At 51.1% G+C, this 1,020,964-nt stretch overlaps 41 protein-coding genes across 83 annotated transcripts; 24 read left to right on the forward strand and 17 right to left on the reverse strand.

Annotated features, from left to right (window-relative positions):
- Window positions 1-10,956: 10,956 nt before the first annotated feature.
- On the reverse strand, window positions 10,957-23,985 carry LOC308059557 (melanin-concentrating hormone receptor 1-like). Its single transcript, XM_080377086.1, has 2 exons — window positions 15,885-23,985; window positions 10,957-12,474 (listed from the first exon to the last, which is right to left on the reverse strand). Exons 1-2 carry the CDS (start codon window positions 15,940-15,942, stop codon window positions 11,426-11,428), a joined length of 1,107 nt encoding a protein of 368 aa, XP_080233212.1. The 5' UTR covers window positions 15,943-23,985; the 3' UTR covers window positions 10,957-11,425.
- Window positions 23,986-24,003: 18 nt separating this feature from the next.
- Window positions 24,004-65,352, forward strand: CASKIN2 (CASK interacting protein 2). 4 transcript variants are annotated; one of them, XM_080376389.1, is made up of 21 exons: window positions 24,004-30,342; window positions 32,599-33,324; window positions 52,251-52,302; window positions 54,206-54,303; window positions 54,411-54,556; window positions 54,700-54,795; window positions 55,668-55,798; window positions 56,019-56,127; window positions 56,270-56,378; window positions 56,692-56,786; window positions 56,867-56,984; window positions 57,220-57,402; window positions 57,826-57,947; window positions 58,430-58,511; window positions 58,628-58,722; window positions 58,937-59,047; window positions 59,162-59,263; window positions 59,495-59,633; window positions 59,983-62,154; window positions 62,278-62,599; window positions 62,835-65,352. In XM_080376389.1, the coding sequence occupies exons 2-21, from the start codon at window positions 33,219-33,221 to the stop codon at window positions 62,929-62,931; spliced, it is 4,485 nt and encodes a 1,494-aa protein (XP_080232515.1). In that variant the 5' UTR covers window positions 24,004-30,342; window positions 32,599-33,218; the 3' UTR covers window positions 62,932-65,352. The 4 variants fall into 4 exon arrangements, with proteins under 4 accessions (XP_080232515.1, XP_080232516.1, XP_080232517.1 ...); XM_080376390.1 differs by having other exon boundaries at window positions 32,599-33,312; XM_080376391.1 differs by lacking the exon at window positions 57,220-57,402.
- A 797-nt stretch (window positions 65,353-66,149) lies between these two features.
- On the reverse strand, window positions 66,150-118,446 carry TMEM94 (transmembrane protein 94). 5 transcript variants are annotated; one of them, XM_080376435.1, is made up of 33 exons: window positions 118,295-118,446; window positions 112,385-112,501; window positions 110,028-110,158; window positions 97,821-97,940; window positions 97,001-97,128; window positions 96,278-96,414; window positions 95,430-95,626; window positions 94,532-94,683; window positions 94,019-94,121; window positions 93,631-93,717; window positions 92,983-93,099; window positions 89,151-89,207; window positions 87,196-87,300; window positions 86,425-86,589; window positions 85,966-86,175; window positions 85,463-85,778; window positions 84,538-84,711; window positions 81,178-81,280; window positions 79,750-79,967; window positions 78,337-78,518; window positions 77,998-78,136; window positions 77,250-77,365; window positions 76,262-76,361; window positions 74,674-74,782; window positions 73,945-74,134; window positions 73,339-73,416; window positions 72,847-72,932; window positions 72,222-72,303; window positions 71,745-71,899; window positions 71,324-71,418; window positions 70,060-70,153; window positions 69,645-69,815; window positions 66,150-68,797 (listed from the first exon to the last, which is right to left on the reverse strand). In XM_080376435.1, exons 3-33 carry the CDS (start codon window positions 110,049-110,051, stop codon window positions 68,725-68,727), a joined length of 4,083 nt encoding a protein of 1,360 aa, XP_080232561.1. In that variant the 5' UTR covers window positions 110,052-110,158; window positions 112,385-112,501; window positions 118,295-118,446; the 3' UTR covers window positions 66,150-68,724. The 5 variants fall into 5 exon arrangements, with proteins under 5 accessions (XP_080232561.1, XP_080232560.1, XP_080232562.1 ...); XM_080376434.1 differs by lacking the exon at window positions 112,385-112,501; XM_080376436.1 differs by lacking the exons at window positions 89,151-89,207; window positions 112,385-112,501.
- A 223-nt stretch (window positions 118,447-118,669) lies between these two features.
- GRB2 (growth factor receptor bound protein 2) lies at window positions 118,670-180,532 on the forward strand. Of its 3 annotated transcripts, XM_080376969.1 has the most exons (7): window positions 118,670-118,810; window positions 118,911-119,037; window positions 132,865-133,103; window positions 168,416-168,513; window positions 174,004-174,126; window positions 176,650-176,818; window positions 178,176-180,532. In XM_080376969.1, the coding sequence occupies exons 3-7, from the start codon at window positions 133,026-133,028 to the stop codon at window positions 178,359-178,361; spliced, it is 654 nt and encodes a 217-aa protein (XP_080233095.1). In that variant the 5' UTR covers window positions 118,670-118,810; window positions 118,911-119,037; window positions 132,865-133,025; the 3' UTR covers window positions 178,362-180,532. The 3 variants fall into 3 exon arrangements, with proteins under 3 accessions (XP_080233095.1, XP_080233096.1, XP_080233094.1); XM_080376970.1 differs by lacking the exon at window positions 132,865-133,103; XM_080376968.1 differs by lacking the exons at window positions 118,670-118,810; window positions 118,911-119,037 and adding an exon at window positions 127,826-127,993.
- A 125-nt stretch (window positions 180,533-180,657) lies between these two features.
- Window positions 180,658-190,579, forward strand: SLC25A19 (solute carrier family 25 member 19). The gene is made up of 6 exons (XM_080376878.1): window positions 180,658-182,157; window positions 182,625-182,780; window positions 183,543-183,713; window positions 184,698-184,881; window positions 186,050-186,180; window positions 186,741-190,579. Exons 1-6 carry the CDS (start codon window positions 182,032-182,034, stop codon window positions 186,939-186,941), a joined length of 969 nt encoding a protein of 322 aa, XP_080233004.1. The 5' UTR covers window positions 180,658-182,031; the 3' UTR covers window positions 186,942-190,579.
- Window positions 190,580-191,535: 956 nt separating this feature from the next.
- On the forward strand, window positions 191,536-198,032 carry MIF4GD (MIF4G domain containing). The gene is made up of 6 exons (XM_080376952.1): window positions 191,536-191,659; window positions 193,639-193,775; window positions 194,527-194,636; window positions 194,934-195,089; window positions 195,832-195,924; window positions 197,068-198,032. Exons 2-6 carry the CDS (start codon window positions 193,694-193,696, stop codon window positions 197,293-197,295), a joined length of 669 nt encoding a protein of 222 aa, XP_080233078.1. The 5' UTR covers window positions 191,536-191,659; window positions 193,639-193,693; the 3' UTR covers window positions 197,296-198,032.
- Window positions 198,033-198,218: 186 nt separating this feature from the next.
- Window positions 198,219-202,263, reverse strand: MRPS7 (mitochondrial ribosomal protein S7). Its single transcript, XM_080376939.1, has 5 exons — window positions 202,168-202,263; window positions 201,185-201,376; window positions 200,794-200,857; window positions 199,763-199,930; window positions 198,219-198,964 (listed from the first exon to the last, which is right to left on the reverse strand). The coding sequence occupies exons 1-5, from the start codon at window positions 202,221-202,223 to the stop codon at window positions 198,743-198,745; spliced, it is 702 nt and encodes a 233-aa protein (XP_080233065.1). The 5' UTR covers window positions 202,224-202,263; the 3' UTR covers window positions 198,219-198,742.
- GGA3 (golgi associated, gamma adaptin ear containing, ARF binding protein 3) lies at window positions 202,248-223,301 on the forward strand. 6 transcript variants are annotated; one of them, XM_080376738.1, is made up of 19 exons: window positions 202,308-202,426; window positions 203,351-203,399; window positions 206,174-206,255; window positions 207,805-207,889; window positions 208,649-208,724; window positions 209,221-209,319; window positions 210,124-210,247; window positions 211,200-211,303; window positions 211,840-211,920; window positions 213,148-213,285; window positions 214,319-214,400; window positions 214,899-215,015; window positions 216,013-216,282; window positions 216,908-216,975; window positions 217,377-217,699; window positions 218,229-218,494; window positions 218,677-218,846; window positions 219,571-219,681; window positions 220,914-223,301. In XM_080376738.1, the coding sequence occupies exons 3-19, from the start codon at window positions 206,216-206,218 to the stop codon at window positions 221,022-221,024; spliced, it is 2,265 nt and encodes a 754-aa protein (XP_080232864.1). In that variant the 5' UTR covers window positions 202,308-202,426; window positions 203,351-203,399; window positions 206,174-206,215; the 3' UTR covers window positions 221,025-223,301. The 6 variants fall into 6 exon arrangements, with proteins under 6 accessions (XP_080232865.1, XP_080232861.1, XP_080232864.1 ...); XM_080376734.1 differs by lacking the exon at window positions 203,351-203,399 and having other exon boundaries at window positions 202,323-202,426; XM_080376739.1 differs by lacking the exons at window positions 203,351-203,399; window positions 206,174-206,255 and having other exon boundaries at window positions 202,248-202,426.
- A 371-nt stretch (window positions 223,302-223,672) lies between these two features.
- On the reverse strand, window positions 223,673-469,812 carry NUP85 (nucleoporin 85). Of its 3 annotated transcripts, XM_080376692.1 has the most exons (20): window positions 469,804-469,812; window positions 236,002-236,054; window positions 235,822-235,915; window positions 235,557-235,719; window positions 235,081-235,151; window positions 234,513-234,556; window positions 233,639-233,708; window positions 232,574-232,695; window positions 232,084-232,218; window positions 231,414-231,536; window positions 230,908-231,039; window positions 230,403-230,509; window positions 230,031-230,114; window positions 229,329-229,394; window positions 228,714-228,865; window positions 228,508-228,625; window positions 227,058-227,158; window positions 225,150-225,301; window positions 224,461-224,547; window positions 223,673-223,857 (listed from the first exon to the last, which is right to left on the reverse strand). In XM_080376692.1, the coding sequence occupies exons 2-20, from the start codon at window positions 236,032-236,034 to the stop codon at window positions 223,759-223,761; spliced, it is 1,953 nt and encodes a 650-aa protein (XP_080232818.1). In that variant the 5' UTR covers window positions 236,035-236,054; window positions 469,804-469,812; the 3' UTR covers window positions 223,673-223,758. The 3 variants fall into 3 exon arrangements, with proteins under 3 accessions (XP_080232818.1, XP_080232817.1, XP_080232816.1); XM_080376691.1 differs by having other exon boundaries at window positions 235,557-235,915; XM_080376690.1 differs by lacking the exons at window positions 236,002-236,054; window positions 469,804-469,812 and adding an exon at window positions 236,154-240,012.
- SUMO2 (small ubiquitin like modifier 2) lies at window positions 243,416-251,265 on the forward strand. Its single transcript, XM_080377021.1, has 4 exons — window positions 243,416-243,626; window positions 245,241-245,372; window positions 248,498-248,569; window positions 250,092-251,265. Exons 1-4 carry the CDS (start codon window positions 243,606-243,608, stop codon window positions 250,152-250,154), a joined length of 288 nt encoding a protein of 95 aa, XP_080233147.1. The 5' UTR covers window positions 243,416-243,605; the 3' UTR covers window positions 250,155-251,265.
- Window positions 257,911-268,932, forward strand: JPT1 (Jupiter microtubule associated homolog 1). Its single transcript, XM_080376993.1, has 5 exons — window positions 257,911-258,102; window positions 260,882-261,024; window positions 261,674-261,771; window positions 263,673-263,700; window positions 267,936-268,932. The coding sequence occupies exons 1-5, from the start codon at window positions 258,047-258,049 to the stop codon at window positions 268,082-268,084; spliced, it is 474 nt and encodes a 157-aa protein (XP_080233119.1). The 5' UTR covers window positions 257,911-258,046; the 3' UTR covers window positions 268,085-268,932.
- NT5C (5', 3'-nucleotidase, cytosolic) lies at window positions 270,081-276,961 on the forward strand. The gene is made up of 5 exons (XM_080407656.1): window positions 270,081-270,730; window positions 275,385-275,485; window positions 275,570-275,630; window positions 276,410-276,524; window positions 276,611-276,961. Exons 1-5 carry the CDS (start codon window positions 270,548-270,550, stop codon window positions 276,751-276,753), a joined length of 603 nt encoding a protein of 200 aa, XP_080263782.1. The 5' UTR covers window positions 270,081-270,547; the 3' UTR covers window positions 276,754-276,961.
- On the reverse strand, window positions 277,306-280,048 carry ARMC7 (armadillo repeat containing 7). Its single transcript, XM_080407671.1, has 3 exons — window positions 279,790-280,048; window positions 279,343-279,486; window positions 277,306-278,323 (listed from the first exon to the last, which is right to left on the reverse strand). The coding sequence occupies exons 1-3, from the start codon at window positions 279,854-279,856 to the stop codon at window positions 277,986-277,988; spliced, it is 549 nt and encodes a 182-aa protein (XP_080263797.1). The 5' UTR covers window positions 279,857-280,048; the 3' UTR covers window positions 277,306-277,985.
- Window positions 280,765-303,348, reverse strand: SLC16A5 (solute carrier family 16 member 5). Its single transcript, XM_080407626.1, has 5 exons — window positions 295,291-303,348; window positions 294,152-294,402; window positions 289,931-290,074; window positions 288,066-288,929; window positions 280,765-286,413 (listed from the first exon to the last, which is right to left on the reverse strand). The coding sequence occupies exons 2-5, from the start codon at window positions 294,369-294,371 to the stop codon at window positions 286,172-286,174; spliced, it is 1,470 nt and encodes a 489-aa protein (XP_080263752.1). The 5' UTR covers window positions 294,372-294,402; window positions 295,291-303,348; the 3' UTR covers window positions 280,765-286,171.
- On the reverse strand, window positions 303,474-313,792 carry KCTD2 (potassium channel tetramerization domain containing 2). The gene is made up of 6 exons (XM_080407644.1): window positions 313,413-313,792; window positions 311,933-312,041; window positions 311,180-311,271; window positions 310,388-310,483; window positions 307,495-307,620; window positions 303,474-306,907 (listed from the first exon to the last, which is right to left on the reverse strand). The coding sequence occupies exons 1-6, from the start codon at window positions 313,701-313,703 to the stop codon at window positions 306,878-306,880; spliced, it is 744 nt and encodes a 247-aa protein (XP_080263770.1). The 5' UTR covers window positions 313,704-313,792; the 3' UTR covers window positions 303,474-306,877.
- ATP5PD (ATP synthase peripheral stalk subunit d) lies at window positions 313,824-316,897 on the forward strand. Of its 2 annotated transcripts, none has more exons than XM_080407684.1 (6): window positions 313,824-313,919; window positions 314,310-314,447; window positions 315,141-315,237; window positions 316,099-316,170; window positions 316,495-316,557; window positions 316,694-316,897. In XM_080407684.1, exons 2-6 carry the CDS (start codon window positions 314,326-314,328, stop codon window positions 316,823-316,825), a joined length of 486 nt encoding a protein of 161 aa, XP_080263810.1. In that variant the 5' UTR covers window positions 313,824-313,919; window positions 314,310-314,325; the 3' UTR covers window positions 316,826-316,897. The 2 variants fall into 2 exon arrangements, with proteins under 2 accessions (XP_080263810.1, XP_080263809.1); XM_080407683.1 differs by having other exon boundaries at window positions 313,825-313,920; window positions 314,317-314,447.
- On the reverse strand, window positions 316,779-323,374 carry LOC308056170 (5-hydroxytryptamine receptor 3A-like). The gene is made up of 5 exons (XM_080371125.1): window positions 320,623-323,374; window positions 319,853-320,019; window positions 318,998-319,158; window positions 318,631-318,913; window positions 316,779-318,392 (listed from the first exon to the last, which is right to left on the reverse strand). The coding sequence occupies exons 1-5, from the start codon at window positions 320,961-320,963 to the stop codon at window positions 318,184-318,186; spliced, it is 1,161 nt and encodes a 386-aa protein (XP_080227251.1). The 5' UTR covers window positions 320,964-323,374; the 3' UTR covers window positions 316,779-318,183.
- On the reverse strand, window positions 330,159-332,727 carry MRPL58 (mitochondrial ribosomal protein L58). Its single transcript, XM_080401307.1, has 6 exons — window positions 332,536-332,727; window positions 332,059-332,092; window positions 331,567-331,626; window positions 330,833-330,915; window positions 330,556-330,725; window positions 330,159-330,370 (listed from the first exon to the last, which is right to left on the reverse strand). The coding sequence occupies exons 1-6, from the start codon at window positions 332,692-332,694 to the stop codon at window positions 330,286-330,288; spliced, it is 591 nt and encodes a 196-aa protein (XP_080257433.1). The 5' UTR covers window positions 332,695-332,727; the 3' UTR covers window positions 330,159-330,285.
- CDR2L (cerebellar degeneration related protein 2 like) lies at window positions 336,530-359,423 on the reverse strand. The gene is made up of 5 exons (XM_080389527.1): window positions 356,359-359,423; window positions 343,760-343,872; window positions 342,254-342,402; window positions 341,161-341,325; window positions 336,530-339,342 (listed from the first exon to the last, which is right to left on the reverse strand). The coding sequence occupies exons 1-5, from the start codon at window positions 356,435-356,437 to the stop codon at window positions 338,457-338,459; spliced, it is 1,392 nt and encodes a 463-aa protein (XP_080245653.1). The 5' UTR covers window positions 356,438-359,423; the 3' UTR covers window positions 336,530-338,456.
- On the forward strand, window positions 359,632-391,485 carry HID1 (HID1 domain containing). 3 transcript variants are annotated; one of them, XM_080389457.1, is made up of 20 exons: window positions 359,632-359,907; window positions 367,944-368,093; window positions 370,476-370,646; window positions 373,362-373,475; window positions 376,315-376,421; window positions 376,904-377,020; window positions 377,724-377,946; window positions 378,347-378,403; window positions 378,505-378,645; window positions 379,062-379,152; window positions 380,411-380,562; window positions 381,855-381,933; window positions 382,597-382,761; window positions 383,911-384,138; window positions 384,645-384,778; window positions 386,522-386,569; window positions 387,821-387,901; window positions 388,279-388,370; window positions 388,699-388,857; window positions 389,315-391,485. In XM_080389457.1, the coding sequence occupies exons 1-20, from the start codon at window positions 359,842-359,844 to the stop codon at window positions 389,376-389,378; spliced, it is 2,439 nt and encodes an 812-aa protein (XP_080245583.1). In that variant the 5' UTR covers window positions 359,632-359,841; the 3' UTR covers window positions 389,379-391,485. The 3 variants fall into 3 exon arrangements, with proteins under 3 accessions (XP_080245583.1, XP_080245584.1, XP_080245585.1); XM_080389459.1 differs by lacking the exon at window positions 359,632-359,907 and adding an exon at window positions 359,959-364,618; XM_080389458.1 differs by lacking the exon at window positions 386,522-386,569.
- On the reverse strand, window positions 391,618-399,637 carry OTOP3 (otopetrin 3). Its single transcript, XM_080389598.1, has 6 exons — window positions 399,231-399,637; window positions 398,018-398,154; window positions 397,233-397,291; window positions 396,501-396,643; window positions 395,219-396,150; window positions 391,618-394,496 (listed from the first exon to the last, which is right to left on the reverse strand). Exons 1-6 carry the CDS (start codon window positions 399,619-399,621, stop codon window positions 394,326-394,328), a joined length of 1,833 nt encoding a protein of 610 aa, XP_080245724.1. The 5' UTR covers window positions 399,622-399,637; the 3' UTR covers window positions 391,618-394,325.
- On the reverse strand, window positions 407,371-412,524 carry OTOP2 (otopetrin 2). The gene is made up of 6 exons (XM_080389588.1): window positions 412,108-412,524; window positions 411,490-411,626; window positions 410,738-410,796; window positions 409,970-410,103; window positions 408,648-409,537; window positions 407,371-407,542 (listed from the first exon to the last, which is right to left on the reverse strand). Exons 1-6 carry the CDS (start codon window positions 412,511-412,513, stop codon window positions 407,372-407,374), a joined length of 1,797 nt encoding a protein of 598 aa, XP_080245714.1. The 5' UTR covers window positions 412,514-412,524; the 3' UTR covers window position 407,371.
- On the forward strand, window positions 413,341-433,379 carry USH1G (USH1 protein network component sans). 2 transcript variants are annotated; one of them, XM_080389507.1, is made up of 3 exons: window positions 413,341-414,742; window positions 415,809-416,562; window positions 424,108-433,379. In XM_080389507.1, the coding sequence occupies exons 2-3, from the start codon at window positions 416,399-416,401 to the stop codon at window positions 425,351-425,353; spliced, it is 1,410 nt and encodes a 469-aa protein (XP_080245633.1). In that variant the 5' UTR covers window positions 413,341-414,742; window positions 415,809-416,398; the 3' UTR covers window positions 425,354-433,379. The 2 variants fall into 2 exon arrangements, with proteins under 2 accessions (XP_080245633.1, XP_080245634.1); XM_080389508.1 differs by lacking the exon at window positions 413,341-414,742 and having other exon boundaries at window positions 416,476-419,973.
- On the forward strand, window positions 443,989-449,650 carry FADS6 (fatty acid desaturase 6; the record flags this gene model as incomplete). 5 transcript variants are annotated; one of them, XM_080389543.1, is made up of 7 exons in its annotated part: window positions 443,989-444,016; window positions 444,767-445,035; window positions 445,803-445,969; window positions 446,450-446,630; window positions 447,514-447,701; window positions 448,231-448,410; window positions 449,398-449,650. In XM_080389543.1, the coding sequence occupies 6 exons, from the start codon at window positions 444,795-444,797 to the stop codon at window positions 449,545-449,547; spliced, it is 1,107 nt and encodes a 368-aa protein (XP_080245669.1). In that variant the 3' UTR covers window positions 449,548-449,650. The 5 variants fall into 5 exon arrangements, with proteins under 5 accessions (XP_080245669.1, XP_080245665.1, XP_080245666.1 ...); XM_080389539.1 differs by lacking the exon at window positions 443,989-444,016 and adding an exon at window positions 444,287-444,457 and having other exon boundaries at window positions 444,792-445,035; XM_080389540.1 differs by lacking the exon at window positions 443,989-444,016 and adding an exon at window positions 444,287-444,457 and having other exon boundaries at window positions 444,792-445,035; window positions 447,574-447,701.
- Window positions 451,100-462,170, forward strand: FDXR (ferredoxin reductase). Its single transcript, XM_080389489.1, has 11 exons — window positions 451,100-453,368; window positions 454,471-454,566; window positions 455,762-455,884; window positions 456,450-456,563; window positions 457,080-457,181; window positions 458,479-458,586; window positions 458,816-458,900; window positions 459,555-459,754; window positions 460,031-460,202; window positions 460,665-460,838; window positions 461,556-462,170. Exons 1-11 carry the CDS (start codon window positions 453,165-453,167, stop codon window positions 461,684-461,686), a joined length of 1,509 nt encoding a protein of 502 aa, XP_080245615.1. The 5' UTR covers window positions 451,100-453,164; the 3' UTR covers window positions 461,687-462,170.
- A 145-nt stretch (window positions 469,813-469,957) lies between the features above and the next one.
- Window positions 469,958-487,599, forward strand: GRIN2C (glutamate ionotropic receptor NMDA type subunit 2C). Of its 2 annotated transcripts, XM_080376481.1 has the most exons (13): window positions 469,958-470,061; window positions 474,217-474,640; window positions 476,331-476,926; window positions 477,416-477,530; window positions 478,117-478,328; window positions 478,456-478,624; window positions 478,961-479,114; window positions 480,450-480,575; window positions 480,659-480,888; window positions 481,125-481,285; window positions 481,854-482,041; window positions 482,627-482,859; window positions 483,244-487,599. In XM_080376481.1, the coding sequence occupies exons 2-13, from the start codon at window positions 474,233-474,235 to the stop codon at window positions 484,642-484,644; spliced, it is 3,993 nt and encodes a 1,330-aa protein (XP_080232607.1). In that variant the 5' UTR covers window positions 469,958-470,061; window positions 474,217-474,232; the 3' UTR covers window positions 484,645-487,599. The 2 variants fall into 2 exon arrangements, with proteins under 2 accessions (XP_080232607.1, XP_080232606.1); XM_080376480.1 differs by lacking the exon at window positions 469,958-470,061 and having other exon boundaries at window positions 470,901-474,640.
- An 891-nt stretch (window positions 487,600-488,490) lies between these two features.
- On the reverse strand, window positions 488,491-533,651 carry TMEM104 (transmembrane protein 104). Of its 5 annotated transcripts, none has more exons than XM_080387300.1 (11): window positions 533,633-533,651; window positions 532,791-532,868; window positions 532,186-532,296; window positions 530,077-530,198; window positions 528,089-528,170; window positions 527,041-527,143; window positions 526,549-526,629; window positions 522,049-522,148; window positions 521,140-521,248; window positions 504,777-504,870; window positions 488,491-492,220 (listed from the first exon to the last, which is right to left on the reverse strand). In XM_080387300.1, exons 3-11 carry the CDS (start codon window positions 532,228-532,230, stop codon window positions 491,460-491,462), a joined length of 1,497 nt encoding a protein of 498 aa, XP_080243426.1. In that variant the 5' UTR covers window positions 532,231-532,296; window positions 532,791-532,868; window positions 533,633-533,651; the 3' UTR covers window positions 488,491-491,459. The 5 variants fall into 5 exon arrangements, with proteins under 5 accessions (XP_080243426.1, XP_080243428.1, XP_080243424.1 ...); XM_080387302.1 differs by lacking the exon at window positions 533,633-533,651 and adding an exon at window positions 533,585-533,626 and having other exon boundaries at window positions 521,140-521,245; XM_080387298.1 differs by lacking the exon at window positions 533,633-533,651 and adding an exon at window positions 533,585-533,626.
- A 117-nt stretch (window positions 533,652-533,768) lies between these two features.
- NAT9 (N-acetyltransferase 9) lies at window positions 533,769-539,341 on the forward strand. 4 transcript variants are annotated; one of them, XM_080387441.1, is made up of 7 exons: window positions 533,769-533,843; window positions 534,350-534,475; window positions 535,956-536,065; window positions 536,977-537,117; window positions 537,341-537,400; window positions 537,575-537,669; window positions 537,761-539,341. In XM_080387441.1, the coding sequence occupies exons 1-7, from the start codon at window positions 533,779-533,781 to the stop codon at window positions 537,905-537,907; spliced, it is 744 nt and encodes a 247-aa protein (XP_080243567.1). In that variant the 5' UTR covers window positions 533,769-533,778; the 3' UTR covers window positions 537,908-539,341. The 4 variants fall into 4 exon arrangements, with proteins under 4 accessions (XP_080243567.1, XP_080243569.1, XP_080243568.1 ...); XM_080387442.1 differs by having other exon boundaries at window positions 533,783-533,843; window positions 534,292-534,475; XM_080387443.1 differs by lacking the exon at window positions 534,350-534,475 and having other exon boundaries at window positions 533,775-533,843.
- Window positions 539,342-541,146: 1,805 nt separating this feature from the next.
- On the reverse strand, window positions 541,147-551,065 carry NHERF1 (NHERF family PDZ scaffold protein 1). 2 transcript variants are annotated; one of them, XM_080387369.1, is made up of 6 exons: window positions 550,603-551,065; window positions 544,486-544,647; window positions 543,566-543,719; window positions 542,964-543,004; window positions 542,317-542,418; window positions 541,147-542,193 (listed from the first exon to the last, which is right to left on the reverse strand). In XM_080387369.1, the coding sequence occupies exons 1-6, from the start codon at window positions 550,993-550,995 to the stop codon at window positions 542,029-542,031; spliced, it is 1,017 nt and encodes a 338-aa protein (XP_080243495.1). In that variant the 5' UTR covers window positions 550,996-551,065; the 3' UTR covers window positions 541,147-542,028. The 2 variants fall into 2 exon arrangements, with proteins under 2 accessions (XP_080243495.1, XP_080243496.1); XM_080387370.1 differs by having other exon boundaries at window positions 542,317-542,415; window positions 550,603-551,064.
- A 2,073-nt stretch (window positions 551,066-553,138) lies between these two features.
- Window positions 553,139-569,499, reverse strand: RAB37 (RAB37, member RAS oncogene family). Of its 6 annotated transcripts, none has more exons than XM_080387485.1 (9): window positions 569,323-569,499; window positions 563,394-563,504; window positions 556,848-556,889; window positions 556,648-556,714; window positions 556,510-556,562; window positions 556,011-556,076; window positions 555,168-555,224; window positions 554,815-554,891; window positions 553,139-554,701 (listed from the first exon to the last, which is right to left on the reverse strand). In XM_080387485.1, the coding sequence occupies exons 1-9, from the start codon at window positions 569,380-569,382 to the stop codon at window positions 554,596-554,598; spliced, it is 639 nt and encodes a 212-aa protein (XP_080243611.1). In that variant the 5' UTR covers window positions 569,383-569,499; the 3' UTR covers window positions 553,139-554,595. The 6 variants fall into 6 exon arrangements, with proteins under 6 accessions (XP_080243611.1, XP_080243610.1, XP_080243608.1 ...); XM_080387484.1 differs by having other exon boundaries at window positions 556,648-556,717; XM_080387482.1 differs by lacking the exons at window positions 563,394-563,504; window positions 569,323-569,499 and adding exons at window positions 558,894-559,004; window positions 561,036-561,517 and having other exon boundaries at window positions 556,648-556,717.
- Window positions 569,500-569,950: 451 nt separating this feature from the next.
- Window positions 569,951-579,713, forward strand: LOC308063840 (CMRF35-like molecule 8; the record flags this gene model as incomplete). 3 transcript variants are annotated; one of them, XM_080387336.1, is made up of 6 exons in its annotated part: window positions 569,951-577,461; window positions 577,731-578,060; window positions 578,687-578,786; window positions 579,090-579,214; window positions 579,395-579,453; window positions 579,660-579,713. In XM_080387336.1, the coding sequence occupies exons 1-6, from the start codon at window positions 577,419-577,421 to the stop codon at window positions 579,711-579,713; spliced, it is 711 nt and encodes a 236-aa protein (XP_080243462.1). In that variant the 5' UTR covers window positions 569,951-577,418. The 3 variants fall into 3 exon arrangements, with proteins under 3 accessions (XP_080243462.1, XP_080243461.1, XP_080243460.1); XM_080387335.1 differs by having other exon boundaries at window positions 579,395-579,709; XM_080387334.1 differs by having other exon boundaries at window positions 579,090-579,709.
- Window positions 579,714-579,725: 12 nt separating this feature from the next.
- Window positions 579,726-585,001, forward strand: LOC308063870 (CMRF35-like molecule 7). The gene is made up of 4 exons (XM_080387428.1): window positions 579,726-581,215; window positions 581,614-581,949; window positions 582,402-582,489; window positions 582,681-585,001. The coding sequence occupies exons 1-4, from the start codon at window positions 581,182-581,184 to the stop codon at window positions 583,045-583,047; spliced, it is 825 nt and encodes a 274-aa protein (XP_080243554.1). The 5' UTR covers window positions 579,726-581,181; the 3' UTR covers window positions 583,048-585,001.
- A 1,355-nt stretch (window positions 585,002-586,356) lies between these two features.
- LOC308063857 (uncharacterized protein) lies at window positions 586,357-591,782 on the forward strand. Its single transcript, XM_080387389.1, has 7 exons — window positions 586,357-586,473; window positions 586,560-586,898; window positions 587,642-587,798; window positions 588,600-588,706; window positions 589,264-589,316; window positions 589,901-590,038; window positions 590,301-591,782. The coding sequence occupies exons 1-7, from the start codon at window positions 586,434-586,436 to the stop codon at window positions 590,433-590,435; spliced, it is 969 nt and encodes a 322-aa protein (XP_080243515.1). The 5' UTR covers window positions 586,357-586,433; the 3' UTR covers window positions 590,436-591,782.
- A 5,256-nt stretch (window positions 591,783-597,038) lies between these two features.
- Window positions 597,039-610,697, forward strand: XYLT2 (xylosyltransferase 2; the record flags this gene model as incomplete). Its single annotated transcript, XM_080387284.1, has 11 exons — window positions 597,039-597,173; window positions 602,873-603,344; window positions 603,820-603,995; window positions 604,306-604,508; window positions 604,926-605,006; window positions 605,166-605,382; window positions 605,794-605,970; window positions 606,835-607,097; window positions 607,209-607,404; window positions 607,916-608,249; window positions 608,605-610,697. 11 exons carry the CDS (start codon window positions 597,039-597,041, stop codon window positions 608,925-608,927), a joined length of 2,577 nt encoding a protein of 858 aa, XP_080243410.1. The 3' UTR covers window positions 608,928-610,697.
- Window positions 610,698-610,790: 93 nt separating this feature from the next.
- On the forward strand, window positions 610,791-617,289 carry LOC308063862 (uncharacterized protein). 2 transcript variants are annotated; one of them, XM_080387405.1, is made up of 5 exons: window positions 610,791-611,638; window positions 612,147-612,268; window positions 614,221-614,319; window positions 614,756-614,920; window positions 616,234-617,289. In XM_080387405.1, exons 1-5 carry the CDS (start codon window positions 611,557-611,559, stop codon window positions 616,378-616,380), a joined length of 615 nt encoding a protein of 204 aa, XP_080243531.1. In that variant the 5' UTR covers window positions 610,791-611,556; the 3' UTR covers window positions 616,381-617,289. The 2 variants fall into 2 exon arrangements, with proteins under 2 accessions (XP_080243531.1, XP_080243530.1); XM_080387404.1 differs by having other exon boundaries at window positions 610,791-612,268.
- A 518-nt stretch (window positions 617,290-617,807) lies between these two features.
- MRPL27 (mitochondrial ribosomal protein L27) lies at window positions 617,808-624,699 on the reverse strand. Of its 2 annotated transcripts, none has more exons than XM_080387540.1 (4): window positions 624,609-624,699; window positions 619,495-619,617; window positions 618,690-618,757; window positions 617,808-618,229 (listed from the first exon to the last, which is right to left on the reverse strand). In XM_080387540.1, exons 1-4 carry the CDS (start codon window positions 624,628-624,630, stop codon window positions 618,023-618,025), a joined length of 420 nt encoding a protein of 139 aa, XP_080243666.1. In that variant the 5' UTR covers window positions 624,631-624,699; the 3' UTR covers window positions 617,808-618,022. The 2 variants fall into 2 exon arrangements, with proteins under 2 accessions (XP_080243666.1, XP_080243665.1); XM_080387539.1 differs by having other exon boundaries at window positions 624,570-624,645.
- Window positions 624,700-627,726: 3,027 nt separating this feature from the next.
- LOC308056687 (crossover junction endonuclease EME1-like) lies at window positions 627,727-630,979 on the forward strand (the record flags this gene model as incomplete). Its single annotated transcript, XM_080372420.1, has 7 exons — window positions 627,727-627,777; window positions 628,642-628,734; window positions 628,949-629,026; window positions 629,465-629,578; window positions 630,241-630,350; window positions 630,720-630,809; window positions 630,925-630,979. The coding sequence occupies 7 exons, from the start codon at window positions 627,727-627,729 to the stop codon at window positions 630,977-630,979; spliced, it is 591 nt and encodes a 196-aa protein (XP_080228546.1).
- Window positions 630,980-663,502: 32,523 nt separating this feature from the next.
- On the forward strand, window positions 663,503-666,132 carry LOC308057344 (uncharacterized protein; the record flags this gene model as incomplete). The annotated part of the gene is made up of 3 exons (XM_080373413.1): window positions 663,503-663,553; window positions 665,245-665,358; window positions 666,019-666,132. 3 exons carry the CDS (start codon window positions 663,503-663,505, stop codon window positions 666,130-666,132), a joined length of 279 nt encoding a protein of 92 aa, XP_080229539.1.
- Window positions 666,133-667,973: 1,841 nt separating this feature from the next.
- On the forward strand, window positions 667,974-670,607 carry LOC308058171 (uncharacterized protein; the record flags this gene model as incomplete). Its single annotated transcript, XM_080373541.1, has 4 exons — window positions 667,974-668,043; window positions 668,602-668,987; window positions 669,781-669,831; window positions 670,539-670,607. The coding sequence occupies 4 exons, from the start codon at window positions 667,974-667,976 to the stop codon at window positions 670,605-670,607; spliced, it is 576 nt and encodes a 191-aa protein (XP_080229667.1).
- A 216,628-nt stretch (window positions 670,608-887,235) lies between these two features.
- LOC308058206 (uncharacterized protein) lies at window positions 887,236-889,869 on the forward strand (the record flags this gene model as incomplete). The annotated part of the gene is made up of 3 exons (XM_080373668.1): window positions 887,236-887,286; window positions 888,157-888,249; window positions 889,813-889,869. The coding sequence occupies 3 exons, from the start codon at window positions 887,236-887,238 to the stop codon at window positions 889,867-889,869; spliced, it is 201 nt and encodes a 66-aa protein (XP_080229794.1).
- Window positions 889,870-1,012,474: 122,605 nt separating this feature from the next.
- On the reverse strand, window positions 1,012,475-1,017,701 carry LRRC59 (leucine rich repeat containing 59). The gene is made up of 7 exons (XM_080378338.1): window positions 1,017,509-1,017,701; window positions 1,017,225-1,017,284; window positions 1,016,551-1,016,709; window positions 1,016,129-1,016,233; window positions 1,015,530-1,015,602; window positions 1,014,888-1,015,061; window positions 1,012,475-1,014,357 (listed from the first exon to the last, which is right to left on the reverse strand). The coding sequence occupies exons 1-7, from the start codon at window positions 1,017,611-1,017,613 to the stop codon at window positions 1,014,113-1,014,115; spliced, it is 921 nt and encodes a 306-aa protein (XP_080234464.1). The 5' UTR covers window positions 1,017,614-1,017,701; the 3' UTR covers window positions 1,012,475-1,014,112.
- Window positions 1,017,702-1,020,964: the final 3,263 nt, after the last annotated feature.

Here is a 1,020,964-nt window from a genome sequence, read left to right on the forward strand (position 1 = left end):
CTGCCAATTCCTTAGCCCTTCTTGCATCTCTGTTCCTTCCCAGTACCTGTATCATCACCCTTGGTCATGGATCTTTTTGATTGAAGATATCTGGCTTCTAGTTATTTGTCCAGTTGACACACTTGTCGTTGTGGTGTCCTGATGCTGGAGGCTGGTGAAAACCTTTCCTGGGAACCTAAAAGGAAACCTCTAAGTAGAAGCCCAGGGGGATAAAGTCAGGTCAGGAGTGAAAAGGAGGAAATAAATTTACAAACTACTGAGATGGTTTTATCTTTTGTTATCATCCAGGGCGAAGCCTCTGAAGCGCCATCAGATTAAAAAGCCAGAGTGTGTGTGTGCATCTGTAGTTTTCCTTTGTGGACAAACACTGCTAGACAGCCTGCTGGAGGGGTTGCTGCTTCATTTTGCAGTCTGTGGAGTAAATGTGTAAATACTCCAGGGTGAACAAATCACAGGGGAACAGTCAGGATCTGATGGGTCTTGCTGGAATATATCACCACCGTCATGAGCACCAGTTGCTTCAACTGTAGAAATGGGGATAAATTCATTTTTGTCCCCTCTGCAAGTTATGGGCACGGAGTTATTAATGTTCATAACATGGGCCAGTGTCGCAGAAGCATCACTGAAGACAATTTTGCAAGATTCAATATAGTATAGCATCTCCTAATCAATACTCATTCCCACTCCCTCTTCTCCCAGCCAGCTGCAACTCAAGTAAGGCTCATTTTTTTTTTTTTTTTCCCCTCGAGGTGTCTGCTGTTCACACTAACGCATCCTGAAATACAGCCATTAACACAAAGTCAAATGTGATGTGAAGCAGCAGGATGGGGTAACGTAAGCTACTTGCAGAGCCACCACTGCCAGCTGTGTCCTTGTTATGTGTGACACTGTCTGAGTGCACACAGATGTCTTGCAGGTCACTGAGTGACTCCCACTTTCAGACAGCAGTTTTTCTTTTGGGAGTTAATAAAAGCATCAAGTTATAAAAGTTCCTATATGGATTTTGTGAGGACCAGATCTGGTTTAGCCTTTCTTTTTTTCTGTTTCTTCATCCTTTCATTTGGCTAAAAGGAACATATATTTAAAAAATTTTTTTTTAGTCTTCCTATTGTCCTTTTTGCTCCATATTTCTCAAAGCTTCATTTACCCTGAGATGTATCGGCTTTGCCCTTTCAGGATTCAGGCTGGTTTGATTGAAAGGCTAACAGCAAGCTGAGTTTTATTTCCTGGTGCCCTGTTCTGCAGGAGCCAGCTCTTGGCCCCGCATCACCACCAGTGCCATCCCCAGATTCCTCCTCTGTGCAGTGCTTTCCAAGCCAAACCCGGTTTAGATAGTACTGCCCTTTTCCAGGTCATCATCAAGGTAAGGAAGAAGCAGAGTAAAGGAACTGCAGAATTTGCTTAAAACTTGGTTGATGTCCTCAGCAGTTATCCCATTCTTGTTGATGGGGGGTGTGTGTGTGTGTGAGATAGGGAGGTTTTCTCCAGCTGTGGTGTGTCTTTTCCAAAATGAGACACATCTTCGAAGCTTCCTTTGTAAATGAGTTGACAAGCACCACCCAAGAGCGTCTTGCAAGGGGAGAAATGGGATGTGGATTTTCTGTTTGTGACTCTGAACCCTGGTGGGGTATCCCAATACGATTGATCCCACTGCTCTTTCGAAGGGAGCTGCAAGAAGAGTGTCTATCGATAAATCCCATTTCTCCAGAGCCTGTAGTAGCTGGACTGTGCCCTGCTGCTTTCTGTCCTGAGACAGTTGTGTTCTGGGGAATGTGTGTGCAGATAAATTAGATTCTGTTGAGGTCTTTTTACAGAAAATATGTTCTAAACTGTGAACTGCTGCTTAAATAGGAACTTTGTGAACTGCCTGTGCTGTCTTTGAGGATTTCCACTGCACTTAGAATATTGTTGTGGTTTAACCCCAGCTGGCAACAAAGTACCACACAGCTGCTCCCTCCCTTGATGGGGTAGGGAGGAGAACTGGGGAAAAAGGTAAAACTTGTGGATTGAGATAAGAAACAATTTAATAATTGAAATAAAATGATGTATAATAATAATAACAATTACGATGAAAAGGAGAGAGAGAGAGAGAGAGGGAAAGAGAAATAAAATCCAAAAGAAAAAAGAAAAACAAGTGATGCACAAGTTGCTAACTGCATGCTGATGGATGCCCAGCCAGTCCCCAAACAGCAACTAGCAGGCCCTGGCCAACTACCTCCATTTATATATTCAGCATGACGTTCTGTGGTGTGGAATATCCCTTTGGTTGGTTCAGGTCAGCTGTCCTGGCTGTGTCCCCTCCCAATTCCTTGTGCCCCTCCAGCTTTCTTGTTGGCAGGGCCTAAGAAACTGAAGTCCTTTACTTCATACAAACACTACCTGGCAACAACTAAAACCATCTCTGTGTTATCAACATTATTCTCATACCAAATCCAAAGCACAGCATTGTACCAGCTAGTGAAAAGAAAACAACTCTATCTCAGCCAAACACCTAACGCAGCAGCAAAAGGGGTGAAGAATTCCTACAGGGACCTGGTACTCCTGCGGCATTTTTTGAGTCCCTTCACTGCACAAACAGTCAGATACAGAATTTAAAATTTGGGCTTCTACACTGAGCTGTCACAATCTCAGTTTGTTAGTGTTGATGGTTCCTCTTTTAAAGAAAAGATTAAACACTCCTGACAGATCTAATGTATTGCAGCTTGTTACTGGTTGCAGAAGTTTGTTTTCTGCTAGTAATTCTGTAAGTCGGCTGCATGTCACTTAGCCAGTCTCACACTTGCCTGAAGCAACAGTCTCACTGCTGGGCCATCTCTCCCAGCCCATGGGATGTATCTGGTATCTTTGCAGCTATTGGAATAAGCACATTTTAAAGAATTAGTACAATGAGGTGATTTGGGAAGATTAAAGAAATAGAGGTTATGTCCTGTCTCTCATACATCAAGGCTCAGCTGATCTGCCTGGTCCCTGATGCTGGCAGGCTCATCAGGGCTGCAGCTTTTATTTGTCACTTGTAATGCTGCAGACAAATGTTTCTGGTAACTTTGTCTTTCGTTGAATCGCCCACTCCTCTTTTCTGGTTCCCTTTCCTGTACTAAAGGACAGAGTCAAGATAAGCGGTTGCTTTTCCTAGCAGCCCTGTAGATCTTATCTGAGATGACAGCCAAAACTTTCCAAGAATAAAATGGTCATCATTATTCTCCTGTCTCTAGCCATCATCTGAGTTTTGGGTTGTTATACTTGTAAACCATTTGGAATTATTAGACTCAAGGAACTAGAGAACAGCAACATGTCAGCTTTCCTTCCTGGCAGCTCGTTTTGGTGGTGAAATCAGAGCCCTGACATGTCAAGCTCCACTCTGGGGCAGCCACAGAAGAAGCTTTTGGCATGACTCAGGCTTTGTTTTGCTTGGCTTTTCTCTAATCCCATGTTGCTAATTTCAGTGAGGCAGTGATGTAAGCGACAGCAGACTCTGGATTTCCTCCTGAGGCCAAGCAGTGAAGGGGGTCTGAGGCTGCCTCTGCAACTGGCCTACTTTCTTCTGTGATCATGGACTATTCAGCACCTGCAATTACCTGATGAGTATTAACCTCTTGGATGCATGTGTACAACATGTAGGGTGCTGTCCCATTTTCGAAGGGATTAAATACCTGTGTGAACGTGGCTGCTGCGGCTGGGTGGTACTCACATCCTTTGGAGGGCCAGTTTCATCCCAGAGCATGTTTAGCTGTTCGAGGCAGTTTCCTGGTTAACAGTTGTTCTAGGAGTGAGTTAGGCTATGGGTGTGCAGAGGGGAGAGATGACATGGACACACAGCAGAGCACTTAGTGTCTGGTCCACAGCTGCCCCATGTCTGCTCCACAGTGATGTACATCACAGCTTCTGCATCTAGATCCTACTTTATTCTTTCAAGTCTTTGCTCTCCAAGCACAGATGGTAACTCATAAAGTTTCATGATTGTCTAAGTTGGGAATTATTGCTGCTAAAGAAACTTCTAGAGGCTTAAGGAAACTAAAGCAGCCAGAAGGAAAAGGGCAGACAGCCACGGAACAAGGGACTGAGTCTACCTGCCAGGCCTGTCTGGAAATTGTTGTAAAGAAATAAACAGATGGTGACGTAAACTGGGCCAAGTCTCAATGCAGCCAGCTCAGTGCAGCCTTGATTTGAGACTACAGTGGTGTTCTCCCTCATCTTGCATCTGCATACCAGCACTTCTGCTATGTGCTTTAGCCAAACCTGGAGATGACAAAATAGCAGGGTATCAACAGGGGGGCTCTGATCCATTCCTAGCAAGCCTGACCTTGGACATGATGCCACATGGACAGGAAAGATGATAAATTAGGCCGCTGGTGTGGAGATATGGACTGTGAGTGGCTCACATGTTAGCTAGTGGCTGGGATATGGATGCTCCCAGAGCACTTTTTTGGGTGATGGAATCCCCACTGGAACTCTATAAACCTGACAGCAGAGGGGCTTGGTAGGGTCTGCTAGCCTGAATGTGAACGCACACCCTGAGGGAGTATGGCTGTACCCATGGGATCTAGTGTAGGAAGGCAAGGGAGGTGGAGAAATGCCCATCCAGCTTGCAGCAGCCTTGGGAAAGGCTCCCATTTGTGCTCCTCACCATGACAGCGTGTGATGCTTTCTGACCCCGAAGGACTGCCTGTTGTCCCTGCAAAGGGGGTCTTGGTTTTCTGTGTGCACATTTCTTTGCTTGAAATTTGGTTGGCACTGGGGTCACAGGGAAGAGGAGCTGCGCTTCGACTCCAAAGGAGTTTGAAGATAAATAAAGGTGTCTTCACAGGCACGTAGGTCCTTATGCTGCTTCTTCTAAGAACCAACTACCCAGGCCAGTCTCTTCTCCCATCCTATAGCCTTCAGCATACCAGGAGATCTAGTAGGACCAGAGGTAGAGCCAAAACCTGACTGTACTCAGCATAGCCCTTTTCCTAACTGCATACAAAAGCTGGTCTGCTCCCCTTCCCTTGAAAACCAGGAGTAATTAGCTATGCTGCCACAATGCGATGAACAGCAGGCTGGGTTTGCTGGGTAGAGCCTCCCTGAGCACACAGGAGACATCCTAATTACGCTGATTGGGCCATTATGATGCAGGGCTGGTGGGGAGATGCTGGAATGTCGTTTTGCTTTTTTTTTTTTACCCTGAGTCTGAGAGTGTCTGGAAAAGAGGGGGGAGATCTCATTAAAATCCCCCCAAGAAAGATGCATAATTTATTTCACACTGAACAATTGATGTTTCCCATGCTGCAGAAGGACTGAATATTAATTCCAGTAAATGGGTCTCTTCTCATTGAGCTGCCAGTGTTTGTGTTCTTAAACCTAGAGATTGTGTCAGTACTGGCTGGGGGCTGCAGTTTGGCACAAGGTGTCTCAGCCCAGTAGCAAATGTTTATGTGCTTTCTTCAGTGGCAGCAGTTGGCTGGGGAAAAGTATCTGGACTTGAATAAAAGCAAAAGACAGGCAACTTATTCTTACTCTGAGAGGTGACATTTTCCCCTCTCTTTTTTTTTTTTTTTTTTCTGAAGCAGTTTCCATGTTGATAACATGATGATTTTACATTGCCAGAGCACTTGGAGGACAAAGTTGGGGATTATGATCTAGAAGATTGCAATAGCTTGACTTTTAAAAAGAAAAAAGGAGGAGGGGGAATTAAATCCCCAAAATACTTTGGGCAAGTTGAAATCCAAAGTATTCATTTAGAAGCAGACAGGAAGGAGGACAGAGGGAACCCTGATATGAACAGTCTGCTCCCTTCAAAACCTGTTTCCATTTCTCAGTGGGGGCTGCTGGAGAAGGTGCACCTCCAAGAACCATCCTCCTCATGAAATAAGTCAATAAAACCTTTAATAAGTGATAAGTTCACCCACCATTTCCATCACCACGCTTGTCCCTATGGAGTGCTCTATGCCAAAATGTTAGTGTTTGGCTTGCTCTGGTCAAGCCCGTGGGAGAAAGAGGACCGTGTCCCCGAGCCTGCAGTGGGATGTGGGTGTGAGAAGCATTGCTCCTGGATGAGGCAGGAGTCGTCTCGCTGTGGCTGCCTAAGGAGAACTCTGTTTTCTCCTGTGAAGTGTCTGGTGGAGCAGGGCATGGCAGCCTGGTATTGCCAAGCTGTTGTGCTTCCAGGAACATGTGTAGGAAGATAATCATAACAGCTCCTTCAGACTTAGCAAAGGCTACTTAATAATAACCACACACCAGAATAATTAAAATCATGTCACTGACTTTCAACCTCCCTACCTTGCAAGTGGAAACCTGCAGGGGACAGAAGAGCATGGGTTGGAGGGAAGGGCTGACTCATCTGCTGACTTAATTTTAAGTGGAAGAAATAAGGTTTAAGGCCTAAACTAAAACCTGTGTGTGTCATTGTTTGACTGAAGCTCAGAAAAGTCACTGCCCCAGAGGTGTTTCTGTGGAGCCAGACCCTGCAGATCTCCTTTTCTCATGTGGTGCCGGACGATGATGCAGTCAGTACCTGGGGTAAAGCCTGCTCCCCGTTGTGCTAAAACCCCACTGACCGCTGTGGTAATAAACTCAAACTCACCCTGGTGTGATGGATGGAACTTGGCTCTCACTTGCAGGGGACTAACCCTGTGTGGACCTGCAGGATGGGGCCTTGAGCCTTCAGTGGTGCTTGAGCTGTTCAGCTGCTTGGGGAGGGCAATGCTGGCATAGTCTGACCTTGCTTTGGAGGAGGAATCCTTCATACAGAGGCTTGACCCTAGGGAGCGCGGAAATTACTCCAGCAGCATTTAGAGATGGTGAAAGGTACTGAGCTGACAACCCTGGAGGCTTTTCTAACATGCTTGCCCTCAGCACGCACAGAACTGCTTATGAAAGCACCGCTCTGTGCACCATCACGTCTCATACTGACATATGCCACTTCTCAAGTGTGACTTTGCAGTTGTTGAAGCGCAGCTCTAGCCTTCAGAAGCCAGTGCCGCGGCTCTCCCATGAGTTAGACTGGGAGATCAGGAGGGATGATTTCCATAGCAAACACAACTATACTGGTGGAAAGATGCTGTGAGGTGAACTACTGTTGGGTCCTGTGCAATCATAGCAGCTGTTTTCCAAATGGCATGTGGGTAGGGCTTGAAGGCTCTAAAAGCAGCTGTTCTCTCTCGTGCCCTCTCGCAATTGGGGTCTACATCTCTTAGCAAAGGTTTTCCCTCCAGTGGTGCAGTGAGTTCCCTGTTCGAATGCTGCTCTGTAAATACAGCTTCAAAACACATTTTCTGTTGCCTGGAGGCACTGAAGGGCCCTGGTCTGCCAGAGGAGCATTCCAGTGGGAGATGGGGCTGTAGATGAGGCATCCCTCCCCATTTACTTCTCTACTGTTGATGAGATTTTCCTGTGTGCTGCCCCCTCCCCAGCCTCACAGCAGGGATGGAGCAAGTGGAAAGGCTTCAGGGGAGTATAAGAGTTTGGTTATGTTGCTTCACTAATGGGAGGTGAGCAAGAAAGGGCATTGCTGTGTGGTCCCTGCATCTGGCAGGAGTAATGCAAAGCGAGTGCGCTGGGAACATATCTGTACCTGCCACATGGCTCCTCTCCCACCAGTGAGTCTGTTGAATGAAATGTGTCCAATTAGCAGCCCAGGAGGACTGATGAAACACTATTAGTCAGGTTCTGGCTGTGTCCCAGGGGCCAGTGAGTCTCCCTACTTCCCCCCACCCCACAGCCTGCTCTGCTCGCTCTCCATCACAGCTTCTGAGCAGGTTTACCTGTGCAGAGATTTCGGGTGGAGAAGGATGTCCCCAGCCCACTGCCTAGCAGGGCTTTGGGGACCTCAGCTCCAGCTTGTCATTAGGGCTGGCTTGGCAGGGCTGTGGCTGTGGGGAAGGCAGGGGTATATTTTACTGCCTAGTGTGGACACAGGGACGTGGATAGTGGAAAAGAGGTCACAGAGAAGGGTGAGCCCCAAGGACTGAATCCTGCAGCAACCAGTCAAGGAGGGCTCTCTCACTAGCTGGGAAAGTAGGAGTAAAAGTAACTGGACCATCTGCCCCTTGTGGGAGTTTATCAAGAGCAGAGCTGTGACATGTGGCTTCAGTCGCACCTCTAAGGACAAGAAGTGGAAGAGGAGGAGGGGGTGGAAAGTGAACCCATCTGTCTTCCTGCTGTCTGACAAGGCAGCTTGCGAATGCACAGAAAAAGTGTTGGCAAAAAGAGTCAAGGAAATTTGTCTCATCCAGGGTAGCAGGCTGTTGATCTGAACAACTAGATTTAATAATTTTTTTCTATCACCCTTTGGTTTTGAGAGCATTTTTTTCCCCTGGTTATTTAGCTGGATTTCCCTTAGTTCCTCTCAAGCAAGAGAGACAATGGGCTGCATATGGGGGGCAGGACTGCAGGGAAACACGCTGCATTATGTCCGTGCCCTTCTCACCACACCTTTCAGACAGACCTCACAGCACTTCAGGCTGCCTGTCTCTGTGCAAGTAGCTGTGTCCTTTTCTACTTAGCAATGCCTTTTATTCAGGCTCTGCCATTAGTAATGGAGGCACTGAGATGCGGGGATCACATAATAAATGCAAAGAGCAGAAGAAACAAAGAGGTAGAGCTGAACACAGACCAGAATGTTAACAGGCTCTCCAACTTAACAAAGCTGGCTCTGAAAAATAGGGAGAAGGGGTAGGGTGCTTGGAGTAGATCACATCAAGGTGCACAGAGACTGTTTAACTACTAGAAGGCCTTGCCTTACCCACTAGGTAAGGGGACACCTCTGAAGGCCTTTGAGCAAAAGGTTTGTCTTTAAAGGAGAGGCTTTTTTTCATCTTGCCTTGTGCTTTGGGGTGATTAGGAGAAGGTGGAAAAAAGCTATGTGCTGTCTGTGTTCTTTGCTAGTTTGCTTGCTGACTGTACCTCTCTTCTCAGCCTCCCAGCGTATCCACAAGTATCCACATCCTTGTCTTCCCAAGGTGTGTTTGCCACAGCTTTTACGGATGTACATGGGAAGGGAGGGACCCTACTGCTGGTATTTAGACATCTGGACTAGGAAATCCTTTGAGGACAGGCAGGAGGAACATGAGGGAACCATGAGCCTTTGCAGGGTGGTGGGAAAGGACAGATGCTGCTGGGATACTGACTAAATGGGAAGCCTTGTCTTACATGACTTTCCACCTTACATAGATGCCATTTAAAAGGACTTTGGCTTGGGAAGGTGCCCATGTAAATACATGTGACTTCAGTGTGATGAGAACTGGAAAGGGTCTACCCTGTAAAGACCCTTTTGAGTGTTGCCTCAGCTGGTGTTGGCCTCTCTTTTTGGTGAGACCATGGTTTTTAGCACATGGCTTGGCCACACTGGGTCAGACAAACTCACTTCAGGTAGGAAGAGGCTAGTTCAGCCATAAACACCTTTACTGTGTAAGTAAGATAATCTCTTCAATGTGCTGCTCTCTGAGAGCCCTGACAATGTAATCTGTTTTAATTTCGCTTATGCTTTCCTCCTTGCTGGCATTGAAGGAGGGGGAAAAACCCCACCCAACCATTCCCACCGCTTTTCACCAAGAAGCATGCCAGTCCTCTCCTTAACTTCCTTATGGGAGAAAGGTAACACAATAGCTTCCCTTGTCCTGAGAGCAAATCTGCCTTGGCACAGCACACATCTTCCTCAACCTTTGCTCCTGAGCCCTTTGGGGAGAGTACTGACCAAAGAGCAAAGCAGCTCCATGAATAACAGCAGGTGAAAATTCCTGGCAGTTAAAATGGGGCTAAGATTTTAAAGTCATAAAGCTTGAAAGCTGCGTATGTGTCTGGCTTTATTGACCAGGGAAACAGGGACAAAAAACTGACAAGATATCCTACAGTCCCAGTGTGGATGTGCTACTGTGGTGGGTGTCGGTTGACAGAGCCTGGGATGAAATACAGAGAAACCCTGTTATGAAGTTTGTTCAATGACACAAAAAGCAACGAATGGTGTCTGATGGTGTCAGGGCACCCGCCTGCTTTAGTTGCCAGAGGTGAGTGAACTGTGTGTTCTCTACAGGGTGTAGACTGAAGCATTGGTTGTACTTAAATACCTCTGAGTGTCGTGTTGTGTGCATTAGGTGTACCTGTAAGTGTGCATGTGGCTTAGAAAGTCCTGTGCAGGTGACACAGTTTTGCTGTGTAAGGGTGAATTTCTGTTCTGGGTATATTGTGGGTAGCTGGTGGCATGAAACCATAAGTACGGTAACAAATTCTTTTGTGCTGTTTGATGTTTTTAATTCTTTTTTATGTTAAATTCATCTACAGTAACCAGTTTCTCCATGTTTGACAAAGTGTTGAACAATGCCTGCGCGTTCCCCTGGGAGCCCTGCACAGGCTATCAGTATAATCCCCTGCGTTTAGCTGATCTGTGCTGTCTTTTCTCTAGTCTTTGTAATGAGCAAAGTTATTCCCTAGCCTCTGACTGTTAAAGCTGCATATACAAAACACAGACATTTAATTTTCCCTCTTTTAACTTTGAAAACATTTGTTATTTTGAGGGAGCTGCATGAGCAACTCTGCTTCCTCTGAGCTGCCTTTTCACAGCTGCTCACTCCACAGACCTCTGCACATTGTGGTTTTTAGTCATGTTTTAAACCCTCCACCTGGGATTCCCCAATAGCCGTGCAGACTGTGAGGCACAAGAACAGCGTGAGGAACCAGCAGCATGAAAATCTGCTCATTGGCATGAAAAGCCACAAACCTGGTGTTAGCACTGGCAGTTCTGAGAATTGTTTGCAGTCCCTTAAAGCAGTGCAATTGTTATCTGCCTGCTTTTGCTTGAAATATTTAGGATTAGCATCAAAATTAGCCAGTTCTTGAAAACTTCTTGGTTGCCAAACAATACAGCCCACTGAAGGAAGATGGGTCTGCACCAAAAGACCAAGCAACAGACCTAGGTGAGAATTCTGGCCCCAGGATCTCTGCTGTTTGCTTCTAGGATATGAGCCCAGCCATCAAAGTTTGCAGGTCAGTTTTTTAATCAAAACTAAATATATGACATCGTGTTTCAAAAGTTCGAGTTTTGAATGAAGAAGGTCAATATTGATATGCTGCTTAAGAGCCTTGGTCAGACCAAGATGCCAGAAATCATTGGGCAGCGTTGCTGATAAAGGTTTTACTCTTTCAGGGTGAACATTCCCCCATGAAATCCTCTTTCTGTCCTTTCTCTCTTTTTCATTCATCTTCTTTGGGGGCCCAGTGTCTTATATGATAGAGTCCTCCCATGCAGGAGTGGAAAGAAGCAGCAGCACGCAGCATGTCACAGGCCAAGGGTGGTGCAGGAGCAGAGCCCTACAATGAAAAAGGGAGGCACCTGGACTCTTGGAGGTGGAAACTTGTCGTTCATATGCTTCACCAAGAATTGCCTGAAGCTGCTGCTTTTCCATTGACTTACAGATCTGAAGGCTTTCTGCTATGGTCACTTCAGAGTGCCCTAGTGAACAGCCACAGTTATGGGCAGTGAACGTGGGGAGAAGTCCTCCAGAAACTGAGTCTGGTGGGTGGATTCTGGTGCCAGTTTCAGACACACGCTGGCTTCTGTCATGCTGTTGTTGTTGATGGAGCTGCTGTTGTGACATGGCTCTCTTGCAGGGCGGATGGCCACTAAGAACTGGCGCTTGAAGGTCTCGCTGAGGGCAATGTAGAGGAAGGGATTGAGGCAACTGTTGGCATAGCCCAAGCTAATGGCAAAATTGTAGGCATAAAAGAAGGCCATGGATGGTGTGTCGATGCCAAGGTGAACCAGCTGGAGGATGTAGAAGGGAGCCCAGCAAATAAAAAAGGCGGAGCAGATAGCAACGGCCATGCGGGTGACTTTCTTCGTACGTACCCGGAGGCTCCTTTGGGGCAACGGGACCACAGTGGTGGCCATGTGCTGGAGGATCTTAAAATAGACCACACAGATCACAATCAATGGCACAGCAAATGCCAGCATGAACTGATAGAGGGTGAACCAGTAGATATCAGTCTCTGGGTTGGGAAGCAAGAGAGCACAGCGGACAGTCCCATCCTCCAGAGGCATAAGACCTGCATACATCCACACAGGAATGATGGTCAGGAAGGAGAGGAGCCACACCAAGCAGATAACTAGAGCTGCAACACATGGGGTCCGGACATAGGTAGATTTTAGAGGGTAGACAGTCGCCAGGTAACGATCCAGTGTCATCACTGTAAGGATGTTGGTGCTGGTGATCTGGCTGTTTGTGTCCAGGGCGGTGATGATGGTGCATAGGGGAGCTCCAAAATACCACGAGCCATTTCCTAGGAGCTGGTGGATAAGGAAGGGCATGCCCAAGAGGAAAAGGAGGTCCACAATGGAGAGGTTGAAGATGAAAATGTCAGGCACAGTCTGTTTGCATCTCAGCTTCTTCTTCTTGATGATAGTGTAGATGACAATGAGGTTCCCGACAATGCCCAGGAAACAGATGATGCTGAAGAGACTTGGCATGATCACGTTGGTGTATGGTGCTGGCTTCTCTGCTACTGCCAAAACAAACCAAAACAGTGAGCGCAACCTGGAGGCAACCTCTTTACACCTCTGTGTGTTTGTCCTGCCATGCAGCTGGATCCCCCTCAAAGATGTAGCTTGGAAGGATGTTTAAGATCCTCTGCAATACTTGCAGAAGCTTAGCTGGGGATTGACACTTCCTTCTCTGCCACTCAGTACCTGCAGCACACCACCCAAATCTGGCTGTGTTTAGGCATCTTTCCTCAGCTCTCCTGGTATACTTCTGTCCTGCTTTTAAACTCCCCAGCTCTTTTTTGGGGGACTAAAATCAGGCTGGTGTGCCTCTGCACTCACCAGTGCCTGGCTGAGTTGATAGTAACTTTTCTTCCAGGGACTTCTGGGTGTCCAGCCATTTTTGAGGCAAGTCTGTGAGGTACCCAGTGCTTTGCACATCCGAGGTGTAAAGCCTCCACATGGGTGCCAAAATCTGGATGTAGTCAATGCCCAAGCTGTTGTCAAAAAGCTTCAGCCTGTCAGTTGGGTGGTTTATCTATTGTACCGTATGAGACATAGAGTTCATTGACCATGCAGGCAGATAACTAATGCTTATCTATATTGTGAGATCTGGGACTGTACCCTGGCTGGGCCCCAGCTCTCTTGTCAGGGTTAAGCCAGAGCACGCACTCCTTTCCATCTTCCTTCTCTGCCCCACTCCCTTTCTCTAGGGTTTTGGGGTTTTTTTTCCTAGAAAGAAATCCAGGTGTATGGCCAGACAGGGATTTGGGAGTATGTTTCAGAGTGGCCCTTCAACAAGGAATGCCGTAGTTCTACAAGGAGAAAAACATGACTTAAAGCTGCTGTGTCTGAGTTCTGGATGTAGGTGGATTTCCAAGGCAGAATTCTTGCCTGATAACGCTTAGTTTATCAGCACTGATGCTTGACTGCTGCTTTTAGGGGTGTGAGGCCCAAACATAACCAAATTTGTGTTTGCCTTGTCCCTAACATGGGTTTAAAATCACATTTTGAAGCCACAAGCCCTCAGCACCAACCAACAGGGATTTTCGCTCTTGAACACAGAAGGTGGTGTCTAAGGCACTGATCGCAGTGCTCTCTGTTCTGCAAGACTGACACGTGCAGTGTGTGATGGAGTTTGAAATAGCCCTTCTCAGCTGAGGCAAATCTCATTTCATCTCATTACTTCTCTCCTATGGGACCTGGTGGTTTTGTTGGTTTTTGTTGTTTTTTTTTTTTTCTAGGGGAAGGTTTTGTGCGAGTTATTTGTGTGGCTGTTACACATGAGCCAAGACTGCATGTGTCTTTCATTGAATTGCAGATGATTCAATGTGCTGTTAATTGGAAATGCTTTCAGTCACTGTACTGTTCTTTCTCCTTAGAAGCCTATACCTGTAGGAGAAGCCTCCTCCAACAGAACCTAGGGAAATCTTGAAAATGAAATTAAGTGAAATGACAGATACTTAAAGGTGTTGTTTCTGCCAAAGTGGTGCCTATATGCTGAGGTGGTATTTGCTGACTTTGACCCCTAAAATTCTTGAGTACAAACTTCTCCAGATTTACTCTGGTGTGAGAGAGAAGCTTGACTGAATTGGCAAGATAGCTGGGGCTACATTGCTGGCCTGGTCTGTGACTAGAAAAATGTGTGCCATATCAACTGTATGTAATATTTCAGTGCTCTTAGAAGTGGGACATGGTGAGCTGCCACTGCCTCAGTCCTTCTGGCACTAGGAAGCAGTCAGCTAGGGCATAAGCAAGGCCAAGGTCAGAATCTATGAAGTGGTTGCTGCGCCATTTTATTGGAAAGCCTCTGTGCAGATGACAGAAAGCAGCCCATGAGGCACAGGAGAACTGGCAGGAGCCTGAAGGCAAAAGCCAGGCTTGGCTGATAAGAAAAAAAAGCCTGATCCAGGCCACTCATGGGGGCTTAAATGGTCCCTATTCCTCCTGGCTGCTCATTAATCCAAGGAAATGCCCCATGTTACATAGCTTTGGTAAGATATTGTCATCAGCACCCTATTCTTCAGCATCCAACCTGTGCATCCTCTGAACATTGAAACAGATCTCACACCTCCTTAATGCTTGGAGATGGCAGACTTGAAATTGGAAGGGAATGACTGTGGTTCTGCTGTTCTGCATGTAGCTGTTATGAGTTCTGCTCTCCTCTCTTTTAGCCCCAAATTTTGTTACGAATGTAGCAGGAATTGATTGTACAAGTGAAATGTAAATGCCACTTGGTTAGCTGGAAATTGGGACAAAATGTCCTTTTCCTGTACTATAATCAATGCAGTGTTCATGGTGATCCTGTAACATTTGGAATGAGCTGAGCTGGCCTTAAAGCAGAATGTGTGCAAGCCCAAAGGCTTTGTGTGAAATGTAATCTGTGTAGTGTTGTAGCATCTTTCCTGCTGTTGGTATTTGTACAAGTGGGACTTTCAAGTGTTATTAGCTGGAAGCTAGTGTGATGCTATAGTTTTTGTGTGTATTATAGGCTGGAGTCAGAAGTGCATGAGTGTCAAAGTTATCCAAAGTTCTCTTATCTCAAGCTGAAAGAGGCTTTAGAAATCATTGAATCTGAATTTTCAGTGCTGATTCTGTGCACTTTCAAGTGGCTGTATTTTGTTTACTGAAACAGGTACTTCAGGCATTGATTTGTTCTTGCTTGTAGATCTGTGGCTGCCCTCTAACTCCTTTTGAAAGTCCCAAAGGGGACTGCACTATGTGAACTGAATGAGGTCTGGCCTAATTTATTCTTTTTTTTCCCCTCTAAGGTGAATGCTGTCCTCAGCCATGCCCAGATACAAAAGAAACTACGTCTTTACTGCATTTCAGGAGGAAGCAGAATTATAAAGGACATACTGGTGCAGAGGGGGACAAAGACCACATATAAAACACCTTCTGTTGAAGAGTTTCACCCACTTGTACCATGGAGAGTTAGCCTGCCTGACCCCAAACTATTGCTTTGGGAACAGCGGCAGCATGGAGAAAACAGGAGGGTGATGAGGGTCACCACTTCCCTCCCCAGCGATGCCTCCTGTTCTCTGCGCCTTGCTCCCCTCCCTGTCTAGCTGGGCTGGGTCATCTCTGCAGCTAAGACCAGCGGGCTGCTGGAGTTAGCGCTGTCTCACAGCCAGACGGCAGCGGGTCGCTCCGAGCTGCTGGTGGCGGCGGTGGCGGGCGGGGCGCGGGGCCCGTCCCGCCGCCCGGGGCGCGGAGCTGTCCGCCCTCGGGTGCTGAATGCGGCCCGGTGCGGGAGGGGGTGCCGGGGGGGCGGTGTCCCTGCGCTCAGCCTCCACGGGGTACTCGCAACCCTGCTGTCAGCAGGAGGGCACAAGGGGCTTGTGCCGTCGGATCCCCCCCCGCAAAGCTCTCCGCGCCCCCCGCCCAGCCCCGCGGCCCCGCCGGGGAGGTGCGCCCCCGCAGGCCCCCTCACCTGAGCCGTTCCGAGCCTCCGGCGCGGAGAAGTTGCGGGAGGAGTTGGCGACGGCCATGGCAGCGAGTCCCGGTGGCAGGGACGGAGAAAGTTGGGCAAGTTCCCTCGGTGGATCAGCGGCGGCGATCAAGCGGCCCCCCCTCTCCGCCTTTCCCCGGCGGGGCGGCCGGGCAGAGCGTGCGGGAGGCAGGAGCCCCTTTGCAGCGGCGAGCAGAGGCTGCGGCTAGGCTATGCTCCGCTCGCCCACCCCCGCCCCGCCGAGCCCCGAGCACCTGCTGACATCAAAGAGCAGCTGACTCCGCCAGCCTCGTCGGCTGAGAGCATCCCCCCACCGCCGTCGGGTGGGAGGGAATGCCGGTGCTGAGTGGGACCGGGGCGGCTGCCCTCCCTTAGCCGGGCAGGGAGGAGGGTGGGAGGGGGCCGGGGGGCTGGGTAGGGCTGCGGCGAGCGCCCCTTCACATCACTTCCCCGTGCCGCCCCCGAAGGGATGGCTAGGATCTGCGCCCTCCTAATCACAGCTAGCCTGCTCTCGCTATCGTCACTAGGAGAGGAGTATCAGTAGCTCTGATTTGCCTTCAGTTTGCCTTTCAAGTAGCTCTGCTCTCCTGCCTTTAGTGTGTGGTCTCCTCCCTTGCAGAGTCACATGCACTTTTCATCTCCAGTCCCCCACTAGTAAGGCTGGGGAATGTCAAGGCACCAAATTACTCACTGAAAACTGTTGCTTTGACTCTCTGATCCCTCTAATTCCAACCTGAGACAGTTAACTTGTAATTAATTCTCTGCTGTTTTCTGCTGCTTCACATCTTGCCACAGTTCATTTGCTTCCTAGCTCCAGAAATTAACTCTATTGCTAACTCGAATTTATTTGTGTTTTTCCCCCCCCGCCCTTAAAATACTAGGCAAGAACGAACCCACCTAGGTTTTGAGAAGCTGCTTTGCTTTTTGTCTTGCCAAAGCAGTAGCCTGTTCTTTTCTGTGGCTTTGAGCTGCTGATGTTGTTCTTCCTGCTTATTGTTTACATGAGTTGGGTCCCTCCATTATGATTTAATAAATCACATGTTACCAGGGCAAAAGGATCATTCTGTACCTCTGAGCATTTCCTGGGCTGAAAAAGCATGATATCATGTCAGAAGTCTGTAAGAAAACCAGCAGCAACAGGCATCTTTTTCTCTGTGGTACGGTGCAGCGTAGAGGATTGGGTTTGCTTTATAAAAATTACGTCTGGCTGTCTGCAAATCTCCCTTGCTTCTGTCTCTTTCTCTGTAGTAACAAAGGCTGGCATCAACTGTAGGTGCCATTTTTTGGAGCTTTATAGGTCTGTATCAATCAGGACTAGAAGTAATCTGTACCGTTAAAAATGAGGCTTAGCACATGTACCAGCAACAGTCCCAGCATGAGCTGTAAACCAGATTTGGCAGCGGCATTTTGGGTATGGGCCTTCTACTGTGTAAGCCAAAAGAGTTCATCATCATTAGGTTGTCCTCTAGTGGACCAGCAGCAGACAGAAATCTGGAGCGTGCTTTGCCCAGGTGTTGTAGCTCTTAGGAACAGGAGACAGGCTGGGACCAATTTGCCTGCTATACTATGAACTTTCCACTGAGTCTCTGGAGTTGCCTCAGTCAGTGATTTGCCCAAGAGGCTTTTCCCTGGCAGATACCCATGGTGTAAAGACAGTTTTGAACCTGAGCTGCTTGTGAAAAAGTGGTGTTTCTCAGCCACTTAATATTTTCTTAAAAGACCCTTTCCCCACCCACCCCCCTCACATCTTGGGCAAATACTAGTGTTCTTCTCAAGGGTTACTACTGCAAAGCAAGTGTGCTGTTTGGGCAGGGATAGAGTTAGTTTTCTTCAGGATAGCTGGTATGGGGCTATGTTTTGGATTTCTGCTGAAAAGTGTTGGTAATACAGGGATGGTTTTGTTATTGTTAAGCAGCACTTACACAGTCAAGGCCCTTTCTGCTTCTCACACCACCCTGCTAATGCATAGGCTGGAGGTGCACAAGAAGCTGGGAGGGGACACAGCCAGGACAGCTGACCCCCAACGGACCAAAGGGATACCCCATACCATATGATGTCATGCTCAGCATGTAAAGCTGGGGGAAGAAGGTGGTGGTGAAGTAGCTTTCAGACTGACGGCATTTGTCTTCCCAAGTAACTGCTACACATGAGGGAGCCCTGCTTTCCTGGAGATGGCTGAGCCCCTGCCTACCGATGGGAAGTGGTGAATGAATTCCTTGCTTTGCTTTGCTTGCCTGCACAGCTTTTGCTTTACCTATTAAACTGTCTTTACCTCAACCCACGAATTTTCCCACTTTTACTTTTCTGATTCTCTCCCCCATCCCACTGAGGGGAGAGTGAGTGACTGCGTGGGGCTGAGTTGCTGGCTGGGGTGAAACCATGACAACAACCTATGGTTTGTGTACTGGGATGGTGGAGCTAAGGCAGGAGAGCTATTGTGAACAGGGTGCTGTCCTCTGCAAAGAGTACCTTCAGGTAATTTTTTTTTTAATGCAGCCTTAAGTACAGAGTATGAGTGATTGCATGGGAAACTGGCGGGCAGTTGGTATTCCAAACATTTTCCCTGCATAGACAAGCTCCTAATCTCTTTCCCTGCAGAGGAACAAGCTATCTTACAGCTTTCAAAGAAAGAAACTGACATTTCAATTTAGCAGTTTCCAAAGCACAACATTATTTTTTTCATTTGCAATCTCAAATATTGCTCTTCACTGAAAAAAAGACCTAGTATTTGAGGAAGCCGTAATTCCTTCTTCTCAGCTGCAGGGGCATAATAAACCGCAGCCACTCTCTCGCTGCTGCACATGTGTCACAGCTGCGATACCAAAGCCGTGCTCAGTACTTGAGACTCTCTTCACCAGCATGGCTATGTGGCTGTTTTATTTTTGAACTTTTATATTCAGACTTTGACAAGGTCTGCTTCTCTCTTTATGCTACGTCAATAATCTGTGGAAGTTCTTGCCCCAAAGAGGGGCTGGTCTCTGCAAAACCAGCCCCGCCAGGCTGAAAGGATGGAGAAGAGGAGAGGAATATTAACTGCAGCAACTGGCGATGCACAGCCTGTCTGTGCATAGACCTTGCCATCGCCGGGAGGAGCAGGCACAGTACTCGGCTCATTATCTGGCTGAACACTTGAAGGCAGCAGCTCTCTGAAGGACTAGTTCTGTGAGTGCTCATCTACTGGAAGCTGCAGCAGGGATGAGCTCTCAACGAACCTTGGGATATAGCCAAGGAGTTGTACTAACCACTCCATTTAATTACAAGGAAGACTGAGGCACTAACCCCTTGAAAACACACCTTAAAAGAGATATATAGTAATTAACATTTAAGCAGGGAACTGCCATCTCAACAGCCTAATGATGTAGATAAAGGTGTGGAAATGGAATTCAGCCCTTGAACATAAAAGAAAAAAAATTACTTTTTCCTACAAACTTGGCATAGCTGCTACACTTAGACCATCCTGTCTGCAACACCACCATTGTGAAGAAAGATAGTAATCTTCTAAAGCTGCTGCTAGGCAAATTCTGTGACTAGGGAATGAATCTGGCTGGTCTAACAGTGGCTTAACCCTGAAAGTTCTTGCATTTCAGTAATTAGTTATATTCCCTGCATCTGTCCCAGCTGGAGATCCCGTCTTATACAACGCAAGTAGAACCACAGCATCCCATGAGGCAAAATGCAGCACTGGCTTCTGTTACCACACTACTGAAACCATTTCCCCAGCTCATTTCACCAAATATTTCCTCATTAAATGGGGACTTTCTCATTTGCTAATTAGCACCTAGCTACTACTCTGATTGGCACTCTGGAGAGAGGAACCTTCACTAAGAACCAAGCTGCAAATCCTCCCTTCTAACTCACTGGTCTCCTTATTTACAACTCCAGACTTAACAGAATGGGCTTCTGGATTTTTATTGTTTAGCTCTTTGTTCATCTTGATCAAATAGCCTAATGGGTGAAGTTTTGCCCTTGCAGTATCCTTCGTGGTAGGGATGATTTCATTCAGGATGTGTTAGACATGGTACAGCAACCCTTCATACTGTCTGAGTACTTGAATGTTGTTGCCTCTGTCTGATAGCTGCACATCAGTCTCACCCATTTTCAGACAAGATTGGTGAGGTAGTTTCCAACTACTGATATATTTTGCCTCCCTAGATTCTAGAAAGTGAGTCTTTGCTATCACTTCTCATCTACAGGGAAGGAAAATGTCATGTGGCAAAATGAAATAATTTTCCTAAAGCCACATACTGAGCTTGAGGTCAAAAACTGACAGTAATTCCCTTTACAACAGTGCTGGCTTAGGCAGCATCTTATCCGCCCTCCTGCAATGATTATCCCAGCACAACTGTCTGTATCCCCACAGAGGGATGCGTGCTGAATGTAATATTTTGTTTTAAAAAAACAGTAACCAAAAAACCACCACAGAGAACCCAAAGATTTGAAGGAGTAACTTCATCAAGGCAACTTGATGGTGACTCAGGCATTGCTGTCATCGATCCAGAGGTGCACTGCATATATGGTCTGGCTGATTGGAAAGTTGCTGTCACGTCTTGATGCCTGACTCAATTCAGATCAGTGCTACCGCGTGACCTGGGACTGCTCTGAGCTGGTGTTATCGAATATGGAGCTGTAGCCTGAGACTGAGCCATGAGCAAACCCCTGATCTCCCACTCCCAGACTCTGCTTTCTCTTATATGTGTGTGTCTAATGAATGCAGCAGGGTGAATTCCCTTTCTCAGCCACTTGATAGTTACACAGGGCTTTACAGGAATACTTAGCTAAACAATCATCTAAACCTTCCTGTTATCCACGCTGGATTTCTAATTCATTAGCACAAAGCAGGCACCTATCTGAAAGCAGATGACCACCTCTTCTCTCCCTGCAGGCTTCCTGCCCTTGAAATGATGGGTCTGAGCTGCCTGGTCAGCGCTGGCTCACTCCAGTCCCACGCTGCTAATTTGAGGTTTTAGCCTTCAGCCTCTGTCGGTCCCGGTTACTTGCTGCGAGCCAAAGGCCAGGGCAGCAGCCTTCTGTGGTTTTGTTTTCATTGCTAAATGTTAGAGGATCCCAGAGACAAAAGCACGGCCAAAAATAACAAGAAGGGGCCAAGCAGGGCTTGCCCTGTGACGGGAAAGCCGGGAGGCTGGCGGGCTCTGCGGCTGTCTGCAGCCGATGCGCTGAGGTCAGGGATGCGGATGCGTGCTTGGTGAAACGGGCAGATCCCGCAGTCAGAGATAAGAAGCTGCCGGCAGCTCTTGGTGTTGGCCAGAAACAGCCAGGAGCCCCCAGGGAGCAGATCCTGCTGCATGGTATACGTGTTAGTCACTGTGCTTCCCTTCCACAAGAACAAGCGTCAGCACAAGGAGGAGGCAGCTGCAACCTGAAGTCTGAACGGGGAAAAACTTTTGGCTTAGATCTGTAGCTTGCAGGTAACTGCGCACGGGGGGTCAAGAGGAGGCAGGGCAGGAGGATTGATACAGCAGGGGTTGATGACCAAGAACAGATATCTGCCCAACCCAAGCTGAGTGCTGTGCCACCCTTTTCAATAAGAGTGATGATTTTGAACCCAAATGGAAATTGCAGATCTGAGATGAAGCAAAACTAAAAAATCCGGAGAGGTTCAAGTCAGGGAGACAAGATAAACTCTAGTCGGTGCCTGGAAAGAGCTGTCACATGAAATTGCAAATCCAAGTGTGAGGATTTATGACAGAGCTAATAAAAAAAAAAAAAAAATAAAAATTGTGTTTTATAACCAGAGACTGCAATCCTGCTGTGCCTGATTTTGAGCAGGGGCAGGAGGGAGGAAAGCAGTAACAGCTAATTTTTGAGCTGCAGTGCACGGAGTCTACCTCAAGTCCAGTAAAGTATTTGACACAGTATTTCTCAGGAAATTCTTAGGTTGCAGAAGATGTGGAGAAGAACAAAAGCTGTAAAATGAATAAGGACTTAAATCACAAGGGAGACCAAAGTCTTGTATAGAGAAGGGGGGCTGTTAACAGTGGTAACATGGGATGGGGAACCCTCCTGACATGGACCTGCAGGCCCTAGGAAAAGCTCTGCTCACTTTGGCAGTCGGGTTGCTGGAGCAGCCAGATGTTTCTTTCCTTTCTGCTCCCCCCCTGGCAAATCAGCCATATGTGCCCTGTGCTGCCGCTGGGCACGGAGACATCTGCTGGGGTTGGAGGCAGTCACTGAGTGCACTGGAAGAGGTGGGAACCTGTTAAAATGGTAATGAAAAAGTAAAACGATGCTCACTTATGAAAACAATAATTGGTAAACGCTTAGCCCCTTGGGCTGTTAAATGCTAAGAGCAGGCACAGACGTTTCAGCAACAGCAATCAGCATTCGTTATCGGCTGGGTGTTCATTAGTTGGAAAGATGGGAAAACAGCAAGACGTGGGTTTGGTATGAGTTCCCTGTTTACCATGGCTCAAAAAAAGGCAAATGTGATTCTTGGAGGGACCAGGTGAGATTTTCCCTGGCAGGAGTTACTGTTGTTGTGTGAGGTGGGGGTGAGGCTTCCCCTGGAAATCTGCATGGATTTTTGGCCTTTCGTGTCCAGGTCTACATAGAAAGTTGAGCTGCAGAAAGATTAAGTGGGTCAGGGCAGAGTCGGGGTGCAGGGAGGTGACTGGGGTGGTGCTGCGGGCAGGCAGACCCAGTACCATGTCCAGTTTTGCAGGTCAGGCTCACAGAACAAGGTGTTTTCTGAGATGGTGCTTTCTTTCAGGCTTGATGCAGGTTTCAGGAGAAGGATTAAACAAACTAGAAGTTGGCCATTTTGCTTGTTGCCTTAAAATATTTGGAGAGAGTTCATCTGGGTGAAAATCGGCCCCAAATGTTATTTTTGATTGACTCAGTTCCTGAAGGGTTTTGTGGCAGTAGAGGATGCTGATACATTAGTGCGATGCTTTCTAAATTTTTGCCCAGTTTGCCACCAGGCCTTTTTCTTTCCTATCCCTCTGATTTTTTCCTGCTGTGTGAGAAGGGCTGTTGGTTTAGAAGACAATGGAGATATTTCTACTGCCTCCTGCCCTGGGTTATTCCTCTATGCAAAAGCTCCTTCCCACATCTTGAGCTACCGTAGCCCTGTGGTTCAGTGTGCTCAGATCCTCTTCCTGCTGGTGCCATCCACAGTAGCCTTGCTCGTGCCTGTTTTTTTAACTCTATGACTTATTTTCCAGGCTGGGGTCAGTCAGTGCCTTTGTAAAGCAAACTGAAATGTATTGTGGTAAGTTTTGTATAAAAGCATGTGCGTGTGTATGAATCTGAGTTGCTGAGGTTGCAGCCAGGGTTGTCAGTGGACCCAAGAAACCAGTCCTATCTCTAGGTCCAGGTTTCTTTCCTGTCAGAAAAACATAGTTAATTAAAGCCTTCTCCTGAAAGGCATTTCTTAGCCACACCAGAGGGATAACAAAGCAAAAGCCATGTCCTTAATCCTGCCCTTTCATCTCCTGGAAATTCCGTCTTCTCCTGTCTCTTTCTCTGTGTCCTGATTGTTAAAAGAAATGAGAAATAATTTCCACTTGGAAAAAACCCAAGACAACAAAACTCCAGCCCAGCTGATCGCAGCAGAAGCCAAGGCGATGGGAGCTGAAAGGAGGGAGCTGTTAATGAAGCATCAGCAGCAAGCCAGGGGCAGGAGCTGGAGCCCGTCCAGATGGCACCACTAATTCCCTGCATCCACTTTACACGCATGTCCTCTCGGGGAAGAGCCGAGCCGAGCAGCTGCCCTTTACAGTGTTGGTCAGCTGCAGCCACACTGGCAGCCCCGTGAGGGGATTTTCCCAGGTTACTCTAAATTGGCTCATCCAAATCCCCTCTGTGAATGGGGAGTGACATCTTCCCCACTGACCACTGAGGGGAAACGGAGCCCAGACTTTGGTTTCTGGCATTGCATTCCTGCAGGGATGTATTGCTGCTCTCCCCCTGGCGATCTCCGCAAGTTTGGCAGGGAATGGCTGGGAGGAAGGAGCGGAGGGTGCAGAGAGGCAGGGAGCAAGGGGAATGGAGGGAGCAATGGGAAGGGGGAGCAGAGCTGGCAGTGTGGCGAGCAGGGCTGTGTCGGCATGCCCCGATGGCAGCACATGCCCCGATGGCAGCACATGCCATGGCCAGCAAGCGCCCGCCTGCAGCCCAAGAACCCACAGGTCCCCTTCATCCCCAGTCAACCCGGATATTCGTGTTTCCTGGCCTGACAGATAAGGCGGCCTCACCATTAATCAGGAGGCCTGGAGAATGGGATCAACACAAGGCAGGCGTGCTGCGGAGTTAATCTCTTTTACTCCCTGATGATGGATGGAGCTCATGGCAGACATTAATCAAGTCTGTGTGCGTGTACCAGGCAAAATGGATTAGACACTGTGCTGTTGGCAGAGGCGCGTCCCGAGTCCCTGGGCAATCCTGGAGGATGCCTGACATGGTGGTGGTGCCTGTCGGGGCTGCGACACAGCGGTGTGCTGTGAGTGACAGAAGTATTATGGCTGCCAGATCCCAGGGAGAGCTTAGGTGTGTCCCCTCTTCTGCTCTGCAGGCACTGGCTGTGCCTTTCCCTAGGGACAGGTCCGGGAGGTGGGTCCTGGCCGTGGCTGGACTATTCTCATCCATGGAGCTGCTCTTCCAAATAACCCGCAGAATGTCCTGGGATGGCTCCAAGTGTATCTGAACTTCTCCAGTTCTGCAGCCCCCAGATCTGCCCGTTACCCAGAGTCTCAACTGCCTGTGCAGTGAAGCTCAGGTGGTAACAGAGCTGGAACAACAGACAGCAGAAAACACCAGGAACCACTCCAGGAAAGGGCTGTCCTGCATGAGCAGGAATAGGACCCACTGTCAGATCCCAGCCCTGGTCGTGGCTCTGAAGAACCCCTTAAAAGGCTCTTTTCTGGTGTGAGATCATGTCCCAGTTCCAAACCATGCTGCAGGCTGTTTTGGACATTGTCGACTCAAGGAGCAGTGTCTCTGAGGCAAAGCAAGACTTTTGCAGACAACATGAGAAAAATGCTTTTCGTCTGCTTTGGTCTGGGGTTGGAGGTACCAACCAGTGAAAACAACCCTGAGCCCTTGTTCTCCAAAGGGAGAAGCTGCGGCACAAGGAAGCAGAGGGAAATACCCGATTCATGGCCTGTGCTGTAGGACAAGCACCACACCGCAGAGGACAGGGTATGGATTTCCATTTTAGCCATCCTGCAGCACCTGCTTCTCCCTTAGAAATGAGCAGCTTGGGGTATTCCCGGGGGGGAGCCCTGAGCCCCAGTCTCTATTGAAGCGATGCTGGTGGCCTGCACGCTCCCTGCTGTGCAGCAGCTGGAGGTTGCAATATTCACTGACAGCCAACGAGTTGTGGTTTTCTGATGATTAATGATACCTTCCTCCTCATGGGAGCCATTCAGCCTCCACACTGCTGGACGATAATGGAGTCAGGGTTGAAAACTGGGCATTTCCAGAGAATAATGTCCAGCACAGGGACTGCAGTGCTGGGGTTGTGGGTCGGTCTATTCCCCCCAGGTTCATCCTGGAAAAGGACCCAGTTTCTGCCAGTAAATTGCCTGACCTTCATTTCCAGAATGGGTGCAAGTGGATGGGGCAGAACCCAGGAGGTTTGTTAACAGACATTTTCTTCCCCCTCCCCGCCTTAAGTGCAAAGCCCAACTGACATCAAAGCAACAGAAAGTCTAATCCCGTTTCGAATCAGTGCAAGCACACGCAGCGAATGTTAAACAGGGAATCCGGCAGCAAAAAAAGGGAGGATTATCTTTAATTTCCTGAGTGAGGAACTAAGCAAGGGAGACCGAGAGAAAAGAAAGGCACAGGACCAGAAAGAAGTGACTGTCAGCATGGGGAGGCTTGTGGAAGAGGAGGAAAGCGGGCGGACGGGAGGATAGCGTGAGCAGCGGCACACGAGTGCCTGGAGAGGTGAGTCCGGTGGGAGCTGAGTGCTGGCACGTGGGAAGGCTGCTCCTGCCGGGAGCCCCGTGCCAGCGGCTGCCCAAGTTCCCACATGGATGCAGGGGAAGGGATTGTGTGTAGGGTTTGCTGTGCCAGAGCAGAGGCTGGTGCAGGCTTTAATTCCCAGTTCGTACGTGTTTGACCTGAGGCTTTGGCATTGCTTTTCGAGGGAGCTTGAAGCTGGACTACAGTGGAATGATGGAACTGAAGGCTGGTTGCTTGAGGTCGCATGGGTGCAGGGGATTTATTTTTTGCTGTAAAAGGCTGTAGCTGAGAAGAGCTTCCTAAATCACCTCCAAAGACCTGTTACCTGCTGTGAAGTGCTGACTCTGGGTGCAGTTTACGTTGCTGTCTGCCACCAGCAGGTACCACCAGCTCTGCTAAGGGCAGTCACTGCTGCTTTTCATCCTACAGCTGATGTCCAGCTTTGCAGGCCACACGTGCACGGAGCTGTGTACAGGTTCTGGCCTGGGGCTGGGATGTGTCTTGGCACTGAAGCCCTCCTGGCAGCGATGGCCAGCCAGAGGCTGCAGTGGCTCTGCTGTATGTGGTGTGGGAGCAGGAGGTTTCTGAGGCCAAAGTGGCCCAAACCCTTCCCTGCCAGAGCCTGGTCCCAGGGAATACAACAGCATCCTCTTCCTTGTGGGCAGTGCATCTCCCTCTTGATCAAACCTGCCAGTTTTTCTCCTTGGACTTCTCCCAGTAGCAGTTATTACCAGGAGGATTTATAAAAGGTGATGGAGTAGAATACATACATAAGCACTTTGTGTGTCCAGATCTCCTGTCCATCCCTAGCTTTGCCCTTGACACTGTGGCCAGCAAGGTGGAGTGCTGAGCCAGGTGGGAAATGCCTGTCGGATGTAACATGGGAGAGAGCAGATGCCTGCACAGGAAAGGCTCCCTGGGGATGGGATGTGACTGCTGAGCACTGGGAATGACCGAGACTTGCCAGGCTGCTAACAGGCAGGACGGAAGCCCAGCAGTAGGACACCCATTGCAAGCCAGGTGCTGTGGGAATGAATGTCAGGAGCTGCAGGAAGGGTTCCTGGGGGTGGCTTTCAATCTGAGCAATAACCTGCTTTCTGCTGTGGCCTGATTCCGTGCAGGAGAGTCTCTTTCTTACCCTGCTTTGTCTTCACCCTGCACCTTCCTTCCTGCAGGACAGATAGCATGGTACCAATGTTGGGGACCACAGCCTCTGCTGTGGTGTTGCCCTTTGGGGGTGTGCAGGTACCAGTTCCAGCCCCGCTCTGGGCAGCAGTCCAGGGAAAGCAACGTTGTCTGCTATGGGGATCCCTCTCTGCCGGCATGGGTGCCTTCACTCCTATTTTAGTCTGAGCCTCCCCCCGCCTGGGTGCGAGAGGTGGCCCTGGGGTTGCAGCAGCAAGTCTTTGCATTGAGCTGGGCATGTTCCCTGTGGTTTTAAACAGCAGCAAAAGGAGGAGCCTGAGCCATAGCTAAGAGAGGAGACATATATCTCCACCCAGCTGATTCATAACATACTTAAAACGTTCTGGATGTCTGGTATGGGTCTTTGCAGAACTCCCACCCACTCGGTGGGGGTGAGATGGCCGTGACTTTCCAAGTTCAGCTTTCATGGGTGAGACCTGGGAGTGGGAGTCTTGCACGCTCAGCTGTGTCTGTTGGCCTCACCTGGAAGCGAGCTCTGGCAGCAGAGCTGCTGTGGATGCTGCTGTGTGCATTGCTCCTGCAGTGGGGCTGCTTCCCTCCCTGGCAGAAAATGCATCACTTTGCGTTTTTTACCCCACCCTCAGAATAATCTCAGAGTTTGCACAGCTGGGGCCGTGAGATGAGCCAGGGTGAGCTGGAGCTATCAATCAGCCATCCAAGACATGGGCTGGGGAGAGCTGGCAAAGCATTGCATAGTGACATTTTGTGTCAAAACCACATCACCTGCAGGAGCAACTACTCTTCTCCTCCCCCTCAGCCCCTAACCCAAACCAGCTGCTTTGAAATATTGCACTGAATTAAAAAACAAAACAAAACAAAACTCCTTCCCAACACTTTGCAAGGAGACGATCGTTGTAGCCGGGGCCTCTAGATGGCAACATCGACCTGAAGAGCTGGAAGCGGGAGCGAGGTGGGGGGCCGGACACGAGCAGACCGGCCGGGTGGGAGCCCCCAGGCACCCAAGGAGGGGAACAGGAATGGGTGCTGCCTCAGGCACCTTTCTGCAGGGGCTGAGGACAGGGCCGGCCACCCAAGGGTGCCTGTACCCTGAACCCCCCCTAGTCTGCAAACATCTCACCGCGGTGCAGAAAGGCAGCAAAATGTGGAAGGGTTTTCTCTACAGTGGAAACGCAATCGATGCTCTCGGCACCTGCTCTGCGGACACAGGGGAATAATTGTCACAGTGGATCTGTTTGCTCTGCGAGGTGGCCACGGCTGGCAGGTCTTTGTGCTGGGATCACCCAGCAGCCGTTCAACCCCTGAGAGCTGATGGAAAGCGGTGAGATAGGTGCTAGGAAATGGGGGCCGCTGCCTGCAAAGGCATCAGGCTTCAGTGTGGAGTCAGGGGCACCAATACATGGTTTAATGGTCAAAGGCTGTGCTAGAAATTGTGGATTTCTAGTAAATCAAGGTAAACTCCCCTTGGAGTCTGTGGCACCCTCTGTTCCGAAGGCTTGTAGGACACCAGCGATTAAAGCTTCAATTACTCAGCTTTAACCACACGAGTGTAACTGAAGCGGCGTCACCTTTGAGTGGGAATATTGGTGTGGCATGCCCTCTCTGTGGGGTACAGTGTGCTGCCAGAGGTCACTGGGGTGGAAAAGTCCTACCCCTGCCTGAAATAGGACGCATATTTTGTACAAAGCAGGGCCTGGACTCCTCTTTTGCAAAGGAGGTTTGGTCTGTGCTCAGGGAGCTGCAAAGCTTAATTAAGATCCTTAAAAGGACAAAAGGTGCTACATAAATTCAGGGGATTATTATAAATGTCACTGCGATTTACAGGCTCTGGCAAAACTCACAGGAGGAATAACAAGACCTTTCACTTCACAGTGCTTCCTAGCAGGGCTACTTACAGCTTCATGCTTCAACGTAGCAGCCACAAAATGTTGACATTTCTAATTAGATGTGCATAATAATCTCTTTATTCCAGAACTGAAAAGGCAGGGTGTGTCTTGAAACGTCAGTTCCTCCTCCCTGATGAGGATCCTTCTTATTGGGATTGCTCATGAAACCATCATTTGGCGAAATGTCTCGGGACCTGGTTCGAAGAGGTACCAGATCTTTGCAACTCCCCCAGGCAGCTGTGGGCCGGGCACTTAGTGAATAAAATCAAAGCCTCCGTGTGTTTTTAATCTGATTAGTTGATGATAATCCAGTGGTATCATGCAGCAAAAGCTGTCCAGCTTTATTAGGCAGTCTCTTGTTTTAAGGGAACTGTGCTTGGGGGAGGGCTCAGCTCCTGCGTTTCTGTTGAGGACTGGCAGAAATAGGTGATTTTTGGTGGTTTTAGTGCTTTGTGAGAGTAGGATTAATCGGGGGCTTGGCAGCTGGGGATCGGTGGGTTTTTGTCCTGTGGGTGCTATTAGCAACTCTGTGCAGCCCCTCTGCCAGGGGGGGTTGGTGGTGGCAAAGGGCTGACTGGGTCACCCAGGGCTTAGAGGTGGCAGATCGCTGCACGGGGCTGGTCCCAGAGCACCGGGTCGATCCCGGGCCAAGGCTGGGGGATCGCCCACCGGGGCCGGTCCTGAAGCACCGGGTTGGTCCCGGGCCGAGGCTCGGGGATCGCCCACCGGGGCTGGTCCTGAAGCGCTGGGTCGGTCCCAGGCCAAGGCTTCGGGGATCGTTCACCGGCTCGGTCCCGGGGAGAGGCTGGAGGACCTCCCACCAGGACCGGTCCTGGAGCGCTGGATCGGTTCCTGGGCCGAGGCCTGGGGGATCGCTCACCGGGTCGGTCCCGGAGCACCGGGGCCAGTGCCGGGCCGAGGCTTGGGGGACCTCCCACCGGTGCCGGTCCCGGGCCGAGGCTAGGGGGTCGCCCGTCGGGGCCGGTCCCGGAGCCCGTCGGTCCCGCCCCCTGGAGCCGGTACCGGACCGCGTTCCGAGCGAGCCGCTGGCCCGGGAGCCGCGGGGCACCCCCGGGGCGGGGCGGAGCGGTGCCGGTACGGCGGGCTGCCGCGGCCCTGCCCCTGCCCAAATCTGCCGGCGCATCACGGTGAGTGACAGCAGCCCCGGCCCTGCCCAGCCCGCACAACCCGCCGGGCTTTTCCAATCAGGCCGGGCCGGGGAGGGATTTCCTGCCGGGACGGGGCCAGCCCGAGCGGGACTTTGCCGAGCGCCGCGCCGCCCTGCGAGCCGGGCAGCCGGGACCGCGCCGCTCGCTCGGGCCGGCACCGGGACCGGCACCGGGACCGCTCCGCACGGCTCGGCGGGTTGCGGCTTGGCTCGGCGCGGTACTTCGCGGCGCGGCTGGGTCCGGCGCGGTGCGGCTGGGCTCGCCCCGGTGCGGTGCGGCTGGGAGCGCCGCCAGGTGAGTGGGGCCGCCGGCTGCGGAGCCCGCCTGCCCCGGCTGGAGCAGCCGAGCGAATCGTCTCGGTTGGGCTTCGCCCCCCTCCCGCGAACCCTCCCCGAAGGAGGGAACGGCCCAGCCCGGTGCCGGGGGTCGCAGGGCAGGGGGGGGATGGAGGTGCGACCGGTGCCCCCACCGCTGGCTGCCCGGGGGCTCCCGGGGGGGGCGAGCGTCCCCCACCCGCCCCTCAGGACCCAGCCGGGTGCCTGCTGCTCCCTCACATCTTTCCTTCTCAACTTACGTAATTGGTTTGTTTTTGTTTTTGTTTTGGTTTGGTTTGTTTTTTCCCTCCTCTCCCTCCTTCTTCCCGGCGCCGCTGTTGGCTGCGGGAATGTTTGGGATACTTTGGTTCTCCAGGTGGATTCCTGGGCTGGAGGCTCAGCTCTGCTCGGGTGGGAGGGATGTTTGCTGTTGCTTTTCCAGCTTTGTGCGTTTCTTGAATTTTACCTTCGCTGCTGCTCCTCTCTCGAGGGGTAGAAGAGGTGGAGATCGGTATTTGGAGCTCTCCCTACTCCTGAGTTACTCGCTGAGCCTGGCGTGCTCCGGGAGAGGCAGCAGCACGGGGCTGAGTGCTGAGCGAGGCCGCGCAGATTTTTTTTACTACACGAGTAAATAGGCTCCGTGCCCACGCACCCGCTTTTTGCCAGCGCTTTTGAAGAGCAGCGCAAAGTTGGATGCAGTGCGCAGGGTTGAACGAAATAGGTTGGAAGACGGTGCAACAGGAGGTTTCTGGAGGGGTTTTGTTTGTGGTGAGAGCTTAGGCTGAGTCAAGTGGCTGAAACTTGTTTGTAACGTAGATAAAGCTGGTGCAGGTGCCCCAGGAGCAGGGAGGTGACAGCTGAGTTCGGTGGGTGCTGGTCTCAGTGCCTGGTACTGAGCCCCCCCCCCCCCCCCCCCGCCCCATCCCCAGTGGTGAGGGGCTCGTCTGCTGCAGGAATTGTGGGCTCCGGAGCAGTGATGGGGGGAGGACTCCCCCGTCTGGGGTGGGAATCTCAGCATCCCCTTGTCCCAGAATCTGAGCCAGCGCTGCACCATTGCCTCTCCGGCTGCCCCGAATCCTGCAGTGCCCTGGCGAGGGCTGGAGCACAGGGAGCCCATGGGGGGTCCGTGCTGGTGGACAGCTGCAGTTTCCAGCTTTACTGTGGGTGGGCTGAGCGCTGCTGTGCCGTGGGATGCCCCTTCTGGGTTTGTGTGTGTGTTCCCCCCCCCGCCCCCAGCCGACAGGACCTCTTACTGCTGCTGCCTTCTCTCCCCTGTGGTTTTCATCCTCGAAACAGTGACCTCGATCACTCGGAGGAAGCGACACCCGCTATTATATAAACGGCTGAGGGAGAGCGCTCTGGCAAGGGAGACAGCGTGCGTGGCTGGGGGAGATTCTGGTCTGGCCTGGATTGGCACAGGGGGAGAATTGTGGGGTGATGTGGTGACGGCCTTGCAGCTGGTATGGCGCGTGCTCCCTACCCTCCTGCACACGCTCCTCCCCAGGCACTGGAGCAGCCTGCCAGATGCGTGGCCCTGAACCAGGAGGGATTTTCTCACCACCCAGTTTGGGCCGCCCGGGTGCAGCAGGAGACCACAGGCTGGGAGGTGTGAGCTGCTTGCCATGGGACCCTGTGCCCTCTCTGGGGTACCCTAGCTGGTCAGGTCATGGGCTTGATCCCGTTCTCCTGAGCATGGTTGTGCTGCTCAATTACACCCAGCTCCTCACTTAGGGCAGACAGAGCTCATGTACTGGTTAAGGAGTGTCTTGGGCCCCACGGCACTGAGTTTCAACGGGTAATTCAGAGGGCGAGGGTTTATCTCTGTGTGGGAGGGTGCTGGGCAGGCTGACCCACTCCCACCGGCTGCAGAGGACTTTGGCTAAACCTCCCCAGCTCCATCCCTTCGGTTCCACTGGGAAAGGAGAGGGGGAGATGCCCTGGTGCCCCAAGCCCCGTGTGCTGCCTATGCAAGGGGGTGGTGTGTGTATTAGCCCCAGGGGGATGGGAAAGGAGCTGTGCCCTCATTCCCCTCCTCGTCCCCCCCCTCCCCGACAGCACCCTCAGGAGGTCTCCTCAACAGGTTCTTCCCTCTCAGTTTAACACAAGGATGAGCCAAGTCCCACCAGGACTAAATATAGGCAAAGTATTCGTTCTTCGGCACAGATACAAAAGCTGTCACGATGGAGCTGGGAGGTAAATGGCCTTTGAGGGCTGACTCTGCTCTTCTCCTCTGCAGGTCCTGGGCTGCCGTGCTGGGGCTTGGCCGTGCGGAGGGCTCCCCAGCGTGGCTGCTGCGCTGTCGCCAAGAGGACTGCTGAAACGAAGGGGCTAATGAGCACCAGAGAGGGAGGATCTATAACTTCCAGATGGCAATGAGCCTGTAATCCCTTTGGGAAGAATTAGGGACTCATCGGCGCAGCAGAGCCTGGCGAGGGGAGCGAAGCATAACACCTCCAGCTCCAGGAGAGCTGCAAGAGGCTGAGGGCATCCTCATGTTGACTGCAAATGGCCACCCTGGCCTGAGCTGCCTGGATGTGTCTTGCGAAGCCCTGGGGCTACTGGGAGCCTGTCCCTGAGCACTGAACTATTTCTCATTTTAACTGATCGCATGTTCTCCAACCAAACCCCATCCGGGTCCTGCTTCTTCCAACACAGAAAAAGACTTTTGCCCTTAACAGAAAGGCTTCTTCCTTCTGGTTTTTATGTCCCTGGGATTCTAAAGCATCGTTCTTGCTGGATTTCATCTCCCATCAAAGTGTGTTTTGAGGAATTACAGGCTTATTCCCATGGCTTTATAAACCGCTGGGATCTGAGGGTCTCTGCCTTCCACACCACTGCTGCTCCTACCTGTCTACGATGGGGCGAGAGCAGGAGCTGATCCAGGCCGTGAAGAACGGGGACGTACCTGGTGTGCAGAAACTGGTGGCCAAGATCAAGGCATCCAAGAGCAGTGAGTACCCAGGTGCAGAGCTGTGGGCTCCCCCTCCCCAGCAGGGCACTACTGCTTGTCCCAGGGGGTGAGTCCTGGCAGCAGGCTCAGTGCTGTCCAAGCCGGGGTGCAAGTGCTGACTCTGAACCCTGGCGCGTGAGTTACACCAGGGCTGGAGGTGGGAGCACAAGCACAGCCCGTGCAGATGAATGACCGGGCTGTAAGTGATCCTCCTGGCAGGGCTGGGGTTCCCCTTGGGCTCTGGGCCAGAGGCCCTGAAGTGTGGGCTACTGAGCGGGGATCGGCAGAGGGAAGCAAAGCCACTTAGTGGGGGATGCTGCTACAAAAGGTCTTTAGCAATTGCCGCTTACTCCTGGCCGTATTTATCTTGTGAAAAATTATCATCCCAGCCAGTCGACTGGAACCAATCGTCAGACCCTGAATTTCAGTCTGGTAATGTTTAACCCTTCAGCAGGGCTGTTTTCTTGCGTGTGCTCTTGGAAGGGTCAGCAGCAAGCACAGCTTAGAGCGAATATCAGGCTTGTGGCAGTCCCCAAGGGCACCGGGGTCCCGCAGGTACTGCATGGCGTCTGGAGGAGACGGGGAGGGCATAAAGGTGGAGGAGAAGATCGTGACCAGTGCCACGTGCCCTTTTAGAGAGCTGAGCTCCTGGGTGCTTCTTGAGACCTGCGGAGGGAAGGAAACCGTGAAAAGTAAATAAAAGGGCTTTCAGTATGGTGCGTGACCAGGGGAAGGTGCACAGCACCTGCCCAGGCTACAGGAGCTGCTCTGGGCTGGGGGTGTGGGACCCCCTGCCAGGGTGGCTCATCATGGGGGGTCTCGTGGGTGTGTGCAGGAAAGCTGGAAGGGCAAAAAACTGTCCTGGAGAGAGAGAGAGGGGAAACTCGGGGAGGAGAAGAAGCTTTAAGGCTTCTTAGGAGTGGCTCAGGACAGAGGCTGGTGCTGAGAAACGTGAGTTAGGCTGAGGATTGCAAACGTGAGAAGGGGATCAGCTCCCCTGGGTCAGCTACTGGATGGCTTTGATTGGGACCAAGACTTCACAAATCCCAACTGCTGGGCCTGTAGGAGTGCTGCCTCCTCCCCAGAACAGGGGGTGCCTGGTGCCCCCTCCTTGGGCGAAGGGACTGAGTGTCACTGCTTCTGGTTGCAGTTCAGGGACGGCGCCTGTATGGGGTCCCTGAGCTGGAGCGAGGGAGGTTTGCCTGCGCAGGTGGGTTGAAGGACACCTCCAAGGCAATAAGTAATGTCAGGATGTGAGCATCCTGCATCTCGCTGGTGACGCAGCCCTGTTCCCCCAAGCTGGTGCCCCATGGCTGTGCGGTGTGGGCAGGCTGGGGTGCCTGTGGCTCTATTCCTCCTGTGTACCCGGAGGGGGGGAAGTTACACTTGTTTCCTCCAGTAACTCTCTCCCAGTTAAACCCTGTCTGTGTTTTCTCTCTGGCGTCTTCCCCTCCCTCCAGCTGTGGGGCACCCACGTGAACGTGTGTGTTTAACTCCCCTGCTGCAGCGGAGTCAGCAGCTCCCTCTGCTTATTTTAATTTTATTTTTTCATAAAGTCAGAGGGGAAAACGCCTGGACCCCTGCAAGCCACCACTGCAAGCCCTCGGTGGAGCTCCCGTGCTGGCCATGCTGTGGGGGCTTGCTTGGTCCCAGGGGCTCATTCCTGGCACGGAGGGCATGGCCGCTCCCTGTCCCTTATGATTCCCTCTCCCTCCTTTCACTGATGCCATATGAGCTAAGTATTTGCTGCATTTGCCGCTCATTAAAGCTCCTTTTCCATATGACAGGCTGAGATGCTGAATTTTTTCTTTTTTTTTTTAAATCCCTCTAAGAGTCCTTCTGCTGTCTCAGTGGATTGGGAGCTCGGTTGTTGTGATCAGCCCTCTGGGGCTTCCTGTGCCTAAAAAAGTCACCACACGTAAGCAAAAATCAAGCGCCAGTCCCAGCAGCAGGAACTTCAGGGACATGTTGTTTAATATTCACCATGTGCAGCCCTCCTCCCCGCGCGAGCGCTGCCTTACAAGTGGGTCACAGCACCTATTATTATAAGGCGATGGGACGGGCAGAGAGAAAGTTTTGGGGCAGGAGCAGGAGGGGAAGGGCAGGTGAGGGCGGGTGTCCTGCCTGCAGGAAGGGGACGTAGGGACAATGCTGTGGTCACTTCTGCAGCCAGGGAGGGGGTCTCCTCTGGGACAACCAGGCTGCTCCTGCCGAGGCGGCTGTGCTTTGCTGAGGTTCCCCGGCGCAGCAATAGAAATGTCCTGCTTTTTTAATTTCCTTCTCCCTCTCCCCTCCCCTCTGCGTCGGAGCGCTGCAGAGTTTAATTGAAATTGTTAAACGACCCGTCACGGCTTTGGCCTTTCTCCCTGGCGATCAATCACGTCTCCGGGCTGGCCGCGCTCACCAACAATGCGCCAGTTGGCCGGGCCAGGGCGGCTGCTGCAGCACCGAGGGGCTGGGGCTCCCAGGGGAGGTGAGAGGCAGAGCCCCCTCAGGGCTCTCTTCCCTGGGAAGTGGTGATGGCTCCTGGAACTGGACAGTGCCTGGCAAGGTTTGGGTGTCCCCATCCCTGGACGTGCAGCGCTAAGGGGATGGGGGGATGCTGGGGTGTTGCTGGGGGTGTGTGGTGCCCTCGCGATAGTCAGGACTGGAGGAGCAGCGGAAGGTGATGGGAGCTGGACTTACTGTTTGCCTTCCTCAAGGGAGTGGTGGAGGTTTTTGTTTAAACGTGCATGAAGTGCAAAGAAAGGGCAGCAGCTGAGCAAACTGGTGTTAAACTCTCAAGGACAGCAAGTAAAGCCCTACCAGGGTTCAACTGCTGCCTCAGGGAGGTTCGGCCAGCTTCAGCCAGCCACTTGCCCCATTTCACCAGCGACTTACCTCATTTCACCAGCTATGCTGGGGCTTTCCAGACCTTGGATACATCAAGGACAGGAGCAGGCGCCTGAGACACGGCTGTGTCTGGGCTGTGACCTAGCAAGTTGTTAAACGCTAGTGAAGCTTGCAGGGGGTCTTGGCTTTACCCCCATGCCTGGGTTGGTGCCCTTCGTTGCTGTGTCCCAGCAGCACAAAGCACAGCAAGGTTTTCCCAAAAGTAGTGCCGGCCCTCAGATGCTGCTGTCACCCGTCCAGCTGGGCAGGAGAGGGACGATGCTGTTCCACGTGCTGCGAGACTGCAGCAGGCAGATGTGGGATAATTCGCTCCCTCCCTCTTGCTTAAATTTCCGCCTAATCCCTAGTAGCTATATCAGCTTAAGCCCCGAAGCGTGAGGTTTAATATCTCTCCTGTGATTTGATAGCCTTTGCCACCAGTGCTCTGTGTTGCTGTCCTCTGCAGAAACATTTGCCCTCCCTTCATGTCCTGCCATGCTTTTTCTTTCTCTCAGCAGCAGTGGGTCTGTAGTCGTTTGAGGAAGAAGTTGCTCCTTTCTGCAGTTTGGTGGTTGTTTTGCAATGACGTTGGATGTGCCTTTGTGCCAGCTGGCAAGCTCAGAGTGCCGTCCCCTGTCACCGAGGAGGACCATCCTTCTCTTCACTGCTGCTCCTGAGGGAGATTTGTCCCAAGCCTTGTGTGCTCTGGCTGCTCTGTGTGGTCTGGCTGCAGGGAAAAGCAAGGACTACCCTCGAGCAGGTTCCTTATCATTTCAGGCTCTGTTACACCTGATGGCTTTCCCTGCTGGCAGTGGTGCAGAGATGTCTGGGCACCCTGCCCACTCCGGTCCTGCCCTGGGTGGTGCAGGCAGCTGGACCCGGCTCTGCCACCAAGCTCAAGTGTGGCCATGTCCCTTGAAGCCCAAGTTTCGAGGACAAGTTCCCAAGCATCCTCGGCCGTGTCCTTCCCTCCTCTCCCCGCATGCTGTAGGTCTGACGGGCTGGACCGGCTCCGCAGGCGCATGCTGGCTTGGAAATGCTGTGGGCACGCCTGCGGAGAGACGCTGAGAAACTCTGCCGAAACGGGCAAAACTCCCTCTTCCGCCGAGGCTGAGCCAGGAGCAGGGTGAGGCGCTGTGCCCAGGGGAGCCCGGCTGGCGGTGGCTCTGTGCCGGGGACCCCACCACCCTGCAGCCTGCCAAAACCTGCTTTTGAACCAGCCCACGGTGGGTGGGTGGGAGGGGGAGAAAAGAGGCTTCAAAGGCTCCAGCAAGTGTGGCGGCTGTGGGGATGGATGGTGGTGGGGCTGCAGCTGCACAGCATGAGTAGGGGGGTCTGTCCTTCCTTGCTTCCTTCCTTCTCCCGAGCCTCCCTAGGATGGGGGTCTCCTCCATTAGCCTTGTGTTTGCTTGGTGGGTTTTCCCAGCCGCTTCCTGATTGTCCCAGCTGATGGCGGGGTTTAGCCCCTCTTTTTCCACCTCTCTTCCTGGGAAGGAAAAGCCCCACGTGGGCAGTGGTGGCGAAAGGAGTGAGTGGGCCGTTGCTTTTCAAAGCTGGCCTTGAACGGGTGTTGTGTTTGGAAAGGGGCCCGGCTGCTGCTGGTGCGCCTGGAGCTGGAGAGAGTGTCACCGCGCTGAGCGCAGGAGATAAGGCACAAGCAAACAGCATCACGCAGGGGGACAGAGGAGGCTGTGCTGTGTATTGCCTGGCACAGCCTCCTTGGGGCACCCAGCCCTGCAGCCCTCTGCACCCCAGCTCCTGTCCCCATCTCCCTTTGTCCCAGGTCTGTATTTCTGTCCCCAGCCTTTGAAAACCCATTGGCAGGGCAGCCTGTGGCACCAGCAGCTGCCTTTTCCCTGCCTGGGTAAAAAAGAAGGGGGGAAAAAGGGCTAATTCTGGGAAAGGGGACAAGTGTGGGGTCTGTTGGGGTTTCTCTGGGCTGTGCTGACTTCCCCTGGGGACAGCCAGGCAGGGCTGGGGTCTCTCAGGGACTTTTTGCTCTCTCGGGGACGTACAGAAGTTCCTCATGGCTGGCAGCTGCCCCTGGTGTCGCAGGCGGGAGGCTGAGGTTTGGGGTAGGAGGGGGCTTTCCATCCTTCAGACACTTCCCAGGGACTCAGCTCCCCGTTCCCCAGAGCTGCAGAGGCCGTTTTGGATGTCTGACCCAGAAACACAGGATGATTTGGATGACGACAGCTCTAAGGCAGACAGGGAGGGCAGCCCCGAGCCGTGGGACAGCGTGTGCCCGGCTGCCAGTGGCACACAGGTGCTGTAAGGGGGACGGTGCTCCCCAGGGCTGTGCCCAGGCACGGGAGGAGGGGATGCGGCAAGGACACCACTGGCACAGGCGTCCTCTCCTCGGGCTGGGGATGTGCTAGGGGCACGGGGCTGGTTGCAGGAGGGAGCTGGTGGATACCAGTGATGCCACTTTCTGGGTGGCAGCGACCTGTTGCAAAAGGGCAGTCGGCCCTGCAGGTTTGGGGATGCAGTGTGAATGCTGCTGGCACTCCCTGGCTTTGTCACGTGGGAGAGGAGCCTCTTTTAAGTGAAAACATCATTGTGCTCTTCCTCCTCCTCCTCCTCGTTCCCCCACAGGGCTGCTGGGTCTGAAGGTCTTGGCTGCAACCTAGAAAGAAATTGTAGCATTGTCCCTGTTTAGGACAAGCAGGTCCCCATGGACCACAACAGTGTCAGCAGCATCACTCCTGCCACCTCTCCATCACTATCCCAGTGCTGCAAGAAGGTTTCCCTGGAAAGGGGGGAGTGAATTATTGGATCCCAGTGGTGATCGACAGCATCCCCTGCAGAAGATAGTTTCCAGCAGTTGGGAGCATGCAGTAGCGCGCTCCCAGCTGGCTGGAAACCATCTTCTCCACAGCATCACCCCAGCAAGAGTTAAAAGAGGGGCTGGATGCTGTGCGTGTGTGTGTGCATGCACGCGCCTTGCTTTGTTTTTAAAAGCGCCTCGGCTGGCCTGGCCCCCCGCCAGACCCGGGGCCGCCGCTGGCAAAAACTCCGGCAAAGGAGTATGAAAGGGGCAGAAACTAAATAACAATAAACCACCTTTTTCTGGCTGCTCTAGCGAGTGAGGCAGTGGGGAGGAGCTGCAAGCACTCCAGCTCCCCCAAATCCCCCAGAGCACTCCAGCTTCCCCCAGAATTGTGCCTGGGATGGAGAGGGAGGGACCTGCTTGAATCTTGGAGCTGCAACATCACCTGGGCCTTGCCAAGGTGTCCTGCTGAGTCACAGACCTGTCTGGAGATGCCCGATCTGCTTGGAAATGGCTCTGCTGGGGTGATCTTCACACTCCTGGGGAAGGGCTGGACACCCTCGCCCATCCCTTGCCTCCTGCGGGATGCCCAGGGCTGTGACATTCTGTGCCTGGGGTTAGGTGTGCAGGCACCTTGAGCCATTTGCAGCCCCAGGGAGAAAGGCCAGAGCTGCAACTGAGCAGTTTTGATGGCGAGATAAGGGAGTAGGGAAAACCTTCCTGCACGGCAGGTATGCGGCTCCCGCAGCATCCTAGACCTGGTGCAACATGTCCAGCTGCTCTTCCGCCAAGCCCTGCCAGCGCTGGTGCCGCTCCCCCACCGGGACCCAGCCAAGGCTGCGCAGAGAGCACGTGGCCCCAGCGCTGGTGCTATGCCTGACCCCCCACCCCCACCCTCCCCCAGGTGCCATCCTGGGAGCCAGCGCCCGTATCATCTGAGCCTGGTGGGTGACTGTGCTGTGAGGGGTGAAAACTCCCGAGGTTTCGTAACACCGCCCTTGGCCACGGGCACGGCCGGTTGTGTAAGGCACCCTGTCTGCCTGTGCAGGGAGTCGGTGAGCATGGCACAGGCGTTGGGTGCCCAGCACGGAGGGAGTCAACGAGCATGGCACAGGCGTTGGGTGCCCAGCACGGAGGTGCCCCCAGCAGCGGGGCTGGTTCAGATGCTCCCACTCGCTTTGCAGGTGCCACTTGCCCCCTTGGAGCATTGGTCCCCAGGGTCTGGCTGGCTCTCAGCCCTCACTACCCCCCCTCAAGCAGCCCATCTTGAGGCATCATCTTGTTTCTTTGCCAGGATGGGTGTGGGTAAGCCTGAAGGGGGGTTTCCAGCTGGAGCCGACTTGGGTGCAAACAGCAATAGGGAGACTGTGGATTGGGAACCCTATGGACCTTCTCCTGTGGGTCACCCCTCTCCCTGGGCGGGACACCCAGCTCACAACCTCTGTGGCCCCTCAGGGACCTCCTCGAATGCGTCCGTGGCAAGGCCACGTGAGCACCACTTGCCTCAGTGGCCTCCAAAAGGGGCCAGAGTCCTCGCCGGTGGCTAATTGCTGCTGGCACAGGGGATGCGGGTACATGGCGAGCCTAGCTGGCGGTGTGGGGCCAGCAGAGCCACGGCAGTGGGGATTGCTTTGGGCTGCAGCCTGGGTTGCTCTGGTTGGCCTGAAGCACTTCTGGTTAGGTTTTGCTGGGCTGACGCAGGTGGGAAGGGCTGCATGAGCCCTCCTGGCTTCCCTGAATAAGCACCCACTAATCCTGCTGGGTTAAAAAGAAGGGAGACACTCCTCCTTGCAGGGGAAGAGGCTGCTGCACAGGCGGAGGAGCTGGCTCTGACCCTGCTCTGTCTCCAAACCCCAAGGGCTGCTCGAGCCTTGGAGGAGTCCTCAGCTTCCTCAACAGTGCTGGGGCACCAGCAGCTCCCTGTCTCAGAGCATCTGTCCCACTGGTTATATTTAGCAGCACGTACTGGGCTGCACACGGATGTCCTGGAGCTTTTTCTCCATTCCCTCCACCCCAAAGCTGGTGAGGACATGGTGAGGGTCCTGCTCTGAGTCCCCAGACTCATGGTTCTGCTTTGCCCCACTGCAGCCTACTCTGAATGCCTGTGGCTCCACGGGGCTGAATTCACACCAGGTATTGGTGTTACCCATGAGTGTGGTCCTGGATAAAGATCTCCTCCCAGGAGCAGTGCAGGTGGGTTCCTCTGCTCAGCCCCAGCCGGGGACAACCGGGGCAGTAGGACAGGGATGTGGCCATCAGCTCCCTGAGCCCACACGTGTGGCTGGCCATGTGCTTGCAAAGCTGGTACCTCGTCGGCCAGGAAGGGACATGCAACTTCCAGGGCTGGGTCCCTTTCCCAGCAGGGTTGGCACAGCTTGGAGGACCATTTGCTGGCAGGGCCTGGGGATGAGGCAACCCGCCGTGATTCCCTGGTCAGGGTGGGGGGCACAAGGTGCCACAGGAGCAGTGGCACAGTGCAAGAAGGGATGTCTTTTCTTACGAAAAGGAGCTGAGGGAGGTGGGGAGACTCTTTTTGCCCCTGTATATCACATCTTTCTCCCCACCACCCCCCTGAGATGCTGCGAGGCAGCAAGCAGGGGTTTCTGCGCTCAGCTCCCACGTCCTGCCTCCGCCGCCAACTCGGGCTTGCCGGGGCCGTTCCCGACACGCACCGGCCGTGCTGGAAAGGCATAAACAGATCGGGTTGCCGGCAGGGGTCCAGGGAGCGGGCAGGCCTTGGCTTGTGTCCCACCACCGCTCGCTCGGGCTGGGGTGTGGGGGAGCAGCAAGGCAGGGGGATGAGATGGAGGGGCTGACCTGGTGGCAGGGTCCCTGTGGGGACCTGGGCACGGCCTTGGTTTAACAAGGGGCTGGGGTCTTTACCTCAGTTTACCTCTGGTGCTAAGGTGGGCCTGTTATTTCGGGGTTCAGAGGTGTTGACGTGCTGCCCCCCAACCTCTTTCCCCATCCCTGCGTGGGAAGTTGGTGGCTGGAGCTCAGCCTGTGGATCCTCAGATCGAGCCTCCCCTTATCCATCGCAGTTGTATTCTGATGCTTTTGACCTTGCTGTAAATCAGCCCTTGTCCCTCCGCAGTACGTGGGGGGACAGGGCTGTGCTGTGTCGCCCTTGTCCCCAGCTGGTCCCTGAGCAGCTGCTGGCTGGCTCTGGTGTCTGGGCTGGGTGCTGGGAGGAACCCACTGCCCTCCTTGCCGGCCCCAGAGCAGCTGGGACAAGGGCAGGGGGGCAGGAACACAGTGCCTGGAATAACTCAGCAGCCACCGAGGCCCCACAGGGATGGCAAGATGGGTGTGGTGTCCTGGTGTGGTTCCTGCTTCCACTACGGGGACAGGGAGATGCTTCTCCTGGGAGATACAGCGTCACTGGCTGCTAAGTGTATTTATTGGTGATCGCTGCTTCCACTTGGGGACGTGCAGGGTGATGCAGGGCATCGTGATGATAGAGCTGTTGCGTCCTTCTCCTGTCCCCTGCAGATGGGGTCCCACCACAGACCGGGGTCCTGGGGGAATTCTTTGCTACCGCAGCTGGGTGAAAACATCCCGCTCCAGCCAAGGCCTAAGAAAAGTGCTACTGGCCAGCTGCTCGGCAAGATTTTGGTGATGGCTTCTCCTGCTTTGCGGCATTGCCCAGCCAGGCGGAAACCTGGGCGAGCAGCTGGAGAGTCTGACCTGGCTGGCAAAGAGCCCTCGCACTGGGCACGGGCAAAGCCATGCTGCCCTCCCCAGCCTTGGCAGGGAAAGGAGAGATCAGCGGCGGGTTCATCTCTCTCAGCCTGCTTGTCCCAGGCTGGAGGGAGCTTGGCCTGTGCCCGCTGGGGACAGACTCGTCCCTCTCTGCTTCCAGCGCGGAGCAGCCGGGCAGTTCCCACTTGCTTTGGGAAGTGACCTTGCACAGGGGATGGGAGCAGCAAGGAGAGACGGGTGCCTTCTGTGTCCTTGGAGAGGGGATTTGGAGAGGGATTCCTCCCATCGCTCATGGCTTGGGAGTGCCGAGCAGCCGCTGCTGGGTGGGATCCTCTTGCTCTTTCCCGATGCAGATGCCACAAATGGCTGCAGTGCCATGGCATCTGTGGGAGCAGTTGCCCGTCCAGCAGCCCTTGGGACCAGCAGGTGCTGGAGGCCACGTTTTGGCTCTGTCCAGGAGGGAAGGAAACGATTTGCTCAAGTTGCTCGGATCTGGGCTGCAGTTCAGATGGAGCTGGATAGCCTGCGCATCGTTTGCTGGAAGGCAGCTGTAGGAAGCAGAGAGCCTCTCTTTTCAGTTTGGCAATAGGAGGTAAAGGCAGCAGGCCCCCAGGAGTGGAAATCTTTGATTCATAGTGAGAAAAATCCAGTCCCCAAGCAGCGTCTGCCCCATCCCTGCACAGGTTGGGCTGTGCATCCTGGGGGACCCCACCGGCACATCCCTGAGCAGGGCTGGCGGCAGCACCGGCTCGCAGGGTCAGAGTTGAGGAAAGGCATCCGCAAGGTATTTTTAACTGCATGTGACTCCAAACTCCGGCTGCACAGCCGCCAGCAGCGGTCTGAGGTTAGTCCTCGGCTGCTGACAGTTCATTGCCCATAGGCTGGGGGGGGGTGGTGCTTTGGGGAAAATTCAGTTCCCATCCACCAAGGCCTCGGGAAGGAGTGACGGCACTTGAACCATTGACCTTTTGGGTGACCTCGAGCAAACAGCTTCACCTCCCGGTGCCTCCCCTCCCATCCTGTGTGTGCCTTGCCTAAATTAGAGCAGCCAGGGTGGGGACAGCCACTCCGTCTGCCCCAGCAGCGCCTTCTCTAGGTGCATGGCAGCTTCCCCAGGGCCAAAAGGGGAGGATGTTGCAGGATTTCCAGCTGCCGCATCACTGTGTGCTTTGAGTACTGGCTCTACCGGCTGGAGCGCCTCTTGGGTGCCGGGCGCTAGGCTGGCACTGATGGGGACCGAGTGCCGTGGCAGCCTGGTCCTCAAACTTCAGCCTTGCCCCACTGCCCCAGGAGCTGCATGATTTGCTGCAACCATCCAAGCGACAGCGGAGGGCTGGATCCTTGTTGCACTCGCTTGAGCTCACAGAGTTTTGCTGGCTGCTCTTGACTGCTCTAATTTTTATCTGTGGCTCATTGTTAGAACCATAAAATAAATAGCTACGTGCTCCTCTTGAGCGTCAAAACCCTCCAGGTGTAGGAGGGTTGCTGCGTCCCTGCTCGCCCTCTGTAATTAACTGTTGCTCAGCAAATCCACACTTACTGACCTGCCCTAATCTTACCATGCAAGGCAAGCCCTTTGGCTGCTGGCTCCTGCCACTTGCCTCTCGTGCTCCCCATGAGCCCATATCATGTTCACAGCCCTGGGCATGCAATGGGAGATGGTACCCTGGGAAGCAGCATCCCCCCACAGAGCTGCCGAGGTTGTTTTCCTCGCTGGCAGCTTCCTCTGTGCCCACGTTTCATGCTGCTCTCACCGTCCCCCCTCATCCTGCTTCCCCTCTTTCTTCCTCCCATTGACTGTCTGCCGGTTGGATTATTTTTCCCCAGATGCTGCAGTCTGCAATTTTCCCAGGTTGAATCTGCCTGGGTTTGTTCTTCTAATCTCTCTTAAGTCCCTTTTGTGTTATTTCTGCCCTCGTGGATCTGTTGCGCATCCTCCACAGATTACATTAATGCACTGTTTGCTTGGTATTGCATTAGTGAGAACACTGAGCATGCCTGTAGGTGCAGCCCCTTTGCCTGGGTGCCTGGGGTCACCAGAGCCCTGCAGTCCCTTCCCCAGCTCCCAGGGGAACCAGTTGGAACCAGTATGGAACTGGTTGAACGGGAGCTAAGGTGCGTTGTTAATGCTGGGCCAGATGCTCTGCTGGTCCTTGTGTCCTGCAGCCTTTGGGTGGCTCTTGGCCCTGTGGCGTGCCCAGGGATGCACCGCGGGCACAGGCAGAGCTCGTGCTTGGCCGCCAGCCCCTGCTGCTATCGCCCCATCTCTTCCCGCTCGGGAGGCGTCCTGTCCTTTCGGAAGGATGGGGGAAATGGAAAAGGCTCCACCTCTTCCCTGGGCAAATACAGCTCCTCTGAGTTCATATCCTGGAGAATGGAATAGTCAGGTCCCAGCAGGGACGGTGACTTCACCTCCCGGTAACGCGTTTCCCTGGCCAGCTGGGAAAGGAGCCCTTGTATCTCTGAAGGAGCCGCCCGGCTTCCCCCACCCGAAGCCTTTCCCAGCTGTTTCCATCCTGGCTGGGGCTGGGGGATGCAATTTCAGCTCCATGAGGAAGGGTTGTTACTGCTCCCCCTTGCCAGGGGAGCCGGGCTGGGTCACGTCACTTTGGGGTAGGCAGCTGATGCGAACCCACAAATTATTGTGGGGAAGGGGAGCGAGTGCTGTTCATCCCCCCATACAGCTCAGATCTTTCTGGGGGCCTGAAACTCAAAGCAGGAGCATGTGTTTGGCTTTTGCAAGGGGTGAGTCCAGCCCCAAAGGACTCCTGTGATGCTGTTTCCCCGCCTTGGCATTTGCCCCTTCCATCCTTGCTGCAGCCATCAAACCTCAGGGGTGAGGGACAAGAGCAGCACCTTCTTCCCAGCTGCGTGGATGGGGATGGGATTTCCGACTCTGCTTTTCCTTTCATTGTTCTGGGAGCCTTCACTTTGAACAAGCTGCCTGTTTTTTCCTGCTTTGTTGCGGGGGGGAAGCAGCAGGGGGAAATTGGGGGTCTGGCCAGGGGTCCTGGGGCAGCTGGGCTGGGGCTGAGCGACTGATGTCTGTGCTGCGCAGGGATGCTGCCCCTGCACCCTCCCACTGCTAGCTTCTAAAAAACGTAATTGTTGGATTTCCCTGTGAAAAAGGTTCCCAGCCTTTCCAAAGAAGGAAAAAAGCTCCCAGTTGACTCCATGGTCCTGCTACCGTGTCCCCTAACCCTCCCCTTCACCTGTTGTGGGTCCCCAGCCCAGCCCAGGGAGGAATGCTGCTTCCTTGGATCTCTCAAAGTCCTCTGCCTTCGGCATCACCTGCCTTTGCCATCATCCACCATCATATCTAAGCACAGGACAGGACAGGAGAGCTTAGAGAAGGAGAAAGCAGAGATGAGGAGGGAGGCAGAACTGCCAGAGGACGCTCAAACATGCCGTCAGCAGAGACAGCTTGGTGGCAGGAACAACTTGGGCTCTGCGTGGCTGTAAGATTTGGGGCTCAAGCCAGGGGTAAATGGTGGAGGCTGTTGAGATTAGAGACAAGCAGCCAAGTTGGTGTGGAGATGCTCCAAGTGCGGGGATGCTCCCAGCAGGTTGTTGCATCTGCTGGGGTTATTCCAGCTGGACCCAAGCTGCCCAAACCAGGATCAGGGCTTGGGTGCGACAGCCATTGCGCAGCCTGAGCAGCATCGAAGCAGGCAGGGCCCTGGCCAGGTCCAATGTGTGTCACGCCTGGCTTTGGTAGGTTTCTCAAGGGATGAAGACACCAGTTATTCTCAAGGAGTTGCCAGATGCTGTTGTAGGGAAAGATACGGGGCTCCCTGCCGTGTCATGCTCTCCCATCGCTGCTGTTTGCCTTGTGTTGATGGGAATCTGCCTCCCTGATTGCAGCCTACCCATCCCTGCCAGTTAACCCAGTGGCTGTGCCCCAGTTGGACCCACCCCACAGCGCCTGGCTTGATGGAGGACCTGTTTGTCAGCCTTGGTGGGAAGCCCATTCACAGGGATGCTGCGAAGCCCCAAACCCTGGTGCGGGCCATTAGTGGGGAGGAAAGCACCCGTGGCGTTTGGGCCCCGGTGGCGTTTGGGCATAGGGACGAGTGCTCAGCCGGGTTTCCCAGATGGCAGCATCCTGGCAGCCAAATTCACCCGCCATCACAACAAGGGAAACAGGGAGGCCCTGCCTGCCCAGGGAGCTGGGCTCGGCGTCTGGGGGGCGAGCTGGTGGCTATGGCAGGCGGCTGGGGTCAGGAGACCTTGGCTCTCGCCCAGCCTCTGTCCCAAGCTTGCTGGGCAACTTTGGTTGAGTTTCTTAACGTCTCGGTGGCTGAGCTCCTTCCCTATCAAAGCGGGAGAATCTCTTCTGAACCTATTGAGAACCTGAAGCAGCCGGTTTGCCGGGAGGAGCCGGGTGTGGGTGGCCGCAGCGGACGTGCCTGTGGATGGAGGGATGACAGGGAAGGAAGATTCCTGCAGAAGGCGGATGGACGTCACCTCTCTTTGGGTCTTGAGTTTGGGCGAGACATCAAGTCTCTCCTGAGCTCTGGCATAACCCCACTGTGTGCCAAGGCAGGGCCATCCCAGGCCGTCGGTGTGGGTCGAGGCCGGGCAGGGCAGGTCGGGTGAAGCTGCCACCTCCACCTGCAGCCCCAGGAGGCTGCCACTACCATTGGAGATGGCTGGTGCTTTGGGAGATCACAGCTGATTAGCTCCTCCAGCTGGTTTATTGGCTTAGTGATGACATTCCCCAGGTGGATTTTATTTTCCCAGGTGCATATGTACATGTATTTGGTGTGTCCAGAGCACAAAGTCCTTCTCCCACCACCTGCAGCAGCAGGATGGTGTTCCTGCAGTGCCAGGCAGAGCATCCCTGCATGTGGGGTACTCGTGGCCGGCAGTGCAGGGACGCTTGTGGCTGGATGTTCAGGGATGTGTGTGGTGCAGGGATGCTCATGATAGAGCGATGCTGAGACATGCAGGCTCATGGCATGGGGATACTTGCAGCCAGCAGTGTGGGGATGTGATTTCCTAGGGCAAGGGGAAGGTATGAGGGTCTGTGACACCAGACCAGCAGAAAGATGTATTTTTTTAAGGTGTCTCTGGCAAGGATGTGGGTCTGCAGTTATAGATCTGTCTGTCCTGCACAGAGATGAAAGCTGGCGGTGGAGGAGCTTTAGTGTGGCTGTGCTGGGTGGACAAAACTGGGGGGTCACAGCAAAAGCACTGCTTTCTGGAGCCTGACTTCCCATGTGAGAGCCAGGGCAGGAGTCTCCAAGGGGCACTTTGGGGGGAACATGGGATATTTGGACATTTCCTTCCCCAGCAAACCCAGGCAAGCATGTGTCACTCCTTCCCAGCCAGCAGTGAGCGGTTCAGCACTTTGGAGGGATCGTGTCCATCTCCAAGACGTCAAGGCAAAGCCTCAGGGTGTCCCCTCAGGGACAAGGTCTCCGGTGAAGGGCACGCAGGGTGCCTGGGGTGCTGGCACAGGGGGTGCTGGCTGTGCCGGGCAAGGGCACGCCTGGCTCCACGTAGCCGGCACAGCCGGCGCCAGGCAAGCGCCCTGGGGGGGTAAATACAGATTTGTGCTGGGCTGGCTGCCAGTGGTGCGGGTGAGGCACCCGCCCTGGCCATCTGCTCCCCAGGTGCCCCCCACACCCCACGGGGAGCTCAGCCCAGCCTGGCATCCCTGCCATGGGGGTGCATCCCAGCCCTGCGGGGAAACTGAGGCACAGGGTGCAGCATGACAGAGGGGGCTGATGCATCGGGGGAGCTGGTTGGAAACACCACGCTGGGCTGTGCCATCCTGGCCCCCCGCCAGCAAGGATCCGAAAGGCTGAGGGCCCGTGCTTTCCCCTTGGCTGGGGCCGGAGCCAGAGCGTGCTGCGGACAGGGGTCTCAGCCCCATGTGACGAGCGAGCGGCCGAGCGAGCGGCCGTGCTGCCTTTGCCATGGCCGGTGTCTGGCGGAGCAAGCAGGCCCTACATTTGTAAGCAATTTGCCGGAGCGTTCCGGAGGTGCTTCCTGCCTGCCGCTTGGCAGCCAGGCGCTGCACAGAAGCTCTCTGGCTCCCTCGAGGCCTCGCTCAGCCCCAGCCCCGCTGCCGAGCCTCATCCTGCCCGGGCAGGCGCAGGCGAATGCGCTGGAGACGGGGAACGGGGCAAGGTTGGGTCCGGCTGGACCCCTTGGAGGTGTTGTGTTGGGGAGTGGGGCTGAGCAGGGGGAACCCGCAGCTGGAGTTAACCCTTGGAGTGCACCAAGCTGGGTTTTCCCCTGGAAATATCTCCTTCAGGGCTTATGTTTCGGTGCTGGGTCCATATTTTTCTGGGTTCATCTTCCCAGAATGTGAGTGTGCTCCTGGCAGGGAGCAGGGGGTGTGGATCAGGCCCACGGGTGATCCCATGCAAACCCAAAGGAGGTGATGATGTGGCTGAGAAGGGTCTGGCCACCCCAGCCCAGTGTTGCGGCTGGATTAGCCCTGATCCCACAGCCCTCTCCCAGGCCAGCTCTGCAGTCTCCTGACCAGAGCCACATCTCCAAACCAGCTGGTCTGGGAGAGCTGTGGGATTGGAAATGGCTTGGCCTGGCCCCTGCCAAGCCCCAAAACATCTGGTGGGAAAGACTGGGGAGCCTGAAGTTGCTAGGGCACTGACAGGGAGAGAAGGAGCTGAAGAAATGGGGAGGAAAGCAGGGGAATCAGTCAAAAGGAGCATATGGATGGAAGGAGGAAGAGGGATGCAGGGAAGCATCCCATCATCTGCCTTCCTGTCACTGCATCCTCAGGACCATGACAGGGGTTGGTGGCACCCCCTTGGCAGCCCTTGTGCTGCTCCACTGTTTCACCCCATCCCAGTGCTGGCTCCCCACTGAGGCAGGGCTGCCTTTGGCGTTGCTTTTCTGGCCTCGAGTGCTGTACGGTGCAGGTGTGCAGCAGGATGGTGCTGGCAAAGGGGTCCCGGCTGCCTGGCTGTGCTCTGTTTTCCACTCCTCTTGGCTCATGCCTTTGTGCTCGCCACGCCAGGATGCCTGGCCCCTTTTCTAGCCATGCTTCACCTTCCAGCCTGGCTGCAAACCCTCCAGCTCTCTCGGCAGTGATTTACCCGGCTACAGACCAGGGATGAACTCTTTCCCTTCCTGCCTAAGGTGGATACAAATGTTGCTGCATTCACTTTCGGGAAGATCCCCAAAGGGGATACTGCTCCTGGCTCCGCTTTTTGGGACCTGCTGTTTTCCCAGCCACCCACACCATGTCCGTGTGGTCCTGCCCCATCTCCTGACCTTGTTGGGCTGCCAGAGCAGGGAACTAATTTGAGGAATGTTGCTCAGGGAGAGGAGCAAAGGCATGGGCATTTTGCTGTGCAGATGCTGACAGCTGCCTCCTGGGGCCAGGGAGCGGGCAGGAACACCTGCTGTATCCCAGACCTGCTTACTGGATCCCACTGGCCAGCCCTGTCCCCTTGTAGGAGGGAATCAGGGGTGGGATTCTGGGGTGAGCTCTCCCTGTCCAAGCAGCGGGCATTGCTCAACTCCCAAGACCAGCCCCTGGGGACTGTGGGATGTATCTGCCTATTTTGGATGAGATGCTCAGTGGACATCTCCGTCCAGCCTGTCTCTTCCCAGCATCACCTTCCTGGCTGACACGGTTCAGGCTCTGGTCCTCCTACTGTGGTAAGGACCCTTCCTCCTCCTTCCTACCTTTTCTCAGCAGCAAACACCTGCGGCAATTTTCAGCTGCAGCCGATGGGAGCAAACCCACACTGGCCTTCGGTTCCCGCCACAAAGAGCATCCTTTAAAAATACCTATTTATAAACCGTAATTAAAAGGCAGGGGGCTGGGGGATCCGGGAGCAAGAGGTGATGGCTTCATGGGCATTGCCTATGACTTAGTGGAACCCTTTGTTTATTTTTAATTTTATCTTGATTGTGTCTTTTGGAAATCCCCCAGCAGTGAACGCTTCCCAGCCCTTCCTGCTCCCTGCTTGCAGGACCCATCCCAAGACTTTTCGGGGGGCAGGATGAGGCCTTTGCCCACCATAGCTGACCCTGTTCCTGGCTCTGCCATACGCCCAAGTGCGATCCTGAGAGTGGCACCGCAGGGCTCAGTGGTTATGGTCACTCTGTGACTCGGATCAGAAGCGGCCAGTTTACAAGTGAAATGTTTGGGGTTTTTTTTCTGGCTGCTGTGGCAGAGTGAAGTGTTTTGTCCTTGATGGAGACTCTGGATCCTGGGTTCTCAGGCAATATGGGGCTGGGGGGGGAAAGTGGGAGCTCTGAGGGATGGCTTTGGGAGCCAGTTCCTTCAGGAAGGGCTTTTGGGTTGGCAGAGCTGCTTGGTACTGCTCTGAGGCGGAGCAGCTCCTGGAAGAGGTAATTAGGGCGATCCCCTCAGCTGCAGCAAGGAGTCACGAGTCCTTCACCAGCAGCCACTCCAAGCCCATTTTGTGTTAATTAGGCTGTTTACAAAACACTGTAAATTGCAGTAGTGAACACACCATTCCTTGGTTTCCTTTAATTATCCATTTGCATGATGAATGAGCAACCCCTCTCTTCAGCTCTCGGGCAGAGGGACCATGCAGCAGAGCATGGCTTTGGGTGGGATCTGCCGTGTGAGGTGGGCAGGGACCCTGGGAGAGGAGGAAGAGAGGGATATGAAGGAGGAGAGGGAGCTGTGGCCCCAGAGATCTGCCTGGCTGTGAGGGTGGGGGCTTCTTCCCCAGGACCCCCCGCCATGTTTCAGTGGGGTTTGAGCAGCTCTTTCACCCTGGACTGGAAGCCTGGCTCTTGGACTTTGATTTTTCCATAGGAAACAGCACAGAAACCTTTCAAAGCATTTAATCCTCCCCGGCTCGATGATGGGACTGCCTGGAAAGGCAGAGGAGGAGTGGTGGCATTTCTTGCCCCCTACATACCTTCCCCTTTCTTTCTCTTTTGACTTGGCGGATGAATTCCAGAGATGTTAATCCGTTCTCAACCCCTCAGTGAAGAATAAAATGTCCTCTCTGTGTGGGAGGAAGGAATTCATTCGAATTAATTGCGGGAAGGAGTGGGGAGCTGGGGGCGTGCGTGAGGCTGTGCCGAGGGTGGGGTGAGCATCCTCCACTGCTCAGTGGTCCCCGAAGGGGAGGGAGGGAGGGATGGGGATGTCCGAGGTGGCACAATCCTTGCATTCACAGCTCATTCAGCCTCTGCTCCAGCCGTAAAAATGCCAACCATGTGGTCTGTGGGCCAGGCCTCAGCAGCAGCGATGGGCACAGGGAGCGAGTGGGGGGCAAAATGGCCCCACTCAGCAGTTTTGGGGTGTCACTGCCTATAAAGGGGAGGGAAGCACTGCCCCACCAAGCCAGGGTGACAGGAGCTGCAGGATCCGACCCATCCCAGGGGCATACAGAGATGGGGCAGGAGAGACAGAGGAAGGAAAGGGTCTGAGCTTGAGCTGGGTCAGCCTGTTGAGGGATTGTGGAGGTGAACGTGGAGTGAGGGAGAGGAGAGGACGCCGAGATGGGTCAGGCGCTGTTCTGTGCGCTGGGAGGTCTGTCTGGCTGCGGGACGGGGCTCCTGCAGGGTCCTGGGGGCCGTGCGGGGCTCTGCCTCCTGCTCTGACCTTCGCCTCTTCTGTCTGCAGAGCTCCTGGGATCTGCCAAGCGCCTGAATGTGAACTACCAAGATGCCGATGGGTGAGTGCTCCTCTGGCAGGGTGCTAGGTGCTGCTGCCGCCGGCATGGGTGGGCTTGCTCTCCCTGATACCCATTTGGTTCTGCAGTTTTGGGTATCGTAAAGCTTTTGAGGGTAGCTGCTGAGCCCCACAGAACACAACAGCATCCCGAAGCCAGGGCAAGCCCTGCAGAGGCAGACCCGGTGCCTGCCTGGGTCTGAGCTGAGGGCTGTGCTCAGTCCGTCCTGCAAAACCCTTCGTAAAGCTCTTCTGCGTCCCGCTCTTCAGGGCTGGGGGTGAAAAGGGATCACGGTGTGTCCAGCCAATGTCCCGTGCCCTGAGTGCTGGTTGAAGCACGGAGAAGCACCCAGCCAGCCCTGGCGCCTGCACGTGCTTGTGCCTGTGTTTAATATCCCAAGAGCAAAATCCCATTGTTTGGGGGGGTTAGAGAAAGAAAAGATGAGGTTGCCAAGTGACCACAGCATATTTGTGTAGCTCATCTCTTCCAAAATTCAAGCATTTAATAAGCTGGGTACTGAGAGTTAAAGAAACCACAAAAGCCCATAAAATAAATAAGCATGTTATTCTTATTGAATTAGCTCTGACCTGTGAGTTATTAGCGTTGTTTTATGTACTGTTGTTGTACCTAATTTCTACATGTTTTCTTTTCGAGGACTCTGTAGGAGGAGGTGTCCATGATGAGTCTTAACAGGCCAGCGGGGGGTTGAAAATGAGCAGAATGGCTCTGTCTTAAAATAATACTGTGCAGATGGAGCTTAATAGAAAAAAAATGTAATAATAGAAGCAATGATCTGATTCTGATAAGGCACAGGGCTTGTGCTGGGGCAGCTCCAGGAGGGCTGCTGATGGGAGCAAGGGTAAAGGGTCCGTTCCCCATCAGAGGGCTGCACACGGGGTATTGACAGCGCAGGCAGCGCGTTGGGTTTCACGGGGTGTGGGAAGGGGATGGCAGGAAGGTGAGACCCATGCATGGGGACGGCAGCTTGCGCCCTCCTGGGAGAGTGGTGCCGCTGGCAGTGACCTCGGCATCGCCTTGCTCGCAGCTTGGAGATGACAGGGTGGGTGTGGGTGGGTTTGTGCAGCTGCCTCCAGGCAGAGCCGGCCCTGCAGGAATCCCGGCAGAGTTGGCTTCGGGGGGGATTTTGTACCTTCTGCAACAGCCGGAGACTCTGCACAGGGATTTGGGGGTACTCTGGGACTGTGCATCGGGAGGAGAGCCGTGCTGGCTGAGCTGCGTCCCTGGCACAGAGCTGGGATGATGCCAAGCCCATTGGAGCCCCGGCCTGCGCTGTCTGGAGCCCCCCACGCCCCCTGGAGCAGCACACGGGCTAATCCCCAGTGGCATGGGGACCCCTCGCTCGGCCATGGCCCTTCACGTGACAGCACCGGGCAGACAGGCCCCTTTCACAGCCCCGAGACACAGAGCTCTTTCATTACCGGCAGCCTCCCACGCTGTGCCGTGGGCTCCCGGCATCCCTGCTGGCATAGGGAGGGGGCAGCTGGTGGAGAGGCCAGGAGTAGCCACTGGGCCAGTGTGTTTGCTGGATGCTCTGAGCAGCGCAGCTTTGGGCTGCCTGGCTGCACCACAGAGAGGGGAGATGCATCCCTCCAACCCGCCTGCTTGCCCCCTGCACAGGGCAGGGGGATGAGGGACCTCACCTGGGGAGGGGGGGCACAGGGTCCCTGCATCCCTCACTGAGCTGTGGGGCACAGACAGCGGGGAGGGATTTATTTGTGCTTTGCTACAGGGAAACTGAGGCACTGGGAGCAGGGTATCAGGAGGGATGTAGCCACAAACAGCGGGGGATGATCCCAGCCCTTGGCTCGTGTCGCTGTGCAGGCGGGGGCTGTAGGGACAGCGTGGCAGGGACTGGGACTGCGCTGAGCCCTGCCTTGTGTCACAGGTTCTCAGCACTGCACCACGCAGCCCTGGGCGGCAGCCTGGACCTCATCTCGCTGCTGCTGGAGGCACAGGCCACCGTTGACATCAAGGACAGCAACGGTAAGGGGTGATCCCCCGGCACAGCCCCGTGCCTTCGGCAGTCAGCTCAGCCCTCTGGGAGAGGCTGGGGGCCGCATCCAGACCTGCTGAGCCCTGTTCCCCTGCAGGGATGCGGCCCCTGCACTATGCAGCCTGGCAGGGGCGTGTGGAGCCGGTGCGGGTGCTGCTGCGTGCTGCCGCCTCCGTCAACATGGCCTCGCTGGACGGGCAGATCCCGCTGCACCTCTCGGCACAGTATGGCCACTATGAGGTGGTAAGTGACAGCCCAGCCACACACCCCCCCACCCTGGGTCTCTCTGGGGGTGCACAGAGCGGGGCAACCCCATCGTGCTGGGCAGGAGGGAGGCAGGAGTACGAAATGATGCTGAGCCCCTGCACCACATTGTTCCCCCGCAGTCAGAGATGCTGCTCCAGCACCAGTCCAACCCCTGCCTCATCAACAAGGCAAAGAAAACCCCCCTGGACCTGGCCTGCGAGTTCGGGCGGCTGAAGGTGAGTGCTGCGGGGCTCTCCCCGGCACCGGGCACTTTGCCGGGGGCGGCTCTGGAGCCAGCTGGCTCCTCCTGGAGCGAAGTGCTGGGTCTGGCCATGCCCAGTCTCCCTCTGCCATGAGCCTCGGAGCCCAGCAGACAGCATCTGCCTCCTTCTGTGGCCGGGCAAGGCCAAATCCTGAACCTGGGAGCTGCAAGTTTTGCTCCTGACCTTGCGGCAGGGCAGTGTCGGGCTGGGAGAGAAGACAGGAGCCCTCTCTCCCGGTTCCCTGCAGCCTCCCCCGGCCCACCCCAGCTTTGCTCCCGTTTAAGCACAGATAGGCTGAGCTGGCTAATCCCTGCAAGCCCTGAGCACCCAGCCCGCTCAGCTGCTCGAGTCCCCGGCACGGCTTATGGGGACAGGGCTGCTCCACGCTCTGGGAGACCCCAGCCCAGCCAGCACCACGCCACCGAGCTGGGCTGGAGTGTGGCCAGCCAGACTGTCCCATGCCCCGCCGGGGAGGGGACCAGGGGGCTACTTCCATTTTTGGAGTATCTATAATGTCTGCAGCTATAAACAGGGCAGTAAAAATAACTCCTCTGTGCCTCTGGGCTGCCCTGAGATGCTGAGAGTCGCTTTGGGCTTGGAGAGACTGCAGCTTTTTAGGGCTTGGTCTGAAAAGCCTGATTATGGGAAGACTATTTCTGGCTGTTGTGACCTTTTATGGCCCCTTGTGACAGTGTGGCCCTGCCAAGCACCAGCCAGCTCCAGCTGAGCCCTGGGGCTGTGGATGGATGGGAGCAGCAGGATGGGGAGCAGAGGGCCAGCCCTATGCTGGGAGGGTGCAGGCGAGGGTACCTGCACCCTGCTGCCCACCCCTGTGCCCCATGCAGGTGGCCCAGCTGCTGCTGAACAGCCATCTGTGCGTTGCCCTCCTGGAGGGACAGTCCAAGGATGCCACCGACCCCAATTACACCACCCCGCTGCACCTGGCAGCCAAGAACGGGCACAAGGAGATCATCAGGTAACCCCTGCCGGCCTGTGGCACTGCCCTATCCCAGAAAAACCCATCATGGCTTCAGTCCCCCTTCCCCCCAGACCCATCTCCCTGCTGCAGGCTTCAGTCCCTCATCCCCAAAGCCTCAGCGGTGCAAGGGGTTGTCCCCTTCCCATTGCAGAGCAGCCGATCGCCCGGCCCGGACATCTGTGTCCTGCCATTCATGCCTCTCCTTCCTTCCTACCAGGCAGCTGCTGAAGGCCGGGATCGAGATCAACAAGCAGACAAAGACGGGCACAGCCCTGCACGAGGCTGCGCTCTATGGCAAAACGGAGGTGGTGCGGTTGCTGCTGGAGGTGGGTGCAGTGGGGACAGGGCTGCATGGGGAGACAAGCCCCCGGGGGTCAGCCACCGCCCCCTTCCCCTCAGTCCCTCTGTCTCCCATGGGTCCAGTGGCAGGTGTGGGGTCTGGCCCTGACCACGTCCCCTCCTGCGCAGGGCGGTGTCGACGTGAACATCAGGAACACCTACAACCAGACGGCACTGGATATCGTGAACCAGTTCACCACCTCACACGCCAGCAAGGATATCAAGCAGCTGCTGAGAGGTGAGGTGGGGTCGGCACACGGCCGGGCACTGCGAGGGGCTTCTTCCCCCTGGGACCTGCCTGAGGCTCCCAATGCTCCTGCCGAGCAGCCTAAACCAGCCTGGCTGTGAGCATCAGCATCCCAGCCCTGTGTCATATGTGCCCCCATCCTCCATGTGGGCGATGCCCAGGGAGGGCATCCATCCTTCCTGCAGTATTAATGTCTTCTTTCCCCTCTCCTCACTCTTGTTTTCTCTCTCTACCTTCCCTGAACCACTCTTTTTCCTCCCTGCACTCTGGTACCTTCTTTCTTCCCTCTGTCCCTTGTCTTCAGAGGCATCAGGAATCCTGAAGGTCCGAGCTTTGAAGGATTTTTGGAACCTCCACGACCCGACTGCTCTCAATGTCCGGGCAGGAGACGTCATCACGGTGAGGCTGCTCCCTGCTCCCTGTCCCCCTGCCCTGCCATGGCCCCAGGTACCAACCCTGTCCCTCTCGCCCCACGGCAGGTCCTGGAGCAGCATCCGGACGGGCGGTGGAAGGGGCACATCCACGATGCTCAGAAAGGCACCGATCGCGTTGGGTACTTTCCCCCCTCCATCGCCGAAGTCATCAGCAAGCGAACAGGTCAGTGGCTGCCCTGGGCAAGCTGGGGACTGTCCCCTGTGTGAAACCACCCTGACCTTCCCAGCACCTCCCGTAGGACAGGTCCCCGGAGCCCGGCTAGCTAGGGGGGAGAAGGACTCGGGTGGGCACAGGGGTTGTGCCGTTGGTGGGGTGGTAACTTGGGGGTTTAGGCTCAGCTGTCCCCTCTGCCCTCCTACACAAGCTCTGACCACGCGTGTTTTGTCTTTGAATACAGGCACGGTTGTCCCCCGCCTGGCACCCACACACCAGCGCCAGGGTCCCCCCGGGGCCCTTCCGGCCCCCCCCGGCGGGCTGCAGCACCTCCCCGACGAGTGTCCTCACCAGGCAGCCCCAAGCGTCCCAGCGGCCTATGGCCACCTCACCCCAACCCGGACGGGCCCAGGCCCTGACAGCTCAGGTCAGGGGTGCAGCTGGGGAGGGAGAGGGGCTGGGGGCCTTCCCCTGTGCCCAGCCCTGCCCGCGCAGGGGGACGCAGGGGGAGACTCTCCCTCCACCTCCCACTGGGGAAACAGCCAGGCAAGAAGGAGCAGGCGCAGGAAAAGGGAGTTTAGGGGAGCCCGTAGAGCAGCCCCTTCCCTCCCTGTGTCCTCAGTCAGGCCGTGTCCCGTGTCCCCTTCGCGTGTCCCTTGCCAGCCCAGTGTGTGCGCCGGGAGGCGGGAGGGACCGGTGCGTCATCTGTGGCCAGAGGGATCTCGCGGGAGGCTGTTTGTCACTGGCATCACTGTGTTGGCACATGGGTCCCTGCCGGGGACCTTTGTGTCCTGTGTCAGCCCTGATCCTGGGGCGCTACTGACGGCCCTCCCCCACCTGCCCCAAGCAGCAGGAGACAGGAACAGCGTGGGCAGCGAGGGCAGCATCGGCAGCATCCGCAGTGCTGGCAGCGGCCAGAGCACCGAGGGCACCAACGGGCAGAGCACCAGCATCCTCATCGAGAATGCCAGGGTAGGCACCAGCCCCTGCTCCCCCCGGGATGCTCCCCCCGGGATGCTGCCCCAGGCTGGCTCAGGCTGCAGATGGAGCGCCAGCATCTTCCCTGTCCCCCCCTGCACCTCCCAGCAAAGGAGGGGCTGCAGGAGCTGAGCATCCTCCACCAGGCACCTATTTGCTGCCAGGACTCAGCAGGAAAATGTTCCTGGGGGGTCCCCAGCTGCCCTGCAGCACGACTGGCCTTTTTGGGTAGAGCTGGAGCGGTGGTGGAGTTTGTGTGGTTTGGTACCGCACCAGCATCTCCACCACACCCTGTGTCATCTGAGAGGAGAAAAAGGGCCAAATCCTGCCCAGGTCTCTTGCCAGGGGCCAGCCCTTCACTGGGTGAAGCTGTGCCTGGCAGCCCAATGTGGGACCCCCCTGCTCTGCTCCTGGGGTGCAACAGGGCATGTCTCTGGAGCGGGGTCCTTCCTCCACCCACTCCTCTTCTCCCCCAGCCGCTGGCCTCCACTGGTGACGACCTCCAGCAACACCTTCTGGGATCGGAGCCGCGCAATGGGCAGTTGACCTCCACAGCAGGTGAGGGATGTCCCACCTCCATGGGGCCCTGGGGACAGCTGTCCCCCCAGCCATGGGGGCTGCTCACTGCTCAGTGACACCACCCCGTGACGGCTGTCCTCTCTCCTCTCTGTCAGGGCCACAGAGCCAGCAGACCCCAGGCAGCTGCCCCCCTGGAGACAGGGTCTTCTCCCACCAGTTCCTGCGGCCTGAGCAGCTCCTTGAGGGGAAGGTAACTGGGCCAACTGGGAACCGGGTGTGCCAGGTGAGAGGGCCACATCTGGGGCTCTCGGCCCAGCTCTCACTGCACTGGGGATACAGGGGACTGGGTCTTGAGGACACCGGGGACAGAGGGTTCTTGCCTAAGAAGATCCCGTCGCTTGCCTGGAGCAGCCAGGTCCTGCGGCCATCGTCACAGGCTGCTCTTTGCCCCGTCCTCTCCCCAGGATGCAGAAGCCATTTACAACTGGCTCAGTGAGTTCCAGCTAGAGTCGTACACAGCCAATTTCCTCAACGCTGGCTACGACGTCCCCACCATCAGCCGCATGACCCCAGAGGTAAGGCAGGTCCTCCCCCACCTCGGCCAGCACCCCCTGAGCTGCTGGCAGCCGGTTCCCCCTGCCCCACGCTGCCCACCACTGCTGGCCACAGCCCCGCTCTGCTCACGTTAGGATCTGACAGCCATCGGTGTGACCAAGCCGGGCCACAGGAAGAAGATCTCCACCGAGATCGGGCAGCTCAGCATCGCTGAGTGGCTGCCCAACTACATCCCGGTGAGTCTGGCTCTTGCCCGGCGCCCTCTTTTCCTCAGGTCTTTTCTCAGAGCTGTCTTAGCCCAGGAGAGGGCAGGAGTGGGGTCTGTACATAAATACACACTGCAACAGCCCGCGTTGGTGCAGAGAGACCCTAAACATGGCAGTGTCCTGGCTGGGGGCAGGGAGGGGATGGATGGAGGTGCTGCCCGTGCCTCGATGCTCCTGACAGCATCTGCATGCTCTTTGCAGGCTGACCTGATGGACTGGCTCAGCGCCATCGGGTTGCCTCAGTACCACAAAAAACTGGTGAACAACGGCTATGACTCCATCACCATCGTGACAGACCTGACGTGGGAGGATCTGCAAGAGATCGGCATCAACAAGCTGGGTGAGTCCCTGCCGCCGTGCTGGGGTGGCCCAGGGCAGCCAAGTTTCCCACCCAGGTCCCCACGCTGGTTCTCCCTCGGGCGGGGAGGGGCAGGCATGTCCCGAGCACCTGGAAAGGGCAGTTCATGACTGTCCCTAAGGAATCCCCTTGGCAGGCTGGATCTAGGCCGAGCCAGGTGGACGCTGGCCGTAGTTTGTCTCCTCGCACAGGCAGGGTTTGGATAATCTGGAGGCCTTTGCCCCAGCGCCCCGGGTGGTGACGTAACTGTAACTCTTCTTGGCCAGGAAACAAAGGTCTTGGGGGATGGAGCTGACCTAATGCCCCTTTCCTGTTGCAACCTTCCCAACAGGCCACCAGAAGAAGATCATGTTGGCTGTCAAGAAGCTCAGAGACCTCCGCAAAAGCCTCAACCAAGCAGAAGCAACTCTGGCAAGACACAAAGTCCCAGGTGCCCTGGACGTCGTCACCATCGAGTCACTGGAGAACGGGGAGTGCCAGTCCCCACACACCCCCAAAATGACGACCTTCCAGGACAGTGAGCTCAGCTATGAGCTGCAGACAGCCATGTCCAACAGCTGCCACGAGACGCTCGGCATCAAGAGCAGCCAGGGGATGTCACGGAGCCAGGAGAGCATCGGGGTGCGATCCCGGGGCTCAGGGCACTCGCAGGATAACGTGCTGTCCCGGCACCTCTCCAGCCCCTCGCAGGAGAGCCTGGGCAGCGGGGAGAGCAGCAGCAGCAGCGGGCAGTCCTGCGCACCGCCCCGCAGCAAGGAGAGCACGGCCGGCCTGCCGGGACGGCCCAGTCCCGAGCCCTACGGGAAGCTCGTCTCCCCCGAGGGGCTGAATGGCTATGCCAACGGCAGCGGGGGCAGCCCTCTCAAGGAGAGGAACCTGCCTGAAGGCACGGATCAGTACACCCGGCCGGTGGCTCAGAAAGGTGCTGGGACACCAGCAGTCACCCCCTGTACCCCTCCCCAGACCCCCAGCAAGGCGACGGCCCCATACGTCTTTATGTACCCACACGTCTCCTTGAAATCCCCGACGGTCCCTTCCCTCCTGGGAGCGGAGCAGCCCAAGACCCTGGCACACGCGTACCCCCCTGTCTCCTCCGGACAGAAGAGCAGCCTGCAGACATTGGCTCAAAAAGCCTTCTCCTACCTGCACAGCCAGGTCGGCCCCGCAGAGCCGCCTGCTTTGCCACCCGCGGCTGGGGCAGCCCCGGGCACCTGGCAGCCCGGGGAGCAGCATGGTGGGGGCGAAGGCTTCAAGTACAAGAAGCGTTCGCACAGCCTGAACCGCTACGCGCTGTCAGATGGGGAGCACGAGGAGGAGGAGGGGGCACCCACCAGCACCCTGGGCTCCTACGCCACCCTGACGCGGCGGCCGGGCCGGAGCCAGATGCCGCGAGCCGCTCTGCAGACGGACGCCAAGGTGACCCGCAGCCAGTCCTTCGCCATCCGGGCCAAGCGCAAGGGGCCTCCGCCGCCACCTCCCAAGCGCCTCAGCTCTGTCTCCAGCACCCTGGCTGCCGAGGCAGACAACGAGCAGCCCCCTGACCCCGAGCGGCAGCCTGCAGCCCCCCAGGACGTGACTGACGCGGCTGCCAGCCCCGGTGACACCGGCCACAGCAGGACAGTGAAGGGCCTGGCAGCTGCGCTGGAGGGGACACCGGGGCCGAGTCCACCCAAGCCCCTTCTGGCCCCAAAACCGCTGCACGTGGCTCAGGACTGTCTCCCCAGGGCAGATGTGAACAATGAGTCCTACAATGGCAGTGACAGCAGCAGCGCCACACTTTCCGACACCGGCAGGGACCCCTTTGAGAGCAGCAAGCCACGGAGACGGACGTTCAGTGAGCCCAGCGCTCCCATGACAGAGGTGGCTGCGCAGGGCGGGCGGGAGGATGCCTGCTCGGACACAGAGGAGGAGGCTAAGCCAGGGGTCTCCTCCTCATCCTCCCAGAACAGCTCCAGCGAGTGCATCCCCTTTGCAGAAGAAGGCAACTTAACCATCAAACAGCGACCAAAGCCCACCGGGCACCCCAAGGCTGACGCGGCTGCGCCAGAAACAGAGCCCGGTTCCCAGGTGGTGGAATCCCCCTGTCCTGCTGGGAAGGAGCCGGTGCCGCCCGCTGCCGCCAAGGAGCCGCCTGTGCTGGAGTTCAACCTCACCGAGTCGGACACGGTGAAGCGCCGGCCCCGCTTCAGGGAGCGGGAGCCGCTGCAGGCGGTGCTGAAGGCGTTCAGCATGGCGGGGCAGGCGGAGGCGGGCGCCAGCCCTGCGCCCCAGTATGCCCAGGCCCAAGCAGTGAGCATCGCGGGCCCCGCTGTGCCGGCACCGGCATCACAGGCTGGGCTGGCCGGCGATGCCTTCGATGATGACAGCGTAGAGTTCAGGATTGCCGAGATAGAGAAAAGCATCTTATCACTGGAGAAGGGGATCAAGAAGGCACCGAGCCCCACCAAGGCCCCCAGCCCCGTGGAGCTGCTCGGCACTGCCATAGTGAGGACACCTGCTCCAGGTAAGTGAGCTCGTGGGGGTGTCCCTGAGGCGGTGGTGGGGCCTGAGGCTCCCTCCCGGGTTAGCGTGGGAGGTGTGAGGACGATGTGTGCCACCGTGTGCCACAAGTCCCCCTCCTTTGCAGACGTCCCCACCAAGCACACCTCCGTGGCATCCACCAAGCTAGTCTTCTCCGGGCCCAAGACCATCTACCAGCAGGTCCTGCAGCCCTCCCGCCACACTGTTGCTCCCTGGGCGGCCACCGAGGCAGTGCCAGATGTGGTGGGGTCCCTGGCCGCTCCTGGCTCGCTGGCGCTGGAGGCAGGCAGCAAGGTGTCCCCGAAGCCTTTGGCCGCTGCCCCGGGGGCCGCGCTGGCCCAGCAGCGGCTGGAGCAGACCAACTGCACCCTGGCTGCCGCGCTGCAGGCGGCCGAGAAGAAGATCATCACAGCGGAGGAGGCAGAGAGGTGAGGCAGCGCTGGGGGCGAGGGGAGCGCTGGGGCTGGGCCCCTCGGGTGGGATTGGGAAGCTCCCAGCGAGGGCGGGTGAAGGGCTGTGCACAGGCACACGCGGGTGCCGCAGCAGGGCACACGTGCTCCAGCTCAGCTGCGTGCTGAGCTCCGGGGTCCAGCCTGGCCAGCCCAACCCCCCCAGCGCCTGAAGCCCTCGGGTGGCGTTTTGACTCTTCCCTTTCCTCCCCAGCCACCCCGGGGCCGTGCACTCGGCCAAGAACATCCTGGAAGACATCAGCAACATGTTCGATGACCTGGCCGACCAGCTGGACGCGATGCTGGACTGAGGCTTGCTCCCTCCTTCCCCTCCCCGCCTCCGGCTGCTCCACCAGTGCCCCCCGTGACAGGGGGCAAGTGGGTCCAGCACCGCGCGGTGCCTCCAGGTCTCACCAGCCACCTCCCTCCCCACACTTTGCACTGCGGCTGGGAACGCAGCCGCCCCTCCTGGCTCGCCCCTGGCTCCAGATCACACGTGCCAGCACGGCCACGGGCTGGTTTCCGAGGGGGTCAGGCGTTTCCCACCAGACTGGCAGCAGGAGAGCCCAGAGGGGCTGCACGGGCGGTCCTGGAGGCCAGGGAGAAGCCCTCGCTCCCTTGCACAGAGCTGAGGAGCCTCCACAAGGGACCTTTCTCTTTCCCCGCTGCATTGCTGAGTCCTGCCTCTATTATTTATCCCCTGCCAACAATGTGTCAAAGGAGAGACCTCCCCGGGCAGCCGCCACCGAGCTGGCTATTTACTGAGCCCCAGCAAGGCCCGACAGCAGCTAAAAGAAGACAGGGCTTGTCGCAATTTGGCAGCTTGCAGAGCGAGAAGGAACCTTTCTGCTTTATTGGTTGCTTTTCCAACTGCATCAGTGTCAGGCAGCGTGTAATCCGAGTGGATTGAAATCCCTGCGGTGGGACCCCCCCGACCCCTCGAGATGGGGCTGGCAGGATGCGAAGCAGCGGATGCTCTGCCATGGCACTGCCGGCCGTGGAGCTCTACCTGCCCCTTCCAGAGCGAGGAGGAGGGTGATGGCAGCGCCAGGCTGGCTGCATCGTGCTGCTAAACACCGGCTGCCCTCTGCCGACACCGTGCCTCCGCAAACCGCCACCCTGGTGCCTCCAGGGTGAAGGAGCAGCGTGGTTAGTGCATATTTTTTCTTTGATTTTCCTCCTCTCTCCCTTTTTGGGGGAGATGAGAGTCCCTTTTCCCCCTCCTGCTCCCTGCGGGGAGCTGCTGGCACAAACCCCGCTGCGAGCGTTGGACAGTGGCAGCCTGCGGGACTCTGCGAGATGCTTCTTGCGGCGCTGGGAGGCAGCGGGAGAGGTGACCCCGCGTGCACTGGGTGAATTCTGCGCCGCAGCAGCTCCCGTGCGTTGGGGCTGGATGCGGTCACAGCCCCGTGGCTGCAGTAGGGGAACAGCAGCGACAGCTCATCACATCCAAGTGGTAGGAACGGCTGCATAGCTTGAAGACAGATTTCTCTAGCAGGATCTGTTTAGTAGTGCATGTCTAAATATGTCCAAGAGCCCCAAACTTGGCTTGCGCTCGGCATGCCAAGCAAATGAAAGCATCGGAGCACCAGAAGGGAACCGAAGATTGTACTAAAGTGCCATTTGCTACAAAAATTCCAGACAGAGGTAAAACAATCCACATATCTCCCCCCCTCCCTTTCAAAAAATTATCAATGCAAAACCAAACTGGCAAGGGAGAAGGTGGCTGAAGAGGCAGCTGCTTCCCAGTCCTGGGGGTTTGCGACTGACTGGGCCTGTTCGGAGCCCCTCGTCCCCTTGCACGCAGCGGGAGCAGCCCCTGTGAGCAGAGCCCGCCTGCGCGGTCCGGGGTCTCCGCTCACGAGCAGCAGTTGTGCCATGGGCCGGCCGGACGGGAGGTGCCAGCCTGGCTCCTAGGCTGAAAAGCAAAGATAAAAAAAGCCCTAAAAAAAAAAAATAATAAGTTGTATCGTTGGCTGGGACTTGAGGCTAGCGTGAGGTGGTTGACACCTCTCTCCTGGCTTGTTGGTTGCTCTGATTTATCTATCACATCGCGTGTATTTAAATGACCATGTCTGACAGGCAAGTGCTACGTCATGGACCCGATTGTTTTTAAATAGCTACAACCAGTGGCACTTTATCAAAAGGTTTGCAGAAACCTTTTAAAACCGATTTTTACTCTCACGAGTCAACCTGGGACGAGCCCAGTTGTGGGTTTTCTTCCCAATGTTGACAAACTGTAAATGTGTTGGTTTTGTTTTTGTTTTTTTTTTAAAGGCCAATGTATATATTTTAAATGTGATTTATTATATATATTTACTAACCAGAACTGCAAGTCTTGTACTCTAGGGTCAGGGATAAGAGGACACTGGGGTGGAGCTGTCGCTGTCTGAGCCACCTGAGGGCAGCACCATGCTGCTCTCGTTGTCAATAAGGGAATTAAACATTTGATTTTGCAGAAGAATGCCTATTTTTTAAGCTCTAGATCTCTATTTTGAAGCTACTGTATGGTGTGTAAGTTATGTACAATGCAACTGGGACTAACTGACCCCAGCTGCACCTGCTCCGTGCAGCAAGACAGTGAGGGGAAAAAATAGCCCATGTAATCACCAGACTGACAACAGATTTTAAACCATCTGCTCTGTTTGTGTTAATCATGTGTTTCGTTTTCCACTAACATCCATTAAGACTAAATTCTATTAAACAGTGGGGCATATTTTACCCTTTTGATAGTTTTGCCTAGTTGTGTCCTTCGTGTCAAACCGCACAAGCTTGTCTCCTACTCTGAAGTTCATCGAGGATCAGCTTTATCCTACCCCTCGAGTGCGTAACATCTGGGTTTCCTCAGATGATCTCCCCCGGTAAGAGTCCTGCTGCGGCCTCCAGCGAGGCTGCTGTTCAATATGAGTCTCACCACCGTGGCAGTGACGTGGGGAGAGCCTTCCAGTGCCTTCCAGTGCCCCACTGCCCAGCTTTGGGCATGTCCGAAGCCTCAGCTACCCCTGCCCGCCAGGCAAAGCACTCCGTGGCCTCCCCGGTGACAGGTGCGGCCGCAGTGACGCAGGGTCCTGCTTCGCTCACAAGAAGCCAGGCCTCCTCGTCTCGCCACGCTCCTTTTTCCAGCACTTGCGGCGCCTGCTCCAGCTCGCCCCTGACCTTCCATCCAGAGGGCTTCAAACCAGCCGCGGCCGCGGCGGCACCGGGAACACCCGTGCGTGCCGTGCCCGGCATCCGGGAGATTCCAAGGTAAGCGGACGGCTGCTCTGTGGGAAAAGGCGTTCAGAGCTGGGCAGGTCTGCCCAAAGCTGAGCACAAAGTGGGGGAAAAGTGCCAGGATCGGGTCCCAGGAGCAGCTGTGTCCCTACGAGAGGGGAGCCAGGGAGCTCTGACCCCGGGACCCGAGCAGCCACACACAGTTTTGCCTCCTTGCATTGCTGGGTGCAAACTCCCTCGCACTCTCACTGGGTGTGTCATCCAAGACAATCATTTATTGCCGTTCATACACTGGATGCATGTGGGTCTGGGTTGGTTTCTTTTTTTTTTAATACAATTTACAACTTTTAATACAAATCAAATATTTTTTACATACATCCCAAAAAATTTAATATAAAATATACACCATTTAAAAACATCTTGATGTAGGAAATTTCTTTGTGAAGCTGCGCACCCTGACCCTCGGATACCTCGGTGGCTGAGGGGAGGGTGGCATTGGCAAGACCCTCCAGAAGGCTCCATTCATATGCCTTGGCTCCCTCCAAGTCTAGCAGGTGAAGGAGGGTGCAGGAAAATAAACACGGATGATCACCCAGAGGAGAAACCTTGGGAGGTGCCTCCTCTAGGGGAAGGTGTGGCCAGCAGGAAGCCCTGGTTATCTGCTGCCTTTTGTCACCTGCAACAGTTAGTGGCACAGGGCAAGAGCTAAGGGCTGGGGGGGAAGGTTGCTCTGCAGGAACAGCAGTGAGCAGCACGTGCAGCCTCCGACTCCAGCTCCGCTGGGCCGCGGAGCAGACCCTATCCCACCGGCCTGCTGACCCTGGCACCAGGAAGAAAAGCCGATTCCTCAAGTGCCAGGGGTAAGAGAGCTGGAGCTGGCGTTTTGTGAATTCAGTGAGACTGGGAAGGACGCAGCTGGTTCCCGCTGAGCCAGGCAGCCCTGCAGGCCCGAGAGGCGCGACACAGAGGTCAGCCTGGCCGGCCAAGCGAGCGGACGCGCTCTGCCAGCCGGAGTGGCCGGGTCCTGCCGCACTGCAGGAGCAGCCCTGCGCTCCCCCAGTGAGCTGCTGGCTCCCCGATCCCATGCAACCCTACCAGCAGCCTGGAATCTAAACACCCGCTCTCCAGCTGTGGGAACGGGGTCCAGGCCTCTGAGCACCCCCAGCCGCCCCCTCCAGCAGCCTCCCTCTGTCCCCAGAGCTCGGACACCGGCCGTACCCCCGCTCTGCTCTCCTACCAGCCCCGCGGCAGGGAGAAGTGTATTGCTTAGAGACATGCAGCACTGCGTGCGCTCTCTGGTTATGCTGAAATGTAAGGAAGACACGGTGGAGCAGCAGGGCAGAGCCTGGAGGTTCCCAGCCAGCTCCCTGCCTGCCAGGGAAGGACTAGCAGCCGTTCGTTAGTCTCGGGTACCAAAGCGGTACAGCCGTGTACTGAATTAGCGTGAGTATTGGGAGCAAAAACAGTGCCAGAATTTACCAGCTTTAGCCAGTTTTCAGAACTAGGAAGGGAGTCAACATCTCTGTGAGCTGCAAATATTTCAGTAGCCAAGCTCTGTGCTCCTGTGTGGCCCCTGACTGCCAGCCCACAACAGCACCAGTGTTCCCAGTACAGCTGGGGTCTGTTCAGAGCCCAAAAGCATGTGTGCCACATTGCAGCAAACCGTGGTTTGCAGCAGCCCTCGGGGGAAGGTCTCCCCCAGTCAAATGAAGAAGAGAGCTCCAGAAAAAAAAAAAGGGAACAGACATGAGGGCAGCAGGACGGGGGAGAGACTTCCAAACACTGTCACAGAAAGACACGACGAAGGGAGATTTCCCTGTGCCTTGGAGAGAAGTGCTTGTTGCAACCCAGTCCTGGGACTGGGAAAGGAACCATCCACCAGCTCTCTGGCAGTCACAGCTGCAAGCGCAGATACCCTGCCTGGGACGACAGACAGGCTGGTCTCGGGTTTTATCGCTAGCTCTGGCCCTCTGAAGCAGGCATTCTACTGAAGCAGAACGGCAATTTTGAATCGCAACGAGGAGGACAGTTGCAAACCTCTCTGGGGGTTGTTAAGAGCAGGTAAGAGCTGGTTCAACAGAGCTGGAGGAAGCTGAGCCATGCTGGCTCCCTGCAGACAGGCAGAGCTGCCCTCCTGACAACTTCTGCACCACAGCACTAGGGTCAAGTGCAGACAGCTTTTCTTAAAGCCCCGTCTCACCCTTCTTCTCTTGAAGCACTCAACAGCCGCCACAGGGCCACAGCAACAACGCTAGAGGGCAGGCCGGGCCGGCGCCCTGCCAGCGCCCTCCCGGTGTCCCCTCGGAGGGGGAGCTCCGCTCCTCACCTGGCTCCCAGCGCTCCAGGAGCTGCACGAGAGATGGCTCCTTTGCCCCAGGACACGGGGACAGGGAGGGAGGCGGGGGCATGCACAGGCACGCACACACATCATCCAGGAGAGCAGGCAGAGATGGAAAAACAAAACGGATTTCAACAGAGATCTCTTGCTTCAGCAGCCCTGCGTCTCCCTTGCTGGCCCCGGATACTCCTGCCAGGTCCAGGAAACCCATCTGCTCACACAGAGGGAAGGAGTCACTTAATTTCAGCATCACTATGATAATAACAAAAACCTCTAGTAATAAATAAATAAAGAGCAGCCTGAACAGCCACGAGAGCTTGCAGGCCCCCTTGGGAGTACCCTGGCAGGCTGGGGAGGGGCTGCATACCTGCGGGGGCATCCTGCTAGCAGTGCCTTGCCTGGGGCCCCCTGGAAGGTGCTGATGTAGTTTTGCAAGGAGGCTGTTTGGTTTGCACGTGTGAGGGAAAACTGCCCGAGCCTTTGGTGCAGCCACTCTCCCAGTGCAGGATGTGACTGTGTGACCCTGGCTCCAGGGAACCTGAGCTGGGAGCGTTTAAAATGGCGAATTCATTCCCAGCTTTGTTTCAAACTGCAACTTCTGCCTCTTTTGGTAACGGACCCGGACCCTGCAGAAGGCAGAAGAAAGAAGAGAGTCAGCAGGGGGAGGGATGAAAGGCAAGCAAGGCTGCCCCGCTGCGATTCCTGAGCTGCACACAGCCCCAAGAAACAGGAAAGCCCCCGGCCTGGACCCTGTGGTACCCTGGGAGGGGAACTGAATCCAGAGAGCAGCCCACATCCCCAAGTCCTGCCCCATCCAGCCAACTCCCATCTCCAAGGCCACCAGACACAGCAGAGAAAGGTCCAGAAGTTCTTCCCAGGAACGGAGACAGCAGCTCTGTCCCCATCAGGGTTCCCTGTAATCCCTGCTGCTTTCCTCACCAACCCATTTCCTGAATCAATGCTCATTAGTGTTAACTCCCAGCTCCGGCTGCTCCCTGCGCTAGGAAGAACAGCCAGTCGCTTTGCGCTACTAATTCTTGGCTTCAGCCACTTCCCGTGAAAATGAGTCCCACAGTCCAGGCACTGTGCGAAGACGTATTTCCCCTGCTGTGACTCAATGCCTCTCTGTCCTCATGGGATGAGATGGAGAGACCAGCCCTCTCCAATTCCATACTGGTATTTCATAGACTTTGGCTGTCTCCCTCTCATTGGTTTGAGATAAAGAAATTTTGGTCTCCCTTCCTGCTCCCAGTCACTGCCACTGCCCTTCCCTGACCCTCTTCCCTCCCCTGCACTTCCTCCCTGAGAGGTGGAACACGAGCTTGCACACAATAGCCAGGTGATTTACACAATGCAATCATCTTTTCCTTTTTATTCCCCACCCTGTTCCCTGTGCATCATTTTTCTGCCGCTCAAGTCAGGCTGGAGTGAGGCTCCCGCCCTTTCTCCCCACCTTCCCTATCACCCCCATACCTGATTTCATGCAGCTTGACAATCTCATTGATGATAACCACAAGGACCAAGGAGAGAAAACCCAGGAGCCACGAGACCGGGGAGATGGAAACGTCACTAAAGGTCAATGCAGAATTGAGGTTTTCCCAGAGCTTCAGGTCCAGCACAGTCTGTGCCACTTGCCCCAGCAATCTAAGATCATAAACAGACACAGCAAATCTCAGCGGAGCCAACAAGCTTCCCAGGCTCTGCAGAGCAGGGTTCGGGCCCAGATGTAACACTCCTGTGTTCACAACAGAGACCCTTCACCGATTCAGCAGCAGAGAACTTTTGCCACCCCCTGTCATTTTCCTCAGCACCAGAAAACTGGTGCTGGAGCAGGTCTAGAGCCTCTCCTCCAGCCTGGAGGGCCTCCTCGCAGCTCGGGGATACTCACACAACAGCCACAGTGAGCGTCCACCACCGGTTGGAGAGGGGGCTCTTCTTCCACAAGGGCTTGGTGCGATGGACATGGGTGATGGATATGAACACTATGGGGACAGATGGCAGAGGGGGTTATTTAGCGTCACACACGTCCAGCACTTTACGATACACAACAACAGCTATCCGAAGGGATATGGGGTTTATGTCCCTGAAACCAACCTTTCATTCAGGGTCCTTTCAGACCAGACTCCCCACAGCAATTATTCCGAGTCCCCAGATATGCAGGGTGGGTGAGAGCAGCAGTAGTACTGCACACGATTACTCACTGTGGGGACGCCAAAGGTTGTTTCACAGCTAAAACAGATCAGGCATTAGGACCAGAATCAGGAAGCGGGGTGGAGGGTGCCCCTGTCTCTGGGTCACTGCAGGCCTGCGCCGGTGGAAAACTCCAGCCAGAGAAACATACGCAGCCAGAGACCCAGAGCTGCCTGCACAGGACAGAGCATTTGCCCGGCTTTTGCTTGGGCTCTTCAAAGCAGCGTTTCCCACCTGCCAGGCAAACAGCATCCCTGCCTAGCCTCAGTGGTCTGAAGGACGTAAAACAGTACGGCACACTGCCTCTCTCTGAAGTAGGGCTGCCTCTCAGACCAGGAAGCATTTCTGTCGGCCTGGACACCCTGCACGTCTCAAAACGCAATGCTCTGCCTGGCACCAGGAAATCAAACCAAAAAAGGCACAGCACCCCACGACACAGGGGAAAGGGAGCAGAGACCCTTTAAGGCTGTCAGAGAGCAGCTGGGCCTACTCTGCCAGGCAATCATGTGCAGGCGATGAAGGACAGCCAGGAGCGGGCTCCCCACCCCTCCAGAGGGTTTAAAATGACTTCCAGCTCCAGGGGAGTCACAGCTGCACCAGTGTTGTCTGGGGGAAGGAAATGGGGTGCTTTACAAAATGGTAGCAGGTATACAAGGACTTTGGAAGCAGGAAATATTTTTGGAGAGCTGCAAGATGCTGCTAGGTGATTTGCAAGAAGGCAAAGAGGGATGCTGCTCTTCAGGTAAGAATGGAAGGGAATCAGCCATTCACCAGGCTGGTAGGAAGCAGAATCAGCCCTGAAGGCAGCTGTCTGTAAGGTTTACCAAGACAAGGGGCTCTGTGCCTGTGCTGAGAGGCTACTGCAGCATCTGCTTCTACCAGGGGGTTTGTGCCCTGGAACAGGGAGCAAAGAAAGGCAAAGAACGCAAGTTTCCCCCCCTGAGTGGGGAACAGGGGCTTACCTGTGTGTAAAACAATCAGGCCAGCTGTAAGCTTCTGAGCTACAAGAAGAGCATTGGAAAATGTCCCAAACCAGTCAGGAGCACCATCAGCATTGCTAGTGAACAAGAGGACAGAGGAAAGAAGTCAGCAGTGGGGGCTGACTGCCTGACCTGTTCCCACCAGGGCCCTGCCCTCCCCTGATAGCTGACAGAGCTGAGTGTGAGCTTGGAGCTGGGCTGTCCTAGTGCCAGGAGGCAACAGTGAGCAAAGATGCAATTGCTGAGGCTATAGGGAGAGCATCCAGCCCTCTGTCCAGCTGTTACAGCTGGATCGTGGCCAGACTCCGAAGCTTGTTAGAGGGGAATCACTCCTACCTGGGAAGGGCAAGAGCAACAGGCCCTGCAGGGTGAGGGGGAGCGTGTGCCAGGTTCAGTTCCTCACCTGTGCAGCATGATGGAGGAGCAGGCTGTGAGATTGAGCCTGGTGGCATTCACCTCTTTGCAGGACTCGTGCAGTGTGAACCCGAAGCAGATGAGGCAGGAGCAGATGGTCAGGCTGAACTTCAGCAGGAAGCAGAACAGGAAGTAGTGCTGAGTCTGTGAGTAAGGGAGAGGCAGGAGGATGAAACGAGCATGTCACCGGCCCAACCTCCCCTGCATGAACCATCAGGGAACCAGTGGCTGCAAAAGACAAGCTTTTGTACAGACGAGATTCTGCACGGCAGATAAACCCTGTGGGCGTGCTGGCACTAAGGGATTCCCTTCCCGTCCGTGTCAGGATTTTGGATAGCATGGCTCATGCCATGGATCAGTTTACCCAGTGAGCTGGGAAGGCACAGGGCCTCAGCAATGCATCAATGCTGGGACAAAGTAGAAGAGAAAAATGTGTGAATCATTTTAATCTGATGGGGTCACCCACCTTCTTAGGAATGGAAGTCAAGTTTTTTCCTGTTGCCATGGTCATAATGGAGCTGTGGGGAGGCTTGCCCAGGAGTGAGATGCTGGAAAAGGTAAGTTTGTCTCTCAGTAACAAGTACAGGTACTGTAACTATTGCTTTGTCATCTGTTTCTAACATATAAACCCAAATAACCTCCTCAGACTGCCTGGAGCATTGGCACTTACGTGGCCACTGCCTTAAGCATATGCTGTAAAAGGTGCAGACTGGGAGAGAGATGACCCCAAATGTGTGATGGGGGAAAAACCCACCTGTGGTGCCCTGGCCTCTGCCTCACACCCTAGGCTCTCCATCACACTCCAGCCAGTGCAACAGTATCAGGATTAGAAGATGATTTTCAGCTGGAGGTTCAAGCCACAAGATAACAGCAGCTCTCAGACAGCAGGCAGGGCTACACAGCAGTACACAAATGCTCCTATCTGTGTTTCTAAGCACCTCATCCAAGCAGGTGCTTGGAATAACTCTTGCAGCCTTTTTAGCATGCTGTGGGTGGTCGGCTTTCTTTTAATGTGGACACAGTGAGGCTGGGGGACCGGTCTGTGGATCCTGTGGGTGGGAGGCAGGAGATGCACCCTGTCACAGACTCACCTGAGCAGTGGGTAGCAGAAACAGGAGAGCCACACGATGTCTGTAGTACTGAGGATGGGGGGCAGCTGCACCAGGCAGGAGAGGAACTGGACAGGAACAATGCAAAGTGAAGAGTGTGAGCAGTGCTAGGACAGTCTCATTGCCAGCTCATCCCAGTGTTTTGGGGGAGGACAGTGGCATTTTGGGTAACCAGGCTGCCACTGCAGAGCCCCTCCACATGTTCCAGGTTTCTGGGGCAGGTGCTGCAGGGGATGCTTTTCTCCAGGGGAGAAAACGGTTTGAAAAGAAACCTCTGTAGGAGGGTCTGGCTGAAGGGGCAATGCTGGCTGAGATCACGTAGTCTCTAGCTGTAACTTCCCCAAACATGCCGTGTAAACTTGGCTGAAGGTTCTTTTCCCCTCTCGTGTGGCTGTCCCACTGCAGCCACCCATATGCCCACTAGTACTCCTGTTATCTGAGCTAAATGCTGTCCCCAGCCAGGCCAGGACTCACCTGAATGACAACCAAGGTCAACTGGCACTGCAGCAGGAAGAGGAAACACTTGCGGATCCCATACGTTGCATGCCTGGCCTGGAAGGAAGCGCAAGCCGTCAGAGCCTTTGCTGTGATGGGAGCAGTTGTCAGCCAAGAGCAATTATTGGCAGGCAGGGGCAGAAAATGTGGGCTGCAGGGGAAGTGGGAGGGGAGAGGATCTGGACACACTGTCAAGCAAAAGGGGAAGGTCTCCTCTCTAGATGTAGAGGAAAGGCAGATTTTAGGCAAGGAGTAAGTTTGTTTAAAACTCCTAGCTTTTTTGGGGGGGGTAACACTGCATGGTTGTCTGGCTAGGGATCTCTGCAAGTTTATACTTTTAGTTGAACAATATTAATGTTCTGTTGCTGCAAGGCACAATTCCCAAACCGTACCCTACACCTTGGACCAGTAAGATCAGGCAGGAAGAGTATCTCTGTGCTTTGTGAATAAAGGACAGGAGACACAAGCAAAACTGACGCTGACATTTTACTGTGGGCAACTCAACAAAAATGCTTACATGAGCTTTGCTCTCTGTGAGCTGCAGGCAGAGGGGTGAGTACTACAGAGGGGATGTGCCTGGCTTACCTGCTCTATAAGCCTTATGATGCTGGTACTCTCTTCTTGGCGGAAGGACATGGAGCAAGGCAGGCTGTTGAGTTGCCCTGAGAGCTGCAGTGGTGTGAGCTCATCAGAGACATGAGTCATGGTGGTGCTGGTGGCATAGCCAAAAGTCTCCCAGGAGCAGCGAGATGGGTAGAGAGGGTCCAGTGCTATACTACAAGGACAACACAGGAGCGTTAGTGAAAGTTCTCATCCCAGAGGAGAAACTATGTTTCACTGCAGAGCAGCTTGTAAAATTGGGCTGTGCTGTGCCATGCAACCTCGGTCTACCTCACTGGCAGAGAAGTCCTGAGCTGTGACATGAATTTAGGATCAGCCTCCCTAGGCTTTCAGTTATTATCAGAGAAATAATGAGCGTATTTGGGTTTGTAGCTTAAGGTCAACAAATTGGCTGATGCAGAGGGGCATTTCCACTCTTTCACCCAATGAGAAGCATCTGTAACACCAGTTGGTGCACAACACCTCAGCATGCAAGAGTAACATCCTCCTTTCAAAGACAGAGCTATCTCTGTGTCAACAGATCTAGGTCATCATCCCATCCAATACCTCCCTTACGGAGACAAATGCCGCTAATAATGGACAGAGCAATTGTGAGCATCTCCCTGCACAAGCCACAGGTCTGGTCTGACTCATGGCTGGGCACTTGTTAAGCTCAAGGCAAAGGCAGCTGGAGGAGCCTGGATCCTGCCCCACCTGATGTCACTTTGCAGGAAGAGGCAGCTGTTCCGCAGGTTGGCAGAACTTCCCAGACAGCAAGTCACCTCCCCGTACTCCTGCATGATCTTGATCATCTCGCACATGGCTGCAAAGGGACAGAAGGAGAGACATAGTGCGGTGTCTAATTACACACACAACGATGCAGTGTTTCACACACCCTTTTCCAGTCTAGATAACAAGCAGCCAGATCTTTTAAAACTGCCCCAAATGATAGTCAGCAGTCATGTATAGTGAGATCCAAAGTCAGAGTACACAATTAGATAGCTAATTAATTGCGGTCCAAGTGCCCTGTATACCTGCCCTTGGCAGGAGCTCAGCTGTGATTCCCAGAACTGTGACCCAGAGATTTGCATCTCTAGCACATCTTTCAGACCAGAGCCGTAGGTACAGCCTGGGTATACAATATAGACTGCTTCAGCATCAAAACAGCAGAAGTTAAATAAACCTAAATAATTCAAACCTACGACAAGTACACAATTTTAAGTTCCATGCAGCAGCACATCACTACTGTTCCAAGTCTAAAGGAACGGAGCGAGTGTAACGAACCACTCCGAAAGCAGTGCCGCGTTTAGCCGTACTCCAAGCCAGCCCCTGCTCCTGTGCTCCCACCAACACCTCTGGCCTTCATCAATCTTTTTATCAACACCCTCCCAGGGCCTCTAAATCAAAGCTGCTGTTTGATCCAATTTTTCTTCTGTAGTTCTGTGCACAGTGCTCTGTGTAGATATGAATTTTCTAGAATGCTCCAGGCAAAAAAAAACCCAAAACCCAACACCCCCCCTGCAGATTTCTGTGTAAACAACTTAAGTCGCTAAATGACTGGTGCAGCCAGATCTGCAGCACAGGGGTTAGATGAAGTGGGGAACTGCCACTTTGTCAAAAAGAGAGAGGAAATCTATTGGACACTGACTGCTCAGGCAGACTGGGCTGCAACTGGTTCTCGCTGGCATTCTGTAAACTGTGCCCAGAGGTACATCAAATGTCAAATCGTAATGATGCCTAAATTGTAATGATGCCTAGCATTTTACTGTGGACTGGACAGGTATTAGTCAGCTAAGCACTCAGCCCCTTAGAAAAAACAGTATCTCTCAGAGAGATAAAAAAATGTTGTCCTTTCTGATCTCTGCAATCAAAAACTCTGCAAAGCCGCAGAAGGTGTTAACAGCAACTGCCAGAGGAAAATTCTTCTGGGAAGTGATTTCCAAGTTATATAAGGCAGTGAGGGTTGTGAGCAGAGATCAAAGTCTACTCGCACACTGATAATGCTTATTTAATAAAAGGCAGTAGCATTTTGGATGTTTGCTTTTGTGTCTCTTACGCATGCAAATTGGAAGGAGTGGTTCTTAGTCCCACTCTGTAGCTAGGGAACAGCCGCATTGAGATGAAGTTAACACCTGGCTTCCCACAGATAGTGACAGAGGGTCATTAACATCAAGATCTCCTAGATTTCTGGACCGTAACCCCTTCCCTTCACCCATGCCCACACTCAGACGAGCCAGAGCAGATGGATGGGGAAGGTACTCATGGGCAGCAGTAGGACAGGCCCAGGCCCTGTGCCACTTACTCTCCGGGGTGCAGTCTGTGAAGAGGGGCACCAGCAAAGGCACGTTGTCTATGTTCTGCAGGTGAGGTCTCACCTGGTGGATCCCCCTTGGGAGTTTGGCCTGAAAAAGAGAAAGAAGAGACTAAGCAGGGGAGTATGGGTGCGAGGGAGAGGCATTTCAGAGGGAACTGCTGAAGTGAGAATGATGATTCCCAGAGTTCTGCAACTTCAAAATCAGATACAAACTGATGTTCCTGCAGACAGAAGCTGGTTTTCCCAAGCCACTGTGAAAAGTTTTCTGCTAAAGTTCTACACTGACATACTAAGTTATCTGTGCTTGCCCTCAGGGTTTGTAAGATCAGCATGATAAACCTGTGCTCAAGGATTTCCAAGGACTTTTTTACCTGTGTGGAGAATGCAGTCAGAGACTATGTGCTGTCTCCCAGCAGCTAGATCCATTTCAATTGCAGCCATACCAACACACAGCAAGGCTGTCTGCTTTCTAAAACCAGGCCTAATGGATTTTATTTTTTAAAAAATCTGCATCCCTGATACTTCTGTAACTTCTGCTGAGCGTGTCTGAGTTCTTTATAAGGCAGGAGGAGCTTGTCCCACACTCTTGACTACTGGGCAGCACCAGACGCGGCTAACAGCTGGAGGACAGACAAAGTTTCTTCTGTCTGCACGGAATGTGGGGACGTTCCCACTCCCCGCCCAGCACATGGGAAGGGGACCCAGGCGGACTGAGATGCAGCTCTCAAGGCCACCCCATGTGTGGTCATCTCCGTTCCTAAATTCCAAAGAAAAGACCTGTTCAGCAGAAGTGATTGAGAGAATCCCAAACTTCCCGGGCTCTAGATACCAAGCTGGAAGAGGGCTGGGGAAATCAGGAGTACCAATGCAAACCAGTCAGTCAATCTGGTTTGAAGAGGCATTCCCTCTGGGAGTAATGAGGTGATGCTGCTAGCCATGACAACAGTACAAGATGTGTAGGGAAAGGGGCCCTCACCCTGTTACAGTCCTCCAGGAAGCTGGGGATATCGCTGTCTGTTGGCTGAAAGCTGATGAGATCCAAGTGCCCTTCCTCTTCCATCAGCAGAAGCCCCTCCACGTCATCTCGAGAAACTGGAGCAGAGAGAAGCAGCATAAACAATAAGCACAAATGTGCCTCTGCCACCCCTGTGCCACCCACATGGTATATTCACATGGTGCTGCAGAAGCCAGGAAACGTGAGGCCTGATTTTCTAGGTTAGCAACACTTAGATCCTACTCAGTCATCTAAAATGCAGTATTTTTAGATGACTAATCTGTTCAGAGGTAGATATGCGAGCCTAGACTCTCCTCTTTTGAGACAAGATAGTTTATTCTGCTTGCTTTATTCTTCTAGGGGAAGAAGAAAGCAAAACCTCACCTGAAGTAAGAAAAAAAAAGAGCAATGCACAGGCGAGAGACCCTCGGTGCCTTGACCAGGGCCCCAGCAGGAACCAAAACCAGTAATAAGCAGCTGTAAAATCACGGCAGCTGGTGCACAGAAGGATGTCTGTTTCCAACAACTGCGGTACTGACTGGGTAGAAAGGCTATAAATATAAGGCGCTCTTGCTCACACGCACACACACACCTCAGGCCCATCCAGTTTTGTGCTCAAAGCTCTGAAGGATCAGGTACCTGGTGAGGACACAGGAACCTATGAATGGGTTTAAAAGAACCATCCAGGAAACACGTGGCATTCAAAGTGGCTTAGGCGCGGTTCTCTCACCCTGATGTAGGTCATCATGCAGAGAGCCAGCGTGGCTGGGGCTAGAGGGAGGGATCTCTGAGCCAGGCACATCACCGTTAGGCGTTAAAGATATGTGGCAATTCCAGCCAGTTTCAAGACCCATCTTCTCAGCAAACACCTGTAGGTGAGCAGACAAAAGATTTGAGCGTTGCTATCCAGGCCAGAGTATTGCAGACCAATGCCATATTGGAGCGTAGGTACCTTCTGGACCTATGACCTAGCTGAACCAGATTAACCTTAGATTGCACTGGAGCTAAACTCTCCAGTCAGACATCCAGGGGACATGCAAGTTCAGGGGGTTCAGCAAAGACAGCTTACCTTGCTTTTGAGCTCATCTTCCAGGGAGAAGTAGACAAAACGAATGCAGGCATTGACCAATCCATCAATGAGGCGGACAATGTCAAGACGGGCCTGATACTGAGATGAGACCATTCCCATGAAGATCTGTCCGCTCAGAGCCTGGATACAGTCTTCCTTCTCCATCACTTCCCCAATCCCTTCTTCAGGCATGCAAACAACACGCAATCACATTGAGACACAAGGGCATCACACAAAATACACGTGGTGGGAGAGGCCACCAAGGTAACACCCAAGGGGACAGTACCCAGACACACAGCAACATGTAGATACACACATACACACGTACAGGAGGAAAGAGGAAGAGAGATCCATTTGTCCCAGCATACCCAATCACAGATGTGGTTTCAGGACATCCCCACATACACGACCGAGAATATACAAGCGTGAAACAGCAAGCATGGAAAGGAAAAAGACAAACAGAACACGGGGATCAGTCACAGTCTTTCTAACTGGGGCAGAAAGGTAAAGGATGTGTGCTGCATAACGTTCACATGTGCATTTTTAAACACATCATACTGTGTTTAAATAACACGGCAAGTCTAGCAGGGGCAGAGTGGCATCAGAGTACGAGGGGCTGATGCAAAGGAACTGGACCGTGGTCCTTCCAGTGACATTGCAGACACTCCCAAAGAGCCTGCAAAGTTTCTTTGACAGGATTCCTTCACCATCACCAGATCAGCCTGGGGTGAATGGGAGCTGGATGCAGAATAAGGAACAAAATAATAAAACACTTGACGCTGTTGGAAAGTGTGCCACAGGTGGGACTGAAAAGTGTTTTGAAAACACTGTCACAACTGCCTCCCGGCTGTTGGAAACCCCATTATTCACATTTTACAGAGTAGGAGACCAAGGCAGAAAGAAAATTAAGACTGGTTTGCTGGAAGAGCCTCCAGAACTTATGTAATGGTTGGTATATGCTTATTTCTCACTTTTCATTGCCGTTCTGGAGAAGTACAATTAATCTAGTGGGAATCAGTTCTTTCAGCACAGCAACAAACTCTATCAAGGGAGAACAGCCATATACCACCCTACATTTAATTCCTTTGAAAAACCTAGTATATGTGATAAAATTAGAAAAAAGCAAACCAAGTATCGAAATACCCAGAAGCCTTGACTTTCAGTTGTCTGCTTTAAGCAACAGACTTCCCACAAGTAGAATTTCTCTGCAAGCTTCAATAACTTAACTAGAAACATACCTACCAGCTGCTACATCGTTACTTCCTCTGGAAGCGCATCTATTTCAGAAACCCTTAGTTCTCAATTTCCATCTGCTACTCAGAATAACAATGTTCTTACAGCTCTAGAACGATCAGAAAGCAAGCACCTGGCCCAGCAGCAGACCTTCCCATAGACAGCACAGAAGACACGTACCATCTGAGCTCCAGCTATTCCTCCGACTGCTCTGTTTGATGGGTGTCGTCCCCGGGAGATCGCAGCATGTGAAGATAGCACTCTGCCCAGGGACCTGCACCAGTTCTACGCACTTGCCATTGAGCTGAGAGGACAAGGCACAATGCATTGGCTTGTATGCAAAGGCAGAACAGTATCCTGAGAGGCAGGCTCGCTGGTAGAAATCTAACACCTTCTTCCTACGTGGAAGAGAAAAAAAACAGACAAAGTTAGCAGAAATGTGCCACATTTCTGACAACGTACACTGTAGTTCAATGTAGAAATCACTAGCTGGGTATTTGGAAAAATGTGTTCCATAAGGAGTGGTCAGAGACTCTGAAAAAGACTTTCCTTACTGTTTCTGCATTCTCTGAGCTTCGGGCACTACAGGGCAACAAAAATACATATTCCAGCAGGGGCAGTGGTGAATGCTTCTGTTTGCTCGTCAGACAGACTGATAACCATGAACACAGCACTCTTTGAATACACTTATTAATATAATATGCTCTATATGGCTGCCAGATGACACCGAGCAAGTTCACTGCATGACATGAGAAGCTTAATTCATCAGAGATAATTTTTCTTTAGGGAGATAAACACCAAGGAAGGATCTGCGAACCCTGACAACAGTATCTATGGCAGAGATGGTTACAGTAACAGACTTTTTCTTCTATCCCCTTTCAGAGTGTGGGTCCCAGGAGCTGTATGTGAAGTCTCCATTTAGTTACTATTCGGTCACCGGAACGGTGTAAAGTTCCTTCTCTTATGTTGAACCCACAAAGGTAACAAATTAGACCATACATGGGATTTTTAGTTTTCTTACACCTGAGGATGGGCAGACTTAGAAGAACAATCTGCTGCTAGTCAATGAAACTAAACGTTACTGGTCTGCCCTGCTAGCAGAAGCAGAAATTTAGCCTATAGATGAAAACGCAACAGACACTGTCAGATACTGCAGCAGGACTAAAAGGGTGTGATGTATTGTGGCAGACTGGTTTGAAGCTGTCAGCAGCAGGTAGAATTGATCGCTTTGCATTTCGTGTTAAGACAAAGCATTTGTCTTGAACAACAAAAAAGATTCTCTGCCACCAGCATATGACCTGATTATAATTCATGGTCCTACTACATGGTACAGTCAGAGTTCTCTTAGAGGCTAATATGTTACCAGATACAGTAAGAAGTGGCTTAGTCTTACAGTCCAACAGAGTGCTTGTTGCTATCTAATCTCTTACACTGCTGTAATTATAACTATTAATTATAAGCAGAGACAGCTCATGTTCATAACCTACTTGAAGCTTCTATTAAATAGCTTAACAGGCATCAGTAAAGGGAATTTTAATAAAGGGTGAGCAGGTTCCCTCTGCAATTTATTTGCAGCTCCTGAATGCACCAAATGACAAAGCCACCCACCTGTCAGAGCCAGAGAGGGGGTAGATATCGGTACCGTCCCAAAAGTCTGTGCAGGCCTCAAGGATGATGTCAGCTGTCCCATGAGAAAACATCTGCTCAGTGCCTGCAGTGTAGGAGAACAATGAGTCAGCATCACACACACAGGCTCCCAGGAAAGGGATATCATACCGACTGCTCCCTTGTTTGTTAAAGGCCACTGTTCCCACAAACTATCTTGATGCACTCCAGATATCCCCTTTGTTGAAAGTTTTCAGTCTCCATTAAAAAATTATTCAAGACTGGATGATATGTATTCAGCTGCTATTTGTCTAACTGTGAGTTCAAACAAGGCTGTGATAAAACGTGAGCCACGTAGTCAGCTCCTATTCTCCCCTTACGCTGTGTAACAGTCCTGCTCCTACAAAAAGTGGGACAATATCTTGCTCCTGTATCCAACAGAGCAAAAGAAAAAAATACTCCTGTGTGCCTCTTGCGTGAGTACAAGCACCAGTGATGAGCCTATGGGGATCAAAGTCTCTACACTGGAAAGTACATTCAATTTTAGGCCAGGTGTGGATCTAAAGGGCAAGAGCTAATCTTGAATACCTTCCATTCAAGCAGCAGAAGATAACTTAACAGCATGACCCATTAGATAGCAGCCTGCTTCACAATGGGTCCTGAAAATGTGTTAAATCAGGATGGGTCAAAAGTTCAACATAACAGACTCTAGAAAAGTAATTCATGTTGTGATCAGGGAAGAACTGAAGATCGATGGACGTCACAGCTTGTCCTGTTTTTTTCTTCTACTACTTTACTCTTTAATAGAGACTTAAAATCTTTAGTTCCCTCTTGTAGACAGAGGTGTTAAAGTGTTTCTCAAAGGTGTGTGATACCACTTGTCTGAGGCAGGTCCCAGACACAGGACACAAGTTAAAGGATGCAGGGCTGCCTCCCCCTCCATGCTTCCTGCTCCCTTTCATTTGCACTGATACATTAACATTGCATGCACGTAGACTTCTCTGTCTAGGTTCCCTCCTCCAGCTGCTCTGTGACTTTGCCCCCAACAGCTTCAAAGCTGATCTAATGAAAAAAACATCACTGCCAAGAAAAATGAGCCCAAAGGCTTCTTGCAGGCATTAGTTGCTGACTGCAAATGCTCACACTAGCTGGTGAAATCAAGAGCCAAGAATATCCACTCGCACAAACCAGGCAGGGACCTTCAGGAACACTGGAGGATTTTCCAAAACATAGCAGCTCTCTGCTTTCTGCTATAAATAGTCATCACATGCCAAGTTTATCAGCATAACAAACCTCCAAGACGAATAGGAGCTGTGTGTGAAAGAAGGAGCCTGTCTCAGGGACATAAAGGAGTACTTGTGCAGAGCTCTGGTTAATTTTATTGTATAAACACCTAATCCTTCCCACCTTGCTCCTGCGGTCAGATAGTCCTTGCTTGGAAAGAGGGAACAAGAGATGTTTATTGATTCATGCAAAACCTATGCCCTGGACACAGAGCAAGGGCTTGCAGATGACCACACACACAGACATACCTACATTCGTGCCTGACAGCAACTGCAATCCATTTCCCATTGAGTACCACCAGCATCTCACACAACAATCCCTCTAACGGATAAATGACAGTGACAGTACGTGCTGTAAACTGGAAAGAGTTCATACAGCTGTCATTACCAGCAAAGTGAGCCCAGCCTCTTCCCTTCCTAAATCATGAACTTGAAGGCCGGTATTTCTCTGGCACAAGGGAGAAAACTAATGAATAGGACAGAGTATGACTAGCCATTCATGGCTGCTGGGACTCGTTAGGAAGCACCGAGCTGCTACAGTGAGCCAGTGAGACAGAGCAAAAGGAATCAAAGAGTGCAGCTATTGCAAAGAAGACAGAGATGGTATCAAGCCATTTTAGTCCACTGAAGATGCCGGTGAGCCCCTTATTTCCATGTGGTTACTATGGATTTGAGATGAACACTGCCAGATAGCGAGACACATATTTCAATGGAATAGCAAGAGAATACAGAGATAAGCTACCTCCTATTCCTGCTAAAACTGTAGAATTTATTATGTATCTCCCTTTGACTTCAGCACATCATGGGAGTGGGTGGATTCAAAGATTTATTCACAAATAGCGTATCAAGAGCGGTTAGTTACGATCACCTGGTCTGACTTTTCTGCATAAACAGAGCCATTTGATTTCATCCAGTATTATCTGCAAAATCCATTCTTTCCAGTTGTACACATTTTAGAAAGTTTCAAGGGACAAGACTATCACATGAGAGGTGTTCCAACGGTTAACTAACTCCCCTGGCAAAATTCCTCTTAGAATTTACTCTAGACAGCATAATCCAGGTCACACACGTATTCGTCTGAGCTCCAACTTCTAAACTAAACCGTTTAAAAATGAGGATAAGGAGTTGAAATGAGGCAACATTAAAGGTCTTTCCCTACAGTAAGAATCTCTGCATCAGAAAAAATCTTTCTCACAAAGGGAAGACAGCAGCAATCAGGACAAATGAAAAAGCTCCTCCCCAGATTAAGATACAAATTAGAGAAGAACTGCACAAGAGAAGACAGTTTACCTGGTAAATCCTGGCCAGCATAAATAATCATGTTTCAGATTCAATACTGAACATATGTCAACTCCAGAGAGCCAAGTCCAGGCAATTTAAGGTATTAAGAAGAGACTAAGAGCTCTGACAAGCAAGCTGTTAAATCTTGCTGAGGTGCTTTAAGACCTCACGGTGCCCAGCTGTACATCCTTTCCATCCCAGCCCATGCCTATTAGAATAGGAAGGAACAGAAGGAGTGGGGAATTCAGCATGAATTCAGCATGGCTCCAGGTGTTGTGTTCACAGTCACCATCAGTTTGCATGGGATTGCTGTGATTCCTTATTAGTATGTAATATAGAGTATGCAATATAACACACCACACAACTCACAAAGATAATGATTTATGATTTGGGTTATCAGAAGGATGAGCATCACTAGCCAAAACCCTGAGTAATATTCAGCCCTGTGCAGTAGCAGTTTCACTGCCATAATGAAGTCTATTCAAAACCCAATAAAACCCCCACCTTATACTGCAGTGCCATTTGGTCTTAGAAAATAGGTCTACTAGGTGCTATCTAAGATAATTTTTAAAAATTACCTATGATCCTGGAGTGAGCCAGAGCTGGGAAGAATTCCCCCCCTCTGTATGCCATAGCACTGATCACTAACGTTTGCTGAGTGTACCTATACTGGCCATGGGCAGAGCAAAGCTATCAACCCACAGGGATTCCAGACTATTCCAGTCTCACGTTTTGTAGGCTGCCTGCAGAAAAGATCCTCCCGTACCAAGTGGGTGCCCAAAGAAAGGGGTGGCCTTACTGGTAGTGGTGTCCTTCACAAAAAGGTTAATCATGTGGCTCAGGGGTGGTCTCCTCTTGGTGATCGATGAAAGCTTCCCCAGGATTGTTTCCTTAACCATCTCATCACTTGGCAAGCGGTACAAGGCCAAATAGTTCTCCTGCTTGAAAAGATCTTTAGCACCTGGTGTGAAACCTCAAATGTGAACACAAGGAAGAGAAAAATTAGGCTCTAACCAAAGCAAAAGACAGGTCCTCTCTCCTGCTTCTATGCCACCCACTTTGCCTGAGTTCATTCTGACATCTCGCCAGCAATAGGTAGGTCAGCTGGGCTACTCTGTGCATCTACACGAGGATGGCTCAAGGTCAGTGATGAATAACATTCAGAAGGACTAGATGTTATTAGTAATTACAGCTTTCATGCTCTGGTTCATTGAAGAGAGGAACTGTGACACTGAAGGACAGGCACAGAAGTGAGTTCAAGAGCTTCCAGATTTTAATCCTAGTGTTACCTCTAACCTCTTATTTCCCCTAGGCCTCGGTTTTCCCATCTATAAAACAAGCTGAAGTACCTCACATTGTTTATACCCAAACTCCTGGTAAAGCATTACTGTAAAGACAGGGCAGCTATCTGTCCATTAGCAGGTATTCTTTGTCTCCTGATGAGATTGGCAGACTCTAGCCAGAAGAATACCAAGCCTAGCCAGGGCTGGCTGGAAATATCCTTGATGACATTTGTTCCTTTGATAGTGTCTACAATGTCAGAACTTGCCAAAAGCAATCGCTTTAATAGACTCTTTTTGGCAACGGAACAATAAGAGTCAGCTCAGTAATTCCACCTTCTCAGCAGCAAGGGCCGGAGAAATATTTTTCTTGTGCTCTCTAAGGATTAAGTGTCTATTGACAGCTCTGATTTCTCTGTGTCTGCTCATCCAATTTCTCCTTACCTATTAGTCTGGCAAGCTCACAGAGGCCCCAGGGCACGTGGACAGGCAGCACGGCATTGTGTGTTTCCTGGAGGGCAATGTTGCAGAGGTGGTCAGAGAAGCGGCACAGACGCTCTGTCACACTGGCGTTGCAGAGATTGAGTAGCACATTCAGGCCCAGAGGCTTGAGGGAATTCAAGTGCATATGCCAGTTGGAGTCATCAAACTGGATGCAGGAGGGGTTCTGCTGGTCTTGGGACAGGCTAAGCATCTCAAGGTGGTAGTCACACACAAAGTCTTCAGCCTCACAAGCCACCACCTCACTGTCACCCACAACCTGGTCCAGCAGACAGGAAAATTCTAGTTGGTTACAAGGAATACAACTTCAGCCTCGAATCCCACAGGGAATTCCCAATTAAATTCCCCAGCAGGGAGACTCTATGGGTTTAATTCTGTCCACAAAGGACAGACAAAAAAAAAAGCTCCACAAAAGACTACTTGTGTGCCCCTTCAGTATGTCTTACCTGAGTATGTTCCTCCTCTCCACCCTCTGTGTCCTTGCTAAAACTCACGTTGGACCCAGAGGGATGCTTGCTTCTGCTGTTTGGCTTTCGGTGGGCATGGGCATCGGAAGCCTTCGGAGGGTCACTAGACCAGTTGTTCCTCTCTTGCTCACTGGTCATGTGGACTGTGTCTGCCAGGGGGCCAGAGAGCAAAGCATCTCTTTCATGGGGCTGCAAGATACCAACAAAATGAACAGTGGTGTTTCAGGGGCTGAACATAAGGCACTACTGATCCACCTGCTGCTTTAGGACTTCTGCAGAAGAGGTTCTCATCCTCGCTGCTTCTTTATCTTTTAAGCACAAAATTGTGGCACAGACTTCTCTATAAGCAAAGGGCCCCCTCTATAAGACCACATTGTGCATGTCAGTCAAACTATGATTATAGCCAACATACTACATTACGGAGTACATATCACTCACCTCATCTTCCATATCAGGATGGCAGAAAGACCGTGTAGAAAGCTCATCAGTCAGGTCTTCATGGCTATCATGAGGTGGTTCCACCCTTCCACTGAAGAACAGAACAGTCTCTGGGCTGGGGTTTGGCCAGGAAAGAATCCCCTGCTTGTCTACGCAGCAGAGCACCTAGAACATCCCACAACACCCCCAAGAAAGTAAAATCTCAGTGAAAACATGTCTCAGTGTTCATGTGTAATTGTAAATGTTGCAACTTTAATAAGCACATGGGAAGATAGACAAGTCTCTCCTTTGCCAACCTTCTGTCTTAAACTGCACTTAACTCTCCAAGAAATCCATGAATTCTTTGCTCTATCAGGATTGATGGGTTGTTTAACACAAATTTTACCTCAGGATACTGCAAAACTAGGCATGAAGACCAAGTGAAGGAAGCAACTACTCAACCTGTTTCAGCTAGTACCTTATCAGGACCCAAACCAGCTGGTTCTTGAATAGGAGTCAAGAGGGTTACAGGACCAGAACCAGGGCTGGAAAATACAGACATTCTGTTAGATGCCACAGGGTATCTCTAACCATTGTTTTAGCCGTAAATGTGCTACCTGGACAAGACAAGGCAGTTACAAACTCTTCTACAAAGACAGGTGCCTGAAGGGTTTCTAATTCCAGCCCAATGAACTGATGGCTAACAGTCTACGCTCAGGGAAGGTTGATGTGAACAGTGCAAATGAAGCATCCACATAGGGCTCTTCCTTCTGACAACCCGGCAATACTCACAGTGACAGATCCCAGACTATGGAGCAAGCTGGAAGTGAAGCTCAGAGTTGGGGATTTGCCTTTTAAAACACAGAGGAAATGGCTCCAGATACAGCGTATCATTTCCTGCCAAGGGAAGCAGAGGACATCAGCCAATTAAAGAGTCATTCAGTGAAAGATAAGGGGAGAGAAGGAAAAAAGGGATTATGACATTACCTGCTTTCAGGTTCAACAGTGATACACTGTAAAATAAACATCAGTCTCCGTGGGAACCTGTTAACTGATACAGTGCTGATGTTCTCAAGGGAAAGGCATTTCTCCCCCCTTCCAGAGGACGCTAACACAGTCTGATTGTTGAACTGAGAATTCACTGAAACTACCTCTGTCCATCCAAAAACACAGGAAAGAATTCTGAAGTGATTACATTTGGGGTGAATCAGTTGTTACCTCTCCATATTTTTTTCCTAAAATAACTCTCATCCCATCGGATTACAGAATTTGAGGCCTTAAGCTTACAATCACCATGCTGCAAATTGGGTAAATGGGAGTCACTGTGGTGAGGTGACTTACCCAAGGTTACTTACTGAAGCAGTGACAATGTTGGAAATAAAGCCAACGTGCCCTGACAACTCCATCATTAAAAATGAATTGTAATCAACATGGTAATAAACTGAAAGAAGGGGATATTTTGCAAAATTAAAATGTCAACTTGGCACCCTTCATCTTTCACACAGAAATGTTTCTGAGGGAGCCTGGATGACAGCAATCAATCCAAGCACCAGAGGGATATGTTTTTCTCTGTGCACTCCTAAAGCCAGCAAAACCAGGTTTGCATTACAGTATTACTTTACTGCTTTTTAACTATTGTTCTAGAATGCTGTCACTGCAGAGCACTTCCCCCAAAGCTCCTTGGATCAAGTTCCTTAGATCCTAAGGGTTAGTACAGGCATGAGCTCAAATGCAAAACAATTATGAGCTATCACCAGGAAGAAAAAAAGGCTCTTACTTAAACCAATTTCTCATAAGCAAAAATGTTACAGAGGTACAAATGGAAAGGAGCAGATCTTTTCAAGGAGGAAGGTCAGCTCAAATCATTCCCATTTAACACCTGAAAAACATCTCAGCTAAATGATGAACTGGCACAGAAGACAACAAAATATTCAGCAAAGGAAGCATGTGTGTGTGCATCCATGTGCATTCCTCTGTGTGGCTGGGAGCAAGGAGATATGAGTTGATTCTTATAATATCTAGGGATTTGTAATCAATCCTAGAGTCCATCTGCGTCCTGATGGAAAGGGGAATCTTAATGCCAGATTAGACGGAAAAGTGTCTTTGCTCTACCCACCTGTTTAATCTGGATGATGGAATTTATAGAGTGGCCAGATGCAGTTCCTCCCCCAGAAAACGGTCTTCTGAATGTTTATTTGCCCCAGCTTGGAAGCACTAGTAATGTGCTTAAGCTTATTAAGGAGCCTATGAAACAGGATCAGACTTTTAAAAAGTCTGAACACCCCATGATCCCCTCTTCACATTTGGTCTTGCTGCTGACCACCATCCCCTCTGTTCTTTAGTTTTGGCTTGAAGAAGGAGGTCTTTCTGGTACAAGCAAAGTATTTCCCTTCTTTCTGACACGCACCATTAAAAGTTTATTTTACTGCTGGAACAGGAGGACTTGAAAGAGGTACTTTCTCCAGGACAGAGAAAGTTGATTTCAAACCATATTCAGAAAAGCACAGCTGGACTCGGTATCGAAGTCATCTCAATCTCTGGTCAGCGGAGCAGCGTTTACATGGGGAGGTGCAGGGAAAAGACATGCAACCTGCATGCATAGCAAATTAAAGCAGCAAATGGGTGACAATGGACAACTGGCACAAGTAAAAAGGGTCTAGGAACAAGCAGGAGATCAGAGAGGGAGGAAAAGGATATAATGAAGTTCTGCAGTGCAGATGGAAGAAAACAATTCATAATAATAGTACCTGAGAAGATACCATCTCTGTGTAGCTGCTGAGAGTGTCCTCTGAAAACTTAGCAAGCTGCAGCAAGAGAAGAGACCAGTTACTATAATTGTGCTCAGAAATGTGTCATGAGGAACATCCTTCCCTAAATACTGTGCCTTCAGGGAAAAGAAAGCAGGAGTCCTGCTCTGTGGGAATCGCTATACCAAGGCAGACCAATAATTCATCAAAGCAATTAAGTCTTTAATGGACTGTCTCCAGCTACAGTGAAGCACAGTCAAGGTGCTTGGTGCTATACATCACAAAAGAACACACAGTCATTATGTAAAAATCTACAGAGAAAATAGCAGCAATTAGACCCAGAGAAGGCTCTTTCTGGATGGTTATTTTTAGACAGGAAGAGCCAGGGTTGACTGATCTGTTTTTAAGCTATACGGGTCAGTTCAAAGAAGGGAGCTAGAAGAGTGGTTGTAAAAGCAGGTGCCTGGAACACAATGGACACAAAGGAATGAGGTGATATGAAAGGGATGTTGACAGAAAATGAAAAGAAATTATACCAGGGCACCATCATGGGGCCCTTGGAATTACATCGAAAAATCTAACTCAAAATTTGTGCATCCAGCACAAAGGAATTCCACAGTAGATGTAATTTTGAAAAACAGTTTAAATTTAAGTATATTAATAAGCATAAGTGAATATGGCAATTACATTTGCAAGTAAATAAAATGACACCCCAAATAATAACACATATATCTGGCACTTCAAAAAGGATCAGTTTAACAAAGCTGAAAAAAGCCAAGACAAATTTGTCAGAAATAATTTAAACTGAGAACTATGAAGAATAATCAGGCAATGTTTAACGATATTTTATTAAGAATTTTAAAAACAACAATCCCATAGGAAGAATAAATAAGTCCAGTTTTGAGTGGAAGTGAAAATCAACGAAAAAATAAGAAGAAGCATACCAGTAAGTAATTAAAACCAGTCCACTGCTTGTTGAAGACAGGGAAATTGCAAATGATATTGCAGGCAAGGCAGATGTGTTAAATAAATATTGCTATTCCTTATTCAGTGATATAATCATGCCATATGATAACTATGAAATATTTTCCATTCTAACACTAGCTACTGAAAGTAAATATGATTAAATTAGCAGGTCTGGACAACTTTCTAACTTTACTGCTGATTTTGCACAAAGCTTGATGCATGGATTAAGTCCCAGTGCAACGGAAGAAAGCTTAATGTGGTGCCAGTGCCTAAAAAGGGTAAGGAGAACAAGCCAAGTTACCACAGGACCCCAGACAGTCTTTGATTTCAGACAAGAATAATAGAGCAGCTAATATGAGACTCAATTAAAAAAAGAGAAGTTGAATAATACAACCAGTGCCAAACACCACAAGTATATGAGTAATAAATCTCATCAAACTACTGTGATCTATTTTTTGACAAAATTACAAATTTGACTGATAAAAGTAATGCTTTTGACATAGACCACTTGGTACTTTGACTTGATGCAAAAAGCTTTACTGGTTTTCTAACAAAAACTAGAGTAATACCAAAGAAATAGGGTCCATATTAAATATATTAGAAATAGACTATCTCCAAAAGGAGCAGAAACTGAGGAATTCTTTGCAATAGGACGTGTCACTAGCTCAATCAGGGACAAATCTGTTTATTTTGTTAATACCCTGAAAGAAGCTTAAAAGACCATTACAGAGACTGTAAACTATATGAAGTTTGGGGCAGGGTCCAATAATAAAAAGAACAGACCACTGTTACAATATAGATTGCTTGGTAAATAAGCAAAAACATGCATAACAGAGCAATAATTTAAAAACAGGCACAAAAGTAAGGTGGCATACCTAGGAGCAAAAATGAAAGTTGGACTTAGAGGATGAGGACTCTGTCTTAGAAAGAAGTAACTGTAGATTATCAGCTGAACAAAACCCAGCCATTTAAAGCAGTGGCTAAAAGACCTAATACAATCCTTTGTTGCACTAATAAGGGAACATAAGAGTAGAAAGTCCAAATTATTCTGAAATTTAGCACAAGCACAACTGTTGCTGGAATATTTATCAGGCTTCGAAGATTCATAATTCTACAGTGATCCTGAAGCACTGGAGAAAACGAAGAGGAAAGCCAAGAGAAAGATTAGAGGGTTGGAAAATATTCTTATAGTCATTCAAGGTGCTTAAACTGTTTACTTAACCAGAGACACAAAAAGGGAATGTGAGTAGCTACAAGAGACCAGAAATTTGATTGATGTGCTCTTAAATCTAGGAGGCAAAAGTTGTAAATGTTCCAAGGACTGCAAATTGGATACTATAAAAATTACCACTAACATAGAATGCCCATTTTTAGCAGTGAAGGTAAATAATTACTGAAACAACCTATCAAAGGCAGAACAAATGTTTTCAAACCAACATCAAATTCCTTTCTAAGGTGATGCTGCTGTAGTTCAACTGTAGTAATGCAACTTGTGGCAGGGGCTTGTTTGTGTCCTGCAGGATGTCTAACCAGTCACATGGGTCACCTATGACCTTGAAAAACTGGGAATCAAACAGCTTGAACATGATGGGAGGGGGCAGAAGGTGGACAAGAGTGTCACACAGGCCAAGTGATTGGAGAGGAACAGGGTCTTACCTGCTACATTTTGAACAGAGTAGAGAGAAGGAAGGAGTGAAATAGAGAGGCCATGAGAAGACTGCCCTACTCAAGGGGGAGAATGACCAGGGCACATCACAGGAGTTGTTCTGCAGCAGCAAGGATGGAGGGTCATGTTTGAGATGTCACAGAAAGAGCAGGCTGGACAGAGTGAGTTGCCTGGACAAGGAAAAGGAAAAGACAGGAAAGAACACAAGGAAGGTGCACATATGAGTGACAGGGAAAATGGGTATGTTGAGAATGATGAAGCAGGGAAGCCAAGGGGCTCTGGCTTTTCACAACGGAACAACAAAGTGTGAAGGGAAAGAGGAAGTTCCAAAGACAGAAACCAAGTAATGCTGAGAATGGGCGGGAAAGGTAAAGTGGCGAAAACACTGAAAAGAGATGGTAAAGGTGCAAATGCCACTGAGGGAGGTAATCTGTCCTCCCTCCCAGAACACAGGCAGCTTTAGTCATGTACAACCTATAAGAAAAAGAATAGAAAATGCAGACCCAGGGACACAGAGGTTAAAGGGCAAAAAGGAGAGAGAGAAACTCTGTCCAAGCACAGGCACAACAGAAGTCAGCACAGAAGACAAACATAGCACAGCGCATCTCACCAACACTGCCACCAAGAGAGAACAAGAGACACCCATCAGCTCATCCACTTCAGGACCACACACCCGTCAGACTACCAAACTCCACTCCCCAAATCAGCACAACCACCAGCAGTTCCTCTTACCCCCTGACCTACTGCAAAGGCCATGCTGGCACACAAAGCCCCAGAGCCTCAGGAAAGGGCTGTTCAGCCCACACATTAAAACGGGATTGCAGAGGATCTCACATATCCCATTCCTTCTCAGTGGCTAAATGTTCCCTAGTTATAGCCACCACAGGGCATTTATCTCCATGTTGACCCCTCTGACATTGTATTTAGCTGACAGAAAGCACATGCCTGAAAGAGTTATGGAATCACTGGAGCTTCCTATCACCTTGAGATATCTGTAGACAGGTCCAAAAAACTGAAACATCTGTTCAAGAAGAAGTCACACTGTGTTCCAGGTAGAAGGCATAGCTGGGACAAGCAAAGATCCAGCAAACTTTTGCAATTATGTAGACACATCTGCTGTATTCACTGTGCTCACTTCACAGAGCCTTTCCCATCTCCTGCCCTTTTCTCTGCAATGGTTTGATGTGGAGAGATACCTACCAGTGAAGTGGATGAGGCCTTGCTCATCTGGGCCAAGACTCTGGCTTCTCCAAAGGCTGTAGCAAGAATCCACAGGACAGGAAAGAGCAATGGAAGGATGGGTAGGACACCATTCACCTGCAAAAAATTGTAATCATCAGCAAGCACAGAAACAAGAAGTCTGACCTCTCACATGACATCTTTTCACCACAGTGAGAGGATGGGTTAAAGGCAAGGCAGGCAGGGAGGAGACTGCTCCACTGGAAGCAGTGCAACATGGAGAGAAGCACAAGAGAGGAGACACACACCCCCTTAGGGGTTTGTAACAAAGGAGGCCATGAATAAATTACACCAACTTGTAGCTGGTTTTTCTGCTGAATTTGGCATAAACTCTTACAAGTTTAAAGGCAAAAGATACCATATATATATATATGTATACACACACACACATACATGGCAAGTAAGAGAGAGCAAACAACATAAAGGGCAGTCTAGGAGGAAAGGCCAGGGTAGAGCTGTTGTCCTGCTCCACTGAGAGCTCCCGGATCCAGCATGCACAAGGGCATGCATAGGATGCTGTCACAGGACGAAGCAAGCTGCTGAGGGAGAGAGTCAGTCTCAGTGGTGGTCTGGGGAGGAGGTGTAGTGGAGTTCAAAGCTCTCCGTTACCTGTAGCTGAAGAAGAGTGTACTGCCAAGAAGCAATTCCAGGAGCTTTGAAAATGAAGCGCACAGCATTGGTGATCAGGAACCCAGCCTGCAATTCAGAGATGACACTGTCAGCTAACTACTAGTACTTGCAGGGAAGGAGTTTTCACTGCCTGGTAACATTCTCAGTCCTGGGAAAGTCTGGAAGATATACTTGGTCTGGTGCTGCACTTCCTTCTTCCACTCTCATGGCTCAGCATCTTTGCTTCGCTGAACTACCCAAGGTACACACAGAGCCAGCTGCATGAGTTAGAGCATAGCCACAATTTCCTGTTGATGGCTGCAAATTCTCCACCTTTATTGACAAAACATGGCTATATTCAACAACAAAGCCTTGAAATGAGACCTACCAGTACTATAGGGACAGCGTATTTCAGCATCACAGACTGTACAGTGAATCTCTCATTATCCAGGGCTGTCACAGGACGTGACAAAGCCATTTCCAGACACCACCTAAAAAATGGAAAAGAGTTTGAGATTCAGCAACCAAGACCCAACCCTGCACTTTCCTCAGATATAAACCTCTCAGCAGACCTGACTGGAAACTCAGTATTGCTGGTTACATCAAATGCATGAAATCTGTGACCTCCCTGCATTGTTCAAATTTAATTGGATAGTAATGAGCTGAACAGTAACACTTAGCATGTATGTAGTTTTATCCATTAGCCTAATCTACCAGTTAAGGAGGACAACTGAAGACAGACACTAACAGACTTACAGCATTCCCAGGTAATAAAGAAAACACAGCACAGCATATTTGAAAACTCCTGTCCTGGACTGGTAGGTCTCATTCTTTGCCTATACAAGGCAGCAACAAGGACATAGACAAGTCGTGCAGACATCGTGCACTGTATTTAACCCACCTGACATTATCTATTGTTGGTGTCTTCAAGACACGGAAGAGACGATACAGCTGAGGGTTCTGAGGTCCCTTTTTCACTTCTCCCCTTGGGGAGGGTGGAGGTGAGAAAGGTGGAAACAGATCTCCTGGCTCCAGAACTATGTGCTCATCATCCTAGAAAAAAGGTCAGAAAGCTCAAAGGCTGCAGTCAGGGCCTCGGTGGAATCCTGCTGCAAGGGACTGGAGGTTTAGTCCAGCAGGATCCCTCCCTGTGACATATTTGTCACAGTTCCCTCTCTCAGCTTTCAAAGCAAAATGAAATATTTGTGTTCAAGCACATCAGGCTATTTCATGAAAATTGGCATTTGGAATGAAAGTTACGATAAAAACCAACAAAGGTAAACTTCAAGCTTTAAACTTCTTCCAATCTTCTTCAAGCAACAAATTGTTTGCATAAATCTTGTAATTGATTTGTTAATTTAATTCTAACCCAGGTATTTTATATTATCTTCTTTTATAATGAATCAGTAGTAAGGAGAAGATCAAAGCAGGCAAACTATTTATCCACATAAAAAAACAGGATGAAGTAGGGGGGTTGTATGTCATATCCTCCTACTGGATAGATTCATTCCATTTATATTTAGTAGCACATTACAATTTCTGCTCGACTTGGAAGAGATGGAAATATGGTGCTTTGGTATCACATTAGTGTCTCATGTCCATTGGGTCTGAGAGTTCATAGAGAAGATGCAGTCTGTCTAACAAAGCCCCGTCCTTGACTAAACTGGAATTTGAAGCTACTTTCAAGGTCAGAAGAAATCAAACACTCCAATACCCTCTACACTGGGAATTAGAGTATTAGCAAGAAAATCCTGGGAAATATATTGTTACAGGCCAGGGAAACAAGACAAACAAGTTACCTTAATCCCTCTCAGAGAAGCAAATGACTCCTGGCCTGGCCTCAAAGCAACGACATCTCCTTCTACTAACAGGCTCACAGGCAGGTTGACAAGATGACCATCCCTGTAGGCCCAATGAAGGGACCAGGATGGGGCGTAAGGCATGTGAAGGTCAGGGTACATGGAGTCTGGCCATTTCACCTCTTTGCCAAGTGTATCTGAAAGCACCAAGTGTGAAAAAATTAAATGATAACAAATCATACATCAATTTACATCCTGTAACGGCTATAGGTCCTCCAGTCCATTTCCATGCTCTTTTACCATGTCTCTCGTTCTCCTTGATGCTTTTCCCCTCTCTCTCCACCCAGTATTAACAATAAAACATAGCAATTTTGTAACCTTAGACAGACAGTTGTACAACGGAAAAGCTAAAGGCTGTCCTTAAAACTGCCACACTGAAATGAACTGCCTCCTCAGGTTCAAAAGCCCCCATTGAGACAATGTTCATGCACAGCATGATTTATTTCCTCCTGTTCCATGTTGTGGTACAACCCTATGTATTCCTCTCTCATCATCTGCTGCAAGGCAGATATTTTTGTAAGATACTGAGGATTCTAATTACTCCATAGCACAGACATAACAGACGCCTACCTGATAACACACAGCTTGGAAGCACATGGCCACAAGACAGCTCAAAATAACTGTTCTACAGGACAGGCATGAGGGGGACACAATTCTCACCACCTGTTTCTGTGCTACATAGGGGAAGGTAGCAAGCTCAATTAGTAGCATATGTGATCAGGTTTGGAGAAAAATCTAATGGGAGGAAAACACAAACGCAAGTGAGAGACAGATGAATGGGACCTCACCATTTATCTTATCAATGATTGTCTGAAGTCTCCTCTCCACCTCTCTGCACTTCAGCCTCTCCTGACGCCCAATCATGAAGAGATCCAAAAGGAGAAGGAGGAAGAGTGCCAGTGCATTAACTATCTCAGCACCTTGGCTTTGCATAGCAAAACAGAAGAAAAAGCAGATGAGGTTTGAGTAAATGAGTAGAATACACTGCCAGCCACCCACAGAGATAAATGCACACCTGCTCAGTTGTTTATTCCTACATCCCACAGACTTATGGCTAAAAAAGAAAAGCATGCTTTAGAATAATGCCACCAGAGAGGTCTGAAAGGACCCATCTCAACTGAAAAATACCCCTACAAACAGGGTCAAGACATGCTATGGCACATGTGACAGCACAGTAACTTCTCCTATGAGCCACTAACTTCTCCAGTTTCAACATCCTTCCTAATTATGATAATGCTTTAGTATTTTTCACGATCTAGGAATGCTGTAGGAAAAAAATAATCTCAATCTGTCCATAGGATTGTCTCTATGGGTCTATCAGAAGTAGAATTATGTTGGCTGAAGTTTTGTGAAACAGGCTGATAGGGACAGAATTACCAGTGTGAGTACACTAATGTCTAGATGTCTAGACAGAATGAGGGATAACACTGTTATGTCAGCCACTCACAGTGTCGCGATGATATAAAACTACCAACTCGCTTCAGTTAACCAGCATAGGATGTTTTGCTTACCTCCCCTGTGGCTGGCTCCCATAGCAGCACAGCAGCAACAGCACTGCCAGAAGCATCAGAGATGCACCAGGCCAGTGGAAACAGGAGCAACGGTTACCATGGTACAGAAAACTGCTCCTCCACGCCTCCTACAAAAGGAGAGCAGCTGACAGTCAGCATTCATGAAATACAGAGCCAGATATTTGAAAAAGCAGAGTGAGAAAGGGAAGGCAGCAGGTGACACCCCAGGGTGAACACAACTTTGTAAAACCCCTGAACATGACACAGAGCCCCACAGGTCAGTTATGCGAATGCTGCAGCACTAGCAGTTGCTCAGCTGGTGAGTTTGGGTGAACACTCTCTGCTTTACTCTTGCCTGGAAGAATGAAAAGGCTTCTGTGCCAGGCTGCCCCATTGTCACTAACCAAGCGAGGAGCACTTTTAACATTTCAGTACTGTGCACAAACACTAGCGCTTTGTATTCAACACACATGCCAGACAAACATGGTGGACAAGGGGAGACTGTTGAGCTTCAGAGCTTTTTCTCTCCACTTGATATGGACCCCCTAGGCACACTGCCATCAGTGACTCTTGACATCCTTAGATCCTTCCCAGGTGAAGCTAAGCTCCTGTAGGGCTACAGTACTCAGGAAAGAAGTGCTGAGAGAAACATACCCTTAAATAGATTTCTTGCTTTGTTCCCAAGGACTTTAGCAGTTCTACACCGAGACACTCCGCAGCAGCAGTCTGGGAGGGAATGCAGCCAACTTTTGTTTAATCTTCAGCTTTACTTTGAGAAGGAGAGACTGAGTGCCCAACTTTGCGCTGTTTGGTGACTCACCTTCCACGAAGTCACTTTTTTCCGTTCCTTCTGATGCCCCTCCAACAGTGTGGACAACTGGTCTCTCAGGATCGTGAGGGCTTTCTTCGTGGTAAGGCCCAAACTTGAAGTCATGTCATCCTGCGATGCCAGAGAAACAAACTGTTTAGGGCTTGCCTATTTTCTTTTTAGGCTTTTTCATGGTGGCTGACTGAGCACCCTACTGAGAACGCCCTGTACTCATCATCACCAGTCTGATCCTGCCGCACTCATCATCACCAGTCTGATTCTCCATTTTTCTGAAATCATCTTCCCTTCTGTGAACTTTAGACTGCTGGCTGGAATTAGAGCACTTAGATAATATCAGGTAAACAAACCGGTCCTGACTGTGCTGGATAAATACTTTATCAAAGCACAATACAAAGTCAGTTCTGCAAAACAAGATTCTAATCAGCAGAGACTGAGGACAATACAATGGAAGGCTGCTCAGCTCCAAGGTTATGGAGACTTGAACCGGTATCAGCTTGTAGAGACAAAACAACACAGCTGTTATGGTATATAGCAGAATTTTAATGATACAGGATAGATTTTGCTAACAGTAATAACATGTAAGTAGTAGAATATTTGCAATTCTAAATAAGAGTGGTTCAATTTCCACAACTACTGGTTACGAATGTTTGGTTAGGAATCCTGCCTCTGTGGCTACTTTGACGCAGAAGCCCCCAGATTTAAGTGCTAGGCCATGGATCAGTTCAGGAGGAGACACGACTCCAGCATCAACTCCTCCTTTTACAGGAGAAATCACTAGTTTTAAAGTGCTGAACTATACAAACATATGAGGGAGGCATTTAGACTTGAAGGAAGCCCACACTGTCCAGAGCACTGATCCCTCACTAGTCAGCAAAGAGGTGGCAGCCTGAAAGGATGCAATCCAAGAGCATACCATGCGGAAAACGCTGCTATAAGATGCTGATAACAAGGAAGGGGGGTAAGTGCTTGCATTTCTGGGGCAAGAACACAAGCACTTTCTTTCAAATCACAGAGACTGCTGCGAGGTACTGTGGGTACCAGATCACCAAAAGCAAATCAACAAGGAAGAGCTGGCATGTGTCCATGAGTGGGCTACTGCAGGTATCAGGGAGCTGGTCTATAAAAGTTCTCATTTGCACTTCATGTTTTAATACAAACACCTTGAGCGTGTACAGCATATAGGATATCCTGCACATCAGAAATGTTCAGGTGTATCATACTGTTTACAGAGTGCAGAACTACTGAACACAAAGCAGGCAGGAAGCTTCCCCCTCCCATCCCCACCAGCATGACACAGCCCAGCAAACACAGCTTAGGCAGGAGCTGCAGCTCTTCCTGCTATTGCGGTCACCAGCTCTTCCCAGCCTCGCCAAACCCACCATGCTCTCACACTGCAGCAGCTCTGCTCTTCAGGAGCTGCGTGCATGCACCCAGCTCTGCAAGTGCAGCTCAGCTGGGATCTGCACTTTTCTTGTTCCTTAACTGAGTGGTTTCGTGATGAACATTTACTGGAAACCAATCTCAGACTTTAGACTCATTTGCATTGATGGTCCAATCCAAAAGTGTAACGTAAGCATCAAGGAACAGCAGATAGATGGTCTTTAAACTACCATCTACCACACACACATGCTCCCCACCTATCAGTGACAACCTGAAACAGCAAATTCTGGCCAGGCAGAGTCTAGCAATACTGCTTTGGCTGTACTTTTACGGAACTAAAAATAATCCTGCTGTAGTTTTCATTCTCTGTGTCAGTTTTAGGAATAGAGGAAGCAGTTCTGTGTTGTTCTTGGAAGCAGCCCAGGTAACATCAGCACAGGACTAAACATAGGAGTCTCAAAGACTCCCAGAGGAGAAGATGGCAGGCAGCGTAGCTGGCAACAGACATGCTGCTGCACCACAGGAGTGCTGTAAACAGGAGTGCCTGAGAGCAGCACGGAACAAACGACAATAAGGTTCCTCTCCACTGACTACTGGCTGTTCGGGGCATAGCAAAGCACCCACAAAAACACTCATCCCTACCAACACAGGGAAAGCTGACAGATAAATAAAAGATGCAGAATGAAAGGCAGCAATAGTAATACTTTAACTGAAAATCAAAGTCTGCTTAGACACCAAGCTGGTTCCAGCAGATACATCAAGAGCTACAGAAGAAATGAGAGGGAATTTGCACTTAATGCAGATACATAATACAACATCTAGAACAGTCACGCACTGCCTGGAAAAAGAAAGCGCCACATCACAGCAGGCAGCAAGCAGAAAAAGGCAGCAAATCCAGAGGTTAATCAAAAAGGTTCCTGAAATACCTGTACACCTGCTCCACTCTTTACACAGGAGTTACTGGTTTGCTGTAGTACCAACCAAGGTAAGGGCAGCCACAAAGAAAGGTGGCTGTAGCAGGTGAGACAGGACAAGTGCAGAGTGCGGCAGGGTTGGGGAAGAACAGCAGGAAGGGCAGGGATTGTTAGACACCCATTCTGACACTTAAAACACGGAGTAATCGGCAAAGCAGGCAGAGCCAGCCTGGTAAACAAACACTGTAATAATGTGAGAGGCTGCCTGTGGTGACTCAGATAACCTACTGCTGGTGAGCATCAAGGGAAAGCACTTGGAACACAGGAATGAAAGGGACAGGCAAGAAGAGCCACTCTAAGCTCCTAGCAAGGGGCAGCTCTAGGTTTTCTCAACAAGAGCTGCCCTGCTAAGTCATCAACTGCTAATGAGGCATTTTTCAAATGCCTTAAAGTAAACCTTTGTATATGGCAAACCTAGGTGCTTTTAAGCTGTCCCAGAGGGATCTTTCCAGCCTTTCATCAGCTGCAAGTGCTCTTCCTGACAAAAGCAGGAGGTGAGCACCCCAGGGTGATGAAGCCATCCACAGGAGGTGTCAGTTCATTAATAAACCCCTCAACATTCACATCTTTGCTTCAAAAAGTTGCGTTCAAAGAGTAATATGCTAATTTTCAGGTCAAAACTAAACCAGCACGCTGCCTTAGCATAGGGTTTCCTCTGAAGAAAAAAAAATAAAAGAAAAAAGAAAAAACGGACAGCAAATTCCAGGTTACTGTGAAAGCAAACCCTCATGGTATCAGGAGGCATTTTAAAAGGTTATGTTTTCCTTTTGCCCATGCCTAAAGGGAAGAAGTCCTGAGGAGAAAATGAACAGTTGCTTCCTCCTTCGCCCCGAGAGGCTGCAGAGCATGCGAACCTCTAAGTGCACTTACGGCTCCTCTGGAGTTGACCCCTGCCCTGGCTATCAGAGCCTTAGTCCGAGAGGCATGACTGAAGCCAGGTAAACACGGGATGATTGCAACCCTCTGCCTTGGATGATACCGCGGCTCTCCAGAGTTGTTACCTGCAGGATGGCTGTTAAGGAAAATCACCCAGCAAGGGAGATGTTTTTTGTGAATGTCATTTTATTTTCTAGAGGGAATGAATGTGCTGAGGTGTGGACTTGATGGGAAGATGAAAAGATGTGTGAATTTCTCCACTTTCAATAAATATTCTACATGTTAAATCACTGCTTAGTTTGCCTGCAAACATTAGGGAAAAGGAACATGAGCTAGTAATGTTAGTTCTGAGACCTAGTAAATGCCCAGATTTAGGAGTTGGTTTGGCTCTTCAGGAAGAAGACAAGGAGTAGCTCAAAGCCAGGAGACAAGGAGCCACAGAATTTGTAGACTTTTCTTTGCATTATCCTCTCAGGTCACCTTCCATAATTTGGCAGGTGGAAATTAGTTTGCCAATACCCAATGATCCTGGAGTTTGTTTAAATCTGTAGCCTTGCCTAGCTCACAGCAAAAAGGTTTCCTTTGCCTTCCTCATGGGTTGCAAGAGCGTTTTCAGACTGAAAGGTAGGAAGAAGAGTGGTTATCGTCTGATTTTTCCTCTCACAATGTGGAGTTCTTCCCAAGCATCACCACGTATTCATGTTTGCTTCCTGCAGCCCACCTTCATCCTCACGCAAAATTACCACTTGCTCCTGATCCCTCCTCCTAAAATGCCCATCCTGTTATTTTACACATAGAATCGTTCAAAAATATCTTAAGCAGTTTATCAACTATTCTCATACTCTCTGCTATCCAATCAAAAACAGATGTCTTGCTCCTTCCTTCAAGATGAACAAACAAGCGGATGTCAGAATGTATACAGGTGAGAAATGGACACAAAATATTAGTATAATTAAGTCCTCTTATATTTTCATACAGCCATTACACACCCATAGTAGCATATTTATTTGTTGTACCAGTAAATGTTGATCTAATATGTGGTGTTGCATCACATGTGCCAAACAGTTTTTTAAATAATACTGAAGCACAAATACATTCTTTGCTTTACAGAGCAAAGTGAGTTGAATCATCCTCTGTCCTCTGTGGATTCATCCTCTTGCAGAATACGGGCTTCTCACCAAGACTGCCATACGCTTGAATGTAACTGCCTTTACAAAGATTGTTTAAACAAATAAGGAGATAGAAAACAGGAAATTTGCTAGAAGCTTCAGTTTTCATAGACTGCAGATCCACCCCTCAGATTCAGAGTGGTATGGAAAACCCCTACAAGGCAGCTGTCAGATTGTTTCCCTCTTTCCAAGCCGTACATACTAGGCCCCTTTTTTAACACTTCTGCTCAATTGCTTTTCAGATTTAAACAGTCGGAGGTGGGAAACCGGGCAGCAGAATGTTCTTCCTTTTTCTGAGAGCTATTTTGCATTCCTTAGCAGAAAAAGAAGGCAGTTTTTAATTTAACAATGACATTTTGCAGGCTATTAATCTACTTCAGGGATTACACCTCCTGAAACGTAAGCATTATTCACAGTTTCAAAAACACATGAGAAGGAGTAACTCCACGAGATATATTTGCATTTAGTACAGTAAGTCAGATTCTTGCTTAGGGTAAGGCATATGACACACAGTGAGGTTTTTTGAGTCGTATCAGAGAGGATGGCAGACATGCACACAACAGCATGCAGTTTCTTGGGGCAACATCTCCTACAGCAGGCTAGGGCTAGAGAGGGATTTATTCTTGTTCTAAAGCAAATCGTACATCAGTACGGTACAGCTCTGTCCAACTGCAGCTGCTGAGTGAGTGCCCAGACTGCCTGAAATGGCACATCCGTGCTACAGAATGATACAGGTGTAGCCAGCAAAGAAAATGCACAGGCCACTCTGGGCAAAAGCATCCCTTTACTACCTACATCCTTGGGTGCAATCATACTTTTTGTCTTTCTAAGTGCTCAAGTGGTTACTTTTCAAAAGAGGTCTGGTCCCTGACTCCTAGCAAGAGTGCTTTTCTAGTTATCCAGGCTACATGAAGCCTCCACCCTGACATTTCCGCTCCACAGGATGATCTTTTGATGAAGACTCTGGACTAACTGTCAGGACAGCTGGATTCTGCTCTTCCTTCTGCCACAGTTTTCTGCATGACAGTGTGAAAATTGGATGCTCCTCTGCACCTTAGTTTCTCATCTCTATAATGGGACCACCAACTGTAGTTATTGTGAAGATTATAATGTTCACCAACCCACCTGAACACTAGTGGAAAGCACAGAAAACAGAAATACACATTGATACCAACATGATTCAGGCCACCCCATCAAGCAGCTCATGGCTCTGTGGGGACCACTGCCTTTAAAACTGGACATGCTGGGAAAGGTACCAGAAGACACGACAAACACAGCTATTAAACTTGGTTTAAATGCCACCTGACATGAGCTTGGCAGTCACAGCTTAGCTGCTGGTGGTCTCAAATCAAATGAAACAAGCAAAGTCTTCAGCACAGCAGTGCCCAAATTAATGGACAGAGCAATAGTCAACAACTGCCTCCTTCCTCCACCTGCAGCAACAGTATGAAAGGCAGGCCAGAACTCTCTGTGTCCCCAGTTTGGTAACTGGTTGCCTGTGAGGGCTCCAGTGTGAACGCTGGCTTTGAGGCTCCTCACAGCCCATTGCTAACAGGGCCTGCAGACTTACACTGCAAAGAGACACAGCTGCAGGAACAGAGATCTCTGAGATATCTGCCCAATGCAATGCTAATCAGCCATCTGAATCACCACTGCATTTTGGTGTAAACAGAGTCCATTTTAATCCAGACAATGACATTTACATTTTATGCCCTCCATAAAGCACACATTAAGATGCCAACAGGCACGATCAACCTTTCTACATAGGTAATACAAAGCCCAGTGCTCTGCTTCTCCCTCAGCTAGTAGCAGCTCAACAGCAGAGAGGCAACCACTCCCCAGGTAACAGCCCAGTTTTGAATTGTACATTCCTCAGTCTGTCTCTTTGGTCCTGTTTAGAGCAGCAAATCCCCAACCATAGTTATCTGCCCCACTAGGCTGCTGGCAGGATGAGGTAGTGTTTATGCAGTGCTTTGAAGCTCACCTGCACTACGCAGTTATCAAGCTTTAATCAGTGTAATTTATTCGGTTACATTATTCCTCCAAGTTCACAGAGCAGTTAGGGGTCCGTATTTATTCTGGCTTCAACACACAGCATCCTGCTTTATGCCAATGCAGAGCTTACTCCAGGGGTTGCTAATCCCCTCCCAGAGGCCAGCAATGCTCAGAAATCCCCAGAACTTTACCACACCTTTCATCCCCCCATTAGCTTCCTTCCTATCGTCTGAGCTGAACACTTTAGGGACTAAAACTATGATACAACCTAGCAGGTGCACTGCGAGACATATTCCAAAGGGATAAGGAGGTTCAACAGCCACAGCTCAAAGCCCATAGAAGAAACAGACAAATTTAAGTCATGAGGCAGAGGGGCAGCAAAGCAGGAGTCATCAGCTAAAATCCCGTTTGGCCCCTCCTGTTGGTTCCAGGGTTAAACCTGCAGTTTAAAATAGAGCCTCTTTCCCCATCACCTCCAACATTAAGCCGTTCCCTAGTTAAAATCATCATTCACTGCTTCATGTCCTGCCATAACCTCTTTCCCCAAAACCTCAAAGCTCTTCACAAGCCACCACATCAGGCAGGATGCAGGCTGGGGACAGAGACAGGAAAGCCATTTTGAATTTAAATGTTAAGGGAGAGAAACTTACTTTGCGGCATTTGCCTTGGTGGGGGATCCAGAGATCAGACTGCTTGAAGAGCATCTGGGCTAAATTCCTGCACCACTTCCCCAGCAACTTGCACTGCTGCTGCCCTCCAAAAATGAGAGAGCAAAGAGGGAGAGAGAGCAAGACTGTGCAGAGCCCAGCGCTGCAGAGAATGAGACAGAAGCAGCAGAGTGAAGCACCAGTCTGCTGATTAATTCAGCCTGTTTCCAGTCACGCTGCAGATCCAGCAAGGAGGCGGTGGATGGGGGTGGGGGATGAGGTTGAGAAAGGGCGGAAAAAAGGCCGAGAGAGAAGAAAGTTTGCCCAGGATAGCACCAGATGTCTGTAAGAATGGTTCAATTCATCAGATGGAGCCGACACAGCCAGAATCCCTAGGTTCCCTGACTGTAGAGATGCATATGCATGCACAGTAAGGGTTTATGCTGACAGAGAGAGGTCTTTGGGAAAGCAGATGGCAAATCAGACAGGACAAAGTATTATAAAACATACTACAGGGGAAGGAACACCTGAGCAGGCAATGAAAAAGACTAGACTGAGACAGCGAGACCCAGGAATACTGACTCCCCTACATAAATCTAGGAGAGTCTTCCAGAGAACTCCACAGCTTTGGATTCAAGCTCAACTTAAAAATACAAGCATTTGCTATTTAAACAAGTTGAGATGGTTATAGGTCCAGTCTGAAGTGTTCCCTCCCTCTTCTCTTGTTGATAGAGAAAGCAGCAAAAGCCCCTCTCAGCTTCCAATATTCATACTTACTGAGCCACACAACCTAAACCAAATGGTGCACATAAATTCTTCATAGCTATGCACCATGCCTGGGGCTCCCCATTCACCGATGATGCCTAGGCAGTGGCACAGAGCAAGCAAAGGATTAGTGTAGACAGGGAAGGGCTGGGTAGAACAAGTAATGGGATAAAAAGGCCTTTGGAGGTGAAGAAGGAATGAGCCTTCTCTCTCATTCTCATCCTTTACAAGAACACTTCCTTCTCATTGTTGGAGGGAAGCACCTTCCTAAGTGTGTTTTTATATAGCTTCTACTTCAGTGCTGTCCTAATTCTATCTGAGGCTTCCCAATTCTGCAGAGCAATCACTAAACCAATTACTTCCATTCCATGTAGAAAGGGGTAAAGAACTGGCCCAGCCAAGAACCATGTCAAAAGCTTGCCAAGGATTACAGCTGCTGGTGCAGAATGGAACAGACAGGCACTGCAAAGGCTTCCAGTCTCAGCGTATTATGTAGCTTTGAAAACCATGTACAGGTGTGAGGACTTGCTTACCCTCCCTGCCCAAGCTTTTCACTTCTTCTCCTTGCCCGACATTCAAATGCCTGAATAGGCACAGCCCATATTCTGTGTTTAAAGCCAGAAGTGCAGAGATTAAGAGGTCTCGATATTTACAATAAACCCAACACAGGGTCTGGTTATTACCTCTGTGTTGGCGCTGAGTTATACATCGGTATGTAATCTCACTAAGTTCTCACAGCCAAAGCTGAATGGAAGCAGACATTGCATTTAATGTAACTTCAGGAAAAAGCAAGGGGAGAAAGAGGCAAGACATCCTTCATCCTTCTGTAGGGCATTTTGTTTCCTAGACAACAATTTTAAAGCACAGAGAGGAACAAAATGTCCTAACAGCACAATTTTTCCTTCCTTCCTCTTTTCCTGCTAAGAAACTACTCACCTACTCACTTCAACACAACGAAAAAAAGTAAGGAGAAAAAAAGAAAGGATCAACAACAATATGGGCTAAGAATGGACAAACCCTCATCACACAACATACATGTAACACCCACAACTTATCATAGTGCTTGCTGATCCGTTTCCCACGGCTCTGAACCTTCTGGAGACTCAAATGAATGTGAATAAAACAACTTGCTTGTGACAGTGCAATACCAGAAATAACCCTTGTGCTTCATGCAGTTAAGAGGTCCCAACACAACTTTCTTCCAGCTCAAAACCTCCAGCTTTAGTCGTGAACACAAACAGAAATGGATCAAATTGCCTCTTGTTTACCCCACTGTTGAGAGACCTTGCTCTGAAGTGTTTTGTGTAGGGCAGTGATTTGTACTATGTACCTTCCTTCTGATACGAGCTGGTATCATAAACTGCATCTGGACACGCATTTGTGCATTAAGTAACAGGATGAAAGAGCAGAAGCTGTAAATTTGAGATCTGAAGATAAAACTGTGGCTTGAAATAAAAGGCTGAGTATGAAGGCAGGGACTAAGACCCATACAAAAAATGCAGCATAGATGAGAGATGCCTGTGAAAAAAGGATCAGTTTGCAAAAGAGCCCTTGGAAGAAGAGTGAGGTTTTAGAAAACAGCAGGGAATAAAAACAGAGATACAGTTACTGGCAAGATGAGAAGAGGCAAAGGACTTGGGCTACTTTTCAGTCCAAAGGTAGGACTGTAGCTCTTGTCAGGCTTCCTGGAATAAAATAGCTCAGGATCAACAGTGCTATAGCTGGAGTACAAGCACAGGCTCCCTGGGCTCTGACCAGGAGGCATGGTGCTGTGTCCAGGCTGCAGCAATTACACTGGGATAATACAGCTCAGTTGTTATTGGTAACTGTGGAATGGATGATGTCAATAATTTTTAATAGTTGTGTTGCTGCAAATACAGCCTACATCTAAAGTAATTCCAACTCATGAGCCTCACTCACACTGTCCTGTGGCAATCAATGCTCCTGTCTTTCTTGGTATATGCTGAGTGGGTTTTGGAGTGGAGATTCTGGCACCTTTCACAAGTATTAAATTCACTTCAGAAATACACAGAAAATTAAAAAGTCAGGAGAACAGGGGAAAGAACAAGATACCAGCACATTTAATTTAAGAAGGTTTTGGCACTGCTCCTAAAATACTCTCTGCCTTTCTCTGCAATGTCTGGCTTCTGGCAAAAAATTGGAAGGTGGCCTACATTACACCTGACAAACTGTGATCCTCAGCCATCTCTGACAACGGAACTGTATTAGCTGACTGGAGCCAGAGGACAAGTCTCTCATCATCTGAGTGACAGATGTCTGTGCTGCAGCAGTTCTCTGAGCATGTCTTCTGTTCCAGGAGTGCTAACTCTTCATCACACATATATATTAGAGCAAAGAGATTGCTTTCAACTAGGTTTGGGACTGATGTATTCACTTGGGTTCATTTTATTTTTAGCATTTTAAAATAAACCTAGCACATCAAATTTAGTACTGAAGTTACATAGCAGGTTAATTTGTTCCCTTATCAGCATATATGTGTCCAAGGTCTTCACTTTGGAAAGGAAGGCGGATTCCACCTTAAAGGGGATGAAACAAGATTCTGAAGTATTAAAAAATAGGAGAAAACTCCTTAACACCAAATAATACACTGCTAACAAGAATAAAACCATGTTCTTTCCTCAGAATCCAGACAAGTTGTAAGTTGTAAAGTAAGTTGTAAAATGCAGCTGTATGTATCAATGTCTTTTTTTTAATTCCTATTGAAAAGTGTGATGAAATCTTGCTTTTACTTTTAATCCCCATTCAGAAAGGAGGGAGAAAAAACTTCAGTAAGCCAGGAGAGGAGACTAGGGCTTCAGAACATCATGATTCCCCACCATAATCTCCTTGTGCAGGACGCTTTACTAATATGCCTTTTAAAGGTCTATTACATTACTGTCCCTGCTGCTGCCTGTCCAGCAATTTGATACGCTGTTCCTGCATTGTACAATGAAGAATGTCATATGAGAAAGAAAGGGATGAACCAAAGATCATGACCACAGTGAAAGTGTCCCCACTGTGCTCTGCTGTGGCTGCAGCAATGCCAGTGTTGTCGCTTTCAGATCCTACACAGCACACACCCCTGTAAAGAATGGCAATTGCATTGTCTCCTAAAATGATCAATACCAGATTAGCCCATGATGTCATTAACAAGACAATAAATAGATAATTATCCTCATTGGAATGTTACCTGCATAGTAATAGCAACTCGATATAAAACAACATAGTTCAAACACATCCTCCAAGCATACCAGCACCAAAAGCTTCACTCAGCAAGATGAGTACCATCTAAGTCACTTACACTGTTGTGGTAATCTTTTAGAGCAGATCTGGGCCTAGCTGATTACCTAACAGGTACTTTTGCACTAATGAACAAAACCACTTCTTGATGCTGGAAGCACTGCAAACAAAACAGCAAGAAAGGGATGCACGCAGAAAAAAAGAGCCAGCAAACATGATCTGGCAGACAAAGCTTACAGTGTGGTGCAGAGAGGGACACCAAAAAGGAAGGCCAAGAATGTTCTCTTACCAGTGCCAGCTGAGAGCTTGATGTGTATAATGTTCTCCACCAGTCTCGAACTATCTGTCCCATTTCTGACTGGGATCCAAAATAAGGACCAGTTCACTTTTTTGAGTGAGAAATACATTTAATACTGAGGTGGCCGCTGAAACATGGCTAAAACATAAGTGACCAGCAGACTACTCACTCAAGTGATCAAAATAATTTTACTTTTGGGAAGTAGTAACATGTGCCAAGTTTACACTCTCCTGTCAGCCACAGCAGATACGTCTTTTTAGCTTCTATAGCAGCTGTTCGTAAAGATCTCTCTCTCTTTTTTCTCCTTTGAAGCTCATAAGTATGGCAAGATAGCAAGAGACAGATTGCCCCTCCATACAATATCTAGACACATCTGGCACTTTGTAAACCAGATACAGAAATACTATCTTGCAGCACTCCCTAGGAAGACATGCAATTGCCCAAGAAATACATACATTTATCATCAGAAAAACTGGACTCAGATGATTTCATTACCTTAGTTTATTAAAAAAATCTTCTCAGAGAATTCAGCTTCTCAAATAAAGCCAAGCTAAGTGTCCAGGGGACTGAAGCCGTACTTTAAACCTCAAGAAAGACACAGCACATGCAACAGCATATACTTCACCTATGCTGCTCCACCATGGTGCCTCAGTCCCAGCCTGCAAAGGACTTACCTACTGATACAAGCACACACATCCCTAGGAATGTGAAGGTGACAGAACTCTCAACTTTGATACTAACCATGGATTATACCATCACATAGTAACACCAAATGGTGAGTCTTGATGAAAAATAATGAAAGACAATTAAAAGAACTCAACATTTAAGTTGGGCATGACCCTTAGGGAACGTACCTGACACTTCTCCTTGAGGTCCATGGCTATGCAGTTCCATAAGCATGTCCAGCAAAAGGGGACCGATTGCTCCTCAGGGGAGAGTGTCTCCTAGGTAGAGATGAGCTTGGCTACACTTATCACATCACCATCTGTGGAAAGAGGAAGCAGTCAGTCTCCCCATATCTCTCCCTTTAGGGTAAGGAAGTGATGAAATTCACAAAATTCAAATTACAGGACCGGTCTTTAAAAGAAGAACTGGGGAGATTAAAGTTCTTCTAATAGTACATCAGTCCTCCCCTTACTCAGAACTGGTCCCATTATCTTAAGTCCCCCCCAAAACTGACAGCAGTATGTGAATTAAGTTCCCTGCAGCTCAAAGTAAGAGTATTAGTGCAGCCCTGACACACTTTTGGACAAGCCTCCAAAAACATCTGACAAAGTGCTGGATTCTACCAGGTGTCGGAGCATGCTGTCACTCACAGCTATTTGTCTTGCTATGCTTATCTACCAGGAGCTTTGTCCAGCTAATCTCTAATGGAGCCTGCAGTAATGATTCTTCCATTTGCTGAACAACACATCCAACCTCTGACAAGGCTATGCTACTGGGGGGTGCATGTATCTGACCATCATTAAGTAAGCCAGAAGTCATAAAAACAATTCCAGATTACTAGGGAACTAGGCCTTTTTTCTTTTCTTTTTTTTTTTTTCTTCTTTTTAGCAAAACTGAGACTCCAACATAACTGAGATACGAAGCAGCTCTGGAACTCACAACCTTCTTCTAGCCCATGTCCCCCTTGATCTTCCACGGCACAAATTTGTTCTCTTTCCATGTATGCAAAATGTCTTTTCTGGTCAAAACAAAGGATGTGTGTACTTTGCTCCAGAGGATTCTCTTATATATGAACACAATGAGATATTACAAGATTATGGTCAAGGGAAAGTCGTCTTGTTGGCTAGTAACTCTTGGTTCTACTTTTTAATATCACACACAAACTCAGGGCTTGGACACACATTTCTCATAAATCCAAACAAACAAAGCAGCAGCTCAATCTGCAAATCAATCCAAACCACCTATGTATTTCCTAGATACACTGGGATTTATTACCTTGGTCTGTACCATACTGCCTTCTTCAAAGGATTCTGGAGTTCCCATCCTTGTCGCAGTCACCTACAGCACTACGCTCCATGACACTACATCATTTCAGGGAAAACAAATGTCATCCAAAGCTTACTCAGAAAGCCACTGCTGCCCCACACTGAAGAGTTAGATGTCAGTGTTTCCTCTCATGCAGGCGAGTCCTGTACCTGCACTCCCGGAAGCAGCAAGCATTCAACATTCAGACTGCTGGTTTCCAAAGAACTGTTTGCAGTACAGCAACCAGCACCTGCAAGTGCGATTTTTTGGCTGCCGGCTGGCTGGCATGAGCAGCAAGTCTGGACTCTGCCCTACTTTTCTGTTCTGTGACCCTTGTCAATGTGCACACACCAAGGGAATGAAGCTATTTTCAGTCACTTTGTATCCCTGCCAGGCCAATTAGCAATTGCAAAGAGAGGATCAGACAAAGTTACTGGAGCGAAGCTGACAGAGGGCTGGGAGTGGGAAATAGGAAAACGTACTTTGTAGGCTTGCACACAGCAGCTTAGAGCCTCAGTATCTTGCCTTGAACTCCAGAGTGACTTCAATATAGACGAAGGCAAGAGATGATTTTAAGGAGAAAAATGCTCACTAACAATAAAAGGGCTAAGAAATAAATCCACGATTCTTCTTTTTACTCCCCTCTGACAGAAGATTTATTAGTAGATCTACTGAAGGATTTATGCACCATGCTCTCCCTCATTCAAACAAAGCTAAGCGCTTGAATTTCTCTCTGGATTTGGACTTCAAAAGCATAATTATCCATGACACAACTGGGTAACTGGGAAGCCAAAGTCACAAAAGCAGAACAAGAAAAAACATCCTGGGCTGTTTGTGCTAATCCCATGGAGCCCATATCATTAGCAGCGGTGGGTGGCTCTGGCTGGAGGGCAGGGGGCCATGCAGGGAGGCATGGTGACATTCTGTTTTAGTGACATTCTAGTTTAGGCAGCAAACTGAAATGTGATCCTGAACGCCAAACATGCCATCCCTTAAAGTTCAAGGCACATCATCTGCATGCTTAGGAATACCGCCCTGAAGTCCTTCAGTGGTAGGAAGCAGGATACACAGCAAAGGTGTTAAAGAGAAGGTTGGAAGTGAATATCCCCTACCCAGAGAAATTCAAAAGCTGTTATAATGATCAATATAACAAGAGCTTGCAAAAGTAATCAGTGGTGCATGCAGCACTGCTTCATCATCACACATGCTCACGGCTCCTCCAAAATTTGAACAAACTGACCTGAAACCCACAAGTAGTTCAGTTTCTCTCACATCTCCAATTTAAGGTGCCAAAAAAGGTTAGATTGTAGACATTTCACACAGAGAAAGCAAGAAGCCAAGTCTTCCCCGTGCCAATCTGGATACACAAAACAAGCAGAATGTTTCATTTTTCAAAGTTTAAAACAGGTTTTCATTTAGAACCAAGAATTCCAAACACAGCTAATCCTACATAGGTTGGGATATCTTAGCATTAGGGTAACTGAAGCCAAAAGCAAAGACAGGCTGCAATGATAAACAATCCTCCCTCGATTTCTGCACCAGGATTGGCACTGGAGCCATACAAAATGTGATTTGCATGCTTTCTTCCAAATGCATAATTTATCAAAATAAAGTCTACAAGAATATTGCAAGAATTGTGTTATACCAACCAAAAACCTCATATGCATTACAGAGGTCTTGCAAACACTCAGAAAACAGCTTCACACAATGAGGTGAAGCAGTTCATTAATTCTGTAGGCAAAGATCTGCAGATCTGTGCATCCTTCAGCTCCATCCCACACAAGGTCCTTGAGTGCTGTCCTCCCAGACTCTTCTGTTTCAGGGACCCTTAATTCTCACCACCAGATGCATCTCACCACCACCCTGACCCAACAGCAGGGACTCGCCACACTCTGGACCCAGGAGTTTTGTGCACTATTTCTTCCATACTAGGAGTATCTGCCCTCCTCTGTCCCCCCTGTTCTTCTCTCTTCTGTTTGCCCAGGCAATTAGTCACTCATGCCTTCATTTGACATGTTGAACTCTGCCAGACAGCAGGAGAGAATTGAAGCGGGACTGCTTTACTGGAACATGTTAGTGGGCGTCAAGTATTCAGCCGCAGACAATCAGAGATGCCTGAAGCTGTGGTTGCTCTAATCAGACACCACAGGCTTCAAGTGCAGCCAGTTGACCCCCTCCACTTTCCCAGCACACTCCATCCTCCTCAGGATTCGCCTGCCTAGAGCAGTCTGTGAAATGTGGAAATGGCTGGATGTGGTGTTCAAGTGTCATCATGCTGCATTCAGCCTGAGAAATACTTCCAAACCGTTAGGTAGAGTAAAACGCAACATAGCATCTACCAAATAACTTAACCCAATGCATGTATCACTAATAGCAAGCTAACTTTCTGGAAATCCTGTATGCTGAACTCGGCCAATAGTTAGCCCATAGCTATGTGGAGAGGCCTGCAATGCACCTTAGAATATCTTTACTTTATATTTACAAGAATGAGTTAGTTCAGTGCTTGTGTTGCCATGTGTATCTGATACCCAGATCTTTTCAAATCTGAAGAATAGATCCCCATCACCCCAAACTCATTTCAGTCTGGAAGCACCCTGAGCAAAGGTAAGTCTTGTAGCTTGATCCGAGTATCAGGAAGTGTTTGAAACACCCAGCTGAAGGGCAGAAGCAGAGCTTTACAAAGGTCCATTCAAACTTTTGTTTGCCCAATCATATTTTGAATAACACTATTTTATGCAGTTAGTGTATTTATATAGGTTATAAACCCTGGCTTTCAGATCCTCCTTTGAAATTCAAGGATTTCAAAGCACAACAACTTAACCAAACCTCACATCAATATGAGCTATCAGTGTTGAAATTTAATAAGAAACTATACGGCATGACACATTACATACAGAACTTATAAACCAACTAGCAAACAGAAAGATCAGATAACTCCACATACAACCTACAAACACTTGGAAAGAAAAATGTGTTTCAGAAGCTGCAAGTCTTTAGGCAGAAAAATAAATCAACCTAATGAAACTGGTTTTCCTAAAGTGCTCAGTCAGTGCTATTTTCATGTTATTTACTGAAAACTCCCAACATAGATTAGCCTATGAAAAACGATGGGGATCTGAACATTCCTTGCTGCCAAAAGTGAATTCCTCAAGAACAGAAGCCTTATCTGTCACCCAGAATAGAAACACGGGGGAATAGATAATAACCAAAAAAGCAGCTGCCTTGGAGAAAATGGCTTAGATTAGAGCTGATTGTTTTGATATCAGCAGAACCATACGGTCTTCCTACTCATGAGCAGTTGATGTCTGCCTGATAATTTGCAACATGGGTACATTTGCTGATATATGGGCTTCCAAAGGTGCATCAAGTGATACTGTCAATTGCTTGGAGACCCACCGAGGGCACGGAATAATTACAGCAACAGAGCTGGCTGCCACACTTCTTGGTTTCAGTATCTGCTTGTGAAAAAACTTGTAAAATTTTAGGCCAGGTAAACATTCCCTGCCTCAGTAACCCTTGATTATAGATAGAGATATGCATATCTGCTTCAGCAAGAGAGGCTGTGAAGTAAATTTAGTAGTATCTGTAAAGTAAGTGAGATCTTATGAATTAGTGTTGTATATGTGCTAAGTATTATCAACTCGGTAGTGGTCAAGTATCTCATCTGTGCATGGCTGTGCAGAATCAGGAGTTGATTTCACACAGGCTCTGCTTCCCTTCCTAAATGACAGGAATTAGAGAGAGATCTATTCTACCTTGAATCAGCAATAGGATAAACTTGAAATTAACTTCATTTCTCTTCCAACTGATAAGTGTGACTTTTGGAGGTGAAATTATTTTTGTTTCAACCTTACTCACAGAGAGTTTTCCAATAAAAAATACCTCTGACATCTTTCTTCAGCACAGGACTTGCACATTAGACTTGTTTGAAAGGACAGCAGTGGCTTAAAATGAAAGCTGAGCAACAAGGAGGGATAAAGGGAATAGGAAATAGCTTTGGCATACTTGTAAGAGTCAGACCATTGGTTTACTTGCAAGATTAAGACTGGTAAACCAAGATGCTACACAATTGAAAGAACATACTTATTTTTGTTTTAATTTTGTTCTGGTGAGTTGAGAAGCAATTGACCGATATGATCAAAAGAACAATCAAACTAATTTAGTCTACTTACTGTTCCACAGCGGCTGATACTGCTTCACATGTAAATCTGAAAGATCTTTGCCGTGTTCATTTTTCCTTACTTGGTTAAAAAAAAAAGTAGAATGTTTGGGAATTAAAGGATTGCTTTATCTTTTCTGCTTCAGGTACTCAAAGCCTACCTGCCGCAGAAAGACACAGCATGTATACAGTCCGGATCAAAGTGGAAAATGTAACAAAAGGCACAATTCTGAAAGTTGTAAGGGCTGCTGCAGCTTCTGCAGAGCGATGAGACATCACCTGCTTTGTGGCATGATGCCTTGAATGACAACTAAAACATTTTACAGCAAATGTATGGAAGAATTCACTGCAAAAGCAGCAACTGTCATTCATCATCATGATATTGGTTATTATGGTAACCAGGATCGTATAACTACCTCCATTTAAAAAAAAATAATAATCCTGAAATGTTAGAAAACCACAAAAAGGCAGCAGCCCAAAATAAAATAAAAAAGCTAGTGCTATATTTATAGGACCTTCTAGCAAATCAACTTTTGCTGACGTACGTTGTGACTCACAGCTAAAAGTGCAGCTTTTTCTCCTAAATCCAGTTTATAAATAAGGGTGTTATATGCACAGTTTATAGTAATTCTAGGCAAAAAACATTCTTACACCAATGTTTGCCATTTGGAGATACTTAACAAATATCATGCTGATGAGAAGGTGTTTTCTGGGGAGTTCCCCAAAGCAGGCCCAGCACCTGAAGGCCATTAACAAGATCAAGGTCATACATTTATTCAAAACAAAGCTGAACCCTTTATGTAGAAAAGACACTGCTCAGTTCAGTAGGCTGTGTATTTTGCTAGTCTCACAACAAGCTCCATGAAAGCTTTATGCTGAACATTCATATGATGAATTGTGTCTAGAAATAGGGCAGTGAGCTGACTCCACTGTAAAAGGAAAACAGAGGAGGTCTCTGCAGCTCAGTAAGAACTTCTCTCCACTATTCACTCAAGAGTATCCCAGACAGAGATCTAAAGTGCCCTATTTAGCGTACAAATGCTCCCGTACGTTATCACAGATGTTAATCCAACCAACCCAAAGCAAATCCTGCTCCCTGCAGGCCTGGGTACAGGGCAGTGCTGCCCAAGCCCTAGCAGGACTCTCTTCTTGGCCAGCCCTACAGAAGGACTTGTCTTCTGGCCAATTCCTTGCTCCTGGCCAGTCCCACACAGCCACAGGGGTATATAAGCCCTCACAACCCATCCCTTCTTCAGGGCTGTCTTTCTGCCTGGAGCAGCTCGGTCTCTGGAGTGCCTGCTGTGGCTTCTAGCACCTAGTTTAGGTAGGACTCCAACAGAAGCAAGGGTGGCCTTAAAGATACAAAGACTTAAACAGAGCTGTGATATGAAGATTAGAGGAAGGAGGTTTGTTTTCTTGGTTCCACTTGCAGTAGCAATATTGATTTGTTTTGTGACCTAGACTAAAAGCACTAATATCTTAATCCTCTCACCAGACAAAAAATGTTGGCAATGTTTTTATTTAAAAGCTCATGGTTAAGAAGAATATTATGTGAAGTGTTTTGATGTGCTTGAGTAAAAGACAACAAAGAAATATAAAGCACTACTCTAAATAACAAAAGACATTTTGTGTAAAACCAGCATATTGTAGCTATTTATATGCATGCCTGTATCAAGCTGGCTTCTTAGAAAGTAAGTCAAGTTTGCTTGGTATGTTATTCAAATGTTGCTATATTTGATCAAGCTCTGTAGTTTAACATAGTACAGCAGCTGTTTGTTTATATAGAAACTTGCATATCTAAGGAACCTACAGTGTCTCACAGAGATCATGCACTACTATACCATTGTATCTCACCACGTATGAGCTGCCTGTTCCACACGGAACTTTATAATTGCTGGGGGAAATAATAGGATTTTGGACAAGCATGCCATAGCAGCTTCCTTTCTCTCAGAAAATGTAAAAATATGTACTACTTGGTTAGCCGCCTTGGGAAGATGGATGGGTACTTATGTTCACCTGCTGCTATCTTGGTAACTTTTAAGACTGATCAGACTAACTTAAAGAAACTTCTGTGGCACAGGCCGTCCTGTGACAGCTCAGTGAATCTTAAATGCGTAACTAGAACACTATCTGCTCCTGCCTCTAGGTCTTCCCTTCCTCTCTAGCTATCTCTTGAGTAGATATCGTCTCAGACAAACTTCTTTGTGCTTTATGTAATGAGGTTTTTAACTGGGATTTTTAGGCCTCCTCTTATCACTAATGGCCTGTGTTATCCTGGTAGGAGAAAGCTCCTGGACAGCAGACAAGCAGCAGCAATGTAATCGAAGAACTATGTGGATCACAGCTTTTGGAAATAAAGCAGGCGGACGCCTGAGGTGAAGCGTGCCGTGCGCTCCTCCTGAGGAAAGGACGGCGGTGAAGCGCCATGAAGCACCTGGCCGAGCGGGGGCCGCTCTCCGAGCTCGTAAGGGGCCGAGGCAACCTCCTGCAGGCGTTTCAGTCAGAATTGGGACCCCCAGAAGCCCCTTGGCAGAGCAGAGCGGCCGCAGCGGGCCCGGGCCCCCGCCCCCCGGGGCTGAGGAGCCGCTGCCCGGCGGGGCGCGCTGCGGCGAGGCGGAGTCTGTCCCTCAGCCGCGGGAGAAGTCCCGCCGAGCCGCCAGCACGTGTGGCAGCGCCTTTTCTGGGTGCTTGTGGTTTAGTTTTTGGGGTTTGTTTGTGGGTTGTTGTTTTTTCTTTAATTTCCTCTCCCTCCTAAGCCGCTAGGTAACGCGCCGGCGAGATGCCAGGGCAGGCTGCGTAAGGGGAATGGCACTGCGCGGAAGAAGGCAGCTCGGCCGCCCCGCCGCCGGCTCTGCCGCGGGCCTCCCCGCCATGGCCGGCAGCCTCCAGCCGAGCGGGGACCCCCGCTGAGCGAACGGCGGGCCTTCTCGGTCCTGCTCCCCGACGGGATGGAGCCCGGCCGCGCCCCGCCTCCGCTCGGCCTATACTCACCAGCCGCACCGGGCAGTCTCGGCGGGGAAGCCGCTCGCCCGCCGGGCCTCCCCGCGCGCCGCCGGGGCCGCCATCAGGGTCACTGGCAAGCGGGACGCCACGGCGCTGGGGACCCGCGGTGGCGCTTCGGGGCGGCCTCAACAAGCCGGTGTCTGGTTGGTGAGATCCCGCGCGGCCACCCGTACGCCGCGCGTTGATTGGCTTGGCCAGGGTGGCGCGCGAAGCCGGGCATCCGCCCTGGCGGCAGGTCGGGGCTAGCCCTGAGGGGAGCCCGAGTGCCCTGAGGAGCGGCTGCTCGGCCCCGGCGGCGGCGCTGGGCGGCCGGGCAGCAGAGCGGCCAACCCCCTGGCCCCGCGGCTGCCGAGGTGCCGTCGGAGGGACGGTGCTGAGGGGCAGTGAAGTGACTCGGGGTGAAGGGAATGCCCGAGGGGACAGAGAGAGCCCGGGAGAGGCCCTGTGGCCTAAGGCTCCAGCCCTCTGGCAAAGGCTGGCCGCGGGGGGTGCCCCAGTCAAGGGGTGAGTGAGGGAGAAGGGTTGTCCCTCTGCCAGGGCTGTGCCTCTGCAAGGGGAGGGTGACACCTGCAGATCTCCCTCTGAAAAGCCGCTTTTGCCGTAGAGTAACCAACGGACTGGAAGTCTCGAAGGAGCCGTGAGGTGAACGCACGCGCTGGGTGCCAGATGCCCGGGAGGCCGTGGTGGGTACCAGAACACAAACATATCGAGCTGGTAATCTAATGAGAAATGTAAGCTGCTGCCGAGTCTGGAAGGGAAATCAGAGGTGTGAGGCAGAGATGGTCTGCTTCTGTGTACAGAGATTTGGGGTTTGTTTTCTGAATTCATAGTGGACTGGCTAAATCGAAAAGATGCATGTCCCTTAGTTTTAATCTCTTTCTTGTTCCTGTAGTTCAGTGTAGAGCTTGTATCATCCCAGGCTGTGATGCGACAGTTCCCCTGTGAGACTTTTTTTTACAAAACTGACGTTCATTAGTGTGCTGAACTACAGATGCTAAAGCCTGGCACAGTTGTTTGCAATTTTACGGCAATAAATTGTACAATGAAGTTGTGCTCTGCACTGTTTTCTCTGCAGATGCAGTTTTGGACAAGAACGTAATGTTTTGGGAGTATACTCAATACTCCTTTGAGACAGTCTACTTTCACAGTGTGTGGATCCATACAGAGTGCAGGAGTTCTCCAAGTGCGATTTCAGCTCTTTAAATGCTGTGTCAATTTTAGTGAGAATAATGAGGGCCACAGAACTCCTTGTTTTGCTGAGCTTCTTGTTACTCAGAACAATTCTTTGGAATCAGTTAACCAAAAAAAACCCCCACAACTCTAATACACTTGAGTGACACCGTAAGTGGTTTTGGTGTCTTAGAAGGAAATATTAAAATGGCAGGTGTGGGGGAATTTTACGGTGTAATTTAGAGACAGTATAAGGAAGGGGAAGAGGATAAATGTGTTACTGGAATTGTAATAACATAAGATCATGAATTGTGCTTAGTGCTGCACGAGCATCTTGTTAGCTCCTCTTTAGACTGTTCCACTCCCAATAAAATCTACTTAATTAGTCGAAGGTTTTAAGTAAAAGCTCAGAGTAAAGATACATCTTGAGCAGAGATCCGGAGTCTGGATTGTTTTGCCTCTGACACTGATTCCCTGTGGGTCTTGAACAAGCTACTAATAAAATCTGTTTTCACTCACAAGTATGCTGTGTATAGAATTTCTGGCAATGAGACGTGTGGTCATGGGGGCTGACAGACTGGACCTTTAATGTATTTGTACCTTTATTTCCTCCTTGGTAAATCTGATCTAACTGTTTACTTCAGAGTGATTTAGGGACCTAGCCCTTGTAGAGCATGTTGAGATTATGTGAAAAACATTATCAAAATGCATTATTACAAGGATGGTTGGAAGAGCAAAAATACCCTTGAATCGGACAATATTGCTATAGATTCAGAAATAGGGCAGGTATCCAGAGAGCACTTTCCTGTGTATTCTAGTAGTAGATGACAAAGGGAAACTCAAAAGGCAAATACTGTGAAGTACTCATGAGGCACTAAACTGGTATGATTTTTGGGTCTGAGAACTTTGGTGTAAAGATCTGTTCTACAATAAAGTGCTCTGTCTTATGTTAAGTCCTCATCCTCTCTATTTTTTTAGTATTACAGAATTGTGAACAAATTATGTAATGGCAAACAAGATAATATTACTTCTGAATCTTTATAGTAATGTAATATTATGGCATGGAAAGCTCAGATCAGTCAATTTTGGCTGCAAATTAGGATTACTTCCCATAGTTGCTTCAATATAGCTATAAAAAGCACCTTGGGTGCTTTTTCTTCACATCCTTCTACTTCTTGGAATTGTTTCACTGTCTAATGCCTCCTATATCATTTTGGTGGGAAGTGAGTTTACAGAAATGAAACAGCTACTGCAAACCTATGCATATAGTCTGAAAATGCTTAATTTCATGCTCACCATGTCTTCAGCGCAAGGATATACAGTCTCCTCTTGGGACCACAACATATGGGCAGAGACATGGCTCAGTCTGCAGTAAGCTTCCGCCTCTGAATGGCTTGCAGTGCCCGACAGATCCAAGGGAACTATTTGACCTCCCTGCATGTGCCTTTCAGTCAGTCCTCATCAGTGTGCTGCTGCGGGTAGAGCAGACATGAAAATTTGAGTAGGACTACTGTAAAGCAGGTATTGTATACAAAAAAAAAATTTATTTGGCTTTTTTGTGTGTGTGTATAGCTAAGCTCTCTGGTAAGATGTTGAAGTTGCATTTTAATCAATATTTGATGAGTAGCATTTTTGAACAATAGTGCAAAATCATTTAAAAAATTAAATTGGTGAGAAAATTCTGTATTGTTTAGAAAAAGCAATTGCTGCATGTCTGATTCCCCCATCCCTCTGCACATTTCATGACATGCTAGGAATCTACCATATTTCTAATGTGTGTAGTAGTAAGAGGAATTAAAAGGGGAAGATTGATACAAAAGCTGTTTGAGTCTTAAAAATTAAAAGCAGTAGTTGAGTTGACCAACACCTCTACCAAAGCTGAAGGGAAGATAGCATTTCATTTTAGCTGAATAGTAGTACTTCCCAGGTCCTGTGTATTGTTTAATAAATTAGATGCACCTAATTCAATGTTTAATTATAAAAAATGAGATGTTATATTCCTCAAAAGAGAGATTCTGCCTTTTAGTAATAAACAGCATCTGCTTTGTTTTTCTCCAGACGGAAAGGTAATTGAACTGACAATTCCAAGCTGTCCTGAAAATGACAGATGACTGTATTGGGAGTAGGAAGAAAGCTGAATCCCTTTTGTACTCAAGAAAGGGGAGATGGCACACTATAGTTGGATCAGATTCCCTTTTACAGATTTCTTTTGGAGCTTAAGCTGCTCTGGGTGACCCCAGCCAACTCATTTTATTGTTTCATTTCTTAATGTCAGGAATGGCTATTACAGTTCCCAGGTAGAGCAGCATTTCCTACATAGTAATTCTTATAACAATCTTGTCCTTTCTTCTCTTTGTGACCATGCAAACACAATGTGGCATGGAAGAGAATTTGCTTTTATTACATTCTTCCTAGCTCACTCAGTTTTATTGTAAGACTCATGGGTGGTTTTGTTTTGCACTTTTTTTTGCTAGTTTTGAGGCTAAGCTAACTTTTCTTGTCTCCCGGTCTATAAAAGTCAGAACAGTCCCCGTTTATCTCACATGGTGATTAAGCTGCCTCACAAGTGCTCTTGAGATCTTTAATGAGTAAAATTGTGAAGCTGTTTTGGCAGATCAGCTGTTCTGTCTGGGTCACAAGCACCAACACTTATTTACTGTGCTTGGACCGATTCTCAGAAACAGACAGTTGTGATAACATTTCAATATGTATGTGAGAAGGCCAGGGCAGAGCATTGGGAGGGTTTCTGAACAGGGAGAACTGGCTGATGGTTACAGCAAGGCTCAGAAGTCAACAACTATGAATTCTGTTCCCAATGCTGTTGGACATTGTGGCATTAGTTTATCGTATGACTTTGGACAAGTCCTCCATGCCTTTGTTTCCCCATTTGCAGAATATGGATATTTATATTGTGTATATGTGGATACATCTATTATATCCCTTTGATATTGTTGCCTTTATGTTGCGATGGAGGGAAGACACAGTCACTCAATATGAGTGATCAGCAGACTTCGTTTATTGTACCTTACAGTCACCTTTTATGCCTTGTTATAATTAGCTCATACATATTACAAAAGTTAAGCTCATTATTGGTTAGTTGCCTAAATACCGAGTCCGCCCCTAGTTTCTCTTCTGTAGTTATCTGTTCCCACCTGTAACATTCTCTTCCCACCGCGATCTTCCTGTGATTGTGTAACAAGAACAGCCAAGGATATAGTGTATTTTTGCTTTACTTCAGATAAGCTGAGAGCGATGTGCATTTTTGTCCAGCCAGCTGGACTATGTCTATGTGACCCTTTTCAGCTAGCCAGTTATCCACACCTTTATCACTAACACAAAGCTGCAAAATAAAATGGAACCAAGCAGTCAATATACAGCAAAGTAGTTGCCCAATCCATTCATTATCCCGTTCTATAAAGAATAGACACAGGGAACACATTTGGGCAGACACCTTGGCTTTGGTGTCTGATTCTCTAATTAGTACTGTCAGACAATGTTTCAGATACAGGAATGTGGGGAAATCCTATGTCTAGACCAGAAACCTAGATCTTGAATTAAGGTTTTAGAGAAACTCGAGTAAGACCAGTTAAGTCTTGTAGACTCCAATGGGCCAAGCTTGTTTGGTGACCATTTTAATACTTCATGATCAATGAAGGCAATTTGTTGCCTTTTCTATCTGTAAAGTAGTGTCTGTAGGTCTGTGGCCTGACTTTTAAGGTTAGCACCTAGATTCTAGGTTTTCTCAGGGTGTTTAGCATCTTCCTAGAGCAGGTCATGTTCATTGCTCTTTTGTTGCATCAGGCTTGTTTGGTGAAGCAACTTCTGCTCCAAGATAGGCTAAAATATTTAGCAAATGGAATAGTTTGGGATTTTATGGTTAATGTACGTGGCTTGATGATTACACTGAGGCCAGCGTGGGTTGATATGAGAAGAAAAAGGCAAGGGTGATGTTCATGCAACAAAAATCAACAGCCCCATTCCCAGCATTTGCTCCTTGCTGTGCCTACATTCCTGGCATTCCCCTATTTGCCGCACCCACTTTATTCCTGTGCATTTCAGACAGAGGTATATAGCAAGTCAGTTCCCCTACAGCTGTCAGAACAGTCTTATGGCGTTAAATTTTCAGCTTGCAAGAAAATTGATCAGGGCTATCTTGAGTTACCTTTGTCTATTCCACATTCCCCATAGCAGATTGTCTGAGTTGTTTTTTGTGGGAGGAAGCATTCTGTCTTGGTTCATACATCAGGCTGCTTAAATACAACTCAGATAACACACATAGTGTTATGCTGTGTGAACTGCAGCAATACATTGCAGAATCACAATATGAAATTTTGAGCATCTTCAGATGTGTTGAGCTAGTCAGGGTTTTGCTTTAAAAAAAAGAAAAATATTGCTACAATTCTTTGAAATCAGGAAACACGTCAGAGGAAGAAAGGTGCATATTAGCAGCATATTTTGTTACAATTATTGTGCCAGATGTCATTAAAAAAAAATAAAAATCATTGCAATGGACACAAAAGTTCCTTAAATTGGCAGTTATGTATTGTAGTTTATGATCACGGATTCTCATGTCTGAGGAGAATGGGCTTAGGAACAAATGTGAAGGCTACAGAAAAGATGAAGTAAGACATCTTGGAGAGCTCTAGCAGGAAAGCTTCCTCTGCCTGCGGTTCAGCAGACTCAGAAGCTGAAGTACATGGAATGTAGGGTTAAACCACATCTTTGTAAAGAAATGGCTTACATTTCAGGTCAAGAAGGTGATCTCCCTGTGAAAAACCAGTGCTGATGAAGCAAGGACTTACTCAAGGCCAGAGGTTTCTTCTGTTAGAGCTGGGATGTGATGTCAGATTCCAGCAACCACTAAGAATATTCCCACTTGTGCTCAAGGGAATTACACCCCACACCGCCCACCCCCCCGTTTTATCGTTGATACTGACAGTATGTAAAGTACTCAGATGTTAGATTTTTCCTCTTGATTGATTAGAAGCCTTAAGGATTTTGGCCTCATGCAACTTTGCATCAAGTTAACATCTACAAATTAAGGATCACATTTGTTCTCCACTTAACCTTGGGTTTTTCTTGTTGCAGCCTCTGTTCCACCTGAGAGAGATGATCGCTTTCTGGGCTCTTTCTCTGTCTTGCACTATCACCAGAAAGATTCTGCTATAGTTAAATTTGTTCACAACGCGTGCAGAACATAGAGACCACACTAGCTCATACTGTCATTACTGTGTCAGTTCATAAGCTTTTAACTTGTGTTTGCCGAGAGAGAACAGATATGAATCAAAGCTAGAGCAAATATTTTCTGATTATGAATCCTCTCTAAGTTCAATAGCTCTCCCAATAGTTCCTAGTTGCTCTTTTGTTTGAGGCAGAGGCCCCTGGGCTCCAATTTAAGCTCTGAGCCTGGTTTTCAAAGCCACCTTTGAAGCTGCCTGTGTTGATGCTCTCAGCAAGTGGGAGTGAGAGGTCACTTCTTTATTCCTTTGAATGAAAAGAAACAGTCTAGAATATCTTCCTGGTTAGTGTTTAGTTTCTTGCATCAGCCCTACAAGGAAGTACGTTTACTGCATACAGTAGCACTAAGATGGTGGCAAAAATTAGGAACATGTACATAGTATCGCTTAATACATGCCAGCTGCTCATCTGGAGAAGCAGTATGTTATGACAACACATGCTAAGGTCATGCATTTGCTGTGACAACACTAGAAAAAGTTCATCTTTAGATGACATACAGTGGGAGTTCTGAGTGCTAATAATGTAAAAGTTTCCACAATAATTAAATTCCATTGCAAGGAAACAGATATTAATGGATCATAGTTTAAAGACTGTGTCAAGATAAGGCACATACATTCACTAACTTCCATTATTAATGTTACACTTCATGTCAGTGACAGGGTATTAATACAAACATTCCAAGCAGCAATTTTTAAACTTGAGTGGCTGCTTACACAAAAATACAGTTCTTAACAAATATTTCTCTGATCTATTGATAGCAAACCCCATACATTTATTTCCCCAGACTGCTCTAAAAAGTTTAAAAAGACATCCAAAAGAAATGTCAGACACCAAGATTTTTCTTACCCTTAGTAGTACTTAAAATACTCAGAGCTAATCTTAGATTATATTTTATCACCCCAAACTGTCATAGAAAATTCAAGCTATTCCTAGACTACAAAAAACATTTGAAATTGATCCTCTAGCAAAACAATGTCTCTGTTGCCTTTTTGACCCTTGCTTACAGCTATGCCAGGATTTCAGCTTTTGCTGTAGTGAAGCTGCCCTGTATTTGCACATTTAGTTGTGTATTTTTCTAAAGCATTAACTTGTTTGCAAGCTGGAGGAACATGCTACATTAATTGGTTTGCAAGCAAGTATATGTCAGCAACTCCTTTATCAGGCATATCTTTCTATAAGGCTTTGATCTCTGCTATTTCTAAAATTTGATGCTTGTTTAATTTTCTAGGACTGCCCTTTTAAAGTCGGGCAGCTGCAGCCTCTTAAAGTAGCTATCATTCAACTGGCAGCTGTTATCCATATCTGGCTTTTCAAGTCCAGCTAAAAGTAGCTGCTATAACTTGTCTGAGATGATGTTATTTAACTTATAGGAGGCTTACAAAGAACTTCTAAATCCTCGTTTTGAGGTCGTACATGAAACCAGAGATTCTGTAAGCCTGTTCTAGGAACAGTACTTACTGGGGACTTGAGCCATCTTGGAATCTAGCTCAGATTTCATCAATCTTTGTGTCATCCTAGATGAATCACTTTTGCATCCTCAGAAAGAACATCTGAAACATTTGTAACATCCTCAAGTCCTATAGCTCCTTTCCTCCACCCTTTCCAATTTTTGAATTAAGTATTGGGAGAATTCACACCTTCCCCCAACACCCAGATCTGGGAAATAAGTTAAAACTCCTTAAATACAATGCTATTAGGATAAGAAAATGATCTTGCTAAGGCTTTAAACCACATATTTCATCCAAAAATAACCTCTCAGGAATCTTTATCAAGCTGCTTAAGCATTTAGAATGAGAATGTTAGTAGACAATGTTTGCAGAACATGGTTTGTAAGCCAAATTGTATGAGGTAGCAGTATTTATTCTGATGGTATTCTGATCTTGGTATGGGTGAAACCATGAGACCCGCCTGCAGAGTACAGCCAGGGACATCAACTGGTGTGGTGGTTCATTTAAAAAAGAAAGTGGGTTTAATTGGAGGCTGCAAATGTGCATCTTTGTCATAAAACAAAATATCCATTATCTTTGCCTAAATTAGATACAGTCTTGGTGCAGAATAATCCTGCATTTATGTGAGCCCAGATGGGAACTCTGCAGTTTATGTCTTGATACTGTGGCACATGCTGTGCTTAGATTCCCCCTTCACAGTCTCAGCATCTTTTTGTGCGTGGGGGAGTAGGGAGTAACCTGTCTGGGGGCAAAAACAAAGGAACCCTGTAGCTGGCTCATCCTTTCATGGGAACGGGAGTACAGCTGTAGAAAGCCTCTGATTCAGAAACTAGCTTTCCTCTATAGAGCTAGAAGCATTTTTTGTTCAGTGGCTTTGAGGAATTGAGGCCTGATGCTTACCTGAACAACTGTTTTACTGTATGTTGTAATTAAAGAGTATTTTCAGGCTAAAAGAATGCCAGAAGGGTCACACAGTTAAACACCTGTGCCATCTGAATGTGGTCCTCCATGCATATTTTAATTGCTATGTGTGGTCACACTGCTGGTTTGTTGTTTTTTTTTTCCTACAGCATGAGTGCCTTAAGCTCGGAAGGGACAATAGTTGCCAAGTAATGACTCTACCAGGTGTATTCTTTGCTCTCAAGAGTCTGGCGAGCAGTTCTGCACCCCTCGGTGCCTGCTCACATGCTGTGTGGGCAAGCCTGGTGTGACCTGGCGTGGAGTTTTCCATGCTAGCCACAGGTTGCTTCTGATCTGACCTGTCCCTGCCAGCTCCGTGGGGCTGCCCTGTCTTACCTCCGAGCAGAGCACGGATAAATGAGGCAAACGCTTTGCACGAACCCCGAGTGTGCTCATGGCAGCCTCCCCCGGGGGTTAGTAGTCTGAATGCGGCACAGCCCCTACGATGCTCGGGAGGGCTCGGTACCTCGGCCGCTGCCTCTCCCCGCTCGCCTCTGCACAAATCCCGCGGCGAGGCGGTGCCCGGTGTCAGCCCCGGGAAACCGGCAACCCGGCCAGTCCCGGCCCGGCCCCCGCCGCTCCCTGCCGTGCGCATGCGCGGGGCGGGCCCGCCCTCCGCCCGGGGAGGGGAGCGCGCAGGAGCTTCTCCCGAGTGGGCGGGGCGCGGCCGCGAAGGGCGGCTGACAGGGCGGCTCTCGCGAGAGTTGCTGCGGGAACGGCGGCGGCGGCGGAGCAGGCGGCGGGCGGGGGGGGGCCCGCGGGACGGGGCCGTAGCGGCAGCCGAGGCGGCGCTGGAGGGGCGGCCGGGCCGCGTGGGGCCGGGCAGGCGGCGAGGACCTTCGGGCGGGGCGGCGCCCCCCAGCGCTGCGCGGTGAGTCCGGGGGGTGTGTATGGAGGGCGGGCGGCGCGCCGCTGATTTCCCCCCCCCAGCCCCCGCCCCGGTGCGGCGCGGGGAAGGCCCTGCCCGCCGCGGGCCTTGCCGGGGTGGGGGGCGCACGCTGAGCTCCGGCGGCTGGCGTCCCCCGGCGGCGCGGCCTGGGCCCCTGGGGTGTTCCGCTTCTCCCCGCCGTGCTTCGCGGGGCTCGCCTCAGCGCGTCCGGGGCTACGGGCCTGGGCCCGGCCCCTTCTCGGGGGTGCGGGCGCGGCGGGGGTCGGAGCGCGGGCCCGGGCCGCACGGGCGTTATCGGCGAGGTGGGGCGGCCCAGCTCGCTGCACTCGAGTCCCCCAGGCGGGTGTTAGCTCGGGTGGCTTCCCTCTGCCCTGCGTCTGTGGTGTGGGCTGGCGCTGGTTCGCGGGGCTCGTTTTTGATATTCCCCGGAAGAGTTCCGTAACTCCAGGCCGCTTCCAGAGGTTAAAAGGTTGTGAATGCCCAGCAGGCAGGTTAACATCCATTTCTCCAGAGGCCTTTTGGGGTCCTGCTTCAAATGTGAGTTTCTCTGAGGGGGAAGGACCTCTTTCTCCTAGTGTCTTCTTTCTCCTCTGAACTTCCTCTTGAGAGATTCAGCGTTGGTTTTGTGGGTTAAGGTTTAGCTTGGCAATATAGTTTCAAATAATCTATAGGAGACGAGGGTGCAGTCTTGTTAACTCCCACAACATCTGACTGGTACATCTCTTTTATAACCTAAAGAGAAAAATACTCTGTAGCACAGTTAATAGCTGGGAGAGCAATTAATTGATAAATATAGTGTTTAGGGAAGGTAATTCCTTGTTTTAAATATTACTAAATGCCTGTTGTTAACAGCCGAAATTTGAAGGGTCACAGGTTGTTAATCTTCTTCAAACACAGTGTTGTTTGTAGTCCATTTCTGTGCAAACTTTGAATATTGAGAACTTGTGCCAAAAAAACCCTTTCAATTATCATCTCTTAGGACGATTAAGTCATGTAGTGTTTTAAGTATTTCATAATACCAGGCAAGCTTGTAACATTTAAAGATACTTTACACAGTTTAATAAGAAAAAAAAAGTGGCAATAATGACATTTTGGCAGAGGTGAAGTTTTCTGTTAACTGATAAAATCTGGTAAGTGTTATCTGTGCTTTGTGCTGTAGCTTAGTTTTGTAAGTGATATCTTGAGTTGTCCTTTGGCAAGACATGCTTAAGGAAGTTGAAATCTATTAAGCTAGTAGATCATGAATATTATTTATGATCCCGAATGTTCTGGTTTGTATATGTTGATGATTTAATTTATATATTACCCCATTTGTTTATTATGTTATACTTCCTTATTTGGCTAATTTGAATTAGTGCTCTGCCCTTACAATTTTTTTTTCTATTCTTTTGTCTAGAGCCCTGACACTTAACATTTCTGCATGTCTTCCAGATGATGTATCCACTCATTTTTCTTTCCACCACCCTCAGTAATGTTTTGTCCTGTAACAGCTGATGAAGCTTAGGATCCGATTTTTTGCAAAATCTTCCACTGAACATACCTTCTTTCTTCCCTTGCTTTGGCTTTTCTAAACTCTCTGTTCTTCTATTCCTGCCCATAACACTTTCCAGAAGAACAGTGAAACAGTGGAAAGAGAGCAATGAGGAAGGTCTCACTTGCTAGAAAAAGTGCTGTTTTTAAAAGCAGTATAAAAAGCCTACCTTTGCCTCTGTGTTTTTTGAAATATCTGTTGAAAAGAATATGAGGATTGTTTCCTGTTGGCTACAACAGGGAGGTTTGTATTTATAATTATTTATATTGCATTCTGAGCTGCAGCACTGTAGTGCTTAATAAGAATTTACTGTTATCTGCATCTGCTGCCTTTTCTTCCTCTTCCCCCACCCTGTTTTTTTTAAGAGCAAGAGAAGTATCTTGTCGCAGTAAGGCAAGAGGTGAAAAACATATATTTTGAGAAATCTTAGTCATTTCTCTAGTAAGATCCTGTGAAAATTCTTGTAATGTGTCTTCATTGTATTTGCATTTTGACTATTATTCATTTATACCTATCTTATTCCATTTGACATCTGTGGAGCTGGGGTATTTGTATTATTTCTTGTGTTATGGAGCTATAGTATTTGCAATGTCCTGTTTCACTGCCTGGCTAAAGCAAGATGCCTACAGCTGTGCTCTCAGTAGGCAGAGACCTAGCACAAGCTCCTTCCCCAGTAAGCCTTTTTTTCCCCCTTGTTCTGCAGTTGGTTTGTTTATATTTTAATAATTGTGTGACTGACTGTCCATGCGAACTTATTAAATAGATTAGTGAACAGCAAATGCTTTCTCAGTGATGGTAAGGGAATTGGTGTTCTAAGTTTACCTTTTCTGATATTTGCTGTGTAAGTATCTTGGTTTAATATTTTCAAAGCCTTTCCCTAAATTGCATGTAACTTCGGTGCCTGAACTTTAGCTACACTTTTGCCTAAAGTCATGGTGGTTCTATGCTGCAGTTGTTGTTAGTATTGTTACCTAGAAACATCACTCCTTTATATGCTGACAATATATACGATGGTGGTAGTAATATGAATGTATATTTAAAGAAAATTGTGATAAGTCTCTTTCATCTTGAATTGTGCTGGAAAATTTCGCAGTGTTGCACTTTTGCTAAGCTTGGGGAATGCCGGTATGGTTCTTGGAAATGCTGCATCAGTTTCTCAAAGAAAGTAGTGTATTAACTCCTTCAGGTAGGAAAAAATATATGATTCTCAGATACTAATGCAGTACTGGGTAGCAATACTTGTGTGCTGCAAAGACAGGAACATTTACCAATTGGCAGTAATTTCTTTCTTTAAATGTGTCTTAAGCCTATAACATATTAAGTTGTGCAACTTTTACATTCTTAGGTTTGGAACTTAGGGTTTTCAAGCAGTGTTCCCTTAGCTGATGGTGTTTACATGCCCATATAATTATATGCATTTTCTAATGTAGCATTGTGCTGTTTGAAACACCAAAATGTTACTGCCAGTAATATTTATTTTTAAGAAGGAATGGAAACAGGTGATGTTTACCATTAAAGGTATAGGACATGTAGACAGTATGCTTGAACAAATTTTCCATTGCTTCATATGGAATCATTCACGTGGCTCTTGAATATTGCTATAATAGCAGAAAAATTTATAAATACCATCAGTTAAAAAAAACAGAGGCCGGGTTAGAAAGATGAGGAGATGGTGAACTGAACACAATAGAGGCGGCACAGGGAAAACGTTCAACGTTCCTGGCAAAGGAAGGTTATTGTTGTTGTTTGCATGTGTGTGGAAGACTGACATCAGAAAGCCACATGCTTTTTCATCAGCATTGACACTAAAATTAAGTATTCTAAAATCACCAACGTGTAGCTAAGATGACATGCTTTTTGGTTTTAGTGGTATGTGTTGGTCAGAGCTTGTATCCAGTGTATTTATTGCCAGTGGTTGTGGTAGCACAGATTGTTCAGTTGTGATCTTCGTAGCTGTTGACAGCTTTGTCAGTCTTACTGACGTTTCAGTCAGTAATGCTGTGTAGGAGTACCAAAGAAAACCCCGAGCCCTGTCCACGTGGGGACTTCACTAAGCTGGTCTTCTTTTGATCAAGGTAAATCCTGTAAATAGCTCTTCTCATTCGGCCAGTTTCCTGTGATGGAATCTCCATTCTGGTGTTTGTCTCAAGCGAAAGGAGCTGAAGGTTGGGCAAACATGGAGCTCATGGAATATAAGCATGTTAATTGCTGAACTGCATTTATGTAAGGCAAGTTTTTCTCCAAAATGAGAAAATACTATTTGCCATCTGTTGCCTTTGCGTGTGGCAGGGCTCTTTCTGGGCCATAACCGCAGAGACTGAATTAGCAGGTGCGTGGGTTCGCTGCTGTGTGTCAGATCTCTTCTCTCTTGAATTGTTATTGACAAGTACCAGCTTTCCGCTGGTTCCGCAGGGGGGTGTTGGTTTTTAACTTATAGACTGTCTTGACTTTTTTCTGATCCCTTACCTTCTCTGCTATCAAGTTGGATTAAATCCTTCCTATTCTAACCCAAGATCAAGATTTAAGCCTTTTCAGCGGTTTCGGTGTGTCTATGTATGCCTTGCCAGGTCTGATGTCGTTTCTTCTCTGGGCCCATAAAGATACGCAAACTTGCTGATTTTCATGCTGTGCTTAGGAAGATGTATTTTTTGTGTGTTCTGCTGCTGGAGATGCTGGAATTTCAGGATGGTTGCTTTTATGTTAGCGTGAGCCCAAACTTTCGTCTCAGTGTAATGCTATTTTCGGACGCTTTGTGCTCAGCATTCCAAGAAAGTTCTGTTACAGAGGACCCGCAGAAGCGTCCTCTGCCTCGTCTGGCTTAACCGTGGATGGGAGCTGCGGGAGCGGAGAGCCCCGAGGCGGGCTGCGCCCCCTTCCCCGCGCCGCCTGTGGCCGGGAGGGCCGGTGCTGCCGGCGCTTCGCCCCGCGGCCCGGCCCCGCTGCCGTCCTCCCGTACCCGCCCGGTGCGGTGCCCGGGGTCCGCCCGGCTGGATCGGCTTCCCGCAGGGGCGGGAGCGGGAGGCCGTGCCCTCCCGGGCTGCGGCGCCGCGGGGCCTCCGCCCGGCTCCGCCGCGGGCAGCGGGGCGCGGGGCCGGCGGGCTGCGGCGGGGCGGGCGGCTCCTCCCGCCCCCGGGGCCGGCGGGGCGCCCATTGGCCGCGGGCCGTGTCACTCGGGCGAGACGGGCCTGGGCGAGCGGCGGCGGGAGGAAGCGGCGGCCGCGCCGCGCCGGGCGGAGGGAGCGGCCCTGGGCGCGGCCCCGGCCATCGATCCGTGCCACTTCCCCTAATGGCCCGTCTCTTCCTCCTCCTCCCCCTCCCCTAGGGCGGATCGTCCCCCGGCCTCCCTGTATGTGAGAGACGGGGCCGGCGCCTCGGACGGAGCCGGGCCGCGGCAGGGCTGAGCCGGGCCGCCGCGGGACGAGCCTCCGGAGGCTTCGGGAGCGCTTCCTTCCCAGCGCCCGACCGCCGAGCGGCAGCCCCAGCATGGAAGCCATCGCCAAGTACGACTTCAAAGCCACCGCGGATGACGAGCTGAGCTTCAAACGGGGGGATATCCTTAAGGTAAGTGGGCTCGGCAGTTCCCTCTCTCGCCCCGGGCTCTTCAGCTTCTCTCTGAGCCTCTTCCTGCCCATCGGACCCGACCCTCTTTGAGTCCCCAGAGAACGCCATCTCCTTTTAACAGGGTACCTCATGACCTCCTCGATTCCAGCCTGACCTTTTTAAGAGCAGGAGAGGCTGTTTTGCTTCTGTGTTAAACATGCGTCCCAAAGTCCATCATTCGTCTCTTGTGAGATTGGAATATTTGAAAACTTTGCTGTAAACATGCTAACAAATAAGCAGAAGTATAAGATAATCTCTACACTGAATTCCCTTCTATGAGAGGAAACCCCGAAAGTAATCAAGATCAATTTGGTATTCCTTTCCTTTGCCTCCTGCCAAGGATTCCAATATCAAAGAACAATGATTAGATTATTTCTCAGTAGATAATCTTTTAGCATCAGGCTGTCAAATATTGGTGCTGAGTTTTATCTTCAGTTGTGATGAACTCGAGTGATAAACTTGTGGCTGAATATTTAATGGATCTGTGCAGATCTAAGTGTATGTTGGAGTGCATTACAGGAATTTAGTTTGAGGGTTCTTTCAATATATCAAAGGCTTTTTAGGCTTCATCTTGGCTGTAGTAAAGGAATCTGAAAAATATTTGCATTTCTAAAACTTCACTTAAAAAAACTGGATGCACAGAACAAGCCAAAAATTTTATTTCAAGAGGGCAGTAAAATATAAAAATCCATAGTGATTTGGCCATAGTGAAGCTCTGAGCTTTGTTGTTTCCAAGTAATAAGAGCTGTATTGTAGAATGTCTTATTGGAGTTTCACTCAGTGTTTCTCCATAAACGTGTAAGATGTGCTTTACCTTCCTAGTGTGATGTATTTAATACTAAAGTATTTTAAGTTGCTGCTTTCTAAAATGCTTCGAGTAGACACTGTTTTGAGAGGTGCCTGTCCTGCAGATGTAAGGCTGTAACTTTGTGTATGCTGACAAATAAAATCCGGCAGACCTCAATGGGATTACTCATCTGCTCAAAATTTTTGCTAGGGAAGGGCTTGATTTTAACTACTATTTTAAGATAAGTTGGAAAAAACAACCTCTATGTGTAAACTTAGTATGTGGGTTTCTATAGCTGATACTTCAGTAACATAACTGTGACTTTGTTAAAAGTGCAGTAATGCTGTGTGGCCATCAACAGATAAAGGTTGCAACAATGTATCCTGCTCTGAGATTGTTAACTTTATAATCGCATCTGTATATACCCTACACATCCCTGGCCCGTAACTGGCCTAAAAATGCCTGTTAGACACGTACACCTCAATTCCAGTGTTTATGTAAATTACCAGAATATTTCCTTTTGCCGTCTTTAAACATTAGAGACTGTCAGAATTTTAGAAGTCTTCTGTGATAACCTGGCATTTATTTTTCTTGACCTGAGCTGTATTCTTCAATTTTGGGCTACCTGCTAGCCACCCTCAGCTTTTATAGTATATTTGAAGTAGAGCACAGCTGAAGTCAGCTTGTAGAAAATGCTGAACAGGAAGGAAAAATTAAGTATAATTAAATATAGTTTATTTTAAAGTGTATTCTTAATTATTTTCATCTAGTTTGGTATAGAAGTTTGCTGAAGTACATGAAAAAATGTCTTGTAAAATTTGCATTTGTTTAAAAGTATTTTCTTCTCTAAGAATTAAAGGAAAAATAACTGGGTTTAAACTCTTGAAAGTTTAGTCTGTGTTAAAACTCTTACAACTGCACACAGTGGCTGATAGTAAGATGTTCTTGAGTCCTAGCCACTTAATGTCATCCTATATATGCACATTTTGTCTCAAGAATAGAAACTTGGTGGTATGTATGCCATTACACTACATTAATAACTGTATTTTTCCGGGAATACAGGGAGGAATTTTCATACTGCACACAAAACCTAGGCTGACACTTCCTCAAAGCGTTGATTAACAGTTCTTCAAACCGTCTTTCATTTCAGCTCATATTCTGAAAATGCGTACAAATTTTACATACTTGCCTCATAGATGAGTAAACTGAGTCATGGAAATGGTAGATTGCTCAAGTTTATCTCTAAGGTTAGGGAAACTCCAAGAGTTTCAGGAATCCTTCTGCACGTAACTGAGATGAGTTCAGTGCAGCATAAGGTTCACTGTCTAAAAGCGGCAACTTTCAGACAAATAAGCCAAAACCAATTAGAATTGTTACAGTTCGCTTTACTCAAACTGACAAACTTCTGTGGTGCTTTGTCATTTTGAAAGCCTGGTTCGCTTCAAATGTGTTTCAGGTTGTGGAAATTAATTTCCATCAGAAGTGCCGGCTCTGTTTTGTTAGTACTTTGCTCATGACTGAGAAATCTCAGGGTATCCCATTCATGGGCCTCACGTGATCAGTCTTATTAATCAGGTCAATCCCACTGCCCTCGAATGAATCGGGAAGAAAAAATAAACTTGCAACATGTTGAATGCATCTGCATGCTTCACTCCTTCAGTATCCCACGCTGAGGTGTACATGTAATTTGACATGTAGTGAAGACTTTAAACAGAGCTACCAGACACCTGTCTTGATGGACCTCCAAGTTAAGTCAAGTTAGTTTGATGGCATGTATGATGCCAGTAAAGGATTGTTTTGTAGCAAAACGTTATGCCTTGGCCACACTAAGGAGAGAACAAAATCTCTAATGCTTTAATTCCCACTCCTTGGAAATTTGTGTTTCTCTTTGTGGTGAGAGAAGGCAAAGATGCACACTATCTGACTGCCTCTGATTTCAGCAGATAACTTGCCTATGATGTCATGGTGCCATTACTGCTGCATACCCACGTATTCGGGACTCAACTGAATAGGATTTGAACTGTAGCCATTAAGCTGGTTGTTAGTAATCTTATGGCTGGTTTCCAAAAATGAGTGAAGATAGCTGACCTTTGGCTTGCAATTGTAAAACAGCTGAGTGAAGAGGAAAAGTGCTTGGCCTTCTCTTTTTGTGGGCACTATATGGTAAAAGCTGCTTCTATGATTTTCATAATGCTGGCAGTACGCTGGATCCCCTTTCATGTAGTGATTCTATAGCAGTTTGTGGTATTGCCCATTCAGGAGCTGCAAAGTGACAACTTGCTTTAAACTTTTAAAATACACTAATACTACTTGCCAAGCCTTTTCCAGAGAAAGGAAAGGTTGCTGTGTCCTTCTGTGTCTTCTGGTTACAGTACAGTGCTGCAGCTCTCAACTGGTGGTTGCTTCACAAAAATTTGTTGTGACTGGGCATACCGTTAGGGGTATGAGGATAGCCTGTCCTGTTACTTGAAAAAGTAAAAAAAAAAAAAAAAAAAAAAAAAAAAGGAAAACACCAAAAAACCCAACAAAAAAACCAACCGATTCCTCCTTGAAATTTTGATTTACTGTTTTTCACTTTGGGTAGTTGATGGTTGCCATGATGATTTTTCAGTCTTTTTTTCCCCTTTCACTTGCTGTATTTATTGAAGTTGGGAGTAGTTGACTCTAGTCTCTGTATTTGTTAGTCAGGTTTTATGTCCCCAAAAACTATTGTATTGCTAGCAGCTTCTGGTTTTGTTGGCCTTTTGCTATCTGGCAAGTATCCAGACCTAAAGTGTGCTAATACTTGCTGGTGGTTTGGCAGGAGCTGGGGGAGAAGGAGAGACAAAAAAATCGTTCTTTCTCTCATCTCATCATTATTTCTTTTCTCTATTCCTCCTACACCTAATCTGAAGTGTACAGTTAATACTGTGGTGCTCTAATAACCCTTTCTGCATGGTTAATACAGAAGCACTAAACATATTCATGAATATCTTGAATGTTAGAATTGTGGGTTTTCTGAAAACTACAGACCACTGCTCCATTTCCTCTTTTTCCTTCTTCTGTTGCAGGGTTGGGGCATATCTTCAGAAGATCACTTTCCAGAACTGAATAAGTTCCTAATTCCAGTAGTTGACAGCATAATTAATTCAGGGGCACCTACAGATAGTTTTTGAGTAAAATTATTCAGATGGTGTTTTAAATAGAGGACTGTTGTCTTTAATTTGAAGGTTTTCGCTTTTGTGTTTCACAGAAACCAGCTTCCTTGTATGCTAGAAGAAGGATTTCCTTGATAGGATTTTGATCACCTGACAGTTTCGTTCAGCAAAATCAAGATTTTTCTTCCTACTATGATCGTACACTTGACAGTCACGGCAGGTTCTGTTCACGTGATTGTTTGCTACCAGACTTATTTTCTTTCTGTCAGCCTTTAAGAGGATTGAGTGTTTGCAAACAGTTGATGCTGAGATGGCATTTTCAGTTCCTGCATGAAAACCATTTTTCTGTGTCTGGATACAGCGAAACAGTTTTGCATAGAGGGAGGAGTATGATAAAAATTGGGAGCATGGTCTCCCTTCTCTTCTTCCTCCTCCCTTGTCTTTGAATTCATCTGCATTGGCTTCTGTGTCGTGGTGTCTGTACCAGAGAACAGAAATTCACAGCTCGCAAAGCCTTTTCCTCTGTGAAATCATCTTCACTCATCCTTTTTCTCCCTTCCTTACACACCACCTTCATCTTCCCTCATATTTTTTAAGGAGGTGGACTCAGTGAGGTCTTGATGATCTTAGTGTGTGAGAAACATTTTTCTGAATTAATGATTCGGACACATGGCAAGCGCTGAGTGCTTTATAGTGAAATAGGCCAAATATTAAAATGGGTTCCCCAGAGAAGCTGTGGAATCCCCAACCTTGGAGATACGCAGACAAGTCCCCAAGCATTCTGATCTAATTAGACTTGTTTGCAGCAGGAGGGTGGGTTGAGTGACTTCCAGAGGCCTTTTCAACCTGTGTTATTCCATGACTTAGCTGTGAGTGGCAACTCTGTTGTATGGGAGGGTTGATTTGTAAAGGTGCACTTACGTCATGTTCCGGCCTTGAATGAAGATATTTGCCATCAACATGTGATTGATATTGCAGTCTAAGAAAACTGTACTTGCCATAAGAGTTTATGAGTCTCTGTAATTTTCTGACAGTTTTGTTATTTTAAAGGTAGTTGATTTGGCATCCTGGCAGTGGAGATCGGTGTTAGAAGGAGTTGCTGCTGTAAGAGGTTGCATTCTTCTGATCTACCCAACTATTCAGTGCCTGTGTTTTTGGTATGAACTTCACAAATACTGTTCCTCTTAAGTATGATACTAATCTGAAGATGGGATGTGTTTTATTAGCTGACTTCTCTAGGCATGGCGGGGGGAAGTGTTGTGGGAAGGAACTACCTAACCTCTGCAAGGTGTGTGTGCCCAAAAAAGAGAACACTAGTGTTCTGTTTTTGTCAAAGAGCTTGGACCTCCTTGGAGCAAGATTGCGTTGCTGAAGGTGTCTCTGTGCAGAAGACCTAAATATGGAATATTCCAGACTGAAGGTGTAAAGTAGTCTTCACAAGCAAGAGTAAACACATTCCTCCTTGAAAATGCCGTCTTTGTTTTTATTTAGTAGCTGTTTGTGATGATTATTTAAACTTGTCACTGAGAGCAAAGAAAAATTAGCTCTTGTGAGCTGTGTGCTACCTGAAGCCTGCTGGAGTTATGAATATCAAACAAGACACTGATTAAAGCTAGTGGTGTGGTCAGCTCAGCTAATTTTATTATATTGACTTAACATGTGTTCCATTCTGTTATAACGAGGGGAGATTATGCTAATTTGAAGCTCCAGCTGCCTTTTGCCAATTTAGTGGAAATGCTATTGTTACAGCTTCTCTGCGAGGTCCAGCTTTTGATAGGACTGGTGTGACAGACTTGTGAAAAGCATTAGCAAAGACACATCAGCAAATCAAATTTTGGCTTGCTAAATTACTTATCTGCTTTGTTCAACATGCGTGTCAAACTGCAACCAATATGATGTGCTTTTGTTTTTATTTACTGCCAACACAAAAATTTCATGTTTCCTCTTTGGTTCAGTGACATTTCTGTCAAGATAACTACATGATGAGGGAATGTCTGAGAATTTCAGTTCAATAAAATCTGTTATTTTGAGGGACATCTCAGGTGTTAAACAGACTAACTTTGATTTTGTTGGGTTTTTTAAAGTGAAAATGGTAAAAGGTTGATCACGGTTGGGGGAAGAAAGAGATTATGATTTATAGTAGCATGTATGAAAGATTGAGTGTCATAAATATAGTATTCATAGTTTCCCAGTCTCTGTGCAGAGCCCTGCTAACTGGGGGAGGAGAAAGAATCCTGTTTGTAGTGAAATTCAGACTTTTCTGATTTCTCACTATAATCAATAAAGATCCAACTAAGCGAGGGGAGATAAGGAATCCAATTTGTCTGTGTACAGCTCAGCCTAACCTAAGCGGTGAACTGTATGACCCCTTGGTAAAATCCCTTGTGATTTAAAGTTGCCAGTGGCTATATACCAGAAATCAATAACTAAAGCCTAAACCTCAGGAAAAAATGCGCTGGGCAGAACTAATTCTATTTCTTTGAAAATGAAAGAAAATTAAACATCAGTCCCCTAACAACACTGGAACCAGAAATCTCATAAACTCACATTGAGCAAAAAGGAAATGTAATTTACAAAACCTGATGAATTTTACAATATTAGTCTAAACCGGAAGAACTACTAAAGATAACATTAGGACATGTTCACAATTGCTCTGAGACTCAACTGTTGTGTTAATTTAAGGCTCTTATACTGATGATGCCAGGTTTCTATACTTAACTTGCTTGGTTACCTCTAAATCAAAACTTTTGCTGAATTTTTAATAATGTTATTTATTTGTGTCTTGAAAGGTTTGAAAAATCAAAGCTAGTTCTAGAACCATAACAACGAACAACTTTAAAACATCCAAACACACACCCCTATCCACCCCCCCCTAAAAAGAAAAGAAAAAAAAAAAGCCACATTTAAAGCCAGTCATGTAATGGGCATCAGCAAAGGATATCTATAAAAAAACATACATGAACTAGTTGAGATTAGTTTTGTTTGTGTTTTTCCTGTGTGACTGTGTATGTAGTATCACATTTCTTCTGGGCTGTGGTGTTGAGTTGCAAAATGTCCTTTCCAGGTGTGACAGCAGAGTGTCGTTAAAGCAGTAAGCAGAACTGCTGCACCTCTCTGCGCAGAGGTTTATGGGTATGTCTGCACTATGTAGTCAAGAGATGGGACTGTATCTTCTGTAGCTATATGTAAGCTAACTTTCAGGTAGTTGAAGTAACGATAACCACATTATGGGATTCAACATGATTCACAAAACTTAGACAGGACTCTGAATGAATACTTACCCCGTGCTTAGTTCAGGGTGCCCGAGCTAGGTGCTCTGGAGGTCTTAATTAGCAAGATGCTGGCAACAGATAAGCCTATTTCCCTTCTTCCCTGCTGCCCTCACTCCCTTCTTTCAGTGCTGGTGGGATAGGTGCCAGCTGGAGAGATGAAGCTGTGACTTGTGAATGTAACGTTCAAGTAGAAAAATGATCAGGGAAATGCATTTACTCTTCCTCTGATTGACTTAGAAACAGAGCTTTTGTGTAGTAATCCATTTCACTGGGTCACTAGTGAAAAAGAGGTGGTAGGTCTCAATGTTTTGTTACTTTTTTACTTTATTTAGCATTTTGTTAGGAAAGCTGCCCTTTGATTTCTGTAATTTCCAGTTTTCTCTGAAAATTCTGTTACATTCAAAATGCAAATGAGTAGGTGACTTATATGCAGTCTGCATTTCTACGCTGATCGGCAAACTGATACTGCAGTAGTTTAATACGCGAGTTCTTATCTGCAGCTTGATCCCATTGCTGTTCTTGCTCCGTCATTTCCTTTGCTCGGCCCTGCAGTGGCAGTTCTTGTTATCTCCCAAGCTGGGCAAACATCAGTGACTAGAGTGTACACAAGGAAGTAAAAACGTGGGGTTTAGATGCTTTGGGTCTTGGGAGAGAAAACGGGGTAGGAGAATACTGTCTGTGATTTGGGGGGGTGAGGGAGGCGCTGCTTTAGCTGCAGCGTGGGGAAGGCTGTATTTCCTTCAAAGATCTGTATCTTTCTCAGATGGAACGGCAGCATTGTCCGTGTCAATCCGTCAAGCTTCAGGCTGCACTTTGTTTGTCACATTCTAGGCTCATGCCCTGTTGCAAAGTATTTAAAGCGCTGTTCATGAGTGGCACATGCCTTCAACTTTGAAGTCAATCTTGTAACACCTCATAAGAGTAGGTGTTCAAATGGAGTGGGAGAACGGTTGTGAAGCAGACTGTCTGCGGTGAACTGAACTTGTTCCCATGTCTGATATGCATGATTGGTGCCACCATCTGACAACTCAAGTGAGAATTGGTTTAACAAACTTAAGAGTGTGTTTTTTCATGGTGACATGTGCTGAACACATGGGGTTGTACAGCTGAGCTCTAATAGAGCAAAAAGTGAACTGGCAGTCTCCAAAACTGCTCATGATAATTATTTTTAGGCTATTTATTATATTCCTGAAACCCAGATGCTACTCTACAATACTTCCTGATTAGTTACTAGATGCATCTGAAATTTGCATTTTAAATGGTTGTGTTCATAATTTTCTTCAGCCTGTATTTCTCTCTTTAGTAAAAGAATAGCGTTTTTCTATGGATACTAAATAAAAGCCTGTGTAAAAAAAATGTATTAAATGTCTTGAAGAGCCTAAAAGGCTTTTTTCCCCCTTAAGGAATGTTTGCTCACTTGAGATCACAAGATCTGTACCTGATCTTGAATCCTATTGTCTCCAATTGTTTGAGGTTGTGAAAACAAGTAGACGGTCCTGTTATTTGATGAAGATTCAATCAGGGTTTTTTTGATCCCATGGGGACAGGTCAACATGGTGACTGGAATAAGGCAAAAGTTAGGACAGCTATTTTTGTCTAGGAAGTAGATTGTCAGCCTCTGTAGAGTAATAATTGTGATGTTCAAACATTACTGACCTTTATAAATAAAATATAGAAAGAGAAAACAGAGTAAATTTATTCTGTTTGTACCTGCTGAATTTAGCTTCTTTGCATGCATTCATGTCAGCATGCACGCTTTGTCGTGAGCTGTGTGTTGGCTCCACTGCAGCTGGACCTCATGCAGAGAGCAGAAAGCCTTTTTTTCAGTTCAGCTGAACTGTAATTATACTGTGTAGTCTCTAAAACCTCTTATTTAAATAATTTGTCTCTGGAATTCATGCTTTCTGCATTGAGCCACTGTACTTCTTGCTCTGACTTGTACTAAAACTCTACAGGTTTACATGTGGAGGAAAAAATAAAAGTGCTGCTGTTATGCAAAATTGTTTCCCTTGGGAGGAAGGGGGGGAATTCTTCATGAGTTATGTATGAGCCAGCAGGTTCCACTAATCATAGCAGCTCTGCTAGGGCAGAAGACTTGTGGTCTAAGCTAGTCAGCCTTCTGGTTTGTGAGAAATTGGCACAAAATTTTAAACTCTTGCAACTCTTGCTGAGCTTGAGTAAGTTTTTCCATTATAAATCCTTATGTGCAGTCAAATTTTGAGTATTCTTTTGTTACCTACACTTCTTTAGCATAAATATGAAAATGATATTTTAAACATTTGATCTGGCTTTTACTTTCTGCTGTTAACAGTAGGTTACGGTCTGCTTGGAAAGAGCTATGCTTAGATTCCCGTTTTAAGTATTTATTTCAGAATACTAGGAAGGATTTTAAGCTGCAGAAGTCTGCATCTTTGCTAGTTCCTCTAAAAAATCTAACACTTTTACTTAAGAGGTGATTTCCCTGAGCTACTGTGTAATTCGGGTCTTGTTCTCTAGTCTTTACTGCTACTGGGGACGTAACTCATTAGGGAAAACTCCCAAATTCTTTGTAGGGGTTGAGGGGAAGCAAACAAGTGCTCAAAGTGTGTCCTGCAGTTGCAGAGGAAGGAAAGAAACAAATACAAGAAGGAAAATGAGAAGGAAGTGGCAGCCATAATGAAGACAAGTGTAATGAAAACTTCTAAAGGTGAAATTGAGCATTTGAAATGTTTTTCCCAACCTTGCCTTCAAACAATGCTTTGAATTTTGGTGAAATAAACATCAGCTTGACAAATGTGCCTTGCTCAGGCAATATCAGGAAAACCTGTTGTGCATATATTCCACAGGTAAATTTTATGTTTCTGTAATGTTTGGAGTCTCCTTGAAGAATACTTTGTTAAGATGTATCCTTAGTGCTGGAAGTGATAAAGCATGGGCTGACAATTCAGGCTTTCTTCTGACCACTGGAAAGGAGGAAGCAAATTGCTTCTGCTTCCTCCTTGCCTTCGCTTCTGTCCTTATTTCTTAGAATATATTTTGCACCAACGCATCTGCCCTACCTCTAATGAAACTACAGTTTGTCAAAAATAGATGTGTGGATTTGTCTGACCATTTGTACCAGGGTGCTTAAACTTTCTTCCAGCATCAAGCTGTCTTGACATTTCCTTAGTCCTTAGCAGGAAGTGATACATTCCTCAGTTTTTTTCCTGAAAATTGCCTTTTGGGTTAAAAGTGTAACTTGCTCTCTGCCAGGATGGATAGGTGAAGACTGTTGTGACTCTACCCAGACCGAAGCTAACAACTCTCTCTTTACAGGGTCGCATAAAACAGAGATAACCAAAGTGATTACAAGTTGACCCAGCTTTCCTGGCTTCCACCCCTTCCTTTACAGCTTGTTATGTCTGGAAATCTTGCAAGCTGTTACCTTCACTAAGTTTATTTAGGTAGTGTAAAAAGGAAGAGCATAGGTAAAAAGAGGCTTCTGATGTTTCTATAAGCTATCTTGAGCTTTCTTTTCCTTGAAAAGCTTGTGTTTAATTCCACCTGTCTCTCAATTACAAACATGTGCATGGTGCTACAGTAAGATTAGAGACACTGTTGATGCTCTTTGCATTGTAAGTTTCCCATAAAGCTTTTTTGCCGAGAAGAAACATTATTTCTAACTTTCAAAAAAGCTGGTTATAAACATAAGGCAATGGGCTGACAAAAGAGCGACTCTACAGTCTGGTCAGCTACTGAAATCTACCCGTGGGTGACTTATGTGACTTCCAGATCAGCATCCTGTGGCAGTGTCTGAACTACCCCACGAGGGTGTAGTTGTAGAACTTCTCAGGGTCCCTCGTTTAAAGTCCTCACAAAGCAAGTAAGATTATACCATTTTCTTATTTTGCTTTGAGTCTAACAGGATTTAGCTGTGTTTGCTCAGAATTGCAGTCCAAAATGAGAAGTCTAGCAATACCTAATCAAACTCTTATAAAACCACCTGTTTTCCCTCAGTTGTGGTCCCCAAAACTGATTTGGGAGGGGGGCATCATCCAGATGAGTGGAGCTAGCTCTCATGTCCTAATGCAGGGAACAAGTAACGTCACTGGCATGTGCTTAAGGCTTTCCTAGCGCTATCACAGACAGATTGGAGCTGACCTTTTACGTGGCCCCTGTACAGTGTGGCCAACTCCCGGTATTAGTCAGCTTTCTCCTACTCACTGTTCATCACCACAGATAACGTTATTATACCTTTATAATGGATTATGCTTCAGGCTTTTTCCTACGGAAGGAACTTCTACCTTCCATAATGTTAAAATACTGTCCCGTATCATTCTGGGAGCAGTTCCCACCTGAAGTTAATTACATACAATTTTAATGATTAAAAGTAATAGAAAACTTTACACATATAATGTTCCTCTGTTCTTCTCTAAATATCTTTACTATTTCCTGTTAAAGATTGGGCTATAGTTGGACCTCTTGAGTGCTGGCTATATTGGGTGAGACATTTAGCACTGGCCATCACCTTCCTCCTTGCAGAAGGTCTTGGCTTCCTTTAGTCGCTTACGTTTTAGTGACTTTCTCAGCTGCAGGCTGTGCCTGGACTATTGTATTGGTGATGGCCACACCTATGCATCTTTCTAAACCCATTTTGAGTCAATCTGTACATTATAGCATTAAATTCTCATAATGTAAACATGCACTGTGTGGAAAAAAGTTACTCCTTTTATTGGTTTGAGATGTGCTCCCTGGGAACTTTACTGACCGACCTCCCCTCCCTGCTCCCCCCCCCCCCCCCCCCCCCCCCCCCAAGAATAATTTGCAAATGTCCTCTTGTCTTTGCCACCGTTTTACTCAGAAGGAAGGTGGAAGTCTGATCTATAGTGTAAAAACCATTCCATACTTTGATTTATCCTTGTTCCATTCTCAAATTTTAGTTCATTTTAACATTTCTTGAGATGGGTTGAATGTAGGTATTCAAAGTATTCAGGGGCTGACACAGAACAGATTTACAGGTCAAAATACTTGTTTTGGTTCTTTCTTAATAGATTATAGGTAATGTTTTTCTAATTTGTTTTCAGATTACCACCTCCATGATTCCAGAATGTTTGCTGAGGAGGAATAATATGTTGAGAACCTACAGCTTCATATGGTTACAGTTCTTTGGGGTTTTCAGTTGTGTTTTTCCTCATGCGTGTTATTTTGTGTGTTGTATTTAATCTGACATTTATCACTTGGTCTTTTAGTATTAAAAGTTACTTGTGCAACTCATGAATTTTAAAGTTTGAATACACTTAGTGTCTTGGGGGCTTCACCCCTCTGTCGCCTTCTCGGATCGGTCATAACGCTGCTGAACAGCGCAGCCCCTGCTGGGGTCCCGCAGCCTCCCTCTATGGACACTGACCCCTGGGTTTCTGTGTTAACCTTCTGTTAAGCCGCTGGGGAGGGGGGTGTCCTCTGTTGTTGAGTACGTTTGTGGAGATAAGTAGCCAAAAGCAGGAGTTGTTTTTTTTTAAATGAAGCAACCCACGTAAAACCTAGAAAAGCCTGAGTCTTGGCCTTGCAGATATTCTAGTTTATCTCAATTAGTGATTCATCTGTCTTCTATATGGAGTTACATTTTTTGTTCTCTCTTGCCACTGATTAAATGAAGGTCTGAGGTGAAGACTGCTTTTTGCTTTTATAGCTTTGCCAGAAGAGCCCAGCTTCCAAACAGCTGCTTGAAAGTCAACTTAATTGGATAGCTGTATTTCAAGGGAGGTTTTATGTCTGCATACTAGCAATATTGCTGCAAACCAGCTGGGACCAACTGGCATCTGTCATGGTACAAGATATGTATGTAATATCTTTAGATAAGGCCTGATCCTGGTTTGTGAGTACATTTGTGAGAAGGCTTCCACATACTGAGATCTTTCCAGAACTCCACTTTTGGGAAAGCTTTTGAATGCGTTCATGCTAACGCATGGTCTAAAAATCCTTTTTTTTTTTTTTTTTTTTTTTTTTTTTTTGTGTAGGAACGATTGACCCTTTGTCAGGGCCCTGGGGGGAGTTTTTTGTGGCCAAGGCATTGATCTCCTGATTGGAATCTCTGGGTAAGGGAGAGTTTTAGTGCCTTAGCTTTTACTGAGACTTACAATGGAGATATTGTGCTACTATAATGTACTTGGGAGCTTAAAATTAGTCTGTGGTCAAATAATATACCCTAGGGTGTCGGTGACCTGCATTATGATATCCCTTCCAGGTTATTACAATGGAGCCATAACGAGTTCTATTCTTGTTTTAATTTGTTCTTGACCTGGAACATTTCTTCTAATTTGAGACACTAATTAGGAGATGGTTTTAGTTATCTCTGATCTTTTCTGTAAAGAATTTGGTGCCTCAGCTGTCTTGACTTTAGGATTCTGGAGCAAGTTGCTGCTTTTGGCATTCACTATCTGCATTTCTGCATTATTCATGTAAGGAGATTCTTTGATTTTTTTCGGTTTTGCCTGTAAGCCAAGAAAGCAGCAATAGACTTTCTTGTAGAGGTTGCTGGTGTTTCTAATAATATGTTACATTGGGGAAAAAAAAAGGGGGAAAAAAAAGGAAAGGAAAAAAGCATGTATCAGTATTTATCAGTTTTATATTTCTCTGTTCCTCTGAGATATTGTAGGTAGCACATCTTTTTAAATTAAAAAAATTATTCCTGTATTAGTATACTGTTTTTCTTCCTAATCCTGAGTAACTTTGAACAGGTGTTTCTTTTCCCAATCCTTGTGATAGTGGGCTACAATGACTGTTGTAGGCTCAGTCTCTTGAATATGCAAAGTTCTCCCACTCGAACTTGGTGTGAGCAAGTTGTATTTAAATGTTTTCTTTTCCTTTTATGGAGGGAATTGACCATGAACTAATGCGATTGTATTAGCTCTGAAGTAAAAGAGGAACTTCATAACGTAAGGGGAATTTCTTTAAAGCATCACTTTGACATACAGACACTGCCTCCCCCCCCCCTTTTTTTTTTTTATATGCTACTCGCTTTCCCCTCTCCCCTCCCCTACAGTGTGTAATTCGGAAGTTTGCTTTCAGTAATCCCCCACAACAGTGGTTTTGGGCGTTTTCTGATGTAGAATGCAAATCAAACTTGCTTTGGAGTTCTCGGGCCTTGCACTTTTCCAGTTTGTCAGACTAGGAACATTGTTTTTACACTGGAATGAGTATATGTTAACAGACCATCAGGCAGCTCTGGCATGCGTGTAGTCCTTACTGTATGGTGGTCATCTTTCCTCCCTCTTTTTCAAAAGAGGAGGTTATTGTTATCTTTCTGCTTTTTGCCATTCATAATGGCATTCCCTATGGGGTTCTTTTTGGGGTTAATGTTGGCCATTTAGTTCTAATAGCTTTCCTTGTTTTTAAAGGAATGATCCTTATTCTTCAACATCTAATTCCTTGTTTATAGTTCAGACATCCTTCTCTCCAACTCTTCACTCTGTCATTAGTTATCAAAGCATGTTCTTTTTTCAGTCTACCTAGGAGTGCATATTTTTACAGGCTCTGGCAGGGTGTGTGTTTTTGTTTTCTTTTTGAAAGGCTAATCTTTCCTGTTTTGCCATAAATTGTTGGCTTGTTATGGTTAAATTGAGGCCATTGTAATTCTGAATTTTGTTGTTCCAACCTTGTGAGTACAGAATTCTGTGTGTTTCATTCTGGTTCTTCAGAAATTGAGCCATAATGTGATGATGAGTCTGCATGAAGAAAGAAAAAAGGATTAGTGTTGGAATGAATCAACACTTCTAACTAAGGCCTGTTGTGACCCAAAAATAGGCTAAACTTAAATGTCATTAAAAGATTTCTGGGATATAATAGTTCATTATTCCATAGTAGACTGAAAACAATTGTACATTTCTTCTTAAAATTATCATGAATTAAAGATCAACATGAAACATTAGTACACCAACCCTGCTTTCTGTTTTTATAGTTTGGTGCGTTTTCCCTATTGAGGTTTACATATGTTAAAGGCATGAGTCGCTGTGAAGGCACTGAAAAAGCTTTGTGCAGAAAAGGCTGGTGTATTTGGCAGTTGTGTAAGAGCTGGGATTGATTGTGGAGAAGTGTATTGCCCAAGTCTTCCTAATAAAATGACTGAGGATACACTGTTAAGAATATTGACATACAAGTTGTATCCCCTCATCATCAAAGAGCCAAGGAAACATGGAAAAGAAATGAAGGGTTTGTATCTGAAACAAGTTGTTTTGGGCACTTTGTGGATTTAGAAAGATAACTGAGCATAACCAGTTGGTGCAATTTGTTTTTACTGGCTTTTAAAATTGTTAGAAACATTTCTCAAAACAACCTGTGAAGCAGAGTTGTGATTGAATGTGTTTTCACAGAGGTTATTTAGCTGCAAAATCCACTGAAATCCATTTTTTTTTCTGGGTACTTTTTTAAAAGCTAACATCTTTGCCTTGTTGACTGTATTTTTTGGAACTTAACTTTGCTTCCTGCAAGCCCACAAGTTTGAATTTGGAGTGCACCTGATGTCTTTGGCTCACAAGGGGCTTTCAGTACATCTGTTACTTGAAATCTTTTTCTCTTTGCAGAATCTGACCAGGTGGAAATGACCAAAGTTGCTGGGTGAAAGCTCTGTTGTATCTCGTAACAACCTCCAGTGGTGGCTTGAACTGTCTGTAAGAAGGGACTGTTTGAACAGTCTTTGAACTTCAGGTTGTTAGTGCAACACCAGCATAATTCTGGTTACTTGGTGGTGGTGGTGTTATTTTGTCTTGTGTTGTTTTTTTTTTAAACCAACCAGGCTGGGTGTTTTTTGTTTGATGTTTTTTAAAGTGTGGCTGATGACCTGCTGGGAACTGTGCCTGTCTGTTGAAACATGGGTGCCAGAAAATGACAATGTGCCATCACATGCTTCTAAAAGCAAGTCCTCTAAAAATCTTTTTCCATTAAACGGCCTCTTTATTATCCTTTCTTTCTCCCTCATTCAGTCTTATGTGGGCAGGAAAATCACTGGTGCTAATTTAATGTTGTATAGTAAAGCTGCATCTCATTTCTTCTTGTTTGGTTCTGGTTCATGCAATTGGAGACATTCTGTGACATGTTTTTAAGCGGGTATAATGTTCTAGAGCTGATTGTGCAAACTGCCTTCAGTTTGCATAGTTTGATACACACATTTGTGCTCTCATAAAGGTTTGCAGGGTCTCTCAGTGTGCTTTGCATTATGCAAATGTGACAGGAATGAGTCAGACCATATTCAGCGTTCTGATCAGACACCATTTGCAAGTGTCTTCCTCTTGTGTGTGCACGTCCCGCTAGAGAGGAAGTCTGAGGAGCATTGCAGCTACTGGGAAACAAGAGTTCCTGTCTCTCTTAAATATTCTCACTCTCTGAAGATCAGCCAGACCAAGTACCTGTATGTTTCCTCTCCGGTTCAAGATGTTGCTAGACATAAGTCAGTAAACCAGATTAAATAAACTATATCAATCAAAACCATGCTACCAAAACCTGTCACTTCGCAGCTGACAGATCTCTGATGAAAATAGCTGTAGAACCTTAGTGGTAAATCAGTATTTTAGGTGCCTTAAATGGTGTTTTTTATAATGTGGAAAACTGAGCTCTTAGGTCATGTGAAGCCAAAATGTTAGTTGGTGTGCGCTGAAATTGCCTTGATTTGTACAGGGAAAGATAAGCTTCATTAATTTATCTTTATTTTAGTCAGTGCCGATGTACAACTGAATTTATGTTCATCTAGTTATGAAGGTGTCTTGTTTTAAGCAAGGGTTTGTTCACATGCAGTTGGATTAAGATTCTGATAACAAAAAATCATCCCTGCCAGGAGGCTAAAGTTATTCTAGCATTGGTTTTGCCGTTTCTTTCATGGGGACAAGATTGTCTGACCAGCCCTGCAGAACCGATGTGATCAGATCTCCTCTTCCAGTTTTCCTCAGGGAACCATCCCAAAATGAAATGGGTGGTAAGTAATTTTTGCAGATCTGTGTGTCTTCCCCACAAAGGAGAGTTAAACTTAATATTTTGAATGCACAGGTAAGAGGTGAGGCAGCAAGTTATGCATATGTACAAGCAGGGTTAAGGCAATAGAAAGAGCTTTGTCTGTATACCAACCAAATTCTTAATTGTGGCTATGTCTATATACTGTGTTACAAAATCGTTAGGGCTGTGAGAGTGTGAACAGGATTTTTGTGGGCTAAATTAAGACATGTTGTAAAATTATTGGCTAAGAGGAGATGCGTGCAAACTGCTAATGTGCTCTAGGAGTTACAAGAGTAATTAGTTGGAACTGACAGGTGAACCTCCTTGGTATAAGATTGGATCTTGTGGTGTGGGGGGTGTTTTTTGCTTGTTTGGTGTTGGTTTTGTTTTTTTTTTTTTTTTTTTGCCTCTTTCAGGTTTTTGCAGAGCTAGCTTACAATACTGCTAAATGTCACATCAAACCTCAAAGGTCTCATGTTGCAGACTTTGATTTAGAGAGCCTGAGGCTTTTGCTGACCTACAGGGTAGAGCTTTTTTCTTGAAAAAGTTAGGAGCTGTTAGTGGCTTGAAAAATAATTTTCCATTTATCTTGCAGTCTGCTTTTAATGCATTAGATGATTTCTTGTTTGCCTGTTCCCCTTAACAGTGTTATTTGATCTCAAGGAATCTTCCTGATCCCATTTAGTGCTAAATGACAGCACGCTTTTCTTTCTTTTCTTTAAGTTTCCCTATTGCTGTTTCTTGGCCAGGTTCCACTGAGGTAGGATAGTGGCCACCATAATCACTCTCAGCTATCTTATATATCTGAGGCTATTTCATGCTTCCCCTCTCCCCCTGCCAATATTCATATCCTGCAGAATAGAAGAGTTACCGGGTCGTTCCATGCTGCATCTCTTTTATATGCTGTTTTAAACCAAGATTAAAACTGTCCCTTCCTGCAGCTGCTTTGTGTCAAACTGGCTGCAGATGCAAATTGCTATCTTAACAGTGTTTATCCACCTTATAGTAAAAATCAATAAGCAGTCTCTAGTCATGAGCGGTTTTGAGATCTTTGTTTTTCACATAATTGGTTGTTACTCACTGTCTTTCCAGTTTAAAGCATCTGGGAATGGTATTGGCTCTGTAAATTAGTCTCTTAGCCTTTTAATATTCTGCAACATATTAAAATTACATTGATGTATTACTTTTTCTTACTGTTTATGGTATGGATTTGGAGATGCCTGGTTCTTCCTTCCCATCTGTTATGTTCAAATTGGTTAAATAGGTACAAAACTAGAAAAATATTGACTTACAGCTATGGTGAACCTTGAAAAACTGCCTATTCTAGGAAATTGGCCTCCTGTTATCTCTGATTTCATGCTTTTGCCATCTGTCTCAAAATGAAGAGATTAGGGCTGATCCTAGCTATGTGTGTGAGGCAGATTATGGTAATCTTATTATTCTGATCTCATTACACTTAGTGTCTAGATTTGAAAATGTCCTGGGTTTAACCCTTTCTTCAACAGCTACAAAAAATTTAGTGAAAAGGTAGTTGAGGCGTGTTCAGCAAACTTCAGATTAAATGTTTATATCATCCTGAAATAACCAAGCTCTTAAAGACTTTTCTACTTGAAGTAATACACTTTGTTGGGGTTTTTGAGTGGTGATTGGGTGGGGTCTTTTCATCTAAGCAGATTTTCTAAAATGATGAGTAAACAAACTCATTTGAGTTACAAAGCATGAAATTCCCCCTATATATATGACAGCAAATAAGTAATGGTTATTAAGAATTCCATTTTCAGTTTAATGCTTTGTGGTATCTAAAATAAGAGCCCCTTCTGGAGATCTTTAGTTCATGATAGGTCAGAATATTTTTTTTTTCTAGTTTTTCTGAAAAGAAATGGGATTTTCCAGAGTTTTGTCCCAATGTTTGACACACAAAAATATAAAAGTTAATGGAGTGTCTCCTGATCTCATTACAAGTACACAGCAGTGAATGCAAGACGCTGGAAAATACGTAGCTGTGTATTTTAAATGAAGAAGGGACGGCTGAATTGGAGCACAGAATTCCCTAGTATTTCAGTATCTACAGCACAACTTTCCTATTGTTACTGGGAGGTCAACTTTAATTGATTTAAGGGGTTACCTTTCTAGTCTGTGATGGAGAAAGGAACTCTTTTTCTGTACTGGGCTAATACATTTTACTAAGAACATTAACACAGACATTGTCTTGTGGACTTTGAGGATTACAAGAGGTCTTTGTCTTAAACTTGTGGAGGAAGCGTGATCCTTTCTGCAGTTTCAGGTACCAATTACGAAACAAGTGTTACTGCTTCTTCAGGCCTGTAAATGAAAAGAAAGCAAAATGACAGCTGCTGATTGTGGGAGTTAAAAAGCAACTACGATTCTCTCTTAAGAGATTTATATTATATTGTAATTCCTGTTCAAATGGATTCATAGGCTATTTGAGATTTTATTGCACTACACTGATGGATGGTCATCTTTGAACATCAAACATGTTTTCCAGTTTCTATCCTAAAGTTGAATTTGGAGGACAAGGAAGAAGATTGGAAAGGAAGGAGAAAAAATTCTTCGTACATCAGAGCTGGGATAGAAGGAAGCAAGTTCATTCTCCTTATGTATGTGTTCTGTTGTTTTTATAGGTCATCTAAATTGGACCTTTGTAGAATGGTGTATATTATTACACTTGGTTTTGTGTAGAGAGAACCATGTGATGCAGGAATGTCACTTAAGTTGCTGCCCCAACTGCAGCATTGTAGTACATTGAGCGTGTAACTCTTAATTAAGGCTTCATTGTCTTGTAGTACAGGGACCACTTGAGCTTTTCCTCTAGTTGCTAATTCCAGTGCTCTGTTGATATAAAAGTCACTTAAAATGGAGCCCCTGCAAATCATGGGGTTTTTTTCTTCAGCCTGTTCAGTCTTGACTAACTTCCCAAACACTTGGGCTGGGAATGGGGAGTGCAGAGGTGGGCATGAATGGCTGGAGGGGACAAGGTACTGCAAGAAGCTTACCTTAGATCTGTCACAAACTTCACTTGTGGAATCACTGCCTTGGGGACATGTCTTAGTTTTACAAACAGGATATGCTGTTTTGTGTGTCACTCTTACTTGTGGTAGTGCAGACATTAATAAGAGTTGCACTGTGAACTGGTCCTGGAGCGGAGAGGGGTTTGTTGTTGTTTTTTGGTTTTTGTTTGGGGTGGGTTTTTTTAGTTTGGTTTTGATTTGGTTTAAAGTAGTTGTGCTGGCTGCACTGGGGGGAGCCCAACTTTGGCCTGGGAGCTGGATCAGCATACCCTAAGGTGACTGGCATTACTGCTGAAAGCATTCACTGCAGTCAGACTGCAGTCTTCGTTCCTGCCCTCAGGCTATACATTTGGCTGAGTCTCATGATAGCAAAGCAGCATTCTCTTGGTGATTATAGAGCAGCCCTTTATTTTTGTAACTTGAATTATTTTTCTTACTGTTCTCAAGAACTCCTTAAAAATTTGCTGTACCAAAAATGCTGCTTCTATTGTGCATTCACGCTGGGTGGTGATGGTTGTTTTGCTTTGAGCACTGAGTTGCTGGCAAAGTTTTAATATATTTTTAGATAACAGTGATGTATTTGTTTTTCAAATGAGAGGTAGGAAATTGCAAAGAATAAAGAATTACATGAGCTGGCTTAGTGATAGCATGCCAGTTCCATTTGGGGTAGTGGAGGAGGAAGGGGGAATAGATGGTGATGTAAGGGCTGTTGCTGTGACACTCCCCCAGTAATAACTTCTGTGAGGAGCTGTAAAGGGTTGAAGGAAAAATAAAGATGTTGAGGGTTCATTGACTTTGACATTTGATATGAGTCATATCTCTTCTATTGTAAGAGGAGGATAATTCAAATGAGGACAAAGAACCCTTACTGTAGCAAATGCAAAACTTTTTCTTTTTCCTACCCTGAACTTCATTCCTGACAAAGCAGAGGATAGATTGCCGTCAGTCTGAGTAGAAGGTTGTCTCTTTTTGTCTCATGTCTTGTCATGACAAGAACATGAGTCTCCTGCATAAAATTCTAGCAGAGTTGTGGAAGCTTTGCATTGATGAGGCAAGCCTTTAATTTGTGGTATCTGTTGGTTTAAGGCAACGGCAGTAAGCCTTGCATCTGAAAGATTCACATAGCCTTGAGATTGGAGGCTGATTTTTCATAACATAGTAGAAAAGTGGAGGGGCTTTCTGCAGTGTTTTAAGTTCTGTTTTCTGGTCCAATTACCACTGGTTAGTCTTGTCCATTTTGCTAGTCTGTGAAGTCTGCTTAACCTATGTCTTCTGTCCCGCAAGCATTTATATCATTTTGTTCTCCATCAGTATGCCTGGTACTTTTTATGGGTAGAGCTAAATTATGCTTTCCTAAAAATGCAGATGCAATTGCTGTTGCCCATCCTAACAATGATAGGAAATACAGCTTCTTTGCGTGGACTGACAGTTGTTCATGGAGGGAATCTCAGATCCTGTCCACAGCACTGGTTGCTCATAAAATCCTATGTGGACCTTATAAAAGTAATTTTCATTTTTAATCTCAAAATGAGATTTCAACACAGTTTACTTCACTTTTTCAGTAGGATAGGGATTGAAATGCCTAGTTGGGAAGTTAATGATGCAGTTTGAAGTTGGGGAAAATGCAGTTCAAACAGATGGTGATAATACTATTCTTAGATCACTGAGGCTATGAAACCTTGCTGGTTGGTGCTGACGGGAAATGGCAGGCTGCAGCTTCATTAGCCAAAGTGATCAGCCTTTGCAGCTGGGGTCTGAACCGAACAGCGATGACATTTGGGGCAGCTGTCTCAAAGCAGTGGAACATGGGCTTTTCCTTCTTCTGTACTTTCAAATGCAAATTGCAGAGTATGCTCTAGGGACTGACAGAAAAGTACACGTTTGTCTTAGGTATGCAAGAAATGAGTAAATATTGATCATAATAAATACTGATTCTTTGGTTGCTGCAGAAAGGATATTGCAGTTAACACTTGCTTGACATCCTGTGTCTAAAAGGTTTTGAGTTTTGTGCCCTGGCATTAACACGTAATTTTTAAACATCTAGTCAAAAGCCTTGCTCTTTCTTGTGTGCAGTTTCACAAAGTGTAGTTGGATGGAAGGGATGACTTCTGCTCTGCATGTCACTGATGTAACCCGTAAAGAATTAAACTTGTCAGAAGGACCAACAGCTGTCATTGTTGAAAGTATGGAGCAGAATAAGAGTATTGATCAGCCCACCAGTATTTCTTGCAAGCATCCCTGAACTTGATAGCTGTTTCATGCATAAAGTCTGTGGGTTGTCTGCCTGTGCTGCAGAAATCTTTAGATGTCTCTTGCCAAGATCAGTATGAGGCTGAGCTTAATCAAGCTGGTTGAGCTGAAGTTAACTTTTCTTTCCATCTTGTCCATTAAAGCTCCCAGCTTCAGTTTGTCTACAGCTTGGGTTAAAAAAAAAAAAAAAAAAAAAAAAAGCTGTCTTAACACTTGCCCAAATAAGCCTGTCATCAGAAGACACAAATACCTCTGTAAGCCTCAGCGGAGTCCCTCGTTCCTGCTTCCCCATTTCCCTTCCTCCCCCTCACAGTCAAGTCTTGGTTTTTTGCTGCCCCATTGTGGGACTACTCACGTGCTCTTTCTTGAACCCTTGTCCCCCTCTTCCCATGGTCTGCTTTGTTTAACCCTGCCTAGATAAAAGTGTAAATAAGTGGAACTATTAATTCTTGCGTATGTAGGTTTTGGGCTTGGTTGTCTGCAAGAATTGTAGAGCAGGCATTTTTTGTGTCTTTTGAAACGGGAACGAAGGGTGTTTCCTTCATGGCAGTGCCTCTTGGAGCAGTCCTGCCCTGGTCCTTTCCTTCCTGGCTCCTCAGTCACTTGCTTCGGTTCAAGTTGTACCCTGCACTTGCTGGTATAATCTGTGTAAGCCAACCAGCGAACTGAGACAGGTGAAGAATACACCACCTCTCTAAACTGTTTTGCAGATTAGTTCCCCAATTTGTTGGGCCCCACAAGAGCTTGTTACCACTGCGGGGAGTGTGTGTGGGAGGGTGCAGCCACACAGCAGTGACTGCGTAAACCAACTCAAATGTACTGCTGGGCACTACAAACTGATAACAAACTGAGCTTGTACCTGGGTAGAAATTCATGCTCAGAAGTACGAATTAATGAGTAAGATTGTTAATTCTGAGGCCAAGGTGTGTACAATATCCGTATTAACAATTTCATTGATGGCTGTTTGGAGAGATACCTGCAGATATCCTTGTTCTGGGATGCAGGCTTAAGTCATCTGGATTTTGGCTTACAGCTCTGGGTTTAGTTGAGTAAATGTTCCACCTCTCAAGGTACAACTTAACAACTGTGTTTTTTGAGGACCATTGCTAAGAGACTTTAAAAGTACAAAAATTCAGTAATACCAGGATAACTAAAGTGTTGCGTAGCTTTTCAAATATATGCGGGTTTTTTTAATATGGCGTATCAGGTGTAATTAACGTAGGGAACTTAGTTCTATAGATACTTAGTTGCCAGTGTTATTCCTGATATTTTCTCTAAGAGCTGAGTAAGACTGTTTCACGTTCTGTAAAATTTACAATGATATTAAATATTAAGCAAATTATTTTAAATGCAAGAATCTATGCTAGCAGAATCCTGAAGTCTTTAAATTTTAAAACCATATTAAGCAAAGTTAAGGTTTTTTATTGCTTTATTAACTGGTCCGCACTGTAAAATGAATGCATACTAAGTACTGTAATATAACAGTTTAAACAAAGCCACATGTTTAAAGCAAAAAATAATTTTAAGATTATGTATTTTGTAAATAGATGCCAATTGTACTGAAAGCCTCTCCCCCCACCCCCCTCCATGTAATGTTGCTAATACTCAGCTGGAATCTGCCACTTGTCTTGATCTTTAGAAGCGTGTTGGACCTTTTGCTGGTGTAGTTGCAATAGCTTTTTCGCTGGAAAAATGAGATAGAGCAGCTGCAGACCAAGTTAATTTACTTCCTTTAAAAGCAAAAAATGAAAGTCTGTCTTTTGAACACTTTTGAAAGTTTTCTTTAAGGCCTTTACAGATTGTATCTTTTCCTAGTGTGCTTTAAATTGTAGCAGATAGTGTTTCTAATTGTACCTCCCACTGAAATGTAGTGGAGTTTTGGTAGTGGTTTTGAGCAACCTTCTTTTCCTTCTGGCTTGCTTTCTAACAGGCAGTTAACATTAGTATCTGTCTTGCTTCTCGCCAGGTAGTCTGGTTGTCAGTGCAAGGCATGTGCATTTTTTCTGTAAGCTTTTCCCAGGTTTTCAAAGTGCATAAAGACCGCAGTTTTCATAATGTCTTTAGACATGTTGTTAAGTCTCCTAAACTTGCCAGTGCATCCTGGGGTGTCAAGCCTAGTAGTCCACTAACATGGGCAGCCTGCTTTATAAGCAACCAGGAAGAACTCATCTAAGTGAAACCTACTGTAGGAGGGATTGTGAAGACAGTTGGAAAGCCATAATCGAAGCTTAGGTAGCAGTGGTTTGCTGTTGCATTTGAAGGCTCTTGGGTGTCTTCCACAATATAATCTCAGGTGTGATAATATTGTATTAATGAACTGAGTGATGAAACTGAGCATGCTTATAATATTTGTGGTGATTATTTGTTGAGTTTTGAATTGTGTCTTCAGCATATATAAACCAATCTTGATGGTTTGAAGAAACGTATTCTAGAACAAGGATTAATGTACTGTCATATGCTGAGGCAGAAATAATCAACTACAGCAAGCATGGGGAATAACTAGCTAGGTATCAGTTCCTCTGAAAAATACCCCAAAGGTTACAGTGGAAAACCAGCTGGTACCGATGTGGTGTCACAGTCTTGAAGGCAGGCAAAACTCGTAATGAGATGTATAGATAGGGCTGTAATACCTGTACAACATGCAAAGAAACTCTTCCACGCAGTGCACGCAGGGCCTTGGCTGTGGAGCTCTGTAGTTTGAAGTCTACAAGACTCTTATAAAGCTGCCCTTTGGTCACACACTCTAAATTTCTGATCAAAGTTTAAGTCCAGGATGTTCCACTAGTAATTGTGTTTCTTCCTGCCCAGCTTTTCTAGCACGGGGGTAGAGTTTACCTTATGTGGTGCAGTATTTTTGCAGAATGCCAAGTGAACTGAACAATGTTCAGCTTCAGTGGCTACAGTCACCTTCTTTGAAGGTTTGCATTGCACAGCTGTTCGTAAGCAGTTTGTCATCTTTAACACATTCTTTTAGACTTTAACCTGCTGTTACTTATGTACAACATAGCAATTCGGTTGTGTACAAGCATTAAAATGGCTGTAATAGCTCTTGCTCCATGTGATGGTTCTTATATGGAGCAGTTGCTCAATGTCACTCCACAAATAACTGTTCTTATCTGGTTAAAAGTGATAGGTAAATTACTCGAGTTTGTGTGCTAGGAAAACCAGTAATTAAGAATGAAAATACAGGAGTGGAGTGTTGGACATGGTGGTTTCTTGGGCAATGAAGTACAGCAGAGAGAATGGCACACATCCTCCATTTGGAATAGAAAGCACAACTGTCTTAAATTTGGAATTTCTTATATTTCATTCTTGATTGAGGAGTTCTGGAGATCTTATATGTGTAGAGGTTTGGGGTAGCAAGCATGAGATGGTTAGAGCTGGTTGTAACAGTTGTAATATCCTGTTCTTCAATGAAGTGCAAGCCTTTCTTTGTCCTCTAGTGAATGTTTTAGTGGTTGGCTGCTGTAGTGTGTTTAAAGGCAACGTGTGGGACGACTAGCAAAGGTCACGGTCTTCTGGAGCCAGTAGCTGTGTTGTATAGTCACAGAGGACTTGTCCCTGTCTCTGTGAGGCAGGTGTGTCTGCTTCCTCAGAGATGGTGAGAAATACAATCTCTGGCAGCACATTTTAGTAAGAGACATGAGGACAAAATAGGACATATGCAAATAGAAATAGGAACTATAGGGTATTCAAGTACAATGGTTCCACAAAGCAGATTAAGAATGGATTTCACAAGCTATCAATCTAGCCTGATTTATGGACTGTCATGCACGTGTATTTCCCCTGGGTATTTTTCACTTTCACTGTATGTGACCAGCTTCATTTGTATTATAAAGCTCTGAAAGGGCAACCACAGCTGGAATGACAAGCACATGTTATGATTGCTTGTTCTTCATTATCTTTTTCAGTTTTTCTGTTTGGTATGCACCATCAAGTCATGGTTTACACCAGAGGCAGCATGATGAGAGAAGTTGAGTGGGAAATGTGTGATTTTGATACGCTTGCAAACTGCCACAAGACCACTGCTGGTGTTTCTGCAGTGTTTCTCTGTTAAGCTTGAAAGCAACTCTGAAACACTCTCATTGGAATGCTTGATTTTTTTTTTATTATTATTTTTTATTTATTATTTTCTGGTGGAGTGACTTTCAACCTTCATCCCTCAGAGCTTGTGCCAGGAACTCTTACAGAAGCCTAACAATTTTATTAAGGGCCTGAAAAGCTGTAGTTGGTTGTACTTGGATAAACAGTCTAGAGCATATGATAACAGATGTGTTTTATGCTGGCTATCCATGTTGCTAATCCTGAAGGGGTAGCCACAAAGAGCCCCTCTTTTAAGATGGCCTGGAATATATAGCGTTTGTGTTAGCAGCAGATGCAGGAATAGAAACCAGGAGACCTTAATCTGACCACTAGGTAAAAGTAGTTCTTTCAAAATTTTTCTTCTCAAAATCGAGGGTTTATTTAGATGCTTAAGGCAATGTATACCTTGTTCTTTACGTACAGATGTGCATATATGCATTTGGGTTATTCTGGGGTGTGGTTTTGGATTGTGAACCTTTCCCAAATAGAGGAGGTTTATACTGTGAATTCAAGGCTGTTTTCTTTCCTCAATAAAAAAAAGAGTGGAGGATAGCATAGAGCTCTCTAGGCTTCAGAACTTCCTTGACCTGTTCTGTTTGTGTGTTTCACTTATGGTTCTTTTGGGACCCTGCTTAAACTTAAAAAAACCAGCGCTACTCTGTTTACTTTTAAAATAAAAACTCAGTGAGGAAAGACACTCATTTGCAAGCAGGTGACCGTCCCGCTAGTACCTGAGTAAACTAATCCACACTGCACAACAGAAAACTGACAAAATGCTGTGCTCTTCAGTGCTTCCAAATTCGATGTGGATTGGGTTTGAGATTAGGGAAGGATGTTTTGTCTTCTGTTTCCGTGATAACATCCTGAGCACTACAGCTAGTTACAAAACGCGGCTGGTCCTGGTCTTTAGTCACTGTAAACTAACCCTTGGCCTGTTAGGGAAAAACAACACTCCCCTTCCTCTTTTTAAGAAACACTTCTTGTGAATCCCATAGCATTCTCTCTCTACATGTGGAGCTTATGCTGTGATAACGATCTTTTTACTTTTTTTGCATTCCATTTTGATCAAGCCCTGAAATGAGGCAGTACATTCATTGCAGCATCCAAATGTTGAACAGTCATCCTTATGTTATGAAGTTCATCAGAATTAGCCTACAGTTAAGCACCATAGAAGTTGCTGAACATAAAATGAATCTCACTTCCGAGAGTCACTGCTGTTACTGAAACACTTGGGAGTCTCTTAGATGAGGGGAAGCCTAATTAGAACACTAGCTGTAGCTACTTCTAGCTCTGTAAAGCTATTTTTGTTTGGGTTGTAAAATCACCAATGCTGATTTTTACTGCAGGCTACTTTCTATAATGGAGATTTTGCAGCATTCTTCTTGAAAATACACTTTGTGGTCATCTATAGCTTAACCTTTCTACAAGTGGTAATAGTGGGAAGGCTGATTTCAAGAGAATTCTGTAGTCGCTGAGGCTGTCGTCTCGCTATCCTTCACAAGCAATGTAGGCAGAACTGGTGAATTTGTTATCATTTTACCTCTGTGGTTTGTGCTTGTGTAAACTTCCTACAGAGAAGGATGCTTCGTTGAAGACAAGACCTGTGGCAGAGTTCCTTGCACTTTATTGACTGCTTCCAGGGTCTCCATCAGACATTCTCGAGATTGTTGCAATATACTTTAGAATACTGGGTTTTTTTCCTCCCATCTCTTTGTGCCACATATAAACCAAAAAAGTTGAGGCATAGGGAAAGAGAATTCTTGTCTAGATTGTTCTGTCTTTACTTCTTTCTCTTTCTCCTATTATCTTAAATAAGTCTTCATAATTGAAGGCTTTTGCCAGAGGGGAAGTAGTAGTACAAAACTTGCAAGGCCTGAGAGGCAGGGTAAGTTAGTCTGTGCTGAGTTCTGGCCTTGTGGCTAGGCTTGACTGTACCTCAGCTAACTTCAAGTTGCCTCAAGTATCCTTGTGTTGCATACATTTAAAAAAAAAAAAGTGGTTTTGAAGTGAAAGCTTGAATGCTAATTCCTAGCTACGTTCCTTTCTTTGGACTTGAGTTTGTTATGTCATACTTTACTATACTTGCCAGCCAGTGCTACTGTGGATTTCTTGACCCACTGTATCCCTTTCTATCTGGAGTTTTGCATGGTGAAATATTGCATGGAATTGTAATAGCAATTTGCCTTTATCTCATGTAGTTAAAAGTAACATTGTTCCCTGTAATCTTACCCAACTAATTCTCCGCATCAACCCTTTCTGAAGGTTGGGGAATACTAAATTTACCTATAAACGTTTATATGGAATGAATCTCCAGTAATGAGTAGATTTGTGCAATAGATTTGGAGCACAATATTATTTACAGTTTGGAAGAGCTTAGATCCTAGAGCAGCTGTGGTCTGTGACTTTCATTGTCATTTTTGGTTTGTAGCCTCTCAGCTTTGTCTTATATTCGAACTAGTGTCCAAGTTCTGTCAAGATGAATGGAAATAACTTGGTTTCTTTAAGAGGAACATATGTCTAAAGACGGTACTATGTGATCCAGGTACTAGCTTTTTGATTTGGAAAGCTTCAAAATGTATTCTCCTCGATTCCTACTTTCAGCTGCTTGGCCTGGTGGGGTAAACACTGTCAATGTGAAAAGTCAGCGTGTGCACAGTGTTGAAGTAGCAGTCATCACTTCAGATAAGGCTTCTGACAAAAGCATCACTTGAGGAGTGGGGAAGAAGGGTCCTTGCACTTCATATTTGTGCTCTTTTTGTGCCTTTAAAAGGATAAGGGTGGAAGAAGTGTTTCTACAGTGATAATGAGGATTGGGGTGAGGGTGAGAATGAAAACCTGTATCCACAACACATTATTGCATTCTATTAAAATCTACATGCATTATTTAAATATTATATTGTAATACTAGGGAGTTGAGGGCAGTTTAAGAAATAATCTTTCTGTGGCTATTTCCACTAATGCTTGCTCAGTGGTTGTTAAGCCTTTTCACAGTTTTTGTATCCACCTAGAGAGCAAGTATTCACAATCTTAAAGCATGTCCAGACACAGTGCTTTAGGTTTTGATCTGAAAAATAAAGTATTTTAGCAGTTGTGTTCTTGACCTAGTAATCTTAATCATCTAATGTATCTTTTTGTATTGAATGTATAGTTAAAATGAACTGTACTGTGTGTCATGACAAGTAAACCACTAAAAGAAAAAGTCTCATTTGACTTGACCTGAATTACAGTGCCATTTGATGTGCAGATGACCCTAGGTTTCCACAAGATGCCATTTCCACTGCAGAGCCACCTTGTTGATGGTGTTAGGCAGCCAGCTGGAGGAAGATTCATTTGTTTAAGGGATTTTGTGCAACATGAGGATGAGGCAGGGAGCTGCAGGTTACCAGGCCATGTCTTGGATTGTCTTCTGCAAAACCCTGAAGAGGTGACTTTGAATAGCCTGTGGTGCCATTTGCAGCAAGTTTGTGGTGAAGAAAAATGCCATATAATGGACTGTGGTGAGCTTGCTTTGTTGAATCCAGGTGTAGCTTCCCTTGAAGCAGTGGATGCTTGCTGGTTTTGTAGCTAGTTTGTACCTCTCTTCTTGAAGCAGAAAAGGAGCCATTTTTCTCTGAAATAAAAAGCTGTGTTAAAGCACCTCTAGGGAAAGTGAGAATTGGCCTCCCAACCACCATTCCACCCTGGGACAAGTGATTTCCAGGCTTAAAAATCCAGTTGCGGAATTGCTGCTTTTCAGTCATTTGTTCACTTTTAAAAATTTTAAATCCTGCCCAAGTTGGAGTGTTGTGAGCACTTTCCTTGTATTCCTGAGACTTTGGGAATGTTTCCTTGTTTTCTTTGTGGCAGCGCTACTGCAACTTCGTCAAGGAGAAAAACTGTATCAGCAGCTAACAGGTTGTACTTGAGCAGCTGTGTTACCCAGCTCAGCAAAAATCCCGAAAACTTACAGTTCAGGGAAAGGAAGAGGTTCAGCCAAAACTCAGCCCTCCCTGAACAAGTTTTTTGGGTTTTGTCTTTCCAAAACTCAAGTGTTCTGATGAATTTGGCTAACTTTGCAAGCACGTAAGTATGTTCGAGGCCTTATGTTTAGTTCCATGTTTGCATAAGGGAGTCAGCTTGAGAGTTGAGATGCCAGTCCTGCTTGTTGTGTTCCAGTTTAATGCCTGCGTGTTCCTGAAAGTTGTTTTGAGAGGATCAAGACTGGTGCAGCAATTCACAGGGGTGGAAAAGCTGTGCTTAGAAATACTCATTAGGTATGGAATTGAAAATTGCTGGGGACGCCTGTGTGAACTGTTCTAGCTAAAACTTGGGAACTGCTTTGTGCAGCTCTTCAGCGGTGCCCCTTCTCCATTTCCATGGGAACAGATGGGCTTTTGTTGATAAGAGGTCTATTATCAAACTAAGAAACTGAGGGGCAGCAGTTGAGCCACTACTACTGTGAAACAGGGCTGACTGCAGACGGAGGACATCACATGGCAGTATGTGTTCAAATGTAGTGGCTAAAAATATCCTTCCTTCTTCCTCCTCTCAGGCACAGATGCCCCAGTGTGAAAGGAAGGGTCCCTCTGGCATAGACTTGATTAGATCTATAGCAGCCAAGGGGATTGGCTGCAGAGGAACGCTTTACGTTTTGACTTATACAAAAAGCAACGGGTTTTAACAGTTGTAGAGATAAAATAAGTGTGTGTTCCTTTTACGGTTTTTTTTTGCAGACTCCAAAGCTGTTTCGGTTTGGAGCAGTGAATCTTTAAGTTTTGTTTTGTTGCTGAATTTATCTGTATCTATTTCTACTTGGGGAAAATTTCAAAGTAAAATCCAGTGATACGTGCAGTACTTGGACTAAATTTTATAGTTTTGGTAAGTCTGGGAAAATATCACTGTAGTTCAGTCAAGAGTCTTTATTTTTCTCAGAGGCATAACACTTTTTTTAAAGTATCCAGATGATAAATTTTAATCTTAATTATTTTCTGGAAATCACTTGGAGGCCAGTTGGAGGTATGGGACAGATGGATCTACTGGATGCTTTTCTTAAAATATTTTGCAGAAAAATGGTTTAATTACTTGAAGTCAGTTCTTTCATTTCAGTGGCTTTACAATTTAAGAGAGAGCAGTGTCAGCTGTAAATGTCTAAGCTGGATACACCAGTGCAGAGTCCTTAGGTGTGCTCCCAACTTACTTTTTAGTTGTATTTCACTAATGGATGTTAGTGGCATAAGTTGTTTTGGAAAGCTGAAATTTTACATGACTCTTCCATAGTTGTCATAATAGCTACAGAACTTCATAGCAGCCACCAGAATTCCAGCCTTGTGCATGTGACTGCAAAGTTGTCCTGAATTTAAGGTACTTCAGTACAAGTCACTTTTGCTTGACTAAGCATTGGGAGCTGCTCCAGCAGTGTCTTGAAGAGGCTGTCAGAAAAAATGATTTTGCAGATAGCTGTGTTATGGAGGTGACTTCTCTTGAAATATGTGGTCGTGGAACTTTGTAAACAAAACAGTACATGCCATCGCCTCTGGACGAGTGCACACTGAAAGACCCAGAAAGGGGAAAACAAGGGTGTTTACAGGGTGACTGTGTGTGTATAAGCTCCCTGGTATATAATATAGGCCATGGATAGTTTGGCCGTTTGCCAGGGTGTGAATGGAGCTGTGACAGCTAGTTTGAACGGTCCTAGAAAGGACAACTGGCTATGGAGATATGTCAGTCAGTCGGGGTGTGAAGCAGGAAAAAGTCCTTGGAGCAAACAAAGCCACTGAAGGGGGGAGCTGTGGAGGATTCATTATTACAGCAGAAGTCCCCTGAACAGGTTGCACGTGCATATGTGTGGGCAGTTCACCTAACTCGGCCTTTTATCAAGCTGTTGTTTTTTTGGGTTTGTTTTTTTTTTTGGTTTGGTTTGGGTTTTTTTTCCCAGGCAGAAAGCTTAATGCATGCCTCAGCAATGCTCCCTCGATGGCATTTGGCTTCAGGCCAAGCATTAATGAGTACCCCAAGCCCTATGTGATTTGGCTCCTCCAAATCCATTAGCATATCTTCAGAGCAAGATAAAACTCATTAAAATAATTTACATTTGGGTATTAGAATTTCTGATAACTTTTAATACTTACTGCCAAAAGCACAAATATGTGGTAGTGTTCTTCATATGAAGCTACAGTTTACCAGGTGGGTTTTTTGATTGGAAAAAGAACAAACTGCTATATCCCTTAACTGCTACTGGTAATGAAATGAGTTTGTGGTACACAATCTTGTCAAAGGTTTGATCTGTGCTGTCTTTGATAAAGCAATGCATGTTATTACATAAGATTTGGCTTATTAGAAATCACATCAAAATGTCATATTTGTTTCTCTTGCATTGTAAACGAGTCTAGTGATGGTGGCCGAGGTATACAACAGCCAAACTTCCTGGTCATTGAAGCCAATGTGCCAAAATCTTTGTGTGACTGAGTTGCAGATCTGAGCTTCAACCTGTGCCCTCTGTCTCCCTAGTCTATGCAATTTGCTTTTTTACACACCTGTTTTTAATCTCCATATTCCTTGCTCAGTATCCCAGAGCTGCCTGCTGGTGTTACCTACCTGTATTTTGTATTCTGGAGTCGAATCAGTTTCTGCACAGAAGTCTGTCTCTCAGCACAGTGGTTGTGAAAGATGTGCACCATTTTCTTGCTTAAAGGCAGTTCAGCAGACGTCAGCTGATGTGCATCAACTCTCCATGTGCAAGCTTTTACCTCAGAGCCTGTAACAGAGCCACACTTGAACTGCTCATGACCTGTGGTCAAATCGTTCTTGCTAAATGGCTGAACTGTAATGCATGCTAAAACAATGCTTGTAAATAAATAAATTGGAGCCCAGAGTAGTAACTGCAGAAAAGATAGCTTCAATATTTTTATCCATATAAAAGTACTTAGGATCTTTTAAGTATATAAAGTCTCTTCCACTGAAAATATCCTGAATTGGGCCGTAAAGGTACATATCTTTGCTCACCCCAAGTTTTGTAGATGTGTCCCTGCTATTATGAGAGTTCCCCAGTGGAAGTGCTGCTGCCTGTGGGATGTCCATCCTACCATCAGCCTCTTCAGTTGGGAGTTAAGGAGCAGCCGGGTTACATTACGCACTGTAATTCACTGAGGAAATTCAGATTCTGTTCTCTTTTTAGCTTTACTGGATTTCATTTTGGTAGGTGTTGAGGTTCTTCTCTTTTAGACGTAGCGGGCAACAGTGGGGCAGATCAAAGTGTTGATATGTCATGTATTTTTCCATCAGCTGTAAGAATTTTAAGGCCTGCGCCTGTAAATTCTTGTCTGCTTTTCCTTTTGAGGTTTTTTGTTTGTTTGTTTCCTCTCATCACCTTTCCAAAAAAGAAACTTAGTGAGATTGGGGGGGAGGGGGAATCAGAAACTGCTGCAATTGCTTATGAAGATTTTGGGGTTTTGGTGGATACCTTCACCATAACTGTGTGTATGTAGTATGTGATCTCTGGATCTGCCTTCATGTTTTCTTTCTCTTTGCATTTCCTCATCTTCCCACATTCAGCCAATGCTAATCATGTGCTACTTTTGTGACTTGAGGCTTTAAGTATATATATATATTTTAAAAAAAAACAAAACCAGATTCAGCTTTTGTTGGCCATTGTCGCCAATTTGAAGAACCTCAGGAAGCTGAGAAGGAATGAAAATGTCCAGGGAAAAGCAGTGGTGTGGTGCTTAATTCTAAAGGGGAGGCAGGTTCTGTAGTATGTCTCCAAATAATATCTTTTTGAGGAGGTAGTTTCAAACTATAGCATGGCTTTATTTACAGAACATAATACCACTTTATTCGGGAGACTACTTTCAGTTAGCGGACCAGGCTTGCCTGTTGCACTGTACCAGTTGGCAGAATTTCAATGAAAAATAAAACAACAAAGTTTATAGAGCGAGTATGCTTTGAAATAGCAATTTGTGCTTTTAAAGCTACTTGTTCTTGTGGTTTCTCTGCTGTGACTGCTGATCTTTCATTCGTTTTAGAATAAAGTTATAGTAAGAAAAGTATCCCTTTAAAGGGAGGGGGACGGACATCTTTGTTCATCTACTTTTGTTGTTTGTATGTATTTAACTTTATTAACATAAAAAATGCTCAACAGGCAGGTCACTGTTTATGCTGTCTGATTTAACCTGGTTTTAACTTGTATCAGCAAAACCAGCTGAAGCTGTCAGTTGGATCTGCAGCTGAGCCTGTACTAACATCATGAGGGAGTTTTCTTGTAAAATGGTTTATAATGTAGATGTTGCCTAGAATCTTTAACATATTCAGTGTGCAACCAGTGCAAATGCAGAAAAGCTGGATAAAATCACATTTCTGCTGAGAGCATCAGGTTTGTCAGCTGAATTCAGGAAAAAGCGATTGTTAGAAGTGATAAAGATATGGAATTTCTTGGCTTGCAGATTTTGGGCAGAGTTTTTGGTGATGACAGACAACTTAATCTTTGGCACGGATCTCAGTCTAGTTATCCTGTTAAAAGTACCTGTGGACTTACAGTGACTTTCTCACTAAAGCATGGGGGTTTGGCACTAAAATCCTTTGGCTATTTTAAATTACTCATTCAGCTTTTTGTTCACAACAGTTCCAAACATTCATGAGATGCAGTGGAGTAGGATGACTAGCACAGGTTTTTTTTTTTTAATAGGCTCATCTTACAAGAGCAGTCTCTGAAACAAGAATGGGAAAAATAAGCTAGTAGCTTCATCGGTTTTTTGCTGTGTCTTGAAATGTGGTAAGCTTATTTTTTGTTTGCTTCCTTCAGGTTTTGAATGAAGAATGCGATCAGAATTGGTACAAGGCAGAACTCAATGGAAAAGACGGCTTCATTCCCAAGAACTACATAGAAATGAAACCACACCCGTAAGTAGAGCTTTGGTGATAGGCTCCCTTGATTTTACTTTTGCACATCCTCTCCACAGAAGGAAGGTTTTCTGCTGAATACTTTGCAAAGCATACCTTGCCAGATCTACCAAAATGTATGGCTATAGAGTGTTATCTCTGGTGGTATTGTTTACTGTAACTCATTTCACAGCTAGCTATACAGCAGGGTATTTTTGGAAACTTTTCTGGTGTTTTGCTGTAGGGTCAGATGGACTATCTTGGCAATGGCAGGCATAAACCAGCAGAACACTGGGGTAGAGATTTGTCACCACCACTGCCCCTGGAAAAAGAGCGACTGTGTTCTTGTGATGATTCTCTATTTTACTTAGCATAGCAGATAAGAGTAAAAATTGTGGATTCACAGCTCAACAGAAAAATGTTTAAGGATATTTGGACCTGAATTCTTAGTATGTCTGCATCAAATCCTGAGTATAGAATTTCAGAACTGTTTAGGTCAGACAGGACCTCAAACAGTCATCTGGTCCAAAACCTTCCTCACAAAACAGACTGACCTCAGAGAGTGTGTACTGTTACACAAGTACACTGGCATTGTTTTGCAACTCTAGAGAACTGTATTTGAGTAACTAATTTGAACATTTCCTCTTAGTGTAAAGAATCTAGCATATGAAAATAGTAGCACTTCATGAATGGTTATGTGCCTTTTGTTAGTACATATATTTCTGCTGTCTTCTATTAAATTCTGGTTCTGCCAAGCTTTGAGATCCTTGAACATCTGAACAAGAAAACAGCAAGCTCTGGGTAACAGATTCAAAAGTGAGAAAAGGTTTAGGAAGGAACAGCAAAACCTGTAATTACGGTTTTTACGAGAAGCTGTAGTGTTTGTTGCCTACAAAAACCTGATGATTGATTTGTTAATTGTTGACTGTGATTATATCATGAAGATACTGCAGTTAAATCCAAAAAAGAATTATTTTTCTAAGGGGTCTCTTGAAATGGGAGAAGGGAGCTTCTGTGGGACGGTGCCCCAAGAAGAGGACATATACTGCTTTAGTGCAGCCAAGTGGGAAGTGAAGCAAGAACACACAAAATTCTGAAATTGTTTAAAGCCTTGTCTGATGCAGTAATGTGTCTAGTTTACCCTGATCACGCTAGTCTGCTGGGGATCTCTCTCTCATTGCCATTTCTCCCTCTTTGGTTTGAATCATCATACGTCATCTTATAGCAGTTTTGCAGGTATTTTGTTTGAGAGAGATACAGCTGTTAGTTTTTTCGGTTTTGATATCAAAAGGGAATGAACAATATCTGAGCCTGCAAGTGGGTGAATTTGCTAGTGGTTTTTAAGCATAGTTAATTTGACCTTTTCTGAAGATGTTTAAACTGCTGACGGCAGCTGGATGAGTTAGCTCTGTGTGTCAGCAGTGCTGGGAGTCTTAACTAGTACATTAACAACCCTGGGAAATTATGCAAAAGTTTTTATAGTATAATGTTTGCTTAGCTGTAGTGCAGAGCTCTCCAGTCAGACAGGTCATACAAAAAGCAAATTGCAGGCAGCTGACTAGGAGTGAGAAAGAGAATGTTCCTTTTCTCAGTTGTGGGAAGGTGGCGTGAGGGCTTTTCAAGGAGGTTTGGAAAGAAAGCAACTGAAAATGGCTTTAAATCCTGTCCTAGGATATGAGACTAAATCCTCCAGCCCCACAGCTAGTCTTAAATGCAGTGTTTCTTGCTTCTATTTTGCAAATCTTAGCTTCCTTTGTAACTAATCGCAAATGAAGCTGAAAGGAACATGTGGCACGCCTTGGTCACCAGCTGAGTTACCTGGGTTCTGAAGCGTTAACCTGAATTGCCACGTCAGTTAACGAAGCCAAGATGTAAGTAGACAGAGGCATGACACTCAGAGAGGAGCTGCAGGAAACTCTGGGCAGGGAGGCTTCCTGTGAAGGCACAACGGGGCGGTTCGGTGGCAGGACTACTTTTCTCTCTTGGAGGGGGCAGGGGAGGAATTTGCCATTTAGGAAGCAGCCTGGATCAGACTGACGGTGTGAGTGCTCAGGGTGTTTGTAATCTGTTTTTCTTGAAGATAACTGCTGCAGTCTCACTTTGCAATATCGTAACTTAACGTGGAGGAAATCAGCCAAGCTACGTGATTGTGCTAAGGAAAGGCAGAAGAATTGCCAAACTGCCTATTGAAGCGAGTCTGAAAGCAATGTGAACTTTGTGTTGTACCAATCAATGCATCTCCCTCTAGCTGTGCAGCATCAGCAGTAATGCCTGGATTTGGTTTTGCGGTGCTGACTGGATGAGTTTCACTTACATTACAAAGCTAGCTGGAGAGAAGTGTTATCAAGCTCAGCCCTTCAGCAGGGAAGCTGTGGGAGTGTTGTGGACAGTTTCTTTGGCCTAATTCTCCATGTGTGATTTTTATTATTTTTTTCAGTCATTCTGCAGCAAAGATTCATATGTACACGATACTTGATGCTGTAGAAGTGCGTTCTTAAGTAGAGAGCACTCCTGCAAAATAACTTTCCTTTGTTTCTTTCATCTGTGGGGGTTTCATCTTTTTTATATTTAGAATTCAAGCTCCTTTTATTTTGGCTAAGTGGTAACAAAGTCATAAAACTGCAAGGGAGTTCAAGAATTGTGAATGATTTTTAGTCTTTCTGTTTACAGTGCCTTAGAAACAGCTGGCAGAATAAGAACTTGATATTGCTGCTTTGGAAATGTTACTTCCTTCAATCGAATTATACACTTCTAGTTTGTGGTGATTCAGTAAAATTTAGGGAGAAAATAGGGTATACTTCAGGAAGTATGATAGACATTCTGTTGAGCTCTTTCAGGCTTGCTTTCTATTTCACAGAAATGGGTGAGGTGTTTTGGGTTTTTTACAGTGAGGCTTTCATTTCCAAGTCATACGTAAATAATGGAGATTATTTGAGAACTAAACAGAATGGAAACACTTTGTAAACAAGGACTATGGCAAGATATCTAAAAACATAACACAAAGCTTGCTGCATGTAACATTTGGTAGAGGCAAAAATCAAGACTTCCTTATCTTTATGACAATTGTGCCCAAAGCCCAGGAAACAAAATACTACCTTGGAATTCTGAAGGTGTGTCACATAAACATTTCTCTTGGTTGAGTTTGAAGGCAGCAGAGTGCAGTGAGAGACAGGTAGGCACTCCCTCCCTGCCACCTTGGGTGCTGAGAAGTGGCGCAGATGCTAAACCACCAAGAAAGTACTGAATGCCCTGAAGTTCTTCACTGGAAATAGGATCGTTGTGAAAGAAAACTTTTCTTTTCCATTCCAGGGGATAAAAAGTACACAGCAAGCGTTGCAAGTAAAACACGTATAGGTGATCACGGAAACCAAGTTTGAACACAAGATGTATCATTTTCAGTGCCAAAATGCTTTTCATAATGGAGCTGCATAGCTAAATAGAGTGAATACCCCTTTTACAAGGGGGATGTTCTAGAGCTGTTTTATTGAGTATGTTGCATATAGTAGAAATACATCATCAACCTTGATATAATACAGGAATGTGCTTTTGTGTAGCCTCCTGTGGTGAGCAGATATTGAAGGCAGTTAGTGAGAGCTACCAGGAGCTGGCAAGTCTGGTAATCGAATAATTGGGCCTCCTTCATCTCTAGAGATAGCTTGCTCTTAGAGATGTGACTTTGTGACATCTTTTAAGAACAACTGTTTCAGGGAGGGTTCTGCAACTTCTGTCTTACTGCTGCACCAAAACCTTCGCTGTAGAAAGTAAACTTTGTGAGTGGAGCTTGTTAGTAAATGCTCTCCTCTAAGGTCAATCATCTGCATGCTTACAGGCTGTGGTAAGTGCTTCTATCCTGTGTGATCTGTTACTCAGAACTGAAAGCTGTACTTTTTGGTTGTGAAGATGGTTCTGCTTTTCCCATGCCATGTGACCTACCACTCACTCAGCCCTTGTTTGCCTTTAATCTTGGATTAGTTTGGAAATGCAGATGTAAATGTGGGTAAGAATCCCGTGACGGGGGGGCTGTTTGGTCAGTGCTGACTATCTGGTTGCCTGAAGTGTGTGTGGAGGTGGTCAGCCTGTGGCTTTGATTTCTGTGCTGCTCTCACGAACTTCAGATGTGGCTTCTATGGTGCAGCTATTTCATGTGACTGCTAGATGGTCCGAACTGTAGGAGAAAGCAAGAAAATAGGCTACTGAAAAAATATTACCAGCATCTTTCCTAGAACCAAATGGCATGCCCAGCTCTGCACTCCTCTGCAGTGAAGCAGAGAGAGACTTTGAGGGAACTTTGCTCACTTGGTCTGCGTGTAACTCCGCTCCTGCCTGCCTTAGCTTTCTGACACGATACCGTCTTTGACTGCAGTGCTGTGGTAGGGGTCAGGAGGATTGGACTCTGGGCTGCAGGAGCAGCCAGTTGCTGAATGAAGCTACTCCTTCTCTCTGCTGAAGCAGTCATGTTTTACCACCTGATCTAAAATAGACAAACAGTTGCTTTTGTTAAAATGCACTTTCCACTTGTGCGGGATGGGTCAATCTATAGACAGGATCTTCCTTCTGCGTTTCCTTTGCATTTTGCAAATACTACTGGTTTTTTAAAACATTTCTACCTGCTAAAATATTGATGGTTTTGTACTTAATATAGAAAATCTACATTATTAAGAATTTTCTGCTCTGTAAATCATGGCTTCGGCATGGGTGACTTATCCTTAGAAGGCCTAAGTAATAAAGGAGACTGTAATTACCCCTCACTGATTATCTTCGGGTACTAATAGTGAAATAAATGGTGCTTTTATCATAGGGAAGTTCAATAGTGACCAGCCAGTAGTGCAGGACTACTTCATTGTCTCAGAGTTGATGGCATCATACAGTTTGAACAATTAAAACTTCACATGTAGAGACGTGAGACTTCATTTCTTAGTGACAGAGGAAGGGACTCAAGTTTCTTGCTTGAGCTAGGCATTTAATCTTTAGGTTGAGGTTATGAGGTCTAATTACTAAGATAACAGTGCAGACCACAGTAGACCTTTTAATTTTGTCCAAGGTTGTAGCAAGTTCCCAGGGTAGTCATCTTAGTCTCACAAAGCAGGACTTTGCTGTGAAGCAATTGTGTACATTAGGTTCTCATTGTGTTGTTTTATATGCTAAACTGTAGATATACTGGAGTGCGAAACAATGTGAATAATGCATTAAATTCTGAGTGGGGTTTTTTTTTACACCTCTGAAAATAAATCCTGTAATTTGAGGATTTCACTCTTACCACATTGCAAAATTGGATGAAATAGGGCTATTGCAAGCACCTACTTAACGAGTCATGGTTGCTTCCTTGCTGGGACGAAACATTGTGAAAAGCTGCATGGGTTCAGTAGCCTGTGTTGCAGTGGCAGCAAGGTGCGGTGTAGTTATTTCTGTTAGCAGTCGTTTCATCTTTGTGTGAATATCTATGTCTGGTCCCTCCATGAAAGGATTGACATTCTTAACTTTCCCTATTGTTTTCTTTTCCTTGCTACGCAGGTGGTTTTTTGGAAAGATTCCCCGAGCAAAGGCTGAAGAGATGTTAGGCAAACAAAGACACGACGGTGCCTTCCTTATCAGGGAGAGTGAGAGCGCTCCTGGGGACTTCTCCCTCTCAGTCAAGTAAGTAATGCCCAGAAGCAATCATGTGGGGTAATCAGGCCATCTACTGCTCGTTTGGACTAGTCAGTAAAGGGCGGGTGATTGGCAATGCTGAAAAGCAGGAATAATCTTCCAGATGCTCTGTCATGTTTCTGTCCTTCCAGTGATACTCCTCCTCTAACAGAACAAATATATACGTTCTGGTTTGTGATGAGCCCACAGGGCTGACGTGGTGGCACGTTGCTTTCCGGTTCATGTAGTCCCAGGCACTCTCTCTTGGTTTATTTGTGCATCCTGTTTCTCCTCCTTACAGCTACAGGGTGCCCAGTGTGTATGTATTTTCTCCCATCCTCCTTCATTCCTCTTCTGCAGTACAAGTTATTACTCTTCTCTCTGTATAGTACACTTCCAAATATGTTTATCATGTCTGCTTGACATGTGCTTTGGGGATATTAATGTTGTCTAGCACTGGGACATGTAGCTGTGAAAATAGAGGCCTCTTCGATCTCTCACAAGTGGGGTCCACGTTGGTAGAGAAACTCAGTCTAATAACAGTGAAGTGAGAAGGAGCAGTTCTCATCCTTGAGTAACCATACTAGAAGTACTGGCTGTTAACCAGCAGGAGCCTGCTAGTTAGCCATGACCCACATAATACCCCTCTTGCCCGTCTGAAGTCACTGTAAGATAGAGGTATTAGAAACATGAAAGGGGATGTGATGTAATTTAATGTGGCTTGGGGGTAGGAGGGATTCTATCCTCAGCAGTTGATTTTGCTGGGCTTTTTTACTTTCTGTAATCTTCCTCTTTCCTATCAGAAATGAACAAGATTTTCTTTAGAACCTAACAATAATTTTTGATCATCCATGCACAATTCGTAGTTTGCTCTATTTTCTGTGGCTATCGGTGATCTGTCTCAACATGTTTAGGGTGTTAATTTTTTTTTTCTGGTCATCTTTGGTCTGTAACCAAATTTTTGCCGTCCTGTACAGTAGCATTGAGTCATACCAACAGACTGGATTAAAGCTGTTGATGTTAGAGATGTTTATATTTCTGGCTTGGATATAATCAGCTGAGCTGGAATACCAGATATGAATGGAAGCTTCATTCCAGAAAGTGCATTCCTTTAAGAAACATGAAGTTATGATAGCATAGCTCTGCTTGCCTGTCAGCTTAGTGTTGCCATCTGGTGGTAATTTCTCAGTTGATTTTTTTTTTCCCCCCTGTTTGTTTAATTTAGAAGTCTTTCCTAAACAGCGATCTGCAGGATTTGAAATGGTGCGAAGCTCTCAGGCTGAGGAAGGAAAAGCAGAGGGCAGTATTCATGAGTCCTTTAGTGTTAGCTTTGTAGCCAAGATAGTGCCTACTTTTTCAGCCAATGTATAGAAGCTATGCATGCCAAGTGGGGAACAGTTGTCTTCTGTTTTCAGTGTTTTAGACTGAAGTAAAAATACCGAAGTGCCATTCATCTGGAAAATCCCAATGGACCTCTTTGGATTTCCTCTTTATTCAGAATAAAGTTGTTGGAAAAGTAGCTTCAGGTGAATGCCATTATTTGTCAGAAAGAATTGTTAACACAGAGTTGAAGTTGCTGCATTACATGTGCAGCATAACCTTCTGAGCATTTGGGGGGGTTGGGGTTTTTTTGTTTTCTTTTTGTTTTTTAAAGAATAGAGAGAGCCTTTTGTTTTGCAAGACAGTCTTTTGCATAAGACCAGACTTCCTGCCAAAAGAGACAATCCTACCCCCTCCCTGTGGCAGTGTTTTTCCAGTAACTTACCTATGATGGGACTGGTGCTTACGTATTGAATTATCACTCACAGAGTGGTGCTGTGTGAGGCAGGGACTGAGACTGTGAGAAGTACAGGCCAAGAGCAGCACAAACCTAAACTGCTGTGAAATTGCTGTGGGTGAAGAGCTAAAGCAAAGTGCTTGTACTGTTTGACTTCAAAATTTTCTATTTGGGAGCGTGAAGCAGAAGGCACCATGGTGCAGCTACTGTAAATGTGACCTGGTATTTGTACTGCAAAGCCCACGGCATGTGTCCTTGGTGTTCTGTGTGCTGTCTTCAGCGACTCGGGTGACTGCATGCACACATGAAGTAGTACATGTACCGGATGCCAGCTATGTGGCAACGTAGTGTAAAATTGCTGAAATATTGCATGTCATCCAAGATAAAGTGTTGTGACACCAGAAATCCTTTACAAACAGACCTCAAACTTCTGCAGATTCGGAGTGGTTTGAAAAGCTGGTTTTAAACTGAAGTCCTATTGTAAGAAAAGTACGCGTGAATCTTGCGGGGGTTTTTTCAAAATAAATTCAGTATTTGGATTCCATTTTTCTCATCACTGATTTCTGTAAAATGCAATTGACAAGTGGACATCTTTTTTACAGCAGCCAATCGGTATCTATATTATCAGTGTCATTGACAGTTTGCACTGGTCCCTGAAGGACATTTTTGTTCCAAACTGTGCCAACAATCCCAAAAGAGGAGTACTCGGTGACTAATAATATGCTTTTTTTGCGTTCTTCATTCTTTCCGCACAGGTTTGGAAATGATGTGCAGCACTTCAAGGTGCTTAGAGATGGGGCTGGCAAATATTTCCTCTGGGTGGTGAAGTTCAATTCTTTGAACGAGCTGGTAGATTATCACAGATCCACATCTGTCTCCAGGAACCAGCAAATATTTCTCCGGGACATTGAACAGGTGCCACAGGTAAGAGAAGTGTCTTCATAGAATGCACTTCATGAACTATTGCAACCACAGTCTGAAGTGGGATTGCATCTTAAATAAATAGGGGTGGAAGGAAGCTGACTGACATTTTTCTTGTGTGTGAAAGTGTGTCTTTAGATCCTGCAGCCAGTATTATACTGGTGGATAAGCTGGATGTTTGTGCAGAGCCCACCTGCTAACTCCTCAGTCTCCCCCCCAGTCCTGGCAAAGTGTTACTGTTGTGTGAACTAGTGGCTTGTCTTAATGTTTATGGATACTGTTGCAGGAAGGTCATCTGATTCATGTGCATTAAAAAGAGGTTTACTCCTCGTTTAGGACATAGTAAGAAAGGATAGTTCTATTTATACTGGTTTATAGCCAGAACTGTACACCTCAGTAGCCGGTGAAGCTTTGGCACTGGTTTTTCCTGAAGAAGTGGTTGCAGGTAGTAACATATGGATCTGGTTTGGATCTAGCCAGTGTTGAGAGAAACCAAAATCTACTGCTACGTGCCAGTGGAGCAGCTTGTGTATGCATCTCTAGCTCTTTGTTTTGTTCCATTTCCCAGAGCAATCAGAATGTTACGTTGCATGTAACTGGATCTTTTGTCATTTTTGGATAAATCCTTTTGCTTCCTTGTGCAGCATTCTAGTTCTAGCTTGAAGACAGGGGGTGTGGAATTCGTACTGCTCTCCAGGTGCTGTGGGCACCGGTTTGTCCGAACTAACATCTGGCTCTGCACTGTTGGGTCAGTGAAACAGAGGGTGAGAGAAGAGCTGACTGAAAATGACAAGCATGAAGATACCTTCCTGATTTTAGGAATGCAAGTCTATTTTAAGTAGACTGTTAGCTTTTCCGTAAGGATGGAAGTATTTGCTGACCAGGCAAAATGCTCTGTGACAGAATTTCTCGATACTTGAGAGTTTTAAGGAAAATGTGTAAAATGCCAACATCCAGGTTTTGTGTATCAACAACTTTGTGTTAGGTAGATCAGTTATATTCATAATGTCTGTTGGTGAAAACACAATGAATTAGCAAAGAGACTACTGTATTGCAATAGCCTACAGATTTACAGTAGGTCATGAAGACTGGAAAATATTAGGAAAACATTTGAGTCGTGTGCTATCTTTATTTCGGCTCTTTCACAGAAAGCTGACTTTTCTGTAAGGTCTTCTCTAGACTGTACTTTCCTATTTTAACGTCTTGTTACAGATATTGGAAGCTGGCTTGTGGGGAAATGAAACAACCCAAATGTTTGTTGTTAAACTCCAGCGTAAGTTAAGGTCCTGCCTGAGGGAGCAGATGTCTAGAGCGCTGTGGATGATTCTCACTTCGTGTATCTTTTTCTTTCCCCTTTCAGCAACCAACATACGTTCAGGCCCTGTTTGACTTTGATCCCCAGGAGGAAGGAGAGCTGGGCTTCCGTCGCGGAGACTTTATCCAAGTCCTTGACAATTCTGACCCCAACTGGTGGAAGGGAGCCTGCCACGGACAGACGGGCATGTTTCCACGCAACTACGTAACCCCGGTGAACCGGAACATCTAGAGATAAATATTAGAGATTATTTAAAGAAACCAGAGAAACAGTAAATACACATACAGAGCCTAACTGCAGCCAGTGACCTAAAATCACACGGCGATAAAACCTGAGTCATCTTTCACCGTGAGGTGATCCTCCTTCACTCAGTACGGAACTTGGGGGGGGGGGGGGGGGGGGGGGGCGGGGGCAGGTGGCAGGGTTGGGGGGGGAGGCAGGGAAGAGTTCAACTTACACACCAAAACTTATCTTTAAAAAAAAAAAAAAAAAAAAAAAAGAAAAAGAGAAAGAGAAAAAAATGAAAATAACAAATTTCCTCAGCTGCTCCTGGGTTACCCCCTTTTGTTCACTCTTCTTGTTTCCCCTTCCTCCTCTGTCCATCAGTGCATGAAGTTTTAATGCCATATAAAGTCCTACCCATGCAGTTAAAGGAAAAGGGAGAAACTCTGCTGGTATTTTCTCTCTCTGCAAATGGTCTTCATTTGACATGAAGGGACATGAGAGAAGAACCAAATCCACAGTCCTGCCTTTAAAAAAAAACAAAAATCATCAGTCTCTGCTTTTGCCTTCAACATTCAGCTCTTCTTGCCTGGGAAAGATGAGGTATTAATCGAATTTTTATTGTCTCTTCTCCTCTGGCACTTTCTTCTCAAGCTCAGCAGCTTGCAAGCAGAGGAAGGGAGAAGAGTTCTGTGGCTTTTTGTTCTGTGTTGTTGTGTTTTTTTTTGAGTCACAGACCTGCTTTTGAGAAGCTCCAATGTACAACTGAAGTCTGTTAATGCTGCGCTGACAGCTTTTTTGTTTTTTCTTAAAGGTGTACGGTTGAGCACATTCTGTAATTTTTTCCATAGTGCCTTTCCCTTATTTTCTTTTTTATTATTTCTTACGTTAAAAGGACAGTCCAGAGCTTTTCAGAGGGTTTTTTTTTTCTGCCTATGTGTAAATAAATAAATTTGGGGGAAGGGTGTAAAAGAGGGTTGATTTTATCAATGGACATTTGAGAAAAATCTACAAACAGAGATGGAGCTTTAATCTTAAGATTTGTCTTACTGTTCAATTTCCCTTGATCCAAGGGAAATAAAATCACGGCATTCAAGTGGCAGCTTAGGCTGCTGTGAGAGGTGGGGAGCTGCAACCAGGAGCCTCAAAAGAAGTAAGAGAAAGGGGGAAGTTATGACCAGGGATAATGAGGAAGAATATTTTGGGGAGGGAGGGTTAAGGGGGAAATTTGAGAAATAATAGCCCTGAGATGTCCTATTAAATGTACATTCCTTTGATGGAAAACTTTATAATGCAGAGAAACCTCAAGAAAAATAGTGCTTGAAAAAACTTTATGCTATTAGTGAATGTTTCTACATGATGCATGTAATCAGCCTGTCTCTTTGGCCTGGATAAGGAGTATTTGCAGTCGTGTTGCTCTTGAAAAGTGGGGTTGCCATCACTGTTCTCCAGTTTCTCCTCCCTCCTCAGGTCAGTGTTACTGTTGAAGTAGATTCCCCCCACCCCGCTCCCCATTCACAGCAGGCTGTGTGATGACTGTAATCCCCACCCCGCACCATAATGGCATTTATTGTGGCCATTTGCTCCTCCACCAGAGCAGTGTGACATTAAATTGGACGGAAAGGAAAGCAATCAGCTCGCACCGCTCTCTGTGCCAATCTTCAGTTGCGTTATTTTTCCTTTCAATGGCCATTTGGCTGGATCACCCCACCAACGAATCCAAAAACTACAGCGGAGATCTCCTCCCGCCCTGGCTAAGCATGGGCAATCTTTTGTTGGAGGGTGCCTTTTTTTGTACTAAGTGTTACAAATGTTTTATTCCTGAGATGGACTCTGCCTTACACTTTAATTTTCCAGCAGATGAAAGAGAGAGCTATCCTGTAGAGTATTACTTTCTCCCCCTCTCCTTGCTAGCTGTTACTCACTTTCTTCCTTCTTTGTAAAGTGATTGGAAAAGGAATCTATGGCATTCTACACCTGGACCATTTGATTGTTTCCTTATTTTGGAATTGGTGTATATCATGCAGCCTTGCAGACATATGTCTTGTGTGTGTATATATATTAAAAAAAAAAATCAGTGTTTAAATAAAAAAGGCCTATGTACTTAATCCTTTAACTCTGCAGCAGCATTTGGTAGATAGTAATTAACTGTGAATAATAAATATACATTGAATTCTTCACTTGAGCATCTGTCTGTTATTTCAGTTAACTGACCAAAATACGACAGAGCGAGCTAATTTATAGGATATTAAATTGCTATGGGAGAGAAAAGCTGTAAAAAGCGCGCTTTGGTCCGAAGTGCTCAGGCTGGCATCATAGTTCAACCTCAGCATGCTTGGCAGAACTCATTCTTCTTCCAAGCCAACAGAGCGCCGTGTCACTTGGCACGTGTGCCATGGTGAACAGCAAGGAGGTGGAGAGGGCATGATGGTGGCGCCTCCAGGATTGAAGGGCGTGGATCTACCAGGTGAAGAGGAGGGTGGCACTTCACTATTTCTTCTCTTGCTTTTTTCTAAGCTTTTTATTGAACGGCCCAAGTGCCTCTGTGGTACAGACCATTAGGTTGTAAGGAGCCAGTGATGGAGAGCAATATATTTCTGGAGCATTGTGCTGAAGGAGAGAGGAGATGGGTGTGTGGGTGGTGCCAGCACAGCAGCCATGGCTCGGGTGGTCGCAGGATCTTGTGTTCTGCTTGGTCAGTGCCTCGCAGGTCGCTGTCACTTGTGTCACCTGAAGAAGGAGAGGTGCTGAGCCGTGCCAGGGAGGGGTGCGGGCACACCTGCAGGGTGCCTGGCTGGAGCCCTTGGCTCTGCAGCTCCCCAGCTCCGCTTCTGTCAGGGAAATGCCTGTGGATGTTGTCGCCTGGTTTAATACACGAGAGGCAAAGGCCCAGGGGAGGGTTTGGGTTGTTGATTAACAGTTGCTCTTAGTCATTATCCTCAAACACAGATGTAGGCAAGGGCTTTGTGGTTGCTCAGAAGCGCCTGGATATTCCTGTGGTTGGTGATTTTTCATTTGTGCCAGCGAGGGCGCTGGGCTTGTTTGTGAGGCGGTGAGGGAGCCGCTCGCCAGGGTGGCTGGGTGCCCGCGCAGGGCTGGGGGCTCCTCGCTGGCGCTCCGCAGAGGGATGGCAGCCGCTGGGTGCTGCGGCCAAGGCCCGGGGGCCGAGCAACCTGTGGCCTTACGGGCGCTGCCCGGCTCAGCACAGCCGCTGGCGGGCTGCAGGAAGAGCCGACCCCCGCCCCAAAGCCGAACCCCCGCCCGCGTTAGCGCCGCCCGGCCCGGCCCGGCCCAGCGGCGAGCCGTGCCCGTGCCCGCCATGCCGGAAGGCGCAGGGCGGGGCGGCGGGACTACAACTCCCGGCGTGCCCCGCGGCGCGCAGGCGCGGTGCGGGCCCGGCGGGAGGCTGAGGCGGCCCTGAGGCGGGGAGCTCCCCGCGCTGCTCCGCACCGCTCCGCTGCCCTGGGCCGCGGGCAGCCGGCCGCTCCGCCCGGCCTTGGGCTCCGTATTCTCCCTCGGTGCCCGCCGTGGGGCCCGCGGGGAGAGGGGAGGCTGCTGCGGGGGGCGGCGTGTGAGGGGGCTCGGGATGGCGGGGCGGGCTGTGAGGTGAGGGGGTGGGAAGGCGCCTCCTGGCCGAGCGGGCCTCGCTGTCCCCAGGCGGCGGGGACACCGGGCAGGCATGGTCGGCTATGACCCTGAGGCCAGGTGCGTCTCCACGGTGGAAGCAGCTGTGGCAGGATCAGCATCGGGCTTGGTCACTCGGGTCCTCATCAGTCCTTTGGATGTCATCAAGATCCGCTTCCAGGTATCGGCCTTCCTGATGGCGCGTTGGGGATGGGGTGATGGCGTGTTAGGGCTGAGCTTGCCCTGGGTGCATCGGTCACCTGTGCAGCCATAGCACTCAATCCGCTCTCACCTGCACCACACGCAGGGCAGCATGTGCCTGGTGCCTCGATTTGTGTAACCTCACACGTGCTAGAACGGCATCTGATGGTTTTCAGTTTGTTTTTCTGAACATTCTCCTCTCTCTGAGCGGAAATAACTGAATTTCACCATCATCCCTACTGACTTCCTTTGTGTTGCACGTCTGGTTTTATTTTAAAGCCCTGCATAAATAACATCCTAGTCAGTTCTATATACGATCCTATGGGAAGGCAGAACGTCCCATCTTAGCAGCGGTGGGCTGGCAGGGTTGTGAAGTCCTCAACTGGATACTTGAACCTTATTGAAATGTGATGTGGAATTGAAAATATTTTCTCTGTTTTCCTCCAGCTTCAGATCGAGCAGTTGTCCCCAAGAAACCCCCAGGCAAAGTATCATGGCATCTTGCAAGCTGTACAGCGCATCTTCCAGGAGGAGGGGTTGGTAGCCTTCTGGAAGGGCCATATTCCTGCTCAGCTCCTTTCAGTTGGCTACGGAGCTGTTCAGGTAAGGTGACCAGACACCATCTGGGCAAAGCGTACATATGTAGGACTCTGCTTTGTTCCTCTTCGACCTGGCTGCATGGGCAGGTGCGGGAAGGACCAGGTTTACGCTGTACTGATGCAAACTGGCTCCAGTTTCAAAGATGTGTAGTTGTATAATTCCTAAGTTGATATTCCTGAGCTTGCTGAACATCCTGCCTGGCCAGCCTGGAGCACAGCTAGAGTAAACTGAGTTGTGTCTGTATCTGGTGTTATAGACAGGCCCTGTTTGCTCCTGACACTTGGCTTAGCTGTTCATGTGCCAAGCCTGTGTAGTTTATTTGCTTTTGTTCATGCTGTCGCCCTGACAGTTTGTTAGGAAAAAAATCAATGAAGCCGATGATGGTGTTTTACACAGCATTGTTATGCTTAAATTGTAAACATTAACAGCGTATTTTGTGAGCACCAGGTTGACAGAGTAATGGACAGTATATCTGATATAGCAAATACTCTTCAGGGTACGTAGAGCATTAAAATGAGTTTTTCATTATTCTAAACACAAGATTTAGCAGAAGTGTCAGAGATCGGAATATCCCACACGTTCCTCAGGCAGCTTAGTGATTTTTACAGGGTATTTGAGCACATGTTCTAACAGGTTGCAAGTTGGGGAGGACTTTTGAAGGACAGAGGGAGGAGGGGGGTGATTACAAGCAGTGGGTGGAGCTCTTTTGGTGAAACGAGAGAGGAGCGGGAGATTCCTTGACTTGTGTATGTTTGTTTCTGCAAGTTCATGGCGTTTGAAAGCTTGACAAAACTGGTGCACAACGTCACCTCATACAACGCCCGCGATTCCTTTGTGCACTTCGTCTGCGGTGGACTGGCTGCTTGCACAGCCACTGTTGCAGTTCAGCCTGTTGACACATTACGCACTCGCTTTGCTGCTCAGGGTGAGCCGAAGGTATGGCTTAGAGGTCAATCTTTAGAATTATCATCCATAGCAGTAGTAATATTTCACGTGTATGAATACAGGGAGTTTGAAAAGTATGTAGCACTCTATGGGTTAGTGTAAAGGAGCGGGGGCTGTTACTGGGCACTGTTTGTACTATTGCCAAGTTACCCTCTATGCTGTTTACACAGCTTTCTTAATTATGTTTTGCTGCTCCTGATTGCTCCTGACTCCTGACAAGTGATCCAGAAAGCAGAAACTGCCCTTAACAGGATAACTCAATTTTTATTTTAGCTGTTGTGATGCCAAATATATTAGGATAATGTTGGTGTATAGAATACACTCCCCAGTCTGTTGAACATTGTCTTTTTGAAACTTTCCACTTGCACAGAGTTGTGTTTAGGTAATGATGGGGATATGCTTGAAACCAGTCACCTTTCACCCATGTTTCATGTTCTTATTTATGCAAGAATTGGTCTCCATACTAATTAGGTCTGTAATAACTGGACTTACATGGGTTTGTATCAGAGCTGTTTCTGGTTTTTGACTTAGCATGCAGTAGAATCCCTATATATTGTATGAATTCTGTTGCAAGAGCAAGCAGAGCTGCTAAAAGAAAAATAAATAATTGTGTCTGTGATGCAAGTGGTCTTGGCTCTGTGCCTCATTTCTTCCCCTCAGAAGCACAGCTTGGATGTGGGATACTATGGCAGCCCAGGCTTTTCAGTACAGAGTAAATGATCATTCTTCAATTAATCTCTTGTGGCTCAGAGGTAGGTTTACGTTGTCAGTGTACTTATAAGAGTCACAAGGGCTTAGCTGAGAATACTGTGTGAAGATGTGCAAAATCACATTGTTCATGGCTTTGTGCTGAAAATCAGTCGGTTGTATTTTGGGCAGCAGGAAATTCCTGTCCTCATTACTGGGAAATAACCTGACCTTTGGTTTGCTGTTTTTAAGCCTGTTTCACTACTCAGCCTCTTCTGTATTGTCTAGGTCTATCGCAACGTTCGCCATGCCGTGGTGACGATGTACCAGACAGAAGGGCCTCGGACTTTCTATAGAGGTTTGACCCCCACAATCATTGCCATCTTCCCATATGCCGGTCTCCAGTTCTCTTTCTACAACATCCTGCAACAGTTTTCTGAATGGGTGATTCCAGCTGAAGGAAAGAAAGGAGGTAAGCACATGACAGTGATATCTGTGATCTGGAGAGAAAGAGAGGATGAATGCTACTTTGGGAGATTGACCGAAGCTCGGTTTTCTGTCCTATCACCCTTTTTGATGCAACACCCGAAAAGTGTCTCGGTTTCCCATCTCTCATTCTTACCCCTGCACAGATGTTGCAAAAGTACAGTGAAGCTTGCAAACAACTCCTGTTATGGAATAACCATAATGGAACTGTGGATGGATGGGAAAGTGTCATAGGCCAGGGTGCTCTTTCTTGAGCTGTGTGACGTTACCGATACCATGGGAAGACAATGCTGGCATAGTCTGTTTCATTAGTGTTGTGGGGACAGGACTCTTGGATTTCCTCAGGAAATCTGCCTGCAGATTCCAGCACAGCTGTTACAGAAGAGGATTCATTTAGCCTAATTTAAAACTGCCAAGGTCTTGATTTGATATTTTTATGTTGATTTCTAGCTCCATTATAAGAGAACCTCATCCTGATGTGGCCTGTCACCTTGACAGTTCTAGATACTAGTGCCTCTCTGAGAGAGAGAGTGTGTGCAGCATCAGTGTGGTTTTGTTCCTCAATAGAATTTCTTCAGCAGAGGAACTAGAATTTTCAATATCATGTCTGCATATTTATTCTTAGATGTCAGGGACTGATGGTGGTTTTTTGCTGGGAACTCACATTTGTCAGGAGAAAGTCTAATATCACAAAGCTCATTTCCTATGAGCCTCTGAAATCATCAGGCAGCGTTAACTTGTGACTTAGTCCAATCCAGAATAAATCAGTTTGAGCAATCAGGAGCGCAAGATTTCCAGTGACTGAGCTTTTACTGAGGGGCATGAAAATTTTCCATCCACTAGCAGCAGGTTCTCTGGTGACTGGGGTTTTTTGTGCAATGCCACTTGGCAGAGCAAAAACATAAATCAGGGTAATGAACCAGATGAGCTGTTATGCTCTGGTGCCAACAGACACGGTAAGCCCGATGCAGAAAATACAGATTGAAGTTCTGTGGCCCAAACTATGCAGAAGAGGTGATGTAACTTTAAAGGACCTTTTCGGTTTCTTGTAAAAAGTAACTTTTAACTTACCTCTGATTGAGATCTTTAATCAGAACTCCTTGCTAATCCTCTTTTTACCCTCCCCGCTATCCTCTCCCCTTTCTGCTTCTCAGGCAACATTAAAAACCTTGTTTGTGGCAGCTGCGCTGGACTCATCAGCAAAACCCTCACTTACCCTTTTGACCTGTTCAAAAAGCGACTGCAAGTGGGTGGCTTTGAGCAGGCCCGGGCAGCCTTTGGGCAGGTGAGAGGTGTTGCAGTTGACTGATTTTCATGAGGATGAATTTTCATGGAGACAATCCAGAGCCAGTCCATTGCACCCGAATGCAGTGGTGATTCACTGGTGGTGCCTGTTCTGTTCGTATTTGGATTGGGAGCTCCCGGGGAACTTCTGGGAGCTGAGCATTGGTCTCGCTTAATAATGGGAATAGCTGCATGAATATACTGCGTTGATTTTATGGCCTTGTCCAACTTACCTGTGCTCTGCCTTCTCAGCTGTCTCCATCAGGTTGGCTGTCTTGGAGCAGGGGATGAGTTAGGCAGGCAAAGGGGTTTCAATTTACTTTACTTTTCTAGTTGCAGCTTGGTATTTCTGATTCAGGACCAAATGACTAGCAGAGGGTGACACTAGCTTTATGCTGAAATCACCTGGCTGTCAGGATCCTTTTCTGCAATTAATATTTTGACACGAGGAACGGGCACTAAGTGTTCAGCACATGTCTTACGTACCAGAACATCCTGTCTGGGGATCTCTGTGTTCTTTTCCAGTTTTCTTATTTAACCTTTTTTCCTTTTCTCCCCCAGGTGCGGATGTATAGGGGTCTCATGGACTGCATAAGGCAGATCATGCGAGAGGAGGGCCCAGGTGGATTCTTTAAGGGCCTTTCGCCCAGCTTGCTGAAGGCTGCTGTCTCTACTGGCCTTGTCTTCTTTTGGTATGAGCTGTTCTGCAGCCTCCTGTGTGCCCTGAAGAGCACTGATAGCGCTGTGAGGAAGGAAGGCTGAAAGGGGCCGGTGTGTGGCTACCTGGTGTTCTCCTGGAGGAGGGGGAACTGCCAGCTTTGCTTTGTCATGCTGGATATGTCAGAGCTCCGAGAGTCCACCAGCCTGTAGGAAATCACTTCCTGGGACCAAGCAGAAGGAGAAGGCGACTGCAGTTCTGCTGAAGACACTTGAACTGCTGTGCTGAAAGCTGTTCAGCTGAGCACTTTTTTCCTCTGTCTCCTCTTATATCAGCACATATTTGATGGGGAGAGGGGGGGAACCCAGCAGACCACTACCTAGCAGAGACTGTGCTGTGAAAAGGCACCCGATAAAGTTGATGAATTCCTGTGCTTGCCCTGGATCACAGAGCAGGATCCTGGCCTAGCTAGTGCTGCTTAACCAACGTACCACCTCCTACTGCTGCATCCACACGGCTTTATTTCCTTGCTTTATGGCCTGCTGTTTGCACGATATTCTTTTCTTGGTGTTGCACAGGTAGCTCTGTCCTGCTGTTGTGAAGTCAGTTCAAACGTCTTTAGCACGCACAGAACCTCAGTTTTCCTTTTCTTTGTTGCCAGCAGCTGCTTCACAATTACCACTTGCTGGCTGTGCATTCTCAGCCACCATAAACACAGAATCTTCTGATGGATCGTGCTGACCCAAACTCACTTTTCCTTTAACTCTGGTGAGCTTGATTGTATCCCAAGTGCCCATTTCTCTTCCTGCATGTCTTGCCATGCATCTCTTAGGGTTTTGCATTGCCTCAGCAGAGCTGCAGATTAAGAACCCCACTCTTAAGGGGTTTCAACGCACAAGCCCAGTTTTTACTTCACGTTCTTTGCTTCAATGCAGTGAGTAAAATACTGTACAGAGTTTTAGAAATATTTAATCTAAGTTGTAATAACGAAAGAAAAGTCCTGTGGAAACTAGTAAATGTTTTGTTTTGTTTTAATGCCACCTTTGAATGTTTCTAGCAAGTATTTATGTAGTGGCCTCAAAACATTTCTGAACCTCAGTCCTACAGTGGTGCTAACAGATGAAAATGTATTGACAAGATTAGCTTAAGTGAGAGGACTGAACATCACATCGGAATTGGTTGGTTTAGCATGGTGTTTGACAAGTAAAGGACGATTGCATTAGAGATGGAGAAGTGTTTTTCTCTGGTTTCAAAGGTTTTACGAAGGGTTAAAAGAAACCCAACCCAACCAACCAACAGCTCTGATTTATGTAACGGGGAAAAGAGGAAAATTACTTTCTTCCTCCTCTTTTATTCTGTTTTTTCAAGATGAGCAGGGTGTGGTTGGACCAGTGTGTGGAAGGCAGATTTCCGAGGAAGAGAGTGACTGTGATACAGAGGCACGTTAGTCATCTGGCGAGTGGTGGGTAGGGCAGAGCACTGCAACTGTTTAGAGGATGGTTTGATGATTCTTCTCTTAATGCAGAGCTTTTCATCACTTTCTTGGCAGTATTCAGGGTGTTAATCCCAATGGTCTGGCCAGATTCCAGCGTGACCAATTCCATTCTGTTGACGCAACTTTTCCTGGCGTTTTTGAGCGTATCAGCATTGCTTACTTATCCTGAACTATTGTGAGAGGCTGTTTTTTTAAAGAGCAGCTGTTTCACTGGTGGCTGAGCTATCCAGAGTGATTCCTTGCGAGCCCGGGCCAAATAACTTTGTGTCTGCTGTGGTTTGAGATCTTTGAGTGCAAGTGGCTGTTTCACTGCAGGTGACTTTGAGAGCTACGTAAAAATTAAATTCCCTGAGCAGCGTTCAGGCAGGAGGCTGATACATGAGCCTCGAAGAGGGAGTGTTAGCTGCGTGTACTCTCAACATGTGCAGTTTTGCTGAGAGGAGAAAATGCAAAAAAGTTTCTCAGAGTCCCTCAATCCTGTTGGCATTTTCCAGGCTCTTCTGAGATTCCCCCCCCAGATCTTCTTAACAATATTTTTGCCTTTGTTTGTTGTTCATCTATTGTTAATCGGAAAGACTTCATAACCAGTAATGAACTTAGCCTTGTGACATCCTCCTGAGGGAGAGAAATACCTCATTTTGAAACAGACACAAACAGGTCAGGATTGTTACTGTCTTTGTAGAGAGGAATGCTGCCCTGGTTAGCAGGGACAGGACTAGCCACAGCAGAAGATTTATTGTGCTGGCCTGGGCTTCCATAGGCAATCAGGACTCATCCATCCTGTGTAAACATCACAAGACTCTTATTCTCCACTGTATGTCAAAGCGCTGCCGTTAAATTGCACAAAATAGGGAGAAACTGGTGAGGAACTCAGCAGCGGGTACTGCTACCACTGGAAGAGAGGGTGTGTTGCCTTGGTTGTCACAGGGGTAAACAATAAAGAACAGAAAACACTGTGCTCTGCAAAGATGGTGTCCCTGGAGTGTGCTGTGGAGCTCGAGGTGACGCAGGCAGGCGGCTTGGCTGCTCTGCAGAGAGGGCAGCAATGGAGAGGATAGAGCAGCTTCTCTCTGGGATAGATTTTGCCTCCACTCTGCATTAAATAAGCTCGCCTCTACCCAATAGTGGCAAAGTCAGGGTTTAAGTTGTGCCAGTCTGGCCCAGGCTTTGGAAGAGAGACTGGCTGGAGGGCTTTGGCCCAGAGCCTGGTTGATTGTGCTGTCAGGTGGAAATGTTACAGGCCCGTAAAGGCATCTGGGCTTCTAGGGAGGGAAGGAGAAAGGAGTGACAAGCTCAGCTATACAGTACTAGGAGTTGCACCTAACGGGCACGTCATCATTCACCCCGGTCGGTGCCATCTGTCTCGTGGATTTCCCACGTGCACCTTGGGAACTGGGAGTTGCAGCTGGGAAAGGACTGTCACGGGAATATTGTTTTCTCTTTGGGAATGAGACTGGTTTAGTGCAAAGCACTGGGAGAACAGGTCTTATCTGTGATGCTGCTCTGGAAGAACGCACACCGTTTGAAGCTGATTTCCTAGAACTGAAGGAACGGGAGATGGGAGAGATCTGTAGGTGCCTTGTTCTCCCATATGTCGGGACAGATTTGCTCTCGGAAACCGTGCGTGTCACTTCAGTTTCAAGTGACTGAACATGGTGAGCAACTCACTGAGGCTGCACCGGATTTTGCCCGTTGGGATGGCTGAGATTTCACTCTGATGTAATCCTATCAGCGGGGATTTGTGTTGCTCAAAATTCACCTCACAAGCTGCTCAGCAACTGTGTTTTCTTCTAGTGCCTTTTAAAATCGGAAGGTCCAGAAGCACCGTAGCAGGCAAAGCGCTCGAGGCGAGGTGCGCCGGGGTTGTCAGGGGATCCACCATCGCTCGTAGCTGGCCTCGGACCAGAAAGCATTCACGCACGAGTCCTGCGGTGAGCACGCTGTTGCCTCCAGCGCCGGCTGGCTCCCCGGGTTCCCAGGACAATCCTGTTCTCAGGGTGCTCATCCAGAGCTGCGCAGCCGCCTTTTTGACAAGAAATGAATGTTTTACAGTCAGACTTGGAATGCATTGTATTGAATTTGGGTTTAAGTTTCTCCTGTGATGTAGAAATGTAATTCTCTGGGGCGTTTTGCTGTGCTGCCTGAGTGGATATTTGTGGCTGCTGTCGTCCGAAAGCATCTGAGCACAATGCGCACAACGCGGGCCTACTTTTGAGAAAAGGTACATTAAATATTTTATTATGTTCATGTCTCGCTGCAGGTTGTTTATTCCTTTCTTCCTGGTCCATACACTCCACGGGACCCCCCAGACTGCCATGTCCTTCCCCAGGGAGGGTGATCAGGGCCCAGAGTGTGGGGTGGCAGGAGCCAGTGGGTTTATCCCTTCTAGTCGCTGGCTTCTAGGTGCTCCTCGTGAATTTTACGCAGCTCTCAAAGTCACCTGCAGCGAAACAGCCACCTGCACTCCAAGATCTCAAACCGCAGCAGCAGGCAGAAGTGCCCCAGCCCTTCTGCCATGCAGAGCGATGCTCTGGGCATCGCTGCTGAGAACCGCACCGAGGGGGATCGGCCGGGGGGGTTGTGTCTGCTGCGTTTTGAGATCTTGGAGCTGAGATCTTCAGCTATTTCGCTGCAGGTGACCGGGCGGTCCCGGCGCTGTGCCCGGAGGGGCTGGTGGAGCCAGCTGGTGCTGAGCCACACAGCCGTGCTGGAGGCGTTCGGGCAAGTGTCTCTGCAGGCCACAGCGCTGCAGAAAATGTCCCCAACCTGCGCGTTCCACCTTCCTGCTGCTCTGCCCCGGCAGCCGGGCGGCCCTGTGCTGCGCAGGCTTCGCCCCCCGGGGGTCTTCCCTGTGGGATGGCCGCGAGCTTGGAGGGAGATCGGGAAGCGGCTGCGCCCCGCCGGGCCCCTGCTGCAGCGAGCTGTGCGCTGCGAGACCCCCTTCCTCACCCGCTTTTTCTCCTGCGTTTTGTGGTGCCTGCCCGGCCGGGCGGGGGGCGGCAGCGACCTGCATCGGGGGGAGCCCCGGGCGGGACCGGCCCCGAGGGGTCAGTGCTGGGGTCGGGGGGAGCCCCGGGCGGGGCCGGCCCCGAGGGGTCAGTGCTGGGGCCGGGGGCGCCGCCGTGGGCCGGCGCTCGCAGGCGGGGGCGCTGCCGCTGCTCGCCCGGCCCGGCCCGGCTCGGCTCGGCCCTCCCCCGGCCCGGCCCTCCCCTCCCCCGGCTCGGCCGAGGAAATGACCTAAGAGGAAACCGGGGCCGCGCCGGGAGCGAGCGGGGCCGGGGCGGCGATGTCCCGGCGGGTAGAGCAGCCAGCGGGGGCGGCCGGCAGGTCGGTGGGGCTGGCGGCGGCGCCCCCTGCCCGGCCCTGCCCGGCGGCGCTGGGGGGGGAGGGCGGGGGCGGGTTCCCCGGGATCCGCCGCTCCCTCCGTCCTGGGGGGCTCTTCGGCTTGTGCCGCCCGCGGGGCTGGGGCGGCGGGGGGGTCCCGGGGGGCTCGGAGCTAGGGGTGCCGGGCGGCCCGGAGTGCCCCTGGCCGGGGGGGGCAGAGGAGACCGGGCTGCTCCCGTCCCCCTCCCCGTGCTGGCCGGCCCGTCGCGCCCGGTGTGAGCCCCGCAGCGTGGCCCCGGCACACGGCCCCGGCCGGGCCCCGGCAGACCGGGGACATTCCAGCCACGCCGCACCAGTGCCCAGCACGGCTGGTCTGGTGGGGAGCGCTGGCAGAGGGGCAGCCAGTACCCATAGGCATTGCAGTGCCCAGTGACACCTATGGCCACCAGCCCTTCGGGCGAGGTGGCCCGGGCAGCGGCAGGATCCCTGGTGCAGATGAGGCTGGACTGGGCCCACACTGGCCCATCGTGGCTTGCTCTGGGCAGGGTGGCTTGCCACAGCAGTCCGAAGTGGGGGGAAGGATGCTGCGGCGAGGTGCTGGGCGGTGGCGGCAGGAACGCTGCCAGACGGGCTCGGGCACTTTCTGCCTCGCTGGGTGCGGTGCTGAGCTCCCACCTGGTTCCCTGGGCGCTGCAATGCTGCTGGCACAACGGGCTGCTCCGCCAGCAGCGCAGGATGGCGTGAGCGCGGATGCAGAGAGGCGATGCAGGAGGCGAGGTGGGGTAGGAATCGTTGGCCAACAGGCATGGCACGGAGGGCGCCTGCTGAACCCACCTGGGAAACCTCTGTGCGGGTCTGGGGCAGGTAACCCTGCGCGGGTGGGAGCTTCAGCTGCAAGGGCAGCGGGTTGTGCCCCCCGACAGAAGGGGGGCCCTGAGCCTAGCAGAGGTGGGCGAGGAGGCAGAACCTGGACCCACCAGTGAGATCCACACTCTGCTCTGGGCCACTACGTGGGCAAGTGGTGTGTCGGAGGGGTCGGGCCGCCTGTGGGACATGTCCTACTCTAAAGGGCCATGGGCTCTTCGGCTTTAATCTGGGCAGGGACCTCTTTGCAGAGAGGGTGAGTAATGGCCGAGGAATTTCGATGAGCTGGCAAAACTCATTTGGCCGGCTGCCTTCCCCTGTTGGTGCTGTGGGTCTGGCCAGCCCAGCATTTTGCATCCAGCAGATCATCTCGTGCGCGTGTCAAAAACCCTTCCTTCCTCTGTGCCGTGCGTGCGTACCCTCTTGCTGTCTTCACTGTATCACGAAGCAGAAGAAAACGAAACAAATCTAGAGATTATTTAGGAGCACCGTTGGTACTGCAGAGGGCTGTGCTTGGTTGCGGGGGGATGAGTTGGGAGCTGTCGGGGATTTGGCTGTAGAGCTCGCTGTGTCCCGCTGGGAGCGGAGGGAGCCTGGCTCCAGCGCAGGAGAGGTGCTCTGCTCACCCTGCCAAATGTGCATTGGATGCTTAGGTGCCGGCTTTGATTCTTCCCAGGTTTTTGGGTGAAGCCAGCTGAACTGGTGTTTCAAAGGCACAAGGGAGCAGCTGCATGGGGTGCTCCTGCATCTGCTTCCCTGTGATACAGCCACGGGGAAGCCTTCTGAGGCGAGACAGGTGTATTTTGGGGCTGCCTTGGTGAGCTGTCCACTTTGAACCTGCAGATCAATAGGCTGCAACGCATTTTTCATATCAGAAAAACCTCAAGGCTCTGAAGATGAAGTCCTGTCATAGCCTAGTAGGAACTTGAAAAAATGTGGGAGTGAGGCTTTGCTCAGATCTAGGGCCAGAGCTGGGTGCGGGGCTAACAGAGGCGTTTCCTTGGGGTGCGGGGCTGTCAGGATAACAGCCTGTGCTCCAGCACCAGGTGGGATTTGCCAGGCGGCTGGGTGAAGCTCTGCCTCTCTGTCCAACTAAGCTCTGTGTGCTCTTTCCCCAGGGACTGTCACTAGCCCATCCGTTGCCCAGATTCTTGCCCTTGGAGGAAGCCAGTCATGGGGGAAACAGGCAAAGAAGAGTATAAAATACAGTCATTCGACACAGAGACTCAGAAGCTGCTGAAAACAGCCCTCAAAGGTCAGCAGGCTTTTTCCTAGCTCCTCTGCCGTGCACAGCTGAGTGCCTGCACCGCTTTAAGGAACGCCAACTGCTAAGTGGAAAAAGCTCTTTCATAAACGCTGTTCATCTCTGACTGGGTCCTGCTGGTGAATCTTCTCTGGGAAGGTCTTCGCTCCCTGCGCCTTCTTGCCCCCTCTCACCTCCTCCCCAAAGTTTAATGGTGCAGCTGTTCAAACCTGGCTCCTGGTGCTCATCGTTGGGGTTTTCTCTGATTTTGGGGTACCCTCCTCTCCTGCTCTGACCCAGCATTTCTGCCCAGGCCTGGCCTCTCGCTGCTCCCCAGTGCCTGGCTCCTGTGCCCTGCCCCTTCCCACCGCCAGGTCCTCCCAGCCCCCAGCTCCTGCTCAGTCCCACTTCTATCCAAAGGCAGTTTGCACAGCTGGCTCCCACTAACCCAGCTTGGAAGCAGCGCTGAGATTTCAGATTCAGATCAGCTTCTTGCTTCCCATATCATCTGCTTTCCTCCATCAGTTTCCCATCATGGTGCCTGTCTCCAGCCTGGGAGGACCATGCACTGCTGGAGATGCTATCTCCAAAGCAGCCGGTGTGCAAGAGGGGCTGTGACTCGATGTGGGAGTGAGCATGAGGTTTTGCACCACATAACATGGTTGTACCAGGCCCCGCGCTGATCTTGGTTGCTTTCCAGGTACCCCAAAGCAAGCAGGGCACAAGGGGCGCTGGGTCCTGACAGCGTTTCTCCTCTCTGCAGACCCCAGCAACGTGGACCTGGAGAAAGTGGCCAATATTATAGTGGACCAGTCCCTGAAAGATTGTGTGTTCAGCAAGGAGGCAGGGCGCATCTGCTACACCATCATTCAGGTGAGAGCTCCTCGTGCCCAAACAGCGAAACACTTGAGCTGTGTGGGTTGTCCCGAGGCTGGGCCAGGAGGGGCTTCGCCCCCCCCCCCCCCCCTGACCCCTCAGCCAGCTGCCCTCTTCTGCGGTGGCAGCACCCAGGCACGCAGCCGGTGAGTGCAGGTGGTCACCTGCAGCTTTCCTGCCTCTCTGGGCAATCACAGGAGGGTATCTGCGTGGTCCTGCATCACGGAAGCAGCAGCATCCCCCTGCTCCTCTCACACCATCTCATCCTTCCATCCTGCTTTTGTGGGCTCGTAGGCAGAGAGCAAACAAGTCGGCCAGAGCATCTTCCGGAGGAGCCTGCTGAACCGGCTGCAGCAGGAGTTCAAGGACAGGGAGGAGCTGCGCACCCGCTCACTCCAGGCATGGATCTGCTACGTCACGTTCATCTGCAACATCTTCGACTACCTGAGGGTAAGGAGCTGGAGCAGGAGCACCTGGCTGCTGCTGCCTAGGGGTGCCAGCAGGGCCTGGGCACCCAAAGATGCCAGGGCAGGGGTGTTGGAGGGGTGTGGTGTGGAGCCCCGGGGCTGTGGCTTGGCAGTGGGGGCCAGAGCTGGTCCTCAGCCTGAGGATGCTGTGGGGCTGGTGCTACCTGAAGGCAAGCGAACCAGCTTGGAGAGGCAGAGCCGTCTCTGGGAACAATCACAAAGTCCGAGCTGCCTTATTTTGTACCTGGTGTTTGAAATCCCCTGATTTGCCTCCTCCCAGATGCCCCAGACTGAACCAGTTTAGTTGCTGTGAGGTCCTCAGGGGGCACCCGTGGGTGCTGACATCATTTCTAGCCCAGGTACTGACAGTTTTTCTGCAGGCCGTCACTACAGCGCGTATACTTGGGTGCCTGCTTCAAGTAGATGTAAAAGTGATGCAAGTAGAGCTGCAGGCAGGAGAAATGCTGTTGCAACAAGTGTATTTCCCATGACTACCTGCTTACATTTAAAAATAGATGGGTTTTAGATCATTTGTTCAGTTGCTCTGGCTCCTGGAGGCTTGAACGTCTGGTCTCCTATGTAAATCCCACCAATACGGCATTTGGCAGCACAGCTAATTTCTGCATCCTCGTCCTTTGAAAAGCAGCAAGGGAACAACTATTTAAAATAGCTGCAGGCTCCTCCCTCCCTGGCCCCAGGCTGCTGATGGCTCTGCCTCCTCGCAGGTGAACAACATGCCCATGATGGCTCTGGTGAACCCCGTCTACGACTGCCTGTTCCGGCTGGCACAGCCCGACAGCCTGCGGAAGGAGGAGGAGGTGAGTGCAGGGAAAAGGGCACGGCTGTGCCCGCTGTCCTGCCAAGGACTGGCCAAAAGGACAACCCGGGGAGGGTGCAGAGCAGGGACAGCTGCCTCCCCAGGACCCCCGGGCAGGAGGGTTTGCAGCCTCGAGGGAGGCAGGATGGAGGTGCTGGGGGTGACTCCCTGGGCCAGGCTGCACGTCCTCCCTCGGGGCAGCTTTTCTCCCAGTGATTGGGAGAATCAGCCCAGCTGTCCCTGGAAGCAGGGACCGTCTGGTAGATGACTGCTCTCCCCCCACCCAGCTGCTTTTCCAGCAGCCCTGGTTGCCAGACATCTGGAAAAGCAGCTGTCACACGGATCTGCCGAGCCACCGCAGCTGTGATGCAGTGACCATAGGTGTGCAGAGTGGCTCTGTGTCCCCGCGGTGGCTCCCGGGACCTGCTGTGCCATGCTTTGTGTAGCTGCTGCTCACCTGCCTGGGCCCGGGGCACTGGTGCTGTGCCAGATCCCAGGAGGCTGGAGAAGGCTCTGCTGGAGCCCAGGAGGCTGAAGGCGGCTCTGCTGGAGTTGGAGCTACACACGCCTGCATGGGCATGGCTGAGTAGCCCCTCGGGCAAGGGGGTCCTGTACCTGTAGGGGCCCTTGGATGGGTCCTTCAAGGATTTTTCCCATCTTAGCACAACCCTTCCACCCCTGCAGCCCATCAACTTTCCCCTCTTCTCCACAGACCTAGTTAGTGCCCGTTTCCTGCGAAGCCCCAGACTTCCTAAGAGCTTTAGTGCATGTTCCAACCACTTCCCTCTGTTCTCGGAGGCACCTCCTTGCTCTGGCCTCGGCTTCAGCCTTCCCGTCATCTCTTGGACATCTCGCAGGAAATTAACGTTGTTCTGCATGTTGTGGGTGAATTTTTCTGGCAATTTTATCTGAGAGACGGGGAGTTCTGGATGTGCTTTTCCAGTGGTTTTGGCAGACGAGACATTCAGCTTCTCCTGCCTCCTGGATCACAGCGACTTGGGCGAAGCAGGACTGTTGCCTTTTGGAACTCCAGAACAGAGGGAACTAGATGAGTTGGTCCATAAGTCACTGATGGGGACCTCCACAGAGATGTGCTGGAGCTCTCCGTTCCTTTATACTCAGCCATCTTCTCTTCCTTCTGAAGGTGGACTGCTTGGTCCTCCAGCTCCATCGCATCGGTGAGCAGCTGGAGAAGATGAACTCCCAGCGGATGGATGAGCTCTTCTCCCTCCTCCGAGACGGCTTCCTTCTGCAGGAGGGGCTCAGCTCCCTGTCCCAGCTCCTGCTGCTGGAGATCATCGAGTTTCGGGCCGCCGACTGGAAGATGACAGACGCTGCCCAGAAATACTATTACAGCGAAGTGACGGATTAACCTCTCTGCAGCAGAGGGGGAGAGACGGCCCCAGCACTTTCACCAGCAAGCTTCATACCAAGTTTGAATTTCTTTTCACGTTCATGTTTTTCTAGCACTTCCTGTAAATAGGATTTATATTGTCTAGAGCCTCTGGGCACTTAACAGTCAGGCTGCAGCCCTGCTAGCCTGACTTGGGAGGTTTGGAGAGGTGGGGAGGGCAGGTGCATTTAACCCACAAGTTCTCCCACTGATTTTGTCTAATATTGCGCTGCTGCCAGCAAAGGGCAAGGTATGCTTCTCACTCGAACCAGCATTTTTCATGTGTGTTAAAAAAAGCATAGTTTAGGCTGAGAACATTTTGGGTTGCCTGAGAGCCAGCAGGGGAATCTTTCACAGCTCAGGTGGTACCTGCTTCTCTGGGACAAGTCCCAGAAAACACGGTGGCCTCACAAACAGCTTGACCAAGGGCTGTTTTTCCCAGAGTCCTTCCAGCACACCGGCTGCACCTGCACACACACAGCCTCCCCCACGGGACACTAGCCACAGATACCTGTCACAGGGCAGCCTGCAGCAGGACAGTTCCCTGAGCAGATGTAGCTAGGAACAGCTTTTGTAAGTTTTATACAATAACTGTCATGTTTTTTCAGAATTTAGCAGGTTTCAACTACAGTATGTTTCTTATAAGAACGGGAGAGGAAGAAAGGAAACAAAATAGTCTATCGAAGAATTTTTTTCTAATAAAAGCTTTCCACGGACACATGCCCTGCTTTTTGTCTATGCAGCTGCTATGAACAATATTTAACAGGTCACTCCTGACTGAAACCTTAAGGCTGCAATAGTAATTTTCTCCTCTGGTGTAGGGTGTCAGCGTGGCTTTACACAAGCGGGGTAGCTGGAGAGAGCAGTGTGAGGCTCAAGCAATGACTTGGAATTGAGAAACCTTCCCCATAAAACTGGTTTTATTTTTTTCCGTTAACATTCCCATCAAATCTGTGCCGATAGTGTTGCCGATGACCAGAACCAAAAATCAAAAAGGGCCTTTTATTGCCTTTTGTACCAATACTGCTAAGGCAGGTTATGGTGTGAAAAAAATTCCATCTCTGCTCTTAGCTGTGCAGCCAAAATCATTGCTGATTACAGGAGCAGAGACTTGCAAGTCCCCAGGAAATAGGTAAGTGGAGGATTATTTTGTACAGTGTTGCTGTAAGAAAAACATCTAAGGCTTGTCTTCACAGGGAAATGGTTATGAAATAACTAGAGCATCTGTACAGGGGTTGGTAACTTTCATATCCTCCCCTTCCCCCATCCACACAAGCACAAAGGAAATGAACCCTGTGGGCATCGGATGAGCTTTCCCTGGCTTAGTCCAGAAGCTGTCCACCTTTCCCGCTTCTCCCAGGCAGGCAGCCCTGGGGCTCCGCTCTCCAGGCCGTGGGGCTGGTGGCACTGTGTCCCATGCCAGTCCCTACCACCAGCGGAAGTGGGCGTAAGCCCGGTTGGCCTCTGCCATCTTGTGCAGCACATGCTTCTTCTTGATGATGGGCCCTTCGTTGTTGAAGGCCTGGAGCAGTTCCTGGGAGAGCTTCTCAGGCATCAGCGTCCTCCGGTTCTTGTTCTCCCTGCACTCAGTGATTAACCACTTCATGGCCAGGAAGCGCTTCCGATTGTCCTTCAGAGGGACTGGGACCTGGGAAAGGTTTAAGCTGTAAGTTACCACACTGTGAGAGGGCAGCAACCTGCTCTTCTCCAGCAGTCACACAGGTCCAGCTGGACACGTACAGTTTTACATTGTGCTGCAACTCCAGTAAGACCAGCTCCTGACAGCTGTTTTGTGCCAATTCACCTCCTCTGTCCACAGAAACTGGCCATTGCTACCAAACAGAAATGCTCATCAGCCTTGGGTACTGCCAGCAGACACCGGCCTTTGTACCGACTTCTGGCCTGTTTGGGAACTGGATCCAGGTTGGTTTGTGCTAGCAGAGAAGGGAGATGCTCACCACTCCCTGCACCAAATGACAGAGAAATGCCGCCACATACCACTTCTCCATCAGGTCTCGAGTGTTGCAGAGCCCATACTTCAGAACAGGTTCTGCTCATGTTTTAAATATCACGCTGTGTCTAGTTGACCTTTCCTGCTACACTGAACTGCCCCGGGGCTTTGGGACCTCTACGCAAGTAACATGACACGGCAGAGAGCACAGGACTGGTAGTCCAAGGGAAGCAAATTCTTTTGCTGCCTGTCACTGATCTCTGTCTCCTTGGACAACATTTGCTGCGTACTCCTTACCTAATTAAAGAAGCAGAGACTTCTGCTGCTGGGGAATGCTCACAGGCTGGGGTCCTGATCTTGGAGTTCCTAGGTGATGTTTTCATGCAAAGTGGCTCACTTTCTTGAGCTGGAGGGGTGGAAACCAGTTCATCTGCTTCCCTAGCTAATTCTCTCCCGACCAGATATGCTCCCAGCACACCCACCCACCCCTTTCACCTGGTAGGTTTTGCCTCCTTTTGTGATGCTGCTGAGCCCAATGATGGGCTGGCAGTTTTTCAGAGCCTGGTGGAAGATGACATAAGGGTTGCATTCAATTGTTTCCTTCTCATCTTCTGGAGCTTTGTGGTACTTCTCCAGCTGCTTCCTCTTAATGGCCTCCAGGGTCTTGGGACAAAGACAAGGAGACACGTAGAGCAGATGGATTATCCCACTCCATGAAGTTACATCACTTTTACAAGCACCGCATTTTCACTTGAGCAGCTGGTTTTGTAGCCCTACAGGCCAGTTGGGAATTCTCTAAGTCAAGTTTTACTTCGCCTTCTTCCAGCACTTCAGTCTTTTTATCAGACATTGCATTTGGGGTGAGGAGGCAGAGTATAACAAACCTGGGCCAGAAGCCAGGGAAGGGCAGGGACAACGTGGAGACAGGAATACAGGTCTGTGTGCACTAAGCATCCTCCCCTGCAAAACCTGGACTGAAGAGCCCAGAGCCTGTGTGTTCTGTCACAAGGAATCGGCAGTTACTTGGGGAACATTCCGGCAACGTGTGTCCCCATTTCAAGGGTGGAACACACCAATGGGACCACCGGCTATTACCAGTTACTGTAGGTCAGAGCAGGGGTCAAAGCTGTGTCATGCAGGTGACACATCTGATAACATTGGCAAGTTATACAGAAGATAAGGCATGAAAGAGAGCTGGAAGAAAGATCTTTTGAGAAAATTATGCTTTTAAGGGTATTCTCTCAGTTTATGCAGTATATAAGGTCCAAGAAATACCAAAGAGCAGAAAGAGTTCCCCATTAAGCTACCACCCCCTGGTCTGTGAGCTGAATGAGCCTAGGGCTTGTACAAAACGTACATCTTATCAGATAAATAATGGTGAGAACAATACGTGTGCAGAGGGAAACACACTGGGACCACAGAGGCGACCGGAGTTCTGGTAATTCCTAATTCCAGTGGGCCTGACGTCCCAGCCTTCCATTTTGTATTGTTTTAACATAATAGTGAGAAGAAACATGAGTTCTCACCTGAGCCATGAGGCTTCTGGCCAGCACTTTATTTCCATCCTTCATCATCATATTGGTGAATTTACTGTAAACACAAAGCCAAATGTGATCTGATTTAAATTCTGATTTTATCATCCACTGAAATAAGTCCTCCCCCCCCCGCCCCCCGGCTTTGTATTGTTCCCATGGTTAACTCTGGGTGCTGCTAGATCTGCTGTAATTATCTCTAATCACTGTCAGTCAACGGACTGGCTTTGTGGGAAAAGATTAACTTGGCATAAAGGGATTGTGCTGTAACAGAAGGCAACGTGCAGCACAGCAAGCAAAGGCTGAGGAGGACAGTGTAGTTCCCAAGCATTTTGGCTCTATGGGACCGAGCTCTAACAGCAGAGGAGACGCTGCTTTCTCTGACCTGATCATCGGGTCACTGAACACAGAGCTGGAGACATTGGGAGGAGCAGCTTTTATGGGTTTAACAGCTTTCTCCTCCAGTTTTTCCTTTTCCTTTTCAGACAGCTCCTCCTGAGGTTTCCGATAAAACTCCTTGTTCACTTCTGGCTCTAAGTAACTGGGGTTGTAGCGACTCCATCTCACCTGTGTCAACCTGCAAAGAAGAAGAGAAGGGGGGCTGCACGCTGATGTATGTGGTACGTTGTAGAGGGGACGTGGACAGATGCAGACGCATCTCAGAAGGTCACATCAGACTTGAGAGGCATCTCCGCCTTCCTCTCCATCATTGCCTCTCCACTGCGGCAGAGCCAGGGGCACAAATTAACACCAAGGCCTGCAGTTTCGCCACAAAGCTCTCGTGCAGTCCCCAGGCCCACGAGTTGGATGGAATGGGAGTCGCAGCCCACAGCTCCAGGCCAGCAGTGCTGAGCGCACCATCCTGCCAGCCCCTGCCAGCACCCAGGGCCGCAGGGCTGTCACCCGCGGGTCCCGGCAGGGGGGTGGCTTGGACAAGCGCTGTTCTGTGTGGGGCCAGTACCTTCAACCAGAACGTTACTCATTTCTTTGCAGCAAAAGGTGGTGGTTTGAAGAGAAGCAAGGGGGTAGCGAGATCCCTGCGCCCCTCCGACGCGGCGGGTCAGCAGATACCCCCGTGAGGGGCACTACGGGCCGGGCCCCCCGAACCCGGCGGACGGGCCGGGCCCCGAAGGGCCCCCGGCCGCCCCAAGCCCCGAGGACGACCCCCTTGAGCGCCCCCCGAGCCTCGCGGACGGCCCCCGGCCCCGGCTACACAGACGCCCACGCGAGACCCCGGCAGTGTCACGCTCAGGCCTAGGAAGCACGTCAACCGCGTACGGCCCCGCCCGGCCCGGGGAGCGCCGCTTAGCTTGTCCGTGCGTCCGCGGGGGAAGCACACACCGCTCACGCCCCCCGCGGCCCGCTCACCGGGGCAGCCAGGCCCGCAACCGCCGGCCCAGCCCTGCCGCGCTGGGCGCCGCCATCTTCCCTCGGCGCGTGGGGTGGGCAGGGCCCGGAAGGGGCGGGGCCAATAGGGGCGGGAGCCATGGGGGCGGGGCGGCCTGGAGGGGGCGGTCCCTGCCCCGGCACCGCCCTCCCGCTGGGCGCTCGCGCCGCCTGGGCGGGGCCTCGGGCCGGGCCGGCAACATGGCGGAGGCGGAAGGGGAGAGCCTGGAGTCGTGGCTGAGTGAGTAGCCCCGCGGCCTGCCCCGGCCCTCGGCGCGCTCCCCCGGGCCCCGCGGCCCCACAGCCCCCGCGGCCGGGCTCCCTGGGCTGCCAGCGCCGCCCCCTTCGGCCCGCCCCCCCCCCCGGCCCCTCCAGCAGGGCGCTTCCCCGCCGCCCCCCTCAGGCGGGCGCGCCTGGGCCCTCAGGGGCGGGGCGGGGCAGCGCCCCAGGGCCGGGCCCCCGCAGCAGGGACCCCCACGGGGATGCGCCCCCGGGGGGAAGGGGCTGGGGCCTGGCCCTGCCCGGCGGCCCGGCCCCCCGGGCGGGGAGGCGCGGAGCGGCGGCGGCGGGGGGCTTAGCGGCAGGGCCCGTTGGTCGATGCGTTTGCGGGGGGGTGGGGAACGGGGGGGCTGTAGCCCGCCCTGCTGGGCCCCTGCGAGGCTCCTGGGGCTTCTGCCCTCACGGCGAGCGGCTGGCCCTGCTGGCTGCTCTCCCCTCGCTTGGGTTTTGTTAGCCGGCGTGCAGCCGTAGTGCTGTCGGTGAGGCTCAGAACTGTAGGGATTTCCCAAATAAATTGTATTAACGCGTTACACAACCGTGCTGGCCAAGCAGCCAGGTTCTGCATTGTGCCCAGCCGCAGCTTCAGCTGCAGGAGTTACGGGTGGCCATTCCCTACAGGCTGAAACGTCGAAAAATTCTTCATCGAGTTATTTTTTAGCACAGAATCTGAAATGTCGGAGATGGGGGCAACCCCATGTGGCTTGTTCATCCCCAACCCTTGCTGGGTGCCCCCTCGTTGGGTGTCTGTTCTGCCCCCAAGTCACCGGCGATGGGGCTGTGGGCTGTGCAGGCAGGGATCCCGACCTGCTGCTGGTGAGGATCAGGGGGGTGATTCTTGAATGAATCAGTCATAACAGTAATTGGTTTTCATATATTCCATGCACAGGAGCTGCTGCTGCTGTCCTTGGGAGGCTATCCTGCGCATCGCCAGCTTGGTGCCTAGATTTTCCTCTTTTTTTTAATAGTTAATTGATTACAGCAGGGAGCGAAGTTCCTAAGTAGTCAGGTGTTAGGCAAAGAGCAGGTGATGGTCATTACCCTAAATACCTCAGAGTATAAAACCTTTTACCCTTTTGGAGTTATCCTTCCATATCTTTCTTGGTATTTTTATATAAAATTCAGACACATACGTGGAACCATCATTTGTTATAGGAGTTACTTGGCTAAATGATGTTTTCAGCTTGCTCTTCTCATTTTAGATCAGTCCCTTCTGTTCCTTTTACCGTTCTTGCTCCTCCTCTGAACTCCCACAGTTTGTCAATATCTTTTATTGTAGCCAGTGAGACACATGAACAAACACCCACATCCCTTCCTTTTAATCTTTCTCTGAGGAGAACTGACTCACCAAGTTAGGTTTGTGTGTGAAAATATCTCTAGTAGGAAGGATATTTTAAGTTGTATAGCCTGGAAAGCTTCCTGACTTTGTTGGGGGGGGCTATTTTTCAATTGTGGAAGTTAAGAGAGAAGTTATGTCTCCTTGGCCAAGCAGTAGGATATTCTGCGCTGGAGAACGTACGCTAAAGGGTAGCGTTGCAGAGGCCTTACTCGCTGTAAGAAATATTGCAGTGAGCCTGATTGCAGTGGTGTACGCATTTTTCATGGCTTGAATGTTGCGCTCTCGTTTAAGAGGATGCATTTATGCCAGGTCACTGCTACAGTGATTTGTGCTGGTGTGATTATATCGCTCCTCCCATGGTAGGGGAGTGGGGAGCATTAAGTGTACGTAAATTACCGGAGGAGTCATGCAGACCAGGGCGGCAGGGTGCAAAGGCTGGTGCATCTGAGTGCTTTCACCAGGCCTCCCGAGTGGTTTTTTTTCTTGTAACCATCACAAAGCCGTGCTGTGTCTAATGCTAACCTTGAGGGTGTGCACCTGCTGTGCCCTTACTAAAAGGGAAGGGCCAGAACTGCTCAGCAGCACAGCCAACTTCCCAGTCACAGGAAGACGAAACATTCCTGATTGCCAATGATTCTTTTTCTGTACCAGTGGTACGCAGCCTTCCAGGCTGCCCTGGCTCTGTCATCAGGTGGAGTCATAGACCCATGAAGTAACATCATCCTCGTGTCCTAATACTGCAGCAAGGTCTGCACTTCAGCCAGTGATGATCTAGCATCTTCATGTCTTCTGCCTCGTTTCAGGCAGCTGGGGGGAGAGAAGGCGATCCTTTCTGTTCTCTCCTTGCCGGCAGGCTCTGCTGCACTTAGCTGAAACAGAAGAGGAGGTCAGAAAATAGTGTCAGTTGTACAAACACAGCTGGATCCTTTGACTTTAGCACTGCCTTTTCTACCGCATCCAAAAGGAAGCTTATTGTATCCCACTCGTGTCAGGCTTAGGCAATGTCCAGCTATGTAAGAGATGCAGACGGGTAAAAGATGATTGTCTTCATCTCTTTTCCCCTTGTATTGTCATGGGTCAGCATTCTCCTTTTCCTCCCGGGGATACAAACAGAATCTGACTGTTAGACTCATGCTTGGGCTGGGGATTCCCAATTCATATGCTAAGCCTGACGTAGTGAAACTCTTTGTTGGGATGGCTTTTGTCTCATTTCAGTAGAGAAAATATGAGCATTCATTACCAGTCAATTAATGCTCTGTGATTCTCTGCATTCCAGTGTCGTTTCTCTATAGAGAAAACCGGCACCTTTGTTTCATATCTAATGATGCATCTGAATGTTGGCTCATGAGCATGTCAGGTCTAGCAGCAACTGAGGGCTGAATGTCTCTGATGCTTAGGTCAGGTCTGAAGCAACTTTATACATCCTAAGCGTGGTGGTGTCCGAAAGCGAAGGCAGATGCGGTGGCGGAACTGGGGTAGTGCTGAGACTTCCCAGGTTGCTAATTCAGATTCACTTGGTTGCCAATGTGAAATGGGATTTTCAGGATGGGACCTGGTGTGGGAGGTGTCTCTGAAAGTAAACTTTACAACCGGTACCCAACGGGCCTTTGTTGGCAGTTTCAACAGAGAGACAAGGATTTGATATTCCAGAGCACCAACTCTCTATACGGAGGGAAACCTTTCATATAAAGGTTTAAATGTATTTAGAAGGCAGTGCAGAGGAGCCCCCTGCCCACATTTTACACATTCTACATAGAAACAGAGGATTTTGAGTTATGCCTTGTCAGATGTGAGGGATGTCCTGAAAAGGTTAAGCAAGGGAATGTAGCTCAGCTGGGATGCTGTGTTCATATGGCTGTACCGAGGCTGGCAGCAAGTATCCATATGCACCATTGCATTGTGTCATGCGAACACATCGATCTCCAGAGCCAGGGCAGGACTTCTGGTCAAGCTTATTAACTTTTGTGAACTCGGGTTTCACGTGGAGATTTTATGAATGTCAGAAATAGGGAGTTTCTTCATGTGGAACCTAACTTCCCTTCAGTAATCTCTCTCTCCTTCTAAGAATTTACGATCTTTATGCGAGAGCTTTTGGTGCAAAAACTTAGATGGGTCTGAACTCGACCTGAGAGTCTGAAATAATCCAATGTCATTCCAAGAAATCTGTGGAGGTGTTTGTAACAGCTTTAAAATTAACACTTGGAATATGGAAACAGTTAAATTTTCCTGTTTGTACCACATCTTTCTCCTAATTTCAGGATGTGCAACCAACAGAGTTCATTTGGTTGAGTATCCTTACTTGTTTGTACTCTTCCTGTACTTATTAAATAAATCTCATTTACTCCAGCCAAGAACTGTATTTTTTTCATCTAGGCCTGCAGAGCAGCAGAGGTGCTTTGGAGCACCGAACCACGCATGATGCCATTTGACTTGCATGAAAAGACTTTCAGTTGTTGTGAGTCCATGGTTTCACGGTGCTTCCAGGGTATTCAGCAGTTGTGAGTGTGGTAATAAGGTTTAAGTGCCACATATGTTTTGAACAGTTGCTTGGTTCTGCAGCAGCTGCGATTTAAACTAAGCCTCCCTTGAATCTCTGGAGTTCAAAAAATAGCTTGGTAGCTTAGCTAGTACAACAAGATGTGATCCTACAGTTAGTCCTCCCTGGCTGCTGCCTTTTGCTTATCTAGGCTCCCATGAAAGTCAGCAGCGGGCGCAGAGATCCGCCTCTGCGGAATATTTCACAGATGCAATCCATGGAACAATTTACAAAATTGCTTTACAACTACCCTTCCATGAGGAGGAAAATATGAGCAAACCTTGCAGGACTGCCACAGCAGGAGGACTAAGGTGCACTGTGAAAGCGAGGTTTCAGAGTAGATGTTTGACAGCTGTTTTTATCTGCCTGTGGAAAGTTAAGAGAGTATGTTTTAATGATGATAAAAAATGACGCTGTGTAATGTAGCATGTGTTGATTTCATTGTGCTTCCCTCTGTGATAAGAGTGCAGGGATGTGTGCTGGTTTTTTTCCTGTCCTTCATCCCCTGCTTTATACTGTCTGGCTAAGCAATATTTTCTTTTCTGTATCTCTTTCCATTGTATTAAAATTTTGAGGAAGGCTTCTTAAATGCCAGCCCTGAAATATATAGCTACAGTGCATTGTTTCTTCCCTTACAAGAAAGAAAAATCGTGATGTTTGTCATTTTGGCTGGAAAATTAGGTTAAAGCAGGAGTGTTGTCTACCGTAAATTCAGTGCTCCATCAGAGTTAAATAGAATACATGGAGAAGATGCATTCGTAATGAAAAAAGACGCTGATAGCCTCACTGTTCTGCAATCAGTACAATAAGCAAGGTCCTGGTACACAAGGGAAGATCCTTCAGGAGCCTGAAATAGCCCCGTCAGTAAAGCATTGATCTCTCGGTTTGAACGTACAGGATTTGAATGCCTGATCAGGTACAGGCTGTGGTGTTCGTTACTTGAAAGAGCAACTCAATGTATACTAATAAATTTCAGTTCATAATTCCTAGGAGAAATGCTAAGGCATCTAACAAATCACCTGGCGCTCTAAAAACAGGTGTTAATGCTAAGTGACTTGTATTAAATATCTGATGTTCCAGCTCTTCTACAAAACTTCCAGGGAATACAAAAATAAATTGCCTGTGTAGCAAGTGTGAGGGTTTAGCCTTTAAGGAGTTTAATGTTACAGCTAAATAGAAAGAGGGAGAGGGAAACTGTGAGCTCAAATGTTTTATCTTGTACTCTCATGTAGAGTATGGAAATAGCATGTTTCTAAGCACTTGAGATTTGGCGCCTGTTTCTTTGGAAAGCAGTGATTCTTGCTGGATATTTTGGATGTCTCGACTTGGACACACCCTTTCCCCGAACCAGACGTACCTTTTTTTATAGTTGGCAATGGATGTCAAATGCTTTTCTCTGAGAAATTCATGACCTTTTATATTGTCTCTTCTGCTTGATTGGTAATATGTTCTCTTTCCCTTGCCAAAGATAAAGCCACTAACCCATCTAACAGGCAAGAAGACTGGGAATACATCATTGGATTCTGTGACCAGATCAACAAAGAACTCGAAGGGTGGGTGTCCCAAACTGCTCTACACTTAATAAATTAACATTCACAGTTTAAAATATGTCATTTGATCATCAAACTTTCATGCTTTCTTTTATATGTATATACTGATATCGCAAGGAAGATCTGGCTACAAAAGAAGCAAAAAGCTGTGAAGTGTGGTTTCTCTTCTGCGAAAGGCAGCATGACTTATACGCAGGCTGAGCACTAGGAAAATGGGAATTCTGAGTCTGTCTCTAATGTGACCTTCTGCGGCTGCAGGGTTCTCGTCTAGCCAAAGTCATTCTGTTTGCCGCTCTGTAAAATGGGGTTATAACTCTTAGTGTCTAGATGTGGCTTCACATTTTTCAAATCTTTCCAAGGCCTAACTGAGGAAACCTCCTGGGTCACAGCATTCCTGTGAGCTAAGGAAGAAGTGTTTTCTTCTGGAAAAAGGAAACTAGTGCAAGAGAAATGAAGTGATTTCCTAGTCTGGGGACTGTACTGGGAGTTGTTCGGCTCCTCCTAAGGAGGAATCTGGAATTGCTGGCTCGGACTACCAGCCCTCGCTTTCTTTCATATGTGCAAACATCCAGGCTTACACAGATGGTCTGAACATTTCTTGTCAGCCTTTGCACACTGATGGAAAGCTAAAGAGTACTAAGTGGCATTTCCTTTTAATTATGCAAAAGGTATATCTCATTTAAACAGCAGAATGTGTGAAAGTCTGAAATCCTTCAGCGCATTCACCTGCTTTGTTTGTAATGGGGATCCGCTTTGTTTCAGGCCACAGATAGCTGTGAGACTCCTGGCTCATAAAATCCAGTCGCCACAGGAATGGGAAGCAGTCCAAGCCTTGACAGTAGGTAGTCCTTACCCCTCCTCTTAAATCCAGTTATCTGTCATTTTATGTCATCTGTGTGGAGTCTGAGGGGGGCACGGTGCATGTCAGTGGGGTTAGCTGGGGCTGGTTCTGGGCTGAATGCTTCAATTCCCCTGTGCTGGGAGGGAACACGGTTACCAAACCAAAGTGTCCAGGTTGCTCATTAGCCACGGGGCAGTCAGAAATAACTGGTTTAGTTTTAGCTGCTTTTGTTTCTGTTCAGGCAGGATTGGTGGTCATTGTTACGAGACCTGATGGGGAGATGACTTAAGAGCCATATAGACATGGCTGGGGGTGGGAGACCAGCCTGCCTTCATGTGTCACCCCTAAAGTTCAGAGATTCGTGCCTGATTTGCAGAGCACATCTCGCTGATGTGTGTCCGTCAGTTCCCCTATGAGCAGAACACAGTGATGCTGTTATTGTAGGGTTTTGGTGTTCATTTCAGCCTCCCCTGTTTTTGTTACTTGAATGCAGGTGCTAGAAGCTTGTATGAAGAATTGTGGGAGAAGATTTCATAATGAAGTAGGGAAGTTTCGCTTTTTAAACGAGTTAATAAAAGTTGTGTCTCCAAAGGTTAGTCCCTGAGCCTTATGGCTCTGTTTACTTTTTGTTTGGCCTCTGTAAGCTACAGGCAACATCCAAAATGTTTGCAGTGCTCTATCTGGCTCATTGCATTGATTGGTCTATATTGAAGAGCCTTTGTTAGCTAAGTTTTGGGCTTTTTTTTAGTGCTCTGCTTACTGTTTTTCTCAGTAAGTTGTGCTTATTTCCCATCAGTATATAGTCTGTACAGTTCTAATCCTTCCTGTAACTCAATGGCTTCTAAAACTTGGGCTGCGTTGTTTTTTTTTAAAAACAAAACTCCAGTGTCAGTGCAGCGAGGTGTGATGCAGAGGTTAAAACAAGAGACTTGGCAACATACCATAGAGTTCTAGTCCTCACTCTGCTGCCAGTTGCTGTGTGAAGAGTGCCTGGCGAAGTCCCTCAGCATTCATGATCAGTTTAATGTGGTGAAAAATAGACAGAGGCACCCCATGGCATGATCGATGCAGCAAAGTACTCCCAGGTTCTTTCCCATAAAACAGGGGAGGGTGTGGTTATCTGTATTGCTGTAATTTTTAAATAGCAAAATCCTGAAACCAACAGAGTAGCTGCTTTTTCTTTTGCTGAAGATGATCACAAAACTTCTCTTCACTGTTACTTCAAATATATTAGAGGAGCGTTTTTTCCTCTGTATAAGATGTATCGTAGATCATCATGGAGCTTGGATTATACACTTTTTGTATCACTAAACTTCCATTCTCTGGGTTAGGACATTATTTTTAAAAGGAAATGAAGAATTTGGAGAATTTACATCTTTTTTTTTTCTACTCTTAGTACCTGGGAGACAGAGTTTCAGAGAAGGTGAAGACCAAAGTCATTGAATTGCTGTATAGCTGGACGGTGGCATTGCCAGAGGAATCCAAAATCAAGGATGCCTATTACATGCTGAAGCGACAAGGTAGGAAGTCAGCTTCCCATTCATGCATTCTCTCCAGCCTGTGCTTTAAGCAGGAGTGTCATAAAATGTACAGCTTCTAATTGCATGGGGTCAAGGCAAGCTCTGAGGGGGGTAGAACAAGGGAGAAATTCCATGAAAAGCTTCTCATTATTTTTAAATGCCTTGGGCTGGGTTGTGTTGGCTTTTTTAACTAGATCAGTTAAACACCTTGCAAACTTTTGTTCTAGTTTGCAGGGCCTTTTTTGAGTTTTTCTGGAACTAGTTATTAAATTATTTGAACAGGTCTAATTTAAAGTGAAGTAAGAGCCTCTGTGTAGCCTTTTGTGTTCTTTTCACTAGAGCACTTTACAATTGTACCTTTAGTTCAACTGATACACATTTTTTTGTGTAGGCACAGTGAAAAAAGCTCAGCTGAGAAGCATGCGGCTTCAACATATGAAAAATTGGAAAGCTCTTGAGGTAGAGCACAGATCTAAGGATTTCACAAATGGAACAAGCAGGGAGCTTAGCTCTTCCCCCACTCATGGTTAGGAATCTGCTCATCACCATTTTGCATTGCTGTCTGCTTTCCTGCTCAGCTCGTTTACACAAACAGTCGTCGTGCCCTTGAGTTTGCACAAAGCTGGGTTATCTGGGACTTCACTTGGTGGTTCAACAGCTAAAGTGAAAGGGGGAAAGACAAATAGTGGAGAGCTATTGATTTTACCGAACAATTAGAGGAGCAATATGGACGTGGCAACACATTGCTGGTGTTTGGGCCTTTACCAAAGAAAACTTTCTTTGTTTTTGCAGCTAGCATGCCCAGTGGTTTTGCTCCTGTATTGTTCATGGGAACAGTGTCAATGGACAGGCTGACTGCGTGTTCGCTTTGATCGCAGCTTGTGAATAGTGGGGCGCACTGCTTGGTATGACTGCATGTGCGAGCCCACATGGGTTCCCTTTCTGCTTTCAGGAATCGTTATGTTTGATCCCGTGATACCTGCAGACAGAACCCTGATTCCTTCGCCACCGCCTCGTCCCAAAAACCCTGTGTTTGATGATGAGGAGAAATCCAAGGTACAGTGAAGACTCGTATCGTAATCATGAACGAAAAGTGATTATTCGATGCACATTTAGAATAAGGACGTAAAATGTACTCATTTGGCTTTTATTTTTGTGCTGGTGGTGTGTACTTCCACAGAACTCATTGCTTTGTCCACCTAACCTAACCTGAAGTTCCAGTTAAGGTCTTGTCTGTATTACCATTATGAGATTATTCCTGCTTAAAGTGCCATCCTGCTGCAGTAGGAGAAGGCACAGAACGTTTCACACACAGGACCAAAACCAATGTATAGGAGGAATAAATATCTAGTGTCAGAAGTCGCTGAGATTTCACAGTATATGTCCTGTGTGGAAGCAAGACTGTAGCAACTCACACAAAATAATAAACCATAAATGACTCCTGCTGAAATCCCTGTAACTATGCAAGCAGCGTCAGCTTTGTAATAGTGGGCTGTGTCTCTTTTCCCCTGGACTGTGCACTTAGATTCCTTTTGCTGCTTCCCTTTGCCAAAGGGTCTTTGTTTCCTGAATGTCCTCTTCTCGTCTTACAGCTTCTAGCCAAACTGCTGAAAAGCAAAAACCCAGATGATTTGCAAGAGGCCAACAAGCTTATAAAATCCATGGTAAAAGAGGTAAGAAATTGCTGTAGGATTGGTTCCAGTCAGCGGTTTGTTTTCCAGGTTTTAAGCAGTTTGACTTCAAAACAGGTGACGAGCTTTGGGATCGTGTGAATGTCAGAACCTGGGTTTTTCAGGCTCTGGGAGCATTGTGTTAGTACATTCCTTAGTTAAGTTGAGGGGACTGAATGAGGCTGACTGTCAGGGACATCCAGCTTCTTATTATTTTTAAAACCTCTAACAGTGCTAACTTGCAGCTAGTCCCCATGGTTACCAGCATCAAGGGGGCACTATCTGATGACTTAATAGGGCTCTGTGTGATGTGAATGTGTTGTGATTTTGACTCTGGCGCACAGCTGGGAGATGTTTGTATCGCAAAAACATCTGCAGTTGGTGTCTCTGGTGGAGGACAGGGCAAGAAAGGGCAAGGATTGAATGTCCCTTGTAATTAGATACATTCTCATCACTCAAGATGGTATTTCGTGTCAGGGTTTGGTGGAAGCATCACAGTACCACCCCTAGATACTGAAGACTGAGTCACTGGACTGGGCCTTCTCACAAGCATGCTTCATGGAAACACCTTCCTGTTTGTGGAGCGGTGGCGCATCCACCCATGGCAGTCATTAGAAATTCTGGAGTCCAGGAAATGACTCACTGTGATTCTGGCAAAATAAAGGATAGCTCTAGACTGAAGAGGATGTATAGGTTACTGAAATGTTTCCATCCAGGCTTCTCTTGCCCCCAGGGCAGGCTCTCCTACACCTTTAGTTGGAATCTCAAATCAGAGCTGGGTGGAGATTTTCTACCAGAGGGTGCTGCTTGTTCCTAGTAAATGGTTTGCTTCAAACACATCTTTTTCGTAAAATGGCATCAAATGACCAAACAAAACCACCACCACCCCCCGCAAAAACAACCCACCAAATATTCTGAAAAGATCAAAAAGGAACTTGTGGGAACTTTTCTAGTTTTAGTGGTATCATTATACATTGAAGTCTATTTAATGAGACTTTTTGGAAATACAGGGGGTTTGTCATTTCAGAGTGGTGGTGAAAAGATACTGAAATAAGCAAAGCTTCACATGAATGGAGAGGCTTTTTGTTATTGTGTTGGGGGTTTTTTTTCCTAGCTTAACCTTAAATAGATGATGCTTGACAAGATTTACAGATAGTACCTGCTGTTGTGGTACCCTGTGGACCTTTACAAGGAAACTCACTTTTTGTGTCTGTGTTTTACACCCTGAAGGATGAGGCTCGGATTCAAAAAGTGACAAAACGCATGCACACGCTGGAGGAAGTAAATAACAATGTGAAGCTGCTGAATGAGATGTTGGTTCATTACAGCAAAGAGGACTCATCAGAGGCCGATAGGGAGCTCATGAAGGTGGGTCTGAGCTGCTCCTTCCCAGAAATCCTGGAGTCAGTCCGTTCTTCTTACAGGTTTGAGTTTTGCAGAGAATTACGAACAGTGCAGTAAAAGGGAGAGCAATGGTGAGAAACAAGAGCAGTTGTTGGAAACAGCAGGAAAGAAAATAACCATGTTTTTAATGCCTTTCCCTAAAGGACTCAGTGGGTAATAGCTCAGTTTTGCATATGCTTGAAGTGAGGTCCAGCTGTTCTCCAAAGATGCAGTGTGGCAGAATCAAGAAGCTGAAGTTTGTTAGTTCTTGCTCCTATTAAGACATGCGGATTGCAGATCATAACTGTCCCTTACGGCGCTGTGGATGGATAAACTAAAGGCTGAGTGGGGCAGAAAATACGTTCTCCCCCTTCAAAGAAAGAGCTTTAGCTAGTGTTATAAGGTTGGGAGAACACCAAGAAGATAAAAATCAAAACAGCCAGCAGGGGTGGTTGGATGGGCCCAGGGCCTTGGAAGAGTTGCACCTTATTTAATTTTAAAAGATAAAATGACTCATTTTTATCACAGCAAGTGCCTGAAACAGTGGTAAGAAGCTTAAAAACTGGTTTGCTTCTATGAAACCTTTCCTTCTTGCCACCTTTTTTCTGGGTGGTTGCAGACTCTCCGAGCAGTAGTTACAGCACAATTGAAGTGTAATTGTTGGAGCGCAATTACACTCTTCCTCAGGCTTTTAGGGACTACTGCGACACACAGAACGAACATCTCTTGAACTCGAGCTGGCCCTAAGTGCTGATGCGAGGGAGGACTGAGAGAGGTGTGTTGAAAATGCAGGTTGTGTTTAGACCCCCAGGCTAATGTAATGCTTCACAGCTCTCTTGATGGAGCAGGGACAGGGGATTTTGGTTGTCCAGCCACGCTGGCACGTCCAGCACAGGGGGACTGGGTTCTCTGTTCTGGGCCTTCCAGCGCGTGCTTGGGGGAGTCATTCTGTGCTGACTGGTATCGCTAACAGTGGCGTCTGGCTGACGAAACCCTTCGTCTTAATCTGTCTTCCTAGGAGCTCTATGAAAGGTGTGAAACCAAAAGACGGACGTTATTCAAGCTGGCCAGTGAGACGGAGGATAATGACAGCAGTTTGGGTAAACTAAGCGACGCTTCTCCTTTTTTAATTTTAATTTTTTAATTGCTTTTGTGACCTGTGACTGTGCAAGGGTTCAGCAAGGGAACGGCTGCTGTAAAGACACCTCCTCACCGTGGATGCACTTTGCTTTGAGCAAGCAGATAAAAGAACATCCTTGCCTCTCCCCTATGCTTATCATTGAAATTCTTGGACTTGACAGTATAGTTGGTGGTTAGGGAGGCTGGGGGCAATAATGGGGGACAGCTGCTGCTTTGGAAAGGGAAGGGAGTTGCTGTGGGGAACAAAGCCTTGGACTTATTTTTTTCATTGTTACTGGAACACGCATGGACCTAGAAGGTCAGGGTATTGCTTAGGGAAGCACGACAGAGAGAGAGTAATGGAGCTCATAGGCAAATAATTATGTTTTTTCTTGCTGATTATTTAGTTGATAACTGAGTACTCTCAGCATTAGTGGGAACAAAGTGACTAAAGTCATTTTTGTCTCTCTTGCATGTAGGGGATATTCTGCAGGCCAGTGACAATTTATCCCGTGTGATAAATTCCTATAAAAAAATAATAGAGGGGCAAGTGATCAATGGTGAAGTGGATCTCCCTGTGATGTCTGTAGTGGAAGGTGAGTTCCTGGGAAGCCAACTGTTTAATTTTTGAATCCTGTAATTCCAAGTCTTTTGGATAGAGTTTCCTGTTAGTGGTGGTAAAGTGAGACTGTTGGTGGTGCTTGGGGCCAACAGTTTGTGAATCAGAGGGGCACAAGACAGCTCCTAAGCAGTGGATAAAGAATTCTGGAGATGTGCAACAGTGCTGCAGCTTTGCATTTTCCATAGCTTGTTGCATATTATTGAAACCTTTGATAACATCAGTAGCAAACCTGCATCTGAATGCTTGTATGGCTGGAAGTTCCCATACATTTTCCTCTCCACATTTGTCCTGTTCCTTAATGTGACATGTAAGAAGAATATGATTTTATCCAAAGGACAAGAGCAGGAGAGTGGGAGCCAGGCCCGGGGTCCTGTTGCTGACTGCCAGCAGTTCCATTTGTGAATTTAGGCCAGTTGCCCACTTCACACTTCAGCTTCACCACTGAAAACTCTGGACGTGTGTGTGGCAGAATTACCATTTGGGGGTCACTTAAACATTTCTATATGGAGAGCCGTAGAGGAATGCGTAATGCTGCCTGACAGCATCTTACTGGGGCAAGGCTGTCCTAAATGTGAAGATGGAGACACTATGAATTTTCCTCAGCTCTCTAACTCTCTGGTAGCCCATTTATTGTAATTCTGTAGGATCTCCCAAAGCCTCATCTGAGCTCAAAATATTTTGAAAATATTAAGAATTGTGCTATTTGAAGCACTGGAGAAGGAGCAGTGGTTGGAGCAGGCGTTGCTTTCCATATAGAAACGTCCCAATATCTGGGTTGATTTAAGTAGCTTGTGGACAGCAAATGGTTAGTTGGAGAGCGTGTGGGCTTCCTCTGTGCAGAGCGCCGTAGGCTGTGATTCAGTGAGGATCTGTGTTATCTGAACCATCTCTGATAATTTCTTTTGTACGCCAGGTTTGCCGTGAGCTTTTTGCCTTCTTTCCTAGTAGTGCTCTTATCCTGTCTGCTGCAGGGAGTAACTCCACAAGTAATCTCAACGCCCTCATTGACCTTGCTGGATTGGACGTCACCAGCACCCCGCCACCTCCAATGGCACCCACCACCCTGACGCCAGCCCCCCCAGCAGCCCCAGCCCCAGCAGAAATCCCCATCCTCCCGCCTCCTCCCCAGACACTGGCACAGTTGCGGAGCGGTTCCTCCAGCCAAGTGGAAGCCGCACCGGCTCAGCAGAGCAGCGCAGCCAACTCCCTCTCCTTGCTGGATGAGGAGCTTCTGTGCTTAGGTGAGACACTGAGGGGCCTGGAAAAGGGCTACTCAATCCACGCCTGACAAAGGCTGCTTTCTTCCTGCAGCATGGGTGTGAGGGCTGGCTGTGCGTGTGGCATGCCTGAAAGGAGCAGGAGATGCTTTTGGTTTCTAGAGAGGTTCAGGGCACACTCCTTTGCATCATCCTGGATGGATGACGGGTCAGTGAGTCAGTACTGGAAAAACTCTGATCTTCCCAGAGCGGGCTGCGAGGGAAATAGCTGTTGAGTGTAATTGCAGTCTGAGCTCTGCGGGTGCTCGGACGTGCAAGCTGCAGTTCGGTACAAATTTCACTCCTGACTTTGTGGCTGTGCTGAAGAACGAGGTGCCTTAGGGGGGTTGCGTACAGGAGCCTGCAGAATGCCTGCCTTTCAGAAGACACTGCAAATCAGGAAGGGCTGGAAGAGCTGTGTGCCGGGGATGACTGTCAGCTGCTGGTGCTGTCGCTTTTTTCGTCATCTCAGACTTGCAGCACATTTCATCAGGTTCTTGGGCTCTGGCAGAGCTGAATCGAGTAGTTTGATGACCGTGAAAATACTACCAAGGGATGACACCTAACTCATGTTCTCCTCCAGTCACTTACTTGCTGTTTTGCTTTTCAGGCCTGAATGACCCAGCACCTGCAGCGGTGAAGGAGACCTCAGAAAACAACCAGTGGAGCATGTTTGAGGTACAGAGGAGGGTCTCGGGGGAAGGGGAGGGAGGGGTTGTCACTGTGGGAGGTCTCCGGACACACTCTGTCACCTTGGAGAAACGTGATCGCACATACAGGCAGAGGGGCAGCTGTTCCTGAGGGAAGTCTGGCTTAGCCCTAAAACCTGGGATAGCTGTGTCTGAACAGAGTAGATATCCCTGAACCTGGCTTTCTCAGTTTCCCGTCTGTCCACCATGATGTTAGCACTTCCTTTGCTTAAATTACAGATCAGATGTAGTCCTGACATAGGCCACAGACTTTGCTGCTTGCCACCCAGCACCTGTTTTTGCGGTAAATCTATCTCCCTCTGTAACAGTGCCATCTCTACAACAGGGGGTAGCAGCTGAGGTAGAGCATCTACTTGTCCTGTCTTTCAGAATGACCAGCTGGACCTGGATTTCTTTAATCCGAAGATGGTGACTGTTGCTTGCAACTCTGCAGGGAACCCTCTTCTCCATCACACATCACAGACCACGTGTGGAACATCAGTGACGCTGCCCTCTGCTTTCACAGCCTCTCAAGCTGCTCCCAGCATCCCAGCACCAAACTCAGCACCATTTGTATTCTCTGCTGGACCAGCTGCCCCTGCGGGGCCTCCTAAGGCTATTCCAGCTGCTCCTGGGTACTTCGGCTCCTCTGTGGGGAGCAATATGTCACATAAGATGGACGCATTGGGACAACTCCTTGAAGAAGCCAAAGGGTAACCAAAAGTCATGGATTTTGCTTTGTCTCTGCAGTTAGGAAGCCAGGCTCGCTGCAGCGTCAGGTTCAGAGGCAGACTTCCCACTCTCTGGTTTGGTAGAAATGTGCGATTGAGATTTTTCCTTCTCGGAGGGTTTCAGTTTACAAACTAATGCAAGGGTCCCACCTCCGTGAGGGAAAGGCAGGCACCGCTAGGTAGAGCACAACAGCTGTGCTGTTGCCCGATACAAATGTGTGATGTAAATTTGAAGAGGCTGCTAAGGTACAGAGGCTGTTGCCCATCTTGGCCTTGCCCACCCTTGCCACGGTGGGACTCTGCTTTCTTCGTGACTTACCGAAGGGACGCCTAACCCCACCACCGCGTCCCTTGCAGCTCCCCTCCTACCCTGAGACTGGGCTGAGTCGCAGGCTCCAGCTGGCTCTGGGCCGCTGCTTTGTCCTGGCGATGTGCTGTTATCTCCAGGTTTGTGGTGGAATGCCTGCTTTGCTTCCAGCTCAGTTTCCCATGTTTTTTCTGTGTCTTGCAGGACTGCCACCCAAGGCACGGCAACACCTTCAGTGTTCCCTGGGGTTACTCTGCCAACCGCTGGCACCCCTGCCCCGTTAATAGCACCTGCAGGGCTGCCTGCCGCTGCCTCCGGAGCCCCTCCAGTCCCTTTCCCAAGCAGCTGCCCTGCTGGCTCAGGAAGTCCTCTCTTCCAGCCGACATCATTCCAGCAGCAAGGCAGTCCCCTGAAAGCACCTGAAATTTCTTTGGCCAATGTCCATGTTCCCTTGGAGTCCATTAAACCCAGTAAGTATCTCAGGTTGTTCACCTCTCCGAACATTTTTTAAAAGCAAAGCATCTTCACAAAGCTTATGAAGTAGAGAGAAAAGATGGGATGTCCCAGCCAAACAGTCCGATTGCCTAATGCTGCTACAGATTTGTCTTCTGCAGCATAAACCTGCAGTCCTCTTCCCTCCTCTCTGTGGCAGGCAGTGCCCTCCCGGTGACAGCCTATGACAAGAACGGCTTCCGGATCCTCTTGCACTTTGCCAGGGAGTGCCCGCCGGGAAGGTCGGATGTGCTGGTTGTGGTAGTCTCCATGCTGAACACAGCACCGCTCCCTGTGAAGAACATCGTGCTGCAGGCTGCTGTGCCGAAGGTAGGGATGCATGGCTCAGACCCATGGCGACACGGAACTGTGTGTGGGAGGGCCTGGGTGTGAGCTCAGGGGCTGGGGACAGCCTGGTTCCACCCTGCTATAGGCTGTGCTCTGCCTCTTTCCAAAACGTAAAGGTGGTTGCCAGAGGCAGAAAACACTGGATGGGTAAGTCAGGACCCGCAGGTAGTTAGTGTTCTGTTTTTCTTGCTATCTAAGATCAATCCCGCTGTCTCTTGTTCATGAAGGTGGCTCAGACAGCACGACGACAGGACTGTTACATGGGTAGAGCCACCCTCGAGGTCTTTAGAATCAGAATTTCTAACAGCTGTCCTAAATCTGACAATGCGTTCCATTCTAGCCTTCTACACTTGGGTAATTCTGGATGGCCAGCTCTGTGTTCTGAAAACTGGCCCAGGCTCAGCTCCGATCTGCCTACTGTCATGAAATGTGTTTGCATTAAAACCTCTGACACAAGAGTGCTCTGATAGAAGGTGCTGTTGGCGTGCACCCGACCAGTATTTTCTCTCTGAGCTGACTTGTCAGTCTGCCTGTTCCTATCGTGTTGCACAAGCTGGGCTGGCTCTTGTTTCCTCATCCTCTCATTGTGGATTGATTCTCTTCAGTTTCTGCGTGTGCTGTTATCTCCCCAGCCTGTGCATGCATCTGTCATTGTCCCCGAGGGAGGAGATAATCCCTGAGGTTCCACTTTCTTTTTCGTTTGCAGTCCATGAAAGTGAAGTTACAGCCACCCTCTGGCACAGAGCTGTCTCCATTCAATCCCATCCAGCCGCCTGCTGCCATCACCCAAGTCATGCTTCTGGCAAATCCTGCGAAGGTGAGGGGGGCAGCGGGATTTGTCCTGTCCTTGTCAGGAAAGTTTGATGTAAGATGAATTCTGCAGGGGGGGTTGGACCAAACACCAAACATCTGAGCAGGTATAGCTGTTTGTTCCTAACTTGCCCTCCAGAGGTGGTCACTGCCCGGTGTTTCAGTTCGGGGCTAGAGGGAGGCTTTTCCCAGACTGTCAGGGGAGGCTTTTCCCAAACTGTCAGGGGAGGCTTTTCCCAGACTGTCAGCAAGGAGAAAGGTCTGAGAAGGACCCGTACATTTCTCCCAGCAAAAGGATAAACGTCATATAAGGCTTAGCCTTAAAGGGCAGCAGTCAGAGCTGTAGCAGAAGTTTGACTCCCTTGTTGCGCTGGAAGTGGCTGGCTTTGGTGATAATTAGGTTGATCTCAAATTAGCTGGTGCTGTAGAAATATTTTTGCTGCGTTGAGGCTGGAGCCTGACAGGCCTGAACAAGCAGACAAGTTTCAGGCCATGCCTGTTCCATTATCCGTGGAGGATGTACTTGTGACCACTGAAACAACGTGGTTAACACTTTCATTTCTACTGATGCTGCTGGGAGCATCTGAGTAGATGTTTTCCCTTGCTGTAGTTATTTAAGTAGCCTGCTCCATAAAGCTGTGTGTTGAAGTAGTTTCTAATTATTTGACAAATCTAGATGTTAGTACTTAAGAATTAGAGCAAAAGGGTCCTTAAAGCATCAGTGGAAAGCTTTGAGGTCCAAAAGGAAAAACCTCCGAGGGGTTTGGTGGATTGTTGGAAAATGTGTGAGGTACGTGGAGATTCCCTTACAGAAGGACTGGTCCCATCTCCTGCTTTCTGTTTTACTAGGAATTTTGCTGAGCAGGAACTGTTTTATCTTCCTCTGAGTGATGAGGAAATTTAATTTTGAAAATGTTGAGCTATTCCAGCAGCATTCTTCAGGTTCACTGGAGAGCAGCTGAGCAGTGGGTGCTGCCCACTTAGGTGCAAACCGCTATTGCAGGTTATTCCTGCCTTTCTCCTGCTGTTCCGTGCTAAGCAGTAAAGCTTTGGTGGTGTAAAAACTGAGGTAAAGAACTCAGGTTTGCTAAATAGCTGAACGACTCCATGAAGTTCACCTTGGCCCTTTTCCCCCTCCTATGTGCAACAGAATCTTTTGGGGTTTTTTTTGTGAAACGTTTTGTTGGGGAGCAGCTGGGGCTGTTCTCATGTTGCTCTCGGGTTTTGTCTTTCCTGCAGGAGAAAGTGAGGCTGAGGTACCGACTGACCTTCACACTGGGAGACCAGCCCAGCACAGAGGTGGGCGAAGTGGATCAGTTTCCCCCGGTAGAGCAGTGGGGGAATCTATGACCTTAGGACACTGCCAGAGACTCTGTGACAGGACCAGGGAAGGATCCCGCAGGACTGGAATGGATGTGACGTGGGGAGGGACACACATGCTATCCACTGGTGATGTTCAGCTTTGTTTACATGTCCTGACCACTCTGCTTGTAGCTTTAGTCCAGAATGTTTTTGCCCCACGTTGAAGGGGTCCTGGAACATTGATGCCAAGCATGAACTGAACGGCAGCCAGTACCAGGCAGCGCTGGCTGCTTTTATCTCGACCTCTGGGTGAATCTGGTTCTATCTTCCACTCTATTAAACTTGAAGTTATTGTAATTTGAGGGGAGACCTGTCAGCAGAAGGGGATTTAGTTGGCTTGTTCCTGTACCTGCTGTCCAGAGATACCTAAAGGCTGGTGGGGTAATGATGCCACCGTGAGCTTCCTCAGTGCAGAGCCCTTACACATGCCCTCCCTCGGACTTGTACCTCCTCAGTGCCAGACTGGATCTGCTAAGCATGTTGAGCAATAACGCTGGCTCCGTGAGGGAATGCAGATTTTTTTTTTTTTTTACACTGAAATGGCACTTGGCTCCCTTCCTCCCCCTCCGCTGCTCCATTCCCAGCAGCCGATGTAAGCAGACCCTGTGTTGTGCGCCGCCGCTGTATCCTCAGTTGTTATATTTATTTTATACTGCGAGCTGCCTCCCTGTTGGATCCCTTTTGGGCAGCTGGGGCTGCGTTTTGTACACAGATGGTTGCACCGGTTATTTTTCTGTCGTCATGGCATTCCATAGTGTGGGGAAAAGAGGAGGTAAATGGGACTGGAAGGAGCGGTCAGTATTGGTGGAGGACAGCACTTGGAGTGCAGAAATGTCTTTACAATCACTAATCAGGTGCAGTGACTGAATCCAGGGACGAGAGATGCCTTTCGTGTCCCCTCATGCAGGCAGTATTATTATTGTAGTTGAATACTGTGTTTTATTGAGCTTAGTACAATGACATACAAGATGTAAATAATAGAGCTATAGGATATCTAAATAGAAACAGTGAAGGGAAGGAAGGCTCCACGGGGCTGTGACAATGCATGTGCTGGGTTTAATGCCCTGTTTCATTTGTTCCCTCTATTAAAGTGGCAAAGTGCAATTGTCCCCGCAAGGAGGAAGGCGGTTTTGCTGGACATCAGTGTTCTGCGCTAACGGCGGGCAGCAGACAGACCCCTCTAGCTACAGTCTCACAGCAACTAGGTGTAAATCACCAAAACTTGATTCCAGCAGTCCCTTCCACCTCCCTCTGGATTTCCAATCTCGAGCAGTGCCTCAGCTAGCTTTGAGACAGGCTGTTTTAAATGAATGGTTTTTCTAACACCCCTTGACAAAAGCACAGATCAGGCGGGTCCTTGGGCACTAAGCTCAGCGCCTCTCGCAGCGCTGCCGAGCAGCAGCTCTCACCTCGAACTCTGAGCGGGAGCAGTTGGCTAAAGCACTGGGAAAATCAGCACACAGGAGGAGATCCCTGCCTGTTGCGGGAAAACTCCCGAGCAGAATGTGCTGCTGGAATTAACGGCTGCTGTAAACCCCATTATTGCAAATGCAGCTTGGAGTTATTTGTAGTTGAATTTTCTTTATGTTGCAAAGTAAAAATCACTAGAGGTGGAAAACTCAGCAGATCCGAAGGCCTGAGGTCCTGATCAGAGGAGGCACCAGGCAGCTGTAGAAGCCCCTGAAGGTGGAATCAAAGCTCGGCCAAGGAACTTGCTGTAAATGCCTGGTCTGAAGCTCATGAAGACCCCAGCCGTGTCAGCTCCCTGATGCAGGAGGCAGGTGAGAGGGATGGGTGCGTTGTTCGGACCCTTACAGCAGTTTTAAATTGATGGACTAGGCTAGGGGACAAGGAGAGATTTCTTTCTGCCTCAGACATGTTCTTGCCAGCACTTTAGACACAGTAGGCATGGGGGTCGTGCCTAGGTCAGGGTCGTGTGTCCTGAGGAAGCAGGTTTCACTGCTTTAGATGCCTACGCGTGAATTTCACTGTGACTTTGAGGAAGTCAGAAGAGCACAAGTGCTTTCTGCGGAATGGCTTTGTTCTCAGCGTTAACGGCAGCGCGCTGCCCGCGCTGTACAGCCAAATGGAAAGATGCCGTAGTCTTGCTGCGTGGAAATGGCGTTGTTAAAAGCTTTGGAAATTAAACTATGAATGTTCCTTGTCTGTAGGGTGAGGTTCCTGCTTCATACCGAACAGCCGTAACTGTATATACATCTCCAATGCGTTTGTTCTGCTGCATGTTAAATAAATTGTTTTCCCTACTTTGCTCTGTGGATAGCTAATGACTACTGACTGCTTGTGGAGCACAGTGCTGCTTCTGGAAATCCTAAAACTTGCCCCGTCCTATCGAAGACCATCCAAACGAAGTGAAAATGGAGAAGCTGCTGTTTCTAAAACCGCAGTGGTTTAAAAGGTGGGCTTAATTTCAGTTCCAGGTATTGGCGGCAAAGCGACTGAGAAAGCCATCGCAGGCAGCATCGCCTGCCACTGGTCCTGAGGGCCACTTGGCCAGGGGAGGGCTGCCAGGCCAAGCTGGAGCCAGCAACGTTTTGTTGCCCCTCCTTCTTAAAAGTTACATTTACTTTTTTTAAAAGTTATGTTTATGGAAGACGAAAACAAATCACCACGCAATATGCAAAACAAGACATTTATTCTTAGAAAAGCAGTCAGGTTTATGTACAGTGAGCCACAGAAGAGTTAAAATCGTGTACTGCTGCCTTCAGGATCCTTCCAACGTGCCTTCTTTGACTATGACTCGTGCGAGATTTCGTGCAAGAGCAAGTCGCAGCATTTCCACTTTCATAGTCTCAACGTCATCCTAAAAGCGAGCAGAGTTTGGGTTAGACTGTTAGATGCAGTAACGAGCTGGGGACAGGTTCTCTTCCTGGGCTTTGGAAAGTAGGGATGGGTCGTTAAGAGGGAGAGCACATGTACATGTACCTGTTACAGGGACCTGAGAAGAGCAAAAAAACTACGTTTTGCACTTTTTAGATCAACACAGACAGCACTGCCAAGCCTTCTCTTTTTCTGGCAGCTGCAGGGGTTTGCATGTGTAGCAAACGGCTCCCTGTTCTGTGCCTGCACCCTTCAGAGCCCGAGCTGCGAGATGGCAGCATCTCAGCTCTTCATTGCCCGTGTAATTTGCAATTATTTGTCTTGGAAAAGCATCAGAGTCCCATCCAAATCAGCAGAACGGTGCGGAGCGGAAGTACTCCTGTAGTGGGTTTGCATATACCTAAATATCTCCTGATGATGCCTCGTTTGGTTGGCCTTTAAAAATAACGATGCGCACCAGCCTCGGTAACTCCGGCTCTCCCCCTTTTCCTGCCCCCACGCAGGAGTATCTGTAGAGTTTGCTTTCCCCAACCCTCCCCCCAGCCCCACCCCTGCGTTATCCTGTTGTCCTCAAAACAGGAGCTACCTGGAATTTCTGCTTATCCGACTTCCCAGCCGTCAGGTCTTCCAGGCATCGCATCAACTCGTAGGTCTGCTCTGCTGAAAATACCACCTGTGGAAATGAAAGTGCTTACTGAAAATGACGAAGTTTAAGGACATCGCGCAGCCTGAGATGGGAACTCAGCTGAGAGGAGAATGCTTTCACATCCCACAGATCCATTCTGACCCTTTAAACCACAGGATCAGAGGATAATTCAGGCTGGAAGCGACTTTGGGAGGTCCCTAGTGCCACCTCCTGCACACAGCAGGGTCAGCCACCAGCTTGGAGCGGGTGCCTCTGGGCTTTATCCAGCCATGGGTCTGTAATGGCTAAACTGTCACTTTTTGGATGGATCTTAAAGCAAAAAATGGGGTTAAAAGAAGGGAGCACACTAGAAAAATCTTCAAGCCAAGCACTAGAAGGAACTGGATGCAACATGTACTTGAATTATTAACGTATGTGTCTTCCACTGCTGTTTTCTAAATGCAGGGAACCAAGTTAGGAGCTGATTATCCCAAGCCAGCGTGCTCCCACCGATGGGACACTTGGATAGCTGTGCAATTCTGAACAGTTCTCGCACACTGGAAGTGTGCCGGGGGGCAGAAAGGGGGTCACCAACTTTGAGAAGAAAAGAAAGGACAGGGGCGGTTGTCAGCTGTGACCGGCGTGCTCACCTCTTTCTGCTCCAGCAGGGGAAGGGCGTCTGTCAGCAGGGTCATCCAGAAGGAGCAAGGAGCGATGTGAGCCGTCATCAACATCAAAAGCAACTTGGCAGCTTCAGAGAACCGCTTCTCCCCATACAGCCGGTGGAATTCTCGGTACTTGCCTGCACACGGGTGGTGGTGAAGGGTAAAAGGCATCAGTCAGGGCCGGGCTACGGGACGGCGGGAGGTCGTTTGCTCCCATGAAGCCTGCGGCAGAGCTACCCCCAACCCAAATGAGTCTCCAAAGCAGCTGAGAGTCTGGGGGAACGGGAATCTTGTGCATGAGGAAAGGTTAAAAGAGAGGCTGGCTGAAAAGGCAGCCAAAAATCCATTACTGTTCTTGGTAAGGTTTAGTGTTTGAACCAGCCTGTTCACTAACTAGTACTGTCTGGTGCCAAGTGTCTGCAGGGTGAGCACCAGCACCACTGGCTCGGAGAAGCTGGCGGTGTCTGCAGAAACCAGGAATGGGAGCAGAGGGGTGGGGGGTGAATGTTCTTTTTGATATCGCAGAGTATCAGGAGGTCTGAAAGGCTTCATTGTCTTCCTGATTGTTTAAAGGGAAACTGAGACCTTTGTTAATGTGGCAAGTTCTGCTTTTGCTAAGAATTAGTTACATCGATATCCAGCATGGGAGAACTGGCTGAGGATGAAAGCGAGCTTTATTCTGCAGCTTTGTTTGTATCCACTAAACTGTCAAAATACTGGAAGTAATGATTCCCATTCAGATTCACCTCTGACTGATGCCTGAGCTCAAGATAGAAACCTGTGAAAGTTGTCCAGCAAAAGTACACCTGATGTTTCTAAAAACTCCAAAGGAAAACCAAGCAGAAATATTTTCAGGCCTTTCAGAATTTCTTATAACGAGCAGAAAGGGAGGTAATTTCTCTACACACACAGTGACACAATTAAAAAACAAACCTTTGGGGGCTGATGTGAGGATCCCTGGGTGCCATTGGGACACAGAGATATGAGGGACCAACTTGGTAAATCACCGTTAGCTTCTAGGCTTCGTTTAGGATAAGGTTTAAACGGAGGGAATACAGTTCCCGTTTTGCAAGCTTGGACCAAACGGGAACAGATGAAAGGCAGGATCACCCTCACTGTAATGCTGGCGTCAGCCAGAAGGGAGTCAGTCCAATTGCCAACAGCTATTCCCAATTCCTGTTAGATTTGGCCCCAGTAACTGGGCTTGCTAACTGCCGCAGCTCCCCAGAAAGGTGCATTTTTGCTCTGTTTCCTGTCTTGCTCCATTAATCAAAGGCCACAGAGCAGCGGCAGCCAGATGGGCAGGTTATCACAGCCCACGCTTGTGCCAGCCAGGAGAAGGAAGCTGTGGTATGTAAAGGAAACTCTCTGGAGGCACTGCGCCGTTACTTGGCACGGCTGCGAAAGGGTAGGAGGGATCTTTTGTTTGAGTGAGCTTGAAATTGGCATATGGAGCCAACAAACGTATTTGAGATTCTGCAGAACTTTGTGAACTTAGTAGAACTATCACATTGTCAAAATAACTTAAACCACTGGTTTACTCTTCCAAGGAAGCACCCCAAAGTCTTCCAGATTGTGTTTGTTGGTATTTCCAAGTCTCTCTAGGTAGTGATACAGTCTGGAAAAAGACTAAGCAAGGGGAAGCCTACAAGTGTCAGAATTCCAGACTATCCCGCTCAAAGCGGCACAGAACAGATGCCTACTGCGAGTGCAGTTTAAACGCAGCCTCCTGGCAGCAAGCAGGCTGCATCCCAAATCACCTGCAGTCATTTGTTTTCCCCTCATCACTAAAACAGCGTGTAGCCAGGTGGAGGAAGACACAAATCCAAATAATTCGTGGAGTTAATTATGTTCTAAATTAACAGACCAGAATGAAAACTGTATACTTCTTACCAAGAAATGTTAGCCGGTCACTAAGCAGCATGGATGGTCCCAAATTATCAATGAGGTCTAAGTCAGAGAAGCACCCCCTTTCACAATAGTCCTTAAGGAACCTAGGGAGAAAGTAAAACACAATAAAAGCTTAGAGGAGAGAACATCATCCACATCCATTTTCTGTCTCCTAATCCCTTCCCAGAAAACTTCACTGGACAACCGAGTTTCATCTTAATCAACTTGCCTCGAGGGTTTCAGAAAACAACAAAACATTTCCTGGAAATGGCCAGTGCACGGGTGTAATGTGCATTTAACAGACATTCTATTTATTCTTCTAGATTTTGTGGTAGTTGAGATCTGTTCTTTAAAAGGAGTAAGTAAAGGAAGGAGCACAGGAAGCTGAAGCTGATGGATACATAAATAACACTCCCAGATCATAACAAAAGCTCTATTTTTCTGCTGTGTAAAAAAAGTTGTTAAGCAGCAGGAACAAAAACAATTCTGAAAGCTTTTCATCTGTTTTGTCATAGCCTTCATTATGCTGCTTTTTTCAGAGCTCCTTCCTGTGATGGTTTTCTTTCACCTTCTGTTGAAAGAAATACAATGATTCCCACTCCTGCAAAGAACAAATGAGAAAAAAAAAAGCCAAACCCAAACCAGCAATCTCTTACTACTCCCTTTTTTCACTGTCGAAGATAAAGAGTACTGCCTGGCTACCTAGCCAGAGTGCAATTTCAAATTATACTCTATGCAATGAGATTGGTACCTGCCTATTTCCAATTAGCAAAATAATACATGACATGGATAGCTAGAGATTAAAAGCAGCATAAAGAGAGCTGACACAGCTTTTTTTCTAGGCCTAAGCTAAGCGTTGGCATCCTCTTCAATTTTGTAACAACCTTCCCACCCCTGCAAGGTCAGACATCGTGACAAGCTTAGGCAAAACCAGGGACATGACAAAACCTGACTCTTTGTTATGCACGTTAGAATTGTGGGTTGAGATTTTCTGTAGAAATGGCTTAAGTGACTCCCAACGACTTGTTTGGAGATTGCATGGTAGACTGCTTAAAAATGGTCTGCTGAATAACGCACAGGCGGGGATTATCCTCCACCCAAATCAGTTCCCTGGTTCACCCTACAGGCCACCAACAGCCATATCGGAGCAAGTGACAGGGCAGTGCATGAGACAGAGAAATTGCCAATAGAAATGTTTATCAAAGCGAAGTCTAAGAGCTTTGGACTGTCAGATAAAGCCAATCTGTTTCATCTCTGCATTTCATGAAGTAAAACGGTAGAAAAGAAACAGCCAGAGCGTTGCAGATGAGAGTACCCAAGGATGTCGTTTTCTAGTCCAGAAGCAGGGACTTGGTCAGAGGGGAAGACAACCCCTACCTGCCTGCAGCAGACCCCTCTGGTCCCCTTCCTACCACCCCCTACAGCAGTAGCTGCCTGAGAGCTTCCGACTCACCGGTCTGATATCAATGTAGCAAAAGCTGCATCCTTAGCTCTGATGCTCCACGACAGCGCAGAGCCCAAGCGATTATTCCGCAGAGCTTTCATGGCCATGATTTTGCAGATGCTACGAACTTAGGAAAAAACAGAGAAGAGGGAAAGAATTACTTCCAGTAGTTTCTCTTGTATCACTACAAGCAATGAGATTTAAAAATCAATCACCTTGTTCGTGCATCTGTCTCTGCTCGCAGATCCTCAGCACTTTGAGGGCCTTCTGTTCCGTGTTAAGGGGTATCCGTTCAATATGAAGCTCCAAATATACCCTCCCGTATTCTGGGCAGTGGTCAAAGTAATCCACCCCCAGCTGCCAGAGGCTAAGAGAGGAAAAAAAAAAAAAAATCATCAAGCATGCCAATCATATAAATCTTAAGTAAGGCCAATGCTGGAGCCACAAGGAAAATCTGAGTCTGCGTTAATAACAGTTAGCTCTGATTAACTTAATACGCAGATCTAAAATAGTTTTCATTTTCTACCAAATACCAGCTGCCCCTTATACATCCCTGGAATATCTGCACCTCACAAGTGCTTTGGTGCAAACTGCTATATACCAAAAAAGCCAGGGGAGGCGGGAGCAATTCTACCCTGGTCAACGGGCCTGAGGGATTCTAACAGCTAGCTTTTGTCTTTCGTTCAGAAAGGAAAACACCTTTGCTGAAATTCTAACAGTAGCTGCCGTTACGTTTTGCCTTTTTACTTCATTAACATGTAGTTATTTGTTTGGGCTGCCTCGCTGTTAAGTCTATATCCTCCGAGTAAAAAAAACAAAACAGTTGCTACCTGTGATGGGAGAAGAGTCCTGAGGCATACTCTAGCAGGAGGAATTCACGCATGTTTGAACCGAAACTGGGGGGAAAGAGAGAAAATAAGCAGGCGTTATTATGTGCACCTCATTGGAAAAAACTGCTGACTTTATTTCACAAGTACGTTTCATTTGTGCAGCATGTTTTCTCATGGACTATCTTAATAAGCTTCATACCTCAGGCCTAAGCATGCAGGTCAGCTTTCTCCTTGGGAAGACCTGCCAAATATTTACAGCACTTAGCAGATATAACTGAGAGAAAGTGCTTTAAGAAACTGAAACTTCAAGGGAACTCGGATAGCAAAATTCAATTGCTCAAACTTATAAATGTATTCAGAATCTAAGTACAGAAACTCTTCTTAGATCAGTTTCTCACCATTCCCTAAAATCACAAACATTTGGGCCCTTGATTATATTTCAGATAAAATTATATTTAAAAAAATAAAATCCTAACACTGCACTGAGGCATTGCTGAACAGCATGTCAAATGCATCTGGTCAGCAACGGCTGTTGCTTCTCAGAGCATCTGGGCTGCCTGTAACTTCAGAGGCACATGCGGTACCTTCATTCTCCATCCTCTGTATATGCCCAAGACGCTCCCTTTCAACCAAAATCCACGTGCTGTTTCAGTCATCCTGGCTGCTGGGTTGTCAGAATAATCAATGCAAATAAATACTTACTAGAGATTGTGAGATTGCAGTAGTTTACAGTGATCCAGTAGGTCAGTCAGATGAGCCACAAACCACCAGTTGCTCAGGGCGATGCTGTATTTGAAGCAAGCGAAAGAAAGAAAAACCTAAGCCTACCACTGCCAAGGAATGCGTCAGGTTTTCCACAGGCGTGTCTTACCAGTACAGAAGCTCTGTTACAGTATAATGTCTGGTTGCGATGTCCCAGACCTTAATGGAATACTTTTAATTGCTGCCTGCTTCATGTATTTTTGCTAAATTCTTTGAAAGGATGATCAAGCAGGCTGTACCCATATCCTCTCCCCCAAATACTATTGGAAGCAATACCACAGAACTAGAGAATCAAAAACCTTAAAACTCAACCTGCATTCCTTGATCACTTGGTGCATCTCAAATTCAAAGGCTGCCATTAAAATCGTGTCTAGAGGCTCAGGGCTGCTTTCTCCACCCAGGAACAGGTCCATACTAGACTGTGGAATGAGATTACAAGAGATGATACATGCAGAAGTTGTGAGATGGTAAAAGACAGACGTTTGTTTGGATGTAGCAGCCTCGTTTAGGTTATTTTATGGGAAATAATAGCTCACAGAGACTGAACACATTAACAAAAAAGATTTTTCCTTATTTTAGCGTAGGAAAACAGTTTGCAGGAACAAGACTGGTAACATGAGACATGGAAGGGACTGGGTCTTCAGCAATTATCTGTCCGCTCTATCAGTCTGCCAGTCCACTTACAAATTCTAGGAAACATCTTACAGGTATATAGTTGCTGTAAGATGTCAAACCTCGCAAAGTTTTCCTTTAAGTAGAGTAACCACCCTTGTGTGCATAAAACGGTGGTGAATATAAAAATAATTCTATTTCATGCCTGTGCATAAAACCGCAGTTCCATTGGCTTCACAGTTGGATGGGAATACAGGAGTCGGGTGACCAGAAAGTGGTACCAAGTAGTCATCAGTTCCTTTTTCTCCAGTATGGCATCCTCGTCTCCCAGCAGGATCTAACAGGAGAAAAACATAGGAGTAATTCTGCAAATTCAGCAATGTACACAGCTGCATCGTAACTCTTCAGAGGCATTACTCCCATTTTGCAAAGCTGAGGATTTAATCAAAACTAAGTAACAAAGGACAAAGATCCTTCTCAGATAATTAGCCTTATGACCTTGGACACGAAGAGAAAATGATCTGCCCAGGCTTGCAAGGACTGTTGCAAAACAAAGAACACAATACAGAAGACTGGCCTGAAATGTCCTGATTTAATGAACAGATCATCCCAGCATATTAAAGTTACTTATGGCTGCAAAGGGCTCCTGAAATGCACAAGGATGGATCCAATACCTGTCCACAGTTCCCTCCCTTCTCAGCAAAAACATACCTTGCAGATGGATTCCATGTGGGAATTGGAAGCAAAAGTTCCATCTTGTAGATAACGCTGACATTCTTCATGCCAGTGCTGCCACTTCAGCTCCATCTCTGTCAGTGTCTGGGTGTTGCCAAGCTGAACAGAGGATAAAATATGTAAAATAAAGAAAACACCAAGTCAAATCACAGCAGGTTCTTGGGCTGAACTCACAGTCACTTATGATAAAAAGCTAAACACGGGGCTGCCATCAAATTTCTCCTTGTCCTACAGTTGCATTTGAAGTGTCTTCCTTTACCCACCTAAATAAGGCAAAGGAGAGCCTGTGAAAGGTAACTACGATGCAGCTGCTTTTTCCTTCACAAAGAAATCACTGCAACAGAGAGAAACTGCTGGTAAAGTCTTCAGAGAACATTCTGTACAAGAGAACAGTTCTCAACAGGAACTGTTTCAGACAACTGGATCATGTATCCTGCTAAAAAAAAAAAATTACTTTTCTAATTATGTTGGCTTGTCACCTAACAGTCTTCTATCTGAATGGTTGGTCCTTCTGGGCCAATATTATTACTGGATTCAGATTGAGACGTTTTAATAGTGAACAAATTGTGATGTTACAGGAGACACACCAGAGGTGGCTCTCTTTTCCCAATGGAACTGCATGAAAAAAAATCCACTTTGTACATACACTGGGCACAGGCATCTTCTTCATCAAGTCATCCAAGATTTTGTACATGTTCACTGACGTGGGATTGGCACTGGCTTCCTTGGAGAGCAAGTGCCGTGCTTCATCCATTCGGCCTTGCAGCACAAAGACATCCACCTGCAAAACCCACACATCTGTGAGCACCACACTGTGCAAGGCTACGAAATACCCAGGAAAAGTACCAGAGGGGAACTGTAACTTGTGATTTAGGCAAGTGGAGTTAAAATGGTTAAACTGTAGGCCCCGCTAATTCAAATACACGGTGTAAGTCTTATGGATTGTGAAAGGATCAGGGAACGAGGGGTAGGATGATCTTCAGAATGGCTTCATCTTAAAACCTATATAAGCATATAGCAGCAGTGCCCTAGGTATCAGTTTCTGAGAAGCAGTCTCTCACATCAAGTAGGGAAGAGGAAGGCAAAACACATAGGCACAAATTCTCTTTAAGATTCTTATAGGTTACTGTACTAACCACGTTCCAGAAGAGTTTGTGTTTCGATGGATTTTCACTGCTCAGAACTTCACGGACCATGTTGTCAACATCACAGACATGAAGTCGAACCCAGTCAAGGAGGCGAAGAAGAAGGGGGCCAGCTTTACGCAGAGAAGATTTAATTCTGTTAGTTCCCAAGTGTTTGTTCCGAGACTGCGATCTTACACACTTCTAACCTTTATGGTTTGACAATCGTGAGGTTTACTGATTGGATTTCTACCTGCCACACTTCAATTGCAAAGGAACAGAGTTCCTGAAGTAGCCAGGCTGTGGGAGCACCAGGCTGCTAACAGATTTCCACGTGGCAAATTTTAGACAGAAAGCAACACAGTCCAGCAGAAAACCCTTACCAGTTACTTGAAGAAATAAAAGGTGAGTCATTCAGATCATAAATCTTGCAATGCCAAGAGACACATAGAATGTTGTTGTTTAATTGAGCATCAATCCATTATTATCAACTGCATAGGAGGAAGAAATCTGGCACTAGGTAATGAACTTTTCTTCAGCTTAAGTAATCCACAATTTGGGAATCTCTCTTCTGAATTCTGGGACTGTGCAAGTAGCGTATTTGTATAATCCAATTTCCTTAAAAAAATGGTTTACTGCTTTAAAATGCTGGTGTAAATAAACTGACTTTAAAAATGGCACCCTAAAGTTAAAGGAGTTACATCAGAGAATGCATAAATGTTAGCTGGCATCAACGTATTTGACACTTAAAGATGTGTTTGTGCTTAGAAGTCAAATAAATTGGCAACAACTTTTGATATCCCTCTTCTTCACCACCTTTCTGTCAAAAAGACAATTTAAATCGTACTGTAGTATGCATGAGGGGAAAAAGTAGAAAGCAAATCTAATAGCTTGACATAATTCAATATGAAGGCAGCAATTTACTGAGGCAGAAGAGGTATTAAAAGGCTTATTGACACTTTTCATCTCTCTAAAACATAATAAAATATGACATAATGGATGCTATATAAATTTTAAACAAATAAATATAAAAAAAAGCGTCCTTCAGTCCTAACATCAAGGTATTTCACTGCTCACCTGCAGCTGCTTCAACAAAGAGAATCTCACAGAGGTTCCAGATCAGCTCCATTGCAGAGAGAATAGAAACCTGAAAAAAGCAGCAGGGCCACGTTTCAAACTTAATTATTCCAGTTGTTGGGGTTTTTTTAACCACACAAAGGCATGTGCTGTCCATAGCAATCAGTTAAGCTCAGTTCTTACAGACAAGAGAAACGTCACATTGCAGTTTCACAGATACAAATTAAGAGATGGAAAGAAGCCACAACTTCTCAACACACATCCAGCTTAGAAAATGTTGATGCTATTTGTGAACTGAAATGCAACGACAATCTGTCATCAGCGGGCAATACTGAAGAGGACAGAAAATTATTTTCAGCCTTTTTGCACTCCTGAAGATTTAACAATACAAACAGCAAAGGCAGAAAGAAAGGCCAGTGAAGCAACGTCCCTGCAGCTAACAGGACAGAACTCCTGTCAGCACGCTGCTCTCCCCGTAAAACTCTTCTGGTGTCTGACAGTTCACGGTGAACACCTACCGCCTGCTACGAGGCTCAGATGCAGCTGAGTGGAACCTGAGCATTTGAGAGGCAAAGGTTCAGATGGGCAAGTACCGGCCCGCAGCTGACTTTAGGGTAACAAGAAAACATCACACCTATAACACTGAATATATGTTTAAGCAATGGCAGTGAACTGAGACGCTGGGCATCTTCTTGTTGTTTTAGAAATACAGGAGCTAACTATTTCTTCCCGTTTACTCTTGGTCATGAACTGCATCCAATATACTAAGCCAGAGTTAAATCAAAAATGCCTTATTGCCACAGTGCTGGCCTTGATGAATTGACTAACTCGCGATTCACGACCAGTTGTGCCTAGTGACACGATTGCAGATTACCTGTGTGCTATACTGGCTCTGCAGGGCTGGGTCCCGGGCTGAAACTGAGGGAAGAATAAGAAAGGTCAAAGAGCAACGTATTTACCTTTCGCAGCCCTTTCTGGGCTCCTAAATAAAGACAATATGTGAGCACTCAGCAAGAACAGACCTAAATGAGTACACACAGGGCAAAGCTAACTTGTACGTAGAACTTTCTAACTTTTTTTTTTTATAAATCCTGTGCAAATCTGGGTATGGCTACAGGGCACGGATGGAAGAGTAAAATCTCCCACTTTCTGGGGGAAGCAAGCTGTTAGTTTGGCCTCATATTTCCCATAAAACTGCAACCAGAGATATGAAAAGACTGCAAGCCCCCAGAAAATCAAACACAGTGGAAAGAAATATCTCTGACCACACTGGATTTGCAAACCAACTTGGAACTGATGCAAACCAACGATGGAAATGGAGTCGATCATTCCTGAAATCTACGTGTGCTATTTTACAGTAGTTGCAATAACTTACAATTGAAACGCTACTTTTATAATTGCAAACAGCATTTCCTTTTATTGCAGGAAGAGAACAAACTTACAAGCTGCCTGGTGCATGTCCTCCATACAGGCTCTGATCACCGAGCGGTAGTTTTTACTCACTTGAACCAACCTGCCAAACACAAACAGGCTTTGGTTAGAGAGACCTGTTGGAGCTTTACTCTCGCGCCCGTCAGCCACTAAAGCCTCGCACGTTTCCCTGCAGCAGCAGCCGCTCCTGTGCTGGGGTGAATCCAGGGGGGATCAGCAAGGCTGCACACGCCGGCAATACACTGGCAGAGGGGTGGTCGGCATGGTTCCTGAAATGATCAGGGCCTGGGTTTGTAGAATTACCCCAGAATGAGCCCAGAACAGCCGGGTTTTCGGCACTGCTGCTGCTTACAGCAGCTCTGAGCAGCCTGGCCCACGGCATGTGCCCGGCTGGAGGCATCTATAAGCAAATAGCATCTGCCTGGCTGCAGCAGGAGCGGCGGCGGGGTCCCCACCGGGGGCTCGTCCCCCCCGCGCCCCCACTCACTGCGCTTTCCTCGACTTCCCCACCAGCTCCTCCTCGCTCCGCTGGAGCCCGATGAAGATCCCGTGCGACTCGTTGAAGAGTTTCCGCAGGGTCTGGATGTAGATGTCCTGATCCTTGCGGACCACGAAAACGCGGGAGGCGCTGGGCCCTCCCTCCCCGGTGCCTGCAACACAGCCCGTCAGCGCCCGGGGACGGGACGGGGACCGGGTGGGGGACGGGGATCGGGGACCGGGGATCGGACGGAGGACGGGGATCGGGGACCCACCTCTGCGGCCGAAGAGGGTCTCGCACACCAGCACCTCGGCGGGGCCCCAGGCGAAGCACAGCTGCCTGGCGGCGGGGTCCGCGCCCGGCACCACCTGTGAGGGGACAGCGGCGGGTCAGAGGCGCCCGCACCGCCCCGGCCCCCCCGGCCCGCCCCGCCCCGCCTCGCCTCGCACCGCACCATCAGCGGCGGCTCCGCATCCAGCTCCTCCATGGCGCCGGCCGCGCTCCGCTCCCGCCCACCGGCCCGGGGAGGCCCCGCCGCGGCTGCCCGTGCCGCTGCCTGCGCCGCCCGCGCCCCCGCCCGCCGCGGCCCCCGGCCCCGCCGCGCACCGGCGCTTCCCCGCGGCGCCGCCGGCCCAAGCGGGGGGCGCGGCCGGGGGAAGGGGCCCGCGGGGCCCCGCCGGTTCGGGGCAGGCGCGGCCGCTCGCCCCGGAAGCGTCGCCGCTGCCGAGGCCCCTCCGGGGCGGGAGCGGGGCTGGGGCTGGGGCTGCTCCGCTCCGGCTGGGGCTGTCTCGGGCGCTGCACACGGGCCGCCGACCGGCCACCCCCAGCCCCGCCAGGCGGCGGCTGCCGCGGCCCGGCCCCCCGGAGCCCGGTCAGGCGGCGGCGGCCCCGGCCGGGCCCCGAGCGCCGGCAGTGGGGCAGGGCCACCCCGACGCTGCCCCCCCGAGCCCCGTACGCGGACCGCGGGGAGCGGCAGGATGGGTCCCCCGCGCCTCCATCGTTCTGTTGCCCCGTGGCTGCGGTGCTGGCCGCAGGAGCGAGGCGAGCCGGTGGGTCGCTCAGCGCCGTGTCCGTGTTGGCTCTCCCGACCCGGCTGCCCGCTAATAACCAGGCTGTCATTAACTGGCGGGCGGCCCTGCAGGCGGCCGGAGGTGGCGTTCCCTGCAGCGGAGCTGCTGGAGCTCTGGGGCAAGCTCACTGATAAAGCTGAGCCATCAAATTATGTGCTTTATGACTTGAGCGAGTTGCCCGCAGGCTGGAGACAGCCAGGGTCCTAACGTAGGATCTAATGAAACATTAGATCGATCAGATCCGGTCGGGGAGATGTGCTGGCAGGTGTCAGCTCGACGGTGCCGCATTCGCTTGCTCCGGGCCGTGAGAGTTTTGTCCCTTCTCTTCCCAGTGGGGCTCAGCTTGGGGGTGAATACCCACTAGGGACTGGGCAGGGTTTGCCTGCTGGAACTGCCTCATCAACTGGGGACAGGCATTTTAGCTGGGCCCATAACGATAGGACAAGGGGGGATGGCTTTAAACTAAAAGAGAGTAGATTTGGATTAGATATTGGAAGAAATCCTTCCCTGTGAGGGTGCTGAGGCGCTGGCACGGGCAGCCCGGAGCAGCTGTGGATGCCCCATCCCTGGCAGGGCTCAAGGCCAGGCTGGACGGGGCTGGGGGCACCCTGGGCTGGTGGCAGAGATCCATGTCCATGACAAGGTGGTGAGAACTAGATGATCTTTAAGGTCCCTTCCAACCCAAACTATTCTCTGATAGGAACTTTCTAACTCGGAGCTCACGTACTGGTGGAATTGAACTTGAGTATCTGCTGATAACTTGGTGTGATAAAACAGTAACCACACACTGCTGCTTTCCTTCTATCTCTGCATACTCCTTGCTTTTTGCCTATTCTTCTCAAGAACAAACTTGTTCAGTGATATGCTTTTAAAGAAAAATACTAGCAATGCTATCTCACTGAACTTGCAGCTAGAAGAAGCCAGCCTCTCTCAGACTGGTGCTTTTCAAAGAAGCTCACGAAGAATTAATTTTTCAAGATAGCTTAAATCATTTGCTGTCCTCATATGACAAATGCTGCAACACTCCACTGCTAAATTGCCCTTTTTTACTTTATTGGCTACTGCATCCATCATTTCCAGTGAAAATAAAGCCAGCAGTTATCTTTGGTAAGAGCACACTGTGACACCAATTGTGCTGAGAAAAGGAAGCGGTGTCTATTCAGGTCAGTCAGGAGGAACAGCTTGTTGCAGTGTAGAAGAATTTTAAATAAATCTTCAGAAACCTGCTTGAGAAACTAAGACTCACCAGTTTTAAGAAAGCTTATCATTTATTGTGGGTAAGAGTCCTGTGTTTTGGGGGAATTTGGGGATGTGCACGTATTCAAATCTGTTGTATGAAGTCAAATTCATCTGTGGTCCTATAAAATGGTGCTGCTCTATGCTGCAGACGTCTGAGCACATTAGTGCTGATAGCTAGATCCCAAATATCCTTCCACATGTTACTAAAATGGCTCCAGATACAAATCAAAACTGGATGTCTGAAAACCCAGCGATAGATAAGAGGTCTTCTGCTACCATCCTTCAAGGGTAAGGTGCTGCTTCTATAACTGCATCAGTTTCTTGTGACTGGTAGAAGGAGACTTCTAATGGCTTATGCTGGAGAAAAATACAGAGCCCACTGCTTGTATGGGTGTCATAATTAAAAGCCACTAATGAACTAAACCAAATAATTAATATAGAGCTGGCTAATTCTCTTAATGGAAATCTGAGACTTGCCTACCAGGTGAGATCCTTGCTACAAGGATGGGAGTCACTTATTTGTTTTCCATGCAGTGATGCTAAGGAGTTCTTTCCATGGGAGCTCATTTGAGTATCAACTGTGATAGCAGAACTTGCCACCTGAGGCTTTCCTAGGGATGCTCAAGTGCCTGGAGTGCCCCTGTGTTCTTTTACTGTGCCACATGTGTTTCTCTTGCTTTCCTTTTATCCTTTTCCAAACATAACACTTGTCTCTGTGGGCCACTCTGTGGGGAGCCACAGCCCTACCCGCAGGGAGAGTCAGCCAAAAGGCAGGTGATCAGCCTTTACCAACGATATTGCAAGGCCTGACAACCCTGGAGAGTGCCCGTCGGTCTCACTGGGCTTATTTCTCTTCATCAGCATGGAGAGAGGAGTGTTGATTACTGAGGTGGTGAGTCTAGGAGTGGGACAGCATCTTCTTCTGCTCCAGGATCTATCCTGTGTAAAGAGACACTAAAATCTGGTCCAGGAACTCTGATCCTTTCCTGCCGGCTCTTGGCACGTGCAGTCTGCTTTGCTGACTCGCTAGAAGTGTAAGTGGCTTTTCATATTTGCAGTGTCTGATGCTCTTGAACAGATAAGGAAGGTGGCTGGTTCCTTGGAAAATCATCTTGGGAAAGGTGAGGTTTAGTATGAAATCTTGACATTTCTTTGTCCTCCTTTGAACATTAGCTGGAGGTCTGCACATATCTAAAAGGGAGACCTTCCTGCACACCTTGCAAAAGGGCTTCTGTGCCTGTCCCGTCCATGTAATTAAGCAGAATTGGGAACCGCTGCATCGGCATGGAGCTTCATGTGACTCAAAAAGGCTTTGGTGTACAGGCTCTGGGTCCAGCAAGGAAGGGGAAGGCAAAGACAAAGAGCAACTGTTACTGTTTTCCAGTCAGGAGAAAAAGAAAAAGAAAAAAAAGGCGAAAAAAACCCCAAAGCTTGATGAGGAGGGACGTTACTAAGTTGTGAAATAGGAGGTTTGAAAGCTATTTCATAACTTGGGGAACAGAGGGAATGATTGGCATCATGAACAGGGAAGGCACGGAACAGGCAGTGCCCCAGGCAAAAGGTATTTTCTATTCCCAGGGCTGAACTATTAATGAATAGCAAAGCCTGAATAAACCACTCAGACCTTCAGAGTCCAGGCTGAGAAGGCAGCTTTAGCCCTACTCGCTTGCTTACACCTTGAAATAACTGCTTTCTATTCTTGTACTGAACTAATTGCAAAGTAATACACAGTTTTGAAAGGGCTGGAGTTGCTTTTGTAGGCTTATGCTTGCTAATGTGCATAGCACACTCCTTCTGCTTGTAGCTGTCTTAATGTCTTAAAAATCCTAATATTTTAAAATCTCAGCGTGAAAGGGAACGTATATTGAACACCCATAGTCCCTACCCTCTTCAGATGAGCGTGGAGAAAAGCCAAAGGAGCTCTGCAAGATTGAGATGCATCATATTTCTTCCTTATAAAACTGCTGTATGACAATGAAACAAGGCATGGAAATATTTTAGGAAACAACACGTGGAATTTTTTTCCCCAGAGATGGAATTTCTCTGGAATTCTCACTGTGACGCTTCTCCATTCACTTCCCTTCAACTCTGTGCATTGAAGAGGAGGAGCTGAGAGAGACAAAAAGCTTTGCCTTTGCCCCCCTCTGCTGCAGCCTGGACCCTGCAGAACTGGGTCCTTTGTAGTTCCCAGTGTGGGTTCTTCCCTGCCGCTCGCTCCGAGTGCTGCTGTCTAGCCAGTTATCTTTGCAGGCACTCTGTTCATTATTAGCTCCACTAAATCTCCCGTATAACGCAAGCTTCCTCTGTTGCTATTTAAGAAGAAAAGCCAGACAAATACGAGGTTTGTAGAAACCTGCTCTGTGATTGGGGATCTGTGTAATTGGTGGCCACACCAATAGTGGTACAGATGAAACAGTCTTCAGGTTTTTTGAGTGCATCTTCTGCAGTGGCAGTGAAATCTTACATATTCTCATAAAATCTAGCATGGCCAGCAGGTCAAGGAAGGTGATCCTCCCCCTCTGCCCTGGTGAGGCCACATCTGGAGTGCTGTGTCCAGTTCTGGGCTCCCCAGTTCAAGAGAGACTGAGAAATACTGAAGAGGGTCCAGCAGACGCTACAAACATGATGGGGGGACTGGCACATCTCCCTGATGAGAAACGGCTGAGAGAGCTGGGCCTGTTTAGCCTGGAGAAGACTGAGAGGATCTTACCAATGCATACAAATATCTTAAGGGTGAGTGTCAAGAGGATGATGGGTCCAGGCTCTTTTTCAGCGGTGCCCGGTGACAGGACAAGGGGCAACGGGCACAAACTGCAACACAGGCAGTTCCATCTGAATCTGAGGAAAAACTTTACTTTGAGGGTGACAGAGCACTGGCACAGGCTGCCCAGAGAGGCTGTGGAATCTCCTTCTCTGGAGACACTCACAACCCATCTGGACACGATTCTGTGCAACCTGCTGTAGGAGAACCTGGTTTAGTAGGGGGTTGGACAGGTGACTTCCAGAGGTCTCTTCCAACCCTGATGATTCTGTGGTTTTCCTGTCTCCTTTTAAGCACATCTATGCTATTTGTGATGCTGGCCTTAATGTATGTCTCACTTGATGCCACTCCTGTGTTCACTTCTTTCACGCCACTCTCAGGCCTTGACCAGTTTCACCCCACCTCCCAAAGAAATCCTCCTCCTGGACCTGCAGCACAGAGTTCTTCAATGAGGGAGTGGGGGGAGAAGTGACGAGAGCAAAATAAAACGAGCAACATCAGTCTTGACGCCCTTCCTCACAGCGGTCGCTCCTCTATGATGTTGCATCATTTCTAAAAATAGAACTTACAGTCCTTTGGGAAATGGCACTCATCTTTTGTTCTGTAAAGTGGTTTCAGTCTCACTTAAAAAAGCCGTGTACGAGGTAGAATACAGGGCTTTAAGATGCTTTATTTCCTAGTTCTCACATATAATCCTGCTTCTTAATGGTGATAATGGACTTCAGAAGGTCCAACTGACATTGCTCATTGCTCTTCAGAGCTAAAATTAAAGGCGAGGGGAGATTGTAGGGGACTGATACACTGTCAGACTGTGTGAGGGGGATTTGTACAGAAGTGTGTTGTTTTCTCTAGCCACAGGTGCTTCTTGCCTCTCGGTACCTTAAATAGAAAAATAATAGCATGAGTAATTAAATGCAGGGAAAGCAGGCAGGATAGACTGAATGGAACAGCCTTTTGATGATAAATCAAGGAAAATGACACAGTTAGGAGTGGAAAGTACGGCTCAAAGGACTATCTGTTTGAGTCGCAGTCAAAATTTAAAACAGCATCTCAGTTGTCTTCCTGGGTCAGACTGAGCTCTTCTAGTGCCTGTGACTTTTCCAGAACTGACTCACAAAGACTCTTCAGAAGGAGTAAAATACTAAAACTAAAAGGTTCCATGAATTTTTTAACGAATTTTGATCTTTCAGAGCACTGAAGCAGAGGGTAAATGTTACAATATATGGGAGCCTAGTCTATGAGGACATGGTAAAAGACTTCACTGCGTGTGTTTAGCAGAAGCTCAGCAGGCTGTGTGGGCCACCTTCACAGCCTCAGGTAGGGTTGTGGCTGTGTTATTTTCTCAACTGTGGACTCGCTTGAAAGTTTGGCTTCAGCTTCCTGTCCTCAGTGGGTGTTAATCTTCTTCAGTTTCCAGACAATTGCAATATAACAAAAAGATCCCTGTGTGTCCGCACGCAGAAGGGAGGTACTGGAATGTGAAGTAACGTGACAAAAGGCAGAGGAGGGGGCTCAGATTCGAGAGTGAAAAGCGAGTCTGCAGTCTGTGCTTTGCTCAAGTTTCTCTTCAGTTGATGTTTCACTACTTGAGTAGTTTGTTCTGGACAAAACCCATTTCATAGTGTCTCTGGAACAGTGCAGGAGGTGCTTTATACACAGGCCCAGGTTTTGTCATGCCAGGAGCAGAAGGGTGGCATGACCATATGGCCACCTCTGTGCCGTGATCCAGAGCGTATTCACCACATGGAGCGGAGCTGGTGTGGACTAATGGCCACCTGGTAAATCCATCCCTGAAGCATCTACAAGGGTCATTTTTGTGGTGTTTCTTTTCCACCGATGTGCTGCAGAGAAACTGTTGACGAACGATGGTGGCGGGTCTAACACTGATGGGAAAAGGCCCAGAAACTTTTGTGGGAACCCTGGAGTTCCTGAGGATTTCCTCCTCCGCTCCATTGGGATGAGCTTGAAGAAATCACATCACTAGTAGTATGTCCTTTTATTTAGGGATTACAGTTTTTGAGGTGCTGCATCACGTGCCCTTAGCTCGTTGAAAAGCATGAGTAAACCTTGACTGCAATTGTTTTAATTGCATTCAAGATACGTTTTTCAGGCGCAGCAGAGGCAGGGCAGGCCCCAGATCCCTCTGCAGACACTACGTGTATTTCGGGGCAACCTCCCGCCTCACCTTCCTCAGGGGGAAGGTGGGGGGATTCGAAGTGCGGTGGATGGCTGTCAAACCTCGCCGACGTTATCAGCATCATCCGTAAAACAGCGAGGGCCGCGACCAAGGGGGGAAAAAACGTGTCAGGTCTGAGGAGGCCCAAGCAGTGGGCGAGGCAGAGGGGTCACCCACGGGGGAGCGCCAGGACAGGGCGGCGGCGGGGCGAGCGCAGCAGGCCCGAGAGCCAGGGCGGCCAGCAGGGCCCCTGGGTGAGAGGTGCCGAGGGGGCGGCGGCGCAGAGGCGGTCGGGCCGAGGCGGCGGAGGCCCCCTCCCGGGGCGGCGGGGAGGGGCGCTGCGGCCCGGCGGCCATTTTGAGGAGGACAATACCCGCCGCACGGCAGGGCCCGCTGCGCCCGGCGGGGCGGGGCGGGGCGCGCGCACGTAGCGCGGGCAGCGGCCGGGGCGCGCGCACGCTCCGCCTCCCGCCGCCGCGTTATGTAACGGCCGGGGCGCGCGCGCGCCCCCTTCCCCCCCCCCGCCCCCCCCTTGCCCCGCCGCCCCGCCCCGTCCCCGCCCCGTCCCCAGCCGGCGGGGCCCAATGGGCGGCGGGGCCGCGCCGCGGGGGGGGCGGGGGAGAGCCCGGCGGACGGGGCGGGCGCGCGCACGCACGGGGGCAAGGCGCGGCCCCGCGGCTGTGCGTGCGCGCTCCCTTCCCCCCCCCCCGCCTTCCCCTCTCTCTCTCTCTCCTCTCTCCGCCGCCGCGCTCGGTCGTTTCCTCCCCCCCTTTGTGAGGCGCTCGGAGTGGCCCGGACATCGCTGACTCGCCATGGCCGACGAGAAGCCCAAGGTGAGGCAGGCGCCCTCCCGCCCCCCCCCGCCTCCCTCCCTCGCCCTCCCCCCGCCTCGCTTCGCCCCGCAGTCGGCGGCGGCGGGCGGCGAGGCCCCGGTCGCGGGCTCGGCCACCCAACGGCCTCGGCTGGGCCGCGCCGGCTTTGCGCGCCATTTTCCTGCGCACCCAGGCCGCGGCCGCCTTCCCGCCCCGCCGGGGGAGGGGGGCCGGGGCCGCAGCCTCCCGGGGCGGGCGGAGGATCCCCGGGGAAGAGGGGGGGGGTGTGAGGGGGGCGAATCCGGGCTCCCTTCCCGCCCTCCTCAGGGAGAGAGGCAGGTCCGGAGGCGGTTGCTGCCGTTGCCTTCCTCCTCCCGCTCCTCCTCGAGGGCCGGATCCGGCCTGCCCTGCGCGGCCAGCGGGGGCTGGGGCGCAGCATCCCCGCTGGGGACGCGCTGGGGGCCGGGGCACCCGCCGGCCCCCTCCGTGCGGTGCTGGCAGCGCCGCGCTGGGCCCGGCCGCGGGCGGGGCGGGCATCGCTCCCTGCCCCTTTTGTGCTGCCCTGGCCGCGGGAGGGGCCGCCGGGGGGGGGCTCTGCGGGCGGGGGGGCTGCGCTCTCCAACAGCAGGAATTAAAAAAACAACCGCAGCGAAAAAAAAAAACAAAACACCACACAGCCAGCGAACGCCGCGCTGCTGCCGTGCCTTTCCCCCCGCTTCTTCTCGCTCCCCCCCCCCCGCCCTTTTTAAACTCTGAAGGCGCCAGAACGGGCGGGCCGGTGTGCTGGAGCGCGGCGTGCAGGGATCTGTCACATGGCGGGGACCCGCAGCCCGGCCCGGGCCGCCTCTGCTGAGGGACACAAAGCTGAAACCGCAGCTGAGCACCTCGGGGGCAGGCGCTGCCCAGGGGCTGGGTGGCGCTGGATCATCTCTGCCCCTGCCGTGACACTCTGGATCGGAACAGCTGTGCAGTTGAAACTTGGGTCTCTGCAATCGCTGCATGTGGCTCTTAATGGAAGAGAGAGGATTGGACTGCTTATTGAAGAGCGTTTTTTTCTTAAAACGTTTTCTGAAAGAGAAAGCTTGGTTCTTTTCAGGTTTCGTCACCTTTTCAAATGCAGTCCTTTAAAGTAGCTTGAAGTTTTCTTCATAAGTACCTCCACTAATATGAAAAAGTTTGAGGTACAGTAAGATAGAGACTTGCTAGTGGCAGAGGTTAGAGTTATAAAGTAAATAACTTCATTCCTTTGATTTGGAACGGTAGTGTTCATTATTATCCTGCCCTTGATAGAAATAACTTTTCTTTTTTTTTAAATTTATTGTAAAACAGTTGGCCTAGTAACTCTTTGTTGCTACTTCGCATGTTAACCAATCTCAGGATTGACAACTAATATTAGTAGGGTTTGGGTTGTATTGGTTGTGGTTTTTGGTTTGTTTTTTTTTTTAATGTGTGTGGAGTTTATTTTCAAATAAAAAGTACCGACCTCTGTTTCTTAATTCGAAGTTTCAAACTGGTAAACTGCTGTACTCCATCTCCTCCTTTTTGATGACCTGTTGCACTTCAGTAAAGTGTTAACTTACTGTTTCATACCTTTTTGAAAAGTGTTGCTTTTTTTTCTTTTTATTTCCTCAACAGGAAGGAGTGAAGACTGAAAACAATGATCACATTAATCTGAAGGTGGCAGGGCAAGATGGGTCTGTGGTGCAGTTTAAGATTAAGAGGCATACACCACTTAGTAAACTAATGAAAGCCTATTGTGAACGACAGGTATGGTTCTTGTATGATCATCAGGAGAACCGGTGTCTGGGGGAGAGGTGATCTCCACAGAGATAGATTAAGACAGTAAAGTTTTAAAACTATGTAAATATGCAAGATGATAAAGACTTAACAAAAACTGATTGTGTTGTGGAGAGTGCATTGTTCTGTTCCAGAGTGGACTGACAGGGTTGTGACAGGAAACGGGTAAAAAAAAAAAAAGATGTGTCGTTATCTTTGTGAAGTCTGTGTCATAGGTATAGGCTATTAACTCTACTGCTCGAAAATACCAGTATGGAAAGGGTGGGTTAGGAACCTACGGTATGAACTTAGGATAGAGAGCTGAGTGATAATCAGAGGTATTTTTATAACTCTTGAGTAACTTCTTGGTCTGGTCATACTTCTTATTTACTAGCTTAGTATTACTGCATTGAGGTGAGAGAATATCAGTGAGTATTTCAGGGTTTAAACATGTCTAATGTCTAGCTTGAGAAGGTGCTTGTTGTACTTTGAATGATGAGTCTTGTTTTTTCTCTTGGTGGCCTGGTTGTCAAATTAATCCTCTGAGGGACAAAAAAAAAAAATTAAATGTATTTTGCTGGTGTAGTGGCAACTGCAGCAAACCTACTATGTTGCAGGCAGCTATTGCAAGCTTTAAAAACACCTCTGTAAGTGTAGAGCTATCTTACACTTTCTTTTGAGGCTTTTGATCAGGAAAATGTTGTCTCTGCCATCTGTGATTGGTTTGTTGTTTTTTTTTTTTTCATAACTGTCTGCTTTTAAAAAGTTCCATCTCTACAAAAATGTTTGGTGAGGAAGATTGGTTTTATTTTTTCTTTAACACAAATATTCAGCGATACCATTGACTACAATAAATTAAGTATAAAATATTGAGGTAACTATTTTGGAACCAAGGAAAATTAACTCTAAATCACATATAGAGTGGTAAAACCTTTTTGGTTTACCCTTTGCCACAACAGGTAGTGATACGAATAAAGACAGGGAAAATAAGGTCTTAATGAATGTGTGAATACGTTCTTGCATGGGTGTTCTGGGGATAAATTAGGGAATGTTTCAAGCTGTGAGATCATTTTTCCTACAAACTCTTGTTACATTATACAAATCACTGTGTATTGCTTTTTCCAAACATAAAGTGAGTTACATCTTTTGGGGAGTTTGAAGGTTGCTTAATTATCTGTAAAGTCCTGGGAAAGATGATTTTAGAAGTACCATTTATAGTTCAGTTGCTTGGAAACAAAAGTATGATTCCAAAAATTTTCACCTAAATTTCTACTATTAAAAAAAAAAGCAACAAAAGCCAGCAAAAAGCCCAAGTGTTAATTGGAGGGAAAAGAAGAATAAATTTTTAGAATGGGAGGCATTTTTTCTGATCCTGGTTTTAAGCTACTATGTATCCAAAGGATATTTTTGTGGAGATGGACTCGTCTTTACATTTAATTTCTTAGGTGCTTACTTCTCCAACTTCGTTTAAAAGCATTTGTTCTGTGTGTCTCTAAAGTTAGATTTTGTTGGTGTTCCTAACTAGGCATACCCAATCTTAAGCTGTGGACCTCAGATTTAATTTTGGAGAGGTGGAAGCTGGGGTATAGTAGAGAGTCTAGCAGCTTTAAAGAATGAAAAATGATGTATTGCGTGTAGTGGACCTAAAATGAAAGTAACTAAACCTTGAATGATACATTTAGAAGATCAAGACTATTTGCAATTATTGAGGGGTGGGGGGGAATCATCCATGGAACATACTTGGTTTTTAGTGGATACTAATCTCACCAAGGTACAGTTCTTCACCATGTTTTCAGCAAGCATTTATTCAGCTCATAAAGTTGTCAGGAACCTGCAAAAAATGACCACTTTTGGAATAGGAAACAGATATTTTAAGAAACACAATGTCAAAGAAAACTGCTCAAACCAAATGTTGCTGTGCAAAAATGTGTTGCTGCCATGACACTTAGCCACGTGATTTTCTTAAACGAGATGTTCTGAGGGAACACTGCAGAATCTTCATAGTTCACAGCAAAATGTCTTCTCTAGCATGACTGAAGTCTTACCAAAAAAAGTTTACTCGTGGTCTTTATTAAGCATTTTTCCTGACAAATTAACCTCTTGATAATAATTGCTACATTATGTTTTCTTCTGTGTGTTACATCTGATCTTGCATGGCTAAATGGAGGCTGCTTTTCTAATTCAGAGGTGCCAAGGCAGCACCAAGCAATCCATTGGAAGTACTTCAAAATTAACTAGACTTGTATTTTTTTAGATACTCTGTAGAGAGAGTTGATGGAACTAGGAAAGAAGTAGATACCAGGGTTCTTGGTTCTGATGGTATCCTCAAACTTCATCTTCCTTTGCAGAATGTAGTGTACTGTAGAGTACCTTTTGAAAACTAACTTGTGAGTTTGAAGTTTATTAGTAGAAAGGATTGTTGCTCTTAAGTTTTTGAATCTGTTGGCTCAAGCAAGAATGAGTAGTCTTCTGAGGATGGAGGAGGTCAGCAGAATTACTATTCTGTGGTAGAAATGCTAGTTTGAAATACTATTCAGAAGTTTCTGGAAGTAAAAGATTTTTTTAAAGTTCTAGCTGTGCATGGAAAAACTTTGATGCGTTGGTTTCTTGTTAATGGGAATCGAAGCGCAAAAGTTACCGTTGCCTACGCTTTGCTGCTGCACTCTAATGGATGGTGGTTTAATCTCTGGAAAAAATGTTTTAGAATACCTTTGCTTTTTGGGAAGATCAAAAAGGAGTATTGAATATTACTGTTTGACATTTGTTACCCAAAGTGTTGCATCTGGTTTTTAAATTAATTATTAAGAAGCACGATAAAAGTCTTGGCCATTGGGGTGAGGCTTGTGTACTAGAAATTGCTTTATTTTAACTTACAGTCAGTGGGGGCACTGTTGCTTCTCTTAGTTATTGGACACAATGCAATTTTTAATATAAAACAGATTTGTAGTGAAATGCCTTAAAATGAGTGCATGAGGGGAGAATGAAAACTATATCTTGTATTATGAATGGTGGCTTTTAATGATCATGCTGCAATTCCAGTGACAAGTTTGAGAGAAAACTAGTGAGTACTTTTACACCAGACTTAACTGTCCGTTGTGTTACTTCTCTTTGTGCAGGGGTTGTCAATGAGGCAAATCAGATTCCGGTTCGATGGGCAACCAATTAATGAAACAGACACACCTGCACAGGTAAACAACAGAAGCAAGACTAAAGAACTGTATTTAAAATTTGCTGTGGGAGTTGGTGCTTCTGTTTCATATAAAATACTTGTGTAATTGTATATATTATTGATAGAACTTGATCTTTTTTTACCGTTAGTTTGGTATAACTAGTTTAGAATTATTAGAAATGGAATCTAAGACTTCTTGAGTGTTGTGAATAAGTCTGTATCACTGTAGTAATAAAAGAAGAAAATTAATTACAGTGTACAGAATGGTGTCCTATAAAGCTGTCAGTTCATTGAGTCAGAGTTCTGAGATAAGAATCTGTAAGTTATTATTTCAGGAAAAACTCAATTCTTAGCTTTTTTAGATATATATATAAAAGCTTGCAGGATTTTATCAGTGATCCTGTTTGCAAACTTGTATTTGTAATATGAAAGTTATTTTCTATCATTTGTAATTTGAAGCCCTGTTCAGCAACACAAAAATAAATAAATACTGTGAAGTTCAGGTTGACTAATTGGTTAAAACGAAGGTCATGCCAAGAACAGAATTGTTCACTGTGACTCTTGGAGTATTCTTCTGTACTGCTCCAAGTAGCTGCATGTAATCGTCCTTTCCAAGTGATACAGGTTTATATGTTTTTCGGAACCACTTGTTCTAGAGTAAGGGCCTCCTGTTTTCAGAAGGTTTATGGTAGATCTGTTTTCTAAGCAGTTGCTCCAAAGAACCTGCCTCTTAGGGCCACAATCTATGCAACTTTTTAACTTGAGTACTGATAATTGAGGCAACAGGGTGCTTTTCTCTCCATCCGTGTTATACTGTAGCTAAGGATCAGTCTATTTATAGCTGTGGTAAATGCCATAGACCAGTTTGATTTCCTGGAGCAGAAACTGAGACTGTTTAGAAATATATCTTATATTAGTTACATTTCAGGAATATCAACTGTAAAAATTATGCTGAAAAAAGAGAATTGTGTTAAGGAAGTATTGCTGTTTGTCAGTGGCGGTTTGTTACATAGTTGAACATGTAAAGTATTTTTAATGTTTTTGTGCTTGCTGATGCTTGGTTTTATTGCCTGGTTGGGCAAGGGGCCTTAATTACAGTCTGCTTTCTTTAGTGCTGTAGCTGAAGCCTTTTGCACGTTTGAACAACAGCAGCAAAGTGGAATTATGGCAGTATTCTAAAGTAAACTGAGGAAGTAAATAGGAGAAAGAAGATGCAGTTGCAAAGTAGGCAACAGAATAAAAATATTATGAATGCTGATGTTTTCCATAGGAGTCATACAATGCACCCTGAAGTTACACACTAGAATTCATTCTGGGACAACAGTTACCAACTGGCATTTGTTTTTCCATGCAATTTCTTTGCTTTTGAGTTACGGTGAAGTAGGTTAAATGTACAAAGTGATGATGATGATGATGGAGGGAGCAGGTCTGGTTAAGTTGCATAAAAAGTAAACATGAAGATAGGAAACTTAAGAACAACCCAGCCTGTAGTAGATACCTGAGAAGAGTTGAAAGCCTTTTTTCTTTCTTTTCTACTATAGTTGGAAATGGAGGATGAAGATACAATTGATGTGTTCCAGCAGCAAACAGGAGGAGTTTACTAAAAAAAAAAACACACACAAAAAAGAACCTGCTACTTTCCGCTCCAGAACTGTGCTCCCACAGGCGACACATTCACAATTAGAAAAATGAGACTTGGTTCAGCCACATCCTGACTACTGCAGTATAGTTTTCTCTCTCCTCTCTCTGATTTTTTTTTCCTATTCCTTCTATTGTACATAAAGTAACTGGTGTATGTGCACAGACATAATGCATATTTTTTTTAACTAAATGGCCAATGGTATGTTTTGATCAACATTTAATGGAGATGGGGTGGGAAAACAAACTGGTTCTGTGAAAATGCCCCTTTCTCCGTTAGTGGCATGCTCCTTCTACTTTTATCTTTATATTCCAGTAAGTTATTTTGCTCTCACTGTTTAAAAACAAAAACCTTGCATACCTTGTTTGATTGGATAATTTCAATGTTTTTTCTTTTATCATTGTAAAACCAAGGACAATTTTATAACTTTTTTGTACGTAGCTGTTACATGTAGAGCAATCTCTGTCTAAGTAGGGGTAAATTACTCTTAAAAAAAAAAAAAAAAGATCCTAGATAGTTTTCCCTTCAAGTAAAGCGTCTTGTTGTTTAAATAAACTTCTTGTTTAAAATAACCAGTTTTCTTTATTTTTCTGTGGAGTAATAGTACTCAGTACTTGTATTTCTTTCTCTGCAGCACTTTATGCTTCTCAGTTCTCAGCTTTCTCTGCGGTAAGTAAGCATAATCTCTCTTTTACAGTCAGAAGACTGTTGGAAAATGAAAGGCTTCCTTGAGACCTCTCAGTCAGTAGTTGAACTGGAAATAGGAGTCAGTATTCTCTTCTGATTTTTATTTTTTTTTTGGTGTGTGTATGTTCTTTTAAGCCAAAAATGTTTGATTAGGCAAACTGCAAAATACTGGACTAGTTACTAATGCCTTTGGGTTGAGCACTTTTTGTCAGTCTCCAATAGAAGCATCAGTATCGTTGTTACAGTAGCTTATTTAGAATTGTATTTGAATGCTTTTTGATGTAAACGCCATGTTAAGAAGAGCAAAGAATTTCATTAACCGTTCAGTTTACCATGGTATATGGGAGATGCTTGGAAATGTAAAGCAAAAATAAAAACTTGCGTCCTGGTTTTGGGTGTATTTAGCTATGGTGGTGTAATTCCAAGCTCTGCTTTACCTTTGTGTTCCTGCTTGAAAGGGGAAGAGGCTTGAAGTGCTGAAGGGAGCTAGTGACAATGATGTTTTTTTTTCCACAAGGCTGCTGTCACTCAGTTTTGTCATGGGGAAGTTCAGAGGTTGCGGTGACATTGGTGATTGACGTTCATGAAAAATTGTATACCTGTTTGCTCAACAGCCCCAAAGCATCCTCAGATGTCCTAGGAATGTTCTAATTAGTTCTGTGGTGTTTGCAGTAAGTTAATGGTCTTTTAGCAGAGCTCACTTTTTGGTGGTAGGTTTTGTAATAGTTAATTGAAGATGTGATTACTACATGCTAGGCCTGTGCCTCCTGGATCTGGAAATTCTTTAACTTTGGGGCAAAATGATGGGTCTGTGCATTTAGTTGATGGAAAATGATCTGTTTCGTTTCTGTCACGATTTTAACACATCTGGTTTTTCATTAATTACATCTAGCAGAGACAGAAGAAAAATAGCGTCTGTTTTTGCAGTTACTTTTGACTGTGTAGCTGAAGAATGTACCTCTACTGTATGTTACTGTTTTAATTCTAGGAAGTTCTACTGCTAAGAAGATTTATTTCTTATTCTGGTACGTATTTTGTAGACTTCTGTGGTATATTGCAAGGTTGGAATTCCCTCTTGTGAACAAATGGTTTCATATCCAAACTCTCAGAGGCCTGGAAAAAACTTTGGGGCCGGGGGGGTTATATTTCAACATTTCTCAAAAGTTAGACATGGAATACATTGCTCTGGCTGTAGATTATCTGGCTTTTAACCTGGCTAGACTTCCAATAACAGTGTATAAAATTCTTTCAGCTTGATGTCATGCCAAGACTTTTCCCAGGAGAAAGCTGTCTTTATCTTGTTAGGCCAAAAAAGATGTTTGGACCTGCTTTACTTTCTGAAGAAAATAGAAAGGGTTTTTTTTCAGCCCAGGTTAAGACTGTGGGGCTCAAAACTCCCTGTTGTATCTTGTCTACTTTTTTTTTTTTTTTTTCTTTCCTGAGGCCATGTAAGTCAAGTGACAGGTACTGAACAACATGCTTTCAAAAACAAGGTTTTAATTTCCTGAATTGGTAGAGTGGTACTTCATCTGTCATGAACTTATATGCAGAATTCCAAGTTTGGTCCTCATATTTCCAAAATAATTCCTCTAACAGTGCTGAATGGTGTTTATATAAGGTGGTGAGTGCAGTCAAAAACTGCTAAAATAGTCTTTTCTGAGAGGTGTTTTGTTGGTTAGATAAAAATCAAGAAACTGTCTCAAAGAACTTAAGTGACTTAGTTCCTCAAGAGCCTCAAAACGTTTAGTTTCCATTAGCCCAGCTAACTGAAGCGGGCTGGCACATTCTGATACATATTTGTGTACGCAGCAATGCAGAAATACTAACCTGTTTTTTAAAAACAATTGTTTTGGAACTCATCTTGCAAATTCTCCGTATGACAGAAGTGGTTGCTTGTCAGTCCTGCTCCTCTGTTGCTAAAGAATTTACGTGTTGATTCCTGTTTGCTGGGACCTGTGTGGTTTTACTGTGACTACCTCTGCACTAAGAAAGGTGCTGCTAGGGTTGATGGTTCGGAAGTGGTATGAAGTACAGGGATATAGACAATTTGGATCAAATTATTTGTAGTTTGCTCTAGCTGTTTGGCCTGGCTTGATAAGTAACAGTTCTCATGTTCAGGCTGCTGGCTTAATGGGCTACTAAATCTCCGTGTGTCAGAGAATACAGGAAAGCTGGGCAAAGAGGTCACGCTAGGCAGGAGGCGAGTTTTTTGTGTTTATTAAACAGCTGGGATCTTTCAAAAGCCTGGGCAAATTATATTATTATCCACAATTTTCAAATAATCTAAAGTGATATTAGCTAAATATACCTCTGATGTTTATTTAAATGAAAAAGGGGAGTAAGTAAGTCACAGATACGATACTCTGGCAAGTTCTTGTGGATGAGAAGACCTTGCCTTTCGCATATGCTGGGTCTTTAGTCCTTCAGAGAGGTTCAGTTCTGTTGTGAATTGGACACTACCAGTTATTTCAAAAGATGCAACCGAAATTAATTGTTTCAGGCACCTAAAGTAAGGCATTTTTACTGGGGGGCGGGGAGGGAGGGTGAGAATAATGACAGATTGAAAGCCCAGCTCATTGTGGTGGGACCCTTGGTTAACAGGTGGAAATAGGTGCCTTAGTTCAGCTGCGCGGAGGGGATAATGCCCGTTTAATAGGGCTCTGGTGAGGATCGATACTAAGTGGCCTGAGCTGCTGGTTCAAAAGGGGTGCTGGGAGTGCAAGGCTGCTCTGAAACAGAATATGCTATGCTGCCAGGAGTGTAAGGGAATACTCCCAGGTGGTAATACGAGATTCTTAACGCTGGCATATGGAGGTGTTCTTAACAAAAGAAAAATCCCTGAAGTAGCGCTAAGATAATTGCTGCTTCGAGATAACTGCAATATTAAAACGGATACAGCATCTCTGCAAAGGTTATGGTCAAAGCGTGATTATTTTTTCTTGCAAGAATATTCCTTTTTAGTACCTGCACTTCGTTACTTCCGAGTCAGTGTAATGCAAGTGCTGCTGTTTATCTGTTGGATGCTGGTTCTATTGTGACTGTTACTGCAACATTAATGAAAAGGCATAATGTGGCTGGCTCAAAGAATACTTTTTATGCTTCGGCAAGTTGGAAAGAACTGAATTTCTAAGGAATAGCAATTTGTTTTCAAAGCTAAAAATGAGGAAGTGGATGCTTCCTTAATCATCATCTATGAAATTGAAAGTGAACAATAAATGGAAGGATTTTTGTTAGGGTTTTAAGGTTGCGGCCTCTTCTCGGTACACTTGTATCAGCTGGGGTGACAGCCTGTTGTGGAATACTAAAAGACAACCTAAAAGCATTTAAATAACTTGAATTATTCTTAATTATGTTACCACTGTAACTAATACATTTCATTCTCTGGATTATTAAGGTTTGTTCGTTCTGGCTGTTAAGCAGTTGCTAAACTGAATGTGTTCTGATAGTAAATAATTTAATTCTTGAATTTAGGTTGCTTTTTTGTACTTAGTGTCAGAATGAACTGGTAGTACTGCACTTCTTCCTGGTGGTTAGGATGAGAATGAATAGGAGATGGAGGACTGGATTTTGGTCCCTGTTCTCAGTTTTTGGTTGGCCTTCGAGGTGCTTAATTACAGAGGTTTCCTGGTTTCTGCACTAGTAGCATGGGACTAATGGTCTTACTCTTGATGTGGAGATGCTGGGAGGCCCAGGTGGTGTTTATGAAGTGGTTTGGGTCTGTGACAGGAAGAGTTTTTTCCCTGTTGCTGAAGAATTTCAGGTTATGCAGCGGGGTTGAGACAGGGCTGGTGGCGCTCGGAAAGAAGCAGCTCGCTGTCAGCGGAGATCCTAGAGGTGATGAGGGTCAGTGGGGCACTGCGGAAAGCGCTGAAGTGTGTGAGTTTGAGGAGCAGCAGTGGGAATGGGGCCTATGGGAAGAGCTGTACAATTTAACAATTAATGCTGATATGAGGATGACACTGGAGTGCTGGGAAAAGACTAATGCTGCAGAAGCCCAAATAAACAGTAAAATAAGTTGTTGCCCCTTAGGAAAGGAATATTCTCCAGAGGGGGACCTGAACGCATTTATGATGAATTTTGTGCTGGTTTTGGTGGCTTAGATCCCCACCACCACCCCGCCACCTTTCAGCATCCAGTCCATAGATCTCATTAAAGCACATCTGATGCACTGCAAGGGGTCTTGAAGGATCACTTGACTAAGAAAACTTACAGTTTAAGCGAACTTGGATGAGACAAAAGCGGAATGAAAGGAGCTCTTTGAGGACTTGACTTCCCCTTCCAGTGATGTTTGTCTTTTTTTCCCGTTAAGGAACAATGCTTTGGAATAAACTGCCAGACTTTGTAATGCTGGATGTCCAGGCAAGAACAGCAGCACGAATTGGCTTTTTATGTTGTTCAGAACTACATCTCGGCAGCTTTGAGAGGAGTCTGGATGCTGTGATTCAAGCTTCTTTCCCAAACAGCAACTTACTGTTACGAACTTCACCTGAAGATACAGAGAGGTGCCAGAGCAACTTTCGCAACTCTTACTGACTACAGCATCTGCTCGGTAGGACAAACCATTGAACCTGTAGGACATCAGCCTTCCACTGAACTTCTGCCATGCAAGGTCTTTGACAGCTGCAGATCCAGCTGTAACAGGGATTATTTATTAGCTCATGCTTACTTTTTACCTTCAATTATTACGTGGTGCTTACTTTTTACCTTTAGCTGTCAAGAGTTGGGGGCAGAAGTCTGAGTCAAAACCTTTTTTTTTTTTTTTTTTTTTTTTTTTTATGATGTGCTTGCAATAAAGAATGCTTTTTGTAACACTGTAAGTAGCAGAGACTGGCATGCAGAAGAAACCCTTGGTCATGGGAGGATGACCAAGCTGAGGCTTTTCTCAAACCAATGGTATCTCCTCTTGCCTAAGCCTTGCATTTCCTGGAGTCTTGTTCAGACGTCCAGATGCTTTTTGCATTCATTGCCGGTTGAATTTCAACAACAGGTGGAATTGTTTGGTGTCTGAGTTTTTCAAACAGCTGCTGAGAATTGTTCTGGTCAGATGTCATTATCCAAGAAGGATCGTAAGCTCAGTTTCTGTAGCCATCTTCATAAATCCCTTCATCTTGTTATGGGTAAATAATTGGCAAAGCAGCTTTTATTTAAAGACTATCCTGCAGTCAGGACTGTCCAAGAGATCAGTGGAGTCCCTTGGAAATACTGGACGTTTAGAACTTTAAAGCTGCGTGTTAAAACTAGCTTTGTCAGAGGGAACAGGTTTTTCTTCATCCTGACTTTAAAAAATGGCTCCATATGTCTCCATTTGTCCAATGGGGTACAAATTTAAGAGTCAAATCCTGTGGGTTTGAATAAAAAGCATTCAGATGACAAAGTGCTTTGCAAGTTCCTGAGTGAGCAGATGCTTACCTGTATGCAAGTAGGTATCATTTGACTTCTTAATGCCCAAGCCTAAGGGATAATAGAATTAAAACAACTGTGTCGTGTTACTTAAAGGTTCCCTTTAATTTACCTCTAGAATGATGTGATGGCAACACAGTTCCCTGGGGACCTGAATAGTGGTTGGGGCTTTATTTTTTTTAAATAAGATTTTTTTTTTATAAAAGATCCTAGATCAGAAAAACTAAAATACTGTTGTCCTGTTTGTGTATTTTTAGCAGTTCACCTCTTTCCTGAGCTGTGTTGATACTGAGGCTGGTGCTAATTCGGACACTTGACACCTCATGTACACATGGAAGTAAAATAGCACAAACAAAGCTTGTATTTTCCAGACCAAAACCCTTTATTTTCTATGGAAAAGTGTTTTGGGGGTCCTAAGTGCTGTTATTAGTGCAGACTGGGAGGGATGGATAAAACAGACATGGGGTTTTCATTCCCCTTTCTACTTGTTTTATGCAAATACTAATTCAAATACCATTTGCAGTAGGAGGACCTGATATATTAATTTTGGAGTAAAAGTTGGCGGTGATCAGGGAGGCATCTGTGTGTCTGGAAGTTGCAGGGAGTTGACGGAGGTCCCAGTCACCACATCAAAGATGAATGTGACAGGTCAACAGCCAGCATCTGGTAATGTGAGTTTTGTGCTGGCGGTCGGCGGAAGATGAACGGCAGAAGCGTGCAGGCTTGTGCTTTGAAGCCAGGTGAGCAGTGTTGCTGGGCTTTGTACTCCACCTGCCATAGACGTTCTGGGACTCACACAGTTGTCATGGAAAAATCCACTGCTTCAACATCCTCTGATACTGTTAATTATGTTATTCTGCCATGTTTTTTGAGGTGACAGCACTTCACGCCAGCCCTGTGCATCTCTGCAGGCCGCTGGCTGTCTCTACCCTTGTTGGAGCCAACCTCTAACACCGCAGCAGCCTTGTGCGAACACCTTCAGCACCTGGACGGCCTCTGTGTTGTTCATCCACGTGTTTGGGAGTTGCACCACGATGGGGAGTTGCACCATGAGGTGCTTGCTCTGAGGCGGCCCCCAGGCTGGGCCAGGCCACACTACCCCCAGCATAGCCTGAGGGAGCAGAGCTCGGCTGAGCCGTGTGCCTGGGGTGGGCGTCGGTGGCCTGATGGTACTCGAGGTGATGTCCGTAGGGGTGGCTTTGGGGACAGGCAGGGCGGAAGGGGGGCGCAGGGGGAGGGGGCGGCGGGGCTCGGACCCCCGCCCGAGCTCCCCAGCAGCGCGGCCGCCCCTCCCGGGCGCCTCGGCCACAAGGGAGACGCCGGGGACTTTTGTCTCGCCTCATGTACGGCTGAGCCAATGGCAGCGCACCTGGTGTGAGCGACAGGCCGCCCGCTAATCAGCCACAAAGGGTGCCACCGCCCAGGCGCAGCCAATCGGCGTAGAGCAGACGTATTGCTTCGCCAATGAGCTTTTACGGATCGGGCCAGGCGCCTCAGAATAGACAATGAGGCGGGCCCAAATGTAGAGTGGCAGGGCGCCGTCGAATAGAAGCTCGGGATTGGTTTTGAACCGTCCTATGAGAAGGCCGCCGAGGGGCGGGCCTCGAAGTGGGTATAAAAGGCGCGGCCGGTGCGGGCGGTGGCTGCAGTTGTCACCGGCAGCAGCAGGGCTAGGCAGGGGGCGGGTGCTCCGTTCCCGGGACTGTCGCTCCCCGCTGGCCTCTCCACGGAGCCCTTTCCCCTGCGCCCATCTCCTCCATCCCTGCCGCCATGACCACCACGACCACCTTTTCGGGCATGGACCCCAGTGGCAGGAACAGCTCCAGGTCCGCCGGGGGGCCCTTGGGACCGTCAGGACGGTGGGGCTGAGGGTGTCCGCGGCGGGGCCGCCCCTTCTGCCTCCGCCTCGGGGCCTGGGGGCGCGGCCGGGGCTGCCCGCAGCGGCTCTGGGGGATGGCGGGCGCCGGCCGGGTCGGAGCTCGGTGGGTGCCGTTTGCCGGCGGGCGGCGGCCGCACCCACCCGGGGACAGCGGGGAGGCGAACCCGCCGCGCTGCCGGGGGTGGGGGGTGGCTGTGGCCGTGCCCTGCCGCAGCTGCCCGGGGGAAGGGGGGTGGGAGCTGGCGAGACCCCCCCGGGGTGCGCGTGTGCGTCCCTGCCTCGCTAACAAAGAGGGGAGGCGACTCCCCGCCTCGCTGCGCGACCGCGCAGCCACAATGCGGGGGCGGGGGGGCCCGCACCCCCCTCCCCCGGCCGCCCCCCCGCCCCGGCCCCGCGGCGGCGGAGCCGGCCTTGCCCCGCGGCCTGGCGGAGCGGCCCCGGGCTGCCGCCTTCTGGGTGGGGCCGGGCGGCTCCATTGTTTGCGCTCCGCGGCCGGGGTCGCGGCCCCCCGGCTCCCTCCCGTGCTGGCCCCGGCTCGGCCCGGGCCCTGCCCAGCGGCGGCCGCGGCGCGGAGCTGCTTCCCGGGGGCTGGGGGGGGCGGAGGGCGGGGGGAGCTGCCGCCGCCGCCGGTCTGGGAACAAAGAGAACTCCGGTTCGGCGGGGGCCATGCGGCGCTGGGGCACCCGCGGCTGTGCGGGAGCAGGGCTGGCTGCGGGGTCGGGGGTCTCTCTCGGGCAGACTGTGCCCTGGCGGAGCGGGGGCTCCCTGCCCGCACCCCGCCTTGTGGGGCGCGTTGGCAAAGCCAGGAAGAGCCCCCCCCCCCCCCCCCCCCCCATTCCCAGGGGCGCTGCCCGGCGGGGTGCGCTCACATCGCCGGGTGTCGAGCGAAGTTAAACGCCGTAACGTGCATCAGAGCCCATCGCCTGGCGGAGAGAGGCTTCACGAAAAACCTGTCAGCTTTTAACCCGGTCTGGCAAGTGGGATTATTCCTTTTAACAGTTCGGGTGACGGCTTGCCTGCCTTCCAGTTGTCTCTCCTGTTAATTTCCTTAAGACTGGCAGTGGAAACTGTTGTGCCGTCAGGAGAGCGCTGGTTTCACTGCTCTGCTAAAATAAAGGTGATGTGAGATGTGGGAACAAGCCCTCCTTCGGGCAGGGGGGTCTTCAAATTAATAACTGCAACAGATGTAACTAAGAAAATAAATCTTTTATACGGGGGCGTTTTCTCTGGAGAAAAAAGGATGGGGGAGTGATTCAATGGTATCTCTTAATTCAGAAAGGAGACAAAGCATGTCGGAAGTGTTCTTGGATTCTTAAAACATACTACACAATCTCCTGGGATCCTCCCATCAGCAGCTGAGCATTAGTGATTAGAACTTTGGAGAAGAATTTTGTAAGGAAAAGTAGTTTGCTGTTGAAGTAACACCAAATATCCATGCCGTGTCCCTTTGTGAGTTTTTCTTGCCGTTGCCGTGTTTGAGCTCGGTAGGCTGGAGAAGCATTTTTGTGTTGCGTCTGAAATGTCATAGGCACAAAATCTCAAAAGATCTTAATGCTCTTACCAATGGTGATGACATTGTAGAATCAGACGCGTTCTTTGTGTTGAATTCCTAGGCTTGGCGCATTAACAAGCTGCGTACTGTTTTCGGTTGCAAAGTTTGAAGTTGATTAGGTGATTTGTAAAGAAGAGGAAGCGTGCACCATCCCTGTCTTGTTCTGGTCTCCATTTCAGAGCCCTGGATATCTTAAAAGCCCAGTTCTGTTGGTGGACTTGCATCTCTCTGGGGGTTGTGACAGTTGTCATACGGCCTGACACATTTTTATTCTCCTGGCTTTTGTCTGGCTTCTCCAGCTAATACGCTGCCCTTGAAAAGATGTCATGCTTAAGAAAATAAGATGAAGGAATTTACATGTAAAGATTCGTTTTGCTGCTGCTGTTAATTCTGGTTGATTTCTGCAAGCTGGAAAGCAGACCACAATCTAGCTTGTGAAGTATTGACCAGGCTTCTTTTTGTGTCTGTCTAATGGAAGGTTGTTAGATTTAGGTTATAGATCTGGAGCTTTGTACACGTGTCTCTCCTAATAACAGCCTAACTTAAAACTGTTTAAATGCCCCTTTTAAGTCTAGTCCAGTAGCATGCTGCGGACTTGGGGGGGGGGGTTTAAAATGAAACAAATCTAGGTAAAGGCTGCAGCCCCCAGTCATCGGTGGTGCAACCAATACTTTGGCTCATATGCCAAACTTCAGTCTTTGCTGTGCTGACAGTTTGAAGGTTAATGTTAGCCTTCACGGGGTTCTCTTTTAAAAAGCTTGATTTTTGACATGCCGGCGGCATACTTTTTAATTTAATTGGCTCAGACCAAAGACTGGTAGCAGCAGGTCTTGACACCGAATGAATGAAGTAAGGGCGCAAGTAGAGTGCCGGAGTATTTTATTTTTGTAAGTGTCACTAAAGAGAAGAGTAGTGGAGATACAGCGCCTGGATTGAATGCTGGCAGCCAGCTTACCTTTACAGTTCAGCTTACGCACTGAAGACGTGATGGTCTGTGTCATTTGTTAAAAGCCAATGGATAATGGAGTCTGTTTGGGCGGAATTTAGCCTGTGTGACTGCCCATGACAAGAGCCAACGATGATCTCTTGGCTTATTAGTCTTATATAGTTTTATATATTGGAGTGCGGCATGGTAATGGTCCGTGCAAGGTTGTAAAGCTGACTTTCTCCGCAGAGTGCTGCGTCCTCCTGGCGGTGGGTCCAACTTTTCCTTGGGTTTTGATGAACCAAAAGAACAACCTGTGCGAAGGAACAAGATGGCATCCAGCATCTTTGGAACTCCTGAAGAAAACCCACCTTCCTGGGCTAAGTCATCGGGTAAGAACGGAGTGCTTTGTTTCCAGATCTGCTGACATGCATTAATTTTTTTATTTTTTTTTTTTATTTTTTTGCATCGGCTCAGTGTGCAAACCAGAGTTTCCCTCCTACTTGGTAGTTTAGGGCTGTACATGATGTGTGCTTGCATATGGGATTATTTTATTTCTCATTTTTAATTGCTTCCAGAGGGGTTTTTTTTAATGCGAGTCTTGGGCATAGATGTTGCAAGTAGAGAACTGTATTTTGGATGCTGTTTCTCAAAGTTAATCAAGTCACCGTAAGGTGCACTTGTGTCTCAGTATTTGGAGTAGCACTGATTGGTCTTGATTATTCAGAGGAAATTTAGATTTGTGTTGTACTTGCAGCTGGGATTAAGCTTCCATTTCTGCAGAGCACTGCCAGTATGGATGGCCTTAGGACCTTAGCTTCCATCTGTTTAAATGACACCCTCAACTGCATGAGATGCTGTTGAAAGACAGTAATTTGTGAGTTATTATCTAAAGGACTAGGACTTCTTAGAATAGTAAAGCTTTAATCTAAAAAAAACCCAAAAAACCCAACACCCAAATCACACACACAACCCCCTGACTGATCTGCTTTCCCAGTAAGTTTATCTTGCAACCTGATTACGATCAATCTCTGCTTGTAGGGACTAAGCCAGGTGACATCAGAGACGACTGTGAATCATCTGGACCACAAAGAAGAAACTCGACTGATGCAAACTGTGGAGACTTTGTAGATCCCAAGGTCAGTATGTTAACTACGAAGAGCCTGATAATGGGACAATTCACTCTGTGTTCACTGATGTTCACGCAGTTGGAAGCATTGCAGGATTTGAAGCCTTATTCTCAAATCTGTTCTTTTCTTGAAGGTTCTCTTTTTCCACACGATAGTCTTAGAGTATGTTGCTGAAGGGCTGGATTTTTCAGAAAGGACCACTTTCTAGAGCTCTTATCTCTTCTTACTGATACAGTAATGAAGTTGTATGAAATGTAGCTTCAGTCATGTCTGTAATTGTGTGTTTTAACAAATTTTACAAAGAATAGTTACCTACAGCAAACCGTGGATCTGGCAAAGGACGTGGTTTCACATCCCAACGAGCGCTTGCCTCAGTCGCATGAGCACTTGTTTTATTTCTGTTACTGTCTTCGGTAATACCATCACGTGTGTTATTTTCTATATAAACTTTCTACTTGGCAGCAACATGGAGCATGTCTGTAGTGTTAAGGTGGGATTTGCTAGATGTGCGATTACATTTCATGGCAAAAACCAGAATGAAGAGTAGTAATAGCTCTGAACTGAGAAAACCAGGAACCTAAGGTAGGCTGTGCTTGCAGAAGCAAGTTCCAGAGGGAAAATAAGAAACCTTGTTCCTGAAAGGTCTCCAGCTTTAGGTTTTCTGAAAAGAGCTGGGCAGGTAAATTGCTGATCACCAGTGTTGTGGCAGAGATACTTTTGCCTCATGGGTTACAGTGAGTTTTAATTTGATAATTGGCATCAATCATCGCAACCCATTTTTGTTATTAATAGGCACTTTGAGCCACAAAACTATTCTTTGTTGCAGAAAATGCCTTGTTCCAATTTAGCAAGTATAAGATTAAATTTATAGCTGCTGCCACAGAAAACAAAAATAAACTGTTTAGTCTAATTCTGTTTTCTACTTAATTGTATTAATTAACTGTGGTTCTCAGCTTTGCAAACAGATTCTTCCAATGTGGAATATTTTAATTTTATGCAGTAGTTACAGCTACAAACAGCAGAAGCTGGAGCTAGTGTACTGTAGCCCAGTCTGAGATTTAAGATGATATATGTGTGTGAGTTTCTGTGCATTTATATCCTGATGACTGTGGTTTCAGTATGTAATTAACAATGTTAAATCTGTGAAAGCTGATAAAACCTCATGCCATTGAGGAGCCTTGGCTGCTGCTGGAAGATTTTTCTGTATCTGTGTCAAGTTGCAGCCTGTGAACAGATTCAGTCTGAAAAGAATGTTTAGCTGTTCGTGTAGCGAAGGGAAGTTTTATCAGCAACATTGCAGAAAACTGGGTAGAACAAATGCTCTGGGCCTTGCTGACAGATAAATGTTTGGTGTTGGGAAAAGTTGCTTAGTGGAAAGGAGAGGACACTGAACTATTGCCAGTTGCTTTTTCAGCATAACTTTCTTGTCTCTACTGCTCAGCAGTTACAATGTTCTGGTTACTGTCAGTGCTGCCTCACGTAGGATGCCGTCTATGACAGAGCGCTCCTGCCCACCCACGTCCTTCACAGTGTGGGAATAACAAGTATGTCACACATTAGAGGTCATCAGGATTACTTCAGTGCTATCTGTCTCAACTTTTAGAAGTATGTTAGGTAAACAAACAGCTGATGAAATTATATTAGTCACTCTGTAAGGACTGGTGCTTACAAACCCACAACATTAATCTGCAGAAATATGCACGCAGAACCCGCCGTGCCGCTGATACCTGTCCCTAAGAGCCTGTTGCTGGTCTAAAAGTGCTTCGTTGGGTCTGTCACGTGGAAAGTGCTGCTGGATAGAGCAGTGTGCCCAGCACCCTGGTCATAAGACGGATTATTGAGTACCCTCTCGATGGAAGAAGAAAATACGTTGTGAAATGCGAGACATAACTTGTTTCTCTCTCTTCTAGGGAGGAGATGGTGGTGTTGAGACTTTTGGTGAGTAACTCCTTCGGACTCTTCTAGTGAAAACCTTTTGCAGTTAGGTGCTTTTGAAATGGAAGAGGAGAGAGAGACGGCTTGGGGGTTGTCCCTTGAACCCATCGAATCAATGGAGTGACCCGACTGCTTCAGTGGAAGTGTGGAAATGGAATGAGATGGTGGAGTGCCTGTTGGTCATCAGGTTAAAAATCAGAACAGGCCTGTTCGTTGATTTTGTCCACAGCAGTTGGTGTCAAGATTTGAGTACTAGAAGGCAAGGTGGATACCCTTTCACAGAGTTCAGTGATGGAGAGACTATCCTGCTGTTATAGTAGCTTGTATTTAAATAGTACGGCCAACTTCAATAGTTTTAGTTTAGCAATTTGCTTCTTTCCTATTGCCTTCTCATACAGCAAAAACTACATTCAGAGAAATAATGAAAACCAGCTACTGCATCTGCCAGTGTCTGCATTAACTAGCTTTTAAGTTTCTGTTGCCTTTTAAATGCTGATTATTGCCAAGGAAGTTCATATGCATACTGCAAATTTCACCTTAAACAGAGGCATTTCCTCTAGCAGCGTGCATGTTAACCTTGAAGCCTTTTTTCTAGCTCTGAGGCTGGAAATCTCTCCTTTGTAAGATTCACCTGAAGAATAGCTTACTTCCTGATGAGAGGAATGTGTTTTGTTGACTGGCTGCTTTCTAAGTGCTACTTTCAACACCCAAGAGTTGTGGGGGATCACTAAAGCCATTAGCAGTTCCATGGCTTGAAAAGACTTCTGCTGGGAGGGTGAGAGTTTTTTTTCCAGAATGTTTTAACTACCTTTTAAGTGGTATCTGTCCCCAAAGTAAATCTTGCTTCTTGAGCAGGCTGCTTCTAATCAAACTGGAGAGGCTTTTTTAGTGTTTCTTTCCCGTGTCTGTCTGATCTTCATTAGCACTGTAGGCATCTAGAGTTTGTCTCAAGTGGGAGGATGTGGTTTGGTAGTGGAAGCAAAACTGATCTAAGGGCTCTGCTGCTGCTTCTGGTGTTTAAGCCGGCTCACCAGGGGTTCGGATGAGAAGCCCGCAAGCAGCGGTGGGAGATGGGATGGGATGGGAGGAGGTTGAAATAGGGCTGCCTGGGCTAGCAACAGCTGGCTGAAATGAAACTGAGTACAAAGTGATACTCCTGACGCTTAGAAAAAGTTCACATTTCACAGCTGTCGTATTTGTTGACTTTTGGTTTGTTTCTGGTAGGTGGCAGCGAAGGAGGTTCTTACCAAATACCAAGTAAATGTATGCTGGGAAGTGTTTGGGTTTTTTTATAAAGTGTTACTGGAAAGAAACTGGCATTGTTTCCTGTTGTGGCCATGTCTAAAAATTAGATTTTTGAAGATGGTCAAGATGAAATAAAAATGACAGGCAATGGTTTGAATGTTAAACTTCTGCTGACGGTACTTGGGAAGGTTCGTGCTTCCTGGAAATGATGTCTGTGGCAGGTACCTGAGAATCTTGATGGACTGTTAAATTAATTTCTACCATTGATAGCTTTGGGTATCCTTGCTTAATGGAGCACAGAGTCTTGTTGAGCTAGCTGTGTCACTCCACCACTTGATGTTCCTGCTGTGTGAGCTGGCAGACGTGAGCTGGTGAACATCCCACTTGCCATACGTGTGATTTTGTACTCTTTATGTTGTAGAGCTGTCTCTGGGATTTGAAAGGGGCCAAATGAATATACCCCCAAGTAAAAACTGTTTACAAGTTCGTTCACAGCATAACTAGATTCTTCATGGGTTCCTATAATTAAATTATAGGAATTCTTCTGAATTTGGGAACTGTTTTCTGTATGTAACTGATTATAAAACTCCAGGTAGGTGTCAGATGGGGTGTGCATACTTACTAATCGTGCCTTTCTAGGGGAAGAAAATGTGTTCCTTTTGCAGCAGTGTTCCTGCTGCCTGTTCGGAAGCTGTAGTTCCCTTCTGTGCATCAATTTCTGATGGCTTGCAGTATACTCGGTAGGAGATTTTCAGATGATACACTTTAACATTTGATCTGGTCCTGTTGGATTTACCGCTTCAGTTACTAGGTTGGCAAACTGACCTATAGCTTGATGATGTGGGAAGTACTAATTGTGTGTTACCAGCTGGCTACATCAGCCTCTAAACGCTATAGAAACTTCCCCCAAAGTCTCCTGTGATAATAATTCTTGTTTCTTTTGTGATTCAGTGGGCACTGTGTGCTTCATGAACGTGGCTAGTTAAGGAGAACTAGACAGCACTCTTATTGACAGACTTTACATGGTACACAGGAAGGTGGAGCCTGGCATTTGGTGGACAGACCATCACTGTGAGCACTGCGCATGGTTGTTCTCGGCTTGCTGAGTAAGCAGGCAGCAGCACGCACGAGCTACAGAATCTTCAAGCTTGAAACTTCCTATTAACTGCTTGGTTCAGATGTGCCTGTGGGTTAATGAATACAGCGGGGAATCTATATGGTAGGTTATTTCTGGATGCATGGAGGCTATACTGAGCTGCTGGAGTTCTTTGAGCTTATTATAAGCGGGGATACAGGGAGTTCAGTGGACATGAGTGGGCTTTCAGCATTTTTCTGCTGATTATTAGCAGAAAATAGAAATTAGCAGAAATTATTAGAAAAAAATAGATTATTTTTTCAAAAAATTGAGTTGCCACAGGACCAGAGGAAAGCTCCTCCTGTGGTATATAAAGGGTAGGGCTTAGTGATTGCTTTCCAGGTTGGAAGAATGAGCCATGTGAAGTGATGCTGGGGCTAGTTTCATTCAGTGTCTTCATCAGTGACCTGGAAAAGGCAATGAACAGTGAAATCTCCAATTTTGTTGGCGATATTAACTCTTTCCAATAGTCAAATTGTGCTGACAGTGAGAAAAATCTCGGTCAGCAGGACTCAATAAGCTAGGCAGGTAAAAATGTGGCAGGATAATCTTTGTGTAAGTATGAAGTAATGCGTCTAGGGGAAGAAGAAACCCAACTGAACACCTAAACCATGCCAGCTGAGCTCTGTGCAGCAGTTCGCTCCCAGGATCTGCCTTGAGTCTCCCTACTGAAAGTTCTCTGAAATGTTTGGAGGCGCCAGCAAAATATTGAACGTAATCAGGGAGCGAGTGGGAAACAAGACGTGGTTTTGCCTCTGTAAACAATGATGTACCCACATCTTCAGTTGTGTATACAGTCCGTTAAATGTAAAGACCAGAAGGTTGTAGTGGAGGTGAGCAAGGGGCAGGGGAAGGTAGAGGGGTGCAGTAGCTGCCTTATGGGGAGAGGCTAAAATGAAGAGAAGGCTGGGGGAGAGGGAAATAGGATCAAGATTTACTAAATCGTGAAGGTAGATGTGCAGCTGTTCCCCGAGTCCTCCAAACCCAGAACTAGTGATCATTAGTGATACCAAGGGGGCTGTTAAACGTGTGAAGTACATCTTCACAGAGCTGGTGGGGTGAAGCTCTGCTTCCCTCGCGCCCCTGCCAGCTACCGGGGGGCTGCTTGGTGCTGCTTTGGGCCTTTGGCTCAGAACCGATTGCATTCATCTATAAAAATAGGAGATGCTAATGTACTTGCTGTGCTCATTAATTAATTGTCAGTAAAGCAGATACATTAGTTATTTGGGACAGTATCTAAAGTGCTTCCTGTGAAGAATTCCTTCTGTGTCCTGTCTTCGTTTGTGGTTGTTCAGAAGTATTTAAAGTAGATGAAACCTACCACGTGCTTTCCAAGGAGCGTGCGGCCGGAGCCTTCCCGTGCATGGATGTTCCCTCCTCTGTTCTGTGTGGAGCCTCCGAAGTGTGTGTCAGATGCTCTTCCCTCCAGTTACGAAATTGGGGATGTAGTTTGAGCTCTTAATTACAAGTACGGTGCTTCTGTGACTTGGTTTCCAGCACCTGCTCAGACTTGAGTTGCAATTGTCATAATCCTGTGCTGATTAATAATACGCACAAGGCTTAAGACTTAAGATGCTTGTCAATTGGAAAAAAAAAAAATTAGTACGTTGCTGGAGTCCCTGAATAGCAGCTGAGTGAATGTGGCTCTCGAATGCCTGGAACAGAACTGTTAAGGCATCGGAGTTCTGAAAAAACACTTCAGAGGGCTCAGGTCTGTCCTGCGAGCAGGTTACAGCAGCGCTGAGCGTGTCTGTAAGCCTGGGGAAAACATACAGGAGTTGATCTTCTGTCTAAGCCAGCGAAACATCTGGCTTTCATCATCCACATCAAACACTTTTAAAAGCTTCTTTTCTTCTAGAAAACACTGAGGCTGATGTAGAAGCTGCCCCAGGTCAGAATGAAGAAAAATCCCTGCCTGCTGCACCTGTTCCTAGCCCAGTAGCACCAGCACCTGCACCGTCCAGGAGAAATCCACCCGGTGGCAAGTCCAGCCTAGTCCTCGGTTAAACCTTTCCCTCCCCGACTGTTTTGAACTCGTGTCTGTTTCTTTCCCCCATGCTTGTGAACTGCACAACTTGAGCCTGACTGTACATCTCGAATTTCTTTCATTAAAAAAGAAGCACTTTATGTACTCCATCTTTTTTTGAGATCAAGGGTTTGTTTTTTTTTCCCCCCCCACTTCTGTCCTGTGTTTCCCCCAGATCTGCTGGAAGTGACATGAGTGTTTTCTAGTGATAGACTTGAGGGAAAGCTTTATGAAGTATTGTAATGTAATTCAAAGGAGCGTAGCTTGGTTCTAAGTGTGCTTAGAGGGTTTTTGTACTGAGATTTTTTTTAGAACCCCTTAGCTTTACAAGGATCTAGAATCCTGGTTAAACAGGCCAGCAAACAATCAGCAAGAGCAGCCCCTTACCTCACATGTGGGATTTGGGGATCTAAAAGGCTTCATTGACTGCATGTGGTAAATGCCTCGAGCCCTGCTGTGCCATATAAATCATGAAGTGGTTAGTGTACACCATGCTGCCTTGAAAAAAAAAAAAAATAATAATAAAAAATCTTGATACTGGACTACTATGAAGCAGGGTATGTGCCAAATAGAGGGCTGATGACCAGAGCTGCCTGGCCTGATGCTAGGAGGTGATTTATTCAGACTTTATTCAGTAAAGGTGGAGTGGATCATATAAATAAATAAAAATTACAGGGCATTTTTTTTACAACTGACTCAATGCTGTGCATGATCATGCTGGTGCTTGACCATGAGGTGAAAAAAATCTCATCCTTTAAAGTGTGTGTTGTAATTTCACAAAGCTGGACTGTTGCTTATAAGTAAATAATATAGAAATTTTGAAGCAGTGTTTCCTGTGTGGGTTTTATTTCGCGGGTTTGGTTTTGCTTTATTCTCGGTTGTCCTTGTCTCAGCCAACCTGTCCTACTCTTAGGAGAGGTGGAATGGAGCAGAGGAGAGTTTTTTTACACCAGGCTTGGGGTCACCGCCACGTGTCGTCTTCCCCTGAAGAAAGTGTCTGGCTTATATTTTCATTTTTATTTTCTAGATTAGGGAAGTGTGGAGATACATATATAATCTGTTTTATGCAAAATACTTGCCTCTTTTCTTGAGAGAAAAAAGGTTATTCTCCTGACCCCCCCCAAAAAAAGAAAAAGGGGGGGGGGGGGGAAAGGAAAAATATATTCTCCAGACCAAAAAAAAAAAAAGGGAGGGGGGGAAAAAAAAAGAAAATATATTCTGCAGACCAAAAAAAAAAAAAAGGGAGGGGAAAAAAAAAACCATATATATATATATTCTGCAGACCAAAAAAAAAAAAAGGGAGGGGAAAAAAAAAATATATTCTGCAGACCAAAAAAAAAAAAAGGGAGGGGGAAAAAAAAATATATATATATTCTGCAGACCAAAAAAAAAAAAAGGGAGGGGGGGGGAAAAAATATATTCTCCAGACCCAAAAAAAAAAAGGGAGGGAAAAAAAATATATTCTCCAGACCAAAAAAAAAAAAGGGAGGGGGAAAAAAAAATATATTCTCCAGACCAAAAAAAAAAAAGGGAGGGGGGGGGAAAAAAATATATTCTCCAGACCAAAAAAAAAAAAGGGAGGGGGGAAAAAAAAATATATTCTCCAGACCAAAAAAAAAAAAGGGAGGGGGGGAAAAAAAAATATATTCTCCAGACCAAAAAAAAAAAAAAGGGAGGGAAAAAAAAAAAGAAAATATATTCTGCAGACCAAAAAAAAAAAAAAAAGGAGGGGGGGGGAAAAAAGTAAATTAGATGCTAACAAGGGGTGGGAGGGGGTGGAAGGGAGACCAAACCATGAAGCTCTCTGCTCTCCCGGAGGGGATCCTGCTGCACGGTAAGCCAAAGCAGGGGATTAGTGCCGAGCTGCGCTGCCTGCCGCAGTGTGCCTCTTCTGCCTCCTGGAAGAACCAGTGCCCAAAATCACCCTGCGTTTCCAGATGGGGTTTGGAGAAGCCGTAGCCTTAGGTGCTTAACCTATAAAACTGGATTTGCTCTTACATGCCCCTCCTACCCTGCGCTGGGGGTGGTGTTCCTATAGCTGATAGGAAATGTGGCGCGGCTGCTGGCTGCACGTAAATCACGCCCATGTGTTGTGTAACGCAGGAGGAGGAAAATACTCAAATTTTATTTCCTTTGCAAGCCCCACGACCAGTGGAACTTGTTAACGCCGCTTTGTGGTGGCCAAGACTTGGGCCGAGCAAGGCTGCCCTGCCATCGCCCCTCTCCGTGGCAGCACCCTTGGCCACGAAGGTGCCGAGAAGCACGGAGAGGCTCTTGGAATCGCCCACCCTTCAGCCAGCAAGCCCGGCTGGAGCCCACCAGCGTTCCTGGGATGCCCAGCGCCATCCCCACCGCGCCGCCCACGCTCATGCATATGCATGCCGTGAAGGTCCTCACGCTGCTCCCAGCACTTCTGCCCTGTGTCCCCGGGCACGGCCGGTGGGATGGGGAGCGTGGCCGGCCCGCTGCGGCTGCTGGTGGACATGGACGGTGTCCTGGCCGACTTCGAGGGCGCCGTGCTGCGGGGCTTCTGCGCCCGCTTCCCCGGGGAGCCACGTGTAGAGCTGGCGGCGCGGAGGGGCTTCTCCGTGCGGGAGCAGTACCGCTGCCTGCGGGAGGACCTGGGGGTGAGTGTGGGCAGGGGCCGGTGGGTCGCAGCCAGGTGGAAAGCCCTGGAAAACACCTTGTTTAAAAAGCTCTTGGCTTGCACCCTGCTGTGAGCAAAGGAAATCTGCCCACCCTGGGTATGCAAAGCAGAGGGGGGGGCGGTGTTTAGTTTGGTGGTTTTTTGGTTGTTTTTTTTTTTTTAGAGGGGGCTACAAAGCGTTGTTCCACGCTAGCAGCCTTAATTTGTATAGTAATAATTAGTGACTTCCAGCAGGGCTGCCAGCCCCTTACAAAGAGGCGTGTGTGAGGGGATTGGCAAGGAGTGGTGCTGTCGTAAAAATAACTGGGGGAAATGATTTGCTGAACCATTTCGGCTGGTTCTTTACCTGCTCGTGAGCTGCTCTTGCCATGCTGCGTAGTAGTGACTTACCTAGAGCTCTCTGAGCACGCTGCAAGCAATAACGTAGCTCTGGAGCAGGTCAAGAAATATAAATATTATATACGGGTTTTGCATGGCTAATAAACCCCCTGTCTATACCCTTCCTTCTGCGTGCGCTGACAAGCAAAGCGCACAGTAGGTGAGCGGTGTGGAACCGCATGTGAAGAGCTGGTGGTACACCCTACGCCTGTGCAAATTGTTGCTATTTTTAATGTTTGCTAATGACTGCATGAATATCAGAGATTATTTGCAAGGCAAAATTGAAAATACTGCGAATCCAGGCTTCACGCTTCCTTCTGGTCACCACAGGACAGTCGGGGACTGTAAGAAAAACCGAATGGGTGCAGGTCCAGGCTGTGCCCGTACACTTTTCCCTGAGTTCATTGCTAATTTTAAGATCCTGAGCTGAGCCTGTAGAGCTTTCTTACTGGTAAGAACTGGTGGCTTACATGCATTTCCCTCCCACTCCGTAGCGAGATACAGGCTCCTGCATCCATGTGATGGGCAGGGGCACTGGGTCCAGGCAGCGCTTACGCAGGCTCTGAAACCACCAAGCTCCCATCGATGGCTATTAATGTTCAAATTATTAATTTAAATTATTAATTGAATTATTAATGTTCCAAACTGCCTGGAACCAGGAAATACAAGGAGCAGGCATGATTTGTTTATCATTTTATAGAAGCAGGCATGATTTGTTTATCATTTTATAGAAGCAAGCATGATTTGTTTATCATTTTATAGAAACAGACATGATTCATTGCTTAAGTGAGCATTCTTTAAGCGGATCCCATGGAGGTACACTGGGACAAAAATCCTGCAGGTAATTTAAGGGGCTGTGGCTTTTTATTTGTTCTTCTTTGGAAGGTCTGCAGTCGGATCTGTCCTGAAAATTGCGTTCTGTTCTATTTCTGGCATCCCCATTCCCTAATTTGTTTCATGCTCATCCTGTTCCTTCCCAGACCTTAGGCGTGTCCATGAAATAACCAGCTAACTGGTTTGAATCCCATGCAGATCAGCAGGGGCAGAGAGCTCTTATCTTAGTTATTAGCCTGGCTTCCTAAGGAAATGAGGTTTCGGTAGTTGTGCTGTTGTCCGTGTCCTTCAGTAACCCCTGGATCTCTGGGCTGGTTTAGGTGTGTTTAGCAAACCAGTAAAGTTTTAAAGTTATCAAGATTTGAAGCTCCTGCAGGTTTTATGTGAACGCTGTGGCTGTTGAAAAACGTGAGGCGGTTAGCTGTGCCAGCGTGGTACGGTGCCGCGGGGTGCAGGAGCATCCCTGCCGAAGGTCTCCCCTCGCCCCCAGCTGTGGGAATAGCTTGGCCAGGAGCCAGGAGTCCAGACCCCGAGTGGGGTTTGTCCGTCCCATGCCTGAGGGTCTGCAGAGCCCCTGTCCCTGCAGAGAAAGCGACCCTGCAGCTGCGGAGAGGAGGGGGAGCAGCCTGCCGGCTGGCGAGCTCCCTGGGGCAGGGGTCCCTCCAGCCACCAGCAGCCAGCGTGGTAAGGGGCTCTCACAACAGGGGTGGGGCTGGGAAGTACCGTGATAGTAATTTACGTGTTGCCCCCTTCCTAAGTGGTGTTTATGGTAGTGCTGAGCAGCTGCCTCTTGACACTTGAACCATGACTTTGGTTTTTCTTTCTTTTTCGGTTGTAAGTTGATCGTTAATTTCACATTGTAAATAATTTTATTTAGAAAGTATTTTGCTCAAGACTTAATTCTTGCCTCTCTGGCCTCCTGTGCGTGTAGCAGGGGTTTTGTTGATGGGGATTTCTTTATCATTTTATAGAAGCAGGCATGATTTATTTATCATTTTGTAGAAACAGACTCCTGAGCATTTAGGATGCATCACTTCGTCGCAGATAGTTTCAAAAAAGGTTTTGGCATCTCCAGCGGTGGCAGAAATTTTCTAGAGTTATTTTTAACTATTGCAAATGGGAAAGTTTAGGTAGAGATGTGATTCCTCCAGGTTTGTACCTGAGTTGTAATCTTGCTAATGGAAGTTAAAAGGAAATGTTCTGCCACAACGGCACGAGAATGAAGAAGAAAATTGGTTTACTTTCTGTTTCTAGTCACTTTTGGTGGGGGGGAGAAATGGCTTTTGGTTCTGAGAGTCATCAAATCAAATTTCTCTCTCCAGCAAAGCCAGACTTTTTGTGATGTGGTGGAAACTTGCCAGTTTCTGGTGTGTCTTGCCTTAGGATAAAAGAGCTTTCAGACGCGAGCCCTGACTGTAATTGAATCTCCTTGGGAAGAGCTCCAGGGAGTTGTTGCTGGGATCAGTGAGGCTTTGAGTGGAAACAGAGGTCTGGGCAGATCCGATTGCTACATCTTCACCTAGACTCCTTCACCTCTTCTGATTTGCATGTGAAATCGGCCAGGGCTTCCAAATTTCTGGCTGTTGATTCATGAGTATTTGTAAATTACGATAGCTGAGTGAGCATCGTATTCAGGGAGACTTGTTTAATGCTGACTCCTTCTCATTACTGCTTAATTAAAATGGTTTTTATGTTGATGTTCCACTGGTGATACGGAGCAAGGAGACCTCAGCTGGACTATAAAGCAATCTTGTACCATTTCTAAGCAAAGGCTGCCAGCCTGCCTTTGAAGAATACTTACTGAGAACTAAGTTTTCCAAATTGTTTGGTGGCATGGGAATGTATGACTTTAATGCTTGTGGAAAAACGCTGTCTTAACACCTCTGAAGTTCACTGTATGACCCTGGGGAAGGTAAGATCTATGTGTCTTAGAGCAGAAGACATACTGGAAGATGAACCTCTCTGAGAATGAAACTTGGTCCTGGAGGTGGGCTCAGCCCTGAATGCTGCTGTGGATGCTGTCGGGAGGGGCTGTGTGGCTGGGGGAGCTGGCTGGGGTCTGCACTGGGATGCTCTGGTTTAGCACCGGCCGCTGGGCAGGCACCAGGTAGCAATTTTTTAAAATTAACTCACCAGAGCTGGATTCAAACCAGTGAGCTTCCTAATAATAAAAGTGCAAGAATGACTGATCGATAAATTAAAATTGAAAAAAAAAATTGACTGGAAGGACAGTCCTACCTAGAGGTACAGGAGTTGCCCTGGAAATACTGCTTTTCCTTTGAGCGATTAAAGATGCTGCTGTACTGTGTCATATTAATTTCCTTTTACCTTTTTGCACCATGTTTGGCTACCTTAACCTGGGGAAACATTGCTCCTCCAGTAATCTTGTTTCTTTCCTACTTACACTCACTTAAAAATTATTCTAACTTTAGAGAGAACCTCCTTTCCCACTTGTCTGTCATTCATGACTTCTCTGATTCACATAGCGTCCCGCACACACGTGTAGAAGGTGGGTTTACCCGTGTCACCACCAATCCCAGCCCAGCCAGGGTGCGTAGGTCGGTTCATGAAGCCAAAGGTTCCTGGGACAGCCCAGGGATCCACCTCTGAACTTCCCGCTGCCATCTCACACGCTGTGAGTAGACTTTGCACCAACACGTTACCAAAGAGGAGCAGCTGTCCATGCTGGAGGCAAGATCTGCTCCTTTCACAGCTGTTATTTTAGTGTGTGATTGAAAATCATGGAAAGCAGCAAAGAAATGTAGCTGTGCTAGCTCTCCCATCCTCATCCTTCCCTCTTGCTGAGCTGTTCTGGTCTAAAGGACTAAACCAAACACGTGGGTGTGTGTGGACCTGGCCCCTCCAAGGAGGACGGTAATTAGCGTGGCCACCATATTGCCCTGTTTTACAGAGAAGAGGGCTGTTGGGTGGTACGGGGGTCTGCCCACGCACCCCCGCTGAATTCCTGAGCCGTAAGCAAATTTTAGTCAAACGTGTCGGAGGAGCAGAAGCCTTGAACTTGTTCCTTTGGTGTTCGTGAGAGTTAGTAGAGAGCGAGCTGCTGGGGGGGTGAGGTGTGAGCCCTCCCTCCGTCAGGCGCCCGCCGGCAGAGCTGTGGGTCAGTGCTGCAGCGCACGGAGTGGCTGGCAGACACCAAGCCAGCTCGGGATCGGCTCTGCCTCCTCGCTCCGAACGAGCCGCCGGAGTGTGGCTTCTTGGCTTCTTGTTCTTGTGTGCCTGAGCGGGACTTTTCCTGGAAGCCCAAAGGTAAATGTTCTAACCCACTCTGGGTGTGAAGCATCGCCTCACTCACTGCTGCGCTGGCCCTTGGGTGGCTGTCACGCACGGTGACGGGGCAGCTGCTGTGCACAGAGCTCGGATAAAAGTGCAGGCATTGCTGACTGTCCTCCTGTCTCTTGCAGGCAAAGGTAGCCAGTGTCTACGAATCCCCTGGCTTCTTTCTAGGGCTGGATCCGATTCCAGGAGCCCTTGAAGCTATGCAGGAGATGATCCACATGCAGGAGTAAGGACACTGCGCTCTGCAGCCCTTTTCCATCATCTTACACATTTTTTCCCCTGACCGCTAATGAAGGCTGTTTCTTTTCAGCACCGAAGTCTTTATTTGCACAAGTCCTCTCCGGAAATATGAGCACTGCATTGTGGAAAAGGTGGGAGAGAATTTATTTGACTGGGTTTGATGCTGCTTTTGGAAGGCCTTGCTATTTTATACCACCCGAGCTGGAATTATTCAGTTATAAAGACAGCAGCAGGCTCAGGCTGCCAGGCTTCCCTGCGATCCCTCTGTGTGAGGGGCAGCTGCCCAGACAGAGCAGCAGCGCAGGACGGGGAACCTCAGAGTGCTGTGTGATGCCAGCCTTGTTGCAGAGCCCTGTGCTCCTGGAGCTGGCATGCGACACCGCTGCTCCAGCTTTGTCAGCAGGTGATAGCAAAGAAACTGTTTTAGCATGGCCCACAGGGATGGGATATTCCCAGGGGATTCCACACTGGGGAATCCTCAACCAGCAAAACCTTATTCTGGCTAAATCCTGAGCCTGATATACCCAGTGATCCTGAGAGAGGCCAGTGCTGAGTTAAGAGGAGGCTATAGCGCTGGAGTTGTCCTGTTTGCCACTGGCACAAGAATGGAGCGGGGGAACCTTAAGCACTGGAATGACTTAGATGGGCACAAGCCCTGTGCTCTGGGCGAGCAGCCAGTGCCGCTCGCAAACTTGACAGCGATTAGGCAGAGCAAACGCAGCGCTGACTGAAGGCCATTACAAGTACAGGTTCAGTGTCCTGGGCCACAGCCAGGGTCTGTGCTGGGGATTTGTAGGCACAGATGTAGGTTTACAGGGGAAACAATTGCTGTGCTAGGGTTGATCTGGCTTGAGCAATGTGCAAACTGAAAGTACAGTAGAATTTTCTCTTTTATTTCTTGTCTCTGCAGTATAAGTGGGTGGAGAAACATTTGGGACCTGAATTTGTGGAGCGGATTATTCTAACCCGAGATAAGACCGTCGTATCTGCTGACTTGCTGTTTGATGACAAGGATACCATTACAGGTTTGAAAAGCGTTTGCTTTGTTTGCTGTTGGCTGGGGACAACCCCCCCCCAGCTGACTCCAGCTCTCCTCCCTTGCCCTCCCCAGGCGCAGAACTGAACCCGAGCTGGGAGCATGTCCTGTTCACCTGCTGCCACAACAGGCACCTCCAGCTGCAGGCGCCGCGCAGGCGGCTGCTGTCCTGGGCAGATGACTGGAAGGCCATCTTGGAAAGCAAGCGCCGGCAGTAGTGCAAAAAAAGGGGATGCTGCACTCTTCCCATTCCCAGTGAGCACTGTCACCTGGGCAGGGGCACTGGGGGGGTCAGCGAGCTGCCCTTGTGAGCTGACTCCTCTCCAGGTTCCTGGATGATTGCTCTGCGTTCAGCTAATCTCTGCAGAGCTTTGGATGTTTGCTGTTAGTGAAGAGAAACTATAAAATACAGGCAGTTGTGGGTTGTTTTTTTGTATTCGTGTGTGTGCTTTTAACCTCGCTCCTGTTTGTTTTGGGCTGACTGGGGGCAGAGGGGAGAAAAAAAAGAGGAAGTAAAGCTCTGAAACTTGAGCGCACACAGAGTGGGTGTCTGTCAGGGAGCACGGTGTTCAGCAGCTAAACCCTTTCAAATTTTATGTATTTAGCCAGTCTGGCTTTTGGGTTGCCTTTTGCTTCATTGGCTGATAATGAAAGGAGACCAAGCTGGCTTCCATTTCTGGCCCACGTGTGTGAGTAAGAGCGGGTGAAGGCTGGGCTACCAGTGCTGTTGTAAAATATTTATGAGTTTATACAAAACTGTTTACACAGCATTTAAGTTAATGTTTTATTAAGAGAAGGTTTTAAAAGAGAGCTGTTCTCATGAGCCAGACTGCCATTCTCACCAGTGGTAAGGACAGAAAACCAGCTTTCCACTTCCTGATTCATAGCATAGCTACAAGCTGCTCTGTGTAGCGACTTACTAGCCAGGTCCCTATGCCGTGATGATAGGATGGCATATTTAGTACCAAAGGGATAAGTAAGACTGCAAACTGCCAGGGCAGGGAAACGCCGCCTTTCTTCTGCAGGAGCAATAAAGTTTGTGACACTTCAAAGTCATTTGAGTTGATGCTGAAGAGTAGAGAGCTGCAGCAAAACCAGCCAGGAGCTGGAGGGGATATAAGCTGCCCAATACCCCAGGAAGAAAGCCCCCCTGATTGCTGGGAAGCGTTATTTGTGCAAGCTGGGTGCTGGGCTACACTTGGCAGCCTCCTCTCCAGCAGCCATGACCTGTTTTATTTTAAATATTTGCTTGCAGTTTTAGCTGCGTGCTTGGCCTGACTGACAGAGTAGTGCTATACCGTCCTCTTTATTAACTAAAAACCAGCAGCGGTATGACCAATTTCCCTCTCTAATGTTGTTCTTGACACACTCTTGACCTGCTGAGCAGAAAGCAGAGACCTGGGAAAAAAAGAGGGAGGTCTCCCTCTCAACCCGCGCTGTTCTGACAGCTTCAGTCCTTGGGGAGAGGAATCCCCACCGCTGTGTGTTTGCTTAGGTTCCTGGCCTCTTCCACTTGCAGAGGCGTGCAGTAATCCTCCAGGAAGACAGTTGCCAGATTGCTTAGTCTTCTGCTGGCTGAGAGGGAGAAGCGAAGCATGCACTCCACCACCGGGAGAGCTGTGGTCTGCTGGCGTGACTGCGGCGTTGTCAGGTACATCAGTGTTGTGACAGCTGACATGACTGTCTCCTCGTTGGGACTGGAGAGGCAGTTGATTATGGGCTCCACTCCGTTTGCCTCCAAGATGTAGTCTTTGTTAGTTTTATCGAGGCACAGGTTACAAAGACCGCCTGAAACAGCACAAGAAAATGTATGACACACAAGACAAACTCTTCTCTCCACACCCCCATTTTTTTCACACCAAGACTCAAATTCACTACTGATCCCTTTTTTTCTAATACAGAAATAAGCATGCAGATATTCTGTGAGATTGGGATGGAAAATTCTCAACGGCTTCTTGGGCAATGTCTTCTTGATTTTTTCCAGAGATTTTCCACCAGAACATTTCTCCTCCAGTATGTCATTAGAGGGCACCAGGGCACTGTTACTGCTGGACATAACCTCTTCCACAGAAGGAAGAATTCCAGCATCACTTAACCCTAACAGAGACTACAAACCAGCAGTTTATTGTAGGTGTTTTAGAAAAACAGAGAATGGAGCTAGCTAACAGTACTAGCCCAGAGGCGCAGAATGTTTGAACTTAAAAACTTTTATGATGCTGCCATATCCTGGCGTAGCTCAGCCACAAACTTTAGAAATCAAATATATTTATTATCGTGTCATGGAGTCACTCACAATTAGGATCTGGCCCCTTACCTTATATTCAGACATGACAAATCACCATAAGGCAGTTCCTCGGAGGACTTATTACACATTTTCAAGTATTCTAGAAGAGCGGTTGTCAACAGCAGAATGATAACATTGGGCCTGTATATTGTACATGGCAGAATTTTCATTCATTATATATTAATGAATGAAATATTATATAGGAATGAATGCTTCTCTATAGGACAGATGTCATTGAAAAGTCATTCAGCTAGTGTTTACTTACAGTCTGGGGTAAAAAAATAAAATAAAAAAAAAATAATTTCCTTTCCAAAAAGCATCTTCTTTAAGCACAACTGCTCTGTAAGGGTGAAAGGGAGATGCCTGCCTCCCACCTTTCTCCCTGTTCCGCTCATTCTCCACTAAAGGCTTTATCGGCACAGCGTGGTCTGTTCTTGCAGGGGGAGATTGTCCATGGATCTGTGTCGGGCTGGGGTCCCTGGGCTGTCAGCCCCTCCTGAGGGTGCTCGGGCGCAATCCTTACCGATGGCAAACTCCACCAGGCTCTCATTGTCCTCGGTGAGCATATCGAGGAACAGATCCAGGACCTGGAGCTGCCGGAGGTACTCATAGTTTTTGGGATCGTAGGCGAAGTTGGCCAGGTTTGCCAGTACCTGCTCCTTGGCCTCTGCAAGGGAGAAGCGGTGCGTGCGAGGGATCGCAGAACCATTGCGTGGTTTGGGGGGGGATGGGACCATAAAGGCCACCCAGTTCCCCCCCTGCCCTGGGCAGGGCCCCCTCCCACCAGCCCAGGGTGCCCCCAGCCCCGTCCAGCCTGGCCTTGAGCCCTGCCAGGGATGGGGCACCCACAGCTGCTCCGGGCAGCCCGTGCCAGCGCCTCAGCACCCTCACGGGGAAGGTTTTCTTCCAATATCTAATCTAAGCAGCTCGACGCGAAGCGAATCAGCAGGCGGCCGCGCCCCGGTGTTACCTGGGCTGTCAGTCACCTGGAACTCGGTGACGAGGGCCTGCAAGTACTCCAACCGACCCAGCTCCATCCGCCCTGCGGCGCCGCAAGCTCAGCGCCCGGTGCCAGGGAAGCTGCCCGAGGCCGCCCCCCCCGGCAGCCCCGGCGGTGGGTGCTCACGGCCCGGCTGCCTCACGGCCGCGGGGAGCCGGCGGACCCCGAGCGGCGGGAAGCGCAGGGCGCCGCCATCTTGTGGGCGTGGCGCGGCGGGACGCGGCTCTCCGGGGGCGGGGCGGTGGCTCCTCCTGCCCGGGTCTGGGCGGATGTTGGGTCCGGGCGGCTGTTGCGTCCCGGTGGCCGGGGGGCGCGGCGGCCGTGGGGTCCCGGCGGCCGTGGGGTCCCGGCGACCGTGGGGTCCCGGCGACCGTGGGGTGGGGGTTCCCGGGCGGCCCTGGGGTAGGGGGTCCCAGCGGCCCTGTAGGCCCGGCGGCCCTGAGGTGGGGGGGGGTCCCCAGGCGGCCGTGGTGCGGGGGTCCGGCGGCCGTGGGGTCCCGGCAGCCTTGAGGTGGGTGATGCTGGCGGCCGTGGGGTCCCGGTGGCCCTGAGGCGGGGGTCCCGAGGGCCCTGTAGGCCCGGCGGCTATGGGGCGGGAGGCCCGGGCAGCCCTGAGGCAGGGGTCCTGGCAGCCGTGGGGCTGGGGTCCCAGTGGGGCTGTTTCCTTCCCCGTGGACCGTGTAACCTGGTACCCACCGCCCCAAATAAACGTGCGTTGAGGTGTTCGAGTCTGCACCTGGGTGAACGGCCAAACTCTGATACTTCAGCACTTTGCTCCAGAAAAGTGTGAGCCTTTCCTCACTCGCTACTTACCCAAAACATTTTTGCGTGTGTATATTCTTTCCGGCTCAGTTCAAATCCCCAGGGCTGGCTGCAGCTGGGCTGCCCAGGCCAAGGCCGGGCCAAGGCCGGGCTGATGGAGGCCAGGTCCGGGCTGACGGAGGCCAAGGGCCTTGCCCCGCTGCTCACTACCCCTCAGCATCTCCCCAGGGAGTGGGTGCTCCCGGTCCATGTGCAGACGGGAGAGCGCAGGGGTGGCTCAGTTGGTAGGGAGAGACCTGGAGGGAATAAGGGTTTAGTTAATTTCAGTTTTAATACGGGGTTGCAACTCATGGGCTAAAGAAGGGCAATGGAATGAGATTTTTTTATGACTTTTGTAAAAAGGCAAAAGGATTTGAAGCTGAGGGAAAAGATAAAAAACCTGTGCACAATACATGCATGGTAAGATAAATCACCTGGGGGAAAAAAAAAACACCAAGATGAAGCCATGAAGGAGTGAATTGAAACAGCAGCAGGTTATTCCACCCTGGTTGTACAATGCCCTGGCCTAAGCACAAAGCAGAGCAATTACACAATTCTGAGCTAGCACAGTTCCAATGAAACCGCTGCGATCATCAGCACTGCAAGCGGATTCAGTTGTGGTTCATGTGTAAATACGTAAGGTAAAGGTACATAAACTGGGGGGTGGACTCTGCAGAAATTTGTGTTGCTTTTATTGAAGCAATTAAATGCGTGAAGGTGCTCCAGTAGATAGGTAGGAAACGGGCTGTGAGCAGATGTTGTCTTTTGTATTCTCTCAAGTGCAGCTGATTTTCATATAAAGCAAATTGAATGTGGACTGCTCTGCCAAATACGTGGCATCAGTGACGAGCGTGTTGGGCTGATAATCCCTCCTACCACACGGCAAGGTGTAGGAAAATGCCTGCCCATGACCACTTTAAATAGAAGGATGAGCAAAGAAGCTACACCGAATGCAGTAATGCTAAATCTTTTAATTACAGTGGTGTGGGAAGACAGAGGTATGTGAAAGTGAAGGTATTTATTTCTACATGGTATAATAAGACTTTAAGCCAGGCTTGTGCTAGCAGCTTCAACTCTTATCATAGGTATCAACTGAAGCTGGTGTATATGTATGTATATGTGTATATATATTAAAATGATCAGCAAAGATGCTACAGACAACATCTATATTGGAACATTTTGCTACTGTATTAACAAATCTCCTTTAATTATCCCTTTGTAAGTGGTAAGTGTTGACATACTTTAAAGCCACATCTGTCATTCCATACAAAGCAAATGACTAATGGAGAAAGCAGGAGAAGAGAAAGCAAACACAGAGGAGCTAGTCAATAAAAGAGAAGTGATTAAGGACACTGGGATTGACTACTAAGGGGTGAAAAAGAGTATCTGAAGAGGAGAAATGAAATTAGTGACTGTAAGTACTACATTTGGGGACAGTCAGTATAATGTTGCATGCACAGAAGCAGCAGGAACTTTGTCCCCTGGAGTGGTTTCACAGTGGTGTTCAGAAAGGGCTGGTGTCTGTGCTGGCTGAGCTTCGGGTGACGCGTCCCCAGGTCACACTATTCAGTGCATGGCAAGAAGTAACCAGGAGGAGAGGATAACCTGTACTTCTCTTCCTGGGAACTGCCTGCTGTGCTCCTGCTAGCCTTTGTCTTGCATTGAGTTTAATCGGAGCTGGTTAAGAGACGTGAGAAACATTTTAGATTTAATTTGCTGTGTTGGGGCTGTCCCCTGGAGTAGGGTTTGATAACATCCCCTGGGTTTTGTAGTCCTCAGAGATTCTCTGCAGGAGTTGCAGACAGCGCTAGTACTGATTGCACGACCTGCTTTGTTACCAGCTGTGAGCTTGTTGTCTTTACTGCGGGGAGTTTGTCCTGACCATCCGGTGAGATCAGTCGGCAGTAGGCACAGCTGGCTGTTTACTCACCCAATATTGGCTATATTGTTTAATTGAATGCTCCGAGCGCTTGCTGTTTGCCAGAAGAGTTAGCACAGAATGGGCTAGTGTAGCTGGGGTGCTCACAGCTCCAGGGGCTAGTCTAACGACACTGGTAGCGCACCAAAGTTAGAATTCAGTGACTTTTCATTTCTAGTAGTTACCTTTCTTTTCATGCAGTTACTACCCAGGTTTGCAAGCAGCGTGCCAAGCTCTTAATTTAAGTGATTTTGCATTTCTGAGATGCTTTAGAGTGTGTAAGTTTACTGTGACCTTTCTTTGGGTATTGATTAAACTTTTCCAAGAATTACATTGGCAGAGTATCTAAGGCTTTTAAGGATCACGATCTTGTAATATTTCAGCGTGAACTTCCTGGTGAATGTTTCATTGCAGGAAGGGAAGATGCCTGTTGCAAAAGTGCTTACCTTGGGAGGTTAATGATACTTTAAATGATAAAGGGAGCAGGAGGGGGTAAGAGGGGACTAGGGGAACAAGGGGTATACTTTTCTCATCAATTTTTGTTGCTCTGCTGGCTCTCAGAGGTTTATAACCTGGCTGAGGTATTGGTATTTGCCCATAATTAAAGCCGGGATTATTTCACTGTCTGTAGGTGTTAAAATAAACTGTTTTGGCAGGGCTGTGGTTGCCTTGCATAATGGGATGTACCTTTAATGAAAGGAACTTTTATTGCTTTATTATTCTTCTGGACCGCAAGGTTCTTAAGGACTGAGTATCACTGCTCCTGTACGATAGCTCTGAGGGGGAGTATTTATTATACTGCAGCATGCTCAGTATGCATGGTCCCTTCAGCACGCTTTACAAAGCTCCTGCTCGAGACAGCTTGGAGTTCAGGTTGAAAAGAGCGGTAGGAGGGGAAAGCTGTGGAACAGGAGAGGAGTGGGGTAGTTTTCCCTATTATGGGAGCTCAGATATCTTATTTACCCGTGGAAGCAGCCTAACATGTTACCTCTTCTCTCTCCAAGATTTGTTTCCAGCCTGTGGGTTACTTCTGAAGGGTCTGTGGAAAGTAACCAGGGGAGACAACCTTGTTTTCAGGCAGCTTAGGTTGTTAGAAAGTTTTTAGTCAACAAATTGAGAAACATTAAAATAATGGCTTTGTGAAATCATTGTTTTTCTTCCCAGAAACATCTCTCTGCCTCTGCAAATAACTCCCAGTGACCTGGCGCTGAGTCTGGATGTATCAAAAAGCAGTTGTATGAAGCACTCTCCTAACTTCTCGTCCTAAATTATCTTGCACTGTTGAGCACAGCTAAGAAATAGTCAAAACGTTTCTTTGCCATGGTGTAGCGGGAGCCCATCTATCTCTGTGCATCAGCTTCAGTCAGTAGGTACCTTTTTTTCCCCCTCCCACTCCCTTCTACCTTGCAAGCATGCATTAGCCCATACATTTCCCAGCTTGTGAGCCATCTAGGGCTAAACCATTGCAGACAGAGCAGTTGGCTCCACATAGGAGATGCATTCTATTGCTCACTCAACTAACCTTTGCATTCCTGTGATAAATTTTGATGGGTTGTAGCTTACACCATATCTTGCCTGTTTTGCCCAGGACATTTGTAGCAGTGGGAGGATTTGGGAGAATATGACCCCATATTTCTAGAAGAAAACAGAAAGGGAATGTAGAAAAGTGAACAGAATTTAAAATTTAAGAATTGCACACAGCAAAAATGGCAATCTGTTTAGCTGCTTAGCTGTTTTATTTGCAATAGCTAGAACAGCTTTGGCACTTGATCCCCTTTCATTGTTGGTTGTTTTGTTGGTTTTTCTTTAGAGAGGGAGAAAGCCCCATCTTTTTCCTGGGAACATACAAGTCATTGTTTTGGTAAGCTGAGAAGCACCAGTTCCTGTTCAGTTTGTAGTTATGGACCGTGTAATCATTACACAAGTTAATAAGCATGTGTGACAAGGCATTAGATATGTGTGTCTCTCACTAGTCATCTTAAGTATATGTTTGATCAGGAAATGCAAAGCCTGCTAGTTGAGTAATCCTAGAGCAGTACTGAAGCAGATACTGAGCTGTGGGAGCAGGAACCCTTCTGAAGGGCTGATACCTCTTCCACCGTAAAAGCCAGCTGTAAAGCCATTATAGTCTCTGAAGACCTTGGAGTCAGTTTTCCAGTGGTTTCATCCAGTGTGGGTTGTTTTGGTTGGTTTGTTTTGTTTGGGGATCCCACAGCTCTAATGAAAACTGCTTTTGTTGCTAGGAATTTGATATAAAAGTTCTCAAGATAAGCCCTGCAGTTGGGTTGAAAGCTGCTATTCCATTTTGCTCCCATTTTGTGCTTCTGTTTTTTTTTCTGTCAGATCAGGAACAATACGGAATATAAACACTTTGCAACTCGAGCTGATACTGAGGGAGGTCAGAGGCTGATGCAGCTATCGTCTTGGTAGTTACAAGTGTAACTGCCAGGAGTGGAGCAAGAAAAGCCACTTTACAGTCGAGGCTGTATGGATATGAAAGTCAGTAACGCTGACTTTTCTCAGTATACTTTTCCCCTTAGATTTCTTTGTAAGTTATACTTGTGCTCGTAAGAAATGTAAAATATGCTTGTGCAAACTTCTCTAATGAGAACGCTGGTGTAATTAAGTCTGGGAGTCTAAGACTAAAGAGCTAAATTCATTTACACGAGGGGGAACTACAGTGGCTTTGAATTTGGCCCTATATAAGGATGCATATACATATATATAAGGGTGCATATACACTTATTCTTAGGCTAGTAATACCTTCACTGCCCTTCCTCACACCCTGCCTGCAAAAATGGGTCCCTGTAAATACGTGTATTTACACAAGCCATGAATCGTTTTTCATGATATATCAAGAAGCACTTAAGATACCACTGGATACATAAAACGGGCACTCTAAGGTTTGAATTTTTTTCTTTTTTATGCTCTGAAGTTGAACCTTTGAAGCTCTGAAAATGTTCTTGGCATGAAGAACTCATGTATGTACCTCATAGGAGAAAATACTAGATCTTACTAGAAACTTGGCTGAGTTCTGCAACCCATGCAGCAGCTTCCATAGACTATTTAAAGATGTGGAAAATAATAACATGCTTCCTGTGGAAGGTGTTTGTCTTGCCACCCCCAGCATGGGAAGCAACTTCAAGGAAACTTCATATAAGTTCATATCAACCAAAATGGCATGTTCAGATGAGGAATAATACTTCTTTGTGAAAGAACCACCGTTGTGCATAGCCATTAATACGTATTGTGCCTCCAGCTGAAACGGCATGTGAAATTCCAGTGACTTCTTAAAGGCACTGACTTTAACCAATTGAACTGACACAGCTTTTGTCTCTCAGTGCTGGTTACCATGGCTGTTATCCTGTGGTTTGCTTTAGGAAAGCAAAGTTCTCTTTGTCCTTCAGCTCTTTGGCTGGCACTGGGTTCTGGGCTCAGCCCAGGTCTGGAGCGCTCGCTTGGAGTCTGACACAACCCCGCGGAGTGGCAGTGCAGGGCAGAAGGATGATGACGGTTGTGGAAAGCAGACGCTTGTTCTGATCTGCCACCAGTGCTGGGCCTTGTGTAGCTTTGTACAGGCCACATAATTGTTTGTGTTCCTCTTGGGTTTGGCTTTTTTTCTCTTCTTTCTTTTCATATGCTTGTGATGTACACAACTGCTGGAGGGGACTGACTTTCAGACTGTGGTTCAGTTGGGATTTCATTGTATTGATATCTGGAGGGATTGTCCAAACGTGCTTTTGAAGCCTCTTTCAATTTGGTTTTTTTCTCCAAAGCACAGAAGCTAAGCACCATGAATAATGCAGCTGATATCAGGAAGAAACTGGAGGTGTAGAAGACGTAGCGGAAATCACTAGTTATGTCTACCAGGAGACCTGAAATAGAAGCCATAGCTTAGTCAAAGAGAAGATGCCTACTAAAGGCAACTGGGTGACATTTATATAAATGTTAAACCTGAATCATTCAGCAAACTGCCATAGACGACAGATAAGTGTTCACAGGTAAGTTCTCTTCTTTTCTCTGGATTCTAGGAGTTGTTTGGGTATTTGCAGTCACCACTCTGGTGATGTTTCTGCTTCTCTATAAAGTATTTCAATACCCAGAGAAATCAGGAAAGAGAGGAACTTTTCTAACTTTTCCCCAACCTGCTGATTCATTTTGTTTACTCAGCAGAGGACCCCTGTGCCACTGCCGCTCACTGGATTTTGGAATGAGTGACCCTGTTATGTCCTGGGTCAGAAAACAGGACAAAGACGTAGAGAAATCTCTCACAAATTGACATGTTAGGGTCTCTGAACTGAAAGCTTGTCTTTAATAGTGTGCGATCAGGGAGAAGAAAATTCACAGCGCAGCAAGCATTATGACTAACATTAAGTGTCTCCAGTATAAAACATTTAGAAGTGTGATATATCAAATTATTAATTTAACAGTAATGTTTGACATGGAAAGGCAATACACAGGTCAAATTATATGATGCCTTCTATAGGCTGCTTATTTATATGGAAATACTGAAATAATGTTTGTTTGCTTGTATTCTTCAGTAAATATTGATGATGTTTCTTTTCATAGTGCAGATTTTAGAATATAGCTAGAAATGGCGCTGCTTTTACTGTACTTTGTTTTGCCCATTTGCCACTCCTGTCAGAGATGTCCAAGAAAAGACATTTTTTGCACTTTGAGAAAAGTGACTGGCACACTAGTGCTAGGGAATGCCATGAAATGTGGTGCATGTTACCATCCCATTCTTAGGGCAGACATTATTTTCCTGCTGAATAACACACAGTTCATTGTCTGGAGGAGAGAACTAAAGCCTGAATTGAGGATTCGTGCTCAGGTTCACATCTCTTCTTTGTTAGTTTTCAATTTGCTGCTGTAGTGCAGGAGCAGGTGCATCTTGGACAGGTCACTTAGTAGCATTTGGAGAAAACTGTGAACGTTGTGAATAATTTATTGGGTTGGGGGTCACAACTAGCTCCTTTCTTGTCTCCAGAGAAAAATTAATACACTCTAGAACTTGGAAGGAAGAGTGAACAGAAGATTTTACTATAAGGCTCTTGAATAATGTAGGGCTGGTAATAATTCTGATCACAGTTAATTTGTTTAATGGGTTGTTCACAATTCCTTGCGGCTTCGTAGATAAAACAGTATAAACTAGCAAAGCAGTGGAAGAGTTCATAGACCCCAAGATCCTGCCACAGTAGTTCCTCTCTGTGTCTTGCTTCTCACTGGAAAAAAGCTTTCATCACTCCCATACTTAGCAAAGCTGCTCACCAAGTGGGTAAAGCTTTCACTCTCTGCTGTTGCTGCAGTGACACTTGGGCAGTTGCAGAAATGACCCTCCCTCAGCTGTGAGAAGGGGCTGATCATTCATTTCCGACTCTCCCTTTTATACTGCTCCCTTCGCACAACTCACCTGCCTGCATGGGTTTGGAAACTCCCTTATTTCTCTTCTTTATGCTCCCAAACACTTGTCAATAGTGTCTGAGCAACCAGTTTTCCCCCAGCCTGCTTTAATAGCTTCTCTCACCTGTGAGAGGGGGTCCGATGAGGAGAGTGATACTCTCCAGGATGGTGAAGAGCCCTAGAGCGCTTGAGAACCTGTCCATCTCCACCACATCCATCAACACCTGGAAGATGAGTGCCCCGATGCCACTCATGGCTATACTGAGGATGATGCAGTAGATGATGAGCATGCTGAACTTGGCTGAAATGACACAAATGAAATTGCTGAGCCCGCAGAGGAGCACAGCCAGGCTGAACAGGTAGATGCGTTTCCCTGTGAAGACTCTGTGTCCTGAGAGCAGCCCTGTGAAAGGGCGTATGAAGATGTTGATGAACCCGATAATGGAGATGAGGAGGGCTGCCCTGCGTTCCTCCACTCCATTCTGGATGGCGTAAGGCACAAGGTAGATATGGGGTAACGCAAACCCCATCATCATCCAGGTCACTCCAATCGTGTAAATCTGGTAACCTTTGTTTTGACAAAAGATGTCGAAAGCCAGGTGCTTCTGCAGCATCTGGAAGCATGCAGTCCTGGTTTGCTGCTGGAGCTTCGGCTGGGGAGAAGATGCTCCATTGGATAGCTGTGCCTCTTCTGCTTTTCTCTCTGGCTCCTCTCCAGGCTTGGGTGACTGTAGTAGTGACCCTGATGCAAGCTGAACTGGTCTCATGATGGCTCCACAAACGCAACAGTTCAATAGTATTCCTCCAAAGATAAGAAAAGTATTTCTCCAGCCCATCTCATCCAGCAAGTGTTGAGAAAGCAGAGGCCACAGCGTGAAGCCAAGGGAGACACCGGTGGATGCAATGGCATTGGCCAGCGCTCGCCACCGGACAAAGTAGTAGCCCAGCACAGTCACTCCTGCCTGGAAGCTGAAACATGAGCCCAGACCTAAAGGGAAGAAGAAAAGAGAAAATGACAGCACGTGATCCCTCTGTGCTGTCTTAGAGAGCGAAAAGAGCCCAAATCCAGGGTGTACTACAGCCAAACGGCTTCATTTGCCATTGAAACATCTCCTCACCTGCCAGGCTGCACAACCTCCAGTCATTAATGCTCAGAAATCCCACACAAAGCATGAAGAAAGATGTTGTACATAAATCAAACTACTCATGTTCAGTAAATATACTGACCTAAGCTGACATTTGACTGGGGCATGCTGCCGTTCCTAAAATTGTTATGGAATTGTTCATTAAAAACTTTGGGTTTATACCACATGCAACAAGCAGTGCTGCTTTCCTGACACTTTTGTCAGGACTCGGGGAGTTACTTGTTTTTCTCTCTATGCAGTGGACACAGCTTAGCTTGCAAGATCCAACAGGGTTGGTGCCAAAGTAACCTGGGTGAAGAAATTATTTCTCTGTCTTAGAAAAAGCCAAGAGTTGAACATCAGTTACATAGGAGAAATATTTGGAAAGGAAAAGTTCCCATCTGTTACTTCTGTTCAAAACCAACATCTTCTTTTGTTAGAGAAAGGTATCTCCACATTTCCCCAGATTGGGAGTGGTGAAATAAAAGCCCAGGGAACTTGGGAAGGGTGTTGTCCCAACACATTATGTTCCAAGATTGAAAAAACCCTCCCTTCTTCAAAGACAGGAGCCTGAGTAACTACTAAAAAGATCAGACATCTTTGCTCTCCGTCTTGCCCTCTGGAGAGCCGCAGCTTTTTCCGGAGAAGCACTTTCCAGTGAGCTTGGCTGGATGAGGTGTGTGTTAAAGGGGTGTGAAGGGCAAGTCTAGCTGCTCTACGATTCCTGCTGTGCTGTGGGGCTTTTCATTTATCCTATTTCACAGCCGAATGGAAAAACGTGAGCCCTTAGTGAGGACTCTCACTGTTTCCCATCTCTCAAGTCAAACGCAGCAGCTGGGTTTTCCTGCTGTTCTTTGGTACTTACCCGTGATGAGGCCAGCTGTTAAGTAAAGCTGGCTGATGGACTTGCAGAAGGAGCTGGACACCATGCCCACGCCGCTGAGCAGCCCTCCCAGCATCACGACAAACCTGCAGCCAAACCGCTTCACCAAGATGCTGCAGAGGGGCCCTGGGAGCAACGGAGCAAAAGGGAAGCAGTTAAGCAGGAAGGAATTATTTTGTTCCTGCTGGACTGCTACAGTTCTCAAAGGATTTAGTCTAGAGACCCTGAGGATTGTCCCAGCAGCACGTAATGCAGTAGGGGAGCCAGGAAGAGAAACTAATATTCCTTGATTGTCCCAAGTGCATGGTCAGCTTGTTAGTGGAGGGGAAGGCTTCTGTGATCTGCTTGGATCTGGGCCGTCAAGTAGGATTTCTACGCTTCCCTGTGATGGATTTTAGTTAAAACTCTAGGAAATGGAATGAAAGAAGGACCTTCAACTGTAATTCTCTTCTCACATAAGATAAATTCTGGGAATGATTTGAAAAAGGAGAGGGCTTGGATTTCCGTGCCTCTGAGTAAGACATGCTAAGCAGGGAGATATTTCTGTTCGCATATTTCCACTCGCATTTAACTATGTTTTTCAAATACCCTGCCACAAAATCTCCTAAATTGCCCTTGATGTCCCGCTGCCTGGGTGAAACTCCTTGCAAGAGAGGGCAGACTGACTCTGAACTAGATCAAGAATGGGAGGAAAATAGGCATCGTTGGGGAGGATTATTTGAAAATGGCTGGAGAGGTATGTTCATGTCTGCATGGGATTCAATCTTAAGCTTCAGGCAGCAGCATCCAAGCTGCAGCTTGCGGAGTCTTGCAGCTGTCATGCAAGTCATCTTCCCCAGGAAAATAATGAGATGTTATTGTCAGCACATGCCTGTCCTGGCATACCTGGTAGGGGTGGGTAGATTTAACTGTGTCCACTTCCAAGAGGACACAAGCCTAGGAGCAGACGGTGCACATCCCAGTTCCCACTCCCGCCCCTCCAGCACAAGCACCGCAGAGGTGGGAGTGAGACCTGGATGGTTCTGATGGGCCAGAGCCCAGCTCTGCCCTTCTTGGGCAGAAACCTGTGTTTTATCATGCTCCTACATTGCTGGCAGGCTTTTCTAGGGAAGAGTTATGTTATTTCATCACCAAAAGCAATGAACAAATAGGCATGGAGGTGTATGTTTAAGATCAGCCAATTCTTTAATTTTCCTAGACTTTTGGTGAATTCTATTCTATTCAATTCTATTCTATTACGATATGAAATGATGGTAAATTATCAGTTTGTTAATGTCATTTACCATGCTTCACTTTGGGGTAGGAAAAGGTTAGTTCTGACCTGCAGACCACCAGTGGGAAACATGCTTCCCTCTGCATGCTCTGGCAGAAGAGGATCTGAAGGTAGAGTTTCTTTTCCTGTTCCTTTGAGGATCCTCCAGGTTTTATTCTTTTTTTCCCCCTCTTCTGAACTCTTAAGGTTATATAAATAAATGCAAAATGACCGTAAGCTTCAGAATTAGGAGTTAATCAGGGTAGGGAAAATAACCTGTGGCATATATGTGACCTAAATCAATGTCTGGTTTGAAATAAAATCCGCAGAGTCAAGTCAACAGTGGAATGTTATTAAAATTAGGAGTGCAGCTGTCTGTATTTTGATCTGCTTAGGAGATTTTCACCTCAGACTTCAACTGGCCTTTGAAAAAGTGTTGAGCAAACTGGTGACTGGATTGTTTTTCCTGCTGCTGAAGACGTTAAGGGTGGTACTGCTGCTTAACCAACTCGAGCAGCCAGAAGTCATAAACTGAATACTCAAAAATCATGAGATTGGCTCTAAAAATCCTAAGGGTTTTTCATTATTTCTTCCTGTTAACTTGCTTTCTAGGTTTCAGACATTATTTCTGACTTGCCTGAGGCTTTGGTGCTTTCCTTTGCAAAAATAAAATCAACACAAATGCTGCATTTGTATGAGTGTGAGTCAGGAGAGTTACGTGTGCATGAATATCTCGGAGCAAGAACCTGTAAGGTCCTGAACTGCCCTTTTGGAGATGGCCACAGGATCCTGAGGCCTCTCAAATTATTCGTATAACAAAATAATCATTAATCACTTTTACCTAGGAACATAGCATGGGTAATGAGATACGTTTGACTTACTAAGTTACGAGCTATTTTTTGCACTGCGCCCTTCCTCGTTTCCTTCTCTAGCTCTGCTGGGCTGAGGTTAGCTCTCCCGCATGGGACCTCCTCGCTGCCCCGGCCGCTCTGAGAACAGGCTGTTCTTTCCATTTCCCTCCCTGTTTACCAATTTTTGCAACAAATATTCTTGTTGCACTTCAGTTCCTCTGCATTAAAAAAGAATAAGAGAGGAGAAAAAAAGAGACAAGCACCTTCAAGAGCCACTGGTGACGTAGCAGATTGCAATTTTGAGAAAGGTTTCAGTGCCAAGACAATGGATGTAACCAGAGAATCGGAATCAAACAGAGCCTGGCCCACAGCAAAAGAGGTCAGAAGTTGCAGCAAAAGCCATACATGCTTGGATTGAGAGGGAATCTTTTCTCTCTGGGGTTTTTTTTGTTGTTTTTTCTTCCTCGCTTATGGTTGTGTTAGTCCTGCCTTGTGCAATCGGGGGACAAGAACAAGCACTGCTCTGCGGTAACAGACGGGACACATAACTGGCAAAGGAACAGCTCTCCTGTAATGCCCTGGCTATGCCCTGACAAATTCTGTTAGTGAATATAATTAACATGAGGCTGTTCTTTCCTTGACTAATTTATAACTATAGGATCTATTTATTGGCTGTCTTTATATTACCTTTTACTGTGGTTCCAGCCTCCTACAAAACAATTCCTTCATTAAAGAAGATAGGATAATTGATATTTGCTTGCGGATGCTGCCAGACTTGTCCTTCCTGGATGTGCTGGGACCAAACCGCTTCCGAGATCATTTCCCAGAGCCGGCAGATCCCCACTAACCACAGCAGGGCCACCGGTGATGGAAGGCAGCACAGGGAATGCCCAGCAGCTTCCAGATTCAAAGTCCCAGGGACACTGCTCTGTACCACCCTTCTGCTGACCTCCTGTGATAATTCCTCCCCTCATTGCTTCCCTGAGGTCTCTTTCCACCTGCACCTTGCAATTCTGGACCCAGCTGCTTCTGCTAAGGTGCAAACTCTCTCTCCCATGTCAGGTGGCTGCCAGCCGAGTCCTGCGCAGGAGGGACTGAGCCTGCCACAGCCTTCACATTCGCACGGCTCAGGACGCTGCTTTGGTTTTTCTCTCCATATTCTTGTGTCACCTTTCACCAGCGTCAGAAGAGGGCAGGTGCGAACTCGAGGAGCAGCTCAGGTACGTGGGTGTCGCTGGATACCTTGCTTCTTTTGCGTGGTGGGGTTTGGGCAGTCTGTTTATCAGATAATCGCAGGAATTGCATGTGGAGGGGTCAGCAGCAACACAGACCGCTGGCCAGGAAGTCCTTGAGCTGCTGGGGAATTGGTTTTCTCTTCTATGCAGCAATATCTGATGGGGGCGAGGGGGATCTGGGGACCCTGTCCTTTCAAGCTCCCACATTTGGGGGAAAACCAGTAAATCACTCCGCTAGCCACAAAGCACAACACTGCTTCCATCCCCCTTCCCCTGGAGGGTGCCGCCTGACCCACATTCTGCGTTCATGCAGCTTGGCTCACGGCGGCCCCGATGCCTGCTTGGGTGTGTGCTCTGCGCCACTGCCCAAGGAGCTGCTTTTAAGGCTCTGCCCCAGCGAGCAGCCTGGAGGAGCTTGGCTTTTGGCATCTTTTCAGCCATGAAGAACACAGTTGATGTGGCCCATGGAAGATGTGCTCTCATGGACAGAAGATGAATCATGGAAGCACCCAAGCTCCAGCGCTATCTGCCTGCTTATTCAAAGAGCTGCTATGGGAAATAATTAAGTTCTTGCTGGTCTGGAGAAGCTGGGCTGAGAAAGGGGTTCACCTTCTTTGACCAAGGGTCCTGGTTGTCTCTTAGAATGGCAAAAGGGAGACTGTTATCTGCAGACACTTAGCTTTGGACTGTGCGGTCAAAGTGGCTGGGAGATGCTGTGCACCACCAACCAACCAGCCTGCTCAGACCTCCCAGCCCCTTCCACCATCTGCCTTAATGAAATGCTAGCAGTGACCTCGTCACATCCACTCGTCAGCAGCACAGCAGTGGGAGGTGACGGAGGGCATTCCCTGCGGCTGTTACTTACCCCCTCCGTGCAGCACAGCCACCATGATGGATGGGAACCACGACGTCTTGCTGTTGGTGGCCTGGAACTCATGCTGGAGGTCCGTGAAGAAGACACCGATGCAGGAGGGGAAGCCCAGCGTCAGCCCCTGCAGCAGCACTGCAGCAAGAAGGACCATCCATGCCCATCCCCGGTCTTGGGGCTTGGCAGCTTCACGTTCTGCCGCTCCTCCTTGGGACATGGTAGCCTTCTTCTCCTCCTAAGCCAGCCTGCTGGGGAAGGGAGCGCAGCTACCAAGCAACCCTCAGCGCAGCCAACAGGCCTACAGAGAAGAGCTGATGGTATTCCCGAGGCTCAGCGGCACCTCTTGCAGCTGACACTCTAGACTTGCTCTGCATTTCTTCCAGCGCCTCCCTTCCTTCTCCCTACAGGATCTTGGCAACAGACCGCTTGAGAAACAACTGCCCTCCCCTTTTATATTTCACAAGGCTGTGACCACAGCCAGGTACGGAACAGGACCACACCTCCCCTGAGGTATGAATTGGCCTTACCTAGTTCCCGCCCTTATTTTCCCTTTCACCTGCTTTCATCATATGGAGTCCCCTTGCTGGCAATTGCTAAGGTCACTCAGACCTGCTGAGAAGGAAAAACTCTGCAAATGCCAAGAAAAATAGAAACATATAAAGCTCACATGTCGCAGCGGAGCTCAGCGCCAGCCTTTCAGGAAAACTGCACCTACACTACAGTGCTAGTGGCGAAAAAACATTTTTAAAGCCATTAATTAATTAGGATTCGGTGATCGCAGATAGGCTTTTGCTTTACCTCTGTTTAGATCTAGAACTTCTGAGAGATCCCCATTTTGATTTCTTTGAGAATGGCAGCACAAAATGTACAGCAATAGCATTCCCCAGCCTGTCCACATGAATAAACATGCATAAGAAAAAAAAAAAATAATCTTTGGCAGCTGGATGAACTCGAAAGAAGTGCCCGTAAGGTCACTGCGCAGTGCAGTATTTATTTAGTGCTCAGATAGTGGGTTTCCCCCTAAAATAATAGCTATAATAGCTACGTTTGAGTTTTGTGTGCAGCTTTAAAAAGGAACAATAGTTTGATTTTGCTCGTTATTTATCTAGCATGGTGGCAGAAAGTTAGTTTCATACCTCAGGCTGAGCCCAGACGTGGCCAAGCGGAGGGCAGCGAGCGCCTGGCTGTGTGCGTGGCTCGTCCCCGGTGCGTGCTGCCCGGGCAGCTCATGGCCCGCGGTTAGATACTGCTGCTTCAGTAGCCACTACAAGCTTTGAGGAAGCCTTTTGCAATATTAACCTAGGCATCACTTCTGTAAACAGGGCTCTTATGCTGGCTGGCTCAAGGCCAAAATTAAAAAAAAAAAAAAAAAGGCCAGGAGCAGAGGGGGCCCATGGGAAGGGGCTCTGAGATGCAAATCACGGTGGTGGTGCTCAGCACACTTTAATCCTTTGTCCACTTTAGCTGGGTGCAGATAATGCAACTAATTCAAGAGCTTGTCTCTCTGGTGTGAATTAGCTGGATGACAGCCTAAAAATTCTCCCTGGCAACAGCAAATGTGCAAAAAAAGGCAGAAGCACAGCTCCTCTCTGTTCCCAGCTGCCCTGTCCAACTCTTGAGCTTGTCCAGCAGATTTCTGGCTCCCCTCACATCTCCCTGTGCGCCTGCTCACCCGGGAGGACTCTCCAGAGGGGCTGCAGACCCCATGGCTTTCGTCCACCTTCTGCCCCCAGCCGCAGGACACATTTTCCCCGGGCAGCCCGACCTGCAGGGTGGCTGCCAGGACCCTGGCAATGTGATGCCGAGCACCACACGGCCACCTCGCAGCCTCCTGCCTTCGTAAAGGTAAAGGAATAAGTTTGTTCCCGTGCTGGCTGTGCCACACTGAGCAACAGCAGCACCGAAAAACCTTGGCTTAACCCTTCCCAGGGTAAGCCAGATAGAATGGACGGTGCAAATGTGGAGGGCAAGCGTGTGTTTTCGTGCTCCTACAGGCTTGATGTTCTTGGGCAACCTGCTCCTGGTGTTGAGCAGTGAGCACGAAAGGCGAGGGACACCTGTGAAACACAGGCAGATTTTCACACGTACATGATGATCTTGTGCTAATGTGTTGGGAGTAAGATTGAAGCTCACAGCAACAGCCACACCTGGGTGCCTACTGCAAACCGTGTGCTTTTGTTGGGAGCAGATGAACCAGTGAAAAGGTGCTTCCCTCCACCAGCCCGTGCAATGCCCAGGGACACGTGGGTGCCCTCGATGGGACACAGGGGAGCACACTGCCAGTTTCAGTCTTTCCTTCTGGCCACTCTCTGCCAGTCATGGTCTGCCCTGCTGAGCTAATTCTCCCTCATTCAGGTCTGAACGTTGTTTCTTCTTCCAGTGACCCCCAAGACACCAGCATCCAAGCTTTCTTGGATTTCCATAGCTGTGACGGAGCAGCCCTAGTAGTTGTCATTGATGGCAGCAGACCACTCACACAGTGATTCTCTCTGCTTCTTCTGTGCCTCAGTTTCCCTCAGCTGTGCTGGGACACCAGCAGCTGCTGGGGTGAGGGTTGCTGGCTGCTCCCTGCAAGGGCAGGCAGCCCCTGATGCTGAAAAAAAATGGGCCCAGGGCATTTATGTAGCTTACCTCCTAGGAAGAGGTTTATATTTAGCCTGCAAATGATGATGGTATCTGTAGATTGTCCTCAGTAAGAGCTTGTAGCTTGCGGGTAGCTCCGTGGGGAGAGGAGCAGCCCACGTCTCCCCTACAGCTGCTCAGGGGGGAGACCCCGCAGCAGCGTCCAACGGGGAAGTCGGGAGCGTGGCTGGGGGGTAAGCAGAGCCACTGCCCCCAGCGATGGGGCTCGAGGGGTGTTCAGAGACCGGGCGATGCCTGTGGCTTGGGAGCAGGGGTGGAAGTGGAGAAGAAAGGTTCTTCATGGTACGATAGGTCCTACACCCTGCTGCCGCCCCAGCTCAGCCCCGGTGTGGGCTGGATGTGTATTTTATGAATGTGTAAAATAAGCTGGATGCACAGAAGCGAGATGTTTACTGTAAACTGAGCGGCGTGGTAAAATGTTTTTTGGAGTCACTCGGTGTCTGTTGGGGGTAGGAAAGCTAAGCACTTCTCTTGGTAAATACCTTTATAAGTGACTTTTTAAGTGCCTTTTCATCCCGAGATCTCGGCTTGCTTTGCCATCCTCTCCCAGGTAGGCTGTATTATATCCCAGCTGACCTTTCCAAAGTCACCCCGTCAGCTGGGAGCAGAGAATCCAGATCTAGCGCTGATTAAAACATCAGCCCGATGCTGCAGCCTTGTGTCTGCAGCATGTCACTTGTCCTCGGTGGCTGGCAGTCCCTGAGGGACAGGCTGTGCCTGGGGCACAGTGGAGGTGGCTGCAAGTCCCCTGCTCTCTGCCTGTCCTTACCCACATATTACAGCTCTGTAAGCTGGTCCCCAGCTCAGGAGCCTCAACAGCTGTTTTGGGAGAGACGATGTGCCTGGCACCGCAGTGCAAATGCCTCAGAGCCTGCAAATCCCTTTTGAAAAAAGCCTAGTTGACTTTGTTCCAGAGATCCAGATTAGCAAATTGTCCGATGGATTGAATCTTGTAGAGGAAGTGCAGGGGTTTTGTTTGGTTTGGGGTTTTGTTTGGTTGTTTTTTTTCAAAAGCCAAGGAAACTAAGTGACGTTTCAGCTGAGGGATTGCAGAGCGGCTTGGGTCAGGGTGCTATCCCTGCTCTAGGTTTAGTCCCAAATTAAACTCCTGCTCTGATTCCTCCCTTGAACCCAGACAGACCCAGGAGAAACCATGCTCTCAGAGCACCTGAGAACAGATTCCTGGTGTGAAACTGAAGCTGAGGCAGGGACAGGATCTGAATAACCCTGGCAAAACCCCTATGGACCAGCTCTGCTGGTGCTGAGTAAATAGCACTGTGCTAAGGGTGGGGGAAGTGCTGGCTGATCCTAAGTTTCCAAGCAGCTCCCACAGCATCACTCCCACATCCTCCCCCTGCAAAGGGCATCAAGGTCCTGCCTGCACTAACAAGTCTTAATTAGCCTGACCAGCTTAATCTGGGGCCTCCTCCCACGTCCCCTCCACCCCGTTAGTTCTCCAGCTGGATTTAAGGCCGGCTCCTTGCCTAGATCAAGGCTTTGATCTGTCTCACCATTGTCTTCTGCTCTTCTGGGCAGACTTTGGATCTCCTGGTGGCTTTGTGCTTGTTACTTATCAATAATGCAGCTGTAACACCAGGTGAGAAGTCCTACTTTTGGGACCAGGTTAATGACTACAAGCTGGGGATAACGCCGCCTGGCACGGAGATGGAAAGGGGGGTTGAGGAGGCAGCTGGCACCGCAGCGTGCGCCGACAGCTCCTGCCAGCCTGCGGGAATCCGGCAAGATGTAGCTTGTCCCTGCTCTTTACCCCAGTGGCACATCTCCGGCTGGTGGGCGATTGCAGATGGTTTGCGCACAAGTTGGCCCTTGCCCTCCTGGCTGCTGCTGCCCCCAGCCCAGCCGCTGCCTGGGCTCTGTGCTGGGTGGGGGGCTGGTGCCTGGGGGGGGGGCACCTTTCCCTTGGGCAACAGGGATGGCTCTGGAGGCGAGTCTGGAAAGAGGTGTGCTCGAGGGAATTCACCCGGGGCGCCAGGTCTTTGCTAGGAACCTGGCTGGGGTTACTGAGGATATCTGGAAGCTGCTGGTGCTTTTCCTGCAGCGTTGTCCTGCCTTTGTGACGGTGAGGAGGGTGGCACGTGCCCTGAAGAGCGGGGCTTTGGAAGAAACGGCGTTACCTTATCGTTAGCTGTGTGAAAATCTAGCTGGTGGGTGAGGATGTGGTGCGGGGAGGGGGCAATGGGCTGTGGTGCAGCTGTGGGGGAGAGTCTAACCCTGCTGAGCCCACCCCCATGGATTGACATCTGGGGACCCTGAACAGGGGCGGGGGGGGTTCCCTCTAGCAGATCTTAATTGTCACTTACCTTGGCTTTTATTAATGAGGAATAAAGGGACTTGGTGGGGTAAGGGTCAAGAGAAGTGTGTCCCTGTGACTGGCTGGTGGATCCTTGGGGCAGGTGGAGGAGGCTGTGGGGCACTGGAGGTGTGTGGAGTGTGGGTTTGAGGAAGCCAGGAGGTTTTGGGACTCCACCTAGCCAAGAGAATTAGCTTTGGCTGCGCTGCTCCCAGCAGTTGCTCTTCTCTGGTCCTTTGTCGGAGGACAGTTGCTCCAAGGAAGGTGCAGGTGATGCCTAGAAGTCACGACGGGGCAGGAGATATGACAACTTAGGGCCCACACCTAGGCTCTTCCTGCCCATGCCCACAAGGTTCAGTGTTCAGCCTTGTGACTTCTGGAAAAGGGAAGACAGGAGCTCTTCATCCCGCTGGGAAGTGCAGGTCACCGTGTGCCTTGGGGTTGTGTTGTCAGGGTGGTGTGTGGAGACAACAAAACGTGGCCTTGAGCTTTTGCTTCATTGGGCAAAACCCCTTTGATCTGGCAAATATGACCATCCCCTTCTTACTTTTTTCACATGTTTCCCTGCTTTCAAATTTTAGATGAAAATGCACTGAAATATGAGGATGAGGGTGACCGTTAGGTATTTCCTAGCCCTTTAGTGACTAATCTGCCTGTTTTCTGAGGCATCTTGAACTCAGCGCCTGGGTGAAGGTCCTGACTCCGTGCTTGGTTGCCCAAATGGTTTTCCTCATTTTTAGCCACTGTCATTTGAATTCATCAGGATCGCTGGTGCGTGTTCTCCCCGCGTGACAGACCTGCTGCCCAGACTGCCCTGAGCTAAACCATGGGTGGAAGGTGCTCGCCTTTCCCAAGGGTTTTGGTGGTGACGCAGGGAGCAGCTGAGCCCTTGGCTCGCTGGGGATCTGTTTGGGACCCTTGAAGCATGAGAACTCCTTGTGCTTGATGGTGGACTTTTATCAGACCCCCCCATCTGCTGAAGCCTGAGGAACCCCTAGGAGGGATGGAGGCATCTAGTAGCGAATACTGCCAGAGGGTCAGATATTGATACCTTTGCTCATCCGTTACACCACAATCTGAAGACAATTGCTAAGGGGATTGCAGCTCCTTCTTTGCTATGGTTTGAAGAAACCAACGTGTTTCTCCAGCCCTGGAAGGGAGATGGTACATGGGGGTTATTTGCCCATATGGAAGTCGGGTTAAACCTTCAGTGACTGCCTCAAAACCAGATCTGGGTGGAAGGACGGTAGCTAAGGTCCTTGTTTCCCAAACAAGTTAGTAAACTGGCTTGAAAATACCCGCAGGCTTTCTGTCTGCAAATAGATCTGGCAAATAGATCACTTTGTTCCGGGTGAAGGTGGGTGGGTGAGTGACGAACTGACCTTCATCTTTACGTGAGAGCCTGGGGCAGAGCAGAAGAGCGTATGTGTGGGGCAAGATGCACCTACGGCCGCAGCCAGAGCATCGCGCCGGGTCTCACCCTCCCAGGCATGTGTGGAGAGGGGAAAGGCAGCAGCAGTTTCCACTGCTTTATGCTGGAGCCCCAGGCCAAGCAGTTGGATGCTGGCAGGTACCTGGACGCTGCTGAAACCCTTTCTGATCTCTAATGTCAGTTCAGGTTTCCTCTTGGTCTGCAGACAGGAGCTGGCAGGCCAGAAAAACAAATTAATTATGCCCCAGGCAAAACTGGCAGGGGCAAGCGGAGCTGCCGGATGGGATGACTAATGGGAGTTTTGCAGAGTTGCCATGAGGTGAGCTCCAGCCCCAGCGAGCCAGGTGGCCCCTGGGCACAGTGTGGTGGCCAGGGTGGGCTCAGCCCCGGCCGGAGCCTGAGCCTTTCCTTCCAGAGGAGAAATGCGGGGTTGCTCCTTCCACACCCTTTCCAGTGCAGCGAAGGCTGATAAAGGGAGTTTAAAGTCCTGCTGCAGCTCGGATGTCTGCGCTGCTTATTGACTTTATGCTGTGGCTATTGGAAAATCTCAGCGATGTTTTGTCACTCTCCTTCCTCCCCAGCACCTGGCAAAGACACCTGGGGAATTTCTCTCCCCAGGTTGCCCCTGGGGGAAGGAAGGACCAAATCCTGCTATAGACAGGTCCTAGGTTCCTTGGGTGTTTTTTGTGCTGCCTTAGTGGTGGCACAGCCCCAGGGATGGAGCTCCTCGCCCACAGATGCTGCTTGTCCCTGGGAAGGTGCCTCCGCTGGGTATCCCACAGCTTCCTGGGGCAGTGGGGTCTGGAGGCAGCCGGGGGTGCTCTGACAAACCCAGCCAAGACCAAGGGCCTTAACCCGCTGCTGAGGCCAGTTCTGCTGCAAACCGCCCCCCTCTCCCCCTTCTCCTGCTGCTGCAACAGGTCTAGAGCCGCCTGGGTTTTGGCAATGGGGAGAGCTGAGCTTTGGCCTGCCCCTGGCAACAGCAGGATCTGCTTAGTTAGAAGTGGTTTATAGGGTTCATTTTTGTTCTGGGTAAGTTAACACCCGCAGTGCTGCTGCCTATCCTGCACAGCCTCTTGCTGCTTGCTAATGCTGGGGCATCACTTGTGTTTCGTGCAGCGAGTAAAGCAATCCTTTTTAAAAGGTGTTAAGTGGGTTGTGTAGCCTGGAATGGGAAAGTGAGGGCTGGTGCAAAGGCTTGAAAGCTCCAGCTTGTGATTTCTGCAAACCACTGAATGACACTTGTGTCTTCTGCATGGTGATGTAGCGTTTTGTTAGAGGAACCTCCTGCCTGGCAGACCTGGAGCTGCTTAAAGGCTTTTCCAGCCTATGTGGCCTTATAGGACAGCCCCAAAATGGGAGAGCAGGGAGGTGATGGCTGCAGGCCTGAAATGCTGGCTGTAATTTGAATTTCTGCTGACAAGTCCTATCTTGTGAACGTGAACAAATACGCATGTGGCGTCAGCACCGCCAGCCCTGCAGTTTCCATCTCTGCCCAAGATGCTGCTGGCACTGGAGCATGGCTTGGCTTTGGGCAAGTTGACTGCAGGTCTGGACTGCCAGTGAGGTTTGGCATGGAAATATGGGGAGGGGTCAAGGAGGTTTGCAAAGTACCACCTTAAATCGACCTGTGGTACATGGTGACTTGGCTGAGCCGTGGTTTCTGCCCTCCATGCTGGTGAGCTGCCTCTAAGGGGACAGTCTCATCTCTTTCCACCATGTTGGCATCAAACCCTGGTCTGGGGATGCATCGACCCCCTCCCTGCTCCGTGGCTTGAGGCTGCTGTCGTGGGGGGATGGAGGCAGGTAACGTGCCTGCAGGGCAGCCTTCAGAGTAGCTACAGTGGGCAACAGCCACTTGTAGTCAAAAATAAGACTAAATTCAAGTTTTTCCATTCTTCACTTACGGCTTTGCTGCTCCTCCTTTTCCGTGTGTTGGCCTGAACTGTTGATGTTATCCCACTTCTGGCATCACCAAAGCTTGGCTGTCTGGTGTGCCTCTTCGCTGCTCCGCTGCTCATCCATCCGTCGGTACCTCTGTATTTCAAGCATTTCTGAGTTGCAATGCTTTGTAAACAGGAAAGAATCTAAATCTCGGCTAATCCACCCGTCTTGCTAAAGACGTGGAGGCAGGGAAGGCTGGCAGCCTTGGCGGGAGTAGCGCAACTATTTAAAACAGCCCGCGGGGTTTCTGGGCTGATGCCCGTGCCCAGGGCACTCCCACCCCACAGTCAGCTTCAGGCTCAGAACACCAGGGGAAGCCAGCTTTAAGAAACTGTAGTTACTTTTCCCATGTTCATTCCCTTTTGTCGTGGTTCTGGCAAGAACCTTGTGTCTCTATCTTGCAGGGGAGGTGAAGAGCTGTTTGCAAGCTCCTGCAGATGTTCAGCGTGGGTCTGTTGTGGCAGAGGAAGGGGCAAAGCTGTCTGAAACAGTCTGACCTTTCTGCCACAACGTGCTGTTCCACAGTCGAGCAGGGGTTTAGCAAAGGCAAGTTGACAAAAAAAAAATCCTCTTTCCTTCTTAGCTACTCACACTTAACGCTTGTATTGCTGTTCTGCTTGCTTGTGGTTGTCAGTGGAAATGGTAAAGATAAGCGTGGAAGTTTAAATTCTTTTTGTAGAACAGAAAATCAGAAGCAGGCTTCGGTTTGCCTCTTTCTCTGAAAGTAAAATTAGAAGGACTCCAAAATCTAATTAAGAGTCTCCTCTTGGCAAATCATTTCTCGAACTGAACTTCGGGCCCATTTCTCTAATGGGCCCGAAGCAGGTACCCATTTTGCAGGTTCCTTTCCCCACAGTGCAGTGTTTGCGTGGGAAGGTTGGACATGGATGCCGAGAAAGCAGCAGGCTGTAGACCGTTTGTTCAAACTTGTCAAACCCATTTCAGAATCTTTATTGAAAAAAAAAAATAATTAATCACAGAATCTCAACTGTTATTCAAACACATTTAATAAACAAAGAGAAACGGTAGCAAAGGGCACTGACATGTGACAAACTGTACAAAACCTCCAGGTCTGCAGGCAAACGCGAGGGGAGGAGCCCGCAGCCCAGCTGCAGGACTGGGGAGCTGCTCCGTCCCATTGCCCTGCAGCAAAACATGCCCCCTTTGCCTCAGCCCACTCAGTCACCCCTGAGAAAAATCGATTTTTTTAAAAAAATGTGCAGAAACAAAGACACTTTAAGAGGTTATTTCCAGTCATGCCACAATGGAACAATTTAGGCCACTGGGAAAGTTTTAAAAAAAAACCCAAAGTGTCATACTCTCCATTCCCAGGATTAATGCTTTAAAGTGAACCTTCCCAAGAGGCACAAACACTCTTGGATATTCCAGTAGTTCTACCCCTGCTCACCTACCCTACTCACCACACCATGCTACCTTTTTGAGAGTGAATGGGATAAATTTCATCTTAATTCAGCACTAGTTTTGATATAGTTGTGACTGAGTGAAAGGCAATGGAAGGACAAGCCCTGTCTTGAGCACTGAAAGGATGCAACTGGTGCATGATGCCAAGACCTGCCTTGGTCTCAGGGTAAAGGTGACCTAGCAGTCAGGAAAGGAGAAATCCTCCACTGGGAATGTACCTGCTCGGGATGGACTTCATGCCTGGTCCTAAATATCACCCAAGAACTTGAGTGTCCGGTACCAGTGATGGGTTTTCTACCATAAACTTGTTCTGTTGAACTTAAAAGACCCTGCAATTGAACCCAAAGAGTCTTCGATCCCTTGGCACGTCCTCGCTGCAGAAAGCAGCATGGAGGGGAAAACCAAGATGCAACTTTGATAGCCTTTTTAATGCATTTGAGTTAAACGGCTGTTCCGTTCAAACGGTAATTTCTAGGCTCTCTGTGGCTCAGAGGGGAAAGTGATAGCATCACTCTCGCACCTGGCAGTCCTCCGGTGGGCTTCACCACGTATGGCATTTGTGGTGACACAAAAGAGCAAGGAGGTATCGCTTTTACCTACTTGAGCTGTACCGGACAGAAAGTCTCCCTTTGCAACTAGTGATGCTTTGAGCTTGATGGTTTGAACAGCAGGGTGCTCAGCTGGCATGGATGTGACAAAAACTGCTCGACCGGTTCCTGTTGCCTTTAGTTTGATATTTCTTGACCAGTTCCCAGAAACTCCCTTGTCTGAGGAAGGGAAAGCCGACAGATGAGAGTGTTAAAGGGCTTTTTTAGCCTGCTAACTTGCATACACATGCCGCTTGATTTCTTAGCAGTGAGCACAGACGGACAATGACTGAGGCTACAAGATACCGACAGAGGAGATCTGTACACATCACAGTGTTATTTAGGCCCAGCCAAGGCGTACGGTCTAATCACACCAGTACCACCTCACCACGTTATCAGCGGGGAAGATGGAGGGAAGAAGAACTGGGTTCTTCAGCGTGATGGCAAGCCGGCTGCATTTCAGCAGCCTGTAACTGACACAACGTGAATTCAAAGACATTTGGCACAGTCTGTTGTTACCGGGATTAAACTAGCACAGGTAATTAACCAGCTTTTCTTGAGAATGAGGCAAAGCTTCCACCGGAGGAGGTACATTGGCAAAGCAAGATGGGAGAGGGCAGGCAAGAGTATGTACAGAACTGAAGAGAGGCAGACAGTGCAGCGGTGACAGCGTCTTTGCTGCGCGTCTTGCTGAACTGCTTGTTGGAGTGTTGGTAATGGGGCTGCAAGGCCCTGCCAGCAACAAGCAAGAAGATGGGAAACCTGCCTAATTCTATCTCAAAACTATGAGATCACAGGTAGCTGAAGTCCTCCAGAAAGGAGCCCAGCTCCTCAGCCCAGGTGAGGAATTTTCTGATACCTTCTTGAGAAGCATCTGCTCTGAGCTTAATGTCTGTGAATTCCGGCATCTCTGAAGCTTTGCGTTTAATGTCAGTTTGGGACTTGACTCAAAAAGACCCAAATGCCTGGACGATTGGGCTACAAAGAACAAAGCCAGGATGAAAGGGGAAAAACATGCAGCAAATTCCTAAGAAATTCCATTTACCAGACTAGGAGGGACATGCCCTTGGTTAGGGATGGCACAGAGGGAACCAGTGACTGCAGTTTGGCTTAGATCAGAATTCAAGAGAGGCACAAACGAACATTTTGCACATCCATCCAAGGCATTCCAGAAAAATAAAACCCAAAGGAAAGAAAAGTCACAGAAGTCGACACTGAACCACTTTGGACAAGAAACATTACAACAGTTTGGCAACTTTCCACCACCACCCCACCCCCTCCCCCCAATTCTGTGATGCCCCTCTGCAATTTGAGGTGATCTCTTAAAGGTGGGGATGTGAGGGGGCTGCAGATAAATCACTGCATGTAAATAGGGGATCTCCTCCGCAAAGGATCTCGTGGGTTAAAACTAAACCTACCTGCTTGCTACAGTACAAAAGAAATCCTGCCTGAAGTCCTCCCTGGGCGAGAAGAGAGGAGACGGGCAGCCCGTGCTGCTGGAGACAAACAAGGCAAAGCTGAACTTGGCAGCAACGAGTCCCTAACCTTGTGACTTTGCACCAGGCTAAGATATGGCCGTGGCAGGGTATGGGAGAGGAAGATGTCACCACTCTTCTGCAGTAGAGAAGGGCTAAGGACAGAACTGTCACTATCCTGGGTGAACACAGGTCTCTTTGTTTATGCATGCGAAGTAATGGGCTTTGGAAAATGCCAGGAGCCCATACGTAATAGTGTTAACAGTGAGACCTGTGTCAGATGTACACACAGCTTCCCCTCCCCTTAGTATCTAAACTCAGCTCTTAGGAATTGAACAAGGAACAAATACAAAGCAAGAATGGAAAAGTCTGTGTGGGTTTTTTACGAGTGGTTGTTTTGTTTCTCCTTTTAAAGCCCCATTCTTCTGATTTGGGGGGGCTGGCTGATTAGGAGGGGAGCATTGCAAGGTCCCTGCGCTTTTCTGGTGGCAGACCTGGGTGCAAGAAATGGCACAGCTCAAACACAGATCCGCCCACCTACACCAGCCTGTGGAAGGTGGGACCGGTTACAAGGGCATGTGGACCTGAGCAACCTTCACAAAGGCTCTGACTGGGAATCCGGCCCAGCCATTGTGGGAAAAATTCAATACAGCGCTGGCCAAGAAAATAAAACTAATACTTGTGGAAAGGATTATCCAACTGGAAGAGTCCTTTCCTTCCTTGGTTTCCAGGGTAAGAGGGGAGCCTTTGGTTATGACCAGAATTATTCGCCATTGGCAGGACAGGCTCGGCTTTGCTTTGCATTAGCTTGGTTACTGTACAAGGGCAAGGTTGCACTGCGGAGAGATGCTCTGCTCAGCTAGGCTGCCCTTTTGACATCTGGGAGTTTTAACAGGGTGGACACTTGAATTACATCCGGGATCCTCGCTCTTGAAGAATCTGAAAAAGAAAAGAGTTTCTGTAAATACCTTGCACAAGTTTAGATGCAAAAGTTCATGTGCAGAGTCCTTGTTTTTTGCAGAGAAAGGAAAGATGGACGAATGTGGGTAGTAGCTTGCTGGTTTTTAGGCTACGATAACAAATGACAGGCTGGTTAAAGCTGACTGAGCCCCTTTTCTAGAAATCCTGCTTAGCTGCCTGCCAGGAGTTAAGAATGTCGCCTTTTGTTGCTATCCTGGCTGGGGGAAGAGTGGACTGAAAGGGAAAAAACAACCTTATCTATCCCTGCACCATCCATCAACCACAAAATGTTACCGATCTCAAAGGTCCTTGCTATGCTGCCTTCCTCTTTCAAGTCTATCTCTTTCCTCTAATTTTTTTGTCTTAATTTAAAATGTACAAAGAGCCTTAGCTCTTGTCCTACGGTAAAACATGAAATCTTCCAAGAGGGGAAGATCACACATACAGGAGGAAATGGAAAAGCTGGTACTGCAGAACCACTACTACGAATTGTGGATCTGCTAGCGTAAGGAGCTTTTTCTTTGTACAGAGGAATGCAGGTCCATGCATGCGAGCAGATGCCTTACCTTTGCCTTCTCGCTCGGCTCCTTGACAATGCCATTGGTAGAATTGTTGAGCTCCCTGGACACAACACAGAGGAATTCTGCCTGGTCTTCATTTCCATAGTTGTAGGAAGATCCAATGCTGATCAGCTGTGCAAAAGGAGAGAGCCAAGGTAACTATCAACAAGTCTTGACTTTTGTTTTATTCATACAACTGCTTTGTGAGAGATGACTGTCCAGCGAGACCCATTTGGGACCCCAAGTGTCTCCCTGCAGCCTCCTGTGTCAGACACAGCTGAGCTCCAGAGCCCTCTTGTGGCACCTGGAGCCCCGGGAAGAAATTCCAGCCTGAAACTGCCGTGCTGAACATAACAGGACATTTTCCAATTACTGAGGGCGGAAAAAGGAAAAACACGTTAGATTTTGCAATATATAATATCCAGCTAATTCAGGTGTGGGGCAGGCAACACAGACTTTCTAGCCCAGACCATGCTGAACTTGGCTTCAACTTGCCTTGTGACTTTGATGTGTAAAAACTGGAAAGGAAACTCTACCACAGACAGATGTTAGATTAACTGGGAAACATGTGGCAAACCGGCACCATTCCTTATGTAGATGCTGTCAAGATGGAGTTCGGTAGCTGCATAAATGGGATTATATTCTATTACTGTTGTGATGAGGGGTCTGGACTCGATCCAAGAAATCCCATCTGTCTCATTTATCTTTATTATATTAAAAGAACATCCTGGAGTGCAGAGCTGATTTGTCATTTACAACTCTGTTCTGCTTTCCAGACAATAAATCTAAGTGATCTGAAGAAAGCAATGTGAATCTTATCAACTGAGTATATCTAGGAAACCTTATTATGCAGCATGCACCCTAACTTCCATGTCCTAATGGATTTTAGAAGAGACACCTCTGTATTTATGTATTAGACAGATGCAGTCCACAGCCCTCCTGGACTGATGACCATCTATGTGGTCACAGTGCAGCTGCAGGAAGACTTGGGGGGCTGTCACACTGACTGACCTCCAGTACTGTTTTAAATAGATTCTGATGTTTGTGCTGAGGGCAAAAGATACACAGGATTAAAAAAAAAATAATATTTCTTTTCCTTCCCTGCTCCCCATCTTGACCGTTTAAGCTTCTTAAAATAGCACATTTCTATTCCATCCTTGATTTAAGCAGGACTGAATGCTACAAAGCAGAGAACGTGAAAGGCCGTATGGTCCTCCAAGAACCCAAACCTGACAGACAATAAGGCTGCAACAGCTTTTACGCTTCTGGCTCCCCTGCAGGTTTCTGAGCCAGCCTTTTTGATGTTATGAAGTGACTGGATCAATAGATCTAGTGAAAGGATTGCCTGCTCTCTTCAGTCACTGGCATCCAGGCTAAGGTTTAGTAATAGGCTCTCTTTGTCCCCAGTACGGAGATCTGTCACCCTCTTTCCTAACATGCCTCAGCATGCCAAGCGGCACGATTTGGTGGAGGGTAGAAGCTGTGCTGGGTTGCACATCTGGGGAAAGACCTTGGCGATAGGCAGCAGCTACAATGTGCCTCCCAGCAGGGCCCGTCTCAGCATGGGACACACCCTGTGCTGCACCACTGCCACATTCCGGCCCTGTGACCCCGTCCGGACCATCTCACAGATGGAGAGAGGCTGTACTGCTGTGTGAGGTCTAGCCCTGACCAAAGCATTGTATCAGTCCGCTCCGTTTAGGCTTGCTGCCCCGGGGGGTGTTTGAGCCTGAATGCAAGTCCTGGGGAGGGCAAGAACAGCTCCTGATGGTGGGAGTGTGCTAGAGTGGGGTGTGCAGGACATTCTGCTGCTGCCTGCAGTGCACAGGAAGGAAGCTGGTAGTGGTCTCAGTGGTTTGTGCAAAGGTGGTGGGTGGCAGAAGGACCATTTGCTTGGAACTAGTATCTTGATCCTGTCATTGTAGATTTGAAAAGCAAGACTGGGAAAGATGTAAGGGGTAGATTCCCATGCAGGGCATTGCCGATAGCCTTTTGATTTTGGGGGTGTATACATGCATGTGTGAAAGGCAAATTCTGTTAAGTAGATTTCTGAACAGCAAAACCTGGATGTTGCAGAACTGCCTTTCCATAAAGCTGCTGTGGCTCTTGGTCGCGAGATTTCACTACTGGCTCACAAGGGTGAGTTTTTGGCTGCCTCTCCACTATGCAACAGGAGTTTCCAGGCTTTACAGAACAGATATATATGAACAAGCGAAGTGCTGTTGCTAATCTTATGCCTCGCTTTGTATCAGCACATTTCCCACAACATCCACTTGTACTGAAGCTGGCCAAACTGGGAAGGCAGCAGAGCTGTAATCCAGAGCCTCTTCTGCACTTTCTTAATACAGCATTAGCACGTATGCTAGCTGGTTTCCAGTTCTCTGTCCTCCTAAGTAAGAGGACTGTATTTGATTCCAAAAACCAAATCTGGAACTAATGCCATGTGCAATTTCAGTGACACCTGGCCCTGAAACCAGCTGCGTTACAAAGGCATCTGCAGGCAGTGTACTTATGTCACTCAGTGCCTCTTTAACAAATGCCAGAGTCACGGCTTTGAGCTTCCAGTAAAGCTGCGCCATGTTTTTTCTTGGTTCTATTAATCTTCCTGGATAAAGCTGTTGTACTGGGGCCTGGTATATGCAATGAAATGTGGGAGAAGAGCAGAATTGCTCTGGGATTTGACAAGGATACAAGAAGTCCTGACAGAAAATGAAATCTCTCTCGGCAGTTTGAGTGAATTCTGCCTTTTCCTGTCAGTTATTTCATGTCATTGGACTGCTGCTCAGCTCAGACTGCTTATTCAGAAGAAGACAGCAGTGTGAAGCGTAATTCAATAGCAAACTCTGCTTATTCCATATGCAGCTTTCAGAGGGATTCTGCCATTCTTTGGTAATGGTACCTGTTCAAATTTCCACCCGTCAGACATGGTGGACACCATCTGTGTGAGCTCTTCCTCTTGGCACTGCAGGACTCTGTACACATGCTTGACAGGTCCCTAAAGCATGGAGAATAAAATTAAGTGTGAGTTTAGTAATTGTTATACTAGTATAAAGCTAGAAAATTAATAAGCCTCTCCTGCTCTGCTCTCGTTATTTGAGGAAGCCTGAGCCCCACAGGCTTTATTTTCTTCATCCTTCTGACCATCCAACTGATTCTCAAACAGGTACATACAGCTGGCATACCTCTCAAAAGCCTTCTAGGCGTCTAAAGGCCAGTGCGAGCAAAACTTCTTTGCCTTTCAAAGCCATTTACTGCTCATTTCTCTTCTGAAATTGAATCTACTGGGTATGTCAATATCAACTGAGCAGCAATGCGGAAAACTGCTAGAGAGAGACGGATATAAAGGGCAGAAAGCGGTTTAGAGAAGGAAGAGTTTGAGCTATTCTTTACCTACCAAAGCAGTGCATTTTGCTTTATAAGAACCCATCTTTGCTCCTGGCCCCTCTTGTCTAACTGTTCACTGCCTTTCTCTACAACATTAACCAGATGACTCGGTGGTCTGTGCTTGCAAAACCATAAAGGATACTCTTTCCTAGCTGTGCCCTGGCTCTACCTAAAAGCACTTATTCCCCCTGTTAAAGATGACTGCTAAACCCAAGAGTGCTACTAGAAGTGTCTGCAGCCACACTCGTCCTCCTGCTGCACTACAGAAAATGACTGACTTCACACAACAAACGTTCCTGTGCATTACTTGAGAGGTTCTGTTCTCGTTATCCCGTATCCGCTCCTTCACCAGCCGCACAAGGGATGCAATATTGTAAAACTCCGCTTCTTCCAGTACCCCTGAGAAAGGAACCAAAAGCAGAGACACGTTCAGTTACTTTGAACAGGGTAGAATGAAGATGATTCTGCTACAAGGGTGCCACACCTGCTCCTGACTCCAAATCTAACCTAGATATAAGAAAATCCCCAGATGCTGAACAGACTGCCACCGATCGCGTGTTCTCAAGCTGGAAGAAGATGACCAGCTATCTGTCACCTCCTTTTGTGACTTAGAAGATCTTTAAGAAAGACTGTTCCCCTTTACCTGGGATTATCAGAAGCCTTGTGGTACAATCTCAATTTTGTTTGCACAGCCCCATCAGGGAGAAGTCACCAAAGCTGCCTGCTTGTAGAGACCTGCTGTCTGTGGAGGGAGAGGAGATGTGCTAATAGACCTTCTGCTCTGCTAACAGAAGCCTTTGAGCTAAGCAGAACTGTGACGGGTTGCAGGCCTCTGCTTTCAGGAAGACAGAGAATTCTTTAATCCCTGTTAATAAGCATCCTTCTGAGAAACTAATGGTACCAACTAACAGCACTACTGGGAAATGTGGCTTGCTCACACCCTTAGGCATTGCCACGTCAGGAACCCCACGCACTCAGGCCCATTTCTGATGAGGGCTTTCGGATCCTGCTATCAAAAATCAAAAGCATTTGCAGTTCTTCCCCCGTATTCTTCTCTTACCTTCTTCTGCCAGCTCCTTGTTTATGATGAGCTTCCCATGTCGGAGGTAGTTCAGTATTGGACCAAAATATGTGGGGTCTCTATCGATGAGATACGCCCCTGTCTCATCCTGTGGAGTGTGTATAGGAATGAAGCAGGGATGGTTCAGTGGCACCAGGTAAAAAATAATTTCAGTTGAAAACAATAAATTGAACAATTTCTCCTTGAGAACCTGGATTCATTTGCCTGTGAAAGGTGTTAGAATGACCCCACATTTAAACCAACATTTTTTTTTTCAGTATCTGAACTCAGCTACGAATGTTGCAGCTCAATAACGCTAGCAGATGCTTCAAATCAAGGACTTCTACAAACAGAGTTTATATACCTGGAGAGAAAAGCAGGGCTTAGCAGTTCTATTTCACTGCAATAGTAAGAGCCAAAAGCTGGCAGTTGTGTTCTGTCTACATTTGTTTTCCAGGCTAGTTTAACGAGGAGACTCTGGAGGAAAGCGGGATCTCCAGTTCTGGCTAACAGCCTAAGATATTTTCTCCCTTCTACTACTGAAAATGCACATGGCAATGCCCCAGCCACGTCTCTCGCAATACAGTAACTGTTGTCATTAAATAACAAACAATTCACAAGCAAAAGCATCTCTTGAGCCAGCTTTGAAGCGCTGACAACTCCTGTGCAGAACCCTTTTCATATCACTCCCTTAAACTGCTTTAAAGCAACGTTTCTCCTGCCAATCAATCTGCTCTAAAGCAATAAAAACCTGCAAAACCATTCTGAAATGTCATCTCTGCTCACTGATATTTTGATTGCAACCAGGATTTATCTTTTGATCAAACGAGTTTAATCAAAACAGTGAGTGGCAACAGACCTGACATTCTCAGTCTGACCTACCCACAAAACATTTACAAAACCCTGCGCAGCAGATCCTGCAGGAAACCCGCAGCTACAAGAACAACAGTTTGCAAAATCCTTACGGTAAACTGCAGTGCCTGCAAAAGTACACCCACGTAAAGAACATGCATGTAATGTTTTGGGGGAGTAAAGTGAAATGTATTAAAAAAAAAAAAACCAACGCAACCATGCTCGGGGTGAGAAATTATTAAAATAACTGGTTCCAGGGGAAGTTTCCTTCCAGCTGCCTCCCTGCGGCTGGGGGAGCCGTGCCACCGCGGGCGGCGGGGCGCTGCAGGCCCGGGGTGGGCTCCAGGCCCCGCTCACGGAGGTGCGGCCACCCCTGGGACCGTGTCCTTAAGGAGACCCGAGGGATGCGGGGCCGGCGCCTGCCAGAGCGCCACGGGGCCCGGGCACCGAGGGGCTGCCCTGCGGCTCGGCCCTGCCCGGCTGGGGGTGCCGGCCCTGGGGGCAGCGGCAGCCGGGGCTGTCACCCTGCCCCTGCAGCGAGTCGGGGCGCTGCCCCACGGTGCCACCGGCCGCCCGGGCCCCCGCCATCCCGGGGTCGTGGTGGGGGCCGGCCCCGCCGCGGCCTCACCTTGTCGGAGCCGAGCTCGGGCCCGTCCTGGCAGCAGAGGCGGCACAGGAACGACTTGGGCTCCCGGCACAGCGTCTGCCGGGTGCTCACGAAGTACGTGCCGCCCACGTTCAGGCGCACCCACTTGGAGGCGGCGGGCGGCCGGGCCGCGCCGGGCGGGGACAGCGGCCCACCGGAGCCCGCCGCCGCTCCGGCCGCGCGGGGGCTGGGCGGTCCTGGCGCTCCCCCGGGGCCCGGACTGGGCGTGCGGCCCCGCGGCGGCCCCTCCGCTGCCGCCGCCAGCTCGGCCATGGCGGTGCCGCTCAGCGCCCCCGTGTCGCCATCACCGCCCGCTGCGCCGCCCGCCGCCGCTGCCCCGGAAGCGCTTTGCGCGCCGGAAGCGGCGGCCGTCACCGGGACGGACGGGGGCGTGATTTCCGGTGAGGCTGCGCTCTGATTGGGCGGCGGGGGCGGAACTTCCGGCGCTGCTGGCGTCTGCGCCTGGGCACGGCCGTGGCGGTCAGTGAAGGTGAGCGCGGGGCGGCGGGGCTGGGGCGGCCGGAGCTGGGGGATTGGGGGGCTGGGCCGTCCGGGGGGCTGGGCCGTCCAGGGATCCAGGGGGCTCGGGGCTCCGGGTGGTTGGGGGCTCCGGGGAGCTGGGGGCTCCAGGGTTCCCGGGGCTGAGGCAGGGAGCAGGCCGGGGCGGGCCTGGGTTATGGGGGGGTCGATGGAGCAGGTGGGAAGCCGCGGCGGCGTGGGGCTGGGCTGAGGAGGGCTCCCCCTGTCCAGGTCCCTCACCCGCCCTACCCTGTGCCCCTCGGTGCTGGTGTTCCTGGGCCGGAGCCGTCCTCCCACCCCGCTGTTGCTGGGCCCTGCTGCTCCCCGCTCCGTGTGACCCACGCGGTCTCGTCTCTCCCCGGCACAGCCCGGAACCATGGCGGGCCGCAGAGCTGCCATCAAGGCCATTGACTGGGCAGCCTTCGCTGAGAGGGTGCCTCCCAACCAGAAGGCCATGTTCAACGCCCTGAAGACCCGCAGCGATGCACTGTCAGCCCGGTGAGTGTCTGCCCAGCTCCTGCACGTGGGGCAGCTCAGTGCCACAGCTGAACTGTTCAGCCTCTGGTTGAACTGGCTGAGCCGATGTCAGTAACTGGGATGTCAGTAACTGGTCTCGCAGAAGTGCACATACAGGCGTTAAAACAGGTCACCTTCAGCACAGCTGCTGGCTCTTTTTTTTTTGGCAAATCTTCTTTACTTAACCCTTCCCAGAGTAAAACAACAGCTGCAATGTAAAAAAGCAGTTTTGTGAAAACAGTTCGCTTTGGCACATTCAAAACATTTTGCAAACTTTGTTATTCTGTTCAATGCTGTACACATTCATCAGCCTTCTCAAATCCTCCAGCAGCTGCTGCTTGATACAAACATTGGCTATTGCAGGTAATAGCCTCTAGCTCAGCAGTGTGAAGACAGCTTAATCCCTTCTTGCAGGGCTGCACCCAGAGATGCTGTGTAGTAGTTTGAAGTGGAGCAGGACTGCAGGCTGAACTCTTCTGTACAGAGAAGTCTGTTCCAAGGGCAGAAGGATTTGCAGAAAATGGTTCATCACTGCTTGTTTAATGATGGACCTGAAAATATTTAAACTCAACTTAGCAGACTGTTGACAGTCTGGAAAGTGACTGTGCATGGAACAGATGATAGTGTGAGGTTAGTTCTGGTGCTGGTTGTGACTGCTCTGCTCCGTCTCTTTAGGTTGGCCACCCTGCCGGAGAAACCCCCGACCATCGACTGGGCTTACTACAAGGCTACTGTTGCTAAAGCTGGCATGGTGGACGAGTTTCAGAAGAAGGTCAGACTCTTTTGTCAGCTGGGCATTGCTCTTTGGAGGTTTAAATGGGGGGTGTTTCTGGTGTTGAGAGGAAAATGCCAGAATTGGCAGAGGAGGTTGGTTTTAGTGAGCAAATGCCCCAGCTTTACATCCTGCAGATCTGTGTCACTAACCTCGAGGAGGTCAGTTCAATGCCATCTTTCAGGAGGAAAGTGAGAAAGCTGGTGAAAGAAAACTTGCTAAATATTTTGGCTGCAGGAGTGTGTTCTGGTAGTGCCTCTCCTGAAGCAAATGTTCAAATATTTCTCTAACTTAGAGAATAGAAGCAGGTGGCGAGCTTGGCTCTGCATGCTGTGGAACATGTAAAACTAGTGGGTGCCTGCAGGATTGCCATCCTCTCTAAGTGGGAACTGAAAAGCCTGAGGGAGGCTTTTGCTGAGGGACACGTGGTGTCAGTGGCACTGTGAAACCTGGCTTCCAAGGGCAGGGAGGACCCACTGACCTCAGGTGGATCTGGGAACTTTGTCTTACGGGGAAATAAGTCTGTGATATGACATGTCTTTGGTATTAGATGTTCTTGCTTGCTTACAGTGCAGTGCTTTGCTCTTTACAGTGCTGTGATGAACGTATGTGGTATTATTTGTCCTGGTAGTGCTATGCAGTACAGAGTAGATCGCTTTAAGCTCACAGGTGAGCAGTGCTGCTGGTGAAGGGCACAGTCAAGCAGCAATGATCGATTTTAGAAAGCTCATTAACTTAGATGGTTGTGAGCATATCCTAGGAAGAAAGGAGGGAATGCTCCCCTGCTGCTGGGGAGAATGACCTTGGTGTGAGGGATTATTTCAGTCAAACTATAAAACAGTTTTCTCTTTTGATTTGCAGTTCAGTGCACTACAGGTTCCTGAGCCAAAGGATACACAAACTGCCAAAATTGATGCCCAAGAGCAGGAAGCTGTAAGTGTTTAAACTGCTCCCTAATGCCAGGGGTTTCTCTGACTTCTTTGGGGATGGGAGAGAGTGAGAGGGAAAGAATGTTCTGTGTGTGCTGCACGGGCAGGGCAGCCTGAGCTAGAGCATGGCTCTGGTCTTCATACGTGGCTTTTGGCTAAGGAAGAGGATCTCTGCACGTGGAAGGGTTTGGCTGGTGGGTTTTGATCAAGATTCTATCCACTTGTCTGATGTAATGGTGCCAACTTAAAGCCAGCATGGGGTTGCAGGTTCACTCACCGTCACTGCCTTTTCCTAACCATATTTACCATGTTCTCTGCTTTCCTGCAGGCAAAGAGCACTGCTGAATACGTCCAGTCTTCCAAAGCTCGTATCGTCCAGTATGAGCAGCAAGTAAGTCTGGACTTTGCTTGGTGAATATTCTTTTTGAGCCAGCCTGGCACACACCTTGTCGTTACTTGTATGTGTTTTGCTTTTTCTTGCTGACAAGTGACTTTTGTAACGTGTTTGTCTCTGCTCCCACTTCAAGCTTCAGAAGCTCAGGAACATGATTCCCTTTGAACAGATGACGCTTGAAGACTTGCACGAAGCCTTCCCTGAAACGAAACTGGACAAGGAGAAATACCCGTACTGGCCCCACAAACCCATTGCTGATCTGTAAACTTGTCAGGAAGCAGTTTGTCTAACGACTGTCAGATGCTGTGATCTTCTAAATAAAGTAGTTTCCCTCCTGTCTGTGGCTTAGATCTTAGACGTGACGCTGCAAGGCTTTGAGAACATGGAACAATGCACAGACCTGCAAACAGCCCACTTTTTCTGGATTTTCTTTTCTACCTGTGAGCTTGGTTTTGTAGAAAGGACTGAGATCCCAGCTGGACCTGCTGATCAAACTGAGCCCTATTGCATCTTCTGTAATGCGAATAAACCGCCTGTCCATCTGGGGCGTAGGGAATGTAGTTCTGCTGTGTCAGGCCAATAGAGAAGTTGAAGGTATGAAACCTGTTGAGATGCTGGAATGTATATTTAGTGGTGATGTGCGCTGTGGTGGGAGACACGTCTCGCCAGTTCTACAGGCAGAGGTCTAGGGCTGTTTTCTAGGTTGGCTGTGATGGTTTAGGTGCAGCCAACTGAAAAAAGTTGAAGGAGTGTAGATGTGCTGAGATGCATTTAAAAGAATTATTATTTTTTTAAAGCATTCCAATGCTTTAAAATATATCACCCCTTTAAACCTGGTGATCCTGTTCTCTGTCCTGGGTTTCTGAATGATGTGGATCTCGCTGAAACTCAGAGAAACAAATGCTTCAGCCTTGCATTGTTTTATTTAATTATCTGAGATGGAATTCTTAAACACCTTTTCTCAAAACGGAAACAGCTACATAAGATAAGAGCATCAGTTCCCTTTTCTGTTCGTCATGTTTGCGGTAAGAATTATAGACAGACAGAATGGAGGTATTATCCCCCAGTTTCGCAATTATTCTATTCGGATACCTTGCTAGCCCACAGAGTAAGAACATGCACAGTTCTACTGAACTAGAGGAGAAAGCACTAAGCATGCAGATCTCGGGCCCTGCGGGTTTGCTTATTTTTATTTGGGCAACGGAAACAACTTTTATGAATCAAGCAGGAAAAAAATTACAGTGGAGAGGTTAGAAGCCATACAGTGGAGCAGCTGAACCAGCGCTGTGCAGAACTGGTCTCTAGCTGCTCCATTTCATAGAAATAATAGCAAAAAAAAACAAGGATAGGAAGAAGTGACTGTAGAGAAGGAGCTTCTCCAGAACTGGCAGAAATGGGTCCTGCTCCTGCAGTTGCCAGTGGGGCTGGGCTACCTGCCCTTTTCCCTGGGCCACCTTGGGAAGGCTCAGCAGCAGGGTGGCTCCCTCGCCGAGGTGTTTCGTGGTCGGCTTGTTTGTGGCTCTCATTGCCGGCTTGGTGTGCGCGTCTGCAAAGAGCAAATAGCACATGTCAGTGTGAGGGGTCGGTGGGTGACTACCACACCGGTACTGCCAGAGGCATTGGTTACCCTGAGGAAACCCACCCTCGCCCAAACAAACCTGCAGTAAAATGCAGCAAACCCAGCTTGGTTAAGAGGTTATGGGTGGTTTTACCTTGCTGGAAGCTTCCGAGAGCCTTGCCTGAGCGTAGGGATTGGTACTGCTGGTGTAAGAGGAAGAGGGTGTCTAACAGAGCCATGATCATGAGCAGGAAGGTGCCCAAGAAGAATACCACTGCAGAACAGAAAACCAGGCGAGCTTGTGATACTGGCATCATTTTCTTGAATGTAATCCTGCCTGCCTTCTGCTGCCTGGTGGGGAAGGGGGGAAATTTCCAACCCCAGCAAGCTGGTGCAGCTTAGCTGTTCGTGACTTCATTGTTCACAAGCGTGTCCTTAAATACCCAAAGACCTTCCTTAGGGCTGGTACCTGTGTGAAAATCGGTTAGTTTTTATTCGATAAAGATGGGTACCTATCACAGGTGGTCTGTTAGAGGAAGTTGGGAGGATGTTGTTGAGAATCACAGCTAACATGGAGCTGCCGAGGATGATGGCAATCTGGAAGCTGATTTTCTCCTCAAGAGAGCTGGGTCCAAACAACACTGCCATGTCCAGCAGATACAGCGCACACGTTGGGAGGATCAGGTTCAGGATATACAGAGTGGGTTGTCTCTCCATGGAAATCTGTTGAAGAAGATGGACAAAATGTAGGTGAGTGGGAGATAATGTGTTGGGTGAATGCTTGTTCCCTAGTGTAGAAAATTATCTTATTTCATACTTTTTTTTTTTTTTTTTTTTGGTGGCAAATCAGTGCAATATAATAGGAAAGTAGTGCTGTACCACGTAGGTGACCACAGAATATTCTTCATTATCCACCTCTTCCACATATTCAATGATGCTGAGGTTGGTGAACTTCCATTCTCCATCAGTTAGGAGGTAACTCTGGCTTTCTTTCATCATCTCAGTTGGTGTCCGTCTTGTCTTCATGACAACGTCTGTTACTGTTTAGGCAGGAGGCAGAGCAGGAGGCAAATTGCAGGATTTAGGTATTTATTAGAGGTCAGTTATTTCCTCTCCCCTTCCCTCCCAACCAAGGGTGTGTGCAGATGGGGAAAGGCAACATTTCTTGCACTGCTGCGTTTTCTTAGCTCATCAGGGAGAAATTAAAAAGGACTCTGGTGAAGAGACTTGGCTGGACCTCTGGGAATGTGGATCAGAGGGAAAATCTCTGGTGAATCCCATTCTTTGCGGATGGGAGCTGGAGGGTTGCATGTCACCTCTGCTTATTCTTCAAGCCTTCCTATTGGGATGAACTCTGGCTGCAGTTTGGCTCCCTGAAACTGTCCTGAATTTCCTCCTATTTTGATGACTTTCAGGTATGTTTAAAGATCAGTCCTGCAAAATTGAACGTGAACAAGTAGCCTTATTGCAGGAAGCCTCCTAATCTCCTGGTTTGTCCCAGGGGCACTTACCACAGAGCATCCAAATGCTTCCAGAGATGTTGCTGGGAAATGTGCCAAAACAGAATGGCAGTGGTTTAGCCCATTTTCCGTGGTGTTACACAGCCACAATCCCGCTAACCCAGTGTGAGCACATGGTGCTCCTAAGGGAACCCAGGAGTTCGCCAGGGTCCTTCTCATCTGTTCCTCCTGAAAATTTAGCCTAGCTGTAGCAAAACTCCGCTTGCTGCTCTACCTGTGTAAAAGAATAAAGTGATGCTCAAGTTGCACATCTGGGTGTCAAAGGGAAACTTGAGGATCATCAGGCTGCACGTTAAGGTAACCTGGAAGGGCTGGTTGGAAGTGAAGCTGCCGTTGTGCTCGATGGCCATATAATTCAGGTTCGAGTTTTGTCCGTTCACTCTGGAGTAAACAAAAGTGGAGAGTGACCGAGCTCCACGGTGCTGTGGTGCCCCGCGGTCCCCCAGAGCCTGGGCTGTCAGCATCCCCTCCCGGGCAGCTCCGGCTGTGCCCAGCCTGGGGGAGACCTGGGGCTGGAAGGGCTGGTGAGTGCCTCTCACCAAGGGCTGTAGCAGCTCTGCACCTCCTAAGGAAGCTCTACTTCTCCCCCCTCCACGTCCCGCTCTCCCTGGGGACTCACTTCTGCCTCTGCTGCCTCCCCCTCACCGAAGAGCGGTGCCCACCCCTCTGTCAGACCCTCAGTGCTCCATCCTCTAACAGCAAACTGCGAAGGGTCATGCCATTCCAGGGCATTGCTGGTCTCTGCTGCTTCCCCAGCTCAAGCTACAGCCCAGGCATCTCTGGAGATGTCACAGTATTACAGAGCCACAAAGTGCTTTGTATAAACCGTGGTCACCGTTAATCTAAATGATGAGGTTCTTGGTTACAGAGAGTTCATGGGAATAACTTAACCAGAGGAGTTTACCCCATTTCCTACACCACCACCGCCAGTTTACATACGTTGTGTTTCGCTTAAGCCAGTGGATGAGTGGAAGGGGAACCTACTGCTCTAAAATGAAGATGCGGGGAGACCAGTACGTATCCATGGGCAGAATGACTCTGGAAATGTTACAGAAATCCTGCGGGTCCCAGGTTACAAAAGTGTTTTCCCACTCCTGGGGGAAGAAATTGCAGGGGAGAAATGAGCATGGGGCTCGGCAGCAGCCGTCGCGCCAGACATCACAGGAGAGGAACGCTCCCGAGGGACCTACCAGGTTCAACATGAAGTAAAATGTGACCGTCTGGAGCTTTTCTACCTGGAGGAACAAAAGGGAAGATACTGAGCTGATTTTCTTAGGTACATCCAATGCAGAACCCAGAAGCTCTCCTCGTTGCTTTTGTAGCATACAGGTTGTAGAAACTCAGGAAAAGAGCTCAAGGATCCTGATCCTGTGGCTGAAGAGAGGGAGCATACGGTCTAATGGTTTGCGGAAAAAAATAAAGTTATTGCTAATATTTACACACCAGTGCCCTGCAAATGTGTTGCTCAGTTTGGGCACCCCACAGGTTGGTTGCAGAGCTTGCTGTAAAGCAGGCTGCTTGTCTGACCCTGCCTCTGAACTTTTTGCTGGAAGTAGGATGCTCTAGAAGATGACGGAGAAGATGCTCCAGATCTTCCAAAAATGCTTTCCAACAGCAGAAAGCCGAAGAAGTGGAAGGGACTGATGCTCATCCCCGTGGCTTTGCTGGCCCAGCCCTGCCTGGCAGAAGACTCAGACCCCAGCCCAGCCATCGCCCAGTTTTCTGCTCTAAAGCCCCAAACGGGAGTTTTGGGTCCTTACCACAGAGAGAATCGCCACCAGCATAAGATCCACCTTCACTTCCAAAGGCTCCTCCAAGCTTCTCTTGGGCAGGATGTGTGCATGCAGCTTGCTGTGAGAGGAAACGTTCAGGTATTCAACCACATTGTAGTAGGTGCAGACGTGCCTCGGAACAGCCCCTGCTAGAAAAAAAAAAATTCCACTTGAATCAGAAAAGGATTAGGCAGGATCTCAGCCTGCGAGGGGTGTACCAGAAGAGAAAGGGTACGGAGTTGGGGATGTGAAAAACATCGTTAACACGGGCAAATCCCTTCTCACATGGGTGGGAACAGAATTCCTCAAAGCTTTTCCATGCCTCTTGAACTTACCTGTCCCAAGAGAAAAGGTGAGGATAGCTATAAAAGCTCGCTGCATCGTCTCCTGCTTCCAAATAAAGAGGAAAATAGCCCTGTGTGCCTTATGAACAGTTCCAGGACGCGTCATTTGTTATGTAGAAGTTGATTTGATATTTATTAATGAGGGGTGGCTGTTTTGTAAACAGAAGCTAGACTTTTGATGTATCTATTTGCACTGGAAGGAAGACTTTGCTAATGGTGTGATGCACTCAAGGCTGCTCCCAAGAGCCAGTTTAGTTGTGGTAAAGGAAGAATAAGGTCATTAAAAAAAAAAAATCCAACAATTTGAGGGCAAGGAAAAGAAAGGGCCCATCTCCACAACGAAAAGGCAAGGAGCCAGAGCTACTCAGGACCAAATCTTGTCTCATTTACAGGGCTGAGAGTTTACTGCAATGCCATTGAAATGGAATAGAAATTAAAATTAGTGCTTGTGTGATGTGAGGGGTGCCGGGGAGGCTGCTCTCCCTCGAGCCCAGCCCTGCTCCGTAGCAGCCCAGCCTGTGGGTGTTCGAGGATGTCCTCATTTCCCAAAGCACTGAGCCGCTCATGTGCCCACTGATTTTGTTTCTGCCTCCTTGCTGCTCTCCCGCGCTCTCGAGGTTCTTCTCCAAGCCCTCACAGCTAAGGTGAAAGGCTCAGAGACTTTTTTTTTTTTTTTCCCTACATCTCTGCCTGCCTTTCCCTCAGCCCCCCTCCTCTCCATCACTGCCTATCTTTTCCGCAGTGATTCCAGCGATGGTTCCCTTGCAGAGGAGCAGCTCCAATTCTCGTGTGCTTGGGAAGTCCCATCCTGCTGGGACATTGCAGGTGGCACCTTATTTCTTTGCCCTTTGGTTGTGTGGGAGGTAGGAAGTGTATGGGCCATAGGGCAAGGTTTGAACTGGAGGTAACTGGTGTGAAGAGAAGTAGAGGTGACCCCTCTGCTGGCCATAGGAGTTTACGCTGGTGGGACGGTGTCGCTAGAGGTGGGACAATGTTGAGCCCCCAGAATGGAGCTAGAGGTGACCTGACCTCCAGCGATCCCTCACATCTGCCAGCAGCTGGTGTGATGTGAGCTGCTCTTCTGCCTCTGCAAACTTTTGGTACCCGCTGCGTCCTGTTGCAGTGAGGTCCTCGGCCCCACCGCACGCCCCGCGCAGCATCCCTCCCACGGCAGCTCGTGGGGGGGCAGAGGAGGGAGGAAAGCCGGACCCGTGTGGCACTTCCAAGGCTGGGCGAGGCGATGGGATGAATTGGATGCGCAGCGGGGGCCCATCCTGCGCAGCACCCTGCTTCTGCCTCTCCCCAGCCGCGTACCCAAGCCCTGGCTGCAGGGGTGTCCCCTGGCTCCAGTGCAGCGAGCGCAGCCGCCCTGTGCCATGCTCGACTTCCCCACAGCCTGGCCATGGTGACACAGTCCTACTCCCACCGTGTCTTCTGGTGGCCCACCATGACTTCTGGTGGCCCGCCACGTCTTCTGGTGGTCTGCCACATCTGCTGGCAGCCTGCTGTGTCTGCTGGTGGTCCGCCACATCTTCTGGTGGCCTGCCACGTCTGCTGGTGGCCCGCCGTGCACCCAGGGGCTCCAGGAATCTTGGGGGGCTTGGGGAGCTCAGGGGGCTCCAGGGGCTCAGGGAGGACTTAGGGGATCTTGAGGGGTGGGGGTGGGCGTGATGCTGGGGGTTGGCAGCATCGCTGGGACGGGGGGGGGGAGGGGCTGCAGTATCAGTGACCGCGTGGCCTAATGGATAAGGCGTCTGACTTCGGATCAGAAGATTGAGGGTTCGAGTCCCTTCGTGGTCGGCCCCTTTTCCCCGCACTTTTAAACCTGCTCCAGCTTTTTCCCGCTCCCCCCTTCGCGCCCCCTCCCCTCGGGGCTGGGGCCCGCCCGCGCGCCCCCGCCCCGCCCCTCCGCCCCGCCCCCACACCGCCTGCTGGGCCCGCAGGGGTCGGGGCCGTTCTCGCGGGCCGGGGCGCGCGCCCTGCGCAGCCCCAGTGGCCTAATGGATAAGGCACTGGCCTCCTAAGCCAGGGATTGTGGGTTCGAGTCCCATCTGGGGTGAGCCGCCTTTTGCCGGTGCCAACCCGGGTTCCGTGCTCCTTCCTCCCCGGGTCGGTGCCGCCAGCCCCGCGCAGCGCTGCCGGGCCGCCTCCCGCTGCTGCCCGCAGGGTGCTGGCTGTGGCGGCTCGGTGGGAAGATGTTCCCCATCCCCAGTGGCAGATGTCAGTTGAGGAGGGTGATGCACAGGGAGGGTCCAGATGTGCGAAGGAAGCAGCGCTGCTGGGTTCATGTGTCTGGGTGGCTTCTGCAGGCAGAGCTTGCGGAGGGGATGGCTGAAGAGGGAGGTCGAAGTGGTCCATGACATGTTTTGGGGCAGCCAGACCCCCACGGCAGCCCCAGGCTCACTCACCGGGACGATGCGGTGATCAGTTCCATGGCAGCCGCCCCAGCCTGCCTCTCACAAGGGAATCCAGGAGGAGCAGCTACAAACTGCCCCGGATTTCCGTGCAGAGATGGATGCTCCATGGTCCCACACGCCCAGCTGAGGCTGTCACCGAGGGAAGAACCAGCAGCTTTTCCCTGGGCCCTGCTGATGAAAGGATGGGTTTTGGAGAGTTGTGTCGTGGTTTAACCCCGACCGGCTACCCAGCACCTCGCAGCCACTAGCTCACTGCCCCTCACCCAGAGGGATGGGGAGGAGGATCAGAAAGGAATGTAAAACTCAAGGGTTGAGATAAGAACAATTTAACAGGCAAAGCAAAAGCTGCACACGCAAGCAAAGCAAAGCAAGGAATTCATTCACCACTGCCCATGGACAGGCAGGTGTCTGGCCATCCCCAGGGAAGCAGGGCTCCATCACCAGAACGGTTACTTGGGATGACAAACGCCATAATGTCAGATGTTTACCCCTTTTCCTTCTTCTTCCCCCAGTTTATATACTCAGTGGGATGTTATATGGTATGGAATACCCCTTTGGCCAGTTTGGGTCACCTGTCCTGGCCGTGTCCCCTCCCAGCTTCCAGTGCCCCTCCAGCCCTCTCGCTGGCAAGGCTCAGGAAACTGAGAAGTCCTTGATTTAGTATAAACATCACCCAGCAACAACTAAAAACGTCAGTGTGCTATCAATGTTGTTCTCACATCATGGCCAAAACACAGCACTGCCCCAGCTATACTCAGAAGAAAATTAACTCTATCCCAGCTGAAACCAGAACAGGTGTTAATGAAAGGGTGGGTTTTGGAGAGCTGTTAATGCAAGAGCGGTTCTTTGGGGCATGGGCACCTTCCCAGGTGTCCCCAGCGGTGCAGAAGCAGGGTATTAAAGCTGTTTAATGAGCCTTGTCTGGGCAGAGCTGGGTCAGGGCTGAGTCAGGAATTTCTGCTGTATTTTGACCCCTTCCAGGTGCTCCCTGTATCATCAGCTACATCTGACCCCCAACAAAAAGGCTGGGGGATGACCACCTTGCAGATGTCATGTAAAGCTCTTCCCGGAGCATGACAAGCTTTAGTGGGAAGGAAGCTTTACTCTGCTGGATAACGCATCTCCGCAAGGGCTGTTTGCTGGGACCACGCAGTCTGGCTGTGCTGCCCTGGGACCCTAGCCCTCCACGTACGTGCCTTTGGGATAACGCCCTCTCAGGTTCGTTGCATTAAAAAGCTGCTTGGAGGGTCTTTTCCTGTGGAGTTAATGGATTTTAGAAGGCAGCTGTGGCCAGGGTGATATCACACTAGTAAAACCTAAAGTCAAGTTTCTTTCTGAGTAATTTTTCTCTCTTAGGGGTGGGGGGAAATGACTCCACCGCCTGAAAGGCAGCAAACCTGGCAAAGCCCTGGGTGTTGGGCCACCGGCAGCCCCAGGCAGCCGAGCTGCAGGTCCCTGGGCTGCTCAGCAAACCCTGCCTGCTCTGGGGGATGGGGATGGGGCGAAAGGGGTGTCTCCAGGCTGGTGTTACCTGGGACCACTTGGCTTTCACCTCTTTGGTTGACCAGCTTCAAGGCTGTGATCGAAAGCGCAGCCAGAGAATGATTTTTGCATCCTTCTTACAAGACTGGATAGCATCAGGTGGCTCTTGGGGGTGTTTGATCACTTGGGTTCCCCTGGGCAGCATTTTCTCTGCACCCCCTGGAGATGCTGTACCCCCAGTCCCACTGCGATGTCCTGGTGGCAGCACCACCAGCGGCCTGGGCTGGGTCACTGTGTGCTCAGAGGGACTTCCATCAGTCATGGCCTCGCTTGGGCAGTACCAAGTTTTGTTCCTGCTGTTTTTCGCTGCTCCTGGCTCCAGAGCGCTAAGGCTCAGGCAGCAGGAGGCTGGACCTGTGCTGCTTCTCATGAGCTGGAGCGACTGTGCCGGCTGATGGGTGAGGACAGGGTGCAGAGCGGGGAGAAAACAGCCCTGGGGGAAATGCTGCAGGGACACGTGGCATTCCAAGGGCTTCGAATTCCCTGGTGCTGGGCAAAAGCGGGCAACTGCTGCCAGCACCAAGGAGCTTCCTGCGCCCCGGGGCCAAGGGACACTCGGCCATGGGGGGCTCAGACCCTTGGCCCCCCAGTCTGCAGTCAGGCACCAGATCCACTTGATCGGGCCGTCACCACCACACATCTGGCTTAGTGCTGCCCCACCCCCTTGCACTGGCCTCCCCCCGTCTGACACTATCGGGATTTGCACCCTACACCCCTCTGTGCCCCCCACACCTTGGTGAGCTCTTGGGGGCACCAGGGGTGGATGGAGCTGGGGCAGCTGCTACGTGCTCTGGTCTGGCTGCTGCCACCCGCCGTACTGGGGGGGTCTGCACAGCCGCAGGGCACGAGAGCTCATCTCGCCCAGTCCTTCCTCTCCAGCACGTCTCTGCTCAGCTTTCGTCCGATGGATGCATTGGAAAAGACACACAGCTGGAAGCTGAGCTGGACATACCCCGGGAACCAACATGTCCCCCAAACCACCCGTGGCAGTGGAAGAGGCTAAAATACCTTCCTGCCCTGTGGTGGGCTTTGGGAAGTTTTTCTAGGATTAGATGAGAAGCGCAGGTTTTGGGGGAGAAGCCAAGCCGTGCTGTGCGGAGGGTGCAGGAGGTGCGGTGGGTGCAGGAGCAGGAGCCTGAGCCCCGCGGTGCTTCCTGCATCGCACCGTCACGCTGTAGCGGTGCTGTGTTACTGCAGGTGCCATCACTGGTGGCTCGTAGACACTGTGGCCACCACACTGAATGCATGACTTGGTTCCAAGGTCCCAGCTGTCCCTGTCCTCCCTCCTTCCCCAGTGATGCCCGACCCTGGGAGTCAAACGGAAGGAATGTACAGCCTCGGCTGGGTGTGATGGTCTTGGCTTTGCCTTTCCATGGGGATGTGGCAGGGAAGGCCTGGACTCATGTACCCCTGGCAGCTGTAGGGTGAGGGTGGCAGTGACCCCAGCTGCTCTGTGTTGGGGGTGTCCCTGGCTGGTGTCTGCTCTTATTTGTGGGTTGTATTTGTGTTCGGAGTTGTTGGCATCCTCAGCAGCACGGCTGGAGCAGCGGGCAGCAGAGACGGTGGCAGGAGGGGAACGTCGCTGCTCCAGCCCACAGGATTCCTGCACAGCACAGCCTCCATCAGCACGTATGGGGGAGGCTGTGGGGGTTCATGGTGACCTACAGGGTCCCATGGGAGGAGGGACCCCCTGCCCACTCACCCCACCACCGGGAGGAACAGCCGCAATCCCAGGAGGGATGGGAGCGTGGGTGATGCACAAGGAGTGGCAGGAGACCCCCCGCCCGACCCCCCCCCGGTGTGTGTTGCTGTCCCCAAACCACAGTTATGGGGGACCACGTGGCCTAATGGATAAGGCGTCTGACTTCGGATCAGAAGATTGAGGGTTCGAGTCCCTTCGTGGTTGTTTTAAAGCCACGAGTCGTTTAATTTCCCCACACCCCTGGAAGGTGTGGGGGGGCGGCGGTCGGTCTCTGCCCCGTGGGGTGAGAGCACCCGGGGGTGTCGGTGGGGCCAAGCGCGGAGAACGTGCCCGTGCTGGGGGGGCCTTAGGGCCGGCTCTGCCCCGCAAGCCCCCCGGGCATCTGGCCCCCGGGGCTCTGCCCCACGGCGGGGCTGCAGCGAGGGGGTGGATGCGAAGCGGAGCCCGGCCCCTGCGGTCGGTTTTTGGGAGGTGGGAATAAAAGGGTGGGGGCAGCCGGGGCTGGGGCTTGGCGCCGCTGCGGGGAGCGCTCGGTGAGGCACGGGGGCCGGGGTGGGGGGTGGGTGTCTGTGTGTTCTGGGGGGGTGTCCCCCCGACCTCGCCCCTCCCTGCGGGGTAGGGCTGGGGGGTAAAAAAAAAAATATTAAAAAATAGTGGCTGCCACCCCAGGTGGGAACTCGAACCCTCAGGCCCTGGCTTAAGCGGCCGGTGCCTCATCCATTAGGCCGCTGGGACCGCGCAGGGGCCGCCACTTCCGCGGGGGTCCGGAGCAAACTGGGGGGGCTCGGGGGGGAGCCCGGGTGAGCGGGCTGGGGCGGGGCGGAGCGGGCTGGGCTCCTCGCAGGGGTCTCCAGCCCCCCCGCCGGCAGCGCCGTGCACAGAGCCGGGCCGAGCTGGGCGGTTTTACCGGGGGGGGGGGGTGGGGATGGGGCTGCGTGGCTTGGCGGGCACGGGGCTGCCCTGCGCTGGGGGACGTTCAGTCCCGGGGGGGCCTCCGGGGGCTGTGCGGGACCCCCCTGCCCGCTCGCCGTGGCCACGTTCCCCTCCGGCCATCAGAGAGTTAAGTGAAGGCGCCAAAATAGACTCCGTAGGCGGCCCCAGTGGCCTAATGGATAAGGCACTGGCCTCCTAAGCCAGGGATTGTGGGTTCGAGTCCCACCTGGGGTGACTCTTTTCCCCCTGCGGGGTGACCAGGCTTGGTGGGTGGCGATGCTCCCCCAGCGGCCCCGGGGATGGGCTCACGGCCCACACAGCAGCCACACGCGTGGGGCGTGTTTTTAATGACGTGTCCAGCCGCCACGGACCGGCTCCAAGGCTTAAGACAAAATTTTTTCAATCTTCCTGTAAAATCTGGGGCAGGAGAGCTGGGCGGCAGGTGATGGTGGCGGTGGGGTCATGGGAGGTCCCGACTGATGGTCCTGTGACAACTTTCAGTGTCACAAATACCCCTGAAGCAGTGACACCTGCCTTGGGTACCGACACCTGAAGCAGTGACACCTGCTTTGGGTACCGCACGGGGCTGCAGGCTCCTTTGCCAGTGAGGGGGGGCCGGCAGCCTCCCCCCCACCCCACCCCTGCATAAAAGCTTCAGGCAGGAGAAAAATTTAAATCTTTGCTGCCCTTGCTGGCGAACAGAGGAGTGAGGGCGGCCAGGCCATGGCAGGGTTTCCTGGGAGGGATGGTGGGATGCATCCGCGTGCTCCTGCACCCCTGTTTGGGGGAGGATGTGGGGTAAATGCTGATGCAGGTGGTGCAAGGGCAAAGCTGAAGAGCCCCCCTTCCAAAGGGGACTGGGCACCGGCTGGTGCGGAGCCATGAGTGTCCAGAGGGGACCCCACACATCCCTCGCCATGGCCCCCCAGTTAGGGACCCCACACCCCTTTGCCATGCCCCAGTTAGGGACCCCACACCCCTCACCACGCCCCCCCAGTTAGGGATCCCGCACCCCTCACCATGCCCCAGTTAGGGACCCTGCACCCCTTTGCCATGCCCCAGTTAGGGACCCCCGCACCTCGCGGTGCCCCAGTTAAGCTCCCACAACCAGCACTTTCCCCTCTTCTTTGAGGTTGTTGCCTAAAACAGAACCCCCTCTGCTCACCCCAGGTGGGACTCGAACCCACAATCCCTGACTTAGAAGGCCAGTGCCTTGTCCATTAGGCCACTGGGGCCTGCGGAAACATGAAAAAAAGGGTCATTTCAGGATCTTGGAGCCCCCCACTGCACCCCAGGCTGGTGGGGCTGAAATCCATCCTGCACCACAGAACCCGGTGCTGTTCAAACAGGGCTGGGTGCTGAGTGACTCCTGAGGGAGCTCAGCCCGAGGTCCTGGCGTTCCACAGGGTGGTTCCTACCTTGTAGCATCGATGGAGAGCAATCACCTCCTGCCAAATCCCTGCGGTGGCTTTCAGTTCTTTCAATGCAGTGACAGGCGTGGGTTTTGGTTAGGAAAAAAAAAAATCAACTAAAGTGGAAGGAAAGCGCTTGAAGCGGTGAATAGTCTTATTTGCTACTTGGATACGTGGTTAAGACTGCTCTTACTCCCCTTTCTTCCCCCCCCAAATCTACCTTTGCTTTTATGTTCAGCAGCAGAGGGTGTTCCCACAGAGCAGAGGGCTGGACAAAGGGCATAAAGGATTCAAAAAACCCCAAAAAGTACCCATCAAAAATACGGCATTTTAGTTTCTCTCAAACATGGACAATATTTTCTCTGCAAAATGATTGACAGGCTATCACAGCGTTTCACTAGGTTCAAAATGAGGTGTTCAATATTTTTATTTACACTTTTAGACCATTTTTATTTCATACAGCTCACGCGTTTAGCATCACCTACACCTGCCAACATTTATTTAAGAAGACTGTGTGCTGAGGATCTAGTCAAAGTCCGCCTTCCTGCTCTGTTTTATGTTTGAATGTATCTTTTTCTGACGTAGTCGTTCACGGTTCATTTTTTCCACCCTAAAACAAAACGGGAAGATCCTTTAGCGTACAAAGCAAGCATTGAAACGTCCACCTTTGAGCACAGTTATAATGTAGGGCTGAAAATGTTATAAAGAGCTGAAAAACATCCACAGGGAGAAAAAACCACTCTCTGTTCTTGGGATGCTACCCAGGAAAGTCATTAAAACCTTCAATTAAGGTACCTCTCTATGAGTTTCTGTGTGGTCTCCTTAGACACCACCTTGGGCACCTCGGTAGCCTCCGTGACCATGGTCCTGATCTTTTCTAAACAGATCGCCAGATTCCTCATTTGGTAGCGACTCTCGTCAGAGTTTACAATCAGCTCACCAGCTCGGTTTATCTTATTCCTGTGCTAGAGAGAGGAAAAGGGGATGTGACCATGGAAACCTCCTCAGAGTGGTCCCGTTCGGGCTGGAAGTATGATGCTTCAGCCCTGGCTGGCGGAGGGGGAATAGTTACCATCAATGCCATTTTTTGTCTCACAGCTTCTGGAATCCAGTCTGCTGATGCCAGGTGGAACCGAACTTCTGCCTTGCTATTCACTGCGAGGAAAAAAACAATTATTTTTTTCCATGGAACAGCTCGCCTGCCTCAGCTTTGTGAGATAATTCAGTCTGTTCACTGCTGGCTTTGAACACACAGCGATTCCAGTATTAATTTCCTGAAAAATCACAACTTCTTTCTTGCTGTATTTTTGCATATCACTCTACAAGGCAAACTCTGATTTTTTATGGAGGGTCTGTCACACTATCTGCCTTTACACACACTACAAGTTTTATCATTATCACCAGTCACTATCTTATTTTCAATGGCAATGGCAGAACAGGAAGGGTTACAAGTTTATTTGAATTAGCTGAGAATTTATTGTGCTGTGATGTTTCCGACATGTTTGATCAATGATGAATTGATCATCTGATCAATGAGACCAGATGAGGTGGAGGTGGTGTTTCCCCCGGTGCGTGTAGCAGCAATGACCCCAGTAAGAGCGTTTGTGGGAGAATCTCATGTAACGACTGGTCTCGAGCACTATGAAGACTCAGAAGTTGCGTTAATAGGGTGACGATAATGAGAAATTAGCATCGGCTGGCAGAAAGATGCTGTTTAACTTCAAGTTGTCAATATTTTACCGCAATGGACAGAGAACCACCTGCAGGCTGTGGTTGTTCCCTCGGAGCGGGAGAACCTCTCCTCACCTTTGTTGACGTGCTGCCCACCGGGGCCGCAGCTGCGGCAGTAGGACACGGTCAGGCGAGCTGGAAGGGAAGAGCAGCAGGCGGTGACTCGCAGCCATGGTCCCGCTCTGACCACGGGCAGCAGGGCATGGGGACGGTCCCGGTGGGAGGACGGCTAGGACTTGGTGGTGCTGGCACCCCCAGTTCAGCTCCAGGCCTGGAGCTCAGCCCCCAGCCCGCTGCTGAGCATGCAGCCCGGGAACAGCCCGGCTCCATCCGCGGGGACAGTTGCCCAGGGGAAGGGGGACGCTTGCCCTGGTGGACGGGGATGCTTCCTCAGGGGGACACTCGCCCCAGGGGGAGGGGGACACTTGCCCAGGGGGAGGGGGATGCTCACCTGGGGGGAGGGGGACGCTCGCCCGGAGGGTAGGGGATGCTTGCCCCGGGGGTGGGTGGGTGGGATGCGGACGCTTGCCCAAGGGGACACACACCCAGGGGGAGGGGGACACTCACCCATGGGGATGTCGAGGGCAGGCGGCTGTGTCTCCTGGAACACACGGCAGGGTGCCCGCATCAGCCCCCCCCACCCCGCGGTGGCACCGCCCCTTCCATAAGCCCCGCCCACCCTCATTGGCACCACCCCTTCGGCTAAGTTCCGCCCCTCCTGCTAAGCCCCGTTAATCTTCCGACAATTTACTGTGCTAAACCCCGTCCACTAGCGGAGGCACCGCCCCTTCGTTAAGCCCCGCCCACCCATCCTCAATCCCTCGGGCTAAGCCCCACTCATCCATAGTCAACGTCGTGCTAAGCCCCGCCCACCCGCAGTGGCACCGCCCCTTGCGGTCAGCCCCGCCCACCCACAGTCAACACTGTGCTAAGCCCCGCCCACCCTCGGTGGCACCGGCCCCACATAAACCCCGCCCACCCGCCTTCGTCACTCAGACGCTAAGCCCCGCCCCTTGCCGCCCCCCCCCGCCCCCGGGCACTCACCGGGGCGCTGGCGGCGGTGCCGTCCTGCCGCGGCGGGTACAGCTTGTCCAGGCTGTACGCGCTCCGGTACTCGGCCCCGGCGGCAGCCCGCTGCGAGAACCGGGCGGCGAGAAGCCTCAGCCGCGGCCGGCCCAGGCCCCGCAGCGTGTGCGCCGCCATCTTGGCTCCCGCGGTGCGCCTGCGCCACGGCGTCCCCACGGAAACGGCGGCCGCACGCCGCGTTCCGGGGTGGGACCTGCGCGGGGAGGGGGGGGTCTCTGGGATGGGTGAGGTGGGGGCGTGTGAGTGGGGGTGTACGTGGGGTGTGTGGGGATGCATGGGATCCCTGAGGAGCGTCATGTCCGTCAGGCCTGGGGTGGTGTGGTGGGAGGAGGTCTGGGGGACACCTTGGGGGCCATGTGGGGGGTCTGGGAGGGTATATGGGGCCTGTAGGGCACTGGGGTGGGGGGAATGTAGGAGGTCCGTAGTGGTGGTGGTGTTATGGGGTCTGTGGGGCAACATGAGGGGTGTAGGAGGTCTGTGGGGTGTTACGGGGTCTGTGGAAGGGGGTGTAGGTCTGTGAGGAGTTATGGGGTCTGTGGGAGGGGGTGTAGGAGGTCTGTGGGGTGTTATGGGGTCTGTGGGAGGGGGTGTAGGAGGTCTGTGGGGTGTTATGGGGTCTGTGGGAGGGGGTGTAGGAGGTCTGTGGGGTGTTATGGGGTCTGTGGGGCACCGTGGGGGGTCTGAGAGGGGTGTTATGGGGTCTGTGGGGCACTATGGTGAGGTGTAGGAGGTCTGGGTGGGTTATGGAGTCTGGGGGGGGGGATGTAGGACGTTATGGGGTCTGGGGGGGGTCTGAGAGGGGGGTTATGGGGTCTCTGGGGCCCCATGGGAAGGTATAGGAGGTCTGTGGGAGGTTATGGGGTCTATGGGGCATTGTAGAGGAGGACGTAGGAGGTCTTTGGGGTGTTACAGGGTCTGGGGGGGGATATAGGAGGTCTGGGGGAGGTTATGGGATCTGTGGCAGGGGATGTCGGAGGTCTGGGGGGGGTTATGGGGTCTGGGGGGGCACTGAGGCAGGCCCTGCTGCAGCAGGTGGTGGGATAGCTGGGGACATGGATGCTGGGGTGAGGTGGGTGTGCAGTGCCCCGGTGTGACCAGGGTGGGGGGCACAGCATGGGGTGTGGACGGCCCTGGGGTGGGTACTGGGGATGGGTTTGGGCAGGTGGTTTCCAGCTCCGTGGGGCAGGGGTAGTGGTGGGGCGCAGTGTGCTCTCGCCTGCACCCCACACCTTGGCAAGCATTGACAGCCAGCAGTGAAAGTGAAAATACATCCAGCATTTTTTATATACTGCCTAGTTTTTGCACCTGGGATGCTTCAGCTTTCAGATTTTTATCTGCTCAAGTGTGCTAAAAAGTTGTAGATATGTGTATATATATATATATATATAAAATTATTTTTTTTTGAAAGCCGATACAGCAGCACATGTGTGTTTCCAGGTCTGTCTGTAAGAGAGACGCAGAGGTGGATGGGGGATGCAGGGGCCTGAAGCACTTGTGGAAATCCTTCAGCTCTTGGTCCTGTTGGAGCTCTCAGGTTGGCTTGACAAGAAGGGTGTGCATGTGAGAGGGGCAGGGATTGCTATTTCTGGCAGCAGGAAAACGCAGAGGCAGGGACGGGGCTGTCATTTGCTCTGGTGTTTTGACAGGAGCTGACAATCTTTTGTTTAAAACTGTGGGTGAAGTCAAAATGGGTGTTTTGAAGCTGGTAGAAAGGCAGCATGTGATTAGAGTATCTGAGCTGGGTCCCATCAGCACAAAATCAGGAAACTCTGTCCTCGGGAACGGAGCAAGTCCTGAACATTGATGGTCAGTCTGCCCTGCCTGCGGCTGAGCAGAGCTCGGGGGCCAAGGGGGGCTCCACGCTTTGTTTTAATCAAATCTCTGTGTCCTGGGGTTCTTCTGCTCTGCTTCCCCCATCCAAACTTGGCTGAAAGCAGAATGCTTTAAGGAAAAAACCCAGAACTGTCAAAGACAAACCGTGCCATCTGGTGACCTTAATTTCTTACAGGGAACAGGTAAATGTTTGTGGTTTGTAGCCAGAGGGATGGGTAAAATATCCAAAGCAGGATGACTCATTTTACCAACTGTTGTCAAATATGTTGGCATTGTTATTGCACTGGTCACCCACACCAAGGACAGTGTCGTCATGTGGTGCACAGAGGGGCTGGGATTGAACCTTGAAGGTCACACGGTTGAAGCCAGGCCCATCTAAAAGGACATTTCTCTGGTTTTGCTTCGTTCCCACACTGCGCTGCTGGGTGCAGGTGTCCAGACAGTCTTGGTAAAAAGCAGAATGGTCTCTGCTGGGGTGGTTGGAAGCAGCTCTCCCTGGCAGCAGGGCTTGGCGTGACAAGGTCTTGCTTTGGTGTGTCCCAAGAGAGCCAAGCTTTTGACATTTAAGCTGGAGAAATGAAAAGCCTCGGGAGTGATGCTGGCAAGCTCACCCCCTTGGGTGATGGTGGTCACTGGTGAGCAAGAGCTGTAAAGAGCCATCCCTGAACCATGATGCACAAGTTGATGTGTCCAAGGAGCTGGTCACTCCTCGTGGGAATGAGGGCACAAGCCATGAACGTAGGAGCAAGCTGGGACTTTGAGGGGACCTTCCAGAAGGTCTCAGCTCCTGTAAGAGAGAGAAGACTGCTGAATCGGGAAGTCTTCCCCATGAGAATTCTGTAAACCCCTTGAATCTGTGCTTCAAGTGGTCCGTCCCTATTTGTAATGGGCACTTTCCTGAAGGGTTATTCAAACTGGTGGTAAAGTAAGAAACCAGACTGGATCTGGTGGAATTGCACTTGTCTAAATGTCATCTTTCAAATCCAGCATAAAACTGAATTCTGGACAAGCTGTGCCCTTACTGATCTTGATGCTGTGAGCTGAACAGGGTCACTGGTTTTGCCAAATTCTGAAATGAATCACTATTTCCTATTATATTGTACTTTTTCTCGTCCATTTTAATTGCATGCGGTATTTTTCTTCCTGTCTTGAATCACGGGGGTGTGCTATTAAATAACTGCTGCCACCTATTTGACCAGTTTCTGTGGTGTGGTTGCTTAATACTCTCTTCTTACCTCATAGTGGAGTTGTGTAGTTTTCCTTCGTGTTTTCAAAGCAAATTTGAAAAGTTTAGATCGAGGGTGGGATAAAAGGCCAGAAGATACTTATTTTTTCCTCCTTTGATTGCTGGAAGCCTCACTTAAGAAAAAATCAAGTGACTCTGACTCGCACAGTCATCAGGACATATATATATGGCCACTAATATTTTTGGATGCAGAAAAAAATGCTGTCAGCACTTTGGTGAACAAACTGCTGATATACGGCAGCTGTTCCTTTGTTAAGCCAAATACTAACATTGTGTTACTTACATCAGTCATTTTTGGATATGTGGTTTTCAAGAAAGACCGAAATGAAAATAGCATTTGAATTGCAAGCTTGGAAATTGTACGGTTTTACAGAGACTTTGGAGTGGACAGAAGAAGGGGTTTTACCATGTGGCAAATGTTAGTAGTCCAAGTGCATAAAATGTACGTTATATAAATAATGCAGCAGTATAGTTCAGCATATTCTCTCTGCTTTCTTCAGAGAAGCCTGAAGCATTTTCTTGACCCAAATTGAACATGAAAATCAAAGAAATTACTTTTAAGAACAGCAGAAAAGTTAAAAGAGCTGTAAAGAAAGTCTTGGCTTTGAGAATAGTGGTGTTTCTTTTTATTTGAGAAAAGAATAAAGTATTTGAAAATATATTTAATCTGCTGTACACTTAACTGTGATGCTGATTCACATGGGATTGTTTAAAATGGAAAGTGAAGGCGATCCTCTTCCCACACCTCTGCAGCAGCCAGATGACTCCAGGGTAAACACTGGCTGACTTAAACCAACATCGCTTCAGCTATCCCCTGCTACACATGTTGAATTAACAGGGTGGCGAATGCTCTGAGAAAATCAACAAGGCTGCTTTTTTTGCTGCTGTTGTTCATTTTTATTTAATTTTATTAGACAACTGCTTTCCATTATAAATAAATAAGGCATGAAGGTTCTCCATACTGTTACAGAGCTGGTAGCCACAGTCGTGCGTATGGCTCCTAATATTTCTTGAGTTTGGGGCCATAGGGCACCTGAAGATGCAGCGCGTGGAAGAGCGGAGTGGTTGGTGGTGGGTGGCTTGAGGAGGAGACCTCTGGAGCAGGTGGGGTTTGGGCATCGCACTCCTGCCAACTTACCGCCGTGGTACTCAGCTTAACAAAAGAAGGTATTTTGGGGGGTATTTTTTGGATTAATCCCATGTCGAGTGAAAGAAAGGTGGCTCCTCGTAACATCGAGGACCAAGACTCAGAGCATAATTACCTTTAAACAGTCTTCCCCCTCCAACGCCACCTTCTCATTTATTTTCTCGATGTTGCAAAAATCCCAACCGTTTACCCAAGATTTTGGGATGTAAGCTGGTGAAAATAGAATCCAAATCTGGCCTAAAGTTTCTCCAGGCAGGTACAGGATAGGTAGCTTACACTGAACTGCTCGATTTTTGTGGCTCAATGCTCAGGGTGTTGCCTAAGCTGTAATGAAATGCTGCTTCTCTGCCTAAAACAAGTGTCTGACCATTCAAGGTCAACATCTAGTCTGCGAAAAATGGAAACTGGTGATTCCTGAGACTGCAGTGGCCTTTTGGCTGTGTGTTCGCATGTCTGTGGAAGCAAAAGTGAGGAGATTGCAGTGCTGGCAAGTGAACTGGAACGTGAGAGGTGACAACCTTTGGAGACAGTGTCTCAGCCAAGAAAGCTTATTTTCAGCAGAAATCTGAAATCTGTCCTCTCGACTGGGGAGATGTTCAGAGCAAAAGTGTGGGGCAATGTGTGATCAGTGCTACTGCCGGCACCAGAGCTCCTGGCGCCGTAAGATGCTTTATCCCGCTTGCATGCGAGTCACTGGTAGTCAGTTTTGCAAGCCCATGCAAGCTGCATTTGAGGAGTTTGCTACAATGGGGCAATGACAACCTCTGGAAGAGCACAGCCCAGCGGGCTGCTACCCAGACTGTGAGATGAAAGCATGTCTCTGACACTGTAAAAGTACTTCTTCCCTAGCTTATGGGAAAGCCTTGGTCATTAAATTCCTACCAGGCACAATGCTTCACCTGGGCTGAAATACTGGGGCAGCTTTGAAGTGAGGAAATCCCAGATGCCTACGAAGTCTGGAGAGCATGGACTGGAATACTAAGCGATGCTGATGAAGACAGAACAATCAGTTTTATGTTTCTCTTCAAGTTTTTCCAGTTGCAATGAGCTTGCATTGTAAATAGCTGAAAAACCTGACTCATAAGAGAATGGCTTAAATAGCAAGAACGTACTGCCCTTTGGGGAAGGGGAAGGCGTAGACAGAAGTCTTTTGGGTACAAGCGTAGGTTCTTAGCCATAAAACCGAGGTGGAGGGCTGGACTGGTGTGCTGCAGCAGCCCCTGAAGTTCCGATGGCTTTTTGTTCTACTCTGAAACACTGCGCTCCAGCTGCGGCAGGATGCTGGAGGACATCCAGGCTTTTGCTTGCAGATAATCGGGCTGTAACACAAGCTGAAAAGGGTGGAGGAGGTGATCGCTTTTCTTTTTTTTTTCCTTCGTGGTGTGGTTTACGTTGCTGTTGTGATGTCTGGCAGCGGCAGTAACTCATGCAGAGATCCGTCATACAGTTTCTGAAATCCTCTAACTACAATGTACAATTGTCCCAACGAGTTGTCCAGAGCCCAAGCTTAAAAAAGTGAATTGAGTCTCCGTGACGTTTTCTTGCTCGTAGACCTCTCAAACCTTCAAAGCAGAGGGGCCACGTGGCATTTTTGGGGCTGAAGAGAAGACTGGGCTGTCGGAATTGCACGCGGGAGTTGCGGAGAGGCAGGGCTCATTTGCTGCTCTTGTTTTTCACCTTTGTGGCATTGATGTCTGCTTTTGTTTTCTGGATGCGGGAGAAGATCTCTTTAAAAAGAGCCTTGTACTCGGGCTGACTCTGCTCCAGCCGCTTGTCCACGGCTTCCACGTGTTTGCTGATGGTCTTCTCCATGGTTTTCCGCTCTTCCAACTCGTGTCCCTCACCTCGGAAGTCTCTGAAGGAGCTGTCGCGAGAGATGGGCCGGGACGTTTGGACCCCTGTGTGGCGCACACTGTCCTTGTGCTGCCGGCATTTGCTCAGGAGTTCTTCGTACTTCTCCAGCAAGGCATGATACTGCTCGTCCACCTCCCTCAGGATGGACATGCCCCGTTTGCGCACGTTGTTAGCGTGCAGCGTGTAATTGCCCTCGTGCCGGCTCACAGCATCCTTGGTCACGATGGCATTGAGGGCTGTGTCACTGCAACTTTTCCGGACAGGGTGGTTTGGGGAAGGTGTCATGGATGGCCCGTGACTTTTTCCTCCCTCCTCCTCGGAGAGGTCAATGTAGTCTGCTTCTGGGGTGTTATTCAGTGGCTCAAGGAGGGCCTCGGACAGGTTGTCTTCCCTGCTGAGCAAATACTTCTTGACCTGTTTCATCTGTTGTAGCTCTAGGAGCTCTGCTTCCAGTTCCTTGATGCGCAGTTTGCAGTTCTCCATCTCACACACCCGCTGCTCGAGGTCTGAGTACTCCTGAATAACAGAGGTGTACTCCCGCTCAACCCTCTCCTTCCGCTGCTTCTCCTGGTTGACTTGGGACCTCAGGGAGTTCACCATGGCTTGGAGGCGCTCGTTTTCCCTCTCCAGTGGCTTCTGGTTGAACTCTGTGGAAGAGCTGTGGACCTGGAATGCATCCTCATACCTGAAAGAGAAGAAAGACCCTTGAGAGAGTCTGACCAAGTGACAGTCCGTGAGGGACCTGTGTCGTCTTGGCATGTAAGTAATTCCACTGATGCCCAGAAAGGAGGAAACATGAGCTCATGGAGTGAGATACATCTGCTCCTGTGTGCCAGGAGACCACAAGGTGTGGCTGGGGCTCTTCTGGACCCTGTTCCAGAGAACCTGCACCCTCATTTGGTAACAGTGGTGAAAGACAGGAGGGAAATGAAACCCTAACAGGTAAAAGACTCATCTGGTTAATGATAAGCCATCAACATCGCTGTGAAGCAAGGATGAACGGTCAAGTGCTAGCAGTCTGAGCTGAAAGTAGAAGGCTTCGAGTTTTTCTTGCTAGAGGTCATCAGCTACTCACTGCATCACAGACTTCACCAACTACTCACTGCATCTGCCAGCAACCCCAAACCCCACCCAGCCAAAAACCAGAAGCACAGGCTCTGCTGTCCTGTGTCTGGGAGATGCTCCAGAGAGGGTGGGGGAAGATTTATACAGCAAAGGAGGCACACAGAGACTTTTGACAGTGTTGTGTCTTCTTCGCTGCCTGGGAAGTGATAATGAGCACTTCCCCCTTCCCTGACGTTGCTGTCAGGGAAATCAGATTTTCCTCCTCCTCAATGAAGTGCCCATGGCATCCTATCTGGGTAGAACAGATTGGAAGAGAGCAAGCACCGTGGCCTCCCCTGGAAGGCATGGCTGGTGGTGGTGGGTATTGAACAGATTTCCAAGTTACTGAAGGGCAGCCTGACCTTCAGAGCCAACTGCAGAGCTGCAAGCTGAACGGAGGTCCCGAGGCACCAGGGGGAGAGTGGGGCTGGGGGGAAAAGAACCACAGAGACATTAAGTGGATTTTGCTGGGGGTTAGATTATGGCCTCATAAACATCCCCGTTGCTGCTGCAGTAAAAGTGTCTTTTGTTCGTATCCTCTGGTAGAGGATGCTTTCAGTAACAAAGTTTATCGACCGCTTATCTATTTAAAGAAGCCTCTATTATGGACAAAGCTGAGCAAGAAATGCCCTCGCGAGGTCAGTGAATTAACACAGTGGCTGGGTTTTAAGGAGGATCAAGTGTGCAATAGTGCTGAAGGTGTTTGTACAGCATTCGGCAGCACGTGGCATACCTCAGTGTGTGACTGGTGCTCTGGGGGGGGAGGGGTGGTGGTACTGGAGTCATACAGGACAAAACGCACCATCTCAACTGGTTTCAGGAAGCCGGAGATGCTGGGAGGGAGCTGCAAAGGGAAAATGGGCTGTGCTGGATCAGGAAGGGAAGCTGCGTGGGCAGCTCGAGGTAAGGGTCCTCTTCACATGATGTGTTACTGGGTGGGCTGTACTGGGAGAGGCTGGTTTGAACTATCTAGAGCTCAAGCAATGCGTCCTGTCTGGCGTGTTTTCCTGCACAGCTCCCTGCCAACGTGCCAGGAGAGTCCCAGCCCCTCCAGACAGCATCTCTCCCCTGCAGCCTGGTGCAGTGCAGCTGCGTGAGGCGTCCAGGTCCTCCTGGGGGGCTATTCTTGCCCTCTGAAAAAAGAGCTTATTCGAGGGAGGAGGCTCTGCCCCAGGAAGGCTCTGCTTTGCCAACGCCACCTGATTAGGCAGGCGGGCAGGAGGTCCTCCCTCCACCTCCAGCACCGAGTTTCAGGCTCTGATGCAGAGCCTAGATCCCTGTGGGGGTTGGGGGGGACTTTTGCGCACACCCAGAGGGCATCACCCACCGCATCCCCTGTTCACGGGCAGAGGAGGCGGCGGCGAAGGCTGGAGGGGTTGCTGAAGGCAAGGCTGTGTACCTGGGGCTGGAGCAGAGCTCCTTAAGGCAGGGGAAGGTGTGGATGGTTCGGCGCCGTTCCCTCTTCTCCCGCCGAATGCGGAGCTGCTCCAAGCTCCGCATTTCCTCCACCTGCTTCTGCAGCTCTTCCACTTGGTTCTGCAGCCCCTCGATCGTTTCTGTCAAGCTGCAGAGAGAGGAGGGAGCACGGATGGGGAGTCAGGCACTACAGGGCCTTTAAAAGTGCTTTTTCCCTACAGAGAAAGCCAGTCTATGGGATGTGCTTCCACTTCCTAGCACGTGCCCTGGGAGTATGACAGTGCTTTTCAGGGCAGCGGTGGGGCTTTCTCTGCGTGGTTGCTCTTGAATGGGGGCGTTTGTAGAAAAGGGTGGGGGATTGAAACAGTGGCGAGGGATCGTACTAATTTGAGACCCTCTGTCCTCAAATTGGTTGGCTGAAACAGTCACCTCTGGGACATAAGCACTACCCTGGAATATTTCTGCACTAAAGGCAAGCAGGTGAGCTATTTACTCTCTTGTTTCTCCCGTAGAGATAAACACAGAGAGACCAGGCAGAGATTTCGTTTTGTTCTAGCTGTGAATGCAGTTTGTAAAACTTTCTGCTCTGAAACTCCACTGCACGGTCATTTGCAGAAGGTGCTGCATTGCAAGGTCTGTTGTTTCCAGACATGACCTTAATCATAGGCTTGTTTTAGGAAAGAAATACTATGGATAAACTGGTGTTTCTGTGTGGACTAGCCAGGGTTTCGTTAGATGCTGGATCTGTGCCTAGTGTTGCTGCTGGGCTGCGTGCTGGGGGCCTCCCTGATATGATTATGTGTCTCTTCTTCAAGGAAACACATCCGAGGAGAGGCTGCCATGCCTCTCTCCTGGCAGCTTCAGACATTCTTTTATCCAGCCCTCGTCCCAGGGGTGTCTGTGCTGTGGCTGACCTCTGCCAACCAGCATCGGTGCAAAAAGCTCGTGTTGTAAGTAGCTGCAAAACCCGACTGATAAGAGAATGGCTTAAATAGCAAGGACATGCTGCGCTTTGGGGCAGGGGAAAGGTGAGATGGAGATCTCTTTATCTGCAGTGGGAGGAGGGGAGGCCGTACCATTGGATCTTCTGTTGAGATGTTTTGCTTTCAAGCACAAGCTTCTGGTTAGCTAGCTCCAGGTCCCGTGCTGTCAGGTCCAGCTGCTCATAGACTTTTGCGTGCTGCTCGTTCATCTGCCGCAACATCTCTAGTTGCTTGGTCAGGTACTGCAAGAACAAGTGAAACAGAAACACTCCACATCCAACGTCCAGGTTGTTTCACAGGTTGTTTCTACAGCTTTTGCTTCCTCTGAGAACATGTTTTGTGGCTGATTTATCCTCTGCCCGGTTGAAGCTTCTTCCACAGTCGAAATATTCATACCCCTGCCCACTCTATATAGGTTTGTGTCTAAAATATGATTGAGCTTCCCCTGCCCTCTGTGAAGGGCAGTAACCTCAGTCTCTCTCTATTCAGCTGGTTTTTTATCCCCAGTACCCAAAGAAAGTTGATATCCCTGGGACTGCAACCCTTCACCAAAGCTGACTGAAATTGGCCAGTTGGTTACTGGATCGGCTGACAGATCGATTGCAGAAGCTGCGTTTCCTTGGGAATTCAGGCTAAAACTCTGAGTCCGTGAAATGTGAGGAGACCTGCCATTTCTGTGTGTTCACAGACCCCTTTCTGTGAGCCTGTCATCACAAGATTTTATCCTGCAAAGACTGGGAGAGGGGCATCTACCCAGATGATCACTCTTAGCTGGGACCAGACCCAAATCCTATAGCAGGCTTGCTTCTGAAGGGCTGCTGTAGGGGGTGGCTAAATCCATCTGGTGGATTCCTTGGACATCTGCTGTCAGATCCCTGCAGCCATCACATCTCGCTCTTGTGAACTTGCAGCCCTCCTCTGCCCTGCATCCTTTTAAATCAGGGGGGGTCCAATCTTTTTTAATTCACAGATCTCTAGAAGTTTTCCAGTGGATGAAAACCCTCCTGGCACAGCAGGTTTAAGCTTTTAAGATCAGTTCTGTGGGCTCTTAGAAATAACTGCCCTGATCCCAAAGGGTGCCTGAAACAGTGGTTTAGATTGCAGCCCTTGGAGAAAGAGCTATTTGATGCCTCTAACAAAGGGGGCTGTGTTATGGGGGTGCCGAGGGGCCAGCTGGGAACAAACGCGATTATAAATAACTGGAATCAAGGGAAAGCTGCAGCAGAGCAGAGCAATGAGCGTGAAGGCTGGCGGATGGGCAGGGAAAGTCCAAATGTGACCCAGATGCAACCTGGTGCCAAAATCTGGTGTGCACAGCTGGGTGGAGTGCAGGGATGTGAGAAGAGGGGAAAATACCAGTTAGTGGGGGAAAGGGACCCTCTCCGGGGCTGGTATGATCTTGACCAGACCTTACCCCATCCCGCTTCAGGCACATCCAGAAGATACTGTAACTCCTGTGCCCCACGGCACATCCCTTCTTCTCTGCTGGCATCTGAGCTGTTGGCACTGGTGGAAGCGCCCCTTCCCCATCATCGCCCTTAGGTGACAGTGGTGGCCGAGCAGCTCCCATCCCCACCCCTGGCCCCGCCGTGTCCCTACCTCGATTTCCTGCACTTGCTCCTCGTTGGTGGCGTACATCTGCTGCAGGGAGTCCTCCAGCTCTTTGTTGCGCTCCAGCAGCGTCTTCCCCAGCTCTGCGGCCAAATGCAAGTCTGAAAAGCAGACGGGAAAAAGCTGCTGCAGTTCCCGCAGCCCCACGGGTGGGTGCGGTGGGGTCCCCAAATGCCACCGTGCCAATTTTGCATGGCACTGGTTGTATTGACAAGCTTTGACATGGATGTACGCTTATGGGATATACAGGATCTGGCCTCTTTTCTTTTGCCAGGCTGCAGGAGCCAGGGGAGGCCAAGCTTGGGTTATCTGCAGCTCCTCCACGCAATGAGGATTTGGTGCCTACCTGACTGCATAACCCTTCTGCACCGCACTGCACACTGCATAGCCAGAATCAGGCCCATGAGGTTCGGCTGTGGCAGGTGCTCAGCATCTCCATCCCCTATCACCAAGACCTGTTGGGCTGAAAGGGGCTCAGCATCCATCGGAACAAGAGCAAGGCAAAGCCCCGTGGGACCCTGGGGATGCTGTGTAAATTATATTATTATCTCTAACGAAGGTTGTGCCTTGCCTCCCCTGTCAGCCTCCATCCATCACCCGCTAATAGACTGACACGAGTAATAAAACCATGCGTGGCCCGAGGGGGCTGGAAGCACCTTGCACATCTGCCATCCGGGCAGCACCGCATCGCCGGGTCTGTGGCTTTTTCCTTGGGGCTGCTCCAAGGTGAGGAGAAACCGCTTTGTGTTGACTCTCTGCCACCTCTAAACGCCCTTAGGAAGCTACTGAAGTAGTTGGACTTTAGGAGAACTGCGGGGAAAATGGACATTGACAGTGTAGTTGGTTTAAAATACTGGGGCTGCCTCCTGGGTAAGGAAAAAGCCCCAGGACCCTGTGAGTCCTGCACTGGCCAAAGCCTGAGCACATCAGGTGTTGCTGCTCGTGGGCCTGGGGTGGTACAGCCGGCTCTGATAACAGCCCTTGGCTTTCCCAGGAATGGGCTGTCATCTTAAAGCCTGACCTCCTATGAACATGAGGGTTTCTGGTTTTCCTGGTGCTTTTAGAGATGAGTTTCTAGCCCTTACAGGGGCAGACTGAAAATCTGGCCTTAAACCTTCAAAAAGATAAGAACACGCATCAGGACCTGTTTCATTTCTCTTTCTCTCTCTGGTATGGTTCTCATGCAGGTTTAGATAATTAAGGAGTGGCGATCCTGTAGTGTGCGAGGCGACCTGGGTCTCCTGCCCTGGCATTTTCTCAGCTCGTTGTAATGCTCCTCTCCAGTCTGCCACTAAGGATGTGTTTTGCAAAGGCTCTGCCGGGGCTGAGAGCAGCTATAATTTCTTCCAGTGACTGATTTGGCCATACAGTTGATTGGGAAAGAGGGATATCTGGTCACTAAGACCAGAAGAAGGGGCACCAGGTTGCTTACGGTGTATTCCGGCCCTGGGAAAATCACTGATCTCTCACACTTTAAGTGGCACATCACAACACTAGGCTCCCATTGACCTCTCGGACACCAGTGCTCGCTGGGAGGAGCGCTATTCCTGCTGTCAGTGCTTGGGATGGGGCTTTCCTGATGGATAACGCTGCACTGTGGGAAGTGCCGCTGTGTTACTAGTTTTTGGGTGATGGCCGTGTTTCTTTCCGTGTGGCTCCAGGGATGCTGGAAGGCTGGCTCCCCAGATGTCCAGCCAGCAGCTGCTCAGTGTGTCCTCAAATCTCCCCTTTACCATGGAAATGTTCTCTCCAGCTGTGGCCTGCATTGCAGGGTGTTATTCTAGGCTGTGACCTTTTTAATTACAATCCTCATCATTGCACAGTGACCTGGTCTGAGGGCTACGATTGCAGTTATCAGTGTAATCAAGATATTGGCACGTTTCCCTACGGACAGACTTCCTCCACCTATTTATTTATTTTTTCTTTTTTTTCCAAGCACCCAATTTCCCCAGTTTCCAAAGTGCCCTTGGGAGACTGAGCGTTTGCTACGCTAGCTGGGGACAGGGGAACAGCCAGATGCCAGCAGAGAGGGAGGACAATTTGTGCCTTTAAGCAGCTTGGGGCTGTATTTAATGGCATCGTCACCTTGCCAGAGCCTTGCTGGAGACCGGCACCCTGTAAATCGCATCCCTTGCAGTAAGCAGGACCCCGGCACAGAGGCGTGTAGCGAGAGGGCTCCATGCCGTGCTCCAGGTAATGAGGCAAGTGTGTCCCCGTCCCTGCGGATTACACCAGTGCTCTCCCACCATATGGCATCCAATTTAATCAGCTGGGGTTGAGTTAAGTGGATTAGCCAGTGCAAGATCCTGCATTGTAATTTAAGGGGCTCTGTCAGCAATAATTTAATGGGGGAAATGAGCAGCGTTTGGGGACAAGTGGGAAAGAGGAAAGAATGGGGCTGAGCTCTGAGGAGGAAATTGATTCTTCGTTTCCATTTTGAGCATAAGGGCCTGAGAGACTCCAGGCTTGAAGGACATGGGGGAATTGATTCTTTCAGTGTCTTTTAACTGCCTCAGCCATCGTCATGCACACACTCACTCACTTTCTGCCCGCCAGCCAGCCAAAGCATCCTCGGTAATCCTGTCTCATCCACCTGCCTTGTGCCCGAGTCCTCTTCCCCACCTGTTGGTCTCTCCCAGGCTGTGGGACTGCGGGGAGGGAGGGGATGCTGTGTGGAAGTGCATTAATGTTGTCTTTAAACCAGATCTCTCTCGATCTTTGCACTAATTGTGGCTCTGCATGGGCTGGGGGAGCACACGGCTCCCCTCCTTGGAGACCTCAGAAACCTGAGGCTGAATGTGAAATTTCAGTAGGTTGTTTGGGGAGAAAAGGAACTACTTGGGAATTTGGGGATTCCCCCTGCATAGCACTCTGGTTTCCCTACAATTTTTTGTATTCCTCTTTGCTTCTCCACTATCAGATCAGCCAGCCAGTGCTGTATGACTTGCCCTAATTTAGCAGATATGCTGATGCCTCCCTTCCCCCTCCCCTCTCGATGCAGAAAGAGAAATAAAGTAGAGGGGAGCGGCTGTGCTTCGTGTCCTCTCGATGTGCCCGATCCCTCTGCAGCATGCCTGCGCCAAGAGCACCACCGAGAAAAGGCCAGCATTCAGCTTTAAAAAATGGATGTCTTGGTGTTGCCCAAATCCGATTTGGGAGGGGATTGCAGATGCAAACTCTCCTGGGCAGCACCAGCTCGGTGCCCTCTGGCTCTCAGCACTGCAAGCGCTGACGTGACCCTTCTAATTAACACCGGCCAAGGAGACACCCTGTGTCCCCAAACAAAGAGCTGTGCATGGAGCAAAGCAGAGGGAGGGATGGAGGCTGCATCTCCCTGCAAGCTTCTGTGGGAAAGGCGCCTGAGCAAAGAGGGAGGAGAGGAGAAGAGAGACCATATGGTGGGAAGGGAGCGAGAGTTGAACACGAGCAGTGCTTGGTACAGGGGAGCATCGCTGGGCAGCTCATCAAGGAGGCAGCTGTCTGGAGCTGCGGAGATCATCTCCATTAGCCCAGCGCTAATTCTGCTAGCTCTGTGTCACTGAGGAAACTTGAAAAAAAAAATAATCCTCATCCAAAAGCTATAGCAGGTTGTCTTTGACTGAAAGAGGCTGATGAACAACCTGCAGGGTATTCCCTGCTGCAGCATCTTGTGGAAATGCTGGCACAGGCAGACGTGCTCTGCTTGGAGCTGCTGTGGAGCTGGGCGCTTCCCCAGCCGGCTCAGCCTTCGCAGCAGCTTGCAATGAGGTCCAAAGAGGGTTCGGAGCTGTTTCTGCCTTCTCAGTGCTGGCCTGCATCTGTCTGGGCAGAGCACTTTTTGTCATAGCTGCTCTCTGAAGGGGTTTTTTCCCCCCAGCATCTCCTGCTTGTGCCTTTGGGGGAGTGTAAGCCTAATGTCAAGCAGAGGAGTTTTTGGCTGCTCTCGGCACGATGGTGATCCAGTAGCTGTTTGGTTGGTCCTCATAAATACAGCTTTCTGGAAGAAGCCACCATCTGGAGCAGCTGCTATGGGCTTTCCCCTGTCGTCCCTCTTGGATAGCGGGATTCATGCGTTTAGGCTGTGAGAGAACGTGCCCGCTGCTCTGAGTGCAGGTGAGGGATGCTGTCCTTTGCTCCTCACCTTTAAATACACCAGCCCTGTCCCCATCCTGCAAGACAGGCAGGCTTGCAGGGGGTGACAGAAGTCCTTTGGCTTGTTGTGCCAAAAGGCAGGGGTTTATGGCACATGGATCCGCAGGTCCTTTTCATCTAAGCAGCCACGAAGGAATTACTTGTGGTCCCTTCCTAAAGGTGGGGCTGTGGAAAGGGCTGCTCCTCTCCTGCTGCTGCAGATGATGAATTCACCTGCTAAAGGGCGGAGAGGAGCAGCTATCAGAGCTCTGGTGTGGAGGTCTCTGGAGGAACTCCAGTGTGCTTGTTAGCTGATGGATGGGGTAGGTTGAGAGTTAAGAACTGATGTTTAATGCTGTTGACGTTTAATTTAATTGCATTTGCTGTCTGCTCCATTACACATGGGTATTTAGAGTCAAGGGTAGGTGCAATTATTCCTTTCAAAATCTAAATAAATGATGTTATGCTGGTTTACTGGAGGGTAGGGTGTACTTGCTCCTCATTTATTTTTCTTCTTATTGCAGGAGATTGTGTTATCTGGGTATATTATAATGAATATTGGCTTTAGTATATCACTTACTGCTGCTCTGTGATGGGTGGTGGAGGCAATCTATGTACTTAGCCCTTGTAAGCCTTTGCAATGGAAAGTGCTGGGATGCAGAGAAGCAACTGCCATCTGACAGCATCTCACAAGCAACCTGGAAAAGCCTTTTCAACATGCCCATTCCACAGATGCTAGTGTTTCCCATGGCTAGGCAGAGTTTTCAGAGAGCCACCAGTGTTACTGCTGAGGCGTGGATTCTCCATCCCTTTTACACTGGCATAACTCGAACATTGCTACCCAGTTCAGCTTTGCACTTGACGTTCTGTCTATTTTTCGTGGAGACCTGCCATTTTGGTGGAATCGGGTATACCACAAAGGCAGGGCTCGCTCTGTGGAGCAGCCTAATGCGGCAAGGGGGGGGAAGATGCCTCTGCCAGGGCTGGGTGAGAGCAGGCAAAGGGGGTGTGTGAAGCCCCTGGCAGCACAGCCACCTCCTCTCTCTTCCTCTCCTCATTTCAAACTGGTTCTAGCTGGGCTGATGTTGGTCACACAGGCATTTCTGTTAGCCTAATGAGATTTGCTGGATTTCTTGCTTGCTTTTTTCTTCCTTTTCTTTCTCTTGTGTAATCTGTTATGTATCCCTGGGCTGCCTTTGGCTTTGCAAGTGTCCCTGGTAGGGTGGGAGCTCAGGTGGTGGCAGAGAGAGGTGGTTTGCAGGGGGTCGAGGCAAGCACAGTGCAACGAGAGCAGCTCCCTCTGTGCTGTCTCTGGTCCCCTGAGCAAAATTGGCACCACCAAGGAGTGGAAAAGTCCGACAAGGGGCTGAGGGCTGCGATGTCTGTAATGTGCTGTGCTGCAGGGAAACCCTCCAGCCTCCTCAGCCCCTGCTGCTCCCTTCCTTGCCTTCTGTATTTTTCAGTCCTATGCAGCATTTCCTTTCTATCAGCTCTTCTTCTTTCATTCTTCTCTGATGCTCGTCAGGCTTTTTTGACTTAATTGATACTCGCCTTTTCTTTCTGCTCTCGTACCGTTCCGTGCCCCAAAGCCTCCCCTGTATGTTGACGTTTGAGACCTAGGATGGTTACCTCTGCTTAGAAGCTGTATGTGCCTATTCAAACACATTCAAGCAGTCCCGTCCCTGTGCCCACAGCAATCAATGTGCATTTTGCCAAGTTGTTAGAGCATGATAACACAAAGTATGTTATTAGACCATGGTTGGGGCCCCATCTGCGTCTTTCCCTGATGTTCTCTTATCTAAACAGCCTCAGTGCCTGTGTTTGCCTTGTAGGCTAAAACAGTTTCAAAGAGCTCGGTGACTGGCTTGGAGGCTTTCCTAGTGCACCTGGATCAGAAAGCGTCCTAAATAAACACATACAAGTGGAGTTCTTGAGGAGAAGCAGCGAGGAAAAAGGAGGGAGAAAGGAAGCCAGTGCTTTCCTGTGTGCACTCCTCCTCCGGGCAGCAAAGCTCTGACTAATTAATTATGTTGGGACGCAGAGAACCGTGAATAGAGGCTTTTACTCTTTTAAAGGTAAAGACACAGAAACATGGATTGCTGCCATGTGGCAATCTCATCTCCCCTGTGTGTTTTTGGGCAGGAGGTTGTTAACTGACCCGGGATGAACAAGGAGGATGAGCATCAGGGAGACTTTACATGTCTGCTGCTGCTGCACCACAGTACTGTGCACGTGCAGAGTCCCAAGCAAAGGCAACCTGTGAAGGACAGGTCATGTGTCAGGGAACAGTGCCCACAGCAATGGGCTGCCCCAACCATGTCAGCTCTCCAGCCCTGCTCATGCTCATACAATGTATTCTCCTACCCTGAGCCGTTGCCAGCCAGCCCTGCTGTCCTTGCTGCCTTCTTGCTGGGGGGGGGTGGGGGTGGGGCAGACAGGACCACTGATCCTGAGTGGTGTGGTCTCTCAGGGAGCAATCAAGTTCCAGCACAACTGTCATCTGCAGCTGCAGCATCCCCCAAGATCACTGCCAGCACTGCGGCTGCTGGTTACTCCTGTTTGCTACCTCTCATGGGCCAGAGGCATGTAGGTACAGAGAATATCCATCTTCCACAGTCATGTGTTAAAGCTAAATGCAGAAAACAGCCTGACCCCCTGCAGCAACACTAAAAACCCACACACCTCTTCTCTGGCACCCCCTCTGCTCGGCTTTAAAGTGTATCATCATGCACGCTGCTGCCCTGTTACTGCTCCCTTCCCATCCACTGCTGGGAAGTGCTCTGAAGCCCTGTGCCTCGAGGAGCACCTCACACACAGCCCAGCTGCCTTGTGCCTGACTCTTGGTACTGGCTGGAGATGCTGCCCATGTAGCAAGAGGTCCTGACCTCAGGTGAGTGATCAGTGCCACTTGTGGAGCTACGCAGGAAGAACACAGTGCTGTAGCCTTCCAGTCTGAGTTTGCAAGGAGAGGGAGTGATGAAATACTTGATGTACTCTCAACATGGTGTTATTTATGTCCATCACTAGTCCTGGGCAGGGTGCAGGGCAATGCCTCTTTCAGGAGCCCAACACCAAAACCAGTGCTCCTGAAGCAGCTCTGCTGCAGAGACTGATGCTCAGGGGGATGCACTGCACTGCTCCTTGCTCTGCCTCTTCCTGCAGAGACCAGTGCTCAGCCACCGCCTCCCAGTCTAGCATGTCTTCCCAAAACTCAACACTTGCTTGCAGGCCAAGAAAACTTGGAGGACAGCATAATAATGTCCTAGCTCCCACTGCCATCGCTGCAGCTGCGTAATTGGAAGAGGTCATCAGGAATCTGGATACCACACGCTTGAAGGACTGAGTTCTTCAGGGAGGAGACCAGTTAACTGAGTGGTGCCAGGGCAGCTGTGCTGCACATGGGATAAACTAGAGTGGCTTCCCAGAAGGCTGCAGAGGAACAGGCTGTTTAAACCATGAAAAGAACTGTCACCTTTTGGAGAGAAGGTCTACAACTGTTTGTTAAATGCGCATGGAAGAAAAGACAAAGTACAAACTCTAACATACAATCATTTTAAAATTCCCAGCTGTGCAAAGACTGGCAGTTGTGTAACATCTGGTCTCACTCCTTCAGGGTATTTTGTATTGGGGATACTTTCCTAAATTCTTGGCCCACATAAGTATGTTTGAGCACCTTAAGCAGAAACTTTGGAAGCCCTAGTGATGCGTTTGGTGTGAGCACACAGATCTATTGGAGTTAGGTGAGGTGGGAATATACCACCGTGCTGCTCTGGGAAAAGCCTTTTAGTAAAGGTGGAGTGTGTGCGGGAGTCAGCAAGCCATGCGTGAGCAGGAGCAGGAGCAGACTCTGGTGCTGTCACAGCTCTGAGCGGTTCCTGACTGTCACACTGAGTCAATGCATCTGCTCGGTCACCATCCAGCGCTGGCTGGCACAGGAGAAATGGAAGAGGATTGGGAAAGGGTGGGGGTGGGGGGCCAGGCTCCCTGTGCAGGGTGTTAGCGGCTGGTGCCTTGGCTCCCGGTCCCTGGGCGCAGGGCTGCGGTGGGGGAAAGTCCTTCAGGGCTCGGACCGTAAATCCTTTGCACATGGCCTTGCCAAGGAGAAATGCCACTGTTAGCTGATTGTTTCAGGATGGGAGATATGGAAAACTCTGATTTATTTTGCCAGTTTTCCTTTTGCCTCTCCTTTTCTTCGCCCAGCAGCTCCTCTGATTCCGCTCCCTCCCACAGCTGGAAGTATGTGCCTGAGGGTCGGCGGATACAGAAAGGAGCTTCTGGAACAGATTAGGAGGGAGATCCTGGAAGCTGCTGTGTGGGGCTCTCTTACGCCCCTTTTTCTTGCTGTCTTCACATAACAGGGGAAATATTATTCTAGGAAAATACATATATTATTTTTTTCCTTCCCCCCGCCCCAATTTGGTGGCTTTCATCCCTTCCTCAGACTAACCTAAATGTCATCTTATTTCCTTGTCTCCTGTGACTTTTCTAGTCCCTCTTACCATTCCCAAGCAGCTCAGCAATTAGTCGCTGAAAACTTTCCGCTGCCATAGGTGACCTGCTGTACTGCACTGCTAAATAAGTAAGTGGCTCAGCTACTGCAGGCAAAACTCTGTCCTCCTGGCTTGCCGCTGGGGAGGAAGGACAGCGAGTTAACCACTGCGCTCCTGAAGGACAGGCAGGCTGCGTGGCTTCTCCCCGGAGCTGAATGCTGGGATAAGTGCATCATGAGGGACAGAATTCGCGGTACCACCTGCTCCCCAGTGCAGTGAATCCTTTGGGCAAAGCCCACCGTGAGTTGCAGTTCCATGGGCCACCCCACACAGGCTGGGTGATGCAGAAATCCCAGCACTGATCCCCTGGGTTTACCTCAAAGTCAGGAGCCTGTCACTGGAGCACTGGTGACCCTGTGTCTTAACGGATGAGTTTGGAGTGGTGCAAGCTCAGCACCTTGTGTCGTTTTCCTTCTTAGCATGCAAGAGATCAGATGCTTGGCAGGAAAAGGAGGAATTAAAATAAGATCCTTAAATCTGGAGACCTTTAGAGGTTACAGCCGTAAAGTCCTAAGCCTGCATTGCAGATGGGTTGGCCCAAAAGTTTCTATGGCTGCCCAGGAGGAGAGGACTACCAGTCCTGCAGTGGCAATGAGATGATGTGCTGGTTCTTGTACTACTTTTGCTGCTGCCTAACTCAGAGCAGTGCAAGGCCGTTTTATTTACACCGCAGGAATCACCCCAGCACTTAGGCTGTATTTAGGCTCCAGATTGCAAGGGTGGCTTTGAGAGCTCTCCTCTTCAACTGTGCCCTGCTCTTTGGCTTAGACCTGAATGCTGGCAGGGAGGCCGGGAGGCTGGGAAGATCAGGGAATGCAGCGGAGTGATTGCAAGGACTTGCCTTGGGAGATTGCTGTGGGGGAGGTGAAGGCTGGAAGTGGCTGGCAGAGATAGCTGCTGGGTTTGCTCTCTGCTCTGTTTGGATCCAGATGTGATTAAGCTGGCATGCAGCCGTTCTGAACACAAATGCTTCTGATGAACAGAAAAGGTGTCCCCACTTATCCCCAGCTCAGAGTCTCTAATTTTAGTTCATTCATTCTCTCAGGGTCTGGCTGGATGTACACCCTGCGCACAGGGGATGACGCAACTCTGGCCACATCATCAGTTCTCAATGGCTGGAAAAAGGTTCACCATCACTGTACTCTGGTTTTAACACTTAGGGGCACAGATTCCCCAGCCCATGGAAGGTGAGGCTGTGGCTTGAACCAAAGCAGCGCTGACATGTACTCGTGCTTAGGAAGCCTGGCCATAAGCAAAGCCATGCTACCAAGCAATCAGAGCTCCATTTTTAACACCTTCAAATCAGAAAGCCTTCTCAGAGGGAATATCATAAGAATGAAACACCTCAGAGGACACCACTACTGTTTCCATGTCACTGCTAAGTATGCCGGCTGGGATTTGAGTCTCTGCTTCTGTATACTAAGGCATCTTGGTTCAATGTCTGGAGGTACAATGTCTTGGTACAAAGCCACGGAGGCTTACAGCATGCTAGGAAACAGGTAAAGGAGTCTGAAAGGCATCAGCTTCATTTGAATGAGGCTGGAAGGGGCGCTTCAGGGGAAAAAAGAGCAATTGGGGTTTTATCTTCTTGAAAAAATTAGTTAACTTCAGCAAGTTCACCCCCTGTGGGGGGGTGAGGAGGAAAGTAACAGGTGCTCAGAGTGGAGCTGGAGGCATGGTTTCCTCTGTGGTGCTAAAATGGTTAATTAACATAATCATCACAGAGCTCCCAGTTAAGCCATCTGTTGCTTAGCAAACAGTTTTGGATGTAAATGTAATAAATATTTGATGATGCTGTGAAATGACGACAAAGGCCCAGCAACCAGAAGAACCTTCTCTGCTCTCCTAGCTTGGGTTGTTTCTTGCTTCTCCCACCCCTCACTCCTAAGGAACAGTCTTTAAGCCTGTGGTTTTGTCCTCTGCCGTCCTGGCGCTGCTGCCAGGCGTGGGTTTCTGTGCGACCCTGGCCTGTTGGCATGCCGATCCTCTTAGTAATGCTGGCCCACAACCGCCTCACAATCGTGCTACACTGGATGTCTTGCACTGTGCCTCCACCCCTCATTTCTAAACCAACAGCTTCACAGCTATTGCTGTCACCAAAGACCTCCAGATACTGCCACACTGTAATGCAAAGGCGCAGTGTATGTGGACAAAGTCTAGCACTGTCCTTCATGATGCTTTGTGCATCATGCAAATTAATTACGGTTGTAATTACCCCGTAGGACCTTTCCAGTTGGCTGATTTTAGTTAAAGCCTTCCCCATCTCTCCTTCTGAGTTCGTGCGAGCTGGTGCAGCCCCCATTCATACAGGAGGCTGCAAACCCCGCAGCTGGGCTTTGTTTTGGGTCTGTGTCCTGCATGTGCTCAGAGGTGGAGTCCATCCCCAACATCAATCCATTATCTGAAGGCAGTTATTCTGCATTTACGCTGCCGGGACAGAGCTAGGAACCTGGCCTGCAGTGGGAAGGTGGTTTTATTGCTTCGAGCCAGTTGTACGGTGCCAGTGCTGACTCATGAACCTGACACCAGGGACAGCGTTAGGCTAAAAATCAATTGGTCCCACGTTGTTCAACACTCCTTATATTCATCTGTAGTTCTGCTGTTCCTCAGCCTGTGTCCTGCCCCTGGACCAGTGCCCAGGCCCCTTGTGAGCCATGGGAAGACGTCACCCAGAAATGTGAATTTCTGAGCATTCAAAGGCTGCACTGTTTATTCAGCTGATAGCTCCATCTCCATGCTCTGCCCCGGGTTAATTTGAGCGTTGTGTTTCAAAGAACCGGGGCCAGTACCCTGCGGTCGATACTTCCTGTTAACTGAGAAATTGGGGTTAAACCCCAGCTGCAACAATCCCTTGGGGGGCTGGTTATCATTCCTTGCTGGGCCTCTGCCCTGCAGCTGAAGTTGTGTAAACTTTAAATCGTGACATAATGTGCTGGAACTACAGTGGGTAGAGGAGCTGCAGCTGGACCATACGTCCCTGCTGACAGTCAGCTGTCTATATAACTGTTCCGTACCTATAGTGCGAGGCGGCCGAGGGGTACTGTATTTAGGTAGGAATGATTTTTCCGCTATGTGTTGACAAAGTTCAGTTCATTCCTGGGCCACTGGCTGAAACAGAACTTCTTCCAATTATTTACTTACTGCGTGTTAACTCAAAATATTAAGATAAGCAAAATAAAATAAAAAAGAAGCCCCAAATACCCACAGCTGCCAACTGTCCAGCCTTAGGATAAACATTACATAGAACTAGTGCAAATACAGGTACAGATACTTCAAAACAAACTACACAAATGTGTGTTTATAATTCCAACAAGGTTATTTTTGCTCTTTGAAACTTGGCCTTGATTTTTTTTTCCCTCCTTCTCAATTTCTCCTGCTCTCATGGCTGATTGGTAAAATCTCCAGAAATAATTAGGTGACTTAGAAACTGAAGGTCCCTTTGGATTTGGGCTTGGACAGCAAAAGCTTTTGAGAGACACTTTCAGCATCCTCAGCTTAGCGACACATTATTTCCAATGTATTGATTTCTAACTAGTGTGCCTGCTAACTCTACCTGCAACTGCTCTGAGAAGAAAGCAATGTCATAACTACCCGTGTGTGATTCTGCCTGCAGTAAGTTTTCTGGGGAACCAGCTTCCTTGTGGATCACCGAATTTTTGACCCCGCTGATGCTCAGGATAAATCTGGGCTTCCCTGCCTCTAGCCGTCGGGTTTAAACTTCCCACCGCCAGGACAGCGGCTTGGAGCAGCAGAGCTGAGATTTCCACGGAGCTGCTGCTGCAGGATGAGGCGGTGGCTTTGCCAAGGAAATATGAGTCTTGAGAGAAGGTATCCCACCCTCCCGTACCTGGGATTTACCCCTTTTCCTGCCCCCGCATCCCCCTGGCCCACCATCCCTGGCAGCTTGCTGGGTGCTCCCATCCTTACCCTGCTCCAGGTCCTGCTGGTCGTACCAGGGCTCCTCTTCCTCGCTCTGAAACTCCTCCATCCTGTCGGCGCTCAGCATTTAGCACCAGCGGCCTGGGGAGACGCGCAGCATCCGCCACAGGGGACCCCGCCGCCGCCGAAAATGCGGAGCGGGGATGGATGCGGGGATGCGGGCGGGGATGTGGGCGGGGATGCGGCCTCGATGCCCCGGCCGGGCCGGGAAGGGGGGTGGCACGACGTGGCACCCAGCGCCTCGCCGCTGCCCGGGCTCTGCCTGCCCGGGGGGGCGGCTTCCTCCTGCCGCCAGGGCCGGGGGAGGCTCGGGAGGGGGGATGCAGCGGGGACGTGGCGGCCGGGGCGGGGGGGCACGGCTTGCACGGTGCGGGGGGATGCACAAAGGAAGGAAGAGGGCCCGGCGCAGCCAGACAGATCCTCAATCCGCAGCTCGGTGGAGACCTCTAGCATGGAAATGCTGCAAGGAAACCCGGCGAGAGGGAAGGGGGAGGCGAGAAGAGGCCGGCCGCCTCCGCCTCCTCCTCCTCCTTCTCCTCCTCCTCCTCCTCCGCTTCGCCCAGCCCTGCCGCGGGCAGCGGGGCGGGCAGGGGGCTACAGGCAGCGGGGATTGGGGTGGGCAAGGTGGGGATGACCTGCAGCCCCCCTGCCGTGATGCCTCCAGCTGGGTCCAAGCACCCCTGGGGAGGTCAGCCAGGAGCAGGGCTCGCTCCAGCGCTGGCTGGGATGCAGAGGGTGTCCTGGCCTTGCCATGGGCTTCTGGGTGACCTTGGGCGAGTCTCAGGACCCTTCAGTGGGGATGTCGGTGCCTTCTCTGCCCTGGTGGGTTTGGATGGGTTGCTCTTCAAGATGAGGGTGTTTCCAAGCTCTCTAGCTGGGGCTGTGGAGGGGGAAGCCCCACACCAACAGCCCCATAGCATCACCTCAGTGCTGTGTCTTCCTTAGCTCTGCCTCCAATTCTGTTCTCTCTGATTTGCCCCTTGATGAGAAATTGGTGCTTCTGATGCTCTCTTACTTTTGAGGACAAACTCTCATGTCTTTCTGAAGAGTGGAAGGAGCTTAAAATTGAGGGAAATGAGGATTTGTAGAGTCCTGAGGAGATGTCTGTGACATACAAGTTCAGAAAAGACTTGGGATTCTGGTACTCGCTTTGCAGCTTAAGGGAATGAGGGTTAGAGAAGGTCATCTTTCTCCTACTTGCTAGAGTGGAGATTGGTCCAAGGGGGGTTATTTATCCTTGTCAGCCCTGGAATCCATCAGAGAATCAAAGGTCCAAATTAAGTCATGTGACAGTGGGTTTATGTGGTGGGTTGAGGTTTTTTTGCCTTCTGTGCAATGAAACTCCCTGGATTTACGCTTGATTGCATTACCTTGCAGTGGTGCCTACAGAAAAGGCAATATAAGATGTTTACACAAGAGCAGCAGACTGTGCATCCAGAAAAGATGGGATCTGTGTCAGAAAACTCTATCCAATCCAGCAGTGACAGGCAGCTGAGAGCCCCTGGGTGATTAAAGCAATGGCTGGTGCTCAGCTCTCACATACAGCAGTAGAGGAGAGAGATAAAGCAGGGAATAAGAGAAACGTAGACGGTTCCTCTCCTCTTCTCTCCTCATAGACCTCTCTATAACCATCTACATATTTCCGAAATTCAGTGACTGCCTGGAAAGCCTTCTGCCTTAATGTCATTGCAGACCAGGATGGAGGAGTCTCCTAGAAGAGCATGGCGTTTATAACTCAGCAAAGATAATCAAGCACTTTTGGTATATCTGGAAGAAAGCCATGTCTGACTGGCTCCTAGATCTTTTTCTGAGCAGTTTTATTATAGAAATGGGGGCAGGGAAGAACCTTAATTTTCTCATGCCTGTCAGTGTTGGAAGAGACATTTGTCCATAATAACATGCTTTAACTTTTGGTCAGCCCTGAAGTGGTCAGGCAGTTGGGCTAGATGATCACTGTAGGTTTCTTCCAGCTGAGCTATTCTATTAATTGTGAAAAAGAATTGCCTGTGAAAGGTATTCTGTCCCTAACATAAATTATTATCATTTATCTGTGTAGTGTAGCCACAGTGAGTGATTAGATGCAAAGCCCTAGCCTGTTTGGCAGCAGCAACCTGGTGACATGATTTTGTGGAAGTATTTTTTTCCTGTAGATTTTACAAGAACGTCTCAGATCTGACCTGTCACTCGATATAATCAAACATTGGTGATTTCTGTAGAGGTTATATGCGAACAAATGAGAATTCCCACAGCCTGCCCCAGCTGGGGAGTCAGCACATTGCTTTTCTTTGGCGAAATGATCAGAATTACCTCATTTCCTCTGAAGAAAGGAGGTTTGCAGAGCTGAGCATGTGGAATGCAACTCAACACCACCAAAAAGACCTGCTTGCGTTTCACAGAGCTGCTCAGCGCAGGAAAACAGTGAGACAGCTTCAAAGGCAACACTGAATTGCCTCAAACAGCTGCTTTGAGGTGCTTAGTGAAGGCCAAATCCTGAATTCTCAGTCCCCAGAGTTATAAAACATCCTCCCCTCACAGGTGGGTAGAGTTTCGTTAGGGTTAATGGGCCACCACATGCAAGGAGCTTGTTACCAGGTGCTTGCACAGAGTACTGGTTAAATCCTGCTGGCTCCTGGCCCTTGGGCTGACCTAGGAGTAGGGAGAGGCCAGAGCTGGCTGTGTCCCACCACCCCTCCGGGCTACCTGGGTTCAAGGCCAGGTGGCCGGGCTCTCCAGCGGTGGCTAGATGGAGCTGTCATGGGGCTTGTGCCGGAGAGTAGCCGAGCGAAGGGGCTTCAGGGGACGCAGGCTGTGGGCAGAGCAGGGGAAAAGGCGGCAAGATGGTGGCAGGGGAAGGTGATGGGGGGAGAAGGCAAAGGTCAGGGGAGCACAGGAGGGGGCTGTCAGGGAAGGCGAGAGGGAGCCCAGGCCAGAGGAGAGAGCGAAGGGCTGGAGGACGGCAACCTGAGGGAAGCCATGCTCTGCGGTGGGCCCTCAGGGAGAGGGGCGACAAGGAAGGGTGCAGGGGGAGTACGGCCATGGGGGAGTGAGGTGTGGGCAGAGTGAGGGGGAAGGGGCGGCAGGCGGGGATGGGGATGGAGGAGGAAGGTGGCGGTGGAGTGGGGAGGGCAGGGGCGGCCTGGCGGAAGGTGAGAGGGAAGGGGCGAGGTGGGGAAGGGGCGGCAGGTGGAGATGGGGATGGAGGAGGAGGAGGAAGGTGGCGGCGGGGCGGGATGGAGGGCGGGCGGCGGGGCCGGCGGAGGAGGAGCGGCGGCGGCCGTGGGCGGAGGAGGAGGAGGGCCGGGGCCGGCGAGGCCGGGTTTGACAGGAGGGAGGCAGGCCGGCAGGGAGAGCCGCCGGCGCGGGGAAGGGGCATGGCGGCGCCGGCGGCCCGAGGAGGGGAGGCGGCAGCGGTGGCGTGAGGGGACAGCTCTGCCCGGCGCTTGGCGGGCCGCAGCCCCGCCGGGCCGCACCATGGGCAGCGCCGACTCCAAGCTCAACTTCAGGAAGGCGGTGATCCAGCTCACCACCAAGACCCAGGTGAGGGCCGCCATGTCGGGCGGTGGGTGAGCTGAGGGGGGGCCGCCATGTCGGGAGCCGCCCGCCCGCCCTCAGGCGCGGCCTGCCCCGGCTCTGTGGGGGCCGGGGACGCTGAGGGGCAGCCGGGGCGGGCTGGCAGGCCCCTCTCCGCCGGGCCCTGCCCCGAGACACCCCCGGTGCTGAGGGAAGGGGGCGGCCGGGCCGCTGTCCCCGCAGCCCGGCTCTGGGGAGGGGGCCGGCGGGTGCTCGGGGCGGCGGTGGCGGCCCCGCCGGGGGCTTCAGCCGTGGCCGGCTGTGGTCCGCAGGGCGTGAGGCCGTGCCCCGAGGCTGGGGAGGCAGCGGGGTCTGGGCCAGCCGGTGCCATCGGCCGTGCCGCCGGTGTGCCGAGGGGCTCCGGTGCCCCCTCGGGCCGCAGCCGGTGCGGGGGCAGCCGCCAGCCCTGGCAGCGCCCGGCCGGTGTCACGGCGCCGCCGCCTCTGACATCTTGCGCTTTGCTAAGCAGAGCGAGACGCTGCTGCCGTGAGCGATGTCCGCGGCTCCCAGCGGTTTCAGCTGCAGCTTTACATCACCGCAAGGTTTGCCGGTGCCTCCTTTCCCGTATCTCTTCCCCACCCCCCGAACAACTGGTGGAGAACCTTGTCATCTTTTGGGGTATTAGAGGATTGAAAGGGCTGTTGGCCAGCCAGGCTGTTGGGAGAGCTCTTTGCAGCAGAAGCAGCTTCCATCTGTGACCTGTGAGGTAGTGCTTGATTTCTGCAGGCTGTACAGGAGGAGGAATTACATGTGTCAGGACTGTGGATAGGAGGGGTGGTTGCCTGGAGGTCTACAGATGTTGCGCATGTCCTGGGAGCAATTAAATTGAGAGCCCAGTAGCAGCAGCGCGCTGGCAGAAAATCGGTCGACTGTTCTTCTAAGGAGCAGAGGGATTTTGTTAGTTGAGAAATCACATCAGGTTCTTCTGAGCTGCAATGGAGAATTGCTGTTAATGATCCACCTTTGGCGGTGAGGCAGTAACTAGCTGCTGAGAAAACCTGGGGATGATGGCAGAAAGATGTTTAATGGTGGGGAATGAATTCAGAAAAGGGTATGGATGCAAACGGGTAAAGGGTAATAGGGGAAAAACTGCGAAAACTCAAGAGCCGAAGGCTAGGACTGGGAAATAAATCATAGATGGTAACGCTGGAAGAGCCTTTGAGAAACAGTGCTTATACTTTCTAAAGCAGTATCACTTCTATCTGCATTGCTCGGGAATGACTTTTGTGAACATGTTCTTAAAAACCTCAGATTGTGGATGTGCTGCAACATCCCTAGGCAAAAAGAGAAGCAGATGAAGTAATGTTTTAAGGGATTCTTCCAAAGTCTTTTCTGGATCCCACATAGTTCAGAGTGCTTTCAGCTTTGGGCTGTCCTTCTTCCACTGGGAAACATGCTTATAAAGGGAGATTGCGGGGGAGAAATCAAGCCTATAGGGATCTTCTTAGTCTGCTGTTCACAAAGAAAATCCTGTCTGAGGCAATCCTTGGTATCACCAGCCAAGAAGAGAGCAGTCCCCTCCCCTGGTTTATTGATGTGTGCAATGAAAGAATGTTCGCTGGGGCCCCGAGTAAAGGAAGCAGAAAAAGCTTCATTCTCGGCTGGATTAATTTCATGTCTTTGTGGCCTAGGTGAGACTAACTGCCATGTGGAAAAAGGGTGGGGTGTTGGCGCTCCCATATTTACATACTGTAGAAGGGCACTGGTGTTTGCTTGTGCAGGATGCGTGACTGGATTCTCCTGGAGCCTTCTGAGCTCATACCAGCAGCAACCTCCACGTAACCTCCTAGTCCGCGAGGCTTTAGATTCAAAACCAGGCTGCAATAATGGACAGAGTCAAATCCTTTGAAGCTATTAGCTCAAAATATGTTTTGCGTCTTCAGCAGTGTATCTCCTTTTTTGCAGCCATCTCCTCTGGTATTAGGTAGCTGGACAAATAGATTTCCATCAAATGATCTGTAACAGGAAACAGTGAGCTTAGTAATGCACTGTGTGGTGTTTCCCAAGGCTCTGATGGAAGGAAGCAGTTGAGCAGAAAGCACTACTCGCTCACTGGTGAAGGTTCAGAGCTGTTGCTAAAGTTAAATTTGTCTCAAAATAAGTTCTTATAATCCCCAGGCTTTTGTTAATTAAAAATATGAGCATTCCTGTATGAACATTTAAAGAAACATTAGATAAACAGCACTTGAATGCTTGTAGTACACGTGGAGCCCAGAACTTGAAAGATGAACTGAGCCTGGACACAAATGAAATTGACTTAATTGATTTTTTTTTTTAATTGCCAAGAGAAGCTCTGAAGGTGTTAGAGCATTAAAAAAGAAAAATTACTTCAGAATGACTTCAGTAGTGAAAAAAGGGCAGTAATACCAGAAGGAAGGAATTAGCTTATTCTACAGGTGTATATTTGTAATCATACATGGAGAAATGGGCTTCGGGATTTTTATATGATACATAGATATTACATTACAGTGCACGCCTTTAAATTGATAGGGTACATTCTTTTAATAATTAAACAGGTGTGTTTTACTTGAATGTGTGAGCCCTCCTGAGTTACCCATAAAAACACTGTGCATTTAACACGTGAAGGGAAACATAGATTGTGAGTATGACAACTAATCAGTGGCAGAGCAGGGAACTGAAGCTGGGAGTCTTAACTGCTGGTGAAACTGGTTTTCTTTACTCAACCAGTTTGTGATTAAATGGTTCCTGTAAGCAACTGACTGGAAGATAAGAAATTTTGATCTTGGGAACCAGTTTGTCAGATTTTAGTGCTAGCTATGCCTCTGCTTTTAAAGAGACAGGAAGGATCAAACAAGGGACAAACTCCTGTCCTTCCTTTATCCCTGATGTGGCAATGCAGCAGTACAACAGGCTGTTAATTTGAGCCCAATACAAGTACATCTTGCACTTGGAGAGAGGGAGAGATGTCTGTTTCAGGTAGTCTCTCTCTGACAGTAGTCAAACTTGACTCAAGTGTCTGGGTGTCTCGGGCTGATGAAAAGCAAAGTTGTCTTAAAAGCAAAGCTGTAACTAATACTGCACACAGCTGACTGTTGTCCTAGGCTTTCCCTGCCAGACTTCTACAAATCCCATTTTCCAGTTTCCTTTGCAACACTTTCTCTGCTGTGGGAGTGGAGAACTGGTAGCAGACTCCTGGAGTTTCTCCTTGATTTGTGCACTGCTGACTGCAAAGTTCCTATAGAAAAATTTACTATTGCTCTGAAATCTGTGTGGAGCTGTTGTCCTTGGCAGCAGAGATGAAATCTTGCTAGTAACTAATGTTTTGAATAAAATTGTCCTCAGACTTTCCGTTTGCACAGTGGCTCACAAACAGGTGGTAGAAAGGTGTGTGAGTTGCCTCAAAGTAATCTGCTAGCTCTGCAGGGTTGCCTGATCTCCTGGAGGTCAATCAAGTGCTGCATGAATGGCGCTCTGGTGACTACACTCCGTAGTTTTGCCTCATTTGGGGTGGAAAGGAGCATGCTACTGTTGCATATTCTCTGAGCTTGTGTAGTGCTGCCTAGAAACCCTGGTCAGGGACAAGGGACCTGCTTTGCTGTAGAGTCCCAGAAAAAGGAGAATCCCTGCCCCAAACACCTTGCCACCTTGACTGGTGGGTTGCTCAGTTGGTGTGTTGGCAAGAAGCAAAAAGAGAATACAGTGAGTGAGACTAGTGGCTGCTTGCCCCCTTGATTCTTTGCTGATGGTTTGCAGCAACCTTGGAATTGGTTTGACAGCCCTCCAGTAGGGACCTGTTAGAGGAATTGTTGAGAATGGGCATTTGATACAAAGGTGTAAGTGCAGAGAGCTCTTAGTTGGGAGGAGGATGCAAACACTCACCCTGCCAGAGTTTGTGGGGGATTGTATCTGAAAGAGAAAGTGAAGGTGGTGCTAAGTGTCAGGCTGGGGACAGTAACAAATGGGGGGAGGCTGTGCCTTGGGACCTTTTCCTGTTTATAGGACACTGTCAGCTCCACTGTTTTCCTGTTTCCTGTGAGGTATCCTGTTTGCCTGGGGATTGCCTGTTCAGGGCTGTGATTCTCTGATCGGTAACTGGCAAGATGTTTGCAATCCAAGCATCTTCCTTTTCTGACTCTTACAGTGTGTGGTTTTCTTTACAGAACCCGAAACCCAGCATTTATAACTATTGGGGAATGAAGGCTGGAGGTGTCCAGTAGGACTGGTTCCACCTTTGAGTGGCCAACATGCAGGTGGGAGGTCTATACATCTTGTTCAGGTGAACTGGAAGGCAAAAGTCTCCCTCCTTGCCCACTCTGAGATGTCACATCACCTCGGCTCTGCCTGCTGTGTTCTTAGCAGCCACTCTGTGCTACAGTCATCCTTTTGGTGTGGAGAGCTTGGAGCAGGCAGCAGCATCTCTTCCTGCCAGCTCTATAACTTCAGCAGCCTCTGTGGTGGGGTGCATGGAGGGTCAGGAGCTCCCTTTGCACTCCAGATGTGTTTCCAGAGTAGAGCTGGACTACTGATCCCTTGATTCTTCCAGCAACGAAGTTCTCATTCTCATTGCACTACTGGTGCAGTGCTGGTTGTCTGCACTGTGCTGGAGGAACATCAGGATATTTTTTTTTTTAACCTGTGCTGCAGCTTCCTCCCTAAAAGAAGAGACATTTGTGCAGATCTGGAGGATCTGAAGTGGCCCCAGATGACAGCATTGCTGGTGAGGATTCAGCTCTTCTGGTTAAAGCACTGTCAAGGCTAGCTGTGGTGCTGTGGGATTTGTACTGCAGCATGTGCAGTACCAACACTTGTAACTAAATCTTGACATTTCCAAATGAAGATACGCGGTGCTGGTGAACAGGACTGTTCTAGGTCTATGTATTTCCCTTCTCTGTGAGCTAGATACAGGCTGTTGGGTGAGCTCAGTGTGAAGAAATGGATATTTAGATCCCTAGAGATGATGCCGTTTACAGAATACGGTCAGTTTAAAAACATCCAGTAACGTTCTGTCAAGGAGATGAGTATTATGTGGATCAAGTAGTTTCCTGATGCCAGACTGTTAATTAAAACAGGGGGGCTGCAGGGACGTGACTCAGTACTGAATCCATGTCCCAGGATTGTACGTGGGATGCCATCTGTTGAAGAGGAGCTCACTTGCTGCAGCTATTAAAAATGAAAAAAAATGGTGGTTTAGTCTAATCTGCTTGCCAAGATGGCAGCCGTAACATTATGTGGCTGCAGCATCCAACGTTGCAGCTTGGGTAATTGCTGCTATGCTTTTCTACCTGCATGTAATTTTAGTCAGGAGACAGTGTTCTTCAATTCATCTTGGCTGTTGTGTTACCATCTGTAAAATAGCGGCTGTGTTCAACCTCTGAGGAGGCCTCAGGCTAGTGGGAGGTAAAAGGATCTGTGCCTGCCGGAGGGAAATGGTTTTCTGCTTCCCCTCTACAGGAGAGTGAAGCCATTATTTATGCATGATGTCCAATTAGCAGCAATTGCTGCTCACTGTTGTCAGTGGGAGTGGCTGTGGCAGGCAGCCAGTAGGTACATGTGGCAATTATACATGCAGTTGTGGTACGTGGCTTGAAAGGGGCTGTAAAAAGTGTAGGATGTTTCATGCATTACATAGATTGGATTTCCAAGGACTTGGCTCTTTTTGAGGAGCATAATTAGAGATGAGATTTGCAAAATAGCTCTGCTTTCCATTTAAGCATTTCATGCCCAGGTCACAAAGAGCACATCTCCTTCACACACTCAGGAAGCTGAAAGTTAAGCTGTAAACACTTGGCTGTTCCTACAGATCCCCTCTGAGGAGCTGTGATTTTTGAACCATTTGGGAAAAGTTGTCCTTCCCTTAGGAAGAAGCTTGGTGGAAACTTACTTTGGTGGCCAGGTGATAAAACAAAGAAGGTTTCAGCACTACAGCAGAGTTTAAGAAGATGCCTGAATACCTGTGGTTTTGTGGTTGGGTTTTTTTTTCCTGGTTTTGTTTTTAAAGACTGGAGAGTTGCTTGGGCTGATTCGTTGCATGGCTGGAAGGCCCAGGACAAGCGATAGGCAGCCTCTACAGCCCTGGAGCGATAAGGCAGAGAGCTGCAAGGCAGTAACCTGCTATACCAGTTTGGAGGTGGCCTGCCTGCCCCTCTCGCTTTTTGGCCTTTGTGTGGTAGTGCCACACCACCTGCTCAGACTGTGGCTGTTAATGAAGGAGGTGATAGCAAAAGGTGTCAGAGCTGTGAATGAGCTGTTCTCTCCCGAGTTGCATCTTAGCTACATTTAGAAACAGTATAGAGCTGGGCAAGTTTTCTGCCTACTACAGCAGAGCTGGGAGTGGGCAGGAATTGTTTAAGTTAAACACACATTCATATTTTTGCCCCTTTCCCACCTGATGTGGTAGACCTGCCCACGGTGCTGATTATTGCAGCTGGTGAGAGCTGCTTTGCTTTAGAGCCGGTGCACAGTATATGCAGGAGGCTCCCCCTTGCCCCAAGCCCAGGGCTGGGGTTGCTCAGGCAGATGGCTCTTCTGACCTACCGAGCATGCTACTGTGCCTCTGCGTGGCTGAGGATCAGGAAGAGCTTCTGTCTTCCTCTTCAGACTGAAATCATGGGTCCATCTTTTCGTGCTGCTTGGCATAAACAAACATGTATTTATCTCACCCCTAGTAGGTGGACCCTTGGGCTGAACGGGCACTCCCAACCTCGTTTGGGTGATGCTATCTTTTGGCAAGTGTGTTTAGATGGGAGGAGCTGTGCTCAGTTTTAGACTGGCTGAAAAGTTAAGTCTTTCCTGATTATCCAGAGCTCCAGGCTCTGGATGCCTGAGATGTTGTGTAATGGAGATGTCCTCTTGTTGAGCGCTGGCATTTTCGCCTTTTGGGTAGTGGCAGGTCACACCGTGCTTCTGCAGGGTTAGAGGCACAGCTGGCTCTGTGTGTCTGAGCCTCTGCTTCACCTTGAATGGCTGGCGCTGCTCTCTGGCTCTACAAAGCCATAAAGTACAAAGCAAGGCCCAGGCTGCTTTGTTCAGCCACATATAACCTGACACCCAGGTTGTCATCGTTGTTTTGATTTCTAAGTAGATGCCACGCTGTCAGGAAGAAGCTGGGGGAAATAACATGGGGACTGTGCAGCCGGCTGTACAGAGCTCTTTCCAGCTGCAGTCTGGCAAACAGACTGTTGTTATGGTCAGCATCCCTAGCAGTGAGGTTTCAGGGTGGGCTCAAGGAGAATATTTGCTCCCTTGCTGTGAAAAGGGGACAGCAGCACTGGTAGAAGAGGAGGTTGTCTGCACCTGCGGAGCCAGAAGAGATAATGGGAAGAGGTGTATTCCCAGGTGTGGGGCAGGGTAGTGATGGGCTTCTCAGACCACAGGTCTGAAATGGATTGCTTTTTTTGGTATTTCAGTTTCGTCCTTCCATCTTCCTCTTTGCATTGCAGACTTAGTGCTTTTTAAGAGGAAAGTCTTGGCAGCGACCGGCTGCACTGAGTCCAGTTGCGTATAAATACTTGATTCAGAAAAATCAATTCTGTTGTGTCCATAAGTGCTTTGAGGTGGGTCTGTGAGTTCTGTGGGTCTGTTCATGCCATGTTCATGACATTTCCTTGAGACTTTGGTTACAATTGAAGTAATTCCAGTGCACTCTCAGGGCATCCTTGGCTTGTTCTGAAGGTGATAGAGTGCATGAGAGCAGTCTGGCCCATGCGTGTTGGGAAAGATCTTGTAACACATGCCCTAGGCTGCAGACAAGCAGGTGGCCTCATGTATGTTGTGACTCCATGAAAGACTTGGGGAGTCCCAGCCTGATGCAGTTGGTCACGTAGATGTCTTGCTGCTCACCCTCTTCCTGAGGGAATGCTCTGTTTGGGAGATCAAATCAGCCAAAGCCCTGATAACAGAGGGTGAGGTACAAAACCAGTGCCAGTGTGTTTTATTGAACCTCTTCTGTGCCTGGTTCCATCCCCAGGCTGGGCACAATCGCTAATGTTTGGACCTCATAGAACGGTAGTTCTGCATCTGTAACCATGTTTGTCTTTCCACAGCCTGTGGAGGCAACGGATGATGCTTTTTGGGACCAGTTCTGGGCAGACACAGCCACTTCAGTGCAGGATGTCTTTGCCCTTGTACCAGCTGCAGAGATCCGAGCAGTGAGAGAAGAATCACCTTCAAACTTGGCAACTTTGTGCTATAAGGTAAGGGTGGTGCTGTCTTACTCTTTGGTGCTTACTAGTAGGGGTGTGTTCTGGGATCACTAGTCCTGTGGCTCCCAAGGGAAGGCAGGTACCATATTACTTCCTTGTGCCACATGGTGTGCTTGCTTGTCCCTGTCTCTTCCTGATGGTAGCTCTCAGCCCTTACTCTCCTGGTTTAGCACAGACCACAGCTGGCATTTGCTTACTTGAGAGCTTTTTTCCTCTTGTCCCCTTCCTATGTTTCACTGCCTCTTGGGTCTTGCCAGCTACATAAACTGCTTCCTGCTTAGAAGACTTGTACCAAGGCTGCATATCTGTGACAAGGCTAGTATATCTGATTCCTTGTCTGCATCTAAATGCTCCTCACCATGCATCAGTCTGGCTTCAAGCTGATAGATCCCAGAGGGATATGGAGATTGTCACTGTAAAAGTGCCTGGATGTTCGATGAAAATCATAAGACTTTTTTCTTTTTTTCTTTTTTTTTTTTTTTTTTGTGACATCAGAACATTCCTGATGCTGCTTCTGGTGTTGCCACATCCTTGTGTGGATCACAAGGGACATTGACTCACATTTCGTACCCTGCCAGGTTTGGCAAATCATCAAGCTCGTGAGCAACAGCCTGAAACTTACTCTGCCCGGGAAAGCACAGGTGTTAATAATGCTCCTGATCTGAGCTGTGCAGAGTAGCCTTGAATTTGTAGATCAGAAACATTTAAAACTGGGAAAATGCCAATTCCAAATGGTTGCTGCCATCCTGTTTTCCTTTCCTGCTCTACAAAATGTGCCTGACACCTACTGAATCATACTGAAGGTACCTCTGACTGGGAATCATGCCTCAGACAGATACCTGTAGTGGGTACTTGAGAAAGAATACAAAAATGAGGAAAAGTAGAACAGTTCTTCCCCAGTGCTGGCTTCTGGCAGTCAGCAGCTTGGGAATCAAGAAGGGCTGAGGAGACCTGTACTGACTGTATAACCCCTTTGACTCTGTGTTCTTTTTCCCCCCAAACCCAAGACTAAAATATGGGCTGTTCTTCCTACTGGAAACAGATGTGTTGGGATACCTGGTGACTGCAGGGCTGTTTACCCAGGAGCCCTAGATCTTCAGATACCAGGGTCAGAGGAGTCTGCAGACTCCTGCAGTGCTTTTGCCAGGCTGGGGTCCTGACCTGTGCCTTGTGCAGCATGCCGCTGGAGTTGGCAGTGCTGTGTGTTCATGGAGAGTGCAACAGCGTGGCTGAAATGTCATTTGCAGTCATGGCTAGAGACTCAAAACTGTAGAGAGTCATAAATGTGCCTGAAAAATAGTTAAGCTTGGTCACAGCGTAGTGTGCGGACAGGCTGAAACTACACAAACAACATTTAAATACCCATTAAGGCAATGACGCAAGCTAGCAGAATCAGTGACCCAGACAGTCTACTATGAAACTAAGCAGAGACACATGACTTCATGAATTAAAAAGCAGCAAGGTGAATCCTTGGCAGATATTTTGGCTTTCATTTCCCCTTGGGATCAGGGAGTAAGAGCAAGTGGGTGCAACTGCTGGGGGAAGGAGCTGCCTCTTTCTGTCTGCGAGTAAAACCTCTTGCCACTGCATCCTAGGGCTGTGGTTGCTGCCTGGCAAGACCCACATCCTATTCTGAAAAACACAGTGAGTGTCTCCATTGACAGTTTCGGCAGCAATTGGATGGACTGCAGCGTCTCAGCCCAGAAGTTCTTTCCAGAGCAGCAGTTCTGTTCACAGGGTCGGGGTGGGGGTGGGGGGGAAAACCTGGACTATCACCCTCCTCTGCAGCAGGACCTTGACAGGCTCTGCTGGAGGCTGTATCCGTATACTTAATAGTCACAGGCAGCAGCTTTAGCTCTCACCTCCTGAGTCATGAGAGGTCCCTACTGTAATCGCAACAGCACATACAGCTCTGTCAGACTTTATGTATTTCTGTGCAATCTTCCTCTGCCAGTGCCTCATGCCATGCAGCAAAGCGCTGCCGCCTTGGTTCTGCCTGCGTCTTGTGTACCTGATGCGGCTGATTAATCTGCTCTGCGCTGTGCCGTGTCATGGAGCAGTGCTGGAAGAAGCCTTCTGGTGCTGTGGCTGTCTGGCTCACATGGCACGACTGTGTGCTGCATGGATTAGCCCTGGTATGTGGAGTCTCTTGCAGTGGCACAGTAGACATTCAGAAAGGTCTGTTTAAGATCATTAACCCTATTTCTGCAGTTTCAAACAGCAACAGCACCTGTGCAATTCAACTGGGAGAAAATGGGCTCTAAGAACTGTTTATAACTTTATGTGGGGGTGTCACCAGCAGGACAGACCTGCCCAGCTCTTGCTATCTTGTGTCCAGGCTAATGCTACCTGCCTTGGTTTTGTTTCCTTCAGGCTGTGGAGAAGCTGGTGCAGGGAGCAGAGAGCGGCTGCCACACAGAGAAGGAGAGGCAAATCGTCTTGAATTGCTGCCGGCTCCTTACCCGTATCCTGCCTTACATCTTCGAGGACCCAGACTGGAGAGGTTTCTTCTGGTCAACTGTCCCTGGGGCTGGCCGAGGAGGGGTCTGTCTCTTGACACTTATTCTTCTTTCTGGAGGATGAAGGGAAGGCTGCAGCAAGGAGACCCTGTGTACATTTGGGGGCAATTTTTTCCAGTTATTTCTATTCAGTCAGAAATTAGGTGTCACCTTCTAAATTCTTTTTCTTCCTTTGATTCTTGCTGTTCTTTCTCTTGCCCTCAACCGCTTTGTTTAGCGCAGGTTGCTGCGTCATCTGAATATTTCACTTGGGTGTGTAGCTGTAGGAGAGCACTGGTACGTGAGAGAAGGTTGTCCATTATAACTGAAGGTGTGAATCAAAATGAACATGAGTGCAGTGCTAAAGGCTGCATGACTTCCTTAAACTGAAATGACCTTGTTCCATTAACTAAATAAAGTTCATGTAAGGTTGGAATCAAATAGAACAGGTTGGCATTTCCACTGACTTTACAAGGTCACATTTAAAGCAAGCAGTGCCAGAGAAGCACTCAGCATCGTGATTAAATACCCCGCTTATGAGCGGAGTGATACAGGGGCCTGGCCTGATGGGTGAAACCCACAACTGAGTAAGAGTGATTAAAGAATTGGGTACTGTATCTCGCTCTGTCAGTGACATGTATAACCTCTGGGGAGTCTCTGAACCTCCCCGCATTTCTCTGTCTGGAGAGCAGGCACGGTAGTGCTCTTCTGTGCCTCAGGACGAAAGTGCTTTAGGATCTCCTGCAAATAGGAGAAAGTGTTGAAAACACAGCTGAGTTAGGCCAGGAATACTTATTTGCCTGCTTGCTCCCTCAGCAGCTGCCTGCTCTGCACACAGAGCCCTCTTCAATGAATTTCTGAATCTGCAGGTCCGCATGGCTGTACTGAAAGAGCGTGGTTTCCCCGAGTTTTAAGTGTATTGCAGTGTCTCTGGGGATGATTATAAAGGGTCAGCAGTGGTTGGTACCTTGCAGCTTTCTCTGTCTCTGCCCATCACTTCTAATCTGTTTCACCTGAGGCCAATTCAAGGGAAGTTCTGGATAGTGGAAAGGGAAGTCTTTGCTAGCCCTGCTCTGTTATGTGATCTGTGCGATTGGGAGGGTGGTGGTTGTCCATCCTTTCATCCCTGCAGGGGGCCAGGGAGTGCTGGAGAGGCTGAACAATGGAAGAGCTTGTTTTGGGAAGGAACACGCGGGGTGCCTGGTGCTCTGATCCAGCTAGGCTGCTGTTACTACTGTTTTTCCACCTTGTTCAGCACCTAGAAGAGACAGTTTCTCAGCTTTAGAGTGGTGGGGTCACCCCAGGGCAGTCCAGCTCAGTTCATGTGTGCTGGGTTGGGGAGCCCTCCTGCTGGGATGTGCCTGCTGAATGCCAGTGGAGCTGTTGTGGTTCAGTGTGCTCCATCATTTAACCGTGTGCAGAAACAGCTATAAGGCTGGCTGAGCTGCCTGGCAGGGGATAACAAATAAGCCCTGAGATGTTAGGGAAGCAGGGGTCACTACTAATCTAGGGGCAACAGCTTTGCTGTCTGACAGCTGGTTTCTCTCTGGGAACTGAAGGAGTAGATGATGGTATGCCTGGACCATTAGTAAATATCTCTGCAATTATCCTTCGCCTGCTTCATGATGGAGTGATGGATGACAGAGCTCCTGGAGAATGGGTGCCTCCCTCCTGTAAGGGAGTCTGCGTTGTGTACAGATCTGATGGTTTGTTGTATGTCACCCCATTTTGGATGTAGTGGTACCCAGAGCCTATAGGGACTTTTTTCTGGCAGCCAAGGTGATCTTAGCAAAGATCATTATTGGAAAAGAAATCCCCTTGGACTGTAATGCTTGTCATTTTTTTTTTTCTCTGACTATGAGTCCAAGTGAAAGCATCTTGCTCTCTGGGCCTCTCCTTACATCCGGGATCTGTTTGACGGTAGTCATCTTGCTGTCACTGAGACAGAAGTCGGAGCCACACAGGCTATTATCTCCGTTGGCTGCCTGTTAACAGAGCCATATGTTGTGCACAGGCTGAGAGAGGCCTGGCTGAGGTAGATAAGCTCCTGCTATTCCTGCTCCATGCCTTTCCCTCCAGCACCAGTGTGTGGTGGGGAAGGCCGCCCATCCAGGATGTTATTTGACAGGCAGGATCTGGCAAGGTTTCCCGTGGCAACAGCTGCAGAGGAGTAGCCATGCATGATTTGAATGATTGCTTTGAATGCTGGAGATGGCAAAATCCTCTCTGCTGTCATGCTTGCTCTGCCACGGCAGGCTGAGGTGGCCCCTTGCATGATGCACGCAGCCTCTCCCATTATGTTGCCTCCAGTTCTGGGCAAACCACACAGGACTTTGGAGATTTTACACCTTATTGTTGCTGGCTGCCTTCTTCCTATTGCTGTGCACCATCCAAATCACCTCCGTGACTATAAAGCTCTCTTCTCTGTAAATGGTTCCCTTTCCTTTTGTCTTCAGTGAGACAAGCATCTCAGCATGGCAAGCTCCAGTGCTACTCTTCTGTTTCCCTACCATCTCTAGGCCTTTGTCTGCTCAGTTTGGTGACATTAAACAGCTTGTTCCTGCTTAGTCATCACCTTCCAGGGGGGAATTATTTCCTGTACTGAATGGGGTTTGTGTGGTTTTCCCTCTTGTTCCTTTGTAACGTCTTGTTTCCTTTTGTGTTCCTGGGGAGCTATCTTCTCTTGCTGTGTTACACTATTGTTACTGTCTGCTGGTTGTTAACCCTGGGCTGACAATATTCTTCCATGTTTCTCACTTAGGGAGATGAAGAGGATGAAAATGCCCGGCCATTGGCCGAGTCGTTGCTCCTTGCTGTCGCAGATCTGCTGTTCTGTCCAGATTTCACTGTGCAGAGCCACCGGAGGAGCACGGTGGTAAGTTGAATCATAAGATTATCTGCATAGAGGTAGATTAGCTGCATGGTAGGGGGTACCCTGGAAAACCCCAGCAGCTTTTCTGCAAACCTGCAGGCAGGAAAATAAGGAGTCACTGAGCATGAACCCATAGTCACTAATACTGATCAACATTTTGGGTTCACTCTGTGATGTTTGTGCCTTCCAAAACGGATGTTCTGTGACAGCTGTGTGAGTCTCAGATGGAGTGGCTGGCTCTTATCCCTGCACTACAGCTCACCCCTCAGAAAAAGGTGGTTGTGCTGGCAAACAACTGCTCTTCTGTTGTTGCCAGTGGAGCAGAGACCTTTAGCACCTTGTTCCTTCCACTGGCAATTTCGTGCAGCCCGGGGCAGGAAGCAGTTTGCCTAATTGCAGGTGCTGTGATCTGAATGAGTGGATGGTCTGCTGTGTCCATCTCCTCTCCCTCTTTGTATCATTGCAGCAAAGACAAATGTGTTCTGATCCTTGTAGTGACCATCCTTACTTCAGAGGAGTTCCCTGAAGCAGGGACCCCCTACCAGGTGGGCTGAGGACAGATTCTGGTGCATCTCCTTCCCTCCCTCTCTCTCTCCCATCTCACCAATGACTCTCTGGTGTTTCTAGTAGGTCCAGTCTATAAAAAAAAGTGGGCAGCCCTCCTTTTTTATATAGCTGTGAAGTAAATTAAAAATGAACATGCTAAACCGTGGTGTATTTGATGGCTGCAAAATTCCCTGAAAAATCTGAGTAATAAGTTGCTTGCTTGAGGCGTCTGAGTAGCAGAAACAGTTGAAATCTGCGACCTGGGAATGAAGGGGCAAGGCTGGAGCAGAGCTACCCATGTGCTGAGACTAAGTGGGAGTGAGGCTGAAGCAGATGGACTTGCTGTCTGGTGCTGTCACTTGGCATGGATTGCACAAGTTGTAGTGACAACAGTTTTTCCTGGGAGAGCACCCCTCATCGCCCCTGTGATTTCACCCTTGGCAGCAGCCAGCCTAGCTTTCCAGGGCTCTGGGCAACTTTGAATTAGACAATGAGATTGTGAATGCTTTATGTTCCTTGCTGTTAGCTGCCTGTCTGCTGCCTCCAGCCTCTGTAGTCTTTGCCTGGTTGTCTTCCCTCTCTGGATCTGGTTTGACCTTCACTCTTGGGCCTGACTGCAGGGTAGGAGCAGAGAGATGAATACAGCCACCTCATGCTCATGGTAGAATGACACGTAGCCCCAGAGATAGATGGTGGTGGATATTTGCTGAAGCAGAATTGGGTAAAGAGGAAGAGTAAGAACTGGGAGGGAATGGGCAGAGGAGACCTGGGACTGTTTGCCCTCCTACTGAAGTCAGCCCTGGAATTACAGCTAGAAACTGACTCCCTTTGTCATGTGCAGTGCCCGTGTCTCTGTGTTTTAGCATTTACTTGTGAGCTCTTTGAAGGCATCAGCACCTGCTTTTTTAGGCCTGGGGAGCTGCTGTAATGGCAGCTATTAACATACTGTCTCCTCCTGGTGTTCCTGCTTAGTCACACATGGTAGAAGCAGGTTTGTGGATGTAATCGCATTTCTTTCCATGAAGCCTGTGCCTGGCAGGAGATGTTGAAGATTTGATTGTGGAGGGAGGTCTTGGGCACTCCAGTCTCAGCGAGTGTTGTTCTGAGGAGCTTGGTAAGAAACTTGACAGTAGGTGAGCTCTGGCCTATCTGTAGGAAGTGAGTAGCAAGGAAGGAAAAGCTCAGGCTGAGGAGAAAGCTGTGGTTGCTTCCCTGTCAGCAGTAGCTGCTGTCAGCATGCTGCTTTTGTGGTAGTCGTGGTTAGGGTGGTAAGTGCATCTTGGTTGCCCTCAAGCCCTGCTGAGATCAGTGCCTTTGTGGGAGGGAAGTTATGCAAAGGGAACCCAGAGCAATGAGGAACAGTCCTTTGATCTGCTTTCCCCAAGTGCAAGGAGGAAAAAGGGCAGGTGGTAGAATTTGCTTATTTAAACCCCAGAAGAGAGACAGCCAAAGTGTGCCAAGTGCACTTGATGCAAACATATTCATCTGGACTCTTGCTCCTGGTCATTTTTGGAGGGTCAGCAGGTGATTTTCAATGGCTGCTTGTCTCTGCAAAGCTGTTTTAACTCTGCCTTAACTGACCATGACAAAAAAGGGTGAATTGCTGCAGTTCATATCCTCAGGTTGCAAAGCAAGAGTTTGGGAGTCATGCCAACAACTGTCAAGGGACTGGGAGTGTTCTGGCTAAGGGAAATAACATTTTTTGGAGCCGCTTTCTTGCTTTCCCTCTGAAAAGCAAGTTGCAGCCATATCCACTTTTGTTATAAACAAGGGTTAATTTGCGGCTCTCCTGCCTTTGTCGTGCAGCCATTTTGAGTCACCATTATGTGGGTGAGCTCAACACGTGGGCCCTGAGGCAGGGTGGAGGTGTTGAGCAGGGCTGAGCCCCTGTGCGGTGCGCTTGATCTGCAAAGGAAGAGCCCTGACCTGAGCTGTGTTTCATGAGATGTGGAGGAAAGGACAGGCGATGGTGATGCATCCAGTAATGAGAACAGAATGTATTTTGGATCCTTTGGCATTGGGTGACCCTTCCCAGTGGAGGTGGCTAGCACTGCACCTTAGCATGCTCGAGTAATGGTCTTGCTCTGCATGGTCCTCAGTACCTGTTGAAGATGAAAGGCCCTCTGTCAGGGGTGCTCCCTGGGGGGGGGTTGGTATGCACTGTCTGAGTGTCTGGATGCTTCTCTGCTGGTTTCTTTGCTACTGCTAGAGACAGGGGCTGCACTGTCTGGGATACCAGTAGTGCTGACAGCTCTGACTCTTGCCTTCTGTGGCCCAACCTCTTATTCTCCCACAGGACACAGCAGAAGATATCCACTCCATTGACAGCTGTGAGTACATCTGGGAGGCAGGAGTGGGCTTTGCTCATTCTCCACAGCCTAACTACATCCACGACTTGAATAGGTAAGAGGGTCTGCAAAGGCAGAATGGAAGGAAACTGGGCTCAGGAGAGAAGGATCTGGGGGAGATAGGCTCTCCTTGCCTCCTCGGGGATCAGATTCCCAGGGAGCTTTCTACTTGCTCCCTTCTGAGCTAACAGGACTGGCAACAATAACAAAAAAACCAGCTGACCTTTTAAATAGCTTTTTGTAGTATGATATGGGAGTCAGAGTGTCTGTGACAGGAACTGGCAAAGCATTGCTGCTTTGAAAATGCCCAGGAGCTCTACTGTAATTCTTTTTCATAAAGCAGCAATTCTGCTGAGCTTTGTGCCAGTGACGTCAGTATTGCTTATGAAATGAAATGGGCTTAGCTCTGTGTGGGGAGGTCTTTCTAGATGGGACTGAGCATTCCTTATGTGTGTGTTTGTGGTAAGTGATTGTGCCTCCTGTGCCCAGTTCCTGCTCCTGAATGGCTCCAGGCCTTGGCTTCTTCCCTTCTTTCAGGACAGAGCTGCTTAAGCTGCTGCTGACCTGTTTCTCTGAGGCCATGTATCTGCCTCCCTCCTCAGAGAGCAGCAACGCCAACCCCTGGGTTCAGTTCTTCTGTTCTGCGGAGAACAGGTGAGGGTGTGAAGGGTGGGGGACTGGGTGCTAGGGGAGAAATACCTTCAGATCTCTTCCACGGACCGTGTTGGTAACGGGGGACCATAGGACTTACTCCTCCAACATCTAGGAGCTTTACCCTTTTTCTTTGTCCCTGTCTTACGTGCTCCCCATTAGCATCTCTGCTTAGTAGGAGTTATTCCTCAGCAGCAAAAGGAGAGATGGAGCATGGTGCTCACTGGAGTTTGCTGCAGGACCGATCCCTGTCCCCTGGGAAATGGCAGATCCTGTTCCCTGCTGTAGACCCTGTTCCCTCGTGGGGGTGGTGGCGTGGCACTGCAGTGGGTGGCTTGTGGCGTTGGTGGCGGATGGGTGCTGCCCTCTGGTGACGTTGTCTCCTCTGGGACTTTCAGCTCCTCTGGTGACAGTTGGAAAGACAGTTTTGTCTTTCCAGAGCCTAGAGAGCTTTGAGGTTCTTTCCCCTTTGGATTCCTCTGGGAGGCCACACAGCCTTTTTCACCTCCCCTTCCCTCTCAGCTGTAGTTCAGGAGACTGGAGCATCGGTTCTTGTTTCTGGGCTGCTCGGTCGTGGGCCGTTGCCATAGGTTAGAGAGGATAATTGTTTTTTGTCATGACCCCAAACACTTGGAGAGAGATGTATGTCCCTCCCCAAGGCCGCACCTTTTGCTTCCTGCTTCTGAGAATGTTTTCTCCTCCGCAGACATGCACTTCCACTCTTCACCTCGCTCCTGAACGTCGTCTGTGCCTACGACCCGGTGGGTTATGGGATTCCTTACAATCATCTGCTTTTCTCTGACTACCGTGAGCCGCTGGTGGAGGAGGCAGCCCAGGTGCTGATTGTCACTTTGGACTATGACAGCTCCACCAGCTCAAGTCCCACTGTGGATGGCACAACCACTGGCACAGCCATGGATGATGTGGATGTGAGTGACGCTGGGATCTGTATTTGCTGCTCTCCTGAACTCCCTGTGGTGCCCTTATACCAGCTTGTATTGAATGCTGACCTGTAGGGCCCAGCACCACTCCTCCTTGTAGGCCGTTATCTCTGGTCCAGTCCTGCTTCTTTTCCTATAGGTCACTAAAGAGCTGTACATAACCAAACCACTAGGTTTTGGTCACTGACTTAAATCAGGAGTGTGTAAGTGAAAAGCCCTTGACTTTACTGTTCCCTGAGGTGCGCTCTCTCCTAGCATATAAATCTGCATCATTCAGAGCAGAAAGCTGAAATGGGAGATGTTAGCCCCCAGAGCCAGCGGTTACCCTTTGACTTCCTGAGCACGCCTTGCTGCCAGTAAGTATTTCACTCATTTTCTTTGAATGCAGCCTCCTGGACCAGACAATCTGTTTGTGAATTACCTCTCAAGAATACACCGAGAGGAGGTAACGTACTCCTGCCCTGAACTTTTTTCCTGCCTGATTTCATGCTGATTGATTGTGTTAGCCCTTGGCCCACCACAGTCTCTTTCCTGGTCTGTTGGCAGGATTTCCAGTTCATCCTGAAAGGAGTGGCTCGCTTGTTATCAAACCCGCTGGTCCAGACCTACCTGCCAAACTCTGCCAAGAAGATCCAGTTCCATCAGGAACTCCTCGTCCTCTTCTGGAAACTCTGTGACTTCAACAAGGTGTGGATCTGCTTCTTTTTGAGCTTTGCCCCACCCTGCCTGTTGCCCAGAGCTTGGTGTGGCTCTGGCTGGACTGAGCCCTGGTGAAGGGATGTGGGCAGGTAGTTAGCAGTGACGCTGTGGTACTCTGGTCAGCAGCACTGCTCCTTGCTGCATGGGCTGGGGGGGGTCTGGCTATAGGGGCAGCGTGGGAGGGAGGCTGCAGCTCCTGAGGGTCAGGGTTTGAGGCAAATGCTGGAGCAGGTATTATAATAACTCTGCAAATAACACTGGAATTGAAGAGCTGGTGCATACTCTAGTCTTTCTAACATTCTTGAGAGACTTAATTGGCTGGAGGCTGTCTGTCCTGAGTTCTGCAGATGGGAGATAAACACAAATATGCTTGTGATTGTCTGAAATACTCTCATTTCTTCCAGAAATTCCTCTTTTTTGTGCTGAAGAGCAGTGATGTTCTGGACATCCTTGTCCCAATCTTGTATTTTCTCAATGATGCCAGAGCAGACCAGTGTAAGTAGGTTATTTTCAATATTTGGGATGATCTGAGCTTGACAGTTGAGCTAGAATGTTTTTAAGATGCTTCCTTCCTACCACTTAGCTGCAATAGCATCTTGAGTGCGTGTTTGTGGCATTCTACAGGCATGGAGTAGAATGGTTCAGTTAGCTGGGGTTTAATGTTTGTAGCATATGAAAAGCGGGACATGATCACAACACAGGGAAGGGAGATCCTTAGCATGTGTGAACTCGTTTTGAGTCCTTACGTTGAAAACTGTGTCCCTGATCCCATGAAGTGGGAGAAATGAGCACTGTCCTCTTGCCTTAGGAGTAAATCGGGCATAACTCCATCACTGCATAGTAGAAAGAAGTAGTCAGACCTTTCCTACTGTGGTGATGGGCGTGCATCAAGAACATAATGAAAAGTGTGATCTGTCCACGATTTAACGTTGTACTGGGCCCGCAGATGTGCTTGGGAAAGATACTGGTACTGGCAACAGAGGGAGCTCTCTGTGGGTGTCATGGTTTAACGCCAGGTGGCAACTAAGTACTACACAGCTACTCACTCGCTCACCCTGTGCCCAAAGGGGGTGGGGGGGAGAACTGGGGGAAAAGGTACAACTCGAGGGTTGAGATAAGAACCATTTAATAATTGAAACAAAATAATAACCATTGTAATGAAAAGAGGAATGAAGGGGAGAGGAATAAAATCCAAAGAGAAAGGAAATAAAAAAAAAATGTGCAATACAGTTCTTGCCACCCACTGACCGATGCCTAGTCGGTCCCTGAGCAGTGATCGGCAGGCCCTGGCTAACTCCCCTTGGTTTATATACTGAACATGACGTTCTGTGGTATGGAATATCTGTTTGGTTAGGTCGAGTCAAGTGTCCTGGCTGTGTCCCCTCCTAATTTCTTGTGCCCCTCCAGCTTTCTCACTGGCAGGGCCTAAGAAACTGAAAAGTCCTTGACTTAGTATGAGCGTTACTTAGCACACTGATGTTTTTAGTTGTTGCTATCAACATTATTCTCCTACTAAATCCAAAACACAGCATTGTACCAGCTACTGATAAGAAAATGAACTCTATCCCAGCCAAAACAAGGTAGCGGGATGTCCTTTATCAGGATGTTCTGGTCTGTGCAGTTTTTCTTTTGGTCCCATAGTGTTCCTTCTCTCTCCTTGACTGCCCTTCTGTCTTCAGGAGCCCACCAGCCTCACTGTGATGTGTGAGGTTTTTTTGTGGGTTTTGTTGTTGTCTTTTTTTTTTTCCTGCAGCGCGAGTGGGCTTGATGCACATTGGGGTCTTTATCCTCCTGCTTCTCAGTGGGGAGCGTAACTTTGGGGTTCGACTCAACAAGCCGTATTCTGTACGAGTGCCTATGGACATCCCTGTCTTCACGGGGACACATGCAGATCTACTCATCATAGTGAGTATAGCTCCAGCAGTTCTTTTCTGTCTCTCCTAACTCCTGTTTCATACCTCCACAAATAATTGTCCTCCTTCAATATACTTGTCCTTCCTACTCAGCCCCACTGAGTAGCTAGAAAGTGCATGGGATGCATCCAAGCACCGGTGGGGTCTTTGTACACTGTTAACATGAGGTGATGTGTCTGGTAGGGCGCATGTGTATGAGATGCAATTCCATCTACATGAGGTGATCCTAAAGAACAGGATCCTGGATGATGCTGGACTGGTGTCTAAAGGACTCTGGGACTGGCTTGAGTGGGATGGGTGCATGGCCTCTATCAGACTTGATTGCAGGTGGGGAAGGCAGGAGGTCTGACTGCATTGCTGGCTCTGTCCCAGGTAACCAGAACTGTGTGGGACACTTCTGTCAGAATGGGAGCAACAGTGATACCAAGCTCAACCCTTCAGCTTTGGGTTGCTGCAAGGTTTCATTCACCTTTCAGTCTGTAGTGCCGAGGGCCATGATGCTGCCTACAAACAGCTGTGTGTTTTGCAGTACCAGCCTCAGGTGGTACCCTCCTGTCATGTTACTGCTAGTTTACCAGAGGAGAATCTCTCAGCAGCTTCTGATAAACCTCCAAATGGAGATTCCCATTAGAAGGAGTAGGAAGAAATGTGCCCACCAGAACTATTCTTGACACTGTGTTTTGCTGTTACATTCCATTAATCTTGGATCATCCCTGTATTTTCATTGTGCTGCAGGCTTTCTCTACAGGCATGCCAGTTAGAGGTGGGAAGGCCAAGATTGGGAATGTCTGAACTGGTTGTGAGGCAGTTGAATCTTCCTGTGTCTGAGGGTATAGCTAAGAAAAATAGGACAAACATTTGAATTAGAAGTTTGCACTAAAATCAAATGTGAAATGATTAGTTTTGTGGCATTTCAAGCAGCTATTGTTAGGGTTCAGAGTCAAAATCAATGGAGGTGAAGATGTTTCTTATTTCTTGGCGGTTTATTTTTGTCTCAGGTTGCCTGTGCGTTTTGGAACAGCTCACAGTCAGTTTCTGTTTGTAGTGTTGTAGAACCCTAATCGTGTCCCCAAAGGATTCCTTGTAAATGAAAGCTTGTACTCCTGGAGCTCAACTCTACAGTGAGAGCAGCCTTCCCCACCTGTGTAATTGTGGAGTGTGCAGGGCCCTGCCTAGGAAGGAATGGTGTCAGGAAGCGATTACTGTGGGGGTGGCACTGGTTTTGGTTGAGAGGGTGCTTTCAGTACGGTACTACCTTGCTCAAGAACTCCTTCCTTACCGTAGGTCTTTCACAAGATCATAACTAGCGGGCACCAGCGGCTGCAGCCTCTCTTTGACTGCCTGCTCACCATCGTTGTGAACGGTAAGCACTGTGCATGGCGTGGAATCACAGCCCACAGAGGCGACAGCTCTGGCTGCTCTTCCTCCCCTCTCCCTGCGCTCCTACTTGTGCCCCTTAAGACGGACCAGTGTCAGTGGCTGCTGCTGGAAACTGATCCTTTCGAGTCTGGAGCTGGAGGTGCCAGCTGCAGATCAGACCTGCCTGCGGGGTTATTGCCTGGGCTCAGTCAGGTGGGGCAGAGGGTGGGATGGCAGAGTCCCTAGAGCCCCTCTGGGGTGGCAGAAGGGCATTTGCCAGAAGGCCCGCTGAGGGTGGTTGGTAGTGCTGTTCCTTTCCAGCAGGGAGTGCCACCTTCCCGCAGTGGCGTCCCTTGGGCTTAGTGAGTGTCCAGGTGGCTCCAGTTGTGTGAGCTTTTCAGGAGGCACACCAGAGATGATGTTACTAGTATAAAACTACGCAAGACTCTCCAAAGGCAGAAATGCCTGCTTTTACTAGGCAATTTCTCAGTTTCACTTTTATATTTGCAAGTGTTTCTGTGGGACCCTGTTGGGCTTATCTATTCCATGAGGCTTTCCCAGAGGTGCAGGGTGAGAAGGTGGTAAGAGCAACATTTTTAGTGGTGTACTTATGTGAATAAATAAACCTTGGTTCTTTCTTCAGTTCTAATTTCTTTGCCTTCCACAGTGTCTCCGTACCTGAAATCTCTCTCCATGGTGGCTGCTAACAAGTTACTGCATCTCCTGGAGGCTTTTTCCACCACCTGGTTCCTGTTCTCCGCTGTCCAGAATCACCATCTTGTTTTCTTCTTGCTGGAAGTTTTCAACAACATAATTCAGTACCAGTTTGATGGTAAGAGACTGCTGTATTTAGTTGGTTTGCATTTGTTTAGTCCAAGAGAACATGAGATGAAAGCTCAGATGAGAGAAGGGGAGAAGTGTAGAAATAAGTTACATGGAGACTTGCCAAAGATAGACAAGTTAGTAGGTAATCAGTGTTGGCTCCTGACCCAGACAGATTGGGTTAGAGCAAAATGAGATGGCAGCTAATTAGCATAGCCTCAGCCTTCTGCAGACCAAAAGATGAGGTGGGCAGAGGAGAAGAAGTAAGGAAAGTGTGTGTAACACTGAAGTTGTGCCTGGCTGGATGCTGCTGTGAAACGGCTCATATTGCTCAGCAATGTAGGTGGGAGGACAGTAGAATTTCCATCTCATTAAGTGTTTAAAAGTGCCTCCCAATTCTGCTGTGGCAGGTCACTGGAGCTGAAGACCAAACAGCCTCATCCAAACCAAGTTTGGCACTTGCTGCCTTTCCGGGAAATGCCTTACGCTTTCCCTCTTAAAAGCATGATAGTCTTTTAGTCTTTTACCTTTAAGGGGCTCAAAGGCCCCTTAACCCGCTCAAAACTTATTTGCTTTAAAAGTGCAAATCGGGAGTGGCCATTCTGCTTCCCTAATGGAAACCTTGCAAGTGGTGGTTGCCAGATCCTCAACCAGCCTTTGTGGCTGTGACTTGTGTTTTATGTTAGAGGATGATTTAATTCTGTTCTCTGCCACCTTGCAGACAGTAAGAATTCGAATGTTTTGGCTCTGGTATTTCAAGCCTGTTTCTCCTCAAATGGAATGCCTCCGGTTTGTTTTGTGAAGTCTTTTGGAGATGGAGAAATGTTGAATCTTGGCTAACAACCTTTTCTTCCATATAGGTGCTAGTATGTGGTTTAAACTGTTCTTTTTCTTCTCCGTTGTTTGAATGTCAGTTTCTAAGCCGTTTCTTGTCGGCCTTCTAGCCTAGGAAGGATTTCACTGAATGTCCTGCACTGCTTTGTAATGGATAAGACTATATCGTTCTGCAATTTTTTCTTGTGCCATTGCCTTTATGGGTGGAAGCATGGTTCTCTGAGCTCGTGGGGTCTCCACAGTCACGCTTCATGTGCCCAGTGAGCTGTGCTGTATTGACGGAGCTCTTTGAGTCTTCTCCTCATTTTGTTGCTGTGATTCCCAGGGAACTCAAACTTGGTCTACGCTGTTATCCGCAAGCGGAATGTATTTCACCAGCTCGCCAACTTACCCACAGACTCGCAGTCCATCCAGAAAGGTCTGCAGCGTAAGAAGAAAACTCCTGAGCCTATTTCTCGCACTAACTCCCAGGATGGGGTCTCCATGGAAGGGTCACGTCCTGCTGCCCCTGCTGAACCAGGGACACTAAAGACGAGTTTGGTGGCTACACCAGGTGAGCTTTAGTTTACCTTTGTAACAGGAGAGAGGTTTGTTTTCTCTGTGAGATACTGTGTGGACTCACCCTTTCACTGGGTGTGGAAGAGATTAAGAGTTTACATCTCCAAATGACTTACTGCCTTTCAGTCTCAGTTTCAGATCAGTTTGCCCAAGCTGATCACAAGTTGAAGTAAACTGTCTTGAGTTTCTCTTGTCTCAGGCTTAGTGTCCACGTGGCCATTTGTCCTAATCTTGATGTTTTGCCTCAGTTTAATTATATCAGTGTGAACCTGTGTTTCTCTTGCACCAGGGGGTGTTTTCCTAGAGGCAAACAAACTCCTTTGGGGTGGTGAAATCAAGGCTAGATCTTGCTTTACCTGTTGAAAGGAGAGCGTTTCAGATGTCAGCAGATGTATAGGGTGTCTCTGCATGGTAGGGCAGAGAAGAATCCCCTGCTTTTGAGAGTATTTAAATCACTTGTGGTTTTGAGGTGTTTTTGTGTCTTGCCCCTTTTGAACACAGGCATTGACAAGCTCACGGAGAAGTCACAGGTGTCGGAGGATGGGACCATGCGTTCACTGGAGCCTGAGCCTTCACAGCTTCCACCAGAGGGTACCCCACCCTCTGCTGTCAGTGATGGGGAGCCCTGGAGTGGGGTAAGGGCAGATACTCTGGTGTGTAGGGAAGGTCTAGGTTGTGAAATGAACCAAAAGGGGGACTTAGAAGGAGAGACCTGGTTGGGCCACTGAAGAAAGGCATCATATTAGAGGCAGTATGCCCACATGCACTGCACTGGAAAACACCATGGTTCAAAAGTACTCTTGCATCATCTTGGGTGTTTCATGTTTGTGCTAGTGACACAAGAGCTAGGACAGTAAAGGAGTGATCTTTCTCCACGGTGGAAGCAACTGAGCAGCAAGTGCATAATTGCAAAGGGATGTGTTCCTGATCTGGAGGCTTTTGACTGGGGTTCTGACTGCTGCTTCTTTTTCCTCACCCTTCTTTCTGGGATGGAAAGCTCTACCAGAATCTTCTGGCTGGCTGGTGTTGTGAACAGTGTCCTCAGAGTGGTGCCATGTAGACAAGATGGAGGCTTTGTGGTCTGTGAATCAAGGCTGTGCTGATCTCCTAGGCTCTGGTGGCAATGTCAGCCTTCTGATATTTGCTAATTTTCCTCATCAAGAGCTATTAAACCGCTCTCTTCCAGTTTCAGCGGAGCAGTAGCCTTTTATTCCTCTCTGTCAACTCCTCAGTTCATGTCCTTTCCTGGCCAGTATCAAAAACCTCTAGGCTGTCTTGTAGGAAACTGAGGGCTGCCCTGCATGTCCTCTCCTCCTTCAGCAAGTCCACATTTATACACCTAGTGCTACCTCATGCTCTGCCTGAGCATTTGATGTCCGGTGAGTTTCAGTGAGAACGTTGCATCCACTTGCACACGGGAGGCATGGCTGCCGTGGGGTGGAAGGCATAACTTTCCCAGCTTTTCACCTCTTAGTTTTCTCTGGGATGGCCAAATTGATGCACCAGCTCTCACTGGGTGCAGAGCAAACTGGGCAGGAGGAGATGAGCTGGGCTGGGGATGGTGCATTTTATCATGGGCTGCTATGGACCAGTGGTGCTACAAGAATCTTTTGGTCTGTTTTGCTGTCGACATGCTTTTGGCTGGGACAGTACTGTAGAATCAGGGTCCCAAGAGGGGGTGTTTGCAAAGGTGCTGCAATCTAGCAGAGCAGGCTGAAGACTCCTACATTCTACCCTTATGTCCTGATCCGTTCTGCTTGCGTGTGAGCACATGTGGGCCTTTAGTCTCAGACAGACAGTTGCCCAGTAGCTGCCCTGCCTGGCTCCAGCAGTGCTATTTACATATCTGAACATTTGTGGGCTGGTGGCCAAGAAGGAACCAGGAGGTGGAGGGCAGTGAAGCAGCGGGTGTGGGACATGCTCTGGGGAGAATCATCACTCCTGTTACATGGCACTTCAGGTAGCACACCTCTGTCTCCAGGGGCTGTGGTGTTTCATACTATCTGAACATTGTCTTTGTTCTGTGCTCCAACATGTGTCCAACCTACTGAGCTGAGATAAATTAATAAGAGATGCTGGATAAACTTTAGGATACCCACCCTTACGACTGATGTAATTTCCTTCCTTTATCTGTTGAAATGTTCTCCCCTTATCAGTCATAAACGTCTCAAAAGTGTCTCATAAAATGTTCAACAGTCTCCATGTTTCGGTGTAATTCCATTGTACCTTCCATAAATGTGTCAGCTGGCTGCCAGCATTTGGATGGCCGCTGTGAAGGGGGGGCAAGGGCTGTGGGAGAGTGAGGAGAAAAGAGGAAGAGGGTGGGGTCATCTGAAGGAAATCGGAGTTCTTTATGTTTTTATGAATTTTATTTTTAGAAGCTTGATGAGGACACGGCACTGAAGCAGAACAGGCTGAACGATAAGGTTGTACCTGCAAACATAGCAAAATAATATTGCTGTTCAGATTTTTAATGAACTGGAATGAACGGAATTCCCAAATATCCCAGAGCCAGTTTTACTTACCCTTCCTGGCCTTTCCTGGTACCAAATGAAGGCCCCTGGTCAGCAAGATGTCTTAAGCACACAATTATGTTGTCATTAAGTGAGATCTTGGCTGAGAACTTGCAGAAGGAAGATTTTTCTTCTTCCAGCAGCCCGTGAAACATAATCACGGGTCATTACATCACTGTGTCCAGCAGCTGGCTTGAGCTGTTCCCCAGTCAGAAAAGTACTGGTATAGCACTGTCAGCTTCCAGTGGATTGCAGCACAGCTCTGCCCCGAGCCTGCTGTTTCTAGTTGCGAAGGTGACGTGTGAATGAAGCCATGGATGCAGAGGTGCAGGGTGGCTGCTGGAAGGAAGTGCTCTTCCCATTTGTTTCGTAGAAAAGTCAGCTCTAGGCTGTAGTAATGAATGGTCAGGGTGCATTGCAAAAGGAAAAAGCCTTTCCATTTTTACCTTGTGCAGAGATTGATAATGATTTTAAAGGGTTATTTCTTTCCTTCCCGCCATGAATATGGAAAGCTGGGATGCTGCTAGTGTCTTCTGTATAAGAGAAATGAAAACAGAGTGATGGTGAGAATAATAAGAGAGAACTGGGCCTTTGACTTTTGACCAGAGCTTTTAAAAAAGTGTCTAGTGATGGTGTTTGTATTTGGGGGTTTGAGTGTGTTATTCCTGAAGGGGAAGGGATTGTTAGGTAAGAGTTTCTGAGACCCTACCCTTGGAAAAACGCTGTTTAAGATATTCTAGGATGGACACCAAAATTCCTAGAGATAGTACACAGAGGTCTGAAAAGCCTTTAGCTGTTTAATCGTCATATTAAAAGAAAGCAGCATGCCTAAACAGTCTTTTTATCGGTCCCATTTTAACTCTCCTGCTGTGGATTGTTCCAACAGTGTGTCAGTAGTGGTGACTGGAGTTGTGACCTTGCTGCGTGGTCCTACAGCTTAACTCCATCAAATATTGCTACTCAGTGGGTCAAAGCATATGGTTTCAGTGAATGAATGTCTGGTGGCTTTTGTCTGTTCTAGGGACAGGCTGAGCTGTCTTTCCCAGCAGTGCTCTGGAAAAGCTGCGGGGAGAGTCAGCAGAAAATGAGTTGTATTTCTTGTTCTTGTGTGACTTGCTTTTGTTTGTTTTTTTTGTGTTTTTTTAAAATAATCCTTATTGATAGGAGGCATCACATCCCCGACGGGATCGAAGGCGTCTCTCTAGTGCATCCTCCAGTGGACAGTGGGCCCCAACTCCTGACTGGGTAAGAGAATCTGGACAGAGAAAATAAGTAATGAGGCAAAGAGTTGTGGCAGAAATGCCACACACACCTTTCCTGTGCCAGCAGAGACTCCCCTAGAAGAGCATTTCCTCATAGGAAATGTATTTGACGTATGGTCAAAGCTCCAGAAACTTACTGCCATCTGCAAAGAAGTATTTTGTTTTACCTGTTTTAAACCAATGCCCTGCTAGCTTCATTGAGTGGCTCATAATTCTAGTGCTCCAGGATTTATTGTGTTGCTGTTGTGCACTCAGTTCCTCCACCACCTTTGTGACACTTTATAAACCTCGTTTGTTGTAGATATAGTGGAGATAATTGTAGAAAAACTCCTAAGGCCCTGTGGGCTTTTTGACTTACAGGTGATGTCTTGGAAGTCAAAGCTTCCTCTGCAGACAATCATGCGGCTCTTACAGGTGCTGGTCCCTCAGGTGGAGAAGATCTGCATTGACAAGTAAGTACATTTGTGGAGGGAAAGGGCTGTGCAGTGTGTGAAGAGTTCTGTGAGGTTGGCAGAGTTTGAATTGGGAGGGCCTGCAGGCGAAACCTTGTAAAGTATAATTGAAAGCGCCACAGTCTCAGCAGAGGTGATGCTACTTTCCTTGCCAAGCTTCGTGTCTGTCTGATCCCTTCTCCACTCTTTTTACAGTGGAGAGTACATGTGTTCTTGGTGGCTGTGGTTGCCAGCTCTGTGTCTGTTTTAGACTGGTACTTTGTGCTGCAGCAGTTTTGGGGGTGACTGTGTGACATGCTAAGGATGTTCCTGATCTGTCTCTTTGCAGGGGTCTCACTGATGAATCGGAGATCCTCAAGTTCTTGCAGCATGGCACACTGGTGGGGCTGCTACCTGTACCTCACCCCATCCTCATTCGCAAGTACCAGGCTAACTCGGGCACTGCCATGTGGTTCCGGACCTACATGTGGGGAGTTATTTACTTGAGGTAAACCAGCTAGGTGTGATCTTACTTGGTCTTTTCCAGACTTTGCAGGGGGCGGCTGTAGAGAGAATTGCATGCACTTGGCCAGCTCTGGGTTGTGTCATATTTACAGGATAGAAAGATGGTGTTCCCTTGGAAGAGACTAGGATGAATCAGCTGCTCCAAAACTTCGAGCAGGTGACGTGAAGGGAGTTATTCTGGGAGTACTGCTTGTTTGGGAACTGGCAGCAGCAGGGAATAGAAAAGCTGCCTAGAGGGGATTTCATGCAAAGCTGTGGCTTTGTGGGTTGTTGTAGGTACTGTCATCTCTTTAATGTGCGTAGTCTCTCAGCCAGTGATTTCCTCTTTTGCAAAGTTGGAAGTTGTTCTGTGTAGTCAGCTCCTGTAATCTTGGCTGGGAGATCAGAGTTCTGTGTACCTGGCCACAGAAAGTAAAGTGGCTCTTGTCTTTCTCTCTCAGGAATGTGGATCCTCCTATCTGGTATGACACAGATGTGAAGCTGTTTGAAATTCAACGGGTCTAAGAGAGCACTTACCTCTACTGAGAGAAATACACTGGATCTAAGGACTGCTGTGTGCTGCTTCATCACAGCTATTCCTGCATTTCACATCCAGCTGAGAGACCAAAAGGACAATCACTTCATTTACCTCCCTGTCATTTAAAGCTTTAATTGGGACCTGCTTGGACATCCCTCCCCCCAGCTCACTTCTTTTCCCTTACCCTTCACCATGAACCTTGAGTGAAAGATGTCTAAGGGATTGTCCATTGTTGTGGTTGCACTAGAAATCAGACTGTCCTTAGCTCTTCTGTTACTCTTTTGCTCCTGGATGTGGTTTGGAAACCAATCTGACCTTGTCCTTGTCCTGGTCAGAGTCAACATTTAATTGAAAAGATCTAGCTGTAAATTGAGTGCAAGGGAGAAGCTGCTATTCCTGCAGGAGATGGGGTTTGGAAACTGCAGTTACTTTCCTGTGGCTCCATAAAGTTTCCAGGGCATCCCTTCTGGCTGCAGGTGTCTCCCTGGTGTCTCAGTTGCATATTGGTAGGGAAGTCTTTCCCATCCAAATGATGGGAGAAGGTGCTGAAGGAAAAATTGGTGTCTCGGTTCTGACTCTCTCTACTCCTTTCCTGGAAAGCTGCTTAAGAAGTTTTGTAGTAGCCAGTGCTTTAGTGTGGCATGAGAAGCTTTTCCTTGGCTTCCAGGCCCAGCAGCTTGTCTTTCATGGTGGGCTGTTGCAGTGCGGTGTGTGTCACTTTGGAAAGCCCTGCTTAAGCCACGTGAGCGCACAGGGAGGAAGGGACTGGCTCAGTGAGAACAAGGAGAAGAGACGTGACTGTTAAAAGTCTTCTCCCGTTGACTGAAAGGACAGTGTCACTTGGGTTTGAAAGGAACCATATCCTTCTGTCTTTGCCTGGCAGGCTGATGCAGTGCAGGGAGTGGAAGGGTCTTTTGCACACTACTGTCTAAGGCAGGGGATTGAGGGAGGCACTCAGGGAAGCTGGAGGAATTTGGAAGTTGTAGGAGGAAGAGCATGTCCATGTCAGTAGGGAGCGGAGAGTGCTGAGGCAAAGTTCAGTTCTTCAGAGCATTTTGCTAGCGACTAAGCAGATCTTGAATGTATTGGGTCCCAAGCATGTGCAGTCTAGGAATCCGGAATTAAATTGGTGGGAGACCCACTGTTGCTGGCTTGGTTCAGCAGCCTGGGGTTGCACATTGGTAGGCAGACACATCCTGGGGTTTGAGTCAAATTTTATATTATGCTGGGAGGAGCTGCTGTCTTAGACCTGTGTGGTCTGCAGGCAATGAAATGTGAGGGCTCCTGTCATGAACTGAGACCTTTCCCTCTCCACCAAAGTTTAGTCCTTGGTGCTCTGATGTTCAGGCTCCTGGGAGGATCACTGGCTGTGAGCTGCTTGCCACAGCTTAGAACCAGTGACATCTCCATGGAAACTGGTCCTCACACCTTAAAGTAGGGGGACAGGTATGGCACACACTTCTGTGTCTTGTAACCCTTGCCTAAATTTTGAAGCTAGAGTGATAGCAACATGACCATCCTCTCCTAGAGAGTGCTGCTCTAGTGTACTGCTGGCTCCTGCTGGCTTATAGTAGGTGGTTTCCTCCTTAGTGGACTGTAGTCCCAGGCCAGTAGAAAGCTGAAATAAAACCTGAATGGTTTTCTGAAGGATAGGAAATGTATGAAAGAGAGAGAAGTTACTCCCCCACCCACCTCCCATCTCCAACCCACTTTGCCATCTAGCACTACTCCCATCCTGACCCCATCTCTGCTCAGATGTGAACAGGGTGAGGTCTCTGTTTTACTTGGAATCTCTCATATGTAAGAATGTGACTTGGTGGGGCCAGCCTCTGATTGTATGGCACTTGCAGCTCCCAGCTGGAACGGGGCATCCTGTGTCCCATGTGCTTGCCTCTTGCCTCCCGTGGATCTGCTGGTTCTCACAATCTCTTCTGTCCTCTCTTTTCTGCTTTGTTTCTTTGTGAGTTCCTCTGGAAACCTTTTTGTTTGTTTCTTGGTGTTTGGAGTCTGATCTTTGTTCTGTGGAAATCAACTTGCACTGTAAACTATTTGCTTACTTACAGAGAGAAAGATAAAGATTATCTGAAACATGTAGTTGGTTGCTTACTTTTTCCCAGAGAGAGGTTTATAATCTTGTTTGTCTTATGCTGGGGTGTTTTGTGCTACTAGGAGACCATGTGCTGGCTTCTTGTGCAGTCTGTATTTTTGCTTTTTGTAATCAGAAATGAAGATAAGACTCCTGAAAATGAACCTGAACTTTGTGGTTTTGGCCACTTCATCATCAAAGGGAGCTGCCTCAAAGGGTACAAAAAAGGAACTAGATCAAACAGGATCAAGTTTCCTGACTTTGGACTGTGCACTAAAACCTTTATGCATTTGAGACCCATGAAATGGGCACCCTGGGCCTGGGAGGGCTCTGGAAGTGCTTGTGGGTGGCAGGTGACAAAAAATGGTGGAGCAGGTTAAGAGTCATGTCATGGCTGTGTTGGATCCAGGAGTCACAGCTAGCTTGCTTCTCGCTAGGTTTTTAGATGACTGTGCCTAGCCCCGCTGTCAGCCTTGGAAAGGAGCTGAAGGCAGTTTTAATTGCATGCAAACTGTGTGTTCATGGTTTTAGCCCTCCTGGGCGTAGACACAAATCAGTCCAGAGGTAGAACCTGCTTAAGTGAAAGGGCTGAAACCTTGGACCCTACACTTCTCTTTGGCCTGGAAGAGTGCTTTTGCTGTTGCCTGTTGTGGGATTTCTTACCTTCTGCTGTGTTAGAACTGGGTTGTGTTAGGAAAGGACGTAGAGGACCTTGACCACTTACCTGATCTAGGGTGTCTGCGGGTAAGAGTTGGAGCTGGTGGGCTTCATTCTTGTTTTCTTCTGATCACGTGTTCAGGTAGTCCATCTGATTGCCAGCAAGAAATCGCAAACCAACTTCTTTTTCAGCCCATACTTGTACATAGTACCTACAGGACTCAGTATTTATATTTCAGTGGGAGACCTCCAAAGTAATTTTCTCAGTGGAGGCTCAGTAACATAAACAGTTTTATCTGTTACACTGAGATAAAATCCAGGACATAGGTTTGCCCATGAAGTACATCATTGCTTGCCTCCAGACTGTCAGTAACTGGGAAGAAGGTTTGAGATCATGTTTATCATTTGAAAGGGCCAGGCCTTGGCATCTATCTCCTGTAGATCCCTTGGTACAAATGGTGACATGAGAATAATAATTAACTTTATTGAAGCCTAATTTATCCAGCTGTTATTTCTCATGACATATTTCTGTTGACACAGGCCTAAGGAAAAACACTTATTGGGCAAAGTTCATGCTCGTGCGATCATTCTCACTTACAGTTTCACAGAAAGGTGGTAGTGTTGCCTGAGTGCTGAATCCGGAGGGGAGTGGGATGTGCGGGGTCAGGAGTTCCTGGCTCTCATCACTGTTACTGTCTTAGAGATTTTGCTTTTCTAGGGAATCACAAAAAAACCACCCCTAAATAGGCCCTGATCCTAAACCCACACTGCTTCTGAGATTGATTTATAGAGAAAAGAAACAATAACGTGGGTGGGTTTTGTACCGTGCCACTTTGGCCATGGTTAAGAGTCATGAAAGATTTTGATTGATAGTAAAACAGGGCCTGCCCTTCAATCTCATATAACCTCTGAATGCAAGAACGGTCAGTGTCAGTTGACGTTGAGTCTGGTCTTGGAGTGCAGGGCAGACCCAGAGATTTCACAAGATACATGTGAGATTTCAATCTCTTTATTTCCATTCATCAGGCTCTGGTTTTGGGACCCATAGTCGCAAGCCCCTTTGCTCTCCCGTGTGCTTTCAAAGCAAGCGTCTCCTATGGAAAGGTGCTAACGGGTCTTTGATCAGGCACTGTGCTGTGCAGGTGTGTTCCTGATGCACAGTGCACCTTGCAAAATGTTTGTGGATGTGCAAAGCAGCAGGGAGGATCGGAGTGTTGGGGTAGGGAGGGATCCGCAGTGGATTTGGCAGTAGCTCTTTCCTGAACGAGCTCTGCCTGCAAGGGTGAGGCCTTTGCTAGTGCACGCTGGTAATAACATCGTGCACGGGTAGCATCAAGTAAAGATTGGCCATAGTATTTCTCTAGTGTTTCTCACTTGGGGCTCTGTGAGTGCCTGTGAGGAAAAATAGCGTTTATTGTCGGTTAAGGCAAGATAATGCCTTATATCTATCTAGTTTTGATAGTGGGGAAATCCGCACTGAACTGGTGCGGGTCCAAAGACCTGTCGTGCCCTTCGGTACTGAGAGCTGCAAGAGCTGGGCACTAAATGGGGCTGGGTCCTGTGGGACTCGCACAAGTTGGTGTGCCAGATGTCAGCACCAGGAGCAAACGGAAATAGTTCCTGTTCTGGCCATCAAAGTAGCTACCAACATCTCTTTGAAAAATTAGACATACAAAGTGTACGTTTGGTTCATTTCTGAATGACTGTGGCTGTATCTGCTTCTGGTGCAGCTGGTACTGATAGGTTTCTTCTGTGGTGGAGGGTGGCGGGCTGGTGGTCCTCGACTCTGGATATTTGAAGCGCTGTAGAGTGTAGATCAGTCTTTGTTGCTGTTGTTGATGGCTGCTCTTGCATTCTTTTATCTGGAAGATTTGAATAGGAGCTGGTAAAGTCCCGCTTTCGACCGTACAGCATCCACTGGCAGACTCCTGTTAAGTACCAGCATGCATGCTTCCTTAGAGCAGTAAGGCAGTTTGTTTATGGGCTGTGAGTCTGTTCTCTATGGAGAAAAAAATGGATAAACCAACCTCTTTTTCTTCTGAAACTCACAGACATGTTGTGCAAGGAGAAGTCAAAGCAGAAGCCAGAGGGAAAAAGCTCAAAAGCTTCCGTGTGCATATCCACTGCTTACTGCATCTTTGTTCAGCGTCATTGTTTCACCCCAGAGGCTGGGGTGGGGAGTCAGCTCTGTTCAGGCTGTGATGTAGACCTCCAGGAGTCCCCCGACGGAGTGCATTCGGTAGAACACACCCAGTGGGAGGCCAAAGTTCACGATGGCAAACCAGGTGGAGTAGCCGTAAAATGACTTTTCCAGTCCATTCTCGAAGACGGGGTGAGCCCCAAATGTGGGCATGACCCACAGCTTAAGAGGTGTAAGGAAAAAAGAGCAGAAGTCAGAGGATGACACTGTCTCCTACCTGCACTCTAATCTCAGCACTGGCTCAAGCTGTTGTAGGAATATTTCAGGAGTATCGGGGGAGTCTCCCTGCCAGGGAAGAGAAGGAAAATCCCCTAGTTAAGTGGCTGACTCCTTGCTGTAAGTCACATCCTGCTGAATTCCTGGAAACCTAATGATAAGCCTTTTCTGCTCCAGCTGGCTTAATTTTTCTACAGGATTTCACTGTTTCCTTGGCCAGTTTGTTTTCCCTGGATTAAGGCTGCAGTGAAGATCCACGTTGATTCAAGATCCTGGAGCACAGTGTACTTTTATCGGGTGAGTTTCAATTCTGGAGACTCACGTTTACACAGACTCCCTGCTGGTTTCTCCACCTACCTCCTGAAACACCCTTAATGAGTTTAACTTTTCCAGAGGCTAAAATTTTGGCGTCTATGGATTTATTGGCTGTCTCCTTCCTGCACCCAGAAAGCCTAGCCGTATTTGACTCTAAGGTTAAAAGGGAGACCTTATAGTTGAGAGAGTGGGGTATTAATAGCAAAAATAATCTTGACTTGCCTCACTAGAAACTTGTTGGGCAAGAGTTGTCTGGAATTAGCAGCCCAAGAGAGAGACACGGGGAGCATGTCTGTATGGCAGGTTGTCATGGCTCAGCCAAGCTGCGATACAGCAGAGCGCGCAATACTTACTATGATGTTGCACAAAACTAAGAAGAACGAGATCTCCCTTAATGCTCTTCTCTTCCAGCTCAGGTGGGAGTAGCTATGGATATAGGACAGCGAAGCTTTCCGGATCTCCTGTCCCAGCTCCAGCATGCTCACTCGTCTCTGGTTGTAGGCTTCATGATTCTGCTCTTCTTTCATTTCTTCCTCTTTGCCGGGAGACACCTCTGTGTGCCTCCGTTGGCTGCTTGTCATGGTGTCCTCTTCATGAGGTGGCTCTGAAGGCACTGCGTGCTGCCCAGCATGCTCTGGGTGTCTGGTCTCAGCTGCTGCCACAGAGGGCTGCCGGTGAAGCCCATCGATGATGAAGACATTTTGGGTGATGTTCTGAAAGATGAGGAGGACAGAATAGGACAGGATGAGGCTGTTCAACAGGTCCCTGGGGTCAGTGGCCACAAGGGCAACAATGGAGAAGTAGGACATGCCAATTTGGCCAAGGGCTGCCCCCATCAACAGAATCACATCCAGGCTGCGGGTTGGGTTCTTCAGCGTGTCCAGCTCCCTTTTTTCCAAGGCGTGGATGATTGTCCCAATCACTGCGCCCACACTCATCAGGGGCAGGAGCGCAATGTAGTAAGAATAATACATCACGAAGACCTGGCGGTTGGGGGCTGAGCCGGTGGCCTGGATCTGGTACATCATGAAGACGCAGATCCCGATGATTACAGCAGTGGCGCCCAGCAATGGCCCGAAAACCACCCCCTGGAGCTTGAACTTGGGCTTGCTGTGAGGGACGTGGTGGTGGCTGATGCGTCTCCCCACGTTCTTCCACATGACGTACAGCACGGAGCAGCAGACGAGGCAGAACTCAGTGTTGAAGGGGTAGAGCAGGATGTAGCCCTTCTGGAAGATTTTGCAGATGGTTGTGTTTGGGCATGTGCATGAGGCAGTCTCGTTGCCTGGAGCATGAGAAGAGGAAGGCAACAATTAAGAGGGAGATGGCCTGGATTTCATGGCTGTCTCTGGGAGTTTCTTGCATGCAGCGACAATTCCGTATCTCAGAAACAAGGATCAATAGGAAGTTAAGTGATTACTACTCTGTGCTCAAGGCTGTGAGGATTCAGAGTAACAGGGTTTAGCAAATGTTTTCTCCCCCCCCTTGAAGGTTTTCTCCACTTGCAGCCCATCTCGAGACAGCTTCCACCAACAGGGAAGTTGCAGCATTTGGGGAACCGGTTGTGATACCCGAGTCCCTGAGATCAAGAGCCGCTGTCTCCCTAGAAGTCGTCTATGTCAGCCTGATAGAAACACAGATGTGGAAAAGGAGCCTTGCCTGCAAATCGCTGCTCCACCTCTCGCAGCTGAGACTCTATCTCCATGTGAATGGTGTCGTTGGTCACGGCCAAGAGCCAGAGGAGGAGGTTAGTGGCTATGGTCAGCATCAGCCCGCACCTGGGAGAAGAGAAAGGTCAGTGTGTTGCCTGTGGAGATTGTGTCCACCTGCCACGTGGTGCTGCCATTTGCTTCTCACTTACCCATGCACAAATGCATGCAAATACAGTCTATTTGTGCCTGTTCTGCATATGGGCATCGGTGCGTGACTTCGCACACACAAACACAGCTGAGTTACCTTCCTGTCTGGCTGTTTGCAAAGGAGCAGGGCAGGCAATGTCCCTCACTTAGGGGAGGGAAGCCTGAGACATCTCCCAGTGATGGGAATGGGGAGGCCACCCCCCCCTCACCCTCCAGTTAGCAAGCTGGTCCCCGAGCCATGCAGCAGGAAGGTGTTTGGGGTTAGGAAGGAGCAGCAAGCTTTGCAGCAATCCAAGGCACAAATGAAAACCGAAGGGAGCTGGTGAGCCCAGGTCAGTGGGAGGAGGATGGGTCTGGTCAAGTCCTAGCTTGGCTCTTGTGTGATGCAGAATATAGAGAGTCTGTGTGACAGCAGATGAAGACAGTTCTAGCAGGAATAACGAGATCATAAACAGACAGAAGAGTTTCTTTAGAGGAGCACAAGGGAGTTGCTTCCCCCTCTCTGTACCTGGTGAAGTTGTGCTGGACTTGGATGCAGTCCTTAGAGTGATGCCACAGAAAAAAGGCCTGCAAATCAATAACGACAGCACTGTGAGTGGGGTGACGCTGGCAGCCTGCTACATGCCTGGAGGAAAGGGACTGGCAGGCAAGAAGGTACATGCCCGAGTGGGAGTAAACCTGCTGCCATGCAAGAGGCACAGGGACATGTGTGCACCCGCATCTCGGCGTGTGCTGGCATCCTTAGGTGACAGCAGCGTGTGGGTGCCTGCCCGTAACGCAGACCTAGATCTGCTTTTCTCTGTCTTGTATGTATGTGGGTATTTGCTTCTGAGATGGGAACTACTTTCACTTCTCAAATATGGCTTTGGGTCTGCAAAGAAGAGGGTTGGTACGAGAGTAACAAGTTGCAAAGGGTGTGAGAGAGCTTCGCGCACAAAGGATTTTGTTAGGGGATGTGCAAATGGAGAGAGGGGCTGGGTCTCAGACTGGTGCGCAAAGACACCCCTGGCAAAATCTGAAATTTCATCTCCTCTCGCCCTACTTGGCTTCAAAATAAACTCCTCTGGATCCTACAGTACAGCAGGTATTGCCAGAGCGATTTCTTTCTAATCTTACTACTTTGTCTCTGTCTGGCATATGAGCGGTGTGGGTGGTAGTTAAAATGACATGTGATGCTTTAGTGCCTTTTAATACTCATGAGAGTGCCTCATGTGCACCCACTTTCCACCCCTTGGACTCTTGGGAATGGGGCAGAGAGAATAAGCAAGCTTCCAGAAGGGTAAGGTGCAGTACCTGGGTGCAGATAAAAAGGATTTCAATGGTGGGGAACACTATTTCCACTCCGGATTTGCACTGGATGAGAATTGCGCTGTAGCCAATCTGAAACACGTTCAGGAGGATGCTGAAACTGCCAAACAGCAGCACTGACCCTGGGCAAACAGCAAAAGCACCAGTAAATAAAGACATGCCGGTGGAGCATCTGAGCCTGGCTGGGGACTGGAGACCTTGTGCATCGTGGATCTGGGTGGAGCTGGAGGCTTTTCTGCCTGGAAGTTTCATGATTTTGAGATAAGGGGACAAAGGGGAGCCTGATCCCTGAACCTGGTTGTGTGCTTTGGCTTGTTTAAGGTGTTGAGACAACGCAAGGTATTTTTTTGTACTTGGATACAAGGTGGGAACAGGGTTTTGGTCTTTACCTTAGCTCTGCTACCCCAGATTGCACAGAAATGGCCGGTGATGGTTTCTGCCTTGCAGAGAAACTGCGGGATGAATGCAGCTCTGCTAAGGCTTTTGGCAGCACCAGTCTGCAGAAGTTATGACCCTTTGATTGTTTCTGTCCTTTGCCTTGGACACCTCTCTGCAGCTTTAGATGCTCCTGTACCTTGCAGCTTTCCTCCCTTTTCCATGCTTAGTTAACAAGACTGTGTGCTAATTAAAAACTCCATAACAGACCTGGGCTGCTTTGTGAAATGACACTTCTCAAAGTGGAGCAACTACTGATGGGATATCTCCCAAGAAAGCCTGGGTGTCACTGGGGTGTGACTCACTGGGCAGGAATCTTCCCCTGGAAACAAGGCCACTGTGATGTTAAACAGGGATAATGGTGGCATGGGGCTGCTGACACCCTTGGAGGGTAAATGTGGGCAAATCTCACGTTGCAGAGTGGCTGTGCCTAAAACCTTTCCACCTGTGCTCATTTGCTGGGCTGCAGGTGGGAGATGCCTGAGTTCTGCTTTGGGAAGGGACCACAGCAAAGCTGGTCTGGAGGCTGAAGGGAAGCCAAGTTCAAGACTGTCCTGGCTGCTCTGGTCCTTCTCTGTGGCATCCACTGTGCTCGTGTCTCCCCCAGCATCACACCACAAGCTGACAGGGCGCTGGGAGCTTCCCAATGGAGCCATCTTCTATGGCTCCTAGCTCCTTTAGTAGTGGGGGAAGAATTTCTTTATCTTCCAAGTACTGAGAAGAAAGGAAAAGGCAGGAGAAGATAAATAAAGGAAGAACTTACCCCTAATCCAAATCGGCCCAGCATGGGAATCCCGGTACAGCACCGCGTGCGGTTGCCGACTGGTGCCCAGCAGGTAGTAGATAATCCAGCACAGGCACAAGACCTTGAGGATGGAGAGCAGGATCCAGACGTCCGCCAGTGTGATGGCCACGTGGTTGAAAATCATACTGCTGATGAAGGCGCTGCCCAGAAACACCACGTTCATGGCCAGCAGCCCTGAGAAGAGCTGCCCAGCTTTCTGAGCTTGCCTGTCCCTCTGCTGCACTGACGAGCAGTGACGGTACAGCCAGAACTTCTCGTAGTGGATTGTGGAGGTGTCTGGGGGGGTTGACGCTGACCTGCTCTTGCAGTGATGGCAGGATTTTTGCCTTGAGACTCTGTTGTCCGACATGGCTCATCTGCCTGGAGGTCACCTGTTGCGTTGAATAAAGAGGTTTAAAGTAGGAAAGGTGGTGGCAGATATATGGAGATGAGAGGTTGTGTGCTCTGCTGTAAAAGCCACTTGTGTGGCGACCTCCCTTCCCTCCCCAGAAGCTGGGTGAAGGGGGAAAAGAGATTAGTGTTTAGCCCAGTTTAGGCATTACAAATTTCCTGGCAGACAGAGTCGTTGCAGGGCACTGAGGAAAAAGCCATTTTGCCAAAAGCTGGCCAGAGACACCTATGTTAAAATGGGTATTTGATGTCTCTGCCCTGCCCCACCAGTACTTGGAGCTGTGGGCACCAGAGATGCCCAAACAGTTCCCATCCTCACCTTTCACACCTCCTCTGCGTACAGCCCTGGATTCAAGTCCCCTCCTTGCCCTTTGTTGCTGTAAGGTTTGGGTGGAAATACAGAGCGAGCTCAGACCTGCTCTAAAATTCAGAGCTGCTTGATTTTGGTTGCTGGGTCCAGCCTCTTCTTTGTGTTTTTGGGCTGTGAGAGTTATGCCACACTCCTTGTGTGGGTCACACAAACTGTGGCGGAGCTGGAGAGAATAAAAAGAGGATCTGTAAGATTTGGTCTAAGCTGCTGGGAAAAGACCAACCTCCTGCCCAAGCAGGCTGAGGCTGGGGCAAAGCTAATATCTGGTTTTCTTTCTTTTTCTACTTGTAGCACAGAGCTGTGAGCACAGGATGCAGAGGAGTTCGAAAGATTGACCCAGGTAGATGGAGCCTGGGAGCTTTTCCATCTAGCTTTTGGAAAAATCTTGGTAGGACCGTATTGGCCATGAGAAAGAAATCTTGCTCGTAACACAGCGATCGGGCATGATCAGCATCTCTATGAATGTGCGTTTGGAAAGGGGCTTTCGCTCCAGGGAGTGACTCTGGCTGTGGCGGGGGGGGTGGCTGGAGCGAAAGCAGCCCCCCCCCCCCCCCCCGAGATGTGTTTGTGGGTGAGCGGGAATTACATGTAGTTGTTTGCCAAAGGGTTGAAATTCAGTGTTTCCCCGCTTTTGCATGTGCACTGAGGTGCTCTGTCTCCCTTGGGTCTCTGGGGACTCGGTGCACTTCTGTTAGGGGAGGTTGATCCTAAACTCTTCCCCATTTGGCTCCAGAACTCTCCTAACTTAGTAGTGCAGGAGCAAACGCCTTCTCCTCTCCTAGGGCTGTAGCTCCTCTGCTTTGGGGTCCAGGGAGGGAGGGGAGAGGCTGTGAAATCAGACGGCTCGGATGGACCCCCCCCCCACCCCGGGCTGCACTGGGAGGTACCCGTGTCCCCGACCCCTGGAGCAGGGAGCAGCCGAGCCCCAGCCCTTACCTCCCTGCAGTCTCCTGCCTGCTGGGTGGGAGCAGCCGCCGGCACAGCCTGGGATACAGCTGATGTTAAAACCGCTGGCTGGAGGGCCGCCGGGATGCATGTGAGTCTCTCCAATGGACCAAGGTGTAGGCAGAAGCCGTCAGGACTGCTCCCAGCTGAATGCGGCCTCTGCTCCCAGCCCATTGATTTTTATTTTTTTTTTTCCCCTACCTTGTTTACTTTGGGTCTATTATTGTCATTACATTAATTACTCAGTCAGAAGCTCTTGGCTCTGCCAAGGGCAGCCAATGGGGTTCGGCTCCTTTCTACACCTGCTGGGTTGCCCCATGTCGGTGGCCTCGGCACAGGATGTGCCAACTGGTAAAACCACAAGCTGCGGTGACTAATGTGTGCCAGGGCTCGGGCGAGTGTAGAGCTAATCTCCTGGCATAGACTTGTGCTGGGAGTGCTTAGCCACACTGCTTTGGCTAAAATCCACTTGACTCCCCCTTTCCCTTTTTTTTTTAGGTAGATCCTAAGATAATTATTTTTTTCTCAAGCATACCATTGTTTCGTACCTTTATCCACGGCGCAGATACCCAAACTGATGCAAAAGGCAAAACTCACAGTCCAGCCTCAGTGCAGGGATGACAGCAATTTGATGTGCTGCTGGCAGAAAGGTTGCTTCTTTTGGGGATGATGGATACAACCTATTAATGCTGACTTCAGAGCTGGGCCCCCATGTGCAAACACCACAGCCTCAGCCACGCGGCACTGAGGATGCTTCAGGTCCAAGCTGTGCTGTTCCTCTTCCCACCCCTGTTGCAGGGCAAACTGATTTCTCTGTTGGGTCTCTGTGGTGAGCTGATCCCCCTCATTTTGTGGCTAGCTATGGGGATTTGGCATTCCTGGCTGAGTTGGTGAGCCTAGGAGATCCATCAGGAGAGGACGGACCTCCGTGGAAGGAGAGGAGTTGCTTGTGTGTCCCGAGATGAACTTCCAGCAGCTGGCAAACATGTGATTTGGGAGTTTGAAGCCATGAAACACTTCCCAAGAAGCTGATTAGGGGTAGGAGCGGGTAGGGGAGCACAGGTTATCGTGCCTTGGGGATATGACGAAAGGGACAGGAAACAAGAGTGAAAGGGCCCCATTGCTCCTGGGTGAGAACACCCGGTGTGTGTGCTGCTGCAGCCGTTGCATTTAATGTCTGCCAGCAAAACAGTCACGTTTAATGTCTGAGCAAACCCTCGCCCTGCTGTGGTGGCGCCTGGAAGCTTTGATCTGGGCAGGTTTTCACGTGTACCCATGGCTAGCTTTGTTCTGCCTTCCCCCAAATCGTCAGCATCTCCAGCCCGCTTGGATGACCGCGTCCTTGCTTTGATGCTCTGGGATCCCCTGAGTGCAATTGGGCTCTCCTTTGGGCGCCTGGCTCTTCTCCAAGCTGATTCTAGAGCTTAGCAGGGAACTGGGCTCTCGAGAGCTGTTGAACAAAACCAATGATTTCCATGCAAAACGTTAACCAACCTGGCTGATTTTCGGTGCAGTGGTCCTCAATTGGAGTGACCGTGCAGAACTGGGAAACGGAGGCTGGGACTCTGACTGTGTCCTGGGGAAAAGAAGTTTGGGTGAAACTGGAGGTTTTTCCTTTAAAGATGGGGGCCTGAAATAAAATGTTGGGGCCCGTTGTGCCCCAGTGATTTTGCCAATAGGACTGCGCATCTGGGGTGCAAAGAGGAGGCATCCTTCCTAGCCTGACTGGCCCTCTCCTGGCTTTGGAGCTGAGGTTGAACCCAGAGGAGCCATAAAGCCTTGGGAGAGTGGTTAATCCTCCTAATTCGGTCTTTATGTTGAAGAAGAGTAGCTGTTTAACTTGAACATATTGACACAAGTTTAACCAAGTCATTAAGTAAGCAAGTGTGCAGGAAAGGGGCGGGAAGGGAGGGGATGAGTTGGACTAACTGGATCGATCGCATAAATCACTGCCCTTTTCTGCCCTGGAGAAGCTGCCTTTACTCAGAGGCTGGGAGAAAGCTGCTAAATGGTAGAAGGGACGTTTGCCCCTCCGCTATCAGCAGTGTGCTTATTAATGACGTTATCTGTGCACTTAGCAGTAATAACAGCCAGGCTGGGCCAGGCGGATCTGTAAACAGGACCCGGGGAGGAAGGAGGTTCATGCCCAGCCGCCGTGTTTGCCCAAAGGCCGCCTGAGGAACGCTGCACGCCTTGCAACTCCCCGGCTGGCCCACACCCTTCCTTCTCCATCGATAACCGCGCCGTGACGTCTCCCGTGGGGCTGGTGGGTGAGCACCTGTAGTGGTGGCTGCGGAAAGCAGCCTCGGCCAGCACGGGTGAGGTGAGCCCGGCTGCACCACCCCGGCTCCATCCCTTGCTGCCGGAGCAGGTGGGATCTGCAGGTGACGTGCTGGCTTTGCTTCCCTCGGTGCAGGCTGCTTTGACCTCCTGCCGCCGTTGGGTTGCTCCTTGCCGGTAAGGCCTACTGCCTCGCTCCCTGGGAAATGCCTTTTCTGCCCCCATCTCCAGCCCTGGCTCCCAGCACATCCCGGAGCTGGTCCTGCTCGCGGGCTGCACCTTGCTGCAACCTGTCCCTCATCTCCAGCCTTGTGGCCTCAATGCACCCACTTCCCAGCTGCTGCACTGACAGATTAACCTGGATTCCTCCCCTGCCCGTGACATACCTCCGAGCAAATCACCCAGATAAAAAGCTTTTTTTTTTTTTTTTTTTTTTTCCCCTAATAAAACAAGACTCATTCTCAAATAACAGATCCTTCAGAAGCCGAGGAAGCGATGTGAAACACTGGTAGCAGGATGATGACTCAGTTCTGGCCTTGGCTATGAACTTCCCTGCTTTTATTTGAGCAGTGGTTTCTGATCTCCTGCTCTTTGTCTCTTCCCCTTCTTGCTGCCCTCCCTTGTTGGATCCAGTACCACGTGCCTCAGGCCAGGGTCTGAATCTGGCCCTTTTTGGCACTCACACAGCAGCTTGAGTTCTGGGGCTGGTGCTCCCTGAGCTCGGCCAGAGCTGGGCATTTAACCCTGGCATCCCTTGAGGAGTGATTTTTTTATATATTTTTTTTTTATTGGTGGGGTCCAGTTCTCCCAGTAGGTGCTCAGATCCCTGGGAGGCCAAGGTGGCTTTTGTATCAAAGCAAGTGAGACTGGAAGGGCCTGGCAAGATGTGAGAGCCCCAGGGCAGCCCTTTGCTTTCCTGTAGCTCTTCATTTGCAGCAGCTGCTGTTTAAAGAGTCACCCCGAGGCACATAGTTGTCCCTGTTGCCCATCTCCTAAGGCAAATCTGATCTCTGCTCCATAATTGAGGCACCAGCAGGATGCTGCTGGTGGCCCCAGGGCTCAGCCTCATTCTCTGCTCTGACACAGGCTCTCTGTTCACCCAGCTCCCGTGCCTCAGTTTCCCTCCTTCCAGGTGTGGAAGATGGAGCTAACGGCAGTGCTTTTCTTCAGGGATCTGTCATGAGGCCGCGTACAAAGGACCGAGTGTGACCCCTTTGTGTTACTCAGGTACTCTGCGCTTGAGATGTTCTCCCCTTTCATAAAACTCTCCGTCAGGGAGCGACATGCCCCTCTGACTGAGCTGTGAGGAGGTGTCCCGGGTCCATAGTGCAGGGGGCAGTGATGGAGCAGCCAGCATCAGTCAGCTGTGGTGCCTGGCACCACGGAGTCCCAGGAAGGACATAGATCTGTGTAAGTAGGGTGAGGCAGCACCTGCTCCGGGGGTGCACCTGGCTTGGGGTGACGTGCCTGGGATGCTGGCTGCACCGAGGGGTTGCCCAGAGACTTTTGGCTGATTCTCCGTCAGCCTTGGAGGTCACCCCTTTGCACAGGAACTGGCCATGAGCTGAGACCTTCTCGTAGGCAATCCCTGAGCCTCAGCAGGGCCCATGTTTACAGTTGAGTTTCTTAGGGTTTGGGGTTTTGGATTTTGGGGCGGTTTCACTTTTTGGACTTGTGGGTGCTCACTTTCCCTCTGTCCCCTTTCTCAGATATATAGATGGGGTTCGCTGCTGGCCGTTTCCCTGTCTGCTGCCTCCCCCAAGATCCATGCACGTGGCTGGAGGGCAGAAGAGCCACGCAGCCTTCAGCTGGCATCCCCTGCCCCCTGCGCTTGCAGCCGGGAGATGCCCAGCTCAGCAAGGGGTCCTTGCAGAGCCTGTGCTGTCCCAGAGGGTTTTGGTTTATCTCGATATGATGGCTTGTGGTTCCTGCTGAGCTGCCACCCTTGAGCAGTTGATTTGTGATTATTGCCTGTATCAGTGTTCTTTGGGGTTCCCCTTATGCCCATCCTGAGTTTGCTTAGCCCCAGGAGCGCCTCTACAGTTCCTGTCCAGAGCAAAAGAGCACTTCAAACCCTGCCCTGCCTGGCTCAGTGCACCCAGCCCTGGGAACCTGGGACCAGGTACCGGCAAGACCACGTAGGAGGAAAACCTGGTGTGCCCCCCAGGAACAGAGTAGATGATTACAAGTGTTTTCTGCCCCATCAGAGCTCAGCAGCTTGGGCTAAAACAATGTGTAGGGATGTACGTAAGATTGACGTCTGTGCACTGTTTACGTCGCTTTTCTGACTTAATCTGTGGCTCCTGCAGTTGAAATTAATAAGGCTTTTGTTTTATGAAAGGTGAAGTTTCTAGGGAGAGATTGTATCTTTACCTGATCAGTGGAAAAAGTAGAGCCAGGCCTCTCTGCAGGGTTGGTGGGACTGGGAGAGGCTGCCTGCCTGCTCCCAGGCTCACCAAGGGAGGGACTGACCCACCCCAGGGATGCTGGATCAGTGCGCTCCTCCCAGAGCAGGGGAAATCAGGGTTTACCCCATCTTCTGCCTGCCTTGGAGCAAGGCTGCTGGTAGGCAGGCTGGCGTCAGACCAGCCAGAGGCACTGGTCCCTTCTGGTTTGGTGATCTAGGCTTGGAGGGGAGAGGTGGTTTGAAATACGTGAGCCTGGGCTGGCAGTCTGGGCCATCAGGTGGAAAATTACATCACTCCAAGTACCGTGACTTCCATATTATTATTTTTTTTTCCCTTTGGCGGATGCACACACGTCCGTAGGAAAAAGCTTGATTTCTGCCACCTCTGCAGTGTTCTTTATTGGAATGATAAACGCCGATGGAACAATAAACCCTTTATTGGAACAGGAAACCCTGATGTCTCAGGGTACAGACAAAGCTCAGCTGTGCCATTCTGGCATGCACCCGCCCGACCTGGTGGCATGGGCTTTCTGAGGCTCCTCTTGGACTTTGGGTACAGCAGAGGGGCCCATTTCTACCTCCTGCAGCCCAGGAGTCCTGCTCTGAAAGCCCCCTCAATCATACAGCTGTTCATGGAGAGCTGCAGGCACCCAGAAACCTGTGCCGGGGTCCCACTGCTGCGTGTGCTGGGGCTGTGCTCACATCCCCAAGGCACCCACAGGCTTGAGGGTGCAGCTCAAGCATCCCTTCAGGGCATGGGAGATCAAATTAGCCATGGCATTGGGTTGATTTCTGTGTCACAGGGCACAGAAGGTCCCTTCAGGAGTTCAGTGTTACAGTGAAAATCAATAAATAACTTTGCGTACAAAAAAGTTCATATATTAAAAAAATCATTATCTATTAAAAAAAAATAAATCTCTTTATCATTGCCTAGGCTGTATTGCCCATATGATCTTTTAAGGTTCTGGAGCCCAAATTCAGGAAAACTAGGGAAAAAAGTGTGCTTAGAGCAATCCCGTATCAGGGCCAGCCCAGAGCCCGTGCATGGCTTGGGGAGAGGGGGCTGCGGTGGGCAAACCCACTCGGCAGTGGTGCCTCCCTGGAGAGAAAGGAAACCAGCAGGGGCTGATATACATGAGCAATACAGAGAGGGAAGATTAAAATGATTCCCAAAGCCTCTGGTGGTCACCGGTTTGTTTTTCACATCTCTGCAGGGGAGTGATTTCTGACTGGCCGTACCAGGAGTCGAAGTCGTTTCCCTTTCTTCGCCTTCCATCCCTGTGCCCGTGTCAGCCCCTCGTGCCCACCGGCTCTGTACGTCAGACGGGGACTGACTGTCCAAGGGCGCCAGGCACCCACCGGAGCGAACACCGGTGGTGTGGAGCGAACAGGCTTTTAAGAAAGAAGGTGAGTCTCTGCACGAACCAAGAGTAATTACCATGATCCTGCTCTGGATCCCTTCCTTGTTTATCTTTTTCTTTTAAGCTTTAAGAAGTTCAGACACGCACATGCACATCCACACGCAAGTAGCAAAATAAAATCTGGGCTATGTTTGGATGATCTTCACTAACTGTTCATAAACGCCCCGACACTGCAAGGGGACGTGATTCAGGCAGTGCTGGGGACCCCTGGGGACGCCTGGGAAGTCTCCCAGCCCTGGGGTAGGGTCGGTCGAGGAGGATCCCATCTTCCTTGCCGGCGAGTTCTTTAGGACATGATGTAGACCTCCAGCAAACTAGCCACTGCATGCATTCGGTAGAAGATCCCAAAGGGCAGGCAAATGTCCACGATGGCCGGCCACATGGAATCGCCATAGAAGTTCAGTTCTGTGTCATTGTCAAACTGTGGCCGGGCACCAAACGCTGGCATGATCCAGAGCTGTTTGAGGAAACGGGAGAAGAACATTGCGGTGAGAAAGGCGTGCGGTACAGCGAGCCCCTGCAGTCACAGCTCCCAGGAGATGGGAACAGAGCGACCTTCTGAGCACGGGAGCTGTGCCAGGAGCCTGTGTTTACATTAAGATCAAACGCGATCTAGTATTGTGCCCTGAGCCTGGGTTTGATTCATGCTCAGAGACAGGTTTGGACAAAGCGCTGAAGCGCTCAGCAGGGGCAGATCCTGAGCGTGCCGTCCGTTAGGATGAACCTGGCGTGTTCCACCTCTGGATGGAGCAAGCGTGGGCAGGGCTGAGCTGGCAGCATCCGCGTCTCCCCAGGCTCGGCCGCCTGTGTTTTGCCCAGCAGCGTGGCTGGTTGCATGGGGGTTGTCAGCTCCTTTTCTGTGAGCTTGTGTGTCAAATCAGCCTGAGGCCACGATGTGGCTGCCTAGCTGGGGGTCTGGGGGTTCTCTAGAGAGGTAACTTGTGCTTGGCTGCTCCAGAGGCGCAGCTGTGGTCCCACGTTTCTTTCGCAGGGAACTGCGGTCCCCTGGCTGCTCATGAAAGTGGGACCCTTCAGGGAAGTTGTCAGTGACCAGTTTCTCCTCACAGCAACTGGGACCAGTGCTTGGGCTCCTAAGCCATGGGTTTTGAGAGGAGACATGCTGCCATCTCTCAAGAAACCCCAGACTTCACCCTGGGTGTTTTTCACCTTATAGCCTTTCATTGGGAATGTAAGGGAAGGGTTTATGTGTTTTTATTGCTTTTAATAAGCTGTCCTACATATCCGCTCATAGCCAATAAAAATACTGAAACTGATTCTTCTCTGACACCCACTATTTTTATTGTCTGATATTCTGCTGATAAGTGACAGGTCTGTCGGCATAGCCTAAAATGCCTGAACTCCAGGGCAGCTGCTCATGACTGTGGGTGACAAGGGGGTCACAGCTCCGCACGCACACACATGTAAGTGAGCTCTCCGTGTAGCGGAGGCGCAGGAAGGGCTGGTATCGCACGGGCCCCATCCTTTCCTTCACAGACACTTCTCCCTCGTGTTTGCTTCCCTCTCCCCCACCCTGCCAAACTCTTCTCTTCACGTGTACTCACTATGATATTGCTCAGCAGGAGGAACATGGAGATCTCCCTTAAGAACTTCCTCCTCCAGTTCATCTTCTTGGGGGTGGTGAGGGACCGCACGAGCTCGGAAGGATGGATGGGTTCAGCGCCGGAGGCAGTGCCAGGGGCCAGGGTGCTGCCACTGTCGGGCACACGGAGGGATACTGCGTTGATGTTGACAAAAGTGAGTCCGTAGAGATCCTTCTGGTGAGAATCGTGCTTGTGGTCTTCCTTGGGGGGTTGCCTATGAAGACCTTCGATAATGAAGATGTTCTGGAAGGTGTGCTGAGCAATCATGAGGAGGGCGTAGGTGAGGTTAAGCGCGCTGATAGCATCCCTTGGTGTGCTGGCTACGATGGCCACAATGGAGTAGTAAGAAATGGCATATTGCCCCAAGGCTGCACCCATCAGCAGGGCCACGTCCAGGGTCCTGGTTGGGTTCTTGTGCCGATCCATGTCTCTCTTGTCAAACCGGTAGATGACAGAGCCACCAATGCAGACAAGAGACATCAGGCCCAGACAAACGATGTTGAAGATGTAGTACATGCTGAGTGCTTGGCTCTTCTTGCTGGATTCAGTGCTGGAATTTACCTGCACCTCATAAAGAATAAGGACTCCCAAACCACTCACCAGAATGATGAGGCCCAACACGATGCCTACGAAGAAGGTCCTTCGGAAGAGCCTGAACTTCAAGCGGTGAACGTGGTGGGACTGGTGATCTATGAAGCGTCCGACGTTCTTCCACATGACGTAGACCATGGCAGAGGCGAAGAGGCTGTACTCGATGTTGAAGGGGTACAGCCAGAAGTAGCCGTTCTTAAAGATCTGGCAGATTTGGCTGTTGCAGTTGCATTCTTCGGCTGAGTTACTTCTCATTCCCGCTGAAACAAGATAAAAACATGTAGATGTGGCGATATTAAACCAACGAGCCAGCACTTCCTAGCAGCCCTGAAGACCTGGATACTTAGGGTCAGGGAAAAAGAAGACCAAGGACAGAAGAATACGTGATCACTTTGAAAACAAGGACATACTTCCACGCCAGCTTTCTGGTGCTCGTGTTCTTTCTGAAATTAGGTGGCCGATTACATCCCTCTTTTTCCTTCCCTCCTTCATTCCCACCCCCTTTGTCCAGGGCCTTCCACCTTTCTGACTCCTCTGTGACACAGGTTATGAAATGAATGTTAAGACCTGACTTCTGTTAAAGGAACCTTCTAGATAAGCCTTCTGAAAAGGGATCGAACCTGGTTTGCAGAACAATTTCTACATCATGGGCTTCCTCCCTGGACCAGAGGGTTCACAAACGGGCAGATTACCTTTCAGGAGCCACCTGAAGATTTCCTCTGTCACATTCTTCTTCAGCTTGGAATGGGCTTTGTGAACGGACTCGTCCGTCACCGCTGACATCCACACCGCTAAGTTTGTAGTCAGCGTTAGCATCAAGCCGCACCTGCGGAAGGAAGAGAAGGTTAATGAGATTAAAGCAATGGCTCTAGGCAATGTTGCTCCCATCCATGTTAGAGATGCGTAAGCACTCAGAGGGACTGTGGGAGCTGTCTGAAGTGACGCAAGGACTCTAGTGGTCCAGCCTGGAAATCCTGACCCTTGCTTTGCTGCTCTCGCTCTCTTCCTATTTTTTGTCCATGCCCATCAGGATTAGCAAGGCCTGACTCCCCTTGGTAGCTTTGGAAATGCTCAATAGTGAGTACATTAATAGGTCTGGATTGTCTCCAGTAGATTCAGTCTTGCAAAAGTGGACAAGATCATTTTTTAGCCTGAGGCTTGCCCACTGCGTCGTCGTCTTTCCCATGGAAGCAAAAGTCAGCTATGAATCATAATCTGCTTTGAGTAATGTTTGTGTTCTTTAATTGAATCCCAGCCTTGCTAGATCCACAGGTCACGAACCTCAGCTGTCTGAGCTGGGATCTAAGGCCAGCTGGAGACTAAGCAGGTTTCGTTGTGACCAGCATTAGGGGAGATGGGATGATGCTCTTGTTGCATCTTAGCTGTGAGAGGGTGTTCAGTGGGTTTGCGGTGGCCCAGGTCTTCTGGGCCAATGGGCCTCCAAGAGCCGTGGTGCTCACCTGGTAACGTTCAGGTGGACGTGGACGCAGTCTTTGGCAGAGATCCACAGGAAGTACGTCTGGCAGGGGCAAGAAAAGTTAATATTATTATTATATATGTTATTTTGTATGTATATAATATTATGTATTTTTATTATTATATATTATTAAGCAAGAAGTTAAATCACATCGTGCTGAAGCAGGGATGTCCCTGCTCAGCAGAGCGCAAGCTGGAACCACTTTTGCTTGGCTCCATCTGTGCCCAGCCTACGAGCCCATAATCCTGGCCGTTTGCTGGATGTGGTCTGTTCTTTCTTTGTTCTCCTGCCCTGTCCCACTGCCATTGCTCTGACCATGGCCAGCCCCTGTTCCCATCTGGCCTCTTCGCTCCTTGGTGTCACCCCAGAGCAGGTGGTCCTCTGGGCAGCACATCATACTGGAAGGCTGTCCCTGCCCTGACTGTCCTCCTCCCTGTGTTCTTCACAGGGAAAGGAGACCTGGCTGGCTGGGAGCTGCCTGGGGTTTGTGACAAGCCATCCTCGCATAAGCCAAGTTGTCACAGGATGGGGACACGTTTAAATCAATGCCTTGAAGCGAGTTGCCACAGCTGACAGTTGTGGTGGCTGGATGGAGAAGTTGTGGGCTGGGTGGGGGCTCAGGTAAGCCACCTGCATTCTCTGCAGGAGGAGCCGAACTATCCATGAGATCAGAGCTCCTTCTGCTGGTGGCTCTGTCTCTCTACCCCTCCCCAAGGCAGAGCCCCACCACCTCACCTGGACGGCCACGAATATGGCTTGCACAATGGGGTAGATGATTTTGATGGCAGACAGGCAGCTGTAGAAGCTCGAGTAATATCCTATCTTGAACACATCCATGACAAGGCTGAAAATGGCGAACAGGATCAGGCCTCCTGTGGAGGAACCAAAATATCTGTGGTTGGACAGCCGTATGCACGTGTGGGCTAATGCAGGTAGGTGAGAGGAAGAAGAGGAACTATTGCCATGGAGACGCTTTGCTTCTACCCCTGTTTTTCCTCTCCCAGCACCCAAATTATCTTGGCACCAACAGAATCATACAATAATTTTGGCTGGAAGGGATTTTCAGTCAACCCCGGACCACGAGTGGGGCTGACGGCTCTTGCAAGAGCAATGGCAAGGCTGGGAAGGAACCTGGTGTGGAGTCCCAAGAGCCCTCGCAGATAAAGGAGACCTGGCAGTGAAACGAGTGGAGGGACTGGGAGCTAACGTGAAGCAAGGCATGGTGCCGTGCTCCAGCACAAGAGGAGGAGGCTGTGCCCCAGATGGTTGCCGTTTCCCTTGTAATACCTGATGCCCCCATGAACAGCCCACCCTGCACCTCACCTCCAACCCTAGCCCCCCCCGAGCTCCTACCTCTCAGCCAGATGGGCCCAGCGTGGGAGTCTTTGCAGAGGATGGCATCTGGGCACCGGGAGGTGCCAACGAGGTAGAAGATGATCCATATGATGACTATCAGCATCATGACAGTCAGCAGGAAGAAGACGTCGTAATCGTGCACGGCGATCTTCTCAAAAGCCCCGCTGCTCACCAGCGTGCAGGCCAGCAGGGCCAAGTGCACAGCCAGCAGGATGGAGAACATGCGGCCGCCCTTTTTCCACACTTCCTTGGAGACAGGAGTGGAGTGGGGCTGGTGAGGCTGGCGGCTGAAAGATGCTGTGTGGCTCGAAGCCAGGCTGGCTTTGTCATCCTTGTGTCCGCAGCCCATGCTGGAGTTGGGGCGTCTGATCTCGCTGTCCTTCCGCAGAGGCTCTTCAGTCATGGTTCAGCTGATGCTTTAGCTGCGGGTGAACGCTGTTGGGAGGAGAGCCCCATGAATGAGAGGCGTCACTTCATTTTGAATAGTCCAGGGCTGGACCAAAGCAGGACATGTGATGAGGAGGAGAGGACGTATCAGAGGAACGGGGAAGGCTGAGACAGGGAGCGCAAAAAGAGGGATGAGCTCAGGTTCAACCTTTTTCTTCCTGGTTCCCTGAAGCCTGCGTACTTGCTTAAGATGCTTTCGCCTGGGGAGATTCCAGGTCAGTTTAACAAAGCATGCCTAATTTGTCACACAATGTTTAAGTGTTTATTGATGCAAGATATTGGAAAAGCACCAGAAAAGCACAGGACCAAATATCCTGGGGCAAACGGCCAATGTGGTTTGATTTCTAAATGTCAACCACTAAACATTCTGGGAAAATGTCATACTTCCTTGGCTGCAGAACAGGCCACTGAAAGGTAAGAAAACCCTGGGAGTGTTTGGAACTCCACATCATGGTTTATACCGGTTCCTGCAAGAAGGGCGTGAGCTATTTCTGCTGTCACTCCCTCTAAAGCCCTTTGCTGTGCCAAGCTGGGGACTTCATTGACTCTCAGTCAATGCAAAGCAAATTAACCACTCAAACAAAACCATTCCACCAACCTGTTCTGCTGCCTGGGCTCCAAGTCTCCGCTCTCGCCAGACTGAGAAGCTTCCCCGTTGCTGCAGCTTGGTCAGCCCAAGAATTTATACCCGTTGGGATGTCTCTGTGATTTATACCATGTCTGGAGCTGACAGCGGTGCTTCGTGGGCTTCTCAGAGAAACTCATGTGATCCATTTTGTGCAATAGCTGATTTTGGAGAAGCAAGAGAGGGAGATATGAGATAAGGCTTATTTACCCGGGGAGAGCATGAGGTGACAACACTGCTAAGCATGGCACAAGCCGCTCGGTCACAGGTTCACGGTCACCGCAGAGCAAAGCTAACCCATCAAAGCCATCTCCCCGCATGTATGAGATGATCCCTTGAGAGAAGATGGTTTAGGTGATGAATTTATCTTTGCTGGTGATTTTGGGCTTGGCTTTCTGCTTAACTGAGCACAATAAATATTGTGCCTCACCCTGTATTATTCCCAGTAGTATGCTCTATGCCTGGAATGCTTTTGAGGAAAAGGAAGAAATTTGTGTTTGTATCTATTCAGTGCCAGAAGCAGCTCAACCTTTTCCTGCGCAGGGTGGCAACAATGAGGAAGGTTTAACACCAGAGCAGGGCAGGATTTGGGGGGCTGAAATCCACATTCCCCTTTGAGGCACTGCCTTCGACTTTTCAGGGTGGGATCACCTTTCTCTGGCCCTCAGGAGCTTAACTTCTCTCCTTTCAAAGAGGAAGAAGTCATGTTACAAACCACAGTGCAGATGGGAGTCGAGCATTTGCCAGGTGAAGGAAGAGCTTTTGCTCAAGAGGTTTTTTTACCCGAGTGGCTGTATTTCTGTGGAGGACATAGGGGGACCTGGGGCAGTTCTGAGTGGATGGGGACAACTTTTATTCCTTCGTGAAAATGCCTCTTTTGGAGACGTCGCTGCTGCTTGCCTCCTCTTGGCAAGCGCAGAGATGCAGCCGTTTGCTGTGCATTTTCTCTGTCCCGTTCCTGCCTGCACACCACTGTGCTCCTTCTTGCAGCGCTACAGGGACAACATCCAGCTGAACTACGTGGGACAGTGAAGGAGAGAGCTCAGGACCTACCGTACAGCCCAGGGACACCTTCACGTGCCTCCCCGTGCTGCCACCAGCCGGCTGCCACCAGCAGCACTGGGGCTGCCCTGCCTGGCCTCTGCAGAACCTTGGGGTTCCTCTTTGGGCTGGGTGGTTGATGTTTGCTCAGTCCGTAGCCTTTCCCAGGAGAAGCCCAGACCCCCACGCAGTGAATCTGAGCGGACGAGGGTGATGTTTCGCAGTGACCAGAGGTTCAAGGGTCTCCGTGGACTAAACACACTGATTTATCCTCCCTCTTTTGTCCTAAGAGCCAGCAACAGAAGAAGGTGCATTTGCTGCCTTGGGTGCTGCTCCCAGTGTCCCCAAGAGCCACCGTACAGCGTAAGAAGCTTAATTAAATTAAGTTGGGACTCATTAAATAACCTCGGCAATGAATTGTGGATGTTGCTATGCTGCTTTTCACCTGGATGGATCCCAGCAGCAAACACCTCCACGTCTACTACATCCCATCAGGACTCACCCAAGGATGTTGAGCGGGTGAGTATGAATCCACCGATGTGAGCAAGCTGTGCTGGGAGCAGATGCTCTCTCTGGGGCATTTACAGGGGTCCAGAGCAGCCAGGATGGTGACTCTGTGTCGGTGACCCAGGGGTTAATCACAGCAGCTTGTGTGGGACTGCTTTAGGGCCACCCTTCGGTCTGGGGGCATTTCTTTTTTGCTTACAAACATAAGCTGCGTTCCGTTCCTCCTCTCCGCTCGTCGCTGCTGCCTGTCAGTCTTCCCCCATTTTTCCACTATTCCCCCCCTCCTCACCTGGCTGCTAGGGTTGCCTTCACCCTCTCCAAACCCCATGCACTGTCTGCCTCAGGGCCACGGTGGCAGGCACCGGCTCCAGCCCTGGCAATGTCCATCCCAGAGCCAGGATGTGTTAGGCAAAAGGCACGAGAGAGGAGCAGGAAATTCCTCCTCAATGACAGCGTGTCCCAGGGGATACGATTCACCCTTGGGAAAAAGGTGCTGCGACGTGCTTTAGTCAGCATCCAGACTTGGTTTTAGTCAGCATCCAGACTTGGTTTTAGTCAGCATCCAGGCTTGGCTCCAGCAGAGGGTGCCCAGGGCCCAGAAATCCTGCCTGGAGGCATTGCTGGGGTGTCCAGCCCCTCTCGGGGCTCCCTGCTGCCAGAAATTCTGTGTCGGCATAAAAACCCCTGGGGGCCAGACACTGCACCCCAGGCACGCATGCTGGGTGCTGGGCTGCAGGCTCTGGGGAGCCTTTTTGGTCTCCAAAGAGAGCAAGGGGGTGAGGAAGGGAATTTTTCCAGCCTGTCGGAGTTACTTTGGGTTACAGTTGATTCCTGCTGTGCACATTGTTGTGCAACTGCCTGGAAAGCAGAGTCCTGTGGGCACGGGCAGGGTGGCTGGAGGACACGGGTGGTGACTGGGTCTGCTGTTGCCTTCCTAGCGACCCTAGGGAGGTACATATACACAGACATACATTTATCTCTCTCTCTCTTTCTTCTTCTTTTTAAATTATTTTTTTCTTTTCTCTCTCTCTTTTTTTTAATTATTTTTTTCCTTTTTTTCCCCCACCCCTGGAAAAAGTTAACAGCTTTGAAATCAAGGGAAGTCAACAAACTGCTCTTGGCTGTCTCAGCACAGGGCAGGAGCATCCACCCAGGTCCCAGCTGCTGCCCTGCTCTAACGGGGCTGTGAGTGGGGGCTCATGCTCCATCAGCCCACCCTTCCTCCCCTGGCTGCTGCTGACCCCATGAGATGGTGTAGCTACGGCGGGGGGGGCACACGGGGGGGTTGGGCAGGACACAGCCCACGAGCCTTTCTGGCAGCCTGCTTTGTTTAGGGACACGCAGACCTGGCAAGCTGTCACCGCGTGAGCCCGATGCAGTGATGCTGCTTAATTGGAGCTTTTAATGTGCGGTTGAGCTGGTGATGGAAGGTTTGTTGTGAGGAGCTGTCAGGTCAGGGCCGGAGGATGCTTAGGACCCAGGGAAGCGCTGGGGAGCCTGGCTGGCTGGGCTTGGAGGAGCTCCTGCCTCCCAGCCAGGACTTCTCAGGTGTCCTGTCGGAGCTGTGCCCAGCTGGCCCTCCTGGCAGCTCCCCCTTCCCCACATCCATGCCCACCCTCTAAGCCCCCCTGGGCACCCATGCGCTCGCCCGGGTGACCGCTCCGCACCATGAATGACCAGTACCACCGAGCAGCCCGGGATGGCTACCTGGACCTGCTAAAGGAAGCCACCAAGAAGGACCTGAACTCGCCGGACGAGGATGGCATGACCCCCACCCTATGGGCTGCCTACCATGGCAACCTGGACGCCCTGCGCCTCATCGTCAGCAGAGGGTGAGCACTGGCGAGCACCCAGCATGGGTCTGGGGACAGGGTGGCTGGGACCCCTCTCTCCCCCTTCCCCGCTCACAGCCCAGCGTGGGTGCAGGTCCCCCTCAGAATGATGGCTTCTGCCTGTAACACCCCCGCTCCTACCCTTCCCTCTGCTATTTTTCTCTCCTTGCAGTGTTTGAGTCTCACCCAAGGCTCCCAATGACCACTTTCTTTTCCCAGCTCCTCTGACCCTATAACCACTCCTGCCCCAAGCCCTGCCTGCCGGTCCCCAGGTGGGGTTGGGTCCCCCCACAAATGCTTTCAGGTCCTGTGAGGACAGGCAGAGCTGAAGCGCAAGCACATTGGGTTGCTGCCATGAAAAAAAACCCTTTTAAATGATGGGGCAGAAAGAATAACAGCTCCTTCTGTCCCAAGAAACACACACGTCGAGAGATGTGTGCGGTGCCAGCTGGTAGTAGGGTGACACTTGTCTGTTTTACTCAAGTGAGGTCTCAGTATGTGACCCTCTGGGCAGCTTGGAGCCCAGGAAATTCAGGAGCAGGTTCCCCAAGATTTCTTTAAGTCCAGCCTCCCCCACTGGGGCTGCTCGATGCTGCTATGTCTCTCGGTACCTCATCTTGGGCTGCCAAATCTGAGGGTCTCTGGCTCCATCAGCGCGGATGTGGCGGAGAGAAGGGCAGGGGACTGAAGGGGGCTTGTCGGGCCGTCGGGCTTTACATCTTGGTGCTGGGGGAACCGCACAAGAAGGTCTGTGCTGAGGCCAGGTCTGCCATACCTAGCTCGCTCTTAAGCAGTACGTGGCTCTCCTGTTCTTACCAGCCTCCCAAGGGAGCGTGTGCTGCGATAGCTTTTCTAAGCGCCTCATCTAAGGGCATCCGAGATGGGGTGGCCTCTGCCTTGTGCTGAGAGATCGGTGGTGGTACTGGTTTTGATTTATTTGTTTCTAATATTGAGGAATAGTGCTGAGGCCGGCAGCTTGGGTGTACGTCGTGCCTCCTTGGAAGAGCTTTGCTTCTGCATGTTGGGTCAGGGCTCGGTGGGGCCGCCAGGTCCCAAGCAGGGATTTTCTGTGTCCACCCCGGGCTGTGTTTGCAGCCCTGGTACCTGGCCAGCCGCATCTCCACTGTGCCAGTTCCTGGGCTCTCGGCATCTCCTGATACTCTGGTCTGCTTGTGCAAAACCTTCAGCCATCTCCCCTGGCCCCAGCCAGCTGTACTTACAGGCAGAGCTCTCACACACATTGCTGTCTTTCCATTGTACATTATATTCCTTTCACATCCTGGGATCAGAAAGTCTGTGTCCGCAGTCACTCTGAGAAGTCCTGGAATGCCTGATGCAGTAGGAGTGTGGGCAGGAAAAGATTATTTGAGGCCAGAGGGGAGAGAACAAGACATTGTTTTGAGTGGTGCATCCTGTGATGCTTCCCTGGATGAGGGCTGTGACCTGCTGCGTACTTTCCAGGAGAGGCTGTGCCCAGCAGAAACCTGCTCTGAGCTCCTGCTGGGACAGGGATTGCCACCCAGGGCCAGAGAGTCAAGGACAGGAGCTTTGGGGATGGGACCCCAAAGTTAGAAATGGTTCCAAAGATTCTTTGATGGCCAAAAGGCCAATCTGAAAGGCCCGTGCCATGGATGAATGCCCCTCCAGAAAGGTGAGGGGTATTCATCTATGGCATGAGCCTTTCAGGATGACTTTATATCTCTTTATATCATTATATCTCCTTATATTGTTCATCTCCATCACAGGACACCCTGCAGCACCACTGCCTGCCCTGCCAACCCACGTGTCCAAGCCAACAGTTTCTGCCTCTCCACGAAGCCCAAGAGCTGCTTTTCCACGGAGGGGCTTCTTTATAAATTCACGTTGGTTTTAAAGGTCCTTGTGGGCTCAGTCATGTCCGAGTGCAGCTTGGCTGCTGTTTAATTAACAACCTAATATACATTTGTTCCTGTCAGGGAAAATAGCCTGGCAAACGCCCAGTGCCCTTTATGTGATAGATGGTGGAGCAAAGTGTGCGTGTCCATGGGGCTGCAGGATGCTTTTACATCCGTGCATCCATCTCCATGTGTCAGATCCTCGGCCAGGACCATGCAGAGAGCAGCGAAGCCTCCTTGCCCTGCCGCTTAGCTCGGGGCAGGGGCAGGCACACCTCTGCTCCCTGAAGCTGGCTGTGGGTCTGCGGGAGGCAGGAAAGCCCCAGCCTGGGGACAGCGGTGCCAGAGAGGGGGAATCATGCAGGACCCGGGACAGCCCATGGGCAGACCCTGTAATTTTCTGCTAGTGCTTAGGACGATGTGCAGTGGTATTTAAGTCTTGTTCAGAGATGAAACTTAATTCCGTGTTGGGTATGTTACTATTACACCTGCACTATAACAATTGGGATGCAAGAGGGTGTCCCAAAATGTCAGGGTATTTCTTCTGGGGCTCTGCTGTCAAAATTTTCCTCGTTTGGCATGGAGAGCCCTGCACCATGAGGCAGGAGAGTGTGGCACCGCAGCGTGGAGTGGTGCCTGGGGGAGCAGAAGCTTTGGGGCTGGGCTGGCTCCGTGCAGGGATGGGGTGGGAGGCAGCTCCACGGGCTGCTTAGCCCCTGACTGGGTTGCAGGGGGATGCTGAGGTACAGGGGGTGATGGGGGAGTATAGGGGCAGCAAGAAACACCGAATCCTCCTTGCCAGCGGTACTGGTGGCCAGACAAGCCTGGAGACTGTGTGCTGGGGCCAGGCTGTTGTGGAATGTCTTAGTGAGGCTGGCCAGAGGCACCCTGAGCAAGCAGGGCTGGGGGAGGGGGGCTGCTGGGGGGAGGGGGGGGAGCAGCTGGGGGCAGGAATTGTGGCGCTGGTTGTTGTGCCCCACTGCAGGCCAGGCTGATGGACACCTGGGGTTATCTAGGCTCTGTCACCAGTGAAGGAGCCTCGCTCATACACCTGGTGGTCAGCAAAGCATGGTGTAGAGCTGGCGTGAGGAGGGGGAAAGAAAGTGTAATAGATCCGTTAGTGGATCCTTGAGGAAAGTTTATCGTCTCAGCCCATGCAGAAGGGGTAATGAAGCAGGCTTATTGCTCTGTCCATAACGGCTGGTGATGTGTCTGTGCCTCCGTGCCAACAGAGACGGTTTGGGATGCAGGGATCGTTGGTGGCTCATCCTTCTTGTTTGCAACACAAAAAGCCTTTTTCTTCCTGGTGGCTAGACTCCATCAGGGGAAGAAAACTCAATTAACGTGATGGCTGGGAAAAGACAGGCCAGCTGGCATTTGGTATTGCAGCTTTTCAGAGGCAGTAATTGTTCACCGTGGTTTGTTATGAACTGCTGCGGCAGTGCGGGCATCAGTGCAGCTCCAGTTAACCACAGGTCTGGGGGCCTCAGCTGGGAACGGCCAGGACTTTCTTGCCTTGGAGTGGACCACAGGAGAGGTGAGGATGTGTCTTGCTGCGAGACAGGTCCGCAGTCAGCTCTGTCATCCAGCGTTCCTTTGCAGAGGCGTGCCTCAGTTTCCCTTCTTACAAAAACTGGGGTCACGGATTCTCTGGGTGTTAACGGTGGAGGGGTGCGAGTGGCTTTGCAGTAGCTGGGAGGGGACGAGATGGCTCCTGACATCAGCCAGGCTGCTGGAGGGAGTCACATTGCCCTGGCTGGGGCAGGGCTGCAGCGGAGGTTGCAGCAAGGCACGTGAGGGTGATGTGCATCCTCTGCGCGCCACGGGGCTGATGGCCCCGCGTGGGCGCTGGGAGCAGCGTGGCCGTGTCGGTGGGACCTGCCCCTGGGTGCTGCCGTGACGGGAAGGTGAAGGAGCCGGGTGGAGGCACCTGAGCTGGCTGCTTGGAGTCAGCGTGGCATCTGGGCATGGCGAAGTGCTGAGCCAGTAGACGTGCCCCTAGGCGCTGTCAGCGTGCAGCCGGCATTAATAACCACCAGCAGCAATGACTGCTAGCCCAGCTTTCTGCTGGTACGGGGGACAGAGCGCCTGGAGATGAACCTCACCTACAGCGTCTGTGCTTGGGGGATCTGAACTTGGAGAAAAGCCGGATCCTTAGCCTACCACCACCTGGATAAAGCTTGGGATATAGGACCCGAAGCTCTGCTCTGGATGCAAAACCCCAACTTACCTAGTCTTTGCTTGGGTCATTGCCCCGACTGACTGCGCTGAAGCTGGTGGGCATTTTTCCTCAAGCCATAAATGATTTTTTTTCCCTCTTCCTATATCCAAAAATGTTTTATGGGCACCAGAGACACTGCACCCAGCTGGCTCCTGGTCTGAGGGCCCGACCCTTTGTGCACAGCCGTGAGCCAGGGGGTGAGCCAGCCCATTGCTATCAGAGGAACTTCACACGTGCAGCCAGGGAAGGACGTATGTAGGTGCCGCTGGCTGGATTCCCTGGCTAATTGGGATCCTATGGGAGAAGTGGAGGGGAAAAACCGGCAGGAAGGGAGTGAGTGTGCGTGTCACAGTGCAAACACAATGACTCAGGAGATGCACATGTCCACCTAAGGGGCCCAATTAACAGTGTTTTTAATAATGATTATTACAGGAGTTGACTCAGCACTTGAAAACGCTTTGAAGCTGAGAAGTGCTGCACTTTACACCTGTCATTAAAATATGTTCCCACTTAGTGGACCCTGCAGTCAGCATCTCCTCGTGTGCAGCGCCCTGGAGGTGAAATTTTGCTCAGACAGACACCTGCCAGTGGGAGGGCCTCATGTTTATTATCTGTGCTGGATCAAACACCTCTGCTTTGCAGGTCACCATTCTTCTTTCCTTCTGATGCATTTTTAGCGCCTGCGGCAGACATTTATAGGGCGAAAGGACCTAGGGATCTAATTTTGCTTGAATACTCTTGTTTCTAGACAGTGGCAATGTCCAGGGAAAGCTGGGTTTGATGCTCTTTCCCCTCACTTACTCTCTGAGGTAGTAAGAAGCATGAGGAAAGTAGACCCTTAAATATGAATCCTGCAAGACCTCTCTGGCTCTGCCCTTTGCCACCTGAACCAGAAAGACGTGAGGACGGGCCCTGGGATGTACTTCATGGGTCGAGCATCCATACACTTGGCTTGGGGAGCAGGATAATTTCTAGTCAGTCCGCTGGTAAGTCACTGCCCACATCATGAGCCCATATACGTGTTGGGACCCTCACGATGCTCATCTGCCCACACGCTGGGCACACATGTGCCATTCAGAGCACACATAAACAAACAACCAACCCTTCACGCGCTGGAGTCCCACCGCTAGCACTGGCAGTTCCAGTTTCACTGGCTCTTTAATCCAGCTCCATCAATAATTTACTCCTCTCTTGCAATTCATCAAATATTTATCCCCCCATGAATTTCCCAGCCTGGACATGTCACTACGAGGGTAGAGGCGAGGGCTGGGGAGTTACCACTCCTGGAAACTCGGCTTTACCACAATACTGGCAGCTCCCTCCTCTCCTGCTGGCTTCATGGCTCCTCAGCCCTGTGATCTCCTGCCCTTCTCCTCCCTAGCACCCACCTTTGAAGCCTTCTCTGCTGCTATGAGAGATGTCAAAGGCTCTGGATACGAAAGTCCTGCAGGGTTTGTGGGTGTTTCGGCCCTTACACAGTTTTGAACCTTTTGACTAACTTGCTGAATTAGCCAGCAGGCTTAAGGTTGTACTTACTAGGTTTCTACAAATTTTGTGTAGATACATGGTGGAGCTACTGGTGATGCTCCCAGGAGGGGAAAGCTGAGTGCACTTCATGGCAGCTCTCGGGGAATACAGCCAGGAAGCTCAAGCTCTGGGTCCAAGTATTCTCCAGCTTAACCTTTGTCTGTGTTGCTTCTGCCTTTTGCAGCATCATTTCCCTTCAGTATTACATAGCTGAGATGGTGGCAAAGTCAGGATTGCAAACTACTCGCAGCAGCAGCCGGGTGGCTCTGCTTCGGCTCCACTGTTCCTGGGAACATTGTGCCCAGAGCGAGAAGGTGGGAGCCCACCTGCTGCATGGGAGGAGGGCGAATGTGCTGGGCAAGGCTGTTACTGGGTCTTGTGCATGGGCACTGGTGATGGAGATGCAAAGCGTCGAGGGAAAGAAGCCCCTCAGCTCCTGGGGTCTCTGTGCTCCTTCTCTGAAGTAGTTTTCAGACTCTTTCAGGTGAGACGAGCTGTAGCATGGAGCACGTGGGGTTGGGGAGAGGCTTCTGGGCTCTGCTGCTCCCAGGTGTTGTTGACGCGGGTCCTAAAGCAGCAAGGAGCAAAGCAAGACAGGCTGGAGGGCTCAAGTGTGCCTTTGCCTTCCAGGCTCCTGGTGCCACCAGGGTTTGGATCTGAGGTCTTCGTGGTGGAGGGGCAGCGCCCGGTTCCTCTAGGGCTCCTTGAGATGGTGGTGTGGGAATGGGCAGGAGCTGCGCAGAGCCAGAGCTCTGCCAGAGCCCTGCTGCCCACGAGGAGCTGCTCTGGAGGGTGGTGGAGCTGCGCAGCCTTAATAAAAGGCTTGGCCTGATCCATCCGTGTGGAGGGAGAGCGCCTTGTTGACAGATACCGCTGCTGGCTGCATATCATTAGCACACGCGCTCAGGCGAAGGCTGGTGCCAGCAGGGGTGTGAACTAGCTCCTGTTTCAGCAGATCGCAAATACAGAGGAATGTCGGGAGAACAGACTTCCCTTGGATCCTAGGTTTGTGTTCGCCCCGTCACGGGAGGTAGGAAGCATGGGCAAGCGGTGGTGCCTCGTCAGCAGCTTGCTGGAGAAGAGGCCGGCACGGCGTGAGAGGAGATGCTAATGGCAGTAGTGGAGTGCCTGGCTCTTGAGGAGTGCAGAAACCTAATCTCCACTTTCTCTGAAACTGGATTCTCAGGATGTGCTAATACCAACGCGCTTCAAGCCATGCAATCGAGACCCAGCATGCTACAGCAAAAAACCCCACAAAAGCCCAATGCCAGCGACTTTGCTCTTGTTCTCCCCTGATGACTTGCCCTCTTGTGCCCTGAATTTCCCCATGTTCCAATGAACAGGAGGGGGGGAGGGTGCAGCAGCTGCTGGGTTTCAGAACCATTGCTGAGGATGGCCGTTTCATGGTGGTGCTACCATCGTGGTGTGACCCCATGGTGCCCCACACAGTATGTGGTGTATAGGGAGGTATTTAGGGATGTCTCTCCGTGGAATCTGAACGAAGCCAAGATTTGAAGATAGTGTCTGACTTGAATTTAATGGGATGCTTGAGATTTGAAATTTTATAACAAGCTTAAGGTCTTAGCTGGAATCAGCCCCGTATCTCATTTCTGGGCTATTCAAAAACCGGCTTGCCTTCCACCAAGAGTTGGTTTGATGCAAGAACGTATGTCTCCTGAGAGTTAAATTCTTGTCATGGAAATTACTGCAGACTTGCTTGTCAGGCATGTGATTCTGTGTCAGTGGTATAGCCCTCCAGAAGACCCCCTTAAAATTAAGCTGTGGGGGGCAGAGGAGTGTAGGTTTACATTTCAAGGAGGCAACAGCTGGTGGTGCTGATTTGCCCCTGCACAACTGGGAATACCTCGGCAGAGTCTGTCAGCCATGCCTGCATACTAACCCGCTGTTTTTCTTGTTGTTTAGGGGTGATCCGGACAAATGTGACATCTGGGGGAACACCCCTCTCCACCTGGCAGCAGCCAATGGCCACCTGAACTGCCTCTCCTTCCTCATCTCTTTTGGGGCCAACATCTGGTGCCTGGACAATGACTACCACACCCCGCTGGACATGGCAGCCATGAAGGGGCACATGGAGTGTGTGCGGTACCTGGACTCCATCGCTGCCAAGCAGAGCAGCCTCAACCCCAAGCTGGTGAGCAAACTGAAGGACAAGGCTTTTCGGGATGCAGAGCGGAGAATTAAGGACTGTGTGAAGCTGCAGAAGAAGCACCACGAAAGGATGGAGAAACGGTACAGAAAGGAGATGTCGGATAATTCGGATACCATGAGCTTCTCCAGCTATTCAAGTAGCACCTTAAGCAAGAAGTTCCAACACATGTCTATGGTGACTTCCCTGCCATACTCACAAGCCACCATCCATGGCACAGCCAAGGGAAAGACGAAAATACAAAAGAAGCTAGAGAAGAAGAAGCAGGTGGACGGGACGTTCAAGATCTATGAGGATGGGAGGAAAAGCGTGCGGTCGCTGTCTGGCCTGCAGCTGGGGAATGATGTCATGTTTGTGAAGCAGGGCACATATGCCAGCCCCAAGGAGTGGACTCGGCGTAATATCAGAGACATGTTCCTCACGGATGAAGACACTGTTTCCCGTGCCATAAGCGACCCGGGTTTGCACATGGACTCAGCCCACTCGGAGGTCAGCACCGACTCTGGCCACGACTCCTTATTCAACCGCCCCGGGCTGGGCACCATGGTGTTCCGGCGCAACTACGTCAGCAGCGGGCTCTTTGGGATTGGCCGGGAGGATGCTGGCACGCTGGGTGAAGACAACACAGATGGGATGGGTGTCAAACTGCGGAGTCGCCTGCAGCGCTCGCCAAGTCTCAACGATAGCATTGGCAGTGCCAACAGCCTGCAGGAGAGGAACGCGGAGGAGCTCCCCTGGGATGAGGTGGAGCTGGGTTTAGATGATGATGACGAACCAGACACCAGCCCTTTGGAGACTTTTCTGGCTTCCTTGCACATGTTTGAGTTCATCTCCATCTTGAAGAAGGAAAAGATTGACCTGGAGGCCCTCATGCTGTGTTCAGACAACGACCTGAAGAGCATCAATATCCCGTTGGGCCCCAGGAAAAAGATTGTGGATGCCGTCCAGAGGAGACGACAAACTCTGGAGAAGCCAGATGTCATTGTAGACACTGAACTGTAAGTAGAAGAATTAAACCCTTGAGCAGGTGGAGATGTGGATAATGTAAAGTCTTGTTTTCAGCCCAGTTGGAAGAGTAGGAGTCCAGGTAACCTCAGGGCTTCTGTGTGTGGGCAAATTCCTGCTTGTGTGGAAACGATGAGAGTTCGAAGAGGTGGTAATAGTGTTAGTTTGTTACTCAACAGCCCTAATGTGGCTGGGCAGGACGTGAAGCTCTTGTTTTGTTTCATAACCTATATGAATGCAGCCTGCTCTTGTGGTCTTGTTCTTCTGAGTCCCTGTAGCTGGGATTTTCAGCCACACTCAGGCTTGTCTTGACTCTTCGCCTTTTGAAAGCATTAGGAAATCAACCACAGTTCCCAGTGGGAGCAGGCTGACAGCAGTGCTCAGCGGCATTGGGAATCCTTCCCCAAATGCTTGAGATCTTGCTCAGACCTTTGGAGATTGCATGTCTGGGTTGGAGTTGTTGCTGTTTTATGGCGTTTCCAGGGTTTGGTTGGTTTGGTTTGAAGGACCATCTGCTTGCCATTAGTGTGGATCTCCCCACTGTCATATCCACTGACAGCCCAACCCGCTGTGCTGCTTGGGCTTCCTAGCCTTCAAATATCTGTGTGCTTCTTGCTGGTTTTGCAGGCTTTCATTACAGCTCGGCTTGGATCCTCTGGGTGCTGATGGATTTTTCTCTTTCCCTTTGCAGATAGCAGCATCATTTTTTTTTATTATTATTATTTTTTTTAATGATCGAGAAGTAAACCCAGTTCTAAGTTGCCAGAAAACATAAGCCAGACTCCCTTCCTGGGGCAGCTGAAAGCTACAGCCATCCCCACCAGTCCCTCTGGACTGCTCTCCTGCTCCCTCGCTCTGCTCCCTGTCTGTGCGATGCTCCCGGGCGGTGGCTGGTACGGAGGGATGACTGCTGAGATCGGATCAGGCAGCTCCAACCTGCCAACCTTGAGGGGATGATGGTTGCCTGCTCGCTGGAGGAAGAAGTGTGCTGCACAGCTGCCTAGGACACTGTGCCAGCACAGGCTGCGAGACCACACGAAGCCATGAACAGAAGGAGATACATGATGGTATTTTCAAAGGGACCCAAAATAAATCATTACAACCCATTCTTTCTTGAGAAAGTGGTTGATTTGGGGTTTGGGCTGGAGGGGCAGAGGGATGGAGAGTCCTGGTCTCTCTCCTGGTTCTCAGTTGCGTTGTTTGATGCTGTGTTTTTGGAAGGGAGTTTTGATTACGGTGGCTTGGGGCTGTTCAGCTTCAGACGAGCCAGCCCTGAATTTAGTCAGCGCATTTGTGAGTCCAGCCTGTGCTGTCTTGAGGACAGCAATCCAAAATGAAGCTGGGGGTTTGAACATGTCAGTAGTTGCCTTCCAGGGGTCAAATGGCTGTCCCACGGAGGCAGTGCTTCTGTCCCACCTCTCTAGGGCACTGAGCTGCATCAGCACTTTGTGTGTGGAGCACTTCGACTTTCACCTCCAGGATCTTCCCAGGACTGAACTGGGCTGCAGCCCAGAGCCTCTTCCAAGTACCTCTTGTGCATCGGTGCTCAAAATGCAGCTCTGCACCCTGATGTTAGGTGTTCTGCACAGACCCATTGCAACTCTCGCCAACAACAGCGCTCTCTTTCTGAGCCCTCAGCTCCACTGCACCGTTTTACGTACACGATCTAGGGCTGGCTCCTGGGTGGCAGGAATGTTTCTGGCGTGCAGCAGTGGGATGGGGACCTGGGCAGTGACATATCATGATGGGAGAGAGTCAACAGCCCCTTGCCACGGAGTGCTGGTAATGTGCCTGTTCAGGCTGTGATACAAACTACCAGATCAGAGAAATGCTGCGTGTTGTTACTGGTACTGCTTATCCAGCCTTATCTCAGGGATGCAAATGATAAGGAATGACCTGAGCACAATGACTCCTGACAGTCTGTAGGTGCTCACCCCAGGTCTGCCTCGGATCTGGACCATGCTTGTCCCTTTGGAGCTGCGGAGGCTGTGGTTTTGTTGTTTGGAGGATGGGGGTTGGTTTGGTGTGAAGCTGTGCTGCTCCCTTCCTATGCATGCCCCGGGGGGGTATGAACGTGGTGGGGACGGGACTTGGGAAATACTCTTTGCAAGCAAGAAATACTCTTTGCAAGGTGAATGTTTGTTGTGCTGCCCCTCAAGCAGCTGGAGCCCCACCAGAAGAGGTGTGGGGTCCCAGCCTCATGCCACTGCGCACAGATGCTCCAACGGCAGCCAAAACCCACGGCTGCACGGAAGGCTCAAGGTCTTTCTGCACAGATGCAAACTGAGAAAGAGGTTTTTAAAGTGACTTTTAGAGCTGAAAGTGCTTTTAGATTTGAAATGACAAGTTCTGCATAACTCCTGGCTTGATTTCCAGGCAAAAGGGCAAGCACTCAGATGTGCTGAGTCGGCGAGTTCTCCTGAAGGCTGCACGGCGCCAGGGCCCCAGCACTGTTCTCTTTGGTCCCTCTCCAAAGCCCGGGGCTGCCACCCCAGCAGGGAGAGCGGTGGCTCAGCTCGCTAATGTCACAGCTCCCTCTGCCGGGACTGGGCCTGGGAGAGCAGGATGGGACCCACAGCCCACTGGGGCTGCGAGGCAGCGGGGATGCCACGCGGCAGAAGGATGGCTGCCGAGTCCTGCTGTGAGTGTGAGCAGGACCTAAAGCCAATTCTCAGGTGAGGTTATGGTGGCGACATTCACCTCCTTCCTCGTGCACGTGTGTGACCTCATCCAAGCCCTCTGCTCTTGCTCTGGATAACCAGCAGAGCACTGGCTGCTCGCCACGGACCAGCTCCCAGCTCCAGTTCCCCCGGGGATGAATTGTGCCTTTGGGTTTGTGCCTGACACAGGAGTGATTTGCCCTGGCTTGCATCGCTGTCACTCCAGTACGATAGGGACCAGCTTATCCCAGTGGATGACAGGGAGAAGTGGATCTATTGGCTTTACACCTACTGGAGCCTTTTGCAGCAGGTAATTGGGGTATCTGCTGGGCAGCTGGGGTTTGCACCTCCCTGACTTTGCCTTTTTGTTTAGGAGCACCCAAGCAGTTGCTGATGTTGGGCTGATGCTGACCTGACAGATCCCTTCTCTCAACTTGTCTTTTCTCCAAAGAGCCAGTGAAAAGGTTTGGTGACGTGATGGTACCCAAGTGCCACGGGACACATCTCTGCACAGCTAAGACCAAGCCCAGAAATGCGGCTTGAGATTGCTGAGCCCCAAGCCCAACACGGTCACTCCCACGACTGTAGGGAGGGACCAGAACTGAGCTGTGGCACCAACACAGTGTTGTAGAGCCCAAGAGATAGGCTTAAGCCCACAGCTGACCCAGGGATGGATGGGGAGGATGATCTGTGGGCACGGGGGTGGCCGTCAGAGGCACCTGCAGCCCCAGAGCAAGTGCCTGCTCTTTGGGCTCATGCCTCTTGCTTGGCTTTAGGTTTGGTCCTTGGTTTCCACCCAGGTTGTCTCCCACAAAGCATAAGCATACAGCTGCTGCAGGACAGGGTGTTCAAATGCCCCAGCCCAGGAGATATCCCCTGATGTCCAACTCCCCCTGGCCACCTGGGTTGTTGCATCCCACCAGGCTCATGATGGAGTCGGGTGCCACTTGGCCTGGGCATGGGGAGGGGACACGGCTGTCCCCGGGTCCTCGGCTGTGCCAGGTCCTCAGCACAGATGGGCCCCATCACTGGATGGATCATCACATCAGATGGAGCCTGGCCTCTGCGGGGGAACCTCGATGGTGCTAATTGCATCTGCTCCGTAGCTGAGAACAACAAGCTCCTTTCGGAGAGCGTGCTTGTGAAAGCAGGGTGGAGGCCGGGGCTGGCACACCCTGGAGAACACCCTTAACTATCCTCCCAAACAGAAACCGAGCCAGGCAGCAGGTTTCCCCGACCTGGTGCCGTCAGCGAGCAAACACTGGCTGTCATACTGCCCGTGGTGCCTGGGCGCTTGGACACGGTGCAGATCCCGCAGGCACCGCAGCAGTGGATGGCAGCATCTCCCTGGCAGGGACCAGGGATCTTGGGGATGGGCATCCCTTAACACGCCAAGCCGCAAACACCAAAGTGCCCCGTGCCTGTGCTAAATCGGGCTTCCCAGCAAAACCAGTGCCCTGGGTTCAGGTTGGACATGTATTTCCCTGTCTCTGGTGGTGCGGGATGTGGTGTGTAGGGAGCGGAGAGAGGCCAAGGGGCTGTGCCAGCAGTCCAGCCGCGGCATGGACACCGCAGCCTTGAGTCAGACAGCCCCAACTCCTCAACTGGAGGAGCATCGCTCACAAAAGTGATGCCGATGCACAGGCCCTGCCCTTATCCCCACGCGGCTGCTGCGAGGGGGATGTGTTAGCACTCACTGTCACTCGGGTCCTTTTGCCTTCCTGTCTTTAGGCTGGGCCCCCCAGACCATGGTCTGCAGGGGGGAGAAGGCAGGGGAGACTTTTGCGGATGACGGAGGGTGTGCAGCAGCGCTTTTGGAGATGCGGGTTTGCGGGCACCAAGTGACTGTTGCAGCATCCCTGCTCACCTGCTGGGTACCATGGCTGGCCCGGGGTGGGATGCGGCTGCTTCCCCAGGCTGCTAGCAGCACCGGGGTTATGGGCTGCTCCCGTTGGGTGGCAGGTGCGCTCAGTCATGCCACACGGGGCTGGCATGGGCACAGAAAGGACATCACCTGCAGGATACCAGGTATGTCCTATGGGCAGAGAGGACCACGGGGACGCATCTCCCTTGGGCTGGAGCACCTAGTCCTCAGCCCTGCCTGATGGTCCTCTCCTCCAGCCTCACCTGGAGCTGGTGAGAGCTGTGGTGCCCACACCAAGGGTGACAGGGTGACAATGGGGTCCAGGGCCTGCCACATCAGCAGGGGCCATTGCATGCCACTTGCTTAACTATTTCCTGCCCATCCCGCCAGGGATTCACTTCCTGGCTGGGCGGCTGAGTAACGCACAGCTGTAGGAAGGTGGATGGCCAGGATGGAGAAGAGCGGGAAGGGGCTCCATGCAGACCACCTGTGGCACGTTCTAGCTTGACCATGCCTTGCACAGTTCCTCCTGGCAGCCAGGCGCAGGGCTGGACATGGCACTAATACAGCCTGGGCTGGATGCAGCACCTCACAGGGGCTTTGCAACAGCTTTTGGGACTCTCCATGGCTGTTCCTAAAACTAAAGTGCCCCAAAAGGCAACAACATGAACACAGCTCAGCACGTCCTCCCTGAGAGCAAGCTGCTGAGTGGGTTGGGAAAGCAGGAGTGGAGTGTTGTTTTCTTTTAATGCTGGCTTTAGGTATTAACAGGGCGAATTGTTTTCATAAATGTTAGCAAAACACCTGGCAATGCCATGGGCTCTGCCAAGTATCTCAGGGCTGGAGCGAGCCCCCTGGTACCCATCATTTTGGTACCTATCACCCCAGTTTGCTCTCAGCCAGGGTGGCCGGAGGAGCACAGGGATGCACCTGACGATGGCACTGAGCATCCTGGGGGGGGGGAGCCAGGGCAGAGCAAGGTGTGGGGCATCACTGGTGCCCCAGGCCCATCTGCCTCGCAGTGCCTGGAGCAGGCAGGCTATTTGCTCAAGGCAGGGACACGCTCCCTCCTGGGTGTTAAGCTAAAATCCATAAGTGTGGCTGAATGAGGGTCAGGAGCAGGGCAGCACCTCCCACGGGACTCGGTGCAGGGCCAGAGCGTGGGTTTGCTTTGTAACTGGGGAATTGTGGCTGCAATAACTTTTTTCAGCTTCAGCAGGGGTATGGAGCTGTTTCTGCAGAAGCATGCAAGGAAATGCCCCCACCACGAGACCCCCCCAGGGCCCCTCGGTGCTTCGGACGGGTGAGCCCAAGGCTAATGGGGCAGCTACGGGGTCACCTGGAGTGGGAAGAGCCAGATGTCTTCTCCCAGGCTCCTGCCCCACCAGCACAGAGAGGGGGAGGGATTTAAGGGCTCACAGCTGGGGACCTCAGGCTGGGGGGACCTTTGCTTGGGGTGAAGTGTGGCATTAGTCTGGATTCATCCTGCTGAGCACTGACAGCACTGCTGGGGATAAGTGTGCTCCAAGCACAGGCACTGCCTGATCTCTGTCCTCAGCTGCTGAAATCCTTGGTCCCCCACGACAGCCAGGCTCCTGGCTCCCACTGGCATGGCCCTGAAACCAACGGTGGGGATGGGGAACTGTGTTCTAGGAGGACTCAACTCCAACCCCAGCGACAGAGCTGGCTCCGTGCCGCTTCACATGCTGGGGTGAGGGCACCGAGCAGCTCTGAACAGCCCCCAGTGACACAGCATCTCCCGTGTGAGAGAGGGACCAGCTCAGTGGTGGGGGACGTGGGTCCTGGAGGTGACTGCAATGGGAAACCCAAAGTATCTGGGACAATGCCAGCACCAGCTCCTCCATAGTGCTGCTGGCTGAGACCCTGTGGTCGGATGGAGCAAGCACCAGCACTGCATGATCGGTTCACCTGACAGCCTGTACGTCCAGCCCTGGGTGCTTTGCTGGGAGAAATCTGGGTGGCAAAGACAGCAGGGGGACAGTGGGACCCTCAGCTGGTGTGGAGCCAGATGCACCGCCTGCCCTGGGGCACCAGGAGCCCATGCTCCTGGCAGAGCCCTGTGATGCCAGCCTGGGCCCCAGGGTGGCTCTGAGGGTAGCGATCCCAGCTTTCCTCGTCATCTCTCACTTTTTTGGAGGGACAGGGCCAACCTTCCGACCGCTCCTGCTCCCTGGTCTGTGTCTAAGTTTAAAGCTTTTAGGATGCGCTTTGACAACCGTATTTTCCTGATGCAGGACACCAAGCTCCAACTCACCAGCACTCTCCAAGCCGGCAGAGCCGCCCAGCCCAGAAGGTCCTGGTGGGACCAGGAGCAGCCGTCACCAGAAGAGACACCCGGGCAAAGGCTGGCCCAACCGACCCCATACAGTACTGCACTAGGCTGGAGCAGCCAGTGCAGGGCTGCAAGGAGGGAATCCAGCCCAGAAACCACCTAAACCCAGCCAGCACGTCCTACACAAGTGTTTAAGCCGTGGTGGGATGGATTTCCCTGGCATCCCCTCCCCGGCTCTGGCCAGGCTGCAGCCTGCCAGTGCCCAGGTGGAGGTTGCAGCAAGGCACTGCCAGCAGCGCCTTGGGCTCAACACGACGCTGCTCTCGCCCAAGGACGAGCTCTGCCCTCGCAGGAGGCGCCAGGAACAGATCTGGCTGCCACAACATCCCTTTGTTCCCCACCCATTATCTCACCACTGGGAAGCGGCAGCAGAGCCTGACTGGCGCGGTCATGTCACAGCAAAACCTGGTGCTGGCAGCGGGGACCCTCGCCCACGCTCACCCTGCCAGGACGCTGCCCCGGGCTCTCCAGCTGAGTTCTGGAAACGTGCCCATGGACAGGATGGCTGACCTCTGCGTTTCCCTGTCCCTGGCATGCCGTGCCATCGGCCGTGGGCAGTGCTGGTGGGAAGCAAGAGGAGCGTGCAGGAACTCCAGCAAGACGGCGAAAGGCTTGATGGGGGCAGAGGAAGGCTCCTGGCAGCCGGCCTGGGCACTGCCTTTTACCTCCGTTGTGATAAATCCCCTAGCCTGACCCTTCTCCACAGCCACAAACAACCCCTGAGCCAGGCACCGGCCGCTCGGCTGGTGTGCTGGCAGCTGGGGGCTACGGTACCGGGGTCCCAAACCCGTCGGGGTCCCCGGCACAGCAGAGCTCCCACGCAGATACCCGTTATTTCAACCATCCTGGCCCTGCTGGTGTTTCGGAGTGCACCTCCCGGAGCGGGGGGCTCCCACGGGGTCCCACAGGGCCAGGGGAGGCTGAGCAGCACAGCCACCCACCCGGGGAGGTGCGGGGAGATGCGTGGGGCAGCTGTAGCCCCATCTGAGCCGCTACCTGCAGAGCTGAGAGCCCAGCCCTCGGCCCCACTCAATAACCGAGCTAACGAGAGCCGCTGTCAACAAGTCTGCAGCTCCCCAGCCCGCGCGGGGAAGGACGCCTGCTCGAGGGACCGAGGAGGAGAAACCTGTTTCACTGACCTTGCTCCATCACCGCCTTCCTGGCTGCGCCGTGGGTGAGTGCGGGGCTGCGGCGGGGGGCGAGCGGCTCAGCCACCCCTCAGGGGCACGGCGAGGAGGAGGAGGAGCGGGGCTGGGGGCGCATCGCCGGCAGGTTGGGGTGCTGGTGGGGGACGTGCCAGGTGGGAGAGCGTGACCCTGCTCCGTCGATGCCGTGGCTCCTCGCCTGCCTGTGGAGCCTTGCTCCACCCCTCACTCGCTAATAAAGCCTCCGCCGCGCCGGTCCCTCCTTTGCCACTGACTCATGGGCTGACCTAGCCCAATCCCCTAACTGCCCCGCACCTCCATTTTCTGACCTATAAAGCAGGGCTCACCCCCACCTCTCTCCCACTTCCTTACATAAGAGCACCAAGCACCAAAGCAAACCCCGCAGCACTTGGCAACCCAAAAGCGATGCCCAAGGGGCAACACTGGCTGCTCCACAGCAGCGGATGGGCTTGGCCACCCATGCCCAGGGGCATACGGACCCTCGCTGTGGGTTTTGCAGGCACTGCACAGCCCTCGAGGGTACTGGCACGCAGCCATGAGCTGGCCACTGGTTGCACCCCCAGACAACATCTCCCCAGGGGTTTTGCTCGTGTTTTGGGGGCTGGGAAGAGGGCAGTGAGCAGCATGTGCTGTTCTTGGCGTAGTGTTCTGCCCACTCCGGTGCCAAGGAATGCCTTCACCCCACTGGCCTGGTGCTTTGGCACAGCTCCAGCACCCCGAAACCCAGCTGGTCGGGTTTGGAAAGCAGGGCAGGGATGGCTGGGGAGGTGGAGGCTTTCTGGGCACCCATTGGGCTCTGCTGGACTTGTCTCTGCTGTTGGTCAGGGAACAGCCCTGGCCGCATCCTGCCCCCATCCTGCCCCCTTTCTCCTGGGAGAAGCATAAAAACACCCTCCCACCCCCCTTTTTTTGGTTTGGTTTTTTTTTGGTTTGTTGTTGCTTTTGAAGACAATGGCAAAGGCTGCTCCATGTAAAGCAGGACTGTGCCCCAAAGGGTCCTGAGGTGGGGGACAAGCATCCTTGGGTCACTGTGGGGACCAGGTGACAGTGCCTGCCAGCATCCCCATGGGAAGGCTGCTGGGCAGTGGGGCCCATGGGGCACCCAGCAGGTGTGGGGATCTCCAGGGAGAGGGATACCGGAGCTTTGGTCCCCAGAACCAGCGGCGGTGCTGGGCCAGCACAGGCAGGGACAGAAGCAGGAGCCGGCTCTGCCGTGGCCCAGCGCTGCCTGACGTAAGAGGTTACACAAGCCCGTGCGGGCAGGGTGCTGGCAGCAGCATCGGCATGTCTGTGACAGGAGCCCTGCTCTGGCTGCGGGATAACACCTGCAGGAATGGGGACAGCCCGTCCCCCTGCCCTGTGCGGGGCATCCCTCATGAAAGCTCTGGGTGGCAGTGGCACCCCAGAGCAATACCCACGGAGTATGCACAGGGTTCCTAGAGGAGCACGGTGGGGCCGGGCAGCCCATAGAGGGACAGAAGCCAACCTGGAGAGGGGTGAAGATGGTCTGGTGGTGTCCATGTGCACAAGAGCTCTGCCTGGGGGTGGCTGGGGTGGAGGACAGCAGTGTCCTATGGCCATGGCAGGAGGAGGGCAGGGAGACCCCTTGCCTGGAGTGAGCGGGTGGGAGAGGGCACAGAAAAGAAAGGGAGCCTGGATGGCGCTGGGACACGGTGCTGAGCTGGGTCAGCCCCATTCACAGGAGCAGGGAGAGGCTCTCTGACCCTCCCCAGGAGGCACTTTGGAAGAGCCGAGAGGGGCCCTGGGTGCCAGCGGAGCAGCACGCCTCCTTGCCTGCCGGCACCAGGTGATAGATCAGCCCCCGGTATTCCAGACAGCTGGCCGAAGGCGTTAGTCACCCGGCCTGGGGCTGCGCTCAGCTCCACTGGGCAGGAATGCCACGTGCTCAAACCGCCTTTCCCCAGGGAGCACCAGCCCTGTGGCCAGGGACAGTGTCCCCGAGCTGGGGCTGGCTCGACCCTGCTGGAGGTGAAGGGGCTGGGTGCTGTGGGTGCCTCCTGGGTGGCTTTCCATGCTGGGTAGGGGTCGAGCAGGTCCCCAGCCCTCCCCAGGCATCCCACGGACACCAGGGGCTGGAGGAGGTGACCCAGGCTGCCTGCCTTCCTCTCCAAAGGCAACCATAAGCTCCTTTCTCACCACCCCAGGAACGGATGATGCCAAGAATTGCCCCAGCCTTGACAGCACGATAAGGCCATGTTGGGACTGAAGGCTAAAAAAAAACCCCACCTGTTTATGCTGTTTGTTCTCCAAAATGAGTTTGTATATAAAGAAGGAGGGAGAGCTGGCAGCACTTGCCACCTCACCCTAGACATTGTCGCCACCCCGGCTCCCCACCAGCCCTGCTACTAGCAGAGCCTTTCCAAGGGACTGAAGGCAACGAGCCTGGTGCTTCGGTGGGGCATGGGATGGGCACAGGAACCCACTTGTGATATCATTATGGACTTTTCTGGAAAGGTGATTTTGTTGACCACAGGACTTTTTACTATAGGAAAGGGAGACCTGCTGTTTGGAGGAAACAGAGGTCATGGGCATATTTTTTGCCATGGCTGACCAGGTTTTTTTCCCAGTCTGGAGCAGATGGGGTGAAATCCTGGATGGCAAGTGGTCCATGGGCTAGGGAAAGCCATCAGTCCACGTGCAGGCTGAACCTAGTGCTCCATGGGGAGCTTTCATCAGCTTCAAGGAGGCCGTTTTCACGCCTTTTTCCAACGAAACATGAGTCTTAGTCACCTCTCCCTCAACAAATTGCCTGGTTTTCCAAGGGCATCACCTATGCCACATACTGGAAGGCAACATCCTGGTCTGGAAGTGGGCTCGTGCCAGGCAGTGAGGCTATTCCCAGAACCACCTCCCGCCTCGCTCAGTAAATCCCGCTATCAGCTCCCTGTCTGGCTCCAGCTGGCCACGGCCCAGCCGGGGACAGGGTCACGCAACAGCTCCTGTATTTGCCAGCAGATCCAGCTGCCCGTGGGCTCCCTGGGCTGGCAGGTGCCAGGGTGGTGCTGGTGGCTTCTTGTGAACCCTCTGAGCACTTTGGGGGAACCCTCCGGACTGTGCCAAGTGCCCGGTGACACTTGCCCTGCTGCCTCGAGTGCTGTGGGAGGTGGGTCTTATCTCGCCTTGTGCTAAGCTTGGCTCATTGTTGATTGTTCCTTTCCCATTCAGGAAGAAAGGAGAAAAAAAACAACCTACTTTTTCTGCAGAAGTGCTATCTGAGTCTCTGTCAAGCTGCCCCAGCAAGGACCCTCCAGAAGGGCAGTCCTGAACCAAGGTTATCCAATGGACCAGAAGAGCCCTTGCAGGATGAAGGGGCTGGTTTACGGTGGTTTTAGGGCTGAGCTCTCGTTCATTTTGCACTCAGGCTCATACCCGCCACCCCTCTACCCCTGTGCCCTCCAGCCTTTGACTCCCAGGGCTGGCAGACGGGCACCCCTGCAGACCTGGTGAGGGATGCTGAGGATGGCTCGGGGCCCCCCAGGTTCCCTGGGCTGGCAGTGGCAGGCAGCTTTACATGCTGCGACAGCTCCTACCACCCACAGTTTAGCCCTAACCTGGTTTCTATTCTAAGCCCTATTTATTTTTTTTTCCATGGGCCTCCTCCCTCTTTTGCTTTGCCCCACTTTGCCCTCCTGCCATGAGCTCCGGCTGCCGCTGACCCCGATCCCAGCAGGGCCTCGCTGAAGTCGGTAATAAAATGCACCAGTGAAGCTGCTTGGGTCAGGGTGGCTCCAGCTTCCCCAGGCTGGGATTAAGGAGCAGCACCTTGGATTTGCCTGCAACGGCTCGTGGTGGCAGGGGGAAAGCTGGAGGAACGAGGCTGGGGAGACTTTTCTTCTGTGGCAAAAATGGTTGCAGGATTAGCAGCTTTTCTGGTGTTTGCGATTTCCTAGGAGGCTGCAAAATGCCGGGTTTTGGGCGCTGGGGTTGGAGGACGGCTCCTTTGGCTGGTGCTGCTGGCAGGGCTGGGGCTGCAGCTGCCTGCCAGCCAGAGCCGACCCGCAACCTCCTCCGGGCTCCTCCAGATATTCCCTTGGTGGACTGGGATCCGGAGCACCACTGCTCCAAAGGTATCATTAGAAGAGTCCCTGTTTTTCCAAGCTAACTGGTTTTATGGGTCCGGCCGTGCTGATGAAATAGCTGCCAGGCGGTGTGTGAGTTATCCCTCTGGCTGGCAGGGTGCATCTGGGAGCTCGTCTTGAAGGAGAAACAAAAACTGCCCTCCGTGTGGTGGCACCTGCAGGAGGCAAGCTCGGCAGGGCTCCGGTGGGCTGCCTGTGCCTACTGGGAAGGATGGGCTCTTCCCTGGGGAAGGATGGGCTTTTCCCCAGGGAGGGTGGGCTTGGGACAGCTCAGCCCCAGAAGGTCAGTCCCCCTTGCCCGGGGGGGTGCCCCATGTCTAAAGGGCAAGGTGGGCACACGGGGTATTGGCTGGACAAGTCCCCAAGCCTGGCAGGGAGATGGAGCCATTTTTGACGGAGCTGGGACAACGGACCCTCTCCCAGGCCCCTCAGCTCAACCATCACCTCCCCTCAGCAGCCAAAAGCGGGGAAGTAGGTTACAGCTGTGCGAGACCTGGGGAGACGGGGGCACGTTCTTGGAGTCCAGCTGGATTTGGGCAGCCATTTGGCTCCCGACCAAATTTCCAGCCCGAAGGAGTGACACAGCGCATTGGCTTCCCACCCCAGCTGGGCGGCTCACTCCCTTCCAGGCACTGCCTCCCAGGCACGCCAGGTTACATCACACCCCGGCTGCCCTCGCTTCCCCTCTGGCTGGAGCAGCCCAGGACCACGGCACCCAGCTGCTGTTGGCACCCAGGATGGCACCAACCACCCATGCCAGGGCAGAGCCGATGCTGAGGCAGAGCACAGTCCCGTGCCCGGCAGAGGGTAGTGCCCATCCCAGGTGCAGGAGTAGCATCGTGCAATCTCTCCTCTTGCTAATTAAATCCGTGCATGGGCTTCTTAATGAGTGGGGAGCTTTTTGTCTTGCAGGAATTCCTGGTTTCCATGAATTCGACATCTCCTGATCCCACAGAGAGCAGCGATGGAGTCAAGAGACAGGCACTGGTCTGCACCCACCTTAGCTGTGGTTTCTTAAACTGGGCAGGTGCAACAGGCCTGCCAGAGCGTGTCCAAGTACTCCTGGGGAAGAAAGCAAGAGAGTTCTGGCCCACGAAGCTGGCAGGGAGACCTGGCCCTGAAAAGCAGCTGTGGATAGCGGCATGGAGCCACCCCGGCAAACAGCCCTCGCTCGGCTGCAGATCAGCCCGAGGCAGCAAGTGCCGGGCAGTGCCATTCCCCCCGGCACAACCTCGCCGGGGTCCTCATCCTCCCTCCACGTGCCAAGGAGGCTGGGAACATCCCTCTTTCCTAGAGAGGGCAGAGGATGGAGCCTGGAGTTACCCTACCTGCACCGAGTGGTAAAAGTTTCGTGTGGGCGGCTGCCAGGGAGCTGCCGGGTTGGGTGCCTGCCCACGGGGACACGTGCATGGATGGCCCTGGTGGCTTTGCCTTGGGGACCAAGAGGGCACCTGGGAGCTGGGGGCTGGGCTGGGCATTTCTGTGGTTGCAAGGGAAAATGTATTTCATTTTTGATGACTGGAGGTGCAATGTTGCTCCCAGGAGTGTTTTTCCAATTGCTGGCTGATGACTGGCGCTGGAGCAATGGCTGGTTCCCTCCTTGGGACCCATCGTTGCCAGGATAGGACCCCCAGTCCTCCAGGGTCGCAGAAGGGCTGCCAGGCTGGTGAGCAAGAGGGCTTGGCCATCCCTTGGTGGCACCACCAGCAGCAGGCTCGGCATTTTGGAAGCAGAGTGGGACAGAGCTCGTGGCATCTCCACCGCGCGCCCGTGTTGGGTAACACCAGGCCAGGCAGTGACGCCAGGGACCGAGGGGTGGGGGCAAGCAGTTTCGGTCAGGGCAAGAGCAGAGGCACCCAAACCAGTGATTACCTTCGCCCTGAGCTGCTAAGTGGAGGAAGTCTGTGATTAGTTGACACCTCCAGCCAGGCTTTGGAAATTAAGCCAGGCTGCAGCAAGGGGTGGATGACAACTGCTTTATTCACTGCTGATATATAAAACTGAAAACATGGTCTGGGTACGGTATCGGGATATTCCAGCGGTGGTGGCTGAAAGAGGCGGTGGTGGATGTGCAGCAAGTCACTGGAGGCATTTGGGGTGCTCATGGGCAAGGATGGGTTTTGGTGCTGTGACTCTGAGCCCTGGGCAGGAATGTCTGAGGGCTCGGGGCTGGGATTTACACCGGGTTTGGTTTTCATATGCTTTGAATAAACCTTCTGCACCAGCTGCTGCTGCGGGTCTCACCTGGCCCTGCAGCCTTGGGAAGGCAGGGACTGACACCTGGGGCTTGTCCTGAGCCTTAGGGTTCTCGTGTTTGCAGATGGCTGCTGAAAAGGGAAGAAGGAAGGTGGCTGCATTCCCCTCCGTGGTGTAGCTGGTATCTGCCATGTGTCCAACCCCACACAAGGAAGAGCCCCCCACTCTGCACGGGCAGTCCTGTGGGTCCATCCCTGCTCTGCAGGTGGGGGATGCTCATGGTGGTCCATCCCTGTGGCACAGCAGCACGCTGCCCTGGCCAGGACCTGGAGAACCATCGTCCCATCCGCAGAGCCGGGAGGGCTCAAGTCCTGCCATGCCTTGTGGCCCCTAAAGCTTGCAGCACCAAGGAGCTAAACTGATACCTCCATACCTGCCTGCTGCTGGTAGGTAAATCCCAACTGTTCTCACCCCAAAGTGAGCATCGTTGAGGGCTAACAGAGCCATTCCCCATGTGCGACCCCCCAGTACCCCTCTGGGGGTCAAACAGGGATGAGAAAAACACGGCAGCAATGCAAAGGATGGTGTGAATGACACTGGGGGTGTGGGGTTTGCACCCCCTTTCTGGCTGGGCTGTACCCTTTGTGGGGCTCTGTTGTTTAGCCGCTTCCCTCCCAAGGTGCTGGGCAGTGCAAGGCAGCGCTGGACCAACACAGAGCCTGGATAAGACCATTGGCCTCCGTCCATGGTGCCTCCCTGGCAGCCCATGCATGACCTGGGAGAGGGCAGCATGGCTTTGCTTGCTCTGTCTCACCGCAGTCTGGTCTGTGCCGTGCCGCCTGGCGCAAACAGATCGGCCAGATTAGCCAGCACTGGGATCCAGTTTTTTCCCGGAGCTGCCGAGCACAAGCAGGAAGTTTTCCATCGCCCGAAGTGGCCTTTTGTGCCCTGCAAACAACGGGACATCTCAGGAGGGTACTTATTTAAGGCTAAAAAGCATGACGTTGCCACGTCCCAGCAGGGCTGGGAGCACGTGAGCTACTGAATGGCCCCAGACGGATCCGGCATCTCACCACCCTTGCCAGCCCCGTCCCAGCCGGGCACCGCTGGAGCTTGGAGGTAGGCTGGGGCTGCACCCAAGGTCTTGGTCCCTGGGAGGGGACTTTGCACCCCACGGGCTGGGGCTTGTTGGCTGTGCCACCCCCGGCACCTGCTGAGAGCTCCTTGCCCCAGCACAGGGGTCAGGCTGGGTCTCGCCTTTTGGGAGCCCACCAGCCCAGTGCTGAGCATCCTGCTCTTTTGGCAAAATGACAGCAAGAGCAGCCGTTGCACGGAGCTGCAACTCCCTCTGGTGCCTGCCCCAAGGCTTCCGAGCTCATCCCTCTTTCCTCATCCCACAGCCCCACAGGGATGGAGGGTTTGGGGTGGCCTGGCTGGCCGTGGGGCAACCCCATTGCGGGTGGGTGAGTGGGAACCAGAGCCGAGCTCCCAGCCTGGCAGCAGCCATGGGAGCTGCTTGGCCATGGAACCTGGGATGTGCCAAACATCCTTGTGCCAGGGCCTGAATCTGGGGGGACGGAGCTGCTTTCGGGGTGATGGAGACAGGGCTTTGCCTGCAGATGGAGCTGCTGGTTCGGCCGTCGGGCTCGGAGGAGGACTGGGGTGAGGTGTTAAACACACACATTTTTCCTTCTTGAGGACCCCGTGGCTCTGCCAGACCCCCAAAAGAAAAGAGGACAGTGTTTAAGCTTTCCCTGCTGGGGAGAGGATGGTGATAATTAATCCTTATTAAGTTAATTACTCAAATGTGCTTGGCCTGAAAGAGGGGGCTGGAAACCCCACCCAAATCCAGGTATTAAAAAAGTGAATCTCTGCAGCCCTGGTGATGCCAGGGGAAAGGGGATGGTGGTTTTGGGGTATCTGGCTGCAGCACCAGGGGAGCTGATGGTGCTCCACTGCCAGCCCCTGCAGCCTGCTCCTTCCTCCCTCCCCAGGGCAGGAGGAGGAGGAGGGTGTGCAGGGTGGGTGTCTGTAGGGACAGAGGGGCTGCCATGGGGGCTCTGCCCCCCACCACAGCCCTGGGGTGCAAATACTGCAACTTTTGCAGACAGCTCCTGGATTTGGGGCTGGAAAAGGCCCCTCTGGGGGCTGTGGTGTGCTCTGCCCACAGGTTGAGGGAACCTCAGAGGGATCAGCAGGGAGCAGTTGTGGCTGCTGGGTCCTGCCAGCCTGGTATGTGTGTCCTTGTGCCATGCTAAAATGGGCAGTTTTCCCCTTGTTTAGGGGCAGTGACATGGGAGGACCACCCTGGGGGCCAGATTTGGCCTTTCCAGGTGCCAGCTGGGACTGGGCTCTGTCCTGTGGGTAGAGGGGCTGGAGGCTGGACGAGGGCAGCAGCAGGGGCCCGATCCCTGGGGCTCCTTTGGGATGAGCAGCTGCCTGTGGAGGCAGTGGGGTCCGCTCACGGGACCCCCATGCTGCCTGGGGTGAGGGATGGCTGCAGGGTCGGCAGCCACTGGCGAGAGCTTGCTGCTCCAGGGATTATGCTGATCCCCTCCAGCTGCCCTGCTGCGTGCCGCAGGATTTCTGAGTCTTTAACGTATTTTTCCTGCTAAATTGGAGGTGTTTGCACCCACAGCGCAAGGGGCAAGTCAGCATCTCCTTTCATCCCTAAAATCTCAGCTGGGTCAGTGGGACTGCATGGCTTTGCCTGTGTGTGGTGGAAAATCAGATGTAAATTGAGGTTAAAGTTTCTTTTTGAAAATGGAACTCGACAAGGAAGCAGCTTTAGGGCTACAACCCCAAATCTGCTGGCCTGCCTTGTGGCTTTGCAAACTCTCTTTATGGCTGCTGCTCTGCTGTGAGCATCGTGACTCCCACCTTTGCTGCAGTTTAAAGGAAGAGGCTTTTGGGGATTTGACAATTTTCCCCAGAAACCAAAACTCAGCCTCCCCCGCAGGGTTTTCAGCCCACTATTTCTCCTCTTCTCCCAGGTGGTCCCTGGTCCCAGCGGCAGCACAGGACCGAGCAATGCCATGTGCCTGCCTCTGCCCAAGCACACCGGCACGCTCCCTACAAGCTGCGGTGGGATCCTGCTGGCTCATGTTGGTCTTGGATGTGGGGCTGATCCCCACCTCCTCCTCAGCTGCCACCACATAACCAGTTCTGCCCTGTCCTGCCCTTGTGCAATGGCAGCTCCGCCACCACCCACCTTTAGCCCTGCTGAACAGCAGCAGCCCCAGCACCCTCGGAGATTCATCACCCTGCCGTCCCTCATGGTGACGTCCTAGGTGTGATGAAGGTAACGAAGACATCAGACCCAGCAGCCCCACCTGATGCACCCCTTGGGTCTGACACCCACCTCACCCTGGCCCAGCAGCACCCATAGGTGCTCTCCCGGCCACAGACTTCCCTTGCTAGCAAGTGGGTGATGAGAGTTGTGCTGTGTATCAGAATGAATCCCTGACCTGGCCAGCTGCAGCTGTCCCTGCAGCTTGCTGGGCTTCAAACACTGCTGTAATTCGTTAGTACCCCTGGCTCTGGAAATGATCTTTCGTAATACAAGCTCTTACAGCAGAAATGAAACCTCAGCAGGTCTCTAACGCACCCTCAGCTCTGTCCCTTTTGCAGTAGATGTGATTTTTTTAAATTGGCTTTTTGTTTGTGGGTGTTTTTTTTTTCCCCCAGGGTATGATGACAATCCCCTAGGACTTGGCAAAACTTGGGTGCAAGGTTTTCTTTCCTGTGAGCTGCTGCAGTGACGTGCTGAGCCTGTGCCAGTTTGGGGCTGGGGTAACCCGGTGATGGGTATAGCAAACCACCTATGGATTAGCTAGATGTCAGTGTTCATCAAGGTTTTGGAGGATCAGTTGGGCTGATTCAGTTTTTGGTTAGGAGAAATAACAAAGCAAGAAGACATCCAGTGCCACACCAAGAATCAACGCGTTTTTAGCCTTCCTCCATAAAGAAATGGGGCTCAGAAGGTCCCGGTCTGTGCACAGGCATCCCCAAAGCTTTTGGGGAGCCTATGCTGTGTCTGGGTGATTAGTTATGAGGCAGAGATAGAAAAGGGAGGAAATTCTTAAGAAATTCCTAAAAACAGCCCAGAGGGGAAGAGAGACTCTGTGGGTGTCAGGGCTGGGTGCAACAGCTGCTGGGCACAGATTTGGGGTGCCCTGGTCCCTGGCAGGTGTCCCGGGGCTCAGCAATCCCCCCCAGCATAGACGAGGGTGCTGAGCGGCTCCGCAGCAGCAGCAGTTTGGGCAGGCAGCCGCGCAGCCGTGCGCTGCCCCTCCTTCCCGCAGCCGGCTCCCTGCTGCCGGTAAGGCTGCCTTTCTCCCCAAAATCCTTCCCTTGTGGGCCAGGCAACCTTTGCTCCCCCCCTCCGGCAGAAGCGAAACCCTATCCCTGTCCTCAGTGTTCCGCTTGGGTTTCTCGCAGCTATTTCTGGCACTTGGCTCCTTTGCCTCCAGCGTTTCCACTGCTTCTCTCCATCTTTTTTCCACTCCTTCCCTCCTCCGCTGCTCTCGCCTCCCCGTGCCCTCCGCCGAGCATCCTCCCCACGGCCCCGCCACAACGGCTGCTCCCTGAAATGGGCCGCCAAGGCAGATTATTGCCATCGCTAATCTGCATTCTCCCTCCTCCCCGTCCTCCCCTGCTCCTCCCTTCCCCAAATCGTTGCTGCACAGCACCCTGTGCGGTGCCGCTCCGGCTGGCCGCCCTGGACAGCCAACGCTGGGAGAGCCACCGTGCCGGGGCTGGCGTGAGTAGGGGGCTGGGGTGGCCGGGGTGGCCCTGGGGTGGGAGGCTGGGTGACTCTCTGGCCATCTCTGCTGGCTGCGTCTTCCTCGGATTGTTTGCTTTTTTGGATCCCTGTCCTTCCCACGTCCTTCGGAGGCAGCGGGAGCCGGGAAGCCTGTCTGCGGTGGGTCGGGGTGCTGCGGGTGCTCATCTGCGGGTGCCACCCTGGGTGGCCTCTGCTCGGCAGGGAGATGCCGCTGGAGGAAGGGGACCCAGTGAGGCAGAGGGGACAGCAGGCCAGCGGCGAGGTCAGCAGTACCCCCTGCCTCAGGGCGACGGGGGACCCCTCGCTCCAGGGCATGCCAGCGCCCAATGGCAGCAGGATGGAGGTGACGGCAGAGTGCTGGGAGCTGGAGCCAGCGCTGGGTGACAGGGATGTGACGCCCAAGGGGGCCCCGCCACAAGCAGAGCGACACGAGGAAGCCCTGATGGCTGAGCTCTCGGAGCTGGTGCAGAAGGTGGTGAAGAGCAGCAGCTGGTGGGAACGGCACGGGGTGGACGTCAGCATCCTCGCCTGCAGCTTCCTCCTGCTCCCAGCAGGTAACCTGGCTCAACCCCCCTAAACCGCGGCCAGAGGGGTGCTGGGGGGGGTGTCCCGCTGCCTCCTCACAGCTTTTGCACTGCTGGTACAACTTTGTGCTGGAAGCCTATTAGCAGCCTATTAAGCCTGTGACAAAGCTGCAATTACCCCTTCACCCTGTGCCATGGGGCACTCTGACCCTGCTGGGAAGCCGCAGCAGGTGACAGTGGCACCCAGGGTACAGCCTGGCGTGGGGGACAGTGCCCAGGCAGATGGGCACAGGGCAGGACAGTGAGTGGCATGCCCTGCCATGGGGCAGAGAAACCCTGGCAGTTTTGGTGGCAGTGGCCCCAGCCACGGTGAGTGCAGGGGGACACGGTCAAGTGCGGGACTCCAGCAGCATGGTTAGAAAAATGCAGCTGGTGCCTTCTCCTGCTTTTGAACTCCTGGGGTTGCTGAAATCCTGGCAGAGTCATATTTGTCAGCAGTGGGATCCCAGCCAGAGCTGCAGGATGCGACCTGGCACCAGCAGCACCCGGTGCCGTCGTGGCTGGAAATGGGCAAACCTTCAGCAGGATGGCGAGCCTGGCTCGTCCAGCTGTGCAGGGCGGTGGGGGGAAGCTTTCTGGCTCAGGTAGTTTAAATACCTGTAACTACATCTGAAAAACAGATTTAGGGCAATGGCTGGCAGGTTTGGGTGTAGCAACACCTCCAGCCCGGCTCAGATGCAAGGAGGGCTGCAGTACATGTGCGTGGCCGAGCTCCTGCCTGGCTGGTTTCTCCACAGGGCTCCTGTGCCTACGGTCATCCCAGGCCATCCCTTTCCTGGCGGGTGTCCTCACCCTCGGCGTGGTGCATCACACCCTGACGGTGAAGGGCAGCCATCTGGCCAGCCACAATGCCTTGACCGAGTCCAAGTCCTGGAGCAAAGTGTGGGCCATCTTCTTCATTGAGGTTAGCAGGGCTATGGGGTTTGGGTGGCAGCCCCCCCAAAAGTCCCATCAGCGCCTTGCCAGCACCCCCTGAGCCCTTCAGGAACAGCCACTGGAGAACAAGATGGATCCAAACCCTTCCTGATTCATGTGTGGGAGAATTAAATGAAAAGCAACACTTGACCAGGAGCACCAGGAACATCCCTGCCTGTGGGGCTTGCGCTAGGCTGTGGGGTTTTGTGCTGGTCCCCTTGGCTGTGGGGCTGCAGAGCAGGGCAATACATTGTGGGGAACGGTGGGAATGGTTTCCAGTGCTTAACTCTGAAGAAGTCCATTCTCAGACTGGTTTAGAGCCTATGGAGTGCAGAGCATCTCCCCTGGGTGCATCTTACTGGGTGTGGAGCATCTCCCCTGGGTGCCTCTCCCATGAGCCCAAGCCAGGCAGTGCCTGACCCTGGCGCTGTGGCTGTAAGCATCACCTCTCCTTTCTCTTTCCTCCCAGCTCTGCTCAGCTTTCACAGTCGAGCAGGCCACCTACAACCATGTGAAGATCCACCACGGCTACACCAATGTCATCGGCCTGGGGGACTCCAGCACCTGGAAGCTTCCTTTCCTGAACCGTTATGTCTACATGTTCATCGCACCTCTCTCAGTGCCCATCCTAACCCCTCTGGTTGCACTTGGTACGTGTCCCAGCCACCTTGGGATGGGGTGCTGGGTATGCTGAGCTCCTTTCTGTCCAGGTCTCAGCCCACCAAAAGGTCCTGCTCGGTTTGGAGGCATCATATTAACTATGCCAGCCTGTAGGACACGGGGCTGCAGTGAAGGCAGGCGATGCTGCACTTGCTCTGGGGAGGGCATCTCCTGTATCTCTCCTTTCTGCTGGTGCTCAGAAAACACTTCATATTTTCCTGTGCTGGATGTTGAAAGCTCTGGCAAAAGCCATCCTGAGCCTGAAGTGCCCCAGATTTGCTCTCCGTTATTTCAGACCCTTGGCCAAGGCAGGGTTCAGCATCACACGTAGGTCTGTGGCTGGTCAGAGCATCACACAGGGTGCCTCTGATGACTGCACATGGAATGGGGTTGTGGAGGGCAGGATACAATGAGGTCAGGCAGGCAAAGCAGTGACTCGGAGGAAATACTGGTGCCAGAAAACAATCAGGGAGAAAAGCCCAGAAAATACTAAGAGGCTGAGGTAGCCCAGCCCTCTGGGCTGAACAACACAGCTCTGGACAATGCCAAAAGTGCAGACAATTGCTTGGCAAACTGTAAGAAACGAAGACGCATCCAAATCCCTGTGTGATGATGCACAGCTGGACCCACTGCCAGGGCTGCAGCCCACAGGGCACTGCCCTGGGGGGCTCTGGGCTCCAGCCCCAGAACCCAGCAGGTCGGCAGGGCTGGGAGATTGGGGTCAGCCTGGAGGATGGGGAAGGAGAGATAAGGAATGGGCTAGGCTGGGCTGCAGTGTTGTTGGCATGCTGGGCAGCCTGCCCGCTGGAGCAGCAGTGATGGCAGGGAAGCGTCAGCACCTCTCCCATGTGCTGCCTCTTCTTCCTTGTGCAGATTTGTTGAGGAACGTGAAGTGGAAAGCAGCTCTCCGGACCCTCTGCTGCATGTATCTAGGTCTTTACTGCCATTACTGGCTGCTGCTCCACGTCTCAGGCTTCCAGTCATCATGGTCCGCGCTGCTCTGCATGCTGCTCACCCGCTCACTCCTGGCCCATCCCTACATCCACGTCAACATATTCCAGGTAGAGCCCTGAGGTTCCAAGATGTCCCAATGGTGCTGGAGACAGGCCAGCCACCACCCGGCGCTGGTGACAGAGCCCTGACACTGCTGGCTGGAGCTTGTGTCAGCTTAAGGCAAGCAGGCTCAGCATTGCCTCCCTCATGCTGATGTCGTCATGGGGAGGATCAGGCTGGTGGTGCTGGGGTGGGAAGTGGTGGCCCTGAGAGAACATCAGGGTAGGTGGGTGCACGGGGTGATGTCCTCTGCGGTGGCTTGCAGGATTCAGGGGGCGGGGTGGTGTGTTTGCAGGTGGTATTACAGGTCCTGGGATGGAGGGAGGCTGGTGGCTCAAAGTGTGGGTGCACTGCAGGGACAGAGCCTGGGTGCTCCTTGGTGGCTCCATGGGCAAACCCAGCTCTGGGGTTGGCAGCCAAACCCCAAAATGTGGCTCAGCCTGGCCAGCACCTTTGTGTCCTGGCATGGCCAGAGCCCCTGCTGGGAAGGGGAGAGATGGTGGGTGGCACAGGATCCCCATCCTACCTCTCTCGCAGCACATCGGCCTCCCCATGTTTGCGGCTGATCGGAAACCCAAGCGGATCCACCTCATGAGTCTGGGAGTCCTCAACCTGCCCCGCAACATCCTGCTGGACTGGTCCTTCGGCCACTCGCTCATCAGCTGCCATGTGGAGCACCACCTCTTCCCCAGCCTCTCCGACAACATGTGCCTGAAGGTGAGATGGCCCCCTGGGGTGGGTTAACATGTTGTGAGATGACATGGGGACGAGACCAGCCATCTCCCCACCACCTCCTCTCCCTGCCACCAGACCTCCCTGTGCTGTCCCCGCCATGCTAGAGATCTCTCGCTGCTTCGCAACAGCCCCTAACCCACCTCCCTCTATCCCCACTCCAGTTTCTCCTGGGTTTCCACTCCCTGCTCCTACCCCTGGTCCCAGTTCCAGCCTGCAGCAGCCTCCCAGGATCCTCCCAACTCTTCCCTTGGGAAAGTATCTCCAGTGCTGCACAGTCTGGCTTTTGGTTCAGCCAACGTCCAGGCAAACCTCCTATAATTTTGGTCGTGCCCTTACTTGTTGCTCTGAGGTGTGGCGTGTGTTCCAAACGTGGACTCTGAGCACTGCCCCGGCTCGAGGGGGTCCCAAGGCAGATCCATCTGCTGCCCTTTGGTATCTCTACTCATTTAGTGCTGTGCATTTATTTTCAGTCTCAAGTCACAGGGAAAAATAAGTAATAGGAACAGAGGGAGCGGGAGCACCAGTGGGTTTCAGGTCTTGCCCTTTGCTCAAGCTCACGGGGCTGGTAGGACCAGCCTCCTGCAGAGGCGTGTTGCAGGGAAGGGGTAATTAAGTTGGCGGCAGCCTCCCAGCCCTGCCACCGAGCTGGCTGTGTGTCCACATTGAGGATAAGTATGGGTGCAAGTGATGAGCATGCGTGGCTGGCCCTCATTAAAAGCCTCATTAGGGCATCTCACCTAATCCAGAGCCCTGCAAAGGCATTTTGCCAGGGTGGAATCCCTGCGTTGCTGCAACTGGAAACTACCTTCCTCTTAATTTTCATGCAAAGATCTTATGGTTGGTGCTCCAGCCCTGCTTTGGGCATGGGGGATGGGTTTTCTGGGCACCTTGCAGGGAGCTCAGCGATGCCTCAGGCTGGGACACTTGTACTAGTGCCACACAGAGGTGACTGTGCCTTTGTCTTTGCAGATCAAACCCATCGTCTCCCAGTACCTGAAGCAGAAGAAGCTGCCATACAATGAGGACACCTACGCCTCCAGGCTCCGACTTTTCCTCCAGAGATATGAGGAGCTGATGGTCCACGCTCCCCCCATCACGGAGCTGGTGGGCATCCAGTGAGGACAGGGACCCAGGACTTGGGGGGCTTGCATCAGGGTTGGTGTTAGCAGGATCGGGGCTACACAGACAAACGCCTCCATAAAGCCATCGTGTAGGAAACATCTCTCCCCGATGTCTTGCTTTTGGCTAGATAGTGATGCATGGAGCCACTGCAGGAGGAGAGCTGGGAGGTGCAGTGCTGGGGACAGAAAAAGGGGGGGTCCCCCCCAGTTATTCCCAGCCAGGGATTAGTTTTATCCACTCTGCTTTCATGCCTGGGGAGGGGAAACCCCCCATCTGCTGGCTGGGGTCTCGCTGCAGCCGGACCATGGGGGATGCGGCTGGGATGTGGCGCTGTGTCTGGGGCATCTGGAGCTGGGTCATGGCTGAGAACCACCAGGATCTGTAGGATGGAGCTGCAAATGTGTGGTCAGGAGCTCAGTGAAGGGATGGATCGTGGGAAGGGGGTTGCAATCACTGCTGCCTGTGCTTTGCCTGACTGGAGTAAATCAGTCCCTTCTAGGACCAACGATTTGGCAAATTCAGCCTTAATACGTTGAGGTGGATCTTCTGTATTGTTGGGTTTTGTTGCTGGAGCAAGTCATACTGGTGCCCACGATGCCCAAGGCAGGGCTGGGGAAAGACCCTTGCCCCACGTGGGATTAGCTGTGTTGGGGTGCCAGAGGTGACCCCATACCTGATTGTTGCTATTGCAAGAATTCAGTAGCAAAATCAGAGCTAAAAACCAGATTTTCCCTGTTTAGGGAGGGTGAACTCAGCCCACTGTGCTGCAGTCAGTGGGCAGGATGCTCACGTGGCTGCTTCCAGCCCACTCTGGGACGCTGTGCCTGGCTTTCCCTGGGTGCTCTGCTGTCCCAGACCTGCAAAACTGATGACAAAGTCCAGGCCAGTGTCGTGGTGGGGAGCTGGCAGCAGAAAAAGGCAACCAGCCCAACTGGGACCAGTGCAGGAGTCAGTGCTGGCTCTGGGTTTGTGAGGTTTTGCTCTGAGCCTGGGGTTTTGCCCTCTGATTTGTGCTGTCCCCCCACCAGGGCTGGACCCCCTCCCAGCCCAGCTGGGATTTATAAGGCTCCACATTGCAAATGTGACCCGAGGCACAGGGATGCTCTGCCCTGGTCTTGGCCCGTGGCAGGTTGAGGGCTGCAGCGGGCAGCCCGTGGTGTTTTCCATCCCAGGGGCATCACACACCCTGTTCTCCTTCACCAAGTGCGAGTTCATGCTTGCTCCCACCAGAGAAGTATCCTTGTGTGCCCACTGTGACATGGGGCCAGAGCTGGGATGGCCACAGCACGTCCCTGTCTAGCCAGACCCAGACTCAGGGTGGGGAAAGCTGGCCCTGGACCAGTGCAGTGTGTTCCCTTTGGAATCAGAAACAGGGAATTACTCATTTATTCTGGGCTGGGGCCCAGGGGATGCTGCTGCCCTGGGCTGGTGGCATTGCCATGTCACCTCTAACCAGCCCCATGCAGGTTATCGATCCAGGACATTGTGAAACATTCAAAGGGCAAATTCTTGCCCTTTGGACCCAGTGTAACCCATACTCATAGGTGGGGGGAAGCCGGGGGAGGTGGCTGGACCAAATGGCCCAAGTGCTCCTGGGGGGGTCAGCTGAGGCTCAGGGATGGCAAAGACCCTCCCCAGAGCTGCCCTCCTGCCTTCGTGATTAATTTCTTAATTGAGCATCTGAATTATGCTAAATGCACCAAATTAATGGTACTCCTGGCTCCAGAGAGGGGGAGGTGAGCACACGTTAGCGGTGCTTGCAGTTCAGACAGGGTAATCTCAGCCTCACGTGTCCCCGCTTGTGGCCACAAAATGCACTTTCTCCTCCCCTATTGCAAAGACATCAATTCCAAAACGTTTCTAAGCACTGCTGGGAGCAAGAGCCCTTTTCACAGCTGGATTTCATGGATATTGTTTAACGCAGTGCCATCTAAAGGCAAGTGTTAACAGGTCCTTCAGCCAACGGGACATGACTTGTGATTTGCGAAACACTTGGATTAATCCCTGTCAGAAGTGACAGACACAGCAGAGGTTAATGGGGAAAAGACCCCCCCCCCCCCCAGATTTCTGCCTCAAAAGATGCTCCACATTTAAACTCGGCTCTTTTTTTGTGGATGATACCAATGCCGATATTTGGAACTGAGCCTCCAGCCTCGCCTCTCTGGGCAATGGGGTTGGTAATTGCTGGGCTGAGCTCAGGCTGGGGGCTTGGAACACAGGCACAGGCTTTAAAGCCATCTGAAATCCTGGCCCCTGCTGCAAACACTCTGAAGAAGCGGGTGCAGACAGAGGCATATGGCCGGCTGCCGTTCTCAGCATGCCTTTGCAGAAAGCCATGAACTAATTTTCAAGACTGTGCAAGAAAGCATGTGGGTTTTATGACCCTTATTAAAATCGGCTTCTAGCTGTAAACTCCTTTCAGTCTTAATTGCTTTTAAAAAGCCCTGTTAGTGCTCGCCTGCATGCTTTGGCATCTGTACAACCCTTAAACATCTCCTGGGCCCGCTGAGATTATTTTGTTGCCTGCTGTATTACACTGGGTCTGAAGCAAGACGGGGTGCTCTAGCATGGGAGGTGTAAGAAGTAGCGTTTGAAATGAGCCAAGTGGTGAGAATTAAGAAGGAAGTAAAGCAGGGACCGTGGGGGAAGCTGGGGCAGGAGCTCTGGCAGCAGCATTTATCTGCTGCCTCTGGCAGTAATGCTTTACCCTTTATTGAGGGGATGTTGTGGGTTTCTCCTGGCAAAGGGTGGATGGCTGAATAGGGGGCAGTTAAAATCAGTCTGAGCATCGTTTTCCCCCGGGAGAACTCTGCAGTTAACCACTCGTGGCAATAAAGGGGCGCACGCTACTAGCAGCCGCACGGATGATGCTGATGCGGGCAGCCCCAGGCAGGCAGAGTACCGCGGAGGCCTCGCCACAGAGAGCGGTGGCGCAGGTGGCCATGAGACGGCCTTTCCTTCCCTACCTCTCGGTGGTTTGACTCGTTTCCGGACAGCCCTGGTGGCAACGGCGTGCCGCCATTGGCTGCCACTGCGGGGGCGGGGCCAAACGCCACTGCGGGGGCGGGGTTATGCTAAGCATAGCGCTCTGGCGCCTCGCGATTGGTCCATGAGGAGGAGGGGCGGGGCGGCAGCTGTTGGGATGCGACAGGGCGGGGCGTACTGAAGGGGCGGTATCGCCCCGCGCGGTGAGGGGTGGGGCCTGGCGGTGTCCCGCGGCAGCCGGCGCCGGGGGGAACACGTGTCCCGGCCCGCGGGGCCCGGGGGCAAGCCGGCACCGGGGCTACGGGGGAGCTGGAACCGGCCGCTGCGGGAGCCGTGCCCGGCAGGCCCGTGCTGCAGCCCTGGGGCAGCGAGGGGCTGTGCGCGCTGAGGCCCCTCGGGTGGGCACCAGGACACCCCGGTGTGACGCTTTATGGTGCCCCCCCCTCCGGCGCCACGGGCCCCGGTCCTGCTGTCCCGCCTCAGCCGCAAGCACCAAGGCCGCGGGCTTGGCCGAGCGCGGGAGCCGCCGGCCTTGACCTCCCGGCGTTCCCGCCTCAAACCCCGCGGCGGGGCCGCGCCGCGGGCCGCTACATAAGCCCCGGCCTGCCGCCGCCGCCCGGTTGCGCGCCATGGCCGCCGTGGGGGGCCGGTGCTGGGCCCGGGGGAAGGGCTGCGGCGGGCCGGGGGGCAGCGCCTGGCGCGGCCTGACGGCCCCCCTGCCCTCGGCCTCCCCGGGGCTCCAGCGGCGGCTGTCCTCGGCCGCCCCCGCGCCGCGCCTCTGCGTGGTGGGCAGCGGGCCCGCGGGCTTCTACACGGCTCAGCACGTCCTCAAGGTACCGGGGCGGGAGGGGGCGGCGGTGAGGGCCGGGGCCTGCCTGCTGGGGCTGCCGGCCTCCGAGGGGGGCGGGGAGGGGTGGGGTGGGCTCCCAGCCCCCCCAGCTAGCTCGGCGGTGTTGGGGGGCAGCCCAAGCCCCACGGAGGCCTCCTGGGGTGGGTGCTGCTGCCCTGCCCCTGGGCCCTCGGGCCGGCCCCGGCCTCGCCAGGCTGCTGCCAGTTCAGCCCCAGCGATATTTTGAGAATCGCATAAACAACAGAGACCTGCCTCGCCCGGAGCTGTTGTCACCCAGTGGGTGACAGGGAGCGTGTGGGACCTGCTGTGCCTCCTCCCCCAGCTGAATTAAGGCCCTCGGGTGACCCTTCGCCTGGGGTCTGTAATCGCCCCCGCTTTGGGCAGTCTGGTCTCTGTTGGAAAATGAGATCCGAGCACAGAACTGGGCTGCTGGCACCGACCAGAGATGCAGCAGCTTAACCTCGTCATTAAACTGTGCTGTGTTGTCTCTGGTACGTGTTGGAAAATAGCTCTTACTAAGCCTCGGGGACAAATTTCAGGGCTGCTTAATCTCCGAAGAGGCTGACTCAAAATACAAGATAACAAAAGCCTTGCGGCAAAACATCTGTCTAAAGCTCCGACCCTGAGGTGACTCGGCTCAGGGGGAATCTCAGGGCATGGGCACCTCTGCCAGGGGCTGGCAAACAGCCTGGCAGGTCCACCAGCACCCAGGGTGCTGTGCTGGCTGCTTCCCAGCCAGTGTGGGGGCTCTTCCGTCAGCCCCCTGGGTGCTGGGGAGCCACCAGCTTAGTGTAGAAGAGGAACTGTGGGGTGGGCTGGAGGATGGAGCCCCCCATGAGATTGCTTGATGGTGTTTGCAGTCATGCTGTCTGCTACACCTTGCCATCTGAGCTGGCAGTAACAGATACAGCATCATCTTGTGCATAGAAGAGTCTGGAAGAGGCTGTTTCTGGCCTTGGTGCAGTGCTCCCTCCTGCCCTGCATTTCCCCCAGCAGCGGGCGAGCATTGCGTGTCCCTGCTGAGCTGCTGGGCTCACGTGGCCTTTCTGTCCTCATCCCTTAACCGTGATTTCCTTCTCCTGCAGCACCACGGCGGGGCCCAAGTGGACATCTATGAGAAGCTGCCTGTTCCCTTTGGGCTCGTCCGTTTTGGGGTGGCCCCAGACCACCCCGAGGTGAAGGTGGGTGCAGGCGAGGCAGTCGCTGTCCTTTGTGGTGCCTCAGGGCTTTGCCGTGGTTTGGGGCTGTCACACTGGGGAGGTCCAAATCTCCGTGTCTGTGCTGAGACCCAGCCAGGCCATGGCCAGGTGATATGGGATATCTGGCATTAGGGCTCTGGACAGCAGGTCAAAACCAGGGGCTTGTGATGGGAAGTGCTGCTCCTGGTGCTGGTGAGCGTGGCCTGCAGCACAGATGGGTTTCTTTGTACCAGGAAGCTTTATGCCAGCAGGATCTTGACAACTCGCTGCAGTTGCTGTTTGCCTCTGCTCAGTCCGTACCTATTCTGGGTGCCTGGGAGCACCCAGATCTGCTCTTAGGGGTGATGGAGTTGGGCTGTCGGTGGCTGGGCAAGGAGAAGTTGAACCAAGTTGCTCTTTGAAATTTTCATTTGCCGTGCAGCAGGTGTGAGTTGTACCCAGGGGTGTCTGCTGTGTCTGAGCTGGGGTAGAGGTGGCTGGAGTGGTAGGACACAGGAGAACCAGGCACAGCAATATCTTGTGGTGGTTTCCTCTCATCCCTGGAGATCCTCAGACCAAAATGCCTGGATCCCATTGAGCTGAGAGAGGAGGAGTGGACATAATGGATGTGGATTTGGGACAGCATATCCATCCTGTTACAAGGCTGAGTCTGGCTGGGGCTGCAGGGGAAAAGTGGTTGTTTTCCTGTGTGGCCCCAGTTGCTCAGACAAAAGGTTTTCGGCACCATCCTGCCCTGGGTTCTCTCTTGATGATGCAGGTTTCAGGAAGGGCTGAGATGAGAGGCTGGCAGAGGGGGTCTGGCAGGCAGCACCCTCAGTGGAAGAGGTTGTTTGGTGGAACTTGTGAGCTTCACCTTTGGGAAGTTTTCTCCTACAGTAGGGTTTACTCAGAGGGGCTGAATGTATGGAAAGGGTCCTCTTTTCCCCAGGCGGGTGCAAAAAATGGGTTTCCCTTTCTGCAAAGGGTGTCGGAAAGAGCGCCAAGTCGCAGCTGTGCTTATCTTCCCCATGAATTATCTGCAGCCGTTGTTAGATAAGAGTCTCAGAATAACTGACTCGAAGAGGGGGTAAAGCATCTCAAGGCTGGGGTGTCAGGAATGGGGACCTGCTGACAGCAGCAGGCCTTGGCCCCAGCTGTGGCTTGAACATAACTCCCTGGTGCTTGTTTGATCTCACAGAACGTGATCAATGCCTTCACGCAGACAGCGCGCTCGGAGCGCTGTGCCTACTACGGAAATGTCACCGTGGGGAGGGACGTCATGGTGGCCGAGCTGCAGCAGGCTTACCACGCCGTGGTGCTGGTGGGTACCGTGCCTCAGAGCTGGGGCTGCCTGAGCTCCCCAGAAGTCACAGGGAAGGTCTGCAGGGTTGTTCCCTGCTGGGATCTTGGGAAGGGGGTTTGGATGAGGCATTTCTGGGTGCCTCTCCCAGCCTTGGGACAGCTCAGGTGCTATGGAGGCTTGTCTGAAGCCTTGCACGGAGCACGTGCTGGAGCGTGGCATCAGATGCAGCTCCCTGAAACCCCCCTGCAAGGGACGGTGGTTGAGGAACCTCTTCCCCATGATGGGGGGGGTGGTTGATACCTATTTCAGCCTGACGTGGATTTGTCTCTCCTGTTCAATCCTTGGCTTGTTGTGCTCTGCCTTGGCCTGAGGAGCTCAAGTTTGGCCCTGGAGCCTGGGGGGATGGGGTGGAATGAAGCTCCTGTGCTTGGGCTGTGTTTAGCCCCTCCATAGAGTACCCCAGCCCCCGGGAAGGGTTGGCAGCTGTGCAGGGTCCCCAGCAGCATCTGGAAGGGGAGATTTGTGTTTTGGTATCAAACTCTGCACGCGGCGACATCTCTGACCATGCCCGCTCCCTCTTCAGAGTTATGGTGCTGAAGATAACCGGGTCCTGGGGATCCCAGGTGAGAACCTCTCCGGTGTTTATTCGGCCCGAGAGTTCGTGGGCTGGTACAACGGGCTACCCGAGAACCGGGATGTGAGTACAGCGGTGTGTTTTTGTGTGTTTCCCTGTCCTGCATCCCAATGCAGGCATTCAGCTCCAGATTAAGTCCTGAAAGGCCCGCAATTGGAAAAGATTAGCAGGCACCACGTTAAATCCTTCTTAGATGGTAGAAATGTGAACAATTTGCACATCAGTGAGAGCGGATTAGCTGGCTCTGTAGGTTGGCAGCACGTTTTGGCTGGGCCAGATGGGAACCTGGGGGGGGTGATGCTCTGCTTTGGCCTGAGGAGGTTTTTTTTGGTTAAAACGGCTCCTGTTCCCAGAGGTGCCATCCCAGGAAGAGAGGGATCGGGATCGGCTGGGGTGCCCAGAGCAGCTGCCTTGCTGAGTCTGCTTGGGGAGGAGGCTGGTGTGGAATTTCCCCATCTGCATCTCCTCTTTTTGGGGAAAAGAGGGTTGAAAGGGAATTTGAGTGGTGGGAGCGGGTCTGGGGGGGTGGATATCATGGAGGCTGTGTGGATTTGCTCACAGCTGGGTCTTTGCCCACAGCTGAAGCCCAACCTGAGCTGTGAGACGGCGCTGATTCTGGGGCACGGCAATGTGGCGCTGGATATTGCCCGGATCCTCCTGTCCCCGCTGTGCCTCCTCAGGGTGAGTCACAGGGGTACATGCCATGAAGGCAGCCTGGGGCCCAAATTCACTCCCTGCTGGGTGGGTGCTGGTTCCCGCCCATCTCAGCAAAAATTCAGACTCTCCTGTCTTTGGGATCGTTCCCCAGGGAAGGCTGTTGCCTCTTGGGTGCACCCGTGGATTCTCGGTCGATAGGGAGTGATCCCAGGCTGTGTCTGTGCCGTGGGTAACACTGCAGAGCTCTCTGGGTTGCCTTGCTGATACCCAGAAAGCTGGGCACTGAGCTTCATCCCTTCCTTTCCTACAAGAAGCAAAGGAGGAGCTGCTTGCCCTTTCCCACCAACCTAGAAGTTTCTCCTATTGGGATTATCTTTTTCTGCTGTAGCTGGGGGCAGAAGCCTGGCTTCTGCTGGTAGCACTGGGCACACTGGTGGCCCTTTCCTCCTCCTGCTGTGCTCCCCTATAGACAGCTGGGAGGTGGTGTGCACTAGCTGCTCTGTACAGCTGCTGCCCCAGACGCTGGCAGGAAAGGCCCTCCCTCCTGGAGAAACACTATGAGGTTTGTTACAGCTGTGCAACAACTTCCTGTAATAATATATAAATTAAATTAACAAACAAAACAACTTGGAGGCAGTGCCAACCAATGGCTAAAGCCAACTGGGAAGCAGTGCTGTGAAGGACACGACACTGGAAATGAGTGCCAGGCTGTGCAGGCAGTTTCCTATTAAGAATATTGGTCTGGAATAGTTTATTCTGGTTACCTGGTGTCCCTTCTATTGTGTTTTCTCTGGAAAAAATCTTCTGATCTACACACACGCATGTTTGAAACAGAGCATGGAGTCGCTGTGAGGTGCCAACTGTTGGTTGAGCCCTGGTGATGCTTGTGTTTGTGCTTGGAGCTGCCTGGGGTGGGTGGGCAGGCAGTGGTTTGAGCTGTGGTTTGCAGTGGGTTTCACCCAAATCCCTGCAGATCCTGAGCTGGGAAGTCACCCAACAGCATCTGTGGGCACCCCAAAATTAAGATCACTGGAAGGCTTTGCTCCATTAGCCCCAAGGTTAACTGCTTGGGTGGATCCCCCAAGGCAATCTCACGAGGTGCTGGCTCGTTACCTCTAGTGCATTATGGCTTTGGAAAATACATTCAGTGATGAGGGAGCAGCTGTGCAAATAGCTCTGTGCAAAGGGAGATGACTTATTTTCCATCCTCGCCCAGGCTCTTTGCATGCAGAGCCTGCTTTTCTGCTGATTTTTCACCTTCAGAGGCTCTGCCTTCCCCCCAGATCTGCCCTCGTCCCATTCTCCTGTCTCTGTTTTGCAGAAGACAGACATCACTGACAGCTCCCTGGCAGCTCTCGCCTGCAGCAAGGTGAAGCGTGTCTGGCTGGTTGGGAGGAGGGGACCTCTCCAAGTTGCTTTCACTATCAAGGTACGGCTGAGGGTGCTGGAGGGCAGCTGTGTTTCCCACTGTGGAGCCCCAGGCTGCCTGCCTGTCCCTGGTGGGGGAGAGGTGGTCTAGGGATGGGTGGGGGACCCAGGCATCTTCCTTCCTGCACCCATATGCTGGCTCCTAGCCTGGACTGCTGGGGAAGGGGGCCTGGGGCTCTTGGATGGCCTCTCTGTGCTGGAAGTAACATCTTCCTGCCCGCAATTCCTAGGAGCTGCGGGAGATGATAAACCTGCCTGGTACCAGACCTGTCCTGAACCCTGCTGACTTCACAGGCCTCAAAAATGCTGTTAAAGGTGAGGGAAGTGTGCCATGCTTCTCCAGACAGGGCCTCACCTTGACAGGCGAGTGTCCAGGAGCGATCTGGGAATGCTCAGAATGTGCATCAGAGAAATTCTTGCCCTGTGCTTAATGCGTGATGTGAAAACTACGTGAGCATGGTGTGGCTTGTCCTCAGAGTGCTAGGAGACCATGAAGACAAGGGAACAACTTGTTTCTCTTGTTTCTGCAGCTACTTTGCTGCTTGTGAGTGATACTTACGCTCGAGTGATAAGAGCAGGAGGTTCAGGAGGGCTGGGGGAACCTTGCAGGAGAGATCCCAAGGCTGTTGATTTAAGAGCTTACTGCAGAGCTCAAAAGAAAACACTGAATTTAGGGTTGTCCAGAGACTTGGTGTTCTCCACAGGCTGCTGCCTCTGAGTACCGCTTAGACAGCAAAATCACAGGCTTTGATTTGTGTGTCCCACTGGCCCCAAGCCTCATGAGGTCTTCTGGTCACTTTGACTTGCAGTTGGTCATCTCAAAGTTCTCGGACTCGCAGTGGCATGACAAACTCCAAATAGACGCTGGCTTACCAAACGGACACTGCCTTGACTTGGCCTTGGCTCTGTGCTGTCCCCCAGGGGGCTTTTGCCATGGTTCCTGTCCTGAAATTCTTTCTCTCTTCCTAGATGCTCCCAGGCCCAGGAAGCGACTGACTGAGCTGATGATCAAAACAGCCCTGGAGAAGCCTGAGGAGAAGACTATGGAGGCGCAGGCAGCGGCACCCCGGGAGTGGGGTCTGAAGTTCCAGCGCAGCCCCCAGGAGGTGCTGGCCACTGCTGATGGGAGGCAGGCGAGGGGCATCCGCCTGGCCCTGACCCGCCTGGAGGTACGGGCTGGTGGCGAGGCTGGTATGGCCCTTGGGAATCTCTCCAAAGACAGCTTTGTGTTCCCTGGCTGCTTGGAGTGGCTGCTGGCGGGCTCTCGGGGAAGCCAGTATTACTGACAAGAACCTTTCCCCTTCAAAAGGGAGCTCTTTCCACACTGCGCTGCAGAGAGACCTTTAGCAAATACCCAGGGATCAAGGATGCCAAAGAGGACCAGAGGAGGCTGCTGCTCTGCATCTGGTGACCGGTGCTCAGCAGCCTCTTCCTCCCTCTCTCAGGGCTCGGGTGACTCTGCCAAAGCCGTCCCCACTGGAGATGTGGAGGAGCTGGAGTGTGGGCTGGTGCTCAGCAGCATCGGCTACCGGAGCCTGCCGCTGGACCCGGCGGTACCCTTCGACACCCAGCGTGGTGTTATCCCCAACAGCTCAGGCAGAGTGGAGGGTGTCCCAGGTCTGTATCCGCAGGGATGTGCGTGGGACATGCTGAGCACAGCTGGTGGGTTGGGGGCTTTGGAGTGGGAAGCTCCATTCACCAAGGGCACACATACAAGGTGGCTGCATGCCTCAGTCGGAGGGTGGAAGCTGAGGAAAAGAGCCATCTCTGTCAGGCGCTGAGACCTGGCCCGTTCCCAGCTCGTGTTAGGGGTGTCTGGTTTTATGCAGGGTGGTTTTACTGGGCCTTGGGGTCTGTTGCTAAAGCGATACAGCCCGTACGGCTGCTTAGTGCTGGTCTGCAGGTACACAGATCCCTGTGACAGCACTGTCGAAGGGCTGCGCTCTTCCCACCACAGGGGTGGATGCTTCCACCACCCAGTGCTTGATGTGACACCCAGGGACAGGGCAAGGACTTGCAGCCAGGAGGGTCCATGGCCACGTGCTGGACCGAGCCTGGCTGCTCTGTGTGCCCGTGCAGGTCTGTACTGCAGTGGGTGGGTGAAGAGAGGACCCACGGGCGTGATCATCACCACCATGAATGACAGCTTTGACACGGCCCAGTCTGTGCTGGAGGATCTCAAGATGGGCGTGCTGGACGTGTCCGCCTCCAGAGAAGGCTTTGGGGCCGTGGAGAGCATCCTGCACAGCCGAGGTCAGTGGGAGGGGGTGTGAGCTGCTATAGCAGCTGGTGTGAAGGTGTGATGCAGCCCAGTTCCTCCTGGATCTGGGTATCCTGGGGTAGAGAGTCCTGCAAGCCAGTTTTGGGAGCAGAGTCTGAACCGTGGAAATGTGTTGTGCTGCCGTTGCATTGCTCCCAGGGAGAGCAGGACTTCAATTCTCTCAAACTCGGTGTCATTGCTAAGGTTAAGGACCGCTTTCTGGGAAGGGCCATTAAAAGCAGCACAGACCTTGGATAAAATGTCACTGTCGGCTGCCTAGACAGCGAGCTGTTGCTCTTGAGTGATTTTCCTAGTAATCCTTCCAGGAAAGTTGGGGGCAAGATTAAAATGCCCAGGAGAGTAATTTGCTGTTGCTGTGTTTAAAGGCATTCATTTAAAGTGTGTGTGGTTTGCCTCTTAACTGCCTGAGGTTTAACAATGAACTGGAAGCGTTTTGTCCCCTGAGGTGGTGCTGTGCTCGCTTCTGTTACGGCTCACAAAGGACTGGCTGACCGAGCCAACTGGAACCTGCCATCCCGCTCCTCATGGTGTTAAAAATTATTATTCCTTTGTGATTCTGAAGTTGGCTGCTGTGTCAGGAAAGGGCAGGGTTTGCTGGCACATCAGGTCCCTGCTAATGGGGAGGTGAGGCTGAGCTCAGTTTTACTTAACAGTTAAGTTCTCTCTCCTGGCTCTCGCCATCACCACAGGGGTCCGTCCTGTTTCCTTCTCGGACTGGGAGAAGATAGATGCTGCTGAAGTGGCAAGAGGCAAAGCTGCCGGCAAACCCCGAGAGAAGATAGTGGATCCTCAGGAGATGCTGCGGCTGATCGGTCACTAAAGCAGCAGTGATGCATGGCACTGGTCCAGCTGGTACTATCCTGTGGCAACGCCAGCAGGTTACTGGAGGCGCAGGGTTTGTGCCCTGGGGCTGGTGGCCACTGGAGAGGTGTGTGACACTTTAACCTCTCCAGTTGATGATGAACTCTGGGTTCCCAAAGTGAATGTCTCAAAACATCTGAGGCTGCTGGCTGGCCCCGCATCTCTGCAGCTGGCTGCCGCTCCTGGGGGTGATTCTTGTCACTTGTGTCCTTCCAGCATTAATGCATTGGCTGGCACGGGCAAGGGGAGATGTGCACCTGGCAGGGGTCTTGGCCAGGTGCTTTCCCCAGGACAAGTCGCACACAGAAACTTCCTTGTGTCTTGCTGCGTCCCCTTTAAGCCTCCAGCCAAATGGTTGCCTTGTCATTTGTGCCCAAGCAGTCATCTTTTAATAATAATTGTTTTTTAAATAAACCTTTCCAGGAAAGCTAAATTGGACCTACCACTTGAGTCTGGCTTCTTTGTCTGTGACTGCCTTAATCTCGGAGCGGCCAGGCAAGCACCGCGTCTCCTACCGACACGTCCCAGGTCAAGGCAGCTCATCTCAGCTCATCTCGCTTGTTGTGAGCTCTAGGCAAGGGCATTCATTTGCGTTCTGCCTCCCACAGTTAGAACTCAGGCTCTGCCGGGGTTTATCTTGTGGGGTGGTTTGGGATAACGAGGGTGTAATTGCCTTGTTCCGGATCGTATCCTGTGTTCGCCGGTACCTGCCAGCACTGACTGGTGCAAGCAATGCCTTGAGCCCTTTCGCTTCATTCGCTGCTGGGGGTTTTTTTTGGGTCTGTGTGTTTTGAAGCTTATTAAATGCTTCTTTTAGCCCAAATTGACTATGGCGACGGTGTCAGGTTTTAAGCCAGATTACAAGCCGTGAGCTGTAATCTCCTCTTTATCTGTGGCGCAGGGGCCGCGTCAGCGTGGCCCCCTCCCCTGGCCATCCTGCCACCCACGCTGTCCCCAGCCTCTGCAAGACTGCATCTGCTCCTCTGACCGGTGTAAATGGTGACAATGGCAGTTGCTGGTGGCTCTGGATTAGAAACGAATTAGGCTCCACGATGGAGGCAGAGGGTAAATCGGGCCAGGGCAGCCAGCAGAGGTTTGTATCTCCAACCTCCTTCGCCACTGAGCCCTCCCATGGTAAAGGGCTTGCCCACTGGGCACCGCACTCACCCCATCTCTGGCCCAGCCTTAGGGAAGGCAGATCTTCAGCTTCTCTCTTCTCTTCCTTTTTTTCCCCCCCTTCCTTTTCTATTTAAATCTCATTTGCAAACTCATTAAGAAACTCAGGAAATGTGATACTGGGAACTTGTACGCAAACGAGCAATAAAGCTTTTGTCGAACAGCTGCTTGTGTGATGTGGCTCTCGTTACATCTCGTGGCTGATGCAGTCCTAATGCTGAACTCTTGAGCAGGAGATTACATCAGCTCTGGCTTTGGAGGTGAATAAGCTCTTTGCAAAGAGGGGTGTGGAGGTGAGGGGGCTGTGCTCGGGGTGGGGAGCAGCCGTTTCGGTCGATAGCCCAGCCAGAAATGTGATGGTGAAGGGCTGGTTGTGGCTGCATCATATATGCAGGTATTGGGAGGAGATGAGCTGGCTCTTCCCCAGGTTTTTCTTCCACGTTGCCTTGAACGTTGATGTCAGGGTGGTTTTGTGGCCATGACAGAGGCCACCGTGCTTGTGCTGAGCATGGCAAACGGTCCTTCCCAAAGTGGTGATGCTTCCAGGTGGTTTTGGGGCTGGGATAACAGATTAAGGGGAGCATCTTTCTTTGCTGAGCCTGGTGTCCTTGCTCAAGCCAGAACTTGGCCAAGGCCCCGGCGTTAATACTGGGCTGTGGGAAAGGTGTGGGATGATCAAGGTCAGCGAAGGGCAGGGATGGGGGACTGAGCCTCATGGGCAGAGGCAGGATCGTTACGATAATGTAAATCTTTATTCACTACCTCCAGCTCCCCCTTTGCTGCCTGCATCCCCGAGCCCCAGCCAGGTATCCAGCTGCCTCCCCCTTGCTGTCAGTGTTCTCCATCCTCTCCAGGGACCAAGATGTGTCCGGCTTCCTTGTGAAGGTCCTTATCCCTGGTCGCCGTGTCGTTAGGTGGCGCTGGGAGGCCGGTAACGGGGAGCAAAGAGGGGCCGAGCGGGGATGGAGGGGTGACCTGGCACCCCCGGGGATGGAGGGAGGGGACCCAGCTCTCTTGGTGACCACAAAAGACCAGCAGGCTGGGGGGGCTCTGAGCGGGCTGGGGAGCCCTCACAGGTTCCAGCTCACATTTGGGTTCTGCTTTTAGGCATGATTAACCTTGTCTTTACTGCAGGTATGTCCCCACCATGGTGGTCCGAGGGGCAAGGGGGGGCAGCCACCCCCTCACCCTCTGCTCTCCCAAGCAGGCGGAGGGGCAGCTCCAGAGCCATTTTCCACAGGGGATAAAGGAGCCGGGAAGGCGATGCTGTGAGTGACACCCGTCTGCTGTTGGAAGGAGGCCTGAAAGTCGTCACCGCCAGCTCTTAATGTGGACTTCCCTGCTCCAGTGAGTTATGGCTCAGCCTAGCTTTAATGAGGCTGCACAAAGCTGGTGGAGATCAGCATCTGGTGAGGGATGGCCTCGAGACCGGCCAGGCAAGGCTGCACAGGTCCACTCCCGCAGCTCCCTGCGCCGTGCTTTCCTTGCCCTCGTGTGTGCTGCTCTGAAAGGCAGCCAGGCTGGTACAGAGGAGAGAGAGCTTGTCATGGGGTGGGCTGGTTCGACAGTAAATGCTATTCACTTGGGTCTTTGCAACCTCCTCCTGCTGCTTTATGCTGTTGTGCCTCAGTTTCCCTTGTCTGCAGAGCCGTGCAGGCTAGCTCTTCTCTGCCCTGGGGTGCTGCCTTGCGTGGGCTGCCAGGAAGCTTGGAGTAATCCAGGGAAGAAGCAGGTCTGAGACACCTCAGAAGCTCCTGTTGATGCTGCATTTTGCAATTACACCTGGGAGGCAAGAGCAGAGGCTCTCGCTGGCTTTGCTAATAGGCAGCTTGCTGAACTTGGCCTTTCCAAATGAGCATTTAGAGCCATGAAGCAGGAGGTTACCTGTGCTCTGGAATAAGGGAATAACCAGCTTGAATCAGGCCTCTGGCCCTGCAGTGAAGAGCTGTGCTGTCATTTAAAAGCCAACTCACACGAACAGAAAAATAGTTGATAAAAGCTTCTCCACAGCGTGGCTAATATATAATTTTCCAGCCCCATCCCTGGAGTTAGCGCGGCCGCAGAGGCGGTGTCCGGCTTTATGCCGTCCCCTCACTGCATGAATCACTGAATTGCGGCATCCGCTGCCGGGAGCCTGGACGAGTCCGTCTGCGCCGGGGCTTCGTCGGGAACAGATGGCTCCGGAGAGTGCTGACTTCAGCGCTTTGGCCGAGCACAAGCATCAGTCCCTGCGTGTACCCTCCCTTCGCCGCTTGCTCTCCCAGGCACATCTTCTCATACTTCATGTGTTCTTCTCTCTAGATCCATCACTAGCCCTGGGCAGGGATGGCGAACGGGTTTGGGTACCAACCTCTGGGGTCACTGGAGTGGGTTACCCAGACAACTGCTTCCCTCCTGGCACAGCATCACCCCTTCTCCGAAAGGACCCCGAGCACATCCTTGGCTCCAGACCCACCAGCAGCTCACGGTTTCCATGTCCAACCTTCCCCAGGCTCTGCGCTCGCCGAAGTCTTGCCCGCGGTCAGAGGACTGTGCTGGGGCAGGCGCTGCTGGGGGTCCCGCAGCAGCAGCAGGGTGGCGTTCTCTTCACTTGGGGTGAATAACTTTGGAAATCGGGGCTGCAAGAATCCATCTCCCAAGGCCGGGAGGGGAGCAGAGGTGAAGGAGATGTAAACTCCAGCAGCTGCTTTCTAGGAGCTATTTAGGGATCTGACAGCGGCAAATAAAGTTATTGGAGGGCAAGGACTGGTTAACTCCCAGAAAGATACGATTTCCTCCCTTCCTGGGAAATTTCCATTTTCAACTCCCTGGCTTTGGCTGCCTCATCCCCAACCTCAGGGGCAGTCCTGCAGGCACATGCCACCCCAGGACGAGGAATTATCCCTACAGGGATGAAACCATCCCTGTTTATTTCAGCTGCTTTAATGACTGTGAGGGTGGGACTGGGTGGCAGTGGAGCGGAGCTGTGCTGGATCCATGCCATGCGTGCACCGTGCACAGCACCATCCCTGTGGCCTTGCTCTGCTTTCTGCCTCAATTGCTTTTGTGGCTGCTGGGACCCAAGATGCTGCCCAGCTCTGTGTGGCTATTTCAGCACCAAAGCCCTGAATGCCCTTATGGGATGGAGCAGACCTGGGGGGTGCAGATGGTGCCTGGGGGTGGCCCCAGGAGCTGAAGGCAGCATGGGGAAGGTGGGACAAGGCAAGGTGGGTGCCCAGGAGTAGGAGCGGCTGGGCTCAGACCTTCTTAATTTTTGGCCAGACGTCTGGGAGTTGGAAGCCGATGGGCAGGTCCGGGATGGGTGCAGGTCTGGGGTGGGTGCAGGTCTGGGGCTTAATCTCAGATGTCACAAGTGTCACCTGCAAGACTCAGCTCTGGCAGAGGGACCTGTGGGCATGGTGCTGTTTGCCCTGTCCGGTGTCGGATGCCGTTAGTGGGATGCAGACACCCTTGGGGACAGCCCAAGCGGGCCGTGTCACCCAGCTGGCCACCTGCCCTTCCAGGGCCAGCTCTAGCTTTGTGCTGGCAGTGCACAGATCCAGGTCCTCTCCTTCCCAAACTCCTGGTTTAGGATGCACCAAGTTAAAAACCTTTGGCCAAATTTCTCCTTCAGTTAGGAGGCTGATGGCGGGGGCTTGCCCTGCAGAACTGGAGATATTAAAGACACTGGCTCGAGCTGTACGATGCTGCCTCGTCTGTGGGTGCGCCTTGGGGGTGGATGTTTTGGGTAGGGGCCTGGGAGCTGATGGGCTCCCGTTGACCCTGCAGGGCAGGGGGGCCTAAACAGAGGGGGTTGGGGTGTGATGCACCGTGTGGGGCTTTACCGCAGCGTGGGATGGAAGATGTTGGTGGGCTTGCAGTGGGATGCAAGGAGCCTGCGTAGAGTCTGAGGCACTTCTCGGACACTGGTGTTGGGCTGGATGGGGTTAGTGCAAAGCTGGACTAACATCCCTCCCGACACAGTCCTCCCACGTCCCCCTCGCTCCCCTGGCCTCTTCCCTGCAGGAGGTGGCTGCACACCAGGAGCTGTCAGAGCACGGTGCCTTGCATTTATCAACCTGCTTTCAGAGCTTTCTGCAAGAAAAGATGCTGGGAAAAGGTAACAGGGTGATGGAGAAGCTGGCTGAGGTCCCTCTTGGGCTGTGCCGTGGGTGAGGGACTCGCTGGGATGCTGAGGGTCCCGTGCCAGGGTACCACCCCAGCGGTCTGGAGCGGGGGATGAAGGAGGGGGAAGGCAGCTTTGTGCCTTTGTTATCCCTGCCCAGCCCAGAAAGCCGGGCAAAGAGGGCACAGCATCTCCGGAGAGGGTGGCACCGAGGGGCTGGGGAAGTCAGAGGTTTCCAACCAGGAGGAAAAGTCCAGTTGTGCCTCCAAGGATTGTGGGCTTCATCCCGGGTGCTGTTGGTGCTTCTCTTTCAATCCAAACCTCTGCATCCATCGAGGCAGTTGTTTTGAACGTAAAAAGGTCTTTTGTTGTTTAAATGCTCAAATAAGGTGTTTTGATGGTTGCAGAACAGCTCCCCCAGAAAACTGTTGTGGGTTTTGTTTTTGAACTGCGAGGAGGAGCCAGAGCCGCTGGCCAGGGGTTTGGCTGGGTTTGACTCCTAAGGGAGAGGAGTCGTGGCTGGGGGGTGGGGTGGGGGGGTGGGGGTGGGGGGTGGGGGGTTGGGGAGCGGGCATGCGTGTCACCACCGGTAGTGACCCTTCACTGCTTCTCCCCACTGCAGACACCCTCCAGCTGTGCACCGGACCTGGGTTTGTCTGTTTGTTCCACGTGTGGGTTTTGGGCTGTGATGGAGGTTAAATGTCCCAGGGGATGCTGGAGGGTCATGGGTGTGATGGAGGAGCTGGGTATTGTCCCCGGGGGGTTGCTGCTGCCTCCTTGTCCCACCTGGGTGCTGGTGGCTCTGCTGAGAAATATTTTCCCTATGAAGCATCACTGGGGCTGAAATAGGTGTGAGCCCAGACTCCCTAAGGGATCTAGCCCGGGGAGCAGCTGGTCCTGGGAAGGGTGACTCGGGGGCACTGAGGGTACAGGAGCCACCCAGGGTTTCTGCGGCAGCTCCAGGGGACCAGATCCCTGGAAAGCTGGTCCCCAGGTCCAGTCACACCCGACCATGGATGGGAGGACCTGTTGCTAACCCTTACGTCTCCTATCCTTGGGCAAGAGAGAGGCAGAGCTGCCGGGGTCGGGCAGCACTGGGCAGCCAGGGCTGCCCGAGCCAGGGCAGCAGGATGCAGCCAACAGCAGCCAAGAGAGGGGTGCAAGGTCCTGCATCCCCCATTGCCCCCAGCCCTGCACCGCAGCAGCCTCGGAGATTTGGCTGAGCTCTGCAAGAGAGACCGAGTACTGCTTTTACAGGGATTAAAATGAATCCCAAAATGGGGGGGGGGGAGGGTTCCCTTTCCTCCCTTTTTTTGGCATCTCTGGCAACCCTGTGGTACTGCGGGGGCATCCTCAGCACCCAGACAGCGGGCTGCCTTGGGGAGCTCCAGCACCAGGCAGCTCCTGGCTAACTGCAGGCAGCAGGTTTTTAGGTACGTTGAAACCTCTCTGTAAACGGCCTTTCCAGGCCCCAGCAGGCACAGGGATGCTGTTGCAGGTGGCTGCGGTGCCAGGTTGGGTGGCAGCCACCCGACAGCTCTAAATAACTTGGGTTTGGATGGCTGTGTCCCCGAGCTGGGCATCTGCCCCTGGGGAAGGCAGGAGGGCAGTGCCTGGGCACGGGTGCTGCTGGCAACACACACCGGCAGCCGGGCAGATGCTCTCGGGGCGATGCCCAGTGTTTCTGTGGCTCTGAGCCGGGGCACCGGGAGGTGTTGGAGCAGCTGCCCCCCCACCCCTGGCAGGGCTGGAATTCAGCTCTGCTGCAGAGCATGGGCTAGTTTGGGGGCGGACTGAGCACCCAGCTGGGGGCAAGGGGACCCCAGCAAGGCCCCTGCCCGTCTCCCCCCTCTTCCTTTGCTGGATCTCCCCCCTTACCCCCCCACCCCAGTCTGGCTTGCTCTAAACCAGTGCTGCGGGATCAGCTGATGCTTTAATACTGGCCCTGGTGACAGCTGGAGGCTGCTGCTGCCTGCGGGGGCTTTGCTCTGTGTCACCCCCCCTCCCTGTGACCGATGGGGACCCTGGGGCTGCCCTGCACCAGCTGCGGGGCACCTGGCCAGACCCCACCGGTTCGGTTAGCAAAGGGCTGGAGGTTATTTACTGGGGGTGTGTGGGTGGGTGTCCGACCGCAGCTGCTTGCACCCCTCCAGCTCTTCCTGGGGGGTGGAGGGGGGGTGGGTGCATTGTAAGAGCTGTGCCATTTTGCGGTGGGTTTTTCCTCCTGGGGAAAAAGGGGGACGAAGCAAGGAGGGGGCTTGCCCCCTGCCCTCCCCAGCGCTGGAGCCAGCCCTGGATGCAAGGGAGGCGGGCAGGTTCTGGAGGGAGGGCTGCCCGTCACGCCTCCCCCTCCCCACTCCCCGGGGCTGGCGGCCAGCCCCGAAGTTGCGGTGAGGCAGGAGGACACACGTCCTGTCCTTCCACCGCCCCCGTGCCCCCCCCCGGGCACCCATCCCCGCATCCCCTCCGGGCACCCACCCCCGCATCCATCCCCCCCCGGGCACCCATAACCGCACCTCTCCCCCCGGGCACCCATCCCCGCATCCCCCCCCGCCCCGGGCACCCATAACCGCACCTCTCCCCCCGGGCCCCCATCCCCGCAGCCCTCCCCACCGCCCCCGTGCCCCCCCCGTGCCCCCATCCCCTCAGCCCTCCCCACCGGCCGCCGGCTCCTCCCGGCCGTCCCACCCGGGCCAGCCCCGCCGGTCCCGGCGCGGGGTGGGGGGGGGAGATGGCTGCCGGGGCCCGGCGGCCGCCGAGACACCTGCTGCCACCGGGCCCCCCCCCGTGCACACCCGCTCCGCTCCCGCTCCCTCCTTCCCCCGCTCCCGTCCCTGCCTCCAGCCGCCGCTGCAGAGCCGCCGCCGCCGCCGCCAAGGACGAGCCGGGACCGACGGCAGCCGCCGGTCCCCCCCGCCAGCCGCGGCGGGGGCCGATCCTGCCGGGGGGGGCTGCCTCGCCGGAGGGGAGAGCTGCCCGGGGCCGAGCCCCCGGGGGGACGCGCAGCCCCGCCGGAGCCGCGGGGCATGTAGGCACCGAGCAGCGGCGGTCCCGTAAGTACCGGCCGGGCTGGGGGCAACCGGCCCCCGACGGGCTCTGCCGTCGCCGAGAACTTTTAGGGATGGGCTGGAGGGGTGGGCTGGGGGGGCGGGGGGGTCGCTGTGGCCATTCCCCTCTACCCCAGCATCCCCCCATCCCCAAGAGCTCCCACTTCCCGTCCCGGGCAAGGATGGGAACGAGCCGCTATTCGGGCGCTGTGCTGGGGGGGTTTGGGGTGGGTGGGAGGCAGAAAAAAGAGGGGAGACCTCCCTGGGTGCCACTAGCCCTGTGTCCCCCCCGCCACCTTGCGTAACCCAGCGGCAGGCAGGACACTTGGCGTTTATTTTTGGTTAATCCATATTCGACCTTTTTAAGCTGCGTTTCAGTGCGTGTGTATGCGGGGGGCCCCCCATCGCCCCAGCCCGCAGCCCCCGGCCCGCAACTGTTGCTGTCGGAGGCACGGGCGAGGAAGAGGAGGGTGATGAGGATGAGGAGGGTGGTGCTGGGTGGTGGCAGATGAAGGTTGAAAGGAGACGGTGCTTGCCGGAGGCTGCCGGTGCTTCTCCCTGCATGGGGACGGGGATGGTGATGAGTTGGCTTTGGGGAGGTTTTGCTGCTTTGCTTCCTTCTGGGGGGCTCCGTCGGAGGTCTTCTTGCTCCACAAGGGTGTCCCCCATTGGGGACAATGACAAGCCCTGGCACAACCCGGTAGCCTCCCCAGTGCCCCCTGTCCTCCCCACATGGCCCCTTCCAGGTTCAGATTCACTCCGTCCTTTCCATCCATCGGCAGTGGTTCCCCCTCCCCTGGTGCAGGCTGCGCCTTCCCTCTGGTTTTGGGCTTGCAGGCTTTTTTTTTTTTTGGGGGGGAGATAAGGTTTCTTTTTCGTTACAGATATGTTGCATTTTGGCATTTTATTTCTCCCTTTCCTGAGGTCAAAATATCTGCATGAGCTCTCCCCCTCTTGGAGCAGGGGAGGGAGGGATGGAGGGAGGGCAAAAAGGAGGTTTAAAATTAGGAGCAAACTTTCCCTGTTGCATTAAAATGATATTTCAGGGAGTAGTGGGGGGTAAGGGCTCCACTGGTGCCTTTAGCAGGAGGTTTCTGCGAGTGTTTGGTGTGTCAGGTGAAGCCATGCCCAGGAGAGGGGTTAACCTGTTCAAACCCACCTGAAAGCATCAAAACCCAAGTGGGGAAGCTACTGGGCGGCTCTGTGGGTGTCCCCTGGTCCCTGGGGAGGCTGCCGGGAGGTGGCATTGCCCTGCCTGTGCTCCCGGCTGGGGCCACCTTCCTCCTGCTCCAGCCTGGCCACCAGCCCTTTGCCCAGCTGGAAAATGTCCCTTTTGGGAAGGCCTTTTCCCAAAGGAGCAAATCTGCAGTGCTTGCGACAAGAGGTTGAAAAATGTGATTTTTATTTATTATTTTTTTTAGAGTCCATGGGGGCTTTGCTGTGTTGTGCGGAGCCCAAGAGCAGCCCCGGCTCTGGCAGGGATGGGCTCAGTTTCTCCTCTGCCTCTACCACTTCCCTGCAATTTGCCTTCCTCACCTTCATCCTCCCCCAAACCCCACATTTTCCTACACCCCTCTAGCTTGCTCCTGGAAAAGACGAGCTGGAAGTGCATGGAATCGGCTGGGCTGGAGGAGCTGGCTGCTCTTTGCATCCTGAATCCGGCCATTTTGGAGCAGCCCTGGCTCCAGCCCGTGCACGGAGCCCCTGCCAGCCACGGGCTTGCTGGCCCTAAACCCCTCCATCCTCCTCCACAGCCGCCAAGGGCTGCGGCGAGCGGCTTGGCTCTGGCCAACCACACCAGATTCCTGGGGAAGGATGGAAATCCAACCTCCTGGTTATCTCATCCATGGCTGAGCGATGCGATGTGCCCATGCCACCCTCCCCTCTGCCATTGCCATCGTGCTCTGGCTGCAAGGGGCAGGGTTGTTTTCCACCTGCGGCTCAGTCTGGCGGGAAACCAGTTTGCTCAAACCCACTCCCAGTTACAGCCAGGAGCGGAGCAACCCCTTGGGAAGCAGTGTTCGGCATCACGGGAGGGGTTTGCCGGCCTGTGCTTGGGTTACTTGGTGCTAGAAAAGGCTCTCGAGCATGGGGAAGAGCTGGGCTGAGGAAGAGGAGGATAAGGGTCTGGGATGGGTGAGGTGCCAGGGCTGGAACAAGCAAACCCGATCAGTCACCACGAGGGCCCAGGGTATATTTAAACGTCCTTGAGGAGGGCTCAGACAGGCAGAGCCGCTAGGAGAGCAGCTCTGTTTGTTTTGGGTGGTGTGTTGCTCCCCTTCCTCTCTGCTCGGATAGCTGATACCGGATTCCCAATGAATTATTTATCATGGGACTAAAAATACTTGGGAATTCACAACGAGGAGCGGGCAGCGCAGGCTGCCCCGCCGTTATGCTGGCCGTGCCGGAGCGTGGGACGCTGCCAGCATGGCATGACTCACCTGCCACCCTCTCCGGCCAAGGGGCCCTGGCTGCAGCCATCGGTGTGGTGTCGTGGCTCCTGCGGCTTGGCTGGCTGCGGTGTGGGACAGGGGGGGATGCAGCGGGGCAGGGTGAACCCCCCCTGGGTGATGGTGGGTGCTAGGTGTGGATGATCCCCCTCCTGAAACTCCTCTGGCCAGGAGAGATGCTCCCTGGTGAGCGTTGGTGCCCATCCGGGTGCCCAAGCCCTCCCAGTACCCATGGGGTGCAGGAGGGGGATGTGGGGCTCATGTCCCCCGTCTCTCTGGAGCAGGCAGCCCTGGTGCTCAAATCCACACCAAGCAGCTCTTGCAGAGTCTCCAGCCGGGCAGTGGTTGGGTTTATTTCCTGCGTTTTCAGTCCAAAACGCTGGCGATGCTTTTGCAGTGTGCCGAGGGGTTGTCCGTCACTGTGGCACAGAGTGGTGTTGGGGTGCAGGTCCCCAGGGCAGCGCAGACCCCGAAACCATCTGGGACTCATCAAGGGACTCCTCCGGCCATGCCGAGGAACGCGTTAAGCAACAGCAGCTTTTAATTGCAAGTGACGTTTCTGAGCACCAGCTGGCATCTTGCTGCATGGAGCGACACTGGCGTGTGGCTGGTGCCACCGTGGAGGGCTGCTTGTCCCCCTCCCTGCTGCCCGGTGTGGCACCGGAGAAACGGCCCTGGGTGCAACAGGGCACAGAGGGGCTCAGATCCCCCCGGCCACAGGTCTCCCGTGGGTTGGTTTTGCCGGCAGGCTCCAAGGAAGGGGTGAGGTCCAGCACGGGGGTGCATCACCGTGAGCAGGGACGTATGTTCCCCCCCAACCCCCGGGGGCTCTCACCCTGCCTACTGCGGGCTGAGCAATCATAGTCAGTGGGGACCTGGGGACCTGGCAGGGGGGGATGTGCTCAAACCCCCCTCCCCCCGACCTTGGCTTTGGGGTACAGCCGGCAGAGACGCAGTGCGACGCATGTCCCAGCCGGGTGGGCAGTGCCAGGCAGGACACACACCAGAGGCATGAAGGGGGGAAAGCTGAAGGGCGGTGTCTTGGGGGGGGGGAAACTTGGAGATAAAGGGCCAGGCAGGTGCTTTTGTTGGGATTTGGGGGGAGAGAGCAAGGGCCCTGGGGAAGGGTGATGGGCAGAGGACAGGCAGGGGGACAGGCAGGGGACCAGCTGCCCCGATGACTGTGTGGTTTGCAAAATCCCAACATGGGGGTTGCAGAGCTGAACCCTCCCTCAAGGGCAAAGCCTTTAAATATGGAAGGTGGCTGGCAGCTCTGGAGAGAGGCACCAGGGACTTGCCAGCTCCTCCTGTCACCTCTCGCTCCTGTCCCCATCCCTGGTCGAAGGGGCAATAAGGAGCATCCTAGCAGTGATGGCTTTTGGAGAGGGGATGGGGTGGGAAGGCAATGGGACTGGGAGGGGAATGGTGGTGGTGGGATGGGGACGGTGTGGTGGTGGGAAGGGGCAACCAGCTGGGAAGGTTTACTGCTTGGTGGGACTGGGGACAAGGAACGTGGCACTTGGGTGCATGGTGGGTGGTGGGCACAACCCTGTGGTTGTCCTTTGACCATGTGCAGCCTCCAAAGGATGAAGGTTCCCCTTTCTCCCTGGGGTCAACCCACCCTGGTGCTGCTGCGGGGCAGGCTGGGGTGAGTGGGGCTGGGGGTCCTGGTGGGTGGCCAGATGCGAGGGGCTGTGTCCTGTCCCAGCAGGGACGTGGCGGTGGACATGGGCAGAGCGCCGGCGCACGCTCTGCTACTGTCGATGGTGCTGGGCTGCTCAGCTGCCTTCACAGACCTGCTGCTGCCCAGCCCCGAGGAGCCGGTGGTCAACGTGGCCGTGGTGTTTGGGGGCACGTCCTACCCCCTGCACATCCGCTCCCGCCTGAGTCCCCAGAGCTTCCTGGACATGCCCCTGGAGATCCACCCCATCACCGTCATCGTCAACAACACCAACCCCAGCACCCTCCTCACCCAGATCTGCAACATCCTTGCCAGCCACAAGATCCACGGCATCGTCTTTGAGGACAACGTCGGCACAGAGGCCGTGGCCCAGATCCTGGACTTCATCTCCTCCCAGACCCAGGTCCCCGTCATCAGCATCAGCGGGGGGTCTGCTGTGGTCCTGACCCCGAAGGTGAGGCATTCGCTACGGGTTATTTCCAGGGGGGGGTGAGAGAAATGAGGGATTATTAGAGAGGGGTGGATATGGGATGTGAAATGCTGGGGGGCAGAGGAGCTGCCAGGCTGCAGTGCAGGGCTTGTGGGCAGGAATAGGCAGTGGCTGTGGCAGCGTGGCCGGCTGGGGCGGTGGGACATGGAGGGGACTTCAGGGAGGGGACTACAGTGCCCTGTGGAGGGACCCTCCCTGGTGTCCTGCTTGCTGTCCCCTCCAGGCTGTGCCGACCGTGGGGTGCCGGAGTGGCGCTGGGGCTGCAGGGGCAGTGGCAGGGTTGGCACGTCCCCATCCTCCTCCCTCCATGCGATGCCAGGGCCAAATCCAGCCCTGAAATGGCTGGGCAGGCAGCGTGGAGAAGCCTCGCTTGGCTGTGGCAGCAATCTCAGGTGCACCACGGGCTGAAAAAGGATTTTTAGCTTCTCTCCTCTTCGCTGGCATCAGACACTGTCACTGTCAACTAGTCACTGTCACCTGCCTGCCGGGAAGTGCTGGCGGCAGGGAGAGCTGCAGCCAGGCTGGAGGGTGCTGGGCAGCTTGTGATGGGCTGTGGTGAGGCTCCGGTCCCTCCCAAGGGGGAGATCTGGGTTCTGTCCCCTGGCTGCTCATCCCAGCCTGGGCACTGGAGGGGTCCCAGTGCTGGCCCCTTCCCATGGCAGCAGCCCCCGGGGCTGGAGACCCTGCCGCCCCTCTGCTTTCATGTTCCACTTGCCCAGAGGTTTGGGGCTCTGAACCCCCTGGGTGGCACCTCGGCAGCACTGGCTGCACCGACAGGTGCTCCTGGACCACCCCAGGTGCTGCTCACTGTGGGTGGGTGGCAGGGGCTGCAGTGAGTACAGGGGGCTCGGGTGGGTGCAGTAGGCTCAGGTGGGTGCAGGGGGCTCAGGTGAGTGCAGGGGCTCACCCCACGCACTGGGAAACAGCCATGGATTTGCTGTGGTCGGCATGATTTTCCTGCAGCTTTCTCCAGGGGTATTTCAGGGGTGGTGGAGGGGCCTGTCTGAGGCTCGACCTCTTCCTCCTCCTCTCATGTGTCCAAGGATCCCAGCAGATCCCACTCCCCAGAAGGAGTCCCTGGGGCTCACCCCTCCAGCTGGACCACCAGCCTCATTGGAAAAACTCCTCCTCTGGAGGAGGAGGGGATCTGGGTTGCAAAACCCCACTGCCTGCACGAGACCTTCTGCAAATGCTATTCGCTGAATCATTTAAGACAGAATCAGATCAATTAAGGTTTGCTAATGAGAGGCCATATGGCTGGGGAGACGGGGTGAGAGGGAAGGAGCCACACAGGCTCCAGCAGCAGGTAGTGAGTTGGAGCTGGGACGGGATTTACACTCCTGGCAGAGCCCTTGTCCCCCTCCTTCTCCTGGTTTAAGGAGAAATTGTTGGTCTCCTTTGGAGGATGGACGAATTTTTGGTCAACAAGCTGAGAAATGGAGGAGAGGCTGCAGGGCTTGACCCTTTGCATGGGATGATGTTCCTTGGAGACTGCCACAGGATCTGTCCCATTTTGGGTGTCTCCAGCCCATGGACCATGCCAGATCATGGCTCCTTGAACCCTTCATGATGGCAAATTCAAGGTGGCTTGCACGGGCACAAGACAGCTGGACCATGGTGCCAGAGCAGCCCCTGACTCCTTCTCCTCCCACAGGAGCCCGGCTCGGCTTTCCTGCAGTTGGGTGTTTCCATCGAGCAGCAAATCCAGGTGATCTTCAAGGTGCTGGAGGAATACGACTGGGGCTCTTTTGCTGTCATTACCAGCCTCTACCCGGGCTACAACGTCTTCCTGGACGTCATCCGCTCCTTCACGGACGCCAGCTACTTTGGCTGGGAGCTGCAGGAGGTGCTCACCTTCGAGATGAGCCAGGAGCGGAGCAGCTCTAGGACGCAGCGGCTCCTGCGGCAGATCGATGCCCAGGTCCTCATTGTCTACTGCTCACGAGAGGAGGCTGAGTACCTCTTTGCCATGGCAGAGCAAGCTGGCCTGGTGGGGCCGGGCTACATCTGGATCGTGCCCAGCCTGTCAGTGGGCAACATGGAGGTACCACCCGCCTCCTTCCCTGTCGGCCTCATCAGTGTGGTGACAGAGAGCTGGAAGCTGAGCCTGCGGCAGAAGGTGCGGGATGGGGTGGCCATCATTGCCATGGGGGCAGCCAGCTTCTTCCGGGCCCATGGCTACCTCCCGGAGGTGGGACGGGACTGCCAGGCCCCTGGTGGAGCCACCACCTCCAACAGCAGCTTCTACCGGTAAGGCTCGGGGGGGCACTGGGATGGGCATGAAACAGAATGGGGAAACAAAGAGGGAAGGGGCAGAGGAGGTGGAGAATGGAGCTGGCAGGCTGGGGCGATGATGCTCGCTGAGCTGCAGCTGGTGGTCCACGCCTCTTGGCTGGGCTTATCCTGGAGCATCTCTCCAGAGCAGCCCTTGCAGTTTCCCGTGCTTCTCTGCGACCTGGCACCCATGGGGGTCTCAGGGGGGGTTTCATGGCACTGCTTCACAGTGCAGATGTGCGCTTGGGGCTGCTGTGGCAGTCCGTGCAGTGCCTCCTTGCTGGCAGGGCTTTCTCCAGCTCCCTGCTGCCTCTTGCACAGTGGCTAAACCTGGTCCCCAGCTCTCAGCTCCACATCTCTCCATGGGGCCCGTGGCAGCCCGGTGGAGCCGGAGGAGGAGGAGGAGGAAGGCTGTACGGGGCTAAGCTGCACAGCCAGAGTCTTATGGGTGCTGTGTCCCACCAGGCACCTCCTCAATGTGACGTGGGAGCACAGGGACTTCTCCTTCAATGAAGGCGGCTACCTGGTCAGGCCCACCATGGTGGTGATCTCGCTTAACCAGCATCGGCTCTGGGAGATGGTAGGACCCTGGACCCCCCAGGATGGGCACACTGGGAGGGGGGGTGGGCAGGGTGAGCCTGGGGCCATGCATAGGCTAGAGTCCCACCCTGGGGCAGGTTGTCCATTGCAAAACCTGTGACTGGCACCAAAAGTACCCATGGTGGCAAGGTGGGGCTTTGTGGCAATGCTGGGCACCAAAGCTCTGCCAAGAACTGGGTTTTTTTCCCTGCAATTTGGCTGAAAGTTTCCAAAAGAGGCAAAAATGCAACTGCTCACCTCTGGAGAACAGCAGTGGAACACCTAGACCTAAAACAAACTGCATGGAGGGTGTTTTTTTTTCTAGTTTGAAAGTATTTTGGGTGAAATCTGGCCAGGTTTGTGCTCACCCAAGCCCAGCGCTTGGGGCACAGGAGGAAACACCTCGCCCTGTGGTCAGTGGGTGCATGGGGAAGGGATGCTGAGGTGGGTCTCACCATGGCTGAGCTCCAGCCTGACAATGCTCCAGGAGAAACGAGTCCCAAAGGCATGGGGAGGATGGACATGGGACCCCATGTGACCCCCAGAGCCCCTCGCCGAGGTGACGGTGCGCTCTCCCTTGGGGGCAGGTGGGCAAGTGGGAGAAAGGCATCATCCACATGAAGTACCCGGTATGGCCCCGCTACGGCTCCTTCCTGCAGCCCGTGGCCGATAACCGCCACCTGACGGTGGCCACACTGGAGGAGAGACCCTTCGTCATCGTGGAGAACACGGACCCCAGCACCGGGGTCTGCGTGCGCAATACTGTGCCCTGCCGCAAGCAGACCAACTCCTCCCAGAGGTGAGCAGTGAGGATGGAGCTGGGCAATTCTGGCCACTGCTTCCCAGGCACGTGGTGTCCAGCAGGCATCAGGGTGCTCCGAGCATCTTTGATTGGTCCAACCCTTTTTTCCCCGGCATGGTTTCAGTGGTGATGGCCTTGTGGATCCCTACACCAAGCTGTGTTGCAAGGGCTTCTGCATTGACATCCTGAAGAAGCTGGCCAAGGCGGTGAAGTTCTCCTATGACCTCTACCTGGTGACCAACGGCAAACATGGCAAGATTGTCCGTGGGGTGTGGAACGGCATGATCGGTGAGGTGGGCATGGCTCAGACCCCAACTTTGGCCCTCCCTGGGGGGCACCACTCCAGAGAACCTCGGGCTTTCCTGCTGGAGATGGTGTCTGTGGTGGGACTCTGAGCAAGGGACAGTTTGGCACGAGCTGTGCCAGGAGAATGAGGAAATGAGCCAAACATTTACAACTCCCACAGCTGGTTGTGTTAGTACCTCTGGTCATTTGAGAAGCTACTGTTTTAGGAAAAAAAAGACAAAAGTTAAGATTGGTAATGTTGGAGATGAAATGCCTGGGGAAGGTGGTCTGGGTACCTCTGTCTGTCCATCTGCCCATCCTGAGACCATCTGCCCCCTCTCCAGGTGTACTACAAGCGTGCAGACATGGCCATTGGCTCCCTCACTATCAACGAGGAGCGCTCTGAGATCGTGGACTTCTCCGTGCCCTTCGTGGAGACGGGCATCAGCGTCATGGTGGCCAGGAGCAACGGCACCGTCTCCCCCTCTGCCTTCCTGGGTGAGCCATGCGCCCCTCCCTCTGTCTGGCTGTGGGTTCATCCCATGCTTCCAGAAAATGCAAATTAGAAATATTATTCAGTTTTAAATAACTTGTAAGGAGAAAAAAACCCCACCAAGTCATAAGGGAAGGAGATTGTGCTGCTGGCTTTGGGGCTTCCTCCGCCCCTCACCTGAATAATCCTTTTATTATGGAGATGGAGGCTGGGATTGGAGATGGAAGCTGGGATTGGAGGTTTCCTCCTCTTCGTTACTTCTGTGGAGGAGGGAGGACGACGGGGATGGGGGGGAAGACAAGGTGGGTATTTGCCAGCTCTGAGCTCTGCTCTGGGGACCCCTTCTCTGCCACCGTCACCACAGCCTGTGGCTAAGCTGGGGCAGGAAACTGCCGCTGCTAAAAGTTTTATTTAATGAGTTTTAAAAAAGCAAAGCTGCAGCCTAGGAAGGGGAGGAGACTGGCCAAGGTCATCATGAAATTCAGCCTGAGAGCTCGGCAGGGCTCCCGGCCCTCGGCAAGGGCACGGCAGCGGCATCCCGGCTCAGCTGGAGCAGGGCTCCCACACCGGGAGGGTGCACAGGGGTGTGGGTGCCAGGGATGCCATGGGGTATGGGACACTGCCAGCCTGGGCACATCTTCCCCCTCCTGTCCCCTGCACACCGCAGGGTCCACCTCCCCCTGAAGCAGGGGTCACCTTCCCCGGCCCCGGGGACATCCCGCCCCGGTCCGGAGGGCCAGGGTCTGCGGTCCCTGCGCCTCCTGCCTCCTGTGCTAATGAGCCGCATCCCCATCAGGGGAGGCCTCTCCTCCCTGACAGCGAAGGACGCGCTGACAAATGGACCTCGGCAGCCGCACGTTGAGGGCTTGGATGCATCTCCACCACTCCTGCCACCCTGTTCTAGCTCATCCCAGGCAGGCGGGGGCTCGCTGCCCACCCCCAGCTCCCAGGGGCTTTCCCAGGGGCTGAGCAGAGCCAGGGGCTGGTCCCATGCCCAGTGCAGGCACAATCCCATGGCCAGAGCCATCTGGGGGACAACCCATGATCCCATGCGAAATGCTCCTGAGGATGACCCTGGACATGGGCAGCATCTCATTAGCATCTCCCCACTGATGAAAGGCTGATTTTGCTTAGGCAGAGAAGCATGGCTGCATCCCCCCACCTCACAGCATCCCCGTTCCCTCCTGATTCCCTGTGGATCATCTGCTCGGCTGCAGTGCTGCCAGCCCCGGTCTCCCCTCCCAGGAGGGACAGCCCCATCCATCAGGGAGGGCTGCTGGGGGTCCCCAGGGCGCTGTAGAGTGTCCGGGGGGGCTGATGGAGACCCACTTGCTTTGCAGAGCCTTACAGTCCAGCCGTGTGGGTCATGATGTTCGTGATGTGCCTCACTGTGGTGGCTGTCACTGTCTTCGTGTTCGAGTATTTCAGCCCCGTCGGCTACAACCAGAACCTCACCAGCGCCAAGAGTGAGTTGGAGGAGGTGGGAGGGGGGGACACACACATCTCCAGCCGGGCTGATGGCTGTCCCCTCTGTCCCCTGTCCCCGCAGGGCCTGGAGGTCCCTCCTTCACCATCGGCAAGTCGGTGTGGCTGCTGTGGGCTCTGGTCTTCAACAACTCGGTGCCCATCGAGAATCCCAAGGGCACCACCAGCAAGATCATGGTGCTCATCTGGGCCTTCTTCGCCGTCATCTTCCTCGCCAGCTACACTGCCAACCTGGCTGCCTTCATGATCCAGGAGCAGTACATCGACACCGTGTCAGGGCTGAGTGACAGGAAGGTGGGGCTGACGGTCGGGTTGGGATCCCTAAAAAATAATTTTTTTGGGGTGGTGAAAACTTGGCAGGGCTGCATGTCACTGCCAGCTGGCTGGGCATGGGTGGGCGGGTGGAGGGCTGCTGGTGGGGAGGGGGGACGTGCCGGAGACATGCTGGGGACGTGGCAGGGTACACGGCAGGGAACACAGCAGGGACACGGATGCCATGTGATGCCGCTCCCTGGGGCTCCCCTTTGCAGTTCCAGAAGCCGCAGGAGCAGTACCCCCCGTTCCGCTTCGGCACCGTCCCCAATGGCAGCACCGAGAGGAACATCCGCAGCAACTACCCTGACATGCACACCCACATGGTGAAGTACAACCAGCGCTCCGTGGAGGATGCCCTCACCAGCCTCAAAATGGGGTACGGCTCCCCCACATGCGGTATGGCTCCCAGAGCTGGGGTACACCTCCTCCAAATGGGATACAGGACCCCAAATGAACTACAGCTCCCTGGGATGGGGTACAGTGCCTCCCAGATGGGGTAGGGCTTCCTCAACTGGGGTACAGCCCCCCGCCAGTGGGGTGTGGACTCCCCAGGCTGGGTACACAACTCTCCCAGATGGGATATGGCTCTGTGTGGTTTCCCTGCATGAGATACGGCCCCCCCCAGACAGGGTACGACACCCTGCAGCTGGGGTATAAGCTCATACAGCTCCCCCCAGAAGGGATGCAGCCCCCCCCCCCCAAGTGGGGTATGGCCCCCCCCAAAGGTATACAGCCCCCCCCCCCCCCAGCTTGGTTACTTCCCCCCCCCAGAGGAGTTAAAGCTCTCCAACATGGTGCAGAGACCCCCCAAGAAGGACACAACCCCCTCCAAATGGACTACAGCTATTCAAAACGGGTAGAGCTCCCCCAAACGAGGTACAGCCCCCCAAAAAGGGCATCCGTCCCCGTCCCCATCCTCACTCTCCCTCCCATCGGTGGGGCAGGAAGCTGGACGCCTTCATCTACGATGCGGCGGTGCTCAACTACATGGCGGGCAAGGACGAGGGCTGCAAGCTGGTGACCATCGGCAGCGGGAAGGTGTTTGCCACCACAGGCTACGGCATCGCCCTGCAGAAGGACTCGCGTTGGAAGCGAGCTATCGACCTGGCTCTGCTCCAGTTCCTGGGAGATGGTGGGTGCCTGGGCAAGCTTCTCACTAGCCCTGTCCTCATCTCCCCATCCTCACCCCACCCCTGCCCTCCACGTTAACCCAGGGGGCATGGCTTTGGCCCCCAGACCCTGTGAAGCCTCCATGGTTCCTTGCAGGATGCCACTGAGGGGCTTCTCCACCAGTTCCTTTCAGGGAACATTAATTCCAGCAGCATCTCTCCAGCTGACCGCTGCTGGGGTGGGGGGAGGGGGGGGAGTGTGTGTGTGTGTGATTCCCCTGGGGTCCCCCATCTTCCTTCAGGCTGCAAAAATCCTGGAGATGGCCACGCACAAAATCTGAGGGTCAGAAGGAGAAGCCAGGGAAGGGGACAGTGAGCACAGCTGGCTGGCACATGGGTGGGGGACAGAGGCAGGAGAGGGCCCTGGAGAAGCCAAGTGGCTGGTGGGATGCTCAGGCCAAGGGCAGCAGCTCTGGGGGCTTGGAGAGGATTTCTGTCCCTCCAGCCATGGAGGGGTGGGGATGGGCAGGGGCTGTGCTTGGGGAGATGATGCCAGGGCAGGGGGGGGCACATTCACCCCCCCCATCGCTGTGTGTGTCCGGCCCCAGGCGAGACCCAGAAGCTGGAGACAGTTTGGCTGTCGGGGATCTGCCAGAATGAGAAGAACGAAGTGATGAGCAGCAAGCTGGACATCGACAACATGGCTGGGGTTTTCTACATGCTGCTGGTGGCCATGGGGCTGAGCCTGCTGGTCTTTGCCTGGGAGCACCTTGTCTACTGGAAGCTGCGTCACTCTGTCCCCAAGTCCCACAAGCTTGACTTTCTCCTGGCCATCAGCAGGGTGAGTGATGCTGCTGGGGGCTCTTGAGGGGCCTGAGTGTTCTCCCACAGTGTCATGGGGTTGGGCACGGCTTGGTGGACATCGTCCCTTTGACCCACATGGGAGGGGCTGAAGATGTTGGTGCTGATGGTTGGGGAGAAAAGCCAGGATTTGGGGAAAGGGCTTAGCCCTGGGGATGACCCCGTATTAGCATCCCTGGAGAAGGGGGTGATGGAGGATGGTGTCACCCACCCTGGCAGCACTGTGGATGCTGGGGAGGGGACATCAGTGCTGTCAAGACATTTCAGCCTCAGCATCATCATCTCGGCTTATCAGGGTGGGTTCATGTTTGCAGGACCCCAGTGACCCTGCTGATGGTGGGGGTCCCCCTGCTTCTCTCCACAGGGCATCTACAGCTGCTTCAATGGAGTGCAGACCCTGGCGAGCCCCCGGCGGGCGCCCACACCTGACGTCACCACCAGCTCAGCCCAGGCCAATGTGCTGAAGATGCTGCAGGCGGCCAAGGAGATGGTGTCAACGGCCAGCGTGGGTGGCTCGCTGGAGCAGGCCACCCGCACCATTGAGGACTGGAGCAGCCACAGTGAGCGCCTCCAGACCACCTTCTCCCTGAGGACACCCCAGCTCGTGGTGCAGAACAGCACCGGTGCCCACCGGGCCCCCTCCTCTGACCTGCCCCCCCCTGAGAGGCTGGGGAGAGCCTGCCCTCCCAAGGGTGCTCCTCTGGGGCTGCCGCTGCCCCAGCCCATCCCCGTGGACTCCCGGCTGCCTGGGGAGGAGAAGTGGAGAGGGGCAAATGAGCACGTCCCCCGCCTCCTGCATCCCCTGAAGTTTCGGGGTGGCTGTGTGGGGGATGAAGCCCTTGTGGGTTTCCCCCACCTCCTGGTAAAGACTTCCCCAGGGGGGGATTTTGGGGAGCAGGTGCTGGTGGGGAACCATGTCGGGGCTCCCCTCCCACCCCCCACATCCCCCAGGGACCTCCCACCACCGGACATCTACAGGGAGCACAAGCGGCCGGCAGGGCGGGGGGACCGACTGCAGAACCCCCCCCTACTCCAGGGGGACGGGGGACACGGGGGCTCGGGGACACTGCCCCGGCTGCTGTCGGCAGCGGAGAAGAGGCGGGAGGTGGGCAGCCCCTTCCTGCCTCCATCCTGCCCTCGCGGCGCCTTCCTGAAAGCCACCAGGACTTGCAGAGCCAGGGGAGAGCCGGAGGCTGCGGTGATGGAGCGGGAGAAGCCAAGCCGATGGGCAAGCTCGGCCAGGGTGCCCGGGGAGCGGGGCGAGAAGCGCTGTCCCGGGGGGCTGCGGCACTGCGGTGCTGCCCGTGCGCCCACCCGCGCCAACGTGCCCGACCTCTTCCCCGAAGCTGAGGCCGGCTACGGCTGTGGGCCCCGCTGTCCCCAGGCCGCTGGCTGGCTGGCACCGCGCTCACCTGTGGCCAGGCTGCCATCCTACCGGGAGGCTTGCCGGCAAAACCCCCGTGCCACCGTGCCGGCGTGCACGCCCTACGCCTGCATGAACTCCTATGCCAACCGGGGCCTCTACCTGGGACACCGCTCGCAGGGGTCCCCGCTGCCCCGGGAGCACCCCAGGGTGCCAGCGGGATGCAGCCGGGGAGCTGGGCGCTGGGACAGCAGCTGCAGAGACTGCGGGAGGCGTGGGGAGCTGGCCTTGCTGCGGGCAGCGGGGACGGAGAGGAGGGACCCGCTGGTGGCCCGTGGGGTGACAAGTCCCTGTACTGGTGGGTCCTGGCGGCGGATCTCCAGCCTGGAGTCGGAGGTGTGACGGGGGGAGACAGGGGGGTGTCCGCACCCCTCTGCCTGCCCCTTGCCCGGGTGGCCCCATGGGCCAGCCAACGGCTCCCGGCCGGGCTCCAGCCTCCCAGGGTCCTGCGTGGCCGGCAGCGGGATGCTCCAAGCGGCTCGGCGGGTCCCGTGCGCTTTTGGGGGAGGGTCAGAGGAGCCTGGCGAGGGCTGGCGTGTGCTGGCTCGGGCTCTCCCCATGGGCAGGGCTAGCATTGGGGATGCCAAACGCATTGCTGCCGTGTTGCCGTCACATTTTATTTTCACTCAAAGAACTCAAAATGCCATGTCCGGGTCATTAAAGAGACATTTTCAACCAGCTGGGGACCCTTCTTCCATCCTCTGGTGGTGAGCCTGGGGCTGCCCTTGGCTTTACCCCCTGTCACGGGGATGCTCGTGGTCCTGTGCACCGCCTCCCTATTTGTGTCTCTACTGCTGAGCCCCGACACAGGCTTATCCCACCGGCAGCAGCCAGGCCAAGGAAAACAGCAACTCATTAAACCGCGCTGAGGGATAATTACTTGGGAGACATCAGCCTGTACCGAGAGCACTGAAGCTGGAGTTAAGGCACCCTGCTCAGGTTTGGAGGTGCTGGGCAGGGATGGGGGTGAGCTCGGGTCAGTAAGTGATGCTCCCAAATCAGCAGCCCAGCGGGGAGCTGCAGCATGGCGTGGCAGCCCTGGGAAGGTGTGCTGTGGGGGAATGAGAAAGAGGAAAAAAAAATAAATCCTCCCACCTTCCCAGGGCTGATGGAGCCATAAATCAGGTACGATAGATGAGCTGGGTTTAATTCTTCACTTGATGTACGTCTAACACAGCCCTTTCCCTGCTGGGCCGCGGGGGTGCGGGCAGGGGCAGCCGTGATGCTCAGGCAGCACCAGGCAGGGGAGAAGGGATTTGGGAAGCAGGAGCTGAGGCTGCCGGGCCGGGGGCAGCAGCCACGGCTTTGCCCGCCGGTACCAGACCCATCCCGGGGCTATAATCCTATGGAAAACTGCCCATGGTATCTTCCCAGGGAGATGCCAACCCACAGCCCTTCTCCCTGGCTGGTTTGACATTGCCTACCTGGATGAACAACCTCCCCCAGGAAGCTGCTCTAAAGCTTCATCATATTTATTTTTCCTATTTAAGAGCAGCTGGGGGGGCTGCTGGCAGCCACCGAGGGCCAGTAACAGCAAGGGGACAATGGCAGGGGTGGCTCCAGAACCCCCAGCCCCATCCCAGGGGTGGTTGCAAACCCCCGGAGAGGTCAGGAGGGGCCTGGCCACGGGTGGCCCAGGGTTGGAAGCCCTGGCAATGTCTTATCTGGCCACCCATCTGTCTGTCAACCCATCCACCCATCTGCCTGGGGTTAAATGCAGCCAGTTTTCCCCTCCCCCGCCCCCAGCCTGCCATCACACACCAGTGCCAGCACTTTAATTCCCTTTACTTATTTATCATTGCAATTGTCTCTTAATTGCTTTGGCAGCCCCTCTGAAGCCTTGTGGTGAGGGAGGGAGGTGCTGGTGTATTAGATAAAGGCCATAAATAAATAAACCCAGTTGAAGGCAAGGGGATCCCTGCCAGGCTGCCCCAGGCGATGGCACCCATTTGCCCTGGGCAGTTATCCCCAGGTGGGTGGCCCAGATGCCCCCAGGGGTGACGGGCTGGTCCCCAGGAGGCTCCAGTGTGTCCTGAGGAACCTTCCCCCCACCAATTTGTGACTTTCTGGCCCAAGGAAGCCAACACACACAGCTACACCTTCAGGATTGGGGGCCAGCCCGAGCCAAGGTTGGGGCTGTGAGAACAAAAGGGAGCAGAGAAGAGAGAAACGAAAAAAAAAATATCAAAAATCCTCAACCCACGTTTTAAATTAATTAGTGATGTCCCCGGTGACTCAGCAGAGGCCAAATGGATTTGCTTCATGCTTTATTGAAGGGCTTTGCTGTGGAGGCTGAAGGCAGCAAGGGACAAGGGAAATAGGGGTGCTGGGGGTGCTCGCGGGGAGGTGGCCCTGGGGATGGGTGCATTTGCATGGTGGCATTTGCATAATCATCTTTATATGTTAATTGAGATGGAAGAGCACCAGTTTTATCTCATTCCCGGTGCCAGGCACTAACCTGGGCGCTGGTGGGAGAAAAGCTGAATGGGGCACGGAGCAATGAGCAGCCCGGAGCGGGTGGGAGATGCGTGACCCCCCCAGTCCCCCCCATCCCGGACCAAGGAAGGGCTGAGCTGCTCCTGCAGCATCCCCTCGCCCCAGGGCACACCAGGGACGGGTGGGAAGCCCAGGGACTGGCTTCTGCAGGGAAGCAGCAGCCTGGAAGCACCCTCTGACTGGGCAGCAGTGGGTTGGGTACTTTAGTGTTTAACAGCCACTGAGGGATATTTCTTTTTTGGTGAAATTGTCTAATCAATCACTTTTTAATTCAGTCGGCTCTGGCACCTGTGCCGCCCTGGGACACTGTGGGCTGCCGTTTATGTGCAAAGAGAAATACGGCCGGCGCTCTGCTGGCCACCCACCTCCTGGGCTCAGCCCTGCTTCGGGGGCAGTCAGCGCCCCCCGGCCGACAGCCTCCCCCAGCACCCTCCCCCCCTCTGGCGGCTCCAGCATCACCACAGCACGTATTATTTTTACTGCCCCCATTGCTCGACATCACAAGACCCATCCTGCTGGGGAAAGGGGGAACGTGGCAGGCCAGCACGGGTCAGCCACGGGAAGAGGTTTCCAATGGTAAGGATGTGCTGGTGCTGCTATGGGGAGCTGGTGGCTCAGATCAGGGCAGGTGGAGCTGGTTAAATCACAAACCAGAGAAAATACGAGGCCAGCATTGGGGACAGCAGGGTGTTGCCATGCCCAAGGATGCTCGAGGGAGCAGCATCTGCAGCCACCTCCCGGTTCCAGCCTCCTGTCGGGGCAAAGCTGCAGCACGAAACCTTCCCCTGGGTCCCATCTGCCCCTCTGGGTCCCGTCCGCCCCCCTGCACCAGCCGGGGCACCCACCTCCCCGGGGCTGGGGAGAGCCCCGGGGGCTGCAGCACCCCAGCAAGGTCGGTGGGTGCCAGCTGGATGCCAAGGCAGTGGAAGCAGCCCCTTGCCCCAGCCCCCAGGCATCCCCCTATGCTGCCAGCAGCCCCCACGGCCAAGCCCCTGCAGCCAGACACCCTTCCCCAAGCTCCTGGGGTCAGCACCCAGCTGCCCAAACCCCCATGGGGCAAAGGCTGGTGAGCACCTTCTCACACACCTTTAAACAGCTGAACCCCCCCCAAGTGACACACGGCTGCTGGGGATGTTCAAGCCTCACCTAAACCTGCCTCTCGGGCTCGAGGTTTCTATTTTTCCTTCCCTAGCCATTGTTCTTCGAAGTGCTGCCAAAGACCGAATCCATCCCCGATGCCACTTTGGGCTCAGATTTACAGCCCGAGCCCTGAAATCCTCCACTGCTTGTGAGGTCCTTCGAGAGAATCACAGCAGAAACTGTTTATTTCCATCATAAAGATCTGTTTTAATATTTTAACATAAATCAAGCTGTGCTTTATGGTGATAATAAATTTCTTGGCAGAAACTGCCTTCGCAGCCTGAGGCAGCAGAGCAATTCAATTTGTTTGGTTTTAAGTGTAAGGAGCCGTAATTGAGAAAGGGAAAGTACAGATGTTTTAATTGAGTTTGCAGCTACCACCCAGAGTTGCAGGAGGCTAATAGAGAGGAGGTGAGGGTCTCCATTAGCCTCTCCGCTTGCCATTTCTCCTTGGCCTGCAGCCCCATCAGTCACAGCCATCCCCTCCAGGAATAGCTGCTTGGTGCATGCTCAAGAGGAGGAAGGGGGTGGAAAAAGCAGCCAGACTAAACCAGACGTATAATGTGCATTTTATTTGTTTTAATCCCATTTTTTTAAAACTAATTACAGTCAGGACAAGCATCACGTGAGAATTTGTAATAATGAATTGTTAGTGTTGATAACAGCCAAATAAAAATAGACTAGTTTGTGATGGGTGAGAGGAGGGAGCTCCTGCCCCGCGCCAAGCCAGGGTCACCCAGCATCCCCCACCAGCGCTGGCTCCACTGAGCCGTCCCCTTCCCACTTTCTCCAGTAATTTTTAAGGCATTGCTATGTCATGTTTCATATGAAAAACGTTCTCTGCCATAGAGCTTCTTTCCGTTAATCACCCCAATTTCTTGGATATATTTGTTTTGTCGCTGTGCAAGGACAGTGGGTGTCCGGGAATTCATGGTTACTTATTTAAGGAAGTACTTGTGCTCCTTGGGGACCAGAGTCCTGCTCAGTGAGGTACCACGGCAAAGGCCGAGGCAGGATGCGAGCCCTCACTGTGCCACCGCATCCAAAACCTGGTAAGGCCCCTCAGAACTGCCACCGTGCCGAGGAGGAGAGGTTCACCCCAGCCAGGGAAGAGAAGGCACATCTTTAACAGTAGGAGATGGCGGGGAGGCTGGGCTCCCTCCTTCCTCCCATCCCAGGCAAGGCAGGCAGGCGGCTACCCTGCACGGAACAGGGGCAGGAAGGAAGGAGACCAAGGGCAGCCCTAAGAGAGGAAGGATGAGAGGAGATGAAATTATGGAGAACAGCCCCAGCCTCTGGCTGGCAATGAGATGTGAAGGCAAGAGGTTGAAATGGGCACTTGAAAGGGATGGAGGCTGAGCCAAGTGCCTTGCAAAGCACAGACAGCCGAGGGCAGACAGCACATCAGAAAAGGCCTCAGCCCCCTCCATAAACCCACACCTGTGCACTTGTGCAGAGGAACAGCCCCCGCAGCCTCTCCAGCTTTCCAAAGGCTCATTTCATCAGCATTAAATTCCTCCCTCCGGCTCTGCCCAGCTCACAGCTGCCTTGCAGGTGGCTCCCAGCTCAGCTGCCCCATGAACTTGCCCTCCAACCTACCTCTCCTAAACGAGACGCCAGCAGCAGCTACCTGTAAAATAACTCGTCGGTTTGGCACTGAAGATGCCACATCAGTTTCCCTGGAGCACTTGGAGATGTTTAAACTCACTAGCAAGGGTGGCTAATGCCTGTTTGGGATCACACTGGAGAGGAGGCAAAGAGTCCCCCCGGATCCTCTTCAAGCAGCTCAGCAAGGACACATGGCACTGCTCAGGCTCGAGAGGTGCAGGGTTTTGCTTTAAAAACCATGAAGTGTTTTTATACAGCTCCAGGTACTCGCATATTCCCCCAGGAGGAGCACTTCAGGTCATATGGAAACCAGAAAGTCCTACTTGAAAACAGAGCTTGATTAAAAAGAGCTGCAGTTCAAAGCTTGCTTTAGTGAGCAGTGACACTTAATACTGCAGCAAGTGCAGAGAGCAAGAGGATCTCACATAAATGACATGCAGCTGGCTTTGAACCTGCTTTAATAAGGGGGGTGGGGGGGGTTAAAATATTTCAGATGAAAACTTGTAAAGTTCTGCCTTTTGTTAGGAAAACGCATGTGATCTTTGCCCAAGGGCCTCAGAGCACAGGACCCAGTGCCATCTGTCACTGTGTGGTATTACAGGGACCACCAGCAGCCTCAAAAGCAGAGACTCACCTAAAGCACCAGCTGCCTCAGGTAGCAGTCAGCCCAATTCTCAGATAAGCTGAGCAGCACCAGCCCAATGCCCACCTTAACCCTGTGCAGAAAGAGAAGAGGTGGGATTCAAGCCCAGTTCCAGTCGGGTTTCAGTTTTTGCTCCCCCCCCAGCACCCAGGAGCTCGGCTCCCGCAGGCAGGCAGGGCCGAGCCAGGGCACTGCCGCGTCCTCCTGGCACCAGCCCAGTCCCTTGAGTTAACACCCACCTTGTTTCAAGGCTAATTACCCAGCACAGGAGGCTGGAAACGCATCAGTGTGCACAGCCGGAGCTCTTCCAGGACTCACGCGTGTCAGGACTGGGTAATTAGCACCTCCCCAGCCCACGCGAATCCTGACCACTGGAATCAGGGGCTGGCTGGTTGTACCAGCCCCAGGCAAAGGTGAGAAAGGGAGAAGGGCCCTTGCCAGCTGAAGCCACTGAGCTGCACGCAGGAGCCGAGGGAAGCAAGGCTGCAGTTTCCTTTCTAAGGGGTGAAGACCCGTATCTCTGCATGCGTAAGGGCACTGCTCTGTCCGGCTGGGGCTGCCACAGCACAGGAAAACGGGATGAGAAGTGTCAATGTAAACTCCTGGGCTGGAGAAATTCAGCTCTAAGCAAAAGATCCCAGATGCCAGGCAATCCATGCTGCCCAAACAGGTTAATGGCTCTAGAAAAAGAAAATGTAACAGCACAAAATTATTTTCTTCTGAATTAGGTCTATTTCCACCCTGATTTCTTCCCTCAGCTGGCATAGGAGGTTGGGTTGAAGGGGTCTCCGCAGAAAGAAGAGACTCTGTTCTCCCAAACTCTTGCTGGATCCTGCACAGCACACCCCTGCCTTTGCAAGAAGGGACATTTAGCCAACTAGTGTAGTGAGCAGCCAAGGCTGCCTGCTCTCCTGCATGCCGAGACCTGCAGCACATGGAGAGCCACTGTAGGGGCAGAGAAAGTGATGCTCCAACAGAGCTAAAGGCAGAAATGGTTGGACACTGATTAATCGTGCAGCCTGCCAAGGGCTCAGCCCCATGCCTTTGTGTAACAGGTCTGAGAACCAGGACTGTAACAAGGCTGAGTCCACTCCACCCACACCCAAAATGGAGTGAAGAAAGTCTGTGCCCAGGTCTGGCCTGTGCTACCAAGCCGATGGCCTGGAAACTTCCCTTCATGTCACCTCTCCCCCAACTCCACAGTCCCAGAGCGGGGGCTGAAATGTTAAAGTCTCTGGAGCCCAGGAGGGAGTGTGTCACCACCCCCATGTCAGAGTTTTGACTCGCTCAGGACAATGTTTGCAGTCACAAACACAAAGCAAGAAAAGCCCCATATGAGCACGAACACAATCCAGAAGGTGTGCCGGAAAGGGGAGAGGTGCTTGTTAACTGTCCCGCTGCCAAAGACCAGCTGAGTGTCCTTCCGACTGCAGTACGCGAGGAAAGCCGGAATGAGATACTGGATCCCATTCCCAGCATAGGCTCCCGTGATCCCCACCAAGGACTCCAGATCGTGGGTGCAGAAAGCCACCAGCACTGGGGGAATCAGCGTGATGGCAGGAAAGACAATCCTATCCACCACCCATGGGTAGGTCCCCCCTTCTCTGTGGAAAAGGGTCTTCCAGTTGTTGCGCAGAGTCACTGCGATGATGGGGAAGTTGGTGCTGATGGTGAAGACAGGGAAGAGGCCCAAGAAGTAACGAATGAAGGCAACGTTGATGATCTCACAGTTGGTGAAGTTGAGCGTGTACATGTCCATGAGGGTGTCATTGCGGAAGCAGTAAATGGCAGTGAAGGACAGGAGGCTGTAGAAAGCCAGGATCAGGATGTAATCGAGCAGCACGAGCTTGTTGACGTGCTTCTTCTTGGAGATGGGTGTGATGAGGGATGGCAGAGAGTGCTGGCACATGAAGGAGTAGACACACACCCCAAAGAGATTGCGGATGCCCGACAGCTGGGCCACGGACGGATGACCTTCAGCTTGGCCTCTGCTGATGCGGATGAGGGCCAGAATAATCATGAGGATGAAAGCTGGAGAGAGAGAGAAGGTTCCAGGTCAAGCCTAGGTCTGCACTCCCCGTGACCCTCCTCCCATTGGCACCAGCACTCTGTCCTGCTCCACAAGAGCATCTCCTTATCTCCGGAGAAGGTGGTACATCAAAGGCAAGATGCACAGGAATTAATCAGGACTTGCTTTCAGTGCTTGGCAGCAGATGAGGGAATGGGCTCAGGACTGGCAGGCATCTCCCTCCAGTCTCCTTCCCGCAGGGACTCACGCTCCCACCCCCCATAGCAAACAGCCCTTCAGAAATGCAATCCTAACACAGCTGGCTGAGCCCATTGCCCTCGAGGGTCTCGCGTCCACGGATGCTTCTGCCACGGATGCTTCAGCACCTTGGCTGAACAGCACCATTTAAAAATGGCTTGGAGATGTTTGAGCTTTGACCTCTAGATTTAAAAAAAAAAAGAAAAAAGATTAAACCTGGATGCGGTCGACCCCAGTAATATTCCTACACAATTTGCAACTGGCCTAATGTTTGCAAGACCTCATCTATGTACACAGGCAGATGTGCTGGAGCAGCAGCTACTACCAGGCTTTCCTGTCCCTGTGATCTGTCAAGCACGATAGAGCAAGAACTAGCCAGTCATTTCCTAGCCAGGAGGAACAGGCTGGCTGTAGTTAATCCCAGGGTGGAGAAGCCAGTCTGGAAGGGACTAAAGCAAAACTGAAAGACTGCTATTAAAATTCATCACTTCTAGGCACAAAGTCTGCTCATCTACCCTTTGCTTATGTCAGGGAAAAGCCTAATAACATTTTACAAAGCTTATCACAAAAAGCAACGTGTTATGGACAAAAAATTAATTGAGGAGATTGGGTTAATGCCCTTATTTACTCCACTGGTGGAAATACGAGCCAGAAGCAGTTACTGCTAGACTGTTACTCCTAGCATGGCACATAAAACCAGCAGAAAACTAATTCTGGTGACACAGAAATCACATCAACCTGGGAAAGATGATCATCAGCCGCTGGAGTTAACAAGGAACAGGGGGGAAAAAACCCCTGCCTGGCAGGGCAGCAAGGAGCAAGATTTACAGGCTGGTGCTGGCAATGGATGGGCCACTGTGGCTTGCACAGAGCTGTCTCCTGCACTGGTTTGAGGCATTGGAGCAGAGCCGTGAATTATCAGGTGATGAAAAAAATAACAAAATGCTGAGACTACTACTGTGGAGAACTTTGAATGTCATAAATATAAATACAGAGGAATTAAACAGAGCTGTGCAGTCCTGCAGCCAAGCTCACAGGAGGCTGGCCACCGGCGCTGCCAGCCGGGCAGGCTTGCGGCAGGGTGACAAGGACACTAGCTTGCTCTGTGCCCAGTACTGTTCCACCTGCCACAGGCAGCTAGACATGGGAGAGACTAGGGAAGATAGTTACAGACCAGTTAGCGCACACTGCCTCTTCTGTCCCCTGCAAGACCAGATTAACCTTAACCGAACATTGCATCCTGCGCATCCCCAGCACTCCCTGAGAGCCAGTGTCTCCCCTCACAGAGATCCTCCTTTTATTCTTGCAGCAAACCCCACCTTTGTGCTGCGCCTTTACCAAGCTACGCCCCGCATTTCATCTCGTGCTGCCTCAGGAAACCTCTCGCTTCCAACCATTTGCCAGTGACAGGGCAAGTCCAACAGCTCACCACGAAAGCTGGATTGATGACAGCAGATCCATTCCTCCATGGCACCACGAGGGCCAGGCCACTTTGGGAGTGCTGGGCTTTATTTACTTCCCCAAGAGCAGGCACAGGGGGCTATGGAAAGCAACAACAGCTCACTGCTCGGGGGGTGTGCAATTCCCCACACCTTCACTCAAGCCAGCAAGTGAAGGGCACTGTGAACACAGGTACAGTTGTTGTGCCTCCCCCATCGCTCCCGGGAGGAAAGATGCTTGCCAGCCGTATCTGCTACAGCAAGATAGCTGGAAAAAGCTGTGTTCCAGGTGATATGACATGGCTGCACCCCCCAGGGCCGCATATGCTACAAGGAAGAGGAAAAGATGCCCTGAGCAGTAAGACAAAACAGGTTAGGCAGCTCTGGAATACCCTGAGACTGTTCTTTTCTTTCTCGCTTGGGAGAGGTGGTCAGCCTCTGCGGTGCAATCCTGAGCTGGTCCTGTATTTGCAGTACATGTAACTGCAGAAGTCCCCTACCTCTTCCCCTGCACACTAGACAGTAAATCTCCACCCGCCCTGCTCAGCAGAGCTAAAAGTGACCTATTTCCATCCCCCAAACTCACTCTCACCATTCGCTCAAAGCCCCACTTTCTGTGCCAGCACTAACAGGACCAGTTATGGGGAACTTCCAGGCTGGCACCCCATCCTCAGAGCATCTCTTCAGTTAGAGACCCACAGACTCTTCTCTGCCCAACGTGCGCTTTTCTGGCAGGCAGCACTGAAGGAACAGAACTCCCGTGGATTCCCTAAATGATGGACAGAAGTCTCTGGCTTAAGCAGCTGGAATTCATAACCTTTGTTTTTCCTTAAATACTTCTTTTAGAAATTAAAGTTACAAGGAGTGATGATTCAGTGCAAAGACCTAAGCTAGTACTGTTTCCAACAAGGCAAGTTGTGCTCCCCCTGCCCTAGCACCGGTGCTCTCTAGATGCACAATCCTTGAGAGAGGTGTTGCTGGGTAAACTGGAAACCTCCCCTGCACAATTCTAGCCCCAGAGAAGACAACAGCAGCCCTGCCCCAACGGTTATGCTTTCTCTCACTCCCTACATCAGCTGTCTCTCTCACTTCTGGAACTGGAGAACTAAAACATTTACATGCCAGATTTATCTATCTGTCCCTGGGAGGAGACAAACCCAAAAATGAAACTCTGAAACCTAGTTATGCTGGATGATAAATCAAGATGAAAAGAAGATGACAGACTCTGACTGACAGGCAGCTTTGAGCAGACAAGAGGCAGCACAGGATCCTCAGACACACACAGAGCTCCTGCTCACATCCTCCTCTACCTGGGACGGCAGGCTGAAGGCAGCGGCACTACACTATTGCAAGTTGCTGCAGTTGCCCCATGAACTGTCCAACAGCGTTCCTTCACCACAGGGACCCCGGTGAAGTCAGACATGATTTTTTTCATGCTAAAGTCAGCGGTTCCCCATCTCAGCCTTCATCTGGTCCTCTATACGCAGGACAAAGGATATAAGAAAAACGCTCCAGGGAATAAAACACCTTCAGATACCATGACCAACAGCACCCAGAGCTACAAGCCAAGGCAGACAGCAATGCTACCAATGGATTGTTAGTAGGTTACATGAAAACTTTGTTTTAAACCTTTTTTTATAAAAGTGCTTAAAAAGCAATCGAGGGTTTTGCTTATCCTGATTTTTCAACAGCGTCAGACACACTCCAAACCCACACAAAGGCTTGACAGTCAACAAGGCACAGGACACTCCTTGTCTCATCTTCTCTAGATGTTTGAGCATCATTTTTACTGAAGGATGTAAGTGAGGCTTCTAAAATAAAAAGGGGGTATGCCATAAAGGAAAAGTGATAAATCTCATCACAACTGTCCAACTGTCTCCCCTACAGACCCCCCATCTCACTCTTCAAGGAGCAAATGCTGGCTCTTCTCAGAAAAAGCAGACCTTGCAGACAGCTACTGCTGCCTGTCCTGCTCGACTCAGGAGATGCTGATTCAGAGACAGGACAGCTCTGCTGTGGTTCTTGCAGGTGGAAGAAGGATTAATATGGATGAGCACACATCCAAATAAGAACACTTTGGGAAATATGGGACTCTGGGGATATTAAAAAATACATTTTTGTGAACTTTGATATAACAGAGCTGCAGAGAAGCAGTGAACATAATTTAGCCCTTCTAAGTTTAAGGATTGTTTTGCAGAGTCAGAGCAAACACCTTTGTAAATGAAAAATGCTGGTTTGTACGTGAGCTTTATCTCTCTGCAGAAAGGCTATTGCAGAAAGAAGACAAAGTCCAAGACTGAAACGCATTTTTTCCCCCCCATCATGGCAGGTTCTAAAAGAACCAATGCTCAGAATGAGTTTCTGGCTTAACCCTCCCTTTCATCCCTGGCAAGACACTATGCTTTTAAGATGTTTCACCTGGTCCCCCCCCTTCTGTCTCTCTATTGGCACCTGGAAAATAATGGAGAAGATCCTGAGCTGGGATTTCCACATATGGAAACAGGGAGGAGAGAGGTGCTCTGTCATGTAATTCAGGAGGAGGTGGCTTAGCAAGGGGGAAGCAAGGTCAGAAGTGAGGTTCTGCAGAACCATGGTGCTGGATAACTTCCTTGGATTGCAGGAAGGAGGGCCAAAACCAGATGTTGCCTCTCAGGTTCAACAGTGGACTTCAACCTTCAAAGTGTTGGTCCCAGTTAAGACAAGGATGGTTTTAATGGGTCTAGAAGGCATGGGGGCCGACAGCCACAAACCAGGGATGAGTACAAGACTTACTGGGGGGGAAATGGAACAAAGGTTACATGACAACCACCTGCATTTTAAGGGCCAGAAAGGTAAAGACAGAGGAAGAATGATCTTGCGCACACCCACAGCTCAAGTCGCATCTTCAACTCTGTCCCTACTGTCATTCTTCCTTCCACAAGGAAAGCCTGATGAGAACATCACCGTAGCTGCCTGCCACCCCTTGCAGGGATCCAGAGCAGTGGCACGCAGCCACACCACCCCGCTATCGGCACAGCAGCCCACGCCTGGCTGCTCCCCTACCCCCCCTCCCCCAGAGCCATTTGTTTAAGCAGGCACCGCGTTGTGCTGCCGACGCGTTTGCAGCAGGGCCATCCGTCACTGCCAGCTGAGGGTGTGACAGAGCATTCTTGTCAAAGCGGAGAATCAATATACCGGGAAATAATGATAACGAATCACCCTTTCACAGCGCATGCCACTTGCTTCCCTTTTCAAACATTAGGTGGCACGATGGATTCCAAGAGGAAGGCATTTTCACGAGCTTCCTGAGCCTATTCTCTTTGGAAGGAGGAAGATCTCTCCCCACCTCAGTCTTGATCCCAATCCTTCATCAAGCCAAAACACAGCAGACCACTCAAGAACAGATCTCATTTAGTTTAACATTAGGCAGCTCTTTCAGGAGAGAGGGCATAAAAGCAAGAGCATCTGCTCTGTATATACTGAATGGCACAGCATCACATCAAGACAGTCCTACCTTCTGCATCCCTACCCAACAACTGTGTTGTCTGCTTCACTACTAGTGTCTCTCTGGGATGCTGGTACCCCCTTTCAGAGCCAGCTGCCTTCCATCATTATGTTTTGGGCAATTTTAAGAGGCTTCTGCAACTCTGGAACTGCCAGGCACTATGAATGCTGTGGTATCTGAAGTATTAGAGCATGGCTGGAGTTCAGTGTGCTGGCAGAACGAAGCATCTGAAATTAAGACATTGATTCTCTAAATTTAAAATTCATTTACCAGTTTCTCCTGCAGAAGCCATATCCTGTCACTTGTTCATGACCTCCAGCTCTCTGAAAACTCCAGAGCAGCAACTGATAAGTTTCTGCAGCCTTCAGAGGAGATTTCTATATGAAATGGAAGTAAAGAGATAACACGAAAACCAGGTTTGCTCCGTCAGATGTGGGAACTGGGGTAGTTAAGGATCAGATTTGGCAATGACAGAGCCTAAAACACCATCTCTAGGAGATGAAAGATTTATGAAACGGAGACTGTAGAAAAGCAAGATGGGTATGTTCAAGAAGACAGCAGTTCTCTGGAGAGATGTCAGGAGAAGAGGAAGAAAATTACTTCCCAGAAGAAAGGTATGAGTAAAAGTTGTGGGACACCAGTGTGGCTCCTTCCTCTAATGGAGAGTAGGGACTTGCAGGGACAGTGTTACCCTCCCTGTCCCAAAGCCTAAGGCAGGGGCTGCGTGGCTGGGGACTGCTCATACAGCAGGGGAAGCACAGCCACGTGTTTGGGCACATTAATGTCACCAAAGTATCATGCAGCTTACCAGGAAGGCAAGAAAGAGCCTCTTGGGCACCTCTACTCTCCCTGCCACCTTGGCCACTGCCAGGGTTGGCTAGCTCCTGCTGCAACCATCTCAGACGCTACTGCTGCCCCGGCCTCAGGCCAGGCAGAGCCTGTTTTGTTCACAAAAGGGAAACTTTATTAAAAAGTATCACCAGCACCTTTTGGCTGTCAAAAGCAGTTCAGCGGGGCTTCTCTGCTGTAAAGGCATCATTTCCCTGCCTTTCTTTATCATCAGGGGCAGAGACTGCTATGCGATAACCAAGATTTACAGGTATCCTCCCCGACTTCGGTAACACCTCCTGCTGTGAAACCAGTGGAGCTGCCCCCTCTCAGTTCACATCAGCTGGTCTCCACAGACATCTGCACACCAGCAACAGTTCACAGGGAGAAAAACTGCTCTGCACTCTGGTGTTTATCACGGATACTTTATCTCAACATATGGGAAGGAAAGAGCAGCCAGCGAAGCTTGTTTACTTCTGGTGGAAAATTACCCGTGTAGTTTATTGTCCTCTCCCCTCCAGTCACCTTTGGCAGAAGCACCATAAAGCCTCTGCAACTGGGACTCAGCTTTGAGCTCTGCTGTTGACTTGGTCTACCAGCTTTGACAGTCACTTTGCTCTCCATGTGAGAATCTACTCTTCTGTGAGAAGGGAATAACACACACTTTGGTGTCACCATGAGCCTGAGCTAGATCTGTGCATGCTTTAGAAGGCACTAGGTGCAGAGCACCCATGTCCCATGAAGTCCCGGTACTCTGCAGCCTTAGCCACAGCTTCCCCATCCTGCTTCGGGCCCCACCTGGCAAAGTTTCTATCACCTTGTTCCAACCACACACACTCTGAACAGACAGCAGCTCTGCATGCCACGCCACCACTCTGAAAACCTGTATGGGCACCATCATCCAGACCCTTTCGCGGGGCTGAATGTGTCCTTACATTTTCAGATCCCCCTCTCCAGCTCTCAGACCCATCAGTTTGCTTCCTGCTGCCTGGATAAAGTGCTCTTTTCAGGAACACCAACTCTTCAGGCAGGATCTCAGTGGCCCTGTCCAGCACCACACATCACTCTGCATCTGCATCTGAAGCTAACAAGGCTCTTTCACTCACACAGACACTGCTTCACCCCACTGCCCCCCACCAACAGTACTGAAATAAGCTCCTCAGCCGACAACTCTGAAAGCAGGTATGACAGAAGCACAGCCTTTTAACTAACTCTTCATAAATATATTCACTTCTCTTAGTGAATTATTTAGCCTGGGCTCTGGCAGCAGCTTTCTCTGCTCCAAAAGGGATGCAAGAACACGAAGTAACTTTGCTGAAGAAGCTTGAGAGAATGAACATGCAACAGTGTCCTCATTTACGGTCTAATTCCCTCTCTTCCTTGCCTCTCCTGTATGTCCTGTTCTGTGAAAGGGGCAGAGATCAGATGGGTCCCTCCTTAAGCTGTTTGCAGAAAGCTCCATTTCTGATGCCAAAAAGAGGCCACCTTGAGGACTGTGGACACTGGTAGACTAATCTCTCTGCAGGAGACTGAAAACACAGGGCTTCAGATAATTGTCACCCCTTCCTGTATTAGCCACCTCTGTAATTCTCAGTCTCTGCAGCTGAAAGGATGTAGCAGAGTAACTCCAGGTTTCTGCACCGAATCAGCTCCAGGATGGCTGGTTAAGGCTGCTAAGGATGGCGGTGACAGTTACTACAGCAGCTGAAACGTGCTCACGAAGTGAGATGGTCTGAGACCAGTTCTCTGCAGACAAGCACTGGGGAGTCCTGTAAAGAGCAGGATTCTGGTGGAGAGAGCAAAACTATCAGAGAAATTAGTACACACAGAAACTCAGCCTCAGCGGCATGCTCTGGAGAGCCCTTTCCTACTTTCTTCCCTAGAAGCCTTCTACCAAATATCCTGGATGGGGACAGTATGGAGAGAAAACAAAAAAAGAAAAAAAAAAAAAAAAAAAGAAAGGAAAAAAAGAGCTTAATGTAGATTTCCTGGCTATTCTTGTCCTTTTTCCCCTCCACCTTACTTGGGTGGGGAAGGCCAAGGGGAAAGATTTTATTTCTGGGCATATAATTATGAGATGGTAGTTTGGGCAGGGTTAAGAATGCTCTATCTTAAGGGCTGCAGTTACTTGAATAGATGTGGTATGATCTGACTGTGCTACAGGGAGAGAGAACTGAGCCTGCAGCATCCAAACCCAGAAGTTTATTCCTCTATAAAATGTCTCTTTATTAAAATACAATACTTTCTAATAACTACAATACAGCATCAAGAGCAGCACACAGAGCAAATGTCCCACGTGGGAGCTGTCTGGGAATGTTTGCCAGAGACTATTCAATAACAGTAGTGATAATCATGCTACCGATGTCTTTAAAGCCAACAGTCCTCACCTATAGAGCTGGACATCTCAGGCTGTAACAGGCTGCAATTAATCGGGTTAGTGGCTTAATACACAATAGACCAATGTTTGCTGCTGAGCTCCACCAAGCCCCATCCTTTTGTTATCTTTCCTAATCCATATCCTTTCCCGTGATGCTGTAGATAGTTATTATCCAATAATAAAGAGGCAGGGCTCTGTCCTAGCAAGCTGCGTCCCCTCTGCTTCGAGAAGGGCATCAGACTTGCCTGGCTCAGTCCCTTTTGCTGTGCCATGCCCTCCAGCAGCTCACCCCTAACAGCACCCATTTGATCAGGATTGGGGAAAGGAGGGGAAAAAACCCAACATGATATTCAAGTCACTTTAGGGAGCAATCTGTCATCATCACAGATTTAAATCCTCAGGAAAAAAGAGCCTGAAGTCCAAACAGCAGAATTGAAAATACCAAGAGCTCTAATTTCTTGATGGCTTAGTTGGTTCAGTCTTCTGCAGGAAACACCCTGTTCCAAAAACATTATAAGAGACCTGGAAACAGGCTCCAAAACAGGTAAAGGACTTGGGCTAATAACAGCTCTCCACTTTTGTAAGGCTGAGGTGGGAAGGAAGCTGAAAGGAAAAAAGGAAATTACAGTTTGGGGAAGGAACCCTCCTCACCCCAAGGGGACAATTCATACCTGGGCAACCAGTCTGGGCCCTGTCTCTGCTCTTAACAGCATTGCTCAAGCTGGGTGAGTCAACAAGGTTTTATCCCTAGTTCGAATCAAGGCTTCACCATAAGTATCATTGCCAGGATTTAAACCAAGGGATTTTTCCCGACTAGCCCTTTTTCCAGGGAAGCACTGCAGAGAGGCTCCCTGTCGCAGCCCTCAGGGTGTCTGCGCTCAGTCTCCCAAGGCGGTTCAGGCAAGAGCAGGAGAGGGCTGACAAAGCAGCCTGAGGAGCTTTTACAGTTGGGAAAGGGATGAGAGCTTGTGTAAGCAAAGCCTTGCACACCCACCAGCTCCAAGAGAACAGAGATCCCGAAGCACAGAGAAGGCCAGCAGTTCAGGCACCGACTGCTGCGTGAATTCAACCATTGGCACTTACCCAGGCGAGGTGGTATCAGTTTTGCAGCCAAGTGGGTAAGCTGTACTCTTCACAAGACTGCCAACAGCCTCTGGAAGCCCTCTGTCTGCCATGAGCCCCACTCCACCTGGAGACGCAGATCCACCCTCTGTGCTCCTACCAGTCCTGACAGGGAAACACCTCTCCATGCCAGCCTTACGTCCAGATGAGCTCCCCGTGTTCAGCAGGCCCAGACGACAACAGCCCATCTGTCTGGGCTCTCTAGCAGTATGGCACTCAGGCTTGCAAGCTCCTGCTTCAACTTTCTCCTTTAGAGACTTCAGAGGTGCCTGTCCTGCCTAGTCCCTTTCCCTGGGAGGAAAAGCACAGCCAAATGAAGGGCTGATCCCTGCTGCATCTCCACGTTCTTTGAACTGGCCCATTTTTAATTTCCAGTTCAGACCCCACTGTTTAAGACTATTTTTTCAGAGACAGAACGAAATGTTCTTGTCCATGAGGTGTGGAAATAGACCGCTGTAGGCTTTGTTATCTGATCTGCTGCTTGCCACGAGCATGAGGCTCTGGAAAGAGGCTAGTGACATTTGATTATCACTTAGATGAGGAGAAAGGGGGAAAGCAACTTTAAAAGGCAAGGCTGACACTGCTACAGACACCAGCAGAAATGACCTTCACACACAGCTAGCTCTCCCTGCTGCCAAGAACCATCCTCTCAGCCACTGTCATCTGAATCGCCAGTACACCTGGGGCAGTGCAGCTCTGCACGAGCCACTGCTGCTCCGAAATCCAGGAGCTTTTCACCAGGCTGGGGAAAAGGGTGTATGGTAGGTCCTGCAGTAGCCACACTGCAAAGACTGTACTGACCTCCCAGCTCAAACAAGCTTGATTTTTTCAAATCATGATGCAAACCATGGGTCAAGCTTCCCATCCACACCAGGCACAGGTTAAGCTAAACAAGCCACTATGTGGGAAGTTTTTACCCAGCACAACAAACAGGTAGGCTGGCAGCTCCAATGTTCAGCTCTGCCACTCAGTGCTTTGCAGGAGAACCACTTTCAGCACCACATGGCTAAAACCAGCTAAAGGAAGATAAGAAAAGGCACAGATTATAGCAGGACAGAGTCCGCATCTAGCCACTGGCATTCAGGCAGGAAAAGTTCAGGAGACCACAAGACACCAGCCCAGACCATTCTTTACAATCTAAGCTCTCTAAACACCAACAAAAGACCAGTCCACGGTTAACTCAGAGCCCTGCTTTTGGAGGAGGGGACAGCAGTGATGTGAGGACATAGGAGAAGCCACCTTGATAAATCTCAGTAGTATGGGATCCATCCTTATACCAGAGTCTGCAGCAAGAGCTTTTCTCTGTTCCCTGAATCACATGGCTGTTTGATAAATTGTCTTTCCTAATAAATCTATCCCTCATTGTACACACACAGAATCCGTTGCTCTAAGTAGCCACTGAGGTGCTGTCAGGGTCATTAAATATCATTATCTGGGGCAGCTGTTTCCCAGCGTGCTGATGCAGGAATCAATCAAGCTAAAGTATGAATTTCCCCTACACTTCTCCAAACACTGTCTTTGTCCCTCTCCATCAAGTGATGAAAAAGAGAAACAGTTTCAGCCTTTATGCCAAGGTTTAGCAATTCTCATACTGGAAGGAGCCAGCTAAAGGGAAACCAATGGCAGACCAGGCAGGTGTCAGGCTGCCACAGAGACAGGATGAGGTCTGACTGTTGTCTTTACCAGAAAAGAGGAGGCAGGGTGATTGGAAAGAAGCCAATGAGCTAGGCAGAGATTACTCTCTTTTTTAAAATAAAGAAACAACAAACCCCAAACCAACTTCCTTTAATACCCCTTAATGAGATAACCTTTTTCTCTGAAGAACATGCGGGCTTTCAAACTTTCATGTACTCAGACAACAAAAGGGAAAAACAGACATTCAGGATTTTCACACTATCCGAGGTCAGGATTTGTTGACTCAAGCTGTTCAGCGTCTAAAACTTGAGGGCTTAAAATCCAGCCTCATTTTCTTGGGTGACAACTTCTTAACTCCATCTCAGATGTTCTCTAGAACAGAGGATCTCTATTCCTCTGCAGTGACTGCCAGCCACTTCCAAACAGGAACTTTTGAACTTACAGAACAGTGACAATACTGAACTGAAGTCAGGTCAAGTGTATGTGTGTGGTGGGAAACAGTCTGAGAAGCAGCTTTTCTTCCTATTTCAGGTCAGTGATAGGTATAAACAGAGCTCATTCTGTGCTTGAATGGTCTGGACCCATGAACCAGGAAACTATTAACCTGCAGAAATGCTGCTCGTGCTGTAACACCCTCTCTGTTAGCCCTGAGTATCAGTTACTCAGTCCAGGCTACACAAAACAAGGCAAACCTCAACATAAGCCTCTATAACACGTGCCCCCCTCTCAGTCTTTGAGGGCATGCACACATACAAGCTAGCAAGTGAGGCAGCTGCATCTTTGGATGACAAAGGCACTAAAAAAAAAAAAAAAAAAAGTAGCAACGTCTTATTTCCCTTAAAGGAATTACCTGTCTTCCTGGAAGTTCCTGGCACTAAGATTTTGGAGAGCACTCAGGAGAGCAGGGCTTCCCAAGGACAACACATATTGGTTTCGGGGTTTCCAATGCAGCACAACCTAAACTAAAGCAAGGCTCAGAAAAAAAATGCAAGCAGATGATAAAACTAAAGCTGGGAAGTCTGACAGAAGTGCCTTTTGTTCTCCAATCAAAACAAAGATTGTTCAAAGTCTGTTGTACACATGCTGAGAATGAATGAGAACCTTACTGCTGAATAGCAACTGGTGGGTATTACAGTTAGGTCCCCCTCCCAGGGACTCTTCCAAATCCCTTCTGCCTCTCACACAAACCAGATTAAACTTCATCTATCAGCTCATATCTGATTGAAAAATAAATTGTTTTGTTTTAATCAGAAATTTCATTCTAGAACAAAAATCCTTTTTCTCAAAAATTTATCAGTCCTGGACAATCTTCCTCAGAGGTTGTTTTGACAAATACTTGCTTCCGAACAAGAATATCCTGTCAAAGAGGTGCACTGGTAGCGTGACTTGGGTTCCATCTATGGTAAAGAGGTGGCCAAGATTCTGCCAAGACTCACCTATCCATCTCATGAGAGATGTCATGATTTGAAGATACTTCGTCTTCTGCACATTGAAGAAGGTGAAAGGACCCAGGAGGAGAGTAAATGCTGCCTGGAAGGACAATAAAAATACGTATTAGGTTCAAACCCAGAAATTCTGCTAGTAAGACAAATTTATCAGTAAAGCAAAGCTTGCCTTGAAAGTTCACCTCCAGACACATCTGTTTGTCATGGAGCTTTCTTTGTTGCTTAATTTTACAGCTAAGCTGGCTGAGATACAGAGGGTCAAGCAAACTGCTCTGTATCAGAGAACACGCCTCAGGCAGAAGTAGAGCACAGGATCCTCTTGGCTCTCAGCCGCTTGCTATCACTGCTACAGCACTCCTTTACCGACACATTTCAGTAAAAGCTCTCAGTGGAGCCTTATGGAACATCAAATATTAAACTGTGGCCTCCCTGACCAGGTAACATGCTCAGTTTAGGTCTGAATAGCAATAGCCATGACCAGTCTGGTCACATTAACATTGACGGGTCAGCTTCGGGGTGTCCCAGGCTCTACAGCAATGGAGCCAGGTCTGCCTGGAACATTTTTTCCCATTATTTAAGTCACTTATTTTACAGTGGGAAGCTATAGCCTAACAGTTAAGCTGTTGACTTGGAAGCTGAAAACCTGTGCAAAGTGAGGCAGGGAGGAAATTCAAGAGATACTCATAAGAACAAGCTTCCTTCAGTGTGGAAATTAAAGGTAGTGTCAATGAAGACAGATCTTTCTTCGCTGCCCTCTTAGATATATACAGAGAGAGCAGTGTTTCTTAGCAAATTAAACTGAGGTATGCTGCAGTAGCAGTCTGGTGCATCTCTTTCAGCTGGGCTGTAAAATAAATCTAACAAAGCTGGAAATTAGGACTACACAGCTTCCCATGCCAGTTTCTTCTAGCACTCTCCTAGGGCACGCGAGGCAATCATGTTATCAGCTGCCGGCCAGAGGAGCCGTGTCCTGTGCAGCACCATCACCCAGGTACTGAGCAGCACTCAAGCCCTACCTACTCCAGACAGAAGAGAAAAGGCTTCACTGCAGGAAGACAAACAGACCCTGACCGAGGTCTGAATGTGAACTGAGAGAAGCTACTTGTGACAGGGAGACAAAATGGGTGTTACAGAAGAGAGCCCTGCTTGTCATCCATGGGCTGGCTTGGGCTAGCGATATACTAACAGGTCCAAAAGCTGTAAGCAAGTAATATCTAGAAAGTCACAGCACACAGTATGGATTTGTTGAGCATCCCAAAGGGATTCTTAAAGACAAATATTCAACATGAATATTTACACATTGCTCTTTTCCATGACTTCTTAAAGCAGTTCAAAAAAAGGTGTCACCAGAAGGGAAGAACTGGGACTTGAAGGGGCAGGCGCCAGAGTCTCAAGGTCTCTCAATGACCCCAACAGAGTCAGTGACAGAGCAGAACCCAGGCTATTTTGAGACTAGTACAACCCCACGAAGCCTTTTTTTGAGACAGTTTCAGAATATCTGCAAGGCAAATTGGAAATGCCTCACATCACAAGTATTCTCAGATGACCGAAGTAAACTCAGAAGGGGACCAGAGGAGAGAACCCTTGGTTTCACACATCACTCGGTGAAGACATATTCTGATATGAGGCTCATTTATACCAAGTCTCATTTTCTCAGCTTGGGGGGGAGAAAAAAAAAAAAAAAAAAAAGGGACAAAAAGCACACACAGAATTCAGATTTGTGAAGCAATTGAGGACCCTTGGAACTCTGAAGTCACACAGAATACAACAACACAGGCATAATTGGCAGGACTCTGAGCTAAAACAGCCTTAACAGTTAAGACACTTTCAATTTTAACACAGAAGCAAACCAGCCAGCTACAATTCTTTTTTTACTCATCTTCCTCCTTTCTTCTAACCAGGAGCTTAACTTTGCTCCCCTGCCCTCTACAGACTGCTGCTGCATCCTAGGATAGCGCACAACCCCCAAAAAGGACTAAAACTTCAGGCTAGAGAGATCATTCTTTAGATCACTCAAGGACCCAGAGCAAACCAAAGCAGACAGAAACTCTTTTACTGGAAATTATTCTCGAGTTTGTGACTAATCTCTTTCAACCTCCTCTCCCAACACATGCATGCTGCTCAGCACAGCCTCCCTTCAAATCACGTTAATAGCTCATGCATCAGAAAGAGCTGAAACAAAGAGAGACTGAAGAAGGATGGTGATAATTAAGGAACAGGTGTCTTCTGCAAATTAGAATGCACCAGAACCAATTGGCAAAACAGCACCTCAAACAATGGCCAGGATTGACACAAGATGCAGCTGGGTCTGAAGCCTACATTTATCTTCAGCATGGAGGAAAGAGCTGTGTGTTAAGGTGGATTTGGGGCTCAGCTGCTGAAAAGCATCATTAGGTGCTGGAAGAACCTGGGTCTCCTACGTGCTTCCCAACATCCACTAATGAAGCGGAAAGAATTCTTCTGGATGTTCCATTCCACTTTCCGCAGTTATTCTCCAGTGCTCAAGGCATCTTAAACAACTAAATCCATTGAGCGACTCTTTCAGCTCTTCCCCTCTGTGGGCTTTACTGCTTAACTCATGAGGAAGGCATACAAGTCATTCTGCCTGAAGGGCCGGATTCCCCTCCCATCCTTTAAGATGATCAGTGTCTTCTGTTCTTAACAAGATCCTGGAGGTGGCCCAAAGGAACCAAGTGAGAGATGAATTCAAGTGCAACAGAAATGTATTACCTTTCGCACTTGATGCCCATTAGTGATCCAAGATGGATATCCACAGATCAATACAAACAATGCTAAGGCCTGCAATGAGATGAGGTTGCTCTGCTCTGCAGGAATTTGTACCAATCGCTTTTAGGAAGGGAAGCCACAGCACACACTGGGCTGCTTGACAGGACAAAGGCAGGGCAGAAGAGGACATCACAGACAGACGAACATCACTTCGAAGTGCAACTGCGTGCAGCTCTACAGGATTGAGCACAAGTCAGGAAAGAGAGGCCAGGTCCTTACCAATAGCCAGGACATGAGCAGCAGGGACTCGGTCCCTGGATTAGAGCTAATCTTATCATCAACCCTCAGAAGGGTCCCAAGGCCAGGAAACCTATTTTAAAACACCCCCACCCCCAAAAGGATGAGAAGAGACCACAGTGCTTAGGAGGAGGATGTCTACTTTCTCTACCTTGCTGTGCCAGGCACCCTAAATGCTCTTCCGACCCATTAAGTTAATTAGCTTCATAACTTCTCCCTAAGGAAAAGGTAAGCTCAAATAAGCACCTCAGACATACACCCAAACTTTCTACCTGATGTTTTTCCAAGCTCAAGTCTTCCCCAGAGGGATATAATTTACAAAGTGCTTCATTACACATGTAATTCAAACAATCTAAAACTACACAGAGAACTGCACCAGTCAGCCCTGCCAGAAATCAAATATGCAGAGCTCCAGCACATCAAAAAGCTCTCCCAAGTTTTCCAGTTCACCTCTTGAGCTAGCTGAGATGTTTTCTAGGACTTTATCATTCTCTTCCTAAGCTTCAGCAAATTAACCCAAGGCAGAGCATAGTCTACTTTGATTTAAGATCTTTCTACTAGAAGTAGTTTCCTATTAGAAACAAGCAGGTGTACGTGGCTGATTCATTGCTGAACTTAAAGTAGGTAAGGGAATCCTCCCTTCTGCTAAGGAGGAGGATCACATCTATTAAATGCTGTTTATATTCACAGGATGGCAGAGGCACAGAGAGAAACCTTTGCCGTGTTGTTGCACAGAACTGGCTATTAAGAGCAGTTCCCTAATTTCTCTTCCAGCTCCTCCATGAAATAGGAAAGGCCAAACAAGCCGGTAGGCTTGTGGCGGAGGGTACACGGAACCCACACACAACAAATAAATGCAACAGACACAAAAATCTTCCTTTTTCTCTCCTTTCTCATGCTGAAAAACAGCACAAAGATCCAGCATGTTAGTGACCAAAAAACCCAGTGTTTTTCTTGCTTTTACTGACATTTCCAGTCAGAGAATTAGAAGCCAGCAAGTGTAGAGGGAAGAACAGCAGCTTGTCACCCTGACTTACACTCTTCCCTGCAGGCTAGTAGGCGCCATGAGTAGCACACCAGCTTGCTCAACCCCTGGGAGGGTCTTCAAATCCATTCCTCCCACCAAGCCAAGCCACAACGATACAGGCACCAAGGCTTGGGAGCTCCTCTGAGCTGGCAACTCAGCTGACACCCACTTTCCCAGCCTCTGCACCTGTCAGCTCTTGGTATTTCAAAGCAAAAAGCAGACTGGTCAACTTGAGTCTTCTTGCCACAGGGGAAACTAGCTAGGGCTTACCATTGTCTGGAATATACTTTTATATAAGTTTACATATTTCTAAAAGTATATTTTATTAAAGCTCTTATGTTAAAACTTGGTTACATAACCTTGTTTATTGGCTTATCTTAAAAAAAGCAAATGTAAGATCAAGCGTTAATAGGACATCTGGCTGATTTTATCTGCTTAGTTTCAGCCAAGAGGACCACCAAGAGAGCTCTCAACCACTAAGTGATGGCCAGCTAACGCCAAGAGTCTTTCAAACCATACAAACATGTTTTAAGCCAGTCAAAGGGCTGTATTAACCGAACAGGTTCTTTATTGACCTGAAGGGTCCATCTATCACTCTGAAACCGGTACAGTTCAATAGCTTTCATCTGCTTCCCAGCATGTGGCTTTCACAGCCAAAGCCAATACAGCTCAGGAAGCACAATTAGCATCCCGAACATAGCTGATTCATGTATTAGATGCAGTAGTTACAGCATTACGGCTACTGCCTGCATACATTTGCAAGAGGACCATCTGAACACCAGCATCATTCGTAACTGTCATCAGAACCTGCTTGTTTTCATGCTCCACAAACTCATCTGTAAGAATTGCATCTGTCTTTGGAGCTTGCTGAATAGTGAATTAAAACCAGGGGCTACTGTTTCTTGTTGATTCAGAGCATGGAAACTTTCAGACAGGTTGAAGAGAAGCAGGGTATTTACCTCAGCAAAGTGAGATCATGAAGATAAACCTTGTTAAATGCAGCAAATACACCAGGAGCAGAGCAGCAGAGCAGAAGAGTTTGAGAGTTTTTTTTAATAAATGCATTTGTGTGGCACAGGGCTATCATACCAGTATGAAGTTATCAAGTCTCAGATATCAGGGCAAGGATCCCTCAGTTTTAATAAGAAGATGGTGAAGAGATGTTGTAGTGCTCACTCTTTAAATACCTCCCTTTGGGCTGAAGCCCCAGCCATCCTTCCTTTTCCTTTCCTCCTCCTCAGCCTCATTCAAAACCAGAGCTCACTCCGAACCAAATCCTTCCTTGGACACTCTTGCTTCCCCGCCGACATCTCAGACAAACGTCATTTTAGGACAGTATCAACTCCACCTCTGCAGATACTGTTTAGATTTCACAACTGTTGAGCAACAGTACTTCTCTCCCACAATACACAGCACAACAAATAACCCGACTAATGGGGAGCAAGCTGACATTTAAAAAGAAAGTTACTGGTTTAACAAAATGGATCACTCTCCCTGGTAGACTTTGATACCTTGGCTGGAAAACAGAGTTGACTGCTTTATACAGGACTATGGGTACACAGCATTCCCACGACAAAGCAAGACACTGACAGAAAGACGTAAACTCTTCTGAGCGAGCATCTCCCAGCGGAGGCTTTGTTTGATTCAGTGCTCAGACACAAGGAAAGTCTCCTTGAGCGTGGTAGGAAAAAGCAGACATTTCATACACGCTGTCAGGAATGGCAATTCTGACACCCATTCTGCTTCTGCAAGATGTCCCTGAGCTCAGAGCTATTTCACAACCCAGATGAGCATAGAGGGAACAGACAAAACAATCCAGCAAAACCAGACCGCACAAGTACAGGGAGCAAACAAGATGTTAGGAGAACCAGGCTGCCCTGTTCCCACCGCAGGTACTGTCCTCTAGACTGTGGCTAAAGAGACATCTGGGAGGGGGGAAAACCAACCCAAAAAGCAAAACTTCATTTACCAGCATTGGCACAGGTCAGAGGTTTTATCCCTGTTTGGAAGCCTGAACCAGACCTATCATCTTCAGTAGAGTAGTTTCTTATGAACTGGCGTTCCTATTCATATCCTCAGGGAATTTTGAGGGCTGACTTTGGAGAGAAACATTAAATGAAAGGTGCTTTCCCCAGTCCTGTCTAGGACTCTTAGATAAAGAAAAGAGCTTTATAACATTTCAGAGCTACTTGCAGCTCCATCAACACCCGCCTCTGGTAGCTCCTCTGCACCCGTGTCAAGTTGTGGCAACTGCCATGCTACCCAGCAGCAGACTGCAGTCACTCATGCCAGGGCTCCAGTGCTTTTCAGCTAAAACATCTCAAGGGAAAAGGGTCTCGAGTGCAATGCAGTGCCCCCTCTGCCATCTCTCCTCCCCTTCGCTAGGGTGACAAGGCCATGTTTCTCTCCTGCATGAGCTCATATCTCAAGTTAGAGGGCCAGATGGCACATCAGCGAGGGCGGCAATCCAAGCTTTCGTTGGTAGAGCTTTACCCCTTGCAGTGGACAGTACAAATATAAATACATGAAAAGAGTCTGATTGTTCAGGAAGGAGCTTTTTAGAGAGCTGGAAAAAAAAAGTTAAAGCTGAAGATCCACAGCCTCTCAAGGCTGGAAGCAGGGCTGCAGCAGAGGCTGTGCTGATAGGCAGCAAGTTATCAGCAGCAAGTGATTATGAAGCTCTTAAAGTTGGCTGAAAAGAGATAAACCAGCCACAGAACAAGGACTGCTCAAAGAAGTTGAGAGGCAAGAGGGATTTTAACCTCCAGATCCCCTGTAGAGTCAGGAAGTCACAACAGAGGGAGGATGCAACCGCCAGACATCCCACAAGGAATATTTATAGATAAAGAAACAAGGGCAGTTACACTTTGAGTACAGCAGGCATCTGCTGCCACAGCAGCTCCGGTAATTAACGTGCTGCTCTCAGGACACCTGGCAGAGGTTTATCATCATAACTCACACGAAGCATATTGCTGGCACGAAGGAGCCCTCACCCACCTTTCTCCCCAGTGCATTTAGCAGGGAGGAGGTATCCTCCAAGAACTAAGACCTGAGTTTCTGCCAGGCTGGTTTTTGCCAGCGAAGCAAGTGCCATTTCACCCACCTGCACCCATGGTACCCCTTAAGCTGGATGCTGCTTCTCATGGTTCCTGTGCCACAGTGCTCCCAACACTTCTTCCAAAATGGAAGACCTTCTGCAAGAGATGGAAAGAAGCACCTGTATCCCCAAAGCTACTGACTTCAGCAGATCCGAATGCTATCTAGAAAATTTTCAAAGGTTTTAGTCCAGCACCAGCTTTTGGTTTTGACCGCCGATCCAGCAAACAAGTGTATTTGTCCCAGCTGATGTCCTTGCAAGCTATGATCTTGCTGGGCATCCAACACCACAGACCAGCCAGGAACTGGGCAGCCTCGACACGCAGCTCTGAGGGGTCAAGGCAGAAGCAACACACGGACAGGCAGCAAGGCAGTACCAGAGGGTGCTTTTCTCCTCTCCCCAGCCTGACTCAGGGCTGCAGTCTGCTTCTGGAGCTGGCCCATCTCTAAGCACCAGGAACTTTTCCACTTCGGAAAGAACACCCTGAAAAACCAGTTCTTTCTCTTCTTAAAGTGAAGAAATCCAGGCACAAAGTGTTTTCAGAAAGTCATTTGGTGCAAGGATTGCAGTCCCTGGCACACCTGGGGTGTGCACGACCACTGCCAGAGGCAAGCTTGCACTCTCTGGGGCAAATATACTTCCATTATCATTTTTCACAACAAGAGAAAGATGGAGGCCAGCAACAACCCTGAGGTGACTGGCATCTAATTTTTCATCATTGGAGTATTTATGGCACAGCCATTTGCAGCATCTTGTAATCACTTTACCGCCTCCTTGACCCCTGGCTCCCCCTTATTCTGCATCTCCTAATTGCATCTGAACAAGCAGGAGGAAAGCAGCAAAGTGGATAGATGCAGGAGAGCTGAATGGTTGGTTTGTGATACTTGGAAGGACAGCAGAGGAATTGCAGAGCCAGGTCTGGCTGTACCCCCCACCACCAGCTTGCTTCGACCTCCCACGGGCTACGAAACTGGAACTTTCCTCCTTCCTGACACTGTGTAACCTTGAAGAGACATCCCCCGCCTCCCCAATTTATTACTGTGGTACGAGAGATTAACGAGTTCCCTCCCAACAAAGGCGTAATCATTATACACAGACACTGCCCAAAATCCCTGCATATTCACAGCCTCTCCTGGCAGGGTATCAGCAACTACAGTATTTATATTGACTACCAAAGCCCCTGGGTTTGACAGCATAAAGCAAGGGAGACTTGGACCGTCGTGACATGGATGCACAGAGGGCTCTGCAAACATGTCAAGCTACAACATGCCAGGGTTAGGAGGTACTCTGCTTCAGCAGGGATGACTAACTGCTCCTCAAGCCCACTAACCCCTCGTCTGCCACAACACAAACAGTGCCTCCACCAATAAGCCATTGTTTTTCCTCTTTTTCCCCTACAAACTTCTCAGTTGAGTTTCACACGATTCTTCAGGTGCCTGGAGAATGTAGTTTCAGGGACAACATTAACATTATCCCATTCACTGTGTCAGGCAGGAGTTGCTTGAAGGGAAAGGAATCGTCCCACACTATCTACTTTGCAACAGCACAAAAGCATGAGATAAAGCCTTGTTGCCTGGGGCTAGCAGGGAGCCCTGCTTGCTTCAAGCCTCCTTTTTTGTCTTCCCAGTACACTGCACACCAAACTGGCGCAACAGGCTTCAGAGATCAGCTCTGCCCGAAAGCATTATACCGACTTCAACTTACAAGATAAATCCCAGCTGCATTATTTGTATTTATAGTCCTGCTTACAGAAGCATGAGACACGTGTGGGATTTGCTGATGTAGTCCCAAAATCCACATTTTTGGACAAGAGCGTCAGTGATATCACCCAGACATAAAGCGCAATTTAGGAGGATGTTAAGAAGTTGCAGACTTATTTAGGGGTATAAAGAGATACCAGTCTGTCCAGAGCTCTTTCCTCCACAGCCCCTGGTAACAGGCAGTTACACCACTCCAAACAGTTCTGCAACCCCAGTGCTTTCTATCTGTTTATTAAGGAATTAAGGATAATTTCAGGGGAGGAGAGATCAAGACTGCTGGCCTTACTTGATGAAAACACTGATGTGAATCAGGCAGGCAGCAAGGTCAGACCTCTTTCAAAAAAAAAAAACAAACCACAACACCCAAACCATAAAAACCAAACATGTTAAAGCACTGAACAAAATACTGGAAAATATGCTGTTGAGAAAAAAGCTTGTATTGCATCTCCCAGAGGAGTGCTTATCTGACTTAACAGGTCTTCTCCAACTCTGCTTTCTAGATGCTGTCACTACCACTGTACAAAACACTGCACAGGGGAAATGCATTTATTACTTATTTCCTACAAGTGTTCCAAAAATGAAAGATCTGTGAGTCTGCCTGAACAGTCTAGTCCAAGAAAGGAGTTTTAAAAAGACCTTTTTAAACCTTTACAACTTGGTGTAGCGCACAGGGGATCACAAAGAGGGATCTGTTCTGACACCTGCCCTGTTTGGGAAAGCCTGGTCTCCAACAGCAAGAGAGAACAGTGTCAGATTTGGTCAACTTGCTGCCCAAGTGAGCTTATTCTAAAGGACAGCTTTATTTAGGAAAAGCAGCAGCATGACCCCTCAGCCCTGCTGGGCAGCAGGGGCTGTAGTCTGAGCCTGGTAAACACCACTGGTGTGAGTTCATAACTTCAGAAAAGCGCACAAAAGCAAACAGAGATATATCTTGGGTCACTCCTTTGCCCAATTTGTTTTAGCTGGCTTGCTTCCAAGGTTCATGCTCATCACCCACCATCACCTAAGCCAAACCAAGCACTAAAGCATGCAGGACATTCTTCTTTGGGGAAGCCAAGTGCATCTGAACTCACCAATGGCCTCTGCCCAACACATCAGCTACCTTTTGCTTCTCTTAAGGGCTGGTAGCAGCTCCTTTCCTGTTCCTTTCCTCAGTTCCCTTCCACAGAGCCATCACGAGCCAGCTGGAGATGGCAGAGAGGAAGGACTGACCCTTTGGAAAATCTCAGCATCCCAGTGACAGAGTAACCCAAGCTCCACTTAAGGAAAAAAACAGTTATTGTGAAGTGAACAGACAGCGCTGTGCAGAAAACACATTCCAGTCCCCTGCACTATTGATTTTCCAGAGAAAAGAGACAAGCTAATCCTTTAAAGTTTGTTGCTTCAATCCACGGTCTTGCAGTTGCTTTCCCATCGTACCAAAGGCTGACTCTCCTGCCCAGCCCTAGCAGCAGGGAGGCTTGCCTTCTGGCAGATGTTTTTTACTCAAAATGCATCAGTTACAAGGAAAGCAAGAAAAATCACACATCAGAAGCTGAACTCCAGCTCTTAGGTCACTAGTACAAGAAGTTTATATTCTACTTTCACAACACTGCACTCATCTGCCTCTCCTCCTGCCAGGTCAGGAAAAACCTCTTATATACAAGGCCAATCATTATCTGAAGTTCCCTTTGCATTAGGAAATACAAGGGGTGTGGGAAACTCTGAAAGAGCTAGTTTATCTGTCACAGGCATATGATGAGTAAGCAATTGAAAGAATTTATTGACAAGCTCACAGAAGAACAGACCAGGATGAAGGAGGCAGGATTTATGCCATATTAACAAGGCTGTATAACAATTTCAACCTTATTAGTTTCACATAAAAAAAAAAGCTGAGAATTGTCTTCCCATCCCACGTCCAGACACCATTTATTTCCAACAAACTTGGCTCCTGTCCTTCTTCAGCCACTCTAGAGCAGAGCAGCAGCTTAACTGACCTTACTTTTTGGAAGCTGACTAGATGAGAGGCGTAAGAACACTCCAATCAGCCTCTGAGACAGGGCTTTCAGCCAAGAAAAGCTGTATTTCAGGGGCACCTGTAACAAACAGTTAGGGCTACTGATATTTATGCCTAACGCAGTACTAATTCCTCTGCTGTGACAGCAATAGCTCAAAATTCAGGTGCCTGTACATACAGAAATGGCATAATAATCTGGACTCGTGAGAGGTTTTTCCTTATTTTGAAGGCTTTCAGAACTGCATCTATGCACAGAAGTAGGAGCTGCCTTTGTTATACATCTGTTTCCACATCAGTATCATAATAAAACACATCAGAGCATTTGAGGTAAGGAATATAATGCAATATCTTTGGCAAGAAGGTCTTGCCATGAATAACTTCTCATAGGATATGTAGGGTACACGCTAATAGTGCCCAAGTCCTGCTGCATCCTTACTGTAAGCTGGGGTAACCTGGACCACAACAATGCTGCAGTTTAAGCAATTTATTTAAACAAGATGATTGCTTCACACCAGCAGGGTAAACTTGCACCAGTTTTTCTTCCTTTCCCCTGGCTCACTCTGGGAGGCCAAGGCAAGCACCCCAAACCATTTTGATTGATGTGCTGTGAAATCAGCCCTCCCTGCTCCAGACACCTGCCACTGAAGCAGCTACCATTCCCACTACTGGTTCTCAAGGTCTCTAGACACCGAGACCTGTAAGAATATCCAGGAGACAGCAGCTGTGACCCATTTATTACCGGATGCTGCTGCAGGGCACAGCTGAGGAAGGCAGGGTAGAGGAAAAGCACTTGCTGCAAAGGGAACAAGCGGAGCAAACCCAGGTGTCCTTGGAAGAAGCACTCTGCTTGCAGCGCTGCTCCAGCTCTGTCTCTCCAGCTCCCAGTTGGCAAGAGACAGCTTAGATCAAGCATGGATGTTCAAGAACTGCCATGAGGGCTCCCCTCATATCACTGCTGGGGGGCAAGAAATAAAACCAAAACCCACAAAGCAAGCCCACGGAGGCCAAAAGGCAACCACGGACAGAGAGGCCACAAGAGTCTCAGGCACTGAACAAGCTGGTAAAACTGCCCTAGCACAGGCACATGTATCTGGAAAGATCCGTTTTGACAGTAAGAGTCAGATACTTTTACCCAGAGCAGGGGCTGCGCACACACACACGTGGCACAGTCAGGAAGGAGAAATGCTGAGGAGGGAGGCAGAGCACATACGCTAGCGGCACAAAGCACAGCGCTCCAGCCTACAGCCGGAGAGGGCCAGGAAGGCAGCACCGCACCGAGGCAGACAGGATCTACACCAACACTTATCAGTTCAGCCTTCGCATTTGCCGATTAAGTTCTGCTGGCACTGAGCAATTGTACATGTCCTCAGACTACCTCCTCACCCCCCTGCACAGCCTCCCGCAGCTGCAGCCCAGCCCCGCTCTGGTTGCTGGGTATTCTGATCAGAGTGTCAGGCTGGGGTGACATTGTCCCCTCCTGAAGAGGGACAGTAAGCGCCTGCAAGCCCGCTCATTTTATTCACTGCACAAGCACGTTTCCAACTGGGATAATCTCCATTAAACCATCTGCGCTCCCATCTTCGCTCGGCCCGCACCCGCTGGGCTGCCTACGATACTGCAGCATCTGTGAACTGGCAAAAGTGGATGCCGCGTCCCTTTCCCAATCAGCTAAAAAACCAACAGAGACTCAGACAGAACAGATGCACCTGGTAGCTTTGATGCGCTACCGAGCCAGGCTACCAGAAGTACCTGTGCCAGTGCCCCTTCTGAAAGGCATACGATTCCCCCTGAGAATTTAAGCCATTTCTTTTCCATCATGGGAAGATACGATGCCCCGAACTGCCAGAAGAAGAGGGCTGAGAAGAGAGTAGAGGTTTCAGCTACAATGTCTGCCCTGGTGCAGAAGAGAAGCGCCGTTTGCCAGGTCATGAATGTATTTTGGATCAGACACACTGAATGGCTGCTGATCCCCAGGATTTAATCTCTTATTTATCTCAGTATCTGCTTTCTAGAAACAGGGACTATCATGTCACATTCTTACATCACTGGAAGAAAAAGACAAGAAAGTATTATGATGAAAGATCTGAAACTTAAATCCACTGCCCCTTCCCTGCAGCTTACATAGAAGATACCCAGCTGACCTTACAGAAAGCATGATAAAGCGACTGTACTGAAGTGTGCATTCAGCACAGAGAACTCAACCCTGTCCTTAGCACTGCCATCCAGACAGCCAAGGGACTCAGGAGTCACTTCAGCTGTCGAGGACATGACAGCATGGTGATGGATCTGAAGCAAAGATAGAAAGCCATCGATCTGCTTTAACTGTAATCAGTGCTTGCCTTCAACAAGGTCACTGGGCCATCTAACACATGCCTTTCTCCCAGCCAACGTGCCTTGCGTGATCTTGCCCTCAACAGGCGTGAGCACAGCAAGACTCACCTCTTAAACCTCCTGGGACTCCTATGGTCCCAAAGAGGAGGCAAATATTAGCAGCAAGTGATGGGACAGGAGCAAAAGTCTATTTTGGTATGTGCTGCACTTGCCTTCACTTATTTGTTTTGCAAGCCTTTATTTTCCAAGGCAATTTACAAACAAGAAGCAAGATAGCCATTTGTTCAGACAAAGGTTAATAGGGGCCTAGTGGTCTCTGAAGACTGCAGTCACACTTAGGTGTGAAATTCTGGAATAGCAATAAAGATGCTGCACAGACAAGCAAGTCTCAAGAGAAGAATTTAATCTGTCTAAATATTCTCATTATGTGCATAGTTTTCAGCTTCCATTCACAATGATCTGAGCAGAGACAGCTTCCAGAGGCCTTTCTGGACAATAAAGCATGAAATAGGATTTCTACATCAGTCATTATTCCCTTTTCCATCCCCAGCTCGAAGAGTCAATGTTTGAAATGGGTTTTGCTGAAAAGACGACATAGCATTGGGAGAGAAAGAGTTGACAGGAGGAAGGCAGCACAGATCTTTGGCAGACTAGTGGTACTTGGCACAAGAGAGCTCCCATTGGCACCATTTTCCCAGAAAACCTCAAATAGATTATTTCTCCTGGTAGTCCAAAAAAGGCTCTCTGCGGGGTCATGCACAGACTAAAAAAAAGAACACTACATCCAGAGACCTGCTTCACTGGAACTAGAAAGAGGTTCCAGTTACATCCACCCATCTTGCTCCTAAAAGTCACTTAAACCTACATACAGTACTAAGAAGAGCTGAGAAAACTAGAGGCAGGCATCTAGGACAAAAGGGCTGATCCAAAAACTCGGCTGCTTTCTTTTGGGATCACAGTGTCCATCTGTCCCCTTGCCACAGGGGAACTTAGCCTGCAAAAAGAGACCTTGTTTGTCCACTGAAACATGGAATCTGAATTATTCCAACAAGCAAGAATTCTAAAAAAAGGAAAAGTCAAGAAAACAGAGCAAGCGCTTTATGCGTATGATCCCCTGGGGAACTAGAGAATAGCTATGCTCTTGATGAATCTCACCGCTCCTCACTTTCATGCTTCCTTTTCCCCTTCAGACAGGCTGGGTTCTGCTTTTCTTGCATGTTCAAGACTCCACTTCTATTGCACAAGAAGCTTGGACAAAATTTGCAGGGATAGTTACAGCGTTTTGCTACCAAATTTTTTAAAAATTGGTATTTTTATTGATAATATTGATAAATTTATCAAAAAGCAACTTCTTACGGCTGCCCTCCCATCCCCAGGTTTCTCAGAGAGTTTAAGAGCTACTACTGTTCACTAGTCCCTGCAAACAGGACAGCAGGGGAAAAAATATTAACCAGCGCAGTCACTTCAGAGGCAGCCCAAACTTGAAGACAGCATCAGTACTGTGGTCTGAACATTTTATAAATAATTATATCTCTCATCCCTCTCTAGGGAAATTGTCATCATCACTGTTTTCTGGAGAATAAAACCCACACAAGTCAAGCAGGGAGTGGGACCAGCAGAGCTGGAGGTAGAACAAGTACCAGTTTACTCCCATACTCACCCAGTAAGAAGCACTAGAGACCTTAACAGAAAACCCCAACTTGGAGGTAATGCTGACACCCAGCAGCCTCCTGAAAATAGTGATTGTGGGAACTGCCCCACTCCAGTAACCTGCTACAGACTGGTATGTTCTCCCACAAACAACCCCTCCCTACTTCTAAGGGGGAGCAGAGGAAAGCACCAAAACCCTCATCTCAATTACTGAGCAGAGAAGGATTAACCACTACCAAAGACTTTGCAGATATTTATTCTCCAAATCCGCAAGAGGAGACAAGCAGAGGGAAAAGCTCCTCTGAGTTATGTACACAGACGGCAAGTCTAATGCTTACACAGTCTTAATTTTTTTAATTTTTCAAGCCTTAACAACAATTATCTTCATGAATTATAGACATAATATCCGAGAGATGGAGGCAGTAATTAATGCATGTCTGCCTTTTCTGACTAGCTCCTTCTGCTGGGTCAGGGAGAGTTATTGAAATTCAGGAAGGAAATCTTCAATCTTCTGGAAGTTTTAAAGAAACAGACCAAGACACAACTTAATAAAGCAATATTTCTCTTAAATAATTAACTAGGCTTTGACATTCACTAATATTTTTGAGGCCCAGCTCTTACTTTTGCAATAATGCTGGAACAAGTGCGCTCAGGGATGTGAGCCACTGCATGTGCAAAGTGTACTAACTGCAAAATTGCTTCAGTCTTTACCCCCGCGTCCTCTACACACACACAGCCACCTTCACTCTTTTTTCTTAAGTTTCATTGGGACCCTTAACAGAAGCCACACTATGCAGCACTTGCACACCTCCCTCTTCTCATTTTGCCCTGCTGACATCTGTCTCCAAGTACAAGTGCTGAATTCTCCCCAAGCTCAAGAGAAGCAGCATTCATCATCCTTTGGGAAAAACCTTCATTTCACAGCAGCACCACAGCACAGTAATAGATGCAATAGACAACCCTAAACTAGACAAAGCTATTACTAAAGCAGCATATAGCACTGGATAATGTTTAAGGGGACTGTTTCTATCATCTCTCAAAAAGCAGATTCTCCTGCAGCATGAACAATTTTAGTCACATAAAGAATGCAGTCAAGAGAGCTTAGTATACTCCAGTATATTGACAATTACCTCAAAGCAACAATTACTCAGCCAAATACTGAAAAAACCCCACCCTTTGGCATGGACATATCACCTGCTTAAGCAATATAAAACTACACAACAAGGACAGAACTCTATTTAAACTCAAAATCATAAGGATCGTTCCAATGGCCACCAAATTAATGCACAGCCATGTCACCAAGAATACAGGGGGGTATTTGGCCAAAAAGGTCAGACTGAACCAAAAGCTTCACACCTCTGTTGTTCACTTGAGCCACATCATCCCTACACGAAAAAAAAAAAAAATCTCTATTCACTAGAAGCAAAGTTTAAATGGTAATAACTGTCACCCCAGTTTCACAAACTCACCAGATACAGTCTGTAAGCATCAATCCGTCGAATTGGCCCCCAGCACTTGTCTGTGTCGTTATACTTTGTGCCATCTCCAACACTGCAAGAATGGTTGCCAGTGGCACTACTGGGAAAGGAGTGAGAAACAAAAGGCAGTAATTAACTCCTACCAGAGGTCTTCCCCTCTCCTGCATGCAAGAAAGAAGAATGATCAGAGACCTGAAGTATCCATTCCTCCTCTCCCTCCCTGAACATCCTCCATCCTTATATTTTCTGGACTGTGTAACAGAACAAGTCACTGAGTACCACACATACATGCAAATTCTTGGACTGCCTGCAGTACTTGCAAGTTTGGACACATTTGGTCATCAAGCTAGCAAGTTTAGGTCATATATGGATCACTGAGATTTTCCATTTCCAAGTCATGAGACCAAATCCAGCCCAGTCCAGATTTGATCAAATCAAACTGCTTCATTATCTATTTCTTTGAGAAAGAGACTGCTCTCAGTCCAGACCTAAGGTCACACAGTGTCACCACTCACTGGTTATAAGCTTGGTAAGCATCACACCTCTCAGTTCTTACCCAAAGAAACAGAAAAGCTAAAATATTGCAATACTCTGTGTGCAGTCAAGCTATTAAGCAACAAGTCCTGTGTCTGCAACCACTGAAGCTGGAAGTACTTCACACCTGAGGACTCATCTGAAATCAGGTCAGGCTACTTTCCAGGCAGGCAGCAGGCACTCGGGTGGGGAATATAAACCAACTTCACCTTACCACCCACAAGCGATGAGCTATCCTTGAGTCACTTCTCCACTCTGTTGTTCAGAAAGTAGAGCTAATCCTGGTCAGCCTTATCACCCCATCAAACCCAAAAGCCTGTTCTCTTCTCTGTCGGTACACAATCCCACAGCAGTAAGCACACTTACCAGGTCACTTGCATGAGAGAGACCGGTACAGCTGCTGCGTAGATTGCCAGGTCTCCATAGAGGTAGATGATTATGCAGAAATAGAAGAGGTTGACACCCACTGCAGGAAAAGAGACAGCAGAGTACACAGGGAATCAAACTCTGCACTTCAAGTACATAAAAAATTTTCAAGGTCTTAAAAATAAATCACCAGCATTTTCCTCCATAGTTTACTACCTTCTGCAGCAAACTCCACCCAAGGGTCACAGCAACAACTGAAGGAACTTAGCTGCAGCACAGGAACTGACAGGACATGAGGTGCCCCAGAGCTAAACTCTGCTTCCTTCAATATCTGGCCCTGACACCAGGCCCCCAAGTCCAAGCCTGTCATCCAGTTGCTGGTCAAGACCAACAGGTCTCACATAAGTCATCTGCCAGATGAAGGTGTCAACTTGAAACAGCCACAGGCAAACACCTAGCTGATGCTCACAGACTTGGTCTGAGTGCAGCCTGACAAACAGCGAAATGAAGAGAGATGTTTTTAAGTCTCTGCTGATTCCAAACCCTCTGCTTGCAAACCTGCAGGACCTTATTAACATGAGGGATTTTGCCCTGCAGAGCTCAGGTTCCACAAGGCTGAAAATGGAACTACTTTGGGAGATCCCTTACTGTCAGCAACTCGAGCCAAGTTCAAACCTGCAAAGCTTTAAACTGTTTCTGCAACTCTCTTACCCTACTGCCACATGCATGCTGTTTCTACCCCATTCTGGCTTTTTGGGTGGGTTTTTTTTGTTGGTATTTTTTGCTTTTTAAAGCTTGCCCTGCCTTCACTTATTAAAAACATCTTACACAAGTTACTTGGGTGCATAGAATAGCCTTACTGGGGCACAAGACAACACTGCTGTGGACAGCTAAAAACTGCAGAGAGAAAAAAAATGCTCAATGACACCCCAAGATTCTCTTCTTCCGAACTTGTCAGTATAAATCTCACCGAGGAAAAGCGGAACATATTTTAGTTCAGAGACAGGTGAGCTACAAAAAAAAAGAAAAAAAAACCCTCAGATTTGTTTCATTTAGGAAGTTGAAGCAAAACAGTTCAAGGAACCTGCCCATACTTTCAAGTTAGGATTAAGCATCAGGTGGCATCACAATACAGCTGCAGTAAATCAGTTCACCTCTCCAAGCTTCACACGTGACAACTATCAAACAAGGACAGCATCACTGCAGGAATGCAGTCTAATATTGCTACAGTGCTTGGATGCCCCAGAATTTTACCACGTTTTGCCATCATACTGGATGGCACTGGATCTCTGGATGTCACAAAAAATTAATAGGCATTCTCCTTCATTTAAATAAATTGTTCAATATGCTGAGCCTACTTAGCATAAAATATTCCTAAACAAAAGGCCTGTATTGGGAAAGCAGCAAGGAATCTTCCTTGCTTCTGGAAAGCAGCAAACTAAGCCAGTATTCCCAGAGTTGTTCCTGGGTTTGTCTAACAAACAAACTGAGACCTTGCAAGAACTGTCAGATCACTTCATATAGTTCCCCACCTTGTTTTCTTCCTCTGTGAAAGATTTAAGATGGTTAAAGAGTCTCTGCATTGTTCTGACGATGGCAAACTACCTATTAGTCTTCTCCAATTTCCCATTAAGAAAGGTTGAAGGTTATTGTAACAGATATCTGGCATAGGACAGAAGCTGCAAGACACACTAAGCACAGGACTACACAGACCCAGATATAGATTCTGTTTTGGGGTCTGCTGCTGGTCTTGGGCCTCAGCTGCACCCCACCCCCAAAATAAGGCCGACATGACCAGCTAAGCTACAGCAGCACCACCAGGTACCCACCAGCACACACTACATCCCCATTTCAGCGCAGATTTCTCTGTCTGTGGGAAGCCCAGGTAACACTCCTCTCCCAAACCCATCCTCCCGAAGACAGGAAGACTTTAGCATCAGTTCTTTTATAAACTGCTGCTGACCCTCCCTAATCAATACTTTCATTACTGGATGCAAAACGGGGGGGGGGAGGGAAATCAATGACTTCCTGTGGGGAAACAGCATGATAGATGTGCCTAGAATCCATTATTGCAATAAATGACTGCTCAGTCCCAGAAGAAAGCACCCAACATTGCAAAATAAATAAATAAAAAGCAGTGCTTCAGAGCCAGCACTTTTAAAAGAGCACACAGGCCCTTCACAGCCTAAACCTAAGTCAGCTCCCTTTAAGAAAGCAGACAGTCTGAAATGGAGATTTATCCCCAGCTTACCTCCCAGGACTGCAGATTCAACTCCTGTCAGATTGCTGAAAATAAAAATCAGTCAAAAGGAACAGAGAACTTGCTAGAAATCGGAGGCTTTGAGAACTATTGCAAAGCTCTCACCAGCCTTCCCTCTGAAGGCTGTAACGCCCTCAGACACCTTGGGTTTGGATCCGTGCTTCGTACATTGTGAGCAAAAACCTACCCAGACAGTTGGTAGCTGTGAACCCACCAGAAGTCGGTGCTTGGAGCTGGGACTTCCCAAGTGTGGCCAAGTTTCTCAGCACTAGGCAGCACCAACTGGTCACTGAGCAACTGCCCTAACTGAAGGCCTTTCTGTGCAACTGTCGGAAGGAAGCCCCTCAGCGAGGCTCTGCAGAGGGAGGCACTCCGCTCGTCTCTTCTCTGCAGCTGCTCAGCAGACCAGACAGTGTTTCAGAACTAAGACTCAGCAACAGTACAGGGGTAGAGCCTCACCGCTGAGCACAGAAGGGAAAGCAGCAAACGAGTCACAGCTGCCCCAGCCCCTTTGCTGCGTGTATCTCACCCCATCTGGAAGTCACAAGTGGTTTCAAGCCATGACCTGCAGCTGCTCCAGCTGCCTTCCCACAGAGGGATTCATCCCTTTGCATGGAGTAGGTCCTGGGGAGGATCTCTAACACAGAAATCAGATAGCTCTGGCTAAAGCCATGTTAAGAAGCAGGATTAGGACTGCCAGGACGGAGCAGTTCTTGCCTTTGCCGGGAGCGCACAGCAGGGCAGGCAGCATGTGCTGGCCCAGCCCTTGCTACCACCAAGGTGGAGTGGCTCAAGGGCAGCAGCCCCAGGCACCTGGGGGGCCCTTACCAGCCCCTGTGAAGCACAGCACAGCTGGGGCCTTCCAGAACTTGCCTAGGGGAGAAAGCACCCTTTTCTCCTGTGACCCTGCACCCCTCCTGTGGCCAAACTGGCCTCTACAGCTGAATCATCAGCAATACTGCTATGCTGTTACACGGTGCTTCTCAAAGCACTTCCCAAATATTACTTCCCAGAGGATGACAGATGAGGAAGCGTTCGCAGTGCTTTTCAGATGACAAAGCATACAAGCAAGAAAACCTGCCTAAAGACAGAGCAACCCAGTGCTACAGGCAAGACTAGGAACAAGGAGATTCTGAGTCCCCAACTTGCACTCAAGTCACCTCTCCTCTTCTCTGACCAGAAAAGTGGCAGCCTGATCCAAGGTGGATTATTTTGATAGTCTTAAGTGATTTAAATCTACAAAGGCCCAGAAGAGGCATGCAGGGAAATTAAAAAGGTTTTTTTCAATTGGGCTTCAAAATTAGAAATATAGTTCAAAGAATCTTCACTCCTTAAGCCCAGCTGTCCTTCAGAGGCAACAGTCTTACACTGGCATGAAGTGATGTAATGGTAGTGGAAAAAACCAGCCCATCACATCTTTGTAAGGTGGCCAGTGAGCAAGAGAAAATGTCTCTTTCCACAAGAAATGGGGCCTGACAGGCTCCAAACTGCACAGCCATTGTGTCTGATGATTTTCTGGCCCGGCACAGTAGTTAAAGTGTACTGTTTTACTCAGGATACCTAACACTGTAGTTTGCATTTCTATCACATGCAGCAATGGATATGGCTTTACTGCAGTACAGTTACAAGTTTGTTCCCTGGCATACAAGAGACATTTAAAAGCAAAAAGACAAGACAGCTGCCAATCATACGCACACCAGGGACTCTCTCAGCAGTTCACGCCCCAGCAGCTCTCTTGGTGACTATCCAGATAGATGCAATTTGCAACAGCTCTCCCCAGAAGTAGCTCTTCCCTTCAGACCGATACTGATGGGGTTCAGAAAAGCCAAAAAGTCTCATTCTCAAATGCTACAGCCAAGATGGAACCGGCAAACACAACAGCTGGGCTCTTCTGCTTTAGACAGCAGAGATCACAAAGGATAGATGCAGCTCAGAGTCAGGTTGAGGGCAGTCAGAAAAGGCACTGACTTACACTCGCCTGTTTCAAGAAACTGGGCCTATAACCTGCAGTATTTTGGCTAGTTCCACTACCACCACCACAGCACCTTCCCCTCCTTGCAGGTTCTGGCCCACTCAGTCCATAAATAATCCACTTTGTAGAAACACCACACAGGGAGATGAATACGGTACACAGAGAGAAGGAACAACACTTTGGGGTGGAATCATCGCAAACTCAGGATGCAAACCCACACCAAGAAGCAGGCACTGAGACAGGACTTCTGAAAATGTGAATCACTTACCTTTATTGAAGAACATGGAAGCCATCTGGCCCATTTCCACCCTCTCGGTGATTTCAAAGATATTGGGTGAGCCACGTCTCTCTGCAAGGTGAAAACAAGAAGTATTTCAACCAGTCCCTCCAATAAACCCAGAGGCCAGACTATCTGAAGACACTCAGGAAGCTCTAGCAACAGTTTGAAGGACAGTATATAGCTCCATAGCTGCAGAGTCACTGGTCCAATTACTCTGCTGAAGCTAGTTTAAAAGTGTTTTGAAAATAAGATGTTCTCATCTTAGTGACCTAGAAGGAAGAGATCTTTATCAGACTGTAGAAGGTGAACAGAATTCTCAATGAGTCTTATCTTGCAAGTGCTCAGGACTTTGGGATGTGAGCACATGGAATTAAGGGTGAAATGGACAGAAGAGTTCTGCCCCACTTGCTGGAGCCCACTGCGACACCGTCCGCAGAGAAAAGATCTTGGATTGAGTGAAAGCACGAACTAGGTACTTACGAACTGACAGGATGGGTCGTGTCTCTGCTCGCTCGTAGCCATCTTGGAGGAGAACATCACTGTCAGATACTCCAGAGGAAGAATCCTCATCCTCGTCATCCTCCTGGAAGGAAAGACCAGACCACTGATGAGATGTCTGCTACCCACAGTGCAGGCTGTGGCACCACCCAGTGTCGTGGTCTCGCTTCCAGAAACTCAAAGGAAGGTGTCAAACAGGGATGGGCAGGACATGCAAGCAAAGGCAACACCAGGGAGCCCTTGGCCCAGCCTTGGGGTGCTGCGGGGAGCAGAGGAGAGCACTAGCAGGGCAGGCTGAAGTGAGTGACAGGCTCCGCTATCCTAGCCTCGGCCATGCACACAGCAACAGTGTCCAATTTGTGTAGTGATATGTGACACAAGGAAGATAGAAACTTCCAGATCTGCAGGGCTGCCGAACTAGTAGAAAAAAAATCCAAACATTATAGTCTTAGCTAGTCAGAACACAACAGTCTAGCTCCTAACTCCAACCTCCCATCACACAGGCAGGGGTTTAAGTCAGCACAAACAATTACGCCCTGCACTGATCCAGAAAAGCCACTAAAGACAGGATCCAAAAAGCCACAAGTAAGTTTTACAGCAGGGACATACTTCAGGACTGTCCACTCCCTGGGATACAGCCCAAGTGACAGCAAGGACATTCCAGCCTGTCCCCGTTAAGTGACCTGAGATCAGCAAGGATTTACAGATCTCAGCACATTCCAAATGGCACCAATATATTGGCTGCCACCTCTGCACACTCACTGAGCAGCGCTTCTGGGCAAGGAGAGCACAATCAGTAAGAAATGTGAACAGCACAAGAGATTTTTCAAAGAAGGAGCATAAAATCCTGTCTTTAATGAGCAACCCCACAGGGAACTAACAGCCATATTTTATATGGCAAAGTTAAGTACAGTAGAAATTTATTCCTTTAGAGTTACTAATTAGGCAAGGCCAAGATGCAGAGGTATCTCAGGCAAGTCCTACTGGATAAAAGAAAAAGAGAAACTGGAAAATTAAACCCCACACGAACCTTGCGTTTTTCCATTCTCTTCCATCGTAGCTGGGCATTTGCAGCAGCCATGGCTTCCACCACAAAGGTCGTAGTCATATAGCTAGAGAAATTAAATTGATATCAATAATAGTCAAGAACTGTCGTTGAAGGGAGACAGAGAATTATTCCCACCTGTCCGTAGGAGCAAGCAAACAAAAACAACCTTTTCACCAGCTACACACATGCGTGCTGGTTTTGGTACAGCGTTTCATCACAGTTTGCCGCTCCCTTCTGTTCTTGAGCTTAAAGTGTTCAAGTGGACCACAAAATGCTGTAAAATATAACATGCCTTCAGATATAAGATATCTGGAAGGCACCTTCCTACTGTTTCTGAGTTGAAGAAGGCTACAGGACTTCCCCCTTTACTAGAAAGCAAGCTTCCTTCCTCCTTTTAGAGCCTAGGACGAACACAATACTATTCTGAAGCTTACCTATTAGGGCCTGTGGCAAAGCTGCTATGGTCCCTTAAAGAATCTTACAAATGGCATGAGAAGCAAAGCAGCAATACAAGACCAAGGAGCAGATCACACAGGCATGCAAATACACTTTGCTGGAGGCCGGGGAAAAGCTGTCCAGGGAAATAGTAAGAGCCACTGATGGAAGGAATATCATTATCTCAGCTAAAACCAGTCCTATAATAAAAAAAAAAAAAGGAAAAAAAACCCAACCAAAAAACAAACCAACAATCTCAAATCAATCTTATTTAAGGCTTTAAAGTGGTCTCTCACTGCTTCACGAACTGGACTCCCTTATCAAGCTCAAATAAGAGATTAGTCTTGCAAGAATAAAAGCAAGCAGCCTGTCCCAAGGCCGATGTAGCAACTTCCACCCAGACTCTTCTTGCACTGAAGGGTCCCCAGCGGGCACGAGGAAGTCACAAGCGCCAGAACAAAAGCAACAAGGCAGTGCAGCTGCCAAGGCGTGTATGTAGTACTTTGAGCTGCATCTTTTCAGATTAATCCACTGCAATTTTGGTATGCAGGTTTGGAGGTTTATGCTCTTCTGCTGACCTTGGATTGTCTGCTGGTGCTGAGTTTCATACATTGAATTTAGGCTTTTAAACTGATCTATCTACAAGGAATTGCTTCTAAAACTTCCAGTTACTGTACTCCCACAGTTTATATTTTATCAAGCCTTTGCAGCTTACAGCTTTGAGGTGGAGAACTACAAGCATTACTACAGTCAGTACTGATGATACAGCACCTCTATATAGCAGTACCTAACAGATCCAAAAAGTGCTGCCTCCAAATCAAAGGCCATTCAGGCTGATAGAATTGGTTACTGACAAGAAAGGAACTTCTAAATTCCATTCTTACAAATGGCAGGAGGGGATTTTGGTTTATTTTATTTTAAAACCAAGCAAGGAGAAAGCAGGGATTCACAGCCCGTCAGAAGATGGCAATTCTATTAATAACTACTTAGACATCAGTGCCGTATCAACAGCCTTCAGCTCCACCTGCTGCTCCAGCAGGAAGGCAGCTGGGCAGAAGCTCATGGCCAGCCAGCGTGAAAATCAAGACACCAGCTCCAAGGTCTTAAGCAGGAATGGGGCAGGGGCAGGAATAACACAGGCCCAGCTATACAACAATTTTTCAGTAATTTTTCCTGATGCTCCTGAAGCCAGGAGCACTGCCAGAAGCCAAGAGAAAGGTAACACAACAGGTCTGCATCACACATGCAAGTCACAAAGCAGAAAAAGAAAGCTGGAAGAAAGGTCCCAGAAGATTCTGGACTGTAGAAAAAGTCTTTCCCATCAGCCAGGGAGTGGGATATAGCACCATACTGCAGGCAGTCAGAAAATGCATCCCTCCAAATAAGGTCCACAGGCAACATGACTGCAGAGATCGACGCTCAAAGCAGTAGAGGGACGGGATCACTCAGAAAAGTACCAAAAGTCTTAGCACTGTCCTTACAGCCCCACCCAGCCAAGCCCCACAACCCCCTAAAGACACATTCTCATGTCCTACCTCATAAATCCCAGGAACATTAGGAGAACAAGGCTGACAAGCCACCCTGCTGTTGCAAAGGCCTTTGGCATTGTTAGAGCTCCTGTTCCAACGATGAGGTTGAACATGTAAACCAGACCAACCTGCAATCCATTCACAAAATCCAACATGAGTGTTTGCAGCTGTGCCAAAGATCATCCAGGACACCTCACATGTACAGATTTAAATGGAGAGCACAATCTTCGAGCAAGCAGGGCGGGAGCAAGCCCAGGCTAAAAATGAATATCGGAGGGGACGGATAACCAAAGAGAACCCAGTGACTGTCAGAACATTTCTGGAGAAGCTGATATTCCTCTCCATTTTTCTAATTATTTTACAATATTATATTTCTTTCTAACTTCTAGAATTAGAAAGCACGTGAGCTTTTTGTCTGTTTGTTTTCAAATCCACTGCCTGCTACCAGAAGGGTCTACATTGTGGGTTGGGGTGTCTCCTTTTCTGACCTGAACATTTAAGTAGCTATGGCTACGTACATAGATACCTTTCAGAATCTCTTGTTCTTCTTTATTCTTCGTAAGCAGGAAACATTCAAACGGAATTCTAATTCAAAGGCTGCTTGCCATTTTACCAGTAAGCAGCGGAGCATATTCTGAAGAAGGGATTTTACTTCTGGAAGGGAAAGGGTTTCATCCTCTCTGGCAGAAAGCTTTTTTCTACCCAGGGGCAAAAGATAACTGTGCACCTGGACAAGACACCCCCCACCCACCCACCTTGACTGTAAATTTAGCTGAATTCATGATCAAAAATTGGCCCAAAGTTCTTTTTATTTTTTATATAGGTCAGAGTCTCTCCAGAGGACAGCCAGTAAAGAACTGCGTCTGAGTACACTTTTCTGGGTGTGAAGCAATTAATATCAGGATTGTTCCCCAGGTACCCTGCAAGCCTTTCATTCACTGACATAAGCACAGAAAATTCGTTATTCAACAAGTCTCCTACAACAACAAAAAAAAGTCAGCCATTGCAGTTTGCAGGAAAGTTCTTCACATTCACCTGGCAGAGCTGTCATTCCCTGAGCACAACTCAAGTGCCCAGGGCCATGACTTACTCTTCAGAGAAAGACTGCTGAAAAAAAACTTAAGGTGATTTTCCTTGAATTTGGTCAAGTAGACAGAGATGAAAATGGTACCCGTGTGTTCAGTCTGGCTAGACATGTTCAGGGAAAGAGGAAAAAGTCATAGCCTTTGAGATTAGACTCTAGGAAATTCATGCAACACTAAGATTATAACATAAGAACAGGTGACACTAATCCTTTAGAGTCCAGACGTCCCAGTTACTGTCTTGTTCTCCATTTTCACAGTTGTGACCTATTTCTGCAGCCTAATATTCAGTTCTTCTAAACTCAATTGTCAATACCGGGATTAAAGTTTTGAAGCATTTGAAAGCCAGCATACAGGTTTCAGGACTGATTCTATATTTAGTCATTCCAGAAAAAAAGACTAAACCTTGTTTACAAAGCACTGTTTTTAAGAGCTGACACTATACACACTTGTGGCTATGAAAACCAGTATTTCCAGTAACATAGGGAAGCAGTAATTGGCTTTGCAGTTTCACAGGCTACCACATTACAAGGAAGAAACATCCTGATGACTGATTTTAAATGAAGTGGTTTAAAACAAATTACTACAACAGCCACAAATAAGTAAACTTTACATAATGTTTTCCCCTGACTTCCTTAAAGTAAAAAAAGAGAAGCAAAGTGGGATAAGTTTCAATGTCACTATTCCCCCCGTTTATGCTAGCTTCCTGTGACAATTCAGGTTGATGAAAACATTAAGAAAATATTTAGGAAAGCGGGGAGAAGGATGCATTAGCTGCTATGGACATGAAGCTCTTTTTAACACTTTTACAACTATGCCTTAAGCAGACACCATCCCTTTACATTATATAAAGCAATCTGTGATGCAAACCCCCCCCATCTATAAGGGATAAGAAATTTTAAGTACACTTTGACCTCCATCATCTCTTGAAACATTCATGTTATGTCCGTGGGGAAGCAGGAAATGAAAACAGAACGTTGAGAGAAGGATTTTGAAAAAACTTGCGAGCAGAACCACAAACAGCAGGACTTACATAGGGAGAGTAAAGCTCTCCTGTATCAGTAATACCACCAGCCATGTTGAAGATGCTGGGGTTGCTCAGAGCAGAGTGAGGAGGGTGTTTTCAACTTCTACTGCCTTTAACCTAGAGAAACACCAGAAAGTTGTGTTAGCTTTGTCAGAAAGAGGAGGAACTCATGAGTCAGCTTTTGCACATCCGTCTTCTGATATTTGAACAAAAGAGCATTTCAGCAGGACTTTGCGCTTCAGGCAGATACACCCCACTCACCAGCACCACTTGTTTCAATACTCCATGAAAAGGTCATGTACCTGTTCAAGCTAATTTAAAAGTAACCAAATGGCCCTGCTCTTTCATGGGATGGCCAAACTTCACCTTCCCCAAACAGCCAGAGGGGATGTTTCAGACACTAAAACCTCAAGAGGAAGAATGCCTGCCTTGAGGATGATCTGGTACTGCTGCTTCTCATGCACACTACTCTTAGAAAGCACGTGCTTCCTGCAAATTAAAGCAGTAAAAAACAGCCTACCGCCTGTCCTCAATCTCAAATACAGACCTAAGTAGGCAAATTAAGATACTGGACCTATGAAAAACACCCTGAGACGCACTGTTACACATACCAAAGCTTCCAAAGCAGAAGTATTTGGAGAACTTCACATCGTCTTCGCAAAACTACAGAAGGGGAGAAGCCAAGCCGTCTGAAAGATTTCGGAGTCAGTAATTAGCCATAGTTGATTTAAGAGCTTTATCATATACTTCTATATATGATCCCGCTTAGCCATCCCAACTGGGACAAATCAGTACAGGCTTCACAAGCTAATAGCACTAAGAAAACCAAACAGTTCATAAGCTCACACACACATTGGATGACAGAAATAAGCAGGCAGAAGAGCTCACTGGGGTCAGAACTAGACCGGCCCTCAGAAGAAGAGGCCAAACATCTGTTTATAAGGGACTTCAAGGCCCTGAAGCCAAGTTTACCACAGCCAGAGCAAGCCGCAGGACCCCGGGCCCGCCAACAGGCCTCGGGCACCCACCGGGCCCAGGAGGGGCCCTGACCCGGAGCCTGCCCGGGCCTCCAAATCCCCCCGGCCTCGCCACCTCCCGGCACCCCCCGGACTGCCCCCCAGCTGGCAGCGCTGCCTGCCCACCCCCCTGCCCGCCCCCCACGCCACGGAGCCCCCCACAGCGCCGAGAGCCCCCCGGAAGCCCAGGCCCTTCTCCCCCCGCCAGGGCCTGGTGGCTCCAGCTCCCCCCCGCCCCGCGCCGGGACCCTCCGCAGGCTCCACCCCGAACCAGGACCTCTCCCAGGCCTCGCCACACGCTCTCCCTCACTGGGCCGTTCCCCAGACGCAGCCTACGGGCCCACCCCCCCCGGCGCTGCGGGACCCCCCCGGGACCCCCGGGACCTCACCGCCGGCGGCTCGTGCCGGCGGCCCCGCCCCCTCATCGCGGGACTTACCGCGCACGCGCCGCCCGCGGGTACTTTCCGCCCACGTGACCGGCTCCGCGGGCGGGGCGGGGCGCAGTGCATGCGCCGGTCACGATTGGTCGCGGGCGTCACGTGCGCGTTGGCGGGGCGGAGGCGGGAACGGGCAGGGCGGGGCGATGACGCCATTCGGAGCGGGGAGGTTGATGGGCCTCTGCGCATGCGCGGAAGAGCGACGCGGCAGGTAGACGTTTGCTCCCGCCCGGGGCTCCCCTCACTCCCTGGCCCGGCCTCCCCTCGGGCCTGGGGCTCCCCGCAGGTCGCAGGGCTCCCTTCGGGCCTGGATCTCCCCTCAGGTCCCAGAGCTCCCCGCAGATCCCAGGGCTCCCCTCAGGCCTCCGGGCTCCCCTCAGGCCTGGATCTCCCCTCGGGCCCCGGGGCTCCCCTCAAGCCCCGGTTCTCCTCTCAGCTTCAGCTCTCCTCTCAGCCTCAAGGCCCGCACTGTGTCGGAGCAGGGCACCTCCACCACCACATGGGTCATGAAGTGTTCAGTGGCCCCTGTTAGGGCACTCCCCGGGCCACTGCTGGGCCTCTGCACGGACACAGGCCTGCCCGGGGTGGGGGGAGCAGGAGGTGCAGGATGGGAAGGTTTCTGGGGGGGGATTGGTATGATCTGGGGTCTGTCTGCACAGTGGGAGCAGCCACCACTGGCTCCCAAAGGGCTCCAGGGAGTTCTGTCCCATCCCTCAGCCTCACTGGAGGCACGGCGTGTGGTGCTGGGTCTCTCAGCGCAGAGGCCATGAAGATTAACCAGAACACTGTGCTGCAAGGAAAGAGGGTGACCCTGGTGCCATACACTTCTGCACATGTGCCCCGGTATGTGGCTCGTGTCCTCTGGATACTCTTGCACGGTCTGATTTCACTTTCTTTAAAGGGAGTGTGGTGTTCAGAAAGGGTGTTGGCTTGACAGCAGCAGGGCCCTCTTCTCCCAGGGAACCACACAGCAGAAAGAGCACTCTTAGAAAGGCAATCAGTTCTGTCCTCCATGCCCAGCAGCAGACATCCCTGGCAGGTCTGTGCCTTTTGCCAGGCCTGCTGACAAAGAGAATTTCATCTGTGCCACTGTGTACCCATGGAAAGGGAAATACCTGGCTGTGAGTGAACCACCAACACTTTCGTTTATTGATGTCTTTCCCTAATAACAGTGGAAGAGCAAAAATTCGATGTGTAAAGCCAGATGGATGTTTGATAAATTAGAAGCAGGCAGTTTGTAAAGTGCTGGCCTGGGCAGCTGCAGCCTCAGCATAAAGATGCCAGTAGTGGTCTTCTTGTCAGTGTCCAGGTGTTATAGATTTGCTAATAAGTTAAGATTGATTGACTTTATTTGATTGATTATTTGATTTTATAAAATCAATCGTGTAATAGAAATATAGAAGGATAAGAAATATACTTTAATGAAACTTCTATAGTAAAAGCTGCTATAAAAATCCTCTGTACAGCCCCGTACTAAGGCCGGAGGTATTGGTCAGAATCACCTAGTAGGAATGTTTATTACTTAGATAACAGACTTAAGATTTGAGATTATTGTTTATATGTAACCTAGGAGAATGTACTAAAATGTCAAAATGAGAATTAATGTGAACTGGGGAGAGTCGAGTGAAGCAACCCATAGTTGCCAGCCAAGAAACAGTTACTTAAGTGAAAGGTAATTCCGACAGGGGGAGATCGAGACCACCGACTCATATACCACCTACCCAAATCGTACCCCAGACCCATTTCCGGACCTTTCTAACCTTTATTGCACAGAATCGGATATGGGAGGAGAGTATGTTAATGATTTATGGGAAATCTTATGATTATGTATGAATACTAAATGAATATGTATGAATGAGTTCTATATAAGGCGTATGATTTTGAACCATGGTGTGCGTCGATCGTGAGGGGACTCACTCACGCACCCGGCCGTCAATAAAGAAGTGTCTGCTTATCTACATCACATTGGTGTCGATAAGTTCTTCATTCCGAGATTTCGGTAACACAGGAGGTGCTGTATCGTTTGCAGTTGGGATGAAATGCACCGGAACTCAATGCTCAGTACTTTTTAAAATAGCAAGTTTGCATTGGGAACTCTTCAGACAAAGCCACAGCATGGACAAACTTGCTACATTTCCACAGAGAACACTCATTCCTTTTTTAGGTAAGGGAGAAAGGCTTGTGGATACTTTTAAGTTGCCATGAATGCCAGGCTAGTGTTTCTGGAACCGATTTATGACAGCCTGATCCTTAGAGTGCCTGTGGAAATTAGACTGCGATGCTATAGCTCAGGCAGTGATCTGGTTCTGGATCCTTTTGTCAGGTACCATGAGTGGATGCAGTCAGAGGAGCTGCAGCGCCTGACCGCCTCTGAACCACTCAGCCTGGAGCAGGAGTATGAGATGCAGTGCAGCTGGCGGGATGACGCAGACAGTGAGAATCTTAAACATTTTCTAAGGGTGGGTGGGAGTGGTGAGCAGGTCCCTTCTGTCCTGTAAAGACCCCACAGTGGCCTGAGAATGCCTGGTGAGTGGGCTCTACTTGTTGAAGCAGAGGGACCTTCTGTAATAGTAGCTTTGGACTGGCTTTCTATTTATAGCTGATATATGCCTAGGGAAGTAGAGAGTGGCCAGGGCTGTTGGTATCTTTTTTATGCAGTTTTTCAAAGATTACAGTGATTTACTTTCCATAGCATTACGAGCTGAGCTGGTCCTGCACAGTCAACACTCCCCAGGCCTGATTGTCATAAAAAGGTGGAAGGGGGTTGTATTTTTCCTTGAGAAATAAAAAGACTTCATAATTACCTGGTTGAGGTGTGTTGACTGAATTGGTTCCCTGGCTCTCCTACAGGTAATGAATCACTTCCCATAAAAGCCTGGTAGAAATTTAGTGAGCTAGAAGATATTGAGGCTGGCAAAGACCTCTGGAGCATTTGTCTTAGCTGGCATTAAAAGCCTTACTCAAAGCAGCAGTAATGTGGACTAGGTGAATCACTAAGTCTCAGTCTCTTGTGCATAAAACAGTTCTTTGCCCAAACTTGCTGCTGAGTGAGAAGAGGCAAGGAGACCTCAGACATGGGGTGGAAGTTTTCGTGCTCCTTGAATAGGCTGTTCCTAGGCTTGGTGTCTGCGTCACCCTCACAATGTTTAAAAATAATTCTTGGATTTCTATGGATGGGAGCAGGCACACTTGGCATGGGAAGCCCACTTGTTAATTCTTCCTTACTGTTAATGTGCAAACTGTTGTTCCTCTGTCCATTGCATGCCTTTAATTTCATCCTTCAATAATCTGTGAGTAATTATGAGCATGCCCTGAAAATGCTACTATCTTTTTGTTTTCCCCAGAGTGCACCTTCATTGTGCTGGACACGGAGCGGTGGTCTGGACAGGCGTGTGCGGATGAGGACTGCATGGTGGGGGACGTGAATCTCTTCCTCACCAACCCTGAGGATCTGACTTTGGCCGAGATTGAAATTATGATTGCAGGTCAAGTTCTGCTTCATAGCTCGGATCTTTGTCACCATGGCTAAAGCCAGCTGCAAACAGATGTTATGTACAGCAGCTTTTTTTTCTCATTGCTTTACCATAGCTGTTCAGTCCTGATCAGCATCCTTTGCTGGTCCAGGTCACAGTCTTTTCTGAAAAGTGTCTGGCATAGCTAATTTGTCTTGTGTAACTGGATGCTGACTTCTGTGGCTGTCTCTTTCAGAGCCCAGCTACCGAGGCAGAGGGTTTGGCAAGGAGGCAACTCTGATGATGATGTCCTATGGTAAGGGTGGCTCAATGCACAGGAGCAGTCAGGATGTGATCTGGAAGCATATATTCCTAGTGATACAGACAGAGTAGTAAGGGATGCAACCCCAGAAGTTGGAGTCCTGTGCTTTCATAGACGTAGCAGCCGAGCAGCTGATAGGAATGCTTCTCTTTTTGCTTTCTTTTGCAGGAGTGAGAAACCTGGGGATCACCAAATTTGAGGCTAAGATTGGTCAGGAAAATGAAACCAGTATCTGCATGTTCAAAAAGCTTCATTTTAAGGAGGTGTGGTAACAGACTTATCTTACACCCAGAGAACGTGAGCAGCATTTGCCCTGTGACTGGGGCTGAGATGCTTTTCCTCTATGTGATGCAGGTTGCTGTGAACAGCGTTTTCCAAGAGGTGGCACTGAGGCTGGATGTCAGTGACCAGGAGAGACGATGGCTCCTGGAACAGACAAACCACGTGCAGGAGAAGAACTATGTTGAACTGACGCTGCCAGCTGGGGTGCTGGAGAGCTGACAGACACATCCAGACGCAGGCCTGGTTTCCAGTGAGGAGTTGGATGCTGTTGTGAGGTCTGGATGGGGACGATGCCGGTGAGCCAACTCTTCGCTTGACTTTTCATCCGTCTCCTTCGGTTACTTTGTCATTTTGTAAACTCTGCACCTTGTTGCACCAGCCGTACTGCCTGAAATTTGGACCTGCAGAACAGCTGCTAATTCACAGGCTTGACTAGGAATGACTGTAACCTTAACAAGCTGTTCCAGCAGAGCTTAAAATCACCAGCAGTTTCTGGACAAGCAGTGCCTCCAATTTCTGGACCAGCAGCACCCACTGCTTTTAGAACAGGATTCATCAGTTTGACAGAGGCAGCGTCAATACGCTGGTAGCTCGGCTGTTTTCTCTTAAATAAAAAAAAAAAGATCTGAAGTGCCCAAGCACGATCTGGGAGCGGCGGGGCTCGGCTGCTTGGTTTGGCTGCCGAAAGAGTAGTTAGAAGTTGTAAAGGACAGCGGTGATTCTTTGAACCCTATTCTCTGGGGTGTGGCGGGTTGTGGGGGGGTACAGCTGGAAGTGAGCGGCCCAGGTGTGGGTGAGCACAACCAAAGGGCAAGTTAACATGATAAAAATTACTGATATCAGCAAACTGAAACTAGAGCAGAGCCTTGCCACGATCACTGCGTAACAGGGGCTGGCAGCTGCAGGAGGCTGCTGAGACAAAGCCCCCTGAGCTTCAGGGCCATGCTTTGGACCTGGAAACCTCAGACCATCATTGAAGGGATATTGCACTTCATTTTACCAGGCTGCTTTTATGAGAGCAAGGAGGAGGAGAGCACAACTGAAAGGCAACAGTATAGTAATCCCCGTCTTCGGGGAACTCCGGGCTTGCTCTGCTGAGCCTGGAGGCTCTGTTCCCTGCTCTGCAGTAACATGAATGGGGAGAAAAATACCTCTTACTGGGGGCAGATATATTTAGGGCAGGAGCTAGCCAGCCAGCCTCTGCTGTGTTGTGTTGGAGCTCTGTGGCTGAAGAAGAGGCACTGCCTGACTCCCACTGGACAGACTTTTTAATGCAGTTATTTAGCCTGACCTTTCCTGCCCTACACAGCATGCTTTCCACAGCAGGGAAGCTTGCTAAGAGAAGACAGAAGGCAAGGAGGATAACTGATGCTCCTGTGTGTTTTACCACTGTAAATAGCAGCCATAATAGCTAATTCCAGACCAGAAATTAGGCAGTATCAGGTAACAGCTTTCAGATTTTCCCAGGGATGTTTTTATCAGAAATTGGTAGACTATGGAATTTTTAGTGTGGCTGCGCCTGTACTTTTAGGGCCTGGGGTTTTTAGTTTTCCAATTTTAGCTAATTTAAATGCATCATTCCTTGACTAATATTAAAACCAAGTGTGGGAACAGTGTATCATGGTATTTTAAACAACAAGTATTTAATGTGGATTTAGTTGTAGCGAAAGCTTTGTGTGGTACTAAAGTGAAGAGCGGCTCTACTTCCAGCTGGGATTACCGTGACAAGGGCTACTAATCCTCATGCTCTCCGTCACCTGCTGCAGGCAGGAATGGATTCTGTCCCCCAGAACAAGATTTGCAGAACCTGCTGGGTGAACTGCTGGCTCTGTGCTTCTTCTGTAGAGCATTTCATCCCTCTTCCAAAGAGGCAAGGTCAGACTGGTGGGAGAGATGTAGCTGGGGTGGGATTTGCTCCCCTAAAAAGTGACTAAGGTGGGAAAAAATACTTTCAACCTCTGCTGCCAGGGCCAAGGCGGGCACAGCAAAACCACGCTGCCCTCCCCAGCCCTGCCACAGCTCCCCATGCCCGGCTGGTTGCTCCGGAGCCAGTAAGCGCCCCACTTGGCATCCCTGGTCCCCCAGCAACGCTGCTGCAGTCCTCCGCCTCCATGGGCGGCTGGGAAAAGCCTTCGCCCTGGCAACCCAAACAAAGTTGGGTCTGTCCTGGAGCAGCAGCCCTTCCCTGGGCTGGGGGGGCTCCCCAGCAGGGCTCAACCAGGGTTCTCACAGGGAACCAAGTCCCCAGGCTGCTCTGATGAGGCAGAGAGGGGAAAAAATGCTTGCAGGACCCACTGGCTGCTCCCGCTGCTGACCTGCACAGCAGCCCCAGCTTACAGCATGGTCCCAGGCAGGGACACCCTGCTTGCCCCAGCGGGGTGAGGGTGACAAAAGGGGACAGTGGCTCAACTCTGCTCAGCAGTCCTACCACAAAGCACACGACTTTGGAGGATGAGGCAGATTGAAATGGGTTCCCCCAGCTCCCAGGGGGGAGCAAGAGCCTGCACACCCCCCACAGATGTGGTGGTACATTGTCACTTAGTTATCAGTTGAGCTGCAGACCTCTGACCGCTCATCTGCTCAAACAGAGGAGCTTGCCTAGGGGTTTGAAGCAAGAAATAAGACTTTGCAGAAGGGGAGAGAACAAAGGTGCCAGACAGAGGCCAGGGCTGTGGGTCCACAGCTCTCCCTAGCCCCTGCTGAGAGTACAGCCCTGCCTTAGCCCCCAGGAAGCCACTGTCCCCCCAGTGCCACGAGCCTGGCCACAGAGCCACACAGCAGGCACAGCACAACCCCCCCACACTTGCCTGCTGTGGCAGGCAGGCCTAGCTTGGCTATGTATGAGCTGCCCTGTGGGGGCTTAAAAACAGCCCTGGGCAGCAGTCAGGGTGGCAGAGCCCTGGGGGGGCCCCTGGACCCACCACACTATGCCCCCAGCCGCAGCACCAGCCCCACACTGAAACCCCATTCTGCCCTGCTGTTCTCACTCCCCAGGCAGGGCTAAGATCTTCAGAGGGACAAACAACCCTCTCCCCGTGATCCCCCCTGCCTTCCCCCAACCCAGGATGCAACCCTGGGGCTCAGGCTCACCCCACACACCCCCAGAAGGGCTGGGGCAGATTTGGGCTACCCCCAGCAGAACTGCTGCCCTCCCACCCAGCCAGCAGACACAGATTAGAGCCTTGCATCACCCCCCTGCACTCCCGGGGGGATTAGAGCCCTTTAATCACCCTAAGGCATTAACCCATACTGGGACCAGCCGGTCCCTCCCTGATCCCCCCCAGCCTGGCCCCGATCCCCCCAGCAAGAGCCGAGGGGCAACCCAAGCAGCCCCAGTGTCCCCTGTCACTGGGAGCTTTACCTGGCTCTCCCCTCGGCCCCCATGGCACAGCAAGCCCCCCGACGAGCCCCCGCATGCCCGCGGGCTGGGGAAGGATTTAAGCCTTAAACCAGACACATGAAATCAGGAAGGTTTATTCCAGTAAACAGAATTTCTCTTGAGCTTGACAGTACAACACCACCTGATCGCAACACATGGAAACAAAACATCCACAGGAAGAATTTCCACAAAATACATTAAAAAAAATAAACAGTGTGATTGGAAAACTCTTATATTTTGGAAAAAAAGTCTATTGAGAAGCCTTTAAATTAAACAGTATCAGATTCAAACCCTGATCGGCTCTGTCTCCAGGAGTGAGCGGGAGCAAAGGAGATGATTATTGCTGCTGCACTGGCTCCAGACACCCTCTCCTCTCCCAAAATAGCCCCGGGGGCAGGGGGCTGGGGGCTCCCCACCGTGCTGGGCACCCTGAGGACAGGGTCATCATGGACGGAGCTTGCCAGGCAGGGGCAAATACCCCCGAGGGGAATCGCTGTGGTCAGTGGCCAGGCAGGTGGGGTTTGCTAAGTCACTAGAATCCTCAGGTTTTGCAGTTAAAGGGCAAGGGGGGTGGGGGTGGGGGGTGCAGCTTAAATGGAGATGGGGTTTGGGGTGGGGGAAGGACCAGGGAACAGCAGGGATCAAAAAGTGTTGAGCATTGGGCCACCCCAAATCCTTGATCCCCCCCCTTGTGCAGGGCTTCATGGCAGGGCTGGAGGAGCACCCCAGGGGTGGGCTCAGAGGAGGGGGCACCCCCCGGCCCTCTTTAGCCTAAAACCACTGCACCCAGGACCCCGCTGCAGGGATGCTCGCTGGCCACTGAGCCCCATCGCTTAGGTCAGGGTGGTGGGGAGCAGCTCTGCATCCCTGCCAGGAGCCTATGGCAGGGAGGAGGGGGGTGCAGGGGGGGGCGGGGTATGAGGCTGGGGGGCCAGCAGACCCTCACCCTGCCTTGGGATCTTCACAGGTTGCTGAACAGTTCGTTTTTCTTGCTCCAGTCCATCTGGGGTGCCCGCTTACTGGTGCGCTTCTGGTGCGCTCGCTCCTTGGCCACTGCCAGCGGGATGTCAAGGTCCAGGAGGGAGCCAGATGCTGAATGGCGCTTGTCACCCTCCTGAGTGTCAGGCTGGAGGGCAAGAGGCTGTGTCAGCCCCACTGTGCCCCCCAGGACAGCCCCACGGTGGGGGCTCAGCCCAGACCCTGCTTCCCAGCCACTGCTTCCCCCCCCACCCTGCACCCCCAGCCCTACCTCGCTGTGGGTCTCGCCGGAGTCAGGGGACACGGCCAGCAGCCCGGGGCTGGATGGGCTCTCAGACACCGAATTGGACCGCAGCTCTCCGCTGTTCTCCTGCCGGGGAGCAGGGACTCAGTGTGAGCAGGGGGCTCCAGCCCTGGGGTTTGGGAACAGCCCCCGGAGTTGCAAGTCCCACCTGGGGGGCTGTGAAATCTGTCCTCCCAACACATAATCCTCCGCGAACTCCAGGCTCAGAAATACCTCCAGGGCTGCCCATCCGAGGCAGGGAAGGATTAAACCCCAGCCTGACTGCCCCAGCTTTAGCAGGAGGAGGAGGGCGGCTGCAGGGCTAGATGCCACTTCCCTGCAGCAGCACAAGGGCTGCCGGCCCTGCAGCATCATGAGGATGGAGGAGGAAGAGGAGGAAGGCAGGCACTGCAGCCACCTCCATGACATCCAGCACTCCAAGCAATCCCCTTCCTGGGGGTTGGACCAGCTCCTAGTCCCCTTCCCAGTAGCACCTGCTCTTGTGTGGCACCCTCGGAGCATTGCAGTCCCTGGTGGCACTACCCACCCGTGGGCAGGGGGGACACCTGAACAGGGAGGATCCCTGGCTGGAGACTGGCATAGATGGAATTAAAAGCAAGATGAGGCTCTCTTACCTTCCCTATATCACCATTGGCAACTGGTTCTGGCAAGGGACCTGCAGGGCGAGGACACAGGCACTGGGTGAGGATGCATTTCCTCGGTCCCCTCACCATCGGCACAGCAGAGCCCAGTGCTCACCCGACACTACCCAGGGTCCAGCCGGCTCCCAGATTTTTTAACCGGCCCCTCACCACCAACCCCACAGCATGGGGAGATGCTGCCAGGCACCAGGCACATCCCCACGATGACAGCCATGATGTGGAGCCCAGTGAGACCCACCTCGTCCCCCACTGGGAGAGCAGGGAGGGGGGCCACAGCTGAGCCAAAATTGTGGAGGAGAGTGAAGGGTGGCTGCTGCCTGTTCACTCCCCAAGCCATAAACCCTGCCAAAGTGCAACCAGGGCCATAAACCCGCCCTCATGCAGAGCCCACGCCAGCCCCACCACCCGGGCACAGGGCTCACAGCCAGGCAGAGAGATGCCAAAGCCGGGTGACCTTGCTTGGCCCCAGGGTGATGAGACCTCCACCTCCCAGAGCCTGAGGACTCCCCCAGCACCCCCAGGTTTAGTGACAAAGTGACACAGAGCCAGCAGAGGTGGCACAACCCTCAGCCCACCTGTCAGGTGCTCCTCTGATGGCACCACCTTGCACTTCTTGAAGAACTCATCTGTGAGGACATCCACCACCAGCAGCCTGGTCTCGTCACCACTCGCCTTGATGGCTGCCACCACATCAGCGTGCTGCTTGCCCTCCATGCACACCCCGTTCACCTGTGGGCATGGCACCATGTCACTGCGGGGGCCAGGGGACATCTGCCCCTTGGGAGCTCTGCCAAAGGGGTGGGTACCAGCCTTGGTACCAGTCACAACCCCAGCACGGCCACCCTGCAGGTATCTGCAGCCTTGCAGGGATTAGCGGTGAAGCCAGGAAAACCTCATTAAAAGCAGATTTTCCTCTCAGTGATTAGCACAGGATCGTACAGGCAAAGCTGGCAGGAAGCACCCAGCAGGGCAGGGACCCCAGGCTGGCACAGGAGATGGGCAGCATGGGCAAGCCACGAAGCCCTGGCACCATGCCACAGTCCCCACAGACCCCAAAGCTTTGCCCCAAATGTGGCAGCAGCCCCACACCCTGGTGAGCAGCATGGCTGGGGCTCAGCCATTCTTTGTGCTCACGGGTCATCATCCTGCCTGGCACAAACCCTGTCCCTGTCCCCACCCTGGTCATGGCTGGCAGCAGGACTTGGGCCATGGTGCACCTTGTCCTCAGCCTGCCCCACCCCAGAGACAGCTCAGGGACACTCCTGCTCCTGGCAGGGGACAGTGCTACCACCACTCAACCCACAGCCAGCTAATTAGTGCTCAGCCCCAGCCCCTCCGTGGTGCTGTGTCCCTGGGTGAGGACCAGCAAGTATGAGTCACCAGTGGTGCCAGGGACACCATACACCTTCCCAGCAAAGGGCAGCTCCCTCCTGGGCACCGGCATGCAAGGGAGCACCGGGATTTTTGGGGAGACTCCCCCCCCGCCCAAGCATACCTCAATGATGCGGTCCTGGGGGGACAGCCCTGCTGCCTCAGCTGGCGACTCAGGGTCCACAGCACGCACGTACTGCCCCAGGCGGCTCTTGTCACTGTGCAGGTTGAAGCCGTAGCCATTGGGACCCTTCTTCATGTGGCACAGCCGAGGCCGCAGCTCCTCCTGTAATGGGGACAGCCTGTGGGAGAGCTGCTCCTGGACTCCCTCCCCAAATACCCAGGGGCAGCACCAGGACCACCAGGAATCCATTCAGGTAGCAGGGGCACCATGCTCAGGTGGCCACCTGCACCCAGACACCTCAAGCTGGGATACAGGGTGTCAGAACACCCTACGAACCCAGGCTGTACTTAACTAATTAGGTGCAGGGCACACTAATTGCAACAAACCGTTCAAGAAACTTGTTATGTGTGTCCCCAGACCACGCTCTTCCTTTTGGCATCAGGGCTGCAACTGCCACATGAAGGTGGAAGAGGAAACGGAGCCCAGGCTGCTGGGAAGCACCCCCACCCCACCTGTACAGGTCCCCTCCATCACCCCCTCCACAGCAAACCCAACTGTGAGACCAGCGGGACCCCCCACCCCAAAGCAACCTGCAGCCATTGCCAGCAGCGAAGGGGCACACAGGGCTTGGGCAGGGAGCCAGGATGCAGACGGAGCAGCCCCAATGCAGAGAAGCCCCAATGTCCCAGCACAACCCTCCATGATTGCAAAAGAGAAACCAGTTCGACCAGGGCAGCACGACATGGGATGTTCATCTCTCCAGGAGGCAACACCCAGCTCATCTGTACCCGGTTTCACCCTGACCCACGGATCTGCCAGCACCCGGAGCCAGGAAACGACAGCAGCCACAGCCCCACGCCCGTGGCCCCCAGGAGCCCTTTAAGAGCACAGCTGCCCACACTGCAAGCAGCAGGGAGAAGCAGGAGCATCCCCAGGAGCATGGCAAATAGGAGCTCCCTTCGCTTGCCCAGTGGGGAGTGGGATGCCCAAGAAGCATCCCAGGAACCAGGTGACAAGAGCCAGCCACCTGCACACAGCACAGAACTACTATGACCCCAGCACCCAACCACCACTTTACATATTTATATATAAAATGGTTTGATTCTGCCTTGATCACCAGCTCTGGGCTTTGGTAGGGCTCTCTCAGCAGCCAAGCCACATTCCAACTCCTGAAATATCCCTCACCAGGAGGTGTAGTATTTATTCTTCCTTCCAAGACTGTTTTTTCTCCCTTGGTACCCATAGTGCCACCAGGGGCACACAATGCAGGAATTTCCCCTACCATGCCTCCACCTTCCTGCTCTTTACGTCCTGTACAGCGCAATCACTTCTTGCTATGGAATCCTCTTTGACCCCTGCCAGGAAAGCCTGGTCCTCAGGGTGCTGGCACCCCTCATCCACCAACACCGCAGTGGCACAGGTCCCACATGGGCCAAGGTGACGCATTTGCAATCGCCAAGCCAAACGCTGTGATGAAATCCCATCCTCCTGCACAAATGCCTTCCTGCAGAGTCAAGGCCGGCTGCCGCCCAGCACCACTCACCAGCACCCCAGGTGCAGGTAAGCACCCAGCCGGGAAGCGAAGGCCAGCCCAGGATGGCACAGCATGAGCAATGCCTGGTGCAACAGTCCGGCTGCACCCCAAGCCAGTGGTGTCTCCCCGGCACACCCACAGGTTCCCTGCCTGGGTGGAAGATTGCAACACCTTGACTTCACCCCAGCCACCCTTTGGTCCCCCATGCCAGGGGCTAAGCTGTGGGCTCTGCCCCAGTCCCAGGTGGCAGCAGGTTCACAGGGTGCCCAGGCTGCTGCGATTGCACCCTCCACCCTGGCAGCAATCCCTAGTGACGCTGCGGACAGGGAAGACCTGCACCAAGGCCAAGGAAGGGGAGCTGCTGGAGCCTGGAGGAAGGCAGCATCTCCCCAGGTGCCTGCCCCAGCCTGGCCCTGGGAAGGGGATTCAGGGTCTGTGAGCACCCACACTCCCAGCACCCATGGCAGCACCACGGGGCTGCTCCATGCCAGCAGCCTGGGACAAAGCCAGAGAGAGCAAGTGGCACTGGCAGTGCTCCCGGGTGAGGAGGAGGAGGGAGGACTTCACTCCCACCCGCACCAGCAGCCCTGGCACCCAGGCTCCATAAAGACGGGGGGGGGGGGGGGGGGGGCGGGGGCCGGGTAGGACACACAACAGCCCTGTAGATGCCCCAGGGCAGGGGGGACAGGTCACAGCAACAGGGAAGCACCAAGGCAAAGGCAGGAGCACCCGGTGCCAGAGCAGTCCAGCCAAGCCAAGCCCCTCCCACATGCTCCCCCAGTGGCCGGTAGCCCCCCCAGCCCAGCATGCCAGTCTGCCTTTGCCCTCCCCCACCCCATGCCAGCAGAAACCCTATGGGTAGCCACCATTCTGCTACCCAGAAGCAAAATATAAATGCATCCGACCCTCATCCTGCCAGTCCACAGGGGGAGTACCCTGCACCCCTCCAGCCCAAGGTCCCCCTGGTCAGAAGGGACCCGAGGTGAGAGGGTTTGGGGTCAACACCCAGGATGCAGAGAAGCCCCACAGCTGTGGGGACAGGAGCTGGAACACAGGAAAACGGAACTGCCCCTGATTTCTATAAGCTTTTGCATCCTCTCCTCCAGTGCCAGTGGCCCTCCTGCTGTGCTGGGGCACAGATTAGCCAGCAGAGCCTTGTTCCAGGCAATTACAACCTCCGGTGGGGGAAGCTGGACACAGCCCCCAGCATGGGCACGCTGTGTCACCCCCCTCCTCTGCTTCCAGGGTGGCAGAGGGACATCTCCTTCCCCCCCGGAGATGCCCACTTGGGATGGGATGCTTGGCAGCATTGCATCCCCCTGATCCTGCCCTGGAACAGGACTTGGGACACCTCCAGACCCTTCTCCTTCCAGAAGTGGGCGAAACCATCCCTTCCCAGCACCTTCAGCCACCTGGCAGGACTAGTGGCCCCAGGGTCATGGGGACATATGCCAGGACCCACTCCCTGGCTCCCAGCTCCCCAGCAGCAAATTCAGGACAGTTTTGGAAGCCCCAAGTCCCAGGAAACTCCCCACAGCCCTGCAAGCAGCAACAAGCCCTCGGTAGCAGCATTCCTGGTTACTCAAAGAGAAACACAACGGCTCCCAGAACGCCTGGGCCAGCAAATTCACACGGATCCTGAAATCTGGCGCACGCATTTGGGCTTCATACAAAGGGGATGCAAAGCAGCCTCCTTGCAGCATCCCCGTCACGTCCCGTTTGACTGGAGCTGCTTTTCATGCAGCTGCCTTGAGAGGAAATTTAATTCACTTCCCAATTAAACACCAGCTACCCCCAGTGCAATGCTCCCAAACGCAGGGGTATATGCCCCCTGTTACGCCCCCAAACCCAGCTTTGGAAGGCTTACGTGGATTTTACAAGAAGGAATGAGCATTGCTGGCAGGGAGGGCTCTAATTTAGCACTAAATTTTCTAGAGGGAAGCCTGGGACTGTCAGCAAAAGCCTTACCCTGGTAAAAGCAGCCCCAGCCCACGCCAGGGTGCTGGGCTGGCAGCTGCCGGTGCTGCTCCGCTAACACCGTGTGGTTTGCATGAAGCTTTCTGAAGACACTCCTGAGCAGCTGAAGCCTCCGGAAACACAGGCGGGGGAGGACAAACTGTCACAGCTCCGCACTGAGCGCTGGGGACAGTCCCTGCAGCACAGGGCCCCCAGAAGCAGGGCTGGCCTTGGGGGTGTCAAACCATTGCCTTGCTGGCTCAGCACAGCAGAAGAAGGGTGAATGGATCAGCTCCCCACATGCCCTCAGGGGGAGCCAACACTTCTACCCCAGCATCAGGGGGGATCTGCAAGCCCAGGGTTTTATAGGAATGAGAAGGGAGCCCATGAAGACCCCTCCAAAAACTTCTCAGCCCATGCCCAGCACTGGGGGCCATGGGGGTGCCCAAGCCCCCTGGCACAGGGAGGGTCCTGACTGCACAGAACCCAGCAAGGTTTGGAGAGATCCTGCCTGACCGTGGGAGATGTTAAAGCCTAGCTTGGCCCCGGGCAGGGTGTGGGTGCTGTGCACCAAGCGTCTCCAGGCTCGTTAAGCAAATAAATACAAGTCCAGCCCAATAAAGCAAACAGGACTCTGACACATGCAAACCTCCCGCTCCCCACCACAGCGATCCCTGGGGAATCCCACCAACCCCGGGGCTGGGATGGGCTGCTGGGGGGATGGGGCAGCAGGCACCGGCTGCCCGCCAGCAGACAGAGAACAGGCACACCAGTGTGTTCCTGGCTCACCAGAGAGAAATCCCTTTCTGCCTGCTCTGGTTTGGCATCCCGCCCAGCATCTTCCCACCCTGCTTGGTGGGGTGTCTCCAAACCCGCTTGTCTTTGCTCTCCCACCCTGAGCACTGGGCCCTGCTCCTAGCCACAAGATTTCCTGCTACCTGTTGACAAACCGTCCAGGGCTGTGTGGCAACGTCACCCCATGTCACCCGCATCACCCACATCCTGCTCCCGTGCAGAGAGAAACCGCCTGTGGTAACTGCACCGGCTGCGCCCTGAGCCTGTCCCCCCAGAGCCATGGGGCAGCTCCAGCCAGGGCTGGCCCCCCACAAAAGCATCTCCAGCTTCACAAGCCCTTTGCACAGCCCCTGTGAGCAAGCAACCACCCCACAGCATCTTGGGGCTCCATCGCCCCCAAGGACTGCGCACCCTCAGCCCCCCCAAGCCTGGCAGGGGACTTGCCCGAGCTTCATTAACTACATCCCTTTATTTTTTCCCAGCCCACAGAGAGATCTGGGAGTGGAAAGCACAGCACAGACTGTCTCACTGACCCAGGGGAACACTGGCACTGTGACATACAGAGAGCATGCTTCCCCGGTGTGGGCCAGCACCGCAGACTGGCATGGGGCCAGACCTGAGGGACCACAGATGCCATGGGGGACAGCGAGCCAACAACAGGGGCAGAACCTGGTTATTCCCACCTGAACAAGCCCATCTTCAAGGTGCCAGGCAGGGAGGACACCAGCACCCTGCAGCGGATCAGCCTCACCAGGGGCAATGGGCAGCCAGCATGAGGCTGAAATCCAACAGGAGACACAGCAAAAAAGCACCAGATCCTCAGCAAAGCCCTGCATGCCAATGGCACAGCAAGGCACCAAGGCCTGCCCGGGGCTCAGCATCAGTGCTGGAAGGGCCCATGGCACCAACCCCTCACAGCTGGCCTTTGGGAGCAGGTCCTGAGAGGGACCCCCACCTCAGGGACACCAGAAGCCTGCTTCCCGGGAAGATCATCCACATTTCTGTTGTAGCAACAAACACGTCTTTGCTAGATAAATAAAACCCAGTATTATCTTCAGCAGCCCAGAGCGTCTCTTAGGAACCGCTCCGGACAGGAAAGGTCAGCTATTTCTCAATTCCTCACCTTTTTACATCACTTTGTTTCAACTGCCAACTCCCACGCCTTCCTGCATTAGTGTGTGTCTGTACTCAGGGGACCGACCGGATCAGTCCCCCCCTGCCCAGGAAGGGATCCACCATCACCGCTCCACAGCAGAGACCAGACACACTCAGGACACGAGTGACCACCACCAACACCTGCAGTGACAAAACCTACCCTCTGCCACAGCTTTTATTGTTGTATTCTGAAGCGGGTTGATGACAGCTCAGCCCCGGGCATCTCCCACACTCCCTGGTGCTTTTCTCACCGCGTTTTACCAGCCCTGCAGTACAGGGACGGGCCGAAGGGCTCCGGGACACCGGGCTGCTCCGTTAGGGGCCCCGGCAGACCAGTGCCTGCCAGCCGCCGCTCCTCGCCCGAGGCGGCTGGGATAGGAAAGTATTAGAGAAGGAAGAAATATTGAAAAATTAAAATAAAAAAGGAAAAGCAGCAAGGCGCGGCGGCGCCCGGTGCTCATGGGGAGCCGCTTTGAAAGCGAAGCGAAAAAGAAAGAACCGAGAGCGAAACCACGCCGGGGGAGACTGGGGCAGACGAGGCGGCTCCTGCTCCCGCCCGCTCGGCTGGAAGGCGACAACCGGGGCCTGTCCCGGAAGGCGCTGACCCCCTCCCGCTCCGGACGCCACTCCCCCCCCCCCCCCCTCCAAAACTCGGCTGCCCCCGGCCGCCCTTTTACCCTCTGGCCGCCGCCGCTGGGCTCCCGCGCCACGGGCTCCGCCGGCTCCGGCGCCGCCTGCCCGCCGCCCACGGGGGGCTCGGCACCCGCCCCGCCCCGCTTCTGCAGCTGCTCGTCGGCCACCGGGTCCACGACGAGGAGGCTGACGGCCCCGGCAGCGGCACGGATGCGCTCCACCACCTGCTGATGGCTCTCCCGCTCCACGTTCTCGCCATCCACCTCCAGCAGCCGGTCCCCGGCCCGCAGCCCCGAGCGCTCGGCCGGCGAGCCAGCCTCCACCAGCCGGATGAACTGGCCCGGCTTGCCCTTCTCGCCGTGCAGGTGGAAACCGTAGCCGTCCGGCCCCCGCTCCAGGCGGCACAACCGCGCCGCGGGGCCCGCGCTGCTGCTCATGGCGGGAGGGGCGGGAGCGGCTCCGCCGCCCGTCCCCGCCGCCCGTCCCCGCCGCCCGCGCTGAGCGCCTCTGCGCGGCGGCCCCCGGCGCCGATCTTATACCCAAGGGCGGGGCGCGGCAGGAGCAGCGGCCAATCAGAGACAGGGGCGGGGGGAGACCCGCCAAACAAGGAGCCCGGCGGGGCGGAGCCTGTATTGCTAGCGGGTGTTATTATGCAAATCATCACCCAGGGGGTGGGGCTATGCAAATATTCCCTCTTTCCGCTGGGGCTGCCCCGACGTGTAGCTGCTGGTGCCCTCCGCGCCCCCTGGGGCCGGGGCCTCCCGCATGGACCCTCCCGCATGGACTCTCCCGCCTGGGGCCGGGGCCTCCCGTATGGGCCCTGCCGCATGGGCCACACCGCTCCGCCGGGGCCACCTCTGCCTTCCGCCTGCCAGCCAGCCCCGCTCCCCACCGAGCCGGCTCTGCCTCCCCCGGGGTCACCACAGACAGCCCGAGGTGCCCGGTGCCCAGCGAGACGCTCCCCGCTCCTCCCGGGAAACAGCTGGCGTGGCACACCTTGGCATCTTCGGGCTGCGACCCTCCTTGTCCCCTCGCCCAATGCTGGGAGGCAAGGGACTGGGGGAAGGGGGGGGTTGGGACCTTCAAAAGTGAAATAAAAACCCCAAAGTGACCCACTGTGCGGTGGAAAGGAGAGGAGCCCTGTGTCCCCAAGCCACCCCCGGCCCCTGCTCAGCACCCTGGAGCTGAGGGACAAGAGCGTGGGAGATGGAGGAAACCCCGGGGGATTTGCTCTGCCCCAGCCCCACGGTGCTGCTCAGGGCCTGTGGAGCAGAAGTGGCCACGGGGTTATGGGAGGGTGAGAGCCTGAGGGTGCGGGTCAGCCAGGGCAGGGCAGCTGCAGGCCTGGGTTGCTCCAGCATTGCAGCAGGGCTGCTGGTGCTGGGCAGAGCCAGCTCCCGGGATCATCCCGGGGAGCGTGGCACAGAGGTGCCATCGGTGTTTCTCACTGCTGGGCTTCAGGGCCTGGCAAAGGTCCTATGGGCAACCAGCATCACGTTTAACTGTGCTGCAGCCGGGTGAGCAAGGAAGCGCGGGCAGCATTCCCACGGGACACAGCCCTCCTGGGCAGCTCAGCACCGCAGCCCTGCTGCAGGGAACCCCAGCAGCTGAGAACCCCCTGCGTGCTGGGGGTGGCCATGCTCCGGCTCCATGGGCCGAGCAGAGGGTGGGCTCATTTGTTTCCTCCACTTGGCTGAGCATTCGCCCGCAGCCACTCAGCCCTGAGAAAGGCAGCAGAGAGGAATCCCACGGCAGCCAGTGGCAGATGCCTGTGGAGAGGAAAACCAGGGCAAGTGTGTCACGGTATGGCCCCAAGGACAGGGGGGGTTCATCGCCTGTGGCCTCTATGTGGCACAGCCCCCCCTTGGCAAGGGGGTTGTGAGCAGTGCAGCCCCACAAGCGTGCATGTTTGCGGGGGAGACAGAGGGGGACATATTTTGGGAACACTGCCCTAAGTCAGGAAACAAAACCCAGCTCCAAGAAGGCTGGTGTGAGCACAGGACCGCGATAAGGAAGAAAAGCAGCAGCAAAGGAAACAGCCAGCGCTGCTTTGGGTCCAGCAGCACCCGCGGGGTGCCAAGGCACTGGCAGCACCGTTGCACCGCAGCTGCATCCTCCTGCCAGGGCCTTTTGCAGCTCGGCGTGACGTTAAGGGAGCTCAGGCTGGAGGGGGGAAAGCAGAAAAGAGCCAGCGTCTGTTTGTGTTGAAGCCATCCAGCATTTTTTGCAGACATCAGCCAAGTGGCAGCAGCAATGCCATTGGTGGGAAGACAGAGTTATTTGGGGAATGCTGGACTCCGCACCATGAGAACAGCAGGGGAGGAGGTTGGTTTTAATTTAACAGGCCATGTTTACTCTTCCCCTCTCACCTTTGGACTGTCTGAAATGTGCAAGGAAAGCCTCAATGGGGAGGAAGGGGCTTGCGGGTGCTTCCCCCTCCCTATGGCTGCTCCCAGGGCCCCCCTGGCCCCACTGCTCTGCAGAGCCTGGATGCAGCAGCCTCCCACGTTGCAGACCCGGGGCAGGGATTTCTCACGCAATAATAATAAAATAATAAAAAAAACAGGCAGATGAAAAGCCTTGAAAATACACAGCTTTAATCTATAAACTTGCAAAGAGAGACCCAGGAGCAGAGCAGAGGTGAAGGCGGCACCAAGGCAGGTGGGAGGTGAAGGCAGCCAGGGAAGGTGCTAGGAGGGACGATGTGCCGGACTGTCCCCAGTTCCTACATGCAGCAGTGCCATCCCCTTCACAGCTCCCCTTCACATCAGCTCTTCAGCTACATAACCAAATATTCACCGTCACTGCCCCAGGTAGTGCCCAGGGGAGCCGGCAGCGCGCTGGCAGGGTCAGGCTGAGCACTGGGGATGTGCAGCTATGCACAAGGCTTGCACCCCGCCAGTGCCCAACGTAGCAGCGTTTGCTGGCAGAAGCATCTCAGGCATCTGCTCTCCAGAGAGTGGGTTTCAGCTGCTATTTGCCAGCAGCAGGAAGAAACAGTTGTATTACATGTGCAGCGACGGCAGAGAAACCCAGTCTGCCCTGGGAGCCGGCAGGCAACAGCAGCCCCAGGCCACTGCAGACACCTCCACCCCACCAGCTCTAGCCTGCGTGAGGCCAGAGATGGTTTTGTCTGGAGGGATTGAAAAGAAAAAGGATTTTCTCTTTTTTTTTTTTTTTTTTTTTTTTTTTAAAGTCTCTAATTCCTGTGGCAACAAGAAGGGGGGAAATAAATGTTTTTCCAAATTGCCATGTGTACTAGAAGTGCCCCAAGTGTCGCTTGGGTGCTCCCTGGATAGTTTTATTTCTCATGCCAGCTGCATGGGCAGGGAACAGGCTTGGCTAGATGCTTCCCCATCCCAGCCCTTCCCTCGGCAGAACCCGGACACAACCAGGGTATCACTGCCCTCGTGGCAGCAGGAGGATAAAAGCCGATGGCAGCAACTGCAGCAGTGAGGAGCCACAGCCAAGTGTGGGCACTGGCTGCACCCAGGTGTGGGGCAGCCTGGGGGGCAGAGCCAAGGCTCCCTGGAGGGAAGCAATAGCCCAGCAGCACCAGGGACACAGGGGCTGGATCAGACCCTTCCAGCTAGATGGGAGCAGCGCTGGGAGCAGGGATGGCTGCAGGGGAGGGGACGGCCGGGGGCTGCACAGGTACTCATCCATGGTGCACACACAGCCCCTGCAGCCGCTCCAAGGGGCTCTCAGCCAGGTGTGGGGCTGTATCCTGCATCCTGCTTGGGTGATGGGGGCAGCACTGTGGCTTGCTGGCCAGGCTGGCAGTCATCACACTGCAGTTGTCCCAGTGGCACACAGTAAGCTCTAGGCATTGCCCCACAGGGCAGCAGGATCTGGCCCCTGGTCCTTGGTGCCGGGACGATGGCTCTCCTTGTGCACTCTCTGCTCTGTCATATTGTCCCATCCATGCTTGGCTTGTCAGAACCTGATTCCCTCAGGTGCTTGAGGGTAGGATTGGGCCCCTGCTCTGCCTCCTGCCTGCCTGCACTCCCAGGGCTGCCAGCTCCTCCTGGTCGCTCTCAGGCAAAGGCACAGCAGCCAGATTTCTTCTTCTGTGACTCGATGTAGTCATGGATCTGGAAGCGGGGCTCGTCTGGTGGCTGCATCGCGCGCTGCTTCAGCTCCCTGGGGTGGTGGGGCCATGTTACCTCCACCTGCCCCCTCAAGTGCTGGTGCAGCAGGCAGTGGGGCTGCAGGGGACACCTCCCTTGCCAGGTCCCCTGGCCCCAGGTACTCACTTGGCAATGGCCAGGAAGGCCAGCTCCACGTTCATGCCTGTCTTGGCGCTTGTCTCCATGAAAGGCACCCCGTACTCCTGCAAAGGCAGCATGGCCCCATCAGCAGCCAGCCCTGAAATTCCCTCCTGCCCCTCCAAATCATCCCTGTCACCTGGCTGAGGTTTGGGGACAAGGTGCCCTCCCCTCCCTGCCTTGCCCTAGGTTTTGTGTGCAAGTGGCTGCCACGCTGCCCGTGCTAGAGCCAGGCAGGTCTGGGCACCCATCAGAGGGGGTGGCACAGCTGCATGGGGACCCTGAGTGAGGTACAGTTTTCAGGGGGGGCTGCAGTTGCGTTAGACCACAGCACAGCTCACCCTGGCCAGCGATGCTCCATCCTCTGTCCTCACAGCCCTCTCGCTGCTCACATCAGCCTGCCAAGAGAAGCAAAGTGTCACCACATACCAGGGCCAGCTGGCACCCTGGGGGCATCTGGCAAGCAAGCATCGTGGGGTGGGCAGGGGGCTGCCAGGAACTGGGGGCATCAGGGACCTGGGAACATCCAGTGCCCAGAAGAGAAACCAGGACCTGTTGAGCATCTGGGACCAGAGGGCATCAGGGATGTGAGAAGGGCATCCAGGACCTGGGGACACTGGGGATCTGAGGCAGCATCAAGTACCTGGAGCCATGCAGGATTCAGGGAGGCTTCTCATACCCTGTTGGGTGTCAAGTACCCAGCATCATCCAGGACACATCCAGTCCCAGGGGAAAATCCGGCACCCAGTCAGGCACTGGGCAGCCGGCAGCGTCTGGGACCCTTGAAGAGAACCTAGGACCTGGTTGGGCATCTGAAACTTGGGGCTACCTGGGATCTGGCGGTATATCTAGGACCTGGGTGGGCATCCCATACCCAGCAGCTTCCCGCACCGGGAGCATCCCATACCGGGAGCCTCAGCCTTGTGCTGCCCCCCACTGGCTGCCGGGGACACTGCCCGCACCCCCCCCCCCCCCCCCCCCCCGATCCCCCAAACGTCTGGTGTCACCTCAGGGTCTAACTGAGCTCAGAAAGCAGCAGAGCCTGGCAGAGGGTGCAGGCAGGGTGCACCCAGCCAGCAGGCAGAGCACCCACCGAGCCCCATCCCTCCACAGCTACAGGGCCAGCACGGCACGGCACAGCATGGCACGGCATGGCATGGGGTGAAGGGGGACCTTGTACACACCTTATTGCCCAGCAGCATGATGACCACATCCTTCTGGGCATACTCGTGGATCTCTGTCAGCCAGGCCTGCAGGGCATCATCAGGGTGAGCAGTACCCCCATCCCTCCCCTCTCAGCCCTCACAGCCCCCACCACAAGGACTGGAAAAACAACTTTTTTGGGGGATGGGAACCATTCCAGCATCACAGCTGCCAAACAGTCCTGAAAACGCCCCGTCTCCTGGCTGCAGCCCAAGCTTGCATGTAGTTCATGTCCATCCCAAACCGCGTGTTCTCCCTCCAGCCATTTACCATGTCCCTAAACAAAACTCACCCAGCCATGCAGCACCCAGCCTGGCGCCCCAGGGACAAGCTCCCAGCTGGCCGGGTCTGGACGAAACATCCAGCACTTATGTGTAAAACAGGCTTCAAACTGCCCCAACCACCCACCAAGCCAAGCAGGGCATGCATGACCCAGATCCCTGGGGAGAAACACACTCCTGATCCACAGAGGGGACTCACGCGGATGTTGTCGAAGGACATCTTGCTGGTGATGTCGTAAAGCAGCAGCAGGGCTGGAAGGGAAGAGGCAGAGGCATTGCCCCCTGCAGGGATGTGCTCCAGCCAGTCTCCCCCATCCCTGCTGGAACCCAAACCCACCTTGGGCATCCCTGTAGTAGGCGTGGGTGACACTGCGGAAACGCTCCTGTCCTGCCGTGTCCCATATCTGCTGGGAAGCAGCCCCAGTGAGTTTGGGGAGGGGAACCCCCCCCAGCTGGGGATGCCTTGTGGCTCCTGGCCCAGCTGGACCACCGGGTTCCAGCAATCTGGCTGGGAATTGCTCGTTTCCTAAAACTCACCTGCAGTTTCACCTTCACACCATCCACAGCCACCACTTTGTTCTGCAGAAGAGAAGGAGAGCATGTCCATCAGCCCAAAGGTGGGTGCCAGCTAGCCCTGGTGTGCCCGGGCCCCTCAGCTGCTCTCCCCTGGCCGGTGGGATGAAGCAGGCTGCCCATGGGGCTGGACATTGAAACCTCATTGCTACAAACCCTGGTCCTGCTGGGGGCTGTGATGCTGCGTGATGGCTACAGGGACATCCCAGAGCAGCATCCCCTCATGCCAGGGTGAAAAAGAACCGAATGAAGCCCTGATGGAGACAGGACAGCAAGATCCCAGCCTGCTTTGGATCTGGTGCCTCACTCATCTCTTCCAGCCAGCACCCTTGTCCAGTAGCTCCTGAGTTACCTAAGGAGCTGGGTAACGAGGCAGGCTGGCCTGCAAAATGCAGGGATGCTGACCCCGGGCTTGCAGCAGCCCCTGACGCATGGCCAGGGGAAGTTCAGCAGAGCTGGGGAAGTGGGGAGGTCTTGCCTGAACTACGAGCAAATATGCATTTCTCAATAACATCTTGCTGTGCTTTTATAATGTTTGCCCACCATAAAGCCCTGACCCTTCTCCCAGGATTCCTCCGCTCCACGTGCTGAAGGAACCACCGCTGCACTAAAATTTGGGCTGTTTGCAGCAATCTGAAGCCTTTGGATGCCACAGGCTGCCTTGGTGACACTCAGGCTTCCTTGCTGATGAGAGCTTTGTTTGGCCCTTAAATGTGGTTGCAAAGACTGAGCTGGGAGGTTGCAGGTAGCACATAGCTTTATCTAGCACGGCAGGAAGAAATCTCCTGGGTTAGGGTGGTTTGCAGGCAGGCAGCCAGGCTGGGTCCAGGGAAGGGAAAAGGCATTTGCAAGTGAGCAGAGAAGGCAATTACTGGGGTTTAAACAATTGCTGTACCCAACTTGGAAGCACAGGAACTTCTCTCCAGGGGCCAGAAGAAAGAAAAGCAGGAGTTACTGATGTGCTATTTTAAGACTTTTTAAAGAATTGTACTTGGAGGGATGAGTCTGGAAAGAGAAGATCCCTATAAATAATTTACTTGCCTGGAATTGTTTGAAATGGAAATTCGGCCAATGTGGAGATGACAAAATTTAAGAAAACAGGCTGAATAGAATGAAAACACACCCTAGGAGACTCTGGAAGTTACCTACGAGCAGCAAGCCGTGAGCTGCTGGAGGGGGAGGCTTATACAAGGCAGAGAGGGTACCTACAAGCTGGCAACACCCCTGGGCATGCTGTGGGACACAGAAGATTTTCCTTCTTCCATCACTTCGTTGGAAGAACAGGCCACAAGACCCTTCCAAAGCAAACCCGCAGCCCTTGCCCCTAAACTCTGCTCACCAACGCCCCAGTTCCCCCCTGCAAGCCAAGAGCAGCAAAGGCAGCAGAAAACTGAAGCAGCTGCAGCCGTGGAGGCAGCGGAAGCGCTGACCGCACTTGGCACATGTCGGCAGCGGTGGCAGAGCCCTGTCCGGGGACACCCCCGTGACTTCCAGCCTGAAGAAATGCCCCTTTTCCCTGTGCTGCAAACAGCTCTGCCTACCCGTGCATCCCCAGAGAAACCCCGCAGCTGAAATTTGGTGAATAAAGAGCAGCAGGAGGGTTTAAGCAGGATCCAGTGACCTTAACACCTCCACAGCAGCCAATTTCAGCCCTTTCAAGGCACAAAAATTACAGCAACCAGCATTTGTGCCTGCCAGCCATTGGCCTCAGCCTGGCGGTGCAGTGTGCCAGCCACCCACCACATACCTCCAACCTACGCACCTGGCTGGGGTGGGCTAAACCAAGACTGTTTGCTGATTTAAAGGCAAGAGGTGATGCTTCCAGCAGACTTTTCCATCTGTTATCACTCTCCCAGGGAGAGGTAGAACGGTTTCAGCAAGTGCCTGTTGCTGATTGGGAGATTTAGGGTGCAGAGGCTGGAAACCCCCCCGTTCTCCCTTCTCAGCACCCTGTCCTGGCTGAGGTGTGGGTAGGGGGAGGCGAGGGGCTGGCAACCATGGTGGTCTCACCCGGAAATCTATGCCCACGGTGGCTATGAACGTCCCGGAGAGAAAGGCCCCATCTTTGAACTGGAGTAGGAAGCAGGTTTTCCCCACGCCCGAGTCTCCAAGTAACATCACCTGCAAGATGGGCGCAGGGAGAGTGTCAGCAGGATGGGGAGGGGGCAGCGTCCCTGGGTGGTGCTGAGAACACCCCCCCTAGTCCCTTGTGTCCCTCCATTTCTTTCCCCAGTGATGATCCTGCCAGGTCCAGGGAGCCCTGTGAGAGCTGGGGGTGGGATGGGACCCCTGAGGGTGCAGCTAGGCGATGCTCCAGGGCAATGGAGCAGCCCCCAGCCCCCAAAGACGGGGAGAACGGAAGAGGAGAGCTGGTGCGAAGATGGGTACCACAGCAAGAAGAGAAGTCTCCTGGCCAGCCCCTGGCTGCCTCCCAGCCCAGGAGGCTCCTGGAGAACCAACCACAGCTCCCAGACATGCAGAGCCACCTCGGCCCATGCTTTGCCCCGGTCCTGGGTGCACTCAGCCCAAGGGCTGATGCATGGCTCGGGCAAACCCTGCTGTGTCCGAGATTCTCATCCTATCAGTGCCCAGGGCTCTGCCTGCTGCAGACACCAAAGCAAACACGGTGCCTTTTCCCCTCCTGCTAAGCAAACAGGCTCAGCCAGGGCTCCCCGGCCGCTCTGACACCACCAGACCCAGGCAGGCAGCAGTCAGGACTGATGCTGGTCTCCACAAGCGCAGCTTTACTAGACGCCCTGGCACTGTGCTGCCCTTCCTGCTTGGCCCAGCAATCATTAACCTGATGCTGACTGCATCTATCCCCTGCCTAAAAATGGAAACGAGCGAGCAGGACTCCAGCGAGAAGGTCCACCCCTGCAAACCCACACTGTGGGGCTGCTGGAGCCTGCAAAGCAAACCCACATGTTCCCACTGTCCCCGGGCCAGGCAAATGCAGTGGGCCACAGCCACCCTCTGCAGGGGTGGCACGGCAGATGCTCTGTGGGCCAGCCCAGCCAGAGCTGGGGGCTGGAAATGCTCTGCCTCCTGCCAATTCACCTTGCTGGTCAAATCCTTCCCCAGGACACCCCCAACCCAGCTGAGGCTGGAGGGCAGCTGGGAACACCACTGAATTCTGCCTCCACCTCCCTTTGAATCAAGCTGGCAACTTATTTCCTCCTTCCAAGACAAAAATTGCCCTCCACTGAAAGGAGTCAGAGCAGAGAGGATAAAGGCAAAGGAATAAAAGCAGTTTAGGGAAGGCAGCATCGCACAGGATGGCTTTGGGAGCCAGCTCAGGGAGGCAGTGGGAGGTCTGGGGGCTGGCACCCTCTGTGCTGGGCTCAGCCTGAGGCTGCTTATTAAAATTTTTGGATAAAAGGTTTATCGGTGCTGTGCCTTCCCTGTGCAGCTGGGAAGAGGAGGGTGGTTCCCCAGGGCGACTTTGAGCTGGGCTGGGGAAGAGGAGGGTTTTCTGGGAGGAGGGCTCCCACCCTGATGCCTGGCAGGGGCACAGGGGCACTGGCAGTGCTGGGGGGCTGCGGGGTGGGTGTGGGGCTGGCTTGCCTCCTGGGCACACATGCTGGCCCCCCCACCCCTGTGCCCTTGGGATGCCGCGATGGGCTGGATGGGGTCCTGCTTCCCCCGCCCTGTAGCATGGGGGGCGCCGCTGCTCGGGCTGGCAGGGCCCCCCTTGCCCGGAGGAGGGAAGGACGGGCTTTCAGAGGGCAGAGCTCGCCCGTCTTCCCCCAAAGGAGTCCTGCTGCCCACCAAGCCGAGAGCCCCAAAAGCACCATTCCTGCAGCTGGGCACCCCACCGCCCCCCAGGGCAAAGACCCGCCCCCCGGGTAGGGACCCCTATCTCCACCTCCCGGGCAGGGACCCCCATCTGCTGGATCTGGGACCCCCCGGGGCGGGGGCGGGCAGGGCTGGGGGGGGGGCTTAGCTGGGGCCGCCGCCTCCTTCTCCTTCCCCTTCCCCTTCCCCGGCCCGCAGCCGCTTCCTGCGCGCGATCGCGGCAGCGGAGGAAGCGGTTGGTCCCCGGGACCCCCCCGGGACCCCGCTGGGTCGGGGGGCGAGCTCCAACCTCCATCCCGGGCAGGGCTTGGGGGCTGCGTCCTTGCTTCCCCCGCCGCACCCCGCGCCGCCTCTCACCTTGCCGGCCAGCTCGTAGTCCCGGGGCAGCGCCGGGGGGTCCCCGTTTCCCACCGGGGGGTCCCCGTTTCCCACCGGGGCGTCCCCGTTCCCCGCCGGGGGGGTCCCGCTCCCCGCCGCCCCGCCGGGGCCGCTCATGGTGCGATCGAGCGGAACCTCGGCGGCCCCACCCGGCCCGCCTTCCTCCTCCTCTTCCTCCTCCTCCCCGGTCAATGCCACCCCCGAGGCTGTGCCCCGGCCGCCTCCCTGCCCAGTCCGGCCACGGAGTGAGGAAGAGGAGGCTCAACGCTGGAAACCTGCCCCCCACCCCGAGGACCGCGGGGTGCCTGGGTTTGCCGGGCTCCGACAGCACCGGAGGGCGGGGAGAGCCCCAGCGTGTCCCTCGGGCACATGGAGGGGAGAGGAAGAACCGTTCATCCCACAAGTGAACAGCCCCCCAGTCCTCCGCAGAGTGTGAGGATGGAGACCCCAGTGCTACCAAATCACCCCTGCCACTCTGGGACAGTTGCCCCTGCTCCCACCCCACCAGCCCACCCAAGGGTGGGAGGTTTGTCCTGTCTGCTGCAGCCTCGATGGCTGTTGAGCTGGGGCCCGGGCCCCGGGTTACCACCAAGGTTCCGTGAAGCCAGGAGGAAGCCAGGAGCAGCAGCTGGTAGCCAGAAGCCACGCTGCCATGAGCCCGTTCAGCAGCACCGCATCTCTGCCAGGATGGTTTCTGGGGCTGCCGCTCTCCCTGGCTGCTTACAGCCCCCAGAATCATACATATATACATACATACATACATACATACATACATACATACATACATACATACATACATACATGGGCCCAGATCATGGTGTGCTTCGTTTGGAAACAGCCCAAGCACGGCAATGCAGGAGAAGTCCCAGGAGAGAGCCAGGGATGTTGTGTCACCCAAAATCTCACTCCACGAACCCCTATCCCCAAGTCCATGCACTACAGCTACCCAGGGCCTTCAGGCTTACAGGCACTGCTCCACGGAGAGGAACCTTCAGCCCCCTCTGATCTATTTTTCCAGGGACCCCCAGCCCATCTCCCCCATGCCAGGACTAATCCCAGTGCAAACCCCCAGCCCCACTCACGCCGCTGGGATTCAGGCGCGTGGGGATCCCATGCAGAGCCGTGCCCCTCACCGCTCTCCAGGCGAAGGCCACGCACAGCTGCAGGAGGTCTGATGGCAGAGATGCCCACTGCAATGGCACCCACCTCCGCACCTTCCCTGGCTGCCAGGTCCTGCTCCAGACCAGCCTTACTCTGCCCCTCGGGAAAGGGAACCTGTATTTCCAGTCCTGTAACTGTGCTCAGACCCAGCCAGGGGATTTATAGTTTATATACGCTCTTTGGCCAGGAAAGTGCCGCAACTGAAGGCTGGAGGCACTTGGAGCTCCTCGAAAGGGCTGAGTTGCCCTGCAGCTTGCTGGGGGCAGGGTGGGGCTGGAAGGGTATGGCAAACTGTGCTGGTGCTCACGGAGTTGCCTAGGCAGGAAAAACGCCTGGCTGAGCATCACCTCCCCACACTGTCCTTTGCTGCAGGGGAAACGGAGCCAGCAAAGGTGGACAGCATGGCTGAGCATCCTCTGCCTGCTGGCATTGCCCACAGCGGCACCCTCAGCTGCCAGCCCCTGGGCTGCTTGGCCTCAGATCCCCTGTGCTGGTACCACATGTTTCCCTGCTTCCTTGGCCTGGACTAGAGAGAAAATCCCCGTGGGTAACAGGCTCCTCGTGGGCAATAACCATCCCATGGGTACCAGCCTCTTGCTGAGACCCAGCCTTGCTGCGGATGCTGGAGGGATGCCAGCCTGGCTGTGCAGTGGTCTCAAGTGCTGTCTCTGTCCCGGGCTCCTTCAGGAGAGGGGACACATACATCAGAGCCGCTTGCTGGCCCTGCAGCAGCTCCACAAATAGTGCTGGATGGTGGCCGAGTGCTCTTCCCAGGAGCTGCCGCCAGCTGCCTGACTTTTCCCAAGGGCCCCAGGCTGCAGAGGCAGGACACAGGCTGGCTTCTTGCCGGGAGAGCAGGGCTGCTCCAAAGGCAGCTTTCCTGGTGTGATGCAAAAGGCTGCACTCAGGCACAGGCCCACCAAGGGTTTTGAGGCGTGAAGCCTCATCCATCCTCCATCCCCCCCAGCAGCCTGAAGTGCACCTGCTCCCAGCTTGCCAGCAAGCACGCAGCCAGACCGGGCCCCTCATCCAGCAGCACCGAAGCAAATTCTCTCAATTCTTTGTGCTTAGCACCACCAGATTCATAGAACCATAGATTATGAGTACCCAAATAAAACTGTTCCCCCAAGGGTGAACAAGGTTGCACAGCCCAGGGAAGAGGGACTAAGTTCTTACCGTAAACCCAATGCCCACAGTGGCAGAGAAGGAGCCAGGAATGAACTTGCCCTGGTCAAACTGGACCAGCAGAGATGTCTTCCCCACACCGCTGTCTCCGACCAGGATTGTCTGCAAGAACCAGGCAAAGAGGCATTGGTGCATGACAGCAGGCAATGCAATACCAGAGCCTGCAGGCACAGGTGTACAGCTGGGAGCCGGGTGTTTGGGGAGAGGTTGCTTGGGGGGATGCGGCAACAAACACAGCATGATTGGGAGGGACTAGTCCAGCCGCAGATCATGGTGGAGACGTGGGCCCTGTGTGAGCCCCATGGCAGTCCCCCCTGCACAGACTTGCTCAGCAGCAGGTTGTCCCCATGGGCTGCTGGATGCCAGTGCCATGGCCAGATGGCTCATCCCGCTGTGCCCTGTTCTTTGCTGTCACCTTTGGTCCTGCCACCTGCCTGAGAGGGAATCTCCACCCCTCTGACCATCTCTGTAATAAATGAAATATGTCCCAGGCTGAGCTTCAGGCATGAGCCCACCGTGCCCTCTCCAAATGCAGAGAGGTGGAAGAGAAAGCAAAGTGCAGCCCATCATGCAGAGCGAGCAGGAGAGACAGCCTTGCCCTGGCTTGGGAATCAGCTTTGGCTCGCACAGCCCTGGTGGAAAACCTCTTTGGGAGGACTCTGGCAGTGCTGGATTAGGTCCAAAACCATCTAGTAAAAAGAGCATCTCCTGCCGCTGCTGCATGCAGCCGCTGCCACAGCCACACAGCCTCTCTCAGGGTACTGGGTTGTCTTCATGCTGCATTAATGTCATGGACCTGCAGCACTCCCCGCCAGGCAGGGCACTGGGTTTGAAGTCACAGAGCCCTCCTGCCTCTCCAGCCCTCCATGGGGAGCCCCAGGGCTCTCCCACAGGGAGCAAGGCTTGCTTGTCCCAGAGCAGAATGGACAAGGGAGCTGTGCAGGTGTCAGAGCTGGGGCACTGCCATCACCTCCTGAGTAGCTCCCAGGCTGCCAGCCCATGGCCTTGGTACCCACACTGCATCCCTGAGGAGCCCATCCTCCTTTCTGCTCCTGCCTGTGTTCCTCCAAATCCCTGACCTAAGGGAGACCAACAGTGCAAACACAAACCCCTCCCTCCCCTCTCTGCCTGTAAATGGGTTTTGTTCTCAGAACCACCGGCATAAACATTCCCATCCTTTCAGGAAACTGAGGCACTTTCAACCTTTTTGTAGACACAGAAGTTAAAACAAACACTCTGCTAACCATCTTCTTGCTAAGAACTGGGTTTGGCTCTGACTTTCAGGACATGGGTGTTCCTGTAGCTGCACCCCTGGCAAGCACTGAGCAGTGTCCCCCCTGTCACCAGTCCCCTGCCACCTCTGAGGCTGCAGGGCTGCATTGGCAAGGTGATGAGGCTGAACCTCTTCACTCTCTGCTTTCAGTTGTGCTGCACTTTGCTGCATCTGTTGTTTCCCCCTCCTTGATTTGTGTTTAGTCTGATGCAGCTTCAGCAGCCCTGCTCCATCCTGGGGCACCTCAGCCCTTTGTCCCCAGCCCAGGTGACATCACAAAGGTCACTCTACCAGCTGAGTGGGAGATGGTGCTTCAGCATCTTCCTGACAGCCAGGGAAGCTTCCATGCATGGATGGTCCTGTCCCTCCATCACCTCCCCTGCACCAAAGGGCCCTGGGGTGAAGCCCAGGCTGGCAGCACTTCAGGCACTGCTCGTTCCCCCTTATGAAGTGCAGGGCAGATGAGCATGGAGGAATGCGTTTAATCAAGTGCCTGAACAGCCCTGGAAGATCAAGGCCTGATTTCATGCTCCAGGAGGCCACAGGGGATGCAGCCACCAAGCATGTGCCACAGTGCCTGGCACTGTGGTTCCCACCACCTCATGGACCCCGAAGGAGTGGGATGAAACCAAAAGCCAAGGAGCTTGAGGACCACAGACAAAGCAGGAACATGGACTGGCAGGAGACCAGCATCCTCCCTAGCATAAATTACCGCACCACAACCTGCCTGTGGCCTGCTAATGCCAATACACTTCAGTGAAATGCTTACTTCGGTGAATCAGCGTTTTCCCTCAGAAAAAAAAATCTCAAACCCCAAACATCGCCTGGGAAAAGCCTGACCTGCTGAGTGGAGCTATTGGCAGGAGGGAGCCCTGCACCTCTGCCAGACACAGACCTGTGTGCTGACAGGCAAGCAACCTGCGGCCAGATCCACAGCTGGATATTTCTCCCTCCTCCCTCCCTAACTAGACATGAGGCTGCTTTTGGGTCACTCGTACATTCAAAGCAGCCTCATGGGATGGGAACCTGGGCAGGATATTGGGAGGCAGAAATCTCTGGGTGAAGCCCTTGTACATGGGCCAGAGGAGCTCCATCACCTCTTTCCCTGCAGGGAATTTCTCTGCCCTTGGTTTTGCCCTGTGGCCCAGACACGTTCCCATTGCAGAGAGCAGGATCTGCCCTGGAGCAGTCACATAGGAAAATACCCCAGGAGTTCATTACCATCGGGTTCCTGCAGCCCAGCACTGCATTTTTTTGGTGTGCTGGGAGATGCAACAAGACCAGCTGTACCCTGCAGTGCTGTCTTCAGGAGCAGTTAATGCAGAGAACAGCATTAATTATAGAGGGAGGAGAACTGGCTGGAGTGAGCACCAGAAATCCTCCAGAGCCCAGGATTTACAGTGAACATGTATAAAAGGCAGACTCCCCTATCAATAATTTAATTGGGATTTATAATAGAGACAACTCATGAATTGCTTCATGACTTAATAATAATAATAGTAAAAGCTGGCCTGAATCAGCCAAGACACTTTCCTAATGACTTTAGGAAAAGCACATGGGCTCTGTGGAAACCACTGTGGCCTTCTTGGCTACCAAATAGACATAAATGAAGCATAAACCCTGCACTGTGGAGTGGGTGTGACTAGCCAGCTGTCACAGTTTATCCAATTTTGGGTATCTGTGTGTGTGTGCACCTGTAAAACTTCAGTAAAAAGTTGCAAGATTCCTTCTGGTGCTGCAGCTCCTCTCTGCATGGTGGTGTGAGGACAGAATGGTGCTTTGCCAGGGTGCATGCACAGATGAGCTGGCCAAGGGACCGAGGGAAACCTGCCCAAGACCTGGAAAACCACTTGGTGAGAGTCCCAAAGCACCACTCTTGAGCTCCAGCAAACCACACTAATTTTTGTTTCCAGCTAAAGGAAATTATTTCCATTGGGTGGGCAGAGGTAACCTCATTTTACCAATCTCTCCACAGCTCGCCTGCTCCACAGCCCCCATGGAAAAACAGGCACAGTTTGCAACACACTCCCAGGCAGACCTGTCTGCCAGCTCTGCCTAGGGAAAGAGCAAATATCCTTCCCCACACCTCAGATTGGTAGTTTTGGGGCTAATTTAGACCTAGACAAATCACCTTCCTTCAAAATCACTGCTGGCTCAGCATGGGCTGCAGGGACAAGGCAAAGCAATGGAGTGGTGAGGGCAAACTCACTCCGATCTCCCTTACCTGTGCTGGCAGCCAGCATGTAAAGGAGATATTTCAGTCTAACATGTCTAGGGAGGAGAGGTTTTGCACGGCTGTCAAGGCAGCGTAGGGAGGTGATTGCTGCATTTCCAGTGCCAGCCAAGCAGGAGATCTGGGATAGTGTGTGTGCGCTGAGGTTCCAGTTCATTTCTGCTCTTTAGCACATGGCAGCTGGACCTGAGCTAAATGTAGTTGCTAAGAGCCTGACAGGGTAAAAATACAGTCCTAGGGGATGCAGGGAGGGGTGAGGTGCCCTCCATGGGCTCTGCTGTTGCTCTCAGAGAGCTGCTGAGGCCCCAAACCCAAAGGTTTGTTCCCAGGTCAACAGGATTTATCACAACAAATTGGGGCAATTGTGTACGTGCATCTCAGCACAGCTGCCTGCAGAGCTCAGCCAGGACACACAGCACAAGGAAAGGTCTGAGAGTGAAGCTGTGGCTGTTTTTGGCCCCTTGCCACCCTGCTCTCATGGTCTCGCAGGGATGTGTTATTGTGACTTATTTTTACCTGCTTTATATAAAAAACTGTGCTGCTGCTTCTCTGCTCCAGGCAGTGCTCTAAGGCAACTTGGATGTTGCTAGATGCTGCCTTGAGCTGTCCTGTGCCACAGGGACACCTCAGAGCTGTCCCCACGCTGTCCAGGTGCTGCTTAACCACGGCCAAGCCCCTTACGCTGGTTTGAGCCAGCGCCTGGGACCCTCTACGAGCCCCGCTGGGCCCTTGCCCTGGCAGAAGCTCTGCTTCAGCCCTGTAGATAGGTAGCTGGCTCATATCACACAGCAGATTCCTGTTTGCAAACCCCGTGCTAACACCTTGGATCAACCACAGTCCAGGGGCTCGCTCTCCTCCCCCTAAGACTTGTTCCGGCTAAATGGATCTAAGCATCCAACAATAGGAAGAAAAATTTGGCAATGCTCCAAATCACCTGAAAGCAGAATCCATCTCCTTTTGTGCCAAGCAAAACTTTTCTGGAACAGCCCAGAACAAACCTCTGCTGTTCCCACTTCAATTTGCTCCTGGACTGTTTCCTCCCCAGGCCCAGGTTTAGCCACCAGCCAGAAATCACTTAACTTTTACCTCCAGTGTGCACATCTGAAATGTGATTCCTTGCTCAGAAACAAGACCTAGCAAGATATTTGCTGCCTCACATCCCTGGAGCAAGAGTTGGCTTGTTTCTGCACGACAAGCAAGCCAGCCAGGAGTGGCAGCAAAAATACCAAGGGAAATGGCAGGGAACAGGGGACTGGGATGGTTATTTGCCTGGGCAGCTCTTCTGCCCAGAGACTCATTTCCACCAATGTCGTTCCTTAACTGCAGCAGCTCATTGCTGGAAAAGAGAGAGTTAAAGCCTTGCAAAGAATCAAAGTTTCTTGAGTCATCCCTGGAGGCATGTCCTACGTACTCAATGTACAACAGAAATGAGAGTTGCTAGTAATTGATATTTTTCTGCTAATCAAGGGCTGGGCACATTGCCCTGAGTAGAACAGGATATAGAACAGACTGGGATTTGTGAAGAGGGATCCACACAGCCCCAGCCCTTTTCCCTGCCCTGTCCCTGCTTTTTCCCTGCTCCCCGGGGGTGTTGGCCCCTGCACAGTCACTGGGGATTGCAGCAAAGCAGCAGTGAGGACAGCAGGGAGGAGTGTTGGGTGAATCTGGCAGAGATCAGCGTCTCCTCCACATCTCCTGGAGTTGCAGGGCTGGGACTGACTGCAGAGAGCAAAAGCCCTGCTCCAGCCGAGCCTGAGCCATGCACGTCTGGTGGGGAAAGCAGCAGCCCTGGTACCTCCGTGCAAGGTGGAGTTACAAAACATGCTTCCAGGGACCCGCAAAAGAGAAGGATTTTAGAGCAAGGAGAGCAGGGATGGACGTCTCTTGGGACACCGCTATTTCACTGCAGGGAAGTGCCAGCTCCTTAGGCTGTCTCTGGCGAACAGAGCCCCGGGGTGCAGCTCACCCCCCACACCTCGGAGCACGCACAGGACTGCGGGAGCAGCTGAACGCCGGCTGCGGGTTGTGCCGCGGGGCTGGCCCCTTTCCAGCGCTCCTGCCCGCTTTGCTTTCCAAACACGCCCGATCCCGCCGCCCCCCTCCCCAACATCACCTGGGGGTGGCGGAGGCCGGGGCTGAGCCCTGCGGGTTGCCCAGCCCCGGCCGCCGCGGTGTGTGGGGGAAGAGCTGCGGCCGCATCCCCCCCACACCTCGCCAGGATTTGGGGGGGAGGGGGGGGCGGGACGGGGGATGGACCCCACCGGGGGAAGAGGAGCGAGAAGGGGGGAGGGACAGAGTTTGTCGGGGAAGTTCAAGCAGGCGCCCTGCACCGGCGGTTGCTGTCACAGCGCCCCGGCATCCCCCCCGCCCCACGCCGCGCACTTCGCAGCCCCCTCCCCGGTTCCCCCCCCTACCTTGTGCAGCAGGGCCTCGTTGTAGCCAGCCCCCCCCGGGCCGGCGGCGCGGGCCTCCATGGCCGAGGAGCATGGGCCGGCTCCCGCCGCCGGGAGGGACCGGGCCGCTCCTGCAGCACCGCGGACAGCGCCCGCGCCGCCCTCAGCACCGCGGACAGCGCCCGGCCCCGCCCGGCCCGGCCCGGTCCCGTTCGCCCCGCCCTGCCCGGTCCGGTCCCGTTCGCCCCAGTCCCGTCCGCCCCGGTCCGGCGCGGCGCGGCTCGGCTCAGCACAGCACGGCTGGGGTCGGCCTGCTTGGGTTCTATTCAGCACCGCCCGGCTCAGCTTGGCCCGGTCCAGTTCCCCGCAGGACAGCGGAGCGGTGCCAGGTTCGTCGCCGCCGCCGTGCTCGCCCCCTCGCAGGGTTCCCCCGCCCGGAATGGGGGGCAGGCGGGGGGAGGCCAGTCCCGCCCTGGGGCGGGGAGGCCGTGGGAGCTCCGGTCCACGCAGGCAGGAGCCGCGGCAGTTTCCGCAGAACGGCTGGTCCCTCTCTAGCCCCCACGCCCCACCTCCGTTTGCCGTGGTAGAAGGGCAGAGCCGGGGCTCCCTGCCCTCGCCACCGGGAGACGCTGCCCTCCCTCCCGGGTGAGAGGCGTGCACGGTACGGCCAGGCGGAGTTGGAAGGCAGCCCTGCGCAGAGAGGCTTCTTGCTGCCAGCTCCCATCACTTGCTGAGCAGAGAGCACGAAGCCAGGTCCACGCTCTACTCCAGCTGTGCTCCACGCCCGGCTCGCTGGTGCTTCACCTTGGGGAGCCCCATACTCACACCAGGGCTGCCCCAGCTGACCCCCCTCAGCCATCAACTCATACAGCCCTGGGGCATCCACAGGCAGTGACACAGACGCAGACCTGTGTGGTCCCCAGCGTGAGCGGTGTGTCACCCCAGGGAGCAGCAGGGGCTTGTGCTAGCCAGGCCACTTCAGCTTCTTTAAGTGGCGCTAACCTGAGCCTGGCTACCCTGGCAGCTCCCCTTTGGAAACCCACTGCATTCACAGAGCCCAGTTAGGAGCCTGCTTGGAGTGAAAAACAAACTGTATTTAGAAACAGGAGGAATTTGTGTCTAAACCTGGAGGTGACAATCAATATCTCATTGAGATCCTTTTCTTTACAACTCCCTTTAGAGCAATCTGTTGTTGTTGATTAGACTGGAAAGAAATTAATCTTTACTGAGAAGTTTATTTAAGAGACTCGATTCAATCTCCAGTTCCCTCCTTCCAGATCAGCAGAGGGCCCCAAGCCAGAGGAACAGACCATGCTTCCAAGAGCCATCTGCACCCGTCCAATTGCTGTTTGACTGCCTGGGCCTGACATTGCTAATTATATCTGCCCACTATTTCCTCTGACAGCAGAGATGGTTCTGCTGGGTCAGCTGATCGGTTTTGGCAACAACAGCCAGAAAAGATGAAACACAACATACAGGGACAAGGGGTTTAGGCTTGCCTGAGGCCAAGAAGCTGAACCCAGGCCTGACACAGACCATCCGTTGGTCTCAAGCACTGGAAGATGATCAACAGCACAAAAATAAGTGACATCATGAGCCAGGGTGTTTGGATCAGATAATTTACAAGTGGCACAGCCAGTATCATGGTTCAACATAGTGCACACACTCCACATCAGGTAGGGCCAGAAAGACAAGAGCAGCAAACCTCAGCGGGACTTCAGCAAAGTCAGGGCAACTCTGTCCCCTTAAATACACCAAGAACTGGTCAAAAAGCCCATGGGTGTCAGCACAATCCTTTTCATGGTCATCCTAGTGCTGTAATGGACCCTTGAGGCTGGAGACCTCATGCTAACGTGTCTCGAGTGCATACTCAGCCTTCTCCTGCCCCAGAGCCCCCACTGAGTGGGGATATTGCCCCGACCTGAGCTGCCTGCTGGGTCACATGGATCCTGGGGACCCAGACCTGCCTCAGGCACCATGTGGCTCTGCCCTGGGCACACAAGCTGTGCCCATGCTCCGACAAACCTCTCCTGGGTGGTGGGGTGAACTTAAGCCCCTGTGAAGAGGAAGTAAGCCCCCAGTGTGCTACCAGGTCTGAGACTCCAGCCCTGCTCACCTCTGGAGAGGGATTCCTGGCACATCCCTGCTGCAGGAAAGGCTCTGGGGCTCAGATAACACCCTCTAGCCCATCTCAGCTCCAGTAACATTTGTCTTCCTTTTCTGAGTTACAAAGGAGAGCAATGAGGAGCTGCTGCTGAGCAAGGAGAGCCTTGTAAAGCCAAATTCTCCTGTCCTACTGCAAATACTGGTGTTACACCAGAGACATACTTGGCCCTACAGGTTTACCAGCTCTCAGGAGGAAGGCAGCTTTCTTATCTATTGTGAGATCGCCAAGTGTAATGCAGCCTAATAAGACAACACAGTTCACTAGCAAAAAGGCACCAGCACAGCCTGGCACTGCTCCAAGGGCTTTATACAGCTTTATGGCTCTGGAGGACCTGACCCATGGCAGGTAAGTGGTATCAGCAGCTCTATCAGAGCCCAGCAACCTGACACCTGCATCACCCTCCCCTCCCCTCTCACCACAACCCCCCTGCTCCACCAACCTCTTCCAGACCCCAGCAGAAGATCCTGGGAGCCAGAGAGCAGTTTATACCCTTGAGCAAGTGCTGGCCAGCTGAGATCAGTGCAGAGCAATGAAATCAGAGGAAATGACCTGCAAACGGCAGGAGTGGTTTCAAATGAAGCTGCAATTTAGTTCAATTGTTTGGCCTGTTTGCTGGTATACTGTATCTCTGATAGCTTAATTACTTGTTTGTCTTGAGAAGTACAGCTACAACAGTGGAGGATTTAAATCCAGCTCGGGAATTCCTGCTTCACTGTCCCCCTCACCTGCTCCCTCTCGGCTGCCTAACACCATTAATCTGCTGTAGTATCTCCCTGGACTGCCTGTACAACACTTTTTAGAGATCTGAGCCCTACCAAAGTCATTCCTTCTCCATGAGCTAGGGAGGAGTCAGAATTTCATCCTCTGTTGAATTTTGCTTTCTTAATTTCACTGCAATAACCAACCCCTGCTTTAGCCCTTTCTGGCTGAGCAGTCCAGCCTGAGGCACAGCCAGGAGTTAAACCCTCCACCACCACGAAGTCTGCAAGTATTTCTTTTACTAGCTTTGCTGAGTCAGGACATCTGGGAATGATTTGGGCTTATCTTGGTTATCTGAGATGGCAGTGGAAGGGAAAGATCAGACAGTGTGTGTTCAATCAGCCAGCACTAAAGGAGCTGCATTAGAAATTATTAAATTCAGCCTTATCTCCAAAGGAAAATTTCACCAAAGCTGCTAAATCTGCTCGTGAAAGCACAGGCTGAAATACTCAGATTATTTTTCAAAGGCCCTAGAAAAAAACAACAGAATGGGGTAGGGGGTGGAAATGTCATTGAATCATGGAGTCACTTAGGTCGGCAAAGACCTTTGAAATCAAGTCAAACCTTAACTCCAGACTGCCAAGGCCACCACTAAACTGTGTGGCTAAAGGCTGCAGCTACACTTTTTTTTAAATGCCTCCAAGGATAGTGATCCTACCACCTCCCTGTGCAGCCTGTTCCAATGCTTGAAGACCAGCACAGGAGGGCTCTGGGGAGGCTCAGCTGTGGCGGTGGGTGGTAAGGTGGGGTGGGAGCTGGAGATCTGTTGGTGCTGGGTCGTGCACTGAGGGGGTGCACTCATTGATTCAATTACTACCGGTCCCAGAAGGGCTTTGAGCCTTTTTTTAAGGCCATTGCTAGAGACTAAACCCAGACCCAGAATTTCACCAGAACCAGGGCAAAACCAGTGTCTGAGCATGTCACTCCATGTCCTGTTGCTGCTGGAGAGGGGCTGGGATCGCTGCCCTCAGGGAGGCACCAGGCAGGGGCTGCAGGAGTGCAGGTGTCAGCTCATTTCCCACTGCCATGTTCCCATCGCCTGTGACTGCTCTGCCACCACCAGAGCCGCTTTGCTCGTGGACATGGCTACTGAGCCACACGTGAGTGCTTGTTCCAGCCCCAAGTGAGGCTGAGATGAAAAGACAAACTGATTTGTTCCTGTCGGGATGCATCAGTGGGATTCCCGAGAAGTGTTTCAGCAATGCTTCTTCTCTTACAAAATAGCCTTGCCCTGCATTTCCTGAGCCACTTGCTGTCAAAAGAGAGGGGGTCTTGGCTCAAGAGCCGAGCAAGACCCAGCTCTCCCCACCAGGGCATCCTGGCCCTGCAACAGCCGCCGCACAGAGATGCTGGTGTGGAGCAGGGTGCCCTCCCCTGCCCTTTGCTGCAGCCTCCTCTGCAGGTGGCTGCATTTATTCGTTCCCCCCAGGGTGTCCGCAGCACCCTAGCACCCATGCCCCTGGCTGGACGGTGTCAGGGTGGTGGTGGTGGGGTATACTCCATGCAGGGCTCTCCCTGTTTCTGCAGGGGACCAGGCATTGTGGCTCCGCAACACGCTCTGGCTGCATCAGTTTCTGTCTGAATTGCTCCACTTCCTTTCTGGTTTCATCACTTTCAGCCTGACATTAGTTTTAATTGGGATAAATATCACAGCCCCTTGTGTGACATAGACTCCTGCGTCAGCACTGCAGGGCTCATCACTCCTGCCTGCTCCAATCTTGCTCTTCCCCTCCAGGAGCATGTTCACAGGCTGCTGAGTCGTTTTGAAGCCGAGGTGCTGAGCCAGAGCCATCCCCTTTGCAAAACCCTTTACGACACCCCCTGGCCAGCATCCTTGCTGCAAACAGGGGCCCTTTGCCCAGCAGCTGAAAGGTGAAATATCAGAGCAAAACCCCACGTGGGAGTTGTGGTGTCAGTGCTGGGCAGCTGTAAATGGCTGCAATGTCCGCAGGGGCAGGAAGGAGACCTGCTTTCAGCCAGTGCAACAGAGTCAGGAGCTCTCTGAAGGGTAACATGGTCCTGAGAACTGTGGTGATGGGCAGGAACTGGCCCTGGTCTGTGCCAGGGGGTCACATCCTCTGCGCTGGGCTGGGAAGCTGCTCATCCTGCCCAGAAACTAAACCCGAAACAGAAAAGCAAAGGGAAACAATAGCTCTCATCTGATGGTGATAGCAGAGATGTGGCTTGGAAAATTCCCCCAGTGTCTCTACCAAAGTGACTTTTTGAAGGTGTGCTTCTGGCTGCTTTTGAGTAGGCAAGCTGCCTTCAAAATCCCTAGCCAGCAAGTGCTTTCGTAGGCACCTTCTCTGTGCATGTTCCGGCTGGAAACTCTACCTCTGAGCTACTTCTCCCAATCCTTCTCCTGCCCCCAGGGAAGGCTGGGAAGGGCTCACTGCGCCTTGCCCAGCAGTGGCAGAGCTACATCTCCCACGTCTCCCCAGTTCGCATGCAAAAACCCCTTGCAGGGTAACTTAGTGTCTGTCTCCTGCCTGACGGGCAGGGTGTCCTGCCTGACACTTGTTTTGTGTTTTGAAAAGCTCAGTCCTCTGCTGTATCCCGCACTCAGCCCTGCTGCGTGCTGCAGCTCCCATGCCACCAGCAGTACACCATCACCAGGAGAGCCGGTGCCTGACACCTTGCTAGGGAGCAGCTCTCCCACCCTGGCATCAGTGCTCCTGGACACACCAGGGCTTGCTGCGGGCAGCACAGGCTCCAGGGCAGGTGGAAAATAAACCCCAGATCTTCCAGCTACTGCTTCTCACGCACACAGCCTGACTACGAGAACAGCCCAGCCAAGAGGCAGGTAAAGGGGGATGGGGCAAAGGGGGATGGAGCACCATTTACCCAATGGGTGCTCCTTGCTCCCAGCACTGCAGCAAGGAGCTGCACCTTGCTTTGGGGTGCAGTAAGGAGGAGCTGCCCAGCTTTGGGGTCACACTCCTTTCCCCTCACCAGCCTTTTCCTTCCCTTTAACAGCTTGTCCCAGGCAGCAACTCACAAACCCTGTAGGAAGAGGCATTATGTAGATATGGGCTTTTTGTGCTCTGGCGCAGGTGGACCTGCAAAATGCCCTAAAACTTTGCATTTCTCCTCCATTTCAGGACTTTCAAAAGAGAGATGAAGTTTCAGTTTCCAGAGCTCCAGAACTGCCACCAATCTACATGAACACACACTGAGCGGCTCTGTGCTCATCCCTTACTGCCAGAAAGCCCCATGTCCAGGAACAGGCATCCCCTGCAGCTCTCCCACATCCAGGCTGTGTTTCCCAACTGCTGCCTGAGCTCTCTCTGCCTCTCCCACTGGCATTCCCTGTATCCTGCAGAAGCAATCCCTGTCCCCTCCATACCACATGAGACCAGGGACCCCAGTGTGCAGCACAACACACATGCCAGCAGGCCAGCAGTGCTGCTTATCCCCACCCTACCATGAGGTAATTAAATGAGATAAGATCCAAAGATTTGGGATATGTTTAAAATATCCCCTGATCAAGGGTTAAAAGCCCAGCATCCCCATTCCAGGCTGTGGGGGACCGGGGGATGCTGCGCCCTGGCAGCCCCTTCTCATCCTCCTCAGCCCTTGTACTCAGCAATGAGGAACACATGAGGAGGCAGGGGAGATCGGTGTCTGCTTGAAGAAGTCATCTCTGTCCCCTCTCTGTCCCCAGTGACTCAAAGATGCCCCCGGAAGGAGGTGGGTGTTGTGGCCAGTGTGGTCACCCCTGTTCCCATACAACCCTCATGCTTCTGCTTCTTTATTTTTACCTGACATCTTGTTCTCTCCCCTCCAGGTCTTTGCACAGAGCAAAGGGGCTGAAGGGCAGGGTGTGGTGGAGGGAGGGTCCTGGGGGTCCCATTTCCCCCAGCCAAGTGTCCTGTGCAGATGTCAAGGCTTCAGCTGCAGATCCCAGGCAGTGGAACTGCAGAAGTAAAAGCCCCTGTTTGGGTAGGTCTCGTCATCTAACCAAATATAATCATCCTGCTGTGTAATGCGGTTTTAGAAAGAGGAAGAAAGCCCACAAGGATGGAAAGAAAAACAAGTGGAGAGATGCTGCATGAAGGGCTTGGGGACAGCCCTGCAGCAGCAGCCTGGGCAGTGGGTGGCCAAGCTGAAGCTCAAGCTCAGCTCTATCCCTGCCCCGCCACAGGCCAGGGGAGCTCCTCTAGGTGCCACTGGCTCCCAAGGGCAACCCAGGCTTCATCATGGGCAAGAAGCTCCTGTGCCAAATGGAGAGCGGGAACACAGGCAGAGCCACTGCCTGGACCAGCTCTAGTGATGCATCTGTGCTCCCACTTTTCCCCTGAGCCCCAGCACAGTCATACCTGGGATAAGAAAGCCAGAGGAGGAGGAAGCCCCACATCATCCCAGTCGCTCTGTCCCAGCAAGCACCACTGGCAGAGCCAACCCCAGTTGCCCAGCCACAGCCCTCACACCACACAGCAGCTCCAGGCAATGCCTGGATCACTCCCGTTCCTCAGTCTCCATACGCCTTGTGTCTCCTGCCTCCCCCCAAACCATCTCAGTGCCGCAGACCCCAGCAGAGCCCAGGGTTGGGGCCAGGCACCTGGATCCCCGAGATCTGGCAGGGTCTGGCATGTCCCTCTCAGCTGAAAAGCAGGCCAGGGGCTGAGGTGACACCCTCCGGGCACCGGGGAGTCTAAGCCCATCCTGGCATCACTCTTTAGCCTGGCCAAGAGGGAGCACCACAACACACAGCCTCCAACACCCCCAGGAATGTGAGGTGGGCTCTGCAAAGGTCAAGCACAGATTACAACTTCCAGGCTGGTTTTGCCCTGTTTTGGCCTTGGAAACTCCGCTCAGCTCATGTGCTCCAGCATCTCCCTGCAGCAGCCGTTTGGGGTGAAGACCCCTCTTCTCCTACACTGCCCTGTCAAATGAGGTGCATGGAGTCCTATGTCCTGTTTCTGCAGCTGCCCACCCTCCCCAGTGTGCTTCAGATGTGCCACTCTGCAAAAAGCATCTCAGCAGCTTTTCACCCACAGCAGAAAACCCCCAACCTCAAGGCGAAGCCCGGCCAGATAAAAATAACCCAGCTGCAGAGCAGCGTGCTTCGCCACCACCTCCTGCCTGAGGAAAGAGCAGCAAAAGACATTGAGACCACACATCAGCTCAGCATCCCCCAGCTCACCACCCTGCACAGGAGGCTGATGCTGATCTCCAGAGCAAAGTGGGAATGATGGGGATATTGCTGGGCTGGAGCTGGCTCCTTCTGCCAGGTGAGGACAGGCTCTGACTGCACTGGTGATGCTCTGGCTCCCACTGGCACCAAGGGGCCGGGGCTGCTGAGCCCCCCCCGGGCACAGGCTCCATGTCAGGCACCAACAGAGCCAAAGCCTCCCATCGGCACGGCATGTCTACAGCTAAAAGCTAGCAGATGGGGTCCTCCCAAAGTGCTTCTTTCCAAAGGGAGCCAAGAAGGAGGGGCCTGGGGGAAGGCTGACTGCAGCCCTGTTTCTCTCTGGTGTCACGGTGGGTTTCTTTGCAGTTTGCCAGGCTCTGGTTGTCCCCAGGGAGATCAGTGGCCACGCTGGGGAGAAGCTCTCCCTCCGCTGCTGGTACCCCCGGGGCTATGAGGACTACAACAAGTACTGGTGCGAGGGGGCCAGTCGGCACTCCTGCCGCAAGGTGGTGGAGACGGCGGGCAGGGATGTGCCCCAGCAGCATGGCCGGGTCTCCATCCAGGACAGCCACATCTTCTGCGTGGTCCTGCTCACCGTGCAAAACCTCTCTGAGACAGATGCTGGGAGTTACTGGTGCGGGGTGGAGAGGACAGGCAGCGACCTGATGGAGCCAGTGACAGTGAGGGTGCTCCCAGGTAAGCCCTGTTGTTTGGTTCACTGCAGGTTTTGCTGGCCAGGACCCTTTTTTGGAGACACCACTGGCTCATGGGCCAGCAGTGACCTGGGAGGAGGCAGCGATGCAGGATAGATCCCCTGGGACCTTGAGGGGGTGACAAGTTGCTTTCTTCAGGGCATGCTGGCAGATGCAGGCAGAGCACAATGCAGGGTACAGCCCTAGCCTGGTTTTGGGGCTCCTGGCACCCATCACCATGCAGGCAGGATGGCAGAGCCACCGGCTACACATGGCAACAAGCACTGGTGCTAGGCCCCAGCGCTGGAGCCAGGGAGTACCTGCCAAACCCACCTCTGATGGCCAAATGATACAACACTGAGTTTCTAGACAAGGAAAAAGGGTGGATGAAACCCCATTGGCCTCAGGGAAACCTCTGGTTCATGGCAGGTGATGTCTGTCCATGGGACACATGGCCTGGAGATGCAGGGAGGAGGCAGGCAGGCAGGGTGCATCCCACAAGGATGTGGACAGGGCAAAGGCATGGGCTGGAGGGGACACGGGCAAGTATTCATCTGCTGCTGGAGGAGATGTGGGTGACCCATGGCCACCTGCAACCCTCAGTTCCCACTAGGGCCTTTGTTTTTGCAGCAGTAGCAGCTACCCCAGCAGCTCCTCTGGCCACCCTCAGCCCCTGGATCTCCAGCACCATGATGGAGCATACCCCCGCAACAAATGCCACCACCATGGGGTGAGCCTGGGGCCCCAGGGCACAGGGTGGGCATGGGGAAGGGTAGGGGTTTTCACTGCTGTGGGCAGCAGTGGGTGCCCTTGTGCAAGGGGGCTCACACAGGGACACAAAGAGTCTTCATCCATCAGTCTGGGCACTTGGGGTGATGCAACAGCAGACTAAAAGTGGGGTTCCAGGCTTCTGTCCTGCTTTGCCTCCCTCCCCACGGCTGGCTGTGGAGGGACTGCGGGAGGGCACTGCAGAAACAAAGTACCAATCTTGGGAGGGGGAGAACCAGTCCAATGCCTCTCCCCTCACCTCCAGCCCCAGGGGGCCAGTCCTGAACATGGTCCTGCTCTCCCTTATGGTGGTCCTGCTCTCCCTCCTGGCTCTTGCTGGCTCCACCAGGCTCCTCTGCATCCTGTTCAGGAGATGCAGGAGGAGGGAAGGTAATGGTGCCCTTGTGTGCCTTGTCCCAGGCACACCCCGGTGCCCATATCAGGACATGGGGGACAAACCCACCCTGGGCACGGGGCTGCAGGGAGCTCCCCACTCCCAGCAACACAGAAAACCTGCCCTTGAGGCTGTTCTTTCTGCCACCCAAGTCTGTGTTGCCCCCCGCAAACCAGGCATTGCCACAGAGCTGGATGACAGCCCCGTCTACGACAACTTGCTGAACTTGGCAGAGGTGAGAGCCCCTGGTGCGGGCAGCGTGGGCAGCACAGGCAGGGCCCATGCAGTGTGGTTGCTCACCCTGGGCATCCCCCACACTGCCCAGCTGTGCCCCAGGGCTGTGGGGACATGCTGTCCCCTGGCCAGGGTGGCCACAGTGACACAGAACCAAACCTCAAGCTGGAGAACACCAGCATCCTCACAAACACTCTGTGTCAGCAGGAGGTGACCGAGATGCCCAGCCAACATTCTGCAGGAGAAGAGGTTTACTCCTAGCAAAGCATCCTTCATGGGCAGACGGTCCCTGCTGGGTCACCCCTAGGGATGTCCTTGTGATCACCCCTGGGGATGTCATCGCTGTGGCAGCAGAGGCGAAGGAGCAGGAAGTGGCTGCTGCTGTTCCATCACCAACCAACCCCTCCCTGATTCCTGCACAGGCTGAGGAGTGGGTTGTTTGCCCAGCTCAGCAGCAAACAGATTGCTTTGGGTTCACATAAAGCCAATAAAAAAAAATCCTCTGCAGGAACTTGGTCTGGAGGGGAGAGGGGACAATCTGGTGCACCCACAGAACCACTGTGCTGCTGCTGTCCCCTGTGGGGGTCCCCGGGATACCCTGGTACTGCTTGGGCTATGTTGGGAGGGGGCGATGGGAACCGACACTCAAAGCAAGGGGGATGAGAGCAGCTGGGGAGGCGGCTGGAGCCCTGGCTGTCCAGCCTTGCCAGGGAGGCTTCTCAGCAGAAAGCAGGTTTGTGATCTCCAGACACTTCTCGGGTTTAGATCTTGTTGCTGTTTGCGGCAACTTGGCTCATAGCCGGTCAGGCTGTTTGCTGGGAATGAAGACCAGAAGGAAAACCCAGAGCTTCTTCTTGCCATGGTGGGGACAAGGAGAGGAGGGCAAGGAGGAAGGAGCTGCCTTAGCCTCCTGCAGGTCCAGGGTTTGTGCTTTCTGCTCTTTCCAAGGGGCACGGAGGAAGAAAGCCGATGGCAAGGCAGCTGCCAGGGAAGTGGCTTTGCTTATGTGTTTGGGTTTCTAAAACTTTCAGTGGAAAACGTTTAATTTTTGGAGAAAAAGAGTGTTGTCACTCAAAAGCCACAGCTGTGCCAAAAAAGGCGGGTTTGGGGGGGAAATAAGACACTTCTGCTTGAGAAAACAAACAAAAACAGCCCAGCTTTCACTGACAGCCAGCTCGGGAGCCAGGGACCAGCAGTGCAGTGAGGATGGCTGTCCATCATCCCAGTCCATCATCCTGGTCCATCATCCCAGTCCATCACAACTAGGAGGGTGTTCCAGCAATCTCAACCAGTCCACCCACAGGGGCTGACATGCATTCTCTCTAGCCTGGTCCCTGGACCCCCACTCCTCTGCAAATCTTCCCGAAGCCCTTCAGGCTGTGTGCACAGGGAGGGGGCTGTGCCCTACTCCAGGATCAGCATCACGATGGAGGAACCTGCTGCATTTTGGCATTTGGCTGGGAACCAGTGGGTGCCTCAGAGCAAAAGCAGAGTTTCTCTCATGAGACACCCCCAGGGTGAGTCATGGTCCCTGGCAGAAGGGAAGGAAGCAACCGTTTTTAGACAAGACATCTAGGCTTGCGGGTAAACACTGCCCAAGGAAGCGGCTGGAGAAGGAGGCTTGGGAAACTCCTGGGACGCCTGGGTGCTGTGAAACTGGCTCCATCCCACAGGGTGCTTCTTGAATAACCACAGGGGAAAATCTACATCAGGAGGAAGAAGCTGGAAAATGAGGATTTTCTTGGTTTGGACCCTTTTCCCAGGTGAGACCCAGGAGCACAGGCACTTCCCACCCCACAGACTCTGGGCAGAGCTGCAGAGAGGCTGGGACTGAACCAGCCCAGGGAGCCACCATGGTCACAGCAAGAGCCCAGCTGATACTGTCCTTTTCTTGTGGCCAGTGGATGGCTACAGGGGTGATCTCTGAGATATGCTTGTGTTGCTGTCATATGAACGCTGGTAGTAAGGCTTTTGGCTCATTTAATGACACATACGCTTGACGGGGGCTCTGTTTTGATGACTGGGGATATCTCAGCACTGCTCCCTGGTGCACAGCCTCCCTTGGGACAGGGTGCTCCAGGGAATCCAGGGCTCAGATCCCTCCCCATTCCCCAGGGAAATGCTGGTACATGCTTGCAGCATCTCTCCCTGTCCCCCACAGGTGGCTGGGCAGTGACGGGCCCCATGAAAGTGATGGCTGACCAGGGTGGCTCACTGACAGTGTCCTGCAGCTATGAGCCAGGCTATGAGCTCTACTCCAAGTACTGGTGCAGCCCGAGCTTCCTCTGGTTTTGCTTCACCTACATCGCCCAAACCAATGGCTCAGAGGTGATGGTGACACAGGGCAGGGTGTCCATCAGGGACAACCACATGGCACACTCATTCACGGTGACACTGGGAAGTGTCACTCTGGGGGACGCAGGCTGGTACTTGTGCGGGGTGAGGAGGAGATGGTGGTTCAACCAGTGGCACACCACCGAGGTGACAGTCTCCACAGGTAAAGCCAGGGCTGGGAGCAAGGCAGGGGCGTGCTATGGAGCCTGTCATTTGGGTCACAACACTGGGGACAAGACCTCCCCAGCCAGGGGAACACAGGGGTTCTCAAAGAGGGAACAAGCTCCTTGCAGGCACCAGGACCTGCTGGAGGCTGTCCTGTTACAAATTTGGACAAGGGATGGAGAAGAGTGCACAGAGCTTCGTGCAGAGCAGAGCCTCCCGTTCAGTGTCTCAGCTTCCACGAGCCCATCCTTTAGGGTTTCCAGTTCCTCCCAGTAAACCCCCTTTTTTTCTTCCTCCTCCTCCTCAGCACCCACCACATTGCCTAGGGACCCCCCTCTCCCCCTCCTGCACCTCCATGGACAAAGTCTCAGGGCAGAGACTCCCTGTGCAGGGGGCAGGACAGGGTGCCAGAGGGGACTCCACTTTGCTCTGACTCTGTTTTCTTCACAGCTGGTTCAGCCACAACCAAGGACAGTGACATGAGCCTGTTGGCCACCAACTCCCTGTACCCCACAGGCTCTGGGGAACCTGCAGTGGCGTAAGTCAGGGCTCAGGGTCTGGGCAAGCCACCAGCAGCATCCCCCAGCCCTGGGTCTCCCTGGTTGCAGCAGCCCCCAGGAGCATCCCAGGGTCAAGCGGGCAGCTGGCAGACATGCAAGTGCCCCAGTCCCCATCCTTGTTGCCCAGACCTTACTTAGGCTCTGGCATCATCTCCTTTCTGCTACCCAGGTCCCAGCTCAGTGTTACCTACCTGCTGCTCTTCCTCAGCGTGAAGGTATCGGTGGCGCTGGTGCTGGCATGTGGGGCCGCCTGGGTGAGAAGCCGGCACAGGACCCATGACCAGGAAGACCTGCAGCTCTTTGAAGCGGCCAGGACACCGGCCTGCCCTCCCTCTCCAACCACCTCAGGACCCCAGGGATGCCCTTCTGCTCCCTTGCCCCCTACCCTACTGGGGCTATGCCACCCACCACAGCTGCCCCATGCCAGCAGCTGCTTGGCTCTGGGTGCTTCTCCCCCTGCGAAGTCTCAGCCCCTCCTGGCATCCCCTGTGCTGGAGACAGGAGGGTCTGGGGCACAGAGAGGCTGCATCTGCTGAGCTGGAGCTGCCGACTGAAGATAATTTTGCAATAAAGACTGAGTATCCTGCGGGTGCCTGTCTGTTTGTCTGCCTGCCTGCTCCCTCCTTCAGCTGCCAGCTCTGCCCAGGGCACTGATGGCTGCCCTGCTGATGTGTGGGGACATGTTGCAGCACCACAGGGGGGCCATGTGGGTGCCAGCTCTACCATGTCCCAGCTGAGACCTGGTGTGGGGAGAGGAGCCCTCACCCTGCCAGCCCTGCCTGATGCAACCAAATGCCCATCTCCAGCTGAGCAAGCGTGGGGGAACAGTGTCCTCCCCCAGCTGTCTCCACCACCACGGCAACATGCCACCCTCAGCCTGAGAGCAAAGCTCACATCACACCCAGCTGCACCACGGGCTTCTTTTCTCCTTGCTCCTATTATTTCCCAGGTTCTGCCATCTCCAAAAAGCAGGCACTAGCACACTGCTGAGACCCTGCAGAAACCCTGCTCCTTACGTGTGCTTGTGTCCCACAGGGTGGCTGGCATCAACAGCCACGTCAGGGAGAGCAGCGTGGCTGCCTCCATCCTCCTCAGGGCTATGCCAAGTCCCACATCTCATGGCACAACCAGCTTCAATGTCATTGCCCCAGGCAGCTTTGGAGGAGAGCTGTTGCTCTTCAGCTTTGTTTAAGGAACTAAAATGGCCGAGGTGCCAGGAGCCGGCACAAACCAGCAATTTGCAGCCCACTCTGGCCCCACGTGGCAAAACCTGCAGCAGCTTGGCTGCCCGGGAGGGAGAGAGCTGGGGAGCACGGCCAGGGCCCCCACACCTCACTCTGCCTGTGGCTCCACTGCCTGCTCCTGCCAGCCAGGGGCTGGGAGCCCACCAGGGGCATGGGGGCCAGGGCTGTGCTTCCATCCACTGAGGTCCCAACTCCATGTTCACTGTCTGCTCCTGGTGGGTCTGAAGGGTCTCATCTTCCTAGGCCTGGCCGGTGCCACCTCCTGAGTGAGCAGGCAGGAGCAGGGAAGCTCCAGGAAGGAGGCACTGATGGAGTAGGTGAGACCTCCCATCCCAAGTGCCCCATCCAGGGATGACAGCTCCTGGCACTGTCAGGCAGGGACAGCCCTGCCCCAAAGCCACCGCATGTAGGGAGCAGCTCCAAGTCAGAGCCATGGGGAACTGCAGGGATCCCAGGTTGTCCCCTGCAGGGGAGGGCATGCAGGAGCAACTGCATAGGGACACCCAGCAGCCCAGAGCCTGGCCCCGGTGATGCTCTGGGCAGGGACCCTTCACCCATAGGTAGCCACTGTCAGGGCCAAGGATCAGGGCCAGGCACAAGTCAGGGACAGGGACAGCTCAGTTGTGTCTCCACCAAGGAACACCCTCAGCACCACCAAATTAGAACCAACCGTTGACCATAAAGCTGCCTCCCAGCCTTTGCTAGGAATGGAGCTGTGATGTTATCAGCAGCCAGTCTGCATGAGAGGCTTTGGTCCGAGCCGGGACCAGCCTGGGGCTGTAGGAGAAAGACTCTGTGACACCCAGCACGGGTCTGGTCCCTGTGCATGGGCTGCATTTGTCCTGCCCATCCCCAAACCCCCTCTCACCCCCAGGAGCTTCTTCTGAAGGGTTTGCCCAGCCCAGCACAGGCTCAGCAAGTCACTGATGGGCAGAAGGAAGGACACTGGGAGGGGCTGGTTCTTCCAGGGGACAAGGGATGGGGACACAGGGGAGGCCTAGAGAGACCTGACAGGGGCACTGTGCATGGGGACTGTGCCCTGCAGAGGGGCTGTGCTGGGGACAGCCAGGAGGGATGTGCTGGCCAGGGCAGCGGGAATGGGGGCTCATGTCCAGCTGCACAGGGACAGGATGCTGAGGTTCCTCGTCTGCCTTTCCCATGGTAGGGACAGGGTGCCCACATGCGAGCATTGCCCCCAGCCTGGGGGGCACGTTTGGGGCTCAGGGGGCCCCTGTGCAGTGCTGAGCCACCCCTTGAGAGGCAGACCCCCGCTGGGTGCCCTGCCTGGCCAGAGCCCCTGGGAAGTGTGGCAATGAGGCAGGGAGAGGCAGGACTGCCCCCCCGGGGGGGGGGGGGGGGGGCTGTGCTGGGGACAGAAAGGAGAGCCCCTGGGGCAGGGGCAGCAGTGGAGCAGGAGGGCTCAGCGATCAGTTCATGGCAGTGCTCTCAGTGATAGAGGAGGCTGGAAGTCAGTTGAGGCCGGAAAAAATAAGAAACCCCATGTTCTTGCTAAACCTCCGGCAACGGGTTGGGTACCCCAGGCAGTGGAGGAAGCAAAGCCCCAGACACGGCCCAAGCCAGCCTGTCCACGCTGCTCATGCTGCTGCTCGGCTGGATGCTGCTGGCAGGTAGGGCTGAGGGGATGCCTGGGGCTCTGGCCCACATGGGACCAGCCCGATGGGGCAGGAGGTGTCGGTGGGGTGGCAGCACTCCTGCGGCTCCGTGTGCCTCTGCAGGCTGCCAAGTGGTGATGGGGACCAGCATCATGCAGGAATTCCTTGCAAAGTCCTTCTCAGTGACCTGCATATACCAGCCTGGCCAGGAGACAAAGCATAAATTCTGATGCAAACTGGGAAAAATTTATATCTGTGCTGCTGACATTGTCACCACCTCAGAGCTGCAGCCTGTGGTGTGGCCGGACCGATTCTCCATCTGGGACAATTGCGCACACCGGGCCTTGACAGTGATCGTGGAGGGGCCAGCTATGGGCACCTACTGCTGTGGGGGGTCAATGGCCAAAGCCACACGGGGAAAGAGCAACGCGGGGAAGGTGATCGTGTCCTGCATGTGTCTTCCCCGCCCCCCCAGCAACAGTGACCATCATGCTGGGGGCCAGGAGGAGGTGGCACCTGGCCGTAGGGGGATGGCAAGGGAAAGGGGCAAGCCAGTGCCGGGCGGGCACACACTGTTCTGTCCCCCTGTCACATTGGCAGCCCCTCAGCATCAGGCCAGCTCCCAGCCTCCGTCCGAAGACCCCGGGCCACCCGAGGGGCAGCTCCAGCCCCCTGGGCTACTCGCCGGCGCTGGCCAGGCTGCAGTTGCAGGGCTGGGGGCCGTGCGCGGAGCCGTGCCCCGGCTGAGCACCCGCTGGGGACCCCCCGGCTGCAGCCGGCGCCGCTCCGCCCCGGCACGGCCCGGCCCCGACGGGGTTGACAGGGGCAGCGCCGGGGCCCACCGCGCCTCTCCCGTCGCCGCCGCCGGCCACAATAAAGCTTCTCCGTGTCACCCCACACCTCTGCCCCTTCCCGGGTGACCCCCGCCGTCAGGCATCCCCGCGGGTCCCGGCGCTCCGCTCCGACGCGGAGTGGGGGTGGGCGGTGCCGCTAGCGTGGCCCCGGAGCCCCGCAGCGAGGAACCGGGCACAGCTGGACACCGAGCCTCGCCGTCCCGGAGCAGCCATGGAGCTCCTGCCTCTGCTCACCTGGGCGCTGCTGCCAGGTAAGGCCGGCCCGGAGCCCCCGAGCCCCGCGGCAGCCCCGACGGGCGCGGCGACAGCGCTCCCGCGCCTCCCCGTGTCTCCGCAGGCTGCTGGGCGGTGAAGGGGCCCGGCGCCGTGCAAGGATTCCTGGGGCAGTCCCTCTCGGTCACCTGCAAGTACAAGTCTAGCCAGGAGATGTTGCCGAAATACTGGTGCAAACCGGGAACAGTTCTGACCTGTGATCATGACATTGTCATCACCTCGGAAGCGCGGCCCTACGTGCGGCAGGACCGATTCTCCATCCATGATAATCGTAACCTGCAGAGTTTCACAGTGACCGTGGAGGGTCTGGTTAAGAGTGATGAGGGCAGCTACTTCTGTGGGGTGCGAAACAGCATATTGTGGCCTGATGATAAGGACAGTGTGAAGGTGATCGTCTCCCCAGGTCAGTACTTATGGGTCCCTCAGGTCCAGCGTTGGTGTGTCCCCCTCCAAGTGCTGGGAGCGCGGGCTGCGGTGAGGGGCAGCCTGGAGGATGTGGGTGCCCACACCATGTGGGGCAGCCCCAGGGTGTGTCACCAGGCTGCCACCATGTCAGATGCTGCTTTCACCCGTTCCCCATGCCCATGTCTCACCACAGCCCCTTTTTGGCACCCCAGGGTCAGCCACCCTCATTGCCGGGCTGTGCTACCCTGCTCTTGTACCTTCTCATCAAATCCTGCCGGCCCTGTTTGTGCTCTCCTTGCCTTATCTTATAATTTTATGTTTTATAATACCGGGGAGTTTCTCACCCCACCATGCTCCCCCCCATTTCCTGCTGTAGGCACCAGGGCTTGCACTTAGGGAATGTTCCTCTCTGTCCCCTTGCCAGAGACCAGCCCCCATGGTGGGACACTCATACAAGGCTGTTGTGTTAGTACTGGGCTGGGCATGGGGTGCCTAGACCCCCGTAACTGCAGAGTGAGCTCTGCTGTGTGGGTGTTTTGGAGGGGATCAGGACTGCAAAAAGCCTCCTGGGCAGGGGCAAGGGTTTACAGCCCTCCCACCTCAAGGAGCATGCTCTGGATGTGGCAGAGGGGACCCAGACTCTCCTGGTGTGACTGTAAGTGGGTCACCTTTGACTCACTGCAAGACCCACAGCATTTTTCCCCATCGAGACTGACTGAGCCTCTCCTCCTCCTGTTACAGCTCCTCCTTCCTCCTCCCCAGCATCACCCTACACCCCCACCACCAAGTGCCCCGATCCCACTAGCTCTGTATCAGTCCCCACACAGACAGCTCCTCGGGAGAAAGCTGCGCAACCAGGATCCGATCTCTCACACAACAAAGGCTCCAGCCCTCCACAGTGAGTACCAGCTCCTGCCTGCAGCACCCACCTCCCTCCATGAGGTCTCTTTGCAGCTGGACCCCTGCAGCCCTCTGGACTCTTCACACCTCCTTTAAGGATTCAGACCTCCTGCTTTTGCCTTTAGACACCAGTGTTTCATCCCCTCAGCCAGCCATTTCACACGGAAAATAATCCCTGTGCCCCTGGTTGCTTGGCTCTGCCAAAGCCCTGCTTGTTCCGCGTCAGTCTTGCAGATTAAGCAAGGCGCAGGTTCCCCCCATGCAAGAACTGGTGGTTTCCAGCTGCAGAATTCACGCTATTTCCTTCCCCAAAACTCAGAGACACCATTTGCTGTGGGAAACCAAGTGCTGAGCTGGGTCCTGTTCTGCTTTGTAGTCACACAGCAGATGGCTGATAAAGCACGAGACCAGAGCAGCAGAGCTTCCTCCCTTCTCCTTTCCCTTGGAGGTGATGCAGGAGGCAAGCAAAAGCTGAGGCTTCCCATCAGCATGCTCAAAGGAAGCTGGCACACTTTGCCTGGTTGCCCATTACAACAAAGTCAACAAATAGGTGCAGAACTCATCCTTCAAATAGTGAAGGTGCAGCAGCTCTTAGACCTGAGCGCCCATTTTATTCTGCAGTTTTCAATTTGCTTTGCTCCGTGCCCAACTTGCACATGACCACCACCACGCCTGCTTCCTTCCTCCCAGGGCAAACCCTGTCACCCACAGCTGCTTCCTGCGTGCCTGCTCCGTGCTGCTCCCTCCCAAGTCTGCTTCCAGGGAGAAGTGGGAGAAAAAACCTCTTTTTTTCTTGCAGCTTGGATGTGGTTGGGCACATCCTCACTCCAGGCATCGTAGCGGCTCTTCTTTTGCTTGCAGTTGCTGTTGGCATTTTGGTAATACTGGCCAGGAAGAGGAAGAAGGGTAAGCAAAGCTGTCACTGCCACACACACACTGTTTCTGCACCAGAGTCTGTCTTCTGATATATTTGGGTTTTTCTCTGTATGTCTTTTTTTCTCCCCTATTCCCTCCCTGACCCCTCCAGTTCCTGGGTCCATCACTGAGACCTCCACCAGAGAGGTTTCCTTCCCCCAGGGGAGGTGGGACCATCCCACAGGTTTCATCCCTAGGGAAGTGGGGAACAGCAGCTCTCAGGATGGGTGCTGCCCGGCACAGCACCTGCTTGAATTTGTGTGGGTACCATCAGCTTCTCCAGACATGCTCAGCTGCATAGGCCAGGCTTGCACTAGGCTTGGTGCAAAGTTTAAGGCCAGTGTTTGAAGGATCAGGGAGGGCCGGAGGGGACATCACCAGCTGGCAGGTGCGGTCTGGTTTTATTTGAAGAACTGCTCCAGTTTAGATGGTTGATGGAGCAACAGGTTCCCTGCCCTCTTTATGGTGCGATTTGCAGCATCACCATGGTTTTTTAATACATTTTGTCCGGTTTCACTTGTGTCTAACCATGTCCCTGCTTCACCCAGCCCCCTCCGGAGCAGCTGTAGAGATGGACAGGACTCGCAGTGCTTCGCATACAGTAAGGCAAACTACACAAAGTCTTGGGGTGACATGCTCCGAGCTCGCCTGGGAAGGGGAGATATTACACCCTAACTGAGCAAACGAGCAGCTAGAGCCGTTTGCTTTCAGCCAGGTTGATGGCCCTTTAGGCTGGGAGGCATCCTTTGGGCTCTGCTCGCCAGCAGAAAGACATAACCAGGGATTTTATGTGACTATTGCAGAGTATTCCTGGGAAGGGGATTTAGGATTGAGCTGAGAGGTTTCTCGCCCAGCGCCTCCAAGCATGGGAGCTGTTTGTCTGGGTGAAACAGCCTTAGGAACCTGCAGCAAAGCACACCTGAGGAGGCTGCAGGGCAGCTGATCTGCTGTCACTGCTTGGGAACTATTTTCTAAAGTTTTCTGGCAGCTTTCGAGGAGGGGCTGGTGTCACTAATGGGATTTCCCCTGGGGAATGTTGAGCCAGCCCTTGCTGCAGGTTAACTTTTCCCCCCAGCGCTCCTGCAGCCATCAGCTCTCATCAGGAAAGGCAGCAGGATGGGCTGTGGGCTGCGGGCAGGGGAGCAGCAGCAGCTTAAGAGTTTGTCCCTCTCCTTCACGTGCCAGGGAGAAGATGCCTTGAACTACGCGGTCATTAACCACTGCACAGGCATAGCAGAGAGCCAGTTGTACAGCAATGTCGAAGCTTTCCGCTGCTCGGTGAACACCGCGACGGAATACATGGAGGTCAAGCAGAGCAATAAGGTAGGAGGATGCAAAGCAGTGCCAAGCTTGAGGTGGTGGGTGGAAAGCTGGGGGTGGTGGGTGGGTGACAGTTTGGGCAGCAGGATGGGTTGAGTGGGTAGGGAGGGGGCTGCAAAGGGACATGCCAAGCTGGGGTGCAAATGACCCTGGATAATGAATGTGGGTGCCTTCTCCAGTCCCCACAGCTGTTCCTGGGTGCTTAAAGCAGCTGAGAGAGGGTCCCGCAGAAGGATGTTTTTTGTTTATCTCCCTCCTTTCCTAGTATCTGGAAGAGGAAAAAGAGGCTACATATGCCAGTGTGCACAAGTCCCCGATGGAGCAGCAGGAGATATATGCCAATGTGCCGTTGGCTCCACAGCCCAGAGAAGAGCCCTCCAGCACAGTGCGGGAGGTGTGAGCCAGCCCCCGGCCCCACCCTCTGCTCCCGCTGCCACAGCCCCAGGGACACACACACAGGGGACATCGGGTTGGCTTTCTGCTCAGGCTGGCTTGACAGTTGAGCTGCTGCTCTCATAGGCTTAGACATTTCCTTGGAGCAACCTCAAAGAGGATGAGGTTGAGCAGGAGGTGCAGAGCAAGTTGAAGATGAAATCATTCCTCTGCAGTTGGAGACCTCACCTGTACAGCAATGGTGCTGGGAGTAGAAAACTATCCGTTGCACTGGGGTAGCGCAGAGACCAGCCAGGCAGGGTGTGGAGGAGCCTGGCGGTGGGAGGTGAGAGTGGACTGCAGGTGTGGGTGGGCTGCCTGGGTCCCTGCACCCAGCACCCACCCTGCTTGCCCTTTTGGCTGCGTTATTCACGTGGGCTAAAGCTCCCAAACCCAGTGGTCACCTCAGACTGATGTTTTTTCATGCCAATGCCAGGCAGAGCTGACAGCTCCTGGGGAGCAGGACAGCAGGAAATGTCGTACCCGAGTGCATTCATTATATCCAAGTGCATTCATTGTATTCAAATACCAGGGGGCTTGGGTGGAGGGTGCAGTGCACTGGGATCTCGATGCAAGGGAGATGGCAGAGGTGCTCCCATCCCTCCTGTGCAGCAGCTGGGTCTCCCCCGACCCCCCTGGTCTCATAGTCCCCAGGAGGGGTTGCTCCTGCTCTGCCTCCCCCCCCCACCCCTAAGGAACCCCAGGCTGGGGGCACGTGGATGGGCTGTAACCATGACCCTGCTCTTCTCTGCTTTGCTGATTATTTATTTTGTGGCACACACAAGTACATTCCTCTGAGTAAATTATCGCTTCTTTATCAGTAACAGCAACTGAGAATCCGATAGCATCTAGTGCAGTGTTTGGCTGTGTTTGTACATCAGTTCTCCACCTCGCTAAAGGGTTGATTGCAGAGTATCACCCCGAAAGCAGGTCCAGCCCCTTGCTGGTGCCCAGCTGGATGCCAGCAGCATGGGAACCCAGATCTTTAAGGGCAAGGACTCCACTGTGCTGCGGGCACGGTCCTGCTTCTGCGTGCCAGTGCTCTCCTCTGTATTCCCTCTGCTCCTGCCCCGGGCCAGGCAATTCATTCATCATGACAACCCACTCCCCCCAAAAACAGGTTACCAGGTTAAGCATCTATTTGTGAGGCTGAGCCAGGCATATTTCAGGGGTTCATTTGGAGAGAATTCATTCACTTGGTTAACGCTGCAAAGCTTTGTTTCAGTGTTTTTGTAATTATTTCATTTGAGAAGCCACGTGGAGTATCCCTGCTCTGTCAAAACCAAAGACAGCTGGAAGTAAATGTCTGTGGTACGAGACTTGTGGTTACTCCTATAGGTTACTTCTATATAAGCTTATATTCCTATATAAGCAGAATTCCTCCTGTGTTTGGCCAGGGGGTGGGATCCCTCCTTCTCACCCTGCACGAGGCTGGGCTTCAGAGGAGGGAGCACACAGGGAACAAGCAGCGACGGCACAGACAGGCATTGCTGAAATTTGTAATGAAAACTAGCAACCAGCCAGATTCCAGGCATTGCTGGGAAAAAAGGGAAACCAAACCCCTCCCTACCCATGCGGACAAACTTCTGACACAAATTTCAAGTGGAACTGGGGAAAAAAAGGAAAATCACATATTGCTCCTCCTGCTCCCCCATTTATTACTGGAGATAATAACACCCCTTCTCTGAAGGAGTTGGGAGGAGGAATCAGTTGGATTTTTTTTTTTAGGTAACTGGGTCCCATTATGCCATATCTGGAGGTAGTTTTCATGCTTTAAAAAAAGAACTAAATGGCTTGCTTAAATTAAAGCCCTCGCCGCAGCGCTGAGGCAGAAATAGCTGCTGGCTGCATGATGGGGCTGCGCGGGGGGGCGGAGGGTGCAGGATCCTTGGGGCGTGCAAAGGTGGGGTGTTCAGCAGCACCTTCTGCAAGAGCCATTTTGAGCATCGAAGTTGTAATAGTTGAAGACTTTCAAGCTTTTTCAGGTAACTTTAAAAACACCAGAAATTTGCCTTTTCTCCAGCATCAGTGGCCTTTCAGGGCAGGTGCCTGGAAGTGAGAAATAGCACCTAGCAGGTAAAAACTCCATGCTTTCAGTGTTGGAAGGGCTGACTCCCGATGGAAACAGGGCTGGGAGCAGAAAACCTGAGTTCTTCCACACACACAGGCCCGTGCACGTGGGTTTGCCCAGAGAGAAGAGTTTTCCATTGCCACGGGACTTTGGGTGCTGTAGCTCCGTGCAGCCGGGCTGGTTTCAGGGGCAGCGATGCTGATTTACACTGTGCAACCAGCTCTGCCCCAAAATTGTAATTTCCAAGCTCTGGCTGTGGGAGTCAGCCAGAAGTGGAGATGGCCTATTCTGGTGTGCAAGCCTTCCCCTAACTCACCCCTTCCTGAAATGGAATAGTGATTTTTCTGGAAGCACCAAGAGCTGCTTCCTCACCACCTACATCCTCCAGGCAGATCTCAGCCCTGGGCTGCTGCTGCTGGGTACCTGCAAGGCAGAGTCTGAGCGAGGAGGGACCGCAGGAGAGATGCAAGAGGGTCTTCGGCAGGGCAGGGTACTTTTGAAATTCATTTTTCAAACCAGGCTCAGTTTCTAGTGCCATTGTGTGCACCCAGCAGCAAACCTCCTGGGTGAGGAGGTTGGGTATGGCCAGGCAAGGGTGCTCCCCACTCCCTACCTTGTCCCACGTAGCCCTGCTCCTTCTCTGCCTTCCCTCCATTGCACCTGGATTTTATAATTCATTCAGGATGACCTCTAGAATAATTTTTGCTGGCATAAATACATACTCTGTAACAAAATCTGCTAATACTCAGGGGTACATGGCAGCAGATCTCCTGATGGCCAGGGAGGGAAGGCAGAATCAGAAGCAGCGATGGATGGAGCCTTGCTGGAAAGCAGAGGGATTCCTGGTTTCCTGGGCAAACGGGGAGCCCGTGGGAAGCTGACGAGAACGACAAACCCCAGCAGCACAGAGCTAGGAGAGGACCCGCTGTCTGGCTCGTTAATGAATTACCGTAGCCTGCAACCCCCAGTTAACACACCAGAAAAGAGGAGCAGACAGGACAATCCAAGCAGGGGAGGAGTTTTTCTTCTACTCCTGCCACTGCAATATTTTAAGGAAGGGGAGACCCTGCGAGCAGCCAAGCACAGAGCCCTCACCAAGGAGAGCGGGGGTGCTGCCAGGCCTGCTTTTATGCCCCCGGGAGCAGGAGAGAAAACAAGGCGAAGCCCCAGAGCTGCAAATCTTCATGTGCTGGGCTGCTGCGGAAGCCTTGGCTCCATAAGCAGGAGGCAGGTGTGTGTCTTCTGCTCCTTGGGCAGGTTTTTTTTGTTGTTGTTTGGCTCTGGGCTGGGTTAAGCCCCAAGGTTGAAGCCAGGGGTGAAAAGAGCAGATGCTACGCAGATAAAAGAGCCCGTGTTGGGACTAAGATGTGCCTGTTGCTGCCTGGGAGGTTTCCAAGGAAGCTGTGCAATAGCTGAGTTTAAATAACTCCTGCAATAAATGGGTTTGGTCATGATCTGGTAGGAACTTGAATGTGATGTGGATGGCAGGTCTAATGCAGGGGAGGAGGATTATCTGGGGGGCTGCTGAGTGAGGTTACATGCTTTACCCCCCCTCCACCATGACCAAGGGGTGCAACCAGCATCCTGCTCCTGCCTGCCTGGGGAGGAGTGCAGGATGTGGGGAGTGCATCCATCTTTGGAGCATTTCCCTCTTCTCCATCAAGCAGCACGTGTGCTTGCGGCACCCTGCTCCCCCTCCCCGGGGATGGGTACAGGGGCACGTACCCTGGCTAAGAAGCTGGTGCAGGGACACACGACTCCTGCACCCCCGGGGCTGTGGAACTGCTTCCCAACTTGCTCTGGCTACCCGGCAAGCTGGGAAGCAGTAGGCTCTGGGAGTGCCTCTGACTTGGTTTTGACAGTCTCTCAACGCCACTAAACTGTGATTTGTCTCTTGTGCCTTGCCAGGCGGGGAGCTTGAGCTGGGGAATAACAGAGGGAAGAGCAAACCTCTGCCAGCAGAGGAGGGATGATGAGGGTTTTGCTGGTTTTAATGGCAGGCTCACTCATGCACCGGTCAAAGCGCTGATGCAGGAGCGGTGTGAGGCAGAGCCGTGCCAGTGCTGGCTGCCAGACCTGGACCACAGGCCGCCCTGGGACAGGGCACGGGGCAGGCTGCCCATCCCTCACCTGCACGGGGGTCTCACCCGTGCGCTGGGGAGCCTTTTCCTGCTGGTGCGGAGATGCTGAGGTGGTCCTGTGGCTCTCAGCCTTTACGGGCATGGACCAAATCGCTCCCCTACAAGGGGAAGCAGCCCTGGAGCTCAGCAGGTGGCACAGAGCCCTCCCGCAGCCCCTCTTATCTAAACCTCTTCCCCTAAAACCCCTCTGGGCAGTTGAGGCTGCAGCGTTCCCTCCGCTCCATCGCTCCATCGGCACCAACAGCCCAGGAAGCTCACAGGAGGTCCCCGAGCTCTCCAGAGCTGCTATCACCACCCAGACACCGCTTCCTATTTCCCCCCTGAAACAGCCCCCGCCCAGCAAGTCGGCACAGAGGCTGGTGTCTGCCACCAGCACGGCTCAGCCTGGGGTCCCAGGTGCCATCCTGGGACACTCCTGCGGCCTGCACCCACCCCGGCGTGCTCCTCACTGGGTGGGTGGTCTGAAAGGAGGGTTGAATCTTTCCAGGTTTTATTACAGCTTGCTTGACAGGAATGGGGTCCTGGATTTTCCCATCAGGCAAGCTGGGCAGGGGGTGCAGAGCCCCTGCCATGCCCACAGCCCCAGTCAGGCGTTTCCCACCCTGGCGGCTCTCGCTCCCACGATCCTGATCCTGTGGCTCTGGGATGGCAGCAAACTTGGTGTCACCCCCGGGCACCTGGGAAGTTTCCTCTGCCAGAGGGGGAGCCTGGTGATGCCCCTGGCTGGTGAGAGCCCCCCGAGCAGCACCGTGGGGCTGGGGGCTCCCTGACGGTCAGCAAGGCCCTTGCACACTGCGCGGACAGCAGCGGAGCTGTGAGCACCCGGCGAGGGCACCGGGCCCCCTGTACAGCCCCCAGCTGGCTGCGAGGGACCCGGGGAGCCCAGCACCCATGGCCAGCACAGAGCAGGCTCCCCCACGAGGGGCACCAGCACCTTCTGTGCCCCCCAGCTCACAGGGATGTGCCTGTGCACACACACATGCTCACAGGCAGGTGCCTGTACACCAACATGCACTCACCAGTGCATGCACAGCCCTACACCCCAATGCACACACATGAATGTGCTCCTATACAAGCCCCTGTGCTCACACACACATGCACAGAAGTGCCCAGAGCACACCCGCACAGGTTTACACACGCATCCTGAGGCACATCCCAGTGCATGTAAATGCATACGTGTGCACCCTGGCGTGCACATATAGCTGTACCCCAGTGTGCACCCACACACAGACACGGGCACACACTGCAGTGCACACATGCCCATGTGTACCCCAGCATGCACAAGCACACATGCAACCCAGTGCGCACATGCAGAACCTGGTGCACACATGCAGAAGCAATGTACACTGTGCTGCTCACAAGCACATGGACACCTGAGGGCACACATGCAGAACCACACGCACCCCCTGCTGCACATGACTACATGAACATGGGCACTGCGATGCACACATGCACACCCTGCTGTAGACATGCAGATACATTCCAGTACACACATGCACACAGAATCATATGCATGCACACACTCACTGATGCATGCATGCATACCCAGGCACACATGCACACAAACACACCCGCACACACTCTAGCATGTAGATACACACACATGCACACCCCAGTGCTCACACAGGCCTGCACACGACACAGACATGCTTGAACACAGACACACCCCAGTGCTTACACAGAGGGACGCGCATGCTGTACACATACACATGCCCCAGTGCATGCATGCACACACACACAACCACACACATGCACAGCCTGGTGCACACATGCACAGCACTGCACACACATGCATGACCACAAATCGAGCCCAGGGGACATACACACAGATGCATGCTCCAGTGCACACATGCACAGGCATTGCACACAGAGCCCAGTGCACACATCACAGGCGTTGCACACACGGCACACACATGCATGACCACACACAGAGCCCAGTGCATATACACACAGGCGTTGCACACACTGCAAACACATGCATGACCACACACAGAGCCCAGTGCATACACACACAGGCGTTGCACACACGGCACACACATGCATGACCACACCCCCAGCCCAGTGCACACATGCACAGGCGTTGCACACACGGTGTACACATGCATGACCACACACCCAGCCCAGCGCACACATGCACACGCATTGCACACCCAGCCCAGTGCACACTTGCGCGCGCGCACTACCCCCCCCTCCACACCTCCCCACCCCCCCTCCCCCCGACCCTCCCGCCCCGCAGTCCCCGCCGGGCCGCCCCCCCCGCCAGCTCCGCGCCCCCGGCCCCGCCCCCTGCCCGTGGCGCGTGCGCGCGGGAGGCGCGCGGCGGTGCAGCCCGCCCTGGCGCGGCGGAGCGGCCGTGACGATGGTGGCCGGCGGGCGGGCGCGGAAGCTGGCGCGGCGGTACCGGCTGGCGGTGGCTACGGCCCTCGCCATCCTCCTGCTCCAGGGGCTCGTTCTCTGGAGCTCCGCCGGCCTCGACGAGGAGGGACCGGCCGAGGTGCGCCGCGGGGGGGGGCCGGCCCGGCGGCCCGGGGCCTGCCGGGGGGCTGTGAGGGCGCCGTGAGGGGGCCGGGGGGGGCGTGAGGGAGCCGGGGGGGCCGTGAGGGAGCCGGGGGGGCTGAGCGGGGTAGGGGGACGATGCAGGGGCTGTGGGGGTGACAGGGCGGGGGGGGGACAGGGGAGGCGGTGAGGGGCTTGGAGTGGGCGGGGGGCCCGGGGTGGGGGTGGGTCCGGGGGGGTAGTGTGTGCTGGGAGGGGGCTCTTGGGGGTGGGAGGCCCTTGGGGTGAGGGTCCTTCGGGGTTTAGTGCCTGGGGGGGTGGTGTGTCCCCTTGCTCTGGGGCTGGGAGGGGACACGAAGGGGGTGCCCCCCTCCTCCCCGGGTGTCTGTGTGGGGCTGGCGAGGCCCTGTCCCGGGACGGCGTTCCTGGGGGTGTGGGGGTCCCGGCGGGGTCCCACAGGCCCCAGGCTCCTTAGGGGGGGTGGCTGGGGGTGGGCAGCGGGCTGTCACCTGTGTGGGGGTCTGGCTGCAGCAGCGTGGGGTCACAGCACCCGAGTAGGTGACCCTGTGGCCCAGGGGGTGTCGGTTGGGGTCTGGCGTGGGGTGGGGACCGTGGGAGGCTGGAGCAGGGGTCTCGTCCTTCGCTGTGGTCTGAGAGGCATTGCAGGAGGCTGGGGTCAGTGATGCCCAAGCCAGAAAGTATGGAAATGTAAAGGAATTCAGAGAGCTGGGGAGAGCACACGCAGCAGCTCAGGAAAGTTTGTGGCAGCTCCTGTTTAGCTGGTCTGGTCAGGGATATCCCTGTGAGGTGCAAGGCTGTGAGGGCCTTTTGCACTCTTCTGTTGTCTTTGTACCAGAAGGCTCTGCTAAGGCAAAAGGCATCACCTCTTATTTTATCTGTGGGGAAACTGAGGCATGGGCTGGCAAAGGTGTTTGCCCAAGGTCAGAGACGGAGCAGGTGTTGAGGACACATTGCTACCACCTTCAAACAAAGCTCTTGACCTCTAGGTTGCTTATCAGAATTTATTTATTTGTTGTGAGCTGCCTGGACGACTGCATCTGGGCTTCTCCAGGAGCATTGGGGAAGGGCTGAGAGTCCCTGTATGGGCTTCTTTGGTGAATGTCTGTGTGGCACTGGAGCCCCTCATCTTGGGCAGGACCCTTGTGCTTGTAGGGGCTGTAGGGACTCTGTGCAGGCTGCCGGCAAGCCCCTATGTGATGATGGTGAAGCCAGGTTTGGCAGGGACAGCATGCAGTGAAAGCTGGGAGCTGTGCAGGGGCAGGCGTGGGGTGAGCGTGGTAGCTGTGGCAGAGCAAAGCCAGTGGCCATGAGGTGAGAGATGGGAATCCCTGGAGGGACGAGAGCTTCCCCTCTGCATCATGGTGTGGAGGGTAACCCCGTACTGTGGTCAGCAGGTCTTTTCACAGGACTAGGAAGTTTTCCCTGAGAGCAAAGAGGTGAGAAGGGGAACTGGGCAGCCCCTTGCAGGGAGGGAAGTCTCTAAGTGACCACTTAGCAGATTAATTCCCAGGCCTCCTCTTGGGCCATTGGGAATGGCTGTGAGCACCCTCGTGTGCTGCTGTACGCCCACCGCCAAACAGAACCAGAGAGTAAATGCAGTGAGGAGAGAGGACATGGAGTTGCCTGCACTGGGAGCATGGGTGCAAACCGATCTGGCAGCCAGGAATGCCCAGCTGCCCCTTCCCCTTTTCTGACCTTGATCAAATCACTTCACTGGTACTGGCTTCCCCTTCCCTATGCACCACCCTGCACTGCTTGTCTACTTTTTTCTGCTCCTGCCTTGCACTGCCTCCTGGGTTGGCTTGTTCTGCCTCGGTCCTTGCCTGGTTTCCTCATGTCTCTTCCCAAAAGTGAGCTGGGTAGCTGACAGGTTTGGCCATAGGCCCTCTCATCTGGAGAGGGCATGGTTCACCTGACTCCAGGGCTTGGAAGTGGACAAGCTTCTTCGGGGAAGGCAAGAACCATCCTGAACTTTGTGAACAGCCCAAACACATTAGCAAGCTGGGAAAAGTCCATTATTTCTTATAAAATGGCAAAACTGTTGGCTTCTGCACCCTACTGCAGCTTCTGATTTTGGCCAGACCTGGAGGAGCCACTGTTTCCCTGGGGCATTTCTGGTAAAGCTGGAGGAACCCTCCCAGGAGAGCCTGACCTTGCAGGCGTGTAAGGATTTGGGGAAACTTGGGATCTCTTAATTGCCAGAGTAAATGGCTTGTTCCTGCTAATGGACACAGCTCTAACCTGGCTTGTCCCCACCACAAATGGGCTGGGACTTGCAGTGGAGAGAGAAAGGGAAACGAGAGTCTTGCAAATGCCATGGAGCACCTGGGTTTGGGCGAGCACTCCAGACTAGTGCCTTCAGCTGGGGCATCAGCAGCACTTGGATGCTGTGCTGCAGCCCTGTGCTGGGCTGGTAGCTGCCTGCGCTGCCCAGGTCTTCCCAAAAGGGCTGCTCTTATCTCTGCTGGCAGCCCCCTTCTCTGTCTTGCTTCGTTCTTCAAAGCCTGCTGGTTTCCTTTTCCTCCATAGGGGAGGGATGAATTTCCCCTCCCTGGCAATCTCCATCCCTGGTGTGAGCTGAGCAGAGACTTAGGATCTTTGCCTTCCACCGGAGCAGGTTGTAAACCCGTCTTGCACCAGCAGCACTGACTGCTAGCTGCCCTGTGACAGGCTTGAGCCACATCAGAGCCACCAGTCCAACCCTCCTTGAGAAAGCTGTGCCGCTTGGATCACGTTACTTCTCTTTCCAAGCCCAGTCTCAGGGTCCTGCAGGCTCCCTGTATTCACCAAGCAGATGCTTTATGGCATGCAGACCAGCAGAACCTGGATTAGTCTCCATCCACCAGGTCAAGACTGAGTTTCCTACCTCCAGGAAGCCAAATTATCTCATTCCACTGGGATCAAACACCACAATCCCTGTCCAAACTCACTGATGGGAGAGGAAATTCCCATTGATACCTAGCCCTTAGCTGACAGCATCCCCACCACAGACAGCGTGAGCCTGTCTGCACACAAAAGTGGGAGCTTGAGGGACCAAAGCAATTCTGCCTCCATCACGGTGACACTGACAGCTCCTGAGCAAGTGTATGAGCTTCCTGGGGCGCTTGGACTCCCGTGGAGCTGGCACCAGGAAAATGCAAAGTGTCCTCATGGGTGGGGAAGAGGATCTGTCGCTTGGGAGAAGTGTTTTAGCCCAGTCCCATCTCTACCCCCACTTCACCTCCTATCTCTCTCCTTCAAGACAGGAGTCAGCACGTCGCTGGGGCCTGTGTGTTGGTGTCCTCCGTGTGCTGCAGCTGCCAGAGAAGCTTCCTACGAAACACCTTCCAGCTTTGCTGAGATTTCTTGATTTTTGTTTTTCCACCTAAAGAGCTTGGGTTTAGGGGGCTGTCTCCAGCCATTTTAATTGTGAGGTTAAAGGCTTGGCTGCTGCAATTGTCAATCGGGCATCCAGATTGGTGTGCTGACTGGAACATTTTGGTACCAGTTTTGCCTGATGGGTGCTCATATGTGACAGACACCAGAGTCTGTCAGCCAGAGGGGGAATCCTGCAGGACACCAGATGCTGTTAGCTCTGCTCCTCACAATGGCAGAGCTTGGAGATGTCGGCACAGTTGGATCTGTGCTGGGATGGGGTGGGTGCAGGTAGATACCTGACCCACAGTTCCATGGCACTATGGGGACCGCAGTGTCACATTGGGGGAGGCAGGACGGGAGAAGTGGCCTCTGGCTGGTGCCTGGAGTCATTTGTGTGTGTTGGGAGGAGGGGGACAGGGAGCCTCGCCAGAAGTCCTGCACACAAGTCTTAAATACAGCAGAGCGACGTGGCCAGAGCCATTCCCTGCCAGGCTGGGTGAAGGGATTGCTCTGCTGTGGTGTGGTAGTTAGAACCCATTGAGTTCGTTAGCTGGCAGCTCTGGAAAGGCTGGCGATCCTTCTACCCGCTTCACTACAGGGGAAGGCAGCTGGTCATGCTTGTGAGCAGGGAACAGGGCTCCTTCCAGGGGGATGAGCAGACTGTAATGGAGGGTGGGCATTGCGTGGGTCTGTCCCCAAAGCCAGGTGCGCTGGGGAGCAGAGGGTGCGAGCAGGGCTGGTGCGTCTCTTCCTGCAGGAAACAGGGCTGAGCCCACGGAAGAGACTCGCTCCTTGCTTGTCGACTCCTGACTCTCCGCTCCTGTGATGCTCAGCAGAGAAAATAGGTTTATAACGCTTGAACAGATGGTCCTGCGTGGTGACTAATGAACGGTTTGCCGCCTGTCTCGGGCTGCCTGTGACGCCTGTCTGGGCGGAAGAAGGCTCGACTGATCCTTGCTGATGCCAGCCCCTCAGAAGTTAAGCGATGGCTTGGCCTCTTCCTGGGTAGCTATGGTTTGCAGGCTGTGCCACAACATGGGTAGTTCAGGGTCTGCAGAGTGGGCAGATCTTGCCAGATGCTTTCCAGCCTTTGCATGGCATGGTTTCTCCTGGCCATGACCTTACCAGCAGCTCCACCCACAGTGGGGCTTGTGCAGGGGGCTGATTCGGTCCTGTTGTCCTTGTGAAGCATCTGCCCATCCTCAGAAGATGCTTCTGCCCAGGAACAGCCCCTGATGTGGCTTGCTGCCTCCTGCAGTGCCTGGCATGGAGTCTGGGCAGGCAGGGTTTGGGGGGTGTTGTGAGACAGCCCAGGGAGGTCTGGCTGGAGCGGGAAGCTGCCTTGCTGCCTGCCTGCCTGTCAGCTGGGAGTGCCTGCAGTGTGCTGGGGGCACATGGCCCTGGCCCCGCGGGCACCACTCGCTGGGAAAGTTCTTTCCCATGAGTATGGTTCTTGCAGGCATCCAAACTTCCCAACTCTCTGCTTTCCCCAAGGCTGACTCGTTTCTGCTCATCAGCCAGCCTGGCAGAGGTAACGAAGCATAATTAACTGCTCCCTTTACACATCCGCTTGGCTCGGTGGGAGGGTTTGTTAAAGGGATTTCTAGAGAAGCTGGCGATCACGGTGCCTGCTTCAGCTCGGCATGGGGAGCCAAGGCCCAGGGAAGGGGGTGTGGGCAAGAGGCAGGACCTTGTTCAGTGCCTCTCCAGTGCTTTTAGCCCCAGAGACTGCAGCCACGGGGGACTCCAGCTCCCAGATGAATGTGCTGGGCTTGGACTCGTAGTGTGGTTATGGCAGGGAAGAGCTGGTCCGTTTGCCTGCTGTTAAAATCACCACCACCAGCCAGAGCATCCCTGTGCTTATCTGCCCACACAGGACCCTGGAGGGTGGCTGGTGCAGACACAACCAACCTTGGCCATTTTGTCATGCAGCAAGCCTGACGGCAGAGCGCAAGGACCCTCCTTGTGTGTCTGGGGTGCTGTGATGGTGGGGTCTGCAAATCAAGGTGTCCGTTGCTGGCATATGGGGGGCTGTCCCCATGAGGGGTACACCAGGACCATGCCAGGAGGTGCTGTGGGGTCTTAGCTTGGAGTTTTAAACGGCGGTTGTGTGGTGTAATGTCCTTTGCTGCACAGTGGCTGCTCCTGGAGCACCTGCTGCTCCTGCAGCACTGAGCTCTGTGAGGACTGAGAGCACTGGGCTCTGCAAATGGGGGGCAAGAGGGATGCTCCAGGGAGAGTGCTGACAGAGCTGGGAGGAAGCAGGCTCAAGTTAATGCTGTCTGTTCTCTCTTCTGCATCCACCTGGAACTGGAACAGGAGCGGCAGAAAAAAGCCAGGTTGCCTGAGAGCAGCGATGGCTCCAAGGACTCGGACAGCTCTGCCGGGCGCCGGGGCAGTGCCAGCCGGAAGCATGGGCGGTGGCGGGGACGGCTGGATGGCCCTGGGGCACTGGTATCCAAAGTGGTGAGAGCTGTCACTGTGAGACACAAACCGGGACGGAGGCTACCATCTGCACCAGACTCCTCCAGCCGGAGGAACCTGACAGAGCTGCGTGGGGAGGCCCAGCTGGCCGTTTTCCAGCAGGGTGACACAGGCAGTGTGGAGGGGGCTCCCCAGCCCACCGAGAACAGCTTCACCCCCAAGTGCGAAATCACGGGCAAGGATGCCCTCTCGGCGCTGGCCCGGGCCAGCAGCAAGCAATGCCAACAGGAGATTGCCAATGTGGTGTGTCTGCATCGGGCTGGCAGCCTCATGCCCCAGTCTGTGCCTCGCCACTGCCAGCTCTCAGGTGAGTCCTGCTGGGGTGCTCCTGGTTGTCTTGGGCATCAGGGATATATCCCAGCCAGGCACATGGGTCACCTTTGTCACCAAACTGTCCTACCTGGCAAAAAGTGGCCTCAATCTGTCACTGATTCCCAGATTACTGCTGCCTCTGTAATCCAATCAAAGTGGTGCCAGCCTCCTTAAGCTGGGCTATTCATCCCAACCTGTGGAGGTCAGAGCCAGGCCCAGCTGCACCTTCTGTTCTGAGGAGCCAGAAGACAGCTCCCCTTACGCAGCCCTGTCAATTAAATGCAAGGGCCTGCTTGCGCCACCGTGCCCTGGCACTGCAGCCAGTTTGGGCTGTGCTGATGGGGTTTGCCTGAGGCTGAGCTCTTCCCTGCTGTCCCACACTTTGCTCAGGTCTCCCTGGTTTATCAGGAGCTCCAGGTGGTGGGTGCCAGGGCTGCAGGTGGCTGACAGCCCTTTCTCTCCCCGCACAGGCAAGATCAGCCCTGTCATCCAGTGGGATGAGAGCCGACTGCAGCAGGTGCCTCCCAGCAAGCCTGTGCGCATCGCCTACATGCTGGTTGTGCACGGCAGGGCCATTCGCCAGCTGAAGCGGCTCATCAAGGCTGTGTACCACCAGCAGCACTTCTTCTACATTCATGTGGATAAGGTATGTGGCAGGGGCGAGGGGAGGTGGGTGCTAACGGTGCCTGGATCGGTCACTGGGACAGGATGCAGAGCTGGGGCATGGGTGGGTGGTGAGCAGAGGAGATGGCTGGGTAGGTGGAGCTTTGAGCCTCCCACCACTATTTCTGCAACCCCAGGGAGGCAGGATCAATCCCCGCTGCCCAGAGCAGTTTTGTCTTGCTGCTCCCCTCCTGTGGAGGCTGTTGTTAAGGCTCACCCTGGGCTGGTGGCGAGGAGGACAGGCACCTGGGAAGACGAACTGCCTGCTGAACATCAGCTGTGTTCCCTGGCAGCGCTCCAACTACCTCCATCACGAGGCGGTGGAGCTGGCGCAACACTACCCCAACATCCGTGTGACACCCTGGCGCATGGTGACCATTTGGGGAGGTGCCAGCCTGCTGAAGATGTACCTGCGTAGCATGAAGGACCTGCTGGAACTGGCTGAATGGCCCTGGGACTTCTTCATCAATTTGAGTGCCACTGACTACCCCACGAGGTGAGTACCTTGGTGGGGTAGGGGAGGATGATGGTGTTTGGGCTGCATGACCTGCAGCAGCCTTGGAAGGGAGTGGCAGGGAGGAGCAGGGAGCTGAGAGAAGATGGGGTTGGAGATTGCACCCACATGCTGGTGATGATGCTCCAGGGCTTGGCTGGTCCCACCTCTGCAGAGGAACCCAGCCAGTGCCTCGGAGGCTGTTTTTTCCTGCAATCTGACTGTTGCAGGGGAGCATGCATGTGAGGCACCAGACAGCAGAGAGGCCACATCTGTGTCTCCCCAGCAATGGGATAAGGGACTGAGTTGGCACCCACCAAGCAGTTTTAGGCTCCTTGCGTCTGATGACTTTTGCACTGTGAATGTTTCCTGCGCTGCTTTACCCCGGGGGTCATTAATGCTTTTTTATTTGCACCTCAGGACCAATGAGGAGCTCGTGATGTTCCTGTCCAAATACCGAGATAAGAACTTCCTGAAGTCTCATGGCCGAGACAACGCCAGGTAATCCCAGCTAGGGGCAGAGCTGAGCTGAAGGAACAGAAAAAGGAGGGATGTCAGAAAAGAACTGAAACAGTTGGGGCAGGGGGGATGTTCTGGATGTAGCTGCACCCAGCATAGTGGCTGATGCTCCTAACCCCTCATCCTCATCCCTGTGCCCAGGTTTATCAAGAAGCAGGGCCTGGACCGCTTGTTCCATGAGTGTGACTCCCACATGTGGCGGCTGGGCGAGCGCCACATCCCTGAGGGCATCGTGGTAGACGGAGGATCTGACTGGTTCTCGCTGACACGCAGCTTCGTGGAGTACGTGGTCTATGCTGATGACCAGCTGGTGTCCCAGCTGCGCCAGTTCTACACCTACACGCTCCTGCCAGCTGAGGTGGGTGCTAGCTGCAGGGCACGGGCTGGATTTTCTTCCCACTGTACTTAACATCTCTGTCCTGCTTCATCCCTGCCCTGGGTAGCTGTGAAGGCTGCTCGTTCTCCTCAGGCAGCTTTATGCCTCCCCTTTGTCCAGACCCAGGTATGAAAGATGGGAGAAATAAGCAGACAGGCCAAGGGTCATGTTTATATCCCACCTTGTTTTAGGTCCAGACACTCCTCTGGGCCAGATAAGGACCGGTGTGGGCACACAGCCTGGGCCCTTAGGTGTTGCCCTGATGCTGGGAGCAGGGGTAGGTTATGTTCAGGAGCAATCGAGTTCTGTCTGTGAGTGAGGGGTCAGGGGTCTCTGTTAAACACCGGTCCTCTGTCCCCACTGGGTGTCCTGTACTTTCTCTACCATGCACAGTCCTTCTTCCACACGGTCCTGGAGAACAGTCACGCCTGCGAGACACTGGTTGATAACAACCTCCGAGTGACCAACTGGAACCGGAAGCTGGGCTGTAAGTGCCAATATAAACACATAGTCGACTGGTGCGGGTGCTCCCCAAATGACTTCAAACCTCAGGACTTCCTGCGGCTACAGGTGAAAAAGATCCTCCTTTCTCCTGCTCTCTCCCCTCCCTGTCTCTCTCCTCTCAGTGCACCCCTGGGTGCAACGCCAGTGCTGTGCCTGCCACCATGAGCCTCACCCCAGCCCTGCAAGGGCTGGCTCCCCAGGGCTTAGCACAGATGTGTCTGTAAGCACTTGGGCAGCAGGATTATGCTGACTGTCCTGCCCAGAAGTCAGGCTTTTGCTTGTAACACTGCTCCTCTTCCTATTTCTCTCCCATTTTCCCTGCAGACCTGTCACTTGGGGCAAATACCTTTTCAGTAAAAGCCCTTCGGAGTGCTGTCTTGCCTGTCTTTGGCAGGACAAAATGCCTTGTGACAAACAGTCTGCAATGCTCCTGGTGCACAGGGCTGTAGACTGAGAAGGGAGGTTTGGGGTGACACACCCAACCCTGAAAAGAGAGGTTAGCAGGATTTTCCACCAGTCCTGGTCTTATATAGTGCAGGGCCCTGATCCTGCAAGCTGTGCCATGTGGCCAGGCCTCGTCAGGGCTCCACAGCGGCTCTGGAGGGTGCCGGCCCATCTGAACAGAGATTGCAGCAAAGGAGCTAGATGACACATGGCTGCTTCTGAGCACAGAAAGGGGGAGGCAGTGGGAGAGATGGGAACCCATCTGCATCACCAGTAAGCATACCGTATGCTCCCACTGATCCTGCCTTAGAGGATCCCACATAGAGGCTGACTGTGGTTTGCTGCTCCTTAGCCTGTGCCCTCAAGGGGGGCAGGATGTGTCCCAGCATGTTTCTTCCTGGTCTGCTTCCCTCCCAGCTGCCCTGCTGAGGCGGGAGGGCAGAGTGGCTGCAGCCAACACTGTCTGAAATGCCTCTGCTCTTCCAGCAACTCTCCAGACCCACCTTCTTCGCCCGCAAGTTTGAGTCAACAGTGAATCAGGAGGTGCTGGAGATCCTGGACACGCATCTATATGGCAGCTACCCCCCCAACACACCAGCCCTGAAGGCATACTGGGAGAATGTCTACGACCGTGTTGATGGGCTCAGTGGCCTCAGTGATGTCACCCTCACCTTCTACACGGCATTCTCCAGGCTGGGACTCCACAAAGCCACGTCTGTGCTGGCAGCGAAGGACGACAAGCTCTGCAGGTGGGGTTTTTGCTGCGGGTTTGGTCCAGGCTCGGAGTGATGGCCTGCATCTTGTGCTGGGAGGATGCTGATGCTCAGATGTGCAACCTCTCTGTCTGTGTCTCTCTCCAGATTTGAGCCCCGGGGTTTCCCATCCAGTGTGCACTTATATTTCTATGACGACCGTTTCCAGGGTTACCTGGTGATGCAGGAAGTGCAGAATTCAGCAACTGGGCAGGCAGAATCCCTGGAGGTGTGGATGATGCCCCAAGGAGCTCTGAAGTTGGCGAGTCACAGAGGGCAGGCGAACCGCTTACAAAACCTTGAGGTAAATGGTTTTTTTGGTTTGGTTTCCCCCGGTGCCCCCCCAACAAGTTTCCTTCACAATACCCAGTTTGCTTCCTGGCTTTCCCACACTGTACTGCCCTTCCTCCTCTCTGCCACTTGCACACTGCCGGGACAGAGGGACACAGTGCTACTGTTGTATCTGAGATCAAACCTTTGTCCAGGAGTTTGGCTTCTCCGTGGGTCGTGGAACTGATCAGTGGGGAAAAGGCCTGAAGGGGGTCTTTTAGGGGGGAGAAAAGGCCTGAAGGGGGTCTTTCGGGGAGGAGCTGAGGCTGTGGTGCCTAGCACCTGCTGCTGCAGGAGGCATCGCACAGCTGGATTAGTGCTGACATGGTGTGTAGGCAGGTAGGAGAGCCGTGGAGGGTGGGGTGTGCATTGCTTTGGGCTCCAAAGTTTTTGCCTTCCCTGGTTTGGGGAGGTGAAATGCAGAACCTGAGCGGATAGTGCCTCCCTGCCCAGTCTCCCACTGCTTGTGTCTTCTGTCCCTTCAGGTGGGCACAGAGTGGGATCCCAAGGAAAGACTCTTCCGCAATTTTGGAGGCTTGATGGGACCTTTTGACGAGCCAGTTGCCATGCAGAAGTGGTCGCGGGGCCCCAACCTAACGGCTACAGTGGTGTGGATTGACCCCACCTATGTCATTGCCACCTCCTACGACATCACAGTGGATGCTGAGGCAGAGTTCACCCAGTACAAACCCCCTCTCAATCGTCCCCTGCGCCCCGGCATCTGGACCATTCGCCTCCTCCAGTTCTGGGAGCCCTTGGGGGAGAGCCAGTTCCTGGTGGTGCCCCAGACCTTCAACCGCAAGCAGCCTCTCAGGAAAGGTGAGGATGCTGTGGAGTTTGGGGCTGGATGGGAGGGTCTCCTGGTGGGCAGTCCAAGGTGCTTCCCCTGGTGCTGGCCTCTCTGTGCTGCATCTGATGACGAGGCAGGAGCCATCCTTCCTGCTGGTGTCCCGTTGCCCCCGTGAGTCCTCAAACCAGGCCCCTGGGCAGCTGTGGAGGGCCCATTTGCAGGTCAGATCCACCTGGCAGCAGCACCCTACTCCTTGGGCTGGGGGAGAGTTGGGGTTGCAAAGGGATGGGGTGCTGAGCCCCACCAGGAGAGTGGCAGCAGGACCAGTGGAGTGCTGGGATGCTGCTGCACTGCTGATCCTCTCTCTCTCCCTGTCCTGCCCAGATGACAGCAACTGGCTGCATGGTGGCCCCCCCCGCAACGAGTACATGGAGCAGAGCTTCCAGGGCCTGGGGGGGATCCTCAACCTGCCACGCTCTGAGGAGGCGGAGGAGGATGCGGTGCAGAAGGCACAGCTGACGGGCAAGGCGCTGGAGGACTGGGCGGACAGCGCCATCAGCGCCTTCTGGTCTGTGGCGGATGTCTGCGTCGGCAGCCCCTCCGCCTGCACCGCCCTGGAGACCTGCAGCAAAACCTCGTGGAGCTCCCTCTCCCCGGACCCCAAATCAGAACTGGGGCCCGTCAAACCTGATGGGCGGCTGAGGTAGCAGGAGCAGCGGCGGGGGGCAGCGGCCTTGGGAGCAAGGAGCATCCTCTGCCACTGGCATGGGGGGGTGTCTCTGGACTACATCACCCTGTGCCAAGTGCACCGTAGTCACTTGAGGAAGAGAACGGGAACCTCCAGGCAGGGGCAACCTCCCGCTGTGGGGTATTTTGGGCAGAGGGGGAGGTGTGAGGTCGGTCTTGCCCACCTCCCCCAGGTGCGGGCACTGTCGCTGCAGGGGCAGTGGTGTGGGCGGCTGGGAAGAGCTGCGCATTTGTTACTCTGGGCCTTGGAGCCTTGGGAAGGGAGGGAGATGGGCAGGCTCTGGACCAACTCAGCACCCTGCCCAGCCCCGGGCTGGATCTGTGCAGGATCAGGCCCCATGCTGCTGGCTGCCCCCCCTGGGAAGGCTGGCAAGGGACTCGAGGGACAGGTGGAAGCAGAATGGGTCAAAGCCTGCAGTGTGTACGGAGCTGCTGCTGGCCCAGGGTTTGCATCTCATCCCCTCCACCCCAGCCCTTTAGTTTGTATTTTTATAAATATATATATATAAATATATATGATGCAAAGTGCAATAGAGACGAGACCCCGCATTGGCCGGGATGTCCTTGTGTCTCCATCTCCCCTCAGACTGTAATATACCTTGTTCTCTTGGGTGTCCTGGCGCTACAGGACAGGGTGCTGGGTTGTTTACATATTTTATTATTATTATCATCATTGTTTTGCTGTTTCCCATTTCCCCGTTTCCTGCTGAGGCCTCGGGCAGGGTTGCCCCAGGGTTGTGGGGTGCTGCTCCCCCCGCCCCGAGGCAGCTGCCCGATTGTGCCAAATACTTGGAGCTGCCGGTGCGTGTTCTGTGACAGCGAGCAGGGGAGCGCTGGGTTCATGGTTCAAGTCCAACAAACCACTGTAGCCCCCACCCCCTCTGTCTCCACTTCAGCAAAGAGACGCCCCGGTCCCCTGCCAAAATTCCACCCTCAGGGCTGAGGTCCTGCTGCGACTGGCCCTGCCCGGAGGGTGGCCCTGTGCCACGGCCTCGAGGCCCAGCCTTTTGCTTTTCTCCCCGGGTCAGCAGAAGTTCTCGGGGTATGCTGTGCTCCCCTGGCCAAAAAACAAAGAGGGGAGACGGGGTCTGGCCAGCTCTATCAGTCTCCGCAGCTTCTGCTTCCCCCTCCGAGGGAAGAGCTGCCCCACCCTCTGGGGAAGGGGCACAGCGGAGCTGGCTTGGGGCCAGCCGGTGATGCACCTTCCTGTGAGGCTGGTGCCACACGGAGAATCTGGGTTTGGTTTTCACCCTGGGAAAGATACTTGGTGTCTTGCCTGCAGCCTGGGGAGGGGCACTGCCCCTGGCACAGGGCAGGGGAGCTGCTGGGGACTGCGAGGCAGGGGCAGCAGGAGCCACTGGCTGGGGGCCTTGGCCCAGCGAGCTTTGCTATCCCCAAAGATGTGCCATCCTCGCCTTCCTCCAGCGCCTCAGGCCTCTCCCCCCGGCGGGGCTCACCTGCCGCTTTCCCTGGTTTGAGGATGCTGGTGCTGCAAGAGGGATGTTGCAAAACAGAGGGTGGGGGGCACCTTTGTGCGGGAGGGCAGGAACCCCCGGCACCCCGCAACCCCTCCTGTGCCCACTCCCTCGTGGGATGTTCCAGGGGAAGAGGGGTGCGCAGGGCCTGCCCCCACCCTGCAGGGGAGGACACCAAAACTCTGTGTTGGGAGCATTATGTAAAGTTGTCTTAAATATGCAACGTCACCGCAAATATATCTCTCTTTCTCTCTCTACGCTGCACGGTGTTGGGTTTGTGCCGGGAGGGGCGGCGGGGGGGGGGCTCTGCCAGCCCGGGGAGGGTGAGTCCGGCTGGGGCGAGGGGTGCGGGGGCTGTGCGTGCCCCCCGGGGTGACGTGCAGCTCCGGACGGAGCTCTGGGGGTGCTTGGCGCGAGGGTGAGAGGTGGGGACGCGCCGGGGGAAGCCTGGTCACCCCCGGCCCCGCGTTTCCCCCGCGGAGCAGCGGGAGCCGCCCGCTGGTTTGCCGGGCCGGGCAGCAGGGGCCCTGCGGGTGCCACCGCTGCCGTGGCACTTCCGTAAAGGTATTAATTAGCTAATGAAGGGGCGCGCCCCGGTGCCCGCGGGGCTGGAAGAGAGGGCGAGAGCTGGGAGCCTCCCGCAGCCCAGCCCGGCGCTCCCTCCCCGGCAGCGGGGCAGCGCTGGGGCCAGTCCCTCCCGCTGAGCCCGGCCGGGCCAGTGGTGCTCCGGTAATCCCGGCACGGGGCGGCGTGGGGCTGCGCTGGCCCGGGCGTGGCTCCGCCGAGGGCCGCTTGTCGCCGGAGGGGACGGGACGGGGGCCCGGGCGGGAGCGCACCGGCCCGGGGCCGCCCTCGCAGCGCGGCTGTGCCCGCCCGGGACCCGCCCCGCCGCGTCGCCACGGCAACCGCCGCCCCGCCTCCGCCCGCGGCCTGCAGCCGGTGCCGCCCGCCGCCAATAGGGCCGGGGGGGCGGGGCGGCGGCCAATGAGGGCCGGCGGGGCGGGGCCTGTCCCGGTGCCGCTGCGGCCGCGCTGCGTGCGCGGTCCCGCCCGCCCGGTCCCGCCCGGCCCGGCCCCGCGTGCAGCGGGCAGGGGCTGCCGGTGGCGGAGCGGGGATGGCGCACCCCAGCGAGGCCTCGGCGCACACGGCGGCCGCGGCCATGGACAGCAACGTCCTGGCCATCGTCATCGCCGCGAGTGAGTGGCGGGGCCGTGAGCGGGGCCGGGCGGGGGCGACCGCTGCCGGGCGGGATCGGCCTCCGCCGTTGCCTTGCGATGCAGCCCCGAGCTGCGCCGGCGAGGCGGCTCTCCCCTACCCCGGGGGCGGCCCGGGGGGGCGCTGGCTGCACCCCCGGCCCTTCTGCGGGCCCCCACGGCGGCAGCGGCTGGCGGTGCCGGGTGGGCTGGCTGGGAGCCGCGGGCCCCCGGGAGGTCGGAGCGCCCTACCGCCGTGCTGACCGGGAGCCGCCAGCCCCGGGATGGGCTGAGCCCCCCGGCCCCGCAGGCCGCCCCGAGTCTGGCGGGAGGAGCGGGGCGCTGCGCAGGGCGGCGCTTCGGGCAGCCCGAGGCGGGCGGAGGCGACATTGGCCTCGCTGGGGCTTTTCCAAGGGGTCTGCCGAGGCGCCCGGAGGGGCAGGGGGCGGCAGCCAGGGCGCTGGGCTCGCAGGGCCACCGGCTCAGTCGCCTTTTCTCCCTTCCCCGGCAGCCGTGTCCACCTCCGTCTTCATCGTGGCGATCCTCATCCTGCTGCTGCTCCTGTACCACCGGGACCCCATGTGCTGCCAGTTCCTCTGCTCCTGCCGCTTCTTCCGGACTCCCAGCCAGTATGTGAGTGTCCCCCCGCCCAGCTCTGCTTCCCTGGCGCTGGGAGCCGTGAGGCTGCACCGCCGGGCTCCCCCGCCCCCGGTAGCCTGGTCGGGCTTGCTGATGGCAGTGGGACCCGTTCCAAGCCTGCCAGGCTGTGCTGCCGTGGGACCTTGTTCCCGTTCTGTCCCAGAGATCCATCCCTCCAACCCTGCCAGACTGTGCTGCTGGGGGTACCATCCCCAAGGCTCCTCACTAGCCAGTCCCCCAGCTCCCCACACAGCTCACGAGGGGTGTCCCCCTCCCCTGGCGCAGTCCTGTGTCCGGCTCCGCTTTACGGGGAAGGGGGCTGGAAGCTCAGGACTAAGGCGGACAAAGCCACTCGCTACTGCTCACATCCCTGATAACCGGCTCCCTTGTGCAAGGCTTCCCCACGCGGAGCAGGGAGACACAAAGCCCTTTCACTTGCATCTGTAATTTCCTGGGGTTGGCTTTCAAGCGGGGAAGGTGGTGATGGAAAAAAGCACAGCGTGTTCAGCCAGCGCTGCTTTGGTGATGGTGGCTGCCTGGGGAAAGCTCGGCCTCCCAAGCTGCAGGGCTGGCTGTCGAGGGGAGGGCTGCAGGTGCCACTCCAGGGGCCCCGGCAGAAGAGGGGACATTTGGCTTCGGCTGGCAGGGGCTGGAGGGGCTGTGAAAGGCAGTTCTGATAGTCTGGCACAGGCTGGGAAGTCCCCAGCAGAAATGACAGTGGGAATGGGGTGTCCCCTGCCTGCATTGCTGCCTCTGCTCCTCTCCCCCTCTTCCTCCCCACCACCTGGCCTGCGATGCTGTGCTGTGCTGCGATGCTGTGCTGTGCTGCGATGCTGTGCTGTGCTGCGATGCTGTGCTCCTCGTCCTGCAGAGCTGCTCCCCGCGGCGGTGCAGGATGTGCTCTGAGCTGCAGAGCCCCCGCCGTGCCTGGGCCTGGCTCGGGTGGGCGGGTAAAGGAGAAGGCATCTCGCCTTTAGCAAAGGGCTGTGTGGACAGATGGATGTGGATGCAAAGAACTATAAATGGGAAGGGAACATATATAGGATGTGTTTCTATCAGAAAAAACGAAGCAGTTGTGGTGTGAGGCAGCTTTTCATCAGGTGTAGTTGCGCTGGCTTTGCTCATCAGTTATTAAAACAAACAGTTGTGTTCCCAGCCAACCTAGTTTCCTGCGGCTTCTGTAATTGCGCTGCAGGGCCGAGACAAATGTTAAGAGCACAAGTTGTTAAGAGCAAAAGTAAATCTGTCATTCGTAGTCCTCCCTGCAGATCCCTGGCTGCTCTGGGAGCCTCTGGGCTGTTTTCTGCTGGCAGAGATGGGACTTTTCTGAGAGCGAGGAACAGCCCATGGCTTCAGTCCTGGCTCTGGCTCCAGGGCTGCTGTTCATGACAGGGATCTCGGCTCATTGTTGCTCAACACCTTGACAGGGAATCGAGTTTAACTTGATTCACGAACAGAACAGCTATTGCTCTGAGGATTTGCTTGCTATATTATCCTGAAATGACTACCTTGGCAGATAAGAGTTTACAAATTCAGTAACCCTGAGCATGTGACGGCGCTCTTATCTACACCAGCAGAATGGTTGGGTTGGGTTTTTTTTTGTTGTTCCTCAAAGAGAGACGGTTCTGCTGAGTGTGAATGAAACCCGGCTCAGGCTGCCAGCCCTCTGGCTGTGCTGGTCAGCGGTGCCAGCTGCCTCAGGCGCTTAGTGCAGGCCCTGCACTGCCCACAGAGGAGATGCCTGGGCTGTTGGCATCGGTGAACCAGCCCACAGAGGCTGGCACAGCCGCGTCAGCCAAATGTGCGGAGGTCGCTCTTCCCCCCCCGCCCGGAGTCCCGCTTCCCAGGCTGTCCCGTGTGAGCTGGCTGAGCTCTGCTTTGCTGCTGGGTGGGATGGGAGGGATTTCACCTTTGCTCACATCGTGCTCCTGCACCCCTCGTTCCAGGACTGTCCCCCGCCCTACTTCAGCAGCAGCCAGCGGCTGGTGGGTCCCCAGTGTGGAACGTCACGGCTGGAGAGTGCTGCTGAGAACCCTGGCGTGCAGGTGACAGCTGGGTCCCTGATGGGAGCTCAAGGGGGGGAAACGGTAGCGAAGATCCTGATGATCTTGGAAAGAGGCTGTGGGGAGCTGGAGAGCTCCTGGGGCATAGGGAGAAGATGCTGGACAGCAGGAGCAACTTTGGGAAGTGTTGCCTGGACATAAAAACCTGGGGGCAGGGCAGGCAGGGGTGCCGCAGAGGACACCATGGTGCCCTGAGGTATTTGAGTGTGAAGTGGCAGGCAGATTCCTCGGGGCTTGGGATCTGGCAAAGCAGGTCATGGTGTAATTACCTCCGGGGAGGGAGGATTTCCTCTCTCCGGGTTTAAGGAAGGGCACGCACAACTTTGAACCCTGAAGTAACTTGAGATGCACCAGGCTGTGAACTTCCAGTAGAGGCACCGCCACACTGACCTTTCTCTTCTGGGCTGGGCATTTCCAGGGAGATGAGCTGTTCTGTGTCGGACCCCCCAGCAGTTACCAGCTGCCTTCCTGGGAGCAGCCTCGTTTGCCAAGCTACGAGAGCGTGCGGAAGAAAGATCGCCAGCGGGAAATCCATCAGATGATTGCTGAGAGGTTTGGGCTGTGGGCAGAGACTTCCCAGGAGGTGAGTGCTCTCTCCCCTGCACAAGGGTGCTGGCAGAGGCACGGGGGCAGTCCCCCCTGCTCTGGTCTGTACCTGGGACTTGCTTCAGCAATTTGCAGTAGCTAAGGACTCTGTTCTCTGCGATTGCCTTGCTCTGATAGCCTTTATCTCTGAGAAGGGCACGGAGTGTATCAGGAGGCTCCTTTGGTGTACATTGTGCTGGTTAATGATCAAGCTCTCCCAGCACGTTGGCAGAAATGCCGGGAGGCAGGGCAGAGCTGCTGCCGAAAGGGCAGGCCCTTTGGATCATCCACTCGGTGCAAGTCCAAGCTGGGAATGTTATTTTTAGATCTGTAAGGCTTCCATAATTTTTTGGTCCCTTCTCCCTGCATGACACCTCCGGGATGCTCCTCAATAAGTGTTTATGGCTTAGTTATGAGCAGGAGGCTTTGCCTGTTGTGACATTTCAGATTTGCACTCCTGCAATAGAACAGAGACAAGCGAGTGCATCTGCCCAGTCAGTCCTGCAGCAGCGTCCCAAGAGCCTCCTGTCGACCAAAAAGCCCTTACTGACTAAAGCAAAACAGAGACATTTGAAACCCTGAGCACAGCACTAAAGGTTCACTGATTTACCTGGATCTGGAGCTCTTAAAGTTGTACCGTAATGTCTGGCATAGTCAGCACTTGCTGCTCGGTGTTTGGAGCTGTAACTAACGATACCTGCCCTGAAACCAGAGCACTGAGGGCACAGGAGAGTAAGGCCCCAAAGATGAGCAATGGATGAACTACAGCAGGGGCTCTTCCACAATATCCCTGTGCCACTCCCGTTGCTCATTACCGGAGAGAAAGTTAGTTTATTTTGGCAGAGCTAGGCTAGCAACAGCCCAGAGGCTCATCTGCTGCTGTGCAGTGAGACTGTCAAAACCTGGGTAGAAAGCCAGGTTTGTAGGTGCTTGTATACACCCCAGTAATCGATCCTTGGTCAAAGGAAGGCAAACAACAGTCCTCTCATAACAGAAATCAGGGCTTTTCTGGCCTTGTGACTAGCAGCAAGTCCTTGAAGGGGAACAGGGAAGAGCAGGAACCCAGCACAGAGAGTGTGAGGGGGCAGCGGGGGGAATGTGCCTCTCCAGTGGGTTTTTGCCCTGCTGTGTTGCAAAAGCAGTGTAAGCACTCACCTCATCTAGCCAGCAGCCTGCTGCTCTGAGGGCTGCAGGAATTTTGGTTCAGGCTGGTGGCAGTTGTGAGCCTTGTCATCTGCTCTGTAAGAAGAGGTGGGATAATCTCCTGGTTATTGCTGATCCACTGTAACGTTCTTCCTCTCTCCTCAATAGATGCCGCCTCCCTATGAGCACGCTTTGAGGCATCCTCCAGCTTTCTCAGGAACAGTAATGAGCTCAGAGACCCTGGACAGACGTGGCGTGTCAGACCCATTCCAGGCCCCTCTCAGCTACCAAACTCAGCGAAACACAGCCGTGTGAGGCCTTGGCCTCAGCACACTGCTTCCACCCATGGTGTCAGTGACAGAAGTGCCTGTGGCATCATTCTGGTCTGCAGGGAACAGCCAAATGTCAGACCTTCACCCAGATTCACACTCAGCCAAGACACAGGCAAGTCAGACCCCAGGCAGCAGTACCGTCCCTCCTGCAGCACAAGGACAAGCATGGAGCCAACGCCAGCTCTCCAGCTCCAAGCGGAGCAACCAGGGGTGCCTGTTTGCTCTTCTCTGGCAAACGTGCTGTGACCAAAGGAGACAGACCAGCTGCTTGCTTTGACACAGGGGACAAAGCCAAGGTGAAGGTCTGCTCAGCCAGAGCTCCTCCAGGCAGCTGGCATATCTACCTCCGTGAGGCAAGCGCTGCCAGCCGTGCCAAGGGTCAGACCTCAGTGGTCACGTCGTGCTATTCCACTTCTTTCTTAGGTTATAAAATGTTTTACTTTATCAGTGTGTTGGTTGTCAGGTGGGACTCCTCACCTGAGGGGCAGAACCAATCTGATCAGAGCATTGCTGCGTGCTCCTGTGTGAGTCCTCTGTGATGGAGAGCAATTTTGTGTGGACTTCAGCTCAAGACTGAGAGGCTCCAGGGGCTGTGTCACCTGCTGTATGCAAACACTGACCACCAAGATGAACTGTGTGACTGGATATGCAAGCTGGGAAAGGACAGAAGTGTGGACAATATAGCTGGTGGTCTCCACGACAAACATAAAACAAAGGTGGACACACGTGGCTGACCCAGTTTACCTAGCTTCCTTCTGCACAGCAGACAATCTAATAATGTCAGCACTGGTGTCCTTATACCACAGATTTTGATAACCTGTTTTCTACTGCAGAGACAATATTTCATAGTATTTACAAACCTGTAGATAAAATTAGATCAGTTTGGCCACAAGGCATTTGGGCTCCTTTCTTTCAAGCAATATAAACTCAAAAATGTCACGGAATGACTTGGAAGACAAAAAGGGAAGCCTTCTGCATTATGGCTTTCTGATACACCTCCAGCCACTGAGCTTGAAATACCACCCAGTCTTATGCATCTTACCAGGCACTCTAAAATTAGTCATGAGTTAGAGTGTGAACTCGCTTCACGTGGCTAGTAAATGCAATGCTTTCAGCTATTGGAGTTAATCATTGAGGTGAGTTAGAAGGAAAAAAAAATATTTCCTGGGATGCAGAGTGAGGTGCCAGTGAAAAAGGATCTGTTCTGCAGTATTCTGAATGAAGGTACAAATATAACAGTAATGTCTAAGAGTGAGTTAAAAATAGAAGAGATTATTAGGGACGGGTACTGACAGAGGAGTGAGTGTAGAGAGAACTCATCCGGTGGCGCAATGGGACAGGCTTTCCAAAGGAAGGCAGCTCCAGATATTAAATGATCAGAAGTAACACATTCTGTGAACAGCCAAGACCTTCAGCAGCCCCACAGCATTTATTAATCACTCTTACAAATGCTGGCAGGTAATCCCAGTGCCTGAACACTGACCACATGTGCTTTAGGAGCAAGAAAAAGAAGTCCTACACTGGTATCTTCAGAGCTAGAATAATATTGTCCTCTCATGCCAGTCCAGCTGTGGTGGTCTGTCCCAGTCGCTCCTTCCCATCCCTCCCTATGTGACATAGGAGGCTCAGAGCATGGTGACGAGTTTAAAGCTTCCTACTTCTGTGACAGGGATAACATTGATAAAGGTTTTATAAAGAACCGCTCCTTTGGGTAGACAACAGATCACTTCCCTGCTCTCACTGCTGCGGGGCAGAGGTACATAGACCTCTTTGGTGTATCGCACAATCCCATCCTCCAGGGCATACAGCGTCTTGTTACGGCCCATCCCCACCTGGAAGAGGATGAGGACTGTTAGAAAGGGAAGGCTGGAGGTCCACCTCTAAAGCAGATCTGATCATTGGTCTGCCTTGTTTGATATCCTGCCTTCAACAGCATCTGTTGCTTTGTATTTCAAAATAAAACCACACTACTTGCTTCCAGCAATCCATATGCAAAAGTGCTCGTTACAAGGGAGGAGATACCGATTCTACCCTGAAGCACAAGCACACAGTTAGGTTACAGAAGTGTTTTGGGATTTCCAGAACTTTCAGACCTTTCCCGAGTCACATGGGCACAGGTGTGAGCAGGCTCTGTGACCAAGAAATACCAGGCAATGAAACCCAGCTTCAGGTTGGCATAGAATATAAGAAAGAGCATTAAGAACAAGCTTGAAAGAGAGGAGGCACTGAGGACAGCACTCTGTTGTGGGCTGCTGTTTCTGAGAATGAATGAAGAGATACAAAACAACTTACATGAGCCCCTGGATGCCAGCGTATCAACCGCTGCGTAGCCAGAATGTTGCCTGCATGCACAAATGCACCTGCAACAGAGTGACAGAGTCAGACTGCAGAGAAATGGAGCTCCCTGAAGCCCTGGCAGAACACAAATGGTTCCAAACCCCAGCTTTCTGTGGGAATTTTCTAAGAAATAATTACTTCAAATGCGAAAAGCATATAAACAGAAATGCTCTTGGGGAGAAATGAAAGGCAATTGATATACAATGGCAAAAAGCAATCTTAGGCTTTGAAAAGATTACTTCTAGGGTACAAGGCATTTTCTGGTTGCTGAAGGCATTTGTTTTATTACCTTTCACATGGATATGTTTTCATCAGCAAAGCTAATAATTATTAAGCACTCAGCTGCAAGAATCTGTACTTTGGCTTCTGCTCAGCCTCATAATTCTCCCCTTTGTAAACACCTAAAATGCCCAGCTTTTCACCACAGCATGGGGGGAAAGTGCACTTAAGTTATTACGTGTCCCACAGTGTACCCTCCTCCCAGGCGCTCCAGAGAGGCAAAGTTAGAATCAAAGGAGGTTTTCTGCAGGCAATTTCAGCTGGCTGCTCGCAGGCCCATCTGGGAGGGAGGCTGACTCACCCTGCCCTCCTGCCGGCGGCTACCCTTGATCACCAGGTTTCACTGAACCTTCCCTTTCCATTCTCTTGGAAGCTGCCCTGGCCACCTCCTCCTGAAATAACAACTGACACCAGTACCCGGGGAGAAACTGTGAAGAACCCAATGAAATACAAATAAGACTCAGCAGACGCTCAGACCTACCGTCTACTTTTTTAAATCCATAGCGCTTGCCAGGGCTGCGACCACCTAAATTTTTGTAGCTGCTTCCAGTTTTCTTAGAAGCACATCTGACAACAACCAGGCTTGTCTGGGGAGTAGTTAAAACTAGATTTGGAGGAGGAAAAAAAACATCAGCTGAAAAAAACTATTCTTTTTTCAGGTTTAAAGGCTAACAGTTAAGACAGGCTTTAAAATTAAAGGCAACAGAAAGCCCAGGGACGGGGGGAGGAGAAGTACTTCTAAGACAAACCATAATTGGACCACCATGGCCTAAGTCCCCAGCAAGGAGGCCACATCTCAAGTACAGTTACTGCCCAGGGAGGAATAAAACACTCGGCAACGACGTTAAAGGATATGCACAAATTCATGTTTCAGCAAGGCCTTGTCAAAGGACATACAGATGTTACTGGTTGCTGTGGACTGGCCTTATATTGCTTTGAAAAAAGACAAGTTGTGATCTCTGTTTCAGTTTCCCCTTTGACTGATTGGCATTTACTTAGTAATATTTTGAAATCTAACAAATGAGAAGACTCCAATTCAAGACAATATATAAGCACGTATTCAAGTGGGCACTAGTGATACAGCCAGGAGCAGTGTGAGGAGTGTCAAGGATTACAGAGCCCTGGGAGTAGTGGTAAGGGACTCTGGGTAGGTAGTTTTTTGGTCAGTCCTCCCGATCAAAGGGAAGGGGTTTGCAAGGGCCAGTCAAATGCGGTGAACCAACAAATGGTTGTAGGAGTGGTGCTAGAGCTAGGGGTTCAGCCACTTGGACCACGGGACTCGCTTCGAGTGCTCTACTGGGGGCTGATGGGGTCCATTTGACAGAGAAGGGGAAGCACATCTTTGGTCGTAGTCTTGCCAAGCTAGTGAAAAGGGCTTTAGACTAAAGTTTCTGGGGAGAGGAACTTCAGTCTCTCCCGCTCCTACCAGTTTGATGCCAATGCCAGCAAGAGATGCCCAGAGCCTGGAGAGGGATGGTAAGTCAGCAGGAAAGCACCTGAAGAGCAGCACAAAGGAATTCCAGCCAGGAAGTCAAGATTCCTCAGGGACCCAACTTAAATGCCTCTATGCAAATGCATGTAGCTTGGGGAATAAACAAGAGGAGTTAGACCTGTGCACACCTGCGGGGCTGTGATCTTACTGGCATCACAGAGATGTGGTGGGATGGCTCCTAGGAGTAGACTGTTGGAACAGAAGGGTACAGGCTCTTCAGGAAGGACAGGCGGGGAGACGAGGAGGGAGTGTTGCCCTCTGCCTCAGGGACCAGCTGGAGTGCATGGAGCTCCACCTGGAGATGGGTGAGTAATTGACCTTGAGCTTATGGGTCAGGATTAAAGGGAGGGCAGGGACAGGTGACATTATAGCCGTGGTCTGCTAGAGGCCACCTGACCAGGAAGACTGCATGGATGGGGCCCTCTACAGACAGAAGCTGCTGCATGTTCACAAGCTCTGGTCCTCATGGAGGTTCCCAGAATGCGTTGATGGTAACTTCCTTCTCCAAGTGACAGAGGAGCCAATGAGGAGAGGTGCTATACTGTACCTTGTTCTCACCAACAAGGAGGGGCTGGTGGCGAATGTGAAGCTCAAGCTGAAGTGACCATGAAATGGTCGAGTTCAAGATCCTTAGGACAGCAAGGAGGGTGCACAGCCAGCTTGCTACCCTCAACTTCAGGAGGGCAGACTTTGGCCTCTTCAGGGATCTGCTTGGAAGAGTACCAAGTCCTGGGGGGAAGAGGTGCCCAAGAAAGCTGGTTAATATTCAAGGATCACCTCCTCCAAGCTCAGGAGCAATGCATCCCAACAAAGAGAAAATCAGGCAAAACCACCAGCAGGCCTGCATGGATGAACAACAAGCTCCTGGACAAACATAAAAAGGAAGCCTACAGAGGGTGGAAGCATGCACAGGTAGCCTGGGAGGAATACAAAGAAACTGCCCCATCAGCCAGGGTTCAGGTTAGGAAAGCTAAAGCCCCAAAATAATTAAATTTGGCCAAGTATATCAAGGGCAACAAGAAAAGCTTCTATAGGTACATCAGTGATAAAAGGGAGATGGGAAAATGCAGGCCCTCTCTGGAAGGAAATGGGAAACCTGGTTACCCAGGACACGGAGAAGGCCGAGGTACTCAATGACTTTTTTGCCTCAGTCTTCACAGGCAAATGCTGCAGCCCCACAGCCCAAGTCACAGAAGGCAAAAGCAGGGACGGGGAGAATACAGAACCACCCACTGTAAAAGATCAGGTTCAAGACCATCTAAGGAATCTGAAGGTGCACAAGTCCATGAGACCTAATGAGATGCATCCATGGGTCCAGAGGGAACGGATGAAGTGGCTAAGCCACTGTCCATCGTGCTTGAGGAGACGTGGCAGTCCAGTGAAGTTCTCACTGACAGGAAAAGGGGAAACATAACCCTCATTTTTAAAGAGGGAAGAAGGAAGAGCTGAGGAACTACAGGCTGGTCAGCCTTACCTCTGTGCCTGGCAAGATCATGGAGCAGATCCTCCTGGAAACTATGCTAAGGCACATGGAAAATAAGATGATGACTGATGACAGAACACATGGATTCTCTCAGGGCAAATCGTGCCTGACAGATGTGGTGGCCCTCTATGACAGGGGTTACAGCACTGGCGGACAAAGTAAGAGCAACTAATGAATTTGTGCAAATCTTCTGACGCTGGCCCGCATGACATCTTTGTCTCTTAACGGGAGAGACATGGATTTGATGGGTTGCCCACTTGGTGGATAAGGAATAGGCTGGACAGTCGTACCCGAGAGTTGCAGTCAACAGCTCAATGTCCACGCGGAGGTCACTGTTTGGACCAGTGCTGTTTAACGTCCGTGTCGGCAACATGGGCACTGGGATTGAGTGCACCCCTAGCATGCCTGCCCATGACACGAAGCTGTGGTGCAGCTGACACGCTCAAAGGAAGGCTTGCCATCCAGAGGGACCCTGGCAGGCTTAAAAGGTGGGCCCCTGCAAACCTCATGAAGTGCAACAAGGCCAAGTGCAAGGTCCTGCATGTTGGCTGGGGCAATCCCAAGCACATTTACAAGCTGGGCAGAGAATGGATTGAGAGCAGTCCTGAAAAAGATTTGAGGGTGTTGGTTGATGAGAAGTTCAGCATGACCCAGCAATGTGTGTTTGCAGCCCAGCAAACCAACCAAATCCTGGTCTGCATAAAAGGAAGCATGGCCAGTAAGGCAAGCAGGTGATCCTCCTTCCCTGCTCTGCTCTTGTGAGAGCCCCCCTGTGCAGTACTGCGTTCAGCTCTGGGGCCCCCAACATAGGGAGGACATGGACCTGTTGGAGCAAGTTCAGAGGAGGCTGCAAAGATGCTCAGAGGGCTGGAGCACCCCTCCTAGGAAGACAGGCTGAGAGAGTTGGGGTTGTTCAGCCTGGAGAAGAGAAGGATCTGGGGAGACCTTAGGACAGCCTTCCAGTACCCAAAGGGGCCAACAAGAAAGCTGGCGGGGGACTTGTTACAAGGGCATGTAGTGATAGGACAAGGGGGAATGGCTTTAAACTGAAAGGGGGGAGATGTAGGTTAGATACCAGAAAGAGAGTCTTCACCATGAGAGGGGTGAGGCACTAGAACAGGCTGCCCAGAAAAGCTGTGGGTGCCCCATCCCTGGAAGTGTCCAAGGCCAGGCTGGACGGGGCCTGGAGCACCCTGGGCTAGTGGAAGGTGTCCCTGCCCAGGGCAGGGGGGGAACTGGGCGATCTTTAGGGTCCCTTCCAACCCAAACCATTGTATGATTATATATATGTAATTGCTATCCTGAACATACTAATAAAAGCATTTTCTGCAAATTCTTGAGTTACAATCAGGACAAGTCAAGGAAGAAAAAAAAAACATCAGTTGTTACAGACACTGATTTTCTCTGGAACATAAATATCCACACCACAAACTCCTTCCTTATACAAAAGACAGTGACAGAAAACACTGGTTTTCTTATCAATAAATCTGAGCCTCTCATGAACTTCTGTTAAAAATGACTGAGATATAATTAGCTCTTCTTAAAAAAATAAGTAAGTCTCTTCAGTACCTCCTTTCATGCAAAAGAAGTTAGTAGGCAAATCCAATTTTTCCGCCTCCCTCTATTTCGCCCCTAAGCAGCAGGTTAGTATGCAACAGTGGCTATCATCACTTTCATGTTTCCTTAACCTGAATAAACCACTGGATTAATTTAATACCAGTTAAAATTGCCAGAGATGAACTCAAGAGAGCTAGAAATACTGCTGCAAAAAGGATAATTGCTCTACAAGGAAACATTAACTTCAAGAGCTTACCCATTAAGTAAAAGAAAGGCTCTGAGACTTGAAAAAATACAGTAGGAAAAGATGGACGATAGTTAGTTTCATATACACAAATTGTACAAAATTATAGTCCAATTCCCTTTTGTCAAAACAAACCTTCAACAGGTTGATTCCAGGGTTACAGTTTGTGCTGCACGAAAGAAGTCTGCAAGCAAAAAAATGAACCTCAAAGCAAAAGACATGGGGAAAAGCTGCTGTCTAGAGCAAATTGAGACAGAGAGCTTGTAACTTGACTGAAGTCACATTGGAAATCAGTAGAAAAACCGTCAAGATTTTGCAAAAAAAAAAAAAAAAAAAAAAAAGCAAAAGCCACGAGGTTATTTGTCTTTAGCACTTCTAGGTTAAAAAAGTGGATTTTAACAGCCTCCTGCCTCCTGCACTGTGCAAGGGAGAGCAGCACCGCCGGGTGTGTGGTCTCCATGGCGCGCACATTAACCCTGCTTGCCCCAGGCTGAATTTTCCGCTGCGAGCGCGATCCAGCGGCAGCGCCGAGACGCGGTGCGGGCCTCATCCCTGGGGGTTCTCCAGTGCAAGGGGGATCCAGAGACCTGGCCCGCGGCACCCCGGCCCCTACCGAGGCCCCATCCCGCACGAAGGCCCCGCGCAAGGGTAGCGCTCGGGCCCCCGCCCAGCCCCCACCTGAGGTAAAAGTCAAGGCCCCGATCCCGAGCTACCAGCAGTAACCTCCCCAGGACACCCCTTCCGACTGGCTGCCTCCGCCCCAGCCGGACCCCTGCTCACCCCGCGAAGGGGTGAAACAAAGGATACCACCGCACTCACACAACCGGGGCAGCGCCGCCATTTTGCCTCCCGCCGCAGCACTTCCCCTTCCGCTGGCAGGTCGCAGAGCGCAGTGGCCGGCCCATTCCTTCCGCCGGGAGGCGGGCCGAGAGCGGGGCCTTCTGGTTGGCCAGATCCTTCGGCGGGAACGCTGGGAATTTTTCACACAGTTTTGAAGAGGCAACACGGTCAGATCGAGTGTGATGGTTTTTAAATTTTCTGCCATAATTTACACCAGATCAAGTATTGCCTGCTTGCCCCCAAAGAGCAGCGCCAACAGAATTTTTCATCTGCAGACCTATCTGCAGAATCAGAGCCGTAGGTTGATGCACTGACATGTGCATCTCAGAATGGTTTAACTCCTTTTTTTTCTGTTGCTCTTTGCAGGTGGCCCAGGGCTCTGCGGGACAGCTTACGACCCTGTCGGGCTACGTGACTTACATGATGGAGGCGATGCCTCAGAAAATTATCGCATTGGCAGTCGTTGGAGTAGAAGAATATTTCAGGTTAAACTTCTTTCCCTCCAAAAGTTTCTGTGTTGTCTCTGGCCTTGACAAACGCCATAGGCGTTTACGTTAACTCCTTGTAGCAACGGCTGGAGCCTCAGGGCTGATCCCACACAGAACTATTCCCCTACTATACAGAAACACAAGCAAAGGCCCCTCCAGCCTGTCACCACAGTGACCACTGGGGAATACCTGTGAAAGAGTTCCCAGCCTTACTTTGCTCTCCTTGGGTTTCTCAGAAGTCAGTCAAGAAAGAATCCACCACAGGCGGCAGCAAGTGTAAACCAGGAAGAGGAAGAGGGAAGCCTGAGAAATCTGGGCATAACCAGAAGGGATGTGCAAGAAGTAAGTAGCTGTAAAACAGGCATGCAGCCATCATCTCTTGTTTGAACACTGTTCCAAGAAATGGGCTACATCAAGAAATGACAGCTTGCCGCTGGAGAGCTGCAGCAGCTGGAACGTCACTAAACCGGTATTAACCAGCAGGAGGCATGCCACCCCTGAATCCTTCAGTCCCTTAAATTAACTGTTCCCAAAATGGGGAGAGAGTGGCTGTTCTCATCCTGTAACAAGAAGCTGTGACCCTTTTTTGCTTCAGACAAGAGTGGTGTTCGATGTGACAAGAGTAACTGTTCCATTTGTGGTTTACAGGCTTTGGTGGATCTGCAGGTGTCCAAACAAGTCCAAATCCAGATGTTTGAGAGCTGGGAGGAGCTTGGAGAATTTGTCACCATGTTCACCAAAGCTGTAGCTGAAGCACCATTCAGGTGAGCAGGCAGATGAGGTTTGGCCATGTCTTCGTAGAGGCTGCACTTTCACAGTTACTGGAGGGAACAGCAGCTACATGGCTGTACTTCAGGACCACAATTTTTCACTGGCTGACAGAAAGTGAGTTCTCTCATGCCAACATAGCGCTCTGTGTGCATGTTGGCTTGTGTCAGGAGTGCTCCCAAGTACAGGATTGTTTCCCTTTTCAGTAGGAAATCTGGGTCTCAAGCAAGGAAATTGGTAATGCATGTAAAGAAAAGAGGGTCAGACTTTCAGCATTTGACGCCAATGCAATGACCGATGCAGGGATAGGATCTTCTTCATAGCCTCATTGTCTTACTTGCTTTCCCATTCTTTGTTCTCCCTAGGCGAGCACAAGAGGAGACGGACTTGCCTTTCTACGCGGGTCCGGGGTGCTGTGGAGGGCCGAAGGTGGATCGTGTTGTAAATGGTCTCTTGCAAGTTTGGAAGTGGCAGTTAGAAGAAATTAGGCAGGTCAACTTTGCGATGGCTGAGGCTATTGCGGCTGCCTTCCCTTCTCCTCAGCTTCTGTACCAGGTGAGATTGCCTCAGGAACACAGAGTACTGTGCGCAGACGGCCAACACACGTAAGGCGTGGAAGAAATAATGTAACTGGTAGTTGGCATGATAATTCTGTGGGAGATGTTTAGTAAGGCAGCAAAGGAACGGATGCCTTGGCACCCGTTGCTTTTGGCTGTACAGAGCAGGCTCCTGAGGGAGCACTACTAGTTCCACATCAGCCTGTCGGCTCACCAAAGAGACCTGGTGAGGGACCAGGTGAAAAATTATGTTGTGAAAGGGTAGAGCAGTCACAGGTGCCTAGCTTTGGTTATTTTTTGTGGAGCAATGTATCCAAATGGATGACACTGTTGTTCCTTGTTGTTGATTTTAGGCCTACAACCTAACCTCGGAGCCGGAGCGGGAAAGCCTGCTGGTCAACATCCCTTCGCGCAGTGGCGCTGGCAGGACCTTCCAGGCAGTTAGACCGGACCTCTCCCGACAAAGCGATCAGCAGACCACTTCCCGCAACCCTTCTCTCTATTCGAATTACAATCCATAGCCCCAGGGAAGGAGGCTCTTACAGTTTGACTGGTTTAGGCATTCCGTTTTGTTCTGGGAAGAAACGCTTAGATAATTAAGTTATTGTTCCAAGTTCAAGTCTGAAGTTCAAGGTCCGGGTTAAGTTCAAGATCCAAGTTAAGTTCAAGGTCCACGTTAAGTTCAAGATCCAAGTTCAAGACTTTATTGTAGCAGAAGAAGGTTGGATGAAATTGTTGAACGGCTGGAGTTTGCAGAAGAAAGGCGGTGAACATCATCAGAACGTGAATTGGACACCGTTTATAGTATTGATAATTCCTTCTATTTCATAAACAATTTTGAATAATAAACTCTGCTTTGTAACATGCTGTCTTGAATATAGACAGGTATGCCCCGTGTTGAATACTTTCTACTGCTACCCTAAACTGCAAGTAGTTATCTTCTCATTGGAAGTCACATTGGAAATCAGTGGAAAAAAGGTCAAGATTCTGCTGTCCCGCAAAAAAAAGCAAAAAAGCCACGAGGTTATTTGTCTTTAACACTTCTCTATTAAAAAAGGGGATTTTAAAAGCCTCCTGCCTACTGCACTGTGCAAGGGAGAGCAGCACCCCCGAGTGTGTGGTCTCCATGGAGCGCGCGAGCGGAGGCCTGTGATTGGTCCGAGCGAGAGCATCACAATGCCGGCGGGTTTGGACCAATAGGAGCTGGGCCCAGGTTTCTTCAAGGGGCGGGCGCCGCAGCGTTGGGGCTTCAGTTGCCTGGGCGACGCGGCAGGGTGCGCAGCCATGGCCACGTGGCGCTGCTTCGACGTCGTCTTGGACAACTCGGAGTCTGAGGCCGGGCTGGTTATCGGAAGCTCCCTGCTACAGCCGGCAACAATGGCGCCCTCGCCTCCACCCCCGGCCCCCGAGCCGGAGCAGGGGCAGCCCCCGGCTGCCTCTCCCGAGGAGGGGATGGTGACCAAAGTGCTTGTGGAGGAGACCAGCGAGAGCGAGGAGCAGGACAGTGAGGGCGACGAGCAGGACAGTGAGGAAGATGGGGGTGATGGGTTTGAGCACGAGTACGGCTACGGCTATTTTGAGGATTACCTGTTGGAGGAGGATGAGGGTGTGCTCACGGAGGAGCAGGATGAGGAGGAGGACGAATTCATCCCTCTGCCTGATAGGCTCAGGATGAGTGAGTTGGCCAGCTGGATGGCAGCTGCTGAGCCCCCCCACGCCAGCAGCAGGGACGTGGAGGCGCTAGCTGGCCCGAGTGATGGTAGTCACCTGCTGGCCCCCGGCAGCAGGGAGCCGCAGGTAGCCCAGGTGCCATCTGGACAAGCGTTCGATGGCAACCGAAACAGCCCCCGTGGCGCCAAGAGACTCTGCAGGTGCCTGCTGGCGGGTTCTCCCTCCGAGCCCTCAGGCCAGCCTGGCAGCTCCACGGCCAGCAGCGGGTTCCTCGAAGAAGCCCCCGCCGCCAAGAAGGCAAGGCTTAGTGCGGAGGGCAGTGGGGCAGCCCGCGGTGATGCCTGGCAGCGGAGGGAGCGGAATGCCCGTGCTCAAATGCCACAAGCCCAGCAGCCAGGGGAGAGCCAGGAACGCATTGCCGTGGAGATAGATCCAGGTACTTGTCCTCACAGCCTGCACCTCCTTTGTGTTGGGTGCTGTCTCTGCTCTGCAGGCCTGACCGGTGCGTTGCTTTCAGTTCTCTTACAGAAAGCAGGTGGAGTGCATGTCCTTAGGGCTCTGCAGGCTGAAAATTATTGCTGTGTGTGGGCTAGTCAAGCTATTCCGTGCAGCATCAGCTGGAGGCGACAAATTCAGGTGTGCAAGCAAAATCTCAATGTTCTTGTCCCCCTCCTCCCCCCCGTTATTTACACTCATCAGTCATTGTATTTAGCAGGCCAAATAAAGACCCCTCTTGTCTTCTCCCTGCCTCTGAGTGGGAGCACTGGTTTGAGTGAATGATAAACACACCCTTGGTCTGGCTGTTTTCGTATCCCAACAGGTGGATGCAGGAACTGAATGCGTAGAAGAAGAACGTGTCCTGACTGTGCTTCAGCTGGAGGATTTTATGGGCATGGTTTACAATTACAAACAAGTAAGAGTGCTTATAACTTTTGTGCTCTTGAACATGCCTTGCTAGAAGAGTGGTGGTGTTCATCCCTCTTGACGGCAGGAAGGTTTTGATGTGGCATGGAGCCATGGCTTCAGTAAACCAGAAATCTGGTTTTGGAAGCCATCGGTGGATCAAAACCACTCGGGTTGTACAATACAAAGTTTTGGCCAGCTTGCTTTCTTAGTTACAATTTTTTCACACAGTTTTGAAGAGGCAAGACGGTCAGATCGAGTGTGATGGTTTTTAAATTTTCTGCCATAATTTACACCAGATCAAGTATTGCCTGCTTGCCCCCAAAGAGCAGCGCCAACAGAATTTTTCATCTGCAGACCTATCTGCAGAATCAGAGCCGTAGGTTGATGCACTGACATGTGCATCTCAGAATGGTTTAACTCCTTTTTTTTCTGTTGCTCTTTGCAGGTGGCCCAGGGCTCTGCGGGACAGCTTACGACCCTGTCGGGCTACGTGACTTACATGATGGAGGCGATGCCTCAGAAAATTATCGCATTGGCAGTCGTTGGAGTAGAAGAATATTTCAGGTTAAACTTCTTTCCCTCCAAAAGTTTCTGTGTTGTCTCTGGCCTTGACAAACGCCATAGGCGTTTACGTTAACTCCTTGTAGCAACGGCTGGAGCCTCAGGGCTGATCCCACACAGAACTATTCCCCTACTATACAGAAACACAAGCAAAGGTCCCTCCAGCCTGTCACCACAGTGACCACTGGGGAATACCTGTGAAAGAGTTCCCAGCCTTACTTTGCTCTTCTTGGGTTTCTCAGAAGTCAGTCAAGAAAGAATCCACCACAGGCGGCAGCAAGTGTAAACCAGGAAGAGGAAGAGGGAAGCCTGAGAAATCTGGGCATAACCAGAAGGGATGTGCAAGAAGTAAGTAGCTGTAAAACAGGCATGCAGCCATCATCTCTTGTTTGAACACTGTTCCAAGAAATGGGCTACATCAAGAAATGACAGCTTGCCGCTGGAGAGCTGCAGCAGCTGGAACGTCACTAAACCGGTATTAACCAGCAGGAGGCATGCCACCCCTGAATCCTTCAGTCCCTTAAATTAACTGTTCCCAAAATGGGGAGAGAGTGGCTGTTCTCATCCTGTAACAAGAAGCTGTGACCCTTTTTTGCTTCAGACAAGAGTGGTGTTCGATGTGACAAGAGTAACTGTTCCATTTGTGGTTTACAGGCTTTGGTGGATCTGCAGGTGTCCAAACAAGTCCAAATCCAGATGTTTGAGAGCTGGGAGGAGCTTGGAGAATTTGTCACCATGTTCACCAAAGCTGTAGCTGAAGCACCATTCAGGTGAGCAGGCAGATGAGGTTTGGCCATGTCTTCGTAGAGGCTGCACTTTCACAGTTACTGGAGGGAACAGCAGCTACATGGCTGTACTTCAGGACCACAATTTTTCACTGGCTGACAGAAAGTGAGTTCTCTCATGCCAACATAGCGCTCTGTGTGCATGTTGGCTTGTGTCAGGAGTGCTCCCAAGTACAGGATTGTTTCCCTTTTCAGTAGGAAATCTGGGTCTCAAGCAAGGAAATTGGTAATGCATGTAAAGAAAAGAGGGTCAGACTTTCAGCATTTGACGCCAATGCAATGACCGATGCAGGGATAGGATCTTCTTCATAGCCTCATTGTCTTACTTGCTTTCCCATTCTTTGTTCTCCCTAGGCGAGCACAAGAGGAGACGGACTTGCCTTTCTACGCGGGTCCGGGGTGCTGTGGAGGGCCGAAGGTGGATCGTGTTGTAAATGGTCTCTTGCAAGTTTGGAAGTGGCAGTTAGAAGAAATTAGGCAGGTCAACTTTGCGATGGCTGAGGCTATTGCGGCTGCCTTCCCTTCTCCTCAGCTTCTGTACCAGGTGAGATTGCCTCAGGAACACAGAGTACTGTGCGCAGACGGCCAACACACGTAAGGCGTGGAAGAAATAATGTAACTGGTAGTTGGCATGATAATTCTGTGGGAGATGTTTAGTAAGGCAGCAAAGGAACGGATGCCTTGGCACCCGTTGCTTTTGGCTGTACAGAGCAGGCTCCTGAGGGAGCACTACTAGTTCCACATCAGCCTGTCGGCTCACCAAAGAGACCTGGTGAGGGACCAGGTGAAAAATTATGTTGTGAAAGGGTAGAGCAGTCACAGGTGCCTAGCTTTGGTTATTTTTTGTGGAGCAATGTATCCAAATGGATGACACTGTTGTTCCTTGTTGTTGATTTTAGGCCTACAACCTAACCTCGGAGCCGGAGCGGGAAAGCCTGCTGGTCAACATCCCTTCGCGCAGTGGCGCTGGCAGGACCTTCCAGGCAGTTAGACAGGACCTCTCCCGACAAAGAGATCAGCAGACCACTTCCCGCAACCCTTCTCTCTATTCGAATTACAATCCATAGCCCCAGGGAAGGAGGCTCTTACAGTTTGACTGGTTTAGGCATTCCGTTTTGTTCTGGGAAGAAACGCTTAGATAATTAAGTTATTGTTCCAAGTTCAAGTCTGAAGTTCAAGGTCCGGGTTAAGTTCAAGATCCAAGTTAAGTTCAAGGTCCACGTTAAGTTCAAGATCCAAGTTCAAGACTTTATTGTAGCAGAAGAAGGTTGGATGAAATTGTTGAACGGCTGGAGTTTGCAGAAGAAAGGCGGTGAACATCATCAGAACGTGAATTGGACACCGTTTATAGTATTGATAATTCCTTCTATTTCATAAACAATTTTGAATAATAAACTCTGCTTTGTAACATGCTGTCTTGAATATAGACAGGTATGCCCCGTGTTGAATACTTTCTACTGCTACCCTAAACTGCAAGTAGTTATCTTCTCATTGGAAGTCACATTGGAAATCAGTGGAAAAAAGGTCAAGATTCTGCTGTCCCGCAAAAAAAAGCAAAAAAGCCACGAGGTTATTTGTCTTTAACACTTCTCTATTAAAAAAGGGGATTTTAAAAGCCTCCTGCCTACTGCACTGTGCAAGGGAGAGCAGCACCCCCGAGTGTGTGGTCTCCATGGAGCGCGCGAGCGGAGGCCTGTGATTGGTCCGAGCGAGAGCATCACAATGCCGGCGGGTTTGGACCAATAGGAGCTGGGCCCAGGTTTCTTCAAGGGGCGGGCGCCGCAGCGTTGGGGCTTCAGTTGCCTGGGCGACGCGGCAGGGTGCGCAGCCATGGCCACGTGGCGCTGCTTCGACGTCGTCTTGGACAACTCGGAGTCTGAGGCCGGGCTGGTTATCGGAAGCTCCCTGCTACAGCCGGCAACAATGGCGCCCTCGCCTCCACCCCCGGCCCCCGAGCCGGAGCAGGGGCAGCCCCCGGCTGCCTCTCCCGAGGAGGGGATGGTGACCAAAGTGCTTGTGGAGGAGACCAGCGAGAGCGAGGAGCAGGACAGTGAGGGCGACGAGCAGGACAGTGAGGAAGATGGGGGTGATGGGTTTGAGCACGAGTACGGCTACGGCTATTTTGAGGATTACCTGTTGGAGGAGGATGAGGGTGTGCTCACGGAGGAGCAGGATGAGGAGGAGGACGAATTCATCCCTCTGCCTGATAGGCTCAGGATGAGTGAGTTGGCCAGCTGGATGGCAGCTGCTGAGCCCCCCCACGCCAGCAGCAGGGACGTGGAGGCGCTAGCTGGCCCGAGTGATGGTAGTCACCTGCTGGCCCCCGGCAGCAGGGAGCCGCAGGTAGCCCAGGTGCCATCTGGACAAGCGTTCGATGGCAACCGAAACAGCCCCCGTGGCGCCAAGAGACTCTGCAGGTGCCTGCTGGCGGGTTCTCCCTCCGAGCCCTCAGGCCAGCCTGGCAGCTCCACGGCCAGCAGCGGGTTCCTCGAAGAAGCCCCCGCCGCCAAGAAGGCAAGGCTTAGTGCGGAGGGCAGTGGGGCAGCCCGCGGTGATGCCTGGCAGCGGAGGGAGCGGAATGCCCGTGCTCAAATGCCACAAGCCCAGCAGCCAGGGGAGAGCCAGGAACGCATTGCCGTGGTGATAGATCCAGGTACTTGTCCTCACAGCCTGCACCTCCTTTGTGTTGGGTGCTGTCTCTGCTCTGCAGGCCTGACCTGTGCGTTGCTTTCAGTTCTCTTACAGAAAGCAGGTGGAGTGCATGTCCTTAGGGCTCTGCAGGCTGAAAATTATTGCTGTGTGTGGGCTAGTCAAGCTATTCCGTGCAGCATCAGCTGGAGGCGACAAATTCAGGTGTGCAAGCAAAATCTCAATGTTCTTGTCCCCCTCCTCCCCCCCGTTATTTACACTCATCAGTCATTGTATTTAGCAGGCCAAATAAAGACCCCTCTTGTCTTCTCCCTGCCTCTGAGTGGGAGCACTGGTTTGAGTGAATGATAAACACACCCTTGGTCTGGCTGTTTTCGTATCCCAACAGGTGGATGCAGGAACTGAATGCGTAGAAGAAGAACGTGTCCTGACTGTGCTTCAGCTGGAGGATTTTATGGGCATGGTTTACAATTACAAACAAGTAAGAGTGCTTATAACTTTTGTGCTCTTGAACATGCCTTGCTAGAAGAGTGGTGGTGTTCATCCCTCTTGACGGCAGGAAGGTTTTGATGTGGCATGGAGCCATGGCTTCAGTAAACCAGAAATCTGGTTTTGGAAGCCATCGGTGGATCAAAACCACTCGGGTTGTACAATACAAAGTTTTGGCCAGCTTGCTTTCTTAGTTACAATTTTTTCACACAGTTTTGAAGAGGCAAGACGGTCAGATCGAGTGTGATGGTTTTTAAATTTTCTGCCATAATTTACACCAGATCAAGTATTGCCTGCTTGCCCCCAAAGAGCAGCGCCAACAGAATTTTTCATCTGCAGACCTATCTGCAGAATCAGAGCCGTAGGTTGATGCACTGACATGTGCATCTCAGAATGGTTTAACTCCTTTTTTTTCTGTTGCTCTTTGCAGGTGGCCCAGGGCTCTGCGGGACAGCTTACGACCCTGTCGGGCTACGTGACTTACATGATGGAGGCGATGCCTCAGAAAATTATCGCATTGGCAGTCGTTGGAGTAGAAGAATATTTCAGGTTAAACTTCTTTCCCTCCAAAAGTTTCTGTGTTGTCTCTGGCCTTGACAAACGCCATAGGCGTTTACGTTAACTCCTTGTAGCAACGGCTGGAGCCTCAGGGCTGATCCCACACAGAACTATTCCCCTACTATACAGAAACACAAGCAAAGGTCCCTCCAGCCTGTCACCACAGTGACCACTGGGGAATACCTGTGAAAGAGTTCCCAGCCTTACTTTGCTCTTCTTGGGTTTCTCAGAAGTCAGTCAAGAAAGAATCCACCACAGGCGGCAGCAAGTGTAAACCAGGAAGAGGAAGAGGGAAGCCTGAGAAATCTGGGCATAACCAGAAGGGATGTGCAAGAAGTAAGTAGCTGTAAAACAGGCATGCAGCCATCATCTCTTGTTTGAACACTGTTCCAAGAAATGGGCTACATCAAGAAATGACAGCTTGCCGCTGGAGAGCTGCAGCAGCTGGAACGTCACTAAACCGGTATTAACCAGCAGGAGGCATGCCACCCCTGAATCCTTCAGTCCCTTAAATTAACTGTTCCCAAAATGGGGAGAGAGTGGCTGTTCTCATCCTGTAACAAGAAGCTGTGACCCTTTTTTGCTTCAGACAAGAGTGGTGTTCGATGTGACAAGAGTAACTGTTCCATTTGTGGTTTACAGGCTTTGGTGGATCTGCAGGTGTCCAAACAAGTCCAAATCCAGATGTTTGAGAGCTGGGAGGAGCTTGGAGAATTTGTCACCATGTTCACCAAAGCTGTAGCTGAAGCACCATTCAGGTGAGCAGGCAGATGAGGTTTGGCCATGTCTTCGTAGAGGCTGCACTTTCACAGTTACTGGAGGGAACAGCAGCTACATGGCTGTACTTCAGGACCACAATTTTTCACTGGCTGACAGAAAGTGAGTTCTCTCATGCCAACATAGCGCTCTGTGTGCATGTTGGCTTGTGTCAGGAGTGCTCCCAAGTACAGGATTGTTTCCCTTTTCAGTAGGAAATCTGGGTCTCAAGCAAGGAAATTGGTAATGCATGTAAAGAAAAGAGGGTCAGACTTTCAGCATTTGACGCCAATGCAATGACCGATGCAGGGATAGGATCTTCTTCATAGCCTCATTGTCTTACTTGCTTTCCCATTCTTTGTTCTCCCTAGGCGAGCACAAGAGGAGACGGACTTGCCTTTCTACGCGGGTCCGGGGTGCTGTGGAGGGCCGAAGGTGGATCGTGTTGTAAATGGTCTCTTGCAAGTTTGGAAGTGGCAGTTAGAAGAAATTAGGCAGGTCAACTTTGCGATGGCTGAGGCTATTGCGGCTGCCTTCCCTTCTCCTCAGCTTCTGTACCAGGTGAGATTGCCTCAGGAACACAGAGTACTGTGCGCAGACGGCCAACACACGTAAGGCGTGGAAGAAATAATGTAACTGGTAGTTGGCATGATAATTCTGTGGGAGATGTTTAGTAAGGCAGCAAAGGAACGGATGCCTTGGCACCCGTTGCTTTTGGCTGTACAGAGCAGGCTCCTGAGGGAGCACTACTAGTTCCACATCAGCCTGTCGGCTCACCAAAGAGACCTGGTGAGGGACCAGGTGAAAAATTATGTTGTGAAAGGGTAGAGCAGTCACAGGTGCCTAGCTTTGGTTATTTTTTGTGGAGCAATGTATCCAAATGGATGACACTGTTGTTCCTTGTTGTTGATTTTAGGCCTACAACCTAACCTCGGAGCCGGAGCGGGAAAGCCTGCTGGTCAACATCCCTTCGCGCAGTGGCGCTGGCAGGACCTTCCAGGCAGTTAGACAGGACCTCTCCCGACAAAGAGATCAGCAGACCACTTCCCGCAACCCTTCTCTCTATTCGAATTACAATCCATAGCCCCAGGGAAGGAGGCTCTTACAGTTTGACTGGTTTAGGCATTCCGTTTTGTTCTGGGAAGAAACGCTTAGATAATTAAGTTATTGTTCCAAGTTCAAGTCTGAAGTTCAAGGTCCGGGTTAAGTTCAAGATCCAAGTTAAGTTCAAGGTCCACGTTAAGTTCAAGATCCAAGTTCAAGACTTTATTGTAGCAGAAGAAGGTTGGATGAAATTGTTGAACGGCTGGAGTTTGCAGAAGAAAGGCGGTGAACATCATCAGAACGTGAATTGGACACCGTTTATAGTATTGATAATTCCTTCTATTTCATAAACAATTTTGAATAATAAACTCTGCTTTGTAACATGCTGTCTTGAATATAGACAGGTATGCCCCGTGTTGAATACTTTCTACTGCTACCCTAAACTGCAAGTAGTTATCTTCTCATTGGAAGTCACATTGGAAATCAGTGGAAAAAAGGTCAAGATTCTGCTGTCCCGCAAAAAAAAGCAAAAAAGCCACGAGGTTATTTGTCTTTAACACTTCTCTATTAAAAAAGGGGATTTTAAAAGCCTCCTGCCTACTGCACTGTGCAAGGGAGAGCAGCACCCCCGAGTGTGTGGTCTCCATGGAGCGCGCGAGCGGAGGCCTGTGATTGGTCCGAGCGAGAGCATCACAATGCCGGCGGGTTTGGACCAATAGGAGCTGGGCCCAGGTTTCTTCAAGGGGCGGGCGCCGCAGCGTTGGGGCTTCAGTTGCCTGGGCGACGCGGCAGGGTGCGCAGCCATGGCCACGTGGCGCTGCTTCGACGTCGTCTTGGACAACTCGGAGTCTGAGGCCGGGCTGGTTATCGGAAGCTCCCTGCTACAGCCGGCAACAATGGCGCCCTCGCCTCCACCCCCGGCCCCCGAGCCGGAGCAGGGGCAGCCCCCGGCTGCCTCTCCCGAGGAGGGGATGGTGACCAAAGTGCTTGTGGAGGAGACCAGCGAGAGCGAGGAGCAGGACAGTGAGGGCGACGAGCAGGACAGTGAGGAAGATGGGGGTGATGGGTTTGAGCACGAGTACGGCTACGGCTATTTTGAGGATTACCTGTTGGAGGAGGATGAGGGTGTGCTCACGGAGGAGCAGGATGAGGAGGAGGACGAATTCATCCCTCTGCCTGATAGGCTCAGGATGAGTGAGTTGGCCAGCTGGATGGCAGCTGCTGAGCCCCCCCACGCCAGCAGCAGGGACGTGGAGGCGCTAGCTGGCCCGAGTGATGGTAGTCACCTGCTGGCCCCCGGCAGCAGGGAGCCGCAGGTAGCCCAGGTGCCATCTGGACAAGCGTTCGATGGCAACCGAAACAGCCCCCGTGGCGCCAAGAGACTCTGCAGGTGCCTGCTGGCGGGTTCTCCCTCCGAGCCCTCAGGCCAGCCTGGCAGCTCCACGGCCAGCAGCGGGTTCCTCGAAGAAGCCCCCGCCGCCAAGAAGGCAAGGCTTAGTGCGGAGGGCAGTGGGGCAGCCCGCGGTGATGCCTGGCAGCGGAGGGAGCGGAATGCCCGTGCTCAAATGCCACAAGCCCAGCAGCCAGGGGAGAGCCAGGAACGCATTGCCGTGGTGATAGATCCAGGTACTTGTCCTCACAGCCTGCACCTCCTTTGTGTTGGGTGCTGTCTCTGCTCTGCAGGCCTGACCTGTGCGTTGCTTTCAGTTCTCTTACAGAAAGCAGGTGGAGTGCATGTCCTTAGGGCTCTGCAGGCTGAAAATTATTGCTGTGTGTGGGCTAGTCAAGCTACTCCGTGCAGCATCAGCTGGAGGCGACAAATTCAGGTGTGCAAGCAAAATCTCAATGTTCTTGTCCCCCTCCTCCCCCCCGTTATTTACACTCATCAGTCATTGTATTTAGCAGGCCAAATAAAGACCCCTCTTGTCTTCTCCCTGCCTCTGAGTGGGAGCACTGGTTTGAGTGAATGATAAACACACCCTTGGTCTGGCTGTTTTCGTATCCCAACAGGTGGATGCAGGAACTGAATGCGTAGAAGAAGAACGTGTCCTGACTGTGCTTCAGCTGGAGGATTTTATGGGCATGGTTTACAATTACAAACAAGTAAGAGTGCTTATAACTTTTGTGCTCTTGAACATGCCTTGCTAGAAGAGTGGTGGTGTTCATCCCTCTTGACGGCAGGAAGGTTTTGATGTGGCATGGAGCCATGGCTTCAGTAAACCAGAAATCTGGTTTTGGAAGCCATCGGTGGATCAAAACCACTCGGGTTGTACAATACAAAGTTTTGGCCAGCTTGCTTTCTTAGTTACAATTTTTTCACACAGTTTTGAAGAGGCAAGACGGTCAGATCGAGTGTGATGGTTTTTAAATTTTCTGCCATAATTTACACCAGATCAAGTATTGCCTGCTTGCCCCCAAAGAGCAGCGCCAACAGAATTTTTCATCTGCAGACCTATCTGCAGAATCAGAGCCGTAGGTTGATGCACTGACATGTGCATCTCAGAATGGTTTAACTCCTTTTTTTTCTGTTGCTCTTTGCAGGTGGCCCAGGGCTCTGCGGGACAGCTTACGACCCTGTCGGGCTACGTGACTTACATGATGGAGGCGATGCCTCAGAAAATTATCGCATTGGCAGTCGTTGGAGTAGAAGAATATTTCAGGTTAAACTTCTTTCCCTCCAAAAGTTTCTGTGTTGTCTCTGGCCTTGACAAACGCCATAGGCGTTTACGTTAACTCCTTGTAGCAACGGCTGGAGCCTCAGGGCTGATCCCACACAGAACTATTCCCCTACTATACAGAAACACAAGCAAAGGCCCCTCCAGCCTGTCACCACAGTGACCACTGGGGAATACCTGTGAAAGAGTTCCCAGCCTTACTTTGCTCTCCTTGGGTTTCTCAGAAGTCAGTCAAGAAAGAATCCACCACAGGCGGCAGCAAGTGTAAACCAGGAAGAGGAAGAGGGAAGCCTGAGAAATCTGGGCATAACCAGAAGGGATGTGCAAGAAGTAAGTAGCTGTAAAACAGGCATGCAGCCATCATCTCTTGTTTGAACACTGTTCCAAGAAATGGGCTACATCAAGAAATGACAGCTTGCCGCTGGAGAGCTGCAGCAGCTGGAACGTCACTAAACCGGTATTAACCAGCAGGAGGCATGCCACCCCTGAATCCTTCAGTCCCTTAAATTAACTGTTCCCAAAATGGGGAGAGAGTGGCTGTTCTCATCCTGTAACAAGAAGCTGTGACCCTTTTTTGCTTCAGACAAGAGTGGTGTTCGATGTGACAAGAGTAACTGTTCCATTTGTGGTTTACAGGCTTTGGTGGATCTGCAGGTGTCCAAACAAGTCCAAATCCAGATGTTTGAGAGCTGGGAGGAGCTTGGAGAATTTGTCACCATGTTCACCAAAGCTGTAGCTGAAGCACCATTCAGGTGAGCAGGCAGATGAGGTTTGGCCATGTCTTCGTAGAGGCTGCACTTTCACAGTTACTGGAGGGAACAGCAGCTACATGGCTGTACTTCAGGACCACAATTTTTCACTGGCTGACAGAAAGTGAGTTCTCTCATGCCAACATAGCGCTCTGTGTGCATGTTGGCTTGTGTCAGGAGTGCTCCCAAGTACAGGATTGTTTCCCTTTTCAGTAGGAAATCTGGGTCTCAAGCAAGGAAATTGGTAATGCATGTAAAGAAAAGAGGGTCAGACTTTCAGCATTTGACGCCAATGCAATGACCGATGCAGGGATAGGATCTTCTTCATAGCCTCATTGTCTTACTTGCTTTCCCATTCTTTGTTCTCCCTAGGCGAGCACAAGAGGAGACGGACTTGCCTTTCTACGCGGGTCCGGGGTGCTGTGGAGGGCCGAAGGTGGATCGTGTTGTAAATGGTCTCTTGCAAGTTTGGAAGTGGCAGTTAGAAGAAATTAGGCAGGTCAACTTTGCGATGGCTGAGGCTATTGCGGCTGCCTTCCCTTCTCCTCAGCTTCTGTACCAGGTGAGATTGCCTCAGGAACACAGAGTACTGTGCGCAGACGGCCAACACACGTAAGGCGTGGAAGAAATAATGTAACTGGTAGTTGACATGATAATTCTGTGGGAGATGTTTAGTAAGGCAGCAAAGGAACGGATGCCTTGGCACCCGTTGCTTTTGGCTGTACAGAGCAGGCTCCTGAGGGAGCACTACTAGTTCCACATCAGCCTGTCGGCTCACCAAAGAGACCTGGTGAGGGACCAGGTGAAAAATTATGTTGTGAAAGGGTAGAGCAGTCACAGGTGCCTAGCTTTGGTTATTTTTTGTGGAGCAATGTATCCAAATGGATGACACTGTTGTTCCTTGTTGTTGATTTTAGGCCTACAACCTAACCTCGGAGCCGGAGCGGGAAAGCCTGCTGGTCAACATCCCTTCGCGCAGTGGCGCTGGCAGGACCTTCCAGGCAGTTAGACCGGACCTCTCCCGACAAAGCGATCAGCCGACCACTTCCTACAACCCTTCTCTCTATTCAAATTACAATCCATAGCCCCAGGGAAGGAGGCTCTTACAGTTTGACTGGTTTAGGCATTCCGTTTTGTTCTGGGAAGAAACGCTTAGATAATTAAGTTATTGTTCCAAGTTCAAGTCTGAAGTTCAAGGTCCGGGTTAAGTTCAAGATCCAAGTTAAGTTCAAGGTCCACGTTAAGTTCAAGATCCAAGTTCAAGACTTTATTGTAGCAGAAGAAGGTTGGATGAAATTGTTGAACGGCTGGAGTTTGCAGAAGAAAGGCGGTGAACATCATCAGAACGTGAATTGGACACCGTTTATAGTATTGATAATTCCTTCTATTTCATAAACAATTTTGAATAATAAACTCTGCTTTGTAACATGCTGTCTTGAATATAGACAGGTATGCCCCGTGTTGAATACTTTCTACTGCTACCCTAAACTGCAAGTAGTTATCTTCTCATTGGAAGTCACATTGGAAATCAGTGGAAAAAAGGTCAAGATTCTGCTGTCCCGCAAAAAAAAGCAAAAAAGCCACGAGGTTATTTGTCTTTAACACTTCTCTATTAAAAAAGGGGATTTTAAAAGCCTCCTGCCTACTGCACTGTGCAAGGGAGAGCAGCACCCCCGAGTGTGTGGTCTCCATGGAGCGCGCGAGCGGAGGCCTGTGATTGGTCCGAGCGAGAGCATCACAATGCCGGCGGGTTTGGACCAATAGGAGCTGGGCCCAGGTTTCTTCAAGGGGCGGGCGCCGCAGCGTTGGGGCTTCAGTTGCCTGGGCGACGCGGCAGGGTGCGCAGCCATGGCCACGTGGCGCTGCTTCGACGTCGTCTTGGACAACTCGGAGTCTGAGGCCGGGCTGGTTATCGGAAGCTCCCTGCTACAGCCGGCAACAATGGCGCCCTCGCCTCCACCCCCGGCCCCCGAGCCGGAGCAGGGGCAGCCCCCGGCTGCCTCTCCCGAGGAGGGGATGGTGACCAAAGTGCTTGTGGAGGAGACCAGCGAGAGCGAGGAGCAGGACAGTGAGGGCGACGAGCAGGACAGTGAGGAAGATGGGGGTGATGGGTTTGAGCACGAGTACGGCTACGGCTATTTTGAGGATTACCTGTTGGAGGAGGATGAGGGTGTGCTCACGGAGGAGCAGGATGAGGAGGAGGAGGAGGACGAATTCATCCCTCTGCCTGATAGGCTCAGGATGAGTGAGTTGGCCAGCTGGATGGCAGCTGCTGAGCCCCCCCACGCCAGCAGCAGGGACGTGGAGGCGCTAGCTGGCCCGAGTGATGGTAGTCACCTGCTGGCCCCCGGCAGCAGGGAGCCGCAGGTAGCCCAGGTGCCATCTGGACAAGCGTTCGATGGCAACCGAAACAGCCCCCGTGGCGCCAAGAGACTCTGCAGGTGCCTGCTGGCGGGTTCTCCCTCCGAGCCCTCAGGCCAGCCTGGCAGCTCCACGGCCAGCAGCGGGTTCCTCGAAGAAGCCCCCGCCGCCAAGAAGGCAAGGCTTAGTGCGGAGGGCAGTGGGGCAGCCCGCGGTGATGCCTGGCAGCGGAGGGAGCGGAATGCCCGTGCTCAAATGCCACAAGCCCAGCAGCCAGGGGAGAGCCAGGAACGCATTGCCGTGGAGATAGATCCAGGTACTTGTCCTCACAGCCCGCACCTCCTTTGTGTTGGGTGCTGTCTCTGCTCTGCAGGCCTGACCTGTGCGTTGCTTTCAGTTCTCTTACAGAAAGCAGGTGGAGTGCATGTCCTTAGGGCTCTGCAGGCTGAAAATTATTGCTGTGTGTGGGCTAGTCAAGCTATTCCGTGCAGCATCAGCTGGAGGCGACAAATTCAGGTGTGCAAGCAAAATCTCAATGTTCTTGTCCCCCTCCTCCCCCCCGTTATTTACACTCATCAGTCATTGTATTTAGCAGGCCAAATAAAGACCCCTCTTGTCTTCTCCCTGCCTCTGAGTGGGAGCACTGGTTTGAGTGAATGATAAACACACCCTTGGTCTGGCTGTTTTCGTATCCCAACAGGTGGATGCAGGAACTGAATGCGTAGAAGAAGAACGTGTCCTGACTGTGCTTCAGCTGGAGGATTTTATGGGCATGGTTTACAATTACAAACAAGTAAGAGTGCTTATAACTTTTGTGCTCTTGAACATGCCTTGCTAGAAGAGTGGTGGTGTTCATCCCTCTTGACGGCAGGAAGGTTTTGATGTGGCATGGAGCCATGGCTTCAGTAAACCAGAAATCTGGTTTTGGAAGCCATCGGTGGATCAAAACCACTCGGGTTGTACAATACAAAGTTTTGGCCAGCTTGCTTTCTTAGTTACAATTTTTTCACACAGTTTTGAAGAGGCAAGACGGTCAGATCGAGTGTGATGGTTTTTAAATTTTCTGCCATAATTTACACCAGATCAAGTATTGCCTGCTTGCCCCCAAAGAGCAGCGCCAACAGAATTTTTCATCTGCAGACCTATCTGCAGAATCAGAGCCGTAGGTTGATGCACTGACATGTGCATCTCAGAATGGTTTAACTCCTTTTTTTTCTGTTGCTCTTTGCAGGTGGCCCAGGGCTCTGCGGGACAGCTTACGACCCTGTCGGGCTACGTGACTTACATGATGGAGGCGATGCCTCAGAAAATTATCGCATTGGCAGTCGTTGGAGTAGAAGAATATTTCAGGTTAAACTTCTTTCCCTCCAAAAGTTTCTGTGTTGTCTCTGGCCTTGACAAACGCCATAGGCGTTTACGTTAACTCCTTGTAGCAACGGCTGGAGCCTCAGGGCTGATCCCACACAGAACTATTCCCCTACTATACAGAAACACAAGCAAAGGCCCCTCCAGCCTGTCACCACAGTGACCACTGGGGAATACCTGTGAAAGAGTTCCCAGCCTTACTTTGCTCTTCTTGGGTTTCTCAGAAGTCAGTCAAGAAAGAATCCACCACAGGCGGCAGCAAGTGTAAACCAGGAAGAGGAAGAGGGAAGCCTGAGAAATCTGGGCATAACCAGAAGGGATGTGCAAGAAGTAAGTACCTGTAAAACAGGCATGCAGCCATCATCTCTTGTTTGAACACTGTTCCAAGAAATGGGCTACATCAAGAAATGACAGCTTGCCGCTGGAGAGCTGCAGCAGCTGGAACGTCACTAAACCGGTATTAACCAGCAGGAGGCATGCCACCCCTGAATCCTTCAGTCCCTTAAATTAACTGTTCCCAAAATGGGGAGAGAGTGGCTGTTCTCATCCTGTAACAAGAAGCTGTGACCCTTTTTTGCTTCAGACAAGAGTGGTGTTCGATGTGACAAGAGTAACTGTTCCATTTGTGGTTTACAGGCTTTGGTGGATCTGCAGGTGTCCAAACAAGTCCAAATCCAGATGTTTGAGAGCTGGGAGGAGCTTGGAGAATTTGTCACCATGTTCACCAAAGCTGTAGCTGAAGCACCATTCAGGTGAGCAGGCAGATGAGGTTTGGCCATGTCTTCGTAGAGGCTGCACTTTCACAGTTACTGGAGGGAACAGCAGCTACATGGCTGTACTTCAGGACGACAATTTTTCACTGGCTGACAGAAAGTGAGTTCTCTCATGCCAACATAGCGCTCTGTGTGCATGTTGGCTTGTGTCAGGAGTGCTCCCAAGTACAGGATTGTTTCCCTTTTCAGTAGGAAATCTGGGTCTCAAGCAAGGAAATTGGTAATGCATGTAAAGAAAAGAGGGTCAGACTTTCAGCATTTGACGCCAATGCAATGACCGATGCAGGGATAGGATCTTCTTCATAGCCTCATTGTCTTACTTGCTTTCCCATTCTTTGTTCTCCCTAGGCGAGCACAAGAGGAGACGGACTTGCCTTTCTACGCGGGTCCGGGGTGCTGTGGAGGGCCGAAGGTGGATCGTGTTGTAAATGGTCTCTTGCAAGTTTGGAAGTGGCAGTTAGAAGAAATTAGGCAGGTCAACTTTGCGATGGCTGAGGCTATTGCGGCTGCCTTCCCTTCTCCTCAGCTTCTGTACCAGGTGAGATTGCCTCAGGAACACAGAGTACTGTGCGCAGACGGCCAACACACGTAAGGCGTGGAAGAAATAATGTAACTGGTAGTTGGCATGATAATTCTGTGGGAGATGTTTAGTAAGGCAGCAAAGGAACGGATGCCTTGGCACCCGTTGCTTTTGGCTGTACAGAGCAGGCTCCTGAGGGAGCACTACTAGTTCCACATCAGCCTGTCGGCTCACCAAAGAGACCTGGTGAGGGACCAGGTGAAAAATTATGTTGTGAAAGGGTAGAGCAGTCACAGGTGCCTAGCTTTGGTTATTTTTTGTGGAGCAATGTATCCAAATGGATGACACTGTTGTTCCTTGTTGTTGATTTTAGGCCTACAACCTAACCTCGGAGCCGGAGCGGGAAAGCCTGCTGGTCAACATCCCTTCGCGCAGTGGCGCTGGCAGGACCTTCCAGGCAGTTAGACCGGACCTCTCCCGACAAAGAGATCAGCAGACCACTTCCCGCAACCCTTCTCTCTATTCGAATTACAATCCATAGCCCCAGGGAAGGAGGCTCTTACAGTTTGACTGGTTTAGGCATTCCGTTTTGTTCTGGGAAGAAACGCTTAGATAATTAAGTTATTGTTCCAAGTTCAAGTCTGAAGTTCAAGGTCCGGGTTAAGTTCAAGATCCAAGTTAAGTTCAAGGTCCACGTTAAGTTCAAGATCCAAGTTCAAGACTTTATTGTAGCAGAAGAAGGTTGGATGAAATTGTTGAACGGCTGGAGTTTGCAGAAGAAAGGCGGTGAACATCATCAGAACGTGAATTGGACACCGTTTATAGTATTGATAATTCCTTCTATTTCATAAACAATTTTGAATAATAAACTCTGCTTTGTAACATGCTGTCTTGAATATAGACAGGTATGCCCCGTGTTGAATACTTTCTACTGCTACCCTAAACTGCAAGTAGTTATCTTCTCATTGGAAGTCACATTGGAAATCAGTGGAAAAAAGGTCAAGATTCTGCTGTCCCGCAAAAAAAAGCAAAAAAGCCACGAGGTTATTTGTCTTTAACACTTCTCTATTAAAAAAGGGGATTTTAAAAGCCTCCTGCCTACTGCACTGTGCAAGGGAGAGCAGCACCCCCGAGTGTGTGGTCTCCATGGAGCGCGCGAGCGGAGGCCTGTGATTGGTCCGAGCGAGAGCATCACAATGCCGGCGGGTTTGGACCAATAGGAGCTGGGCCCAGGTTTCTTCAAGGGGCGGGCGCCGCAGCGTTGGGGCTTCAGTTGCCTGGGCGACGCGGCAGGGTGCGCAGCCATGGCCACGTGGCGCTGCTTCGACGTCGTCTTGGACAACTCGGAGTCTGAGGCCGGGCTGGTTATCGGAAGCTCCCTGCTACAGCCGGCAACAATGGCGCCCTCGCCTCCACCCCCGGCCCCCGAGCCGGAGCAGGGGCAGCCCCCGGCTGCCTCTCCCGAGGAGGGGATGGTGACCAAAGTGCTTGTGGAGGAGACCAGCGAGAGCGAGGAGCAGGACAGTGAGGGCGACGAGCAGGAGAGTGAGGAAGATGGGGGTGATGGGTTTGAGCACGAGTACGGCTACGGCTATTTTGAGGATTACCTGTTGGAGGAGGATGAGGGTGTGCTCACGGAGGAGCAGGATGAGGAGGAGGACGAATTCATCCCTCTGCCTGATAGGCTCAGGATGAGTGAGTTGGCCAGCTGGATGGCAGCTGCTGAGCCCCCCCACGCCAGCAGCAGGGACGTGGAGGCGCTAGCTGGCCCGAGTGATGGTAGTCACCTGCTGGCCCCCGGCAGCAGGGAGCCGCAGGTAGCCCAGGTGCCATCTGGACAAGCGTTCGATGGCAACCGAAACAGCCCCCGTGGCGCCAAGAGACTCTGCAGGTGCCTGCTGGCGGGTTCTCCCTCCGAGCCCTCAGGCCAGCCTGGCAGCTCCACGGCCAGCAGCGGGTTCCTCGAAGAAGCCCCCGCCGCCAAGAAGGCAAGGCTTAGTGCGGAGGGCAGTGGGGCAGCCCGCGGTGATGCCTGGCAGCGGAGGGAGCGGAATGCCCGTGCTCAAATGCCACAAGCCCAGCAGCCAGGGGAGAGCCAGGAACGCATTGCCGTGGTGATAGATCCAGGTACTTGTCCTCACAGCCTGCACCTCCTTTGTGTTGGGTGCTGTCTCTGCTCTGCAGGCCTGACCTGTGCGTTGCTTTCAGTTCTCTTACAGAAAGCAGGTGGAGTGCATGTCCTTAGGGCTCTGCAGGCTGAAAATTATTGCTGTGTGTGGGCTAGTCAAGCTACTCCGTGCAGCATCAGCTGGAGGCGACAAATTCAGGTGTGCAAGCAAAATCTCAATGTTCTTGTCCCCCTCCTCCCCCCCGTTATTTACACTCATCAGTCATTGTATTTAGCAGGCCAAATAAAGACCCCTCTTGTCTTCTCCCTGCCTCTGAGTGGGAGCACTGGTTTGAGTGAATGATAAACACACCCTTGGTCTGGCTGTTTTCGTATCCCAACAGGTGGATGCAGGAACTGAATGCGTAGAAGAAGAACGTGTCCTGACTGTGCTTCAGCTGGAGGATTTTATGGGCATGGTTTACAATTACAAACAAGTAAGAGTGCTTATAACTTTTGTGCTCTTGAACATGCCTTGCTAGAAGAGTGGTGGTGTTCATCCCTCTTGACGGCAGGAAGGTTTTGATGTGGCATGGAGCCATGGCTTCAGTAAACCAGAAATCTGGTTTTGGAAGGCATCGGTGGATCAAAACCACTCGGGTTGTACAATACAAAGTTTTGGCCAGCTTGCTTTCTTAGTTACAATTTTTTCACACAGTTTTGAAGAGGCAAGACGGTCAGATCGAGTGTGATGGTTTTTAAATTTTCTGCCATAATTTACACCAGATCAAGTATTGCCTGCTTGCCCCCAAAGAGCAGCGCCAACAGAATTTTTCATCTGCAGACCTATCTGCAGAATCAGAGCCGTAGGTTGATGCACTGACATGTGCATCTCAGAATGGTTTAACTCCTTTTTTTTCTGTTGCTCTTTGCAGGTGGCCCAGGGCTCTGCGGGACAGCTTACGACCCTGTCGGGCTACGTGACTTACATGATGGAGGCGATGCCTCAGAAAATTATCGCATTGGCAGTCGTTGGAGTAGAAGAATATTTCAGGTTAAACTTCTTTCCCTCCAAAAGTTTCTGTGTTGTCTGTGGCCTTGACAAACGCCATAGGCGTTTACGTTAACTCCTTGTAGCAACGGCTGGAGCCTCAGGGCTGATCCCACACAGAACTATTCCCCTACTATACAGAAACACAAGCAAAGGCCCCTCCAGCCTGTCACCACAGTGACCACTGGGGAATACCTGTGAAAGAGTTCCCAGCCTTACTTTGCTCTCCTTGGGTTTCTCAGAAGTCAGTCAAGAAAGAATCCACCACAGGCGGCAGCAAGTGTAAACCAGGAAGAGGAAGAGGGAAGCCTGAGAAATCTGGGCATAACCAGAAGGGATGTGCAAGAAGTAAGTAGCTGTAAAACAGGCATGCAGCCATCATCTCTTGTTTGAACACTGTTCCAAGAAATGGGCTACATCAAGAAATGACAGCTTGCCGCTGGAGAGCTGCAGCAGCTGGAACGTCACTAAACCGGTATTAACCAGCAGGAGGCATGCCACCCCTGAATCCTTCAGTCCCTTAAATTAACTGTTCCCAAAATGGGGAGAGAGTGGCTGTTCTCATCCTGTAACAAGAAGCTGTGACCCTTTTTTGCTTCAGACAAGAGTGGTGTTCGATGTGACAAGAGTAACTGTTCCATTTGTGGTTTACAGGCTTTGGTGGATCTGCAGGTGTCCAAACAAGTCCAAATCCAGATGTTTGAGAGCTGGGAGGAGCTTGGAGAATTTGTCACCATGTTCACCAAAGCTGTAGCTGAAGCACCATTCAGGTGAGCAGGCAGATGAGGTTTGGCCATGTCTTCGTAGAGGCTGCACTTTCACAGTTACTGGAGGGAACAGCAGCTACATGGCTGTACTTCAGGACCACAATTTTTCACTGGCTGACAGAAAGTGAGTTCTCTCATGCCAACATAGCGCTCTGTGTGCATGTTGGCTTGTGTCAGGAGTGCTCCCAAGTACAGGATTGTTTCCCTTTTCAGTAGGAAATCTGGGTCTCAAGCAAGGAAATTGGTAATGCATGTAAAGAAAAGAGGGTCAGACTTTCAGCATTTGACGCCAATGCAATGACCGATGCAGGGATAGGATCTTCTTCATAGCCTCATTGTCTTACTTGCTTTCCCATTCTTTGTTCTCCCTAGGCGAGCACAAGAGGAGACGGACTTGCCTTTCTACGCGGGTCCGGGGTGCTGTGGAGGGCCGAAGGTGGATCGTGTTGTAAATGGTCTCTTGCAAGTTTGGAAGTGGCAGTTAGAAGAAATTAGGCAGGTCAACTTTGCGATGGCTGAGGCTATTGCGGCTGCCTTCCCTTCTCCTCAGCTTCTGTACCAGGTGAGATTGCCTCAGGAACACAGAGTACTGTGCGCAGACGGCCAACACACGTAAGGCGTGGAAGAAATAATGTAACTGGTAGTTGACATGATAATTCTGTGGGAGATGTTTAGTAAGGCAGCAAAGGAACGGATGCCTTGGCACCCGTTGCTTTTGGCTGTACAGAGCAGGCTCCTGAGGGAGCACTACTAGTTCCACATCAGCCTGTCGGCTCACCAAAGAGACCTGGTGAGGGACCAGGTGAAAAATTATGTTGTGAAAGGGTAGAGCAGTCACAGGTGCCTAGCTTTGGTTATTTTTTGTGGAGCAATGTATCCAAATGGATGACACTGTTGTTCCTTGTTGTTGATTTTAGGCCTACAACCTAACCTCGGAGCCGGAGCGGGAAAGCCTGCTGGTCAACATCCCTTCGCGCAGTGGCGCTGGCAGGACCTTCCAGGCAGTTAGACCGGACCTCTCCCGACAAAGCGATCAGCAGACCACTTCCCGCAACCCTTCTCTCTATTCGAATTACAATCCATAGCCCCAGGGAAGGAGGCTCTTACAGTTTGACTGGTTTAGGCATTCCGTTTTGTTCTGGGAAGAAACGCTTAGATAATTAAGTTATTGTTCCAAGTTCAAGTCTGAAGTTCAAGGTCCGGGTTAAGTTCAAGATCCAAGTTAAGTTCAAGGTCCACGTTAAGTTCAAGATCCAAGTTCAAGACTTTATTGTAGCAGAAGAAGGTTGGATGAAATTGTTGAACGGCTGGAGTTTGCAGAAGAAAGGCGGTGAACATCATCAGAACGTGAATTGGACACCGTTTATAGTATTGATAATTCCTTCTATTTCATAAACAATTTTGAATAATAAACTCTGCTTTGTAACATGCTGTCTTGAATATAGACAGGTATGCCCCGTGTTGAATACTTTCTACTGCTACCCTAAACTGCAAGTAGTTATCTTCTCATTGGAAGTCACATTGGAAATCAGTGGAAAAAAGGTCAAGATTCTGCTGTCCCGCAAAAAAAAGCAAAAAAGCCACGAGGTTATTTGTCTTTAACACTTCTCTATTAAAAAAGGGGATTTTAAAAGCCTCCTGCCTACTGCACTGTGCAAGGGAGAGCAGCACCCCCGAGTGTGTGGTCTCCATGGAGCGCGCGAACGGAGGCCTGTGATTGGTCCGAGCGAGAGCATCACAATGCCGGCGGGTTTGGACCAATAGGAGCTGGGCCCAGGTTTCTTCAAGGGGCGGGCGCCGCAGCGTTGGGGCTTCAGTTGCCTGGGCGACGCGGCAGGGTGCGCAGCCATGGCCACGTGGCGCTGCTTCGACGTCGTCTTGGACAACTCGGAGTCTGAGGCCGGGCTGGTTATCGGAAGCTCCCTGCTACAGCCGGCAACAATGGCGCCCTCGCCTCCACCCCCGGCCCCCGAGCCGGAGCAGGGGCAGCCCCCGGCTGCCTCTCCCGAGGAGGGGATGGTGACCAAAGTGCTTGTGGAGGAGACCAGCGAGAGCGAGGAGCAGGACAGTGAGGGCGACGAGCAGGACAGTGAGGAAGATGGGGGTGATGGGTTTGAGCACGAGTACGGCTACGGCTATTTTGAGGATTACCTGTTGGAGGAGGATGAGGGTGTGCTCACGGAGGAGCAGGATGATGAGGAGGAGGAGGACGAATTCATCCCTCTGCCTGATAGGCTCAGGATGAGTGAGTTGGCCAGCTGGAAGGCAGCTGCTGAGCCCCCCCACGCCAGCAGCAGGGACGTGGAGGCGCTAGCTGGCCCGAGTGATGGTAGTCACCTGCTGGCCCCCGGCAGCAGGGAGCCGCAGGTAGCCCAGGTGCCATCTGGACAAGCGTTCGATGGCAACCGAAACAGCCCCCGTGGCGCCAAGAGACTCTGCAGGTGCCTGCTGGCGGGTTCTCCCTCCGAGCCCTCAGGCCAGCCTGGCAGCTCCACGGCCAGCAGCGGGTTCCTCGAAGAAGCCCCCGCCGCCAAGAAGGCAAGGCTTAGTGCGGAGGGCAGTGGGGCAGCCCGCGGTGATGCCTGGCAGCGGAGGGAGCGGAATGCCCGTGCTCAAATGCCACAAGCCCAGCAGCCAGGGGAGAGCCAGGAACGCATTGCCGTGGAGATAGATCCAGGTACTTGTCCTCACAGCCCGCACCTCCTTTGTGTTGGGTGCTGTCTCTGCTCTGCAGGCCTGACCTGTGCGTTGCTTTCAGTTCTCTTACAGAAAGCAGGTGGAGTGCATGTCCTTAGGGCTCTGCAGGCTGAAAATTATTGCTGTGTGTGGGCTAGTCAAGCTATTCCGTGCAGCATCAGCTGGAGGCGACAAATTCAGGTGTGCAAGCAAAATCTCAATGTTCTTGTCCCCCTCCTCCCCCCCGTTATTTACACTCATCAGTCATTGTATTTAGCAGGCCAAATAAAGACCCCTCTTGTCTTCTCCCTGCCTCTGAGTGGGAGCACTGGTTTGAGTGAATGATAAACACACCCTTGGTCTGGCTGTTTTCGTATCCCAACAGGTGGATGCAGGAACTGAATGCGTAGAAGAAGAACGTGTCCTGACTGTGCTTCAGCTGGAGGATTTTATGGGCATGGTTTACAATTACAAACAAGTAAGAGTGCTTATAACTTTTGTGCTCTTGAACATGCCTTGCTAGAAGAGTGGTGGTGTTCATCCCTCTTGACGGCAGGAAGGTTTTGATGTGGCATGGAGCCATGGCTTCAGTAAACCAGAAATCTGGTTTTGGAAGCCATCGGTGGATCAAAACCACTCGGGTTGTACAATACAAAGTTTTGGCCAGCTTGCTTTCTTAGTTACAATTTTTTCACACAGTTTTGAAGAGGCAAGACGGTCAGATCGAGTGTGATGGTTTTTAAATTTTCTGCCATAATTTACACCAGATCAAGTATTGCCTGCTTGCCCCCAAAGAGCAGCGCCAACAGAATTTTTCATCTGCAGACCTATCTGCAGAATCAGAGCCGTAGGTTGATGCACTGACATGTGCATCTCAGAATGGTTTAACTCCTTTTTTTTCTGTTGCTCTTTGCAGGTGGCCCAGGGCTCTGCGGGACAGCTTACGACCCTGTCGGGCTACGTGACTTACATGATGGAGGCGATGCCTCAGAAAATTATCGCATTGGCAGTCGTTGGAGTAGAAGAATATTTCAGGTTAAACTTCTTTCCCTCCAAAAGTTTCTGTGTTGTCTCTGGCCTTGACAAACGCCATAGGCGTTTACGTTAACTCCTTGTAGCAACGGCTGGAGCCTCAGGGCTGATCCCACACAGAACTATTCCCCTACTATACAGAAACACAAGCAAAGGCCCCTCCAGCCTGTCACCACAGTGACCACTGGGGAATACCTGTGAAAGAGTTCCCAGCCTTACTTTGCTCTCCTTGGGTTTCTCAGAAGTCAGTCAAGAAAGAATCCACCACAGGCGGCAGCAAGTGTAAACCAGGAAGAGGAAGAGGGAAGCCTGAGAAATCTGGGCATAACCAGAAGGGATGTGCAAGAAGTAAGTAGCTGTAAAACAGGCATGCAGCCATCATCTCTTGTTTGAACACTGTTCCAAGAAATGGGCTACATCAAGAAATGACAGCTTGCCGCTGGAGAGCTGCAGCAGCTGGAACGTCACTAAACCGGTATTAACCAGCAGGAGGCATGCCACCCCTGAATCCTTCAGTCCCTTAAATTAACTGTTCCCAAAATGGGGAGAGAGTGGCTGTTCTCATCCTGTAACAAGAAGCTGTGACCCTTTTTTGCTTCAGACAAGAGTGGTGTTCGATGTGACAAGAGTAACTGTTCCATTTGTGGTTTACAGGCTTTGGTGGATCTGCAGGTGTCCAAACAAGTCCAAATCCAGATGTTTGAGAGCTGGGAGGAGCTTGGAGAATTTGTCACCATGTTCACCAAAGCTGTAGCTGAAGCACCATTCAGGTGAGCAGGCAGATGAGGTTTGGCCATGTCTTCGTAGAGGCTGCACTTTCACAGTTACTGGAGGGAACAGCAGCTACATGGCTGTACTTCAGGACCACAATTTTTCACTGGCTGACAGAAAGTGAGTTCTCTCATGCCAACATAGCGCTCTGTGTGCATGTTGGCTTGTGTCAGGAGTGCTCCCAAGTACAGGATTGTTTCCCTTTTCAGTAGGAAATCTGGGTCTCAAGCAAGGAAATTGGTAATGCATGTAAAGAAAAGAGGGTCAGACTTTCAGCATTTGACGCCAATGCAATGACCGATGCAGGGATAGGATCTTCTTCATAGCCTCATTGTCTTACTTGCTTTCCCATTCTTTGTTCTCCCTAGGCGAGCACAAGAGGAGACGGACTTGCCTTTCTACGCGGGTCCGGGGTGCTGTGGAGGGCCGAAGGTGGATCGTGTTGTAAATGGTCTCTTGCAAGTTTGGAAGTGGCAGTTAGAAGAAATTAGGCAGGTCAACTTTGCGATGGCTGAGGCTATTGCGGCTGCCTTCCCTTCTCCTCAGCTTCTGTACCAGGTGAGATTGCCTCAGGAACACAGAGTACTGTGCGCAGACGGCCAACACACGTAAGGCGTGGAAGAAATAATGTAACTGGTAGTTGACATGATAATTCTGTGGGAGATGTTTAGTAAGGCAGCAAAGGAACGGATGCCTTGGCACCCGTTGCTTTTGGCTGTACAGAGCAGGCTCCTGAGGGAGCACTACTAGTTCCACATCAGCCTGTCGGCTCACCAAAGAGACCTGGTGAGGGACCAGGTGAAAAATTATGTTGTGAAAGGGTAGAGCAGTCACAGGTGCCTAGCTTTGGTTATTTTTTGTGGAGCAATGTATCCAAATGGATGACACTGTTGTTCCTTGTTGTTGATTTTAGGCCTACAACCTAACCTCGGAGCCGGAGCGGGAAAGCCTGCTGGTCAACATCCCTTCGCGCAGTGGCGCTGGCAGGACCTTCCAGGCAGTTAGACCGGACCTCTCCCGACAAAGCGATCAGCAGACCACTTCCCGCAACCCTTCTCTCTATTCGAATTACAATCCATAGCCCCAGGGAAGGAGGCTCTTACAGTTTGACTGGTTTAGGCATTCCGTTTTGTTCTGGGAAGAAATGCTTAGATAATTAAGTTATTGTTCCAAGTTCAAGTCTGAAGTTCAAGGTCCGGGTTAAGTTCAAGATCCAAGTTAAGTTCAAGGTCCACGTTAAGTTCAAGATCCAAGTTCAAGACTTTATTGTAGCAGAAGAAGGTTGGATGAAATTGTTGAACGGCTGGAGTTTGCAGAAGAAAGGCGGTGAACATCATCAGAACGTGAATTGGACACCGTTTATAGTATTGATAATTCCTTCTATTTCATAAACAATTTTGAATAATAAACTCTGCTTTGTAACATGCTGTCTTGAATATAGACAGGTATGCCCCGTGTTGAATACTTTCTACTGCTACCCTAAACTGCAAGTAGTTATCTTCTCATTGGAAGTCACATTGGAAATCAGTGGAAAAAAGGTCAAGATTCTGCTGTCCCGCAAAAAAAAGCAAAAAAGCCACGAGGTTATTTGTCTTTAACACTTCTCTATTAAAAAAGGGGATTTTAAAAGCCTCCTGCCTACTGCACTGTGCAAGGGAGAGCAGCACCCCCGAGTGTGTGGTCTCCATGGAGCGCGCGAGCGGAGGCCTGTGATTGGTCCGAGCGAGAGCATCACAATGCCGGCGGGTTTGGACCAATAGGAGCTGGGCCCAGGTTTCTTCAAGGGGCGGGCGCCGCAGCGTTGGGGCTTCAGTTGCCTGGGCGACGCGGCAGGGTGCGCAGCCATGGCCACGTGGCGCTGCTTCGACGTCGTCTTGGACAACTCGGAGTCTGAGGCCGGGCTGGTTATCGGAAGCTCCCTGCTACAGCCGGCAACAATGGCGCCCTCGCCTCCACCCCTGGCCCCCGAGCCGGAGCAGGGGCAGCCCCCGGCTGCCTCTCCCGAGGAGGGGATGGTGACCAAAGTGCTTGTGGAGGAGACCAGCGAGAGCGAGGAGCAGGACAGTGAGGGCGACGAGCAGGACAGTGAGGAAGATGGGGGTGATGGGTTTGAGCACGAGTACGGCTACGGCTATTTTGAGGATTACCTGTTGGAGGAGGATGAGGGTGTGCTCACGGAGGAGCAGGATGATGAGGAGGAGGAGGACGAATTCATCCCTCTGCCTGATAGGCTCAGGATGAGTGAGTTGGCCAGCTGGATGGCAGCTGCTGAGCCCCCCCACGCCAGCAGCAGGGACGTGGAGGCGCTAGCTGGCCCGAGTGATGGTAGTCACCTGCTGGCCCCCGGCAGCAGGGAGCCGCAGGTAGCCCAGGTGCCATCTGGACAAGCGTTCGATGGCAACCGAAACAGCCCCCGTGGCGCCAAGAGACTCTGCAGGTGCCTGCTGGCGGGTTCTCCCTCCGAGCCCTCAGGCCAGCCTGGCAGCTCCACGGCCAGCAGCGGGTTCCTCGAAGAAGCCCCCGCCGCCAAGAAGGCAAGGCTTAGTGCGGAGGGCAGTGGGGCAGCCCGCGGTGATGCCTGGCAGCGGAGGGAGCGGAATGCCCGTGCTCAAATGCCACAAGCCCAGCAGCCAGGGGAGAGCCAGGAACGCATTGCCGTGGTGATAGATCCAGGTACTTGTCCTCACAGCCTGCACCTCCTTTGTGTTGGGTGCTGTCTCTGCTCTGCAGGCCTGACCTGTGCGTTGCTTTCAGTTCTCTTACAGAAAGCAGGTGGAGTGCATGTCCTTAGGGCTCTGCAGGCTGAAAATTATTGCTGTGTGTGGGCTAGTCAAGCTATTCCGTGCAGCATCAGCTGGAGGCGACAAATTCAGGTGTGCAAGCAAAATCTCAATGTTCTTGTCCCCCTCCTCCCCCCCGTTATTTACACTCATCAGTCATTGTATTTAGCAGGCCAAATAAAGACCCCTCTTGTCTTCTCCCTGCCTCTGAGTGGGAGCACTGGTTTGAGTGAATGATAAACACACCCTTGGTCTGGCTGTTTTCGTATCCCAACAGGTGGATGCAGGAACTGAATGCGTAGAAGAAGAACGTGTCCTGACTGTGCTTCAGCTGGAGGATTTTATGGGCATGGTTTACAATTACAAACAAGTAAGAGTGCTTATAACTTTTGTGCTCTTGAACATGCCTTGCTAGAAGAGTGGTGGTGTTCATCCCTCTTGACGGCAGGAAGGTTTTGATGTGGCATGGAGCCATGGCTTCAGTAAACCAGAAATCTGGTTTTGGAAGGCATCGGTGGATCAAAACCACTCGGGTTGTACAATACAAAGTTTTGGCCAGCTTGCTTTCTTAGTTACAATTTTTTCACACAGTTTTGAAGAGGCAAGACGGTCAGATCGAGTGTGATGGTTTTTAAATTTTCTGCCATAATTTACACCAGATCAAGTATTGCCTGCTTGCCCCCAAAGAGCAGCGCCAACAGAATTTTTCATCTGCAGACCTATCTGCAGAATCAGAGCCGTAGGTTGATGCACTGACATGTGCATCTCAGAATGGTTTAACTCCTTTTTTTTCTGTTGCTCTTTGCAGGTGGCCCAGGGCTCTGCGGGACAGCTTACGACCCTGTCGGGCTACGTGACTTACATGATGGAGGCGATGCCTCAGAAAATTATCGCATTGGCAGTCGTTGGAGTAGAAGAATATTTCAGGTTAAACTTCTTTCCCTCCAAAAGTTTCTGTGTTGTCTCTGGCCTTGACAAACGCCATAGGCGTTTACGTTAACTCCTTGTAGCAACGGCTGGAGCCTCAGGGCTGATCCCACACAGAACTATTCCCCTACTATACAGAAACACAAGCAAAGGCCCCTCCAGCCTGTCACCACAGTGACCACTGGGGAATACCTGTGAAAGAGTTCCCAGCCTTACTTTGCTCTCCTTGGGTTTCTCAGAAGTCAGTCAAGAAAGAATCCACCACAGGCGGCAGCAAGTGTAAACCAGGAAGAGGAAGAGGGAAGCCTGAGAAATCTGGGCATAACCAGAAGGGATGTGCAAGAAGTAAGTACCTGTAAAACAGGCATGCAGCCATCATCTCTTGTTTGAACACTGTTCCAAGAAATGGGCTACATCAAGAAATGACAGCTTGCCGCTGGAGAGCTGCAGCAGCTGGAACGTCACTAAACCGGTATTAACCAGCAGGAGGCATGCCACCCCTGAATCCTTCAGTCCCTTAAATTAACTGTTCCCAAAATGGGGAGAGAGTGGCTGTTCTCATCCTGTAACAAGAAGCTGTGACCCTTTTTTGCTTCAGACAAGAGTGGTGTTCGATGTGACAAGAGTAACTGTTCCATTTGTGGTTTACAGGCTTTGGTGGATCTGCAGGTGTCCAAACAAGTCCAAATCCAGATGTTTGAGAGCTGGGAGGAGCTTGGAGAATTTGTCACCATGTTCACCAAAGCTGTAGCTGAAGCACCATTCAGGTGAGCAGGCAGATGAGGTTTGGCCATGTCTTCGTAGAGGCTGCACTTTCACAGTTACTGGAGGGAACAGCAGCTACATGGCTGTACTTCAGGACCACAATTTTTCACTGGCTGACAGAAAGTGAGTTCTCTCATGCCAACATAGCGCTCTGTGTGCATGTTGGCTTGTGTCAGGAGTGCTCCCAAGTACAGGATTGTTTCCCTTTTCAGTAGGAAATCTGGGTCTCAAGCAAGGAAATTGGTAATGCATGTAAAGAAAAGAGGGTCAGACTTTCAGCATTTGACACCAATGCAATGACCGATGCAGGGATAGGATCTTCTTCATAGCCTCATTGTCTTACTTGCTTTCCCATTCTTTGTTCTCCCTAGGCGAGCACAAGAGGAGACGGACTTGCCTTTCTACGCGGGTCCGGGGTGCTGTGGAGGGCCGAAGGTGGATCGTGTTGTAAATGGTCTCTTGCAAGTTTGGAAGTGGCAGTTAGAAGAAATTAGGCAGGTCAACTTTGCGATGGCTGAGGCTATTGCGGCTGCCTTCCCTTCTCCTCAGCTTCTGTACCAGGTGAGATTGCCTCAGGAACACAGAGTACTGTGCGCAGACGGCCAACACACGTAAGGCGTGGAAGAAATAATGTAACTGGTAGTTGACATGATAATTCTGTGGGAGATGTTTAGTAAGGCAGCAAAGGAACGGATGCCTTGGCACCCGTTGCTTTTGGCTGTACAGAGCAGGCTCCTGAGGGAGCACTACTAGTTCCACATCAGCCTGTCGGCTCACCAAAGAGACCTGGTGAGGGACCAGGTGAAAAATTATGTTGTGAAAGGGTAGAGCAGTCACAGGTGCCTAGCTTTGGTTATTTTTTGTGGAGCAATGTATCCAAATGGATGACACTGTTGTTCCTTGTTGTTGATTTTAGGCCTACAACCTAACCTCGGAGCCGGAGCGGGAAAGCCTGCTGGTCAACATCCCTTCGCGCAGTGGCGCTGGCAGGACCTTCCAGGCAGTTAGACCGGACCTCTCCCGACAAAGCGATCAGCAGACCACTTCCCGCAACCCTTCTCTCTATTCGAATTACAATCCATAGCCCCAGGGAAGGAGGCTCTTACAGTTTGACTGGTTTAGGCATTCCGTTTTGTTCTGGGAAGAAACGCTTAGATAATTAAGTTATTGTTCCAAGTTCAAGTCTGAAGTTCAAGGTCCGGGTTAAGTTCAAGATCCAAGTTAAGTTCAAGGTCCACGTTAAGTTCAAGATCCAAGTTCAAGACTTTATTGTAGCAGAAGAAGGTTGGATGAAATTGTTGAACGGCTGGAGTTTGCAGAAGAAAGGCGGTGAACATCATCAGAACGTGAATTGGACACCGTTTATAGTATTGATAATTCCTTCTATTTCATAAACAATTTTGAATAATAAACTCTGCTTTGTAACATGCTGTCTTGAATATAGACAGGTATGCCCCGTGTTGAATACTTTCTACTGCTACCCTAAACTGCAAGTAGTTATCTTCTCATTGGAAGTCACATTGGAAATCAGTGGAAAAAAGGTCAAGATTCTGCTGTCCCGCAAAAAAAAGCAAAAAAGCCACGAGGTTATTTGTCTTTAACACTTCTCTATTAAAAAAGGGGATTTTAAAAGCCTCCTGCCTACTGCACTGTGCAAGGGAGAGCAGCACCCCCGAGTGTGTGGTCTCCATGGAGCGCGCGAGCGGAGGCCTGTGATTGGTCCGAGCGAGAGCATCACAATGCCGGCGGGTTTGGACCAATAGGAGCTGGGCCCAGGTTTCTTCAAGGGGCGGGCGCCGCAGCGTTGGGGCTTCAGTTGCCTGGGCGACGCGGCAGGGTGCGCAGCCATGGCCACGTGGCGCTGCTTCGACGTCGTCTTGGACAACTCGGAGTCTGAGGCCGGGCTGGTTATCGGAAGCTCCCTGCTACAGCCGGCAACAATGGCGCCCTCGCCTCCACCCCCGGCCCCCGAGCCGGAGCAGGGGCAGCCCCCGGCTGCCTCTCCCGAGGAGGGGATGGTGACCAAAGTGCTTGTGGAGGAGACCAGCGAGAGCGAGGAGCAGGACAGTGAGGGCGACGAGCAGGACAGTGAGGAAGATGGGGGTGATGGGTTTGAGCACGAGTACGGCTACGGCTATTTTGAGGATTACCTGTTGGAGGAGGATGAGGGTGTGCTCATGGAGGAGCAGGATGAGGAGGAGGAGGAGGACGAATTCATCCCTCTGCCTGATAGGCTCAGGATGAGTGAGTTGGCCAGCTGGATGGCAGCTGCTGAGCCCCCCCACGCCAGCAGCAGGGACGTGGAGGCGCTAGCTGGCCCGAGTGATGGTAGTCACCTGCTGGCCCCCGGCAGCAGGGAGCCGCAGGTAGCCCAGGTGCCATCTGGACAAGCGTTCGATGGCAACCGAAACAGCCCCCGTGGCGCCAAGAGACTCTGCAGGTGCCTGCTGGCGGGTTCTCCCTCCGAGCCCTCAGGCCAGCCTGGCAGCTCCACGGCCAGCAGCGGGTTCCTCGAAGAAGCCCCCGCCGCCAAGAAGGCAAGGCTTAGTGCGGAGGGCAGTGGGGCAGCCCGCGGTGATGCCTGGCAGCGGAGGGAGCGGAATGCCCGTGCTCAAATGCCACAAGCCCAGCAGCCAGGGGAGAGCCAGGAACGCATTGCCGTGGTGATAGATCCAGGTACTTGTCCTCACAGCCTGCACCTCCTTTGTGTTGGGTGCTGTCTCTGCTCTGCAGGCCTGACCTGTGCGTTGCTTTCAGTTCTCTTACAGAAAGCAGGTGGAGTGCATGTCCTTAGGGCTCTGCAGGCTGAAAATTATTGCTGTGTGTGGGCTAGTCAAGCTATTCCGTGCAGCATCAGCTGGAGGCGACAAATTCAGGTGTGCAAGCAAAATCTCAATGTTCTTGTCCCCCTCCTCCCCCCCGTTATTTACACTCATCAGTCATTGTATTTAGCAGGCCAAATAAAGACCCCTCTTGTCTTCTCCCTGCCTCTGAGTGGGAGCACTGGTTTGAGTGAATGATAAACACACCCTTGGTCTGGCTGTTTTCGTATCCCAACAGGTGGATGCAGGAACTGAATGCGTAGAAGAAGAACGTGTCCTGACTGTGCTTCAGCTGGAGGATTTTATGGGCATGGTTTACAATTACAAACAAGTAAGAGTGCTTATAACTTTTGTGCTCTTGAACATGCCTTGCTAGAAGAGTGGTGGTGTTCATCCCTCTTGACGGCAGGAAGGTTTTGATGTGGCATGGAGCCATGGCTTCAGTAAACCAGAAATCTGGTTTTGGAAGCCATCGGTGGATCAAAACCACTCGGGTTGTACAATACAAAGTTTTGGCCAGCTTGCTTTCTTAGTTACAATTTTTTCACACAGTTTTGAAGAGGCAAGACGGTCAGATCGAGTGTGATGGTTTTTAAATTTTCTGCCATAATTTACACCAGATCAAGTATTGCCTGCTTGCCCCCAAAGAGCAGCGCCAACAGAATTTTTCATCTGCAGACCTATCTGCAGAATCAGAGCCGTAGGTTGATGCACTGACATGTGCATCTCAGAATGGTTTAACTCCTTTTTTTTCTGTTGCTCTTTGCAGGTGGCCCAGGGCTCTGCGGGACAGCTTACGACCCTGTCGGGCTACGTGACTTACATGATGGAGGCGATGCCTCAGAAAATTATCGCATTGGCAGTCGTTGGAGTAGAAGAATATTTCAGGTTAAACTTCTTTCCCTCCAAAAGTTTCTGTGTTGTCTCTGGCCTTGACAAACGCCATAGGCGTTTACGTTAACTCCTTGTAGCAACGGCTGGAGCCTCAGGGCTGATCCCACACAGAACTATTCCCCTACTATACAGAAACACAAGCAAAGGCCCCTCCAGCCTGTCACCACAGTGACCACTGGGGAATACCTGTGAAAGAGTTCCCAGCCTTACTTTGCTCTTCTTGGGTTTCTCAGAAGTCAGTCAAGAAAGAATCCACCACAGGCGGCAGCAAGTGTAAACCAGGAAGAGGAAGAGGGAAGCCTGAGAAATCTGGGCATAACCAGAAGGGATGTGCAAGAAGTAAGTACCTGTAAAACAGGCATGCAGCCATCATCTCTTGTTTGAACACTGTTCCAAGAAATGGGCTACATCAAGAAATGACAGCTTGCCGCTGGAGAGCTGCAGCAGCTGGAACGTCACTAAACCGGTATTAACCAGCAGGAGGCATGCCACCCCTGAATCCTTCAGTCCCTTAAATTAACTGTTCCCAAAATGGGGAGAGAGTGGCTGTTCTCATCCTGTAACAAGAAGCTGTGACCCTTTTTTGCTTCAGACAAGAGTGGTGTTCGATGTGACAAGAGTAACTGTTCCATTTGTGGTTTACAGGCTTTGGTGGATCTGCAGGTGTCCAAACAAGTCCAAATCCAGATGTTTGAGAGCTGGGAGGAGCTTGGAGAATTTGTCACCATGTTCACCAAAGCTGTAGCTGAAGCACCATTCAGGTGAGCAGGCAGATGAGGTTTGGCCATGTCTTCGTAGAGGCTGCACTTTCACAGTTACTGGAGGGAACAGCAGCTACATGGCTGTACTTCAGGACCACAATTTTTCACTGGCTGACAGAAAGTGAGTTCTCTCATGCCAACATAGCGCTCTGTGTGCATGTTGGCTTGTGTCAGGAGTGCTCCCAAGTACAGGATTGTTTCCCTTTTCAGTAGGAAATCTGGGTCTCAAGCAAGGAAATTGGTAATGCATGTAAAGAAAAGAGGGTCAGACTTTCAGCATTTGACGCCAATGCAATGACCGATGCAGGGATAGGATCTTCTTCATAGCCTCATTGTCTTACTTGCTTTCCCATTCTTTGTTCTCCCTAGGCGAGCACAAGAGGAGACGGACTTGCCTTTCTACGCGGGTCCGGGGTGCTGTGGAGGGCCGAAGGTGGATCGTGTTGTAAATGGTCTCTTGCAAGTTTGGAAGTGGCAGTTAGAAGAAATTAGGCAGGTCAACTTTGCGATGGCTGAGGCTATTGCGGCTGCCTTCCCTTCTCCTCAGCTTCTGTACCAGGTGAGATTGCCTCAGGAACACAGAGTACTGTGCGCAGACGGCCAACACACGTAAGGCGTGGAAGAAATAATGTAACTGGTAGTTGACATGATAATTCTGTGGGAGATGTTTAGTAAGGCAGCAAAGGAACGGATGCCTTGGCACCCGTTGCTTTTGGCTGTACAGAGCAGGCTCCTGAGGGAGCACTACTAGTTCCACATCAGCCTGTCGGCTCACCAAAGAGACCTGGTGAGGGACCAGGTGAAAAATTATGTTGTGAAAGGGTAGAGCAGTCACAGGTGCCTAGCTTTGGTTATTTTTTGTGGAGCAATGTATCCAAATGGATGACACTGTTGTTCCTTGTTGTTGATTTTAGGCCTACAACCTAACCTCGGAGCCGGAGCGGGAAAGCCTGCTGGTCAACATCCCTTCGCGCAGTGGCGCTGGCAGGACCTTCCAGGCAGTTAGACCGGACCTCTCCCGACAAAGCGATCAGCAGACCACTTCCCGCAACCCTTCTCTCTATTCGAATTACAATCCATAGCCCCAGGGAAGGAGGCTCTTACAGTTTGACTGGTTTAGGCATTCCGTTTTGTTCTGGGAAGAAACGCTTAGATAATTAAGTTATTGTTCCAAGTTCAAGTCTGAAGTTCAAGGTCCGGGTTAAGTTCAAGATCCAAGTTAAGTTCAAGGTCCACGTTAAGTTCAAGATCCAAGTTCAAGACTTTATTGTAGCAGAAGAAGGTTGGATGAAATTGTTGAACGGCTGGAGTTTGCAGAAGAAAGGCGGTGAACATCATCAGAACGTGAATTGGACACCGTTTATAGTATTGATAATTCCTTCTATTTCATAAACAATTTTGAATAATAAACTCTGCTTTGTAACATGCTGTCTTGAATATAGACAGGTATGCCCCGTGTTGAATACTTTCTACTGCTACCCTAAACTGCAAGTAGTTATCTTCTCATTGGAAGTCACATTGGAAATCAGTGGAAAAAAGGTCAAGATTCTGCTGTCCCGCAAAAAAAAGCAAAAAAGCCACGAGGTTATTTGTCTTTAACACTTCTCTATTAAAAAAGGGGATTTTAAAAGCCTCCTGCCTACTGCACTGTGCAAGGGAGAGCAGCACCCCCGAGTGTGTGGTCTCCATGGAGCGCGCGAGTGGAGGCCTGTGATTGGTCCGAGCGAGAGCATCACAATGCCGGCGGGTTTGGACCAATAGGAGCTGGGCCCAGGTTTCTTCAAGGGGCGGGCGCCGCAGCGTTGGGGCTTCAGTTGCCTGGGCGACGCGGCAGGGTGCGCAGCCATGGCCACGTGGCGCTGCTTCGACGTCGTCTTGGACAACTCGGAGTCTGAGGCCGGGCTGGTTATCGGAAGCTCCCTGCTACAGCCGGCAACAATGGCGCCCTCGCCTCCACCCCCGGCCCCCGAGCCGGAGCAGGGGCAGCCCCCGGCTGCCTCTCCCGAGGAGGGGATGGTGACCAAAGTGCTTGTGGAGGAGACCAGCGAGAGCGAGGAGCAGGACAGTGAGGGCGACGAGCAGGACAGTGAGGAAGATGGGGGTGATGGGTTTGAGCACGAGTACGGCTACGGCTATTTTGAGGATTACCTGTTGGAGGAGGATGAGGGTGTGCTCATGGAGGAGCAGGATGAGGAGGAGGAGGAGGACGAATTCATCCCTCTGCCTGATAGGCTCAGGATGAGTGAGTTGGCCAGCTGGATGGCAGCTGCTGAGCCCCCCCACGCCAGCAGCAGGGACGTGGAGGCGCTAGCTGGCCCGAGTGATGGTAGTCACCTGCTGGCCCCCGGCAGCAGGGAGCCGCAGGTAGCCCAGGTGCCATCTGGACAAGCGTTCGATGGCAACCGAAACAGCCCCCGTGGCGCCAAGAGACTCTGCAGGTGCCTGCTGGCGGGTTCTCCCTCCGAGCCCTCAGGCCAGCCTGGCAGCTCCACGGCCAGCAGCGGGTTCCTCGAAGAAGCCCCCGCCGCCAAGAAGGCAAGGCTTAGTGCGGAGGGCAGTGGGGCAGCCCGCGGTGATGCCTGGCAGCGGAGGGAGCGGAATGCCCGTGCTCAAATGCCACAAGCCCAGCAGCCAGGGGAGAGCCAGGAACGCATTGCCGTGGTGATAGATCCAGGTACTTGTCCTCACAGCCTGCACCTCCTTTGTGTTGGGTGCTGTCTCTGCTCTGCAGGCCTGACCTGTGCGTTGCTTTCAGTTCTCTTACAGAAAGCAGGTGGAGTGCATGTCCTTAGGGCTCTGCAGGCTGAAAATTATTGCTGTGTGTGGGCTAGTCAAGCTATTCCGTGCAGCATCAGCTGGAGGCGACAAATTCAGGTGTGCAAGCAAAATCTCAATGTTCTTGTCCCCCTCCTCCCCCCCGTTATTTACACTCATCAGTCATTGTATTTAGCAGGCCAAATAAAGACCCCTCTTGTCTTCTCCCTGCCTCTGAGTGGGAGCACTGGTTTGAGTGAATGATAAACACACCCTTGGTCTGGCTGTTTTCGTATCCCAACAGGTGGATGCAGGAACTGAATGCGTAGAAGAAGAACGTGTCCTGACTGTGCTTCAGCTGGAGGATTTTATGGGCATGGTTTACAATTACAAACAAGTAAGAGTGCTTATAACTTTTGTGCTCTTGAACATGCCTTGCTAGAAGAGTGGTGGTGTTCATCCCTCTTGACGGCAGGAAGGTTTTGATGTGGCATGGAGCCATGGCTTCAGTAAACCAGAAATCTGGTTTTGGAAGCCATCGGTGGATCAAAACCACTCGGGTTGTACAATACAAAGTTTTGGCCAGCTTGCTTTCTTAGTTACAATTTTTTCACACAGTTTTGAAGAGGCAAGACGGTCAGATCGAGTGTGATGGTTTTTAAATTTTCTGCCATAATTTACACCAGATCAAGTTGCCTGCTTTCCCCCAAAGAGCAGCGCCAACAGAATTTTTCATCTGCAGACCTATCTGCAGAATCAGAGCCGTAGGTTGATGCACTGACATGTGCATCTCAGAATGGTTTAACTCCTTTTTTTTCTGTTGCTCTTTGCAGGTGGCCCAGGGCTCTGCGGGACAGCTTACGACCCTGTCGGGCTACGTGACTTACATGATGGAGGCGATGCCTCAGAAAATTATCGCATTGGCAGTCGTTGGAGTAGAAGAATATTTCAGGTTAAACTTCTTTCCCTCCAAAAGTTTGTGTTGTCTCTGGCCTTGACAAACGCCATAGGCGTTTACGTTAACTCCTTGTAGCAACGGCTGGAGCCTCAGGGCTGATCCCACACAGAACTATTCCCCTACTATACAGAAACACAAGCAAAGGCCCCTCCAGCCTGTCACCACAGTGACCACTGGGGAATACCTGTGAAAGAGTTCCCAGCCTTACTTTGCTCTTCTTGGGTTTCTCAGAAGTCAGTCAAGAAAGAATCCACCACAGGCGGCAGCAAGTGTAAACCAGGAAGAGGAAGAGGGAAGCCTGAGAAATCTGGGCATAACCAGAAGGGATGTGCAAGAAGTAAGTACCTGTAAAACAGGCATGCAGCCATCATCTCTTGTTTGAACACTGTTCCAAGAAATGGGCTACATCAAGAAATGACAGCTTGCCGCTGGAGAGCTGCAGCAGCTGGAACGTCACTAAACCGGTATTAACCAGCAGGAGGCATGCCACCCCTGAATCCTTCAGTCCCTTAAATTAACTGTTCCCAAAATGGGGAGAGAGTGGCTGTTCTCATCCTGTAACAAGAAGCTGTGACCCTTTTTTGCTTCAGACAAGAGTGGTGTTCGATGTGACAAGAGTAACTGTTCCATTTGTGGTTTACAGGCTTTGGTGGATCTGCAGGTGTCCAAACAAGTCCAAATCCAGATGTTTGAGAGCTGGGAGGAGCTTGGAGAATTTGTCACCATGTTCACCAAAGCTGTAGCTGAAGCACCATTCAGGTGAGCAGGCAGATGAGGTTTGGCCATGTCTTCGTAGAGGCTGCACTTTCACAGTTACTGGAGGGAACAGCAGCTACATGGCTGTACTTCAGGACGACAATTTTTCACTGGCTGACAGAAAGTGAGTTCTCTCATGCCAACATAGCGCTCTGTGTGCATGTTGGCTTGTGTCAGGAGTGCTCCCAAGTACAGGATTGTTTCCCTTTTCAGTAGGAAATCTGGGTCTCAAGCAAGGAAATTGGTAATGCATGTAAAGAAAAGAGGGTCAGACTTTCAGCATTTGACGCCAATGCAATGACCGATGCAGGGATAGGATCTTCTTCATAGCCTCATTGTCTTACTTGCTTTCCCATTCTTTGTTCTCCCTAGGCGAGCACAAGAGGAGACGGACTTGCCTTTCTACGCGGGTCCGGGGTGCTGTGGAGGGCCGAAGGTGGATCGTGTTGTAAATGGTCTCTTGCAAGTTTGGAAGTGGCAGTTAGAAGAAATTAGGCAGGTCAACTTTGCGATGGCTGAGGCTATTGCGGCTGCCTTCCCTTCTCCTCAGCTTCTGTACCAGGTGAGATTGCCTCAGGAACACAGAGTACTGTGCGCAGACGGCCAACACACGTAAGGCGTGGAAGAAATAATGTAACTGGTAGTTGACATGATAATTCTGTGGGAGATGTTTAGTAAGGCAGCAAAGGAACGGATGCCTTGGCACCCGTTGCTTTTGGCTGTACAGAGCAGGCTCCTGAGGGAGCACTACTAGTTCCACATCAGCCTGTCGGCTCACCAAAGAGACCTGGTGAGGGACCAGGTGAAAAATTATGTTGTGAAAGGGTAGAGCAGTCACAGGTGCCTAGCTTTGGTTATTTTTTGTGGAGCAATGTATCCAAATGGATGACACTGTTGTTCCTTGTTGTTGATTTTAGGCCTACAACCTAACCTCGGAGCCGGAGCGGGAAAGCCTGCTGGTCAACATCCCTTCGCGCAGTGGCGCTGGCAGGACCTTCCAGGCAGTTAGACCGGACCTCTCCCGACAAAGCGATCAGCAGACCACTTCCCGCAACCCTTCTCTCTATTCGAATTACAATCCATAGCCCCAGGGAAGGAGGCTCTTACAGTTTGACTGGTTTAGGCATTCCGTTTTGTTCTGGGAAGAAACGCTTAGATAATTAAGTTATTGTTCCAAGTTCAAGTCTGAAGTTCAAGGTCCGGGTTAAGTTCAAGATCCAAGTTAAGTTCAAGGTCCACGTTAAGTTCAAGATCCAAGTTCAAGACTTTATTGTAGCAGAAGAAGGTTGGATGAAATTGTTGAACGGCTGGAGTTTGCAGAAGAAAGGCGGTGAACATCATCAGAACGTGAATTGGACACCGTTTATAGTATTGATAATTCCTTCTATTTCATAAACAATTTTGAATAATAAACTCTGCTTTGTAACATGCTGTCTTGAATATAGACAGGTATGCCCCGTGTTGAATACTTTCTACTGCTACCCTAAACTGCAAGTAGTTATCTTCTCATTGGAAGTCACATTGGAAATCAGTGGAAAAAAGGTCAAGATTCTGCTGTCCCGCAAAAAAAAGCAAAAAAGCCACGAGGTTATTTGTCTTTAACACTTCTCTATTAAAAAAGGGGATTTTAAAAGCCTCCTGCCTACTGCACTGTGCAAGGGAGAGCAGCACCCCCGAGTGTGTGGTCTCCATGGAGCGCGCGAGCGGAGGCCTGTGATTGGTCCGAGCGAGAGCATCACAATGCCGGCGGGTTTGGACCAATAGGAGCTGGGCCCAGGTTTCTTCAAGGGGCGGGCGCCGCAGCGTTGGGGCTTCAGTTGCCTGGGCGACGCGGCAGGGTGCGCAGCCATGGCCACGTGGCGCTGCTTCGACGTCGTCTTGGACAACTCGGAGTCTGAGGCCGGGCTGGTTATCGGAAGCTCCCTGCTACAGCCGGCAACAATGGCGCCCTCGCCTCCACCCCCGGCCCCCGAGCCGGAGCAGGGGCAGCCCCCGGCTGCCTCTCCCGAGGAGGGGATGGTGACCAAAGTGCTTGTGGAGGAGACCAGCGAGAGCGAGGAGCAGGACAGTGAGGGCGACGAGCAGGACAGTGAGGAAGATGGGGGTGATGGGTTTGAGCACGAGTACGGCTACGGCTATTTTGAGGATTACCTGTTGGAGGAGGATGAGGGTGTGCTCACGGAGGAGCAGGATGAGGAGGAGGAGGAGGACGAATTCATCCCTCTGCCTGATAGGCTCAGGATGAGTGAGTTGGCCAGCTGGATGGCAGCTGCTGAGCCCCCCCACGCCAGCAGCAGGGACGTGGAGGCGCTAGCTGGCCCGAGTGATGGTAGTCACCTGCTGGCCCCCGGCAGCAGGGAGCCGCAGGTAGCCCAGGTGCCATCTGGACAAGCGTTCGATGGCAACCGAAACAGCCCCCGTGGCGCCAAGAGACTCTGCAGGTGCCTGCTGGCGGGTTCTCCCTCCGAGCCCTCAGGCCAGCCTGGCAGCTCCACGGCCAGCAGCGGGTTCCTCGAAGAAGCCCCCGCCGCCAAGAAGGCAAGGCTTAGTGCGGAGGGCAGTGGGGCAGCCCGCGGTGATGCCTGGCAGCGGAGGGAGCGGAATGCCCGTGCTCAAATGCCACAAGCCCAGCAGCCAGGGGAGAGCCAGGAACGCATTGCCGTGGTGATAGATCCAGGTACTTGTCCTCACAGCCTGCACCTCCTTTGTGTTGGGTGCTGTCTCTGCTCTGCAGGCCTGACCTGTGCGTTGCTTTCAGTTCTCTTACAGAAAGCAGGTGGAGTGCATGTCCTTAGGGCTCTGCAGGCTGAAAATTATTGCTGTGTGTGGGCTAGTCAAGCTATTCCGTGCAGCATCAGCTGGAGGCGACAAATTCAGGTGTGCAAGCAAAATCTCAATGTTCTTGTCCCCCTCCTCCCCCCCGTTATTTACACTCATCAGTCATTGTATTTAGCAGGCCAAATAAAGACCCCTCTTGTCTTCTCCCTGCCTCTGAGTGGGAGCACTGGTTTGAGTGAATGATAAACACACCCTTGGTCTGGCTGTTTTCGTATCCCAACAGGTGGATGCAGGAACTGAATGCGTAGAAGAAGAACGTGTCCTGACTGTGCTTCAGCTGGAGGATTTTATGGGCATGGTTTACAATTACAAACAAGTAAGAGTGCTTATAACTTTTGTGCTCTTGAACATGCCTTGCTAGAAGAGTGGTGGTGTTCATCCCTCTTGACGGCAGGAAGGTTTTGATGTGGCATGGAGCCATGGCTTCAGTAAACCAGAAATCTGGTTTTGGAAGGCATCGGTGGATCAAAACCACTCGGGTTGTACAATACAAAGTTTTGGCCAGCTTGCTTTCTTAGTTACAATTTTTTCACACAGTTTTGAAGAGGCAAGACGGTCAGATCGAGTGTGATGGTTTTTAAATTTTCTGCCATAATTTACACCAGATCAAGTATTGCCTGCTTGCCCCCAAAGAGCAGCGCCAACAGAATTTTTCATCTGCAGACCTATCTGCAGAATCAGAGCCGTAGGCTGATGCACTGACATGTGCATCTCAGAATGGTTTAACTCCTTTTTTTTCTGTTGCTCTTTGCAGGTGGCCCAGGGCTCTGCGGGACAGCTTACGACCCTGTCGGGCTACGTGACTTACATGATGGAGGCGATGCCTCAGAAAATTATCGCATTGGCAGTCGTTGGAGTAGAAGAATATTTCAGGTTAAACTTGTTTCCCTCCAAAAGTTTCTGTGTTGTCTCTGGCCTTGACAAACGCCATAGGCGTTTACGTTAACTCCTTGTAGCAACGGCTGGAGCCTCAGGGCTGATCCCACACAGAACTATTCCCCTACTATACAGAAACACAAGCAAAGGCCCCTCCAGCCTGTCACCACAGTGACCACTGGGGAATACCTGTGAAAGAGTTCCCAGCCTTACTTTGCTCTCCTTGGGTTTCTCAGAAGTCAGTCAAGAAAGAATCCACCACAGGCGGCAGCAAGTGTAAACCAGGAAGAGGAAGAGGGAAGCCTGAGAAATCTGGGCATAACCAGAAGGGATGTGCAAGAAGTAAGTAGCTGTAAAACAGGCATGCAGCCATCATCTCTTGTTTGAACACTGTTCCAAGAAATGGGCTACATCAAGAAATGACAGCTTGCCGCTGGAGAGCTGCAGCAGCTGGAACGTCACTAAACCGGTATTAACCAGCAGGAGGCATGCCACCCCTGAATCCTTCAGTCCCTTAAATTAACTGTTCCCAAAATGGGGAGAGAGTGGCTGTTCTCATCCTGTAACAAGAAGCTGTGACCCTTTTTTGCTTCAGACAAGAGTGGTGTTCGATGTGACAAGAGTAACTGTTCCATTTGTGGTTTACAGGCTTTGGTGGATCTGCAGGTGTCCAAACAAGTCCAAATCCAGATGTTTGAGAGCTGGGAGGAGCTTGGAGAGTTTGTCACCATGTTCACCAAAGCTGTAGCTGAAGCACCATTCAGGTGAGCAGGCAGATGAGGTTTGGCCATGTCTTCGTAGAGGCTGCACTTTCACAGTTACTGGAGGGAACAGCAGCTACATGGCTGTACTTCAGGACAACAATTTTTCACTGGCTGACAGAAAGTGAGTTCTCTCATGCCAACATAGCGCTCTGTGTGCATGTTGGCTTGTGTCAGGAGTGCTCCCAAGTACAGGATTGTTTCCCTTTTCAGTAGGAAATCTGGGTCTCAAGCAAGGAAATTGGTAATGCATGTAAAGAAAAGAGGGTCAGACTTTCAGCATTTGACGCCAATGCAATGACCGATGCAGGGATAGGATCTTCTTCATAGCCTCATTGTCTTACTTGCTTTCCCATTCTTTGTTCTCCCTAGGCGAGCACAAGAGGAGACGGACTTGCCTTTCTACGCGGGTCCGGGGTGCTGTGGAGGGCCGAAGGTGAATCGTGTTGTAAATGGTCTCTTGCAAGTTTGGAAGTGGCAGTTAGAAGAAATTAGGCAGGTCAACTTTGCGATGGCTGAGGCTATTGCGGCTGCCTTCCCTTCTCCTCAGCTTCTGTACCAGGTGAGATTGCCTCAGGAACACAGAGTACTGTGCGCAGACGGCCAACACACGTAAGGCGTGGAAGAAATAATGTAACTGGTAGTTGACATGATAATTCTGTGGGAGATGTCTAGTAAGGCAGCAAAGGAACGGATGCCTTGGCACCCGTTGCTTTTGGCTGTACAGAGCAGGCTCCTGAGGGAGCACTACTAGTTCCACATCAGCCTGTCAGCTCACCAAAGAGACCTGGTGAGGGACCAGGTGAAAAATTATGTTGTGAAAGGGTAGAGCAGTCACAGGTGCCTAGCTTTGGTTATTTTTTGTGGAGCAATGTATCCAAATGGATGACACTGTTGTTCCTTGTTGTTGATTTTAGGCCTACAACCTAACCTCGGAGCCGGAGCGGGAAAGCCTGCTGGTCAACATCCCTTCGCGCAGTGGCGCTGGCAGGACCTTCCAGGCAGTTAGACCGGACCTCTCCCGACAAAGCGATCAGCAGACCACTTCCCGCAACCCTTCTCTCTATTCGAATTACAATCCATAGCCCCAGGGAAGGAGGCTCTTACAGTTTGACTGGTTTAGGCATTCCGTTTTGTTCTGGGAAGAAACGCTTAGATAATTAAGTTATTGTTCCAAGTTCAAGTCTGAAGTTCAAGGTCCGGGTTAAGTTCAAGATCCAAGTTAAGTTCAAGGTCCACGTTAAGTTCAAGATCCAAGTTCAAGACTTTATTGTAGCAGAAGAAGGTTGGATGAAATTGTTGAACGGCTGGAGTTTGCAGAAGAAAGGCGGTGAACATCATCAGAACGTGAATTGGACACCGTTTATAGTATTGATAATTCCTTCTATTTCATAAACAATTTTGAATAATAAACCCTGCTTTGTAACATGCTGTCTTGAATATAGACAGGTATGCCCCGTGTTGAATACTTTCTACTGCTACCCTAAACTGCAAGTAGTTATCTTCTCATTGGAAGGCACATTGGAAATCAGTGGAAAAAAGGTCAAGATTCTGCTGTTCCGCAAAAAAAAAGCAAATAAGCCACGAGGTTATTTGTCTTTAACACTTCTCTATTAAAAAAGGGGATTTTAAAAGCCTCCTGCCTACTGCACTGTGCAAGGGAGAGCAGCACCCCCGAGTGTGTGGTCTCCATGGAGCGCGCGAGCGGAGGCCTGTGATTGGTCCGAGCGAGAGCATCACAATGCCGGCGGGTTTGGACCAATAGGAGCTGGGCCCAGGTTTCTTCAAGGGGCGGGCGCCGCAGCGTTGGGGCTTCAGTTGCCTGGGCGACGCGGCAGGGTGCGCAGCCATGGCCACGTGGCGCTGCTTCGACGTCGTCTTGGACAACTCGGAGTCTGAGGCCGGGCTGGTTATCGGAAGCTCCCTGCTACAGCCGGCAACAATGGCGCCCTCGCCTCCACCCCCGGCCCCCGAGCCGGAGCAGGGGCAGCCCCCGGCTGCCTCTCCCGAGGAGGGGATGGTGACCAAAGTGCTTGTGGAGGAGACCAGCGAGAGCGAGGAGCAGGACAGTGAGGGCGACGAGCAGGACAGTGAGGAAGATGGGGGTGATGGGTTTGAGCACGAGTACGGCTACGGCTATTTTGAGGATTACCTGTTGGAGGAGGATGAGGGTGTGCTCACGGAGGAGCAGGATGAGGAGGAGGAGGAGGACGAATTCATCCCTCTGCCTGATAGGCTCAGGATGAGTGAGTTGGCCAGCTGGATGGCAGCTGCTGAGCCCCCCCACGCCAGCAGCAGGGACGTGGAGGCGCTAGCTGGCCCGAGTGATGGTAGTCACCTGCTGGCCCCCGGCAGCAGGGAGCCGCAGGTAGCCCAGGTGCCATCTGGACAAGCGTTCGATGGCAACCGAAACAGCCCCCGTGGCGCCAAGAGACTCTGCAGGTGCCTGCTGGCGGGTTCTCCCTCCGAGCCCTCAGGCCAGCCTGGCAGCTCCACGGCCAGCAGCGGGTTCCTCGAAGAAGCCCCCGCCGCCAAGAAGGCAAGGCTTAGTGCGGAGGGCAGTGGGGCAGCCCGCGGTGATGCCTGGCAGCGGAGGGAGCGGAATGCCCGTGCTCAAATGCCACAAGCCCAGCAGCCAGGGGAGAGCCAGGAACGCATTGCCGTGGAGATAGATCCAGGTACTTGTCCTCACAGCCCGCACCTCCTTTGTGTTGGGTGCTGTCTCTGCTCTGCAGGCCTGACCTGTGCGTTGCTTTCAGTTCTCTTACAGAAAGCAGGTGGAGTGCATGTCCTTAGGGCTCTGCAGGCTGAAAATTATTGCTGTGTGTGGGCTAGTCAAGCTATTCCGTGCAGCATCAGCTGGAGGCGACAAATTCAGGTGTGCAAGCAAAATCTCAATGTTCTTGTCCCCCTCCTCCCCCCCGTTATTTACACTCATCAGTCATTGTATTTAGCAGGCCAAATAAAGACCCCTCTTGTCTTCTCCCTGCCTCTGAGTGGGAGCACTGGTTTGAGTGAATGATAAACACACCCTTGGTCTGGCTGTTTTCGTATCCCAACAGGTGGATGCAGGAACTGAATGCGTAGAAGAAGAACGTGTCCTGACTGTGCTTCAGCTGGAGGATTTTATGGGCATGGTTTACAATTACAAACAAGTAAGAGTGCTTATAACTTTTGTGCTCTTGAACATGCCTTGCTAGAAGAGTGGTGGTGTTCATCCCTCTTGACGGCAGGAAGGTTTTGATGTGGCATGGAGCCATGGCTTCAGTAAACCAGAAATCTGGTTTTGGAAGCCATCGGTGGATCAAAACCACTCGGGTCGTACAATACAAAGTTTTGGCCAGCTTGCTTTCTTAGTTACAATTTTTTCACACAGTTTTGAAGAGGCAAGACGGTCAGATCGAGTGTGATGGTTTTTAAATTTTCTGCCATAATTTACACCAGATCAAGTATTGCCTGCTTGCCCCCAAAGAGCAGCGCCAACAGAATTTTTCATCTGCAGACCTATCTGCAGAATCAGAGCCGTAGGTTGATGCACTGACATGTGCATCTCAGAATGGTTTAACTCCTTTTTTTTCTGTTGCTCTTTGCAGGTGGCCCAGGGCTCTGCGGGACAGCTTACGACCCTGTCGGGCTACGTGACTTACATGATGGAGGCGATGCCTCAGAAAATTATCGCATTGGCAGTCGTTGGAGTAGAAGAATATTTCAGGTTAAACTTCTTTCCCTCCAAAAGTTTCTGTGTTGTCTGTGGCCTTGACAAACGCCATAGGCGTTTACGTTAACTCCTTGTAGCAACGGCTGGAGCCTCAGGGCTGATCCCACACAGAACTATTCCCCTACTATACAGAAACACAAGCAAAGGCCCCTCCAGCCTGTCACCACAGTGACCACTGGGGAATACCTGTGAAAGAGTTCCCAGCCTTACTTTGCTCTCCTTGGGTTTCTCAGAAGTCAGTCAAGAAAGAATCCACCACAGGCGGCAGCAAGTGTAAACCAGGAAGAGGAAGAGGGAAGCCTGAGAAATCTGGGCATAACCAGAAGGGATGTGCAAGAAGTAAGTAGCTGTAAAACAGGCATGCAGCCATCATCTCTTGTTTGAACACTGTTCCAAGAAATGGGCTACATCAAGAAATGACAGCTTGCCGCTGGAGAGCTGCAGCAGCTGGAACGTCACTAAACCGGTATTAACCAGCAGGAGGCATGCCACCCCTGAATCCTTCAGTCCCTTAAATTAACTGTTCCCAAAATGGGGAGAGAGTGGCTGTTCTCATCCTGTAACAAGAAGCTGTGACCCTTTTTTGCTTCAGACAAGAGTGGTGTTCGATGTGACAAGAGTAACTGTTCCATTTGTGGTTTACAGGCTTTGGTGGATCTGCAGGTGTCCAAACAAGTCCAAATCCAGATGTTTGAGAGCTGGGAGGAGCTTGGAGAATTTGTCACCATGTTCACCAAAGCTGTAGCTGAAGCACCATTCAGGTGAGCAGGCAGATGAGGTTTGGCCATGTCTTCGTAGAGGCTGCACTTTCACAGTTACTGGAGGGAACAGCAGCTACATGGCTGTACTTCAGGACAACAATTTTTCACTGGCTGACAGAAAGTGAGTTCTCTCATGCCAACATAGCGCTCTGTGTGCATGTTGGCTTGTGTCAGGAGTGCTCCCAAGTACAGGATTGTTTCCCTTTTCAGTAGGAAATCTGGGTCTCAAGCAAGGAAATTGGTAATGCATGTAAAGAAAAGAGGGTCAGACTTTCAGCATTTGACGCCAATGCAATGACCGATGCAGGGATAGGATCTTCTTCATAGCCTCATTGTCTTACTTGCTTTCCCATTCTTTGTTCTCCCTAGGCGAGCACAAGAGGAGACGGACTTGCCTTTCTACGCGGGTCCGGGGTGCTGTGGAGGGCCGAAGGTGGATCGTGTTGTAAATGGTCTCTTGCAAGTTTGGAAGTGGCAGTTAGAAGAAATTAGGCAGGTCAACTTTGCGATGGCTGAGGCTATTGCGGCTGCCTTCCCTTCTCCTCAGCTTCTGTACCAGGTGAGATTGCCTCAGGAACACAGAGTACTGTGCGCAGACGGCCAACACACGTAAGGCGTGGAAGAAATAATGTAACTGGTAGTTGACATGATAATTCTGTGGGAGATGTTTAGTAAGGCAGCAAAGGAACGGATGCCTTGGCACCCGTTGCTTTTGGCTGTACAGAGCAGGCTCCTGAGGGAGCACTACTAGTTCCACATCAGCCTGTCGGCTCACCAAAGAGACCTGGTGAGGGACCAGGTGAAAAATTATGTTGTGAAAGGGTAGAGCAGTCACAGGTGCCTAGCTTTGGTTATTTTTTGTGGAGCAATGTATCCAAATGGATGACACTGTTGTTCCTTGTTGTTGATTTTAGGCCTACAACCTAACCTCGGAGCCGGAGCGGGAAAGCCTGCTGGTCAACATCCCTTCGCGCAGTGGCGCTGGCAGGACCTTCCAGGCAGTTAGACCGGACCTCTCCCGACAAAGCGATCAGCAGACCACTTCCCGCAACCCTTCTCTCTATTCGAATTACAATCCATAGCCCCAGGGAAGGAGGCTCTTACAGTTTGACTGGTTTAGGCATTCCGTTTTGTTCTGGGAAGAAACGCTTAGATAATTAAGTTATTGTTCCAAGTTCAAGTCTGAAGTTCAAGGTCCGGGTTAAGTTCAAGATCCAAGTTAAGTTCAAGGTCCACGTTAAGTTCAAGATCCAAGTTCAAGACTTTATTGTAGCAGAAGAAGGTTGGATGAAATTGTTGAACGGCTGGAGTTTGCAGAAGAAAGGCGGTGAACATCATCAGAACGTGAATTGGACACCGTTTATAGTATTGATAATTCCTTCTATTTCATAAACAATTTTGAATAATAAACTCTGCTTTGTAACATGCTGTCTTGAATATAGACAGGTATGCCCCGTGTTGAATACTTTCTACTGCTACCCTAAACTGCAAGTAGTTATCTTCTCATTGGAAGTCACATTGGAAATCAGTGGAAAAAAGGTCAAGATTCTGCTGTCCCGCAAAAAAAAGCAAAAAAGCCACGAGGTTATTTGTCTTTAACACTTCTCTATTAAAAAAGGGGATTTTAAAAGCCTCCTGCCTACTGCACTGTGCAAGGGAGAGCAGCACCCCCGAGTGTGTGGTCTCCATGGAGCGCGCGAGCGGAGGCCTGTGATTGGTCCGAGCGAGAGCATCACAATGCCGGCGGGTTTGGACCAATAGGAGCTGGGCCCAGGTTTCTTCAAGGGGCGGGCGCCGCAGCGTTGGGGCTTCAGTTGCCTGGGCGACGCGGCAGGGTGCGCAGCCATGGCCACGTGGCGCTGCTTCGACGTCGTCTTGGACAACTCGGAGTCTGAGGCCGGGCTGGTTATCGGAAGCTCCCTGCTACAGCCGGCAACAATGGCGCCCTCGCCTCCACCCCCGGCCCCCGAGCCGGAGCAGGGGCAGCCCCCGGCTGCCTCTCCCGAGGAGGGGATGGTGACCAAAGTGCTTGTGGAGGAGACCAGCGAGAGCGAGGAGCAGGACAGTGAGGGCGACGAGCAGGACAGTGAGGAAGATGGGGGTGATGGGTTTGAGCACGAGTACGGCTACGGCTATTTTGAGGATTACCTGTTGGAGGAGGATGAGGGTGTGCTCACGGAGGAGCAGGATGAGGAGGAGGAGGAGGACGAATTCATCCCTCTGCCTGATAGGCTCAGGATGAGTGAGTTGGCCAGCTGGATGGCAGCTGCTGAGCCCCCCCACGCCAGCAGCAGGGACGTGGAGGCGCTAGCTGGCCCGAGTGATGGTAGTCACCTGCTGGCCCCCGGCAGCAGGGAGCCGCAGGTAGCCCAGGTGCCATCTGGACAAGCGTTCGATGGCAACCGAAACAGCCCCCGTGGCGCCAAGAGACTCTGCAGGTGCCTGCTGGCGGGTTCTCCCTCCGAGCCCTCAGGCCAGCCTGGCAGCTCCACGGCCAGCAGCGGGTTCCTCGAAGAAGCCCCCGCCGCCAAGAAGGCAAGGCTTAGTGCGGAGGGCAGTGGGGCAGCCCGCGGTGATGCCTGGCAGCGGAGGGAGCGGAATGCCCGTGCTCAAATGCCACAAGCCCAGCAGCCAGGGGAGAGCCAGGAACGCATTGCCGTGGTGATAGATCCAGGTACTTGTCCTCACAGCCCGCACCTCCTTTGTGTTGGGTGCTGTCTCTGCTCTGCAGGCCTGACCTGTGCGTTGCTTTCAGTTCTCTTACAGAAAGCAGGTGGAGTGCATGTCCTTAGGGCTCTGCAGGCTGAAAATTATTGCTGTGTGTGGGCTAGTCAAGCTATTCCGTGCAGCATCAGCTGGAGGCGACAAATTCAGGTGTGCAAGCAAAATCTCAATGTTCTTGTCCCCCTCCTCCCCTCCGTTATTTACACTCATCAGTCATTGTATTTAGCAGGCCAAATAAAGACCCCTCTTGTCTTCTCCCTGCCTCTGAGTGGGAGCACTGGTTTGAGTGAATGATAAACACACCCTTGGTCTGGCTGTTTTCGTATCCCAACAGGTGGATGCAGGAACTGAATGCGTAGAAGAAGAACGTGTCCTGACTGTGCTTCAGCTGGAGGATTTTATGGGCATGGTTTACAATTACAAACAAGTAAGAGTGCTTATAACTTTTGTGCTCTTGAACATGCCTTGCTAGAAGAGTGGTGGTGTTCATCCCTCTTGACGGCAGGAAGGTTTTGATGTGGCATGGAGCCATGGCTTCAGTAAACCAGAAATCTGGTTTTGGAAGCCATCGGTGGATCAAAACCACTCGGGTTGTACAATACAAAGTTTTGGCCAGCTTGCTTTCTTAGTTACAATTTTTTCACACAGTTTTGAAGAGGCAAGACGGTCAGATCGAGTGTGATGGTTTTTAAATTTTCTGCCATAATTTACACCAGATCAAGTATTGCCTGCTTGCCCCCAAAGAGCAGCGCCAACAGAATTTTTCATCTGCAGACCTATCTGCAGAATCAGAGCCGTAGGTTGATGCACTGACATGTGCATCTCAGAATGGTTTAACTCCTTTTTTTTCTGTTGCTCTTTGCAGGTGGCCCAGGGCTCTGCGGGACAGCTTACGACCCTGTCGGGCTACGTGACTTACATGATGGAGGCGATGCCTCAGAAAATTATCGCATTGGCAGTCGTTGGAGTAGAAGAATATTTCAGGTTAAACTTCTTTCCCTCCAAAAGTTTCTGTGTTGTCTGTGGCCTTGACAAACGCCATAGGCGTTTACGTTAACTCCTTGTAGCAACGGCTGGAGCCTCAGGGCTGATCCCACACAGAACTATTCCCCTACTATACAGAAACACAAGCAAAGGCCCCTCCAGCCTGTCACCACAGTGACCACTGGGGAATACCTGTGAAAGAGTTCCCAGCCTTACTTTGCTCTTCTTGGGTTTCTCAGAAGTCAGTCAAGAAAGAATCCACCACAGGCGGCAGCAAGTGTAAACCAGGAAGAGGAAGAGGGAAGCCTGAGAAATCTGGGCATAACCAGAAGGGATGTGCAAGAAGTAAGTACCTGTAAAACAGGCATGCAGCCATCATCTCTTGTTTGAACACTGTTCCAAGAAATGGGCTACATCAAGAAATGACAGCTTGCCGCTGGAGAGCTGCAGCAGCTGGAACGTCACTAAACCGGTATTAACCAGCAGGAGGCATGCCACCCCTGAATCCTTCAGTCCCTTAAATTAACTGTTCCCAAAATGGGGAGAGAGTGGCTGTTCTCATCCTGTAACAAGAAGCTGTGACCCTTTTTTGCTTCAGACAAGAGTGGTGTTCGATGTGACAAGAGTAACTGTTCCATTTGTGGTTTACAGGCTTTGGTGGATCTGCAGGTGTCCAAACAAGTCCAAATCCAGATGTTTGAGAGCTGGGAGGAGCTTGGAGAATTTGTCACCATGTTCACCAAAGCTGTAGCTGAAGCACCATTCAGGTGAGCAGGCAGATGAGGTTTGGCCATGTCTTCGTAGAGGCTGCACTTTCACAGTTACTGGAGGGAACAGCAGCTACATGGCTGTACTTCAGGACAACAATTTTTCACTGGCTGACAGAAAGTGAGTTCTCTCATGCCAACATAGCGCTCTGTGTGCATGTTGGCTTGTGTCAGGAGTGCTCCCAAGTACAGGATTGTTTCCCTTTTCAGTAGGAAATCTGGGTCTCAAGCAAGGAAATTGGTAATGCATGTAAAGAAAAGAGGGTCAGACTTTCAGCATTTGACGCCAATGCAATGACCGATGCAGGGATAGGATCTTCTTCATAGCCTCATTGTCTTACTTGCTTTCCCATTCTTTGTTCTCCCTAGGCGAGCACAAGAGGAGACGGACTTGCCTTTCTACGCGGGTCCGGGGTGCTGTGGAGGGCCGAAGGTGGATCGTGTTGTAAATGGTCTCTTGCAAGTTTGGAAGTGGCAGTTAGAAGAAATTAGGCAGGTCAACTTTGCGATGGCTGAGGCTATTGCGGCTGCCTTCCCTTCTCCTCAGCTTCTGTACCAGGTGAGATTGCCTCAGGAACACAGAGTACTGTGCGCAGACGGCCAACACACGTAAGGCGTGGAAGAAATAATGTAACTGGTAGTTGACATGATAATTCTGTGGGAGATGTTTAGTAAGGCAGCAAAGGAACGGATGCCTTGGCACCCGTTGCTTTTGGCTGTACAGAGCAGGCTCCTGAGGGAGCACTACTAGTTCCACATCAGCCTGTCGGCTCACCAAAGAGACCTGGTGAGGGACCAGGTGAAAAATTATGTTGTGAAAGGGTAGAGCAGTCACAGGTGCCTAGCTTTGGTTATTTTTTGTGGAGCAATGTATCCAAATGGATGACACTGTTGTTCCTTGTTGTTGATTTTAGGCCTACAACCTAACCTCGGAGCCGGAGCGGGAAAGCCTGCTGGTCAACATCCCTTCGCGCAGTGGCGCTGGCAGGACCTTCCAGGCAGTTAGACCGGACCTCTCCCGACAAAGCGATCAGCAGACCACTTCCCGCAACCCTTCTCTCTATTCGAATTACAATCCATAGCCCCAGGGAAGGAGGCTCTTACAGTTTGACTGGTTTAGGCATTCCGTTTTGTTCTGGGAAGAAACGCTTAGATAATTAAGTTATTGTTCCAAGTTCAAGTCTGAAGTTCAAGGTCCGGGTTAAGTTCAAGATCCAAGTTAAGTTCAAGGTCCACGTTAAGTTCAAGATCCAAGTTCAAGACTTTATTGTAGCAGAAGAAGGTTGGATGAAATTGTTGAACGGCTGGAGTTTGCAGAAGAAAGGCGGTGAACATCATCAGAACGTGAATTGGACACCGTTTATAGTATTGATAATTCCTTCTATTTCATAAACAATTTTGAATAATAAACTCTGCTTTGTAACATGCTGTCTTGAATATAGACAGGTATGCCCCGTGTTGAATACTTTCTACTGCTACCCTAAACTGCAAGTAGTTATCTTCTCATTGGAAGTCACATTGGAAATCAGTGGAAAAAAGGTCAAGATTCTGCTGTCCCACAAAAAAAAGCAAAAAAGCCACGAGGTTATTTGTCTTTAACACTTCTCTATTAAAAAAGGGGATTTTAAAAGCCTCCTGCCTACTGCACTGTGCAAGGGAGAGCAGCACCCCCGAGTGTGTGGTCTCCATGGAGCGCGCGAGCGGAGGCCTGTGATTGGTCCGAGCGAGAGCATCACAATGCCGGCGGGTTTGGACCAATAGGAGCTGGGCCCAGGTTTCTTCAAGGGGCGGGCGCCGCAGCGTTGGGGCTTCAGTTGCCTGGGCGACGCGGCAGGGTGCGCAGCCATGGCCACGTGGCGCTGCTTCGACGTCGTCTTGGACAACTCGGAGTCTGAGGCCGGGCTGGTTATCGGAAGCTCCCTGCTACAGCCGGCAACAATGGCGCCCTCGCCTCCACCCCCGGCCCCCGAGCCGGAGCAGGGGCAGCCCCCGGCTGCCTCTCCCGAGGAGGGGATGGTGACCAAAGTGCTTGTGGAGGAGACCAGCGAGAGCGAGGAGCAGGACAGTGAGGGCGACGAGCAGGACAGTGAGGAAGATGGGGGTGATGGGTTTGAGCACGAGTACGGCTACGGCTATTTTGAGGATTACCTGTTGGAGGAGGATGAGGGTGTGCTCACGGAGGAGCAGGATGAGGAGGAGGAGGAGGACGAATTCATCCCTCTGCCTGATAGGCTCAGGATGAGTGAGTTGGCCAGCTGGATGGCAGCTGCTGAGCCCCCCCACGCCAGCAGCAGGGACGTGGAGGCGCTAGCTGGCCCGAGTGATGGTAGTCACCTGCTGGCCCCCGGCAGCAGGGAGCCGCAGGTAGCCCAGGTGCCATCTGGACAAGCGTTCGATGGCAACCGAAACAGCCCCCGTGGCGCCAAGAGACTCTGCAGGTGCCTGCTGGCGGGTTCTCCCTCCGAGCCCTCAGGCCAGCCTGGCAGCTCCACGGCCAGCAGCGGGTTCCTCGAAGAAGCCCCCGCCGCCAAGAAGGCAAGGCTTAGTGCGGAGGGCAGTGGGGCAGCCCGCGGTGATGCCTGGCAGCGGAGGGAGCGGAATGCCCGTGCTCAAATGCCACAAGCCCAGCAGCCAGGGGAGAGCCAGGAACGCATTGCCGTGGAGATAGATCCAGGTACTTGTCCTCACAGCCCGCACCTCCTTTGTGTTGGGTGCTGTCTCTGCTCTGCAGGCCTGACCTGTGCGTTGCTTTCAGTTCTCTTACAGAAAGCAGGTGGAGTGCATGTCCTTAGGGCTCTGCAGGCTGAAAATTATTGCTGTGTGTGGGCTAGTCAAGCTATTCCGTGCAGCATCAGCTGGAGGCGACAAATTCAGGTGTGCAAGCAAAATCTCAATGTTCTTGTCCCCCTCCTCCCCCCCGTTATTTACACTCATCAGTCATTGTATTTAGCAGGCCAAATAAAGACCCCTCTTGTCTTCTCCCTGCCTCTGAGTGGGAGCACTGGTTTGAGTGAATGATAAACACACCCTTGGTCTGGCTGTTTTCGTATCCCAACAGGTGGATGCAGGAACTGAATGCGTAGAAGAAGAACGTGTCCTGACTGTGCTTCAGCTGGAGGATTTTATGGGCATGGTTTACAATTACAAACAAGTAAGAGTGCTTATAACTTTTGTGCTCTTGAACATGCCTTGCTAGAAGAGTGGTGGTGTTCATCCCTCTTGACGGCAGGAAGGTTTTGATGTGGCATGGAGCCATGGCTTCAGTAAACCAGAAATCTGGTTTTGGAAGCCATCGGTGGATCAAAACCACTCGGGTCGTACAATACAAAGTTTTGGCCAGCTTGCTTTCTTAGTTACAATTTTTTCACACAGTTTTGAAGAGGCAAGACGGTCAGATCGAGTGTGATGGTTTTTAAATTTTCTGCCATAATTTACACCAGATCAAGTATTGCCTGCTTGCCCCCAAAGAGCAGCGCCAACAGAATTTTTCATCTGCAGACCTATCTGCAGAATCAGAGCCGTAGGTTGATGCACTGACATGTGCATCTCAGAATGGTTTAACTCCTTTTTTTTCTGTTGCTCTTTGCAGGTGGCCCAGGGCTCTGCGGGACAGCTTACGACCCTGTCGGGCTACGTGACTTACATGATGGAGGCGATGCCTCAGAAAATTATCGCATTGGCAGTCGTTGGAGTAGAAGAATATTTCAGGTTAAACTTGTTTCCCTCCAAAAGTTTCTGTGTTGTCTCTGGCCTTGACAAACGCCATAGGCGTTTACGTTAACTCCTTGTAGCAACGGCTGGAGCCTCAGGGCTGATCCCACACAGAACTATTCCCCTACTATACAGAAACACAAGCAAAGGCCCCTCCAGCCTGTCACCACAGTGACCACTGGGGAATACCTGTGAAAGAGTTCCCAGCCTTACTTTGCTCTTCTTGGGTTTCTCAGAAGTCAGTCAAGAAAGAATCCACCACAGGCGGCAGCAAGTGTAAACCAGGAAGAGGAAGAGGGAAGCCTGAGAAATCTGGGCATAACCAGAAGGGATGTGCAAGAAGTAAGTACCTGTAAAACAGGCATGCAGCCATCATCTCTTGTTTGAACACTGTTCCAAGAAATGGGCTACATCAAGAAATGACAGCTTGCCGCTGGAGAGCTGCAGCAGCTGGAACGTCACTAAACCGGTATTAACCAGCAGGAGGCATGCCACCCCTGAATCCTTCAGTCCCTTAAATTAACTGTTCCCAAAATGGGGAGAGAGTGGCTGTTCTCATCCTGTAACAAGAAGCTGTGACCCTTTTTTGCTTCAGACAAGAGTGGTGTTCGATGTGACAAGAGTAACTGTTCCATTTGTGGTTTACAGGCTTTGGTGGATCTGCAGGTGTCCAAACAAGTCCAAATCCAGATGTTTGAGAGCTGGGAGGAGCTTGGAGAATTTGTCACCATGTTCACCAAAGCTGTAGCTGAAGCACCATTCAGGTGAGCAGGCAGATGAGGTTTGGCCATGTCTTCGTAGAGGCTGCACTTTCACAGTTACTGGAGGGAACAGCAGCTACATGGCTGTACTTCAGGACAACAATTTTTCACTGGCTGACAGAAAGTGAGTTCTCTCATGCCAACATAGCGCTCTGTGTGCATGTTGGCTTGTGTCAGGAGTGCTCCCAAGTACAGGATTGTTTCCCTTTTCAGTAGGAAATCTGGGTCTCAAGCAAGGAAATTGGTAATGCATGTAAAGAAAAGAGGGTCAGACTTTCAGCATTTGACGCCAATGCAATGACCGATGCAGGGATAGGATCTTCTTCATAGCCTCATTGTCTTACTTGCTTTCCCATTCTTTGTTCTCCCTAGGCGAGCACAAGAGGAGACGGACTTGCCTTTCTACGCGGGTCCGGGGTGCTGTGGAGGGCCGAAGGTGGATCGTGTTGTAAATGGTCTCTTGCAAGTTTGGAAGTGGCAGTTAGAAGAAATTAGGCAGGTCAACTTTGCGATGGCTGAGGCTATTGCGGCTGCCTTCCCTTCTCCTCAGCTTCTGTACCAGGTGAGATTGCCTCAGGAACACAGAGTACTGTGCGCAGACGGCCAACACACGTAAGGCGTGGAAGAAATAATGTAACTGGTAGTTGACATGATAATTCTGTGGGAGATGTTTAGTAAGGCAGCAAAGGAACGGATGCCTTGGCACCCGTTGCTTTTGGCTGTACAGAGCAGGCTCCTGAGGGAGCACTACTAGTTCCACATCAGCCTGTCGGCTCACCAAAGAGACCTGGTGAGGGACCAGGTGAAAAATTATGTTGTGAAAGGGTAGAGCAGTCACAGGTGCCTAGCTTTGGTTATTTTTTGTGGAGCAATGTATCCAAATGGATGACACTGTTGTTCCTTGTTGTTGATTTTAGGCCTACAACCTAACCTCGGAGCCGGAGCGGGAAAGCCTGCTGGTCAACATCCCTTCGCGCAGTGGCGCTGGCAGGACCTTCCAGGCAGTTAGACCGGACCTCTCCCGACAAAGCGATCAGCAGACCACTTCCCGCAACCCTTCTCTCTATTCGAATTACAATCCATAGCCCCAGGGAAGGAGGCTCTTACAGTTTGACTGGTTTAGGCATTCCGTTTTGTTCTGGGAAGAAACGCTTAGATAATTAAGTTATTGTTCCAAGTTCAAGTCTGAAGTTCAAGGTCCGGGTTAAGTTCAAGATCCAAGTTAAGTTCAAGGTCCACGTTAAGTTCAAGATCCAAGTTCAAGACTTTATTGTAGCAGAAGAAGGTTGGATGAAATTGTTGAACGGCTGGAGTTTGCAGAAGAAAGGCGGTGAACATCATCAGAACGTGAATTGGACACCGTTTATAGTATTGATAATTCCTTCTATTTCATAAACAATTTTGAATAATAAACTCTGCTTTGTAACATGCTGTCTTGAATATAGACAGGTATGCCCCGTGTTGAATACTTTCTACTGCTACCCTAAACTGCAAGTAGTTATCTTCTCATTGGAAGTCACATTGGAAATCAGTGGAAAAAAGGTCAAGATTCTGCTGTCCCACAAAAAAAAGCAAAAAAGCCACGAGGTTATTTGTCTTTAACACTTCTCTATTAAAAAAGGGGATTTTAAAAGCCTCCTGCCTACTGCACTGTGCAAGGGAGAGCAGCACCCCCGAGTGTGTGGTCTCCATGGAGCGCGCGAGCGGAGGCCTGTGATTGGTCCGAGCGAGAGCATCACAATGCCGGCGGGTTTGGACCAATAGGAGCTGGGCCCAGGTTTCTTCAAGGGGCGGGCGCCGCAGCGTTGGGGCTTCAGTTGCCTGGGCGACGCGGCAGGGTGCGCAGCCATGGCCACGTGGCGCTGCTTCGACGTCGTCTTGGACAACTCGGAGTCTGAGGCCGGGCTGGTTATCGGAAGCTCCCTGCTACAGCCGGCAACAATGGCGCCCTCGCCTCCACCCCCGGCCCCCGAGCCGGAGCAGGGGCAGCCCCCGGCTGCCTCTCCCGAGGAGGGGATGGTGACCAAAGTGCTTGTGGAGGAGACCAGCGAGAGCGAGGAGCAGGACAGTGAGGGCGACGAGCAGGACAGTGAGGAAGATGGGGGTGATGGGTTTGAGCACGAGTACGGCTACGGCTATTTTGAGGATTACCTGTTGGAGGAGGATGAGGGTGTGCTCACGGAGGAGCAGGATGAGGAGGAGGAGGAGGACGAATTCATCCCTCTGCCTGATAGGCTCAGGATGAGTGAGTTGGCCAGCTGGATGGCAGCTGCTGAGCCCCCCCACGCCAGCAGCAGGGACGTGGAGGCGCTAGCTGGCCCGAGTGATGGTAGTCACCTGCTGGCCCCCGGCAGCAGGGAGCCGCAGGTAGCCCAGGTGCCATCTGGACAAGCGTTCGATGGCAACCGAAACAGCCCCCGTGGCGCCAAGAGACTCTGCAGGTGCCTGCTGGCGGGTTCTCCCTCCGAGCCCTCAGGCCAGCCTGGCAGCTCCACGGCCAGCAGCGGGTTCCTCGAAGAAGCCCCCGCCGCCAAGAAGGCAAGGCTTAGTGCGGAGGGCAGTGGGGCAGCCCGCGGTGATGCCTGGCAGCGGAGGGAGCGGAATGCCCGTGCTCAAATGCCACAAGCCCAGCAGCCAGGGGAGAGCCAGGAACGCATTGCCGTGGAGATAGATCCAGGTACTTGTCCTCACAGCCCGCACCTCCTTTGTGTTGGGTGCTGTCTCTGCTCTGCAGGCCTGACCTGTGCGTTGCTTTCAGTTCTCTTACAGAAAGCAGGTGGAGTGCATGTCCTTAGGGCTCTGCAGGCTGAAAATTATTGCTGTGTGTGGGCTAGTCAAGCTATTCCGTGCAGCATCAGCTGGAGGCGACAAATTCAGGTGTGCAAGCAAAATCTCAATGTTCTTGTCCCCCTCCTCCCCTCCGTTATTTACACTCATCAGTCATTGTATTTAGCAGGCCAAATAAAGACCCCTCTTGTCTTCTCCCTGCCTCTGAGTGGGAGCACTGGTTTGAGTGAATGATAAACACACCCTTGGTCTGGCTGTTTTCGTATCCCAACAGGTGGATGCAGGAACTGAATGCGTAGAAGAAGAACGTGTCCTGACTGTGCTTCAGCTGGAGGATTTTATGGGCATGGTTTACAATTACAAACAAGTAAGAGTGCTTATAACTTTTGTGCTCTTGAACATGCCTTGCTAGAAGAGTGGTGGTGTTCATCCCTCTTGACGGCAGGAAGGTTTTGATGTGGCATGGAGCCATGGCTTCAGTAAACCAGAAATCTGGTTTTGGAAGCCATCGGTGGATCAAAACCACTCGGGTCGTACAATACAAAGTTTTGGCCAGCTTGCTTTCTTAGTTACAATTTTTTCACACAGTTTTGAAGAGGCAAGACGGTCAGATCGAGTGTGATGGTTTTTAAATTTTCTGCCATAATTTACACCAGATCAAGTATTGCCTGCTTGCCCCCAAAGAGCAGCGCCAACAGAATTTTTCATCTGCAGACCTATCTGCAGAATCAGAGCCGTAGGTTGATGCACTGACATGTGCATCTCAGAATGGTTTAACTCCTTTTTTTTCTGTTGCTCTTTGCAGGTGGCCCAGGGCTCTGCGGGACAGCTTACGACCCTGTCGGGCTACGTGACTTACATGATGGAGGCGATGCCTCAGAAAATTATCGCATTGGCAGTCGTTGGAGTAGAAGAATATTTCAGGTTAAACTTCTTTCCCTCCAAAAGTTTCTGTGTTGTCTCTGGCCTTGACAAACGCCATAGGCGTTTACGTTAACTCCTTGTAGCAACGGCTGGAGCCTCAGGGCTGATCCCACACAGAACTATTCCCCTACTATACAGAAACACAAGCAAAGGCCCCTCCAGCCTGTCACCACAGTGACCACTGGGGAATACCTGTGAAAGAGTTCCCAGCCTTACTTTGCTCTTCTTGGGTTTCTCAGAAGTCAGTCAAGAAAGAATCCACCACAGGCGGCAGCAAGTGTAAACCAGGAAGAGGAAGAGGGAAGCCTGAGAAATCTGGGCATAACCAGAAGGGATGTGCAAGAAGTAAGTAGCTGTAAAACAGGCATGCAGCCATCATCTCTTGTTTGAACACTGTTCCAAGAAATGGGCTACATCAAGAAATGACAGCTTGCCGCTGGAGAGCTGCAGCAGCTGGAACGTCACTAAACCGGTATTAACCAGCAGGAGGCATGCCACCCCTGAATCCTTCAGTCCCTTAAATTAACTGTTCCCAAAATGGGGAGAGAGTGGCTGTTCTCATCCTGTAACAAGAAGCTGTGACCCTTTTTTGCTTCAGACAAGAGTGGTGTTCGATGTGACAAGAGTAACTGTTCCATTTGTGGTTTACAGGCTTTGGTGGATCTGCAGGTGTCCAAACAAGTCCAAATCCAGATGTTTGAGAGCTGGGAGGAGCTTGGAGAATTTGTCACCATGTTCACCAAAGCTGTAGCTGAAGCACCATTCAGGTGAGCAGGCAGATGAGGTTTGGCCATGTCTTCGTAGAGGCTGCACTTTCACAGTTACTGGAGGGAACAGCAGCTACATGGCTGTACTTCAGGACGACAATTTTTCACTGGCTGACAGAAAGTGAGTTCTCTCATGCCAACATAGCGCTCTGTGTGCATGTTGGCTTGTGTCAGGAGTGCTCCCAAGTACAGGATTGTTTCCCTTTTCAGTAGGAAATCTGGGTCTCAAGCAAGGAAATTGGTAATGCATGTAAAGAAAAGAGGGTCAGACTTTCAGCATTTGACGCCAATGCAATGACCGATGCAGGGATAGGATCTTCTTCATAGCCTCATTGTCTTACTTGCTTTCCCATTCTTTGTTCTCCCTAGGCGAGCACAAGAGGAGACGGACTTGCCTTTCTACGCGGGTCCGGGGTGCTGTGGAGGGCCGAAGGTGGATCGTGTTGTAAATGGTCTCTTGCAAGTTTGGAAGTGGCAGTTAGAAGAAATTAGGCAGGTCAACTTTGCGATGGCTGAGGCTATTGCGGCTGCCTTCCCTTCTCCTCAGCTTCTGTACCAGGTGAGATTGCCTCAGGAACACAGAGTACTGTGCGCAGACGGCCAACACACGTAAGGCGTGGAAGAAATAATGTAACTGGTAGTTGACATGATAATTCTGTGGGAGATGTTTAGTAAGGCAGCAAAGGAACGGATGCCTTGGCACCCGTTGCTTTTGGCTGTACAGAGCAGGCTCCTGAGGGAGCACTACTAGTTCCACATCAGCCTGTCGGCTCACCAAAGAGACCTGGTGAGGGACCAGGTGAAAAATTATGTTGTGAAAGGGTAGAGCAGTCACAGGTGCCTAGCTTTGGTTATTTTTTGTGGAGCAATGTATCCAAATGGATGACACTGTTGTTCCTTGTTGTTGATTTTAGGCCTACAACCTAACCTCGGAGCCGGAGCGGGAAAGCCTGCTGGTCAACATCCCTTCGCGCAGTGGCGCTGGCAGGACCTTCCAGGCAGTTAGACCGGACCTCTCCCGACAAAGCGATCAGCAGACCACTTCCCGCAACCCTTCTCTCTATTCGAATTACAATCCATAGCCCCAGGGAAGGAGGCTCTTACAGTTTGACTGGTTTAGGCATTCCGTTTTGTTCTGGGAAGAAACGCTTAGATAATTAAGTTATTGTTCCAAGTTCAAGTCTGAAGTTCAAGGTCCGGGTTAAGTTCAAGATCCAAGTTAAGTTCAAGGTCCACGTTAAGTTCAAGATCCAAGTTCAAGACTTTATTGTAGCAGAAGAAGGTTGGATGAAATTGTTGAACGGCTGGAGTTTGCAGAAGAAAGGCGGTGAACATCATCAGAACGTGAATTGGACACCGTTTATAGTATTGATAATTCCTTCTATTTCATAAACAATTTTGAATAATAAACTCTGCTTTGTAACATGCTGTCTTGAATATAGACAGGTATGCCCCGTGTTGAATACTTTCTACTGCTACCCTAAACTGCAAGTAGTTATCTTCTCATTGGAAGTCACATTGGAAATCAGTGGAAAAAAGGTCAAGATTCTGCTGTCCCACAAAAAAAAGCAAAAAAGCCACGAGGTTATTTGTCTTTAACACTTCTCTATTAAAAAAGGGGATTTTAAAAGCCTCCTGCCTACTGCACTGTGCAAGGGAGAGCAGCACCCCCGAGTGTGTGGTCTCCATGGAGCGCGCGAGCGGAGGCCTGTGATTGGTCCGAGCGAGAGCATCACAATGCCGGCGGGTTTGGACCAATAGGAGCTGGGCCCAGGTTTCTTCAAGGGGCGGGCGCCGCAGCGTTGGGGCTTCAGTTGCCTGGGCGACGCGGCAGGGTGCGCAGCCATGGCCACGTGGCGCTGCTTCGACGTCGTCTTGGACAACTCGGAGTCTGAGGCCGGGCTGGTTATCGGAAGCTCCCTGCTACAGCCGGCAACAATGGCGCCCTCGCCTCCACCCCCGGCCCCCGAGCCGGAGCAGGGGCAGCCCCCGGCTGCCTCTCCCGAGGAGGGGATGGTGACCAAAGTGCTTGTGGAGGAGACCAGCGAGAGCGAGGAGCAGGACAGTGAGGGCGACGAGCAGGACAGTGAGGAAGATGGGGGTGATGGGTTTGAGCACGAGTACGGCTACGGCTATTTTGAGGATTACCTGTTGGAGGAGGATGAGGGTGAGCTCACGGAGGAGCAGGATGAGGAGGAGGAGGAGGACGAATTCATCCCTCTGCCTGATAGGCTCAGGATGAGTGAGTTGGCCAGCTGGATGGCAGCTGCTGAGCCCCCCCACGCCAGCAGCAGGGACGTGGAGGCGCTAGCTGGCCCGAGTGATGGTAGTCACCTGCTGGCCCCCGGCAGCAGGGAGCCGCAGGTAGCCCAGGTGCCATCTGGACAAGCGTTCGATGGCAACCGAAACAGCCCCCGTGGCGCCAAGAGACTCTGCAGGTGCCTGCTGGCGGGTTCTCCCTCCGAGCCCTCAGGCCAGCCTGGCAGCTCCACGGCCAGCAGCGGGTTCCTCGAAGAAGCCCCCGCCGCCAAGAAGGCAAGGCTTAGTGCGGAGGGCAGTGGGGCAGCCCGCGGTGATGCCTGGCAGCGGAGGGAGCGGAATGCCCGTGCTCAAATGCCACAAGCCCAGCAGCCAGGGGAGAGCCAGGAACGCATTGCCGTGGAGATAGATCCAGGTACTTGTCCTCACAGCCTGCACCTCCTTTGTGTTGGGTGCTGTCTCTGCTCTGCAGGCCTGACCTGTGCGTTGCTTTCAGTTCTCTTACAGAAAGCAGGTGGAGTGCATGTCCTTAGGGCTCTGCAGGCTGAAAATTATTGCTGTGTGTGGGCTAGTCAAGCTATTCCGTGCAGCATCAGCTGGAGGCGACAAATTCAGGTGTGCAAGCAAAATCTCAATGTTCTTGTCCCCCTCCTCCCCCCCGTTATTTACACTCATCAGTCATTGTATTTAGCAGGCCAAATAAAGACCCCTCTTGTCTTCTCCCTGCCTCTGAGTGGGAGCACTGGTTTGAGTGAATGATAAACACACCCTTGGTCTGGCTGTTTTCGTATCCCAACAGGTGGATGCAGGAACTGAATGCGTAGAAGAAGAACGTGTCCTGACTGTGCTTCAGCTGGAGGATTTTATGGGCATGGTTTACAATTACAAACAAGTAAGAGTGCTTATAACTTTTGTGCTCTTGAACATGCCTTGCTAGAAGAGTGGTGGTGTTCATCCCTCTTGACGGCAGGAAGGTTTTGATGTGGCATGGAGCCATGGCTTCAGTAAACCAGAAATCTGGTTTTGGAAGCCATCGGTGGATCAAAACCACTCGGGTCGTACAATACAAAGTTTTGGCCAGCTTGCTTTCTTAGTTACAATTTTTTCACACAGTTTTGAAGAGGCAAGACGGTCAGATCGAGTGTGATGGTTTTTAAATTTTCTGCCATAATTTACACCAGATCAAGTATTGCCTGCTTGCCCCCAAAGAGCAGCGCCAACAGAATTTTTCATCTGCAGACCTATCTGCAGAATCAGAGCCGTAGGTTGATGCACTGACATGTGCATCTCAGAATGGTTTAACTCCTTTTTTTTCTGTTGCTCTTTGCAGGTGGCCCAGGGCTCTGCGGGACAGCTTACGACCCTGTCGGGCTACGTGACTTACATGATGGAGGCGATGCCTCAGAAAATTATCGCATTGGCAGTCGTTGGAGTAGAAGAATATTTCAGGTTAAACTTCTTTCCCTCCAAAAGTTTCTGTGTTGTCTCTGGCCTTGACAAACGCCATAGGCGTTTACGTTAACTCCTTGTAGCAACGGCTGGAGCCTCAGGGCTGATCCCACACAGAACTATTCCCCTACTATACAGAAACACAAGCAAAGGCCCCTCCAGCCTGTCACCACAGTGACCACTGGGGAATACCTGTGAAAGAGTTCCCAGCCTTACTTTGCTCTTCTTGGGTTTCTCAGAAGTCAGTCAAGAAAGAATCCACCACAGGCGGCAGCAAGTGTAAACCAGGAAGAGGAAGAGGGAAGCCTGAGAAATCTGGGCATAACCAGAAGGGATGTGCAAGAAGTAAGTAGCTGTAAAACAGGCATGCAGCCATCATCTCTTGTTTGAACACTGTTCCAAGAAATGGGCTACATCAAGAAATGACAGCTTGCCGCTGGAGAGCTGCAGCAGCTGGAACGTCACTAAACCGGTATTAACCAGCAGGAGGCATGCCACCCCTGAATCCTTCAGTCCCTTAAATTAACTGTTCCCAAAATGGGGAGAGAGTGGCTGTTCTCATCCTGTAACAAGAAGCTGTGACCCTTTTTTGCTTCAGACAAGAGTGGTGTTCGATGTGACAAGAGTAACTGTTCCATTTGTGGTTTACAGGCTTTGGTGGATCTGCAGGTGTCCAAACAAGTCCAAATCCAGATGTTTGAGAGCTGGGAGGAGCTTGGAGAGTTTGTCACCATGTTCACCAAAGCTGTAGCTGAAGCACCATTCAGGTGAGCAGGCAGATGAGGTTTGGCCATGTCTTCGTAGAGGCTGCACTTTCACAGTTACTGGAGGGAACAGCAGCTACATGGCTGTACTTCAGGACAACAATTTTTCACTGGCTGACAGAAAGTGAGTTCTCTCATGCCAACATAGCGCTCTGTGTGCATGTTGGCTTGTGTCAGGAGTGCTCCCAAGTACAGGATTGTTTCCCTTTTCAGTAGGAAATCTGGGTCTCAAGCAAGGAAATTGGTAATGCATGTAAAGAAAAGAGGGTCAGACTTTCAGCATTTGACGCCAATGCAATGACCGATGCAGGGATAGGATCTTCTTCATAGCCTCATTGTCTTACTTGCTTTCCCATTCTTTGTTCTCCCTAGGCGAGCACAAGAGGAGACGGACTTGCCTTTCTACGCGGGTCCGGGGTGCTGTGGAGGGCCGAAGGTGGATCGTGTTGTAAATGGTCTCTTGCAAGTTTGGAAGTGGCAGTTAGAAGAAATTAGGCAGGTCAACTTTGCGATGGCTGAGGCTATTGCGGCTGCCTTCCCTTCTCCTCAGCTTCTGTACCAGGTGAGATTGCCTCAGGAACACAGAGTACTGTGCGCAGACGGCCAACACACGTAAGGCGTGGAAGAAATAACGTAACTGGTAGTTGACATGATAATTCTGTGGGAGATGTCTAGTAAGGCAGCAAAGGAACGGATGCCTTGGCACCCGTTGCTTTTGGCTGTACAGAGCAGGCTCCTGAGGGAGCACTACTAGTTCCACATCAGCCTGTCGGCTCACCAAAGAGACCTGGTGAGGGACCAGGTGAAAAATTATGTTGTGAAAGGGTAGAGCAGTCACAGGTGCCTAGCTTTGGTTATTTTTTGTGGAGCAATGTATCCAAATGGATGACACTGTTGTTCCTTGTTGTTGATTTTAGGCCTACAACCTAACCTCGGAGCCGGAGCGGGAAAGCCTGCTGGTCAACATCCCTTCGCGCAGTGGCGCTGGCAGGACCTTCCAGGCAGTTAGACCGGACCTCTCCCGACAAAGCGATCAGCAGACCACTTCCCGCAACCCTTCTCTCTATTCGAATTACAATCCATAGCCCCAGGGAAGGAGGCTCTTACAGTTTGACTGGTTTAGGCATTCCGTTTTGTTCTGGGAAGAAACGCTTAGATAATTAAGTTATTGTTCCAAGTTCAAGTCTGAAGTTCAAGGTCCGGGTTAAGTTCAAGATCCAAGTTAAGTTCAAGGTCCACGTTAAGTTCAAGATCCAAGTTCAAGACTTTATTGTAGCAGAAGAAGGTTGGATGAAATTGTTGAACGGCTGGAGTTTGCAGAAGAAAGGCGGTGAACATCATCAGAACGTGAATTGGACACCGTTTATAGTATTGATAATTCCTTCTATTTCATAAACAATTTTGAATAATAAACCCTGCTTTGTAACATGCTGTCTTGAATATAGACAGGTATGCCCCGTGTTGAATACTTTCTACTGCTACCCTAAACTGCAAGTAGTTATCTTCTCATTGGAAGGCACATTGGAAATCAGTGGAAAAAAGGTCAAGATTCTGCTGTTCCGCAAAAAAAAAGCAAATAAGCCACGAGGTTATTTGTCTTTAACACTTCTCTATTAAAAAAGGGGATTTTAAAAGCCTCCTGCCTACTGCACTGTGCAAGGGAGAGCAGCACCCCCGAGTGTGTGGTCTCCATGGAGCGCGCGAGCGGAGGCCTGTGATTGGTCCGAGCGAGAGCATCACAATGCCGGCGGGTTTGGACCAATAGGAGCTGGGCCCAGGTTTCTTCAAGGGGCGGGCGCCGCAGCGTTGGGGCTTCAGTTGCCTGGGCGACGCGGCAGGGTGCGCAGCCATGGCCACGTGGCGCTGCTTCGACGTCGTCTTGGACAACTCGGAGTCTGAGGCCGGGCTGGTTATCGGAAGCTCCCTGCTACAGCCGGCAACAATGGCGCCCTCGCCTCCACCCCCGGCCCCCGAGCCGGAGCAGGGGCAGCCCCCGGCTGCCTCTCCCGAGGAGGGGATGGTGACCAAAGTGCTTGTGGAGGAGACCAGCGAGAGCGAGGAGCAGGACAGTGAGGGCGACGAGCAGGACAGTGAGGAAGATGGGGGTGATGGGTTTGAGCACGAGTACGGCTACGGCTATTTTGAGGATTACCTGTTGGAGGAGGATGAGGGTGTGCTCACGGAGGAGCAGGATGAGGAGGAGGAGGAGGACGAATTCATCCCTCTGCCTGATAGGCTCAGGATGAGTGAGTTGGCCAGCTGGATGGCAGCTGCTGAGCCCCCCCACGCCAGCAGCAGGGACGTGGAGGCGCTAGCTGGCCCGAGTGATGGTAGTCACCTGCTGGCCCCCGGCAGCAGGGAGCCGCAGGTAGCCCAGGTGCCATCTGGACAAGCGTTCGATGGCAACCGAAACAGCCCCCGTGGCGCCAAGAGACTCTGCAGGTGCCTGCTGGCGGGTTCTCCCTCCGAGCCCTCAGGCCAGCCTGGCAGCTCCACGGCCAGCAGCGGGTTCCTCGAAGAAGCCCCCGCCGCCAAGAAGGCAAGGCTTAGTGCGGAGGGCAGTGGGGCAGCCCGCGGTGATGCCTGGCAGCGGAGGGAGCGGAATGCCCGTGCTCAAATGCCACAAGCCCAGCAGCCAGGGGAGAGCCAGGAACGCATTGCCGTGGAGATAGATCCAGGTACTTGTCCTCACAGCCCGCACCTCCTTTGTGTTGGGTGCTGTCTCTGCTCTGCAGGCCTGACCTGTGCGTTGCTTTCAGTTCTCTTACAGAAAGCAGGTGGAGTGCATGTCCTTAGGGCTCTGCAGGCTGAAAATTATTGCTGTGTGTGGGCTAGTCAAGCTATTCCGTGCAGCATCAGCTGGAGGCGACAAATTCAGGTGTGCAAGCAAAATCTCAATGTTCTTGTCCCCCTCCTCCCCCCCGTTATTTACACTCATCAGTCATTGTATTTAGCAGGCCAAATAAAGACCCCTCTTGTCTTCTCCCTGCCTCTGAGTGGGAGCACTGGTTTGAGTGAATGATAAACACACCCTTGGTCTGGCTGTTTTCGTATCCCAACAGGTGGATGCAGGAACTGAATGCGTAGAAGAAGAACGTGTCCTGACTGTGCTTCAGCTGGAGGATTTTATGGGCATGGTTTACAATTACAAACAAGTAAGAGTGCTTATAACTTTTGTGCTCTTGAACATGCCTTGCTAGAAGAGTGGTGGTGTTCATCCCTCTTGACGGCAGGAAGGTTTTGATGTGGCATGGAGCCATGGCTTCAGTAAACCAGAAATCTGGTTTTGGAAGCCATCGGTGGATCAAAACCACTCGGGTTGTACAATACAAAGTTTTGGCCAGCTTGCTTTCTTAGTTACAATTTTTTCACACAGTTTTGAAGAGGCAAGACGGTCAGATCGAGTGTGATGGTTTTTAAATTTTCTGCCATAATTTACACCAGATCAAGTATTGCCTGCTTGCCCCCAAAGAGCAGCGCCAACAGAATTTTTCATCTGCAGACCTATCTGCAGAATCAGAGCCGTAGGTTGATGCACTGACATGTGCATCTCAGAATGGTTTAACTCCTTTTTTTTCTGTTGCTCTTTGCAGGTGGCCCAGGGCTCTGCGGGACAGCTTACGACCCTGTCGGGCTACGTGACTTACATGATGGAGGCGATGCCTCAGAAAATTATCGCATTGGCAGTCGTTGGAGTAGAAGAATATTTCAGGTTAAACTTCTTTCCCTCCAAAAGTTTCTGTGTTGTCTCTGGCCTTGACAAACGCCATAGGCGTTTACGTTAACTCCTTGTAGCAACGGCTGGAGCCTCAGGGCTGATCCCACACAGAACTATTCCCCTACTATACAGAAACACAAGCAAAGGCCCCTCCAGCCTGTCACCACAGTGACCACTGGGGAATACCTGTGAAAGAGTTCCCAGCCTTACTTTGCTCTCCTTGGGTTTCTCAGAAGTCAGTCAAGAAAGAATCCACCACAGGCGGCAGCAAGTGTAAACCAGGAAGAGGAAGAGGGAAGCCTGAGAAATCTGGGCATAACCAGAAGGGATGTGCAAGAAGTAAGTAGCTGTAAAACAGGCATGCAGCCATCATCTCTTGTTTGAACACTGTTCCAAGAAATGGGCTACATCAAGAAATGACAGCTTGCCGCTGGAGAGCTGCAGCAGCTGGAACGTCACTAAACCGGTATTAACCAGCAGGAGGCATGCCACCCCTGAATCCTTCAGTCCCTTAAATTAACTGTTCCCAAAATGGGGAGAGAGTGGCTGTTCTCATCCTGTAACAAGAAGCTGTGACCCTTTTTTGCTTCAGACAAGAGTGGTGTTCGATGTGACAAGAGTAACTGTTCCATTTGTGGTTTACAGGCTTTGGTGGATCTGCAGGTGTCCAAACAAGTCCAAATCCAGATGTTTGAGAGCTGGGAGGAGCTTGGAGAATTTGTCACCATGTTCACCAAAGCTGTAGCTGAAGCACCATTCAGGTGAGCAGGCAGATGAGGTTTGGCCATGTCTTCGTAGAGGCTGCACTTTCACAGTTACTGGAGGGAACAGCAGCTACATGGCTGTACTTCAGGACAACAATTTTTCACTGGCTGACAGAAAGTGAGTTCTCTCATGCCAACATAGCGCTCTGTGTGCATGTTGGCTTGTGTCAGGAGTGCTCCCAAGTACAGGATTGTTTCCCTTTTCAGTAGGAAATCTGGGTCTCAAGCAAGGAAATTGGTAATGCATGTAAAGAAAAGAGGGTCAGACTTTCAGCATTTGACGCCAATGCAATGACCGATGCAGGGATAGGATCTTCTTCATAGCCTCATTGTCTTACTTGCTTTCCCATTCTTTGTTCTCCCTAGGCGAGCACAAGAGGAGACGGACTTGCCTTTCTACGCGGGTCCGGGGTGCTGTGGAGGGCCGAAGGTGGATCGTGTTGTAAATGGTCTCTTGCAAGTTTGGAAGTGGCAGTTAGAAGAAATTAGGCAGGTCAACTTTGCGATGGCTGAGGCTATTGCGGCTGCCTTCCCTTCTCCTCAGCTTCTGTACCAGGTGAGATTGCCTCAGGAACACAGAGTACTGTGCGCAGACGGCCAACACACGTAAGGCGTGGAAGAAATAACGTAACTGGTAGTTGACATGATAATTCTGTGGGAGATGTCTAGTAAGGCAGCAAAGGAACGGATGCCTTGGCACCCGTTGCTTTTGGCTGTACAGAGCAGGCTCCTGAGGGAGCACTACTAGTTCCACATCAGCCTGTCGGCTCACCAAAGAGACCTGGTGAGGGACCAGGTGAAAAATTATGTTGTGAAAGGGTAGAGCAGTCACAGGTGCCTAGCTTTGGTTATTTTTTGTGGAGCAATGTATCCAAATGGATGACACTGTTGTTCCTTGTTGTTGATTTTAGGCCTACAACCTAACCTCGGAGCCGGAGCGGGAAAGCCTGCTGGTCAACATCCCTTCGCGCAGTGGCGCTGGCAGGACCTTCCAGGCAGTTAGACCGGACCTCTCCCGACAAAGCGATCAGCAGACCACTTCCCGCAACCCTTCTCTCTATTCGAATTACAATCCATAGCCCCAGGGAAGGAGGCTCTTACAGTTTGACTGGTTTAGGCATTCCGTTTTGTTCTGGGAAGAAACGCTTAGATAATTAAGTTATTGTTCCAAGTTCAAGTCTGAAGTTCAAGGTCCGGGTTAAGTTCAAGATCCAAGTTAAGTTCAAGGTCCACGTTAAGTTCAAGATCCAAGTTCAAGACTTTATTGTAGCAGAAGAAGGTTGGATGAAATTGTTGAACGGCTGGAGTTTGCAGAAGAAAGGCGGTGAACATCATCAGAACGTGAATTGGACACCGTTTATAGTATTGATAATTCCTTCTATTTCATAAACAATTTTGAATAATAAACTCTGCTTTGTAACATGCTGTCTTGAATATAGACAGGTATGCCCCGTGTTGAATACTTTCTACTGCTACCCTAAACTGCAAGTAGTTATCTTCTCATTGGAAGTCACATTGGAAATCAGTGGAAAAAAGGTCAAGATTCTGCTGTCCCGCAAAAAAAAGCAAAAAAGCCACGAGGTTATTTGTCTTTAACACTTCTCTATTAAAAAAGGGGATTTTAAAAGCCTCCTGCCTACTGCACTGTGCAAGGGAGAGCAGCACCCCCGAGTGTGTGGTCTCCATGGAGCGCGCGAGCGGAGGCCTGTGATTGGTCCGAGCGAGAGCATCACAATGCCGGCGGGTTTGGACCAATAGGAGCTGGGCCCAGGTTTCTTCAAGGGGCGGGCGCCGCAGCGTTGGGGCTTCAGTTGCCTGGGCGACGCGGCAGGGTGCGCAGCCATGGCCACGTGGCGCTGCTTCGACGTCGTCTTGGACAACTCGGAGTCTGAGGCCGGGCTGGTTATCGGAAGCTCCCTGCTACAGCCGGCAACAATGGCGCCCTCGCCTCCACCCCCGGCCCCCGAGCCGGAGCAGGGGCAGCCCCCGGCTGCCTCTCCCGAGGAGGGGATGGTGACCAAAGTGCTTGTGGAGGAGACCAGCGAGAGCGAGGAGCAGGACAGTGAGGGCGACGAGCAGGACAGTGAGGAAGATGGGGGTGATGGGTTTGAGCACGAGTACGGCTACGGCTATTTTGAGGATTACCTGTTGGAGGAGGATGAGGGTGTGCTCACGGAGGAGCAGGATGAGGAGGAGGAGGAGGACGAATTCATCCCTCTGCCTGATAGGCTCAGGATGAGTGAGTTGGCCAGCTGGATGGCAGCTGCTGAGCCCCCCCACGCCAGCAGCAGGGACGTGGAGGCGCTAGCTGGCCCGAGTGATGGTAGTCACCTGCTGGCCCCCGGCAGCAGGGAGCCGCAGGTAGCCCAGGTGCCATCTGGACAAGCGTTCGATGGCAACCGAAACAGCCCCCGTGGCGCCAAGAGACTCTGCAGGTGCCTGCTGGCGGGTTCTCCCTCCGAGCCCTCAGGCCAGCCTGGCAGCTCCACGGCCAGCAGCGGGTTCCTCGAAGAAGCCCCCGCCGCCAAGAAGGCAAGGCTTAGTGCGGAGGGCAGTGGGGCAGCCCGCGGTGATGCCTGGCAGCGGAGGGAGCGGAATGCCCGTGCTCAAATGCCACAAGCCCAGCAGCCAGGGGAGAGCCAGGAACGCATTGCCGTGGAGATAGATCCAGGTACTTGTCCTCACAGCCCGCACCTCCTTTGTGTTGGGTGCTGTCTCTGCTCTGCAGGCCTGACCTGTGCGTTGCTTTCAGTTCTCTTACAGAAAGCAGGTGGAGTGCATGTCCTTAGGGCTCTGCAGGCTGAAAATTATTGCTGTGTGTGGGCTAGTCAAGCTATTCCGTGCAGCATCAGCTGGAGGCGACAAATTCAGGTGTGCAAGCAAAATCTCAATGTTCTTGTCCCCCTCCTCCCCCCCGTTATTTACACTCATCAGTCATTGTATTTAGCAGGCCAAATAAAGACCCCTCTTGTCTTCTCCCTGCCTCTGAGTGGGAGCACTGGTTTGAGTGAATGATAAACACACCCTTGGTCTGGCTGTTTTCGTATCCCAACAGGTGGATGCAGGAACTGAATGCGTAGAAGAAGAACGTGTCCTGACTGTGCTTCAGCTGGAGGATTTTATGGGCATGGTTTACAATTACAAACAAGTAAGAGTGCTTATAACTTTTGTGCTCTTGAACATGCCTTGCTAGAAGAGTGGTGGTGTTCATCCCTCTTGACGGCAGGAAGGTTTTGATGTGGCATGGAGCCATGGCTTCAGTAAACCAGAAATCTGGTTTTGGAAGCCATCGGTGGATCAAAACCACTCGGGTTGTACAATACAAAGTTTTGGCCAGCTTGCTTTCTTAGTTACAATTTTTTCACACAGTTTTGAAGAGGCAAGACGGTCAGATCGAGTGTGATGGTTTTTAAATTTTCTGCCATAATTTACACCAGATCAAGTATTGCCTGCTTGCCCCCAAAGAGCAGCGCCAACAGAATTTTTCATCTGCAGACCTATCTGCAGAATCAGAGCCGTAGGTTGATGCACTGACATGTGCATCTCAGAATGGTTTAACTCCTTTTTTTTCTGTTGCTCTTTGCAGGTGGCCCAGGGCTCTGCGGGACAGCTTACGACCCTGTCGGGCTACGTGACTTACATGATGGAGGCGATGCCTCAGAAAATTATCGCATTGGCAGTCGTTGGAGTAGAAGAATATTTCAGGTTAAACTTCTTTCCCTCCAAAAGTTTCTGTGTTGTCTCTGGCCTTGACAAACGCCATAGGCGTTTACGTTAACTCCTTGTAGCAACGGCTGGAGCCTCAGGGCTGATCCCACACAGAACTATTCCCCTACTATACAGAAACACAAGCAAAGGTCCCTCCAGCCTGTCACCACAGTGACCACTGGGGAATACCTGTGAAAGAGTTCCCAGCCTTACTTTGCTCTTCTTGGGTTTCTCAGAAGTCAGTCAAGAAAGAATCCACCACAGGCGGCAGCAAGTGTAAACCAGGAAGAGGAAGAGGGAAGCCTGAGAAATCTGGGCATAACCAGAAGGGATGTGCAAGAAGTAAGTACCTGTAAAACAGGCATGCAGCCATCATCTCTTGTTTGAACACTGTTCCAAGAAATGGGCTACATCAAGAAATGACAGCTTGCCGCTGGAGAGCTGCAGCAGCTGGAACGTCACTAAACCGGTATTAACCAGCAGGAGGCATGCCACCCCTGAATCCTTCAGTCCCTTAAATTAACTGTTCCCAAAATGGGGAGAGAGTGGCTGTTCTCATCCTGTAACAAGAAGCTGTGACCCTTTTTTGCTTCAGACAAGAGTGGTGTTCGATGTGACAAGAGTAACTGTTCCATTTGTGGTTTACAGGCTTTGGTGGATCTGCAGGTGTCCAAACAAGTCCAAATCCAGATGTTTGAGAGCTGGGAGGAGCTTGGAGAATTTGTCACCATGTTCACCAAAGCTGTAGCTGAAGCACCATTCAGGTGAGCAGGCAGATGAGGTTTGGCCATGTCTTCGTAGAGGCTGCACTTTCACAGTTACTGGAGGGAACAGCAGCTACATGGCTGTACTTCAGGACAACAATTTTTCACTGGCTGACAGAAAGTGAGTTCTCTCATGCCAACATAGCGCTCTGTGTGCATGTTGGCTTGTGTCAGGAGTGCTCCCAAGTACAGGATTGTTTCCCTTTTCAGTAGGAAATCTGGGTCTCAAGCAAGGAAATTGGTAATGCATGTAAAGAAAAGAGGGTCAGACTTTCAGCATTTGACGCCAATGCAATGACCGATGCAGGGATAGGATCTTCTTCATAGCCTCATTGTCTTACTTGCTTTCCCATTCTTTGTTCTCCCTAGGCGAGCACAAGAGGAGACGGACTTGCCTTTCTACGCGGGTCCGGGGTGCTGTGGAGGGCCGAAGGTGGATCGTGTTGTAAATGGTCTCTTGCAAGTTTGGAAGTGGCAGTTAGAAGAAATTAGGCAGGTCAACTTTGCGATGGCTGAGGCTATTGCGGCTGCCTTCCCTTCTCCTCAGCTTCTGTACCAGGTGAGATTGCCTCAGGAACACAGAGTACTGTGCGCAGACGGCCAACACACGTAAGGCGTGGAAGAAATAACGTAACTGGTAGTTGACATGATAATTCTGTGGGAGATGTCTAGTAAGGCAGCAAAGGAACGGATGCCTTGGCACCCGTTGCTTTTGGCTGTACAGAGCAGGCTCCTGAGGGAGCACTACTAGTTCCACATCAGCCTGTCGGCTCACCAAAGAGACCTGGTGAGGGACCAGGTGAAAAATTATGTTGTGAAAGGGTAGAGCAGTCACAGGTGCCTAGCTTTGGTTATTTTTTGTGGAGCAATGTATCCAAATGGATGACACTGTTGTTCCTTGTTGTTGATTTTAGGCCTACAACCTAACCTCGGAGCCGGAGCGGGAAAGCCTGCTGGTCAACATCCCTTCGCGCAGTGGCGCTGGCAGGACCTTCCAGGCAGTTAGACCGGACCTCTCCCGACAAAGCGATCAGCAGACCACTTCCCGCAACCCTTCTCTCTATTCGAATTACAATCCATAGCCCCAGGGAAGGAGGCTCTTACAGTTTGACTGGTTTAGGCATTCCGTTTTGTTCTGGGAAGAAACGCTTAGATAATTAAGTTATTGTTCCAAGTTCAAGTCTGAAGTTCAAGGTCCGGGTTAAGTTCAAGATCCAAGTTAAGTTCAAGGTCCACATTAAGTTCAAGATCCAAGTTCAAGACTTTATTGTAGCAGAAGAAGGTTGGATGAAATTGTTGAACGGCTGGAGTTTGCAGAAGAAAGGCGGTGAACATCATCAGAACGTGAATTGGACACCGTTTATAGTATTGATAATTCCTTCTATTTCATAAACAATTTTGAATAATAAACTCTGCTTTGTAACATGCTGTCTTGAATATAGACAGGTATGCCCCGTGTTGAATACTTTCTACTGCTACCCTAAACTGCAAGTAGTTATCTTCTCATTGGAAGTCACATTGGAAATCAGTGGAAAAAAGGTCAAGATTCTGCTGTCCCACAAAAAAAAGCAAAAAAGCCACGAGGTTATTTGTCTTTAACACTTCTCTATTAAAAAAGGGGATTTTAAAAGCCTCCTGCCTACTGCACTGTGCAAGGGAGAGCAGCACCCCCGAGTGTGTGGTCTCCATGGAGCGCGCGAGCGGAGGCCTGTGATTGGTCCGAGCGAGAGCATCACAATGCCGGCGGGTTTGGACCAATAGGAGCTGGGCCCAGGTTTCTTCAAGGGGCGGGCGCCGCAGCGTTGGGGCTTCAGTTGCCTGGGCGACGCGGCAGGGTGCGCAGCCATGGCCACGTGGCGCTGCTTCGACGTCGTCTTGGACAACTCGGAGTCTGAGGCCGGGCTGGTTATCGGAAGCTCCCTGCTACAGCCGGCAACAATGGCGCCCTCGCCTCCACCCCCGGCCCCCGAGCCGGAGCAGGGGCAGCCCCCGGCTGCCTCTCCCGAGGAGGGGATGGTGACCAAAGTGCTTGTGGAGGAGACCAGCGAGAGCGAGGAGCAGGACAGTGAGGGCGACGAGCAGGACAGTGAGGAAGATGGGGGTGATGGGTTTGAGCACGAGTACGGCTACGGCTATTTTGAGGATTACCTGTTGGAGGAGGATGAGGGTGTGCTCACGGAGGAGCAGGATGAGGAGGAGGAGGAGGACGAATTCATCCCTCTGCCTGATAGGCTCAGGATGAGTGAGTTGGCCAGCTGGATGGCAGCTGCTGAGCCCCCCCACGCCAGCAGCAGGGACGTGGAGGCGCTAGCTGGCCCGAGTGATGGTAGTCACCTGCTGGCCCCCGGCAGCAGGGAGCCGCAGGTAGCCCAGGTGCCATCTGGACAAGCGTTCGATGGCAACCGAAACAGCCCCCGTGGCGCCAAGAGACTCTGCAGGTGCCTGCTGGCGGGTTCTCCCTCCGAGCCCTCAGGCCAGCCTGGCAGCTCCACGGCCAGCAGCGGGTTCCTCGAAGAAGCCCCCGCCGCCAAGAAGGCAAGGCTTAGTGCGGAGGGCAGTGGGGCAGCCCGCGGTGATGCCTGGCAGCGGAGGGAGCGGAATGCCCGTGCTCAAATGCCACAAGCCCAGCAGCCAGGGGAGAGCCAGGAACGCATTGCCGTGGAGATAGATCCAGGTACTTGTCCTCACAGCCCGCACCTCCTTTGTGTTGGGTGCTGTCTCTGCTCTGCAGGCCTGACCTGTGCGTTGCTTTCAGTTCTCTTACAGAAAGCAGGTGGAGTGCATGTCCTTAGGGCTCTGCAGGCTGAAAATTATTGCTGTGTGTGGGCTAGTCAAGCTATTCCGTGCAGCATCAGCTGGAGGCGACAAATTCAGGTGTGCAAGCAAAATCTCAATGTTCTTGTCCCCCTCCTCCCCTCCGTTATTTACACTCATCAGTCATTGTATTTAGCAGGCCAAATAAAGACCCCTCTTGTCTTCTCCCTGCCTCTGAGTGGGAGCACTGGTTTGAGTGAATGATAAACACACCCTTGGTCTGGCTGTTTTCGTATCCCAACAGGTGGATGCAGGAACTGAATGCGTAGAAGAAGAACGTGTCCTGACTGTGCTTCAGCTGGAGGATTTTATGGGCATGGTTTACAATTACAAACAAGTAAGAGTGCTTATAACTTTTGTGCTCTTGAACATGCCTTGCTAGAAGAGTGGTGGTGTTCATCCCTCTTGACGGCAGGAAGGTTTTGATGTGGCATGGAGCCATGGCTTCAGTAAACCAGAAATCTGGTTTTGGAAGCCATCGGTGGATCAAAACCACTCGGGTCGTACAATACAAAGTTTTGGCCAGCTTGCTTTCTTAGTTACAATTTTTTCACACAGTTTTGAAGAGGCAAGACGGTCAGATCGAGTGTGATGGTTTTTAAATTTTCTGCCATAATTTACACCAGATCAAGTATTGCCTGCTTGCCCCCAAAGAGCAGCGCCAACAGAATTTTTCATCTGCAGACCTATCTGCAGAATCAGAGCCGTAGGTTGATGCACTGACATGTGCATCTCAGAATGGTTTAACTCCTTTTTTTTCTGTTGCTCTTTGCAGGTGGCCCAGGGCTCTGCGGGACAGCTTACGACCCTGTCGGGCTACGTGACTTACATGATGGAGGCGATGCCTCAGAAAATTATCGCATTGGCAGTCGTTGGAGTAGAAGAATATTTCAGGTTAAACTTGTTTCCCTCCAAAAGTTTCTGTGTTGTCTCTGGCCTTGACAAACGCCATAGGCGTTTACGTTAACTCCTTGTAGCAACGGCTGGAGCCTCAGGGCTGATCCCACACAGAACTATTCCCCTACTATACAGAAACACAAGCAAAGGCCCCTCCAGCCTGTCACCACAGTGACCACTGGGGAATACCTGTGAAAGAGTTCCCAGCCTTACTTTGCTCTTCTTGGGTTTCTCAGAAGTCAGTCAAGAAAGAATCCACCACAGGCGGCAGCAAGTGTAAACCAGGAAGAGGAAGAGGGAAGCCTGAGAAATCTGGGCATAACCAGAAGGGATGTGCAAGAAGTAAGTACCTGTAAAACAGGCATGCAGCCATCATCTCTTGTTTGAACACTGTTCCAAGAAATGGGCTACATCAAGAAATGACAGCTTGCCGCTGGAGAGCTGCAGCAGCTGGAACGTCACTAAACCGGTATTAACCAGCAGGAGGCATGCCACCCCTGAATCCTTCAGTCCCTTAAATTAACTGTTCCCAAAATGGGGAGAGAGTGGCTGTTCTCATCCTGTAACAAGAAGCTGTGACCCTTTTTTGCTTCAGACAAGAGTGGTGTTCGATGTGACAAGAGTAACTGTTCCATTTGTGGTTTACAGGCTTTGGTGGATCTGCAGGTGTCCAAACAAGTCCAAATCCAGATGTTTGAGAGCTGGGAGGAGCTTGGAGAATTTGTCACCATGTTCACCAAAGCTGTAGCTGAAGCACCATTCAGGTGAGCAGGCAGATGAGGTTTGGCCATGTCTTCGTAGAGGCTGCACTTTCACAGTTACTGGAGGGAACAGCAGCTACATGGCTGTACTTCAGGACAACAATTTTTCACTGGCTGACAGAAAGTGAGTTCTCTCATGCCAACATAGCGCTCTGTGTGCATGTTGGCTTGTGTCAGGAGTGCTCCCAAGTACAGGATTGTTTCCCTTTTCAGTAGGAAATCTGGGTCTCAAGCAAGGAAATTGGTAATGCATGTAAAGAAAAGAGGGTCAGACTTTCAGCATTTGACGCCAATGCAATGACCGATGCAGGGATAGGATCTTCTTCATAGCCTCATTGTCTTACTTGCTTTCCCATTCTTTGTTCTCCCTAGGCGAGCACAAGAGGAGACGGACTTGCCTTTCTACGCGGGTCCGGGGTGCTGTGGAGGGCCGAAGGTGGATCGTGTTGTAAATGGTCTCTTGCAAGTTTGGAAGTGGCAGTTAGAAGAAATTAGGCAGGTCAACTTTGCGATGGCTGAGGCTATTGCGGCTGCCTTCCCTTCTCCTCAGCTTCTGTACCAGGTGAGATTGCCTCAGGAACACAGAGTACTGTGCGCAGACGGCCAACACACGTAAGGCGTGGAAGAAATAATGTAACTGGTAGTTGACATGATAATTCTGTGGGAGATGTTTAGTAAGGCAGCAAAGGAACGGATGCCTTGGCACCCGTTGCTTTTGGCTGTACAGAGCAGGCTCCTGAGGGAGCACTACTAGTTCCACATCAGCCTGTCGGCTCACCAAAGAGACCTGGTGAGGGACCAGGTGAAAAATTATGTTGTGAAAGGGTAGAGCAGTCACAGGTGCCTAGCTTTGGTTATTTTTTGTGGAGCAATGTATCCAAATGGATGACACTGTTGTTCCTTGTTGTTGATTTTAGGCCTACAACCTAACCTCGGAGCCGGAGCGGGAAAGCCTGCTGGTCAACATCCCTTCGCGCAGTGGCGCTGGCAGGACCTTCCAGGCAGTTAGACCGGACCTCTCCCGACAAAGCGATCAGCAGACCACTTCCCGCAACCCTTCTCTCTATTCGAATTACAATCCATAGCCCCAGGGAAGGAGGCTCTTACAGTTTGACTGGTTTAGGCATTCCGTTTTGTTCTGGGAAGAAACGCTTAGATAATTAAGTTATTGTTCCAAGTTCAAGTCTGAAGTTCAAGGTCCGGGTTAAGTTCAAGATCCAAGTTAAGTTCAAGGTCCACGTTAAGTTCAAGATCCAAGTTCAAGACTTTATTGTAGCAGAAGAAGGTTGGATGAAATTGTTGAACGGCTGGAGTTTGCAGAAGAAAGGCGGTGAACATCATCAGAACGTGAATTGGACACCGTTTATAGTATTGATAATTCCTTCTATTTCATAAACAATTTTGAATAATAAACTCTGCTTTGTAACATGCTGTCTTGAATATAGACAGGTATGCCCCGTGTTGAATACTTTCTACTGCTACCCTAAACTGCAAGTAGTTATCTTCTCATTGGAAGTCACATTGGAAATCAGTGGAAAAAAGGTCAAGATTCTGCTGTCCCACAAAAAAAAGCAAAAAAGCCACGAGGTTATTTGTCTTTAACACTTCTCTATTAAAAAAGGGGATTTTAAAAGCCTCCTGCCTACTGCACTGTGCAAGGGAGAGCAGCACCCCCGAGTGTGTGGTCTCCATGGAGCGCGCGAGCGGAGGCCTGTGATTGGTCCGAGCGAGAGCATCACAATGCCGGCGGGTTTGGACCAATAGGAGCTGGGCCCAGGTTTCTTCAAGGGGCGGGCGCCGCAGCGTTGGGGCTTCAGTTGCCTGGGCGACGCGGCAGGGTGCGCAGCCATGGCCACGTGGCGCTGCTTCGACGTCGTCTTGGACAACTCGGAGTCTGAGGCCGGGCTGGTTATCGGAAGCTCCCTGCTACAGCCGGCAACAATGGCGCCCTCGCCTCCACCCCCGGCCCCCGAGCCGGAGCAGGGGCAGCCCCCGGCTGCCTCTCCCGAGGAGGGGATGGTGACCAAAGTGCTTGTGGAGGAGACCAGCGAGAGCGAGGAGCAGGACAGTGAGGGCGACGAGCAGGACAGTGAGGAAGATGGGGGTGATGGGTTTGAGCACGAGTACGGCTACGGCTATTTTGAGGATTACCTGTTGGAGGAGGATGAGGGTGTGCTCACGGAGGAGCAGGATGAGGAGGAGGAGGAGGACGAATTCATCCCTCTGCCTGATAGGCTCAGGATGAGTGAGTTGGCCAGCTGGATGGCAGCTGCTGAGCCCCCCCACGCCAGCAGCAGGGACGTGGAGGCGCTAGCTGGCCCGAGTGATGGTAGTCACCTGCTGGCCCCCGGCAGCAGGGAGCCGCAGGTAGCCCAGGTGCCATCTGGACAAGCGTTCGATGGCAACCGAAACAGCCCCCGTGGCGCCAAGAGACTCTGCAGGTGCCTGCTGGCGGGTTCTCCCTCCGAGCCCTCAGGCCAGCCTGGCAGCTCCACGGCCAGCAGCGGGTTCCTCGAAGAAGCCCCCGCCGCCAAGAAGGCAAGGCTTAGTGCGGAGGGCAGTGGGGCAGCCCGCGGTGATGCCTGGCAGCGGAGGGAGCGGAATGCCCGTGCTCAAATGCCACAAGCCCAGCAGCCAGGGGAGAGCCAGGAACGCATTGCCGTGGAGATAGATCCAGGTACTTGTCCTCACAGCCCGCACCTCCTTTGTGTTGGGTGCTGTCTCTGCTCTGCAGGCCTGACCTGTGCGTTGCTTTCAGTTCTCTTACAGAAAGCAGGTGGAGTGCATGTCCTTAGGGCTCTGCAGGCTGAAAATTATTGCTGTGTGTGGGCTAGTCAAGCTATTCCGTGCAGCATCAGCTGGAGGCGACAAATTCAGGTGTGCAAGCAAAATCTCAATGTTCTTGTCCCCCTCCTCCCCCCCGTTATTTACACTCATCAGTCATTGTATTTAGCAGGCCAAATAAAGACCCCTCTTGTCTTCTCCCTGCCTCTGAGTGGGAGCACTGGTTTGAGTGAATGATAAACACACCCTTGGTCTGGCTGTTTTCGTATCCCAACAGGTGGATGCAGGAACTGAATGCGTAGAAGAAGAACGTGTCCTGACTGTGCTTCAGCTGGAGGATTTTATGGGCATGGTTTACAATTACAAACAAGTAAGAGTGCTTATAACTTTTGTGCTCTTGAACATGCCTTGCTAGAAGAGTGGTGGTGTTCATCCCTCTTGACGGCAGGAAGGTTTTGATGTGGCATGGAGCCATGGCTTCAGTAAACCAGAAATCTGGTTTTGGAAGCCATCGGTGGATCAAAACCACTCGGGTTGTACAATACAAAGTTTTGGCCAGCTTGCTTTCTTAGTTACAATTTTTTCACACAGTTTTGAAGAGGCAAGACGGTCAGATCGAGTGTGATGGTTTTTAAATTTTCTGCCATAATTTACACCAGATCAAGTATTGCCTGCTTGCCCCCAAAGAGCAGCGCCAACAGAATTTTTAATCTGCAGACCTATCTGCAGAATCAGAGCCGTAGGTTGATGCACTGACATGTGCATCTCAGAATGGTTTAACTCCTTTTTTTTCTGTTGCTCTTTGCAGGTGGCCCAGGGCTCTGCGGGACAGCTTACGACCCTGTCGGGCTACGTGACTTACATGATGGAGGCGATGCCTCAGAAAATTATCGCATTGGCAGTCGTTGGAGTAGAAGAATATTTCAGGTTAAACTTCTTTCCCTCCAAAAGTTTCTGTGTTGTCTCTGGCCTTGACAAACGCCATAGGCGTTTACGTTAACTCCTTGTAGCAACGGCTGGAGCCTCAGGGCTGATCCCACACAGAACTATTCCCCTACTATACAGAAACACAAGCAAAGGCCCCTCCAGCCTGTCACCACAGTGACCACTGGGGAATACCTGTGAAAGAGTTCCCAGCCTTACTTTGCTCTTCTTGGGTTTCTCAGAAGTCAGTCAAGAAAGAATCCACCACAGGCGGCAGCAAGTGTAAACCAGGAAGAGGAAGAGGGAAGCCTGAGAAATCTGGGCATAACCAGAAGGGATGTGCAAGAAGTAAGTACCTGTAAAACAGGCATGCAGCCATCATCTCTTGTTTGAACACTGTTCCAAGAAATGGGCTACATCAAGAAATGACAGCTTGCCGCTGGAGAGCTGCAGCAGCTGGAACGTCACTAAACCGGTATTAACCAGCAGGAGGCATGCCACCCCTGAATCCTTCAGTCCCTTAAATTAACTGTTCCCAAAATGGGGAGAGAGTGGCTGTTCTCATCCTGTAACAAGAAGCTGTGACCCTTTTTTGCTTCAGACAAGAGTGGTGTTCGATGTGACAAGAGTAACTGTTCCATTTGTGGTTTACAGGCTTTGGTGGATCTGCAGGTGTCCAAACAAGTCCAAATCCAGATGTTTGAGAGCTGGGAGGAGCTTGGAGAATTTGTCACCATGTTCACCAAAGCTGTAGCTGAAGCACCATTCAGGTGAGCAGGCAGATGAGGTTTGGCCATGTCTTCGTAGAGGCTGCACTTTCACAGTTACTGGAGGGAACAGCAGCTACATGGCTGTACTTCAGGACAACAATTTTTCACTGGCTGACAGAAAGTGAGTTCTCTCATGCCAACATAGCGCTCTGTGTGCATGTTGGCTTGTGTCAGGAGTGCTCCCAAGTACAGGATTGTTTCCCTTTTCAGTAGGAAATCTGGGTCTCAAGCAAGGAAATTGGTAATGCATGTAAAGAAAAGAGGGTCAGACTTTCAGCATTTGACGCCAATGCAATGACCGATGCAGGGATAGGATCTTCTTCATAGCCTCATTGTCTTACTTGCTTTCCCATTCTTTGTTCTCCCTAGGCGAGCACAAGAGGAGACGGACTTGCCTTTCTACGCGGGTCCGGGGTGCTGTGGAGGGCCGAAGGTGGATCGTGTTGTAAATGGTCTCTTGCAAGTTTGGAAGTGGCAGTTAGAAGAAATTAGGCAGGTCAACTTTGCGATGGCTGAGGCTATTGCGGCTGCCTTCCCTTCTCCTCAGCTTCTGTACCAGGTGAGATTGCCTCAGGAACACAGAGTACTGTGCGCAGACGGCCAACACACGTAAGGCGTGGAAGAAATAATGTAACTGGTAGTTGACATGATAATTCTGTGGGAGATGTTTAGTAAGGCAGCAAAGGAACGGATGCCTTGGCACCCGTTGCTTTTGGCTGTACAGAGCAGGCTCCTGAGGGAGCACTACTAGTTCCACATCAGCCTGTCGGCTCACCAAAGAGACCTGGTGAGGGACCAGGTGAAAAATTATGTTGTGAAAGGGTAGAGCAGTCACAGGTGCCTAGCTTTGGTTATTTTTTGTGGAGCAATGTATCCAAATGGATGACACTGTTGTTCCTTGTTGTTGATTTTAGGCCTACAACCTAACCTCGGAGCCGGAGCGGGAAAGCCTGCTGGTCAACATCCCTTCGCGCAGTGGCGCTGGCAGGACCTTCCAGGCAGTTAGACCGGACCTCTCCCGACAAAGCGATCAGCAGACCACTTCCCGCAACCCTTCTCTCTATTCGAATTACAATCCATAGCCCCAGGGAAGGAGGCTCTTACAGTTTGACTGGTTTAGGCATTCCGTTTTGTTCTGGGAAGAAACGCTTAGATAATTAAGTTATTGTTCCAAGTTCAAGTCTGAAGTTCAAGGTCCGGGTTAAGTTCAAGATCCAAGTTAAGTTCAAGGTCCACGTTAAGTTCAAGATCCAAGTTCAAGACTTTATTGTAGCAGAAGAAGGTTGGATGAAATTGTTGAACGGCTGGAGTTTGCAGAAGAAAGGCGGTGAACATCATCAGAACGTGAATTGGACACCGTTTATAGTATTGATAATTCCTTCTATTTCATAAACAATTTTGAATAATAAACTCTGCTTTGTAACATGCTGTCTTGAATATAGACAGGTATGCCCCGTGTTGAATACTTTCTACTGCTACCCTAAACTGCAAGTAGTTATCTTCTCATTGGAAGTCACATTGGAAATCAGTGGAAAAAAGGTCAAGATTCTGCTGTCCCGCAAAAAAAAGCAAAAAAGCCACGAGGTTATTTGTCTTTAACACTTCTCTATTAAAAAAGGGGATTTTAAAAGCCTCCTGCCTACTGCACTGTGCAAGGGAGAGCAGCACCCCCGAGTGTGTGGTCTCCATGGAGCGCGCGAGCGGAGGCCTGTGATTGGTCCGAGCGAGAGCATCACAATGCCGGCGGGTTTGGACCAATAGGAGCTGGGCCCAGGTTTCTTCAAGGGGCGGGCGCCGCAGCGTTGGGGCTTCAGTTGCCTGGGCGACGCGGCAGGGTGCGCAGCCATGGCCACGTGGCGCTGCTTCGACGTCGTCTTGGACAACTCGGAGTCTGAGGCCGGGCTGGTTATCGGAAGCTCCCTGCTACAGCCGGCAACAATGGCGCCCTCGCCTCCACCCCCGGCCCCCGAGCCGGAGCAGGGGCAGCCCCCGGCTGCCTCTCCCGAGGAGGGGATGGTGACCAAAGTGCTTGTGGAGGAGACCAGCGAGAGCGAGGAGCAGGACAGTGAGGGCGACGAGCAGGACAGTGAGGAAGATGGGGGTGATGGGTTTGAGCACGAGTACGGCTACGGCTATTTTGAGGATTACCTGTTGGAGGAGGATGAGGGTGAGCTCACGGAGGAGCAGGATGAGGAGGAGGAGGAGGACGAATTCATCCCTCTGCCTGATAGGCTCAGGATGAGTGAGTTGGCCAGCTGGATGGCAGCTGCTGAGCCCCCCCACGCCAGCAGCAGGGACGTGGAGGCGCTAGCTGGCCCGAGTGATGGTAGTCACCTGCTGGCCCCCGGCAGCAGGGAGCCGCAGGTAGCCCAGGTGCCATCTGGACAAGCGTTCGATGGCAACCGAAACAGCCCCCGTGGCGCCAAGAGACTCTGCAGGTGCCTGCTGGCGGGTTCTCCCTCCGAGCCCTCAGGCCAGCCTGGCAGCTCCACGGCCAGCAGCGGGTTCCTCGAAGAAGCCCCCGCCGCCAAGAAGGCAAGGCTTAGTGCGGAGGGCAGTGGGGCAGCCCGCGGTGATGCCTGGCAGCGGAGGGAGCGGAATGCCCGTGCTCAAATGCCACAAGCCCAGCAGCCAGGGGAGAGCCAGGAACGCATTGCCGTGGAGATAGATCCAGGTACTTGTCCTCACAGCCCGCACCTCCTTTGTGTTGGGTGCTGTCTCTGCTCTGCAGGCCTGACCTGTGCGTTGCTTTCAGTTCTCTTACAGAAAGCAGGTGGAGTGCATGTCCTTAGGGCTCTGCAGGCTGAAAATTATTGCTGTGTGTGGGCTAGTCAAGCTATTCCGTGCAGCATCAGCTGGAGGCGACAAATTCAGGTGTGCAAGCAAAATCTCAATGTTCTTGTCCCCCTCCTCCCCCCCGTTATTTACACTCATCAGTCATTGTATTTAGCAGGCCAAATAAAGACCCCTCTTGTCTTCTCCCTGCCTCTGAGTGGGAGCACTGGTTTGAGTGAATGATAAACACACCCTTGGTCTGGCTGTTTTCGTATCCCAACAGGTGGATGCAGGAACTGAATGCGTAGAAGAAGAACGTGTCCTGACTGTGCTTCAGCTGGAGGATTTTATGGGCATGGTTTACAATTACAAACAAGTAAGAGTGCTTATAACTTTTGTGCTCTTGAACATGCCTTGCTAGAAGAGTGGTGGTGTTCATCCCTCTTGACGGCAGGAAGGTTTTGATGTGGCATGGAGCCATGGCTTCAGTAAACCAGAAATCTGGTTTTGGAAGGCATCGGTGGATCAAAACCACTCGGGTTGTACAATACAAAGTTTTGGCCAGCTTGCTTTCTTAGTTACAATTTTTTCACACAGTTTTGAAGAGGCAAGACGGTCAGATCGAGTGTGATGGTTTTTAAATTTTCTGCCATAATTTACACCAGATCAAGTATTGCCTGCTTGCCCCCAAAGAGCAGCGCCAACAGAATTTTTCATCTGCAGACCTATCTGCAGAATCAGAGCCGTAGGCTGATGCACTGACATGTGCATCTCAGAATGGTTTAACTCCTTTTTTTTCTGTTGCTCTTTGCAGGTGGCCCAGGGCTCTGCGGGACAGCTTACGACCCTGTCGGGCTACGTGACTTACATGATGGAGGCGATGCCTCAGAAAATTATCGCATTGGCAGTCGTTGGAGTAGAAGAATATTTCAGGTTAAACTTGTTTCCCTCCAAAAGTTTCTGTGTTGTCTCTGGCCTTGACAAACGCCATAGGCGTTTACGTTAACTCCTTGTAGCAACGGCTGGAGCCTCAGGGCTGATCCCACACAGAACTATTCCCCTACTATACAGAAACACAAGCAAAGGCCCCTCCAGCCTGTCACCACAGTGACCACTGGGGAATACCTGTGAAAGAGTTCCCAGCCTTACTTTGCTCTCCTTGGGTTTCTCAGAAGTCAGTCAAGAAAGAATCCACCACAGGCGGCAGCAAGTGTAAACCAGGAAGAGGAAGAGGGAAGCCTGAGAAATCTGGGCATAACCAGAAGGGATGTGCAAGAAGTAAGTAGCTGTAAAACAGGCATGCAGCCATCATCTCTTGTTTGAACACTGTTCCAAGAAATGGGCTACATCAAGAAATGACAGCTTGCCGCTGGAGAGCTGCAGCAGCTGGAACGTCACTAAACCGGTATTAACCAGCAGGAGGCATGCCACCCCTGAATCCTTCAGTCCCTTAAATTAACTGTTCCCAAAATGGGGAGAGAGTGGCTGTTCTCATCCTGTAACAAGAAGCTGTGACCCTTTTTTGCTTCAGACAAGAGTGGTGTTCGATGTGACAAGAGTAACTGTTCCATTTGTGGTTTACAGGCTTTGGTGGATCTGCAGGTGTCCAAACAAGTCCAAATCCAGATGTTTGAGAGCTGGGAGGAGCTTGGAGAGTTTGTCACCATGTTCACCAAAGCTGTAGCTGAAGCACCATTCAGGTGAGCAGGCAGATGAGGTTTGGCCATGTCTTCGTAGAGGCTGCACTTTCACAGTTACTGGAGGGAACAGCAGCTACATGGCTGTACTTCAGGACAACAATTTTTCACTGGCTGACAGAAAGTGAGTTCTCTCATGCCAACATAGCGCTCTGTGTGCATGTTGGCTTGTGTCAGGAGTGCTCCCAAGTACAGGATTGTTTCCCTTTTCAGTAGGAAATCTGGGTCTCAAGCAAGGAAATTGGTAATGCATGTAAAGAAAAGAGGGTCAGACTTTCAGCATTTGACGCCAATGCAATGACCGATGCAGGGATAGGATCTTCTTCATAGCCTCATTGTCTTACTTGCTTTCCCATTCTTTGTTCTCCCTAGGCGAGCACAAGAGGAGACGGACTTGCCTTTCTACGCGGGTCCGGGGTGCTGTGGAGGGCCGAAGGTGAATCGTGTTGTAAATGGTCTCTTGCAAGTTTGGAAGTGGCAGTTAGAAGAAATTAGGCAGGTCAACTTTGCGATGGCTGAGGCTATTGCGGCTGCCTTCCCTTCTCCTCAGCTTCTGTACCAGGTGAGATTGCCTCAGGAACACAGAGTACTGTGCGCAGACGGCCAACACACGTAAGGCGTGGAAGAAATAATGTAACTGGTAGTTGACATGATAATTCTGTGGGAGATGTCTAGTAAGGCAGCAAAGGAACGGATGCCTTGGCACCCGTTGCTTTTGGCTGTACAGAGCAGGCTCCTGAGGGAGCACTACTAGTTCCACATCAGCCTGTCGGCTCACCAAAGAGACCTGGTGAGGGACCAGGTGAAAAATTATGTTGTGAAAGGGTAGAGCAGTCACAGGTGCCTAGCTTTGGTTATTTTTTGTGGAGCAATGTATCCAAATGGATGACACTGTTGTTCCTTGTTGTTGATTTTAGGCCTACAACCTAACCTCGGAGCCGGAGCGGGAAAGCCTGCTGGTCAACATCCCTTCGCGCAGTGGCGCTGGCAGGACCTTCCAGGCAGTTAGACCGGACCTCTCCCGACAAAGCGATCAGCAGACCACTTCCCGCAACCCTTCTCTCTATTCGAATTACAATCCATAGCCCCAGGGAAGGAGGCTCTTACAGTTTGACTGGTTTAGGCATTCCGTTTTGTTCTGGGAAGAAACGCTTAGATAATTAAGTTATTGTTCCAAGTTCAAGTCTGAAGTTCAAGGTCCGGGTTAAGTTCAAGATCCAAGTTAAGTTCAAGGTCCACGTTAAGTTCAAGATCCAAGTTCAAGACTTTATTGTAGCAGAAGAAGGTTGGATGAAATTGTTGAACGGCTGGAGTTTGCAGAAGAAAGGCGGTGAACATCATCAGAACGTGAATTGGACACCGTTTATAGTATTGATAATTCCTTCTATTTCATAAACAATTTTGAATAATAAACCCTGCTTTGTAACATGCTGTCTTGAATATAGACAGGTATGCCCCGTGTTGAATACTTTCTACTGCTACCCTAAACTGCAAGTAGTTATCTTCTCATTGGAAGGCACATTGGAAATCAGTGGAAAAAAGGTCAAGATTCTGCTGTTCCGCAAAAAAAAAGCAAATAAGCCACGAGGTTATTTGTCTTTAACACTTCTCTATTAAAAAAGGGGATTTTAAAAGCCTCCTGCCTACTGCACTGTGCAAGGGAGAGCAGCACCCCCGAGTGTGTGGTCTCCATGGAGCGCGCGAGCGGAGGCCTGTGATTGGTCCGAGCGAGAGCATCACAATGCCGGCGGGTTTGGACCAATAGGAGCTGGGCCCAGGTTTCTTCAAGGGGCGGGCGCCGCAGCGTTGGGGCTTCAGTTGCCTGGGCGACGCGGCAGGGTGCGCAGCCATGGCCACGTGGCGCTGCTTCGACGTCGTCTTGGACAACTCGGAGTCTGAGGCCGGGCTGGTTATCGGAAGCTCCCTGCTACAGCCGGCAACAATGGCGCCCTCGCCTCCACCCCCGGCCCCCGAGCCGGAGCAGGGGCAGCCCCCGGCTGCCTCTCCCGAGGAGGGGATGGTGACCAAAGTGCTTGTGGAGGAGACCAGCGAGAGCGAGGAGCAGGACAGTGAGGGCGACGAGCAGGACAGTGAGGAAGATGGGGGTGATGGGTTTGAGCACGAGTACGGCTACGGCTATTTTGAGGATTACCTGTTGGAGGAGGATGAGGGTGTGCTCACGGAGGAGCAGGATGAGGAGGAGGAGGAGGACGAATTCATCCCTCTGCCTGATAGGCTCAGGATGAGTGAGTTGGCCAGCTGGATGGCAGCTGCTGAGCCCCCCCACGCCAGCAGCAGGGACGTGGAGGCGCTAGCTGGCCCGAGTGATGGTAGTCACCTGCTGGCCCCCGGCAGCAGGGAGCCGCAGGTAGCCCAGGTGCCATCTGGACAAGCGTTCGATGGCAACCGAAACAGCCCCCGTGGCGCCAAGAGACTCTGCAGGTGCCTGCTGGCGGGTTCTCCCTCCGAGCCCTCAGGCCAGCCTGGCAGCTCCACGGCCAGCAGCGGGTTCCTCGAAGAAGCCCCCGCCGCCAAGAAGGCAAGGCTTAGTGCGGAGGGCAGTGGGGCAGCCCGCGGTGATGCCTGGCAGCGGAGGGAGCGGAATGCCCGTGCTCAAATGCCACAAGCCCAGCAGCCAGGGGAGAGCCAGGAACGCATTGCCGTGGAGATAGATCCAGGTACTTGTCCTCACAGCCCGCACCTCCTTTGTGTTGGGTGCTGTCTCTGCTCTGCAGGCCTGACCTGTGCGTTGCTTTCAGTTCTCTTACAGAAAGCAGGTGGAGTGCATGTCCTTAGGGCTCTGCAGGCTGAAAATTATTGCTGTGTGTGGGCTAGTCAAGCTATTCCGTGCAGCATCAGCTGGAGGCGACAAATTCAGGTGTGCAAGCAAAATCTCAATGTTCTTGTCCCCCTCCTCCCCCCCGTTATTTACACTCATCAGTCATTGTATTTAGCAGGCCAAATAAAGACCCCTCTTGTCTTCTCCCTGCCTCTGAGTGGGAGCACTGGTTTGAGTGAATGATAAACACACCCTTGGTCTGGCTGTTTTCGTATCCCAACAGGTGGATGCAGGAACTGAATGCGTAGAAGAAGAACGTGTCCTGACTGTGCTTCAGCTGGAGGATTTTATGGGCATGGTTTACAATTACAAACAAGTAAGAGTGCTTATAACTTTTGTGCTCTTGAACATGCCTTGCTAGAAGAGTGGTGGTGTTCATCCCTCTTGACGGCAGGAAGGTTTTGATGTGGCATGGAGCCATGGCTTCAGTAAACCAGAAATCTGGTTTTGGAAGCCATCGGTGGATCAAAACCACTCGGGTTGTACAATACAAAGTTTTGGCCAGCTTGCTTTCTTAGTTACAATTTTTTCACACAGTTTTGAAGAGGCAAGACGGTCAGATCGAGTGTGATGGTTTTTAAATTTTCTGCCATAATTTACACCAGATCAAGTATTGCCTGCTTGCCCCCAAAGAGCAGCGCCAACAGAATTTTTCATCTGCAGACCTATCTGCAGAATCAGAGCCGTAGGTTGATGCACTGACATGTGCATCTCAGAATGGTTTAACTCCTTTTTTTTCTGTTGCTCTTTGCAGGTGGCCCAGGGCTCTGCGGGACAGCTTACGACCCTGTCGGGCTACGTGACTTACATGATGGAGGCGATGCCTCAGAAAATTATCGCATTGGCAGTCGTTGGAGTAGAAGAATATTTCAGGTTAAACTTCTTTCCCTCCAAAAGTTTCTGTGTTGTCTGTGGCCTTGACAAACGCCATAGGCGTTTACGTTAACTCCTTGTAGCAACGGCTGGAGCCTCAGGGCTGATCCCACACAGAACTATTCCCCTACTATACAGAAACACAAGCAAAGGCCCCTCCAGCCTGTCACCACAGTGACCACTGGGGAATACCTGTGAAAGAGTTCCCAGCCTTACTTTGCTCTCCTTGGGTTTCTCAGAAGTCAGTCAAGAAAGAATCCACCACAGGCGGCAGCAAGTGTAAACCAGGAAGAGGAAGAGGGAAGCCTGAGAAATCTGGGCATAACCAGAAGGGATGTGCAAGAAGTAAGTAGCTGTAAAACAGGCATGCAGCCATCATCTCTTGTTTGAACACTGTTCCAAGAAATGGGCTACATCAAGAAATGACAGCTTGCCGCTGGAGAGCTGCAGCAGCTGGAACGTCACTAAACCGGTATTAACCAGCAGGAGGCATGCCACCCCTGAATCCTTCAGTCCCTTAAATTAACTGTTCCCAAAATGGGGAGAGAGTGGCTGTTCTCATCCTGTAACAAGAAGCTGTGACCCTTTTTTGCTTCAGACAAGAGTGGTGTTCGATGTGACAAGAGTAACTGTTCCATTTGTGGTTTACAGGCTTTGGTGGATCTGCAGGTGTCCAAACAAGTCCAAATCCAGATGTTTGAGAGCTGGGAGGAGCTTGGAGAATTTGTCACCATGTTCACCAAAGCTGTAGCTGAAGCACCATTCAGGTGAGCAGGCAGATGAGGTTTGGCCATGTCTTCGTAGAGGCTGCACTTTCACAGTTACTGGAGGGAACAGCAGCTACATGGCTGTACTTCAGGACAACAATTTTTCACTGGCTGACAGAAAGTGAGTTCTCTCATGCCAACATAGCGCTCTGTGTGCATGTTGGCTTGTGTCAGGAGTGCTCCCAAGTACAGGATTGTTTCCCTTTTCAGTAGGAAATCTGGGTCTCAAGCAAGGAAATTGGTAATGCATGTAAAGAAAAGAGGGTCAGACTTTCAGCATTTGACGCCAATGCAATGACCGATGCAGGGATAGGATCTTCTTCATAGCCTCATTGTCTTACTTGCTTTCCCATTCTTTGTTCTCCCTAGGCGAGCACAAGAGGAGACGGACTTGCCTTTCTACGCGGGTCCGGGGTGCTGTGGAGGGCCGAAGGTGGATCGTGTTGTAAATGGTCTCTTGCAAGTTTGGAAGTGGCAGTTAGAAGAAATTAGGCAGGTCAACTTTGCGATGGCTGAGGCTATTGCGGCTGCCTTCCCTTCTCCTCAGCTTCTGTACCAGGTGAGATTGCCTCAGGAACACAGAGTACTGTGCGCAGACGGCCAACACACGTAAGGCGTGGAAGAAATAATGTAACTGGTAGTTGACATGATAATTCTGTGGGAGATGTTTAGTAAGGCAGCAAAGGAACGGATGCCTTGGCACCCGTTGCTTTTGGCTGTACAGAGCAGGCTCCTGAGGGAGCACTACTAGTTCCACATCAGCCTGTCGGCTCACCAAAGAGACCTGGTGAGGGACCAGGTGAAAAATTATGTTGTGAAAGGGTAGAGCAGTCACAGGTGCCTAGCTTTGGTTATTTTTTGTGGAGCAATGTATCCAAATGGATGACACTGTTGTTCCTTGTTGTTGATTTTAGGCCTACAACCTAACCTCGGAGCCGGAGCGGGAAAGCCTGCTGGTCAACATCCCTTCGCGCAGTGGCGCTGGCAGGACCTTCCAGGCAGTTAGACCGGACCTCTCCCGACAAAGCGATCAGCAGACCACTTCCCGCAACCCTTCTCTCTATTCGAATTACAATCCATAGCCCCAGGGAAGGAGGCTCTTACAGTTTGACTGGTTTAGGCATTCCGTTTTGTTCTGGGAAGAAACGCTTAGATAATTAAGTTATTGTTCCAAGTTCAAGTCTGAAGTTCAAGGTCCGGGTTAAGTTCAAGATCCAAGTTAAGTTCAAGGTCCACGTTAAGTTCAAGATCCAAGTTCAAGACTTTATTGTAGCAGAAGAAGGTTGGATGAAATTGTTGAACGGCTGGAGTTTGCAGAAGAAAGGCGGTGAACATCATCAGAACGTGAATTGGACACCGTTTATAGTATTGATAATTCCTTCTATTTCATAAACAATTTTGAATAATAAACTCTGCTTTGTAACATGCTGTCTTGAATATAGACAGGTATGCCCCGTGTTGAATACTTTCTACTGCTACCCTAAACTGCAAGTAGTTATCTTCTCATTGGAAGTCACATTGGAAATCAGTGGAAAAAAGGTCAAGATTCTGCTGTCCCGCAAAAAAAAGCAAAAAAGCCACGAGGTTATTTGTCTTTAACACTTCTCTATTAAAAAAGGGGATTTTAAAAGCCTCCTGCCTACTGCACTGTGCAAGGGAGAGCAGCACCCCCGAGTGTGTGGTCTCCATGGAGCGCGCGAGCGGAGGCCTGTGATTGGTCCGAGCGAGAGCATCACAATGCCGGCGGGTTTGGACCAATAGGAGCTGGGCCCAGGTTTCTTCAAGGGGCGGGCGCCGCAGCGTTGGGGCTTCAGTTGCCTGGGCGACGCGGCAGGGTGCGCAGCCATGGCCACGTGGCGCTGCTTCGACGTCGTCTTGGACAACTCGGAGTCTGAGGCCGGGCTGGTTATCGGAAGCTCCCTGCTACAGCCGGCAACAATGGCGCCCTCGCCTCCACCCCCGGCCCCCGAGCCGGAGCAGGGGCAGCCCCCGGCTGCCTCTCCCGAGGAGGGGATGGTGACCAAAGTGCTTGTGGAGGAGACCAGCGAGAGCGAGGAGCAGGACAGTGAGGGCGACGAGCAGGACAGTGAGGAAGATGGGGGTGATGGGTTTGAGCACGAGTACGGCTACGGCTATTTTGAGGATTACCTGTTGGAGGAGGATGAGGGTGTGCTCACGGAGGAGCAGGATGAGGAGGAGGAGGAGGACGAATTCATCCCTCTGCCTGATAGGCTCAGGATGAGTGAGTTGGCCAGCTGGATGGCAGCTGCTGAGCCCCCCCACGCCAGCAGCAGGGACGTGGAGGCGCTAGCTGGCCCGAGTGATGGTAGTCACCTGCTGGCCCCCGGCAGCAGGGAGCCGCAGGTAGCCCAGGTGCCATCTGGACAAGCGTTCGATGGCAACCGAAACAGCCCCCGTGGCGCCAAGAGACTCTGCAGGTGCCTGCTGGCGGGTTCTCCCTCCGAGCCCTCAGGCCAGCCTGGCAGCTCCACGGCCAGCAGCGGGTTCCTCGAAGAAGCCCCCGCCGCCAAGAAGGCAAGGCTTAGTGCGGAGGGCAGTGGGGCAGCCCGCGGTGATGCCTGGCAGCGGAGGGAGCGGAATGCCCGTGCTCAAATGCCACAAGCCCAGCAGCCAGGGGAGAGCCAGGAACGCATTGCCGTGGAGATAGATCCAGGTACTTGTCCTCACAGCCCGCACCTCCTTTGTGTTGGGTGCTGTCTCTGCTCTGCAGGCCTGACCTGTGCGTTGCTTTCAGTTCTCTTACAGAAAGCAGGTGGAGTGCATGTCCTTAGGGCTCTGCAGGCTGAAAATTATTGCTGTGTGTGGGCTAGTCAAGCTATTCCGTGCAGCATCAGCTGGAGGCGACAAATTCAGGTGTGCAAGCAAAATCTCAATGTTCTTGTCCCCCTCCTCCCCCCCGTTATTTACACTCATCAGTCATTGTATTTAGCAGGCCAAATAAAGACCCCTCTTGTCTTCTCCCTGCCTCTGAGTGGGAGCACTGGTTTGAGTGAATGATAAACACACCCTTGGTCTGGCTGTTTTCGTATCCCAACAGGTGGATGCAGGAACTGAATGCGTAGAAGAAGAACGTGTCCTGACTGTGCTTCAGCTGGAGGATTTTATGGGCATGGTTTACAATTACAAACAAGTAAGAGTGCTTATAACTTTTGTGCTCTTGAACATGCCTTGCTAGAAGAGTGGTGGTGTTCATCCCTCTTGACGGCAGGAAGGTTTTGATGTGGCATGGAGCCATGGCTTCAGTAAACCAGAAATCTGGTTTTGGAAGCCATCGGTGGATCAAAACCACTCGGGTTGTACAATACAAAGTTTTGGCCAGCTTGCTTTCTTAGTTACAATTTTTTCACACAGTTTTGAAGAGGCAAGACGGTCAGATCGAGTGTGATGGTTTTTAAATTTTCTGCCATAATTTACACCAGATCAAGTATTGCCTGCTTGCCCCCAAAGAGCAGCGCCAACAGAATTTTTCATCTGCAGACCTATCTGCAGAATCAGAGCCGTAGGTTGATGCACTGACATGTGCATCTCAGAATGGTTTAACTCCTTTTTTTTCTGTTGCTCTTTGCAGGTGGCCCAGGGCTCTGCGGGACAGCTTACGACCCTGTCGGGCTACGTGACTTACATGATGGAGGCGATGCCTCAGAAAATTATCGCATTGGCAGTCGTTGGAGTAGAAGAATATTTCAGGTTAAACTTCTTTCCCTCCAAAAGTTTCTGTGTTGTCTCTGGCCTTGACAAACGCCATAGGCGTTTACGTTAACTCCTTGTAGCAACGGCTGGAGCCTCAGGGCTGATCCCACACAGAACTATTCCCCTACTATACAGAAACACAAGCAAAGGCCCCTCCAGCCTGTCACCACAGTGACCACTGGGGAATACCTGTGAAAGAGTTCCCAGCCTTACTTTGCTCTTCTTGGGTTTCTCAGAAGTCAGTCAAGAAAGAATCCACCACAGGCGGCAGCAAGTGTAAACCAGGAAGAGGAAGAGGGAAGCCTGAGAAATCTGGGCATAACCAGAAGGGATGTGCAAGAAGTAAGTACCTGTAAAACAGGCATGCAGCCATCATCTCTTGTTTGAACACTGTTCCAAGAAATGGGCTACATCAAGAAATGACAGCTTGCCGCTGGAGAGCTGCAGCAGCTGGAACGTCACTAAACCGGTATTAACCAGCAGGAGGCATGCCACCCCTGAATCCTTCAGTCCCTTAAATTAACTGTTCCCAAAATGGGGAGAGAGTGGCTGTTCTCATCCTGTAACAAGAAGCTGTGACCCTTTTTTGCTTCAGACAAGAGTGGTGTTCGATGTGACAAGAGTAACTGTTCCATTTGTGGTTTACAGGCTTTGGTGGATCTGCAGGTGTCCAAACAAGTCCAAATCCAGATGTTTGAGAGCTGGGAGGAGCTTGGAGAATTTGTCACCATGTTCACCAAAGCTGTAGCTGAAGCACCATTCAGGTGAGCAGGCAGATGAGGTTTGGCCATGTCTTCGTAGAGGCTGCACTTTCACAGTTACTGGAGGGAACAGCAGCTACATGGCTGTACTTCAGGACAACAATTTTTCACTGGCTGACAGAAAGTGAGTTCTCTCATGCCAACATAGCGCTCTGTGTGCATGTTGGCTTGTGTCAGGAGTGCTCCCAAGTACAGGATTGTTTCCCTTTTCAGTAGGAAATCTGGGTCTCAAGCAAGGAAATTGGTAATGCATGTAAAGAAAAGAGGGTCAGACTTTCAGCATTTGACGCCAATGCAATGACCGATGCAGGGATAGGATCTTCTTCATAGCCTCATTGTCTTACTTGCTTTCCCATTCTTTGTTCTCCCTAGGCGAGCACAAGAGGAGACGGACTTGCCTTTCTACGCGGGTCCGGGGTGCTGTGGAGGGCCGAAGGTGGATCGTGTTGTAAATGGTCTCTTGCAAGTTTGGAAGTGGCAGTTAGAAGAAATTAGGCAGGTCAACTTTGCGATGGCTGAGGCTATTGCGGCTGCCTTCCCTTCTCCTCAGCTTCTGTACCAGGTGAGATTGCCTCAGGAACACAGAGTACTGTGCGCAGACGGCCAACACACGTAAGGCGTGGAAGAAATAACGTAACTGGTAGTTGACATGATAATTCTGTGGGAGATGTTTAGTAAGGCAGCAAAGGAACGGATGCCTTGGCACCCGTTGCTTTTGGCTGTACAGAGCAGGCTCCTGAGGGAGCACTACTAGTTCCACATCAGCCTGTCGGCTCACCAAAGAGACCTGGTGAGGGACCAGGTGAAAAATTATGTTGTGAAAGGGTAGAGCAGTCACAGGTGCCTAGCTTTGGTTATTTTTTGTGGAGCAATGTATCCAAATGGATGACACTGTTGTTCCTTGTTGTTGATTTTAGGCCTACAACCTAACCTCGGAGCCGGAGCGGGAAAGCCTGCTGGTCAACATCCCTTCGCGCAGTGGCGCTGGCAGGACCTTCCAGGCAGTTAGACCGGACCTCTCCCGACAAAGCGATCAGCAGACCACTTCCCGCAACCCTTCTCTCTATTCGAATTACAATCCATAGCCCCAGGGAAGGAGGCTCTTACAGTTTGACTGGTTTAGGCATTCCGTTTTGTTCTGGGAAGAAACGCTTAGATAATTAAGTTATTGTTCCAAGTTCAAGTCTGAAGTTCAAGGTCCGGGTTAAGTTCAAGATCCAAGTTAAGTTCAAGGTCCACATTAAGTTCAAGATCCAAGTTCAAGACTTTATTGTAGCAGAAGAAGGTTGGATGAAATTGTTGAACGGCTGGAGTTTGCAGAAGAAAGGCGGTGAACATCATCAGAACGTGAATTGGACACCGTTTATAGTATTGATAATTCCTTCTATTTCATAAACAATTTTGAATAATAAACTCTGCTTTGTAACATGCTGTCTTGAATATAGACAGGTATGCCCCGTGTTGAATACTTTCTACTGCTACCCTAAACTGCAAGTAGTTATCTTCTCATTGGAAGTCACATTGGAAATCAGTGGAAAAAAGGTCAAGATTCTGCTGTCCCACAAAAAAAAGCAAAAAAGCCACGAGGTTATTTGTCTTTAACACTTCTCTATTAAAAAAGGGGATTTTAAAAGCCTCCTGCCTACTGCACTGTGCAAGGGAGAGCAGCACCCCCGAGTGTGTGGTCTCCATGGAGCGCGCGAGCGGAGGCCTGTGATTGGTCCGAGCGAGAGCATCACAATGCCGGCGGGTTTGGACCAATAGGAGCTGGGCCCAGGTTTCTTCAAGGGGCGGGCGCCGCAGCGTTGGGGCTTCAGTTGCCTGGGCGACGCGGCAGGGTGCGCAGCCATGGCCACGTGGCGCTGCTTCGACGTCGTCTTGGACAACTCGGAGTCTGAGGCCGGGCTGGTTATCGGAAGCTCCCTGCTACAGCCGGCAACAATGGCGCCCTCGCCTCCACCCCCGGCCCCCGAGCCGGAGCAGGGGCAGCCCCCGGCTGCCTCTCCCGAGGAGGGGATGGTGACCAAAGTGCTTGTGGAGGAGACCAGCGAGAGCGAGGAGCAGGACAGTGAGGGCGACGAGCAGGACAGTGAGGAAGATGGGGGTGATGGGTTTGAGCACGAGTACGGCTACGGCTATTTTGAGGATTACCTGTTGGAGGAGGATGAGGGTGTGCTCACGGAGGAGCAGGATGAGGAGGAGGAGGAGGACGAATTCATCCCTCTGCCTGATAGGCTCAGGATGAGTGAGTTGGCCAGCTGGATGGCAGCTGCTGAGCCCCCCCACGCCAGCAGCAGGGACGTGGAGGCGCTAGCTGGCCCGAGTGATGGTAGTCACCTGCTGGCCCCCGGCAGCAGGGAGCCGCAGGTAGCCCAGGTGCCATCTGGACAAGCGTTCGATGGCAACCGAAACAGCCCCCGTGGCGCCAAGAGACTCTGCAGGTGCCTGCTGGCGGGTTCTCCCTCCGAGCCCTCAGGCCAGCCTGGCAGCTCCACGGCCAGCAGCGGGTTCCTCGAAGAAGCCCCCGCCGCCAAGAAGGCAAGGCTTAGTGCGGAGGGCAGTGGGGCAGCCCGCGGTGATGCCTGGCAGCGGAGGGAGCGGAATGCCCGTGCTCAAATGCCACAAGCCCAGCAGCCAGGGGAGAGCCAGGAACGCATTGCCGTGGAGATAGATCCAGGTACTTGTCCTCACAGCCCGCACCTCCTTTGTGTTGGGTGCTGTCTCTGCTCTGCAGGCCTGACCTGTGCGTTGCTTTCAGTTCTCTTACAGAAAGCAGGTGGAGTGCATGTCCTTAGGGCTCTGCAGGCTGAAAATTATTGCTGTGTGTGGGCTAGTCAAGCTATTCCGTGCAGCATCAGCTGGAGGCGACAAATTCAGGTGTGCAAGCAAAATCTCAATGTTCTTGTCCCCCTCCTCCCCTCCGTTATTTACACTCATCAGTCATTGTATTTAGCAGGCCAAATAAAGACCCCTCTTGTCTTCTCCCTGCCTCTGAGTGGGAGCACTGGTTTGAGTGAATGATAAACACACCCTTGGTCTGGCTGTTTTCGTATCCCAACAGGTGGATGCAGGAACTGAATGCGTAGAAGAAGAACGTGTCCTGACTGTGCTTCAGCTGGAGGATTTTATGGGCATGGTTTACAATTACAAACAAGTAAGAGTGCTTATAACTTTTGTGCTCTTGAACATGCCTTGCTAGAAGAGTGGTGGTGTTCATCCCTCTTGACGGCAGGAAGGTTTTGATGTGGCATGGAGCCATGGCTTCAGTAAACCAGAAATCTGGTTTTGGAAGCCATCGGTGGATCAAAACCACTCGGGTCGTACAATACAAAGTTTTGGCCAGCTTGCTTTCTTAGTTACAATTTTTTCACACAGTTTTGAAGAGGCAAGACGGTCAGATCGAGTGTGATGGTTTTTAAATTTTCTGCCATAATTTACACCAGATCAAGTATTGCCTGCTTGCCCCCAAAGAGCAGCGCCAACAGAATTTTTCATCTGCAGACCTATCTGCAGAATCAGAGCCGTAGGTTGATGCACTGACATGTGCATCTCAGAATGGTTTAACTCCTTTTTTTTCTGTTGCTCTTTGCAGGTGGCCCAGGGCTCTGCGGGACAGCTTACGACCCTGTCGGGCTACGTGACTTACATGATGGAGGCGATGCCTCAGAAAATTATCGCATTGGCAGTCGTTGGAGTAGAAGAATATTTCAGGTTAAACTTGTTTCCCTCCAAAAGTTTCTGTGTTGTCTCTGGCCTTGACAAACGCCATAGGCGTTTACGTTAACTCCTTGTAGCAACGGCTGGAGCCTCAGGGCTGATCCCACACAGAACTATTCCCCTACTATACAGAAACACAAGCAAAGGCCCCTCCAGCCTGTCACCACAGTGACCACTGGGGAATACCTGTGAAAGAGTTCCCAGCCTTACTTTGCTCTTCTTGGGTTTCTCAGAAGTCAGTCAAGAAAGAATCCACCACAGGCGGCAGCAAGTGTAAACCAGGAAGAGGAAGAGGGAAGCCTGAGAAATCTGGGCATAACCAGAAGGGATGTGCAAGAAGTAAGTACCTGTAAAACAGGCATGCAGCCATCATCTCTTGTTTGAACACTGTTCCAAGAAATGGGCTACATCAAGAAATGACAGCTTGCCGCTGGAGAGCTGCAGCAGCTGGAACGTCACTAAACCGGTATTAACCAGCAGGAGGCATGCCACCCCTGAATCCTTCAGTCCCTTAAATTAACTGTTCCCAAAATGGGGAGAGAGTGGCTGTTCTCATCCTGTAACAAGAAGCTGTGACCCTTTTTTGCTTCAGACAAGAGTGGTGTTCGATGTGACAAGAGTAACTGTTCCATTTGTGGTTTACAGGCTTTGGTGGATCTGCAGGTGTCCAAACAAGTCCAAATCCAGATGTTTGAGAGCTGGGAGGAGCTTGGAGAATTTGTCACCATGTTCACCAAAGCTGTAGCTGAAGCACCATTCAGGTGAGCAGGCAGATGAGGTTTGGCCATGTCTTCGTAGAGGCTGCACTTTCACAGTTACTGGAGGGAACAGCAGCTACATGGCTGTACTTCAGGACAACAATTTTTCACTGGCTGACAGAAAGTGAGTTCTCTCATGCCAACATAGCGCTCTGTGTGCATGTTGGCTTGTGTCAGGAGTGCTCCCAAGTACAGGATTGTTTCCCTTTTCAGTAGGAAATCTGGGTCTCAAGCAAGGAAATTGGTAATGCATGTAAAGAAAAGAGGGTCAGACTTTCAGCATTTGACGCCAATGCAATGACCGATGCAGGGATAGGATCTTCTTCATAGCCTCATTGTCTTACTTGCTTTCCCATTCTTTGTTCTCCCTAGGCGAGCACAAGAGGAGACGGACTTGCCTTTCTACGCGGGTCCGGGGTGCTGTGGAGGGCCGAAGGTGGATCGTGTTGTAAATGGTCTCTTGCAAGTTTGGAAGTGGCAGTTAGAAGAAATTAGGCAGGTCAACTTTGCGATGGCTGAGGCTATTGCGGCTGCCTTCCCTTCTCCTCAGCTTCTGTACCAGGTGAGATTGCCTCAGGAACACAGAGTACTGTGCGCAGACGGCCAACACACGTAAGGCGTGGAAGAAATAACGTAACTGGTAGTTGACATGATAATTCTGTGGGAGATGTCTAGTAAGGCAGCAAAGGAACGGATGCCTTGGCACCCGTTGCTTTTGGCTGTACAGAGCAGGCTCCTGAGGGAGCACTACTAGTTCCACATCAGCCTGTCGGCTCACCAAAGAGACCTGGTGAGGGACCAGGTGAAAAATTATGTTGTGAAAGGGTAGAGCAGTCACAGGTGCCTAGCTTTGGTTATTTTTTGTGGAGCAATGTATCCAAATGGATGACACTGTTGTTCCTTGTTGTTGATTTTAGGCCTACAACCTAACCTCGGAGCCGGAGCGGGAAAGCCTGCTGGTCAACATCCCTTCGCGCAGTGGCGCTGGCAGGACCTTCCAGGCAGTTAGACCGGACCTCTCCCGACAAAGCGATCAGCAGACCACTTCCCGCAACCCTTCTCTCTATTCGAATTACAATCCATAGCCCCAGGGAAGGAGGCTCTTACAGTTTGACTGGTTTAGGCATTCCGTTTTGTTCTGGGAAGAAACGCTTAGATAATTAAGTTATTGTTCCAAGTTCAAGTCTGAAGTTCAAGGTCCGGGTTAAGTTCAAGATCCAAGTTAAGTTCAAGGTCCACGTTAAGTTCAAGATCCAAGTTCAAGACTTTATTGTAGCAGAAGAAGGTTGGATGAAATTGTTGAACGGCTGGAGTTTGCAGAAGAAAGGCGGTGAACATCATCAGAACGTGAATTGGACACCGTTTATAGTATTGATAATTCCTTCTATTTCATAAACAATTTTGAATAATAAACTCTGCTTTGTAACATGCTGTCTTGAATATAGACAGGTATGCCCCGTGTTGAATACTTTCTACTGCTACCCTAAACTGCAAGTAGTTATCTTCTCATTGGAAGGCACATTGGAAATCAGTGGAAAAAAGGTCAAGATTCTGCTGTCCCACAAAAAAAAGCAAAAAAGCCACGAGGTTATTTGTCTTTAACACTTCTCTATTAAAAAAGGGGATTTTCAAAGCCTCCTGCCTACTGCACTGTGCAAGGGAGAGCAGCACCCCCGAGTGTGTGGTCTCCATGGAGCGCGCGAGCGGAGGCCTGTGATTGGTCCGAGCGAGAGCATCACAATGCCGGCGGGTTTGGACCAATAGGAGCTGGGCCCAGGTTTCTTCAAGGGGCGGGCGCCGCAGCGTTGGGCCTTCCGTTGCCTGGGCGACGCGGCAGGGTGCGCAGCCATGGCCACGTGGCGCTGCTTCGACGTCGTCTTGGACAACTCGGAGTCTGAGGCCGGGCTGGTTATCGGAAGCTCCCTGCTACAGCCGGCAACAATGGCGCCCTCGCCTCCACCCCCGGCCCCCGAGCCGGAGCAGGGGCAGCCCCCGGCTGCCTCTCCCGAGGAGGGGATGGTGACCAAAGTGCTTGTGGAGGAGACCAGCGAGAGCGAGGAGCAGGACAGTGAGGGCGACGAGCAGGACAGTGAGGAAGATGGGGGTGATGGGTTTGAGCACGAGTACGGCTACGGCTATTTTGAGGATTACCTGTTGGAGGAGGATGAGGGTGTGCTCACGGAGGAGCAGGATGATGATGAGGAGGAGGACGAATTCATCCCTCTGCCTGATAGGCTCAGGATGAGTGAGTTGGCCAGCTGGATGGCAGCTGCTGAGCCCCCCCACGCCAGCAGCAGGGACGTGGAGGCGCTAGCTGGCCCGAGTGATGGTAGTCACCTGCTGGCCCCCGGCAGCAGGGAGCCGCAGGTAGCCCAGGTGCCATCTGGACAAGCGTTCGATGGCAACCGAAACAGCCCCCGTGGCGCCAAGAGACTCTGCAGGTGCCTGCTGGCGGGTTCTCCCTCCGAGCCCTCAGGCCAGCCTGGCAGCTCCACGGCCAGCAGCGGGTTCCTCGAAGAAGCCCCCGCCGCCAAGAAGGCAAGGCTTAGTGCGGAGGGCAGTGGGGCAGCCCGCGGTGATGCCTGGCAGCGGAGGGAGCGGAATGCCCGTGCTCAAATGCCACAAGCCCAGCAGCCAGGGGAGAGCCAGGAACGCATTGCCGTGGTGATAGATCCAGGTACTTGTCCTCACAGCCTGCACCTCCTTTGTGTTGGGTGCTGTCTCTGCTCTGCAGGCCTGACCTGTGCGTTGCTTTCAGTTCTCTTACAGAAAGCAGGTGGAGTGCATGTCCTTAGGGCTCTGCAGGCTGAAAATTATTGCTGTGTGTGGGCTAGTCAAGCTATTCCGTGCAGCATCAGCTGGAGGCGACAAATTCAGGTGTGCAAGCAAAATCTCAATGTTCTTGTCCCCCTCCTCCCCCCCGTTATTTACACTCATCAGTCATTGTATTTAGCAGGCCAAATAAAGACCCCTCTTGTCTTCTCCCTGCCTCTGAGTGGGAGCACTGGTTTGAGTGAATGATAAACACACCCTTGGTCTGGCTGTTTTCGTATCCCAACAGGTGGATGCAGGAACTGAATGCGTAGAAGAAGAACGTGTCCTGACTGTGCTTCAGCTGGAGGATTTTATGGGCATGGTTTACAATTACAAACAAGTAAGAGTGCTTATAACTTTTGTGCTCTTGAACATGCCTTGCTAGAAGAGTGGTGGTGTTCATCCCTCTTGACGGCAGGAAGGTTTTGATGTGGCATGGAGCCATGGCTTCAGTAAACCAGAAATCTGGTTTTGGAAGCCATCGGTGGATCAAAACCACTCGGGTCGTACAATACAAAGTTTTGGCCAGCTTGCTTTCTTAGTTACAATTTTTTCACACAGTTTTGAAGAGGCAAGACGGTCAGATCGAGTGTGATGGTTTTTAAATTTTCTGCCATAATTTACACCAGATCAAGTATTGCCTGCTTGCCCCCAAAGAGCAGCGCCAACAGAATTTTTCGTCTGCAGACCTATCTGCAGAATCAGAGCCGTAGGTTGATGCACTGACATGTGCATCTCAGAATGGTTTAACTCCTTTTTTTTCTGTTGCTCTTTGCAGGTGGCCCAGGGCTCTGCGGGACAGCTTACGACCCTGTCGGGCTACGTGACTTACATGATGGAGGCGATGCCTCAGAAAATTATCGCATTGGCAGTCGTTGGAGTAGAAGAATATTTCAGGTTAAACTTCTTTCCCTCCAAAAGTTTCTGTGTTGTCTCTGGCCTTGACAAACGCCATAGGCGTTTACGTTAACTCCTTGTAGCAACGGCTGGAGCCTCAGGGCTGATCCCACACAGAACTATTCCCCTACTATACAGAAACACAAGCAAAGGCCCCTCCAGCCTGTCACCACAGTGACCACTGGGGAATACCTGTGAAAGAGTTCCCAGCCTTACTTTGCTCTTCTTGGGTTTCTCAGAAGTCAGTCAAGAAAGAATCCACCACAGGCGGCAGCAAGTGTAAACCAGGAAGAGGAAGAGGGAAGCCTGAGAAATCTGGGCATAACCAGAAGGGATGTGCAAGAAGTAAGTAGCTGTAAAACAGGCATGCAGCCATCATCTCTTGTTTGAACACTGTTCCAAGAAATGGGCTACATCAAGAAATGACAGCTTGCCGCTGGAGAGCTGCAGCAGCTGGAACGTCACTAAACCGGTATTAACCAGCAGGAGGCATGCCACCCCTGAATCCTTCAGTCCCTTAAATTAACTGTTCCCAAAATGGGGAGAGAGTGGCTGTTCTCATCCTGTAACAAGAAGCTGTGACCCTTTTTTGCTTCAGACAAGAGTGGTGTTCGATGTGACAAGAGTAACTGTTCCATTTGTGGTTTACAGGCTTTGGTGGATCTGCAGGTGTCCAAACAAGTCCAAATCCAGATGTTTGAGAGCTGGGAGGAGCTTGGAGAATTTGTCACCATGTTCACCAAAGCTGTAGCTGAAGCACCATTCAGGTGAGCAGGCAGATGAGGTTTGGCCATGTCTTCGTAGAGGCTGCACTTTCACAGTTACTGGAGGGAACAGCAGCTACATGGCTGTACTTCAGGACAACAATTTTTCACTGGCTGACAGAAAGTGAGTTCTCTCATGCCAACATAGCGCTCTGTGTGCATGTTGGCTTGTGTCAGGAGTGCTCCCAAGTACAGGATTGTTTCCCTTTTCAGTAGGAAATCTGGGTCTCAAGCAAGGAAATTGGTAATGCATGTAAAGAAAAGAGGGTCAGACTTTCAGCATTTGACGCCAATGCAATGACCGATGCAGGGATAGGATCTTCTTCATAGCCTCATTGTCTTACTTGCTTTCCCATTCTTTGTTCTCCCTAGGCGAGCACAAGAGGAGACGGACTTGCCTTTCTACGCGGGTCCGGGGTGCTGTGGAGGGCCGAAGGTGGATCGTGTTGTAAATGGTCTCTTGCAAGTTTGGAAGTGGCAGTTAGAAGAAATTAGGCAGGTCAACTTTGCGATGGCTGAGGCTATTGCGGCTGCCTTCCCTTCTCCTCAGCTTCTGTACCAGGTGAGATTGCCTCAGGAACACAGAGTACTGTGCGCAGACGGCCAACACACGTAAGGCGTGGAAGAAATAATGTAACTGGTAGTTGACATGATAATTCTGTGGGAGATGTTTAGTAAGGCAGCAAAGGAACGGATGCCTTGGCACCCGTTGCTTTTGGCTGTACAGAGCAGGCTCCTGAGGGAGCACTACTAGTTCCACATCAGCCTGTCGGCTCACCAAAGAGACCTGGTGAGGGACCAGGTGAAAAATTATGTTGTGAAAGGGTAGAGCAGTCACAGGTGCCTAGCTTTGGTTATTTTTTGTGGAGCAATGTATCCAAATGGATGACACTGTTGTTCCTTGTTGTTGATTTTAGGCCTACAACCTAACCTCGGAGCCGGAGCGGGAAAGCCTGCTGGTCAACATCCCTTCGCGCAGTGGCGCTGGCAGGACCTTCCAGGCAGTTAGACCGGACCTCTCCCGACAAAGCGATCAGCAGACCACTTCCCGCAACCCTTCTCTCTATTCGAATTACAATCCATAGCCCCAGGGAAGGAGGCTCTTACAGTTTGACTGGTTTAGGCATTCCGTTTTGTTCTGGGAAGAAACGCTTAGATAATTAAGTTATTGTTCCAAGTTCAAGTCTGAAGTTCAAGGTCCGGGTTAAGTTCAAGATCCAAGTTAAGTTCAAGGTCCACGTTAAGTTCAAGATCCAAGTTCAAGACTTTATTGTAGCAGAAGAAGGTTGGATGAAATTGTTGAACGGCTGGAGTTTGCAGAAGAAAGGCGGTGAACATCATCAGAACGTGAATTGGACACCGTTTATAGTATTGATAATTCCTTCTATTTCATAAACAATTTTGAATAATAAACTCTGCTTTGTAACATGCTGTCTTGAATATAGACAGGTATGCCCCGTGTTGAATACTTTCTACTGCTACCCTAAACTGCAAGTAGTTATCTTCTCATTGGAAGTCACATTGGAAATCAGTGGAAAAAAGGTCAAGATTCTGCTGTCCCGCAAAAAAAAGCAAAAAAGCCACGAGGTTATTTGTCTTTAACACTTCTCTATTAAAAAAGGGGATTTTAAAAGCCTCCTGCCTACTGCACTGTGCAAGGGAGAGCAGCACCCCCGAGTGTGTGGTCTCCATGGAGCGCGCGAGCGGAGGCCTGTGATTGGTCCGAGCGAGAGCATCACAATGCCGGCGGGTTTGGACCAATAGGAGCTGGGCCCAGGTTTCTTCAAGGGGCGGGCGCCGCAGCGTTGGGGCTTCAGTTGCCTGGGCGACGCGGCAGGGTGCGCAGCCATGGCCACGTGGCGCTGCTTCGACGTCGTCTTGGACAACTCGGAGTCTGAGGCCGGGCTGGTTATCGGAAGCTCCCTGCTACAGCCGGCAACAATGGCGCCCTCGCCTCCACCCCCGGCCCCCGAGCCGGAGCAGGGGCAGCCCCCGGCTGCCTCTCCCGAGGAGGGGATGGTGACCAAAGTGCTTGTGGAGGAGACCAGCGAGAGCGAGGAGCAGGACAGTGAGGGCGACGAGCAGGACAGTGAGGAAGATGGGGGTGATGGGTTTGAGCACGAGTACGGCTACGGCTATTTTGAGGATTACCTGTTGGAGGAGGATGAGGGTGTGCTCACGGAGGAGCAGGATGAGGAGGAGGAGGAGGACGAATTCATCCCTCTGCCTGATAGGCTCAGGATGAGTGAGTTGGCCAGCTGGATGGCAGCTGCTGAGCCCCCCCACGCCAGCAGCAGGGACGTGGAGGCGCTAGCTGGCCCGAGTGATGGTAGTCACCTGCTGGCCCCCGGCAGCAGGGAGCCGCAGGTAGCCCAGGTGCCATCTGGACAAGCGTTCGATGGCAACCGAAACAGCCCCCGTGGCGCCAAGAGACTCTGCAGGTGCCTGCTGGCGGGTTCTCCCTCCGAGCCCTCAGGCCAGCCTGGCAGCTCCACGGCCAGCAGCGGGTTCCTCGAAGAAGCCCCCGCCGCCAAGAAGGCAAGGCTTAGTGCGGAGGGCAGTGGGGCAGCCCGCGGTGATGCCTGGCAGCGGAGGGAGCGGAATGCCCGTGCTCAAATGCCACAAGCCCAGCAGCCAGGGGAGAGCCAGGAACGCATTGCCGTGGTGATAGATCCAGGTACTTGTCCTCACAGCCCGCACCTCCTTTGTGTTGGGTGCTGTCTCTGCTCTGCAGGCCTGACCTGTGCGTTGCTTTCAGTTCTCTTACAGAAAGCAGGTGGAGTGCATGTCCTTAGGGCTCTGCAGGCTGAAAATTATTGCTGTGTGTGGGCTAGTCAAGCTATTCCGTGCAGCATCAGCTGGAGGCGACAAATTCAGGTGTGCAAGCAAAATCTCAATGTTCTTGTCCCCCTCCTCCCCCCCGTTATTTACACTCATCAGTCATTGTATTTAGCAGGCCAAATAAAGACCCCTCTTGTCTTCTCCCTGCCTCTGAGTGGGAGCACTGGTTTGAGTGAATGATAAACACACCCTTGGTCTGGCTGTTTTCGTATCCCAACAGGTGGATGCAGGAACTGAATGCGTAGAAGAAGAACGTGTCCTGACTGTGCTTCAGCTGGAGGATTTTATGGGCATGGTTTACAATTACAAACAAGTAAGAGTGCTTATAACTTTTGTGCTCTTGAACATGCCTTGCTAGAAGAGTGGTGGTGTTCATCCCTCTTGACGGCAGGAAGGTTTTGATGTGGCATGGAGCCATGGCTTCAGTAAACCAGAAATCTGGTTTTGGAAGGCATCGGTGGATCAAAACCACTCGGGTTGTACAATACAAAGTTTTGGCCAGCTTGCTTTCTTAGTTACAATTTTTTCACACAGTTTTGAAGAGGCAAGACGGTCAGATCGAGTGTGATGGTTTTTAAATTTTCTGCCATAATTTACACCAGATCAAGTATTGCCTGCTTGCCCCCAAAGAGCAGCGCCAACAGAATTTTTCGTCTGCAGACCTATCTGCAGAATCAGAGCCGTAGGTTGATGCACTGACATGTGCATCTCAGAATGGTTTAACTCCTTTTTTTTCTGTTGCTCTTTGCAGGTGGCCCAGGGCTCTGCGGGACAGCTTACGACCCTGTCGGGCTACGTGACTTACATGATGGAGGCGATGCCTCAGAAAATTATCGCATTGGCAGTCGTTGGAGTAGAAGAATATTTCAGGTTAAACTTCTTTCCCTCCAAAAGTTTCTGTGTTGTCTGTGGCCTTGACAAACGCCATAGGCGTTTACGTTAACTCCTTGTAGCAACGGCTGGAGCCTCAGGGCTGATCCCACACAGAACTATTCCCCTACTATACAGAAACACAAGCAAAGGCCCCTCCAGCCTGTCACCACAGTGACCACTGGGGAATACCTGTGAAAGAGTTCCCAGCCTTACTTTGCTCTTCTTGGGTTTCTCAGAAGTCAGTCAAGAAAGAATCCACCACAGGCGGCAGCAAGTGTAAACCAGGAAGAGGAAGAGGGAAGCCTGAGAAATCTGGGCATAACCAGAAGGGATGTGCAAGAAGTAAGTAGCTGTAAAACAGGCATGCAGCCATCATCTCTTGTTTGAACACTGTTCCAAGAAATGGGCTACATCAAGAAATGACAGCTTGCCGCTGGAGAGCTGCAGCAGCTGGAACGTCACTAAACCGGTATTAACCAGCAGGAGGCATGCCACCCCTGAATCCTTCAGTCCCTTAAATTAACTGTTCCCAAAATGGGGAGAGAGTGGCTGTTCTCATCCTGTAACAAGAAGCTGTGACCCTTTTTTGCTTCAGACAAGAGTGGTGTTCGATGTGACAAGAGTAACTGTTCCATTTGTGGTTTACAGGCTTTGGTGGATCTGCAGGTGTCCAAACAAGTCCAAATCCAGATGTTTGAGAGCTGGGAGGAGCTTGGAGAATTTGTCACCATGTTCACCAAAGCTGTAGCTGAAGCACCATTCAGGTGAGCAGGCAGATGAGGTTTGGCCATGTCTTCGTAGAGGCTGCACTTTCACAGTTACTGGAGGGAACAGCAGCTACATGGCTGTACTTCAGGACGACAATTTTTCACTGGCTGACAGAAAGTGAGTTCTCTCATGCCAACATAGCGCTCTGTGTGCATGTTGGCTTGTGTCAGGAGTGCTCCCAAGTACAGGATTGTTTCCCTTTTCAGTAGGAAATCTGGGTCTCAAGCAAGGAAATTGGTAATGCATGTAAAGAAAAGAGGGTCAGACTTTCAGCATTTGACGCCAATGCAATGACCGATGCAGGGATAGGATCTTCTTCATAGCCTCATTGTCTTACTTGCTTTCCCATTCTTTGTTCTCCCTAGGCGAGCACAAGAGGAGACGGACTTGCCTTTCTACGCGGGTCCGGGGTGCTGTGGAGGGCCGAAGGTGGATCGTGTTGTAAATGGTCTCTTGCAAGTTTGGAAGTGGCAGTTAGAAGAAATTAGGCAGGTCAACTTTGCGATGGCTGAGGCTATTGCGGCTGCCTTCCCTTCTCCTCAGCTTCTGTACCAGGTGAGATTGCCTCAGGAACACAGAGTACTGTGCGCAGACGGCCAACACACGTAAGGCGTGGAAGAAATAACGTAACTGGTAGTTGACATGATAATTCTGTGGGAGATGTCTAGTAAGGCAGCAAAGGAACGGATGCCTTGGCACCCGTTGCTTTTGGCTGTACAGAGCAGGCTCCTGAGGGAGCACTACTAGTTCCACATCAGCCTGTCGGCTCACCAAAGAGACCTGGTGAGGGACCAGGTGAAAAATTATGTTGTGAAAGGGTAGAGCAGTCACAGGTGCCTAGCTTTGGTTATTTTTTGTGGAGCAATGTATCCAAATGGATGACACTGTTGTTCCTTGTTGTTGATTTTAGGCCTACAACCTAACCTCGGAGCCGGAGCGGGAAAGCCTGCTGGTCAACATCCCTTCGCGCAGTGGCGCTGGCAGGACCTTCCAGGCAGTTAGACCGGACCTCTCCCGACAAAGCGATCAGCAGACCACTTCCCGCAACCCTTCTCTCTATTCGAATTACAATCCATAGCCCCAGGGAAGGAGGCTCTTACAGTTTGACTGGTTTAGGCATTCCGTTTTGTTCTGGGAAGAAACGCTTAGATAATTAAGTTATTGTTCCAAGTTCAAGTCTGAAGTTCAAGGTCCGGGTTAAGTTCAAGATCCAAGTTAAGTTCAAGGTCCACGTTAAGTTCAAGATCCAAGTTCAAGACTTTATTGTAGCAGAAGAAGGTTGGATGAAATTGTTGAACGGCTGGAGTTTGCAGAAGAAAGGCGGTGAACATCATCAGAACGTGAATTGGACACCGTTTATAGTATTGATAATTCCTTCTATTTCATAAACAATTTTGAATAATAAACTCTGCTTTGTAACATGCTGTCTTGAATATAGACAGGTATGCCCCGTGTTGAATACTTTCTACTGCTACCCTAAACTGCAAGTAGTTATCTTCTCATTGGAAGGCACATTGGAAATCAGTGGAAAAAAGGTCAAGATTCTGCTGTCCCACAAAAAAAAGCAAAAAAGCCACGAGGTTATTTGTCTTTAACACTTCTCTATTAAAAAAGGGGATTTTCAAAGCCTCCTGCCTACTGCACTGTGCAAGGGAGAGCAGCACCCCCGAGTGTGTGGTCTCCATGGAGCGCGCGAGCGGAGGCCTGTGATTGGTCCGAGCGAGAGCATCACAATGCCGGCGGGTTTGGACCAATAGGAGCTGGGCCCAGGTTTCTTCAAGGGGCGGGCGCCGCAGCGTTGGGCCTTCCGTTGCCTGGGCGACGCGGCAGGGTGCGCAGCCATGGCCACGTGGCGCTGCTTCGACGTCGTCTTGGACAACTCGGAGTCTGAGGCCGGGCTGGTTATCGGAAGCTCCCTGCTACAGCCGGCAACAATGGCGCCCTCGCCTCCACCCCCGGCCCCCGAGCCGGAGCAGGGGCAGCCCCCGGCTGCCTCTCCCGAGGAGGGGATGGTGACCAAAGTGCTTGTGGAGGAGACCAGCGAGAGCGAGGAGCAGGACAGTGAGGGCGACGAGCAGGACAGTGAGGAAGATGGGGGTGATGGGTTTGAGCACGAGTACGGCTACGGCTATTTTGAGGATTACCTGTTGGAGGAGGATGAGGGTGTGCTCACGGAGGAGCAGGATGAGGAGGAGGAGGAGGACGAATTCATCCCTCTGCCTGATAGGCTCAGGATGAGTGAGTTGGCCAGCTGGATGGCAGCTGCTGAGCCCCCCCACGCCAGCAGCAGGGACGTGGAGGCGCTAGCTGGCCCGAGTGATGGTAGTCACCTGCTGGCCCCCGGCAGCAGGGAGCCGCAGGTAGCCCAGGTGCCATCTGGACAAGCGTTCGATGGCAACCGAAACAGCCCCCGTGGCGCCAAGAGACTCTGCAGGTGCCTGCTGGCGGGTTCTCCCTCCGAGCCCTCAGGCCAGCCTGGCAGCTCCACGGCCAGCAGCGGGTTCCTCGAAGAAGCCCCCGCCGCCAAGAAGGCAAGGCTTAGTGCGGAGGGCAGTGGGGCAGCCCGCGGTGATGCCTGGCAGCGGAGGGAGCGGAATGCCCGTGCTCAAATGCCACAAGCCCAGCAGCCAGGGGAGAGCCAGGAACGCATTGCCGTGGTGATAGATCCAGGTACTTGTCCTCACAGCCTGCACCTCCTTTGTGTTGGGTGCTGTCTCTGCTCTGCAGGCCTGACCTGTGCGTTGCTTTCAGTTCTCTTACAGAAAGCAGGTGGAGTGCATGTCCTTAGGGCTCTGCAGGCTGAAAATTATTGCTGTGTGTGGGCTAGTCAAGCTATTCCGTGCAGCATCAGCTGGAGGCGACAAATTCAGGTGTGCAAGCAAAATCTCAATGTTCTTGTCCCCCTCCTCCCCCCCATTATTTACACTCATCAGTCATTGTATTTAGCAGGCCAAATAAAGACCCCTCTTGTCTTCTCCCTGCCTCTGAGTGGGAGCACTGGTTTGAGTGAATGATAAACACACCCTTGGTCTGGCTGTTTTCGTATCCCAACAGGTGGATGCAGGAACTGAATGCGTAGAAGAAGAACGTGTCCTGACTGTGCTTCAGCTGGAGGATTTTATGGGCATGGTTTACAATTACAAACAAGTAAGAGTGCTTATAACTTTTGTGCTCTTGAACATGCCTTGCTAGAAGAGTGGTGGTGTTCATCCCTCTTGACGGCAGGAAGGTTTTGATGTGGCATGGAGCCATGGCTTCAGTAAACCAGAAATCTGGTTTTGGAAGCCATCGGTGGATCAAAACCACTCGGGTTGTACAATACAAAGTTTTGGCCAGCTTGCTTTCTTAGTTACAATTTTTTCACACAGTTTTGAAGAGGCAAGACGGTCAGATCGAGTGTGATGGTTTTTAAATTTTCTGCCATAATTTACACCAGATCAAGTATTGCCTGCTTGCCCCCAAAGAGCAGCGCCAACAGAATTTTTAATCTGCAGACCTATCTGCAGAATCAGAGCCGTAGGTTGATGCACTGACATGTGCATCTCAGAATGGTTTAACTCCTTTTTTTTCTGTTGCTCTTTGCAGGTGGCCCAGGGCTCTGCGGGACAGCTTACGACCCTGTCGGGCTACGTGACTTACATGATGGAGGCGATGCCTCAGAAAATTATCGCATTGGCAGTCGTTGGAGTAGAAGAATATTTCAGGTTAAACTTGTTTCCCTCCAAAAGTTTCTGTGTTGTCTCTGGCCTTGACAAACGCCATAGGCGTTTACGTTAACTCCTTGTAGCAACGGCTGGAGCCTCAGGGCTGATCCCACACAGAACTATTCCCCTACTATACAGAAACACAAGCAAAGGCCCCTCCAGCCTGTCACCACAGTGACCACTGGGGAATACCTGTGAAAGAGTTCCCAGCCTTACTTTGCTCTTCTTGGGTTTCTCAGAAGTCAGTCAAGAAAGAATCCACCACAGGCGGCAGCAAGTGTAAACCAGGAAGAGGAAGAGGGAAGCCTGAGAAATCTGGGCATAACCAGAAGGGATGTGCAAGAAGTAAGTAGCTGTAAAACAGGCATGCAGCCATCATCTCTTGTTTGAACACTGTTCCAAGAAATGGGCTACATCAAGAAATGACAGCTTGCCGCTGGAGAGCTGCAGCAGCTGGAACGTCACTAAACCGGTATTAACCAGCAGGAGGCATGCCACCCCTGAATCCTTCAGTCCCTTAAATTAACTGTTCCCAAAATGGGGAGAGAGTGGCTGTTCTCATCCTGTAACAAGAAGCTGTGACCCTTTTTTGCTTCAGACAAGAGTGGTGTTCGATGTGACAAGAGTAACTGTTCCATTTGTGGTTTACAGGCTTTGGTGGATCTGCAGGTGTCCAAACAAGTCCAAATCCAGATGTTTGAGAGCTGGGAGGAGCTTGGAGAATTTGTCACCATGTTCACCAAAGCTGTAGCTGAAGCACCATTCAGGTGAGCAGGCAGATGAGGTTTGGCCATGTCTTCGTAGAGGCTGCACTTTCACAGTTACTGGAGGGAACAGCAGCTACATGGCTGTACTTCAGGGCAACAATTTTTCACTGGCTGACAGAAAGTGAGTTCTCTCATGCCAACATAGCGCTCTGTGTGCATGTTGGCTTGTGTCAGGAGTGCTCCCAAGTACAGGATTGTTTCCCTTTTCAGTAGGAAATCTGGGTCTCAAGCAAGGAAATTGGTAATGCATGTAAAGAAAAGAGGGTCAGACTTTCAGCATTTGACGCCAATGCAATGACCGATGCAGGGATAGGATCTTCTTCATAGCCTCATTGTCTTACTTGCTTTCCCATTCTTTGTTCTCCCTAGGCGAGCACAAGAGGAGACGGACTTGCCTTTCTACGCGGGTCCGGGGTGCTGTGGAGGGCCGAAGGTGGATCGTGTTGTAAATGGTCTCTTGCAAGTTTGGAAGTGGCAGTTAGAAGAAATTAGGCAGGTCAACTTTGCGATGGCTGAGGCTATTGCGGCTGCCTTCCCTTCTCCTCAGCTTCTGTACCAGGTGAGATTGCCTCAGGAACACAGAGTACTGTGCGCAGACGGCCAACACACGTAAGGCGTGGAAGAAATAACGTAACTGGTAGTTGACATGATAATTCTGTGGGAGATGTCTAGTAAGGCAGCAAAGGAACGGATGCCTTGGCACCCGTTGCTTTTGGCTGTACAGAGCAGGCTCCTGAGGGAGCACTACTAGTTCCACATCAGCCTGTCGGCTCACCAAAGAGACCTGGTGAGGGACCAGGTGAAAAATTATGTTGTGAAAGGGTAGAGCAGTCACAGGTGCCTAGCTTTGGTTATTTTTTGTGGAGCAATGTATCCAAATGGATGACACTGTTGTTCCTTGTTGTTGATTTTAGGCCTACAACCTAACCTCGGAGCCGGAGCGGGAAAGCCTGCTGGTCAACATCCCTTCGCGCAGTGGCGCTGGCAGGACCTTCCAGGCAGTTAGACCGGACCTCTCCCGACAAAGCGATCAGCAGACCACTTCCCGCAACCCTTCTCTCTATTCGAATTACAATCCATAGCCCCAGGGAAGGAGGCTCTTACAGTTTGACTGGTTTAGGCATTCCGTTTTGTTCTGGGAAGAAACGCTTAGATAATTAAGTTATTGTTCCAAGTTCAAGTCTGAAGTTCAAGGTCCGGGTTAAGTTCAAGATCCAAGTTAAGTTCAAGGTCCACGTTAAGTTCAAGATCCAAGTTCAAGACTTTATTGTAGCAGAAGAAGGTTGGATGAAATTGTTGAACGGCTGGAGTTTGCAGAAGAAAGGCGGTGAACATCATCAGAACGTGAATTGGACACCGTTTATAGTATTGATAATTCCTTCTATTTCATAAACAATTTTGAATAATAAACTCTGCTTTGTAACATGCTGTCTTGAATATAGACAGGTATGCCCCGTGTTGAATACTTTCTACTGCTACCCTAAACTGCAAGTAGTTATCTTCTCATTGGAAGGCACATTGGAAATCAGTGGAAAAAAGGTCAAGATTCTGCTGTCCCGCAAAAAAAAGCAAAAAAGCCACGAGGTTATTTGTCTTTAACACTTCTCTATTAAAAAAGGGGATTTTAAAAGCCTCCTGCCTACTGCACTGTGCAAGGGAGAGCAGCACCCCCGAGTGTGTGGTCTCCATGGAGCGCGCGAGCGGAGGCCTGTGATTGGTCCGAGCGAGAGCATCACAATGCCGGCGGGTTTGGACCAATAGGAGCTGGGCCCAGGTTTCTTCAAGGGGCGGGCGCCGCAGCGTTGGGGCTTCAGTTGCCTGGGCGACGCGGCAGGGTGCGCAGCCATGGCCACGTGGCGCTGCTTCGACGTCGTCTTGGACAACTCGGAGTCTGAGGCCGGGCTGGTTATCGGAAGCTCCCTGCTACAGCCGGCAACAATGGCGCCCTCGCCTCCACCCCCGGCCCCCGAGCCGGAGCAGGGGCAGCCCCCGGCTGCCTCTCCCGAGGAGGGGATGGTGACCAAAGTGCTTGTGGAGGAGACCAGCGAGAGCGAGGAGCAGGACAGTGAGGGCGACGAGCAGGACAGTGAGGAAGATGGGGGTGATGGGTTTGAGCACGAGTACGGCTACGGCTATTTTGAGGATTACCTGTTGGAGGAGGATGAGGGTGTGCTCACGGAGGAGCAGGATGAGGAGGAGGAGGAGGACGAATTCATCCCTCTGCCTGATAGGCTCAGGATGAGTGAGTTGGCCAGCTGGATGGCAGCTGCTGAGCCCCCCCACGCCAGCAGCAGGGACGTGGAGGCGCTAGCTGGCCCGAGTGATGGTAGTCACCTGCTGGCCCCCGGCAGCAGGGAGCCGCAGGTAGCCCAGGTGCCATCTGGACAAGCGTTCGATGGCAACCGAAACAGCCCCCGTGGCGCCAAGAGACTCTGCAGGTGCCTGCTGGCGGGTTCTCCCTCCGAGCCCTCAGGCCAGCCTGGCAGCTCCACGGCCAGCAGCGGGTTCCTCGAAGAAGCCCCCGCCGCCAAGAAGGCAAGGCTTAGTGCGGAGGGCAGTGGGGCAGCCCGCGGTGATGCCTGGCAGCGGAGGGAGCGGAATGCCCGTGCTCAAATGCCACAAGCCCAGCAGCCAGGGGAGAGCCAGGAACGCATTGCCGTGGTGATAGATCCAGGTACTTGTCCTCACAGCCTGCACCTCCTTTGTGTTGGGTGCTGTCTCTGCTCTGCAGGCCTGACCTGTGCGTTGCTTTCAGTTCTCTTACAGAAAGCAGGTGGAGTGCATGTCCTTAGGGCTCTGCAGGCTGAAAATTATTGCTGTGTGTGGGCTAGTCAAGCTATTCCGTGCAGCATCAGCTGGAGGCGACAAATTCAGGTGTGCAAGCAAAATCTCAGTGTTCTTGTCCCCCTCCTCCCCCCCATTATTTACACTCATCAGTCATTGTATTTAGCAGGCCAAATAAAGACCCCTCTTGTCTTCTCCCTGCCTCTGAGTGGGAGCACTGGTTTGAGTGAATGATAAACACACCCTTGGTCTGGCTGTTTTCGTATCCCAACAGGTGGATGCAGGAACTGAATGCGTAGAAGAAGAACGTGTCCTGACTGTGCTTCAGCTGGAGGATTTTATGGGCATGGTTTACAATTACAAACAAGTAAGAGTGCTTATAACTTTTGTGCTCTTGAACATGCCTTGCTAGAAGAGTGGTGGTGTTCATCCCTCTTGAAGGCAGGAAGGTTTTGATGTGGCATGGAGCCATGGCTTCAGTAAACCAGAAATCTGGTTTTGGAAGGCATCGGTGGATCAAAACCACTCGGGTTGTACAATACAAAGTTTTGGCCAGCTTGCTTTCTTAGTTACAATTTTTTCACACAGTTTTGAAGAGGCAAGACGGTCAGATCGAGTGTGATGGTTTTTAAATTTTCTGCCATAATTTACACCAGATCAAGTATTGCCTGCTTGCCCCCAAAGAGCAGCGCCAACAGAATTTTTCGTCTGCAGACCTATCTGCAGAATCAGAGCCGTAGGTTGATGCACTGACATGTGCATCTCAGAATGGTTTAACTCCTTTTTTTTCTGTTGCTCTTTGCAGGTGGCCCAGGGCTCTGCGGGACAGCTTACGACCCTGTCGGGCTACGTGACTTACATGATGGAGGCGATGCCTCAGAAAATTATCGCATTGGCAGTCGTTGGAGTAGAAGAATATTTCAGGTTAAACTTCTTTCCCTCCAAAAGTTTCTGTGTTGTCTGTGGCCTTGACAAACGCCATAGGCGTTTACGTTAACTCCTTGTAGCAACGGCTGGAGCCTCAGGGCTGATCCCACACAGAACTATTCCCCTACTATACAGAAACACAAGCAAAGGCCCCTCCAGCCTGTCACCACAGTGACCACTGGGGAATACCTGTGAAAGAGTTCCCAGCCTTACTTTGCTCTTCTTGGGTTTCTCAGAAGTCAGTCAAGAAAGAATCCACCACAGGCGGCAGCAAGTGTAAACCAGGAAGAGGAAGAGGGAAGCCTGAGAAATCTGGGCATAACCAGAAGGGATGTGCAAGAAGTAAGTAGCTGTAAAACAGGCATGCAGCCATCATCTCTTGTTTGAACACTGTTCCAAGAAATGGGCTACATCAAGAAATGACAGCTTGCCGCTGGAGAGCTGCAGCAGCTGGAACGTCACTAAACCGGTATTAACCAGCAGGAGGCATGCCACCCCTGAATCCTTCAGTCCCTTAAATTAACTGTTCCCAAAATGGGGAGAGAGTGGCTGTTCTCATCCTGTAACAAGAAGCTGTGACCCTTTTTTGCTTCAGACAAGAGTGGTGTTCGATGTGACAAGAGTAACTGTTCCATTTGTGGTTTACAGGCTTTGGTGGATCTGCAGGTGTCCAAACAAGTCCAAATCCAGATGTTTGAGAGCTGGGAGGAGCTTGGAGAATTTGTCACCATGTTCACCAAAGCTGTAGCTGAAGCACCATTCAGGTGAGCAGGCAGATGAGGTTTGGCCATGTCTTCGTAGAGGCTGCACTTTCACAGTTACTGGAGGGAACAGCAGCTACATGGCTGTACTTCAGGACGACAATTTTTCACTGGCTGACAGAAAGTGAGTTCTCTCATGCCAACATAGCGCTCTGTGTGCATGTTGGCTTGTGTCAGGAGTGCTCCCAAGTACAGGATTGTTTCCCTTTTCAGTAGGAAATCTGGGTCTCAAGCAAGGAAATTGGTAATGCATGTAAAGAAAAGAGGGTCAGACTTTCAGCATTTGACGCCAATGCAATGACCGATGCAGGGATAGGATCTTCTTCATAGCCTCATTGTCTTACTTGCTTTCCCATTCTTTGTTCTCCCTAGGCGAGCACAAGAGGAGACGGACTTGCCTTTCTACGCGGGTCCGGGGTGCTGTGGAGGGCCGAAGGTGGATCGTGTTGTAAATGGTCTCTTGCAAGTTTGGAAGTGGCAGTTAGAAGAAATTAGGCAGGTCAACTTTGCGATGGCTGAGGCTATTGCGGCTGCCTTCCCTTCTCCTCAGCTTCTGTACCAGGTGAGATTGCCTCAGGAACACAGAGTACTGTGCGCAGACGGCCAACACACGTAAGGCGTGGAAGAAATAACGTAACTGGTAGTTGACATGATAATTCTGTGGGAGATGTCTAGTAAGGCAGCAAAGGAACGGATGCCTTGGCACCCGTTGCTTTTGGCTGTACAGAGCAGGCTCCTGAGGGAGCACTACTAGTTCCACATCAGCCTGTCGGCTCACCAAAGAGACCTGGTGAGGGACCAGGTGAAAAATTATGTTGTGAAAGGGTAGAGCAGTCACAGGTGCCTAGCTTTGGTTATTTTTTGTGGAGCAATGTATCCAAATGGATGACACTGTTGTTCCTTGTTGTTGATTTTAGGCCTACAACCTAACCTCGGAGCCGGAGCGGGAAAGCCTGCTGGTCAACATCCCTTCGCGCAGTGGCGCTGGCAGGACCTTCCAGGCAGTTAGACCGGACCTCTCCCGACAAAGCGATCAGCAGACCACTTCCCGCAACCCTTCTCTCTATTCGAATTACAATCCATAGCCCCAGGGAAGGAGGCTCTTACAGTTTGACTGGTTTAGGCATTCCGTTTTGTTCTGGGAAGAAACGCTTAGATAATTAAGTTATTGTTCCAAGTTCAAGTCTGAAGTTCAAGGTCCGGGTTAAGTTCAAGATCCAAGTTAAGTTCAAGGTCCACGTTAAGTTCAAGATCCAAGTTCAAGACTTTATTGTAGCAGAAGAAGGTTGGATGAAATTGTTGAACGGCTGGAGTTTGCAGAAGAAAGGCGGTGAACATCATCAGAACGTGAATTGGACACCGTTTATAGTATTGATAATTCCTTCTATTTCATAAACAATTTTGAATAATAAACTCTGCTTTGTAACATGCTGTCTTGAATATAGACAGGTATGCCCCGTGTTGAATACTTTCTACTGCTACCCTAAACTGCAAGTAGTTATCTTCTCATTGGAAGGCACATTGGAAATCAGTGGAAAAAAGGTCAAGATTCTGCTGTCCCACAAAAAAAAGCAAAAAAGCCACGAGGTTATTTGTCTTTAACACTTCTCTATTAAAAAAGGGGATTTTCAAAGCCTCCTGCCTACTGCACTGTGCAAGGGAGAGCAGCACCCCCGAGTGTGTGGTCTCCATGGAGCGCGCGAGCGGAGGCCTGTGATTGGTCCGAGCGAGAGCATCACAATGCCGGCGGGTTTGGACCAATAGGAGCTGGGCCCAGGTTTCTTCAAGGGGCGGGCGCCGCAGCGTTGGGCCTTCCGTTGCCTGGGCGACGCGGCAGGGTGCGCAGCCATGGCCACGTGGCGCTGCTTCGACGTCGTCTTGGACAACTCGGAGTCTGAGGCCGGGCTGGTTATCGGAAGCTCCCTGCTACAGCCGGCAACAATGGCGCCCTCGCCTCCACCCCCGGCCCCCGAGCCGGAGCAGGGGCAGCCCCCGGCTGCCTCTCCCGAGGAGGGGATGGTGACCAAAGTGCTTGTGGAGGAGACCAGCGAGAGCGAGGAGCAGGACAGTGAGGGCGACGAGCAGGACAGTGAGGAAGATGGGGGTGATGGGTTTGAGCACGAGTACGGCTACGGCTATTTTGAGGATTACCTGTTGGAGGAGGATGAGGGTGTGCTCACGGAGGAGCAGGATGATGAGGAGGAGGAGGACGAATTCATCCCTCTGCCTGATAGGCTCAGGATGAGTGAGTTGGCCAGCTGGATGGCAGCTGCTGAGCCCCCCCACGCCAGCAGCAGGGACGTGGAGGCGCTAGCTGGCCCGAGTGATGGTAGTCACCTGCTGGCCCCCGGCAGCAGGGAGCCGCAGGTAGCCCAGGTGCCATCTGGACAAGCGTTCGATGGCAACCGAAACAGCCCCCGTGGCGCCAAGAGACTCTGCAGGTGCCTGCTGGCGGGTTCTCCCTCCGAGCCCTCAGGCCAGCCTGGCAGCTCCACGGCCAGCAGCGGGTTCCTCGAAGAAGCCCCCGCCGCCAAGAAGGCAAGGCTTAGTGCGGAGGGCAGTGGGGCAGCCCGCGGTGATGCCTGGCAGCGGAGGGAGCGGAATGCCCGTGCTCAAATGCCACAAGCCCAGCAGCCAGGGGAGAGCCAGGAACGCATTGCCGTGGTGATAGATCCAGGTACTTGTCCTCACAGCCTGCACCTCCTTTGTGTTGGGTGCTGTCTCTGCTCTGCAGGCCTGACCTGTGCGTTGCTTTCAGTTCTCTTACAGAAAGCAGGTGGAGTGCATGTCCTTAGGGCTCTGCAGGCTGAAAATTATTGCTGTGTGTGGGCTAGTCAAGCTATTCCGTGCAGCATCAGCTGGAGGCGACAAATTCAGGTGTGCAAGCAAAATCTCAATGTTCTTGTCCCCCTCCTCCCCCCCGTTATTTACACTCATCAGTCATTGTATTTAGCAGGCCAAATAAAGACCCCTCTTGTCTTCTCCCTGCCTCTGAGTGGGAGCACTGGTTTGAGTGAATGATAAACACACCCTTGGTCTGGCTGTTTTCGTATCCCAACAGGTGGATGCAGGAACTGAATGCGTAGAAGAAGAACGTGTCCTGACTGTGCTTCAGCTGGAGGATTTTATGGGCATGGTTTACAATTACAAACAAGTAAGAGTGCTTATAACTTTTGTGCTCTTGAACATGCCTTGCTAGAAGAGTGGTGGTGTTCATCCCTCTTGACGGCAGGAAGGTTTTGATGTGGCATGGAGCCATGGCTTCAGTAAACCAGAAATCTGGTTTTGGAAGCCATCGGTGGATCAAAACCACTCGGGTTGTACAATACAAAGTTTTGGCCAGCTTGCTTTCTTAGTTACAATTTTTTCACACAGTTTTGAAGAGGCAAGACGGTCAGATCGAGTGTGATGGTTTTTAAATTTTCTGCCATAATTTACACCAGATCAAGTATTGCCTGCTTGCCCCCAAAGAGCAGCGCCAACAGAATTTTTAATCTGCAGACCTATCTGCAGAATCAGAGCCGTAGGTTGATGCACTGACATGTGCATCTCAGAATGGTTTAACTCCTTTTTTTTCTGTTGCTCTTTGCAGGTGGCCCAGGGCTCTGCGGGACAGCTTACGACCCTGTCGGGCTACGTGACTTACATGATGGAGGCGATGCCTCAGAAAATTATCGCATTGGCAGTCGTTGGAGTAGAAGAATATTTCAGGTTAAACTTGTTTCCCTCCAAAAGTTTCTGTGTTGTCTCTGGCCTTGACAAACGCCATAGGCGTTTACGTTAACTCCTTGTAGCAACGGCTGGAGCCTCAGGGCTGATCCCACACAGAACTATTCCCCTACTATACAGAAACACAAGCAAAGGCCCCTCCAGCCTGTCACCACAGTGACCACTGGGGAATACCTGTGAAAGAGTTCCCAGCCTTACTTTGCTCTTCTTGGGTTTCTCAGAAGTCAGTCAAGAAAGAATCCACCACAGGCGGCAGCAAGTGTAAACCAGGAAGAGGAAGAGGGAAGCCTGAGAAATCTGGGCATAACCAGAAGGGATGTGCAAGAAGTAAGTAGCTGTAAAACAGGCATGCAGCCATCATCTCTTGTTTGAACACTGTTCCAAGAAATGGGCTACATCAAGAAATGACAGCTTGCCGCTGGAGAGCTGCAGCAGCTGGAACGTCACTAAACCGGTATTAACCAGCAGGAGGCATGCCACCCCTGAATCCTTCAGTCCCTTAAATTAACTGTTCCCAAAATGGGGAGAGAGTGGCTGTTCTCATCCTGTAACAAGAAGCTGTGACCCTTTTTTGCTTCAGACAAGAGTGGTGTTCGATGTGACAAGAGTAACTGTTCCATTTGTGGTTTACAGGCTTTGGTGGATCTGCAGGTGTCCAAACAAGTCCAAATCCAGATGTTTGAGAGCTGGGAGGAGCTTGGAGAATTTGTCACCATGTTCACCAAAGCTGTAGCTGAAGCACCATTCAGGTGAGCAGGCAGATGAGGTTTGGCCATGTCTTCGTAGAGGCTGCACTTTCACAGTTACTGGAGGGAACAGCAGCTACATGGCTGTACTTCAGGGCAACAATTTTTCACTGGCTGACAGAAAGTGAGTTCTCTCATGCCAACATAGCGCTCTGTGTGCATGTTGGCTTGTGTCAGGAGTGCTCCCAAGTACAGGATTGTTTCCCTTTTCAGTAGGAAATCTGGGTCTCAAGCAAGGAAATTGGTAATGCATGTAAAGAAAAGAGGGTCAGACTTTCAGCATTTGACGCCAATGCAATGACCGATGCAGGGATAGGATCTTCTTCATAGCCTCATTGTCTTACTTGCTTTCCCATTCTTTGTTCTCCCTAGGCGAGCACAAGAGGAGACGGACTTGCCTTTCTACGCGGGTCCGGGGTGCTGTGGAGGGCCGAAGGTGGATCGTGTTGTAAATGGTCTCTTGCAAGTTTGGAAGTGGCAGTTAGAAGAAATTAGGCAGGTCAACTTTGCGATGGCTGAGGCTATTGCGGCTGCCTTCCCTTCTCCTCAGCTTCTGTACCAGGTGAGATTGCCTCAGGAACACAGAGTACTGTGCGCAGACGGCCAACACACGTAAGGCGTGGAAGAAATAACGTAACTGGTAGTTGACATGATAATTCTGTGGGAGATGTCTAGTAAGGCAGCAAAGGAACGGATGCCTTGGCACCCGTTGCTTTTGGCTGTACAGAGCAGGCTCCTGAGGGAGCACTACTAGTTCCACATCAGCCTGTCGGCTCACCAAAGAGACCTGGTGAGGGACCAGGTGAAAAATTATGTTGTGAAAGGGTAGAGCAGTCACAGGTGCCTAGCTTTGGTTATTTTTTGTGGAGCAATGTATCCAAATGGATGACACTGTTGTTCCTTGTTGTTGATTTTAGGCCTACAACCTAACCTCGGAGCCGGAGCGGGAAAGCCTGCTGGTCAACATCCCTTCGCGCAGTGGCGCTGGCAGGACCTTCCAGGCAGTTAGACCGGACCTCTCCCGACAAAGCGATCAGCAGACCACTTCCCGCAACCCTTCTCTCTATTCGAATTACAATCCATAGCCCCAGGGAAGGAGGCTCTTACAGTTTGACTGGTTTAGGCATTCCGTTTTGTTCTGGGAAGAAACGCTTAGATAATTAAGTTATTGTTCCAAGTTCAAGTCTGAAGTTCAAGGTCCGGGTTAAGTTCAAGATCCAAGTTAAGTTCAAGGTCCACGTTAAGTTCAAGATCCAAGTTCAAGACTTTATTGTAGCAGAAGAAGGTTGGATGAAATTGTTGAACGGCTGGAGTTTGCAGAAGAAAGGCGGTGAACATCATCAGAACGTGAATTGGACACCGTTTATAGTATTGATAATTCCTTCTATTTCATAAACAATTTTGAATAATAAACTCTGCTTTGTAACATGCTGTCTTGAATATAGACAGGTATGCCCCGTGTTGAATACTTTCTACTGCTACCCTAAACTGCAAGTAGTTATCTTCTCATTGGAAGGCACATTGGAAATCAGTGGAAAAAAGGTCAAGATTCTGCTGTCCCGCAAAAAAAAGCAAAAAAGCCACGAGGTTATTTGTCTTTAACACTTCTCTATTAAAAAAGGGGATTTTAAAAGCCTCCTGCCTACTGCACTGTGCAAGGGAGAGCAGCACCCCCGAGTGTGTGGTCTCCATGGAGCGCGCGAGCGGAGGCCTGTGATTGGTCCGAGCGAGAGCATCACAATGCCGGCGGGTTTGGACCAATAGGAGCTGGGCCCAGGTTTCTTCAAGGGGCGGGCGCCGCAGCGTTGGGGCTTCAGTTGCCTGGGCGACGCGGCAGGGTGCGCAGCCATGGCCACGTGGCGCTGCTTCGACGTCGTCTTGGACAACTCGGAGTCTGAGGCCGGGCTGGTTATCGGAAGCTCCCTGCTACAGCCGGCAACAATGGCGCCCTCGCCTCCACCCCCGGCCCCCGAGCCGGAGCAGGGGCAGCCCCCGGCTGCCTCTCCCGAGGAGGGGATGGTGACCAAAGTGCTTGTGGAGGAGACCAGCGAGAGCGAGGAGCAGGACAGTGAGGGCGACGAGCAGGACAGTGAGGAAGATGGGGGTGATGGGTTTGAGCACGAGTACGGCTACGGCTATTTTGAGGATTACCTGTTGGAGGAGGATGAGGGTGTGCTCACGGAGGAGCAGGATGAGGAGGAGGAGGAGGACGAATTCATCCCTCTGCCTGATAGGCTCAGGATGAGTGAGTTGGCCAGCTGGATGGCAGCTGCTGAGCCCCCCCACGCCAGCAGCAGGGACGTGGAGGCGCTAGCTGGCCCGAGTGATGGTAGTCACCTGCTGGCCCCCGGCAGCAGGGAGCCGCAGGTAGCCCAGGTGCCATCTGGACAAGCGTTCGATGGCAACCGAAACAGCCCCCGTGGCGCCAAGAGACTCTGCAGGTGCCTGCTGGCGGGTTCTCCCTCCGAGCCCTCAGGCCAGCCTGGCAGCTCCACGGCCAGCAGCGGGTTCCTCGAAGAAGCCCCCGCCGCCAAGAAGGCAAGGCTTAGTGCGGAGGGCAGTGGGGCAGCCCGCGGTGATGCCTGGCAGCGGAGGGAGCGGAATGCCCGTGCTCAAATGCCACAAGCCCAGCAGCCAGGGGAGAGCCAGGAACGCATTGCCGTGGTGATAGATCCAGGTACTTGTCCTCACAGCCTGCACCTCCTTTGTGTTGGGTGCTGTCTCTGCTCTGCAGGCCTGACCTGTGCGTTGCTTTCAGTTCTCTTACAGAAAGCAGGTGGAGTGCATGTCCTTAGGGCTCTGCAGGCTGAAAATTATTGCTGTGTGTGGGCTAGTCAAGCTATTCCGTGCAGCATCAGCTGGAGGCGACAAATTCAGGTGTGCAAGCAAAATCTCAGTGTTCTTGTCCCCCTCCTCCCCCCCATTATTTACACTCATCAGTCATTGTATTTAGCAGGCCAAATAAAGACCCCTCTTGTCTTCTCCCTGCCTCTGAGTGGGAGCACTGGTTTGAGTGAATGATAAACACACCCTTGGTCTGGCTGTTTTCGTATCCCAACAGGTGGATGCAGGAACTGAATGCGTAGAAGAAGAACGTGTCCTGACTGTGCTTCAGCTGGAGGATTTTATGGGCATGGTTTACAATTACAAACAAGTAAGAGTGCTTATAACTTTTGTGCTCTTGAACATGCCTTGCTAGAAGAGTGGTGGTGTTCATCCCTCTTGAAGGCAGGAAGGTTTTGATGTGGCATGGAGCCATGGCTTCAGTAAACCAGAAATCTGGTTTTGGAAGCCATCGGTGGATCAAAACCACTCGGGTTGTACAATACAAAGTTTTGGCCAGCTTGCTTTCTTAGTTACAATTTTTTCACACAGTTTTGAAGAGGCAAGACGGTCAGATCGAGTGTGATGGTTTTTAAATTTTCTGCCATAATTTACACCAGATCAAGTATTGCCTGCTTGCCCCCAAAGAGCAGCGCCAACAGAATTTTTCGTCTGCAGACCTATCTGCAGAATCAGAGCCGTAGGTTGATGCACTGACATGTGCATCTCAGAATGGTTTAACTCCTTTTTTTTCTGTTGCTCTTTGCAGGTGGCCCAGGGCTCTGCGGGACAGCTTACGACCCTGTCGGGCTACGTGACTTACATGATGGAGGCGATGCCTCAGAAAATTATCGCATTGGCAGTCGTTGGAGTAGAAGAATATTTCAGGTTAAACTTGTTTCCCTCCAAAAGTTTCTGTGTTGTCTCTGGCCTTGACAAACGCCATAGGCGTTTACGTTAACTCCTTGTAGCAACGGCTGGAGCCTCAGGGCTGATCCCACACAGAACTATTCCCCTACTATACAGAAACACAAGCAAAGGCCCCTCCAGCCTGTCACCACAGTGACCACTGGGGAATACCTGTGAAAGAGTTCCCAGCCTTACTTTGCTCTTCTTGGGTTTCTCAGAAGTCAGTCAAGAAAGAATCCACCACAGGCGGCAGCAAGTGTAAACCAGGAAGAGGAAGAGGGAAGCCTGAGAAATCTGGGCATAACCAGAAGGGATGTGCAAGAAGTAAGTAGCTGTAAAACAGGCATGCAGCCATCATCTCTTGTTTGAACACTGTTCCAAGAAATGGGCTACATCAAGAAATGACAGCTTGCCGCTGGAGAGCTGCAGCAGCTGGAACGTCACTAAACCGGTATTAACCAGCAGGAGGCATGCCACCCCTGAATCCTTCAGTCCCTTAAATTAACTGTTCCCAAAATGGGGAGAGAGTGGCTGTTCTCATCCTGTAACAAGAAGCTGTGACCCTTTTTTGCTTCAGACAAGAGTGGTGTTCGATGTGACAAGAGTAACTGTTCCATTTGTGGTTTACAGGCTTTGGTGGATCTGCAGGTGTCCAAACAAGTCCAAATCCAGATGTTTGAGAGCTGGGAGGAGCTTGGAGAATTTGTCACCATGTTCACCAAAGCTGTAGCTGAAGCACCATTCAGGTGAGCAGGCAGATGAGGTTTGGCCATGTCTTCGTAGAGGCTGCACTTTCACAGTTACTGGAGGGAACAGCAGCTACATGGCTGTACTTCAGGACGACAATTTTTCACTGGCTGACAGAAAGTGAGTTCTCTCATGCCAACATAGCGCTCTGTGTGCATGTTGGCTTGTGTCAGGAGTGCTCCCAAGTACAGGATTGTTTCCCTTTTCAGTAGGAAATCTGGGTCTCAAGCAAGGAAATTGGTAATGCATGTAAAGAAAAGAGGGTCAGACTTTCAGCATTTGACGCCAATGCAATGACCGATGCAGGGATAGGATCTTCTTCATAGCCTCATTGTCTTACTTGCTTTCCCATTCTTTGTTCTCCCTAGGCGAGCACAAGAGGAGACGGACTTGCCTTTCTACGCGGGTCCGGGGTGCTGTGGAGGGCCGAAGGTGGATCGTGTTGTAAATGGTCTCTTGCAAGTTTGGAAGTGGCAGTTAGAAGAAATTAGGCAGGTCAACTTTGCGATGGCTGAGGCTATTGCGGCTGCCTTCCCTTCTCCTCAGCTTCTGTACCAGGTGAGATTGCCTCAGGAACACAGAGTACTGTGCGCAGACGGCCAACACACGTAAGGCGTGGAAGAAATAATGTAACTGGTAGTTGACATGATAATTCTGTGGGAGATGTTTAGTAAGGCAGCAAAGGAACGGATGCCTTGGCACCCGTTGCTTTTGGCTGTACAGAGCAGGCTCCTGAGGGAGCACTACTAGTTCCACATCAGCCTGTCGGCTCACCAAAGAGACCTGGTGAGGGACCAGGTGAAAAATTATGTTGTGAAAGGGTAGAGCAGTCACAGGTGCCTAGCTTTGGTTATTTTTTGTGGAGCAATGTATCCAAATGGATGACACTGTTGTTCCTTGTTGTTGATTTTAGGCCTACAACCTAACCTCGGAGCCGGAGCGGGAAAGCCTGCTGGTCAACATCCCTTCGCGCAGTGGCGCTGGCAGGACCTTCCAGGCAGTTAGACCGGACCTCTCCCGACAAAGCGATCAGCAGACCACTTCCCGCAACCCTTCTCTCTATTCGAATTACAATCCATAGCCCCAGGGAAGGAGGCTCTTACAGTTTGACTGGTTTAGGCATTCCGTTTTGTTCTGGGAAGAAACGCTTAGATAATTAAGTTATTGTTCCAAGTTCAAGTCTGAAGTTCAAGGTCCGGGTTAAGTTCAAGATCCAAGTTAAGTTCAAGGTCCACGTTAAGTTCAAGATCCAAGTTCAAGACTTTATTGTAGCAGAAGAAGGTTGGATGAAATTGTTGAACGGCTGGAGTTTGCAGAAGAAAGGCGGTGAACATCATCAGAACGTGAATTGGACACCGTTTATAGTATTGATAATTCCTTCTATTTCATAAACAATTTTGAATAATAAACTCTGCTTTGTAACATGCTGTCTTGAATATAGACAGGTATGCCCCGTGTTGAATACTTTCTACTGCTACCCTAAACTGCAAGTAGTTATCTTCTCATTGGAAGGCACATTGGAAATCAGTGGAAAAAAGGTCAAGATTCTGCTGTCCCGCAAAAAAAAGCAAAAAAGCCACGAGGTTATTTGTCTTTAACTCTTTAAAAAAGGGGATTTTAAAAGCCTCCTGCCTACTGCACTGTGCAAGGGAGAGCAGCACCCCCGAGTGTGTGGTCTCCATGGAGCGCCCGAGCGGAGGCCTGTGATTGGTCCGAGCGAGAGCATCACAATGCCGGCGGGTTTGGACCAATAGGAGCTGGGCCCAGGTTTCTTCAAGGGGCGGGCACCGCAGCGTTGGGGCTTCAGTTGCCTGGGCGACGCGGCAGGGTGCGCAGCCATGGCCACGTGGCGCTGCTTCGACGTCGTCTTGGACAACTCGGAGTCTGAGGCCGGGCTGGTTATCGGAAGCTCCCTGCTACAGCCGGCAACAATGGCGCCCTCGCCTCCACCCCTGGCCCCCGAGCCGGAGCAGGGGCAGCCCCCGGCTGCCTCTCCCGAGGAGGGGATGGTGACCAAAGTGCTTGTGGAGGAGACCAGCGAGAGCGAGGAGCAGGACAGTGAGGGCGACGAGCAGGACAGTGAGGAAGATGGGGGTGATGGGTTTGAGCACGAGTACGGCTACGGCTATTTTGAGGATTACCTGTTGGAGGAGGATGAGGGTGTGCTCACGGAGGAGCAGGATGAGGATGAGGAGGAGGACGAATTCATCCCTCTGCCTGATAGGCTCAGGATGAGTGAGTTGGCCAGCTGGATGGCAGCTGCTGAGCCCCCCCACGCCAGCAGCAGGGACGTGGAGGCGCTAGCTGGCCCGAGTGATGGTAGTCACCTGCTGGCCCCCGGCAGCAGGGAGCCGCAGGTAGCCCAGGTGCCATCTGGACAAGCGTTCGATGGCAACCGAAACAGCCCCCGTGGCGCCAAGAGACTCTGCAGGTGCCTGCTGGCGGGTTCTCCCTCCGAGCCCTCAGGCCAGCCTGGCAGCTCCACGGCCAGCAGCGGGTTCCTCGAAGAAGCCCCCGCCGCCAAGAAGGCAAGGCTTAGTGCGGAGGGCAGTGGGGCAGCCCGCGGTGATGCCTGGCAGCGGAGGGAGCGGAATGCCCGTGCTCAAATGCCACAAGCCCAGCAGCCAGGGGAGAGCCAGGAACGCATTGCCGTGGAGATAGATCCAGGTACTTGTCCTCACAGCCTGCACCTCCTTTGTGTTGGGTGCTGTCTCTGCTCTGCAGGCCTGACCTGTGCGTTGCTTTCAGTTCTCTTACAGAAAGCAGGTGGAGTGCATGTCCTTAGGGCTCTGCAGGCTGAAAATTATTGCTGTGTGTGGGCTAGTCAAGCTATTCCGTGCAGCATCAGCTGGAGGCGACAAATTCAGGTGTGCAAGCAAAATCTCAATGTTCTTGTCCCCCTCCTCCCCCCCGTTATTTACACTCATCAGTCATTGTATTTAGCAGGCCAAATAAAGACCCCTCTTGTCTTCTCCCTGCCTCTGAGTGGGAGCACTGGTTTGAGTGAATGATAAACACACCCTTGGTCTGGCTGTTTTCGTATCCCAACAGGTGGATGCAGGAACTGAATGCGTAGAAGAAGAACGTGTCCTGACTGTGCTTCAGCTGGAGGATTTTATGGGCATGGTTTACAATTACAAACAAGTAAGAGTGCTTATAACTTTTGTGCTCTTGAACATGCCTTGCTAGAAGAGTGGTGGTGTTCATCCCTCTTGACGGCAGGAAGGTTTTGATGTGGCATGGAGCCATGGCTTCAGTAAACCAGAAATCTGGTTTTGGAAGCCATCGGTGGATCAAAACCACTCGGGTTGTACAATACAAAGTTTTGGCCAGCTTGCTTTCTTAGTTACAATTTTTTCACACAGTTTTGAAGAGGCAAGACGGTCAGATAGAGTGTGATGGTTTTTAAATTTTCTGCCATAATTTACACCAGATCAAGTATTGCCTGCTTGCCCCCAAAGAGCAGCGCCAACAGAATTTTTCATCTGCAGACCTATCTGCAGAATCAGAGCCGTAGGTTGATGCACTGACATGTGCATCTCAGAATGGTTTAACTCCTTTTTTTTCTGTTGCTCTTTGCAGGTGGCCCAGGGCTCTGCGGGACAGCTTACGACCCTGTCGGGCTACGTGACTTACATGATGGAGGCGATGCCTCAGAAAATTATCGCATTGGCAGTCGTTGGAGTAGAAGAATATTTCAGGTTAAACTTGTTTCCCTCCAAAAGTTTCTGTGTTGTCTCTGGCCTTGACAAACGCCATAGGCGTTTACGTTAACTCCTTGTAGCAACGGCTGGAGCCTCAGGGCTGATCCCACACAGAACTATTCCCCTACTATACAGAAACACAAGCAAAGGCCCCTCCAGCCTGTCACCACAGTGACCACTGGGGAATACCTGTGAAAGAGTTCCCAGCCTTACTTTGCTCTTCTTGGGTTTCTCAGAAGTCAGTCAAGAAAGAATCCACCACAGGCGGCAGCAAGTGTAAACCAGGAAGAGGAAGAGGGAAGCCTGAGAAATCTGGGCATAACCAGAAGGGATGTGCAAGAAGTAAGTAGCTGTAAAACAGGCATGCAGCCATCATCTCTTGTTTGAACACTGTTCCAAGAAATGGGCTACATCAAGAAATGACAGCTTGCCGCTGGAGAGCTGCAGCAGCTGGAACGTCACTAAACCGGTATTAACCAGCAGGAGGCATGCCACCCCTGAATCCTTCAGTCCCTTAAATTAACTGTTCCCAAAATGGGGAGAGAGTGGCTGTTCTCATCCTGTAACAAGAAGCTGTGACCCTTTTTTGCTTCAGACAAGAGTGGTGTTCGATGTGACAAGAGTAACTGTTCCATTTGTGGTTTACAGGCTTTGGTGGATCTGCAGGTGTCCAAACAAGTCCAAATCCAGATGTTTGAGAGCTGGGAGGAGCTTGGAGAGTTTGTCACCATGTTCACCAAAGCTGTAGCTGAAGCACCATTCAGGTGAGCAGGCAGATGAGGTTTGGCCATGTCTTCGTAGAGGCTGCACTTTCACAGTTACTGGAGGGAACAGCAGCTACATGGCTGTACTTCAGGACGACAATTTTTCACTGGCTGACAGAAAGTGAGTTCTCTCATGCCAACATAGCGCTCTGTGTGCATGTTGGCTTGTGTCAGGAGTGCTCCCAAGTACAGGATTGTTTCCCTTTTCAGTAGGAAATCTGGGTCTCAAGCAAGGAAATTGGTAATGCATGTAAAGAAAAGAGGGTCAGACTTTCAGCATTTGACGCCAATGCAATGACCGATGCAGGGATAGGATCTTCTTCATAGCCTCATTGTCTTACTTGCTTTCCCATTCTTTGTTCTCCCTAGGCGAGCACAAGAGGAGACGGACTTGCCTTTCTACGCGGGTCCGGGGTGCTGTGGAGGGCCGAAGGTGGATCGTGTTGTAAATGGTCTCTTGCAAGTTTGGAAGTGGCAGTTAGAAGAAATTAGGCAGGTCAACTTTGCGATGGCTGAGGCTATTGCGGCTGCCTTCCCTTCTCCTCAGCTTCTGTACCAGGTGAGATTGCCTCAGGAACACAGAGTACTGTGCGCAGACGGCCAACACACGTAAGGCGTGGAAGAAATAATGTAACTAACTGGTAGTTGACATGATAATTCTGTGGGAGATGTTTAGTAAGGCAGCAAAGGAACAGATGCCTTGGCACCCGTAGCTTTTGGCTGTACAGAGCAGGCTCCTGAGGGAGCACTACTAGTTCCACATCAGCCTGTCGGCTCACCAAAGAGACCTGGTGAGGGACCAGGTGAAAAATTATGTTGTGAAAGGGTAGAGCAGTCACAGGTGCCTAGCTTTGGTTATTTTTTGTGGAGCAATGTATCCAAATGGATGACACTGTTGTTCCTTGTTGTTGATTTTAGGCCTACAACCTAACCTCGGAGCCGGAGCGGGAAAGCCTGCTGGTCAACATCCCTTCGCGCAGTGGCGCTGGCAGGACCTTCCAGGCAGTTAGACCGGACCTCTCCCGACAAAGCGATCAGCAGACCACTTCCCGCAACCCTTCTCTCTATTCGAATTACAATCCATAGCCCCAGGGAAGGAGGCTCTTACAGTTTGACTGGTTTAGGCATTCCGTTTTGTTCTGGGAAGAAACGCTTAGATAATTAAGTTATTGTTCCAAGTTCAAGTCTGAAGTTCAAGGTCCGGGTTAAGTTCAAGATCCAAGTTAAGTTCAAGGTCCACGTTAAGTTCAAGATCCAAGTTCAAGACTTTATTGTAGCAGAAGAAGGTTGGATGAAATTGTTGAACGGCTGGAGTTTGCAGAAGAAAGGCGGTGAACATCATCAGAACGTGAACTGGACACCGTTTATAGTATTGATAATTCCTTCTATTTCATAAACAATTTTGAATAATAAACTCTGCTTTGTAACATGCTGTCTTGAATATAGACAGGTATGCCCCGTGTTGAATACTTTCTACTGCTACCCTAAACTGCAAGTAGTTATCTTCTCATTGGAAGTCACATTGGAAATCAGTGGAAAAAAGGTCAAGATTCTGCTGTCCCGCAAAAAAAAGCAAAAAAGCCACGAGGTTATTTGGCTTTAACACTTCTCTATTAAAAAAGGGGATTTTAAAAGCCTCCTGCCTACTGCACTGTGCAAGGGAGAGCAGCACCCCCGAGTGTGTGGTCTCCATGGAGCGCGCGAGCGGAGGCCTGTGATTGGTCCGAGCGAGAGCATCACAATGCCGGCGGGTTTGGACCAATAGGAGCTGGGCCCAGGTTTCTTCAAGGGGCGGGCGCCGCAGCGTTGGGGCTTCAGTTGCCTGGGCGACGCGGCAGGGTGCGCAGCCATGGCCACGTGGCGCTGCTTCGACGTCGTCTTGGACAACTCGGAGTCTGAGGCCGGGCTGGTTATCGGAAGCTCCCTGCTACAGCCGGCAACAATGGCGCCCTCGCCTCCACCCCCGGCCCCCGAGCCGGAGCAGGGGCAGCCCCTGGCTGCCTCTCCCGAGGAGGGGATGGTGACCAAAGTGCTTGTGGAGGAGACCAGCGAGAGCGAGGAGCAGGACAGTGAGGGCGACGAGCAGGACAGTGAGGAAGATGGGGGTGATGGGTTTGAGCACGAGTACGGCTACGGCTATTTTGAGGATTACCTGTTGGAGGAGGATGAGGGTGTGCTCACGGAGGAGCAGGATGAGGAGGAGGAGGAGGACGAATTCATCCCTCTGCCTGATAGGCTCAGGATGAGTGAGTTGGCCAGCTGGATGGCAGCTGCTGAGCCCCCCCACGCCAGCAGCAGGGACGTGGAGGTGCTAGCTGGCCCGAGTGATGGTAGTCACCTGCTGGCCCCCGGCAGCAGGGAGCCGCAGGTAGCCCAGGTGCCATCTGGACAAGCGTTCGATGGCAACCAAAACAGCCCCCGTGGTGCCAAGAGACTCTGCAGGTGCCTGCTGGCGGGTTCTCCCTCCGAGCCCTCAGGCCAGCCTGGCAGCCCCACGGCCAGCAGCGGGTTCCTCGAAGAAGCCCCCGCCACCAAGAAGGCAAGGCTTAGTGCGGAGGGCAGTGGGGCAGCCCGCGGTGATGCCTGGCAGCGGAGGGAGCGGAATGCCCGTGCTCAAATGCCACAAGCCCAGCAGCCAGGGGAGAGCCAGGAACGCATTGCCGTGGAGATAGATCCAGGTACTTGTCCTCACAGCCTGCACCTCCTTTGTGTTGGGTGCTGTCTCTGCTCTGCAGGCCTGACCTGTGCGTTGCTTTCAGTTCTCTTACAGAAAGCAGGTGGAGTGCATGTCCTTAGGGCTCTGCAGGCTGAAAATTATTGCTGTGTGTGGGCTAGTCAAGCTATTCCGTGCAGCATCAGCTGGAGGCGACAAATTCAGGTGTGCAAGCAAAATCTCAATGTTCTTGTCCCCCTCCTCCCCCCCATTATTTACACTCATCAGTCATTGTATTTAGCAGGCCAAATAAAGACCCCTCTTGTCTTCTCCCTGCCTCTGAGTGGGAGCACTGTTTTGAGTGAATGATAAACACACCCTTGGTCTGGCTGTTTTCATATCCCAACAGGTGGATGCAGGAACTGAATGCGTAGAAGAAGAACGTGTCCTGACTGTGCTTCAGCTGGAGGATTTTATGGGCATGGTTTACAATTACAAACAAGTAAGAGTGCTTATAACTTTTGTGCTCTTGAACATGCCTTGCTAGAAGAGTGGTGGTGTTCATCCCGTTTGACGGCAGGAGGGTTTTGATGTGGCATGGAGCCATGGCTTCAGTAAACCAGAAATCTGGTTTTGGAAGCCATCGGTGGATCAAAACCACTCGGGTTGTACAATACAAAGTTTTGGCCAGCTTGCTTTCTTAGTTACAATTTTTTCACACAGTTTTGAAGAGGCAAGACGGTCAGATCGAGTGTGATGGTTTTTAAATTTTCTGCCATAATTTACACCAGATCAAGTATTGCCTGCTTGCCCCCAAAGAGCAGCGCCAACAGAATTTTTCGTCTGCAGACCTATCTGCAGAATCAGAGTCGTAGGTTGATGCACTGACATGTGCATCTCAGAATGGTTTAACTCCTTTTTTTTCTGTTGCTCTTTGCAGGTGGCCCAGGGCTCTGCGGGACAGCTTACGACCCTGTCGGGCTACGTGACTTACATGATGGAGGCGATGCCTCAGAAAATTATCGCATTGGCAGTCGTTGGAGTAGAAGAATATTTCAGGTTAAACTTGTTTCCCTCCAAAAGTTTCTGTGTTGTCTCTGGCCTTGACAAACGCCATAGGCGTTTACGTTAACTCCTTGTAGCAACGGCTGGAGCCTCAGGGCTGATCCCACACAGAACTATTCCCCTACTATACAGAAACACAAGCAAAGGCCCCTCCAGCCTGTCACCACAGTGACCACTGGGGAATACCTGTGAAAGAGTTCCCAGCCTTACTTTGCTCTTCTTGGGTTTCTCAGAAGTCAGTCAAGAAAGAATCCACCACAGGCGGCAGCAAGTGTAAACCAGGAAGAGGAAGAGGGAAGCCTGAGAAATCTGGGCATAACCAGAAGGGATGTGCAAGAAGTAAGTAGCTGTAAAACAGGCATGCAGCCATCATCTCTTGTTTGAACACTGTTCCAAGAAATGGGCTACATCAAGAAATGACAGCTTGCCGCTGGAGAGCTGCAGCAGCTGGAACGTCACTAAACCGGTATTAACCAGCAGGAGGCATGCCACCCCTGAATCCTTCAGTCCCTTAAATTAACTGTTCCCAAAATGGGGAGAGAGTGGCTGTTCTCATCCTGTAACAAGAAGCTGTGACCCTTTTTTGCTTCAGACAAGAGTGGTGTTCGATGTGACAAGAGTAACTGTTCCATTTGTGGTTTACAGGCTTTGGTGGATCTGCAGGTGTCCAAACAAGTCCAAATCCAGATGTTTGAGAGCTGGGAGGAGCTTGGAGAATTTGTCACCATGTTCACCAAAGCTGTAGCTGAAGCACCATTCAGGTGAGCAGGCAGATGAGGTTTGGCCATGTCTTCGTAGAGGCTGCACTTTCACAGTTACTGGAGGGAACAGCAGCTACATGGCTGTACTTCAGGACCACAATTTTTCACTGGCTGACAGAAAGTGAGTTCTCTCATGCCAACATAGCGCTCTGTGTGCATGTTGGCTTGTGTCAGGAGTGCTCCCAAGTACAGGATTGTTTCCCTTTTCAGTAGGAAATCTGGGTCTCAAGCAAGGAAATTGGTAATGCATGTAAAGAAAAGAGGGTCAGACTTTCAGCATTTGACGCCAATGCAATGACCGATGCAGGGATAGGATCTTCTTCATAGCCTCATTGTCTTACTTGCTTTCCCATTCTTTGTTCTCCCTAGGCGAGCACAAGAGGAGACGGACTTGCCTTTCTACGCGGGTCCGGGGTGCTGTGGAGGGCCGAAGGTGGATCGTGTTGTAAATGGTCTCTTGCAAGTTTGGAAGTGGCAGTTAGAAGAAATTAGGCAGGTCAACTTTGCGATGGCTGAGGCTATTGCGGCTGCCTTCCCTTCTCCTCAGCTTCTGTACCAGGTGAGATTGCCTCAGGAACACAGAGTACTGTGCGCAGACGGCCAACACACGTAAGGCGTGGAAGAAATAACGTAACTGGTAGTTGACATGATAATTCTGTGGGAGATGTCTAGTAAGGCAGCAAAGGAACGGATGCCTTGGCACCCGTTGCTTTTGGCTGTACAGAGCAGGCTCCTGAGGGAGCACTACTAGTTCCACATCAGCCTGTCGGCTCACCAAAGAGACCTGGTGAGGGACCAGGTGAAAAATTGTGTTGTGAAAGGGTAGAGCAGTCACAGGTGCCTAGCTTTGGTTATTTTTTGTGGAGCAATGTATCCAAATGGATGACACTGTTGTTCCTTGTTGTTGATTTTAGGCCTACAACCTAACCTCGGAGCCGGAGCGGGAAAGCCTGCTGGTCAACATCCCTTCGCGCAGTGGCGCTGGCAGGACCTTCCAGGCAGTTAGACCGGACCTCTCCCGACAAAGCGATCAGCCGACCACTTCCTACAACCCTTCTCTCTATTCAAATTACAATCCATAGCCCCAGGGAAGGAGGCTCTTACAGTTTGACTGGTTTAGGCATTCCGTTTTGTTCTGGGAAGAAACGCTTAGATAATTAAGTTATTGTTCCAAGTTCAAGTCTGAAGTTCAAGGTCCGGGTTAAGTTCAAGATCCAAGTTAAGTTCAAGGTCCACGTTAAGTTCAAGATCCAAGTTCAAGACTTTATTGTAGCAGAAGAAGGTTGGATGAAATTGTTGAACGGCTGGAGTTTGCAGAAGAAAGGCGGTGAACATCATCAGAACGTGAATTGGACACCGTTTATAGTATTGATAATTCCTTCTATTTCATAAACAATTTTGAATAATAAACTCTGCTTTGTAACATGCTGTCTTGAATATAGACAGGTATGCCCCGTGTTGAATACTTTCTACTGCTACCCTAAACTGCAAGTAGTTATCTTCTCATTGGAAGTCACATTGGAAATCAGTGGAAAAAAGGTCAAGATTCTGCTGTCCCGCAAAAAAAAGCAAAAAAGCCACGAGGTTATTTGTCTTTAACCCTTCTCTATTAAAAAAGGGGATTTTAAAAGCCTCCTGCCTACTGCACTGTGCAAGGGAGAGCAGCACCCCCGAGTGTGTGGTCTCCATGGAGCGCGCGAGCGGAGGCCTGTGATTGGTCCGAGCGAGAGCATCACAATGCCGGCGGGTTTGGACCAATAGGAGCTGGGCCCAGGTTTCTTCAAGGGGCGGGCGCCGCAGCGTTGGGGCTTCAGTTGCCTGGGCGACGCGGCAGGGTGCGCAGCCATGGCCACGTGGCGCTACTTCGACGCCGTCTTGGACGACTCGGAGTCTGAGGCCGGGCTGGTTATCGGAAGCTCCCTGCTACAGCCGGCAACAATGGCGCCCTCGCCTCCACCCCCGGCCCCCGAGCCGGAGCAGGGGCAGCCCCCGGCTGCCTCTCCCGAGGAGGGGATGGTGACCAAAGTGCTTGTGGAGGAGACCAGCGAGAGCGAGGAGCAGGACAGTGAGGGCGACGAGCAGGACAGTGAGGAAGATGGGGGTGATGGGTTTGAGCACGAGTACGGCTACGGCTATTTTGAGGATTACCTGTTGGAGGAGGATGAGGGTGTGCTCACGGAGGAGCAGGATGAGGAGGAGGAAGAGGACGAATTCATCCCTCTGCCTGATAGGCTCAGGATGAGTGAGTTGGCCAGCTGGATGGCAGCTGCTGAGCCCCCCCACGCCAGCAGCAGGGACGTGGAGGCGCTAGCTGGCCCGAGTGATGGTAGTCACCTGCTGGCCCCCGGCAGCAGGGAGCCGCAGGTAGCCCAGGTGCCATCTGGACAAGCGTTCGATGGCAACCAAAACAGCCCCCGTGGTGCCAAGAGACTCTGCAGGTGCCTGCTGGCGGGTTCTCCCTCCGAGCCCTCAGGCCAGCCTGGCAGCCCCACGGCCAGCAGCGGGTTCCTCGAAGAAGCCCCCGCCGCCAAGAAGGCAAGGCTTAGTGCGGAGGGCAGTGGGGCAGCCCGCGGTGATGCCTGGCAGCGGAGGGAGCGGAATGCCCGTGCTCAAATGCCACAAGCCCAGCAGCCAGGGGAGAGCCAGGAACGCATTGCCGTGGAGATAGATCCAGGTACTTGTCCTCACAGCCTGCACCTCCTTTGTGTTGGGTGCTGTCTCTGCTCTGCAGGCCTGACCTGTGCGTTGCTTTCAGTTCTCTTACAGAAAGCAGGTGGAGTGCATGTCCTTAGGGCTCTGCAGGCTGAAAATTATTGCTGTGTGTGGGCTAGTCAAGCTATTCCGTGCAGCATCAGCTGGAGGCGACAAATTCAGGTGTGCAAGCAAAATCTCAATGTTCTTGTCCCCCTCCTCCCCCCCGTTATTTACACTCATCAGTCATTGTATTTAGCAGGCCAAATAAAGACCCCTCTTGTCTTCTCCCTGCCTCTGAGTGGGAGCACTGGTTTGAGTGAATGATAAACACACCCTTGGTCTGGCTGTTTTCATATCCCAACAGGTGGATGCAGGAACTGAATGCGTAGAAGAAGAACGTGTCCTGACTGTGCTTCAGCTGGAGGATTTTATGGGCATGGTTTACAATTACAAACAAGTAAGAGTGCTTATAACTTTTGTGCTCTTGAACATGCCTTGCTAGAAGAGTGGTGGTGTTCATCCCGTTTGACGGCAGGAGGGTTTTGATGTGGCATGGAGCCATGGCTTCAGTAAACCAGAAATCTGGTTTTGGAAGCCATCGGTGGATCAAAACCACTCGGGTTGTACAATACAAAGTTTTGGCCAGCTTGCTTTCTTAGTTACAATTTTTTCACACAGTTTTGAAGAGGCAAGACGGTCAGATCGAGTGTGATGGTTTTTAAATTTTCTGCCATAATTTACACCAGATCAAGTATTGCCTGCTTGCCCCCAAAGAGCAGCGCCAACAGAATTTTTCGTCTGCAGACCTATCTGCAGAATCAGAGCCGTAGGTTGATGCACTGACATGTGCATCTCAGAATGGTTTAACTCCTTTTTTTTCTGTTGCTCTTTGCAGGTGGCCCAGGGCTCTGCGGGACAGCTTACGACCCTGTCGGGCTACGTGACTTACATGATGGAGGCGATGCCTCAGAAAATTATCGCATTGGCAGTCGTTGGAGTAGAAGAATATTTCAGGTTAAACTTCTTTCCCTCCAAAAGTTTCTGTGTTGTCTCTGGCCTTGACAAACGCCATAGGCGTTTACGTTAACTCCTTGTAGCAACGGCTGGAGCCTCAGGGCTGATCCCACACAGAACTATTCCCCTACTATACAGAAACACAAGCAAAGGCCCCTCCAGCCTGTCACCACAGTGACCACTGGGGAATACCTGTGAAAGAGTTCCCAGCCTTACTTTGCTCTTCTTGGGTTTCTCAGAAGTCAGTCAAGAAAGAATCCACCACAGGCGGCAGCAAGTGTAAACCAGGAAGAGGAAGAGGGAAGCCTGAGAAATCTGGGCATAACCAGAAGGGATGTGCAAGAAGTAAGTAGCTGTAAAACAGGCATGCAGCCATCATCTCTTGTTTGAACACTGTTCCAAGAAATGGGCTACATCAAGAAATGACAGCTTGCCGCTGGAGAGCTGCAGCAGCTGGAACGTCACTAAACCGGTATTAACCAGCAGGAGGCATGCCACCCCTGAATCCTTCAGTCCCTTAAATTAACTGTTCCCAAAATGGGGAGAGAGTGGCTGTTCTCATCCTGTAACAAGAAGCTGTGACCCTTTTTTGCTTCAGACAAGAGTGGTGTTCGATGTGACAAGAGTAACTGTTCCATTTGTGGTTTACAGGCTTTGGTGGATCTGCAGGTGTCCAAACAAGTCCAAATCCAGATGTTTGAGAGCTGGGAGGAGCTTGGAGAATTTGTCACCATGTTCACCAAAGCTGTAGCTGAAGCACCATTCAGGTGAGCAGGCAGATGAGGTTTGGCCATGTCTTCGTAGAGGCTGCACTTTCACAGTTACTGGAGGGAACAGCAGCTACATGGCTGTACTTCAGGACGACAATTTTTCACTGGCTGACAGAAAGTGAGTTCTCTCATGCCAACATAGCGCTCTGTGTGCATGTTGGCTTGTGTCAGGAGTGCTCCCAAGTACAGGATTGTTTCCCTTTTCAGTAGGAAATCTGGGTCTCAAGCAAGGAAATTGGTAATGCATGTAAAGAAAAGAGGGTCAGACTTTCAGCATTTGACACCAATGCAATGACCGATGCAGGGATAGGATCTTCTTCATAGCCTCATTGTCTTACTTGCTTTCCCATTCTTTGTTCTCCCTAGGCGAGCACAAGAGGAGACGGACTTGCCTTTCTACGCGGGTCCGGGGTGCTGTGGAGGGCCGAAGGTGGATCGTGTTGTAAATGGTCTCTTGCAAGTTTGGAAGTGGCAGTTAGAAGAAATTAGGCAGGTCAACTTTGCGATGGCTGAGGCTATTGCGGCTGCCTTCCCTTCTCCTCAGCTTCTGTACCAGGTGAGATTGCCTCAGGAACACAGAGTACTGTGCGCAGACGGCCAACACACGTAAGGCGTGGAAGAAATAACGTAACTGGTAGTTGACATGATAATTCTGTGGGAGATGTCTAGTAAGGCAGCAAAGGAACGGATGCCTTGGCACCCGTTGCTTTTGGCTGTACAGAGCAGGCTCCTGAGGGAGCACTACTAGTTCCACATCAGCCTGTCGGCTCACCAAAGAGACCTGGTGAGGGACCAGGTGAAAAATTGTGTTGTGAAAGGGTAGAGCAGTCACAGGTGCCTAGCTTTGGTTATTTTTTGTGGAGCAATGTATCCAAATGGATGACACTGTTGTTCCTTGTTGTTGATTTTAGGCCTACAACCTAACCTCGGAGCCGGAGCGGGAAAGCCTGCTGGTCAACATCCCTTCGCGCAGTGGCGCTGGCAGGACCTTCCAGGCAGTTAGACCGGACCTCTCCCGACAAAGCGATCAGCCGACCACTTCCTACAACCCTTCTCTCTATTCAAATTACAATCCATAGCCCCAGGGAAGGAGGCTCTTACAGTTTGACTGGTTTAGGCATTCCGTTTTGTTCTGGGAAGAAACGCTTAGATAATTAAGTTATTGTTCCAAGTTCAAGTCTGAAGTTCAAGGTCCGGGTTAAGTTCAAGATCCAAGTTAAGTTCAAGGTCCACGTTAAGTTCAAGATCCAAGTTCAAGACTTTATTGTAGCAGAAGAAGGTTGGATGAAATTGTTGAACGGCTGGAGTTTGCAGAAGAAAGGCGGTGAACATCATCAGAACGTGAACTGGACACCGTTTATAGTATTGATAATTCCTTCTATTTCATAAACAATTTTGAATAATAAACCCTGCTTTGTAACATGCTGTCTTGAATATAGACAGGTATGCCCCGTGTTGAATACTTTCTACTGCTACCCTAAACTGCAAGTAGTTATCTTCTCATTGGAAGGCACATTGGAAATCAGTGGAAAAAAGGTCAAGATTCTGCTGTCCCGCAAAAAAAAAGCAAAAAAGCCACGAGGTTATTTGTCTTTAACACTTCTCTATTAAAAAAGGGGATTTTAAAAGCCTCCTGCCTACTGCACTGTGCAAGGGAGAGCAGCACCCCCGAGTGTGTGGTCTCCATGGAGCGCGCAAGCGGAGGCCTGTGATTGGTCCGAGCGAGAGCATCATAATGCCGGCGGGTTTGGACCAATAGGAGCTGGGCCCAGGTTTCTTCAAGGGGCGGGCGCCGCAGCGTTGGGGCTTCAGTTGCCTGGGCGACGCGGCAGGGTGCGCAGCCATGGCCACGTGGCGCTACTTCGACGCCGTCTTGGACGACTCGGAGTCTGAGGCCGGGCTGGTTATCGGAAGCTCCCTGCTACAGCCGGCAACAATGGCACCCTCGCCTCCACCCCCGGCCCCCGAGCTGGAGCAGGGGCAGCCCCCGGCTGCCTCTCCCGAGGAGGGGATGGTGACCAAAGTGCTTGTGGAGGAGACCAGCGAGAGCGAGGAGCAGGACAGTGAGGGCGACGAGCAGGACAGTGAGGAAGATGGGGGTGATGGGTTTGAGCACGAGTACGGCTACGGCTATTTTGAGGATTATCTGTTGGAGGAGGATGAGGGTGTGTTCACGGAGGAGCAGGATGAGGAGGAGGAGGAGGACGAATTCATCCCTCTGCCTGATAGGCTCAGGATGAGTGAGTTGGCCAGCTGGATGGCAGCTGCTGAGCCCCCCCACGCCAGCAGCAGGGACGTGGAGGCGCTAGCTGGCCCGAGTGATGGTAGTCACCTGCTGGCCCCCGGCAGCAGGGAGCCGCAGGTAGCCCAGGTGCCATCTGGACAAGCGTTCGATGGACACCGAAACAGCCCCCGTGGCGCCAAGAGACTCTGCAGGTGCCTGCTGGCGGGTTCTCCCTCCGAGCCCTCAGGCCAGCCTGGCAGCCCCACGGCCAGCAGCGGGTTCCTCGAAGAAGCCCCCGCCGCCAAGAAGGCAAGGCTTAGTGCGGAGGGCAGTGGGGCAGCCCGCGGTGATGCCTGGCAGCGGAGGGAGCGGAATGCCCGTGCTCAAATGCCACAAGCCCAGCAGCCAGGGGAGAGCCAGGAACGCATTGCCGTGGAGATAGATCCAGGTACTTGTCCTCACAGCCCGCACCTCCTTTGTGTTGGGTGCTGTCTCTGCTCTGCAGGCCTGACCTGTGCGTTGCTTTCAGTTCTCTTACAGAAAGCAGGTGGAGTGCATGTCCTTAGGGCTCTGCAGGCTGAAAATTATTGCTGTGTGTGGGCTAGTCAAGCTATTCCGTGCAGCATCAGCTGGAGGCGACAAATTCAGGTGTGCAAGCAAAATCTCAATGTTCTTGTCCCCCTCCTCCCCCCCATTATTTACACTCATCAGTCATTGTATTTAGCAGGCCAAATAAAGACCCCTCTTGTCTTCTCCCTGCCTCTGAGTGGGAGCACTGGTTTGAGTGAATGATAAACACACCCTTGGTCTGGCTGTTTTCATATCCCAACAGGTGGATGCAGGAACTGAATGCGTAGAAGAAGAACGTGTCCTGACTGTGCTTCAGCTGGAGGATTTTATGGGCATGGTTTACAATTACAAACAAGTAAGAGTGCTTATAACTTTTGTGCTCTTGAACATGCCTTGCTAGAAGAGTGGTGGTGTTCATCCCTCTTGACGGCAGGAAGGTTTTGATGTGGCATGGAGCCATGGCTTCAGTAAACCAGAAATCTGGTTTTGGAAGCCATCGGTGGATCAAAACCACTCGGGTTGTACAATACAAAGTTTTGGCCAGCTTGCTTTCTTAGTTACAATTTTTTCACACAGTTTTGAAGAGGCAAGACGGTCAGATCGAGTGTGATGGTTTTTAAATTTTCTGCCATAATTTACACCAGATCAAGTATTGCCTGCTTGCCCCCAAAGAGCAGCGCCAACAGAATTTTTCGTCTGCAGACCTATCTGCAGAATCAGAGCCGTAGGTTGATGCACTGACATGTGCATCTCAGAATGGTTTAACTCCTTTTTTTTCTGTTGCTCTTTGCAGGTGGCCCAGGGCTCTGCGGGACAGCTTACGACCCTGTCGGGCTACGTGACTTACATGATGGAGGCGATGCCTCAGAAAATTATCGCATTGGCAGTCGTTGGAGTAGAAGAATATTTCAGGTTAAACTTGTTTCCCTCCAAAAGTTTCTGTGTTGTCTCTGGCCTTGACAAACGCCATAGGCGTTTACGTTAACTCCTTGTAGCAACGGCTGGAGCCTCAGGGCTGATCCCACACAGAACTATTCCCCTACTATACAGAAACACAAGCAAAGGCCCCTCCAGCCTGTCACCACAGTGACCACTGGGGAATACCTGTGAAAGAGTTCCCAGCCTTACTTTGCTCTTCTTGGGTTTCTCAGAAGTCAGTCAAGAAAGAATCCACCACAGGCGGCAGCAAGTGTAAACCAGGAAGAGGAAGAGGGAAGCCTGAGAAATCTGGGCATAACCAGAAGGGATGTGCAAGAAGTAAGTAGCTGTAAAACAGGCATGCAGCCATCATCTCTTGTTTGAACACTGTTCCAAGAAATGGGCTACATCAAGAAATGACAGCTTGCCGCTGGAGAGCTGCAGCAGCTGGAACGTCACTAAACCGGTATTAACCAGCAGGAGGCATGCCACCCCTGAATCCTTCAGTCCCTTAAATTAACTGTTCCCAAAATGGGGAGAGAGTGGCTGTTCTCATCCTGTAACAAGAAGCTGTGACCCTTTTTTGCTTCAGACAAGAGTGGTGTTCGATGTGACAAGAGTAACTGTTCCATTTGTGGTTTACAGGCTTTGGTGGATCTGCAGGTGTCCAAACAAGTCCAAATCCAGATGTTTGAGAGCTGGGAGGAGCTTGGAGAATTTGTCACCATGTTCACCAAAGCTGTAGCTGAAGCACCATTCAGGTGAGCAGGCAGATGAGGTTTGGCCATGTCTTCGTAGAGGCTGCACTTTCACAGTTACTGGAGGGAACAGCAGCTACATGGCTGTACTTCAGGACGACAATTTTTCACTGGCTGACAGAAAGTGAGTTCTCTCATGCCAACATAGCGCTCTGTGTGCATGTTGGCTTGTGTCAGGAGTGCTCCCAAGTACAGGATTGTTTCCCTTTTCAGTAGGAAATCTGGGTCTCAAGCAAGGAAATTGGTAATGCATGTAAAGAAAAGAGGGTCAGACTTTCAGCATTTGACGCCAATGCAATGACCGATGCAGGGATAGGATCTTCTTCATAGCCTCATTGTCTTACTTGCTTTCCCATTCTTTGTTCTCCCTAGGCGAGCACAAGAGGAGACGGACTTGCCTTTCTACGCGGGTCCGGGGTGCTGTGGAGGGCCGAAGGTGGATCGTGTTGTAAATGGTCTCTTGCAAGTTTGGAAGTGGCAGTTAGAAGAAATTAGGCAGGTCAACTTTGCGATGGCTGAGGCTATTGCGGCTGCCTTCCCTTCTCCTCAGCTTCTGTACCAGGTGAGATTGCCTCAGGAACACAGAGTACTGTGCGCAGACGGCCAACACACGTAAGGCGTGGAAGAAATAACGTAACTGGTAGTTGACATGATAATTCTGTGGGAGACGTCTAGTAAGGCAGCAAAGGAACGGATGCCTTGGCACCCGTTGCTTTTGGCTGTACAGAGCAGGCTCCTGAGGGAGCACTACTAGTTCCACATCAGCCTGTCGGCTCACCAAAGAGACCTGGTGAGGGACCAGGTGAAAAATTGTGTTGTGAAAGGGTAGAGCAGTCACAGGTGCCTAGCTTTGGTTATTTTTTGTGGAGCAATGTATCCAAATGGATGACACTGTTGTTCCTTGTTGTTGATTTTAGGCCTACAACCTAACCTCGGAGCCGGAGCGGGAAAGCCTGCTGGTCAACATCCCTTCGCGCAGTGGCGCTGGCAGGACCTTCCAGGCAGTTAGACCGGACCTCTCCCGACAAAGCGATCAGCCGACCACTTCCTACAACCCTTCTCTCTATTCAAATTACAATCCATAGCCCCAGGGAAGGAGGCTCTTACAGTTTGACTGGTTTAGGCATTCCGTTTTGTTCTGGGAAGAAACGCTTAGATAATTAAGTTATTGTTCCAAGTTCAAGTCTGAAGTTCAAGGTCCGGGTTAAGTTCAAGATCCAAGTTAAGTTCAAGGTCCACGTTAAGTTCAAGATCCAAGTTCAAGACTTTATTGTAGCAGAAGAAGGTTGGATGAAATTGTTGAACGGCTGGAGTTTGCAGAAGAAAGGCGGTGAACATCATCAGAACGTGAACTGGACACCGTTTATAGTATTGATAATTCCTTCTATTTCATAAACAATTTTGAATAATAAACCCTGCTTTGTAACATGCTGTCTTGAATATAGACAGGTATGCCCCGTGTTGAATACTTTCTACTGCTACCCTAAACTGCAAGTAGTTATCTTCTCATTGGAAGGCACATTGGAAATCAGTGGAAAAAAGGTCAAGATTCTGCTGTCCCGCAAAAAAAAAGCAAAAAAGCCACGAGGTTATTTGTCTTTAACACTTCTCTATTAAAAAAGGGGATTTTAAAAGCCTCCTGCCTACTGCACTGTGCAAGGGAGAGCAGCACCTCCGAGTGTGTGGTCTCCATGGAGCGCGCAAGCGGAGGCCTGTGATTGGTCCGAGCGAGAGCATCATAATGCCGGCGGGTTTGGACCAATAGGAGCTGGGCCCAGGTTTCTTCAAGGGGTGGGCGCCGCAGCGTTGGGGCTTCAGTTGCCTGGGCGACGCGGCAGGGTGCGCAGCCATGGCCACGTGGCGCTACTTCGACGCCGTCTTGGACGACTCGGAGTCTGAGGCCGGGCTGGTTATCGGAAGCTCCCTGCTACAGCCGGCAACAATGGCACCCTCGCCTCCACCCCCGGCCCCCGAGCTGGAGCAGGGGCAGCCCCCGGCTGCCTCTCCCGAGGAGGGGATGGTGACCAAAGTGCTTGTGGAGGAGACCAGCGAGAGCGAGGAGCAGGACAGTGAGGGCGACGAGCAGGACAGTGAGGAAGATGGGGGTGATGGGTTTGAGCACGAGTACGGCTACGGCTATTTTGAGGATTATCTGTTGGAGGAGGATGAGGGTGTGTTCACGGAGGAGCAGGATGAGGAGGAGGAGGAGGACGAATTCATCCCTCTGCCTGATAGGCTCAGGATGAGTGAGTTGGCCAGCTGGATGGCAGCTGCTGAGCCCCCCCACGCCAGCAGCAGGGACGTGGAGGCGCTAGCTGGCCCGAGTGATGGTAGTCACCTGCTGGCCCCCGGCAGCAGGGAGCCGCAGGTAGCCCAGGTGCCATCTGGACAAGCGTTCGATGGACACCGAAACAGCCCCCGTGGCGCCAAGAGACTCTGCAGGTGCCTGCTGGCGGGTTCTCCCTCCGAGCCCTCAGGCCAGCCTGGCAGCTCCACGGCCAGCAGCGGGTTCCTCGAAGAAGCCCCCGCCGCCAAGAAGGCAAGGCTTAGTGCGGAGGGCAGTGGGGCAGCCCGCGGTGATGCCTGGCAGCGGAGGGAGCGGAATGCCCGTGCTCAAATGCCACAAGCCCAGCAGCCAGGGGAGAGCCAGGAACGCATTGCCGTGGAGATAGATCCAGGTACTTGTCCTCACAGCCCGCACCTCCTTTGTGTTGGGTGCTGTCTCTGCTCTGCAGGCCTGACCTGTGCGTTGCTTTCAGTTCTCTTACAGAAAGCAGGTGGAGTGCATGTCCTTAGGGCTCTGCAGGCTGAAAATTATTGCTGTGTGTGGGCTAGTCAAGCTATTCCGTGCAGCATCAGCTGGAGGCGACAAATTCAGGTGTGCAAGCAAAATCTCAATGTTCTTGTCCCCCTCCTCCCCCCCATTATTTACACTCATCAGTCATTGTATTTAGCAGGCCAAATAAAGACCCCTCTTGTCTTCTCCCTGCCTCTGAGTGGGAGCACTGGTTTGAGTGAATGATAAACACACCCTTGGTCTGGCTGTTTTCGTATCCCAACAGGTGGATGCAGGAACTGAATGCGTAGAAGAAGAACGTGTCCTGACTGTGCTTCAGCTGGAGGATTTTATGGGCATGGTTTACAATTACAAACAAGTAAGAGTGCTTATAACTTTTGTGCTCTTGAACATGCCTTGCTAGAAGAGTGGTGGTGTTCATCCCGTTTGACGGCAGGAGGGTTTTGATGTGGCATGGAGCCATGGCTTCAGTAAACCAGAAATCTGGTTTTGGAAGCCATCGGTGGATCAAAACCACTCGGGTTGTACAATACAAAGTTTTGGCCAGCTTGCTTTCTTAGTTACAATTTTTTCACACAGTTTTGAAGAGGCAACACGGTCAGATCGAGTGTGATGGTTTTTAAATTTTCTGCCATAATTTACACCAGATCAAGCATTGCCTGCTTGCCCCCAAAGAGCAGCGCCAACAGAATTTTTCGTCTGCAGACCTATCTGCAGAATCAGAGCCGTAGGTTGATGCACTGACATGTGCATCTCAGAATGGTTTAACTCCTTTTTTTTCTGTTGCTCTTTGCAGGTGGCCCAGGGCTCTGCGGGACAGCTTACGACCCTGTCGGGCTACGTGACTTACATGATGGAGGCGATGCCTCAGAAAATTATCGCATTGGCAGTCGTTGGAGTAGAAGAATATTTCAGGTTAAACTTCTTTCCCTCCAAAAGTTTCTGTGTTGTCTCTGGCCTTGACAAACGCCATAGGCGTTTACGTTAACTCCTTGTAGCAACGGCTGGAGCCTCAGGGCTGATCCCACACAGAACTATTCCCCTACTATACAGAAACACAAGCAAAGGCCCCTCCAGCCTGTCACCACAGTGACCACTGGGGAATACCTGTGAAAGAGTTCCCAGCCTTACTTTGCTCTTCTTGGGTTTCTCAGAAGTCAGTCAAGAAAGAATCCACCACAGGCGGCAGCAAGTGTAAACCAGGAAGAGGAAGAGGGAAGCCTGAGAAATCTGGGCATAACCAGAAGGGATGTGCAAGAAGTAAGTAGCTGTAAAACAGGCATGCAGCCATCATCTCTTGTTTGAACACTGTTCCAAGAAATGGGCTACATCAAGAAATGACAGCTTGCCGCTGGAGAGCTGCAGCAGCTGGAACGTCACTAAACCGGTATTAACCAGCAGGAGGCATGCCACCCCTGAATCCTTCAGTCCCTTAAATTAACTGTTCCCAAAATGGGGAGAGAGTGGCTGTTCTCATCCTGTAACAAGAAGCTGTGACCCTTTTTTGCTTCAGACAAGAGTGGTGTTCGATGTGACAAGAGTAACTGTTCCATTTGTGGTTTACAGGCTTTGGTGGATCTGCAGGTGTCCAAACAAGTCCAAATCCAGATGTTTGAGAGCTGGGAGGAGCTTGGAGAATTTGTCACCATGTTCACCAAAGCTGTAGCTGAAGCACCATTCAGGTGAGCAGGCAGATGAGGTTTGGCCATGTCTTCGTAGAGGCTGCACTTTCACAGTTACTGGAGGGAACAGCAGCTACATGGCTGTACTTCAGGACCACAATTTTTCACTGGCTGACAGAAAGTGAGTTCTCTCATGCCAACATAGCGCTCTGTGTGCATGTTGGCTTGTGTCAGGAGTGCTCCCAAGTACAGGATTGTTTCCCTTTTCAGTAGGAAATCTGGGTCTCAAGCAAGGAAATTGGTAATGCATGTAAAGAAAAGAGGGTCAGACTTTCAGCATTTGACGCCAATGCAATGACCGATGCAGGGATAGGATCTTCTTCATAGCCTCATTGTCTTACTTGCTTTCCCATTCTTTGTTCTCCCTAGGCGAGCACAAGAGGAGACGGACTTGCCTTTCTACGCGGGTCCGGGGTGCTGTGGAGGGCCGAAGGTGGATCGTGTTGTAAATGGTCTCTTGCAAGTTTGGAAGTGGCAGTTAGAAGAAATTAGGCAGGTCAACTTTGCGATGGCTGAGGCTATTGCGGCTGCCTTCCCTTCTCCTCAGCTTCTGTACCAGGTGAGATTGCCTCAGGAACACAGAGTACTGTGCGCAGACGGCCAACACACGTAAGGCGTGGAAGAAATAACGTAACTGGTAGTTGACATGATAATTCTGTGGGAGATGTCTAGTAAGGCAGCAAAGGAACGGATGCCTTGGCACCCGTTGCTTTTGGCTGTACAGAGCAGGCTCCTGAGGGAGCACTACTAGTTCCACATCAGCCTGTCGGCTCACCAAAGAGACCTGGTGAGGGACCAGGTGAAAAATTGTGTTGTGAAAGGGTAGAGCAGTCACAGGTGCCTAGCTTTGGTTATTTTTTGTGGAGCAATGTATCCAAATGGATGACACTGTTGTTCCTTGTTGTTGATTTTAGGCCTACAACCTAACCTCGGAGCCGGAGCGGGAAAGCCTGCTGGTCAACATCCCTTCGCGCAGTGGCGCTGGCAGGACCTTCCAGGCAGTTAGACCGGACCTCTCCCGACAAAGCGATCAGCCGACCACTTCCTACAACCCTTCTCTCTATTCAAATTACAATCCATAGCCCCAGGGAAGGAGGCTCTTACAGTTTGACTGGTTTAGGCATTCCGTTTTGTTCTGGGAAGAAACGCTTAGATAATTAAGTTATTGTTCCAAGTTCAAGTCTGAAGTTCAAGGTCCGGGTTAAGTTCAAGATCCAAGTTAAGTTCAAGGTCCACGTTAAGTTCAAGATCCAAGTTCAAGACTTTATTGTAGCAGAAGAAGGTTGGATGAAATTGTTGAACGGCTGGAGTTTGCAGAAGAAAGGCGGTGAACATCATCAGAACGTGAACTGGACACCGTTTATAGTATTGATAATTCCTTCTATTTCATAAACAATTTTGAATAATAAACCCTGCTTTGTAACATGCTGTCTTGAATATAGACAGGTATGCCCCGTGTTGAATACTTTCTACTGCTACCCTAAACTGCAAGTAGTTATCTTCTCATTGGAAGGCACATTGGAAATCAGTGGAAAAAAGGTCAAGATTCTGCTGTCCCGCAAAAAAAAAGCAAAAAAGCCACGAGGTTATTTGTCTTTAACACTTCTCTATTAAAAAAGGGGATTTTAAAAGCCTCCTGCCTACTGCACTGTGCAAGGGAGAGCAGCACCTCCGAGTGTGTGGTCTCCATGGAGCGCGCAAGCGGAGGCCTGTGATTGGTCCGAGCGAGAGCATCATAATGCCGGCGGGTTTGGACCAATAGGAGCTGGGCCCAGGTTTCTTCAAGGGGTGGGCGCCGCAGCGTTGGGGCTTCAGTTGCCTGGGCGACGCGGCAGGGTGCGCAGCCATGGCCACGTGGCGCTACTTCGACGCCGTCTTGGACGACTCGGAGTCTGAGGCCGGGCTGGTTATCGGAAGCTCCCTGCTACAGCCGGCAACAATGGCGCCCTCGCCTCCACCCCCGGCCCCCGAGCTGGAGCAGGGGCAGCCCCCGGCTGCCTCTCCCGAGGAGGGGATGGTGACCAAAGTGCTTGTGGAGGAGACCAGCGAGAGCGAGGAGCAGGACAGTGAGGGCGACGAGCAGGACAGTGAGGAAGATGGGGGTGATGGGTTTGAGCACGAGTACGGCTACGGCTATTTTGAGGATTACCTGTTGGAGGAGGATGAGGGTGTGTTCACGGAGGAGCAGGATGAGGAGGAAGAGGAGGACGAATTCATCCCTCTGCCTGATAGGCTCAGGATGAGTGAGTTGGCCAGCTGGATGGCAGCTGCTGAGCCCCCCCACGCCAGCAGCAGGGACGTGGAGGCGCTAGCTGGCCCGAGTGATGGTAGTCACCTGCTGGCCCCCGGCAGCAGGGAGCCGCAGGTAGCCCAGGTGCCATCTGGACAAGCGTTCGATGGACACCGAAACAGCCCCCGTGGCGCCAAGAGACTCTGCAGGTGCCTGCTGGCGGGTTCTCCCTCCGAGCCCTCAGGCCAGCCTGGCAGCTCCACGGCCAGCAGCGGGTTCCTCGAAGAAGCCCCCGCCGCCAAGAAGGCAAGGCTTAGTGCGGAGGGCAGTGGGGCAGCCCGCGGTGATGCCTGGCAGCGGAGGGAGCGGAATGCCCGTGCTCAAATGCCACAAGCCCAGCAGCCAGGGGAGAGCCAGGAACGCATTGCCGTGGAGATAGATCCAGGTACTTGTCCTCACAGCCCGCACCTCCTTTGTGTTGGGTGCTGTCTCTGCTCTGCAGGCCTGACCTGTGCGTTGCTTTCAGTTCTCTTACAGAAAGCAGGTGGAGTGCATGTCCTTAGGGCTCTGCAGGCTGAAAATTATTGCTGTGTGTGGGCTAGTCAAGCTATTCCGTGCAGCATCAGCTGGAGGCGACAAATTCAGGTGTGCAAGCAAAATCTCAATGTTCTTGTCCCCCTCCTCCCCCCCATTATTTACACTCATCAGTCATTGTATTTAGCAGGCCAAATAAAGACCCCTCTTGTCTTCTCCCTGCCTCTGAGTGGGAGCACTGGTTTGAGTGAATGATAAACACACCCTTGGTCTGGCTGTTTTCATATCCCAACAGGTGGATGCAGGAACTGAATGCGTAGAAGAAGAACGTGTCCTGACTGTGCTTCAGCTGGAGGATTTTATGGGCATGGTTTACAATTACAAACAAGTAAGAGTGCTTATAACTTTTGTGCTCTTGAACATGCCTTGCTAGAAGAGTGGTGGTGTTCATCCCTCTTGAAGGCAGGAAGGTTTTGATGTGGCATGGAGCCATGGCTTCAGTAAACCAGAAATCTGGTTTTGGAAGCCATCGGTGGATCAAAACCACTCGGGTTGTACAATACAAAGTTTTGGCCAGCTTGCTTTCTTAGTTACAATTTTTTCACACAGTTTTGAAGAGGCAACACGGTCAGATCGAGTGTGATGGTTTTTAAATTTTCTGCCATAATTTACACCAGATCAAGTATTGCCTGCTTGCCCCCAAAGAGCAGCGCCAACAGAATTTTTCGTCTGCAGACCTATCTGCAGAATCAGAGCCGTAGGTTGATGCACTGACATGTGCATCTCAGAATGGTTTAACTCCTTTTTTTTCTGTTGCTCTTTGCAGGTGGCCCAGGGCTCTGCGGGACAGCTTACGACCCTGTCGGGCTACGTGACTTACATGATGGAGGCGATGCCTCAGAAAATTATCGCATTGGCAGTCGTTGGAGTAGAAGAATATTTCAGGTTAAACTTCTTTCCCTCCAAAAGTTTCTGTGTTGTCTCTGGCCTTGACAAACGCCATAGGCGTTTACGTTAACTCCTTGTAGCAACGGCTGGAGCCTCAGGGCTGATCCCACACAGAACTATTCCCCTACTATACAGAAACACAAGCAAAGGCCCCTCCAGCCTGTCACCACAGTGACCACTGGGGAATACCTGTGAAAGAGTTCCCAGCCTTACTTTGCTCTTCTTGGGTTTCTCAGAAGTCAGTCAAGAAAGAATCCACCACAGGCGGCAGCAAGTGTAAACCAGGAAGAGGAAGAGGGAAGCCTGAGAAATCTGGGCATAACCAGAAGGGATGTGCAAGAAGTAAGTAGCTGTAAAACAGGCATGCAGCCATCATCTCTTGTTTGAACACTGTTCCAAGAAATGGGCTACATCAAGAAATGACAGCTTGCCGCTGGAGAGCTGCAGCAGCTGGAACGTCACTAAACCGGTATTAACCAGCAGGAGGCATGCCACCCCTGAATCCTTCAGTCCCTTAAATTAACTGTTCCCAAAATGGGGAGAGAGTGGCTGTTCTCATCCTGTAACAAGAAGCTGTGACCCTTTTTTGCTTCAGACAAGAGTGGTGTTCGATGTGACAAGAGTAACTGTTCCATTTGTGGTTTACAGGCTTTGGTGGATCTGCAGGTGTCCAAACAAGTCCAAATCCAGATGTTTGAGAGCTGGGAGGAGCTTGGAGAATTTGTCACCATGTTCACCAAAGCTGTAGCTGAAGCACCATTCAGGTGAGCAGGCAGATGAGGTTTGGCCATGTCTTCGTAGAGGCTGCACTTTCACAGTTACTGGAGGGAACAGCAGCTACATGGCTGTACTTCAGGACGACAATTTTTCACTGGCTGACAGAAAGTGAGTTCTCTCATGCCAACATAGCGCTCTGTGTGCATGTTGGCTTGTGTCAGGAGTGCTCCCAAGTACAGGATTGTTTCCCTTTTCAGTAGGAAATCTGGGTCTCAAGCAAGGAAATTGGTAATGCATGTAAAGAAAAGAGGGTCAGACTTTCAGCATTTGACGCCAATGCAATGACCGATGCAGGGATAGGATCTTCTTCATAGCCTCATTGTCTTACTTGCTTTCCCATTCTTTGTTCTCCCTAGGCGAGCACAAGAGGAGACGGACTTGCCTTTCTACGCGGGTCCGGGGTGCTGTGGAGGGCCGAAGGTGGATCGTGTTGTAAATGGTCTCTTGCAAGTTTGGAAGTGGCAGTTAGAAGAAATTAGGCAGGTCAACTTTGCGATGGCTGAGGCTATTGCGGCTGCCTTCCCTTCTCCTCAGCTTCTGTACCAGGTGAGATTGCCTCAGGAACACAGAGTACTGTGCGCAGACGGCCAACACACGTAAGGCGTGGAAGAAATAACGTAACTGGTAGTTGACATGATAATTCTGTGGGAGATGTCTAGTAAGGCAGCAAAGGAACGGATGCCTTGGCACCCGTTGCTTTTGGCTGTACAGAGCAGGCTCCTGAGGGAGCACTACTAGTTCCACATCAGCCTGTCGGCTCACCAAAGAGACCTGGTGAGGGACCAGGTGAAAAATTGTGTTGTGAAAGGGTAGAGCAGTCACAGGTGCCTAGCTTTGGTTATTTTTTGTGGAGCAATGTATCCAAATGGATGACACTGTTGTTCCTTGTTGTTGATTTTAGGCCTACAACCTAACCTCGGAGCCGGAGCGGGAAAGCCTGCTGGTCAACATCCCTTCGCGCAGTGGCGCTGGCAGGACCTTCCAGGCAGTTAGACCGGACCTCTCCCGACAAAGCGATCAGCCGACCACTTCCTACAACCCTTCTCTCTATTCAAATTACAATCCATAGCCCCAGGGAAGGAGGCTCTTACAGTTTGACTGGTTTAGGCATTCCGTTTTGTTCTGGGAAGAAACGCTTAGATAATTAAGTTATTGTTCCAAGTTCAAGTCTGAAGTTCAAGGTCCGGGTTAAGTTCAAGATCCAAGTTAAGTTCAAGGTCCACGTTAAGTTCAAGATCCAAGTTCAAGACTTTATTGTAGCAGAAGAAGGTTGGATGAAATTGTTGAACGGCTGGAGTTTGCAGAAGAAAGGCGGTGAACATCATCAGAACGTGAACTGGACACCGTTTATAGTATTGATAATTCCTTCTATTTCATAAACAATTTTGAATAATAAACCCTGCTTTGTAACATGCTGTCTTGAATATAGACAGGTATGCCCCGTGTTGAATACTTTCTACTGCTACCCTAAACTGCAAGTAGTTATCTTCTCATTGGAAGGCACATTGGAAATCAGTGGAAAAAAGGTCAAGATTCTGCTGTCCCGCAAAAAAAAAGCAAAAAAGCCACGAGGTTATTTGTCTTTAACACTTCTCTATTAAAAAAGGGGATTTTAAAAGCCTCCTGCCTACTGCACTGTGCAAGGGAGAGCAGCACCCCCGAGTGTGTGGTCTCCATGGAGCGCGCGAGCGGAGGCCTGTGATTGGTCCGAGCGAGAGCATCACAATGCCGGCGGGTTTGGACCAATAGGAGCTGGGCCCAGGTTTCTTCAAGGGGCGGGCGCCGCAGCGTTGGGGCTTCAGTTGCCTGGGCGACGCGGCAGGGTGCGCAGCCATGGCCACGTGGCGCTACTTCGACGCCGTCTTGGACGACTCGGAGTCTGAGGCCGGGCTGGTTATCGGAAGCTCCCTGCTACAGCCGGCAACAATGGCGCCCTCGCCTCCACCCCCGGCCCCCGAGCCGGAGCAGGGGCAGCCCCCGGCTGCCTCTCCCGAGGAGGGGATGGTGACCAAAGTGCTTGTGGAGGAGACCAGCGAGAGCGAGGAGCAGGACAGTGAGGGCGACGAGCAGGACAGTGAGGAAGATGGGGGTGATGGGTTTGAGCACGAGTACGGCTACGGCTATTTTGAGGATTACCTGTTGGAGGAGGATGAGGGTGTGCTCACGGAGGAGCAGGATGATGAGGAGGAGGAGGATGAATTCATCCCTCTGCCTGATAGGCTCAGGATGAGTGAGTTGGCCAGCTGGATGGCAGCTGCTGAGCCCCCCCACGCCAGCAGCAGGGACGTGGAGGCGCTAGCTGGCCCGAGTGATGGTAGTCACCTGCTGGCCCCCGGCAGCAGGGAGCCGCAGGTAGCCCAGGTGCCATCTGGACAAGCGTTCGATGGACACCGAAACAGCCCCCGTGGCGCCAAGAGACTCTGCAGGTGCCTGCTGGCGGGTTCTCCCTCCGAGCCCTCAGGCCAGCCTGGCAGCTCCACGGCCAGCAGCGGGTTCCTCGAAGAAGCCCCCGCCGCCAAGAAGGCAAGGCTTAGTGCGGAGGGCAGTGGGGCAGCCCGCGGTGATGCCTGGCAGCGGAGGGAGCGGAATGCCCATGCTCAAATGCCACAAGCCCAGCAGCCAGGGGAGAGCCAGGAACGCATTGCCGTGGAGATAGATCCAGGTACTTGTCCTCACAGCCCGCACCTCCTTTGTGTTGGGTGCTGTCTCTGCTCTGCAGGCCTGACCTGTGCGTTGCTTTCAGTTCTCTTACAGAAAGCAGGTGGAGTGCATGTCCTTAGGGCTCTGCAGGCTGAAAATTATTGCTGTGTGTGGGCTAGTCAAGCTATTCCGTGCAGCATCAGCTGGAGGCGACAAATTCAGGTGTGCAAGCAAAATCTCAATGTTCTTGTCCCCCTCCTCCCCCCCGTTATTTACACTCATCAGTCATTGTATTTAGCAGGCCAAATAAAGACCCCTCTTGTCTTCTCCCTGCCTCTGAGTGGGAGCACTGGTTTGAGTGAATGATAAACACACCCTTGGTCTGGCTGTTTTCATATCCCAACAGGTGGATGCAGGAACTGAATGCGTAGAAGAAGAACGTGTCCTGACTGTGCTTCAGCTGGAGGATTTTATGGGCATGGTTTACAATTACAAACAAGTAAGAGTGCTTATAACTTTTGTGCTCTTGAACATGCCTTGCTAGAAGAGTGGTGGTGTTCATCCCTCTTGAAGGCAGGAAGGTTTTGATGTGGCATGGAGCCATGGCTTCAGTAAACCAGAAATCTGGTTTTGGAAGCCATCGGTGGATCAAAACCACTCGGGTTGTACAATACAAAGTTTTGGCCAGCTTGCTTTCTTAGTTACAATTTTTTCACACAGTTTTGAAGAGGCAAGACGGTCAGATCGAGTGTGATGGTTTTTAAATTTTCTGCCATAATTTACACCAGATCAAGTATTGCCTGCTTGCCCCCAAAGAGCAGCGCCAACAGAATTTTTCGTCTGCAGACCTATCTGCAGAATCAGAGCCGTAGGTTGATGCACTGACATGTGCATCTCAGAATGGTTTAACTCCTTTTTTTTCTGTTGCTCTTTGCAGGTGGCCCAGGGCTCTGCGGGACAGCTTACGACCCTGTCGGGCTACGTGACTTACATGATGGAGGCGATGCCTCAGAAAATTATCGCATTGGCAGTCGTTGGAGTAGAAGAATATTTCAGGTTAAACTTGTTTCCCTCCAAAAGTTTCTGTGTTGTCTCTGGCCTTGACAAACGCCATAGGCGTTTACGTTAACTCCTTGTAGCAACGGCTGGAGCCTCAGGGCTGATCCCACACAGAACTATTCCCCTACTATACAGAAACACAAGCAAAGGCCCCTCCAGCCTGTCACCACAGTGACCACTGGGGAATACCTGTGAAAGAGTTCCCAGCCTTACTTTGCTCTTCTTGGGTTTCTCAGAAGTCAGTCAAGAAAGAATCCACCACAGGCGGCAGCAAGTGTAAACCAGGAAGAGGAAGAGGGAAGCCTGAGAAATCTGGGCATAACCAGAAGGGATGTGCAAGAAGTAAGTAGCTGTAAAACAGGCATGCAGCCATCATCTCTTGTTTGAACACTGTTCCAAGAAATGGGCTACATCAAGAAATGACAGCTTGCCGCTGGAGAGCTGCAGCAGCTGGAACGTCACTAAACCGGTATTAACCAGCAGGAGGCATGCCACCCCTGAATCCTTCAGTCCCTTAAATTAACTGTTCCCAAAATGGGGAGAGAGTGGCTGTTCTCATCCTGTAACAAGAAGCTGTGACCCTTTTTTGCTTCAGACAAGAGTGGTGTTCGATGTGACAAGAGTAACTGTTCCATTTGTGGTTTACAGGCTTTGGTGGATCTGCAGGTGTCCAAACAAGTCCAAATCCAGATGTTTGAGAGCTGGGAGGAGCTTGGAGAATTTGTCACCATGTTCACCAAAGCTGTAGCTGAAGCACCATTCAGGTGAGCAGGCAGATGAGGTTTGGCCATGTCTTCGTAGAGGCTGCACTTTCACAGTTACTGGAGGGAACAGCAGCTACATGGCTGTACTTCAGGACGACAATTTTTCACTGGCTGACAGAAAGTGAGTTCTCTCATGCCAACATAGCGCTCTGTGTGCATGTTGGCTTGTGTCAGGAGTGCTCCCAAGTACAGGATTGTTTCCCTTTTCAGTAGGAAATCTGGGTCTCAAGCAAGGAAATTGGTAATGCATGTAAAGAAAAGAGGGTCAGACTTTCAGCATTTGACGCCAATGCAATGACCGATGCAGGGATAGGATCTTCTTCATAGCCTCATTGTCTTACTTGCTTTCCCATTCTTTGTTCTCCCTAGGCGAGCACAAGAGGAGACGGACTTGCCTTTCTACGCGGGTCCGGGGTGCTGTGGAGGGCCGAAGGTGGATCGTGTTGTAAATGGTCTCTTGCAAGTTTGGAAGTGGCAGTTAGAAGAAATTAGGCAGGTCAACTTTGCGATGGCTGAGGCTATTGCGGCTGCCTTCCCTTCTCCTCAGCTTCTGTACCAGGTGAGATTGCCTCAGGAACACAGAGTACTGTGCGCAGACGGCCAACACACGTAAGGCGTGGAAGAAATAACGTAACTGGTAGTTGACATGATAATTCTGTGGGAGATGTCTAGTAAGGCAGCAAAGGAACGGATGCCTTGGCACCCGTTGCTTTTGGCTGTACAGAGCAGGCTCCTGAGGGAGCACTACTAGTTCCACATCAGCCTGTCGGCTCACCAAAGAGACCTGGTGAGGGACCAGGTGAAAAATTGTGTTGTGAAAGGGTAGAGCAGTCACAGGTGCCTAGCTTTGGTTATTTTTTGTGGAGCAATGTATCCAAATGGATGACACTGTTGTTCCTTGTTGTTGATTTTAGGCCTACAACCTAACCTCGGAGCCGGAGCGGGAAAGCCTGCTGGTCAACATCCCTTCGCGCAGTGGCGCTGGCAGGACCTTCCAGGCAGTTAGACCGGACCTCTCCCGACAAAGCGATCAGCCGACCACTTCCTACAACCCTTCTCTCTATTCAAATTACAATCCATAGCCCCAGGGAAGGAGGCTCTTACAGTTGGACTGGTTTAGGCATTCTGTTTTGTTCTGGGAAGAAACGCTTAGATAATTAAGTTATTGTTCCAAGTTCAAGTCTGAAGTTCAAGGTCCGGGTTAAGTTCAAGATCCAAGTTAAGTTCAAGGTCCACGTTAAGTTCAAGATCCAAGTTCAAGACTTTATTGTAGCAGAAGAAGGTTGGATGAAATTGTTGAACGGCTGGAGTTTGCAGAAGAAAGGCGGTGAACATCATCAGAACGTGAACTGGACACCGTTTATAGTATTGATAATTCCTTCTATTTCATAAACAATTTTGAATAATAAACCCTGCTTTGTAACATGCTGTCTTGAATATAGACAGGTATGCCCCGTGTTGAATACTTTCTACTGCTACCCTAAACTGCAAGTAGTTATCTTCTCATTGGAAGTCACATTGGAAATCAGTGGAAAAAAGGTCAAGATTCTGCTGTCCCGCAAAAAAAAAGCAAAAAAGCCACGAGGTTATTTGTCTTTAACACTTCTCTATTAAAAAAGGGGATTTTAAAAGCCTCCTGCCTACTGCACTGTGCAAGGGAGAGCAGCACCCCCGAGTGTGTGGTCTCCATGGAGCGCGCGAGCGGAGGCCTGTGATTGGTCCGAGCGAGAGCATCACAATGCCGGCGGGTTTGGACCAATAGGAGCTGGGCCCAGGTTTCTTCAAGGGGCGGGCGCCGCAGCGTTGGGGCTTCAGTTGCCTGGGCGACGCGGCAGGGTGCGCAGCCATGGCCACGTGGCGCTACTTCGACGCCGTCTTGGACGACTCGGAGTCTGAGGCCGGGCTGGTTATCGGAAGCTCCCTGCTACAGCCGGCAACAATGGCGCCCTCGCCTCCACCCCCGGCCCCCGAGCCGGAGCAGGGGCAGCCCCCGGCTGCCTCTCCCGAGGAGGGGATGGTGACCAAAGTGCTTGTGGAGGAGACCAGCGAGAGCGAGGAGCAGGACAGTGAGGGCGACGAGCAGGACAGTGAGGAAGATGGGGGTGATGGGTTTGAGCACGAGTACGGCTACGGCTATTTTGAGGATTACCTGTTGGAGGAGGATGAGGGTGTGCTCACGGAGGAGCAGGATGAGGAGGAGGAGGAGGATGAATTCATCCCTCTGCCTGATAGGCTCAGGATGAGTGAGTTGGCCAGCTGGATGGCAGCTGCTGAGCCCCCCCACGCCAGCAGCAGGGACGTGGAGGCGCTAGCTGGCCCGAGTGATGGTAGTCACCTGCTGGCCCCCGGCAGCAGGGAGCCGCAGGTAGCCCAGGTGCCATCTGGACAAGCGTTCGATGGACACCGAAACAGCCCCCGTGGCGCCAAGAGACTCTGCAGGTGCCTGCTGGCGGGTTCTCCCTCCGAGCCCTCAGGCCAGCCTGGCAGCTCCACGGCCAGCAGCGGGTTCCTCGAAGAAGCCCCCGCCGCCAAGAAGGCAAGGCTTAGTGCGGAGGGCAGTGGGGCAGCCCGCGGTGATGCCTGGCAGCGGAGGGAGCGGAATGCCCATGCTCAAATGCCACAAGCCCAGCAGCCAGGGGAGAGCCAGGAACGCATTGCCGTGGAGATAGATCCAGGTACTTGTCCTCACAGCCCGCACCTCCTTTGTGTTGGGTGCTGTCTCTGCTCTGCAGGCCTGACCTGTGCGTTGCTTTCAGTTCTCTTACAGAAAGCAGGTGGAGTGCATGTCCTTAGGGCTCTGCAGGCTGAAAATTATTGCTGTGTGTGGGCTAGTCAAGCTATTCCGTGCAGCATCAGCTGGAGGCGACAAATTCAGGTGTGCAAGCAAAATCTCAATGTTCTTGTCCCCCTCCTCCCCCCCGTTATTTACACTCATCAGTCATTGTATTTAGCAGGCCAAATAAAGACCCCTCTTGTCTTCTCCCTGCCTCTGAGTGGGAGCACTGGTTTGAGTGAATGATAAACACACCCTTGGTCTGGCTGTTTTCGTATCCCAACAGGTGGATGCAGGAACTGAATGCGTAGAAGAAGAACGTGTCCTGACTGTGCTTCAGCTGGAGGATTTTATGGGCATGGTTTACAATTACAAACAAGTAAGAGTGCTTATAACTTTTGTGCTCTTGAACATGCCTTGCTAGAAGAGTGGTGGTGTTCATCCCTCTTGAAGGCAGGAAGGTTTTGATGTGGCATGGAGCCATGGCTTCAGTAAACCAGAAATCTGGTTTTGGAAGCCATCGGTGGATCAAAACCACTCGGGTTGTACAATACAAAGTTTTGGCCAGCTTGCTTTCTTAGTTACAATTTTTTCACACAGTTTTGAAGAGGCAAGACGGTCAGATCGAGTGTGATGGTTTTTAAATTTTCTGCCATAATTTACACCAGATCAAGTATTGCCTGCTTGCCCCCAAAGAGCAGCGCCAACAGAATTTTTCGTCTGCAGACCTATCTGCAGAATCAGAGCCGTAGGTTGATGCACTGACATGTGCATCTCAGAATGGTTTAACTCCTTTTTTTTCTGTTGCTCTTTGCAGGTGGCCCAGGGCTCTGCGGGACAGCTTACGACCCTGTCGGGCTACGTGACTTACATGATGGAGGCGATGCCTCAGAAAATTATCGCATTGGCAGTCGTTGGAGTAGAAGAATATTTCAGGTTAAACTTCTTTCCCTCCAAAAGTTTCTGTGTTGTCTCTGGCCTTGACAAACGCCATAGGCGTTTACGTTAACTCCTTGTAGCAACGGCTGGAGCCTCAGGGCTGATCCCACACAGAACTATTCCCCTACTATACAGAAACACAAGCAAAGGCCCCTCCAGCCTGTCACCACAGTGACCACTGGGGAATACCTGTGAAAGAGTTCCCAGCCTTACTTTGCTCTTCTTGGGTTTCTCAGAAGTCAGTCAAGAAAGAATCCACCACAGGCGGCAGCAAGTGTAAACCAGGAAGAGGAAGAGGGAAGCCTGAGAAATCTGGGCATAACCAGAAGGGATGTGCAAGAAGTAAGTAGCTGTAAAACAGGCATGCAGCCATCATCTCTTGTTTGAACACTGTTCCAAGAAATGGGCTACATCAAGAAATGACAGCTTGCCGCTGGAGAGCTGCAGCAGCTGGAACGTCACTAAACCGGTATTAACCAGCAGGAGGCATGCCACCCCTGAATCCTTCAGTCCCTTAAATTAACTGTTCCCAAAATGGGGAGAGAGTGGCTGTTCTCATCCTGTAACAAGAAGCTGTGACCCTTTTTTGCTTCAGACAAGAGTGGTGTTCGATGTGACAAGAGTAACTGTTCCATTTGTGGTTTACAGGCTTTGGTGGATCTGCAGGTGTCCAAACAAGTCCAAATCCAGATGTTTGAGAGCTGGGAGGAGCTTGGAGAATTTGTCACCATGTTCACCAAAGCTGTAGCTGAAGCACCATTCAGGTGAGCAGGCAGATGAGGTTTGGCCATGTCTTCGTAGAGGCTGCACTTTCACAGTTACTGGAGGGAACAGCAGCTACATGGCTGTACTTCAGGACGACAATTTTTCACTGGCTGACAGAAAGTGAGTTCTCTCATGCCAACATAGCGCTCTGTGTGCATGTTGGCTTGTGTCAGGAGTGCTCCCAAGTACAGGATTGTTTCCCTTTTCAGTAGGAAATCTGGGTCTCAAGCAAGGAAATTGGTAATGCATGTAAAGAAAAGAGGGTCAGACTTTCAGCATTTGACGCCAATGCAATGACCGATGCAGGGATAGGATCTTCTTCATAGCCTCATTGTCTTACTTGCTTTCCCATTCTTTGTTCTCCCTAGGCGAGCACAAGAGGAGACGGACTTGCCTTTCTACGCGGGTCCGGGGTGCTGTGGAGGGCCGAAGGTGGATCGTGTTGTAAATGGTCTCTTGCAAGTTTGGAAGTGGCAGTTAGAAGAAATTAGGCAGGTCAACTTTGCGATGGCTGAGGCTATTGCGGCTGCCTTCCCTTCTCCTCAGCTTCTGTACCAGGTGAGATTGCCTCAGGAACACAGAGTACTGTGCGCAGACGGCCAACACACGTAAGGCGTGGAAGAAATAACGTAACTGGTAGTTGACATGATAATTCTGTGGGAGATGTCTAGTAAGGCAGCAAAGGAACGGATGCCTTGGCACCCGTTGCTTTTGGCTGTACAGAGCAGGCTCCTGAGGGAGCACTACTAGTTCCACATCAGCCTGTCGGCTCACCAAAGAGACCTGGTGAGGGACCAGGTGAAAAATTGTGTTGTGAAAGGGTAGAGCAGTCACAGGTGCCTAGCTTTGGTTATTTTTTGTGGAGCAATGTATCCAAATGGATGACACTGTTGTTCCTTGTTGTTGATTTTAGGCCTACAACCTAACCTCGGAGCCGGAGCGGGAAAGCCTGCTGGTCAACATCCCTTCGCGCAGTGGCGCTGGCAGGACCTTCCAGGCAGTTAGACCGGACCTCTCCCGACAAAGCGATCAGCCGACCACTTCCTACAACCCTTCTCTCTATTCAAATTACAATCCATAGCCCCAGGGAAGGAGGCTCTTACAGTTGGACTGGTTTAGGCATTCCGTTTTGTTCTGGGAAGAAACGCTTAGATAATTAAGTTATTGTTCCAAGTTCAAGTCTGAAGTTCAAGGTCCGGGTTAAGTTCAAGATCCAAGTTAAGTTCAAGGTCCACGTTAAGTTCAAGATCCAAGTTCAAGACTTTATTGTAGCAGAAGAAGGTTGGATGAAATTGTTGAACGGCTGGAGTTTGCAGAAGAAAGGCGGTGAACATCATCAGAACGTGAATTGGACACCGTTTATAGTATTGATAATTCCTTCTATTTCATAAACAATTTTGAATAATAAACCCTGCTTTGTAACATGCTGTCTTGAATATAGACAGGTATGCCCCGTGTTGAATACTTTCTACTGCTACCCTAAACTGCAAGTAGTTATCTTCTCATTGGAAGGCACATTGGAAATCAGTGGAAAAAAGGTCAAGATTCTGCTGTCCCGCAAAAAAAAAGCAAAAAAGCCACGAGGTTATTTGTCTTTAACTCTTTAAAAAAGGGGATTTTAAAAGCCTCCTGCCTACTGCACTGTGCAAGGGAGAGCAGCACCCCCGAGTGTGTGGTCTCCATGGAGCGCGCGAGCGGAGGCCTGTGATTGGTCCGAGCGAGAGCATCACAATGCCGGCGGGTTTGGACCAATAGGAGCTGGGCCCAGGTTTCTTCAAGGGGCGGGCGCCGCAGCGTTGGGGCTTCAGTTGCCTGGGCGACGCGGCAGGGTGCGCAGCCATGGCCACGTGGCGCTGCTTCGACGTCGTCTTGGACAACTCGGAGTCTGAGGCCGGGCTGGTTATCGGAAGCTCCCTGCTACAGCCGGCAACAATGGCGCCCTCGCCTCCACCCCCGGCCCCCGAGCCGGAGCAGGGGCAGCCCCCGGCTGCCTCTCCCGAGGAGGGGATGGTGACCAAAGTGCTTGTGGAGGAGACCAGCGAGAGCGAGGAGCAGGACAGTGAGGGCGACGAGCAGGACAGTGAGGAAGATGGGGGTGATGGGTTTGAGCACGAGTACGGCTACGGCTATTTTGAGGATTACCTGTTGGAGGAGGATGAGGGTGTGCTCACGGAGGAGCAGGATGAGGAGGAGGAAGAGGACGAATTCATCCCTCTGCCTGATAGGCTCAGGATGAGTGAGTTGGCCAGCTGGATGGCAGCTGCTGAGCCCCCCCACGCCAGCAGCAGGGACGTGGAGGCGCTAGCTGGCCCGAGTGATGGTAGTCACCTGCTGGCCCCCGGCAGCAGGGAGCCGCAGGTAGCCCAGGTGCCATCTGGACAAGCGTTCGATGGCAACCAAAACAGCCCCCGTGGTGCCAAGAGACTCTGCAGGTGCCTGCTGGCGGGTTCTCCCTCCGAGCCCTCAGGCCAGCCTGGCAGCCCCACGGCCAGCAGCGGGTTCCTCGAAGAAGCCCCCGCCGCCAAGAAGGCAAGGCTTAGTGCGGAGGGCAGTGGGGCAGCCCGCGGTGATGCCTGGCAGCGGAGGGAGCGGAATGCCCGTGCTCAAATGCCACAAGCCCAGCAGCCAGGGGAGAGCCAGGAACGCATTGCCGTGGAGATAGATCCAGGTACTTGTCCTCACAGCCTGCACCTCCTTTGTGTTGGGTGCTGTCTCTGCTCTGCAGGCCTGACCTGTGCGTTGCTTTCAGTTCTCTTACAGAAAGCAGGTGGAGTGCATGTCCTTAGGGCTCTGCAGGCTGAAAATTATTGCTGTGTGTGGGCTAGTCAAGCTATTCCGTGCAGCATCAGCTGGAGGCGACAAATTCAGGTGTGCAAGCAAAATCTCAATGTTCTTGTCCCCCTCCTCCCCCCCGTTATTTACACTCATCAGTCATTGTATTTAGCAGGCCAAATAAAGACCCCTCTTGTCTTCTCCCTGCCTCTGAGTGGGAGCACTGGTTTGAGTGAATGATAAACACACCCTTGGTCTGGCTGTTTTCATATCCCAACAGGTGGATGCAGGAACTGAATGCGTAGAAGAAGAACGTGTCCTGACTGTGCTTCAGCTGGAGGATTTTATGGGCATGGTTTACAATTACAAACAAGTAAGAGTGCTTATAACTTTTGTGCTCTTGAACATGCCTTGCTAGAAGAGTGGTGGTGTTCATCCCTCTTGACGGCAGGAAGGTTTTGATGTGGCATGGAGCCATGGCTTCAGTAAACCAGAAATCTGGTTTTGGAAGCCATCGGTGGATCAAAACCACTCGGGTTGTACAATACAAAGTTTTGGCCAGCTTGCTTTCTTAGTTACAATTTTTTCACACAGTTTTGAAGAGGCAAGACGGTCAGATCGAGTGTGATGGTTTTTAAATTTTCTGCCATAATTTACACCAGATCAAGTATTGCCTGCTTGCCCCCAAAGAGCAGCGCCAACAGAATTTTTCGTCTGCAGACCTATCTGCAGAATCAGAGCCGTAGGTTGATGCACTGACATGTGCATCTCAGAATGGTTTAACTCCTTTTTTTTCTGTTGCTCTTTGCAGGTGGCCCAGGGCTCTGCGGGACAGCTTACGACCCTGTCGGGCTACGTGACTTACATGATGGAGGCGATGCCTCAGAAAATTATCGCATTGGCAGTCGTTGGAGTAGAAGAATATTTCAGGTTAAACTTCTTTCCCTCCAAAAGTTTCTGTGTTGTCTCTGGCCTTGACAAACGCCATAGGCGTTTACGTTAACTCCTTGTAGCAACGGCTGGAGCCTCAGGGCTGATCCCACACAGAACTATTCCCCTACTATACAGAAACACAAGCAAAGGCCCCTCCAGCCTGTCACCACAGTGACCACTGGGGAATACCTGTGAAAGAGTTCCCAGCCTTACTTTGCTCTTCTTGGGTTTCTCAGAAGTCAGTCAAGAAAGAATCCACCACAGGCGGCAGCAAGTGTAAACCAGGAAGAGGAAGAGGGAAGCCTGAGAAATCTGGGCATAACCAGAAGGGATGTGCAAGAAGTAAGTAGCTGTAAAACAGGCATGCAGCCATCATCTCTTGTTTGAACACTGTTCCAAGAAATGGGCTACATCAAGAAATGACAGCTTGCCGCTGGAGAGCTGCAGCAGCTGGAACGTCACTAAACCGGTATTAACCAGCAGGAGGCATGCCACCCCTGAATCCTTCAGTCCCTTAAATTAACTGTTCCCAAAATGGGGAGAGAGTGGCTGTTCTCATCCTGTAACAAGAAGCTGTGACCCTTTTTTGCTTCAGACAAGAGTGGTGTTCGATGTGACAAGAGTAACTGTTCCATTTGTGGTTTACAGGCTTTGGTGGATCTGCAGGTGTCCAAACAAGTCCAAATCCAGATGTTTGAGAGCTGGGAGGAGCTTGGAGAATTTGTCACCATGTTCACCAAAGCTGTAGCTGAAGCACCATTCAGGTGAGCAGGCAGATGAGGTTTGGCCATGTCTTCGTAGAGGCTGCACTTTCACAGTTACTGGAGGGAACAGCAGCTACATGGCTGTACTTCAGGACGACAATTTTTCACTGGCTGACAGAAAGTGAGTTCTCTCATGCCAACATAGCGCTCTGTGTGCATGTTGGCTTGTGTCAGGAGTGCTCCCAAGTACAGGATTGTTTCCCTTTTCAGTAGGAAATCTGGGTCTCAAGCAAGGAAATTGGTAATGCATGTAAAGAAAAGAGGGTCAGACTTTCAGCATTTGACGCCAATGCAATGACCGATGCAGGGATAGGATCTTCTTCATAGCCTCATTGTCTTACTTGCTTTCCCATTCTTTGTTCTCCCTAGGCGAGCACAAGAGGAGACGGACTTGCCTTTCTACGCGGGTCCGGGGTGCTGTGGAGGGCCGAAGGTGGATCGTGTTGTAAATGGTCTCTTGCAAGTTTGGAAGTGGCAGTTAGAAGAAATTAGGCAGGTCAACTTTGCGATGGCTGAGGCTATTGCGGCTGCCTTCCCTTCTCCTCAGCTTCTGTACCAGGTGAGATTGCCTCAGGAACACAGAGTACTGTGCGCAGACGGCCAACACACGTAAGGCGTGGAAGAAATAACGTAACTGGTAGTTGACATGATAATTCTGTGGGAGATGTCTAGTAAGGCAGCAAAGGAACGGATGCCTTGGCACCCGTTGCTTTTGGCTGTACAGAGCAGGCTCCTGAGGGAGCACTACTAGTTCCACATCAGCCTGTCGGCTCACCAAAGAGACCTGGTGAGGGACCAGGTGAAAAATTGTGTTGTGAAAGGGTAGAGCAGTCACAGGTGCCTAGCTTTGGTTATTTTTTGTGGAGCAATGTATCCAAATGGATGACACTGTTGTTCCTTGTTGTTGATTTTAGGCCTACAACCTAACCTCGGAGCCGGAGCGGGAAAGCCTGCTGGTCAACATCCCTTCGCGCAGTGGCGCTGGCAGGACCTTCCAGGCAGTTAGACCGGACCTCTCCCGACAAAGCGATCAGCCGACCACTTCCTACAACCCTTCTCTCTATTCAAATTACAATCCATAGCCCCAGGGAAGGAGGCTCTTACAGTTTGACTGGTTTAGGCATTCCGTTTTGTTCTGGGAAGAAACGCTTAGATAATTAAGTTATTGTTCCAAGTTCAAGTCTGAAGTTCAAGGTCCGGGTTAAGTTCAAGATCCAAGTTAAGTTCAAGGTCCACGTTAAGTTCAAGATCCAAGTTCAAGACTTTATTGTAGCAGAAGAAGGTTGGATGAAATTGTTGAACGGCTGGAGTTTGCAGAAGAAAGGCGGTGAACATCATCAGAACGTGAACTGGACACCGTTTATAGTATTGATAATTCCTTCTATTTCATAAACAATTTTGAATAATAAACCCTGCTTTGTAACATGCTGTCTTGAATATAGACAGGTATGCCCCGTGTTGAATACTTTCTACTGCTACCCTAAACTGCAAGTAGTTATCTTCTCATTGGAAGTCACATTGGAAATCAGTGGAAAAAAGGTCAAGATTCTGCTGTCCCGCAAAAAAAAAGCAAAAAAGCCACGAGGTTATTTGTCTTTAACACTTCTCTATTAAAAAAGGGGATTTTAAAAGCCTCCTGCCTACTGCACTGTGCAAGGGAGAGCAGCACCCCCGAGTGTGTGGTCTCCATGGAGCGCGCGAGCGGAGGCCTGTGATTGGTCCGAGCGAGAGCATCACAATGCCGGCGGGTTTGGACCAATAGGAGCTGGGCCCAGGTTTCTTCAAGGGGCGGGCGCCGCAGCGTTGGGGCTTCAGTTGCCTGGGCGACGCGGCAGGGTGCGCAGCCATGGCCACGTGGCGCTGCTTCGACGTCGTCTTGGACGACTCGGAGTCTGAGGCCGGGCTGGTTATCGGAAGCTCCCTGCTACAGCCGGCAACAATGGCGCCCTCGCCTCCACCCCCGGCCCCCGAGCCGGAGCAGGGGCAGCCCCCGGCTGCCTCTCCCGAGGAGGGGATGGTGACCAAAGTGCTTGTGGAGGAGACCAGCGAGAGCGAGGAGCAGGACAGTGAGGGCGACGAGCAGGACAGTGAGGAAGATGGGGGTGATGGGTTTGAGCACGAGTACGGCTACGGCTATTTTGAGGATTACCTGTTGGAGGAGGATGAGGGTGTGTTCACGGAGGAGCAGGATGAGGAGGAGGAGGAGGATGAATTCATCCCTCTGCCTGATAGGCTCAGGATGAGTGAGTTGGCCAGCTGGATGGCAGCTGCTGAGCCCCCCCACGCCAGCAGCAGGGACGTGGAGGCGCTAGCTGGCCCGAGTGATGGTAGTCACCTGCTGGCCCCCGGCAGCAGGGAGCCGCAGGTAGCCCAGGTGCCATCTGGACAAGCGTTCGATGGACACCGAAACAGCCCCCGTGGCGCCAAGAGACTCTGCAGGTGCCTGCTGGCGGGTTCTCCCTCCGAGCCCTCAGGCCAGCCTGGCAGCTCCACGGCCAGCAGCGGGTTCCTCGAAGAAGCCCCCGCCGCCAAGAAGGCAAGGCTTAGTGCGGAGGGCAGTGGGGCAGCCCGCGGTGATGCCTGGCAGCGGAGGGAGCGGAATGCCCATGCTCAAATGCCACAAGCCCAGCAGCCAGGGGAGAGCCAGGAACGCATTGCCGTGGAGATAGATCCAGGTACTTGTCCTCACAGCCCGCACCTCCTTTGTGTTGGGTGCTGTCTCTGCTCTGCAGGCCTGACCTGTGCGTTGCTTTCAGTTCTCTTACAGAAAGCAGGTGGAGTGCATGTCCTTAGGGCTCTGCAGGCTGAAAATTATTGCTGTGTGTGGGCTAGTCAAGCTATTCCGTGCAGCATCAGCTGGAGGCGACAAATTCAGGTGTGCAAGCAAAATCTCAATGTTCTTGTCCCCCTCCTCCCCCCCGTTATTTACACTCATCAGTCATTGTATTTAGCAGGCCAAATAAAGACCCCTCTTGTCTTCTCCCTGCCTCTGAGTGGGAGCACTGGTTTGAGTGAATGATAAACACACCCTTGGTCTGGCTGTTTTCATATCCCAACAGGTGGATGCAGGAACTGAATGCGTAGAAGAAGAACGTGTCCTGACTGTGCTTCAGCTGGAGGATTTTATGGGCATGGTTTACAATTACAAACAAGTAAGAGTGCTTATAACTTTTGTGCTCTTGAACATGCCTTGCTAGAAGAGTGGTGGTGTTCATCCCTCTTGACGGCAGGAAGGTTTTGATGTGGCATGGAGCCATGGCTTCAGTAAACCAGAAATCTGGTTTTGGAAGCCATCGGTGGATCAAAACCACTCGGGTTGTACAATACAAAGTTTTGGCCAGCTTGCTTTCTTAGTTACAATTTTTTCACACAGTTTTGAAGAGGCAAGACGGTCAGATCGAGTGTGATGGTTTTTAAATTTTCTGCCATAATTTACACCAGATCAAGTATTGCCTGCTTGCCCCCAAAGAGCAGCGCCAACAGAATTTTTCGTCTGCAGACCTATCTGCAGAATCAGAGCCGTAGGTTGATGCACTGACATGTGCATCTCAGAATGGTTTAACTCCTTTTTTTTCTGTTGCTCTTTGCAGGTGGCCCAGGGCTCTGCGGGACAGCTTACGACCCTGTCGGGCTACGTGACTTACATGATGGAGGCGATGCCTCAGAAAATTATCGCATTGGCAGTCGTTGGAGTAGAAGAATATTTCAGGTTAAACTTCTTTCCCTCCAAAAGTTTCTGTGTTGTCTCTGGCCTTGACAAACGCCATAGGCGTTTACGTTAACTCCTTGTAGCAACGGCTGGAGCCTCAGGGCTGATCCCACACAGAACTATTCCCCTACTATACAGAAACACAAGCAAAGGCCCCTCCAGCCTGTCACCACAGTGACCACTGGGGAATACCTGTGAAAGAGTTCCCAGCCTTACTTTGCTCTTCTTGGGTTTCTCAGAAGTCAGTCAAGAAAGAATCCACCACAGGCGGCAGCAAGTGTAAACCAGGAAGAGGAAGAGGGAAGCCTGAGAAATCTGGGCATAACCAGAAGGGATGTGCAAGAAGTAAGTAGCTGTAAAACAGGCATGCAGCCATCATCTCTTGTTTGAACACTGTTCCAAGAAATGGGCTACATCAAGAAATGACAGCTTGCCGCTGGAGAGCTGCAGCAGCTGGAACGTCACTAAACCGGTATTAACCAGCAGGAGGCATGCCACCCCTGAATCCTTCAGTCCCTTAAATTAACTGTTCCCAAAATGGGGAGAGAGTGGCTGTTCTCATCCTGTAACAAGAAGCTGTGACCCTTTTTTGCTTCAGACAAGAGTGGTGTTCGATGTGACAAGAGTAACTGTTCCATTTGTGGTTTACAGGCTTTGGTGGATCTGCAGGTGTCCAAACAAGTCCAAATCCAGATGTTTGAGAGCTGGGAGGAGCTTGGAGAATTTGTCACCATGTTCACCAAAGCTGTAGCTGAAGCACCATTCAGGTGAGCAGGCAGATGAGGTTTGGCCATGTCTTCGTAGAGGCTGCACTTTCACAGTTACTGGAGGGAACAGCAGCTACATGGCTGTACTTCAGGACGACAATTTTTCACTGGCTGACAGAAAGTGAGTTCTCTCATGCCAACATAGCGCTCTGTGTGCATGTTGGCTTGTGTCAGGAGTGCTCCCAAGTACAGGATTGTTTCCCTTTTCAGTAGGAAATCTGGGTCTCAAGCAAGGAAATTGGTAATGCATGTAAAGAAAAGAGGGTCAGACTTTCAGCATTTGACGCCAATGCAATGACCGATGCAGGGATAGGATCTTCTTCATAGCCTCATTGTCTTACTTGCTTTCCCATTCTTTGTTCTCCCTAGGCGAGCACAAGAGGAGACGGACTTGCCTTTCTACGCGGGTCCGGGGTGCTGTGGAGGGCCGAAGGTGGATCGTGTTGTAAATGGTCTCTTGCAAGTTTGGAAGTGGCAGTTAGAAGAAATTAGGCAGGTCAACTTTGCGATGGCTGAGGCTATTGCGGCTGCCTTCCCTTCTCCTCAGCTTCTGTACCAGGTGAGATTGCCTCAGGAACACAGAGTACTGTGCGCAGACGGCCAACACACGTAAGGCGTGGAAGAAATAACGTAACTGGTAGTTGACATGATAATTCTGTGGGAGATGTCTAGTAAGGCAGCAAAGGAACGGATGCCTTGGCACCCGTTGCTTTTGGCTGTACAGAGCAGGCTCCTGAGGGAGCACTACTAGTTCCACATCAGCCTGTCGGCTCACCAAAGAGACCTGGTGAGGGACCAGGTGAAAAATTGTGTTGTGAAAGGGTAGAGCAGTCACAGGTGCCTAGCTTTGGTTATTTTTTGTGGAGCAATGTATCCAAATGGATGACACTGTTGTTCCTTGTTGTTGATTTTAGGCCTACAACCTAACCTCGGAGCCGGAGCGGGAAAGCCTGCTGGTCAACATCCCTTCGCGCAGTGGCGCTGGCAGGACCTTCCAGGCAGTTAGACCGGACCTCTCCCGACAAAGCGATCAGCCGACCACTTCCTACAACCCTTCTCTCTATTCAAATTACAATCCATAGCCCCAGGGAAGGAGGCTCTTACAGTTGGACTGGTTTAGGCATTCCGTTTTGTTCTGGGAAGAAACGCTTAGATAATTAAGTTATTGTTCCAAGTTCAAGTCTGAAGTTCAAGGTCCGGGTTAAGTTCAAGATCCAAGTTAAGTTCAAGGTCCACGTTAAGTTCAAGATCCAAGTTCAAGACTTTATTGTAGCAGAAGAAGGTTGGATGAAATTGTTGAACGGCTGGAGTTTGCAGAAGAAAGGCGGTGAACATCATCAGAACGTGAATTGGACACCGTTTATAGTATTGATAATTCCTTCTATTTCATAAACAATTTTGAATAATAAACCCTGCTTTGTAACATGCTGTCTTGAATATAGACAGGTATGCCCCGTGTTGAATACTTTCTACTGCTACCCTAAACTGCAAGTAGTTATCTTCTCATTGGAAGGCACATTGGAAATCAGTGGAAAAAAGGTCAAGATTCTGCTGTCCCGCAAAAAAAAAGCAAAAAAGCCACGAGGTTATTTGTCTTTAACTCTTTAAAAAAGGGGATTTTAAAAGCCTCCTGCCTACTGCACTGTGCAAGGGAGAGCAGCACCCCCGAGTGTGTGGTCTCCATGGAGCGCGCAAGCGGAGGCCTGTGATTGGTCCGAGCGAGAGCATCACAATGCCGGCGGGTTTGGACCAATAGGAGCTGGGCCCAGGTTTCTTCAAGGGGCGGGCGCCGCAGCGTTGGGGCTTCAGTTGCCTGGGCGACGCGGCAGGGTGCGCAGCCATGGCCACGTGGCGCTGCTTCGACGTCGTCTTGGACAACTCGGAGTCTGAGGCCGGGCTGGTTATCGGAAGCTCCCTGCTACAGCCGGCAACAATGGCGCCCTCGCCTCCACCCCCGGCCCCCGAGCCGGAGCAGGGGCAGCCCCCGGCTGCCTCTCCCGAGGAGGGGATGGTGACCAAAGTGCTTGTGGAGGAGACCAGCGAGAGCGAGGAGCAGGACAGTGAGGGCGACGAGCAGGACAGTGAGGAAGATGGGGGTGATGGGTTTGAGCACGAGTACGGCTACGGCTATTTTGAGGATTACCTGTTGGAGGAGGATGAGGGTGTGCTCACGGAGGAGCAGGATGAGGAGGAGGAAGAGGACGAATTCATCCCTCTGCCTGATAGGCTCAGGATGAGTGAGTTGGCCAGCTGGATGGCAGCTGCTGAGCCCCCCCACGCCAGCAGCAGGGACGTGGAGGCGCTAGCTGGCCCGAGTGATGGTAGTCACCTGCTGGCCCCCGGCAGCAGGGAGCCGCAGGTAGCCCAGGTGCCATCTGGACAAGCGTTCGATGGCAACCAAAACAGCCCCCGTGGTGCCAAGAGACTCTGCAGGTGCCTGCTGGCGGGTTCTCCCTCCGAGCCCTCAGGCCAGCCTGGCAGCCCCACGGCCAGCAGCGGGTTCCTCGAAGAAGCCCCCGCCGCCAAGAAGGCAAGGCTTAGTGCGGAGGGCAGTGGGGCAGCCCGCGGTGATGCCTGGCAGCGGAGGGAGCGGAATGCCCGTGCTCAAATGCCACAAGCCCAGCAGCCAGGGGAGAGCCAGGAACGCATTGCCGTGGAGATAGATCCAGGTACTTGTCCTCACAGCCTGCACCTCCTTTGTGTTGGGTGCTGTCTCTGCTCTGCAGGCCTGACCTGTGCGTTGCTTTCAGTTCTCTTACAGAAAGCAGGTGGAGTGCATGTCCTTAGGGCTCTGCAGGCTGAAAATTATTGCTGTGTGTGGGCTAGTCAAGCTATTCCGTGCAGCATCAGCTGGAGGCGACAAATTCAGGTGTGCAAGCAAAATCTCAATGTTCTTGTCCCCCTCCTCCCCCCCGTTATTTACACTCATCAGTCATTGTATTTAGCAGGCCAAATAAAGACCCCTCTTGTCTTCTCCCTGCCTCTGAGTGGGAGCACTGGTTTGAGTGAATGATAAACACACCCTTGGTCTGGCTGTTTTCATATCCCAACAGGTGGATGCAGGAACTGAATGCGTAGAAGAAGAACGTGTCCTGACTGTGCTTCAGCTGGAGGATTTTATGGGCATGGTTTACAATTACAAACAAGTAAGAGTGCTTATAACTTTTGTGCTCTTGAACATGCCTTGCTAGAAGAGTGGTGGTGTTCATCCCGTTTGACGGCAGGAAGGTTTTGATGTGGCATGGAGCCATGGCTTCAGTAAACCAGAAATCTGGTTTTGGAAGCCATCGGTGGATCAAAACCACTCGGGTTGTACAATACAAAGTTTTGGCCAGCTTGCTTTCTTAGTTACAATTTTTTCACACAGTTTTGAAGAGGCAAGACGGTCAGATCGAGTGTGATGGTTTTTAAATTTTCTGCCATAATTTACACCAGATCAAGTATTGCCTGCTTGCCCCCAAAGAGCAGCGCCAACAGAATTTTTCGTCTGCAGACCTATCTGCAGAATCAGAGCCGTAGGTTGATGCACTGACATGTGCATCTCAGAATGGTTTAACTCCTTTTTTTTCTGTTGCTCTTTGCAGGTGGCCCAGGGCTCTGCGGGACAGCTTACGACCCTGTCGGGCTACGTGACTTACATGATGGAGGCGATGCCTCAGAAAATTATCGCATTGGCAGTCGTTGGAGTAGAAGAATATTTCAGGTTAAACTTCTTTCCCTCCAAAAGTTTCTGTGTTGTCTCTGGCCTTGACAAACGCCATAGGCGTTTACGTTAACTCCTTGTAGCAACGGCTGGAGCCTCAGGGCTGATCCCACACAGAACTATTCCCCTACTATACAGAAACACAAGCAAAGGCCCCTCCAGCCTGTCACCACAGTGACCACTGGGGAATACCTGTGAAAGAGTTCCCAGCCTTACTTTGCTCTTCTTGGGTTTCTCAGAAGTCAGTCAAGAAAGAATCCACCACAGGCGGCAGCAAGTGTAAACCAGGAAGAGGAAGAGGGAAGCCTGAGAAATCTGGGCATAACCAGAAGGGATGTGCAAGAAGTAAGTAGCTGTAAAACAGGCATGCAGCCATCATCTCTTGTTTGAACACTGTTCCAAGAAATGGGCTACATCAAGAAATGACAGCTTGCCGCTGGAGAGCTGCAGCAGCTGGAACGTCACTAAACCGGTATTAACCAGCAGGAGGCATGCCACCCCTGAATCCTTCAGTCCCTTAAATTAACTGTTCCCAAAATGGGGAGAGAGTGGCTGTTCTCATCCTGTAACAAGAAGCTGTGACCCTTTTTTGCTTCAGACAAGAGTGGTGTTCGATGTGACAAGAGTAACTGTTCCATTTGTGGTTTACAGGCTTTGGTGGATCTGCAGGTGTCCAAACAAGTCCAAATCCAGATGTTTGAGAGCTGGGAGGAGCTTGGAGAATTTGTCACCATGTTCACCAAAGCTGTAGCTGAAGCACCATTCAGGTGAGCAGGCAGATGAGGTTTGGCCATGTCTTCGTAGAGGCTGCACTTTCACAGTTACTGGAGGGAACAGCAGCTACATGGCTGTACTTCAGGACGACAATTTTTCACTGGCTGACAGAAAGTGAGTTCTCTCATGCCAACATAGCGCTCTGTGTGCATGTTGGCTTGTGTCAGGAGTGCTCCCAAGTACAGGATTGTTTCCCTTTTCAGTAGGAAATCTGGGTCTCAAGCAAGGAAATTGGTAATGCATGTAAAGAAAAGAGGGTCAGACTTTCAGCATTTGACGCCAATGCAATGACCGATGCAGGGATAGGATCTTCTTCATAGCCTCATTGTCTTACTTGCTTTCCCATTCTTTGTTCTCCCTAGGCGAGCACAAGAGGAGACGGACTTGCCTTTCTACGCGGGTCCGGGGTGCTGTGGAGGGCCGAAGGTGGATCGTGTTGTAAATGGTCTCTTGCAAGTTTGGAAGTGGCAGTTAGAAGAAATTAGGCAGGTCAACTTTGCGATGGCTGAGGCTATTGCGGCTGCCTTCCCTTCTCCTCAGCTTCTGTACCAGGTGAGATTGCCTCAGGAACACAGAGTACTGTGCGCAGACGGCCAACACACGTAAGGCGTGGAAGAAATAACGTAACTGGTAGTTGACATGATAATTCTGTGGGAGATGTCTAGTAAGGCAGCAAAGGAACGGATGCCTTGGCACCCGTTGCTTTTGGCTGTACAGAGCAGGCTCCTGAGGGAGCACTACTAGTTCCACATCAGCCTGTCGGCTCACCAAAGAGACCTGGTGAGGGACCAGGTGAAAAATTGTGTTGTGAAAGGGTAGAGCAGTCACAGGTGCCTAGCTTTGGTTATTTTTTGTGGAGCAATGTATCCAAATGGATGACACTGTTGTTCCTTGTTGTTGATTTTAGGCCTACAACCTAACCTCGGAGCCGGAGCGGGAAAGCCTGCTGGTCAACATCCCTTCGCGCAGTGGCGCTGGCAGGACCTTCCAGGCAGTTAGACCGGACCTCTCCCGACAAAGCGATCAGCCGACCACTTCCTACAACCCTTCTCTCTATTCAAATTACAATCCATAGCCCCAGGGAAGGAGGCTCTTACAGTTTGACTGGTTTAGGCATTCCGTTTTGTTCTGGGAAGAAACGCTTAGATAATTAAGTTATTGTTCCAAGTTCAAGTCTGAAGTTCAAGGTCCGGGTTAAGTTCAAGATCCAAGTTAAGTTCAAGGTCCACGTTAAGTTCAAGATCCAAGTTCAAGACTTTATTGTAGCAGAAGAAGGTTGGATGAAATTGTTGAACGGCTGGAGTTTGCAGAAGAAAGGCGGTGAACATCATCAGAACGTGAACTGGACACCGTTTATAGTATTGATAATTCCTTCTATTTCATAAACAATTTTGAATAATAAACCCTGCTTTGTAACATGCTGTCTTGAATATAGACAGGTATGCCCCGTGTTGAATACTTTCTACTGCTACCCTAAACTGCAAGTAGTTATCTTCTCATTGGAAGGCACATTGGAAATCAGTGGAAAAAAGGTCAAGATTCTGCTGTCCCGCAAAAAAAAAGCAAAAAAGCCACGAGGTTATTTGTCTTTAACACTTCTCTATTAAAAAAGGGGATTTTAAAAGCCTCCTGCCTACTGCACTGTGCAAGGGAGAGCAGCACCCCCGAGTGTGTGGTCTCCATGGAGCGCGCAAGCGGAGGCCTGTGATTGGTCCGAGCGAGAGCATCATAATGCCGGCGGGTTTGGACCAATAGGAGCTGGGCCCAGGTTTCTTCAAGGGGCGGGCGCCGCAGCGTTGGGGCTTCAGTTGCCTGGGCGACGCGGCAGGGTGCGCAGCCATGGCCACGTGGCGCTACTTCGACGCCGTCTTGGACGACTCGGAGTCTGAGGCCGGGCTGGTTATCGGAAGCTCCCTGCTACAGCCGGCAACAATGGCGCCCTCGCCTCCACCCCCGGCCCCCGAGCTGGAGCAGGGGCAGCCCCCGGCTGCCTCTCCCGAGGAGGGGATGGTGACCAAAGTGCTTGTGGAGGAGACCAGCGAGAGCGAGGAGCAGGACAGTGAGGGCGACGAGCAGGACAGTGAGGAAGATGGGGGTGATGGGTTTGAGCACGAGTACGGCTACGGCTATTTTGAGGATTATCTGTTGGAGGAGGATGAGGGTGTGTTCACGGAGGAGCAGGATGAGGAGGAGGAGGAGGACGAATTCATCCCTCTGCCTGATAGGCTCAGGATGAGTGAGTTGGCCAGCTGGATGGCAGCTGCTGAGCCCCCCCACGCCAGCAGCAGGGACGTGGAGGCGCTAGCTGGCCCGAGTGATGGTAGTCACCTGCTGGCCCCCGGCAGCAGGGAGCCGCAGGTAGCCCAGGTGCCATCTGGACAAGCGTTCGATGGACACCGAAACAGCCCCCGTGGCGCCAAGAGACTCTGCAGGTGCCTGCTGGCGGGTTCTCCCTCCGAGCCCTCAGGCCAGCCTGGCAGCTCCACGGCCAGCAGCGGGTTCCTCGAAGAAGCCCCCGCCGCCAAGAAGGCAAGGCTTAGTGCGGAGGGCAGTGGGGCAGCCCGCGGTGATGCCTGGCAGCGGAGGGAGCGGAATGCCCGTGCTCAAATGCCACAAGCCCAGCAGCCAGGGGAGAGCCAGGAACGCATTGCCGTGGAGATAGATCCAGGTACTTGTCCTCACAGCCCGCACCTCCTTTGTGTTGGGTGCTGTCTCTGCTCTGCAGGCCTGACCTGTGCGTTGCTTTCAGTTCTCTTACAGAAAGCAGGTGGAGTGCATGTCCTTAGGGCTCTGCAGGCTGAAAATTATTGCTGTGTGTGGGCTAGTCAAGCTATTCCGTGCAGCATCAGCTGGAGGCGACAAATTCAGGTGTGCAAGCAAAATCTCAATGTTCTTGTCCCCCTCCTCCCCCCCATTATTTACACTCATCAGTCATTGTATTTAGCAGGCCAAATAAAGACCCCTCTTGTCTTCTCCCTGCCTCTGAGTGGGAGCACTGGTTTGAGTGAATGATAAACACACCCTTGGTCTGGCTGTTTTCATATCCCAACAGGTGGATGCAGGAACTGAATGCGTAGAAGAAGAACGTGTCCTGACTGTGCTTCAGCTGGAGGATTTTATGGGCATGGTTTACAATTACAAACAAGTAAGAGTGCTTATAACTTTTGTGCTCTTGAACATGCCTTGCTAGAAGAGTGGTGGTGTTCATCCCTCTTGACGGCAGGAAGGTTTTGATGTGGCATGGAGCCATGGCTTCAGTAAACCAGAAATCTGGTTTTGGAAGCCATCGGTGGATCAAAACCACTCGGGTTGTACAATACAAAGTTTTGGCCAGCTTGCTTTCTTAGTTACAATTTTTTCACACAGTTTTGAAGAGGCAAGACGGTCAGATCGAGTGTGATGGTTTTTAAATTTTCTGCCATAATTTACACCAGATCAAGTATTGCCTGCTTGCCCCCAAAGAGCAGCGCCAACAGAATTTTTCGTCTGCAGACCTATCTGCAGAATCAGAGCCGTAGGTTGATGCACTGACATGTGCATCTCAGAATGGTTTAACTCCTTTTTTTTCTGTTGCTCTTTGCAGGTGGCCCAGGGCTCTGCGGGACAGCTTACGACCCTGTCGGGCTACGTGACTTACATGATGGAGGCGATGCCTCAGAAAATTATCGCATTGGCAGTCGTTGGAGTAGAAGAATATTTCAGGTTAAACTTCTTTCCCTCCAAAAGTTTCTGTGTTGTCTCTGGCCTTGACAAACGCCATAGGCGTTTACGTTAACTCCTTGTAGCAACGGCTGGAGCCTCAGGGCTGATCCCACACAGAACTATTCCCCTACTATACAGAAACACAAGCAAAGGCCCCTCCAGCCTGTCACCACAGTGACCACTGGGGAATACCTGTGAAAGAGTTCCCAGCCTTACTTTGCTCTTCTTGGGTTTCTCAGAAGTCAGTCAAGAAAGAATCCACCACAGGCGGCAGCAAGTGTAAACCAGGAAGAGGAAGAGGGAAGCCTGAGAAATCTGGGCATAACCAGAAGGGATGTGCAAGAAGTAAGTAGCTGTAAAACAGGCATGCAGCCATCATCTCTTGTTTGAACACTGTTCCAAGAAATGGGCTACATCAAGAAATGACAGCTTGCCGCTGGAGAGCTGCAGCAGCTGGAACGTCACTAAACCGGTATTAACCAGCAGGAGGCATGCCACCCCTGAATCCTTCAGTCCCTTAAATTAACTGTTCCCAAAATGGGGAGAGAGTGGCTGTTCTCATCCTGTAACAAGAAGCTGTGACCCTTTTTTGCTTCAGACAAGAGTGGTGTTCGATGTGACAAGAGTAACTGTTCCATTTGTGGTTTACAGGCTTTGGTGGATCTGCAGGTGTCCAAACAAGTCCAAATCCAGATGTTTGAGAGCTGGGAGGAGCTTGGAGAATTTGTCACCATGTTCACCAAAGCTGTAGCTGAAGCACCATTCAGGTGAGCAGGCAGATGAGGTTTGGCCATGTCTTCGTAGAGGCTGCACTTTCACAGTTACTGGAGGGAACAGCAGCTACATGGCTGTACTTCAGGACGACAATTTTTCACTGGCTGACAGAAAGTGAGTTCTCTCATGCCAACATAGCGCTCTGTGTGCATGTTGGCTTGTGTCAGGAGTGCTCCCAAGTACAGGATTGTTTCCCTTTTCAGTAGGAAATCTGGGTCTCAAGCAAGGAAATTGGTAATGCATGTAAAGAAAAGAGGGTCAGACTTTCAGCATTTGACGCCAATGCAATGACCGATGCAGGGATAGGATCTTCTTCATAGCCTCATTGTCTTACTTGCTTTCCCATTCTTTGTTCTCCCTAGGCGAGCACAAGAGGAGACGGACTTGCCTTTCTACGCGGGTCCGGGGTGCTGTGGAGGGCCGAAGGTGGATCGTGTTGTAAATGGTCTCTTGCAAGTTTGGAAGTGGCAGTTAGAAGAAATTAGGCAGGTCAACTTTGCGATGGCTGAGGCTATTGCGGCTGCCTTCCCTTCTCCTCAGCTTCTGTACCAGGTGAGATTGCCTCAGGAACACAGAGTACTGTGCGCAGACGGCCAACACACGTAAGGCGTGGAAGAAATAACGTAACTGGTAGTTGACATGATAATTCTGTGGGAGATGTCTAGTAAGGCAGCAAAGGAACGGATGCCTTGGCACCCGTTGCTTTTGGCTGTACAGAGCAGGCTCCTGAGGGAGCACTACTAGTTCCACATCAGCCTGTCGGCTCACCAAAGAGACCTGGTGAGGGACCAGGTGAAAAATTGTGTTGTGAAAGGGTAGAGCAGTCACAGGTGCCTAGCTTTGGTTATTTTTTGTGGAGCAATGTATCCAAATGGATGACACTGTTGTTCCTTGTTGTTGATTTTAGGCCTACAACCTAACCTCGGAGCCGGAGCGGGAAAGCCTGCTGGTCAACATCCCTTCGCGCAGTGGCGCTGGCAGGACCTTCCAGGCAGTTAGACCGGACCTCTCCCGACAAAGCGATCAGCCGACCACTTCCTACAACCCTTCTCTCTATTCAAATTACAATCCATAGCCCCAGGGAAGGAGGCTCTTACAGTTGGACTGGTTTAGGCATTCCGTTTTGTTCTGGGAAGAAACGCTTAGATAATTAAGTTATTGTTCCAAGTTCAAGTCTGAAGTTCAAGGTCCGGGTTAAGTTCAAGATCCAAGTTAAGTTCAAGGTCCACGTTAAGTTCAAGATCCAAGTTCAAGACTTTATTGTAGCAGAAGAAGGTTGGATGAAATTGTTGAACGGCTGGAGTTTGCAGAAGAAAGGCGGTGAACATCATCAGAACGTGAACTGGACACCGTTTATAGTATTGATAATTCCTTCTATTTCATAAACAATTTTGAATAATAAACCCTGCTTTGTAACATGCTGTCTTGAATATAGACAGGTATGCCCCGTGTTGAATACTTTCTACTGCTACCCTAAACTGCAAGTAGTTATCTTCTCATTGGAAGGCACATTGGAAATCAGTGGAAAAAAGGTCAAGATTCTGCTGTCCCGCAAAAAAAAAGCAAAAAAGCCACGAGGTTATTTGTCTTTAACACTTCTCTATTAAAAAAGGGGATTTTAAAAGCCTCCTGCCTACTGCACTGTGCAAGGGAGAGCAGCACCTCCGAGTGTGTGGTCTCCATGGAGCGCGCAAGCGGAGGCCTGTGATTGGTCCGAGCGAGAGCATCATAATGCCGGCGGGTTTGGACCAATAGGAGCTGGGCCCAGGTTTCTTCAAGGGGTGGGCGCCGCAGCGTTGGGGCTTCAGTTGCCTGGGCGACGCGGCAGGGTGCGCAGCCATGGCCACGTGGCGCTACTTCGACGCCGTCTTGGACGACTCGGAGTCTGAGGCCGGGCTGGTTATCGGAAGCTCCCTGCTACAGCCGGCAACAATGGCGCCCTCGCCTCCACCCCCGGCCCCCGAGCTGGAGCAGGGGCAGCCCCCGGCTGCCTCTCCCGAGGAGGGGATGGTGACCAAAGTGCTTGTGGAGGAGACCAGCGAGAGCGAGGAGCAGGACAGTGAGGGCGACGAGCAGGACAGTGAGGAAGATGGGGGTGATGGGTTTGAGCACGAGTACGGCTACGGCTATTTTGAGGATTATCTGTTGGAGGAGGATGAGGGTGTGTTCACGGAGGAGCAGGATGAGGAGGAAGAGGAGGACGAATTCATCCCTCTGCCTGATAGGCTCAGGATGAGTGAGTTGGCCAGCTGGATGGCAGCTGCTGAGCCCCCCCACGCCAGCAGCAGGGACGTGGAGGCGCTAGCTGGCCCGAGTGATGGTAGTCACCTGCTGGCCCCCGGCAGCAGGGAGCCGCAGGTAGCCCAGGTGCCATCTGGACAAGCGTTCGATGGACACCGAAACAGCCCCCGTGGCGCCAAGAGACTCTGCAGGTGCCTGCTGGCGGGTTCTCCCTCCGAGCCCTCAGGCCAGCCTGGCAGCTCCACGGCCAGCAGCGGGTTCCTCGAAGAAGCCCCCGCCGCCAAGAAGGCAAGGCTTAGTGCGGAGGGCAGTGGGGCAGCCCGCGGTGATGCCTGGCAGCGGAGGGAGCGGAATGCCCGTGCTCAAATGCCACAAGCCCAGCAGCCAGGGGAGAGCCAGGAACGCATTGCCGTGGAGATAGATCCAGGTACTTGTCCTCACAGCCCGCACCTCCTTTGTGTTGGGTGCTGTCTCTGCTCTGCAGGCCTGACCTGTGCGTTGCTTTCAGTTCTCTTACAGAAAGCAGGTGGAGTGCATGTCCTTAGGGCTCTGCAGGCTGAAAATTATTGCTGTGTGTGGGCTAGTCAAGCTATTCCGTGCAGCATCAGCTGGAGGCGACAAATTCAGGTGTGCAAGCAAAATCTCAATGTTCTTGTCCCCCTCCTCCCCCCCATTATTTACACTCATCAGTCATTGTATTTAGCAGGCCAAATAAAGACCCCTCTTGTCTTCTCCCTGCCTCTGAGTGGGAGCACTGGTTTGAGTGAATGATAAACACACCCTTGGTCTGGCTGTTTTCATATCCCAACAGGTGGATGCAGGAACTGAATGCGTAGAAGAAGAACGTGTCCTGACTGTGCTTCAGCTGGAGGATTTTATGGGCATGGTTTACAATTACAAACAAGTAAGAGTGCTTATAACTTTTGTGCTCTTGAACATGCCTTGCTAGAAGAGTGGTGGTGTTCATCCCTCTTGAAGGCAGGAAGGTTTTGATGTGGCATGGAGCCATGGCTTCAGTAAACCAGAAATCTGGTTTTGGAAGCCATCGGTGGATCAAAACCACTCGGGTTGTACAATACAAAGTTTTGGCCAGCTTGCTTTCTTAGTTACAATTTTTTCACACAGTTTTGAAGAGGCAACACGGTCAGATCGAGTGTGATGGTTTTTAAATTTTCTGCCATAATTTACACCAGATCAAGTATTGCCTGCTTGCCCCCAAAGAGCAGCGCCAACAGAATTTTTCGTCTGCAGACCTATCTGCAGAATCAGAGCCGTAGGTTGATGCACTGACATGTGCATCTCAGAATGGTTTAACTCCTTTTTTTTCTGTTGCTCTTTGCAGGTGGCCCAGGGCTCTGCGGGACAGCTTACGACCCTGTCGGGCTACGTGACTTACATGATGGAGGCGATGCCTCAGAAAATTATCGCATTGGCAGTCGTTGGAGTAGAAGAATATTTCAGGTTAAACTTCTTTCCCTCCAAAAGTTTCTGTGTTGTCTCTGGCCTTGACAAACGCCATAGGCGTTTACGTTAACTCCTTGTAGCAACGGCTGGAGCCTCAGGGCTGATCCCACACAGAACTATTCCCCTACTATACAGAAACACAAGCAAAGGCCCCTCCAGCCTGTCACCACAGTGACCACTGGGGAATACCTGTGAAAGAGTTCCCAGCCTTACTTTGCTCTTCTTGGGTTTCTCAGAAGTCAGTCAAGAAAGAATCCACCACAGGCGGCAGCAAGTGTAAACCAGGAAGAGGAAGAGGGAAGCCTGAGAAATCTGGGCATAACCAGAAGGGATGTGCAAGAAGTAAGTAGCTGTAAAACAGGCATGCAGCCATCATCTCTTGTTTGAACACTGTTCCAAGAAATGGGCTACATCAAGAAATGACAGCTTGCCGCTGGAGAGCTGCAGCAGCTGGAACGTCACTAAACCGGTATTAACCAGCAGGAGGCATGCCACCCCTGAATCCTTCAGTCCCTTAAATTAACTGTTCCCAAAATGGGGAGAGAGTGGCTGTTCTCATCCTGTAACAAGAAGCTGTGACCCTTTTTTGCTTCAGACAAGAGTGGTGTTCGATGTGACAAGAGTAACTGTTCCATTTGTGGTTTACAGGCTTTGGTGGATCTGCAGGTGTCCAAACAAGTCCAAATCCAGATGTTTGAGAGCTGGGAGGAGCTTGGAGAATTTGTCACCATGTTCACCAAAGCTGTAGCTGAAGCACCATTCAGGTGAGCAGGCAGATGAGGTTTGGCCATGTCTTCGTAGAGGCTGCACTTTCACAGTTACTGGAGGGAACAGCAGCTACATGGCTGTACTTCAGGACGACAATTTTTCACTGGCTGACAGAAAGTGAGTTCTCTCATGCCAACATAGCGCTCTGTGTGCATGTTGGCTTGTGTCAGGAGTGCTCCCAAGTACAGGATTGTTTCCCTTTTCAGTAGGAAATCTGGGTCTCAAGCAAGGAAATTGGTAATGCATGTAAAGAAAAGAGGGTCAGACTTTCAGCATTTGACGCCAATGCAATGACCGATGCAGGGATAGGATCTTCTTCATAGCCTCATTGTCTTACTTGCTTTCCCATTCTTTGTTCTCCCTAGGCGAGCACAAGAGGAGACGGACTTGCCTTTCTACGCGGGTCCGGGGTGCTGTGGAGGGCCGAAGGTGGATCGTGTTGTAAATGGTCTCTTGCAAGTTTGGAAGTGGCAGTTAGAAGAAATTAGGCAGGTCAACTTTGCGATGGCTGAGGCTATTGCGGCTGCCTTCCCTTCTCCTCAGCTTCTGTACCAGGTGAGATTGCCTCAGGAACACAGAGTACTGTGCGCAGACGGCCAACACACGTAAGGCGTGGAAGAAATAACGTAACTGGTAGTTGACATGATAATTCTGTGGGAGATGTCTAGTAAGGCAGCAAAGGAACGGATGCCTTGGCACCCGTTGCTTTTGGCTGTACAGAGCAGGCTCCTGAGGGAGCACTACTAGTTCCACATCAGCCTGTCGGCTCACCAAAGAGACCTGGTGAGGGACCAGGTGAAAAATTGTGTTGTGAAAGGGTAGAGCAGTCACAGGTGCCTAGCTTTGGTTATTTTTTGTGGAGCAATGTATCCAAATGGATGACACTGTTGTTCCTTGTTGTTGATTTTAGGCCTACAACCTAACCTCGGAGCCGGAGCGGGAAAGCCTGCTGGTCAACATCCCTTCGCGCAGTGGCGCTGGCAGGACCTTCCAGGCAGTTAGACCGGACCTCTCCCGACAAAGCGATCAGCCGACCACTTCCTACAACCCTTCTCTCTATTCAAATTACAATCCATAGCCCCAGGGAAGGAGGCTCTTACAGTTTGACTGGTTTAGGCATTCCGTTTTGTTCTGGGAAGAAACGCTTAGATAATTAAGTTATTGTTCCAAGTTCAAGTCTGAAGTTCAAGGTCCGGGTTAAGTTCAAGATCCAAGTTAAGTTCAAGGTCCACGTTAAGTTCAAGATCCAAGTTCAAGACTTTATTGTAGCAGAAGAAGGTTGGATGAAATTGTTGAACGGCTGGAGTTTGCAGAAGAAAGGCGGTGAACATCATCAGAACGTGAACTGGACACCGTTTATAGTATTGATAATTCCTTCTATTTCATAAACAATTTTGAATAATAAACCCTGCTTTGTAACATGCTGTCTTGAATATAGACAGGTATGCCCCGTGTTGAATACTTTCTACTGCTACCCTAAACTGCAAGTAGTTATCTTCTCATTGGAAGGCACATTGGAAATCAGTGGAAAAAAGGTCAAGATTCTGCTGTCCCGCAAAAAAAAAGCAAAAAAGCCACGAGGTTATTTGTCTTTAACACTTCTCTATTAAAAAAGGGGATTTTAAAAGCCTCCTGCCTACTGCACTGTGCAAGGGAGAGCAGCACCCCCGAGTGTGTGGTCTCCATGGAGCGCGCGAGCGGAGGCCTGTGATTGGTCCGAGCGAGAGCATCACAATGCCGGCGGGTTTGGACCAATAGGAGCTGGGCCCAGGTTTCTTCAAGGGGCGGGCGCCGCAGCGTTGGGGCTTCAGTTGCCTGGGCGACGCGGCAGGGTGCGCAGCCATGGCCACGTGGCGCTACTTCGACGCCGTCTTGGACGACTCGGAGTCTGAGGCCGGGCTGGTTATCGGAAGCTCCCTGCTACAGCCGGCAACAATGGCGCCCTCGCCTCCACCCCCGGCCCCCGAGCCGGAGCAGGGGCAGCCCCCGGCTGCCTCTCCCGAGGAGGGGATGGTGACCAAAGTGCTTGTGGAGGAGACCAGCGAGAGCGAGGAGCAGGACAGTGAGGGCGACGAGCAGGACAGTGAGGAAGATGGGGGTGATGGGTTTGAGCACGAGTACGGCTACGGCTATTTTGAGGATTACCTGTTGGAGGAGGATGAGGGTGTGTTCACGGAGGAGCACGATGAGGAGGAGGAGGAGGACGAATTCATCCCTCTGCCTGATAGGCTCAGGATGAGTGAGTTGGCCAGCTGGATGGCAGCTGCTGAGCCCCCCCACGCCAGCAGCAGGGACGTGGAGGCGCTAGCTGGCCCGAGTGATGGTAGTCACCTGCTGGCCCCCGGCAGCAGGGAGCCGCAGGTAGCCCAGGTGCCATCTGGACAAGCGTTCGATGGACACCGAAACAGCCCCCGTGGCGCCAAGAGACTCTGCAGGTGCCTGCTGGCGGGTTCTCCCTCCGAGCCCTCAGGCCAGCCTGGCAGCTCCACGGCCAGCAGCGGGTTCCTCGAAGAAGCCCCCGCCGCCAAGAAGGCAAGGCTTAGTGCGGAGGGCAGTGGGGCAGCCCGCGGTGATGCCTGGCAGCGGAGGGAGCGGAATGCCCATGCTCAAATGCCACAAGCCCAGCAGCCAGGGGAGAGCCAGGAACGCATTGCCGTGGAGATAGATCCAGGTACTTGTCCTCACAGCCCGCACCTCCTTTGTGTTGGGTGCTGTCTCTGCTCTGCAGGCCTGACCTGTGCGTTGCTTTCAGTTCTCTTACAGAAAGCAGGTGGAGTGCATGTCCTTAGGGCTCTGCAGGCTGAAAATTATTGCTGTGTGTGGGCTAGTCAAGCTATTCCGTGCAGCATCAGCTGGAGGCGACAAATTCAGGTGTGCAAGCAAAATCTCAATGTTCTTGTCCCCCTCCTCCCCCCCATTATTTACACTCATCAGTCATTGTATTTAGCAGGCCAAATAAAGACCCCTCTTGTCTTCTCCCTGCCTCTGAGTGGGAGCACTGGTTTGAGTGAATGATAAACACACCCTTGGTCTGGCTGTTTTCATATCCCAACAGGTGGATGCAGGAACTGAATGCGTAGAAGAAGAACGTGTCCTGACTGTGCTTCAGCTGGAGGATTTTATGGGCATGGTTTACAATTACAAACAAGTAAGAGTGCTTATAACTTTTGTGCTCTTGAACATGCCTTGCTAGAAGAGTGGTGGTGTTCATCCCTCTTGAAGGCAGGAAGGTTTTGATGTGGCATGGAGCCATGGCTTCAGTAAACCAGAAATCTGGTTTTGGAAGCCATCGGTGGATCAAAACCACTCGGGTTGTACAATACAAAGTTTTGGCCAGCTTGCTTTCTTAGTTACAATTTTTTCACACAGTTTTGAAGAGGCAAGACGGTCAGATCGAGTGTGATGGTTTTTAAATTTTCTGCCATAATTTACACCAGATCAAGTATTGCCTGCTTGCCCCCAAAGAGCAGCGCCAACAGAATTTTTCGTCTGCAGACCTATCTGCAGAATCAGAGCCGTAGGTTGATGCACTGACATGTGCATCTCAGAATGGTTTAACTCCTTTTTTTTCTGTTGCTCTTTGCAGGTGGCCCAGGGCTCTGCAGGACAGCTTACGACCCTGTCGGGCTACGTGACTTACATGATGGAGGCGATGCCTCAGAAAATTATCGCATTGGCAGTCGTTGGAGTAGAAGAATATTTCAGGTTAAACTTCTTTCCCTCCAAAAGTTTCTGTGTTGTCTCTGGCCTTGACAAACGCCATAGGCGTTTACGTTAACTCCTTGTAGCAACGGCTGGAGCCTCAGGGCTGATCCCACACAGAACTATTCCCCTACTATACAGAAACACAAGCAAAGGCCCCTCCAGCCTGTCACCACAGTGACCACTGGGGAATACCTGTGAAAGAGTTCCCAGCCTTACTTTGCTCTTCTTGGGTTTCTCAGAAGTCAGTCAAGAAAGAATCCACCACAGGCGGCAGCAAGTGTAAACCAGGAAGAGGAAGAGGGAAGCCTGAGAAATCTGGGCATAACCAGAAGGGATGTGCAAGAAGTAAGTAGCTGTAAAACAGGCATGCAGCCATCATCTCTTGTTTGAACACTGTTCCAAGAAATGGGCTACATCAAGAAATGACAGCTTGCCGCTGGAGAGCTGCAGCAGCTGGAACGTCACTAAACCGGTATTAACCAGCAGGAGGCATGCCACCCCTGAATCCTTCAGTCCCTTAAATTAACTGTTCCCAAAATGGGGAGAGAGTGGCTGTTCTCATCCTGTAACAAGAAGCTGTGACCCTTTTTTGCTTCAGACAAGAGTGGTGTTCGATGTGACAAGAGTAACTGTTCCATTTGTGGTTTACAGGCTTTGGTGGATCTGCAGGTGTCCAAACAAGTCCAAATCCAGATGTTTGAGAGCTGGGAGGAGCTTGGAGAATTTGTCACCATGTTCACCAAAGCTGTAGCTGAAGCACCATTCAGGTGAGCAGGCAGATGAGGTTTGGCCATGTCTTCGTAGAGGCTGCACTTTCACAGTTACTGGAGGGAACAGCAGCTACATGGCTGTACTTCAGGACGACAATTTTTCACTGGCTGACAGAAAGTGAGTTCTCTCATGCCAACATAGCGCTCTGTGTGCATGTTGGCTTGTGTCAGGAGTGCTCCCAAGTACAGGATTGTTTCCCTTTTCAGTAGGAAATCTGGGTCTCAAGCAAGGAAATTGGTAATGCATGTAAAGAAAAGAGGGTCAGACTTTCAGCATTTGACGCCAATGCAATGACCGATGCAGGGATAGGATCTTCTTCATAGCCTCATTGTCTTACTTGCTTTCCCATTCTTTGTTCTCCCTAGGCGAGCACAAGAGGAGACGGACTTGCCTTTCTACGCGGGTCCGGGGTGCTGTGGAGGGCCGAAGGTGGATCGTGTTGTAAATGGTCTCTTGCAAGTTTGGAAGTGGCAGTTAGAAGAAATTAGGCAGGTCAACTTTGCGATGGCTGAGGCTATTGCGGCTGCCTTCCCTTCTCCTCAGCTTCTGTACCAGGTGAGATTGCCTCAGGAACACAGAGTACTGTGCGCAGACGGCCAACACACGTAAGGCGTGGAAGAAATAACGTAACTGGTAGTTGACATGATAATTCTGTGGGAGATGTCTAGTAAGGCAGCAAAGGAACGGATGCCTTGGCACCCGTTGCTTTTGGCTGTACAGAGCAGGCTCCTGAGGGAGCACTACTAGTTCCACATCAGCCTGTCGGCTCACCAAAGAGACCTGGTGAGGGACCAGGTGAAAAATTGTGTTGTGAAAGGGTAGAGCAGTCACAGGTGCCTAGCTTTGGTTATTTTTTGTGGAGCAATGTATCCAAATGGATGACACTGTTGTTCCTTGTTGTTGATTTTAGGCCTACAACCTAACCTCGGAGCCGGAGCGGGAAAGCCTGCTGGTCAACATCCCTTCGCGCAGTGGCGCTGGCAGGACCTTCCAGGCAGTTAGACCGGACCTCTCCCGACAAAGCGATCAGCCGACCACTTCCTACAACCCTTCTCTCTATTCAAATTACAATCCATAGCCCCAGGGAAGGAGGCTCTTACAGTTGGACTGGTTTAGGCATTCCGTTTTGTTCTGGGAAGAAACGCTTAGACAATTAAGTTATTGTTCCAAGTTCAAGTCTGAAGTTCAAGGTCCGGGTTAAGTTCAAGATCCAAGTTAAGTTCAAGGTCCACGTTAAGTTCAAGATCCAAGTTCAAGACTTTATTGTAGCAGAAGAAGGTTGGATGAAATTGTTGAACGGCTGGAGTTTGCAGAAGAAAGGCGGTGAACATCATCAGAACGTGAATTGGACACCGTTTATAGTATTGATAATTCCTTCTATTTCATAAACAATTTTGAATAATAAACCCTGCTTTGTAACATGCTGTCTTGAATATAGACAGGTATGCCCCGTGTTGAATACTTTCTACTGCTACCCTAAACTGCAAGTAGTTATCTTCTCATTGGAAGGCACATTGGAAATCAGTGGAAAAAAGGTCAAGATTCTGCTGTCCCGCAAAAAAAAAGCAAAAAAGCCACGAGGTTATTTGTCTTTAACTCTTTAAAAAAGGGGATTTTAAAAGCCTCCTGCCTACTGCACTGTGCAAGGGAGAGCAGCACCCCCGAGTGTGTGGTCTCCATGGAGCGCGCGAGCGGAGGCCTGTGATTGGTCCGAGCGAGAGCATCACAATGCCGGCGGGTTTGGACCAATAGGAGCTGGGCCCAGGTTTCTTCAAGGGGCGGGCGCCGCAGCGTTGGGGCTTCAGTTGCCTGGGCGACGCGGCAGGGTGCGCAGCCATGGCCACGTGGCGCTACTTCGACGCCGTCTTGGACGACTCGGAGTCTGAGGCCGGGCTGGTTATCGGAAGCTCCCTGCTACAGCCGGCAACAATGGCGCCCTCGCCTCCACCCCCGGCCCCCGAGCCGGAGCAGGGGCAGCCCCCGGCTGCCTCTCCCGAGGAGGGGATGGTGACCAAAGTGCTTGTGGAGGAGACCAGCGAGAGCGAGGAGCAGGACAGTGAGGGCGACGAGCAGGACAGTGAGGAAGATGGGGGTGATGGGTTTGAGCACGAGTACGGCTACGGCTATTTTGAGGATTATCTGTTGGAGGAGGATGAGGGTGTGTTCACGGAGGAGCAGGATGAGGAGGAGGAGGAGGACGAATTCATCCCTCTGCCTGATAGGCTCAGGATGAGTGAGTTGGCCAGCTGGATGGCAGCTGCTGAGCCCCCCCACGCCAGCAGCAGGGACGTGGAGGCGCTAGCTGGCCCGAGTGATGGTAGTCACCTGCTGGCCCCCGGCAGCAGGGAGCCGCAGGTAGCCCAGGTGCCATCTGGACAAGCGTTCGATGGACACCGAAACAGCCCCCGTGGCGCCAAGAGACTCTGCAGGTGCCTGCTGGCGGGTTCTCCCTCCGAGCCCTCAGGCCAGCCTGGCAGCTCCACGGCCAGCAGCGTGTTCCTCGAAGAAGCCCCCGCCGCCAAGAAGGCAAGGCTTAGTGCGGAGGGCAGTGGGGCAGCCCGCGGTGATGCCTGGCAGCGGAGGGAGCGGAATGCCCGTGCTCAAATGCCACAAGCCCAGCAGCCAGGGGAGAGCCAGGAACGCATTGCCGTGGAGATAGATCCAGGTACTTGTCCTCACAGCCCGCACCTCCTTTGTGTTGGGTGCTGTCTCTGCTCTGCAGGCCTGACCTGTGCGTTGCTTTCAGTTCTCTTACAGAAAGCAGGTGGAGTGCATGTCCTTAGGGCTCTGCAGGCTGAAAATTATTGCTGTGTGTGGGCTAGTCAAGCTATTCCGTGCAGCATCAGCTGGAGGCGACAAATTCAGGTGTGCAAGCAAAATCTCAATGTTCTTGTCCCCCTCCTCCCCCCCGTTATTTACACTCATCAGTCATTGTATTTAGCAGGCCAAATAAAGACCCCTCTTGTCTTCTCCCTGCCTCTGAGTGGGAGCACTGGTTTGAGTGAATGATAAACACACCCTTGGTCTGGCTGTTTTCGTATCCCAACAGGTGGATGCAGGAACTGAATGCGTAGAAGAAGAACGTGTCCTGACTGTGCTTCAGCTGGAGGATTTTATGGGCATGGTTTACAATTACAAACAAGTAAGAGTGCTTATAACTTTTGTGCTCTTGAACATGCCTTGCTAGAAGAGTGGTGGTGTTCATCCCTCTTGACGGCAGGAAGGTTTTGATGTGGCATGGAGCCATGGCTTCAGTAAACCAGAAATCTGGTTTTGGAAGCCATCGGTGGATCAAAACCACTCGGGTTGTACAATACAAAGTTTTGGCCAGCTTGCTTTCTTAGTTACAATTTTTTCACACAGTTTTGAAGAGGCAAGACGGTCAGATCGAGTGTGATGGTTTTTAAATTTTCTGCCATAATTTACACCAGATCAAGTATTGCCTGCTTGCCCCCAAAGAGCAGCGCCAACAGAATTTTTCATCTGCAGACCTATCTGCAGAATCAGAGCCGTAGGTTGATGCACTGACATGTGCATCTCAGAATGGTTTAACTCCTTTTTTTTCTGTTGCTCTTTGCAGGTGGCCCAGGGCTCTGCGGGACAGCTTACGACCCTGTCGGGCTACGTGACTTACATGATGGAGGCGATGCCTCAGAAAATTATCGCATTGGCAGTCGTTGGAGTAGAAGAATATTTCAGGTTAAACTTCTTTCCCTCCAAAAGTTTCTGTGTTGTCTCTGGCCTTGACAAACGCCATAGGCGTTTACGTTAACTCCTTGTAGCAACGGCTGGAGCCTCAGGGCTGATCCCACACAGAACTATTCCCCTACTATACAGAAACACAAGCAAAGGCCCCTCCAGCCTGTCACCACAGTGACCACTGGGGAATACCTGTGAAAGAGTTCCCAGCCTTACTTTGCTCTTCTTGGGTTTCTCAGAAGTCAGTCAAGAAAGAATCCACCACAGGCGGCAGCAAGTGTAAACCAGGAAGAGGAAGAGGGAAGCCTGAGAAATCTGGGCATAACCAGAAGGGATGTGCAAGAAGTAAGTAGCTGTAAAACAGGCATGCAGCCATCATCTCTTGTTTGAACACTGTTCCAAGAAATGGGCTACATCAAGAAATGACAGCTTGCCGCTGGAGAGCTGCAGCAGCTGGAACGTCACTAAACCGGTATTAACCAGCAGGAGGCATGCCACCCCTGAATCCTTCAGTCCCTTAAATTAACTGTTCCCAAAATGGGGAGAGAGTGGCTGTTCTCATCCTGTAACAAGAAGCTGTGACCCTTTTTTGCTTCAGACAAGAGTGGTGTTCGATGTGACAAGAGTAACTGTTCCATTTGTGGTTTACAGGCTTTGGTGGATCTGCAGGTGTCCAAACAAGTCCAAATCCAGATGTTTGAGAGCTGGGAGGAGCTTGGAGAATTTGTCACCATGTTCACCAAAGCTGTAGCTGAAGCACCATTCAGGTGAGCAGGCAGATGAGGTTTGGCCATGTCTTCGTAGAGGCTGCACTTTCACAGTTACTGGAGGGAACAGCAGCTACATGGCTGTACTTCAGGACGACAATTTTTCACTGGCTGACAGAAAGTGAGTTCTCTCATGCCAACATAGCGCTCTGTGTGCATGTTGGCTTGTGTCAGGAGTGCTCCCAAGTACAGGATTGTTTCCCTTTTCAGTAGGAAATCTGGGTCTCAAGCAAGGAAATTGGTAATGCATGTAAAGAAAAGAGGGTCAGACTTTCAGCATTTGACGCCAATGCAATGACCGATGCAGGGATAGGATCTTCTTCATAGCCTCATTGTCTTACTTGCTTTCCCATTCTTTGTTCTCCCTAGGCGAGCACAAGAGGAGACGGACTTGCCTTTCTACGCGGGTCCGGGGTGCTGTGGAGGGCCGAAGGTGGATCGTGTTGTAAATGGTCTCTTGCAAGTTTGGAAGTGGCAGTTAGAAGAAATTAGGCAGGTCAACTTTGCGATGGCTGAGGCTATTGCGGCTGCCTTCCCTTCTCCTCAGCTTCTGTACCAGGTGAGATTGCCTCAGGAACACAGAGTACTGTGCGCAGACGGCCAACACACGTAAGGCGTGGAAGAAATAACGTAACTGGTAGTTGACATGATAATTCTGTGGGAGATGTCTAGTAAGGCAGCAAAGGAACGGATGCCTTGGCACCCGTTGCTTTTGGCTGTACAGAGCAGGCTCCTGAGGGAGCACTACTAGTTCCACATCAGCCTGTCGGCTCACCAAAGAGACCTGGTGAGGGACCAGGTGAAAAATTGTGTTGTGAAAGGGTAGAGCAGTCACAGGTGCCTAGCTTTGGTTATTTTTTTGGGAGCAATGTATCCAAATGGATGACACTGTTGTTCCTTGTTGTTGATTTTAGGCCTACAACCTAACCTCGGAGCCGGAGCGGGAAAGCCTGCTGGTCAACATCCCTTCGCGCAGTGGCGCTGGCAGGACCTTCCAGGCAGTTAGACCGGACCTCTCCCGACAAAGCGATCAGCCGACCACTTCCTACAACCCTTCTCTCTATTCAAATTACAATCCATAGCCCCAGGGAAGGAGGCTCTTACAGTTGGACTGGTTTAGGCATTCCGTTTTGTTCTGGGAAGAAACGCTTAGACAATTAAGTTATTGTTCCAAGTTCAAGTCTGAAGTTCAAGGTCCGGGTTAAGTTCAAGATCCAAGTTAAGTTCAAGGTCCACGTTAAGTTCAAGATCCAAGTTCAAGACTTTATTGTAGCAGAAGAAGGTTGGATGAAATTGTTGAACGGCTGGAGTTTGCAGAAGAAAGGCGGTGAACATCATCAGAACGTGAATTGGACACCGTTTATAGTATTGATAATTCCTTCTATTTCATAAACAATTTTGAATAATAAACCCTGCTTTGTAACATGCTGTCTTGAATATAGACAGGTATGCCCCGTGTTGAATACTTTCTACTGCTACCCTAAACTGCAAGTAGTTATCTTCTCATTGGAAGGCACATTGGAAATCAGTGGAAAAAAGGTCAAGATTCTGCTGTCCCGCAAAAAAAAAGCAAAAAAGCCACGAGGTTATTTGTCTTTAACTCTTTAAAAAAGGGGATTTTAAAAGCCTCCTGCCTACTGCACTGTGCAAGGGAGAGCAGCACCCCCGAGTGTGTGGTCTCCATGGAGCGCGCGAGCGGAGGCCTGTGATTGGTCCGAGCGAGAGCATCACAATGCCGGCGGGTTTGGACCAATAGGAGCTGGGCCCAGGTTTCTTCAAGGGGCGGGCGCCGCAGCGTTGGGGCTTCAGTTGCCTGGGCGACGCGGCAGGGTGCGCAGCCATGGCCACGTGGCGCTACTTCGACGCCGTCTTGGACGACTCGGAGTCTGAGGCCGGGCTGGTTATCGGAAGCTCCCTGCTACAGCCGGCAACAATGGCGCCCTCGCCTCCACCCCCGGCCCCCGAGCCGGAGCAGGGGCAGCCCCCGGCTGCCTCTCCCGAGGAGGGGATGGTGACCAAAGTGCTTGTGGAGGAGACCAGCGAGAGCGAGGAGCAGGACAGTGAGGGCGACGAGCAGGACAGTGAGGAAGATGGGGGTGATGGGTTTGAGCACGAGTACGGCTACGGCTATTTTGAGGATTATCTGTTGGAGGAGGATGAGGGTGTGTTCACGGAGGAGCAGGATGAGGAGGAGGAGGAGGACGAATTCATCCCTCTGCCTGATAGGCTCAGGATGAGTGAGTTGGCCAGCTGGATGGCAGCTGCTGAGCCCCCCCACGCCAGCAGCAGGGACGTGGAGGCGCTAGCTGGCCCGAGTGATGGTAGTCACCTGCTGGCCCCCGGCAGCAGGGAGCCGCAGGTAGCCCAGGTGCCATCTGGACAAGCGTTCGATGGACACCGAAACAGCCCCCGTGGCGCCAAGAGACTCTGCAGGTGCCTGCTGGCGGGTTCTCCCTCCGAGCCCTCAGGCCAGCCTGGCAGCTCCACGGCCAGCAGCGTGTTCCTCGAAGAAGCCCCCGCCGCCAAGAAGGCAAGGCTTAGTGCGGAGGGCAGTGGGGCAGCCCGCGGTGATGCCTGGCAGCGGAGGGAGCGGAATGCCCGTGCTCAAATGCCACAAGCCCAGCAGCCAGGGGAGAGCCAGGAACGCATTGCCGTGGAGATAGATCCAGGTACTTGTCCTCACAGCCTGCACCTCCTTTGTGTTGGGTGCTGTCTCTGCTCTGCAGGCCTGACCTGTGCGTTGCTTTCAGTTCTCTTACAGAAAGCAGGTGGAGTGCATGTCCTTAGGGCTCTGCAGGCTGAAAATTATTGCTGTGTGTGGGCTAGTCAAGCTATTCCGTGCAGCATCAGCTGGAGGCGACAAATTCAGGTGTGCAAGCAAAATCTCAATGTTCTTGTCCCCCTCCTCCCCCCCGTTATTTACACTCATCAGTCATTGTATTTAGCAGGCCAAATAAAGACCCCTCTTGTCTTCTCCCTGCCTCTGAGTGGGAGCACTGGTTTGAGTGAATGATAAACACACCCTTGGTCTGGCTGTTTTCGTATCCCAACAGGTGGATGCAGGAACTGTATGCGTAGAAGAAGAACGTGTCCTGACTGTGCTTCAGCTGGAGGATTTTATGGGCATGGTTTACAATTACAAACAAGTAAGAGTGCTTATAACTTTTGTGCTCTTGAACATGCCTTGCTAGAAGAGTGGTGGTGTTCATCCCTCTTGACGGCAGGAAGGTTTTGATGTGGCATGGAGCCATGGCTTCAGTAAACCAGAAATCTGGTTTTGGAAGCCATCGGTGGATCAAAACCACTCGGGTTGTACAATACAAAGTTTTGGCCAGCTTGCTTTCTTAGTTACAATTTTTTCACACAGTTTTGAAGAGGCAAGACGGTCCGATCGAGTGTGATGGTTTTTAAATTTTCTGCCATAATTTACACCAGATCAAGTATTGCCTGCTTGCCCCCAAAGAGCAGCGCCAACAGAATTTTTCGTCTGCAGACCTATCTGCAGAATCAGATCCGTAGGTTGATGCACTGACATGTGCATCTCAGAATGGTTTAACTCCTTTTTTTTCTGTTGCTCTTTGCAGGTGGCCCAGGGCTCTGCGGGACAGCTTACGACCCTGTCGGGCTACGTGACTTACATGATGGAGGCGATGCCTCAGAAAATTATCGCATTGGCAGTCGTTGGAGTAGAAGAATATTTCAGGTTAAACTTGTTTCCCTCCAAAAGTTTCTGTGTTGTCTCTGGCCTTGACAAACGCCATAGGCGTTTACGTTAACTCCTTGTAGCAACGGCTGGAGCCTCAGGGCTGATCCCACACAGAACTATTCCCCTACTATACAGAAACACAAGCAAAGGCCCCTCCAGCCTGTCACCACAGTGACCACTGGGGAATACCTGTGAAAGAGTTCCCAGCCTTACTTTGCTCTTCTTGGGTTTCTCAGAAGTCAGTCAAGAAAGAATCCACCACAGGCGGCAGCAAGTGTAAACCAGGAAGAGGAAGAGGGAAGCCTGAGAAATCTGGGCATAACCAGAAGGGATGTGCAAGAAGTAAGTAGCTGTAAAACAGGCATGCAGCCATCATCTCTTGTTTGAACACTGTTCCAAGAAATGGGCTACATCAAGAAATGACAGCTTGCCGCTGGAGAGCTGCAGCAGCTGGAACGTCACTAAACCGGTATTAACCAGCAGGAGGCATGCCACCCCTGAATCCTTCAGTCCCTTAAATTAACTGTTCCCAAAATGGGGAGAGAGTGGCTGTTCTCATCCTGTAACAAGAAGCTGTGACCCTTTTTTGCTTCAGACAAGAGTGGTGTTCGATGTGACAAGAGTAACTGTTCCATTTGTGGTTTACAGGCTTTGGTGGATCTGCAGGTGTCCAAACAAGTCCAAATCCAGATGTTTGAGAGCTGGGAGGAGCTTGGAGAATTTGTCACCATGTTCACCAAAGCTGTAGCTGAAGCACCATTCAGGTGAGCAGGCAGATGAGGTTTGGCCATGTCTTCGTAGAGGCTGCACTTTCACAGTTACTGGAGGGAACAGCAGCTACATGGCTGTACTTCAGGACAACAATTTTTCACTGGCTGACAGAAAGTGAGTTCTCTCATGCCAACATAGCGCTCTGTGTGCATGTTGGCTTGTGTCAGGAGTGCTCCCAAGTACAGGATTGTTTCCCTTTTCAGTAGGAAATCTGGGTCTCAAGCAAGGAAATTGGTAATGCATGTAAAGAAAAGAGGGTCAGACTTTCAGCATTTGACGCCAATGCAATGACCGATGCAGGGATAGGATCTTCTTCATAGCCTCATTGTCTTACTTGCTTTCCCATTCTTTGTTCTCCCTAGGCGAGCACAAGAGGAGACGGACTTGCCTTTCTACGCGGGTCCGGGGTGCTGTGGAGGGCCGAAGGTGGATCGTGTTGTAAATGGTCTCTTGCAAGTTTGGAAGTGGCAGTTAGAAGAAATTAGGCAGGTCAACTTTGCGATGGCTGAGGCTATTGCGGCTGCCTTCCCTTCTCCTCAGCTTCTGTACCAGGTGAGATTGCCTCAGGAACACAGAGTACTGTGCGCAGACGGCCAACACACGTAAGGCGTGGAAGAAATAACGTAACTGGTAGTTGACATGATAATTCTGTGGGAGATGTCTAGTAAGGCAGCAAAGGAACGGATGCCTTGGCACCCGTTGCTTTTGGCTGTACAGAGCAGGCTCCTGAGGGAGCACTACTAGTTCCACATCAGCCTGTCGGCTCACCAAAGAGACCTGGTGAGGGACCAGGTGAAAAATTGTGTTGTGAAAGGGTAGAGCAGTCACAGGTGCCTAGCTTTGGTTATTTTTTTGGGAGCAATGTATCCAAATGGATGACACTGTTGTTCCTTGTTGTTGATTTTAGGCCTACAACCTAACCTCGGAGCCGGAGCGGGAAAGCCTGCTGGTCAACATCCCTTCGCGCAGTGGCGCTGGCAGGACCTTCCAGGCAGTTAGACCGGACCTCTCCCGACAAAGCGATCAGCCGACCACTTCCTACAACCCTTCTCTCTATTCGAATTACAATCCATAGCCCCAGGGAAGGAGGCTCTTACAGTTGGACTGGTTTAGGCATTCCGTTTTGTTCTGGGAAGAAACGCTTAGACAATTAAGTTATTGTTCCAAGTTCAAGTCTGAAGTTCAAGGTCCGGGTTAAGTTCAAGATCCAAGTTAAGTTCAAGGTCCACGTTAAGTTCAAGATCCAAGTTCAAGACTTTATTGTAGCAGAAGAAGGTTGGATGAAATTGTTGAACGGCTGGAGTTTGCAGAAGAAAGGCGGTGAACATCATCAGAACGTGAATTGGACACCGTTTATAGTATTGATAATTCCTTCTATTTCATAAACAATTTTGAATAATAAACCCTGCTTTGTAACATGCTGTCTTGAATATAGACAGGTATGCCCCGTGTTGAATACTTTCTACTGCTACCCTAAACTGCAAGTAGTTATCTTCTCATTGGAAGGCACATTGGAAATCAGTGGAAAAAAGGTCAAGATTCTGCTGTCCCGCAAAAAAAAAAGCAAAAAAGCCACGAGGTTATTTGTCTTTAACACTTCTCTATTAAAAAAGGGGATTTTAAAAGCCTCCTGCCTACTGCACTGTGCAAGGGAGAGCAGCACCCCCGAGTGTGTGGTCTCCATGGAGGGCGCGAGCGGAGGCCTGTGATTGGTCCGAGCGAGAGCATCATAATGCCGGCGGGTTTGGACCAATAGGAGCTGGGCCCAGGTTTCTTCAAGGGGCGGGCACCGCAGCGTTGGGGCTTCAGTTGCCTGGGCGACGCGGCAGGGTGCGCAGCCATGGCCACGTGGCGCTACTTCGACGCCGTCTTGGACGACTCGGAGTCTGAGGCCGGGCTGGTTATCGGAAGCTCCCTGCTACAGCCGGCAACAATGGCGCCCTCGCCTCCACCCCCGGCCCCCGAGCCGGAGCAGGGGCAGCCCCCGGCTGCCTCTCCCGAGGAGGGGATGGTGACCAAAGTGCTTGTGGAGGAGACCAGCGAGAGCGAGGAGCAGGACAGTGAGGGCGACGAGCAGGACAGTGAGGAAGATGGGGGTGATGGGTTTGAGCACGAGTACGGCTACGGCTATTTTGAGGATTATCTGTTGGAGGAGGATGAGGGTGTGTTCACGGAGGAGCAGGATGAGGAGGAGGAGGAGGACGAATTCATCCCTCTGCCTGATAGGCTCAGGATGAGTGAGTTGGCCAGCTGGATGGCAGCTGCTGAGCCCCCCCACGCCAGCAGCAGGGACGTGGAGGCGCTAGCTGGCCCGAGTGATGGTAGTCACCTGCTGGCCCCCGGCAGCAGGGAGCCGCAGGTAGCCCAGGTGCCATCTGGACAAGCGTTCGATGGACATCGAAACAGCCCCCGTGGCGCCAAGAGACTCTGCAGGTGCCTGCTGGCGGGTTCTCCCTCCGAGCCCTCAGGCCAGCCTGGCAGCTCCACGGCCAGCAGCGGGTTCCTCGAAGAAGCCCCCGCCGCCAAGAAGGCAAGGCTTAGTGCGGAGGGCAGTGGGGCAGCCCGCGGTGATGCCTGGCAGCGGAGGGAGCGGAATGCCCGTGCTCAAATGCCACAAGCCCAGCAGCCAGGGGAGAGCCAGGAACGCATTGCCGTGGAGATAGATCCAGGTACTTGTCCTCACAGCCCGCACCTCCTTTGTGTTGGGTGCTGTCTCTGCTCTGCAGGCCTGACCTGTGCGTTGCTTTCAGTTCTCTTACAGAAAGCAGGTGGAGTGCATGTCCTTAGGGCTCTGCAGGCTGAAAATTATTGCTGTGTGTGGGCTAGTCAAGCTATTCCGTGCAGCATCAGCTGGAGGCGACAAATTCAGGTGTGCAAGCAAAATCTCAATGTTCTTGTCCCCCTCCTCCCCCCCGTTATTTACACTCATCAGTCATTGTATTTAGCAGGCCAAATAAAGACCCCTCTTGTCTTCTCCCTGCCTCTGAGTGGGAGCACTGGTTTGAGTGAATGATAAACACACCCTTGGTCTGGCTGTTTTCGTATCCCAACAGGTGGATGCAGGAACTGAATGCGTAGAAGAAGAACGTGTCCTGACTGTGCTTCAGCTGGAGGATTTTATGGGCATGGTTTACAATTACAAACAAGTAAGAGTGCTTATAACTTTTGTGCTCTTGAACATGCCTTGCTAGAAGAGTGGTGGTGTTCATCCCTCTTGACGGCAGGAAGGTTTTGATGTGGCATGGAGCCATGGCTTCAGTAAACCAGAAATCTGGTTTTGGAAGCCATCGGTGGATCAAAACCACTCGGGTTGTACAATACAAAGTTTTGGCCAGCTTGCTTTCTTAGTTACAATTTTTTCACACAGTTTTGAAGAGGCAAGACGGTCAGATCGAGTGTGATGGTTTTTAAATTTTCTGCCATAATTTACACCAGATCAAGTATTGCCTGCTTGCCCCCAAAGAGCAGCGCCAACAGAATTATTCATCTGCAGACCTATCTGCAGAATCAGAGCCGTAGGTTGATGCACTGACATGTGCATCTCAGAATGGTTTAACTCCTTTTTTTTCTGTTGCTCTTTGCAGGTGGCCCAGGGCTCTGCAGGACAGCTTACGACCCTGTCGGGCTACGTGACTTACATGATGGAGGCGATGCCTCAGAAAATTATCGCATTGGCAGTCGTTGGAGTAGAAGAATATTTCAGGTTAAACTTGTTTCCCTCCAAAAGTTTCTGTGTTGTCTCTGGCCTTGACAAACGCCATAGGCGTTTACGTTAACTCCTTGTAGCAACGGCTGGAGCCTCAGGGCTGATCCCACACAGAACTATTCCCCTACTATACAGAAACACAAGCAAAGGCCCCTCCAGCCTGTCACCACAGTGACCACTGGGGAATACCTGTGAAAGAGTTCCCAGCCTTACTTTGCTCTTCTTGGGTTTCTCAGAAGTCAGTCAAGAAAGAATCCACCACAGGCGGCAGCAAGTGTAAACCAGGAAGAGGAAGAGGGAAGCCTGAGAAATCTGGGCATAACCAGAAGGGATGTGCAAGAAGTAAGTAGCTGTAAAACAGGCATGCAGCCATCATCTCTTGTTTGAACACTGTTCCAAGAAATGGGCTACATCAAGAAATGACAGCTTGCCGCTGGAGAGCTGCAGCAGCTGGAACGTCACTAAACCGGTATTAACCAGCAGGAGGCATGCCACCCCTGAATCCTTCAGTCCCTTAAATTAACTGTTCCCAAAATGGGGAGAGAGTGGCTGTTCTCATCCTGTAACAAGAAGCTGTGACCCTTTTTTGCTTCAGACAAGAGTGGTGTTCGATGTGACAAGAGTAACTGTTCCATTTGTGGTTTACAGGCTTTGGTGGATCTGCAGGTGTCCAAACAAGTCCAAATCCAGATGTTTGAGAGCTGGGAGGAGCTTGGAGAATTTGTCACCATGTTCACCAAAGCTGTAGCTGAAGCACCATTCAGGTGAGCAGGCAGATGAGGTTTGGCCATGTCTTCGTAGAGGCTGCACTTTCACAGTTACTGGAGGGAACAGCAGCTACATGGCTGTACTTCAGGACGACAATTTTTCACTGGCTGACAGAAAGTGAGTTCTCTCATGCCAACATAGCGCTCTGTGTGCATGTTGGCTTGTGTCAGGAGTGCTCCCAAGTACAGGATTGTTTCCCTTTTCAGTAGGAAATCTGGGTCTCAAGCAAGGAAATTGGTAATGCATGTAAAGAAAAGAGGGTCAGACTTTCAGCATTTGACGCCAATGCAATGACCGATGCAGGGATAGGATCTTCTTCATAGCCTCATTGTCTTACTTGCTTTCCCATTCTTTGTTCTCCCTAGGCGAGCACAAGAGGAGACGGACTTGCCTTTCTACGCGGGTCCGGGGTGCTGTGGAGGGCCGAAGGTGGATCGTGTTGTAAATGGTCTCTTGCAAGTTTGGAAGTGGCAGTTAGAAGAAATTAGGCAGGTCAACTTTGCGATGGCTGAGGCTATTGCGGCTGCCTTCCCTTCTCCTCAGCTTCTGTACCAGGTGAGATTGCCTCAGGAACACAGAGTACTGTGCGCAGACGGCCAACACACGTAAGGCGTGGAAGAAATAACGTAACTGGTAGTTGACATGATAATTCTGTGGGAGATGTCTAGTAAGGCAGCAAAGGAACGGATGCCTTGGCACCCGTTGCTTTTGGCTGTACAGAGCAGGCTCCTGAGGGAGCACTACTAGTTCCACATCAGCCTGTCGGCTCACCAAAGAGACCTGGTGAGGGACCAGGTGAAAAATTGTGTTGTGAAAGGGTAGAGCAGTCACAGGTGCCTAGCTTTGGTTATTTTTTTGGGAGCAATGTATCCAAATGGATGACACTGTTGTTCCTTGTTGTTGATTTTAGGCCTACAACCTAACCTCGGAGCCGGAGCGGGAAAGCCTGCTGGTCAACATCCCTTCGCGCAGTGGCGCTGGCAGGACCTTCCAGGCAGTTAGACCGGACCTCTCCCGACAAAGCGATCAGCCGACCACTTCCTACAACCCTTCTCTCTATTCGAATTACAATCCATAGCCCCAGGGAAGGAGGCTCTTACAGTTGGACTGGTTTAGGCATTCCGTTTTGTTCTGGGAAGAAACGCTTAGATAATTAAGTTATTGTTCCAAGTTCAAGTCTGAAGTTCAAGGTCCGGGTTAAGTTCAAGATCCAAGTTAAGTTCAAGGTCCACGTTAAGTTCAAGATCCAAGTTCAAGACTTTATTGTAGCAGAAGAAGGTTGGATGAAATTGTTGAACGGCTGGAGTTTGCAGAAGAAAGGCGGTGAACATCATCAGAACGTGAATTGGACACCGTTTATAGTATTGATAATTCCTTCTATTTCATAAACAATTTTGAATAATAAACCCTGCTTTGTAACATGCTGTCTTGAATATAGACAGGTATGCCCCGTGTTGAATACTTTCTACTGCTACCCTAAACTGCAAGTAGTTATCTTCTCATTGGAAGGCACATTGGAAATCAGTGGAAAAAAGGTCAAGATTCTGCTGTCCCGCAAAAAAAAAGCAAAAAAGCCACGAGGTTATTTGTCTTTAACACTTCTCTATTAAAAAAGGGGATTTTAAAAGCCTCCTGCCTACTGCACTGTGCAAGGGAGAGCAGCACCTCCGAGTGTGTGGTCTCCATGGAGCGCGCGAGCGGAGGCCTGTGATTGGTCCGAGCGAGAGCATCATAATGCCGGCGGGTTTGGACCAATAGGAGCTGGGCCCAGGTTTCTTCAAGGGGCGGGCGCCGCAGCGTTGGGGCTTCAGTTGCCTGGGCGACGCGGCAGGGTGCGCAGCCATGGCCACGTGGCGCTACTTCGACGCCGTCTTGGACGACTCGGAGTCTGAGGCCGGGCTGGTTATCGGAAGCTCCCTGCTACAGCCGGCAACAATGGCGCCCTCGCCTCCACCCCCGGCCCCCGAGCCGGAGCAGGGGCAGCCCCCGGCTGCCTCTCCCGAGGAGGGGATGGTGACCAAAGTGCTTGTGGAGGAGACCAGCGAGAGCGAGGAGCAGGACAGTGAGGGCGACGAGCAGGACAGTGAGGAAGATGGGGGTGATGGGTTTGAGCACGAGTACGGCTACGGCTATTTTGAGGATTATCTGTTGGAGGAGGATGAGGGTGTGTTCACGGAGGAGCAGGATGAGGAGGAGGAGGAGGACAAATTCATCCCTCTGCCTGATAGGCTCAGGATGAGTGAGTTGGCCAGCTGGATGGCAGCTGCTGAGCCCCCCCACGCCAGCAGCAGGGACGTGGAGGCGCTAGCTGGCCCGAGTGATGGTAGTCACCTGCTGGCCCCCGGCAGCAGGGAGCCGCAGGTAGCCCAGGTGCCATCTGGACAAGCGTTCGATGGACACCGAAACAGCCCCCGTGGCGCCAAGAGACTCTGCAGGTGCCTGCTGGCGGGTTCTCCCTCCGAGCCCTCAGGCCAGCCTGGCAGCTCCACGGCCAGCAGCGGGTTCCTCGAAGAAGCCCCCGCCGCCAAGAAGGCAAGGCTTAGTGCGGAGGGCAGTGGGGCAGCCCGCGGTGATGCCTGGCAGCGGAGGGAGCGGAATGCCCGTGCTCAAATGCCACAAGCCCAGCAGCCAGGGGAGAGCCAGGAACGCATTGCCGTGGAGATAGATCCAGGTACTTGTCCTCACAGCCTGCACCTCCTTTGTGTTGGGTGCTGTCTCTGCTCTGCAGGCCTGACCTGTGCGTTGCTTTCAGTTCTCTTACAGAAAGCAGGTGGAGTGCATGTCCTTAGGGCTCTGCAGGCTGAAAATTATTGCTGTGTGTGGGCTAGTCAAGCTATTCCGTGCAGCATCAGCTGGAGGCGACAAATTCAGGTGTGCAAGCAAAATCTCAATGTTCTTGTCCCCCTCCTCCCCCCCGTTATTTACACTCATCAGTCATTGTATTTAGCAGGCCAAATAAAGACCCCTCTTGTCTTCTCCCTGCCTCTGAGTGGGAGCACTGGTTTGAGTGAATGATAAACACACCCTTGGTCTGGCTGTTTTCGTATCCCAACAGGTGGATGCAGGAACTGAATGCGTAGAAGAAGAACGTGTCCTGACTGTGCTTCAGCTGGAGGATTTTATGGGCATGGTTTACAATTACAAACAAGTAAGAGTGCTTATAACTTTTGTGCTCTTGAACATGCCTTGCTAGAAGAGTGGTGGTGTTCATCCCTCTTGACGGCAGGAAGGTTTTGATGTGGCATGGAGCCATGGCTTCAGTAAACCAGAAATCTGGTTTTGGAAGCCATCGGTGGATCAAAACCACTCGGGTTGTACAATACAAAGTTTTGGCCAGCTTGCTTTCTTAGTTACAATTTTTTCACACAGTTTTGAAGAGGCAAGACGGTCAGATCGAGTGTGATGGTTTTTAAATTTTCTGCCATAATTTACACCAGATCAAGTATTGCCTGCTTGCCCCCAAAGAGCAGCGCCAACAGAATTATTCATCTGCAGACCTATCTGCAGAATCAGAGCCGTAGGTTGATGCACTGACATGTGCATCTCAGAATGGTTTAACTCCTTTTTTTTCTGTTGCTCTTTGCAGGTGGCCCAGGGCTCTGCAGGACAGCTTACGACCCTGTCGGGCTACGTGACTTACATGATGGAGGCGATGCCTCAGAAAATTATCGCATTGGCAGTCGTTGGAGTAGAAGAATATTTCAGGTTAAACTTGTTTCCCTCCAAAAGTTTCTGTGTTGTCTCTGGCCTTGACAAACGCCATAGGCGTTTACGTTAACTCCTTGTAGCAACGGCTGGAGCCTCAGGGCTGATCCCACACAGAACTATTCCCCTACTATACAGAAACACAAGCAAAGGCCCCTCCAGCCTGTCACCACAGTGACCACTGGGGAATACCTGTGAAAGAGTTCCCAGCCTTACTTTGCTCTTCTTGGGTTTCTCAGAAGTCAGTCAAGAAAGAATCCACCACAGGCGGCAGCAAGTGTAAACCAGGAAGAGGAAGAGGGAAGCCTGAGAAATCTGGGCATAACCAGAAGGGATGTGCAAGAAGTAAGTAGCTGTAAAACAGGCATGCAGCCATCATCTCTTGTTTGAACACTGTTCCAAGAAATGGGCTACATCAAGAAATGACAGCTTGCCGCTGGAGAGCTGCAGCAGCTGGAACGTCACTAAACCGGTATTAACCAGCAGGAGGCATGCCACCCCTGAATCCTTCAGTCCCTTAAATTAACTGTTCCCAAAATGGGGAGAGAGTGGCTGTTCTCATCCTGTAACAAGAAGCTGTGACCCTTTTTTGCTTCAGACAAGAGTGGTGTTCGATGTGACAAGAGTAACTGTTCCATTTGTGGTTTACAGGCTTTGGTGGATCTGCAGGTGTCCAAACAAGTCCAAATCCAGATGTTTGAGAGCTGGGAGGAGCTTGGAGAATTTGTCACCATGTTCACCAAAGCTGTAGCTGAAGCACCATTCAGGTGAGCAGGCAGATGAGGTTTGGCCATGTCTTCGTAGAGGCTGCACTTTCACAGTTACTGGAGGGAACAGCAGCTACATGGCTGTACTTCAGGACGACAATTTTTCACTGGCTGACAGAAAGTGAGTTCTCTCATGCCAACATAGCGCTCTGTGTGCATGTTGGCTTGTGTCAGGAGTGCTCCCAAGTACAGGATTGTTTCCCTTTTCAGTAGGAAATCTGGGTCTCAAGCAAGGAAATTGGTAATGCATGTAAAGAAAAGAGGGTCAGACTTTCAGCATTTGACGCCAATGCAATGACCGATGCAGGGATAGGATCTTCTTCATAGCCTCATTGTCTTACTTGCTTTCCCATTCTTTGTTCTCCCTAGGCGAGCACAAGAGGAGACGGACTTGCCTTTCTACGCGGGTCCGGGGTGCTGTGGAGGGCCGAAGGTGGATCGTGTTGTAAATGGTCTCTTGCAAGTTTGGAAGTGGCAGTTAGAAGAAATTAGGCAGGTCAACTTTGCGATGGCTGAGGCTATTGCGGCTGCCTTCCCTTCTCCTCAGCTTCTGTACCAGGTGAGATTGCCTCAGGAACACAGAGTACTGTGCGCAGACGGCCAACACACGTAAGGCGTGGAAGAAATAACGTAACTGGTAGTTGACATGATAATTCTGTGGGAGATGTCTAGTAAGGCAGCAAAGGAACGGATGCCTTGGCACCCGTTGCTTTTGGCTGTACAGAGCAGGCTCCTGAGGGAGCACTACTAGTTCCACATCAGCCTGTCGGCTCACCAAAGAGACCTGGTGAGGGACCAGGTGAAAAATTGTGTTGTGAAAGGGTAGAGCAGTCACAGGTGCCTAGCTTTGGTTATTTTTTGTGGAGCAATGTATCCAAATGGATGACACTGTTGTTCCTTGTTGTTGATTTTAGGCCTACAACCTAACCTCGGAGCCGGAGCGGGAAAGCCTGCTGGTCAACATCCCTTCGCGCAGTGGCGCTGGCAGGACCTTCCAGGCAGTTAGACCGGACCTCTCCCGACAAAGCGATCAGCCGACCACTTCCTACAACCCTTCTCTCTATTCGAATTACAATCCATAGCCCCAGGGAAGGAGGCTCTTACAGTTGGACTGGTTTAGGCATTCCGTTTTGTTCTGGGAAGAAACGCTTAGATAATTAAGTTATTGTTCCAAGTTCAAGTCTGAAGTTCAAGGTCCGGGTTAAGTTCAAGATCCAAGTTAAGTTCAAGGTCCACGTTAAGTTCAAGATCCAAGTTCAAGACTTTATTGTAGCAGAAGAAGGTTGGATGAAATTGTTGAACGGCTGGAGTTTGCAGAAGAAAGGCGGTGAACATCATCAGAACGTGAATTGGACACCGTTTATAGTATTGATAATTCCTTCTATTTCATAAACAATTTTGAATAATAAACCCTGCTTTGTAACATGCTGTCTTGAATATAGACAGGTATGCCCCGTGTTGAATACTTTCTACTGCTACCCTAAACTGCAAGTAGTTATCTTCTCATTGGAAGGCACATTGGAAATCAGTGGAAAAAAGGTCAAGATTCTGCTGTCCCGCAAAAAAAAAGCAAAAAAGCCACGAGGTTATTTGTCTTTAACACTTCTCTATTAAAAAAGGGGATTTTAAAAGCCTCCTGCCTACTGCACTGTGCAAGGGAGAGCAGCACCCCCGAGTGTGTGGTCTCCATGGAGGGCGCGAGCGGAGGCCTGTGATTGGTCCGAGCGAGAGCATCATAATGCCGGCGGGTTTGGACCAATAGGAGCTGGGCCCAGGTTTCTTCAAGGGGCGGGCACCGCAGCGTTGGGGCTTCAGTTGCCTGGGCGACGCGGCAGGGTGCGCAGCCATGGCCATGTGGCGCTACTTCGACGCCGTCTTGGACGACTCGGAGTCTGAGGCCGGGCTGGTTATCGGAAGCTCCCTGCTACAGCCGGCAACAATGGCGCCCTCGCCTCCACCCCCGGCCCCCGAGCCGGAGCAGGGGCAGCCCCCGGCTGCCTCTCCCGAGGAGGGGATGGTGACCAAAGTGCTTGTGGAGGAGACCAGCGAGAGCGAGGAGCAGGACAGTGAGGGCGACGAGCAGGACAGTGAGGAAGATGGGGGTGATGGGTTTGAGCACGAGTACGGCTACGGCTATTTTGAGGATTATCTGTTGGAGGAGGATGAGGGTGTGTTCACGGAGGAGCAGGATGAGGAGGAGGAGGAGGACGAATTCATCCCTCTGCCTGATAGGCTCAGGATGAGTGAGTTGGCCAGCTGGATGGCAGCTGCTGAGCCCCCCCACGCCAGCAGCAGGGACGTGGAGGCGCTAGCTGGCCCGAGTGATGGTAGTCACCTGCTGGCCCCCGGCAGCAGGGAGCCACAGGTAGCCCAGGTGCCATCTGGACAAGCGTTCGATGGACACCGAAACAGCCCCCGTGGCGCCAAGAGACTCTGCAGGTGCCTGCTGGCGGGTTCTCCCTCCGAGCCCTCAGGCCAGCCTGGCAGCTCCACGGCCAGCAGCGGGTTCCTCGAAGAAGCCCCCGCCGCCAAGAAGGCAAGGCTTAGTGCGGAGGGCAGTGGGGCAGCCCGCGGTGATGCCTGGCAGCGGAGGGAGCGGAATGCCCGTGCTCAAATGCCACAAGCCCAGCAGCCAGGGGAGAGCCAGGAACGCATTGCCGTGGAGATAGATCCAGGTACTTGTCCTCACAGCCCGCACCTCCTTTGTGTTGGGTGCTGTCTCTGCTCTGCAGGCCTGACCTGTGCGTTGCTTTCAGTTCTCTTACAGAAAGCAGGTGGAGTGCATGTCCTTAGGGCTCTGCAGGCTGAAAATTATTGCTGTGTGTGGGCTAGTCAAGCTATTCCGTGCAGCATCAGCTGGAGGCGACAAATTCAGGTGTGCAAGCAAAATCTCAATGTTCTTGTCCCCCTCCTCCCCCCCGTTATTTACACTCATCAGTCATTGTATTTAGCAGGCCAAATAAAGACCCCTCTTGTCTTCTCCCTGCCTCTGAGTGGGAGCACTGGTTTGAGTGAATGATAAACACACCCTTGGTCTGGCTGTTTTCGTATCCCAACAGGTGGATGCAGGAACTGAATGCGTAGAAGAAGAACGTGTCCTGACTGTGCTTCAGCTGGAGGATTTTATGGGCATGGTTTACAATTACAAACAAGTAAGAGTGCTTATAACTTTTGTGCTCTTGAACATGCCTTGCTAGAAGAGTGGTGGTGTTCATCCCTCTTGACGGCAGGAAGGTTTTGATGTGGCATGGAGCCATGGCTTCAGTAAACCAGAAATCTGGTTTTGGAAGCCATCGGTGGATCAAAACCACTCGGGTTGTACAATACAAAGTTTTGGCCAGCTTGCTTTCTTAGTTACAATTTTTTCACACAGTTTTGAAGAGGCAAGACGGTCAGATCGAGTGTGATGGTTTTTAAATTTTCTGCCATAATTTACACCAGATCAAGTATTGCCTGCTTGCCCCCAAAGAGCAGCGCCAACAGAATTTTTCGTCTGCAGACCTATCTGCAGAATCAGAGCCGTAGGTTGATGCACTGACATGTGCATCTCAGAATGGTTTAACTCCTTTTTTTTCTGTTGCTCTTTGCAGGTGGCCCAGGGCTCTGCAGGACAGCTTACGACCCTGTCGGGCTACGTGACTTACATGATGGAGGCGATGCCTCAGAAAATTATCGCATTGGCAGTCGTTGGAGTAGAAGAATATTTCAGGTTAAACTTCTTTCCCTCCAAAAGTTTCTGTGTTGTCTCTGGCCTTGACAAACGCCATAGGCGTTTACGTTAACTCCTTGTAGCAACGGCTGGAGCCTCAGGGCTGATCCCACACAGAACTATTCCCCTACTATACAGAAACACAAGCAAAGGCCCCTCCAGCCTGTCACCACAGTGACCACTGGGGAATACCTGTGAAAGAGTTCCCAGCCTTACTTTGCTCTTCTTGGGTTTCTCAGAAGTCAGTCAAGAAAGAATCCACCACAGGCGGCAGCAAGTGTAAACCAGGAAGAGGAAGAGGGAAGCCTGAGAAATCTGGGCATAACCAGAAGGGATGTGCAAGAAGTAAGTAGCTGTAAAACAGGCATGCAGCCATCATCTCTTGTTTGAACACTGTTCCAAGAAATGGGCTACATCAAGAAATGACAGCTTGCCGCTGGAGAGCTGCAGCAGCTGGAACGTCACTAAACCGGTATTAACCAGCAGGAGGCATGCCACCCCTGAATCCTTCAGTCCCTTAAATTAACTGTTCCCAAAATGGGGAGAGAGTGGCTGTTCTCATCCTGTAACAAGAAGCTGTGACCCTTTTTTGCTTCAGACAAGAGTGGTGTTCGATGTGACAAGAGTAACTGTTCCATTTGTGGTTTACAGGCTTTGGTGGATCTGCAGGTGTCCAAACAAGTCCAAATCCAGATGTTTGAGAGCTGGGAGGAGCTTGGAGAATTTGTCACCATGTTCACCAAAGCTGTAGCTGAAGCACCATTCAGGTGAGCAGGCAGATGAGGTTTGGCCATGTCTTCGTAGAGGCTGCACTTTCACAGTTACTGGAGGGAACAGCAGCTACATGGCTGTACTTCAGGACGACAATTTTTCACTGGCTGACAGAAAGTGAGTTCTCTCATGCCAACATAGCGCTCTGTGTGCATGTTGGCTTGTGTCAGGAGTGCTCCCAAGTACAGGATTGTTTCCCTTTTCAGTAGGAAATCTGGGTCTCAAGCAAGGAAATTGGTAATGCATGTAAAGAAAAGAGGGTCAGACTTTCAGCATTTGACGCCAATGCAATGACCGATGCAGGGATAGGATCTTCTTCATAGCCTCATTGTCTTACTTGCTTTCCCATTCTTTGTTCTCCCTAGGCGAGCACAAGAGGAGACGGACTTGCCTTTCTACGCGGGTCCGGGGTGCTGTGGAGGGCCGAAGGTGGATCGTGTTGTAAATGGTCTCTTGCAAGTTTGGAAGTGGCAGTTAGAAGAAATTAGGCAGGTCAACTTTGCGATGGCTGAGGCTATTGCGGCTGCCTTCCCTTCTCCTCAGCTTCTGTACCAGGTGAGATTGCCTCAGGAACACAGAGTACTGTGCGCAGACGGCCAACACACGTAAGGCGTGGAAGAAATAACGTAACTGGTAGTTGACATGATAATTCTGTGGGAGATGTCTAGTAAGGCAGCAAAGGAACGGATGCCTTGGCACCCGTTGCTTTTGGCTGTACAGAGCAGGCTCCTGAGGGAGCACTACTAGTTCCACATCAGCCTGTCGGCTCACCAAAGAGACCTGGTGAGGGACCAGGTGAAAAATTGTGTTGTGAAAGGGTAGAGCAGTCACAGGTGCCTAGCTTTGGTTATTTTTTTTGGAGCAATGTATCCAAATGGATGACACTGTTGTTCCTTGTTGTTGATTTTAGGCCTACAACCTAACCTCGGAGCCGGAGCGGGAAAGCCTGCTGGTCAACATCCCTTCGCGCAGTGGCGCTGGCAGGACCTTCCAGGCAGTTAGACCGGACCTCTCCCGACAAAGCGATCAGCCGACCACTTCCTACAACCCTTCTCTCTATTCGAATTACAATCCATAGCCCCAGGGAAGGAGGCTCTTACAGTTGGACTGGTTTAGGCATTCCGTTTTGTTCTGGGAAGAAACGCTTAGACAATTAAGTTATTGTTCCAAGTTCAAGTCTGAAGTTCAAGGTCCGGGTTAAGTTCAAGATCCAAGTTAAGTTCAAGGTCCACGTTAAGTTCAAGATCCAAGTTCAAGACTTTATTGTAGCAGAAGAAGGTTGGATGAAATTGTTGAACGGCTGGAGTTTGCAGAAGAAAGGCGGTGAACATCATCAGAACGTGAATTGGACACCGTTTATAGTATTGATAATTCCTTCTATTTCATAAACAATTTTGAATAATAAACCCTGCTTTGTAACATGCTGTCTTGAATATAGACAGGTATGCCCCGTGTTGAATACTTTCTACTGCTACCCTAAACTGCAAGTAGTTATCTTCTCATTGGAAGGCACATTGGAAATCAGTGGAAAAAAGGTCAAGATTCTGCTGTCCCGCAAAAAAAAAGCAAAAAAGCCACGAGGTTATTTGTCTTTAACACTTCTCTATTAAAAAAGGGGATTTTAAAAGCCTCCTGCCTACTGCACTGTGCAAGGGAGAGCAGCACCCCCGAGTGTGTGGTCTCCATGGAGCGCGCGAGCGGAGGCCTGTGATTGGTCCGAGCGAGAGCATCATAATGCCGGCGGGTTTGGACCAATAGGAGCTGGGCCCAGGTTTCTTCAAGGGGCGGGCGCCGCAGCGTTGGGGCTTCAGTTGCCTGGGCGACGCGGCAGGGTGCGCAGCCATGGCCATGTGGCGCTACTTCGACGCCGTCTTGGACGACTCGGAGTCTGAGGCCGGGCTGGTTATCGGAAGCTCCCTGCTACAGCCGGCAACAATGGCGCCCTCGCCTCCACCCCCGGCCCCCGAGCCGGAGCAGGGGCAGCCCCCGGCTGCCTCTCCCGAGGAGGGGATGGTGACCAAAGTGCTTGTGGAGGAGACCAGCGAGAGCGAGGAGCAGGACAGTGAGGGCGACGAGCAGGACAGTGAGGAAGATGGGGGTGATGGGTTTGAGCACGAGTACGGCTACGGCTATTTTGAGGATTATCTGTTGGAGGAGGATGAGGGTGTGTTCACGGAGGAGCAGGATGAGGAGGAGGAGGAGGACGAATTCATCCCTCTGCCTGATAGGCTCAGGATGAGTGAGTTGGCCAGCTGGATGGCAGCTGCTGAGCCCCCCCACGCCAGCAGCAGGGACGTGGAGGCGCTAGCTGGCCCGAGTGATGGTAGTCACCTGCTGGCCCCCGGCAGCAGGGAGCCGCAGGTAGCCCAGGTGCCATCTGGACAAGCGTTCGATGGACACCGAAACAGCCCCCGTGGCGCCAAGAGACTCTGCAGGTGCCTGCTGGCGGGTTCTCCCTCCGAGCCCTCAGGCCAGCCTGGCAGCTCCACGGCCAGCAGCGGGTTCCTCGAAGAAGCCCCCGCCGCCAAGAAGGCAAGGCTTAGTGCGGAGGGCAGTGGGGCAGCCCGCGGTGATGCCTGGCAGCGGAGGGAGCGGAATGCCCGTGCTCAAATGCCACAAGCCCAGCAGCCAGGGGAGAGCCAGGAACGCATTGCCGTGGAGATAGATCCAGGTACTTGTCCTCACAGCCCGCACCTCCTTTGTGTTGGGTGCTGTCTCTGCTCTGCAGGCCTGACCTGTGCGTTGCTTTCAGTTCTCTTACAGAAAGCAGGTGGAGTGCATGTCCTTAGGGCTCTGCAGGCTGAAAATTATTGCTGTGTGTGGGCTAGTCAAGCTATTCCGTGCAGCATCAGCTGGAGGCGACAAATTCAGGTGTGCAAGCAAAATCTCAATGTTCTTGTCCCCCTCCTCCCCCCCGTTATTTACACTCATCAGTCATTGTATTTAGCAGGCCAAATAAAGACCCCTCTTGTCTTCTCCCTGCCTCTGAGTGGGAGCACTGGTTTGAGTGAATGATAAACACACCCTTGGTCTGGCTGTTTTCGTATCCCAACAGGTGGATGCAGGAACTGAATGCGTAGAAGAAGAACGTGTCCTGACTGTGCTTCAGCTGGAGGATTTTATGGGCATGGTTTACAATTACAAACAAGTAAGAGTGCTTATAACTTTTGTGCTCTTGAACATGCCTTGCTAGAAGAGTGGTGGTGTTCATCCCTCTTGACGGCAGGAAGGTTTTGATGTGGCATGGAGCCATGGCTTCAGTAAACCAGAAATCTGGTTTTGGAAGCCATCGGTGGATCAAAACCACTCGGGTTGTACAATACAAAGTTTTGGCCAGCTTGCTTTCTTAGTTACAATTTTTTCACACAGTTTTGAAGAGGCAAGACGGTCAGATCGAGTGTGATGGTTTTTAAATTTTCTGCCATAATTTACACCAGATCAAGTATTGCCTGCTTGCCCCCAAAGAGCAGCGCCAACAGAATTATTCATCTGCAGACCTATCTGCAGAATCAGAGCCGTAGGTTGATGCACTGACATGTGCATCTCAGAATGGTTTAACTCCTTTTTTTTCTGTTGCTCTTTGCAGGTGGCCCAGGGCTCTGCAGGACAGCTTACGACCCTGTCGGGCTACGTGACTTACATGATGGAGGCGATGCCTCAGAAAATTATCGCATTGGCAGTCGTTGGAGTAGAAGAATATTTCAGGTTAAACTTCTTTCCCTCCAAAAGTTTCTGTGTTGTCTCTGGCCTTGACAAACGCCATAGGCGTTTACGTTAACTCCTTGTAGCAACGGCTGGAGCCTCAGGGCTGATCCCACACAGAACTATTCCCCTACTATACAGAAACACAAGCAAAGGCCCCTCCAGCCTGTCACCACAGTGACCACTGGGGAATACCTGTGAAAGAGTTCCCAGCCTTACTTTGCTCTTCTTGGGTTTCTCAGAAGTCAGTCAAGAAAGAATCCACCACAGGCGGCAGCAAGTGTAAACCAGGAAGAGGAAGAGGGAAGCCTGAGAAATCTGGGCATAACCAGAAGGGATGTGCAAGAAGTAAGTAGCTGTAAAACAGGCATGCAGCCATCATCTCTTGTTTGAACACTGTTCCAAGAAATGGGCTACATCAAGAAATGACAGCTTGCCGCTGGAGAGCTGCAGCAGCTGGAACGTCACTAAACCGGTATTAACCAGCAGGAGGCATGCCACCCCTGAATCCTTCAGTCCCTTAAATTAACTGTTCCCAAAATGGGGAGAGAGTGGCTGTTCTCATCCTGTAACAAGAAGCTGTGACCCTTTTTTGCTTCAGACAAGAGTGGTGTTCGATGTGACAAGAGTAACTGTTCCATTTGTGGTTTACAGGCTTTGGTGGATCTGCAGGTGTCCAAACAAGTCCAAATCCAGATGTTTGAGAGCTGGGAGGAGCTTGGAGAATTTGTCACCATGTTCACCAAAGCTGTAGCTGAAGCACCATTCAGGTGAGCAGGCAGATGAGGTTTGGCCATGTCTTCGTAGAGGCTGCACTTTCACAGTTACTGGAGGGAACAGCAGCTACATGGCTGTACTTCAGGACGACAATTTTTCACTGGCTGACAGAAAGTGAGTTCTCTCATGCCAACATAGCGCTCTGTGTGCATGTTGGCTTGTGTCAGGAGTGCTCCCAAGTACAGGATTGTTTCCCTTTTCAGTAGGAAATCTGGGTCTCAAGCAAGGAAATTGGTAATGCATGTAAAGAAAAGAGGGTCAGACTTTCAGCATTTGACGCCAATGCAATGACCGATGCAGGGATAGGATCTTCTTCATAGCCTCATTGTCTTACTTGCTTTCCCATTCTTTGTTCTCCCTAGGCGAGCACAAGAGGAGACGGACTTGCCTTTCTACGCGGGTCCGGGGTGCTGTGGAGGGCCGAAGGTGGATCGTGTTGTAAATGGTCTCTTGCAAGTTTGGAAGTGGCAGTTAGAAGAAATTAGGCAGGTCAACTTTGCGATGGCTGAGGCTATTGCGGCTGCCTTCCCTTCTCCTCAGCTTCTGTACCAGGTGAGATTGCCTCAGGAACACAGAGTACTGTGCGCAGACGGCCAACACACGTAAGGCGTGGAAGAAATAACGTAACTGGTAGTTGACATGATAATTCTGTGGGAGATGTCTAGTAAGGCAGCAAAGGAACGGATGCCTTGGCACCCGTTGCTTTTGGCTGTACAGAGCAGGCTCCTGAGGGAGCACTACTAGTTCCACATCAGCCTGTCGGCTCACCAAAGAGACCTGGTGAGGGACCAGGTGAAAAATTGTGTTGTGAAAGGGTAGAGCAGTCACAGGTGCCTAGCTTTGGTTATTTTTTTTGGAGCAATGTATCCAAATGGATGACACTGTTGTTCCTTGTTGTTGATTTTAGGCCTACAACCTAACCTCGGAGCCGGAGCGGGAAAGCCTGCTGGTCAACATCCCTTCGCGCAGTGGCGCTGGCAGGACCTTCCAGGCAGTTAGACCGGACCTCTCCCGACAAAGCGATCAGCCGACCACTTCCTACAACCCTTCTCTCTATTCGAATTACAATCCATAGCCCCAGGGAAGGAGGCTCTTACAGTTGGACTGGTTTAGGCATTCCGTTTTGTTCTGGGAAGAAACGCTTAGACAATTAAGTTATTGTTCCAAGTTCAAGTCTGAAGTTCAAGGTCCGGGTTAAGTTCAAGATCCAAGTTAAGTTCAAGGTCCACGTTAAGTTCAAGATCCAAGTTCAAGACTTTATTGTAGCAGAAGAAGGTTGGATGAAATTGTTGAACGGCTGGAGTTTGCAGAAGAAAGGCGGTGAACATCATCAGAACGTGAATTGGACACCGTTTATAGTATTGATAATTCCTTCTATTTCATAAACAATTTTGAATAATAAACCCTGCTTTGTAACATGCTGTCTTGAATATAGACAGGTATGCCCCGTGTTGAATACTTTCTACTGCTACCCTAAACTGCAAGTAGTTATCTTCTCATTGGAAGGCACATTGGAAATCAGTGGAAAAAAGGTCAAGATTCTGCTGTCCCGCAAAAAAAAAGCAAAAAAGCCACGAGGTTATTTGTCTTTAACACTTCTCTATTAAAAAAGGGGATTTTAAAAGCCTCCTGCCTACTGCACTGTGCAAGGGAGAGCAGCACCTCCGAGTGTGTGGTCTCCATGGAGCGCGCGAGCGGAGGCCTGTGATTGGTCCGAGCGAGAGCATCATAATGCCGGCGGGTTTGGACCAATAGGAGCTGGGCCCAGGTTTCTTCAAGGGGCGGGCGCCGCAGCGTTGGGGCTTCAGTTGCCTGGGCGACGCGGCAGGGTGCGCAGCCATGGCCACGTGGCGCTACTTCGACGCCGTCTTGGACGACTCGGAGTCTGAGGCCGGGCTGGTTATCGGAAGCTCCCTGCTACAGCCGGCAACAATGGCGCCCTCGCCTCCACCCCCGGCCCCCGAGCCGGAGCAGGGGCAGCCCCCGGCTGCCTCTCCCGAGGAGGGGATGGTGACCAAAGTGCTTGTGGAGGAGACCAGCGAGAGCGAGGAGCAGGACAGTGAGGGCGACGAGCAGGACAGTGAGGAAGATGGGGGTGATGGGTTTGAGCACGAGTACGGCTACGGCTATTTTGAGGATTATCTGTTGGAGGAGGATGAGGGTGTGTTCACGGAGGAGCAGGATGAGGAGGAGGAGGAGGACAAATTCATCCCTCTGCCTGATAGGCTCAGGATGAGTGAGTTGGCCAGCTGGATGGCAGCTGCTGAGCCCCCCCACGCCAGCAGCAGGGACGTGGAGGCGCTAGCTGGCCCGAGTGATGGTAGTCACCTGCTGGCCCCCGGCAGCAGGGAGCCGCAGGTAGCCCAGGTGCCATCTGGACAAGCGTTCGATGGACACCGAAACAGCCCCCGTGGCGCCAAGAGACTCTGCAGGTGCCTGCTGGCGGGTTCTCCCTCCGAGCCCTCAGGCCAGCCTGGCAGCTCCACGGCCAGCAGCGGGTTCCTCGAAGAAGCCCCCGCCGCCAAGAAGGCAAGGCTTAGTGCGGAGGGCAGTGGGGCAGCCCGCGGTGATGCCTGGCAGCGGAGGGAGCGGAATGCCCGTGCTCAAATGCCACAAGCCCAGCAGCCAGGGGAGAGCCAGGAACGCATTGCCGTGGAGATAGATCCAGGTACTTGTCCTCACAGCCCGCACCTCCTTTGTGTTGGGTGCTGTCTCTGCTCTGCAGGCCTGACCTGTGCGTTGCTTTCAGTTCTCTTACAGAAAGCAGGTGGAGTGCATGTCCTTAGGGCTCTGCAGGCTGAAAATTATTGCTGTGTGTGGGCTAGTCAAGCTATTCCGTGCAGCATCAGCTGGAGGCGACAAATTCAGGTGTGCAAGCAAAATCTCAATGTTCTTGTCCCCCTCCTCCCCCCCGTTATTTACACTCATCAGTCATTGTATTTAGCAGGCCAAATAAAGACCCCTCTTGTCTTCTCCCTGCCTCTGAGTGGGAGCACTGGTTTGAGTGAATGATAAACACACCCTTGGTCTGGCTGTTTTCGTATCCCAACAGGTGGATGCAGGAACTGAATGCGTAGAAGAAGAACGTGTCCTGACTGTGCTTCAGCTGGAGGATTTTATGGGCATGGTTTACAATTACAAACAAGTAAGAGTGCTTATAACTTTTGTGCTCTTGAACATGCCTTGCTAGAAGAGTGGTGGTGTTCATCCCTCTTGACGGCAGGAAGGTTTTGATGTGGCATGGAGCCATGGCTTCAGTAAACCAGAAATCTGGTTTTGGAAGCCATCGGTGGATCAAAACCACTCGGGTTGTACAATACAAAGTTTTGGCCAGCTTGCTTTCTTAGTTACAATTTTTTCACACAGTTTTGAAGAGGCAAGACGGTCAGATCGAGTGTGATGGTTTTTAAATTTTCTGCCATAATTTACACCAGATCAAGTATTGCCTGCTTGCCCCCAAAGAGCAGCGCCAACAGAATTTTTCGTCTGCAGACCTATCTGCAGAATCAGAGCCGTAGGTTGATGCACTGACATGTGCATCTCAGAATGGTTTAACTCCTTTTTTTTCTGTTGCTCTTTGCAGGTGGCCCAGGGCTCTGCAGGACAGCTTACGACCCTGTCGGGCTACGTGACTTACATGATGGAGGCGATGCCTCAGAAAATTATCGCATTGGCAGTCGTTGGAGTAGAAGAATATTTCAGGTTAAACTTCTTTCCCTCCAAAAGTTTCTGTGTTGTCTCTGGCCTTGACAAACGCCATAGACGTTTACGTTAACTCCTTGTAGCAACGGCTGGAGCCTCAGGGCTGATCCCACACAGAACTATTCCCCTACTATACAGAAACACAAGCAAAGGCCCCTCCAGCCTGTCACCACAGTGACCACTGGGGAATACCTGTGAAAGAGTTCCCAGCCTTACTTTGCTCTTCTTGGGTTTCTCAGAAGTCAGTCAAGAAAGAATCCACCACAGGCGGCAGCAAGTGTAAACCAGGAAGAGGAAGAGGGAAGCCTGAGAAATCTGGGCATAACCAGAAGGGATGTGCAAGAAGTAAGTAGCTGTAAAACAGGCATGCAACCATCATCTCTTGTTTGAACACTGTTCCAAGAAATGGGCTACATCAAGAAATGACAGCTTGCCGCTGGAGAGCTGCAGCAGCTGGAACGTCACTAAACCGGTATTAACCAGCAGGAGGCATGCCACCCCTGAATCCTTCAGTCCCTTAAATTAACTGTTCCCAAAATGGGGAGAGAGTGGCTGTTCTCATCCTGTAACAAGAAGCTGTGACCCTTTTTTGCTTCAGACAAGAGTGGTGTTCGATGTGACAAGAGTAACTGTTCCATTTGTGGTTTACAGGCTTTGGTGGATCTGCAGGTGTCCAAACAAGTCCAAATCCAGATGTTTGAGAGCTGGGAGGAGCTTGGAGAATTTGTCACCATGTTCACCAAAGCTGTAGCTGAAGCACCATTCAGGTGAGCAGGCAGATGAGGTTTGGCCATGTCTTCGTAGAGGCTGCACTTTCACAGTTACTGGAGGGAACAGCAGCTACATGGCTGTACTTCAGGACGACAATTTTTCACTGGCTGACAGAAAGTGAGTTCTCTCATGCCAACATAGCGCTCTGTGTGCATGTTGGCTTGTGTCAGGAGTGCTCCCAAGTACAGGATTGTTTCCCTTTTCAGTAGGAAATCTGGGTCTCAAGCAAGGAAATTGGTAATGCATGTAAAGAAAAGAGGGTCAGACTTTCAGCATTTGACGCCAATGCAATGACCGATGCAGGGATAGGATCTTCTTCATAGCCTCATTGTCTTACTTGCTTTCCCATTCTTTGTTCTCCCTAGGCGAGCACAAGAGGAGACGGACTTGCCTTTCTACGCGGGTCCGGGGTGCTGTGGAGGGCCGAAGGTGGATCGTGTTGTAAATGGTCTCTTGCAAGTTTGGAAGTGGCAGTTAGAAGAAATTAGGCAGGTCAACTTTGCGATGGCTGAGGCTATTGCGGCTGCCTTCCCTTCTCCTCAGCTTCTGTACCAGGTGAGATTGCCTCAGGAACACAGAGTACTGTGCGCAGACGGCCAACACACGTAAGGCGTGGAAGAAATAACGTAACTGGTAGTTGACATGATAATTCTGTGGGAGATGTCTAGTAAGGCAGCAAAGGAACGGATGCCTTGGCACCCGTTGCTTTTGGCTGTACAGAGCAGGCTCCTGAGGGAGCACTACTAGTTCCACATCAGCCTGTCGGCTCACCAAAGAGACCTGGTGAGGGACCAGGTGAAAAATTGTGTTGTGAAAGGGTAGAGCAGTCACAGGTGCCTAGCTTTGGTTATTTTTTGTGGAGCAATGTATCCAAATGGATGACACTGTTGTTCCTTGTTGTTGATTTTAGGCCTACAACCTAACCTCGGAGCCGGAGCGGGAAAGCCTGCTGGTCAACATCCCTTCGCGCAGTGGCGCTGGCAGGACCTTCCAGGCAGTTAGACCGGACCTGTCCCGACAAAGCGATCAGCCGACCACTTCCTACAACCCTTCTCTCTATTCGAATTACAATCCATAGCCCCAGGGAAGGAGGCTCTTACAGTTGGACTGGTTTAGGCATTCCGTTTTGTTCTGGGAAGAAACGCTTAGACAATTAAGTTATTGTTCCAAGTTCAAGTCTGAAGTTCAAGGTCCGGGTTAAGTTCAAGATCCAAGTTAAGTTCAAGGTCCACGTTAAGTTCAAGATCCAAGTTCAAGACTTTATTGTAGCAGAAGAAGGTTGGATGAAATTGTTGAACGGCTGGAGTTTGCAGAAGAAAGGCGGTGAACATCATCAGAACGTGAATTGGACACCGTTTATAGTATTGATAATTCCTTCTATTTCATAAACAATTTTGAATAATAAACCCTGCTTTGTAACATGCTGTCTTGAATATAGACAGGTATGCCCCGTGTTGAATACTTTCTACTGCTACCCTAAACTGCAAGTAGTTATCTTCTCATTGGAAGGCACATTGGAAATCAGTGGAAAAAAGGTCAAGATTCTGCTGTCCCGCAAAAAAAAAGCAAAAAAGCCACGAGGTTATTTGTCTTTAACACTTCTCTATTAAAAAAGGGGATTTTAAAAGCCTCCTGCCTACTGCACTGTGCAAGGGAGAGCAGCACCTCCGAGTGTGTGGTCTCCATGGAGCGCGCGAGCGGAGGCCTGTGATTGGTCCGAGCGAGAGCATCATAATGCCGGCGGGTTTGGACCAATAGGAGCTGGGCCCAGGTTTCTTCAAGGGGCGGGCGCCGCAGCGTTGGGGCTTCAGTTGCCTGGGCGACGCGGCAGGGTGCGCAGCCATGGCCACGTGGCGCTACTTCGACGCCGTCTTGGACGACTCGGAGTCTGAGGCCGGGCTGGTTATCGGAAGCTCCCTGCTACAGCCGGCAACAATGGCGCCCTCGCCTCCACCCCCGGCCCCCGAGCCGGAGCAGGGGCAGCCCCTGGCTGCCTCTCCCGAGGAGGGGATGGTGACCAAAGTGCTTGTGGAGGAGACCAGCGAGAGCGAGGAGCAGGACAGTGAGGGCGACGAGCAGGACAGTGAGGAAGATGGGGGTGATGGGTTTGAGCACGAGTACGGCTACGGATATTTTGAGGATTATCTGTTGGAGGAGGATGAGGGTGTGTTCACGGAGGAGCAGGATGAGGAGGAGGAGGAGGACGAATTCATCCCTCTGCCTGATAGGCTCAGGATGAGTGAGTTGGCCAGCTGGATGGCAGCTGCTGAGCCCCCCCACGCCAGCAGCAGGGACGTGGAGGCGCTAGCTGGCCCGAGTGATGGTAGTCACCTGCTGGCCCCCGGCAGCAGGGAGCCGCAGGTAGCCCAGGTGCCATCTGGACAAGCGTTCGATGGACACCGAAACAGCCCCCGTGGCGCCAAGAGACTCTGCAGGTGCCTGCTGGCGGGTTCTCCCTCCGAGCCCTCAGGCCAGCCTGGCAGCTCCACGGCCAGCAGCGGGTTCCTCGAAGAAGCCCCCGCCGCCAAGAAGGCAAGGCTTAGTGCGGAGGGCAGTGGGGCAGCCCGCGGTGATGCCTGGCAGCGGAGGGAGCGGAATGCCCGTGCTCAAATGCCACAAGCCCAGCAGCCAGGGGAGAGCCAGGAACGCATTGCCGTGGAGATAGATCCAGGTACTTGTCCTCACAGCCCGCACCTCCTTTGTGTTGGGTGCTGTCTCTGCTCTGCAGGCCTGACCTGTGCGTTGCTTTCAGTTCTCTTACAGAAAGCAGGTGGAGTGCATGTCCTTAGGGCTCTGCAGGCTGAAAATTATTGCTGTGTGTGGGCTAGTCAAGCTATTCCGTGCAGCATCAGCTGGAGGCGACAAATTCAGGTGTGCAAGCAAAATCTCAATGTTCTTGTCCCCCTCCTCCCCCCCGTTATTTACACTCATCAGTCATTGTATTTAGCAGGCCAAATAAAGACCCCTCTTGTCTTCTCCCTGCCTCTGAGTGGGAGCACTGGTTTGAGTGAATGATAAACACACCCTTGGTCTGACTGTTTTCATATCCCAACAGGTGGATGCAGGAACTGTATGCGTAGAAGAAGAACGTGTCCTGACTGTGCTTCAGCTGGAGGATTTTATGGGCATGGTTTACAATTACAAACAAGTAAGAGTGCTTATAACTTTTGTGCTCTTGAACATGCCTTGCTAGAAGAGTGGTGGTGTTCATCCCTCTTGACGGCAGGAAGGTTTTGATGTGGCATGGAGCCATGGCTTCAGTAAACCAGAAATCTGGTTTTGGAAGCCATCGGTGGATCAAAACCACTCGGGTTGTACAATACAAAGTTTTGGCCAGCTTGCTTTCTTAGTTACAATTTTTTCACACAGTTTTGAAGAGGCAACACGGTCAGATCGAGTGTGATGGTTTTTAAATTTTCTGCCATAATTTACACCAGATCAAGTATTGCCTGCTTGCCCCCAAAGAGCAGCGCCAACAGAATTATTCATCTGCAGACCTATCTGCAGAATCAGAGCCGTAGGTTGATGCACTGACATGTGCATCTCAGAATGGTTTAACTCCTTTTTTTTCTGTTGCTCTTTGCAGGTGGCCCAGGGCTCTGCAGGACAGCTTACGACCCTGTCGGGCTACGTGACTTACATGATGGAGGCGATGCCTCAGAAAATTATCGCATTGGCAGTCGTTGGAGTAGAAGAATATTTCAGGTTAAACTTGTTTCCCTCCAAAAGTTTCTGTGTTGTCTCTGGCCTTGACAAACGCCATAGGCGTTTACGTTAACTCCTTGTAGCAACGGCTGGAGCCTCAGGGCTGATCCCACACAGAACTATTCCCCTACTATACAGAAACACAAGCAAAGGCCCCTCCAGCCTGTCACCACAGTGACCACTGGGGAATACCTGTGAAAGAGTTCCCAGCCTTACTTTGCTCTTCTTGGGTTTCTCAGAAGTCAGTCAAGAAAGAATCCACCACAGGCGGCAGCAAGTGTAAACCAGGAAGAGGAAGAGGGAAGCCTGAGAAATCTGGGCATAACCAGAAGGGATGTGCAAGAAGTAAGTAGCTGTAAAACAGGCATGCAGCCATCATCTCTTGTTTGAACACTGTTCCAAGAAATGGGCTACATCAAGAAATGACAGCTTGCCGCTGGAGAGCTGCAGCAGCTGGAACGTCACTAAACCGGTATTAACCAGCAGGAGGCATGCCACCCCTGAATCCTTCAGTCCCTTAAATTAACTGTTCCCAAAATGGGGAGAGAGTGGCTGTTCTCATCCTGTAACAAGAAGCTGTGACCCTTTTTTGCTTCAGACAAGAGTGGTGTTCGATGTGACAAGAGTAACTGTTCCATTTGTGGTTTACAGGCTTTGGTGGATCTGCAGGTGTCCAAACAAGTCCAAATCCAGATGTTTGAGAGCTGGGAGGAGCTTGGAGAATTTGTCACCATGTTCACCAAAGCTGTAGCTGAAGCACCATTCAGGTGAGCAGGCAGATGAGGTTTGGCCATGTCTTCGTAGAGGCTGCACTTTCACAGTTACTGGAGGGAACAGCAGCTACATGGCTGTACTTCAGGACGACAATTTTTCACTGGCTGACAGAAAGTGAGTTCTCTCATGCCAACATAGCGCTCTGTGTGCATGTTGGCTTGTGTCAGGAGTGCTCCCAAGTACAGGATTGTTTCCCTTTTCAGTAGGAAATCTGGGTCTCAAGCAAGGAAATTGGTAATGCATGTAAAGAAAAGAGGGTCAGACTTTCAGCATTTGACGCCAATGCAATGACCGATGCAGGGATAGGATCTTCTTCATAGCCTCATTGTCTTACTTGCTTTCCCATTCTTTGTTCTCCCTAGGCGAGCACAAGAGGAGACGGACTTGCCTTTCTACGCGGGTCCGGGGTGCTGTGGAGGGCCGAAGGTGGATCGTGTTGTAAATGGTCTCTTGCAAGTTTGGAAGTGGCAGTTAGAAGAAATTAGGCAGGTCAACTTTGCGATGGCTGAGGCTATTGCGGCTGCCTTCCCTTCTCCTCAGCTTCTGTACCAGGTGAGATTGCCTCAGGAACACAGAGTACTGTGCGCAGACGGCCAACACACGTAAGGCGTGGAAGAAATAACGTAACTGGTAGTTGACATGATAATTCTGTGGGAGACGTCTAGTAAGGCAGCAAAGGAACGGATGCCTTGGCACCCGTTGCTTTTGGCTGTACAGAGCAGGCTCCTGAGGGAGCACTACTAGTTCCACATCAGCCTGTCGGCTCACCAAAGAGACCTGGTGAGGGACCAGGTGAAAAATTGTGTTGTGAAAGGGTAGAGCAGTCACAGGTGCCTAGCTTTGGTTATTTTTTTGGGAGCAATGTATCCAAATGGATGACACTGTTGTTCCTTGTTGTTGATTTTAGGCCTACAACCTAACCTCGGAGCCGGAGCGGGAAAGCCTGCTGGTCAACATCCCTTCGCGCAGTGGCGCTGGCAGGACCTTCCAGGCAGTTAGACCGGACCTCTCCCGACAAAGCGATCAGCCGACCACTTCCTACAACCCTTCTCTCTATTCGAATTACAATCCATAGCCCCAGGGAAGGAGGCTCTTACAGTTGGACTGGTTTAGGCATTCCGTTTTGTTCTGGGAAGAAACGCTTAGACAATTAAGTTATTGTTCCAAGTTCAAGTCTGAAGTTCAAGGTCCGGGTTAAGTTCAAGATCCAAGTTAAGTTCAAGGTCCACGTTAAGTTCAAGATCCAAGTTCAAGACTTTATTGTAGCAGAAGAAGGTTGGATGAAATTGTTGAACGGCTGGAGTTTGCAGAAGAAAGGCGGTGAACATCATCAGAACGTGAATTGGACACCGTTTATAGTATTGATAATTCCTTCTATTTCATAAACAATTTTGAATAATAAACCCTGCTTTGTAACATGCTGTCTTGAATATAGACAGGTATGCCCCGTGTTGAATACTTTCTACTGCTACCCTAAACTGCAAGTAGTTATCTTCTCATTGGAAGGCACATTGGAAATCAGTGGAAAAAAGGTCAAGATTCTGCTGTCCCGCAAAAAAAAAGCAAAAAAGCCACGAGGTTATTTGTCTTTAACACTTCTCTATTAAAAAAGGGGATTTTAAAAGCCTCCTGCCTACTGCACTGTGCAAGGGAGAGCAGCACCTCCGAGTGTGTGGTCTCCATGGAGCGCGCGAGCGGAGGCCTGTGATTGGTCCGAGCGAGAGCATCATAATGCCGGCGGGTTTGGACCAATAGGAGCTGGGCCCAGGTTTCTTCAAGGGGCGGGCGCCGCAGCGTTGGGGCTTCAGTTGCCTGGGCGACGCGGCAGGGTGCGCAGCCATGGCCACGTGGCGCTACTTCGACGCCGTCTTGGACGACTCGGAGTCTGAGGCCGGGCTGGTTATCGGAAGCTCCCTGCTACAGCCGGCAACAATGGCGCCCTCGCCTCCACCCCCGGCCCCCGAGCCGGAGCAGGGGCAGCCCCCGGCTGCCTCTCCCGAGGAGGGGATGGTGACCAAAGTGCTTGTGGAGGAGACCAGCGAGAGCGAGGAGCAGGACAGTGAGGGCGACGAGCAGGACAGTGAGGAAGATGGGGGTGATGGGTTTGAGCACGAGTACGGCTACGGATATTTTGAGGATTATCTGTTGGAGGAGGATGAGGGTGTGTTCACGGAGGAGCAGGATGAGGAGGAGGAGGAGGACGAATTCATCCCTCTGCCTGATAGGCTCAGGATGAGTGAGTTGGCCAGCTGGATGGCAGCTGCTGAGCCCCCCCACGCCAGCAGCAGGGACGTGGAGGCGCTAGCTGGCCCGAGTGATGGTAGTCACCTGCTGGCCCCCGGCAGCAGGGAGCCGCAGGTAGCCCAGGTGCCATCTGGACAAGCGTTCGATGGACACCGAAACAGCCCCCGTGGCGCCAAGAGACTCTGCAGGTGCCTGCTGGCGGGTTCTCCCTCCGAGCCCTCAGGCCAGCCTGGCAGCTCCACGGCCAGCAGCGGGTTCCTCGAAGAAGCCCCCGCCGCCAAGAAGGCAAGGCTTAGTGCGGAGGGCAGTGGGGCAGCCCGCGGTGATGCCTGGCAGCGGAGGGAGCGGAATGCCCGTGCTCAAATGCCACAAGCCCAGCAGCCAGGGGAGAGCCAGGAACGCATTGCCGTGGAGATAGATCCAGGTACTTGTCCTCACAGCCCGCACCTCCTTTGTGTTGGGTGCTGTCTCTGCTCTGCAGGCCTGACCTGTGCGTTGCTTTCAGTTCTCTTACAGAAAGCAGGTGGAGTGCATGTCCTTAGGGCTCTGCAGGCTGAAAATTATTGCTGTGTGTGGGCTAGTCAAGCTATTCCGTGCAGCATCAGCTGGAGGCGACAAATTCAGGTGTGCAAGCAAAATCTCAATGTTCTTGTCCCCCTCCTCCCCCCCGTTATTTACACTCATCAGTCATTGTATTTAGCAGGCCAAATAAAGACCCCTCTTGTCTTCTCCCTGCCTCTGAGTGGGAGCACTGGTTTGAGTGAATGATAAACACACCCTTGGTCTGGCTGTTTTCATATCCCAACAGGTGGATGCAGGAACTGTATGCGTAGAAGAAGAACGTGTCCTGACTGTGCTTCAGCTGGAGGATTTTATGGGCATGGTTTACAATTACAAACAAGTAAGAGTGCTTATAACTTTTGTGCTCTTGAACATGCCTTGCTAGAAGAGTGGTGGTGTTCATCCCTCTTGACGGCAGGAAGGTTTTGATGTGGCATGGAGCCATGGCTTCAGTAAACCAGAAATCTGGTTTTGGAAGCCATCGGTGGATCAAAACCACTCGGGTTGTACAATACAAAGTTTTGGCCAGCTTGCTTTCTTAGTTACAATTTTTTCACACAGTTTTGAAGAGGCAACACGGTCAGATCGAGTGTGATGGTTTTTAAATTTTCTGCCATAATTTACACCAGATCAAGTATTGCCTGCTTGCCCCCAAAGAGCAGCGCCAACAGAATTATTCATCTGCAGACCTATCTGCAGAATCAGAGCCGTAGGTTGATGCACTGACATGTGCATCTCAGAATGGTTTAACTCCTTTTTTTTCTGTTGCTCTTTGCAGGTGGCCCAGGGCTCTGCAGGACAGCTTACGACCCTGTCGGGCTACGTGACTTACATGATGGAGGCGATGCCTCAGAAAATTATCGCATTGGCAGTCGTTGGAGTAGAAGAATATTTCAGGTTAAACTTCTTTCCCTCCAAAAGTTTCTGTGTTGTCTCTGGCCTTGACAAACGCCATAGGCGTTTACGTTAACTCCTTGTAGCAACGGCTGGAGCCTCAGGGCTGATCCCACACAGAACTATTCCCCTACTATACAGAAACACAAGCAAAGGCCCCTCCAGCCTGTCACCACAGTGACCACTGGGGAATACCTGTGAAAGAGTTCCCAGCCTTACTTTGCTCTTCTTGGGTTTCTCAGAAGTCAGTCAAGAAAGAATCCACCACAGGCGGCAGCAAGTGTAAACCAGGAAGAGGAAGAGGGAAGCCTGAGAAATCTGGGCATAACCAGAAGGGATGTGCAAGAAGTAAGTAGCTGTAAAACAGGCATGCAGCCATCATCTCTTGTTTGAACACTGTTCCAAGAAATGGGCTACATCAAGAAATGACAGCTTGCCGCTGGAGAGCTGCAGCAGCTGGAACGTCACTAAACCGGTATTAACCAGCAGGAGGCATGCCACCCCTGAATCCTTCAGTCCCTTAAATTAACTGTTCCCAAAATGGGGAGAGAGTGGCTGTTCTCATCCTGTAACAAGAAGCTGTGACCCTTTTTTGCTTCAGACAAGAGTGGTGTTCGATGTGACAAGAGTAACTGTTCCATTTGTGGTTTACAGGCTTTGGTGGATCTGCAGGTGTCCAAACAAGTCCAAATCCAGATGTTTCAGAGCTGGGAGGAGCTTGGAGAATTTGTCACCATGTTCACCAAAGCTGTAGCTGAAGCACCATTCAGGTGAGCAGGCAGATGAGGTTTGGCCATGTCTTCGTAGAGGCTGCACTTTCACAGTTACTGGAGGGAACAGCAGCTACATGGCTGTACTTCAGGACGACAATTTTTCACTGGCTGACAGAAAGTGAGTTCTCTCATGCCAACATAGCGCTCTGTGTGCATGTTGGCTTGTGTCAGGAGTGCTCCCAAGTACAGGATTGTTTCCCTTTTCAGTAGGAAATCTGGGTCTCAAGCAAGGAAATTGGTAATGCATGTAAAGAAAAGAGGGTCAGACTTTCAGCATTTGACGCCAATGCAATGACCGATGCAGGGATAGGATCTTCTTCATAGCCTCATTGTCTTACTTGCTTTCCCATTCTTTGTTCTCCCTAGGCGAGCACAAGAGGAGACGGACTTGCCTTTCTACGCGGGTCCGGGGTGCTGTGGAGGGCCGAAGGTGGATCGTGTTGTAAATGGTCTCTTGCAAGTTTGGAAGTGGCAGTTAGAAGAAATTAGGCAGGTCAACTTTGCGATGGCTGAGGCTATTGCGGCTGCCTTCCCTTCTCCTCAGCTTCTGTACCAGGTGAGATTGCCTCAGGAACACAGAGTACTGTGCGCAGACGGCCAACACACGTAAGGCGTGGAAGAAATAACGTAACTGGTAGTTGACATGATAATTCTGTGGGAGACGTCTAGTAAGGCAGCAAAGGAACGGATGCCTTGGCACCCGTTGCTTTTGGCTGTACAGAGCAGGCTCCTGAGGGAGCACTACTAGTTCCACATCAGCCTGTCGGCTCACCAAAGAGACCTGGTGAGGGACCAGGTGAAAAATTGTGTTGTGAAAGGGTAGAGCAGTCACAGGTGCCTAGCTTTGGTTATTTTTTTGGGAGCAATGTATCCAAATGGATGACACTGTTGTTCCTTGTTGTTGATTTTAGGCCTACAACCTAACCTCGGAGCCGGAGCGGGAAAGCCTGCTGGTCAACATCCCTTCGCGCAGTGGCGCTGGCAGGACCTTCCAGGCAGTTAGACCGGACCTCTCCCGACAAAGCGATCAGCCGACCACTTCCTACAACCCTTCTCTCTATTCGAATTACAATCCATAGCCCCAGGGAAGGAGGCTCTTACAGTTGGACTGGTTTAGGCATTCCGTTTTGTTCTGGGAAGAAACGCTTAGACAATTAAGTTATTGTTCCAAGTTCAAGTCTGAAGTTCAAGGTCCGGGTTAAGTTCAAGATCCAAGTTAAGTTCAAGGTCCACATTAAGTTCAAGATCCAAGTTCAAGACTTTATTGTAGCAGAAGAAGGTTGGATGAAATTGTTGAACGGCTGGAGTTTGCAGAAGAAAGGCGGTGAACATCATCAGAACGTGAATTGGACACCGTTTATAGTATTGATAATTCCTTCTATTTCATAAACAATTTTGAATAATAAACCCTGCTTTGTAACATGCTGTCTTGAATATAGACAGGTATGCCCCGTGTTGAATACTTTCTACTGCTACCCTAAACTGCAAGTAGTTATCTTCTCATTGGAAGGCACATTGGAAATCAGTGGAAAAAAGGTCAAGATTCTGCTGTCCCGCAAAAAAAAAGCAAAAAAGCCACGAGGTTATTTGTCTTTAACACTTCTCTATTAAAAAAGGGGATTTTAAAAGCCTCCTGCCTACTGCACTGTGCAAGGGAGAGCAGCACCCCCGAGTGTGTGGTCTCCATGGAGCGCGCAAGCGGAGGCCTGTGATTGGTCCGAGCGAGAGCATCATAATGCCGGCGGGTTTGGACCAATAGGAGCTGGGCCCAGGTTTCTTCAAGGGGCGGGCGCCGCAGCGTTGGGGCTTCAGTTGCCTGGGCGACGCGGCAGGGTGCGCAGCCATGGCCACGTGGCGCTACTTCGACGCCGTCTTGGACGACTCGGAGTCTGAGGCCGGGCTGGTTATCGGAAGCTCCCTGCTACAGCCGGCAACAATGGCGCCCTCGCCTCCACCCCCGGCCCCCGAGCCGGAGCAGGGGCAGCCCCCGGCTGCCTCTCCCGAGGAGGGGATGGTGACCAAAGTGCTTGTGGAGGAGACCAGCGAGAGCGAGGAGCAGGACAGTGAGGGCGACGAGCAGGACAGTGAGGAAGATGGGGGTGATGGGTTTGAGCACGAGTACGGCTACGGCTATTTTGAGGATTATCTGTTGGAGGAGGATGAGGGTGTGTTCACGGAGGAGCAGGATGAGGAGGAGGAGGAGGACGAATTCATCCCTCTGCCTGATAGGCTCAGGATGAGTGAGTTGGCCAGCTGGATGGCAGCTGCTGAGCCCCCCCACGCCAGCAGCAGGGACGTGGAGGCGCTAGCTGGCCCGAGTGATGGTAGTCACCTGCTGGCCCCCGGCAGCAGGGAGCCGCAGGTAGCCCAGGTGCCATCTGGACAAGCGTTCGATGGACACCGAAACAGCCCCCGTGGCGCCAAGAGACTCTGCAGGTGCCTGCTGGCGGGTTCTCCCTCCGAGCCCTCAGGCCAGCCTGGCAGCTCCACGGCCAGCAGCGGGTTCCTCGAAGAAGCCCCCGCCGCCAAGAAGGCAAGGCTTAGTGCGGAGGGCAGTGGGGCAGCCCGCGGTGATGCCTGGCAGCGGAGGGAGCGGAATGCCCGTGCTCAAATGCCACAAGCCCAGCAGCCAGGGGAGAGCCAGGAACGCATTGCCGTGGAGATAGATCCAGGTACTTGTCCTCACAGCCTGCACCTCCTTTGTGTTGGGTGCTGTCTCTGCTCTGCAGGCCTGACCTGTGCGTTGCTTTCAGTTCTCTTACAGAAAGCAGGTGGAGTGCATGTCCTTAGGGCTCTGCAGGCTGAAAATTATTGCTGTGTGTGGGCTAGTCAAGCTATTCCGTGCAGCATCAGCTGGAGGCGACAAATTCAGGTGTGCAAGCAAAATCTCAATGTTCTTGTCCCCCTCCTCCCCCCCGTTATTTACACTCATCAGTCATTGTATTTAGCAGGCCAAATAAAGACCCCTCTTGTCTTCTCCCTGCCTCTGAGTGGGAGCACTGGTTTGAGTGAATGATAAACACACCCTTGGTCTGGCTGTTTTCATATCCCAACAGGTGGATGCAGGAACTGTATGCGTAGAAGAAGAACGTGTCCTGACTGTGCTTCAGCTGGAGGATTTTATGGGCATGGTTTACAATTACAAACAAGTAAGAGTGCTTATAACTTTTGTGCTCTTGAACATGCCTTGCTAGAAGAGTGGTGGTGTTCATCCCTCTTGACGGCAGGAAGGTTTTGATGTGGCATGGAGCCATGGCTTCAGTAAACCAGAAATCTGGTTTTGGAAGCCATCGGTGGATCAAAACCACTCGGGTTGTACAATACAAAGTTTTGGCCAGCTTGCTTTCTTAGTTACAATTTTTTCACACAGTTTTGAAGAGGCAACACGGTCAGATCGAGTGTGATGGTTTTTAAATTTTCTGCCATAATTTACACCAGATCAAGTATTGCCTGCTTGCCCCCAAAGAGCAGCGCCAACAGAATTATTCATCTGCAGACCTATCTGCAGAATCAGAGCCGTAGGTTGATGCACTGACATGTGCATCTCAGAATGGTTTAACTCCTTTTTTTTCTGTTGCTCTTTGCAGGTGGCCCAGGGCTCTGCAGGACAGCTTACGACCCTGTCGGGCTACGTGACTTACATGATGGAGGCGATGCCTCAGAAAATTATCGCATTGGCAGTCGTTGGAGTAGAAGAATATTTCAGGTTAAACTTCTTTCCCTCCAAAAGTTTCTGTGTTGTCTCTGGCCTTGACAAACGCCATAGGCGTTTACGTTAACTCCTTGTAGCAACGGCTGGAGCCTCAGGGCTGATCCCACACAGAACTATTCCCCTACTATACAGAAACACAAGCAAAGGCCCCTCCAGCCTGTCACCACAGTGACCACTGGGGAATACCTGTGAAAGAGTTCCCAGCCTTACTTTGCTCTTCTTGGGTTTCTCAGAAGTCAGTCAAGAAAGAATCCACCACAGGCGGCAGCAAGTGTAAACCAGGAAGAGGAAGAGGGAAGCCTGAGAAATCTGGGCATAACCAGAAGGGATGTGCAAGAAGTAAGTAGCTGTAAAACAGGCATGCAGCCATCATCTCTTGTTTGAACACTGTTCCAAGAAATGGGCTACATCAAGAAATGACAGCTTGCCGCTGGAGAGCTGCAGCAGCTGGAACGTCACTAAACCGGTATTAACCAGCAGGAGGCATGCCACCCCTGAATCCTTCAGTCCCTTAAATTAACTGTTCCCAAAATGGGGAGAGAGTGGCTGTTCTCATCCTGTAACAAGAAGCTGTGACCCTTTTTTGCTTCAGACAAGAGTGGTGTTCGATGTGACAAGAGTAACTGTTCCATTTGTGGTTTACAGGCTTTGGTGGATCTGCAGGTGTCCAAACAAGTCCAAATCCAGATGTTTCAGAGCTGGGAGGAGCTTGGAGAATTTGTCACCATGTTCACCAAAGCTGTAGCTGAAGCACCATTCAGGTGAGCAGGCAGATGAGGTTTGGCCATGTCTTCGTAGAGGCTGCACTTTCACAGTTACTGGAGGGAACAGCAGCTACATGGCTGTACTTCAGGACGACAATTTTTCACTGGCTGACAGAAAGTGAGTTCTCTCATGCCAACATAGCGCTCTGTGTGCATGTTGGCTTGTGTCAGGAGTGCTCCCAAGTACAGGATTGTTTCCCTTTTCAGTAGGAAATCTGGGTCTCAAGCAAGGAAATTGGTAATGCATGTAAAGAAAAGAGGGTCAGACTTTCAGCATTTGACGCCAATGCAATGACCGATGCAGGGATAGGATCTTCTTCATAGCCTCATTGTCTTACTTGCTTTCCCATTCTTTGTTCTCCCTAGGCGAGCACAAGAGGAGACGGACTTGCCTTTCTACGCGGGTCCGGGGTGCTGTGGAGGGCCGAAGGTGGATCGTGTTGTAAATGGTCTCTTGCAAGTTTGGAAGTGGCAGTTAGAAGAAATTAGGCAGGTCAACTTTGCGATGGCTGAGGCTATTGCGGCTGCCTTCCCTTCTCCTCAGCTTCTGTACCAGGTGAGATTGCCTCAGGAACACAGAGTACTGTGCGCAGACGGCCAACACACGTAAGGCGTGGAAGAAATAACGTAACTGGTAGTTGACATGATAATTCTGTGGGAGATGTCTAGTAAGGCAGCAAAGGAACGGATGCCTTGGCACCCGTTGCTTTTGGCTGTACAGAGCAGGCTCCTGAGGGAGCACTACTAGTTCCACATCAGCCTGTCGGCTCACCAAAGAGACCTGGTGAGGGACCAGGTGAAAAATTGTGTTGTGAAAGGGTAGAGCAGTCACAGGTGCCTAGCTTTGGTTATTTTTTTGGGAGCAATGTATCCAAATGGATGACACTGTTGTTCCTTGTTGTTGATTTTAGGCCTACAACCTAACCTCGGAGCCGGAGCGGGAAAGCCTGCTGGTCAACATCCCTTCGCGCAGTGGCGCTGGCAGGACCTTCCAGGCAGTTAGACCGGACCTGTCCCGACAAAGCGATCAGCCGACCACTTCCTACAACCCTTCTCTCTATTCGAATTACAATCCATAGCCCCAGGGAAGGAGGCTCTTACAGTTGGACTGGTTTAGGCATTCCGTTTTGTTCTGGGAAGAAACGCTTAGACAATTAAGTTATTGTTCCAAGTTCAAGTCTGAAGTTCAAGGTCCGGGTTAAGTTCAAGGTCCACGTTAAGTTCAAGATCCAGTTCAAGACTTTATTGTAGCAGAAGAAGGTTGGATGAAATTGTTGAACGGCTGGAGTTTGCAGAAGAAAGGCGGTGAACATCATCAGAACGTGAATTGGACACCGTTTATATTATTGATAATTCCTTCTATTTCATAAACAATTTTGAATAATAAACCCTGCTTTGTAACATGCTGTCTTGAATATAGACAGGTATGCCCCGTGTTGAATACTTTCTACTGCTACCCTAAACTGCAAGTAGTTATCTTCTCATTGGAAGGCACATTGGAAATCAGTGGAAAAAAGGTCAAGATTCTGCTGTCCCGCAAAAAAAAAGCAAAAAAGCCACGAGGTTATTTGTCTTTAACACTTCTCTATTAAAAAAGGGGATTTTAAAAGCCTCCTGCCTACTGCACTGTGCAAGGGAGAGCAGCACCCCCGAGTGTGTGGTCTCCATGGAGGGCGCGAGCGGAGGCCTGTGATTGGTCCGAGCGAGAGCATCATAATGCCGGCGGGTTTGGACCAATAGGAGCTGGGCCCAGGTTTCTTCAAGGGGCGGGCGCCGCAGCGTTGGGGCTTCAGTTGCCTGGGCGACGCGGCAGGGTGCGCAGCCATGGCCACGTGGCGCTACTTCGACGCCGTCTTGGACGACTCGGAGTCTGAGGCCGGGCTGGTTATCGGAAGCTCCCTGCTACAGCCGGCAACAATGGCGCCCTCGCCTCCACCCCCGGCCCCCGAGCCGGAGCAGGGGCAGCCCCCGGCTGCCTCTCCCGAGGAGGGGATGGTGACCAAAGTGCTTGTGGAGGAGACCAGCGAGAGCGAGGAGCAGGACAGTGAGGGCGACGAGCAGGACAGTGAGGAAGATGGGGGTGATGGGTTTGAGCACGAGTACGGCTACGGCTATTTTGAGGATTATCTGTTGGAGGAGGATGAGGGTGTGTTCACGGAGGAGCAGGATGAGGAGGAGGAGGAGGACGAATTCATCCCTCTGCCTGATAGGCTCAGGATGAGTGAGTTGGCCAGCTGGATGGCAGCTGCTGAGCCCCCCCACGCCAGCAGCAGGGACGTGGAGGCGCTAGCTGGCCCGAGTGATGGTAGTCACCTGCTGGCCCCCGGCAGCAGGGAGCCGCAGGTAGCCCAGGTGCCATCTGGACAAGCGTTCGATGGACACCGAAACAGCCCCCGTGGCGCCAAGAGACTCTGCAGGTGCCTGCTGGCGGGTTCTCCCTCCGAGCCCTCAGGCCAGCCTGGCAGCTCCACGGCCAGCAGCGGGTTCCTCGAAGAAGCCCCCGCCGCCAAGAAGGCAAGGCTTAGTGCGGAGGGCAGTGGGGCAGCCCGCGGTGATGCCTGGCAGCGGAGGGAGCGGAATGCCCGTGCTCAAATGCCACAAGCCCAGCAGCCAGGGGAGAGCCAGGAACGCATTGCCGTGGAGATAGATCCAGGTACTTGTCCTCACAGCCTGCACCTCCTTTGTGTTGGGTGCTGTCTCTGCTCTGCAGGCCTGACCTGTGCGTTGCTTTCAGTTCTCTTACAGAAAGCAGGTGGAGTGCATGTCCTTAGGGCTCTGCAGGCTGAAAATTATTGCTGTGTGTGGGCTAGTCAAGCTATTCCGTGCAGCATCAGCTGGAGGCGACAAATTCAGGTGTGCAAGCAAAATCTCAATGTTCTTGTCCCCCTCCTCCCCCCCGTTATTTACACTCATCAGTCATTGTATTTAGCAGGCCAAATAAAGACCCCTCTTGTCTTCTCCCTGCCTCTGAGTGGGAGCACTGGTTTGAGTGAATGATAAACACACCCTTGGTCTGGCTGTTTTCATATCCCAACAGGTGGATGCAGGAACTGTATGCGTAGAAGAAGAACGTGTCCTGACTGTGCTTCAGCTGGAGGATTTTATGGGCATGGTTTACAATTACAAACAAGTAAGAGTGCTTATAACTTTTGTGCTCTTGAACATGCCTTGCTAGAAGAGTGGTGGTGTTCATCCCTCTTGACGGCAGGAAGGTTTTGATGTGGCATGGAGCCATGGCTTCAGTAAACCAGAAATCTGGTTTTGGAAGCCATCGGTGGATCAAAACCACTCGGGTTGTACAATACAAAGTTTTGGCCAGCTTGCTTTCTTAGTTACAATTTTTTCACACAGTTTTGAAGAGGCAACACGGTCAGATCGAGTGTGATGGTTTTTAAATTTTCTGCCATAATTTACACCAGATCAAGTATTGCCTGCTTGCCCCCAAAGAGCAGCGCCAACAGAATTATTCATCTGCAGACCTATCTGCAGAATCAGAGCCGTAGGTTGATGCACTGACATGTGCATCTCAGAATGGTTTAACTCCTTTTTTTTCTGTTGCTCTTTGCAGGTGGCCCAGGGCTCTGCAGGACAGCTTACGACCCTGTCGGGCTACGTGACTTACATGATGGAGGCGATGCCTCAGAAAATTATCGCATTGGCAGTCGTTGGAGTAGAAGAATATTTCAGGTTAAACTTCTTTCCCTCCAAAAGTTTCTGTGTTGTCTCTGGCCTTGACAAACGCCATAGGCGTTTACGTTAACTCCTTGTAGCAACGGCTGGAGCCTCAGGGCTGATCCCACACAGAACTATTCCCCTACTATACAGAAACACAAGCAAAGGCCCCTCCAGCCTGTCACCACAGTGACCACTGGGGAATACCTGTGAAAGAGTTCCCAGCCTTACTTTGCTCTTCTTGGGTTTCTCAGAAGTCAGTCAAGAAAGAATCCACCACAGGCGGCAGCAAGTGTAAACCAGGAAGAGGAAGAGGGAAGCCTGAGAAATCTGGGCATAACCAGAAGGGATGTGCAAGAAGTAAGTAGCTGTAAAACAGGCATGCAGCCATCATCTCTTGTTTGAACACTGTTCCAAGAAATGGGCTACATCAAGAAATGACAGCTTGCCGCTGGAGAGCTGCAGCAGCTGGAACGTCACTAAACCGGTATTAACCAGCAGGAGGCATGCCACCCCTGAATCCTTCAGTCCCTTAAATTAACTGTTCCCAAAATGGGGAGAGAGTGGCTGTTCTCATCCTGTAACAAGAAGCTGTGACCCTTTTTTGCTTCAGACAAGAGTGGTGTTCGATGTGACAAGAGTAACTGTTCCATTTGTGGTTTACAGGCTTTGGTGGATCTGCAGGTGTCCAAACAAGTCCAAATCCAGATGTTTGAGAGCTGGGAGGAGCTTGGAGAATTTGTCACCATGTTCACCAAAGCTGTAGCTGAAGCACCATTCAGGTGAGCAGGCAGATGAGGTTTGGCCATGTCTTCGTAGAGGCTGCACTTTCACAGTTACTGGAGGGAACAGCAGCTACATGGCTGTACTTCAGGACGACAATTTTTCACTGGCTGACAGAAAGTGAGTTCTCTCATGCCAACATAGCGCTCTGTGTGCATGTTGGCTTGTGTCAGGAGTGCTCCCAAGTACAGGATTGTTTCCCTTTTCAGTAGGAAATCTGGGTCTCAAGCAAGGAAATTGGTAATGCATGTAAAGAAAAGAGGGTCAGACTTTCAGCATTTGACGCCAATGCAATGACCGATGCAGGGATAGGATCTTCTTCATAGCCTCATTGTCTTACTTGCTTTCCCATTCTTTGTTCTCCCTAGGCGAGCACAAGAGGAGACGGACTTGCCTTTCTACGCGGGTCCGGGGTGCTGTGGAGGGCCGAAGGTGGATCGTGTTGTAAATGGTCTCTTGCAAGTTTGGAAGTGGCAGTTAGAAGAAATTAGGCAGGTCAACTTTGCGATGGCTGAGGCTATTGCGGCTGCCTTCCCTTCTCCTCAGCTTCTGTACCAGGTGAGATTGCCTCAGGAACACAGAGTACTGTGCGCAGACGGCCAACACACGTAAGGCGTGGAAGAAATAACGTAACTGGTAGTTGACATGATAATTCTGTGGGAGATGTCTAGTAAGGCAGCAAAGGAACGGATGCCTTGGCACCCGTTGCTTTTGGCTGTACAGAGCAGGCTCCTGAGGGAGCACTACTAGTTCCACATCAGCCTGTCGGCTCACCAAAGAGACCTGGTGAGGGACCAGGTGAAAAATTGTGTTGTGAAAGGGTAGAGCAGTCACAGGTGCCTAGCTTTGGTTATTTTTTTGGGAGCAATGTATCCAAATGGATGACACTGTTGTTCCTTGTTGTTGATTTTAGGCCTACAACCTAACCTCGGAGCCGGAGCGGGAAAGCCTGCTGGTCAACATCCCTTCGCGCAGTGGCGCTGGCAGGACCTTCCAGGCAGTTAGACCGGACCTCTCCCGACAAAGCGATCAGCCGACCACTTCCTACAACCCTTCTCTCTATTCGAATTACAATCCATAGCCCCAGGGAAGGAGGCTCTTACAGTTTGACTGGTTTAGGCATTCCGTTTTGTTCTGGGAAGAAACGCTTAGACAATTAAGTTATTGTTCCAAGTTCAAGTCTGAAGTTCAAGGTCCGGGTTAAGTTCAAGATCCAAGTTAAGTTCAAGGTCCACGTTAAGTTCAAGATCCAAGTTCAAGACTTTATTGTAGCAGAAGAAGGTTGGATGAAATTGTTGAACGGCTGGAGTTTGCAGAAGAAAGGCGGTGAACATCATCAGAACGTGAATTGGACACCGTTTATAGTATTGATAATTCCTTCTATTTCATAAACAATTTTGAATAATAAACCCTGCTTTGTAACATGCTGTCTTGAATATAGACAGGTATGCCCCATGTTGAATACTTTCTACTGCTACCCTAAACTGCAAGTAGTTATCTTCTCATTGGAAGGCACATTGGAAATCAGTGGAAAAAAGGTCAAGATTCTGCTGTCCCGCAAAAAAAAAGCAAAAAAGCCACGAGGTTATTTGTCTTTAACACTTCTCTATTAAAAAAGGGGATTTTAAAAGCCTCCTGCCTACTGCACTGTGCAAGGGAGAGCAGCACCTCCGAGTGTGTGGTCTCCATGGAGCGCGCAAGCAGAGGCCTGTGATTGGTCCGAGCGAGAGCATCATAATGCCGGCGGGTTTGGACCAATAGGAGCTGGGCCCAGGTTTCTTCAAGGGGCGGGCGCCGCAGCGTTGGGGCTTCAGTTGCCTGGGCGACGCGGCAGGGTGCGCAGCCATGGCCACGTGGCGCTACTTCGACGCCGTCTTGGATGACTCGGAGTCTGAGGCCGGGCTGGTTATCGGAAGCTCCCTGCTACAGCCGGCAACAATGGCGCCCTCGCCTCCACCCCCGGCCCCCGAGCCAGAGCAGGGGCAGCCCCCGGCTGCCTCTCCCGAGGAGGGGATGGTGACCAAAGTGCTTGTGGAGGAGACCAGCGAGAGCGAGGAGCAGGACAGTGAGGGCGACGAGCAGGACAGTGAGGAAGATGGGGGTGATGGGTTTGAGCACGAGTACGGCTACGGCTATTTTGAGGATTATCTGTTGGAGGAGGATGAGGGTGTGTTCACGGAGGAGCAGGATGAGGAGGAGGAGGAGGACGAATTCATCCCTCTGCCTGATAGGCTCAGGATGAGTGAGTTGGCCAGCTGGATGGCAGCTGCTGAGCCCCCCCACGCCAGCAGCAGGGACGTGGAGGCGCTAGCTGGCCCGAGTGATGGTAGTCACCTGCTGGCCCCCGGCAGCAGGGAGCCGCAGGTAGCCCAGGTGCCATCTGGACAAGCGTTCGATGGACACCGAAACAGCCCCCGTGGCGCCAAGAGACTCTGCAGGTGCCTGCTGGCGGGTTCTCCCTCCGAACCCTCAGGCCAGCCTGGCAGCTCCACGGCCAGCAGCGGGTTCCTCGAAGAAGCCCCCGCCGCCAAGAAGGCAAGGCTTAGTGCGGAGGGCAGTGGGGCAGCCCGCGGTGATGCCTGGCAGCGGAGGGAGCGGAATGCCCGTGCTCAAATGCCACAAGCCCAGCAGCCAGGGGAGAGCCAGGAACGCATTGCCGTGGAGACAGATCCAGGTACTTGTCCTCACAGCCCGCACCTCCTTTGTGTTGGGTGCTGTCTCTGCTCTGCAGGCCTGACCTGTGCGTTGCTTTCAGTTCTCTTACAGAAAGCAGGTGGAGTGCATGTCCTTAGGGCTCTGCAGGCTGAAAATTATTGCTGTGTGTGGGCTAGTCAAGCTATTCCGTGCAGCATCAGCTGGAGGCGACAAATTCAGGTGTGCAAGCAAAATCTCAATGTTCTTGTCCCCCTCCTCCCCCCCGTTATTTACACTCATCAGTCATTGTATTTAGCAGGCCAAATAAAGACCCCTCTTGTCTTCTCCCTGCCTCTGAGTGGGAGCACTGGTTTGAGTGAATGATAAACACACCCTTGGTCTGGCTGTTTTCGTATCCCAACAGGTGGATGCAGGAACTGAATGCGTAGAAGAAGAACGTGTCCTGACTGTGCTTCAGCTGGAGGATTTTATGGGCATGGTTTACAATTACAAACAAGTAAGAGTGCTTATAACTTTTGTGCTCTTGAACATGCCTTGCTAGAAGAGTGGTGGTGTTCATCCCTCTTGACGGCAGGAAGGTTTTGATGTGGCATGGAGCCATGGCTTCAGTAAACCAGAAATCTGGTTTTGGAAGCCATCGGTGGATCAAAACCACTCGGGTTGTACAATACAAAGTTTTGGCCAGCTTGCTTTCTTAGTTACAATTTTTTCACACAGTTTTGAAGAGGCAACACGGTCAGATCGAGTGTGATGGTTTTTAAATTTTCTGCCATAATTTACACCAGATCAAGTATTGCCTGCTTGCCCCCAAAGAGCAGCGCCAACAGAATTTTTCATCTGCAGACCTATCTGCAGAATCAGAGCCGTAGGTTGATGCACTGACATGTGCATCTCAGAATGGTTTAACTCCTTTTTTTTCTGTTGCTCTTTGCAGGTGGCCCAGGGCTCTGCGGGACAGCTTACGACCCTGTCGGGCTACGTGACTTACATGATGGAGGCGATGCCTCAGAAAATTATCGCATTGGCAGTCGTTGGAGTAGAAGAATATTTCAGGTTAAACTTCTTTCCCTCCAAAAGTTTCTGTGTTGTCTCTGGCCTTGACAAACGCCATAGGCGTTTACGTTAACTCCTTGTAGCAACGGCTGGAGCCTCAGGGCTGATCCCACACAGAACTATTCCCCTACTATACAGAAACACAAGCAAAGGCCCCTCCAGCCTGTCACCACAGTGACCACTGGGGAATACCTGTGAAAGAGTTCCCAGCCTTACTTTGCTCTTCTTGGGTTTCTCAGAAGTCAGTCAAGAAAGAATCCACCACAGGCGGCAGCAAGTGTAAACCAGGAAGAGGAAGAGGGAAGCCTGAGAAGTCTGGGCATAACCAGAAGGGATGTGCAAGAAGTAAGTAGCTGTAAAACAGGCATGCAGCCATCATCTCTTGTTTGAACACTGTTCCAAGAAATGGGCTACATCAAGAAATGACAGCTTGCCGCTGGAGAGCTGCAGCAGCTGGAACGTCACTAAACCGGTATTAACCAGCAGGAGGCATGCCACCCCTGAATCCTTCAGTCCCTTAAATTAACTGTTCCCAAAATGGGGAGAGAGTGGCTGTTCTCATCCTGTAACAAGAAGCTGTGACCCTTTTTTGCTTCAGACAAGAGTGGTGTTCGATGTGACAAGAGTAACTGTTCCATTTGTGGTTTACAGGCTTTGGTGGATCTGCAGGTGTCCAAACAAGTCCAAATCCAGATGTTTGAGAGCTGGGAGGAGCTTGGAGAATTTGTCACCATGTTCACCAAAGCTGTAGCTGAAGCACCATTCAGGTGAGCAGGCAGATGAGGTTTGGCCATGTCTTCGTAGAGGCTGCACTTTCACAGTTACTGGAGGGAACAGCAGCTACATGGCTGTACTTCAGGACGACAATTTTTCACTGGCTGACAGAAAGTGAGTTCTCTCATGCCAACATAGCGCTCTGTGTGCATGTTGGCTTGTGTCAGGAGTGCTCCCAAGTACAGGATTGTTTCCCTTTTCAGTAGGAAATCTGGGTCTCAAGCAAGGAAATTGGTAATGCATGTAAAGAAAAGAGGGTCAGACTTTCAGCATTTGACGCCAATGCAATGACCGATGCAGGGATAGGATCTTCTTCATAGCCTCATTGTCTTACTTGCTTTCCCATTCTTTGTTCTCCCTAGGCGAGCACAAGAGGAGACGGACTTGCCTTTCTACGCGGGTCCGGGGTGCTGTGGAGGGCCGAAGGTGGATCGTGTTGTAAATGGTCTCTTGCAAGTTTGGAAGTGGCAGTTAGAAGAAATTAGGCAGGTCAACTTTGCGATGGCTGAGGCTATTGCGGCTGCCTTCCCTTCTCCTCAGCTTCTGTACCAGGTGAGATTGCCTCAGGAACACAGAGTACTGTGCGCAGACGGCCAACACACGTAAGGCGTGGAAGAAATAACGTAACTGGTAGTTGACATGATAATTCTGTGGGAGATGTCTAGTAAGGCAGCAAAGGAACGGATGCCTTGGCACCCGTTGCTTTTGGCTGTACAGAGCAGGCTCCTGAGGGAGCACTACTAGTTCCACATCAGCCTGTCGGCTCACCAAAGAGACCTGGTGAGGGACCAGGTGAAAAATTGTGTTGTGAAAGGGTAGAGCAGTCACAGGTGCCTAGCTTTGGTTATTTTTTTGGGAGCAATGTATCCAAATGGATGACACTGTTGTTCCTTGTTGTTGATTTTAGGCCTACAACCTAACCTCGGAGCCGGAGCGGGAAAGCCTGCTGGTCAACATCCCTTCGCGCAGTGGCGCTGGCAGGACCTTCCAGGCAGTTAGACCGGACCTCTCCCGACAAAGCGATCAGCCGACCACTTCCTACAACCCTTCTCTCTATTCGAATTACAATCCATAGCCCCAGGGAAGGAGGCTCTTTACAGTTTGACTGGTTTAGGCATTCCGTTTTGTTCTGGGAAGAAACGCTTAGACAATTAAGTTATTGTTCCAAGTTCAAGTCTGAAGTTCAAGGTCCGGGTTAAGTTCAAGATCCAAGTTAAGTTCAAGGTCCACGTTAAGTTCAAGATCCAAGTTCAAGACTTTATTGTAGCAGAAGAAGGTTGGATGAAATTGTTGAACGGCTGGAGTTTGCAGAAGAAAGGCGGTGAACATCATCAGAACGTGAATTGGACACCGTTTATAGTATTGATAATTCCTTCTATTCAATAAACAATTTTGAATAATAAACCCTGCTTTGTAACATGCTGTCTTGAATATAGACAGGTATGCCCCGTGTTGAATACTTTCTACTGCTACCCTAAACTGCAAGTAGTTATCTTCTCATTGGAAGGCACATTGGAAATCAGTGGAAAAAAGGTCAAGATTCTGCTGTCCCGCAAAAAAAAAGCAAAAAAGCCACGAGGTTATTTGTCTTTAACACTTCTCTATTAAAAAAGGGGATTTTAAAAGCCTCCTGCCTACTGCACTGTGCAAGGGAGAGCAGCACCCCCGAGTGTGTGGTCTCCATGGAGGGCGCGAGCGGAGGCCTGTGATTGGTCCGAGCGAGAGCATCATAATGCCGGCGGGTTTGGACCAATAGGAGCTGGGCCCAGGTTTCTTCAAGGGGCGGGCGCCGCAGCGTTGGGGCTTCAGTTGCCTGGGCGACGCGGCAGGGTGCGCAGCCATGGCCACGTGGCGCTACTTCGACGCCGTCTTGGACGACTCGGAGTCTGAGGCCGGGCTGGTTATCGGAAGCTCCCTGCTACAGCCGGCAACAATGGTGCCCTCGCCTCCACCCCCGGCCCCCGAGCCGGAGCAGGGGCAGCCCCCGGCTGCCTCTCCCGAGGAGGGGATGGTGACCAAAGTGCTTGTGGAGGAGACCAGCGAGAGCGAGGAGCAGGACAGTGAGGGCGACGAGCAGGACAGTGAGGAAGATGGGGGTGATGGGTTTGAGCACGAGTACGGCTACGGCTATTTTGAGGATTACCTGTTGGAGGAGGATGAGGGTGTGTTCACGGAGGAGCAGGATGAGGAGGAGGAGGAGGACGAATTCATCCCTCTGCCTGATAGGCTCAGGATGAGTGAGTTGGCCAGCTGGATGGCAGCTGCTGAGCCCCCCCACGCCAGCAGCAGGGACGTGGAGGCGCTAGCTGGCCCGAGTGATGGTAGTCACCTGCTGGCCCCCGGCAGCAGGGAGCCGCAGGTAGCCCAGGTGCCATCTGGACAAGCGTTCGATGGACACCGAAACAGCCCCCGTGGCGCCAAGAGACTCTGCAGGTGCCTGCTGGCGGGTTCTCCCTCCGAGCCCTCAGGCCAGCCTGGCAGCTCCACGGCCAGCAGCGGGTTCCTCGAAGAAGCCCCCGCCGCCAAGAAGGCAAGGCTTAGTGCGGAGGGCAGTGGGGCAGCCCGCGGTGATGCCTGGCAGCGGAGGGAGCGGAATGCCCGTGCTCAAATGCCACAAGCCCAGCAGCCAGGGGAGAGCCAGGAACGCATTGCCGTGGAGATAGATCCAGGTACTTGTCCTCACAGCCCGCACCTCCTTTGTGTTGGGTGCTGTCTCTGCTCTGCAGGCCTGACCTGTGCGTTGCTTTCAGTTCTCTTACAGAAAGCAGGTGGAGTGCATGTCCTTAGGGCTCTGCAGGCTGAAAATTATTGCTGTGTGTGGGCTAGTCAAGCTATTCCGTGCAGCATCAGCTGGAGGCGACAAATTCAGGTGTGCAAGCAAAATCTCAATGTTCTTGTCCCCCTCCTCCCCCCCGTTATTTACACTCATCAGTCATTGTATTTAGCAGGCCAAATAAAGACCCCTCTTGTCTTCTCCCTGCCTCTGAGTGGGAGCACTGGTTTGAGTGAATGATAAACACACCCTTGGTCTGGCTGTTTTCGTATCCCAACAGGTGGATGCAGGAACTGAATGCGTAGAAGAAGAACGTGTCCTGACTGTGCTTCAGCTGGAGGATTTTATGGGCATGGTTTACAATTACAAACAAGTAAGAGTGCTTATAACTTTTGTGCTCTTGAACATGCCTTGCTAGAAGAGTGGTGGTGTTCATCCCTCTTGACGGCAGGAAGGTTTTGATGTGGCATGGAGCCATGGCTTCAGTAAACCAGAAATCTGGTTTTGGAAGCCATCGGTGGATCAAAACCACTCGGGTTGTACAATACAAAGTTTTGGCCAGCTTGCTTTCTTAGTTACAATTTTTTCACACAGTTTTGAAGAGGCAAGACGGTCAGATCGAGTGTGATGGTTTTTAAATTTTCTGCCATAATTTACACCAGATCAAGTATTGCCTGCTTGCCCCCAAAGAGCAGCGCCAACAGAATTTTTCATCTGCAGACCTATCTGCAGAATCAGAGCCGTAGGTTGATGCACTGACATGTGCATCTCAGAATGGTTTAACTCCTTTTTTTTCTGTTGCTCTTTGCAGGTGGCCCAGGGCTCTGCGGGACAGCTTACGACCCTGTCGGGCTACGTGACTTACATGATGGAGGCGATGCCTCAGAAAATTATCGCATTGGCAGTCGTTGGAGTAGAAGAATATTTCAGGTTAAACTTGTTTCCCTCCAAAAGTTTCTGTGTTGTCTCTGGCCTTGACAAACGCCATAGGCGTTTACGTTAACTCCTTGTAGCAACGGCTGGAGCCTCAGGGCTGATCCCACACAGAACTATTCCCCTACTATACAGAAACACAAGCAAAGGCCCCTCCAGCCTGTCACCACAGTGACCACTGGGGAATACCTGTGAAAGAGTTCCCAGCCTTACTTTGCTCTTCTTGGGTTTCTCAGAAGTCAGTCAAGAAAGAATCCACCACAGGCGGCAGCAAGTGTAAACCAGGAAGAGGAAGAGGGAAGCCTGAGAAATCTGGGCATAACCAGAAGGGATGTGCAAGAAGTAAGTAGCTGTAAAACAGGCATGCAGCCATCATCTCTTGTTTGAACACTGTTCCAAGAAATGGGCTACATCAAGAAATGACAGCTTGCCGCTGGAGAGCTGCAGCAGCTGGAACGTCACTAAACCGGTATTAACCAGCAGGAGGCATGCCACCCCTGAATCCTTCAGTCCCTTAAATTAACTGTTCCCAAAATGGGGAGAGAGTGGCTGTTCTCATCCTGTAACAAGAAGCTGTGACCCTTTTTTGCTTCAGACAAGAGTGGTGTTCGATGTGACAAGAGTAACTGTTCCATTTGTGGTTTACAGGCTTTGGTGGATCTGCAGGTGTCCAAACAAGTCCAAATCCAGATGTTTGAGAGCTGGGAGGAGCTTGGAGAATTTGTCACCATGTTCACCAAAGCTGTAGCTGAAGCACCATTCAGGTGAGCAGGCAGATGAGGTTTGGCCATGTCTTCGTAGAGGCTGCACTTTCACAGTTACTGGAGGGAACAGCAGCTACATGGCTGTACTTCAGGACGACAATTTTTCACTGGCTGACAGAAAGTGAGTTCTCTCATGCCAACATAGCGCTCTGTGTGCATGTTGGCTTGTGTCAGGAGTGCTCCCAAGTACAGGATTGTTTCCCTTTTCAGTAGGAAATCTGGGTCTCAAGCAAGGAAATTGGTAATGCATGTAAAGAAAAGAGGGTCAGACTTTCAGCATTTGACGCCAATGCAATGACCGATGCAGGGATAGGATCTTCTTCATAGCCTCATTGTCTTACTTGCTTTCCCATTCTTTGTTCTCCCTAGGCGAGCACAAGAGGAGACGGACTTGCCTTTCTACGCGGGTCCGGGGTGCTGTGGAGGGCCGAAGGTGGATCGTGTTGTAAATGGTCTCTTGCAAGTTTGGAAGTGGCAGTTAGAAGAAATTAGGCAGGTCAACTTTGCGATGGCTGAGGCTATTGCGGCTGCCTTCCCTTCTCCTCAGCTTCTGTACCAGGTGAGATTGCCTCAGGAACACAGAGTACTGTGCGCAGACGGCCAACACACGTAAGGCGTGGAAGAAATAACGTAACTGGTAGTTGACATGATAATTCTGTGGGAGATGTCTAGTAAGGCAGCAAAGGAACGGATGCCTTGGCACCCGTTGCTTTTGGCTGTACAGAGCAGGCTCCTGAGGGAGCACTACTAGTTCCACATCAGCCTGTCGGCTCACCAAAGAGACCTGGTGAGGGACCAGGTGAAAAATTGTGTTGTGAAAGGGTAGAGCAGTCACAGGTGCCTAGCTTTGGTTATTTTTTTGGGAGCAATGTATCCAAATGGATGACACTGTTGTTCCTTGTTGTTGATTTTAGGCCTACAACCTAACCTCGGAGCCGGAGCGGGAAAGCCTGCTGGTCAACATCCCTTCGCGCAGTGGCGCTGGCAGGACCTTCCAGGCAGTTAGACCGGACCTCTCCCGACAAAGCGATCAGCCGACCACTTCCTACAACCCTTCTCTCTATTCGAATTACAATCCATAGCCCCAGGGAAGGAGGCTCTTACAGTTGGACTGGTTTAGGCATTCCGTTTTGTTCTGGGAAGAAACGCTTAGACAATTAAGTTATTGTTCCAAGTTCAAGTCTGAAGTTCAAGGTCCGGGTTAAGTTCAAGATCCAAGTTAAGTTCAAGGTCCACGTTAAGTTCAAGATCCAAGTTCAAGACTTTATTGTAGCAGAAGAAGGTTGGATGAAATTGTTGAACGGCTGGAGTTTGCAGAAGAAAGGCGGTGAACATCATCAGAACGTGAATTGGACACCGTTTATAGTATTGATAATTCCTTCTATTTCATAAACAATTTTGAATAATAAACCCTGCTTTGTAACATGCTGTCTTGAATATAGACAGGTATGCCCCGTGTTGAATACTTTCTACTGCTACCCTAAACTGCAAGTAGTTATCTTCTCATTGGAAGGCACATTGGAAATCAGTGGAAAAAAGGTCAAGATTCTGCTGTCCCGCAAAAAAAAAGCAAAAAAGCCACGAGGTTATTTGTCTTTAACACTTCTCTATTAAAAAAGGGGATTTTAAAAGCCTCCTGCCTACTGCACTGTGCAAGGGAGAGCAGCACCCCCGAGTGTGTGGTCTCCATGGAGGGCGCGAGCGGAGGCCTGTGATTGGTCCGAGCGAGAGCATCATAATGCCGGCGGGTTTGGACCAATAGGAGCTGGGCCCAGGTTTCTTCAAGGGGCGGGCGCCGCAGCGTTGGGGCTTCAGTTGCCTGGGCGACGCGGCAGGGTGCGCAGCCATGGCCACGTGGCGCTACTTCGACGCCGTCTTGGACGACTCGGAGTCTGAGGCCGGGCTGGTTATCGGAAGCTCCCTGCTACAGCCGGCAACAATGGTGCCCTCGCCTCCACCCCCGGCCCCCGAGCCGGAGCAGGGGCAGCCCCCGGCTGCCTCTCCCGAGGAGGGGATGGTGACCAAAGTGCTTGTGGAGGAGACCAGCGAGAGCGAGGAGCAGGACAGTGAGGGCGACGAGCAGGACAGTGAGGAAGATGGGGGTGATGGGTTTGAGCACGAGTACGGCTACGGCTATTTTGAGGATTACCTGTTGGAGGAGGATGAGGGTGTGCTCACGGAGGAGCAGGATGAGGAGGAGGAGGAGGACGAATTCATCCCTCTGCCTGATAGGCTCAGGATGAGTGAGTTGGCCAGCTGGATGGCAGCTGCTGAGCCCCCCCACGCCAGCAGCAGGGACGTGGAGGCGCTAGCTGGCCCGAGTGATGGTAGTCACCTGCTGGCCCCCGGCAGCAGGGAGCCGCAGGTAGCCCAGGTGCCATCTGGACAAGCGTTCGATGGACACCGAAACAGCCCCCGTGGCGCCAAGAGACTCTGCAGGTGCCTGCTGGCGGGTTCTCCCTCCGAGCCCTCAGGCCAGCCTGGCAGCTCCACGGCCAGCAGCGGGTTCCTCGAAGAAGCCCCCGCCGCCAAGAAGGCAAGGCTTAGTGCGGAGGGCAGTGGGGCAGCCCACGGTGATGCCTGGCAGCGGAGGGAGCGGAATGCCCGTGCTCAAATGCCACAAGCCCAGCAGCCAGGGGAGAGCCAGGAACGCATTGCCGTGGAGATAGATCCAGGTACTTGTCCTCACAGCCCGCACCTCCTTTGTGTTGGGTGCTGTCTCTGCTCTGCAGGCCTGACCTGTGCGTTGCTTTCAGTTCTCTTACAGAAAGCAGGTGGAGTGCATGTCCTTAGGGCTCTGCAGGCTGAAAATTATTGCTGTGTGTGGGCTAGTCAAGCTATTCCGTGCAGCATCAGCTGGAGGCGACAAATTCAGGTGTGCAAGCAAAATCTCAATGTTCTTGTCCCCCTCCTCCCCCCCGTTATTTACACTCATCAGTCATTGTATTTAGCAGGCCAAATAAAGACCCCTCTTGTCTTCTCCCTGCCTCTGAGTGGGAGCACTGGTTTGAGTGAATGATAAACACACCCTTGGTCTGGCTGTTTTCGTATCCCAACAGGTGGATGCAGGAACTGAATGCGTAGAAGAAGAACGTGTCCTGACTGTGCTTCAGCTGGAGGATTTTATGGGCATGGTTTACAATTACAAACAAGTAAGAGTGCTTATAACTTTTGTGCTCTTGAACATGCCTTGCTAGAAGAGTGGTGGTGTTCATCCCTCTTGACGGCAGGAAGGTTTTGATGTGGCATGGAGCCATGGCTTCAGTAAACCAGAAATCTGGTTTTGGAAGCCATCGGTGGATCAAAACCACTCGGGTTGTACAATACAAAGTTTTGGCCAGCTTGCTTTCTTAGTTACAATTTTTTCACACAGTTTTGAAGAGGCAAGACGGTCAGATCGAGTGTGATGGTTTTTAAATTTTCTGCCATAATTTACACCAGATCAAGTATTGCCTGCTTGCCCCCAAAGAGCAGCGCCAACAGAATTTTTCATCTGCAGACCTATCTGCAGAATCAGAGCCGTAGGCTGATGCACTGACATGTGCATCTCAGAATGGTTTAACTCCTTTTTTTTCTGTTGCTCTTTGCAGGTGGCCCAGGGCTCTGCGGGACAGCTTACGACCCTGTCGGGCTACGTGACTTACATGATGGAGGCGATGCCTCAGAAAATTATCGCATTGGCAGTCGTTGGAGTAGAAGAATATTTCAGGTTAAACTTGTTTCCCTCCAAAAGTTTCTGTGTTGTCTCTGGCCTTGACAAACGCCATAGGCGTTTACGTTAACTCCTTGTAGCAACGGCTGGAGCCTCAGGGCTGATCCCACACAGAACTATTCCCCTACTATACAGAAACACAAGCAAAGGCCCCTCCAGCCTGTCACCACAGTGACCACTGGGGAATACCTGTGAAAGAGTTCCCAGCCTTACTTTGCTCTTCTTGGGTTTCTCAGAAGTCAGTCAAGAAAGAATCCACCACAGGCGGCAGCAAGTGTAAACCAGGAAGAGGAAGAGGGAAGCCTGAGAAATCTGGGCATAACCAGAAGGGATGTGCAAGAAGTAAGTAGCTGTAAAACAGGCATGCAGCCATCATCTCTTGTTTGAACACTGTTCCAAGAAATGGGCTACATCAAGAAATGACAGCTTGCCGCTGGAGAGCTGCAGCAGCTGGAACGTCACTAAACCGGTATTAACCAGCAGGAGGCATGCCACCCCTGAATCCTTCAGTCCCTTAAATTAACTGTTCCCAAAATGGGGAGAGAGTGGCTGTTCTCATCCTGTAACAAGAAGCTGTGACCCTTTTTTGCTTCAGACAAGAGTGGTGTTCGATGTGACAAGAGTAACTGTTCCATTTGTGGTTTACAGGCTTTGGTGGATCTGCAGGTGTCCAAACAAGTCCAAATCCAGATGTTTCAGAGCTGGGAGGAGCTTGGAGAATTTGTCACCATGTTCACCAAAGCTGTAGCTGAAGCACCATTCAGGTGAGCAGGCAGATGAGGTTTGGCCATGTCTTCGTAGAGGCTGCACTTTCACAGTTACTGGAGGGAACAGCAGCTACATGGCTGTACTTCAGGACAACAATTTTTCACTGGCTGACAGAAAGTGAGTTCTCTCATGCCAACATAGCGCTCTGTGTGCATGTTGGCTTGTGTCAGGAGTGCTCCCAAGTACAGGATTGTTTCCCTTTTCAGTAGGAAATCTGGGTCTCAAGCAAGGAAATTGGTAATGCATGTAAAGAAAAGAGGGTCAGACTTTCAGCATTTGACGCCAATGCAATGACCGATGCAGGGATAGGATCTTCTTCATAGCCTCATTGTCTTACTTGCTTTCCCATTCTTTGTTCTCCCTAGGCGAGCACAAGAGGAGACGGACTTGCCTTTCTACGCGGGTCCGGGGTGCTGTGGAGGGCCGAAGGTGGATCGTGTTGTAAATGGTCTCTTGCAAGTTTGGAAGTGGCAGTTAGAAGAAATTAGGCAGGTCAACTTTGCGATGGCTGAGGCTATTGCGGCTGCCTTCCCTTCTCCTCAGCTTCTGTACCAGGTGAGATTGCCTCAGGAACACAGAGTACTGTGCGCAGACGGCCAACACACGTAAGGCGTGGAAGAAATAACGTAACTGGTAGTTGACATGATAATTCTGTGGGAGATGTCTAGTAAGGCAGCAAAGGAACGGATGCCTTAGCACCCGTTGCTTTTGGCTGTACAGAGCAGGCTCCTGAGGGAGCACTACTAGTTCCACATCAGCCTGTCGGCTCACCAAAGAGACCTGGTGAGGGACCAGGTGAAAAATTGTGTTGTGAAAGGGTAGAGCAGTCACAGGTGCCTAGCTTTGGTTATTTTTTTGGGAGCAATGTATCCAAATGGATGACACTGTTGTTCCTTGTTGTTGATTTTAGGCCTACAACCTAACCTCGGAGCCGGAGCGGGAAAGCCTGCTGGTCAACATCCCTTCGCGCAGTGGCGCTGGCAGGACCTTCCAGGCAGTTAGACCGGACCTCTCCCGACAAAGCGATCAGCCGACCACTTCCTACAACCCTTCTCTCTATTCGAATTACAATCCATAGCCCCAGGGAAGGAGGCTCTTACAGTTGGACTGGTTTAGGCATTCCGTTTTGTTCTGGGAAGAAACGCTTAGACAATTAAGTTATTGTTCCAAGTTCAAGTCTGAAGTTCAAGGTCCGGGTTAAGTTCAAGATCCAAGTTAAGTTCAAGGTCCACGTTAAGTTCAAGATCCAAGTTCAAGACTTTATTGTAGCAGAAGAAGGTTGGATGAAATTGTTGAACGGCTGGAGTTTGCAGAAGAAAGGCGGTGAACATCATCAGAACGTGAATTGGACACCGTTTATAGTATTGATAATTCCTTCTATTTCATAAACAATTTTGAATAATAAACCCTGCTTTGTAACATGCTGTCTTGAATATAGACAGGTATGCCCCGTGTTGAATACTTTCTACTGCTACCCTAAACTGCAAGTAGTTATCTTCTCATTGGAAGGCACATTGGAAATCAGTGGAAAAAAGGTCAAGATTCTGCTGTCCCGCAAAAAAAAAGCAAAAAAGCCACGAGGTTATTTGTCTTTAACACTTCTCTATTAAAAAAGGGGATTTTAAAAGCCTCCTGCCTACTGCACTGTGCAAGGGAGAGCAGCACCTCCGAGTGTGTGGTCTCCATGGAGCGCGCAAGCGGAGGCCTGTGATTGGTCCGAGCGAGAGCATCATAATGCCGGCGGGTTTGGACCAATAGGAGCTGGGCCCAGGTTTCTTCAAGGGGCGGGCGCCGCAGCGTTGGGGCTTCAGTTGCCTGGGCGACGCGGCAGGGTGCGCAGCCATGGCCACGTGGCGCTACTTCGACGCCGTCTTGGACGACTCGGAGTCTGAGGCCGGGCTGGTTATCGGAAGCTCCCTGCTACAGCCGGCAACAATGGCGCCCTCGCCTCCACCCCCGGCCCCCGAGCCGGAGCAGGGGCAGCCCCCGGCTGCCTCTCCCGAGGAGGGGATGGTGACCAAAGTGCTTGTGGAGGAGACCAGCGAGAGCGAGGAGCAGGACAGTGAGGGCGACGAGCAGGACAGTGAGGAAGATGGGGGTGATGGGTTTGAGCACGAGTACGGCTACGGCTATTTTGAGGATTATCTGTTGGAGGAGGATGAGGGTGTGTTCACGGAGGAGCAGGATGATGAGGAGGAGGAGGACGAATTCATCCCTCTGCCTGATAGGCTCAGGATGAGTGAGTTGGCCAGCTGGATGGCAGCTGCTGAGCCCCCCCACGCCAGCAGCAGGGACGTGGAGGCGCTAGCTGGCCCGAGTGATGGTAGTCACCTGCTGGCCCCCGGCAGCAGGGAGCCGCAGGTAGCCCAGGTGCCATCTGGACAAGCGTTCGATGGACACCGAAACAGCCCCCATGGCGCCAAGAGACTCTGCAGGTGCCTGCTGGCGGGTTCTCCCTCCGAGCCCTCAGGCCAGCCTGGCAGCTCCACGGCCAGCAGCGGGTTCCTCGAAGAAGCCCCCGCCGCCAAGAAGGCAAGGCTTAGTGCGGAGGGCAGTGGGGCAGCCCGCGGTGATGCCTGGCAGCGGAGGGAGCGGAATGCCCGTGCTCAAATGCCACAAGCCCAGCAGCCAGGGGAGAGCCAGGAACGCATTGCCGTGGAGATAGATCCAGGTACTTGTCCTCACAGCCCGCACCTCCTTTGTGTTGGGTGCTGTCTCTGCTCTGCAGGCCTGACCTGTGCGTTGCTTTCAGTTCTCTTACAGAAAGCAGGTGGAGTGCATGTCCTTAGGGCTCTGCAGGCTGAAAATTATTGCTGTGTGTGGGCTAGTCAAGCTATTCCGTGCAGCATCAGCTGGAGGCGACAAATTCAGGTGTGCAAGCAAAATCTCAATGTTCTTGTCCCCCTCCTCCCCCCCGTTATTTACACTCATCAGTCATTGTATTTAGCAGGCCAAATAAAGACCCCTCTTGTCTTCTCCCTGCCTCTGAGTGGGAGCACTGGTTTGAGTGAATGATAAACACACCCTTGGTCTGGCTGTTTTCGTATCCCAACAGGTGGATGCAGGAACTGAATGCGTAGAAGAAGAACGTGTCCTGACTGTGCTTCAGCTGGAGGATTTTATGGGCATGGTTTACAATTACAAACAAGTAAGAGTGCTTATAACTTTTGTGCTCTTGAACATGCCTTGCTAGAAGAGTGGTGGTGTTCATCCCTCTTGACGGCAGGAAGGTTTTGATGTGGCATGGAGCCATGGCTTCAGTAAACCAGAAATCTGGTTTTGGAAGCCATCGGTGGATCAAAACCACTCGGGTTGTACAATACAAAGTTTTGGCCAGCTTGCTTTCTTAGTTACAATTTTTTCACACAGTTTTGAAGAGGCAAGACGGTCAGATCGAGTGTGATGGTTTTTAAATTTTCTGCCATAATTTACACCAGATCAAGTATTGCCTGCTTGCCCCCAAAGAGCAGCGCCAACAGAATTTTTCGTCTGCAGACCTATCTGCAGAATCAGAGCCGTAGGTTGATGCACTGACATGTGCATCTCAGAATGGTTTAACTCCTTTTTTTTCTGTTGCTCTTTGCAGGTGGCCCAGGGCTCTGCGGGACAGCTTACGACACTGTCGGGCTACGTGACTTACATGATGGAGGCGATGCCTCAGAAAATTATCGCATTGGCAGTCGTTGGAGTAGAAGAATATTTCAGGTTAAACTTGTTTCCCTCCAAAAGTTTCTGTGTTGTCTCTGGCCTTGACAAACGCCATAGGCGTTTACGTTAACTCCTTGTAGCAACGGCTGGAGCCTCAGGGCTGATCCCACACAGAACTATTCCCCTACTATACAGAAACACAAGCAGAGGCCCCTCCAGCCTGTCACCACAGTGACCACTGGGGAATACCTGTGAAAGAGTTCCCAGCCTTACTTTGCTCTTCTTGGGTTTCTCAGAAGTCAGTCAAGAAAGAATCCACCACAGGCGGCAGCAAGTGTAAACCAGGAAGAGGAAGAGGGAAGCCTGAGAAATCTGGGCATAACCAGAAGGGATGTGCAAGAAGTAAGTACCTGTAAAACAGGCATGCAGCCATCATCTCTTGTTTGAACACTGTTCCAAGAAATGGGCTACATCAAGAAATGACAGCTTGCCGCTGGAGAGCTGCAGCAGCTGGAACGTCACTAAACCGGTATTAACCAGCAGGAGGCATGCCACCCCTGAATCCTTCAGTCCCTTAAATTAACTGTTCCCAAAATGGGGAGAGAGTGGCTGTTCTCATCCTGTAACAAGAAGCTGTGACCCTTTTTTGCTTCAGACAAGAGTGGTGTTCGATGTGACAAGAGTAACTGTTCCATTTGTGGTTTACAGGCTTTGGTGGATCTGCAGGTGTCCAAACAAGTCCAAATCCAGATGTTTCAGAGCTGGGAGGAGCTTGGAGAATTTGTCACCATGTTCACCAAAGCTGTAGCTGAAGCACCATTCAGGTGAGCAGGCAGATGAGGTTTGGCCATGTCTTCGTAGAGGCTGCACTTTCACAGTTACTGGAGGGAACAGCAGCTACATGGCTGTACTTCAGGACAACAATTTTTCACTGGCTGACAGAAAGTGAGTTCTCTCATGCCAACATAGCGCTCTGTGTGCATGTTGGCTTGTGTCAGGAGTGCTCCCAAGTACAGGATTGTTTCCCTTTTCAGTAGGAAATCTGGGTCTCAAGCAAGGAAATTGGTAATGCATGTAAAGAAAAGAGGGTCAGACTTTCAGCATTTGACGCCAATGCAATGACCGATGCAGGGATAGGATCTTCTTCATAGCCTCATTGTCTTACTTGCTTTCCCATTCTTTGTTCTCCCTAGGCGAGCACAAGAGGAGACGGACTTGCCTTTCTACGCGGGTCCGGGGTGCTGTGGAGGGCCGAAGGTGGATCGTGTTGTAAATGGTCTCTTGCAAGTTTGGAAGTGGCAGTTAGAAGAAATTAGGCAGGTCAACTTTGCGATGGCTGAGGCTATTGCGGCTGCCTTCCCTTCTCCTCAGCTTCTGTACCAGGTGAGATTGCCTCAGGAACACAGAGTACTGTGCGCAGACGGCCAACACACGTAAGGCGTGGAAGAAATAACGTAACTGGTAGTTGACATGATAATTCTGTGGGAGATGTCTAGTAAGGCAGCAAAGGAACGGATGCCTTAGCACCCGTTGCTTTTGGCTGTACAGAGCAGGCTCCTGAGGGAGCACTACTAGTTCCACATCAGCCTGTCGGCTCACCAAAGAGACCTGGTGAGGGACCAGGTGAAAAATTGTGTTGTGAAAGGGTAGAGCAGTCACAGGTGCCTAGCTTTGGTTATTTTTTTGGGAGCAATGTATCCAAATGGATGACACTGTTGTTCCTTGTTGTTGATTTTAGGCCTACAACCTAACCTCGGAGCCGGAGCGGGAAAGCCTGCTGGTCAACATCCCTTCGCGCAGTGGCGCTGGCAGGACCTTCCAGGCAGTTAGACCGGACCTCTCCCGACAAAGCGATCAGCCGACCACTTCCTACAACCCTTCTCTCTATTCGAATTACAATCCATAGCCCCAGGGAAGGAGGCTCTTACAGTTGGACTGGTTTAGGCATTCCGTTTTGTTCTGGGAAGAAACGCTTAGACAATTAAGTTATTGTTCCAAGTTCAAGTCTGAAGTTCAAGGTCCGGGTTAAGTTCAAGATCCAAGTTAAGTTCAAGGTCCACGTTAAGTTCAAGATCCAAGTTCAAGACTTTATTGTAGCAGAAGAAGGTTGGATGAAATTGTTGAACGGCTGGAGTTTGCAGAAGAAAGGCGGTGAACATCATCAGAACGTGAATTGGACACCGTTTATAGTATTGATAATTCCTTCTATTTCATAAACAATTTTGAATAATAAACCCTGCTTTGTAACATGCTGTCTTGAATATAGACAGGTATGCCCCGTGTTGAATACTTTCTACTGCTACCCTAAACTGCAAGTAGTTATCTTCTCATTGGAAGGCACATTGGAAATCAGTGGAAAAAAGGTCAAGATTCTGCTGTCCCGCAAAAAAAAAGCAAAAAAGCCACGAGGTTATTTGTCTTTAACACTTCTCTATTAAAAAAGGGGATTTTAAAAGCCTCCTGCCTACTGCACTGTGCAAGGGAGAGCAGCACCTCCGAGTGTGTGGTCTCCATGGAGCGCGCAAGCGGAGGCCTGTGATTGGTCCGAGCGAGAGCATCATAATGCCGGCGGGTTTGGACCAATAGGAGCTGGGCCCAGGTTTCTTCAAGGGGCGGGCGCGGCAGCGTTGGGGCTTCAGTTGCCTGGGCGACGCGGCAGGGTGCGCAGCCATGGCCACGTGGCGCTACTTCGACGCCGTCTTGGACGACTCGGAGTCTGAGGCCGGGCTGGTTATCGGAAGCTCCCTGCTACAGCTGGCAACAATGGCGCCCTCGCCTCCACCCCCGGCCCCCGAGCCGGAGCAGGGGCAGCCCCCGGCTGCCTCTCCCGAGGAGGGGATGGTGACCAAAGTGCTTGTGGAGGAGACCAGCGAGAGCGAGGAGCAGGACAGTGAGGGCGACGAGCAGGACAGTGAGGAAGATGGGGGTGATGGGTTTGAGCACGAGTACGGCTACGGCTATTTTGAGGATTATCTGTTGGAGGAGGATGAGGGTGTGTTCACGGAGGAGCAGGATGATGAGGAGGAGGAGGACGAATTCATCCCTCTGCCTGATAGGCTCAGGATGAGTGAGTTGGCCAGCTGGATGGCAGCTGCTGAGCCCCCCCACGCCAGCAGCAGGGACGTGGAGGCGCTAGCTGGCCCGAGTGATGGTAGTCACCTGCTGGCCCCCGGCAGCAGGGAGCCGCAGGTAGCCCAGGTGCCATCTGGACAAGCGTTCGATGGCCACCGAAACAGCCCCCGTGGCGCCAAGAGACTCTGCAGGTGCCTGCTGGCGGGTTCTCCCTCCGAGCCCTCAGGCCAGCCTGGCAGCTCCACGGCCAGCAGCGGGTTCCTCGAAGAAGCCCCCGCCGCCAAGAAGGCAAGGCTTAGTGCGGAGGGCAGTGGGGCAGCCCGCGGTGATGCCTGGCAGCGGAGGGAGCGGAATGCCCGTGCTCAAATGCCACAAGCCCAGCAGCCAGGGGAGAGCCAGGAACGCATTGCCGTGGAGATAGATCCAGGTACTTGTCCTCACAGCCCGCACCTCCTTTGTGTTGGGTGCTGTCTCTGCTCTGCAGGCCTGACCGGTGCGTTGCTTTCAGTTCTCTTACAGAAAGCAGGTGGAGTGCATGTCCTTAGGGCTCTGCAGGCTGAAAATTATTGCTGTGTGTGGGCTAGTCAAGCTATTCCGTGCAGCATCAGCTGGAGGCGACAAATTCAGGTGTGCAAGCAAAATCTCAATGTTCTTGTCCCCCTCCTCCCCCCCGTTATTTACACTCATCAGTCATTGTATTTAGCAGGCCAAATAAAGACCCCTCTTGTCTTCTCCCTGCCTCTGAGTGGGAGCACTGGTTTGAGTGAATGATAAACACACCCTTGGTCTGGCTGTTTTCGTATCCCAACAGGTGGATGCAGGAACTGAATGCGTAGAAGAAGAACGTGTCCTGACTGTGCTTCAGCTGGAGGATTTTATGGGCATGGTTTACAATTACAAACAAGTAAGAGTGCTTATAACTTTTGTGCTCTTGAACATGCCTTGCTAGAAGAGTGGTGGTGTTCATCCCTCTTGACGGCAGGAAGGTTTTGATGTGGCATGGAGCCATGGCTTCAGTAAACCAGAAATCTGGTTTTGGAAGCCATCGGTGGATCAAAACCACTCGGGTTGTACAATACAAAGTTTTGGCCAGCTTGCTTTCTTAGTTACAATTTTTTCACACAGTTTTGAAGAGGCAAGACGGTCAGATCGAGTGTGATGGTTTTTAAATTTTCTGCCATAATTTACACCAGATCAAGTATTGCCTGCTTGCCCCCAAAGAGCAGCGCCAACAGAATTTTTCGTCTGCAGACCTATCTGCAGAATCAGAGCCGTAGGTTGATGCACTGACATGTGCATCTCAGAATGGTTTAACTCCTTTTTTTTCTGTTGCTCTTTGCAGGTGGCCCAGGGCTCTGCGGGACAGCTTACGACCCTGTCGGGCTACGTGACTTACATGATGGAGGCGATGCCTCAGAAAATTATCGCATTGGCAGTCGTTGGAGTAGAAGAATATTTCAGGTTAAACTTGTTTCCCTCCAAAAGTTTCTGTGTTGTCTCTGGCCTTGACAAACGCCATAGGCGTTTACGTTAACTCCTTGTAGCAACGGCTGGAGCCTCAGGGCTGATCCCACACAGAACTATTCCCCTACTATACAGAAACACAAGCAAAGGCCCCTCCAGCCTGTCACCACAGTGACCACTGGGGAATACCTGTGAAAGAGTTCCCAGCCTTACTTTGCTCTTCTTGGGTTTCTCAGAAGTCAGTCAAGAAAGAATCCACCACAGGCGGCAGCAAGTGTAAACCAGGAAGAGGAAGAGGGAAGCCTGAGAAATCTGGGCATAACCAGAAGGGATGTGCAAGAAGTAAGTAGCTGTAAAACAGGCATGCAGCCATCATCTCTTGTTTGAACACTGTTCCAAGAAATGGGCTACATCAAGAAATGACAGCTTGCCGCTGGAGAGCTGCAGCAGCTGGAACGTCACTAAACCGGTATTAACCAGCAGGAGGCATGCCACCCCTGAATCCTTCAGTCCCTTAAATTAACTGTTCCCAAAATGGGGAGAGAGTGGCTGTTCTCATCCTGTAACAAGAAGCTGTGACCCTTTTTTGCTTCAGACAAGAGTGGTGTTCGATGTGACAAGAGTAACTGTTCCATTTGTGGTTTACAGGCTTTGGTGGATCTGCAGGTGTCCAAACAAGTCCAAATCCAGATGTTTCAGAGCTGGGAGGAGCTTGGAGAATTTGTCACCATGTTCACCAAAGCTGTAGCTGAAGCACCATTCAGGTGAGCAGGCAGATGAGGTTTGGCCATGTCTTCGTAGAGGCTGCACTTTCACAGTTACTGGAGGGAACAGCAGCTACATGGCTGTACTTCAGGACGACAATTTTTCACTGGCTGACAGAAAGTGAGTTCTCTCATGCCAACATAGCGCTCTGTGTGCATGTTGGCTTGTGTCAGGAGTGCTCCCAAGTACAGGATTGTTTCCCTTTTCAGTAGGAAATCTGGGTCTCAAGCAAGGAAATTGGTAATGCATGTAAAGAAAAGAGGGTCAGACTTTCAGCATTTGACGCCAATGCAATGACCGATGCAGGGATAGGATCTTCTTCATAGCCTCATTGTCTTACTTGCTTTCCCATTCTTTGTTCTCCCTAGGCGAGCACAAGAGGAGACGGACTTGCCTTTCTACGCGGGTCCGGGGTGCTGTGGAGGGCCGAAGGTGGATCGTGTTGTAAATGGTCTCTTGCAAGTTTGGAAGTGGCAGTTAGAAGAAATTAGGCAGGTCAACTTTGCGATGGCTGAGGCTATTGCGGCTGCCTTCCCTTCTCCTCAGCTTCTGTACCAGGTGAGATTGCCTCAGGAACACAGAGTACTGTGCGCAGACGGCCAACACACGTAAGGCGTGGAAGAAATAACGTAACTGGTAGTTGACATGATAATTCTGTGGGAGATGTCTAGTAAGGCAGCAAAGGAACGGATGCCTTGGCACCCGTTGCTTTTGGCTGTACAGAGCAGGCTCCTGAGGGAGCACTACTAGTTCCACATCAGCCTGTCGGCTCACCAAAGAGACCTGGTGAGGGACCAGGTGAAAAATTGTGTTGTGAAAGGGTAGAGCAGTCACAGGTGCCTAGCTTTGGTTATTTTTTTGGGAGCAATGTATCCAAATGGATGACACTGTTGTTCCTTGTTGTTGATTTTAGGCCTACAACCTAACCTCGGAGCCGGAGCGGGAAAGCCTGCTGGTCAACATCCCTTCGCGCAGTGGCGCTGGCAGGACCTTCCAGGCAGTTAGACCGGACCTCTCCCGACAAAGCGATCAGCCGACCACTTCCTACAACCCTTCTCTCTATTCGAATTACAATCCATAGCCCCAGGGAAGGAGGCTCTTACAGTTGGACTGGTTTAGGCATTCCGTTTTGTTCTGGGAAGAAACGCTTAGACAATTAAGTTATTGTTCCAAGTTCAAGTCTGAAGTTCAAGGTCCGGGTTAAGTTCAAGATCCAAGTTAAGTTCAAGGTCCACGTTAAGTTCAAGATCCAAGTTCAAGACTTTATTGTAGCAGAAGAAGGTTGGATGAAATTGTTGAACGGCTGGAGTTTGCAGAAGAAAGGCGGTGAACATCATCAGAACGTGAATTGGACACCGTTTATAGTATTGATAATTCCTTCTATTTCATAAACAATTTTGAATAATAAACCCTGCTTTGTAACATGCTGTCTTGAATATAGACAGGTATGCCCCGTGTTGAATACTTTCTACTGCTACCCTAAACTGCAAGTAGTTATCTTCTCATTGGAAGGCACATTGGAAATCAGTGGAAAAAAGGTCAAGATTCTGCTGTCCCGCAAAAAAAAAGCAAAAAAGCCACGAGGTTATTTGTCTTTAACACTTCTCTATTAAAAAAGGGGATTTTAAAAGCCTCCTGCCTACTGCACTGTGCAAGGGAGAGCAGCACCTCCGAGTGTGTGGTCTCCATGGAGCGCGCGAGCGGAGGCCTGTGATTGGTCCGAGCGAGAGCATCATAATGCCGGCGGGTTTGGACCAATAGGAGCTGGGCCCAGGTTTCTTCAAGGGGCGGGCGCCGCAGCGTTGGGGCTTCAGTTGCCTGGGCGACGCGGCAGGGTGCGCAGCCATGGCCACGTGGCGCTACTTCGACGCCGTCTTGGACGACTCGGAGTCTGAGGCCGGGCTGGTTATCGGAAGCTCCCTGCTACAGCCGGCAACAATGGCGCCCTCGCCTCCACCCCCGGCCCCCGAGCCGGAGCAGGGGCAGCCCCCGGCTGCCTCTCCCGAGGAGGGGATGGTGACCAAAGTGCTTGTGGAGGAGACCAGCGAGAGCGAGGAGCAGGACAGTGAGGGCGACGAGCAGGACAGTGAGGAAGATGGGGGTGATGGGTTTGAGCACGAGTACGGCTACGGCTATTTTGAGGATTATCTGTTGGAGGAGGATGAGGGTGTGTTCACGGAGGAGCAGGATGAGGAGGAGGAGGAGGACGAATTCATCCCTCTGCCTGATAGGCTCAGGATGAGTGAGTTGGCCAGCTGGATGGCAGCTGCTGAGCCCCCCCACGCCAGCAGCAGGGACGTGGAGGCGCTAGCTGGCCCGAGTGATGGTAGTCACCTGCTGGCCCCCGGCAGCAGGGAGCCGCAGGTAGCCCAGGTGCCATCTGGACAAGCGTTCGATGGACACCGAAACAGCCCCCGTGGCGCCAAGAGACTCTGCAGGTGCCTGCTGGCGGGTTCTCCCTCCGAGCCCTCAGGCCAGCCTGGCAGCTCCACGGCCAGCAGCGGGTTCCTCGAAGAAGCCCCCGCCGCCAAGAAGGCAAGGCTTAGTGCGGAGGGCAGTGGGGCAGCCCGCGGTGATGCCTGGCAGCGGAGGGAGCGGAATGCCCGTGCTCAAATGCCACAAGCCCAGCAGCCAGGGGAGAGCCAGGAACGCATTGCCGTGGAGATAGATCCAGGTACTTGTCCTCACAGCCCGCACCTCCTTTGTGTTGGGTGCTGTCTCTGCTCTGCAGGCCTGACCTGTGCGTTGCTTTCAGTTCTCTTACAGAAAGCAGGTGGAGTGCATGTCCTTAGGGCTCTGCAGGCTGAAAATTATTGCTGTGTGTGGGCTAGTCAAGCTATTCCGTGCAGCATCAGCTGGAGGCGACAAATTCAGGTGTGCAAGCAAAATCTCAATGTTCTTGTCCCCCTCCTCCCCCCCGTTATTTACACTCATCAGTCATTGTATTTAGCAGGCCAAATAAAGACCCCTCTTGTCTTCTCCCTGCCTCTGAGTGGGAGCACTGGTTTGAGTGAATGATAAACACACCCTTGGTCTGGCTGTTTTCGTATCCCAACAGGTGGATGCAGGAACTGAATGCGTAGAAGAAGAACGTGTCCTGACTGTGCTTCAGCTGGAGGATTTTATGGGCATGGTTTACAATTACAAACAAGTAAGAGTGCTTATAACTTTTGTGCTCTTGAACATGCCTTGCTAGAAGAGTGGTGGTGTTCATCCCTCTTGACGGCAGGAAGGTTTTGATGTGGCATGGAGCCATGGCTTCAGTAAACCAGAAATCTGGTTTTGGAAGCCATCGGTGGATCAAAACCACTCGGGTTGTACAATACAAAGTTTTGGCCAGCTTGCTTTCTTAGTTACAATTTTTTCACACAGTTTTGAAGAGGCAAGACGGTCAGATCGAGTGTGATGGTTTTTAAATTTTCTGCCATAATTTACACCAGATCAAGTATTGCCTGCTTGCCCCCAAAGAGCAGCGCCAACAGAATTATTCATCTGCAGACCTATCTGCAGAATCAGAGCCGTAGGTTGATGCACTGACATGTGCATCTCAGAATGGTTTAACTCCTTTTTTTTCTGTTGCTCTTTGCAGGTGGCCCAGGGCTCTGCGGGACAGCTTACGACCCTGTCGGGCTACGTGACTTACATGATGGAGGCGATGCCTCAGAAAATTATCGCATTGGCAGTCGTTGGAGTAGAAGAATATTTCAGGTTAAACTTCTTTCCCTCCAAAAGTTTCTGTGTTGTCTCTGGCCTTGACAAACGCCATAGGCGTTTACGTTAACTCCTTGTAGCAACGGCTGGAGCCTCAGGGCTGATCCCACACAGAACTATTCCCCTACTATACAGAAGCACAAGCAAAGGCCCCTCCAGCCTGTCACCACAGTGACCACTGGGGAATACCTGTGAAAGAGTTCCCAGCCTTACTTTGCTCTTCTTGGGTTTCTCAGAAGTCAGTCAAGAAAGAATCCACCACAGGCGGCAGCAAGTGTAAACCAGGAAGAGGAAGAGGGAAGCCTGAGAAATCTGGGCATAACCAGAAGGGATGTGCAAGAAGTAAGTAGCTGTAAAACAGGCATGCAGCCATCATCTCTTGTTTGAACACTGTTCCAAGAAATGGGCTACATCAAGAAATGACAGCTTGCCGCTGGAGAGCTGCAGCAGCTGGAACGTCACTAAACCGGTATTAACCAGCAGGAGGCATGCCACCCCTGAATCCTTCAGTCCCTTAAATTAACTGTTCCCAAAATGGGGAGAGAGTGGCTGTTCTCATCCTGTAACAAGAAGCTGTGACCCTTTTTTGCTTCAGACAAGAGTGGTGTTCGATGTGACAAGAGTAACTGTTCCATTTGTGGTTTACAGGCTTTGGTGGATCTGCAGGTGTCCAAACAAGTCCAAATCCAGATGTTTCAGAGCTGGGAGGAGCTTGGAGAATTTGTCACCATGTTCACCAAAGCTGTAGCTGAAGCACCATTCAGGTGAGCAGGCAGATGAGGTTTGGCCATGTCTTCGTAGAGGCTGCACTTTCACAGTTACTGGAGGGAACAGCAGCTACATGGCTGTACTTCAGGACGACAATTTTTCACTGGCTGACAGAAAGTGAGTTCTCTCATGCCAACATAGCGCTCTGTGTGCATGTTGGCTTGTGTCAGGAGTGCTCCCAAGTACAGGATTGTTTCCCTTTTCAGTAGGAAATCTGGGTCTCAAGCAAGGAAATTGGTAATGCATGTAAAGAAAAGAGGGTCAGACTTTCAGCATTTGACGCCAATGCAATGACCGATGCAGGGATAGGATCTTCTTCATAGCCTCATTGTCTTACTTGCTTTCCCATTCTTTGTTCTCCCTAGGCGAGCACAAGAGGAGACGGACTTGCCTTTCTACGCGGGTCCGGGGTGCTGTGGAGGGCCGAAGGTGGATCGTGTTGTAAATGGTCTCTTGCAAGTTTGGAAGTGGCAGTTAGAAGAAATTAGGCAGGTCAACTTTGCGATGGCTGAGGCTATTGCGGCTGCCTTCCCTTCTCCTCAGCTTCTGTACCAGGTGAGATTGCCTCAGGAACACAGAGTACTGTGCGCAGACGGCCAACACACGTAAGGCGTGGAAGAAATAACGTAACTGGTAGTTGACATGATAATTCTGTGGGAGATGTCTAGTAAGGCAGCAAAGGAACGGATGCCTTGGCACCCGTTGCTTTTGGCTGTACAGAGCAGGCTCCTGAGGGAGCACTACTAGTTCCACATCAGCCTGTCGGCTCACCAAAGAGACCTGGTGAGGGACCAGGTGAAAAATTGTGTTGTGAAAGGGTAGAGCAGTCACAGGTGCCTAGCTTTGGTTATTTTTTTGGGAGCAATGTATCCAAATGGATGACACTGTTGTTCCTTGTTGTTGATTTTAGGCCTACAACCTAACCTCGGAGCCGGAGCGGGAAAGCCTGCTGGTCAACATCCCTTCGCGCAGTGGCGCTGGCAGGACCTTCCAGGCAGTTAGACCGGACCTCTCCCGACAAAGCGATCAGCCGACCACTTCCTACAACCCTTCTCTCTATTCGAATTACAATCCATAGCCCCAGGGAAGGAGGCTCTTACAGTTTGACTGGTTTAGGCATTCCGTTTTGTTCTGGGAAGAAACGCTTAGACAATTAAGTTATTGTTCCAAGTTCAAGTCTGAAGTTCAAGGTCCGGGTTAAGTTCAAGATCCAAGTTAAGTTCAAGGTCCACGTTAAGTTCAAGATCCAAGTTCAAGACTTTATTGTAGCAGAAGAAGGTTGGATGAAATTGTTGAACGGCTGGAGTTTGCAGAAGAAAGGCGGTGAACATCATCAGAACGTGAATTGGACACCGTTTATAGTATTGATAATTCCTTCTATTCAATAAACAATTTTGAATAATAAACCCTGCTTTGTAACATGCTGTCTTGAATATAGACAGGTATGCCCCGTGTTGAATACTTTCTACTGCTACCCTAAACTGCAAGTAGTTATCTTCTCATTGGAAGGCACATTGGAAATCAGTGGAAAAAAGGTCAAGATTCTGCTGTCCCGCAAAAAAAAAGCAAAAAAGCCACGAGGTTATTTGTCTTTAACACTTCTCTATTAAAAAAGGGGAATTTAAAAGCCTCCTGCCTACTGCACTGTGCAAGGGAGAGCAGCACCCCCGAGTGTGTGGTCTCCATGGAGCGCGCGAGCGGAGGCCTGTGATTGGTCCGAGCGAGAGCATCATAATGCCGGCGGGTTTGGACCAATAGGAGCTGGGCCCAGGTTTCTTCAAGGGGCGGGCGCCGCAGCGTTGGGGCTTCAGTTGCCTGGGCGACGCGGCAGGGTGCGCAGCCATGGCCACGTGGCGCTACTTCGACGCCGTCTTGGACGACTCGGAGTCTGAGGCCGGGCTGGTTATCGGAAGCTCCCTGCTACAGCCGGCAACAATGGCGCCCTCGCCTCCACCCCCGGCCCCCGAGCCGGAGCAGGGGCAGCCCCCGGCTGCCTCTCCCGAGGAGGGGATGGTGACCAAAGTGCTTGTGGAGGAGACCAGCGAGAGCGAGGAGCAGGACAGTGAGGGCGACGAGCAGGACAGTGAGGAAGATGGGGGTGATGGGTTTGAGCACGAGTACGGCTACGGCTATTTTGAGGATTACCTGTTGGAGGAGGATGAGGGTGTGCTCACGGAGGAGCAGGATGAGGAGGAGGAGGAGGACGAATTCATCCCTCTGCCTGATAGGCTCAGGATGAGTGAGTTGGCCAGCTGGATGGCAGCTGCTGAGCCCCCCCACGCCAGCAGCAGGGACGTGGAGGCGCTAGCTGGCCCGAGTGATGGTAGTCACCTGCTGGCCCCCGGCAGCAGGGAGCCGCAGGTAGCCCAGGTGCCATCTGGACAAGCGTTCGATGGACACCGAAACAGCCCCCGTGGCGCCAAGAGACTCTGCAGGTGCCTGCTGGCGGGTTCTCCCTCCGAGCCCTCAGGCCAGCCTGGCAGCTCCACGGCCAGCAGCGGGTTCCTCGAAGAAGCCCCCGCCGCCAAGAAGGCAAGGCTTAGTGCGGAGGGCAGTGGGGCAGCCCGCGGTGATGCCTGGCAGCGGAGGGAGCGGAATGCCCGTGCTCAAATGCCACAAGCCCAGCAGCCAGGGGAGAGCCAGGAACGCATTGCCGTGGAGATAGATCCAGGTACTTGTCCTCACAGCCCGCACCTCCTTTGTGTTGGGTGCTGTCTCTGCTCTGCAGGCCTGACCTGTGCGTTGCTTTCAGTTCTCTTACAGAAAGCAGGTGGAGTGCATGTCCTTAGGGCTCTGCAGGCTGAAAATTATTGCTGTGTGTGGGCTAGTCAAGCTATTCCGTGCAGCATCAGCTGGAGGCGACAAATTCAGGTGTGCAAGCAAAATCTCAATGTTCTTGTCCCCCTCCTCCCCCCCGTTATTTACACTCATCAGTCATTGTATTTAGCAGGCCAAATAAAGACCCCTCTTGTCTTCTCCCTGCCTCTGAGTGGGAGCACTGGTTTGAGTGAATGATAAACACACCCTTGGTCTGGCTGTTTTCGTATCCCAACAGGTGGATGCAGGAACTGAATGCGTAGAAGAAGAACGTGTCCTGACTGTGCTTCAGCTGGAGGATTTTATGGGCATGGTTTACAATTACAAACAAGTAAGAGTGCTTATAACTTTTGTGCTCTTGAACATGCCTTGCTAGAAGAGTGGTGGTGTTCATCCCTCTTGACGGCAGGAAGGTTTTGATGTGGCATGGAGCCATGGCTTCAGTAAACCAGAAATCTGGTTTTGGAAGCCATCGGTGGATCAAAACCACTCGGGTTGTACAATACAAAGTTTTGGCCAGCTTGCTTTCTTAGTTACAATTTTTTCACACAGTTTTGAAGAGGCAAGACGGTCAGATCGAGTGTGATGGTTTTTAAATTTTCTGCCATAATTTACACCAGATCAAGTATTGCCTGCTTGCCCCCAAAGAGCAGCGCCAACAGAATTTTTCATCTGCAGACCTATCTGCAGAATCAGAGCCGTAGGCTGATGCACTGACATGTGCATCTCAGAATGGTTTAACTCCTTTTTTTTCTGTTGCTCTTTGCAGGTGGCCCAGGGCTCTGCGGGACAGCTTACGACCCTGTCGGGCTACGTGACTTACATGATGGAGGCGATGCCTCAGAAAATTATCGCATTGGCAGTCGTTGGAGTAGAAGAATATTTCAGGTTAAACTTCTTTCCCTCCAAAAGTTTCTGTGTTGTCTCTGGCCTTGACAAACGCCATAGGCGTTTACGTTAACTCCTTGTAGCAACGGCTGGAGCCTCAGGGCTGATCCCACACAGAACTATTCCCCTACTATACAGAAACACAAGCAAAGGCCCCTCCAGCCTGTCACCACAGTGACCACTGGGGAATCCCTGTGAAAGAGTTCCCAGCCTTACTTTGCTCTTCTTGGGTTTCTCAGAAGTCAGTCAAGAAAGAATCCACCACAGGCGGCAGCAAGTGTAAACCAGGAAGAGGAAGAGGGAAGCCTGAGAAATCTGGGCATAACCAGAAGGGATGTGCAAGAAGTAAGTACCTGTAAAACAGGCATGCAGCCATCATCTCTTGTTTGAACACTGTTCCAAGAAATGGGCTACATCAAGAAATGACAGCTTGCCGCTGGAGAGCTGCAGCAGCTGGAACGTCACTAAACCGGTATTAACCAGCAGGAGGCATGCCACCCCTGAATCCTTCAGTCCCTTAAATTAACTGTTCCCAAAATGGGGAGAGAGTGGCTGTTCTCATCCTGTAACAAGAAGCTGTGACCCTTTTTTGCTTCAGACAAGAGTGGTGTTCGATGTGACAAGAGTAACTGTTCCATTTGTGGTTTACAGGCTTTGGTGGATCTGCAGGTGTCCAAACAAGTCCAAATCCAGATGTTTCAGAGCTGGGAGGAGCTTGGAGAATTTGTCACCATGTTCACCAAAGCTGTAGCTGAAGCACCATTCAGGTGAGCAGGCAGATGAGGTTTGGCCATGTCTTCGTAGAGGCTGCACTTTCACAGTTACTGGAGGGAACAGCAGCTACATGGCTGTACTTCAGGACCACAATTTTTCACTGGCTGACAGAAAGTGAGTTCTCTCATGCCAACATAGCGCTCTGTGTGCATGTTGGCTTGTGTCAGGAGTGCTCCCAAGTACAGGATTGTTTCCCTTTTCAGTAGGAAATCTGGGTCTCAAGCAAGGAAATTGGTAATGCATGTAAAGAAAAGAGGGTCAGACTTTCAGCATTTGACGCCAATGCAATGACCGATGCAGGGATAGGATCTTCTTCATAGCCTCATTGTCTTACTTGCTTTCCCATTCTTTGTTCTCCCTAGGCGAGCACAAGAGGAGACGGACATGCCTTTCTACGCGGGTCCGGGGTGCTGTGGAGGGCCGAAGGTGGATCGTGTTGTAAATGGTCTCTTGCAAGTTTGGAAGTGGCAGTTAGAAGAAATTAGGCAGGTCAACTTTGCGATGGCTGAGGCTATTGCGGCTGCCTTCCCTTCTCCTCAGCTTCTGTACCAGGTGAGATTGCCTCAGGAACACAGAGTACTGTGCGCAGACGGCCAACACACGTAAGGCGTGGAAGAAATAACGTAACTGGTAGTTGACATGATAATTCTGTGGGAGATGTCTAGTAAGGCAGCAAAGGAACGGATGCCTTGGCACCCGTTGCTTTTGGCTGTACAGAGCAGGCTCCTGAGGGAGCACTACTAGTTCCACATCAGCCTGTCGGCTCACCAAAGAGACCTGGTGAGGGACCAGGTGAAAAATTGTGTTGTGAAAGGGTAGAGCAGTCACAGGTGCCTAGCTTTGGTTATTTTTTTGGGAGCAATGTATCCAAATGGATGACACTGTTGTTCCTTGTTGTTGATTTTAGGCCTACAACCTAACCTCGGAGCCGGAGCGGGAAAGCCTGCTGGTCAACATCCCTTCGCGCAGTGGCGCTGGCAGGACCTTCCAGGCAGTTAGACCGGACCTCTCCCGACAAAGCGATCAGCCGACCACTTCCTACAACCCTTCTCTCTATTCGAATTACAATCCATAGCCCCAGGGAAGGAGGCTCTTACAGTTTGACTGGTTTAGGCATTCCGTTTTGTTCTGGGAAGAAACGCTTAGACAATTAAGTTATTGTTCCAAGTTCAAGTCTGAAGTTCAAGGTCCGGGTTAAGTTCAAGATCCAAGTTAAGTTCAAGGTCCACGTTAAGTTCAAGATCCAAGTTCAAGACTTTATTGTAGCAGAAGAAGGTTGGATGAAATTGTTGAACGGCTGGAGTTTGCAGAAGAAAGGCGGTGAACATCATCAGAACGTGAATTGGACACCGTTTATAGTATTGATAATTCCTTCTATTCAATAAACAATTTTGAATAATAAACCCTGCTTTGTAACATGCTGTCTTGAATATAGACAGGTATGCCCCGTGTTGAATACTTTCTACTGCTACCCTAAACTGCAAGTAGTTATCTTCTCATTGGAAGGCACATTGGAAATCAGTGGAAAAAAGGTCAAGATTCTGCTGTCCCGCAAAAAAAAAGCAAAAAAGCCACGAGGTTATTTGTCTTTAACACTTCTCTATTAAAAAAGGGGAATTTAAAAGCCTCCTGCCTACTGCACTGTGCAAGGGAGAGCAGCACCCCCGAGTGTGTGGTCTCCATGGAGCGCGCGAGCGGAGGCCTGTGATTGGTCCGAGCGAGAGCATCATAATGCCGGCGGGTTTGGACCAATAGGAGCTGGGCCCAGGTTTCTTCAAGGGGCGGGCGCCGCAGCGTTGGGGCTTCAGTTGCCTGGGCGACGCGGCAGGGTGCGCAGCCATGGCCACGTGGCGCTACTTCGACGCCGTCTTGGACGACTCGGAGTCTGAGGCCGGGCTGGTTATCGGAAGCTCCCTGCTACAGCCGGCAACAATGGCGCCCTCGCCTCCACCCCCGGCCCCCGAGCCGGAGCAGGGGCAGCCCCCGGCTGCCTCTCCCGAGGAGGGGATGGTGACCAAAGTGCTTGTGGAGGAGACCAGCGAGAGCGAGGAGCAGGACAGTGAGGGCGACGAGCAGGACAGTGAGGAAGATGGGGGTGATGGGTTTGAGCACGAGTACGGCTACGGCTATTTTGAGGATTACCTGTTGGAGGAGGATGAGGGTGTGCTCACGGAGGAGCAGGATGAGGAGGAGGAGGAGGACGAATTCATCCCTCTGCCTGATAGGCTCAGGATGAGTGAGTTGGCCAGCTGGATGGCAGCTGCTGAGCCCCCCCACGCCAGCAGCAGGGACGTGGAGGCGCTAGCTGGCCCGAGTGATGGTAGTCACCTGCTGGCCCCCGGCAGCAGGGAGCCGCAGGTAGCCCAGGTGCCATCTGGACAAGCGTTCGATGGACACCGAAACAGCCCCCGTGGCGCCAAGAGACTCTGCAGGTGCCTGCTGGCGGGTTCTCCCTCCGAGCCCTCAGGCCAGCCTGGCAGCTCCACGGCCAGCAGCGGGTTCCTCGAAGAAGCCCCCGCCGCCAAGAAGGCAAGGCTTAGTGCGGAGGGCAGTGGGGCAGCCCGCGGTGATGCCTGGCAGCGGAGGGAGCGGAATGCCCGTGCTCAAATGCCACAAGCCCAGCAGCCAGGGGAGAGCCAGGAACGCATTGCCGTGGAGATAGATCCAGGTACTTGTCCTCACAGCCCGCACCTCCTTTGTGTTGGGTGCTGTCTCTGCTCTGCAGGCCTGACCTGTGCGTTGCTTTCAGTTCTCTTACAGAAAGCAGGTGGAGTGCATGTCCTTAGGGCTCTGCAGGCTGAAAATTATTGCTGTGTGTGGGCTAGTCAAGCTATTCCGTGCAGCATCAGCTGGAGGCGACAAATTCAGGTGTGCAAGCAAAATCTCAATGTTCTTGTCCCCCTCCTCCCCCCCGTTATTTACACTCATCAGTCATTGTATTTAGCAGGCCAAATAAAGACCCCTCTTGTCTTCTCCCTGCCTCTGAGTGGGAGCACTGGTTTGAGTGAATGATAAACACACCCTTGGTCTGGCTGTTTTCGTATCCCAACAGGTGGATGCAGGAACTGAATGCGTAGAAGAAGAACGTGTCCTGACTGTGCTTCAGCTGGAGGATTTTATGGGCATGGTTTACAATTACAAACAAGTAAGAGTGCTTATAACTTTTGTGCTCTTGAACATGCCTTGCTAGAAGAGTGGTGGTGTTCATCCCTCTTGACGGCAGGAAGGTTTTGATGTGGCATGGAGCCATGGCTTCAGTAAACCAGAAATCTGGTTTTGGAAGCCATCGGTGGATCAAAACCACTCGGGTTGTACAATACAAAGTTTTGGCCAGCTTGCTTTCTTAGTTACAATTTTTTCACACAGTTTTGAAGAGGCAAGACGGTCAGATCGAGTGTGATGGTTTTTAAATTTTCTGCCATAATTTACACCAGATCAAGTATTGCCTGCTTGCCCCCAAAGAGCAGCGCCAACAGAATTTTTCGTCTGCAGACCGATCTGCAGAATCAGAGCCGTAGGTTGATGCACTGACATGTGCATCTCAGAATGGTTTAACTCCTTTTTTTTCTGTTGCTCTTTGCAGGTGGCCCAGGGCTCTGCGGGACAGCTTACGACCCTGTCGGGCTACGTGACTTACATGATGGAGGCGATGCCTCAGAAAATTATCGCATTGGCAGTCGTTGGAGTAGAAGAATATTTCAGGTTAAACTTCTTTCCCTCCAAAAGTTTCTGTGTTGTCTCTGGCCTTGACAAACGCCATAGGCGTTTACGTTAACTCCTTGTAGCAACGGCTGGAGCCTCAGGGCTGATCCCACACAGAACTATTCCCCTACTATACAGAAACACAAGCAAAGGCCCCTCCAGCCTGTCACCACAGTGACCACTGGGGAATCCCTGTGAAAGAGTTCCCAGCCTTACTTTGCTCTTCTTGGGTTTCTCAGAAGTCAGTCAAGAAAGAATCCACCACAGGCGGCAGCAAGTGTAAACCAGGAAGAGGAAGAGGGAAGCCTGAGAAATCTGGGCATAACCAGAAGGGATGTGCAAGAAGTAAGTAGCTGTAAAACAGGCATGCAGCCATCATCTCTTGTTTGAACACTGTTCCAAGAAATGGGCTACATCAAGAAATGACAGCTTGCCGCTGGAGAGCTGCAGCAGCTGGAACGTCACTAAACCGGTATTAACCAGCAGGAGGCATGCCACCCCTGAATCCTTCAGTCCCTTAAATTAACTGTTCCCAAAATGGGGAGAGAGTGGCTGTTCTCATCCTGTAACAAGAAGCTGTGACCCTTTTTTGCTTCAGACAAGAGTGGTGTTCGATGTGACAAGAGTAACTGTTCCATTTGTGGTTTACAGGCTTTGGTGGATCTGCAGGTGTCCAAACAAGTCCAAATCCAGATGTTTCAGAGCTGGGAGGAGCTTGGAGAATTTGTCACCATGTTCACCAAAGCTGTAGCTGAAGCACCATTCAGGTGAGCAGGCAGATGAGGTTTGGCCATGTCTTCGTAGAGGCTGCACTTTCACAGTTACTGGAGGGAACAGCAGCTACATGGCTGTACTTCAGGACGACAATTTTTCACTGGCTGACAGAAAGTGAGTTCTCTCATGCCAACATAGCGCTCTGTGTGCATGTTGGCTTGTGTCAGGAGTGCTCCCAAGTACAGGATTGTTTCCCTTTTCAGTAGGAAATCTGGGTCTCAAGCAAGGAAATTGGTAATGCATGTAAAGAAAAGAGGGTCAGACTTTCAGCATTTGACGCCAATGCAATGACCGATGCAGGGATAGGATCTTCTTCATAGCCTCATTGTCTTACTTGCTTTCCCATTCTTTGTTCTCCCTAGGCGAGCACAAGAGGAGACGGACTTGCCTTTCTACGCGGGTCCGGGGTGCTGTGGAGGGCCGAAGGTGGATCGTGTTGTAAATGGTCTCTTGCAAGTTTGGAAGTGGCAGTTAGAAGAAATTAGGCAGGTCAACTTTGCGATGGCTGAGGCTATTGCGGCTGCCTTCCCTTCTCCTCAGCTTCTGTACCAGGTGAGATTGCCTCAGGAACACAGAGTACTGTGCGCAGACGGCCAACACACGTAAGGCGTGGAAGAAATAACGTAACTGGTAGTTGACATGATAATTCTGTGGGAGATGTCTAGTAAGGCAGCAAAGGAACGGATGCCTTGGCACCCGTTGCTTTTGGCTGTACAGAGCAGGCTCCTGAGGGAGCACTACTAGTTCCACATCAGCCTGTCGGCTCACCAAAGAGACCTGGTGAGGGACCAGGTGAAAAATTGTGTTGTGAAAGGGTAGAGCAGTCACAGGTGCCTAGCTTTGGTTATTTTTTTGGGAGCAATGTATCCAAATGGATGACACTGTTGTTCCTTGTTGTTGATTTTAGGCCTACAACCTAACCTCGGAGCCGGAGCGGGAAAGCCTGCTGGTCAACATCCCTTCGCGCAGTGGCGCTGGCAGGACCTTCCAGGCAGTTAGACCGGACCTCTCCCGACAAAGCGATCAGCCGACCACTTCCTACAACCCTTCTCTCTATTCGAATTACAATCCATAGCCCCAGGGAAGGAGGCTCTTACAGTTTGACTGGTTTAGGCATTCCGTTTTGTTCTGGGAAGAAACGCTTAGACAATTAAGTTATTGTTCCAAGTTCAAGTCTGAAGTTCAAGGTCCGGGTTAAGTTCAAGATCCAAGTTAAGTTCAAGGTCCACGTTAAGTTCAAGATCCAAGTTCAAGACTTTATTGTAGCAGAAGAAGGTTGGATGAAATTGTTGAACGGCTGGAGTTTGCAGAAGAAAGGCGGTGAACATCATCAGAACGTGAATTGGACACCGTTTATAGTATTGATAATTCCTTCTATTCAATAAACAATTTTGAATAATAAACCCTGCTTTGTAACATGCTGTCTTGAATATAGACAGGTATGCCCCGTGTTGAATACTTTCTACTGCTACCCTAAACTGCAAGTAGTTATCTTCTCATTGGAAGGCACATTGGAAATCAGTGGAAAAAAGGTCAAGATTCTGCTGTCCCGCAAAAAAAAAGCAAAAAAGCCACGAGGTTATTTGTCTTTAACACTTCTCTATTAAAAAAGGGGATTTTAAAAGCCTCCTGCCTACTGCACTGTGCAAGGGAGAGCAGCACCCCCGAGTGTGTGGTCTCCATGGAGGGCGCGAGCGGAGGCCTGTGATTGGTCCGAGCGAGAGCATCATAATGCCGGCGGGTTTGGACCAATAGGAGCTGGGCCCAGGTTTCTTCAAGGGGCGGGCGCCGCAGCGTTGGGGCTTCAGTTGCCTGGGCGACGCGGCAGGGTGCGCAGCCATGGCCACGTGGCGCTACTTCGACGCCGTCTTGGACGACTCGGAGTCTGAGGCCGGGCTGGTTATCGGAAGCTCCCTGCTACAGCCGGCAACAATGGCGCCCTCGCCTCCACCCCCGGCCCCCGAGCCGGAGCAGGGGCAGCCCCCGGCTGCCTCTCCCGAGGAGGGGATGGTGACCAAAGTGCTTGTGGAGGAGACCAGCGAGAGCGAGGAGCAGGACAGTGAGGGCGATGAGCAGGACAGTGAGGAAGATGGGGGTGATGGGTTTGAGCACGAGTACGGCTACGGCTATTTTGAGGATTACCTGTTGGAGGAGGATGAGGGTGTGCTCACGGAGGAGCAGGATGATGAGGAGGAGGAGGACGAATTCATCCCTCTGCCTGATAGGCTCAGGATGAGTGAGTTGGCCAGCTGGATGGCAGCTGCTGAGCCCCCCCACGCCAGCAGCAGGGACGTGGAGGCGCTAGCTGGCCCGAGTGATGGTAGTCACCTGCTGGCCCCCGGCAGCAGGGAGCCGCAGGTAGCCCAGGTGCCATCTGGACAAGCGTTCGATGGACACCGAAACAGCCCCCGTGGCGCCAAGAGACTCTGCAGGTGCCTGCTGGCGGGTTCTCCCTCCGAGCCCTCAGGCCAGCCTGGCAGCTCCACGGCCAGCAGCGGGTTCCTCGAAGAAGCCCCCGCCGCCAAGAAGGCAAGGCTTAGTGCGGAGGGCAGTGGGGCAGCCCGCAGTGATGCCTGGCAGCGGAGGGAGCGGAATGCCCGTGCTCAAATGCCACAAGCCCAGCAGCCAGGGGAGAGCCAGGAACGCATTGCCGTGGAGATAGATCCAGGTACTTGTCCTCACAGCCCGCACCTCCTTTGTGTTGGGTGCTGTCTCTGCTCTGCAGGCCTGACCGGTGCGTTGCTTTCAGTTCTCTTACAGAAAGCAGGTGGAGTGCATGTCCTTAGGGCTCTGCAGGCTGAAAATTATTGCTGTGTGTGGGCTAGTCAAGCTATTCCGTGCAGCATCAGCTGGAGGCGACAAATTCAGGTGTACAAGTAAAATCTCAATGTTCTTGTCCCCCTCCTCCCCCCCGTTATTTACACTCATCAGTCATTGTATTTAGCAGGCCAAATAAAGACCCCTCTTGTCTTCTCCCTGCCTCTGAGTGGGAGCACTGGTTTGAGTGAATGATAAACACACCCTTGGTCTGGCTGTTTTCGTATCCCAACAGGTGGATGCAGGAACTGAATGCGTAGAAGAAGAACGTGTCCTGACTGTGCTTCAGCTGGAGGATTTTATGGGCATGGTTTACAATTACAAACAAGTAAGAGTGCTTATAACTTTTGTGCTCTTGAACATGCCTTGCTAGAAGAGTGGTGGTGTTCATCCCTCTTGACGGCAGGAAGGTTTTGATGTGGCATGGAGCCATGGCTTCAGTAAACCAGAAATCTGGTTTTGGAAGCCATCGGTGGATCAAAACCACTCGGGTTGTACAATACAAAGTTTTGGCCAGCTTGCTTTCTTAGTTACAATTTTTTCACACAGTTTTGAAGAGGCAAGACGGTCAGATCGAGTGTGATGGTTTTTAAATTTTCTGCCATAATTTACACCAGATCAAGTATTGCCTGCTTGCCCCCAAAGAGCAGCGCCAACAGAATTTTTCGTCTGCAGACCGATCTGCAGAATCAGAGCCGTAGGTTGATGCACTGACATGTGCATCTCAGAATGGTTTAACTCCTTTTTTTTCTGTTGCTCTTTGCAGGTGGCCCAGGGCTCTGCGGGACAGCTTACGACCCTGTCGGGCTACGTGACTTACATGATGGAGGCGATGCCTCAGAAAATTATCGCATTGGCAGTCGTTGGAGTAGAAGAATATTTCAGGTTAAACTTCTTTCCCTCCAAAAGTTTCTGTGTTGTCTCTGGCCTTGACAAACGCCATAGGCGTTTACGTTAACTCCTTGTAGCAACGGCTGGAGCCTCAGGGCTGATCCCACACAGAACTATTCCCCTACTATACAGAAACACAAGCAAAGGCCCCTCCAGCCTGTCACCACAGTGACCACTGGGGAATACCTGTGAAAGAGTTCCCAGCCTTACTTTGCTCTTCTTGGGTTTCTCAGAAGTCAGTCAAGAAAGAATCCACCACAGGCGGCAGCAAGTGTAAACCAGGAAGAGGAAGAGGGAAGCCTGAGAAATCTGGGCATAACCAGAAGGGATGTGCAAGAAGTAAGTACCTGTAAAACAGGCATGCAGCCATCATCTCTTGTTTGAACACTGTTCCAAGAAATGGGCTACATCAAGAAATGACAGCTTGCCGCTGGAGAGCTGCAGCAGCTGGAACGTCACTAAACCGGTATTAACCAGCAGGAGGCATGCCACCCCTGAATCCTTCAGTCCCTTAAATTAACTGTTCCCAAAATGGGGAGAGAGTGGCTGTTCTCATCCTGTAACAAGAAGCTGTGACCCTTTTTTGCTTCAGACAAGAGTGGTGTTCGATGTGACAAGAGTAACTGTTCCATTTGTGGTTTACAGGCTTTGGTGGATCTGCAGGTGTCCAAACAAGTCCAAATCCAGATGTTTGAGAGCTGGGAGGAGCTTGGAGAATTTGTCACCATGTTCACCAAAGCTGTAGCTGAAGCACCATTCAGGTGAGCAGGCAGATGAGGTTTGGCCATGTCTTCGTAGAGGCTGCACTTTCACAGTTACTGGAGGGAACAGCAGCTACATGGCTGTACTTCAGGACCACAATTTTTCACTGGCTGACAGAAAGTGAGTTTTCTCATGCCAACATAGCGCTCTGTGTGCATGTTGGCTTGTGTCAGGAGTGCTCCCAAGTACAGGATTGTTTCCCTTTTCAGTAGGAAATCTGGGTCTCAAGCAAGGAAATTGGTAATGCATGTAAAGAAAAGAGGGTCAGACTTTCAGCATTTGACGCCAATGCAATGACCGATGCAGGGATAGGATCTTCTTCATAGCCTCATTGTCTTACTTGCTTTCCCATTCTTTGTTCTCCCTAGGCGAGCACAAGAGGAGACGGACTTGCCTTTCTACGCGGGTCCGGGGTGCTGTGGAGGGCCGAAGGTGGATCGTGTTGTAAATGGTCTCTTGCAAGTTTGGAAGTGGCAGTTAGAAGAAATTAGGCAGGTCAACTTTGCGATGGCTGAGGCTATTGCGGCTGCCTTCCCTTCTCCTCAGCTTCTGTACCAGGTGAGATTGCCTCAGGAACACAGAGTACTGTGCGCAGACGGCCAACACACGTAAGGCGTGGAAGAAATAACGTAACTGGTAGTTGACATGATAATTCTGTGGGAGATGTCTAGTAAGGCAGCAAAGGAACGGATGCCTTGGCACCCGTTGCTTTTGGCTGTACAGAGCAGGCTCCTGAGGGAGCACTACTAGTTCCACATCAGCCTGTCGGCTCACCAAAGAGACCTGGTGAGGGACCAGGTGAAAAATTGTGTTGTGAAAGGGTAGAGCAGTCACAGGTGCCTAGCTTTGGTTATTTTTTTTGGAGCAATGTATCCAAATGGATGACACTGTTGTTCCTTGTTGTTGATTTTAGGCCTACAACCTAACCTCGGAGCCGGAGCGGGAAAGCCTGCTGGTCAACATCCCTTCGCGCAGTGGCGCTGGCAGGACCTTCCAGGCAGTTAGACCGGACCTCTCCCGACAAAGCGATCAGCCGACCACTTCCTACAACCCTTCGCTCTATTCAAATTACAATCCATAGCCCCAGGGAAGGAGGCTCTTACAGTTTGACTGGTTTAGGCATTCCGTTTTGTTCTGGGAAGAAACGCTTAGACAATTAAGTTATTGTTCCAAGTTCAAGTCTGAAGTTCAAGGTCCGGGTTAAGTTCAAGATCCAAGTTAAGTTCAAGGTCCACGTTAAGTTCAAGATCCAAGTTCAAGACTTTATTGTAGCAGAAGAAGGTTGGATGAAATTGTTGAACGGCTGGAGTTTGCAGAAGAAAGGCGGTGAACATCATCAGAACGTGAATTGGACACCGTTTATAGTATTGATAATTCCTTCTATTCAATAAACAATTTTGAATAATAAACCCTGCTTTGTAACATGCTGTCTTGAATATAGACAGGTATGCCCCGTGTTGAATACTTTCTACTGCTACCCTAAACTGCAAGTAGTTATCTTCTCATTGGAAGGCACATTGGAAATCAGTGGAAAAAAGGTCAAGATTCTGCTGTCCCGCAAAAAAAAAGCAAAAAAGCCACGAGGTTATTTGTCTTTAACACTTCTCTATTAAAAAAGGGGAATTTAAAAGCCTCCTGCCTACTGCACTGTGCAAGGGAGAGCAGCACCCCCGAGTGTGTGGTCTCCATGGAGCGCGCAAGCGGAGGCCTGTGATTGGTCCGAGCGAGAGCATCATAATGCCGGCGGGTTTGGACCAATAGGAGCTGGGCCCAGGTTTCTTCAAGGGGCGGGCGCGGCAGCGTTGGGGCTTCAGTTGCCTGGGCGACGCGGCAGGGTGCGCAGCCATGGCCACGTGGCGCTACTTCGACGCCGTCTTGGACGACTCGGAGTCTGAGGCCGGGCTGGTTATCGGAAGCTCCCTGCTACAGCCGGCAACAATGGCGCCCTCGCCTCCACCCCCGGCCCCCGAGCCGGAGCAGGGGCAGCCCCCGGCTGCCTCTCCCGAGGAGGGGATGGTGACCAAAGTGCTTGTGGAGGAGACCAGCGAGAGCGAGGAGCAGGACAGTGAGGGCGACGAGCAGGACAGTGAGGAAGATGGGGGTGATGGGTTTGAGCACGAGTACGGCTACGGCTATTTTGAGGATTATCTGTTGGAGGAGGATGAGGGTGTGTTCACGGAGGAGCAGGATGATGAGGAGGAGGAGGACGGATTCATCCCTCTGCCTGATAGGCTCAGGATGAGTGAGTTGGCCAGCTGGATGGCAGCTGCTGAGCCCCCCCACGCCAGCAGCAGGGACGTGGAGGCGCTAGCTGGCCCGAGTGATGGTAGTCACCTGCTGGCCCCCGGCAGCAGGGAGCCGCAGGTAGCCCAGGTGCCATCTGGACAAGCGTTCGATGGACACCGAAACAGCCCCCGTGGCGCCAAGAGACTCTGCAGGTGCCTGCTGGCGGGTTCTCCCTCCGAGCCCTCAGGCCAGCCTGACAGCTCCACGGCCAGCAGCGGGTTCCTCGAAGAAGCCCCCGCCGCCAAGAAGGCAAGGCTTAGTGCGGAGGGCAGTGGGGCAGCCCGCGGTGATGCCTGGCAGCGGAGGGAGCGGAATGCCCGTGCTCAAATGCCACAAGCCCAGCAGCCAGGGGAGAGCCAGGAACGCATTGCCGTGGAGATAGATCCAGGTACTTGTCCTCACAGCCCGCACCTCCTTTGTGTTGGGTGCTGTCTCTGCTCTGCAGGCCTGACCTGTGCGTTGCTTTCAGTTCTCTTACAGAAAGCAGGTGGAGTGCATGTCCTTAGGGCTCTGCAGGCTGAAAATTATTGCTGTGTGTGGGCTAGTCAAGCTATTCCGTGCAGCATCAGCTGGAGGCGACAAATTCAGGTGTGCAAGCAAAATCTCAATGTTCTTGTCCCCCTCCTCCCCCCCGTTATTTACACTCATCAGTCATTGTATTTAGCAGGCCAAATAAAGACCCCTCTTGTCTTCTCCCTGCCTCTGAGTGGGAGCACTGGTTTGAGTGAATGATAAACACACCCTTGGTCTGGCTGTTTTCATATCCCAACAGGTGGATGCAGGAACTGTATGCGTAGAAGAAGAACGTGTCCTGACTGTGCTTCAGCTGGAGGATTTTATGGGCATGGTTTACAATTACAAACAAGTAAGAGTGCTTATAACTTTTGTGCTCTTGAACATGCCTTGCTAGAAGAGTGGTGGTGTTCATCCCTCTTGACGGCAGGAAGGTTTTGATGTGGCATGGAGCCATGGCTTCAGTAAACCAGAAATCTGGTTTTGGAAGCCATCGGTGGATCAAAACCACTCGGGTTGTACAATACAAAGTTTTGGCCAGCTTGCTTTCTTAGTTACAATTTTTTCACACAGTTTTGAAGAGGCAAGACGGTCAGATCGAGTGTGATGGTTTTTAAATTTTCTGCCATAATTTACACCAGATCAAGTATTGCCTGCTTGCCCCCAAAGAGCAGCGCCAACAGAATTTTTCATCTGCAGACCTATCTGCAGAATCAGAGCCGTAGGTTGATGCACTGACATGTGCATCTCAGAATGGTTTAACTCCTTTTTTTTCTGTTGCTCTTTGCAGGTGGCCCAGGGCTCTGCGGGACAGCTTACGACCCTGTCGGGCTACGTGACTTACATGATGGAGGCGATGCCTCAGAAAATTATCGCATTGGCAGTCGTTGGAGTAGAAGAATATTTCAGGTTAAACTTCTTTCCCTCCAAAAGTTTCTGTGTTGTCTCTGGCCTTGACAAACGCCATAGGCGTTTACGTTAACTCCTTGTAGCAACGGCTGGAGCCTCAGGGCTGATCCCACACAGAACTATTCCCCTACTATACAGAAACACAAGCAAAGGCCCCTCCAGCCTGTCACCACAGTGACCACTGGGGAATACCTGTGAAAGAGTTCCCAGCCTTACTTTGCTCTTCTTGGGTTTCTCAGAAGTCAGTCAAGAAAGAATCCACCACAGGCGGCAGCAAGTGTAAACCAGGAAGAGGAAGAGGGAAGCCTGAGAAATCTGGGCATAACCAGAAGGGATGTGCAAGAAGTAAGTACCTGTAAAACAGGCATGCAGCCATCATCTCTTGTTTGAACACTGTTCCAAGAAATGGGCTACATCAAGAAATGACAGCTTGCCGCTGGAGAGCTGCAGCAGCTGGAACGTCACTAAACCGGTATTAACCAGCAGGAGGCATGCCACCCCTGAATCCTTCAGTCCCTTAAATTAACTGTTCCCAAAATGGGGAGAGAGTGGCTGTTCTCATCCTGTAACAAGAAGCTGTGACCCTTTTTTGCTTCAGACAAGAGTGGTGTTCGATGTGACAAGAGTAACTGTTCCATTTGTGGTTTACAGGCTTTGGTGGATCTGCAGGTGTCCAAACAAGTCCAAATCCAGATGTTTCAGAGCTGGGAGGAGCTTGGAGAATTTGTCACCATGTTCACCAAAGCTGTAGCTGAAGCACCATTCAGGTGAGCAGGCAGATGAGGTTTGGCCATGTCTTCGTAGAGGCTGCACTTTCACAGTTACTGGAGGGAACAGCAGCTACATGGCTGTACTTCAGGACAACAATTTTTCACTGGCTGACAGAAAGTGAGTTCTCTCATGCCAACATAGCGCTCTGTGTGCATGTTGGCTTGTGTCAGGAGTGCTCCCAAGTACAGGATTGTTTCCCTTTTCAGTAGGAAATCTGGGTCTCAAGCAAGGAAATTGGTAATGCATGTAAAGAAAAGAGGGTCAGACTTTCAGCATTTGACGCCAATGCAATGACCGATGCAGGGATAGGATCTTCTTCATAGCCTCATTGTCTTACTTGCTTTCCCATTCTTTGTTCTCCCTAGGCGAGCACAAGAGGAGACGGACTTGCCTTTCTACGCGGGTCCGGGGTGCTGTGGAGGGCCGAAGGTGGATCGTGTTGTAAATGGTCTCTTGCAAGTTTGGAAGTGGCAGTTAGAAGAAATTAGGCAGGTCAACTTTGCGATGGCTGAGGCTATTGCGGCTGCCTTCCCTTCTCCTCAGCTTCTGTACCAGGTGAGATTGCCTCAGGAACACAGAGTACTGTGCGCAGACGGCCAACACACGTAAGGCGTGGAAGAAATAACGTAACTGGTAGTTGACATGATAATTCTGTGGGAGATGTCTAGTAAGGCAGCAAAGGAACGGATGCCTTGGCACCCATTGCTTTTGGCTGTACAGAGCAGGCTCCTGAGGGAGCACTACTAGTTCCACATCAGCCTGTCGGCTCACCAAAGAGACCTGGTGAGGGACCAGGTGAAAAATTGTGTTGTGAAAGGGTAGAGCAGTCACAGGTGCCTAGCTTTGGTTATTTTTTTGGGAGCAATGTATCCAAATGGATGACACTGTTGTTCCTTGTTGTTGATTTTAGGCCTACAACCTAACCTCGGAGCCGGAGCGGGAAAGCCTGCTGGTCAACATCCCTTCGCGCAGTGGCGCTGGCAGGACCTTCCAGGCAGTTAGACCGGACCTCTCCCGACAAAGCGATCAGCCGACCACTTCCTACAACCCTTCTCTCTATTCGAATTACAATCCATAGCCCCAGGGAAGGAGGCTCTTACAGTTGGACTGGTTTAGGCATTCCGTTTTGTTCTGGGAAGAAACGCTTAGACAATTAAGTTATTGTTCCAAGTTCAAGTCTGAAGTTCAAGGTCCGGGTTAAGTTCAAGATCCAAGTTAAGTTCAAGGTCCACGTTAAGTTCAAGATCCAAGTTCAAGACTTTATTGTAGCAGAAGAAGGTTGGATGAAATTGTTGCATGGCTGGAGTTTGCAGAAGAAAGGCGGTGAACATCATCAGAACGTGAATTGGACACCGTTTATAGTATTGATAATTCCTTCTATTTCATAAACAATTTTGAATAATAAACCCTGCTTTGTAACATGCTGTCTTGAATATAGACAGGTATGCCCCGTGTTGAATACTTTCTACTGCTACCCTAAACTGCAAGTAGTTATCTTCTCATTGGAAGGCACATTGGAAATCAGTGGAAAAAAGGTCAAGATTCTGCTGTCCCGCAAAAAAAAAGAAAAAAAGCCACGAGGTTATTTGTCTTTTACACTTCTCTATTAAAAAAGGGGAATTTAAAAGCCTCCTGCCTACTGCACTGTGCAAGGGAGAGCAGCACCCCCGAGTGTGTGGTCTCCATGGAGCGCGCAAGCGGAGGCCTGTGATTGGTCCGAGCGAGAGCATCATAATGCCGGCGGGTTTGGACCAATAGGAGCTGGGCCCAGGTTTCTTCAAGGGGCGGGCGCCGCAGCGTTGGGGCTTCAGTTGCCTGGGCGACGCGGCAGGGTGCGCAGCCATGGCCACGTGGCGCTACTTCGACGCCGTCTTGGACGACTCGGAGTCTGAGGCCGGGCTGGTTATCGGAAGCTCCCTGCTACAGCCGGCAACAATGGCGCCCTCGCCTCCACCCCCGGCCCCCGAGCCGGAGCAGGGGCAGCCCCCGGCTGCCTCTCCCGAGGAGGGGATGGTGACCAAAGTGCTTGTGGAAGAGACCAGCGAGAGCGAGGAGCAGGACAGTGAGGGCGACGAGCAGGACAGTGAGGAAGATGGGGGTGATGGGTTTGAGCACGAGTACGGCTACGGCTATTTTGAGGATTATCTGTTGGAGGAGGATGAGGGTGTGTTCACGGAGGAGCAGGATGATGAGGAGGAGGAGGACGGATTCATCCCTCTGCCTGATAGGCTCAGGATGAGTGAGTTGGCCAGCTGGATGGCAGCTGCTGAGCCCCCCCACGCCAGCAGCAGGGACGTGGAGGCGCTAGCTGGCCCGAGTGATGGTAGTCACCTGCTGGCCCCCGGCAGCAGGGAGCCGCAGGTAGCCCAGGTGCCATCTGGACAAGCGTTCGATGGCAACCGAAACAGCTTCCGTGGCGCCAAGAGACTCTGCAGGTGCCTGCTGGCAGGTTCTCCCTCCGAGCCCTCAGGCCAGCCTGGCAGCTCCACGGCCAGCAGCGGGTTCCTCGAAGAAGCCCCCGCCGCCAAGAAGGCAAGGCTTAGTGCGGAGGGCAGTGGGGCAGCCCGCGGTGATGCCTGGCAGCGGAGGGAGCGGAATGCCCGTGCTCAAATGCCACAAGCCCAGCAGCCAGGGGAGAGCCAGGAACGCATTGCCGTGGAGATAGATCCAGGTACTTGTCCTCACAGCCCGCACCTCCTTTGTGTTGGGTGCTGTCTCTGCTCTGCAGGCCTGACCTGTGCGTTGCTTTCAGTTCTCTTACAGAAAGCAGGTGGAGTGCATGTCCTTAGGGCTCTGCAGGCTGAAAATTATTGCTGTGTGTGGGCTAGTCAAGCTATTCCGTGCAGCATCAGCTGGAGGCGACAAATTCAGGTGTGCAAGCAAAATCTCAATGTTCTTGTCCCCCTCCTCCCCCCCGTTATTTACACTCATCAGTCATTGTATTTAGCAGGCCAAATAAAGACCCCTCTTGTCTTCTCCCTGCCTCTGAGTGGGAGCACTGGTTTGAGTGAATGATAAACACACCCTTGGTCTGGCTGTTTTCATATCCCAACAGGTGGATGCAGGAACTGTATGCGTAGAAGAAGAACGTGTCCTGACTGTGCTTCAGCTGGAGGATTTTATGGGCATGGTTTACAATTACAAACAAGTAAGAGTGCTTATAACTTTTGTGCTCTTGAACATGCCTTGCTAGAAGAGTGGTGGTGTTCATCCCTCTTGACGGCAGGAAGGTTTTGATGTGGCATGGAGCCATGGCTTCAGTAAACCAGAAATCTGGTTTTGGAAGCCATCGGTGGATCAAAACCACTCGGGTTGTACAATACAAAGTTTTGGCCAGCTTGCTTTCTTAGTTACAATTTTTTCACACAGTTTTGAAGAGGCAAGACGGTCAGATCGAGTGTGATGGTTTTTAAATTTTCTGCCATAATTTACACCAGATCAAGTATTGCCTGCTTGCCCCCAAAGAGCAGCGCCAACAGAATTTTTCATCTGCAGACCTATCTGCAGAATCAGAGCCGTAGGTTGATGCACTGACATGTGCATCTCAGAATGGTTTAACTCCTTTTTTTTCTGTTGCTCTTTGCAGGTGGCCCAGGGCTCTGCGGGACAGCTTACGACCCTGTCGGGCTACGTGACTTACATGATGGAGGCGATGCCTCAGAAAATTATCGCATTGGCAGTCGTTGGAGTAGAAGAATATTTCAGGTTAAACTTCTTTCCCTCCAAAAGTTTCTGTGTTGTCTCTGGCCTTGACAAACGCCATAGGCGTTTACGTTAACTCCTTGTAGCAACGGCTGGAGCCTCAGGGCTGATCCCACACAGAACTATTCCCCTACTATACAGAAACACAAGCAAAGGCCCCTCCAGCCTGTCACCACAGTGACCACTGGGGAATACCTGTGAAAGAGTTCCCAGCCTTACTTTGCTCTTCTTGGGTTTCTCAGAAGTCAGTCAAGAAAGAATCCACCACAGGCGGCAGCAAGTGTAAACCAGGAAGAGGAAGAGGGAAGCCTGAGAAATCTGGGCATAACCAGAAGGGATGTGCAAGAAGTAAGTACCTGTAAAACAGGCATGCAGCCATCATCTCTTGTTTGAACACTGTTCCAAGAAATGGGCTACATCAAGAAATGACAGCTTGCCGCTGGAGAGCTGCAGCAGCTGGAACGTCACTAAACCGGTATTAACCAGCAGGAGGCATGCCACCCCTGAATCCTTCAGTCCCTTAAATTAACTGTTCCCAAAATGGGGAGAGAGTGGCTGTTCTCATCCTGTAACAAGAAGCTGTGACCCTTTTTTGCTTCAGACAAGAGTGGTGTTCGATGTGACAAGAGTAACTGTTCCATTTGTGGTTTACAGGCTTTGGTGGATCTGCAGGTGTCCAAACAAGTCCAAATCCAGATGTTTCAGAGCTGGGAGGAGCTTGGAGAATTTGTCACCATGTTCACCAAAGCTGTAGCTGAAGCACCATTCAGGTGAGCAGGCAGATGAGGTTTGGCCATGTCTTCGTAGAGGCTGCACTTTCACAGTTACTGGAGGGAACAGCAGCTACATGGCTGTACTTCAGGACAACAATTTTTCACTGGCTGACAGAAAGTGAGTTCTCTCATGCCAACATAGCGCTCTGTGTGCATGTTGGCTTGTGTCAGGAGTGCTCCCAAGTACAGGATTGTTTCCCTTTTCAGTAGGAAATCTGGGTCTCAAGCAAGGAAATTGGTAATGCATGTAAAGAAAAGAGGGTCAGACTTTCAGCATTTGACGCCAATGCAATGACCGATGCAGGGATAGGATCTTCTTCATAGCCTCATTGTCTTACTTGCTTTCCCATTCTTTGTTCTCCCTAGGCGAGCACAAGAGGAGACGGACTTGCCTTTCTACGCGGGTCCGGGGTGCTGTGGAGGGCCGAAGGTGGATCGTGTTGTAAATGGTCTCTTGCAAGTTTGGAAGTGGCAGTTAGAAGAAATTAGGCAGGTCAACTTTGCGATGGCTGAGGCTATTGCGGCTGCCTTCCCTTCTCCTCAGCTTCTGTACCAGGTGAGATTGCCTCAGGAACACAGAGTACTGTGCGCAGACGGCCAACACACGTAAGGCGTGGAAGAAATAACGTAACTGGTAGTTGACATGATAATTCTGTGGGAGATGTCTAGTAAGGCAGCAAAGGAACGGATGCCTTGGCACCCATTGCTTTTGGCTGTACAGAGCAGGCTCCTGAGGGAGCACTACTAGTTCCACATCAGCCTGTCGGCTCACCAAAGAGACCTGGTGAGGGACCAGGTGAAAAATTGTGTTGTGAAAGGGTAGAGCAGTCACAGGTGCCTAGCTTTGGTTATTTTTTTGGGAGCAATGTATCCAAATGGATGACACTGTTGTTCCTTGTTGTTGATTTTAGGCCTACAACCTAACCTCGGAGCCGGAGCGGGAAAGCCTGCTGGTCAACATCCCTTCGCGCAGTGGCGCTGGCAGGACCTTCCAGGCAGTTAGACCGGACCTCTCCCGACAAAGCGATCAGCCGACCACTTCCTACAACCCTTCTCTCTATTCGAATTACAATCCATAGCCCCAGGGAAGGAGGCTCTTACAGTTGGACTGGTTTAGGCATTCCGTTTTGTTCTGGGAAGAAACGCTTAGACAATTAAGTTATTGTTCCAAGTTCAAGTCTGAAGTTCAAGGTCCGGGTTAAGTTCAAGATCCAAGTTAAGTTCAAGGTCCACGTTAAGTTCAAGATCCAAGTTCAAGACTTTATTGTAGCAGAAGAAGGTTGGATGAAATTGTTGCATGGCTGGAGTTTGCAGAAGAAAGGCGGTGAACATCATCAGAACGTGAATTGGACACCGTTTATAGTATTGATAATTCCTTCTATTTCATAAACAATTTTGAATAATAAACCCTGCTTTGTAACATGCTGTCTTGAATATAGACAGGTATGCCCCGTGTTGAATACTTTCTACTGCTACCCTAAACTGCAAGTAGTTATCTTCTCATTGGAAGGCACATTGGAAATCAGTGGAAAAAAGGTCAAGATTCTGCTGTCCCGCAAAAAAAAAGAAAAAAAGCCACGAGGTTATTTGTCTTTTACACTTCTCTATTAAAAAAGGGGAATTTAAAAGCCTCCTGCCTACTGCACTGTGCAAGGGAGAGCAGCACCCCCGAGTGTGTGGTCTCCATGGAGCGCGCAAGCGGAGGCCTGTGATTGGTCCGAGCGAGAGCATCATAATGCCGGCGGGTTTGGACCAATAGGAGCTGGGCCCAGGTTTCTTCAAGGGGCGGGCGCGGCAGCGTTGGGGCTTCAGTTGCCTGGGCGACGCGGCAGGGTGCGCAGCCATGGCCACGTGGCGCTACTTCGACGCCGTCTTGGACGACTCGGAGTCTGAGGCCGGGCTGGTTATCGGAAGCTCCCTGCTACAGCCGGCAACAATGGCGCCCTCGCCTCCACCCCCGGCCCCCGAGCCGGAGCAGGGGCAGCCCCCGGCTGCCTCTCCCGAGGAGGGGATGGTGACCAAAGTGCTTGTGGAGGAGACCAGCGAGAGCGAGGAGCAGGACAGTGAGGGCGACGAGCAGGACAGTGAGGAAGATGGGGGTGATGGGTTTGAGCACGAGTACGGCTACGGCTATTTTGAGGATTATCTGTTGGAGGAGGATGAGGGTGTGTTCACGGAGGAGCAGGATGAGGAGGAGGAGGAGGACGAATTCATCCCTCTGCCTGATAGGCTCAGGATGAGTGAGTTGGCCAGCTGGATGGCAGCTGCTGAGCCCCCCCACGCCAGCAGCAGGGACGTGGAGGCGCTAGCTGGCCCGAGTGATGGTAGTCACCTGCTGGCCCCCGGCAGCAGGGAGCCGCAGGTAGCCCAGGTGCCATCTGGACAAGCGTTCGATGGACACCGAAACAGCCCCCGTGGCGCCAAGAGACTCTGCAGGTGCCTGCTGGCGGGTTCTCCCTCCGAGCCCTCAGGCCAGCCTGGCAGCTCCACGGCCAGCAGCGGGTTCCTCGAAGAAGCCCCCGCCGCCAAGAAGGCAAGGCTTAGTGCGGAGGGCAGTGGGGCAGCCCGCGGTGATGCCTGGCAGCGGAGGGAGCGGAATGCCCGTGCTCAAATGCCACAAGCCCAGCAGCCAGGGGAGAGCCAGGAACGCATTGCCGTGGAGATAGATCCAGGTACTTGTCCTCACAGCCCGCACCTCCTTTGTGTTGGGTGCTGTCTCTGCTCTGCAGGCCTGACCTGTGCGTTGCTTTCAGTTCTCTTACAGAAAGCAGGTGGAGTGCATGTCCTTAGGGCTCTGCAGGCTGAAAATTATTGCTGTGTGTGGGCTAGTCAAGCTATTCCGTGCAGCATCAGCTGGAGGCGACAAATTCAGGTGTGCAAGCAAAATCTCAATGTTCTTGTCCCCCTCCTCCCCCCCATTATTTACACTCATCAGTCATTGTATTTAGCAGGCCAAATAAAGACCCCTCTTGTCTTCTCCCTGCCTCTGAGTGGGAGCACTGGTTTGAGTGAATGATAAACACACCCTTGGTCTGGCTGTTTTCGTATCCCAACAGGTGGATGCAGGAACTGTATGCGTAGAAGAAGAACGTGTCCTGACTGTGCTTCAGCTGGAGGATTTTATGGGCATGGTTTACAATTACAAACAAGTAAGAGTGCTTATAACTTTTGTGCTCTTGAACATGCCTTGCTAGAAGAGTGGTGGTGTTCATCCCTCTTGACGGCAGGAAGGTTTTGATGTGGCATGGAGCCATGGCTTCAGTAAACCAGAAATCTGGTTTTGGAAGCCATCGGTGGATCAAAACCACTCGGGTTGTACAATACAAAGTTTTGGCCAGCTTGCTTTCTTAGTTACAATTTTTTCACACAGTTTTGAAGAGGCAAGACGGTCAGATCGAGTGTGATGGTTTTTAAATTTTCTGCCATAATTTACACCAGATCAAGTATTGCCTGCTTGCCCCCAAAGAGCAGCGCCAACAGAATTTTTCGTCTGCAGACCTATCTGCAGAATCAGAGCCGTAGGTTGATGCACTGACATGTGCATCTCAGAATGGTTTAACTCCTTTTTTTTCTGTTGCTCTTTGCAGGTGGCCCAGGGCTCTGCGGGACAGCTTACGACCCTGTCGGGCTACGTGACTTACATGATGGAGGCGATGCCTCAGAAAATTATCGCATTGGCAGTCGTTGGAGTAGAAGAATATTTCAGGTTAAACTTCTTTCCCTCCAAAAGTTTCTGTGTTGTCTCTGGCCTTGACAAACGCCATAGGCGTTTACGTTAACTCCTTGTAGCAACGGCTGGAGCCTCAGGGCTGATCCCACACAGAACTATTCCCCTACTATACAGAAACACAAGCAAAGGCCCCTCCAGCCTGTCACCACAGTGACCACTGGGGAATACCTGTGAAAGAGTTCCCAGCCTTACTTTGCTCTTCTTGGGTTTCTCAGAAGTCAGTCAAGAAAGAATCCACCACAGGCGGCAGCAAGTGTAAACCAGGAAGAGGAAGAGGGAAGCCTGAGAAATCTGGGCATAACCAGAAGGGATGTGCAAGAAGTAAGTAGCTGTAAAACAGGCATGCAGCCATCATCTCTTGTTTGAACACTGTTCCAAGAAATGGGCTACATCAAGAAATGACAGCTTGCCGCTGGAGAGCTGCAGCAGCTGGAACGTCACTAAACCGGTATTAACCAGCAGGAGGCATGCCACCCCTGAATCCTTCAGTCCCTTAAATTAACTGTTCCCAAAATGGGGAGAGAGTGGCTGTTCTCATCCTGTAACAAGAAGCTGTGACCCTTTTTTGCTTCAGACAAGAGTGGTGTTCGATGTGACAAGAGTAACTGTTCCATTTGTGGTTTACAGGCTTTGGTGGATCTGCAGGTGTCCAAACAAGTCCAAATCCAGATGTTTCAGAGCTGGGAGGAGCTTGGAGAATTTGTCACCATGTTCACCAAAGCTGTAGCTGAAGCACCATTCAGGTGAGCAGGCAGATGAGGTTTGGCCATGTCTTCGTAGAGGCTGCACTTTCACAGTTACTGGAGGGAACAGCAGCTACATGGCTGTACTTCAGGACAACAATTTTTCACTGGCTGACAGAAAGTGAGTTCTCTCATGCCAACATAGCGCTCTGTGTGCATGTTGGCTTGTGTCAGGAGTGCTCCCAAGTACAGGATTGTTTCCCTTTTCAGTAGGAAATCTGGGTCTCAAGCAAGGAAATTGGTAATGCATGTAAAGAAAAGAGGGTCAGACTTTCAGCATTTGACGCCAATGCAATGACCGATGCAGGGATAGGATCTTCTTCATAGCCTCATTGTCTTACTTGCTTTCCCATTCTTTGTTCTCCCTAGGCGAGCACAAGAGGAGACAGACTTGCCTTTCTACGCGGGTCCGGGGTGCTGTGGAGGGCCGAAGGTGGATCGTGTTGTAAATGGTCTCTTGCAAGTTTGGAAGTGGCAGTTAGAAGAAATTAGGCAGGTCAACTTTGCGATGGCTGAGGCTATTGCGGCTGCCTTCCCTTCTCCTCAGCTTCTGTACCAGGTGAGATTGCCTCAGGAACACAGAGTACTGTGCGCAGACGGCCAACACACGTAAGGCGTGGAAGAAATAACGTAACTGGTAGTTGACATGATAATTCTGTGGGAGATGTCTAGTAAGGCAGCAAAGGAACGGATGCCTTGGCACCCGTTGCTTTTGGCTGTACAGAGCAGGCTCCTGAGGGAGCACTACTAGTTCCACATCAGCCTGTCGGCTCACCAAAGAGACCTGGTGAGGGACCAGGTGAAAAATTGTGTTGTGAAAGGGTAGAGCAGTCACAGGTGCCTAGCTTTGGTTATTTTTTTGGGAGCAATGTATCCAAATGGATGACACTGTTGTTCCTTGTTGTTGATTTTAGGCCTACAACCTAACCTCGGAGCCGGAGCGGGAAAGCCTGCTGGTCAACATCCCTTCGCGCAGTGGCGCTGGCAGGACCTTCCAGGCAGTTAGACCGGACCTCTCCCGACAAAGCGATCAGCCGACCACTTCCTACAACCCTTCTCTCTATTCGAATTACAATCCATAGCCCCAGGGAAGGAGGCTCTTACAGTTGGACTGGTTTAGGCATTCCGTTTTGTTCTGGGAAGAAACGCTTAGACAATTAAGTTATTGTTCCAAGTTCAAGTCTGAAGTTCAAGGTCCGGGTTAAGTTCAAGATCCAAGTTAAGTTCAAGGTCCACGTTAAGTTCAAGATCCAAGTTCAAGACTTTATTGTAGCAGAAGAAGGTTGGATGAAATTGTTGCATGGCTGGAGTTTGCAGAAGAAAGGCGGTGAACATCATCAGAACGTGAATTGGACACCGTTTATAGTATTGATAATTCCTTCTATTTCATAAACAATTTTGAATAATAAACCCTGCTTTGTAACATGCTGTCTTGAATATAGACAGGTATGCCCCGTGTTGAATACTTTCTACTGCTACCCTAAACTGCAAGTAGTTATCTTCTCATTGGAAGGCACATTGGAAATCAGTGGAAAAAAGGTCAAGATTCTGCTGTCCCGCAAAAAAAAAGAAAAAAAGCCACGAGGTTATTTGTCTTTAACACTTCTCTATTAAAAAAGGGGAATTTAAAAGCCTCCTGCCTACTGCACTGTGCAAGGGAGAGCAGCACCCCCGAGTGTGTGGTCTCCATGGAGCGCGCAAGCGGAGGCCTGTGATTGGTCCGAGCGAGAGCATCATAATGCCGGCAGGTTTGGACCAATAGGAGCTGGGCCCAGGTTTCTTCAAGGGGCGGGCGCGGCAGCGTTGGGGCTTCAGTTGCCTGGGCGACGCGGCAGGGTGCGCAGCCATGGCCACGTGGCGCTACTTCGACGCCGTCTTGGACGACTCGGAGTCTGAGGCCGGGCTGGTTATCGGAAGCTCCCTGCTACAGCCGGCAACAATGGCGCCCTCGCCTCCACCCCCGGCCCCCGAGCCGGAGCAGGGGCAGCCCCCGGCTGCCTCTCCCGAGGAGGGGATGGTGACCAAAGTGCTTGTGGAGGAGACCAGCGAGAGCGAGGAGCAGGACAGTGAGGGCGACGAGCAGGACAGTGAGGAAGATGGGGGTGATGGGTTTGAGCACGAGTACGGCTACGGATATTTTGAGGATTATCTGTTGGAGGAGGATGAGGGTGTGTTCACGGAGGAGCAGGATGAGGAGGAGGAGGAGGACGAATTCATCCCTCTGCCTGATAGGCTCAGGATGAGTGAGTTGGCCAGCTGGATGGCAGCTGCTGAGCCCCCCCACGCCAGCAGCAGGGACGTGGAGGCGCTAGCTGGCCCGAGTGATGGTAGTCACCTGCTGGCCCCCGGCAGCAGGGAGCCGCAGGTAGCCCAGGTGCCATCTGGACAAGCGTTCGATGGACACCGAAACAGCCCCCGTGGCGCCAAGAGACTCTGCAGGTGCCTGCTGGCGGGTTCTCCCTCCGAGCCCTCAGGCCAGCCTGGCAGCTCCACGGCCAGCAGCGGGTTCCTCGAAGAAGCCCCCGCCGCCAAGAAGGCAAGGCTTAGTGCGGAGGGCAGTGGGGCAGCCCGCGGTGATGCCTGGCAGCGGAGGGAGCGGAATGCCCGTGCTCAAATGCCACAAGCCCAGCAGCCAGGGGAGAGCCAGGAACGCATTGCCGTGGAGATAGATCCAGGTACTTGTCCTCACAGCCCGCACCTCCTTTGTGTTGGGTGCTGTCTCTGCTCTGCAGGCCTGACCGGTGCGTTGCTTTCAGTTCTCTTACAGAAAGCAGGTGGAGTGCATGTCCTTAGGGCTCTGCAGGCTGAAAATTATTGCTGTGTGTGGGCTAGTCAAGCTATTCCGTGCAGCATCAGCTGGAGGCGACAAATTCAGGTGTGCAAGCAAAATCTCAATGTTCTTGTCCCCCTCCTCCCCCCCGTTATTTACACTCATCAGTCATTGTATTTAGCAGGCCAAATAAAGACCCCTCTTGTCTTCTCCCTGCCTCTGAGTGGGAGCACTGGTTTGAGTGAATGATAAACACACCCTTGGTCTGGCTGTTTTCATATCCCAACAGGTGGATGCAGGAACTGAATGCGTAGAAGAAGAACGTGTCCTGACTGTGCTTCAGCTGGAGGATTTTATGGGCATGGTTTACAATTACAAACAAGTAAGAGTGCTTATAACTTTTGTGCTCTTGAACATGCCTTGCTAGAAGAGTGGTGGTGTTCATCCCTCTTGACGGCAGGAAGGTTTTGATGTGGCATGGAGCCATGGCTTCAGTAAACCAGAAATCTGGTTTTGGAAGCCATCGGTGGATCAAAACCACTCGGGTTGTACAATACAAAGTTTTGGCCAGCTTGCTTTCTTAGTTACAATTTTTTCACACAGTTTTGAAGAGGCAAGACGGTCAGATCGAGTGTGATGGTTTTTAAATTTTCTGCCATAATTTACACCAGATCAAGTATTGCCTGCTTGCCCCCAAAGAGCAGCGCCAACAGAATTTTTCGTCTGCAGACCTATCTGCAGAATCAGAGCCGTAGGTTGATGCACTGACATGTGCATCTCAGAATGGTTTAACTCCTTTTTTTTCTGTTGCTCTTTGCAGGTGGCCCAGGGCTCTGCGGGACAGCTTACGACCCTGTCGGGCTACGTGACTTACATGATGGAGGCGATGCCTCAGAAAATTATCGCATTGGCAGTCGTTGGAGTAGAAGAATATTTCAGGTTAAACTTCTTTCCCTCCAAAAGTTTCTGTGTTGTCTCTGGCCTTGACAAACGCCATAGGCGTTTACGTTAACTCCTTGTAGCAACGGCTGGAGCCTCAGGGCTGATCCCACACAGAACTATTCCCCTACTATACAGAAACACAAGCAAAGGCCCCTCCAGCCTGTCACCACAGTGACCACTGGGGAATACCTGTGAAAGAGTTCCCAGCCTTACTTTGCTCTTCTTGGGTTTCTCAGAAGTCAGTCAAGAAAGAATCCACCACAGGCGGCAGCAAGTGTAAACCAGGAAGAGGAAGAGGGAAGCCTGAGAAATCTGGGCATAACCAGAAGGGATGTGCAAGAAGTAAGTACCTGTAAAACAGGCATGCAGCCATCATCTCTTGTTTGAACACTGTTCCACGAAATGGGCTACATCAAGAAATGACAGCTTGCCGCTGGAGAGCTGCAGCAGCTGGAACGTCACTAAACCGGTATTAACCAGCAGGAGGCATGCCACCCCTGAATCCTTCAGTCCCTTAAATTAACTGTTCCCAAAATGGGGAGAGAGTGGCTGTTCTCATCCTGTAACAAGAAGCTGTGACCCTTTTTTGCTTCAGACAAGAGTGGTGTTCGATGTGACAAGAGTAACTGTTCCATTTGTGGTTTACAGGCTTTGGTGGATCTGCAGGTGTCCAAACAAGTCCAAATCCAGATGTTTCAGAGCTGGGAGGAGCTTGGAGAATTTGTCACCATGTTCACCAAAGCTGTAGCTGAAGCACCATTCAGGTGAGCAGGCAGATGAGGTTTGGCCATGTCTTCGTAGAGGCTGCACTTTCACAGTTACTGGAGGGAACAGCAGCTACATGGCTGTACTTCAGGACAACAATTTTTCACTGGCTGACAGAAAGTGAGTTCTCTCATGCCAACATAGCGCTCTGTGTGCATGTTGGCTTGTGTCAGGAGTGCTCCCAAGTACAGGATTGTTTCCCTTTTCAGTAGGAAATCTGGGTCTCAAGCAAGGAAATTGGTAATGCATGTAAAGAAAAGAGGGTCAGACTTTCAGCATTTGACGCCAATGCAATGACCGATGCAGGGATAGGATCTTCTTCATAGCCTCATTGTCTTACTTGCTTTCCCATTCTTTGTTCTCCCTAGGCGAGCACAAGAGGAGACAGACTTGCCTTTCTACGCGGGTCCGGGGTGCTGTGGAGGGCCGAAGGTGGATCGTGTTGTAAATGGTCTCTTGCAAGTTTGGAAGTGGCAGTTAGAAGAAATTAGGCAGGTCAACTTTGCGATGGCTGAGGCTATTGCGGCTGCCTTCCCTTCTCCTCAGCTTCTGTACCAGGTGAGATTGCCTCAGGAACACAGAGTACTGTGCGCAGACGGCCAACACACGTAAGGCGTGGAAGAAATAACGTAACTGGTAGTTGACATGATAATTCTGTGGGAGATGTCTAGTAAGGCAGCAAAGGAACGGATGCCTTGGCACCCGTTGCTTTTGGCTGTACAGAGCAGGCTCCTGAGGGAGCACTACTAGTTCCACATCAGCCTGTCGGCTCACCAAAGAGACCTGGTGAGGGACCAGGTGAAAAATTGTGTTGTGAAAGGGTAGAGCAGTCACAGGTGCCTAGCTTTGGTTATTTTTTTGGGAGCAATGTATCCAAATGGATGACACTGTTGTTCCTTGTTGTTGATTTTAGGCCTACAACCTAACCTCGGAGCCGGAGCGGGAAAGCCTGCTGGTCAACATCCCTTCGCGCAGTGGCGCTGGCAGGACCTTCCAGGCAGTTAGACCGGACCTCTCCCGACAAAGCGATCAGCAGACCACTTCCTACAACCCTTCTCTCTATTCGAATTACAATCCATAGCCCCAGGGAAGGAGGCTCTTACAGTTTGACTGGTTTAGGCATTCCGTTTTGTTCTGGGAAGAAACGCTTAGATAATTAAGTTATTGTTCCAAGTTCAAGTCTGAAGTTCAAGGTCCGGGTTAAGTTCAAGATCCAAGTTAAGTTCAAGGTCCACGTTAAGTTCAAGATCCAAGTTCAAGACTTTATTGTAGCAGAAGAAGGTTGGATGAAATTGTTGAACGGCTGGAGTTTGCAGAAGAAAGGCGGTGACCATCATCAGAACGTGAATTGGACACCGTTTATAGTATTGATAATTCCTTCTATTTCATAAACAATTTTGAATAATAAACTCTGCTTTGTAACATGCTGTCTTGAATATAGACAGGTATGCCCCATGTTGAATACTTTCTACTGCTACCCTAAACTGCAAGTAGTTATCTTCTCATTGGAAGTCACATTGGAAATCAGTGGAAAAAAGGTCAAGATTCTGCTGTCCCGCAAAAAAAAAAGCAAAAAAGCCACGAGGTTATTTGTCTTTAACACTTCTCTATTAAAAAAGGGGATTTTAAAAGCCTCCTGCCTACTGCACTGTGCAAGGGAGAGCAGCACCCCCGAGTGTGTGGTCTCCATGGAGCGCGCGAGCGGAGGCCTGTGATTGGTCCGAGCGAGAGCATCACAATGCCGGCGGGTTTGGACCAATAGGAGCTGGGCCCAGGTTTCTTCAAGGGGCGGGCGCCGCAGCGTTGGGGCTTCAGTTGCCTGGGCGACGCGGCAGGGTGCGCAGCCATGGCCACGTGGCGCTACTTCGACGCCGTCTTGGACGACTCGGAGTCTGAGGCCGGGCTGGTTATCGGAAGCTCCCTGCTACAGCCGGCAACAATGGCGCCCTCGCCTCCACCCCCGGCCCCCGAGCCGGAGCAGGGGCAGCCCCCGGCTGCCTCTCCCGAGGAGGGGATGGTGACCAAAGTGCTTGTGGAGGAGACCAGCGAGAGCGAGGAGCAGGACAGTGAGGGCGACGAGCAGGACAGTGAGGAAGATGGGGGTGATGGGTTTGAGCACGAGTACGGCTATGGCTATTTTGAGGATTACCTGTTGGAGGAGGATGAGGGTGTGCTCACGGAGGAGCAGGATGAGGAGGAGGAGGAGGACGAATTCATCCCTCTGCCTGATAGGCTCAGGATGAGTGAGTTGGCCAGCTGGATGGCAGCTGCTGAGCCCCCCCACGCCAGCAGCAGGGACGTGGAGGCGCTAGCTGGCCCGAGTGATGGTAGTCACCTGCTGGCCCCCGGCAGCAGGGAGCCGCAGGTAGCCCAGGTGCCATCTGGACAAGCGTTCGATGGACACCGAAACAGCCCCCGTGGCGCCAAGAGACTCTGCAGGTGCCTGCTGGCGGGTTCTCCCTCCGAGCCCTCAGGCCAGCCTGGCAGCTCCACGGCCAGCAGCGGGTTCCTCGAAGAAGCCCCCGCCGCCAAGAAGGCAAGGCTTAGTGCGGAGGGCAGTGGGGCAGCCCGCGGTGATGCCTGGCAGCGGAGGGAGCGGAATGCCCGTGCTCAAATGCCACAAGCCCAGCAGCCAGGGGAGAGCCAGGAACGCATTGCCGTGGTGATAGATCCAGGTACTTGTCCTCACAGCCCGCACCTCCTTTGTGTTGGGTGCTGTCTCTGCTCTGCAGGCCTGACCTGTGCGTTGCTTTCAGTTCTCTTACAGAAAGCAGGTGGAGTGCATGTCCTTAGGGCTCTGCAGGCTGAAAATTATTGCTGTGTGTGGGCTAGTCAAGCTATTCCGTGCAGCATCAGCTGGAGGCGACAAATTCAGGTGTGCAAGCAAAATCTCAATGTTCTTGTCCCCCTCCTCCCCCCCATTATTTACACTCATCAGTCATTGTATTTAGCAGGCCAAATAAAGACCCCTCTTGTCTTCTCCCTGCCTCTGAGTGGGAGCACTGGTTTGAGTGAATGATAAACACACCCTTGGTCTGGCTGTTTTCGTATCCCAACAGGTGGATGCAGGAACTGTATGCGTAGAAGAAGAACGTGTCCTGACTGTGCTTCAGCTGGAGGATTTTATGGGCATGGTTTACAATTACAAACAAGTAAGAGTGCTTATAACTTTTGTGCTCTTGAACATGCCTTGCTAGAAGAGTGGTGGTGTTCATCCCTCTTGACGGCAGGAAGGTTTTGATGTGGCATGGAGCCATGGCTTCAGTAAACCAGAAATCTGGTTTTGGAAGCCATCGGTGGATCAAAACCACTCGGGTTGTACAATACAAAGTTTTGGCCAGCTTGCTTTCTTAGTTACAATTTTTTCACACAGTTTTGAAGAGGCAAGACGGTCAGATCGAGTGTGATGGTTTTTAAATTTTCTGCCATAATTTACACCAGATCAAGTATTGCCTGCTTGCCCCCAAAGAGCAGCGCCAACAGAATTTTTCGTCTGCAGACCTATCTGCAGAATCAGAGCCGTAGGTTGATGCACTGACATGTGCATCTCAGAATGGTTTAACTCCTTTTTTTTCTGTTGCTCTTTGCAGGTGGCCCAGGGCTCTGCGGGACAGCTTACGACCCTGTCGGGCTACGTGACTTACATGATGGAGGCGATGCCTCAGAAAATTATCGCATTGGCAGTCGTTGGAGTAGAAGAATATTTCAGGTTAAACTTCTTTCCCTCCAAAAGTTTCTGTGTTGTCTCTGGCCTTGACAAACGCCATAGGCGTTTACGTTAACTCCTTGTAGCAACGGCTGGAGCCTCAGGGCTGATCCCACACAGAACTATTCCCCTACTATACAGAAACACAAGCAAAGGCCCCTCCAGCCTGTCACCACAGTGACCACTGGGGAATACCTGTGAAAGAGTTCCCAGCCTTACTTTGCTCTTCTTGGGTTTCTCAGAAGTCAGTCAAGAAAGAATCCACCACAGGCGGCAGCAAGTGTAAACCAGGAAGAGGAAGAGGGAAGCCTGAGAAATCTGGGCATAACCAGAAGGGATGTGCAAGAAGTAAGTAGCTGTAAAACAGGCATGCAGCCATCATCTCTTGTTTGAACACTGTTCCAAGAAATGGGCTACATCAAGAAATGACAGCTTGCCGCTGGAGAGCTGCAGCAGCTGGAACGTCACTAAACCGGTATTAACCAGCAGGAGGCATGCCACCCCTGAATCCTTCAGTCCCTTAAATTAACTGTTCCCAAAATGGGGAGAGAGTGGCTGTTCTCATCCTGTAACAAGAAGCTGTGACCCTTTTTTGCTTCAGACAAGAGTGGTGTTCGATGTGACAAGAGTAACTGTTCCATTTGTGGTTTACAGGCTTTGGTGGATCTGCAGGTGTCCAAACAAGTCCAAATCCAGATGTTTCAGAGCTGGGAGGAGCTTGGAGAATTTGTCACCATGTTCACCAAAGCTGTAGCTGAAGCACCATTCAGGTGAGCAGGCAGATGAGGTTTGGCCATGTCTTCGTAGAGGCTGCACTTTCACAGTTACTGGAGGGAACAGCAGCTACATGGCTGTACTTCAGGACAACAATTTTTCACTGGCTGACAGAAAGTGAGTTCTCTCATGCCAACATAGCGCTCTGTGTGCATGTTGGCTTGTGTCAGGAGTGCTCCCAAGTACAGGATTGTTTCCCTTTTCAGTAGGAAATCTGGGTCTCAAGCAAGGAAATTGGTAATGCATGTAAAGAAAAGAGGGTCAGACTTTCAGCATTTGACGCCAATGCAATGACCGATGCAGGGATAGGATCTTCTTCATAGCCTCATTGTCTTACTTGCTTTCCCATTCTTTGTTCTCCCTAGGCGAGCACAAGAGGAGACAGACTTGCCTTTCTACGCGGGTCCGGGGTGCTGTGGAGGGCCGAAGGTGGATCGTGTTGTAAATGGTCTCTTGCAAGTTTGGAAGTGGCAGTTAGAAGAAATTAGGCAGGTCAACTTTGCGATGGCTGAGGCTATTGCGGCTGCCTTCCCTTCTCCTCAGCTTCTGTACCAGGTGAGATTGCCTCAGGAACACAGAGTACTGTGCGCAGACGGCCAACACACGTAAGGCGTGGAAGAAATAACGTAACTGGTAGTTGACATGATAATTCTGTGGGAGATGTCTAGTAAGGCAGCAAAGGAACGGATGCCTTGGCACCCGTTGCTTTTGGCTGTACAGAGCAGGCTCCTGAGGGAGCACTACTAGTTCCACATCAGCCTGTCGGCTCACCAAAGAGACCTGGTGAGGGACCAGGTGAAAAATTGTGTTGTGAAAGGGTAGAGCAGTCACAGGTGCCTAGCTTTGGTTATTTTTTTGGGAGCAATGTATCCAAATGGATGACACTGTTGTTCCTTGTTGTTGATTTTAGGCCTACAACCTAACCTCGGAGCCGGAGCGGGAAAGCCTGCTGGTCAACATCCCTTCGCGCAGTGGCGCTGGCAGGACCTTCCAGGCAGTTAGACCGGACCTCTCCCGACAAAGCGATCAGCCGACCACTTCCTACAACCCTTCTCTCTATTCGAATTACAATCCATAGCCCCAGGGAAGGAGGCTCTTACAGTTGGACTGGTTTAGGCATTCCGTTTTGTTCTGGGAAGAAACGCTTAGACAATTAAGTTATTGTTCCAAGTTCAAGTCTGAAGTTCAAGGTCCGGGTTAAGTTCAAGATCCAAGTTAAGTTCAAGGTCCACGTTAAGTTCAAGATCCAAGTTCAAGACTTTATTGTAGCAGAAGAAGGTTGGATGAAATTGTTGCATGGCTGGAGTTTGCAGAAGAAAGGCGGTGAACATCATCAGAACGTGAATTGGACACCGTTTATAGTATTGATAATTCCTTCTATTTCATAAACAATTTTGAATAATAAACCCTGCTTTGTAACATGCTGTCTTGAATATAGACAGGTATGCCCCGTGTTGAATACTTTCTACTGCTACCCTAAACTGCAAGTAGTTATCTTCTCATTGGAAGGCACATTGGAAATCAGTGGAAAAAAGGTCAAGATTCTGCTGTCCCGCAAAAAAAAAGAAAAAAAGCCACGAGGTTATTTGTCTTTAACACTTCTCTATTAAAAAAGGGGAATTTAAAAGCCTCCTGCCTACTGCACTGTGCAAGGGAGAGCAGCACCCCCGAGTGTGTGGTCTCCATGGAGCGCGCAAGCGGAGGCCTGTGATTGGTCCGAGCGAGAGCATCATAATGCCGGCAGGTTTGGACCAATAGGAGCTGGGCCCAGGTTTCTTCAAGGGGCGGGCGCGGCAGCGTTGGGGCTTCAGTTGCCTGGGCGACGCGGCAGGGTGCGCAGCCATGGCCACGTGGCGCTACTTCGACGCCGTCTTGGACGACTCGGAGTCTGAGGCCGGGCTGGTTATCGGAAGCTCCCTGCTACAGCCGGCAACAATGGCGCCCTCGCCTCCACCCCCGGCCCCCGAGCCGGAGCAGGGGCAGCCCCCGGCTGCCTCTCCCGAGGAGGGGATGGTGACCAAAGTGCTTGTGGAGGAGACCAGCGAGAGCGAGGAGCAGGACAGTGAGGGCGACGAGCAGGACAGTGAGGAAGATGGGGGTGATGGGTTTGAGCACGAGTACGGCTACGGATATTTTGAGGATTATCTGTTGGAGGAGGATGAGGGTGTGTTCACGGAGGAGCAGGATGAGGAGGAGGAGGAGGACGAATTCATCCCTCTGCCTGATAGGCTCAGGATGAGTGAGTTGGCCAGCTGGATGGCAGCTGCTGAGCCCCCCCACGCCAGCAGCAGGGACGTGGAGGCGCTAGCTGGCCCGAGTGATGGTAGTCACCTGCTGGCCCCCGGCAGCAGGGAGCCGCAGGTAGCCCAGGTGCCATCTGGACAAGCGTTCGATGGACACCGAAACAGCCCCCGTGGCGCCAAGAGACTCTGCAGGTGCCTGCTGGCGGGTTCTCCCTCCGAGCCCTCAGGCCAGCCTGGCAGCTCCACGGCCAGCAGCGGGTTCCTCGAAGAAGCCCCCGCCGCCAAGAAGGCAAGGCTTAGTGCGGAGGGCAGTGGGGCAGCCCGCGGTGATGCCTGGCAGCGGAGGGAGCGGAATGCCCGTGCTCAAATGCCACAAGCCCAGCAGCCAGGGGAGAGCCAGGAACGCATTGCCGTGGAGATAGATCCAGGTACTTGTCCTCACAGCCCGCACCTCCTTTGTGTTGGGTGCTGTCTCTGCTCTGCAGGCCTGACCGGTGCGTTGCTTTCAGTTCTCTTACAGAAAGCAGGTGGAGTGCATGTCCTTAGGGCTCTGCAGGCTGAAAATTATTGCTGTGTGTGGGCTAGTCAAGCTATTCCGTGCAGCATCAGCTGGAGGCGACAAATTCAGGTGTGCAAGCAAAATCTCAATGTTCTTGTCCCCCTCCTCCCCCCCGTTATTTACACTCATCAGTCATTGTATTTAGCAGGCCAAATAAAGACCCCTCTTGTCTTCTCCCTGCCTCTGAGTGGGAGCACTGGTTTGAGTGAATGATAAACACACCCTTGGTCTGGCTGTTTTCATATCCCAACAGGTGGATGCAGGAACTGAATGCGTAGAAGAAGAACGTGTCCTGACTGTGCTTCAGCTGGAGGATTTTATGGGCATGGTTTACAATTACAAACAAGTAAGAGTGCTTATAACTTTTGTGCTCTTGAACATGCCTTGCTAGAAGAGTGGTGGTGTTCATCCCTCTTGACGGCAGGAAGGTTTTGATGTGGCATGGAGCCATGGCTTCAGTAAACCAGAAATCTGGTTTTGGAAGCCATCGGTGGATCAAAACCACTCGGGTTGTACAATACAAAGTTTTGGCCAGCTTGCTTTCTTAGTTACAATTTTTTCACACAGTTTTGAAGAGGCAAGACGGTCAGATCGAGTGTGATGGTTTTTAAATTTTCTGCCATAATTTACACCAGATCAAGTATTGCCTGCTTGCCCCCAAAGAGCAGCGCCAACAGAATTTTTCGTCTGCAGACCTATCTGCAGAATCAGAGCCGTAGGTTGATGCACTGACATGTGCATCTCAGAATGGTTTAACTCCTTTTTTTTCTGTTGCTCTTTGCAGGTGGCCCAGGGCTCTGCGGGACAGCTTACGACCCTGTCGGGCTACGTGACTTACATGATGGAGGCGATGCCTCAGAAAATTATCGCATTGGCAGTCGTTGGAGTAGAAGAATATTTCAGGTTAAACTTCTTTCCCTCCAAAAGTTTCTGTGTTGTCTCTGGCCTTGACAAACGCCATAGGCGTTTACGTTAACTCCTTGTAGCAACGGCTGGAGCCTCAGGGCTGATCCCACACAGAACTATTCCCCTACTATACAGAAACACAAGCAAAGGCCCCTCCAGCCTGTCACCACAGTGACCACTGGGGAATACCTGTGAAAGAGTTCCCAGCCTTACTTTGCTCTTCTTGGGTTTCTCAGAAGTCAGTCAAGAAAGAATCCACCACAGGCGGCAGCAAGTGTAAACCAGGAAGAGGAAGAGGGAAGCCTGAGAAATCTGGGCATAACCAGAAGGGATGTGCAAGAAGTAAGTACCTGTAAAACAGGCATGCAGCCATCATCTCTTGTTTGAACACTGTTCCACGAAATGGGCTACATCAAGAAATGACAGCTTGCCGCTGGAGAGCTGCAGCAGCTGGAACGTCACTAAACCGGTATTAACCAGCAGGAGGCATGCCACCCCTGAATCCTTCAGTCCCTTAAATTAACTGTTCCCAAAATGGGGAGAGAGTGGCTGTTCTCATCCTGTAACAAGAAGCTGTGACCCTTTTTTGCTTCAGACAAGAGTGGTGTTCGATGTGACAAGAGTAACTGTTCCATTTGTGGTTTACAGGCTTTGGTGGATCTGCAGGTGTCCAAACAAGTCCAAATCCAGATGTTTCAGAGCTGGGAGGAGCTTGGAGAATTTGTCACCATGTTCACCAAAGCTGTAGCTGAAGCACCATTCAGGTGAGCAGGCAGATGAGGTTTGGCCATGTCTTCGTAGAGGCTGCACTTTCACAGTTACTGGAGGGAACAGCAGCTACATGGCTGTACTTCAGGACAACAATTTTTCACTGGCTGACAGAAAGTGAGTTCTCTCATGCCAACATAGCGCTCTGTGTGCATGTTGGCTTGTGTCAGGAGTGCTCCCAAGTACAGGATTGTTTCCCTTTTCAGTAGGAAATCTGGGTCTCAAGCAAGGAAATTGGTAATGCATGTAAAGAAAAGAGGGTCAGACTTTCAGCATTTGACGCCAATGCAATGACCGATGCAGGGATAGGATCTTCTTCATAGCCTCATTGTCTTACTTGCTTTCCCATTCTTTGTTCTCCCTAGGCGAGCACAAGAGGAGACAGACTTGCCTTTCTACGCGGGTCCGGGGTGCTGTGGAGGGCCGAAGGTGGATCGTGTTGTAAATGGTCTCTTGCAAGTTTGGAAGTGGCAGTTAGAAGAAATTAGGCAGGTCAACTTTGCGATGGCTGAGGCTATTGCGGCTGCCTTCCCTTCTCCTCAGCTTCTGTACCAGGTGAGATTGCCTCAGGAACACAGAGTACTGTGCGCAGACGGCCAACACACGTAAGGCGTGGAAGAAATAACGTAACTGGTAGTTGACATGATAATTCTGTGGGAGATGTCTAGTAAGGCAGCAAAGGAACGGATGCCTTGGCACCCGTTGCTTTTGGCTGTACAGAGCAGGCTCCTGAGGGAGCACTACTAGTTCCACATCAGCCTGTCGGCTCACCAAAGAGACCTGGTGAGGGACCAGGTGAAAAATTGTGTTGTGAAAGGGTAGAGCAGTCACAGGTGCCTAGCTTTGGTTATTTTTTTGGGAGCAATGTATCCAAATGGATGACACTGTTGTTCCTTGTTGTTGATTTTAGGCCTACAACCTAACCTCGGAGCCGGAGCGGGAAAGCCTGCTGGTCAACATCCCTTCGCGCAGTGGCGCTGGCAGGACCTTCCAGGCAGTTAGACCGGACCTCTCCCGACAAAGCGATCAGCAGACCACTTCCTACAACCCTTCTCTCTATTCGAATTACAATCCATAGCCCCAGGGAAGGAGGCTCTTACAGTTTGACTGGTTTAGGCATTCCGTTTTGTTCTGGGAAGAAACGCTTAGATAATTAAGTTATTGTTCCAAGTTCAAGTCTGAAGTTCAAGGTCCGGGTTAAGTTCAAGATCCAAGTTAAGTTCAAGGTCCACGTTAAGTTCAAGATCCAAGTTCAAGACTTTATTGTAGCAGAAGAAGGTTGGATGAAATTGTTGAACGGCTGGAGTTTGCAGAAGAAAGGCGGTGACCATCATCAGAACGTGAATTGGACACCGTTTATAGTATTGATAATTCCTTCTATTTCATAAACAATTTTGAATAATAAACTCTGCTTTGTAACATGCTGTCTTGAATATAGACAGGTATGCCCCATGTTGAATACTTTCTACTGCTACCCTAAACTGCAAGTAGTTATCTTCTCATTGGAAGTCACATTGGAAATCAGTGGAAAAAAGGTCAAGATTCTGCTGTCCCGCAAAAAAAAAAGCAAAAAAGCCACGAGGTTATTTGTCTTTAACACTTCTCTATTAAAAAAGGGGATTTTAAAAGCCTCCTGCCTACTGCACTGTGCAAGGGAGAGCAGCACCCCCGAGTGTGTGGTCTCCATGGAGCGCGCGAGCGGAGGCCTGTGATTGGTCCGAGCGAGAGCATCACAATGCCGGCGGGTTTGGACCAATAGGAGCTGGGCCCAGGTTTCTTCAAGGGGCGGGCGCCGCAGCGTTGGGGCTTCAGTTGCCTGGGCGACGCGGCAGGGTGCGCAGCCATGGCCACGTGGCGCTACTTCGACGCCGTCTTGGACGACTCGGAGTCTGAGGCCGGGCTGGTTATCGGAAGCTCCCTGCTACAGCCGGCAACAATGGCGCCCTCGCCTCCACCCCCGGCCCCCGAGCCGGAGCAGGGGCAGCCCCCGGCTGCCTCTCCCGAGGAGGGGATGGTGACCAAAGTGCTTGTGGAGGAGACCAGCGAGAGCGAGGAGCAGGACAGTGAGGGCGACGAGCAGGACAGTGAGGAAGATGGGGGTGATGGGTTTGAGCACGAGTACGGCTATGGCTATTTTGAGGATTACCTGTTGGAGGAGGATGAGGGTGTGCTCACGGAGGAGCAGGATGAGGAGGAGGAGGAGGACGAATTCATCCCTCTGCCTGATAGGCTCAGGATGAGTGAGTTGGCCAGCTGGATGGCAGCTGCTGAGCCCCCCCACGCCAGCAGCAGGGACGTGGAGGCGCTAGCTGGCCCGAGTGATGGTAGTCACCTGCTGGCCCCCGGCAGCAGGGAGCCGCAGGTAGCCCAGGTGCCATCTGGACAAGCGTTCGATGGACACCGAAACAGCCCCCGTGGCGCCAAGAGACTCTGCAGGTGCCTGCTGGCGGGTTCTCCCTCCGAGCCCTCAGGCCAGCCTGGCAGCTCCACGGCCAGCAGCGGGTTCCTCGAAGAAGCCCCCGCCGCCAAGAAGGCAAGGCTTAGTGCGGAGGGCAGTGGGGCAGCCCGCGGTGATGCCTGGCAGCGGAGGGAGCGGAATGCCCGTGCTCAAATGCCACAAGCCCAGCAGCCAGGGGAGAGCCAGGAACGCATTGCCGTGGAGATAGATCCAGGTACTTGTCCTCACAGCCCGCACCTCCTTTGTGTTGGGTGCTGTCTCTGCTCTGCAGGCCTGACCTGTGCGTTGCTTTCAGTTCTCTTACAGAAAGCAGGTGGAGTGCATGTCCTTAGGGCTCTGCAGGCTGAAAATTATTGCTGTGTGTGGGCTAGTCAAGCTATTCCGTGCAGCATCAGCTGGAGGCGACAAATTCAGGTGTGCAAGCAAAATCTCAATGTTCTTGTCCCCCTCCTCCCCCCCGTTATTTACACTCATCAGTCATTGTATTTAGCAGGCCAAATAAAGACCCCTCTTGTCTTCTCCCTGCCTCTGAGTGGGAGCACTGGTTTGAGTGAATGATAAACACACCCTTGGTCTGGCTGTTTTCATATCCCAACAGGTGGATGCAGGAACTGAATGCGTAGAAGAAGAACGTGTCCTGACTGTGCTTCAGCTGGAGGATTTTATGGGCATGGTTTACAATTACAAACAAGTAAGAGTGCTTATAACTTTTGTGCTCTTGAACATGCCTTGCTAGAAGAGTGGTGGTGTTCATCCCTCTTGACGGCAGGAAGGTTTTGATGTGGCATGGAGCCATGGCTTCAGTAAACCAGAAATCTGGTTTTGGAAGCCATCGGTGGATCAAAACCACTCGGGTTGTACAATACAAAGTTTTGGCCAGCTTGCTTTCTTAGTTACAATTTTTTCACACAGTTTTGAAGAGGCAAGACGGTCAGATCGAGTGTGATGGTTTTTAAATTTTCTGCCATAATTTACACCAGATCAAGTATTGCCTGCTTGCCCCCAAAGAGCAGCGCCAACAGAATTTTTCGTCTGCAGACCTATCTGCAGAATCAGAGCCGTAGGTTGATGCACTGACATGTGCATCTCAGAATGGTTTAACTCCTTTTTTTTCTGTTGCTCTTTGCAGGTGGCCCAGGGCTCTGCGGGACAGCTTACGACCCTGTCGGGCTACGTGACTTACATGATGGAGGCGATGCCTCAGAAAATTATCGCATTGGCAGTCGTTGGAGTAGAAGAATATTTCAGGTTAAACTTCTTTCCCTCCAAAAGTTTCTGTGTTGTCTCTGGCCTTGACAAACGCCATAGGCGTTTACGTTAACTCCTTGTAGCAACGGCTGGAGCCTCAGGGCTGATCCCACACAGAACTATTCCCCTACTATACAGAAACACAAGCAAAGGCCCCTCCAGCCTGTCACCACAGTGACCACTGGGGAATACCTGTGAAAGAGTTCCCAGCCTTACTTTGCTCTTCTTGGGTTTCTCAGAAGTCAGTCAAGAAAGAATCCACCACAGGCGGCAGCAAGTGTAAACCAGGAAGAGGAAGAGGGAAGCCTGAGAAATCTGGGCATAACCAGAAGGGATGTGCAAGAAGTAAGTAGCTGTAAAACAGGCATGCAGCCATCATCTCTTGTTTGAACACTGTTCCAAGAAATGGGCTACATCAAGAAATGACAGCTTGCCGCTGGAGAGCTGCAGCAGCTGGAACGTCACTAAACCGGTATTAACCAGCAGGAGGCATGCCACCCCTGAATCCTTCAGTCCCTTAAATTAACTGTTCCCAAAATGGGGAGAGAGTGGCTGTTCTCATCCTGTAACAAGAAGCTGTGACCCTTTTTTGCTTCAGACAAGAGTGGTGTTCGATGTGACAAGAGTAACTGTTCCATTTGTGGTTTACAGGCTTTGGTGGATCTGCAGGTGTCCAAACAAGTCCAAATCCAGATGTTTCAGAGCTGGGAGGAGCTTGGAGAATTTGTCACCATGTTCACCAAAGCTGTAGCTGAAGCACCATTCAGGTGAGCAGGCAGATGAGGTTTGGCCATGTCTTCGTAGAGGCTGCACTTTCACAGTTACTGGAGGGAACAGCAGCTACATGGCTGTACTTCAGGACGACAATTTTTCACTGGCTGACAGAAAGTGAGTTCTCTCATGCCAACATAGCGCTCTGTGTGCATGTTGGCTTGTGTCAGGAGTGCTCCCAAGTACAGGATTGTTTCCCTTTTCAGTAGGAAATCTGGGTCTCAAGCAAGGAAATTGGTAATGCATGTAAAGAAAAGAGGGTCAGACTTTCAGCATTTGACGCCAATGCAATGACCGATGCAGGGATAGGATCTTCTTCATAGCCTCATTGTCTTACTTGCTTTCCCATTCTTTGTTCTCCCTAGGCGAGCACAAGAGGAGACAGACTTGCCTTTCTACGCGGGTCCGGGGTGCTGTGGAGGGCCGAAGGTGGATCGTGTTGTAAATGGTCTCTTGCAAGTTTGGAAGTGGCAGTTAGAAGAAATTAGGCAGGTCAACTTTGCGATGGCTGAGGCTATTGCGGCTGCCTTCCCTTCTCCTCAGCTTCTGTACCAGGTGAGATTGCCTCAGGAACACAGAGTACTGTGCGCAGACGGCCAACACACGTAAGGCGTGGAAGAAATAACGTAACTGGTAGTTGACATGATAATTCTGTGGGAGATGTCTAGTAAGGCAGCAAAGGAACGGATGCCTTGGCACCCGTTGCTTTTGGCTGTACAGAGCAGGCTCCTGAGGGAGCACTACTAGTTCCACATCAGCCTGTCGGCTCACCAAAGAGACCTGGTGAGGGACCAGGTGAAAAATTGTGTTGTGAAAGGGTAGAGCAGTCACAGGTGCCTAGCTTTGGTTATTTTTTTGGGAGCAATGTATCCAAATGGATGACACTGTTGTTCCTTGTTGTTGATTTTAGGCCTACAACCTAACCTCGGAGCCGGAGCGGGAAAGCCTGCTGGTCAACATCCCTTCGCGCAGTGGCGCTGGCAGGACCTTCCAGGCAGTTAGACCGGACCTCTCCCGACAAAGCGATCAGCAGACCACTTCCTACAACCCTTCTCTCTATTCGAATTACAATCCATAGCCCCAGGGAAGGAGGCTCTTACAGTTGGACTGGTTTAGGCATTCCGTTTTGTTCTGGGAAGAAACGCTTAGATAATTAAGTTATTGTTCCAAGTTCAAGTCTGAAGTTCAAGGTCCGGGTTAAGTTCAAGATCCAAGTTAAGTTCAAGGTCCACGTTAAGTTCAAGATCCAAGTTCAAGACTTTATTGTAGCAGAAGAAGGTTGGATGAAATTGTTGAACGGCTGGAGTTTGCAGAAGAAAGGCGGTGACCATCATCAGAACGTGAATTGGACACCGTTTATAGTATTGATAATTCCTTCTATTTCATAAACAATTTTGAATAATAAACTCTGCTTTGTAACATGCTGTCTTGAATATAGACAGGTATGCCCCATGTTGAATACTTTCTACTGCTACCCTAAACTGCAAGTAGTTATCTTCTCATTGGAAGTCACATTGGAAATCAGTGGAAAAAAGGTCAAGATTCTGCTGTCCCGCAAAAAAAAAAGCAAAAAAGCCACGAGGTTATTTGTCTTTAACACTTCTCTATTAAAAAAGGGGATTTTAAAAGCCTCCTGCCTACTGCACTGTGCAAGGGAGAGCAGCACCCCCGAGTGTGTGGTCTCCATGGAGCGCGCGAGCGGAGGCCTGTGATTGGTCCGAGCGAGAGCATCACAATGCCGGCGGGTTTGGACCAATAGGAGCTGGGCCCAGGTTTCTTCAAGGGGCGGGCGCCGCAGCGTTGGGGCTTCAGTTGCCTGGGCGACGCGGCAGGGTGCGCAGCCATGGCCACGTGGCGCTACTTCGACGCCGTCTTGGACGACTCGGAGTCTGAGGCCGGGCTGGTTATCGGAAGCTCCCTGCTACAGCCGGCAACAATGGCGCCCTCGCCTCCACCCCCGGCCCCCGAGCCGGAGCAGGGGCAGCCCCCGGCTGCCTCTCCCGAGGAGGGGATGGTGACCAAAGTGCTTGTGGAGGAGACCAGCGAGAGCGAGGAGCAGGACAGTGAGGGCGACGAGCAGGACAGTGAGGAAGATGGGGGTGATGGGTTTGAGCACGAGTACGGCTACGGCTATTTTGAGGATTACCTGTTGGAGGAGGATGAGGGTGTGTTCACGGAGGAGCACGATGAGGAGGAGGAGGAGGACGAATTCATCCCTCTGCCTGATAGGCTCAGGATGAGTGAGTTGGCCAGCTGGATGGCAGCTGCTGAGCCCCCCCACGCCAGCAGCAGGGACGTGGAGGCGCTAGCTGGCCCGAGTGATGGTAGTCACCTGCTGGCCCCCGGCAGCAGGGAGCCGCAGGTAGCCCAGGTGCCATCTGGACAAGCGTTCGATGGACACCGAAACAGCCCCCGTGGCGCCAAGAGACTCTGCAGGTGCCTGCTGGCGGGTTCTCCCTCCGAGCCCTCAGGCCAGCCTGGCAGCTCCACGGCCAGCAGCGGGTTCCTCGAAGAAGCCCCCGTCGCCAAGAAGGCAAGGCTTAGTGCGGAGGGCAGTGGGGCAGCCCGCGGTGATGCCTGGCAGCGGAGGGAGCGGAATGCCCGTGCTCAAATGCCACAAGCCCAGCAGCCAGGGGAGAGCCAGGAACGCATTGCCGTGGAGATAGATCCAGGTACTTGTCCTCACAGCCCGCACCTCCTTTGTGTTGGGTGCTGTCTCTGCTCTGCAGGCCTGACCGGTGCGTTGCTTTCAGTTCTCTTACAGAAAGCAGGTGGAGTGCATGTCCTTAGGGCTCTGCAGGCTGAAAATTATTGCTGTGTGTGGGCTAGTCAAGCTATTCCGTGCAGCATCAGCTGGAGGCGACAAATTCAGGTGTGCAAGCAAAATCTCAATGTTCTTGTCCCCCTCCTCCCCCCCGTTATTTACACTCATCAGTCATTGTATTTAGCAGGCCAAATAAAGACCCCTCTTGTCTTCTCCCTGCCTCTGAGTGGGAGCACTGGTTTGAGTGAATGATAAACACACCCTTGGTCTGGCTGTTTTCGTATCCCAACAGGTGGATGCAGGAACTGAATGCGTAGAAGAAGAACGTGTCCTGACTGTGCTTCAGCTGGAGGATTTTATGGGCATGGTTTACAATTACAAACAAGTAAGAGTGCTTATAACTTTTGTGCTCTTGAACATGCCTTGCTAGAAGAGTGGTGGTGTTCATCCCTCTTGACGGCAGGAAGGTTTTGATGTGGCATGGAGCCATGGCTTCAGTAAACCAGAAATCTGGTTTTGGAAGCCATCGGTGGATCAAAACCACTCGGGTCGTACAATACAAAGTTTTGGCCAGCTTGCTTTCTTAGTTACAATTTTTTCACACAGTTTTGAAGAGGCAAGACGGTCAGATCGAGTGTGATGGTTTTTAAATTTTCTGCCATAATTTACACCAGATCAAGTATTGCCTGCTTGCCCCCAAAGAGCAGCGCCAACAGAATTTTTCGTCTGCAGACCTATCTGCAGAATCAGAGCCGTAGGTTGATGCACTGACATGTGCATCTCAGAATGGTTTAACTCCTTTTTTTTCTGTTGCTCTTTGCAGGTGGCCCAGGGCTCTGCGGGACAGCTTACGACCCTGTCGGGCTACGTGACTTACATGATGGAGGCGATGCCTCAGAAAATTATCGCATTGGCAGTCGTTGGAGTAGAAGAATATTTCAGGTTAAACTTCTTTCCCTCCAAAAGTTTCTGTGTTGTCTCTGGCCTTGACAAACGCCATAGGCGTTTACGTTAACTCCTTGTAGCAACGGCTGGAGCCTCAGGGCTGATCCCACACAGAACTATTCCCCTACTATACAGAAACACAAGCAAAGGCCCCTCCAGCCTGTCACCACAGTGACCACTGGGGAATACCTGTGAAAGAGTTCCCAGCCTTACTTTGCTCTTCTTGGGTTTCTCAGAAGTCAGTCAAGAAAGAATCCACCACAGGCGGCAGCAAGTGTAAACCAGGAAGAGGAAGAGGGAAGCCTGAGAAATCTGGGCATAACCAGAAGGGATGTGCAAGAAGTAAGTAGCTGTAAAACAGGCATGCAGCCATCATCTCTTGTTTGAACACTGTTCCAAGAAATGGGCTACATCAAGAAATGACAGCTTGCCGCTGGAGAGCTGCAGCAGCTGGAACGTCACTAAACCGGTATTAACCAGCAGGAGGCATGCCACCCCTGAATCCTTCAGTCCCTTAAATTAACTGTTCCCAAAATGGGGAGAGAGTGGCTGTTCTCATCCTGTAACAAGAAGCTGTGACCCTTTTTTGCTTCAGACAAGAGTGGTGTTCGATGTGACAAGAGTAACTGTTCCATTTGTGGTTTACAGGCTTTGGTGGATCTGCAGGTGTCCAAACAAGTCCAAATCCAGATGTTTGAGAGCTGGGAGGAGCTTGGAGAATTTGTCACCATGTTCACCAAAGCTGTAGCTGAAGCACCATTCAGGTGAGCAGGCAGATGAGGTTTGGCCATGTCTTCGTAGAGGCTGCACTTTCACAGTTACTGGAGGGAACAGCAGCTACATGGCTGTACTTCAGGACAACAATTTTTCACTGGCTGACAGAAAGTGAGTTCTCTCATGCCAACATAGCGCTCTGTGTGCATGTTGGCTTGTGTCAGGAGTGCTCCCAAGTACAGGATTGTTTCCCTTTTCAGTAGGAAATCTGGGTCTCAAGCAAGGAAATTGGTAATGCATGTAAAGAAAAGAGGGTCAGACTTTCAGCATTTGACGCCAATGCAATGACCGATGCAGGGATAGGATCTTCTTCATAGCCTCATTGTCTTACTTGCTTTCCCATTCTTTGTTCTCCCTAGGCGAGCACAAGAGGAGACGGACTTGCCTTTCTACGCGGGTCCGGGGTGCTGTGGAGGGCCGAAGGTGGATCGTGTTGTAAATGGTCTCTTGCAAGTTTGGAAGTGGCAGTTAGAAGAAATTAGGCAGGTCAACTTTGCGATGGCTGAGGCTATTGCGGCTGCCTTCCCTTCTCCTCAGCTTCTGTACCAGGTGAGATTGCCTCAGGAACACAGAGTACTGTGCGCAGACGGCCAACACACGTAAGGCGTGGAAGAAATAACGTAACTGGTAGTTGACATGATAATTCTGTGGGAGATGTCTAGTAAGGCAGCAAAGGAACGGATGCCTTGGCACCCGTTGCTTTTGGCTGTACAGAGCAGGCTCCTGAGGGAGCACTACTAGTTCCACATCAGCCTGTCGGCTCACCAAAGAGACCTGGTGAGGGACCAGGTGAAAAATTGTGTTGTGAAAGGGTAGAGCAGTCACAGGTGCCTAGCTTTGGTTATTTTTTTGGGAGCAATGTATCCAAATGGATGACACTGTTGTTCCTTGTTGTTGATTTTAGGCCTACAACCTAACCTCGGAGCCGGAGCGGGAAAGCCTGCTGGTCAACATCCCTTCGCGCAGTGGCGCTGGCAGGACCTTCCAGGCAGTTAGACCGGACCTCTCCCGACAAAGCGATCAGCAGACCACTTCCTACAACCCTTCTCTCTATTCGAATTACAATCCATAGCCCCAGGGAAGGAGGCTCTTACAGTTGGACTGGTTTAGGCATTCCGTTTTGTTCTGGGAAGAAACGCTTAGACAATTAAGTTATTGTTCCAAGTTCAAGTCTGAAGTTCAAGGTCCGGGTTAAGTTCAAGATCCAAGTTAAGTTCAAGGTCCACGTTAAGTTCAAGATCCAAGTTCAAGACTTTATTGTAGCAGAAGAAGGTTGGATGAAATTGTTGAACGGCTGGAGTTTGCAGAAGAAAGGCGGTGAACATCATCAGAACGTGAACTGGACACCGTTTATAGTATTGATAATTCCTTCTATTTCATAAACAATTTTGAATAATAAACTCTGCTTTGTAACATGCTGTCTTGAATATAGACAGGTATGCCCCGTGTTGAATACTTTCTACTGCTACCCTAAACTGCAAGTAGTTATCTTCTCATTGGAAGGCACATTGGAAATCAGTGGAAAAAAGGTCAAGATTCTGCTGTCCCGCAAAAAAAAAAGCAAAAAAGCCACGAGGTTATTTGTCTTTAACACTTCTCTATTAAAAAAGGAGATTTTAAAAGCCTCCTGCCTACTGCACTGTGCAAGGGAGAGCAGCACCCCCGAGTGTGTGGTCTCCATGGAGCGCGCAAGCGGAGGCCTGTGATTGGTCCGAGCGAGAGCATCATAATGCCGGCGGGTTTGGACCAATAGGAGCTGGGCCCAGGTTTCTTCAAGGGGCGGGCGCGGCAGCGTTGGGGCTTCAGTTGCCTGGGCGACGCGGCAGGGTGCGCAGCCATGGCCACGTGGCGCTACTTCGACGCCGTCTTGGACGACTCGGAGTCTGAGGCCGGGCTGGTTATCGGAAGCTCCCTGCTACAGCCGGCAACAATGGCGCCCTCGCCTCCACCCCCGGCCCCCGAGCCGGAGCAGGGGCAGCCCCCGGCTGCCTCTCCCGAGGAGGGGATGGTGACCAAAGTGCTTGTGGAGGAGACCAGCGAGAGCGAGGAGCAGGACAGTGAGGGCGACGAGCAGGACAGTGAGGAAGATGGGGGTGATGGGTTTGAGCACGAGTACGGCTACGGATATTTTGAGGATTATCTGTTGGAGGAGGATGAGGGTGTGTTCACGGAGGAGCAGGATGAGGAGGAGGAGGAGGACGAATTCATCCCTCTGCCTGATAGGCTCAGGATGAGTGAGTTGGCCAGCTGGATGGCAGCTGCTGAGCCCCCCCACGCCAGCAGCAGGGACGTGGAGGCGCTAGCTGGCCCGAGTGATGGTAGTCACCTGCTGGCCCCCGGCAGCAGGGAGCCGCAGGTAGCCCAGGTGCCATCTGGACAAGCGTTCGATGGACACCGAAACAGCCCCCGTGGCGCCAAGAGACTCTGCAGGTGCCTGCTGGCGGGTTCTCCCTCCGAGCCCTCAGGCCAGCCTGGCAGCTCCACGGCCAGCAGCGGGTTCCTCGAAGAAGCCCCCGCCGCCAAGAAGGCAAGGCTTAGTGCGGAGGGCAGTGGGGCAGCCCGCGGTGATGCCTGGCAGCGGAGGGAGCGGAATGCCCGTGCTCAAATGCCACAAGCCCAGCAGCCAGGGGAGAGCCAGGAACGCATTGCCGTGGAGATAGATCCAGGTACTTGTCCTCACAGCCCGCACCTCCTTTGTGTTGGGTGCTGTCTCTGCTCTGCAGGCCTGACCGGTGCATTGCTTTCAGTTCTCTTACAGAAAGCAGGTGGAGTGCATGTCCTTAGGGCTCTGCAGGCTGAAAATTATTGCTGTGTGTGGGCTAGTCAAGCTATTCCGTGCAGCATCAGCTGGAGGCGACAAATTCAGGTGTGCAAGCAAAATCTCAATGTTCTTGTCCCCCTCCTCCCCCCCGTTATTTACACTCATCAGTCATTGTATTTAGCAGGCCAAATAAAGACCCCTCTTGTCTTCTCCCTGCCTCTGAGTGGGAGCACTGGTTTGAGTGAATGATAAACACACCCTTGGTCTGGCTGTTTTCATATCCCAACAGGTGGATGCAGGAACTGTATGCGTAGAAGAAGAACGTGTCCTGACTGTGCTTCAGCTGGAGGATTTTATGGGCATGGTTTACAATTACAAACAAGTAAGAGTGCTTATAACTTTTGTGCTCTTGAACATGCCTTGCTAGAAGAGTGGTGGTGTTCATCCCTCTTGAAGGCAGGAAGGTTTTGATGTGGCATGGAGCCATGGCTTCAGTAAACCAGAAATCTGGTTTTGGAAGCCATCGGTGGATCAAAACCACTCGGGTTGTACAATACAAAGTTTTGGCCAGCTTGCTTTCTTAGTTACAATTTTTTCACACAGTTTTGAAGAGGCAACACGGTCAGATCGAGTGTGATGGTTTTTAAATTTTCTGCCATAATTTACACCAGATCAAGTATTGCCTGCTTGCCCCCAAAGAGCAGCGCCAACAGAATTTTTCGTCTGCAGACCGATCTGCAGAATCAGAGCCGTAGGTTGATGCACTGACATGTGCATCTCAGAATGGTTTAACTCCTTTTTTTTCTGTTGCTCTTTGCAGGTGGCCCAGGGCTCTGCGGGACAGCTTACGACCCTGTCGGGCTACGTGACTTACATGATGGAGGCGATGCCTCAGAAAATTATCGCATTGGCAGTCGTTGGAGTAGAAGAATATTTCAGGTTAAACTTCTTTCCCTCCAAAAGTTTCTGTGTTGTCTCTGGCCTTGACAAACGCCATAGGCGTTTACGTTAACTCCTTGTAGCAACGGCTGGAGCCTCAGGGCTGATCCCACACAGAACTATTCCCCTACTATACAGAAACACAAGCAAAGGCCCCTCCAGCCTGTCACCACAGTGACCACTGGGGAATACCTGTGAAAGAGTTCCCAGCCTTACTTTGCTCTTCTTGGGTTTCTCAGAAGTCAGTCAAGAAAGAATCCACCACAGGCGGCAGCAAGTGTAAACCAGGAAGAGGAAGAGGGAAGCCTGAGAAATCTGGGCATAACCAGAAGGGATGTGCAAGAAGTAAGTACCTGTAAAACAGGCATGCAGCCATCATCTCTTGTTTGAACACTGTTCCAAGAAATGGGCTACATCAAGAAATGACAGCTTGCCGCTGGAGAGCTGCAGCAGCTGGAACGTCACTAAACCAGTATTAACCAGCAGGAGGCATGCCACCCCTGAATCCTTCAGTCCCTTAAATTAACTGTTCCCAAAATGGGGAGAGAGTGGCTGTTCTCATCCTGTAACAAGAAGCTGTGACCCTTTTTTGCTTCAGACAAGAGTGGTGTTCGATGTGACAAGAGTAACTGTTCCATTTGTGGTTTACAGGCTTTGGTGGATCTGCAGGTGTCCAAACAAGTCCAAATCCAGATGTTTCAGAGCTGGGAGGAGCTTGGAGAATTTGTCACCATGTTCACCAAAGCTGTAGCTGAAGCACCATTCAGGTGAGCAGGCAGATGAGGTTTGGCCATGTCTTCGTAGAGGCTGCACTTTCACAGTTACTGGAGGGAACAGCAGCTACATGGCTGTACTTCAGGACAACAATTTTTCACTGGCTGACAGAAAGTGAGTTCTCTCATGCCAACATAGCGCTCTGTGTGCATGTTGGCTTGTGTCAGGAGTGCTCCCAAGTACAGGATTGTTTCCCTTTTCAGTAGGAAATCTGGGTCTCAAGCAAGGAAATTGGTAATGCATGTAAAGAAAAGAGGGTCAGACTTTCAGCATTTGACGCCAATGCAATGACCGATGCAGGGATAGGATCTTCTTCATAGCCTCATTGTCTTACTTGCTTTCCCATTCTTTGTTCTCCCTAGGCGAGCACAAGAGGAGACAGACTTGCCTTTCTACGCGGGTCCGGGGTGCTGTGGAGGGCCGAAGGTGGATCGTGTTGTAAATGGTCTCTTGCAAGTTTGGAAGTGGCAGTTAGAAGAAATTAGGCAGGTCAACTTTGCGATGGCTGAGGCTATTGCGGCTGCCTTCCCTTCTCCTCAGCTTCTGTACCAGGTGAGATTGCCTCAGGAACACAGAGTACTGTGCGCAGACGGCCAACACACGTAAGGCGTGGAAGAAATAACGTAACTGGTAGTTGACATGATAATTCTGTGGGAGATGTCTAGTAAGGCAGCAAAGGAACGGATGCCTTGGCACCCGTTGCTTTTGGCTGTACAGAGCAGGCTCCTGAGGGAGCACTACTAGTTCCACATCAGCCTGTCGGCTCACCAAAGAGACCTGGTGAGGGACCAGGTGAAAAATTGTGTTGTGAAAGGGTAGAGCAGTCACAGGTGCCTAGCTTTGGTTATTTTTTTGGGAGCAATGTATCCAAATGGATGACACTGTTGTTCCTTGTTGTTGATTTTAGGCCTACAACCTAACCTCGGAGCCGGAGCGGGAAAGCCTGCTGGTCAACATCCCTTCGCGCAGTGGCGCTGGCAGGACCTTCCAGGCAGTTAGACCGGACCTCTCCCGACAAAGCGATCAGCAGACCACTTCCTACAACCCTTCTCTCTATTCGAATTACAATCCATAGCCCCAGGGAAGGAGGCTCTTACAGTTTGACTGGTTTAGGCATTCCGTTTTGTTCTGGGAAGAAACGCTTAGACAATTAAGTTATTGTTCCAAGTTCAAGTCTGAAGTTCAAGGTCCGGGTTAAGTTCAAGATCCAAGTTAAGTTCAAGGTCCACGTTAAGTTCAAGATCCAAGTTCAAGACTTTATTGTAGCAGAAGAAGGTTGGATGAAATTGTTGAACGGCTGGAGTTTGCAGAAGAAAGGCGGTGACCATCATCAGAACGTGAATTGGACACCGTTTATAGTATTGATAATTCCTTCTATTTCATAAACAATTTTGAATAATAAACTCTGCTTTGTAACATGCTGTCTTGAATATAGACAGGTATGCCCCATGTTGAATACTTTCTACTGCTACCCTAAACTGCAAGTAGTTATCTTCTCATTGGAAGTCACATTGGAAATCAGTGGAAAAAAGGTCAAGATTCTGCTGTCCCGCAAAAAAAAAAGCAAAAAAGCCACGAGGTTATTTGTCTTTAACACTTCTCTATTAAAAAAGGGGATTTTAAAAGCCTCCTGCCTACTGCACTGTGCAAGGGAGAGCAGCACCCCCGAGTGTGTGGTCTCCATGGAGCGCGCGAGCGGAGGCCTGTGATTGGTCCGAGCGAGAGCATCACAATGCCGGCGGGTTTGGACCAATAGGAGCTGGGCCCAGGTTTCTTCAAGGGGCGGGCGCGGCAGCGTTGGGGCTTCAGTTGCCTGGGCGACGCGGCAGGGTGCGCAGCCATGGCCACGTGGCGCTACTTCGACGCCGTCTTGGACGACTCGGAGTCTGAGGCCGGGCTGGTTATCGGAAGCTCCCTGCTACAGCCGGCAACAATGGCGCCCTCGCCTCCACCCCCGGCCCCCGAGCCGGAGCAGGGGCAGCCCCCGGCTGCCTCTCCCGAGGAGGGGATGTTGACCAAAGTGCTTGTGGAGGAGACCAGCGAGAGCGAGGAGCAGGACAGTGAGGGCGACGAGCAGGACAGTGAGGAAGATGGGGGTGATGGGTTTGAGCACGAGTACGGCTATGGCTATTTTGAGGATTACCTGTTGGAGGAGGATGAGGGTGTGCTCACGGAGGAGCAGGATGAGGAGGAGGAGGAGGACGAATTCATCCCTCTGCCTGATAGGCTCAGGATGAGTGAGTTGGCCAGCTGGATGGCAGCTGCTGAGCCCCCCCACGCCAGCAGCAGGGACGTGGAGGCGCTAGCTGGCCCGAGTGATGGTAGTCACCTGCTGGCCCCCGGCAGCAGGGAGCCGCAGGTAGCCCAGGTGCCATCTGGACAAGCGTTCGATGGACACCGAAACAGCCCCCGTGGCGCCAAGAGACTCTGCAGGTGCCTGCTGGCTGGTTCTCCCTCCGAGCCCTCAGGCCAGCCTGGCAGCTCCACGGCCAGCAGCGGGTTCCTCGAAGAAGCCCCCGTCGCCAAGAAGGCAAGGCTTAGTGCGGAGGGCAGTGGGGCAGCCCGCGGTGATGCCTGGCAGCGGAGGGAGCGGAATGCCCGTGCTCAAATGCCACAAGCCCAGCAGCCAGGGGAGAGCCAGGAACGCATTGCCGTGGAGATAGATCCAGGTACTTGTCCTCACAGCCCGCACCTCCTTTGTGTTGGGTGCTGTCTCTGCTCTGCAGGCCTGACCGGTGCGTTGCTTTCAGTTCTCTTACAGAAAGCAGGTGGAGTGCATGTCCTTAGGGCTCTGCAGGCTGAAAATTATTGCTGTGTGTGGGCTAGTCAAGCTATTCCGTGCAGCATCAGCTGGAGGCGACAAATTCAGGTGTGCAAGCAAAATCTCAATGTTCTTGTCCCCCTCCTCCCCCCCGTTATTTACACTCATCAGTCATTGTATTTAGCAGGCCAAATAAAGACCCCTCTTGTCTTCTCCCTGCCTCTGAGTGGGAGCACTGGTTTGAGTGAATGATAAACACACCCTTGGTCTGGCTGTTTTCATATCCCAACAGGTGGATGCAGGAACTGAATGCGTAGAAGAAGAACGTGTCCTGACTGTGCTTCAGCTGGAGGATTTTATGGGCATGGTTTACAATTACAAACAAGTAAGAGTGCTTATAACTTTTGTGCTCTTGAACATGCCTTGCTAGAAGAGTGGTGGTGTTCATCCCTCTTGACGGCAGGAAGGTTTTGATGTGGCATGGAGCCATGGCTTCAGTAAACCAGAAATCTGGTTTTGGAAGCCATCGGTGGATCAAAACCACTCGGGTTGTACAATACAAAGTTTTGGCCAGCTTGCTTTCTTAGTTACAATTTTTTCACACAGTTTTGAAGAGGCAACACGGTCAGATCGAGTGTGATGGTTTTTAAATTTTCTGCCATAATTTACACCAGATCAAGTATTGCCTGCTTGCCCCCAAAGAGCAGCGCCAACAGAATTTTTCGTCTGCAGACCTATCTGCAGAATCAGAGCCGTAGGTTGATGCACTGACATGTGCATCTCAGAATGGTTTAACTCCTTTTTTTTCTGTTGCTCTTTGCAGGTGGCCCAGGGCTCTGCGGGACAGCTTACGACCCTGTCGGGCTACGTGACTTACATGATGGAGGCGATGCCTCAGAAAATTATCGCATTGGCAGTCGTTGGAGTAGAAGAATATTTCAGGTTAAACTTCTTTCCCTCCAAAAGTTTCTGTGTTGTCTCTGGCCTTGACAAACGCCATAGGCGTTTACGTTAACTCCTTGTAGCAACGGCTGGAGCCTCAGGGCTGATCCCACACAGAACTATTCCCCTACTATACAGAAACACAAGCAAAGGCCCCTCCAGCCTGTCACCACAGTGACCACTGGGGAATACCTGTGAAAGAGTTCCCAGCCTTACTTTGCTCTTCTTGGGTTTCTCAGAAGTCAGTCAAGAAAGAATCCACCACAGGCGGCAGCAAGTGTAAACCAGGAAGAGGAAGAGGGAAGCCTGAGAAATCTGGGCATAACCAGAAGGGATGTGCAAGAAGTAAGTACCTGTAAAACAGGCATGCAGCCATCATCTCTTGTTTGAACACTGTTCCAAGAAATGGGCTACATCAAGAAATGACAGCTTGCCGCTGGAGAGCTGCAGCAGCTGGAACGTCACTAAACCGGTATTAACCAGCAGGAGGCATGCCACCCCTGAATCCTTCAGTCCCTTAAATTAACTGTTCCCAAAATGGGGAGAGAGTGGCTGTTCTCATCCTGTAACAAGAAGCTGTGACCCTTTTTTGCTTCAGACAAGAGTGGTGTTCGATGTGACAAGAGTAACTGTTCCATTTGTGGTTTACAGGCTTTGGTGGATCTGCAGGTGTCCAAACAAGTCCAAATCCAGATGTTTCAGAGCTGGGAGGAGCTTGGAGAATTTGTCACCATGTTCACCAAAGCTGTAGCTGAAGCACCATTCAGGTGAGCAGGCAGATGAGGTTTGGCCATGTCTTCGTAGAGGCTGCACTTTCACAGTTACTGGAGGGAACAGCAGCTACATGGCTGTACTTCAGGACAACAATTTTTCACTGGCTGACAGAAAGTGAGTTCTCTCATGCCAACATAGCGCTCTGTGTGCATGTTGGCTTGTGTCAGGAGTGCTCCCAAGTACAGGATTGTTTCCCTTTTCAGTAGGAAATCTGGGTCTCAAGCAAGGAAATTGGTAATGCATGTAAAGAAAAGAGGGTCAGACTTTCAGCATTTGACGCCAATGCAATGACCGATGCAGGGATAGGATCTTCTTCATAGCCTCATTGTCTTACTTGCTTTCCCATTCTTTGTTCTCCCTAGGCGAGCACAAGAGGAGACGGACTTGCCTTTCTACGCGGGTCCGGGGTGCTGTGGAGGGCCGAAGGTGGATCGTGTTGTAAATGGTCTCTTGCAAGTTTGGAAGTGGCAGTTAGAAGAAATTAGGCAGGTCAACTTTGCGATGGCTGAGGCTATTGCGGCTGCCTTCCCTTCTCCTCAGCTTCTGTACCAGGTGAGATTGCCTCAGGAACACAGAGTACTGTGCGCAGACGGCCAACACACGTAAGGCGTGGAAGAAATAACGTAACTGGTAGTTGACATGATAATTCTGTGGGAGATGTCTAGTAAGGCAGCAAAGGAACGGATGCCTTGGCACCCGTTGCTTTTGGCTGTACAGAGCAGGCTCCTGAGGGAGCACTACTAGTTCCACATCAGCCTGTCGGCTCACCAAAGAGACCTGGTGAGGGACCAGGTGAAAAATTGTGTTGTGAAAGGGTAGAGCAGTCACAGGTGCCTAGCTTTGGTTATTTTTTTGGGAGCAATGTATCCAAATGGATGACACTGTTGTTCCTTGTTGTTGATTTTAGGCCTACAACCTAACCTCGGAGCCGGAGCGGGAAAGCCTGCTGGTCAACATCCCTTCGCGCAGTGGCGCTGGCAGGACCTTCCAGGCAGTTAGACCGGACCTCTCCCGACAAAGCGATCAGCAGACCACTTCCTACAACCCTTCTCTCTATTCGAATTACAATCCATAGCCCCAGGGAAGGAGGCTCTTACAGTTTGACTGGTTTAGGCATTCCGTTTTGTTCTGGGAAGAAACGCTTAGACAATTAAGTTATTGTTCCAAGTTCAAGTCTGAAGTTCAAGGTCCGGGTTAAGTTCAAGATCCAAGTTAAGTTCAAGGTCCACGTTAAGTTCAAGATCCAAGTTCAAGACTTTATTGTAGCAGAAGAAGGTTGGATGAAATTGTTGAACGGCTGGAGTTTGCAGAAGAAAGGCGGTGAACATCATCAGAACGTGAACTGGACACCGTTTATAGTATTGATAATTCCTTCTATTTCATAAACAATTTTGAATAATAAACTCTGCTTTGTAACATGCTGTCTTGAATATAGACAGGTATGCCCCGTGTTGAATACTTTCTACTGCTACCCTAAACTGCAAGTAGTTATCTTCTCATTGGAAGTCACATTGGAAATCAGTGGAAAAAAGGTCAAGATTCTGCTGTCCCGCAAAAAAAAAAGCAAAAAAGCCACGAGGTTATTTGTCTTTAACACTTCTCTATTAAAAAAGGAGATTTTAAAAGCCTCCTGCCTACTGCACTGTGCAAGGGAGAGCAGCACCCCCGAGTGTGTGGTCTCCATGGAGCGCGCGAGCGGAGGCCTGTGATTGGTCCGAGCGAGAGCATCATAATGCCGGCGGGTTTGGACCAATAGGAGCTGGGCCCAGGTTTCTTCAAGGGGCGGGCGCGGCAGCGTTGGGGCTTCAGTTGCCTGGGCGACGCGGCAGGGTGCGCAGCCATGGCCACGTGGCGCTACTTCGACGCCGTCTTGGACGACTCGGAGTCTGAGGCCGGGCTGGTTATCGGAAGCTCCCTGCTACAGCCGGCAACAATGGCGCCCTCGCCTCCACCCCCGGCCCCCGAGCCGGAGCAGGGGCAGCCCCCGGCTGCCTCTCCCGAGGAGGGGATGGTGACCAAAGTGCTTGTGGAGGAGACCAGCGAGAGCGAGGAGCAGGACAGTGAGGGCGACGAGCAGGACAGTGAGGAAGATGGGGGTGATGGGTTTGAGCACGAGTACGGCTACGGCTATTTTGAGGATTACCTGTTGGAGGAGGATGAGGGTGTGTTCACGGAGGAGCAGGATGAGGAGGAGGAGGAGGACGAATTCATCCCTCTGCCTGATAGGCTCAGGATGAGTGAGTTGGCCAGCTGGATGGCAGCTGCTGAGCCCCCCCACGCCAGCAGCAGGGACGTGGAGGCGCTAGCTGGCCCGAGTGATGGTAGTCACCTGCTGGCCCCCGGCAGCAGGGAGCCGCAGGTAGCCCAGGTGCCATCTGGACAAGCGTTCGATGGACACCGAAACAGCCCCCGTGGCGCCAAGAGACTCTGCAGGTGCCTGCTGGCGGGTTCTCCCTCCGAGCCCTCAGGCCAGCCTGGCAGCTCCACGGCCAGCAGCGGGTTCCTCGAAGAAGCCCCCGTCGCCAAGAAGGCAAGGCTTAGTGCGGAGGGCAGTGGGGCAGCCCGCGGTGATGCCTGGCAGCGGAGGGAGCGGAATGCCCGTGCTCAAATGCCACAAGCCCAGCAGCCAGGGGAGAGCCAGGAACGCATTGCCGTGGAGATAGATCCAGGTACTTGTCCTCACAGCCCGCACCTCCTTTGTGTTGGGTGCTGTCTCTGCTCTGCAGGCCTGACCTGTGCGTTGCTTTCAGTTCTCTTACAGAAAGCAGGTGGAGTGCATGTCCTTAGGGCTCTGCAGGCTGAAAATTATTGCTGTGTGTGGGCTAGTCAAGCTATTCCGTGCAGCATCAGCTGGAGGCGACAAATTCAGGTGTGCAAGCAAAATCTCAATGTTCTTGTCCCCCTCCTCCCCCCCGTTATTTACACTCATCAGTCATTGTATTTAGCAGGCCAAATAAAGACCCCTCTTGTCTTCTCCCTGCCTCTGAGTGGGAGCACTGGTTTGAGTGAATGATAAACACACCCTTGGTCTGGCTGTTTTCGTATCCCAACAGGTGGATGCAGGAACTGAATGCGTAGAAGAAGAACGTGTCCTGACTGTGCTTCAGCTGGAGGATTTTATGGGCATGGTTTACAATTACAAACAAGTAAGAGTGCTTATAACTTTTGTGCTCTTGAACATGCCTTGCTAGAAGAGTGGTGGTGTTCATCCCTCTTGACGGCAGGAAGGTTTTGATGTGGCATGGAGCCATGGCTTCAGTAAACCAGAAATCTGGTTTTGGAAGCCATCGGTGGATCAAAACCACTCGGGTTGTACAATACAAAGTTTTGGCCAGCTTGCTTTCTTAGTTACAATTTTTTCACACAGTTTTGAAGAGGCAACACGGTCAGATCGAGTGTGATGGTTTTTAAATTTTCTGCCATAATTTACACCAGATCAAGTATTGCCTGCTTGCCCCCAAAGAGCAGCACCAACAGAATTTTTCATCTGCAGACCTATCTGCAGAATCAGAGCCGTAGGTTGATGCACTGACATGTGCATCTCAGAATGGTTTAACTCCTTTTTTTTCTGTTGCTCTTTGCAGGTGGCCCAGGGCTCTGCGGGACAGCTTACGACCCTGTCGGGCTACGTGACTTACATGATGGAGGCGATGCCTCAGAAAATTATCGCATTGGCAGTCGTTGGAGTAGAAGAATATTTCAGGTTAAACTTCTTTCCCTCCAAAAGTTTCTGTGTTGTCTCTGGCCTTGACAAACGCCATAGGCGTTTACGTTAACTCCTTGTAGCAACGGCTGGAGCCTCAGGGCTGATCCCACACAGAACTATTCCCCTACTATACAGAAACACAAGCAAAGGCCCCTCCAGCCTGTCACCACAGTGACCACTGGGGAATACTTGTGAAAGAGTTCCCAGCCTTACTTTGCTCTTCTTGGGTTTCTCAGAAGTCAGTCAAGAAAGAATCCACCACAGGCGGCAGCAAGTGTAAACCAGGAAGAGGAAGAGGGAAGCCTGAGAAATCTGGGCATAACCAGAAGGGATGTGCAAGAAGTAAGTACCTGTAAAACAGGCATGCAGCCATCATCTCTTGTTTGAACACTGTTCCAAGAAATGGGCTACATCAAGAAATGACAGCTTGCCGCTGGAGAGCTGCAGCAGCTGGAACGTCACTAAACCGGTATTAACCAGCAGGAGGCATGCCACCCCTGAATCCTTCAGTCCCTTAAATTAACTGTTCCCAAAATGGGGAGAGAGTGGCTGTTCTCATCCTGTAACAAGAAGCTGTGACCCTTTTTTGCTTCAGACAAGAGTGGTGTTCGATGTGACAAGAGTAACTGTTCCATTTGTGGTTTACAGGCTTTGGTGGATCTGCAGGTGTCCAAACAAGTCCAAATCCAGATGTTTGAGAGCTGGGAGGAGCTTGGAGAATTTGTCACCATGTTCACCAAAGCTGTAGCTGAAGCACCATTCAGGTGAGCAGGCAGATGAGGTTTGGCCATGTCTTCGTAGAGGCTGCACTTTCACAGTTACTGGAGGGAACAGCAGCTACATGGCTGTACTTCAGGACAACAATTTTTCACTGGCTGACAGAAAGTGAGTTCTCTCATGCCAACATAGCGCTCTGTGTGCATGTTGGCTTGTGTCAGGAGTGCTCCCAAGTACAGGATTGTTTCCCTTTTCAGTAGGAAATCTGGGTCTCAAGCAAGGAAATTGGTAATGCATGTAAAGAAAAGAGGGTCAGACTTTCAGCATTTGACGCCAATGCAATGACCGATGCAGGGATAGGATCTTCTTCATAGCCTCATTGTCTTACTTGCTTTCCCATTCTTTGTTCTCCCTAGGCGAGCACAAGAGGAGACGGACTTGCCTTTCTACGCGGGTCCGGGGTGCTGTGGAGGGCCGAAGGTGGATCATGTTGTAAATGGTCTCTTGCAAGTTTGGAAGTGGCAGTTAGAAGAAATTAGGCAGGTCAACTTTGCGATGGCTGAGGCTATTGCGGCTGCCTTCCCTTCTCCTCAGCTTCTGTACCAGGTGAGATTGCCTCAGGAACACAGAGTACTGTGCGCAGACGGCCAACACACGTAAGGCGTGGAAGAAATAACGTAACTGGTAGTTGACATGATAATTCTGTGGGAGATGTCTAGTAAGGCAGCAAAGGAACGGATGCCTTGGCACCCGTTGCTTTTGGCTGTACAGAGCAGGCTCCTGAGGGAGCACTACTAGTTCCACATCAGCCTGTCGGCTCACCAAAGAGACCTGGTGAGGGACCAGGTGAAAAACTGTGTTGTGAAAGGGTAGAGCAGTCACAGGTGCCTAGCTTTGGTTATTTTTTGTGGAGCAATGTATCCAAATGGATGACACTGTTGTTCCTTGTTGTTGATTTTAGGCCTACAACCTAACCTCGGAGCCGGAGCGGGAAAGCCTGCTGGTCAACATCCCTTCGCGCAGTGGCGCTGGCAGGACCTTCCAGGCAGTTAGACCGGACCTCTCCCGACAAAGCGATCAGCCGACCACTTCCTACAACCCTTCTCTCTATTCGAATTACAATCCATAGCCCCAGGGAAGGAGGCTCTTACAGTTGGACTGGTTTAGGCATTCCGTTTTGTTCTGGGAAGAAACGCTTAGACAATTAAGTTATTGTTCCAAGTTCAAGTCTGAAGTTCAAGGTCCGGGTTAAGTTCAAGATCCAAGTTAAGTTCAAGGTCCACGTTAAGTTCAAGATCCAAGTTCAAGACTTTATTGTAGCAGAAGAAGGTTGGATGAAATTGTTGCATGGCTGGAGTTTGCAGAAGAAAGGCGGTGAACATCATCAGAACGTGAATTGGACACCGTTTATAGTATTGATAATTCCTTCTATTTCATAAACAATTTTGAATAATAAACCCTGCTTTGTAACATGCTGTCTTGAATATAGACAGGTATGCCCCGTGTTGAATACTTTCTACTGCTACCCTAAACTGCAAGTAGTTATCTTCTCATTGGAAGGCACATTGGAAATCAGTGGAAAAAAGGTCAAGATTCTGCTGTCCCGCAAAAAAAAAGAAAAAAAGCCACGAGGTTATTTGTCTTTTACACTTCTCTATTAAAAAAGGGGAATTTAAAAGCCTCCTGCCTACTGCACTGTGCAAGGGAGAGCAGCACCCCCGAGTGTGTGGTCTCCATGGAGCGCGCGAGCGGAGGCCTGTGATTGGTCCGAGCGAGAGCATCATAATGCCGGCGGGTTTGGACCAATAGGAGCTGGGCCCAGGTTTCTTCAAGGGGCGGGCGCCGCAGCGTTGGGGCTTCAGTTGCCTGGGCGACGCGGCAGGGTGCGCAGCCATGGCCACGTGGCGCTACTTCGACGCCGTCTTGGACGACTCGGAGTCTGAGGCCGGGCTGGTTATCGGAAGCTCCCTGCTACAGCCGGCAACAATGGCGCCCTCGCCTCCACCCCCGGCCCCCGAGCCGGAGCAGGGGCAGCCCCCGGCTGCCTCTCCCGAGGAGGGGATGGTGACCAAAGTGCTTGTGGAGGAGACCAGCGAGAGCGAGGAGCAGGACAGTGAGGGCGACGAGCAGGACAGTGAGGAAGATGGGGGTGATGGGTTTGAGCACGAGTACGGCTACGGATATTTTGAGGATTATCTGTTGGAGGAGGATGAGGGTGTGTTCACGGAGGAGCAGGATGAGGAGGAGGAGGAGGACGAATTCATCCCTCTGCCTGATAGGCTCAGGATGAGTGAGTTGGCCAGCTGGATGGCAGCTGCTGAGCCCCCCCACGCCAGCAGCAGGGACGTGGAGGCGCTAGCTGGCCCGAGTGATGGTAGTCACCTGCTGGCCCCCGGCAGCAGGGAGCCGCAGGTAGCCCAGGTGCCATCTGGACAAGCGTTCGATGGACACCGAAACAGCCCCCGTGGCGCCAAGAGACTCTGCAGGTGCCTGCTGGCGGGTTCTCCCTCCGAGCCCTCAGGCCAGCCTGGCAGCTCCACGGCCAGCAGCGGGTTCCTCGAAGAAGCCCCCGTCGCCAAGAAGGCAAGGCCTAGTGCGGAGGGCAGTGGGGCAGCCCGCGGTGATGCCTGGCAGCGGAGGGAGCGGAATGCCTGTGCTCAAATGCCACAAGCCCAGCAGCCAGGGGAGAGCCAGGAACGCATTGCCGTGGAGATAGATCCAGGTACTTGTCCTCACAGCCCGCACCTCCTTTGTGTTGGGTGCTGTCTCTGCTCTGCAGGCCTGACCGGTGCGTTGCTTTCAGTTCTCTTACAGAAAGCAGGTGGAGTGCATGTCCTTAGGGCTCTGCAGGCTGAAAATTATTGCTGTGTGTGGGCTAGTCAAGCTATTCCGTGCAGCATCAGCTGGAGGCGACAAATTCAGGTGTGCAAGCAAAATCTCAATGTTCTTGTCCCCCTCCTCCCCCCCGTTATTTACACTCATCAGTCATTGTATTTAGCAGGCCAAATAAAGACCCCTCTTGTCTTCTCCCTGCCTCTGAGTGGGAGCACTGGTTTGAGTGAATGATAAACACACCCTTGGTCTGGCTGTTTTCATATCCCAACAGGTGGATGCAGGAACTGTATGCGTAGAAGAAGAACGTGTCCTGACTGTGCTTCAGCTGGAGGATTTTATGGGCATGGTTTACAATTACAAACAAGTAAGAGTGCTTATAACTTTTGTGCTCTTGAACATGCCTTGCTAGAAGAGTGGTGGTGTTCATCCCTCTTGACGGCAGGAAGGTTTTGATGTGGCATGGAGCCATGGCTTCAGTAAACCAGAAATCTGGTTTTGGAAGCCATCGGTGGATCAAAACCACTCGGGTTGTACAATACAAAGTTTTGGCCAGCTTGCTTTCTTAGTTACAATTTTTTCACACAGTTTTGAAGAGGCAAGACGGTCAGATCGAGTGTGATGGTTTTTAAATTTTCTGCCATAATTTACACCAGATCAAGTATTGCCTGCTTGCCCCCAAAGAGCAGCGCCAACAGAATTTTTCATCTGCAGACCTATCTGCAGAATCAGAGCCGTAGGTTGATGCACTGACATGTGCATCTCAGAATGGTTTAACTCCTTTTTTTTCTGTTGCTCTTTGCAGGTGGCCCAGGGCTCTGCGGGACAGCTTACGACCCTGTCGGGCTACGTGACTTACATGATGGAGGCGATGCCTCAGAAAATTATCGCATTGGCAGTCGTTGGAGTAGAAGAATATTTCAGGTTAAACTTCTTTCCCTCCAAAAGTTTCTGTGTTGTCTCTGGCCTTGACAAACGCCATAGGCGTTTACGTTAACTCCTTGTAGCAACGGCTGGAGCCTCAGGGCTGATCCCACACAGAACTATTCCCCTACTATACAGAAACACAAGCAAAGGCCCCTCCAGCCTGTCACCACAGTGACCACTGGGGAATACCTGTGAAAGAGTTCCCAGCCTTACTTTGCTCTTCTTGGGTTTCTCAGAAGTCAGTCAAGAAAGAATCCACCACAGGCGGCAGCAAGTGTAAACCAGGAAGAGGAAGAGGGAAGCCTGAGAAATCTGGGCATAACCAGAAGGGATGTGCAAGAAGTAAGTACCTGTAAAACAGGCATGCAGCCATCATCTCTTGTTTGAACACTGTTCCAAGAAATGGGCTACATCAAGAAATGACAGCTTGCCGCTGGAGAGCTGCAGCAGCTGGAACGTCACTAAACCGGTATTAACCAGCAGGAGGCATGCCACCCCTGAATCCTTCAGTCCCTTAAATTAACTGTTCCCAAAATGGGGAGAGAGTGGCTGTTCTCATCCTGTAACAAGAAGCTGTGACCCTTTTTTGCTTCAGACAAGAGTGGTGTTCGATGTGACAAGAGTAACTGTTCCATTTGTGGTTTACAGGCTTTGGTGGATCTGCAGGTGTCCAAACAAGTCCAAATCCAGATGTTTGAGAGCTGGGAGGAGCTTGGAGAATTTGTCACCATGTTCACCAAAGCTGTAGCTGAAGCACCATTCAGGTGAGCAGGCAGATGAGGTTTGGCCATGTCTTCGTAGAGGCTGCACTTTCACAGTTACTGGAGGGAACAGCAGCTACATGGCTGTACTTCAGGACAACAATTTTTCACTGGCTGACAGAAAGTGAGTTCTCTCATGCCAACATAGCGCTCTGTGTGCATGTTGGCTTGTGTCAGGAGTGCTCCCAAGTACAGGATTGTTTCCCTTTTCAGTAGGAAATCTGGGTCTCAAGCAAGGAAATTGGTAATGCATGTAAAGAAAAGAGGGTCAGACTTTCAGCATTTGACGCCAATGCAATGACCGATGCAGGGATAGGATCTTCTTCATAGCCTCATTGTCTTACTTGCTTTCCCATTCTTTGTTCTCCCTAGGCGAGCACAAGAGGAGACGGACTTGCCTTTCTACGCGGGTCCGGGGTGCTGTGGAGGGCCGAAGGTGGATCGTGTTGTAAATGGTCTCTTGCAAGTTTGGAAGTGGCAGTTAGAAGAAATTAGGCAGGTCAACTTTGCGATGGCTGAGGCTATTGCGGCTGCCTTCCCTTCTCCTCAGCTTCTGTACCAGGTGAGATTGCCTCAGGAACACAGAGTACTGTGCGCAGACGGCCAACACACGTAAGGCGTGGAAGAAATAACGTAACTGGTAGTTGACATGATAATTCTGTGGGAGATGTCTAGTAAGGCAGCAAAGGAACGGATGCCTTGGCACCCGTTGCTTTTGGCTGTACAGAGCAGGCTCCTGAGGGAGCACTACTAGTTCCACATCAGCCTGTCGGCTCACCAAAGAGACCTGGTGAGGGACCAGGTGAAAAACTGTGTTGTGAAAGGGTAGAGCAGTCACAGGTGCCTAGCTTTGGTTATTTTTTGTGGAGCAATGTATCCAAATGGATGACACTGTTGTTCCTTGTTGTTGATTTTAGGCCTACAACCTAACCTCGGAGCCGGAGCGGGAAAGCCTGCTGGTCAACATCCCTTCGCGCAGTGGCGCTGGCAGGACCTTCCAGGCAGTTAGACCGGACCTCTCCCGACAAAGCGATCAGCCGACCACTTCCTACAACCCTTCTCTCTATTCGAATTACAATCCATAGCCCCAGGGAAGGAGGCTCTTACAGTTGGACTGGTTTAGGCATTCCGTTTTGTTCTGGGAAGAAACGCTTAGACAATTAAGTTATTGTTCCAAGTTCAAGTCTGAAGTTCAAGGTCCGGGTTAAGTTCAAGATCCAAGTTAAGTTCAAGGTCCACGTTAAGTTCAAGATCCAAGTTCAAGACTTTATTGTAGCAGAAGAAGGTTGGATGAAATTGTTGCATGGCTGGAGTTTGCAGAAGAAAGGCGGTGAACATCATCAGAACGTGAATTGGACACCGTTTATAGTATTGATAATTCCTTCTATTTCATAAACAATTTTGAATAATAAACCCTGCTTTGTAACATGCTGTCTTGAATATAGACAGGTATGCCCCGTGTTGAATACTTTCTACTGCTACCCTAAACTGCAAGTAGTTATCTTCTCATTGGAAGGCACATTGGAAATCAGTGGAAAAAAGGTCAAGATTCTGCTGTCCCGCAAAAAAAAAGAAAAAAAGCCACGAGGTTATTTGTCTTTTACACTTCTCTATTAAAAAAGGGGAATTTAAAAGCCTCCTGCCTACTGCACTGTGCAAGGGAGAGCAGCACCCCCGAGTGTGTGGTCTCCATGGAGCGCGCGAGCGGAGGCCTGTGATTGGTCCGAGCGAGAGCATCATAATGCCGGCGGGTTTGGACCAATAGGAGCTGGGCCCAGGTTTCTTCAAGGGGCGGGCGCGGCAGCGTTGGGGCTTCAGTTGCCTGGGCGACGCGGCAGGGTGCGCAGCCATGGCCACGTGGCGCTACTTCGACGCCGTCTTGGACGACTCGGAGTCTGAGGCCGGGCTGGTTATCGGAAGCTCCCTGCTACAGCCGGCAACAATGGCGCCCTCGCCTCCACCCCCGGCCCCCGAGCCGGAGCAGGGGCAGCCCCCGGCTGCCTCTCCCGAGGAGGGGATGGTGACCAAAGTGCTTGTGGAGGAGACCAGCGAGAGCGAGGAGCAGGACAGTGAGGGCGACGAGCAGGACAGTGAGGAAGATGGGGGTGATGGGTTTGAGCACGAGTACGGCTACGGATATTTTGAGGATTATCTGTTGGAGGAGGATGAGGGTGTGTTCACGGAGGAGCAGGATGAGGAGGAGGAGGAGGACGAATTCATCCCTCTGCCTGATAGGCTCAGGATGAGTGAGTTGGCCAGCTGGATGGCAGCTGCTGAGCCCCCCCACGCCAGCAGCAGGGACGTGGAGGCGCTAGCTGGCCCGAGTGATGGTAGTCACCTGCTGGCCCCCGGCAGCAGGGAGCCGCAGGTAGCCCAGGTGCCATCTGGACAAGCGTTCGATGGACACCGAAACAGCCCCCGTGGCGCCAAGAGACTCTGCAGGTGCCTGGTGGCGGGTTCTCCCTCCGAGCCCTCAGGCCAGCCTGGCAGCTCCACGGCCAGCAGCGGGTTCCTCGAAGAAGCCCCCGTCGCCAAGAAGGCAAGGCTTAGTGCGGAGGGCAGTGGGGCAGCCCGCGGTGATGCCTGGCAGCGGAGGGAGCGGAATGCCTGTGCTCAAATGCCACAAGCCCAGCAGCCAGGGGAGAGCCAGGAACGCATTGCCGTGGAGATAGATCCAGGTACTTGTCCTCACAGCCCGCACCTCCTTTGTGTTGGGTGCTGTCTCTGCTCTGCAGGCCTGACCGGTGCGTTGCTTTCAGTTCTCTTACAGAAAGCAGGTGGAGTGCATGTCCTTAGGGCTCTGCAGGCTGAAAATTATTGCTGTGTGTGGGCTAGTCAAGCTATTCCGTGCAGCATCAGCTGGAGGCGACAAATTCAGGTGTGCAAGCAAAATCTCAATGTTCTTGTCCCCCTCCTCCCCCCCGTTATTTACACTCATCAGTCATTGTATTTAGCAGGCCAAATAAAGACCCCTCTTGTCTTCTCCCTGCCTCTGAGTGGGAGCACTGGTTTGAGTGAATGATAAACACACCCTTGGTCTGGCTGTTTTCATATCCCAACAGGTGGATGCAGGAACTGTATGCGTAGAAGAAGAACGTGTCCTGACTGTGCTTCAGCTGGAGGATTTTATGGGCATGGTTTACAATTACAAACAAGTAAGAGTGCTTATAACTTTTGTGCTCTTGAACATGCCTTGCTAGAAGAGTGGTGGTGTTCATCCCTCTTGACGGCAGGAAGGTTTTGATGTGGCATGGAGCCATGGCTTCAGTAAACCAGAAATCTGGTTTTGGAAGCCATCGGTGGATCAAAACCACTCGGGTTGTACAATACAAAGTTTTGGCCAGCTTGCTTTCTTAGTTACAATTTTTTCACACAGTTTTGAAGAGGCAAGACGGTCAGATCGAGTGTGATGGTTTTTAAATTTTCTGCCATAATTTACACCAGATCAAGTATTGCCTGCTTGCCCCCAAAGAGCAGCGCCAACAGAATTTTTCATCTGCAGACCTATCTGCAGAATCAGAGCCGTAGGTTGATGCACTGACATGTGCATCTCAGAATGGTTTAACTCCTTTTTTTTCTGTTGCTCTTTGCAGGTGGCCCAGGGCTCTGCGGGACAGCTTACGACCCTGTCGGGCTACGTGACTTACATGATGGAGGCGATGCCTCAGAAAATTATCGCATTGGCAGTCGTTGGAGTAGAAGAATATTTCAGGTTAAACTTCTTTCCCTCCAAAAGTTTCTGTGTTGTCTCTGGCCTTGACAAACGCCATAGGCGTTTACGTTAACTCCTTGTAGCAACGGCTGGAGCCTCAGGGCTGATCCCACACAGAACTATTCCCCTACTATACAGAAACACAAGCAAAGGCCCCTCCAGCCTGTCACCACAGTGACCACTGGGGAATACCTGTGAAAGAGTTCCCAGCCTTACTTTGCTCTTCTTGGGTTTCTCAGAAGTCAGTCAAGAAAGAATCCACCACAGGCGGCAGCAAGTGTAAACCAGGAAGAGGAAGAGGGAAGCCTGAGAAATCTGGGCATAACCAGAAGGGATGTGCAAGAAGTAAGTACCTGTAAAACAGGCATGCAGCCATCATCTCTTGTTTGAACACTGTTCCAAGAAATGGGCTACATCAAGAAATGACAGCTTGCCGCTGGAGAGCTGCAGCAGCTGGAACGTCACTAAACCGGTATTAACCAGCAGGAGGCATGCCACCCCTGAATCCTTCAGTCCCTTAAATTAACTGTTCCCAAAATGGGGAGAGAGTGGCTGTTCTCATCCTGTAACAAGAAGCTGTGACCCTTTTTTGCTTCAGACAAGAGTGGTGTTCGATGTGACAAGAGTAACTGTTCCATTTGTGGTTTACAGGCTTTGGTGGATCTGCAGGTGTCCAAACAAGTCCAAATCCAGATGTTTGAGAGCTGGGAGGAGCTTGGAGAATTTGTCACCATGTTCACCAAAGCTGTAGCTGAAGCACCATTCAGGTGAGCAGGCAGATGAGGTTTGGCCATGTCTTCGTAGAGGCTGCACTTTCACAGTTACTGGAGGGAACAGCAGCTACATGGCTGTACTTCAGGACAACAATTTTTCACTGGCTGACAGAAAGTGAGTTCTCTCATGCCAACATAGCGCTCTGTGTGCATGTTGGCTTGTGTCAGGAGTGCTCCCAAGTACAGGATTGTTTCCCTTTTCAGTAGGAAATCTGGGTCTCAAGCAAGGAAATTGGTAATGCATGTAAAGAAAAGAGGGTCAGACTTTCAGCATTTGACGCCAATGCAATGACCGATGCAGGGATAGGATCTTCTTCATAGCCTCATTGTCTTACTTGCTTTCCCATTCTTTGTTCTCCCTAGGCGAGCACAAGAGGAGACGGACTTGCCTTTCTACGCGGGTCCGGGGTGCTGTGGAGGGCCGAAGGTGGATCGTGTTGTAAATGGTCTCTTGCAAGTTTGGAAGTGGCAGTTAGAAGAAATTAGGCAGGTCAACTTTGCGATGGCTGAGGCTATTGCGGCTGCCTTCCCTTCTCCTCAGCTTCTGTACCAGGTGAGATTGCCTCAGGAACACAGAGTACTGTGCGCAGACGGCCAACACACGTAAGGCGTGGAAGAAATAACGTAACTGGTAGTTGACATGATAATTCTGTGGGAGATGTCTAGTAAGGCAGCAAAGGAACGGATGCCTTGGCACCCGTTGCTTTTGGCTGTACAGAGCAGGCTCCTGAGGGAGCACTACTAGTTCCACATCAGCCTGTCGGCTCACCAAAGAGACCTGGTGAGGGACCAGGTGAAAAACTGTGTTGTGAAAGGGTAGAGCAGTCACAGGTGCCTAGCTTTGGTTATTTTTTTTGGAGCAATGTATCCAAATGGATGACACTGTTGTTCCTTGTTGTTGATTTTAGGCCTACAACCTAACCTCGGAGCCGGAGCAGGAAAGCCTGCTGGTCAACATCCCTTCGCGCAGTGGCGCTGGCAGGACCTTCCAGGCAGTTAGACCGGACCTCTCCCGACAAAGCGATCAGCAGACCACTTCCTACAACCCTTCTCTCTATTCGAATTACAATCCATAGCCCCAGGGAAGGAGGCTCTTACAGTTTGACTGGTTTAGGCATTCCGTTTTGTTCTGGGAAGAAACGCTTAGACAATTAAGTTATTGTTCCAAGTTCAAGTCTGAAGTTCAAGGTCCGGGTTAAGTTCAAGATCCAAGTTAAGTTCAAGGTCCACGTTAAGTTCAAGATCCAAGTTCAAGACTTTATTGTAGCAGAAGAAGGTTGGATGAAATTGTTGAACGGCTGGAGTTTGCAGAAGAAAGGCGGTGAACATCATCAGAACGTGAACTGGACACCGTTTATAGTATTGATAATTCCTTCTATTTCATAAACAATTTTGAATAATAAACTCTGCTTTGTAACATGCTGTCTTGAATATAGACAGGTATGCCCCGTGTTGAATACTTTCTACTGCTACCCTAAACTGCAAGTAGTTATCTTCTCATTGGAAGTCACATTGGAAATCAGTGGAAAAAAGGTCAAGATTCTGCTGTCCCGCAAAAAAAAAAGCAAAAAAGCCACGAGGTTATTTGTCTTTAACACTTCTCTATTAAAAAAGGAGATTTTAAAAGCCTCCTGCCTACTGCACTGTGCAAGGGAGAGCAGCACCCCCGAGTGTGTGGTCTCCATGGAGCGCGCGAGCGGAGGCCTGTGATTGGTCCGAGCGAGAGCATCACAATGCCGGCGGGTTTGGACCAATAGGAGCTGGGCCCAGGTTTCTTCAAGGGGCGGGCGCCGCAGCGTTGGGGCTTCAGTTGCCTGGGCGACGCGGCAGGGTGCGCAGCCATGGCCACGTGGCGCTACTTCGACGCCGTCTTGGACGACTCGGAGTCTGAGGCCGGGCTGGTTATCGGAAGCTCCCTGCTACAGCCGGCAACAATGGCGCCCTCGCCTCCACCCCCGGCCCCCGAGCCGGAGCAGGGGCAGCCCCCGGCTGCCTCTCCCGAGGAGGGGATGGTGACCAAAGTGCTTGTGGAGGAGACCAGCGAGAGCGAGGAGCAGGACAGTGAGGGCGACGAGCAGGACAGTGAGGAAGATGGGGGTGATGGGTTTGAGCACGAGTACGGCTACGGCTATTTTGAGGATTACCTGTTGGAGGAGGATGAGGGTGTGCTCACGGAGGAGCAGGATGAGGAGGAGGAGGAGGACGAATTCATCCCTCTGCCTGATAGGCTCAGGATGAGTGAGTTGGCCAGCTGGATGGCAGCTGCTGAGCCCCCCCACGCCAGCAGCAGGGACGTGGAGGCGCTAGCTGGCCCGAGTGATGGTAGTCACCTGCTGGCCCCCGGCAGCAGGGAGCCGCAGGTAGCCCAGGTGCCATCTGGACAAGCGTTCGATGGACACCGAAACAGCCCCCGTGGCGCCAAGAGACTCTGCAGGTGCCTGCTGGCGGGTTCTCCCTCCGAGCCCTCAGGCCAGCCTGGCAGCTCCACGGCCAGCAGCGGGTTCCTCGAAGAAGCCCCCGCCGCCAAGAAGGCAAGGCTTAGTGCGGAGGGCAGTGGGGCAGCCCGCGGTGATGCCTGGCAGCGGAGGGAGCGGAATGCCCGTGCTCAAATGCCACAAGCCCAGCAGCCAGGGGAGAGCCAGGAACGCATTGCCGTGGAGATAGATCCAGGTACTTGTCCTCACAGCCCGCACCTCCTTTGTGTTGGGTGCTGTCTCTGCTCTGCAGGCCTGACCTGTGCGTTGCTTTCAGTTCTCTTACAGAAAGCAGGTGGAGTGCATGTCCTTAGGGCTCTGCAGGCTGAAAATTATTGCTGTGTGTGGGCTAGTCAAGCTATTCCGTGCAGCATCAGCTGGAGGCGACAAATTCAGGTGTGCAAGCAAAATCTCAATGTTCTTGTCCCCCTCCTCCCCCCCGTTATTTACACTCATCAGTCATTGTATTTAGCAGGCCAAATAAAGACCCCTCTTGTCTTCTCCCTGCCTCTGAGTGGGAGCACTGGTTTGAGTGAATGATAAACACACCCTTGGTCTGGCTGTTTTCATATCCCAACAGGTGGATGCAGGAACTGAATGCGTAGAAGAAGAACGTGTCCTGACTGTGCTTCAGCTGGAGGATTTTATGGGCATGGTTTACAATTACAAACAAGTAAGAGTGCTTATAACTTTTGTGCTCTTGAACATGCCTTGCTAGAAGAGTGGTGGTGTTCATCCCTCTTGAAGGCAGGAAGGTTTTGATGTGGCATGGAGCCATGGCTTCAGTAAACCAGAAATCTGGTTTTGGAAGCCATCGGTGGATCAAAACCACTCGGGTTGTACAATACAAAGTTTTGGCCAGCTTGCTTTCTTAGTTACAATTTTTTCACACAGTTTTGAAGAGGCAAGACGGTCAGATCGAGTGTGATGGTTTTTAAATTTTCTGCCATAATTTACACCAGATCAAGTATTGCCTGCTTGCCCCCAAAGAGCAGCGCCAACAGAATTTTTCGTCTGCAGACCGATCTGCAGAATCAGAGCCGTAGGTTGATGCACTGACATGTGCATCTCAGAATGGTTTAACTCCTTTTTTTTCTGTTGCTCTTTGCAGGTGGCCCAGGGCTCTGCGGGACAGCTTACGACCCTGTCGGGCTACGTGACTTACATGATGGAGGCGATGCCTCAGAAAATTATCGCATTGGCAGTCGTTGGAGTAGAAGAATATTTCAGGTTAAACTTCTTTCCCTCCAAAAGTTTCTGTGTTGTCTCTGGCCTTGACAAACGCCATAGGCGTTTACGTTAACTCCTTGTAGCAACGGCTGGAGCCTCAGGGCTGATCCCACACAGAACTATTCCCCTACTATACAGAAACACAAGCAAAGGCCCCTCCAGCCTGTCACCACAGTGACCACTGGGGAATACCTGTGAAAGAGTTCCCAGCCTTACTTTGCTCTTCTTGGGTTTCTCAGAAGTCAGTCAAGAAAGAATCCACCACAGGCGGCAGCAAGTGTAAACCAGGAAGAGGAAGAGGGAAGCCTGAGAAATCTGGGCATAACCAGAAGGGATGTGCAAGAAGTAAGTACCTGTAAAACAGGCATGCAGCCATCATCTCTTGTTTGAACACTGTTCCAAGAAATGGGCTACATCAAGAAATGACAGCTTGCCGCTGGAGAGCTGCAGCAGCTGGAACGTCACTAAACCGGTATTAACCAGCAGGAGGCATGCCACCCCTGAATCCTTCAGTCCCTTAAATTAACTGTTCCCAAAATGGGGAGAGAGTGGCTGTTCTCATCCTGTAACAAGAAGCTGTGACCCTTTTTTGCTTCAGACAAGAGTGGTGTTCGATGTGACAAGAGTAACTGTTCCATTTGTGGTTTACAGGCTTTGGTGGATCTGCAGGTGTCCAAACAAGTCCAAATCCAGATGTTTCAGAGCTGGGAGGAGCTTGGAGAATTTGTCACCATGTTCACCAAAGCTGTAGCTGAAGCACCATTCAGGTGAGCAGGCAGATGAGGTTTGGCCATGTCTTCGTAGAGGCTGCACTTTCACAGTTACTGGAGGGAACAGCAGCTACATGGCTGTACTTCAGGACGACAATTTTTCACTGGCTGACAGAAAGTGAGTTCTCTCATGCCAACATAGCGCTCTGTGTGCATGTTGGCTTGTGTCAGGAGTGCTCCCAAGTACAGGATTGTTTCCCTTTTCAGTAGGAAATCTGGGTCTCAAGCAAGGAAATTGGTAATGCATGTAAAGAAAAGAGGGTCAGACTTTCAGCATTTGACGCCAATGCAATGACCGATGCAGGGATAGGATCTTCTTCATAGCCTCATTGTCTTACTTGCTTTCCCATTCTTTGTTCTCCCTAGGCGAGCACAAGAGGAGACGGACTTGCCTTTCTACGCGGGTCCGGGGTGCTGTGGAGGGCCGAAGGTGGATCGTGTTGTAAATGGTCTCTTGCAAGTTTGGAAGTGGCAGTTAGAAGAAATTAGGCAGGTCAACTTTGCGATGGCTGAGGCTATTGCGGCTGCCTTCCCTTCTCCTCAGCTTCTGTACCAGGTGAGATTGCCTCAGGAACACAGAGTACTGTGCGCAGACGGCCAACACACGTAAGGCGTGGAAGAAATAACGTAACTGGTAGTTGACATGATAATTCTGTGGGAGATGTCTAGTAAGGCAGCAAAGGAACGGATGCCTTGGCACCCGTTGCTTTTGGCTGTACAGAGCAGGCTCCTGAGGGAGCACTACTAGTTCCACATCAGCCTGTCGGCTCACCAAAGAGACCTGGTGAGGGACCAGGTGAAAAATTGTGTTGTGAAAGGGTAGAGCAGTCACAGGTGCCTAGCTTTGGTTATTTTTTTGGGAGCAATGTATCCAAATGGATGACACTGTTGTTCCTTGTTGTTGATTTTAGGCCTACAACCTAACCTCGGAGCCGGAGCGGGAAAGCCTGCTGGTCAACATCCCTTCGCGCAGTGGCGCTGGCAGGACCTTCCAGGCAGTTAGACCGGACCTCTCCCGACAAAGCGATCAGCAGACCACTTCCTACAACCCTTCTCTCTATTCGAATTACAATCCATAGCCCCAGGGAAGGAGGCTCTTACAGTTTGACTGGTTTAGGCATTCCGTTTTGTTCTGGGAAGAAACGCTTAGACAATTAAGTTATTGTTCCAAGTTCAAGTCTGAAGTTCAAGGTCCGGGTTAAGTTCAAGATCCAAGTTAAGTTCAAGGTCCACGTTAAGTTCAAGATCCAAGTTCAAGACTTTATTGTAGCAGAAGAAGGTTGGATGAAATTGTTGCATGGCTGGAGTTTGCAGAAGAAAGGCGGTGAACATCATCAGAACGTGAATTGGACACCGTTTATAGTATTGATAATTCCTTCTATTTCATAAACAATTTTGAATAATAAACCCTGCTTTGTAACATGCTGTCTTGAATATAGACAGGTATGCCCCGTGTTGAATACTTTCTACTGCTACCCTAAACTGCAAGTAGTTATCTTCTCATTGGAAGGCACATTGGAAATCAGTGGAAAAAAGGTCAAGATTCTGCTGTCCCGCAAAAAAAAAGCAAAAAAGCCACGAGGTTATTTGTCTTTTACACTTCTCTATTAAAAAAGGGGAATTTAAAAGCCTCCTGCCTACTGCACTGTGCAAGGGAGAGCAGCACCCCCGAGTGTGTGGTCTCCATGGAGCGCGCAAGCGGAGGCCTGTGATTGGTCCGAGCGAGAGCATCATAATGCCGGCGGGTTTGGACCAATAGGAGCTGGGCCCAGGTTTCTTCAAGGGGCGGGCGCCGCAGCGTTGGGGCTTCAGTTGCCTGGGCGACGCGGCAGGGTGCGCAGCCATGGCCACGTGGCGCTACTTCGACGCCGTCTTGGACGACTCGGAGTCTGAGGCCGGGCTGGTTATCGGAAGCTCCCTGCTACAGCCGGCAACAATGGCGCCCTCGCCTCCACCCCCGGCCCCCGAGCCGGAGCAGGGGCAGCCCCCGGCTGCCTCTCCCGAGGAGGGGATGTTGACCAAAGTGCTTGTGGAGGAGACCAGCGCGAGCGAGGAGCAGGACAGTGAGGGCGACGAGCAGGACAGTGAGGAAGATGGGGGTGATGGGTTTGAGCACGAGTACGGCTACGGATATTTTGAGGATTATCTGTTGGAGGAGGATGAGGGTGTGTTCACGGAGGAGCAGGATGAGGAGGAGGAGGAGGACGAATTCATCCCTCTGCCTGATAGGCTCAGGATGAGTGAGTTGGCCAGCTGGATGGCAGCTGCTGAGCCCCCCCACGCCAGCAGCAGGGACGTGGAGGCGCTAGCTGGCCCGAGTGATGGTAGTCACCTGCTGGCCCCCGGCAGCAGGGAGCCGCAGGTAGCCCAGGTGCCATCTGGACAAGCGTTCGATGGACACCGAAACAGCCCCCGTGGCGCCAAGAGACTCTGCAGGTGCCTGCTGGCGGGTTCTCCCTCCGAGCCCTCAGGCCAGCCTGGCAGCTCCACGGCCAGCAGCGGGTTCCTCGAAGAAGCCCCCGCCGCCAAGAAGGCAAGGCTTAGTGCGGAGGGCAGTGGGGCAGCCCGCGGTGATGCCTGGCAGCGGAGGGAGCGGAATGCCCGTGCTCAAATGCCACAAGCCCAGCAGCCAGGGGAGAGCCAGGAACGCATTGCCGTGGAGATAGATCCAGGTACTTGTCCTCACAGCCCGCACCTCCTTTGTGTTGGGTGCTGTCTCTGCTCTGCAGGCCTGACCGGTGCGTTGCTTTCAGTTCTCTTACAGAAAGCAGGTGGAGTGCATGTCCTTAGGGCTCTGCAGGCTGAAAATTATTGCTGTGTGTGGGCTAGTCAAGCTATTCCGTGCAGCATCAGCTGGAGGCGACAAATTCAGGTGTGCAAGCAAAATCTCAATGTTCTTGTCCCCCTCCTCCCCCCCGTTATTTACACTCATCAGTCATTGTATTTAGCAGGCCAAATAAAGACCCCTCTTGTCTTCTCCCTGCCTCTGAGTGGGAGCACTGGTTTGAGTGAATGATAAACACACCCTTGGTCTGGCTGTTTTCATATCCCAACAGGTGGATGCAGGAACTGTATGCGTAGAAGAAGAACGTGTCCTGACTGTGCTTCAGCTGGAGGATTTTATGGGCATGGTTTACAATTACAAACAAGTAAGAGTGCTTATAACTTTTGTGCTCTTGAACATGCCTTGCTAGAAGAGTGGTGGTGTTCATCCCTCTTGAAGGCAGGAAGGTTTTGATGTGGCATGGAGCCATGGCTTCAGTAAACCAGAAATCTGGTTTTGGAAGCCATCGGTGGATCAAAACCACTCGGGTTGTACAATACAAAGTTTTGGCCAGCTTGCTTTCTTAGTTACAATTTTTTCACACAGTTTTGAAGAGGCAAGACGGTCAGATCGAGTGTGATGGTTTTTAAATTTTCTGCCATAATTTACACCAGATCAAGTATTGCCTGCTTGCCCCCAAAGAGCAGCGCCAACAGAATTTTTCATCTGCAGACCTATCTGCAGAATCAGAGCCGTAGGTTGATGCACTGACATGTGCATCTCAGAATGGTTTAACTCCTTTTTTTTCTGTTGCTCTTTGCAGGTGGCCCAGGGCTCTGCGGGACAGCTTACGACCCTGTCGGGCTACGTGACTTACATGATGGAGGCGATGCCTCAGAAAATTATCGCATTGGCAGTCGTTGGAGTAGAAGAATATTTCAGGTTAAACTTCTTTCCCTCCAAAAGTTTCTGTGTTGTCTCTGGCCTTGACAAACGCCATAGGCGTTTACGTTAACTCCTTGTAGCAACGGCTGGAGCCTCAGGGCTGATCCCACACAGAACTATTCCCCTACTATACAGAAACACAAGCAAAGGCCCCTCCAGCCTGTCACCACAGTGACCACTGGGGAATACCTGTGAAAGAGTTCCCAGCCTTACTTTGCTCTTCTTGGGTTTCTCAGAAGTCAGTCAAGAAAGAATCCACCACAGGCGGCAGCAAGTGTAAACCAGGAAGAGGAAGAGGGAAGCCTGAGAAATCTGGGCATAACCAGAAGGGATGTGCAAGAAGTAAGTAGCTGTAAAACAGGCATGCAGCCATCATCTCTTGTTTGAACACTGTTCCAAGAAATGGGCTACATCAAGAAATGACAGCTTGCCGCTGGAGAGCTGCAGCAGCTGGAACGTCACTAAACCGGTATTAACCAGCAGGAGGCATGCCACCCCTGAATCCTTCAGTCCCTTAAATTAACTGTTCCCAAAATGGGGAGAGAGTGGCTGTTCTCATCCTGTAACAAGAAGCTGTGACCCTTTTTTGCTTCAGACAAGAGTGGTGTTCGATGTGACAAGAGTAACTGTTCCATTTGTGGTTTACAGGCTTTGGTGGATCTGCAGGTGTCCAAACAAGTCCAAATCCAGATGTTTCAGAGCTGGGAGGAGCTTGGAGAATTTGTCACCATGTTCACCAAAGCTGTAGCTGAAGCACCATTCAGGTGAGCAGGCAGATGAGGTTTGGCCATGTCTTCGTAGAGGCTGCACTTTCACAGTTACTGGAGGGAACAGCAGCTACATGGCTGTACTTCAGGACGACAATTTTTCACTGGCTGACAGAAAGTGAGTTCTCTCATGCCAACATAGCGCTCTGTGTGCATGTTGGCTTGTGTCAGGAGTGCTCCCAAGTACAGGATTGTTTCCCTTTTCAGTAGGAAATCTGGGTCTCAAGCAAGGAAATTGGTAATGCATGTAAAGAAAAGAGGGTCAGACTTTCAGCATTTGACGCCAATGCAATGACCGATGCAGGGATAGGATCTTCTTCATAGCCTCATTGTCTTACTTGCTTTCCCATTCTTTGTTCTCCCTAGGCGAGCACAAGAGGAGACAGACTTGCCTTTCTACGCGGGTCCGGGGTGCTGTGGAGGGCCGAAGGTGGATCGTGTTGTAAATGGTCTCTTGCAAGTTTGGAAGTGGCAGTTAGAAGAAATTAGGCAGGTCAACTTTGCGATGGCTGAGGCTATTGCGGCTGCCTTCCCTTCTCCTCAGCTTCTGTACCAGGTGAGATTGCCTCAGGAACACAGAGTACTGTGCGCAGACGGCCAACACACGTAAGGCGTGGAAGAAATAACGTAACTGGTAGTTGACATGATAATTCTGTGGGAGATGTCTAGTAAGGCAGCAAAGGAACGGATGCCTTGGCACCCGTTGCTTTTGGCTGTACAGAGCAGGCTCCTGAGGGAGCACTACTAGTTCCACATCAGCCTGTCAGCTCACCAAAGAGACCTGGTGAGGGACCAGGTGAAAAATTGTGTTGTGAAAGGGTAGAGCAGTCACAGGTGCCTAGCTTTGGTTATTTTTTTGGGAGCAATGTATCCAAATGGATGACACTGTTGTTCCTTGTTGTTGATTTTAGGCCTACAACCTAACCTCGGAGCCGGAGCGGGAAAGCCTGCTGGTCAACATCCCTTCGCGCAGTGGCGCTGGCAGGACCTTCCAGGCAGTTAGACCGGACCTCTCCCGACAAAGCGATCAGCAGACCACTTCCTACAACCCTTCTCTCTATTCGAATTACAATCCATAGCCCCAGGGAAGGAGGCTCTTACAGTTTGACTGGTTTAGGCATTCCGTTTTGTTCTGGGAAGAAACGCTTAGATAATTAAGTTATTGTTCCAAGTTCAAGTCTGAAGTTCAAGGTCCGGGTTAAGTTCAAGATCCAAGTTAAGTTCAAGGTCCACGTTAAGTTCAAGATCCAAGTTCAAGACTTTATTGTAGCAGAAGAAGGTTGGATGAAATTGTTGAACGGCTGGAGTTTGCAGAAGAAAGGCGGTGACCATCATCAGAACGTGAATTGGACACCGTTTATAGTATTGATAATTCCTTCTATTTCATAAACAATTTTGAATAATAAACTCTGCTTTGTAACATGCTGTCTTGAATATAGACAGGTATGCCCCATGTTGAATACTTTCTACTGCTACCCTAAACTGCAAGTAGTTATCTTCTCATTGGAAGGCACATTGGAAATCAGTGGAAAAAAGGTCAAGATTCTGCTGTCCCGCAAAAAAAAAAGCAAAAAAGCCACGAGGTTATTTGTCTTTAACACTTCTCTATTAAAAAAGGAGATTTTAAAAGCCTCCTGCCTACTGCACTGTGCAAGGGAGAGCAGCACCCCCGAGTGTGTGGTCTCCATGGAGCGCGCGAGCGGAGGCCTGTGATTGGTCCGAGCGAGAGCATCACAATGCCGGCGGGTTTGGACCAATAGGAGCTGGGCCCAGGTTTCTTCAAGGGGCGGGCGCCGCAGCGTTGGGGCTTCAGTTGCCTGGGCGACGCGGCAGGGTGCGCAGCCATGGCCACGTGGCGCTGCTTCGACGTCGTCTTGGACAACTCGGAGTCTGAGGCCGGGCTGGTTATCGGAAGCTCCCTGCTACAGCCGGCAACAATGGCGCCCTCGCCTCCACCCCCGGCCCCCGAGCCGGAGCAGGGGCAGCCCCCGGCTGCCTCTCCCGAGGAGGGGATGGTGACCAAAGTGCTTGTGGAGGAGACCAGCGAGAGCGAGGAGCAGGACAGTGAGGGCGACGAGCAGGACAGTGAGGAAGATGGGGGTGATGGGTTTGAGCACGAGTACGGCTACGGCTATTTTGAGGATTACCTGTTGGAGGAGGATGAGGGTGTGCTCACGGAGGAGCAGGATGAGGAGGAGGAGGAGGACGAATTCATCCCTCTGCCTGATAGGCTCAGGATGAGTGAGTTGGCCAGCTGGATGGCAGCTGCTGAGCCCCCCCACGCCAGCAGCAGGGACGTGGAGGCGCTAGCTGGCCCGAGTGATGGTAGTCACCTGCTGGCCCCCGGCAGCAGGGAGCCGCAGGTAGCCCAGGTGCCATCTGGACAAGCGTTCGATGGACACCGAAACAGCCCCCGTGGCGCCAAGAGACTCTGCAGGTGCCTGCTGGCGGGTTCTCCCTCCGAGCCCTCAGGCCAGCCTGGCAGCTCCACGGCCAGCAGCGGGTTCCTCGAAGAAGCCCCCGTCGCCAAGAAGGCAAGGCTTAGTGCGGAGGGCAGTGGGGCAGCCCGCGGTGATGCCTGGCAGCGGAGGGAGCGGAATGCCCGTGCTCAAATGCCACAAGCCCAGCAGCCAGGGGAGAGCCAGGAACGCATTGCCGTGGTGATAGATCCAGGTACTTGTCCTCACAGCCCGCACCTCCTTTGTGTTGGGTGCTGTCTCTGCTCTGCAGGCCTGACCTGTGCGTTGCTTTCAGTTCTCTTACAGAAAGCAGGTGGAGTGCATGTCCTTAGGGCTCTGCAGGCTGAAAATTATTGCTGTGTGTGGGCTAGTCAAGCTATTCCGTGCAGCATCAGCTGGAGGCGACAAATTCAGGTGTGCAAGCAAAATCTCAATGTTCTTGTCCCCCTCCTCCCCCCCGTTATTTACACTCATCAGTCATTGTATTTAGCAGGCCAAATAAAGACCCCTCTTGTCTTCTCCCTGCCTCTGAGTGGGAGCACTGGTTTGAGTGAATGATAAACACACCCTTGGTCTGGCTGTTTTCATATCCCAACAGGTGGATGCAGGAACTGAATGCGTAGAAGAAGAACGTGTCCTGACTGTGCTTCAGCTGGAGGATTTTATGGGCATGGTTTACAATTACAAACAAGTAAGAGTGCTTATAACTTTTGTGCTCTTGAACATGCCTTGCTAGAAGAGTGGTGGTGTTCATCCCTCTTGACGGCAGGAAGGTTTTGATGTGGCATGGAGCCATGGCTTCAGTAAACCAGAAATCTGGTTTTGGAAGCCATCGGTGGATCAAAACCACTCGGGTTGTACAATACAAAGTTTTGGCCAGCTTGCTTTCTTAGTTACAATTTTTTCACACAGTTTTGAAGAGGCAAGACGGTCAGATCGAGTGTGATGGTTTTTAAATTTTCTGCCATAATTTACACCAGATCAAGTATTGCCTGCTTGCCCCCAAAGAGCAGCGCCAACAGAATTTTTCGTCTGCAGACCGATCTGCAGAATCAGAGCCGTAGGTTGATGCACTGACATGTGCATCTCAGAATGGTTTAACTCCTTTTTTTTCTGTTGCTCTTTGCAGGTGGCCCAGGGCTCTGCGGGACAGCTTACGACCCTGTCGGGCTACGTGACTTACATGATGGAGGCGATGCCTCAGAAAATTATCGCATTGGCAGTCGTTGGAGTAGAAGAATATTTCAGGTTAAACTTCTTTCCCTCCAAAAGTTTCTGTGTTGTCTCTGGCCTTGACAAACGCCATAGGCGTTTACGTTAACTCCTTGTAGCAACGGCTGGAGCCTCAGGGCTGATCCCACACAGAACTATTCCCCTACTATACAGAAACACAAGCAAAGGCCCCTCCAGCCTGTCACCACAGTGACCACTGGGGAATACCTGTGAAAGAGTTCCCAGCCTTACTTTGCTCTTCTTGGGTTTCTCAGAAGTCAGTCAAGAAAGAATCCACCACAGGCGGCAGCAAGTGTAAACCAGGAAGAGGAAGAGGGAAGCCTGAGAAATCTGGGCATAACCAGAAGGGATGTGCAAGAAGTAAGTACCTGTAAAACAGGCATGCAGCCATCATCTCTTGTTTGAACACTGTTCCAAGAAATGGGCTACATCAAGAAATGACAGCTTGCCGCTGGAGAGCTGCAGCAGCTGGAACGTCACTAAACCGGTATTAACCAGCAGGAGGCATGCCACCCCTGAATCCTTCAGTCCCTTAAATTAACTGTTCCCAAAATGGGGAGAGAGTGGCTGTTCTCATCCTGTAACAAGAAGCTGTGACCCTTTTTTGCTTCAGACAAGAGTGGTGTTCGATGTGACAAGAGTAACTGTTCCATTTGTGGTTTACAGGCTTTGGTGGATCTGCAGGTGTCCAAACAAGTCCAAATCCAGATGTTTCAGAGCTGGGAGGAGCTTGGAGAATTTGTCACCATGTTCACCAAAGCTGTAGCTGAAGCACCATTCAGGTGAGCAGGCAGATGAGGTTTGGCCATGTCTTCGTAGAGGCTGCACTTTCACAGTTACTGGAGGGAACAGCAGCTACATGGCTGTACTTCAGGACGACAATTTTTCACTGGCTGACAGAAAGTGAGTTCTCTCATGCCAACATAGCGCTCTGTGTGCATGTTGGCTTGTGTCAGGAGTGCTCCCAAGTACAGGATTGTTTCCCTTTTCAGTAGGAAATCTGGGTCTCAAGCAAGGAAATTGGTAATGCATGTAAAGAAAAGAGGGTCAGACTTTCAGCATTTGACGCCAATGCAATGACCGATGCAGGGATAGGATCTTCTTCATAGCCTCATTGTCTTACTTGCTTTCCCATTCTTTGTTCTCCCTAGGCGAGCACAAGAGGAGACAGACTTGCCTTTCTACGCGGGTCCGGGGTGCTGTGGAGGGCCGAAGGTGGATCGTGTTGTAAATGGTCTCTTGCAAGTTTGGAAGTGGCAGTTAGAAGAAATTAGGCAGGTCAACTTTGCGATGGCTGAGGCTATTGCGGCTGCCTTCCCTTCTCCTCAGCTTCTGTACCAGGTGAGATTGCCTCAGGAACACAGAGTACTGTGCGCAGACGGCCAACACACGTAAGGCGTGGAAGAAATAACGTAACTGGTAGTTGACATGATAATTCTGTGGGAGATGTCTAGTAAGGCAGCAAAGGAACGGATGCCTTGGCACCCGTTGCTTTTGGCTGTACAGAGCAGGCTCCTGAGGGAGCACTACTAGTTCCACATCAGCCTGTCGGCTCACCAAAGAGACCTGGTGAGGGACCAGGTGAAAAATTGTGTTGTGAAAGGGTAGAGCAGTCACAGGTGCCTAGCTTTGGTTATTTTTTTGGGAGCAATGTATCCAAATGGATGACACTGTTGTTCCTTGTTGTTGATTTTAGGCCTACAACCTAACCTCGGAGCCGGAGCGGGAAAGCCTGCTGGTCAACATCCCTTCGCGCAGTGGCGCTGGCAGGACCTTCCAGGCAGTTAGACCGGACCTCTCCCGACAAAGCGATCAGCCGACCACTTCCCGCAACCCTTCTCTCTATTCGAATTACAATCCATAGCCCCAGGGAAGGAGGCTCTTACAGTTGGACTGGTTTAGGCATTCCGTTTTGTTCTGGGAAGAAACGCTTAGATAATTAAGTTATTGTTCCAAGTTCAAGTCTGAAGTTCAAGGTCCGGGTTAAGTTCAAGATCCAAGTTAAGTTCAAGGTCCACGTTAAGTTCAAGATCCAAGTTCAAGACTTTATTGTAGCAGAAGAAGGTTGGATGAAATTGTTGAACGGCTGGAGTTTGCAGAAGAAAGGCGGTGAACATCATCAGAACGTGAACTGGACACCGTTTATAGTATTGATAATTCCTTCTATTTCATAAACAATTTTGAATAATAAACTCTGCTTTGTAACATGCTGTCTTGAATATAGACAGGTATGCCCCGTGTTGAATACTTTCTACTGCTACCCTAAACTGCAAGTAGTTATCTTCTCATTGGAAGTCACATTGGAAATCAGTGGAAAAAAGGTCAAGATTCTGCTGTCCCGCAAAAAAAAAAGCAAAAAAGCCACGAGGTTATTTGTCTTTAACACTTCTCTATTAAAAAAGGAGATTTTAAAAGCCTCCTGCCTACTGCACTGTGCAAGGGAGAGCAGCACCCCCGAGTGTGTGGTCTCCATGGAGCGCGCGAGCGGAGGCCTGTGATTGGTCCGAGCGAGAGCATCACAATGCCGGCGGGTTTGGACCAATAGGAGCTGGGCCCAGGTTTCTTCAAGGGGCGGGCGCCGCAGCGTTGGGGCTTCAGTTGCCTGGGCGATGCGGCAGGGTGCGCAGCCATGGCCACGTGGCGCTACTTCGACGCCGTCTTGGACGACTCGGAGTCTGAGGCCGGGCTGGTTATCGGAAGCTCCCTGCTACAGCCGGCAACAATGGCGCCCTCGCCTCCACCCCCGGCCCCCGAGCCGGAGCAGGGGCAGCCCCCGGCTGCCTCTCCCGAGGAGGGGATGGTGACCAAAGTGCTTGTGGAGGAGACCAGCGAGAGCGAGGAGCAGGACAGTGAGGGCGACGAGCAGGACAGTGAGGAAGATGGGGGTGATGGGTTTGAGCACGAGTACGGCTACGGCTATTTTGAGGATTACCTGTTGGAGGAGGATGAGGGTGTGCTCACGGAGGAGCAGGATGAGGAGGAGGAGGAGGACGAATTCATCCCTCTGCCTGATAGGCTCAGGATGAGTGAGTTGGCCAGCTGGATGGCAGCTGCTGAGCCCCCCCACGCCAGCAGCAGGGACGTGGAGGCGCTAGCTGGCCCGAGTGATGGTAGTCACCTGCTGGCCCCCGGCAGCAGGGAGCCGCAGGTAGCCCAGGTGCCATCTGGACAAGCGTTCGATGGACACCGAAACAGCCCCCGTGGCGCCAAGAGACTCTGCAGGTGCCTGCTGGCGGGTTCTCCCTCCGAGCCCTCAGGCCAGCCTGGCAGCTCCACGGCCAGCAGCGGGTTCCTCGAAGAAGCCCCCGTCGCCAAGAAGGCAAGGCTTAGTGCGGAGGGCAGTGGGGCAGCCCGCGGTGATGCCTGGCAGCGGAGGGAGCGGAATGCCCGTGCTCAAATGCCACAAGCCCAGCAGCCAGGGGAGAGCCAGGAACGCATTGCCGTGGAGATAGATCCAGGTACTTGTCCTCACAGCCCGCACCTCCTTTGTGTTGGGTGCTGTCTCTGCTCTGCAGGCCTGACCTGTGCGTTGCTTTCAGTTCTCTTACAGAAAGCAGGTGGAGTGCATGTCCTTAGGGCTCTGCAGGCTGAAAATTATTGCTGTGTGTGGGCTAGTCAAGCTATTCCGTGCAGCATCAGCTGGAGGCGACAAATTCAGGTGTGCAAGCAAAATCTCAATGTTCTTGTCCCCCTCCTCCCCCCCGTTATTTACACTCATCAGTCATTGTATTTAGCAGGCCAAATAAAGACCCCTCTTGTCTTCTCCCTGCCTCTGAGTGGGAGCACAGGTTTGAGTGAATGATAAACACACCCTTGGTCTGGCTGTTTTCATATCCCAACAGGTGGATGCAGGAACTGAATGCGTAGAAGAAGAACGTGTCCTGACTGTGCTTCAGCTGGAGGATTTTATGGGCATGGTTTACAATTACAAACAAGTAAGAGTGCTTATAACTTTTGTGCTCTTGAACATGCCTTGCTAGAAGAGTGGTGGTGTTCATCCCTCTTGACGGCAGGAAGGTTTTGATGTGGCATGGAGCCATGGCTTCAGTAAACCAGAAATCTGGTTTTGGAAGCCATCGGTGGATCAAAACCACTCGGGTTGTACAATACAAAGTTTTGGCCAGCTTGCTTTCTTAGTTACAATTTTTTCACACAGTTTTGAAGAGGCAACACGGTCAGATCGAGTGTGATGGTTTTTAAATTTTCTGCCATAATTTACACCAGATCAAGTATTGCCTGCTTGCCCCCAAAGAGCAGCGCCAACAGAATTTTTCGTCTGCAGACCGATCTGCAGAATCAGAGCCGTAGGTTGATGCACTGACATGTGCATCTCAGAATGGTTTAACTCCTTTTTTTTCTGTTGCTCTTTGCAGGTGGCCCAGGGCTCTGCGGGACAGCTTACGACCCTGTCGGGCTACGTGACTTACATGATGGAGGCGATGCCTCAGAAAATTATCGCATTGGCAGTCGTTGGAGTAGAAGAATATTTCAGGTTAAACTTCTTTCCCTCCAAAAGTTTCTGTGTTGTCTCTGGCCTTGACAAACGCCATAGGCGTTTACGTTAACTCCTTGTAGCAACGGCTGGAGCCTCAGGGCTGATCCCACACAGAACTATTCCCCTACTATACAGAAACACAAGCAAAGGCCCCTCCAGCCTGTCACCACAGTGACCACTGGGGAATACCTGTGAAAGAGTTCCCAGCCTTACTTTGCTCTTCTTGGGTTTCTCAGAAGTCAGTCAAGAAAGAATCCACCACAGGCGGCAGCAAGTGTAAACCAGGAAGAGGAAGAGGGAAGCCTGAGAAATCTGGGCATAACCAGAAGGGATGTGCAAGAAGTAAGTAGCTGTAAAACAGGCATGCAGCCATCATCTCTTGTTTGAACACTGTTCCAAGAAATGGGCTACATCAAGAAATGACAGCTTGCCGCTGGAGAGCTGCAGCAGCTGGAACGTCACTAAACCGGTATTAACCAGCAGGAGGCATGCCACCCCTGAATCCTTCAGTCCCTTAAATTAACTGTTCCCAAAATGGGGAGAGAGTGGCTGTTCTCATCCTGTAACAAGAAGCTGTGACCCTTTTTTGCTTCAGACAAGAGTGGTGTTCGATGTGACAAGAGTAACTGTTCCATTTGTGGTTTACAGGCTTTGGTGGATCTGCAGGTGTCCAAACAAGTCCAAATCCAGATGTTTCAGAGCTGGGAGGAGCTTGGAGAATTTGTCACCATGTTCACCAAAGCTGTAGCTGAAGCACCATTCAGGTGAGCAGGCAGATGAGGTTTGGCCATGTCTTCGTAGAGGCTGCACTTTCACAGTTACTGGAGGGAACAGCAGCTACATGGCTGTACTTCAGGACAACAATTTTTCACTGGCTGACAGAAAGTGAGTTCTCTCATGCCAACATAGCGCTCTGTGTGCATGTTGGCTTGTGTCAGGAGTGCTCCCAAGTACAGGATTGTTTCCCTTTTCAGTAGGAAATCTGGGTCTCAAGCAAGGAAATTGGTAACGCATGTAAAGAAAAGAGGGTCAGACTTTCAGCATTTGACGCCAATGCAATGACCGATGCAGGGATAGGATCTTCTTCATAGCCTCATTGTCTTACTTGCTTTCCCATTCTTTGTTCTCCCTAGGCGAGCACAAGAGGAGACGGACTTGCCTTTCTACGCGGGTCCGGGGTGCTGTGGAGGGCCGAAGGTGGATCGTGTTGTAAATGGTCTCTTGCAAGTTTGGAAGTGGCAGTTAGAAGAAATTAGGCAGGTCAACTTTGCGATGGCTGAGGCTATTGCGGCTGCCTTCCCTTCTCCTCAGCTTCTGTACCAGGTGAGATTGCCTCAGGAACACAGAGTACTGTGCGCAGACGGCCAACACACGTAAGGCGTGGAAGAAATAACGTAACTGGTAGTTGACATGATAATTCTGTGGGAGATGTCTAGTAAGGCAGCAAAGGAACGGATGCCTTGGCACCCGTTGCTTTTGGCTGTACAGAGCAGGCTCCTGAGGGAGCACTACTAGTTCCACATCAGCCTGTCGGCTCACCAAAGAGACCTGGTGAGGGACCAGGTGAAAAATTGTGTTGTGAAAGGGTAGAGCAGTCACAGGTGCCTAGCTTTGGTTATTTTTTTGGGAGCAATGTATCCAAATGGATGACACTGTTGTTCCTTGTTGTTGATTTTAGGCCTACAACCTAACCTCGGAGCCGGAGCGGGAAAGCCTGCTGGTCAACATCCCTTCGCGCAGTGGCGCTGGCAGGACCTTCCAGGCAGTTAGACCGGACCTCTCCCGACAAAGCGATCAGCCGACCACTTCCCGCAACCCTTCTCTCTATTCGAATTACAATCCATAGCCCCAGGGAAGGAGGCTCTTACAGTTGGACTGGTTTAGGCGTTCTGTTTTGTTCTGGGAAGAAACGCTTAGATAATTAAGTTATTGTTCCAAGTTCAAGTCTGAAGTTCAAGGTCCGGGTTAAGTTCAAGATCCAAGTTAAGTTCAAGGTCCACGTTAAGTTCAAGATCCAAGTTCAAGACTTTATTGTAGCAGAAGAAGGTTGGATGAAATTGTTGAACGGCTGGAGTTTGCAGAAGAAAGGCGGTGAACATCATCAGAACGTGAACTGGACACCGTTTATAGTATTGATAATTCCTTCTATTTCATAAACAATTTTGAATAATAAACTCTGCTTTGTAACATGCTGTCTTGAATATAGACAGGTATGCCCCGTGTTGAATACTTTCTACTGCTACCCTAAACTGCAAGTAGTTATCTTCTCATTGGAAGTCACATTGGAAATCAGTGGAAAAAAGGTCAAGATTCTGCTGTCCCGCAAAAAAAAAAGCAAAAAAGCCACGAGGTTATTTGTCTTTAACACTTCTCTATTAAAAAAGGAGATTTTAAAAGCCTCCTGCCTACTGCACTGTGCAAGGGAGAGCAGCACCCCCGAGTGTGTGGTCTCCATGGAGCGCGCGAGCGGAGGCCTGTGATTGGTCCGAGCGAGAGCATCACAATGCCGGCGGGTTTGGACCAATAGGAGCTGGGCCCAGGTTTCTTCAAGGGGCGGGCGCCGCAGCGTTGGGGCTTCAGTTGCCTGGGCGATGCGGCAGGGTGCGCAGCCATGGCCACGTGGCGCTACTTCGACGCCGTCTTGGACGACTCGGAGTCTGAGGCCGGGCTGGTTATCGGAAGCTCCCTGCTACAGCCGGCAACAATGGCGCCCTCGCCTCCACCCCCGGCCCCCGAGCCGGAGCAGGGGCAGCCCCCGGCTGCCTCTCCCGAGGAGGGGATGGTGACCAAAGTGCTTGTGGAGGAGACCAGCGAGAGCGAGGAGCAGGACAGTGAGGGCGACGAGCAGGACAGTGAGGAAGATGGGGGTGATGGGTTTGAGCACGAGTACGGCTACGGCTATTTTGAGGATTACCTGTTGGAGGAGGATGAGGGTGTGTTCACGGAGGAGCACGATGAGGAGGAGGAGGAGGACGAATTCATCCCTCTGCCTGATAGGCTCAGGATGAGTGAGTTGGCCAGCTGGATGGCAGCTGCTGAGCCCCCCCACGCCAGCAGCAGGGACGTGGAGGCGCTAGCTGGCCCGAGTGATGGTAGTCACCTGCTGGCCCCCGGCAGCAGGGAGCCGCAGGTAGCCCAGGTGCCATCTGGACAAGCGTTCGATGGACACCGAAACAGCCCCCGTGGCGCCAAGAGACTCTGCAGGTGCCTGCTGGCGGGTTCTCCCTCCGAGCCCTCAGGCCAGCCTGGCAGCTCCACGGCCAGCAGCGGGTTCCTCGAAGAAGCCCCCGTCGCCAAGAAGGCAAGGCTTAGTGCGGAGGGCAGTGGGGCAGCCCGCGGTGATGCCTGGCAGCGGAGGGAGCGGAATGCCCGTGCTCAAATGCCACAAGCCCAGCAGCCAGGGGAGAGCCAGGAACGCATTGCCGTGGAGATAGATCCAGGTACTTGTCCTCACAGCCCGCACCTCCTTTGTGTTGGGTGCTGTCTCTGCTCTGCAGGCCTGACCTGTGCGTTGCTTTCAGTTCTCTTACAGAAAGCAGGTGGAGTGCATGTCCTTAGGGCTCTGCAGGCTGAAAATTATTGCTGTGTGTGGGCTAGTCAAGCTATTCCGTGCAGCATCAGCTGGAGGCGACAAATTCAGGTGTGCAAGCAAAATCTCAATGTTCTTGTCCCCCTCCTCCCCCCCGTTATTTACACTCATCAGTCATTGTATTTAGCAGGCCAAATAAAGACCCCTCTTGTCTTCTCCCTGCCTCTGAGTGGGAGCACTGGTTTGAGTGAATGATAAACACACCCTTGGTCTGGCTGTTTTCATATCCCAACAGGTGGATGCAGGAACTGAATGCGTAGAAGAAGAACGTGTCCTGACTGTGCTTCAGCTGGAGGATTTTATGGGCATGGTTTACAATTACAAACAAGTAAGAGTGCTTATAACTTTTGTGCTCTTGAACATGCCTTGCTAGAAGAGTGGTGGTGTTCATCCCTCTTGACGGCAGGAAGGTTTTGATGTGGCATGGAGCCATGGCTTCAGTAAACCAGAAATCTGGTTTTGGAAGCCATCGGTGGATCAAAACCACTCGGGTTGTACAATACAAAGTTTTGGCCAGCTTGCTTTCTTAGTTACAATTTTTTCACACAGTTTTGAAGAGGCAACACGGTCAGATCGAGTGTGATGGTTTTTAAATTTTCTGCCATAATTTACACCAGATCAAGTATTGCCTGCTTGCCCCCAAAGAGCAGCGCCAACAGAATTTTTCGTCTGCAGACCGATCTGCAGAATCAGAGCCGTAGGTTGATGCACTGACATGTGCATCTCAGAATGGTTTAACTCCTTTTTTTTCTGTTGCTCTTTGCAGGTGGCCCAGGGCTCTGCGGGACAGCTTACGACCCTGTCGGGCTACGTGACTTACATGATGGAGGCGATGCCTCAGAAAATTATCGCATTGGCAGTCGTTGGAGTAGAAGAATATTTCAGGTTAAACTTCTTTCCCTCCAAAAGTTTCTGTGTTGTCTCTGGCCTTGACAAACGCCATAGGCGTTTACGTTAACTCCTTGTAGCAACGGCTGGAGCCTCAGGGCTGATCCCACACAGAACTATTCCCCTACTATACAGAAACACAAGCAAAGGCCCCTCCAGCCTGTCACCACAGTGACCACTGGGGAATACCTGTGAAAGAGTTCCCAGCCTTACTTTGCTCTTCTTGGGTTTCTCAGAAGTCAGTCAAGAAAGAATCCACCACAGGCGGCAGCAAGTGTAAACCAGGAAGAGGAAGAGGGAAGCCTGAGAAATCTGGGCATAACCAGAAGGGATGTGCAAGAAGTAAGTACCTGTAAAACAGGCATGCAGCCATCATCTCTTGTTTGAACACTGTTCCAAGAAATGGGCTACATCAAGAAATGACAGCTTGCCGCTGGAGAGCTGCAGCAGCTGGAACGTCACTAAACCGGTATTAACCAGCAGGAGGCATGCCACCCCTGAATCCTTCAGTCCCTTAAATTAACTGTTCCCAAAATGGGGAGAGAGTGGCTGTTCTCATCCTGTAACAAGAAGCTGTGACCCTTTTTTGCTTCAGACAAGAGTGGTGTTCGATGTGACAAGAGTAACTGTTCCATTTGTGGTTTACAGGCTTTGGTGGATCTGCAGGTGTCCAAACAAGTCCAAATCCAGATGTTTCAGAGCTGGGAGGAGCTTGGAGAATTTGTCACCATGTTCACCAAAGCTGTAGCTGAAGCACCATTCAGGTGAGCAGGCAGATGAGGTTTGGCCATGTCTTCGTAGAGGCTGCACTTTCACAGTTACTGGAGGGAACAGCAGCTACATGGCTGTACTTCAGGACAACAATTTTTCACTGGCTGACAGAAAGTGAGTTCTCTCATGCCAACATAGCGCTCTGTGTGCATGTTGGCTTGTGTCAGGAGTGCTCCCAAGTACAGGATTGTTTCCCTTTTCAGTAGGAAATCTGGGTCTCAAGCAAGGAAATTGGTAACGCATGTAAAGAAAAGAGGGTCAGACTTTCAGCATTTGACGCCAATGCAATGACCGATGCAGGGATAGGATCTTCTTCATAGCCTCATTGTCTTACTTGCTTTCCCATTCTTTGTTCTCCCTAGGCGAGCACAAGAGGAGACGGACTTGCCTTTCTACGCGGGTCCGGGGTGCTGTGGAGGGCCGAAGGTGGATCGTGTTGTAAATGGTCTCTTGCAAGTTTGGAAGTGGCAGTTAGAAGAAATTAGGCAGGTCAACTTTGCGATGGCTGAGGCTATTGCGGCTGCCTTCCCTTCTCCTCAGCTTCTGTACCAGGTGAGATTGCCTCAGGAACACAGAGTACTGTGCGCAGACGGCCAACACACGTAAGGCGTGGAAGAAATAACGTAACTGGTAGTTGACATGATAATTCTGTGGGAGATGTTTAGTAAGGCAGCAAAGGAACGGATGCCTTGGCACCCGTTGCTTTTGGCTGTACAGAGCAGGCTCCTGAGGGAGCACTACTAGTTCCACATCAGCCTGTCGGCTCACCAAAGAGACCTGGTGAGGGACCAGGTGAAAAATTATGTTGTGAAAGGGTAGAGCAGTCACAGGTGCCTAGCTTTGGTTATTTTTTGTGGAGCAATGTATCCAAATGGATGACACTGTTGTTCCTTGTTGTTGATTTTAGGCCTACAACCTAACCTCGGAGCCGGAGCGGGAAAGCCTGCTGGTCAACATCCCTTCGCGCAGTGGCGCTGGCAGGACCTTCCAGGCAGTTAGACCGGACCTCTCCCGACAAAGCGATCAGCCGACCACTTCCCGCAACCCTTCTCTCTATTCGAATTACAATCCATAGCCCCAGGGAAGGAGGCTCTTACAGTTGGACTGGTTTAGGCATTCCGTTTTGTTCTGGGAAGAAACGCTTAGATAATTAAGTTATTGTTCCAAGTTCAAGTCTGAAGTTCAAGGTCCGGGTTAAGTTCAAGATCCAAGTTAAGTTCAAGGTCCACGTTAAGTTCAAGATCCAAGTTCAAGACTTTATTGTAGCAGAAGAAGGTTGGATGAAATTGTTGAACGGCTGGAGTTTGCAGAAGAAAGGCGGTGAACATCATCAGAACGTGAATTGGACACCGTTTATAGTATTGATAATTCCTTCTATTTCATAAACAATTTTGAATAATAAACCCTGCTTTGTAACATGCTGTCTTGAATATAGACAGGTATGCCCCGTGTTGAATACTTTCTACTGCTACCCTAAACTGCAAGTAGTTATCTTCTCATTGGAAGTCACATTGGAAATCAGTGGAAAAAAGGTCAAGATTCTGCTGTCCCGCAAAAAAAAGCAAAAAAGCCACGAGGTTATTTGTCTTTAACACTTCTCTATTAAAAAAGGGGATTTTAAAAGCCTCCTGCCTACTGCACTGTGCAAGGGAGAGCAGCACCCCCGAGTGTGTGGTCTCCATGGAGCGCGCGAGCGGAGGCCTGTGATTGGTCCGAGCGAGAGCATCACAATGCCGGCGGGTTTGGACCAATAGGAGCTGGGCCCAGGTTTCTTCAAGGGGCGGGCGCCGCAGCTTGGGGCTTCAGTTGCCTGGGCGACACGGCAGGGTGCGCAGCCATGGCCACGTGGCGCTGCTTCGACGTCGTCTTGGACAACTCGGAGTCTGAGGCCGGGCTGGTTATCGGAAGCTCCCTGCTACAGCCGGCAACAATGGCGCCCTCGCCTCCACCCCCGGCCCCCGAGCCGGAGCAGGGGCAGCCCCCGGCTGCCTCTCCCGAGGAGGGGATGGTGACCAAAGTGCTTGTGGAGGAGACCAGCGAGAGCGAGGAGCAGGACAGTGAGGGCGACGAGCAGGACAGTGAGGAAGATGGGGGTGATGGGTTTGAGCACGAGTACGGCTACGGCTATTTTGAGGATTACCTGTTGGAGGAGGATGAGGGTGTGTTCACGGAGGAGCACGATGAGGAGGAGGAGGAGGACGAATTCATCCCTCTGCCTGATAGGCTCAGGATGAGTGAGTTGGCCAGCTGGATGGCAGCTGCTGAGCCCCCCCACGCCAGCAGCAGGGACGTGGAGGCGCTAGCTGGCCCGAGTGATGGTAGTCACCTGCTGGCCCCCGGCAGCAGGGAGCCGCAGGTAGCCCAGGTGCCATCTGGACAAGCGTTCGATGGACACCGAAACAGCCTCCGTGGCGCCAAGAGACACTGCAGGTGCCTGCTGGCGGGTTCTCCCTCCGAGCCCTCAGGCCAGCCTGGCAGCTCCACGGCCAGCAGCGGGTTCCTCGAAGAAGCCCCCGCCGCCAAGAAGGCAAGGCTTAGTGCGGAGGGCAGTGGGGCAGCCCGCGGTGATGCCTGGCAGCGGAGGGAGCGGAATGCCCGTGCTCAAATGCCACAAGCCCAGCAGCCAGGGGAGAGCCAGGAACGCATTGCCGTGGAGATAGATCCAGGTACTTGTCCTCACAGCCCGCACCTCCTTTGTGTTGGGTGCTGTCTCTGCTCTGCAGGCCTGACCGGTGCATTGCTTTCAGTTCTCTTACAGAAAGCAGGTGGAGTGCATGTCCTTAGGGCTCTGCAGGCTGAAAATTATTGCTGTGTGTGGGCTAGTCAAGCTATTCCGTGCAGCATCAGCTGGAGGCGACAAATTCAGGTGTGCAAGCAAAATCTCAATGTTCTTGTCCCCCTCCTCCCCCCCGTTATTTACACTCATCAGTCATTGTATTTAGCAGGCCAAATAAAGACCCCTCTTGTCTTCTCCCTGCCTCTGAGTGGGAGCACTGGTTTGAGTGAATGATAAACACACCCTTGGTCTGGCTGTTTTCATATCCCAACAGGTGGATGCAGGAACTGAATGCGTAGAAGAAGAACGTGTCCTGACTGTGCTTCAGCTGGAGGATTTTATGGGCATGGTTTACAATTACAAACAAGTAAGAGTGCTTATAACTTTTGTGCTCTTGAACATGCCTTGCTAGAAGAGTGGTGGTGTTCATCCCTCTTGACGGCAGGAAGGTTTTGATGTGGCATGGAGCCATGGCTTCAGTAAACCAGAAATCTGGTTTTGGAAGCCATCGGTGGATCAAAACCACTCGGGTTGTACAATACAAAGTTTTGGCCAGCTTGCTTTCTTAGTTACAATTTTTTCACACAGTTTTGAAGAGGCAAGACGGTCAGATCGAGTGTGATGGTTTTTAAATTTTCTGCCATAATTTACACCAGATCAAGTATTGCCTGCTTGCCCCCAAAGAGCAGCGCCAACAGAATTTTTCGTCTGCAGACCGATCTGCAGAATCAGAGCCGTAGGTTGATGCACTGACATGTGCATCTCAGAATGGTTTAACTCCTTTTTTTTCTGTTGCTCTTTGCAGGTGGCCCAGGGCTCTGCGGGACAGCTTACGACCCTGTCGGGCTACGTGACTTACATGATGGAGGCGATGCCTCAGAAAATTATCGCATTGGCAGTCGTTGGAGTAGAAGAATATTTCAGGTTAAACTTCTTTCCCTCCAAAAGTTTCTGTGTTGTCTCTGGCCTTGACAAACGCCATAGGCGTTTACGTTAACTCCTTGTAGCAACGGCTGGAGCCTCAGGGCTGATCCCACACAGAACTATTCCCCTACTATACAGAAACACAAGCAAAGGCCCCTCCAGCCTGTCACCACAGTGACCACTGGGGAATACCTGTGAAAGAGTTCCCAGCCTTACTTTGCTCTTCTTGGGTTTCTCAGAAGTCAGTCAAGAAAGAATCCACCACAGGCGGCAGCAAGTGTAAACCAGGAAGAGGAAGAGGGAAGCCTGAGAAATCTGGGCATAACCAGAAGGGATGTGCAAGAAGTAAGTACCTGTAAAACAGGCATGCAGCCATCATCTCTTGTTTGAACACTGTTCCAAGAAATGGGCTACATCAAGAAATGACAGCTTGCCGCTGGAGAGCTGCAGCAGCTGGAACGTCACTAAACCGGTATTAACCAGCAGGAGGCATGCCACCCCTGAATCCTTCAGTCCCTTAAATTAACTGTTCCCAAAATGGGGAGAGAGTGGCTGTTCTCATCCTGTAACAAGAAGCTGTGACCCTTTTTTGCTTCAGACAAGAGTGGTGTTCGATGTGACAAGAGTAACTGTTCCATTTGTGGTTTACAGGCTTTGGTGGATCTGCAGGTGTCCAAACAAGTCCAAATCCAGATGTTTCAGAGCTGGGAGGAGCTTGGAGAATTTGTCACCATGTTCACCAAAGCTGTAGCTGAAGCACCATTCAGGTGAGCAGGCAGATGAGGTTTGGCCATGTCTTCGTAGAGGCTGCACTTTCACAGTTACTGGAGGGAACAGCAGCTACATGGCTGTACTTCAGGACAACAATTTTTCACTGGCTGACAGAAAGTGAGTTCTCTCATGCCAACATAGCGCTCTGTGTGCATGTTGGCTTGTGTCAGGAGTGCTCCCAAGTACAGGATTGTTTCCCTTTTCAGTAGGAAATCTGGGTCTCAAGCAAGGAAATTGGTAATGCATGTAAAGAAAAGAGGGTCAGACTTTCAGCATTTGACGCCAATGCAATGACCGATGCAGGGATAGGATCTTCTTCATAGCCTCATTGTCTTACTTGCTTTCCCATTCTTTGTTCTCCCTAGGCGAGCACAAGAGGAGACAGACTTGCCTTTCTACGCGGGTCCGGGGTGCTGTGGAGGGCCGAAGGTGGATCGTGTTGTAAATGGTCTCTTGCAAGTTTGGAAGTGGCAGTTAGAAGAAATTAGGCAGGTCAACTTTGCGATGGCTGAGGCTATTGCGGCTGCCTTCCCTTCTCCTCAGCTTCTGTACCAGGTGAGATTGCCTCAGGAACACAGAGTACTGTGCGCAGACGGCCAACACACGTAAGGCGTGGAAGAAATAACGTAACTGGTAGTTGACATGATAATTCTGTGGGAGATGTTTAGTAAGGCAGCAAAGGAACGGATGCCTTGGCACCCGTTGCTTTTGGCTGTACAGAGCAGGCTCCTGAGGGAGCACTACTAGTTCCACATCAGCCTGTCGGCTCACCAAAGAGACCTGGTGAGGGACCAGGTGAAAAATTATGTTGTGAAAGGGTAGAGCAGTCACAGGTGCCTAGCTTTGGTTATTTTTTGTGGAGCAATGTATCCAAATGGATGACACTGTTGTTCCTTGTTGTTGATTTTAGGCCTACAACCTAACCTCGGAGCCGGAGCGGGAAAGCCTGCTGGTCAACATCCCTTCGCGCAGTGGCGCTGGCAGGACCTTCCAGGCAGTTAGACCGGACCTCTCCCGACAAAGCGATCAGCCGACCACTTCCCGCAACCCTTCTCTCTATTCGAATTACAATCCATAGCCCCAGGGAAGGAGGCTCTTACAGTTGGACTGGTTTAGGCATTCCGTTTTGTTCTGGGAAGAAACGCTTAGATAATTAAGTTATTGTTCCAAGTTCAAGTCTGAAGTTCAAGGTCCGGGTTAAGTTCAAGATCCAAGTTAAGTTCAAGGTCCACGTTAAGTTCAAGATCCAAGTTCAAGACTTTATTGTAGCAGAAGAAGGTTGGATGAAATTGTTGAACGGCTGGAGTTTGCAGAAGAAAGGCGGTGAACATCATCAGAACGTGAATTGGACACCGTTTATAGTATTGATAATTCCTTCTATTTCATAAACAATTTTGAATAATAAACCCTGCTTTGTAACATGCTGTCTTGAATATAGACAGGTATGCCCCGTGTTGAATACTTTCTACTGCTACCCTAAACTGCAAGTAGTTATCTTCTCATTGGAAGTCACATTGGAAATCAGTGGAAAAAAGGTCAAGATTCTGCTGTCCCACAAAAAAAAGCAAAAAAGCCACGAGGTTATTTGTCTTTAACACTTCTCTATTAAAAAAGGGGATTTTAAAAGCCTCCTGCCTACTGCACTGTGCAAGGGAGAGCAGCACCCCCGAGTGTGTGGTCTCCATGGAGCGCGCGAGCGGAGGCCTGTGATTGGTCCGAGCGAGAGCATCACAATGCCGGCGGGTTTGGACCAATAGGAGCTGGGCCCAGGTTTCTTCAAGGGGCGGGCGCCGCAGCTTGGGGCTTCAGTTGCCTGGGCGACACGGCAGGGTGCGCAGCCATGGCCACGTGGCGCTGCTTCGACGTCGTCTTGGACAACTCGGAGTCTGAGGCCGGGCTGGTTATCGGAAGCTCCCTGCTACAGCCGGCAACAATGGCGCCCTCGCCTCCACCCCCGGCCCCCGAGCCGGAGCAGGGGCAGCCCCCGGCTGCCTCTCCCGAGGAGGGGATGGTGACCAAAGTGCTTGTGGAGGAGACCAGCGAGAGCGAGGAGCAGGACAGTGAGGGCGACGAGCAGGACAGTGAGGAAGATGGGGGTGATGGGTTTGAGCACGAGTACGGCTACGGCTATTTTGAGGATTACCTGTTGGAGGAGGATGAGGGTGTGTTCACGGAGGAGCACGATGAGGAGGAGGAGGAGGACGAATTCATCCCTCTGCCTGATAGGCTCAGGATGAGTGAGTTGGCCAGCTGGATGGCAGCTGCTGAGCCCCCCCACGCCAGCAGCAGGGACGTGGAGGCGCTAGCTGGCCCGAGTGATGGTAGTCACCTGCTGGCCCCCGGCAGCAGGGAGCCGCAGGTAGCCCAGGTGCCATCTGGACAAGCGTTCGATGGCAACCGAAACAGCCTCCGTGGCGCCAAGAGACACTGCAGGTGCCTGCTGGCGGGTTCTCCCTCCGAGCCCTCAGGCCAGCCTGGCAGCTCCACGGCCAGCAGCGGGTTCCTCGAAGAAGCCCCCGCCGCCAAGAAGGCAAGGCTTAGTGCGGAGGGCAGTGGGGCAGCCCGCGGTGATGCCTGGCAGCGGAGGGAGCGGAATGCCCGTGCTCAAATGCCACAAGCCCAGCAGCCAGGGGAGAGCCAGGAACGCATTGCCGTGGAGATAGATCCAGGTACTTGTCCTCACAGCCCGCACCTCCTTTGTGTTGGGTGCTGTCTCTGCTCTGCAGGCCTGACCTGTGCGTTGCTTTCAGTTCTCTTACAGAAAGCAGGTGGAGTGCATGTCCTTAGGGCTCTGCAGGCTGAAAATTATTGCTGTGTGTGGGCTAGTCAAGCTATTCCGTGCAGCATCAGCTGGAGGCGACAAATTCAGGTGTGCAAGCAAAATCTCAATGTTCTTGTCCCCCTCCTCCCCCCCGTTATTTACACTCATCAGTCATTGTATTTAGCAGGCCAAATAAAGACCCCTCTTGTCTTCTCCCTGCCTCTGAGTGGGAGCACTGGTTTGAGTGAATGATAAACACACCCTTGGTCTGGCTGTTTTCGTATCCCAACAGGTGGATGCAGGAACTGAATGCGTAGAAGAAGAACGTGTCCTGACTGTGCTTCAGCTGGAGGATTTTATGGGCATGGTTTACAATTACAAACAAGTAAGAGTGCTTATAACTTTTGTGCTCTTGAACATGCCTTGCTAGAAGAGTGGTGGTGTTCATCCCTCTTGAAGGCAGGAAGGTTTTGATGTGGCATGGAGCCATGGCTTCAGTAAACCAGAAATCTGGTTTTGGAAGCCATCGGTGGATCAAAACCACTCGGGTTGTACAATACAAAGTTTTGGCCAGCTTGCTTTCTTAGTTACAATTTTTTCACACGGTTTTAAAGAGGCAAGACGGTCAGATCGAGTGTGATGGTTTTTAAATTTTCTGCCATAATTTACACCAGATCAAGCATTGCCTGCTTGCCCCCAAAGAGCAGCGCCAACAGAATTTTTCATCTGCAGACCTATCTGCAGAATCAGAGCCGTAGGTTGATGCACTGACATGTGCATCTCAGAATGGTTTAACTCCTTTTTTTTCTGTTGCTCTTTGCAGGTGGCCCAGGGCTCTGCGGGACAGCTTACGACCCTGTCGGGCTACGTGACTTACATGATGGAGGCGATGCCTCAGAAAATTATCGCATTGGCAGTCGTTGGAGTAGAAGAATATTTCAGGTTAAACTTCTTTCCCTCCAAAAGTTTCTGTGTTGTCTCTGGCCTTGACAAACGCCATAGGCGTTTACGTTAACTCCTTGTAGCAACGGCTGGAGCCTCAGGGCTGATCCCACACAGAACTATTCCCCTACTATACAGAAACACAAGCAAAGGCCCCTCCAGCCTGTCACCACAGTGACCACTGGGGAATACCTGTGAAAGAGTTCCCAGCCTTACTTTGCTCTTCTTGGGTTTCTCAGAAGTCAGTCAAGAAAGAATCCACCACAGGCGGCAGCAAGTGTAAACCAGGAAGAGGAAGAGGGAAGCCTGAGAAATCTGGGCATAACCAGAAGGGATGTGCAAGAAGTAAGTAGCTGTAAAACAGGCATGCAGCCATCATCTCTTGTTTGAACACTGTTCCAAGAAATGGGCTACATCAAGAAATGACAGCTTGCCGCTGGAGAGCTGCAGCAGCTGGAACGTCACTAAACCGGTATTAACCAGCAGGAGGCATGCCACCCCTGAATCCTTCAGTCCCTTAAATTAACTGTTCCCAAAATGGGGAGAGAGTGGCTGTTCTCATCCTGTAACAAGAAGCTGTGACCCTTTTTTGCTTCAGACAAGAGTGGTGTTCGATGTGACAAGAGTAACTGTTCCATTTGTGGTTTACAGGCTTTGGTGGATCTGCAGGTGTCCAAACAAGTCCAAATCCAGATGTTTCAGAGCTGGGAGGAGCTTGGAGAATTTGTCACCATGTTCACCAAAGCTGTAGCTGAAGCACCATTCAGGTGAGCAGGCAGATGAGGTTTGGCCATGTCTTCGTAGAGGCTGCACTTTCACAGTTACTGGAGGGAACAGCAGCTACATGGCTGTACTTCAGGACAACAATTTTTCACTGGCTGACAGAAAGTGAGTTCTCTCATGCCAACATAGCGCTCTGTGTGCATGTTGGCTTGTGTCAGGAGTGCTCCCAAGTACAGGATTGTTTCCCTTTTCAGTAGGAAATCTGGGTCTCAAGCAAGGAAATTGGTAACGCATGTAAAGAAAAGAGGGTCAGACTTTCAGCATTTGACGCCAATGCAATGACCGATGCAGGGATAGGATCTTCTTCATAGCCTCATTGTCTTACTTGCTTTCCCATTCTTTGTTCTCCCTAGGCGAGCACAAGAGGAGACGGACTTGCCTTTCTACGCGGGTCCGGGGTGCTGTGGAGGGCCGAAGGTGGATCGTGTTGTAAATGGTCTCTTGCAAGTTTGGAAGTGGCAGTTAGAAGAAATTAGGCAGGTCAACTTTGCGATGGCTGAGGCTATTGCGGCTGCCTTCCCTTCTCCTCAGCTTCTGTACCAGGTGAGATTGCCTCAGGAACACAGAGTACTGTGCGCAGACGGCCAACACACGTAAGGCGTGGAAGAAATAACGTAACTGGTAGTTGACATGATAATTCTGTGGGAGACGTCTAGTAAGGCAGCAAAGGAACGGATGCCTTGGCACCCGTTGCTTTTGGCTGTACAGAGCAGGCTCCTGAGGGAGCACTACTAGTTCCACATCAGCCTGTCGGCTCACCAAAGAGACCTGGTGAGGGACCAGGTGAAAAATTGTGTTGTGAAAGGGTAGAGCAGTCACAGGTGCCTAGCTTTGGTTATTTTTTGTGGAGCAATGTATCCAAATGGATGACACTGTTGTTCCTTGTTGTTGATTTTAGGCCTACAACCTAACCTCGGAGCCGGAGCGGGAAAGCCTGCTGGTCAACATCCCTTCGCGCAGTGGCACTGGCAGGACCTTCCAGGCAGTTAGACCGGACCTCTCCCGACAAAGCGATCAGCCGACCACTTCCCGCAACCCTTCTCTCTATTCGAATTACAATCCATAGCCCCAGGGAAGGAGGCTCTTACAGTTGGACTGGTTTAGGCATTCCGTTTTGTTCTGGGAAGAAACGCTTAGATAATTAAGTTATTGTTCCAAGTTCAAGTCTGAAGTTCAAGGTCCGGGTTAAGTTCAAGATCCAAGTTAAGTTCAAGGTCCACGTTAAGTTCAAGATCCAAGTTCAAGACTTTATTGTAGCAGAAGAAGGTTGGATGAAATTGTTGAACGGCTGGAGTTTGCAGAAGAAAGGCGGTGAACATCATCAGAACGTGAATTGGACACCGTTTATAGTATTGATAATTCCTTCTATTTCATAAACAATTTTGAATAATAAACCCTGCTTTGTAACATGCTGTCTTGAATATAGACAGGTATGCCCCGTGTTGAATACTTTCTACTGCTACCCTAAACTGCAAGTAGTTATCTTCTCATTGGAAGGCACATTGGAAATCAGTGGAAAAAAGGTCAAGATTCTGCTGTCCCGCAAAAAAAAAGCAAAAAAGCCACGAGGTTATTTGTCTTTAACACTTCTCTATTAAAAAAGGGGAATTTAAAAGCCTCCTGCCTACTGCACTGTGCAAGGGAGAGCAGCACCCCCGAGTGTGTGGTCTCCATGGAGCGCGCGAGCGGAGGCCTGTGATTGGTCCGAGCGAGAGCATCATAATGCCGGCGGGTTTGGACCAATAGGAGCTGGGCCCAGGTTTCTTCAAGGGGCGGGCGCCGCAGCGTTGGGGCTTCAGTTGCCTGGGCGACGCGGCAGGGTGCGCAGCCATGGCCACGTGGCGCTGCTTCGACGCCGTCTTGGACGACTCGGAGTCTGAGGCCGGGCTGGTTATCGGAAGCTCCCTGCTACAGCCGGCAACAATGGCGCCCTCGCCTCCACCCCCGGCCCCCGAGCCGGAGCAGGGGCAGCCCCCGGCTGCCTCTCCCGAGGAGGGGATGGTGACCAAAGTGCTTGTGGAGGAGACCAGCGAGAGCGAGGAGCAGGACAGTGAGGGCGACGAGCAGGACAGTGAGGAAGATGGGGGTGATGGGTTTGAGCACGAGTACGGCTACGGCTATTTTGAGGATTACCTGTTGGAGGAGGATGAGGGTGTGTTCACGGAGGAGCACGATGAGGAGGAGGAGGAGGACGAATTCATCCCTCTGCCTGATAGGCTCAGGATGAGTGAGTTGGCCAGCTGGATGGCAGCTGCTGAGCCCCCCCACGCCAGCAGCAGGGACGTGGAGGCGCTAGCTGGCCCGAGTGATGGTAGTCACCTGCTGGCCCCCGGCAGCAGGGAGCCGCAGGTAGCCCAGGTGCCATCTGGACAAGCGTTCGATGGACACCGAAACAGCCCCCGTGGCGCCAAGAGACTCTGCAGGTGCCTGCTGGCGGGTTCTCCCTCCGAGCCCTCAGGCCAGCCTGGCAGCTCCACGGCCAGCAGCGGGTTCCTCGAAGAAGCCCCCGCCGCCAAGAAGGCAAGGCTTAGTGCGGAGGGCAGTGGGGCAGCCCGCGGTGATGCCTGGCAGCGGAGGGAGCGGAATGCCCGTGCTCAAATGCCACAAGCCCAGCAGCCAGGGGAGAGCCAGGAACGCATTGCCGTGGAGATAGATCCAGGTACTTGTCCTCACAGCCCGCACCTCCTTTGTGTTGGGTGCTGTCTCTGCTCTGCAGGCCTGACCTGTGCGTTGCTTTCAGTTCTCTTACAGAAAGCAGGTGGAGTGCATGTCCTTAGGGCTCTGCAGGCTGAAAATTATTGCTGTGTGTGGGCTAGTCAAGCTATTCCGTGCAGCATCAGCTGGAGGCGACAAATTCAGGTGTGCAAGCAAAATCTCAATGTTCTTGTCCCCCTCCTCCCCCCCGTTATTTACACTCATCAGTCATTGTATTTAGCAGGCCAAATAAAGACCCCTCTTGTCTTCTCCCTGCCTCTGAGTGGGAGCACTGGTTTGAGTGAATGATAAACACACCCTTGGTCTGGCTGTTTTCGTATCCCAACAGGTGGATGCAGGAACTGAATGCGTAGAAGAAGAACGTGTCCTGACTGTGCTTCAGCTGGAGGATTTTATGGGCATGGTTTACAATTACAAACAAGTAAGAGTGCTTATAACTTTTGTGCTCTTGAACATGCCTTGCTAGAAGAGTGGTGGTGTTCATCCCTCTTGAAGGCAGGAAGGTTTTGATGTGGCATGGAGCCATGGCTTCAGTAAACCAGAAATCTGGTTTTGGAAGCCATCGGTGGATCAAAACCACTCGGGTTGTACAATACAAAGTTTTGGCCAGCTTGCTTTCTTAGTTACAATTTTTTCACACGGTTTTAAAGAGGCAAGACGGTCAGATCGAGTGTGATGGTTTTTAAATTTTCTGCCATAATTTACACCAGATCAAGCATTGCCTGCTTGCCCCCAAAGAGCAGCGCCAACAGAATTTTTCATCTGCAGACCTATCTGCAGAATCAGAGCCGTAGGTTGATGCACTGACATGTGCATCTCAGAATGGTTTAACTCCTTTTTTTTCTGTTGCTCTTTGCAGGTGGCCCAGGGCTCTGCGGGACAGCTTACGACCCTGTCGGGCTACGTGACTTACATGATGGAGGCGATGCCTCAGAAAATTATCGCATTGGCAGTCGTTGGAGTAGAAGAATATTTCAGGTTAAACTTCTTTCCCTCCAAAAGTTTCTGTGTTGTCTCTGGCCTTGACAAACGCCATAGGCGTTTACGTTAACTCCTTGTAGCAACGGCTGGAGCCTCAGGGCTGATCCCACACAGAACTATTCCCCTACTATACAGAAACACAAGCAAAGGCCCCTCCAGCCTGTCACCACAGTGACCACTGGGGAATACCTGTGAAAGAGTTCCCAGCCTTACTTTGCTCTTCTTGGGTTTCTCAGAAGTCAGTCAAGAAAGAATCCACCACAGGCGGCAGCAAGTGTAAACCAGGAAGAGGAAGAGGGAAGCCTGAGAAATCTGGGCATAACCAGAAGGGATGTGCAAGAAGTAAGTAGCTGTAAAACAGGCATGCAGCCATCATCTCTTGTTTGAACACTGTTCCAAGAAATGGGCTACATCAAGAAATGACAGCTTGCCGCTGGAGAGCTGCAGCAGCTGGAACGTCACTAAACCGGTATTAACCAGCAGGAGGCATGCCACCCCTGAATCCTTCAGTCCCTTAAATTAACTGTTCCCAAAATGGGGAGAGAGTGGCTGTTCTCATCCTGTAACAAGAAGCTGTGACCCTTTTTTGCTTCAGACAAGAGTGGTGTTCGATGTGACAAGAGTAACTGTTCCATTTGTGGTTTACAGGCTTTGGTGGATCTGCAGGTGTCCAAACAAGTCCAAATCCAGATGTTTCAGAGCTGGGAGGAGCTTGGAGAATTTGTCACCATGTTCACCAAAGCTGTAGCTGAAGCACCATTCAGGTGAGCAGGCAGATGAGGTTTGGCCATGTCTTCGTAGAGGCTGCACTTTCACAGTTACTGGAGGGAACAGCAGCTACATGGCTGTACTTCAGGACAACAATTTTTCACTGGCTGACAGAAAGTGAGTTCTCTCATGCCAACATAGCGCTCTGTGTGCATGTTGGCTTGTGTCAGGAGTGCTCCCAAGTACAGGATTGTTTCCCTTTTCAGTAGGAAATCTGGGTCTCAAGCAAGGAAATTGGTAACGCATGTAAAGAAAAGAGGGTCAGACTTTCAGCATTTGACGCCAATGCAATGACCGATGCAGGGATAGGATCTTCTTCATAGCCTCATTGTCTTACTTGCTTTCCCATTCTTTGTTCTCCCTAGGCGAGCACAAGAGGAGACGGACTTGCCTTTCTACGCGGGTCCGGGGTGCTGTGGAGGGCCGAAGGTGGATCGTGTTGTAAATGGTCTCTTGCAAGTTTGGAAGTGGCAGTTAGAAGAAATTAGGCAGGTCAACTTTGCGATGGCTGAGGCTATTGCGGCTGCCTTCCCTTCTCCTCAGCTTCTGTACCAGGTGAGATTGCCTCAGGAACACAGAGTACTGTGCGCAGACGGCCAACACACGTAAGGCGTGGAAGAAATAACGTAACTGGTAGTTGACATGATAATTCTGTGGGAGACGTCTAGTAAGGCAGCAAAGGAACGGATGCCTTGGCACCCGTTGCTTTTGGCTGTACAGAGCAGGCTCCTGAGGGAGCACTACTAGTTCCACATCAGCCTGTCGGCTCACCAAAGAGACCTGGTGAGGGACCAGGTGAAAAATTGTGTTGTGAAAGGGTAGAGCAGTCACAGGTGCCTAGCTTTGGTTATTTTTTTTGGAGCAATGTATCCAAATGGATGACACTGTTGTTCCTTGTTGTTGATTTTAGGCCTACAACCTAACCTCGGAGCCGGAGCGGGAAAGCCTGCTGGTCAACATCCCTTCGCGCAGTGGCACTGGCAGGACCTTCCAGGCAGTTAGACCGGACCTCTCCCGACAAAGCGATCAGCCGACCACTTCCCGCAACCCTTCTCTCTATTCGAATTACAATCCATAGCCCCAGGGAAGGAGGCTCTTACAGTTGGACTGGTTTAGGCATTCCGTTTTGTTCTGGGAAGAAACGCTTAGATAATTAAGTTATTGTTCCAAGTTCAAGTCTGAAGTTCAAGGTCCGGGTTAAGTTCAAGATCCAAGTTAAGTTCAAGGTCCACGTTAAGTTCAAGATCCAAGTTCAAGACTTTATTGTAGCAGAAGAAGGTTGGATGAAATTGTTGAACGGCTGGAGTTTGCAGAAGAAAGGCGGTGAACATCATCAGAACGTGAATTGGACACCGTTTATAGTATTGATAATTCCTTCTATTTCATAAACAATTTTGAATAATAAACCCTGCTTTGTAACATGCTGTCTTGAATATAGACAGGTATGCCCCGTGTTGAATACTTTCTACTGCTACCCTAAACTGCAAGTAGTTATCTTCTCATTGGAAGGCACATTGGAAATCAGTGGAAAAAAGGTCAAGATTCTGCTGTCCCGCAAAAAAAAAGCAAAAAAGCCACGAGGTTATTTGTCTTTAACACTTCTCTATTAAAAAAGGGGAATTTAAAAGCCTCCTGCCTACTGCACTGTGCAAGGGAGAGCAGCACCCCCGAGTGTGTGGTCTCCATGGAGCGCGCGAGCGGAGGCCTGTGATTGGTCCGAGCGAGAGCATCATAATGCCGGCGGGTTTGGACCAATAGGAGCTGGGCCCAGGTTTCTTCAAGGGGCGGGCGCCGCAGCGTTGGGGCTTCAGTTGCCTGGGCGACGCGGCAGGGTGCGCAGCCATGGCCACGTGGCGCTGCTTCGACGCCGTCTTGGACGACTCGGAGTCTGAGGCCGGGCTGGTTATCGGAAGCTCCCTGCTACAGCCGGCAACAATGGCGCCCTCGCCTCCACCCCCGGCCCCCGAGCCGGAGCAGGGGCAGCCCCCGGCTGCCTCTCCCGAGGAGGGGATGGTGACCAAAGTGCTTGTGGAGGAGACCAGCGAGAGCGAGGAGCAGGACAGTGAGGGCGACGAGCAGGACAGTGAGGAAGATGGGGGTGATGGGTTTGAGCACGAGTACGGCTACGGATATTTTGAGGATTACCTGTTGGAGGAGGATGAGGGTGTGTTCACGGAGGAGCACGATGAGGAGGAGGAGGAGGACGAATTCATCCCTCTGCCTGATAGGCTCAGGATGAGTGAGTTGGCCAGCTGGATGGCAGCTGCTGAGCCCCCCCACGCCAGCAGCAGGGACATGGAGGCGCTAGCTGGCCCGAGTGATGGTAGTCACCTGCTGGCCCCCGGCAGCAGGGAGCCGCAGGTAGCCCAGGTGCCATCTGGACAAGCGTTCGATGGACACCGAAACAGCCCCCGTGGCGCCAAGAGACTCTGCAGGTGCCTGCTGGCGGGTTCTCCCTCCGAGCCCTCAGGCCAGCCTGGCAGCTCCACGGCCAGCAGCGGGTTCCTCGAAGAAGCCCCCGCCGCCAAGAAGGCAAGGCTTAGTGCGGAGGGCAGTGGGGCAGCCCGCGGTGATGCCTGGCAGCGGAGGGAGCGGAATGCCCGTGCTCAAATGCCACAAGCCCAGCAGCCAGGGGAGAGCCAGGAACGCATTGCCGTGGAGATAGATCCAGGTACTTGTCCTCACAGCCCGCACCTCCTTTGTGTTGGGTGCTGTCTCTGCTCTGCAGGCCTGACCTGTGCGTTGCTTTCAGTTCTCTTACAGAAAGCAGGTGGAGTGCATGTCCTTAGGGCTCTGCAGGCTGAAAATTATTGCTGTGTGTGGGCTAGTCAAGCTATTCCGTGCAGCATCAGCTGGAGGCGACAAATTCAGGTGTGCAAGCAAAATCTCAATGTTCTTGTCCCCCTCCTCCCCCCCGTTATTTACACTCATCAGTCATTGTATTTAGCAGGCCAAATAAAGACCCCTCTTGTCTTCTCCCTGCCTCTGAGTGGGAGCACTGGTTTGAGTGAATGATAAACACACCCTTGGTCTGGCTGTTTTCGTATCCCAACAGGTGGATGCAGGAACTGAATGCGTAGAAGAAGAACGTGTCCTGACTGTGCTTCAGCTGGAGGATTTTATGGGCATGGTTTACAATTACAAACAAGTAAGAGTGCTTATAACTTTTGTGCTCTTGAACATGCCTTGCTAGAAGAGTGGTGGTGTTCATCCCTCTTGAAGGCAGGAAGGTTTTGATGTGGCATGGAGCCATGGCTTCAGTAAACCAGAAATCTGGTTTTGGAAGCCATCGGTGGATCAAAACCACTCGGGTTGTACAATACAAAGTTTTGGCCAGCTTGCTTTCTTAGTTACAATTTTTTCACACGGTTTTAAAGAGGCAAGACGGTCAGATCGAGTGTGATGGTTTTTAAATTTTCTGCCATAATTTACACCAGATCAAGCATTGCCTGCTTGCCCCCAAAGAGCAGCGCCAACAGAATTTTTCATCTGCAGACCTATCTGCAGAATCAGAGCCGTAGGTTGATGCACTGACATGTGCATCTCAGAATGGTTTAACTCCTTTTTTTTCTGTTGCTCTTTGCAGGTGGCCCAGGGCTCTGCGGGACAGCTTACGACCCTGTCGGGCTACGTGACTTACATGATGGAGGCGATGCCTCAGAAAATTATCGCATTGGCAGTCGTTGGAGTAGAAGAATATTTCAGGTTAAACTTCTTTCCCTCCAAAAGTTTCTGTGTTGTCTCTGGCCTTGACAAACGCCATAGGCGTTTACGTTAACTCCTTGTAGCAACGGCTGGAGCCTCAGGGCTGATCCCACACAGAACTATTCCCCTACTATACAGAAACACAAGCAAAGGCCCCTCCAGCCTGTCACCACAGTGACCACTGGGGAATACCTGTGAAAGAGTTCCCAGCCTTACTTTGCTCTTCTTGGGTTTCTCAGAAGTCAGTCAAGAAAGAATCCACCACAGGCGGCAGCAAGTGTAAACCAGGAAGAGGAAGAGGGAAGCCTGAGAAATCTGGGCATAACCAGAAGGGATGTGCAAGAAGTAAGTACCTGTAAAACAGGCATGCAGCCATCATCTCTTGTTTGAACACTGTTCCAAGAAATGGGCTACATCAAGAAATGACAGCTTGCCGCTGGAGAGCTGCAGCAGCTGGAACGTCACTAAACCGGTATTAACCAGCAGGAGGCATGCCACCCCTGAATCCTTCAGTCCCTTAAATTAACTGTTCCCAAAATGGGGAGAGAGTGGCTGTTCTCATCCTGTAACAAGAAGCTGTGACCCTTTTTTGCTTCAGACAAGAGTGGTGTTCGATGTGACAAGAGTAACTGTTCCATTTGTGGTTTACAGGCTTTGGTGGATCTGCAGGTGTCCAAACAAGTCCAAATCCAGATGTTTGAGAGCTGGGAGGAGCTTGGAGAATTTGTCACCATGTTCACCAAAGCTGTAGCTGAAGCACCATTCAGGTGAGCAGGCAGATGAGGTTTGGCCATGTCTTCGTAGAGGCTGCACTTTCACAGTTACTGGAGGGAACAGCAGCTACATGGCTGTACTTCAGGACAACAATTTTTCACTGGCTGACAGAAAGTGAGTTCTCTCATGCCAACATAGCGCTCTGTGTGCATGTTGGCTTGTGTCAGGAGTGCTCCCAAGTACAGGATTGTTTCCCTTTTCAGTAGGAAATCTGGGTCTCAAGCAAGGAAATTGGTAACGCATGTAAAGAAAAGAGGGTCAGACTTTCAGCATTTGACGCCAATGCAATGACCGATGCAGGGATAGGATCTTCTTCATAGCCTCATTGTCTTACTTGCTTTCCCATTCTTTGTTCTCCCTAGGCGAGCACAAGAGGAGACGGACTTGCCTTTCTACGCGGGTCCGGGGTGCTGTGGAGGGCCGAAGGTGGATCGTGTTGTAAATGGTCTCTTGCAAGTTTGGAAGTGGCAGTTAGAAGAAATTAGGCAGGTCAACTTTGCGATGGCTGAGGCTATTGCGGCTGCCTTCCCTTCTCCTCAGCTTCTGTACCAGGTGAGATTGCCTCAGGAACACAGAGTACTGTGCGCAGACGGCCAACACACGTAAGGCGTGGAAGAAATAACGTAACTGGTAGTTGACATGATAATTCTGTGGGAGATGTCTAGTAAGGCAGCAAAGGAACGGATGCCTTGGCACCCGTTGCTTTTGGCTGTACAGAGCAGGCTCCTGAGGGAGCACTACTAGTTCCACATCAGCCTGTCGGCTCACCAAAGAGACCTGGTGAGGGACCAGGTGAAAAATTGTGTTGTGAAAGGGTAGAGCAGTCACAGGTGCCTAGCTTTGGTTATTTTTTTTGGAGCAATGTATCCAAATGGATGACACTGTTGTTCCTTGTTGTTGATTTTAGGCCTACAACCTAACCTCGGAGCCGGAGCGGGAAAGCCTGCTGGTCAACATCCCTTCGCGCAGTGGCGCTGGCAGGACCTTCCAGGCAGTTAGACCGGACCTCTCCCGACAAAGCGATCAGCCGACCACTTCCTACAACCCTTCTCTCTATTCGAATTACAATCCATAGCCCCAGGGAAGGAGGCTCTTACAGTTGGACTGGTTTAGGCATTCCGTTTTGTTCTGGGAAGAAACGCTTAGACAATTAAGTTATTGTTCCAAGTTCAAGTCTGAAGTTCAAGGTCCGGGTTAAGTTCAAGATCCAAGTTAAGTTCAAGGTCCACGTTAAGTTCAAGATCCAAGTTCAAGACTTTATTGTAGCAGAAGAAGGTTGGATGAAATTGTTGAACGGCTGGAGTTTGCAGAAGAAAGGCGGTGAACATCATCAGAACGTGAATTGGACACCGTTTATAGTATTGATAATTCCTTCTATTTCATAAACAATTTTGAATAATAAACCCTGCTTTGTAACATGCTGTCTTGAATATAGACAGGTATGCCCCGTGTTGAATACTTTCTACTGCTACCCTAAACTGCAAGTAGTTATCTTCTCATTGGAAGGCACATTGGAAATCAGTGGAAAAAAGGTCAAGATTCTGCTGTCCCGCAAAAAAAAAGCAAAAAAGCCACGAGGTTATTTGTCTTTAACACTTCTCTATTAAAAAAGGGGAATTTAAAAGCCTCCTGCCTACTGCACTGTGCAAGGGAGAGCAGCACCCCCGAGTGTGTGGTCTCCATGGAGGGCGCGAGCGGAGGCCTGTGATTGGTCCGAGCGAGAGCATCATAATGCCGGCGGGTTTGGACCAATAGGAGCTGGGCCCAGGTTTCTTCAAGGGGCGGGCGCCGCAGCGTTGGGGCTTCAGTTGCCTGGGCGACGCGGCAGGGTGCGCAGCCATGGCCACGTGGCGCTGCTTCGACGCCGTCTTGGACGACTCGGAGTCTGAGGCCGGGCTGGTTATCGGAAGCTCCCTGCTACAGCCGGCAACAATGGCGCCCTCGCCTCCACCCCCGGCCCCCGAGCCGGAGCAGGGGCAGCCCCCGGCTGCCTCTCCCGAGGAGGGGATGGTGACCAAAGTGCTTGTGGAGGAGACCAGCGAGAGCGAGGAGCAGGACAGTGAGGGCGACGAGCAGGACAGTGAGGAAGATGGGGGTGATGGGTTTGAGCACGAGTACGGCTACGGATATTTTGAGGATTACCTGTTGGAGGAGGATGAGGGTGTGTTCACGGAGGAGCACGATGAGGAGGAGGAGGAGGACGAATTCATCCCTCTGCCTGATAGGCTCAGGATGAGTGAGTTGGCCAGCTGGATGGCAGCTGCTGAGCCCCCCCACGCCAGCAGCAGGGACATGGAGGCGCTAGCTGGCCCGAGTGATGGTAGTCACCTGCTGGCCCCCGGCAGCAGGGAGCCGCAGGTAGCCCAGGTGCCATCTGGACAAGCGTTCGATGGACACCGAAACAGCCCCCGTGGCGCCAAGAGACTCTGCAGGTGCCTGCTGGCGGGTTCTCCCTCCGAGCCCTCAGGCCAGCCTGGCAGCTCCACGGCCAGCAGCGGGTTCCTCGAAGAAGCCCCCGCCGCCAAGAAGGCAAGGCTTAGTGCGGAGGGCAGTGGGGCAGCCCGCGGTGATGCCTGGCAGCGGAGGGAGCGGAATGCCCGTGCTCAAATGCCACAAGCCCAGCAGCCAGGGGAGAGCCAGGAACGCATTGCCGTGGAGATAGATCCAGGTACTTGTCCTCACAGCCCGCACCTCCTTTGTGTTGGGTGCTGTCTCTGCTCTGCAGGCCTGACCTGTGCGTTGCTTTCAGTTCTCTTACAGAAAGCAGGTGGAGTGCATGTCCTTAGGGCTCTGCAGGCTGAAAATTATTGCTGTGTGTGGGCTAGTCAAGCTATTCCGTGCAGCATCAGCTGGAGGCGACAAATTCAGGTGTGCAAGCAAAATCTCAATGTTCTTGTCCCCCTCCTCCCCCCCGTTATTTACACTCATCAGTCATTGTATTTAGCAGGCCAAATAAAGACCCCTCTTGTCTTCTCCCTGCCTCTGAGTGGGAGCACTGGTTTGAGTGAATGATAAACACACCCTTGGTCTGGCTGTTTTCATATCCCAACAGGTGGATGCAGGAACTGAATGCGTAGAAGAAGAACGTGTCCTGACGGTGCTTCAGCTGGAGGATTTTATGGGCATGGTTTACAATTACAAACAAGTAAGAGTGCTTATAACTTTTGTGCTCTTGAACATGCCTTGCTAGAAGAGTGGTGGTGTTCATCCCTCTTGACGGCAGGAAGGTTTTGATGTGGCATGGAGCCATGGCTTCAGTAAACCAAAGCCATCGGTGGATCAAAACCACTCGGGTTGTACAATACAAAGTTTTGGCCAGCTTGCTTTCTTAGTTACAATTTTTTCACACAGTTTTGAAGAGGCAACACGGTCAGATCGAGTGTGATGGTTTTTAAATTTTCTGCCATAATTTACACCAGATCAAGTATTGCCTGCTTGCCCCCAAAGAGCAGCGCCAACAGAATTTTTCGTCTGCAGACCTATCTGCAGAATCAGAGCCGTAGGTTGATGCACTGACATGTGCATCTCAGAATGGTTTAACTCCTTTTTTTTCTGTTGCTCTTTGCAGGTGGCCCAGGGCTCTGCGGGACAGCTTACGACCCTGTCGGGCTACGTGACTTACATGATGGAGGCGATGCCTCAGAAAATTATCGCATTGGCAGTCGTTGGAGTAGAAGAATATTTCAGGTTAAACTTGTTTCCCTCCAAAAGTTTCTGTGTTGTCTCTGGCCTTGACAAACGCCATAGGCGTTTACGTTAACTCCTTGTAGCAACGGCTGGAGCCTCAGGGCTGATCCCACACAGAACTATTCCCCTACTATACAGAAACACAAGCAAAGGCCCCTCCAGCCTGTCACCACAGTGACCACTGGGGAATACCTGTGAAAGAGTTCCCAGCCTTACTTTGCTCTTCTTGGGTTTCTCAGAAGTCAGTCAAGAAAGAATCCACCACAGGCGGCAGCAAGTGTAAACCAGGAAGAGGAAGAGGGAAGCCTGAGAAATCTGGGCATAACCAGAAGGGATGTGCAAGAAGTAAGTAGCTGTAAAACAGGCATGCAGCCATCATCTCTTGTTTGAACACTGTTCCACGAAATGGGCTACATCAAGAAATGACAGCTTGCCGCTGGAGAGCTGCAGCAGCTGGAACGTCACTAAACCGGTATTAACCAGCAGGAGGCATGCCACCCCTGAATCCTTCAGTCCCTTAAATTAACTGTTCCCAAAATGGGGAGAGAGTGGCTGTTCTCATCCTGTAACAAGAAGCTGTGACCCTTTTTTGCTTCAGACAAGAGTGGTGTTCGATGTGACAAGAGTAACTGTTCCATTTGTGGTTTACAGGCTTTGGTGGATCTGCAGGTGTCCAAACAAGTCCAAATCCAGATGTTTCAGAGCTGGGAGGAGCTTGGAGAATTTGTCACCATGTTCACCAAAGCTGTAGCTGAAGCACCATTCAGGTGAGCAGGCAGATGAGGTTTGGCCATGTCTTCGTAGAGGCTGCACTTTCACAGTTACTGGAGGGAACAGCAGCTACATGGCTGTACTTCAGGACAACAATTTTTCACTGGCTGACAGAAAGTGAGTTCTCTCATGCCAACATAGCGCTCTGTGTGCATGTTGGCTTATGTCAGGAGTGCTCCCAAGTACAGGATTGTTTCCCTTTTCAGTAGGAAATCTGGGTCTCAAGCAAGGAAATTGGTAATGCATGTAAAGAAAAGAGGGTCAGACTTTCAGCATTTGACGCCAATGCAATGACCGATGCAGGGATAGGATCTTCTTCATAGCCTCATTGTCTTACTTGCTTTCCCATTCTTTGTTCTCCCTAGGCGAGCACAAGAGGAGACGGACTTGCCTTTCTACGCGGGTCCGGGGTGCTGTGGAGGGCCGAAGGTGGATCGTGTTGTAAATGGTCTCTTGCAAGTTTGGAAGTGGCAGTTAGAAGAAATTAGGCAGGTCAACTTTGCGATGGCTGAGGCTATTGCGGCTGCCTTCCCTTCTCCTCAGCTTCTGTACCAGGTGAGATTGCCTCAGGAACACAGAGTACTGTGCGCAGACGGCCAACACACGTAAGGCGTGGAAGAAATAACGTAACTGGTAGCTGACATGATAATTCTGTGGGAGATGTCTAGTAAGGCAGCAAAGGAACGGATGCCTTGGCACCCGTTGCTTTTGGCTGTACAGAGCAGGCTCCTGAGGGAGCACTACTAGTTCCACATCAGCCTGTCGGCTCACCAAAGAGACCTGGTGAGGGACCAGGTGAAAAACTGTGTTGTGAAAGGGTAGAGCAGTCACAGGTGCCTAGCTTTGGTTATTTTTTTTTGGAGCAATGTATCCAAATGGATGACACTGTTGTTCCTTGTTGTTGATTTTAGGCCTACAACCTAACCTCGGAGCCAGAGCGGGAAAGCCTGCTGGTCAACATCCCTTCGCGCAGTGGCGCTGGCAGGACCTTCCAGGCAGTTAGACTGGACCTCTCCCGACAAAGCGATCAGCCGACCACTTCCTACAACCCTTCTCTCTATTCGAATTACAATCCATAGCCCCAGGGAAGGAGGCTCTTACAGTTTGACTGGTTTAGGCATTCCGTTTTGTTCTGGGAAGAAACGCTTAGATAATTAAGTTATTGTTCCAAGTTCAAGTCTGAAGTTCAAGGTCCGGGTTAAGTTCAAGATCCAAGTTAAGTTCAAGGTCCACGTTAAGTTCAAGATCCAAGTTCAAGACTTTATTGTAGCAGAAGAAGGTTGGATGAAATTGTTGAACGGCTGGAGTTTGCAGAAGAAAGGCGGTGAACATCATCAGAACGTGAATTGGACACCGTTTATAGTATTGATAATTCCTTCTATTTCATAAACAATTTTGAATAATAAACTCTGCTTTGTAACATGCTGTCTTGAATATAGACAGGTATGCCCCATGTTGAATACTTTCTACTGCTACCCTAAACTGCAAGTAGTTATCTTATCCCTCCAGTGTGAGAAATCCTAACGCTACAGCAACATGGTGCTGCCCTCCCACCCCCCACCCCCAGTAACTGGTCGTGTGAGGTGGAAGAACTTTACCTCATAAAATAAGACTGTCAGTTTTCCACTCTGGCAGATGGGAATGAGTAAGACTATTTTTCAGATATAAATTTAGACTGCCTTGATTCAGTGTCCAGACTGCTTAATCTATTGAGGGTCTTGAAATCTGATTATATGTGCTGGAATTATGAGGTCTAAACAGCTGGCAGAAAAAGCTTTCTTTTAATTAGATTGGGGAACATGCTTGCCTGTCTACAAAGCCATTAGCACTTGTGGACTGGCACACAAGGACAGTTGAGGTCTGCAACAGCAGCACTTATGGAGATGAGTGCCCAGAGTGAATTAAACTTCCAGTGTGTGTAAGTTACCCTTTGGAACCACAATGCCTCCGAAGAAAAAAGCAGGTATTTGGCGAAGCCCTTGCCTGGCCAGTAGCACGCTTCTGACCTAACCGGTAAATCTTATTAGCCTGGCATTTGCATACTTAAGATGGCAAAGCAACAGATGCTGGCAGGAATGTCTGCAGAGAGGAAATAATGCTTTGAATGTTGTTTGCCATTTTTCTGAGCATTTCTTGAGAGTTAAGCAAGGAACTTTTAAAGAATGAGTTAAATACCAAAAGCAAAGCCTAAAACTGTTTCAAGGAAGCTTAGAGAACAATACATACTGCTAAGCCAGAGGCAGGCAGCCCTTCCCTCCTTTGACTCTTGCTGTCGCTTTTTTCTGTGATACTTGGGGAATCAGTTTTACCATTAGGTTACAAAAAGGTGAGAGCTTACTGCCTTGATGACCTTGGGATGAAATGCTACAGGCTTTTTCCTTGTGGCACTACTCTTAGCAGCAACAATCCCAGGTATTAGATGGGAGGCAGCAATTCTGGTAACTAATGTAGGATGTCTCAGTGGAGTCCGTCACATGGATATTCTCTGAAACCTCCGCTTAACATTTTGTGTACACGCTCACAAAGCTCTTAAGGATATGAAAGACCTCGGGATTTCTCTGAACTATAAATTCATTTGTAGGCCTTTGTGCAGGTGAGTTTTCTTTAGGTGCAAACCACCAAACCCCCCAGCCTTCCCCCAGCAAAACCCTGGCCTGTCTGCTCCTGTGGTGCTGCCACAGTGCCACCCAGTGCTGCCTGCCGCGGCTGCAGCTGCTTTGTCAGCACTAGCTGGTTAAAATACTGATTTCTAACTACACTTACTTACTCTGAAATAATTTTTGACAGTTTCTAAAATACCCGAGTAAAAAAAACTGCATTAGCAACATAAACATCCAGTTCAGACAAACTGCTGCGAAAACTGTTGTATTGAAAATTCAGCTCCTTTCAATAGTAAATCAGCTTCTGCACTCCAACATACAGATGCACAGCCATCCTACACACTTGTAATTGGTCCTGGAGTAGGCCTTAATATATTACTCCCGTACAGCTGTATCACCAATTTTAGCAGGAATAGAAATGAGAGCAAGGAATGGATATGTATTAAAACCTTCCTACCTCCAGGATAGAGCTATAGCCACCCAGATAATGCAAGGGCTGTTTTTTTCCACTCATACAGATTGGCAGCTTTCTGTGTCTCACCATCTAGGTAAACATCCCGTGGAGGTAAGAAGTATTAGCAAGTTTAGGTTAATGTGGGCAAATAATGGGAGTTACAGGCCAACTGTGAAACATGCATGGCAAAGATGATCTGAACAATAACTCTGCTCTGGGTGGAGTGGAGCAGCAAACCAATGCTGACTGATTAAAAGCAGTTTCATCAGAACACAATTCCATAGGAATTCTGGCTGCGTAGATGGTGGAAGGAGATGCTGACGAAGCAAGTGCCTGTCCAGGACAATCACTGCTGCGAGTTCTGTTGTAGCATATTTTGCAGGGTTTTATGGTTTTGAAGAGCGGCTACCACATCCTCATAGAGAGTGTTCACGCTGATGCACAGGGGTTGATGTTGCAGCTCTGTCAGCTTGCAGGTGGCCAAAGTACAGAGGATGCAGAACAGCACGAAGAGCAGGACTCTCAGCACCGACCGCGACCAGGAGTGCTTGTGCCGGGGTGGCTGAGCAGGACGAGAACTGGAGGCAGGCTCTGTAATGAGAGCGTTTACAAGACAGAGAACGTGAGGAATACATCAAGTATCTTTTTAATAGTCTACATTCAGAAACAAGCTGTTCGGGTGAGATACTTCAGCCTGTGCTGCAGCTGTCGTTTGTCATGAATTTTCATCACTTAACTGTTCAGTAAGTAGATGTGCAGGATCTAACTGTTTAGGATGAAAAGTTTCAAATTTAGTTTCATGGTCAGCACTGAAGAGGGTATAAAGCACCTTTGTGGAACACAAGACCTGCTTTTGCACATACAGGTCAGTACACTTAAAAAGAAATGAGTGGAGGTAAGTTCTCCTTAGGAACAGCTGAACTTTCTTGTAGCTCAGCAGTTCACCAGGAACACAAATTAAGGGGAAAAGGGAACACCAGTAGCGCTTACTGGAAGTCATACAGGTTCCCCCTGCTCCACTTCCACCACTTCCCGGTACCTAGGCTGCACGAAAGCAAATCTGGCAGCATCGCAATGTGATGAAATCTGATGCAATCCCACCCAAAATGGCTACCACTTACTTCGGATCTGCACAGTTTCTTTTTTAGTTTTCTTTTCCATCTCCTGTTTTGCAGCTTTCTGAGCATCATACTCCCGTCTTCTGCGTTCCTTTTCTTCTGCCTTCTCTCGCTTCCTCAGCTCCCTCTCTTGAGCCTCCTTTGCTCGTTGTTCTGCTTCACGCTTCTTCTCCATTTCTGGGGATTAATAGGAATTTTTTTCCTTTTATGTAAAGGGTTGTGACTGCCTTCTTCCTTACTACCTGTTTATCTGTTCCCAATCAGGAAGAGGAAACCAATCAAGTAACTATTCTCTTCTTTTATCTTTGGGTGTTTTTTTTTACATTACATACCTTGCATTTTGCTCCCTCAGAATTAGGCTTCCCTTAAAATAAATCCTTTGTTGTTCTTCTGTATTTTTAATAGGTAATCTACAGTGCATTCCATCTAGAGAGCTAACTATTATTCAGGCAAGAAATCTCATAGTTATCCCCTGCTATCCTTCTCCCTCCAGCCCTTCTATCCCACTGTTCCCTAAGTCCTCAGGATTTTCATAGTTACATGTACTTTTAGCAGTTTGTTAGATGGCAGTCAGTACATTTGGGCACCTAAGAGAGACTGAGAACAGTCCTCAGCAGACAGCATGTCAGGGCTCCTGGTGCTTACCTCGCTCTGCTTGGAGCTTCCGTTGCCGCTGGCGATCCTGCTCCGACTGGATTGCTTTCATGTGCTGCAGTACCTTCAAGGTCCAAGAAAACAACCTGAAGTCTCTGCAGAAGGCTCGTTGCACAGTCAGTTCAATACAGTCAGCTGGGGCCAACCACCACCCCTGACTTATCCCTACAGGTATGGCTCCCAAGAGGAGGAGAGCTCACACCTTCCCACATGAATCTTTGTGGTTAAGAAACAGGTCTTTTCATTAAAAAACAAATGCGGGAAACCGGTGCTAGCTGATACAGAGGATCACAGAACACTTCTATTTATGTAAAGCCTACAATTTGCCAGAAATTCTTCAGAGATTTTTGTGCTCTGGACTAGAAGTCTGGACATGGATTATTTTGTCCGATTATGCCTCCACTTTCTTGGCAACCAGCTTGCTCTCTATGGGCAGAGAAGCAGTGAAGTCAGTGCAGTGAATCTGCACCTCACTGGCTAAAGAAACTTCAAACTGCTGCAGCAGCTGCCCAGCTCACTAAGCTAAAAGATGAAGAACCACCGCCAACAAAGCCAAGTAAGGAAAAAAAGAATAAAAGCAGATTCCTTACCTTGACAGCAGCCTGTTTACACTGCTTCTCATCCAGACAGTCTCCTGCTACTTTAGCCAGGACAGGATCCAGAGGATTGTCCTTCAGATCCAGCCACTTCAGGTTCTGCAGAAGGAAATGATAAAGGGAAGGCTGTAAGAGCACTGTAGTCTTGCAATTACTTGAGAGATCCAAAGCAGAAGCAAAGAACTACTTAGTTTTCACATGAATGAAACAGGTACAGAAGACAAGGAGAGCTTAAGCAGAGACATCTTCAATAGAAGCAAGGTAATTTCCACTGAGCTGCGGTGCAGAGCCAGCTGAATTTTGGAACGGGTAGTCAGCAGGATGGATGCTTTACCAGAGAAATCAACTTGAGAAGGATCACAAGACCCTGGACTGCATGCCAAAGCTTTACATAACCGCCCAGCACAGTGTTTTACCTTGAGCTGTGCAAAGCTGACTGGCAGGGTGACTAAACGGTTGTTCAGAAGGTCCAGGTGCTGCAGATTGACCAGGCGGCCAAAGTCCAAGGGCAGCTGTTGAAGCCGATTCTTACTCAAATCCAGTTTCACCAGATGCATCAAACTGCAGAAGTCTGACTAAAAACCAAACACAAACAAAACCCAGAAAAAAAGCTTGTCAGCACCTAGATGGGGAAACCTCATTAGGGAGGATGTGGAGAGTGCCTGCACGTCACATAAGCCACAAATCCTTAATTTACTACGGAATTGTGATAGAAGTAAATCACTCCCCTCCTTCGCCTCTGAAGATGGAGAACAGTGGGCCAGATAACCCAGACTGACTGCCAGGGTGATGTAGGGCTGTACAAGGGAACAAATCCAAGTCTTCACTGCTGGGGACAGGTCTGTGTTAGCGCGGGGACCCTCTGGCAGCTGAAACTACAACCTCCACCCAGCACAGACCCCTGCTCTCTCCCGCCTCTGCCAAACCCACCCCAGTGCGGGCCTGGCCCTGGGGCCGAGCCATTCCGCCACCTCAGGGTGAGGGGAGCGCCAGCCCCAAACCTCCCGGGGAGGCTTTACTGAGGCACTAGTTATCTTTTCTAAACACTTCCCAGCAGACCCGTCCCCACAAAGGCTCTCTGGTACCTTACCGGCAGGGAAATGAGGTTGTTGCAGGATAAATCCAATATAGTGGCTTTTGGAAGAGCGGCCTGGAAGAGAAACAAAGCGCGGGGTGAGCCCCGGGGTGCAGCCCTGCCCTGCTGCCGGTGCTGCTTCAGCCCCTGCGGCTTCTCCGGCGTCCCCCTGGCCACCTCCACCGGTTCTGGCCTTCCCGGCCTGCGACCCCCGGCCGGGACGCCACAAGCACCCGCAGGCCAGGCCGCAGCCCCCTCCTCCCACGCGTCTGGCGGCCCCGGCCCCGGCGGGCGCTCACCAGCTCCCGGACCGGGACCTCGTTGAGGTCGCAGAGGCTGAGATCCAGCTCGTTGCCATCCAGCTTGTCCTTCAGGCTCGGCCCCTTCCCGCCGCCCCGCGACATGGCGCCGGGTGCCCCCAGCCCGGCCGTCAGGCGCTGCGGGCGGCCCGGCCCCGCCACACACTTCCGCGGCCACGTCCGCACCGGGCCCCGCCAGCCGCCCGCCCCAGCACGCCCCCTGGCGGCCCGGAGCGCCCCAAGACCACTGGCCCTCTTCCCACGGGAAACGGCCCCGCCGCGGGAAGGACCCCCTCCCCCCTCCCCCTGCCGAGGGAGGGACACACACACCCCTCGCCGAGGAAAGGACCCCCCGCCGAGGGAAGGACACCCTCACCCCGCTGACGGAAGGGACCCCCCCCGCCGAGGGAAGGACACCCTCACCCCGCCGAGGGAAGGATACGCTCCCCCTGGCGAGGAAATGGACCCCCCCGCTGACAGAAGGGACCCCCCCGAGGGAAGGACACATACACACCCCGCCGAGGGAAGGCCCCCCCCGCCCAGGGAAGGGCCCCCGCGGCGGGTGTGGGCCGTTTGCCTCCCGCGCCGCGAACAACCGGCCGTGCGGGGCCGGCCCGCCCCGGCTGCCCCTACCCGGCCCTACCGCTGCGGCCGCCGCTGCCCCGGCCCCCGCGCTCCGCTGTCGGGCTGTCGCATCGCGACATCCCCCCGCAGACAGCCTCGCTGGCCCCGCTGGGGTTCTGGGTGCGCCCCCGGCTCCATCCAGCGCTCCACAGAAGGAGCCCGGGGCGCAGCCACACCAGTATTTCCCAGTAACGGGGTGAGGGTGAGGAGTCACCTTCAATTCCCCAAGCCCTTGTGCAAACCATGGGGTGCAGCACCTTGCAAGGATGCTCCGGCTCCTGCAGGACACCTGCCCCTGGTTCTTAGGTTGTGGGTAGAACTCCCGACACCCTGAAACCTGCCTTCGCCCAGCACAGCGGTAGCCAAGGGTGCAGGGGGGTGAACAGCGGGCCCCCAAACCCGCTGGCGGGGGTTCACTCCATAGAAAGGACAAAATCTGTCTGAGGGTGATGCGCTGTCCTCCAGGAGGTGATGGAAGTTTCTCGGGGCAGGTTATTGCTTCTCAGAAGGTGAGCTGAAATCAGAGAGCCCTCCCTTGGGAAAAGCAAGGTCTGCTTATGCAAGAATCGGGCCCGTCCCTCAGCATGTCACCGTGTCACCACAACATTCGGAGGCCAAGGGAGGGCCAGGAAAAAACCCTGTTCCTAGGAGGTGTGGGGAAGCCGCTCCTTGCTGGATCTCCCAGCACACGTGCCAAGGTTGCCCGAGCCCTGTGTCACCCCGAGGCAGCAAGGGACTGGCACGGGGAGCTGGTCCCAGTCCCCTTCCCCAGCTGGGAGGCGCCAGGCACTGTACTGCTGCCAAGGGCAAAACCCAGAGGGGTTTGGGGGGGACCCAAGTAAGACCCCCTGCACCTCTGGAAAAGGCCTTTGTCCCTGCAGTTCTGCGGAGACTGAAATCTGTTCTTTCTGGTTTACACGAGAAGGAAACAAAGGTGTAGATCAGTCACAAAACTGCTTATTTGTGGTTAACTCAAAGGCAGATTTTAAAATTTTCATTGGAAAGAAATTGTGCTTTACTTGATAGCGTCTGAAGTGTTACGGTTGAGGCTGCCTTTGCTTTGACAATCTCGAACAAATGTACCCAAGTGTGAAGCTCACATTAACTTCTGCATAATTCTTGGTTTAATACCTAACCGGGATTCACCCTGTAGGATAATGACTGGAATGTGGGAAGATCAAACTGAAAAACTGCTTTATTTTTGTTCATTAAAGGTGAGGGGGTTTGGATCCCAGGCACTGGGGATTTTTCTCTGTGGTTACACAACACCAAGCTCCTGCAGTACAAAGATAATTGCTCTGTGCCGTGCTGAATCGGTGAAAGGATAAATTCTGGCCACAAATGTCACACAACCTTACATCGTCTGTGGAAATGCATAAACTCACCTAGCTACACATTTTAGTGGGACTGACATGTAAATAGAGGTACCTGTGCACGTCCAAAAAGACTTCAAACCTCCACGAGACAGACAAACCATACCACGGGGCACATTTGCGCAGTCTGCTAGAGGAAGGCTGCCAGACCACCAGCAAGGAGAAGGGAGGAGGAACCTCCAAGGGAAGCGGGATGAATACTGGCAATCGAATCCTGATCTAAGGATCCTTGCTGTGACCCTGGGGGCATGAGCTGGCCACGCCAGCCAGGGGCTGGAGACCATCCCCAGACCCTCTGAAGATCTTTGGTCTGCCTCACTCGGTGTCCCCTCTTTGGCCACCGCCAGTTTTTCATATTTCAAAGACTAAAATGCCCCTTTGCCTACCAAAGAAAACACTGTCACCACTGCCACCAAAGAAACTCATTGTGAACAAGATGCACGTTGGGGAAAATCCTTGCTGCTTCTAAAATCAGGTAGCTATCGCTGGAGGTCTGGTTGCAGTCAGTGCTTCACTATACAGCTGTGTTACGAGCACGTTTATGGCTTTGCTGCCTGAGATTCACCATTCTGAGGCTGATATCGATGCCCTTGCGCTTGTCGTGGTGCAGACACAGTGTCCAGACACACTCAACTACAGTTTCCTCCTGGGCAGAGCTGCAAAATGCCTCCCAGATATCACCCAGCAGGTCCACGGCTGAGCCAGAAACTGGCCATGTCTCAGGCCAGCACTGATAGCACTGTTTCATTACTGCCTATATGGTATTTCAAAGGCACAGACCGTTTTCCAGGCTCAAATTTATACCCCAGCCTTTTTTCCCAAGGATTAATGAGTTTTTGGCCATCGCTGCAGGCGATACCCAGAAAAGCCATCAGTCATTTTATGTGGGGAGTGGTGCATGTGTCACCTCTTCAGCATCAGCTGCAGCCGAGCAGTGCTGCTCCCGTGGCCGAGCGCTCAGCAGGGCTCAGCACCACAGCGCTCCTCGCCTGGGCACCTGCCCACGCCTTCGCCCTTTGGTGAGGGCATCTCAGGGCTCTGGAGTAGCTCTGCAATTCCTCGGGAGCAGCAGGGTACAGCAGGCAGGGAGTGCCCGGAGCTGTTGGCGAGGCAGTAACTGATAACTGGTTAAATGGGTAGGGCTGGAAATGCATTGGTGACTCACGGGGCTTGGGCACCCAGCGATGCCGGTGGAGAGAAGTGGGGCGAGTGGTGGTGGTTGCCTTGTACCAAAGCTCCTCTCAGCCAGGGCGTGGGGCTGCGTCGGGGCGTTGTGCCGCTTGGGATCAGGCGGATGGAGCAGTCTGGAAAAACGAGATGATGGAGGGGGGAGATGTGGGGATGCAGGGGCTCGGGAAGGGAGCGGGCAGGTGCAGCTGGAGGTACCACTCTCAGTGTTATCGCGGTCCCTTGGCCCCCCAAAACCCCCTGCAAAGCGGCAGAAGCCAAGCTCCATCCC

Source organism: Falco punctatus (genome assembly GCF_963210335.1).
Source record: "Falco punctatus genome assembly, chromosome: 1".
NCBI classification, from domain to species: domain Eukaryota; kingdom Metazoa; phylum Chordata; class Aves; order Falconiformes; family Falconidae; genus Falco; species Falco punctatus.

What these genes read in the sequence shown, in the direction of transcription:
- GRB2 (XM_080376969.1), top strand. Translation starts at nt 133,026, where the DNA reads ATGGAAGCCATCGCCAAGTACGACTTCAAAGCCACCGCGGATGACGAG. An exon ending in AACGGGGGGATATCCTTAAG is followed by an intron (nt 133,104 to 168,415) that starts GTAAGTGGGCTC and finishes TGCTTCCTTCAG; the next exon opens with GTTTTGAATGAAGAATGCGA. An exon ending in ATAGAAATGAAACCACACCC is followed by an intron (nt 168,514 to 174,003) that starts GTAAGTAGAGCT and finishes CTTGCTACGCAG; the next exon opens with GTGGTTTTTTGGAAAGATTC.
- LRRC59 (XM_080378338.1), bottom strand. Translation starts at nt 1,017,613, where the DNA reads ATGTCGCGGGGCGGCGGGAAGGGGCCGAGCCTGAAGGACAAGCTGGAT. An exon ending in AGGTCCCGGTCCGGGAGCTG is followed by an intron (nt 1,017,285 to 1,017,508) that starts GTGAGCGCCCGC and finishes TTTCTCTTCCAG; the next exon opens with GCCGCTCTTCCAAAAGCCAC. An exon ending in TCAGCTTTGCACAGCTCAAG is followed by an intron (nt 1,016,234 to 1,016,550) that starts GTAAAACACTGT and finishes TTCCTTCTGCAG; the next exon opens with AACCTGAAGTGGCTGGATCT.
- RAB37 (XM_080387482.1), bottom strand. Translation starts at nt 561,173, where the DNA reads ATGAGCGGCCCCGGCGGGGCGGCGGGGAGCGGGACCCCCCCGGCGGGG. An exon ending in ACTACGAGCTGGCCGGCAAG is followed by an intron (nt 559,005 to 561,035) that starts GTGAGAGGCGGC and finishes CCCATCTTGCAG; the next exon opens with GTGATGTTACTTGGAGACTC. An exon ending in TCATGCTGCTGGGCAATAAG is followed by an intron (nt 555,225 to 556,010) that starts GTGTGTACAAGG and finishes TTCTCTTGGCAG; the next exon opens with GCTGATGTGAGCAGCGAGAG.
- GRIN2C (XM_080376480.1), top strand. Translation starts at nt 474,188, where the DNA reads ATGCGAGGGGCTGTGTCCTGTCCCAGCAGGGACGTGGCGGTGGACATG. An exon ending in CAGACCAACTCCTCCCAGAG is followed by an intron (nt 478,329 to 478,455) that starts GTGAGCAGTGAG and finishes GCATGGTTTCAG; the next exon opens with TGGTGATGGCCTTGTGGATC. An exon ending in CTCACCAGCCTCAAAATGGG is followed by an intron (nt 481,286 to 481,853) that starts GTACGGCTCCCC and finishes TCGGTGGGGCAG; the next exon opens with GAAGCTGGACGCCTTCATCT.
- NT5C (XM_080407656.1), top strand. Translation starts at nt 270,548, where the DNA reads ATGGGGAGCGTGGCCGGCCCGCTGCGGCTGCTGGTGGACATGGACGGT. An exon ending in GCCTGCGGGAGGACCTGGGG is followed by an intron (nt 270,731 to 275,384) that starts GTGAGTGTGGGC and finishes TGTCTCTTGCAG; the next exon opens with GCAAAGGTAGCCAGTGTCTA. An exon ending in GAGATGATCCACATGCAGGA is followed by an intron (nt 275,486 to 275,569) that starts GTAAGGACACTG and finishes GTTTCTTTTCAG; the next exon opens with CACCGAAGTCTTTATTTGCA.
- NUP85 (XM_080376690.1), bottom strand. Translation starts at nt 236,666, where the DNA reads ATGACAGCCTGGTTATTAGCGGGCAGCCGGGTCGGGAGAGCCAACACG. An exon ending in GCTACATTGATATCAGACCG is followed by an intron (nt 227,159 to 228,507) that starts GTGAGTCGGAAG and finishes CTTTCTCCCTAG; the next exon opens with GTTCCTTAAGGACTATTGTG. An exon ending in CGGATAAGCAGAAATTCCAG is followed by an intron (nt 223,858 to 224,460) that starts GTAGCTCCTGTT and finishes GCTCGCTTTTAG; the next exon opens with GATGACGTTGAGACTATGAA.
- JPT1 (XM_080376993.1), top strand. Translation starts at nt 258,047, where the DNA reads ATGACCACCACGACCACCTTTTCGGGCATGGACCCCAGTGGCAGGAAC. An exon ending in TTCCTGGGCTAAGTCATCGG is followed by an intron (nt 261,025 to 261,673) that starts GTAAGAACGGAG and finishes CTCTGCTTGTAG; the next exon opens with GGACTAAGCCAGGTGACATC. An exon ending in GAGACTTTGTAGATCCCAAG is followed by an intron (nt 261,772 to 263,672) that starts GTCAGTATGTTA and finishes TCTCTCTTCTAG; the next exon opens with GGAGGAGATGGTGGTGTTGA.
- MRPS7 (XM_080376939.1), bottom strand. Translation starts at nt 202,223, where the DNA reads ATGGCGGCGCCCAGCGCGGCAGGGCTGGGCCGGCGGTTGCGGGCCTGG. An exon ending in TTGCGGGCCTGGCTGCCCCG is followed by an intron (nt 201,377 to 202,167) that starts GTGAGCGGGCCG and finishes TCTTCTTTGCAG; the next exon opens with GTTGACACAGGTGAGATGGA. An exon ending in CCAGAAGCCTCATGGCTCAG is followed by an intron (nt 199,931 to 200,793) that starts GTGAGAACTCAT and finishes CTTTGTCCCAAG; the next exon opens with ACCCTGGAGGCCATTAAGAG.
- SLC16A5 (XM_080407626.1), bottom strand. Translation starts at nt 294,371, where the DNA reads ATGTCCCAAGGAGGAGCGGCAGAACGTGAAGCTGCCAAGCCCCAAGAC. An exon ending in GGCTGTGCTGCACGGAGGGG is followed by an intron (nt 290,075 to 294,151) that starts GTAAGTAACAGC and finishes CGTTGCTCCCAG; the next exon opens with GGCCCCTCTGCAGCATCTTG. An exon ending in CATCGGACCCCCTCTCACAG is followed by an intron (nt 286,414 to 288,065) that starts GTGAGAGAAGCT and finishes CTTCTATTTCAG; the next exon opens with GTCTCCTGGTAGACATAACT.
- OTOP2 (XM_080389588.1), bottom strand. Translation starts at nt 412,513, where the DNA reads ATGACTGAAGAGCCTCTGCGGAAGGACAGCGAGATCAGACGCCCCAAC. An exon ending in GTCCACCTGAACGTTACCAG is followed by an intron (nt 410,104 to 410,737) that starts GTGAGCACCACG and finishes TTCCTTCCGCAG; the next exon opens with GTGCGGCTTGATGCTAACGC. An exon ending in CTTCAGGTGGCTCCTGAAAG is followed by an intron (nt 409,538 to 409,969) that starts GTAATCTGCCCG and finishes ATCTTGTTTCAG; the next exon opens with CGGGAATGAGAAGTAACTCA.
- SUMO2 (XM_080377021.1), top strand. Translation starts at nt 243,606, where the DNA reads ATGGCCGACGAGAAGCCCAAG. An exon ending in TGGCCGACGAGAAGCCCAAG is followed by an intron (nt 243,627 to 245,240) that starts GTGAGGCAGGCG and finishes TTTCCTCAACAG; the next exon opens with GAAGGAGTGAAGACTGAAAA. An exon ending in AAGCCTATTGTGAACGACAG is followed by an intron (nt 245,373 to 248,497) that starts GTATGGTTCTTG and finishes CTCTTTGTGCAG; the next exon opens with GGGTTGTCAATGAGGCAAAT.
- HID1 (XM_080389457.1), top strand. Translation starts at nt 359,842, where the DNA reads ATGGGCAGCGCCGACTCCAAGCTCAACTTCAGGAAGGCGGTGATCCAG. An exon ending in GCCACCGGAGGAGCACGGTG is followed by an intron (nt 373,476 to 376,314) that starts GTAAGTTGAATC and finishes ATTCTCCCACAG; the next exon opens with GACACAGCAGAAGATATCCA. An exon ending in AGAACAGGCTGAACGATAAG is followed by an intron (nt 386,570 to 387,820) that starts GTTGTACCTGCA and finishes CCTTATTGATAG; the next exon opens with GAGGCATCACATCCCCGACG.
- CDR2L (XM_080389527.1), bottom strand. Translation starts at nt 356,437, where the DNA reads ATGCTGAGCGCCGACAGGATGGAGGAGTTTCAGAGCGAGGAAGAGGAG. An exon ending in AGCAAGTGCAGGAAATCGAG is followed by an intron (nt 342,403 to 343,759) that starts GTAGGGACACGG and finishes TTGTTCTTGCAG; the next exon opens with TACCTGACCAAGCAACTAGA. An exon ending in GAGCTCTGCTCCAGCCCCAG is followed by an intron (nt 339,343 to 341,160) that starts GTACACAGCCTT and finishes CTTCTCTTTCAG; the next exon opens with GTATGAGGATGCATTCCAGG.
- FDXR (XM_080389489.1), top strand. Translation starts at nt 453,165, where the DNA reads ATGGCCGCCGTGGGGGGCCGGTGCTGGGCCCGGGGGAAGGGCTGCGGC. An exon ending in TGGCCCTGACCCGCCTGGAG is followed by an intron (nt 459,755 to 460,030) that starts GTACGGGCTGGT and finishes TCCCTCTCTCAG; the next exon opens with GGCTCGGGTGACTCTGCCAA. An exon ending in CAGAGTGGAGGGTGTCCCAG is followed by an intron (nt 460,203 to 460,664) that starts GTCTGTATCCGC and finishes GTGCCCGTGCAG; the next exon opens with GTCTGTACTGCAGTGGGTGG.
- CASKIN2 (XM_080376389.1), top strand. Translation starts at nt 33,219, where the DNA reads ATGGGGCGAGAGCAGGAGCTGATCCAGGCCGTGAAGAACGGGGACGTA. An exon ending in GCGAGTTCGGGCGGCTGAAG is followed by an intron (nt 54,796 to 55,667) that starts GTGAGTGCTGCG and finishes TGCCCCATGCAG; the next exon opens with GTGGCCCAGCTGCTGCTGAA. An exon ending in TATCAAGCAGCTGCTGAGAG is followed by an intron (nt 56,379 to 56,691) that starts GTGAGGTGGGGT and finishes CCTTGTCTTCAG; the next exon opens with AGGCATCAGGAATCCTGAAG.
- SLC25A19 (XM_080376878.1), top strand. Translation starts at nt 182,032, where the DNA reads ATGGTCGGCTATGACCCTGAGGCCAGGTGCGTCTCCACGGTGGAAGCA. An exon ending in CTGCTCAGGGTGAGCCGAAG is followed by an intron (nt 183,714 to 184,697) that starts GTATGGCTTAGA and finishes TGTATTGTCTAG; the next exon opens with GTCTATCGCAACGTTCGCCA. An exon ending in CCCGGGCAGCCTTTGGGCAG is followed by an intron (nt 186,181 to 186,740) that starts GTGAGAGGTGTT and finishes TTTCTCCCCCAG; the next exon opens with GTGCGGATGTATAGGGGTCT.
- LOC308063870 (XM_080387428.1), top strand. Translation starts at nt 581,182, where the DNA reads ATGAGGATTTTCTTGGTTTGGACCCTTTTCCCAG. An exon ending in GGTTTGGACCCTTTTCCCAG is followed by an intron (nt 581,216 to 581,613) that starts GTGAGACCCAGG and finishes TGTCCCCCACAG; the next exon opens with GTGGCTGGGCAGTGACGGGC. An exon ending in TCTGGGGAACCTGCAGTGGC is followed by an intron (nt 582,490 to 582,680) that starts GTAAGTCAGGGC and finishes TCTGCTACCCAG; the next exon opens with GTCCCAGCTCAGTGTTACCT.
- USH1G (XM_080389507.1), top strand. Translation starts at nt 416,399, where the DNA reads ATGAATGACCAGTACCACCGAGCAGCCCGGGATGGCTACCTGGACCTG. An exon ending in CGCCTCATCGTCAGCAGAGG is followed by an intron (nt 416,563 to 424,107) that starts GTGAGCACTGGC and finishes CTTGTTGTTTAG; the next exon opens with GGGTGATCCGGACAAATGTG.
- MIF4GD (XM_080376952.1), top strand. Translation starts at nt 193,694, where the DNA reads ATGGGGGAAACAGGCAAAGAAGAGTATAAAATACAGTCATTCGACACA. An exon ending in TCTGCTACACCATCATTCAG is followed by an intron (nt 194,637 to 194,933) that starts GTGAGAGCTCCT and finishes GTGGGCTCGTAG; the next exon opens with GCAGAGAGCAAACAAGTCGG. An exon ending in ACATCTTCGACTACCTGAGG is followed by an intron (nt 195,090 to 195,831) that starts GTAAGGAGCTGG and finishes GCCTCCTCGCAG; the next exon opens with GTGAACAACATGCCCATGAT.
- OTOP3 (XM_080389598.1), bottom strand. Translation starts at nt 399,621, where the DNA reads ATGTCGGACAACAGAGTCTCAAGGCAAAAATCCTGCCATCACTGCAAG. An exon ending in TCCTTTTTATCTGCACCCAG is followed by an intron (nt 397,292 to 398,017) that starts GTACTGCACCTT and finishes ATTGATTTGCAG; the next exon opens with GCCTTTTTTCTGTGGCATCA. An exon ending in TAGTTTTGTGCAACATCATA is followed by an intron (nt 394,497 to 395,218) that starts GTAAGTATTGCG and finishes ACACCTCTTAAG; the next exon opens with CTGTGGGTCATGCCCACATT.
- NHERF1 (XM_080387369.1), bottom strand. Translation starts at nt 550,995, where the DNA reads ATGAGCAGCAGCGCGGGCCCCGCGGCGCGGTTGTGCCGCCTGGAGCGG. An exon ending in CCAGCGGCGGCGGCCAGAGG is followed by an intron (nt 544,648 to 550,602) that starts GTAAAAGGGCGG and finishes TCCCCATTACAG; the next exon opens with GAGGAGCTGCGGCCTCGGCT. An exon ending in ATCAGAGGAGCACCTGACAG is followed by an intron (nt 543,005 to 543,565) that starts GTGGGCTGAGGG and finishes CTCGCCCTGCAG; the next exon opens with GTCCCTTGCCAGAACCAGTT.
- MRPL27 (XM_080387539.1), bottom strand. Translation starts at nt 624,630, where the DNA reads ATGGCGGCGCTGCCCCGGTTGTGTGAGTGCGGTGGTATCCTTTGTTTC. An exon ending in TTGTTTCACCCCTTCGCGGG is followed by an intron (nt 619,618 to 624,569) that starts GTGAGCAGGGGT and finishes CTCCAAATCTAG; the next exon opens with TTTTAACTACTCCCCAGACA. An exon ending in GCTGGCATCCAGGGGCTCAT is followed by an intron (nt 618,230 to 618,689) that starts GTAAGTTGTTTT and finishes ATCCTCTTCCAG; the next exon opens with GTGGGGATGGGCCGTAACAA.
- LOC308063857 (XM_080387389.1), top strand. Translation starts at nt 586,434, where the DNA reads ATGGAGCTCCTGCCTCTGCTCACCTGGGCGCTGCTGCCAG. An exon ending in AAAGGCTCCAGCCCTCCACA is followed by an intron (nt 587,799 to 588,599) that starts GTGAGTACCAGC and finishes TTTTTCTTGCAG; the next exon opens with CTTGGATGTGGTTGGGCACA. An exon ending in CTCGCAGTGCTTCGCATACA is followed by an intron (nt 589,317 to 589,900) that starts GTAAGGCAAACT and finishes TTCACGTGCCAG; the next exon opens with GGAGAAGATGCCTTGAACTA.
- GGA3 (XM_080376739.1), top strand. Translation starts at nt 202,387, where the DNA reads ATGGCGGAGGCGGAAGGGGAGAGCCTGGAGTCGTGGCTGA. An exon ending in ATGATGAGGAGAAATCCAAG is followed by an intron (nt 211,304 to 211,839) that starts GTACAGTGAAGA and finishes CTCGTCTTACAG; the next exon opens with CTTCTAGCCAAACTGCTGAA. An exon ending in CTTGGAGTCCATTAAACCCA is followed by an intron (nt 218,495 to 218,676) that starts GTAAGTATCTCA and finishes TCTCTGTGGCAG; the next exon opens with GCAGTGCCCTCCCGGTGACA.
- LOC308063862 (XM_080387404.1), top strand. Translation starts at nt 611,717, where the DNA reads ATGCAGCCCCGAGCTGCGCCGGCGAGGCGGCTCTCCCCTACCCCGGGG. An exon ending in TCCGGACTCCCAGCCAGTAT is followed by an intron (nt 612,269 to 614,220) that starts GTGAGTGTCCCC and finishes CCCTCGTTCCAG; the next exon opens with GACTGTCCCCCGCCCTACTT. An exon ending in GGGCAGAGACTTCCCAGGAG is followed by an intron (nt 614,921 to 616,233) that starts GTGAGTGCTCTC and finishes TCTCCTCAATAG; the next exon opens with ATGCCGCCTCCCTATGAGCA.
- ATP5PD (XM_080407684.1), top strand. Translation starts at nt 314,326, where the DNA reads ATGGCGGGCCGCAGAGCTGCCATCAAGGCCATTGACTGGGCAGCCTTC. An exon ending in AGCGATGCACTGTCAGCCCG is followed by an intron (nt 314,448 to 315,140) that starts GTGAGTGTCTGC and finishes CCGTCTCTTTAG; the next exon opens with GTTGGCCACCCTGCCGGAGA. An exon ending in ATGCCCAAGAGCAGGAAGCT is followed by an intron (nt 316,171 to 316,494) that starts GTAAGTGTTTAA and finishes GCTTTCCTGCAG; the next exon opens with GCAAAGAGCACTGCTGAATA.
- TMEM94 (XM_080376438.1), bottom strand. Translation starts at nt 104,927, where the DNA reads ATGCTCTTCAAGCAGTCTGATCTCTGGATCCCCCACCAAGGCAAATGC. An exon ending in AATCATTGATAAGATAAATG is followed by an intron (nt 95,627 to 96,277) that starts GTGAGGTCCCAT and finishes TGGTGCTTTCAG; the next exon opens with ATACACTTGGCAAAGAGGTG. An exon ending in TTCCTGCAAAGTGACATCAG is followed by an intron (nt 74,135 to 74,673) that starts GTGGGGCAGGAT and finishes TTGTCCTTGTAG; the next exon opens with TATAGCACTGGACCCTCTCT.
- NAT9 (XM_080387440.1), top strand. Translation starts at nt 534,240, where the DNA reads ATGGGAAGGTTTCTGGGGGGGGATTGGTATGATCTGGGGTCTGTCTGC. An exon ending in CTGGCGGGATGACGCAGACA is followed by an intron (nt 536,066 to 536,976) that starts GTGAGAATCTTA and finishes TGTTTTCCCCAG; the next exon opens with AGTGCACCTTCATTGTGCTG. An exon ending in GATTGAAATTATGATTGCAG is followed by an intron (nt 537,118 to 537,340) that starts GTCAAGTTCTGC and finishes TGTCTCTTTCAG; the next exon opens with AGCCCAGCTACCGAGGCAGA.
- LOC308056170 (XM_080371125.1), bottom strand. Translation starts at nt 320,963, where the DNA reads ATGCTACAAAAGCAACGAGGAGAGCTTCTGGGTTCTGCATTGGATGTA. An exon ending in CGCATCTTCATTTTAGAGCA is followed by an intron (nt 320,020 to 320,622) that starts GTAGGTTCCCCT and finishes TGTTTACTCCAG; the next exon opens with AGTGAACGGACAAAACTCGA. An exon ending in ATTCTGTGGTCACCTACGTG is followed by an intron (nt 318,914 to 318,997) that starts GTACAGCACTAC and finishes AGATAATTTTCT; the next exon opens with ACACTAGGGAACAAGCATTC.
- MRPL58 (XM_080401307.1), bottom strand. Translation starts at nt 332,694, where the DNA reads ATGGCGGCGCACACGCTGCGGGGCCTGGGCCGGCCGCGGCTGAGGCTT. An exon ending in TGCCCTCGACATCCCCATGG is followed by an intron (nt 331,627 to 332,058) that starts GTGAGTGTCCCC and finishes CTTCCCTTCCAG; the next exon opens with CTCGCCTGACCGTGTCCTAC. An exon ending in TGGGCAGCACGTCAACAAAG is followed by an intron (nt 330,916 to 331,566) that starts GTGAGGAGAGGT and finishes TTTTCCTCGCAG; the next exon opens with TGAATAGCAAGGCAGAAGTT.
- TMEM104 (XM_080387300.1), bottom strand. Translation starts at nt 532,230, where the DNA reads ATGGCTGGTGGTATTACTGATACAGGAGAGCTTTACTCTCCCTAT. An exon ending in TTCCATGTTCTTCAATAAAG is followed by an intron (nt 522,149 to 526,548) that starts GTAAGTGATTCA and finishes CTTTTCCTGCAG; the next exon opens with TGGGTGTCAACCTCTTCTAT. An exon ending in ATGCTTACAGACTGTATCTG is followed by an intron (nt 504,871 to 521,139) that starts GTGAGTTTGTGA and finishes TTGTCCTTCCAG; the next exon opens with GCAGCATTTACTCTCCTCCT.
- LOC308059557 (XM_080377086.1), bottom strand. Translation starts at nt 15,942, where the DNA reads ATGGCCGTCGCCAACTCCTCCCGCAACTTCTCCGCGCCGGAGGCTCGG. An exon ending in GGAGGCTCGGAACGGCTCAG is followed by an intron (nt 12,475 to 15,884) that starts GTGAGGGGGCCT and finishes TTGTTTTGGCAG; the next exon opens with TAGCAGAGAAGCCAGCACCA.
- KCTD2 (XM_080407644.1), bottom strand. Translation starts at nt 313,703, where the DNA reads ATGGCCGAGCTGGCGGCGGCAGCGGAGGGGCCGCCGCGGGGCCGCACG. An exon ending in CCGAGCTCGGCTCCGACAAG is followed by an intron (nt 312,042 to 313,412) that starts GTGAGGCCGCGG and finishes CACACTCCACAG; the next exon opens with GATGAGACAGGGGCGTATCT. An exon ending in AGCCGAGCGAGAAGGCAAAG is followed by an intron (nt 306,908 to 307,494) that starts GTAAGGCATCTG and finishes TTTCTTTTTCAG; the next exon opens with ATTCTTCAAGAGCGAGGATC.
- ARMC7 (XM_080407671.1), bottom strand. Translation starts at nt 279,856, where the DNA reads ATGGAGCTGGGTCGGTTGGAGTACTTGCAGGCCCTCGTCACCGAGTTC. An exon ending in CCAGGTGACTGACAGCCCAG is followed by an intron (nt 279,487 to 279,789) that starts GTAACACCGGGG and finishes TCTCCCTTGCAG; the next exon opens with AGGCCAAGGAGCAGGTACTG. An exon ending in CCTGGTGGAGTTTGCCATCG is followed by an intron (nt 278,324 to 279,342) that starts GTAAGGATTGCG and finishes GTGCTGTTTCAG; the next exon opens with GCGGTCTTTGTAACCTGTGC.